At 40.7% G+C, this 1,153,433-nt stretch overlaps 12 protein-coding genes across 26 annotated transcripts; 7 read left to right on the forward strand and 5 right to left on the reverse strand.

Moving 5' to 3' along the window:
* The first annotated feature begins 16,224 nt into the window (after positions 1–16,224).
* On the forward strand, positions 16,225–100,405 carry LOC134490418 (cholesterol transporter ABCA5-like). Of its 2 annotated transcripts, none has more exons than XM_063293446.1 (40): positions 16,225–16,487; positions 23,741–23,853; positions 30,912–31,116; positions 32,019–32,180; positions 33,215–33,312; positions 36,502–36,731; positions 39,628–39,769; positions 48,270–48,458; positions 50,049–50,196; positions 51,755–51,923; positions 53,730–53,788; positions 54,096–54,206; positions 55,498–55,673; positions 56,323–56,442; positions 58,167–58,305; positions 58,431–58,521; positions 59,410–59,549; positions 59,880–59,999; positions 60,374–60,575; positions 61,743–61,912; positions 62,542–62,714; positions 64,721–64,858; positions 65,566–65,679; positions 72,291–72,461; positions 73,401–73,514; positions 74,995–75,132; positions 76,090–76,155; positions 77,767–77,858; positions 79,176–79,299; positions 80,291–80,408; positions 80,509–80,600; positions 81,447–81,622; positions 82,423–82,498; positions 82,933–83,027; positions 86,141–86,260; positions 86,380–86,529; positions 90,913–90,992; positions 92,672–92,727; positions 96,570–96,714; positions 99,235–100,405. In XM_063293446.1, the coding sequence occupies exons 2-39, from the start codon at positions 23,749–23,751 to the stop codon at positions 96,672–96,674; spliced, it is 4,974 nt and encodes a 1,657-aa protein (XP_063149516.1). In that variant the 5' UTR covers positions 16,225–16,487; positions 23,741–23,748; the 3' UTR covers positions 96,675–96,714; positions 99,235–100,405. The 2 variants fall into 2 exon arrangements, with proteins under 2 accessions (XP_063149516.1, XP_063149515.1); XM_063293445.1 differs by lacking the exon at positions 16,225–16,487 and adding an exon at positions 17,729–17,808.
* A 7,874-nt stretch (positions 100,406–108,279) lies between these two features.
* On the forward strand, positions 108,280–164,108 carry LOC134490419 (cholesterol transporter ABCA5-like). The gene is made up of 38 exons (XM_063293447.1): positions 108,280–108,394; positions 117,306–117,510; positions 120,324–120,485; positions 125,470–125,567; positions 126,416–126,645; positions 128,461–128,602; positions 130,349–130,537; positions 131,820–131,967; positions 133,837–134,005; positions 134,717–134,775; positions 135,055–135,165; positions 135,891–136,066; positions 136,715–136,834; positions 138,262–138,400; positions 138,490–138,580; positions 140,180–140,319; positions 143,099–143,218; positions 143,614–143,815; positions 145,657–145,829; positions 146,381–146,511; positions 146,722–146,859; positions 147,169–147,282; positions 148,333–148,503; positions 149,360–149,473; positions 150,727–150,861; positions 153,382–153,447; positions 154,609–154,700; positions 155,594–155,717; positions 156,524–156,641; positions 156,743–156,834; positions 158,156–158,331; positions 160,467–160,542; positions 160,639–160,733; positions 161,440–161,559; positions 161,672–161,821; positions 162,237–162,316; positions 162,992–163,047; positions 163,642–164,108. Exons 1-38 carry the CDS (start codon positions 108,290–108,292, stop codon positions 163,747–163,749), a joined length of 4,935 nt encoding a protein of 1,644 aa, XP_063149517.1. The 5' UTR covers positions 108,280–108,289; the 3' UTR covers positions 163,750–164,108.
* Positions 164,109–173,581: 9,473 nt separating this feature from the next.
* Positions 173,582–256,688, reverse strand: LOC134490423 (ABC-type organic anion transporter ABCA8-like). Of its 3 annotated transcripts, XM_063293452.1 has the most exons (38): positions 256,495–256,688; positions 255,190–255,391; positions 254,330–254,512; positions 251,740–251,840; positions 249,619–249,845; positions 248,401–248,539; positions 246,104–246,289; positions 245,629–245,761; positions 241,374–241,545; positions 240,922–240,980; positions 239,204–239,314; positions 237,638–237,813; positions 235,930–236,049; positions 235,405–235,543; positions 232,846–232,936; positions 230,832–230,971; positions 223,772–223,891; positions 223,304–223,487; positions 222,090–222,253; positions 220,729–220,856; positions 219,003–219,140; positions 216,172–216,285; positions 215,750–215,926; positions 214,501–214,614; positions 212,914–213,039; positions 199,407–199,481; positions 198,050–198,141; positions 186,788–186,911; positions 185,234–185,366; positions 182,048–182,139; positions 181,131–181,303; positions 180,786–180,861; positions 179,545–179,639; positions 178,715–178,834; positions 177,475–177,615; positions 176,814–176,893; positions 176,380–176,435; positions 173,582–175,766 (listed from the first exon to the last, which is right to left on the reverse strand). In XM_063293452.1, exons 1-38 carry the CDS (start codon positions 256,597–256,599, stop codon positions 175,683–175,685), a joined length of 4,890 nt encoding a protein of 1,629 aa, XP_063149522.1. In that variant the 5' UTR covers positions 256,600–256,688; the 3' UTR covers positions 173,582–175,682. The 3 variants fall into 3 exon arrangements, 2 of the variants coding, with proteins under 2 accessions (XP_063149522.1, XP_063149523.1); XM_063293453.1 differs by lacking the exons at positions 254,330–254,512; positions 255,190–255,391; positions 256,495–256,688 and adding an exon at positions 250,046–250,103 and having other exon boundaries at positions 251,740–251,827; XR_010067209.1 differs by lacking the exons at positions 173,582–175,766; positions 176,380–176,435; positions 176,814–176,893; positions 177,475–177,615 and having other exon boundaries at positions 178,745–178,834; positions 180,786–180,856.
* ARSG (arylsulfatase G) lies at positions 198,304–787,260 on the reverse strand. 7 transcript variants are annotated; one of them, XM_063293456.1, is made up of 13 exons: positions 787,062–787,185; positions 739,012–739,383; positions 729,203–729,390; positions 727,924–727,971; positions 726,894–727,005; positions 725,432–725,569; positions 710,008–710,204; positions 700,939–701,040; positions 689,823–689,931; positions 675,246–675,366; positions 668,066–668,156; positions 656,029–656,334; positions 198,304–198,319 (listed from the first exon to the last, which is right to left on the reverse strand). In XM_063293456.1, exons 2-12 carry the CDS (start codon positions 739,236–739,238, stop codon positions 656,066–656,068), a joined length of 1,602 nt encoding a protein of 533 aa, XP_063149526.1. In that variant the 5' UTR covers positions 739,239–739,383; positions 787,062–787,185; the 3' UTR covers positions 198,304–198,319; positions 656,029–656,065. The 7 variants fall into 7 exon arrangements, 5 of the variants coding, with proteins under 5 accessions (XP_063149526.1, XP_063149525.1, XP_063149524.1 ...); XM_063293455.1 differs by lacking the exons at positions 198,304–198,319; positions 787,062–787,185 and adding an exon at positions 787,245–787,260 and having other exon boundaries at positions 655,323–656,334; XM_063293454.1 differs by lacking the exon at positions 198,304–198,319 and having other exon boundaries at positions 655,323–656,334.
* LOC134490421 (ABC-type organic anion transporter ABCA8-like) lies at positions 299,543–390,380 on the forward strand. 2 transcript variants are annotated; one of them, XM_063293448.1, is made up of 38 exons: positions 299,543–299,682; positions 301,163–301,364; positions 302,042–302,224; positions 304,747–304,847; positions 306,742–306,968; positions 308,048–308,186; positions 310,292–310,477; positions 310,820–310,952; positions 315,039–315,210; positions 315,604–315,662; positions 317,270–317,380; positions 318,904–319,079; positions 320,653–320,772; positions 321,158–321,296; positions 323,786–323,876; positions 325,764–325,903; positions 336,111–336,230; positions 336,515–336,698; positions 337,749–337,912; positions 339,146–339,273; positions 342,460–342,597; positions 345,316–345,429; positions 345,675–345,851; positions 346,986–347,099; positions 348,561–348,686; positions 354,090–354,164; positions 355,431–355,522; positions 377,387–377,510; positions 378,924–379,056; positions 382,193–382,284; positions 383,029–383,201; positions 383,471–383,546; positions 384,693–384,787; positions 385,602–385,721; positions 386,831–386,971; positions 387,554–387,633; positions 388,012–388,067; positions 388,681–390,380. In XM_063293448.1, exons 1-38 carry the CDS (start codon positions 299,578–299,580, stop codon positions 388,762–388,764), a joined length of 4,890 nt encoding a protein of 1,629 aa, XP_063149518.1. In that variant the 5' UTR covers positions 299,543–299,577; the 3' UTR covers positions 388,765–390,380. The 2 variants fall into 2 exon arrangements, with proteins under 2 accessions (XP_063149518.1, XP_063149519.1); XM_063293449.1 differs by lacking the exons at positions 299,543–299,682; positions 301,163–301,364; positions 302,042–302,224 and adding an exon at positions 306,484–306,541 and having other exon boundaries at positions 304,786–304,847; positions 388,681–390,377.
* Positions 492,736–554,576, forward strand: FAM20A (FAM20A golgi associated secretory pathway pseudokinase). Its single transcript, XM_063293459.1, has 11 exons — positions 492,736–493,386; positions 521,376–521,557; positions 526,310–526,360; positions 530,073–530,151; positions 531,828–531,920; positions 535,373–535,488; positions 537,245–537,425; positions 538,387–538,496; positions 543,823–543,904; positions 546,957–547,016; positions 551,953–554,576. Exons 1-11 carry the CDS (start codon positions 493,034–493,036, stop codon positions 552,212–552,214), a joined length of 1,569 nt encoding a protein of 522 aa, XP_063149529.1. The 5' UTR covers positions 492,736–493,033; the 3' UTR covers positions 552,215–554,576.
* Positions 556,286–576,378, reverse strand: PRKAR1A (protein kinase cAMP-dependent type I regulatory subunit alpha). Of its 2 annotated transcripts, none has more exons than XM_063293462.1 (12): positions 576,247–576,378; positions 573,685–573,753; positions 573,071–573,256; positions 569,214–569,387; positions 568,491–568,582; positions 566,847–566,908; positions 566,655–566,701; positions 564,402–564,560; positions 562,869–562,929; positions 561,350–561,471; positions 560,781–560,862; positions 556,286–558,654 (listed from the first exon to the last, which is right to left on the reverse strand). In XM_063293462.1, exons 3-12 carry the CDS (start codon positions 573,245–573,247, stop codon positions 558,482–558,484), a joined length of 1,149 nt encoding a protein of 382 aa, XP_063149532.1. In that variant the 5' UTR covers positions 573,248–573,256; positions 573,685–573,753; positions 576,247–576,378; the 3' UTR covers positions 556,286–558,481. The 2 variants fall into 2 exon arrangements, with proteins under 2 accessions (XP_063149532.1, XP_063149533.1); XM_063293463.1 differs by lacking the exon at positions 576,247–576,378 and adding an exon at positions 575,890–575,951.
* On the forward strand, positions 586,020–653,935 carry WIPI1 (WD repeat domain, phosphoinositide interacting 1). Of its 2 annotated transcripts, none has more exons than XM_063293460.1 (13): positions 586,020–586,338; positions 604,996–605,078; positions 608,979–609,148; positions 613,260–613,356; positions 628,767–628,864; positions 630,025–630,117; positions 631,738–631,808; positions 634,095–634,202; positions 636,651–636,815; positions 640,376–640,483; positions 642,364–642,485; positions 648,973–649,073; positions 653,564–653,935. In XM_063293460.1, the coding sequence occupies exons 1-13, from the start codon at positions 586,265–586,267 to the stop codon at positions 653,609–653,611; spliced, it is 1,338 nt and encodes a 445-aa protein (XP_063149530.1). In that variant the 5' UTR covers positions 586,020–586,264; the 3' UTR covers positions 653,612–653,935. The 2 variants fall into 2 exon arrangements, with proteins under 2 accessions (XP_063149530.1, XP_063149531.1); XM_063293461.1 differs by having other exon boundaries at positions 648,973–649,040.
* Positions 768,171–780,917, forward strand: SLC16A6 (solute carrier family 16 member 6). The gene is made up of 6 exons (XM_063293450.1): positions 768,171–768,739; positions 772,011–772,251; positions 773,991–774,134; positions 774,609–774,737; positions 776,747–777,571; positions 779,242–780,917. The coding sequence occupies exons 2-6, from the start codon at positions 772,017–772,019 to the stop codon at positions 779,481–779,483; spliced, it is 1,575 nt and encodes a 524-aa protein (XP_063149520.1). The 5' UTR covers positions 768,171–768,739; positions 772,011–772,016; the 3' UTR covers positions 779,484–780,917.
* Positions 787,261–800,599: 13,339 nt separating the features above from the next.
* On the reverse strand, positions 800,600–818,899 carry AMZ2 (archaelysin family metallopeptidase 2). 2 transcript variants are annotated; one of them, XM_063293467.1, is made up of 8 exons: positions 818,843–818,894; positions 811,491–811,628; positions 810,791–811,073; positions 809,930–810,103; positions 808,825–808,953; positions 806,225–806,388; positions 804,309–804,485; positions 800,600–801,408 (listed from the first exon to the last, which is right to left on the reverse strand). In XM_063293467.1, the coding sequence occupies exons 3-8, from the start codon at positions 811,071–811,073 to the stop codon at positions 801,262–801,264; spliced, it is 1,074 nt and encodes a 357-aa protein (XP_063149537.1). In that variant the 5' UTR covers positions 811,491–811,628; positions 818,843–818,894; the 3' UTR covers positions 800,600–801,261. The 2 variants fall into 2 exon arrangements, with proteins under 2 accessions (XP_063149537.1, XP_063149536.1); XM_063293466.1 differs by lacking the exon at positions 811,491–811,628 and having other exon boundaries at positions 818,843–818,899.
* Positions 818,900–828,605: 9,706 nt separating this feature from the next.
* On the reverse strand, positions 828,606–869,037 carry GNA13 (G protein subunit alpha 13). 2 transcript variants are annotated; one of them, XM_063293468.1, is made up of 4 exons: positions 868,689–869,037; positions 864,803–865,026; positions 832,146–832,196; positions 828,606–830,836 (listed from the first exon to the last, which is right to left on the reverse strand). In XM_063293468.1, the coding sequence occupies exons 1-4, from the start codon at positions 868,969–868,971 to the stop codon at positions 830,249–830,251; spliced, it is 1,146 nt and encodes a 381-aa protein (XP_063149538.1). In that variant the 5' UTR covers positions 868,972–869,037; the 3' UTR covers positions 828,606–830,248. The 2 variants fall into 2 exon arrangements, with proteins under 2 accessions (XP_063149538.1, XP_063149539.1); XM_063293469.1 differs by having other exon boundaries at positions 828,606–830,821; positions 868,689–869,036.
* Positions 869,038–876,159: 7,122 nt separating this feature from the next.
* Positions 876,160–944,644, forward strand: RGS9 (regulator of G protein signaling 9). The gene is made up of 19 exons (XM_063296539.1): positions 876,160–876,232; positions 885,627–885,723; positions 891,130–891,180; positions 891,303–891,409; positions 893,484–893,535; positions 895,933–895,991; positions 899,217–899,293; positions 900,745–900,826; positions 905,193–905,255; positions 910,113–910,142; positions 911,757–911,818; positions 922,177–922,290; positions 923,589–923,704; positions 924,267–924,354; positions 924,911–925,049; positions 928,530–928,615; positions 931,358–931,475; positions 942,440–942,948; positions 944,500–944,644. The coding sequence occupies exons 1-19, from the start codon at positions 876,170–876,172 to the stop codon at positions 944,642–944,644; spliced, it is 2,058 nt and encodes a 685-aa protein (XP_063152609.1). The 5' UTR covers positions 876,160–876,169.
* The last annotated feature ends 208,789 nt before the right edge of the window (positions 944,645–1,153,433 follow it).

Consider the following 1,153,433-nt stretch of genomic DNA (forward strand, 5'->3'; position numbering starts at 1 on the left):
TATGCGGATGATACTCAACTATAAATATCCATCCTGGGTGACGTAAGTGATGCTGTGACCACCCTTTCTTGGTGCCTGAAGGCTGTAGGGGTCTGGATGGGGAACAACAGGCTTCAGCTGAACCCTGGTAAGATGGAGTGGCTGTGGGTTGACAGCTCTTCTGTATCCGGGAAGTTGTCATCTTTAGTTCTGGATGGGGTTGCACTGCCCCATTCAGACCCGGTGTGGAAACTGGGGGTCCTTCTGGACTCACGACTCCTGCTTGAAGAGCAGGTGGCAGTTGTGGCCAGGAGGGCCTTTGCGCAACTTCGTGTTGTGCACCAGTTACACCCTTTCCTGGATCGAGAGGCCCTCCAAACAGTCACTCATGCCCTGGTCATCTCCTGTATAGACTATTGCAATGTGCTCTACGTGGGACTACCCTTGAAGAGTATCTGGAAGCTCCAGCTGGTCCAGAATGTGGCCACGCAGGCAGTTATTGGTGCCCTACATTGGCACATGTGACACCACTGCTGCATGAGCTACACTGGGTACCAGTTTGCTTCTGGGTCCAATTCAAGGTGTTGGTTATGACCTTTAAAGCCCTACATGGCATGGGACCAGATTACCTGAGGAACCACCTCTTCCCCATAACATCGACCTGTCCCACCTGGTCATAAAGAGAGGTCATGCTACGGACCCCATCGCTAAGAGAATTCCACTTGGTGGGGTCCAGGAGACAGGCCTTCTCTGCAGTGGCACCTGCCCTCTGGAACATTCTGCCCCCGGAGGTGAGGCAGGCCCCTTTGCTCCCAGCCTTCTGGAAGAATCTGAAGACCTGGTTCTGCCACTTCGCTGGGGTGAGAAGGACAATAGTTCTTCCTGGGGGTGGCTGGTACCATACAGCCCTTCCCAATGAATGAGATCTTTTGCCACTTTGATTTTATATCTATTTTATTCTCTATTTATATTGGTTGCTTACACTGTAATTTATATATTTTATGGTTTTAACTGTCGGTTTTATTGTAAACCACCCAGAGTCCCCCTTTTGGGGGGAGATGGGCGGTGATAGAAATTTGAAAAACAAACAAATAAATAAATAAGAGTCATACTGCTAGACAAATGTGGCCAAGTCTGGCAAGATGTAACCCAAACAAGAGCAGATCCATCAACTCACTTTACAGCTGATGATGTTCACAGCAACAGACAAGATTTCTTTAAAGATTGTTGGCAAGGTATTTGATGCCAATGCATGACAATATAGAAAGCTAGGAGTCTTATCTACCACATTCATTCTGGTTCCTGTGAATCAGTTGTTAATTTTTTATTCTTCCACCAAGGAAGAGACAGAGAGCTAGCAAGTTCAGGTAGAATAGAGTGCTTGCAATCTCCAGCAGCAGCCCAGGAAGCTCAATCCTGTTGTATCACTGCCTGCATGCCTACCATGTGACCCCTCTGTAGCTATGGCTTCTGTTGGTATGCATGATGTTATAAATTGGGAATGAGGCTAATCCAGTTCTCCAATAATCCAGATCCATGATGAGAATCCAGTGGGCCAGTTAAGGCAGAGAAGGACCTGGAACCAGGGCAGGCTGAGGCTGGCCACCTGGAGTTGAAATAGGAGGTACAGAAGTAGGATAGGGCAAAGAGTGGGGTGTGGGCACAGAAGAAAAGCTATAAATAATAAACACTACATTGAAAGAACACTGTAAATAATGCAAAGACTGTATGGCAAATTAAAATATAACTGAGTCATTAGTTAGATTCTGTTAGAGTTTTGACTTTTTTTTTTTTATGAGATCAAACCCTGAGATCAAATTCAGAGGCTACCACAGACCTTCCTGAAGCAAAGATGAGAAAGTGGGATGAGGAGGCATCCTGTCTCTGTGCAGTAACCAATCAAACTGCAGGAGATTGCCTAGAAGACAAAGTAAAGCCCAGCAGGCCAACTGGACAGCAATGCCTGAGCTGCCACAAGCTAGAAAACACTCCTTTTCAACGTAGAGCGCACCAGTACAGGCTAAGGTCGCATTCACAGGGGGCTGGAGACAAGAAGAAGACAACATCATCCAGTCTTGCCCTTCAGAAACAGTTGATGTCTCATAGTTGCTATCAGACAACCTGGCAGTGCAGACATGCCCTTGGAATCCAATCCTTTTTCTCTTAGCCCAACACTTAACTCCTATTTTTCTTTGCTGTTTTGTGGTTTCTAATAAAGTAACTACTATTTTACACAGACATGTTTGGAGCCAATTTGTGTTTTGGAGGTTGTAATCTGGTTACATATCTCTCATTACAGCTGTGATAATAATAAGAAAATATTAACTTTTATTTATAACCAGAGACCAAGAAATAACAGATCCAATGCAATCCAGTAAAACAGGGTAAGGAATTAAAATAATAGAAGTTTACTGACAAGTATAAAATGCTGAAAAAGCCTTGAAGCAAAAGCAATTAGCCAGCACATCCAGTCTTAGATCTAGCAATTAGAACTGAATAAAAACTGGCAATATTCCTAGAAATGTCTATAAACTGATCCATGAATAAAAAATGCACAATCTCCTCAACAGATCAATCATATATTTAAACTAGAATACCAGGCATGGTACAAAGGGCAGCGTAACAAAGATGTGTGAGTCTTGATAACTCAGTTCTCCCCTTAGCAGCTGCTAAGAAGCATACTCTCACCAGACTGCTTACCCCCAATCTTCCCAGTGCCTTTCCCTTTCTCCCATCCTCCTCTCAGGTGTTGCCACCAATATTCCAACATTACCTGTCCTTAAAACTGCTAAAACAATTCTGTTAAACTGAAGGGGGTTTGTGCCTGAAAGAGGACAGTATTTTCCACCTTTAAGCCTGCTCCTACCTCCCCGGTTAGCAGAGACAAGTCAAGGTGGTTTCAGTGAGTATCAATCCCTACTGCATTCCTATTGGATTGTCCTGGTTGGTTGGGCAGACTCAGTGCTGGGGTGCAGTCCTCTTACAGGATCATCATATATTATGCCTTAGTGGGCAAAACAACTTTGGCCAACCCTGTTTTAAAACTTTCACCACTTAAATTTATTTAACTTCTGATGTTAAATATTACATGTTACAACCAGGAAACAAGTTTAATACTATGGCAGTTATCCTAGCGCACATCAGTGCATTCTCAGAGATTAGATTCTCATGTTCGTTTTGCCAGGGAGGAAACTTTCTTACTAAGCAACAGGGTAGTTATTTCTAATATGCACAAGTATAAGTTTATCCAGATTTTTTTCTTTTTTTTAGTAATCTTGGGGAATGTGACATGCGCATATTCAATGCAGTTTTCTGCATGGAAGTTTTTGTGTTTCAGCTTACCAGTTTAAAGTTACTCAGCCAAAAAGGTTGGCCTGGTAGATATAGAATATCCATGCTTGTGTCAATCCCCAGTGAGGCGCTGCAGTCAGTATGATCATATTGTTAGACCAATATAAATGGTAAGAGTTTTACAGCATTAAGTTTATTACAGGAATACCTTCAATACTATTGCTGCTGCTGGAAAATATTCTGAATGAATGAATGAATGAATACTTTATTGAGGTCTTCGACCAAAATACGAACTGATAGATAATTAGATAGTTGTCTGTTTGCTTGTTTGCTTAATCAAACATTAATACACTTGTTAAAAGAACTTTCCATTATAGTGGGGCATGTGAGTTTGTGTGTTATATTTTTCCTATTTTTAATTTGACATGCTGGTTTATATTACTATAAAATATTGTGGAAGGGATATTTTTTTAAAAGATACATATACTGTATCTGAGGGTAGTCGTTGTTCCTGTGCTTCATAGACAACATCTCAATGCAGGCTAGAGAATTTATCCAAGCCTGATATGCTTTCTGTCTCCATTCTTGAATTAAGCACACAGGATGACTTTTTTGTTCAGAGTTTAGGCCACCCAAAACCCCATGCCCCTTTAGCTTCTCTAACCCCAGACCAAGAAATCTGGTTTACTGATGGGGCTTCATGGTGGGAGGAGACGACCCAATATACCTCTTGGGCTGCTGTTTCTACCACAAGTTTAAAATAAGGGGCTCTTTTTATTTTTTTTTATTTATCAAATTTTTATCACCACCCATCTCCCCCCCGAGGAGGGAGTCTGGGTGGTTTACAATAAAAATAAAATTTAAAATTCAATCCAACCTATAAATAATAAATTACATATAGATATAAATAAGAGATAAAATATGAAGTACAATAAAATCCAGATGGCAGTAAGGTTCTACTTCAGTCTGTAAATATATGAGGGGCCATTCTAGGATACCAGCCATCCCCAAGAATGACTATTCCCCTCCCTGCCCAGGCGCAAGGGCAAAACCAAGTCTTCAGTTTTTTACGGAAGTCCAGGAGCGAGGGGGCCTGTCTCACCTCTGAGGGAAGAATGTTCCAGAAGGCAGGAGCTGCTGCGGAGAAGGCCCGCTTCCTGGACCCCACCAGATGGAATTCTCTTACAGATGGGGTCCGTAACATGCCCTCTTTTACGACCGGGTGGGACGGGTCAATGTAATGGAGATGAGAGGGGCCCTCAGGTAACTTGGACCCATGCCATGTAGGGCTTTAAAGTGTAATAACCAACACCTTGAATTGAACCTGGAGCAGACTGGATCCCAATGCAGCTTGCACAGCATAGGTGTTAAGTGTGCTGATCTTGGAGCAACTAGAATTGCCTGAGTGGCCGCATTCTGGACCAGTTGTAGCTTCCAGATACTCTTCAAGGGTAGCCCCATATAAAGCGCATTATAATAGTCTATAGGGGAGATGACCAAGGCATGAGTGACTGTTTGGAGGGCCTCTTGATCCAGGAAAGGACATAACTGGCACACAACATGAAGTTGAGCAAAAGCCCTCCTGGCCACAACTGCCACCTGCTCTTCGAGCAGAGGTCATGAATCCAGGAGGAACTTTTCCCAAATTCTTACAGCGCACAAGAGGCAGAACTAGAGGTTGCCCCACAAGTGCACACCTTAGCAGTGCTAAGTATGTTGGGGGAAAAGGAACAGATTATTTTGGATTTTTCCTGGAGTACATTGAGGGATTTTCTGAATGGGTGGAAGTCTTCCCCATGTGCAATAATACTGCAGACACCACTGCAAGGTGGTTGTACCAAGAGATCTTTTGTTGCTGGGGCCTGCCACTCCAGATTTCAGCCAATAGGGACACTACTTTTGTTATTCAGCTCCTTGAAGCCTTTACCTCACAGTTAGGAATCAAACGCAAGCTGTACATGGTGTACTGGCCCCAGAGCAGCGGAAAATGTGAACATCTGAATGATGCTATTAAGACCGTGTACGGAAACTCTATCTCCAACACCCACATGCATGGACAGACTTTCTGCCAACCGTTCTAGTAACCATCAGAAGCTCCATCTCCAGCTTAGATGGATACAGACCCTGTGAAATCCTGTTTGGTTTCCCCATGTTCCTTGGTGTGCACCAGGAAACCAGGGGAGGGTGAGTAAATTGGGAGTCCAGAATGGCTTAGCAGAAATAAGAACAGACATTGCCGATGTCTGGTTCCACAGACTCCAAAGCTACCCCAAGTGACATTAAACCAGGGGGATCAAGTTAGGGTGAAAAAAGGAAAACCAGGAGGAACCTTGGGACCACAATGGAAGGGACCACACTCAGTCCTTGATGTAATTTTGCCCCACCTAGTGTACCTGAACACAAACCAAGGGTGGCACCAGTCCCTCTTTTGTCCTCCGACCTTTCTCTTTCTCTCTTTCAATTTTATCCACAGGACCCAAGTCATGAAGCTACATTCTCTTCCAAATACTCCTCCTGGGACAGTGCCTGGAAATCCTGCAGCACAGTTCTAACAACATTTTTTTCCCCATAGAATTGGCACAAGCAGCTACTGTATGAACAGCTCAGCTTTTTGTGTAGGGTAACTTTTGATGGTGGGAGGGGTCACATCCACCTGTTTCTTTGGAATACTCTCAAGCTGAGAGACATTAAGAGATGTTACCGCTTTAAAGGATTACTTCAAGGGATACTAATGACTCATGGAAGGGAATGTTCTTTTACTTTGGATCTTCTCCAGAACCAAAACCATGGACAGCCCAGAGGAGAGTGATCCTGAATCTTTTAGCTGTGACCAGTGCAACTCAATGTATATGTTTCATTAACCTTGGGAATCATAAACACCCATGCCCGCCAACTCTTCTGTTTTTACCTGTGAAAAAGTCTACAATATCTCCTATGCCTCCACTTGTTTATTTTTTACCTTAAGGTTTCTTTTTGTTATATGGGCCTAAGGCTAATACTCATTTCCCAGCGTACAGTTTGGGGAGGAGGGCTTGTGCCATTGGGTGCTTGACCTCTCTATATGCACTGCCTCCCATGCAAGTAAGCCCATCAACCCAACTTAAAAGGGAACCATCATAATCCCGCTGTTTGTATTATTGGCCCTTATATTGTCAAATCTGTTTTCCTGAAATATTATATCTCCATTCCAGGGACAGCAAACTTATTGGCAAGAATACATGCGGAAAAAAAACCCTGTAATGCTCTGAGTGGGTGATGAGTGAGCTCCATTTTGTGGCATCTCCTGTTTAACTCAATGCCAAGGGGAAGAATATGTGAGACTAGGCTGAAGCTGCTGTAACTAAAGATAAAGCAGGCACCTATGCAGAGAGGTCAAAAAGCCAGGAATCTTGTCTAAAAGATCCCTTGGGGAGGTAGGTAAGAAGGAAACAAGTCGTTAAGGAAACAAAGGACAAAGTGTCACCTGAACAAAGGAAGTTGGGCCTGAGCACATAGGAAAAAACCCACCCCCATCCATCAACAAAGCAAAGACTTTTGGGGATAAAAGGGGTCCTGAAGCCTGCCCACTCCTTGAGTCATCCTTGGATCCAGACTTGGTGGCTTCTGTCCCTCTAGCTAGTACCTGGCAACCTAGCTGAGAAGAACGTGGGTAAGTGTGGATAAGTGTGTGTGTGCGTGTAAGAAAGAACATACTTACTGTACATTATAACCAGTAAAGTTTTTTTGCTGTTACTTTAAATTCACTGGGCCTCCATGTATTCTAAAGAACCTGATGTGCCTCAGTGTTAGGTTGAAAATGATTTCTGTGTGTCCCTAATTATTTCCTGGCTGTTGACCAGGGCTGCGTATCTTGTCTGCTCTATTTGAAAAACCCAGGTAGAAAGCAAAGGGGACTTACAAGATCCATGTGCCCCAACAGACTGTGAGTGTGGGAGCAAGTGACCATAAGCCAAACCTGGGAGTGACTGTAACACTTTCAAAAGGACCAACTGGTAGTTACCTTGGGTTGGTAGAACATTTAGCTATACTCCCTAATGTCAAGGTCAGGATTGTTGGTATATTGTTTTCTGTTACAGAAATTAAGGTTACTATGGTAACAAATCATTCTGGCCAGTGAAGAGGTCAAATTTAATTGTCCTCAGTTTAGGTTTTAATAGTTGCATTGCCTGAGGGGAAGGCAACTTGTAGGACTTTTGTTTAGTTTTTAGCCTTGCAGTAAGAGTAAGCAGCTTGTTCTTCTCTGAGAGCATGTGTGAATGCACAAGCCTGTGAATACGTTTTTGTGCTTTCTGTAAACAAATTTATTTTTATAGAAATGCCTGGTGTGTGGTTTTTCTGATCTCTCTGGGCCAAATGCTTTCCAGCACTCTGCAAGAGGTTATGGGCCCAGTAAAGCAGTCCAGTAAACCCAGTAAGAAGTAAATCCCAGAGAGAGCAGAGAGATCAGCTCCACACCCCATGCACATTTTTAAAGGCAGGTAGCAAAGACCTGTGAAGATTTTCTTTGCAGCCACCTGGAGATTTTCCAGCCACTGCTGGTCTACAGGACAAAGAAGCCAGCTGAGGTGACTTGCAAAAGAAGGAAGAAGCCATGGCTACCTCCCAGCCCTCAGCGATGCCTCTGGAGCGCCTATCAGAGACCAACTATTTGAATTGGGCCCTGAAGATGGAAATGTATCTTTGCAGAGAGAATCTTTGGCTGCCAATTGGTGAGCAAACCCCCCAAAATCTCAGTGCTGAATGGCTTAGACAGGATGAGCGGGCTAGAGCCACCATTATCCTGGGAGTTGAGGACAATCAGCTAGTCCACGTGTGAGGTATGCAGTCTGCAAAGCAACTTTGGGAGGCTTTGAGAGACTTGTATGTAAAGGCAACAGCAGGGAGTAAAGTTACCCTGACAAAAAAGCTGTACAAAGCCTACCTTGCAGAAGGAGATAGCCTTCCTGAGCACCTGCATCATACTTAGCAGCTGCTTGTTGAGTTGCAGGAGAGAGGAATGGAATTTACACCTCTCACAAAATCCTATATCCTGCTGTCCTCACTGAATAAAACATGGGACACGCTGATTTGCAGCCTGGAGGCTATGCCTGAAGCAGACCTCACCCCATCATATGTTACACAGCGCTTACTCACTGAATGGGAGAAGAGAGAGGAAAGATCCCCCCCATCTCTTCTGGAAAGCTACAGCACAGGAAAGAGAAAGGAAAAGAAGCTGAGGCTATAGCGCTAGCCAGCCAGCGATGCTTCACTTGTGGTTCAGCTGGACATTTGCAGAAAGACTGTGCCTTGAGACCCAAGGGTAGAAAGACAGAGAAGAAGAAGAAAAGGGCTACATAGAAGAAGGCTCTTCAGACAACCCAAATTGCCCAGGTTGCTGAGAAGGGTAATTCTGATGTATGGGTGTTAGATTCTGGGGCCAATTGTCATTTATGTAATTGTAAAAGCTCTTTTGTGTCACTGTCTAAAACTGAAAGACAAAGTGTATCTTTGGCCGATGGGTCTGGGGACAAGATGACTTGTATTTATCATGCTTGGGAGAAACTATGAAAGGTGTGTTGTATGTTCCAAATCTACAGTCAAACCTTTTATCTGTAGCACAATTAGCTGCAACAGGGCATATCATAACATTTAAGAAAAATGGTTGTAAGATAAGTAAAAATGGGAAATTGTGTGCTACTGGTATGTTAAAAGACTCCTTGTATATTGTGCAAAATGCAAGGAAGCCAAGCTGCAAGGCTGCAGTTGGCAACACTCCATATCATGACCAATGTGTACACCTGATGCACAGGAGATTTGGTCATGCTAATTTCAAGTATATAGCACAAATGCCACAGCTGTGTGCTGACCTAAAGATAAAACCCTGTGACAAATACTTAGACTGTGTAGTTTGCAAAGAATGCAAAACACTAAAAGCTCCTGTGAGTAAGCACAGTGACAGAGTTACAACTAGACCTTTGGAAATTGTACACTGACGTTATTGGTCCTCTTGCTCCAAGTCTTGGACAAGCAAGGTATGCAATGACCATCATTGATGATTTCTCAAGATACACATTTATCTACATCTTAAAACACAAAGATGAGGCATTTGAGAAATTTAAAAGTTTTGTGACATGGGCAAATAGAAAATTCCCTAGGCCTGTATCTGCACTCCAATGTGATAGAGGAGGAGAGTACCTTTCTCACAAATTCAAAAGGTTCCTAGTGGAAAAGGGGATAGAACAAATTCTTTCTAACCCTTACACCCCTCAGCAAAATGGTGTTGCTGAAAGAAAGGACAGAACCTTGCAAAATGCAATGGAATTCATGCTTAAAGATTCACATTTATCTTTTAAGTATTGGGGAGAGGCAATATCTACTGCCTGTTATGTACAAGACAGATTGTATAACTCTGTGATTCAGGACACTCCATTCCATTTGTTTTATGGTGTGAAACCAAAGGTAAACCATCTGAGAGTGTTTGGTAGCACTGCTTGGGTTCATATTCCAAAACAACAGAGAAGGAAAGGAGGCCCCACAACAAAGAAAGCCACCTTTGTTGGCTATGAACAAAGCCAAAGGAGCTACAGGTTCATAGTGGGAGAGAAATTAATAATTAGCAAAAGCACTTCTTTTGCTGAACAAAACTGGGGGAGATTAAACTCTAGCTCTCCAGTTGATCTGACCACCATAAGAGAACAGCAAGGACTTGCTGATGGTGATTTTTTGCCTGATGAGGACATTAAACCAGAAAAGCAAACTGAAGATCTGTCTGATGAGACAGATGCTTCTTAGGAAAGTGATCAGAGTCAAAATTTAAGCCCTGTATTACCTCGCAGATCTCAGAGGAGTAATAAAGGCGTTCCTCCATCACGTTTTCAGGCTGAAACAGTAAAGGCTTTTCACATATTCACAGAACCTGAGTCTTTAGAACAAGTGAATGTTTTACCACCTGAGATTGCACAAAATTGGCATTCTGCCATGCAACAGGAGTTAGCATCCTTGAAAGAAAATAAAACATGGAAACTGGTAAATCTACCTCCCAATGAACGCTGTCTAGGTTGTAGGTGGGTTTTCAAACTGAAAAGGGATGCTGATGGGAAAATCCAAAAATATAACGCAAGGTTAGTTGCAAAAGGGTTCACTCAAAGGAAAGATTTAGACTTTGACAAGACTTTTGCACCAGTTACTAAAGGTGAATCAATTAGATTACTGTTAAAAATTGCTGCACTCAAAGGAATGTCAGTTCACCGCTATGACATTCAAACTGCATTTCTCTATGGTGATTTAGACCACAAGTTATACATGCAGCAACCCCCTGGCTATGAAAAAGGGGAGAATCTAATCTGTGAACTGCAGAAGTCAATCTATGGGTTAAAACAAGTTGCTAGATCCTGGAACCAAAAATTAGATGAAAAACTGCAGAATTTTGGTTTTGTAAAAGGAAATGCAGATCCATGTGTATATATGAAGAAAGACAAGCAAGGCTGTATGTACCTGTGCATTTATGTTAATGATTTGCTGCTGTTCACATCAACAGAAAAACAAAGGCTTGATTTTGAAGCCTGCATGAAAAGCCATTTCACATTAAAAAGCCTTGGAACAGTAACAGATTACCTAGGCTTGGAAATACACAGGGAGAAGGATGGTAGCTTTCTGTTAAGCCAACATAGTAAAATTCAAAAGCTCCTAGAGGATTTTAATATGCAAAACTGTAAACCAGTCTCTACTCTGATGATAACAGATTTTCAGAAATATATAGGAGAAACTCAATTAATTGAGGCAGAGAGATCTGCAATTGGAAGTTTACTGTACATTGCAAATCACTCCCGCCCAGATATCTCAAATTCTGTGGCCATTTTAAGTGGAAAGGTAGAGAAGCCTACATCTACTGGAAAAGCAGCATTGAAGAGGTTAATGAGGTATTTGCAAGGAACAAAGAATTATTGCCTGAAGCTAAATGCCTCTGGAACAGAGAAATTGCAGGCTTTTGCTGATTCTGACTGGGGAGCAGATGTCAGTGACAGGAAATCCACTTCTGGGATTTTAATTCAATTTGCTGGGTCAAGCTTAGGCTGGCATTCTAGAAAAAAAAAACGCTTGTTGCTCTTTCCACTGTAAAAGCAGAGTTTTATTCTCTAGTACAAACCTGTAATGAGGTTATATGGTTTAAACATTTGTTAAAAGACATAGGCATGGAAGTGAACCAGCCTATAACTGTTTATGAAGATAATCAAGCTTGCATTGCTATGGCAAAATCTGAAGCCTAGGACAAATAGGACAAAACATATCGATATTAGATATAAATATATCAAAGACATGATAGCCAAGGGGGAAATAATGTTAAAATATTGTGAATCAAAAGATATGATGGCTGACATTTTAACCAAACCTCTTGCTCTACCAAGACACAAAGAGTTAACAAAGCAAATTGGTCTGCATCTCATTCCATAGCATAAAAAGGAGAGTGTTGGTATATTGTTTTCTGCTACAGAAATTAAGGTTACTATGGTAATAAATCATTCTGGCCAGGTGAAGAGGTCAAATTTAATTGTCCTCAGTTTAGGTGTTAATAGTTGCATTGCCTGAGGGGAAGGCAACTTGCAGGACTTTTGTTTAGTTTTTAGCCTTGCAGTAAGAGTAAGCAGCTTGCTCCTCTCTGAGAGCGTGTGTGAATGCACAAGCCTGTAAATATGTTTTTGTGCTTTCTGTAAATAAATTTATTTTTATAGAAATGCCTGGTGTGTGATTTTTCTGATCTCTCTGGGCCAAATGCTTTCCAGCACTCTGCAAGAAGGATAAGATAGAAGAAACTTGGCAACTGTCCAAGTTAGACACAGCATTTTGGAGTGTATAAGCTATTGAAGTATTATTTAGGAGAGGTCTCACCTTTTCACCAGAGAATTATCCAAATGGGAATAATTCTAAATATGTTGCAAGATCTCCTTATTTTAATCAACAAATTATCAAAAAAACCCAATTCCCATTCCTAATGGGAAACCAGTTAATATGAACAAAATCAATGGCATGAGTCTGGCAGCGAAATAGCTGGTGTAAGGAAAAATGAACAGAGCCTCTGGAAGCCTATCTTCCTCCATTAATGCTGTTATTAAAACAGACAGAACTAACTGATTATGTTGATATATGAGGAGAGAGTCCTTTTTATTGTCTGGGCTTGAAGGACCAGAAGATTCGCTATTTTCAGACTGCTAATCAGTTTGTATTTCTAGGTGCGAAGATTACTGCAGATGCTGACTGCAGTCAGGAAATCAGAAGACGCTTAATCCTTGGGAGAAGAGCAATGACAAATCTCGATAAAATAGTTAAGAGAAGAGACATCACACTGACAACAAAGGTCTGCATAGTTAAAGCAATGGTGTTCCCCGTAGTAACACATGGCTGCGAGAGCTGGACCATAAGGAAGGCTGAGAGAAGGAAGATAGATGCTTTTGAACTGTGGTGTTGGAGGAAAATTCTGAGAGTGCCTTGGACTGCAAGAAGATCAAACCGGTCCATCCTCCAGGAAATAAAGCCAGACTGCTCACTTGAGGGAATGATATTAAAGGCAAAACTGAAATACTTTGGCCACATAATGAGAAGGCAGGACACCCTGGAGAAGATGCTGATGCTAGGGAGAGTGGAGGCAAAAGGAAGAGGGGCCGATCAAGGGCAAGATGGATGGATGATATTCTAGAGGTGACGGACTCGTCCCTGGGGGAGCTGGGAGTGTTGACGACCGAAAGGAAGCTCTGGCGTGGGCTGGTCCATGAAGTCACAAAGAGTCAGAAGCGACTAAACAAATAACAACAATCAGTTGGTGGGATAATCAGCATTAAAGCTCACTAAGGGTAATCTGCTTTCTGCCTCTGGGAGGGAACCTGTGTAGGCATGAAACACTTTTTTTCAAATCATTAATTTTTACAGAGATAATTGTTAATAACACAGACAAGGCTATTACAGTTTGAGCAGTTAGAGACAATATTTAGCCAAAAAATCTGAAGGGGATTGTGTTCAGGGGGTTATTTAACTCATCAGCTAGAATCTCATTAGAGGTACAGAAGCAAATACTAACTTCAAAATGGGCAGTGCTCCTACTACAGGCAATATTTTCCCAGAACTCATCACTCCATAGGAATATGCCATCCTCACTGGGAAGAAGGCAGCTTGGTGTTTCGTATGAGTACAGGGTTGCACTTTGAATCTGTTCACAGACTAAAACTGCAGTAAAAACCTTTGAGGTAAGAAGCTCATTAATTTTTAGTTGTTTTGCTGCCTTTGCTGGTTTTAAAGTTCCAAGGCTGGTTCTCTGTCTTTTTCCTACCTATACTGCAGGAGCTTTTAAATACAGCCAGTAAAATAAACAAAATATTAAGACAGATTAGAATAAAATAAAGTAAAATAAGGGATAAAGAGAAGGAAACAGTAACAAAAGCCAGATAGAAGAATAACTTATATGTAAGTGCTGCTAGTTCGGTAAAGACTTAATTAGTTTCAAGAACTTACTCTTTATCCCACTTATATTATTTCTGATTTTCTGATGAAAGACTGACTTACTGAAGGATAAAAGGGTGATGAAAGAGATAGATAAAATGGATGTGGAAAAAAATGAAAAAAGCTAAAGAAACTAGAGTGAAAGCAGAACAACTCCAGGATACTGTAGGGAAAAGTGTTTGAACAGGGTTTTTAGCATTTTCCAGCCATGACCCATACATTTGGGAGCCAGCTTCATGACTACAGTGACCATATTTTCCTGGAAAAAATAAAGAACAAACCTGAAAAAGGAGCACATCTGAAGGAGGTTCATAAAAAATTGAACTATGAAAAAAATTAACATTTATAACTTTGTTTTACAAAGGAAGATTCAAGAGGAAAACCAAGAAAAGCTTTACAAAAACACATATTCTAATAAAAATATCTAAAATCAAACAGTATATGTAAATTTATTTCAAAAAGACAATACAATTCCCATATTTTTCACATGAATGTGAAAGACTGTGCATTAAGTGGTACCATTTGTATGGTAAATGTTAAATGAACAAAAGTGAGTCTTTGAAAAATAAAACTGAAGGACAGCTTTCTAAAATAAAGGACAGCCCTTTATAATAAAGGGCATATGGTCCATATATTGTTTCTAATCAATATTTTTCGATTAATGTCTTTATTGTTTACAAAAAAACAGATATATTATTGTTACTAAAATATAGCCAACAATTAGGAAGTTATGTGCTTGTACAATATAGTATAATACTGAAGATGAATAATTATTTTACTATTTGAAAATAATAGCTTTACAAAAAACAAGTATTTGAAAAATAGCAGGAAATTATAACAGCTATCATGTTAATGCAATGCTTGATTTTATTATTATTCAGATGTGATCTTTGGTTTATACAAGCTTGAAATCTCTTCATATTATGGTTGTGTACTTGAAAGATGTTTGTAAATTGTGATATTGTGTCCTATAGCCTTTCCCAGTCTGGGTGCCCTTCATGTATGTTTAGACTTCACAGAATTATCCAACCATAGGGCCATATTTTAATTTTAAGGGCCCTTTTTCTCCCTACATGACAAAACAAAAGAAAAACATATTTTTAAAAAAGAACTTAAGGAAAAGATTAATAAGTATATGTTGTTAATTCATTCCCCATTCCAGGGACAGAGACAAGGAAGCCATCACATTAGGAACTTTTGCTTCAAGGTATTTTTGCCACTTATAGCGAGTAAACTTTAGAAGGGAGCTGATGTACTTTATTAGATAGTTATGAAGCACAGGTGGAAAACCTGTGGCTTGTCAGATGTTGTGGAACTGTTGAACATGCTCACCAGTAAACACAGAGCTGCCCGGAATTCAGCAACATGTGGTAATCCATATACTGTTAATCTGTTTACAAAGCCTCAGCCTCAATCCCATGTATATTTACTTAGGGATAACCAGGCCATTTACTTCTACATGCACACAGTCAGAAGCGTTTGAGATATGCCTTTTTAAGGCTGCAATTTTATTTTCTCGTTTACTTGGGAGGGTCAGTTCCACTGAAGTTGATGGGACTATATTCTGAATAGACCTATATAGGGCATCCACATCAAGTATTAAATGCCATGCTGAAGCCTTCTCCCTTTCTTTGTACGCACGTTCAGCTTCTGATTACTCGCTTGTGAAGAGAGACGTTTGCTATGCCACCCTATTATTAATTTAGAATTTTTTTTGGTGCAGAACATTCCGACACATTGGGCAAGAGTTGGGAAGAGGGAGTTGTTATTAACACGACTGTGCGTGTGAAGAGAGAATGCTATGGAGAAAGGTGTGAGATAATATGAAAGAGTACTGTTTAAAGAAAAACCCTTGTACGTGCCTCAAACTCATGAGAGAAAAAAGGGAGTTAGCCACAGGTGGGTGACCGAACCCTGAACCCGTGGGGCTGAGGATATGTGTGTCAGAGTCGTTTAGGTTAGGAATTTATAGCTGATTGTGTAGAGTAGCTGGCGTCTACAAAGAGGTGTTTGAGTAGGATTAGCCTTTGAAAGAAGGAAGAGATAAGGATGGCAGAATCATCCCGGACACATAAACACATAAACCTAGTAACTAACTCAAGAATGCTTGGGAAACAGGAAGATTGTGAGCTGAGCCCCCGGAAGGAGGGGGAGGACAGTTAGGGTATAAAAGTTTTGAGCTAGCTTTGTTCTTGGTTCCTTCTTGCACGGAGGGACCCGCCTTTGCAAACGCGTTACAAATAAACTCTTTTCTCTGCATCATCTAACCTTGTGGGTTGGATTTCTTCTGGGAGGTTTTCCCGCTGACAAAGGTCTGTCTTAAGACACAGGCTGGAATAATGGCATAGCTAGTAATAGGTGCAAGTTCCATTCCCTAAACATGTTTATTGCCTTTTAACGTTCTTCCTTTTGCGATTGTTTTAGCTATTCCAGGATTGTGGGGGGAGACTGGCTCTGCTTGCGGAAACTTGCTCCCGCCATTGGCGACGCTCCCTCGCCTCCGAAGACCAAACAAAGCGAGAGTGACGGGAGCGGCGGCTCCCTGGAGCGAAAGAAGTCCTAGCTGCTGCAATCCTGCTGCCAGCAGCTGCGCGGCGAGTAACTAAGGTGCCCCGCCCGAGGGACGGTTAGGCGGCTCGGCTTGGCCTTTCCGGCGTCGCGGGCTCAGAAGGGCCCGGGCTGGCGAGGACCAACCGCGGCGACGCGCCCGCGGGCCCCCAGCAGCCCAGCCGCGGTCAGGCGGGCTCGAGGTGAAGTGACTGCCTGGGGGGGAGTCTGGGGACTGCGGCTTCCCTGAGAGGCGCGCGCCGCAGCAGAGCTGCGGGAGGCGGCCCCCGCGGAGCAGAGGGGGAGAGGTCGGAGAAGACGAGGGGAGCGTGCGGGGAAAGCAAATCAGGCGGCATGGGAGGGAGGCGTTGGGCGGGAGGGGGAAGAAGTAGGAGGCGACGGTGCGGTATAAGGCGGGAGAGATGCGGCACGGCGGGGGGGAGGAGGCGGCGGCGGTGGCGGCGGGTAGGCGAGGAACGAGCAGCTTTCCCGACGCGTCCTTGGGCTCAGCTCTCCGGGTTCAGCGCTGGATGCCCGGCTCCTCGATTGAGGAAACGGCGCGGGGGTGGGTGACGGGCTGGCTGGCTCCTGAGGGCGGCTAAGCCGCACTTCATGTGTGGGAGAACCAGGAGGGCAGCCCGCCTCGCTTCGCGTCGCTTGGCCGCAGGTGTCTTGGCCGGCGTGGTCAATTATTGAGGAGCTAATTAGCGAGAGCTGCCGGTGTCCAGTGTCCCTGCCTGTTGCCCCAAAACGCAGCGCGTGCTGTTAGGATTATGTGGCAAGCTGTGTTTTTGTCGCGGTGAAGATCTCTGGTTGCCCCGAAGTGTGTCTTTCTAAGTGGGGCTTTATGGGTGTTTTTCTATTTCCATTATCCTTTCTAGAGTTTCTATTTACTCATCTCAGAACATCATCATGCTGTGTATTAGAAGTAAAGGTGATACCATTGCATTGCTAGAGAATGTGTAATGCATATAGGTAGGGAAGTCAAAGAGAAAAGAGATTATTTATATCCAAATAATGAGAAGCTTAAATAACAAATATATATTAGAGTAGCATTGCTGATTATGAGATGACAAATGGGACTTGTGGCTGACATGTAGACAGTGATTTTATGATTTGTTTCAAATAGATCTTAAGGCTATTCTGAACAAATCACAGAATCACTAGCAATTAAGAGAATTGCAGCAGTTATCAAATATATCAGAATACTTTGCATAGATTATGGGCAACAAAAAGGGTCTATACTTAATTGTAGACAAGGAAAGGCGATGTTAATTTGAGGATCAATTACTATTTATGGTTAATTTTTAGGGTAATTAATTAGCTGAAGATGCTTATGCAAGTATTTGGAAACTCAGTGGAGTTCATGAGTTTCTTATGTAATCGTTAACTGGGAGAAAGAAAAAAAAAATGTCTACCTCCACCCCACTTTCCCCAATAGAACATCAGATTCTGAATTATGCTGCACTTTCTTGTGCCCAAGACATTGTGCATAGAATTGTAGTAGAAGAGCAGAAAAACATTGTAAGTTAATATAGTAAAATGTTCCTGAATATTCACTGTAAGATATTTAAAGTTTTTTAAAACAAATCTGTACTTTAAGCAATTAAGTTCCTTTTATCTTAACTGCTTGCATGAAGAAAGGAGAGGAAGAAATGATGATGATGATGATGATGATGATGATGCATCCCTCCTCCACATCACTATAGTTATGTCTAATTACAATATGTCTTCATATATTTAATGAAGTGTACTCTAGTCCATGAAGGCTTATGCCATAAGTCTTTAAGAATCCACTTTGTTGTAAAAGGCATCAGTATGATTATCATTGTTACTAGACACTTCTAATTTCTAAAGTTTTCTGAGTGCTGTACAGGTTTTAAAAGAAACCAGTGCTAGTGTTCATGCTGCAAAATGGAAAAAGGAATGAAGCAGGAGGAGCAAATTTCCTATAAATATGTTGTATTACTAGATTGACAATTACTGCCTTATTCATGTAGAATGTGCTAGCAGTTGGTAAGCACAGTATCTGGTTAGATGTGATATAAAGAAGGATGTTAAGCTACGGTGTCTCTCATTGGAATTCATAATACTACCAGCTAGATTCTAATAACCAGGGCCAGTAATCTTGACAAACTTTAGAAACCTATTACTGAAACACCTTTTAGTTTATGGTGGCTGCAATCCTATATACATCCTCACGTCCCCCTTCCCCCTGCGATACATATGGTGCCCACTCTGCTGGGGTTCTGCAAGGCCCTGAAGACATGGCTCTGTTCCCAGGTCTGGTGTTAGTATATTTATGGAACTCCTGTTGAGTTTCTTGATTGTTATGGTTCCTTTTTTAGTCTGGGCTGTTACATATAGTTGTCATGTTTTTAACTGTTTTAATTCTATACCCTGATGTTGTAAGCCACCCAGAGGCTTTTGGAGTGGGTAACCATAACAAATCTAAATAATAATAATAATTTGTATGTACCTGGACTAAGCTCTTCTCAATACGGTAGAACAGATGTGCAGTGGACCACTTGTTCTGATAACGCACTTCTACAGATGAACAGCATTTGAATTGAAGGCTACCCAATTATTCCTGTAAGTTCTGTCACCTTTAAGCAGAACTGGTACGAAGTGTGGTTCCTAGCCCTAATTCTTCTCTCTGCTGTCACTGCCTGTTCACTTTTCCTCTCTGATTGTGAAAGCAGGGAGTGAGTGTGAGAGAGAGATTATCAAGAATAGCAGTCACCATTGCTGTATCCCTAGGCAGCTGAGATTCTGCAATGTAACTATTCTGCCATAGTACAGTACTGTACCAATACATACTTGCAGATTTGACACCTAGGTGAATAAATGCTTTCTGTATGGTGATGAAGTTACAAATAATTACTGAAAAAAAAAGACTGCTGTCAGAGCAAAAGCATTCCTTTTCTCTTGAAATGGGAAGTGATATGAGGGAAAAGTGCTTGTTATAATATACCATGTAGTATACCATCTCAGTGGCGCAATCAGGACAGAACCTTGAGTAAATTTAGCACTCTATAGACTCTACTCATCAGAAGGAATTAGAGGACTTATAGAGGGTTTGCTTATTGAAGTAAATATACTTTACAATCTAAAGAGCTGCCCTATAGTGTAATTACCAAAATTCACTACTGTGGTCTTAAAAACAAATACTAAATTCAGCATTCCTAAAAAACAAATACTAAATTGAACATCAGAACTTTTGTTTTAATTGTATGAGTATTTATTCATAAGTGAATGAATTAATAAATTACATTTCATGAAGTTACTCAAGTATTTCTTAATACAGAGATGGTTCTACATGTAACATTTCTTACGTATTTTAATTGAGTGGATTACTATAAAAGTATGATCCTCTTGTCCACTTGCACCAGATTTCAAGGCTGCATTTTTATACATACTTAAAAGGAATTGAATGCAACTGAAATCTAAGTAAACATTGTTAGAAGCAGATCACTTTCAATAGTTTATTGTTTGGACTAAGATATATGAGAAGCACATAGATGCAATGCTGTTCTGTAAGCATTACTTAATTTACTAATTCAATCCTGTTGATAGTCTACTTTTAGGTTATTGCACAGTTTTTCATAAGATCTTACTGGCATTTTTTCAGCAGACTTCAAAATAATTGTTCTATTTGCTTAAAGTCTGTGGTAGAACTTACGGTTGGAGTTTGATTTTGTACAAATACTGGATTAAGAATGGACTAGTGGAAAAATACAGGAATGCTTAACTTGGGACAATTACTTTGGGTAATTGTTTTTCTTTTTTTTAGGAAGCTATTTTATATGGCTGAGATGCTATTTATTACATGTTGTCTCTTCAGTACTCTTTTATACAAGCATTGTTTTGGGATGATACTGAAAGACCAAAAACCATGCCATTCTGCAGGAGCTCAGTGCAGGATCTTTCCATGAGTCATCATTCCTACCTTCTTAGATATGCTTCAGTAGCTACTTTCTTAGCACTGTGTCACTAAATACTGAGGAGAGACAATCTTTTCCAGTAGTGTTAATAGGTCTGTGAAGCAGCAGACAGGAAATTCTTGGTGAGAAAAGGATTTTCAAGCAATTTGGTCAAATTTCCCTGAGTTTTAAAAAATTTCTCTTGAGTTTTAAAAATTAATTATATATTTCCATGTAATTGTTTTCTGGTTTTCTTTCTCCCTTTACCCTCAAATTAAATCCTATATCTGTTACTTTCTCACAATTACAGATTTTGTGATTTACTGGTATTTGAAATGTCCTGAAATAGATGCCTTTTAATTTGTTTTGTTCATTTTTAAAAACATAGTAAAAAAATCACTATTTTTGAACACATTGAGCTCAGTAGAAGGTTTAGTCAAACACAACAGTATAACACTATCAGGTCCAATTTCAGGGTTAATTTACAAATATTCAGTTTATTTCTAACAGGCTTCATACATTCTAACAGGCTCTCATACTTAGTGCCATTGTTGTCAGTCTTTGAATATATAATAAAGATAAATGATTGAGTGTCTTTATTTCAGTATAGTATAGTTTTAAAAAGCTGTGATCTTATTTCTGTATCTCAAAAAGAACCTCCCAAAATGTTATTTATTATTTTCTGCATTATTAAGAAAAAAGCCTTAGTCAGTCAATATTTTCAGTAGAAAACCCTTTAACCGTGTCAAAATGAATTATGTGGCAATAGATTGTAACAGAGGAAGAAGGACTTCTAGATTGCGTTTGGAGTGTAAGCCTCTTCAATAACCTTAACATTTGAGTATAGATGTCCATCTATTTGAATGTCTATGAATCTACCCGAAGGGTGTGAGTATTTGGACTTAGAGCCACATAATAATTATGGTTATACGTAATGAAGCTGAGTATCATCAACATAGGGCTGGCAAATAGCTTCAGACCTGCAAAGGATTGTTCGTAGCAGATTCATGTACTGTAGATACTACATAACATAGATGATCAGAATTCGGCAGATGATGGCCAGTATCCCCTTCTGATAGCAGTTAAAGAGATAAGAGCAGAACTATTTTGGACCAGAAACCCTAACTCCATGCTCATTCAAACACTCCAAAATGACGCCATGGTAAGTCATCTCAGAAGACAGACAGAATCAGGAGTATCAGTGGGGACACATTTCCCCTGTTTCTCTCCTGGAGATTAGTCAACAAGGTGACCAAAGTTCTCTCTTTGCCGAATCTGAGTCTAAAATCTGGTCTGAAAACATTCTAGATATGTTTGTTTGAATCTATAAAAATTCAAAAAAAGATTTTTTAAGGGTGTTTTTCTGTTGTGACCAAAAATATGAAAATTGGAGTTTCCTTCAAACTGTGAGTGTTCATTTAGGCTGTAAATTCTCTCATTCAGTGTTTCAAAATCACCCATGTCAAGGACTTGGAAAGATGAAAGTAATTTCAGCATCATCAGTTGCGAAAAAATAATCAAAATAAGAATACATAAGAGTATTCTGATTACAACATTTTGCATTTGAACATTCCTTTTATACTAAATGTTGGAACTGTATCAATTGATACCAGCTGGTTCACACACCCACTTTCAATTGTCTAATAGCAAGAAAGGAAAAAATGTACCAGATTTTATTTTACTTTATTTTATCTAGCGATACAAATATAAAATACAAAATTATGGTCGATAAAATGCAGATGTACACAATAGTTTAAAAACAAAACGGAAAAATTTTGCCAGGAGGACCTTTTTTCAGTACCACAGTGAGTCATGTAATTTGGGTTGTTTGAAGAGTTAATTGCTCATATTAATCATAGTTTAGGATTTGGACCACATATTCAATTTTGGTAATAGAAACTGGAAACTGTGTGTATACTGAAGGCTTCATCTGTACATCTTAAATGAAGCCATTACGTGCAATTAAGAGAAAGATATTTAGAGCAACTGACAACAAAGGTCCGCATAGTTAAAGCAATGGTATTCCCAGTAGTAACATATGGCTGTGAGAGCTGGACCATAAGGAAGGCTGAGAGAAGGAAGATAGATGCTGTGGAACTGTGGTGTTGGAGGAAAATTCTGAGAGTGCCTTGGACTGTAAGAAGATCAAACCGGTCCATCCTCCAGGAAATAAAGCCAGACTGCTCACTTGAGGGAATGATATTAAAGGCAAAACTGAAATACTTTGGCCATATAATGAGAAGGCAGGACACCCTGGAGAAGGTGCTGATGCTAGGGAGAGTGGAGGGCAAAAGGAAGAGGGGCCAACCAAGGGCAAGATGGATAGATGATATTCTAGAAGTGACGGACTCATCCCTGGGGGAGCTGGGGGTGTTGACAACTGACAGGAAGCTCTGGCGTGGGTTGGTCCATGAAGTCACGAAGAGTCTGAAGTGACTGAATGAATAAACAACAATTTAGAGCAACAAATATAGGGGAGGGATTTGGGACTTTTTTATACAAGAAAAAAGATTTCAAAATTCTAGAAAATACTTTTCTAAAGTTAGTTTTCTTCTATAAAACATCGGTGTTCAGGGTTCTGGAGAACATCTAATTTTGTTACCTAAATTACACTGCAATATGAAAATAATATATATGACCACATTATAATGTTTCTTCCTTTAAATATAAACATGTGCAATTGGTATTCTATAACCAGTTTTGCTTAATTCAGCCATCACAGTTCATTGTTACTGGGCAATGAGAAACTGGTATTCATTCATTTTAATATTGCTTTAAATAATATTGCTAGTTTATTAAACCATTGCTTTCTTTGAAAGATGGGGTTTAACCTTTCTTTGCAAATTAGAGATATAGATTACAATTTGATCTATTTGCAATTCAGTTTCCCACTTCAGTCTGGAAGTCACAGAATATTGAAATATGTAATATGTTTGCAGAAAAATCTATAATTATATGAGAATTGCCCATATGTAATTTTTTTTGCATATTTGAATTGCATTACTGGGGTCTATGTTAAAAATATGAAAGGAAATTTTGCCATATGTCTATAACAATTCAAATTCATTTTAGAGGCAATAAGTTAGTTTGAAGCCTAGCTAGTTTTATCAGATGAAGTTTGGAATAAATCTGTGTTTTAAATTTTGGATAATTATTTACACCTAATTTCTCTCTCCACCCTCCTAAAATTATAGGATTATGCATTTTTCTAATCTGCAAGAGAATTTTAAATTTACCTGAAAATGAACAATACATCTGCAGTTTAGATTTCTTAAAATTTACCTGAGAAACAGTTGGATTATTATCCAGTATATACCTGATAACACTTAAAGAGAATGAACAGCTATTTATATAGAATTTGCTTTTAGATGGAGAAACATACATTTATCTTATTTCACATAAATTTATTCATTTAACATACTGATTAGTCATGTAATGAAGCATTGTGAATGGTTCCATGGTTAAAACTAATTAATTGGTTCAAAAGGGGCACACATATTTTAAAAGATGCATGTGATTTTTTTGCTTTTCAGATGCAAAAATGTCTACAGATGCTTCAAGACAAAAGGGAGTGTGGCGACAAACAAGAGCTCTTTTTTATAAGAATTGTTTAGTTAAATGGAGAACCAAGAAGAGTAGTGTTCAGGTCAGTTGATCAACAGTTTTCTAAGGTCTGACGAAGTTAAAAGATTGATCTTTTGAAAGTATTTGTTTATGAATTTCAGCTGTTTTAAATTGTTACTGCAGGATTAATCTTATGCTTCTATGCCATTAATTGTTTATACTAAGGATAATGCTTTAGTTTGGCAATTTTAATCTTTTGTATACTATTTGTTCTAACAGTCAGGAAACCACGCTGAAACAAGGAATATGTTTTATTACTGCTACATTAGACAGAAAATCCTAACAAACTGAAGAAGCGTGGGAAACACCCAGACAGATAAACCCCCAAAGTCAAGGCGGGTCTGATCTGTGTCTCTTTGAATGGCTGCTTAACTCCTCAGTACTACGCATGCGTTTTCCCCCCTGGATAGGAGCCCCCTCCTGCTCACCATCAGTGCTCATGACATCACCCTCCCCTCCAGATTCACATTCCATTTCAGCCCCCTCCCTTCCAGAGTTCCTTCCTCCCTCCAGAGTCTCATGAAAGTCCATCTTCCCCTCCAAGCTCCCATGGGAACTGGGCAACGATGGAAATTCTTCAAAGGAAAACTCCTCCAAGGACGAATCAGTGCTGCTCTCCAGGTCTGATAACACTTCTGGCCCAGGTGGCTGCTGCTGGAAAATAGCTAGATAATTAGAAGATTCTTCCCCCCTCCCCCTTGGGAAATGCAAGCCAGAGGTGGAGGGCTGCGGCTCCCCCTCCTCCTCTCACTCTGGCCTCAGAGCTTCTGGCGGGGGTGGAGGTTGCCAACTTACGAACTCCTCTGCTTGGGATTTCTCTGCTTGCTCAGTCAAGTGAGGAATCTCTGGTAGAGTGCGAGGCTTGGGTTTGTGAGGGAAAAGCTGATGGAATCATTGAACCAGCGCTGGTGCATGCACATCTCTGGCATTTTCCCACATGCGCTCTTCCTCAGGGTACCCTTTCCAGTGTATTAAATATTGGATGCCCCTTCCCCTCCTCCTAGAGCCCACAATTTCCTCGACTTCGTATTCCTCCTCCCCCTCCACAATGACTGGAGGTGGGGGGGGGCATTTGTGATCGTAAGGTACTTGGGGGAGGGTCTTTGGCTAGCAAGGCTCTGTGAAAGACTGGATGGATTTTCATGGATGCTGGCAGCTTTAAGCGATAAGCCACTGGATTTATCTGCTGTACCACAGTGAAAGGGCCCACAAACTTAGAGTCCAACTTCTTGGAGGGCCTGGTAGAGGTCAAACACTTGGTAGAGAGCCATACTTTGTCTCCTACCGCAATCGCTGGCCCCTCTTGTCTGTGAGCATCTGCAGCTCTCTTGTAAGCACTCTTTGCCCTGTTCAGCTGCTCCTTTAACAACAACTCTGCGGCTTGTTGCTCTTTAAGAAAATCAGCCGCAGCTGGAACAGTTCCCTGCTGGGAGGAGGTGGGCAACACCCGAGGGTTAACCCCGTAGAGTGCTTGGAAAGGAGACATCTCGGTAGAGGATTGCACAGAGTTATTATAAGTGAATTCTGCCATGAGGAGCAGGGCTGGCCAATTGTCTTGCTGATAAGCGGTGTAGCACCTGAGATACTGCTGTAACCATTGGTTAATTTTCTCAGCTTGCCCGTTACTAGCCAGATGATGCGATGATGATAGGTGGATCTGGACCCCTAATGACTGGAAAAGGGCCCTCCAGAACCTGGAAGTGAACTGAGGGCCTCTGTCACTCACCAAGTGGTTTATCATGCTTCTATACCTAAAGACATGGTCCATAAACAACTGCGCTGTGGCTTGCGCAGACGGGAGGCCCTTGCAAGGAATAAAATGCGCCATTTTAGTGAAAAGGTCCACCACCACTAGTATGGAAGTCAGCCCCTGGACTGGGGGTAAATCAGTGATGAAATCCATGGAAATTGTATCCCAAGGCCTACTGGGGGTGGGTAGGGGTTGCAAGAGTCCTATGGGATTCCCTGGGAGAGGCTTGTCTTGTCTACAGGTATGACAAGAAGCAACGTAACCCTTTATGTCTGCAGTCATCTTAGGCCACCAGTAGTCTCTCAGCTCTATGGAGAGTTTTGAAAACACCTCCGTGGCCTGCCGTTTGATGGTCATGGCAAAGTCTCAGTACTTCTTCCCTCAATGAAGGGGGAATGTATAATCGCCCGCTATGCCAGAGGATTCCTGCCTCCACATTAAAGGGGGAGGCAGTGTCTTGTGGGCCCCTTTGGAGGTCATCCATCCTGGCCCTGGCATATGGGTCCTGTTGCTGCTGAGCTCTGACTCTTGTAAATAGGCCCTCTGCTTGTCTGCCTGCTGCTGAAATCTCTGTCTGGTTCCCCCGCATAGACTGCTGAAAGTTGTGAGGTTGTAATATAGTAGCTTGTACCTCCTGGTGAGTAGCGGGGGTTGCCTGAATGGATCGAGACAAGGCATCTGCCAAATAGTTCTGCGCCCCGGGAACATAAGAAATAACAAAACTGAAACGGGAGAAAAACTGGCTCCATCTGATTTGGAGTGGGGTGAGGGATCTGGTGTTTTGTAGAAGCTGTAAATTCTTGTGATCGGTGCAAACTTTCACAGGAAAGGTTGCACCTTCTAGCCAGTGCCTCCACTCTTGAAATGCTGCTTTAATTGCCAGCAACTCCTTGTTAAAAACATCATAGTTTCTCTCTGCTGGTGAGAGCGTGCGGGAGAAAATGCACAAGGGAGCAGTGTCTTCCTTTCTTTGTCATTATATTGCAATAAAACAGCAGCAATAGCAAAAACTGAAGCATCTGAATGCATTATGAATTGCTTCGTGGGATCAGGGTGCTTTAAAAGCGGCTGGGATGCAAAGAGCTGCTTAAATTCTTGGAAGGCTGCTTGCTCTCTCTCCCCCCAAATGAATTTTGATCCTTTCTTCAAAAGCTGTGTGAGGGGTTTAGCCCTGTCACTAAATTTATTTATAAATCTCCTGTAAAAATTGGAGAATCCTAAAAATTTTTGTACATCTTTCACAGTTCAGGGGGGTTGCCAAGAGAGAATTGCCTGGACCTTAGAAGGATCCATGGATATGCCTTCTGTTGATATTCTATAGCCCAGGAAATGTAATTCAGTTAAATCGAAGGCACACTTCTCTAGCTTGGCGAACAGCTTGTTCTCTCTCAGTCGTTGTAAGACATTACGTACATGGGTTACATGAGTTGTAGCATCCTCAGAGAATATTAATATGTCATCTAGATAAATGACCAGATACTTATCTAGTAAATCAGAGAAAATTTGATTCATAAATCGGGAGAATATGGCTCCTGCATTAGTCAAGCCAAAGGGCAAAACAAGGTACTCAAATTTACCAAACCTGGTATCGAAGGCAGTCAGATATTCATGCCCCTCTTTCATCTGGATCAGATTGTGCGCATTCCTGAGGTCCAACCTAGTAAAAATGCATGCTTTCTGTAAACGATCCAGCAGATCAGATATTAAGGGGAGTGGGTAATTTTCCTTGACCAAGACTTTATTGAGGGAGCTGAAATCATGCACCACTCTCATGGATGCCTCATGGGTTGCCGGTGCCAATGGGTCAGGCTTCTTTGGTACGAAGAAGGTAGGAGCAGACGCTGGGGAAGTAGATGGTTAGATGAAACCCTTTTGGAGATTAGAATCCAAGTAATCTTTTAAGGTGGCTAGTTCCTCGGGGGACATGGGATATTGTTTCCTTGCTGGAATCTTGGCTCCTGGTATCAACTCAATGGTGCAATCACAGTCCCTATGGAGGGGGGTAGTGCCGTGGCCTCTTGTTCGCTGAAAATGTCTGTGAAATCTGCATATGTGGCTGGCAACTGGACCCCCCCTGCTTCTGTGACTGCATTGGTTGCTGGAGAGAGAAGAGCTGCTTGAATCTTGTGGTGCTGGCATTCCTTAGCTGGGAAGGAGACTGCTCCTGTAGTCCAGTCCAACAATGGGTTGTGGATCTTCAGCCAAGGTGTGCCCAGGACTATAGGCACGTTAAGTGATGCAGTAACATAAAGTTGGATCCACTCAGTGTGGTCTCCCATTGTTAGTTGCAAAGGTTCTGTGAAACTTCTAATCAGCCCTGCCTTGAGGGGCTGGCCGTCAATGGTCTCAACTTCTATGGGACGTGGCAATTCTATGGTCGGGATGTTGAAGTCTTGTACAGTCTGTACATCAATAAAATTGGTGGAAGCTCCGGAATCCACGAGGGCCTCTAGCTTGACCTGGTGCTCTGGGTTTACGTGCATTATGCGTAAGTAGTAAAAGGATTGCCTGGAATCCTCGGAATGAACCCTTCTTAATTGATTGATGTTCTCCCTGCTGAGCTCTGTGGAGGGAGACCGACAGAGTTTCCCTGGTTGGAAGTCAAGGTGGAGGTGGCTCTTGGTTCTGCTGCTTGCCCTGGGGCTCTTACGGAATTTGCTTGGCTTCTTGCTGGGCAAGTTCTCACCATATGCCCCGGGACTCCGCAGTAGAAACAGAGGGCTCTCTTTCTCCTTCTCTGTCTCTCAGTGTCAGAAGTAAGCCTCCTGCTCGCCCTGATCTGCATCTGCTCCTCTGGTCCTGAGTAGAGAGATGCTGCAGAGAGAGCTGGAAATCCTGGAAGCGCTCTGAGGCCCCTGCCTCTCCCCGGCTGCATCTGTCTGAGCTCTTCTAGCCTGGCGTCTACGACCACAGACAGTTGGTATAAACCTTCTGGGGTAGCTGGTGTTCCCTGGCGCACTAATTCATTTTTAATTTCCTCATCCAGCCCCTGTTTGAATTGGTCTTTCAAGGCACTGTCATTCCAGTCCAGATCTCCTGCTAACAGCTTGAAATCAGCAATGTAAATTCCCACCCTCTTGTTGCCTTGCTTGAGCTTCCAAATTTCCCGGCTGGCAGTGACCTCTCTGATTGGGTCGTCAAAGTGTGCTCGGAACCCTGCCAGAAAATTCTGGTAGTCGTTGAGAATCGGGTCGTTGTTGTCCACCATGGGAATAGCCCATTTGGCTGCTGGGCCCTTTAGCAGACTTAAAATGAAGGTAACTCTGGTTCTGTCTGTGGGAAACTCTGCTGGTCTGCTGTCGAAAAACATTGTGCACTGTGTGAGAAAGGTTCTCAGCCGTCCTGCTTCTCCTCCAAACTTCTCTGGTAAACTGCCCTGGGATCTCAAGACTACTGGTGGAGCTGCTGCTGCTGCTGCTGGCACCGGTTGTGGGTTAATTGGAGCTGGTTGTTGTAACTGCTGTAGCATGGCAGCTTGTAATGTGTTGACCTGTAGATCTTGTTGTTGTTGATGTTGTTGCAATGCTGCTGCCGGTTGTTGGATGGCTTGCCGAATTTCCTGGTTTTCCGAAGACATTTTCCCAAATGTCTCTCCTTTGTTTTTTGTTCCTCCCTCTTTCAATGGGAGTAAGAGTTTGTTAGGATTGATGTCCTAACAGTCAGGAAACCACACTGAAACAAGGAATAAGTCTCTCGTGTTTTATTACTGCTACATTAGACAGAAAATCCTAACAAACTGAAGAAGCGTGGGAAAAACCCAGACAGATAAACCCCAAAAGTCAAGGCAGGTCTGATCTGTGACTCTTTGAATGGCTGCTTAACTCCTCAGTACTACGCATGTGTTTTCCCCCCTGGATAAGGGCCCCTTCCTGCTCACCATCAGTACTCATGACACAGACTGGTCACTTGAGGGAATGATATTAAAGGCAAAACTGAAACACTTTGGCCACATAATGAGAAGACAGGACACCCTGGAGAAGATGCTGATGCTAGGGAGAGTGGAAGGCAAAAGGAAGAGGGGCCGACCAAGGGCAAGATGGATGGATGATATTCTAGAGGTGACGGACTCGTCCCTGGGGGAGCTGGGGGCGTTGACGACCGACAGGAAGCTCTGGCGTGGGCTGGTCCATGGAGTCACAAAGAGTCTGAAGCGACTGAACAAATAATCAACAAGTTCAGTTGGATAATCCTGTGGACCAGGGGCTTTCTCTGTTTTCATTTCTGTTTAAAAAATAAAAATAAAAGCAGATACTGATACCGGAATGTAAAGAATATCTATCATGTTGCTTTATCAGATCAAGCATATCCATTTTTGCTGAACACATAGTATGGATTATAACTTCAGTCTTGAGTTGGGGATGTTTAAAAATGGACATGGAGCTCCCCTTTCAGCAATATTGCTCTTCCATACTGGAACAGTTGTTCAGTTTGTTGTGTCAAGTATGTAAGTGTGACTGAATAATGCATGCTGAACCGCTATGTTCATGTTAGTTTTATATAACACTGAAATATCTACACGTATGTGAAGTTTTCCAATATGATTATTCTTGTGTAATTATCTGTGTAATATATAGTGATCTGTTCTATCAAATATAGTTCATAGTTGCCAGGAAAAATATGAAAGTTAAGACCGTAAGCAGAGCATCGAACTGCAGTTTGTATATCTTTTCAACATTAGATGACCTCATGTTCTCTCTTAATTTTATGAGTGTACTATTTTAACCCACTTTGCCTGGTCTACCGGCCAACCAAAATTTGTTGTTTCCAAAGTGTAGATGTTATCCCTGAATACCTGCTGTAATGCAAATGAGACCAGAGGAAAATTGCCTGTTGGGAAAGAGTTCACTTCATTTTCCCCCTCCAACTTCAGTCTTGTTCTGTCTCTGCACCTAACAGGTACTCCAAGGACAGAGGCAAAGAAACAAGTCTCTGTATCTGCTATTCCTTTCCAGCTTAGCTCTACATCTGTTGACCACTCAGGTTTTTTTCCATCTTCCATAGGTCTGTACTTGTGCCCATTAAGTGCCAGTTAAATCAAATCTCACCTTACAACAGAGTGGGGGAAGGACTTAACCCTGTCCCATCTTCAGCTCTAGGTTCTGAAAAAGTTTAGATTCATGTTACTCAGAGAGAGCTTCTCTCTCACCATGTTGAGGATAGCAAGCAGGTGTAGTGAATGCAATACAAGTATATAGATGTGTAATATTTAAATACCGAAATAATGTTAAACAGATTTGTAGAAAGGCATTCTATTTCAGTGAGGATTGTACATGGCTGTAAGTGGTTGCTTCTAAGTGTACCTATTTAACTTGTTGATTTTATCTATGCAGGAAATACTGCTTCCACTTTTCTTTTTATTCTGGCTAATATTAATGAGCATGATATATCCAAATAAGAAATACGATGAGGTACGTGATTCTGATCTTTATTCTGTGGATCACTCCAGTATCTCTGAGTTTGTTGTTGGCTACACACCAGTGAACAATGTGACAAGAAAAATCATGCACAAAATGTCTGCAGAATACTTTACAGAAGGTATTATAAACAAAATATTCTGTCATCCCATATAAATGTTTATTTTTTTTTTCTTGCATTTACTAGGAAGATACAAAAAATAGATTAAATATGTTATTTCCATGAAATATACATATTGTTATTTAATAATATTTATAAATATTCTTTTATATTAACATTTGTTTATTTTTGTTTTCCTTCTAGAAATTACCCTAGCAATATCCCTCTTACTGGTGTCCCAAATCAATCAATCAATCAGTCAATCAATCAACTTCTCATATGTTCTTACTTTGTGAGCCATAGGATTCCTGTGATTACAGTGGGATACAAATAAATCTAATAATAAATTAATACATAATTTAATAAATCTAATAATAAATTAATAAATCTCACATATCTGATAATAGAAAGGAGGGGCAGAGGCTGCAGATCAAAATGTCATTTATAGTCTAGCAAGTTCCATGTGAACAAGCCAAACTGATTAATGCCCCCTAACAGCAAAGATCAGAACTAAGCATCTTCCTATCTGGCACTGGCAAGCAGAATTGTTCCTATACCTTTGTTCCTCATTAGTGAAAGAATCCTGCCATGATGTGTGTTGGGCAAAAAACCCCATGCATTTTAAACACCCTAAGGCACACAGAATTCTATTCTATAGGTTTAAATTGATCCTCCCCAAACGTCTTCCGCATTTTGCAAATACATGTTACTATATTCATTTAAAAGATCCCACACATTTCACAGAGACTTGAACATTTAAGTTGATTATGCATTAATAACTTCAGCTGTACCCTAGTCTGAATGTTATATGTAAACAGAAAAGTTTTCTATGGTTAAATGAAACTATTACAGACAGGACTGCACTTCTATTAGACAAATAATCAGAGATGAAAGTAATTAGAAGAAATACTTTTCTTTTATAGGAATCACTACTGAAGAATTTCTGACTGAGCAAGAAATGCAAGAGGCTACATTTCGTAGTCCCCGAAACTTTGTGGGTGTAATTTTCAAGGATTCTATGTCCTATCAACTCAGATTTCCTCCTACAAAGGTTCCTGTGTCTGCAGTTCATGTGGAATCAAGAGGTATTTTATGTGTATATAAATTAAGGCTTGCAACAAAATAGTTCAATTTTCCTGTGACATAGGAATGATCTGTTGCAAGATTCTGATCATAATTTATTATTCAATTGACAAAGTTACTTCTGGGTACTTACAAAGTTCCAGAAGTTCCATATGTGTGTAAAAAACATTCCAGCTATTTTGTTTCCATAATGGCATGCAGTCATTCAAACGTACTGTAAATGGAGATATTGTATATTATACCTGTTGAATGTTTAATTTGAAGACAGTTTGATCCACTAAATGGCTTGATTAGATGTCTGAATCAGTTTAGAAAATCAAATAAAATCAACTTGATTTTCTGAAGCAGTTTGAGTTGCTGAATTGAAATGATGATCCAAAACTGATTGAACATTGGAATTAGATTATAGCCAATCCACAAACCCCTAATATGTATGTTTTAGTTTTAGTTATATAAACAATTTTAAGATTTAAATTTAAACTTACATCATTGGGTTGGAAATGAAGATTTGAAGAATAGGTTGCTTCATTCTATAAGATGACAAAATTGTCTAATAGTAATATATTTTTAATCCTTCCATATGATTTTAGATGATGTGAATGTTTCAGGCTGCACCCGTGCTTTCATTATACTTGTATCTTTTATTTTTCACTAATAAAGGTAGAATTCTTCATTATATTACAGCTTCAACTATGTAAATGATTTGCAAACTTTAAAGAGCAATAGTACTGTATATGCTGCCAATATTTTTGTCAATTAATGTCATTATGGTTTTATTTATGAATGCCTATTTGGAAGAAGGCTATGTTAAATATCAGTTTCTTTCCCCCAATATTTTATGTAAAATATTAAATCCTAGCATGAAACTATAAACCAGTTTATTCATGCCAGCATGACAACTACTTTGTTGAAGGTAAAATAAGTAACTCTTTGCATCAGAATTTATACAGCAGAAACCTTATATGAAACCCATTTTTGATGTTTTGGAATAGTTAGTGAAAATACTTTGTTTTCTTTTTCTTTTAATTTTCTACAGCCAGTTGTCCAAACCCTTCCAAGATATGTGAAGCTGAAACATACTGGCGATATGGATTTACGGCTCTCCAGATCTGCATTGATGCAGCAATTATACAGGTAAATGTGCATATGACTCAACATTTCTTTGTATTAGTCAAAGGACAGTACAGATTTTTTTTTCTTATATGGCACAATGCTTTGCCCAAATGAGCAGTAGGGTTATGCAGTGATCTGAATTTGAACAAAGTACAGTAGATAATTTGGAACACATGGCAAGTAGCACTTCTTGGCTGGTCCTTAACACTATGTTTGATTCAAGGAATGCCAGCTGGTGCAATGTTTGTGTCTATCCACACTCCAAATTATGTTTTTCTCTTCAAATCTGGATCACTGCACAACCTACTGAGCACCTGTTCTTGTGATGCCACATGTATCTAAAAAAGTGTATTTTGGATAGTGTATTTTCACAAGAAATATGTGTAATTGTGTGTCCTTGTATTGGCTGATTAATTCAATATGTAGCATCAAGTCCTTGTCAACTCTTGGGGGCTACAGATAGACCTTCTCCAGGATTACCTGTCCCTAACCTAACCCTTCAGATCTCCCAACTGTGCACTGACCAGGACTTTAATTGAATCCATCCATCTTGCTGCTGGTCATCCTCGGATTCTCTTTCCTTCTGCCTTTCCCAACATTATGTGTTCAGAATATAATAATTTGAGCCTGGTCATTTGTGCCTTGAGTAAACTCTCGGTTGATTTGTTCTATGATCCATTTAGGTTTTGTTTTGTTTTGTTTTGTTTTGTTTTGTTTTGTTTTGTTTTGTTTTGTTTTGTTTTGTTTTGTTTTGTTTTGTTTGCTGTTGATGGTATTTCCAGTTTTCTCCAGCACCAGAATTTATGCCATTTCACTGGGAAACCATCCAGACCAGGAACTGATCCATTTTGCAATGTTTGAATCAATTCTAATACTTCTTAAATAAGTTTTCAAACTATCAATATTACTTTGTGATATTGTTGAATATTTATCTGACTCATAAAGTGATTAATATCACATTGATCCTCACTTAGCAAATCTATAAAATGACTTATTAAAAGAAAAAAACTGATTATTAAAAGCTTCTGAATCTAACAGCCTCTGCCTGTCAACTATAACTATTTCAGAAATTAAACTCTGTTGGTTCTGTTGCTTCAAACAATATGTCAAACATCTTTTTCATCTGGTTACCAGTAATTCAAATTCAGTCTCCTCAAAGAGAATTCAATCTGATCAGCCTAAAAATCACCCAGCTGCAACTTGGCTAATATAAATATTAACTATGCTATCATGTTAACTTCTTATGTATATATTGTAGATATACATACATATCGTATCATGTATCATATTATATATACTATATATATATATATATATATATATATATATATATATATATATATATATATGTCACACATGTAGTGCTTAGGTTTTTGTGTGATATATAAATACAGAATTGTATTGTCTGCTATGTGAAATTTGAATTGGCCAAAGAATGGAAATCACCCCAAGGATCCCCTATATGTCCTTTGTGTTCTAATATCTACACTCATTTCTGGGATTTAATAATGACAGAAATAAAACTCTTTCCAATTCATTATATATTCCAGGATATTGAAATATTGAGGCTTACACTTTGTGATTACCCCAGTGATGGTCAGCTTTTTTGACCCTTCTTTACAATAGAATGGGCAGGTAGTGCCAATGAGCACCAATGTATCATGAGTACCTCCCTTGAAATGAACCAGAGATAAACCCCACGTGACTATATTTTAAAAGTTACTTCAATGAAAATAAAATTAATGGGAGGTTTGTGTATTGCAAAAGAGAGAACCAGCATCAAGTTAATCTTTGCTTCCAAGAGTATCTCTGGATTGGTCATCAACACAAGAGGAAGTTTTAGAAAATAAAAATAGTAGGTGACTGCAGCCTAGGACTTTTTTTCCTAAATGTGCATATCCACCCAAACATTGTTTTGTGAATGTGCAAAACTTCCCCAAGGCAATCATTTTTGAGAATGCCCACAACACGCTGTTAACTTTCCTTTTTTTAATGTTTTATTGCTTTTTAAAATAATGACAGAAAAAGGAGAAACCCTTCCCAAAATACGTATATTTTAAAAGATGCATATCAGGTGCTTAAAAATAAGAAAAATATAACAGAAATAAATAAAATAAAAATATGAAATATAATATGTCATTACAACAATAAACAATTACAAATATATATATATATATATATATATATATATATATAATGCAAATATTATGCAAATATATTTATATTTAAAAAACCCAGAGTCCCTCCAGTGGGAGGACATGGGTGGTGACAAATTTGATAAATAAATAAATAAATTTATATTTATATTTCTAGTACAATAATATAACCAACATGCTTTTCCTGAACTACTATATTTTGTATAAATGAGTCCCATATTTCATTATACTTACCCATACAAAGTCTACGTATATAGGCAGCTGGCTGGGTGACTGGGCCAGTCACACCCTCTCAGCCCAACTCACTTCACAGGGTTGTTGTTGTGGGGAAAATAGGGGGAGGAAGGAGTATTAGGTATGTTCATCGCCTTGAGTTATTTATAAAAATAATAAAGGCAGGATTAAAAATCCAAAATCCAAATCCAATCTTCTCATAGGTGACAAGTGCAATCAGGTCTTCAATCCATTGAGTAAATGGGGATGCTGTTAACTTTCCTAATGTACTCACTGACACAAAAGACCTGTTTTTCCCTACTTGACTTAGTAAAATAATTTGCTCTGAATAATATAGTTTTGAACTTTTCTAAACAGTGGTTAAACCAGGACCAGGGGGATCCATGAGGGTTGTCAACACTGTCAAAGTGGCAAGTGGAATGTGGCAATTGAAACCCTGCCCGTTTTAATGTGTTTGAGCAACAAACATTAAAAAAAAAAAGTGAGGTTTCAGTCTCCTCCTCACATGTGCCATTTTGATGCCATTGACAGCCCAACCGGGACATTAAGTTGGAATTTAGATGTCTTTTGTAGTATCTATTTTATTTATCCCACTTTTTCTTCATTCTAAAACTTCAGCAGCCAACAGAAAATCATTAAAGCAGAAATAAATGCATAAAATAAACCAGAACTCCTTTTGAAACTCAAAGTACTTTGTGTAGATATATAAAATAGATAAATCAGACATACTGCAAATTGTGTTACGGCTTTGGAAATAAAATTTCTTTATTAGCAGAAACAATACGAAAACTGCTTTTTAACAGTCCTTTTCCCTTTTCAGCTGAAGACGAATCAATCAGTTTTGGAAGAACTGGAACAAACAAAAGCTGTCATGATGGGAGAATCTGCTATTTTGGAAATAGATAATTTTCCCCGTGCAGTCATTCTGATTTACTTGGTGATTGCCTTTTCACCCTTTGGTTATTACTTGGCAATCCATATTGTGGCAGAAAAAGAGAAGAAATTAAAAGAATTTTTAATGATAATGGGGCTTCATGACACTGCCTTTTGGTGAGTAAGTTCCTTAGCTCTTTGGTGTTAAGTAACTACAACAGATAATTATTCAGTTATACAATTGGATTACGTTCATCTTGGAAGAAAAAGTACATCATCTTGATTGTGACCTATTCCTAAATCAAAACAAAGTCTCTTTGTAGAAAACATTTCAGGCTGCTCTCAAGTTTCCTAGGTTATTTCTTAAAATTGGATAGACATGGCTGTACCATGATACATTTTGAACACTGAACTATTTGAAGAATCAGATGTAGTTTTGAAAATAGTATTGACATTTGAAATGCTGTGCAGTCTTTAGTAAGAATTATGTCTGTTCTGTCATAATTGTGTATTTATAAATGCTCATGGAGTTACTTTGTAAATCTGTAGAAAGTTTTACATGGCTATTAGAGATGGTTCTTTAAATGTCAAACGCCAATTTGCTTTTCTGGATTGATGTCACGCTGCTGAATGCTTGCAAAAGACTCTGCAACACTAATGCTGTGCTCAAATTCTCCATTGAAATTTCAGTTTAAATTTAGGGTGCATGTGATAAAGCTTTAAAATGGAGGGTAATTGTAAAGTGGATGGCATGAAGTACTTGATTGGTGGAACTGCATAGGCTTTCTCCTCCCTTTTTTAAAAATGTAACTAATGCTGATAGAGTTGTCTTGTCCATTTTCTTCCTCTGGAATATTTTGGGGCGTCTAGTTTAAAAAAGAAAGTATGTCTATTGATAGACATCTTTTCCTCTAAAGAACATTCCTAGAAATCAGTCTGTCTGTCTGTCTCTCTTTTACTATATAATTATCATGCTTCCCTCCAGAATGTTTTAATCATTCTGGATGGAAAAACAGCAGCTGGAGAGGGTGTTTTGTTTTGTTTTATTTTAAGCAGAGAGAAAAGTATTACCCAATGGACAATGATAAGTCCTTCTTCAACAGATGCTTCTGTGTTGGGTTCTTGGTGTTCTCTGAGCTTGGTTGTTTTCTTGCAGATGTTTCATTACCAGGCTAGGTAACATCATCAGTGCGAGGGAGAGTGGGGCTTGCTGGCTGTATCTACAGTATATAATAACTTGCCCTGCCATTCTTAGTGGGGGTGTGGCTTCCTCCTTGATGGGTCCTTGATTAGGGTATTGCTTCCTCCCTGATTGTTTATCTGGTGCTGTTTCCTGATTATAACACTGTTGGCTGCTGGAGAGAATGCCTTCTAGGCTGTAGGAAACCAAGGTGTCAAGAAGGCTAGGAAGCCTTGCCTTAAGTAGAAGCAGCAGTGTCTATAAGATGGATCAGAGGATGGAGGCTGAGGAAAGCAGCATCACACTGTTGCACAAAAGGCCTTGCCTCTTGTGTACATGCATCATGGCACTGAACACACACTCAGACTTTGCTGTCTTATAGGCAAAAGGTACAAATAATGTGGCATATGCAAAAATTGCTATACATTGTTACATCTTTGTTACTTTACCTCTGTGGTTCTGACCAGATTACTTTTTACAACATTTATTGTTTGTCTGAGTACGCTTTTATCTTGAATCAAGTAATATGTTCAAAGAAGGAATAATTATGATAGCTATTTTTAAAGGATGTTGACTAGTTGTATGTATAGATTATAGTCTTAAAGAATTCATTTCAGCATTTGTAGTAAAATCATTAGCTTTTTTTATTCCAAAATTCATGTGCGAAAAAAAAATTATATTAGCAGACATGATTTAGCATTTTTAAGGCAAAACTGTGTGCAAAAATATGTAGATTAGAAGTATACATAAAAAATATATTTGTATTCTTGTGAATTTAGAAGAGTCTCAAACTGATGCAGGATGAAAAAAATCTTAACTTTGGAAAATTCACTGAACTTTATTATAAGATATTATATAAGGGAGTTCACAGAGCAATGACAATTTGGGGTAAAGGACAGGTCTTAAGGTAATCCTTCTCTATTTTCTTGAAAAATCCAAATAGTCATAGAACAACTGCGATTCAATTTATGGAGTATATTCTAATGTTAGTTACTGTTGCTTCCTCTATGGGGATCATTTAGACAACTAGATACTAGAGTTCTGGAGTGCTTTGGATTAGCTTTCCAAAAGCTGTTTTGGGATGTGCAGGGGTATGAATGTAGTGCCTGTCTGCAACTCTTTAAAACAGCAGCATTTCCCAGGAAGAGAATTTGCAAACTTATTGATGTTTCTGTGCTTTTCAGGGCACCTTTTCTGAATCACTTCCAAAGGACTTTAGAGTCCTACTAGATACTTATCTGTTAGATGCCTAGATATATGCAAAGTTTATGTCTTTTGTATTAATGGTATCACAGAATTATGTAAAACTTTAGAGTTTTTCATATGTTAGGTTGCATGAATATGCACCTCTGTGTTCTTATCAGTGGGATTATACAGACACTATAAATACATTCATATATTGCACCAAACTATAATTGTTATAAACAGAGTTTGTTGAACAAACTGTAATGGTCTGGTTTACACATAAGACTGTCCATGGATTTTCCTTTAAAGGGGACTTCCCTATATTGTTCATAAGACTCAGTTTTTTAATTGCACAGATGCCTTTTGAAAGAGCTGGAACGTGGATTGGCAATAATGGGCACTTCATTCAATGGTATCATGGGTAACAGTGTTCATTGAGTCCTCAATTTTTTAAAAAAACTGCCTGAAGTCTTGCCAGATAACCAAATATTGCAAGATTTCTATGTTATTACATAAAATACCACAAGATTTCTACCTCTTAAATCTTTAAAATTTATTTTTTGGTGTCTGCAACATTGTGCAAAATAGCATGATGGTGCCTGCTGCCTGAAAAGATTGCTGATCCTTGAAGCAGAGGTAAGTAATCTTTGTGTAGTAATACAGATGGCTTTGAATTCATGAATCTTCATTGTGTGTTTCCTTTTTTAGGCTTTCGTGGGTCCTACTGTACACCAGTCTGATATTTGTCATGTCTCTTCTCATGTCGATCATTGCAACATTCTCTTCGCTTTTTCCCAAAAGTAGCAGCTTTGTGATATTTCTTCTTTTTTTCCTATATGGAATATCCTCCGTAAGTGTGTGTATGTGCTCACTGTTACTATATTGTGGATACTGGCAATACTGTGTTTTAGTCTTCTTTGACCTACTTAAACAAGTTGCTACTACTATGTTTTTTCTTCACTGAATGATAGCTGGAAGAGATCTGATGCAGTTTTATTTGCTTACATATTTTAACAGATGTTGTTTCTCATTTTGTTTTGAGTGTACTTTCTGATTTACCTGTGTTTTTCTGCCTTCAAACATGTAATGTTTTCTGATGTTTTCAGACATCACTATTAATAACAAATATTTATGTAGCCCATAAGGCACTAATGTTAAAGTTATGTTAATATGACATTATTATATTTATTTCATTTATTTATTTATTAAATTTCTCCACTGGCCATCTTGTGCAACGATGACTCTGGGTGGTTTACAATAAATAAAAGAATAAGAATTCATTATAAAATATAAATATGAATAAATATAAAAATATAAAATATGAAGTCCAAGATGGTCTTAATGAGATTTACTGGGGCCGCATCACGGTACCAGCCACCTCCACAATCAACTTTTGCCCCAAGCGAGGTGGCATAGCCAGGTCTTAACTCCCTTTCTGAAGGCCGGGAGAGTGGGGGCCTGCCTTACCTTTGGGGGTAAATTATTTCAAAGGGTGGGGGCCATGGCAGAGAAGGCCCTCCTCCTGGACCCTGCCAATTGACAATCCCTCATGGACAGGGTCTGTAACATGCCCTCTCTGCCTGACCGGGTGGGACAGGTCAATGTAGCGGGGGTGAGATGATTCCTCAGGTAACCTGGACCCATGCCACGTAGGGCTTTAAAGGTGATAACCAACACCTTGAATTGGACCCAGAAGCAAACTGGCACCTAATGTAGCTCTCGCAGCAATGGTGTTATATGTGCCCTCTTTGGGGCTCCTAAGACTGCTCACGTGGCCACATTCTGCGCCAGCTGTAGCTTCCAGATACTCTTCAAAGGTAGCCCCATGTAGAGCGCATTACAGTAGTCTATGGAGGAGATGACTAGGGCACGAGTGACTGGAGGAACTCCCGATTCAGGAGGAGGTGTAGCTGGCGCACAACACAAAGGCTCCCCTGGCCACGACTGCCACCTGTTCTTTGAGCAGGAGTCGTGAGTCCAGGAGAACCCCCAGGTTCCGCACTGGATCTGTCTGGGGCAATGCAACCCCATCCAAAGGTGGTAAATTCCTGGATACCCAGGAGCCCCCAACCCACAGCCACTCCATCTTACCAGGGTTCAGCTGAAGCCTGTTGTTCCCCATCCAGACCCCTACAGCCTTCAGGCACCAAGAAAGGGTGGTCACAGCATCACTTACATCACCCAGGATGGATATTTATAGTTGAGTATCATCCGCATATTGATGATACTTCACCATGTGGCGATGGATGATCTCGCCCAGCAGTTTCATGTAGATGTTAAAAAGGAGTGGAGAGAGTACTGAACCCTGCGGCACCCTGCAAAGGAGGGGCCATGGGCCAGATCTCTTCCTCTCTAACAACACCACTGACAGGTCAAGAAGAGCCAGGATGGATGCACTGCCTCCATCCCACTCTTGCCAGATATCATCCATAAGCGCGACCAGAACTGTTTCCGTACCATATCCAGGCCTGAAACCCGACTGAAAAGGGTTGAAATAATCTCTTTCATCCAGGATCCTCTGGAGCTGCAACACCACCACTTTCTCAACCACCTTCCCTAAAAAGGGGAGGTGGGAGACTGAACAAAAATTGTCCAGAGAAGTGGGGTCCTCCTCTTGAGGAGGAGGCACACCAGTGCCTCTTTAAAGGCTGCTGGAAACACTCCCTCCCCAAGGTTGCATTCACCATCACCTGGACCTACCCACATGTTGTTGGTATTTGTTTTGTTTCTTCCTGGACTAAGACTCAAAAGATGCCCTGGTTACCATGGTAACAAATCACTTTGGCAGAGTCAGAAGGTCAGGCTTAATTGTCCTCAGGTTGGGATGTGCAAAAGGATGACCAAATAAGAAAAAGCTGCTGCAAGCTTGGGGGAACTTGTTTGGACTTGCCACCAGAAGTTTCAGTTTCTGTTTCTGTTCAGCCCAGCTCAGCAGCAGCTCTTTTCCTGCTCAGCATGTGTGCATGTGTATGAGCTTGTAAATACGTTTCTTTGTATTTAAGAAGCTTTTGAGCCCATCCAGCTCTGGATGAGGAAACTGTTTATGTTTTATGCTTTCTTTAAATAACACTTATTGTTATAGAAATGCCTGGTGTGTTCTTTCTGATCTCTCGGGCCAAACGCCTTGCAGCACTGTTACAGAAACGCCAACACATGTCACCTCCCAAGCTGCCTTCACTAACCAGGAGGGACAGGGATCTAATTGGCAGTTGGTGGCGTTTACAGACCCAAGAACCCTGTCCACTTCCTTGGGCCCAACAGGATCAAACTGTTCCCAGATAACTGGGTAAGTACGTTCCCTGGGCATCTCCCCAGACCCTGCTATATGCTTGGCACCCAACTTGGAACAAATCCGAGTGATTTTATCTTCCAGATGTCCAGAAATCTCCTCAGCACGGCCCTGTAGGTGAGTTTCTAAATCACCTTCCCCAAAAGAGATTGGGTGATCTTAAACAGGGCCGTCGGGCAGCATTCTGTTAGTTGGGTTCGGTCCTTGTTTTCCTCCAGTGGCACTCTAGACATCTCTTAATCCTCTTCAGAACCCTCAGCTCCTCCTTAAACCACAAGGAGTCTCAGGTCTGATGGGACAAGAGGGGTTGCACAGGGGCAATCCTGTTTGAGCCCCCAGCCGCTTCCCTATTCCAGGCTCTGGCCAGGACCTCCGCTGGACTGTGCAGTTGATCCTTGGGTATAATGTTCTGTTCAAAGTAAGGATCAACAAGAGTAAGAAGAAATATACTTTGTTTACACATTATGAACTATTTAGAAGAAGGCAACTGAGTTCAAGTTTCACTCAGGTTTCAGTCTCTCAGCTCCAACTTGGCAACCAGGCTGATCAGGGTGCGATGCAAGGACCCTGGAGTCCCGCTGTAGCATGTGGTAAGATGGCAGAGCAAGGTTCAAGAGTAGAGCATCATGAGGTGACATGGCAAGGCTTCACTGTGGATCGCAAGGAAGTAAAAAGGCAAGATTCTGTTGCTGGGCACGACAAGGCCGTACTGCAGGGTTCCTCTACTGAACACAAAAAGGTGAGGCAAAACTGTGTAGCTGGATGTGGCAAGGCAAGGCTCTGTGGCTGGATGTGGCAAGGCAAGACTGTGGCTGGACACGGCAAGGCAAGGGTCAGCTGGATTTGGCAAGGCAAGGCAAGGGTCGGTGGCTGGATGTGACAAGGCAAGGCTCCGCAGCTGGATGCAGCAAGGCAAGGCAGTGTTCTGCTTCTGACTGCAGCAAGGCAACGCTCCTCTGCTAAGCATGGCAAGGCAAGGCCTCACTTCTGAATGCGGCAAGTCAAGGCTCCGCTGCTGTGCGCAGCAAGGCAAGACTCCTTGGCTAGACATGGCAAGGCAAGGCAAGGCTCGGAGTTTGGTTTCTTGGTGGTGGAAGACGCTGCTTCAGACATCGGTGATTCGTCGACCAGTTCAGGCTCCAGTGAAGGTCCGAATGAACAGTTGTCTCCGGCAGCCTGTTCTTTGGGCTGGCGCCTTTTTATTTTGTCTCCTCGCTGTTTTTTGTCAGGGGCCAATCAGGCTTCCTTCTGCTTGGCGCGTTTTTCAGCTCTCCTTTCTCTTGCACCCATAGGCAATGGCAACTCCACCCCTTGATTCCCACCAATCAGTGGCTCTAGATCTTTCCGCCTTGCTGAGTCATTCTCTGCTTCAGTGTTCCCGCTCTGGATATTCCCAATGGTCAACTCCCCCTCTTCCGCGTCGGAGTCAGACTGCATTCTGACATATAACCCCCAACTCCCTCTGAAACCCTCCTGGGTCCATCAGTCACACGGATGGGCCAATCAAATAGGTTCTGCCTCTCTCCAGAGGGGGTCAGCATAGGAAAATCTCGAGGTGAGCAGGACATGATCTGACCATGACAGAGGGGACAGCTGTAACTCTTCCTTCAGATCAGACTGCCAGTGCTCCGACAAGAAAACCAAGTCTGGTGTGCAGCCACTGTCTTAAGTTGGATCCCAAATCTAGGACAGGCCCATGGCCACCATGGTGGCTATGAACTCCCAAGCCACTTCCGAGGCATGCCCCAGGGACAGCAAGTTGGAAGTCCCAGAACCATAAGTCTGGGGAACTCTACTGTCAACCCTGAGAAGACATCCAGCAGCTCAGGCAGGGAGGTTGCTATGCAGCATGTAGCTGGAACAGTAGCAACACTCCCAACTGTTCTTGGGAACCCAGCTTGAAAAACAGGGTCTCACAACCGGCCACCTGCAGAGCAGTGCCCCTGGAGGCCACCAGAGACTCCCGGATGACAACAGCCTCCCCTCCTCCCCTGCCCTGGGGTCTCAGCTGGTGTCATATCATGAACCTGGCTGGACACATTTCCAAAAGGGGCACCCCCCCACTTCAGGGCCCAGCCAGGTCTCGGTAATACACGCCAGGTCTGCCCCCTCCTCGATGATCAAATCACTTTTGAGGGGGTCCTTGTTGACTGATCTGGTGTTAAGAAGCAGCAGCCGAAAGCCAGGGCCTTGGTGGGTCTGCTGTCCAGGGCCTGGGTCTGAGTGCAGAGGGCCAGAACATGCCCCCGGTACTAAACACCAGGGGCGTCTTCCCCGAAGATGGCCTGCCCTCTGACTCCTGCCATAGCCCCCCCGTCCTGTCACCACCTGAATGGAACGCCCCGCCCTAAATCCCCCAGAGCTCCTCTTCCTATTTCCCCCAGATCCCAGCCCTCCAGTTTCCCTAGTTAGGGGTCCCTCCATCCAACCATACAACAAACTCCCCAGTCACACGGTGGTGGCAAGCTCCCCTGAACTTCAGCTCGCACTCTTGATGCCAAAGACACCTGACTGCCATCCCCATATCCCCCCATCTAACACATCTGCTGTGCCCCCTTATTGGCCTCTCTCTCTAGCCAGCAGGGGTGCCTCACTCGCTCCTCCCCCTCCCTGACTCTCAAGAAGAGATGGTCCACATGCATACCTCAATCATTCCTGGGCTTCCTCCCCATCTCTCACTCTGGGAAGGGAGCACCCCATTTATCACACTGAAGGGACCCCAGCTCCATTCTTCGCTGCAGGTGGCTCACTTGCCTGCCTGGATCTTTCCTTTGGGGTCTCATCTGCCAAATGCTTAGTTCCCTGTTTCAATGGACTGGGGGCTTACACTGTGCCTTTGCTGTTCTGAGGAGCTCCAAATAGGGTCTGTCGGGTCACCCTAAGGGATTTCCACATCTGGCTGCTGTGCCACAGCTTCTAGCATTGTCACAGCAGCGTGCGCTGCCTGGCCACCACACCACACCTCCACAGCTCTGTTGCTCCCCCACTTTCAGGAGCAACATGGGGATCCATCAGGGCTGGCCAGGGAGATCTTCATGGCGCTTGGTCGCTGTGCACCTTCCGCCCTCACCACAGGCACCTGTACTGCTTGGCCACCATGTTGCACCTCCACCACTCTGTCACTCCACCACTGGGGCGTTCTGCGGGGCCCTGACTGAGCTCACTGGGCTGTCCACTGGTCTCCAAACTGGGTCCTCCAGGCCACTCCAGAGGATCTCCAGGGCACTCAGCCACTGCACACCTTCCAGCCTCAACACAGCCACCACTGCCGCTCAGCTGCTGCACTGCGCCTCTCCTACTCCACTGATCTGCCACTCTGGGGGGTCCCCATGGGGGGTCCAGTTGGACTCACTGGGCCTCCCTCCACTGTCCGAATCAAGTCCTCCAGGCCACCCCAGGGGGTGTCCTGTTTAAGTGACTGACACAGAATATAAATATAATAGTTCTTTGTTAAACAGAATTTACAATAACTGGAAGGTCTATAATGATTAATCTGAAAGTTATTATTTAATTTTAGTAAGCTGAAGATCGTTATGAATTAAGAATAGAACAAGAATGGATTAATACGAATCAGGTAATTCTGAGGTAAATTAATTTAAAATAATTAAATAAAAACATATTTGTAGGCAAACAGGTAAAATACAATTTAAGAAACAAATCAATTGGATTGTGCAATACTGAATTACCAATTAATTGCAGTTGGTAGAAGTCGTTAATTCTGAGGCAACCAGGCAGATCTGAATGAGTTGAAACACTGTACGAATCTGAGGTGGAGGAATCTGTTTAAACCATCAAGCAACGTTAGGGAGCGATGGTGACAGAAGAGTTGAGGCAGATAATTGAAAGACGGTAGCAATGGATATTCTGAGGAAACGAAATAAGGTATCAGAAACTGAGGTGAATGGATTGTTCTGATCGTAATGGTATAGGATTTCAGGTGTTGACAGTTGATCTGTTATGGCAGAGACTGACAGCACTGAAGTTCCACCTCAGATAAGGATTCTGAGGGTAGAGAAGTGGCAGTGAGACTGAGGGAGTTACTTTATGTAATTGTGGAGATTGTCATGAGTACTGATGGCGAGCAGGAGGGGGCCTCTGTCCAGGGGGGAAAACGCATGCGTAGTACTGAGGAGTTAAGCAGCCATTCAAAGAGATATAGACCCTCGGACCCGCCTTAACCTTTGGGGTTTATCTGTCTGGTTTTTCCCACGCTTCTTCAGTTTGTTAGGATTTTCTGTCTAATGTAGCAGTAATAAAACACTAGAGACCTATTCCTTGTCTCAGCATGGTTCCTGGCTGTTAGGACAGAGATAGTAGTCGATTTGCTGTAAGAAGCGGGCATGAGAGTGATTGTTGTTGCAGGAAGATCAGGCCTGTCAATATTAAGGGCTTTATCCGAATCCAACGACAGCTCAGGAAGTGCTGAGGTGAATTCTTGAAACTGAAAATAGGAGCGGTTGTCTCCGGTGCCCTTCAGTCTCTCCCTGCGCCTTTTATAGGCTGCAAGATCGCTCTGTTGCCGATTGGGAACCAGTCAGGCTTCACGTTGCTCGGCCCTCCTTGCTGCGTGTCTCTCTCGTGCTGATTGGTGGTGGTGAACCCGGTTCACTGTCTGGCCTCATCAGCTGTTCAGCTTCTTCCCACTCAAGGCTTTTCTTCTCTTGTAAGTCTGCCTCTGTTTTTTCTTTGGCTTGGCTTAGCGGTTTTTCCAGGGCTTTGCTTAACTGTTTTTCTAGGATGTCCTCTTCATTCTCCGACTCAGTCTCCACCCTAACAGAGGATCTCCACAGCGCTTGGGCTCTGTGCACTTCTTGCCATAGCTGTCTACCCCGTTCAGCTGTCACGTCACTCTGGGGTCCTGCGCCGTTCCGGGGGGCCCATGGGGGTTCAGTCAGACTCAGCGTGGGTCGCCCTCCGTTCTCTGGACTGGGTCCTCCAAATCCTCCGGGTCCACTGGGCCACCCCAGGGGGTCTCCATGGTGCCTGGCTGCCGAGCACCTCTTGCCAAGGCTGCAGCCGCCTGCACCGTTTGGCCATCTCGCCACTCCAGGGTGCTTCGCTGCTCCACCGTTCCAGGAGGTTCGACTGGACTCCCCAGGCCACCACAGACTGGGTCTTCCGGGGCCCCCAGGGAGTCTCCACACTTCTTACTGTAGCCGTAGCCGCCCACGCCATTTGGGCATTGTACGGCTCCTGGGTGCTCCGCGGGGCTCCATTTGCCTCTCCCAGCCCTCAATTTGTCTGCTGTTGGGGTCGGGGAAGCCCCAGACATCCACCCCAGGACTACCATCCAGAAAAGTAAGCAAGGCGGGCAAGGAGGAGGCTTCCAGGCAACCAAAACCTGGTACAGAACTGATCTGGTTCTGTATGTTGAATTTGTTGCCCCTTCTTGTAATGGAACACTTTGCAAATTACACAATCAGCACCTGCTAGCCTTATTTTTTATTATTTACACATCAATTAACAAAACTAAAAAATGATATTGGATATCATGACTTCAGTTGTATTATTTCAGTCACTGACATTTCTGAATTTAGAAGTATAGTTGGGGTTCTATTTCAAAAGGCAATTAGTTTTTGGATATTATTTTTTCATCTCTTAATGAATGCCTTTAGAGTACTTTTATTTATTACATGTTATATTCATACTTATGATCAAAGTAAAATTGATCATAAAACATTCTATGAAAGCCAGGTTATTCTAGAGATTTAGAAATGCTTTGGTCATCTCTGACTTTTAAATCCACTAGCCAATGTAGCAATTAAAAAAAGACAACACATGAAAAAAAGACCCCAAAAACATAATTCGAACATTAAAAAAAATAAAATCAATCCTCTGATTGGCCCCAATGAAAGCATTTTTAGTAATAGCCCTTAGTGTGTTAAAGTCAGATGGTTCTAATTGTTGCAAAATAAAAAACAATCAATATAGAGACCATCATTTCAGCATTTAACTGCCCAGAATCTCTTCATGCAAGATTGGCAGTGAGGAAATTTGAAATATAAATAAATAAATTTTACTGCAAAGTTTGCATTGAAATAATTGTTTTATTTCTGTTTAGGTTTTCTTTGCGTTCATGTTGACTCCTCTTTTCAAAAAATCGAAACATGTTGGTACAGTTGAATTTTTGGCAACTCTGGCTTTTGGTTTTGCTGGTCTGACGATTGTCATGTTAGAGGATTTTACAAAATCTTTTGCGTGGCTGCTAAGCCCTCTGTGTCAGTGCACATTTTTAATTGGTGTTGCACAGGTTAGTAAAATATCTTATTTGCATATTGTTACGTGATAATACAAATTTGTATAAAGAGCTGTGCTTCTATGGTTCAAATCCCAGCTATAGACACTAGTGAGAGAAAGTCAGACATAGAGGCAGAATTTGCTTTATTCTAAACTTGCAGTGAACATATTACTTGTTTATTGCTGTTTCTTTAATCAGTTAATTTTTTTTTCTTTAAAGACTGATTTCTGTAACAAACTAATAATCTTAGAATAGGAACTGATGGACAGCAGATTCCTTAGTTAGCACTGTACAGTATGTAGGAAATGATTATTAGTTGCCATCTTGTTTAAGAGCTTTATCAACAACATCTTTGTGAAAGAGTTTATTTTTGAGATAAGTTGTTACAGCAACAACAACAAATACTGTTCTTCTCTGGAAGATGTTTCTACAGTAAATATTTGCATGCTATATTCTGATCAATAATATATAGCATACAAATTATATCTCTTAATATTTTTTCATGACAGTCACTAGTTTATATGAAGACATTTCAGATCAACAAGTAAGGTTGCAACATAGTCACGTTTTGAAATTTTGCAGTCAATGTGGATCAGCAGCACAAAAGGCTATGACCATTTGAAACTTGCTCATGCTTACATGTCCTGTAAAATGTGTGCTTATTTCTAATATAAGTATTAATTGCTGAATTTGAAGATAAAAATTTACTTCAGAAATACAAAACGTAATATGAGTAAAGATAATTTTTCAGATTTCCAGAGATTTTCACACACACAAGTATTGTAATAACTTTGGTTATTTTAATTAATTTTCTACTGATTAGCACCCAGTATATTTCACAAGATACTTTATGTATACTTTTTTGTTTTGCTGTTGCTTACTATGAGTTTCAGAATCCTTTATTTCGGTCTCCTAATCAGCAAGGTATTTTAATGTTCACAACATTTTTCTTTTACTGTTTGGGATCTCTTTAGCAGCCCTAAGAAAAATTAAGGGTTGGGATATCTGTCAAAAATTAACCATCTGGCCACCTGGCACGTTAATGTAGAAGAATTAAGAATAGAATACATTGTTGTATTGCAAGTTGCACTCACTATACAATGGAAAGAAGTCTGGATTGTAATAAAATAATTTAGATTCCATAAATCATGTAAATCATAAACTTTCAAATCTGTGACAACGATAAGAGTACATTTCAGAACATCACATACAATATTTGTATTTATTTTTAAATATTTTAGTTCGTCTCAAATTCTAACTGATATTGCCTTTATAAATAGTAGACATCCAGAATCTTGATATTTCTCAAAAAGGAATGAAATACCCTGAAATCCTATGGTTATAAGATTGGTGTTAAACTCACTTCTTATCATAGCTGTCATTATTAATAAACGATAGCTTTATCCAAAGTATCCAAGCCAAACCAGATCAATGATGAATCCTCAAGAATAAAGAGGTTTAAAATTCATTGCTAAGATAAAAGAATTCTTCTGTGCCAAATTTTGTTCATTTGCATTGGAATGCCATAAGTGTTAATGATGCTTCCCTAACATTTGTAATACTATGTTCCATATAATATTCAAATTCCATATTTGCTTACAGGTTATGCACTTAGAAGATTACGAACAAGGAACTGCTTTTTCAAATTTAACTTCTGGTCCGTATCCACTAATTATTGCTCTACTGCTCCTAGCTCTTGATAGTATGCTTTATCTACTACTAGCAGTTTATCTGGATCAAGTTATTCCAGGTATGATTGAATTTCTGACCAAGAAGAATGCTTTGAACTAAGTAATTATTTAATCAATCTGCACTGAATTCCAAATTCAAAATATATTTAGTAGCAATGTGTATTTTATATATATTTAGTAGCGGTACCTATATTCGGAAGGACCAGTGCTTTTCTGTGTAGGAATTCTGCAGTCTGATTAATTGATACAAAACCATAGTATGATTGCTTCATAGCGCTAGTATATTTGTTGAAAACTAAATTTATGTCTATTTGCATAAATTACAATTCATCATTCTTTAAAAAAATTAACAAGTAGTAAGCCTGATCTAGGATAATTGCTTTAGCCACTATAATTTACATAACCTTGTCACTTAGAGAAACACAGCAATGAATGGATGAAGTACTCCAAGGAACAACAATATATTTGTACATTATCAGACATACAATTGATTAAATATTTGAAATCATGACTGTTTGTTCTTTTCAGACTTTTTTCTCTTGAGTTGGAAGCTCTTGATTTCATCAGTGAATAACAATTTACATTCAGTTGTCTCTTTTTAGTTTTAGATTGTCAGCAAATCAGAATTTGCCATTCTTTTTAAACTGGGCTGGTGTGCATGTAATTATATTCCAGTCCAAAAAAACTCCTGATAGTATATTAAAAACTCCTCTCTATATGTTGGAGTAGTACTTAGTCATAAGTTAAAATAATGTAAGTGGAACTTTTACTTGGCAATTGCATTAGCATCAGTCCAATTTATCACAAGTGTCGGAAAGAACAAATAGTTGGAATGCATGAGAATATATTGTGCCAGTTGTTGAATATTATTGTGCATAGTTTCTTTCATGTATACTCTTGTTAGAGTCAGAAAAAATAGTTCACCACAGATGAGTTCAATAAGTGTATTAAGCCATTTTTAAATATTTTGTTGAATGCCTCATAAGGAAAACTCAAATAATCTGCATATTGGCATAGTGAGATACAGGTAGTCCTCAACTTACAACCACAGTTGGGACTGGAACTTTGTCACTAAGCGATGCAGTTGTTAAGTGAGGCATCACGTGACTGTGCCTGGTTTTACAACCTTTTTCACCATGGTTGTTAAGCAAATCCGGCTTCCATTGATTTTGCTTGTCAGAAGCTGTGTGGGAAGGTTGCAAATGATAGTCATGTGACCCTGGGACGCTGCAACCGTTGTAAATACATGTCAGTTGCTAAGGGCCCAAATTTTGATCATGTGGGCATGAGGACGCTGAGATGGTTGCAAGTGCAAGGATTGATTGGGAGTCACTTTTCCAGCACTGTCATAACTTCAAATGGTTGCTAAACGAATGGTCATAAGTTGAGACCTACCTGTATGTGAACACAGAGATATATTTCCTGGTCTATTTGAGCAATACAGTTTTGATTTAGTTTATACTGAAAATTTAAGACCATATTCTTTTCTCTGGAATCTGATAATTAGTGAAAATAAATCATAGACCAACATAAGTAAAAGTATATCTTCAAAAGGTTTATATACTATTACCAGCAGCATTTAATATTTGTAGACCTTATTTTTCTTTTATTGCTCAGGAGAATATGGATTGCGTAGACACTTTTTTTTCTTCCTTAAGCCCTCATTTTGGTTAAAGAGAACAAAAAATTATAAAGAATTGTATGAAAGCAATTTTAATGGGAGCTTAGATTTCAACGAGGTCATTGAACCCATATCTTCTGAATTTCAAGGAAAAGAAGCTATCAGGTATGATTGGCTATGCCGTGGTTTCATTTCAACTGCTAAAGCCAGCTGCTAATATTTTTTTACCTAAGTTTGGTAACTTAGAAGCTTACATATTCAACAACCATGAACTAAAGTTGAAAAGTTCAAGTGCATGCAATGTAAATATTATGTAATGAGTTTTATATGTGAATTCTGTGAAGCCATGAATTTTCTTAAGGCTGTGCAAGAATTCAGAGGAGCACTTGCAAAACAAGATAAGCCACCTCCCAACCATTCGCTTGAAGCACTTAAGCACCATATCTTGTCAAATATTTGGCTCAACTGTTTTGAGGGCCTGTTTATGTTGTGTGAGCCATTTCACTTTGGCAACAATCACAAAGGAGGTGTTTTCTGTGTACAGGTAATACTCACTTAACAACAGTAATTGGGATTGGCATTTCCATCGCTAAGCTATGCAGTCATAAAGTGCAATGTCACATGACCACACCACTTAGCAACAGCAGTTCTAGTACTTCCTATTGCCCTCATTAAGTGAATCCTGCACTGTTAAACACTTCATGTGGTCACCATTTGTGACCTGCTGGCTTCCCCACTGACTTTCCTTGTTGGTAGCTGGCAATGAAGGTAGCAAATGGCGATCACGTGACTGGGACGCTGCAAATGTAATTGTGAGCAGGTTGATGAGCACCCTGATTGCGATCATGTGACTACGAGGATGCTGTGACCATCATAAGTATGACAACCAATCATGAGTATTACTTGTTCAGCATCATCGTAAATTTGAACAGTCACTGAACGAGTGGTCATTAAGTGAGAAACACCTGTATATTCATATGCATAGAAGACCCTTGCATTGGCCACACTGAGCCTTCAAAGAAATTTGGTTCCTCAAAGTTAGGAGCAGTGGGTTTAGAGTACCCAACCAGATATTTTTTATTGTTGGCAAAGAAAAAGTTCACTTTAGAAAAAACTTAATTAACTAATCATTTATCTGCTAAATCACAGAATTGGATTTGATAGGATAATGGATTATAGCAAGGAAACACTGAAATAAACAGTATTTATAAAACAGGATTTGTCAGTGGTCATTAAGCATTGAAAAATCTGTTTAGTCCATTATATGTAAAAATCAACCAATGCAGTCTACATGTAGGAATCACATTGGATATGTTAGCTGTATATAATAAGCATCTAATTGATCATAAAAGCAAAATTGCTTGCATCAAACAGTTAGATGGTAACTTTTACCTAGAGGTTGAAGAAAATAAAATAGCTACATCAATTTGAATGTTCAACATGTAGAAACTTTTCAAAGGAAATTATTGTGGCTTGAATTCAATAAAATAAAAGTTGTTTTGCTAGGTGGTTATGAAATCTTTGAACATGGATTAGCTTAGTGCTAACACACTAAGCGTTAGCACACAGATTGATCCCTATCATTTCAAATGCATATATAGTGCTATTCTGTCAGCTTTTTTTTATTTTAGAATTTCAAACATGAAATAATGATACTGTCTCTTTAAAATTAAGAAATGTACCATTTAACCTTTTATTGTACTGAATTCAGCACCTCTTTCTTAAGTTGGCAAGAAGGTTAAAAATCCAAGAGAAAAATAGGAAATTGAGACATGTTCCCTACTTAAATGCTCTCAGAAACAGAGAAATTTGTAACTATACTTTGTGAATCATCAGTTAGCATCAGTTTGGATTTTGAGTATTACTCATGCTAATATAAATGATTCTTTCATGTTACTTGCTTTTATCTTCCTAAAATATGATCAGAGTTTAGTTTTCCTTTAAAAATAAAATTAACATGCTTTCTTTCAGAATCAGCTCTGTCCAGAAATCTTTTCTTAAAAAGGGTGAAACTGTGGAGGCTTTGAAAAGTAAGCATTCTTAGGTTTTCAACTATCTATTGTAAGTAAGAATTCTTGCAGTTTAAGTCTTCTTCTTGTTTCCTGATAACCAGAAACTCGCATGTGGGCAAGTTTCTGTTAATGCTCAACGATGTATTAACTAATCTGCGAGTTCATTATGTTAAATTATGTTAAACAGAAATAGTTTTTCAAAAGTGAATGCACTTTTATTTTATATATAGCATCTGAATGTTTTATAGTGATGTAGTGACTATCAGTGTGTTATTACATCATTGATTTCTCCCCAGTTCCAAAACTCACTTCATTCTTTTGTTAGATTTATCCTTTGACATATATGAGGGTCAGATCACCGCATTACTTGGACACAGTGGAACAGGCAAAACAACATTAATGAACATTCTTTGTGGATTGTGCCCACCTTCTGATGGTAAGTATGATTAAAATAATTCTGATTTGTCATATTTGAGGGCTGGTAAAGAGAAAAGAAAAAAAAACTGCACTATTTTAGGTTTTTTATTATGTTACTTTATTTTGATCTGTTCAGTTTTCCTTGGTCCTTCCAATGATTAATGCATTGAACTTCTTGCTGTACTTTCCAATTGATTGAGCCTTCAACCTCAGACTCTGGAAGTAAGGGATTGCCAAATTTTTCCATAGCAACATCCTACCCATGCAGTAGAGAATATTTGTACATAGCTTGACATTTCTACTATGAATAAGTTACTTCTGTTCCCTTTTAATTATGCACTGAGTTCCATTTCATCTAACTGGAATTTATAATTGCAGGATTTTGATATCAGATCTTGATAGTATAATGTTGCTGTTCACTTGCTTGCTTCTTTGTTCTGTTTGATTTCTTAAATATATATTCCTTTTTGTACTCATGCACCAATGACAAACAAAAACATTGAAGTATAACTAAATCTCAATTTGTAGAGAAAGGAAAAAAAGAAAAAGCAATTTGATTTTATTGCTGTGTGCATGATGCCAAGACCTAGCATAACAAGAACAAGAACAACAACAATTTATTAAGCTTGTATGCTACCTTATTCTCAACAACTCTGGGTGGCTCACAACAACCAAACAAATTACAATAAAATCAATAAAGCATAAAAGATAAAAGATGTCAAGCATGACAGATCAAATGGAATAAAGCAAAGGGTCTCACTCTCCCTCACCAACAGTCTGGGTGAAGAACCAGGTCTTCACGGCTCTTCTAAACAGCAGAGTGGGGACCATTTGGATCTCAGGAGGAACTTCATTGCAGAGTGCTTCTACAGTGAAGGTACACTTCTGGGGTCCTGATAGATGACACTGTTTATTCGAAGGAACCCAGAGCGCGCACCAACCCTGCAGGATCAAATCTGCCAGGCAGATGCTATGGGAGACAGACACTTCCTCAAGTAACCAGACCCTATGGGCTTAATATTTTGACTTGCTTCCTTTTTACAAACTATGGGAATACAAATACAGAAGACACTACATCTTTTTTGTTTTTGTTTTTCCAGTTTTAAGCCCCCAAAACTCAGGAATAATTCAGGAAGGGAGAATTTTCATGATGATTTCCTGTTGAAGATGTTGTCTCTAATTTTAATGACCATTTTACAATCACAGCCCTATAAAAGTCCATCATTATTTTGTGATGTGTACATGAATGCATATATATAATCATAATTATCTTAGTGGTAATCTTTTTTTCCCTTGTTTATTTTCATCAGGATTTGCATCGATCTATGGATACAGAGTTTCTGAAATAGATGAAATGCTAGATGCAAGAAAGATAACTGGAGTATGTCAACAAATAGATATATATTTTGATGTATTAACAGTGCAAGAAAATTTATCAATAGTTGCTTCAATTAAGGGAATACCTCCCAATTATGTGATACAAGAGGTGAGTAGAATACCATCAATATAGTGCATGTAATTATTTTTAAGTTTCAAAATAGTGTCATATACTGTATGTTCTTTAATAAAGCAAAGGTACGTCATTTTACATGAATGAATTGTAATGTACTGATTGTCTACATCTTTCACATTCTGGTTCCAGAGTATGCTACTTTATTCTGAGACCTGTTCTAAAACAGAGAAGCCTACAGAGTTTAAGATAAAAAATATTAGAAATAAAGGAATGATATGAGATAGGCACAGGCATCAGTAATTATGACTGATTTTCCTGCTACTAGTACCTCTGCTCTTTCAAATACCAGTTTAACATATTTTAAAAGAGAAATGATTAGCTGAAGCAAATTAAAAAAAACCCACCACAAATATATCTATATATCTATACTGCTACCATATTGTTTTTAGAAGCCTCTCACCTTAAATCTTCAGGGTTTTTTTCTTTTTTTGTTTTTGAAATTGCAGGGAATAAACAACATGGGGTTTGGGTTACATTTATAACCTATGCTATTATGATAAGTTACAGAACTTTAGTTAGATTCTTTCAGCTTTAGGGATATTAGCATGGTAAATATCCTGATAAATTATGGAATTCCTTGCTTTAATTACCTCTAAATATTTTTCATGCTTGATTTTGTAAGGTCCAAAAGGTTTTATTGGATTTGGATATGCAGCCCATTAAAGATAACCAAGCAAAAAAACTAAGTGGCGGACAGAAAAGAAAGCTGTCAATTGGAATTGCAATTCTTGGTGATCCAAAGGTAAGTAGCAAAATAACTGAGATGATTATGGGTACTGTAATACTCTGTCAGTTACAAACCACATATAAATTGAAGTATAACTCTGTTGTCCAAATAAGAGAGTCAGGATAAAAGAAATACGATTTGTCCAAGCAAGTCCTCAACAGCAGCAGTCCCACTCAACAAAGGCTTAAGTAATCAATCCCAGAACTGTTCTCACACATGAATAGGCTGCCTCCTTTCAACTGGCACTGCTTAGTTCAGTGTTACTCCTGTAGTCTTAAAGAGTATTTTAAGAGCATTTAAATTGCACAGCTTTACAAGAATTTGGTCAGATTTCACATAGTCTTATAGTTGCCTAAACAATTGGCTTTCACTGAAGAATACCAGAAGGAATTACAGAACATGATAAGATCAAGTCCATCTCTTTGTGCTGTATTATCAGGCTTAATCTTCAGTGCTTTTAAAGTATAGGAGGACAATGGGATTTTGGAACTGGCTGGCTATAATATATTGCTATATTGAATTAGTCACCAATGCTGCAGAGAGAAGAGCCTATCCTGGTAAAATACAGAATCACCACCAAACTGAGCAGTACAGCTCAGTTTAGGGTTAGAGTTGCAGCTCAGTTTATGACAGGGGTTCCCAACCTTTTTGGCACCAGGGACCGGTTTTGTGGGAGACAATTTTTCCACAGACTGGGGAGGGGGGATGGTTTCGGGATGATTCAGGTGCTTCCTCTTTTTCCCGACCTTTTATTCTTTTTTCTTCGCGCCGTTTGGAGATAGCAGCCAATGGGCTTGCTTTCTTTGACAGGAGGTGGAGCTCAGGCGGTAATATTAGCGAGCAATGGGGAGCAGCTGTAAATACTCAGGCGGTAAATTTGCTTGCTTGCCCACCACGCACAGCAGGCCCGGTTCCTAACAGGCCATGGACTGGTACTGGTCCGCAGCCTGAGGATTGGGGATCCTTGGTTTAGGAGATTTCTCTTCTTCCTTCATTACCTTTGCTGAACAAGAAAAAAATTGTGACAATGGCTTTTTTAGGACTTTAGATTATTTCTTTGGGCCTTCAAACAATTTCAGTTTTCATGAAAAGAGTTCGTTCTTTTAAAAAGCTAAGTTTACAAGGTAATGTTATTTACAGCATGACATTAGAATCTCCCAGGTATGCAGAAAGCCTTCTTCCCATGTGAGGCTGGCCTCTTTTTGTAGGCGTTTCTCAGGGATTGGTACAAAATCACCAAGCTGAGCATTACAGGACACACTCAATGAATTGCAGGATGCTGGAGAATAAACAGTTAGGAATTTTTCTTCCTATTGCTGCCCTTTTGGATTAGAAGAGTAACTTCCTTTGAAGTAACTTTCCTGAAACCTCACAGTCTAGTTCTGTGTTTCATTATATCTTATTGACTTAACTACATGCTGAAGTATGTAGTGAGTTTTTATCTGGTTCCAATTGCCCTAATTAAGCAAGGACTAACTGTAATTCGGCCTCCTTCCCTTTTCCCTTCAGTACACAACAAACAATATCCATCCATCATGATGCTTTATGAGAGTTTCCTTCACCTTCCCTTACCATTTTAGAGGAGGGGATCCTATAGTGATTGTTGTGTTGCAAATGTGCATTTCTTTCCGATAAATAATAAAAGCATTTAACTTAATACAGACTTGTTACCAACCAGCATTTGTATTTGTAAAATGAATACTTAGTTTTATCTATTGTTTTCCCTGACTGTTGTTTAGGTATTACTCTTGGATGAGCCAACTGCTGGTATGGATCCATGCTCACGACATACAGTCTGGAACCTTTTGAGAAACAGAAAAGCCAACTGCGTGACAGTGTTCAGTACCCATTTCATGGATGAAGCAGACATTCTTGCAGGCATGTTCAATTAGGTGCCTGCATGTTCGATAAATATTATGCATAACATAAATAAGATACTTTTGGTTGCTATGATACAAACTTTTATCCATTTATGATAAAAATCCCTCTGATCTTACTTCTAGATCGGAAAGCTGTAATTTCTCAAGGAATGCTGAAATGTCTTGGATCTTCCCTCTTTCTTAAGACAAAATGGGGAATTGGCTATCGTTTGAGGTACAACTTTCTGCTCCGTTCTAATGTCTGCTTTAATTATCACAATCCTACTTCAACATTTGCGCTTTTAAACTTATTGAAATAACTTTAAAATTACTCTTAAATTGTTAGGTGATTGTAACATGAATTGGATTGTATGATTAACGTTGTTACCATGCTTTGCTTGAAGCTATCATTGAAATTTACTTGAAAACTTCAGCTAGTATGGAATATAGCTGTTCAAGTTCTTGTTAGGCTAGACAGCTCATCTATAATATCTATTCTGCTGTCAGTTGCTAGTTCATTTTTTAAACTCAGTTTAGAGTGCTTGCATTGATCTTTAAACAACTGGAGTCCAGGTTGTTTGAAGGACTGCTTATGCTTGCATTAATGTCCCAGGGAAGCAGCAAGTAAGCCCTATTTACTTGCTCCTCCGTTATTGCTTAAACTTCTTAGTGAAGGACCCTTTAAACAGCTGACTTTGTCTCTGGTTTCTTTTAAAGGGATTTTAAACTATACTTGTCCTGGGTTCTGGTTTAAAATTGTTGAATTGTTTGCCACTGTTTGATATTCAGTTTTTTAAATTGTTCAGATTTTGCTGAAATTTATTAAATGTTACTACTTTATACTGTAAGTCCCCTTAGGAGGATCTGAATGATAACTAATAAATAACTAATAATTTATTTATTTTATTTTTTAATTTATTAAATTTATACACTGCACATCTCACTACAAAAGTGACTCTGGTTGGCTTACAAATAAAAATTAATACCCTTCATGAGCAATAAAGGGTACAATAATTCAACTTCATTTTTAATTAGAATACAGTATATAAATAATTCTTCTTATTCCTATAATGAATATTGTGTGTCACTTTGCAAAACAATCATGTATGTATGTGTTTCTTAGTATGCATATAGATAGGTATTGTAATACAGAAGCTACAGCATCTGTGATCAGACAGCACATCCCCGAATCAAGTTTGCTACAACAGAATGAAGAACAACTGGTATATGCATTACCTTTTAAAGATATGGACAAATTTTCAGGTATAACTTATTCTTCTATTGAATTCCTGGCAAAAGTGGAAGATTATATTGAAAAGTACTTTAAATTGCTAATTATACTAGACTTGAGCTCAAAGACTATAAAGTTAATATGCAGAAAGTTGGTGGTTACTTTGTAAGAGAACAGCTGACCGCAGATACACTTATTACCTAAGTATTATTATTTTCCTGCTTTGGAATAAAGTTTTGGAAAATTAGAAGAACCTTCTGCTCTTCTGTTGCATTGAGCAACTGTAAAAAGGGCATTGCAGAGAAATATAATTGCGTTTACAAATTTATTACTAAAATTTCCACCACTACTTTTTCTTCTAGCACTGTTTGCTGATCTAGATACTCATGTTCATTTGGGTGTTATTTCTTATGGTGTTTCCATGACAACGTTGGAGGATGTTTTCCTCAAGCTGGAAGCTGAAGCAGAAATTGACCAAGCAGGTATGAAAAAAAGCTGCCCAACTTCCTGTACTGTTTTAAATATAATATCACAAATGCTATCTCATTGGTAATAATTGTCTCGTTACCCAATTATATTTCAGCTTATAGAATAGTAGAATTTTCCATTTTTAAATTGGATTGGACAAAAACATTTTTGGGATGGAAGCTTCATTGGTTCTTTCGGAACACTTTGGAGGCCACACAGATAAAACTGGCACAGAGTACAGTCAGGACACAGACATTGATTCTCTCTCTCTCTCTCTCTCTCTCTCTCTCACACACACACACACACACACAGGCGAACATTCATATAACTGATCTAATTAGAAGAAGTAAATTTTAAGCCGCCCAAGCTATTCTCTTCTCTTTCTTAGATTTTAGTGTATTCAATTCAGAAAAAGTAGAAGAAGAAATGGATACAAAATCTACTGATGAATTAGAGCAAAGCCTACTAATGCTCTCTGAAGTAAAATCTTGCATGGTGAGCAGGAAGTCCCTCTGGAAAAAACAAGTCACTACTATGGCAAAGGTTCATTTCCTTAACTTAAAACGTGAAATTAAGTCAGTGGCAGTGGTGTAAGTATCTCAGCCTTGAATTAATCTGATTAAAAAGCAGAATACTGGTGTTAGAACAGAAGCAATCAAAAGCATTAATTGTATAGTTACTTTCCAAGCCTGGGCTGGCTTGCAAATGGGTGGGCTGATGGGTGGGCCCTTTTAGAAGCGCAGCAGCATCATTCCAAAGACAGGGAAAGTGTGACAGCACTTCAAGGCCTGTGATGGCAGGAGGTGGCTGAGCAGGCAACAACAGTTGTTCCAAATGCCCTGCTGGCAGCTATTTTGGCTTCCTGTGGAGTCTCAGAGGAAGTTATTCCTGTAGCGAAGGTATATCTGGAACGGTTGGAAATTAAAATAGCTTTTGAAAGATTGTCTAGAACTTCTTTCTGGAGAAAAGCCAAGGGAAAGCTAATGGTCAGCAGGATATATAATGATGGCTACTGCCCTGGCAGCTGCACGCAAATGAACTATGGGTTAGTGATGGATCTGGTACATTTTTCATTCACTTAATATCTCCCATGATGAAATTGCTGTAGAATATTCCTCTGTGTTCATTTAATGCAGAATTTCTGGGCAAATTTGCAAGACATAGGACCATTCCATAGAATGGGGAAATAAATGTGCCATTGCACCAACAGAAGTCTGTTCACACACTGTTAAACTGACACAGTGTGAGTTTTTGCATTTTACTGCCAGCACTCTTTTTTCAGCTAAGAATGATGATTCCAAAAATTGACAACTTGAGGCAATAGCTGACTGATAACACTGGATGCAACACCTTACATGCTAGTCCTACAGTCTTATTCCCCTTCTCTCTCTGAGGGGAGGGCGGAGATGCTGGCATAGCTCAGTCTGGTTAATTGATGTCTCACTCCAGCAATAGTTATTAAAAAAAAAATTGTATACTTGCAGAATTTAATTGTACGCTGAGGGTTTTAAAGCATTTATAAGCAAATTGGTGTGCATTGCTGTATAGGGAAGTTCATGTTCCAAACCATTTAATTACAACTCTCAGTATCTTAAGAGATCCTGAGTTTGTACTTTTAGTCACAGACTGATAGACTGTAATGATTTCACAAATTCCTCAAGAAAGCCTGCCTAGCTCTGATCTAGAGAATTGCTGTTCTTAAATGGACTTGTATGAAAGCAGGATTGGTATTACTTCCGCTTTTTCTTTTCTTTCAGATTTTTGTTATTTACAGTGTTTCTTGTTATTCAAATTTTTATGTTTGTTATACATCACTACTTCAAAAATGCTGTAGTTCCTATACAACTATCTCCAGATTTATATTTTCTTAAGACCAATGAAACATATCACAAGTACAAAACTAGTCTCCTCATTCAAAACTCCACTGGTAAGAAATTCAAGAACTACATTTTAAATGCAATGTACTGATAGGTTTTATGTCAATTTCTGGCATTTTCAGTTCTTTATATGTATAAAGGAAGTAAACTGGAAATACACTATAAATGGACCTTATTATTCACAAGGATTACATTCTAGCAGATTAAAAAAAAACATAGATACAGATAGTCCTCATTTACCAACTGTAATTGGGACCGGCAACTCTGTCTCTGAGCGGTGCAGTCGTTAAGTGAAACTTCACATGACCATGCCAGACTTGCAGTGTCAGTTCTGCTGCTGTTGCTAAGTGAATCGCCATGGGTCATTAAGTGCAACATCATGTGACTGCGACTTGCGACTTCCTGCTACCTTCCTCACTTACTTTGCTTGTTGGAAGCCTGCTGTGAAGGTCGTAAGTGGTGATCACATGACTGTGGGAGACTGTGACTGTCATAAATGAGCGCTAGATCACTTTTTTTCATGAAAATGTCATCTTCCCTCTCTCCCAGATTATTCATAAATTGAACCTGAAAACATATTTTTGAGAGTTAACTGTGATTAAACTTTATACACTTACATTGCTCTGAGTGTATGAATTATTTGTGATATTTATGTGTCATTCTTTTTTTTTTAATCTAGGGTCAAACATAGATGACTTAATTAGTGCTCTTAGAAACCAGAATATACTGACAGAGATATGCAATGGCAGTGATTATGAATTAGCAGATTTCCACAGTACATCGTTAAATAACAGTGGATATGTGTCATTTGCCCCGCATAGTGCAGCATTAAATGTATTTAAGGGAGACAAGGTAAGAAGAGATCATAACTCTCTTAGAATATAGAAGAGTTTAGTAAAATATGTGTGCGATTATATGTGGTTGTACAGCATGATCTGAAAACAAATGGAGCAAATTTGCTGGTAACAAAACTATTTCAGTTTAGTAAATACGTAGATGGCAAATTGCATAAGACACTATGGACACTTCAGTTCTGCGAGGGAATAAAATGTATACATATGCATAAAATGAATATTATTAATACTTGTTTTAAATAATACTTGGTGCTCACTTGGGACAACCAGGACCCAGTATGACTGCAACTGCCCAAATCAGTCCCAAAAGGTGTGGGGAGCAGGTCATAAAATTCTAGCCCTGTGCACATGAATGGTGTGCCTCTGCCAATTTTGCCTCTCCCATTCTTATTGGTCCTCTGCCTCTCCCCAAAACATGAAATGCAACTTCCCAGCCATTAAAATGTTGCTTGTCTCTCTTAAATGCTAAGCATTTGTTCAAGTGATATAAACAGGAAAGAGTAAGAATAACAAAAATATTTATTTATTTATACATACATGCAAACAATTTACATAGCTGCCCATCTCAGGACAGAGACTCTGGGTGGGGCACAGACGTTTAGTACCAACAAAACCAATACAGCAATAAGAACAACAGCAATAACACACAGCATACACCCAGGCCTAAACATCCGATCTTAATCCATACAGATCAGACAAAAAATCCACCAACAGGGTTTCTTAAATAAGAAACATGAAAACAGTGCAGACGTGAATCATGAAAACAGTTGGCACAAACAGAATCCATTTGGGGGTGGGGGGAGCCCAAAAATCACCAGTCTAAAATAAATATTTGTTCATCTGGAGATCTTAAGGATCAAGAAAACTTGTCAAAATATGCATCAAAGAAATCTATTTTAAAGGACGTTCATTCCACAGCATAGTAGCCCCTACCAAATACAAGAAAAATGCTGCTATTTTATGTCTAACACTAGACATAAAAACATAGGAGCGCCACTGGATCAAACTAAAGGCCTATCCAGTACAGCATTCTGTTCTGACAATGGCTAATTATTTCCCTCTGTCAAACCTTCAAATAGGGGCTGGTACTGAGAAATGATAATTTCAGGAGGGAGGGAGGGAGGGAGGGAGGGAGAAAGCAAGCAAGCAAGCAAGCAAGCAAGCAAGCAAGCCAGTCTGGTGTAGTGGTTAAGGCATGAGGCTAGAAACCAGGAGACCAGAAGTTCTAGTCCCACCTGAGGCACAAAGCCAGCTGGGTGACCTTGGGCCAGTCGCTCTCTCTCAGCCCTAGGAAGGAGGCAGTGGCAAACCACTTCTGAAAAACCTTGCCAAGAAAACTGCAGGGACTTGTCCAGGCAGTCTCCAAGAATCGGACATGACTGAACAGATTAAAACAAAAACAAAACTGAGAAATGTGCTGCCTCTGTTTCTGGAGGTAATATATAACCACTGCAGCCCTATTGAGATAGCAAAGGCTGCCCCATGAGCTGCAACAGAAAAAGAAACTTCCTTCCCTCCATTTCATTCTTAGCAAATTAAGGTTTATTCATGAATGTTCTATTCTGTTCTGAAAAATTGGTAAGGAGGCTCATGGAAGCGTATTAAGTCGTCTGTAAAATAATGTGTACCAGGAAATAACTTCTCCATCTAAATGCACATGGGCTATTGTAAACAGATTTCAGTGATTAGATCAGAGGGTAATAGGAAGGATTTCAGGATAACCACCCGAACGTAGTAAAACATTTGATGACACCCCCTAGGATTAAGGGCAGACGCAGAAATACCTTGTGATCAAATCATAAAGCACTTTATCCATCTTAATATTATTGATTTATATTTTAAATAGTCTGAATAATACCATATTGCATCATTTTATGCTTACAAAGGTCCATTTTAGCTCCTTTTTTGTAATGAGATATTTATTGCTTGTTGTTGCATTATACTCAGATTTATCTTATATTCTCATAAATTTAACAAGTTTAATTATTATCTCTGTTGTTGCAGAGTTATATCTTTACAGCTGCTTTTAATCGTACCATGGTACATTCTTTACCTGTTATGATGAATATTATTAGTAACCTCAATCTGTACAACTCAAATGTAACTGAAAAGATCCATGTTTGGAGTAACCCTTTCTTTCAAGTAAGTCCAAATGCTGATATTGTAAATTCTATTTATAATGATGTAGATTACTTATATTAGGGATGAAAGGATTTCTGCCATTCTTTCCAGTTTTCTACTATAGCTCCAGTCTGCTTCAGTTGATAGTTGTCAACCATTAAGCATTTTTTCTACATTAATTTTGGCATTTGTACATGTATTTTCAAGCTTTGTTTGTTCTAGTTTCACCATCTACATAGTAAAATCTTTCAGAATAATGTCCCAGTATGTACACTGTAGACAAATTCTAAGCTGAGAACTGCCATTTGGGGCCAGAGATTCCCTGGAAAATGAAAATGGGAAAGTCTCAGCAGGTGTTTTCAAGGAAGTATACTTTGCTGCTTGCTCACAACAGGTTATGGTGACTGACATCTGGCTTAGAATGCTCATGACATAAAATTGTATCCATAAGTTTGGTGCTTAAGTATGTTATTTAAAATTCTGGAAAACCACCTGTTTTTTTTTATGTACAAATACAAATTCAGAACAAATTGGAATTAATTGGTATTGCAGGATTATGTAATATGAGACATGAAACCAAATGCAGTTAATGAGACATGATCTATAGCATACCAAAATAAGTGGGATATATGTTTAGCCTTTGATGGATTTCTATTCATACAAATACTAGGAATTTTCAAGGTGTTATCTTATAATAATTTTTTAATATAAAAATCTCTTATTTGTAGGAAATTACTGACACAGTTTTCACAATTGTGCTGTATTTTGAAGCTGTCTTACTAGGAGTTATTGTCACTGGAATGCCATCATATTTTGCCATGGAGAATGCCGAAAACCATAAGGTAACAATTTATTTATTTATCTATCAAATTTATAGACCATCCATAATGACTCCGGATGATATACAAGTTAAAACATACTCAGTAAAATAAAAATAAAAAGAAGGTAATAACCTGGGAACTAATATGCCCAATTTTGTGTGTGTGTGTGGGTGAGTGTACACCTTTGAGTTAGTTTTGACTCCTAGTGACTGCCTGGACAAGTTCCTGCAGTTTTCTTGGCAAGATTTCAGAAGTGGTTTGCCATTGCCTGCTTCCTTGGGCTGAGAGAGAGGGACTAGCTCAAGGTCACTCAGCTGGCTTTGTGCCTAAAGTGGCATTAAAACTCATGGTCTCCCCATTTCTAGCTTGGTGCTTTAATAAAATTCCCACCAAGGTACGTACTTCCTAACCCAGCTTCTGGGAACAGGGGCAGGTCCTCAGAGTTCATTTGAAGGACAGCGGGGTTGGGCAACTAGAACTTCTAGGGGTATGCTAATTCCAGTGGGCAGGGGCCATACCAGAGAAGGGACGTCACATGGGTCCCATCAGATGACACTGTTTGTATGTTTAAAAATAACAAAACTGTAAAGTTTAGTTGTATGAATAGATAGAAAACTCCTATTTTTATTTATGATTAAAATTAGATAAACTCATGAAGTAACCTTCACACCCCCAGCACTAGCCAGTGTTTGGCCACAGAGTTTTTCTTGTTTTTATTTTTTGTTTTAATTCAGAATTAGGAATGGGAGAGGGAGGACTCTGGATGGCACTTATTATCTCTATTAGAACTCTCCCCCAGATCTAGTTTGTGGCTTTATTTTGGCCTATTTTTAGTCTTTTTCTGAAGTTTTAACAGTGTGAGGTGCCTTTAAAAGTCATTTTTTCAGGAAAATTTCAGACTTTGAGGAGAGTTTTAGAAAGGTTCTGTCATGAGTAAGGATGGCGAGCAGGGGGCTCTCACCCAGACTGTCAAGCGCATGCGTAGCACTGAGGAACTGTTCAGCCATTCAAAGAGACACAGATCGGGACCGCCTTAACCTTTGGGGTTTATATGGCTGGGTTTTTCCACGCTTTCTCAGTTTGTTAGGATTCTTGTTAAGTACTACTAATAAATATTAGAGACCAAGTCCTCGCCTCAGTGTGTTTCCTGGTAATCAGGACAGGTTCTTTCCTATGGTATACTGACTGTTACAATGACTGTATTTATACAGATTAATACCAAAGAAAGGAGACTTAAAAGAGTGTATGAACTATTGTATGGTATCCTTAATTTCATACATTAGAATCATCCAGTGCTGTAGTGAATATAGGGGATGGCCTTTAAGGGGAGGTGGGTCTGTTGCCAAGGCAATGATCAGATAAACAGGGCTTGGGCACAGGCCAAGAAAATGGTTTATAAAAACACCTCAGGCAGCCCCCCCCCTTCACATGACAATAAAAGAGGGAGGAAGGAAAGCACATTCAGACATGCAATATTCTGTTAGTATAGCTGTTCCAATAAAATTAATCGTAGTTCTATATGGTGTCTGTTTCTTAGTCTGGTCTACCTTATAGGGCTGATAAATGCAGATTAGAGCCTTACATGGAAAGGAGATGCTAGATGTTCAAGCTGGCTTTAGAAAAGGCTGAGGAACATGAAACATTATTGCTGATGTATGCTGATGAAAGCCAAAGAATACCAAAAAGAAGTCAGCATATGCTTCATTGATTATAGAAAGGCTTTTGAATGTGTCCATCATGGTACAATGTGGAATGTGCTTAGAAAAATAGAAATCCCAGAATTAATTGTCCTTATGCAAAACCTAGCACCTGGTAGATTAGTCATTAAGGTTTTGGAAAAGGTATTCAGATGCCAGGATGTGTCTATACCTACAAAGATCAGAATAGTGCAGGCAATATTGTTTTCCATGACACTCTATGGAAGTGAAAGTTGGACTTTGAAGAAGCAGCATAGAGTATTGATGCTTTTGGATTTTCCTGTTGGAGAAGACTGAGAATACTGTGGACAGTCAAGAAAACAAATGGATCATCAAACAAATCAATCCAGAGTTCTCACTTGAGGCACAAATTATCAGGCTTAGATTATCATACTTCAGACACATGTTTATTGTGTATGCCGCCCAGAGTCACTACGTGAGATGGGGAGCTATATAAATGCAATAAATAAATAAAATTATGTGAAGAGCTAACTCTCTTGAGAAGTCTATAATGCCAGGAAATATGGAAGGAAAGAGAAAGGACAGCAGCAAGGTGGATGGATCTATTACAGTAGCAGTTGGATGCACCATTGGAAGACCAGAAGGACCAGACTGGGGAGAGATCCTTCTGAAGAAAATCTGTATAGTTGCTGAGAGTCAACACAGACTTGATGACACATAATCAAGTCAATCATTTTTTAATAAATATACAGCATTTATTACTATGGTCCTACTACTATTTCAGATGTAACACAGATGTTTTGAATGTTTGTTTCTTTACTCTGTGGATCAGATAATTATGGCCAGGAATTTTTAATAAAGGGTTAGAATATTACTCTACCTAAATCTAATCTCGTGCATCAGAAGTATTGCAAGCTTATCTGTTGGAATTTAATTTGTTGGATATAGGTGTTACATCCTTTGCAACTAGAATATGCCATTTTCTCAGTTCCACGTCAGAGTTGTCCTCAGTTAGATTATTTTTGGTATCTCAATCCTTTAGCTGAATGTTTTGATAAATCAAATATTAGCATTATAGCTATAGCAGATCATGCCCCAGCAGGATGATAAATTACTAGAAGAGTCGTCTAATTTTTTTCTAGGTGCTGTTTTAATATATCTTCGTTAAAGGATCCAATTTTTATAAAAAAGATGCATCAGAAGTTTTTTTTTCCCTTATAAATAGACACTGTACAAACCTGTTGGTAGCTTGAGATGTCTTTAAGGCATATACACTTGTTGAATTATTGTGTAAGCTTTATGGTAAAAAGATTAAACAAGAAATGCAGAGAGGGAAAGCAAACAAAATACATATAACAGAATTTAAGCAAAAATTGGTCCTGCATCTGTAAAAGATGTCAGCTTCACTATATGAGTGCTACTTGCTGCAAGCAACTTTTTTTGTCCTCATGGCCTTGGGTTAGGTCGGTTTTTTCAGACTGGGTTTCATGGAACTTGAGGGTTCTGCAAGGACTTGAATGGGTTACACGGGTCTAAGGAAAAATAACTTGTAAGAGAAACTAAGGGGGGGGGGGGGAAGAAGAGCACCAGTTTGGTGTCATGGTGAAGGTCCTGGCCTAGAAACCAGGAGACTCTGAGTTCCAGTCCTCTCTTAGGCATGAAAGCCAGCTGGGTGACTTTGGGCCAGTCACTCTCAGCCCAACCCACCTCACAGGGTTGTTGTGGGGAAAATAGGAGACAGGAGCGTTAGGTGTGGACGCCACCTTGATTTGACCAAATGTAAAAAAAGGTGGGATAAAAATCTGGTAACAACAACTCTACAGGAGATGAAGTGGGGATTTCCCCCCCCCCCTAGTCCTTAAGGAAAACCTCTCTGCAACAGATTAAGGGAACAAAACTCTCCTCAAAGGACAGGGTTTTTTCCCCCCTTTACTCTTCATGCCAACAGGGAAAATATCTCTCTGTGCGTTGTGGAGAGATTTTTTCTTTTCGTCCGTTTCATTCAGTGAAAAAGGCTCTTTCCGCAAGGGACTAAGTGAAAAAAAGCCTCCATCCCTTGTGGTGAGTTTTTTCCCTTAGTCACTAAGCGAGGGGGGAGGACAAAGTGGGGGGGAAACTTTGAATGCAGGCAGCCATCCACTCCCACCTAGATGCTGCTCTTCCTCCTCCCTTGCTAAATCTCCAGCATTTGAAGGGCTCCACACAGGAGGCGACTGCCTCCCTTTTCCTTGCTGCCTTCAAGCCTGACTCCATAAGGGTGGGATCAGGAAGGCTAAGGCTCAGAATGAGCTGAGGCTCGGGATGAATGCCAAAAATAACTTTAAAAAAGGAGTTCTTTTGGCATGTGCAGAACAAGAGGAATATCAAGGAAATGGTCACCCCACTTGCTGGAGAAGATGGCAAGATAGCGGTGGAGAACAGGAAAAAAGCTGAACTGCTTTATCGCTATTTTAAGTCTGTCTTTTCACAAAAGGAAAAAGTGTCTGGCCTGTCAGGAGCTGCATCATGGGGGACAGAAGAGATGTGCAGATCAAAATAGATAAGGAAGTGGTGAGAGAACACCTACCTGCTTCCAATGCATTCAGGTTGCTGGGGCCAGATGGATTACATCCCAGGGTACTAAAGGAACTGGCAGATGTGATCTCAGAAACACGATAATCTTTAAGAACTCCTGGAATACAGGGGAAGTGCCAGACATTTGGAGAATCCAGTTTTTAAAACGGGGGAAAAAGTGGACCCAGGAAACCAGAGATCAGTCAGCTTGACATCAATACCTGAGAAAATCCTAGAAAATATAATTAAGTAGTGAGTTTGTAAGGAACAAGGTGATTAATAGAAGCCAGCATGGCTTTGTTAAAAATAGGTTTTATGTTGATAAAATAGAACAGTGTGGGATAGATGGTCTGACTACCAGGTGAATTTGCAGTTTGTTGACAACCATAGCCACTGTGTGGTCCTTACTGGATGTATGTTCCCATGGAAAGGAATATGGATCAGGGTACCTCAGGGTTCCATCCTGGCCCAGCACTCATCAACATTTTTATAAAAGATTTAGACCAGAGGATAGAAGGCATGCTCAGCAATTTTGCAAATGACATGAAGCTTGTGGGGTGTGGGGGATTGCTAACACCTCAGAAAATAGGCTCAAGTTTAGAAGGATCTTGATAGACTTGAACATGGGGCTTTTTCCAACAAAATGCAGGTCAACTGCAAGAAATACGGAGTTCTTCGTTGAGGTAGGAAAAATCAGATGGTGCCTGCATCAGCAGTAGTACTCGTGAGAAGGATCTGGGTGTCCTGGTAGACCATAGAGTAAACATGAGCCAACAGCATGTTGCTGCGGCTGCCAAAAGAGCCAGTGTAATCTTGGTCTGCATCAATAGAAATATAATGTCAAGATCATGGGAAGTGAAGTTCTGCTTCTCTGCTCCACTGGACGGACCTCATTTGGAATACTGTGTCCACATTTGAGTGCCATAATACAATAAGAATGTTGAACTGGAAAGAGTGCAGAGAACAGCAATAAAGATAGCGAGGGACTTGGAAACAGTATCCTATAAAGAATGGTTAAAAGAAGTTTAGCCTTAAGAACAGAAGGCTAAGGGGAGACATGATAGGAGTCTTCCAATACCTGAAGGATTGTCAGGTATGGGAAGAAAGTGTGGATTTATTCTCTGTAGTGCCAAAGAGCAGGACAAGTACCAGTGCTTGGAAACTTTACAGAGAGTGATCCAGACTCAAGGAAGTATTTCCTGACTCTGAGAACTATTAAGTAACAGAACAGCTTGCCTCCTGAGGTCATTTCATTCCATCTCTGGAGGATTTGAAACAAACGTTGGACAGCCATTTGTCTGAGTTGGTCTGAAGATTCCTGCCCTAGGCAGGGAGTTGGATTAGAAGACTTTCAAGATCCCGTACAATCCTATTAAATGTCAAAATCTTAGTGATACAACACCTGTCTGATTTGTATGCCACAGTTGGGGAATATTTTCCTGCTGCAACAGAAATATTTGTTTGGGTCCAGAATTGTTTTCTTCCACATACTACATCTGAATTACCATTAAAGGAGATGGAACAACTTAAAGACATTTCAACTAATTTCACATTATGGGAAGTCCTCAGGTTGTGACCACATTTGGGACTGGAATTTCTGTCGCTAAGCAATGTGGTTGTATACAAATATGTCTGGATAGAGCCTTAAAAAAAAAACAAACCAATTTTTAGTCTGGTGTTGAAATGTCTTACGTTGTTTACAAAAACATATCTTTGCAACAGAAACTTCTCTTTATAAAACCAGGCAACAGAATGTAACTTTCTAAATTTTCAGACACATTTTTATAGAACTTTATTTCATATACTTATCAGTGCCATTGCAAAGTCCAGTGGAAAAGCAATGCACAAATTGGCTCCCAGTAAACCTTGTATCAAAATTATTTATATCTCTATTATGGACATGATAAAACTTGAGTTATGAGACGTTTTGCTATATTTTGGCTCAGACTCATAGCTATATTTAGATTTAGTCATTACTCCTAAACAAAATAATTGCTGATCACTCTGAGGATTTTATTGTACTATGTAATAGTATATACTGTTTTATCTGTCTTCTCTCTCGTAGTGCTTTTCCAGTCTTTTAAGATGTACTTAATTCATTTGCTTTCTTAAACTGATGGATTCTTCTTGGATCCAGTTTTATTCACATCTCAATGTTTTGTCCATTTTCTCAGCAATAACTTAATAATGTTTTAATTAATTAAATTTAATAAACTTAAATATTTTTCCAGCAGTATATTTCAGGGATTATATAATTGTTCAATACTGTATTTCAGAAATGCACCATATGTACCATATCTAGCAGGTAGATATATTTAATATTAACATACCAGCTGAAGAACAGAAAGAGCAAACTCAGGATTAATCATGAGATATACTGCCATGATATGATATCTTATCTATCTATTATTTATTTTGCAGATCAGAGCTTATACCCAACTTAAAATCTCAGGACTTTATCCTTCTGCTTATTGGTGTGGACAGGCACTAGTTGATATCCCTTTATTTTATATAATACTTCTTCTTATGGTAGGAAGTTTATTTGTATTTCATCATGGAGTTTATTTTTTTCCTGAGAAGTTTCTTGCTGTGGTAAGTTCTGTTGTACAGCAAATATTATTTTTTCATTTATTGTTAATGCATTTGGATTTTAAACAGTCTCTCCACAAAAGTGGATAAGAATAATTATCTTTTTTTCAAAATTGAAAACCTTGTTATCAGTTGGCCTACATTGGTTTATCTTAAGAAGCAAAATTCCATGGAGATGTATAGAATACTTTTCCAAAATTCATTTTAAAAATGACTGATGATTGCTTGCTATGATGATAAGAATGTTTGTTCAGTTTAAAATTAGAATGGCTCATTTGTATGCCAGATCGAAGCCAGGACCTCAAGTTGTGTCTAGGAAAATAATAAAAGCATAGTTAAAATTTTGCTTTTATTGGAGATGGGTCACAATATTGTTCATGCAGACTATGGAGGTTCTTTATGCAAGATAAATTTTTTAACCAGCAAAAAGTCAGCATCACTGCTAGCATAGTTTGCTTTCACCTCCTCATTCTTTGCTAGGGAGCCATCGTGTCTGATGCATTATTACACATCCGGCCATTTTCATTAACAAGAGAATCCGCTGTCCCAATAGAAGAGAATATCTTTGGCTCAGGGTTGGACTGTGGAGTCCTTGGTGCTCTCTGAGCTGGGTTGTTTGGTTGCAGACATTGCAGACCTTGCAAGTAAACAACCAAGCTCAGAGAGCACCAAGGACTCTACAGACTCCTCTGTACCTCTCCTATCTCAGTTCCTACAAAGAGTTACACAAACACACGTTTTCATCAGTGACTGCAAGGACAATTTTGAAGAGGAATGGGACAGCTGAGTATATGTGAGGCAGACAAGAACAGAAGAAAAGGAGCAGGAATTAAGGGGCCTAATAGCCTGCCTGTCAGGAAACGCCTCCTTTAGGGGAAAGGATGGCTACTTTCTTAATCATTGTTCTAAAAAAAACCCTAATAATTCTTTTTTCACCCGCAGGTTTTTTGCTTGATTGGCTATGTACCATCAGTTGTTATGTTTAATTATATTGTCTCATTCAGCTTTAACACCATACAAAATACCAAAGAATTTTGGTCATTCATTTTTTCAGTGGTAAGTTAAAATTATTTATTTATTGATTTGATTTGATTTGATTTATATGGCCCACCCCTCTTACACAATATAATCCTGGTGGCTAACAACACTCAAACCACTATGAATGTAGGAAAAATAAAAATGAAAATCAGAACCCCACAATTTTTTTAAAAACAGCACTCTCCAGCCAAGGCATGATGATAATCCTGTACCAATTACGCATGTGCTGGGTTAAACTATCCTGGCCCAGCACCTGGGGGAAGGACCGGGTCCTCACAGTCTTCTGGAAAGCTAAGAGGATAGGGCTCTCTACATCTTGGGGGGAAGGCTGTTCCAAAGGAGAGGTGCTGCTACAGAGAAAGCACACCTCCTAGGTCCAGCCAGATGACAGTGTTCAATAGAGGGATCTGGAACACACCCATCCTATCTGATTTGGCAGGACAGGCAGATACCCTCAAGTACAGCCAGTCCTGTAGATAACCTGGCCCATGCATGCAGGGCTTTAAAGGTGATAACCACCATCTTGAATTGCACCCAGAAGGAGACTGGGAGCTAGTGCAGCTTGCACAGCAGTGGTGTAACAAACTCAAACTTTGGAGCACTCAGAACCATGTGCACTGCTGTATTCTGGACCAGTTGAAGCTTAGGTGGTCTTCAGGTGCAGCCCCATGTAGAACACTTTGCAGTACTGTAGTTGAGAAGTGACTAAAGCCTGAGTAAACATAGGCAGTGGCTCCCAAATAGTACACAGACTCTCCAGGGGAGTGGTACTCTGTTGAAAGTTAAAGATGGCAACTCTCCAGACCCAAGGGGGTCCAAAAACCCAGAGCCATTTTGTCTTGCTAGAGTTGAACTGCAGCCAGTTCTTCCCCATCAAAACCTTATCCAGGCACTGGGTAAGCACCTGAATGGCATCACTTTTCCTGCCTGGAGTGGAGAAGTACAGATGAGGATCATCACCATACTGCACCCCATGCAGCTGAATAATCTCACTCTGTGGCTTCTCTCCCCCCACCCCATGAATAGCAGCTGGAACAGAGGAAAGAGCAGCTCTGCAGAACAATGCCCCATCACTCTCAAGCCCCTAAGCCAGTCCAGAATTATACCATGGTCAATTGTATTGAGAGCCACCAAGAAATCCAGGAAGACCAGGATGGACACACCACCCCATCCCAAGCCTGTCAAAGGTCAACTATAACTGCATCTCAGTACTACAGCTCAGCCTGAACCCCCACTGAAAAGGTCCAGATAATCTGCTTCCTCTAAGTTCTCCTTCCCTCCAGGGTATTTAATTTGTTTTTCTCCACTTCATTTACTAAACTATTAAGTCATGAGCCTGTGAAGGGGTTAGGGCTAGCTCTGCACTATGAGTTGCCATTATACATTGACTACAATGTCTTTCTACTATGTTTTTGTTGCCATTCACTGGGGACATGGGATGCCACTGGATAAAAATGAATTACGTAATTAATGTTTTAAATTTCGTTTTCTGTTTCAGGCTGCCTTAGTTTGTTCTGTTGTCATCGAAGTAGCTTTCTTTATGTGGTATTATACAGCAGCCGCTGTTCTTCATGTTTGTTTTTCTATTTTTATTCCCATCTATCCTCTTATTGGGTGTCTAATTTCTTTTATAAAGGTAAGTTTTATTGTAAACCACCCAGAGTCCCACTCTAGTCTGCCTAGAGATACCAGGGATTTAACTTTTTCATACATTGCAAGTACGTTAACACTGAGCTATGGTAGTAAGAAGCAGGACTTTGTACAGAGATATTTTTTTTCAGGCTACCTGAAAAGAGTCAGCTTCTTTCAGACCTCCTGGATGAGTTAACTCCTTCCATCAGCCATGCCTTTTTTGAAGGTCACACAGGAGCCTGAAAAAAGATGTGACTGCTTGAAAGAGGTCTTGGTCTTGCCAGTGTTCTGAACTCTTCCAAATCATTTTCAAATATTTTCCTGCACTGCCATTAAACAGACTATTATATTTTGTACTGAAGAGCTTCTTACAACTGTTAAAAAGTGTAAATCGTCTTAATCCTTCAGCTGTGGATTCTGCAGCTTAAAAGATGGATGAAAGAAAGATTCAGTGATTATTTGATAGACATAGAAAGGAAGGAAATAAACTTCACACTACTGATTGACAGAGAACAGTTTATAAAAACGATTATAAATTATCACTAGTTGATAAAAAGCCAGTCTAGTGAATTCAGCTGTGATTGTAAATTCTACTGATTTTGATAAGAGTAGACATGCTGTATTTTCTTTATATATGAATGTGTTTTAGCACTGCTGTATAGAATCAGATCAATCTAGGCAAATATGCCTTGGAACAATCTATATTTTGAAAACAAAATTTTTTCAGTCTTTGGAGAAGCATCTGAATAAATTTCTGAATTATAATAATATAATCCAATTAAGAGCATCCTGTGGAAAACATGAAAAGAATTTAAAAATAAGCGTTTATTACCTTGTTCACCTGGAATCCAGTCAAGATGGGAAGATGTTCAGATAGGTTATTGGATTCAGTAGTCATACTAAGTACCATTTTTAAAGTTTGTAGAGCTTGACTTTAACTAAGTATTTATTGTTTTGTTAGATAGCCCGGAAACTTGATAACAAGATGGAAAAACATTCGGAAAGGTTGTTGATTTCAGTTGTAGCGGTAAGCACCTTTTAAATAAAAGATTCAGCAGATTAGCTATTTTATTACACTTAGAAATAATAACATACTGTGTTGTGTGAAACTAGGACATGTTTAAAAGATTGGTTGGGCCACTGTGATGATCCCCCCCAAAAGTAATACCATTATTTGACTTTACAGTGTTTTCAGAAACATGCATTATAAATGGAATAAAAAAGCACATATATTCCACTTTATTGCTTTAAATGTGGTATTAGTATAATTATGTAGAAAACATGAGTTATATTATGAAGGCAACTTAGGAAGTTGCTTTTGGAGGAACAGAGCTTTTCTTCACGACTTTATTAATAAGAATTACGGGATTTTCAGCCACACTTGTTGGGCAGTGTGTTCCAAAATGTTTGTATTTATTGCTTGGTCCTGAAGAGTTGTTTCTAAAAAGCTGCTAATTTCACTGATGCTTAATTATAGCAACTGTATCTGTGCTGGTTCAAGTAGTTTTACTTCAAGTACCAGCACAGGAGCAGCAGACTGACCTTGCCAGTGCTGTATTTAAATATTACTGAAGGATATTTATTTGTTTTTGGTACGCTGCCCAGAGTTGCATTACTCAAGATGGGCCGTTATATAAAAGCTTTAAATAAATACATAAATGACACAGGGCTCTTATTTCATTTGTATGTTTCTTAAATATGAAACAATTCTTGTGATGTTATGTGGGAATGACCTTGGGAGGCAGGAGGAAGACCTGCAGCCTAGGCAATGGTCTGGTAAGAGGCAGCTCAGTCTGCAGGTGGGGGAAAAGCATGGGAAGCATTTTAGAAGTTTTCCCTAGTTGGCTGGAGACTAAAAAGAGAGGAGGGGAGAAATACTTCCAGCCTTGCAAGAGTGATTTTAGCCCTTCAAGGTAGTCCAGACAAGAAGTACAACCATGAGCATCAGCACTATCTTTATTGTAAGGTTTCATTAAACAAAATCTTGCAAGACTGAAAGTATTTCTCTCCTCTATTTTTAGTATTTCTAGTATATTTACTTTTTACTATTTTTAGTATTTCTCCGGAAACCCAGGACAAAATATAATAAACAGCATCTTAGAAAACAATACATACAAGATAGATAGATAATTTTATTACTGCCATAGACACATACAAGAATATAACCATAAATAAAATTAAATTTCAAAAGCTAAAATGTTAGGGAACAAAATGAAACAATAACAAATAGCATTAAAAAAACCAGAAGGAAAAAATGTGCATCTAAAACCAAAACTTACCTTCTCCCTTTCCAACTTGAGATAGATAACTGAACTTCAGGTAATGATTGCAAAGTCCTGAGAGTTCTGGGTCAAAGAAGACAGTCCTTCAAATATCCTGAACCCAAACAATTTAAGCTTTCTAAGTCAAAAACAATTACTAAGTTTGTTGGGAGGAAAAGGCTAAGATGCAGTGCAATACATCATAGCTATTCAGCTGATAGCATGAACTGTTTTGTAAAATATTCTACCATAAGCGGCTGGCATTCTAAGCAGCTGTTTTCAGTTGTCTGTTTCAATTGTACCTGCTTATAAATCGTACTTGGTTCTGACAAAACAGAAGTCGTTTTAGTGTGGTTTTTTTTCCCCTTTCATATTAGCCATATTTGCAATGTGTAATTTGGCTCTTTCTTCTGCGCTATCTTGAAATGAAGTGTGGGGGCAGGTCAGTGAGAGAGGATCCATTTTTCAGGTTGGTATATCACTGATTTCCTTTTAAAATTTAACATTCTGATACCAAATTTCAGTAGGAAATGATAAATTTCAACTAGCCTTTGAAGAATATTTTTATCTTTTTGTCCAAATAAATAAATACTTTAGGATCCTCAGATTTACTGCTTAAAAGTCTATATATGCTTACTCTTGTATCTAATCAAAGGATTTTTATATTAAAGGGGAATACAAAAAATATTACTGAACTGTAATTTTGCACTATTATTAAAGAAAAAAAGACTGAAAAGGATAGTTTCTTGCACTGAAACCTGGATTCTTTGTTAAAATGCAAAATAAAATTCCAAGGAAAACACACATTCTTGTATGTTAGATATAGAATAAAGAATGTGTAGGTTACTCTTGCTTCCAGACTATGAAAGGATGGCTGTTTCAAAAATACAGGTTATCCTTGCTTAACAACCACTTGTTCAGCGACCATTCAAACTTGCGACGGCACTGAACAAGTGGTACTTATGACAGGTCCTCAGAGTTCCACCCATTGCAGCATCCCCACAGTTACATGGTCACCATTTGTGACTTTCTTTCAATGGGGAAGCCAGCAGGAGGTTGCAAATGGCAACCATGTGACGTCCTCGCTTAACGACTCATGGTGATTTGCTTAATGATGGCAACCGGGAATGCTGGAATTGCTGTTGCTAAGCAGCATGGTCACATCATGTGGCACTTTACAACCGTGTCGCTTAGCGATGGCAATTCTGGTCCCAATTGCCTTTGTTAACGGATGACTACCTGTATTCATTTAAATAACATTTCCAAACGTTTTTAAACACAGTTCCCTTCCCCAATCCTTTGCTAATATATTTGCGAGTGCCTTCTGCAGTTGCTACATTTTATGAATTCTTTGGTTGGTGAGTCTGCAGATATCCTTGTGTTGACTAGCATTCTTTCTACTGCTCCATATAAATTAATGGGTATTATCATTTATTTTCATATAAGATCCACCTTCTCCTGACCCTCTCCATCTTTCACTGAACAAAACAGCTTCCTAGACTTTAATGTAAAGGATATGGCCTGGGAAGCTCTTTCTTCTAGTTGCTGCTTAGAGTATTCCTGATAGATGTTTTAGCAAAGGGGCAGACTTGCAACTGTTGCTTTTGTTCCTGTGTTGAATTGTTCCTCACATCATGACACCTTGGAACCATCTCCAATTAAGAACGTGCTAATTTCAGTGCACTTACAGCTGACTTACCTAATGTTAAATATTAGACACAACATTTTGTTTATTTTGTCTGTTCAAAGGACCATGGTAGAAAATGAATCTGTTACCTATTTTCAGAACACCTGTGAAGCTCAAGCCCTGGAAATTCCCAGATGTGCCACATGATGAGAATGAGGATGATGATGTTACAGCAGAGAGGCTGAGGGTTAAAGAATTGATAACTTGTCAGAGCTGTGAAGAGGTAAATCTTTCTATTCTCTCAGCGCTCTCTCCTTACTGCCATGGCTCTCATTGCAAACTAGCATGGAAAAGGGTAATTTGCATAGGCATCTGGAAACAGCTGATGAGTGATACGTTTTTCTGAATCTAAGAAATCAACCTATATTAAAATGACAGAATGTTTATTGAAGTGATAGGCCTGATTTCCACAGACTGATTTATCCTGTGAAACAATCCAAATTATTTTTTCTCCATACAGTCTACTCTATCTTCTGACAAAACTTCATAATATTGTAGTATATGAATTGACTTTGCATTGAAACTTAACTCATTTCTGCAGTAACAGTCCTCCTGTCCCATCCTTACATAGTGGCTGCAGACAATGTCTTCCAGACAATGAAGCTTTTTTTCCCTAAATCATTCTGATTGTAATTTAAAACCCAGATGATATTTCTCTAGGCTGTTCCAATCATTATGATATTTGCAGAAACTGGGACTCTATAAGGACTGGCATGATCATATTTTATGGAAACCTAAGCCAGCCTGTCCTGTCCCCCCTCACCACGTTGCATCCCTCTTCCTTTCTTCAAGAAAAATAAAAATTTGTTGTTGTTCCTTGTGCAGAATGTTAGGTGCACAAATTGGAAACAGGCAGTGCTCTCTACCCACAATTGCTCAGACCAGACCTCCTAGTGACAGAAAGCATGACCAATTTGGGAAATGTTGTAATTATGCCTGTTTCCCACACATCAAAAGAATTATTTTTAAATATTAGATGTATGTGTGTGTGTGTGTGGGGGGGAAGAGTGTTAATAGTAATCGAATGTTGGGTAGATACTCCTCCCCCCAAAATCTGGAAGTGTTTTATATAAGTATATTCATTTTTGTGTTCTAAATGGGAGGGATCCTGGTTACTAGATGAATGAGTTTTTGTCCATTTAAAGGAATACTTTTGCATTGTACTGTATATTCATTCTAGCTTGGATATAAGCTCTGTGTTCTTTTTTAATTAGAAACCAGCAGTTTTAGTCAGCTGTTTGCACAAAGAATATGATGAAAAGAGTGATTTTCTTCTTGGAAGAAAAATAAAGAAAGTGGCAACTAATCGTGTTTCCCTTTGTGTAAAAAAAGGTTGGTGTTTAAATTATTTATTGTGGATTCAGTATTAAAAAAATAAAATAGATAATCTTGCCAAGCAAAAACTGCAGGTTCTGGTTTTTTTCTTTCTTAGGGGAAATACTGGGAGTGCTAGGCCCAAATGGAGCTGGGAAAAGCACACTAATAAATATTCTGGTGGGAGAAGTTGAACCAACTTCAGGCCAGGTAACTGATTCTAACCATATCTTTTACCAGTTTTTGCAGCTAAACATTATAGGAATTCTCATCTAAAAGAGATCTTATAGTTCAGATGGTAATTCTTCTTTCTGGATTGGTGACATGAATATCTCATACTGAGGTTGCATATGCTTTATTATATATTGTGAGTGATGAAAAAATAGTATTGGAGGTATATTTCTTACTTGCGATGCATCTCCTGTTGGCTGTATCTCTTCGTGCAAGCTCCTTCATATAGTCTTCTTTTTGTGATAATTATAGACTATGAACTGAATAAAAATAAATAAAATGACCTGACTACAAAAATGTGTGCCTGAACTAAGCAAAATTGGGGAAGGGAGGGAAATGGCTATATCTTGGAGCATAGTCCTGTATATTATTTTCTTTTCAGAAATGTCCCAAATTCTTAAATCCCATTAGGAAATAGAAGAGCTATCCAGAAAAATCAATCAATCAGTCAGTCAATCAATCAGTCAATCACATAAATAAATATTCAGCCTTTTTCTTCTTATATATCACATTCATAACCTACCTTTCTTCTAAGGAGCTCCAGGTGGCATGCTTGCAGTCACCCCTCATTTTATATTAAGAATAGCTACCCTATAAAATAGATTGGCCTAGAATCTATCCAGGGAGCTCACTGGATAAGTAGAAACTGGAAATTTGACCTTCTCTATTCAGTAGACAAACTATTACACCACACTAGTTAAAGAGAACTGAAATCCTTGAGCTAATATATCTTATTATTTCAATTAAGCTTTTCATATTAATAACTTTTAAATGTTTCTGGTGTGTTAATCAGAATCATCATCTGAAAATAGTTTGTATCTACAGGTGCTGATGGGAGACTTTTCTTCAGGTGACAATAATGAAGATGATTCCATGACATTTGTGGGGTACTGTCCACAGACAAACCCACTTTGGCCTGATATCACAATACAGGAACATTTTGAAATATATGGTGCCATCAAAGGAATGAGTGAAAGTGACTTGAAAGAAGTAATCAAGTGGTAAGATTTTGATTTTGATGAGAGAAGATTAAGAGAATGAAGAATAAAAGGATTAGGAGTTCTAATTAGTAACACTGTTTTTTAATAATATCAAGAATGGATCTTGGGGGAAAATGGACATGGAAGTATAAGAAAGAAATGAAGGAAACTAGGATGAATGTAGGAAGAGAAAATATGAGTCCGGTATGAAAAAATATTAGAAGATAGACTAATCTTCCAACAGAATGAATGGAAAGTAGACATGAAGAAAGTGAGTGTAGGTGTTGCTTGGAACAGAGCAAATTATTTTACTAACTGCTGCAGGAGTGTGGGGATATAGATTCATGAGAACTATAAAAAAGGATGCTTGGTGAAATGATGAAGTAAAAGAGGCTAAGAATGAGAAAAATGCATATGAGAGAATGATTGCTGCAATGAGGGGGAAAAAGAAATGTGCAAAGAATGTAATTAAAGAGAGTAAAGAACTGTTAAGCTTGAGAGACAAGGAAAATGCAGGACAATTAGGATGGACATAAAACACTGTTTTGGAAGTGGATGAAAAATGCTAAACAAGGAGCCTCCAGCAGAGTTAATGGAATTAAGAATAATACAGTGAAGTGGAAGGGAAGGGAAGGCTGTCACCATGATCTGTTGTTAAAACTGCTTATTGGGAAATCTCACAAACCTAATTAGCATGATGAAAAGCACCATTGCATACGCGGAGAGTTTAAAGATCTCTCATATTGCTTTTTTACATTGCTTACAAGTGTAATATCATCCTTTCAAGACTAGAAAAATGTCCTTGTTTGGGTTTTTTGCAGCATCGCCAGTGCACTTGACTTTAAGGAGCAGCTACAGAAGAAAATAAAGAAACTTGGAGCAGGAATCAAACGAAAGGTTTTTTGGTTCGACTTTTTGTTCTGAAATAGTTAACTTTCTAATACATGCTATAGTGAATAACTAATATTAGCATAAATATTTGACTCTGCAAGCAGAGAAAAATGCTCCTTCCTTAATCTTTTGCCATGGCCAGTATGAATTATAGGATTGTATCCCAAAAATCTTTTTCTCTGGAAGTGGAATGGAATTAAAACTCCCATCATGTCATTTAGTAGCTGCTGCCTCCTCTTTTATCTGGGTCCCTTTACATAAAATGAAACTTGACTTTTCTTTGAAAGTGGGGGATGTATTCTCTTTGAGAATTTCTGAAGATTTGTCTTTAATTTGTGTGGATGCTATGCATCTTGAAGTGAGCATTTATTTGCTTGGCCTTTCCTAGAGTAAATAGCCATAATTGGTGTGTGTCCCCCCCACCCTGGTCTCTTTTTTAGCTATGTTTTGCCTTAAGTATGCTTGGTAATCCTCACATTACTCTACTAGATGAACCATCTACTGGTATGGACCCCAAAGCAAAACAGCACATGTGGTAAGTGTCTCCAGTGACATGGAGAAAATGTTTAGCATGAAATCACAACCACAACCATAAGTCAGAATGTGCAGTGGTTAACAAAGGACCCATTCTGTAGCCTTTAAATGGCATTTTACTCTTGGTAAAAGGTAACCAGGCATAACAAATTTGGTGAAAAGACAATGCTCAAAACAAGAACAAACATACTAGAAAGTTGTGGTCCCAGGAAGCAGAAAAAAGAGGCTTCCACTCCCTCCCCATCTGTCTCTATATAAACATCTGGTATTACCGGTCTGCTAATGGCCTTCCTATTTCGGAGCACTTTCAAAGCAACTAGCAGTAAACAGTAAGGGATAGGAACCCCTCCAACCCAACATTTGTGGTCAACCCTCTTTGCTTTCTTCATGGTTTCTTTTTCCCCTTTGAGGGTGTCAGATTAATTGCAGGTGAAGCTGATCCTGCTGGTGGTTCTGCTGGGGTTGGCTTTACTTCACTCATACATTATCTTCCTTTTTTTAGAAGGAATGGAGAGAGAATGCTGTAGTGCCAGATTGACTGGGTGGCCCTCAAAGCTGTGATAAGGGAAGGTACAAAGTAGCTCTGAGAGGGAAGGCATCAGAATACAAACCTCTGTACAGATGATAAAGGGAGCTGTGGTTCTTCTTTTCGTTCTCAGTGGAAGACCTGCTGGATTCATCACTCAAAGAGAATCTGTTCTCTAGCCCTGAAATATAGGAAAATATAGAATGGCAACATCAGCAAAATTTAAAATAGAAACGTCTTTTTCTTAATTTCGAGATGGACAGTTTGGGAAAGCAACACATTTATTATGACATATACTGCAGGTCCCATTGCTGCAGAGGCTCTATCTCTGACCACATGAATGACCACAAATTTCCCCATTGCTGGCATAGCTTCCATCTATCCATCTGTTGCAGCTGCCATCCTGGCTCACATTTCCCAGCCACCACATCCTGGCTCACATTTCCCAGCCTTCTTAACCATCTTTGTCTTACTGTCCAGTTTAATATATTTGGGGAGCATCTTAGATGGCAGATGTCTTGATTCAATTTCATGGATTCATATAGAATCATGGTTTTTAAGCATTCGTTTAAAGGGAGCTGCTATATTTGTCCCCTGAGAAACATTGCAGCCCAAGAATATTTTATCCATTGGCTGCCTTAGGCTGGAAACAAGTTTCAAAAAACAAAACATGGCTAGGGGATACTAATGTTAGATTGACTCACAGTTTTATCTCACTCAAAGAGTTCTTGTTAATGGCTATAGCTCAGGTTGAAGGAGGGTATTCAGTAGATTGCTTTTTAAAAGCAATACATTGGATGTGGGAGTTAAGACTATATATCTCACAGTTGAGAGTATGTGGAGTGAAATATTGGTGGGAGTTTTCTGTAAAAACATGTTTGATTTGAGATGGGGAATATTTCACAACCTCTACATCAAAGGAAGCAGCATCTCTTCTAGTGCAAAATAATCTTAATCTGCTGGATGGGACTACAGAAATGACTTCGGAGGACCACTTACAGAATGGAAGAAATAATATAAATTATGGTTTTTTTTAAATCCATTCAATCGTGTCTGATTCTGGGAGACTGCCTGGACAAGTCCCTGCAGTTTTCTTGGCAAGGTTTTTCAGGAGTGGTTTTTCAGGAGTGGCCTCTTCCTAGGGCTGAGAGAAAGTGACTGGCCCAAAGTTACGCAGCTGGCTTTTTGGCTAAAGCAGGATTAAAAGTCACAGTCTCCCGGTTTCTAGCCAGATGCTTTAACCACTACATCAAACTAACTGGCTGACTGTCTCTCTCTCCACTATGACATTATATTTAATATTGTCATTGCTTTGTAAGATGTTAAAACATATTGATTTGAATTTGTTAAAAGTTACTCTTTCTACAGCTGCTGCTGCTGCTGCTATTATTATTATTATTATTATTATTATTATTATTATTATTATGCAGCAGCAGCAGCTTGGGATGTACTTCCCAAGACGGAATTGGCTTGCACCCTGGGGTCTTGGCTCCTGGCCTCAGTTCTTACATAAACAGTAGATAGTAGCTGTGACCAGGAGGGCCTTTGTAGAATTGCACTGTGTGAGTCAGTTGCAGCCACTTCTGCATCAGGAGGCATTGCTCATGGTCACTCAGGCCCTTACTACCTTGTGACTGGACTGTTGCAACTCACGGTATATGGGTCTACCCTTGAAAACCATTTGAAAGCTTCAGCTGGTTCAACATGTAGCAACCCAGGAATTACCGGTGCATCCAGGTTTGCCCATGTAATACATCTACTATGGGTGCTGCATTGTTCACTGATTAGCTTCCAAGTGCAGTTCAAGGGGCTGGTTATCACCTTTAAAGACCCACATGGCTCAGAGCCTAAATATCTCTGAGGCTGCCATCTCCAGATTTAATCTGCCTGCCTGATACAATCAGAGAGGGCTTTTTGAATCTCCTTGTGCTGAGAGAATATTATCAGCGGGGACCCCATTATCAAGTCTTTTCAATGATGTTCCCTTCTTGTGGAACAGCCTTCTCCCTGTTTTGGGGACACCCCCCCTTAAACTTCCAAGGAGTCATGAAAATATGGCTCTTCAGGAGAACATTTAAAGACATGTAAGAGTTATTTTATCCATGAATGGTGGTGCTCAGCTGTGTGTGTGCGTATGTATATATATTAAAAAATTGTAAGTATTTTCTTTTTTAATTGGCTTTAACTATGTTTATTGGTTTGCTGTAAGATGCTCAGAGATTTTTGGAATTGAGAAACATAGAAACCAAATAAATAATACTCCTTGCTATAGCCATCACTTATTTATCCAGGGAGAGTTGACGATCAAAGAGCATTCCCAGACTTTAACCTACTCTTCCAAGGGGAGGGCAATGCTATCCCAAATAGGCAGAACCTTATTTCTTTATTTCCTTACCAGTAGCAGGATGGCAATGGAGCAGCAGCAAAATATCCTTATGATATTTTCTATGTTCTATTACCAGTAGCACCTTCATTTTGTTTGGATTTAATTTCAGTTTGTTCTCCTTCCTTGCTGCAGCTTTAGTTTTGGGGAAGATTTTAAAAAAAACAGTGCCACTTTATCCTTGAGTATCTGTTATGTTTGATAGGAAAGCAATCCGAGCAGCCTTTAAAAGTAAAGAGAGAGCAGCTATTCTGACTACTCATTATATGGAAGAAGCAGAAGCTGTGTGTGATCGCGTGGCAATCTTGGTGTCTGGCAAATTGAGGTACCTTTTCTAGAAATTGGAGCATTTGGGGAAAAAAAATCAAATTTACAATTAAAACGAATGTAAAGAAATTTATTTTTGCCTGCTTCTCTCTTCTTTCTGCCCCAAACAACTGATAGATGCATTGGGACAGTTCAACACCTCAAGAGTAAATTTGGCAAAGGATATTTCTTAGAAATGAAATTAAAACAAGTTCCAGATATACAGATGAAGGAACAGCTTCAGAGGGCAATTTTGCGTATCTTTCCAAATGGAAGACCTCAGGAAAGGTAAAAGGCTGTTGTTGCAAGTCGAGTGGTTACTAAGCAATACCTTCCCATAATAGTGCTGCGTCATTATACTCAGCATAAGGATTAGGGAGAATAATGGATGACTGGCTGGCAACATGCCTGGTTACAGTGGTGCTTGATTCACTCTAGGCCCTTCCCACCAGCTAATCTGATCTGTCCCAGCTAGCTAAAGTCTTTTAGCTTCAGAGTTTTAACGAATTCAACAAATTTTCATATAGATGTAATTTGAGAAGCCCAAGCTTCTAGTACAGGTTCAATAGTTAATGTATCAAACAAAATTTATTCTATGGGCAGTTTTACCAATTAAAAACAGCTATTTTATGGATTAACATTGTCATGGAATGTTTAACTAGTAATTTTAAAGTAGATCTTTTTCCTCTTAGATGATAATAAAGTTAACACCAAGTTACTTACGTGCAGCAGTATTCATCACAGCACAATTATGATACAGGCTTTAAATCAAGCATGTATACTATCTAGGCATGTGCAAAATATTCCATCTCCAGAGATGGAATGTTTAGGAATTCTGGATCATTTTTTTCAACCTATGGACCATGCCGGTCCAGCTGTAACATGGTCTGTTTCAAACATGATATGGTCCTGAAAGAAGCAGGTTTGGTGTCCAGAGGAAGAATGGAATGTTCTGAAGTTATCAGAACATTCTGTCTCCAGAGACAAAGTGTCTTGTGTATGTAGTTCGTATTTACTATTTCCTGTAATTGTGCCTTTTCTTTTTTATGTATAATAGAAACAAATATACTTACTAGAGTCTTAATAACCAATCCTACATCATTCGTTTGTAATATACATGTCTTTATTTGTTTATTTTAGAATTTTTATATGTCACTCCAATATTACAGGACTGAGTGGTGCAGAGCAAGAAAAAACATAATAATTCCCATAAAAAGCACAAATCATATTGGTAATTAAAATAAGACTTCCTTGTAGTTTTTAGTTTCTCATCCCTTGTACATGGATTTAACATTTTATTTTCTGTATAGAGATGGAGAGTTTTTTCACTAGGGCTAAAAGAGAGTTAGAGGCTGGCATCTATATATACCCTTGCAGTCATTTACCACAGGATTAGTGGGGATCATTTCATTTCACAGTTCCATTCCTCATTGCTTGTTCCTCTTCAGTTTCCTATTTAAATACTCTTTGCTTAAATATCTAAGTATCTACTAACTTACAAGCTCCTTTTTTGTGTTTTATTTTTTGATATATCAGACCTCTTGTTAACCTTTTGATGAAGGCTGTTTTACTTTTAGAGAGTTTTTAGAAAGTTTTATCTCAATGGCTGCTCATAATTTGTCTGTGTTTATAGTGTAGCCTTAATCTTGTATCCTTGAAGCTTGTTTTCATGACTTCACTAAATGAAGCAAGTTAGATGTTACAATGTGGGCTTCCTCTATCAAATGAGAGAAACTTCTAAAGACTTAAAAGGAAGTGGTAAAGTTGTTTAAAAAATAAAGTGTTCACCAAGTCTAATTTAAAGCTGACCTTGGGGAAAGTATGAGAAAGCTGTTAAGGAGGAACTTGGACAAGAGATTATACAGTCCAGAGGTAGAAGGAAGCATGAGAAAGAAACTAGCTTTAATTTGGGTTACTATATGATGCAACAGAGAGAAAGCCTTGGAGAGGCTTTCAAGATTCCTGGAATCTCAGTAGTGTCAGTTTCTTGACCTGGTCTCCTTCAAGGGCTGCCAGCAGGCCAGAAAAGTACCTTGAGGGGGCCTCCTCCACCCAGAATGCAAAAACTTTGGATAATTATTTTCATCTGCAAGAGACAAAGCAAGCTTTATTTCAAGCTGTCATTCATTTTCAGACCAGGACTCCTCATCAGCTTTTCCCCATGTTTTGTTATTAGCACCATCTACCACTGAACTGCAGAGTGTACTGTCTCCTAGCTCTTTCTTTTCACCTAAGGGCTTGGGATAATTTTCCTTTAACAAAGCGGTGGATATTGCCCATTCACTTCCATCCACTAGCTGTTGTTGGCTATTTTTTTTAAAAAAATATCCTCCTCCTGCATGTAAAAAACTCTGGTGAACTCTTTTAACAGGAGTTCCCCTCCTGAACTCTTTCTCTTGTGTCTTTCTCTTACTCTTCTGCCTCTTTTTCTGATCTGTATTTTGTCCTGCTGAACTTTTCTTTAACCACTGATAGTTTTCAAACTCTTTTAAGCATACTCTTCTTTGCCCTTTGTTGGATAACTCTTCCTTGGATCTTTCTTTGTGCTCAGGTTACTGGGCTGGGTCTGTTTCCTTTTTTCATCTGAGGTTTGTGAGAGAGTATCCTCCCTCAATTGATTGATTATTTTCTTCTAATGGCATTTTCAGTTCATAAGGATGAGGATTTCAGCCAAGTGTTCAGCTACAAAAACACTTACTCAAACTCTGAATGGTATTTCGGTGCTCAAATCCTAACATCTTATGCTATTGCTGGTCCTTTTGGACCTGATGGCAGCATTTGACAGACTTGACCATTGGATATTGCTGTTTAGATTATGGTTTCTGAGCATCACTAGCAACGCACTTGATTGATTTAAATCTTGTCTTCTCCTTCTTCTGCAATATTACATGGTGGATTACAGTCCCAGCAATTTCCTTTTATACAAGGTGTCCTTCAGGGATCAGTCCTATTTTCCTTATCCTTTATACCATTTCCTTGAGTTCTCTGATTTACAGTCAGGGTTTTTCAATATCATTGATAGCTGACAGTGCTTAGCCTATAGGTATTTTGTGACCCTTGATGACAATGCATGGCCAATGCATTTCCTCTTGGATATTTTCCCATCACCTCAAGTTGAATATGCATAACACAGAGATGATCATATTTGGCCTGATTGTCCTTCCCATCCTGTATTGTGTCTTCCCTTATTTATCTCCAGGGGTCTTGGATGGTCCCAGTTTGTTCCACTCACAGCCTCAAGGTCTTGATTGATAATCAGCTGACTTTATTTGTATGCTCATTTATCAAATCTTTATAGCCTCCCATTTCATGACACCCATTTACTTACTGATTTTACAGCAAGAGTCACTAATTTCCATTTGATGAATAGTTATAGGAATGGGGTGGGGAAATGATGGGGAGATTATAGCTTTATTAGTGCATGCTATGTTGTTCCACACTTAGATTACTGCGATAGTCTCCTGGTAGGTGTTCCTCTCTGTGTCTTAGATCTTAGTCTAGCACAGTGCCATTTGTGATGATTTGGATCACTCCCACTATTGTACCACAGGGCTCTTCACTGGCTGCCTATTTGAGCCAGAGCCCAGTTTAAACCATTGGTGCTTGTGTTAAGAGCTCTTTGGTCACAAATTCCCCAGTATCTGTCTTATTTTCCCCTGCAATCCTTTCTGCTCCTTACTTTCCTTTGGACAGGACCTTCCATCTGTTCTTCCCTCCAGGGATGAAGTCTCTGGGTTTTTTCAGGAACCTGGCCCCACAGTTCTGTAATCAGCTCCCTCTTTGTCTTCATCTCTGTGAAAGTTTGTTAGCCTTTAAAGGGGGTTTAAAGGCGTTTGTATTTAACTAGTGAGTTAGTTTAGGGCCTGTTGTCCCATCCTACTCATTAATCTTGGCAGTTATACATTAATACCAGTTTTATTTTAATTATAGATATATGGTATACATGCTCAGTCGTATCACAGTACATTGTTTCTAAACAGGTTTGGTTTGTCTCAGTTGTTAATATTTGTTTATTGGTTTGGCTGTTAAGTTGTGAATTATATTTATTAAATGAAATTTTGTAATCACTATGTCTTTCTGATTTGTATTATGCCTCAGTAAAGGTGTCTAATAAATACTTATTATTACAGACAGTCCTCTACTTACGAACAGGTTACGTTCCAAAAGGCTGTTCATAAGTCCATTTTGTTTGTAAGTCCAACCAAGTATAAATGATAGTGCTGCCCAGCATATGTATGTAGCACACTGTAAACTCACCCTCTCCTGCCTTCCGGGATATTCTAGGTTGGAGTTGTGGACAAGTTTTTTTTCATATCGGCGAATGTCCGTAACTCGAAAGTTTGTAAGTAGAGGACTATCTGTATTGATAAGTGGATAAAACAGATAAAACACTCAGGGATGTCCATAGGCAGGGTCAACATTGTTAAAATGGTGGGCGTGGCTGGGTGATTGAACACACCTGTTTTTATGTGTGTGCAATGCATATTAAAAGAGGGCAGGGCTTTAGTTGTTGGTTGCACCTGTAATTTTGATGTCATTTTCCCTTCTGCACAGCCCTGGTGTCTGATCATCTCTATAAAAACATTGCACAAAAATACCTTAATCCTCTAATATTACTCAAACTACTTGTTCTGGAATGTGCTGATACCTTTTTTTTGTATTTTGTTGCAGTTTCAACTCAATTCTATCATATAAAATCCCAAAGGAAGATGTCTACTCGCTTGCCCTGTCTTTTTCCAAACTTGAAGAAGGTGAGGTAATAGAAAACTAAGTGAATTGATGTTAGAACTTCTATCTCTTTGTTAACTTTTAACTTCCTTAATAATCTAAAATCAACTTCTATTCTCATCATTTTGCTATTTCATACCATAATCTCAGCCAAATTTCTATTCAGCCAGATGCATTTAATATATATTAAGCCACTGTAATAAATGAAGTTTTAACTCATAGGGCTGTGTAGCACTGGATTCAATCTCATAAAATGCTTGGAAGCATGAACATACTGAAGCAACTGTATGTATTTGCAGGATTGTGTAGCAGCTGCACAGGGCAACCACGTGATCCCAGGAAAAAGCATGATCTTTAAGATATTGCAGACAGATATTGCAGACAGATCTTTAAGATATTGCAGACAGATCCTCACAGTTCATGTTCCCAGTCACATTATGGAGATCAAATTCAAAGGACTGCATACCCCTAATTTCTAGCATTTCTGACTTGCTTTCAGGATTGGTAGAGAAGTTAGTTGAACATTAGAACTGTTAAAGAGGTATGTGATTTGACAAAGGAACTTTATTCTTTTAACTCTAAATGGTGCTTAACTAGTACATCCTTGAATGGAAACCAGTTCCACCCTAGCAGACTACTGCTAGCACAAGTGATTTTTTTCTTGCTTCCCAAAATTTGTTCCACATTATTAGGGGAAGCTTTCAAAACAGATTTTGAGGAGGAAAAGGAATCCAACAGAATTTCTCCTGTTAACAGAAACGGCTTCCACGGAGAAAAGCATCCCAAAAGCTAAGAGTGCACACAGACCCCAAAACTTGATTTGATCCCAATTCAGCAATCTGATAGTACAGGCCATGCAATTTTTTCTGTTTAACACAATTTGATGGGATTTAAGAGAGTAATCTCTTAAGAGAAGATTTAACTGCTTCAAATTTCTGACAAATCAGTTCAAGAGCTTTTGTGCTACTTTTTTTCCCCTTTTATTTTTAAAGAAATTACCGGCAATGTTTTTACTTCTTGATAGTATTTCATGAAATTTACAGGCATTTTAGACTATTCCTGAGAGGTTCATGCCTGACAAGCTTCCTATAATTATATTCAGGGATTTTTGTAGAATAGTCTGATTTGTAGAATTGCAAAGAACAGATTCATCCTCCTGTATTTTTGAGGATACTTTTTATGAAATGATATAAAATAGGGGACTTTACAAATTTTGAAGAGGTGGGGAGACTTATAGATATATTGTCTGCATCTCAGTGTCCTCCTAAATTTAAATCACTGTAAAGTTTTCAGTGATTCAATTTAAGTTTAAATTTGGGCTTCTTTGTATGAGCCCTGCTTTACCTCCAGAACCTAGCTAAATCTGGCTGAGCTGTCCAAATCTGTTGCAAATGCCTGTAGATTCCACTCTAAGCCTTTCAGCGGTTTTTGATGTATACTGGAGGTGCATGTTGTTCTTTAACACATACAATAATTTTTCCAAACCCACCTAGATTCATCACCCCTGATAAAGCTTTGCAGGCGGAACTACAAATATGTCCAGAGCTCTGTATATGCATCATCATCTCTATGGACTTTGGAATTATCTAGCTGTTTAATGGTTTTGATATCAGATGGAATTTTTTGTTTTGAAAAATACCTTAATATCAAATATTTTAATACCTGTCAATGACAATTAACACTTTCTAATACTTTTAAACAGCAAAACATGCCTTTAATATTGAAGAGTACAGCTTTTCTCAAGCAACCCTTGAACAGGTAATTCAAACAGACTTTTCAAATAATAATACAGTATTATACGTACTGTGTTTTTAATGTTGTTCAGCTTTATATTCACATTTAATTGTGAATACATACAATTATTACTGCCTGCTGTCATATTTTATATGATTATTTCTAGTTCCTGATCATTGATTTTTAAATCATTTTCTGTGTTCACAAAGGATAATAGTGTTGCCAGTCTTTATTCTGCTAGGGGGAACTAGAAATATATAGTAACTTGGGCTGCTATATAATAGCTCAAATAATGTCCATAGATTCCAATAATAATTCAGTCCATACATACCTATCACACATTAATTGCTCGGGTTAAGGGACAGATTTAAGAAGAATAAAAAGTAGTAAGCAAAAGAAGTCTGAGGAGATAAAAGGAATTTCAAATACATCAAGTTTATACCAACACCATTCACTATACCTCTCAATATCTTTTTATCCTTGAAACTATCCATGTTTCCACTATGTTTACACACTGATTCATTGTCTTTTGTTCTTTAACCTTCACACCCCTCCCTTTCTGACGATGGCACTGAGTCCGTCCAACCGTGACTTTCTTTGTCTTCTCCTTCCTCTCAACACATTCCTTCTTCCGTCATATATTTGTTTTGCGATTCAATCACTTTTTCTCTCCATATGACTAAGCATCCCAACATACTTGTTTTATATTAGTCACCAACTTTTGCATTCAGTCCACATTCATTCTTCACTAATTCATTATTGACCTTATGTCTTCTTCTTTTATCACACACTCTTAAATAGCCCATTTCCAATAGCATTTAACTTACTGTTATGTTTCTTCTGCCTATCTAACTCTCACTTCCATTTAGCAGAGTGAACAGAAACACAATCTTACAGTCATTTTTGCTTCTTTCAACAAATATTTATTCCTCACAGCGACAGAAAGGCAATGCCATTGTTTCTATTGGCATTTGCATCTCTAAAAATTTCTGTTTTCCCATCTTTAGTAAACATTCTACAAAGATAGGCAGATTAATCTGTTTGCTCTAATCATTCACCACTGATGTATAAATTCCAATTGTTCACTTCTTTTTCCCTGTTAAATACAACGTGCTACCCTAATTTTCAGTTCCATACTTCTCAGCGCATCATACAACTTATCCAGTATTCCCTGAAATCATTCCGATTCTCAGCCAGTAATCCAGCATCATGTACATGAAAGTATGCACATATTTGTATCTCCAACCAATATATATCTGAGGTCACTGCAAGCATTCCTTTATCCACAAATACATTAAACAACCAAGGAAAAACTACACTTCATTTTCACTGCTTGGTATTCAATCATTTGACAAACATTTCATTCATACAAACAGGTATTTTTCTTCCACTCATAATAAAAATCTGTAACCAATCTTCAATTCCATGTTCTGGGCAAAAGTTCCATATTTCAGCTCTGTTCACATTATCACACACATTTTCTAAATCAACAAACATGCAATAAACTCATACCTTCTTTACTAGTAAAAAATCTGGTCTGCCCCACATAAAGCCACAGTGTATTTCCCAACTTTTGTTGATTCTTTTTTCAGATAGAACTTTTCAGAACATCTTACCAGGCACACATAAGAAACTTAATTCCACTGTAGTTTTTTCATTCCTGTTCCTTTGTACAGGAGAAAAATAAGAAAATTCTTCCAATTGTGAGGGATAGATACAGTTTTCACAAAGCCACTCCATAAGGAAACTGTTTATATTGTAGTATTTCTCCAGTTCCACCATTTGTATTTCAACCTTATCCTTTTTCAACACTGTCATAACATTTATAAATTTCCTCTTAATTTTTTTCTTGGGCACTAAGTTTTTTGGCATTAATTTCAATTCTACTCTTCAGCATATTGCTGTTAGGAGAGTGCCCAGAACTATTTTTTTTCCCCCACGTCTTGCATAAAACAAACATAGTGGCTTGGAAGTTTGGTCAAAGTGTTCTAAATAGCTTATCGTTTGGCTGAATTAGAATTCAAAACATTTTGGTTGTTCTAAACTTTAGCCAAGACAAAATCTGGAAGGGTCTTATGGTGTGAGTAGGGCAAAACTGGTGTACCTTGCCCCCCTCTCCTCCTCCTCTTGCATGGAGTGTCCACCAGCCCATCCATCAGTCTTCCCAGTGCCCTCTTTTCTCTTGTCTCCTGCAAGGCACCACTGCTACACTTGAATTCAAGCAACTGGCCCACTCACTTCTCCCTCCAATTGTCCCAGCATCTTTTCTCACCTCACCTACCTTTAGCTGGTGTCACTATACAGATAGTCCTCGCTTAACCACAATACGGATCGGATTTGGTCACTAAGCAATGCGGTTGTTAAGCGAGGCACCACATGACCAGACCCAATTTTACAACCATTTTTGCGGTGACCATAAAGTGAGTCAAGTGGTCGTAAAGCAAATTGTGATGGTCATAAAGCAAAGCAATTGTTTCTAATTGATTTTTTGGGTTGGAAGGTGGCTGGGAAGGTTGCAAATCACGATCACGTGACCGCAGGACACTGCAAATGGTCATAAATGCAAGCTGGTTGCCAAGTGCCCAAATTGCAATCACATGACCGCAGCGTGGTGTGATGGTTGTAACTTCAAGGGCGGGTCATAACTAACTTTTTTAGCCCCATTATAACCCTGAACCATCATTAAATAAATGGTTGTTAAGCAAAGACTACCTGTACTTAAGTTTTTCACAATTTTCACAGCATTTTCCTTTTCCTTACTCCCCCTTAGTATTGCTGCTACAAAAAATGATGCTGTTAGTCTTGCTTTTTCACCATTGTCACGCACCCTGGAATAGTTCTGCTCAGAACATTTTTCTCATCCTTAATCAAGTCAGTGTCAACTCTTAGTGATGATGTAGATTTTCTCCCAGATCCGTCTCCAACCTAGACTTTTGGATATTTCCAATAGTGCACCTGTTGTTGCTATAAAGCAGTAACATCCACCTTGCTGCTTGTCATCCTCTTTTCTTCCTTTCCCATAGTCTGCCAGCATACCATCCCTTGGTTCCGTCCCAAATAATATCTCTCTTTTCCTTAATTCCATTCACTCTCCTATGTTCAGTGCTTTTCACCCACTTCCAATCTTTTATCAGTTTGCATTTTTTCTGCCTCTTTAATGTTAGCTGTTCCTTGCTCTCTTTGATTTTGTTCTTGGCAATTGTCTTTTTCTCTCTATAAACACACTTTTTCTTTCTCTCATCTTCATATTTTTCAGCCATCTTATATGCATTTTTCCTCATCCATAGCTTTTCACGTCATCATTTTACCAAACATCCTTTTTTGTATTTCCCTATAATGTACGACCACATACTTTTGTGGTACTGTGTAACATATTTTTTCCTCTTACTTGTATCCACCCTTTCATTTATCTCACTAACAGAGTAATGTTGTGTCTTGGATCACATTCAGATCACATTCATTCAGTTCTTACCCAAACTGACTGGTTCTTACATTCATTGCAGTGTAACATGCAACTATCACCAACCTATGATTTCTAATTACATATGCACCCACAATAATTGAAATGACACCCATTCATAGTTTCTGACATACATTTTATCCTTTTCATTCATAATTAAATCTGCACCTTCACCTCCATTGCCGGGAAAAGATGTAGTAGATCTGAATGAAAGTAGTCACCAGTTCACTGATTAATTTAAACTTGTCACCATATACTTCTCATATATTCCAAGTCATAGTCTTCTATGTGCCATAGTCATCAATAAATGGCCCCGTGAATATTGATCTCTACCACCTACCATGGCTTTGGTCAGCCATGGCTTTCATATAATTTATTGTATTAATAAAATTCTTATTGATCACAGGTTTTTGTGGAACTTGCCAAAGAGCAAGAGGAGGAAGACAGTTTTGGAACACTAAATAGCACGCTGTGGTGGGAACGAACCCAAGGAGAAAGAGTTGTTTTCTGATACGTTCCATGTTATAGACTTCAGCTTCTACATTCTTCAGGTTTTTCAAAAGGATTGTTTTTATTACTTTAAATTATTTTCTTCTCTTGGAGTGTTCATTCTTCATTATATAGTATGTTAGAAAACCACTACTAGTAATTAAAAGGTAAAGGTAAAGGTTTCCCTTGACGTAAAGTCCAGTCGTGTCCGACTCTAGGGGGCGGTGCTCATCTCCGTTTCAAAGCCTTGGAGCCGGCATTGTCCATAGGACACTTCCGGGTCATGTGGCCAGCATGACTAGTAATTAGGAATATAAATAATGTTGATTCTCAGAACTAAAAATGCAGAATTGACCCTATTCTCTTTATTTGCCTTACATACCTCCAGTGTTTGTCTTAGATAAAAGATTTTTTTTAGATGAGTCAGTATATGCTTTTTACTGACTAGAATACTGAGAATTTAATCTGCATAGTTCTTTTGGAAACTTGAGTAGAATTTGAATCAGAATTTCCTTTGTATATGAAATACTCCAGTTGATCTTCAGTATTTACTCTGTAAATAGTGAATAGCTTATATATATGAGAGAGAGAAACCTTCTTTTAACCAACTAATTAGGGAGAAAGCGTGCCTGTTCATAAATGTCCTGTGAATGAGCAATTACGCCATTGGAGTGATATCATGACACAAATGATGTAAATTGATGTAAATGATATCATAACAACATGACTCAAATGACATAAATGCTCAACTGCATGCAAACTCCATGCATCAAGGTCACTGTGTGTGTTTGTATGTGTTTGTATATATAATGGAGCTATGCACTACTTTTTAGTTACAGAATACTGTATACAGACTATAAAATACTGATCATCTTATTAATGTAATGCTTGTTAAAGCAACTGTCTCAAAATAAGGGTGTATTTATTCTCTTATCATCCCCAAACCTGTGTTTTCCATTTTGGGCTCCATGATCTGAATTCCATTTCCAGGTTAGATGTTAAGAGAATTAATCTTGCCTGGATTAAGTCACAAAAATATATTCTATTTGCACTTTAATTCACACTCTGAATTATACCTTTTAAAAATCCATATACATACCAATGTATGTATAACATAGTGCGAGACTACAAATTCTACTGTTTCTTTTGAATTATAAGATTCCCCCTTTCTTGGAGGAGATGGGCGGTAATAGAAGTCTGAAATATAAATAAATAAAATACGTTCTGCAAGTTGCACAAAACTAAGTGCATGCGGATATGTAAATCATTTGCACAGATTTTTCATTTTTAGAAATGCAAATGGTGAAAACCAAATGACTAAATCTCTTTGTACATTCCTTATTAGAATATAGTATGATAAAATGTTATGTAATCTTGAGTTAGTTTTTTTTTTTAATTTCAGCATTCAAGTTCTACCAAACATTTGGAAGCTAACTTTTTGGTGTTCAGTTTTCAGTGTCTTTCCTTGTTTGTGAAACTATAAACACCAGAGCTTTACATTTACCATCACTGTTGCAAAAATAACTATAAGAAAAATAATCTGTTCCATCTCTCTTAAATAAAACAGTAATTAATAAAAATGTATGTTATACTCTATGGAATCCATTTAGGACTAGGATGCAAGTGTAAGATCCATATCTTTATACTTACAAAATTAAAAAGCTATCCCAGCTATTTCCTATGTTCTCAGTATGATGGTTAAAGAATAAATTCTAGGAATTTTTTTTTACAGAAAGTTGATTGATTGTGAAGTTGCTAAATGCACAATAAAATCATTAGACAAAGATAGGAAAGGATTATACGGAAGACAAAATATCAGTATACTCACCTTTTGCAGTGGTATTTTACTACATAAACGTACGCCTATAAATGATAAACTAAATCTATGAATGATAATTGGAAAGCATTCACCTGTTGTGCATTTGTATGTTGAATTAGATTATTATGTTAATTATTTCTTAATTCAGTTTCCATTTTCTGTTTGTTAAAAAATATTTGAATTCTTTGATGAATTAAAAAGATTTTTCTATTCTACATTTTTTGGAAATGCAGCAGGTCAAAACTGTTATTGCAGCAGTGTTGCAGTATGACCTGTTTGTTGCCTTCAATCTCTCTTTAATGAAACAGCTCTTCCTTTCCCCGTCTCAGGATTTTGCTGCTTAAAATGACCTGGAGGCCATCTTTGCTTTGCCTTTCACTTTGTCTGATTCAATTATAGCACCATGAAGCAGGATTTAAAATGTCCTAGGGATAACCGTTACATTGTATGAAATATGTACCAGCTGCAGACCTGTTTTCAAAAGAAAGAAAACCCTGGTCCCCATTGGCTTGTTCTTCTGATCTGCTAGGAAACTGCCATGGGCTGGCTTTGTTGGGAGCGTGTGGGTACAAATTTGAAAAATAAACAGCAGGAGACCAGCAATGGGTCCATCCATTTAGTTTTCTTGGCAGCACTATCTGCCAAAAATGACTTTTTAAAATTCTCGGTCTAACCGGTTTCATAGTGGTTGCTGAAGTGATTTCTGACTCATTGTACCGTTCTTACCCTGTCCCTTCATTCTCGTATCCCTTTGTCCTTTCAGGCATTGAAGGGTTCAGTTGGGATTGCCTACTTTCTTTCTTCCTGGGACTGCTTGTTGGTACATTTGCTTAATCAGAAAGTGTTGGAGATTTCTGCCTTCCCCATCAGAAGACTGAGGCTTTCAAGAGACTTCCCAACATTGAGCTCAATACTCTTCTGAGATGTGCTGGGGTCAGTACAGCACCTCTACTTTTTTATTAGTTGGGCAGTAGCCAGTTTGTACGTAGTCTTGTATTCCAGTAGACTGCAGAAATTAATTTGTATATCACGTAATTTCATTCCTGTTTGAGCTAGCTCATAATTTCAGGCATGTTTTCACTCTTAGCCTATTTGCAAGGGACACATACTCTTCCTCAGAATGGGTACAAAATTTGCACTCCTTGCTCCATTAGTCTATAAGGACTCATTCCAATTACCACCCAACCAGCTTTTTCTTATAGCTGGAAAAGATTATTCAGTCCAAAACTTGGAGCTTTGCTAGAACGGTGGCTGCAGATAGAACATTTTAGCCCAGGAGTTTGTACTTCTAAAGCCAGTCAGAGGATTATATTATTTTTCAAAACATTAAGACTATGTTTGTAATAGCCTTTCTTTCTTCTGAGCCAGTCTCTCTGTATTTTCCACAGGGAAGGGATTATCTTTTATCTTGACTTTCCCTCATTCTAAAAGTTCTCACTTTCACTGCAAATGGGAAATTACATTCATTCTTTCCTCTTATTCCCAATTTTCCAAAGAGACAATGTTGCATTTCCCAAATGTTACACAAGCACTGAAGATTCTCCTTTACCTCCCTCAGTGGTCAATGGTCTCCTTTCCTGTCCATTAACAATAGGGCAAGAGATGGTTAGACCTGCTTCAAAAATCTCACTTGCATAGTAGCACAAAACATACTTTTCAGAGAATTAGTAGGCCTTGCCCCCACCATCTTTCAAAGTCAGTTTTACTTCTATCCCAGTGTTAACCAATTTCATGAATTATTTTTATGTGAATGTAAAAATTGTCCTGATTTTAAAGCATATTCAAAACCAGTTTGCTGTACAAAATTCTAATGGTTAGAATAATATATGAGACTTATAAATCTATCAGTGGTAAAGTATTGTATTGTTGCTGCTATTATGTTAAAGTGCCTTGCTGGAACTTTGTTGCTTGTAATAAAGCATTTTAAAATGTCAGTTTATTGTTCCAATATAGGAATTTGAATAATTTATTTGTATAATGTTATAAAACACTGAAACACTTTACTGAATCTTGCTTCTGCTGTAGGTAGCAGAGATTCAGCAAAGGATTGTTTTGAGTTTCACCACTACATGTTCTCTGGCTTATTTTTATAGCTAGTCTTTACTTGAAAATTGAAAATTTTCCTTGAAAATTGCCTGAAGGTTGCAGCTGGTACAAAATATGCAAATTTGTTTTTCTGTTTTCTGAGCAGTGTAAAGTAGGGATGCTATATTTTACAGCCAAAGCAGATTAGGACCTATTTATGGGACAGTCATTACAAACTTATACAAGAAGAGGCTTTCATGATTTTCCTCCTGCCACCAGTAGTTCTTCAGAGATGCAGGAGTGGTCCTTTGCCTACATTACGTTCATGCTGTGAAATGTACTCCCTTGGGAGGTATGTTTGGCATGGATTAATATTTGTTGAACCTAACTTTCTATAAATAGTGTTTCTCCATGTGAGCATATGTACAGGTGTAAATACACAGATAATCTGTATATGTACAGATAATTAAATGTAAGCAATAGTTATTAATTTAACTCAATGTTTTTCCTGGTCCTGTCCATACCTTTTTGTATACAGTATATCTGTATGCCCACACAAAGTAACCTGCACATACACATTTGTTGGGGAGGAAAATTAGGACTGTTTTCAGCTGAAGTTTCACAGTTGGGTAGTATACAGGATTTTGGTCTAGGTTTAATAATAATTTATTAAACTTGTGTGCTGCCCAGTTCTCAACAACTCTGGGCCACTCACAACAATCAAATAAATTACAATAGTATCAATAAAACACAAAAAATAAACTATGGCAAGCGAGGGGTCTCACTCTCCCTCACCAAAGGCCTGGGTGAAGAGGCAGGAGATAAGGGACGAAAGAGTGTGAACGATTCAGACTGCTGCCATTTCCTACCTTGAGGATCACCAGACATACTCATTTTCCAGTGTGGAGTAGCTGATTAGTCTTTTCCTGGGTGTTTTCTTAAGGGCATATTGGATTCCTCCCAACAATTTTCAGTGTCTAAATTCTGAGTACCAAGGGCAGATTTGATAGGGGGGGAAATGTAACATGGAACAAGCATAGGGCAAGAGGAAGAGGAGGAAAAAACCCACAGTCTCAGAGACTTAGGTAATTTTTTTCCCACACGCTGTCAATGAGTACAAAACCCAAAAGTTAATACAAATGCTTTATGGAAAGGAAAGTAAATGAGGCAAACAAAAGAGAAGCATTCTTGCTAAACTAGATTGGGTCCTTATTTATATTTACAGTGTGGTCCGAGCCCTGTTCTTAGCTTATGGCAAGTGCTGCTACCATTTCAGCATTTTAAAAGACCACTCTGTGCTGTTATGATTGAAATATCTAAGGAAATAATTAAAACTCTAAAGCAATCAGCATTAAAGCACTCATTAGTCTCAAAGCACTTTGAAAAACTCATTGCCATTAAGTGCTTACATTATATGATCAATAATTATACATTATATAATCAATAATACAGCCAGAAGATTATAATAGTACACCATTATGAGAAATGTGTATTCCTATTAAGATATAATTGAACTCCTCAAAAAGTATTGCAGAGAATCCCTTAAGAAGAATCCTTATAGAACTGTTTGAAGTCTGTAGGAGAAGGGAAAAACTATCCTACCGTCCCAAACCCTTCCTTACTGTACTTCAAAACACTAAACGCCTCAAGTTCAAGTCCCTCCTTACCTCAAATTGAAATAAAGTTTGTTTTATTCACCAGAAGGAGGGGATGGGCTTATTTAACTTTTCCTTCAATTTGTTAAACGCTAAAGCAGGCTAATTCTACCCATCTTGTTTTCATTCCAATGGATCCCCACAAGTTTCTATAGACAGGGATGCATCGCCTGCAAGAATACATAGCCTCTTTTGTGGCTTGCAACTGCTATTAGTGGCTTCCTGATACTGGGATTTTGCTGAGGAAGAGGGACGTTCTCTTCCCAATGTTACAGAAATTAAGTTTTATGAGTATAAAATCAGGCACACATGTACTACTACTGACATCTCCTGGAGGTCTAGAATCTATACCTTTGTATTCTCTATTCCAAAAACTGATTCACACCAAATACTGAAGTTTTCCTTCTCTTTAATTTTTCTTTCTTTCACACCCATTGCTCTCCCAGTAAAGAACTGACTCTTAGAGGCTTAAGAGGGAATGTCCAGGGAATGAGGGTGCTTGGGACCTGTGAATTCCTAGCATCCTCTAACAAATTGTTATGCTTACCTTGGGGCTACCACCTACTCAGGACCAAAGTTGGAATTGTAGCAGTAGTGGAGTTTTATGGCTGCTGCCTCTATACAAAGTTGTCTATCCATGGACTGTCCTTTTGATCCACATGGAAAGAATTCTACAACCAGCACTGCACTTCAACTGTACTCACAAGGGTCCAGAACTGCTTCCTTGGAACCCTAATAAAATAATTTCATAATGGGCAATAGTGCAGCTAAGCACTTGTAATGATTGGCCATATCTTAGTACTGGCCATGTGGTGAATAAAAGCACATGAAACATAAAAAGAGCAAGGAACAGCATGGGAGTGATCATTATATAATGGAAGATCTTAAATAATAGCAGCTGAATTGAATTTTTAATGCAGAAATAATGCTTTAGATAAACTCTAATTTGATAAATTCAGTAAAATACAAAATTTTAAATAAATGGAATTCTTCTGAACAACATGAAATAAGAACCATGTTTGTACCATAGATCCTGGATTCCAACATCTTGTGCCCTTTAGTGTCTCTAATTCCGTCAGAAGCAAAAGGTAAGTGACATTAAGATACCAACAAAATGAAATTTACATGGTATGACAGTGCTAATATGTTCATTTATTCAGCTATTCACCGAAGAAAGGAAATAAAGTTATCCAGGAATTTGGACATAAAAAAAAAAGGATGAAATTCATTGTTATATGCATGTATGGGGCTCCTGGCCCCTGGCCTGCCTTAAACAAAGATAATTTATACTCTGGATTCACTCATTGAAATAGAAAACAAATAGAAGACTAATAGACAATATAAAATATAAACATGATATACTAGAAGAAAATATATAAAAATATGTGATTGAAAAATATGCCATATAAGAATTTGCAAATTAACTGGATAGAAATACTTTGGATAAAAGGTTTTGTTCTTTTTTATACATTTCAAGCAAAATGCTGGCCAGCACTAGCAATTTTGAATGGAATCCAGACATTAAGATGTGTTCCATATGTTTGAAAGATTGGTTGGTTGGTTGGTTTATTTATTTAATAAATTTATATGTCTGTCCATTTCATATATATGACTCTGGGCAGCTAACAGTGAAAAACTGAAAAAAAAATACAGTAAAAGCAACCAAAATAAAAACAACATGTTTCTGGAGCAATTGCACTCCTTTCCATAAATGCCACTTTTGAAACTGAAATATACTTGAGAAGCAGCATGTATTTCAGAACATGGGACTTGATGTGCAATGAATAAAAAGTCTTGCCATCTCCCTGTTCAGGCAGAAATGCTCTGGGGCACTCAGTGCTTGGCTTACTGATTCAAAACCTGCAACCAACATGAGCTAGTTCTCAAGCTCCTTGCCTTAGCTGACACACAACCGTATCTTTTCTTTCTTTCCTCTGAGAACCATGTGGCGACCCTTGACATTTGCAAAAATTAGTTTTTTCTGCCTTGAATGAAAAAAAAATCCACTTGAACATCTACAGAAATCTGGATTTGCTTATCTAGATGCCCATTTTAACATGTTCTGGCACAAAGGGTATACTAAAAGCTGGTGTTTAATTTCTCTGTAACATATGAGTTGATTCCAAATCTTATACCACTGTACATTTTAGAGTCATGGGCTCTGCACATAGGTACAGTCAATATTTGGAAAAGAAATGGGATTAACTGGGAACTTAGATCTCTCCACCCTAGAAATCTGAAGTATTTTGGGGCTCAACAGCTATATTTAGAATGTTGGATATATACAATCACAAATGGCATCTTCACAGAAAAGCAGAAAACACCTACAGTATTTCATAGAGAAACAGGTGAGATTAAGCTGTCCTGGGCTTATAAAGAGCTGTTTATATCTGGGTTATTGCCATAATAAATTGTCAAGCTAATCCCATTGTTGTAAACTTAGTCCAAATTAAGCACACATACAACTCACCAAAATGGCAGCATCAGAAAGAGCAGACAAGACATGTCAGAAGATGTGTCAAATCGAACTCAGGAATGTTTTTGCAGCGGGGAAATCTATCCATGAATTCTTTCATGGAATAACATTATTCCAGCAACTTTGCCAAGCCCATTTTTAGTATTTAGATCCATAAATACTAAACAGTGGAGTGCAGCTGGGCCTAATCGGGTCCAACTTCTCTCTTCTGATACAGTCTATCATCTGAAGGAGGTGGTGTTGAGAACTGCCTGGAGTCCAGGACAGGACAGAAATGACAGGGTTGCCCAGCATCTTCACTGGGGCCTGTAACACAAAAATGCCTCCTCCTGGGTCCTCTTCCTTGTCTGAGGAGTGCTCTTGAGGCAGGACCAGGACATCAAGTAAGTGATCTTTGCAGTCCCCAAGCCGCTTATTTCTGCCGGGTGTGCTTCAGATGCTCAGAACTCTACCCATTCACTGCAAGTTTGTGGGCACCGGATGGGGCCAAGCCGCATCACCCCAGTGGCTAATGACCTCCCTTGCATTTTCGTGGACCGCGTGGAGTTGTCCTCTAACGTCGGATCCTGATGCAATAAAGGTCCATTGAAGGCAAAATCACCTGTCAGAAACGCCTCCCACTTTTAAACAAGTTTTCTTTTTTTCGTCTTCTGGAGGGTGATTCCTGAGAAGCGGGACAGTGAAAGTTGCTCCTAACAAAGTTCCTACTACTATTTCCACCCACGGCCCTGGGCAAGCAGCTAAGAGAGCGGCGGCGCGCTCTGCAGCAACCCCGCTGCCAAGGGGATAGTCGACGCGCTCCGCCCCAAGGCGGCTCGGGGAAGCTGGGGGAGCCTGGCTGTGGCGTCCACCGCCCATCCTCCAATCCGGATCGACGGGGAGGCGCTGCTGCGCAAGGAGCGCTGCTTGGAGCGCTGAGGCTTCTTTCCGGCTGCGCATCTAGCGGGACTGCGAAGCTGTGGACGGAGGTAGCAGCAGGCGCGGGAAGAAAGACGCCGCGTAACGTAAAAGTGGGGAGGGGAGGAGAAGAGAGAACTAGAGAGAAAGGGGGGATAGGGAAAAGGTGGTGTCAGGAAGGACGAGGAGACGTGGACAGTTGGGGGGGAGGAGAGCTGCCTCCATCTTCAGGGCGAGGGTACTGTGTAAAGTTGAGTCTTAAGGGCATCCCATGACCGCTTGCCTGCCGGTGAGACATAATGCAGCGCCGGCACTTGCCTCCAATGGCGGCACTTCAAACCGGGCCGCCGCTGTGACTAAGCAAAACCTGAAGTGTGTTGAGGTGGTGCAAGGAGAAAATCAGCACCACTTTATTCCGCTTCCCTTGCGCTCTTTAAAACCCATTTTAGGCTTGCTTCCGGCTGACTGAAATTTCTGCCCTTGTGAGGTGCAGTGCATGGAGCCTCAATAGGAATGGACAGCTTTTAGTACCAATAATATCCAAGGTTAGAGGTGAGGTCCAGTGGGAACCTAAAATACCCATTTGGCCCACTTAATTATTCCTGTGGCTGTGTCCTGGCCTCTTTAATAATATTCATCTGGCATTTTAGTTTATTTTGCATAAAGTTATTGCAACGATTTTCTGCTTGCCTGGCCTCCTTATAATCCGTGACATTTCTATGGTAGCTTGATAGACCTGCCTGCCCTGTTGACATTTTCACCTCCTTGATCTGCAATGAATGGGGTGTGGTGGGTTCTGGACACTGGCACTTAGCAGTACTGAGAGTAGAGTCACACAAAGTGATCTCTGCCTTTTAACTGCTTTCGAGTATGCATTAGCATTTGGCTCCCGTGGAAGGGAGTTGTCCGAAGACGCCATTTAATTGGGTGCCGATAAAAGAGGTATGAGGCGGAGGTAAAGTTTAGCCAAAAGCAGATTTATGTTCTGTGGGCTGTTTTGGTTTGGGGCTAAAGGAAAGGTTAAGAATGTCCTTTTGTCTGGCAGCTGCGATTAAGCTAGTAAGAGGGACTCTGAAGAAAAGAGTTATACTGTATAAGTGATAGGCAATATTTATCATTCAAAGGTCTTACTAGAAGCAGTTCCTTGGGATTTCAGGACCACCAAAGTGATCATAATATACTGTTTATCAGAGGAAATGCACTATATTTGGATTGGTTCAGTTACTTTTTCAGGATAACAATACAATACTTTCATTAGAATTATATGTGACCCTGTCATACTAGCACTTTCCAATTATATGTAACCCTGTCATTTACAAATCCTTCTCAATTATCACACGGATAATTGAGAAGGATTTGTAATGATGGGTGCATTTACTTACCTGCCTGTTACAATTGTAAGTGAAGTGTACCCAATAGGTGCTATAATAATAGTGCTGGGCAGCAGCCATTCAATGTGAGACATGCTGTCATCAATGAAATTAGGAGATACAGGGGACAAGATTGAAAACAAAATACAGATTGCTGCTAAATAAGATGCTGACATTCAGGACCTCCATGATAGCATGTAGTTTACCTTACAATTTAACTCTCCTTGGCTCTAAATAATTTGAATTGGAAATATGAGTGTACACACAACTGTGAAACTTGAAGGGGCAGTTTGCTTCAGCAGAATGTCAAGCAAAGCACTCTTGAAATGTAATTGCAGATTGAATTGCCCCCATCCCTGCTTCTTTCTGGCTTAAAGATGATGTGAAAAAGAAGTGTGTCATTATAGATAAATGCTGATTTCTGCAGATTCTGAATATACCCTTGGTTGTTCCTTACTGTTCTTCCTCATCTTAATATACCCATTATTAGGAGTTTGTGTCATCCTCCTATCTGGATTTAGACTGGGGAAATTGCTAACTGCTGCAAATCTCACTTTCTCTACCTGGACAGTGAAAATCTGAACAATAGCTCATGCTCTAATCGCCACATGCTTAGACTACTATAATGCATTCTGCATGGGCCTGCCTCTGAAGATAATCCAGAAACTACAAAATGTGGCATGCAATATTGCACCAATTTTCTAGCCATTGAATTGGCTATTAGTAAGTTTCTGATTCCAGTCCAAAGTTCTCGTTTTGATCTATCAAGCCTTTCATGATGCCTCAGGTACCCTTTATTTCAAGTTGACGCTCCCCAGCCCATGCATGCAAGCTGGGAGAGAATGCTTAGGGCCCCTACTCCTACATGCATACAAAGGCAATCCTCTGTAGTGCCCCTTTGTTAGGGAACACATCCCCTTGGAAATGCACCTGCCACCCACCTCATTTCTTCAAACAGTTTTCTTTCAGTAGGCATACGGTGACTTCTTTATAGTATTGTCATGAATGATGATATTGGGTTCCCATTTTTTATTGGGTTGATTGTCAGGTTCTACATATTCTTTTAATTTTATTATAAACTGCCTAGAGTCTTGGGAGCTGGGTAATATATAAATACTGTATATGTAAATAAATTGTTAAGTTTAAGAATGTAAACTCTAAACATTCTACTGAACATTTCCATGATCACAAAATGCCCTATAAAAATGACCAAGTTTCTTTCCCAAACCTAACAACACTGTTTAGGTAAAGTACCATTCACAGAATTGGAAAAATCCTACAGCTGGGCATTTAAAAGAAGGTATAAATTAATATGATGTTTCACACCATATGCATTGTTTCACACCACATCCACACCAAATATATCATGTTTGTTTTTCAGGCTAGACACACAAGATGTCCACAGATGCTCCAAGACAAGAAGGAGTGTGGCGACAAACTAGAGTTCTTTTATACAAGAACTGCCTAATTAAATGGCGGACAAAAAGGACTAGTATTCAGGTGAGTTGATTAGAAGTATTGTATTTTAACCGCATTTCAACATTAAAAGCAGATGACTTATATCGAAGTAATAATTACAGGAGTCTGTATGCAGGTACGTTCTATTAATAACTACAGATCTAAGTAAATTCATGGATTTCTTACCTTATCATAGCTGTGGGACTTGTACAACCCAAATACACTATGAACTATAGCATTAGAAATGTATGCACCAGAAGGCTAACCCATGATTTTTAAAAAGTGAAATGTTAAAATCAAAATATAATCAATAATATAAATAGTAATAACTGCACAATAAAACTTTAATATATAATAGTAATTAAAACATACTAACATTAAATGAAGTTCTATATTATTGATACAGAATTAAGTCAGCCCTTTAAGATACTATTAAATCCAGAACATATTAAAAGTGGTGCTCTATCTTTTCATTTTAATACTAAAATGACATTTCAAAAATGGTTAGGGAGCACATCTGTTGAACATCAGGTGGGTACATTTTTTTCCACCTACGTAGGATAATTGTCTTTGCTAAACCATGCTCAATAGAACCAGTGTTCTTCCTTAAATGTCAAATTCCATATTTTGAGAGAATAATACAAAATCACATCTGTACTATATTTTTCTTCAATGTTAATGTATGTAATGACTTGAAGTAAAAAAAAAAAAAGCCATAAATGGACCTGACCAAATCATATGGGTCCGACAGCCCTTAAATTTCTTATAATGCCAACATTAAAAAAAAAAATCAGATATCCATCCTTTTTAAAACATTATTTGAGGAGTCCATTAAACACAAAAAGAGATTTTTGGATGAATTAACTTCTTCCCTAAATCATATTTAAAAATCAGGTTTTTTGGAAAAATGCATAAAATTAAATTGTTGATTTTAGTTCAAATACAGTGTCACTTAAAAATTCTGATACTTCAGGTACCTCTGAAGCTGCTAAAGCTTCTTGGCCATTTTGTTTTGTCAACGCTTTAATTGTATATACCTCCAAGTCAATGATCCAGTAACTTATATTCAAGACATAGTCTTTTAAAATTCTTCAAATAGGCACTACTAATCAGTTGGTTCAAGCTGTTAATTCCTGCTCAGCACAAGACTTACTTTTTCCTTGCTATCTTCAAATTGAAAAAGCTTTCCCATGATGGGAAGAGCATAGAAGAGGGAACAGACTAACTATGATCCATTGGCAACCCATTTGAATATTTTGCCAAAAAAAGCTAAAGAAAATTCACAACCAGGTCAGTGTCAACATGGAAGCTGAGCCCTCAAAGCTGAAAATCATCCAACTAATGGGGAACAGTAGAGAATATGTGTAAGTAATCCTGCTGCTTTTGATGTTGTTGAATTGAAGCTGAAAGGATGTACCCTCTCCTAGGGCAAAAGGAAAGCTTGATGCTGCGAAGATAGCATTTGTACTGTTGGTACATGAAGTATCAGAACAAAGAACCAATCAACAATAAGTTAACTTAAGGACTAGCCAAGATTTCAGAGGAGTTACACATGGGCTCTAAATGAGCCCAAAGGCAGTGATAATCAATGGAATTTTCATTCTGCGTAAATACAGATGTTAAAATAAAAACCCAAATATAATATTGCAAACTAATTAGACTAAAGCCACTGTCCTCATAAAACAACCTCATTTTGGCCAAAGACAGCCAAAGAATCTTGTCTTGCCACAAAAACCTTCTCAATAATTTATTTGTGTAAAATATCCAGTAGGAATTAATACCAGAATCCCTCTTAAAAATACATTAATCTAATTATATTAATCTTGGCCCAAGGGCTCAAAAGTTATTTTAGATAACCACCAATTTCTATCCACTGTTTGTGATCACTCTAGTTATAGTATGAAGATGCCAAATTGTAATCCAGGATTCAAAATTAATTAAATTTTAATCTAATTAATTAATTAGCTAAATTTTTGTTAAATTAAGATTTTAAAAAGATTCTTCCAAAGATGGTAGAAAAGTAAATCTTTTAAAAACATGCTCCAGAACTTAATATGAACCATATTGAAGACCTTTTCAGCATACAGCAAGATTAAGCTGAATCAACCTTATGTACTGCTGGTTCCAAAGTTTCAATCACCAAATGAATATTTTTATTTATTTATTTCTAATTTCTATCACTGCCCATCTCTCCCGAAAAGGGGACTCTTTGAATGAATATTACTGGATGCCTGTCAGCTTTTCATAAATCCTGATTGAGTTGGATAAATTTTAGATCTCTTGGCTAATGCTGTTATTATCGTGACTTCACTCTTAAGCAGTTATTGGCCTATACTTTTCACATCTAATAAGGGCTTTCTCTTATTTTAATTTCAATATTATTGTAAATTGAACCTCATAAAATAAAAAAAGTAAATTTAGTAAGGTTGCATGACTCATGGTAAACCTCTAACAATATAGGAGCCATAAAAGTTCTGTATCTTTCACTTGGAAAACCATCTGGGCTTTCCTTTATTTATATAATGCTAACAATGATAAAACAGCAACAATAGCACAAATAAAATAACTATAATGACAACTAATACAGTGCCATACCTCTGAGTCTGACTCCAGCCCCCCCCACCTGACATACAAGCCATCATACAAATGAGGCTTCTTACGCAAGTTTTTCTTTAAGAAATCTAAACAGCCCTTTAATTTTCTTTGTCTCACTTACAGGCAATCGCTCCGCTCTTTAAGCACATGTTTTTTTCTGCTTGTTCTGAACAACACTTCACACATGACTGTGATCAGGCATCTTGAAAAAGCATATTATGGTACAGCTTTGTTAAAGGGGCAGGGAATTTATTTAAGAAGAACACAACACTCAGTGGGACTCCTTTCCCTAGTTGCCAATTAGAGAAGCAATTAAAATCTTTTAACAAGAAGCAAGCACAGAGTTCCAAACTTAGTTAAGTGTTATTGCTTTAGAACATTCTTCACCCATGTTTTCTCATTCACTCATCCATTCACTCAAAAACTGGGAGCTGGCCAAGCAGCTTGTTCAAGAGTGTGGGGATTCTCTGTCCAGATAGAGGAAAACTTTTATGCTTTTGCTGATTGCTAGGGTAATTGCCTTGTTCAACTCTGATGGACAAGGTGCTGTTTTAGGTGTTTACTTCTCCAGTCAGGACCCTCATTCTTTCAGAGTTCCCCTTTCACTATGGTATGCCAAATATCTGATAAAATGTAGACATGCCCCTCTTACTTTCAGACAATGACATCCTGGGGTCTCTGTTACGGGTGCTGGCTCTATCTTTTGCAGAGAGTAAAAATCCTTTTATCACAGGTCACCGAACATCCTGGCCTAAAGCTTGAGGCCATAGTCAGATCTTTAAGGCTTTGTGGAAGGCCAACAGAATAGGGACCATTTAGATCTTGGGGGGAATCACATTCCATAGTGCACTGCAACAAAAAACAACAACAAACAGTTACACAGGTATGCTGTGGTGTACCCAAAACTGCCTAAACTGCTGCATTCTAGACCAGTTGAAGATGCAGCCCATGAAGAGTGCACTGTAGTACTGTAGTCCAAGCACAGGTGAATAAGGCATCAGTAACCATGAGCAGGGCCTCTCAGTCTAGGAACAGGTGCAGTTGTTGCACAAGATGGATTGGAGCAAAGGCCCTCTCAACCACAGCTACCACCTGCTTTTCAAGCAGGAGCTGTGACTAAGAAGACCCCAAATTGTGTGCCAGCTCTAGGAGAGTACAACTTCATGCATGGTTAAAGATGGAAAATCTCCAGATTCAGAAGGCCTCAAAACCCACAGCCACTCAGTCTTTCAGGGTTGAGCCAAAGCCTGTTCTTCCCCATCCAGGCTCAAACAGCCTGCACTGGGAAAGAATCTTGACATTATTACCTGATCAGGTTGGGACAGAGATGTAAATTGGGTATCATCAGCATACTGGAGTAATGGGCTGTGAGAATAACCTTAAGGAACAGGAGGAAGAGCTGCAACCAAGACAGTGGTCAGGTAAAAGAAATCTGAGTCCAAAGCAGATATGTAATTTGAGAAAAAGCCTCAGATTCAACTCTCCCTTGTTCTCTTGTAGATAGAGAAAGGGCAGGAGGAGGTGCTTTCAGATTTGCAAGATTCTGTTACTGTAACCCTATAATAAAAGTAGTATTTTTAACTTTGGTTTCCTAGTCTGGTCTACCTCCAAGAGCTGACAACTGGTGATACCTCACCCAGTGCCAAAGATGACTTCACCCATATAGATGTTGAATAGGAGAAGGGAGAGGATGGAGCACAGAGTTATCCATCAAAGCAGGGATCTAGGGCTGGACCTCTCTTCCCCTCCCCCAACACCAACTAGAATCTGCCCTGGAGGAAGGTGAAAAACCCCTGCAACACCATGCCTCCTATTCCCAAACCTCTAAAACAGTCCAGAAGGATACTATGATTTTTTTATATATAAAGCTTTATTGATTTTTTCAATATATGAAAATTTTATGTATTTTAAAATACATAAAAACTAAAAAGAATAAGCAAAGAATACTACAAGAAAAAAGAAAACTAAAAAAGTGCGAAAATACAAAAAAGACTATTACATGGTGACTTTGTGCTTTCTACAACAAAGACATACATAACTCAATATCAATCTCTTACTCTAATTTAAACTAAGAAGAACATTGTTTCTATAAAGCATTTCCATCTCTATATAACATTCTCCTCTAAAACAAACTCTCTCTCCCTCTTAAAAAAATAAAAAAAACTTTTTCTAACATAATTATTCACCTAAAAGGAAATAATGAAATATTATCCTCTCTGCCTACTAAGATAACAGAAAATAGATTGTCTACATTTGGTTAATATTTTTCAACAAGGAAAAAAAACAAAAACAAAAGGATCCATCAAAGCCTTTAAAACCTATCCTAACAAACATACTTAGGCAATTAGCCAAAGCATCTATATACATAAACATTACACCTTACTACTATTGTATATTTAAACAATAACTTTTTGATGTCCTTTTACCCAAGGTAAAATCATTATCCCCAAAGCAAAAACAACCTTTAAGAGACCATTCTGATAAACACATTTAAACAATTATACCACTTCAAAATAGACTAAGGCGTTCACATATCTCCATATTACACACAGAACTTTCCCCTTACAAGTCTCAAATTCAGCAGCCAGTCTTGATTCTTGGTCTCAGTTTTCCAGGAATACAGCCAATCGTATCTTTCCCTTTGTTCCTGGAACTCTTCCTTCTTCAGAATCAAAGTTAGCTCTCCACAATCCAATTCTTCTCCCTTCACTTTTTAACTCGGAAACGTTAACCCTCATTTTCTTCTTTAAAGAAGAAGCACTACTCTCAAAGTAGTTTTCACTCTTGTCTTCTTTTTCAAGTTGTTGGTAGGGTTTAGACTCCACAGCTTCTAAGAGATGATCCAGGGCTTGGGTGACGTCAAGATAGAGTTCTTTAAAGATCACTTTCATTTCTTCCATGTCTCTCCACAGTATGTTATCAGGAGAAAAAAGATGTAAATAAAAGCCATTCTCACAGGAAAGCAGAGGCAGATAGCTCAAAATTCAACTCCGCAGATTCAGCAAAGCAGATAAATCTTTTATAATCCTCAAGACATTAAGAAAATAGCAACAAAAAAGCAAAAAATTTCAATCCCAATATTACAACTTAAATATTAAAAAAGCCAACTTTCCAAATTAATAAATTCCAAAAATAATGAAAATCACCAAGAGGTTTGTATTTCTTTGTTGCAAAAGGCCTCTCTTTGGTAACAAATTAAAAAAAACCCCTTGGTGTTTTAGAAGTGGGGTGGCAAGATTTAGTGTCTGTTTTACGGCTTCGTTGCAGCCCCAATTTGATGAGATCTGCACCTCCCAGCATTCTCAGGGATTGATCACAGGACTCTGTTCCACGCCCCTGCCCCCCCAACAAGAAAATGCTATCCAGAGAACAAAAGGCATGATTTCCTGGATTCTTCTTACCTCCGGAGAATTCTTCAGGCTGCAGGGACCCAGCCTGTGCCCAGAAAATGCTGCACCGCCGGCACTGCTTAAAAAAGCGGTACCTCTCAATTTGCCATTCCCACAGGAAGTCCCAGAAGGATACTATGATTGATGATATCAAGAATCACTGACTGGAGAGGTAGGATTGATGCACTATCTCCATCCTGCTGTTGCCAGAGGTTATCAACATGCATGACCAATGCTGTCTCAATGTTATACCAGGCCTTGAACCTGAATGAAAAGAGTCTAGATAATCCATTTCCTCCAGGGTCTTCTGGAGCTGGATGCCAAGTACCTTTTCAACACCCTCCCCTAAAATAGGAGGATTGGAGACTGGACAAAAATTGTCCACTTCCATTGGATCCAACAGTAGCTTCTTGAGGAGAGGGTCTCTTTCAAAGCTAAATGAACCACCCACTCCCTCAGAACATTCACCACCACATGGACCCAACCTCATATCACTTTATGCAACCAGGAGGGCCGTGGATCTAAAACAGGTGGCTGAACTCATGGCTCCAGAGCCCTGTCCACTTCATCAGGACAACAGGTTTGGACTCATCCCAGATAATCAGACAGGACCATATCCATCTAGTAAGTTCTCTGAGCAGATTGCAACTGGTAAAATACTCTAAAAATTATAAAGATATTAAAAAGAAAATAATAAAACAATAAAATATAATTTATAAAGTTACAGGAGTATGGCAGGACAGGTTACGCCCATATTGCAAGCACCTGGGATTGCTTTCCTCCCTTTGTTACTCCTACGTCTCTTAACATAAGGACGTCAGGGCTGCTATTAAAAAGCCCTGTGTTTGGAACAGCTGTGTGGGTGTGTGGGGGAGAGAAGAAAGATGTAAGAGGCAGCGAGGGAAAAAGCAGGAAAGGTTTACAGAAACGCGAGAGGGAAAGAACAGGAGATTCTGTCCTCTGAAAGGAATAATGTATTCAGGAGCAGAATTGTAGTAGAAGTATTAGGGTGTAGTAGCTATTGCAGTAGAGTTTAGTAGTTATAGTAATAGGGTATTAAACAGTCATAATTTAGTGATACAATGTATTAGTTAGGAATAAGCACTGCTTAGAGTAGTTGTAGTAATAGAAATATAGGTCAGGAGATAGGAAAACATATAATTAGTTCGTCGCTTAGATAGGCAGAGCACTTTTATCCTACAAACAGTTGGTTACAAGTAAAGTACCTCCCCAATATAAAAAGGGAGAACCAAAGTTCTTGTGTGCAGTGTCTTATTGGGGAATGTCTTGGGGTGAGTCTGAATAAACAGTCCCTTGGTTATCAAACGAACCTGTGACAAGGAGAAACACTGTTATCAATTTGCCTGATTATGAGCAACTCCAGGGGATTCATTAGAGATGGTTTGATTTCCCTTGTAGGGGAGAGCAGTAAAGAATGTTAGCATTTTATAAAGCATTTGATTTCTTTATAAATACACATTTATAAGTAAATGCATAATTAAAAACAAGCAGATTTGCTGTATCAGGTTAGTTTACAAAAGAAGTGTCCCAGTCTCCTCAAATACAACCCGTTCTCTTTTATTTAAAGCCCATCCCATTTACGGAGTGGTTTAGAATGTCTCAAATCAATTGCACATTCAGCATTCCAGAGAAATTTCTATATCAAATTATTTTCTGTCAGCTTTCATATAAAATATTAAATTAATGCCTGGTATATATACATACACATATATACATACATATAAGAACGTGTAATATCCCAAACTTACCAGAAGTTTCTCATCGGTTATATATACCTCTCAGAGTAAAGATGTAATGCACCATTCTGACCATTTTTCCTCTGGATCATGTGGATCTGCCCATTCCAGAAATAGTGTGGCAGTTTTTCTGGAAGTTAATCTTCCTAACAGGCAGCAGTTTGTGATACCTGGATGTGCTCTGGCCCAGGAACAAGTCTATGAAACATCTTTAAAGAAGACTTTAAAGCATTTCATACAATAATCTCATTTCTTTTCCAAGCAGATGCAATGAAAATAACTATTATTTAGAATGCAACTTGATGCCTACAGTTAATCAACAGCACTTTAGATGGCATTTGACTTTAATGGGCAAAATTAACACATACAGAGTTTGCATGGTTTAATTTGTTCATAGTATGCAAACTGAATGCCACAGTTCTAATAAACTGCTCAACTAGTTTCTTTGCTAAAATGTGCTTTAAATTAATTTTACTTACCGTATAAAATGTTATTTTAAAGGTCTTGAAATCCATTTTGAATATCGTGCATATCAGTTACATCCACATAGGGATCACAAAAGGCAAGATGTTAGTTGTGGCAGGGCTATCCAAGCCCCTCGCCTTTTGTATGTGTATCACTGTGGCATGCATGTACAACGGGGTGACCTTCAGTCATACTGCCACACTAGCCATCCTACTCATTTTGACCTCCCTGGGGACACTGCTGACATATATATTAATAATTCATTCTTGTTTGTTTCTCTGTAAAACTTGATTTTAAAAAATCAGATTATTATTATTAGTAGTAGTAGTAGTAGATTTTAATCTCATCTTTTATATATTTTGGGTGACTCAAGGTGGCAAGCATACCTAATACGCCTGCCTCCTATTTTAGCTTAAGGTCATTTTCAAAAATGCCTCTGGGCTCTGTACAGGAAAAAGCGTGGGCAAGCCAGGTTGATAGAAGACATCCAAGGGAATTTGGGAAGATTGTGGGGAGCAGTCTTATCAGTTTGCCTTCTGATAAGTGGGTGCTTTGTGATGAATCCCTCTTACCATGCAAGCTGTTTTCTGAATAGGCAAATTTTAAGCTGCATTTATCTATGTTTCATCTTAAAAACATTTCTGATTAATTTTAAAGCTGCAATTATGTGTGTTTCACCTTATTGCAGATATAATTGAAGATGGTTGTTTTTTACTTATTTCTATTTCACTTCTTTCATTTATGCAGGAAATCCTCATCCCTCTTTCCTTACTAGGTTTGCTAATCATTATAAGCATGATACAGCCAAACAAAAGACATGGTAGGATGCCTGATGCCGTTCTTTATTCTACAAATCGCTCAAGCATTTCTGAGTTTATTGTTGGCTACACACCAGTAACTAATGTGACTAGAAAGATCATGCACAAAGTGTTTGCAGAATACTGCCCAGAAGGTACTGAGAATGTGTATGGTATTTTGTCATAAATAAAATTGCTTTTCTTTGGAAGTTACAGCCCTTCAATGGCAGAACAGTTGTGATCCCTTCATGAAACTCTATTTTCTCCTATGTAGACAGAATTTTAAAACTCGCTTTCAAATTTGGTAATTTAAGTATGCAAAAAACCAGAGAAAGGATAAGATGCTCTTTACTGCTCCAAAGTAAGTATTTAAGCTCATTGTTGTTGGATCCTCCATTGCAGAAATTTGTACATAAAAACAGTGATGCCGTTTTTAACATTAAGAGGTCACAATGCATTAGGTAGATTTTTAAATAAAAAAGTTCCTTTGTTTAGTTCATATTAAGAATGCATATGATTGCATTTTTAATATTGGTATGTTGCATTTTATAAGAATTTCTTATTTAATAATGGCTCCGTTTAATATTCTTACAGTATATCAAATGTTCTTAAGTGCAGTGCCGTTGAAGAAAAGTGTTAATTCAAAACATACATTGCTCCAATAGACTTGTTATATTTCTGCATTTTCCTTGGGATTACTTTTGTCATTTCTTTCACACTAGTGATTAAGGTGTTGGACCAGGAGCAGGGAGACCCATGTTCAAATCCACTCCAGGCATGAAAATGCACTGGGTGACATTGAGCCAGTCATTCTCTTAGCACAACCTATCTCACCAGGCTGTTGTTATGGGATAAAATTGGAGGAGGGGGGCAGCATGTGCCATCTTGAATTCCTGGAGAAATGATGGAATATTAAGTCTACCAAAAAGAGAAATACAGTTGTACTAACAGTTCACCTAATCAGGCAAGAACTCTGAATCCTTGCACTTAGCTCAGATATACAGAAGGATTCAAGGATATTTCTACAGGGAGTTTTAGCTTTGCTCTTTTGGGTTCCCACATCTTTGTCTTTGACTGGCAGGAAGCTGGTTGTATTCTGACTCATCTGCCCCAAACCTCAAATAGCAAAACCTCCATTTTGTTATTTGAGGCACTCGAGCTCATCATAGCTAGAGCTGCCTTCTCATTGGTGGGAATTTCTCCCAACATGTAGCTCTGTGGCATTGCCCTCTGCTCTTGACTGTGATTGTGTTATAAGGCCATGGTGCTCACAACAACAGATTTGAGATAAATGCATTAGAATATATTAAATGGGGGTGCGGGAGAGAAGCAGCTATAATCTTTCTTGATGCAGAGAAAGCTTTTGATGACTTGGAGTGACCATTTTTATATGCAATATTAAATAAAATAAACCTTGGAGAAGAATTCAGTACATGGGTAGAAACCATATACCAATGGCAGAGATTACAGAGCACTCTCTGCAGACTTCTCAGTAGGTGAAAGTGCTACACAAGGATATTCATTCTCTTACTATTTGTGATTGCTTTAGAAGTATTAGCAAATAAGATTTGAAAAGATAAATAAAAATCAGGCATCAAGAATCATGGAGAGGAATATAAATTAAATGTTATGCAGATTATGTACTTTTAACTATCATGCAACTGCAAAGTGCAGTCAGATGGCTGATGAAAACAATTAGGAGATGGTGACTTGAGAGGTTGCATGTCTGTGAGCACCATGTGAATTTTAAATTTTATGCCATAAACATTGGGTTTGGAGTTTTTAATTGAAGCACAGAGCATTAGCATTAATTGTGGTTTGTCTGTGAAAACAATTAAAGGTTTTGGTGAATTTTCCAGATACAAATTCAGTGCAACACCCACCCCACCCCACCACAAGGTAATAAGATATTTAACTCAAGAAAAAAGTTTTTGTGTAGAATGACTCTTGTTGACAGACAGCAAAAAATCCAGTGTAGTTCTTGGATCCATTTGGGACTGCACCTGACAAGTAGCAATAAAGATATATTTAAAAATAATTATAATCAATTATGGAGAGAAATTAAAAATATATCTTGAAAAGTGGACAGATTTAACACTCTCCTGGCTAGGATTAATATTGACTGTTAAAATGGATATATTACCTTAGAGAAACTTTTTATTTCAAATGGTACTAATTTCCATCCCAGATAAAACTGGCAAAGAAAGTCAGCAAATTTATATTGAATGGGAAAAAAAGAGTAAAATCTTACAAGACTCAAAAGAAAGAGGTGGACTTTCTTTTCCAAATCTTAAACCATATTACTGTGCAAGTTGCTTGTCATGATAACAGAATGGATAAAATCCCCAAATAGCAGAATGTCTATATTAGAAGGAGCTGATCTAGCCAATAGACTTCACTGGTGTTTATGGTATAAGGAAACAAAAGAAGATAAAAATCTGAAACCATTTCTGCTTTGGACTTAGATTTCTTTTACCTGACCACTGAAAGGGTGTGAAAAATATTTTTGGTTCTTTTTTTGCTTTTTGAGAGGTTCGGGAAGATTACAAGTTGAAAACTGGTGTATTAAGCTGGATAGAAGCTATTTCAGCTTTTTTTTTAATTGAAAATGACAGCCAAAAAAAAAAAATAGCACCACCAAGTTTGGACTGCCCAACTTTGGAGGGATTGGGGTCACTAAAATAGGGCAGTTGCATGCATTACACTGGCTGCCCACCCCTATATATATAAGCTGGATGCAAGGCCCCAGAGTTAATACTAGCAGTGCATAATCTTGTGAGTATGATAACAATTTATTGGTTATTAAGAACTGCAGTAGTTCCCATATAGTTTGCACATTTAGTCATTCCCTGATGAGTAGGGGCAACTAGAGGTTTTATTGTTTGGCTGGGCTCACAAATGAGTAGAGCAGTTGAACATATAGTACTGCATTCCTATCACTATAAAATAAGCTTTTAATATTTTGCAGGAAAAGATGCACAAGAATTTCTGAATGAACAAGAAATGAAAGAAGCTAGCCTTCTTAGCCCAGAAAAGTTTATAGGTATAATTTTCAAGGATTCTATGTCCTACCATCTCAGAGTTCCTCGACAATTGATTCCAGTATCTTCAAGCCATTTAGAATTAAAAAGTAAGTATGAATATATAAGATATATGTGCTTTAAAAAAAATAGAGCACTTACCTTGCCTAATTTTGTACAGTCTTTTTTTTTAATAAAGCTTTATTAATTTTCAAGATATATTTAAAACACAAAATAGAGAATATAGAACAGATAGCATAATAGTCTAAAAAAGAAACAAGGGAAACTAAAACAGTGCAAGAATAGACAGAAAAACGCAAAAGACAGGTGACTTCCGACCTTCTCTAACACAGATATAAAAGCACATAAAAGTTAATCTCTTGCTATTAATTAAACATTTAGTAACATTATTTCTCTAAAATCAAACCATTAATCATCAAAACCCAAAATCAGAATCTCATTTTTTTGCGTTACAAGCACATAGTCCAAAAGCAGCTTCAAAATAGAAACAAATCCAGTTACAGTATTTTCTCTTATCAGTGCTGTCAGTGTAGCCATTTGTGCCAGTTCCATCAATTTAATCATCCAGTCCTCCACTGAGGGAATTCGTGCATCCTCCCATCTTTGAGCGTATAAGAGTCTTGCTGCTGTTATCATATATAAGAACAGAGTTCCATATAGCTTCTCAAGCTGTTGGTCCATCAATCCCAAGAGAAATAGCTCCGGTTTCAGTTGTAAGTCCACTTTGATAATCTTTTGAATAATAATACATATTTGATTCCAGAATTTCTTAGCTTTTTCACAAGTCCACTGTAAATGATAGTCCCCTGTAAACATTTCCAACAAACATTTGATACCCCATTATACATTTTAGACAGCTTATCAGGAGTTTAATACCAACGGTACATCATTTTATAAAAATTCTCTTTCAAATTATAATTCAGAGTAAATTTCATACCTTTGTTCCACATATTCTCCCACTGTTCAAGCATTATATTATACCCAAAATTCTTAGCCCGTTTAATCATACAATCTTTAACATATTCATCTTCTAAATTCAATTGCAACAACATTTTATACATTTTCTTAATAAGATGCTCATCGTTTGTACAAAATTCCATTTCAAATGGTGTTTTTTCATGAACAAAATTATATACTTTCTTATCCAAATTAAACTGTTCTGACAGTTGTGCATAATTAAATCAGTGACAAATATGACCTTCCAATTCTAGTTGTTCCCTTGTTTTAAGTTTAGGTATCCCTTCTTCAAAATTCAGCAAATCTTCATATCTCAACCAGTTTGGTTTGCCTGCCATCTCTCTTCTAAAAAAAGCTTCTTGAGGGGACAACCACATAGGTACATTAGGAGACAATATTGGTTTATATTTATTCCAAACCCTCAGTATGGCGCACCTAACAAAATTATTTTTAAAATCTTTATTAACTTTAACATTATCATACCACAAGTAAGCATGCCACCCAAATCAGAGATCATGTCCTTCTACTTCCAATAATTTCATATCCTTCAAGGTCACCCAATCCTTCATCCATAGCAAACAGCAGGCAACACAATACAATTTCAGATCAGGCAAACCTAGACCTCCTTGTTCTTTGGCATCTTGTAACAATTTATACTTGATTCTTGGTTTCTTCCCTTGCCAAATGAACTTAGAGATACCTTTCTGCCATTGTTTAAATGGTAGGTCTGTTGTCAAAATCTATTACTGGTATTACTGGAACAAAAACAAAATTCTAGGCAAAACATTCATCTTAATCACAGATATCTGACCCATCATTGACAGTCGTAATTTTTCCCACCTTAACAAGTCTTTCTTAACATCACTCCACAATTTAACATAGTTATTCTGAAACAACATATAATTCGTGTTTGATAATGTCACCCCCAAGTATCTGACCTTTTTTTCAACTATAAAACCAGTCTTACTCATCAACATTTCTTGATAGTGTGTAGTCATATTTAACTCATTTTTTTTTTACTTTTACTTTAATTTGATCCAAGATAGTCTGCATTTTTTGTTGACATTTCTTTTTTATATTACAGTTATGGTAGATAAGGTGACCTCTCATAACTGCCTTACTGGTATCCCAAACAGTATTTAGGTCAGTCCCTTTGTCTAAATTGATGTCAAAAAACCCTTTTAAACTCCTGTTGCAATCAACCAAAACATTTTCTCTTTGTAAAATAGCTTCATTCAATCTCCATCGAAAAGCCATAGAAGATCTCTCTATTTTCAAACTTACTAGATTGTGATCAGAGAATGTCTTTGGTAAAATATCAACCTTACAAATTTTCTTAACTAAGTTATGTGAAATCCATATCATGTCAATTCTTGAAAAGGATTTATGTCTTTCTGAGTAAAAAGTACATTTCCTTGCCAATCCATTTTTGTGTCACCAGGAATCTACTAATGCCAAATTGTCTATCATGTCAAAAAAAGACTGTGGGAGTCTTCCTTTGTTTAAGCTTAATTTCCTTTTCAGATGTCCTGTCCAATTGTGGGGAGGTTACACCATTCCAATTTCCTAGTAGACACCAGTATTGATATGAAAAAGATGACAATTCATTCAGAAGATGTCTAAAAAATTTCCTTTTATCCTCATTTGGTACATATATCCTCCCAATAATAGATTTAAGTCCATTAAGTTCAACTACCACTGCTACGTATCTGCCATGTTTGTCAGAAAGCAATAAACACAGTTTCAGTTGTGATTTAACATATATGACAAGTCCATTTATCTTCTTCAAACCAGCTGAAATAAATTCCTCTCCCAAATTTTTGTTCATCAAATATTTAATATGTTTTTTCTTATATAAGTCTTTTGTAAGCATATCAAATCATGGTTTAATTTCTTTAGATAATTTAAAAAAAATCTTTTCTGGGGGGCATTCACCCCATTAATATTCCAAGTAAGGTAAGTACAAGCCATGATCAGGCAGACATTCCATCAAAGTCCATAGATGTAGCACCCATCTCTACGCCTTGTGAAGTGGATTCTTGAAGTTTAGCTCCAGGTGTAACTTTCTCATCTACTCCCCGATCCAGATTAGATCCATATCTAGCAAGAAAGTCCTTGGCCTTAGGGATGGAGGTCAATCTTTGCTGTTGAAGCATAAAACTTACACCTTCCAATCTTTCCCATCAAAAAACAAGTTTATTTTTTTTCAAATTCTCTGTTAAAAATGCATAGTCTTTTCTCTTCCTCAAAATCCTTACAGGAATCTCTTTCAAAACAATTATATCCACACTGTCAATATTTAATCTTGATTCAAAGTGAGTTTGCAAAACCTGGTCTCTTGTTTTCCTTCTAGCAAAATGAACCAAAACATCTCTTGGTTTATTATTTAAAACTGCATATCTTGAGTTGATGCGGAAAACTTTATCTAATTCATCCTCCATTCTATCTTCCTCCCAATCCAGTAATTTTGCCAAAGTCTGTAGGATTTTTTCATCAATATTCTCCCCTTTCACCTCAGGAACTCCTCTCAGTCTCAGACAAAGATCCATGTCCCTAAGTTCTAACAGAGCCATTTTATCAAGCTCTTTTTCTCTGTATTATCCATCTTAGTTTCTAACATCTCTACTCAATCTGTTACTTGTTTCACCTCTCCAGCGGTTTTTTCCATTTGATGTTCAATCTTTTTCTCAAAGTCAGAATATTTACTTTCCATCATTTTCTCAAAGTCTCCATATTTAATTTCCATCCTTTTCTCAAAGTCAGAATATCTATTTTTCATTTTCTTCTCAAAGGCATCAAAAGATTGTTTAAAGGTATTAGAAATTTCATCAGTCATATTTCACATCATCTCCCCATCATCAGAACCATGACGAGGTGGTCTCTTAGAAGCCATGATTAGTTTCCTCTGGTGGTTAAAATTAGCCAATACAACCAAATCTTAAAGTCAATGGAAAAATACTAGAGACTGAGATAATTCAAAAGCAAAGCCTTGCCACTAGAGGTGCTTATGTGGAGTATCCAATTGACTCATTAAGAAAAGAACAACACTCACTTTCTCGCTGTAGCCATGAAAGTTCCAATTCCAACAGAATAGATTTGTTAAATCCCGAAAGGAAACAATAAAAATATCACCAATTAAATCCAAATATATAGATAGATAGATAGATAGATAGATAGATAGATAGATAGATAGATAGATAGATAGATAGATATAGTCCTTTGCTTCTATAAAATAAATCCACAATTCAGCTTTCGGTTCTTTTTGCCCAAAACGTAAAATACGAAACCAAGTTCAAATGCTCAACGGTTAAGTTTCAAAAATAATGTAAAAGTTACCAAGAGAAAGCTCATCTCTGTGTTGGAAAAAGCCTCTTTTAAACAAAGAAAAGGCAAATAAATTGGTGCATTAAGAAATGGTGTGGTCAGTTTTAGAGTCCGTTTAAACGGCTGCATCGTGGCTTGGGAAAGGATGACAATCCCACCTCCCAGCTGATCACTCACTGCTTGATTTATAAACTCCATTTACGATATCCTTGCTATGATCAGCCATCCGGAGAACATGGGGTAATTCCTAGGGTTGTCCTTTATCCAGGGAACATTTTTGGGCTCCAGGGAATCCTGCCCAAGCCCTAAAACACCATGCTGCCAGGTCTACTTGCGAAGCTAATTCGCAGAGAGCCGCTGTTCAAAACACCATTCCCATCGGAAGCCCTGATTTTGTGCAGTCTTGAAATAAGGAGGTAAAGAATTTATGTTATAAAATAGTATAGTAAAACTGTTCAGTAGTGATAGGTAGTAGGAACCATTGCATGTGATTTTAGGTCATGCAGATTATGTAAACTCCAATAATTTGGTGAAAGGGATGATATATCCAAACAAACATAACAATATCACTAAATAGGTGCTTTTGTATTTCTGCACGTTAGAATTAGTATTGGCCACTATAGATTCATCAGGCCATTTGTCCATCCCATTATGACATAGAATAATGGAGATGCAGTGAATTCATAGGTTGTTGGGATTTGAATGTATACAACAGAAATAGCACAGTTTTAGCATATTTAAACAATTAAAGTAAGTTAATATTTTCTTTCATATAGTTTGTTTTTTCCATAGCTAGTTGTTCGAGACCTTCTGAAATGTGTGAAGCTGAGGTATACTGGTACTATGGATTTACAGCACTACAGATCTGCATTGATGCAGCAATTATACAGGTAAATGTAAATAATTTAGAAACTTATACACTTGAATTTTTTAAAAGTACTGATTTTTTTCCTTGAATTTTGACAGTGGCTGGGTTAGATATCACACCAAGCCATGATTTGTTAAACTGTGATTTATTAAATAAACTGTAGCTGATTAGGTTCACAATCAGTAGTAAGACAGAAAATATGATTTACAATGGCTTGAGTTAAACACCATACTAAACCAAAGCTATATAAATCACATTAGTATGTAGTGTGTCATATAAGCATTGGCAGCATTAATTCAAATATGAGAGGACGTAGCTTAGAACCTCCCCATGAAAAGAAAGGCATTCTCAGACTCTTACAAAATAGTTAATAAAGCTCCCAGTGTTTCAATTTTTAATGTAAGTAATTAGTAATTTATTTGTTTTTATTTTCAAGCAAGGGACTGGTCCTATTAAGTTGCTGTTCCATATATCTTTAATATAGATGTATATATTACAATATAAATATATAGGAAATGTCCCATGTTGATGAAACAGTTTTAGTGCTCTGCTTGACTGTGATTTTTAGACAGCTTGGTGATATGAAACAACCCTTTCAAGTCTCATGTGTTAGGCAAAGCAAATAATTTAATTTAAATCTAAGACAGTTTTTTCCAGTGATAGTATTCCTTCCATTGACAGAAAAAGGAGGGGTTGCTTAGTCGGTTGTAGCCAGCCGAGGGAATGTTTTCAGGAGCAGATTTTCCCTTGGGCAGGGCTGGATTTCCCCCTTTGATATATTCAAGCTTATCATTGACTTTGAAAACAGAAACAATCTGTCAGAGCTCTAGTAATATTCAACTTATTTTAACCTTCCCTTCTTTTTCTAAGGTTAAGACCAATCATTCCATTTTGGAAGGCCTAGAGGAAACAGAAGCTGTCCTAATGGGAAAATCTGCTGCAGTAGAAATTGATTATTTTCTTTGCGGAGTCATTCTGATTTACTTAGTGATTGCTTTTTCGCCGTTTGGGTATTACTTGACAATCCATATCATGACAGAAAAAGAGAAGAAATTGAAAGAATTTTTAACAGTCATGGGACTTCATGACACGGCATTTTGGTACGTGAACCTATTGGTTCTGTTACATTAAGTAAATAGCATGGGTATAATGTTCTCTCTTAATATTGCATTATTCTAGTCATAAGAAAAGCAGCATATCATACTTCAGATCCTAGGATAAGGCAACTTAAGGAACTGAACAAACTAAAAATCCATCTCAGTTTTATGTGTTCTTTTGTTCTTCCCTTCCCTTCTGTTCTTCCCTCCCTTCTGTTCTTCTGCAGGCACTGGAATCCCCTTCCAAAAGTTTAGCTAAAACCTTTAAACTTAGATTGTTTACATTTGATCTTTCAGTTATGAAACAGAATGCTTCTGAGATGTATTTAATCTTGGTTGTGTGGTTGTAGTTAGTGTTTCTAGTTCAAAAACCTCAAATGTAAACAAGTAAAAAATAATACTTTCTCCAATACTTTTCACATGTTGACTGAAAATTAGAATATAACCATTTTTCTAATTAAATATACTGCTCTTGACAATGTTAACATAACAAAAATATAATCTGCTTTGAATGAGTATGGTTGTGTGTATGTGTTGTAGATTACGTTTTCATATTATCGTTTGTAAGTTCTTTCTGCATTTTTATCTTTCTTTAATACTTCTTATCTACTAAATATTTATATTTTTTAGTCCAAATGTGTTAAGTGATTTTCAACAACAGCTGGATTTTTTCCTTTGTGTTTTAGCTATCAAAAGGGAAGTCAGTTCTTTTGACTACTGTTATGACATAATGTTAGTTAACAGTACATCGTATGAGGTTAATTATTACAGAAATTAAATCTGTAAACTATTAATGCTACTAGAATGATGTAGAATTCAAGCTATATGCCAAAACAGGAAAAATGTTTGGAAATAGTAGTTTAAGAAAATTAGAGTTTTTCTTAAAATGTGATGTAAGATTTACTGAATCTTTTTGCTTATGCAAGGCTGCTAGAGATCAATAGGGAGGCATCCTAATCTATGCTTCAGCTACTCTTACACAAAAGTGTGCCATCTTTGAGCATGGCTCCATTTATTTTACAATGACTAAACTATTAACTTCTTTTAAAAACTATATAGTTTTACAATCGTATCAATGTCTTTTGATGATCACCTCCATATGAAAGCATCTGTACCACAATGCTTATAGGCAGGAACAACACAGGCAATTGTATAATACAGTGAGGGATTTTAAAGCGCAGATACTTTTCAGCATCTGTAATACCATAATACAATCCTCTATAATTTGAATCAGGCTCATCTACAACACTGGAGTAACAAACTCAAAAGCTAACCAATTATTCTAGTTTTTCCTAGAATAAGCATGTTTCCAACTTAGTTCTTCGCCTAATATTTTTCTGTATGTCTTTTGAGTAGCTGTCCATAGTACAGGTAATCCTCACTTACCAACTGTCTTGTTTAGCAACTGTTCGAACTTACGACGGTTGGAAAAAAACATGATCTCCATTCAGGCGGCTTCGTGAAATCTCAAGTCGCAGTCACATGATGTCTTGCTTAACTTCTTCCTTCAACTAAAAAAACCCATAAGCTACTCTAATATTAGTTGTTTTCCACCCATTAATACCCATTTCTTGATAGAAAACTACCCAGCAAAACCCTTGTTTTGGAATTTAATTAACTTAATATGTTACAAAAGAGACATACAGCAATTATTTTGTATTCTTCTGCAAATCTCTGTTTCTGTGCTTTATTTATTTCATGTGAAGACTTATGTCAGGGCTGTCCCTCTTTATTGCCCTGAATATTTTCTTTCAGATCAATAATTTGCACAGGTTACTTTAAATTCATGAATCTTCGTTTTGTGCTTCTTTCTTCTAGGCTGTCTTGGGTCTTACTATACTCCAGTCTGATATTTGTTATGTCCCTTCTCATGTCGATCATTGCAACATTCTCTTCACTCTTTCCTCAAAGTAGCAGCTTTGTGATATTTCTTCTTTTTTTCCTATATGGAATATCTTCCGTAAGTGTGTGTGTGCGCTTATGTGTGCATGCACTCCTTGTCGCTATGTTGTGGATACTGTGTTAACAAATGTGAGTTCACCTGGCTGCTGATGTTCTTAGAGAATAATTCTGGGAACTTTTTACAAAGGTAGCCAACAATACAAAACAATACACTTGGAATATACAGTATATCAGGAGCCTGTACAGTTCTGGCAAATGCATTGCTTTTAACAAAGAATAGCATAAGAAAATGGGTAAATCTCCAAAGCATCCATAGGTGTTCTGCCACATAAGGACCAGTATTGTATGTGGATATTGGGTGCTGTGCAACACCCCCCAAATAAGCGGAAAAGGTGCTTTGAAGCATGTGGGAGTGAGAATATAGCAGATATTCACAACTCAGGATCCCAAGTCTGTCCTCTGCAGCTGCCACATGATTCTGGGAAAAGCCACGGCTGCTTTAAAGAAATGCAGACAGATGCATACTCATGTCCCTGCACACTTTGAAACAACTTTTTGAAATAAATTCCAAAGAATTGCACAGTTCTAAGGGGTAAGACCCCATTACTACATATTTTATTTATTGATTGATTGATTAATCAAATTTATCACTGCCCATCTCCCACAAGGGACTCTGGGCAGTTTACAATAAAACATAAATAAGAATATGAAACTGTAAAACACTATAATACATAATACAATAAATATAAATATATTCATGAAAAAAGTAAACAGTAATGAAATAATGATTGCAAAAGACTCAGTGATACTGCTTAATCCAAAATATGAAACACAGAGATATCATAGGAATTTACCCACATGTCAAAGTGAGTAGACATCCAGCTATTATGCAAGTGTTCCTTGTATAGATGCAGCTTCTTCCCTTGTAGTGCTAGACAGTCAAGCTGCAAAAAGCAACATAAAATCCCTCACTTTTCTTTTTAACCAGACAAGGCCGTAAATGAAACATAACATTCCCTGTAACATCATAATGTGTAACGTCGCCACATTCAAAGTATGTGTGGACCAGCAAAGAGCTTAAGCCTCACTAAAGAATGATGTTCTCCCACAAACAATTGCATAGTTACAAAAAAGGCAAGTTATTTGCACAGGAAAGCCCATTATTCATTAAGGAGGTGGGAATTTCAACATGCTATTCACCTGCCCAGCACTAAGATCTATCCATTATCTTAACAGGAGTGATCTAAGACAGCAGTCCAAGCCTTGCAGTAGGGAAACATTGATTTGATTCTTTCAAAAAAGCCATCTTCAAATTTTGGCTGTTGGTGGCTAATAAATGTCAGTAATATCTGATGTGTAAGAAGTGGAGAAAGCTGAACTAGAACTTGTATTTCTTACTGCTCAGTTTAGTGCTTATAATTTAATGTTTATGGTTAAATTTAAAATCACATAATCCAGAATGAGTAAGTTTTTAATAGGGGCTTTGCCTGTGGAACACAATTTTAGTATACACAAGGTTTGAAGTTTCAACTGCATGGACAATCTCTCTTTCAAGAAGGATAAAATATGCATATATAGGAATATGCCTGAAATAATATCTTGTTATAAACAATGTAGTCCCAACACATCTGCAGGGCATTTGGTTGGAGAAGTTGTTATACTGTATTCTCTGTAGGAAGTTCTATGTGAGATAAACATAGAACTTTTTGTCTTTTGTGATAGGAGGCCACATATAAAAATCTGATTTTGACATTTTAAATTAAGATTTCTTGTGCACTGAAATATGTTTTCTACTTTTGTTTAGATTTCCTTTGCCTTTATGCTAACATCACTTTTTAAAAAATCAACAAATGCTGGCTCAGCTCAGTATTTCACCACTGTGGCTTTTGGTGCTATAGGTCTAACCATTGTCCTTTTGGAAGACTTTCCAAAATCCTTTGTGTGGTCATTAAGTCCACTGTGCGAGTGCACATTTTTAGTTGGCGTTGCACAGGTTAGTAAAGTATCCTATTTGCCTGTTACTATTATTTGTGACTGTACGAACGTTATGGTACTTTGGTACACAACAAATATATGCTTGTTTCAAGCATTCAGTAAATGTAATACTTGTTTATTAATGGCTTTCTCATTAATTCAGATACGTATTTTCTGTTTAAAATCAGAACTGGGTCTTGTTAACACTGAAATTTGTGCACTTATTGCATCTTAATTAAAATTTGCACAGAAATTTGTGGGTTGGCATTTGACTTCAACAAAAAGAATTGCATTGTGTATCATAAGCTTTCATACTATATACTGTATGTACGGCATTACCACAGTGACCCCACTGCTTAGTACTTTGTACAGATTGGTATTTCCTTAGATTTAGGCACAATCCTTGATGAGCTATAATGTTCACTTTTGATGTAAATGTACTTCCAGTTAGTTGGCTATACCATTAATTCAAGCTGCAAAACCTTTTTTCCTCCTATTCCCACTTGGCAGGGAACTTTTCCACTCTGCTTTTCTCACTGTTTAGACTACATTTTAAGTGCTAGAACCATGATATTAAACTGTTTATTGGGATCTCTGGAGAAAGTGTTTTTCCCAGCACACTTCTATAGCAGAAAGCAGTGGAATGAAAATCTGAAGGAGAGGGAGCTGCTGACTTTTAATGTTGCTGAATTTTTGTGGAATCACAATCTGAGTAGAACTGAATAATAAAATAACATATTTATAAGAACAGTCTGAAGTTATAATCATAGGCATCTCTGGGAGGGGAAGGGGGCAAGTGATACAACACATGTCATGATATCCTGATGGAAACCTTATGACTTGCCTGCTTGTATCCAGTGTCAGGACACAAATACAAAAGGGTGGGATTTATATTATGGCATCACAATACATGCTTCAGCCATTTTTTTGTTATCAAAATAGTAGTGGGTATCTTTGGGTGGAGCCTTTAGTTTAAAATAAAGGAAGATGTAAAATATAGCCTCTTCATTACATGCTGCTACACTCCCCAATATTCCTTTTTGTTGCCATGATCACAACTTCTATTGTAGTGCCAGCTGCAAAATAGAGTTGAAGACTTGGAGAGGAGAGAACATAATGAATGTAGAGGTCTGATTTTCTGAGCATTCATTAGCTTCTAACTGCTGGTTCCAATCTGAATTAAGTTTGGGGAAAAATTCCCTCTCAGTTACTATTCTGTGATAATCAAATTAGATTTATGTAACAATACATTATTTTTCCTTAATATTTTAATATTGTTCCATTTTCACATTTGCTTGCAGGTTATACATCTGGAAGATTATGAAAATGGAGCTGTTTTCTCAAATTTAACTCATGGCCCTTACCCACTAATTATTGCTCTTACACTATTGGCTCTTGATAGCATGCTTTATCTACTCCTAGGGATTTATTTTGATCAGGTGATTCCAGGTATGTTTATTAGAACTGAAAAGAATGCAGATGGTGAGATACAGTCGTAATCAAAATTATTCATCCCCCATTGTAAATCAGGTTGATTGTCAAAATGTACAGACTTTCAGCTGTTTGCAGTGAACAAATCAAACAAAAGCAATTGAAATAGCTCAACACAATCAGAGAGGGCTTTTTGAATCTCCTTGTGCTGAGAGAAGATTATCAGCGGGGACCCCATTATCAAGTCTTCTCAGTGATGGCCCCCTCTTCCCTTCTAGTGGAACAGCCTTCTCCCTGTTTTGGGGACACCCCCCCTTAAAATTCCAAGGAGTCATGAAAATATGGCTCTTCAGGAGAACATTTAGAGACATGAATGGTGGTGCTCAGTTATGTGTTTATATACGGTATGTTCAGTAACCAGTCAGATACAGTACTTAAGTAGGAAGCAGTTATTGTGAATAATAGAAAGCCTTGGTTTTAGTTAGAGAGCATCCATGAGACTTAATATTCCTGTTCTAGGATGTATATTGCAGAAGCTCAGGGAAGAGAGTGTCATGAGCACTGATGGTGAGCAGGAGGGGGCCCCCATCCAGGGGGGAAAATGCATGTGTAGTAGTGAGAATTTGAGCAGTCATTCAAAGAGACACAGAACAGACCTGCCTTGACTTTTGGGGTTTATCTGTATGGGTTTTCTCACGCTTCTTCAGTTTGTTAGGATTTTCTGTCTAATGTAGCAGTGATAAAACACTAGAGACCTATTCCTCGTCTCGGCATGGTTCCTGCTTGTTAGGACAGAGAGAAAGCGTTATATTACAAACTGTGCTAAGCCATGGTTTATTAAACCTTAGCTGCTGGATAAACTAAAATTGGCTGAGTTTGCACAACTGAATATGCCATAACCCATGGTTTTCAAACCACAATTTATTTATTAATTAAATTTCTCTGCTGCCCATCTCGTGTACAATACATAGCTTCATACCATACAGCCAAAAATAAATCACATTATGAGTTGTTTCAATGTGTGAACCCAGCCACTTAGTGAACAAGTCTTTATGAAGCAGAGTAAACATCAGATGTGTATTTCTAGGTAACAGTTTATAGGCTGCATTAGGCAACATAGAGTCACACTACACAAATTATACAGACGCGTGTAGTAGTATATGGTCTCTGCCCACATTATTCAGTCTTCCCACATATTGAGTGCTATACTTTCAGTGGACAGATAGAAAAAATGCCTTTAGGCACATGTGAATGTGGAATTCCACTCAATCTATCATCTGTCTCATTTGGGATGAAATGAAGATATACTTCATTCAGGATGAACCATTTGAAATCATATTTCTGATATATATTCTAAGTAGTCAGATAAATCTGACCATTAAATCACAACAGTTGACACCTAAATGGACTATTCCTATAGTATTTTTACTGACAAACCTTTCAGTATATACTTTGCATGCCTTTTCTTAGCTTGTCTTACATAGGAGCAACATCTTCAAATTACTTTTATGCTCAACCTTGCTTATAACTATTAGTCATGCAAACTTAATATGGGAATAAATTTGTGCACAGTACAGTAATCTTCACAACTTTTCTAGAATTGATTCTAATTCCCTGTGCCCTTGAACAATCCTGCCAAGAAAATACAGAGTAGTACTCAAAAATGAAATGCGGTAGGCTGGTGGGGAGAAATAAGGTCTTGGTCAGTTGGAGGAGTTTGTATAGATAGAGTAGTATGTATATATGCTGTATATAGAGAGCAGAAATATTAAAAGTCTTTCAACTTTTCATTATGTTACTTTTTTTGTTATGTTACCTTTTTGAAATGCCCCAGTGCTCCAAAATATTTAATATTTACATTTTTATATATGGGTATTTTATTTTCAGGAGCATATGGATTCCGACGAAGTTTTTTCTTCTTTTTAAAGCCTTCATTTTGGATAAAAAGAACAAGAAATTATGAGGAATTGTATGACAGCTGCAATTATGAAAACCTAGATTTCAGTGAGGTCACTGAGCCTGTACCTTCTGAATTTAGGGGAAAAGAAGCTATCAGGTATGACAGATTAATTTTGGTTAAATTTAAATTGATAATACCATCATGCCAGTTAATATATATTTTGTATGAGAAAGTAACAAGGTAACTTGTTTATACAGCCACAAATAATGAGTACCTTTAGCTGAATAAGGTTTTCCTTTTTAAAATGCAGGAACATGGAAAATAAATACTATCTTTTATATAAATATTATATATAATTTTCATATGTAAATATTCTTTACTCTCCCACATGAGGTTATTTTGTGTGTGTTTCTTGGCTGTGTTCATTTATAGCCAAAGGGAAAACAATCCATATTGGACAATGGCATTGTGTTACTCATTGGTTTCCATACACTTAAACCACAACACCATAAAAAGCATCTGTATGTCAGCTCTTCAAGGTAGACCAGGTCAAGAAGCAGACCCCACAACAATACCTGAATTCTTCTTTATTGATATATGGTATAATAACCGAATCTTGAAAGCCTGACGGTTTCCCTTTCTTTCCCTTTGATACCGAGAGAATCAAGGCCAGTCTAGAGTCTTTTTCTCACCCTTGCCTATCTTTATGGGCTAAGATGATGTTTTTCTAGTGGCTGCAGGTTATCCCTGTACTCTGTGAGAGTGGCTTAAAATTCCATGCATGCAGAAGCTACAGTGTAGACTGTAACTCAGATTTCTTTAAAATTGTCTGTGCTCTCAAAATGTCTGCCTGTTCTTTTTTTTCAGAATCAGCCACATTGAGAAATCTTTTGTTAAAAAGGATGAAATTGTGGAGGCTTTGAAAAGTAAGGATGTTTAATTTTCAATTATCTGCGACAAGTTGAAATTCTTGCACTTTTTTGTCACGGTGGCCTAGCATATAGGGAAGTTTCTCTTAACAGTCATTGATTCATTAATTCATTGAGGACTTTAATTATGTTCATTGTTAAAGTTAATATTAAAGCATAGCCACTTAAGAGTGAATAAAATGTTCCTTAAATGACAATCTAAATGCTTATAACGGGGCTAGTAGCAATGCTTTCTGATATACCAAATTCCCCCCTAAGCATTTTATTTTTTAATAGATTTATCCTTTGACATATATGAGGGTCAGATCACAGCATTACTTGGACACAGTGGAACAGGCAAAACAACTTTGATGAATATTCTTTGTGGATTGTGTCCACCATCTGACGGTATATATCGTTAAAATGTTCTCATTTTTCTTTTTAATGCACTCTTTTTTAATCTTGCCCATTTTTCCCTTTCTATATTAGTCTTGAATTAGTGTTAATCAAATTTCAAAGATGAATTAAGTACATCTTTCTACTTCTCTGCTGTCCGTAGAATGAAGAATTCTACAACAGGCATCCAATCTGCTGTTTCACTTTCATTTTTACATACAAATTCTCCTGGCAACCCTGGAAGAAAGTATTCCCCTTTCTTCCCCTTAGCAGCATCCTGCCTATTTGCTGGAGAACATCCCTTTGTATTTCTGGAGGTGGCTGTTTCTCACCAAATGTGGTTCTACAATAAACCAGAAATTTAATAGATCCTGGTTTAGTGGAGTACATATGCACCAGATAAAATCTGCTCCTACACTGTATGCATCTGAGGATACTAAAATCCTCTTTGCCATTCTATACATATGTAAAATACCTAAGATATACTGACTGTACATGCATAAAATCCCATTCCCATTTTATGCATGTATAAATTCTGTACAATATGTCAAATATGCATGCATAAAGTTTCATTTGAATTTAACATTCAGCATTCTGCTGTAATAGATAACCCTTTCTCTCTATTAGTCTTTTAAAGGCTTTAATGTATTATGATAGCTATATCTATCTCATTATGTTCTATCTGTTGTTAGCTGTATGATGATTTATTTCCTCTCTTCATTATTTTTATAAATTAGGGTTTGCATCAATATATGGATATCAAGTTTCTGAAATAGATGAAATGCTAGATGTAAGAAAGATAATGGGAGTTTGCCAACAGATAGATATATTTTTTGATGTATTAACTGTGGAAGAGAATTTATCAATAATTGCCTCTGTTAAAGGTATACCTCCCAATGATGTAATACAAGAGGTGAGTCAGATAAATACCACATATATAAAGTACATATTTTTATAATTTTGATCAAATAAAATTACTAAGAATGTTTTCTGTACTATGGCCATAATAGGATTCATCAAGCTGAAGTCCATTAAAATATGTACCTTGTGAAAATGTTAACATATGTATAACTGGATCAGTGAAATAATTTTTCTGTACTATGGAAAATAGGAAATTAGAATTTATAACAAATGTGTAATTTAGATTTGAAATAATTAATTTCATAATATTTTTCTTTATTTCAGGAAACTTTGTAAAATAGGGAAGCTATAGGAAAACATCTACCAAACCAAGTGCTCCTAAAAATTCTTGTATTTAAGAAGTCATATATCTATGCCTGGTGTGTGTGTGTGTGTGTGTGTTGTATGTATGTATGTTGTTTGTACATATGTATGTATAAGCTTTGCATCTCAAAAACTGTTCCAAGGAATCTCTGTTGCAGGGGTTAACGCTTGACTGAGCTGTTGAGCTGATTGCTTGGAGTAAGATGATGTTAGGCTATTGTAAGTGTTCCTAAGGTTGTTGATTATAAACTGCCTAGAATCTAGACTGAATTTGGTGGTATACAAGCTTGTGTAACTAATAAACATGATTAAAACATGTTCTGCTGGATTTTGTAAGGTTCAGAAAGTTTTATTAGACTTGGATATGCAGCTCATTAAAGATAATCAAGCAAAAACCCTGAGCGGAGGGCAGAAAAGAAAGCTGTCGGTTGGATTTGCAGTTCTTGGAGATCCAAAGGTAAACACCAAAAGGACAAAATGGTTATTTATTTTTCCTCTCATCTCTGCATTGCAACTATGCAATAGCCAAGTATTTGTAAAATTAGTTACATTGCAAAATTATAATTTCTATTGACCTTATTTATTTTTTTAAATCAATTTATATAGCTGCCCATCTCACATATGTGATTGTGGGAGGCTTACAGTAAAAATGAGTAAAATACATATAATACAAAGAATAGAAATATATAGTGGCCATAGCAATTATAATCTATAAGGTGAAAACAGGCCATTGTTTCAGTGATTGCCTAGCTGGTGGTCCTTGGTTCAGTTCTGACAACTGAATGATGATAGGTACCTATCTTTTAGTAGCAACATGTCAGAAGATTGGCAGGGCTACCAGGGCAGATTAATGTGAGATCTGTGGGTGAGATAGCCCACATTTTAGAGCAATATTTTAGTTTTCCTGAGGAGGATTAGTTTTTTAACCCTAATGTTATGCTATTACATTTATGAGATATCTCTCTCTCTCTCTCATTAAACTACCATTAGCTTTGTTCATTTTTCTCTTGAAATTTACTAAAGTGATTAGATTGCATTACTTTAGCAGCTCATATCAGAGGCATACTAATAAATTCATTGTTTGATTGACTAAATTGTGTCAGAGTGCCTCGAGATCAGTCTCATTCTTGCCTTGAGTATTTTGACTCCCTGGAGAAATTCCAAAATCCATTTTGCAATGTGGCTCATAACTACATTAGTATTGCTTATGGTTCTGAAAGGAGTAATAGTGGCCTGAGGAACTCATGGTACTATGAGCTCCTCCAGTATTGGCTGGGGCTTGTCCTGATACTGAAATATTAGGTGTGGAATTACTAATGTCATAATTTGTGGGAAAGAAGGTGGGATTTGCAAGTTGCTTTGCTAGATCAGAAAGGTGGGAAGACACAGGATCAGGGGAATTGTCCAGTGGAAGGATGTGGTAGCCTGCAGTTTGGACTGAATTCCTTGCGAGCCAAAGTTCCTTAGTCCGGACAAGGTTTCCTTAAGCCAGTGAGACTTAAAATGCTGTAACCACAGGACTGCAAAAGCAGCGTAATTCTTAAGTGTGGATATGCCCATAGTAGAAATATTTTGTTACAACTAGTATAAAGCTATTTTAGATTAAACTGTAGAAATGATTCGTAGTGTGATTTATATTGTGAGTCCCAAATTAGGAGTTTCAACTTTGGTGACATTAATTTATAAAACTTCATTTTTACTCCCATGTTTGCTCATTGTTTTCTTAGACTGGATTATATTCTTATGATGGTCTTTTCACATATAATTTTGATAGAAAGTGGTGGAAAAGTTAATGAGGATTATTTATGCTGTGTTCAGAATGTTTACTTAATGAATTATATTTGTGTGTGTGTTTACGCACAGTATCTTTGTTTATTTATTTAGGTATTGCTGTTAGATGAGCCAACAGCTGGCATGGATCCATGCTCACGGCAAACTGTTTGGAACCTCTTGAAAAACAGAAAAGCCAGTCGTGTGACAGTGTTCAGTACCCATTTCATGGATGAAGCCGACATTATTGCAGGCATGTTCAGAGATATGCATCCCAGTTATTCCCTTGATGGTTACTGCCTAAAAAGGATAACTAAAGGTTCCATGTGCTCTTGTTTCCAGATCGGAAAGCTGTGATATCTCGAGGAATGTTGAAATGTCTTGGCTCCTCTCTCTTCCTTAAGACAAAATGGGGAATTGGCTATCGTTTGAGGTATTATTAGCTTCACTGCCTACTTCAAAATAGGTTTTACTACTACATTACTTGTACCTAAGCTTTGTTAAGTGTTTCATAATTTTATTTCACAAAATAATGGGTTGAAATGTATGAAGACTGTAGGTTACTTAACAACTGATTAGTTGAAAGGACAATAATGATTAGCAAACGTGATAAAAGTTGCAGATTGTAACCCAACCTGAGGTCCTATGAATAGTGGGCAGTCTATAAACAGTTTAAATAATTAAAATTAAAAAGGTTTATTTTACTGCTATTTTCTCACTTGGTAACAAGTACAAAGTAGCTGCCACTGTATGAGCTGCACATATAATAGTTAAATTACCTGAATAAAACTATTAAATATTCAAATAATTGAATACAAATAAATCAGAACATACCTGCCTTCTTGAAGTTTAATATGTCTGTGCTATTTCTGTAATGCTATGTTTGTAATTAAAAAATAATGCACCCTTTTCACTACAATGATTTTAAAATAAAAACAGTAGAGAAAAACGATCAATTGTTTATTTGCTAGGATCCTTCAAACAGATTTGCTGTGATGAAGGGATGAACAGTTTTCACAGGCCCTGGCCACATGCCCCCAGTACACCATTTGTAGTACCTCAACACACCTACTGTAGATCACACCATCAAAATTCAGTGGAAAAATATCATTTTCAAGGAAGTTTTGGGAGCGGGTGGTTAAAGATGAGGAAGGGAATGCTTTGTTCCCAGAAGCCTCCTGCACCTATCTCATTCTAACCCCCTAACCTAAAAATTTTGCCAAATTAAATCACTCTGCTGTTCTGGTGATGTCAAAACATTGCCTTGTGTAGGAATTTGAGTTGCATCCCATCATCCTCAGATGGCATGCCAATCTTGCTGAATAAAATTTGTAACCAAGTGTTATATATTACATATTATCCACCTGTAGAACTGCTTAAAATTAGGGTTGGTCAACGGCAGCGTCAGAGCACTGAGGCATTCACTATTCCCTGGGAATGTTTTAAAACATGTTTTTGTGTTGTATTTATTCTTTTTTTCTTTTTGTATGCCATCACAAATTCTGAGAGGCAGTTTTATAAATCTTATAAATCAATAAATGTAAATAAAACAAAATTATTGTGCAAGCGCTAAAAAAGCTTGCTGCTATTGTTAAAATAAAATAAAAATTCTAAAGACTTGAGGAAGATCCCAATTCCCTCCTACCCCATTATTCCAGCAACTTGGTTCTCAGGAGGCTCAGAAACATTTAATATGGTGCCTGGCCATCCAAAGAAATTAAACCTCCCTTTAAAGGTGAGCTTCAAGTTTGTATCTTCTTCTGCTTCTCTCTTAAACTTTTAAAGGTTTGTAACCCTTTTGGTTTCATTGTAGAAAACTGAAATCATACAAGTTCTGTAATTGTGTATTTGTCTATGTTAATGGCTCCTCTCTGTAAGAATGGCAAAATATCCTGAAGGCCTGTTTATTCTGCAGTTGGTTTAAGAAAGCAAACATTCTCTGTTATAGTCTTGCTTGTTACATTTAAAAGTAGTGAGATCCATGATGTAGCAATAATGCTTTTATTACTGCTGTGTGTTTGATCTTCTTTAGTATGCAAATAGACAGGTATTGTAACACAGAAGGTACAGCATTCTTGATCAGGCAGCATATCCCTGGAGCCAGTCTGTTAAAGGAGAATGAAGAGCAACTTGTGTATGCCTTACCATATAAAGACACAGACAGATTTTCAGGTACAACTTACCTCTTTGAAGTGCCACTGAAAATTGGAAGTTGGGTGGGGGCACAGTAAAATCCAAGGAAACCAATGGTGGGACGAGCCACATCAGCAAGCACCAGACTGGCTGCTGAGTGCTTTGAAACAGGAGCAGTCTGGGATGGTGCTGGTTCGGCTGGGAAGGGCAGGTGTAGTTGATTGGTTGTGCGAGTGGGGTGCAGAAGTCCCTTAGCTATGAGGGGGTGCTAAGGAAGGGAGGGAATTGAGGGGAGAAAAGAGAGCAAGTAATAACGTCAGTGTTATGATGGGCAGAGGAATCTAAGGGGGCCCATATTCAGGAACATTAGGGCCATTGCTTGAGAGCTATCCCACTGTTCAGAGTTCAGCATTCATCCCCGAGGCCAGGTTACTGCATTGTCTTAGGCTCTGGCTATTGCTTTTCAAGTATAGCTGGCTGAGTTTGAGTCTGTGACTCTTGAGGAAGCAGGCAGAGTCCTCAGACCACAAACCCAGTGACCTGCCTATTAGAACCATGTCCCTCCTGGTTGTTAAGGCCACTTGGGAGGTGGCATATAGTTGTGGTGGTATCAGCTTCATTGAAGGAGGATTTGGTTATGTTGACCTTAAAGAAGGCTGTGGTGCACCCCCTCCTCAGGAAGACATTGCTAGACCAAGAAGTCTGGACAATTTTCTTCAGTCTCCAATCTTCCCTTTTAAGGGAATGTTTTTTGAAAAGGTTGTCAGGGTTTCAGATTGAGGCATAGTACAGAGACAGTATGAATATGCATGTTGATGACATTTGGTGGAACTAGAAGAGGAGTGGTTTATCTGTGATTCTCCTTCATCTCTCAATGGCTTTCAATATCATCAGTCATGGTATTCTTCTGGACCAAACTACTGTATAAGGGTTAGAATTGGGGAGTACCATTTCACAGTGGTTCTCTTCCTTTCTCTGTGGTTGGTTGTAGTTGGTGTTGACAGGAGAGGAGAAGTTGAGCATATGGCCCCTCACGTGTGGTGCCTCAAGGCTCAACGCTCGTGTCCCTTCTGTTTAACATCTACATGAAGTCACTGGGTGAGGTCATCCATCAGTTCAAGGGACCAACATCACTAATATGCTAATGATATCTGCGAAGGAGAAAAAGGGAAAAAATTAATAATATGACAAAAAACAAAATGAAGGAACATTTCCCCTGACCTCATGAATATGACAGGGACCAAGTTCAATTCCCCACTTTACATAATCCTATCAGACCCCCAAAGAATTATTCCTGCCCTCAAACAAAACCTCCTGTAATCCTTTCAGACCATAAGAAAGGAATGATACTTACCTTAACAAGGCAGCAAGGACTCAGCCCATCTAATAGCCCAGCTGCAGACCTAATAAGGAAATTGTAGCTGAGTAACTAGGCAAAACAACACAGACATTCCATTCTTAATTGAGGACACATACCTAATCCCATCAACATTCCAAATGTATTAATATAGAAATAATGTCCATTTCCAGTGTGGGCTTTCAAAAGAGCAATACAGCTCCATTTACATAAACAGGCATCACCCATCTTCCCCAAAGACTGTTAGCAAATCAGAGCCCTAGAATTTCCTGCTGCTCAACTCATAATTTCTATAAAAGCCCTTACCTATCTATTGTTTTTTGTTCTTCTTTCTTTGCACACCTGGAACCCAACAGTTGTTAAAATAAACAGTTGGCTATTTCTCCTCAGTGTTGTGCTCCGTCCTTCTGAATTTCAACAAAAATACCCAATTATGTATCTCGACCCCAGGCTGCCCAAGTAATAATGCTGTCGATGTCTTGTTCCAGTGCCTGGAAGTTGTGTGGGTCTGCATGGGGAGGAACAGACTCAGACTCAACTCCAGCAAGACGAAATGGCTGTAGGTATTTGGCTTCTCTGACTCCAGGAATTTTCCATCATTAGTCTTGGATGGGGTAGCACTTCCCCATTCAGGACTGATGAGCAGTCTGAGGTTTTCTTCGACTTGCAGCTCCTGCTCAAAGAGCAGGTGGCAGCTGTGGCCAGGAAGGTCTTTGCAGAGATTCACCAGCTGTGCCCATTCCTGGATCAGAAGACTTTAGATAGTCACTCGTGCCTTGATCACTTCTAGAGTGGAGTATTGCAATGAACTCTGCATGGAGCTTCCCTTAAAGACCACTCAGAAGCTACAGCTGATCCAGAATGCAGCCATATGCCCCTGGTATACCAAGTGACACCACTGCTCCGTAATCTGCACTTCACAATTCATGGTGGCAGTTGTCACCTATAAAGTCTCCATGGCATAGAGTATCACAAATAGTTTCTGCCCATCCTGTACAATCTAGGTCCCTTTGATTAAACAATGTTACTTACCAGGATCCAGGAAGCAGACTTTTGGAGCTGCAGCACCTGCTTTCTGGAACAGTGTCCTCCCTGCCCTGAGATTCGTATGATGAATACCTTGGTGATATTCAAAAGGTCTTTGAAAACTTAGCTGTTCCCCTAGCCTTTTGGTTAGGATGGGTGTTGAACCCCTACAGGATTTTATTTGCTTGAAGAATTGCATTTTTTGAATGCATGTCGTTTCTGTTTCCTATTGTTTTATTACTTTTTTTTTAATGAAGTCATTCAGAATCTTATACAGTTAGCCAAACTCTAAATCTAATAAATAAATAATCTGGAAAAGCATTCAAAAGCACTTTTGCTACTTTTATATGGAAGAAAATTACTATGGCTCCTCTTAAAGAACAGTGCCCCAAATTCTTTGGGAAATAATTCTTTTTCCTCTTCATTCCCTTCTAGCACTCTTTGCTGATCTAGATACTCATTCCCATTTGGGTGTTATTTCTTATGGCCTTTCTACTTCAACCTTGGAAGATGTGTTTTTCAAACTGGAAGTTGAAGCAGAAATGGGCCAACAGGGTGAGAATTAGTTATATAACCTCATGTAGTATTTTATCATATGATCATGATGACATTATTAACACACTTTTCACCTTAGAAAATATATTTGTAATTTTGGGACTATTATACAAAAGCAAAATCTTTAAAAAAATTACGTGCATGATGATTAAAAGCCCAAGAAAATAATAATATATTTATTTCTGAGAATTGGATATATGTATGTGGGTGGGTGTATTTTTCTTCTCCCATGAATAGTGCAGATGTTCTCCAAAAAAATGTCATTGAACATGCCCTGATACATTTGATTTAATGAATTATGAACTGTTGCAAACAATGCGATGCCAAGCTGTATAGACCTAGTTAGAAAAGACAAATTTTAAAATATTTATATTTCTTTTTCCTTTACTTTCCAGATTTGGGGGGTTTTAATTTAGAGCAAGCTGAAGAGAAAATGAATGCAAACTCTGTGGATGAACTAGAGCAAAGTCTGTTAATGCTATCTGTGACAAAATCTTGTGCAATAAGCAATAAGTCTCTTTGGAGAAAGCAGGCCCTTGTTATTGCAAAGGTTCATTTCCGTAGTTTTAATCGTGACATTAAATCAATGTCAGAAGTGTAAGTATCTCCTCCAAATTTTGTAAAGTATTTAATTGGTATGAAAAAGATAAATATGAAACATTGTTCTTAATCAGCTGATCATATATTTCCCAGAATTATAAAAATGTCCTGTGTGGAATAAAATATAACTTGTTGAAAATAATAATACAGTTTGTGATTTTAAATATAGGGAAGTTCTCTCTGTGGGTTTATACCCACTGGAAAACTGAGTTGATTGGGAGATGGGCAACCCTGAAGCAGTAATTTTTATTACTAATAGGCTGAGCAGCACAGGGCTGCTTAACTTTGGAATTTTAAGTACCCAGAAGCTGGAAATGAAAGAAGGCTAATTAGAGATAAAAGAGATGGACACCAGTTCTTACAACATCCAGAAGCTTTGGCTGCCTGCATGCCAGAAAGTAATTTGTGTTCTGTTGAGTACAACAGTTCCTACATTATACAGATGCTGTGTTTTGGGGAAACTGAACCACTTGTAAATATGCTTCAGCAAATAAAACATATAAATTTGTGGCAGAGCTTTTCAAATTTCATGAAAAATGTGACCAAATTTCAATATAGTGTGTAATTCAGTCAGCTTAATCATATTACAAGGGATGATTTTCCCACCCACCCATTTTAGTCTGAATATTCTTATATGTGCCTAGATTTCAAGCTGAAAATTTTATATATGAGATGTCAGTAATGTTGCAGTCAATTATGATCTTCATACAAGAGCAGAATCCTACTGATCTGGATATTTCATTAGACAATTTCTTTTATCTGCAAATTTCTCTATCTCAGGTTTGCACATAATTATTTTTAACAGGCCTTAGATCAGAGGGTTGGACTGATAAGATTTTCCTTATTGCACCAAAAATGCAACATTTGCTTAATTGAAATAGTACTTGGAGCCTTTCATTTGACAGGCTTCTTCTGTGAATTTAATGATGCATGGGTTGGAGGCACATTGCAACTTATTTCCAGCAGATCATCTAATATGCAGATTGGAGGGATTCTTTCAATGGATGTTGGACCAATAAGATCCCATCAAGGCCCATCTTTTGTCAGGATTATTTTAGGGGTGTACGTGTAGACCCCCATTCATTTCTACTGTACAAACTGTACTGCTGTAATTCATGCTAAACATGTAGTTCTCAAGCCATTTTCTAAAATCAGAAAGGTTGCCAAATTGCAGGAGTAGAAAGCTCTTATAAGATCTTGTGCATATGTTGCCTGTCACAAAGTTTTCCTTGCTAGTAATATTTTGGACCTCCCTAATTTATTTTTGCAACTAAAAGTGCAACTTTTCTGAGCTGATATAATTGCACTTTTAAGTCTTTTCCTTTAATTTACGCTCCCAGTCTTGTAAACTGTTTTTTTCCCTCTGTCTTTATCCCATGAATGCTTACTCCACTGAAAAATTCTCCCCTGCTCCCCTCATTTCCTGTTCTGTTGAGTCTTTTGTCTCCTATTCACATTCAGTTTTCCTTCTCTGTATCTCCTAATGTTCTTCAATACATTTATGCTAGCTGCCATGTAGACCAAAAGGCATAATTATGTCAACTGCTGCAAGCCATTTTTGAATTATTTTCAAAACTGTCTCATATGAAAGTAAGATTATTTAAATTTTATTTTTCTGCAAGAGTGCAAAATCAGACTTATGTATTATTCAGTAGTGATGCATTCAGATGTGTTTAGTATATGTTTGTGCTTGGCAAATTTAATATAGATAGTTGGATCGTGGGAGTTTTAATAATAGGAAAAAAAAACTTATACCATATTGACATTGGTCCACTTTTACTCTAAAGAACAGTCATTCTTTACTGCAATTTGATTCAGCTTTATGTTTTTTCTTAAAGGTTAGCACTGTTCCTAGTATTTCTTTGTGTTGAGATTTTTATGTTTCACATGTATCAAGAATACTTCAGAAATGCTGTGGTTCCTATCAAACTCTCTCCAGATTTATACTTTCTTAAACCAAATGAAACTAATCATAAATACAAAACCAGCCTTCTTATTCAAAACTGCACTGGTAAGTAGTAGGAACCATCACTATTTTTTTCAGTTTTTTTCTTCCATTCCTTTTGATTTATATTATTATTATTATTATTATTATTATTATTATTATTATTATATTTTAAAATATGATATACGCTGGAAATTAATTGAAAGAATACTCTCTATGCATGGCTGAGATGCTTAGTCTTCAAAGAATTAATTTTTCAATCTATTAAAACTAGAGCAGGCAATCTTTTTGCAGCCAAATTTTCCCTCCCTCCCTCCCTCCCTCCCTCCCTCCCTCCCTCCCTCCTTCCTTCCTTCCTTCCTTCCTTCCTTCCTTCCTTCCTCTTTCTTTTTCCTGACATCCACGGCCTCTAGAAGTGTTGTGTTGATGAAATGATAGGCTTTGGAACTGCAGCTCCATACATTCAACAAGAATATATGAAGAACTATTTTTCCAATAGCATGAATGGGGAAGCTCAATGCACATCATTACGTTCATTTGAATGCCGAGGGACGTTATGGGTATGGCACTGGCTTGTTAATTATCATTATCTTCCTTTATTCATTATCTTCCTCTAGGAGTAAACATTGATGACATGATAATAAACCCACTTCAAAGCCAGAATATACTGACAGAAATGTTCAATGGCAGTGACTATGTATCAGTTTCTCCTCACAATGCTGCATTAAATGTAGTTCATGCAAGCAAGGTGAGAAGATACACAACTTATATTTAACAGCTGGTAATGGGTGGCCTTGGGTAGTTTATTTAGAACATAAGAAAGGTTTTGCTAAAAATGGTAACTCCATCCATTGCACTATTCTGATTGGCTTTAGTTCTGTTCCCACTGGGGCAAAGCTGATATGTGTTGTTGCTTTGGATTTGTAGCTAATAAGCTAAATCTCTATTGTCGTTGCAGACCTATATCTTTAAAGCTGCTTTTAACCGAACCATGCTACATTCTTTACCTCTTATGATGAATATCATAAGTAACTTGTACCTACGCAATTTAAATGTAACTGATAACATCCATATCTGGATTAGCTCTTTCGTTCAAGTAAGTAAATGAAAACTCAAATGCTGATATTATAAAATGAAATAATTGAAAGAAGCACTAGACCGATCTTCTGTGTAAACACAGATGTTTAAGACAAGTTGCATTTCTTTTGCATTGTCTATTTATGCAATTTGTGATTCAGAAAATGAAACACAGCCTATTTGCCATTTACCCTGGTCTTCTAGTGCTTCTTGTTTCCTACTTCCAGACAAGCTGGAATAAAAAACACTGAGCCAGTGGTAAACATCTGGAAGTAAATTATGTGACATTTATTTTCTATTTTCTATTATTAACTTCTTTATTTTTCAGGAAATTACTGATAGAGGTTTCATAATGGTGATGATTGTTCAGTGTTTGACAGTTGGTGTCACCATGACTGGATTGCCATCATATTTTGCTATGGAGAATGCAGAAAATCATAGGGTAATTTATATATTTTTTTAAAAAAAAATGAAACCTCAACAAAAAATCCATATATTAGTCTAAAGCATGATTTGTCTGCCCACATTTATGTTCTATAAACAGATGACATATTGGGGTAAATATTTGAATTTATTTCAAAATTTTGAACATATCTTAAACTAAGACTCATGAATTACTTTAGAAATAATTCCCTGCCTCTTCTGTTGCTGCTCCTGCTCTTTGGAACAGCTTTCCCCCTGAGATTTGGTTAGGCCAACCCTGCCTGCCTTTTGGAAGGCATTAAAGACCTGCTTTTTTACCCCAAACATTGGGTATGGGAATAGTATGACTGACTGGATGAGTTTTTCCCTGGTACTTATGTATTTGTATGTTGTTCCTTTGGACTGTGTTTTTCATATTTCATTTTTTAATGTGACTTTTATTGATTGCCCTGTTACTGATGATGTATGCTGTCCTGAGTCATGTGCTAAGTAGGGTGGCTATATAAATTGATTAAATCAATCAATTAATATTTAACCACATTAATAATACAAAGAAGAGCAGGTAGCATGCATCTATACCTGAGAAGACCAACTTGAATAAAAAGGCCAATGTAGATTAGCAGATAAAGCAGGGATACGCAACTCACATTGGACCAAAAGTGAGGCTTATTAGGTGCCGCATTGCAAAGGGGCAGAGTCACATTGAAAAGATGTTAAAAACTGACACCAGCAAATATTAACTTAAACTGATTAAATACTAATATTTGTATTTTAAAATAATTTAAGGAGCCCCCTAGGGCATCCCCTGGGCAACGGTGACATCACCGGCAAATCCTTTCAATACACACAAAAAAATTATACCATTTTAGCACACGCACGTATTTACGGTTGTTCTTGTCCTTGCTAATCTAGCAAACGAAAAGAGCCCCACCAGAAACCCATTTTCTCATACATCAGTACAGTCTTCCTGATGCATTCTGGATCCAATCCTGGGTTGTAATTACAATTGTTAGGTTTGTTCCAATATGCCATATCAGATACACATTTTAACCAATTTATTTTTTTGCAGATCAAAGCTTATACTCAGCTTAAGATGTCAGGCCTTTATCCTTCTGCTTATTGGTGTGGACAAGCATTAGTTGACATTCCTCTCTATTACACTATTCTTGTTGTCATGACCGGGATCTTATTTGGAGTTCATCATGAAATTATTTTTTTCCCTATGAAGATCTTTGCTGTAGTAAGTCTTGCTGTGTTCAAATAAATGTTCTATGCCTTTCTTCAATACATTTCCACTTATAGTAAACCTAGATCTTGTATTATTTTGTACTCCTAGACCCCCCCTCCTTTTTTTAAAATGTTCATTCCTGGTAAAGCATCACTTCCAGTGGTATGCTAAATCTCTTGAATTTTAATAATTTTGAATTCGAAACACCTTGCTTTAAGCTTGAAACAGTTGTATTAAATGCAAATCTATTGTTTCATATTCAAAACAGGCCGTTTCAATTATTCTGGATGTGTGTCGAGCACAAAGCGCTTCCAAAATGATCAAAACAGTGCATTTCAAATGCAAAATGGCATTATTTCACCTAGAAAATATTATTCTGAACTCAAAAAGGTTACAAATTTGAAACAGTTCTGAATTCAAGACACTCGGCACAACTCTTAATGGCTTCAGCTTCTTCCTATATTTATCTTTGGGGATAAATTGTGAAAAATGACAATTTCCCCAAAGTAAAAATGTGTATTAAGCTTGTTCTTCCATTCCTATGTGTCCTAACAGTGGAAAGTTTGGGGGGTAATATACAATAAAGGAGGAGTTGAAGCACCCTAAAATGAAATCAGTGCATGTGATTGAAGGCAGGATTTCCTCCATGACACAGGAAGAAGCCTTGTCTGCCTTCTAGCTGAAAAGGTGGAGTTAACCCTTTCCTGTTCGGTCCATCTTCCAGTGACCAGAAAGAGAGCACTCTGTATGAGCAGACCTAAATGAACAACGTGATGGGTTCTTTGCCATGTTTTTAATTATTCTGGTCTGTTTTCATGGAAAGTGCTGTATGTCATGAAAAATAATAATGTATTTCTTTTTCTTGCAGGCTTTTTGCATTATAGGCTATGTACCCTCAGTAATTCTGTTCCATTATGTTGTCTCTTTCACTTTTAAAACTATACAAAACACCAAAGAATTTTGGTCATTCATTTTTCCAACTGTGAGTAAATGGGCAGAGCCTGATTTGTTTTTTCCATTTATTGAAATTTCTAATTTTGTTTGTATGTTTATATACACGTGCATGTTGGGGTGTATGTATGTATGTATGTATGTATGTATATATATATATATATATGACTTCAACCTTTTTAAAAAAAATTTGAATCATGTCTGCCCTCATGCAGTAAACATGTGTATCTGTGTATTTTCTCTAAGTTACACCTATTACAATGGATCAAATCACTGTTCAACCTAAGTCATAATGTGTTTTGTCTAATTTGGGTTTTGCATAATGTATGATTCCAGTTTTTGTAGTTCATTATCTACTGTGGGAATGCAATCACTGTGTCTTAACAAACCATGTTTAAAATAAATCATGCGTTAGTGCAATGTGTACATGCTGCAGTGTGTACAGTACTAGACCAAATTTTGTAGGATTATTCCCTAGACTCTGACATGCAAGTCTGTCATATAACTGTACTCTGTGTAGTATTCATTTTATTCACCACACTATAGTTATTTTTCTTTTCTTTTTTAAAAGGCTGCCTATATTTTGCCTGTTTTTAATGAATTCCATAAAAAGAGTCCTTTACTTCCAATTGGTTCAGTTGGATTCATGAATTATTTTTATTGTAAACATTAAGCAGTAACAAAATTGGAAAACAGAACTAGGTAAGATTAAGTTAAAATATTAATCCCATCAGCAAAAGAAATGGTCTCCTGCATAGCCCAAAATGAGCAAATACACGTATTTATTCAGAACAAAAATTTATACAGTGCAGTCCTTCACATCAGGCCACGTATTAGTAGTAGTCAGATTCAGCCAATGCTACCAGTGTTGACATTCTTTGTTATAACTTGCTTGAAGTTATTTGCAGTGAAAAAATCTGTTATAAGGTAGAGCAGGTTGGAAACTGGACTTCTGGATACATCCATTTAAAGTGGTTAAGAAATTCATCTTAAAGTTCTAGGAAATGTCCATAATTCTGAGCTACATAATCTAAAACTAAGTACAAATCTGTAATTTAGAAGCATTCCATCTAAACTTGTGGATTGTATCTAGGCACCTAATATATAAGAAGTGATGCTTCACAGCACATGAGAACATAAGCAAAGCATCTCTGTTTGAATTGTTAAAGCAGCTGTGGTTCCCAACTGTCTCCGCAGTGATGTGCAACATCATAGGGCAAGTAGAACTCTAGTCTAATGTTTCCACTTGAATTTTATTATGATTATATTTGTTTTGTCTTTCAGGCAGCTTTGATCTGTATTATTATTACTGATGTAGCATTTACACAATGGTCTACCATAGCCATTATAATTCAAATGTCCTTTTGTGTCTTCATTCCAATCTACCCTCTTATTGGGTGCTTGATTACTTTGTTAGAGGTAAGTTTACTATAGACTGAATTTAGTTTGTAATTTCAGGATTCTAGTATGCCATACATGTTATTTAAATTTCAATATATATTACATATTTTAAAAGTTGTGACAGGCTACCATAGTATGGTTCCAAAACAGCCATTTTCCTCTACAATTGAAGCAGGGGAGATGATTTATTCTAAGCTCAGTTTTAAACTAAATCAGGAGCATAATGAGTTCTGACCTCTTCTCAACTTTTAATATTGAAAAAGTTTTTTGTATGTGAACTTCTTGTATCCATTTCAGAGTTAATTCTGCCTAATAAACTTATATAAAAAGTTAGGCACTAAAGATAGCAAAGTGTTGGGAAAGGGGGTACAGCTTGCATCTCCTGTCTGCATCAAATGTTATTTTCATTTTGATGATGGGCAAATTGCTGATAACTTTATAGCTATAGGTGAAAGAACAGCCTTAGTGGTGTTCGAATTAATTATCAACAATCCTTCTCATGGGAAAATGCTTTTGTTTTGAATTCTTTAAAAAAACATGACAACATAAGACTTTAAAAATTGAGCACTAGAGGGAACTAAAAGGAACTAAAGATTACAATTAAAGGAGAAGAACACTCAAATTCGACTTACTAATAAGGATGAAGCAAAATATTTTGACATATTGAAGGATATTTTTGAACAAGGGACCCAGAAGTTAGTTTTAAGAGTGCCTGCCTCTATAGATTGTCTTTAAAAGATGCTATGGAAGAGGAACAAGTATTACCTGACATTATTGAGACTGATTTGAAAGTGGATTTAAAAATGGCAGGCTACAAAAAGGGCACGGAACAAGATGTTACACTGGACATTCAAAAGAAACCGGCCGATGTCTTAATAATTAAAAGTGATATACAAATAACAAACAAAGAGAGTGATCTGGATAACTTCCCTCTACTGGATTTACAAAAGAGGCTTGTTAAAGCTTTGAAGAATTTTGTGAGAAGGGACAAAGAAAAAATGAAAAGAAATCAAGTTCTAGACATTATTTGAAGGGACTAAAGATCAAGATTGTTAGAAGTAAAAGGAAGGAATATAAAGTTGGTTGATTTGATCAAGGTTATAATAGATATGTTGTTACTTCTGATAATCCTTAATGGACTTTTGCTGACATCAGGACTGAAATGATGAGGTTATATGGATTTGTTTATAGATAAGAGATGGAATATGGGAAGAAGAGATAATTTGTTGTATTTTAAGAGAAGGTGATAAATTGCTAGAGTCGTTTATACTTGTTGTGATGAAGGGTGAAGTCACTTTATATATTTCTTTTCTTTTTCTTTACTATATTATTTTTTCTTTTCTTTTTTTCTTTTTTTCTTTTCAGCACCTTCTATTTTTTTTCTTTTTCTTAGTTTGTATTAGTTTTTATTGTTGTAAATCTTTAATAAAATTATTTTTTTTAAAAAAATTGGAACAGTCTAGCAGTAAGTGGGTGATAAGCCCAGAGACCCACCAAGTTGCACAGGCAACCCGTGAAGGTCCAGCGATAGCCTTGACTAGGACCAAGGAGGTCAATGAAAGCTGGGCAGCACAGCTGTGATAGTACCCATTTGGAGGAAGCTGGTCAGTTGGTGGGTGGCCCAGGAAGGCTTGAAGAAAGAGGCCTAAGATGTGGGGCACCCAGCAGGGTGAGCCTGGCTGCATTAGGTATATTGGAAGGTTTGCTATTCAGAGGGACTTACAGATCTTCAGGCCATTAACTTGCCACTAAATAGATTTGGAAATACTGTCTGAGAGATTTTTTGGGGGTTTTTTAAAGGTGCCCTCCTCCATTTTTAACATGGCTGATAACTGCCAGAAAAAAAAACTTAGGAAATGATAATTCCTCCAGCATAAAGCTCCCTTTCTATTTTAATACCATTCCACAAATTACCATTTATTTATTTATTTACTTACTTACTTACTTACTATCCTGCCTTTATTCTTTTTATAAATAACTAAAGGCAGCAAACATACCAAATACTCCTTCCTCCTCCTATTTTCCCCACAACAACCCTGTGAGTTTTTTCCCGATTTATTATACAAAAATACATCACATTTCAGAAAGGTATGTCACTTTTTTTTTTCAAAAGTGACCAGGTGCCTAAACATTTCCATTCAAATGTATATGATAGTTTTGAAAGTATGTTTCCAATGTATATGATGCAAAGCAGTGTAAAGGTTTAGGACATAAAGTAGGTATATACTTAGCTGCTTTCCATTTTTACACAATCCAGGGAAGAGAGATAATAGTGAAAATTTCATAACTTCTGACACTCCCACTACTGTCAGTGGAACTATAGTAAGTTTGAATTTGGATTTAATCAGTCTATATTCTGCTTGTTTTAGAAAATAGTTGGGTTTGCTAAATATAATTATGAATCAAATCAAGTAAGAATTCATTGTATTCTGAAATATGAATTATTGTAGAAACATGAGAAGAGGTTTTTTTTTTAATTAATCATCATGATCTGCAAAAAAAAAAGAAAAATAATTGGAATAATCATTATCTTGCTAGGAGACAGAGAAGATTGGTCAAAAAGTGGAAAGAAGTGCAGAAAGATTGTTGGTTTCAGTAGTAGCGGTAAGAATCTTCTTTCCTCTTAAGAATTCAGGAAACCTTATACATTTTAAGAACTTTTGATGAATATTATGCTTTTGTTGTTTATAATCTGAATAGGACCATCATATTCTTCATTCTGTATTCTAAACCCATGCAAGATATGCAATACGTTAACAAAAGATAATGTACTTCTCATCAAAAAGTGAATAGAGACAGGACAGTTATGGCATGTAAAGTTAAATCATAGTTTTGTGAGATCTGGATAGAGTTATTGCCAAATATATCTTCCTTTGGAGAACATATTCTAGAAATCAATCTGTTACATCCTGGTTATGAGGAGTTGTGTTAAAAAAACAGCTTATTGCCCCTTAAAAGCCTCTTCTCAGTCAATATTGCTGGAAAATTGGATCTCTGTTGTTCAGGGCCAGCACAAGAACAACTTGTCACATTATCACTCTATCCTAATCACCACTGTGGTATGTAAACATTGCCCAAGACATTTTAGCAAGAAAAAAATGGAAATGCCCTATAAGTTTCCAAAATAAATAATCAATAGTTCTAGGTGCACCTTTCAGATAACAATGAAAGAGATATGATGGAATGTAGGGATTTCCATCAGTTTAACAGTTTGTTTTTAAATTTTTTAAAATATATTTTTGGAAGAATATAAGAAAGAGATAACACAAATGTGGAGGCTTGAAAAATAAGGTAAAGGTAATGAAGTAAATAAACAACAAAGTTGAAATTTCAAAAAACTAATAACATTCCAATGCATCATTAGAAACATTGGAAAAAGATCCGTGCCTTTTTGGTCTCAGTGCCTGCGCGTTACTAGATTTGCCCCAACTCTACTGGCCTTCCAGAAAATGCTCGAGGCCTGGCTTTTGCCCAGACAAGGGAGTCAGGAGTTGGTGAGAAGAACAGCCATATAATTAGAAATAAATAAATAAAAAACCTATGATTTTATAAGATTTTCCTTATCCATTTTCTGAGCCAAACTCAACTGTCTCTATTGAACTTTAAGCTGAAAGTACTTGGTTAGTACAGTTGAATAGTGTTTAATGTACCATAAACTAGGAGTAGAGTTTTCTTTGTGGCAGGAATCGGCAAGTTAGCTTTTCCCATACCATTACTTACAAATGTAATTTGGAGCAAAGTTGTGTTAATGTTGTTTCTGTTTAGCCCTATTTACAGTGTATAATTTGGCTCTTTCTTCTGCGATACCTTGAGGTGAAGCATGGAGGCAAATCAATGAGAGTGGACCCTTTTTTCAGGTAAGCATTCTGCATTTTCTTTTTCAAACTCAGTATTGAAATTACTTTACCAAAGCAAAACTTGACAACAATAAGCTGCTTCTTTAAGAAAAATAATGTTCTTGTTCTTATTGAGGCTTTTTGTCCACAAAGATGTGAAATCCATTTATTAGGGTTTTCTTCTGGGTGGGGCTAGGCTGGGCTTGAGTGTTTTCTTAAGGGAGCAGTACTTTTGGCTTTTTCTGAACTGTCTTTGCTAAGATAATTGATCCAGGAAAATCCCTGCTTCTCAAAATGTTTTAATATTACTACTACTCCCCACCTCCTTGCATTTCCAAAATTACTCTGTCTTTTGTAAGCTGCTCCCTGCATCCTATGCCTCTCTAACATTTCTGTTTGGTGAATTTATCTTTGCAAGTAGCAATATTTTTCCTATTGTAAGAAATGGATGTCCTGATAATAGGATTTTATTTGTTGTTTCTATATAAGGACTGTCTCCTCACCCATTCAGTTTTCCTCTCAGTAGAATAGCCCTTGGTAACTCTAGGATCATGGATTGGGCTGCTCTTTGTTCTAGTTCCTGCTTGGAGAGTTCCTTCCAAGAGTCTCAGCACGTTGAGGGAGAAGACTCACAACTGTAGTTCCTTTTCCAGCAGTGGTAAATGGCTCCTCACTGCCCAGCACTTGCAGCATACTCTGCAATGAAGTGAGAAAGAGCTGACTAATGACAAAGTCATTCACTTGAATGCACTCTCATTTGGCAGCAAGGTTACACCGGATCTTAGGATTTTTGTGAATGGAGCTGTCCATAGGATCAGACCTACTGTCTGGCCTACTAGACAGTATTTCTTTGCTGTCAGCTGGGTCTATTCAGAAGTCCCACGAGCAGAGATTGAATATGTTTTCCTATCCAGATCTCCGACGCAGCTCAAAGCCTGTAAATTCCTAGATGTATCACACGAAGAAGATGGAGATGAAGATGTTATGGCCGAAAAGCTGAAAGTTAAAGAGATGATAACTTGCCAGGACTGTGAAGAGGTAAATGAGCCTGTCTTAAACCTCCTGTCCTATTGGCACTGTGTATACAGTATCACATAAAAGAAGTAATTTGCTAGGCCACATCTGCAGTTATTAATACTGTCAGAGTAGGCTAGGAAGCAGTTGGCCCAGGAGATCAGAAAAATCACACACCAGGCATTTCTATAAAAAAATATTTACAGAAAGCACAAAAACATATTTACAGGCTTGTGCATGCACACACGCTCTCAGAGAGGAGCGAGCTGCTTACTTGGCTGCAAGGCTAAAAACTAAAAAGTCCTGCAAGCTGTCTTCTGCTCAGGCAATGCAACTATTAACATCTAAACTGAGGACAATTAAATTGGACCTCTTCACCCGGCCAATGCTTAAGGAAGTACTTAATTACCATGGTAGCAAGAGCAGGAGAAAAATGCCAACAAATACAACACAAAGAATACTGGAAATTAATCTCTCCAGGGATCAGGGAAAACAACCTGTAGTAAAATCACAAAGGGATCATTATCATTTGCCTGATCTTCATGGATTTGTTTTGTCCCTGAACCAACCATGTCATTCTTCTCTCTGTCAGTCCTGGGCACAGGAGCATGTAGAGAAATCTCAAATGGAACTGGTCTGAGATACCCTGCACCCATTTCCATTATTACAATGTCCATCTCTCTCATAACAACAGAAAAGGCTTCAGACTATTCCCACATACTGGCTAATCATGCTGACTAAAAGAAATATTGACCATTGAAAGGAATTATTGTGCATCATATCTTCATGCTAATTCAGTATAAGCTTAATAATGTTTTTTTGTTCTTTAGAAACCAGCCGTATTGGTCAGCAGCTTACATAAAGAATATGATGGAAAGACTGATTTCCTTCTTGGAAGAAAAATGAAAAAAGTGGCAACTCACTATCTTTCACTTTGTGTTAAGAAAGGTTATCGTTAAATTATTTACTACAGAATTACTTTCTCAAAAGTGAAACCAATTAGCTTGTTGGAAAAACTAGGCGTTTGGTTTTTTTTGCTTCTTTTTTAGGAGAAGTTCTGGGAGTATTGGGTCCTAATGGAGCTGGGAAGAGCACATTGATTAGTATTCTAGCAGGAGAAGTTGAACCAACTTCAGGCCAAGTATATAATTTTGATCAAATCTTTGTATTCATTCTTCCTCACAATTTTGCCTATTAATCAATATTGAGTTCTCGTGTACAACAAGATTCACAGTAATTTCTAGGCAAAGGAAATGGGTATTTCTTTCTGAAGCTACAGAATATGTATTTCAGCATTGTTCATGAGAGAATATCACTTGAAGTACCTATTTTTTCTGACTGGCACAGAAGTACCTAGACCTCATATAAATAACCAGAAATCTGTATCTCCCATTGTGTGTACCTGTCTCATAAGATCTGATGCAGTGGGCATGCTCCAGGTCCCATCTTCAAAATTGTGCCATCCGATGGGACCCAAGCAATGTGCGTTCTCTGCCACAGTGCCTGCTCTATGGAATTCTTAGTTCTTCCAGTGGTCTGAGTTGCCCTGACTCTGCTGCCTGTTGATTTAACGACCTGGCTATTTCCCTAGGCCCTGGTTTAGGAATATATGCCTTGCTGGGAATTTTATTAATATGTTTGGTATATCAGCCTCTGGGTTATTGCCTTCTTTCTGGTTTTGTTGAACTGATTGTGCTTTTAACTTTTATACTGCCTAGAGTCATTACGAGTTAGATGGCCTATAAATTTGATTTTTAAATCAGTCAGTAACATAGAAAAGATACCTGCTGTTGGCAATATTTGAGCCTATGTTTTGTGGTTTTTATGATTGTAAGCCTCCCAGAGTCACTTGTTGAGATGGGCGGCTATAGAACACACACACACACACACACACACACACATACATAAGGATCTGTTCTCTATGTGGCTCCATGTACAGGTCTTGGACTGTCCACTGAAAAATATCCAGTACTTGACATTTTTCAGGTTAATCGATATTCAGTAGGGCAGTGCAGAATTTCAGATCCTTGATTAGAAGTTATTTTGATCAAATCATTACTTCAAGTTGAATAATTTAATTACTGAATCAGTTTGATGCTTGGAAAGAGATGCCTTGTAATCAATGTAACACTTCAACAAACTGGTAAATACATAGGCACATATTTATATTTGAATCAATTTGATTATTTGGTGCATTCTATTAATCCCAGCGATCAATTGATAGAATATGAGAATGAGCGTATGTGATTAAATAAACTAATTAGGAAGACTACTGGAAAATAAGCTCATAGATAAATGCTTATATTACATTGGAATACATTTTTTGATAAAATAAAATGGTATATTTTATCTATTATATTTATGTCTTAAAAATTAAGATTTCAGTTAATTCAGCTTTTCACAATCACCTTTAACTGGAAACATTATGAAAGAATACTGAGAAGAGATTCTTGTATCCACAGGTGCTGATGGGGGATTATTGTTTAGGTGAAAATAACATGGATAATTCCATGAAATACATGGGATACTGTCCACAGGGAAACCCACTTTGGCCTAATATTACACTACAAGAACATTTTGAAATTTATGGTGCTGTCAAAGGAATGAATGCTAGCGACATGACAGAAATCATAAAATGGTATCTCAAGTATTTAATTTTTCTATACATTAATTGTATTTTCTCTTACTGTGCAATGACATGGTCTTGTTGAAGATATTGATCATATTAAAATTTTATATGTGCTATAAAGATTCTTATATGGTTGGCTGTTTATGTGTATCAGATATTTTTGTTTGTGTATTTATTTACTTATAGGGACGCGGTGGCGCTGCGGGTTAAACCGCTGAGCTGCTGAGCTTGCCGATCGGAAGGTCGGCGGTTTGAATCCGCGTGACGGGGTGAGCTCCCGTTGCTAGTCCCAGCTCCTGCCAACCTAGCAGTTCGAAAACATGCAAATGTGAGTAGATTAATAGGTACCGCTTTGGCGGGCAGGTAACGGCATTCCGTGTAGTCATGCCGGCCACATGACCACGGAAGTATCTACGGACAAACGCCGGCTCTTCGGCTTTGAAATGGAGATGAGCACCGCCCCCTAAAGTCGGACACGACTGGACTTAATGTCAAGGGAAACCTTTACCTTTACTATTTATTTACTTACACCTTGCCTTTTCCCCAAAGAATGGCTTCATTCTTGAAAAAATTTCAACATTTCAATTATTCATATTTATTGTACCAAATGGGGATAGTACTCTCTTCAACTGCCCGTAGTTCAATATCAGAATGTGTACAACAGATTAATGCAAGTTAAGATGTTTACACATACCATCAGTTTACTTTACTATATCATTACCAAGGATGTCTCAGTTTCTTCATTCTTGTACATATACTTCCTAATTTTCCTTGAATAAAAGCTTTTTATAAGTTAACCAAAAATAGCATGTGCATCTAACCTTGATAGATGTAATTTCCAGTGATTACTATGAAGCTACTTTATATTTTATATTGAGTCCAATAAAATACCAGGCCCTTCGTTGCATGTGATGGAGATACATGTATACATCCTTTTACAAACCTAAGGCTGCCTGAAGACTTAATACACTCCTCCTTTGGTTTACCAACAGAAATGGGCAGAAAATTTTGCTACCAATGTTTTGCAGTTTCCAGCTGAATTTTTCAAAAATGAAGTCACAAAAAAATGGGACTTGTGGGTTATAGTTACTCATTGCTGCTATAAAATATTTGGAAACATGGATGTCATACTTGATGAGAGATTAAAAAGACAACATGCTAGCAAAAAAGAAGACTCTCATCTGTTTCAGCTATAATGTATTTCAAAGGAGTACTACCTAGTAAATTAAATATCATAAGATACATATCAAGTGCACTACCAGCTGGAAACCTTTCAGATAATAAAAATCATTGTAGGGATGGGAGAAAAAGATTAAATGTTTCCTTTGTCTGAAAGGAGTCATGGTGATGGCTACGAAAGAAATTCCTTTCCTCAGTAGCCCTGTACCTCCAGACAGTGCAAAACAATGATGTCTGTCAAAAGCCATCAATATCAGCCTTAAGAAAAACCCTCAGTATTCATTTATTTTCCTTGGCCTTCTCCCAAGCTGTCATTCTAGATATACTGATGGTTTTGAAGAATTTTTTTTTCGTTTTAGTCTTTCTTGCTGATCTATGTTTTGTTATTATCACTGGTTTTTATTAATGTTTATATGTATTATATTATTTTAATTTGAGTTACTTGGGAAAGTTTTGTTTCCTAAAGTGGGGTTTGAAAATATTTTAATTAAATATATTGTGCTGAATCTACCTTACTTGCCCCTCATTTTATATTCTGTGTTTTTATGAGATGAGCTGTAGTTTCTTAAATGTGCAAATGTTTAACACCTTATTAATACTCTCCTTTCAAAACTACATGGGACGCGGTGGTGCTGCGGGTTAAACCGCTGAGCTGTCGATCGGAAGGTCGGCGGTTCGAAACCGCGCGGCGGGGTGAGCTCCCGTTGCTCGTCCCAGCTTCTGCACACCAAGCAGTTCGAAAACATGCAAATGTGAGTAGATTAATTGGTACCGCTTCGGCGGGAAGGTAACGGCGTTCCGTGAGTCATGCTGGCCACATGACCCGGAAGTGTCCTATGGACAACGCTGGCTCCAAGGCTTTGAAACGGAGATGAGCACCGCCCCCTAGAGTTGGACACGACTGGACTTTATGTCAAGGGAAACCTAACCCTTCAAAACTACAAAACTGTACTTGTTTTCCACAGCTTTTCCAATGCACTTGACCTTAAGGAACATCTACAAAAAAGAGTGAAGAAACTAGGTGCAGGAATCAAACGAAAGGTATTTACTTTTTTTAAAAAAAAAATGATTGTACAAGTTGTATTATAGAAAGCAAATGAACATCAAGGTAATCTCTTCTGTTTCTTTATTTTTCAGTTATGCTTTGCCTTAAGTATGCTTGGTAATCCTCATATTACTCTATTAGATGAGCCATCTACTGGTATGGACCCTATAGCAATACAGCACATGTGGTGAGTAGCCTCCCATGGTACTGGAAAGCAAAATCATGTTGATTTCTGTGTAATTTAAGTTGTAATTTAGCATAAGTGTTTTGTAAAGCATATTTTCATTCTTTCACTGTCAAAGTTATAGCTTCCTAAGCTCTTGTTTAAGTAATCAAGAGAGAAATTTCAACTGTCATTCAAGGAGTTATCAAATCGTGAATCTTGTAGATGCTTAAGAAATCTTTCAGGGAAAGATAATCTTAGAAGAAAGCAGGCAATATTATCAAGACTCAGTGGACTAGGAAGTTCACTCACTAAAAACAAGAGGTAGAAGATGGAATGGTAAAGGAGAACACATGGGAAATAATAGTCTGGAGAGGAGGGAGGAGGAAGAGACATAAGAATAGGTTTGTCCCTAAATGAACTAATAGATCCTTCCGTGGTTCATCCACACAGAGTAGTTTTAAACATTCCCAGAGACAGAAGTGAGAGCTGTCCATAAAAATCAGCAGGGATTGTTATACATGAGTCCATCTATTTTATAGGTAGCTCTGTCATTCTATGCACATGGTGCAGAAAAACAAAATTTAGCCTTTCTTGGATCCCCAACTTTGTGGAGGGACCAGCAGATGATTTTGCATGATATGTGACTGCCATCGTATAAAATCAAACTATTCATAGGCTTAGTTAGGGAACCTATTCTTTTTCACTGAGTGTGCATTATATTTTATAGGAAAGCAATCCGAGCGGCCTTTAAAAGTAAAGAGAGAGCGGCTATTCTGGCAACACACTATATGGCAGAAGCAGAGGCAGTATGTGATCGTGTGGCCATCTTGGTTTCTGGAAAGTTAAGGTATTTCCTTAGCTTCTTAATTTTTTTTAAAAAATGAGACTCTTGTTTTAAAACATCGTAATTGTGGACATTGAACTCATTATCTGTCTCCCCCCCCCCCCGCAACAAATAGGTGCATTGGAACAGTTCAACATCTCAAGACTAAATTTGGCAGGGGATACTTTTTAGAAATGAAATTAAAAGAAATGCCAGAATCACAGCAGAAGGAACACCTTCAAAGGAAGATTTTGAGCATTTTTCCAAATGCAAATTGTCTGAAAAGGTAAAAGTCAATGGATTGGTTCTAGATTTGGTCATGTGTAGGTTTAGAATTGGACCTAATATGATTTTTAAAAATCCTAATTCCTGTAACAGAGCCAGTTTGGTGTAGTGGTCAAGGCGTCAGGCCAGAAACTGGGAGACTGTGAGTTCTAGTCCCGCCTGAGGCACGAAGCCAGCTGGGTGACCTTGGGCCAGTCCCTTTCTCCCAGCCTGAGGAAGCAGGCCATGTCCAAGCCACTTCTGAAATCTTGCCAAGAAGACTCCAGGGACTAGTCCAGGGAGTTTCCAGGAGTCAACACTGACTCAGGCACCAAAAATAATAAAATAAATAAAATAAAATAAATAATAATCACTGTAACATGGCTGAAGCCATGTGCTTCTTGTGGAGGCTTATGCTGTTATCTACTTTGTTACAGTGTTGCTTCAATTTTGGCATATAAAATTCCAAGAGAAGATGTCCAGTCACTTGCATTGGTTTTTTCTAAACTGGAGGAAGGTAAGGTATTAATTTTCCAAGTATGCTGATTATAATAGAACCTTCATCCTCACTTATCCACCTTCATTTTATGTTAACTGAAGTTTACTCTGTTGTCTCTCACCACTAGCATCATCCTATTACATTATATTTTGATATGCATTTGTCCTTTTATCCAACCTTTCGTTTTCTGACAAGCTTTTCTTGTTGCTTTCTGATTAGCAAAGCTTGTAGTTTTTTGGACTTGCTTTGGCGGGACATATTTTATAGCATTAAAGCAGCATGGCATTAAGTTCTCAGACATTATCACAAACTTACATTGGAGGTGTACACATGCTGCCAGTTGCTGCAACGTTAACAACTGAGGCTGCGCAACCTTTAGAAGTGTCCACAGGGAGAAGAAAATGAAAAAAGCAGTGTTGTACTACTGCACCAGAAGCGCCATCCCTCTTATACATGTGTTGTAACGTTGCATGCATATGATGGCATGACACTGCATCTTCAGGATGGATCCTATGGACACTTGTGACAACCTTAATAGAATGTGGAAGTCAGAATTAGTCATTCAATTACCTGTAAAGTCCCAGAAAAGTTACCTTTTGTACCATCTTTACTAATGTCAAGGTATAACATGTTATATTATAATATATACTCACTCATTGAGGAATAAACAGTTATTTCTGACATTTTCAACAGCAAAACATGCCCTTAATGTTGAAGAATACAGCTTCTCTCAAGCCACACTTGATCAGGTAATTAGACAAACATCTACAGTACAAAATCATAATACGCCCTCCAAATGCATATTTTCCACAAGTTTCAAACCAGTCTCTTTGTTCTATAAAGTTGTCATTTCCATCCATAATTTCATAAATGTCCATTTGTTTTCCTGTTCTGTCACAAGGGGATAGGCATGTGATTTGGAGCCAATATTTTATTCATAATATTGTAAGAGAACACAAGATTTAGGGGGGGAAAAGAACACTACCCTTCTTAGTACAGTCTTGTCCTCAGCTCAAAAATTCTATGAAAAGAGGACGGGCAAGCCTTCTATTCTAATAGCACTTCTCTTTCTGTTCATTTGTATTGCTTCCTAAATCTCCAAGAGTTTCAGCTTGAAGCAGGAAGATTCTCTGTACACAGAGTATCAACGCATGGCATGGAGAGCCTTGACCTCCTTCCTTCAGAGGTTTATCTCCAAGTCATGAAGGGATGCAAAGAGGAGAACTACAGCTGTAATTTTGAATCTTTAAGTAACTTGAGTCACAGATCTGCCCACCTGCTGGGTGGAATTCTAGTGAGAAAAAGTTGTCATTAAAACACTCATCACTGTTCATTTATTTTAGGTATTTGTGGAACTTGTGAAAGAACAAGAGGAAGAAGACAGCAATTTTGGTACATTAAATGGAACAATTAGTTGGGAAAGATCCCAGGAAGATCGAGTAATTTTCTGATTTGTTATGGACTGAAGAATTTGGCTATTTCATTTTTCAGGGGCTTTTCTGCCCTGAAAGTAAATGCTTTTTTTTTTTCCAAATATGCACTGAATACTATGAATTTAGAACATATTGCTACACAGCTGAAAGGATTCACCTTCTTTGCCTTACTAATGCTATACATAGGGTGAAATGCCTATATTTTTGTAGTATTCTTATTAGGATGCAAACCTGTGATCAAGGGGCTATAGGATTGGCTGGATCTTCTTTCTAAGTCTGCAGCAAGCATGGCATTTTGCATATTGAATAATATAAAAAATGAATGAAATTCTGCATTAACCTAGTATTTATTTTTATGAAAAAGATTCTAATCATTTGTTCCTTTCTGTTTTGTTTTATAATGCGGGTAGAAGGAGGGCAATGCACAATGAAATTATTTAAGGGCAATTTAAGCATTCCTGTTTTAGAAATGCTCAGACTAAAAAAATCAGCCATGTGGTACATAACATACCCCGTTTGTACGACCTGATTAATTCAGTCAGCTGCTAATCCAGTCAGATCTCCTTAGTGGAGGTTTTGGCAGTACAAAAACACATCAGTTGGCTCAGATGTCACCATGCTGGGACTAAAAAATGTGTTCTACCCCTGCTTTCTTCCAAAAACCTGATTTTCCATGAGCAAGTAATGCCATTTATTTTAGATGACTAGTTATGCAAAACAGGTCAGGTAGTCCTACCTGACTGACTGGGTGAGGTTAAATCATCCAGTGTGTAACTGCTCTCTCTGGAGCTATTTAGTTCTCCAGAGGTTAGTTGATATAACAGGCCACCACCATCACCCTTGACCAGCTGCATCCACAGAGAATGTGAAATAAGACAAAATGGCAGTCACAATTGCATGGTCACAACCACCATTTTTACTTTTTTGCCTCCCTCCCCCTCCCCTGGACCCCCTCCCCTTGACCCAGTTAAGCATATGGTTAGGAACAGAACTGATAAGTGGACACCTAAAAATCCTGGCTTGAATCTACAACTTAACAGTGTCTGTGAAATTGGACCAGAGCTTGACAATTTGTTGTCATCCATCACGCTGCTGGATTGCAGCTCCCAGAAAACCTTATTACCAGTCATATAGGCTAGGGCTGAGGACAGCAGGACTTCAACAGCACGTAATAGTCCACAAGTTGCCCATCTATGGCTTCATATCTCTCAACAGAAGAAGAAGAGGTAATTTTCATTGATTCTCCCTCCTCTGTGGACCTCCTCTCTGAATAAAAATAATGGTCATCTCTGGACGGTTGGGAGATCTTTTCAAAAAGCATAGCTGCAGATACTCAAGGCTGCAGAGAGAAGGTGAAATCAGCAAAAATCACCAACCTCCACCTTCTTCCAGTAGTTTTCACTTAAGAGACAACAAGCCTCCACTGGATTTTGCTCAATCCCATGAGCTGAGTTTGTAGGGCAATGGATTCACCCCACTATTCATGAAAATTTCTTTACTACTTTTTAATATGCAGGGCATTTTATGAAATTTTATTTTAAGAAATGCCTTATACCCTAAATAACCTTTTTCTTTTTGCCTAATTTGCCAATCTACATATAATAATCATTATATAGTCAATAGTATCAATTTCCAGAAGATACTGTTAAAGGCATTGTCTGTAATGTTGCCAGTTCCTGAAACCTTTTGTCACATTTGAACATACAGTATGTGATCCTAAAAAAAGCAGTTGCCTAAATACTTTATCTTTTAAACAGTTGTTATTTGGGAGATTTAAAGCTCAGGTATATCTTATAATAAACTGTTACTAATTTACCTAAACTTAAATTTTTATGGTTTTGGTTTAAGTCTCTTAAAATGCTTAGGTAACAATAAGGGAATGTTATTGATATAATAAATCCTCAAATTGATCTTATTTTTGTTCTTGAATGAAACGATACCATGCTAACTTGAGATTAATATTGAAAATATGCCAATATATTTATTATCTTTTAAAACAAAAGAGTGCTCCAAATGAATGACATCTGCTTTTAGTTATCATGCTTCCCACTTTCCTTTTAAGGATTAAAATTCTGAACTTCAGTCATATGTTCGCTAACATTACAGGTAAGATAGGTGTAATGAATTTCATTGACTTGGAAGAAAAGATGAGGGCAAAGCCACAAAAACGTATTGTTTTTTTAGGCAACGCTGATTATCAGTCAGCAATGGCCCAATATAGGAACATATAGAGTATTGCTACCTGCTGTATACTTTGTTTTGAATTATCTAAAACGTCACTTGCAAACTATGTATTAGATGCTCAGATAAGTTTATTTTATTTTTCCAAATATGAATAATGAAAATAAAATCATTACATTTAGTTTTTTCCTTGTTCACATAAAATGAACACATTACATACACATCTGAACACACTGCAGTTTCTTCAATCTTTGTTCAGTATATACCTCCACAAATCTAATCTTTAGCAGACTCATTCTTCAGTCACATTTCTACCACGGACACATCCAGGATCTTGTACTTTACCATAATCATAATCAGAACAGGGACTAAAGCTTTAAGAGCATTTCCTTACTCTATAGGTTGCAAGAAATACCACCCCCCAGGGGGAGGTGCTTCCTGCTGCTTTACCCCACACACCACCCAATGCACAGCCAGTCAGATTAACAGGCCTGAAAGTGGGGCATGAGGTGAAGCAGGAAGAAACCATCAGGAACAAGTGAGGGTCTTCTCAACACTCTAATGCACCTTTAAAAGATGAGGAACATTTAGACCAGCAAACAATGGGAGACAGTTTTTCAAAGAAGACTGAAAAAAGCTACAAATGCTACTTTTCTCTGTATACCAGTAAAGCTGGTTGGTCCCACTCAGACAGAACAATAGGGTTGCTTTATTAATTGCTTTGTGTTGAAGCCAGGAAGGAGGGAGGGATGCATGTTGGGTTTTATGTTTTACATACCGACATAATTCAATCCACTTTGGATACTCTGCATCTTGAGATAAGGAAGGTCCCCATTTGCTGTTCTGTCTGAAGTAGCAAAATGCCTGGATGTCTTTATTGATCTCAGTGTCACCTTTGATGATACTGTGTCATGTTCTTCAGTTCAGTCTTTTTTCATTCCTCACCTCCTGAAACCCAAGACAGGCAGGGAGAGAGACTGATTAAAAAACACTTAAATACGTAAGAGAGCTTGGAGAAGTCTACAGGAAATACAGGCAAGAAAAACGAGGTGAGACCTGTTGGGCCAGCAACTCTGTTATCTGGAAAAGATCAAAAGCTGATCTCCCCAACTCTCAGAATTGGTACTTTGTCATCTGATAAAACAAAGCTTTCCAGACTGAATGATTTATGTGGCATACTTCCTGGTATCTCTGGATTTCATCTTCTTTTTGGCCAGTAAAAAATGCTGCCTCCCATTAACTATTATTTATCCTTTTATAAAGATGTCATATCAAATAAAGACCATCTTTGAACTGGATATTGGAAAGAACAAGCAACTAGCACTGCTTTGCATGTTGTGAGAAACCGAAAGGCATATTATTCCCGGTCGTGATACAACCACTTGCATATATAAACCACTTCGGCTTGGTTGGGGAATCAAACCTTAACTGAGACTAACAGTGGGAAGTATCTTTTGCCCAACATATGTTGAAATGCAATGCCATCTTTTGTCAGTCTTTGAACTCACTGTATGTGGGTGTATGAGACAGAGAGGGAGTGCATCTCTTAGTGTAAGATTGCACTCAGTGGTGACTTTCCCTTAGGGTGGGGATCGTTAACACTTTTCAGCTCAAAGGGCCACACTAGTTAGCAGGTTGAAGGTCAGGGGATGCATCCTTTTGCACCCATCAGACATACAGTGTATAACATAAGACGTTAACCTATCTCCTGATGAATTTTGTCGAAATTGCTACTTTCCCACTGCAAAAATGGTGATCTCTTTCCTATCAGCCATCTGATAGTGGGGAGGTTTGGGGTTTGTCTGCAGCTGCCAAAAGTACAGCGGAGGCCTGCAGGATATCTACTCATGCCTAAATGGGAACAACTTTCAGCCATCCCTCTTCTAACTTACGTGAACTGCTTTTCCTCCTCCTACCAATTCAAAACAATCATAATTGGGACTGAAGATGTTCCATAAAAAGACAGCCAACTCCTTTTATTCAGCCGTTTCAAATGAGCAAAAATACTTAGCTTCATATTTTGTCAACTTACCTGAAAGTTGAACCTCAATCTCTTCCCTAAGTGCACTACCTTAGTGATATGCACACCTCTTTTGCTGCTGTGCCTGCATTTTGAGGCCTGTTGAAGAAAGATGAACTGTTTTATATTAGGCAGGCTGCAGCAGTAGGCGAAAGGTAAATATTACTACATACCAAAACTCCCTCTCTTACTTTAACGGACAATGCTGTTTCTCTAATTGGATCAGTATCTAGGCGTGGGTTGATGCATGCAATTAGCAGCTGGTAGTTTGCTAAGACCACTTGCTGACTTCTTCCTACCATGCTAGAGAGGCTTTCAAGCAATGCTGGAAACCTAGATTACTAGTTGAGCCTTGTAACCTATAAAGCAAATCAGATTTTCTATCAAGCTAATTCATCATGCTGAAGTACCCCAAGACCTATTTACTGCTGAGGTGGGAAGCAACTTCATTTGGAGCAGAAGCTCCAGCTGGCAACTTAAACATGTTATTTGTGCTTCTGTAACCTGGAGCAGAGTGTGGTGTGAGTAGAATCACTGTTCCCACAGTTGCATTGGCATTCTTTGTCTTGTTAGCCCAAGCCCTCATACTGACCTTGATTTCTGTGATGATTGAAAACATATAATACATTCATATAAACTGAAAATAGAAGGTGGTAGAGATACCGGACTTAAGATTAAAGGGATCTTAATTTGGGCCGGGTGGGTAAGACATTTAGTGGTTTTACTGACTTGAATCCTACTCTGACAAATCTTGGGTTGCAAAATGGTAGCAACCACAGATAGCCTCTAGTTATTTCTCACCCACCACTGAACATGAATCAGATAGTTACACCCTTGATGGGACACAACTGTAAGTTGTCTTAATACCACCATCGTGGATTTTATATTTTATATTGTATATTTATATCTATATCTGTATTTAAGAAATATGATTTTAGTGTATTTTAATTTGTATTTATTTTTAGTTTTATTGTAAACCACCCAGAGTTGCTTCGTGCAAGATGGGTGGTGATGAAATTTGAAATACAAAATAAATAAATGAGGAAAAAAGAAAATTGAAATGGCAACTATGCAATAGCACACCCAGACCTCTAGGTGGAGCTGCTGCTCGTCCCTTTAAATATTTCATGCACATCCTGTTTCTTCCCTTGGCCACTGCAGTTTTTCTTCAGCCCAGCTGTGAGTTTCTTTAGCCAAGAAAAAGACACAGCCTGCAAAGAGGCAGAATGCTTGAATAAATTCCAGTTGACTTAATAAATATAAGACTATTTATAAATGTAACACTTAAATAAGCTGTTTTTGATCTGGTGGCACCATCCTTAGGAGGAGGAACCATACCCTCAACATCCCTGCCAGCCAGGTGAACAATTACAGATGCACACAGACACACACACACACAAGCTTTTATAATGTTACTGCAAGTTCCTTTTGGACAAGCAAGACAGGCAAAAAAAGGAATAATTTATGAAGTCCCTTTCCCTTTCAAACTCAAACTAGAAATCAGTTTCACTTGGTTGTTGAAGTAAATGAATAAAAGCTGGTGAGTTCATATGATTAAAAAAAAATAGCCATGAGGAGTGTTATGAAAAGAAGATGGCAAAAATTTACCCCCCGCCCCTAAAATGCCATGACATATTGACAAAGAGAGAGCCCAAGTTAAGATATCATGAGCACTCAGAGAAAAGGCTGGCTATAAAGGCAATAAATAAATAAATAAATAACTGCTACATTAGGCAATGAGGTAAAGTTTGAGGGAACTTCAGGAACAGAATCGGCCAGGGCATTGCTGGCATTGGTGTCTTCATGAGGTCTGGGAATATGACAGATAAGGAGAATCAAAAATGATTGAAGAAAGAGATTACAGTGACTTCTGACTTTCAACAACAAGAATATACAATTTCCTTAATTAGTCCCTTACTCTAAATCCACCCAAAAGCACATTATTTCTATAAACCATTCCATCACCAAAACCAAAAAACCCTCTTTTTTCATTTTCTCTTTTTCCACTTTCTCTTTTTCCACTTTTTCTTTTTCTCTTTTTCTCTTTGCTTTTTTGTAGTTTTTTAAATCTTTGCTTTAAACTTAATAAAATTTGTATCAAAAAAAAAAAAAGAATGATTGAAGAAAGAAAGAAGATGGAACAGAGATATACAGCAGATAAAATCAGAATGCCCTGTTCAGGGACTGAGGCTGCAGCCAGCATGGACTCAGGATCTGTGAAGATAGATGACAGTCACTAATAATTGCAACTGAATGTGAGCAAGGTTGTTGGCATTAGTGTAATCCTGAATGCAGTAAGTAGGCAAGGCAAACAAAAAAGTCTTGGGTGCAAATTATAATGAAACTTTATTATTTGCCGTGTGTACTGGTTACATGTACAAATAACTTCTGAAGTCATTTCAATAGGTTTTAAACCACAATAATTATCACAGCACCAACTCCAATGGAATCAAGGATTCTATCTCTCATTCATCTATCTATCTAGTTCATTAAACTTATTATAGACACCCACTCCAGTAGTCTCTGGGTGACAATAATAAAGTCTAACTGAATCGCAAATCTCAATAGAATCTTGACTCACACTTGCAACCCTCCAGTAGTAGAAAGTGTAGCTATGCAGGACTGCACAGTGGTTTTAGTTCAGAAACATAAAGATGCTGCTCATTAAGAATTGAGGCAAACAAATGGCTGCTCCAGTCCCTCCACACAATAGCACTAGTAGAACTTAACAGTTTGAGAAAGGAGGAGGAAGTACACACCATTCCTCTGCTCTGCAGCATTAGTGCTCTGGGCCTCCGGGCGGCGATCTGGCTTTCCTTTCAGGGTTCCGGTCCGTGAGGGCAGCACCCGCCCATTCCCTCTCTTTCTCGTACTCCTGGGATTGCCACAGCTTCTCTTCCACAGCAGCTGTGTGGAGGAGTTGTAGCCAAGAGAAGGGTGTGGGAGACAAGCCTGGCAGGGAGGGGAGTGATTGCATAACCTCCCACTTTTCTGGAACTTAGGCAAAAGGGACCTCTGCTTGTGATCTGGCGGCTACACCACTCGAAGATGCTATCGGTTGGGAAGCCCTAGGAAAACCTAGATGGGCCACCTACATATATACACAAATAGCTTTCTACTTCAAGTCCACTTCAACGTCTCCTGCAGACCCCACTGGGGTAGAAAAAGCAAAACAAGCAAGCAGGCGGAGTGCTTCAAATCCCTGTCATAATCACATTCCTGAACTATACGTCAGAGATCAGGTTCGGCCAATCACAACCCAACCAAATAAACAACTGAAAAGCTACTGTCGGAAAGCTACGTTGGAGCTCAGCCCTGGCCGTGGATTTCTGGGCTGCTCTTTGCATTTCAAATTCCAAAATGATACGATGCCAGGTTTTCTATTGTTCCATTTAATTCCTGTTGTTCAAGCATTTAAGCAACATTATGATGCATCACGAGATTATCAGATTTAGTATGAATGATGAGAAAAGGCATATTTTAGGTTTTTGACTGGGCTAATTGCATGGCAAGGAAAACACTCCAACCAGCCTTTGCAGACAATGCCAGTTTTGTGCAGCTCTACTCAGAGGAAGACCCACTGTTTTCCAGGAGGCCTCCTGTCAAGGAAGGATGCATAGTATGATTGTAAACCTAATCCATGCAAGAAGAGAGGCTGATGTGATCTAGTTATATGGTGTCCAACGTCCAGGCTGCAAATTTATAATCGTTATCTAGGATTAAGCCCTGTTGAAGTTAATTATGTTTACTTCTGAGTTGAGAGACTTATGGGATTGTACTGGAAATCCCATATCACTTGAAATGTGAGTGATCTCAGTCAATGGCTTCAGTTCAAGCACAGAGAGGGGGGGAGAGAGGGGGAGAGAGGGAAGCACCCACATGGGGACTTCCATTGATCTGGATCATCTCTAGTCTGGGTATCCAGCAAATGAGGCAGGATGGAGGTGCATTAATGACACCATCTAGCTGCAAAATGAGGAGAAAAGATAATTTAAAAACTTACTTGAGGCAGGCAATTTAGGCTGGAATGTCAGCAAAAGATTTAAAAGCGACTATATTTCTACTTCTCTGTGTCTTTATTCAGCAGCAGAGCCTCCCAAAAGCCACCGGCTCTCCCAGCCCTCCAGTTTTTCAGCATCTCCTTCTGAATCTTCAGGCTGACCCTGGGACAGCTCACGGATTCCTTTGTTCTGAGTGTTTCATGCCGCTGGACCGTTGAAAGAGAACACCGTGCCACAATGAGGCACCCAAACAGCGTTTGTTTCCTGCAGTACAGGGGCAACACCTCTGGAATGAATTCTTCTGTCACAACAGGAGGGGAATAGACTATGTTTTTCGTCCTTCGAAGCGGAAAAATACATCATGTAAACTGATTTTTTTAACCATGGAAGTAATTTTGCATGGTTCCCCTCCTGCTATAAATAATACTTCGTATCCAGTGAAGCCTCCAAGACTCTAAGAAGTGTACGAATAAATAACTATATTGGAAACTTTAGAATCCAGTTGTTTTACAACATTTTATTTGTTACTCTGTTACTAAGTTGCTTAACGAACCATCCATACTGGTCATCCCAGTATCAACCGGCAAGTACCCAAGTACTTGTGTCTTTTTTCATATCTCCTAAGAAAACTCACAATTCTGGGCATCCTTCTAATGGCTGAACATTCCGCAATACTTCGTGCTTGGTGCAGGTTTTCCTTGCCACACCAAGTTTCTCTCCATTCCACCAAGTCCTCACCAGATCGTTTCCCCTTCCTCCAGGGCTCACTTGTTCAGACACGCCAACAGGCTTCCTCTCACCCCTGCACGCTTCTTCTGTGTAGCAAGTAACGTGAAAATACATGGCTGGACCTAAAATTCACGTACTCCGACACCCATCCTTTTGCATGGCTTTCTCCCATCCTATCCATCCAGGGCTTTTGCTTACAGTCCATGAAGTCAGGCCTCTGTTCAATCGTTCTGCTAATTTTCTAACCTGGGATGGGTAACCTGTAGTTCTGAGAAGTATTTTGCAATCATCTATGTCCTCCTTTTACTATGATCATTGAAACAGAATGCAAATATTCTCACCACTTTGAATTGGAAAACAGAAAGAGTAAAAAGCACTAAAATTGCCATCTCACAATTAAAACAATCTCCCTCCAAAATCTGCCCTTATCCACATCTTTCAAAAGTAATCTGAGTAATTATCTATCTCTCCTTGCATTTGCTATCACATGTTTCTAATGGATAACAAACCTTAGAAACTCTTGAACTGCTGCTGAGAATTTGGCAGTCGGTACTTGCCTGACCCCCAAATCACCTTCCCCAACAAGTCTGAATATGGACTTTAAGCTCTGGTATTGCAGAGCCTAAAAATCAACACCACTATTTTGGATTAGGAGCCAAACCTAATGAAATACAGTAGTCAGATGGATGGGATGGGATGGGATGGGATGGGATGGGATGGGATGGGATGGGATGGGATGGGATGGGATGGGGACTGTCTTTAAGAGGTCAAATCTGGTTAACAATTTCATAACTGCATTCTTGACCAAACCTAAATTTTCTAAGATAATTCTTCTAATTCTTTGGCAACAAAATGAAAGTACAGTTTGAAGCAAATGAGTATATAAATTCTGTTTAAAGAAAGAAACAACCCTGTAGTATTTCAATAACATATATGGTATTTATTTCTTAAATGACAGTTATTTTCCATATTTTCTTCAGTAATGATACATTAGAAAGAGTTCAGTGTTCTTATGAACTACAACTCCTTTTTTGCTATTGAGCAAAACCTTGCTTGATTATCAGTATTTAAGTCTTTCTGATCTAATGGGAAAAATGTATCTCTTTGCACTTCCATCATTGCAGATTTTTCCCTCAAGAAAGCTGTAATCTGCCTTGTACTGAGGGCATATTAGGCATATGTATGCAATGGATCTGATTTCCTCCATGCAACATGACCAGAAGTATGATTCTGCCATATTTCCCCAGCAATAGGAAACCAAGGTGAATGCATTTCTAATGTGCTGAGTTCAGAATATGTAGAAAGCAGAGTCATAGGTCTCTTTGTGCCCAGCAGTGGTGAAAATAATGGCAAATAAGTCAAATCTTTTCACAGCGTTATATTGCTTGCTCTTTGTTTTAGGGTTTTTAGCTATGTAAATCCCCATAAAAATTACAAATTGCAACCACAATCACTAAGATTTGTATTATAATTTTTCTCCAGGGAGAGTGAATGGAATTGGTCAGGATTAGTACTAAGGAGTCTGAGGAAAATACTACGTTTATCCAATAATTAAGACATAAGACCCATGCTGTTGCCTTAATTAAAAGTATACCAGATACTATATCCCTTAAAAATTTAGTCTGTGTTATTATCAATGGACCAAAATCAGTAGCTATGTATGGATAAATTTGAGTCCATAAACTGAGCTATAACTTTAAATCTCAAAAGCATGTAAAACAACTGGACTAAGATTCCCTCTCCAAAGAGTACTAAAATATCTGAGTATAGCTGCTTAGCTTCCTGAGGTACTGTGCTTTTACAAATTTACTCATGTTTTCCAGGAACTTTGTCCCCATTTGGTTACCAATTCTGTATGTGCTTAGTAGTTTGAAAACACTCCCTTTGTCTTCTGGTAATTTATCGACAGACTGTCCTCCTTACAATGAAGAGCTAAAGCCCATAATATGGTCTTCATCCCAGTAGGTGCTAATGAAAGAATGTCAGCATCATCTATATATGACAAAACTGCTCTTCACTGACCCACCGAACTAGGTGGGTGGTGTTCTTTTTGTGATAACTTCTGATATAAAAGATAAAACTTAGACAAAGTCAATATTAAGATGCAGCCTTACTTAACTCCTTCCTGCCATGGGATAGGGGATGAAAGATGTACCTGGTGATTACATCTAATCTGAACAGGCACATCCACTTACAGCTGCTTAATCAACAGGAATCACCAATAATCTATTGAGATCATTTTCAAATTTCTTCCAGGTCGTATCACAGAGAAAGGCTGGTTTTAAATCTATAAAGCCTACATATAATAGTCCCTTAGATAGACTAGTGTATTTCTCTGTAAGATATTTAATAGTTTAACAATGGCACATGGGACACTTTCTCCTACTAAAAAAGCTTGCTCATCAGCAAGAATTTTCCCTTATTCCAGCCATTTCACAGAAGCAGTCTGACATGCAGCTTGTGGTGACATTTCATAGCTCCTGGTACAATGGTTAATTGGGTCAGCTCTATTACTTTTCATCAAAATGGAAGATGAGGGAGACAGAGACCCATAGGCGTTTAGAGTGGAGTTGCTTATTTGTCTACCCAGTAAACCCTGGGTATACACCGAACTGTGATCTGAATTAAGAAATTAACCTATTTTAAGAAAAAAACATACCATCTGTACATGTGTATGTACTAAGCTATAAACAATATATTTTAAAAATGTTATGCAGATTTCCATTTCCAGTTACTGTACTTTCATGAAAAACGAAAGAGTGCAGAAACATTCATTTTCCTGTTAGTTGTGAAATGTTATTCCTCTAGGCATGATAAATATGGAGGTTAGTCTCACAGACCACTAGGCATGCTTGTTAAGCAGAGAGAAGACTACAGAAGGGGCACGTCCTTTCCCCACGGGGCTTCCAGACACAACGTTCTTCAGAGAGTGCTCGACCTCATCTGCCCTCTGTCTTCTCTGGAGGAAGGAATCCTGCTTGCCTCTGTCCTGGATTAGTCGTTCAACTATGTTGTTGAGGCTAAACTTCTTTCCATGCAGACGTTTCATTTGGAGCCAAACCCAAATAATCTCGCTCTTGCTCTTTGCACAGTTCTAGGAATACCTAAACAATGCAATAAATCAATAGCTTCAAAGGCATTGCACGTACAGTATATTAGCTTTGTAAACTGCTGGCATTCATTCTGACTCCTATCTAGGCACATCTGAGAATATAAAATAATTGCACAATGGATTCTGATAGCGGCTTATGTCTGTGTTTTGTTTCAGGTGGAAACACAAAGGTAACTTAAATTTATCTATGCAAGGTTAAAGCACAAAAATGTAGATACATACAGGGAGAATAATCTGCTTTTTAAAAAAAGTTCTCCTTTTCCCCAGCAGGCGGTCTAATATTTCTCTAACTCCCTTTACCAGCACTACAAGAACAGCACAGTGGTTAAGATCCTCCCTTAGCCTAGAGAAGGTTGCTAGTTTGAAACCTGACAGAAAAAGTGTGTTTTTTCCCCCTAATGATCGTTCTTTTTTGAAGAGCTAGTTCTCCCCCTGGCCGTTTTTTCCCCCCTTCCAATTGTTCCAGTCACCTGAGATTGAAGAGTTTCACCTCCGGCTCCCAAATAGCCCAAATAACTTTTAGGCCATCTTTTCATTCTGGGCTGTGAGAGAGTACTCTCTCCCTATCAATACCACTATGTTTTTTGAATTTTTAAGCCCATTACCTGTTCCAGAGTGTTCAGAGAAAAGCTGTATTCTTCAAGACTGAAGCGCTGTTTAGCTGTGTAAATAAAAAATTAAGTCAGGTGTATCTGGTTGCTTTCCATCTTGCTTGGATAGCAATTTGCTTGCCTTCCTGTTTGCACTATTACTTTCTCTGTCCAACATCCTGTATCTATCCATTCCCCGGGGTAGCGTCTACACATACTTCTGAGAGTTAACTTAGTTCCTTATCCAAAGTATGCTTTTGACATGGAAGATTACTCTTTCTGAGAAGCTCAGAGGAGCTGGGGGCAAAGCTTGCAAGGAATAGCGGCACTGCACAAGCCTGTTTGCTGTGGGTGGCTGAAGCTGAGGTGGCCAGCGAGTCTGCCCCCGATTTAGGTTCCAAGCAGTCTGCAGGCACTCGCGAATCCCTGCAAAGTTTATTCAGACATACCGTCCTCTAGCATGGCAAAGGCTTTGGAGAGAGGCAGTGCATCTTCCATTGGGATCTTGTAGGCCAACAAAGTGGATATCCTAAGAGGAGGGGAAACCAATCATTATTTATAAAACCGATCCAAAATACTAACACAGATCTACCTGTACAGAAGAAGAAAGGTCTAGCTGCCAAGGAAGGGGGCACAAAGGATAAATCCACAGCAGTACTCTGGGGGCACAGCAGCAGCTGCCTGTTTGGGAAAGGGTCTGCGTGCAAGATCCTTGCCTGGCCAGGAAACCCATATTACAGCCCTCTGCACCCAGGTATACGGCTTTTCCCCAGCAGTGAAACTTTGGGCTTAATGCGAGGGTGAAGGAGAGGAAGGAGCAAATAGCATTCACACTTCCACCTAGTTGAAAGGCTCCAGCTATATACCAGCTGACGGTAATTTCAGAAAAGACCTTCACGCAAGAGCCCCATCCAGCTTGGAAAATGCACACTTCCTTGGTTGGAGGTGGACTAACCAGAGGCAGCAGGGGAAATGCTGCATCTGGATAACCTGACCTATCCCATGGGCAAAAAATATCTAAGAAATTCAGTATCAAACAGGAATACGGAAGGTACTAATGAAAACATTTTTAAAAAAATCTGTCAAGGTGCAGAGAAATGTTGCAGTTACCTTTCTTGACGAGCTGCTTGTGGGAACATCTTTAGAATCTGAGTATTCACGAGATCGCCTTGTTCTACTCCCTTTACTTTTATTTGCAGCAAATAATTTTTCCCAAATTTGCTTTTCAAATACTGAATTGAACCAAGGCACCTGCAGGAAGAAAAGATGGTCATATATCTTACGGTCTCAAGATGTCATTAATTCAGACACAGGTATCCTCGCTTAACGATCGGAATTGGGAGCGGAATTCCATGGCTAAGCGATCTGGTCACAAAGCACAATGCCACGCGACCGCATTGCTTAGCGAAGGCGATCTCGGCACTCCCCGTCGGCGCCATTCAGTGAGAACCTCTTTGCAACCTCCTGCCGGCTTCCAACAAAAGCAAAGTCAATGGGGAAGCTGGCAGGAAGTCGCAAGTCCCCGGCAGCTCACAAGCAGGCTGGCGGGCAGGTTGGTGGCTGCCGCCGGCTGGGGGAGGGTGATGGAGATGGCGATTGTCGTGGCCGTGAATTTAATTTGGAACTAGTTTATTTCCACTGATATTTTTATTTATTTATTTTATCAAATTTCTTTGCCACCCAACTCGTACACAACGACTCTGGGTGGCTTACAGATAATAAGTAACAGTCAATAAAAACGATACAATCAATCCAATATAAGTATCCTTAAACACCAGTAAAAATATAAAAATACCGGATATGTCATGCAGCCACCCTTCCCCTTGCATTCAGAGAATGCCTGTGTGAAGTCATATGGTTTTGTGTGCTACCCCAACTCCCATCAGTCACGACTTTTGCTCATATGGGGAGTGGCGTTACTTAGATGAATATCCTCCACGTGACCGTATACCTTGGCCCAGCCTGGGCATTTTTTCATGTGGAAGATCTCTGCGCATGAAAAACCATGCACCCGTAGAGCACCTGCAATCTGTATCAGGCACACGGAGGACACCTGTTACAATTGCCCATATATGGTTTTTCTCTCTGTGACGGTATCATCTGAACTCCCATGTAATTCATTCAGTTTCAGCTTGTCTTTGAGGCCTCACAATCAGCTTAGAACTAGGAAATGGCTACATAAGCAATTACTAGTAAGACATATTGAAATCATCAGCTGAAGAAAACAAGCTTCTTTGAATTAGAAAATGGAAGTGGAACAAGAAGAATCCTCTGCTTCATCCACTTTGCTTCATTCTCTATTTGTGGTATCCTATTATATACAGTAGATGAAGTATTTCAGGAAGCCCACCTGAGCTGTCCAGACACCATGATAGCTACTCGGTCGCACACCGCCTCAGCTTCCTCCATGTGGTGCGTTGTCAGAATGGCTCCTTTGTCCCTGTCCTGCAGCGCAGTGCGCATTGCTCTCCTGTGGACAACACATGACGGAGGAAGATGAAGCAGCCCTGAAGCAGCCCCAGAGGCCTCTTCCTGCCTTCTGTTCTGATCCTGCTTGACTGACGGCCACATCTTCCATGCCAGAAGAAAAAATACCTCCATCTAGTCCCAGATTACTTTGCATGAAGGAATTGTAAAGAGGGAGAATAGAGGAAGGGAGAAATAATGTGCAAACAAAAAACCTGCATCTTGTTCTCCTTACCTCTCTCTCTCTCTCTCTCCCCCCCCCCCTATGGAAAATGGCTACGGTCTCCTCACAGGGAGAATCAAGAGTGTTGGGAAAGCTTTCTCTTTCAGCCTTTGGGATCATGAGCAGAAGGTGGAAGAGAATCTGGCAGTTGGGAGGAAAGCAGTTTTCCTCAGCATGGGCCAGACTCACTGTCGGCACAGATAGGAGCTTAACCGATCTCATTTTCCAACAGTGCACTGAGATACTTCTAGAGGTATGAACGGGAAGATTTCCTCCTGCAATGCTGTCAGATGCTTCCTCTGTCTTCAGACGTGAGAAGTAATGTCCAGTCATTGGCTTTAGAGATTATTTGTAGAAGGGTCGCCCCCCCCACCCCCACGCAATAGAAATAAAGGACTGAGGAAAGAAATGGGGAGACGGGGGTTGGTCCTTTTGCACCAACCGTAAATGTGCAACTCTCATTCTAAAGAGTGAATGTCTGAGTCACTCACCACACCTGGTGCTTTCCTTTGGGGTCCAGGCCTGTGGTTGGTTCATCCAAAAGCATCACAGTGGGGTTACCCAGCATGCTCAGAGCAAAGCACAGCTAAAACGTAGAAAATGAATCTTATCTTGGAAATCACAGTTAATACTTCATGCAAACGCAGCATAGAAATGTGAAGAAATAACAATTTTGAAAAGGTATTTGTAAAGTGCTCTTCAACCACACGTTTCTGAATCTGTGAAGCTCCACAGGAATACGTCAGAAAAAACAGACTGCTGCAGCATTAGTATTCTGAAATCAACCGACCAGAAAATGTCAAAAGATCTTGTTAGTTTTACATGAAATTCTCAAGGACCAGGATGGACAAGGGGCTTCTTATTAATAATGAACGCAGCTACTTTAAGCTGGAAATGCAGAATCAGCACCAGGAAATTAAACATGTTCATTATACCCCAACACTCCACTAGACCTGAAACAAACATCCCTCATCTTACGTAGTTTGTTCTACACACCTGAAGTCACCACGAGAGAAAAAAACTATGACATACGTCATCACGTTTCTGGGTGCGTATTATTTAGGGCCACGCTAATACTTCTGCGATGCTCCTGAAGAGCTACACCAGAGTCTGGGATATTTTCCACTCTTCGTGAATCAAGTTAAACTTGATTATATGAGAATGAATTTTTGAACATACTGGAGGGTAATTTCCCAATCCACAGTTTTTAATTGTGTGATAGGTAGAACAGAACATCTGTCAAGCAAAGTCCGTTTTAAATATGTCAGTGTTGTTTGACTGGATGCTCTGTGCTGCTCTCTGATTATCCAGCAGATCCTCCCTTTATTCCTACTGTCCAATGGATTCAAAAGACTGGAGTTTTTCCAAGCCAGAGAGCCAAAGAGGAGCCAGTCGAGTGCCATATAAGGTTTGTTGCTTAACGGACGCTGAATCCAGGTTTCCAGGGCTCCAGGCATGGCTGCTCATGCCAGTAGGGCTCCCGTACAGCAGTGGGCATTCTCTTCTTGCCACCCCTTATGGAAATCTGCTTTCAAGCAGCACCAATGTGGCCTGGACTTTCACAGAAAAAAATGCAGAGAGGAAGAGAGAGAGAAAGCGGTAGAATGGCGGAGATGGATAAGGGGGGAAACCGAACAGCAGCAACCCAATTGTTCTTGATGCTGCTACCAGATGTGTACCAAGCCTTTAATCTTGATCCATCAGTACCAGAGTAACAAAACACTGCACTTACTTTTCTGGTTAATCCAGCTGCTAAAGTCTTTATGGTCTTTTTTAAATGCCCTCGGAGTTCTAGTGCTCGAGCTATTCTAAAAACAAAGTGGAAATTACAACATTTGATCTATTCTGTAGTTGATCCTCCTAATACCACAATTGCAAACAAACACATTAAGGACATAAAGGACATTCCACTGTACTTTTGGATTATAAGTAGGAATTCCAAGTGTTGCTCGAGAACTCCAAAAAGGAAAGTCAAAACTTTCTAATATGTTTCAGTTTGGGATATACAAACTGACTCCTAATAATAACAAATCTTGTGGCAGGGGTTTAATTATTAAAAAGGTATCTTTGTCCATACCGATTAATGGCCATAATAGCAGCATCCTTCCGTATCCCTTTTACAGCTGCATAAATCTCCAGGTGTTCTTTCATGGTCAGGTTGGACCAGAGAGCATTCTCCTGAGGACAGTAGCCAAGAAAACCACCAGCATTTTCTTCTGTGGCGGCCCCATCAGCTCCTTTAATCTGTACCTGTTCCAGACATGTAGTATAAGGGTCTCATTTGATTTTGTCCAAGGTAAGAACGTATTTTGAAATATCAGACAGTTGACAAGGAACATATGTGAAATGCAGGTTCTAGTGGATAAGGCACCCGGTAGAATCCAGGAGACGGTGAGTTCTAGTCCCGCCTTAGGCATGAAAGCTGGCTGGGCGACCTTGGGCCAGTCACCCTCTCTCTGCCCAACTCGCCTCACAGGGTTGTTGTTGTGAGGAAAATAGGAGGAGGAAGGAGTATTTGGTATGTTCGCCGCCTCGAGTTATTTACAAAAATAATAAAGGAGGGATAGAAAATAAATAAATAAATAAATAAAATTGAGAACTCAGTCCAAGAAAGATGAAGAGACCTAGCATAAGGCGATATCCAATATCAGAGGGCAACTATTATCTAGAGCAAAGATTGGATGGAGGATGACTTATGGAGCTTCACAGAGAGTTTTTGTGTCTCCTGTCACTACTTCCATTGATAAATTAACACCCAAATGGTTTTTTAAATACCCACACCTCTAGCTTTCCAATATACTAGTTCAAGGTGATTTCATTTTCTTTACTTTCCTAAATTAAATCAACAGTTACAATGGAATGATAAATAGCAGGAAGAGCAAGACACTCTCAAACTTTACTTTTTATTTTTTCTAACCCAGAGGTACAGGGATCGCAAAATGGGCTCTGGACTCTGTCCACCCATTGATCTGTGTTTCAGCAGGCTACATTTACCTCTCCTGCGCTTGGCTCCGTGTCTCCCATTAACATGTTAATTGTTGTACTTTTACCAGCTCCATTGGGTCCCAGAAGCCCGAAAACTTCCCCTACAAAGTAAAATATTCCTATTAAAATAGAGCCAAGTAAATGCATAAGGAATACTACAAACCGGTTTATTACATCATCTACTTTAATGAGTATTCAAGTTCTTTTTTATCTTCCTAAGATGTATTCAAAATATCAATCAATCAAATCCTTTTGTGTTAAGACAAAGATGGACTCATCTGTCAGTGGAAAAGAACTCTGTTCCAGGACAGATTTCTTCTCCCCTTACAGCTAGTTGAATGTATCCTTTGCCCCCTGTAATTTACTCAACTTCCTGTTGTGAAGATTGAGCAGAACATCCAGGAGGAGGAATGAAAAGAAAAAGCCGCTGCCTATTTGGGGATTCATCTACATACCATATGGATGCACACTTTTAACAAAATAAATCTAGCTTCCAACTCCATCCACGCTACAATATTATAAGAGAGAAAATCAAAGAAAGACCATATTCGATGTCTGTTTTTGCTCCAGTTAAATTTATTTTAAGCGTATTCTCTTTAAGAGTGGACAGGATCCTACAGACAGTAAATGCCACCACAGGCCATCTAGACCTGTGTCCCTCCTGGCTAGTAAAAGCAGGCCGGGAAGTCACATGTGGTTGGGTCCATGCGATGGTTAATACATCCTTGGGAGAGGGGGTGTTTCCGGCGGCCTTTAAAGAGGCGTTGGTACACCCCCTCCTCAAGAAGCCATCGCTGGACCCTACTGTTCTGGACAATTTTCTGGGGAAGGTGGTTGAGAAAGTGGTGGCTGGGTGAGATCATCCGTCACTATGGGATGAGATATCATCAGTATGCTGATGATACTCAATTGTATATCTCCATCCTGGGTGAAGTAAGTGATGCCGTGACCACCCTCTCTGAGTGTCTGGGGGCTGTGGGGGCCTGGATGGGGAACAACAGGCTTCAACTGAACCCTGGTAAGACCGAGTGGCTGTGGGTTATTGGTTCTTCTGTATCCGGGACATTAACATATCTGGTTCTGGATGGGGTTGCACTGCCCCAGACAGACCCAGTGCGTAACTTGGGGGTCCTCCTGGACTCACGGCTCCTGCTCGAAGAGCAGGTGGCAGCTGTGGCCAGGAGAGCCTTTGTGCAGCTACATGCTATGCACCAGTTACGCCCCTTCCTGGACCAGGAGGCCCTTCGAACAGTCACTCATGCCCTTGTTATCTCTCAGGTAGACTATTGCAATGTGCTCTACATGGGGCTACCCTTGAAAAGTATCCGGAAGCTTCAGCTGGTCCAGAATGCAGCTGCGCGAGCTGTTTTTGGTGCCCCCAGAAGGGCACATGTAACACCACTGCTGCGCGAGCTGCATTGGGTATCAGTTTGCTTCCGGGTCCAATTCAAGGTGTTGGTCATCACCTTTAAAGCCCCACATGGCATGGGGCCAGGTTACCTGAGGGACCGCCTCTTCCCCATTACATCAACCCGTCCCACCCGATCGTGCAGAGAGGGCATGCTACGGACCCTGTCTGTAAAAGAATTTCATCTGGCGGGGTCCAGGAAGCGGGTCTTCTCTGCAGTAGCTCCCGCCCTGTGGAACATGCTGCCCCCGGAGGTGAGATTGGCCCCATCACTCCTGGCCTTTCAGCGGAGTCTGAAGACCTGGTTCTGCCGCCTCGCTTGGGGTGGAGAGGGGAGTACAGCTACATGGGGATGGTTGTCATAGACCACTCCTCCCACAGTTGGACTGTTTTAGATGCTTCACCACTTGGATTTTTTATTTTTATTTTTATTTTTTTTACTGTATTTTACTTTTTGTATTATTGTGATGGTTTTAATCGATTGTTGTAAACCGCCCAGAGCCCTCCGACGGGAGGAGATGGGCGGGGATAAATTAGAGAAATAAATAAATAAATAAGGATGTCCCTCAGATATTATGATACCATTCTACTAAAATAAGTAATAAAAATAAATAAACAAAACAGATATCAAGGCAGAAAGAGAAGAACAGGGATATTTTAGCCATAATCTTAGCCCTTGTTATAATTTTGCTGCATTAAAGGTTATTCCATCTAGGCTTCTGAGAAAGTTGCTCCCTAGCATGGTCCTCCCTGTGGAAATGGGTTTACTAACAGTGGAGACTAGAGCATGGACCATTATTGGAATTTTTTGGTGAATGTTCTTTTTTCCTTCTGGAGGAATTTGTCTATCTCATCCTGGCTGACAAGTTTCAATCTCGTTGAACTGGATTCTAAATGAAAAATGCCACGCAAACTTTATCACTGGGTGTTTGGCTATTGTAAAGGGCCATGAAAAGGGCTTCTCAAATCTCCACAAAGACATGGCAGGTTATTCAGAAGAGGTTTGATCCTGGGAGGCCAACTACAAATGGCAGAAAATCAGAACTCTCTCTCACACACACACACACACACACCCGTGCTCTAAAGTGGGTAAAAACATGCATACGTTGCTGAGGGATTAGACTGAACCCTACGGCTTAGAAATGAGAAATTGGTGTGTGCTATCAAAGCTTGCTACTGTAGTTGCTATAAAGTGCATTATTTCCCGTTTTCCTTTTGGGAGTACTTCTGATTCTTTTTAAGTTTGCACTAAAAAAAGAAGTAAAATTCTTTCTTCTCTCTAGTGAATTCTGTCTCACAACTTTTTCTTGGTAGGGGTGGGCAGTAACTGTCCCATACTTTGAAGCAAGTGAAAACCAAAGTCCATCAGGTCCCACAGTAGACTTCTACCCCGAAGCGGGTGATTTATTCGCAGACTACCCTGATCCTCAGCCATCACTCCAAAGTGAAGACTGAGAAGAGGTGTATTGTGAGACCTTAGCCTGACAACCGGGTAACTGAATTCTGTGGGTGAGCGAGATAGTCTGATGGGAAATACGTCATGCTTGACCTACACTTGCACATCTCTTGCTCAGTGAAATTCCACGCATTACTGTCCCTAACGCGGCCTTAGTGCTTCAGAGACTCCACCGTGCTTCTGTTACTTAATTTTTGCTCTTCAACAACTATTGTAAACCGCCCAGAGTCCCCTATTGGGGGAGATGGGTGGTGATATAAATTAAATAAATAAATAAATAATAGGTTTATAAGAGAGATTGACTTAAGAACATGGTTTACTCTGATCAAACCTTTTTTAACACAAAAGGAGATGTTTCTGGCAGCCACTTTCTTCTCTTCCTTCTTCTTCGTGAAACAGGAAGAGGAACAGGTCTTCCCATGTTTGTATTCCTTGCGCAAGTCATGGACAATGATAACTGGTTTCTGAGTAGAGAGAAGATACTGCTTATGCAATACGCACATGGCCATTTTTCAGTCTTAGTTGATCTAGGCATGGGTCATATAAGGCGATCGCTTTTGGTAAATCACAGGAGGAGGTGTAAGTGGGTGCTTCTTATCAAGAGTCTGCCACTGTAGTTCAACATGGTCTCTGCCTGGAAGCAGATTACCAGTGTGTAACACAGATCTTTCCCATGGTCTCCTTGCCACATTATCATCTAACTGTGTGAACTGTCATCTAAAGAATATCTCCCCAAACTGGTTTGGACAATAAAGCAACAATAACTGTGCCAGTGCCACAGTCCTGAAGGTTTACAATAGAAAAGGCTAGACCCCTCTTGTTTTAACTCTTCCCCTGGGAGATTTCTCAGCTCCCATTACATGGTCTTGGACATTCTGGCATAAGCATAATATCTACAGTTCAATCTCTTTCAAATGTTCTTCCTGCATGCTGTTCCTCTGATGGCGCTTTGTTTCATTAAATTGCTCTTTGCTGCTTCTTGATGCTGGTTTCCATGGTTTATCCTGGGGGAATTGGGCTATACATTTATTGTGCAAAAAGAGTTTTGGCCTCCAGCAACCACCTCTCCATTTCAAGACTTGGAAGACTTAATCATTAAACACCAGCGCAAGTCAAGGGCAACTCATGCTGCGGACCCCGTCTGTAAGAGAATTTCATCTGGTGGGGTCCAGGAAGCGGGTCTTCTCCGCAGTAGCTCCCACCCTGTGGAACATGCTGCCCCTGGAGGTGAAATTGGCCCCATCACTCCTGGCCTTTCGGCGGAGTCTGAAGACCTGGTTCTGCCGCCTCGCTTGGGGTGGAGAGGGGAATAGATCTACATGGGGATCGTTGTTATAGACCACTCCTCCCACACTTGGACTGTTTTAGATTCTTCACCACTTGGATTTTTTATTTTTACCTCTATTTATATTATTTATTACTGTATTTTATTCTGTGTATTTATGGGTACGGTTTTTAATTGATTGTTGTAAACTGCCCAGAGTCCCCCGACGGGAGGAGATGGACGGGGATAAATTCGATAAATAAATAAATAAATAAACTCAGCTCTTTTGTGGAGGTTCACTCATGCCCATGCCTTTCTCCATGCCTAGTCCTGCCTCCTCCTAACACTCTGTCCTCTCTGTACAGAGAACTTTGCCTATCCAGATGACCCAGAACACAGGACACAAAATACTATCTGGACCCTGGTGTTTTCTTACTTCAGTAGGGACTCAGTACCCTTGAGGCATTCAAGGTAAGTATATATTTGCAGGGTAAAGGCGCTAGACAGAACAATATGCAGGATTGTGCATTTGGCTATACTTCATAAGCAAATCACATATATCTATGGAACAAGTTGTACATTTTTTTTCAAAATAAGAAAAGCCCAATCGTTATATTTTACCTCTTCTTGATTGACAGAGGCCAGTGCACTCTGAACTCTCGCCCTTTCTTTTAGGACATCTCTGTCGTCCTCTTGGCTGAGCTTGTCAGGATTCTGATGGGTTCTTTTCCTTTGTGGAGAAATTCTAGATATCAAAGATACAACAACAGGTCTGAAGTGACCACATATCAAAGAATAAATGGTAATTTCAACTTGGAAGGCAGCAGAAGGTTCAGAGCTTCTGAACCATGATGAGATCAGATGAGAAATGTTTGGAAAAAACCCTCAGCAAAATGACTAGGGGAAGGCCTTAGAAAGGAAAGAAGCTTGACACATTGAGAGATTTCTGGCATAGAACGTCTGTGTCTGCAAGAAGCAGAGGACTTTTTGTCACCTGGTTCTTCCCAGATTGTTACTGGCCTTCCATCCACCTCTCCCCACAGGCAGAATCACATTTTGTCTACCTTGTTTGGCCTTCTCCCTCCTAGGGCTATCATAAATGGGTGGCCAACATCTGAATGACTACTTGATGGCGGCAACAAGTTGGCATTTATTGCCAGAGAAGGTGATGCTGCCATGACCTACTACTGAGTTTTACCCCTTCATTTTGTTCATATTTTTTTTTTCTCTTTGATGCAGATCACACATTTATCAAATCCAAATTCCATCTTGATATCCTCACTATATATCTTCACAATATTGAGGAAGATTGAATTTCATTTTCTGGTTTTCAGTATAGCTTCAGATCATCCACATATCACAGATGGTACATTTTTCTATTTTGCTTCAACAGTTCATATTCAAATGTTATTTTATTCATAATATGAATGAGAAGTATCTATGAGATCCCCCCAAGTCCTGCTGTGCTACCTTATATGGCTGGGGGGTGTTCCTGGGAGGGTTGAGTGAAGAACTTTGGAGTGTATATTCCCAGCAGGGTCACCCAAGGCATGAAGGTCATCCCAGCTGCCCAGCTAAAGCAAGCAGGCAGCTGTATTGGGCAGCAGTGATATAGGAAGATGCTGGAGGTAGATGATCACTTTAGCGACACTGGCATAGGCATCAGTTCATACTGCATGGCAGAAGGCAATGGTAAACCATTCCTATATTTTTACCAAGAAAACCACATGGATAGAAAATATCCAGTAATGACTGACAATACTGTATTCTGTAGTACCAGATGATGGGCTCCTCAAGTCAGATGGCACTCAACATGCTACTGAGGAAGAGCTGAGGATCTTTCAGAGTATTAATGGTGTTTATGACGGGGCTAGATTAAAGCCTTTGGGATGTCTAGTTGCTGATGTTGCCATACAGGAAAAGAAAATCTGAAGCTGCAAAGACAGAATTACAGTAGGAGCATGGAATGCAAGAAGCATGAACATGGGAAAGCTCAACAGAGTGAAAGATGAAGTGAAATGACTACAAATTGACATCTTAGGCACCAGGAAATTGAGATGGACTTGGATTGGACACTTTCAGTTAGAAGATCACACTGCTTATTTCTCAGGACAGGAAAACCAAAGAAGAAATGTCTCGGATGGGTATAGCAAGAAGAGTATTTGGCTACAGTGCAATCTATGATCGAATAATATTGATTAGATTCATGGACAGACTTTTAATATGATGGTCATTCAAGTTTATGCTCCAACTACTGATGCAGAAGAAGAAGGGGTTGATGAGTTTTATGATCAAGTTCAATTTGAAATCGACAGAACATGCAAGCAAGATGTGCTGCTTGTGATTCAAGACTGGAATACCAACGTTGGAAACATGAAGGGGAGAATGTAGTGGACTGTATGGTTTAGGAGACTGAAATGGAGCAGGAGACCAACTGAATAAATTTCTGCTACTCCAATGATTTCTTCGTAGCTAATGGTGTCTTCAAACCACCAAAACAATGCCTCTACACATGGACATCACCAGATGGAACATAAGAGAAGAGAAGAGGAGAGAAAAGAATAGAATAGAATAGAATCTTTATTGTCATTCCACTATACACCAACTGCATAACAAAATGAAATTTCGTTGCAGTTGGCTCACAACCACACTCAGACACTAAAATAAAAATACCATACTTACTATAAAATATACATTCTTTGTATATTCCACATTCCACATAAAAAAACTTATTGAGTATTCAAAAGTCTAATAGCCTGGGGGACAAAGCATCTACATTGGATGCTGCAGAACTTTTTCCCAGAGGGTAACAAAGAAAACAGGCCATGATGAGGATGGGAGGCGTCACTGACGATATTTCGAGTTCTGGACAGACAGCGTGCCTATGCTGTATCCTGGATGAGAGGCCATGAGATCCCAGTTGTCTTCCCCGCTGCCCTCACCACCCTCTGCACAGACTTCCTATCTGAGGCACTGCAGCCTCCAGGCCAGATGGAAACACAGCTGGCCAATACACTCTCTCCAGTGCCTCTACAGAAAGTGAGGAGGATGGGAGATGGAAGATGGGCCTTCCTCATCCGGCACAGAAAATGCAGACATCGCTGCGCTCGTTTTACCAAAAATGCCTTGGTGTTAAGAGACCAAGTCAGACTCTTCGTTATCTGCACCCCCAGATACCTGATGCTACCGACTGACTCCACAGCTATGTCGTTAATAAAGAGTGGAGTGCGATTAACCCAGTTCTTCCTAAAATCAATGATAATCTCCTTGGGTTTTGCCACGTTTAGAGCCAAGCTGTTCATATTATACTGCTCCACCAAACCCTTCACCTCCTCCCTCTAAGCCCACCCATTGTCATCTCTGACTAGACCCACCACCACTGTATCATCCACATATTTCACAATGGAATGGGTGGTAAACCTGGCACAACAGTCATGGGTCATCAGGGTGAACAGCAATGGGCTCAGGACACAGCCCTGTGGGGAGCTGATGCTCAAAGTAATAGAGCTAGAGATATAGAAATCAAATTGACCATATGAATGAGGTGGAGAAGCTCAATTATATCATCAAAGACAGAGCCAGGTGCTGACTGTGGAGCAGACTGTGGAGCTCACGTGCAAGCTCCAAGTTAGACTGAAGAAGAAGAAAGCCAGTCACTTTCCACAATATGACCTTGAACATATACCCACCCTTTTCAAGGAGAACATCAGGAATCCCTTTGAAATCCTGAACCTCGTAGAGAGAGAACCCGAAGAACTATGGCATGAACTAAAAGAAGTAGTTGTAGTTAAGGATGAATGTGAAAAGAGACTGCCAAAAATGAAGGAAGAGAAGCAAGCAAACTGGATGTCAGAACAATCTATGGAAATTGACAAGAAGAGAAGAGAAGAGAAGCCAAAGCCAAGACAGACAAAAATCTCAGAAAGGAACTTAAAAAGAAAGAGTTTTAGAGAGCTGTTAGAAGAGATAAGAAGCATTATTACAACAACATCTGTAAAGACACAGAAGATGGAAACAGACATGGAAAAACAAGGAAAGTCTTTCAAAAGATCTCTGAACTCAGAAGGAGCTTCCAACCTTGAATTGGTATGTTATGTTAATATGTTTTCTACTACAGATTAAGGTTACTATGGTAACTCATCATTTTGGCCAGGTGAAGAGGTTGAATTTAATTGTCCTCTTTTCAGTTGTTAATTTTTGCACCTGGGGGGAAGAACTTGCCTGGACTTGTTTTAGTTTCAGTTTCCCTTCTGTGTAGGCATGTAGAGAGTTAAGCAGCTCTCACTGAGAGCCTGTAAATATGTTTGTTTTCTGTAAATAAAATTATTTTTATAGAAATGCCTGGTGTGTCACTTTTCTGATCTCTCCTGGGCCAAATGCTTTCCTAGCAATCTGCTAACACGTTATACGGACACCTAGTAACTGGTTCAACGGAGATCAAAGGAAGATGGAAGGAATACACTGAAACACTGTACAGTAGAGATGTCAACATCCAAGATACCTTAGAAGATATTCCCTACTTACAAGAACCTCTAGTACTAGAAGGTGAAGTTAGTTCAGCACTCCAGTCATTACCAAGTTGGAAGGCTACAGGAACTGATAGAATGGCCACTGAAATATGGCAAGCAACAGAAGAGGATTCAGTAAAGGTTCTAACCAAGCTATGCCAGCAAATCTGGGAAATGACACAGTGGCTAAAAGATTGGAAGAGGGTAATCTACTTTCCAATACCAAAACAAGGAGACTTTACAGAGTGTGCAAACTATTGCACAATATCTTTAATTTCATATGCTAGCAAAGTAATGCTTAGGATCATCCAGTGTAGATTGGAGCCCTACATGGAAAAAGAGATGCCAAATGTTTAAGCTGGCTTTAGAAAAGGCCAAGGACCATGAGACATTATTGCTGATATACAGCTCTAATGCTGGGAAAGGGAGAAGGAAAGAGAAGAGGACAACCAGCAGCAATCAATCAGTGAGATGGTATTGAAAAAATTCTCTATTCTATTCTATTCTTTTAAAAAACTCCCTGTCCATACATAAAATATCCATTTTCACAAACCAAATTAGGATGTGTCCTAATATAGCAAAGATCTTAGATATACTATTTTAGATACTTCAGACAATGATATATCTATTCATAGATTTTATGTAATTTTATTGCATTTATGACTTTTTAAAAGGTTTTATTACTAATAATTACAGGTTTATGTGTTTTATTGTGCTCTCTGGCCTAAAGGCTGTAATAAAGGTTTGATGTTTACATTTCCAATTTCTTCACTGTTTACCATCAAAGGTTTTTTTTTTCTCCATTTTTGCATAGTCTCTTTTACAAAATTTTGGATGTTTACACTAATGCCAAATATTTTCAAACATTTCTGAATGTTGGAGAGAATCAAATGCCTTTTTATAATCAATCCAAGTAATTTGTAAGTTGTTTTTTTTTCACATGGAGAGTTGCGTGTGTATGCATATGTTATTTTATCAATCAGTAATTAATGTTTTCTTATTTGTGAATTTCAGCTTTGTTCAAGTCAATACAATGATTTTTTGAATACGTAACTTGAAATTGCATCTGCTAATATACTACTTAAAAATCTGAATATTGCTGGCAAGCAAGTCATTAGTCTGTAATTGCTTGCAATTGCACTCTTGTCCCTGTCTTTATTATTAAAAATGTTCCACCAGTCGTTATCTATTCTTCAACTTTTCCAATGTGTAACATTTCATTACACTGAGTAGCCAATCTTTTATGGAGAATCATGAGAGGTTAAGCCAAGATCCAATACTTCATCTTTTTCTGGTGCCCTCTTTGCTTGTGTTTTTAAAATCATTTTTGATGTTACGACTGTATCATCCATTTTGACTGAGCCAAAGTTCGTCTTAATTTCATTTATCTATGTTGCATCCTTATTGCATTCTTTTAGATAATCTCAGATGTCATTTCAAAATTTTAATGTTTTAATGTTTCTTTATCAGGGCAAGCATCTATTTTTGCAGTATTTTCCAGCAATACTTTATAAAACTATGTTGTTGTTCTTTATTCGTTTAGTCGCTTCCGACTCTTCGTGACTTCATGGACCAGCCCACGCCAGAGCTTCCTGTCGGTCGTCAACATCCCCAGCTCCCCCAGGGACGAGTCCGTCACCTCTAGAATATCATCCATCCATCTTGCCCTTGGTCGGCCCCTCTTCCTTTTGCCTTCCACTCTCCCTAGCATCAGCATCTTCTCCAGGGTGTCCTGTCTTCTCATTATGTGGCCAAAGTATTTCAGTTTTGCCTTTAATATCATTCCCTCAAGTGAGCAGTCTGGCTTTATTTCCTGGAGGATGGACTGGTTGGATCTTCTTGCAGTCCAAGGCACTCTCAGAATTTTCCTCCAACACCACAGTTCAAAAGCATCGATCTTCCTTCGCTCAGCCTTCCTTATGGTCCAGCTCTCGCAGCCATATGTTACTACAGGGAACACCATTGCTTTAACTATGCGGGCCTTTGTTGTCAGTGTGATGTCTCTGCTCTTAACTATTTTATCGAGATTTGTCATTGCTCTTCTCCCAAGGATTAAGCGTCTTCTGATTTCCTGACTGCAGTCAGCATCTGCAGTAATCTTTGCACCTAGGAATACAAAGTCTTTCACTGCTTCTACATTTTCTCCCTCTATTTGCCAGTTATCAATCAAGCTGGTTGCCATAATCTTGGTTTTTTTGAGGTTTAGCTGCAAGCCAGCTTTTGCACTTTCTTCTTTCACCTTCATCATAAGGCTCCTCAGTTCCTCTTCACTTTCAGCCATCAAAGTGGTATCATCTGCATATCTGAGATTGTTAATGTTTCTTCCAGAGATTTTAACTCCAGCCTTGGATTCCTCAAGACCAGCTTGTCGCATGATGTGTTCTGCATACAAGTTGAATAGGTAGGGTGAGAGTATACAGCCCTGCCGTACTCCTTTCCCAATCTTAAACCAGTCCGTTGTTCCGTGGTCTGTTCTTACTGTTGCTACTTGGTCGTTATACAGATTCTTCAGGAGGCATACAAGATGACTTGGTATCCCCATACCACTAAGAACTTGCCACAATTTGTTATGGTCCACACAGTCAAATGCTTTAGAATAGTGAATAAAACAGAAATAGATGTTTTTCTGAAACTCCCTGGCTTTTTCCATTATCCAGCGGATATTGGCAATTTGGTCTCTAGTTCCTCTGCCTTTTCTAAACCCAGCTTGTACGTCTGGCAATTCTCGCTCCATGAACTGCTGAAGTCTACCTTGCAGGATCTTGAGCATTACCTTACTGGCATGTGAAATGAGTGCCACTGTTCGATAGTTTGAACATTCTTTAGTGTTTCCCTTTTTTGGTATGGGGATATAAGTTGATTTTTTCCAGTCTGATGGCCATTCTTGTGTTTTCCAAATTTGCTGGCATATAGCATGCATTACCTTGACAGCATCATCTTGCAAGATTTTGAACAGTTCAGCTGGGATGCCGTCGTCTCCTGTTGCCTTGTTATTAGCAATGCTTCTTAAGGCCCACTCAACCTCACTCTTCAGGATGTCTGGCTCTAGCTCACCGACCACACTGTCAAAGCTATCCCCGATATTGTTATCCTTCCTATACAGGTTTTCTGTATATTCTTGCCACCTTTTCTTGATCTCTTCTTCTTCTGTTAGGTCCTTGCCATCTTTGTTTTTGATCATACCCATTTTGGCCTGGAATTTACCTCCAATGTTTCTAATTTTCTGGAAGAGGTCTCTTGTCCTTCCTATTCTATTGTCTTCTTCCACTTCCGCGCATTGCTTGTTTAAAAATAATTCCTTATCTCTTCTGGCTAACCTCTGCAATTTTGCATTTAATTGGGCATATCTCCCCCTATCACTGTTGCCTTTTGCTTTCCTTCTTTCTTGGGCTACTTCTAGTGTCTCAGCAGACAGCCATTTTGCCTTCTTGGTTTTCTCTTTCTTTGGGATGTATTTTGTTGCCGCCTCCTGGACAATGTTGTGAACTTCTGTCCATAGTTCTTCTGGGACCTATCTACTAAGTCCAGTCCCTTAAATCTATTCTTCACCTCCACTGCATATTCCTTAGGAATATTAGTGAGCTCATATCTAGCTGATCTGTGGGTCTTCCCTAATCTCTTGAGTCTGATCCTAAATTGTGCAAGAAGAAGTTCGTGATCTGAACTACAGTCAGCTCCAGGCCTTGTTTTTACCGACTGTACAGATGTCCGCCACCTTTGGCTGCAAAGGATGTAGTCAATCTGATTTCGGTGTTGTCCATCTGGTGAAGTCCATGTATAAAGCCGTCTCTTAGGTTGTTGGAAGAGAGTGTTTGTTATGCAGAGTGAATTGTCTTGGCAAAATTCTATCAGCCTGTGTCCTGCTTCGTTTTGTTCTCCCAGGCCATACTTACCTGTAATTCGAGGTGTTATTTGACTGCCCACCTTAGCATTCCAGTCTCCTGTGATGAAAATAACATCTCTTTTAGGCGTGTTGTCCAGCAGGTGCTGCAGATCCTCATAGAAATGCTCTACTTCAGCTTCTTCAGCATTTGTGGTTGGGGCGTATATTTGGATCACTGTGATGTTAGATGGCTTGCCCTGAATTCGAATTGAGATCATTCTATCATTTTTTGGGTTGTATCCAAGCACTGCTTTAGCCACTTTACTATTAATTATAAAGGCTACTCCATTTCTTCTGTGGTCCTCTTGTCCGCAGTAGTAGATCTGGTGGTCATTTGATGTGAAGTGGCCCATTCCAGTCCATTTCAGTTCACTGACGCCCAGAATGTCTATCTTTAATCTTGACATCTCACCAATAACCACATCCAATTTGCCCTGGCTCATAGATCTTACATTCCAGGTTCCGATGGTGTGTTGATCCTTAGAACATCGGATTCGCCGTTCACCACCAGCACCGTCAGCCGCTAGCCGTCCTTTCAGCTTTGAGCTAGCTGCGTCATCACGTCTGGGGCTAGTTGAGCTCATCCTCTGTTCCTCCCCAGTAGCATTTTGACCATCTTCCGACCTGGGGGTCTCATCTTCCGATGGTATACCGACATATCTCTGGTTGTACTGATCCATTTAGTTTTCACGGCAAGAATACTGAGGTTGGTTGCCATTACCTTCCCCAGGGATCGCATTTAGTCTGACCTCTCTGTCATGACCTTCCCATCTTGGGTGGCCCTTCACGGTTTAGCTCATGGCATCATTGAGGTGCCGAAGCTCCAGCACCACGACAAGGTAACGATCCTTTGCTGAAGAAACTATGTTGCATTCTTCAAAATGTCTGATTTTTGTTGAAATAAGATCATTCTATCTTCATATAAATTGCATGCATGCATAAACAAACAAACAAACTATTAGTAACTTTTGTTTGAAATAGCCAAGACTTATTATTTTTAATTCTTCTGAGACTTCTTTCATCATCTTATGCCAAGATTATATTTTTGCTGTACATCTTTTGCCATGTTAAGGGGCCTTGTGTACTTCATTGACAGCAGGAGCTATGCCGGTGGTAGCTTACTTACTGCAGGTTCAGCCATACCAAACAGGTCGTGGTGGAGGGGACAGACAAAGTATGGTCCAGACATAACCCAAAGAATGGTCAAATACAAATTCTTGTATTTGGATGGACTCAATTACAGTAGTGATGAGTGCACCATTGGAAACCTTGAAGGACCAGGCTGGGGACACTGTCATGGAGAAAATCTATGTGGTTGCTAAGAGTTGACACCAACTTGATGGCATGTAATCAATCAATCAATGTACGTTGTTGTTTATTTGTTTAGTCGCTTCCGACTCTTCGTGACTCCACGGACCAGCCCACGCCAGAGCTTCCTGTCGGTCGTCAACACCCCCAGCTCCCCCAGGGACAAGTCCGTCACCTCTAGAATATCATCCATCCATCTTGCCCTTGGTCAGCCCCTCTTCCTTTTGCCTTCCACTCTCCCTAGCATCAGCATTACCTTGACAGCATCATCTTGCAAGATTTTGAACAGTTCCGCTGGGATGCCGTCGTCTCCTGCTGCCTTGTTATTAGCAATGCTTCTTAAGGCCCACTCAACCTCACTCTTCAGGATGTCTGGCTCTAGCTCACTGACCACATTGTCAAAGCTATCCCCGATATTGTTATCCTTCCTATACAGGTCTTCCATATATTCTTGACACCTTTTCTTGATCTCTTCTGCTTCTGTTAGGTCCTTGCCATCTTTGTTTTTGATCATACCCATTTTGGCCTGGAATTTACCTCCAATGTTTCTAATTTTCTGGAAGAGGTCTCTTGTCCTTCCTATTCTATTGTCTTCTTCCACTTCCGCGCATTGCTTGTTTAAAAATAATTCCTTATCTCTTCTGGCTAACCTCTGGAATTTTGCATTTAATTGGGTATATCTCCCCCTTTCACTGTTGCCTTTTGCTTTCCTTCTTTCTTGGGCTGCTTCTAGTGTCTCAGCAGACAGCCATTTTGCCTTCTTGGTTTTCTCTTTCTTTGGGATGTATTTTGTTGCTGCCTCCTGGACAATGTTGTGAACTTCTGTCCATAGTCCTTCTGAGACCCTATCTACTAAGTCCAGTCCCTTAAATCTATTCTTCACCTCCACTGCATATTCCTTCAGAATATTAGTGAGCTCATATCTAGCTGATCTGTAGGTCTTCCCTAATCTCTTTAGTCTGATCCTAAATTGTGCAAGAAGTTTGTGATCTGAACTACAGTCAGCTCCAGGTCTTGTTTTTACCGACTGTATAGATGTCTGCCACCTTTGGCTGCAAAGGATGTAGTCAATCTGATTTTAGTGTTTTCTATCTGGTGAAGTCCACGTATAAAGCCATCTCTTAGGTTGTTGGAAGAGAGTGTTTGTTATGCAGAATGAGTTGTCTTGGCAAACTTCTATCAACCTATGTCCTGCTTCGTTTTGTTCTCCCAGGCCATGCTTACCTGTAATTCCAGGTGTCATTTGACTGTCCACCTTAGCATTCCAGTCTCCCGTGATGAAAATAACATCTCTTTTAGGCGTGTTGTCCAGTAGGTGCTGCAGATCCTCATAGAACTGCTCTACTTCAGCTCCTTCAGCATCTGTGGTCGGGGTGTATATTTGGATCACTGTGATGTTAGATGGCTTGCCCTGAATTCGAATTGAGATCATTCTATCGTCTTTTGGATTGTATCCAAGCACTGCTTTAGCCACTTTACTATTAATTATGAAGGCTACTCCATTTCTTCTGTGGTCCTCTTGTCCACAGTAGTAGATCTGGTGGTCATCTGATGTGAAGTGGCCCATTCCAGCCCATTTCAGTTCACTGACTTCCAAAATGTCTATCTTTAATCTTGGCATCTCACCAGTAACCACATCCAATTTGCCCTGGCTCATAGATCTTACATTCCAGGTTCCAATGGTGTGTTGATCCTTAGAACATCGGATTCGCCGTTCACCACCAGCACCGTCGGCCGCTAGCCGTCCTTTTGGCTTTGAGCTAGCTGCGTCATCACATCTGGGGCTAGTTGAGCTCATCCTCTGTTCCTCCCCATTAGCATTTTGACCATCTTCTGACCTGGGGGTCTCATATTCCGATGGTATACCAACATATCTCTGGTTGTACTGATCCATTTAGTTTTCACGGCAAGAATACTGGGGTGGGTTGCCATTACCTTCCCCAGGGATCGCCTTTAGTCTGACTGCTCTGTCATGACCTTCCCGTCTTGGGTGGCCCTTCACGGTTTAGCTCATGGCATCATTGAGGTGCTCAAGCTCCAGCACCACGACAAGGTAATGATCCTTTGCTGAAGAATCAATGTATACTATTATTAAAAATATAATTGCTCTCATCCACTAACACACAAACACATACATACTAACACACACACACACACTGTGATCATATTAAAATATATACAAACCTGAAAATGGGATCTCTTCTCATAACTGTCTGGTCACATTTCATCACCAGATAACGCAGTAAGAAAATGAAAATTATACTGTGCAAATAAGGCTAAATAGAAGCAAAAATAGAAAATTACATTCATATATCCAGCTACAGTATATAGTCATACAGATTATATAGAACAATGTTCTGATTGGTACATCAGGAATCAGCAGCAATCAGAATTATCTTCAATTCACATTATGCCTCTGTTCAATCCAAGCACCAGAGTCATAACTTACAACTGGTTTCACTGAAATGGCTTGCACACAATCACACAAAGTTTTTGAAATCAAGACATTAACATGCAAAGCTTTTAAGCTACCTCTTAGCACAATCATGGAATCAAGCTTATGAAGCAAATACTTCAGTAATTTTGTTGAAAAATGGAATAAAAAGGGCACAATCAAAGTAGCCTCACAAGTCCAGAGGCGAGCTTGGTCTTATATCACTGATTCCCCGTCCCCAATGCAGAATGGCCCTTAAAATCTTTTGGGGCATTCCAAGCATGTGCTCTCCACATGCCAGGAAAACAGGTTTCTTTCACTTCTCCATTGCTGTTGATCCTCTATTTGTAGAAGGTGAACATCTACAACAGGCAACTTCTTTCCATGGAATCCTCTTCTCCACAGATAGAGGAGACTACTTAGAAGTGATTTACATTGATCAACATGAAATTTATTGCGTGATTGTGGGTTGATTGCTCAGTAGAAAGGCTGAGTTTTGGAACATCCATCTGGAAGAGGTTCTCCTTCTCTGTTGGCCCACAGGCATGGAGATACATATTCCGTCGTTCTGTTTTCAGTCCTTCTCTTGGCTCTCTTCTCCAGGCTCCTCACAACCAGTTCATTCATTCTTGTAATTATAAGATGCCCATATCACATTCTCAGGATCCCTATTCTTGTGACAATAATAGTTCCCTGCACCCAGTAGAAAGCAGATCTGCTTGCCATCGCACCGTGCCGGTGCCATCACTCACATGCCCACTTAAAAGGTGGGCATGTGAGTGTACGGTGGCCATGTCTGCCTTTGTTTATACAGTGGCCATATAGGTCTAGCCCAAGGGGCTCCACGCAGCGGATATCAATCCTATACAGGTGGGTGGGTGTCTGTTGAGGGATCACAGCTGGAATTTCGTGGTTTGCGGGCTGAGCCAGTCACCCCTGCTCTCATAGCGAATGTTATCATTTTCATACTGCCTCAGGAGGGCTAAAGAAATATGCAGAATCTATTCCCAATAAAAGCTAAACAAAAATCATTCCACTGAAGCTCTGGGTATCTATGTGGGCATGTACCCTCATACCATAAATAAGGAAGATTCGTTCAGTTCTCACCATGAAGGAAGATATGAAGAGCTCTTTATGAATTGAAACACCACTTTCACCATCAAAATGAAAGCCTGTCAGCAGCTGTTTAAAAAACAGAATGAATAAAAAAGAATTTTTATTTATTTTCCATATTTCTGTCCCAAGCAAGTAAGGACGGATTGCCTGAGCAGATTCTAAGCCCCTGTGCTGCTTTCTTCCCCCTCCCTTCTCAGCCCTCCTCCATCGTCAGGATGACTGAGCTGTCAATCAAACAGCAGCTGCCAATCAAACAAATCAAAACGGGGAGGAGAGACAAGATGTCGGAGCTCTGCAGCCACATACGGTAGGGTAGAATAAACGGATCCCAGAGGAGGAGAAGCAAAGAGTCGAACTAACGGATAGGCAGCCCTGCTGAGAAAGAGGAACAGGAAAGGAGGCAGCAGCTGGGAAAACTGGGGCAAGAGAGGCATTTAATTCCTTCCCTCTGACCTGCGTGAGGGAAAAGTTCTTCTCTGACCCGTTCCCCTCAGATGGAGCCAAGATTCGGAAGAGGAGAAGAGCCAAGAAGCCCATCCAGGAACAAGCAAGCAGAAAAGGCAAAGAAGAGTCAAGACTTTGACCAAACAGAAATAAAGAACAGAAACTAGAAAAAGATAAAAAGACAGGTTGAGTATAGCGCTATAGAGACAGGGATATATAAGGGTTAAAACCAAAGCAATAGAGAGGTCAGCCATAAACAAGTGCATTAGAGCTACAGAATAGACTGATAGGAAGATATAGTGAAACTGGACTTTAAAGACTACAGTGTAACTAAAGTGCTCATAAAAATAGTTAAAATAGAACATAGTTTTGGTACTAAGAAATCAGTTTCTAAAACAGTTGAAGCCAACAGAAGAGAGTATCTGTAGCTCAGGGTTGGACTGTGGAGGCCTTGGTGCTCTCTGAGCTGGGTTGCTCGCGTGCAGACAGTTCGTTCCCTGATCAGGTAACGTAATTGGGGCGAGGGAGAGTGGGGTTTCCTCCCTGGTTCTATACAATAGCTTGCCCTGCCAGTTTATCTCTAACCATTTGTTAGGGTTTTTCTTAATATGGTACAGAACATGGACTCAAAGACTCTCAAGGAGAAAACCACACCCCACCAACACTGGCAGGGGAAGCTATCATATGGAAACAGGGAGCAAACCCCACACTCACTCACGCTGAGGACGTTACCTAGTTGGGTAATGAAATGTCTGCAAGCAAACCACCAAGCTCGGAGAGCACCAAGGACTCCATAGTTGAAGCCATTTATAATTTACGATTCCGTTTTTGGGGGGGTGGGGCGGTAAGCTTTCTTTGTTTTGTAAAATCAATTTCCTCCAGTCGTTGAAGGGAGATACAAAAAATCCAACCAAGTTTCCAGTGCTTTGTGTCTACTGAGTCTGGGTCAATCTGATTATTAGTAGTTCAGAAAAGAACCGGTGACACAGCTTAGGAAGAATTAGTTCCCTGTAATTCTTTCTTTAGGTACTGCCTGTGCAATTCATTCTGAAAGCAAAACAAGACCTCAAGACAGGCAGCAAGGTTTTTTTTTAAGGGTTACGCTAAACTCATTCAAGCTGTAATGCAAGTAGAACTGGGCTGCATCTCTTTGGGGGTCAATGCAAGACTATGCTGCTTAAGGTCTTGGGTGAGGCAAATCCTTTGGAGGACCTCCTTGGTTCATCTTGCCCTGAATGACAGATTTGCACGCTGTTGAGGTTTTCCTACTAACGATTAAGACTGCTATTATACCTAATCATTTTGGCCCGGTGAAGAGGTTGTATTTGATTGTCTCCTTTGACGTGCTTCATGCAAATCGCCTGGGGGGAGGAGGACCTGCCTGGACTTGTTTCTTACTTCCTCTTTTTTTCTCTGCCGGCAATGTAGCCAAGCAAGGCTTGCTCCAAAGGGGAGCTAAGTCCTTTAAATATGTTTTGCTTTTGTTTTGCTTTCTGTAAATAAATTATTTTTATAGAAATGCTTGGTGTGTGACTTTTTTGACCTCTCCTGGGCTAAAGGCTTTCCCAGCAATTCTGCCAACAGGTTATGTGCCCAGTGAGCAGCCCAGTAAAACCCAGAGAGAAAAGAGAGATCAGCTCCACACCTCATGCACAATTTAAAGGCAGGTAGCAAAGACCTGTGAAGATTTTCTTTGGAGCCACCTGGAGATTTTCCAGCAACTGCCGGTCTGCAGGACTTAGAAGCTAGCTGAGGTGACTTGCAAAAGAAGGAAGAAGCCATGGCTACCTCCTAGCCCTCAGCGATGCCTCTGGAGCGCCTATCAGAGACCAACTATTTGAATTGGGCCCTGAAGATGGAGATGTATCTTCGCAGAGAGAATCTTTGGCTGCCAATTGGTGAGCAAACCCCCCAAAATCCCAGTGCTGAATGGCTGAGACAGGATGAGCGGGCTAGAGCCACCATTATCTTGGGAGTTGAGAGCAATCAGCTAGTCCACGTGTGAGGCATGCAGTCTGCAAAGCAATTTTGGGACGCTTTGAGAGACTTATATGTAAAGGCAACAGCAGGGAGTAAAGTTACTCTGACGAAAAAGCTGTACAGAGCCTACCTTGCAGAAGGAGATAGCCTTCCTGAGCACCTGCATTATATTCAGCAGCTGTTTGTTGAGTTGCAGGAGAGAGGAATGGAATTTACACCTCTCACAAAATCATATATCCTCCTGTCCTCACTAAATGCAATGTGGGACACGCTGATTTGTACCCTGGAGGCTATGCCTGAAACAGACCTCACCCCATCGTATGTTACACAGCGCTTACTCGCTGAATGGGAGAAGAGAGAGGAAAGATCCCCCCCCATCTCTTCTGGAAAGCTGCAACACCAGAAAACGAGGGAAAAGAAGGGAAAGGAACCTGAGGCCACAGCGCTAGCAAGCCAGCGATGCTTCACTTGTGGTTCAGCTGGACATTTGCAAAGAGACTGTGCCATGAGACCCAAGACTAGAAAGACAGAGAAGAAGAACACAAGGGCAACACAGAAGAAGGCTCTTCAGACAACCCAGATTGCACAGGTTGCTGAGAAGGGTAATTTTGATGTATGGGTGTTAGATTCTGGGGCCAGTTGTCATTTATGTAATTGTAAAACCTCTTTTGTGTCACTGTCTAAAACTGAAAGACAAAGTGTATCTTTGGCTGATGGGTCTGTGACCAAAATTATGGGACAAGGTGACTTGTATTTATCCTGCTTAGGAGAAACTGTAAAAGGTGTGTTGTATGTGCCAAATTTACAATCAAACCTTTTATCTGTGGCACAATTGGCCACAACAGGGTATATCATAACATTTAAGAAAAATGGTTGTGAGATACGTAAAAATAGGAAATTGTGTGCTACTGGTATGTTAAAAGACTCCTTGTACATTGTGCAAAATGCAAGGAAGCCAAGCTGCAAGGCTGCAGTTGGCAACACTCCATATCATGACCAATGTGTACACCTGATGCACAGGAGATTTGGTCATGCTAATTTCAAGTATATAGCACAAATGCCACAGCTGTGTGCTGACCTAAAGATGAAACCCTGTGACAAATACTTAGACTGTGTAGTCTGCAAAGAATGCAAAACACTAAAAGCTCCTGTGAGTAAGCACAGTGACAGAGTTACAACTAGACCTTTGGAAATTGTACACTCTGACATTATTGGTCCTTTTGCTCCAAGTCTTGGACAAGCAAGGTATGCAATGACCATCATTGATGATTTCTCAAGATACACATTTATCTACATCTTAAAACATAAAGATGAGGCATTTGAGAAATTTAAAAGTTTTGTGACATGGGCAAATGGAAAATTCCCTAGGCCTGTATCTGCACTCCAATGTGATAGAGGAGGAGAATACCTTTCTCACAAATTCAGAAGGTTCCTAGTGGAAAAGGGGATAGAACAAATTCTTTCTAACCCTTACACCCCTCAGCAAAATGGTGTTGCTGAAAGAAAGGGCAGAACCTTGCAAAATGCGATGGAATGCATGTTAAAAGATTCACGATTATGTTTTAAGTACTGGGGAGAAGCTTTATCGACTGCCACTTATGTACAGAACAGGTTGTATAACTCTGTGATTCAGGACACTCCATTCCATTTGTTTTATGGTGTGAAACCAAAGGTAAACCATCTTAGAGTGTTTGGTAGCACTGCATGGGTTCACATTCCAAAACAGCAGAGAAGGAAAGGAGGCCCCACAACAAAGAAAGCCATCTTTGTTGGCTATGAACAAAGCCAGAGGAGCTACAGGTTCATAATGGGAGAGAAATTAATAATTAGCAAAAGCGCTTCTTTTGCTGAACAAAACTGGGGGAGATTAAATTCTAGCTCTCCAGTTGAACTGACCACCACAAGAGAACAGCAAGGACTTGCTGATGGTGATCTTTTGCCTGATGAGGACATTAAACCAGAAAAGCAAACTGAAGATCTGTCTGATGAGATAGATGCTTCTCAGGAAAGTGATAGGAGTCGAAATTTAAGCCCTGTATTACCTCGCAGATCTCAGAGGAGTAATAAAGGCGTTCCTCCATCACGTTTTCAGGCTGAAACAGTAAAGGCTTTTCACATATTCACAGAACCTGAGTCTTTAGAACAAGTGAATGTTTTACCACCTGAGATTGCACAAAATTGGCATTCTGCCATGCAACAGGAGTTAGCATCCTTGAAAGAAAATAAAACATGGAAACTGGTAAATCTACCTCCCAATGAACGCTGTCTGGGTTGTAGGTGGGTTTTCAAACTGAAAAGGGATGCTGATGGCAAAATCCAAAAATATAAAGCAAGGTTGGTTGCAAAAGGGTTCACTCAAAGGAAAGAGTTAGACTTTGACAAGACTTTTGCACCAGTTACTAAAGGTGAATCAATTAGATTACTGTTAAAAGTTGCTGCACTAAAAGGAATGTCAGTTAACCACTATGACATTCAAACTGCATTTCTCTATGGAGATTTAGATCACAAATTATACATGCAGCAACCCCCTGGCTATGAAAAAGGGGAGAATCTAGTCTGTGAACTGCAGAAGTCAATCTATGGGTTAAAACAAGCTGCTAGATCCTGGAACAAAAAAGTAGATGAAAAACTGCAGAATTTTGGTTTTGAAAAAGGAAAAGCAGATCCCTGTGTATATATGAAGAAGGACAAACAAGGCTGTATGTATCTGTGCATTTATGTTGATGATTTGCTGCTGTTCACATCAACAGAAAAACAAAGGCTTGATTTTGAAGCCTGCATGAAAAGCCATTTCACATTAAAAAGCCTTGGAATTATAACAACCTAGGTTTGGAAAAACACAGGAAGAAGAATGGTAGCTTTCTGTTAAACCAAAGGGGAGATAATGGTAAAGTAATGTGAATGGAAAGACATATAAAGTTGTCAGAGAAGATTGGTTTGCATCTTAATCTACAGTGTAAAAAGGGGAGTGTTGAGGTTTTCCTACTAACAATTAAGACTGCTATTATACCTAATCATTTTGGCCCGGTGAAGAGGTTGTATTTGTCTCCTTTCACGTGCTTCATGCAAATCGCCTGGGGGGAGGAGGACCTGCCCGGACTTGTTTCTTACTTCCTCTTTTTTTCTCTGCCGGCAATGTAGCCAAGCAAGGCTTGCTCCAAAGGGGAGCTAAGTCCTTTAAATATGTTTTGCTTTTGTTTTGCTTTCTGTAAATAAATTATTTTTATAGAAATGCTTGGTGTGTGACTTTTTTGACCTCTCCTGGGCTAAAGGCTTTCCCAGCAATTCTGCCAACACACGCGCCCTGCGAAGGCAAATTGATCAAGACCTGATATACCAGCCTTACTTGCTTTGGGCTTCAATAAATCCTTAGCAGAGCTCAGAACTAAGTCTGGGACCTGAGATATTCAGTCAGATAGGGCCCAAATCTCCTGTCTGCATTATGCTAGACTTGCCCCATCCTCATGGACTCTCCCACCCATGCTCCACATAGACTTAAGCTAAATGGGATTGTGACTGAGGTTTACAAGCATTTAAGCTGAGGGAGGCTTACCACATTGCTTTGTCTATCCCTCCACTGGCCTGCAGCCAAGGAGGCAAAAGAAAGCAATTGACACATGGCTCCCAGAAGAAAAAAGTTCCAGCTAGAGCTGACTAAGTACCTCCTGCCCCTTCCAAATTCCTAGGGGACAATTGCAGGGAAACTCACAAAATTTTAGGTAGGAAAATGGAGCAGCTTTACTGGTCAGTTGGACTACTCTGTGGGAATCTTCCCAGATGAAATCTCTCAGGCGGAAAGGTGATCAGACACCCCACCCCACCCCCACTGCAGGATAACCTAATCTGCTGGGGTTTGCATGCCAACTGGTGGTGAAGTACGCGATTGGCAAAGTCCATGTCTGAAGCTAACAGAACCATTCCTTCTTCCTTTCTGAAACAGTTGCTTCCCATTAGGCATTGCCTTTCTCTCTCATGTCTGATATCCATTCTTTCTCCCCCCTGCCCCCATCTCCCTTTGCACCGGCAAGTTACCAGGTCAAGGGTGGAGCCCCAGATGGTTTCAAATAGGGATGTGAAGTTAGACCGAGGCTTTTGTATGGCCCAATCATCCTAGGTTGGCCGGCCGTTCTCTATGGACTTTTGTGCTAGTTCTCCTTCAGCTCGCCTTGATTTCTGTCATGATCACCGTTGCGATGCTTGTGACATCGCAACGGCTCACATGACAATACAAGGAAATGGGTCCTGGGCGGATTAAGGGAAAAGGCAACTAGGTGACAAAGAGAGCAACAGGTGCTGGCAACAAAGTATCAACTCTAGCCGGAGGCACGGAAGAGAAAGATACAATGTTGCAAAGAAAGTAATTGACAAGACCAGACCACAAGGTGTGCCCGAGCTGTCAAAGAGATTATGAACCTGATCGCCCGGCAATGAACCATCACCAGCCAGGGAAGCAATCAAGGAAACAACTGACTACGCCCTTGAGTTCAAGGTCCTCGCAGGCAAAATCACAGAATGGTCTGAGGCCACCCTGATCAACATGTTCAAGCGTGGCCTCAACCGTGAGGTGCTACAATGGGCACTGTACAGGGACGACTCAGCCTCCCTTCACGGGTGGATTTGCCTAGCCAGAAAAGCAGAGCACGCTCAGCGCATGTTCCTGCTCGCAACCGCAGTTGACAAAATCCCTCCCAGCACAAGAGGACCAGTCCCACAGTCGGGCCCAACCTGGCACGCAGACCAACAATGGAGGCTTGCCCGTGGGCAGTGTACCAGGTGTGGGAAGACGGGCCACCAAGCGGCGGACTGTTCCAAAAACAGGACAATGGATCGCCCGCCCAGACCAACACCGAAGACGCCGCACAAGCCATCCAACGCCCCCCCCCCCAGACGTCTGACAGGAGCGCTAGCAACCCCGGACAAGGATGCGGACGCCTACCTTGCAGGGGATGCAATCGATGCCCAAGAACAGCTGGCGGAAAACGCCCCCCACCTGCTCTAAGCAGCGCCGCTGGGCAGGTGGTGAAGAAGGGGTGCAACAACCCCAGGGTGTCGATTGCTCCATCCTGGCAGGGACAATTGAACTCTCGTATGGCCCTAGAGCCATCGCGGTCGAGGCTCTGGTGGACTCTGGATGCTCCAGAAATCTGATCCACCCAGACATTGTCGCTGCACTAAAACTGCCCTGCTCCCCCCTTCCTAAACCGCTGGTGTTCCAAGAACTTGACGGCTCTACAGTGGGGGGAGGGGGACACCGGCCACTCAGAGGACCGGAAAGATCACCCTGAGAATGGGCACCCACAAGGAATCCATAAACTTTGTGGTAACCCAGATAGGGAAACCCATAGTAGTGCTGGGGATCCCCTGGCTAGCATGCCACAACCCACACATAGATTGGAGGACATGCTCCATCACGTTCAAAGACGGGGCCTACCAGGCACCGACACCAGACAAACCATCTGCTCCGACAGTGGGGAGGGCAGAAGTCATCAACCATACCCATGACACCCCCCCCCCCCAGAAGGACTGCAGGAGCAATACGCAGACTTTGCAGATGCCTTTGGAGAAGAGGAGGCAGACCAATTACCCCCCCACCGCATGATGGACTGCACAATTGAACTGCTCCCAGACGTCCCATTACCCAAGCCCAAGATCTACCCCATGACCCAGAGAGAATTAGCAGCACTGCGGGAATTCTTGGACAAAAACCTCTCCAAGGGCTTCATAGAACCAGCGAACTCGCCAGTTGGAGCTCCCGTCCTATTTCGGGAAAAGAAGGATGGCACCCTGAGACTATGCACCGATTACTGTGGATTGAATTCCGCTTCCCTATCCAACAAATACCCCCTACCCCTTGTAAAGGACATGCTAGCACACCTGTCAAAGGGAAGGGTGTTTTCCAATCTTGACCTCCACGAGGCGTATTACAGAATCTGCATCAGGGAGGGGGACGAGTGGAAAACGGCATTCAACTGCCCCTTGGGCTCCTTCCAATACAAGGTACTGCCATTTGGTCTTGCAGGAGCCCCGGGGGTCTTCATGCAACTCATCAATGAGGTACTGCATGAACACCTATTCAAGGGCATACTGGTTTACCTGGATGATGTCCTCATCTACATGAGGATGCAGAGGGAACATGAGAGGTTAGTGAGGCAAGTTCTCACTAAGCTCTGGAAAGCCAAACTCTACGCTAAGCTGTCCAAGTGCAAATTCCACAAGTCGTGCTTGGACTACCTAGGGTACAGAATCTCTGACAAAGGCATAGAGATGGACCCCGCGAAGGTTCAGGCAGTTTTGAGCTGGGAACGCCCATGCACCAGGCGCCAGCTTCAAAGTTTCCTTGGGTTCGCAAATTTCTATAGGTCCTTCGCGAGGGGGTTCACGGAAATTGCCCTACCCTTAACCGATTTGCTCAAGACCAAAGGCGTCGGGGAGACGCGCAAGGTAAAAAACCCAGGGGCCGTACTTAATTGGACTCCTGCTTGTCAAACCGCATTTGACAGGCTAAAAGCGCTGTTCACGGCGGAGCCAATTCTAGCTCACCCGGACCCCGAACGGCCTTTTGTGGTGCAGGTGGACGCCTCTGACTTCTCAATAGGTGCCATCCTGCTGCAAAAGGATTCCGCTGGAATCCTGAAGCCATGCGCCTATCTCTCGAGGAAATTCTCAGAGACTGAGAGGCACTGGCACGTGTGGGAAAAGGAAGCATTCGTGGTTAAAGCAGCACTGGAGGCTTGGTGTCACCTTTTGGAAGGGGCAACTTGCCCGTTTGAGGTCTGGACAGACCACCGCAACCTCGAGGCGCTCCATACGCCCTGGCACCTCAGTCCCAAGCAAATACGCTGGGCTCAGTTCTTCAGACGGTTCAACTTCCAGCTGAAGTTCATACCAGGCAAAAAGAACTTCCTGGCAGACGCACTCTCCCGACTACCCCAGGATGCGGAGCCTATCTCCAACATCATAGCAACAATGCTATCCGATTCCCAGCTGGGTATGGCAGCGGTCACCCAGGGTCGCGCTTGGGGACAGCCTGCCCCCCCCCTCGCAAACAACTATGACGCAACCCGCCCCCAGACGCAGACAACCTCAAATGCCAGGTGGGCTATGGGCAGATTTTACAACGGCGTTAAAATCTGACCCCTGGCTCCTCACCAACCCCAACAAGGCCACTATGGAACAGGACCTCACATGGGCGGAGGGAAGGTTATATGTACCCAACTCACAACGGCAGGCGATCCTCAACAGATCGCATGACAGCAAACAGGCTGGCCACTTCGGGTTTTTGAAAACCCTACACCTGACTCGGAGACAGTTTTGGTGGCCCTCGCTGAGGAAGGACGTCAAGACGTATGTGGCGTCCTGCCCAGTGTGTGCTATGGCCAAGCGACCGGCTGGCAAACCCCAGGGGCTGCTGCAACCCGTGGCTGAACCCTCCCACCCTTGGGATGAAATCTCAATGGACTTCATAGTAGACTTACCGCCTAGCCAAAAGAAAACGGTCATCTGGGTGGTAAAAGACTACTTTTCAAAACAAGCCCATTTCATCCCCTGTGCCTTGATCCCGTCAGCCCAACAGCTGGCAAAACTGTTCCTAGTCTACGTGTACCGCCTACACGGCTGCCCCTCCCACTTGGTGACCGATAGGGGCACACAATTTACCTCGAGGTTCTGGCGGGCTTTTTTGAAACTGATAGGTACCCAGCAAGCCCTGTCAACCTCCTGGCATCCCCAGACGGATGGATCCACAGAGATCCTTAATGCCACACTGGCACAATTCCTCCGCTCCTACAAAAATTACCACCAGGACGACTGGGTGGACCTCCTCCCGTTTGCAGAGGTCGCATACAACAACGCAATACACCAAAGCACGGGAAAAAACCCCTTTGGGGTGGTGTCAGGTCGGGAGTTTGTCCCCATCCCTGAACTACCTCAGCCTCCATCCCCAGCAGTGGCCGCCTGTGATTGGGGTGAGAAACTCGCAGATTCCTGGCCGGTCATCAAGGACGCACTTAAAGAGGCACAAGCTGCGTACAAAGTGCAAGCGGACAAACACCGGCGCCAGCAACCAACATTTCAGGTGGGGGACATGGTCTATCTATCCACCAGATTCATAAAATCGCCGCAACCGTCGAAGAAGCTGGCCCCCAAGTTTATTGGACCATTCTAGGTGACACAAATCGTGAACCCAGTCACGGTGCGCTTGGACCTGCCCTGTAATTTAAAGAGACTGCACCTGGTATTTCACTGCAGCTTACTCAAGCCGGCAAGTGATCCCTCCCGGTGGCACCCACGCACGCCCCCCCCACCAGTGATGATAGACGGGCAGCGACATTTCGAAGTGAAGGAGGTACTTGACTCCCGCAAGCGGCAGGGCTCCCTCCAATACCTCGTCAAGTGGAAACACTTTCCACACCCTGAGTGGGTCGCTGCCCGCGACATCCAGGCTCCCGACCTGATCTGCACCTTCCATACCGCCTATCCCTCCAAACCCGCGGCTTAACCTTCGCAAAGGGGGGCAGTATGTCATGATCACCGTTGCGATGCTTGTGACATCACAACGGCTCACATGACAATACAGGGAAATGGGTCCCGGGTGGATTAAGGGAAAAGGCAACTAGGTAACAAAGAGAGCAACAGGTGCTGGCAACAAAGTATCAACTCTAGCCGGAGGCACGGAAGAGAAAGATACAATGTTGCAAAGAAAGTAATTGACAAGACCAGACCACGAGGGGCGCCCGAGCTGTCAAAGAGATTACGAACCTGATCACCCAGCAATGAACCATCACCGGCCAGGGAAGCAATCAAGGAAATGCCCGGAGCACAGGAGGGGCTCCATGACCCCTCACCTACCGATGACGGAACTGATGGGGCTCGGGGCACACCCAGAGTAAGAAGGGGTGGAGCGCTGACCGGCACGGGCTATTTAAATCCCGTTCCGGCGCACTCCACTCACTCTCAGCTTTTCTAAAAGGCATGCACTCTGTTCTATCAATAAAGCCAGAACCTAAGCCCATGCTAGCGTCTGTGTCTTTACTGGTTGGCAGGCAGAGCCTGACAATTTCTTTCGTGGAACGAATAACTTTTTCTCTCTCGGCATAAATAGTACATTGCTAAATAAATTCACATACCGAATCCTGCATTTTGATAAAGCTTCCAGGAAAAAAGAAACCTATGACAAATAGTGCGATTCCATATAAATATTTCAGGTATGGGAGATTTAACAGCATCCCTTATAATGAACGCATTTGTATATGCGGAGTGCCTGAAACTGAGGATATAGCACATGTATTATTTGATTGTAATTTGTATAAGAAGGTGAGAGATCTGCAACTTGGCTCATATATTAAGCGAATGACCCACTGGGAATCACATATTAGAACAACATATTTCATGTGTGGCCAAGACCCCAAAATAACATATAATACAGCTCTGTATTTAACTAAATCAATATGCTTGAGATCTCCATATGTGGGGTTGATCGGGGTAAACTGTAGGGCTGACACAGAAATATGATGTGTATTTTCACTTATATGTATACTTATCTACTGTATTTTTATTCACTCCTTACTTAACTTGTCTTTTTACATTAATTTTATATAGAGTTTTATTAAGATGCAGTGTTCAATCCTGTATTCTGACATGGCCTAAGGGCTCATCAATACACTTTGATTTGATTTGATTTGATTTGATTTGATATAAATATTATTTTCAGAACTCAGTCACCCAATTCCACAGGGGCAGCACTGACCCTGATTAGTTTCTTTGGAAGGAGGCCAAAAAGGGTTTGACGGTATTCTGAAATATTGGTATATATTTACAGTTATAAAGGCTGAACATTCATGGATGCACACTCAATCCAAGATCACCCTCATGTTCATTACTTCCACCTCAGATTTCTGAAAAGATGGCTAGGTAGGTACATAAGGGAAGACGCAGGCTTCCAGGTAACCGAGCCCTAAGCTGTTTAGGGCTTCCAAGGTCAAAACCAGCACTTTGAACTGGGTCTGAAAACAAAGCAACAGCCAGCGTGGATGGCAAACTATGGTCATATAGGCCAGTCATCCTACTCTCTTTTGAACTAATTGACATTTTGGGACCATTTGCAAAGTCAGCCCATGTACAAGGCATTGCAACGATTCAACCAGGAAGTTATCAGAGCATAAATAACCATTGTGGGGCTCACAGTACTCGGTGCCACCGAGGCCACCTGGGCTTCGAGTGGCAGTGATGGATCTAGGAGCAACCCCAAACTGCAAATGCGCTCCCTTTGGGCAAATTCCTCTGTCTTGTCCAGACTGAATCTCAGTTTATTGGCCCTCATCCAATCCATTACCTGCCCAAGCCCTGGTTCAGGTCTCCAATCACCTCGCCCACATTAGATAAAGAGGAGAGGCAAGCTTGGTATCATCTGTCTGTTGACGGCACCTCAGCCCACATCCCCAGATGGCCTCTCTGAGCGGTTTCATGCAAACGCTAAAAAGCAGAGGGGATAAAACGGAGCCTCGAGGGGCTGCATATCCCAGCTGCCCTGAGGCAGAGGAGTAATCCCCCAGCACCACCTTCTGGAAATGGCCATCCAAGTAGAAGCAGAACCACTGTGGGCCAATATGTCAAAGCTATCCTAGCTCTAGGACTAGCGAGGCCAAACCGGGTGAAATTTCCTCTGGCGTATAAGGAGATCTGTGTATCTCTAGGTTAAAAGTCAAGGGAATACACCATAAACACGATGGCAGCTGAACCTATTTCTTGCTCCACCACAAAAGTGCATCTTTGTCAGTACTGAGCAGAGAAATTCTCCTGATTTATTTTTCCACCAGTTCTCTCTCGGTCTGATGAAACAGAATTCACTTTGAAGGAAAAGTGAATTTCAGTGAAATCCCCACAACTGGAGTGTCACCGTGAAGAGGGAGCCCTGCCCTTGAGGAATTGTTGGAGAAGTCCTCATACCCTGGAAAAATCCAGAGAACTTTTTAACCCAGTTACTCCTTCTACAAATTGGGTGGATGAAGAACCATTTATGCTCAGCTGCAATTGTCATAAGAACAGGCTAAGAGCTGATAGGTAATATTGCACTTACCTCTGTAAAAGAGAGTATAAAACTTGTAACCGGAAACGTAGGAACAAAAACATTTAACAGGCTTCTCGTATAGTTATGTCCATATAAACTTGCAAAGAAACTTATTGTGAACAAAAGAAACATGGCCTAAAATGAAACAAGGAAGTATTTTAATACTTTTAAACAAATGAAATCATTTACCCAATTTTCTTTCTCCATAGTCTCTGGGGTGCCTTAACACACCCCATGGTAACTTCAACTTAAACCACACTAACATTTGCATTTGCTCATTGCTATCCATGACAACCATGACTGCTTCTCGTTGTGCTTCCCTGTGCTCCTTTCGCTCCTGTAATTAAACCTGCTGTGGAGAACGAGATTTACGAATCTTACTTGCTTCACCACTGGATAACGCAACTTATATTTCTGACTGAAGCATCCTTTTGTTTGGGGTGTTCATAACTTGCATAGATTTGACATGGCACTGGACACGTATTCAATCATCAGGCCGTCTCCTACTTAGTTCCCACCCCGCTGCAGTCTGCTTGCTGGTGTCTGCTCAGGGATGCCAGGGACCAGAGGCGATGCCCCGGGACACAGATATACTCCCTAAAGCTCAAGAGCACCACTCCCTTGCTTATTCCTGAAACCTATCTTCCTAAACGCCTCAGGTCTGTGCTGTCACAGTTACAATGACACTAAGAGGCATGTATATTCAACACGTGTAGCGCTAGGATGAAAGCAAAATCCTCACCCAGTGTCAGCTGCACAACAGAGACTGGATCAGGAAACCGACTCTACAGAAAGACTAGAACTACGCTTCACTGAGGTAGGCTATAGTTACAGAATCTTCCAAGTCTGATTATGCGGAGGATAATCAGGGGAGTCAGCCTGAGTCTCTTCTTAATACCCTCTCCCTTCCCAGAACTTCAGGTGTGCTTCTGTCCTGCTGTCCTTCCTGTTTGTGTAACAGTTTCCAAATGTTTGCTTCAAGGCCATCTCCCTGAATGCATGGCCTACCCAGCATGCACCAAATGGCTAAAATTCCTGTCCCGCACAATTAACCTGTGTCCATAGGAGACAGCTATGCACCAACATACCTGGTGTGGGGAGGGAACTGGCAAGAGACTGGCACTATGCTTAATGCTTCTTTTAAAGCCCAGAGGTAGACCATACAGGTCCACCTATGGAAGCACAGCTTCCAGGTTCTAGTAGGTACTCCCAATGGGTCCAGGAGCCTTTCTGGCCAGCAGTGGGCCCCCACAGCCCTCCAGGCCACATATTAGTCATTCAAGGCTGCCTCCAACCATCCCTAGTTAAGAATAGGCCCCAGACGGATGGATAGAGCCAGTTTGGTCTAGTGGTGAAGGCAACGGGCTAGAATCCAGGAGACTGAGTTCTCGTCCCACTTTAGGCATAAAAGCTGGCTGGGTGATCTTGGGCCAGTCACTCTCTCTCAGCCCAACTCACCTCACAGGGTTGTTGTTGTGGGGAAAATAGGAGGAGGAAGGAGTATCGGGTATGTTCACTGCCTTGAGTTATTTATTAAAAAAATAATAAAGGCGGGATATAAAATAAATAAAATAAATACATTGGGCATATACTTACTAAAATAGAGATGATTGAACAAAAGCTGGTTGTATGCTTTTTTTGGCGAAATACGAAGGCAATTATGTATAGGAATAAGACAATCGATATGCTGTAGCCAGGGAAAAATGCCACCTGCTCAAAAGAAAGCTCTGTATTAACAATTGGCTAATGTCTTACAAAAAGAACATAAGTGTCTACAAAAAGAACATAAGTGTCTCCTTCATTTTAATAGGTTATAAAAATTAGATACAGATATAATGTTTAAGTACTAGGAACCTGTTTACCAAACTGTCACAGCAAGTATTTTGGTTGCGTGAGTTTGAGTGAAATTAGCTGATTGTAAAGCCGTTTGTGACTATTTATGCAGCTGCATCAATTGCAAAGCTCAGTCATCAACCTTGAGCCTTTCCAGCCAGAGGAAACCCACACCCTTAAAAGGACGAGCATCAAAATCAGACCATCTTTGCACTGTGAAGGACAAGAGCAGTAGCAAAGTAAAAGTCATCTTAGGAAATGCTACTGTCAATTGAAGGTAGATTGATCTGTACTATTCTGGGTTCGTGTATTTTCTTTTTCTTTTGGTAAAGTTATGCCTAATGTCTGGCAATATTTCTGCCATATTTCATATTCCCTACTTTGTTTCCCTATTCCATGAGATGGATGGGTAGGGATGATGTGCTATATCTTTGACCAATTCACTTTACCTTCATTTGCCTTATTTGTTCTCATCCTTCTTGCTGGTGGTAGGGAGACTGAGGAAGGCTATGACAATGGGTCCAAACTGCTTTTGTGGCGCTGGAGGTCCAGAGAGCCCCCCCTTCTAAATCCTCTATTTGTTCTGTCAGTCTTTTAATTAACTTGTATCTTAGTGGAAACAACTAAGTACTTTCTTAACTGACTTCATTTATTTGCAAGATATGAGCGGGTATTTGGCTCCACTTATGCTTGAAGCCACCTCACACCGCACAAACCCCACTGGCCATTAGCCACCACTCTCCTGTAAAGGTGACAAACTGATATGGGGACAAAGTTCCTATCTCTGTTTTCTGCCAGTTTATTGCTAGTCCCTCGTGCGTAGCTTGTCATTGCTGGGATGTGCCTTTTTCAGGCTGTTGATGATTGAAGACATATGCCTGCCATTCAGGGTCTGTAGCAGGGAACAGTGTTGATTACAATCAAAGGTAGGCATGGATGTTTGTCATTGGAAACTGTAAATGTCAACAGCTGATCGGAAACCACATTTTAAAAATGGATTAAACTCAATTACCCAGCAGAAAATCAAGGTGGTTTTAATCTGAGGATCTGCACCTCCTAATTTTAAAAACCATGGCCAAAGCACTAAAACAAGTAGAATGCAATGCAGGGACATATCCACCAGAGCTTGTCCACACCAGTAGGCAGAAGGGAAAAGTCCTGAGATCCGCAGCTGAGAGCGAGTTCTTATCTGGCAAAGAATGAATGAAAATAGCAAGCAATGATTAAGCTGTCTAATGAGATGATTGCATAAATTCAAGTCAGAATTTCAAGTCAGAGATAAACACAACACTAATTTCCCCCTCCCTCCCACAACTTGGGATATATCAGTGTCAATATACCACAACAAGCCTGTCAGCCCTTCAAAGTAAACCAGACTAGGAAACGAAAATCATGTAAAACTATGAAGAAATGAAAGCGATATCATTGTTTTACCATGTAATCTTGAATGCTTGTCATTGCAAATTGTGGTGGAAAAGCAGGTAATACAATTGAGGCCGCAATCAAGTAAACGTCCGTAAAAGCCCAAAAGTCATCAGTCAAACTAAACTGAGGAGTAAAGTAAAAACATGTTTTAATTGCATTGTGATAAATGTCATAAAAGAATAGCTATTATTAATCTAGTTAGTAAGCTTAGAAACAAGGAAGAACATTTAAAGAAAATAAATACAACCAATCATCTCTTAATGTTATCCTTTGAGCTTATTTCAATGGTTACTGGCAAATGGCCAGACAGGGGGAGGGGCACCACAGCTGGAAGGTCTTGACCTCCCGGCTGTGACCTTTGACCCCCGCCTCCCTCTTGCCCACGTGCGTGTTGCACCTTTTGGTTATTGATTATGTAGTACTTTCCTGCTGCCACCACCCATCTTCTGGAGGAGGGAATGGGCTCCTCTTACTTAACCCTTCTGAGAGAAATGGAGATTTCACACTCTGAGCAACTTAAACATCCATAAATGGGGAATGATAATAATGATAATAACAGCCACAAGGAAAATTAAAACTCTGTAGCATCTCCTCTAGGCCTTAGTAGCTTTGAGCTATATGGCCAGAGAAACAGCAGCCCTATTGCTTTTTGAGGAAATGCAAACAAAAGCATCATTTTTGCATTTTAACAATGGCTGTTATTAAAAATAAGAAAACTTGTGTAGCCAAATGCCCAAACCATTCAGTTGGATGGAATAAGGCATTTAGCATTGATAAGGATACACTCGCAACTTCAGACATCAATTTTCCAGAAAATGCTTTGGGGAAACTGGACACCGATCCAAATGGATCTGAGATTCAAACAGCTCAGATGGAACAACATATAAAAATGGAGTTCACACGAAGACAGTAAACTTCTGATACAAAAATCAGAGGAAAATCCCTTGAAAAAAATAGCAGGGACATTCCAGATATCAGAATCCATACAGTAGGCTAGCAGACTTTAAAGGATCTGATCACAAATCTGTGCCTAGCACTTTTATTTGACCTCAAAGAGGAGGGATTTCCTCCAGCTGTCTTCTCCAGCTCTCTGGTCCTGAATAATCCCTGACTTCCATAGATGGCAGCCTTCAGTTGATCGCTTTCTCTTAGCTCCTGTTGACTATCTAGAGATTTCTGGGTCACACTTAACTCTCCTCTTACTACAAGTTTGCCATTGTTTTCTCTTCTGATAAGATGTCCAGAAAGTTTATTATCTTACTCCTCTTTTGTGAATGTGATCCTCTCAGATAAATTCCTGGTTATCTTTATGTTGGTTTCTGTTTAGTATGACAAACCTATCATCTACATGATGGGTCCATATCTTGGTTTGTATTAGTGGACGGACTGTTGTTTTATTTATTTATTTATTTATTTATATTTATTTATAAATTTATTCACTGCCCATCTCCCCCTCATGGGGGACTCTGGGCGGTTTACAATAAAAAAACAGTTTTAACTGTTGAATTGCTGTTTCTGCTATGAACCCTGAGATGAGGGATCCTGGGGGTTCCTCTGATGCAATTCTGCATGGAAAATTTCAAAATTTTGATAGATACCTCACCCCTATCCATCAAGTTCCCACTCAGTCCATAACTAAATGTTTCTGTGACTATTGAAAGAAAGCAATGATAGAAACAGAGTTGCAATAACATCTGCAACAGGACAGGAAGGTGGGATGGATGACAGCTCAGAGGAACAGTAAAAAAAAAAAGTTATTCTGGGGGTCTCTAGGCAGTCCCAAATATGAGTAAAGTCAGCTATATTTCACTTCTGCATCAAATTGTTTGCATAACAGCTATCAACAGCCAAGAGCTGGGATAGAGGTGCAGTAACCATTGGTGATGGTTGTGAAGGTGGGAAGGCAAATTTCTCTAAACTTGGAATGATTGGGGTTTGTTTACCAAGTACAATTACTAGTGATTTAGGATGACCTATTGATTTTGTACATTAACTGCTGGTGCAGAACCAGTTGAAAAGGCCCCAGTGTAATCACCGATTTCAACTCTAAAATTTGCAGGGCACTGTTAACTCTCCAGGAGGTCAAAGACAATGTTATAGAGATCCAGCCTCCAAAGAGACATCATCTCTCTCTCTCATAGTAAGGGCAGAATCACGACAGAATTAAAAGAGACCTCCAGCAGATCTAAGAGGAATGTACTAGATGGCACACAGTTCAGGGAGAAACCCTTCTCGCCAGAGTTCACTGTCTCTAGCATCTTTTCCTAAAGGAAGTTTGTCAGAGAAATTTTAGCCTGGCAGGTAAAGAAAGACCTGGAAATGTTTGTGTAATGGTTGCCTATTCTAAAACACCATCAGACTCATGAGCAGGAATTCAAAGATATCTGATTTATTAAAGAATAGTATGCAGGATCACAGAGAAAGCTGAGGATGATGAAAGCGCGCCAAATTCAAAGTAAAAACCCTTGGTGCAAATGAAATCCCTCCCCGCGCAGAGTCTTCTCAAGTTCACAATCCCAGGTGCTCCTAACGGTTTCTGATGGTCTGCAGGAAAAGGCCTTGAACAGAGAACATAACCCAAACACATTCCATTGTAATTGTACTGATTTCACATACAGAGCTAGGTACAAGGTCTCACAGCAGCTCACAGATAATCACAGAGATATTCACTGATAAAATGTTAACTCTCCCATCACTTATGCTCCCTAGCAATTGCCTTTTACTTTTACATAATATCCTGAAAAATATGAACGGGTTGTATTGGAAAGAAACCTGGAATATTTCCCCTGTTACCCCCTGCACACAAAAAAGCTCATTTGATATCCCTCTGGAACACTCACCAGGCTAAGTACATGATTCCAGGTTCGAAGATGGGCAGTAGAATTAAACATGTGCAAAAATGCATTGCTGATGGTGTTGACAAGCACAGGAAAGCAGTTAGTTACCTCCATGTGGCACATAAGTGTGAACCTGTATTTCTGAACCAAGGCAAGAAGTCAGAACACAAGGGATCCAAATGAAGAAAGGCTGGGAGAACAACAGTTCCAAGCAAGAATGTAATTTACATAACTGCAATTTTATCATCTAATAAACGGTGTTTGATTTTCTTCTAAGTTGGAAGAAAAAAGGGAAAAAATATGGGGGCACCTTTTTCAGGCCAAGGTCTACATTTGGCCTCGGAGCTGAGGTCCTCATTTCCTCCCAAAGTATGTGGGATCACGACAAAGAAGTAGGCAGGACCAGGACAAAGTTAATAACAGTTGGCATCATTATTCCAGACATATTTGATACGTTTCTCCTTATGGCATGTTAAAGATTTCAGATTAGCAGCTAATCTGGCCAGGCACTGGGGACCATATGTTGTGGACCTCTGACATATACATGCCTATGTCTTAGGTATGCCCATCCGTTAAAGCAGAACACAACCATCTCACAGAAGTTGCATTAGAAATTGACCTTTTCATAGCGTTTTAAATTCTTTATTTAGAATGGAACCTGCTCCTCCCAAAAGTTTGGATCATAAAAAAAGCACATTCTTAACAAAGTAAAATAAAAGTTCATCATATTGAAAGAATTGTTGTAACCTTCCCCATAACATCCTTCTTTGCATCAACACAAAGCTATTTGCGTCCCCCGGTTCCCCACTTGGAACAAAATTCCAAGGGAAATGCTGCATCATTCTATTTCTTCTGATGAGAAGCTACTGACTGTTTAGCATGTCTTCCTAATAGCTGTTTTGCTTACAAACATGCAAGCAAAGCAGAAAAGAGGCAGATGCATTCCTTCAGATAAACAATATCTTTACATAGCTCAGAACTAATTTCCAGAGAGCATTCAGGAACATCACTGATCCTGTTGCAGTTGCAGTCTATTTAGAAGTAGTCCTTGTCAAATTCAGATAGCAAATCTATCTTCAAATTGCTTGCATTCTCCCTTGAAGATGTGACATTAAATTCCAAAGAGATTTCCATCCCTCAAGATATAACAGTTTACTATTCTGCAAAGAAGTAAACTATAACATAGTAGCAGAGTTCGGAGTGAATGCTAGATTCATGCCAAGGGGTATTTTGAAGGGCTATAGCTATTTAACTTGTTAGATTTTTCCCCTTTTGCAGCCTTTCTCATTCAGATTTAATAACAGGGACAGTCTTTTGCTTTTTAAATTATGATCTCTATAGGGCACCCTAACTATTGTCACCAACATTGTGTTTTGCTTTGGAGGTTTATCATCAAGGAGTAAAAAAACCAAAAATTGAATGCTGTCAAAGAAGGATTTCAAATCCCTCTTCAAAGAAGAAAGATGTGATGAGGAAAAACTGAGGGTAAGCAACCTTTGGCTACTTTGGCTATTTTGTCTAGAAGGTGATCTGGCCCTGTATATTCCACCCCCCTGAGATCTGGGGTCCATTGGAGATTATAGACCAAGAGGGTCTTTCTTCTTTTCTTTTATTATGACTCCACTAAAATACGATGCTGTCTTCTTGAAGAGAAGTTATCATCTCTTCAGACAGTCTTATGAGATTCCTTGGTTTATTCTCAAAAAGGAGGAAAAGAACTTATTGTTACCTTGTCTTCAAGGTCTAATTTTATGGCCCCATTGTGAACTAGCTGGTCACTGACATTGTTACCAGAGATTATGTCCATCAGGATGTTCTGACTCTTCAGTCCCTGGATGAAATTTTCAATGTTTCCACCTGGAAAAGAGAAGGAGAAGGAGAAGGAGACAAAATGAATGTCCAGGGTATTTACTTTCCAAACAAAGAAGAAAGTACCCAAACAATGAACAATACAGAATTTAAATCCAATTATGTCTGTGGCTGTATAGATTAGGAAGGAAAACCATGGCCTCCAAACACTGCTGAATGAAATTTCTCAGCAGAAATTTCAAGGATTGTGTTAGAGCTGAGAAGAAAAGCTGTAATTCTTATACACTGGCTTTGAGGTAACATATTTCATCAGGTGTTATCTCCAGGAACTTTGAAGTGCTGAGAGTGCCAACCATCACAAGAAGACCCACCACTTTAGAAGGAGCAATTTGAAGAGAGGTTTTCTAGCTGCTATTCAAGTAACTATACTACTTAATACAATATTTTATGAATAATATATGCTGGTTTCCAAACGTCTTTTAAGAATAAGAGATATTGCCCAATTTGCTGATTGAACTAACTCTCCATTGCAGTATACCCATTTCACTTTTTTTTTTTAGTTCCCTGTGTTTTGTAAACCACCCACCACTAAGTGGAGAAATCTCCCAATTTGAAACCCAGATTCTTGGTATTCATTCATTGTAGATATTTTAACCCAACAAGTAGCTGAATCCTAAATTGCTAAAAGAAGGTTGTGCATTGAATCAAAATGTGTCCCAGCTCAGAAAAGGAAGTGGTGAGAATCCTTTTGCAGGGAGGGAACCTCCCATTGGATTTATCATATTGTAGCTGGGCTAACTTTGTGCTAGTATTTCGGGTGTCTCCTATTTTAGATGTAGTTTCAATGCGCAACTCAACTTCTCCTTCAGCCAACCCCTTCTCTGCCTTTTTAAAATTTTGCCTCTTCTGTTGGTAGAAGGGGGTGGGGTTTCCCAGCAGAAACCACTTGTGTTTCATCCCAATTTCTTCCAATCAGATCATTTTACAATAAGACGGTGCCCAAAGTTCTTAAAGCTTACATTCAGCAATACGTTCAAAGAGAGTTGGTTTAGCCTAGAATTCTGCTACATCTTTCTCTTGCATTCTGAAGCTAGATATAAACAATCAGTGAGGCACATACTGTGACCTTATTCTTCAGCAGATTTATGGTACAGCTCATGTCCAGGGGAGAACTCCCAAGCCAATTTCGGAGCTAACAGGATTAATCTGCACTAGGAATATCATACAACGATCTGAATGTTAAGAAATACAATGTCTCAAAATTCTGTTTTGCATTCTTACCTGTATTATTAAGGATCAGAAGTCCTGATGTCCCCATGAAAAACTGCTTTCCTGGCTCAAAATAATGCCCAGGATGCATCTCTTCATAATGAAGATTCGACCAAGCAGCATAGCTGGTAAACTGAATGATATAAGGTGCTAATATAGCCGCAGAAAGAAGTAGCCTAGGATGAAGAGATACTGATTAAGCACAGGAGAAAGGTGATGTCTGACCAGTTCTATTCTACTGCATTTATAAAATTAGCCACAACAGAGCAGAAGCATTTGATCATTAATGAATTTTATTGATTATCAAAATTCTTGCAGAACTGGGAGAGCAGCTTCGGTCTTCCATACAGTCTCCTCTCTATTTCAAAGCTGTTTATAGCTGCTTATAAGGGGCAAAGTAGCTTTGTGGAAGTGGAAAGGACAGCAGATGTTTCCCAGTGGTTGAGATCTCCCTCGGCGCCCCGTATTCCGTATTGTTTAGGAAACAGTAAACGAATCCTAAAAGGTACTTTGGTCAGGCCCATTCACACTGGGGAATTCCTGGGGAAACAAGTCGAATGAATATTCTATTTCTAACTAGGTTTCTGTTTAATAAATTCTATATTTTCAAAATCTCAAAATGGTATTATCTACCCAGTGCTATTATGGCTTTTATGTGGTTTTGTACTAATTTTATATTGACAACACAGGGAAAGTGATAGTTTTCCAAATTTTAAAAAATGAGAAACGACCACCACATGGCACAGACAGGAATCGAACCGTTGTCCTAGAAAGATTGAATGATGGAACTATTGAAATTTCTGATTTTGGCAGAACTGAATGACCTCCCCCCCCTCCTAGCTGCTGGTTTGCTTAGGATGATTTCCTTTCATGGCAAGCAAGGAGAAGCCATTCAAGTATGCCAGCTCCAGGGCTGGGGCAGAATAAGCGCTAGTTTGGAAGCGTGGCAAGGGCTGAGGTGGCTGGAATCTCTGAATTAACACCTCCTGTCTGGGATTGTTGCTTTCTTTCCAACTTTGGAGGGAGAAATTCAAAACATCATTATGTTCCTAGAGCTGTAGGTTTGCAACTTGAATGTGTTACTAAAATCAATTTTTTCTTTAGTTTACTCAGGGTTAAGGGAGCACGTTTACCCTATGATCACAGCATATGATCTAGCCTTCCATACAACTGTACGCTCAACATGCATGGCATATAAAATTAATATACTTTTTTAAGGCACTCACAGGGCTCTCCAGATTTTGCTCTCCCTCCTGAGATTTAGAAAGTGCATTCTTGCAACAGCACAAACTTGTTGTCTCCAGAGCTCTGTGCCTTTCATCGTCGCCTTTCCCATCTCTGAGAGCAACAGCAGATCCTGTTCCATTTCGTCCTTTCCTGCCACTTCCCCACTATGAAGAATTCCATAATCTAAAACCATTTTGAAAGTCAAATCAGTATTTTTATTTCAGCTGAAGGAAAATCTTCTTGTTGATCCATGTTTGCCCCTTCCTCTTCTCAGCCCCTATTCTTCTTGTTGGCTACAAGCCCTGCTACTGAAGGATCACTCCAGCACCTTCCCTCAGGTCTTCCAAAATGGAAGAAGAAAACAGTGAAAGTCCCACAGCACATCCCCCCCCCCCCGTTATAGTTATCAATACATTTTTCCCAGCAGGAAGACTAAAAATAGTACAATATTCAAAACAGTACCTTACCTTCTTCCTTCATGTTTTCATTTCCCTCTAGCTTCAAGAAGACATCTTCCAGAGTCGTCATGGTAACTCCATAATTAACAACCCCTAGGTCTGTCTGATGATCCATATCACTGAACAAACCTACGTGTTGGGGATGGGGGGTGGAGGGGGAAACACATACCAAGCTGATACCACCTTTTAACTTAAAAGAAGGACTGAAATAACCATCAGAAATTTGTGTAATTTCATCTGATTGAAAGAAAGTGAAATTTTAGGTGAAGTTTTCCTAATGTTTGCTTTTAACTTTTTACACCTTGCCAGCCTATAACAGACCAACTATAGTCCAATTTACCTACAGATTGAGAAGGTTAATCAATATATCCAAAGTAACACCATAAAAATAATCAACCCAATGAAGGCAAAGTTCATTTTAGAACTTTGCTTTACTTCACTCTCCCTTCAGAATCATTACTGCCCACTTCCCTGTGCAAAGATGGCAGATTTTTCAAAAAATACTATTCATTTTTTATGTGTCATGAGCACTGATGGTGAGCAGGAGGGGGGCCCTATCCAGGAGGGAAAATGCATGCGTAGTACTGAGGAGTTAAGCAGCCCTTCAAAGAGACACAGACCAGACCCGCTTTGACTTTTGGGGTTTATCTCTCTGGGTTTTTCCCACGCTTCTTCAGTTTGTTAGGATTTTCTGTCTAATGTAGCAGTAATAAAACACTAGAGACCTATTCCTTGTCTCAGTGTGGTTCCTGACTGTTAGGACATCAATCCTAGCAAACTCCTACTCCCATTGAAAGAGGGAGGAACAAAAAAAAAAAAGGAAGAGACATTTGGGAAAATGTCTTTGGAAAACCAGGAAATTCGGCAAGCCATCCAACAACTGGCAGCAGCATTGCAACAACATCAACAACAAGAAGATCTCCAGATCAACACATTACAAGCAGCCATGCTACAGCAGTTACAACAACCAGCTCCAATTAACCCACAACTGGTGCCAGCAGCAGCAGCAGCAGCTCCACCAGTAGTCTTGAGATCCCAGGACAGTCTACCAGAGAAGTTTGGAGGAGAAGCAGGACAGTTGAGAACCTTTCTCACACAGTGCACAATGTTTTTCGATAGCAGACCGGCAGAGTTTCCCTCAGACAGAACCAGAGTCACCTTCATTTTAAGTCTGCTAAAGGGCCCAGCAGCCAAATGGGCTATTCCCATGGTGGAGAACAATGACCCAATTCTCAACGACTACCAGAATTTTCTGGCAGGGTTCCGAGCACACTTTGACGACCCGATAAGAGAGGTCACTGCCAGCCAGGAAATTCGGAAGCTCAAGCAAGGCAACGAGAGGGTGGGAATTTACATTGCTGATTTCAAGCTGTTAGCAGGAGATCTGGACTGGAATGAGAGTGCCTTGAAAGACCAATTCAAACAGGGGCTGGATGAAGAAATTAAAAATGAATTAGTGCACCAGGGAACACCAGCTACCCTAGAAGGTTTATATCAACTGTCTGTGGTTGTAGACGCCAGGCCAGAAGAGCTCAGACAGATGCAGCCAGGGAGAAACAGGGGCTCAGAGCGCTTCCAGGATTTCCAGCTCTCTCCGCAGTATCTCTTTACTCAGGACCAGAGGAGCAGATGCAGATCAGGGCGAGCAGGAGGCTTATTTCCGAGGCTGAGAGACAGAGAACGAGAGAGAAAGCCCTCTGTTTCTACTGCGGAGTCCAGGGGCACATGGTGAGAGCTTGCCCAGTGAGAAGCCAAGCAAATTCCATAAGAGCCCCAGGGCAAGCAGCAGAACCAAGAGCCACCTCCACCTCGACTTCCAACTGGGGAAACTCCATCGGTCTCCCTCCACAGAGCTCAGCAGGGAGACCATCAATCAATTAAGAAGGGCTCATTCCGAGGATTCCAGGCAATCCTTTTACTACTTACCAGTCATAATGCATGTAAACCCAGAGCACCAGGTCAGGCTAGAGGCCCTCGTGGATTCCGGAGCTTCCACCAATTTTATTGATGTACAGACTGTACAAGACTTCAACATCCCAACCATAGAATTGCCACGTCCCATAGAAGCTGAGACCATTGACGGCCAGCCCCTCAAGGCAGGGCCGATTAGAAGTTTCACAGAACCTTTGCAACTAACAACAGGAGACCACACTGAGTGGATCCAACTTTATGTAACTGCATCACTTAATGTGCCTATAGTCCTGGGCACACCTTGGCTGAAGATCCACAACCCATTTTTGAACTGGACTATGGGAGCAATCTCCTTCCCAGCTAAGGAATGCCAGGACCACAAGATTCAAGCTGCTCTTCTCTCTCCAGCAACCAACGCACTCACGGAAGCAGGGGGGATCCAGTTGCCAGCCACATATGTAGATTTTGCAGACGTTTTCAGCGAACAAGAGGCCACAGCACTACCCCCCCCCCCATAGGGACTGTGATTGCACCATTGAGTTGATACCAGGAGCCAAGATTCCAGCAAGGAAACAATATCCCATGTCCCCCAAGGAACTAGCCACCTTAAAAGATTACTTGGATTCTAATCTCCAAAAGGGTTTCATCCAACCATCTACTTCCCCAGCGCCTGCTCCTACCTTCTTCGTACCAAAGAAGCCTGACCCGTTGGCACCGGCAACCCAGGAGGCACCCATGAGAGTGGTGCATGATTTCAGTTCCCTCATTAACGTCACGGTCAAGGAAAATTACCCACTCCCCCTTATATCTGATCTGCTGGATCACTTACAGAAAGCACGCATTTTTACTAGGTTGGACCTCAGGAATGCGTACAATCTGATCTGGATGAAAGAGGGGCATGAATATCTGACTGCCTTCGATACCAGGTTTGGTAAATTTGAGTACCTTGTTTTGCCCTTTGGCTTCTCTAATGCAGGAGCCATATTTTCCCGATTTATGAATCAAATTTTCTCTGATTTACTAGATAAGTATCTGGTCATTTATCTAGATGACATATTAATATTCTCTGAGGATGCTACAACTCATGTAACCCATGTACGTAATGTCTTACAAAGATTGAGAGAGAACAAGCTGTTCTCCAAGCTAGAGAAGTGTGCCTTCGATTTATTAACAGAAGGCATATCCACGGATCCTGCAAAGGTCCAGGCAATTCTCTCTTGGCAACCCTCCCGAAATGTGAAAGATGTACAAAGATTCCTAGGATTCTCCAATTTCTACAGGAGATTCATAAATAAATTTAGTGACAGGGCTAAACCCCTCACAGCTTTTGAAGAAAGGTTCAAAATTCATTTGGGGGTAGAGGGAGCAAGCAGCCTTCCAAGAATTTAAGCAACTCTTTGCATGCTTTTAAAGCACCCTGATCCCACGAAGCAATTCATAATGCATTCAGATGCTTCAGATTTTGCTATCATGGCTGTTTTATTGCAATATAATGACAAAGAAGGAAAGACACTACTCCCTTGTGCCTTTTCTTCCACACGCTCTCACCAGCAGAGAGGAACTATGATGTTTTTAACAAGGAGTTGCTGGCAATTAAAGCAGCACTTCAGGAGTGGAGGCACTGGCTAGAAGGTGCAACCTTTCCTGTGAAAGTTTGCACCGATCACAAGAATTTACAGCTTCTACAAAACACAAGATCCCTTACCCCACGCCAAGTCAGATGGAGCCAATTTTTCTCCGGTTTCAATTTTGTTATTTCTTATGTTCCTGGGGTACAGAACCGTTTGGCAGATGCCCTGTCTCGATCCATTCAGGCAACCCTCGCTACTCACCAGGAGGTACAGGCTACTATATTACAACCTCACAACTTTGATCAGTCTATGAGGGGGAACCAGACAGAGATTTTAGCAGCAGGCAGACAAGCAGAGGACCTATTTACAAGAGTCAGAGCTCAGCAGCAACAGAACCCATATGCCAGGGCCAGGATGGATGACCTCCAGAGGGGCCCGCAAGACACTGCCTCCCCATTTAATGTGGAAGCAGGAATCCTCTGGCATAGTGGGAGATTATACATTCCCCCTTCATTGAGGGAAGAAGTACTGAGACTTTGCCATGGCCATCAAACGGCAGGCCATGGAGGTCTTTTCAAAACTCTCCATAGAGCTCTGAGAGACTACTGGTGGCCTAAGATGACTGCAGACATAAAGAGTTACGTTGCTTCTTGTCATATCGGTAGACGAGCCAAGCCTCTCCCAGGGAAGCCCACAGGACTCTTGCAACCCCTACCCACCCCCAGTAGGCCTTGGGATACAATCTCCATGGATTTCATCACTGGTTTACCCCCGGTCCAGGGGCTGACTTCCATACAAATGGTGGTGGACCTTTTCACTAAAATGGCACATTTTATTCCTTGCAAGGGCCTCCCATCTGCGCAAGCCACAGCGCAGTTGTTTATGGACCATGTTTTTAGGTATAGAAGCATGATAAATCACTTGGTGAGTGAGAGAGGCCCTCAGTTCACTTCCAGGTTCTGGAGGGCCCTTTTCCAGTCATTAGGGGTCCAGATCCACCTATCATCATTGCATCACCCGGCTAGTAATGGGCAAGCTGAGAAAATTAACCAGTGGTTACAGCAGTATCTCAGGTGTTACACCACTTATCAGCAAGACAATTGGCCAGCCCTGCTCCCCATGGCAGAATTCACTTATAACAACTCTGTGCAATCCTCTACCAAGATGTCTCCTTTCCAAGCACTCTAGGGGGTTATCCCTTGGGTGTTGCCCACCTCCTCCCAGCAGGGAACTGTTCCAGCCACGGCTGATTTTCTTAAAGAGCAACAAGCCACACAGGAGTTGTTAAAGGAGCAGCTGAACAGGGCAAAGAGTGCTTACAAGAGAGCTGCAGATGCTCACAGATAAGAGGGGCCAACGATTGCAGTAGGAGACAAAGTGTGGCTCTCTACCAAGTGTTTGACCTCTACCAGGCCCTCCAAGAAGTTGGACTCTAAGTTTGTGGGCCCTTTCACTGTGGTACAGCAGATAAATCCAGTGGCTTATTGCTTAAAGCTGCCAGCATCCATGAAAATCCATCCAGTCTTTCACAGAGCCTTGCTAGATAAAGACCCTCCTCCAAGTACCTTACGATCACAAATGCCCCCCCACCTCTAGTAATTGTGGAGGGGGAGGAGGAATACGAAGTCGAGGAAATTGTGGACTCTAGGAGGAGGGGAAGGGGCATCCAATATTTAATGCACTGGAAAGGGTACCCTGAGGAAGAGCGCACGTGGGAAAATGCCAGAGATGTGCATGCACCAGGGCTGGTTCAATGATTCCATCAGCTTTTCCCTCACAAACCCAAGCCTCGCACTCTACCAGAGATTCCTCACTTGACTGAGCAAGCAGAGGAATCCCAAGCAGAGGAGTTCGTAAGTTGGCAACCTCCACCCCCGCCAGAGGCTCTGAGGCCAGAGCGAGAGGAGGAGGGGGAGTCGCAGCCCTCCACCTCCGGCTTGCATTTCCCAAGGGGGAGGGGGGAAGAATCTTCTAATTATCTAGCTATTTTCCAGCAGCAGCCACCTGGGCCAGAAGCGTTATCAGACCTGGAGAGCAGCACTGATTCGTCCTTGGAGGAGTTTTCCTTTGAAGAATTTCCATCGTTGCCCAGTTCCCATGGGAGCTTGGAGGAGGAGATGGACTTTCATGAGACTCTGGAGGGAGGAAGGAACTCTGGAAGGGAGGGGGCTGAAATGGAATGTGAATCTGAAGGGGAGGGTGATGTCATGAGCACTGATGGTGAGCAGGAGGGGGCTCCTATCCAGGGGGGAAAACGCATGCGTAGTACTGAGGAGTTAAGCAGCCCTTCAAAGAGACACAGATCAGACCCGCCTTGACTTTTGGGGTTTATCTCTCTGGGTTTTTCCCATGCTTCTTCAGTTTGTTAGGATTTTCTGTCTAATGTAGCAGTAATAAAACACTAGAGACCTATTCCTTGTCTCAGTGTGGTTCCTGACTGTTAGGACAACATGTTTCTTTATGATAGCTGCTGTCTGTAAAGCAATAGAAAGTTCTGAATCTTGAAAAGCTGGAAATACAGTAACTACAAGGGGGACGGTTTTGCACAGGACAGAAAGAGGGATGAAAAATATACAGAAAGTTTGTAATTTACCAATTAATGGACAACAGTTTTATGTAATTATCTAAAAAGCAGCATACCTTAATAAGAGATATGCCAGTTAATTTAGCCCAGAAACTGATTCCATCAAGGGATTGTGAAAATGGACATTAGTAATATTCTGGCATTTTTAAAAGAAAAGCCATTGAAATTATTGCATTAAAGATATTCATTGGCCCCAAAGCAAATTTATACTATTGGATGACTAAAAAGCAGTATTTGGAAGATACTGGCATTAATTTAAGCACAGCCTGGGGTGGAATACATTTGATTCTCAGTGAGAATCCAATTCAGCTCAACTCACTTTATTTTTCTATTGCTTTCTTAGACTGTTAGGGAATCTCTCATTATCATTATTTTAGGGTATATGTGATATAAATATATATTATATTATCTTAATTCTCTAATAGTGAAATAAATTATTACACTTTGTAACCAAAGTATATGTTGGTAAAAGAGCAAAAATATACTCTGGCCTCAAAAATTACTTTGAAATAAATTCTAAATGTTGAATTCACAAGATAGTAGCAATTAAACTTACGGTTCACTTAAAACAAATTCGCACTGGAATTTGGGTGAGGACCTTTTTATAGGTCTTGTTAATTAATGTTAGAATTGTGATCTCTTCTTTTTGCTGTTACTTAATGATAATGGCTTTTGTCTGTGAAAGATGTTTCTTGCGCACTCCTTATTATTTAACAGTTGATTAAATTACTAGCTTCTCTGTTTCCATATGATTAATCATAAGAAATGTTAATTATGTACTTGATTTTTTAAATGCTTTTTACTGTTTTCATCTGCATGTTGCTCAAAGGACCAAATGTAGGATAATGCAAAGAGTTCACCTGTTTGGTAGGAGAGTGACATTCAACGAATAATTGACTCCCTCTGTTGTCCAGGAAAGCATGGGACACGTGACCTCGACACTTCAGGCTCTTTTGGGAAACAGCAGCTAAATTCATTGTTATTTATACAACATGATAATTACCTGAAAACTTATCCACGGCTGGTAAGGGCAGGGTATAGCTCAGCTCATTTTCGTGTTGTCCTGATTTTTCTGCAGCAGGGATGTAGTGTTTGACCAGCGAGGTTATTCTTTCAGAGTCACAAAACTCATCCGTATGCATCCTATTCACATGAAGCAACCATTTAGGGCAAGAGCAATGTCCAACTCATTTATTCAGGAGATTCAATGGATCCTTCCAATTGAAAACCTGATTTCAGGCTATCTCATACTTGCTAAACTTCCATGATGAAGCAACCCAGTGCCGGTACTGGAGCTGACTTGCTGTAATTAACACAATTTTTAAATAAAATAGCTAGGATATATCCTAGCTCATTATGTCCCCTCACTAATGCAACATAGTATCCTTCATTCATTTTTAATTCAAAAGAAACATAATGGGAAACTCTTTCTTTCCTTTCAAATGCACCGTTGAAACAGATTTGATTGGTGTGTATGTATTAAGAACTTCCTCAAAACATTTGGGAAATACGAAAGCAGACCGTTAAACCAGTTTTAATCATTTCATCTTGAAGGCCCGGCAAGTTAAATTATATTTCTATTGGAATTCACAAATCCTGGAATCTTAAAAGAACTTTAAATAAGGAGTCACGTTCTTACATTTGTTTGCAAGAAGAATAACCCTGCTGGATCAAGGCATCTTAGTCCAGGGTTTTGTTTTCCCTTAGTAGCGGATCAGGGGCTTCTGGGAGGCTTGCAAGCAGTAGGAGGAGGGCCAACCATTGTGCCCCTCCCTGTGGTATTTGGAGGTAACCGTGAATCTTTGAAGTTAATAGCTCTTAGTAGACCTCTCCTCCAAGAATTCACCCATTCCCTTTTGTAAAGCCATCCAGATTAAGGGCCATCCACAGGTTAGTGGCACACTATGTGAATAAGTGATGTTTAAAAATCTGTTCTAAAACTCCTTCCACTCACTTTCAGTCCTAGTGTTTTTGAAGGGAGCAAACTTTTCCCTCTCCATTTCCTCCGTGCCATCCATGATGTTATATCCCTGAGTTACATCCCTGCCTTTTTTTCCAACTCAGAGTACTTTACATCGCCAAATCTTGTAAAGAAGGTACACACACACACACACGGTGATTCTGGTTGCCCTCTTATCTACTTTTTCCAGCTCTATTATATGGGTTTGTAAATGTGACGACCTGACTCTACGTGATATTTCAGGTGCAGACATAACTATTCATTCTGGCACCTCTGGTCTGACTGATGGCACAATAGCAACCTCAGTTGGCATCCCTGAGCAAGTAGATGTTTGGTCTGTTATCACAGAATAGTCTTCGTTTACAGAACCTAAGAATTCAGATTTTCTTACAAAATTCCAAGGAAAGCCAGTAGTTAAGCTGTTGAACAGGCTCAGATAGATTTAGGTCGAGTCCTCCTTGAGTCTTGGAAGCTTACCAGATAACTTCAGGCAGCCGCTATCTAATCTACCTCCCTGTTTTGGTGAAATCATGAAAGAAGGAGTACTCTGCATGCCACCTTGAGCTCCTGAAGGAAAGATAGGCTAAAGGCAATCAGATAAATAAGCAAAACCGTTTTGTGTCCCAGTCAAACTGAGCAGCTCTGTTTTGAATGCTTGCCTTTGTGAGGCCCTTCTGCATGTTTGCAAACTCCCTCTTCTAGTAAGCTTCTCTGTCTCTCTTTCCTACCATCTGAGCATGCAGTGAGGATTGGCAACAAGCTTTAAACATATTGATTATTTCACTAGGTGTCTTCTTTATGTAATTCTACACTGGGTAGTTTTTAAAACTTTTTATTTGTTGTCTATTTAAATGTTACTTTTCTCCATTATTGAGATTTGTTTTGTAATTATTAACTAAGATTAATTTAGCTAAATTGCTTTGGGTGTCTCTGTTTCAAAATGGAAAAGCAAGGTGTAAACCTGCAGAGAATGATTAAATATCCCAGCACAGAATTAAATATTAAGCTTTTCAGCTACAAAGAAAATATATGCATAACGTTGACATATTTCAGGTACCTTAAATGGTAGCCAATGCCCCATTTTTTCTTCAAGAACAGAGACGAACCAACACACTGCAGCCTGCCACGTGAGATAATAGCTTTCCGGTCTAGAGAAAGCACAAACATGTTTTTTAGTTTATCTCATTCAGTAGTAAGAATTTCTCTTTGCCAAATTCTAACTATTAAACATATAGTTGTTGGAGATTTAGTAGGGTAAATGCAGAAAAGAAATCAATTTCACTGGTTTGGTATAAAATTTTCATAGTTACAGGCCTATGAATTAGACCTAATTCTTACTGACAGAAAAGAGGAGCAAACTAAAAGTAAAATAGACAAGCTAACGTACAAATCTGATCCTGTAAGGTGGGATGAGCCAACAGTGGCTAGAACGGCAACTTTACATATCCCACATTCAATTTTTTTTTAGGGATTTCAGTGAGGTGGTAGAGGGAATCCTTTTTAGATTTGCAGATGAAATAAGATTGGGTGTGGTAGCCCATATCCCAGAATCTTAGAATTACAAAATTGGAAGGGACCCACAAGGATCATCTAGTCAAACCCACTGCAAGGTGCAGGAAAACTAACTAAACCATCCTTGAGAAGTGGCTGTTCAGCCTCCTCTCAAAAACCTCCAGAGACGGAGAATCCACAACCTCTCACTCTGGCACAGTTCTCCCATCAGGAGATGAAATAAAATTCAAAATGAGATTGATTGGTTGGAGACATAGGCTCAAAGTAACCGAATGACATTTAATTGAGACTAGTTCTTCACTGGAGAAAAAAATCAAACGCATGGATACAGGATGGGGATATTTAGTCTGGTAATAGCAGTTGTAGAAAAGATCTTGGTAGTTGTATGAGGCAATGTTGTGATGCTGCTGCAAGAGAGGCAAACAGATCGGCACATGTGACACCACTGCTGTGCGAGCTGCACTGGGCACCAGTTTGCTTCTGGGTCCAATTCAAGGGGTTGGTTAAGACCTCTAAAGCCCTACATGGCATGGGGCCAGGTTACCCGAGGGACCGCCTCATCCCCTTAACATCGACCCATCCCACCCGGTCATGCAGAGAGGGCATGCTACGAACCCTGCCAACAAGGGAATGCCACCTGACGGGGTCCAGGAGGTGGGCCTTCTCTGCAATGGCACCCACCCTCTGGAACGTTCTGCCTCCGGAGGTGAGGCAGGCCCCTTTGCTCCCGGCCTTCTGGGAGAACGTGAAAACCTGGTTCTGCCGCCTCACCTGGGGTGGGAGGGGCACCAGTTCTACTTGGGGATGGCTAGTACCATAAATCTCTCCCCAACGAATAAGATCTTCACTTCTTAGGTTTTATATCTATTTTATCTTTATTTATTGTATTGTAATTCATAGGCTTTTAATTTTAATTTTATTGTAAACCGCCCAGAGTCCCCCTTTTGGGAGAGATGGGAGGTGATAGAAATTTGAAAAACAAACAAACAAACAAACAAATAAATAAATAGAATTTTAGGCTGCATTAACAGAAGTCTAATTTCCATATCATAGGAAATAATAGACCCACTGTATTCTACTTTGGTCTGATTCCACTTTAAGTACTGTGCTGAAGTCTGGGCACCATATGTAAGGAGTCGGAGAAATGGGAACAGGTTAAGAGGTAGTGAGGAGAGCAAACAGAGTCTTATAAACTACATTAAAAGAGATCAGGTATATGTAGGCTTGAAAAGAACCGAAGTTGGGAAATAGATCTCTTGTTCCAGAGCGCAGGATATGGAATGATGGATGTATCTTACAGGACGGCAGAATGTTACCGAAACTTCCTATTAGAGCATCTTCACAGTGGAACCACATACTGAAAAAGCCGGTTTCCCCTTCATTGGATGTGCTCAAGATGAAGTCAGACCGTCATCTCTTTGAGAATTTTTGATGTGGATTTCTGCACTGAGGGGTTGTACTCAGTGGCCTGTCTCATGATTCTACTCTGATATGATATAAAAAGCTTACTCAGTGGCTTTAGCCTAATTGCAATGTATGCAAACCTTGATAATCCTACAGGGTTCTACTTGTTACTAATTTAAAATGTACTTTTGGAAGAAAGTCAGAAACAATTGTGTAAAAATATTTGTTGATTATATCCTGAAAGTACACTCTGTGGGATACAAATGTTGGTTTGGCAAGGAATCTTGGGAAGAAACATCTCAGGCATAGTCCTTTATCTTTCTCTAAAGGAATCCAATTGTGGGACAGAACAATTGATACAGGAGGAAGAAAGAAAGGAAGTAACAAACGACCTAAAAAGCTGCCGGAAGTGAAAGGGGCTTAGCAGGGGAGAAATGAACAGATGAAATGTATGAAAATTCCAAACTGACAGGAGAAGCAGAGAGATTTCAAACTGCCAAGTCTGGTTGACTCGTAGTGATGTACAGTGTGTGGCCGGATTTAAGAAGTTACACGGATCAGCTCAATTCTCCTTTCTGACAGGTAGGAACAGAAGGAGAAAAGATGGTATTTGAAGGAATACATTTGCAATGTGTATCTACCTATACTTTCTCTTTGTTCCTATATTCTAATCTGCTTCACTCTGAGGAGGTCTACTCACCAGAAAGGATGTCAGCTTCGTCCATGAACTGGGTAGCAAACAAAATGACTCGATTGGCTTTGCGTTCGCTCAGGAGAGCCCACACTTGGTGTCTGGAATACGGATCCAGTCCAGCAGTTGGCTCATCTAATAATAATACCTGCAGGTAGGCATTTGGTTGCATGTCTTAATTCAACACATTAAAAAATTGGCAGATAGCATTCATTGTTGACACCCAGTTTCCCTTTATGAAGACACGAGGATATTGCAAAATTGTGTCGCTTTTGAAATAACATTTAGAAGGCTTTATTTTATTTTTACAATAGAAAATAATGTCATTAAAATGTGAAAATTTCACTGAACATGCAAAAGTCCAGAAAGTATTGGGAAAAGCCTTGAGAAGCTGAAGCTGAAGGAAAGGGAAACCATAGCAAAATTAGGGATTTCCATGATTACTATCTGTGCAGGTCACCAGCAGGGAGGAAAACACTGTCTTCATCTAAAGAAGCCTACTTAATGGGCCTTTTCGCCCAGTAGAGGATTTACCTGTGGTTCTCCTAAAAATGTAATCCCAAGAGATAATTTTCGTTTTTGTCCACCACTTAAATGATTAGCCTGGGTGTTCTGAATGGCCTTGATGTCCAAGAGGGTCAACAATTTTTCAACCTATAAATATATATAAATTGCAATTACAGAAACTTCTATAACATTCTTCTATGTTCTCTCTAAACCACAATATTCACCTTTTTCACATGCTTTCTCACTGGAGCATGTTCCCCTGGATGAATATTATTTATTTATTTATTTATTTATTTACGGCCTCCGGGTTCCACAAAGCAATTTCGGTTCAGTTCGGTTAGGCCCCAAGCATTTCTACAAGTAAAAGTCACGCGAGTCTTATTTTTTCAAAACACTACAAGGAGATTCCCCTAAAAGAAAGTGTGGCTCCGTTGTCTCAAATTATGTTCTGGAGCTCTGGATCCATCCCAAAATTGTTTAGCCAGTTTCTGCATAACTTAATATTTAAAATTGATATCTTTAAATATATTTTATTCATTCATTCATTCGTTCATTCAAAGTTTTTGCCACCGCCCATCTCCCCCAGTAAAAACAATCAATTAAAACAGCAATCATAACAATTGTATAAAATAAACATACAGTCATCACATATACATATAAAATAAATAAAAATGAAATCCAAGTGGCAGATGATCTAGCACAGTCCACGTGTGTGAGGAGCACTCTAAGGCACCAGCCATCCCCAGGAGTATCTGCTCCCCTCCCTGCCCCAAGCAAGGCAGCATAGCCAAGTCTTCAGGCTCCTCCGGAAGGTCGTGAGCGATGGGGCTTGCCTCACTTCTGGGGGCAGAATGTTCCAGAGGGCGGGAGCTACTGCAGAGAAGGCCTGCTTCCTGGACCCCGCCAAATGAAACTCTCTTACCACGGGGTCCACAACATGCCCTCTCTGCATAAATAAATATATGCATAATATGTTTAAACTCATATATACTGGCCGTATAATGACTCACACTGGGTAGATATTGTTGGAAGTATCAGGGGTCAACTCAGCATTGTCTCATAAGCATAAGGGGGTCTCTCTAGCAAACGCATCTCTATTGTGCTTGTGGGATGTCACATGGGGCAGCGGATTTCCACTTCCTCCTCCTTCTTGGGCTTGGGGATTAACAATCTCCATTATCCTTCTGGCAGACATGCAAGCAGGAGGTGCTGCAGGAATGCAGCCCTCCCCCTACCATCTCGCTTGCATGCAGACTTTCTATTCCACATAGAAAGTGTCTACAAAGCACCAGTGATGCTACTATGAATCTACCTGTATCCAGATCTACTGAATAAAAGTAAGCTGTCTCTATTTCTCTTCATCTAACTGCTGTGTGAAGACTGAATTTATTTCTGAACGTAATTAAGCTTAATGTGCAAGTTCCTTTTTTTGGTTCACACTTCTACTCTGCAAGATTGCTGTTAGCTGCTTGGAGTTCTTGTATTAACCTTTAAAAACTCCATCAGATATGACAGCCAGCAAAATGGTTTTAAAAAGCAGGTAAGCAGTTAAGCTGGTAGCAACACATCTGTCCCACTCATTCCAAAGGCTAACTAGTGTTTCCTAAAATTATAAATACAACCAGAGGAGAATAATATTATCAGATAAGCTTACAAGGGGAAAAGTGCAGAACACAAGCACCTGTGCAATACAAATCTGTGCAATACAACTGAATACATTTGAATACATTATTACCTCATTTTCTACTGCATTGGATGGTATCCCCTTTATCTTAGCAAACGTCTTTAAGTTTTCTTTCACTGTTAAAAATTCAAACTGAATATTGAATTGTGGACATATAGCACTTATTTCCCAAATCTTTTCCATGTGTTCCTTTTCAGATACATTGTACTTGAATATGGATGCAGAACCTGTAGGCATTAGCAAAGAGATTGCATAGTGAATTTTCCATTTAGATAGGCTGGTATTATTTTAGGATATAATGAATTAAAAGGCACCTGCTGACAAATGAGCTTTTCTGTTCTTGAGCCAATCCATTGTAATGTATACTAGTAATGACTGTCCTCCTAAGGCTAGTTTTCACTTTGGCCCTACAGGGGGCTGTACTCCCCCTAATAGGGCTGGTCTGCGCTGCAGTCTGGATGCTCTCCAGGAGACCATGGCCAGGAAAAGCGTTCTCCAGCTTCCCTGCCGCAGCAGACAAAGCCATGCCTGAAGAAGGATGCTTAAGTGTCAGCTACTCGTGCCTTTATCACCTGATACTTGGATGCTGTGCTTGGAGCTGCATTTAAAGACCTCTTTGGGAGGGGTGTGTGCTTCAAGTCAGTGTTGACTCCTGGTGACCACCTGGACTAGTCCCTGCAGTTTTCTTGGCAAGCTTTCAGGAGAGGTTTGCCATTGCCTTCTTCCTAGGGCTGAGCAGGAGTGACGGGCCCAAGGTCACCCAGCTGGCGTTGTGGCCAAGGCGGGACTAGAACTCACGATCTCTAGCCTGGTGCCTTAACCACCCCACCAAACTGGCTCTCCTTTAAAGACCACCTGGAAAAAAATACCTAAACCTTTTTTCAAAGAGACATCAGTATAAATCTGCATGTTGGAATATTGTGTATCAACTTAAAATTTTATGTCAGTACTAAAATAACATTTAACTAGGGTTATTATGCAATAATACAACTCCATTATTTTTAACAACATTTCGCCTACTATTTCTTTCTTTTAGCTTTGTTTTTTACATAATTGGGTGTGTATTTGGTATTTGCTGAATCGGGTGGATCTTGTTTTGTTACGGCATTTATGCTGTGTTGTGATTTAAGGTTCTATGGTGTTCTATAAGGGTTTTGTTGTTGTGAGCCGACCAGAATCAGTGAGGGATACAAGTGGTCCAACATAAATATATCAGTAAGGGTAATAGAAAAAGCAATGAGACTCCGGGTGCAATGCTAAGCATGTTTACTCAGAAATAAGTCTTCACAAAGTACACAGTTAAGCTGAAGAATTCAGTACCACATGATGCAAAGGATGCTGACAACTTAGATGATGTTTAAATCAGATTGTACAACTTCACTGAAAATAAAACTATCAATTACTTTTAGTCGTAACAGTTTATAGATGATACCTTGCTAGAGAACAATGGCAGAAAGGGGCTGTTGTGGGTTTTCCTGAGGCATCTAATTGATTATTGTGGAAAAGAGGAAATGGGACTAGGCTGGACCATGGTCGGATCCAACAGGGCTGCACACTTCTAACCCTACTTTGCAACTGGGCTGGCAGTTGAATTCATTTTAAAGTTTTGATTCTTACCATCAGATGGTTTGGAAAGTCCACTGAGGATGTTTAGCAGTGTAGTTTTTCCAGCTCCGCTATGACCAAGTATTGCAGTGATCTGACCTTCATAAATATCCAAGGACAAGCCTAATATATAAAGAATATATAACAGAAGAAATCACGCTGGCCCTTTTCACATATAGCTACAGCATTATCCAGGCCCCTTAGTTTCAGAATCCATGCTGTTCTTGGCAAAGCAGCCAAGCCTGAGGGAAAGAAAGAAGCCACAGAGGAGTAAAAAAGAAGCTTCTTAGATCACTGTGTCCTCCACTGATTTACTGTAGTTTAGGATATGTGGTTCTCTACTGATTAGATCAAAGAGAATTGGTCCCAAGTAAATTATGGCCATGGAAACTTGTCTCCACACAATTGGGGAATCCAGGACAGAAGGTACAAATTGGCAAGAAAAATAGCTGGATCCTAAAATATTTTGCAGTTGTTACAATGATTCTATTCTGTTAAACGGTTCTAAAACCAAAAGTTTTCCTGAAACCTCTTTTATATCACAGGATGTTATTTCCTTTCTTCATCCCTCCTAAGCACTTTGAGTCCATTGTTTTATATTCTATGAGTAGCTCTGAGTTCTTCATATTTCTATCCTGAATTTTAGAATTGCTACTGATTCCAGTACCAGCTACTCTTTCTTTTTGCTGGTACTCATAAAACAGGTTTTCCCCATGTTTTCCTATCAAGGACATGGGAGGAAAGTAGGAACCAAGTTGCCTTCCCCTTTTCAACCAGTGCTCAGAAAGTTGATGCAGAGTGTGGAGACGAGTGTGTAAAATCCCTGGGGGACAGATCACAAAGATGACCTTTGAAAGGTGCTTAAAGTTAATGTTCAATTTTAAAGGGTCCCAGCAAGCTTTCTTCACAAGCAGGAGAGCAGGAATGCCTATGTTAGGTGTCAACATTTTCACGCGACTCACACAATAGCTGTCATGTTCCCGTTCCGATGTTTATGGTTCCTCGTAACGTTTCACATGTCATGTCTGCAGTTGCGTGCCTGCCTGGCCACGCTGGTAAATTTCCTTTGTGCTGACTTGTGATCTTCTGGAATGTGTGTTTGGGTTATCTCTGCTGTTCAAGGTTACTTTCCCAGGCCGATTCTAACGGTTGCTAGCATCTGGGGTGGGTGGTTGCTATGCTAGCCTGAGGGGAGGGTTCGCAACGGGAGCAAGGCTTTTAAGTTTGTATTTGGCGCGCTTTTGCTCATTCTCAGCTTTCTTCGTACTTTGCATACTATTCATTCAATAAATTAGTTTTCTCTAGTAACTACTGATGAGACTCCTTTTATTGGAATAGGCAATCATTGCAATAGCTTGGATTACCCTCCCCCCAACCCCCAAATCAATAAAGTCATGTCAGGTTGCTGTATCTCATGAATTCCTGGCATTTTAATCCCTGAGATATCATGTGAGGTCAGACAAGAATGATAGCATTTCATATATCTCCTGTGTTTTCTTGCCAAACAACTCGTGAGATTCCATGCAAAGAACCCCAACGTTTAATATAAATTGGCAATCGCAGTAGATAATGCCCATTTTATTGTAAAAAATGCACTAACTTTGGAGGTTCAAGAATGGCATCTATGCGTATTGTGCATGCCCTACCTCCCCAATAGTTTGGTTGACAATCCCTGAACTACTTCAGAGGGCCAAAGCAATAGTCTATATTCTAAGCTGTGGGTCTCTTACCTTTCAAAGCTTCTGTTTCTGTGCTTTTCGTTTTATACTTTTTTTTCATGTTATTTAGTCTAGAAAATAGTGAAACAGTTATTTGTCAGTACATTGGGAGACTCTTCTCACAAATGTCACAATCACCCAATATATCACTTTGACAGCGGCGAATATTAATTTAGCATTCAGTATGTCATTGTCAATGTTAGACACGGGATATGTTTTCCTCTGGCATATGCCCAACAGACATAATAAAATAATAGTAAATATGAAAACATAATAAAATAAAATGATAAAAGCCAATACAGTAACAGCAGAAATGCATTTCTCACATAAAGAAAGGCGCTTCCCTGATGGATGCCTTCTGGAAGCAGAAACTTAGGTGATCCTTGAAAAGGAGCAGAACCTGTACGTAAAAGAAATCTACAAAATGCTCACAGTATTGAATGTCCACATTCAATGTCTCTTACCTTACGGCTTCCTTCCCATCAAATTCAGGAGGCACAGGTTCAGCGTTGTCACTGAAGATACTCCCAGGGCTCCCTTCAGTTGAAGGGGCATCACCAGTCCAGGGGCTTTTTGATTTAAACCAATAGGTCTTCTTCAAGAAAAACAACGGAGGATGAGGCACCCCATATTTGTCTAAAATAGATAGTTTACAAATAGCAAGTTGTCATAACTCCCAGATAACTGTAAACTCTTCATGTTCACATTGAACATGTAATAAATTACAGAGTTGGTCTTCATTGTTCTTTTCTAGCATTTTTTCACTGTGGACCTGCCAGTCAAGTGAATGTGTGATGATGCAGTCAGTTCAGCTCCCTGCCTAACAAGGCACAACTGAGATCAAAACCAAAACAAAGAGGAAAATAGCACCAAAGCCACAAAGAGGAATATATAATTAGCTTGAGAATCCCTGCTGATATTGCTGCCATGTCACTAGCAGGGAAACCTGCATGTAGCACAGGTATAACTCGGGCTGCTAACCTACGCTTTTTGGGTTTTTTCCTGGTGCCTTCGAGTCAGTTTTTGACTCCGGGCAACTGCCTGGGCAAGTCCCTGCAGTTTTCTTGGCAAGATTTTCAGAAGTGATTTGCCCTTGCCTCCTGCCCAGGGCTGAGAGAGAGCGACTGGCCCAAGGTCACCCAGCTGGCTTTGCGCCTAAAGTGGGACTAGAACTCACGGTCTCCTGGTTCCTAGCCCAGTGCCTTAATCACTACACCCAGCTGGCTCTCAGTCAACCTACCCTGTGCTTTCTTTATATTACTAAAAAGGATTATGTGAAAGTCTTGGATTGAAAGCCATGACAGAAGGCAGAGATCAAATCCTACAGTCCATCTGCGATGATTATGATGTATGGAAGATTGCAGCCTAGAACGTAAAGGGAGTATATGGTGAAGAGCATGAAGTAACCAATGAAATGAATGAAAGAAAAATAGATATATTTTTGGTCTCTGAAACTAAGAGAAAGGGGAGCAAGATAAAAGATCTGCATAATGGCTGCCTGATCTTGTGTCATTTAAAGCCACAAAGAGTGTTGCACAGTATGTGGCCAAATAGCAAGGAACAGTTTAATCAGTTGAGATTGAAAGAAGCAGGACAATGGCGAACAATTTTAATGCAAATAAAAACAGGTTCTGGAAGTGGGCGAAGAGAGCTAAAGAAGCAGCCTTCAGTAGAATAACTGTAACAAACAGTAAAAATGATGACATGTTTTGGGATGAATCTGAAGTGAGAAGAGATATTCCTGCAAGAAGTACTTTAAACATAAATATGGGGATCATAGCGGTATATTAAAGAGTGGAAATAAAATGAAGACTATGAATGTATGTTTCCTAGAAAAAAATTATGAAAAGCACATTTTAAGTGCTGTTAGAATATTGAAAAATGGCAAAGCGGTTGGTAGAGATGGTATAACTTAAGAAATATCAAAACACGGATGTGGCTCTGCAACCTGTGAAATGTATGTGTGAAGACAGCATCTCTGTGTGAAGCCTGATAGCAAAAAATGATAGCAGGGCTGAGTGCAAGACTCCGTAGTTTGTTAAGGGTGCCTGGGGAAGTGTCAGGCAGAATTCTGACTGAAAGGCTACAAGGACAATTTGGCTCTAGACCAGGCTGTTATTTTCAGCAGGACACTTAGAAATGCATGAGATTGAGAAAGAAGTTTGCTATTCATTGACTGACTGACTGACTGACTGACTATGTGCCATCAAGTCATTGTTGACCCCTAGTGACCACAAAGATAGATTTTCTCCATGATGATCTGTCCCTAACCTAGTCTTTCCAGTCTCCCAACGGTGCACTCATCACCTTGCTGCTGCTTGTCCTCTTTTCTCTTTCCTTCCACCTTTCCCAGCATTTCAGGAGTCTTCTCTAACACCACATTTCAAAAGTGTCAATACTCTTCCTATCCTGCTTCTTCAAAGTCCAAGTTTCACTGCCATAGAGTGTCACAGGGAATAGCATGGCTTGCACAATTCGAATAGTATACTATACTATATGCTTGTGATTTAGGGGAAGTATATGAGGTTAATATATGTGAAATATAGAACCACTTGCATGAAGTGCATATGATGGAACTAAAGCATGGGATGGGATGCTTAGCGAAAGGTTCAATACTTAGCAGGGGGCAAAAGAAAGAGGTGTGATGTCCCCTTGGCTGTTTTGCATATTTTTTTTATCATTGTGTAAGGAATTATTGTAATGATGATGCCATACTGTGGTGATCAGTGATGTTAATTGTGTTGGTTGGGATGTGATGTATGTGGACTTTTGTGCTGATGATGCCATATTGTTGGCTGAGAACCCCAATATTTGCAGCAAATGTTATGAAGAAACACCGTGTGAAAATTATGGTATCTAAGAGCAAGGCAGTTGTGTTTCACAGGGAAAATGGAATGAACTATTGCAAGTTACACATAAATAGCAGGAAACCGGTATAAGTGGGTAAATTTGTGTACCTTGGTAGAATGTTTGCTAAAAATAGGAACATGGATGGAAAATGTTTAAGACATGCAAATGCTGGTAGAAAAGTATAAGGTGGAATGAGTTGTGTTGTGAAGATGTTTGTCAAAGGAAGCAGAAACAGCTAGGTATAAAAGACGGTTTCTGCCAATTTTGTTAGATGGAAGGGAGAGTTGGATATATCAGGAGAAACATAAAAGCCACTTTTATGCAGTGCAAATGTGTTCCTTAAGAAGTGTGAATGGTAAAAAAAGAAACTAAAAGGCCAAGAATGAACAGGCGCTGAACATCTGTGGACTGAATGCAAAGTTAATGATCTGCATGAAAGCAGTACATTGGGATTGTTTGTCCATACAGGGAAAATGTCCTGTCTCAGTGCCTGGAGGCTGTAGGGGCGTAATGGGCTTCGGCTCAGCCCAAGCAAGATTGAGTGGCTTTGGGCACTTGGGCCTTCCAGGACCAAGATTTTTCCAACTGCGGTCCTGGATTGGGTGGCACTGCCCCAGAGAGACCTGGTGCACAATCTGAGGGTCCTCCTGGGCTCACGGCTCCTGCTGGAAGAGCAGGTGGCAGTCGTGGCTAAGAGGGCGTTTGCCCATCTTCAGGTTGTGTGCCAGTTGCACACATTCCTAGACTGGGAGGCTCTACTCACTGTCACTCATGCCCTCATGTCCTCCTGTTTGGACTACTGCGATGCGCTCTACATGGAGCTGCCCTTAAAGAGCATTTGGAAACTTCAGCTGGTACAGAATGCAGCTGCATGGGTTGTAAATAGTGTCAGCTATTTGGCATATGTAACACCGCTGCTTCAGGTGCTGTGTTGGTTGCCAGTGTGTTTTCGGGTGCAATTCAAGGTGTTGGTTGTCACCTTTATAGCCCTTCATGGCTTGGGACCGGGTTACTGGCGGGATGGTCTTTTCCCAGTTGTTTCTACCTGTCCAGTCTGGTCTGGCAGGATGGGCATGCTCTGGGTCCCATCATCCATGGAATGTCGGCTGGAGGGGGCCAGGAGATGCGCCTTTTCTGCCATAGCACCTGCCCTCTGGAATATCCTCCCTCCTGAGATTAGGATGGCCCTGACCCTACTGGCCTTGAAGACCTGGCTATGTGCCTGGGCCTGGGTCCCAAGTGTGTGAAGGCCCCCGTTTCCTGGTTGTGCTGACACCGACAGATTTTAATATCTCTTGGCTGCTATTTGTATTTAATTTTTTTGTACTGTTTTAATTGTTTAACTGTTTTTATTTTGTTAGCTGCCCAGAGTCACTGGTCTGAGATGAGTGGCTATATAAATTGAATACATAAATAAATAAATAAATAAAATGGGAACTAAACACAAAAATAGGAAGCCAATGGAACTGATGAGCTCCACAAAATGTCAGACTTTTAGAGAACAAAAGGACAGTTTCTCTTCTCTCTTGTCATCCACCTGTAATTTCATTTGCTTACTCTATCTTATGCCATTTCTGTGCTTTGCATAACACTAGTTACTTTAAAATGGACTCCAATGACCTGAAGGCATGTATGCATGATTTTTGGACAATACAGTCGTATTCAGGAGCTTCAGATGAATTTCAGGCAACTTAATCTAAAGAAAGATATGATCTTGCTGTCTCAACTTTGTTCTTTTTCCCCAAAGTGTCATTTTTCACACCAGTTACAGCTCATACTCAGTACCAAAATGATGCATCTGAGGTAACGAAATGCAGCTTGCAGAAATGCAGTTTTCAAACTATAATATATTCACAGTAATGTTCTTACCAGGCACAACCTTGTCAAAATAGAAAGCCAGCAGCATATATAAAACGCTGTCAAGAAGCAGGAAATAACCATATGGTTCGAACATTAAGACAGACAAATCGAAGGTTCTTCCATATTTCTGAAAATAGAGAACCTGCATGAAAAGAACAAAGTCCACGTTGTTGCAGATCAAACCCTGACAGGAAAGAATAAAGAACAGAAATGCAGCTAACTGTTTAGTAAGTTAAACTATTGATCAGACGCGAACCCCCTTGAAATGAAAGCATGGATCTCAGCAGTGTGAAGGAAGGAATGGAAAGCAATGCCATGTTGTGTCCATGTCCAGTTTTCTGTATGCCCCTCATCAGAATAACTTTGGAAGAGAAATGCCTATGCCTCCTGGATTCATCAAAGGAAGTGTCAAATGTGTTTCCTGGGAGGCCCATCATGGTTAGGAAGGTAGAATTTTGAAGTAAAATACAGCGTGGCACTCTACCTTTGACAGCCCAGCATCAAAAGCAAATGGGCAGAAGATGCACAAGATCAATTCCAAACTTGGAGGCATCATCCCGGTTGCTGTAGTAAGGCTGAGGGCTCCAAAACAAAAAATGGAAATGAAGATAACCAAGCTAGTGACTCTGGGTTTCTTTAAGAGAGAGCTCAACATGAAACAGAGACATATCTGCGAAAGAAGGAATTGCCAGTTAATAGGAAATACTTTCTCTACGAATATGCACGATACAATAGAACGAGTGAAGTATTCAGTGGATCTGCCCTATACACGTTTTCACGTTGCGTATGTAACTGTTGAGCCCCACATTAAAACAATCAACTGTTGCAGCGGATACCTCCAGGCCAGGGTTCAAACTGAATTGAATTAATAGGAAGACAGGGCATAATGCCTTCCCATGGCCATGTTTCCTGAAAGGTTACTATGTCTCTAAACAAGAGGAGATGGAGTCCAGTCGCTGTAGTAACATACGGTCCAAACTGTAAATGTTCAAGATGAAGAGGCTTGAGGGAGGCAGAAAATCAGCAAGAGAGAGAATTGAGTCCAGCATTTAGCTCTAAATGCTCTGGCGTCCAGACCACATGAAAAGGCTGTGGGGCCACAAATGGAACCTGGCATCAAATTGCCTCTTCCACAACCTCTGTAAGGACCTATCCAAGACCTCCTATGATACTTTTCTGTGCCCATCACTACAGAGACCCCACTTTTGCCCTCTCACTTCGAAGTAGGTGGCAGACTCCTAATGTCACCATGCTCGAGAATTTTGAGTAAGTATCCATTCAGCCTCCCTGCTCTGCCACTCAGTACTGGTGGATCAACTTTCTAGCCTATAACCACTGCTACTGGACTTTATTCTCTTTGGGGCCTTCTCCTACTCCAGACAACTGCATAAGAATGTTCCCCCTCAAACCTTTAGTTCAGAGAGAGAGAGAGCCCTTTTCCCCACCCCTACCCCTGGCTGCCACAAGTTGGAGAAGACCTCTGTCCCCCTATGAGGGGATCCTCCCCAAGGATCTACCCCAAGACTATTTGCAGGAGAGTCTTCAGAGAGCACCACAGACCTGCTCTGTATTCCATTCGTGGCCATTACAGCAAACAAGGTGTCCACAAGCAGAAGCTCTCAGTGGCCCTGTCCTGGTTCTGCTGTCTCCCAGTGCCAAATGGCCTTCTTCTTCCTTCACTGCTCTTGTTCTAAGGTGACTGTGCTTAAGATGGTGTCCCCCTTCATTGCTGTAGAGGAGTGGGAGGGGAGGGGAGGGGAGAGTGTTGCTTCACTCCCCCAGCACTCCTCCACCACCAAAAATGCCATCTCCATCTTCAACAGGGACCTCCAGTTCTCCCAACTCATATGTACCCTCTCTATTCCATTGCCCCTTCACTATTCTCCCCGCACTGCCATCTCTGTATTCCTCCTTCCTCTCTCAGCTATTGACTTCCACCTTTCTTCATCTTCCACGTTCACCCACATTTTCCCCACATTTTTTTTCTCCTTTTTGCAATTCAACCAGTTCTTCCGTCTTCTCCACCTGCTGTGCTTTCTCTGACCCATTCAACGTTTTGAAATCTGCCAATATTCTTCCACCAGTCTATCTCCCTTTCCCCCCTTTTTCACCTTCATATTCTATCTTTCAGCATTAACCATAAGTACATTTTTACAGGTACATCCACACAATATCTTGAATACTCAGTCAAGTGATACTCAGGGTACCTCTTTCAAAAGCAAGGAAGTTACAGGCTGTCAATAACCAGCCCAAGCCAGTTAGCAGACTGCAACATTTGGGATGAGCTGAAATTGTTGAATAGTTGCCTATAAAGCATGTAATAGTAGTTCAATCTGGAATTTATCACGAAACAAATGACAAGTAGCCAAACTTTCAATATTGACTGGAAAGGCACAGTTGGCTGATCAAACAAATGTCAGTGAATACAAAATATAGGGATATACTTTTTCCTATCTCTCATCTTCAAACAAAAGAACTTTTCCCTAAAATGTTTCCCTAAAATTTCCCTAAAGGAAATAATCTGTCTATTTTGAGCCAGTCTAGGGGTGCTTTCTTTGTACTGGTGTCTCCAGGATCCTTCAAACTATTCCTATGTTTGGATGTTTTATTGAAAAGAGAGAACTGAAGAAAAAACTTGAGAAATAAATGTTTTAATATAATGTTAAAAAGTTGCTTCTCATCCTGGTCCAGAAACTGTCCTCCAGCAGAGCAGAAACATATATTCTGAATGTTGCATCAAATATATCACTTTAACTGAGAAAAGGAAGGCCCAAGACTTACCGATGATATGCCATAAAGGAAAAACAGGAGAAATAAGGTAGAATTGCTGCTGAGGTGAAAATACATAGCTTTCAGAGAAAATGTCAGCACACTGGACAGAACTGAGATGTACATAGTATACAGCAAACCCCAGGAGAGCCTGCAAAGAGAAAGATATTGTTAACCTTCTTGATACATTTGTTATCTGATTTTTCTCCAGCTCCCCTAAACTGTTTCTCCAGTTTAGCTCAATATTGTGGTCCACGCCTACAGGATAAAAACACGGATTACAGGAAAGGGTTCCCTTGTTCGGTAAAACTGATGCTCTTATCATAGAAGGAGTCTGCCAGGCATGTCTTGTTAGGAACAGGAGCCCAGTATGTAGAAGAGTGGCAGGCTTTATATAGCCTTTCCATGACCCCTTATCTACAGTACAGCAGTTCTAGGAGCAATCGAATAATAAAATAACATAGTTATTATTTCATTTAAATTTATTGGCTGCCCAACTCCAAGAACCCAAGGATGACTCTTCCAAACTAAGGTCATGCAGATGTCTCCCTCAGCTCTTCCCAGATTGCTGGGTCTTGGTAAAACAATGTCAGATGTAGTCAAAGAATTTAGGGGTGTGTTCCTTTTGCTACTCAGAGCAAGGACTTACTGGCTCTTCTTTAAAACCTCTTTTGTTAACAAAAAGGAATCTGGAAAAAAGTTTCAGGGCCATCGATTTCAGGGCCAGCTGTGGGAGGCCCCAATTCATAATAAATTGATAAGCTCAAGTTATCCTCAAGCTCAAGTTGCTGGCCTTTAAGAAGGCTCTGCTCTTTTTTTCTTAAATCTATGGGTGCTAATGGTGGTAGCTTTGCTTCATCCATGGGTCTTATTATTTGGTATTTATGATGGCTTTACATTTAAAGACTTGTAGTTGGGTAATTTACAAAGTATTTTTTAAAATTGCAAATGAGAGAACATTTCGTTATATTTAACTAAGTTGCAGGACAGCTGGCCCGAGCAGCCACTTATACGGAGAGGAAACAAGGACCTGAGCGATGCCCCCACTCACATAAGTGTCTAGAGGTCCAAAGGGGAGAGAATCCAGTGTGGAGCTACTGTTTTCAGCAGCAGTTCCCTGACCAGAGCTTGGTTAAATTCTGTGCTGAGTGTCCTGGCTGGTATGGATTCATCCCCTTTCATTCTCATAAGCAGCTCTGGGTCCAGCTGAGAAAAGGAGAGCAAACTCACCAGAATGCCGCATCCTGTAGTCCCATAGTCTTCATCACCTCCTTCAAATTCCGTTTCTCTCTTGAGACCGCTAGTGCCAAGAAGTACATAAATGGAGCAAAACACAGTGATAAAACCCAAAGGAACACTCCATTTCCTAATTCACTTCCTATTGTAACAGAAGGTGATCTCATTCGGATGCCCTTAATAGAAGTCATTTCTTCCCAAACAGAGTGGTTGGTGATCCACTAAAAGTAAAGACAAGAACATTTTTGAAATGACTGATAACTTCTTCCATAGGTGATTCGAGATGCTGGGAAAAGCATTATGGTCCTCATCACTTATCTATATTACAGAACGTTATCTTAGTGCCTTATGTTATATGTCACTGGTATATATCTCTAAACTGATCTGCCTCTGCTCTAGATTTTAAAATATGGCTACTCACCTTGTTTTCTGGCTACAGATTTTCAGCAATGTATTGTCTTTTTAGAGTTTTCCAATATCTGAATTAAAACCAAAAATGTTTCCCATGTGAAATGGATGAGATGATGGCAGTCGAGCAGAAAATAGCCAAATACCTATTTTATTTCTTTATTTCTTTTCACATTTCTATCCTGCCGCACTGCTGCATTCCAGATGATAAGAACCCATCAAAACATCCACAGTACAACAACCATAAGCAGTAAAAGCATACTACCCAAACACAAAGCTATAAGCAATAAAAATAGAAAATCAAGACGGCATGATAACTCAGGAGAAGGCTTTCTGGAAGAACTCGGTCTTTAAAAGCTTCTGAAACATCAGCAAGGAGAGGCCTAGCCCGGTCTCAGCCAGGAGGCTGTTCCACTGCACTGGCGCTGCCACAGAGGGTGTACGTGTGGAAGGATAAGTCTGCTCTGCAATATATTTTCTACAAGAGTTTGCCAATATTTGAATTCAGCTTTTTCCCCCTGTGTGTGACAAAGGAGCAAGAAAGAAGACTTTGAAGTACTTCAGTCAATTTGTTGGGTTTTTTGTTTGTTCGTTTGTTTATAATGTAATTGCTCAGGCTTCCCTCTCTTTTTCCTTCCCTTTTAATATTATAAGATATGATTAACTAGCTTATATGTATCTAAATGGCAGCCTTTTTTAACCTTTTGGCCCTGGAGGAATCCTTGAAATATTTTTTCAGGCCTCGGGGAACCCCTGCACATTCAGGCTCAAATATAGGCCACAAGTTACAAAGTTATTATATTTCTTTCATGTGGAGTCCTGTGTATATGCATTAGCAGTGTTCTTAAACTAAAAATAAAGAATGAAACTTACCTCTTTAATGCAAAATTGCTTAAATTTGGAATATTATTTAAATAAATTGTGATCTCCCAGGGCACCCCTAGTGACCTCTTGTAGAACCCTAGGCTTCCACGGACCCCTGGTTGAGAAACCCTGTGGTAGAGCAACTGAACAATACCCTAACCAAAAGGAAGGGCCTGGAGGTGTAAACGGAGGGCAGGGTTGGTCATACAGGGCTAGGAAAGATGCCTCAGATGTAAACCTCTCCCAGCATGCCTGACCTTTGAGCCCCATCTCTTCTGTCTCTCTTCATATGGTCTTTTCATATATTCTGCTATCAGAAAAGTCTGTTCCCACAATAGCTAGAAGGAAAAATGCTGAAGCTGGATCTCACCACGAGGGTTGGAGTTCTGCCTCTGCCCGTGCAGAAGGAAAAAAAGATGTATTCGTTCATCCATTTATTTAGGCACTTTTGAGTCCGGCCCAAGGTCACCCAGCTGGCTTTGTGCCTAAAGCTTGGCTTGAACTCACAGTCTCCTGGTTTCCAGCCGGATGCCTTAACCACCCTGCCAAGCAGGCTCTCTGGTTCATTTAATGTGTACCTACATCCTTTCTCTGCCCAGCACTTGGCTAGGCTCTGGGTGGGTTAAAGCAAGATCCATTCTACAGCCCCGGGAGATCCAGAGGCAGTGACCGTAGCCTCAGGGCATAATCTGCTCTGAGAACCAGTAGGACAAACAACAGCACAAGGCAACAAAATATGTAAGTCTGGAAACAAAATTAAAGGAACAGAGGAGTCTCTAAAAGAAAAACTGAGAAAATGTGGGGTGCCGCTTTTGCAGATAAAGGTAAGACCTATCCACTTACTTCAATCAGCGCACTATCGATGCTAGATTGCAGGGATACAAAGCCTTGAGTCCAGTAGGTCGGATGATCACAATAATGTGAGGAATAGTCGAAGCACGTATCTACACAGAAGGGAAAAAGAGGAGCAGTCTTTCACAGTATGACATGTACAATCTTGTCAATTAACAGTTCCTTACTAACGGGGAAAAAGCTGGAATTTCATTGGGCTGTGGCAATCTCCCCGAAGATGGTTCACTTCCCTGAAGCCTTGAACCAAGCAACCCGCCAGAGAGGCTTGAGAAGCTGTGAGTCTCCCTCTCTTCTGAGAGCAAAGTGTGTGTGTGTCTGTGTGTGCATGTGTGCTTATTTGTGTGGAGTTTCCTTTGCTTTACCTGCTTTGCTGACTTCCTCTGGCCCTTGAAATAGTTCCAAGAGATTTTTGGGAACTTGCACAGAAACCTCTTGCAAATGTGGCTGAAGCCACGAGGTGGCTGCAAAGCGGTGAAGTACTGAGGCACATCAAAATTGCCTCACGCAATTTTGGAGGACAGTATAACTTGCCAACATCCTACACAACACTCAGCTCGAGACATCCTCTTATATAAAGTCAAGAAGAAGATGGGAGCAATTTCAGACTTCCGGTGGGAATGGCAGCTTGAACAGTGTCTTTTTGCGATCTCCACCAGCAGATCTGGCAGCGTGGAAATTTTAGGGCTCCGGCAGGACTCCCTGGAGCCCAGAAGTGTTCCACGGACGCAGGAAAAGCTTTGGCCTCCAGATGCCTGGTCATAGCCAGAAGATCACAAACAGAGTTTAACAATCGAGTGGTGAATGATCAGCTGGGAGGTGGGGCTGTCATCTTTTCCCAAGCCGAGCTGGAGCTGTTTAAACGGATTCAAAAACTGACCACCCCATTTCTTAATGCACCCATTTGTTTGCCTTTTTTTTTGCTTAAGAGAGGCTTTCTTCAGCACAGAGATGAGCCTTCTCTTGGTCGTTTTCTCATTCTCTGAATCTAATTTCTTAAAGTTTTGAACTTGCTTTCATATTTTATACTTTGGGCAAAGAAACCAAAAGCAGTACTGTTGATAAATTATTTAGAAACAAAGCGTTTTTGATTTAAGTGGTGGTATTTTTTTTACTGTTTTTACTTGGAGACCTAATGAATCTGCTTCTTTGGGAATGGAATTTTTATGGTTACTGTGGGAAAGCGACTCTTGTTTTTTTCTAATGAGCTAATTGGATACTTCCTGTCAACATACTTAGCAGAGAAAACTTTTACTTTCTTAATCTGACATTTTTCAACTGCTTTTTTTGCTTTTACTGCTTTGGTTGTATTGGCTATTTTTGATTGCTGTGAGGAGGCTCCATGTTGTGGGTCTGATGACATTGAAATAATGAGAAATATGATCAAGGAGATCAGTAATACTTTTGAACAGTCTTTTGAAAAAAGTATGGAAACTAAATATTCTGACTTTGAGAAAAAGATGGAAACTAAATATTCTGACTTTGAGAAAAAGATTGAACACCAATTAGAAAAGACTGTTGGAGAAGTGAAACAGGTAACTGATCAAATGGATGTTTTAGAAACTAAAATGTGGATAACACTGAGCAAGAGAGGGAAAAGGAGCTTGATAAAATTGCTCTATTAGAGCTTAACGATATGGATTTTTGTTTGAGACTGAAGGGAATCCCAGAAATAAAACATGAGGATATTGCAGAAAAAGTTTTACAAGCACTGGCAAAACTATTGGATAGGGAAGAAGATAGAATGAAGGAGGAATTAGACAAAGGTTTTGCATCAACTCAAGATATGCAGCTGTAAATAACAAACCAAGAGATGTCTTGGTACATTTTGCTAGAAGGAAAATAAGAGGTCAGGTTTTGCAAATTCATTTTGAATCAAGATTAATAATTGACAATGGGATTATAATTGTTTTGAAAGAGATTCCTGTCAGGATTTTAGGAAGAGAAAGGACTATGCATTTTTAACAGAGAATATGAAAAAAAAAGGTTTTTTGACGGGAAAGATTGGAAGGTGTAAGTTTTATTCTTCAACAGCAAAGATTGACCTCCATCCCTAAGGCCAAGGACTTTCTTGCTAGATATGGATCTAATTTGCATCGGGGAGTAGATGAGCAAGTTACACCTGGAGCTAAACTTCAAGAATCCACTTCACAAGGTGTAGAGACGGGCACTACATCTGCTTGGAACACAGTGCGGAGAATTATGTTACCAAGTGCTACAGATGTGTGTGGAGTTATGCTAACTGGAAATTTGAAGGAGTGTTTGGTGGAATGTAGCTTTCTTGGCCACAATACAGAAATGTACCTTCTTTATCCTCACTATTATGCATCATTATTGTATCATTACATTTCATTGTTCAAATATTTTTTTCAGAAATTGCCTTCTATAACTGAAAGTTGAAGCGTCTTTCTAAGAATAAAATGCTGTAAAGCATGTGGAAAACACACACACACAGAGACACACGTTATCTATATATGCAAATACATAGTGGCATAAGAATATATGATGAGTGTCCACATCTGCATCTGACTTCCCTGTAGATATATGAATATCTAGAACTAAACACACAGCCATCTTGAATTACCTATCTTGGCGAGATCTTTGTTTGGGATAATTGTTTTATATAAAGGAAATCGGAGTTGATATGAAATGTCGTCTTGAAATATAACTCCAACAGCATCCCAGTCCTTTTCCAATGCTGCTTCCACGGCCTTTTCATATGCTGCTTCCATGGCCTTTTCATCTTCCATCACTTCTGTCTCAATACCTTTAGCATAGAAATCACGTTAGTAAGTGGGATCATATTCAGGACAGTGGACGAGAAATGTCTTTGCACACTGAGGTTTCATTAGCTGTACCAGCCTACCTTTCCAAAGTCATATCAGAAGGCTAGCCAAGGCAATAATGGATCAGAAGCTAGAGGGATATTTCACCTTCTAGCCTGAACTCTGTTATCACCTAAGCTAAGTAAGAGGGGACGGGGTGTAGATAGGCAAGCGGAAGCGTGCGAGTGGAGGGCCCCCCGAGGCCCTTCATTCGTCTCTCAATGGATGTCTTGATCTCAGAGGCATCTTCATGCATTGCATATATTGGCTGGGCTCACCCATCACACTAAGCCACAAAAGATCAAATGTTTAACTTTGGCTCCTCGCATAAGGAAAATGGTGCTACGGACATTTGGAAAGAGGGTCTGTTGAGCAGGTTATATATGATCAGCTAATCACGCTATATGAAGAATACCACAGTTAGACAAACTACAGAAAAGCATGGTGTATGAAGCCAGCCATGAGTCATTGCTCACTTTCCCTAAGCAGACCTACCTAAGGGTTGAACAGCCCTGGAGGATACCTCCAACAGTTTTTCTATAGTTACTGGAACGCAGTCAAAATGAGGCCAGTTGAAGTTAGCCTCTACTGAAGCCTTTGAAAACATTTTAGCAGATACCTTTTAGTGGAGAGAGTGTTCCTATCTTCTTCATTATTTCTCTTGCCATCTTAGTATCTGGAGCATACAGAATTTTAACTCCAGTAATATTGAACAAAGGTTTCCCAAGGAGAGCATGAGGTATTTCATGAACACCCTCATTGAATATCTGGAATGTTGATAACAGTATCACAGTGAAGAGAACCAGGGAAGAAAACCATTCCTGGAAATATGAAATAAGTCCAAGTTATTAACACCCATTAGGGTATTTTGGAATCATCGTGGCAAGGCAATTCTATTGTTGAATCACAGGTGTATCATTGGGGATCAACACTAATGAAAATATAGCAAAAGAGAACCCAGGAGGATGGACCTTGTAGTGATGCATACATGCACGCTCTCCCATAATGCGCTCAAGTACATATATGTGTAGATTGGCATGCAACCCCCTACAGAAGCACATGCAAATACACATGGTGAGAAGCTCTCCTTTCTGCTCCCTTTCCTCATCCACACATTCAATCCTGACCCCATAGGCAACTTGAATGCAGCACTCTGGTGGGTGGCAAAAAAATAAAAAAAAAGGGGGGGGGAGGCAAATGGAAGGAAACTTTAAAAGTTTGCATTTAGAATCAGCCTCATTCCTAAAGTGAGTGCAAATGTTAGCTTTGAGACTGAAAAGACTAGTGAAACAAACAGACCTCACTGAGGATTTTACACTGGGATATGCTATTCTTTAATAAATTCCATTCTCCCTATATTGCAAGGAAGGAAAGCTTTTAAATTGATTCCATGCATCATAGAAAGAAATTTTAGCAACTCAAGAAAGCTCTTGTCCTTCCTTAAACCTATTTCTTAAGCTCTCTTGGCTTCACATGTACAAACTGATCTTCTTCTTCTTCCTCTTCTTCTTCCCTGGAAGCCCTCCAGGTATGAGGCAATCCCTGCTATGTCAGCGTGTGGTCAGATATTGTTGTCCGGCTGAACTGGAGCTGAACCCGTTCCGTCTCAGTCTGTTCCCTCATCTTGCAGACGAATGGGAACCTTCTTCTGATTACATGAAAAGTTCTCAGGATGCAGTGGACCATTAGCACGGTCTGTTGCTCATAGAGAACCGAGAAACAGAGGCTGGTCCCCACAGTAAAGAGCTTGAGTACCTTCCCCTCCTTCCAGAAACAATTATATTCACTGAGTCGTACCATAAACACAACACAAACTGTTCTTATTCCAATTTTGGCACTAGATTTACAACTTTCGTGGTTTAGAAACAGAGAAAGGAAACACACAGGGAGGTTTTTTTCACCTCGCTTACTGCTTGGCACTTGCCTGAAAACTCTCCATTCTCATCCTCCATTTCAGAATTATATTCTTCCACAAGAGCGCGGCAGTCTGTTGACACACACTTCTTGTCCGCACGTGCTGTCTCTGCATTTTAAGGCTGGCTTGAAATGGAACAGAAGCCCACAAAGAACTCTTAACACCAAGCAAGCTGTAGTGGGAGGCACAGGTTGAACATTACGACTCCCTTCCTTGCTTATGGGGTAATGTTCTGGGCATCTATTTACTTTCTGAACTGATCGATATAGGTCAAAGCCATGCAGGGTTTTGACTTGGTTCTCTGACTCAGAGTATCTGAGCATGTCTCTTTTTTCTTAGCTAGATACAGTAGCATAGATGGGCAAAAAACACAAAATGATCAGATCTCTGCATGGTATTCCCAACTACTCCACAGCTACAGCACCTGGTAGCACTTCCAGGTGTCCTGGTAGAGAGCCATGCTCGCATTGAAGCAATGCAAAAGCAAAGTATTCATGATCCTTAGACCACTCCAATGAAATAAAATCACAGTCTTCTAAGAAACTTCAGTAAACGCCTCCCTTTTACCATAGTTTAATCTGACACAGCCTTACTCAGAAGCAGGATCCACTTCAACAAGATGTAGTCCAGGCAAGAAACATGTAAACTGGATTGAGTTGAATTTAGTTTTCAGTGAGTTAAACTGCATAATGCTTGAAATCTAAATAGTATTCTGCACAACTGGGTTATTGGTTTAATGCTCAGACAAACAAAAAGCAAAATACCCTGGTGCTGATGCTGATACAGCATCAGTCATTTTATTTATGAATATATATTAAAAATAAGCTAGGAGAAAGTAACACAGAAATCCTTACCTTAAGCAAGCACTTTGAGCGATAGACTGAGAAAAGGAATTAAAGACAGTTACATAATCAAAACAATGTCCATTTGGACTGATTTTTTTGTTAAAAAAAAGTTTACAACAGCTTGCTATTTTTTCATGTCTTCATTCCTTCAATTCCTCAGCCCAGCCAAAAAAGCCACAGTCTTTCACAACCACTTTGGTGTTCTTGTTTTCCAGAGTTTTCCCTCCTCCCATTTCCCCCCCTCAGGACAGCTGAACAGATTTCTTTGTTTTGAAGGTTTCATCAGTGTTCACCCAGCTGTATCTCTGAAAAGGAACCTAATTTATATTCCAGAGTTCAAGAGTTTGAGAGAGTCAAACAACTTCTTAATTTTTTTTTAACATTTTCAGTACCTGGCTGAAAAAGATGCATCTTTCTTTCTTCTTCTTTTTTAAATAAAGAGATCTGAAATATAGAACAGATATGTAGGCTACTAAATGGGGTGTGACCCTTTATTACCTTTGGAGGTTCAGCCCTACCCTTAGGCAGAGCAGTGTTTCTCACACGTGGCAACTGGGGAATTCAGGGAGTTGAAGTCCACACACCTTAAAGTTGCCAAGTGTGAGAAACACTGAGGTAGAGTGAACCATCTGCATAACCCAGCAGATGCTGAAGGGAAATTGGGGTCAGTGTCTTCTGGGCTTCCTCTTGAGCCATTCCAGTTTTCCAGTGTCCTTGTGGCAAGGATTCTTGCGTGGCGTTAGCCTGGTCCAACAGGCTGACTCCGCTGTTTATGTTCTCTTAATGTGTCACAATGGATAGAAATGATCAGTCAGGAAGAGACGTGACATTTGTGATACGCACTCCCGCTGGATTTGTGTATTTGCCAGCTTTTGATGAAACAAACAGTAAGGTGGATTTGGGCACAGCACTGAGAGAATGGAGGAAGCTCTGCATGTGCCATGCAATTTACTATAGACCACCAAAGTTGGCTGTTGCCTCAGGTCTGTATTATTGGCCAGCGTTGAAGAAAAAGTCAACTGCTCAGATTCTGTACATGATGTAGGCAAATATTGCAGTGTCTTTTGCTGTAATATTTTGAGCCAGCCTCACCGGTACACTGTGTTTATTTCAACAACTTGGAAATACTTTTGAAAAATACGACTTAAAATCAACAAGGCCCTCAAGAACATGGATTAGCTAATTGGTAATGTAGTTTGAAATTCTCTCACACATTGATGGGGAATAAAACTTTGTTCCAGTGATAATGAAAAACTCTTTTCTGTTCATTTGGGGGTTATTCTGCAGACAGAAATCTAACTGATCCCCAGACCATCCACAAACTCCAATGGATTCTCATTATTCTAAGGAGTTCCTCTTATTATCCTCTTTTTGCAGTGAGAGCCACATCCCCTCTCAATAACTTCCAGGATTAGATTTCTGACAAACCAATAGTTTTGTGTTTGCCTGTAGATTATTAAAATTACAATGGTAGAAGCACGTCATACTGGGCAGAGGCCTCCACAGTGTTCCTTCAAAAACCCACACAACCCTAGTAACTCCCTATTTATTTTTGTTTCATTGCAAAATATTTTACAAAAAAACCTGAAGAATTTGGGATGCAATCCTATGGTGTACCAACTATACTAGGAATAACTGCAAGTGCCACTACAATCAGCTTATGAGGAATAAGTTCATCCAGGACTGGGTAGTTGTCACAACAGAATAATGGGGTAGTTACACCAGTTCCTTGGACACATCCTAGAGACATTCATCCCTGGACTAAGGGAGGGACTTGAAATAATGCAAACTGAGGCTGGAAGAGTCTCATCCTCTCTGCCCCGTCTCCCTCTGCCCCATCTCCCAGGGCAGACAATGGCTTCTGGAGCACAGAGATAAACAGTATGCAGAATGGATAAAGGCAGGTAACCTGTTAGGGAGGGAGTTGTGGGAGGAGAAAAGAAGGATACCCCAGGAGATGGAGCAATAACAGTCCCTGGAGTTTCAGTCAGCGAGCTAGGATCACTCCATCTGTTTGGCCAGCCAACCCTAAGGAGTTCTATTTCTGGAGGAGGTTCTTACAATTTGATTTGACTAGGAAACTTATATGGCCACCATCTTACTTACCTAACTCTGTGCAGCTCACCGCAACAATAAAAACATACAACAAGCCATTCAAAAATACCAACATTCCCAAAACAGTGCCCAGCACTCTAAGGCAACACTCCTGGGCTCCAGCCTCCCACAGTCACAATGATCTCAAGATGGCAAATTGCTACTTTCCCCCCCACTCTGACATGCATTCCTGACACTTGATTCTGAAGGAATTGTCCCTGGAACCTCTGCCTCCTGCTGGGTCTGGGATTTATCCAGCTGAAGGAATAGGCAGGACTGCCCTTTTCCTCCAGAGCTGAAATAAAGGAGCAGTGGTCTGGATGACCCCCTCCAGATGGTGTGTCCAAGTGGGATTGCAGCAACAGGCCACAGTTGATCATTCCTTCCCACCTGGTAAGGATGGCAAGGCTTGAGGCTGAGGGCAGTCCCACAGGACTCAGTTACGCCAAAGCATTTTGAAGTTGGCTGTGTGCTCATCTTTGTTCCTGATTAAGGGCAAATCTGGAGCAAAAAATATTTCTTCACCCTGCTCTAGAGTGACAGGGGTAAAATGCTGCTTCCCTCGCCATTTTCAGTAGTATATGCAGTAGGTGAAAATTACAAGAAATCTTAGTTGTTTATACATGTATAGTGTGGAAGAAACACTGTGGTGAGGCAGGGGGTAAAATAACACTTGCTTGAACCCAGAGGCTAAGAATTCAGCACACATGGTTTATATGGCTGGGAAAATCAACCCAGGTAGTTTTTAACTGCACTGATGAAAAGAATTAAGATCAGTGTTGCTGATAAAATTAAACATGAAATCTACCAGTGAGCTCAGAGTTCAGGTGGTGACAGGTGGGGTGAGGAAAAATTCTTGTGCATGGGATGATGGCTCATTCTTGAGCTCCTGACAGGTCCAGTATTGCGTCTTCAAAATTGATATTTTTTTGTTTGGCTTGCCTTGATAATTGTTTAAATGTGTCTATCAGGATGGCTTTTTAAGGGTCTAGATGGATCTTTTTGTTCTTTGGATAATATCTGAATAAATAAATAATAGTAAAAAGATGAAACCAGGTTATTTTTTGTTAGTTTAGCTTGCAGATAGGAGTAAACTATAGTGAAAAAGGATAATGTTTGTTCGTTCATTGGGAGAAAAATTATGTTTGAAGGGGCTTTCCTATGTTTTTTAAGTGGGAGGAAAAATTTGTTTTAGAGGGGAATGTTGTATTGAGAATTGAGATGTTGTATAGAAATAATGTCTATGATAGTTTAATTTGGAGTAAGTGTTGATATTGATTTATGTATATTTTTGCTGTAGAAAGTCAGAAGTCACTTTGTAGTAGGTTTTTTTTTGTATTTTCACACCTTTTTAGTTTCCTTTCTCTTTTTTGTAGGTTTTTTGTTTCATGCCTTTTAGTTTTTATGTATATGTTGAAAAAATTTAGTAATGTTTTTTTAAAATTAAATATTTTATGTCTAAAAAATTGATATTTTTTTTTAGAAATTTATGCTGAGTTGGAATGTCTCTGACATTTCTTTTCAACTATGCAGTCACTAACAACCAGAAGTTCTTCCAGGATTTTCAAAACAAATTATGGAATAGGATTGGCCAGTGAACTGCAAAACCCCCGAAAACAACTACATTCTCACTTTTATAATGGCACCTGAATGAGTATTGCCTTGAATTTTTAAGAGAAGTTTAAATGCTCCGAAGTGTAATAAATGCCTGTTTTTACTGTCCATTGCTAACCATAATTCCTGCCCAGTCACTTAAAAAAAAAAAATCTGCCAGGATTTGGCCAAATGTTTTGCTCTAACAAGGCAATAGATTGGGTTCAGATTCAAAGCACAGCAATGGGGGAAAAGTAGAGTGATTTTATTAAATGGAACAGAATCACAAACATATACAGAGCAAAGGTCACCTTGTGTCCTTTCTGCCTGTTAGAAACCTGCAAAAACAACTAAGATTATGTTAACAGGCAGTGCCAGCCCATTGCAAATAGTCAGAGAAGCTGAAGTAGTAGCAGAATTTATCTTTCAAGAGTGGCTCAAACATTCACAGCAACAATGATTGGGAAAAAGTAATTGGGAAAAAGGCTATAAAAGTGTGGAAACATCATACTGTCAACAAATCTACTTATTACCAAGACCATGGTTTTCTCAGTTAGAACATATGACCATTAAAACTGGTCCATCAGAAAGGCTGATTGAAGGAAAATTGAATTGTGGTGATGGATAAAATCACAAGAGCAAACTATTCAATACCAGATGAAGTAAGACCAGGCTGCTCACTGGATGTACTAATATGAAACTACAGCTTACTTATTTTGGAGGCATTGTTGGAAGGCAAGAGTCACTGGAGGAGACCTTGATGCTTGGAGAAATCAAAGGCAATTGCAGGTAGTAAGAAAAAAGAGGCCAAGAGAAAACAAGGTCACTAGATACTATCACAGATGACACTAGCATGGGCATTCTAGGACTCAAGTTCTTGACCAAACATCCTGGCAAAATGATCACATCACAAAAAGCAGAAGCAATTGAGTAGCCGAATAGTAGCAAAAAAGTTGTTAGCCACCCAGAGTCACTGTGATAGGATGAGTGGCCATATAAATTGAATAAATAAAATAAAAATAAGTATGACCCTTGACCATGGAGAAAAAAAGGACAAATGTAGTTATGAGCTTTGGTTTGTTGTGCTTAGTCAGAAGTCACTCTCTGTAAAATTGTATTAATTTGGGGAAAATAGATTGAAGAAATAGGAAGTATGGGTAACTCCAGTAATACTTTATCCTTCAGACCAGGCAACATTGAAATAGGCTACTTTCTCATAAAGTTAAGTGTGCTTACTCTAATTTGAATGCCATCATTCAATGTAGCAAGCACAGAAGCAAACAGTATGAGGATGTCTTCAGAGTAGGCTAAGTCCAAGGTCCAGATGGTCAGACATCAGAGATTGTTCTAGCACAGGACCTTTCTTAATTTAAGACTTTAATGTTTCAGAGGCTGGTACCTGTACACATCAGGGAACAATAATACACGCAGGCTGTTCAGAAGTAAGGACTCAGTTCAAGTGCATGGCTTAGATTATTATTTATTTCTTTATTTCTCAAATTTTGTCACTACCTATCTCCTCCCAGAAGACGGACTCTGGGCAGTTTACAATATAACTAACAAATTAAAAACAGTAGCCATAAATAGTAAATAAAATAAAAAATACAATTACGAAATATAAATATAAAAAATAAAAATAAAATCCAGGTGGTAGTAAAAGATCTAATTCAGTTCATATGTGTGTGAGGAGCACTCTAAGGTGCCAGCCATCCCCAAGAATGACCACTCCCCTTCCCGCCCCAAGCAAGTTGGCAGAGCCAGGTCTTCAGGTTCTTCCAGAAGATCAGGAGTGATGGGGCTTGCCTCACCTCCAGGACCAGAATGTTCCAAAGGGCAGGTGCCACTGCAAAGAAGGCCTGCTTCCTGGACCCTGCCAAATGGAGTTCTCTTACTGTCAGGATGAAGGCTGAGTCCGAGGTGGAGGAGAGCGAGCCAACAGTAGAAAAAGCGGGAAAGGGTTTGGAAGGTGTGAAATTCAAACCCGAGATCGAGATGCCTATTGGAGACAGTCAGGGGGCAGGTTCACCCCCAGCTATCAGTGCACGTGAAAGGATGGAAAGGTGGGCAGAGCAAAGAGAGGCACGATTGGCTCCTGCCTGTAAAAGGCAGGAAAATTGAACAAATAAAAGGCGCCAAATGCCAGAGCAGGTTGCTGGAGACAACCATTCATGCAACCAGACTCTGATGCCTTCCACTGTTGTGAATTGCAACTCTGCACCAGATCTCACACCCAAGCCTGGTCTTGCTGCTGCGCCAGACCTTGCACCCAAGCCTTGCCTTTCTGCCACGCTGGATCTTGCACCTGAGCCTTGTCTTGCTGCCATGCCAAATCTTGCACCTGAGCCTTGCCTTGCTGCCATGCCAAATCTTGCACCTGAGCCTTGCCTTGCTGCCATGCCAGATCCTGATTCCAAGCTTCAACTTGCTGCCAAGTTGGACCTCTCCCACATGCACAGCCTTGCTGCAATGCCAGACCATGCACCCAAGACTTGCCTTACTGCTGTGCCAAACCTCACATCCGAGCCTTGTCTTGTTGCCACACCAGATCTTGTTTCCAAGCTTTGCCTTGCTGCCATGTCAGACCTTGATTTTAAGCCTTGCCTTGCCACTATGCTGGACCCTGATTTCAAGCCTTGCCCTGCCACCATGCTGGATTCTGATTTCAAGCCTTGCCTTGCTGGCTCGTCAGATCCTGATTTCAAGCCTTGTCTTGCTGCCGCACCAGACTCCACTCTGGGTCCTGCCTTGCCACCACATGGATCTGCCTCTCTGCTCCATGCCAGGCATAGCACAAAAAATACTTACCCGTGACTGAATCACATGCTTATGAATCACTTGCCTTCTGACTTACTGTGTACCTTATTATAATTAAAAGGTAGTTTAACCACCACTTCCTGTGTTGAGTCTTAGTTGGAACAGGACACTTACAGCCAGGGTCTGTAACATGCCGTCTCTGCATGATCAGGTGGGACGGGTCAATGTAATGGGGGTGAGGTGGTCCCTCAGGTAACTTGGACCCATGCCATTAAAAGGTGATAACGAACACCTTGAATTGGACCCGGAAGCAAACTGGTACCCAATGCAGCTCACGCAGCAGCGATGTTACATGTGCTCTTCTAGGGGCATTAAAAACAGCCTGCGTGGCTGTATTTTGGACCAGCTGAAGCTTCTGAATACTCTTCAAAGGTAGCCCCATGTAGAGCGCATCGCGGTAGTCAATATGGGAGATAACAAGGGCATGAGTGACTGTTCAAAGGGCCTCCCGATCCAGGAAAGGACATAATTGGTGCACCGCACGAAGCAGCACAAAGGCTTTCCTGGCCAGGGCTGCCACCTGTTCTTTGAGCAGGAGCCATGAGTCCAGGAGGACCCCCAGATTAGGCACTGGGTCTCTCCGGGGTAGTGCAACTGCATCCAGAACCAAAGATGACAAAGTCCCAAATATGGATGAGCCATCAACCCACAGCCACTGCGTCTTAGCAGGGTTCAGCTGAAGCCTGGTATTCTCCCATCCAGACCCCCACAGCCCCCAGGCACTGAGAGAGGGCAGTCACAGCATCACTTACTTCACCCGGGATGGAGATGTATAATTGGGTATCACCAGCATATTGATGATACCTCACCCCGTGGTGATGGATGATCTCATCCAGAGGTTTCATGTAGATGTTGAAAAGGAGTGGAGAGAGAACCGAACCCTGCAGCACCCCACAAATTTGAGGCCGAGGGTCAGATCTCTTGCTCCCTATCAACACTGATTGGGACCAGCCCTGGAGGAAGGAGGTGAACCAGCGCAGAACCATGCCACCCACCCCCAACTCCCTGAGCTACCCCAAAGGGATACCATGGTTGATGGTATTTATTTATTTATTTAATAAATGTGTATGGCCGCCCAGCTCACACCCAGTGACTATCACTGAGTTCTGTGAGGCTTACTGCTGAAGAGAGGTATATAGGTGAGAATGTGTGCAACCGGTAGTTAGAAAGAGAAACAATAATACTGTCCTAGGTCACAGGCTCACACTCCTGTTATTGGTGCCAGAATTCCCTGTGTATAGGATTTCAGAGATGGCTTCAAATCCAGAGAGGAAGCAAAATGAGGTCCCCGTCACCTTGCAGGATGAAACACATCCAGGAGGGCCAGTAACTGAATGGCAAGGGGCTTATTTCACTTCTCACAGATCTGAAGCTCTCTCTCACAATATCCTAGGCAGGAAGGACATTGCAGAACAAGAGCAGAGAGAGAGAGAGCTGGAAAGAAGTTCAACAGCCTTTAGAAGGACTCACATTCACATGCTCACTGTGGGACTAAACTAACTTGCCAGTTTCCAAGATTCTGTAATCTTATCTCTTTTTTCTCACATTAAGCATGGCTGATGAGACTTTATGAAAGCCTAACTTTCTCAGTTACAATTAGGGGCTAGACAATATGTTTATCTTTGTCATTATGCATAAAATAAAGGAGGGAAGGTAGTTCTCAGCCAAAAACAAAACTTTCAAGGTGTACCAATAGCTCTACTATCCAATAATGAAATACTGATCGTTGCTACTTCTACTGATTAAATTAGCAGGAATTGACTTAATTCAGGTACACTACATATAGGAATGCAAGATAAACTAAAGTGCTCTTCTGACACTTTGGTCATTCTTATAATAAAAATATCCGTAACAGATGACCTCAGGATGGTCATTAAAAACTCTAATAAGAAAAAATGTCCAATCTAGATGCATCACTAGTCTGGAAATGTCACTAGCATTTAGTGACAATCAGGCTAAAGATTAGGCTGTGCATACTTTGAAATTAATTTGGAATGTATGCTTTAGACCTTGCACAACCATGAACACTCAACTCTGTGCTATTCATTAAAGCACCCTGCCTTTTTGAGCCTGAAAAAATGCTGTATCTGACTAAGCATCACATTAATAAGTCAACTCTTTAAAGCAGCAGCATCCTTTTTCAGACTTGTGCAGCAGCCTGAAAATGATGGGCTGTTTTAAAACATTGCAGGGAGGTGCTGTTCCATGTAAGGCCCAGTTTCCAAAACATTTCCAAAAGACACACAGTGCTTTTAAAAACAGTTCAGCTGCTGTAGCATTACTTTGTAATGTTTCATTTCTGTGTCTATTCATTTGCCTTAAGTATAATCAAGAAATCTAGTCATCCTTAAGGCAAGTTATGAAATAAAGTTGACCAATTAAATACAGTGAATTGGTTACTGTAAAAGCATATCATTCACCTCAGAGTAAGGGGTATTCCTCAGAATGGACCACATAATAGTAGGGACTACATAATAGGGATAATAACATAAGGTACAAGCAGGGAATGATGAAACATCAGGTCAATAAGGAGTGAAGCCAGAAGTGTACAGCTGGGTTTACCTCAGCTATAAGGATAGAAGGCCCATATAGAGAGATTCAGTTTCCTAAAAGTTTCAGTTTCAGACCTCTAAAAGGGGGCCCTCCTAGTAATGGTAGTCTGCACACTGTTTATTCACCTCCTTGACCTGGTCCAATTGACTTCTGAAAACTGGGTGAAGGGCTGAACTTCTGAAATAAGCTCTGCAATGCAGATCTAGTCCTGTAATTCCTCTTGGCTAAAATCAGAAGTCTGCAGATTTATTCCTTCTGACTAAAATCACCACTAGGGAGACAGCTTTTGACTTACAATGGCATCTTGCACCTGGTTTTGCAAATCCTATAGGCTCTAAGCCACAAAACTTGAAAGGAGCTACAGAGAACAAAATATTTTGGCTGACATCTCCTGAGTACTGTCAATACACATTGTACTCAGTTTGCTGCTGTCCTCAAAAGAACCACACATAGTTCAACATTTTTACTTTTTTTGGCACAAGGACTCTGAATCATTGATTTATTTTTGAGTTAGCTAGACAGTCAAAAGAGAGAGAGGTTTCCACTAAGTAAACCTTCGGAGAAGATGGGAAGTTTGGGGCAGAGGAAACTATGTGGTTTTGTTTATATTATCAGCTCTTCTTAATTCTCCAGTCTTCATAAGTTTGAACAAGTGCTACATTCCCAGTGGTAGCTGAAATCAGAATTAATAGGAGAGGAGAAAAATAACCAGTTCCTAACCCTGACTGTGAGTGGTGAATCTAGGTCTGCAGTTCTGGGCTGCTTCTTAAGTACTTATTTAAATTAGTAGAGTATGCCTGTATAGTATATATTAATATATATTTAGTATATATTAAACAGGTATATACTATATATATTATACTATATATACAGTATATATTAAACAGATATATACTACATCGTATATATACAATATAGTATATATTAATAAATATAGTATATATTAAACAGGTGAAGAAATATTTCATATTTGTAGCTTTAACTCCATTATAAAATCAGGACTTCAGTTTCTAGTGTGCAATTTTTACTGCAAAGCATACCTCTGCAATTTTTAGAAAATAGGTGTAAGAGCCTGAATGTTAATTTGAAAGAAGCAACTTGGGCAGAGATATTTGATAAAGTAAGGTAAAAGCAACTGGGTATGCTCTTGAAATGCTGAGTGTTGATTGTTCTGAACCCACCCCTAGACGGGATATACATTGGCTAAGCTTCTTCAAATTTCACATCTATACTGTAGATTTGTGTCCAGAGATGCTGAAGATAAAACAAAAACAAAAAACCCTATCTGGTAGGTGAGAAAACATGTTATTTTTCCTTCAGTGTGCATGCAAGGAAGGTACCAGGTAATACCATCCAATTTGGGGTTTATGTCTTCACATGTCATAGTACTTTCAGACTTTATCTAGCATGGAAAAAGTTTTAGAGAGAGGCAGTGGGTCTTCCACTGGAATCTTGTAGACCAATGAAGTGGATATCCTAAAAGGAGGTGAAACAATATATATCCTAAGAGGAGAAGAAATAATAATACCACCTCCAAGACTGTTCCAACCTGAGTCAGTCGATTCAAAATGATCTTCCTTGGAGAAGCTGTTGGTGGTTCCCCTCTTTCTGGAAATGAGTAGAGTTGAGGCTAGAAAAATGCTTCTCTGTGATGGCTCCAATATTATGGAATAGCCCGTCCCCAGAAACCAGGTTAACTTTTTCAATGATAATTCCCCAGAAAGCAATTAAAACCAAGATTTTTTTGGAGGACCTTCAGGCCTTGATAGTTCAATGTCTCTAAGTGTTTGATACTGGTATTGATAATTTTGTGACATCTTTTATTTATTGACTGTTTCCATTGTTTAGTTATTTTATATAATTACTTTTTATTGCTTATATTATTTTCTTCTTTTTATGTTATGCTTTGATTCATACAATGGAGATTTTATATTTTATTTTTCTGTTGTTAGCTGCCAAGAACCTGGAAGAATTCAGCAGTATACAAATACAATAAATAAATAAATAAATGAATGAATGAATGAATGAATGAACAATAATCAATCTCCATCACCAATATAAATCTGACCCAGAAGTCTATGGGCACAGCAACCAAATCAGTATATACAGAAACTTATTTTAAAAGAAGGTGCAGTTTGTTAAGGGAGGAGCAGGTAAAGGTAAAGGTTTCCCTTGACATTAAGTCCAGTCGTGTCTGACTCTAGGGGGCGGTGCTCATCTCCATTTCAGAGCTGAAGAGCCGGCGTTTGTTCATAGACACTTCCATGGTCATGTGGCCGGCATGACTACACAGAACGCCATTACCTGCCCGCTGAAGCGGTACCTATTAATCTACTCACATTTGCATGTTTTTGAACTGCTAGGTTGGCAAGAGCTGGGACTAGCAACAGGAGCTCACCCTGTCACGCGGATTCGAACCGCCGACCTTCTGATCAGCAAGCTCGGCAGCTCAGCGGTTTAACCCTCAGCGCCACCGCGAGTGCACAGAAGATAAATCCACATTACGTGCATCTTCATCTTCTTAAAAGGCTCCAGGTTCACAGCAATGGCAATTGATTTGGGGAAGGAACTGCATCTAACAGGCAAAACATACAGGACAACCAGTTGGATCACAGGGTATGAGTTTGTCCTCAGAAGTAAAATCTTCCTAATAGGAGGTCAAGTAAAAAGAAGGAGCAGATGCATTTTCTCTTCAACTGACCCATCCCAAAAGCACAAAGATTCCCTTTCAAACTGTCATGTTCTCGTTCCAATGTTTATGGTTCTTCGTAACGTTTCACATGTCATTTCTGCATTTGCGTGCCTGCCTGGCCACACTGGTAAATTTCCTTTGTGCTGACTTGTGATCTTCTGGAATGTGTGTTTGGGTTATCTCTGCTGTTCAAGGTTACTTTCCCAGGCCGATTCTAACGGTTGCTAGCGTCTGGGGTGGGTGGTTGCTATGCTAGCCTGAGGGGAGGGTTCGCAACGGGAGCAAGGCTTTTTAAGTTTGTATTTGGCGCGCTTTTGCTCATTCTCAGCTTTCTTTGTACTTTGCATACTATTCAATCAATAAATTAGTTTTCTCTAGTAATTACTGATGAGACTCCTTTTATTGGAATAGGCAATCAGTACACAAACAAGAATACAAAATAGATTGAAATACTTTTTAAGTATTCTGTCAAGTTGCAGATAAATGTTGCAGTTACCTTTCGTGACACGCTGCTTGCGGGAACATTTTTAGAATCTGAGTATTCACAAGATCCCCTTGTTCTACTGCCTTTACTTTTATTTGCAGCAAATAATTTTTTCCAAGTCTGCTTTTCAGATAACTGAATTGAACCAAGGCACCTGCAAAAAGAAAGAAAGAATCAGCATACAATGTATGGCATCAAATTGTTATTAATACATTTTTCTAATATTCCAGATTGATCTTTTCTGTATGGTTCAGCCTTGAACAAGGAAGGAATACAGGAAGGGAGTTATAGATAGGCTGATACAGCAAGCCTCAGCCATATTAAGAGGACTTAGCAAGACAAGCCCCTTGGACCATGGAGGGATAGAAATGTGAAAAGCAAGCAAACAGACAAATAAAGTATCACTTTTCTGGTCCATGCCCCCACAGATGCTGATTTTGAAAGATACCAGACCACCGAGCCTGCAGGGCATTACCAGGTTCATGTAGAGAGGAGAAAGGACCAACTGTTCATATTTATAGGAAGAAGCACAAAAGGGACTTCTAATAAGTAGCATGGGATCTTGAAATGTGAAGCTCTGTAACTTGAACTGCCAGGCAACAACTGCAGCTGGAGAGAGGCTGGGAAAGGTGTCTTTAAGGTCATATCCCAAACTTTCCATTGCATTATCAAGTGCCTCAAACCATGAGTAATGGCATGTGGGAAAGACCCTGGAAGACTGGGCAAGTGCCTAGGGAATAGTCAGAAAAGAGACAGCATAGCCTGCAGCTGGAGAGTGGGCAGGGCAAGAGGCTCAGAAGAGACCCTCCCTAGTTTCTTGGGCTGTAAAGGAGATGGGGGGAGAATTGTACTTTCAGATTTGCAAGATCCTGTTAATGTAGCTTTACAATAGTAGAATTAGTTCATCTGGTTGTGTTTCCTGTCTCATTTACCTTGTAAGGCAGACACCATGTTTCATCTGACACTTGGAATCCTGCTTTATCTTGGTTATGTTTTTCCTTGCCCTTTCACTCCAATTCACATTTAAGAACTGTGTCTTGAAGTGCTCTGAATAAGACTGACAGCTTGCCTTGCAAATTCACAGGAAGCTCCTAGTTAATTGATGATTTGCTGAAAGCTGGCACGCTGGGACACACTCACGGTACTGAAACTAATAAGACCATTCTAAAAACCCCATTATTATACAGGAGTGAGAACTGAGTATGTCAAGAGGGACATAAAATAAGTTGAATGTAGTTTAAGAAGAAGTTGTAAAACAAGAAGAAATTGGAGGATCAATAAACAGATTGAATATATACTTTACTGCAGTTGGTGACTAATCACATATGACAAAGGAAAATAAACCAACATAAAAAACATATTTTTTTCCATAGTTATAAATCTGTAGAATTACAACAGTATTTTCCTGTGTTAAGCAATGGCAGCTGTAAGAAATTTTGCAACTCTTTTGGAGATGTTAAGGTTCTAGTACAATGACATTTTTTTTAAAAAGCTCATTGGAACAGGAGCAACTTCTAATAGCAAGTGGGGTCATAAGGGTGGGACTCACACTATATAGAAAAGACATGGAAGGAACATGTGGACTAAGGTCTCTAGTTCCTCCAGGTCACAGGAAGAAGTTTGCTCTGCAAAAACAGTATTATTACACATTCTCTTCAAAATCACTGAGGAAAAGTCATGAAAGCAGGCCAAAGAGAGAGACTCTATTGTGTGTTGGACAGATACCACGAAATTGGTAATTTGATGGAGAGAAGAGTTTCATGTTTATATCCCTCCAGTGTTGGTTGCCTAGATCCCTCTGATCTGTCTGGAGAGCTATACTGAACACCCAGTGCTGAAGTGTGACTCTAACTCTTAATAGTCTCATAGCCAACAGAGCTTGACCCTAGAAGTTGCACTGGCATAGATACTTTTTGGATTCTAGTTTTCCAAGAAAAGGAAAAAGTGCTGAAAAGAGTTATGAAGGTTACGGAATCATTGGAAAAGTGAAGCTTAAGCCAGATGCAGAGCTGGCATATATGCAGCCTTGACTCCAGCAGGATCAGCCCAGTTTCAAAGTAGATTGTTCCACTTGAAATGCAGTACAGGACACAAAACAGCACTCTTAGGAACCTGGATTGGCTTTAGCACTATTGTTGGCCTTATCAGAAATAGATTAAATTTATCCATACCAGACCCCAAAGAATTGAAATTCTCTGCCAAGGTATTTGAAGGATGACACTTGGTCTATATTGTTATTGTTTTTCTGACACTAAAGTTTGTAGTATTTAAGTTCCTTTCCACAACAACAAATCCCATTATTTTGGTTTTGGTGTAGTTGATTGTCTTTCCCTCCTACAATAGTCCACTAAGACCTCTACTGTCCCAAAGCATAGTGTGAACTGCTCTCCTGTAGACAACACGTGACTGATGAAGATGAAGGAACCCTGAATTCTGCTGTGATCCAGCTTTAATTGATGGGTGAAGCATCCAAACCAGAAGATTAGAATGCCTGAATCTAGTCCCAAATAAACTCCAATGAGCATAATATAAAGAGGGAAAGCAGATGGATGAGAAATCAGGACAAGTTTCTAAGCTTGCATAGCACTCTCATGGAATATAGCAAAGGCATGTTTCCTCTCCTCTGGAATCTATAATTGGTTAAGTGGTATATTTATGAAAGAGGCAGGATTAGGATTAATGCATTATAGACAACAAGCAACCTTTCCTCAGTTCTTCCCTAAATTAATAGCAAGCTTTAAGCATATTATTCTCATGATTAAGACTTTAAAAACTCAGGGGCTATAATGGATTTCCCTTCTGAGAATGGGGATGCCATACACAAAGTAAATTACGCATTCCAGTTGCCATAGAAAACTAGGCAGAGGGAAAGAAGTTGGGATTTCATGAACATATCAGGAACATGTCAAAAGCAGCACTAGATTCATAGAATCTTTGAATATTCCTAGCTTTTAAAATAATTGCAAACTAGTGTCAGATCTATGCTATTCCTGGAGACTCCCTAGGTTCAAGAGACAATGTCTGCAAAAGGAATGGTGGAGATACACAAATTGCAAATTCTCTTACCTCCCTTCCACTCCACTGGCATGATGCCAGTGGGGCTTTTCATAAGACTGGCTTATTAGTGACTTGGCAACTTAAATGAGAAACTGGCTTATTAGTGACTTGGCAACTTAAATGAGAAACTGGCTTATTAGTGACTTGGCAACTTAAATGAGAAACTGGTTTATTAGTGACTTGGCAACTTAAATGAGAAACAGCCTCGTGCATTTCCATTGGAAGAAGGGACAATTGAGAGCCTTGAGAAAATTTCCTCTTTTAACCCCTGGAATCATGAATAAGACCAAGAAAGGAATCTATCATTCAGGGGAAAGCTGGGTTTCCCTAGCCTGCCTCAGATATGTTGTACACAGATAGGAAAATAATATTTTCTAACAACCCACTGGGATGCTACAAGAGGTATGAATGGAAACCAAATCTCCATGGAACATTGTCAGATATTTTATACAAATTCAGACAATAAACACTTGATGATTGAGATGTAAAAGAGAAAAGGGACTGGAGCTGAATTTTTATTACAACTGTAAAAGTGCAAATATACTCCTAATAGCTCAACGTATAGATCAGTTACCACACTTGATGCATTCCTTTGGGATCCAGTCCAGTGGTTGGTTCATCCAGTAGCTTCACAGTAGGATTACTCAACATGGTCAGGGCAAAGCAAAGCTGAAATGCAGGAAATTATCAACACTCCCTTAAATATTTCACATACACAAAAGATGGAAATGTGAAGAATACATTTTTTAAAAGATATTTTCAATATGCTGTTCAAACCTACATGTTTTGCTAATGATAGCTGCGCAAGTGGAAAAGCAACAAGAAAAATCTTTTGAAATAAATTTTATAATAAAAACAGTGACTTGGGCTGTCAATACTGATTTATGGCCATATCGGCAGCATCTTTCCTTATCCCTTTTACAGCTGCATAAATCTCCAGGTGTTCTTTCATGGTCAGGTTGGACCAGAGAGCATTCTCCTGAGGACAGTAGCCAAGAAAACCACCAGCATTTTCTTCTGTGGCGGCCCCATCAGCTCCTTTAATCTGTAGCTGTTCCAAATATGTTGTATAAGGGTCTCATTTGATTATGTCCAATGAAAGAACATATTTTGAAATATCAAAGGTGTGACAAGATGCTTTTCTGACCAATATCAGAAATCAATAATTCTGTCATTTAGATTACATCAGCAAGTTGAGAGTTTCTGTTAGAGCTCCTGGCACAGTCCAAGAAGGAAGAGGAGATCTGGCATAATACATGAATAATGCAGAAGCAGACAGTATGGCAGATTTTAATGGATATGGATAAGAAAGTTTTGATGAAGGTGACAGAGGAAGCTTGACAGAAAGTTTTCAGTCTCCCTCCAATCATTATGCCTTTGATAAATTAATAAACAGATTTTCTCCATAGGCCCCCTCTATCTCCTTCATATGTTATCTGATACATTGATCTTGTTTAAAGCAATTATATTGCCATTACTTTACATACATACAGTTTTAGTATACAATAATAAATAGCAGAAAGAGAAAGACCATGATAAACTTTCCTTTTCAAAAGCACTAGTTACCTTACCTGCCCAGCGGTTGGATCCACATCTCCCATTATCATGCTAATTCTTGCACTTGTACTAGCACCATAGCCCCAACACTTCTCCTGCAAAGAAACTATTGTTAGTAAAATATAGCTGGCTAGACTGATTAAAAACAAACAAACCTTAATTTATTACATCAGCTGCTTTAAGGATTATCAGAGTTCTTTTTTATTTTCCTAGGAAGCACTCAAAATGTCAACCAGTAAAATGAGTAATGGATTATAGCTCATATCCAGTGGTAGCCACTTGCTTTGTGTGTGTGTGAGAGAGAGAGAGAGAGTGAGTGTGTGTGTCTTTGAATCAGTCTTGATTCATGGAGGCTACATGCAATTTTCTCAGCAACATTTTCCAGAAGTGGTTTGCCGTTGCCTCCTTCCTAGGGCTGAAAGAGGGTGACTGGCCCAAGGTCACCCACCTGGTTTTGTGCCTCAGGTGGGACTAGAACTTACAGCCACCTGGTTTCCAGCTTGGTGCCTTTAACCACTACACCAAACTGACTCCCAGCCAGCTACTAGTTGAATGGACAGTAGCTTCTTGAATCCTCCCCTCAAATTTACTCCAGAGCAACAGAAACCTCAAAACTGTAGATTTAGCAGAGCATGGAGAGAGTGCAAGAGGAGGAGAACAAGGGGAATGTCCTTGATTAAATGGAAGTTCACTGGTGTAACACTGTATGGAGGTGCCTGATGGAGACACCTTTGTGTTACACTATAAACATGCATGCTTCTGGACCAGGTGGTAAGCATTTCTGGGATCATAACAATTACAAGAGAGAAGGCTTGATGCCTGATGTCCTTGCAGCTCAGCTGGCTTTATTTAAAGGGCACAATCTTTGAATAATATGTAGAAGATCATACTACATACTCCAGCATTGCTAAAACAAACAAACTAGATATTACAATAGAAAGAGAAGCATGGAAGTGTAAAGCTGTAAACAAAAGCACCCTGAAAAGCATACAGCACCTGTAATAATAGGATGGTGTAAATTGATACACTTTTCTACATTTTTGATTTGTTCAGCCTCCAAGGGTCAGAAAGGATGTGGTAGTGATATGGTGACCTCACTGAAGTGGGGACAAAAGTATATGATTATGTGCTGATAAGTGTGAAAAGTTTGGGGAAGATTCAGTGCTATTTTCTACTTTAAAGGGGCAGAAATGTGGGGAAAAAAGGGGCCAAAAATGTTGATTTCTGTAATGCATTTTTGGAAAGCCCTAAGACAGCATTGTTCAAACTTGGCAACCTGAAGATGTGTGGACATCACTCTCAATCAGCCCAACCCACCTCACAGGGTTGTTGTGGGGAAAATAGGAGGAGGAAGGATTATTAGGTATGTTCGCTGTCTTAAGTTATTTATAAAAATAATAAAGGCGGGATATAAAATAAATAAATAAATAAAAATAAATAATATGCTACTATTGTATAAAGTTATTATTGTACCTTTTACCATAGAAATCTGTTTGTAGATCTCTAGGTTTATTGTTCCATGCAAGTACTAAATCTTAACATTTGGTTCTGAATTGAAGTAACAAAGAAAAGCTCTTTGTTCATGGCCAGAAGTATTTTTGGTCATGTCATGTCATGTCAAATCAAATCAAATCAAATCAATCTTTATTATGGTCACAGACCACCATATTTTATCTTAATGGATAATGTGGAGGGCAGGGGAGAATTGCTCCTTAGAGCCCCCGAAGGTTAGGAAATTGGCAGAAAGACAGAATTAGAAAAGATAGGGACCCTATGACTGGGACTTTCACTTGAGGTCAGTTTCTCGAATTGAGGATTGGCCACTGTGGAAAAACAACAGGGTTACCCAAAGAGCAATATCTACATACAGGTGTGGGGTGGGGGGGAGAGAGAGAAAAAAAAGTTAAGATATGGAAGAATATTTCAATGGTGTGCTTGGAAGGCAATATACAGTAGTAGTTTTGATAGACAGCTTGTGCCAAGGTTCTAACTGCAATTCAAACAAGTTCCAGTGCTTTACCACAAAGAGAGATAAGGGAACACAGATTGCCACCTCTCAAGGCATGTCAGTTAAACACTAACAGACCCAATTGGAGTAGTAAAGACAATTCCAGTCTTCAAGATGCGAGATGAGAGGTACACCAAAGAAACACACACAAACACACACATATAAAAACACTCTCACACACATCCAAGAACAGCAGGTAAAGCACAAATATGTCAATTAAAGTAAGTAGCAAGTGGATAAAAACAAACCAGAATATTCTCTTCACAACTATAAAGACCAAAGAGAGAGGGAGACTGAGATCCACAGGCATTCACACACACACACACATTCACAAACATATGCACTAAGCGGGAGCATTTTTGCACAGGTACCACTTGCCTTGAGAATAGAGAAATAAATCACCTTCCTTTCGCAGCTACTAAAAACTGGAGGGTCGAGGGCAGGGGGAGCAAGAACAGACTTTCTCCAAGTTAATAAAAGGTTTCTCGGGAGAACTGATGACTGATGACAAACGTCTGCCTGTTGCTCTGAATGGCTCAGAATGAGTGTGTAGTTCTGGCTACATTATCTTAGGGACAACTATCTTTTTGCGACATCTGTCACTGTTTTACCAAGACCCAGCAATTACCAATACAAGTAGTCCTCACTTAACAATAGTATTTGGGACTGGAATTTCTTTTGGTAAGTAATGTGGTCGTAAAGTGCGACATCTCATGACTGCACCACTTAGTGAGAGCAGTTCCAGTTGCTGCTGTTAAGTGAATCCCACAATGTTGTTAAGAGTGACATCATGTGATCATTGACTTTGCTTGTAGGAACCTGGCAAAGAAGGTCACAAATGGTGACCACTTGACCGCAGGATGCTGTGACATTGTAACTGCGAGACGGTCACTGAGCACCTGGATTGTGAACACATGACCACAGGGACGCTGTGATGGCCAGAACTTTGAGGACTGGCCATAAGTACCACTTGTTCAATGCCTTCATAAATTCGAACAGTTGGTGAATGAGTGGTTGTTAAATGAAGACCACCTGTATAAATAGGAAGACTTGAGGGGGATATCTGTACAATTTTCATTTATAACAGTCAGCCTTGGGTCCTTTTCAGTATCATTTCTATCCCATTGTGCTGGGATTGCTGTATACAAGGACCCATCAAAGGGACCATTGGAGGCACCTGCATTTCCTGCAAATTAGGTTCTGTTCTTAACTTGGCATGCCTGCTTCTGACATGCTTTCTAACTCAACATGCCTTAACTAGAATGTGATGCATTCCTTCTAGTGCATAATGCCTTCAGTTTTATTACACAAGACAACTGTTCCTAGTATTCAGTGCTTCTGGCCTCCTAGCTTGGCCATCGTATGAAGTTCACACAAAGGTTGAGCCAAACTGAGAGTACAGTTTAGAGGGTGGGGAAGCAAATCACATAATAATCCCCCCATCAAACAACCTGGTTACTTCCTGGCTCACAATATCAAATCTCTCTGAAACTGTTTTGGGGATCCATGTGTAAAAATAGGATTGTCACACCCAAAACAGCTTCAAGAATCAAATCTTTACAATGGGATGTAACATGGAGAAAATATTGTTGGTGCTGTTGCTCCCATTCAATGAAACACGCTCACCATGCATAAGGTTTGCTAATTTCTTTAATTTCAACTACTATCTGCCAGTTCTTTAACCTCTAAGGCAATGGTTTGTCTAAAGTTTGAAGAGCCCTAAACTTTTTCTATAGATCCGGGTACAAAAAGTCTAATTCTAAGGTTAATGAAAGAATAGGAAGTATTCAAAAAAGGGAGGAGTAAAGAGTCTTCTATTTGACAGTGCTTCCAAGAGAAAGAGAAGTCAAAAGCACATAAAAGCAACCATTAGCAAAGCAGCGATTAAGCAAAATATTATGGATTCTTAACGTACAATTAATCATAGGAGGCAAAAAAATTAGCAATATGTGGAAGTGATGTGTTCCTATGAACTCCAGACATTTTTAATGAATTGGGCATTCTCTCCTCCACCTCACTGTCTGGGGTGGGCGTGGGGCTGGGAGTTGTCCTACGTGCTTTCCCAGGCCAGCTGCCCTTCCCAGTCGAATAAGCACAGGAACAACCTCTTCATTCTGGGCTAAATTATGTCATTGTCCTTCTGCACATGTAATAGTGTTTCTAATGTTCTCTGGATAAACTATTCTCTCTCTATATATATGTGGGGGGGGGGTGAGAGAGGAAGAGGGGAAGTGTACTATTCATGCTTATTTCTGATGAATATTGCAATTAACGTTTCTCGCAGAAGGACCCTTCATTTGCACAATAAAACTGATGAGCTATGGAAAAGGCAAAAGTTGTCAACCAGTATGGAACAAATAGTTCAAATTCCTGCCCAGCCCGATGAAGCAACAGGCAACCTGTCTCTATAGCAAACAGTTATTGCACGCCTGATATGGGGAGGGAATTACCCTCATACATAGCCTTCTTATAAAGCCCGGAGGTAGAGCACAGAGGGAACGCTCCCGCAGGTCCACCTTTGAACGCACAACTCCCAGGTTCTAGCAGGCCCTCCCAACTGGTCCAGGAGACTTCTTGGCCAGGAGTAGGAAGACACAGGCCTCCAGATCACCTAATCCTCATCCAGGCAGAATCAGGCTTTTCCTAACCACATTATCCCACACAACAGAGCAAATAGAATTCTGCATGACATCCGTTCAGGCATATGGGGAAAAAAACAGAAAAGCAATGAATGAGTGATTTGGCCATATACTTACTAAGATTAAGATGAATGACCAAAAACTGGTAGTATGCGTATTTTTACAAAATACAAAAGCAATTACATATAGCAATAGGACCATAGAGGTACTGTAACCAAGTAGAAATATCACCTATTTAAAGATATGGCCTTATATTAATGGTATGCTAATTTTTTGGAATAAAGAAATACGTTATTCACATTAATATATGCAATGTTTAAAATATATGTAATGTTTAAATACTAACACTTATAAAACCATATTATATTAAATATTTGGTTTCAAGGACCTCAGTTTAGTAGACTTCAGATGTAATAGACAAATATAAACTTTATATTTCACATGTGTAAAATTCCACTCCTACTTCCTGCATGCAAAAAATATATATAAAATATTTAGATAATGATGTATAAAATCCCATTTGTATTTAATGGATAGTCTGCTGTATTGGACAGCCTTTCCCCCATTACTCCACCAAAGTGTGGATTTACTGAGTTTTAAAATTTAGGGATTTTTTTTTTCTGTCCGAATACTTAGTATTTGTGCCAAGGGTTACTAAGAACTATTTCACGTGCGATTACCACCATAACCTCTTGGATTTTATACTTATTTATATTATATTTTATATTTGTAAATTGTTTTTATAAGATCTTGGTTGTTTATTATTGTAGTCTTAATTTTGTTGTAAATCGCCCAGAGTCCCTCTTTTGGGGGAGATGGGCGGTAGCAAAATTTGAATAATAATAATAAAAAGAGATGAAGGGAGGTGGGCGATGCCATCATTTCCACACCACATTTGCAGCCTTAAAGGGACAGTAACCACCATTTCTAAATCACCCAGTTTAGATGTATATATTTTTAATTTTACATACCCCAAGAGAGGCTATCTACATCGAGAAGAAGCGGAATCTGCCCGAGCTGCCCTCCAAATACAACACTGCCCAGGGCTTCAAGATTGGCTTTGGGGCAGCTCTTGTCCTGACTGTGGTGGCAGCAGCCAAGGCCAGCTGAAACTTAGCTGACCTTGGAAATTCATAGTTCCCCATGCCTGGACTCAGCTCTTTTTTAAAAAGAAAAAAGAATACTAAGGGAGAAGCGGAGTGTGCGCAAGCACATCCCAGTCCAGCTCAGCCACTGCCCTGTGCGGATCTTGCTCTGGCTCTCAACAGTTACCAAGCTGGAGGACCAGTGGAAGGGAGACCCCAGGAGTGTCATGTTCATCATTCCAATGTTACCGCTGCATCGTAACATTTTGCATGTCATTTGGCTGATGCGTGTTTCAGTTGGGAGGGGAGGAGGATTCTGTCTCATGGGATTGTTATCTGTTTGCAGCTGGTTTGGAATGTGTTTAGGTTATCTCGTGTGTTCAAGGTTTCTTTCCCAGGACATCAGCAGAAACTGTTACCAGCACCTGGGGGGGGGGGGGAGTTTGAAATGGCAGGGCGAGGGGAGGGATTACGTTTGTGCCGAGGGTTTTTAGTTTGTATTTGGCGCGCTTTTGCTCATTCTCAGCTTTCTCTGTATTTGCATACTATTCTTTAATAAATCAGATATCATTAAGTTCCTGCTTGTGAGTCTGAGTCTATTAGGGTAGGCAATCCTTACATAAAGCTGAGAATCCCAAAACATTTACCATTAGCCCCTTTCCAGATTTATTTTGTGAGGGAGAAGTGCTAGCGATGAGCAAACCAAATCCCCAAACCGCGGAAAGCGAGGAATCAAGCGAGGGGGAACCCAACTCCACGGTGATAAGAACAGAGAGGGTCCCTACTCGGGAGCTCTCAGAAATCCGGGAGATGTCGAGCTCCAGCCTGGGAGAAGAGGAGGTTGGAGGTAAAAGAGCCCCTGAACCGACCGGCGAGTCACCAGGTGAGCTGATCACCTGGGATGAAACACAGGGACCCCTACCAGGGACGTCCAAAACGTCTTGGAAGCAGCAATACCCGATGTCCCCAACCGTGGTGAGGCAGGAGGGAAAGGAGGATTCCCAAACCTCTGACTGTATAAGACTGGTGGAGGCCAAATTGGAGTCAATAGAATTCATGCTTCAGAAAATATCAATGGACTGGGGTCCTCGGGAGAGGAGGAGAGGGGAGTCTAGTAATAGGCATTCGTCCCCTTTTTCGCCCCCCCCCCTTCTTCAGAGGAAAGGAGTAGGACCCGGCACAGAGAGGAGGCAAGGGCGCCGAGGGTGCAAATTTCAAAGTCCCCTCATCGAGAGCGGAGATCCCTGGGAGCTAAAAGAAAGTCCGACCGCCCAGATGTGGTGAAGGGACCACCCGGAGTGGGTGTTAAGGACTTTACAGTTAAATTTGATGGAGATCCAACTAAGTTGTCGTTCTTCCTTACTAATGCAAGGAGTTATATGGATGAATGGGGACCTTATTTTCGTTCAGAAAGAGCCAAGATTAATGCCATTGCCACTAAGCTGAAGGGGCGGGCTGCTGATTGGTTTGTGCAGTTATGTCAATTGGATGCTCCTGAGCTGGAGGAGTTCGAAGAATTCCTGTGGGCATTAAAGTTACACTTTGAAGACCCGTTAGCTAAAGAAAGGGCAAAACGGGCGCTGAGGGAGCTTAGCCAGGGGCCATGATCTGTAGCGGACTGTGCTCTGGAATTTAAGGCTCTGGCTGGGAAGGTTGAGGATTGGTCCCAATCTACCTTAATAGGGCTATTTAAGGACGGTCTGAACACAGAGGTCCTGAGGTGGTCGCTGGGTAGGGATGACCCAGATACCCTGTATGAATGGATACAGTTGGCAGGGAAGGCTGAACATGCCCATGAGACCTTCGCTCACAGGAAAGTGATGAGACATTCCGGGATCAGCAAGGGTTCCTGCCTTGTTGCGCCTACTGGAAAGTCTGGTCAACGTGCCTGGGAGGAGGAGAGGGAGCATCGCTATGTGAAAGGGCAGTGCCTCTGATGTGGAAAGGAGGGTCACCGAGCGGCGGCGTGCCCAAAGGGCAAGACCGATGATTGTTCAGGGAAGGTGGTGGGGAAATCACCCTCCCTACCCAGGAAAATGAAGGCAGCCAAGGCAGAAACTGAAGTGGAGGAGGTTCCTTACTTTGGGTGCGAGGGGGAGCCCGATCTACACCAGCCACCTGTTCTAAAGAGCGCCTGTGGGCAGGTGGTGGAGGACGGGTGTGAACATGTTTCGGTGAGTGCCAACTATCCCACACTGAACGTGAAAGTGAAGTTAGGCTCCCGCACAAGGGCCGTTAAAGTTTGGGCACTGATTGATTCGGGGTGTTCGCATTGCTTGATACACCCTGATGTGGTGGCTGCTCTGGAGTTACCCAGCTTTCCACTGCAGTGTCCCATGATTTTCACCCAGCTGGATGGTTCTACTGCGGGAGGGAAACCGGTCACCTATTTCACGGGAATGGTGGCGTTACAATTGGGCAGCCACCGTGAGGGGCTGCAGTTTGTGGTGGTGCCTGTGGGGCATCCCCTAGTCATTCTGGGGATTCCTTGGTTGGTCCAACAAAACACCTATATAAATTGGGTGCACAGGACTTTGACTTTTGGGGATGGTTTCTATCAAGCCCCTGGGGAGGAAGATGCTCCAGAGGCTGCAGTGGGGAGGGCAGCGGCAGCAACCCTGCATTTTGCTGTCACACCACTGGAGGGCTTGCCAGAGCAATACCAAGGCTTTGCGGATGTGTTTGGTGAGAAAGAAGCGGACCAACTCCCACCCCATTGAAAAACTGACTGTGCGATAGAGTTGGTCCCCGACGCTCAACTGCCCAAGCCAAAAATGTATGCCATGACTCAGAAGGAACTGGCGGTGTTGAGGGAGTTTGTGGACAAGAACTTGGCCAGGGGTTTTACTGAACCAGCAAATTCGCCAGTAGGCACCCCCGTCTTGTTTCGGGGAAAGAAGGATAGGACATTGAGACTTTGTACAGATTACCGTGGATTGAATGCGGTCTCGATATTAAATAAATATCCTCTTCCATTAATAAAAGACATGTTAGCACATCTGGCTAAGGGGAGAATCTTCTCTAAGCTGGATTTGCGGGAAGCCTATTTCCGCATCCGCATACGGGAGGGGGATGAATGGAAGACTGCTTTCAATTGTCCACTGGGTTCTTTTCAGTATAAAGTTTTGCCTTTTGGGTTGGCGGGGGCACCAGGGGTGTTCATGCAATTGATCAATGAAGTGTTACATGAACATTTGTTCAAGGGTGTACTGGTCTATTTGGATGATGTTTTGATTTATACTGAAATGGAAGAGGAACATGAGTGCTTGGTGAAACAGGTGCTTAGCAAACTGAGAAAGGCTGAGCTCTATGCTAAGCTTTCTAAGTGTGAATTTCATAAGACTCAGCTTGACTACCTGGGGTACAGGATCTCTGACAAGGGCATTGAGATGGATCCTGCAAAGATTCAAGCCATTTTGGGGTGGGAGCGCCCACGTACCCGTAGGCAGCTCCAAAGTTTCCTTGGATTTTCCAACTATTACCGCCAATTCATCCAGGGGTTCGCAGAAATTGCATTGCCTCTTACTATCTTGTTACGTACAAAGGGGTTGGGGGACACACGCAAGGTAAAGAACCCGGGGGCATTGCTAAATTGGACAACTGACTGCCAGGTGGCTTTTGACAAACTCAGAAGCCTGTTCACTGCTGAACCCATTCTTCAACACCCTGATCCCACTAAACCCTTTGTGGTTCAAGTGGATGCTTCCGATTTTTCAATTGGAGCGCTCTTGCTGCAAGCGGATGCTGACAACCACCTGAAGCCGTGTGCGTATCTGTCCTGGAAATTTTCCAAGATGGAAAGGCGGTGGCATGTTTGGGAAAAGGAAGCTTTTGCTGTCAAGGCAGCTTTGGAGGCATGGCGCCACCTCTTAGAGAGGGTTAAATGTCCTTTTGAGGTTTGGACTGACCATAAAAATTTGGAAGCACTCAGCGCACCCCAGAAGCTTAGACCTAAACAGATCCGCTGGGCTCAATTTTTTAGTTGCTTTGACTTTAAATTGAAATTCATTCCGGGCAAGAAAAACTTCCTGGCTGATGCGCTGTCCCACCTACCCCAGGATGCGGTCCAGATACCTGACATTGTGGGTACGGTGTGGACAGAACCCCAATTAGGTTTGCAGGCTGTCACATGCAGTCAAACTCATGTGCAGCTGCCTCCTGCTTCAGTTTCACTAGCTGTGGGGAGGACTCCAGTGCCCTCTCAATTGCAACAACAGTTTCTGCAAGAGGTGAAATCTGATACTTGGTTGCAGGCAAATAGAGACAACATTACATTTGACAAAGGGTTAGCTTGGAAGCAGAACCACCTCTATGTGCCTGACAATTTGCGAAGGGAAATTTTAAATAGATGTCATGATGATAAGGTGGCTGGTCATTTTGGGTTTGTCAAAACGTTGCACCTGGTATGGCGCCAGTTTTGGTGGCCCACCTTAAGATGTGTTCTAAAAAGTTATGTTGCTTCTTGTCCTGTCTGTGCCATGTCAAAACGGAAAGGGGGGAAACCGCATGGGCTGCTGCAGCCAGTTGCCAGCCCCTCCCATCCTTGGGAGGAGGTTTCTATGGATTTCATTGTGGATTTGCCTCTTAGTCAGAGAAAGACTGTGATTTGGGTGGTAAAGGACTATTTTTCCAAACAAGCCCATTTCATTCCATGTGCTTCCATTCTGTCTGCTCCGCAATTGGCCCGCCTTTTTCTAATCCACATCTACCAGATCCATGGTAGCCCCTCCCGCTTGGTCACGGACAGCGGGACACAGTTCACTTCCCAATTTTGGAAGTCATTTTTGAAGCTGGTGGGCACCAAGCAGGCGTTGTCCACTGTGCCGCATCCGGAGACTGACGGATCTACAGAGGTTCTCAATTTGACCCTGGAGCAGTTTTGGAGGGCATTTGTCAATTATCAACAGGATAATTGGGTTGATCTGCTGCCTTTTGCTGAGGTGGCTTATAACAATGCCGTTCATCAGAGCACAGGGCATGCCCCTTTTCATGTTATTTTTGGACAGGATTTTGTCCCCATCCCTGAGTTGCCTCAACCTCCCTCGCAGCCCTGCTCTCCTTCTGATTGGGCTGCTCAGCTGGTTGATTCCTGGCCGGTAATTCAACAGGCCTTGGCTGATGCCCAGTCTACTTATAAGCTGCACACCGATAAGTGGCGAGCCCTTCAACCTGATTTTAAACTGGGGGATCAGGTCTACCTTTCCACCAAGTTCATAAAGTCCCCACAGCCCTCCAAAAAGTTGGCTCCTAAGTTTGTGGGTCCTTTCCCCATTGTGAGGATTGTGAATCCTGTCACGTTTAAACTCAATTTGCCTCACAATGTGAAATGTTTGCATCCTGTTTTTCATTGCAGCTTGCTCAAGCCTGTCAGCCACTCCAATCATTGGCACCCGCAGCCTCCACCTCCTGCTCCAATCATGATTGATGGACAGCAACATTTTGAGGTGAAGGAAGTCCTTGATTCTCACAGGAATCGTGGTTCCCTGCAATACCTGATTTGTTGGAAGCACTTCCCCCACCCTGAGTGGGTGTCTGCCCATGATGTTCATTCTCCTGTTTTAGTTAGACGCTTTCATCTGGCTTATCCTCTGAAACCTGCTCCTTAATGTTTTGCTTTTTTGGGAGGGGGCGGTATGTCATGTTCATCGTTCCAATGTTACCGCTGCATCGTAACATTCTGCATGTCATTTGGCTGATGCGTGTTTCAGTTGGGAGGGGAGGAGGATTCTGTCTCATGGGATTGTTATCTGTTTGCAGCTGGTTTGGAATGTGTTTAGGTTATCTCGTGTGTTCAAGGTTTCTTTCCCAGGACATCAGCAGAAACGGTTACCAGCACCTGGGGAGGGGGGAGTTTGAAATGGCAGGGCGAGGGGAGGGATTACATTTGTGCCGAGGGTTTTTAGTTTGTATTTGGCGCGCTTTTGCTCATTCTCAGCTTTCTCTGTATTTGCATACTATTCTTTAATAAATCAGATATCATTAAGTTCCTGCTTGTGAGTCTGAGTCTATTAGGGTAGGCAATCCTTACAAGGAGTGATTGTCAGCAATGTTTTGAAACTTAAGTGTTGAATACTCGAACTTGGTTCTGTACTTTATGTTTTGGGCAAAAAGAACCGAAAGCCGAACCGTGGATTTATTTCGTAGAATCGAATGACTACATATTTTTCTGGATTTAATTGACAGTATTTTTATTGTTTTATTGCTTTAATGCTTCCTTTTGGGAGTTAACAAACCTGCTTTGTTGGAACCGGAATTTTTATGGTTGTCGTGAGAAAAGTGTTGTTGCCTTTTTCTTAACAAGTTAATTGGATACTCCACGTAAACACCTCTAGTGGCAAGACTTCAGTCTCTGGTATTTTTCCATTGACTTTAAGCTTTGGTTGTATTAGCCAACTTTAACCACCTGAGGGAACTAATTTTCAAATTTTAATATTTTCAAATCTCTAGGAGGAGATCCTTGTTTAGAACTCCTCCAAATATGAATAAACAACACATTCATACATTTTTAAATGGTGCAATTAAATAAAATCCCAATATTCCCAAAATAGTTTGTAAACAATTTCATTTGAACAGACTGAAGCAATGCTCTGAGCCTGTACTGTATATATTTCCCTAAGCAGATCAATGACTTAACATCATGCAGGCATTTACTACTTTGTTTCTTAGCTAGATACAACCAGCAATGAGAAGTAGTTAAAATAAGAGAGAGAAAGAAAATAATCTAAGGCTGGCATTCCTCTCAAATCAATGGTATCTAGTAGTACTTCCAGATGTCTAAGTGAAGATCTTTGCTCAAAGCAATTGCTCCAGTTGTGCAAAAACAAAATAATATTTGGCTTGTCTAATTAAATAAAATCCTTCCCGTAAGTAGCATCAAAAGCTTACCCAGTTTAATGATATGCAGATGTACTTGGAACTAAATGAGATTTACTGTGCAAGCTGGATTGAGATGAGTCAAGCAGAATAATATTTTATAAGTTAAATCATGTCCAAATATTATCCTGAGTAGCTGTGTTTTTTTAATTAGTTCAAGCAATAACTAGGATATTTGTTTGTTTTAATCTACAAAAGTAAACAAAACAAAGACAAACAGTAGTAGTATAACTTTATTGATTAGTCAATTGACCATATCAAAAAATTGGTCATCAGCCACAATAAAATACAGTAACATAAGGCAAGTACAATACAGTAAGATAAGATAAAGTAGCCTAGAGTGAGATAAAATAAGATAAAATACAGTAAGGTGAAATAGAGATAAAAGAGTAAGATAAAAGAGTATAAGATAATGCAGAGGCTTCTAATAAGATGAAAAATAAAATACAAAAACCACATGCGTTTAGGTGAATTCATCATGCCACCCCAATGTGTTCTATAAAATGTGTTCTCATTTGGACAGCCCTGACTATAAACTTATTAGTTCTAGTGACTACATATGTGTTTGTGCCCTAAATGAAATAACATAATCATTTGTTACAGTCCCAATATGTGGTTCTGTCAAGTAGTGTCCGTAGGTACTGAGACCTTGCTGGGGCGTATAATTGGCAGTTAAATAGGACATGTGCAATGTCTTCTATTTCAGATGCTCCACAAACACATGTTCTCTCAAAATATGGCACTTGGTGGAATCGTCCATATTTAACCATAGAATCTAGCTGCTTGAATCTTGCTCTGGTCAGAGCTCCCCTATGGTATTGAGTCAAACCCATTGTCAGGTATTTTTCTGTTTGAAAAGACATTTTATTCTTAGCCAGCCATTTCAATGACCTAATGTTTGCAGGTGACTCAATATCGATTTGGGCGTTAACATCCAAGACTCTTTGTTTAAATATTGCCTTGGCCTGATGTCTGGCTGAAAGTAAATACTGTGTTGAGAAGCTGAGGTGTGAGATAGTTTGGAAAAGTTGATTGATCCATGTGGTGGGTTGAAGTGTGCCCATCTGTTCTTCAATGCACATTTGGTAGTCTATCAAGTTCCATTGAAAGAATCCTCCACCAGAAGTTGAAAACTTTGATTATTGCTAGACTGTAAATGGAATGGGTGCCTGTTTCAGCTCTTACTGCTGTTGCAGGTGTATTCCTGTTGGTCCCCAAAATAGTTCTTAAAAAGTGTGCTTGATTTTGTTTGAGTAAGGAGGCCTTTGATAAGCCCCACAGTTTGGCACCATGTGTTAACACTGGTATGATTTTTGCCTTGTGGACCTTTAAAATGGAGAGCAGAGTACTTGGGTGGTTGTAACTAAGTAGTTTGGTTAGCATTTTAGAGCTTGCTGTGGCCTTTATAGAACTTTGTTTGAAGTGATTAACCCAAGGTCATGTATCTATAAAAACCACCCCTAAATATGAGAAAAAAATTATTTGTTTTATAGGCTCCCCATTCAAGTGCCAGTTGTATTTGGCCCATCTTTTTTCCAAAAACCACCACTTTGGATTTAGGCTTATTAAATATTCAAAAAGTTGGAGGCTCAATAAGCACCAAATTTCCCCATCAATTTTCTCAGACCTACTTGGGAGTGTACCATCAGAACCATGTTATCTGCATACAGAAGGATGTTGATATGTCTGTTGAGGATCTTTGGCATGGGAACATCTGTAGAATGGAAGAATCCTGGGATGTTGTTAACATAAAGATTAAACAACATTGGGCCCAAGATACATCCTTGTCTGACACCTTTGTAGGTGGGCATGCTCTGTGTAAGAGAACCATTGACTCCAGGACAGACTTTTAGGCATGTATTTGTATAGAGGGCCTTTATGAAGTATAAAAGTCTAGGTTCCGTGTTTAACTTGGCCAGCTTCTTCCATAAGATATCTCTGTTTATGGAGTAAATGTCACACTAAGATCTATAAAATATGTAAGCAAGTGTTTACCATCAGTTGTATATTTAGTGATAAGATGGTGTAAAACAAAGCAGTTATCTATTGTGGAGTGCCCATGTCTGAACCTGGCCTGTTCTTCCACTAATATATTTTTCTCAATTGCCCAATCCTCTATTTTCCTCAGGAGATGCTTTACATACATCCTAGCTGTTACATCAATAAGGCTTATGGATCTGTAATTTTTAGGGTCTTCCTTGTCTCTTTTTTTGTGTATGGGAACTATGATGGAGAGTTCCCATCCTGCTGGAATATGGCCGGTGTTGTCTATGTATGTAAACAGTCCTGCCAGCAGTGGATCCCACCAGTCAATGTGTGTCCTGAAAAGTTCTGGAGGTAGGAAGTCTTCACCAGGTGCCTTTTTGGGTTTCAGTGACTGAATAATATATTTAATTTCTGTTACTGACACTGGTGGCCAAGGAGGAAGATTATCAAGGGTCAGAAGCTCAGTAGTCATCTTTCCTGGGTGGTCCTGCTTAGAGTTGGCAAATAAAAATCCTCCCAAACTGAAGCTGAAATGGGGATATCAAGTAGGAGCTTATGCTCCTTCAGCATGCCAGATATGATATTCCAAAATATGACTGAATTGGACCCTTTTGCTGACTTTTCTAGCTCAGACCAAACTGTAGGTGTGTATTGAGCCTTCTTAGTGGCTGTTAGTTTCTTGTAATTGCATCTGAGTTTTAGCATCTTATCATGATTGTTTGGTGTGGGGTTTCTTTGAGCTGAACGCATGGCTGCTCTTAGGGTCTTTCTTGAGCAAGAGCAATCAAGGTCAAACCAGTTAGATCTTATGGGCTGTCAATTCCTAGCTGGCAATTTATCTATTAAAAAATTTCTTAATGTACTACACAGATTGGCATACCATGTAACAGTTCCATTTGGGTCTTGAGTAGATGTAGCAACCATTTTCACCCAGGACTGGGCCATCTCCGAGTTCATAAAACTAGAAATTGCCTTGGTATCCACCTTAGACCTTTTGAGCCTCCTGGCTTGCCTCACTTCAAGGTTAGCAGGTTGCCTCTTGTTGTGTGCTGTGGGTGGTCTTAAATCAGAATTGCCATAAAAATTAACTATGATCAGTTGATGGTCACTATCCTCCCTCACATAAACTTGAATATCTGAGAGTAAGTTGGTTTTGTCTGTTGAGATACATATGTAATCCAAGACACTGCTAGTCTTCCCAGCATGGAAGGTAAAGGGATACATAAAGCAACTGCCTTTGCCTCCTAAGATGTGAAGATTGCATGTGTATGTCAAGGAGATCAGTTTGGAGCCCGCTATGATTCTTTTAGAGTCTCTGGAGTGCCACAGTATTTGTTAAATAGCTCTCAGGTATGATGCCCAAGTGTGCATAATCATGCAAGGAAGCCCCCACCCTAGCATTAAAGTCTCCCAGTAGGATCACAATGGCTTTGGGATGTTTTATGTTTATCTCTATGACTGTCTTTTCTAATTTAACCCAGATGTCAGGGGAGAAGCAAGGGGAGGAATATGGGGATAGGTCTGCATTTAGCAACACAACTTCAGATAATTTGTATTTGAATTGGATAGCTAGGAGATAGAAGGGATCTTTGAGGACCAGTTGCTGCCTTTGCCAGCTCAACTCTGCCTTAGCAAGTATGTATAATTTCCCTTAGGCCCACCCTTTTAACTTAAATTTACGCACTGGTGTAGACCAGGATCAAAAGCCTGTTAAGTAAGCTTCTTCATCACTGGTGGTTAACCATGTCTCTTGGAGTGCTATAATGTTGAACTTGGAGAGGAACTCCAGCAGATCTCCATCTGACATTCTATTCTTCCATCTGGCTATATTTCATGTCAATAGCCAAATAGAACCTCCTTGTTTATTGTCAGAAGGGGTGACTGGCGATGTGCTGAGGTCTGTGGTTGAATGGTGTGGCTCATGCAGTCATTCTACAGGTAAGGTAAGGTTCAGCATTCCTTCAGTATCTAGAAAGGCACACTGGTTGAAATTTGGTCTTCCTTTACCACTCTCTTGCTGCTGTATGGGGTCAGATAAGTTGTGTGGTGGCTTGCACATAGGATGATGAACATTAGCAGGTTGTTGTTTCATATCTATATCAGTGGCCAGAGGGGTTGTCTCAGCCCTGGGCAGTGGTCTTCTTCCTGCCTCAGAGGCTGTCTTTGTCACAGTTTCCTCTGATTCCTGAAGCAGAGGTTTGCCTGGAGAGCTGGGAAGGATGCCAGTTTTTGAGTGAGTTAGACTGCAAATATCCATCTCATATTCCTGGTATGACCCACCACCTAACTCTGGTTGTGATTCCCAGGGTTTTAGGCAATCAAAACTTTCCTCTTGTCTGTCAGCAGCATCCAACCTTTTGTTCTTTGAAGTTACTAAGTATTGTACTGTTTTAACTGGGGGCAAAGTGGAGGGGTTCGAATCTGCTGCAGGGGACTCTGTGTTGATGATCTGCATGTCTGAGTCCCACATGGCATAGGAAGGGGCATAAGCGCCAACAAGGTCTTTCTCAAAGTAATCGCAGTTGCCTTGGGTAGTTGGTAAAACTAGATCAATTAGTGGTTTAGCTGCTTTATGTGTTGCCACTAGAGTCTCTCTCAGATCATCCAGTCTTTTAATAATGTCAGCTTGTTCCAAGTCTGACAGGGCACTGAAAGAGTTAATCAGATTTCCTTCCAGGGGATCAATCGTCTGTCCACTGGCCTGCTGTAGGCAGCACAGAGTGTTTGCCTGGGCCATCTTCTCTTGGGGGCAGAGCTGGTAAGTCCTTGAGGTTATCTGAAGTCGTCTCTTTTGTTCTTTTAAAGTGACAGTACTCTCTAGCCAGGTTGGCTTAGGAGTGAGCTGAGTTCCTCTGAACGGAACATGTGTATTGGAAATATTGAAAAAAGATGCAGAAAGGGCCTCAATTTAAACAACATGCTAGAGACTGTGGGCTGCCTGAATGTAAGTAGAATTCAATCGCAGCATCTGCTGAATGGGAGTCATTCAGCCTTCTCCAAATGGGTCAGCAGCATAGCAGCTGGCTTAAAGATAGGATAATTACTCTTTTTGATCCTCAATGTCCTCTATTTACACTGTTGTTTGATATTTGTAGGGTGATTTGATTAGGCTGTAAGTAATATTTATGATTTAAATGCCTGTCTCCCTTATTTGCATGACCGCTAGGCACTTGCTTCTCACCCTTCTCCGCATGTGTAATCAGCTGTCTCTGATCCGTAGCTGTCTTTCTCTTTCTTGGTATAGGGGTAAAGTTACCCGTGACTTCCCTGCTGACTGCTTTTATGGCACACTTCGTACAGGAAATCTGTGCTTTAGCAATGCTGTCATTTGATCAATTTCCATTCAGCTTCACAAAGGCCTTTTTTTAAAGAGTCTACTTTGTTTTTGACTGTGGTCAGCAGCTCAAAGATGGAAAGAACAGTTTGTCCTGTCAGCAGGCTTTGTCTGATTAGAAAATCAGTTACATTTTTGTTCTTTAGGTTTATCAAGCCTGTGCTCTCACTCCCATCCTGCGGGAGCTGTGCAGCTGCTGAGCAGATAGCAGCAGTCTGTTCAAGTGGGGAGGGAGCATCCTCTTCCATAGAAGAGGAGAGATCTATGAGTTGTTGGCTTTCGATCTCTGCTTGTAAATCCCACTCTAGTGCATCGTATCCATCAGGGAGGTTGGAGGGGGTTAGATTACTTACAGGAGATGGCTGCCTGCTTGTTAGGTAACTGTCGACTTTCAGCTGTTTCGTGGGCTTGGGAGTAGCTTGTGCTGCTGAATGTGTGCAGTGTCTCATCTTTTTTTCCCCCATGACAATTAGTGATGTCCCAGAGTTTTCTTCTACTCTTTCTGTGTGTTGAAGGTTCCAATAGGACAGCACAAACCTGTCACATTGGAAGGGTAAATGTAAAATAAAATGAGCTAGTATTTAAAACAATAGATTAAGAAAAAATACATAATAAGAAGCAAACTTTGGAGAAGATCTTTACAGCAGTTGCTGCCTCATCGCCATCTTGGCTCCTCAACAAAGACAAGCACATCAAGGATCAGGATTTTATTGTAAGAAACAAAGATGCAGTAAAAAAGTAATATGAACATGCTTACTTTAAGTAATTGGCTGAAGCCAGAAGCTCAGCAGAAGGATTCATAAACAGATGATGGAGATCCCTTGTCTGAAATATGATTGTCTTTCTGCCTGCAACAGCGCTTTCTGTTGCTTCAAGCCTTCATTCCTTCAGTTCATTCATAAAGCCAAAAGAGCCAAGGACTTTCCAAACAACTATGATATTCTTGTTTTCCCAGGATTTCCCCTCTTCCCAATTTTTCCTTCATGATAGCTGTAAGGATCTACTTGGTGCAAACGTTTCATCAGTATAATGGAAGATGGAATTATATTTCTAGGGTGTGGGAGAGCTAAACAACATTCTTTTCTGTGCCAAACTGAAAAAGAAACTAAATTAAGAGGGCTCAAAACACATAGGAAATTTACAAGCCTTAACAAGATACGAAAGCAGTGGAAAAATATCAATGGAGAGAAAAAAATACAGGGCCGAAAATAGGTCAAGTTCTGAACGTCATTTATTCCGTTCAAGTGGAATCTTTTGTTTATTATATTTGTTTGGCAGAAATAGGGATTCTGGTGAGCTGTCTCCCTTCAGGACAGGCTTTGGAGAAAGGGACATAGAAAGACAGAAGAGAACAGACACCTGAATATATATTTTCCTTGTGCAAGCCAGGAAAATTATCTCAACAAACTGGAAAATAAAATGCAGTTCCTGTCTAAATGTTTTCCCCCTTATCTATCTCAGCCATTCTACTGCTTTCTCTCTTGCATTATGTGATCTCTTCCTCTCTGCATTTTTTTTTCTGTGAAAGCCCAGGCCATGTTGGTGTTGCTTGAAAGCAAATATCCATAAGAGGGTGGTGAGAAGAGAATGCCCACCACAGTATAGGAAGCCTTGGGTGGAGAATTACAGAGGACTGAGATATTTAAGACTTCTTCCATTGATGTAGGCTGGCTAGAACAACCTGAGCCTCTTAACTGTATTTTGCATCTCCTTGATCTCTGATCTAGATTTGACCAGTTCCTGCATTTCACCTTTGAACTCTGCCATGTACTACTAACCTCAACATGGTGACTGCCTAATCCCTTGAAATATTGGTGGAAGACTAGGGACTGATTTATGGTTTTATGATTCAGCTCAGTAGTAAGTTATGGGTTCTCTATGTAGCTTCCTGCTGGAATCTCTTTAGTCCATGAAAGGAGCAGCCTCTACTCACAAAATAAAAACATGATTTAATGAAACATTTGGGGGTATCTGTTGAATCTGAATGTCTGTTGATCTGGTTTCACCTTATTTGTGTAGTTATATAATTGATATAAATGCTGCACTAAAACCTTGACTTACTGTATGTCTATGAAATAGTCTATGAGATAGGAGCAGAGTCACAATTCAAAGGTCTCTGAAACACCTACCTTAAATTGAGCTCCCAACGTGGTTTATCAGTAGAAGTTGCCTAAGTGTAGTAATGAAGCTTCACAGGGAATGTAGCTATAAAGGTAAGGTAGCAAGGTAAGGTTAGCTTGTTTAAAAATACATAATATCTGGAAATAGGTTTTTTTCCCCCAAATTAAAAATATTGTTAGGAATGGATCAGAAGGTATGGGCAATAATACTGGGCTTCCATAGAGGTTCACTCACATTAGTCTAGCAATAATTAATTCACATGGTCAATCTTGCTGAACAGTCTGGCTTCCAGTGACTTAATTTCTTCATTAGATTGGGGTAGGCAAATAAGCTCATAAATGAAGATTTTTGAAGTATTGCTACAAGAGATGAAGCACCTGGTAGCCCCTCTAACATTGATGTTCAGCAAGTTTAGTGAACTTTCCAGAGGATTGTTGACATTTTTCCCATCAGATTTTTAGACTAGTCACCTGAGCCTGTTTATTTATTCCATTTGGAAACTGCTTAACTCCCACAAGACTCTGGGAGGTTTACAAGACACACAAAGAAAGAGAAACCAAACAATTAAAACACACGTGTGCATCTGGAAGACAGAAACACCCAGATATACCCAAATCTGTAAAAACTAACGAAGGCTTGACGTCCATCCTAACTCTAGAGCTGGGATCAGAGCCACATTTTTAATGACTTCCGGAACAGCTGTAGGGTTGGAGCCATATGAATCTCTGTCCCCACCCCCATCCCATATTTGTTGTCCCAGATTATCTGCTGTAAATCTTTTAGTTTCATATATCTTGCACTCCCATACATGATTTAAACAGTATTGGGTGAAGAAGTAAAAAATAGATAATTCAGTGGTAGCCCTACTGTTAAACCATGAATGTTTTGGTTCTAGCTTCCTGTGAGTTTCTTGAGAAGAAAAATCTTCCATGTTAAAATGTGCACTTTGGAGAAGGTGCTAAGCTAGCTTCAAAACTATGTATAGGCATCATCTCAATGGATAGAGAAAGCAGTAGGTAGTGCACAGGGGAACAAAAGCACATTGGTTTTCAAGCAAGGCCTACCAAACATAAGTAGCTTAAGTTTTTATACAGTTAAACAGTGTTGAGCAGTACAGCCTTTCTTTGAACACTTTGCAACAGGCAATTAGTTTAAATAAACTAATAACATGGTGCTATTTTTAGTGTGAAAGTCCTCTTCCACAAATGAAACTGGAAAGTTTTAACTGTCACAGGAAGAAGGCTTTCTGCAAATATCCTAGTGCGGCAGTTTTTTAAAACTTAAAAAATATGGAAAGTGATCCTTTCTTTATACATTTTTAAAAATTAAGCCCAATCCCTCAGCTCCTCTGCAGATTTTGGGGCTGAAGGCAAAACAAGGTTTTGGCTTTAGAAAATTTTAAACATATTAAGGGCTCAGAAACGAAATATTGAATTTTGAATATTAAGACTTTGAAATTAATTTTGAACAATAAATGCATTTTTGTGGAACGAAGAACTGTTTTTGATATTGGAGCCATAACAAGACAAGCAACTTATGGCATTCAGAGATATTTTTGAGGAATTGTATTGGCACAACACAGCTATGTTGTGTTTTCTTGGGAACATTCAGTTCTCAGAAGATGTTACAGAAAAAGATATGCCCCAAACTATACCCGAGAAAAATATGAACATGAGTTTGAACAAGAATTTGTCATCAGACAAAAAACGAAAACTGGATGAGGCTTTAAAAATTAAGAAGGAACTAAAAATGACAATCCCAGAGAGCAATTCGAATAATTTCTTTTTGCTGGATTTACAACAGGGGCTGTTCAGAGTTTTGAAGAAATTCAAAACAAGGATTAAGAATCATCTGAAGGGATTAAAGAGCAAGACTGTTTTATGTAAAAAGAAGGAACACAAAGTCAGTTTATTTGACCAGGGTTAAAATGGCACGTTGCTATTTTGGGTAGTTCTTTTTGGATTTGCTGATATCTGGACTGGAAAAAGTATTATGTATTGGATTTGCTTACAGTTAATATGGTGTTTAAACCTTTTTCCCTATAGTTACTTTATGTATTCCAATCTGATAGCATTTAAATTGGCTTTGTATTTAATTGTCTTCTACTTAAAGTAAGGATTTTTTGTGAGCTTGTTTTCTTTAAAGGAGAAATTATCCTTCTTCATTGTGTTAAATTTTAGTCTTTTCTTTCTATTAAGATACTGGGACTTCTTTTGCCTTTTAAACTGAGGATTTGCTTATAGTTAAGAGTGAAGAGATAGAATGTTTACTTGAATGGGACATGTTATTTGGGTGGTTCTCTTTGGATTTGCTGACATCTGGAATGGAGAAATGTTGTTGTTGATTAGAGTTAACATGATGTTTAAGCTTTTTTTACAGTTCTTTTATGAATTCTAATCTGATAGTATGTAATTTGGCTTTGTATTTAACTGTCTTTCTACTTAAAGTTGGGGGTATTTGTGAGCTTGTTGTCTTTAAAGGAGAAATTATCCTTCTTCGTTGTGTTAAATTTTAATCTCTTGTTCACACTAGGATATTGACACCACTTTATGTCTTTTAAATGTGGATTTGTCTGCGGTTAAGAGCTGAGATGTGAAATGTTGAGTTTTATATGTATTAATTAACATGCTTATTTTAGGGCTCTGCTTGGACTTTCTGGTGATACCTGGATTGTAGAAAACGTAACTTATTGGATTTGCCTATAATTAAGAGAGGAATTATGGGATGAAGAATTTTATATCTTTTTTAATTAGGAGGAGGTGAAGAGATAGGGAAATTGTTTATACTTGTTTTGATGAGAGGGGAAGTTGCTTTTTTAGGAGGGTGTTTTTATTATTTTTTCTTCTTTGCTTTTTTTGCACCTTTTCTTTCTTCTTTTTTAGTTTGTATTATCTTTTATTATTGTAATCAAAACTTTTAATAATACTATTATTTTAAAAAGGATCTCACCAGGGCAAAGCTAAGCCATCTTGCTCAGCCCTAGGGATACTTAATTACATATGTTTATCAGGTTGCCCTTGCAAATCTACTAGCAGCAGATGTGTGTGCAGGATCTGATGCGCTCATCAAAATGACAACAGCAGTCTTGCATTGCAAGTTCCAACCCTTTCATACATAACTAGGATGTCATGATGTGACAACAACAGGGGTGGAGCAGTGTAATGCTACAATACTACTTTCAACATTTGAAGCCCCCTGTGGAGGCATCTGCCCAGTATGACGTGCTTGTACCATTGTAATTTTAATAATCTACAGGCAAACACAAAACTATTGGTTTGTCAGAAATCTAATCCTGGAAGTTATTGAGAGGGGATGTGGCTCTCACTGCAAAAACAGGATAATAAGAGGAACTCCTTAGAATAATGAGAATCCATTGGAGTTTGTGGATGGTCTGGGGATCAGTTAGATTTCTGTCTGCAGAATAACCCCCTAATGAACAGAAAAGAGTTTTTCATTATCACTGGAACAAAGTTTTATTCCCCATCAATGTGTGAGAGAATTTCAAACTACATTACCAATCAGCTAATCCATGTTCTTGAGGGCCTTGTTGATTTTAAGTTGTATTTTTCAAAAGTATTTCCAAGTTGTTGAAATAAACACAGTGTACCGGTGAGGCTGGCTCAAAACATTACAGCAAAAGACACTGCGATAGTTTCAGCAAAAGCTGGCAAATACACAAATCCAGCGGGAGTGTGTATCACAAATGTCACGTCTCTTCCTAACTGATCATTTCTATCCATTGTGACACATTAAGAGAACATAAACAGCGGAGTCAGCCTGTTGGACCAGGCTAACGCCACGCAAGAATCCTTGCCACAAGGACACTGGAAAACTGGAATGGCTCAAGAGGAAGCCCAGAAGACACTGACCCCAATTTCCCTTCAGCATCTGCTGGGTTATGCAGATGGTTCACTCTACCTCAGTGTTTCTCACACTTGGCAACTTTAAGGTGTGTGGACTTCAACTCCCTGAATTCCCCAGTTGCCACGTGTGAGAAACACTGCTCTGCCTAAGGGTAGGGCTGAACCTCCAAAGGTAATAAAGGGTCACACCCCATTTAGTAGCCTACATATCTGTTCTATATTTCAGATCTCTTTATTTAAAAAAGAAGAAGAAAGAAAGATGCATCTTTTTCAGCCAGGTACTGAAAATGTTAAAAAATTTTAAGAAGTTGTTTGACTCTCTCAAACTCTTGAACTCTGGAATATAAATTAGGTTCCTTTTCAGAGACGCAGCTGGGTGAACACTGATGAAACCTTCAAAACAAAGAAATCTGTTCAGCTGTCCTGAGGGGGGGAAATGGGAGGAGGGAAAACTCTGGAAAACAAGAACACCAAAGTGGTTGTGAAAGACTGTAGCTTTTTTGGCTGGGCTGATGAATTGAAGGAATGAAGACATGAAAAAATAGCAAGCTGTTGTAAACTTTTTTTTTTTAGCAAAAAATCACAGTCCAAATGGACATTGTTTTGATTATGTAACTGTCTTTAATTCCTTTTCTCAGTCTATCGCTCAAAGTGCTTGCTTAAGGTAAGGATTTCTGTGTTACTTTCTCCTAGCTTATTTTTAATACACGTCGTGAAAGGGGTGTGCCCCCAAAGGGTCAGACATGAGTCGGTGCTTGCACAGTGGACCTTTCACCTTTCACAGATAAAATAACTGATGCTGTATCAGCATCAGCACCGGGGTATTTTGCTTTTTGTTTGTCTGAGTATTAAAAAAATAATCCAGTTGTGCAGAATACTATTTAGATTTCAAGCATTATGCAATTTAACTCATTGAAAACTAAATTCAACTCAATCCAGTTTGCATGCTCCTTGCCTGGACTACATCTTGTTGAAGTGGATCCTGCTTCTGAGTAAGGCTGTGTCAGATTAAACTATGGTAAAAGGGAGGCGTTTACTGAAGTTTCTTAGAAGACTGTGATTTTATTTCATTGGAGTGGTCTAAGGATCATGGATACTTTGCTTTTGCATTGCTGCAATGCGAGCATGGCTCTCTACCAGGACACCTGGAAGTGCTACCAGGTGCTGTAGCTGTGGAGTAGTTGGGAATACCATGCAGAGATCTGATCATTTTGTGTTTTTTGCCCATCTATGCTACTGTATCTAGCTAAGAAAAAAGAGACATGCTCAGATACTCTGAGTCAGATAACCAAGTCAAAACCCTGCATGGCTTTGACCTATATTGATCAGTTCAGAAAATAAATAGATGCTTACAGAACATTGAAAAGGGGAACATGACAATTACCCCGTAAGCAAGGAAGGGAGTCATAATGTTCAACCTGTGCCTCCCACTACAGCTTGCTTGGTGTTAAGAGTTCTTTGTGGGCTTCTGTTCCATTTCAAGCCAGCCTTAAAATGCAGAGACAGCACATGCGGACAAGAAGTGTGTGTCAACAGACTGCCGCGCTCTTGTGGAAGAATATAATTCTGAAATGGAGGATGAGAATGGAGAGTTTTCAGGCAAGTGCCAAGCAGTAAGCGAGATGAAAAAAACCTCCCTGTGTGTTTCCTTTCTCTGTTTCTAAACCATGGAAGTTGTAATCTAGTGCCAAAATTGGAATAAGAACAGTTTGTGTTGTGTTTATGGTATGACTCAGTGAATATAATTGTTTCTGGAAGGAGGGGAAGGTACTCAAACTCTGTACTGTGGGGACCAGCCTCTGTTTCTCGGTTCTCTATGAGCAACATGTTGGCAGATGCTGGGAAAGCCTTTAGCCCAGGAGAGGTCAAAAAAGTCACACACCAAGCATTTCTATAAAAATAATTTATTTACAGAAAGCAAAACAAAAGCAAAACATATTTAAAGGACTTAGCTCCCCTTTGGAGCAAGCCTTGCTTGGCTACATTGCCAGCAGAGAAAAAAAGAGGAAGTAAGAAACAAGTCTGGGCAGGTTTCCTCCCCCCAGGCAATTTGCACAAAGCACGTGCGAGGAGACAATCAAATACAACCTCTTCACCGGCCAAAATGATTAGGTACAATAGCAGCTTAATCTGTTAGTAGGAAAACCTCAACACAACAGACCGTGCTAATGGTCCACTGCATCCTGAGAACTTTTCATGTAATCAGAAGAAGGTTCCCATTCGTCTGCAAGATGAGGGAACAGACTGAGACGGAACGGGTTCAGTTCCAGTTCAGCCGGACAACAATATTTGACCACACGCTGACATAGCAGGGATTGCCTCATACCTGGAGGGCTTCCAGGGAAGAAGAAGAGGAAGAGGAAGAGGAAGAGGAAGAGGAAGAGGAAGAGGAAGAGGAAGAAGAAGAAGAAGAAGAAGAAGAAGATCAGTTTGTACATGTGAAGCCAAGAGAGCTTAAGAAATAGGTTTAAGGAAGGACAAGAGCTTTCTTGAGTTGCTAAAATTTCTTTCTATGACGCATGCAATCAATTTAAAAGCTTTCCTTCCTTACAATATAGGGAGAATGGAATTTATTAAAGAATAGCATATCACAGTGTAAAATCCTCAGTGAAGTCTGTTTGTTTCACTAGTCTTTTCAGTCTCAAAGCTAACATTTGCACTCACTTTAGGAATGAGGCTGATTCTAAATGCAAACTTTTAAAGTTTCCTTCCATTTGCCTCCCCCCCTTTTTTTTATTTTTTTGCCACCCACCAGAGTGCTGCATTCAAGTTGCCTATGGGGTCAGGATTGAATGTGTGGATGAGGAAAGGGAGCAGAAAGGAGAGCTTCTCACCATGCGTATTTGCATGTGCTTCTGTAGGGGGTTGCATGCCAATCTACACATATATGTACTTGAGCGCATTATGGGAGAGCGTGCATCACTACAAGGTCCATCCTCCTGGGTTCTCTTTTGCTATATTTTCATTAGTGTTGATCCCCAATGATACACCTGTGATTCAACAATAGAATTGCCTTGCCACGATGATTCCAAAATACCCTAATGGGTGTTAATAACTTGGACTTATTTCATATTTCCAGGAATGGTTTTCTTCCCTGGTTCTCTTCACTGTGATACTGTTATCAACATTCCAGATATTCAATGAGGGTGTTCATGAAATACCTCATGCTCTCCTTGGGAAACCTTTGTTCAATATTACTGGAGTTAAAATTCTGTATGCTCCAGATACTAAGATGGCAAGAGAAATAATGAAGAAGATAGGAACACTCTCTCCACTAAAAGGTATCTGCTAAAATGTTTTCAAAGGCTTCAGTAGAGGCTAACTTCAACTGGCCTCATTTTGACTGCGTTCCAGTAACTATAGAAAAACTGTTGGAGGTATCCTCCAGGGCTGTTCAACCCTTAGGTAGGTCTGCTTAGGGAAAGTGAGCAATGACTCATGGCTGGCTTCATACACCATGCTTTTCTGTAGTTTGTCTAACTGTGGTATTCTTCATATAGCGAGATTAGCTGATCATATATAACCTGCTCAACAGACCCTCTTTCCAAATGTCCGTAGCACCATTTTCCTTATGCGAGGAGCCAAAGTTAAACATTTGATCTTTTGTGGCTTAGTGTGATGGGTGAGCCCAGCCAATATATGCAATGCATGAAGATGCCTCTGAGATCAAGACATCCATTGAGAGACGAATGAAGGGCCTCGGGGGGCCCTCCACTCGCACGCTTCCGCTTGCCTATCTACACCCCGTCCCCTCTTACTTAGCTTAGGTGATAACAGAGTTCAGGCTAGAAGGTGAAATATCCCTCTAGCTTCTGATCCATTATTGCCTTGGCTAGCCTTCTGATATGACTTTGGAAAGGTAGGCTGGTACAGCTAATGAAACCTCAGTGTGCAAAGACATTTCTCGTCCACTGTCCTGAATATGATCCCACTTACTAACGTGATTTCTATGCTAAAGGTATTGAGACAGAAGTGATGGAAGATGAAAAGGCCATGGAAGCAGCATATGAAAAGGCCGTGGAAGCAGCATTGGAAAAGGACTGGGATGCTGTTGGAGTTATATTTCAAGACGACATTTCATATCAACTCCGATTTCCTTTATATAAAACAATTATCCCAAACAAAGATCTCGCCAAGATAGGTAATTCAAGATGGCTGTGTGTTTAGTTCTAGATATTCATATATCTACAGGGAAGTCAGATGCAGATGTGGACACTCATCATATATTCTTATGCCACTATGTATTTGCATATATAGATAACGTGTGTCTCTGTGCGTGTGTGTTTTCCACATGCTTTACAGCATTTTATTCTTAGAAAGACGCTTCAACTTTCAGTTATAGAAGGCAATTTCTGAAAAAAATATTTGAACAATGAAATGTAATGATACAATAATGATGCATAATAGTGAGGATAAAGAAGGTACATTTCTGTATTGTGGCCAAGAAAGCTACATTCCACCAAACACTCCTTCAAATTTCCAGTTAGCATAACTCCACACACATCTGTAGCACTTGGTAACATAATTCTCCGCACTGTGTTCCAAGCAGATGTAGTGCCCGTCTCTACACCTTGTGAAGTGGATTCTTGAAGTTTAGCTCCAGGTGTAACTTGCTCATCTACTCCCCGATGCAAATTAGATCCATATCTAGCAAGAAAGTCCTTGGCCTTAGGGATGGAGGTCAATCTTTGCTGTTGAAGAATAAAACTTACACCTTCCAATCTTTCCCGTCAAAAAACCTTTTTTTTTCATATTCTCTGTTAAAAATGCATAGTCCTTTCTCTTCCTAAAATCCTGACAGGAATCTCTTTCAAAACAATTATAATCCCATTGTCAATTATTAATCTTGATTCAAAATGAATTTGCAAAACCTGACCTCTTATTTTCCTTCTAGCAAAATGTACCAAGACATCTCTTGGTTTGTTATTTACAGCTGCATATCTTGAGTTGATGCAAAACCTTTGTCTAATTCCTCCTTCATTCTATCTTCTTCCCTATCCAATAGTTTTGCCAGTGCTTGTAAAACTTTTTCTGCAATATCCTCATGTTTTATTTCTGGGATTCCCTTCAGTCTCAAACAAAAATCCATATCGTTAAGCTCTAATAGAGCAATTTTATCAAGCTCCTTTTCCCTCTCTTGCTCAGTGTTATCCACATTTTAGTTTCTAAAACATCCATTTGATCAGTTACCTGTTTCACTTCTCCAACAGTCTTTTCTAATTGGTGTTCAATCTTTTTCTCAAAGTCAGAATATTTAGTTTCCATCTTTTTCTCAAAGTCAGAATATTTAGTTTCCATCTTTTTCTCAAAGTCAGAATATTTAGTTTCCATACTTTTTTCAAAAGACTGTTCAAAAGTATTACTGATCTCCTTGATCATATTTCTCATTATTTCAATGTCATCAGACCCACAACATGGAGCCTCCTCACAGCAATCAAAAATAGCCAATACAACCAAAGCAGTAAAAGCAAAAAAAGCAGTTGAAAAATGTCAGATTAAGAAAGTAAAAGTTTTCTCTGCTAAGTATGTTGACAGGAAGTATCCAATTAGCTCATTAGAAAAAAACAAGAGTCGCTTTCCCACAGTAACCATAAAAATTCCATTCCCAAAGAAGCAGATTCATTAGGTCTCCAAGTAAAAACAGTAAAAAAAATACCACCACTTAAATCAAAAACGCTTTGTTTCTAAATAATTTATCAACAGTACTGCTTTTGGTTTCTTTGCCCAAAGTATAAAATATCAAAGCAAGTTCAAAACTTTAAGAAATTAGATTCAGAGAATGAGAAAACGACCAAGAGAAGGCTCATCTCTGTGCTGAAGAAAGCCTCTCTTAAGCCAAAAAAAAGGCAAACAAATGGGTGCATTAAGAAATGGGGTGGTCAGTTTTTGAATCCGTTTAAACAGCTCCAGCTCGGCTTGGGAAAAGATGACAGCCCCACCTCCCAGCTGATCATTCACCACTCGATTGTTAAACTCTGTTTGTGATCTTCTGGCTATGACCAGGCATCTGGAGGCCAAAGCTTTTCCTGCGTCCGTGGAACACTTCTGGGCTCCAGGGAGTCCTGCCGGAGCCCTAAAATTTCCACGCTGCCAGATCTGCTGGTGGAGATCGCAAAAAGACACTGTTCAAGCTGCCATTCCCACCGGAAGTCTGAAATTGCTCCCATCTTCTTCTTGACTTTATATAAGAGGATGTCTCGAGCTGAGTGTTGTGTAGGATGTTGGCAAGTTATACTGTCCTCCAAAATTGCGTGAGGCAATTTTGATGTGCCTCAGTACTTCACCGCTTTGCAGCCACCTCGTGGCTTCAGCCACATTTGCAAGAGGTTTCTGTGCAAGTTCCCAAAAATCTCTTGGAACTATTTCAAGGGCCAGAGGAAGTCAGCAAAGCAGGTAAAGCAAAGGAAACTCCACACAAATAAGCACACATGCACACACAGACACACACACACTTTGCTCTCAGAAGAGAGGGAGACTCACAGCTTCTCAAGCCTCTCTGGCGGGTTGCTTGGTTCAAGGCTTCAGGGAAGTGAACCATCTTCGGGGAGATTGCCACAGCCCAATGAAATTCCAGCTTTTTCCCCGTTAGTAAGGAACTGTTAATTGACAAGATTGTACATGTCATACTGTGAAAGACTGCTCCTCTTTTTCCCTTCTGTGTAGATACGTGCTTCGACTATTCCTCACATTATTGTGATAATCCGACCTACTGGACTCAAGGCTTTGTATCCCTGCAATCTAGCATCGATAGTGCGCTGATTGAAGTAAGTGGATAGGTCTTACCTTTATCTGCAAAAGCGGCACCCCACATTTTCTCAGTTTTTCTTTTAGAGACTCCTCTGTTCCTTTAATTTTGTTTCCAGACTTACATATTTTGTTGCCTTGTGCTGTTGTTTGTCCTACTGGTTCTCAGAGCAGATTATGCCCTGAGGCTACGGTCACTGCCTCTGGATCTCCCAGGGCTGTAGAATGGATCTTGCTTTAACCCACCCAGAGCCTAGCCAAGTGCTGGGCAGAGAAAGGATGTAGGTACACATTAAATGAACCAGAGAGCCTGCTTGGCAGGGTGGTTAAGGCATCCGGCTGGAAACCAGGAGACTGTGAGTTCAAGCCCAGCTTTAGGCACAAAGCCAGCTGGGTGACCTTGGGCCGGACTCAAAAGTGCCTAAATAAATGGATGAACGAATACATCTTTTTTTCCTTCTGCACGGGCAGAGGCAGAACTCCAACCCTCGTGGTGAGATCCAGCTTCAGCATTTTTCCTTCTAGCTATTGTGAGAACAGACTTTTCTGATAGCAGAATATATGAAAAGACCATATGAAGAGAGACAGAAGAGATGGGGCTCAAAGGTCGGGCATGCTGGGAGAGGTTTACATCTGAGGCATCTTTCCTAGCCCTGTATGACCAACCCTGCCCTCCGTTTACACCTCCAGGCCCTTCCTTTTGGTTAGGGTATTGTTCAGTTGCTCTACCACAGGGTTTCTCAACCAGGGGTCCATGGAAGCCTAGGGTTCTACAAGAGGTCACTAGGGGTGCCCTGGGAGATCACAATTTATTTAAATAATATTCCAAATTTAAGCAATTTTGCATTAAAGAGGTAAGTTTCATTCTTTATTTTTAGTTTAAGAACACTGCTAATGCATATACACAGGACTCCACATGAAAGAAATGTAATAACTTTGTAACTTGTGGCCTATATTTGAGCCTGAATGTGCAGGGGTTCCCCGAGGCCTGAAAAAATATTTCAAGGATTCCTCCAGGGCCAAAAGGTTAAAAAAGGCTGCCATTTAGATACATATAAGCTAGTTAATCATATCTTATAATATTAAAAGGGAAGGAAAAAGAGAGGGAAGCCTGAGCAATTACATTATAAACAAACGAACAAACAAAAAACCCAACAAATTGACTGAAGTACTTCAAAGTCTTCTTTCTTGCTCCTTTGTCACACACAGGGGGAAAAAGCTGAATTCAAATATTGGCAAACTCTTGTAGAAAATATATTGCAGAGCAGACTTATCCTTCCACACGTACACCCTCTGTGGCAGCGCCAGTGCAGTGGAACAGCCTCCTGGCTGAGACCGGGCTAGGCCTCTCCTTGCTGATGTTTCAGAAGCTTTTAAAGACCGAGTTCTTCCAGAAAGCCTTCTCCTGAGTTATCATGCCGTCTTGATTTTCTATTTTTATTGCTTATAGCTTTGTGTTTGGGTAGTATGCTTTTACTGCTTATGGTTGTTGTACTGTGGATGTTTTGATGGGTTCTTATCATCTGGAATGCAGCAGTGCGGCAGGATAGAAATGTGAAAAGAAATAAAGAAATAAAATAGGTATTCGGCTATTTTCTGCTCGACTGCCATCATCTCATCCATTTCACATGGGAAACATTTTTGGTTTTAATTCAGATATTGGAAAACTCTAAAAAGACAATACATTGCTGAAAATCTGTAGCCAGAAAACAAGGTGAGTAGCCATATTTTAAAATCTAGAGCAGAGGCAGATCAGTTTAGAGATATATACCAGTGACATATAACATAAGGCACTAAGATAACGTTCTGTAATATAGATAAGTGATGAGGACCATAATGCTTTTCCCAGCATCTCGAATCACCTATGGAAGAAGTTATCAGTCATTTCAAAAATGTTTTTGTCTTTACTTTTAGTGGATCACCAACCACTCTGTTTGGGAAGAAATGACTTCTATTAAGGGCATCCGAATGAGATCACCTTCTGTTACAATAGGAAGTGAATTAGGAAATGGAGTGTTCCTTTGGGTTTTATCACTGTGTTTTGCTCCATTTATGTACTTCTTGGCACTAGCGGTCTCAAGAGAGAAACGGAATTTGAAGGAGGTGATGAAGACTATGGGACTACAGGATGCGGCATTCTGGTGAGTTTGCTCTCCTTTTCTCAGCTGGACCCAGAGCTGCTTATGAGAATGAAAGGGGATGAATCCATACCAGCCAGGACACTCAGCACAGAATTTAACCAAGCTCTGGTCAGGGAACTGCTGCTGAAAACAGTAGCTCCACACTGGATTCTCTCCCCTTTGGACCTCTAGACACTTATGTGAGTGGGGGCATCGCTCAGGTCCTTGTTTCCTCTCCGTATAAGTGGCTGCTCGGGCCAGCTGTCCTGAAACTTAGTTAAATATAACGAAATGTTCTCTCATTTGCAATTTTAAAAAATACTTTGTAAATTACCCAACTACAAGTCTTTAAATGTAAAGCCATCATAAATACCAAATAATAAGACCCATGGATGAAGCAAAGCTACCACCATTAGCACCCATAGATTTAAGAAAAAAAGAGCAGAGCCTTCTTAAAGGCCAGCAACTTGAGCTTGAGGATAACTTGAGCTTATCCATTTATTATGAATTGGGGCCTCCCACAGCTGGCCCTGAAATCGATGGCCCTGAAACTTTTTTCCAAATTCCTTTTTGTTAACAAAAGAGGTTTTAAAGAAGAGCCAGTAAGTCCTTGCTCTGAGTAGCAAAAGGAACACACCCCTAAATTCTTTGACTACATCTGACATTGTTTTACCAAGACCCAGCAATCTGGGAAGAGCTGAGGGAGACATCTGCATGACCTTAGTTTGGAAGAGTCATCCTTGGGTTCTTGGAGTTGGGCAGCCAATAAATTTAAATGAAATAATAACTATGTTATTTTATTATTCGATTGCTCCTAGAACTGCTGTACTGTAGATAAGGGGTCATGGAAAGGCTATATAAAGCCTGCCACTCTTCTACATACTGGGCTCCTGTTCCTAACAAGACATGCCTGGCAGACTCCTTCTATGATAAGAGCATCAGTTTTACCGAACAAGGGAACCCTTTCCTGTAATCCGTGTTTTTATCCTGTAGGCGTGGACCACAATATTGAGCTAAACTGGAGAAACAGTTTAGGGGAGCTGGAGAAAAATCAGATAACAAATGTATCAAGAAGGTTAACAATATCTTTCTCTTTGTAGGCTCTCCTGGGGTTTGCTGTATACTATGTACATCTCAGTTCTGTCCAGTGTGCTGACATTTTCTCTGAAAGCTATGTATTTTCACCTCAGCAGCAATTCTACCTTATTTCTCCTGTTTTTCCTTTATGGCATATCATCGGTAAGTCTTGGGCCTTCCTTTTCTCAGTTAAAGTGATATATTTGATGCAACATTCAGAATATATGTTTCTGCTCTGCTGGAGGACAGTTTCTGGACCAGGATGAGAAGCAACTTTTTAACATTATATTAAAACATTTATTTCTCAAGTTTTTTCTTCAGTTCTCTCTTTTCAATAAAACATCCAAACATAGGAATAGTTTGAAGGATCCTGGAGACACCAGTACAAAGAAAGCACCCCTAGACTGGCTCAAAATAGACAGATTATTTCCTTTAGGGAAATTTTAGGGAAACATTTTAGGGAAAAGTTCTTTTGTTTGAAGATGAGAGATAGGAAAAAGTATATCCCTATATTCACTGACATTTGTTTGATCAGCCAACTGTGCCTTTCCAGTCAATATTGAAAGTTTGGCTACTTGTCATTTGTTTCGTGATAAATTCCAGATTGAACTACTATTACATGCTTTATAGGCAACTATTCAACAATTTCAGCTCATCCCAAATGTTGCAGTCTGCTAACTGGCTTGGGCTGGTTATTGACAGCCTGTAACTTCCTTGCTTTTGAAAGAGGTACCCTGAGTATCACTTGACTGAATATTCAAGATATTGTGTGGATGTACCTGTAAAAATGTACTTATGGTTAATGCTGAAAGATAGAATATGAAGGTGAAAAAGGGGGGAAAGGGAGATAGACTGGTGGAAGAATATTGGCAGATTTCAAAACGTTGAATGGGTCAGAGAAAGCACAGCAGGTGGAGAAGACGGAAGAACTGGTTGAATTGCAAAAAGGAGAAAAACAAATGTGGGGAAAATGTGGGTGAATGTGGAAGATGAAGAAAGGTGGAAGTCAATAGCTGAGAGAGGAAGGAGGAATACAGAGATGGCAGTGCCGGGAGAATAGTGAAGGGGCAATGGAATAGAGAGGGTACATATGAGTTGGGAGAACTGGAGGTCCCTGTTCAAGATGGAGATGGCATTTTTGGTGGTGGAGGAGTGCTGGGGGAGTGAAGCAACACTCTCCCCTCCCCTCCCCTCCCACTCCTCTACAGCAATGAAGGGGGACACCATCTTAAGCACAGTCACCTTAGAACAAGAGCAGTGAAGGAAGAAGAAGGCCATTTGGCACTGGGAGACAGCAGAACCAGGACAGGGCCACTGAGAGCTTCTGCTTGTGGACACCTTGTTTGCTGTAATGGCCACGAATGGAATACAGAGCAGGTCTGTGGTGCTCTCTGAAGACTCTCCTGCAAATAGTCTTGGGGTAGATCCTTGGGGAGGATCCCCTCATAGGGGGACAGAGGTCTTCTCCAACTTGTGGTAGCCAGGGGTAGGGGTGGGGAAAAGGGCTCTCTCTCTCTCTGAACTAAAGGTTTGAGGGGGAACATTCTTATGCAGTTGTCTGGAGTAGGAGAAGGCCCCAAAGAGAATAAAGTCCAGTAGCAGTGGTTATAGGCTAGAAAGTTGATCCACCAGTACTGAGTGGCAGAGCAGGGAGGCTGAATGGATACTTACTCAAAATTCTCGAGCATGGTGACATTAGGAGTCTGCCACCTACTTCGAAGTGAGAGGGCAAAAGTGGGGTCTCTGTAGTGATGGGCACAGAAAAGTATCATAGGAGGTCTTAGATAGGTCCTTACAGAGGTTGTGGAAGAGGCAATTTGGTGCCAGGTTCCATTTGTGGCCCCACAGCCTTTTCATGTGGTCTGGACGCCAGAGCATTTAGAGCTAAATGCTGGACTCAATTCTCTCTCTTGCTGATTTTCTGCCTCCCTCAAGCCTCTTCATCTTGAACATTTACAGTTTGGACCATATGTTACTACAGCGACTGGACTCCATCTCCTCTTGTTTAGAGACATAGTAACCTTTCGGGAAACATGGCCATGGGAAGGCATTATGCCCTGTCTTCCTATTAATTCAGTTCAGTTTGAACCCTGGCCTGGAGGTATCCGCTGCAACAGTTGATGGTTTTAACGTGGGGCTCAACAGTTACATACGCAACGTGAAAACGTGTACAGGGCAGATCCACTGAATACTTCACTCGTTCTATTGTATCGTGCATATTTGTAGAGAAAGTATTTCCTATTAACTGGCAATTCCTTCTTTCGCAGATATGTCTCTGTTTCATGTTGAGCTCTCTCTTAAAGAAACCCAGAGTCACTAGCTTGGTTATCTTCATTTCCATTTTTTGTTTTGGAGCCCTCAGCCTTACTACAGCAACTGGGATGATGCCTCCAAGTTTGGAATTGATCTTGTGCATCTTCTGCCCATTTGCTTTTGATGCTGGGCTGTCAAAGGTAGAGTGCCACGCTGTATTTTACTTCAAAATTCTACCTTCCTAACCATGATGGGCCTCACAGGAAACACATTTGACACTTCCTCTGATGAATCCAGGAGGCATAGGCATTTCTCTTCCAAAGTTATTCTGATGAGGGGCATACAGAAAACTGGACATGGACACAACATGGCATTGCTTTCCATTCCTTCCTTCACACTGCTGAGATCCATGCTTTCATTTCAAGGGGGTTCGCGTCTGATCAATAGTTTAACTTACTAAACAGCTAGCTGTATTTCTGTTCTTTATTCTTTCCTGTCAGGGTTTGACCTGCAACAACGTGGACTTTGTTCTTTTCATGCAGGTTCTCTATTTTCAGAAATATGGAAGAACCTTCGATTTGTCTGTCTTAATGTTCGAACCATATGGTTATTTCCTGCTTCTTGACAGCGTTTTATATATGCTGCTGGCTTTCTATTTTGACAAGGTTGTGCCTGGTAAGAACATTACTGTGAATATATTATAGTTTGAAAACTGCATTTCTGCAAGCTGCATTTCGTTACCTCAGATGCATCATTTTGGTACTGAGTATGAGCTGTAACTGGTGTGAAAAATGACACTTTGGGGAAAAAGAACAAAGTTGAGACAGCAAGATCATATCTTTCTTTAGATTAAGTTGCCTGAAATTCATCTGAAGCTCCTGAATACGACTGTATTGTCCAAAAATCATGCATACATGCCTTCAGGTCATTGGAGTCCATTTTAAAGTAACTAGTGTTATGCAAAGCACAGAAATGGCGTAAGATAGAGTAAGCAAATGAAATTACAGGTGGATGACAAGAGAGAAGAGAAACTGTCCTTTTGTTCTCTAAAAGTCTGACATTTTGTGGAGCTCATCAGTTCCATTGGCTTCCTATTTTTGTGTTTAGTTCCCATTTTATGTATTTATTTATGTATTTATTCAATTTATATAGCCACTCATCTCAGACCAGTGACTCTGGGCAGCTAACAAAATAAAAACAGTTAAACAATTAAAACAGTACAAAAAAATTAAATACAAATAGCAGCCAAGAGATATTAAAATCTGTTGGTGTCAGCACAACCAGGAAATGGGGGCCTTCACACACTTGGGACCCAGGCCCAGGCACATAGCCAGGTCTTCAAGGCCAGTAGGGTCAGGGCCATCCTAATCTCAGGAGGGAGGATATTCCAGAGGGCAGGTGCTATGGCAGAAAAGGCGCACCTCCTGGCCCCCTCCAGCCGACATTCCATGGATGATGGGACCCAGAGCATGCCCATCCTGCCAGACCAGACTGGACAGGTAGAAACAACTGGGAAAAGACCATCCCGCCAGTAACCCGGTCCCAAGCCATGAAGGGCTATAAAGGTGACAACCAACACCTTGAATTGCACCCGAAAACACACTGGCAACCAACACAGCACCTGAAGCAGCGGTGTTACATATGCCAAATAGCTGACACTATTTACAACCCATGCAGCTGCATTCTGTACCAGCTGAAGTTTCCAAATGCTCTTTAAGGGCAGCTCCATGTAGAGCGCATCGCAGTAGTCCAGACAGGAGGACATGAGGGCATGAGTGACAGTGAGTAGAGCCTCCCAGTCTAGGAATGTGTGCAACTGGCACACAACCTGAAGATGGGCAAACGCCCTCTTAGCCACGACTGCCACCTGCTCTTCCAGCAGGAGCCGTGAGCCCAGGAGGACCCTCAGATTGTGCACCAGGTCTCTCTGGGGCAGTGCCACCCAATCCAGGACCGCAGTTGGAAAAATCTTGGTCCTGGAAGGCCCAAGTGCCCAAAGCCACTCAATCTTGCTTGGGCTGAGCCGAAGCCCATTACGCCCCTACAGCCTCCAGGCACTGAGACAGGACATTTTCCCTGTATGGACAAACAATCCCAATGTACTGCTTTCATGCAGATCATTAACTTTGCATTCAGTCCACAGATGTTCAGCGCCTGTTCATTCTTGGCCTTTTAGTTTCTTTTTTACCATTCACACTTCTTAAGGAACACATTTGCACTGCATAAAAGTGGCTTTTATGTTTCTCCTGATATATCCAACTCTCCCTTCCATCTAACAAAATTGGCAGAAACCGTCTTTTATACCTAGCTGTTTCTGCTTCCTTTGACAAACATCTTCACAACACAACTCATTCCACCTTATACTTTTCTACCAGCATTTGCATGTCTTAAACATTTTCCATCCATGTTCCTATTTTTAGCAAACATTCTACCAAGGTACACAAATTTACCCACTTATACCGGTTTCCTGCTATTTATGTGTAACTTGCAATAGTTCATTCCATTTTCCCTGTGAAACACAACTGCCTTGCTCTTAGATACCATAATTTTCACACGGTGTTTCTTCATAACATTTGCTGCAAATATTGGGGTTCTCAGCCAACAATATGGCATCATCAGCACAAAAGTCCACATACATCACATCCCAACCAACACAATTAACATCACTGATCACCACAGTATGGCATCATCATTACAATAATTCCTTACACAATGATAAAAAAAATATGCAAAACAGCCAAGGGGACATCACACCTCTTTCTTTTGCCCCCTGCTAAGTACTGAACCTTTCGCTAAGCATCCCATCCCATGCTTTAGTTCCATCATATGCACTTCATGCAAGTGGTTCTATATTTCACATATATTAACCTCATATACTTCCCCTAAATCACAAGCATATAGTATAGTATACTATTCGAATTGTGCAAGCCATGCTATTCCCTGTGACACTCTATGGCAGTGAAACTTGGACTTTGAAGAAGCAGGATAGGAAGAGTATTGACACTTTTGAAATGTGGTGTTAGAGAAGACTCCTGAAATGCTGGGAAAGGTGGAAGGAAAGAGAAAAGAGGACAAGCAGCAGCAAGGTGATGAGTGCACCGTTGGGAGACTGGAAAGACTAGGTTAGGGACAGATCATCATGGAGAAAATCTATCTTTGTGGTCACTAGGGGTCAACAATGACTTGATGGCACATAGTCAGTCAGTCAGTCAGTCAGTCAGTCAATGAATAGCAAACTTCTTTCTCAATCTCATGCATTTCTAAGTGTCCTGCTGAAAATAACAGCCTGGTCTAGAGCCAAATTGTCCTTGTAGCCTTTCAGTCAGAATTCTGCCTGACACTTCCCCAGGCACCCTTAACAAACTACGGAGTCTTGCACTCAGCCCTGCTATCATTTTTTGCTATCAGGCTTCACACAGAGATGCTGTCTTCACACATACATTTCACAGGTTGCAGAGCCACATCCGTGTTTTGATATTTCTTAAGTTATACCATCTCTACCAACCGCTTTGCCATTTTTCAATATTCTAACAGCACTTAAAATGTGCTTTTCATAATTTTTTTCTAGGAAACATACATTCATAGTCTTCATTTTATTTCCACTCTTTAATATACCGCTATGATCCCCATATTTATGTTTAAAGTACTTCTTGCAGGAATATCTCTTCTCACTTCAGATTCATCCCAAAACATGTCATCATTTTTACTGTTTGTTACAGTTATTCTACTGAAGGCTGCTTCTTTAGCTCTCTTTGCCCACTTCCAGAACCTGTTTTTATTTGCATTAAAATTGTTCGCCATTGTCCTGCTTCTTTCAATCTCAACTGATTAAACTGTTCCTTGCTATTTGGCCACATACTGTGCAACACTCTTTGTGGCTTTAAATGACACAAGATCAGGCAGCCATTATGCAGATCTTTTATCTTGCTCCCCTTTCTCTTAGTTTCAGAGACCAAAAATATATCTATTTTTCTTTCATTCATTTCATTGGTTACTTCATGCTCTTCACCATATACTCCCTTTACGTTCTAGGCTGCAATCTTCCATACATCATAATCATCGCAGATGGACTGTAGGATTTGATCTCTGCCTTCTGTCATGGCTTTCAATCCAAGACTTTCACATAATCCTTTTTAGTAATATAAAGAAAGCACAGGGTAGGTTGACTGAGAGCCAGCTGGGTGTAGTGATTAAGGCACTGGGCTAGGAACCAGGAGACCGTGAGTTCTAGTCCCACTTTAGGCGCAAAGCCAGCTGGGTGACCTTGGGCCAGTCGCTCTCTCTCAGCCCTGGGCAGGAGGCAAGGGCAAATCACTTCTGAAAACCTTGCCAAGAAAACTGCAGGGACTTGCCCAGGCAGTTGCCCGGAGTCAAAAACTGACTCGAAGGCACCAGGAAAAAACCCAAAAAGCGTAGGTTAGCAGCCCGAGTTATACCTGTGCTACATGCAGGTTTCCCTGCTAGTGACATGGCAGCAATATCAGCAGGGATTCTCAAGCTAATTATATATTCCTCTTTGTGGCTTTGGTGCTATTTTCCTCTTTGTTTTGGTTTTGATCTCAGTTGTGCCTTGTTAGGCAGGGAGCTGAACTGACTGCATCATCACACATTCACTTGATTGGCAGGTTCACAGTGAAAAAATACTAGAAAAGAACAATGAAGACCAACTCTGTAATTTATTACATGTTCAATGTGAACATGAAGAGTTTACAGTTATCTGGGAGTTATGACAACTTGCTATTTGTAAACTATCTATTTTAGACAAATATGGGGTGCCTCATCCTCCGTTGTTTTTCTTGAAGAAGACCTATTGGTTTAAATCAAAAAGCCCCTGGACTGGTGATGCCCCTTCAACTGAAGGGAGCCCTGGGAGTATCTTCAGTGACAACGCTGAACCTGTGCCTCCTGAATTTGATGGGAAGGAAGCCGTAAGGTAAGAGACATTGAATGTGGACATTCAATACTGTGAGCATTTTGTAGATTTCTTTTACGTACAGGTTCTGCTCCTTTTCAAGGATCACCTAAGTTTCTGCTTCCAGAAGGCATCCATCAGGGAAGCGCCTTTCTTTATGTGAGAAATGCATTTCTGCTGTTACTGTATTGGCTTTTATCATTTTATTTTATTATGTTTTCATATTTACTATTATTTTATTATGTCTGTTGGGCATATGCCAGAGGAAAACATATCCCGTGTCTAACATTGACAATGACATACTGAATGCTAAATTAATATTCGCCGCTGTCAAAGTGATATATTGGGTGATTGTGAGATTTGTGAGAAGAGTCTCCCAATGTACTGACAAATAACTGTTTCACTATTTTCTAGACTAAATAACATGAAAAAAAAGTATAAAACGAAAAGCACAGAAACAGAAGCTTTGAAAGGTAAGAGACCCACAGCTTAGAATATAGACTATTGCTTTGGCCCTCTGAAGTAGTTCAGGGATTGTCAACCAAACTATTGGGGAGGTAGGGCATGCACAATACGCATAGATGCCATTCTTGAACCTCCAAAGTTAGTGCATTTTTTACAATAAAATGGGCATTATCTACTGCGATTGCCAATTTATATTAAACGTTGGGGTTCTTTGCATGGAATCTCACGAGTTGTTTGGCAAGAAAACACAGGAGATATATGAAATACTATCATTCTTGTCTGACCTCACATGATATCTCAGGGATTAAAATGCCAGGAATTCATGAGATACAGCAACCTGACATGACTTTATTGATTTGGGGGTTGGGGGGAGGGTAATCCAAGCTATTGTAATGATTGCCTATTCCAATAAAAGGAGTCTCATCAGTAGTTACTAGAGAAAACTAATTTATTGAATGAATAGTATGCAAAGTACGAAGAAAGCTGAGAATGAGCAAAAGCGCGCCAATTACAAACTTAAAAGCCTTGCTCCCGTTGCGAACCCGCCCCTCAGGCTAGCATAGCAACCACCCACCCCAGACGCTAGCAACCGTTAGAATCGGCCTGGGAAAGTAACCTTGAACAGCAGAGATAACCCAAACACACATTCCAGAAGATCACAAGTCAGCACAAAGGAAATTTACCAGCGTGGCCAGGCAGGCACGCAACTGCAGATATGACATGTGAAACGTTACGAGGAACCATAAACATCGGAACGGGAACATGACAGCTATTGTGTGAGTCGCGTGAAAATGTTGACACCTAACATAGGCATTCCTGCTCTCCTGCTTGTGAAGAAAGCTTGCTGGGACCCTTTAAAATTGAACATTAACTTTAAGCACCTTTCAAAGGTCATCTTTGTGATCTGTCCCCCAGGGATTTTACACACTCGTCTCTACACTCTGCATCAACTTTCTGAGCACTGGTTGAAAAGGGGAAGGCAACTTGGTTCCTACTTTCCTCCCATGTCCTTGATAGGAAAACATGGGGAAAACCTGTTTTATCAGTACCAGCAAAAAGAAAGAGTAGCTGGTACTGGAATCAGTAGCAATTCTAAAATTCAGGATAGAAATATGAAGAACTCAGAGCTACTCATAGAATATAAAACAATGGACTCAAAGTGCTTAGGAGGGATGAAGAAAGGAAATAACATCCTGTGATATAAAAGAGGTTTCAGGAAAACTTTTGGTTTTAGAACCGTTTAACAGAATAGAATCATTGTAACAACTGCAAAATATTTTAGGATCCAGCTATTTTTCTTGCCAATTTGTACCTTCTGTCCTGGATTCCCCAATTGTGTGGAGACAAGTTTCCATGGCCATAATTTACTTGGGACCAATTCTCTTTGATCTAATCAGTAGAGAACCACATATCCTAAACTACAGTAAATCAGTGGAGGACACAGTGATCTAAGAAGCTTCTTTTTTACTCCTCTGTGGCTTCTTTCTTTCCCTCAGGCTTGGCTGCTTTGCCAAGAACAGCATGGATTCTGAAACTAAGGGGCCTGGATAATGCTGTAGCTATATGTGAAAAGGGCCAGCGTGATTTCTTCTGTTATATATTCTTTATATATTAGGCTTGTCCTTGGATATTTATGAAGGTCAGATCACTGCAATACTTGGTCATAGCGGAGCTGGAAAAACTACACTGCTAAACATCCTCAGTGGACTTTCCAAACCATCTGATGGTAAGAATCAAAACTTTAAAATGAATTCAACTGCCAGCCCAGTTGCAAAGTAGGGTTAGAAGTGTGCAGCCCTGTTGGATCCGACCATGGTCCAGCCTAGTCCCATTTCCTCTTTTCCACAATAATCAATTAGATGCCTCAGGAAAACCCACAACAGCCCCTTTCTGCCATTGTTCTCTAGCAAGGTATCATCTATAAACTGTTACGACTAAAAGTAATTGATAGTTTTATTTTCAGTGAAGTTGTACAATCTGATTTAAACATCATCTAAGTTGTCAGCATCCTTTGCATCATGTGGTACTGAATTCTTCAGCTTAACTGTGTACTTTGTGAAGACTTATTTCTGAGTAAACATGCTTAGCATTGCACCTGGAGTCTCATTGCTTTTTCTATTACCCTTACTGATATATTTATGTTGGACCACTTGTATCCCTCACTGATTCTGGTCAGCTCACAACAACAAAACCCTTATAGAACACCATAGAACCTTAAATCACAACACAGCATAAATGCCGTAACAAAACAAGATCCACCCGATTCAGCAAATACCAAATACACACCCAATTATGTAAAAAACAAAGCTAAAAGAAAGAAATAGTAGGCGAAATGTTGTTAAAAATAATGGAGTTGTATTATTGCATAATAACCCTAGTTAAATATTATTTTAGTACTGACATAAAATTTTAAGTTGATACACGATATTCCAACATGCAGATTTATACTGATGTCTCTGAAAAAAGGTTTAGGTATTTTTTTCCAGGTGGTCTTTAAAGGAGAGCCAGTTTGGTGGGGTGGTTAAGGCACCAGGCTAGAGACCGTGAGTTCTAGTCCCGCCTTGGCCACAACGCCAGCTGGGTGACCTTGGGCCCGTCACTCCTGCTCAGCCCTAGGAAGAAGGCAATGGCAAACCTCTTCTGAAATTTTGCCAAGAAAACTGCAGGGACTAGTCCAGGTGGTCACCAGGAGTCAACACTGACTTGAAGCACACACCCCTCCCAAAGAGGTCTTTAAATGCAGCTCCAAGCACAGCATCCAAGTATCAGGTGATAAAGGCACGAGTAGCTGACACTTATTCTAGAGGTGACGGACCCGTCCCTGGGGGAGCTGGGGGTGTTGACGACCGACAGGAAGCTCTGGCGTGGGCTGGTCCATGAAGTCACGAAGAGTTGGAAGCAACTAAACGAATAAACAACAAAGCTGACACTTAAGCATCCTTCTTCAGGCATGGCTTTGTCTGCTGCGGCAGGGAAGCTGGAGAACGCTTTTCCTGGCCATGGTCTCCTGGAGAGCATCCAGACTGCAGCGCAGACCAGCCCTATTAGGGGGAGTACAGCCCCCTGTAGGGCCAAAGTGAAAACTAGCCTTAGGAGGACAGTCACTACTAGTATACGTTACAATGGATTGGCTCAAGAACAGAAAAGCTCATTTGTCAGCAGGTGCCTTTTAATTCATCATATCCTAAAATAATACCAGTCTATCTAAATGGAAAATTCACTATGCAATCTCTTTGCTAATGCCTACAGGTTCTGCATCCATATTCAAGTACAATGTATCTGAAAAGGAACACATGGAAAAGATTTGGGAAATAAGTGCTATATGTCCACAATTCAATATTCAGTTTGAATTTTTAACAGTGAAAGAAAACTTAAAGACGTTTGCTAAGATAAAGGGGATACCATCCAATGCAGTAGAAAATGAGGTAATAATGTATTCAAATGTATTCAGTTGTATTGCACAGATTTGTATTGCACAGGTGCTTGTGTTCTGCACTTTTCCCCTTGTAAGCTTATCTGATAACATTATTCTCCTCTGGTTGTATTTATAATTTTAGGAAACACTAGTTAGCCTTTGGAATGAGTGGGACAGATGTGTTGCTACCAGCTTAACTGCTTACCTGCTTTTTAAAACCATTTTGCTGGCTGTCATATCTGATGGAGTTTTTAAAGGTTAATACAAGAACTCCAAGCAGCTAACAGCAATCTTGCAGAGTAGAAGCATGAACCAAAAAAAGGAACTTGCACATTAAGCTTAATTATGTTCAGAAATAAATTCAGTCTTCAGTTAGATGAAGAGAAATAGAGACAGCTTACTTTTATTCAGTAGATCTGGATACAGGTAGATTCATAGTAGCATCACTGGTGCTTTGTAGACACTTTCTATGTGGAATAGAAAGTCTGCATGCAAGTGAGATGGTAGGGGGAGGGCTGCATTCCTGCAGCACCTCCTGCTTGCATGTCTGCCAGAAGGATAATGGAGATTGTTAATCCCCAAGCCCAAGAAGGAGGAGGAAGTGGAAATCCGCTGCCCCATGTGACATCCCACAAGCACAATAGAGATGCGTTTGCTAGAGAGACCCCCTTATGCTTATGAGACAATGCTGAGTTGACCCCTGATACTTCCAACAATATCTACCCAGTGTGAGTCATTATACGGCCAATATATATGAGTTTAAACATATTATGCATATATTTATTTATGCAGAGAGGGCATGTTGTGGACCCCGCGGTAAGGGAGTTTCATTTGGCGGGGTCCAGGAAGCAGGCCCTCTCTGCAGTAGCTCCCGCCCTCTGGAACATTCTGCCCCCAGAGCTGAGGCAAGCCCCATCGCTCACGACCTTCCGGAGGAGCCTGAAGACTTGGCTATGCTGCCTTGCTTGGGGCAGGGAGGGGAGCAGATACTCCTGGGGATGGCTGGTGCCTTAGAGTGCTCCTCACACACGTGGACTGTGCTAGATCATCTGCCACTTGGATTTCATTTTTATTTATTTTATATGTATATGTGATGACTGTATGTATATTTTATACAATTGTTATGATTGCTGTTTTAATTGATTGTTTTTACTGGGGGAGATGGGCGGTGGCAAAAACTTTGAATGAACGAATGAATGAATGAATAAAATATGTTTAAAGATATCAATTTTAAATATTAAGTTATGCAGAAACTGGCTAAACAATTTCGGGATGGATCCAGAGCTCCAGAACATAATTTGAGACAACGGAGCCACACTTTCTTTTAGGGGAATCTCGTAGTGTTTTGAAAAAATAAGACTCGCATGACTTTTACTTGTAGAAATGCTTGGGGCCTAACCGAACTGAACCGAAATTGCTTTGTGGAACCCGGAAGCCGTAAATAAATAAATAAATAAATAATATTCATCCAGGGGAACATGCTCCAGTGAGAAAGCATGTGAAAAAGGTGAATATTGTGGTTTAGAGAGAACATAGAATAATGTTATAGAAGTTTCTGTAATTGCAATTTATATATTTTATAGGTTGAAAAATTGTTGACCCTCTTGGACATCAAGGCCATTCAGAACACCCAGGCTAATCATTTAAGTGGTGGACAAAAACGAAAATTATCTCTTGGGATTACATTTTTAGGAGAACCACAGGTAAATCCTCTACTGGGCGAAAAGGCCCATTAAGTAGGCTTCTTAAATGAAGACAGTGTTTTCCTCCCTGCTGGTGACCTGCACAGATAGTAATCATGGAAATCCCTAATTTTGCTATGGTTTCCCTTTCCTTCAGCTTCAGCTTCTCAAGGCTTTTCCCAATACTTTCTGGACTTTTGCATGTTCAGTGAAATTTTCACATTTTAATGAAACTATTTTCTGTTGTAAAAATAAAATAAAGCCTTCTAAATGTTATTTCAAAAGCGACACAATTTTGCAATATCCTCGTGTCTTCATAAAGGGAAACTGGGTGTCAACAATGAATGCTATCTGCCAATTTTTTAATGTGTTGAATTAAGACATGCAACCAAATGCCTACCTGCAGGTATTATTATTAGATGAGCCAACTGCTGGACTGGATCCGTATTCCAGACACCAAGTGTGGGCTCTCCTGAGCGAACGCAAAGCCAATCGAGTCATTTTGTTTGCTACCCAGTTCATGGACGAAGCTGACATCCTTTCTGGTGAGTAGACCTCCTCAGAGTGAAGCAGATTAGAATATAGGAACAAAGAGAAAGTATAGGTAGATACACATTGCAAATGTATTCCTTCAAATACCATCTTTTCTCCTTCTGTTCCTACCTGTCAGAAAGGAGAATTGAGCTGATCCGTGTAACTTCTTAAATCCGGCCACACACTGTACATCACTACGAGTCAGTCATTCCGATTCCAGGAGTCCAGAACCAGACTTGGCAGTTTGAAATCTCTCTGCTTCTCCTGTCAGTTTGGAATTTTCATACATTTCATCTGTTCATTTCTCCCCTGCTAAGCCCCTTTCACTTCCGGCAGCTTTTTAGGTCGTTTGTTACTTCCTTTCTTTCTTCCTCCTGTATCAATTGTTCTGTCCCACAATTGGATTCCTTTAGAGAAAGATAAAGGACTATGCCTGAGATGTTTCTTCCCAAGATTCCTTGCCAAACCAAGATTTGTATCCCACAGAGTGTACTTTCAGGATATAATCAACAAATATTTTTACACAATTGTTTCTGACTTTCTTCCAAAAGTACATTTTAAATTAGTAACAAGTAGAACCCTGTAGGATTATCAAGGTTTGCATACATTGCAATTAGGCTAAAGCCACTGAGTAAGCTTTTTATATCATATCAGAGTAGAATCATGAGACAGGCCACTGAGTACAACCCCTCAGTGCAGAAATCCACATCAAAAATTCTCAAAGAGATGACGGTCTGACTTCATCTTGAGCACATCCAATGAAGGGGAAACCGGCTTTTTCAGTATGTGGTTCCACTGTGAAGATGCTCTAATAGGAAGTTTCGGTAACATTCTGCCGTCCTGTAATATACATCCATCATTCCATATCCTGCGCTCTGGAACAAGAGATCTATTTCCCAACTTCGGTTCTTTTCAAGCCTACATATACCTGATCTCTTTTAATGTAGTTTATAAGACTCTGTTTGCTCTCCTCACTACCTCTTAACCTGTTCCCATTTCTCCGACTCCTTACATATGGTGCCCAGACTTCAGCACAGTACTTAAAGTGGAATCAGACCAAAGTAGAATACAGTGGGTCTATTATTTCCTATGATATGGAAATTAGACTTCTGTTAATGCAGCCTAAAATTCTATTTATTTATTTGTTTGTTTGTTTGTTTTTCAAATTTCTATCACCTCCCATCTCTCCCAAAAGGGGGACTCTGGGCTGTTTACAATAAAATTAAAATTAAAAGCCTATAAATTACAATACAATAAATAAAGATAAAATAGATATAAAACCTAAGAAGTGAAGATCTTATTCGTTGGGGAGAGATTTATGGTACTAGCTATCCCCAAGTAGAACTGGTGCCCCTCCCACCCCAGGCGAGGCGGCAGAACCAGGTTTTCACGTTGTCCCAGAAGGCCGGGAGCGAAGGGGCCTGCCTCACCTCCGGAGGCAGAACGTTCCAGAGGGCAGGTGCCATTGCAGAGAAGGCCCACCTCCTGGACCCCGTCAGGTGGCATTCCCTTATTGGCAGGGTTCGTAGCATGCCCTCTCTGCATGACCGGGTGGGATGGGTCGATGTTAAGGGGATGAGGCGGTCCCTCGGGTAACCTGGCCCCATGCCATGTAGGGCTTTAGAGGTCTTAACCAACCCCTTGAATTGGACCCAGAAGCAAACTGGTACCCAGTGCAGCTCGCACAGCAGTGGTGTCACATGTGCCGATCTGTTTGCCTCTCTTGCAGCAGCATCACAACATTGCCTCATACAACTACCAAGATCTTTTCTACAACTGCTATTACCAGACTAAATATCCCCATCCTGTATCCATGCATTTGATTTTTTTCTCCAGTGAAGAACTAGTCTCGATTAAATGTCATTCGGTTACTTTGAGCCTATGTCTCCAACCAATCAATCTCATTTTGAATTTTATTTCATCTCCTGATGGGAGAACTGTGCCAGAGTGAGAGGTTGTGGATTCTCCGTCTCTGGAGGTTTTTGAGAGGAGGCTGAACAGCCACTTCTCAAGGATGGTTTAGTTAGTTTTCCTGCACCTTGCAGTGCGTTTGACTAGATGATCCTTGTGGGTCCCTTCCAATTTTGTAATTCTAAGATTCTGGGATATGGGCTACCACACCCAATCTTATTTCATCTGCAAATCTAAAAAGGATTCCCTCTACCACCTCACTGAAATCCCTAAAAAAAAATTGAATGTGGGATATGTAAAGTTGCCGTTCTAGCCACTGTTGGCTCATCCCACCTTACAGGATCAGATTTGTACGTTAGCTTGTCTATTTTACTTTTAGTTTGCTCCTCTTTTCTGTCAGTAAGAATTAGGTCTAATTCATAGGCCTGTAACTATGAAAATTTTATACCAAACCAGTGAAATTGATTTCTTTTCTGCATTTATCCTACTAAATCTCCAACAACTATATGTTTAATAGTTAGAATTTGGCAAAGAGAAATTCTTACTACTGAATGAGATAAACTAAAAAACATGTTTGTGCTTTCTCTAGACCGGAAAGCTATTATCTCACGTGGCAGGCTGCAGTGTGTTGGTTCGTCTCTGTTCTTGAAGAAAAAATGGGGCATTGGCTACCATTTAAGGTACCTGAAATATGTCAACGTTATGCATATATTTTCTTTGTAGCTGAAAAGCTTAATATTTAATTCTGTGCTGGGATATTTAATCATTCTCTGCAGGTTTACACCTTGCTTTTCCATTTTGAAACAGAGACACCCAAAGCAATTTAGCTAAATTAATCTTAGTTAATAATTACAAAACAAATCTCAATAATGGAGAAAAGTAACATTTAAATAGACAACAAATAAAAAGTTTTAAAAACTACCCAGTGTAGAATTACATAAAGAAGACACCTAGTGAAATAATCAATACGTTTAAAGCTTGTTGGCAATCCTCACTGCATGCTCAGATGGTAGGAAAGAGAGACAGAGAAGCTTACTAGAAGAGGGAGTTTGCAAACGTGCAGCAGGGCCTCACAAAGGCAAGCATTCAAAACAGAGCTGCTCAGTTTGACTGGGACACAAAACGGTTTTGCTTATTTATCTGATTGCCTTATAGCCTATCTTTCCTTCAGGAGCTCAAGGTGGCATGCAGAGTACTCCTTCTTTCATGATTTCACCAAAACAGGGAGGTAGATTAGATAGCGGCTGCCTGAAGTTATCTGGTAAGCTTCCAAGACTCAAGGAGGACTCGACCTAGATCTATCTGAGCCTGTTCAACACCTTAACTACTGGCTTTCCTTGGAATTTTGTAAGAAAATCTGAATTCTTAGGTTCTGTAAACGAAGACTATTCTGTGATAACAGACCAAACATCTACTTGCTCAGGGATGCCAACTGAGGTTGCTATTGTGCCATCAGTCAGACCAGAGGTGCCAGAATGAATAGTTATGTCTGCACCTGAAATATCACGTAGAGTCAGGTCGTCACATTTACAAACCCATATAATAGAGCTGGAAAAAGTAGATAAGAGGGCAACCAGAATCACCGTGTGTGTGTGTGTGTGTGTGTGTGTGTACCTTCTTTACAAGATTTGGCTATGTAAAGTACTCTGAGTTGGAAAAAAAGGCAGGGATGTAACTCAGGGATATAACATCATGGATGGCACGGAGGAAATGGAGAGGGAAAAGTTTGCTCCCTTCAAAAACACTAGGACTGAAAGTGAGTGGAAGGAGTTTTAGAACAGATTTTTAAACATCACTTATTCACATAGTGTGCCACTAACCTGTGGATGGCCCTTAATCTGGATGGCTTTACAAAAGGGAATGGGTGAATTCTTGGAGGAGAGGTCTACTAAGAGCTATTAACTTCAAAGATTCAAGGTTACCTCCAAATACCACAGGGAGGGGCACAATGTTTGGCCCTCCTCCTACTGCTTGCAAGCCTCCCAGAAGCCCCTGATCCGCTACTAAGGGAAAACAAAACCCTGGACTAAGATGCCTTGATCCAGCAGGGTTATTCTTCTTGCAAACGAATGTAAGAACGTGACTCCTTATTTAAAGTTCTTTTAAGATTCCAGGATTTGTGAATTCCAATAGAAATATAATTTAACTTACCGGGCCTTCAAGATGGAATGATTAAAACTGGTTTAACGGTCTGCTTTCATATTTCCCAAATGTTTTGAGGAAGTTCTTAATACATACACACCAATCAAATCTGTTTCAACGGTGCATTTGAAAGGAAAGAAAGAGTTTCCCATTATGTTTCTTTTGAATTAAAAATGAATGAAGGATACTATGTTGCATTAGTGAGGGGACATAATGAGCTAGGATATATCCTAGCTATTTTATTTAAAAATTGTGTTAATTACAGCAAGTCAGCTCCAGTGCCGGCACTGGGTTGCTTCATCATGGAAGTTTAGCAAGCATGAGATAGCCTGAAATCAGGTTTTCAATTGGAAGGATCCATTGAATCTCCTGAATAAATGAGTTGGACATTGCTCTTGCCCTAAATGGTTGCTTCATGTGAATAGGATGCATACGGATGAGTTTTGTGACTCTGAAAGAATAACCTCGCTGGTCAAACACTACATCCCTGCTGCAGAAAAATCAGGACAACACGAAAATGAGCTGAGCTATACCCTGCCCTTACCAGCCGTGGATAAGTTTTCAGGTAATTATCAAGTTGTATAAATAACAATGAATTTAGCTGCTGTTTCCCAAAAGAGCCTGAAGTGTCGAGGTCACGCGTCCCATGCTTTCCTGGACAACAGAGGGAGTCAATTATTCGTCGAATGTCACTTTCCTACCAAACAGGTGAACTCTTTGCATTATCCTACATTTGGTCCTTTGAGCAACATGCAGAGGAAAACAGTAAAAACCGTTTAAAAAATCAAGTACATAATTAACATTTCTTATGATTAATCATATGGAAACAGAGAAGCTAGTAATTTAATCAACTGTTAAATAATAAGGAGTGCGCAAGAAACATCTTTCACAGACAAAAGCCATTATCATTTTTGTTGTTTATTCGTTTAGTCGCTTCCGACTCTTCGTGACTTCATGGACCAGCCCACGCCAGAGCTTCCTGTCGGTCGTCAACACCCCCAGCTCCCCCAGGGACGAGTCCGTCACCTCTAGAATATCATCCATCCATCTTGCCCTTGGTCGGCCCCTCTTCCTTTTGCCTTCCACTCTCCCTAGCATCAGCATCTTCTCCAGGGTGTCCTGTCTTCTCATTATGTGGCCAAAGTATTTCAGTTTGGCCTTTAATATCATTCCCTCAAGTGAGCAGTCTGGCTTTATTTCCTGGAGGATGGACTGGTTTGATCTTCTTGCAGTCCAAGGCACTCTCAGAATTTTCCTCCAACACCACAGTTCAAAAGCATCGATCTTCCTTCTCTCAGCCTTCCTTATGGTCCAGCTCTCGCAGCCATATGTTACTACGGGGAACACCATTGCTTTAACTATGCGGACCTTTGTTGTCAGTGTGATGTCTCTGCTCTTAACTATTTTATCGAGATTTGTCATTGCTCTTCTCCCAAGGATTAAGCGTCTTCTGATTTCCTGACTGCAGTCAGCATCTGCAGTAATCTTTGCACCTAGAAATACAAAGTCTTTCACTGCTTCTACATTTTCTCCCTCTATTTGCCAGTTATCAATCAAGCTGGTTGCCATAATCTTGGTTTTTTTGAGGTTTAGCTGCAAACCAGCTTTTGCACTTTCTTCTTTCACCTTCATCATAAGGCTCCTCAGTTCCTCTTCGCTTTCAGCCATCAAAGTGGTATCATCTGCATATCTGAGATTGTTAATGTTTCTTCCAGAGATTTTAACTCCAACCTTGGATTCCTCAAGCCCAGCTTGTCGCATGATGTGTTCTGAATACAAGTTGAATAGGTAGGGTGAGAGTATACAGCCCTGCCGTACTCCTTTCCCAATCCTAAACCAGTCAGTTGTTCCGTGGTCTGTTCTTACTGTTGCTACTTGGTCGTTATACAGATTCTTCAGGAGGCACACAAGATGACTTGGTATCCCCATACCGCTAAGAACTTGCCACAATTTGTTATGGTCCACACAGTCAAAGGCTTTAGAATAGTCAATAAAACAGAAATAGATGTTTTTCTGAAACTCCCTGGCTTTTTCCATTATCCAGCGGATATTGGCAATTTGGTCTCTAGTTCCTCTGCCTTTTCTAAACCCAGCTTGTACATCTGGCAATTCTCGCTCCATGAACTGCTGAAGTCTACCTTGCAGGATCTTGAGCATTACCTTACTGGCATGCGAAATGAGTGCCACTGTTCGATAGTTTGAACATTCTTTAGTGTTTCCCTTTTTTGGTATGGGGATATAAGTTGATTTTTTCCAATCTGATGGCCATTCTTGTGTTTTCCAAATTTGCTGGCATATAGCATGCATTACCTTGACAGCATCATCTTGCAAGATTTTGAACAGTTCCGCTGGGATGCCGTCGTCTCCTGCTGCCTTGTTATTAGCAATGCTTCTTAAGGCCCACTCAACCTCACTCTTCAGGATGTCTGGCTCTAGCTCACTGACCACACCGTCAAAGCTATCCCCGATATTGTTATCCTTCCTATACAGATCTTCCGTATATTCTTGCCACCTTTTCTTGATCTCTTCTTCTTCTGTTAGGTCCTTGCCATCTTTGTTTTTGATCATACCCATTTTGGCCTGGAATTTACCTCCAATGTTTCTAATTTTCTGGAAGAGGTCTCTTGTCCTTCCTATTCTGTTGTCTTCTTCCACTTCCGCGCATTGCTTGTTTAAAAATAATTCCTTATCTCTTCTGGCTAACCTCTGGAATTTTGCATTTAATTGGGCATATCTCCCCCTATCACTGTTGCCTTTTGCTTTCCTTCTTTCTTGGGCTACTTCTAGTGTCTCAGCAGACAGCCATTTTGCCTTCTTGGTTTTCTCTTTCTTTGGGATGTATTTTGTTGCTGCCTCCTGAACAATGCTGCCAACTTCTGTCCAGAGTTCTTCCGGGACCCTATCTACTAAGTCCAGTCCCTTAAATCTATTCTTCACCTCCACTGCATATTCCTTAGGAATATTAGTGAGCTCATATCTAGCTGATCTGTGGGTCTTCCCTAATCTCTTTAGTCTGATCCTAAATTGTGCAAGAAGAAGTTCGTGATCTGAACTACAGTCAGCTCCAGGCCTTGTTTTTACCGACTGTACAGATGTCCGCCACCTTTGGCTGCAAAGGATGTAGTCAATCTGATTTCGGTGTTGTCCATCTGGTGAAGTCCATGTATAAAGCCGTCTCTTAGGTTGTTGGAAGAGAGTGTTTGTTATGCAGAGTGAATTGTCTTGGCAAAATTCTATCAGCCTATGTCCTGCTTCATTTTGTTCTCCCAGGCCATACTTACCTGTAATTCGAGGTGTCATTTGACTGCCCACCTTAGCATTCCAGTCTCCTGTGATGAAAATAACATCTCTTTTAGGCGTGTTGTCCAGTAGGTGCTGCAGATCCTCATAGAACTGCTCTACTTCAGCTTCTTCAGCATTTGTGGTTGGGGCGTATATTTGGATCACTGTGATGTTAGATGGCTTGCCCTGAATTCGAATTGAGATCATTCTGTCGTTTTTTGGGTTGTATCCAAGCACTGCTTTAGCCACTTTACTATTAATTATGAAGGCTACTCCATTTCTTCTGTGGTCCTCTTGTCCACAGTAGTAGATCTGGTGGTCATTTGAGGTGAAGTGGCCCATTCCAGTCCATTTCAGTTCACTGACGCCCAGAATGTCTATCTTTAATCTTGACATCTCACCAATAACCACATCCAATTTGCCCTGGCTCATAGATCTTACATTCCAGGTTCCAATGGTGTGTTGATCCTTAGAACATCGGATTCGCCGTTCACCACCAGCACCGTCGGCCGCTAGCCGTCCTTTCGGCTTTGAGCTAGCTGCGTCATCACGTCTGGGGCTAGTTGAGCTCATCCTCTGTTCCTCCCCAGTAGCATTTTGACCATCTTCCGACCTGGGGGTCTCACCTTCCGATGGTATACCGACATATCTCTGGTTGTACTGATCCATTTAGTTTTCACGGCAAGAATACTGGGGTGGGTTGCCATTACCTTCCCCAGGGATCGCATTTAGTCTGACCTCTCTGTCATGACCTTCCCGTCTTGGGTGGCCCTTCACGGTTTAGCTCATGGCATCATTGAGGTGCTCAAGCTCCAGCACCACGACAAGGTAACGATCCTTTGCTGAAGGCCATTATCATTAAGTAACAGCAAAAAGAAGAGATCACAATTCTAACATTAATTAACAAGACCTATGAAAAGGTCCTCACCCAAATTCCAGTGCGAATTTGTTGTAAGTGAACCGTAAGTTTAATTGCTACTATCTTGTGAATTCAACATTTAGATTTATTTCAAAGTAATTTTTGAGGCCAGAGTATATTTTTGCTCTTTTACCAACATATACTTTGGTTACAAAGTGTAATAATTTATTTCACTATTAGAGAATTAAGATAATATAGTATATATTTATATCACATATACCCTAAAATAATGATAATGAGAGATTCCCTAACAGTCTAAGAAAGCAATAGAAAAATAAAGTGAGTTGAGCTGAATTGGATTCTCACTGAGAATCAAATGTATTCCACCCCAGGCTGTGCTTAAATTAATGCCAGTATCTTCCAAATACTGCTTTTTAGTCATCCAATAGTATAAATTTGCTTTGGGGCCAATGAATATCTTTAATGCAATAATTTCAATGGCTTTTCTTTTAAAAATGCCAGAATATTACTAATGTCCATTTTCACAATCCCTTGATGGAATCAGTTTCTGGGCTAAATTAACTGGCATATCTCTTATTAAGGTATGCTGCTTTTTAGATAATTACATAAAACTGTTGTCCATTAATTGGTAAATTACAAACTTTCTGTATATTTTTCATCCCTCTTTCTGTCCTGTGCAAAACCGTCCCCCTTGTAGTTACTGTATTTCCAGCTTTTCAAGATTCAGAACTTTCTATTGCTTTACAGACAGCAGCTATCATAAAGAAACATGTTGTCCTAACAGTCAGGAACCACACTGAGACAAGGAATAGGTCTCTAGTGTTTTATTACTGCTACATTAGACAGAAAATCCTAACAAACTGAAGAAGCATGGGAAAAACCCAGAGAGATAAACCCCAAAAGTCAAGGCGGGTCTGATCTGTGTCTCTTTGAAGGGCTGCTTAACTCCTCAGTACTACGCATGCGTTTTCCCCCCTGGATAGGAGCCCCCTCCTGCTCACCATCAGTGCTCATGACATCACCCTCCCCTTCAGATTCACATTCCATTTCAGCCCCCTCCCTTCCAGAGTTCCTTCCTCCCTCCAGAGTCTCATGAAAGTCCATCTCCTCCTCCAAGCTCCCATGGGAACTGGGCAACGATGGAAATTCTTCAAAGGAAAACTCCTCCAAGGACGAATCAGTGCTGCTCTCCAGGTCTGATAACGCTTCTGGCCCAGGTGGCTGCTGCTGGAAAATAGCTAGATAATTAGAAGATTCTTCCCCCCTCCCCCTTGGGAAATGCAAGCCGGAGGTGGAGGGCTGCGACTCCCCCTCCTCCTCTCACTCTGGCCTCAGAGCCTCTGGTGGGGGTGGAGGTTGCCAACTTACGAACTCCTCTGCTTGGGATTCCTCTGCTTGCTCAGTCAAGTGAGGAATCTCTGGTAGAGTGCGAGGCTTGGGTTTGTGAGGGAAAAGCTGATGGAATCATTGAACCAGCGCTGGTGCATGCACATCTCTGGCATTTTCCCACGTGTGCTCTTCCTCAGGGTACCCTTTCCAGTGTATTAAATATTGGATGCCCCTTCCCCTCCTCCTAGAGTCCACAATTTCCTCGACTTCGTATTCCTCCTCCCCCTCCACAATGACTGGAGGTGGGGGGGCATTTGTGATCGTAAGGTACTTGGGGGATGGTCTTTGGCTAGCAAGGCTCTGTGAAAGACTGGATGGATTTTCATGGATGCTAGCAGCTTTAAGCAATAAGCCACTGGATTTATCTGCTGTACCACAGTGAAAGGGCCCACAAACTTAGGGTCCAACTTCTTGGAGGGCCTGGTAGAGGTCAAACACTTGGTAGAGAGCCACACTTTGTCTCCTACTGCAATCGTTGGCCCCTCTTATCTGTGAGCATCTGCAGCTCTCTTGTAAGCACTCTTTGCCCTGTTCAGCTGCTCCTTTAACAACTCCTGTGTGTCTTGTTGCTCTTTAAGAAAATCAGCCATGGCTGGAACAGTTCCCTGCTGGGAGGAGGTGGGCAACACCCAAGGGATAACCCCCTAGAGTGCTTGGAAAGGAGACATCTTGGTAGAGGATTGCACAGAGTTGTTATAAGTGAATTCTGCCATGGGAAGCAGGGCTGGCCAATTGTCTTGCTGTTAAGTGGTGTAACCCCTGAGATACTGCTGTAACCACTGGTTAATTTTCTCAGCTTGCCCGTTACTAGCCGGGTGATGCAATGATGATAGGTGGATCTGGACCCCTAATGACTGGAAAAGGGCCCTCCAGGACCTGGAGGTGAACTGAGGGCCTCTCTCACTCACCAAGTGATTTATCATGCTTCTATACCTAAAAACATGGTCCATAAACAACTGCGCTGTGGCTTGCGCAGATGGGAGGCCCTTGCAAGGAATAAAATGTGCCATTTTAGTGAAAAGGTCCACCACCATTAGTATGGAAGTCAGCCCCTGGACCGGGGGTAAACCAGTGATGAAATCCATGGAGATTGTATCCCAAGGCCTACTGGGGGTGGGTAGGGGTTGCAAGAGTCCTGTGGGCTTCCCTGGGAGAGGCTTGGCTCGTCTACCAGTATGACAAGAAGCAACGTAACTCTTTATGTCTGCAGTCATCTTAGGCCACCAGTAGTCTCTCAGAGCTCTATGGAGAGTTTCGAAAACACCTCCATGGCCTGCCATTTGATGGCCATGGCAAAGTCTCAGTACTTCTTCCCTCAATGAAGGGGAAATGTATAATCTCCCACTATGCCAGAGGATTCCTGCTTCCACATTAAATGGGGAGGCAGTGTCTTGCGGGCCCCTCTGGAGGTCATCCATCCCGGCCCTGGCATATGGGTTCTGTTGCTGCTCAGCTCTGACTCTTGTAAATAGGTCCTCTGCTTGTCTGCCTGCTGCTAAAATCTCTGTCTGGTTCCCCCTCATAGACTGCTGAAAGTTGTGAGGTTGTAATATAGTATCCTGTACCTCCTGGTGAGTAGCGAGGGTTGCCTGAATGGATCGAGACAGGGCATCTGCCAAACGGTTCTGTACCCCAGGAACATAAGAAATAACAAAATTGAAACCGGAGAAAAACTGGCTCCATCTGACTTGGCGTGGGGTAAGGGATCTTGTGTTTTGTAGAAGCTGTAAATTCTTGTGATTGGTGCAAACTTTCACAGGAAAGGTTGCACCTTCTAGCCAGTGCCTCCACTCCTGAAATGCTGCTTTAATTGCCAGCAACTCCTTGTTAAAAACATCATAGTTCCTCTCTGCTGGTGAGAGCGTGCGAGAGAAAAGGCACAAGGGAGTAGTGTCTTTCCTTCTTTGTCATTATATTGCAATAAAACAGCCATGATAGCAAAATCTGAAGCATCTGAATGCATTATGAATTGCTTCGTGGGATCAGGGTGCTTTAAAAGCATGCAAAGAGTTGCTTAAATTCTTGGAAGGCTGCTTGCTCCCTCTCCCCCCAAATGAATTTTGAACCTTTCTTCAAAAGCTGTGAGGGGTTTAGCCCTGTCACTAAATTTATTTATGAATCTCCTGTAGAAATTGGAGAATCCTAGGAATCTTTGTACATCTTTCACATTTCGGGGGGGTTGCCAAGAGAGAATTGCCTGGACCTTTGCAGGATCCGTGGATATGCCTTCTGTTAATATTCTATAGCCCAGGAAATGTAATTCAGTTAAATCGAAGGCACACTTCTCTAGCTTGGACAACAGCTTATTCTCTCTCAATCTTTGTAAGACATTACGTACATGGGTTACATGAGTTGTAGCATCCTCAGAGAATATTAATATGTCATCTAGATAAATGACCAGATACTTATCTAGTAAATCAGAGAAAATTTGATTCATAAATCGGGAAAATATGGCTCCTGCATTAGACAAGCCAAAGGGCAAAACAAGGTACTCAAATTTACCAAACCTGGTATCGAAGGCAGTCAGATATTCATGCCCCTCTTTCATCCGGATCAGATTGTACGCATTCCTGAGGTCCAACCTAGTAAAAATGCATGCTTTCTGTAAGCGATCCAGCAGATCAGATATTAGGGGGAGTGGGTAATTTTCCTTGACTGTGACGTTAATGAGGGAACTGAAATCATGCACCACTCTCATGGGTGCCTCCTGGGTTGCCAGTGCCAATGGGTCAGGCTTCTTTGGTACGAAGAAGGTAGGAGCAGGCGCTGGGGAAGTAGATGGTTGGATGAAACCCTTTTGGAGATTAGAATCCAAGTAATCTTTTAAGGTGGCTAGTTCCTTGGGGGACATGGGATATTGTTTCCTTGCTGGAATCTTGGCTCCTGGTATCAACTCAATGGTGCAATCACAGTCCCTATGGGGGGGTGGGGGTAGTGCTGTGGCCTCTTGTTCGCTGAAAACGTCTGCGAAATCTACATATGTGGCTGGCAACTGGATCCTCCCTGCTTCCGTGAGTGCGTTGGTTGCTGGAGAGAGAAGAGCAGCTTGAATCTTGTGGTCCTGGCATTCCTTAGCTGGGAAGGAGATTGCTCCCATAGTCCAGTTCAAAAATGGGTTGTGGATCTTCAGCCAAGGTGTGCCCAGGACTATAGGCACATTAAGTGATGCAGTTACATAAAGTTGGATCCACTCAGTGTGGTCTCCTGTTGTTAGTTGCAAAGGTTCTGTGAAACTTCTAATCGGCCCTGCCTTGAGGGGCTGGCCGTCAATGGTCTCAGCTTCTATGGGACGTGGCAATTCTATGGTCGGGATGTTGAAGTCTTGTACAGTCTGTACATCAATAAAATTGGTGGAAGCTCCGGAATCCACGAGGGCCTCTAGCCTGACCTGGTGCTCTGGGTTTACATGCATTATGACTGGTAAGTAGTAAAAGGATTGCCTGGAATCCTCGGAATGAGCCCTTCTTAATTGATTGATGGTCTCCCTGCTGAGCTCTGTGGAGGGAGACCGATGGAGTTTCCCCAGTTGGAAGTCGAGGTGGAGGTGGCTCTTGGTTCTGCTGCTTGCCCTGGGGCTCTTATGGAATTTGCTTGGCTTCTCACTGGGCAAGCTCTCACCATGTGCCCCTGGACTCCGCAGTAGAAACAGAGGGCTCTCTCTCTCCTTCTCTGTCTCTCAGTCTCAGAAATAAGCCTCCTGCTCGCCCTGATCTGCATCTGCTCCTCTGGTCCTGAGTAAAGAGATACTGCGGAGAGAGCTGGAAATCCTGGAAGCACTCTGAGGCCCTTGCCTCTCCCCAGCTGCATCTGTCTGAGCTCTTCTAGCCTGGCGTCTACAACCACAGACAGTTGATATAAACCTTCTAGGGTAGCTGGTGTTCCCTGGCGCACTAATTCATTCTTAATTTCTTTATCCAGCCCCCGTTTGAATTGGTCTTTTAATGCACTCTCATTCCAGTCCAGATCTCCTGCTAACAGCTTGAAATCAGCAATGTAAATTCCCACCCTCTTGTTGCCTTGCTTGAGCTTCCGAATTTCCCGGCTGGCAGTGACCTCTCTTATCGGGTCGTCAAAGTGTGCTCGGAACCCTGCCAGAAAATTCTGGTAGTCGTTGAGAATCGGGTCGTTGTTCTCCACCATGGGAATAGCCCATTTGGCTGCTGGGCCCTTTAGCAGACTTAAAATGAAGGTGACTCTGGTTCTGTCTGAGGGAAACTCTGCCGGTCTGCTATCGAAAAACATTGTGCACTGTGTGAGAAAGGTTCTCAACTGTCCTGCTTCTCCTCCAAACTTCTCTGGTAGACTGTCCTGGGATCTCAAGACTACTGGCGGAGCTGCTCCTTCTGCTGCTGGCACCGGTTGTGGGTTAACCGAAGTTGGTTGTTGTAACTGCTGTAGCATGGCTGCTTGTAATGTGTTGATCTGGAGATCTTCTTGTTGTTGATGTTGTTGCAATGCTGCTGCCAGTTGTTGGATGGCGAGCCGAATTTCTTGGTTTTCCAAAGACATTTTCCCAAATGTCTCTTCCTTTTTTTTTTTTTTTTGTTCCTCCCTCTTTCAATGGGAGTAGGAGTTTGTTAGGATTGATGTCCTAACAGTCAGGAACCACGCTGAGACAAGGAATAGGTCTCTAGTGTTTTATTACTGCTACATTAGACAGAAAATCCTAACAAACTGAAGAAGCGTGGGAAAAACCCAGAGAGATAAACCCCAAAAGTCAAGGCGGGTCTGATCTGTGTCTCTTTGAAGGGCTGCTTAACTCCTCAGTACTACGCATGCATTTTCCCTCCTGGATAGGGCCCCCCTCCTGCTCACCATCAGTGCTCATGACACATAAAAAATGAATAGTATTTTTTGAAAAATCTCCATCTTTGCACAGGGAAGTGGGCAGTAATGATTCTGAAGGGAGAGTGAAGTAAAGCAAAGTTCTAAAATGAACTTTGCCTTCATTGGGTTGATTATTTTTATGGTGTTACTTTGGATATATTGATTAACCTTCTCAATCTGTAGGTAAATTGGACTATAGTTGGTCTGTTATAGGCTGGCAAGGTGTAAAAAGTTAAAAGCAAACATTAGGAAAACTTCACCTAAAATTTCACTTTCTTTCAATCAGATGAAATTACACAAATTTCTGATGGGTATTTGAGTCCTTCTTTTAAGTTAAAAGGCGGTATCAGCTTGGTATGTGTTTCCCCCTCCACCCCCCATCCCCAACACGTAGGTTTGTTCAGTGATATGGATCATCAGACAGACCTAGGGGTTGTTAATTATGGAGTTACCATGACGACTCTGGAAGATGTCTTCTTGAAGCTAGAGGGAAATGAAAACATGAAGGAAGAAGGTAAGGTACTGTTTTGAATATTGTACTATTTTTAGTCTTCCTGCTGGGAAAAATGTATTGATAACTATAACGGGGGGGGGGGGATGTGCTGTGGGACTTTCACTGTTTTCTTCTTCCATTTTGGAAGACCTGAGGGAAGGTGCTGGAGTGATCCTTCAGTAGCAGGGCTTGTAGCCAACAAGAAGAATAGGGGCTGAGAAGAGGAAGGGGCAAACATGGATCAACAAGAAGATTTTCCTTCAGCTGAAATAAAGATACTGATTTGACTTTCAAAATGGTTTTAGATTATGGAATTCTTCATAGTGGGGAAGTGGCAGGAAAGGACGAAATGGAACAGGATCTGCTGTTGCTCTCAGAGATGGGAAAGGCGACGATGAAAGGCACAGAGCTCTGGAGACAACAAGTTTGTGCTGTTGCAAGAATGCACTTTCTAAATCTCAGGAGGGAGAGCAAAATCTGGAGAGCCCTGTGAGTGCCTTAAAAAAGTATATTAATTTTATATGCCATGCATGTTGAGCGTACAGTTGTATGGAAGGCTAGATCATATGCTGTGATCATAGGGTAAACGTGCTCCCTTAACCCTGAGTAAACTAAAGAAAAAATTGATTTTAGTAACACATTCAAGTTGCAAACCTACAGCTCTAGGAACATAATGATGTTTTGAATTTCTCCCTCCAAAGTTGGAAAGAAAGCAACAATCCCAGACAGGAGGTGTTAATTCAGAGATTCCAGCCACCTCAGCCCTTGCCACGCTTCCAAACTAGCGCTTATTCTGCCCCAGCCCTGGAGCTGGCATACTTAAATGGCTTCTCCTTGCTTGCCATGAAAGGAAAACATCCTAAGCAAACCAGCAGCTAGGAGGGGGGGGAGGTCATTCAGTTCTGCCAAAATCAGAAATTTCAATAGTTCCATCATTCAATCTTTCTAGGACAACGGTTCGATTCCTGTCTGTGCCATGTGGTGGTCGTTTCTCATTTTTTAAAATTTGGAAAACTATCACTTTCCCTGTGTTGTCAATATAAAATTAGTACAAAACCACATAAATGCCATAATAGCACTGGGTAGATAATACCATTTTGAGATTTTGAAAATATAGAATTTATTAAGCAGAAACCTAGTTAGAAATAGAATATTCATTCAACTTGTTTCCCCAGGAATTCCCCAGTGTGAATGGGCCTGACCAAAGTACCTTTTAGGATTCGTTTACTGTTTCCTAAACAATACGGAATACGGGGCACCGAGGGAGATCTCAACCACTGGGAAACATCTGCTGTCCTTTCCACTTCCACAAAGCTACTTTGCCCCTTATAAACAGCTATAAACAGCTTTGATATAGAGAGGAGACTGTATGGAAGACTGAAGCTGCTCTCCCAGTTCTGCAAGAATTTTGATAATCAATAAAATTCATTAATGATCAAATGCTTCTGCTCTGTTGTGGCTAATTTTATAAATGCAGTAGAATAGAACTGGTCAGACATCACCTTTCTCCTCTGCTTAATCAGTATCTCTTCATCCTAGGCTACTTCTTTCTGTGGCTATATTAGCACCTTATATCATTCAGTTTACCAGCTATGCTGTTTGGTCGAATCTTCATTATGAAGAGATGCATCCTGGGCATTATTTTGAGCCAGGAAAGCAGTTTTTCATGGGGACATCAGGACTTCTGATCCTTAATAATACAGGTAAGAATGCAAAACAGAATTTTGAGACATTGTATTTCTTAACATTCAGATCGTTGTATGATATTCCTAGTGCAGATTAATCCTGTTAGCTCCGAAATTGGCTTGGGAGTTCTCCCCTGGATATGAGCTGTACCATAAATCTGCTGAAGAATAAGGTCACAGTATGTGCCTCACTGATTGTTTATATCTAGCTTCAGAATGCAAGAGAAAGATGTAGCAGAATTCTAGGCTAAACCAACTCTCTTTGAACGTATTGCTGAATGTAAGCTTTAAGAACTTTGGGCACCGTCTTATTTTAAAATGATCTGATTGGAAGAAATTGGGATGAAACACAAGTGGTTTCTGCTGGGAAACCCCACCCCCTTCTACCAACAGAAGAGGCAAAATTTTAAAAAGGCAGAGAAGGGGTTGGGTGAAGGAGAAGCTGAGTTGCGCATTGAAACTACATCTAAAATAGGAGACACCTGAAATACTAGCACAAAGTTAGCCCAGCTACAATATAATAAATCCAATGGGAGGTTCCCTCCCTGCAAAAGGATTCTCACCACTTCCTTTTCTGAGCTGGGACACATTTTGATTCAATGCACAACCTTCTTTTAGCAATTTAGGATTCAGCTACTTGTTGGGTTAAAATATCTACAATGAATGAATACCAAGAATCTGGGTTTCAAATTGGGAGATTTCTCCACTTAGTGGTGGGTGGTTTACAAAACACAGGGAACTAAAAAAAAAAAGTGAAATGGGTATACTGCAATGGAGAGTTAGTTCAATCAGCAAATTGGGCAATATCTCTTATTCTTAAAAGACGTTTGGAAACCAGCATATATTATTCATAAAATATTGTATTAAGTAGTATAGTTACTTGAATAGCAGCTAGAAAACCTCTCTTCAAATTGCTCCTTCTAAAGTGGTGGGTCTTCTTGTGATGGTTGGCACTCTCAGCACTTCAAAGTTCCTGGAGATAACACCTGATGAAATATGTTACCTCAAAGCCAGTGTATAAGAATTACAGCTTTTCTTCTCAGCTCTAACACAATCCTTGAAATTTCTGCTGAGAAATTTCATTCAGCAGTGTTTGGAGGCCATGGTTTTCCTTCCTAATCTATACAGCCACAGACATAATTGGATTTAAATTCTGTATTGTTCATTGTTTGGGTACTTTCTTCTTTGTCTGGAAAGTAAATACCCTGGACATTCATTTTGTCTCCTTCTCCTTCTCCTTCTCTTTTCCAGGTGGAAACATTGAAAATTTCATCCAGGCACTGAAGAGTCAGAACATCCTGATGGACATAATCTCTGGTAACAATGTCAGTGACCAGCTAGTTCACAATGGGGCCATAAAATTAGACCTTGAAGACAAGGTAACAATAAGTTCTTTTCCTCCTTTTTGAGAATAAACCAAGGAATCTCATAAGACTGTCTGAAGAGATGATAACTTCTCTTCAAGAAGACAGCATAGTATTTTAGTGGAGTCATAATAAAAGAAAAGAAGAAAGACCCTCTTGGTCTATAATCTCCAATGGACCCCAGATCTCAGGGGGGTGGAATATACAGGGCCAGATCACCTTCTAGACAAAATAGCCAAAGTAGCCAAAGGTTGCTTACCCTCAGTTTTTCCTCATCACATCTTTCTTCTTTGAAGAGGGATTTGAAATCCTTCTTTGACAGCATTCAATTTTTGGTTTTTTTACTCCTTGATGATAAACCTCCAAAGCAAAACGCAATGTTGGTGACAATAGTTAGGGTGCCCTATAGAGATCATAATTTAAAAAGCAAAAGACTGTCCCTGTTATTAAATCTGAATGAGAAAGGCTGCAAAAGGGGAAAAATCTAACAAGTTAAATACCCCTTGGCATGAATCTAGCATTCACTCCGAACTCTGCTACTATGTTATAGTTTACTTCTTTGCAGAATAGTAAACTGTTATATCTTGAGGGATGGAAATCTCTTTGGAATTTGATGTCACATCTTCAAGGGAGAATACAAGCAATTTGAAGATAGATTTGCCATCTGAATTTGACAAGGACTACTTCTAAATAGACTGCAACTGCAACAGGATCAGTGATGTTCCTGAATGCTCTCTGGAAATTAGTTCTGAGCTATGTAGAGATATTGTTTATCTGAAGGAATGCATCTGCCTCTTTTCTGCTTTGCTTGCATGTTTGTAAGCAAAACAGCTATTAGGTTGTTGTTTATTCGTTTAGTCGCTTCCGACTCTTCGTGACTTCATGGACCAGCCCACGCCAGAGCTTCCTGTCGGTCGTCAACATCCCCAGCTCCCCCAGGGACGAGTCCGTCACCTCTAGAATATCATCCATCCATCTTGCCCTTGGTCGGCCCCTCTTCCTTTTGCCTTCCACTCTCCCTAGCATCAGCATCTTCTCCAGGGTGTCCTGTCTTCTCATTATGTGGCCAAAGTATTTCAGTTTGGCCTTTAATATCATTCCCTCAAGTGAGCAGTCTGGCTTGATTTCCTGGAGGATGGACTGGTTTGATCTTCTTGCAGTCCAAGGCACTCTCAGAATTTTCCTCCAACACCACAGTTCAAAAGCATCGATCTTCCTTCGCTCAGCCTTCCTTATGGTCCAGCTCTCGCAGCCATATGTTACTACAGGGAACACCATTGCTTTAACTATGCAGGCCTTTGTTGTCAGTGTGATGTCTCTGCTCTTAACTATTTTATCGAGATTTGTCATTGCTCTTCTCCCAAGGATTAAGCGTCTTCTGATTTCCTGACTGCAGTCAGCATCTGCAGTAATCTTTGCACCTAGGAATACAAAGTCTTTCACTGCTTCTACATTTTCTCCCTCTATTTGCCAGTTATCAATCAAGCTGGTTGCCATAATCTTGGTTTTTTTGAGGTTTAGCTGCAAGCCAGCTTTTGCACTTTCTTCTTTCACCTTCATCATAAGGCTCCTCAGTTCCTCTTCACTTTCAGCCATCAAAGTGGTATCATCTGCATATCTGAGATTGTTAATGTTTCTTCCAGAGATTTTAACTCCAGCTTTGGATTCCTCAAGACCAGCTTGTCGCATGATGTGTTCTGCATACAAGTTGAATAGGTAGGGTGAGAGTATACAGCCCTGCCGTACTCCTTTCCCAACCTTAAACCAGTCCGTTGTTCCGTGGTCTGTTCTTACTGTTGCTACTTGGTCGTTATACAGATTCTTCAGGAGGCAGACAAGATGACTTGGTATCCCCATACCACTAAGAACTTGCCACAATTTGTTATGGTCCACACAGTCAAAGGCTTTAGAATAGTCAATAAAACAGAAATAGATGTTTTTCTGAAACTCCCTGGCTTTTTCCATTATCCAGCGGATATTGGCAATTTGGTCTCTAGTTCCTCTGCCTTTTCTAAACCCAGCCTGTACATCTGGCAATTCTCGCTCCATGAACTGCTGAAGTCTACCTTGCAGGATCTTGAGCATTACCTTACTGGCATGTGAAATGAGTGCCACTGTTCGATAGTTTGAACATTCTTTAGTGTTTCCCTTTTTTGGTATGGGGATATAAGTTGATTTTTTCCAATCTGATGGCCATTCTTGTGTTTTCCAAATTTGCTGGCATATAGCATGCATTACCTTGACAGCATCATCTTGCAAGATTTTGAACAGTTCAGCTGGGATGCCGTCTTCTCCTGCTGCCTTGTTATTAGCAATGCTTCTTAAGGCCCACTCAACCTCACTCTTCAGGATGTCTGGCTCTAGCTCACTGACCACACCGTCAAAGCTATCCCCGATATTGTTATCCTTCCTATACAGGTCTTCTGTATATTCTTGCCACCTTTTCTTGATCTCTTCTTCTTCTGTAAAAAGTCAGTAGCTTCTCATCAGAAGAAATAGAATGATGCAGCATTTCCCTTGGAATTTTGTTCCAAGTGGGGAACCGGGGGACGCAAATAGCTTTGTGTTGATGCAAAGAAGGATGTTATGGGGAAGGTTACAACAATTCTTTCAATATGATGAACTTTTATTTTACTTTGTTAAGAATGTGCTTTTTTTATGATCCAAACTTTTGGGAGGAGCAGGTTCCATTCTAAATAAAGAATTTAAAACGCTATGAAAAGGTCAATTTCTAATGCAACTTCTGTGAGATGGTTGTGTTCTGCTTTAACGGATGGGCATACCTAAGACATAGGCATGTATATGTCAGAGGTCCACAACATATGGTCCCCAGTGCCTGGCCAGATTAGCTGCTAATCTGAAATCTTTAACATGCCATAAGGAGAAAAGTATCAAATATGTCTGGAATAATCATACCAACTGTTATTAACTTTGTCCTGGTCCTGCCTACTTCTTTGTCGTGATCCCACATACTTTGGGAGGAAATGAGGACCTCAGCTCTGAGGCCAAATGTAGACCTTGGCCTGAAAAAGGTGCCCCCATATTTTTTTCCTTTTTTCTTCCAACTTAGAAGAAAATCAAACACCGTTTATTAGATGATAAAATTGCAGTTATGTAAATTACATTCTTGCTTGGAACTGTTGTTCTCCCAGCCTTTCTTCATTTGGATCCCTTGTGTTCTGACTTCTTGCCTTGGTTCAGAAATACAGGTTCACACTTATGTGCCACATGGAGGTAACTAACTGCTTTCCTGTGCTTGTCAACATAATCAGCAATGCATTTTTGCACATGTTTAATTCTACTGCCCATCTTCGAACCTGGAATCATGTACTTAGCCCGGTGAGTGTTCCAGAGGGATATCAAATGAGCTTTTTTGTGTGCAGGGGGTAACAGGGGAAATATTCCTGGTTTCTTTCCAATACAACCTGTTCATATTTTTCAGGATATTATGTAAAAGTAAAAGGCAATCGCTAGGGAGCATAAGTGATGGGAGAGTTAACATTTTATCAGTGAATATCTCTGTGATTATCTGTGAGCTGCTGTGAGACCTTGTACCTAGCTCTGTATGTGAAATCAGTACAATTACAATGGAATGTGTTTGGGTTATGTTCTCTGTTCAAGGCCTTTTCCTGCAGACCATCAGAAACCGTTAGGAGCACCTGGGATTGTGAACTTGAGAAGACTCTGCGTGGGGAGGGATTTCATTTGCACCAAGGGTTTTTACTTTGAATTTGGCGCGCTTTCATCATCCTCAGCTTTCTCTGTGATCCTGCATACTATTCTTTAATAAATCAGATATCTTTGAATTCCTGCTCATGAGTCTGATGGTGTTTTAGAATAGGCAACCATTACACAAACATTTCCAGGTCTTTCTTTACCTGCCAGGCTAAAATTTCTCTGACAAACTTCCTTTAGGAAAAGATGCTAGAGACAGTGAACTCTGGCAAGAAGGGCTTCTCCCTGAACTGTGTGCCATCTAGTACATTCCTCTTAGATCTGCTGGAGGTCTCTTTTAATTCTGTCGTGATTCTGCCCTTCTATAGAGATCCAGCCTCCAAAGAGAGAGATGATGTCTCTTTGGAGGCTGGATCTCTATAACATTGTCTTTGACCTCCTGGAGAGTTAACAGTGCCCTGCAAATTTTAGAGTTGAAATCGGTGATTACACTGGGGCCTTTTCAACTGGTTCTGCACCAGCAGTTAATGCACAAAATCAATAGGTCATCCTAAATCACTAGTAATTGTACTTGGTAAACAAACTCCAATCATTCCAAGTTTAGAGAAATTTGCCTTCCCACCTTCACAACCATCACCAATGGTTACTGCACCTCTATCCCAGCTCTTGGCTGTTGATAGCTGTTATGCAAACAATTTGATGCAGAAGTGAAATATAGCTGACTTTACTCATATTTGGGACTGCCTAGAGACCCCCAGAATAACTTTTTTTTTTACTGTTCCTCTGAGCTGTCATCCATCCCACCTTCCTGTCCTGTTGCAGATGTTATTGCAACTCTGTTTCTATCATCGCTTTCTTTCAACAGTCACAGAAACATTTAGTTATGAACTGAGTGGGAACTTGATGGATAGGGGTGAGGTATCTATCAAAATTTTGAAATTTTCCATGCAGAATTGCATCAGAGGAACCCCCAGGATCCCTCATCTCAGGGTTCATAGCAGAAACAGCAATTCAACAGTTAAAACTGTTTTTTTATTGTAAACCGCCCAGAGTCCCCCATGAGGGGGAGATGGGCAGTGAATAAATTTATAAATAAATATAAATAAATAAATAAATAAAACAACAGTCCGTCCACTAATACAAACCAAGATATGGACCCATCATGTAGATGATAGGTTTGTCATACTAAACAGAAACCAACATAAAGATAACCAGGAATTTATCTGAGAGGATCACATTCACAAAAGAGGAGTAAGATAATAAACTTTCTGGACATCTTATCAGAAGAGAAAACAATGGCAAACTTGTAGTAAGAGGAGAGTTAAGTGTGACCCAGAAATCTCTAGATAGTCAACAGGAGCTAAGAGAAAGCGATCAACTGAAGGCTGCCATCTATGGAAGTCAGGGATTATTCAGGACCAGAGAGCTGGAGAAGACAGCTGGAGGAAATCCCTCCTCTTTGAGGTCAAATAAAAGTGCTAGGCACAGATTTGTGATCAGATCCTTTAAAGTCTGCTAGCCTACTGTATGGATTCTGATATCTGGAATGTCCCTGCTATTTTTTTCAAGGGATTTTCCTCTGATTTTTGTATCAGAAGTTTACTGTCTTCGTGTGAACTCCATTTTTATATGTTGTTCCATCTGAGCTGTTTGAATCTCAGATCCATTTGGATCGGTGTCCAGTTTCCCCAAAGCATTTTCTGGAAAATTGATGTCTGAAGTTGCGAGTGTATCCTTATCAATGCTAAATGCCTTATTCCATCCAACTGAATGGTTTGGGCATTTGGCTACACAAGTTTTCTTATTTTTAATAACAGCCATTGTTAAAATGCAAAAATGATGCTTTTGTTTGCATTTCCTCAAAAAGCGATAGGGCTGCTGTTTCTCTGGCCATATAGCTCAAAGCTACTGAGGCCTAGAGGAGATGCTACAGAGTTTTAATTTTCCTTGTGGCTGTTATTATCATTATTATCATTCCCCATTTATGGATGTTTAAGTTGCTCAGAGTGTGAAATCTCCATTTCTCTCAGAAGGGTTAAGTAAGAGGAGCCCATTCCCTCCTCCAGAAGATGGGTGGTGGCAGCAGGAAAGTACTACATAATCAATAACCAAAAGGTGCAAGTGGGCAAGAGGGAGGTGGGGGTCAAAGGTCACAGCCAGGAGGTCAAGACCTTCCAGCTGTGGTGCCCCTCCCCCTGTCTGGCCATTTGCCAGTAACCATTGAAATAAGCTCAAAGGATAACATTAAGAGATGATTGGTTGTATTTATTTTCTTTAAATGTTCTTCCTTGTTTCTAAGCTTACTAACTAGATTAATAATAGCTATTCTTTTATGACATTTATCACAATGCAATTAAAACATGTTTTTACTTTACTCCTCAGTTTAGTTTGACTGATGACTTTTGGGTTTTTACGGACGTTTACTTGATTGCGGCCTCAATTGTATTACCTGCTTTTCCACCACAATTTGCAATGACAAGCATTCAAGATTACATGGTAAAACAATGATATCGCTTTCATTTCTTCATAGTTTTACATGATTTTCGTTTCCTAGTCTGGTTTACTTTGAAGGGCTGACAGGCTTGTTGTGGTATATTGACACTGATATATCCCAAGTTGTGGGAGGGAGGAGGAAATTAGTGTTGTGTTTATCTCTGACTTGAAATTCTGACTTGAATTTATGCAATCATCTCATTAGACAGCTTAATCATTGCTTGCTATTTTCATTCATTCTTTGCCAGATAAGAACTCGCTCTCAGCTGCGGATCTCAGGACTTTTCCCTTCTGCCTACTGGTGTGGACAAGCTCTGGTGGATATGTCCCTGCATTGCATTCTACTTGTTTTAGTGCTTTGGCCATGGTTTTTAAAATTAGGAGGTGCAGATCCTCAGATTAAAACCACCTTGATTTTCTGCTGGGTAATTGAGTTTAATCCATTTTTAAAATGTGGTTTCCGATCAGCTGTTGACATTTACAGTTTCCAATGACAAACATCCATGCCTACCTTTGATTGTAATCAACACTGTTCCCTGCTACAGACCCTGAATGGCAGGCATATGTCTTCAATCATCAACAGCCTGAAAAAGGCACATCCCAGCAATGACAAGCTACGCACGAGGGACTAGCAATAAACTGGCAGAAAACAGAGATAGGAACTTTGTCCCCATATCAGTTTGTCACCTTTACAGGAGAGTGGTGGCTAATGGCCAGTGGGGTTTGTGCGGTGTGAGGTGGCTTCAAGCATAAGTGGAGCCAAATACCCGCTCATATCTTGCAAATAAATGAAGTCAGTTAAGAAAGTACTAGTTGTTTCCACTAAGATACAAGTTAACTAAAAGACTGACAGAACAAATAGAGGATTTAGAAGGGGGGGCTCTCTGGACCTCCAGCGCCACAAAAGCAGTTTGGACCCATTGTCATAGCCTTCCTCAGTCTCCCTACCACCAGCAAGAAGGATGAGAACAAATAAGGCAAATGAAGGTAAAGTGAATTGGTCAAAGATATAGCACATCATCCCTACCCATCCATCTCATGGAATAGGGAAACAAAGTAGGGAATATGAAATATGGCAGAAATATTGCCAGACATTAGGCATAACTTTACCAAAAGAAAAAGAAAATACACGAACCCAGAATAGTACAGATCAATCTACCTTCAACTGACAGTAGCATTTCCTAAGATGACTTTTACTTTGCTACTGCTCTTGTCCTTCACAGTGCAAAGATGGTCTGATTTTGATGCTCGTCCTTTTAAGGGTGTGGGTTTCCTCTGGCTGGAAAGGCTCAAGGTTGATGACTGAGCTTTGCAATTGATGCAGCTGCATAAATAGTCACAAACGGCTTTACAATCAGCTAATTTCACTCAAACTCACGCAACCAAAATACTTGCTGTGACGGTTTGGTAAACAGGTTCCTAGTACTTAAACATTATATCTGTATCTAATTTTTATAACCTATTAAAATGAAGGAGACACTTATGTTCTTTTTGTAGACACTTATGTTCTTTTTGTAAGACGTTAGCCAATTGTTAATACAGAGCTTTCTTTTGAGCAGGTGGCATTTTTCCTTGGCTACAGCATATCGATTGTCTTATTCCTATACATAATTGCCTTCGTATTTCGCCAAAAAAAGCATACAACCAGCTTTTGTTCAATCATCTCTATTTTAGTAAGTATATGCCCAATGTATTTATTTTATTTATTTTATATCCCGCCTTTATTGTTTTTTTAATAAATAACTCAAGGCAGTGAACATACCCGATACTCCTTCCTCCTCCTATTTTCCCCACAACAACAACCCTGTGAGGTGAGTTGGGCTGAGAGAGAGTGACTGGCCCAAGGTCACCCAGCCAGCTTTTATGCCTAAAGTGGGACGAGAACTCAGTCTCCTGGATTCTAGCCCGTTGCCTTCACCACTAGACCAAACTGGCTCTATCCATCCGTCTGGGGCCTATTCTTAACTAGGGATGGTTGGAGGCAGCCTTGAATGACTAATATGTGGCCTGGAGGGCTGTGGGGGCCCACTGCTGGCCAGAAAGGCTCCTGGACCCATTGGGAGTACCTACTAGAACCTGGAAGCTGTGCTTCCATAGGTGGACCTGTATGGTCTACCTCTGGGCTTTAAAAGAAGCATTAAGCATAGTGCCAGTCTCTTGCCAGTTCCCTCCCCACACCAGGTATGTTGGTGCATAGCTGTCTCCTATGGACACAGGTTAATTGTGCGGGACAGGAATTTTAGCCATTTGGTGCATGCTGGGTAGGCCATGCATTCAGGGAGATGGCCTTGAAGCAAACATTTGGAAACTGTTACACAAACAGGAAGGACAGCAGGACAGAAGCACACCTGAAGTTCTGGGAAGGGAGAGGGTATTAAGAAGAGACTCAGGCTGACTCCCCTGATTATCCTCCGCATAATCAGACTTGGAAGATTCTGTAACTATAGCCTACCTCAGTGAAGCGTAGTTCTAGTCTTTCTGTAGAGTCGGTTTCCTGATCCAGTCTCCGTTGTGCAGCTGACACTGGGTGAGGATTCTGCTTTCATCCTAGCGCTACACGTGTTGAATATACATGCCTCTTAGTGTCATTGTAACTGTGACAGCACAGACCTGAGGCGTTTAGGAAGATAGGTTTCAGGAATAAGCAAGGGAGTGGTGCTCTTGAGCTTTAGGGAGTATATCTGTGTCCCGGGGCATCGCCTCTGGTCCCTGGCATCCCTGAGCAGACACCAGCAAGCAGACTGCAGCGGGGTGGGAACTAAGTAGGAGACGGCCTGATGATTGAATACGTGTCCAGTGCCATGTCAAATCTATGCAAGTTATGAACACCCCAAACAAAAGGATGCTTCAGTCAGAAATATAAGTTGCGTTATCCAGTGGTGAAGCAAGTAAGATTCGTAAATCTCGTTCTCCACAGCAGGTTTAATTACAGGAGCGAAAGGAGCACAGGGAAGCACAACGAGAAGCAGTCATGGTTGTCATGGATAGCAATGAGCAAATGCAAATGTTAGTGTGGTTTAAGTTGAAGTTACCATGGGGTGTGTTAAGGCACCCCAGAGACTATGGAGAAAGAAAATTGGGTAAATGATTTCATTTGTTTAAAAGTATTAAAATACTTCCTTGTTTCATTTTAGGCCATGTTTCTTTTGTTCACAATAAGTTTCTTTGCAAGTTTATATGGACATAACTATATGAGAAGCCTGTTAAATGTTTTTGTTCCTACGTTTCCGGTTACAAGTTTTATACTCTCTTTTACAGAGGTAAGTGCAATATTACCTATCAGCTCTTAGCCTGTTCTTATGACAATTGCAGCTGAGCATAAATGGTTCTTCATCCACCCAATTTGTAGAAGGAGTAACTGGGTTAAAAAGTTCTCTGGATTTTTCCAGGGTATGAGGACTTCTCCAACAATTCCTCAAGGGCAGGGCTCCCTCTTCACGGTGACACTCCAGTTGTGGGGATTTCACTGAAACTCACTTTTCCTTCAAAGTGAATTCTGTTTCATCAGACCGAGAGAGAACTGGTGGAAAAATAAATCAGGAGAATTTCTCTGCTCAGTACTGACAAAGATGCACTTTTGTGGTGGAGCAAGAAATAGGTTCAGCTGCCATCGTGTTTATGGTGTATTCCCTTGACTTTTAACCTAGAGATACACAGATCTCCTTATACGCCAGAGGAAATTTCACCCGGTTTGGCCTCGCTAGTCCTAGAGCTAGGATAGCTTTGACATATTGGCCCACAGTGGTTCTGCTTCTACTTGGATGGCCATTTCCAGAAGGTGGTGCTGGGGGATTACTCCTCTGCCTCAGGGCAGCTGGGATATGCAGCCCCTCGAGGCTCCGTTTTATCCCCTCTGCTTTTTAGCGTTTGCATGAAACCGCTCAGAGAGGCCATCTGGGGATGTGGGCTGAGGTGCCGTCAACAGACAGATGATACCAAGCTTGCCTCTCCTCTTTATCTAACGTGGGCGAGGTGATTGGAGACCTGAACCAGGGCTTGGGCAGGTAATGGATTGGATGAGGGCCAATAAACTGAGATTCAGTCTGGACAAGACAGAGGAATTTGCCCAAAGGGAGCGCATTTGCAGTTTGGGGTTGCTCCTAGATCCATCACTGCCACTCGAAGCCCAGGTGGCCTCGGTGGCACCGAGTACTGTGAGCCCCACAATGGTTATTTATGCTCTGATAACTTCCTGGTTGAATCGTTGCAATGCCTTGTACATGGGCTGACTTTGCAAATGGTCCCAAAATGTCAATTAGTTCAAAAGAGAGTAGGATGACTGGCCTATATGACCATAGTTTGCCATCCACGCTGGCTGTTGCTTTGTTTTCAGACCCAGTTCAAAGTGCTGGTTTTGACCTTGGAAGCCCTAAACAGCTTAGGGCTCGGTTACCTGGAAGCCTGCGTCTTCCCTTATGTACCTACCTAGCCATCTTTTCAGAAATCTGAGGTGGAAGTAATGAACATGAGGGCGATCTTGGATTGAGTGTGCATCCACGAATGTTCAGCCTTTATAACTGTAAATATATACCAATATTTCAGAATACCGTCAAACCCTTTTTGGCCTCCTTCCAAAGAAACTAATCAGGGTCAGTGCTGCCCCTGTGGAATTGGGTGACTGAGTTCTGAAAATAATATTTATATCAAATCAAATCAAATCAAAGTTTATTGATGAGCCCTTAGGCCATGTCAGAATACAGGATTGAACACTGCATCTTAATAAAACTCTATATAAAATTAATGTAAAAAGACAAGTTAAGTAAGGAGTGAATAAAAATACAGTAGATAAGTATACATATAAGTGAAAATACACATCATATTTCTGTGTCAGCCCTACAGTTTACCCCGATCAACCCCACATATGGAGATCTCAAGCATATTGATTTAGTTAAATACAGAGCTGTATTATATGTTATTTTGGGGTCTTGGCCACACATGAAATATGTTGTTCTAATATGTGATTCCCAGTGGGTCATTCGCTTAATATATGGGCCAAGTTGCAGATCTCTCACCTTCTTATACAAATTACAATCAAATAATACATGTGCTATATCCTCAGTTTCAGGCACTCCGCATATACAAATGCGTTCATTGTAAGGGATGCTGTTAAATCTCCCATACCTGAAATATTTATATGGAATTGCACTATTTGTCGTAGGTTTCTTTTTTCCTGGAAGCTTTATCAAAATGCAGGATTCGGTATGTGAATTTATTTAGCAATGTACTATTTATGCCGAGAGAGAAAAAGTTATTCGTTCCACGAAAGAAATTGTCAGGCTCTGCCTGCCAACCAGTAAAGACACAGATGCTAGCATGGGCTTAGGTTCTGGCTTTATTGATAGAACAGAGTGCATGCCTTTTAGAAAAGCTGAGAGTGAGTGGAGCGCGCCGGAACGGGATTTAAATAGCCCATGCCGGTCAGCGCTCCACCCCTTCTTACTCTGGGTGTGCCCCGAGCCCCGTCAGTTCCGTCATCGGTAGGTGAGGGGTCGTGGAGCCCCTCCTGTGCTCCGGGCGTTTCCTTGATTTCTTCCCTGGCCGGTGATGGTTCATTGCTGGGCGATCAGGTTCGTAATCTCTTTGACGGCTCGGGCGCCCCTCGTGGTCTGGTCTTGTCAATTACTTTCTTTGCAACATTGTATCTTTCTCTTCCATGCCTCCAGCTAGAGTTGATACTTTGTTGCCAGCACCTGTTGCTCTCTTTGTTACCTAGTTGCCTTTTCCCTTAATCCGCCCGGGACCCATTTCCCTGTATTGTCATGCGAGCCGTTGTGATGTCACAAGCATCGCAACGGTGATCATGACAGAAATCAAGGCGAGCTGAAGGAGAACTAGCACAAAAGTCCATAGAGAACGGCCGGCCAACCTAGGACGATTGGGCCATACAAAAGCCTCGGTCTAACTTCACATCCCTATTTGAAACCATCTGGGGCTCCACCCTTGACCTGGTAACTTGCCGGTGCAAAGGGAGATGGGGGCAGGGGGGAGAAAGAATGGATATCAGACATGAGAGAGAAAGGCAATGCCTAATGGGAAGCAACTGTTTCAGAAAGGAAGAAGGAATGGTTCTGTCAGCTTCAGACATGGACTTTGCCAATTGCGTACTTCACCACCAGTTGGCATGCAACCCCCAGCAGATTAGGTTATCCTGCAGTGGGGGTGGGGTGGGGTGTCTGATCACCTTTCCGCCTGAGAGATTTCATCTGGGAAGATTCCCACAGAGTAGTCCAACTGACCAGTAAAGCTGCTCCATTTTCCTACCTAAAATGTTGTGTGTTTCCCTGCGATTGTCCCCTAGGAATTTGGAAGGGGCAGGAGGTACTTAGTCAGCTCTAGCTGGAACTTTTTTCTTCTGGGAGCCATGTGTCAATTGCTTTCTTTTGCCTCCTTGGCTGCAGGCCAGCGGAGGGATAGACAAAGCAATGTGATAAGCCTCCCTCAGCTTAAATGCTTGTAAACCTCAGTCACGATCCCATTTAGCTTACGTCTATGTGGAGCATGGGTAGGAGAGTCCATGGGGATGGGGCAAGTCTAGCATAATGCAGACGGGAGATTTGGGCCCTATCTGACTGAATATCTCAGGTCCCAGACTTAGTTCTGAGCTCTGCTAAGGTTTTATTGAGGCCCAAAGCAAGTAAGGCTGGTATATCAGGTCTTGATCAATTTGCCTTCGCAGGGCGCATGCAAATCTGTCATTCAGGGCAAGATGAACCAAGGAGGTCCTCCAAAGGATTTGCCTCGCCCAAAACCTTAAGCAGCATACTCTTGCATGGACCCCCAAAGAGATGCAGCCCAGTTCTACTTGCATTACAGCTTGAATGAGTTTAGCTTAACCCTTAAAAAAAAACCTTGCTGCCTGTCTTGAGGTCTTGTTTTGCTTTCAGAATGAATTGCACAGGCAGTACCTAAAGACAGAATTACAGGGAACTAATTCTTCCTAAGCTGTGTCACGGGTTCTTTTCTGAACTACTAATAACCGGGCTGACCCAGACTCAGTAGACACAAAGCACTGGAAACTTGGTTGGATTTTTTGTATCTCCCTTCAACGACTGGAGGAAATTGATTTTACAAAACAAGGAAAGCTTACTGCCCCACCCCCCCAAAAAAGGAATCGTAAATTATAAACGGCTTCAACTATGGAGTCCTTGGTGCTCTCTGAGCTTGGTTGTTTGCTTGCAGACATTTCGTTACTCGACTAGGTAACATCCTCAGTGCGAGTAAGTGTGAGGTTTGCTCCCTGTTTCCATATGATAGCTTGCCCTACCAGTGTTGGTGGGGTGTGGTTTTCTCCCTGGGAGTTCCTTGATTAGTTCCTTGCTTCCTGCTTGACTGCTTATCTGGGCATTGGCTGCTGGAGAGGATGTCTTCTGATCTCTTTGTTTCCTTCTCAGCTTTTTAAATATCCCTTTTGAATGGTGTATAAATGTGGTTTATCTCTGTGGTGCAGGATCAAGACATAGAAAATAAAGGGCTTTTCCTGAGGCTGGAGGAATAGAAACACAGAGATAGAACACAGAGATAGAAACTTATGCATTAAATAAGAATGGAAATAGGTGTAAACGTAGAGTAATGGGAAGAAGTAGGATAAGATAGTTTAATTTTGTACAGTACAACAGTTCTGTGTGGAAAAACAAATGCAGTCTTTGTGTCCATGTTCTGTACCGTATTAAGAAAAACCCTAACAAATGGTTAGAGATAAACTGGCAGGGCAAGCTATTGTATAGAACCAGGGAGGAAACCCCACTCTCCCTCACCCCAATTACGTTACCTGGTCAGGGAACGAACCGTCTGCACGCAAGCAACTCAGCTCAGAGAGCACCAAGGCCTCCACAGTCCAACCCTGAGCTACAGATACTCTCTTCTGTTGGCTTCAACTGTTTTAGAAACTGATTTCTTAGTACCAAAACTATGTTCTGTTTTAACTATTTTTATGAGTTAAAAATTTTACACTTTAGTTACACTGTAGTCTTTAAAGTCCAGTTTCACTATATCTTCCTATCAGTCTATTCTGTAGCTCTAATGCACTTGTTTATGGCTGACCTCTCTATTGCTTTGGTTTTAACCCTTATATATCCCTGTCTCTATAGCACTATACTCAACCTGTCTTTTTATCTTTTTCTAGTTTCTGTTCTTTATTTCTGTTTGGTCAAAGTCTTGACTCTTCTTTGCCTTTTCTGCTTGCTTGTTCCTGGATGGGCTTCTTGGCTCTTCTCCTCTTCCGAATCTTGGCTCCATCTGAGGGGAACGGGTCAGAGAAGAACTTTTCCCTCACGCAGGTCAGAGGGAAGGAATTAAATGCCTCTCTTGCGCCAGTTTTCCCAGCTGCTGCCTCCTTTCCTGTTCCTCTTCCTCAGCAGGGCTGCCTATCCACTAGTTCGACTCTTTGCTTCTCCTCCTCTGGGATCCGTTTATTCTACCCTACCGTATGTGGCTGCAGAGCTCCGACATCTTGTCTCTCCTCCCCGTTTTGATTTGTTTGATTGGCAGCTGCTGTTTGATTGACAGCTCAGTCATCCTGACGATGGAGGAGGGCTGAGAAGGGAGGGGGAAGAAAGCAGCACAGGGGCTTAGAATCTGCTCAGGCAATCCGTCCTTACTTGCTTGGGACAGAAATATGGAAAATAAATAAAAATTCTTTTTTATTCATTCTGTTTTTTAAACAGCTGCTGACAGGCTTTCATTTTGATGGTGAAAGTGGTGTTTCAATTCATAAAGAGCTCTTCATATCTTCCTTCATGGTGAGAACTGAACGAATCTTCCTTATTTATGGTATGAGGATACATGCCCACATAGATACCCAGAGCTTCAGTGGAATGATTTTTGTTTAGCTTTTATTGGGAATAGATTCTGCATATTTCTTTAGCCCTCCTGAGGCAGTATGAAAATGATAACATTCACTATGAGAGCAGGGGTGACTGGCTCAGCCCGCAAACCACGAAATTCCAGCTGTGATCCCTCAACAGACACCCACCCACCTGTATAGGATTGATGTCCGCTGCGTGGAGCCCCTTGGGCTAGACCTATATGGCCACTGTATAAACAAAGGCAGACAGGGCCACTGTACACTCACATGCCCACCTTTTAAGTGGGCATGTGAGCGATGGCACCGGCACGGTGCGATGGCAAGCAGATCTGCTTTCTACTGGGTGCAGGGAACTATTATTGTCACAAGAATAGGGATCCTGAGAATGTGATATGGGCATCTTATAATTACAAGAATGAATGAACTGGTTGTGAGGAGCCTGGAGAAGAGAGCCAAGAGAAGGACTGAAAACAGAACGACAGAACATGTATCTCCATGCCCGTGGGCCAACAGAGAAGGAGAACCTCTTCCAGACGGATGTTCCAAAACTCAGCCTTTCTACTGAGCAATCAACCCACAATCACGCAATAAATTTCATGCTGATCAATGTAAATCACTTCTAAGTAGTCTCCTCTATCTGTGGAGAAGAGGATTCCATGGAAAGAAGTTGCCTGTTGTAGATGTTCACCTTCTACAAATAGAGGATCAACAGCAATGGAGAAGTGAAACAAACCTGTTTTCCTGGCATGTGGAGAGCACATGCTTGGAATGCCCCAAAAGATTTTAAGGGCCATTCTGCACTGGGGACGGGGAATCAGTGATATAAGACCAAGCTCGCCTCTGGACTTGTGAGGCTACTTTGATTGTGCCCTTTTGTTTATTCAATTTTTCAAGAAACTTACTGAAGTATTTGCTTCATAAGCTTGATTCCGTGATTGTGCTAAGAGGTAGCTTAAAAACTTTGCATGTTAATGTCTTGATTTCAAAAACTTTGTGTGATTGTGTGCAAGCCATTTCAGTGAAACCAGTTGTAAGTTATGACTCTGGTGCTTGGATTGAACAGAGGCATAATGTGAATTGAAGATAATTCTGATTGCTGCTGATTCCTGATGTACCAATCAGAACATTGTTCTATATAATCTATGACTATATACTGTAGCTGGATATATGAATGTAATTTTCTATTTTTGCTTCTATTTAGCCTTATTTGCACGGTATAATTTTCATTTTCTTACTGCGTTATCTGGTGATGAAATGTGACCAGACAGTTATGAGAAGAGATCCCATTTTCAGGTTTGTATATATTTTAATATGATCACAGTGTGTGTGTGTGTGTTAGTATGTATGTGTTTGTGTGTTAGTGGATGAGAGCAATTATATTTTTAATAATAGTATACATTGATTCTTCAGCAAAGGATCATTACCTTGTCGTGGTGCTGGAGCTTGAGCACCTCAATGATGCCATGAGCTAAACCGTGAAGGGCCACCCAAGACGGGAAGGTCATGACAGAGAGGTCAGACTAAATGCGATCCCTCGGGAAGGTAATGGCAACCCACCCCAGTATTCTTGCCGTGAAAACTAAATGGATCAGTACAACCAGAGATATGTCGGTATACCATCGGAAGATGAGACCCCAGGTCGGAAGATGGTCAAAATGCTACTGGGGAGGAACAGAGGATGAGTTCAACTAGCCCCAGACGCAATGACGCAGCTAGCTCAAAGCGGAAAGGACAGCTAGTGGCTGAAGGTGCTGGTGGTGAACGGCGAATCCGATGTTCTAAGGATCAACACACCATTGGAACCTGGAATGTAAGATCTATGAGCCAGGGCAAATTGGATGTGGTTACTGGTGAGATGTCAAGATTAAAGATAGACATTTTGGGCATCAGTGAACTGAAATGGACTGGAATGGGCCACTTCACATCAGATGACCACCAGATCTACTACTGTGGACAAGAGGACCACAGAAGAAATGGAGTAGCCTTCCTAATTAATAGTAAAGTGGTGAAAGCAGTGCTTGGATACAATCCAAAAAACAATAGAATGATCTCAATTCGAATTCAGGGCAAGCCATCTAACATCACGGTGATCCAAATATACACCCCGACCACAGATGCTGAAGAAGCTGAAGTAGAGCAGTTCTATGAGGATCTGCAGCACCTACTGGACAACACGCCTAAAAGAGATGTTATTTTCATCACAGGAGACTGGAATGCTAAGATGGGCAGTCAAATGACACCTGGAATTACAGGTAAGCATGGCCTGGAAGAACAAAACGAAGCAGGACATAGGCTGATAGAAGTTTGCCAAGACAACTCATTCTGCATAACAAACACTCTCTTCCAACAACCTAAGAGATGGCTTTATACGTGGACTTCACCAGATAGAAAAAAATCAGATTGACTACATCCTTTGCAGCCAAAGGTGGCAGACATCTATACAGTCGGTAAAAACAAGACCTGGAGCTGACTGTAGTTCAGATCACAAACTTCTTCTTGCACAATTTACGATCAGACTAAAGAGATTAGGGAAGACCTACAGATCAGCTAGATATGAGCTCACTAATATTCTGAAGGAATATGCAGTGGAGGTGAAGAATAGATTTCAGGGACTGGACTTAGTAGATAGGGTCCCGGAAGAACTCTGGACAGAAGTTCGCAACATTGTTCAGGAGGCGGTAACAAAACACATCCCAAAGAAAGAGAAAACCAAGAAGGCGAAATGGCTGTCTGCTGAGACACTAGAAGTAGCCCAAGAAAGAAGGAAAGCAAAAGGCAACAGTGATAGGGGGAGATATGCCCAATTAAATGCAAAATTCCAGAGGTTAGCCAGAAGAGATAAGGAATTATTTTTAAACAAGCAATGTGTGGAAGTGGAAGAAGACAATAGAATAGGAAGGACAAGAGACCTCTTCCAGAAAATTAGAAACATTGGAGGTAAATTTCAGGCCAAAATGGATATGATCAAAAAAAAGATGGCAAGGACCTAACAGAAGAAGAAGAGATCAAGAAAAGGTGGCAAGAATATATGGAAGACCTGTATAAGAAGGATAACAATATGGGGGATAGCTTTGACGGTGTGGTCAGTGAGCTAGAGCCAGACATCCTGAAGAGTGAGGTTGAATGGGCCTTAAGAAGCATTGCTAATAACAAGGCACCAGGAGACGACAGCATCCCAGCTGAACTGTTCAAAATTTTGCGAGATGATGCTGTCAAGGTAATGCATGCTATATGCCAGCAAATTTGGAAAACACAAGAATGGCCATCAGATTGGAAAAAATCAACTTATTTCCCCATACCAAAAAAGGGGAACACTAAAGAATGTTCAAACTATTGAACAGTGGCACTCATTTCACATGCCAGTAAGGCAATGCTCAAGATCCTGCAAGGTAGACTTCAGCAATTCATGGAGCGAGAATTGCCAGATGTACAAGCTGGGTTTAGAAAAGGCAGAGGAACTAGGGACCAAATTGCCAATATCCGATGGATAATGGAAAAAGCCAGGGAGTTTCAGAAAAACATCTGTTTCTGTTTTATTGACTATTCTAAAGCCTTTGACTGTGTGGACCATAACAAATTGTGGCAAGTTCGTAGCGGTATGGGGATGCCAAGTCATCTTGTATGCCTCTTGAAGAATCTGTATAACGACCAAGTAGCAACAGTAAGAACAGGCCACGGAACAACGGACTGTAATGATTGCCTATTCTAACATACTCAGCCTCACAAGCGGGTTCTTAATGAAAACTGATTTATTGAAAGAATAGTGTGCAAATACAAAGAAAGCTGAGAATGACCAAAAGCGCGCCAAATACAAACTAAAAACCCTCGCTTCAAACCCGATCCCGCCCCTCACCCCACCATAGCAACCACCCCGTCCCAGGTGTTGGTAACCGTTACACATTGGCCTGGGAAAGTAACCTTGAACACATGCCATAACCCAAACACACATTCCTCAGTAACATGAAGGAGAGTACAGCCCAGCATGGCTGAAATTCCTCTCCCAGCAAATGACAGACACGAATCTGGAACTTGACATGTGAAACGTTACGATGTACCCAGACCATTGGAACGATGAACATGACACAGACTGGTTTACGATTGGGAAAGGAGTACGGCAGGGCTGTATACTCTCACCCTACCTATTCAACTTGTATGCAGAACACATCATGCAACATGCTGGGCTTGAGGAATCCAAGGCTGGAGTTAAAATTGCTGGAAGAAGCATTAACAATCTCAGATATGCAGATGATACCACTTTGATGGCTGAAAGCGAAGAGGAACTGAGGAGCCTTATGATGAAGATGAAAGAAGAAAGTGCAAACGCTGGCATGCAGCTAAACCTCAAAAAAATCAAGATTATGGCAGCCAGCTTGATTGATAACTGGCAAATAGAGGGAGAAAATGTAGAAGCAGTGAAAGACTTTGTATTTCTAGGTGCGAAGATTACTGCAGATGCTGACTGCAGTCAGGAAATCAGAAGACGTTTAATCCTTGGGAGAAGAGTAATGACAAATCTCGATCAAATAGTTAAGAGCAGAGACATCACACTGACAACAAAGGTCCACATAGTTAAAGCAATGGTGTTCCCTGTAGTAACATATGGCTGTGAGAGCTGGACCATAAGGAAGGCTGAGAGAAGGAAGATCGATGCTTTGGAACTGTGGTGTTGGAGGAAAATTCTGAGAGTGCCTTGGACTGCCAGAAGATCAAACCAGTCCATCCTCCAGGAAATAAAGCCAGACTGCTCACTTGAGGGAACGATATTAAAGGCAAAACTGAAATACTTTGGCCACATAATGAGAAGACAGGACACCCTGGAGAAGATGCTGATGCTAGGGAGAGTGGAAGGCAAAAGGAAGAGGGGCCGACCAAGGGCAAGATGGATGGATGATATTCTAGAGGTGACGGACTTGTCCCTGGGGGAGCTGGGGGTGTTGACGACCGACAGGAAGCTCTGGCGTGGGCTGGTCCATGGAGTCACGAAGAGTCGGAAGCGACTAAACAAATAAACAACAACGTACATTGATTGATTGATTACATGCCATCAAGTTGGTGTCAACTCTTAGCAACCACATAGATTTTCTCCATGACAGTCTGTCCCCAGCCTGGTCCTTCAAGGTTTCCAATGGTGCACCCATCACTACTGTAATTGAGTCCATCCAAATACAATAATTTGTATTTGGACCATTCTTTGGGTTATGTCTGGACCATACTTTGTCTGTCCCCTCCACCATGACCTGTTTGGTATGGCTGAACCTGCAGTAAGCAAGCTACCACCAGCATAGCTCCTGCTGTCAATGAAGTACACAAGGCCCCTTAACATGGCAAAAGATGTACAGCAAAAATATAATCTTGGCATAAGATGATGAAAGAAGTCTCAGAAGAATTAAAAATAATAAGTCTTGGCTATTTCAAACAAAAGTTACTAATAGTTTGTTTGTTTGTTTGTTTGTTTATGCATGCATGCAATTTATATGAAGATAGAATGATCTTATTTCAACAAAAATCAGACATTTTGAAGAATGCAACATAGTTTTATAAAGTATTGCTGGAAAATACTGCAAAAATAGATGCTTGCCCTGATAAAGAAACATTAAAACATTAAAATTTTGAAATGACATCTGAGATTATCTAAAAGAATGCAATAAGGATGCAACATAGATAAATGAAATTAAGACGAACTTTGGCTCAGTCAAAATGGATGATACAGTCGTAACATCAAAAATGATTTTAAAAACACAAGCAAAGAGGGCACCAGAAAAAGATGAAGTATTGGATCTTGGCTTAACCTCTCATGATTCTCCATAAAAGATTGGCTACTCAATGTAATGAAATGTTACACATTGGAAAAGTTGAAGAATAGATAACGACTGGTGGAACATTTTTAATAATAAAGACAGGGACAAGAGTGCAATTGCAAGCAATTATAGACTAATGGCTTGCTTGCCAGCAATATTCAAATTTTTAAGTAGTATATTAGCAGATGCAATTTCAAGTTACGTATTCAAAAAATCATTGTATTGACTTGAACAAAGCTGAAATTCACAAATAAGAAAACATCAATTACTGATTGATAAAATAACACATGCATATACACACAACTCTCCATGTGAAAAAAAAACAACTTACAAATTACTTGGATTGATTATAAAAAGGCATTTGATTCTCTCCAACATTCAGAAATGTTTGAAAATATTTGGCATTAGTGTAAACATCCAAAATTTTGTAAAAGAGACTATGCAAAAATGGAGAAAAAAAAAACCTTTGATGGTAAACAGTGAAGAAATTGGAAATGTAAACATCAAAAGATCATCAATCAAGCCTTTATTACAGCCTTTAGGCCAGAGAGCACAATAAAACACATAAACCTGTAATTATTAGTAATGAAACCTTTTAAAAAGTCATAAATGCAATAAAATTACATAAAATCTATGAGTAGATATATTATTGTCTGAAGTATCTAAAATAGTATATCTAAGATCTTTGCTATATTAGGACACATCCTAATTTGGTTTGTGAAAATGGATATTTTATGTATGGACAGGGAGTTTTTTAAAAGAATAGAATAGAATAGAGAATTTTTTCAATACCATCTCACTGATTGATTGCTGCTGGTTGTCCTCTTCTCTTTCCTTCTCCCTTTCCCAGCATTAGAGCTGTATATCAGCAATAATGTCTCATGGTCCTTGGCCTTTTCTAAAGCCAGCTTAAACATTTGGCATCTCTTTTTCCATGTAGGGCTCCAATCTACACTGGATGATCCTAAGCATTACTTTGCTAGCATATGAAATTAAAGATATTGTGCAATAGTTTGCACACTCTGTAAAGTCTCCTTGTTTTGGTATTGGAAAGTAGATTTCCCTCTTCCAATCTTTTAGCCACTGTGTCATTTCCCAGATTTGCTGGCATAGCTTGGTTAGAACCTTTACTGAATCTTCTTCTGTTGCTTGCCATATTTCAGTGGGCATTCTATCAGTTCCTGTAGCCTTACAACTTGGTAATGACTGGAGTGCTGAACTAACTTCACCTTCTAGTACTAGAGGTTCTTGTAAGTAGGGAATATCTTCTAAGGTATCTTGGATGTTGACATCTCTACTGTACAGTGTTTCAGTGTATTCCTTCCATCTTCCTTTGATCTCCGTTGAACCAGTTACTAGGTGTCCGTATAACGTGTTAGCAGATTGCTAGGAAAGCATTTGGCCCAGGAGAGATCAGAAAAGTGACACACCAGGCATTTCTATAAAAATAATTTTATTTACAGAAAACAAACATATTTTCAGGCTCTCAGTGAGAGCTGCTTAACTCTCTACATGCCTACACAGAAGGGAAACTGAAACTAAAACAAGTCCAGGCAAGTTCTTCCCCCCAGGTGCAAAAATTAACAACTGAAAAGAGGACAATTAAATTCAACCTCTTCACCTGGCCAAAATGATGAGTTACCATAGTAACCTTAATCTGTAGTAGAAAACATATTAACATAACATACCAATTCAAGGTTGGAAGCTCCTTCTGAGTTCAGAGATCTTTTGAAAGACTTTCCTTGTTTTTCCATGTCTGTTTCCATCTTCTGTGTCTTTACAGATGTTGTTGTAATAATGCTTCTTATCTCTTCTAACAGCTCTCTAAAACTCTTTCTTTTTAAGTTCCTTTCTGAGATTTTTGTCTGTCTTGGCTTTGGCTTCTCTTCTCTTCTCTTCTTGTCAATTTCCATAGATTGTTCTGACATCCAGTTTGCTTGCTTCTCTTCCTTCATTTTTGGCAGTCTCTCTTCACATTCATCCTTAACTACAACTACTTCTTTTAGTTCATGCCATAGTTCTTCGGGTTCTCTCTCTACGAGGTTCAGGATTTCAAAGGGATCCCTGATGTTCTCCTTGAAAAGGGTGGGCATATGTTCAAGGTCATGTTGTGGAAAGTGACTGGCTTTCTTCTTCTTTAGTCTAACTTGGAGCTTGCACGTGAGCTCCACAGTCTGCTCCACAGTCAGCACCTGGCTCTGTCTTTGATGATATAATTGAGCTTCTCCACCTCATTCATATGGTCAATTTGATTTCTATATCTCTAGCTCTATTACTTTGAGCATCAGCTCCCCACAGGGCTGTGTCCTGAGCCCATTGCTGTTCACCCTGATGACCCATGACTGTTGTGCCAGGTTTACCACCCATTCCATTGTGAAGTATGCGGATGATACAATGCTGGTGGTGGGTCTAGTCAGGGATGACAATGGGTGGGCTTAGAGGGAGGAGGTGAAGGGTTTGGTGGAGCTGTATAATATGAACAGCTTGGCTCTAAACATGGCAAAACCCAAGGAGATTATCATTGATTTTAGAAAGAGCTGGCTTAGCCACACTCCACTCTTTATTAACGACATAGCTGTGGAGTCAGTCGGTAGCATCAGGTATCTGGGGGTGCAGATAACGAAGAGTCTGACTTGGTCTCTTAACACCAAGGCATTTTTGGTAAAACGAGCGCAGCGATGTCTGCATTTTCTGCGCCGGATGAGGAAGGCCCATCTTCCATCTCCCATCCTCCTCACTTTCTGTAGAGGCACTAGAGAGAGTGTATTGGCCAGCTGTGTTTCCATCTGGCCTGGAGGCTGCAGTGCCTCGGATAGGAAGTCTGTGCAGAGGGTGGTGAGGGCAGCGGGGAAGACAACTGGGATCTCATGGTCTCTCATCCAGGATACAGCATAGGCACGCTGTCTGTCCAGAACTCAAAATATCGTCAGTGACGCCTCCCATCCTCATCATGGCCTGTTTTCTTTGTTACCCTCTGGGAAGAAGTTCTGCAGCATCCAATGTAGATGCTTTGTCCCCCAGGCTATTAGACTTTTGAATACTCAATAAGTTTTTTTATGTGGAATGTGGAATATACAAAGAATGTATATTTTATAGTAAGTATGGTATTTTTATTTTAGTGTCTGAGTGTGGTTGTGAGCCAACTGCAACGAAATTTCATTTTGTTATGCAGTTGGTGTATAGTGGAATGACAATAAAGATTCTATTCTATTCTATTCTTTTCTCTCCTCTTCTCTTCTCTTATGTTCCATCTGGTGATGTCCATGTGTAGAGGCATTGTTTTGGTGGTTTGAAGACACCATTAGCTACGAAGAAATCATTGGAGTAGCAGAAATTTATTCAGTCGGTCTCCTGCTCCATTTCAGTCTCCTAAGCCATACAGTCCACTACATTCTCCCCTTCATGTTTCCAACGTTGGTATTCCAGTCTTGAATCACAAGCAGCACATCTTGCTTGCATGTTCTGTCGATTTCAAATTGAACTTGATCATAAAACTCATCAACCCCTTCTTCTTCTGCATCAGTAGTTGGAGCATAAACTTGAATGACCATCATATTAAAAGTCTGTCCATGAATCTAATCAATATTATTCGATCATAGATTGCACTGTAGCCAAATACTCTTCTTGCTATACCCATCCGAGACATTTCTTCTTTGGTTTTCCTGTCCTGAGAAATAAGCAGTGTGATCTTCTAACTGAAAGTGTCCAATCCAAGTCCATCTCAATTTCCTGGTGCCTAAGATGTCAATTTGTAGTCATTTCACTTCATCTTTCACTGTGTTGAGCTTTCCCATGTTCATGCTTCTTGCATTCCATGCTCCTACTGTAATTCTGTCTTTGCAGCTTCAGATTTTCTTTTCCTGTATGGCAACATCAGCAACTAGACATCCCAAAGGCTTTAATCTAGCCCCATCATAAACACCATTAATACTCTGAAAGATCCTCAGCTCTTCCTCAGTAGCATGTTGAGTGCCATCTGACTTGAGGAGCCCATCATCTGGTACTACAGAATACAGTATTGTCAGTCATTACTGGATATTTTCTATCCATGTGGTTTTCTTGGTAAAAATATAGGAATGGTTTACCATTGCCTTCTGCCATGCAGTATGAACTGATGCCTATGCCAGTGTCGCTAAAGTGATCATCTACCTCCAGCATCTTCCTATATCACTGCTGCCCAATACAGCTGCCTGCTTGCTTTAGCTGGGCAGCTGGGATGACCTTCACGCCTTGGGTGACCCTGCTGGGAATATACACTCCCAAAGTTCTTCACTCAACCCTCCCAGGAACACCCCCCAGCCATATAAGGTAGCACAGCAGGACTTGGGGGGATCTCATAGATACTCCTCATTCATATTATGAATAAAGTAACATTTGAATATGAACTGTTGAAGCAAAATAGCAAAATGTACCATCTGTGATGTGTGGATGATCTGAAGCTATACTGAAAACCAGAAAATGAAATTCAATCTTCCTCAATATTGTGAAGATATATAGTGAGGATATCAAGATGGAATATGGATTTGATAAATGTGTGATCTGCATCAAAGAGAAAAAAAAATGTGAACAAAATGAAGGGGTAAAATTCACTAGTAGGTCATGGCAGCATCACCTTCTCTGGCAATAAATGCCAACTTGTTGCCGCCATCAAGTAGTCATTCAGATGTTGGCCACCCATTTATGATAGCCCTAGGAGGGAGAAGGCCAAACAAGGTAGACAAAATCTGCCTGTGGGGAGAGTGGATGGAAGGCTGTCATGCGCTGCCTACCTCCGAGTAACACACAGACACTGATTCCGTTGAAGCAGGCTCTGGTTTATTCGTAGTGTAGATACAGTGGTAGAAAAAAGCTGAGAGTGACAGGAGCGTGCCGGTGCGGGGTTTAAATACCCCGCGCCGGTCAGCGCCCCCTCACTCGCGGTTACGTCACCCCCCTTTGTCCAACATGCTGTCTTGCCGGTAGGTGAGGGGTTGCGAGGCCCCGCTGGCGCTCCGGGATCGCCCATCATCGGTTTCCCTATTCCTCCGGTGATTGCTGTCAGCTGGGCGATCTCCGTTGCGCTAGCGCTAACAGCTTGGGTGTGCCTCACGATCCGCTTAGCCTTTGTATCTTGTTCTTTAGTCTTTGTAAGTTGATGGCTGCTTATCTTGAGCCCCTTCCCCTGTTTCCTTGTTATTGTCATGTGTGCCATTGCGCTGATGTCTTCAGCTCACCGGCACTCATGACATACTGCCCCCTGTCCGAATAGTGCCCCCCCCCCCAGCTTTCTGGTTTTTTACCAGGAGAGCTGTCAAAATGGTTTTTTTTGTTGTTTTTTTTAATTTCCCGCCGGAGTGTTCTCGCCCCTCCCTTTGTTCCGCCCTCTACCACGTGTCCCTGTAGGGTGTGTTCTTAGTGCGCATGCCCCGTTCACACCCTGGGCGTGCGCATGCTCCGGCCACACCCTGTTTGTTTGGTTCAGTTCGACGAGGAGAGAGGCGTGGCTGGTCGGGTGCTTATCAGCTCCAGGTAGGGCCCTTATTTTTTATTCTAAGTGAGTCGCCTTTGTTATGTGTGCTCCTGGGCGTTGCCCCCAGGATGCACTGTTGACTTGATTGCCACTCCCCCGTGGGCCCGGGGCGGGGGGAGGGTGCTGGCGACCGCTTGTCACTGCCTTGTGGGCCCGGGGCGGGGGGGATGAGTCCCGGGGGGGGGAGGTCCACCCAAGTCGCGGGCTTGGGGGGGCCCTTTCCCTTGGGGCACGGTAGGCGGGGGGGCGCGGGGGAGGGGTTTTGCAGGTGCCAGTTTGCTGGTTTTGCCTTAGGCTTGTCGGGGTATGCCCGGTGAAACGCCCGGGTCAGGTCAGGCGCGTTAACGTTGTGCGCTGCCACCCATTCTGGGTGGGGGAAGTGTTTCCACCTGACCAAATAGTGTAAAGTTCCCCGTTGCCTGCGAGAGTTGAGTATGTCCCTTACGTCAAAGTGATGTTGGCCGTCGATCATCACCGGTGAGGGCAGTGGCGTGCTTGGGTGCCATCGGGAGGTGGTTGCCGGTTTCAGGAGGCTGGTGTGGAATACCGGGTGGAGTCTCCGTAGGTTGTGTGGCAGGTCCAAGCGTATTGCCACCGGGTTCACTATCTGCGTGACTCGGAACGGCCCGATGTACTTAGGCCCCAGTTTTTTCGAGGGTTGGGGCGACTTTAGGAATTTGGTGGATAGGTAGACCATATCCCCCGCCTGGAACGTCGGTTGTTGGCGCCGGTGCTTGTCGGCCTGCTCTTTGTAGGCCGCCTGTGCTTCCTTCAGTGCTGCCATGATTATTGGCCACGATTCCGCAATCTTCCGTCCCCAGTCACTAGCGTCCACCTGGGGTTCCGGGGGTTGTGGTAGCTCCGGTATGGGGACGAAGTCGCGCCCTGAGACTACCTCGAACGGAGTTTTCCCCGTGCTCGTGTGAACGGCATTGTTGTATGCGACTTCGGCGAATGGGAGCAGTTTGGCCCAGTCGTCTTGATGGTAGTTGGTGTATGAGCGTATGAATTGTTCTAGGGTGGCATTGAGGACCTCTGTGGCTCCGTCCGTCTGGGGGTGCCAGGCAGTGGATAGGGCCTGTTGGGTCCCCGTCAGCTTTAGGAAGGCCTGCCAGAATTTAGAAGTGAATTGTGTGCCCCTGTCGGTCACCACACGTGTGGGACATCCGTGTAACCTGTACACGTGGATGAGGAAGAGTTTGGCTAGTTGTTGTGCGGACGGGACCGATGTGCAGGGGATGAAGTGGGCCTGTTTCGAAAAATAGTCTTTCACCACCCAAATGGCCGTTTTCTTCTGGCTGGGTGGGAGGTCCACTATAAAATCCATGGAGATTTCCTCCCATGGGCGGGAGGGTTGTGCCACCTGTTGTAGAAGCCCCGCGGGTTTGCCTGGTGCCCGTTTGGCTCTGGCGCACGTTGGGCAGGATGCTACGTAAGCTTTCACGTCCCGTCTTAGCGCGGGCCACCAGAATTGACGCCTTGTTAGGTGCAGGGTCTTAAGGAACCCAAAGTGTCCCGCTTGCTTGGCGTCGTGGGATCTATGTAAGATTGCTTGGTGTTGCGAGTCCGGGACATAGATTCTGCCTTCCCCCCATGCCAGGTCCTGTGCCATCGTTACCTTGTCGGGGTTTGCCAGGAACCAGGGGTCGGTTTTGAGGGAGGCGGCGAGGTCCGTGCGTATCCCCCCTGGTAGTTGCGGTTGGCGTCGTCTGGTCACCGGTTGTCCCGCCGTCGGTTGCGCCATAGAGTCAAGCTGCCTCCGAGCGCAGCTCCGGGTGGTCACGGCCATCCCCAGTTGAGAAGCGGATAGGACCGTCCCAATGGTGTCTGGGGCGGGCTCTTCGTCTTGGGGCAGTCGGGAAAGGGCGTCAGCCAGGAAGTTCTTTTTACCCGGCATGAACTTCAGCTGGAAGTTGAAGCGGCTGAAGAATTGGGCCCATCGGACCTGTTTTGGGCTGAGGCGTCTGGGCGTTCGGAGGGCCTCGAGGTTCCGGTGGTCGGTCCAGACCTCGAATGGTTGGGCGGCTCCTTCGAGTAGGTGTCGCCATGTTTCCAGCACCGATTTTACCACGAAGGCTTCCTTCTCCCAGACGTGCCATCGCCTTTCTGTCTCGGAGAATTTCTTCAACAGGTAGGCGCATGGTTTCAGGAGTCCTGTGGGGTCCTTTTGGAGTAGGATGGCCCCCAGGGAGAAGTCTGAGGCGTCGGCTTGGACCACGAACGGCCGTTCTGGGTCCGGGTGCGCTAGGGTTGGTTCTGTGGTGAACAGCGCTTTCAACTTATTGAATGCGGTCTGGCACGCGGGAGTCCAATTCAATACTGTGCCTGGGTTCTTGGCGCGTCGGGTGTCCCCCACCCCTTTGGTTTTGAGGAGGTCCGTTAGGGGGAGGGCTATCTCTGCGAACCCCCGGGCGAATGATCTGTAAAAATTCGCGAAGCCGAGGAAGCTCTGGAGTTGGCGTCTGTTGCGGGGGCGTTCCCAGTTCAGCACCGCCTCGACTTTTGCGGGGTCCATTTCTATGCCGTCTCTGGAGATTCGGTACCCCAGGTAGTCTAGGCACGCTTTATGGAATTCGCACTTCGCGGGTTTGGCATAGAGCTGCGCCCTTCTGAGCTTATCGAGGACTTGTCTGACTAGGGTCACATGTTCCTCGTCCGTTTTAGTGTAGATAAGGACGTCGTCTATGTAGACGAGGACTCCTTTGAACAGGTGTTCATGCAGGACCTCATTGATGAGCTGCATAAACACCCCCGGGGCCCCCGCGAGTCCGAACGGCAGCACTTTGTACTGGAAGGCGCCTAGGGGGCAGTTGAATGCAGTCTTCCATTCGTCCCCCTCCCTGATTCGGATGCGGTAGTACGCCTCGCGAAGGTCCAGCTTGGAGAAGACCTTGCCCGTGGACAGGTGGGCGAGCATGTCTTTCACCAGGGGTAAGGGGTATTTGTTGGACAGGGAAGCCGCGTTTAGGCCCCGGTAGTCGGTGCAGAGCCGTAGGGTGCCGTCTTTCTTCTCCCGGAATAAGACAGGGGCTCCGACCGGTGAGCATGCTGGCTCTATGAATCCCCTCTCTAGGTTTTTATCGATGAACTCCCGGAGGGTTGCCATCTCCTTCGGGGTCATCGAGTAGATCTTTGGTCTAGGTAAGGGGACGTCGGGCAGCAGGTCAATCCGGCAGTCCGTCTTGCGGTGGGGGGGTAGTTGGTCAGCTTCCGCCTCTCCGAAGACCTCGGAGAAGTCGGCGTATTGTTCCGGTAGGTCTGCTGTGGTAGCTGCATTGTCCTGTGTAGTCGCCTCTGCTCGTCCCACCATGGGGTTGGTTCTGCCCGCCGGAACTGGCGCCCGGTACTCGCCGTCTCCAAATGTGAAGGTGCGTGTAACGGTTGCCTACTCCCAAATACTCAGTCTCACAAGCTCGGGCTTAAAGATAACTGATTTATTAAAGGAATAGTATGCAAATACAGAGAAAGCTGAGAATGAGCAAAAGCGCGCCAAATACAAACTTAAAAGCCTTGCCTGTGAGCAAGTTCCGCCCCATCCCTCGTCAGGGCGCTCCCCCTCCCAGGTGCTAGAAGCCGTTAGACGCGCCTGGGAAAGTAACCTTGAGCAGGAGCGCAAACCCAAACATACATTCCAAGCCCTCAAAACAACGGAGGGTGAAGGAATGGAAAAATCCCGGGTGAAGGAACACGGAACAGAAGAGGACATGTGAAACGTTACAATGTTAACAATACATTGAAATGAGAACATGACATATTGCCCCCTTAAAAAAACCCTATGGAGCAGGTTTGTCAGGGTAGGCAGAGTGGAATTGAGCCACGAGTCGAGGGGAAAGGACATCTGAAGCAGCAACCCATTCAGGATGAGGGAAATGTTTCCAGCGAACGAGGTATTGTAATGTGGAGCGCTGGCGTCGGGAGTCGAGGATGGATGTTACCTCGAAGTGTTGCTGGTTGTCAATCATGAGCGGAGGCGGTGGAATGGGTTGTGGATGCCAGCGGTCCGACGACAGACAGGGTTTGAGTAAACTACAATGGAAAACAGGATGTAAACGTTTAAGGTTGTGAGGTAAATCAAGTTTAAACGTAACAGGGTTGAGTTGAGCAATAATTGGAAAAGGTCCGACAAATTTAGGGCCAAGTTTCTTAGAGGGCTGTGGGGACTTGATAAACTTAGTGGATAAGTAGACTTTATCCCCGACAGCAAAGGATGGTTCCGGAGAACGCTTTGCATCGGCATGGCGTTTATAGGTAGCCTGGGCATGGAGGAGAGCCAGTTGGATATGAGACCATGAGTCTTGTAGAGAGTCCGCCCAGTCAGTAAGGGAGGCTGGCAGCGGTTGAGGGTGAGGAAGTTCAGGAATAGGAACAAACTCACGACCAAAAACTGTTTTAAAAGGAACTTGACCAGTGGTTTGATGAACGGCATTGTTGTAAGCGACCTCAGCAAATGGGAGCAAGTCGACCCAATTGTCTTGTTGGTAGTTAACAAAAGCTCTGAGGTATTGTTCCAGTGTGGAATTAACCGCCTCTGTAGATCCGTCCGTTTCCGGATGCCAAGCGGTGGAAAGTGACTGCTTTGTACCCAAAAGTTTTAAAAATGCCCGCCAGAATTGTGACGTAAATTGTGTGCCTCTGTCACTCACCAAATGGGCGGGGATACCGTGGAGGCGGTACACGTGGGTGAGGAAGAGGCGTGCCAGCTGTTGTGCGGTGGGGATAGACGCGCATGGGATAAAGTGGGCTTGTTTGGAAAAAAAGTCTTTGACCACCCAAATGACGGTTTTGCGTTGACTCGGGGGTAGATCAACGATAAAGTCCATGGAAATGTCCTGCCAGGGGACAGAGGGGGTGGCAACGGGTTGAAGGAGACCTTGGGGTTTGCCCGGTTTGCGCTTTATCGCCGCACATACAGGGCACGCAGTCACATATGCCTTCAGGTCTTTGAGTAAAGTTGGCCACCAGAATTGGCGGCGCACAAGGTGCAAAGTTTTGACGTAGCCAAAATGTCCAGCGAGCTTGTCATCGTGGCAGCGCTGGAGTATGGTTTTTCTCATAGCATCGGGTACATAAAGGCGATCGTTGCGCCAGGCAAGATCGTTGGTGAAAGTTAAAACGTGTTTATTGGTTTGCAACCAAGTATCTGTTTTAAGGTGGGAAAGCAACTGTTGTTGCAAATCAGAGGGAATTGACAAATGCGGCGAGTGGCCGGAAGGCAGCACGGCTGGAGGTTGCAGTGATTGCGCTCGGGTCTGGCTGCGAGTCACTGCTGCCAAACTTAATTGTTTGTCGGTCCAGACGGTGCCTTGGACTGTTGGCCCTGGGCCAGCATCTTGGGGTCTGCGGGAGAGTGCATCAGCTAAAAAGTTTTTCTTGCCTGGTATAAATTTAAGGGTGAAGTCGAAGCGGCTGAAAAACTCAGCCCAGCGCAGCTGTTTGGGACTGAGTTTTCTACTGGTGCTTAGAGCTTCTAGATTTTTATGGTCGGTCCAGACTTCAAAAGGGCTTGAAGTGCCTTCCAATAGGTGTCGCCATGTTTCTAAAGCCGTTTTTACAGCAAAAGCCTCTTTTTCCCAAACGTGCCATCTTCTCTCCGTTTCAGTGAATTTGCGAGAGAGGTAGGCACAGGGTTTTAAGGCGCCAGATTGGTCAGATTGTAACAAAATTGCTCCTATGGAGAAATCAGAAGCATCAACTTGTACAACAAAGGGTTTAGAGGGGTTAGGATGCTGTAAAATTGGTTCTGTGGTAAATATTTGTTTGAGCGCTTCGAATGCTTGCTGACAGGCAGGAGTCCATTTAAGGAGCGCGCCTGGGTTCTTTGAACGTCGCGTATCCCCTTGTCCTTTAGTTTTTAATAGTTCAGTAAGGGGGAGGGCGATTTCAGCGAAATTTTGGGCGAATGCCCGATAGAAATTGGCGAATCCAAGGAAACTTTGTAATTGTCTCCTGGTACGGGGAGGCTCCCATGCCACAATAGCCTCTACTTTTGCAGGGTCCATTTCAATGCCCTGAGATGAAATTCGATAGCCTAGGTAATCAATTTGTGACTGATGAAATGCACATTTTGACAGTTTAGCGTACAACTCTGCTTTTTTCAATTTAGCCAGTACTTGACGCACCAAGTGGATATGTTCTGATATGGTTTCAGTATAAATCAATACATCATCCAAATATACCAGTACCCCCTTAAATAGGTGGTCATGCAAGACCTCATTGATTAGTTGCATAAAAACCCCAGGTGCTCCGGATAAACCAAATGGTAAAACTTTGTATTGGAAAGCCCCAAGAGGACAGTTAAATGCTGTTTTCCACTCATCCCCTTCCCTTATGCGAAAACGAAAATAAGCTTCTCTCAAATCCAGTTTTGAGAAAATTTTGCCTCTGGACAGATGTGATAACATATCTTTGATCAGGGGCAAAGGATATTTATTTAATATTGAGACCGCATTGAGCCCGCGGAAATCGGTACAAAGTCTTAATGACCCATCCTTTTTTGGCCTGAATAGGACAGGAGCTCCCACCGGGGAATTAGCCGGCTCAATGAAACCCCGAGCCAGGTTTTTGTCAATGAACTCCCTTAGCGTAGTTAGCTCTTTGGGAGACATGGGGTATATTTTTGGGTGAGGTAATTTTACATTTGGTAAAAACTCAATGGCACAGTCTGTTTTTCGGTGGGGTGGCAAGCGATCCGCTTCCTTTTCCCCAAATACCTCAGCAAAATCCTGATACTGATTGGGTAGTCCCTCAAGAGATTGAAGCGTTTGCACATTAGTATATGCTACCCCTCCACCCTCCATGTCTTCCAGTAGGTCCTTTTCGGGTACTTTGTAAAATCCATCTGCAAAAGTCACAGTTCTATGCAGCCAGTTGATAAAAGGGTTCTGCTGTACAAACCAAGGCATCCCCAAGATTACCAGAGGACCCCCCACTGGAGCTACCACAAATGGCAGCTTTTCCTGGTGGGAGCCCATCTGCAGGGCGACTAGTCCCGTGGAATGATTGACTGCTTTCCCTCCCGCCATAGTTCCATCCAATTGGGTGAAAATCATAGGTCTTGGCAAAGGGAACGTGGGCAGTTCCAGAGCCGCTACGACATCAGGGTGCATAAGGGAACGGGAGCAACCCGAGTCTAGCATGGCCCACACTTCCACAGTTTTGGTTTTTGAGCTCAGTTTAACTTTAACAGTCAGTGTGGGGAAATTTCCACTCACCGAATCGTGGTTACGCCCAGTTTCTTCCACCTGCCCTAGGGCGCTCTTCAGGGCAGGTGGTAGGCTTTTCCCACCGGCTGCTCGAATTGCAACTCTTCTTCCTCTTCTCTGAAGGGTAGTTCTGGGGGGTCCAGTTCCGCGACGGCTGCTTTCAGTTTCCGCGGTGGAGCAGGAGCAGGCGACTTTACCGTAGGTTTCGTCTGTCGTTCCTCTGGACGGCGTCTCGGGCACGACGTGGCTCGATGCCCTTCTTTCCCACATCTGATGCACTGACCCTTGGAGAACCGTCGCTCCCTTTCCTCTTCCCAGGTTTTCGGTTTGGGGCGGCTGGCAAATCCAGATGTGCGCGCTCCTCTAGCAAGACGCGTTTGTCTAAGCTCTTTGGTATGGGCATAGGTTTGTAGGGCATTTTCTGCGCTGCCCGCCAACTGAATCCACCCATATAGCGTTTTGGGATCATCTCTTCCTAGTGCCCATCGAAGGATTTCGGGTTCTAGCCCCTGTTTGAACAATTCAATTATTGTTGGCTCCGACCAGTCTTCCACTTTTCCTGCCAAAGCTTTAAATTCCAACGCATATTTGGCAACTGAGAGGGACCCTTGGTAGAGTTTCCGCAGGTCATTTTTTGCTGTTTCTTGAGCTAGGGGGTCTTCGAAATGCTGTTTAAGTGCCCACAAAAAGTCATCGAAGTCCTCTAACTCAGTTGCCTCAGCCTGGCATAGTTGCACATACCAATCTGCTGCCCTTCCTCTCAGCTTGTTGGCAATGAAATTGATCTTGCCATGTTCTGACCGAAAGTTCCGACCCCAATCTTCTATATAATGCTTGGCATTAGTGATAAAGAAGGAGAGCGTTGTGGGATCCCCATCGAATTTCACCCCAAATGGTGGGAAGGTTCTCGCCGGCTCAGCTGGCTGTGGCGGTGCCGCGAATGTCAGCGTACGCCGAGTCCCCATGGGTGGTCGATCCCTGGGAGGTCTTGCCTCTCGCTCCCCCCCTTGACGGGCTGATCGAGTCTTGCTTCTCCCCCGGGTTAATAGGGTACTGTGCCTGGGGTACTGTGACGGCTCTTCCTCCCAATCCTCCGGGGTGGGCTCTGCCTCTCTGGGTAGATCCTTAAGGATGGTCACTATTAAATCCATTTTATCCTCTAATGCCCTCATTCGGGCTGGAGTGACCGGCTCTTCCGGAGGTTGGTTGGTTACCACCACCCTCGGTGACAAGGGGACTTCGGGCTCCCAGGACAATTGTGGAGACCCCCTCCCCGGTGCTCTTTCCATAACAGTTCTATGTTCACTCCTGAGACTCTCCTGCATGGATATCAGCAGTTCGTCTAATTGGATATCTCGCAACTCCCGACGTGCTGCTCTTTGCGCTCTCGAGGTTAGCGCTGGCCGGATTCTGGCCGCCTCCCGTTCCTCCTCGCTTCCCTCACTTGCGCGAAGCTGAGGTTCTGTCATCGCTAGCGTTCCCTCTTATCCAACGATTGGATGGGGCTAGCGGAAAATGGATGAAATGATTCTCAGCTTTATGTAACGGTTGCCTACTCCCAAATACTCAGTCTCACAAGCTCGGGCTTAAAGATAACTGATTTATTAAAGGAATAGTATGCAAATACAGAGAAAGCTGAGAATGAGCAAAAGCGCGCCAAATACAAACTTAAAAGCCTTGCCTGTGAGCAAGTTCCGCCCCATCCCTCGTCAGGGCGCTCCCCCTCCCAGGTGCTAGAAGCCGTTAGACGCGCCTGGGAAAGTAACCTTGAGCAGGAGCGCAAACCCAAACATACATTCCAAGCCCTCAAAACAACGGAGGGTGAAGGAATGGAAAAATCCCGGGTGAAGGAACACGGAACAGAAGAGGACATGTGAAACGTTACAATGTTAACAATACATTGAAATGAGAACATGACAGTGCGGGTCTCCCAGTCGATGCGCGGGTTGTTTGTCGCGAGCCATGGCATTCCCAAGACTGCAATGGGTCGTCCGATGTGGGTGACAACGAACGATGTGCGTTCGGTGTGAGTGCCCATTTGCAGGGTGACCGGCTCGGTCTGCATCGTGGCTGGTTTCCCTCCCGCTGTTGAGCTGTCCAGCTGGTGGAATGCCAGCGGCGTGGGGAGGGGGGAGCAGCGGAGGTCGAGTTTGGCGACTAAGTCGGGGTGGATGAGGTTTTTCGAGCACCCCGAGTCCACTAGTGTCGCGGCCGTCGTGGCTCCGTTGCCGGCAGAGAGTTTGATTGCCGCCATTATAACGGAGCTTTCGCCGTTCCGTCGGGGTGGTCCGCGCTGCTGTCCCACCGCCTGCCTCGCAACGCGTTTCAGGGCAGGCGGGGAGCGTTTCCCGCCGGCTGGTCTGGGTCTACGGCGTCCTCTTCCCCCCAGTAGGCGTCCCAGCCTTCCTCTGGTGTCGCTGTGGCTCCGGTCATTCGGCGGTGAGGGGGCGGCGGCGGTTTAGGTGGTTTAATGCTAGTTTTCGGGGCGGGTTTAGGCACACTGGCCGGTGGTCGGTTGGCGAAGCAGTCTGCCGTCTTGTGCCCCAGTTTTCCATACCTCCCGCAGGGCCCGCGATTAAATTTCTTCCTAGGGTATGTGGGACCGGCCGTCCCCATGTGCGGTGCGGGTACCTTTTGCCAGGTGTTGGTCATGTCTTCCGTAGTTGTCATGAGGAAGGTGCACGTGTTCTGCTTTCCCCGCGAGGTGGATCCACCCGTGTAGAGTCTCTGGGTCGTCGTGGTAGAGGGCCCATTGAAGTACGTCGCGGTTGAGCCCCCTTTTGAACATTTCCAGCAGGGTGGTCTCGGACCAGTCGTTGACCTTCCCCGCGAGGGCTTTGAACTCGAGGGCGTAGTCCGGGACAGTGCGTGCGCCCTGTTTAAGTCTTTGGAGTGCGCTTTTCGCCCTCACTTTGGCTAGTGGGTCCTCAAAGTAGCTCTTCATCTCGTTGATGAAGGCGGGGAAGTTGGCGAGGGCGGGGGAGCTGGACTCGTACAGTTGGACGTACCAGTCCGCCGCCCGGTCTTGTAGTTTGATCGCCACGGCTGCGATCTTGTCCGCTTCGGAGTCATAGGAGTGTCCGTGCCTCCCCATGAACTCCCTGGTGTTCGTGATGAAGAATGACAGTTTCGCGGGGTTCCCATCAAAGAAGATGGGGAAGTCCTTTGGGGCCCAGGCGTTTTGTGAGCCCCTTCCTCTCGCTTCCCGGCCTGCGGCGGCGTCCGCCTGGGCCGTTTGTTGACCATCATCTGGCCCGTGTGAGTTCGGCGCCTTGCTCGGGGTGTGGACCTGTGCGGGGACGTCGTTGGGCGGCGCGGGGGACATCAACGACTGAAGCATGGTCCGGAGTTCCTTCAGTTGGGTCTCCATGGCCGCGAGTCTAGCTTGTGCGTCCTCGTCCGTGATCCGCGCCGCCGCTGGGGCCGGTTCCATCGGTGTGTCGGCGGGGGTGGGTCGCCGGTGGGGTTCAGGCCCTCCCGATCGTTGGTCCGCTTCCTCCGCCGTCGGCTGGGTTGCTTCTTCGTCCTCCCCCGTGCTTACCGCCGTTGGGCTGCCGCTCCACTCCCGTGGCTGGGGTGCGATGTGGGGCGCGGGGTTCTCCACTGGTTTCGGGAGGTATGTTGCTCCCTCCTGTGGCTGGGTTGCCTCCGTCGCCATCTCCCCTTGGGGTTGGAGCTGAGGCTCGGGTTGGGCCGGGTGGGCGTCCATGGCTCCGGGAGTCTCCGGTGCCTCTGGCCTCGATCGGTCCTCCTCTGCTTCTTGCCGTGTGGCTCGCCCCCCTTGTCCGCGTCGCGCCGGCCTCATCGTTCCTGGTCTTCTCGCCGTCTACTCCTCCCGCGGATCGTTGTCGTCCGGTGGGGCTCGGCGAGGCTGAGTTTATGACTCTCAGCTTTATGTCATGCGCTGCCTACCTCCGAGTAACACACAGACACTGATTCCATTGAAGCAGGCTCTGGTTTATTCGTAGTGTAGATACAGTGGTAGAAAAAAGCTGAGAGTGACAGGAGCGCGCCGGTGCGGGGTTTAAATACCCCGCGCCGGTCAGCGCCCCCTCACTCGCGGGTACGTCACCCCCCTTTGTCCAACATGCTGTCTTGCCGGTAGGTGAGGGGTTGCGAGGCCCCGCTGGCGCTCCGGGATCACCCATCATCGGTTTCCCTATTCCTCCGGTGATTGCTGTCAGCTGGGCGATCTCCGTTGCGCTAGCGCTAACAGCTTGGGTGTGCCTCGCGATCCGCTTAGCCTTTGTATCTTGTTCTTTAGTCTTTGTAAGTTGATGGCTGCTTATCTTGAGCCCCTTCCCCTGTTTCCTTGTTATTGTCATGTGTGCCATTGCGCTGATGTCTTCAGCTCACCGGCACTCATGACAAAGGCCAGTAACAATCTGGGAAGAACCAGGTGACAAAAAGTCCTCTGCTTCTTGCAGACACAGACGTTCTATGCCAGAAATCTCTCAATGTGTCAAGCTTCTTTCCTTTCTAAGGCCTTCCCCTAGTCATTTTGCTGAGGGTTTTTTCCAAACATTTCTCATCTGATCTCATCATGGTTCAGAAGCTCTGAACCTTCTGCTGCCTTCCAAGTTGAAATTACCATTTATTCTTTGATATGTGGTCACTTCAGACCTGTTGTTGTATCTTTGATATCTAGAATTTCTCCACAAAGGAAAAGAACCCATCAGAATCCTGACAAGCTCAGCCAAGAGGACGACAGAGATGTCCTAAAAGAAAGGGCAAGAGTTCAGAGTGCACTGGCCTCTGTCAATCAAGAAGAGGTAAAATATAACGATTGGGCTTTTCTTATTTTGAAAAAAAATGTACAACTTGTTCCATAGATATATGTGATTTGCTTATGAAGTATAGCCAAATGCACAATCCTGCATATTGTTCTGTCTAGCGCCTTTACCCTGCAAATATATACTTACCTTGAATGCCTCAAGGGTACTGAGTCCCTACTGAAGTAAGAAAACACCAGGGTCCAGATAGTATTTTGTGTCCTGTGTTCTGGGTCATCTGGATAGGCAAAGTTCTCTGTACAGAGAGGACAGAGTGTTAGGAGGAGGCAGGACTAGGCATGGAGAAAGGCATGGGCATGAGTGAACCTCCACAAAAGAGCTGAGTTTATTTATTTATTTATCGAATTTATCCCCATCCATCTCCTCCCGTCGGGGGACTCTGGGTGGTTTACAACAATCGATTAAAAACCGTACCCATAAATACACAGAATAAAATACAGTAATAAATAATATAAATAGAGGTAAAAATAAAAAATCCAAGTGGTGAAGAATCTAAAACAGTCCAAGTGTGGGAGGAGTGGTCTATAACAACGATCCCCATGTAGATCTATTCCCCTCTCCACCCCAAGCGAGGCGGCAGAACCAGGTCTTCAGACTCCGCCGAAAGGCCAGGAGTGATGGGGCCAATTTCACTTCCAGGGGCAGCATGTTCCACAGGGTGGGAGCTACTGCGGAGAAGACCCGCTTCCTGGACCCCACCAGATGAAATTCTCTTACAGACGGGGTCCGCAGCATGAGTTGCCCTTGACTTGCGCTGGTGTTTAATGATTAAGTCTTCCAAGTCTTGAAATGGAGAGGTGGTTGCTGGAGGCCAAAACTCTTTTTGCACAATAAATGTATAGCCCAATTCCCCCAGGATAAACCATGGAAACCAGCATCAAGAAGCAGCAAAGAGCAATTTAATGAAACAAAGCGCCATCAGAGGAAGAGCATGCAGGAAGAACATTTGAAAGAGATTGAACTGTAGATATTATGCTTATGCCAGAATGTCCAAGACCATGTAATGGGAGCTGAGAAATCTGGGGAAGAGTTAAAACAAGAGGGGTCTAGCCTTTTCTATTGTAAACCTTCAGGACTGTGGCACTGGCACAGTTATTGTTGCTTTATTGTCCAAACCAGTTTGGGGAGATATTCTTTAGATGACAGTTCACACAGTTAGATGATAATGTGGCAAGGAGACCATGGGAAAGATCTGTGTTACACACTGGTAATCTGCTTCCAGGCAGAGACCATGTTGAACTACAGTGGCAGACTCTTGATAAGAAGCACCCACTTACACCTCCTCCTGTGATTTACCAAAAGCGATCGCCTTATATGACCCATGCCTAGATCAACTAAGACTGAAAAATGGCCATGTGCGTATTGCATAAGCAGTATCTTCTCTCTACTCAGAAACCAGTTATCATTGTCCATGACTTGCGCAAGGAATACAAACATGGGAAGACCTGTTCCTCTTCCTGTTTCACGAAGAAGAAGGAAGAGAAGAAAGTGGCTGCCAGAAACATCTCCTTTTGTGTTAAAAAAGGTTTGATCAGAGTAAACCATGTTCTTAAGTCAATCTCTCTTATAAACCTATTATTTATTTAATTAATTAATTTATATCACCACCCATCTCCCCCAATAGGGGACTCTGGGCGGTTTACAATAGTTGTTGAACAGCAAAAATTAAGTAACAGAAGCACGGTGGAGTCTCTGAAGCACTAAGGCCGCGTTAGGGACAGTAATGCGTGGAATTTCACTGAGCAAGAGATGTGCAAGTGTAGGTCAAGCATGACGTATTTCCCATCAGACTATCTCGCTCACCCACAGAATTCAGTTACCCGGTTGTCAGGCTAAGGTCTCACAATACACCTCTTCTCAGTCTCCACTTTGGAGTGATGGCCGAGGATCAGGGTAGTCTGCGAATAAATCACCCGCTTCGGGGTAGAAGTCTACTGTGGGACCTGATGGACTTTGGTTTTCACTTGCTTCAAAGTATGGGACAGTTACTGCCCACCCCTTCCAAGAAAACGTTGTGAGACAGAATTCACTAGAGAGAAGAAAGAATTTTACTTCTTTTTTTAGTGCAAACTTAAAAAGAATCAGAAGTACTCCCAAAAGGAAAACGGGAAATAATGCACTTTATAGCAACTACAGTAGCAAGCTTTGATAGCACACACCAATTTCTCATTTCTAAGCCGTAGGGTTCAGTCTAATCCCTCAGCAACGTATGCATATTTTTACCCACTTTAGAGCACGGGTGTGTGTGTGTGTGAGAGAGAGTTCTGATTTTCTGCCATTTGTAGTTGGCCTCCCAGGATCAAACCTCTTCTGAATAACCTGCCATGTCTTTGTGGAGATTTGAGAAGCCCTTTTCATGGCCCTTTACAATAGCCAAACACCCAGTGATAAAGTTTGCGTGGCATTTTTCATTTAGAATCCAGTTCAACGAGAGTGAAACTTGTCAGCCAGGATGAGATACACAAATTCCTCCAGAAGGAAAAAAAGAATATTCACCAAAAATTTCCAATAATGGTCCATGCTCTAGTCTCCACTGTTAGTAAACCCATTTCCACAGGGAGGACCATGCTAGGGAGCAACTTTCTCAGAAGCCTAGATGGAATAACCTTTAATGCAGCAAAATTATAACAAGGGCTAAGATTATGGCTAAAATATCCCTGTTCTTCTCTTTCTGCCTTGATATCTGTTTTGTTTATTTATTTTTATTACTTATTTTAGTAGAATGGTATCATAATATCTGAGGGACATCCTTATTTATTTATTTATTTATTTCTCTAATTTATCCCCGCCCATCTCCTCCCGTCGGAGGGCTCTGGGCGGTTTACAACAATTGATTAAAACCATCACAATAATACAAAAAGTAAAATACAGTAAAAAAAATAAAAATAAAAATAAAAAATCCAAGTGGTGAAGCATCTAAAACAGTCCAACTGTGGGAGGAGTGGTCTATGACAACCATCCCCATGTAGCTGTACTCCCCTCTCCACCCCAAGCGAGGCGGCAGAACCAGGTCTTCAGACTCCGCTGAAAGGCCAGGAGTGATGGGGCCAATCTCACCTCCGGGGGCAGCATGTTCCACAGGGCGGGAGCTACTGCAGAGAAGGCCCACTTCCTGGACCCCGCCAGATGAAATTCTTTTACAGACGGGGTCCGTAGCATGCCCTCTCTGCACGATCGGGTGGGACGGGTTGATGTAATGGGGAAGAGGCGGTCTCTCAGGTAACCTGGCCCCATGCCATGTGGGGCTTTAAAGGTGATGACCAACACCTTGAATTGGACCCAGAAGCAAACTGATACCCAATGCAGCTCGCGCAGCAGTGGTGTTACATGTGCCCTTCTGGGGGCACCAAAAACAGCTCGCGCAGCTGCATTCTAGACCAGCTGAAGCTTCCGGATACTTTTCAAGGGTAGCCCCATGTAGAGCACATTGCAATAGTCTACCTGAGAGATAACAAGGGCATGAGTGACTGTTCGAAGGGCCTCCTGGTCCAGGAAGGGGCGTAACTGGTGCACAGCACGTAGCTGCACAAAGGCTCTCCTGGCCACGGCTGCCACCTGCTCTTCGAGCAGGAGCCGTGAGTCCAGGAGGACCCCCAAGTTACGCACCGGGTCTGTCTGGGGCAGTGCAACCCCATCCAGAACCAGAGATGTTAATGTCCCGGATACAGAAGAACCAATAACCCACAGCCACTCGGTCTTACCAAGGTTCAGTTGAAGCCTGTTGTTCCCCATCCAGGCCCCCACAGCCCCCAGACACTCAGAGAGGGTGGTCACGGCATCACTTACTTCACCCAGGATGTATACTTCACCCAGTATACTCAATATACAATTGAGTATCATCAGCATACTGATGATATCTCATCCCATAGTGACGGATGATCTCACCCAGCCACCACTTTCTCAACCACCTTCCCCAGAAAGGGGAGGTGGGAGACTGGACGAAAATTGTCCAGAACAGTAGGGTCCAGCGATGGCTTCTTGAGGAGGGGGTGTACCAACGCCTCTTTAAAGGCCGCCGGAAACACCCCCTCTCCCAAGGATGTATTAACCATTGCATGGACCCAACCACATGTGACCTCCTGGCCTGCTTTTACTAGCCAGGAGGGACACAGGTCTAGATGGCCTGTGGTGGCATTTACTGTCCGTAGGATCCTGTCCACTCTTAAAGAGAATACGCTTAAAATAAATTTAACTGGAGCAAAAACAGACATCGAATATGGTCTTTCTTTGATTTTCTCTCTTATAATATTGTAGCGTGGATGGAGTTGGGAGCTAGATTTATTTTGTTAAAAGTGTGCATCCATATGGTATGTAGATGAATCCCCAAATAGGCAGCGGCTTTTTCTTTTCATTCCTCCTCCTGGATGTTCTGCTCAATCTTCACAACAGGAAGTTGAGTAAATTACAGGGGGCAAAGGGTACATTCAACTAGCTGTAAGGGGAGAAGAAATCTGTCCTGGAACAGAGTTCTTTTCCACTGACAGATGAGTCCATCTTTGTCTTAACACAAAAGGATTTGATTGATTGATATTTTGAATACATCTTAGGAAGATAAAAAAGAACTTGAATACTCATTAAAGTAGATGATGTAATAAACCGGTTTGTAGTATTCCTTATGCATTTACTTGGCTCTATTTTAATAGGAATATTTTACTTTGTAGGGGAAGTTTTCGGGCTTCTGGGACCCAATGGAGCTGGTAAAAGTACAACTATTAACATGTTAATGGGAGACACGGAGCCAAGCGCAGGAGAGGTAAATGTAGCCTGCTGAAACACAGATCAATGGGTGGACAGAGTCCAGAGCCCATTTTGCGATCCCTGTACCTCTGGGTTAGAAAAAATAAAAAGTAAAGTTTGAGAGTGTCTTGCTCTTCCTGCTATTTATCATTCCATTGTAACTGTTGATTTAATTTAGGAAAGTAAAGAAAATGAAATCACCTTGAACTAGTATATTGGAAAGCTAGAGGTGTGGGTATTTAAAAAACCATTTGGGTGTTAATTTATCAATGGAAGTAGTGACAGGAGACACAAAAACTCTCTGTGAAGCTCCATAAGTCATCCTCCATCCAATCTTTGCTCTAGATAATAGTTGCCCTCTGATATTGGATATCGCCTTATGCTAGGTCTCCTCATCTTTCTTGGACTGAGTTCTCAATTTTATTTATTTATTTATTTATTTTCTATCCCTCCTTTATTATTTTTGTAAATAACTCGAGGCGGCGAACATACCAAATACTCCTTCCTCCTCCTATTTTCCTCACAACAACAACCCTGTGAGGCGAGTTGGGCAGAGAGAGGGTGACTGGCCCAAGGTCGCCCAGCCAACTTTCATGCCTAAGGCGGGACTAGAACTCACTGTCTCCTGGATTCTACCGGGTGCCTTATCCACTAGAACCTGCATTTCACATATGTTCCTTGTCAACTGTCTGATATTTCAAAATACGTTCTTACCTTGGACAAAATCAAATGAGACCCTTATACTACATGTCTGTAACAGGTACAGATTAAAGGAGCTGATGGGGCCGCCACAGAAGAAAATGCTGGTGGTTTTCTTGGCTACTGTCCTCAGGAGAATGCTCTCTGGTCCAACCTGACCATGAAAGAACACCTGGAGATTTATGCAGCTGTAAAAGGGATACGGAAGGATGCTGCTATTATGGCCATTAATCGGTATGGACAAAGTTACCTTTTTAATAATTAAACCCCTGCCACAAGATTTGTTATTATTAGGAGTCAGTTTGTATATCCCAAACTGAAACATATTAGAAAGTTTTGACTTTCCTTTTTGGAGTTCTCGAGCAACACTTGGAACTCCTACTTACGATCCAAAAGTACAGTGGAATGTCCTTTATGTCCTTAATGTGTTTGTTTGCAGTTGTGGTATTAGGAGGATCAACTGCAGAATAGATCAAATGTTGTAATTTCCACTTTGTTTTTAGAATAGCTCGAGCACTAGAACTCCGAGGGCATTTAAAAAAGACCATAAAGACTTTAGCGGCTGGATTAACCAGAAAAGTAAGTGCAGTGTTTTGTTACTCTGGTACTGATGGATCAAGATTAAAGGCTTGGTACACATCTGGTAGCAGCATCAAGAACAATTGGGTTGCTGCTGTTCGGTTTCCCCCCTTATCCATCTCCGCCATTCTACCGCTTTCTCTCTCTCTTCCTCTCTGCATTTTTTTCTGTGAAAGTCCAGGCCACGTTGGTGCTGCTTGAAAGCAGATTTCCATAAGGGGTGGCAAGAAGAGAATGCCCACTGCTGTACGGGAGCCCTACTGGCATGAGCAGCCATGCCTGGAGCCCTGGAAACCGGGATTCAGCGTCCGTTAAGCAACAAACCTTATATGGCACTCGACTGGCTCCTCTTTGGCTCTCTGGCTCGGAAAAACTCCAGACTTTTGAATCCATTGGACAGTAGGAATAAAGGGAGGATCTGCTGGATAATCAGAGAGCAGCACAGAGCATCCAGTCAAACAACACTGACATATTTAAAACGGACTTTGCTTGACAGATGTTCTGTTCTACCTATCACACAATTAAAAACTGTGGATTGGGAAATTACCCTCCAGTATGTCCAAAAATTCATTCTCATATAATCAAGTTTAACTTGATTCACGAAGAGTGGAAAATATCCCAGACTCTGGTGTAGCTCTTCAGGAGCATCGCAGAAGTATTAGCGTGGCCCTAAATAATACGCACCCAGAAACGTGATGACGTATGTCATAGTTTTTTTCTCTCGTGGTGACTTCAGGTGTGTAGAACAAACTACGTAAGATGAGGGATGTTTGTTTCAGGTCTAGTGGAGTGTTGGGGTATAATGAACATGTTTAATTTCCTGGTGCTGATTCCGCATTTCCAGCTTAAAGTAGCTGCGTTCATTATTAATAAGAAGCCCCTTGTCCATCCTGGTCCTTGAGAATTTCATGTAAAACTAACAAGATCTTTTGACATTTTCTGGTCGGTTGATTTCAGAATACTAATGCTGCAGCAGTCTGTTTTTTCTGACGTATTCCTGTGGAGCTTCACAGATTCAGAAACGTGTGGTTGAAGAGCACTTTACAAATACCTTTTCAAAATTGTTATTTCTTCACATTTCTATGCTGCGTTTGCATGAAGTATTAACTGTGACTTCCAAGATAAGATTCATTTTCTACGTTTTAGCTGTGCTTTGCTCTGAGCATGCTGGGTAACCCCACTGTGATGCTTTTGGATGAACCAACCACAGGCCTGGATCCCAAAGGAAAGCGCCAGGTGTGGTGAGTGACTCAGACATTCACTCTTTAGAATGAGAGTTGCACATTTACCGTTGGTGCAAAAGGACCAACCCCCGTCTCCCCATTTCTTTCCTCAGTCCTTTATTTCTATTGCGTGGGGGTGGGGGGGGACGACCCTTCTACAAATAATCTCTAAAGCCAATGACTGGACATTACTTCTCACGTCTGAAGACAGAGGAAGCATCTGACAGCATTGCAGGAGGAAATCTTCCCGTTCATACCTCTAGAAGTATCTCAGTGCACTGTTGGAAAATGAGATCGGTTAAGCTCCTATCTGTGCCGACAGTGAGTCTGGCCCATGCTGAGGAAAACTGCTTTCCTCCCAACTGCCAGATTCTCTTCCACCTTCTGCTCATGATCCCAAAGGCTGAAAGAGAAAGCTTTCCCAACACTCTTGATTCTCCCTGTGAGGAGACCGTAGCCATTTTCCATAGGGGGGGGGGAGAGAGAGAGAGAGAGAGAGAGAGAGAGGGAGAGAGAGGGAGAGAGAGGGAGAGAGAGAGAGAGAGAGAGAGAGAGAGAGAGAGAGGGAGGGAGGGAGGGAGGGAGGGAGGGAGGGAGGGAGGTAAGGAGAACAAGATGCAGGTTTTTTGTTTGCACATTATTTCTCCCTTCCTCTATTCTCCCTCTTTACAATTCCTTCATGCAAAGTAATCTGGGACTAGATGGAGGTATTTTTTCTTCTGGCATGGAAGATGTGGCCGTCAGTCAAGCAGGATCAGAACAGAAGGCAGGAAGAGGCCTCTGGGGCTGCTTCAGGGCTGCTTCATCTTCCTCCGTCATGTGTTGTCCACAGGAGAGCAATGCGCACTGCGCTGCAGGACAGGGACAAAGGAGCCATTCTGACAACGCACCACATGGAGGAAGCTGAGGCGGTGTGCGACCGAGTAGCTATCATGGTGTCTGGACAGCTCAGGTGGGCTTCCTGAAATACTTCATCTACTGTATATAATAGGATACCACAAATAGAGAATGAAGCAAAGTGGATGAAGCAGAGGATTCTTCTTGTTCCACTTCCATTTTCTAATTCAAAGAAGCTTGTTTTCTTCAGCTCATGATTTCAATATGTCTTACTAGTAATTGCTTATGTAGCCATTTCCTAGTTCTAAGCTGATTGTGAGGCCTCAAAGACAAGCTGAAACTGAATGAATTACATGGGAGTTCAGATGATACCGTCACAGAGAGAAAAACCATATATGGGCAATTGTAACAGGTGTCCTCCGTGTGCCTGATACAGATTGCAGGTGCTCTACGGGTGCATGGTTTTTCATGCGCAGAGATCTTCCACATGAAAAAATGCCCAGGCTGGGCCAAGGTTAGGATTAAGGTTAGGTCACGTGGAGGATATTCATCTAAGTAACGCCACTCCCCATATGAGCAAAAGTCGTGACTGATGGGAGTTGGGGTAGCACACAAAACCATATGACTTCACACAGGCATTCTCTGAATGCAAGGGGAAGGGTGGCTGCATGACATATCCGGTATTTTTATATTTTTACTGGTGTTTAAGGATACTTATATTGGATTGATTGTATCGTTTTTATTGACTGTTATTTATTATCTGTAAGCCACCCAGAGTCGTTGTGTACGAGTTGGGTGGCAAAGAAATTTGATAAAATAAATAAATAAAAATATCAGTGGAAATAAACTAGTTCCAAATTAAATTCACGGCCACGACGATCGCCATCTCCATCACCCTCCCCCAGCCGGCGGCAGCCACCAACCTGCCCGCCAGCCTGCTTGTGAGCTGCCGGGGACTTGCGACTTCCTGCCAGCTTCCCCATTGACTTTGCTTTTGTTGGAAGCCGGCAGGAGGTTGCAAAGAGGTTCTCACTGAATGGCGCCGACGGGGAGTGCCGAGATCGCCTTCGCTAAGCAATGCGGTCGCGTGGCGTTGTGCTTTGTGACCAGATCGCTTAGCCATGGAATTCCGCTCCCAATTCCGATCGTTAAGCGAGGATACCTGTGTCTGAATTAATGACATCTTGAGACCGTAAGATATATGGTCATCTTTTCTTCCTGCAGGTGTCTTGGTTCAATTCAGTATTTGAAAAGCAAATTTGGGAAAAATTATTTGCTGCAAATAAAAGTAAAGGGAGTAGAACAAGGCGATCTCGTGAATACTCAGATTCTAAAGATGTTCCCACAAGCAGCTCGTCAAGAAAGGTAACTGCAACATTTCTCTGCACCTTGACAGATTTTTTAAAAAATGTTTTCATTAGTACCTTCCGTATTCCTGTTTGATACTGAATTTCTTAGATATTTTTTTGCCCATGGGATAGGTCAGGTTATCCAGATGCAGCATTTCCCCTGCTGCCTCTGGTTAGTCCACCTCCAACCAAGGAAGTGTGCATTTTCCAAGCTGGATGGGGCTCTTGCGTGAAGGTCTTTTCTGAAATTACCGTCAGCTGGTATATAGCTGGAGCCTTTCAACTAGGTGGAAGTGTGAATGCTATTTGCTCCTTCCTCTCCTTCACCCTCGCATTAAGCCCAAAGTTTCACTGCTGGGGAAAAGCCGTATACCTGGGTGCAGAGGGCTGTAATATGGGTTTCCTGGCCAGGCAAGGATCTTGCACGCAGACCCTTTCCCAAACAGGCAGCTGCTGCTGTGCCCCCAGAGTACTGCTGTGGATTTATCCTTTGTGCCCCCTTCCTTGGCAGCTAGACCTTTCTTCTTCTGTACAGGTAGATCTGTGTTAGTATTTTGGATCGGTTTTATAAATAATGATTGGTTTCCCCTCCTCTTAGGATATCCACTTTGTTGGCCTACAAGATCCCAATGGAAGATGCACTGCCTCTCTCCAAAGCCTTTGCCATGCTAGAGGACGGTATGTCTGAATAAACTTTGCAGGGATTCGCGAGTGCCTGCAGACTGCTTGGAACCTAAATCGGGGGCAGACTCGCTGGCCACCTCAGCTTCAGCCACCCACAGCAAACAGGCTTGTGCAGTGCCGCTATTCCTTGCAAGCTTTGCCCCCAGCTCCTCTGAGCTTCTCAGAAAGAGTAATCTTCCATGTCAAAAGCATACTTTGGATAAGGAACTAAGTTAACTCTCAGAAGTATGTGTAGACGCTACCCCGGGGAATGGATAGATACAGGATGTTGGACAGAGAAAGTAATAGTGCAAACAGGAAGGCAAGCAAATTGCTATCCAAGCAAGATGGAAAGCAACCAGATACACCTGACTTAATTTTTTATTTACACAGCTAAACAGCGCTTCAGTCTTGAAGAATACAGCTTTTCTCTGAACACTCTGGAACAGGTAATGGGCTTAAAAATTCAAAAAACATAGTGGTATTGATAGGGAGAGAGTACTCTCTCACAGCCCAGAATGAAAAGATGGCCTAAAAGTTATTTGGGCTATTTGGGAGCCGGAGGTGAAACTCTTCAATCTCAGGTGACTGGAACAATTGGAAGGGGGGAAAAAAAGGCCAGGGGGAGAACTAGCTCTTCAAAAAAGAACAATCATTAGGGGGAAAAAACACACTTTTTCTGTCAGGTTTCAAACTAGCAACCTTCTCTAGGCTAAGGGAGGATCTTAACCACTGTGCTGTTCTTGTAGTGCTGGTAAAGGGAGTTAGAGAAATATTAGACCGCCTGCTGGGGAAAAGGAGAACTGTTTTTAAAAAGCAGATTATTCTCCCTGTATGTATCTACATTTTTGTGCTTTAACCTTGCATAGATAAATTTAAGTTACCTTTGTGTTTCCACCTGAAACAAAACACAGACATAAGCTGCTATCAGAATCCATTGTGCAATTATTTTATATTCTCAGATGTGCCTAGATAGGAGTCAGAATGAATGCCAGCAGTTTACAAAGCTAATATACTGTACGTGCAATGCCTTTGAAGCTATTGATTTATTGCATTGTTTAGGTATTCCTAGAACTGTGCAAAGAGCAAGAGCGAGATTATTTGGGTTTGGCTCCAAATGAAACGTCTGCATGGAAAGAAGTTTAGCCTCAACAACATAGTTGAACGACTAATCCAGGACAGAGGCAAGCAGGATTCCTTCCTCCAGAGAAGACAGAGGGCAGATGAGGTCGAGCACTCTCTGAAGAACGTTGTGTCTGGAAGCCCCGTGGGGAAAGGACGTGCCCCTTCTGTAGTCTTCTCTCTGCTTAACAAGCATGCCTAGTGGTCTGTGAGACTAACCTCCATATTTATCATGCCTAGAGGAATAACATTTCACAACTAACAGGAAAATGAATGTTTCTGCACTCTTTCGTTTTTCATGAAAGTACAGTAACTGGAAATGGAAATCTGCATAACATTTTTAAAATATATTGTTTATAGCTTAGTACATACACATGTACAGATGGTATGTTTTTTTCTTAAAATAGGTTAATTTCTTAATTCAGATCACAGTTCGGTGTATACCCAGGGTTTACTGGGTAGACAAATAAGCAACTCCACTCTAAACGCCTATGGGTCTCTGTCTCCCTCATCTTCCATTTTGATGAAAAGTAATAGAGCTGACCCAATTAACCATTGTACCAGGAGCTATGAAATGTCACCACAAGCTGCATGTCAGACTGCTTCTGTGAAATGGCTGGAATAAGGGAAAATTCTTGCTGATGAGCAAGCTTTTTTAGTAGGAGAAAGTGTCCCATGTGCCATTGTTAAACTATTAAATATCTTACAGAGAAATACACTAGTCTATCTAAGGGACTATTATATGTAGGCTTTATAGATTTAAAACCAGCCTTTCCCTGTGATACGACCTGGAAGAAATTTGAAAATGATCTCAATAGATTATTGGTGATTCCTGTTGATTAAGCAGCTGTAAGTGGATGTGCCTGTTCAGATTAGATGTAATCACCAGGTACATCTTTCATCCCCTATCCCATGGCAGGAAGGAGTTAAGTAAGGCTGCATCTTAATATTGACTTTGTCTAAGTTTTATCTTTTATATCAGAAGTTATCACAAAAAGAACACCACCCACCTAGTTCGGTGGGTCAGTGAAGAGCAGTTTTGTCATATATACATGATGCTGACATTCTTTCATTAGCACCTATGGGGATGAAGACCATATTATGGGCTTTAGCTCTTCATTGTAAGGAGGACAGTCTGTCGATAAATTACCAGAAGACAAAGGGAGTGTTTTCAAACTACTAAGCACATACAGAATTGGTAACCAAATGGGGACAAAGTTCCTGGAAAACATGAGTAAATTTGTAAAAGCACAGTACCTCAGGAAGCTATACTCAGATATTTTAGTACTTCTTGCCAAATTCTCAGCAGCAGTTCAAGAGTTCCTAAGGTTTGCTATCCATTGAATGCAAGAAGAGATAGATAATTACTCAGATTACTTTTGAAAGATGTGGATAAGGGCAGATTTGGAGGGAGATTGTTTTAATTGTGAGATGGCAATTTTAGTGCTTTTTACTCTTTCTGTTTTCCAATTCAAAGTGGTGAGAATATTTGCATTCCGTTTCAATGATCATAGTAAAAGGAGGACATAGATGATTGCAAAATACTTCTCAGAACTACAGGTTACCCATCCCAGGTTAGAAAATTAGCAGAACGATTGAACAGAGGCCTGACTTCATGGACTGTAAGCAAAAGCCCTGGATGGATAGGATGGGAGAAAGCCATGCAAAAGGATGGGTGTTGGAGTACGTGAATTTTAGGTCCAGCCATGTATTTTCACGTTACTCGCTACACAGAAGAAGCGTGCAGGGGTGAGAGGAAGCCTGTTGGCGTGTCTGAACAAGTGAGCCCTGGAGGAAGGGGAAACGATCTGGTGAGGACTTGGTGGAATGGAGAGAAACTTGGTGTGGCAAGGAAAACCTGCACCAAGCACGAAGTATTGCGGAATGTTCAGCCATTAGAAGGATGCCCAGAATTGTGAGTTTTCTTAGGAGATATGAAAAAAGACACAAGTACTTGGGTACTTGCCGGTTGATACTGGGATGACCAGTATGGATGGTTCGTTAAGCAACTTAGTAACAGAGTAACAAATAAAATGTTGTAAAACAACTGGATTCTAAAGTTTCCAATATAGTTATTTATTCGTACACTTCTTAGAGTCTTGGAGGCTTCATTGGATACGAAGTATTATTTATAGCAGGAGGGGAACCATGCAAAATTACTTCCATGGTTAAAAAAATCAGTTTACATGATGTATTTTTCCGCTTCGAAGGACGAAAAACATAGTCTATTCCCCTCCTGTTGTGACAGAAGAATTCATTCCAGAGGTGTTGCCCCTGTGCTGCAGGAAACAAGAGCTGTTTGGGTGCCTCATTGTGGCACGGTGTTCTCTTTCAACGGTCCAGCGGCATGAAACACTCAGAACAAAGGAATCCGTGAGCTGTCCCAGGGTCAGCCTGAAGATTCAGAAGGAGATGCTGAAAAACTGGAGGGCTGGGAGAGCCGGTGGCTTTTGGGAGGCTCTGCTGCTGAATAAAGACACAGAGAAGTAGAAATATAGTCGCTTTTAAATCTTTTGCTGACATTCCAGCCTAAATTGCCTGCCTCAAGTAAGTTTTTAAATTATCTTTTCTCCTCATTTTGCAGCTAGATGGTGTCATTAATGCACCTCCATCCTGCCTCATTTGCTGGATACCCAGACTAGAGATGATCCAGATCAATGGAAGTCCCCATGTGGGTGCTTCCCTCTCTCCCCCTCTCTCCCCCCCTCTCTGTGCTTGAACTGAAGCCATTGACTGAGATCACTCACATTTCAAGTGATATGGGATTTCCAGTACAATCCCATAAGTCTCTCAACTCAGAAGTAAACATAATTAACTTCAACAGGGCTTAATCCTAGATAACGATTATAAATTTGCAGCCTGGACGTTGGACACCATATAACTAGATCACATCAGCCTCTCTTCTTGCATGGATTAGGTTTACAATCATACTATGCATCCTTCCTTGACAGGAGGCCTCCTGGAAAACAGTGGGTCTTCCTCTGAGTAGAGCTGCACAAAACTGGCATTGTCTGCAAAGGCTGGTTGGAGTGTTTTCCTTGCCATGCAATTAGCCCAGTCAAAAACCTAAAATATGCCTTTTCTCATCATTCATACTAAATCTGATAATCTCGTGATGCATCATAATGTTGCTTAAATGCTTGAACAACAGGAATTAAATGGAACAATAGAAAACCTGGCATCGTATCATTTTGGAATTTGAAATGCAAAGAGCAGCCCAGAAATCCACAGCCAGGGCTGAGCTCCAACGTAGCTTTCCGACAGTAGCTTTTCAGTTGTTTATTGGGTTGGGTTGTGATTGGCCGAACCTGATCTCTGACGTATAGTTCAGGAATGTGATTATGACAGGGATTTGAAGCACTCCGCCTGCTTGCTTGTTTTGCTTTTTCTACCCCAGTGGGGTCTGCAGGAGACGTTGAAGTGGACTTGAAGTAGAAAGCTATTTGTGTATATATGTAGGTGGCCCATCTAGGTTATCCTAGGGCTTCCCAACCGATAGCATCTTCAAGTGGTGTAGCCGCCAGATCACAAGCAGAGGTCCCTTTTGCCTAAGTTCCAGAAAAGTGGGAGGTTATGCAATCACTCCCCTCCCTGCCAGGCTTGTCTCCCACACCCTTCTCTTGGCTACAACTCCTCCACACAGCTGCTGTGGAAGAGAAGCCGTGGCAATCCCAGGAGTACGAGAAAGAGAGGGAATGGGCGGGTGCTGCCCTCACGGACCGGAACCCTGAAAGGAAAGCCAGATCGCCGCCCGGAGGCCCAGAGCACTAATGCTGCACTCTAATGATCACTGCATGGACCCAAACCTGGGCAAATACCAGTGATCTATCATATTCACTTCTACTCTTACATTATAATTGCTTTAGGTGTCTTTACTTGCTTCCTCTTCCAAAGCTCCTCTGAAAACCAGGAAGTCAGTTTGAATCAGCTGTTAGGAGATTTAATTTAACTGTTTAGTCATTTCCTTGTCCAGTGATCAGCTAGATGAAAAATGGAACAGCCCACCACATCATCAGAAAAATCCCCAAGCACCTCAGAAAACCCTCAGGATCTGTCATGAGCACTGATGGTGAGCAGGAGGGGGGCCCTATCCAGGGGGGAAAACGCATGCGTAGTACTGAGGAGTTAAGCAGCCATTCAAAGAGACACAGAACAGACCCGCCTTGACTTTTGGGGTTTATCTGTCTGGGTGTTTCCCACGCTTCTTCAGTTTGTTAGGATTTCTGTCTAATGTAGCAGTAATAAACACTAGAGACCTATTCCTTGTCTCAGCGTGGTTCCTGGCTGTTAGGACAGGATCCATCAGATGCCCTCACAGTGGTTCAGGAGGAATACGCTCTGCAAGCTATTATTTGATCCTGCCTAAGGAGAGATGTCCATGTCCTCCCTATCTAGATCCCATCTCATCTGCTGTAAAGTAATAACCATATCCACTGTGTACCCACCTTTGTGAGTCACAGTTAGGATTATGTAGGACAAGCCCATGGTAACCATGGAAGCCATGAAATCCCAAGACAACCCAGAGTATATTCCCAATGCACAGAGATGGAAGTCCCCAAGAACTAACAGCTTTGACATAAACCCCCAATATAGCCTTGACATAAAGTACAGAAGCCTCCTGGATGACTGCTACCAGTTAGCAGGGCAGTCAGTATATAAGACATAGACCCAGTTTGTCCCCTGGCCCAACTACACATCATGCAGTCATCACCAGTTACCTCTAGAATAGTGTTCCTGGTCATGGCTAGTCTCCTTGAAAATTACAGCCACCTCATCCTTGATATTATGGACATGCAGAGCTCCAAAAGGGCCACATCACAACAGCTGCTCCACCAGATCTCAGGAATACATACCAGAGGTATATACTCATTCACCACCAATCCACCCAGAGTCACTTGCTGAGATGGGCAGCTATAGAAATCAGATAAACAAATAATAAACAAACAAACAAAATCATGGATGCAATCTTATTCCATGTAAACATGACATTTAAAAACATCAGTCTGATAATACAACAACTCAAGCCCAGGGTTGCAATGACCTACATTTCATCCTCCCCTTCTTCTACCCAACACTGTGCTGTCTTCCCCGGCTTCCCCCATTTTATTCATCCCTGACTCCATAGCCAAGCCTCTCCTTTCTGGCAGCCCACTAGGCACCTGCCACCCACTAATCTTGTAAATCTTTCCTCTACCAAAAACTTTAGTCCCCTCAAGTATCCAGTTTTTGAAATCATGAAATTGCTTACCTTGGTTCTGTCTTTGAAAAACTTTGGTCTAGGGGTTAAGGCAACAGGCTAGAAACCAGGAGTCTGTGAGTTCTAGTCCCGCCTTTGGCATGAAAGCTGGCTGGGTGACCCTGGGCCAGTCACTCTGTTTCAGCCCAACTCACCTCACAGGGTCGTTGTTGTGGGGAAAATAGGAGGAGGAAGGAGTGTTAGGTATGTTCACCCCCTTGAGTTGTTTATAAAAATAATAAAGGTAGGTAAAAATGAAATAAATGAAATAAATAAATAAATAAATAAATAAATAAATAAAACAGAATCTATTTCCCATGAGAATCTGTTTGTTCTTTATAATTAATTCCAAAATCTTACTGTAAAAGTTTCAATATTCCAATTTTATCTGGACCCTTAGTCCACCTACAGTATAACCTTCTAAGATCATAATCTTATTTAGCTTTTTGCTGTTTATTTCAGATTCTTTAAATGCTTAAGCTTTGGATTAAAATTTTCTTTCATTCAGGATTGAAAGCAGACTCAACCAGCATTTTCAAACTTGTCAGTCCAAAGGTCTCTAATAGCTTAGAAGTAGTTAATGAGCAATTTCCAAAAGTGATTAGAAAGTGAGGTTTGCAAACTTAGTGTCCTTTAAAAGTCTTCGTTGCGGTTGCAAGCAAGATGGTTAATCCCGTTGTCTCCTGGTCCTCAAACCTGTGGAAACCACTGTCCTGCCACCTTCTCATGAGCAGCAGCTTTCTGGAGCACATGTGGGTGATCTCCTGTCCCCTCCTTATCTGGAGAGGTTCCAAGGAACTCACCGATTCCTTGGCCTTTGTTCCAGTCATCGGTTCTGTTTTCGCAGAGTTGTCTTCAGCTCATCATACCTCCCCCAGAAGTCTAACCTGTCCTGTAGCCCTACTGGATATGGTGCAAAAGCTTGGGAGTTGTTTGTCTCTGCTATTCCTAGGCTCTAGGTGTGGCTAGCCAGATGCAACAATTTAGAAGATGTCTTTTTTTGAAATGAGCAGTAAAACAATTAGAGCAGCTCAGTTGACTCACAATCTCCAGCATATATCCTGAGGCAATTAATCAGTCAGGGGGGTCTCCAGCAAGCAACAGATAAGTGAAACGTGCCCTAGAGCAAAGCATAGTCTCCTTCTTCTTCACAGCTGTCTTTCAACATTATACACTATGTTTCCTTCTCATCCAAATGATGGTGCACTCCCCATCTCCATCACTAGACGGAATATGTTCTTTCTTCATCTTTACATAATAAGTATGAGAATTGTTTAAATGATGTGGGATTTCTTCTTAATTTCTTCCTAATTCTGGCATTTCTTCTTCTCTTTTTCATTTTTAGTCAAAACTGTCTGATCAAAGTATTGTAGGCATAGGTTTTCTCAAATGGTGAATTCCATTATAAAACAAATATTCTTACAATTTACCATATTATATTAAGAGCTTTCCATGTGGACTCAAGCTCCCAAATGCCACAAATCTGTGTAGATAAGGGCAAGTCAACTTGCAATATTTAGGCCATATGGGTAGAGTCATATGGTGCAATTAGTTCCATCTTCATTAACCACAGAGTGTAGACCAAGATCATAGAACTGTTCTCTCCATACAATAGTCATACGGAGTCCATGCCACTAAAGCTTTGATTCCACATTACCAGGACCCAATGACAGTGGCAGCCAATATTATTCCTAATGCATATAAGATCGAAGAGCTTGTATGCTGATCCCATCTGCAATTGCCCCACCCAAACTCCCACTGGAGAAGAAGCTTTTAAGGATGGTTCATTTGAATACAGGCAGAAGCCTCCATCCAGTGAGACTACCTAATAAAGCAGATTTTTGATTGTCTCAGAATTTTTATTTATTTTTAAGCAAAACCATGTAGCAATTCTTTTTAGATCTGCCTGTTCAATTCAGGAAGGCTAGCAGTTGGATAGATGGAAATATGGGAGACAGTGTGTATGACCTTGTGTCCTTTACTCCGATTTGGTTGTAGTGTACTTTTATTATATATATTTTAACATGGCTACCATGCCCATTCTAGAAAATAATCAGAATTTCATGAGTGTTCTTGGCTTACATTCCTTGCTTCTGCATTTTCTTTTACAAGTTCTCTATTCTTGTATTAAGGTGAACTTCTGACTATACTGAAAGTCCCTTGTGTCAAGAATAATGGAAGCATTTTATTCTCCTCCTTTTGTTTCTTCTCTTTCAAGCTGCTGGAAATGGGCAAAGATGTAAGGATACACTCTAAAAAATCATTAATGATGGCCAAAAAGAGCAATGGGAAGATGGAAAGGAATACCACACAGTCAAGACCCTATTGTACATTGATTAATATGATACATATTTATTGCTTTTATTTTTTATATATAAGCAGCACCAAGGGAACAAAAATTTATTGGAAGACTTGAATGTGCTTAAGATGAAGAAGTCTAAAGAGGAACTTCACAGCAGGTGGAAGCATCTGGTCAATCTTGTTTGGGCTCAGGAGCTAAACAGGGTTGAGACTGACTAGTTCTTGAATGGGAAACTACCAGGTAATCCCAGGGCTGAAGGGAAGACTGGCAAGAAGGGAAGTCCCCCTCCAAAAAAAAAAAATCCGGAAGAAAGCAATGGTAAATCACCTCCAAGCTATTTACAAGAAATTGACATGGATACGTAGGTATCCAAATTGACATGGGGCAACAAAGAAGGGGTGTGTGGAGAAATGCACTTCATGATGCAAAAACTGAAACTTGCATATTTGCATCAGGAATGGGGGCCTAAGCACCAACAGCAGAGTTCACGTCATGACATCATCACAAACATGTAATTATTTTACTGTAACTTTGATTTACTATGGACACTGATGTATGGATGTGTCCATAAAATCCAGGAATCAAGCTTGACTCAAGGATGTTTCTACCTTTAAAAAGGAGAAATAAAACTTTGATATGATAGTTTGTTTGAGTATGAAGTGTCAACAGAATATGTCTGGCTTACTTGTTTTTGAAAGATATGCAAACCTGTAAATAGAACTAACTAAAGAAGTGAACATTTGCAAATGCACATGTTGCATTTTTTTTCTCCAACATTTTCTTCCCTTCCTCTGAATCCTTCAGAGATACTTGATACCTGATGATATCTGGACAGAGTATGGATATACACTGTGTGTTTATTTGTTCAATTAAATGATTTATAGCCTTCCCTTCTTTTGTGATTTCCAATAGTATGAAAACAAAATAATATAAAAATGCTCAGCTGAGGGTTTTCGTGTTGCCCTCAGATTGTGTTGCAATTTTCAATATATAATTATCTTTACTTAGATGTATTTGTGATCTTGAAAGCCACACTGGGAACTTGTTTGAAGAGTTGGGCAAATATTGCCAAAGTAAATAAATTTCAAATGTACAATAAGCCCCATGTAAAAAATAGTAGGCACACAAGGAATCTTGAAGTGCATCTTTGTATGCAGGTTGAATAGATTCACTTGCTCTGTAATAATGTGTGGAAAAATGCATGTCAGGGCTTGTCTGGATGGATGAAAAGGTGAAATGTGAAAGGTCCCCTGTGCAAGCACTGAGTCATGTCTTACCCTTTGGGGGGATGCCACTTTCGCGATGTTTTCTTGGCAGACTATGGCGGGGTGGTTTGCCACTGCCTTCCCCAGTCGTCACCTTCCCAGGCAAGCTGGGTACTCATTTTAACGATCTTGGAAGACTGAGTCGACCTGAGCCGGCTACCTGAGAATCCAGCTTCCACTGGGATTGAACTCGGGTCGTGGGGAGAGTTTTCAGTTGCAAAACTGCTGCCTACCACTCTGCGCCACACGAGTCTCTGTCTGGATGGATAGATATAGATAATACAAAGTTCATCAAAAGAACAATTGTCACCGACAATTACGCTATGTATCCAGTTATAATACTGATACCTGGCCCCTTGGAACACAGTCCCTTTGGAATTGCAGCTGGTCCCCACCTTCTATCTTTTAAGAAAGAATGTCAAGATACATTCTTTAAGTTTAGCCTTCAAAATGGTTTTAATAGTGATTTATAATATATATGATTTTTGCTTTAAGATATATGTTTCAAGTTTGTAATTATATTATTTCCATTCTGCTTTTTAACTACACTTTTAACTATGGTGCAGGCACGATTGAGCACAATTAAGCCACTGACCCTGTGAGATCTTGCGTGTGTGGTGCAAGACTCTGAGGTGAAACACCATTGTTTTCAAGTAGATGGACTGTGCATCCATTTGGAAGCCAGAAGTAGTGTTCTACAGTCAGTCTGGTTAGAGCCCAAAACCTACAGCCATAGTTATCAGCACTGTCAGTATAAGTAAACAAATGTTTGACCCAAAGGAGAAAGATCTCTGTGCAGATCCCTGGAATTTACCACATGACCTTCAATCTGGCTCAGGAAAGAGCTTACCTCACACACATTGCAACAAAATCAACTATCTTGCTACATAATCAATGTGCCACTTCTGACCAAATCAGTCTCACCAGAGTTTAATTCCAAATGACTTTGAGGAGGGTGCCTCATCCATTAGCTTTTATTCACCCCTTTTATTTTTCCTTTCTTGACTGCTTCTGTGTAAAACTATTGAACTATCTGTTTATTTCAGAAATAACAAAAAGAGTTTCTGATGGAATGCATTGAATGGTTTCTCTTCAAAAAGTCAAGTCAAGAAGGGAAGGAACAGGAAAAACATTTTTAGGGGTTATGAAGTTCCCAGTCCTGCTGTACTGACTGAAAGGTCATGTGTAAAGAATGTTCTGTTCTGGGGCTTAGACTGGTTCTCTAGTAAACATACATGGACAAACCAATGTTTCTTCTATTGTCCTTGGACAACAAATTCATTCTTGAACAGCTGCGTTTATTTTTAATGAAAGGCAGAAATTCTCAGAAAAATCATAAGGGATTCATTTATTTCTTAAGTTTCTCAGAAGAGGAACAATTTCTAACATATAAAATTGGCTCCTGGTACTGGGTTTTGCACGGCTTCATAAAGATGGAGCAATATTGCGGCATTGTCAAAGGCTTTTCATAGCCTGACCCCTACTGATGATATCTGGACAGGGTATGGATATACACTGTGTGTTTATCTGTTCAATTAAATGATTTATAGCCTTCCCTTCTTTTGTGATTTCCAATAGTATGGAAACAAAATAATATAAAAATGCTCAGCTAAGGGTTTTCATGTAGCAATTTTCATTATATAATTATCTTTACTTAGATGTATTTGTGATCTTGAAAGCCACACTGGGAACTTGTCTGAAGAGTTGGGCAAATATTGCCAAAGTAAATAAATATTAAAAAAATAACATCACTAAATAAAACACATGCACTTTTATATATTGTTTCATCCAATCACTTTTTAATGCAAAAATTGTACTCATGGGTGTTCCAAGTTTTCTGTAATGTGCAGAGCTTTTTGTATGCAGACTTTTCTAAATGAAGCAGCCTTAACACAGTTTACACTTTTAAAAAATGCAACTGATACAAGACAGAATTCCTCCCATACGCTTAACTTCTTTCCAGATAAGCAAGGTGGTGCAGAATGAAGACCACTGAATAGTAGGACACTAGCGTTCATCTAGGGGACGCGGTGGCGCTGCGGGTTAAACCGCTGAGCTGTTGATCGGAAGGTCGGCGGTTCGAAACCGCGCAGCGGGGTGAGCTCCCGTTGTTAATCCCAGCTCCTGCTCACCTAGCAGTTCGAAAACATGCAAATGTGAGTAGATCAATAGGTACCGCTTCGGCGGGAAGGTAACGGCGTTCCGAGTCGTCATGCTGGCCACATGACCCGGAAGTGTCTATGACAACGCCGGCTCCAAGGCTTAGAAACGGAGATGAGCACCGCCCCCTAGAGTCAGATTCGACTGGACTTTACGTCAAGGGAAACCTTTACCTTTACCTAGCGTTCATCTGTTTTCTTCTGATTCTCACAGGAGCAAATTCCAGGACTAGAGATCTGACAGGTAGGCAGCTTTATTCTCCCTTTCTCTCGGGCATAGTTATGAATGCAAGTAGACTCTGAGTAATTAGGTCCCTGGGAAAAGCAAAACCTCTCCTAGACCTCTCAGAACATACACTTAATCTGTAACCTAAATTATAATATTGATCTAAAGAATAAAAGAGCTAAAGGAGCAGGAGGAAGCACCAAAAAGAAAACAACCAGTAAATTTTTGCTAGCTTAGGTTACCACTGAGAATATTCTTGCGCATAGGAGTCACCCACAGAGTTACAGTAGTAATACTGGGTTACATTAGATGTGTATGGCAGATCAGTTAGGCATGCCAAAGGACAAAAAGTGAGGAAAATATTTTGTTGGCTAAGAGAACGCAAAGTGACTTGTCATTTCCAGCTCACCAACCCAATTGACACATATTTATGGGAAGAATCTATTTTTCACTCTTCTGGGACTGGCTTTAGAATAGGTATGCTAAGGGCAGAGATGGGCAAATCTGTCCATTTTAGATTTTCTCCATTATTTATTTTTGTAAAGATGTCAAAATATCAAATCTGAGAATTTTTTTTCATGAAAATGTGTACGTATATTTTATGTATATTGATAACATTTCTTCTAGCAGATTTTTTTTTATGCCCAATGCACATGCTTTTGTAAGTACTTTTCTCTAATTAATATAATACTGCTGAGTGAGGTCATCTGTTAACCCAGGGTCAGATATCATCAGTATGCTAATGATGCCCAGCTGCCTGTCTCAGTCCTGGGCTGAAGAAATGATGCTGTCAAGACTGAGTAGGTGTGGCTACGTGGACCACATGATTCTGGGGACCTCCATCTTTAGTTCTGAATGGAGTTGCACTTCACCAGATGGAACTGGTACAAAATTCAAGGGTCCTCTTGGACTCTCAGCTCCTGAATGAAGAACAAGTGGCAGTTGTGGCCAGAAAGGCTTTGCACAGATTCATCTTGTGCATCAATTGTTCTTATTCATCTGAACAGTCATTCACACCTTGGCAACTTTGTTGGTAGGCTATTGTAATGTGTTCTTTGTGGGGCTGCCCTTGAAGACCACTTGGAATCTACACTCAGGCTATTGGCATCCTTTGCGTCCTATCTCTTAAACGGGGTCATCTGATGGGACCTCAGAAGCAGTCCTTCTCTGTTGCAGCACTTGCCCTCTGCAACAGCATCCCCCCAGATCCATATGTGCCCAATACCCTGACCTCATTTAATTGGGCCCTAAAACCAGAAGTTGGGCTAAGGTATGAGGCATGTTTCTTATGGAAATGTGTGTTCAGGTTATGTGTTTTATTGCTCTCACCAGATTTTTATCTTTCTATCTGCTATATGTTTTGAACTGTTTTTAACAATGTATGCCACTCATTATAGAGCCAGGCAGCCTTAGACATTTTATAAATAAATCTTTTTTGTAGGTGAATTGTCTTCCTGGTGGGTGGTGTTGGGTCATTCTCTTCCTTATAAATCAAAGATATAAAAGGCTTTTGCCATGATGGAGGTAACGTGTGGCATTGTTGCATTACATTCATCACCTGAGTTTATGGTTTTATTGGGATTTCTTTGGAAGTCTTATGCTGTAGAAAATTCATCTAGTTCATTTATTCATTTATTCAATTTTAACTTCTGTACAATCTCTTTTTTTCTCTTTCTATAATTGGCTTATTAAGTATATTCTTTTGCTGATCTGCAAATTTTATTATTTTTCTTTTGTCAAGGTATTATATTATCTTTTCCAGATGTAGTGCCTACCTTCCATGTAACTTAATGAAGTAACAGCTACGTTTTCATCTCATCTGCAGCTGAAAGATACCTTTTTGCCATCCCAGATTGAGGTAGTTGTTCTCCTGTTCTTTTCTCAACTGATAAGCCAATAAATACTCTGGTTTATACCTTTCTCAGAATATTTCTGTCTGACAAAATATATCTTCCTTTAAATCTCCTTTGCTTCCAGAAGATCTAGTTATTTATGATTTGGGGGGCGGGGGGTAAAACATCCAGCACTGGGCCCAGCTTGCATCTTGATTCAAGTTGTTTGAAATAATTTGTTAATATATCTGGCTGTTTTTGTATGTGTTTCTTTCTATCAGATGCTATAGAAATAGTTTATCAGATTCCCATAGTGTCAATAAAGAAACAACAGGTGTCAAGTTGGCTTGGAAAAAGTTGTTTAATTTATACTGGCACTACAACTTAATTCATATAATCATAATCATAACCATAATCATAATCAGTCCCCACCTTTTCAGACCAATAGTTCTTCTGTGTAGGTTCACAATTATAACTAAGTCTTTGAGATTTGTTAATGTAATAGAAATGCCAACTTCTCTTCATGTTTGCCAGCTTCCCCCCATTTTTGCCAAATCTTCTTTATTCAGTCTCCTCCTACCCATTTTTTAAAAAGTAAAACACAGACCTATATCAATATAATGCTGAGAGTAGGATAATACAGTAAATACTGTATCCTTAAAGCAATCATTGCTATACAAAATTAGTATGAAGAAAGTATTTAATACATGACACTAATTAAAAATAACAGCATATATCAAGTCTCACATACAGTACACATTATTTACAGAGGGCTATTTTTCAGTTTTCAAACTATTTCCATCTTAGCATATGTGAGTTCCCACTTCATTGTCAGGTTTAATATATTCCAATATATTGGGTTTTGTGTTGTTCATTTATTTGTTTTGTTCTTTAAAAGTTTTGTTTAAGTGATTCCTTATGTTGGAGCTCCCTCTTCTGGTTATAAGTATAAATAGTTGTTATTATATAATTCTTTCCAAACACTTAATGGTTCTTAAAGTTATGAAATATGTTCCAGCCACAGTACATGTAGCCTACAAGTAAATGCCAAGTATTTAATGCATAGTCCAGATATGTACAAGTGAATCAAAAAGCAAAAGCCAAAATAGAGTGTTTTAAACCATAGTAAAACAGAATAGACTAATTTCAGCTTATTCCTACTTTTGATGCCCTGTCAAACTAAATGCAATCAGATTTTTATAAAGTTATTTAAAATGAAATATAAAAAGTCATATTCTTCATATGAACCTTTCTTGTCAGCCTAAAATTCAGCAATATGCTGTTTCTTTGATACATGTAACATATCCAATACGTTCTTTGTGAAGTTACAAAGCAGTCCTAAACTCCAAGAGGGCCAATTTACGTGGGGATGTCTCTTCCTTTATCCCCACAAAAGTACCTCAGTGAGGTAGGCTGGGCTGAGAGAATAATGGTGTGGACCTTCACAGCTGAACATAGATTTGGACCTGCATCTTGCTAGTCTTAATCCAACACCTTCATCCAATTATACCACACTGGACATAATCCAGGCTCTCCTGTAACAACACAGGAAGCAATCCATTCCAATTTGTTCCCAGCTCATGAGATCTGATTTGACCCTCTCAGAAGGCTTTCTCTCTTCCATTATTGTTGTTGTTATTTCGGAATAGTAATAGTGGTTGGGGCCCAGCCAGAAGCAATCAGCCTCTTTTTACCCCTGATGCCCCCTTCCACAAAGGCCCATAATTCTTCCAAAGGCATACTGTGTAGTTGGGCAAGGCCAAGACTTTTTTTACGTACAGGTCTTTCTTTTACTTAGATTCCATGAAACGTTCACTATATCTCTCCATAACTTCCTACCCTTGCAAACCATCCTTGCTTCCACAATGTCCATATATTGCTTTTTGTTCTTAGCTTTCTCGCCTCTTTCTTTCTGAGGACCTCCTTATTTCCATCCAACGTTTTCCATTTTCCATTTCCTCTCAGCCTATTTGCCGTTCATTTGTTTTCCTTTCTGAACTTCGTTCATTCCCTCTATATGACCGAACCAGCTCAACACAGTTTTTCAGGTGTTCATTCACTTTGTACTTAATCCATATTCATTCATCTTTCATTCATTCTTGATTCTACCTCTTCTTGTTTTATCATATGCATTTCTTAAGTAACCCATTCTGACTGCATTCGTCTCTTTTGTTCCCCCTGATAATCCAACTCTCACTTTCTTTTCTTTCAACAAATACTCATTCCTCCCCACAGACCACATATGGTACTACCCATTACTTTTCTACCAGTGTTTATGTCTTAAAAATTCTTTATCCATTTCCCATATTTAGTACTTTCTACCAAGGTACATCCATCCATCTATTTGCTCTGTTTTTTCACTATTTATGTATAACTTGGAATCATCCACTGCATTTTCCCTGTCAAACATAACTACTTTGATCTTTGATATATTAATGTTCAGATCCATACATTTGGTTGCATCAAATAATATTTGCCACAAATCATTCCATTTGTTAACTAACACAGCATTGCCTACTTATAGAAGTAACACACATTCATATCTTTAACTAACCTACCTCTGATGTGACTGCTTACCTATGAATAAAAAATGTATTTATACATTTATCCATTAATGCATTAAACAAACAGGAGGGCTCACACATGCCCTTGTGTTACTGTTGAATGCTGAACCATTCACTAAGTATACTATTATTTCTTATATATGCCTTACTTCCAACATATACCACTCCTATATTTAGCAATTGCTGTTCATAGTCATGCAAACATTCTATAATTCATGCCTATTCACATTACCATAGACTTTCTAAAAATCAAGAAGCATACAATAAACATTTTTTGTAACGACCTGCATATATTCCTTGTCTAGTATGAAGCCACATTGTACTTTCCAAATTTTGCTCATTGTCACATCTCATATCCTTTCAGTCAAAATTCTGCCAAACAGCTTCCCACTTAACAGACTAGGTCCCCTGTATTTTTTGCATTCAGTCTTGCTACATTTCCTTTTTACAGATAGTCCTAATTTAGCAACCACAGCTGGGACCAGTAACTCAGTTGTTAAGCAAAGTGGTCGCTAAATGAAACCGCAACTGTGCTTACAATCATACTTCAGCTTTCCTTTGCTTTACAGACCTGCAAAGGTTGTAAATGTGAGGACTGGTCACAAAGTTACTTCTTCATCACCATCATAAATGCAACAGGTGCTGTCTGAGGCAGTCACTAAATGAAAACTAACTTCAACAGTATTCTTCCAATAGTCAGGCTGAGATGCAGTCTCCATGTGCGTGATGAACTAATCTCACAACCACTGCAGAGCAAACTACATCTGTATCTTAACATGTCTTCAGTTGCACCATCTACATCTATACCTCTAACTTTACAATTTTTCACACTGTTGCATAATTTATAATTTTCTTTTCATCTGTTCTTGGACACTTATTCATTTCTGTTCCACTCTTTGACACATCACTATCATTCTCATACAAATACCTAAAATATTCCTTCCAGCGTTCTGTCTGTCACTTCAGTTCTATCCCAATATAATTCAATCATTTTATTTTTAATTCCATTTACTCTGCTACTTCTTAAACCTATTTCACCCATTCTAAAACAATGCATTTCCATTAAGTAACTCTGCATTTTTTTCCTGTTTTAATCTTAACATCATCAGGTCTAGTTGGCCCAAACACCCACAGCCACTTGGTCTGGTAAGATTGAGTTGGAGACGGTCCCTCCCCAACCATACCCACACAGCCTCCAAGCACTGGGACAGAACCTCACCTCATTTGGCTGGCCTGGTATCAAAAGGTATCACTGGATGTCATAAACATACTGATCATACGAAACCCCAAACCAGTGGATGGCCTCACCCAATGGTTTCATGTAGATGTTGAAGATAAGGGGAGAGATGGTAGAACTCTACAGCACTCCAGAAAGGAGAGGCCTAGGGAGCCTCTCCTCCAACCAACAGTGACTGAAACCAGTCCTGAAGAAAGGAAAAGAACCATCTAATAAGGTGACCTCTATCTCCAACCCACGGAGCCATCTCAGAAGGATACCATGATCAACAGGTTCCAAAGCCATGGACAGATCAAGAGCACAAGGATAGATACACCACTTCCATCCTTGCTCTTCTACAGGTCATCTACAAACCAATCCAAAGCTGTCTCAGTACCAAATCCCAACGTGAAACCTGACTGAAATGGAAGAGTAGAAATTTATCTTCTAATAGTTTTTTTCATACAGGACTTGTATTTTCCTTGCAGCTGTTCAACTTTCATTCAAGTGTTTTCCTTTTTTCCTTTTCTCCATGTTCATTTTTTCCAAAAATCCACTCGTGGTCTGTCCCACATTCAGAACCATTCAACATCTTTGTATTTTTCATTCATTATCTCAGTCTTTCATTATAAACAATCAGTCATGCTTTTTGATTCATTCCTTTTCCATGTGTACTTATGAATAGGCTTCTGCTTAATTCACATATTCAAAACATAATTTTTTCTAAAGAGTTACTCTCACCAAACAATGACCATACGCATTCTTGCTTGGGTCAATGAATGGCCAAATAACCTTTTTCAGCACTTTCTCATTTCATTTCCACCCACCCATTCATGTCATTTAGCAGAATATTTTTCCCCTGAACCATATTAATTCAGAATGTTGGGATTTTTTCCCCAAACTCAGCCCTATTCCTTCCATTATTTGCATTCACTAAAGTCTAAAATGCACCACCATGCAACTGTCATGAACATATGGATTCCTACTTTAAAACAAACCCACAACAAACTAGATTACTCCAATTCATTCTTTCTGACATACATGTTAGCTCTTTCATTCACTCACACCTTCACTTCCCTGCATGTAATAATCAACTGTACTCCACAAGGTCACCTTAATTTTGATTTATTACATCCTTCTTTCCCTTAGTTTCATGAATATGCAGCATACCTTTTCTTTCTGCTTCCATTTCATTCATTAATTCAGTTCTTAACCATTTACTCTGCTTACTTTCCAAGCTGCTGTCTCCCATATGCCAGAGGTGTCTCCAGATGGGCCTATAGATACTGACCTTTGTCATCCATAAGAGGTTTGATCAATCAAAGCAATGATAAATTGACAAGACACATTATTGACTTGATTGCCAATCATTCACAGTATGTTTTTTTTAAAAGTAGCATCGTAAATGGGTGCAATGAACCAACACTTATTTGTTTACACAAAAGCATTCCTTCTTCCAGTTTTTTTTCCTCCCACCACAATGTAGATTGGGCAGAGAGAAGGTAATTAGCCCAGAGTCACTCACTGAGTCTCCATGGGTGAGGGTGAACTTGAACGCAGAAGGGAACCATGTAATGTAATCTTAAAGAGGGAGGAGAGATAAAGAAGTAAAGAAGATTGCTGTAAAGAAGATTGGAAGTTGCTTCTTTATATAACTTTTCCTTTTTTCTTTTTCAGCCTGTACTGTTTCCTGCACTTTTTCTTCTTTTTAATATCTTTTTCTTAATTTTTCTTTATATATTTTCATGTTTTTTTTTAGTTATGTAAAAATCTTTAATAAAAATTATATATAAAAAAAGAATGTGGCCCAAGATCAGACAGTAATTTTCATGCACAAATAAAGAGTTCCCCTCAGATATTTCTGGTCTGAACTCATTGGGTCAGAAATATGGACATCTTGGCTCTTTACTCAATCTTTCATCTTCTACAGAAGGAATTTGTATTGCTATATGCTTATCCATTATCTTGAGGTTTGAACGTCAGATATAAAAGAATTTCTTAAGAACGTTTGGGACAGCTGGGAATGATTTACAGTCAGCCTCCTGCTTCTTAATAAGAAACTTCTTGAAAGATGCATTACAATTAAAAAAAAAACTTGACCAGTTTTGTCTTTCCTTCCTTAATGGATTTGATGTAATAGAAAAAAATGATCAAAGAAGTGGTACAAAGAAGATAAGAAAATTTATAAACTGGATCTAGCAAATGACAAACATCACCATAAAATTCCATTAGTGCATCAGGGTGATTATATTGTAAGGGCATCATGAAACTGTATCTAAAACTTTCAATATTAATATCCTACAGTTGGATGGGACATTTTTTTTATTCCTCTTCTATTTGTTTCATGTTAATGGCTGATACATTTGCATTTCATTGGTATATATTTACCTAAATTTGCAGAGGGTCATGGAACTTCAACATAAGATCTGGCATGTCACAAAGTTGTCATTATTTTATGTCTGAAATTTTGGAGAGCAAAGACCACATGATTAATCAGTAGGATCCTACTTTAAAATACCGATACTCTGTTTACTCTGACCTGGAATATGGAATGATACTGTCCACTACAAAATCATGTTTGTTATTCATCAGTAAAACAATGAGCTGAATATTGTGCTTTGTCCAGTTTGTCAAAATTATAGTATTGTTCTATAATCCCAAATATCTGGCTTTACAATGACTGGGGACTGGACCTTCTGCCATTAATTGCTGCAGTTTGGTGCTGTGGTCCTTGCACAATCTTAATTAGCATCTGTTCTTTTTTTTATGCATCCCCACTTGACTGGATGGAGCCCATCATCCCTTTGAAATCTACCTCAGGAGGCAAAACATTTCAAATTTATTGTCAGATATTTGACCTTTATGGCAAGAAGCAGGACATTTGATTTAGAGCTATCCTTTCCTTTAAATGCAAATATAACATTTGTTTGATAACATTTGTTTGCTGCCAATTCATCCAGATGTCAAATCAGGGCACTATATTAAAATCTTCCTTTTTTCACGTTGCCGAGTTCAAGCTGTGGTTTGGTTTTATACCATTTCATGTTTGGCTCCACTGGGCACTCCCATTTCTTATTTTGTGGATGTGGGATTGGAGGGTTGGCAAGAGAACAAGAAATACTGAGGAGATTCTGAGAAGTCCAGTGGGGGGGGTTCTCATTGGGTAGGGAAAGGATGACTTAGGACTGAGGTCATGATAAGCACTTCAGCTAAACCAGTGTTTCTCAACCTTAGCTACTTGAAGGTGTGTGGACCTCAACTCCCAGGACTCATCCATGGCTCATTATTCCATGGCTTATTATTCACTAATATATGGCATATTCTGAAGTATCCCAAAGAGCATAATAGTGGCAAACTGCTCTGTGGTATGGAGAATTCTTCCATCCATTACTTAGAGGATGTGCCATTCAGCTCTGGTGAACCAGCTGGTGGTTAGAGATAGAGACAGACAGAGATAGAGACAGATATGGACAAATGCATAAAGATACACACATGTACCATTTGTTTTTGGTGTGCTGATACATATATATATATATACACACTTTGCTGTTGCAGTTAATGAAAGTCATTATGAAATAAGATTTTGTTTGTTGGTTTGTCAAACTTCTAGGCTGCCTAACTCCAAAACTGCTCTGGGCAACTTCACAAATTAAAGTTAAAAGAGCAACATTACATAAAACAACATATGTTTGAAGGAAAAGAACCATTCTTTCATATCTTCACCGGGGATTTCTATTCTTAGAAATCTGGTTCCTGTTTATTCTGTACAGTAATGCAGGTTCTAAAGTGCATTGTGCATAGTCTTAATTTTCTATTAGTATATTTACTAGTAAAGTTCAACTTCACTTGTGAATATTGAGAAATTTCAGTGGCACCACTCCTCTTTCAGAATTCAGTTTCCTTTGTAGGAGGACTGTGTACATTATAACATTTCTATGAAATATAGTTCTATGGATTTGAATTCTCCATCAGATTTTTTGAGAAAAAAGCCTTATCAAAGGATTTTCTAAAAAAGCAGATACACCTTTCTACCTGGCTACACTACCCCCTATTATTGGCCTAAAAGGTAAACAAAAGTATGAGATATTCCTTATATTTCATGCCTTGCCTATACCATCTTGAAAACCAATTATAGCTTCAATGTGCTTTTTGAGCCCACCTGACAGATATTTTAAAGTCAAATTTATACAACTAAAAGGGATCACATAGGATCGTGTTGATCAAACCAATAGTTCAGAGCACATATTTTCGATGCTGAAGGCCTTAAGTTCAATACTTTTCCTGTAAGGCATTTAGATAGCAGGGCATTACATATAATTTATCATTCTCTCTTAAAGACTTTAAACTACAGGTATAAGGACACTCTCCATATATTTATTTTCCCCTGTTCTTTTTCCTCTCTTGACAACTCCTTATAATCTTTCCCTTCTGTATTTCTTTTGTTACTCTTCTTCCTCTATCTAGCAAAAATAGCCTTCCCATACAAAAATAAAATTTGAGGTACATGGGGTCTAAAAGTCTGCATTCAGGCCACTTTAATGTCCACATAAACCTCAAAAGGAATGTTAATCTGCTGTTGTCTTTGGCTGCTCTAACTTGACCCATCCCATTATGGAAGTCTTCTTCCCCAGGGTTTGTGTTCTTAGCATTTCAGAGAATGGATTACAGCATTTATGTCTATGCTGTATATCAACGAATCAAATCCAGGAAAGAGGAAGTCAGTGGGGATATAAAAACCTTTGAAACTCATGAAATTAAAGTGTATTTCCACTGCTCCCTGCATTTTAAATACCAGTATGCTTCTATTCACTATCCACGTGCTTTCCATTAGTAATGGAAAGCATGTGTCTGACAGTGGTAATGAACTTTTGTTTGGCACTAGACCATGCTTTGGATGGGTGTGAAAATGGAACAGTGAGTCAATGGATGAGCAGGCAGAGAAGGAAAATGCATTGTCTGTTGGTGCAGAGCATTATATCAAAACAAGCTTGATCTACTCTGCTGGAGCCATAGTATATGGATCAGCAAAGTAAAAGAGTGATATGAAGGATTGCATTAAAATCTAACCCTTAAAAAAAGGAGTTGTGAAAAAGAATAGCACTATTGGACTTCACTGGTATTGGTAGATTGTGGCCCACAACATCCAATGACTCACAACTGCAAAATTTGGCCCTTATTCCCCAGAGGCCAGATAAACAATTCCTAGAGCACTGGGAACATCAGTTTGAAGCCAGGTGGTGCTAAGAATCACTGGGTTTGATCAAGCTGTATTCAGACTTTAAACATAGGAACGTTAAACATTAGATCCCTTTGAGATTAATCAAAATAGGGTGAACTAGTGCATGAGATGGTCCAAATCAAGGGGGATGTAATTGAACTACATGAAATTAGATACAGCAGTGAAGAAATTGAAGAATTGAACTAATTACACATCAACCGAGCCAGAAGAATCACCAAAATCATTGATATGAATGCAAGGACAGGATATGGATGCAAGAAAAAGATAATATGAATGCAAGGACAGGTAAACAAAACAACCATATAACTCAATCATTGGAAACTTTGGATTTAACAACAGAGATAAGTTGTAACAAGACTAATAAAAGTTGGAGAAAAATAACCTATTTTCATCATAAATTTGTATTTCAAGAAAAATACAGCCAGAAAGTGGATTTGGAAAAACCCAAATGACAATACCAGTGAAATAGATTCTATTTTGTCCAATAATTGTTCCATTTTTATGGACTGCTCAATTCTCAACTGATTCAATGTTAGCATGATCATTGACATGTACCCCTAACATTAAAAATCAGCATCAAACAGGAGATTAGAAGTTACTAAAATTATCAACTCATTTCAATGCACTCAACAAATTGAACAAGAACTTAGCTGAAGCCACCTGCTATATAAGTGAAACTCTGTTATCAACAGCCAATGAAATTGTTGGTGCCAAAAACACAGTTGAAAAAGCAGAATATCAGAAAAGACCAAACAAATGATGCAGAACATGAATAATATTCAGCCAACCAAAAATATTGTAGGATATGCTGAACTAAACAAGACTATTCAAAAGTGATTAAAAGAAGGTATTAGAAAGTAGAACAGTCAACTTGTATTGACAAACATTGAACCAAAGCCTGCAGAAGATTAAACTAAAACTAATAGCTTGGTAGAAACAACTCTTCAGGATCAAGAAATCAGACAGATCAATCACAACCAATGAGCAAGATATCTTAGAATGTACCTACTGTGCTCTTCATTTTATGCCAACAAAGTAGAATAACTAGACATTACCAACTATCCAAATGCTGGCACAAATCCAACAGAAGTAGAAGATGCTATTTGCACTCTTAAATATGGCAAAGCAGTGTCAGGTTGGAGGCTAAGTCTGAAGAGGAGGCGGATCAGCCGATTGCAGAAAAAGCGAGAGAGAGCCTTGAGCAGCAAGATCCAGAGCCACCGATTGAAGACAGACAGGAAGCAGATTCGCCACCACCTATCAGTGTGAGAGAAAGGAGGCTGGAAAGGTGGGCTGAGCAGCAAGAAGCGATTGGCTCCTGCAAGAAAAGGGTGGGAAAGCCGAAGATATAAAGAGTGCCAGAAGCCAGAGCCAGTTGTCAGAGACAACCGTTCTCTTCTCCCTGCCTTGTTCTCAGAACGGCTGCCTCAGCCCACTTTCTTATCTTGTCTGCCGACTCCAAGCCTCCTGCCTCTGCTGCCTGCCCTGCTGCCACACCGCTGTTTGCCTCACAGCCTTGTCTTGCTACCGAGTTGTGTCCTGCCTCAGAGTCTTGCCTTGCTTCCAAGTCCAGTCTTGCCTCAGAGCCCTGCCTTGTTACCAAGCTCAGCCTTGCCTCAGATCCTTGCCTTGCTACTGGGTAAATATTGCCTCAGAGCCCTGCCTTGTTACTGAGCATAGCCTTGCCTCAGAGCCTTGCCTTGCCACCAGGTCCAGCCTTGCCTTGCTATCAAGCTCAACCTTGCCTCAAAGTCTTGCCTTGCTACTCCATGATTCTAGCCTTCCAGTCCTGCCTGTTTTCGCCTTGCCTTGCTGTTCTCTGATTCCAGCCTTCCAGTTCAGCCTTGCTTGTCTTGTCCTGCTACTGTGCGATTTCCAGCTTCCCAGTCCAGCCCTGCTTCACCTTGCCTGCCACCCTACTGACTTGGGAAATAACATATTCCTTATTGCCTTTGAGTTAATGTGTTTAACAAACTGTAAATAAAGAACTTTATTGCACCTCTTCAGTGTCTAGTCTAGTTGGCCAGGACAAGCAGTTGACCAGGACAGAATCACCAGAGAAGTTCTCAGTCAAAAAACAAATATTGACTTGCTTGATTGCTTATTTATTTATTTATTTATTTACAATAAAGAAACAGCCTACCATCATGGAAAGAGGTCAAAGTCATTATCATGCATAAGATAGGTGATCAAGAAGCTATAAAATCTACAGATTGATAAACCTCCTTTTGGTCCAGTACTCTCACACAAATTATATCAAAACAGATCAAAACAATACTGAACTTTGGCCTTCCAAGAGAATAAGCTGGTTTCAGGAGTGGATTTAGCAGTATAGATCATACAGAAGTCATTCAGCAAATTATCAAACATCACCAAGTACACAAGATACCACTTTACCTAGCTTTCATCAGCTTTGAAAAAGCATTTAACTCTGTTAAAATGAGCACTATATTTGAAGCCCTACAGAGACAAGATATGGAGGAATCTTACAGCAGTCTCCTGAAATCAATATACAGAAATACCACAGTTATCACCCACATACAGTAAATGACAAGACTGCCACCATCAATATATAAAAAGAAGTTTGACAAGGTGATCCAATTTCACCAGAATTACTCTTAGCAAGGCTGAAGGAGAGATTCAAATGACTGAATTAATCCAAAGCAGGACTAAAGGTGAAAGGCAATACTGTAACCACCTACATTATGCCAGTAACATGATCAGAAAAGAAATATATACCAACAGACAGGAATATGTGATGTATTTAAATGGATAGCCTTGTGCATGTGGCAATGGGATCAGTGCTGGACAACAATCCCCAATTGGATATCAATTGATCTTAAAACACCCAGAAAACACCCAAATAAATTCTGAGCAGATGATATAACTTAATTCAAGGATGTTAACTGGAAATAAGAGTAGAGTGTTGAAGCAGCTGGAAAGCAACTGAACAGCCTTTATCCTGCAGTAGATTGATGATGATGATGATGATCTAACAAGAGAAAGAGAGATAGTTTACTGGGTAAGTGTGGGTGTCCTAATAAAGAGTGTCCCAAAAATGAATCAGTACATCTAAAAAGTCAGTCTGGTGTAGTGGTTCAGGTGCTGGACCAGAAACTGGGAAGCCATGAGCAGTGCCAGATTTAGACTTGGTGGGGCCCTAAGCTATACAAAGCTTGGAGGCCCCTTGTTGAAAAGTTGCGCCAGACAGTCTCACTAAAGTGCATACCAGAACAGGGCCGTGAGTTGCCACAAAATGATTGAAAATGTATATATGCCTTTTAATTATTTAATAGTAAGGTATTTAGAGTGAAGAATGCAAATTATTTTCAAATGAATGTATTTACTTATTACATATTTGGCTGGCTTGATCTCTCTCATAGTTTCTAGTATAGCATACCCTGGAAACAATACTTAAATGTAGTTCTTAAAATAATTTTAAGAAACATAAATATAAATACAAAATGCTGACAAAGTAAGCAATCAGGATCACTTTTATTAATATAAGTAATAATGAACTTGTTTGCAGAATCAGAAAACTGATGCTCTGAGATTTTGTGAGGCCCTGCAGATTGTGAGGCCCTAAGCTGTAGCTTGTTTTGCTTATGCCTAAATCCAGCACTGTCCATGAATCCTAGTCCTCCCTTAGCATGGAAGCTGGCTGGGTATCCTTGGGGCAGTCACTCTGTCAGTCTAACTCACCTCACAGGCTTGGCGTTGTGGGGAAAACAGGAGGGAGCATTATGTACACTGCCTGCATTGTATAAAATAAAGATGGGATATAAATCTAATAAATAAATGAGTGAAATAGGAAATCACAGAGAAGAGGGGAGAATTGTGTGCAAAAGGATTTCTGTGAAAGTTCCAACTCCTTGGTAGAGGCTGTGCTTAGGGAGCCTTGTTTTTCAATCTGCTATCAACACTTGTCAAAGGCATTTTGCAGTTCAAGACAAATGACAAGATGGGAGTCTTCCAGTGGGAATGGCATTCTGAGCGGCTGTGCCCGCTGTTTCAGTGGGCAGAGCAGAAAGGGCAGTGGCTTTTTGGGGGGCTCAGGCAGGCTTTCCTGAAGCCCAGAAACATTCTCCGGATTAAGGAGAATACCTGGAATCATCCCATCTGTCCTCCCTATGGCTGCTTGCAGCCAGGAGATCACAAACTGTGTTTTGCGCTCAATCAGTACGAGCGCCCAGGAGGCAGGGACATCACCATTTCCAAGCTGCACTGTAGCCTTAAAGGGACACTAAGACTGGCCACCCCATTTCTAAATGATCATTTTGATTTTTTTAAAAGTATATGTAGCCCAAGAGAGGCTTTCCACAGTGGTTCCTTTGGTGCTAAACGTTATTTTGGGGATTATTTTAAACTTTTTTTTAAGTTTTGGATTTTGTTTTCCTTCCAAAGGAAATTTTTAAGATTGAGTAAACAATAGTCTTCCTGTTATTATTTTTGTATTAAATGTGAAGATATTAGCATTTTCCTAAACGTTGAATTGGCTGATTTGAACCTTCAGCTTTCTGTCTTCACTTTCCCTTGAGACAAGTCTGCTATTTACTTTCACTTTTTGTAAACACCTTTCAAACTCTCTCATATCTTCGACTTTCACGGATTACGTTCCTAAAGGGCACCGTAATCTATTGTGTGAGACATGGAGGATTTCAAAGAGATCCTTTCTGACCTTCACCAGGACTTCAAACAGATATCTTCTGACTTTTATCAAACCTTTATGCAATATATCAGGACATTGTGGAAAATATGAATGCTAAAATGTGCCATCAGGTTGGGGATGGGGTGGATGAAATTGAGGAATCTAAGAGTGATATAAAGGTTTCTTCTAAGACTGAGATTGGGATTTTTGTCAAGATGCTGGATGAAGATTGGATAATGGATTTGGAGAAATCTAGGAGAGAGAGTGATCTGCAAGCCATAAGTAGGGTTGATCTCCTGGCGGAATGCCATGAAAAGAACCTGGAATTTTGGAGGGGGGCAGCTGGGCTGTCTGATTTTCTTAAGAAGGAAGCTCTGTGCATATCTTGGAAACATGTAACTGCTCTGGTTTATTTTGAAGTGGGATAAGGGTTGAAGAATGTTTATTTGGTTTGCTTTAAGGATTTGACTGATGTTATTTGCCTTTAAAGATTTGGATTTACTGTTTTGGATTGGCTTTGTTTTTTGTGTTTATTAAGATTTTGGGTTAATTAAGATTGGGATTATTAAAATTGTTTTATCATTAACTATAATAGCTGACAACCTATGTGCCTTTCAGTTTGATTTTTATTATAGTAGACAGAAATGTATAGAATAGTGGTAGGAAGGGAATAATTAAATATGTTTTATCTTTTGGAGGGGACAAAGATGTTTAAGAAGTTTATATGAAATTTTTTTCCTTCATTTTAATATAAGATGGAGGAGTAACTGTATTTAGTTATTTTTATTATGTGTTAAAGGGGAATGATTTATAGAAATAATGTGGTGTTTTGGATTTATATAGAGTAAGAGATTGATTATGAAAATTTTGTATATCCTTGCTGTTAAAAGTCAGAATCCACATTTTTTGTAATTTTTTTTAATTCTTCTCTTGTGTTTCTGCACTTTTTAAGTTTTTTGTAGTTTTTTGTTTTTATTTATCTTTGAAACTTAATAAAATTTACTATAATGAAGACAAATGACAAGATGGCTTAGTCCCAGTTTCAAGTAGAAGAGTTCTGAGTTCTCTTCCAAGTTCTCAAATGAATCTTATTTCAACATTAACAATGGAATCTTGTTCTCCATCTTGTGGGACAAAAGGCAGAAAGCTGTGTTGGGCTGGGAAGGGCTATGATGCAGGGCAAGTCACATGATGCACACCGTTCTGTCCTCCATATATTTTCCATTATCCTCATCCTCATCATCTGCCACCTGATGGGGCCACAATTTCTGCATAGTGGTAGAGCCACTATTTTGCAATCAGCAAACCCGGGGTGTGCTGTTCCTATCTTTGCAGAGGCTTTTCTCTTATATTTTTTCAATGTTCTCGTTTGTGTGGTTGAACTTGTAAAATATTCAAAATACAAGGATAAGCTAAATGCAGAACTGGCCATTGACATACCAACATGTGATTCCAGTCTCCCACTCTTCACATTTTTACTACAGCCACTTGGTTGCTTGAAAAGAGTTTTCTGGAATTAATCTTTAAATATGGTACTAAGTTCAGAATTTAAGAAATTCTTCTTTCCCTAGTTTTATGGATCAAAGTGCATTACAAACTGCAGCAAACTGCTTTCATGAAATAACTACAGCCTTGAACATGCCAACATCTTCTTTTCAGCTTCAAAGCATTTTACAAACCTTCATTATGTTGGCAGTTTAGAAAACACATTGGCAGAATAATTAGTATTTACCCCACATGCTGAGATGCTGTCAGAGAGTGGAAAAGAAAAGATTGTTTGGCATAAGACATGCATCCTTTACAATGTAGCAATAAAAATGGAAAGACGTCCTGACAGTATGATAGTCCTTGAGCATATTAAATATAATATGTACAGACTATTGAGCTTTGCACGAAACATATGCTAATGTTTTTAAATGCCGAGTCTTCAAAATGCATTGTTTCTCTATTGCAGATTTCCCTCCCTCTCCCTCTTAGAATCCAGGATTTTGTTGTTGGCAGAATGCTGGGAAAGCCTTTAGCCCAGGAGAGATCAGAAAAGTCACACACACCAGGCATTTCTATAAAAATAATTCATTTACAGAAAGCAAAACAAAAACAAAACATATTTAAAGGACTTAGCTCTCATTGAGAGCAAGCCTGGCTTGCTACATATCGGCAGAGAGAAAAAAGAGGAAGTAAGAAACAAGTCCGGGCAGGTTTCCTCCCCCCAGGCAATTTGCATGAAGCACGTGAGAGGAGACAATCAAATACAACCTCTTCACCCGGCCAAAATGATTAGGTACAATAGCAGTCTTAATCGTTAGTAGGAAAACCTCAACATTTGTCCCACCAAAATTGAGGAAGAGTTCCATAGTTGATCTATATTTTTCACTGCATGCTTGTACTCCTGCAGAGCTGCACAGTATATGTGTAATAACCAGATTTTAATTGCAGATATGTACATCTAAAACAGCTACAAGAGTTCCCACTTTTCCCATATTTATAGCATTATATTGTGGCTTATGGCCTATCAAATCTTTACATTAAAACCAATAGTCCTGCTCTACTGTGTTATCAGACTTTAAAAGAACAAAGCAACCTGAAACAGCATCGTACTTTTTCAATTGCATCACTATACCATGGCTTATGAAGCACTTGTTTTATAAACGCAATTGACGAAACATAGGTGGCCCTTCAAATTTCCTCTATTTGTCATCCAATTAAAAACCATATTTTGGAATGTCATACTTTGTAGCATTATAACCCCAGTATATTTTGAGCTTTATCTATTAGCATATACCCACCAAATAGCCATTAGGCTTAAAGTAAAATAAAATAAATTTAAAATAAACTAAAATGCTTCCATGGGTGAAAAGTATTCCAGAATACCTCTCACTCTAGATATCATATTCTCTGCTCTGCTTCTCTGTTTGGTGAGAAGGTTGTTACTTTCAAGGAAAGAGCTGTGTTTTGCTGCCTTGCTGAAGCCAAATTGGTTAGATTTTAAAGAGATCTTTCTATATGGTGTCCTTTGTTCTAGAGAGAAGATACATAAGTGGAATCATGACCTCCTGAGATTGTAAACAACTTTATATTTATTTAGAAACTTGAAAGGTGGAAAGGTAGAATATTTTTATTTATTTATTTATTTGTTTTTCAAATTTCTATCACCGCCCATCTCTCCCGAAAAGGGGGCTCTGGGCAGTTATATGAATCAATACTCTACTCATGGTTGTCAGTGAGAACAAGTAATGTCATATACATTATATCATCATTGCACCAATGATGCAAATTATACATTTCACATCATTTGAGCAATGATGACATATTTTCCATCATCATGGCTTCTAAACGGACACTTATGAATTGTCTCTCATAATTTATTTAAGATTTTAGTTTTTGCTTCTCAGAGTCAAATATTTGGCCAGTAGGGCTTTCCAACCTATTGCTCCTGTGGCTGTGAAATTGGGGACAAGCAGAAATCTAGCCCATTTGTAAATAGCATCACTGCTAATTTCAACAAACATAGCTTTCAAATTTCCCTCATTATGAGGAAAGTTCCAGACAGATACTTTGAGTTTATTATACAGAATTTTACCATGGAAAACCTACCAGTCTTTTCTTTCACAGCACCTAGTAGTACAATTACTAATACTGATTGTATTAATCAGTACATCAGTTTTGCATGGCCATGTGCCAATATAAGTTAGTATGGGTCCTTTTAAAGTATTCTGAATATAGCTGAGTAAAGCAGATGTATAATTGGCTTGTCATACATGCTGAGAGAGGTGTGTAGCTTATACTTAGATACCTCTAACTGGAATATAAGCTGAAAATTGGCACTGAGAGATAGATCGTATACAGAAGTGGCTTTTCAACAGTAAGAGGTTTTTTAAAATATATACTTTAGCGCCTACATCTGTGCTGTATGTTCATATCTATATTGCAGTAAAAAAATATTGAGGCACTGTAGGAGAATATATCATGCTTATATGCTACATCACAGAAGCTTGTACAGAAGGTTCCGGAAGGTTCCAGTCAGTTGTCTCATATACTAGGAAATGTCCGTTGGTCCAGAGGCCCAAGCTTGTACAAACTGGAAAGAAGTTGCTATATCTTTCCAGTAGTTTGGCATTAATCATCATCATAGCACCTTGCTTACTCCTATGGAGATTTTCAGCTGAATCCAGTTATTGTTGAGAAAATCTGGTGAGATCAATGCACAATAATAGTCTAGTAAATATCAGGATTTTTTAAATCTTTGGATCCTGCAGCAATGCTGTGCGGGAGGAAATGGGAGATAAGTGAAAAGAACATAATTCTCTTTCATTATTCCAATTACTATTGTTTTAAAATTAAATTTGAAGGGCAAAAGTTTACTGAAGTCAATCACTGTCAGTGGAGACGAAGAGACCTTGGTATTATATACTGTGATTTTCATGACTGGTGGAGAAAGTATTATCACTGAAATTTGCACTTCTGAATCCCTTAGGACTAGATATTTTCTGAGTGCAGCACCTGAAAAAGAATAATAGTTCTGCTAGGACAATTTCACAGTGAGCCACCCAAACTGTACAAGCAATCATTTTTCAAAAGCACTTTCCTGTTCCTCTCTGCTGGCAGATGCTAACATATGCAGCTTTGCCCCATGGATCTAGAATTCTTCCATTAAAAACAATCCTGTTTAATGATTTAGTGTGATGTCTTAATCAAATATCTTATTCAACAAACCATGGTGTAGTGCAATGTGTGAACCCAGTTTGTATTTTCTTCCACCAGACTTGCTTATTGCTATCTTGAAGTCTATTTGGCAATTTCATTGGATAAGTAAATCAACAAATGTACAGCACACAGTGCTCTCTATTTCAACCCATTTTGAAAAGTTGAGCTGCATCACAGTAATTTTTCAAATCCTGGTATCCTCAGGATGTCTTGAGACTCACAATACAAGTGTGAATTCTGGAGCTGGAGCTGCAACACATCTGGAGAACACTAGACTGGGAAAAATTGAAGCAGAGATGTGTTAAACTATTTTTTTAGACCATGTGGGAATATTCATTTGAAAAAAAACAACTCATGTTGACTTTAGAAATTTTAAAAAATCAGCCCATGGAAACAAATTGGCTATCAGTTGGATTATATTCTATTTAATTTCAGCTTTGTTTTACTTTAGTTGTAATGACTTTCCATTGATCAACATTGGGAACAAACAGGACCCAAGCCAAGTCCTAATTTCCACCATACATTTCACTTCTTAAACAAATCCCATATCGGAGATATATGATATGTATTCTCATTGTTCTTTAGGCATAGGATTCCTTTTTCTTAGAGATTTACCAAAAATCCTATCTTAATATTTTCTGGAGAAGCATAATCAGCCATTTTTAAGGCAATTATGCAATTCACACAATATCATGGGGCCAAAAATAAGAGTGATGACATTACCTAGTTGGATAATGAAACATCTGCAACCAAACAACCAAGCTCAGAGAGCACCAAGAACTCCACAGTTCAACACTGAGCTACAGATATTCTCTTCTAAAAGATGAATAAATTAAAATGGCTGCACTCTCATGAAATCTTGTGTAAAAACATAGTGATTTTGAAAGTTTTGCTGTGATATTTTGCCATTTTAAATTTTAATTTAGATTTTCTAAAAATTTAATTAATTTTGGAGGTTCTTGACTAACATCTAGTGGCACCAAGGTTTCTTCCTTCTTTTATGAGACTGTTGTCATTAGCGATATTAGTTTTGGCTGATAGTTATGGTTTAAAATAAAACTACCTTATATCTTACTAAGAGAGCTAGTTTGGTGTAGTTTTTTAGGCATCAGGCTAGAAACCAGGAGATCGTGAGTTCTAGTCCCACCTGAGGCACAAAGCCAGCTGGGTGACCTTGAGCCAGTTGCTTTCTCTCAGCCCTAGGAAGGAGGCAATAGCAAAAAAACCTTGCCAAGAAAACTGCTGGGACTTGTCCAGGCAGTCTCTGAAAATCAGACATGATCAAATTAATTTTTTAAAAATCTTACTAAGTTTATATTTGGCTTTTATTTTAGAGTTCTATTACAGGCAGTCAGCATTTAGGATAGGATGGAGAAAAATCTAGCTCTATAAATTATTAGTATTAATAGTATTAATTAATTATTAGTATTAATATTATTATTATACTATTATGCGTAAAAGCATACAGAACAATTTTAAAAGGTAGTAGGCAAATTTGTCTTTATGTTTAAGACGCATGGGACCACCAAAAATATCTGAATCTGAATCCTATGCTCCTCTTCCCAGGAAATACAGGTGAAGCTTCCTTTACTTAGTTCTTTTGGTGTCAACACTTCATGTTTGGGCCAGATTCCTTCATCTTCATTGATCCGTCTGACAGAAATGCCAAACTCTGCACCACAGAAGCAAAAGTGGTGAGGACCTTTGGACAGGAAAAGAGATGGAACCTAAAAAATCCAGCAGTATTTCCACATTTCAAGTAAGTTTACTTTCCCTGAAGGTTCCTTCAAATGTCTCTTCCACTATAACATGCCATGGACTGGGTCCAGAGTTACTTGGCATGAGCAGAAAAACATTTCTTAATATGTAGGAGTACCAGCCAAATTCATCCAGCATCTCCATCTTGCTGCAGTTCCCAGTGCTTAATCCCTGGAAGATCCATTAGCCTTCAGGAGCAGCTTTTGGGAGAGTGCAGGAGAATGTCCCAGAAAGAAGAGCCAATAAATCCCATCACGCTAGAAAAATTCCCAACAAAATTCAACCATCTTTTATGTTAAATTCCTTTTACTGATTGGCCACTATATTCCTATCACAGGCCAGACCCAGTGGATGATTATGTAACTGGAGGATGACAATTCTGTCTTCAACAGTGATAGAATGCCCACAAGCACCATGAAATTTTATGACCATAATATTCATAATGCATGAGAAAATTGCAAAATTAAATTGGCCTTCCAGCTTAGTTGTGATTGGCCATTTATACTGAATTAATTCTGTTCACCTCTGTCTTAGATGCATGCTCAAAATCTGGAAATGATAAAAAATAAATTCAGTCAAGCTATCTAAGAAAAGAACACACTGAATCAAGTTAAATAAAATTACGCAACTTGTAGAATATTTTAACAGGGAATATGTGCCAAGAATATCTTTTTAAATTCTTAACTAAGACAGTAGAGGTCTATTTTAAGAAAAACAAAATGTATACAATTAGATTAAGAAAGGTAAAATCAATAAACTTAATCTGACTCAGAGGAAAAGCTCTAAATGGATTATCAAGTTGCTTCAGATTTGGAACAACTTGCACATCTGTACTGTGCTGATGTTTTAGCCCAAGTTCCATATGCTGCTTGTTTATTTATATAAGAGAGTATTCTGTTTATGAAAACACAAAAAGTTTTTGCATCTATAGTGTCTGTAAACTAAGACCTATCATTCTAACTTCCTTGAGTTCTTCTCCACAAAATTAATATATTGAGGAGAAATAGCACCATATGTTCACACAGTTAAAGGTCAGTATAAGGAAAGGAGCTATAGCAGTAATAATGAAGTTTATCATGGTCAGGGGAAGGAAGGCAGGCAGGCAGGCAGGCATATGTTTCCTTCAGAAAGGCAGAGAGAAATCAGTGAAACATTCCTTTCTTCATAGAAGCTTCTTTGGTAACTTAAACTTCTGTTCAGTTCCCATTCCTTCCTTATATGAGGATGAGAGGAAGAGACACTCAATAGACATGTCCAAATCCAGTCTGTGTTCTTTAAATCTGCTCATAAAAGGGCAGCAAGTTCTCTCTGAATATAGTGATTTCAAAATAACGTGCTGTCACATAAACTTGACAAATCTTGCAGCATTGTGTTTGCAGATCATTAATCATATTTTCATTTTTTTTTCCTCAAGGAAAGTAATTGAGACATATGTCTTTAAGAAATTTAGAGATACAGAGATGATTTCACTGATTTGCATCATTCTGTGATATTGTGATTTGTGTTTCATTTTCACTTGTCCAAATGTCTTTCCATACTTTAGGACTATGTTAGACCATACTAATAATCATGTTTTTATTTATTTTTCACACATAAGCAAAAATTAAATAGGAAGTAAATTCAGATTCCAAATGTCATTTATTTCATTACTCGATACTAGTGTTACTGTAGACCGAAGAGTTTAATTTTTTACATATTTTACTCCATGACAGTTATTATCCATTGTAGAGCCCAACACTCTGTCTCTGTATCATTCATCTTCACAAAATGCCTCTCAGGTAGACCATAATTATTCCCATTTGATGGATTGGTAATTGAGACTGAAAAATGATGACTTGAGCAGAGTTATCAAGTGACTCTGTAATTGAACTGGGATTTAACCTCAAGTCTTTGCAGTCCAATGCATTTATCAAGTGGCTCACAGCAAGTTTCTCCCTGAATAATATTTTAAGTTGAGTACAGAAACAATTATTTATCAAATGAAACCTATTCCACATGTTATATTCATCATGATCAAAGCTCAATTAGAAAACTCCTTTGTGCCACAAGGAATAATTCAATTTATTAAACATACAGTAAATACATACATATTTCAGTACTTTTCAATATTACGCGGTACAGAACTGGACGATTCACTTTAAGGAGTGACCATGTGTCTTCCTATATGGAAAGCAATCCTCTACTTAAGAAATAGGGATCATTGTGGTTCTTCAGATGTTGCTGAACTAAAATGTCTAGCATTCCTTGCCACTGACAGTGTTGATTGGGCATATGAGAGCTCTACTTCAGGAACACCTGGAGGCTCACAAGTTTCTGACCTTGGCTTTGTTGGAAATTATTCTCATTTGTAACTTTAAATATGAGTAAAAGAACCATAAGAAGGCAGGGCAATGTTGTTTCTTGTTAGCAGCAGGCATACAGATCACCTTTTCTCCTTACAGTGACATATATCATGTTTCTATTTAAATTACAGTTGTTATCTCAAAATGTATGTTTTTATTTGTTTGTTTATTATACTGCCAAACTTCACAAGGACTCAGGATAGTGTGTAATAAAACAGAAGACATAATAACCCCAAACTCCTAGGGTCACCAATCAGAAGTAATTGTGCACAGTTATTCCATCTTTTCCTGCTTAACAGACTTTTTTGTAAAAAGAAAATAGGTGAAAGAAAAGTTGAAAAAGCAGGGGAGGACTTTAAGTAGAATATGAAGTCTGGACCTTCCATAAATTTCCTTGAATGAGGCAGGGCAATTGTCCAATAAAAATTGTCTATAGTTTGTCTATTTATCTTCTTTTTAATAATCAGGCACTCAGATATCTGATTGTTATACAAGAGAACCATCTGGTCCTAGCTTATATAAATTAGGAGAAACCATATGATAGAAAAGGAAATAACTCCTATTTAATCTCCTGCCAGAAGGTCAAATCATAAAGTACCAAAGAGAAGCCACAGATTTCCTCCAACTGTGTCATGGAACCAATCTAACCAGCAAGAGAGGGTGGTTTGCTAAAACCCAACTGAGTTCAGTGGCACTGTGCCAGCTTAGCTCCATCTTAAGCAATTTCATTACAAAAACAAAGAAGAAAGAAAAAATACTGAGAGGAACTGAATTTGCTTGAGGCTAAGGAAAGGATGTAAATAAAGCTGACATCTCAAACACATGTGAAGATTGTCCAAAGGCTTACAAAGGAAAGGGATTAACACCCAATAGATATGGATACTATGAATGTTGTTCTTCTTTCTTTAAGTCATGCTCAGAATGACATTATATAATCAATGCTTTAATTTTTTTGATGCCATGTCAAATCAAATCAAATCAAATCTTTTATTGTTGTGGTCCAAGACCAATATACATACAAAAATAAGACTAAACTAAAACTGCAGCTGGGGGAGACATGCTAGAAACACAAGCACTAAAAGTGAACAATGTAAAACTATACAAAACAGAAAAGTACATAAAACAACTGAACATATAAAATCCTGAACCATAAAATAGCTGAAATCAGCCCTAAGTCCATGTGAGGATTCAAAATTCCATCCTGTTGACTGTGGGTACAAGAGAATGGACCACTTTATATCACCATTCTTATGGCATTTCTGTTAAGATATTTTTCTTTTTTGCAAGGATAGTTTTTGCTGCTCCTAAAATGCAGTGTTACAAAATTTTAAAAACCTACATTGTGTTGCTTTTACCAGATCCTTCACTTTTACAATTCTTTTACTTCTGTCTCTTAGATACAGACCCATTCCTTTCATAGTATTCGCATTTAGCTAAGTTCCTTGTACCCATGTTCATTCATACAAGCCAATAGTTTTCAAACTTTCTGCCTTCAAATCAGTCCTGGAATGTTTGAATAGATTTCTGGTGTCTTTTCCTAATTTGAGGCCCTCCAGATGTGTTGTATTATACTTCCTAATTTTCAGCTAGTATGGTAAGTGGATCATGGGAGTTGTAATCCATTACTTTTAGTGGTCACCACATTCAAGAATGGATGCTGAGGAATACAGGGTTCAAAAAATTCATTTTGCAAAATTTTTATTGTCATTTGTGATATATTTCCCAATGGATCAGAAACCGGAATCATATCCGAGGAGGAAGAAAAGAGAATATAAAGAAGAGGGCATCAGCCAACCAACCATGGTTTGAGAAAGGTCAATCCTTCAGTCCAGGTGAACCTCTCAGAAGTACAGAGCAAAAGCCTGTTGAGAAAACAAAGCATGAAAACAGTGGTGACAATATACAAGACAGCATTGTACAACCAAAGGACCAGCCACAACCAGGTAAGCCAACATTCATTGTATCTGGAATCTTCCCCAGGAGATTGAGAGCCTTCACCAACTTGGTTTCTTCCATATCTGCAGTCAGCATGCCAATTCAAGTCCTCTGGGAAGCACCAGGTTCAGGAAGATTGAGTTATGGCTCTTTACCATGGACGAGGTTCAGTGTCCTCCGCCCATCACTGAGCCAGAATAAAACTATACCAGTATAAACTTTGCTGTCCCCATTTCCAAACCCTATCCTGCCATAGTAACTATGCCCCCAAAAGTGGTTTCCTTATTTACTGTGCGCAGGTGAAGTCAAAGAAAAGGGTGGTTGAATTTCCCCACCTTTGTTTCCCTTCCCTCCTACCAAATATCAGCTGGTAGGAAAATATTCACCAATCATTTATCTTAACATAGAATGAAGTTCAGGGAGGAGGCAAGCTTTGACAGATGGCTGGACCTACAAGGCAGCTGATCTGCTTGGTGTGTGGAGTCCAGCAGGTAATGCAGGAAAGGCTCTCCTGTTTTACTGGTCGGCCTTCCTCACCCCACAGATCAGTCGCTGCACTGATCCGTGGAGTGGTGAAAGCTGCCTGGAAAAGTAGAAAACCCCTTCCTTCTTCACTGGACAGCTGTGTCCCCACTCCACCTGTGGATCAAGTGCTGAGCTTGAAGCTGATCTGCAGGCTGATAGAGGTTGCCCAGTAAAGCCTCAGGCTAGCAGAGGCAACCCCACTTCTCCTGCCATCCAAATCCCCTGATGATTCCCACTTCTGAGAGGTATGACAAGAGAACAAGGGAACTAGCTTGTCTCTGACTGTCAACCCCACCCCCACAAAAAAGCAGATAAGAGGAGGGGTGCACTGGGAAGCTCTCATGTCACCACACAACCATCCCTTCCCCCATGCCTGTCAGCTGTTTTTCAGGCTACTTCTAAAGGCAGATCTAAAGATCCTTTAAAGACATTGTTTGAAAATACTGTATCTGTTCTATTACAGTTTTGCAGTCTTGATGAGAACCTGTTGTTTTCCACAGTAACCACGCATGCCTTTTATAACATGTAGGCTTGGTGAGCAACACAGTAAAATCTCTTGTGTGCAAGTTAATCAAATTCCACAAGTAATTTGTTCAATTTCCTCAGTTTAGGCACTGCCCGACTCCAAACTGACTCTGGGTGGTGTACAGTAAAACCAAACAAGATTAGAAAAAAATACAATATAATAAACTTACAAAACAAAAGGAATAAAAGAAGGAATAAGTATTTCATTTGAATAATTCAAATAAATTTCCCAGACTCAAGAATAAATGTTATCCAAATCCTAACATGTTGCTTCATTTTTTCCACATTAGAACAATAACTGTTTTGACAAAAGCATTAAAAAAAATACAGGAAGTACAGTTCCCAATGCCTTTAAGAGTAAGGAATGCAAAAGCTACGTCCAGATTTTGAGTCTTTGCTCAGTCAAAACTCTCAAGGCAGCCAACAGGCAAATGTTTGAAATATTAGACATATTAAACGGTAGGATTTCACACCAGGACAGGAGTTAGCAACAGATGGTTCCAACAGGCAGTCAGCTTCATGCATATGCCAAGCTGTTCAGTAGATTGCAAAGCTCTGACATATTGATAATAGCAAAAAACAGACTGGAACTGGACTGCCAGTTTCACTTAAGGAATGCACAGCTGCAAAAAAGGAGGTTTAGGTTCATTTGGTACAATGAAATCTCCAGAAATACAAATTTCATATGAAGCACCATAGTCATAATGTACTAGAAGCCCCACTACAGTAATAATATTCATACATAATCGAAAATTCCATGTGTGTTGCCAAAGCCTTCTGGGCACCTACAGGCAATCCAATTAAACACACATCAAAGAATAAAGGAAAACTGCCTGGTAAAATTCCTAACCAGGGGATGTAGAGAGCAAATACACATCCTACTATTAAAGCTAGGAGAAAAAGGGAAGCTGGTGTTCTTAAATCCCCTAGGCAAAATCCTGAGAGGGTGTTTAAATTAGTAATTAAGCAGCCATCTGTGAATATGTGCACAGTTCACAGGTTCTAGAACTTACAAGTAAACTCACTTCTACCCTGTATCCTATTTTTAATTATTTGTATTGGATTAATTAAGGGGTCTCTACTGAGCAGAAGCAGAGAGGTTCCTTAGAGGTTTGATGGAGCAAAGGTAGGCTTCAGAAATGCTCACAGGTGGCATCTGGCTACCATATTGTCAAATAAGGTTGAAAGTAGGTAGGAAATTAAACATGGAATTAAACATCGCATATTTAAAAAATCAAGTCATTTCCTTTATCTTGTTCTCCTGCAATATCTGAGAAGTACTTCAGAGAATCTGCCAAATACTATGAACATCATCCTATGTGATTGCATTGGGAGGGGTTAACTACTAAATCTAGCAAACTTGAGCAAATAATACAAGATTCTTCCTCCCAATTAGTAAGATTTTGCCCCCCAGGCAGCTCTCCAAGCCTTAGACCATAATGTTATCTGAGTTGTGAGGGGGAACAGGGGACGGAAGACCAGAGAGATATCCATTGCACAAACTGCAGTTTATTTGATGTGACATCTCAATATGTCACATAAAAGCTGCTGATTTACCAGAAAGTCCTTCTCACACACACAGTGGAATTTACCAGAGAATGCTATGCGCTGCAGTACTGCTTAGTGAAATACCACAGAAATGTCAGTGTTAACTCCAGTAGGGCCAAGATTGCAGCCATATTCACCACCGGACTATAGCCAAATTGGGCTATAGTAGCTGGGAATGGCATCTCTCCTACCTCAGGCCCAGCCTCTTATCTAGTTTATCTTCTTATTATGAGATTTGACTTCCTGGGTCTTTTTTTTTTCCTTCTCTAACTGTGAAGGTCACAAATAGTGCATTGGAGAAGACATGTGCCCTACATTGTGTCATAGAGCTATTAAGTAAGCAAGGACGGCACCTAATCACTTCAGTCTCAAAAAAGCTAATCAGAGTAAGAATTGTTTAATACTTGGAAGTGAGACACCAGGATCCACAGACTAGACAGGGAAGTTGAAAAAACATACAGAAAAAAGCAAAGTTGCTGCCGAGAATACTACATGGACATGCCATGTAGCCACCATTTTTAAGACAGTGATGGAACTAAATAGGTGCAGATCTAAACTGAGCTTTAAAAGATCTAGATGAGGAAGGATAAGAGCAGAGTTAAGCATCTCATTTGGAAGACTGGCATAAAGTGAACAGCACAGATGGTGATATGCATTTGATATTCATGAAAACAAGAGTATGTTCTCCCTTTTCCCAGTGTGATTTTTTTTTAATGGAAGTAATGCATCCATTTGGAACTTGCATGTGTCATAATTGTAGAACATAATGGGGGACACAGCTGTTCTAAATGCAAATAAAAGTCTCTGTCTCTCCAAGTAGTCTTAATGCGGCAAAGATACTCACCTTTGTGCTTGTAGTGAAGGAGCGTATACTTGAGTAATACATTAAAGTTGTTATCGAGAATTAAATGCTCAGGCCCTTCTGCTACTCACTCTGAGTCAAAATGATTATAGAGCAAAGGTGGGGAACGGGTTCTCCAGATGTTATCAGATAGCAGCACCTACTGTTCCTGACCATTGGCTGTGCTGGCTGAAGATGATGGGAATTGTATTCCAAGAACATCTAGTTGCATTCTTGTGTTGTAAAGGAAACAGAAACCACAAAATGTTCCTTTGCTAACATCTTTGCTGAGTGTGATTCTGTCATGAAACAGAGGGAAATAAAATCCAAAGAGAATTATTAATGAATTCCTAAACTATCTTTCATATACAGTAAAAAGTTGGGTTGAGTAAACTTGAGTGTTAAGTAAAAAGAAAAAGAGAACAGTGTTTTCACCCAGTTCTTTCAGAATAAAAACTCACTGAATAACAGAAGAATTGTATTTCTATACTGACTATTCAAAGGCAGCAGGAACCTCAGACCAAAGTGATACATGGGGTATAAAAATGTCCTACCAACTTTTATCAGTTCTGTGCCAATTTATTTATTTCATGGCATGGCTTCACACTGAAAAATCCTGGAACTTTTCTGCAGAAACTCTTCTGCAGAAAATGCCTGCTAAGAGGGATTCAACTAGTTGTAAAGTTTTTCACTGTTTAAAATTGTTTAAGTTTTGAAGTTTTATTAAAATTTTAAGTGTTTTGTTTCAGTTTTATTCCCAGAATAGCTGATATGCTAGAAATAAAAGCTTCTTGGGTTTTCTGCTATCACCTAGGTCAAGGTTCTCCAAAGTGGTCATTATTGACCCCAAAGGCTTGATGGGACTACCCAAGGGGTTGTTCTTCTTGTTGTTGTTTATAGCAATATTAGTTAAAGTAATATTTATTAAATTATTTTCATATAATAAATGTTTGGGGGTTGATGAACAATCTGAAACTTCATGGACAGGTCAATGAGCTGAAGAGTTTGGGGACCCCTGGCCAAGAGTAATGGTGAAACAGCAGTGAGGCACTCACTGATTATGGCTTGGAAGGGATTGTTATAATTTTCATTCTATTGTGTAGTTGATCTATGTATTTAGTGCCAGTGAAAGTACTAGACACTGTAGAAATGAAATGAAATGAAATGAAATGAAATGAAATGAAATGAAATGAAAAAGACTCCATCACCTTCTATTCACTGGAGGACATAGGTGAAATGCCTAAATCTGGAGAGTATCCATATTGGGCAAACTTGAGCTCCTCCCTGTTTCCCCTCACCCTATCCAAATTATAATCATAATTATCAGCAGAATAGGTCTTTGTTTAAATGAGTTGTCTGACAGACCAATAATTTAAAAATTTTAAACCTAAGTTCTAGGAAATAGGCAAGAAATATTTTTAGCAAATGTGCATACATTTATACAAAAGCAGAAGCCAAATTCTTCTCTCCTCCTTTCCAACCCACTCCCTAGCTAAAACTTATATAGAACTTTCCAAGTCTGTGAGTCACCTGGCCATATTCCATATTTAGACTGTTGGCCAGAAACACGGCCCTCACACACACGTACATTAAAATACAAATTAGCGTAATATCCACAGTGCTGTTTGGAAGGATATCAACCAGGTCGTGCTTCAACTCTGAAAAGCAAAACATGCCAGTTGTACAACTGAAAGAATTCTTCATGCCCTGCTTTGCATGGTGGGCTCCAGCAAATTGTATTGTAAAATGCTTCTGTTCTGATCAGCTGTTCCTCTCTTATCATCTTGAACATTAATGGCTGATCCAAGTCTGAATTTGTTTTTCTGACAGAAACTATTCCAAAACATTCAATGAGAGAGAGGTTTTTTTTAACATTTCATGTCCCTGAAAGAATGTCCAATCAGTCTGAGATTGGTAGTCATTGTACCCCTGGTGTCATGACTTCAGAATGAAACAAAAGAAATAAACAAAACATTATTAGCTTTTAGGGATGGTTTTGATTTTGAAGGGAACTCTTACTGGAAGAAAATATTGGTTGGAGGAGAAACAGATACTGGTAAGAAGAATGTATTCTATTTTATTAATTTGGCCATACAATTAAAAAAATAGGACTTGTTGGCAATTCCATCATGGGCACTGGAAGAAGTGATGCGCTGAACTTTTCTTCTTTGCAAAAAAAAAAAAAAGTGCTTCATGAGAGAACTGTTATGTTTTAGATCTGAGAAGGGGCAAAGGTAGAAGATTTGAACATTCTTTCCCAGATTACTACTTCTCTGATCTTCAAAGCAGCCAGATGAAGTTTCTAATTAGTTACTAGGGAGGTGAATCCAAGAAGATTATATTGTATCACCCATGCCAGATCCACTTTGGCCTTAAATCTCAGATGTAAATGAGCAAATTAAACAGTCAGGCATAACCTAGTTGATCAAGTCTTAGGCTGCTCAGAACATACTTCAGCAAGAGAGAGATTTCAATCATTTTCCAAACTGATTATAGTGTTCTGGGCTTGACCTCAAAGGGTAGGAAAACGTAAGCATTATGCTTTATGGCCATCTTTGTAAAACCCACAGTGGTGAGAAGGTAGCAATTAAGAGAACAAACTCATCCCAAAACAACTCATTTTGGTGGACACGGAAATGCAAACTTACTTAAGTATATACAGGTTTGAAAGTCAAAGATTGCTTAACATATATTTAAGGAACGGGAAAAGACATATAAGTAGCAGGCAGTGGGTAATTTATAAAGTGTAATCTTGATGTCTTTATCATAACCATCATGGGTGGGGGAGAAGATATTTAGGTTTTTTTTTTTAATGCAATAGGTCATCCATCCAGATTGTAAAGAGTGCAGGGGCAACATTAACTTTTAGCAGTCCAAGGCAACGGCTTAGCATCTCTAATATGACCAGTTTATTTGAGGGACCACCTCTTCCCAGTTACATCTACCCATCCCATCAGGTCAAGCAGGAGGAGTATTCTTGGATCCTGTCTACTAAGGAGTTACATCTGGTGGGACCCAGGTGGTTGTCTCTTCTGCTGTGGTCCTCACCCTATGGAACATCATTTTCCCTGAAGTGAGATCGGCCCCATCCCTATTTGCCTTCCAGAAAGCCTTCAAGACATAGTTTTTCCATCAACCTCGGGGGTCCCATGATGAGCCCACAAGATGGTTGTGTGATGTTAAGTGATGGTTGTCTCTTCCCTGTCTTGAATTATTTATTTATTTATTTATTTCTGTTTCTACTTAATGATTTATGATGTTTATTGTTTTTTATGTATAGTCCACCGCACAAAGTCACGTTTTGTGAGATGGGCAGCTATATAAATTTGTTAAATAAATAAATATTATGGACTGAAAGTTAAGGAAGGAAAAATGAATTGCCTTGCGCTCGTTGTGGGACATGGGAAAATAACTGTGTTAGTTAATCCCAAATTTGGTTTCTACCCAAGATCTATACCAAAGTTTTGTACCAATTTTGTACCATTTTCTTCCACCAAGACTGGATTTTACATGTTCCCTGTAAGGAGCTATGGAGCATCCCAATACTAATATAGACCCATTGACCCCAAACCATTGCCCATATTTTATATCAGTTTTATACTATTACATTCCATCAAGCCCAGCTCCTACATCTACAGTATATAATTCAAAGTCTACACATACTTCAAGTCAGAGATAACACAACTGAGGAAGATATTTGTCAGGTGTTAGTAACTTCCTATTGTAGGCTAATTGGTAGTTAGAGGGCCAATGATCTGCAAGCAGAATCATGAGCATGGGAACCCTTGTTGTTTTTTCTTCTCCAGTGAGCCTTGCTGGGGATTGCTGAAAAGGAAGGCAATAAATATTGGAGGACAAGGAATGTGTTTTTGCATTGTGTGTGAATAGGTAGGGATGTTAGGTGTGCATATCTGAGCAAGTATGTATGCATGTGATCTTCAACTTCCAGTTTAACACTCAGTGCAGTACTTGGGACTAATGAAATCATGTATGAAAATGGCACATATTGTGTAAGTGAATAACAAACATAGAAAGAGTTTGTTGGTTATTTGTTTAGTCGCTTCCGACTCTTCGTGACTTCATGGACCAGCCCACGCCAGAGCTTCCTGTCGGTCGTCAACACCCCCAGCTCCCCCAGGGACGAGTCTGTCACCTCTAGAATATCATCCATCCACCTTGCCCTTGGTCAGCCCCTCTTCCTTTTGCCTTCCACTCTCCCTAGCATCAGCATCTTCTCCAGGGTGTCCTGTCTTCTCATTATGTGGCCAAAGTATTTCAGTTTTGCCTTTAATATCATTCCCTCAAGTGAGCAGTCTGGCTTTATTTCCTGGAGGATGGACTGGTTTGATCTTCTTGCAGTCCAAGGCACTCTCAGAATTTTCCTCCAACACCACAGTTCAAAAGCATCGATCTTCCTTCTCTCAGCCTTCCTTATGGTCCAGCTCTCGCAGCCATATGTTACTACGGGGAACACCATTGCTTTAACTATGTGGACCTTTGTTGTCAGTGTGATGTCTCTGCTCTTAACTATTTTATCGAGATTTGTCATTGCTCTTCTCCCAAGGATTACGCCTCTTCTGATTTCCTGACTTCAGTAAGCATCTGCAGTAATCTTCACACCTAGAAATACAAAGTCTTTCACTGCTTCTACGTTTTCTCCCTCTATTTGCCAGTTATCAATCAAGCTGGTTGCCATAATCTTGGTTTTTTTGAGGTTTAGCTGCAAGCCAGCTTTTGCACTTTCTTCTTTCACCTTCATCATAAGGCTCCTCAGTTCCTCTTCGCTTTCAGCCATCAAAGTGGTATCATCTGCATATCTGAGATTGTTAATGTTTCTTCCAGAGATTTTAACTTCAGCCTTGGATTCCTCAAGCCCAGCACGTCGCATGATGTGTTCTGTGTACAAGTTGAATAGGTCGGGTGAGAGTATACAGCCCTGCTGTACTCCTTTCCCAATCTTAAACCAGTCCGTTGTTCCGTGGTCTGTTCTTACTGTTGCTACTTGGTCGTTATACAGATTCCTCAGGAGGCATACAAGATGACTTGGTATCCCCATACCACTAAGAACTTGCCACAATTTGTTATGGTCCACACAGTCAAAGGCTTTAGAATAGTCAATAAAACAGAAATAGATGTTTTTCTGAAACTCCCTGGCTTTTTCCATTATCCATCAGATATTGGCAATTTGGTCCCTAGTTCCTCTGCCTTTTCTAAACACAGCTTGGACATCTGGCAATTCTTGCTCCATGAATTGCTGAAGTCTACCTTGCAGGATCTTGAGCATTACCTTACTGGCATGTGAAATGAGTGCCACTGTTCAATAGTTTGAACATTCTTTATTTGTTTCCCTTTTTTGGTATGGGGATATAAATTGATTTTTTCCAGTCTGATGGCCATTCTTGTGTTTTCCAAATTTGCTGGCATATAGCATGCATTACCTTGACAGCATCATCTTGCAAGATTTTGAACAGTTCAGCTGGGATGCCATCATCTCCTGCTGCCTTGTTATTAGCAATGCTTCTTAAGGTCCATTCAACCTCACTCTTCAGGATGTCTGGCTCTAGCTCACTGACCACACCGTCAAAGCTATCCCCGATATTCCTATACAGGTCTTCTGTATATTCTTGCCACCTTTTCTTGATCTCTTCTTCTTCTGTTAGGTCCTTGCCATCTTTGTTTTTGATCATACCCATTTTGGCCTGGAATTTACCTCCAATGTTTCTAATTTTCTGGAAGAGGTCTCTTGTCCTTCCTATTCTATTGTCTTCTTCCACTTCCACACATTGCTTGTTTAAAAATAATTCCTTATCTCTTCTGGCTAACCTCTGGAATTTTGCATTTAATTGGGCATATCTCCCCCTATCACTGTTGCCTTTTGCTTTCCTTCTTTCTTGGGCTACTTCTAGTGTCTCAGCAGACAGCCATTTCGCCTTCTTGGTTTTCTCTTTCTTTGGGATGTGTTTTGTTACCGCCTCCTGAACAATGTTGCGAACTTCTGTCCAGAGTTCTTCCGGGACCCTATCTACTAAGTCCAGTCCCTGAAATCTATTCTTCACCTCCACTGCATATTCCTTAGGAATATTAGTGAGCTCATATCTAGCTGATCTGTGGGTCTTCCCTAATCTCTTTAGTCTGATCCTAAATTGTGCAAGAAGAAGTTTGTGATCTGAACTACAGTCAGCTCCAGGTCTTGTTTTTACCGACTGTATAGATGTCCGCCACCTTTGGCTGCAAAGGATGTAGTCAATCTGATTTTGGTCGTTGTCCATCTGGTGAAGTCCATGTATAAAGCCATCTCTTAGGTTGTTGGAAGAGAGTGTTTGTTATGCAGAGTGAGTTGTCTTGGCAAAATTCTATCAGCCTATGCCCTGCTTCGTTTTGTTCTCCCAGGCCATGCTTACCTGTGATTCCAGGTGTCATTTGACTGCCCACCTTAGCATTCCAGTCTCCTGTGATGAAAATAACATCTCTTTTAGGTGTGTTGTCCAGTAGGTGCTGCAGATCCTCATAGAACTGCTCTACTTCAGCTTCTTCAGCATTTGTGGTTGGGGCGTATATTTGGATCACTGTGATGTTAGATGGCTTGCCCTGAATTCAAATTGAGATCATTCTACTGCTTTAGCCACTTTACTATTAATTACAAAGGCTACTCCATTGCTTCTGTCGTCCTCTTGTCCCCAGTAGTAGATCTGGTGGTCATTTGATGTGAAGTGGCCCATTCCAGTCCATTTCAGTTCACTGACGCCCAAAATGTCTATCTTTAATCTTGACATCTCACCAATAACCACATCCAATTTGCCCTGGCTCATAGATCTTACATTCCAGGTTCCAATGGTGTGTTGATCCTTAGAACATTGGATTCGCTGTTCACCACCAGCACCGTCGGCCACTAGCCGTCCTTTCGGCTTTGAGCTAGCTGCGTCATCACGTCTGGGGCTAGTTGAACTCATCCTCTGTTCCTCCCCAGTAGCATTTTGACCATCTTCCGACCTGGGGGTCTCATCTTCCGATGGGATACCGACATATCTCTGGTTGTACTGATCCATTTAGTTTTCACAGCAAGAATACTCGGGTGGGTTGCCATTACCTTCCCCAGGGATCGCATTTAGTCTGACCTCTCTGTCATGACCTTCCCGTCTTGGGTGGCCCTTCACGGTTTAGCTCATGGCATCATTGGGGTGCTCAAGCTCCAGCACCACAACAAGGTAACGATCCTTTGCTGAAGATAGAGTAATTAATATCAAATTTGAAGGAGCGGATTTTGGTCATGACCAGAATGGGTAAACTAGTTTGACCTTCCTGTTGTTAACTCAGGAGAGAAGTGTCCATTGGTGCCAGAGGACATTTTCTTCCTAGGGTAATAGTGAGTCTTATTACAATTTCTAGAGTAATTCCTATTATTCCTCGTCCATTGAAATGAAATAATTAGATATGGATATCTTCCAACTTGAACACCTGCAATTTGCTTTAAAAATTCTACAATCTAACTATAGTTTAAACAAATCTCAGCATCCTCAATATGGGCTTCAAAGGGAATTATAGTCTACAGTCTATAGACTTTGATTCCGAAGAGGTGCTATACCTCTTCAGTTTCAATTCAGAAGTTCCATAGCAGCACAGTGGAAAATGATGGGGCTACTTTCATGAATTATTGGCAGGCACTGAGTCCACGCTCCTCCTGCATGCTACTATAGACTAACTCCTCCTCCAATGCATTCTGAGGCACTCCTTCAGAACTGAACCAAAACATTGGATAGCCCTATAGCTTTATCCAAAACTGGAAGTGAAAGCTTTCAAACTCCTGCAAGATAATGGAGAAGGGACAGGGAGCATGCATCTGAGGCTTGTGTGTATTTACAATTTAAAACCATATCTGAACAGGACTCTGTCTTGGCTTTTGGTGACTTGCAGAACTTCCATAATGCATCTTGATTTTGTGCCCCATATCTCAAATGTATGCAAGTGAGCACTGTAAGTTCAGTGGCTTAGCTAAACAGACTGCTAAATGCAACAGAAGCAAGGGTTGTTGGCATAATTACAACTTTAGCAAAATCTAAGCTGCTCAAGGAAATACTATGGCAAACATTTAATGAACAATATTAGATGTTGCTGGTGAATGGCATGTGCAGACAGACATGTTGCTTTCCCCCCTACTTAGCCCACTGTTTTATATTCTTTTCATATAGGAGACATCTGAATGAAAAATGAGAACAAATAATATTTAATGATTTTGTTCAGATACACTGCATAATTTTCTCTTTCAAAATCTCATCTTCAAACATCACTTAGGGAATGAGCTGCTGTTTGTCTTTCAAAAAAATCATACCATGAATCATCTGTCCACACTATGCCTATCTTTTACAGCCAGACATCTCCCTGATTCTTTTTTCTGACTGTAAAATAATCAGATAATCTGAATGCTATCAAATGCCCAGACTATATATTTAGTCCTGCAGGCCTCCCAGAAGAGACTATGCTGAGCATCCTTAAATAGGTTGGTCCATCTACCTGGAATAGGCTGGCCCAAGTATCAATCAAATAGCTCAGAGCTGCTCAGCAAAAGCTCACTGCCTACATCCAACAGTTCTACCTGTGTGAGGCTTCCTTCACAAGTCTTGTGTGTTACAATGCACAAGGCCTGAAAGTCTGTTTGGTACCAATGATCCTTTTTTAATTTACTTAAAATGAATAAAGTGGAAAATAACTTCTTTGAAACCCTTAGTATTTTTTTTCTGATTTGTCAATTTTTTATCCTATTAGCTCAAAATGTAGGCAATCACCTTTTCTTAAACCTTCAGCTTTGTAGTAATTTAAACAAAGATGTTTCAGATATAGATGCAATTCACACCATAAATAGTTTTTCCCATGGTTCAAGGGAATCACAACTTCCTATAATCTTTACTCTTTTCTATAAAATGACATGTGAAAGTAGTAATAGCTATAACAAAAGAATAATTAAGCCAGGAACCTTTATGACCAATCAAACAGAACAGAATAAATTATATATGGATAATATATAATTCCTTCCAGCCAGCAAGGAAACCATTCTTAGTCAAGGAAAACATGGATGGCCCCCACCCTCACCACTTCAGTTCACCTAAACCAAGGCCTTTGTTATCTTCTCAGTAATGCAGCTAGATGTACATCAACACCTCCTTGCAAATTAGCATGCCTGAAATTAGTTGGGATGACTCTGAAATTTCTGTTAGACTATTTACTTCCATTGTCTCAGACACTCTGTGTGCACCTCTTAAAAACACAGTGGTATCTTCAGCTCCATCATTGCATTTGAACCTCTCTTGAGACTCTTGATCAGTGTGTCTACTCAGTCTACTGTCCAAATGCTCACTGCTGCTGGGAAGTTTTAAAACCCTACTGTTTTTGCTTACTGTATGTTTCAGTATCTTTAAATCAGATGTTGGTTATACAGAGGACTGTTTTCTATAAATTGGGCATTTGGGTACCCTATAATAAGAACCCACATCTGAGATTTCCTTTATGCCAACAGTCATCAAGGAGCATGAAAATTACATCTGCCATACGCCTGATATCTATCCAAGGTTATTACAGCTCCACTACAGCAAGGCCTTGGATTTTATGACAGAAGCAAATCCATGTCAAGGTGGCTCCAAATCTTAAATAATTTGGGATTGATGCAACATAGGTTGCATAGGTTGCATAGAAATAGTGACATTCACTTTAAACCACGCTGGAAAAGTAACCACAGGTAATAAAACAACATCTATGGATCTGGATTCCAGAAAAGAATTTCAGATTCTTATCTTCTTATTGCAGAGGTAAGGTCAAGAAAGAGGAATTATGTCCATTATGTCTGAAACCAATCAATGCCAGTTAACATTAGTGATGGCAGAGAGGCGTGAGCAACAGACACAAAAGGATACCTGTCATATTGATATTTGCAGTGAATACCAAACAAATTATGAATTGGCCAAGCTGAACATCTCTGCGTGCAGGATACAGAAGATCTTTTGCTTCCCTAATTAGGCTGATAACAGCTGGAATCAATATTAACACACACACAGAGGCTGGTACATAATTTCTCACCTACAACAAATATAATGAAGTCCCCAAAGTCAGCCAGGTAACTGGCATAAGAAATATTTCTTGGCTGGCAGAAAGATTAATCAATGAACCATCAATCAATCAGTCAATCAAAAGAAGTGATCCTCCACCCCCAGAAGGCACAAAATGTGCTGCCACAATTTCCCAAAGTTTGGAGTCAAGCCATTACATGAGAAAGATATATATAGATATATATTTCTTTTTCCTTTAAGGATTTTTTAAATGATAGAGCCCTGCACTATTTTTTCTGTGCTAGTGCTCCATCTACCCATTTGCACCAAAGTGTCAAAACAAGATCATAAAGACAGCCTTTTGTGAGGCAATGCTTCTGAAGATATGAGGCTTTTGAAAAAATATTTGTTCTTAAATATCAATGGATCAGCTGAGCACTGAGGAGGAGGCAATCCTTGCCCAAAGCAGCATCAGAGGCCCTGAGCCAAAAGAAGCATCCTTGTAACCTCCCATGTAAACTCATGACTGGCTGGTCCCAACATAACTCTTTTTTTTATCAGTTTAAAAATGAGTTTTCTTCTTGACCTTTATATGCTCTCCAAAATAGAGTCTGCACCTGCACAGAGTTCCATTCAGGAAATTTCCATACTGAGGTTAGAATTCTGAAATACACTTTACCAGAGAGGTGCAATTCAGTACATATCCATCTTTTTTAGTGTGTATGTAAGTAGGGGCATATTTCAGACCTGGGAGTATTTTTCTAGATCAAAAAAACACAAAACAGCACTTGAACTATATTTTTAGCACTGGCTTCCTGTTGTTTTCATCCATCCCACATTTCTATCAAGGTAAAAAAAACAAGGGACAGGTAAAATCTATTCTGGACACTATCCAGCGCTTAATTTTTAAAGATTTTATGGAAGAAATAATATGTCAAATGGGTATCAAGAAAAAAAATCTTTAAGAAAAAAATTAACTGGAAATTATGTTAAAAACTAAGCAATGCTTGCTGAAATGATGGTAGCAAAAAAGAGGCACAAGAACCAAAATAATCAGGGAAATGAGTTCTTAGTAGAAGAAGAATCAATAACAGGATGAGCTCAGTCTTGTGGGCTTGAAAAGTGATGAGGACAGACTGTGCTTCCATGCCATGCTGCATGGCCATTTCCCCCCAAGAGTCGTTTGAGGTCTGTTGATATACCTGTTCTTCAAATCTGGTGGACATATTCTTAGAATATCCTACCTTATCTGAGTTTACTTTTCTTTCTCAGAGCTTCAGTTACCCAGAATTGCTCAGCCTCAGCAAGTTGCTAGTCAGGCTCCTTCTGAGGATGTGGTGCAAAGTTGGCTGATAACACCACAGTTGAACAGTATCCTAGCCCAAAGGAAGCATGAGGTAATAACACTACCACCACATTGGGTTGATATAGCATGAGATAGGGATGGAGAAAACTTTCTACTCTTGCAGTAACTAATTTGACTGTTCTGAACTTACAACAAAACACTCTGCGCGCTGTAAGTTTGTTCAGAGCACAGAACAAAATGGGGCATTTTGAATGTTCCAGCACAATTACTCTGATTTTCTTTTTAAATTCCTCCAGCCAGCTCTGGAGACTTGGAAAATGCACCGGCCATTTAAACCACGACAGAAGTTCCACCTTTATTGCCATTGATATAGAGAGTAAAGAAGATGACCTTAACCAAAATATGCAGGAACCATTACCTAGGCAAAAGGGGCTGAAGTATTTTTTAAGTCCAGAACAATGAGATGACATTGGAAGGGGATCAGACAGATGGCTCCCTAATTCACTGGAGTATAAGAAGTGGGAGGAGCTACAGCACAATCAGACTTGCAGGATTCTGTTATTATAGACAATCTCAACAAAAGTAGTTTTAGCCTTCCTGTGGAGTTCATTTTCTGATCTGGTCTACCTAGTGGGGCTGACAAGGGAAAGAAGGGTAAGGAAGCATCAGAGTCTGAGATGAGTTGGTTTAGAAAGATACTCATACTTGGTATCAAAGCCCACCAAGAGGTAGAGAAGGGCCGAGATGGATGTACTACCCCCATCCCAAGCCCACCACAGGTCATGAACAAATGTGACCAAAGCTACAAAGCCTATAAAGCTCTTCATGGTATGGGACCAAGTTATTTGCAGGATTGCCTCTCTCCAGTTATTTCTACTCATTCCACTAGATCTGATAGGGTGGGCGTGGTCTAGGTTCTGTCTATTCAACAGTGCCACCTAGCAGGACCCAGGAAGCATGCTTTCTGTGTCACAGCACCTGCCATCTGAAACACCATACCCCTGAGATGCACATGGCCCTGACCCTGCTAGCATTTCATAAGTCCTTGGAGACTTGGATGTACCCTCAGGCATTGGGGTATGGAGGTTTGGTGAGCTTTCTAATGTTAGGTTGGGGTTTTCCTTAGGCACCATTATTTTATTATTAATTGGTGCTGGTGGTTGTTTTTTAACCATATGTTCACCATCCAGAGTTACAATTGCAAGTTGGGTGACCATATAAATTGATTAAATACATAAATATCATGCTGAGCAAACACTTTTATTGCATAGTCTGTCAAATGGAGCCAAACACCAATTCTTATTATTTTCCCCCAACTTATGCCAAATCCAACTGTAGGTTAAAATTTACTTCAAAATCAAAGGATTCTGATGCCAACATTGATTAATTAAAAAGACTCAAGTGAGAAAGGAATTTTATTAGCTGCTTGATCCAAAGATTGCACATACACGGCCGAAGGATATTGTGCACTCGAGTTTGTTTTTTAACACTGTCCCGGTCCTCAAAGCTATTTTTCAAAAAAGACAGGTGGAGCTGCTCACCATGACCCTGGTCCAACTCATGTAGTGAGGTTGGCTGGTTTTAATAATACTTGATTGGGGATACAGACTTAATGCCATTAAGCCAGTTACACTGCATGAGTGGAAGAAAGAGATGCAAGAATGTAAACCTTGATTATACCACAAGTGGGGCTTGCATTTGAGACAGAGCAATTGCTGGAATTCGTTCATAATTGTTTCACTAGCTTTTCTACAAAAACTACTCATCAGAAGTGCTTATGTCCCTGAATGCCTGTTGCACCTTCTCCCAGTCCAGCTTGTCAAGAGAAGCCAGACAATATCCTTGCTCTGCAGAGGCCCTACTCTAAGTGTCCAGTGTGGGAGTCCAAAGAGAAGGTCTTCACATGTAGCATAGTGAAATGAATGTAGGTGATGCAGTTCTGAGGAGGTACAATGGGTTATTCCCACCTTTATGTACAAAAGCATCTGAAAGTGGCATTCTGCCATTGTAATTGTAATACGAGACTATCCACCAGAACACACCTAAGATATTTTGCGTCTGAAGTGAAAGACAAACTACTCCTTCCACTTAGTGGATGGGCAGTTGAATTTTCCTTCTTCACTCTTACCTGAACACTGAAGGCTACTTTAGGTCTCATCACATCCAGCTCTCTCTGTCCCCATCCCTCAGCATCTGCTGCCTGAGGTGACCAGGTACATTTTACCAGGACTACTGTGCTGTCTGTTGGACTACCTTATAATTCTGCCATCTCCTACTGCTACCTTTATAATGCAGGACTCCTTCAGCTACTGGCACATCTCTAACTCAGAGATTAGAAACAACATGCTGAACAGAACAGCCCAAACATTTGGAAACTTTTATCAACTTTGTGTATGTTTGTTTAATTTCAACACAGAGTCTTTTCAAACACAATCTGGAAGAAGGACTCCTGAAAAGAATAGCAAGGCAAAAAGTCCGTCGGAGTGTCTTTGGAGAAATTAATACCAAAAAAGTTAGTCAGTTTGGAACAGCCTGTTCACCTTATCATGCACTGGTTACAACAGTGAGTAAGACATGGGCAGGCAACCCAATGCTTGTAGCGTCTATTCAGTTTTTTGTTACCAATTTTCCTTTGTACCTTACATATTGATGTTATTACATGCATATGAGCTTAGATATTAATGTTATTACATGCATGGTCATAGCAGCTGTTATTTAATAACCAGGACATGACACATTTCTATCCTTACATTATGCTATGACAAAATATGAATCAATGTTATTTAGGATGTTACACCAAATCAAATACCACACCAAACAAAGTGTTTCTGTTTAGAAATAGCTATCACTTAAACTGGCTAGAAGGTCGCTATTTTCCAGGATACCACAATTATGTTGTAGCGCAGGGCCTTCATCAAATCTAGCTGTGAAGACAGGGTAATATTGTATCTGCAAACTCAGACTAAATTATACTTCCAATTCCATAAAACTGGACAATTGCTATTTCCTTCCTAACAGTACACAGTACACAGAAGATGAATAATATTTTCCATGGCAGATATTATTATTCTGCTTTCACAAACAGGCTGTTCTTTGCCCACACTTGCATGAGTGAATCAATTGCTAGATGTTTGAACTCACTCCCAATAGATGTGGAAATACACTTGCTTGTAATGACCCCTCTCTTCTCTGCCTTTCTTATGTGTGCAATCTGTGTCCCCCATTACTTGTTCTAGATCTAGGGCCAGACAAGACCTCTTAGTAGCACAAATGCAGAGCAGGCGCTTGCTTTATTTTATTGTAAAGAACAGCCTTTAGGAAAACTAAGCAGCTGTGGGGCAATGAAAAGGGGAAGGAAGAGAATATTTAACTCTTTCTTTATGTTGAAAATCCTATTGTATTCATGCAATTAACTTAATCTCTAATTGGGAGGTGACAGTTTATAAGCATTTTTCCCAGAGAAATTGCAATACTACTAGATCCTTAATACTGCGCCTTTCATGGATGACCTAGGTGACCATGTCATTTTCCTTTCTGTATTTACTATAGGAGATGGAAACTCTAACCTTTCCCAGCAATCTGCCCATGACACCACGGATGATGAGCAAGGGAATAGTTTGTACCACTGAGTCAGAGTTAAAAACTATGCAGCTGACATTCCCAGAACTGGATGAAGAATCTGCAAAAAAACCTTACCCTAGTGACAGAAAGAAACCATTTGATCAAACCAAAAATGGGGGCACCATCCTGCCCCCATTAATTAAAATGTCAAGATCCCGGCTCTCTGAAAATAAGAAGACCTCAGGTTGCCACCTTCCCACAGTTCCCACCATCCCTGCATCAGCATCACTGAAGTGGGGAAAATTCTAAAACCTCTTTAAAAAGCTCATATAGTTTACCCCAAAGAATTCTGGTCTTGGGATGGTCCATGAACTTTCAGTCACACAGGAGCCAAAAACTGTACAGATGTGTCAATGATCCAGAGAAGAATGGTGCTATATATTTATCACCAGTGCAAAACCTTCTCAATAATTAAAACAAATGCTATGGCCTCTTTGATGAGCAAAAAAGAAGCCATTTTAATCAGTTGTATGTACCATCAGAATAAAGCCAGATGTTTTATTAGGAATGTTAAATTCACCTGCTGAATTGAAGATAACACAATATTATGAAGGAAGCATACAGAACCCAAGAATGCTGATTTTTAAATCAAATGCTCATTCTAACTAATATATTTATTTTTTATTTATATACTTGGGAATATTAAAGGCAATTTGAGAATCACTGAGTGTGATTCCTGAGTGTGTGTCAATACACTGCATAGACCTCCTAGTTGGTGGGATATGGGCTTCCAAAGTAGTCTGTGGATTAGTAAGCTAATTTGCCCAGAATAGTGTGAGCAACACTTGGGGCAAAACTTGTAGCATACAAATTTAGCAGAAATAATGCATGTTGTACAGGTATAAAACTGGTAAGCTAGTATAAACTTTTGTATCTTAATCAAAGCTGTGATGGTCAACAGAAGAACATCCATGGAGTCATCTGGTGATGACTATGTCATATGGAATATTGGAACTTGGAATGTACAAGAAATTCTGTGTCTGTCCAATAAGAGAAAGGGGAAGGATGTAATAGATGTGCCTGATCTTGATGAATACATGCAAATAAGTGAAGGTCTAGGGTTAATTATGAATGAAAGCTGTTGAGTGGTTCTTATTGTGAGACAGACACTCAGTAGTGTATAGAGTAGAACCTGGGAAAATGTAGCTGGAAAAAAAAGGGGAGGGAAACGTTGAAGAAACAAGAGTTGAAGTAGAATGACTGTAGAAAGAGAAAGTATGTGACCTGTATGAAAATTATTAGAAGATAGATTAATCTCCAAAAAGAATGAACAAAAAGAGAATGTTGAGAATGAAAATGTGAAATCTGCTTGGAACAGAGTGAAAAGATGGTGCAGTATGCAACAGAATTGTATATGCTAATTGAAAGTATAAAATAGGGCACTTGCTAAAATGTTGAAGTAAAAGAGGTTGTGAATAAGAAAAGCATGCAGATAATAGAATGGTTACTGCAAAAAAAGGAGAGTAAAATGTGGGATGTTAGTATGTGGGGGGCATGCCAAACCGGTAGTGTATTAGATACATATATTATATAATGCAATTAACAGTATGGATTGGAAAATTAATGCATTAAAGACTGAAGTAATTGTGCTTTCACAGGGAAAATCGAGTGAACAATTGCAGGGCATACATACAAGCAAAAAAATTAGAACAAGTTGATTAATTTATATATTTTGGTAAAACTTTTACTAAAGAAGGGAAAAGGGATGGAGCAATTTTGAGATGTGGAAAAGCTTAGTGGGTAGTATGAGGTCTATTTGCAAGGAATGAATGTTTGTCAAAAATACTGAGAATGGTTGTATATAAAAGCATGTTTCTATTATTCTGTTATGTGGAAGTGACAGTTGGGTATATCAGGAGAAACTTAAAAGTAAACTGAATACACTGGGGAGGGAGGGGGGGGATCATGAATGAATGGGTGCTTAAAGAATCTGGATTGAATAGGAAAGGAGTGGCCAGTGTGGTGGTTTGATCATGCAGAGACAATGAATAGGGCCAAATGGCAGAACGGTTTGAGGGAAAAAGAATAAAGGAGAGAATGGTTTGAGGGAAAAAGAAGGACTAAGAAAATCATGGTTGAATACAACTGATGAGATCCTCAAAAAGAGAGAGCTGAAAAGTTTGCAGAAGAAAAGGCAGTGTATGATGTGTACATCCTTGTTGGAAGCAAGGATGGTGTCAGGGGAATCCGTGAAGAGAACCATACTGAGTCTGATGCAGACCCTAGTTCCTTTATTATTCTCTACCGTACCCAGAATCTTGCCCTACTAAAGGCCCCTCAACTGAGCTGAAGGGGAAAATCCTCTTGTGAATCTAGGGTGGGGCGAGTCTAACTTTCTTCCTCAGACCCTCCCCCTTCTCCAAGGAAAGCAAACTGTGAGAACGCTGTCAGCCTGGAATATGCTCTCTTCTCCCCCCTTTCCAATCTCAGATGGGTTGCATGGATAGAAAAATACTGAATAAATCAGTTTTGACTAATTTCCTTTTCTCTTATATCATGCCTTTAATTCCTTTGTTTTACAAATTCTTAATCTTTTACTCTGCATAATGTTGTTTACCCAGAAAGGAACTGTGTGTTGAATAAGTATGTATGTAATAATTACTTGTGAAAAAGGCTTGAGGTTTAATTAATAGCAACATAGAATAGTTAGATGGTCCATAATCAGATTTAAAGAAGTCTGAGAATTCTAGATAGCCAAGACGATTGCCAATACAGTTTCCACAATTGTACAATCCACAGCAGCTAAAACTGACTAAGGGTCAGTCTGAAGCAGTGCTTCCCAATCTTGGGAAGTCTATATGCGTGGACTTCAATTTCCAAAATTCTTAGCAATGGCTGTGCTAGCTGGAGAATTGTAGAAGTTGAAGCCCACCGATCTGGAAGTTGCCAGGGTTGGAAATACTGGCTCAAAGCATAAGGTGGCAACTTTTTCATTCTCCACAGCCAGACTGACTGCAAAGCCCTTTCATCATCATGCTACCTAACAGCTGGGGAGCATTACTTTTGTCTGTGAATGGTTTCTTCCTCAGCACAATGCTACTTCCTAGAAACACCCCAATTGGCTGACTGGCAGGCTTTACATAGGACACTGCACAGGCAGTCGCTGAAAACATTATGTAGTCTTAGGGCCCCAGATAGACCACCCATGATTTGCAGATTCATTCACTGGACACTTTAAGGGTTTTTGGCATGAATAAGCTCAACTTCCATCTTCCAGTTACTTTCAAGAACCTAGTTACTTATTGGGCAGCTTCTAGTACTTTCGAGACTAATTAATTCATTGGCTGGTTTGGAAGCACCTGACCATTTCAGCTGCAGGACAGATTTGGATCTACCCTTTCAAAGAGTTTATTAATTCTCTAGCAGTTTGCTTAATTACATCATCAAATAAACTAAAAGGTTGCTATCTTTTTTTAAAAAAAACTGCAATTTAAGAGACATTAATTATATGTCATAAAGCAAAATCACTGTAATCTTTCTGTCATTACTATCCTATAGCAGTGTTCTCCTCAGGTTTTGTATTCCTACTTCATAGTAAATGCAGATGGAAATAATACAGGAAACAGCCTGTTCTAAATGTTGCCTTTTAGTTTGATCACATTTTCAAAGGTCTGGAGAATTTAACTGTTAGAAAATAATACAGTACCTGATGTTGCTTAAATTAATTGTTGATTTGAAAGAGTATTTAAATTATGGGAGCTTTCCAGCATGTATTGTTTTACATAGGACAATGTCTGCTGCATAATGTGATTTACTAAACTATACTAGGTGCTTGATAACCATCTTGTTGTTTTTGTTTTTTGTTTCCCAGTCCCAAATTGTATAAAAACAAATAGGGTTGCTTTTCATGCCCATGGATTACAAGCCAATAAAAGCCCTGGTTTCTTCATCTTCTTTGGAGATATCTACAGTTTTAAGCTAGATCTGGTTTGTATCAAATCAAACATCATTGTTTTCAAAGAATCTGAGGATTATAATATGATGACAGTGCTAAGAATTCTCTTGGATATTTCTACATTGTTCTCTAATACAGATTTACAGTGATTAATTTATGTCTGTAAGGTGTATATATCCTAAAAGTCACACCAGAACTAGACTCACTCAGGTCTTCTTGTCTTCCCTGATTGCATTATTCAGAGTGCCTGCCTTTCAATCATCACAGCCCCTCCTATCTGCTGTTGAATGGATGCAGATCAGAAATATGAAAAAGAGGAAAATCAATAGCCATGAAGAATAAATTAGAGGGAGCTACAATGAAACAAACCATCTTTCATATTTTCTAGAACAAACAAGATGTAAATTCTTGCATCTATGTTACGCCATTACAAAATTAGCTTTGCAAGGTAAAATCAAGGTTCCATTCCCTCCTAAGCTGCTTTGTTTTGCAATTTAATTATTTCTCTTAAAACCAATTTTTAAACAAACAGGCTAGTGGCTATATGCCACTATGATGCGAACACTAGGGAGAAGCAATTCAGACACTTTAAAAATGGAAAGCTGACAAATATTGAACCTTTTCCAGACAAGGACAACTTATAAGTTTGGACACTGAGACAGTCCTTGGCACTAATGATCAAAGTGGTGCTAGGATTCAAATCTTTGTAAGGGCAGAAGTTAAATAGAAATGTCTTCTAAATCAAACTGAATCAACAGCTCAATATTCCCCCAGAGATGCTCCATCTGATAAGACTGCTGCATGCAAAACTGTGGAAGAAGCCTTAAGCCCCTAAGCAAAAGAACGGATATAAAAAAACATCAAGGAAAATTTGCTTCAAAAGCAGCAGTCTGGTTCACACAGTAAAAGCAGTGGGTATGTTTGGCCTGCAAATGTATCCTCATCAAGCACATAATCCAGGATGAATGTCTTTTTCTTTATCATTTTTCAAAATCCAGATACATAACTTTTCATTCGAACATTGTGGACCACTTCAGAACTTTCACTCCCATCATTCCCAGCCACCATGGGAAATATACTGGACTTGAGTTAGGTAACAACCCTTTTATGTAGCAGCCCCCAAGCTCTGGAATGTGCTTTTCCCAAAGATACATACAGCAGCCTCCCTCCTTTCATTCATCAAAGCAATTAAAATGCTCATTCTATCGTTCTTTTAGACCTAATTGACTGTGCATGTATCATGGCATATGTATTGCCTCCTCCTCCTCCTTGTGCCACACAACCCAGAGTCTCACAGCTGGGGTGGTCTACAAATATTGTAAATGAAAATAAGATATATTCCTATGAACAGGTCATCAAACATCATTTCTTCTATCTGTCAGAGACAATCCAACTAGCTCTATCTGAATTCCTGAACAGGCCTTGTTGCATGAGATAAAACTGTTGATCAACCATACCATACATCAAAGAAAGCAAGGCATTCACATGTTATATTCTCTCAGTGGCTTTTGATACCATCAACCATGGTATCCTTTTGGGGTGGCTCAGGGAGTTGGGGGTGGGTGGTGTGGTTTTGCACTGGTTCACCTCCTTCCTCCAGGGCCAGTCCCAGTTGGTGGTGATAGGGAGGGAGAGATCCAACCCTCGACCCCTCCATTGTGGGGTGCCGCAGGGTTCAGTTCTCTCTCCTCTCCTATTCAACATCTACATGAAACCGCTGGGTGAGATCATCCGTCACCATGGGATGAGGTATCATCAGTATGCTGATGATGCTCAATTGTATATCTCCATCCCGGGTGAAGTAAGTGGTGCTGTGACTGCCCTTTCCAGGTGCTTTGGAGAGGGCCTGCCCTTTGGAACATCTTACCACCGGAGGTGAGGCTAGCCCCATCGTTCCTGGCCTTTTGGAGAAACTTGAAGACCTGGCTCTGCCACCTGGCCTGGGGCGGGAAGGAAAAGAGTCATGCCTGGGGTTGGCTAGTGCCTTGAAGTACCCCTTCCACACAAAGACTGAATGAGATACAGCCACCTGGACTTTACTTTTATTTATATTATTAACGATATGTAATTTTATAATGCATTTTATATATTTATTTTTTTATTGAGTATTCTGTTGTAAACCACCCAGAGTCCCTCCAGTGGGAGGAGATGGGCGGTGACAAATTTGATAAATAAAATAAAAAATAAATAAGCATCCTTAAGAATCTTGACTGGAGCTATAGCTAGTCATGATAGTAAAAATAAGTCATTTACCTAAGAATATGCCACTGGAGAGGCTGGGAAGCTTCATCCAAGTGGCTGCTAAAGAAAGAAATGATTTTATCAAAGGTTTTGGTAATTAACTTTTAATTTATTTATAAATCATGGTATTTACTATGTTTAAGTTTTAATAGATTTATATGTGCTTTAGTTATGGTTTGAACTGTGGTGTTGGAGGAAAATTCTGAGAGTGCCTTGGACTGCAAGAAGATCAAACCAATCCATCCTCCAGGAAATAAAGCCAGACTGCTCACTTGAGGGAATGATATTAAAGGCAAAACTGAAATACTTTGGCCACATAATGAGAAGACAGGACACCCTGGAGAAGGTGCTGATGCTAGGGAGAGTGGAAGGCAAAAGGAAGAGGGGCCGACCAAAGGCAAGATGGATGGATGATATTCTAGAGGTGACGGACTCGTCCCTGGGGGAGCTGGGGGTGTTGACGACCAACAGGAAGCTCTGGCGTGGGCTGGTCCATGAAGTCACAAAGAGTCGGAAGTGACTAAATGAATAAACAACAACAAAGTTATGGTTTGCTACTACCATATCTAGGCTTCATATTATTTGCTGTGATCTGTGGTTAAAACAACAAAATGGTTGATTGATTAATATATGTCATTTAACCAGAGCAGACTCAGTAGATCAGATATATTGGTTACATACATGCATATATACAGTACATTACACAATTCTCTTTGGAAGTAAGCACTGTTACACACAGCAAACTCCAGCTCCATAGAAATAATGCATCGTATTCCAGGTGCCTTTTCAATCTTGTTTAAAATACAAAAATCTCTTTTTAATAAAATTAGAAGGCAGTACAGGGCTGGCAGTCAGCAAGAGTGGAATACCAGGTTGAAACACAAGAGAGAAGAATGATAGTAAACGGTATATCTGTACAATAACCGTGTATCAGTTTTGCAATGGTTTAATTGCCATGGATCTAGCACACACAAATCCTTGGAATGGTAGTTCTGTGAGATTGCTGAGAGGCTTGTTAAAGAGATGCATGGCTGTCCTCTCAAAACCACAAATCACAGGGTTTTTGCGCAGATGGAACAGCTACTAAACTAATTTAGGTCTACAATACCAATATGCCTCAAAATGATACATTTCATCAGATAAATAGAGATAGACATCATCTTGAAAGAGTCGTTTCTGTTGTTATAGGGACTGAACTAGGACTTTTACCTACCTGTTTTCAAGAGGACAAATAATGAAAGCCAATACTCTTGATTCTTCTCCTCTGATGGACATGGCCTTGGAACCCTCAACATCTGTCATAGTTATGACAAACATTGCATCATCTGCTTACAGAATGGTAACACAAGTTCAAAGACAAACAAGGCAAACACAATAAACAAAGGTAAACATTACAGCCTATTTCCCAGGGAAACAATCTGTTCCTTCTGGACTCAGCTTTTGGGCCACTTCCCTCCACCCTCTGGTGGTTTGTGAGGAAGGGAGCGTGCTTGAAATGGGACCCACCAAAATCTCCTCAGTGGGTCTTAGACCACTTCTTTTGAGTCCTTTGGGGGAGTGGGCAATGCCTCCAAGGAGGAAACACTGGTGATGAAGTAGAACAAGATCAGCACCTCACACTGTAGTCCTATATTGCAAATGAGTAGATGTCTCCTGATGGTAAAAGGTCCTCTTATCCCAATACTGTAAATCTGGAAGCATCATGCTGGGACTTGATCCTCTTTTCCACCCATCATGTTAGGGTGTTATTGTGGTGAGCCCAAATGTATGGCAACCCCTCAGGAGTCAGTGCTTGCTGGCCATCATTGCTAATGACCAGGTTTCTGACACTTCTACAGGTAAAGCAAGCTGAGCTAATCTAGGAGGTGAGCACAATTTCCCCCCTTCAGTTGTTGCTGTGGTTGTTAACTGTTGTTGTCATTATGTTTTGTGATAGTGCAGAATAATGGGGCAGACAAAAGCAGTGCACTCAAGAAAATGATCTCTCTCGATTTTTCATTAACTAATTCTCTTCAGAGTTGAAGGGCACCTTGGCTGTCACTCAGGGCTTTTGTTTGTCAAAACGAAAAGTTGAATCAGCAGGGGATGCTGAAGAGAGAAATTAGTGTGTTCGTAATGTTAATAAATAAATAAATAGGGTAATTTACACAGTTGGTAGTAACAGCGGGGGCTTGCCTGGATGACAGCTAAGCTGGCACATTCAACTGTCATTAAAAAGGCAGATAATGTTCTTTATTTCACTGGGAAGGCTCAAATATCGACAAGGCTAAGCTTTTTATGCTCCAAGCAATGTACTTAAAACCACAGTGGATCTCTGCATTCAGGTTGCTGTTCTGGAGAGCATCATGCTATTTCCCACAGACCCTTTCCAACAAAGTGCTTTGAAATGTGTTCTTTTCCACTTTTTTGTCCAAGGAGCTTTGTGGCGTACACAATGCCAAACACATCCCATTTTTCTTCTTTCAAAGAGCCCCATGAGGTACCTTGGGATGAGAGTTAGGAACAGCGAGGAACAGCCAGTACAAGCCACACGTTGTGTGGCAGATCAATAACTGCTGCGGGGACAAGAGGGTATGTGGTGAAATCGGATATATATGGTCAAAGGTGACATGATTTTTTTTCTACATTTATTTTTAGGATCAACAAATGCACTTTAAAATCTTGCTGCCACAACCCCAGAATGATAAAATTAAGAGGGTTTTTTTTTTCTCATTGTCAGTTCTTTTCTGGGTGTGTGTGTGTGTATATTTTCTCTCTCATCCAAACTGTACATTAATCATACTAGATGAACAGAGAACATAGGATGTAAGTCGTTTCTCATTAAAAAGGTACATCTATAAAAAGTCCTCTGGGAATTTTTAATTACATAATTATAAAACAGTTGTCAGAAGGGCCATTTGACTGTGTGTCTCTTTCGTTTTGTTTTGTTTTGTTTTGTTACATGTAGGCTACACTAACTTCTTTTGCTCTTCCTCTTTTCCTCTGTCCAAATGTCAGCGGCCAGCCTCTCAGTAACCCTTTCCTCTTCCCAATTTCTCTTCTTCTGCCCATCTTCCTTATCAGGGAATGAGTCACTCAACACTTTACTTCCATTCTGCTAATGCAGCCCTCGATTCTTCCATTACAGGGGGAAGAAGCTTTTAACCTCTTCCTGCACCATTTGCTCAGTCATAATTGCCCATGTGGAAAAGGGAGGGAGGGAAGGAAGGCCTTCATTTGTGCTAAATGAAGGAATAGGTTGAACCTCTATCCACCCACCCATACATTTGGCAAATAGCAGCTTTGAGTCTGGGCTGGAATAAGAGAAATGACGTGGTGGAAGGATTTAGTCTTTCTCACACAGACACAACGCTAGCTTGGATTTGGAGGCCTCCACAAGTGTTTATAAGATTTTAAACACAATCCTGGGAGGGGCGGGTTGTTTTGTTTTGTTTGTTTTGTTTTGTTTTGTTTTGTTTTGTTTTTGGAGAGAGCGAATGAAACAAAGATCTCACCATTCCTACCTCTTCAGATTACAGAAATATAATATTTTATTTCATAGAATGATGAAAAATTAATTTTTGTCACATTAGACCAGGGTTCCCCAAAGTGGTCAATATCAACCCCCAAGGGTCTATGGGACTCTCCACTGCTGTTATCGGTGTTGTTATTATGATTATTATGATCATTATTCATAGTACTATTAGTTAAAGTAGTATTTATTAAATTATTTTCATATAATAAATGTTTGGGGGTTGATGAACAATCTGAAGCTTCATGAAGGGGTTGATGAGCTGAAGAGTTTGGGGACCCCTGCATTGGACTGTTTTGTGTGATAACTGAGCTTCATAAACTGTCCCAAATACAATATACCTACTCTGGAACACTGCCTCATCTCAAAAAAATGCATCTATTGTGGCATGAGTAAGGAGGTTGACATTATTATGCTCTTTTCTTGCTATGGAAATGTGCTTTTCAGTTATTACATTGAGAAAACATTAACACAATGATCATTTGATAATGAAATGGAGCACTGCATCCTTAATTCTCACATGCTGATATAAACAGGAGTTGGCTGACTCCAATTTAAGATGACCACTTACACATCTCAAAATAAAAAAGATACACAAGAAAACACAAGACTTTCTTCCTTAAAATGTTAAACGTACATGCAAATTTAGAAACAATTACTATAGTTTATAAAAACATTGAGATCCAGTTTGGTGTAGCAGTTAAGGCTAGAAACTGGGAGACTGCAAGTTCTACAGTAGTCCTGCCTCAGATATGAACCAGCTGGGTGACTTTGGGCCAGTTACTCTCTCTCAGCCCTAGGAAGAAGAAGGCAATGGCAAATAATTCCAAAAATATTGCCAAGAAAACTGCAAGGACTAGTTCAGACAGTCGCCAGGAGTCAAGAATGACTCGAAAGCACATACACACACGCACACACAAAACCCAGACAGTGCATTTCATCCAAATGGGAAAGGCTAGTTGCTTAGTGTGCTTGTTCAGTGTGCGTTCTAGGTCCTAGCTATTCATTGTCCCTGTTCTGTCATATATACATCTCTCTCCTTCTCTCTCTCTCTCCACCAAGAACTACAGGGCATGAGGTGGTTTCATATGTACAGTGTGGAGGGGCATTGTAGAAGGGGCTGAGTTGACACATTTGTACTTTTTTTCAATTGCTTTGTTATATTTTAGTAATATACAGTAGGTGCTTTATGCTTATCAGAAATTTAATGTACTTATTTTGCTTCTTAATTGTTGCTTTTAAGCTGAACCTGGGGAACTCTGGTAGTAGCCAAATGGGGCTGAAGAGACTATATACATCCTGCAGATTTCCCATTCCACTCATATATAATCATGACAAACAGTTATGGATAACTTTATTCTCCATGATTTGAAATGCATTTTATAGTAGCAAATTCCATAATTAAATTATGTGCTCTGCTATGTTAAGTTGACTTTTGTGAGATGTAGTAACATGAAATACCTCTCTAAAAAGTGTGTGTGTGTGTGTGCTTAAAAGATCTCCTAGAAGATATAATCACATGACATACTGGTGATGTCATCAGTAAAACTGGGTCCCTCTGACATTTAGCAAACTTGATTTTAAAAAATGTATGTCATAATACAGATACAGTAATTCCTTGCTCCATAGTTTAAACGTCAGATGTGCTGATCTAGACACATGGGGTGATACACAATCCTCTTTTAAAATGCAGTTCAAATTACTATAATTTTCTACCTGCCTCCTGCTATGTTCCTAAATATACTGGAATTTCTCCACAGTACTTTAATGAGTAGCTTAATCAGAGGTATAATTTACTAAGATTTCAGTTAAGCTTTCCACATACATATGAGAACTTTTTAGTGCTGAATTTATATTCCTCCATGTTTACCAGCTACCCCCAGGTCTAAAAACTACCTTGTTCTTGCATCTCCTCCACCCATCATACTGCAGCTTATTCAGCTTCATTTGTATTCCATAGAATTGTTCTCTGAGTTATTTCTAGGTTTGCAGAACCTTAAAAAATGGCTGAGAAAGTGTTTAAGGATGCATTTTTGTTGTGCAGCTGTGTTTCCTTATTCATTATTTTACTAGGGGTTCAGATAGCATTTTCTTCCATTTAGATTATCCTGTCTTTTCCTCCTCCTCCTCCTCCCCCTTCTTTTTCATTGAGATGTAGAAGCCGAGGGAAATAGCACAGAACCTACAGTGTTGTTTGAGTGGTAGTGGTGGGAGCAATCCATCAATAAAGTTCCATGAAATCCCATATTTCAAGCTTATACATGCAGGTTACAAAGCTAGAGAGAAACAGATCTGTATACTGCATCTATAATTGTATATTCCAGGAGGACAGGTATTTGGGAAATACAGATGGAAGGACAGGTCTAAGGGAGGCTCTGTGCTCAGGCATGGGACTCAATCCCTGTTAGGGAGATAAATAATTTTAGGGCCAAGGGTCGATTAGTATTGACAAGATATAGATAACTAGTAGAAGTGAACCCTTTTTCAAATCCATTACTTTAGTTATTTAATAACACATCACCTTGTTCCTTGGTTTCTATGTTAGTTGTCTCTGTTATCCTCTATCTTCCCCATGTTCCATCCAGTTCCCTATCTTATCTGAAAGAATTCAGACTCAAAGCGTTTAGTGGTGGCAACATGATAAAAAGGTAATAAAGAAAAGGAGCCTTACAACAAGAAGAGTATGCAACATCAACTCAGAGTCGAATTTAGAGAAATATATTCAGAAAGAACAGCTGTTTTCTAATATTTTTTTCCAAATATTAGAGGAAAAGAATTTTTCAGAAGATAGGAACAAAATTCTGTAATTGTTAGGGAATAGATTGCATGACAAGACCTTTGTTCATTTCAGTATTTCTTTAATTTCCCTTTATTTCATAATTTCTATGCTCAATATGTATCTATCTAGGTCCTACAAACATTAAAAACATAAACTTCGCAGCCTAATAAAAAGTGAAATAACCTGGCAGGAAGAATTGGAAGGAATATGACACCATAGTGTCACTTTTTTACAATAGATAATCCTTAGGCATAGGTATTCATGAGAAGTGGTGGGCGAGTGATGTCATGCCTGTCATGACATCATTGCATAAATGACACAAATTATGTATTTATATCATTTGCCCGATTACATCACTGTGCACATCATGAAATTGCAGGTTCTACCGAGTGCCTATGCCTTTAGGAATTATTGATTCATTTATTTCACGGATTCTAGAGAATGGTCATTCATATGGAAATTTTGTAGTGAAGTAAATCCTATTTAATGTTTTGCATTTAACTATTGAACCCCCTTAACTGTACTTACCTAGGTATTTTGTATATAACTAATTTATACTTGGCCTTTGCGTAACTATATTGATTCTGCCATTAAAAAGAAGAGCAATGGACAAGAAAAGAAGCAGAGTGAATGATTGTTTGCAGCAGGAATATGATCTTAAATAAGTACTTTTTTAAACAAATAGAAGTGTGACTTGTTACCATTTCCCCATTCAATCTCAGATGAATTTATTAAATTGAATAATAATAAGCTCAAGATGTTTTGTTGTACTGATTTATCAATAGATTGTATTATATTTTTTATTCTAATCCATTCAATTGTGTTTGATTCTCAGAGACTACCTGGACAAGTCCCCGCAGTTTTCCTGGCAAGGTTTGCCATTGCCTCCTTCCTAGGGTGGAGAGAGAGGGACTGGCCCAACATCACCCAGCTGGCTTGGTGCCTCAGGTGGGACTAGAACTCACGTTCTCCCAGTTTCTAGCCTGATGCCTTGACCACCACACCAAACTGGCTCTCAACAGAGTTTATAGGCCACTCCAATCTGCCACCTCTGACCAGTGTACAGTTCCTCATTTTGTTACTGGAATTAAAATCATAAACCCAATCAGTGAAAAACAGCATGTAAAAAACATTTCTTTGGAACCAGGGGTCACCTATAAAACAGGAAGCTCTGGTGTGGGCTGGTCCATGAAGTCACGAAGAGTTGGAAGCGACTAAACAAATAAACAACAACAACAAACAAGGAAGAGAACAAGAGACCTGATATTACAGTCACATTTTGACAAAAGAATAAATATTGAGGGTGAGGATATTATTGTGTTAAAGGAAATTCCAATAAGAATTGTTAAAAAAAGGAAAGAATATACCTGTGTAACTGGTATTTTGAAAAGAAACAAAGTGCCTTTTAGATGGGAAAGATTAGAGGGGCTAAGTCTTACTTTCCAGCAGAAAAGACATAAACTGACCTCAATTCTGAAAGCAAAAGAGTTTCTGAGGAAATATGGAAAAGATTTAGCTAGAATGGAAAGAAAAGAAAGGATAATACAAAGTGAGGAAAAAACATCAAATTCTAAAGAGTTTGTGGCATTACAAATGAATGATCTAAAGTGTTTAACGTGGAATATAAATGGAGCTAATGCCTCATCAAAAAGAAAAAGGATTTTTCACTATTTAAGTAAATTAAAGCAGGATGTGACATGTATACAAGAAACACACATTAGGAAAAAAGATATAAAATATTTGGTGAATAAAAATTTGGGGAAAGAATTTATATCTGCTAATGAGAATAAATGGAATTGCAATTTATGTGAAACCCTATTTAAAACCTAATTCGTTACTTGCAGATGCCAATGGTAGATATATAGTGATTGAAATAGAAACACAAGGATCTAAAATGATAATAGTCGGTACATCTGCTCCAAATGATAATAAAAATAACTTCTATAAGAAACTATTAGATGATTTATCAGCTTTCTCTTATAACAGTTGGTGTATGATGGGGGATTGGAACGGGGTTATTGAACCAACAATGGATAGAAGTTCAGAGCAACAAATCAAATGTAAACAGGGGAAACAACCCAAATCTTTCTTTGATTTAATGGAAAATTTGACACTTGTGGGCTCCTGGAGACAAAAGAATGGATTAGCCAGTTCCACTTGGTGTTGACAGGGGTGGAGAGATCAAGCCCAAGGTATCTGATGTTTGGGGTGCCACAAAGCTTAATGGTCTTGCTCTTCTTGTTTAATATCTATGTGAGTCCATTGGATGAAGCCATCTCTTGCTTCAGGGTCAGGTATCATCAATTATGTCTCAACCCTGGCTAACCAAGTAATGCTGTCAAGGGTTTGCCCCAGTGTGTGACCTTGTTTAAATGAGCCCTTACAACTTGGCTGTTAATCTTAATGTGAAGGTTTGGTGGTGGCACCAGAGAACTCCACAACCTTCAGGGAATTATCTGGTCATGATAGATATTAATGTCTCCGAGCAACAGCTCCTAGACAAAAACTAGATCTAAAGTGTGGCCTCCAGTAGGTGCTGATCCCTTTATTCATGGCTGCCATGGTTGTCATGAACTCCGGAGCTATCTCCAACCCTCCTCCCAGGAGAGTCTCTGAGAATAATCCTGAGATAAGTCCAACAGCTCAGGCAGGGAAGAATTCCCACTTTGTCCTAGAGCCCTACCTTACTAGCAAGGACTCACATCTGGTTATTTGCAGGCCCTACACCTGGATGCCAGCAGGGTCTCTGGGAAATCTGCAGCTATTCAGAGCTACAGTATATACAATACAATATTGTATGTTTTTATCCAGAAATACATGTCATCATATTTTGTGAAGCTTATAGCCTAAAAAGTTATTTTTATACTGCAGCCATATTGAGAAAAAATAGTGGCAGCACGGAGGCAAACCACATGGGCATTATGTGCTAGCCAGCGTTAAGTCTGCAACCTCCTACTCACATACAGTATTTCCCCATTTGGCAGTATATCGTAATGATGGGATGGAAGTCGTTGGGGGAGAGGCTTCAGTTGACTGACATTCTCAGAGGTATCACTCAAGGAAAGATTATAATTCTAAAATAAGATATATTTCAGTTGGATGGCTACCAAAGGACCTTCACTACCGTGCAATGAACAGGAGAAAAGCAAGAGAAGGTTTGCTGTTTTTGCTTTCAGGTTAGCCAGAAAGGCAAGGCAGTGGCAGGCAGGTAAGATAAGAACAGCAACCAGGACAAATGGGCCATGAAGGGCTGAACGTTGTCAACCAACTTTGCAATGATTATAGGAGGAACAGTTATACCTTCTGCAAGGGGCATAGATTTAATCTTCTGAAGGAACACTTATGTCCTGAAATGTTCTGTGTTGATTTGACCTTCCCCCTCTTCCTCCACTCACACCACATTCACAGGCTCAGTTAATCTGCACCAGGTCCCACAAATCCTAAAAACCTGGTGGTGACAAACTCTGCATGTGCCTAAAGGGTTTTTATATTTGGTGACATGACAGAACACTGTAGACTAGACTATTCTGAGGCCTATTTAGTGCTTAAGTAGCCACATCCTGTTTATATGGAAGACAAAACAAAAATTAAACTTCCAGTAACCTTTGGTGATGGTGAGAGAAAGTATGGAGTTTCAAATAAAAATTGAGTCATATCTTAAACTTACCCACAGCAACTGACCAAATTTGTATGTACCTTTGGGGGAAGGTACCTGTTTTAAACATGTACAAATAAGTTGCATCACATACTTTTCATTTGACTCCCTAAAAAATTGTCTTCCCACAATCTTATCTCTCTCATATTTCTTGTTTCTGAGGCAGAATGAGTACATCAGGACAGTGTTTAGAAATCCAAGGGTGGTCTGTTTTTTGTCATTAGCCCTTCCTTTTTGCCCATAAACATGACTAAATAACAGAAAACTTTAGAATAAGCTGACATGCTAATGATTCTTCTCCCCCCCATTTTTTTTTTTTTTTTGCCTATTTAGCCAGAGGTCTGCAGGTACTCACTGCAGTGGTAGAACAGCATTCTACCTTTTCTTTCAAATCTGCAATGTATTCTTATCAACCCTCTCTTCAGTTACCTTCAACATGCTTCCATCTATGCCATCCAAGGAGCACGTTCACTGAAGACAATGGGCCTTGCTTTGATGCTAGACTTACATATTTATTTAGGCACCTGGGATCTGGCTGTAGGAAAAAGAGAAGCTGCTGCCTAGAAGTGTTTGTGAATTATTTATAGATCATGTATTATAAAAAGAAGCAGCAGTAAACATGATGTAGGCTACTTTGCTAGGACTTCTGGGTATGAAGATACTCACAGCATAGTTTGAACTAGACCACACTTCCTCAACTGGTTGCCTTCCAGATGCTTATCAATGTCATCTTGGCTTGAGATTATAAGAGTTGCTCCAACATGTCTGAGGTCATTAGACTGGAGAAGGCTGATTAGGTAGGCATACGGTATCTCTCAAATTTTTACTAAAAGTGTATTGCTTTTTTTTCTTTTCTTTAGTCAGCTGTCCTTCATAACAGAATTCACAGGGTAATTATATACACATTAGAAATAAATCTAATGAATATATTTAAAGTCAAATTATAACACTGCAGAGAAACCAAACTATAACATTGCAGAGTAATCCACTGAAATCCAGCAAAACAGAACTAAATCCTACAGGAATTCCTGAACAAATAGAAAACAGTATTCATTCAGCAACCAACTTTGCAAGACCCACTTCTCCAATGGCAGCATTCCATCAAGGAGCACAATAAAAAAATGGGATTAATATTAAAAATAAAGAAAACCAAACTAGTGACAACAGGTATAGAATAGATAATGAAGACAGTTTTTTTTTAATCGTATGGCATAGCATTTTTGTGTTCGTGCTAGTTTTTTCTTGCTGGGAAATCCTTGTGAGGTCCAGCAGCCAGATGTGTAGTCTATTTAGCCGTAACAAGTCACATTGCCCAGGGTGCATCACAAGGAGGCTAGTCTAAGCTGGGCTTAGAGAAAGTGACTGGCCCAAGATCACCCAGTCAGCTTTCATGCCTAAACTGGGACTAGAACTCACAGTCTCCTGGTTTCTAGCCCAGCACCTTAACCACTAGACCAAACTACAGTGAAGTAGTAGAAACCTTCTGCCTTTTAGAATTGACAATCAACAATAAATGAAGCAGCAATTAAGACATATGCCTCAGAACTTGGTAGGGTGGTAAAGAGGATCTTGGAAAACATTCAGATAGTGTGACATGTCTATACCTGCAAATATTAGATCCTGTAGGCAATGGTTTTCTTGTGATCCACTAAGGAAGTGAAAGTTGGACTTTGAAGAAGCAGGATAGGAAGTGTATTGATAATTTTGAACTTAGGTGTTGGAGAAGACACTTGAGAATATCATAGAATATTGACTTCCAATGGGGGATTGGTAACTTGAGATGCGTCTCTTCGAGCTCTGCAGTTGACCATGCAACACGGACTTTTTTGGGCTCAGGCAGGATTTCCTAGAGCCCAAAGGTGTTCTCCAGATTAAGAAGAACCCCATGTGGCAGAATTCTGGAAAGCGTTTGGCCCAGGAGATCAGAAAAACCAGGCATTTCTATAAAAATAAATTTACTTACAGAAAGCACAAAAACATTTTCAAGCTTGTGCATGCACACACGCTCAGAGCTGAGGAGGGGAAGAGACTGCTGCTGCAAGGAAAGGAAACTGAAACTAAAACAAGTCCAGGCAAGGTTCCTCCCCTAGGCAATGCAGCTATTAACACCCAAACTGAGGACAATTAAATTCAACCTCTTCACCCTGCTGATACTTAAGGAAGTAGCAGAAAACAATACACCAACACCTCAGGAATTACCCCACTGCATTTCACGATTGACTGGTAAACTAGCAGCTGGGAGGCAGGGATTACCATCATTTCCAAAGCCATGTTGAAGCCTTAAATGGACTCAAAAGCGGCCTACCCCATTTCTAAAACACCATTTTTTTCTTTTTCAATTATTATGAAGGACAGGCTCTTTGCAACAAAGAAATGCAGAATCTCTTGGTGGTTTTCATTACTTTTAGAAGTTATTACTTTGTTAATTTGGCTTTTTTTTTAAATATATTTTTTTCTCTCTTTTCTTTTTAAATTGTATTGTTGGATTTAAAGACTTTTGCCTGTTTACTGTTGCTTTTTTCAAAGTTTGAAGGATTACAAAAGAATTACCCACTTCATTGAATTTGCGGAGCTGAGCTTTGATCTATCTGCTTTCCCATGAGAAAAGGCTTTGTTTACCTTTATTTTTCTACCCCTGCTGATTAACACTTTCTAAAAGACAGCCTTTTGTCTAATATCCTGAGGCACTAGAGGGGGCCATAATGTTCTGTGGAGGGATATGGAAGATTTTAAAGATATTTTTAAGGAGCTGTACCTCAAGGTTACTTATGCTTTGGACCATCTCTTAGAAAGTTATTTGGAAAATAAGGTCCCGGTCTCAAAGAAAAAAATGAGGAGTTATGTTCCAAAACCAAAAAGTGAAGGGAAGAAGATTCACCTCTGGAATGTTAATTTTGAAGAAGGAAAAGCTTTGGGTATAAAAGGAACAGAAATGCTGCATTCTTGGAATATCAAGATCAAAGACAAGATTTAAGCCTCAAGGGATGGAAGGTCCTTGAAGATGAGTTGGACTTTACAAGGCAGGTCAACAATTTGCAAGGAGAAAGCCTTGTGTGTAACAGGGAAATATATAAATGCCTTAGTTTACTTTGAAGTGGGTTAACTGTTTAATTGGGTTTATTAGGATGGTCTTTTAAAGGTTTAGACAGATGTTTTTGCTTTTGGGATAATGAATTTATCTTGGGTAAAAGGATATTAATAAGGTTATTGTTTAAATATGTAATGGTGGAGATATAATATTTAACTATATAAATGCTTTGGTTAGGAGTAAAATTGTAATGAGGAAGGATAATATTTGATTATCTGTCTATTAAGGGGGGATTTTTTTTTAATGTTATAAAAATGTTTATATATCCATATCCATATCCATATCCAGATATATATCCATCCATATATCCATCCATCCATATCCATTTCAAGGGAAAAATAGTGTTTTAGAGGAAATGCTATATAGAGAATGGAAATGTTTTATAGAAGTAATGCTCATTCCAGTTTGAACTAGAGTAAGAGACTGATATTAACTTATTTATACCTTTGTTGTAGAAAGTCGGAAGTTAGTATGTATGTATTACGCAGTATGTAGTAGTCTTTTTTTGTATTTTCATGTTTTTAGTTCCTTTTTTCTCTTGTAGTATACTTTATTTCACTTCTTGTAGTTTTGTCATGAGTAAGGATGGTGAGCAGGGGGCTCCCATCCAGACTGTCAAGCGCATGCGTAGCACTGATGAATTGTTCAGCCATTCAAAGAGACACAGATCGGGACCGCCTTAACCTTTGGGGTTTATATGGCTGGGTTTTTCCCACGCTTCTTCAGTTTGTTAGGATTCCTGTTATGTACTAGCAATAAACATTACAGACCAGTTCCTTGTCTCAGCGTGTTTCCTGGCTGTTAGGACAGTTTTATGTATTTGTTGAAAAACTAATTTTTTATTTTATTAATAAAAAAAGTTTTATTAATAAAAAAAGAGAATATCATAGAATATCATAGATAGCCAAAAACAAACAAAAAATGGATCATAGAACAAATCAGTCCAGGGTTCTCACTTGAGGCACAAAGATCAGGCTCAAACTTTCATATTTTGGAACTATTAAGCAAAAACCCAGCTCCTCTGAGAAGTCCATAAGGCTGGGAAAAGTAGAAGGAAAAAGAAAAAAAGGATGACCACCAGCAAGGTGAATGGACAGCAATGCATGCACCATTGAGAAACCTGAATGGTCAGGTTGAGGACAAATCATCCTGGGGAAAGTATCTATGTGGTGACTAAGAATCAGTATCAACTTGGTGTCACTTAATCAGTGTGTGTTTGTATTTGATCACTTGATGGCTACTGAAGGAGCACTCTGGATATCTCAAAAACTCAAGAGCTTCTTCTTTGTCACTGATTGACCTGCTACTTGGCTTTTGTCCTGCAACATATTATGTTTGATTCAGCTATTGTTGTGAGAGAACAAACCAAATCAGTTCTCTTTTTTGTAGTCACTGATTGTCACCAACACTAAAATTGTTTCCAGAGATGAGACGACTATATTTGATATCCTTGAAGGAAAAGCTAATGAATGACCCATGGTATTTAATCTAGCTTGTTTATTTAGTTGGTAGTACTTTACATTGTCTATGACCTTTTCTAAACTTCAGCTGATCATTAACTGCATCATGTTAACCCACTTCATTCTGTGTATTTCTGAATATTTAACCTCATTTCTTTGGAAATTTTCAGGTGGCTGTTTGAGAACACAGTGAGAAATCCCAACATATTAAGCTATTTGTTTCCTCTCAAAACAATGCATGCCTTTTATTTATTTTTACAACTGTTTATGGTGTTCAGTATCCTTTGTACATCATCACATAGGTCAGAACCCAACTACCACACAAATCTCCATGATAACATCTAAAAGGATGCATTCCTGCCTGAAGAAGTATCCAAATAGTATCTCCCACTTCTGCAATGGACACCAAATGACACACACAAGGAAACATTTGCCTATCTAGGCTAAGAAGCACATTAAAAGCAGTATCATCAGGTAAGGCTGCATAGACAGATCTTCTTGGTGGTACCCCTGTCCTCTGCAACAACGTTTTCTCAAATGTTCTTACAGCCCCAACATTGCTGTGCTTATAATTTGTCTGCCCACATTCAAATTGTTTACTGGAATTATAGCAAATTTAATAGAATTGAAGGAAAATGTTACTTCCCCAGTGGGACAAAAGGGGATCTCCAAAAGTTCACATGACATGAAAGACCAGCTACTAACTGACAAAATGATCCTCTAAAAACACAAAAAAGAAAAATTAACCTTTTTATGGCCTTCATAGACTATAAAAAGGCATTTGACTCACTCCCCCATAGCTGCCTTTGAAAATGCTTGGAACTTTTTGGAACAAGCAGAAATATTAAATCTCTGGAAATGTCAACGGCTTCCAGGAAAAACCAACCTTATGGTAAGCAGGAAAGATTTGGGGAAAGTGAAAATAAAGCAAGGCCAAAAAAAAAAAGACTCACTGTCATCACTACTCTTTGTACTCACAGTGATTCCTGTACAAAATCGTTTGTGGGCAACAAGTCACAAAACAAAGCCCCAAAATTTGCTTTATATGGATGACCTAAAATGATAAATCAAAAGACAAAATTGGGCACTGTTGGGCACTTTCTATGTTGGGCACTGTCCATATATTCAGTACAGATATAGGAATGAGCTTTGGCCTGAACAGATGTGCTAGTTTGGCAATTATAGAAGGCAAGGTTATAGGAGAGGTTGGGCTACAGATACTGAACATAAATGTCATTAGACATCTCGCACCTAGAGAAGGATACAAATACTTAGGACTTAGGATTAATGGAAGCTTCTGATTTATTTCATGACAAGTTAAAAAACCTATTAGTTCAAACTATATCAAACAAGTCCAAATAATTTTAAAATCTAAACTAAATAATGGAAATACTGTTAAAGCAATAAACACAGTCCATGTAATTAGATATACTGCAGGATAATTGATTAACCCAAGTCAAATTGGACAAAGTTGATAACAAAACAAGACTAATTATCATATGTCATGTATTTCACCCAAGGAGTAATATTCACAGATTATACATACCCAGAAACAGAGGTAGTAGAGGACAACTGCAAATGAACTGTGAAGAATGTAGTCTGAATGATTACATCAGGAACAATAAAGAGGCTTTACTTAGGGAATTTTGAAAGGAAAGGTTCCTGAAAGCAACAAAATCTAAATTGCAATACAAGAAGGAAGTAATTCAAAGTCTAATTAATATCTGGAAAAGCAAACTACTCCATGGTTAGTATGGTACTAGAGGAAAAGCAGATCAAAATCTAACATGGTTGTGGTTGAAATCTAGAACACTTAAAAAAGTGACTGAAAATTCACTCTATTTCATATGGATCCAAATATGTTGGAGAAGAGTAACTGAGAGCAGAGTTGGGGAACATGTGACCTTCTTGATTTTGCTGACCCACATCCTCACCAGCCCCTATCGTGGTCTATTGTAAATTAGTCTGGGAGTTGTGGCTCAGCAATTTCTGGAAGGCCAGACTCCCTACCCTGTTTTGGAGATATATGCTGATACAAATAGTTAACAATTGATGTTCCAGAATTAAATAGCAATATGTCCCAAGCCACAAGAATGCAGAATCTTACAAACAACAAACAAAAGGCATGTAAGAACTGATACCATAAATTCCAACGTAGACCCAACTCATGCACCATTGGAATACGCAGAATTCAGGTTTATTGAGAACAAGTGTACAGAGCAAATGAAAGCTGCGATTAAAAGATTCCCACCTAAACTCACTCATTAGAACTTGCCAGCACCTCACTCCCCCCTCCTATCTCTTTCTCACCCAGCCTCTAATGGTCAGCCATACCAGCCGCAGATGTCTCTGGTGGTACAACCTTGACTTCCCTCCTTTCCAGCCCAAACAACAGAATTCACACTCCTTGCCAGTCCCCCCTCCCATTCTGTTCTTGACAGGTGTTGACTCATCACGACAGACGAACATGATCAGACAATTCAGCAACCATTTGATTGTGGAGTCTGACAAGGCATTTTTTAATTAACAGAAAGAGAATATGAATCAACATATGATTTTCTAATACATGCAAAGATGTTTTGCATTATTTTCTCTGTTATGCATTTTGCCATCTTCCCCTATAACCCATCAATACTAATGAATACTAATGAATGCATCATCTGCTGGCATAACTAGAAACTGTTAGAAGTAAATGCTGCAAACATTATGCAGCACACATTTCTTCAAATATTATAACTTCTTAAGCGCATATACCAATACTGAAAACACAGTTCATATTAGAAGTGATTTCATTAGGATTCACACATCATATGCAAATCGCAAAAAAATTAAGCATAATTCTTTGACAATTTAAGATAGTGAATAGTAACCATTGGATTGGATTGGATTGGATTGGATTGGATTGGACTGGACTGGACTGGACTGGACTGGACTGGACTGGACTGGACTGGACTGACAACTCAGTTGCTGACATGTATGTTTTATATAATAGGGATTTGGAATGAGTCTTTCTGAAGAGATGAGCCACAAGGGATCCTTTCTTATTCTTTCTGGAATATGCATCTACTTTCTCCCCCCAGAAATTATTGTTCAGGCCCACAAAGAGCAACAAAGAATACTTATGAAGAAGGATCTCTGGCCTTCGATTTCCAAAATTGTCAGATGTGCTGTTGCTCTTGCCAGCTTCTGCAATTGTCACCATGATGTGAGTGATGAACAGTGTTTAAATATGGAGATGTTTTCATTCCATTCCCATAAATTCTTTAATGTGCTGTCAAGTTTGTATATCCAAGAGTCAAGTTATACACTTTCTCAGACCTGGCAGCATGGATCAACAAAATTTACAGTATTCCCAGAACTGTTTTATAACTGGAGGTTTCATAAATATGCATGCCATCAGATAATCCGTCTTTTTTATGATGTGGTTGCTTCATTTAGAGGTTTGTAAATCCCCTAGATCATGTGACTCATTCTGAAATGACAGCATATTCCCCCACCACCCAAAATTGGAGGGGACTAGCTCTCTGTGAGGGCGACTAACCCTTCTTCTTTTATCAGCGATGTTTTCTGGGTGATTAAACTTTCCCCAAACATTCATAATGTTACATCAATGATCACTGATAAAATTTCCTTGGCATTGACAATAGACCTCAGCTGCCAGAGTCAGTCAGAATCATGAGGGACACACAATTGTCTATAGAAAATGTAGGAAGTTCACTAACAGAAAACAGCATTCTCTACAGCCACTACTCCATACAAATTCCATGAATGAGGCTGGTCAGTTGCACATTAAAAACCCCAAATGGAAGTAGGGCTGGTTCTACCTCCTGGCTCAGACCACCGACAACTTCTGATTCCCATCTGATGCTTAGCTTCAAAGTGGTTTTGTGCAGCTATGAAGCTTCCTGGCTAGCATCTGCTTACTTTAGCTACATTTCTATTTTTTTTAATTATTATTATTATTATTATTATCATTATTATTATTATCATTATTATTATTATCATTATTATTATTATTATTTAGTTGAAGTTAGTAGGATGAATGGGGTACAGCCTCAGATAATGTCCCATTACTACAAAACTGCTGACTTTTTAATTTACAAATTCAGCACACATAGGCAAATGAGATGCCTGGATTCCCCAGTGAGTTGTTTCTAACGTGGAACAATGCTGAGCATATAAACCTAGAAAATGGCCTAATTGATTGGAAAGACAGAAATTTCTATTAGATGTAAATGAGAAGAGTGTTCATCATAAACAATGGGAATAGTTCCAAGGGTTAGGGTGGGGTATAAATCAAAACCTAAATAAAAGGTTTTTCTAAAGGAAGAGAAATAAGGTGGGGGGGGGGGAACCCTAGGCTTCTTCATAGTTGATGTAGGTCTCACAGAGCAGGCTTTTTGCTGAACTAGCTCCCACTTAAAAAGTGAAAATCACCAACTTGTTAGGAACAATGGGAGCTGTCCAAAGCTGCATGAGTGCCTCTGTGTGGGGGAGAGGGAAATAAATCATAAACTAAACAGAACAAAAAAACAATAGGGGAGAGAAAAGAAAAGGGGGGTTACAGGAAAAGCACTTACTTAGACCGTACTTTGCATTTCAGGATAATGTTAACTAGTTTTTAACAAGGTTCTTAGTTGTTAAAGTAGCTGTCACACTAAAGTTTTATTGCTCCTCTGTGAAAAATAGTTAGGATGACCACATCTAATGTTTTGAATATCTGCTATTGTCATCATCCATCCATCCATTAGAAATAAGTAGCTACACTTCCATTCTACTAGGTAGAAGCTCTCCTTTAAAAAACATGTTTCTTCATTAGGAACACCTCACACAAGAGTTTTCTCATGGATCTTATGGAGTTGCTCCCACTTTGCTCCATTTATTATAATGACAGTCTGTTTTCTTCCTCCTGATTTCCTATCAACGGCAGTCCGAATGGGGGAGATGAGGAGCATCTCCCTGTTGCAAGTCCTAGAAGAGGTATATTGCTAAGCAGTTCCCGTGCAAGAGGATGGAACTGACATGTTCGGTGCTGCAGGTAAAGTGCAGCCCCATAATCCCCTCCCCTAGTTTCAGCAGAGTGCTCTGCTGCTGCTGCTGCCGCCACCACCTGTGATTTGGTGACCATGTTTATTTAGTTCCAGACAATGTCAGTCCTTGGGAATGTTCCAGAGTGCAGCACTGCCCTCAAACAACCTGCTTTGCTCCCCTGACTGGCCCTGGCCTCCTTCCTTACAAGCTAAATTATTTCACACTGAATCATTTTATCTGCCTGAGGGCACTTCCAGATGGCTGCTGATTTCGCTGCAGTCCTCTTCCCATGCTGGCCTTATACTGGCTCATGATGTTCTCACTGATGGCAATTTTACATCCCTAGCATGCTTCCCTTCTGATTTATCAGTGTTTTTCCCTGCATCTGCTGGTTATTATTAAGCCAGATGGGAAGGGCGAGAGGGGTGCAGGTGTATTTCATAAGAGAGGCAGAGGTTCCTGCCAATCAATGATCCGTTGCCTTCCTACCACTATTTATTCTTTCTATTATTCAACCCCTCAAAAAACTGCAATATTTTACATTAAGGCTCTTGACCCAGCAAGGGGTCTTTCCCAAGACATATTAGACATTGCTTCCCACAGTGCTATAATGCTAGTTATCCTACAATCACATCCACCCTGGTACACTGCGAGTTACCATTAATGTGTAGAGTGCAATCAGGAGGTTGCTCACCGGCTGCTGATCAAATGTTATTAATATGTAGTTCACAACAAGCACATCCTGGTAAAGGGTGGGTTTGCTGGGGTAGTTACTAAAAGTGACTGCTTATGGAGCATTAAATGAAGGATGCATAAGCAAGGATGGCTTATGATTGTTATAACCCATCCGTAGAGTTGTATCACCCATGTCCCGACATGAGCCTATGGTGGGGGAAAAGGTTGCATTTTCTTGGCACTGTGTTTCCTACCATCTTGTTCTCAACATCTGAATAGAGAACCTGGGATAGTGCTACTAGTTTGGGTGAAAAGAGAATAAGCAGGACCCATCTGCTGCTTCACACTGGTTTTCTATCACCCTTTCTTTTCCCCAGAAGACCTAAACCACATCTTTGGTATGGGCCACTAATGGAGAGTGCCCTGGATTCATATACAGTCTGATTACCTGTCTGATACTACCTTGAATAAAAATATTGATACCTTTGATTGTTTAATTCTCCCATTGTCTTCATTATCTCTCCCAAATGAGATTTCAGGGGCTGCTTTTCAGGCCTGCCTGATATCACCCTGTCTTGTTCCTATGTTTTGAATTGGGAGCTGCCACAGCGGCTATTTCACCTCCACTTTTCCTGTATCCGGCACCACTTAAGCTGCAGTGGAGTAGAGGTGCCTCACTAATCTTGCATCAAAATTTTCCTCCACTCAAAATGTTTGTGTCTGCAGAAAATTTATTGCCCTTCCCTGGATTGCTCAACTTCATCCCCTTTCTCAGTGCAGATGATAAATGGCTTAAGATGGATGTCATGGAACTGGGTGGTTGCCACGTTTTTGCTCCTACATGCAGAGATAAACTGGAAGGGATTTTCAAGGTTTTTAAAGGATTCAGTTGGTCTGGTTTACAAATGTTGAGGTTGGATGTTGCTGAAAAAAGTGTTATAGCTTTGCATTCAGCTTGTCCTCCCTGCAAGAGGCAATGGCTCTCAGGGTTTTTGTTTCAATGAATTCCACCATCCTGCTCAATGGTGTTAATACTTTCTCAGCTCACACTGTCTAATCTGTTGCATGTGTAGCTTACAAAGCCCTTCAGTGGGCACCTGGGCTCCGAAGGTCAATTTAGATCTGCATCTTTAACCACTGCAGAAATGTGATGGAGTGTACATTTGGGAAGTGAATGTTTCTGTTTTGGTCTTGCTTGGTGGCAGAGGGCACAGAGCCAAGGGGGATTTGCTGCTAGTGTTTTTCCCATTGTGTACTCATTTTTCTTCTGCTTAGAGGGAGCTGGTTAGTAGTATTGCATGCTTTCAAGCAGCTGGTTCAGCACAGCTGCATCCCACCAACCATTGTAATTGTTGTAGAAGGTGGAATTCAGGCCATGGGAGGCAAAGTGAGAGCAAGCACGCTTTGGCCTTTGATGAAACCAGTGAGCTGCTCAAATATTGCTTAGCACGGCAGGCCCTGTGGGTCTATTGATTGCATTGACTGCAGGTTGAAATTTAAGGAGGTGAAGGCTGATTTGTTTCATTTTTCCCAAAATCCCATTTTCAACAAAATGACGGTCTTATGAAAAGCTGCATAGTCCACTCTAGAAAAAGAAGAGGCCCAAGTGTAAAGGTAGACATTCTCCTTGTGCCCCTACTTTTGATGTCTTGCGTAGGTCTCCAGTGCTGATGGTTTTAGCAACATGATCATGCAAAGGCTGTGTCTTGCAGTGCTGTCTGCAGAAGGACCACTACTGATGTCAAGCCCCACACAGCTGGACAAGATCAAGGAAACAAGAACTACACCCCTGATAAATGCAAGTCAACATGGCAGAGAAAGCCAAAGCAGGATTTGAAGCAACCACATCCATGCAGTGGAAAACCCAAAGCAGTGGCGCATACCACGATGCTGGGATATGTGCACTGAGAACTGCATTGTGCAATGATATCAATGGCAACCCAGGACAAATGTGAAACCCATTGTAATCGAAGTAGCCCACTATGAAGACTGGTTGTAAGACATGCTCATGGAATTGAATATAGAGCTCTGGCCAGCAAACCTCTCACATCTGGGAATAGTACGTTAAGTCCTGTTATTAGCGCAATACTTGCACTTCATAGGCTGCACCTCTGTCAGAACTGAAGTAGCATGTTCCACTGCTGCATGACTTCTCAAGCTACTATTTGCTATGACAGGGTGGAAAGTAGCCCCATGTTAACATGATAGCATACCGTAACTTGTGAATTCCAACCCCCCTTAAGAAAAGGCAATGACCACTGCCTCCCCAGTAAAATAAATGGAAAGTTTTATGAATCTATGGATTTACTGCCAGGTTTCCTGATCACCTTTCCTATCTTCTTATGTAGGGACAGACTGCTATAGTTGTGTTCTCCAAAAGAAGTGGGAAGAGGAAGCCAAACCATCATCCAGATTCACTGTGGGTGGACAGGTACACATCAAGGCAAAGTAGCTGGGAGTGCAGTTTTCTGGTTTGCACTGGGAAGCCGAACATTGGAGCTGCATTCAAGACTTGGGGAAGGGGAAGTTGCCAGTGCAGAGCAAAAGGCAGATGGCACATTGCCTAATAAAGCAAATCACAATACTGGTGTAGGCAAAAGAGATGGTCCAGCACAGGGTCCCCAGGAAGGAGTCTTGATGCTCAAAATTGCAGCAGGCAGCAGAGGCAGAAAACATTTGCTATAGAAGACACGTGGGGGTGGGGAAAATAACGCAAAAAATTACCATTGGCAGGCCAAATTGTAAAAGGGGAGTGAGAAAGAGGCAGTATTAGAAAAAAATGTGGGCAGCTCAGCAGGCACTTGCCAAAAGCATTGCTGGACAACAGGAGGGCTTTCAGAGCAGGAGGGTGTCTGCAGACCAGATGGCAGGAGAGCTGCAGGGAATGTTGGCAAAAATGCACTATGAGCCAGACTTCCATTACAGCCCTGTTGGAGCCCATAGAAACCAATAACGCATCACTGAGAACAATGTGCTAGCACTGCTGGCACACAGAGACACCAGCTGAGCACAGTCACTGTATTCTGCCACTTTTGCAGAAGTAAAACGATTGGAATGAGATTGAAAAGGAAACTCACCACTTTCTGGAAGGAAGGTAGCCAGCCAGATCCACAATGGAAAGGCCATCTATCCAATCCTGGTGTTGCAGTCTCCACAGACTTCCTCTTTGGCACAGCATGAATGAAGCAAAAGCTACTCACAAACTGAGGACAACGCTTGCATCGGCATACAAAGTCTGATGTAGCTGCTTGTTGAAAAGACCACCTCTCTAATCACTGCTAGCAGAAGAATCCTGTCTTATAGGCAGGTCATCTGCCTAAGAGCCATGTAGGGACTTGGTTTTCCTATGGCAGAACGTTGATATCCACAGCTCATATCTCCCTTGCAATATTTGACTTCATTTTGTTAATTTGTTTATTCATCATATGCATATAGCCTCTTAACTCACAAATGTGACTCTGGGCAGTGTACAATAAAAACAAGCCATTACAAAAAAGAACATTAAAAAATCCATAATTTTAAAAAATAGTATTAAAAGATTAGAAGTGAGCATCTTCGATGTTACAGTGTAGCCATCACACCAAGTCACCATTTCCTTGAGACCCCCGGGCCTGTTGACATAGCCATGTTTCGAGGGACTTCTGGAAAGTTACCAAGGACAGGGCCAGTCTCACCTGAGGGCAGGTGCCCAGCAGAAAAGGCCTGCTTTCTGGGTCTCGCCAGAGGTAACTTCTGCAACATACTTCTGCCAGACCTGACAGGACAGGCAATGTAATCAGGAAGAGCCAGTTCCTTATTAAATGTATATACATGATGTGCAAGAAATTAAAACTTCCATGGCTGATTCCCTTTAGACATATGATTTTGGGCAACCTGCTTGTCTTTTCACCTTACCTGTTTGTTTTCTTAAGAATCACTGTTTTAAGGCTGTCCTAACCTTGACGTTTGTTCAAAATCCCAAATGTGCTCTCCAGCCGAAAAGGATTGGAGGTTCTTCCTCAATACCATCTGGTTTCTAGTACAAATATTTGACATAAAATACTCCACGGTTCATGTAACATATAACAATGAGGTTTCTGTTTGTCTGGATGGGATTTGGTCCACCATTTAGCATCCACAGAGAAAGTCTCAGAATAATGCTTACTCTAAGCATCTGGATTGATTATAAAAATCCCAAATGGCATTGTTGTGAAGTCATAAAAAAGTGGCACAAGCCCTGTATTTGTCCTGATTTATTCCTCTCCCCTTGATTGCCTGGACAGATCATCTGTTGCATTTCTGAAATGAGGATGAAGGGGAAGTTTGTACATTCTTCCTTATTTAAACTTTCTGCTTCTGTAAATCTAATGATTTTAGGTGTTGAAATGGCAGAAAACACAAGAAAAGTATTTGCAACAAACGTTCATTAAAATATCCTATTTATTTATAGTAAAAGTTCCTTAGACATAAAGAACTAAATTACTGAAGAGTTTAAACATGATAAAATGTGCAGTTTCCCTAGATAGTATCAGGGACACTCGCACTGGTAATAATTAGAGCAGTCCCTACCCAGGTAAAATTAAAGTCCAACAATATTTGCTGAGATATCCTACTAAACGCTAATGTGACAGCACAGAAAACGTATGAACGAACTCCATATGTCTTCTTTTTAAAATACACAGAAGCTCACCTGCTCCTTCCCTGGTGCTTTTCCATACCCATTAAACCTGTTCTTAGATCTAGGTAGGAAATATCCATTGGTTTCAATGTTATTTTGTTTCAGAGGCTTTGTTTTTAACATCTGTTTTAAAATCATAAACAACAGTGAGGTCTTTGATGAGTAACAGATACATACATTAAAAAGAAAAAGAAATGATACCATTGCTCTTGGCACATACCACTGTTGTGGTTCAAAGGAATAATTTGTATTAATTCCCAGTAGATTAAATCTGCAGGCCACTATGGTTTATTTGCCTTTTGTTTCTCTCTGCCCATTCAAGGAATCCAAGCAAAGCCAGGCCCTCTGCATCATCCCTTGAGCCCTACCCAAATGTGAATGTCTACAGAAGTTACCACATTAGTCAGCCGCAGCTTTGCCAAAAACAAGCTGCAAAGTCCTTCTAATGAAGCAAACTTTCAAAGAGGAAACAAAATGTACCACGCATCAGAGTGTATTTATAGAGAAAATAATGCCCCCGTTCCCTTTCCAAGACACCTCGCTGGCTGCCTCTGCCCCCTGCAAACCTGGTTAGGCTGCCTGCCTCTTAATCGAAAGGGGATTCTTGGCAGCACTGATCTCCAAGACTTGAGGGCCTCCTGCCAACAGATATCGATCCTAGGAGCGCCTGTCCATCATCCTCCACTCCTGGAATCATCTCAGACAAGAACCAGGCTAATTCACATTTACCCCAGATTTTGTGTATACATAATTGCAGTTAAATTGCTCTCCAGCTGTCAGCAGTGATTTCTCAGAGGCATCAGACTTGGAGCAGCAAAGCTACAGCCTAAGACGTTGGGATTCTGGTTTTCACAAAACACGCTGGTGCCAAATGAATGCAATGCAGTTGGTGAAAATGGCGCAGGAGTGCTTCTTCTGCTCAGATCAGAAGAGACCCAGATCTGACCAGACCAGACCAGACCAGACCAGACCTAGGCCAGATCAGATCCAGAACATGCCAGAGAGGAGGAGTTACAGCGGTATAGCTATGGAATTGGGGGTCTTGGATTTAATGGGTTCACAGGACTCCTCCTCCTTGGAACTGGCTTTTGCTGCAGAAAAGAGTATCATAACCTTAAAGGAAAGGAATTATAACATGAGCACCTATACCTATGCAAAAGCTCAGCTGCCCAGAAAACCAAATGTAGTTTAAAATCAAAAGAACCAAACAATGCCATGGGGAGGAATATCAGCCCCTGTACTGAAGCTAGGCCTTGTTGCCCCATCATCTTTTGCTCCCTGGGTGATCATCTGGCATGGTGGACTTCGCCTCAAGATCCAACTCTTGGTCAGAGTTTGGACAGAAAGCTCCTACACCTGTGAGAGCTGACAGCAAAGGTAGCTTTTTCTTAACTCAGGATGTTAAGCTGCACTTGCCAGGTGCATAATCTCTTGTGGCTGAGAGATCTCAGAATTCTATTAAAGATATGAGTCCTTTTCTTACAATGTTTACTTCCCAGGCTGGCTTCTGCAGAGACAGATCACAAAACAAAACTGGTTTAGCCTCAGAAATGGAAAGGAGTCCACTCCTATTTACACACACAGAAGACATCTGTTGCCAAAAAGCACTTTTCACACTTGGGTTAGCATGAAAGGGGCAAATTAAGAGTTTAAGAAGCTGCTGTACAGACACGTTCCAAAGCATTTTGGCTCCTGCTTTGAGGATTTCAATTACTCTCAGAGCCCATGGAGAAGCAGAAAGACATGCTTTTTCCAAGACTGGGAGGAATCCCAGTTCTAAACATTGCAGCTAAAAGCAGACCAAAATCATCTGCAACATAATCCAGAAAAATGGGTGGCACATCTGTACTAAATCTGTCTTCTTCGTCAATGGCCAAGTGCCTGATGAATGCAGTTGTTGTTGTTGTTCCTAGCATCACGTCTGGTGTCTGAGCCAAAGATTTTGTTTCCTGAATTCTAATTACATAGTTCTAAAAGGTCATCCATAAGGATGGATGAAGGCAGAGGACTCTGAACATAATGCCAGGGATGAATTAGCTTGCCCTGAAACCTGAAAGCTAATCTCTTCAAGTCCAAGGAAAGAGTCATTGAAACATACAAGGTTGTTAGCCAGACTGAGAGAAGCTGTCTGGCTTACATGAAGGGAGCGGTGAAAAATATTAGAGCAGGGTATAAAAAATTGGCTGCACATGCATTTGAATGAAAAAGGCAGGGAAAGGAGAGGCCAAAAGCTCTGCATCCCAGACTCGGAAAAACAATTCAGTGATTTAAAACATTCAGCTGTATCTCAAAACTGCCTGGGAAAAAAAAACGTCTTTTGCAGTCAGTCTTCAAACAGGAGTTACCACAAAGTTGCTTGTAGGGCCTCAAAACCTCTTCTACTTTTCCCCAGAACTAAAAGCACTTTATTATCATAATATAACTCTGAGTAGATACATGTAGTATCTACAAGTGGATAATCAAAATCATAAACTGCCATGTTGTCCTAGAATATCCAGCATCCTTGGGTAGCTACTAATATGCAAAGAGTTTCAGGACCAGGAATAAAATCTTAATTTCTCTCAGAGCCCTGGAAAGATTGCACATTAATTATATAAAATGACGGCTATACATCTTGCTACCGAGTGCCACACTGCTACTGGTAAACATCCAGAATCCATATATAAGAACATAAGCAGTGCCCTGGCCCATCTAGCCCAGCTGTCTGTTCTCACAGTGGCCAACCAACTGCACAAGGAAGCCCACTCGCCTTCCAGCAGAGGGCCTACAGAGACAGCCTCCATGCCATCAGAGCTAACAGCCATGAATCCCCAGGACTTCCATGAATTGATCCAACCCTTTTTTAAAGCCAGCCAAGATGGTATCCATTTTTTTTCATATATGATATTTGTTGAAACTTTTAAAAAAAAGAAGTTAAAAACAAATCCAAGCCTTTGTTTGTTTGTGTTTGTTTGTTTGTTTATATAAAGTAAGGAAGAAAAAAGAAAAAGGAAGAAAGCAAAGAGAAAGCAAGAAAGTGCAAGAAAAGAAAAAAACATTTAAAAAAAAATAGAAGAGAAAAAAGATACAAAGAACTGGCTTCCGATATTCTTCACAGCAGTTATAAGTACAAATATAACTTAACCTTTCTCTCTAAAGTTACATCATATTACTCTTCTTTCTATAATCTGTCCTGTCTAATCATCAAAACCATAAATCACAAGTTCATTTTTTTCAATTTTACGCAAAAATTCCATAAGAGGCTTCCAGTCAGCAATGAATCTAGATAGTGTCTTTTCTGTAATCAAAGAAGTCAATTTATCAATTTCCGCAAACTCTGTCAACTTCACATTCCATTCTTCCGCAGTGGGTACTGTTGAGTCTTTCCATCTCTGTGCATATAATAATCTCGCTGCAGTGATCATATATACAGATAATCTTCCATGGCTTTTTTCTAATGTTTATCCATTAGTCCTAAAAGGAGAAGTTCTGGCTTCAGTTGAATATTGTTCTTTAACATCCTCTGTATCAAAGTACATATTTGAATCCATTTTTTTTTAGCTGTTTTACACGTCCACAAAGCCTGATAAAATGTCCCTTTATCTTGTTCCCATTTCCAACATGCATTTGAAGTGCCTTTATACATTCTAGATAATTTCCCCGGCATCATGTACCAACGGAACATCATTTTACAAAAATTCTTATTGAGATCGTAACACAACATAAATTTCAACCCTTTTAAGCACATATTTTCCCATTGGTCCATCTGTATATTATAACCAAAATTCTTAGCCCACTTTATCATACATTCTTTAACCTGTTCTTCCTGTTTCAAATTTCAACAAAACTTTATACATTTTAACAATTACATGTTCTTCATCAGTACACAACTGTATTTCAAATTCTTTCTTTCTTTGCTCCGTACCATAAATCTTTTTGTCCATTTTGAATCTTTCTGATAACTGTAAATGGGAAAACCACTGACAACTATATCCTTCTGCTATTAATTGCTCTCTTGATTTAATTTTATATTCCCCTTGATGGTTTTCCAATAATTCCCGATACATCAACCATTTGTCCTTGTCTGCTGTTTCTCTTCTATGGTAAGTTTCTTGAGCTGAGATCCATAGAGGTGTTTTTGGGCACAACCTGGATTTATATCTATTCTGTATTCTTGGTATATCACGCCTAATAAAATGATTGTTGAAATCCACAATAACTTTATCATACCTTAAATATCCATGCCATCCAAACCTCAGGTCATGACCTTCTAACTGTAAATGTCTACTGTTTCTCAGCAACATCTATTCTTTCATCCAGACCAAACAGCAAGCAGTGAAATACAATTTCAAATCTGATAAACCCAATCTTCATCTTTTCTTTGCATCTTGTAACACTTTATATTTAACTTATGGTTTTTCTCTTTGCGATATTTAGGTATATCTTTTTGCAATTGTTGAAATGGTACATCCATTGTCAAAACAGGTATTGTCTGAAAGAAAAACATCATTCTTGGCAAAACATTCATTTTTATCACAGAGATTCTCCCCACAGTGCCAATTTTAATTTCTCCCACCTTAACATGTCCTTCTTAATTTCATTCCATTGTCTTAACATAATTATTTTGAAACAACATTCAATTAGTATTTGTCATAGTAATACCCAAGTATTTTACTTTTTTCTCAATCTTAAAACCTGTTTTCTCCATCAGTTCTATTTGATCTTCTAATTTCATATTTTTGTTAACATCTTTGTCTTCTGATTATTAATCTTAAAACCTGCTAACATAACAGTCCTTTAATTTTCCCATTAATGTTTCTACTCCCTCTAGTGAATCTTCTAAAACTAACACCAAATCATCTGCGAATGCCCTTATAAGTTTCTTTTTTAATCTTAATTCCCATAATTCTCTCATCTTGTCTTAGATCTCAATTCAGTACCTCAGGAACTAAAATGAACAAAAGTGGAGACAGTGGACATCCTTGCCTTGTCCCTTTTTGAATCTCACAAGGTTTCGTTAGTTCTCCATTAACAATTATTTGTGCTTTCTGAGAAATATAAATTGATCTTACCCATTTAATAAAATTATCTCCAAGGTTCATGTTTCAGAATTCAAAACAAAAAAATCCAATTCAAATTGTCAAAGGCCTTCTCTGCATCTATCAATGCAGCTTGTTTTTCATTATTGTGCTCCAAGTATTCCAAAATATTCAAAATATTTCTAATATTATTCTGTAATTGTCTTTTAGGTAAAAACCTGCATTGATCTTCATGAATAAAATCCTGTAAAATTATCTTCAACCTTTCAGCCAAAATCATTGTACAAAATTTGTAGCAATTATTCAATAAAGATATTAGTCAATAGTTTCTTGTTAAAGTCAAATCTTGTCCCTCTTTAGGTATCAATGCTATATTAACCCCTTTCCAGCTATCAGGAATCCTTCCATTCTGTAATAATATTCATCATTTGTTGTAAAGGTTGTAAAAGCTCATCCTCAAAACATGTATAATAAGAGGCTGGCAACCCATCTGGACCAGGTGCCTTTCCTATTTTAGTCTTTTTGATAGCTTCACTGTATGGGAACATGGGTATGTGGGAAAGACCTTGGGAGATGGGGGAAGAGATGCTGCCTAGGGAATGATCACATAAGAGAGGGCATAGCCCGCAGCTGCAAAATGGGAAGAGAAAGAGACTCAGAAGGGACCCTCCCTAATTTCTCAGACTGTAAAAGAGTCAGCAAGATATTTGTGCTTTCAGACTTGCAAGATTCTGTTAATGTAGCCTTACAATAAATTAGTATTAGCTCATCTGGTTGTGTTTCCTGTCTGGTCTACCTGGGAAGGCTGACATTCACACAGCCCCCTTACTGTTATAGGTCCAGTCAAAATTTGTCTCTGATTCTCTGTAATCTTTGGTAAATTCTGTTTATGCAAATATTCATCCATTTTTTCCGAGGAAATTTCTTGACCTTTGTATAAAGTAGCATAATACTGATGAAACACTTTTTGCATATTTGAGTTATCTGTTATTGCAGTATTTCCTTCTTGTAACTTTAATGTCACTTTCTTTTCTTTTTCTTTTTGCAACTTACATGCCAACCATCTCCCCAGTTTAATTGCAAGGCATCTCCCTTTTCAATACTGTTTCTTATTATCCCTAACATGCTGTTGGCCATTTTTATAGCAGATACACACTGTGCTGACACTTTCATTGAACTGTTTACCATCACTTCAAGATCTCTTTCCTCATCAGTTACTGCTAGCTCTGATAAAGCAAGCCCTTGACCTTCATGAGCAGGATCTGATTTCCACCAACAATTTTTACCATTTCTTTTCACAACTATAAGACACATCAACAGTTGAATATAGAAGGCATTCTCTCTACTAAGGGTGCAGAGATATAGCATTACTAATCTCAGATTTGTGAAGAAACAGAAAAATATAGAGCTGGACAATAATATGTATTTCATTACTCTGCAGTTTCTTGTGTTCACTGTAGCTATTTTCCTAACCAAATGGTAATAGCTTAGCAAGAAAACATCTGATTGAATCCCATGAGGACCCAAATTGGTGTTTTGTTTTGTTTTGTTGCATTTCAAATACAGAAGTTGACCTCTTTAAAAACACGTGCTCTGTTTCAGAAATAGAAAATGTACAGATAATTGATAATTGACAGGGTCAAAATCATTATATTTTGGTTGGAAATCTGAAATTAAGAGTTTGGTCAAGCCTAGTATTCATTTGATTCACAAGCCTATTCTAGTTAGGGCTGCATTATATACTTCTTTGATATTTCTATTCAAAACTAGGGCATAGGAAAATGTTTCTCTCTTCCTAAAGAGAAAACACATCACACACACACATCTCGTTTGCTGTTTCCCAACTTGTTGTGGTTAGGTGCCATTAAAAAAATGTGAGTCTTCTTCCTGAGGACGCTCATCCAAACTGATCAATCATTTTCTATTAAGTAGGGTGAAGACATGAAGCTACATCAGCTCTGGAATTTAACTATGTGACAAGCACATTAAAAAGCTTTGTGGCACATTGAAAACTCACACATTTACTATGGCATAAGCTTCCTCCCATCCTAGATTTAATACCAACTTTTTATTATACAGTAATTTAAAAGCAGGGTGCAATACAACGAAAGCATATAAAATTATATTAGCTTAAAACCAAAAAACATAAATCACTTCAACAGATGCCTAATATTATCCTGAGATAGGTAGAGAAATATATTTCTCCTGATCAGTAATACAATAAGGAACTATAAATAGTCAATTAAAGGAAAAGAAACACAAAAGGTACAACGATTAACTTTTTAATATCAGTCAACAGTCTGATGATAACCTCATCCCAAACCAATGTATGACCTCACCCAAAGATTTCCTGTAAAATCCTCTGTAGTTTTTATTCCTATACAGACTGTAGGAATAAACTGAAAGGAAACAAATGAACACTGACTTTTGGACACTTTTTCAGGCAAGACAAAGGTTATCAGATGGTGATGAGGTGTGAAGAGTCTTATATGACAACATTTTGTGCATGCCTCTATGTATGTAGTGATAATATTCTAGACTGCTTTTTAGAACAAAAACCCTTCTAAGAGAGCTGGAAAAATGGAACTGGGACATACAGGTCACCTAGTATGTGTTTCATTTTTTTCAAAACACATGGGATTCAGGCAAATAAAGCTCATTTAAGCTACTACACTTTGATCCTTCATTGCTCATTTTTTTAATTAAAAAAGAAAAAAAATATCTGACCACTGGATTCTAATGTCGTAACTATGACTGATTAATACAGTGTACTAGATTTATTTCTACAATCAGCACTAATATTCAGTCATCTATAAAGTAATTTACTTCTGTGATAAAATCTCTGACTGCCTTGCTTTGTAGCATTTCAATTGTTTACTCCTTATTCCAACACCTAAAAGCAAAGGAGAAATTGTTAAATGAACAATTGGATTAGCATCACCAACAAGCCTGGGATTAAAGATTAATCAGCAAGGGCCAACAACTGGAAAGAGATCCAAAGACAGGTAATGAAAGGGATTTGGGAACCATAGACAGTGGCTGAATGTAGGGGTGGGTAAAACAGCTTTATTTCAAAACTTTTTTTAATGTGAATTTTGCCCCATCAAGTGCTCTGCTGCTGTTCTGAGAGGGAAATGGGCTATTGTTCAATGCATTCTTGAAGCATTTCAAGCCTAAAACTGCTCATTTCATGCTCAGAACAGTAGTCCTGTATTTGAGGGGAGATGTTTCATGATATTTCACACTCAACATGTTTTGCAGAACCCTACTAGAAAATAAGGAATAGATTGAGCAAAGATGACTCAGTTATTAAGAAGAAACAATAGTAATTGCAATGACAAAGGCAGTAAAGCCAGAGGATTAAAGAAAAGATTAATCAAACAGAAGAGAAAAAGCAGGGCCTAAAAAGAACATACATTATGGTGCCTTCCACACATATGGGCTACATAGGTTGGGATTAGCATTTTGCCATTCTCCACAATACTGTCAGATACTGCTGATCAGATAAACGTCTGTTCAGTGCCTGCTACAGAGAAAATGTAACCTTGATTCTGTTCTCCCTTTCCCTCTGATGGACCTCAAGCATGGCTTTTTTTCTTGGCAACTAAACAAACATGGCAAAGCAAGGATGAGGACAGAAAGTCAGATCTCCTCCCAAGCCAGGAACAGGCACAATTGGCACGCAAGTCGGGTTGGCATGAAGGCCTTCCTAGCCATGGCTTCCGCCTGCTTTTCAAGCAGGAGCCATGAGTCCAGAGGACCACCCAAATTGTGCACCACCTCTGAGAAGGATACCATGGTCGATGGTATTGAGTTCAATGGTATCAAAAGCCACTGAGAGGTCAAGGAGGGCAACGGTGGATGCAATACCCCCATCCCATGCCTGCCAAAGTTCATGGGCAAATGTAATTAGTGTTGTAACCCATTCTGAAATCTAACTGAAAAGAGTCAAGACTCCTCCAGAGTCCTCCCAGATCAGAATGTTGGAAACCGAGCGCCAGAGATATAACAGGCCCAGGCTTTTTAGGTCTAGAGCTTAGCAATAGACTTCTATCAGTTGTGGTTTCTCCTCATCCTGCAGTATTCAAAAGGTTAAGAAGTACCAAGAAATCTGCTGTCTGTAGAATAATGTGTACTAATTCAAATTAACCAACCAAAATTTTGGCTTTGGACTTCTAGTCCCCAATAATAAGTTGTTTGTTGTGCGTTTCCTAGCTGTATCCGAAAATTACATAGACTATCAATACTGATGTTTGCAAAACTAAGAATGATTATTAAAAGCATGCATGTATCCTGAATTGGAGATAGGAGTGGATGTGAAGAATAACAGAAGTCTGACATCCTAAGCAGAATGAAACTCACCACTACGTATTAATTGAATGACCTGCCAGCAACAGGGCAACCTTCGTGTTTGTTCAGCCGTGGGCAAGCTGCAAAAAGAGTGAGTTAATAGAATCTCTGAGGGCCGGCACACTTGGTTACTACGTTGTGCTTGACCAGCCATCTTGCAAGTTGAGCAGGTTTGATAAAGGTTGATTGATCCCACCGTGGCACTTTCACACTGAGATTATAAACACTAAAGAAAATAACCTGCATTTCCATGTGTTCCTTGTGATTATTAAGCGTTGACTGTCACAGAGTGCTTGTTTTTCAGCACTTTACTGACCATGAAATCTAGGCACTTCTCTCATCTGTGCTAGAAGTTAAGAAGCACAGCATGTGTTTCATTTCTTGCGTTCATTTCGTTTTTTTCTGCTTGCTTTTATAATACTGATACCGATGTCTGGGCATCTCATCCCGAGTGTTAATTATGAAGGCAAGTGGAGAAAGACAAGGCTTTATAGCATGCTTAGCAGGCTCTGACCTCTGCAGTTAATCCGGCCATAAACTTTTTAGCAGAGAGGAACGAGAGATGACAAGTATTAGTGCAGACAGAAATACCAATTTTCTAAATTAGCCTTCCCAGACTGGTGTCTGAAGGCATGCTGGAACACTTGAGGTTTCTAACAAACATAGCCAAGTTGGAGGTGGATGTTCTAATCCTTTTACACCAATTCCTAACCAACCTTGGCTGAACTTAAACTGAACTAACAAAAGTAGGGTTGGACCTATTTAGAGCTTGGAGGGGAGACTGTAGACATGACTGGGGAGGTGGGAAAATCTTGAAAGGCAGCAGTGGCAAACCACTTCCATGTTATTGTCAAGAAAACAACACAAACCCACCCAGGTAACCATCAGGACTTGCACTCAGCTCAGTCAAATTTCCCTTCCCACAGTCCTCTTTGTTCATCTTCCAACTACTAGCTAACAGCACTCTCACCGTTAGCTCAGATACTGTCTTCTTTGTCTTGCCATAGACCAGACAGCCGCCTTTCCCAAACACAATCTCCCCAAACTCGTTCTCTACACTAACATAAATGTTTCCAAATATTTCCTTCTGTCTCAGCAAAGCTCCAAGGGTTTTGCGGGTTTGTTCTTTGGCTTTGTTTTAAGGGAAGGTTCATTTCTTGGAAAATCTATTCTGACTGATGTTTAAGTATTGTCTTTCTCACTGTTGTCTCCAGTCTTGTTTTGACTGTGGGTTTTTCTCACCAATTTCCCATTTTCTTCCATTACAGCAGTATGTTGTCTGCTTTATTTCTCTAGCTCCTTCATACGCACCAATTGGCTCTCTTCTTCCATTGCTAAGTAACTTGCTTCTTCCCTTCTGATTTACCTGCCAAGACATTCCATGGCCAGTTATAATATTTCAGTGCAAGTCTCTCAGTCCACACCCAGGCACTTTAAACACACTAAAGATTTATTTATATTTATATATTAGGAAGACAAATTCCTTATTGTGTTGATCATGTAGCTTGTCCCAAAGTGCAAGATTTTTTTTTTCAGAAGTAACTACTGCAGGGGCCCAATTTGGATTATGGCCTTGCCATGGGAGTAGGAAAGTAGGGAAATTTTCTTCCCTTTGTGGAAACCCAGATCTGCTCAGGGGAGCCAAGCTTGCTGTCTAAAAACACCAGGTAGTGTTTTTTAATTTTAATTTTTTAATTTTAATCACACACACGCACACACACACCTGATTATGTGCAGGGCTGTTTAACAAAAATTCTTGACATTGAGATTTGAGTTAGATTTTTGTAGCGTGAAAGGTGAAAGGTCCCCTGTGCCAGCACCGAGTCATGTCTACCCTTTGGGGGAACGCCGCTTTCACGACATTTTCTTGGCAGACTATAGCAGGGTGGTTTGCCATTGCCTTCCCCAGGCCTCACCTTTTTTTGTACAATTAACTTAAATTAACTTAAACAGATTTTAAGATTTTTGTACAATTAACTTAAACAGTAATCCCTCATACCAAGGGTTTATGAATAGTATTTGGGTGGAAAACATTTCAAAGAAGTTCCTCATTTGCTTACAGTGAGATAATACATACTTTAAATCCCAAGGTTTTGCTGTGCTGATTTTGACTCATTTTATTAGGCTTCCATTATATCCTCCCAGCTATTATATGATGTCCCACTAAAGCCTACAAGCTAATCCTTTTTTTAAAAAATAACCTTTGAAAACATCTCATGATGGATAAATGACTCTTAGGCAACTTATAACCAGTTGTCCATTAGGAAATTCATTTCAAGGATGACAATTGGAAGGAGGCCAGATCCGCTGGCAGTTCTAGAGGACATGCTTATGACAAGTTCCAATGTAGTCACTACAATGCAAATTCAGACAAATGGGAAACACCATTAAGGCAAGGAGAAAAGCTCTAGACTGGGTTCCTTGCTCAATGACAATCAGAACTCCCCCAGGAAATAAAACATACCTGGTTTTTTAAAAACTCTTTAAATTGGAGCTCACAGATTTACAGCTTCCAAAAGAAGACAACAGCTCTGTAAAGAAACTCACAAAATCACTAACTAGCAGCCTGATTATCCAGCATCAAGACCAAGAAGCACAAATGGAGGAGGGACCTAGCAAGCCATGCCTCTCCCACTTGCTTTGTGCTTATCTGCATGAAATCCCTGGTCATCTAATAGTAACCAGACAGAGAGTTAAAAGACAATTCTGGAATATTAGTAATCAGCCCAGTAAACATTACAGCTAAAAATCCATGATTACCAGCATTAAATGACACATTAGTCATTGGATGGTACCACTAGGGGGGCAGACTATTTTAATGTTCTGCATTATAAAACAAAAACTTGCTCATTCCAAATAAGTCAATTAGGGAAGAGTCTACACTAGAATCTATTCTGTTATTTGCTACTTATTTCCATGCAGGGCTATTTTATAAGAGGAAACAAACATGTAAGTCCTAGATAACACCCTGTTACAGTCCATTATGTTGCTTGTCAACCGAGTCAAGTGAAGGGTCATATCAACTTTCAGAATTATCAACATGCTTCTAGTTTTTTAGAAATTAAAGTACTGGACCGCTTTCTCAATAGACTAGATTATGGAAGGCAAAACTATTACTAGTATGCTACATTACACTTGCAAACACATGGATCCTGTTGCCATGTTGTTGTTTTTTAACTCACTTCACTCTTTTCCAAATCACAAAGAAATCCCCAAAACCAGACCAGTCTTTTCACTATGATACTTAGTATTTCTGCTGGTTTTTCAGCGATTCTTTGAAACTCCAATCATTTGGTCCCATCATGTATACTGTATGTTCTTGGCTAACCACATTTTTTCCATCAGTTATTTAAGCCTTTATACCTGACTTTCTTAAGATTCAATAGTACATCAGGCTACCTAAAGATATACAGAACTGTTTCATTCATGTAACCACAATGGGAAAAGGAAGCCATAATTTTAGGACGTCTTCCTTTCTTGCTGTTGAATTAAATGACACCCATTTTAGTTCCTTTGCTTAATGATACAAGGTTGAATTGTCTTACTTAATACTAACATCTTGGATAGAGTAATTTACCCACAGCTAGTAACAAAAAAGTATTTTAATTACCGATTAACTATATTCTACTAAAATAATTGGAGTAACTTTTATAACTACTTTGAGAATAACCATTGTTTTTGCCACCCAGTAGAAATGTTAATATGTGACTTGATGTTGTGCTAAGTAGGTCAAATAAAATAGTTTACTGGAGGTAGGGAATTTAAACATTGACTTATTAAATAGTTTGTGCAACTTCTGTTTAAAATGAATCTTTTGTGATAGAAATATTTTTGGAAAGGTCCCTGATTAGTATTACAGTAAATCTTAAACAGACTTATTCCAAATGTGCAACCCAAGCCAACTGATGTTTCTTTACAAGTAAACATCAATATTGTCCATAGGTCTTACACCTAAGTCAGGATGCTTAGTTTTGGAAAAGCAAAGAAACCATGTTAGCCAGAAGAACTTGTCAAAATATGACTTAAGGTGGTGCTTCTTCAACTTGAAAGTTCTCAAAAAAATACGCAAACTTTTGAAATCTTTAGGTTTGGGGGTGGAAAAGGGAAAAAACAAGGTATTGAAGGTATGAATTCTGCAAGATTAGAGTCCTAAAATGGCACATAAGAGGAAATGCAGACAGGCAATTAAGCTCCAGCTTGTGCTGTGATATTTAGGTTGCATTCAGGATTTACCTAAGGCCACTGGGATTAAGACCCAAGCAATCATGATCATTATCCCATTTTTTAAAATAACATCCAGTTGTACTTGAACCTGCCTCCATCCTGAAACTGAATACACAGGTTCTTCAGAAGATGGAAAACAAAAGTAGAGAGTTGTTATAGTAACAAAGCTGGAGATAATTTTAGATAGCATGCTAGGAAAACACACACACACACACAAAATAAAAGATAAAGAAGGTACTGGGGGGGGGAGTCATAAGCCCTTGGAGAACACAGTCCCAGCTTCAGATGTGTTTTGTTGCTTGATCATTGCAGATGAATGCAAAATGATTAATTCTGGGTTAATACACAGTAAAGATCTGTAGATCAGGATCATATAACACGGTGCCCTGCAGATGTTGCTGAAACCCCGCACTGATCACCTCCAGCGAGCCTAGCCAATAATGGGAGTTGCAGTCCGACAATAACTAGAGGACAACAGACAGCTCACTCTGCTGTAAGTACAGTAGCCGAAACAAGCCTGCTGTTCACAACCTGCCTCCATGCAGTTGCTCTGATGCAGCTGTTCTTTTCATGGTCAAAAGCTGAACTCTGAAAATATTCAGAGGACATTCAGCCTCCTTAGAAATGCTGCACCCCTGCACCCCTATATTCTTATTTAAACAGTGCTCCATAAAATAAAAATGTGATTTTTTTATTAATGGATCAAAGCAATTAATATTGTTATGGAAATTAACTGCTAGCAAAAGCAGTTAAGCTACAAAGTCTGATTTACTGTTCATAAAATAGCTGTAATAAAACTGCATGCATTAAAGTAGTTGAAATTTAACCCCTGCACACCACTGTGTAATTCCATTATAACATTGTAAAGATACGATATGCTGTTTTTAAGTCTCGGTTTTCCCAAGGCATGATTTTTGAGTGATATGGCATTTCTCAGCTGATCTGATTTGAAGTGGGCTTCTCCAGTCTGTTGACTTCCAGATACACTGAGACTTCTCTTAATAGAATTCGGTAGCTGGCAGGTTGGAGAAGGCCAATTAAAGTGTCCTTAATACAGAAGGCCCTATTGGAAGAAATTGATAAGCTGTTTCCACCATCACATTACAATTTATAATAGCTCACAATTTTAAAGAAATCCTTGCTATTCGTTTATGAAAACTGAAAAAAGCACCTCATAATCCTGTTTATATCAAGCTCATTTGGGGATAGGAAAACAACCGTGCAGAAGGAAAAAATGAAGTGTTTGCTGTGAATATAAAAACAGTCTGACCTCCTTTTCTTAAAAAAAAAAAAGACTAGGAACAGATTTAAGAATATTTAATTCACATATTGCAAGGTCTATCATAAGTCTTGAGTTTTTAAAGAACTTGACTGAAATTGTGCCCATGGGCCAACCCTTTAAGACAAATATAGTTGCTAAGAAGGATAATACTTTGTGATAGAAATCATTCTTAACCTCAGCCCTGATATAATGCTATGCCCTATAATGTCCCATAATTCTCTGATGGTTGCTTGCCCAGAGGAAAGATGGTTATCAAGGCATTCAGTCTAAAATTTTTACTTGTAACCTTTCAAATCAGCAAAGAAGTACATACAGCTTGGCAGGATAGTCACAAAGATCAAAGTTATTTTATCTAGCCAAGAAATATTTTGAAACGGCACTCTTTCCAAGTCATCTTTGACCTCTTTCTCCAGGGCTGGGATGGAGGTAGCAATAAAAGAACTGGTTGACTTCAGCTCTCTCATAAAAGATTCACATTTTAACGCCGCCAAACATATTTCTGATTGTAGTGTAAATACAAACCCTCAGTTGTTTACCTACTTTTAGATCCTGAAATCTCTCCAATAATTTTATCATATATACACACTTTGCTTTTCTTCCTTTATCTTACATCCTTTTTTAAAATGGTTGTTATGTTAGGATTGTACATGGTTGTTGTTCTTGGGATTGCTTTAGATTGGTTTAATTCTTGTTTTATATATACTATAAGACACTAAGAATCACTTTGATTGTAGCAGGGTAGAAGTTTGTTGAATGAATGAATGAATGAATGAATGAATGAAATGCACATATACATACACAGCAGTTTTAGCACTAATACCTCAACTCTGGGTTACTACTATTTAATCCTGGATTAGGGAAGAAGAGGAAGAGCACAGAATTTGCCCACAGTAATTATGTCCTATGTTTGGTGAGGGCAGCCCCTCCCACAGAAATCCAGTTGGCTTACCTTATTTAAGAAGATGGCAATAGAAAAGAGGAGGCTGTGTAATGGTCTTTCAAAGGAAGATGGAGAAGAACAGAAGAGGAAGAAATGAGAAGAACCCAGAACTGGAAGGGGGAATGTGAAAACTGGTCTTATGGCAAGCCAGACTATTTGTCCAGCAACTGCACATTCCATCACCCCCATCCTCCAGAGGCATTAAACTGACCAGATGTAATGGAAGGTACAACTCGGAAGTATGCTGCTAGGAACCACTATTCTACTCAGCTGGCCAGGCTTCCCCAAACGCAATCTTTCAAGAAAAATGCAGCCTAACATTTTAAAAGAATAAATAATTGGAGATGCCAAGGACTGGTCCAGGACTTTCCTCATGCCAAGGAAGGGCTTTATCACCAACTTCCAGTCTCTCCCCAATCTTCCCCTTCCAAGCAAACGGCATTTGGAAGTGGGTGGCAATTCCTGAATGGCAAAGAATTGTTTCAGCTTAAGAGGGGGCATATGTAAGGGAAAGAGGAGAGGGTTCCTCTTCTAACCAGCTTTGCTTTCCCTCCCCACCCCTGCACTGTTCTACCCACTGGAGAAGCTGCCAGCTTCCCAGCAATCCCAAACTTGCACTTCAAGCCACCAGTCATAGCACACAGTGGCCCAAACTGCACGGCTGCATTCATCCATGCTGCTTAACATGGTATCTGACTCTGCCCAATACACCGAACCATAAGCCAAGATCAAATTCACGGAACACGCTAAACCACCATCCATCCAGGTTGGGCAGATACAGCTTTTAGGTCTTTATTTAACCTGGTTAGCCATGTGATGCAAACAAAGCCAATGAGGTCCAAATTCACACGCTAAGGGTGACCTGCGTTTGGAACAGGTCTCATGACACCCAGGACAGGAGCTTGTCTTCTTCACGCCTAAAATCTAGCATTCCTGAGCGCAAAGGGAGTGCCAAAGCTCTAATTTCCAGCTGGCTCACTCCGGCGCGCTAGCGGCTTTCTTAGCACAATCCCGAAGGTGGGTTGCTTTGCCCAGTGAAATTACTGTAGTTCCTAACTTGGCGCTCTCTTTCGGGCTGCCTGGTCCCTGCTTCGACGGATGCCGGGCGCTTTCTGCTCTCGCTGCCCACAAGCTGCCTCAGCCTTGCCCGGGACGTTTCGGCAAGACCGGCGGGGTAGGGAAAGACGGCCGCTTGGGATGGCGGGGAGCGAGCGGCCCCGATCTGAAGGCGCTGGGCTCCGGAGCAGCAGCAGCAGCAGCTGCCGCCGCCGCCGTTTTGCTGAGCTGAGCTGGGAGGAGGAGGACGAGAGGAGGAGGAGGAGGAGGAGGGTAGTAGGTGAGGCTGGTCGTGCCGGCTCCCCTCCCTCTCTCCCCACCCCGAGCAGATCCATCCTTCCAGAGACTGCACGGTCTGCCTGGGGAGGGCAGCTCGGGAGAGGCGATTTGGCAGAGGTGTAGCCAGTCGCCTCTTCCAGAGGAGAGGGGCGCCGCCTCGGCCTCTCACCTGCTCCTGCGGCGGCAGCGGGGCAGAGGCCCTGCCGAGGCTTGCCCGGGCTCCCGCAGTTCACGGCTCGCCTCCTTCCCTCCCAGCGCCCGCGCTCTGCCCGGGGTGTTCGTGCGCTGCCTTCGCCCGGCCTGCCTCCCTGAGCGCCGGGCTGACCATGCTGGGGACCCGCCGCGACCGGCTGCTCATCCTGCTGCTTCTCGGGGCGCTGCTCAGCGCCGATCTCTACTTCCACCTCTGGCCCCAAATGCGGCGCCGCCTCGGTCCGGCCGAAACGGGGGAGCGACGCTGTTCCTGCCCCGCCGAAGCCGCCGCCGCCGCCAGTCTGAAGCCCCGGACTCGGCCGCCCGAGAGCGTCCCCGCGAACCGGAGCAGCCAGGCCAACGACTCCAAGCTGAGGAGGCTCTTCGCGCACCCGCTCTACAGCGCCCCCGAGGGGCCCGCAGAGAAGCTGCTCAACGGGCAGGAGACGCTGCGCTACTACCGGCGGAAAATAGCCCGCTGGAACAGGTGCGTGGTCCCGGCCGGGGAAACGCTGCTCAGCCCTTTCGGGAAGAGCGACAGCCGCGCCGGAAACCCGCTTTCCGCTGGTGGCAGCCCCGCGACCCCCGAGAGGGGGCAGCGCGCGCGCACGTGGGTGCGTAGCTGCGGGAGTGGTTTCTTGGGCTCGCGACGACGGAGAGAAAGTTGTTCCCCTCTCGTGCCCCTGTGAAAGAGGGAGGGAGCGAGGTTTGCTTGCAAAGTTTAAAAGTCTTGGCTCTGAATCTTATCTTGGTAGTCAGCAGACTGGAAACTCTATTTTGGTTAAGCAGCGGCTGAGTTCTCCTGTCTCAGAGGAACCTCCTTTGCTATCTCTGGAAGGAAGAGGCCTGCCTTCCAGAAAGGTGGCACAGTTTCTCAGGATGGGCCTGCTTCAACCTCCCTGCTGGGCAAATAAGCGCTGGGTCAGATTGCCGGTTTCCTCCCTTCAGTTTTCACCCAGCTTGTTACCTCTTTCCTTTGAACACTCCTCACTATTCCTCCTGTCCTTGGACATATACCTGATCTCAGGCCACAGTCCCCAGAGCAGCTTCAGCTGATCAGGCACATCCTCCTCCTGTAACAATCAAATTTATCCTGAGCAATCTGCTATCATATCCCCAAGCAGTGTCCTGGGGATTGGCTTCTTCTCTGTTGGCCAGCCTACCATCATCACCCAAAGTTAGAAAGCATCCTTTTGCCTCCATCCACCCCACAAGTCCTTGTTGTCTGGGCTCACTGGATAGTCCTTGCATGACTCTGGGCCTCTCCCCACTGCTGAACTGAAGGGCTCCCCACCCATTCTTGAGTCATTAGAAAACAACACCATTGCAAATGTGTTGCCCCATTACCAGTTCTGCCCTCTCCCTTTTGCCTTGGTTTCAACGTACTGTGGTCACCTGACTTCCCTCTGAGGTGACAAAGCCTAATAAATTTTCCACACCTTAAGGCTGCCCTTAGATGGTGTTGGAATGAGGAGACAAATCCTACTTTAATTCCAGTTCAGCTACAAACAGCTTAAGGCTGTCTCATTTGGGATGGGATGAAAGCAATGTCATGGGGATGTCGTGGAAAGCAGAGCTTGCTGGGGCGTGTGTGTGCTGTGGGAAAAGGCCTGCTGAGAGGTCATTCCTGAACTTCATTCTTCTGTAGGATGGGAGTGCCTGGGCTGCAAGGCAGCCAAATTTTGTGTTAACTCAGAGACTGTCTTGAGAGGGAAATCACAGCAGCTGCTTGAAGCTGAGTTCCAGAGGCCATAGGACTGAGCTATTGGTGAGCCTAGCTTAATGGCTCTGGCAGGGGAAATGCACCCCTGGAATCTTTACTTGAGAGGATTGACATCAAGGTACATAAGAAGTTCAGCATCTCTGGCTGGAGATACGTTCTCTTTGGTGGTGTTGGCTGGGGATGAGTTTTTTTCTAATGTAAGTTGCCTCACAATTATGATATCTGAAATAGAGAAAGGGTAGCCAAGGTTCAGGCATTTATCTTTTTTTAAAAAAGGAATGTCCTGAGGACATTAAAATAAGGGGGGGTCAGGCAATTTCAGATCTCCCACTCTGTTTTAGGATCACAGGAAGCTGCCTTGTAGAGTCAAACCTAACAGGCTGTCTAACAGTGTTATCAACATGGACCAAGTCTTCAAGGAACCAAGCTGGAGTCTTCTCAATCCATTGTGGAGATTCTAGAACTAGAGTTGGTATCTTCTGCAGGCAAAGCAGATAGTCTACTGCTGAGCTATAGCCCTTCTCTATTTTAATCCTGAGTTGGTATATATCAGCCTTCCCCTACCAGATACCCTTTAAATACATTGGACTAAACTCCCCCAGATCCTCAGCCTACACTCTTATTCATTCATTCATTCATTCATTCATTCATTCATTCATTCATTCATTCATTCATTCATTCATTCAACTTGTATAGCTGCCCATCTCAAACCACTGACTCTGGGCAGTGAACAATCATTAAAACAATTAAACAATGAAACACAGTACGAAAATAAATTAAATAAAAATAAAGCAGCCAAGAGGTATTATAATTCATTGGTGTCAGCATAATCGGGGCCCTTCACACACTCAGGACCCCAGGCCTGGGTGCATAGCCAGGGCACTCTTACAATCTCCCAGATCATCATCCTCATGCACTCCCCAAGCTCTCACCATGCTAATGGCAAATTCTGGAAACTGCAATCGCAGTATGTCTGGACAGTACTGAGTTGGGAGAGGATGATTATAATGTAACAAAATTCACTGTCACTAAAATGCAATACATCGAGATATTACAAATGTTCCCTTTTCTGATGTTATGTTATTAACACCAGAAGCACCTGAGAATTTATCTGGTTTCTATACCATCCGGTATTGGCTACACTCCCCATGAGAAGCACAGATGCAAATATATATCTACTGATACAAAGTGTGATTCTATTCTCACTTGCCTATAAATAACAGCAGTAGCTGTGTTAGCCATAAGCAAAAATTTTAAAAAATATATTTACTAGGTTAGCAAGTCATACTAAATTGTTAGAAACATCTGCATGCCCTGAATGGCATGAGGTCAGGCTGTATGTGGGGCCGCCTTTCCCTGAGGGTATCTGCCTGTCCCACCAGGTCAGATAGGATGGGCGCACCCCAAGTCCCTTCCCTTAAATGCTGCCATCTGGTGGGACCCAGGAAGCGTGCCTCCTCTGTAGCTGCCCCTGCCCTGCAGAATACCCTTCCCCCCCGAGATCCGGAAGGCCCCCACCCTCCTGGCCTTCCAGAAGGCCTTGAAATCCTGGCTCTTCCCCCAAGCGTTGGGGTAGAACGAGGCTGGAGGCCAGCAAGGTGGAACACTGGTGCCAGGAGTTTTTATTGTAGTTGGTGGGGGGGGGGGCATGTTTTTATCATTGTTTTATGAGCCACCCAGGACGATGATATCTCAAATAGGTGGCCATATAAGTCTTTTAAATAAATAAATTAAATAACTCTTCTCCAGGCAAGCTGGAAAAAAAACCTAGGTGAAAAGCTAGATTGTTGAGTGGAGTAATAGAAGGCCTTCAGACATGAAAATTCGCTCTTAACAAGTACCAGAAAAATATTAGTTGTGATAGGGATATTCCTAAAGCTAACTAGGATAAAGCAAATCGATGTCTGCAAATACTCCCATTTTGGGAAATACAAATTCCATCGGATTCCCATGTACTTCTTCCATTATAACAGCATCTTATGAACTCCATTCATTACCAATTTTTTTTTAAATCAAAATCAGTCATTAGTATCACCCTGTTTTTGAAAAAGCCATACTTCCCCATTAGTGGTGCAAGTTTAAATCCAGTGTTCTCCTTATTGGAGCATTGGATCATGATGAATATTTAGGGAAACAAAGCCATTTTAAAAAAGAATAGTACAGACAGTAACAAGATTCAGGAGATAAAAAGCTGTCCTTCTTTAGCAACCTGACCTTTCAGAAATTGACAAGCTCTGTATTTCTTTACTCCTTGTAAGAGACCAGGACAGAGCCAAAACGTGACCATTAGCACAAGGTATACTTAAAAAGAGTAAAGCAGGGAAAAGAGAGTGAAATGTGTGAGGTTGATACCACAGTGAAATTAAGTCAGATGCACAGCTAAGGAGATTTTTCTAAAGATCTGAATTCGTCTTACGGTTGAGTCCGCAAAAGTCTTGCATTGGCCTCCACAAAAATCGAACAATTGTCTGTATCCATATAGCATGTCAATCATTTGTGACCTTAAAAGATGGGGGTGAGGCACCTTTTGTAAGACTTCCCTGCCTTGTCACAGCAAATTCTTCTTCTTCTCCAGGGAGTCCTTGAAAATCTAGGGTGAATGTAATAAAAAGAGAAGAATGCTTACTGATGCATGTGTAATGGCTGGAGTTTCATGCTACACTAAATCATATTACGCTTTGCTAGCTTTTGATGTGGCAGTGTGTATGAACCCAACCAACTGTGGCATATACACCAAACCATGGTTTAGTATGATGTGAGAACACAGTCACTGTGGATTCCACATTATGATCTGCAATACATGCAGAAGGTTGGTTCACTTGTGTGAACCAGCTCAGTATGTCTTCTTTATATACCCAGAGATATTCATTCATGATGCTTAAAGTTCAATGTCAATACTTAGTGTCATGTCACCAAGTTAAATTCAATAACCCCGTGAGTTTCAGTTGTGTAATTCATTGGTTACATTGTCAAACAGTTTCATATGGGTTAAAGCCATCTGTGGGAAGCAAGACACACACTTTGTTGTTCTTGGAGATTTTTTATGTATTTAAAATATCCTTATGCTTCCTAAATCTTCTGCTAATAGAGTGGTTGACAACATGTAATTTCAGAGAACATAATTACAGATGAATATATAATAAAAAGGCAGAAATTAAATTAAATAAATAGATATGCTTTAAAAATTAAAGTGTGTGAACAAACAGTTGTTTGACCTGGCTCTGGGACTACCATTCCTGGGCTGCAAAATTCAGAGTACTCACTCAGTGGCAACAAAGAGATATAGGAAACTGCCATTGGCTGTCATCAGGGTTTGTATAACACCCAAAAGAATGCAAGAATATTTTCATCAGTGCTAGAGTGGAGTTCTACAATCAAGGGGCACAATAGAGAATTTTCTGATGTCATAAAGGGTCCCTTAATTACCTGAAAACACAGTTGTACTGGTATTTGGCTGAGCCCTTTAGGGCTGTAACACAAAGCACCAGTAGCCTTTATTGGGCTCTGAATCAAAAAGAAAGTCAGCATAAATCAGTACACTACATCCTCTACCTGTCTCCTGAGCTACAGCTGGTTGCTTCTAATACGGTAAGGATAATGAGTGAAAATGGAAGGGATGCCACTTCTAGTTAGGGGTGACCAGAATCTGAAAATATGGTTGCTTGTTAGCACTCAAATTCTGATCAGTGCTAATCAAAAAGGGGGACCATTTGTTTTGCAAGTCCTGTTTAAGCATAGATGAGCTGCTGACAGGGGATTATGAGCCACATGGAATAAGAGTAAGTCGGTTATGTGAGCATCCATATTCATCAGCCAGAGTGGCTTAATGCAGTACCATGTCAATGTACTTTCTAAATGAACCAGGATTAGAGTGTGGCTCAATTTGTGGTTTGCTCTCTGTGAGGTCCTTATCCCAGACACTAGGTATTATCACACCAGCAGATTACAGGGAGTAAAGTAATGGAAAGAAAGAGCTTTTCACATTTCTGCCTATCAACTTTTTCTTGGCCCTAATCCTGTTGATTCCTCAAGCAGGTACATCCAGGTCAGTGCATTCCAGACTGCAGCCTTGGGCAGTTAAAATCCACATTGCACAGAAGTGTAAATAAGAGCAAAGAGATGCTGTCTGAGTAATCACATCTTTTCCAAATGCACTAGTTGAGCTTGTTTAGCAACTTACCAGTAGCCTTTAAAGTTAACAGGGTCATTTTTGTCCTGCAGGAAAAGTCATGCTGAAAATCTTGTGCAGGAGCCAAAAATCCTTATCGCAGACTGTCATGTGTCTATCTGATGCTCAGTCTCTAATCAGCACAGCTTATATAATGTGCAAGAAAATAACAACCTTCCCCCGCACCCCAAAAAGGCATAATGTAAGAACAAGAGCTGGTGTGAGATCCAGAGAGCTGATCAGTGAGTCTGGGTGACCTTGCTCCAGTTCAATGGAATGAGTGTTCTCCTGCTTAAGCAACTGAAATGTGACAGTGGAGATAAAGAAACCTGTCACTTAGCACCAACAACTCATGACAACAGAGATGAAAGACAAGCTCTTTGGTCTCTTTCAGCTGGAGTGGGGTGGGATCACCCTTTTTTTTTCCTGAGGGCCACATTTCTGGGGAATAATCTGTTAGATGGGACTGAAGCAAGCGATGAGTAGGATAGAGTCAAAAGTAACCCTTGTCCTCTTTTTTTCTCTTTCTGACATCTCCTTCTCTCCTTCCCCCCCCCCTCTCTAAAGTAGCCAGCCATAGAGAAAGATTCTCCGTTAATTATTTATCCAGTTTGTATACTTCCTGCCCTTGCCAAAGCCAACTTGCAGCAGTTAACAAAAATGGCAATAACAATAAAATTCAACCCAACGTCAACGTCCTAAGAGTGGTGCTTTCCTTAATATTCCACCTCAAAATGCTGCATGTGGGTATTGTGGAATGCGCTGATGCACACTGGGGATAATATGTGCCAGGCTGGCAATCACGAGGCTCCAGTTGGTTGTGCCAGTTCCCTTCAATCCAGTTCTTGACAATTTCTCCTGCCTATCCATCCTTTTTCTAGCTTCAGTGGGGCTTTGTCCCCGCTGCTCACAGTTTTTCGCGTTTAGTTTTGTAAATGGCTATGGCATTTACAAAACTAAACAACATCCCTCTGACATTGATTACACTGTCCCTGGTTTCACAAATACTATGGAAAGTATGACTGAAATACTTAGTTATTTGGCTTGCTGTGTATGCTTTTTGTCTGTCCTTATGTGCAGATGACCCATTGACCTTGTAAGTGGTAGAGCAAGCAGCCAAGAGATACAAAACCTCTTTGCTGTCACCTAGTGGTAGATCAGAAGGTGCAAAGTGCTGAAATTGACTAGCCCACCTCTGGCTTCAGGCATATAATTGAAAGAACTGGGCCACTGTACATCTGTAGCCTGTGTGAGGGAATTCCCTTCCCAAAAGCCATTGCTCCTAGGGAAGCCCTACCTCCTGCTGTTTCTCCTCAGATTAGGTACTTGAAAATATTTGCAAAGGAAACCCCTTTCTCAAACTCGTAAGTGTTCGACAGCCTTTATCCAGTGGCTGTATTTCAGCTGCACCCATCCAGACAACCACTGGATGGCAGCCAAGTGGTTTAAAAAAACCTGAATCTTTGCTGCCAGTTATTGGTGAAAAGGTCAAACTGTCAACCCATATATATTATATATAAGGATTAAAAAAAAAGTCAACAGTACAATGGGAAAGAAAAAAAGGGGGGAATGGGAAGTGCCATGCACGAATAACCAGACCCTCGTGCATGCCAAATGAAGGATTTTCAGATCATGGATGACACTGGATGGGACGGGAATTTCAACCAAGGGAGCTACCAATTGTGGCCTTTGGAATATTTATTTATTTACTTACTTACTTACTTACTTTCCCGCCTTTATTATTTTTATAAATAACTCAAGGCAGCCAACATACCTAATACTCCTTCCTCCTCCTCTTTTCCCCACAACAACCACCCTGTGAGGTGGGTTGGGCTGAGAGAGAGTGACTGGCCCAAGGTCACCCAGCCTGCTTTCATGCCTAAGGCGGGACTAGAACTCTCAGTCTCCCGGTTTCTACCCTGTTGCCTTAACCACTAGACCAACTGGCTCTCATGCACGGAAGCTGTCTGAGCAGCAAGCCAGCACATAGCCGTTCCAGGTGCACAGCAGGGGTTGCCTATGGGGGCAGCAAGATTTAGGATGGCATAATTTCCTAGCACCTCTGGGACAGGAAGGGAGTGCAGCAAAACAACTGTGTGGATGTCCTGAGACACTAGCACGCAATTTCTCCCTATCTGCTGTCCCCTAGATTGACTGATTATGTGCCATCAAGTTGTTTTCAACTCCTAACGACCACATAAATACATTTTCTCAGTGAGTCCCCTAGATGGGTTAGCAAAATTCTCAGCTAGCAAAAGTTGCTATAGCTGATCTATATTGGTACTCGGAGATGAGAGGAAATTCATTGCTCATTTGCTCGGAACAATTGATCTAGTTTCCCTTAACTGGAGGGAAACCATAAATCCCACATATTTCTTATTAAAACAAGACCCCCGATTCACAATGACAACTCAAGCCAGCTTTTTAGTTGACTCCTTTGTAAAAGGAAATAAGAGATCAACAGCAACAGTTTGTAGGAGCAACCCTGAAAGGTTTTGTGATAGAAGAAAAGGGAGGGTACATGCAGGAAGAAGCAAGGCAAAAACAAAAGGAGAGCTTCAGGAGGAAAGGAAAGGAAAGATAAACTGCCCAAGTTAAGTTTCGGTTGCTTTCTGTGGGTTGCTGTTGCAGAAAGGTGATGATAAGTGGAGACTGTTTGCAATTGATTGATGGATTGTCCCTGTGTCAGAAAGTGACGGGCTTCTTGTTTTTTCCAAGCTACTGGGGTGAAGTGAAGCCTACCAGAGCTAACCTTAATTTCACTTCAGACCAAAGAAATCTTACAAGAAAAAAAAAGTCTCAACTGTCTTTAACCAATGGATAAGCATCTGTAATATAAAAACCAACCATGGACCCTTGGAAATGTGCCTGGGACAACCATCCAAAACAAAGTTATATTTTTAAACTAATGGAAATGTCTTGCAGCCTTATTCTCAGGTGTCAGGAATTTGACCCACGAATATTTCCAGAATGCTGATTGCTTCCCCAGTCATCAAAATGTATCTGCTGTTAAGAGTCTGTTTTACACTGAAATCTAATGTGTCAAAAGCCAAATATCCTCACTGTGCAGCTATTGGATTTAATTCAAGAACATTTTATCATGCTAAAAACTGAGAGCCATTTTGGTGTGGTGGTCAAGGCATCAGACTAGAAGCCAGGAGACCGTGAGTTCTAGTCCCACCTTAGGCACAAAGCCAGCTGGGTGACCTTGGGCCAGTCCCTCTCCCTCTGCCCAGGAAGGAGTCCATGGCAAAACATTTCTGAAAAACTCAATAAAATTGCAGGGACTAGTCCAGGCATTTGTCAGGAGTCAAAAACTGACTCAAAGGCACCAACCCACCCCCCCAACTTGGTAAACAGACGCTTAAGAGCTGTGTGGCTGCAGGGTGCACATAAACCACAGTGGTGGGGAAACAGGCCAATAGGATTTCTGCTTGTCGCATGACAGTTCCATCACTTCTATTAGAGACGTTGGACTTACGATTAAGACCGTCCATGCTTCAAAAAAGATTTGGAAGAAGTCTTTCAGACAGCACACAAATACAGCTCCTCTCTGCTCTTAATTAAAGCAGGCTGATTATTTTCAGGCATCTATGCAGGCTTTAAAATTGATGCTGCTGCATCAATCAAGTTAATTCATTAAAGTTACTCTTAAAGCAGTGGCAACTCTCTGGCTTACAGCAGAAGCCAGGAAAAAGAGGTTCAATATTTCCATTTGGTATGTGTTTATATCTAAGTACAGCACAAAACCTGTTTTCCCCACAGGAAAAGGAGTTGGGGCTGAGAGAGACTGATGAGCCCACACTCACCCAGGGAGCTTCCATGGCTGGCAATTGACTAGAACCTGGGTCTCCTCATTCCTAGTCCAACTATAGGACTAGGCACTACACTGGCTCTCTCTAATGAATAGTAAGGCTATGTGCGGGTGCACAGCTGGAAGGGCTGGAAGGACCAAGGTCAGGCACAAAAAGTCTGAGACCAGACAGGCCAGTTACAATACCAATGCCCAGATGTCAGCCATCCCTCCCTCTGAGAAAGGACCTCCTTACAGCCGATTAAGGGGCAAAGGCAGGAAAAAAGCACAACGTTTGGACTTCAGGACTGCTATATTGCTGGTTTTCTGCTTTATTGTGGCTTTTCGATCAAACAGCTGTGTCCTTGAATCTCTGCCCAGGAGTCTTTGAGTGAAGTCTATCACAGGCTTATTAAATACAGTACTTTAAGACCCAAGATGTAAGGTGGGAATTCTATAGATAAAGCTTTTTCCCAACAGAAAAGCATTGAGGTGGATGTTTGAGTGTTGAAGTGGAGACTTTATTTGCAGACTGGGTAAGGCTGGATACTGAGTTAGATGAGCCAAGGGTCTGCATACAATCATGGAGGGATATAAATGTGATGGATGGATGGATAAATAAGCTATGCCAGAAAAGGAAAGGTGACAATCATTCTGTGACCAAATCTAGAGAAAGAATAATGAGGCAAAGGAGAGGAAAAAAAATGTTCCACCAGCTTCTGATGACTACATTTCTATGTAAGTTTTCTTGGCAAAAGTAGAGAGAAAAAAAGAGGAAAACAAGTCACATTTAGAAAAAGATGTCAGAATCCTAAGAACATGGAAAATAAACTGGCCTCAGATCTGAAATGCTTTCTATGCTGTTTGCCCTAAGGTTTGGGTTGTAAGACTTGGAAGTCTTCTCAGATGATGCTGAAGTCCTGTGAGCTTCCACCATAGTGCTAAGCCCAGAAATTCTCCTGCATTTGTTTTCCTACCAGATCTCATTCAATTTAGTGAAAATGAATTTGCTTTAGAAAGTCTTTCAAAGGAGAAGAACATTTTGCAGAAAGGCTCAGGGATGGAGTGTGGTGTTCTTGCCTCTCTCTAGTTATGGTCAAAAGTGCAAGTGAAGTTCTTGTACTTTCTCTGTACTACCATCTCTCCCGCCGCTCACACTTCCATTAAATCCCAAGAGGGATTTAATGAAACCAAAATGAAACCAATAGCTTTCACTTAGGGCAGTCTTTCATTTTCATATCATTCTGAAGCTTGCATACATCTCATGGGGGAATTCCTTCTCCCATCGGGCTTTTTTTAGCAATGGTGTCATTGTCAAGGAGAAGTCTTACCCTAGAGAAAGTATGGGAGAAATTCTCCTTCCCTGGAGAAATTTAAGAGACTTCTCCACCTAATTTTGGTCCCTGCAAGTTTGGTGGAAAATTTCAAAAGGCCATTTGTGCTCAACTTCCTTCTCAGCTAAAGTGTCATTATAGTTGTGAACTGTGCTAAATGCAGGGCCCCTTCATCTTAACAGTTATTGCTGGGGGGGGGGGGCTTGGGGGTGGAGCTTGTCAAACAAGAAGCTGCACCAGCTGAAATTCTCCTTTCCCCCCAGTACATTACTCCTCCTGCTGCTTTGCAGTCTGATAACTGAAATATTAAGCATTCAATCTTTAGCACTACGATGCAGAGAGGAGGCCAAAGCAATGTTCAGTGATCAGCTTGCTCTAAAATAAATGAAACCAATAGCTTTCACTTAGGGCAGTCTTTCATTTTCATATCATTCTGGGCCACAGCCGAAGCCACCCTTAATCACAGTAAGAGCTACTGAAATATTCAAGGAGAGGAGAGTTGCAGGTGTTTAAGTAGTGGGCGATGATGCTGGAATTCCTGCAAGTTGATAATGATTTAGAATTTATAGAAGGACTAATATAAGCCAAGATGTTAGGCTGTTAAATGACTATGTCAAAGATAGCCGCAAACCTTGAGGCTGGCAGGAGGCCTAAATAGCAATTGTGACTGATCTCTGAATGCCTGAAGGGTCAGAATTAAAGGATAGGCCCAGAACAACTATATGAACCATAGTTCAGGAGTGGTTACAAATGCTTTCTTTGAAAGATATCTGATATTTAATACAGGCAGTATATAAGAAGCTAATTTGTCCATCTAACCCAACATTACCTCCTCTGGCTGGCAGTCTTTCTTATTATCTGCTACTTAGCAAATGCCAGGGCCAGGGCCTGAACCTGGGATCTTTTGTAGACTAAATGTGCTGCACACTATGGCACTTCTGAGCGGTGACTAAAGGAAAGCTGCAGAAGAGAAGTGACCTGGTTCACACACAGTCAAAAGCTAGGGTTTGTTTTGTCTGCAGTTGACACAATATGACTTGCAATCAGTTGGATTGGCACAGCATGCGAAGCCAAAACCAAATCTGTCCACCTTATGGCTTGGTCTATTGTGTGAACCAGACTAGAGTCTAAAAGGGGGAAAGAAAATGTGAATTTTGTCCCACCCACTACTGGTATGCAGTACTTCTCTGCAAGATTACACACAGGCTGGAAAAAAGTTCCCTCTCTATCCCTGCATTAAGCAGTCAACTAATGGAGGTTGTTGCCACTGATCATATTCAACTAGTGTAACCACTAATATTAACATAAAAACAAGTGTCAGTCAGTGAAACAAGTAAATCTGTGAGCTAATTCCTAAAACCAGAGATGTACAAAGTTTGTCCAAGATGAGGTACCAGGAAAAACCTGTGACTGCCAAGGAAACATGTTAGATGATCCATCTGGTGGGAGGAGATGGGCAGTGACAAATTGGATAGATACACAAATCAATAAATCCAATCCCCAAACAAACAAATATACCCGTTGTTCAGTGCTGATAGGATCGTGCACTCCCAGTTTGAAAGAAGCAAGGACTGCGCGCATTGGTGCACCCACGTACAAGATATACTGTACATATTTCAACACGTTCCCTGTGCAGTGTGACTGGAGTATAAAGGAGTTCAGGGCTTGTGCACCCCAACCCAGAGAGCAGCTGCGTATTAGCTCACTTATAAGGTTGGTCTCCGTGTTGTCATGGTGCAGGAACGCCTAAGAGGAGGTCACAAGCGAGGTGCTCTCACAGACATCCAACATTCCAGGCATTCAGTTCTGTTCTGTTCTAGTTGTTCCATTCTAGTTCTGCAAAGCAAACCACTTGGCAATTGGAGTTGACGTTTTATAAATTAAATAACACGGGTAGAACACATTCAGACTTCAGAAGTAGGAATCAAAACATCACACACACACACACACACATTCAAAGAAACATAACGATTCTAACCAAGGGATGGTTACAAAAGCTGTATTTGTGTGTGTATATGTGTGTATTATTTATTTAATTTTTATCTCACCTTTATTATTTTTATATATGTATACTGTATGCTGTATATTCATTCCATCCCTCCTGGGGAAAAAAGCCAGGTGTTTGTGTTTTCCCCCATTTCTCCCTTTCTTTCTCTTGTCCACTGCAGTTGATTCATCCTTTGTGACTTGTTTTTTTGGTCACTTTTTTTACTTGCTGCCAAATAAATAATCTCCCAAGATTATTTCTGTGCTGTCTGGGCAAGCCATTTGCCCAGGTGTGACTTAGCACTGCATCGTATTCTTTGAGTCTGAGACAGTATTGATTCTTCTCCAGCTGCTTTGTAATGCAATATATGGCACTCATAAATTGAGGGGCCATTCGAAGAAGTTTAACAAGCCGTGTTAACATTAAGTTTGCCTGTGTTTTAATGCCTAGCTGCAAATAAAGCAAGAACATGCTTTGGAAGAGCGAATTCTTATACACTAACTCCAGTGTGCCTACTGATTCAGAGATTGTGTTACTGACACTTTACGATCTCATAAACTGGAAGTGAAAGGCAGAAAAATGGTCTTGAATCTCCAGTGACTAAACATTTACATCAGGAATACACAACTTGATTCAGGCTGGGGGCTACACTTACATCAGCATCTTCTTACCTGCATATCCCAAGTAGTTGGCACAAATGAAGGCACAAAGAGAACGCCTGATCAGAAAGCTGGAAAGAAAGAAAAAGCAATTAAATATTGTATCACATTTTATATTCATGTCAAGAGCCCGTTGCAAACAAAGCTGGCTGAAGCCTCCCATCTGAAGATCATTTCTACAGTTGGCCTTGAATGACCTCAGCAATTTTATTTCAGGCCATAATTGGTCTTGTAAATTTTGATAGCAGAAGTAAAATGGGCAATGCTCAATCACAATAGCACTAGAAGCCTTTATGGGAAAGAACCAGAAACTGTGCATTTCTTGGAAAAAGCAAAGAATCACTGCACACTCATTTGGCTGGGATTCTGATTCACTTCCCTTCAGGAACACTGACTGGAGTCACATTTTGTGGACTAAGCCATGATATGTTTTAACCATGATTTGTTGAGCAAGCCATAGTGGCCTGTTTCATTCACAGGGCCACACCTTAAATGATAATTTAGAAACTGAAGTGGCTGGGTTTAGACAACATGCTATGCTAAAACCCAACTAACTCCATTGTTCATAATGTGTGAACTCAGAAATACAGTAGGTGGACATAAATTGCTCACCTCCTCTAAATCTCTCCTGGGACTGGAAGTAGTACCATTATTTTTGAAGAGGTTGCAGAAAGATTTCATAGAGCAAGAACCAGGATTTGGGGATACCCTTTACAGAATCATGGAGATACACCTATGCAAAGAGTTCTAAGTTACATGGGACCATCCAGCTTGATTCTAATGTGGTTGGTAAGCAGAGCTGCTGCCGTGATTGATGTGTATTTACTTCCACACAAACATGTATAACTTTGATTTGGAAGCAAAGCTTGCTTACGGTAAAAGTATGGCTGCATATTTACCAAGAAGCAAGTCTTCCATTGTCTTCAGTAGAAGCTACGCCCAGGAAAATAAGCATAGCTTCGCAGCCTGCATTAATTAGCAGAACTCACATGGCATGGGTGAGGTCTGATTATTTGAGCATTAGCTTCATACCAGCTCCGATACTGTTTTTCCATTTCTAAGTACTATGGCTTCCTCAGCACAACTCACTTGAGCCCATGAGAAGCAAACCAAGCCAGATATGGTGAAGTATCACTCTCCTATACAAATTATCAGTTTTGTGGATAATAGAAGATGGAGATGATGCCTTCTGGTTACACATCCCTCTTTGTTAGAGGGCAAAATGTGCAAATAGGGCTAAATCCATCAGAGTTGGTATGATACAATAGCCATTCAAAGGCCAGTGTCTTCTGCGAAATTTTCTGCAAATGATTTTTGCAGCATTATAAATTGTCATGCATAATGTCCCCTTATGCATTTGGAGGGTGAATCAGGTTTCAATCTATGAACAAGAATTGTCTCACATGCAAATGGAGCATAGTTCTGGTAGGAGAATTTAACTCCTGGTCCAATCCATAAGAATCAAATTGCATTAGATTAAATTGGATGACTCATATGTGGCATTTCTGCTGTCAGTAAGCATTTGCTATTCTTCTACATTCATCTTGCAAAACAGTTTCCTTCCTACGTACAAGTACTCTATCATCTTCACTCTACTTTATGACTCTGAAAATAATAGTTGCCTGCAAAAGTTTGTGCCATGATGAATGTCTTGCAGCCACAAGAGTCTTCTCAGCCTTAGTGGGTCACGCTTAGATTCTTTTGAAGAAATTGGACTTAATTTAGTTATGACAAAGTTAAGCCTCACTGATTTCACTGGGTCTGCTAGGAAAGCAGGCTCATTGAAGATCCTTTGGCTATGAAAACACCCAGATCATCTAGTGGTATTATTTAGTGTCACTGTAAGGATCTTATTATAAGGGGTAAAAATGCCTGCATGGCTGCTGATTTGCTGCTATTTGCAGGATCAAAAAATCTACGGTGTCTGTGTTTTGCATAGGTACAGGAAAATTATAGGTATGCTGAGTTTGGATACATCTGATGTAAGCCCACTTTCTCAAATAATAGCTGCTGTTGCTTTAGAAAGGAAACTTTCTCACGCAGTTAATGAATTATGGTCAGAGACATCAGACCATTCTTAGATGATGTGTTTCAGATGTCAGAACTCTTCTTTTTCATTAAGAGTGTCCTGTTCCTCCCTGCTAGGACCCTCTGTTTTGTTGCTGTTGCTTCCAGGGCCCACTGCTTTCCATGACTCCGTCATTCTCAAATATCACAGAAAATGAAAGGCAATGGAAGATGGAATAAAACATGCATAAACATGGATAGGTTTTATCAAAGACCTATGAACTGGCAAATTGGAAGTAGAGGTATAGAACTCTAAGCTTTTAAATGGATGCTTGGGACCCTAACTGTTCTTGGATTAGTCCAAGAATCTAAGAAGTATCTGGGTTCCTGCCTTCTGTTAACCATAATGGGGTTTCCTTCATTCTGGTTTTAGAGCATTGTATGAACCTTGTCATTACTGTTTGCAAGCCATGGTTTATAGCATGGTAATGTTCTGCAAATCCAACCTATTCAACTAACCATGGCTTAGCACTAAAAACTCAGCTAGTGTGTGTGCATATGGTCCAAATCCTTGCTCTTTTTTGTCTGCTTCAGATCCTTCAGTAGCCTTGTTTTCTTTGTTCACCTCCCTTCTGACACTGTGGAAGGTCAACAAAGTCTCTTGTTTGTTTGTTTCTTTGAATTTATTAGCTGCCCAACTCCAATAGACACTTCTTACAAATTTTGTTGTTTATTCATTTAGTCGCTTCTGACTCTTCGTGACTTCATGGACCAGCCCACGCCAGAGCTTCCTGTCGGTCGTCAACACCCCCAGCTCCCCCAGGGACGAGTCCGTCACCTCTAGAATATCATCCATCCATCTTGCCCTTGGTCGGCCCCTCTTCCTTTTGCCTTCCACTCTCCCCAGCATCAGCATCTTCTCCAGGGTGTCCTGTCTTCTCATTATGTGGCCAAAGTATTTCAGTTTGGCCTTTAATATCATTCCCTCAAGTGAGCAGACTGGCTTTATTTCCTGGAGGATGGACTGGTTTGATCTTCTGGCAGTCCAAGGCACTCTCAGAATTTTCCTCCAACACCACAGTTCCAAAGCATCGATCTTCCTTCTCTCAGCCTTCCTTATGGTCCAGCTCTCGCAGCCATATGTTACTACGGGGAACACCATTGCTTTAACTATGTGGACCTTTGTTGTCAGTGTGATGTCTCTGCTCTTAACTATTTTATCGAGATTTGTCATTGCTCTTCTCCCAAGGATTAAGCGTCTTCTGATTTCCTGACTGCAGTCAGCATCTGCAGTAATCTTCGCACCTAGAAATACAAAGTCTTTCACTGCTTCTACATTTTCTCCCTCTATTTCCCAGTTATCAATCAAGCTGGTTGCCATAATCTTGGTTTTTTTGAGGTTTAGCTGCAAGCCAGCTCTTGCACTTTCTTCTTTCACCTTCATCATAAGGCTCCTCAGTTCCTCTTCGCTTTCAGCTATCAAAGTGGTATCATCTGCATATCTGAGATTGTTAATGTTTGTTCCAGCGATTTTAACTCCAGCCTTGGATTCCTCAAGCCCAGCATGTTGCATTATGTGTTCTGCGTACAAGTTGAATAGGTCGGGTGAGAGTATACAGCCCTGCTGTACTCCTTTCCCAATCTTAAACCATTCCGTTGTTCCGTGGTCTGTTCTTACTGTTGCTACTTGGTCGTTATACAGATTCTTCAGGAGGCATGCAAGATGACTTGGTATCCCCATACCGCTAAGAACTTGCCACAATTTGTTATGGTCCACACAGTCAAAGGCTTTAGAATAGTCAATAAAACAGAAATAGATGTTTTTCTGAAACTCCCTGGCTTTTTCCATTATCCAGTGGATATTGGCAATTTGGTCCTTAGTTCCTCTGCCTTTTCTAAACACAGCTTGGACATCTGGCAATTCTTGCTCCATGAATTGCTGAAGTCTACCTTGCAGGATCTTGAGCATTACCTTACTGGCATGTGAAATGAGTGCCACTGTTCAATAGTTTGAATATTCTTTAGTGTTTCCCTTTTTTGGTATGGGGATATAAGTTGATTTTTTCCAGTCTGATGGCCATTCTTGTGTTTTCCAAATTTGCTGGCATATAGCATGCATTACCTTGACAGCATCATCTTGCAAGATTTTGAACAGTTCAGCTGGGATGCCGTTGTCTCCTGCTGCCTTGTTATTAGCAATGCTTCTTAAGGCCCATTCAACCTCACTCTTCAGGATGTCTGGCTCTAGCTCACTGACCACACCATCAAAGCTATCCCCGATATTGTTATCCTTCCTATACAGGTCTTCTGTATATTCTTGCCACCTTTTCTTGATCTCTTCTTCTTCTGTTAGGTCCTTGCCATCTTTGTTTTTGATCATACCCATTTTGGCCTGGAATTGACCTCCAATGTTTCTAATTTTCTGGAAGAGCTCTCTTGTCCTTCCTATTCTATTGTCTTCTTCCACTTCCACACATTGCTTGTTTAAAAATAATTCCTTATCTCTTCTGGCTAACCTCTGGAATTTTGCATTTAATTGGGCATATCTCCCCCTATCACTGTTGCCTTTTGCTTTCCTTCTTTCTTGGGCTACTTCTAGTGTCTCAGCAGACAGCCATTTCGCCTTCTTGGTTTTCTCTTTCTTTGGGATGTGTTTTGTTACCGCCTCCTGAACAAAGTTGCGCACTTCTGTCCATAGTTCTTCCGGGACCCTATCTACTAAGTCCAGTCCCTGAAATCGATTCTTCACCTCCACTGCATATTCCTTAGGAATATTAGTGAGCTCATATCTAGCTGATCCGTGGGTCTTCCCTAATCTCTTTAGTCTGATCCTAAATTGTGCAATAAGAAGTTTGTGATCTGAACTACAGTCAGCTCCAGGTCTTGTTTTTACCGACTGTATAGATGTCCTCCACCTTTGGCTGCAAAGGATGTAGTCAATCTGATTTTGGTGTTGTCCGTCTGGTGAAGTCCATGTATAAAGCCGTCTCTTAGGTTGTTGGAAGAGAGTGTTTGTTACGCAGAGTGAGTTGTCTTGGCAAAATTCTATCAGCCTATGTCCTGCTTCGTTTTGTTCTCCCAGGCCATGCTTACCTGTAATTCCAGTGTCATTTGACTGCCCACCTTAGCATTCCAGTCTCCCGTGATGAAAATAACATCTCTTTTAGGTGTGTTGTCCAGTAGGTGCTGCAGATCCTCATAGAACCGCTCTACTTCAGCTTCTTCAGCCTCTGTGGTTGGGGCGTATATTTGGATCACTGTGATGTTAGATGGCTCGCCCTGAATTCGAATTGAGATCATTCTATCGTTTTTTGGATTGTATCCAAGCACTGCTTTAGTCACTTTACTATTAATTATGAAGGCTACTCCATTTCTTCTGTGGTCCTCTTGTCCACAGTAGTAGATCTGGTGGTCATCTGATGTGAAGTGGCCCATTCCAGTCCATTTCAGTTCACTGATGCCCAAAATGTCTATCTTTAATCTTGACACCTCACCAACAACCACATCCAATTTGCCCTGGCTCATAGATCTTACATTCCAGGTTCCAATGGTGTGTTGATCCTTAGAACATCGGATTTGCCGTTCACCACCAGCACCGTCGGCCGCTAGCCGTCCTTTCGGCTTTGAGCTAGCTGCGTCATCACGTCTGGGGCTAGTTGAACTCATCCTCTGTTCCTCCCCAGTAGCATTTTGACCATCTTCCGACCTGGGAGTCTCATCTTCCGATGGTATACCGACATATCTCTGGTTGTACTGATCCATTTAGTTTTCACGGCAAGAATACTGGGGTGGGTTGCCATTACCCTCCCCAGGGATCGCATTTAGTCTGACCTCTCTGTCATGACCTTCCCGTCTTGGGTGGCCCTTCACAGTTTAGCTCATGGCATCATTGAGGTGCTCAAGCTCCAGCACCATGACAAGGTAACGATCCTTTGCTGAAGCTTCTTACAAATAGGTCTTAGAAAAGGTTGAACAGTGTTGTTGTACCATTTCCTCATGCTATCTGCATGAAAGATGACAGACTCAGAACTATCTCCCAGAGCCAAGCTTTTGTTAGTATATATAAGGCACTTTTACAAATGTCTAGCCTGCAGTCCATAATCACCCTATACATTAATATAAAGTTACAGTAATTCTCAGATATTGCCTGGGGTTGTGGTTCCTATGATGAAGTTTGTTATTTGTATTGAGCTAAATTCATTTATTCCTTCCTTTCTAGCTGTAGATTGTTCAGAATTTTCAAGCTAATCATTTTGTCCCTACAATTATTCTATTATCACACAGCAGGCTTTTTCACACAACACTGTAAGCTCTAATGATGGTTGAGTGAGGAGGTGTGGGGGAAGGTGAAAGATGAGGTACTGGCTCCCATGTGAGGTAGGATGGTGGTTAGGTATGGGTCGGAGGAGGGAAACACAGCTGCATATACTGAGGGAGATGTGGTGAGGGGTACCATGTAAGCCATTCCAGAGGAAGAAAGACCTCCAATTTGGTGCCCCTACATGGGGACCTGGTGGCCAGATTGTTGGGACACCTGGCCTAAGGTTAGTGCTGGTCCATCTGTAACAAGACCACATCAAACCATGATTGGTGGGCAAATGGGCAGATCTGGTGTGTATCTCTGAGTCTTGGCTGATGGAGAATGATGACGTTGCCCTCTTAGAAATCAGCTCAGTCTGGTTGTGAATGCCTCATTGTGGGAGGGACAATGCCAGTAGCCCTCAAAAAGGTGTTGATTCACCCCCTCCTTAACTGGACCTCCATAGATCTGGATGTATTAGATAACTACTGCCCGTCTCCAACCTTTCCCTTCTTGGTAAAGGTTATTGAGATGGTGATTCAGGACCAACTACAGAGAGCCCTAGAATAAGCAGATTATTTGGACCCTTATCAGTCAGGGTTCAGACTGGGGTATGGAGCAGTGTTTATGAACTATAATTTTCTCATATGATTCTAGGAAGGGGTGGTTGCTACCAGATAGCTTAACAGCAAGAGGAAATCAGTTGAAGTCACTTGGTGTGCTTCATGTCTGAGGGAAGATTTAAAGCTGAGTTTCATCAGTCCAACCCCAGGGCTCTAAACACTACACCATGCTAGAACAAAAGGGAATATGTCCCTTTTTCCAAGGCTTCTAAAATTAAATTTTAGTTTTAAATTATTTGAAGTGGTACAAAATATTTGTATTGCTGAATATTTTCAGCATGCACAGATTAGTTACCTGTCTGAGCCCCTTGCATAGCTAAATCAGGGGTCAGAGAGTTTCAACATCCCTTTCTGCATCGGTTGAGTAACAATGATCCTATTTAACTAAAGTCATTCTGTAGCCAATCTTGAGCATAATGAGTTTGGACACAGACAAATCAGGTCTGATATACCAACATACATACATACCTGTACTTTGTTCTTTTAGAGATAAGCAACATTATGCAAAGGTACAGAGGAAAAGCTCAGTCCAGCTTGATGAGCAAGAGATGGATATTGTGAGTTAAATAAAACCATTGTTAATTTGCCAAGAATTTACTAGTACAGAGCAGGGTTTCTCAACCAGGGTTCCATGTAACCCTAGGGTTCCACGAGAGGTCACTTGGGGTTCCCTGGAAGATCATGATTTATTTAAAACATTATTTCAAACTCAGGCAACTTCCCATTAAAGAGGTAAGTCTCATTCTTTATTTTTAGTTTAAGAACACTGTTAATGCATATATACAGGCCTACCCATGAAACAAATATAATGATTTTGTAACTTCTGGCTTGTATTTGAGCCTGAATGTGCAGGGGTTCCCTGAGGCCTGAAAAATATTTCAAGGGTTCCTCCAAAGTCAAAATATTGAGAAAGGCTGATATAGAGTATCTTACAACCTGCAGCTTCTCTCTAGATAATTGTGGTTTTATTGCATTAGCAGAACATCTCTGAATGAACTAAAACAAATCCATTTAAAATTTGACAAACTTTATTTGATTCAGAAATAAAATGGACTCCATTAATCCAGTAGAATAGAAATAGCTTTGAGTCCTTTGGTAGAACAGAGATCAGGCTTGAGAACAACACAGCCAGCATACACCTAAGCTACAAATGCACATTATAACTCCATCCTTCCATGACTCCACCTGATTACTCTTCCATGGAGAGGCAGAGCTCCTACTTCGGTCAGCCTCCCAAGCACTGTAGCAGCCCAGCCACAAAACATTGAAAGCTCATATGAAAGGAGAAATTAATCCTTGATTTGCCCCTTCTGGATGTGGTCCCCTGCCTCAATGTGGAGAGAGATTTGTATGCCATGTTGTCAGGACACTGCCATTGTCTCATCTCCAGCCCACAGCGGAGATGGCTTCAAGTTGGCTTTAGCTGTTCCAGTTTTCACGTTGCTCCAGTACCTCCTCTTCTCCCCAAACAACTGGTGCCATGGACATGATCTAGCATGCTTCACTGACAGTGCGGTGGATGATGCAGTCCGGGGCTGGGTTTTGCGCTGCTCCTATTGGCTACCATAAGCTGCTGATCTGGGCACACTCCACCCAAGAATACCTGAGTGCTGTTTTCCAAAGCTCTTGTTAGATCTTATGTTCCTGATAATACCTGGGTTTCTCAACGCTAGACCTGTTTGTCAAGCACAGGTTTAGCCTGCTTTTCAGTGCTCATCTGCTGCACAGGAGGTCAATTCAAATTCAAATCCAAACCAGGGGAAAGAGCCACATTCTGCTCCCCCCCCCCGTGTGTGTCTGGTTCTGCCACCAAGGAACAGATTACAGGTTTTCCACTGTTTCTGCTGATGAGGGTTTGGGGTGGTCATATTTGTTACCGGTTTTTTTTACCTGGGGACAAGGTGCAGTGTTTTGCCTACTCCTACCCCATTTGGCATACTTCATGCACTTCCTTTGAGTGCTGCCCGCCACGAACGGGCCTGCCCAAACTGCCATTCTTTGCAGTACTGGTTCAGGAGGGATCCCACCCCATGCCCTCCTCTGGACCTGTTAGCCTGGCTACAGAGTAGAGGAGACATACTGGTTGAAGCAGCAGACAGTGCCCCACAACGCCCCACTCATTCCCTCTTCCATGCCTGCAATCTGTCATCTGGGTGGTTTCTTTTTATGTATGTATGTATGTATGTATTAAATTTTATTAAGTTTCAAAGAAAGGATAAAAACTACAATAAAAACAAAACAACTTCAAAAAATGCAGAAACACAAGAGAAGAAAAATGTTTTTAAATTTACAAGAAGATGTGGCTTCCAACTTTTAATAGCAAGGATATACAAAGTTTCCATAATCAAACTCTTACTCTATATTAAACCAAAACACCACATTATTTCTATAAATCATTCCCCTTTAACACATAATAAAAATCACTAAGTACAGTTACTCCACCCCCTTATATTAAAATAAAGAAAAAATTCTTTATAAACTTTCTGAACATCTTTCTCCACTCCAGAAGATAAATCATATATAATTATTGCCTTCCTACCACTATTCTATACATTTCTGTCTACTATAATAGAAATCAAATTGAAAGGCACATAAGTTGTCAGTTTAATATACTTAAAGGTATAGCAATTTCAATAATCCCAATCTTAATAAACCCAAAAAAACCCAAAAAACAAAGCCAATCCAAAACAGTAAATCCAAATCTTTAAAGGCAAATAACATCAGTCAAATCCTTAAAGCAAACCAAATAAATGTTCTTCAACCCTTATCCCACTTCAAAATAAACCAGAGCAGTTACATGTTCCCAAGATATGCACAGAGCTTCCTTCTTAAGAAAATCAGACAGCCCAGCTGCCCCCCTCCAAAATTCCAGATTCTTTTCATGGCATTCCACCAGGAGAGCAACCCTACTTATGGCTTGCAGATCACTCTCTCCCCTAGATTTCTCCAAATCCATTATCCAATCTTCATCCAGCATCTTGACAGAAATCCCAATCTCAGTCTTAAAAGAAACCTTTCTATCGCTCTTAGATTCCTCAATTTCATCCACCCCATCCCCAACCTGATGGCACATTTTAGCTCTCATATTTTCCACAGTGTCCTGGATATCTTGCATAAAGATTTGATAAAAGTCAAAAGATATTTGTTTGAAGTCCTGGTGAAGGTTGGAAAGGATCTGTTTGAAATCCTCCATGTCTTACGCAGTAGATTATGGCACCCCCAGGAACTTAATCAGCGAAAGTTGAAGATATGGGAAAGTTCGAAAGTTGTTTACACAAAGTGAGAGTGAATAGCAGACTGTTCTCAAGGGAAAGTAAAAACAGAAAGCTGAAGATTCAAATCAACTGGTCAAAAGCAAAATGTGATCTGGCTGCAAGCTGCCATTTTGGAGGACAAATGGGATAATTCCAAGTATTCTCCTTGACCTGGAGAAAGTTTGGGTTTCAGGAAAGCCTTCCTGAGCCCGAAAAAGGGTTTTGCACTGTCCGCTTTGCCTGCCAAGCCGGGCACAGCCGTTCAGTCCGCCATTCCCACCAGAGGCCCCCATCTAGTTTATTTCTGAACATGGGTCTAACTCTCCTTTTAAAAGAGCACTAAACCCATTTCTAAGAATTGCCCTGCTGGCAGGCATCAAGGATGGGAGTAGGATGATGCACAAGGGAATTCTGTACCTGCAGCCTCTTTGTCAGGGAACTTACGAGTTGCTTGCTGCTCCAAGCATCTGTCTACTCTTCCCCATCCACATCCCAGTACTCATTCAAGAGAATAACTGTCAAGTGATGCTTGGTGGGAAGGGAAACAAAGTCAGAAGAATCCACCAACTTTCCTTCATTTGTCCCACATTAAAACTATAAGAGTAACACCACTTGGTGACCCTATCAGTGAGGGCTTAGATACCAGGACAGCAAATGTTATGCTGGCAAACTTTTCTGTCAGCTCAGGGGTAGAAAAAGTATAAAAATCAGAAAAAGGGAGTTTCTACAGAAGTCCCAGTTATATGGGCTACTTGTCGTTATTCCAGGAGCCCTCTGTTAATTTCCTTTATGTGTTTGCATGACGGAGCTCACCAGGGAAGGTTACACCCAAGGCTGTTCAGAGCTAAAATTAATCCTCTCTAACCCCAGTACTAGGGCTGGGCTGCTGTATTTGGGCTGCAAGAATTCTGGGTGACCACTAGATGGCACCACAGAGTTAAGAGTTTTCTAGAGCAGCCCAGTTAAGGGTTTGGTGCAAACACGGCCTTTGTTTTTGTCGCTGACTCTGGTGACACATGCAATTACTGGATTTATATCTCTGTAAGAGGTTGACTGATTATTATGGTTTGGAAAAAGCTCAATGCCCCGTTATTTTTTAGTAGTCTTTGAAACCACAAGTGTCCTGAAGCATAACATAAAAAGGAGCTAAAGGCCATTCTCATCTTAGAGTACTTAGCATAGGAAACAATTTCAGACTTTTTCAAATGTAATTGTACCCAGCATTTGTTTGCCTTGTAACTACTGGCTTTCCTTAGCCTGTTCATTTTAAGACCAAGTAAAGATACAGAATGCACATTTGTCTACAAGAATCAGAACTGGAGTAACGGGTGGGTCGGCCTTCCAGAGAGGGCCATTTCTCTTCAACTTGCTTATCTGAGTCATAAAGCAGATTTGCCCTGCAGATTCCCAGCTGCTGAGAACACCCTGGGCTGCCAGCTCTTAGCAGCCACTTCTCAAACGCCCAGCAAACTGACAGAAAACAAGAAAAGGGCAGAGGGGTCTTGGGTCAATGGATGGCAATATAAAAGGGCCCTAGACTTAGCCAAGATGCGGCTGTTACACAAGCAGTATATTATATCATTGTTTATTTTATATTGTGAGTTTTTAACCCTATGTTAATCACCCAGAGTCACTTTGCGAGATGGGCAGCCATCTAAATCGAATGAATGAATGAATGAATGAATGAATTTAACCCTGGGAAAACAATCGTGTTTTCTAATGCAGGCCTCCAATTTGTTGGAGGCTGGATGCGAATCAGGAGGCAGGAGTGAAGCCAAAGCCAAATATGGGTAGAGGCTCCAATTTTCTGTCTTATGGATGGCCATGTTTTTATACCCACAGCCCCCCTTTTTCTTTCTGACACCCCCTTTTTTCTCTGTTGCTTTTCCTCTTCCTCAGTCCCAGCTTGCATCAGCCTGTCAGGAAAGGGACAGATCACTTTTACCAAAGGTTGGAAAGAATGAATTGCTTGGAAAAGGGCTGTGAATTGTATGAAATTAGGACTGTGAGCTGCATGTGATTCGAGGGTCACAAATTGCCAACCCGTGCTTTAAATCTTTCGGCTCCTGAGGGTGTAGCAGTGATGTCATCGCAGGATTATCAACTACGATTGCCCCAGGTGGTTTCTGAGGCAACCAGCTTCCACCTATTTGGAAACCATTTAAAACAATAATCTTTTAAACTAAACAATAATACTCTTAGTGGTTCTAAGCTCAAACATTCACAAAACCAAAGTGACTCACAGGTACACAATGTAACACTCTGCCATCCAGACCAGACTATGCCTTCTTTCCAATCTAGCTGTGGGCATGGTGGGAAGCTGAAACAGCAATGGTGTCTGTGAACCGAGTTTAAGGAAATCTGACTGGCATTGCCTGCTGTTGCTCACTCATTCCTGACATGAACAGAAGTGTTGCCAGTGATTGGGAGAAGGAAGTGAGGAAGGCAGACGGCAGCCAGACAAATTGTTCACTTGGGCCAACATGGTTTATTGCAATATGGATGGCAATGCTCAGCCTGTTGATTGTCCAGGTTGCAGCCTTGGATCTCTCCAGACAAATTATCTATTGTGCCTGCAGTTCTCAGATATATAATTTTATTAAGAATTTTTATTATAGTAAAGTCTAATATAAACTAAACTTAAAGAAATAGAATAAAATAGAAAGAAAGAATAAAAGGTGCAAGGAAAAAGAAAAAAAGAAAGAGAAGAAAGAAAAAAGTAAGAATATAATAAAGAGAAAAGAAATATATAAAGAAGTTACTTCCAACCTTCATCACAACAACTATAAACAAATTGACTCTTCACCCCTCTAAGGTTACAAACATTTATCTCTTCATCTCATATTCTATCTCTTATCTATAAACAAATCCATAAAACATCGTCTTTTCGGTCCTGGTGTCAGCAGGAAGTCCATAAAGGGTTACCAGAAGTAACAACATATCTTGTTTTAACCTTGATCAATAAACCAATTTTATTTGATCAAGGTTAGATTCCTTCCTTTTACTTCTAACAGTCTTAATCTTTAGTTCATTCAAATATTGTCACAGGATTTGATTTCTCTTCATTTCTTCTTTGTCCCATCACACAGAGTTCTTCAAGACTTTAACAAGTGTCTTTTGTAAATCCAGTAGGAAAAAATTGTCCAAGTCACTCTCTTGATTTTTCATTTGTATTTCCCTTTTGAATTTTAAAACATCAGCCAATTTTTTTGTAGATCCAGTGAAACATCCTTTCCAAGTCATACTCTTGGCCTGTCAGTTGTAAATTTACTTTCGATACCATCTCTATCTTGTCAGATAAAATTTGTTCTACATCTGTCATTTCTTCAATAACATCTTTTGGACATAGTCTGTCCATAGAAGCAGATATTGTTGATATTATGGCTACTATTTTCTGATCCCATTCTTCAGAAGTCTCCTTCAGTATTTTCATTGTTATAACATTTTACATTTTATAGGCTTGTATTTTTTTTCCTCTACCAAAAATCTTTAGTCTCCCCCTCCAGTGTCCATGAAAATAATGAAATTACTTGTCTCTGTTATGTCTTCCAAAAAAACAAAACAGATCTATTTCCCATGAGAAGCTTTTTGTACTTTATAATTCCAAAATCGTATTGTAAAAGTTTCAATATTCCAAATATGTCTGAACCCTTAGTCAGTTAATAACTTTCTAAGATCAAAATCTTATTTAGCTTTTTGCTGTTTATTTCAGATTATTTAAATTCTTAAGTTTATGATTAAAATTTTCTCTCACTCAGGATTGAAGGCAGACTCACCTGGCATTTTCAGACTTGTTGGTCTGAAGGTCTCTAATAGCTTAGAAGTAGTTAATGAGCTATTTCCAAAAGTGATTAGAAAGTGAGGTTCGCACACTTAGTGTCCTTTAAAAGGCTCCACCATGGTTGTGAGCAAGATGGCTAATCCCTTTGATTCCTGGTGCTCAAACCTGGGTAAAACCACTGTCCTGTGGTCTCCTTGTGAGGAGCAGCCATCTGGAGCACATGTGGGCAATCTCCCATCTTCTCTTTACCCAGAGAGATTCCAAGGGACCGGTCTACTTACCGGTTCCTTGGTCTTTGCCGTGGTCATCGGTTCCACTTTCACAGACCCATCTTCAGTTCACCATACCTCTCCCAGAAGTGTGCCTGCAGTTCATAGAACCCGATCTGTATGGAATTCCTACCATGATCCTTTTCACATGTAGGCTCCTGGGGGCACCAGAAATCCTAGGAACAGAGAGATCTTTGTTCTTTAAAGGAAGACCAGTCTGAAAGCAACAACTCTTTTAAACAAGGTAAAGGTATTTGACTCTATAGAAATATTCACGTAGTTTTCTTGCAACAGTATGGGAGTGGCTTGCTGGTGCATTCTTCTGGACTGGATGGATGGATGGATATGAGTGCACCTTACAGCCCTGGAATTTTCTGATGGTCTCCCTTCTATATACTAATCAGCCCCACCCCAACTTAGTGGCTGAGCCCAGACCTTTGGGATCAGTGATTTCTGAGAATTTCTGCCAATTGTATGGAACATGTGAACATGTTTTGAATTTATCTATTAGTGAGAATTCCTTTGAAGTGCTTTTTAATATTCGGGTAAAGACAAGTTCTCTGCTCCATGTATTTCAGAAGACACCAGGTTTACAGACAAGAACGCAACCTAACCCTGGCTTCAGTGATTCAGCTCAGACAGGAGGCAAGCTGGCTCCAGTTCCACTTGGGAATCAATCGCCATGCCTTGTATCCACGGGCCAGCCCTATGGTTGACCAGCTCCTTCAGGACACGCAGGAGTTCAGTACCATCAGTGCTGGTAAGTAATGCTTTGAGTTGTTCTTAAAGTATGGCTACCAGAACTGGGGTGCAAAGCTAATCCAGATGACCACTAGGATGCAACAAGTGTAATGATTGCCTATTCCAATAAAAGGAGTCTCATCAGTAGTTACTAGAGAAAACTAATTTATTGAATGAATAGTATGCAAAGTACGAAGAAAGCTGAGAATGAGCAAAAGCGCGCCAAATGCAAACTTAAAAAGCCTTGCTCCCGTTGCGAACCCTCCCCTCAGGCTAGCATAGCAACCACCCACCCCAGATGCTAGCAACCGTTAGAATCGGCCTGAGAAAGTAACCTTGAACAGCAGAGATAACCCAAACACACATTCCAGAAGATCACAAGTCAGCACAAAGGAAATTTACCAGCGTGGCCAGGCAGGCACGCAACTGCAGATATGACATGTGAAACGTTACGAGGAACCATAAACATCGGAACGGGAACATGACATACTGCCCCCCCACAAAGAAAAAAAAACTTAATTGTTAAGGCGCGGGTTTATCAGGGTAAGCAGCGTGAAACTGAGCAACCAAGTGGGGAGAGCGCACATGCCGTGCAGCAACCCACTCCGGATGAGGGAAATGCTTCCATCGAATCAGATATTGCAGAGTGGAATGGAAACGTCTAGAGACTAATATTTCCTTGACTTCGAAATGTTGTTGACCATCAATCATTATGGGGGGAGGTGCAGCCGGCTCAGGATGCCAATAGGTAGACTCCACGAAGGGTTTAAGCAAACTGCAATGAAAAACAGGGTGTAAGCGCTTGAGATTGTGAGGTAAGTCCAACTTAAAGGTAACAGGATTAATCTGAGCAACAATAGGAAATGGACCTATGAACTTGGGCGCCAGTTTTTTGGATGGTTGAGGGGATTTGATGTATTTGGTGGAAAGGTATACTCTATCCCCTATTTGAAAAACAGGTTGTGGTGCCCTTTTTTCGTTGGCATGTCGTTGATAAGTGGCTTGAGCATCGGCTAAAGCTTGCTGTATTTTTGGCCAGGAATCTGCCAATTGTGAGGCCCAATCGGTCGGGGAGGTGGGTGAGGTAGACGGTGGAGGCAATTCAGGAATAGGGACAAAGTCATGCCTGAACACAGTACGGAAGGGCACCGCCCCAGTACTTTGATGCACAGCATTATTGTAAGCAACTTCAGCAAACGGCAGGAGGTCTACCCAGTTGTCTTGTTGATAATTAACAAAAGCACGTAAATATTGCTCCAACGTGGCATTAACAGCCTCAGTATTTCCATCTGTCTGAGGATGGGAAGCCGTGGATAACGCCTGTTTAGTGCCCAATAGCTTCATAAATTCCCGCCAAAAGCGTGAAGTAAATTGTGTTCCTCTGTCGGTCACCAAGCGGGCGGGGCTACCATGTAATCTGTACACGTGAACTAGAAAGAGGCGTGCCAGCTGTTGTGCAGATGGTAGAGACGCACAAGGGACGAAATGAGCTTGCTTCGAGAAAAAATCCTTAACAACCCAAATGACAGTCTTTCTCTGGCTAGGAGGTAGATCCACAATAAAGTCCATAGAGATTTCCTCCCAGGGGTGGGAGGGATTGGCCACTGGCTGCACAAAGCCCTGAGGTCGCCCCCCTTTTCGTTTTGCAGTAGCACAGACAGGGCAAGACTTGACATAGGCTTTCACATATCGCCGCAGGGTTGGCCACCAGAACTGTTGGCGCACTAGATGAATAGTTTTTGTAAAGCCAAAATGCCCAGCTGTTTTATCGTCATGAGACCTGAACAGCACGGTTTTGCGCAAGGTTACAGGCACATAGAGGCGATCATCTTTCCATGCCAAACCTTGCTTCAAAGTAACCTCGCCCTGGTTGTTTTGCAACCAAGTATCCGATTTCAACTCTGCCAGAAGCTTTTGTTGCAAATCTGCAGGAACGGATACATGTATCGCGCTAGGACCGGCAGAAGTGTCAGGTTGCTGCGCTCGCGTCTGACTGCGAGTCACTGCTGCTAGTGCCATTTGGGAATCTGTCCAGAGGGTGCCCACCACATCTGGGGCTGTTCCCGAATCTTGGGGTTGCCGCGACAGTGCGTCAGCTAAAAAGTTTTTCTTTCCCGGAATGAATCTGAGTTTAAAATCAAAGCGACTAAAGTACTGAGCCCATCGCACTTGCTTAGGGCTGAGCTTGCGAGAGGCAGTAAGGGACTCCAAGTTTTTATGATCAGTCCACACTTCAAAAGGGTGTGCCGCCCCCTCCAATAGTTGCCTCCAATTCTCCAAAGCGGCTTTCACCGCAAAAGCCTCCTTCTCCCAAACATGCCAGCGTCTCTCTGTCTCAGAGAATTTACGTGACAGATAAGCACAAGGCTTTAATTGTCCTTGCTCATCGCCTTGCAATAAGAGGGCACCAATAGAAAAGTCTGAGGCATCGACCTGCACCACAAATGGTCTGTCAGGATCAGGGTGTTGCAAGATTGGTTCAGAGGTAAACAGTCGCTTGAGTTGGTCAAATGCCTGTTGACAAGCAGGCGTCCATTTTAGGCGTGTTCCTGGATTCTTTGATTTGCGGGTGTCTCCTACACCCTTTGTTTTGAGTAATTCAGTCAGGGGTAAGGCAATCTCAGCAAAAAATTTTAAAAATGGACGATAGAAATTCGCAAATCCGAGAAACGATTGTAGTTGTTTGCGTGTGTGTGGGGGTTCCCATACCAAAATAGCCTCAATTTTGGCAGGATCCATTTCAATGCCTTTATCTGAAATCCTATACCCCAAATAATCAATTTGTGTTTGATGAAATGCACATTTGGATAGCTTGGCATATAATTCAGCATTTCTCAATTTGGTTAGCACCTGCCTAACCAATTGCACATGTTCTTTCATGGTTTTTGAATATATTAACACATCATCTAAATAGACCAAAACCCCATTGAATAAGTGGTCATGCAAGACCTCATTTATCAATTGCATAAAAACCCCAGGTGCCCCAGCCAATCCAAACGGTAACACTTTATACTGAAAAGCCCCAAATGCATGACAACAAGAGTTAGAACCTCTGGTAGTCAGCCACATACAATTCATGTTCTTGAGCTTCATCCTCAGATCTCAAACAGAGCTGTGAATTAGTTTGAATAGTCAGTTTCTTAGGATCCCAATTTGCATCCCAGGGTTGCATAGAGTCAGAAGATCTTGGGTGTTTTAATTACATGTAAATGTAAATAATCCTAACTGTTGTCCTGATCCCATCTGCAGGGAGGGACAAGGGAGGCAAGTGATGGCATACCCATCATGACACAATCATGCAAGTGACATATTGTACCCCCTTGGCATAATGATGTCACTGACATGAGTTTATGAATTACAAATTATTTGTATGATGATATCATTGGGTACATGCCATCATTGTGGCTTCTCCCAGACATCTGTGCCCTCTTTGCTCTTTGGAGTGTGGCTTCCAAGATAACATTCAAGTAAAATGCCCTCAGTCTGAAAAAAAGCAGCATGTTCCAATCCGTTTGAAGAAGTCTGTCTTATTACAGTGGCAATATCTGTTCTTATAGAGGAATGGGCACTTTAGTTAGTGGGGGTTCCTCTGATTTTTATTGTATTTCTTTTGTGACTAGTATAACAAAAAGCTTCAAGTAGCATTAAACGAAAAGAGACACGTAATCGGGAGGAACTGTCCTGTTTCAGGTTTCAGACTCACACACACTCAGTTGCTAGGTGAGAATAGCAATTTATTCAAGGCTGAGCAGATGACAGCAGACAAGGGAAGGAATGTAAACCAACGAAGTCTCTTGGAAAGAAAGCTTGGTGGTTTCACTTTCAACAGGAGCATGCAGAAGTCAAAATCCAGCCCAAAGTTCAGAGAGCCATGTCAGATTTGTCAGCCTGTCCAAGGTCAGAGTTTCACAAGCAGGACTCACAGGAATGACACACCAGAACAGGAAATCAGACAGTTGTTTCCAACCGAGAAACATGGGCCAGGGCTGCCTCTTAAATAAGGCTGCAGCCAGCTGTCTTTAATTAAGAGAGTTACTCCCTTGTTTGGCAAGGAGCCTCATTAAGTGTCTTTGCTCTGCTCTCCTTTCTACTTGCCTAGTCCAAGGGCTTGGAGGCCGTACGTCGTCATCTGATTGCTCCAGCTGTTCCAGTGGTGCCTGTGTCTGATCACCTCACCTGAGGCTGACATTCCACTAGTTCAGCTGGAGCAGCTTCTTCAGAGTCAGAGTCCTGGGCCATGACAGGAATTGTACAAGGGAATCTGTTCCAAAGGAAGTTGAAAGTGCAGTCTGAAAGCCCCTGGAAGAGAGCATTTCTTGGAGGAGAAAATTCTGGTTGGGAAACCCTTTCTACCTCCACCGGTCTCCATCTTCTTGCCAATATGGTGTGTGTGGACAAGGGGTGGAAATGGTAGGATATGGCAGAATGCTCTTCACTGGTTTCTGCTTGCAGTGAAACCCTGAATGTACCCCAAAGGAAACTTCTCCCAATTGTGCCTCCTCTCGTAACCTTCTCTAAGGTTTGGGAGAAGCCACAAGGAAGTCATGCACCTGATGACATCATCGTACAAATAATTTGTAATTCATAAACTCATGTCAGTGAGATCATGATTTCATTTTGCCAGCTAGTCCGGTTGGTCCCCTTACCTGGTCACCCTTCCAGCTTGTATGGAACATAGCAATCCTGCTGTTGCCAGGGCATTCACACCTCTTCTATCTTCTATCTCCCTTCCTTCTAAGAAAACATTCTGGGGTTTTCTTTTTCATTCCAGATTACAGCCAGGATGAGAAAGCCTTGCTAGGGGCCTGTGACTGCTCCCAAAGTAGGTGAAATGATACTCTGTCTGCTACCATTTTTGACCAATGTGTCACAGGAGTACTTTGGGGGCGGGGGGGCTGATGGAATTGTATTAACAAGTTATATTAGCCAAGTCCTCAGTATTACCCCTGGTCTTTATTTAGGGGTCTATCTCACCCAGACCTAAATGTTTAAAGGCAACTCTAGTGCTGTAGTGTAATTTCCTCTTAGAGTTGCATAGCTATTAAAAGGCTTGCTGTGCATTTGTTTAGCCAGTATCAAATCTCTTCCTGACCTTGAACTGGATCCAAAGGGGCACTGGGATTTGAGAGAAACCTACTGGAGGAAAGGAGGAAGGAAAGACATTCCTTGATCCCCTCTTCAAGGGGATACAAGCCTGCTCATCCTTCTCTGAGGCTCCCCTCCCCTCTGTAGCAGTTTGTCAGGAGGCATGAAGGCTACAGGCAGAAAGAGAAATCAAGAAAATGGCCTTGCCTCCCTCATCTTCCAGCAGAAATGGAGCTCCTACTAACTTGACCCAGCTCATTTTGAACACTGCATTTTCAAGCTGGATCAATAATGGTGAATCCCAGATTCCTTTAAATACCTTGCACATACGTAGAAATCAATCGTTCCTGTTTGACTAAAAGCACCCCATGGATTTTAGGAGTTTAAAACACCTGATTTTACATTATTAGTAGTGCATTCAGGCAAGAAACCTCTTCCAAAATGAGTTAAAATTAAACAGTAAAAATAAAAGTAAAGACTCCCTCAAGCCAAGGTCAACTCCTGGGGACTGCATGGATCCCTCTGTGTAGTGCTCTTGGCAACAGTGTGGAAGTGGTGCTCATGGCCCTCTTCCAGAATGTTCTTGACTAGCCAGCAACTTTGGGACTTCCTCAGGTCTCTTACTGAGTTCCAGTCAAGGTCTGACCCTGCTTAGCTTTTTTGAGATCAGCCAGTATTAACAAGAGGGATTTGCAAACTAAAACTTACCACACACACACACAATCCACAACCCACCCCACTAGTTTCAGTTTCCCTCATACTCTTTCCCCCAAGTCCACTGATTGGAGGAGCTTTGATAGATGGCCTCGCCTGACTAGGATCACCAGTTAAAATGGGAAATATGGTGGCCTGGCCAAGTAGCGTTATTGTGGTCTTGCTCTTCCTCTGAGAGGCTTAGGATGATATACATGTGAGATAGATTTGACAAGTCGCAATAAGCCCAAGGTCATCCAGAGAGTTTGCTTTGTTAATACAGATTTGGGCTTTGCTCCCCTTGTCCTTAATCCAGTCTTCTATACTATCAATTCTCACACCTCCACAAATAGATATCAAACAGGATGGAAGAAGGATTATTTCCCTCCCTCCCTGCCTTTTTCAGAGCTATATATGTGGGACCATGTATTTATTTGTATACTGCTTTGAGTTTGTCTCCCACATTTTTATTGTTAATGAAGCCTATTGGATTAGGCCCTGGGAGACTGAGATTCAAAGCCAGATCTAACTACAGACACTCACTGGGTAATTTTCAGCCAGCCATTATCTCGCTGAGCAACTTACTCTATAGGATTGAGGTCCTGGGAAAATTGAAGTAAGGAGTGCTATGTATGGTACCTGAGCTCTTAGAGGAAAGTGGGGTAAAAATTTAACAAACCAAGAAATAAAAATCCCCAAAGGTATCTCTTCCTGTCTTTTTCTTTAAAAAAAAGACAGAAGAAAACAAAGTCAGGATGACACTTATTAATTGCTAGCCTCTATACCCACCTCTTTCACCCAAATTTGTTTTAGCTTCACAGGGGGCCCAAAAGTTTTGGACTTGGCAAACTTCCCCCAAACTGAATGATTCGGTTCACCTAACCTCTAAAATGAGGTTGGGTAACCTGTGATTCAGCATGATGTTCAGCCACTGTCTTAGCATCTTGGGCAAATCAGGCCATCATGGTAAACTACGATATTATTTGTTTGGCAAGGCTGGTTACATGAACACAGCAAATGTGCTTTGTTAACCTGGGATTCAAGCTGCATGTGTTGTGCAAACCCAGCCATTGTGTGTGTATTTATTTATTTAATCATATTTTTATCACCGCCCATCTCCCTCTTATGGGGGACTCTGGGCGGTTCACAATAAAACAGTTTAAAATTCAATAAAATCATAAATATCATTAATCCATAAATATCAATATCAATAAATAAATATAAAATGTTAAGAGATCCAAGTAATGGCAGATCTAATACCACCCAAAGGGGAACAAGACCGGCCTCGGCAGGACTAGGGAGCCCAACCAACCCCAAGAGTGGTTCTTCCTCTTAACAGAGGGCTCCTGGAATAACGACAAGTAGCCCATATAACTGGTGACAATGCCAGGTCTTCAATTGTTTCCTGAAGTCCAAAAGAGAGGAGGCTAGCCTCACTTCTGGGGGAAGGCTGTTCCAAAGGGCGGGAGCTGCTGCAGAGAAGGCCCGCCTCCTGGACCCCGCCAGATGGAGTTCTTGTGCAGACAGCGTCCGCAGCATGCCCTCTCTGCATGAGCGGGTGGGACGGGTTGATATAACGGGGATGAGATGGTCCCTCAGGTAACCTGGACCCATGCCATGTAGGGCTTTAGAGGTGATAACCAACACCTTGAATTGTACCCGGAAGCAAACTAGCACCCAATGCAGCTCACGCAGCAATGGGGTAATATGTGCTGATCTTGAAGCACCCAAAATCACCCACGCAGCTGCATTTGGACCAGCTGTAGCTTCCGGATACTCTTCAAGGGTAGCCCCATGTAGAGCACATTACAGTAGTCTATAAGTAGACTAGTAATACTGTACACTATAAGTACAGTAGTGTACAACTTGGAATCAACAAGGTTTTCCAATATCTCCATGAAAATATGCCATGGCAATATAACATGTAAGAACTTGTTAATATAATGGCAATGTTTAGTCCAACTCGAGGGACGCGGTGGCGCTGCGGGTTAAACCGCTGAGCTGACGATCGGAAGGTCGGCGGTTCGAAACCGCGTGGCGGGGTGAGCTCCCGTTGTTAATCCCAGCTCCTGCACACCAAGCAGTTCGAAAACATACCAATGTGAGTAGATTAATTGGTACCGCTTCGGCGGGAAGGTAACGGCGTTCCGTGAGTCATGCTGGCCACATGACCCGGAAGTGTCCTATGGACAACGCCGGCTCCAAGGCTTAGAAACGGAGATGAGCACCGCCCCCTAGAGTCGGACTCGACTGGACTTTACGTCAAGGGAAACCTTTACCTTTACCTTAGTCCAACTCAGTTAAGCAAATGAAGGGGTCCAAGAAAATGTGTAGAGAAAACATGACAGAAGTGAAGAAATGGTGGTGGAATATTTACTATTTTTATTGTATATGTGCCTATGCCTAAGCACAATATAAGCAAAGCAATAAAAATATAACACTATACAGACCAGTAAAAGAAAAACAAATATTATATTGGAAACTTCTCAGAGTTGTAGGTTGAACATATTTTCAGACATAATGCTCATTAATAGGTTAGACCTTCTCTATGTAAGATGAATGTAGCATGTTACTCAACATAGTAAATGGCTTCCAACATATAGAGGTGATCTAGATACTGATCTTCATATACCACACCTCATAAGGTGTTAGAAGCTCATTCCAGTTCTTTTCTGAGACAAATATGTTTCCTGTCAAGTTACTAAGTAAAACCTTTGACATTTGAAAACGGAGCTGAATCTCTCTTCATTTCTCAGTTGTAAAACCCAGCGGGGTGCACCTGAAACTTGTTTTGCGGTTCCAAGACTTTGGGAAAGCCATGTTCAAACCAATGAGGTAAGCTTGCTTCTCTTGAAAATGGCCAGAGTCCTCTTCGCTAAAGCATTTTTGGCAGAGCTGCAGAAGTTGGTGTAAAGATAAAAGGAGAAGGAGCAGGGATTAGAATTTTGTTTTTATTTGGGGTGGTAGGTAGGGTGATGTATTTTTTAAAAATACGTAAGGTCTATTATAGAGCTATACTTCTCATGTTTTCCCACCTCAGCATACCCATAAACTGTGCTGCTGATTTTCAGCAATTGTGTGGAAAAGATGAAGCACACAAGAAGATCTGGAAGCTGCATACAATCTCAACTTGGCTCCTCCCAACTATAGTGAAGGGCTAATGTGCAAAGATTTTGAGGGGAATTCAGAAAGATTATGCAAGAAGACACCTAGAAGTTGCTGGCCAACTAAGTGCCAACTAGATGTGACAGCATTACATCATTTAAACATTATAGAGAGAATGAAGAGCATATATGGGATGAACCAGTCCAGACCAGGGAAGTGTAGCAGAGTAGGGAGTTATTCTGATCATTCGCTCTGTTGTCCTGATCCCAATTGGGGCCTTTTGGTGTGAATAGCAACTTTCCTCCTCAACTAGGCGAAGAGTAGGCTGACCATACGTACCATTTTGAACGGGACAGTCCCATTTTTTTGTCACTTCCCAACCGTACCATCGTTTTAATATAAATGTCAATTTTGTCCCTTTTTTAAAAAAAAACATTGGAACCATTATTGGGAAAAGCAGGAAAAAATTGAAAAGGAGGTTGACTTGGCAGTAGTTCTGAATCCGGCTGGAATCCTAGAGCTGAACCACAGGAACAGCTGATTGGGGGTGAGCAAGAGGAAGAGTCGCTGCTGCCAATCAGTGCAGTGGAAGACAGTCGGAAAAGCGCGCCCAGCAGAAAAGAAGCCGATTGGCTCTCAAGCCAAAATGGCGGGAAGAAAATAAAAGGGCGTGCCAGAAAGGAACAGGTTGTTGGGGACAGCCATTCACTAGACTCCTCCATTCCTGTTCTTCTGCCCCAGCTTGCCACCACCTTCAGCCCTCCTGCGCCTCTCCAGCCTGCTGCCACCTCTGTTCCTGTCCTTCTGTTCCAGCTCGCCTCAGCCCTCCTGCAACCTCTCCACCCAACGCCACCCCTGCACCAGCCTCTCTGGACCCAACCACTGCTGCACCTCCACCTCCTGCACCTTCCCAGCAAGGACCAGCCAATGGATCTTAAAAACTCTTTAAAACTTTTTTTATCGTCTTACTTTTTCATGAGTACAGAATATTACATAATAGTACATAAGTTTAACCCTGTCCCGTTTTGCTATCCCAATGTCCCGTTTTTGTCTCAAGGAAGTATGGTCAGCCTAGCAAAGAGCCAACCTGGATCAAGGTCACACTGGGGGGGAAACAGGGGAAAGTGTTGCTATTCTTCCCACAGTGGGACCCCAATTCCATAGCATAGCTATTTAGTCTTCTCAATATTTATTAAACATATTGGTGGTGTTGGTTAGCTTGAGCCTGAGGCAGGTCTAGAAGAGACTGTCTAAAGGAACAAAAAAGGTCTGAGCCATTGAAAAGCAGAAAGGGAAGGAAGGAAACCCTCTTTCTAGCTACTGTCAAATACATTTCTTAGACTAAAAAAGATGCTTTGTTTTACGCAGAATCTCCTTTCTGTTAATTACCCGGACCTTTCTTTCAGACAGAAACGAGATGAGGAGACTCCAGAAGACTTTTTTTACTTCGTTGACTTTCAGAGACACAATGCAGAGATAGCTGCCTTCCACCTGGACAGGTAATCCCCAACGGACAATCACCTCCCGAGCTATTTGTTTAGAAAGGAGCCTGACTAGAGCTTCCAAGAGGCAAGGTGCAGTTGACAAAACCCTGTGAGTAGTGAGGGCGGGGGCCCTTGGGCATCTGCATCCAGCCTTTTGTCATAGGCCATGAATTTTGGAGCTGTTTGCATCATGGAATGAATGTTCTGTTCTCTTCCCTTTTGGCAATTGGAAACTTCAAGGGTCATCAGCATAAATACTGATAGGGAAAAAATGCAACATTACTGGGGAGAACTTGGGACAGAAATTGTGTTCAGTATATAGGGTTGCCAGGTTTAATTTCCTCTCTTTCCCGATAGGGCTTGTCTAAAGTCTTCACGAACCAAGGCCAATTTGTCTAGATCAGGGTGAGAAATCTTGGAGGAAGTTACTGTACTGTAGTTCCCAACATCCCTCTTCTTTAGCCATGCTGATTGGGCTGCTGGGAGTCATAGTTCAGCCTCACTGGGGGTTTGCTGACTCCTGCTGCTGATATAAGGAAAACGACATTCTCCTATTGAATTATGATGTCTTCCCTAGACAGCTGAGGAAAAAATAAGCAGGGAATATAGTAGTTACCTTGTCATCTCATGCTCTGCATGATTTGAAGATTGATTCGTGTTTTCTCAGCTTCCTTAGGTGCAGGTGTATCATCTATCTGTGTAGTGCAGAAAAGTGCATATGAAAAATTGCAGTGGCATATGATCTAAGCATGGGGTTGTCACAGAAAGGGAAATACAGTTTTCCTGGTAATTTTGTACTACAGCTCTTTCTTCTAAAACATTTACAAGCTTTTCAGACAGTTCCCATAGACATTACTTTTATTTATTGATTTTATTTATTGATTTTATTGTAATTTCTTTGATTGTCATGAGCCGCCCAGGGTCACTGAGAGTCAGGCAGCATGCAAATTTAATAAATTATTATTTAATAAATTAATAATAAATTAATAATTTATTAATAATTTAGCCAGTTTGGTCTGGTGGTTAAGGCAACGGCTAGAAACCGGGAGACTGAGAGTTCTAGTCCCGCCTTAGGCTTGAAAGCTGGCTGGGTGACCTTGGGCCAGTCACTCTCTCTCAGCCCAACTCACCTCACAGGGTGGTTGTTGTGGGGAAAAGAGGAGGAGGAAGGAGCGTTATATATGTTCGCCGCCTTGAGTTATTTATAAAAACAATAAAAAGGCGGGATAGAAAATAAATATAAATAAATAAATAGGTTATATCATACTTTCTGCAAGTGGCTTTCCCCCTACTCTCCTCCATCTCTGTCCCACATTTAGAAGGAATCCATTCCATTGGCAGATTCCATTCCACTAGTGGATGAACAGCCACTAGGTACAACCCCCTGCATGTTCATATTTCACACATTACAAATGAAATTTAACAAACAAAGAGGAAGAGAAATTTGATATAGTCTCAAGCTACATAAGACTTGCACGTTTCCCACCAAGCTGATTGGTTGTACTAGCCAGTTATTCTGAGCTCCATTAAACTCCCTTTTTTCTGCTTGCAATGCATCTGGCAGGTCATGATGCAAGGCTGGTGGTAGACCATGCTTGGTTTGATGCATCAGGAGTCCTGATCCAGGTCCAAGCCTCTGCTTTGTGTTTACATTTTGCAAACAGTAGGCCAAAAAACCAATTCTTGGGGGCATTTTAAGAAGCTTCTGTGCCATTATTAGTCAGTCTGCTTGGCAGTTACTGACTCACTAACCAATAGCATTTTGTTTTACTGACAAAAAAACCACCAGACCCCAGAGCATCATTTGCAAGCTTTATGATATGAATCAGCCCAGACAGTAGAAATTTCTCCCAGTTCTCAGCATTTACTGTACATGTTAGGCATTAATTGTGCTGGCATCTAGCGTTTCCCTTGAGCATCCATCAGATATCTTAATGAATTGCTTGAGTGCTGAGGAGGACAAAAACAGAAGCATACAAGCTTGTAGAGGATTGTAATCAACTCCCCCTGTGTAGTTAAAGCCATTACAGGATGAATAAATGAGGGGTTGCTTAGCTCCAGATAACACTTGTTAAATATTAGTAGCAGTTGCCAATATTAACTCTCTTATGGCATAAGACATGAAACCCTTTTTGTTTGAGCTAGGAATATTGTATCATATTATTCCTTTCTTTGTGTAATTTGTATAATACTAGACGTTTTAAATAACATGCTTAAATTGTGATCTATCCTAAAGGAGGAGAAAGTTGTCCATCATGAATAGAAGTGTTATTTCAGGGGATATAATAGGCTGGAACAGCTGCTCCATATATGTCATTATTAAAGATCAAAATACCCTAATTCTCCCAGTATCTCCTCAGTCCAGTCAAGTTATATCCCTGGAAATGCTCACAACAGAAGAAACTGCCTTATGATGAATCAGAGCACTGATGCATCCAGCTTAGCTTTTCCCAATGTATTCTCCAAATGTATGGGGACTATAACTTTTAGAATCCTCAGTCAGTATGTCAGAAAATTATGAGATGCTGTTTTACAGTAACATACCAGTAGGGTATCAGATTGGAAGAAAGTTAACCAAGCTCAATATTTGGCTCACTGGCCTTTTCCAACCTGGTCCCGCAGTGCCCACCATTCTTATGAGAACAACTCTAGGATTTCACCCTTCCCTGGGATTAAAAATGGATCATTTGCCTACAGTACATGAGCTTCTTCACCAACCTACCATGGAAACTTCTTGTTGGGAGATGTTTAACTAAATTACTGCTCCAGCACCATCATCCTTGCTTGCAGAAATGTGTCAGTCCAACTTCATAATATGAAGGATCCACACAAGTCCTACATTCTGATCAAGATACAAAGGATACTATATTTTAGCCTTCTGTACAGTTATGCATTAGGGCTACTTATTTACTCTGAACTTTCCTGAAACTGAGAATTACTCACACGTATATCAATAGAAAACAGTTGCCATTTTCTAGCTGGTTGGGAATTTGACAGAAGCCTGGTCAAGGAAGTCAAATGGGCACAGTTTTCTCCAGCCTGATAGATGACTCTCATGTCCAATTTGCAAGGGTCCTACTCTGTGAATACCTTGCAAAAGAGTTAATCCTACCCAATCTGAACTGGCAGTGCGGTATAAGCCTACAGCCCTGGCCATCTTGTTCCTTATTCTCAGCTGGCTGTCAGTATTCAGAACATGGCCAAGTTCTATAGACCTTTCTATGGAGCACAGACAACCTTCAAAGGATGTTCTGAACAACAGGAGAAAGGCATTTTCTCCATATAGGAAACTGCTATGGATTATACCATTACAGCTGGCAGATTAATCTAGCAAGAATCATATGCGAATGTATACAAGATAAAATGGACAGATTGACCAAATTGAGTTTAACAATTCTCTTCCTGTAGATAAAAGAAAGAGATCTCTTCCTTTGCATTAGTCCAAGCAATACATTTTGCCTTTGCAGAATTCTGGATTTCCGTCGCGTCCCTCCAGCAGCTGGGAGAATGATAAACATCACAAAAGAAATTTTAGAAATCACAAAGAATGAAATCTTACAGAGTGTCTTTTTTATTTCCCCAGGTAAGTTTGTTAGTTGATTTATTTTCAGTCTTTCCACTTTGGTGAATATTCAAGGAACACCCTGGAACATTAAACAAACCAAAACAGAATATAAATAGTTGAAAACATAAAATAAATTAAGAACTATAATCAGTTTACAGTAAAATTCCTGGTGAAAGAGCAGTGTCTTTGCAGATTTTCTGCACTGTAAAGGTTTACATGGAGCCATACGGAACGGATACATTCCATATTCTGGAAATTGTACAGGAGAAGGCCTGCTCCAGTATTCTAGGAATCTGTGATATTGGGGCATCTTCCAAAGGTTCCTCAAATAGTCATGCTGTAAGCTACTTAGGACTTGAAAGGACAGTGGCGACACCTTAAATTGGGATGTTCAAAATGTGTGATACCACCCTTGCACCTCAAATAACAAATTTCTGTATCCACTTCCACATGAATAAAACTAATTATTCTGTTGGGGTTAGAAATGGACAAGCATAAACGTTTCACTTACTAAAGATGTTTCATTTTCAACACTGTCCTGACTGAGCCTTGCTTTTTTCAGCACTACTGGTAAACTGGTCATCTTTCACTTTTCTCTTACCACACAAGAGACTAAGAATTTAAAATAATAGATAAAAATACTGAACTTCGCTACAGTGACGCGTAGATTTTGACAGCCATTCCAAAAGTTATGGACAGGCTACTACAGGCGTTGCCAGAGGTCACCAACTGTTGTGACTGGTGAGGAGTTTTGACAGATGGCTGTACCCACAAGTTCCTTTCAAAACTTGCTCCAGGCTTTGTTCTCCACTTTGCATGCGCAAGGTTGCTCCAGGTTTAACCAGGCAAAATGGGAGCAAGTTTTGGGAGTGTTCCCACTTTACTTGAACAAGCTTAAATTTATCTGGAAAACCTGAATTCACCAAGTGGGTGCATGCAACAAAACTGAGATAGACCTATTCTCCAGGCATAAGTATCCACAGATACTCTGCATATTTGTATAAACCTGTGTGCCCAGGTTCACACTGGAAAGGCCCCTCATATTTAACTATCAGAGAGCAAGTTTTGGCCTATCATACTTCCCTGGCAACTAAATCTCTCAGCACTGTTCGGACACCAGAGTTGTACTAAGCAGATATTCAAAAAAGCTGCTTTGTAACACAGGTTTTGTCATTCTGCAGTCCTAACGGCTGCAATAATGCTGTATGATGACTGAATCAAGAATATATAGAAGAATTTATTTCCATGCATTACAAAACTTGTGTAGCTTTGCATGTGGGTATCTGGGGGGAGGGGAAAATAATAGCACATGCATCATGACATCATCATACAAATTTATTTATTTATTTATTAAATTTATATAGTCCACCCAACTCATGCTGTGACTCTGGGTGGTGTACATAGTCAAGAAACAAAAAAAAATATGCAAAATAATTAAAAACAAAACCATTAAAAATACAATTAAAATGGTTAAAAACTATAATAAAAACACAGGAGAGTACATTCTAAACTTAAACACAATGCAACCATTTAATGGGCTCTACATTTTCATGGGATCCCCAGGCTCAGTGACAAAACCACGTTTAAAGGACATTATTATTACTATATTATGCCACTTATGAGCATCAGGTATCACAGTGTCATTATGTATTCACACCATTTGCATAATGACATCATGATAAGCGTGTCTTCATTTTGATATCATTGTGGCTTATTATGGACACCTCTGTCCCTACATCAGTCTTGTGTCTCATACAGCTTACTCTCTCCATAGCCAGCAATGTCTGTTTCTTTGCGAAGTGCCCTTATATGTGCAAAACAGAATATGCCGTCTGTGGGAACCCTCACCTGTTGGAAGGGTCCCTGTCTGTTTTCCTGCCTTCTCTCAACTTGGCACCACGAATCTCCATCCCCAACCCATGGATCCGATCCTACACCTTTGCAGGAAAAGAGGAGTAAGTGGGTAAATGGACCTCTCTTTTTGCTTACTGGTCATACACATGCAATGCTTTCAAAGACATGCTGTGCTACCTTTATTGGTCATGGCAGCTTCTGAAAGGCCCCTGATACATCTGTTTATGCAGAAGAGAAACAGGGTTGTAATCCTAGGCCCAGTTACCGGAGGGTGAGTCTCATTTAATTCCCCAGGCTTAGCTCATACCTCTACTTTGTATTCCTAGTCTGGCCCAGCCATAAGCAACTAGATGTATTTGGACCAAGGGGCCAGGCTAGGAATAAATGCTGTTTCCATTTTGTACTGTAAACTAACAGCTTCTAGGAAGCCTAAACAGGAACTGGTATATGAGGGTGTGTGTGCACATGCATGTGCATGTGTGAAGAGTGGAAAATTTAATTCTCTCCCTAACCCAGTCTAGTCAAAAATTGCTTCTGAAGCTATTATTTCCATACCTAACCAATGGAAGCTCTTTGGGTGATTTGGGGCCACCCCTTTGAGTTGCTGCAGTGGAATAAAACTGGACCAAAAACACTTATCATATGCGTTGCCTTAAGTTCCTGGAAGAAAGCCAAGATATAAATACGAAAAATTAGTAACATTAAATGTAGGCTTCCCTTGGAGTATAAATGCCAACTTTGGAAAGCCCATTATTATCATGACTGTGATGGGGAGAGGAAGAGAATTGAAGTCTTTTTCCCAGGGAGCTCAAGCTTCTCCCCTGATGCTCTTTAGATATTTTAAAAACCTTTACAGTTTTGAAAATCCTTGCCTATTGCATTCACTTTTGGCCTTGGGCTCATGGGTTTGTTCACATGGCAGGCTAAACTGTAAACCATCAACTTCATTTTAGATTCCAATGTTGCACCACCACCTTTTCCCTCTGTTTCAAAAAAAAAGACAACAGATGGAGAAGATGCTGATGGCAGCAGCAACTCTCCTCTCTTTGATCTTTCTCCCAGGTGGGAAGTAAATCCTCTCTACTGCAACACTGTGAAGGAGATTTATCCTTACAGCAGTGGCAGCCGGCTACTCAATATCATTGACATGGCCATATTTGACTTCTTAATAGGTAAGTAGGAAGAGGGAGGGATTGTGAATCTCATGGATCTGGTGTGCTCTGTCCAGGAGTGGAAGTTTCTCATGTGGCATGAAATCCAGCTGGCTTAGGACATACTGATAAATTCAGAATTTTTCAGGTTTTCTGAGCCTGATTCTATGGTTTCGATGTGGGAGTAGAAGGGGTTGGCTAAACCCCTTACCCTGTATCAACAATCCAGAGGAAAGCAATGCCTTTGTGGGTTTCTTGTCTTTTCTCCAAGAGCAAAAGATGGTTCATTGGGCAATTAGTTCTATTTTATCCTCACAACATTCTTGTTGAAAAACAGAGACTGGCCCCTAGTCATCCAGTGAGGTTCTTGACTGAACAGGGATGTGAACATGTTAGTCCATCATAGTCCAGCACTTCAGCATTTAAACTCTCCATTTGGGGTTGGTTTTTTTGTTTTTGTTTTTGTTTTTTGTTTGCAATGGCCAAATTATACCAGATAGAAATATAGCAGAAGCAAAAATTAAAGCTGTAGTCCCCTGCTAAGATCCCAGCCCAGATGCACTGACTCCTATGCTTTGAATATTATATAGTCTATCAATAGGGGCAGAGCTACACATTCACTCATTCATTCATTCCAGTTTTGATATTACAGCAGAAACAGATCGTGGCATTTTAAAAAATATCAGATGCATTGTAGCATGAGATTCTGCCTACTACAGCCCATTCCAGATTAACTTCACAATGATGTTGATATTCTGAATTCTTTGTGCTAGATTTCATCTCTTCAGCAAAGGATCGTTACCTTGTCATGGTACTGGAGTTTGAGCACCTCAATGATGCCATGAGCTAAACTGTGAAGGGCCACCCAAGACGGGAAGGTCATGACAGAGAGGTCAGACTAAATGCGATCCCTGGGGAAGGTAATGGCAACCCACCCCAGTATTCTTGCCGTGAAAACTAAATGGATCAGTACAACCAGAGATATGTCGGTATACCATCGGAAGATGAGACCCCCAGGTCGGAAGATGGTCAAAATGCTACTGGGGAGGAACAGAGGATGAGTTCAACTAGCCCCAGACATGATGACGCAGCTAGCTCAAAGCCGAAAGGACGGCTAGCGGCCAACGGTGCTGGTGGTGAATGGCGAATCCGATGTTCTAAGGATCAACACACCATTGGAACCTGGAATGTAAGATCTATGAGCCAGGGCAAATTGGATGTGGTTACTGGTGAGATGTCAAGATTAAAGATAGACATTTTGGAAGTCAGTGAACTGAAATGGACCGGAATGGGCCACTTCACATCAGATGACCACCAGATCTACTACTGTGGACAAGAGGACCACAGAAGAAATGGAGTAGCCTTCATAATTAATAGTAAAGTGGCTAAAGCAGTGCTTGGATACAATCCAAAAAACGATAGAATGATCTCAATTTGAATTCAGGGCAAGCCATCTAACATCACAGTGATCCAAATATACACCGCAACCACAGATGCTGAAGAAGCTGAAGTAGAGCAGTTCTATGAGGATCTGCAGCACCTACTGGACAACACACCTAAAAGAGATGTTATTTTCATCACGGGAGACTGGAATGCTAAGGTGGGCAGTCAAATGACACCTGGAATTACAGATAAGCATGGCCTGGGAGAACAAAACGAAGCAGGACATAGGCTGATAGAATTTGCCAAGACAAGTCACTGTGCATAACAAACACTCTCTTCCAACAACCTAAGAGACGGCTTTATACATGGACTTCACCAGACGGACAACACCAAAATCAGATTGACTACATCCTTTGCAGCCAAAGGTGGAGGACATCTATACAGTCGGTAAAAACAAGACCTGGAGCTGACTGTAGTTCAGATCACGAACTTCTTCTTGCACAATTTAGGATCAGACTAAAGAGATTAGGGAAGACCCACAGATCAGCTAGATATGAGCTCACTAATATTCCTAAGGAATATGCAGTGGAGGTGAAGAATAGATTTCAGGGACTGGACTTAGTAGATAGGGTCCTGGAAGGACTATGGACAGAAGTGCGCAACATTGTTCAGGAGGCAGCAACAAAACACATCCCAAAGAAAGAAAAAAACAAGAAGGCAAAATGGCTGTCTGCTGAGTAGAAGTAGCCCAAGAAAGAAGGAAAGCAAAAGGCAACAGTGATAGGGGGAGATATGCCCAATTAAATGCAAAATTCCAGAGGTTAGCCAGAAGAGATAAGGAATTATTTTTAAACAAGCAATGTGTGGAAGTGGAAGAAGACAATAGAATAGGAAGGACAAGAGACCTCTTCCAGAAAATTAGAAACATTGGAGGTAAATTCCAGGCCAAAATGGGTATGATCAAAAACAAAGATGGCAAGGACCTAACAGAAGAAGAAGAGATCAAGAAAAGGTGGCAAGAATATACAGAAGACCTGTATAGGAAGGATAACAATATTGGGGATAGCTCTGACGGTGTGGTCAGTGAGCTAGAGCCAGACATCCTGAAGAGTGAGGTTAAATGGGCCTTAAGAAGCATTGCTAATAACAAGGCAGCAGGAGACGACGGCATCCCAGCTAAACTGTTCAAAAACTTGCAAGATGATGCTGTCAAGGTAATGCATGCTATATGCCAGCAAATTTGGAAAACACAAGAATGGCCATCAGATTGGAAAAAATCAACTTATATCCCCATACCAGAAAAGGGAAACACTAAAGAATGTTCAAACTATCGAACAATGGCACTCATTTCACATGCCAGTAAGGTAATGCTCAAGATCCTGCAAGGTAGACTTCAGCAATTCATGGAGCGAGAACTGCCAGATGTACAAGCTGGGTTTAGAAAAGGCAGAGGAACTAGGGAGCAAATTGCCAATATCCGCTGGATAATGGAAAAAGCCAGGGAGTTTCAGAAAAACATCTATTTCTGTTTTATTGACTATTCTAAAGCCTTTGGCTGTGTGGACCATAACAAATTGTGGCAAGTTCTTAGCGGTATGGGGATACCAAGTCATCTTGTATGCCTCTTGAAGAATCTGTATAACGACCAAGTAGCAACAGTAAGAACAGACCACGGAACAACGGACTGGTTTAGATTGGGAAAGGAGTACAGCAGGGCTGTATCCTCCCACCCTACCTATTCAACTTGTATGCAGAACACATCATGCGATTTGCTGGGCTTGAGGAATCCAAGGCTGGAGTTAAAATTGCTGGAAGAAACATTAACAATCTCAGATATGCAGATGATACCACTTTGATGGCTGAAAGCGAAGAGGAAGTGAGGAGCCTTATGATGAAGGTGAAAGAAGAAAGTGCAAACGCTGGCTTGCAGCTAAACCTCAAAAAAACCAAGATTATGGCAACCAGCCTGATTGATAACTGGCAAATAGAGGGAGAAAATGTAGAAGCAGTGAAACGCTTTGTATTTCTAGGTGTGAAGATTACTGCAGATGCTGACTGCAGTCAGGAAATCAGAAGACGCTTAATCCTTGGGAGAAGAGCAATGACAAATCTCGATAAAATAGTTAAGAGCAGAGACATCACGCTGACAACAAAGGTCCGCATAGTTAAAGCAATGGTGTTCCCTGTAGTAACATATGGCTGTGAGAGCTGGACCATAAGGAAGGCTGAGAGAAGGAAGATCGATGCTTTTGAACTGTGGTGTTGGAGGAAAATTCTGAGAGTGCCTTGGACTGCCAGAAGATCAAACCAGTCCATCCTCCAGGAAATAAAGCCAGTCTGCTCACTTGAGGGAATGATATTAAAGGCCAAACTGAAATACTTTGGCCACATAATGAGAAGACAGGACACCCTGGAGAAGATGCTGATGCTAGGGAGAGTGGAGGGCAAAAGTAAGAGGGGCCGACCAAGGGCAAGATGGATAGATGATACTCTGGAGGTGATGGATTCATCCCTAGGGGTGCTGGGGGTGTTGACGACCAACAAGAAGCTCTGGCGTGGGCTGGTTCATGAAGTCACGAAGAGTCGGAAGTGACTAAACGAATAAACAACAAAAGATTTTGTCTCCATGTTAACAACTAACACACATAGGTACATGTCAGCACAACCCTCTTTAAGAGCTTATTTTCTACCACACTCCAGCAGCAGGGAGCAAACACATTTTATAATATATAGCAAATGTCTCCAGTCAATTGTTTGGAATTTTGAGATTATATTGTAAACACACTCAGAAAATGGTTGCCATGCTTGAAGGCCTTCAAAATCTCCCTTTATCAGAAGGCAAACTGGTAAAGTTGCTTCTCATCACCACTTTTACCTCCCAAGATGCTCTCTACTCCTCTATTTTTTATTGCTTTCCCCCAAAAAACAGACGGATACACTTACTAACAAAGCATTGGGTTGCAGCTGTCTATTCTTATTTAATCAGAGGACCTTTTCCATTTATGTAGGGCTCATCATATGTTTCAGGAGGTACTTTTCTTTGCAGTGTTCCCATTTTTAAATTAAAAGAATGTAAAAACAATGTTCAGGAGAGGGTGGGAGGGCCATGTTATATATCCTGGCTTTGCACTGTTTAGTAAAAGCATTCCAGTTCCTCTCTCCTCTACTGGGCAAAAGGATATTACATGCTTTTACCTGACTTCCAAATGTCAAAGTCTTGGCCTCGTTGTGAGACCACATATCTTACCTCCTCTGAGTTTCAGCCAGAGGAAGGAATTAAATAGTTGAGAAGCTTGGAGTCCTAATAAAGAATCCGGTGTACATGCCATGAAGATTAATAACCTTTCCTGTAATGGTGATATCTGGCTGGATTGCAGAATAGCAGTAATGTCTAACTGACCACAGCATGCAACATTAACAGAACTACAGAACAAATGAGGCTGCAGTTTTGTGTATACACACTGGCCTGGCTGTAAATCTAAAATAACTCAATGAGGCTTTCCTCTGAGCAGGCCAACATGGAATTATATTGACAGCCATTCTACTCCCTGGGAGAAATAGTGACATTTCATGCATTAATATGTGTGTATAACCAGGAATTCAGTGTGAGCACAGTCTCTGCACCCCACCCAGAGAAATCCAGATGCCCCCTTGAGCACAACTGCAAACTGAGCTAAGAAGGCCCCACAGGACATAAGAAAAGCATCGAAGAGTAAATCAATCAGTGCTAAGGAAACCAGTTGTGGATCTGAATCCTGAATTGTCAGCCTATGTGACCCAAAATCTTTCAGTAAGCTCTTTAAGTTGCTGTTGGTCCCCTCACATTAAAAGGTTTGGTATCTCTTGTCAGCATTTCTTAATCCGTGTATCCAAGCTTATTTCTATATTTAAATATTGGATGTGGGTCTGCATGCATACAGAAATGAATTTGTTCTCCATACTCTTTCTTTTTGTCTTCTGAAAGGCAATATGGACCGCCATCATTATGAGATGTTTACCAAGTTTGGAGATGACGGCTTTTTGCTTCATTTGGATAATGCAAGAGGGTAAGGCAACTTCATCATTATCAGCGTCCTCCACCTAAGCACTAACCTTGACAATTTCCAGGTAGAACTGACTTCAGTTACACAGATTGCAAAAAATAAACAGATATAAATTGGTTTATGCAGTATGGTAATCCCAAATTAAACTAAAACAGGGCTTCTGTCTGCTTAGGAGTTCCCTATACGGACAGCCCTGATCCCTTTCCACATTTTTTCTCCAGAACTTCTTTAAAGGTAGGAAACCAGAAACTGCCTTGAACTGACTGATTTCATGCCAAGTCATAATTGGCCAGGTTCATCTACAGCAGAAAACCCCAAACAAATTAGCCATATTATGGCTGCTGTAATGGTTGCCTAATCCCAAATACTCAGTCTCACAACCTCGAGCTTCAAGATAACTGATTTATTAAAGGAATAGTATGCAAATACAGAGAAAGCTGAGAATGAGCCAAAGCGCACGAAATACAAACTTAAAAGCCTTGCCTTCAATTCAGTCCCACCCCAAGCACCCGTCAGCACGCACCCCCTCCCAGGTGCTAGGATCCGTCACACGCGCCTGGGAAAGTAACCTTGAACAGGAGTGCAAACCCAAACATACATTCCAAAGTTCCAAAACAAAGCAGAGCGCAGGAATGGAAAAACCCAGCCATGAGCAAGGCGGGTATACACGGAAAAACGGTTTGACATGTGAAACGTTACGATGTTAACAGAACATTGAAATGGGGAACATGACAGCTGCTCATAGTGCCCCTTTGCACTGTGCCAGAATGTTTGCTCCTCTTGTCCTGGATTGTTGAATAATGACTATCCAGGATCTCTGGGGAATCTGGCAGAAGCTTTTCCAGATGTCCCTGGGGAAGCCAGGAATTGATTTGCAGCCAGCTTCATACACAACCTACAGGTTGTGTTTTGGCCTTCCTGAAACTGATGTCTTCTACATGTGTGGGAGTACAACTCCACCAAATTTGTTTATTGGCTAGTATTTACTTCAGATATTGGGTTTGAAAAGGTGAAGTTTCAAATCTGAATTTGACAAAAAATGTGGTTGGGTCCATGTGATAGGTGAATTCATCCTTGGGGGAGAGGATAGTTCTGCTTGCCTTGGAGGAGGTAGTGGTGCCCCTGTTCTTCAAGAATCCGTTGCTGGCTTTGGACAGTTCCAGTTGGTGTTGATAGGGGAAGAGGTCAAGCCCAAGCATCCTGAGTCATAAGGTGTCACAGGGCTTAAAGCTCTTGACTCTCCTGTTTAATGTCTACTGAAGCCACTGGATGAGGTCATCCATTGACACAGGGTCAGATATCATCAGTATGCTGATGATATTTAGCAGATACTCACCCTGTGATGTTGTCAAGATCATATCCACTGCCTGGTGACTATTAGAGTCTGAATGGGAAACCTCAGGCTTCAATCAGCAAGACAGAGTAGCTGTGGATGTAGAAACCTTCTGACACTGGGGATGGGAAAGGACCTAGGTTATATCTCCTGTTCAGCCCAGGGTTGGGATGTACAACTATCACTTCAATACTAATGATACCTGAATCCATGCAAGCAGATGGCCTCTCTCTAAGAGAGCATATAGATGCTAAACAGGAGTTGTGGCCCCTGCAGGAGAACCTATGGACCTTCAGATGTTGCTGAGCCACAATTACTAGCAGCCCCAGCTAGTGTGACAAATAATATGAACTAATCTAAGTTATGTCCAGCCTTTTCATGGATCTCATGCATGTGCCCCCTAGTCTTTCCAGGCAGGTTAGGGCTAAATGAGATACATGCTGACTTGGTATTACATGTGGTTTTCAGCTATTAATGGAAATCAATGCACCTGATGTGAGCATTCCAATATTCTGCAATCCGTATTGGCTTTAAACTGCTTAGTTCTTTTTGGGGAACCTGGGAAATTATTAATGTTAACCCATATCACTACATATATCTGTTAGGAAATTGTGAGCATATATATTGAACTACAGTTCACAAGAACTCAGAAAGAAGCCAAGGACATAGAACAGAGAGAGAGAGATCCCGTCCAAGGTCAGAGAGAGAGACGGAGAGAGATCAACTTTAAGTCAGAAGAAGAATTCAGTAATAATAGTCAATCAGTACTGAAATATGGACCTGATCCAATTCAAAGGATATAGTTTGCAACTGATTTTAAACCAGTTCATACAGATGCAATCACGTACTTCCAATCATGTAATCTGGTCTGAGTTGCAGGACTTTCAGGGCAGAAATATCACATGTGAAAATCAGTACAGTATAGGGAATCCTCTCTTTGAGAGCAGGAAAGGCAATGGCTGGCTCTTTAGCTGTTGTAAGACTGCTACTCTCAACATCCCCATTATTAGCCATGTGGCTGGGACTGAATGGAAGTCTGAGTTCAGCAGCAAGTTGCCCACCCTGTTTTAGGACATCAGGACTTCTGAAACTGGAGGCAGCATGAGTAGTGGCATGAGGCTGTGCAGCAAATCAGCAAACCCATTTTTTTCCCCAGGACAGATTGTCAGGTGACTTTCAGAGTGGGTCAGCAGTATTGTCCTCTGGAGTTATGATTTTGAAAATGTAGCACATCTGTTCTTGGCCTCTGGTGCAATATGGTCAGAATTATACAGGTTGACTGGGAATTCAACAGGCAAGAGATAAGGCTTGCTCCGTACAGTAAACACACCCTTCATTTATGCTTTATACTGTCATCTGTGTAGTTTTCTTGGCAACGTTAAAAAAGTGGTTTGTCACACCCTTCTTCAGAATATTTTCTTTGGTTCCAACTTGCACCAACAACCATGCAATTCCCAGAGGTCCCAAACCCAAATATGAATCAGACTGTCCCTGATTAGCTTTCAAGTTCAGCCAGCATTGGCTAGATGCTGCCATCTATTGAATCTGTAAGCTTCCTCCAACTCCCTATGTCTGCATTTTGTATACAAATTCAGTCATTATCAAGCCACACCTTTGTATCCTATTGACCAGTTTTTCTGATGACCACTCTGATATACATTCTTTTCCAGCATCTTGGGTTGTTTGCTGTGCCCTTACACTGCCATTTACTTGTTCTCACAGATTTGGGAAACATTCCCGTGATGAGATTTCCATCTTGGCTCCACTTGAACAGTGTTGCATGTAAGTACTTCCCTTTTCGCGTCAATTTAGTTAAACAGCAAGGCTACATATTGTGGCCCGGGTATCTAGTAAGCAAGCAATCACCTGTTTTGCCTAACGGTCCTAAGAGAGACTAGCTAAGTTCAATTGGTCCACATTGTTAGAACATGAAGCAATGTCCAAAGGATTTTCCCAACTCTTTATCTCCCAGATTCACCATCTGGAAAGTGAGACAAAGTCCTGAAGACCCAGGAAAAATGGGTCTCATACCTTGGACGATGTTGCACTTGGTCACAGCCCTGTGTGTGTGTGTGTTCTGTTGATTTTTGAACATCTAGCACATTTGACAAAGTTATTCTACAGTATTTTTCTAAATTATCTCTTTTGAGCTGCATGCAGTCACCAAGATTTCACTGTCGTACTGGTTGCACACCCCTTCCCTTTCAGACCTGCTATTCATCAAAGCACAAGGAAATTGAGGCATTCATTTTGATCCCTGTCAAGAACATTAAGACTTTATTGGCTTCTAAAGGGACCAAAACTTCATCCATTTCTTTTGTGTCCCCCTGCAGTCATTTTGGGGTATAGGATTTGCTCATAAATTGTAGTGCCTGTATCCTCTCCAGGTTATTATTTTATTAATTCATATAAATCAATAGCCAGTCCTTCAAGAAGTTGGGCAAAGAGTTATTCATCCTCTGAGATTCTTCCTCCAGCTAACCAATTTCCACTATGTTCCCTCTACATTTCTATAGAAGCCAATGTCAAAAGCATCATCTCAAGCCATATAGATATATAGAGCCTCCAGGTCTGGTTTCAAAAGCCATTATTCACACCTTGCAAACCATCTGGTTTATAATTATAGGGTTGCCAATAAATTTTGTATACTGTATGTCCTTCAAGTGTGTGTACTCTAAATTGGCTTTTGCCCCCGCCTACCCTGAAATAATCACCTTTCTCTGCCAAAAACTTTTCCTAACTCAGCATTTTAAAAGGATGAAAGGGTAATTACATCAAACCTTTTATAAACATTAAAATTGCTTATGGTTACAGTATTGAGTATTGTCCTTATATACCCCTTAAAAACCCTGCTACAAATATCATGAGCTTGCCTTGCTGTGTGACAGGTAATATATAGGGAAGCCAATTTTGCTTCAATTTAGTCAAACATCTATTCTGGATATGTACTGTTAATTTTACTACTGCTATGTATTCCCCAAGTTTGATTTCCCAAACTGATATTGTCAACAAAGTACCTCTTTTCCAATATTAGGCCAAATTTGTCCTTGCAGCCAACAGCATATATCTTAGTAGACAGTGATTTTTATTTATTTGTTTGTTTGTTTGTTCTGGAAAGATTCCTAGGTTTTGGGTTTTTTTTAAAAAAAACCTGAAGTTTCAGTTCAAGCTTTCTTTTAAAGATTTTTTTAAAATAATTGTATTTCTTTCCAGTACTTTTGACTTTTTTACATGACCACCACATATGATAACACGCTCCTTCTGTACCATGTTTCCTACATGTATTATTATTTATCTATTTTTGCAATTATGGACGGGTTGGGTACAATGGAAGGGAACGCAATATTGTTTTTACCAATCATTTTTTAGTATTTATTTTTATTTTTTTATTTTTTATAAGAGCATGTGCATTTATTTCACATAATGACAAACAGTGATGATATTAATATCAAGATAGATGTTTAGAGTTTTGTGGTGATTTTAAATTTTATGACAAGTGTAAATTCTATTTATGTGCTGATATTTTACCTTTCATCCTCTAGGTCCTTTATCATTTTCTTCTTTTTTTCTGTTGTTCTGTTTATTTTATTCTTCAAATATGTTAAAATAGAAAAATATCAAAAAGGCTGATAGGGAATGGCCTGAGCAGCATCAACCACAGGACAAACCTTTTAGTATACCAGAACGAACACCAAGAAAAGTAACCAATGACTCCTTGCATCCATAATCCAGGCAGAAGGCTTCTTTAGGTTTGGCTCTTCCAGAGAAAAGCCTCAAGTCTGTTGTAGGTAGCATAGCCTTCTCTGATCTTGTGTCTTCCAATTATGTTGGATTCAAACTCTGATCATCCAGAGCCAGAAGTGCCAGTGGTGATACTGGTTGGCACTGATAAGAGATATAGTTCAGTACCAATGGCTTCACTGTTGGAGAAGAAGATTGACCTTGAGGCTTTAGTTCAGTTGCAGGATAAAGACTTTTTCCTTCTTTCCATCTTTTATTTCAGAATAGATTTCCTAACTTGAGGGATTTGATTCAGCTAAAGATCCATGCAGCTGGCTTATTAATAACTGGAAAGCTCAACCCATTGCCAGTTACCTGAAATATTACTGTAGGGTGTGTTGTTTTTGGAGGGCAGGGTCAGAGTGGTTGCCCCAGGTGGCAATTCTCACTCTGCACAATCAGGTTCTGCAAGAAATGGAAAGAACTGATTGATTGTCTGAATAAGAGTCCTTTGTGAAGGTGGTAGAGTCATGTGAATCACTGGGATAACCACTCAAAATATATAAACCAATGTTTCTCAACCTATGCTGGCTGGGGAATTCTGGAAATTGAAGTCCACACATCTTAAAGTTGCCAAGGATGAAAAACACTGATATAAACTATTTTTACACACAAGTGTATTTCCAGATGCCTTTCCCTTAAGAACAACTAGGAAATAGGTGACATCTACTAAAGCCAAGATGAAGAATATGTTGTCCTTCCAGTGTTGTCTTTTTTTGGGTGTGGGGAGGGCTTTGAGTCAGTCTTGAATCCTGGTGACTGCCTGGACTAGTCCCTGCAGTTTTTTTGGCAAGATTATTGCTGATCACTTCCTAAGATGGCTGGGGCTCTGATGGGAGAAGTATTAGAAGCTCTGGAGGGCCACCGTTCTTCCCCATCCTGTGCTAAAGGCTCAGCAATCAAAATTGATTTGATTGGGACAGGATTATTTATGCTGTGCTTTCTCTGTCTCTTGATCCTGACCAATAACTATTAATCCTGTACAGAAGATAGAGTTTTGGGGGGACTTTATTACAGAATAGGCTTTGTGTGCAGTGTACATTTTGAGTTTCTTATAGTGCATGGACAAAAAGGGAGCCCAGTTTAGATTTGTGTGCCAGCTTTAAGGCTAACTTTATAAACCTGTATGTTTAGGTTCAGCTGCTCTGTGACAAGTTTGCAGTTCAGATATGAGCAGTTGTCTGTCAGAAATTTCAGTGCGGTCATCTGACTTTGGCTTAAATTGAACTAGGACTTTGCTCCTAGCTGTTCCATAAAAACAAGCAAACACACATCTCCATGGAGTTTCAAGAGATACGTTGCTTTTGAGAGCTCTGTAAATTCTTTGTCATTGCAGAGGAGAAGTATGTTATTAGATGTTCCAAAATAAGATCCAGTTTGAATAAGAGTAGGAAATTAATGGTGAGGTCTATCTACACCAGCCTTTCTCAACTTTTTGACCCTGGAGAAACCTTTGAAATATTTTTCAGGCCTCGGGGAACCCATGCACATTCAGGCTCAAATATAGGCCAGAAGTTACAAAATTATTTGTTTCATGTGTAGGCCTGTATATATGCATTAACAGTGTTCTTAAACTAAAAATAAAGAATGAAACTTACCTCTTTAATGAGAAGTTGCCCGAATTTGAAATACTTTTTAAATAAATTGTGATCTCCCAGGGAACCCCTAGTTACCTCTCACGGACCCTAGGGTGCCATGGAACCCTGGTTGAGAAACCATGATCTACGCTGTTTGGAATTCAGTCATCACAGGAAACCCACTCATTTAAAGCACCTACTTTCACACGCTTGTCCATACCCCCAAAATTGACTATTGAAGTGTGAATGCTCCCTAAGCGAAGAAGCAATTGCAGCAGAGTCACTGGGAGTCAGCTGGCATATAAATTTAATAAATAATAGTTGTTGTTATTGCCCCGGTTCTTCTAACCATCCTTTGTAGAGATGCTCCAAGAGCAGTTGTGTGCATGCAGTTATCCAGAAAACAATATTGTATTAATTATTTCCCATAACAACAGACTGAAATGAGTATATAGAGAGATGAAGCCAAAACTGAAATGCTAAGAAACAAGAGGGAGTATCAGTGTGTTGATAAGAACCCCAGGTTTTGCAGAAGTTACCCCCTAAATTGTTTAAAGCATATGTCTAAATACAAAATACAAAAATAAACAAACAAAAAAACCTAGCAAGGAGATTAAGCATGCTCAATAGCCATAACAGTAAATCTGCTGAAAAGATTAATGTCACGGGGGTGGGGGGATAAATATTCTGCTTAAGTGCTTTACTATTTATTATATCTTGAAAAAGGACATAGCTGGCAGCTTAGATGCTAACCAGGTATACTGTTATTAGGAAACAGATGTTTTCTTTCTTCTTACAGCGAAGTAATTTTTAAACACATAAATACTGAGTGAGGCCACCTGATTACCAGAGACTAAGACTTGTCTGCTGAAGCCTTGCACAAAAGGAATCTTAGAATTAAGCCTGTTCTTAATTGTACAGGAATTTGTTTCAGAATTCAAGTGGAGCTCATAGTCCTTCCACACAAGAATCTACTTTGGAGCATGTCAAGGTTTCTTCATTTTACTGTTCATGATGGGTGCCCAGGCTGTGGCTCCTTTTCTTAAGCAATTGAGAGCTTCAATTCTTTACCAAACACTGCAGAACACCAAGAACCAGGAGATCCAGATCTCTTTTGCTTCCCGGATCTTCACGGCACTAGGCAAGGATCCTTCCCAAACCAACTTACTTTTGGTGGCTGGTGCAGACCTTCCACATGCATTGCATGTGCCTTAGGTTAGGAGTTTGCAACAACTTTTCATTTTATGTTAAGTGTTCTCTTCAGCTGTAAGCTGGATACATCAATATTTCAAAGATGAATAAGAATGCTTGGATCTTTTTCCTAAACTGCTTGACCCAAATCTACCTTTCCCTTCTTTTAGAATAAAGAAGACCACCTTGTTACGGCTGCAGCTTTTAGCAAAGTCAGACTACAAACTCAGTGATATCATGAGGGAGTCCCTCCTTCAAGACCGTCTTGCCCCTGTGTTGACAGAAGCCCATCTTCTGGCATTGGACAGGAGGTTACAAATCATCCTGAAAACTGTGGAGAAATGCATAGAGGCCTTTGGAGAAGACACTGTTGTGGCTGTTGCTAAGCCTTTGGAACCCATGGCTTTTGACAGAATGACACGGCCAAGCTAGAGTCCAGGGGAAAAATAGAACCTGAACTTGAAATGATTGATTGTGCTTCCTTAACCTCGACGTTAAGACTTGGGAGGAAGGCAGTCACAGCAGACTCAGGAAACAACTGGGTGGTTGAAACCTACAGCTTTGGCCTCAGATTTATAGATGGGAATCCCATATACACCACCTACAATCTTTCTGCCTCTTCTCCAAGTGATTGAAGAAATACAATCTTCTGTAACTACAAACCATGCCCTTCTCAGGATCGGCCTGTGCTCTTGTTGCCACACAGCATCATGGCTAGACTTGACTGGTGGCTTGAATAAAGTTGGGGAGGGGCAATGAAAAAAAACATTCCTGGCATGTATCCCCATCAAGATTTAGGGCAATATTAACAAGGTGGACATGTGTCTCCTCAGGGATGTTTTGTTTGTGGAGAACCATAGCAGAAAGCCTAGCAGCCCTTGGCAAAAGCAAGCGATGAAAATACACTGATGTGGCCGACATTCTAGCTCTAACCTAGCTTAGACAACTACACAGTACAGTAGAAAGAAAAAAACAGGCATAGAAATGCTATTTTAAGGCATAAAATTCCACATGCGTCAAGGTTGCCAGGGAAGGGGAAATTGCTTTCCCTTGTGTAAGGATCCATCAATTTGGGGTTGCATTGTGGGTGCCTTCAGATGGTTCCAGATGTCCTTGATATCAAGGTAATGCACATAAGCTGCAATTTCACATTATAACGATTGCCACTGAAATCCTTCCGGCCATTCACTTTGGAATAATTGAACAATAAGAGTAGTATCTTGGTTGATGTCTCATCACCAGCTAGCTGTAGCGGTGCTTCTTTTTCACACAGCAGCAGCATCACAGTGGAAGCAGGACTTATACACACACACAAACACACATACATACCTGGAAGCCTTCAGTGCCATCTGATGTAAAGAGCAGCAAACAGAATGTGGGCTGCAGCATAGCAAGTAGAAGAAGGAAGTGAACCAAAGGAATCTACACCAAGCCTAAAAGTGTTCTGAAACACATATGGAACTTGCCAAAAAGTTTGGACCACAGTGCTCCTGTTCAGGGTGCCAGCCAACCACACACTATTCTAGGAACCTCCCATCCACTTTGTCACATTTTTGCCAGTAACCACCCTTAAACACTCTATAAGCATGGTGTTCACTGACTCTGGGTACTGTTTTTTTTAAACCCTTTTTTTTTCTTTTGAAGAATTTTTGAACATTTATATTTAGTGGCACTGACATGTTCACACCCATCCACTTTCTTTATCCCCCAGTTTTAAAACTGGATCTGGCACTGGCAAGGGAAACATTAAGGCTGGCAGCACAACAGGCTCTCTGAGCTACATCATCGTCAGACCTGGGTGCGGTGCCGATAACGAACCCAAGGTGTTTGAGGAAATGAGATATCAACTGTTAGATTCTTTCCCTAGTAAATTTATGCAAGATCATTAAAAATCTGGTCATTAGAACCATCCTCCATCCCAAGGAAACCTGAGGAGCTTACCAACGCCCCTTCAAAACAAGTAGCAGATTTGTTTAATACACCAAGGAATGTAGACAACTCCATGTGGAGCCCCTACTGCTTCCAGCGATTCAAAACATTAGTTGGTTTCATGGTGAAAACCACCTCCATTTAAGCTTTCCTTACAAGCTTGATCATGGAAGTTAACAGCACAGATACTGTGCATGCACATCCTCTCCCACCCTTTTGGGGTGGGGTCTAGACATAATAGCCCGCCCCCACCACCAAGGATTATCATTAGGATTTTGGCAAAGTCATTCAGCATAGGAGGTATGATGATGGAAGTACAGAGAGACAAAGTCAAAAGTCTAGTGTAAACTCCTATCCCACGCTGGAGTCTCACCTGATCTTCCAATCTGTTCAGACAACTTTCTGAATTTCCAACGGCTTCACCATTACTGCTGAATTACCCATGGGGGCTGAGAATTCTGGTAGTATACTTGGACAGTACCAGGCTAGGAATAAGCTTCCATACTGAGGTATACTAAGTGTGTTCCCGTTTTAACAATGAAAGCACCATATTATGACCCTCTATTCTAGAACCTATTTACAACTTTTTACCATTTGTAAGCAATTAACATACCCAAGGCTAGATCGTCTACAAACAGGAAATGTGGAAGTTCACTTTCCAACTGCTGTCTATAGACACAAAAAGGCATATTCATGCTTTATTGTACAAGACCAGGGATACCATGGCAACAACTGTGAACCTCCAGTTGCTATTTGAAAGGATACTAATTCATTATTTCAACTACTTTGAGCAAATTACATGGAGACTCTCCATAAACTTCCCTGGAGGAAAATAGCAATATTTGAATTTTGTGTATCTTGATAACCAAAGTTTTCAAATTTTCATTTTCACTTCACTTATCATCTTTGAACATGTTCATGAAAGAGTATCAAATCGGTTATGCTGTTACGTCAATGATTGTACAGTAGTTCAGCTCCCTCTACTGATAGTTTCCAGGTATGAAGATTCAAAACACTTTTTTGAAGAAACTGCCTGGTTCCAAGGAATTCCATGGAATTAAAGGAATGCATCAGCATAGTCACTTTGGATCTGAGGCAGTAAAGAAAACTGATCAGTTTCCATGAAGTACAATCACTGCCTCCGCAGCTCTACTTTTTTGGCACTCTTCTTCCTCTTTAATGCCAACATCAACCATGTATGATGGTCAACAGTAGGCCTTTCTCAATACAGGAAATTTTGGTGTACTTTATCACTCATTATGTCCTAACAGCCAGGAAACCCACAAGGAACTGGTCTCTAATATTTATTGCTAGTATTTAACAGGAATCCTAACAAACTGAAGCGTGGGAAAACCCAGACATATAAACCCCAAGGGTTAAGGCGGTCCCGCTCTGTGTCTCTTTGAATGGCTGACCAATTCCTCAGTGCTACGCATGCGCTTGACAGTCTGGATGGGAGCCCCCTGCTCTCCACCCTTACTCATGACACATTAGTGTATAAAAAGAAAAACCTAAGATGAATTTGTTGGCCATAATGAAACATGTGAAGTCTGTCTAGATATTTGATTATCAAAAGGAATAACCCCCTACAATATTGAACACCCCAATAAATTCTCTCGTAACGTAATCTTACAAGCTGTTTACATTATTTATGAAAATTGTGTTTTCATACACAAGTTGATGCCAAAGCGACAGAATATTTCATTCATTTGACCAGTTAGCCTATAGTTCAATTTCAACATTTTAAAGCAGAGCCCATGCTTATTAGTTGCTCATCATTATTAGTTGCTCATCATTAATTAATCAATCAGCAAGGGATACTAATGATTGATTCAGACATTTGCTGGAATTTTTAAACCATGGTTTATTGAATAAAATGTAATGGACTGGTTTGCACATCACACACTAAACCATAATGGGTAGGTCCACATTCCAAATTAAGCCAAAAACAGATAATCTTGTCTTAGTGCAATGTGTAAACCATGGTTCCATTTTCCATATAATTCAACTGCCACAAGTTTTTTTTGTTCTTATGAATCCCACTGAATTTATATATGTTTATACGAGTCAAAATTCTGAATCAGAAGAAAGCTAGCACTAACCATAATTTACCCCAAGTTAACTATTTTCCAGGGTGAAGCTCCTCTATAGCAATTCTAGTGATGTACAGGGCAGAGGGAATAGCTATGAGAAACAGGAAGAAGAGCCACTACCAAGGCAATGGTCAGATAAGAGTGGCCTGAGGCCAGGGCAAGAATATAACCTGAGTAAATGTCTCGGATAAGTCCCTCCCTAGTTCACATAAAAGGGAGGGGGCAAGCACATTCAGACTTGTAAGATTCTGTTACTGTAGCTTTGCAATAAAAGTAGTACAGACCTACCTGGCATTGGTTGCCTGGTCTGATCTACTTTGAAGGGCTGACAAGTTCGTATCTATCAATATCTGAGGAAGTATGTTCCATTAATTAAGGTAAAACATGGGCCAGCATCAGAAAAAAAGTAAGGCCATCCACAGCTAGTCTGTTCCAGCCCAAGGGTTGGAGGGGCGGGCAGCACATGAAAATGAAACACTGATTTCATTTAAGAATTTAAATCATTTTATTGCTTTACCTGCCATTAGGACAATCTATAACAAAAGGAATATATTAGCACATACAGTAAGTCAGACTTATAGTCAGGTAACAATACAAAAATGGTCCTCTGGTTTACTATAGCACTCTAGGGCAGTAGATTTTTTTAAATTTGCTAAGGTGACCTAGCAAAACAGATTATCTTCTAAAGCCCTGAATGTTAGCTAAGGCAAACTATACCAACTGTGGATTCAAACATATTTAAATTGCACACAAAGGTAAAGCTTTAACTGTGATTAATATTTAACTCAGACATAGCTGGTTCATCTTAAAATCCTGTTGGTAAAACTACAAAAGGGAGTAAACAGCAAGCTAAAAAGACGCAGTAGTGAAACTTGATTAGAAAGCCTTATATAAAAAAATGTGCATTTTTGTAGCGCTTACATAACATTTAAAATCTTTTTGGTGCTTCAACAAGGATCAAATCAAGCTTCAAAAATTAACAAAGGTATAAGGAAAAGTAATTCCTGTACAGATTCAAACTGAATAGAATTTAGAGAAAAAAGTAACATCTACGGATCTCTGAAGAACGCAGGTGGATATCCTTACCTTACCAAGGTGTTTAGGATAAACGGAAGGAATTCACAATGTGTATTTCACATTTAATCCAAATCTAGCTATGTGGACCTATCAACAGTTGCCTATAGGTTTTTTAAAATATGCTAAGGTTCCTATTTCTCAAACTATAAAATATGATTAGCAAATGTTCTTCCAACAACCAACAAGTCAGAAAGGTGTATACCAGGTCCAACTGTCCGAGGGGAGGGGCTGCTAACCGGGCAAGTGGGATTTATAAGGAATAGTTGCATAACTAATGCAAAACACTTGCTGCCACTCCCATATAAAACTCTATAGTAGGTTTAGATCATTTACGTTACAAATAAACTGACTTGCCTACATTATCCAACTGTGAAATTCAACGAAGCTAGTGGGTAGCACTGGGTGCCACACAAAATATTGTTAACACAAACCTGGTAAATACTGAAACACGTTTCAGACTTGACAACCGGATTAACTTTCCAAAACTAGTTATTCCACTAGATCAATGAGAATGTGAGGCAAAACAAATCAGAGCATGTGTCTCATTCAAGCTAAATATTTTAGGAGTTCAACAGGAAACAGGCACTGATTCTTCTGCTTCCTGTCTTTCATTTTAGCCAGAGTCCTATCATCTTCCTAAATTAGATTGTATATTCCATCCTGCATTGACCACCAGTTACATAAATAGCATCCCTGAACTATCTGGTTCCAAAGTTAACAGGGAAGGCAAAGCTTGGAAAGGGCAGGCATAAGACTGCATACATAGGATGCACCTTTCAGCTTCCTGTTCTAGAGAGTGTGCATGGGGTGTTACAACTCACACTAGCTGAGGAGCAGTGCACTAGTGTAAACACCTACACCGATATCCAGGGGTTTAGCACACTGGTTGCCTTCTGAGAAAAATTAGGAGAGGCATATATTATAAATATTCACATCTGAGAACAGGCAAAAAAATTTGCTGTGCCAAAGATAGCAACACTTGGCAATAGTTGCCAAAACAAAAGCTTGTATACAAAAACCTGACAAACAATAACCAAGCCATCTTGAAATGGATACAGATGCACAGAACTATCCAACTTCTAACTGTGGTTTTTCTAGAAGCTGATCTCAGTAAACTTAACCAAACATCACCCATATCCAGAACATTTTGCCAAGAGGTTGAGCTGAGAAGGTAAGTTTCTCTGTCTGAGAAAAGTACAGTAGAAAGCGACCACGACCTAAAACTGAGGACTCACTGCTGAGAATGCGTCATTTAGAATTTTCCACTGTTACGTCCTTAACTCTATTGCAATAACCTTGGTGCTTAGGAAGTGCTCCCAGCAAAAGGAATGGCAGTCACTGGCCAGACTGGACAGTGTACATTGCACAGAGAGAAGCAGTAACAGCAAAAGTCTTCATACAATTCCCTATTTTCAATGGGACTAGGAGCACCAAAATAATGCTCTAAAATTTAAAACGCTGTGAAAAGCAACTGCTTTCTTTCCCCCCTCCCCCCCCCCCACAGACAGGAAGCTGCAATAGCCAGTGGCCATGTGGCTCTGCACAAGAGTAATGAAACAGTCTGCATTTGTGAAGCATGTATTTGAGAAGGAGGGAGACTTCAGACAGACAGAGAGACAAAGCTGTTGTACTGCTGGATGTTTCGTTTCAGAATATCCGAGCACGGACCCAAGACACGCTCGAATCTGGGTCGATCAAGCTTTACACATTTTAAGGGGCCACGAGCAACAACGGTGGCAGCACGAGGACGATTCATTAATAGAGCTATTTCACCTACAAGAAGAAAAAAGACAGTTATTCCAAATGGACAAAATAATGTAAACATGATTTGTTTCAAAAAGAAGTGAAAAATAAGGTGCAAGTCTTGGCCTTGCGGAGTTGTCAATTTCAGAGAAGTCTTGGTTGCACCAGAAAGTTCTGCTTGCGTTGCTTTTTCAACAGAGATAAAAACTCAAAAGAGGAGCTTAGGGGCTTTGCACCAGTTGGAAAAACCAAAAACCTGCTCCCTTTCATTATGAGAGAAAAACTGTAACAACTCCTGAACTGCTGAACTGCTGTAGTTACTTTTACTCCCGTTACTCGCTAGTGGGGCTTAAGTCAATTGTGGATACTCTACCCATTATTTGTACCTCATTATCTCCTTAACAGGAAATACCTGGAAATGACAGTTGTAAAATTACATCAACATAATGTAGTGCACATTGTAAGCTTGTATTCTCACCTAGAGCTGGGCAACCTGAGGCTCTAAGAAAATATGAAACCTTCAAACGTGATTTTTGAAGCCTCCTCCAGCAATTGCAAAAACTGGAGAAAACCGCCAACATTTGAAGGCAAGAAACATAACTGAAGTGCAAGCCTTAAAATAAGTTTTACATATATTAAAGGAATTAAACTCCCCCACAACCCCAGGCGAAAAAAACAGAAAAAATCCAAATGTGTTGCAGAATCCCACCCGTTTTCCATGACTGCCCCACCCACTGCACCTCTCATGCTGCGAAAAAGCGTAGCTTTTAGCAACCAAAGGCTTTCTATTCCTGCCTCGATGAATAGAGATGTAAAGCTCCGAGGATTCCCATCTTCTTTCAGATGGAAACTAGACATTTGAAAGAAAAGTGAAAACCAAGTCCTTAAAGGTTACGAGTAAAATGGGTAAGAATGAAGAGAGTCGTTTTCACTTCAGTTATTTACCTTAGAACAATTACTGTTTATTATCCAGTGCAATTTTGCTTCATGGCCTCAAAATTTGGGGAATAAGGCTTCACTTGTTTCTAAGTAATAGTGAATGTAGAGACGTTTTTCCAAGCTCAGATGGTTAAAAATGTTTTTTACAGTGTTGGTGGATTGTGTTTTAAAATAAAAATTTCCTCTATTCTCAGAACTGCCAGTAGACATTCAATCTGAGTTAACGTATCATGTATTGCCATGTCCCCTTCACCCTTTTTTTTAAAATTTGTTATGAACCACAACTGGCTGAGCATTACTTGTGGTTGCAGGTTTTGCATCTGCGGCTCACTGTTAGCACTGGGTGTATTAGAATTTGTATCTTAGCAAACCATACAATTCTATATAGGGTTGATGGGAGGGTCGAAGTATCCGGTCCTCACTTCTCTCTTCCCTCATTGATTTCAGCTAGAAGAAATGAGACGTAGGGCAGGGGGCTGCCTCTGCATACAAAATGGCTTTGTGGAGCTAGCACAAAACAGTGTGAAGAAGCTCATTGCCTCATTTTAATCCCCTCTCAGACAGCTATCTGAGAGGGGCTGGAATTGTAAGTGATTATACTATTGATTATTTAATATGTATAGCAAACATTAAAAAATAGGTAGACCCAACATTGCTACTGTAAACATTTCCATTTTTTCTCAAATCTCTGGGTAAAACGAGAAGAACAATTTTCTCACAACATTTCTGGAAATGTTCCATATCGTTGTGAAAACATTTAAAAGACAACTACAGGCAATGTTCTTTCTTCAGATAATTTGACACTGTTTTTAACTCAATCATATACACTATTCCAAAGACCATCTTCTGGCAGATAATAAATTAATTAAACAGGGGACTTTTATTTCAATCCATTTCTGATGTTCCAATCTAAAGCTTTTCATGACATGTCCAATCCAGAGTTTGAGAAACCTGTTAAGGACATAAAGCTATTCTATCATCACACAGCCAAGAAGAACATACATTATCTTCCCTGATAATGCTATCTATTTTGCTCTGAGAAATAGTGCATCTTTTTCCAGTAACTTTTACTACATGGATTACCATCAGTCGGGTGTCAAAATTTCCTCATGGTGAAATGCATTTCCTTGACTTAAGCACTATTACAAAAAGAGTGGTAGAGTAATGCCAATGTGCTTATGAGAGTTGGAGGAGATGGAAGACAGAAGAAAACTCACCAAAATAATCAGAGGGTGCAAGTCTGCCCACTTCAACAAATTCTTCATGCTCTGACCTGCGCTGCAACACAGCAGCTGTACCCTGTAAAGGAATCAGAGGGTTAGTGACAGTTTATTTTATTTTATTTCTATGTGCCAAGATAAGAGTTTCATCATAGATTTAGAAAGCAGAGGCATCCCCATTTAATAATTCAGATTATTCTGTTCCCGTAACCCTTAAAAGCTACTGAGAGAGAGAGCATGCATGCACACTTGGTGCCATATATTACCCACAAGTTTATTTTATAACCAAACTGAATGTGCTTTCTGCTGTTTGTTTTTTTTAAATCATAGTCTCCAATTATGATCAAATAGTCAAATTTACTGAGAGCCATTTTAAGCTCAGCGTAGTATTACTAGTGTTCATTTCTAATCTAAGGACGTGTTTCAATGTACATTTTCAAAAGTATAAGTCACATTTCATGACAGGGATTGGATTCTAATATTGCAAAAAGTTCAAAGTTAAATCAAGAGAAATGCCAGCTACAGTTGTAACTATCTGACAAACAATATAGACTATTACTACTCACCTCTAGTATAATGAAGAATTCATCTCCAGGTTCTCCCTGCACCACAATTTTTTGTCCATCCTCAAATTGCACTGGCTCTAATGCATCAGCCACTGTGAGACGTTCCCATTTGTCCAGGGATTCTAAATTAAAAGGTAGCTATTTAGCAGGAAACTTTGCTGTATTACAAAGATTTAGAATTAGGGTATTTGTTCACTTCAATTGAGGATCCTCTGCTCCTATCTACCCCAGCATTCATTCTGCAGCCTGTTCAACTACAATCCCTCACTTTATCATGAACAATTTAACATCCATTCATACCACAAATTTGGCAACTCAAATTACAACATCTCAATAATGCCCAGAGGGTTGTTGAGATCTTTTATAGCAGGTGGGGTGGCTATGTTTCAATTAGTAGGTCAGGGCCAAGGTAACTGTGGTCTTTCTCAAGTTGCTGAACTACAAATCCCATTATCACTCAATACTGGTCCTGCTGCTGGGGCTGCTGGAGTTAGAGCCTGCAACTTATGAGGAGCTTTTAGTGTAGATAGTAGCAATTCTAATGGACATCCCTCCTTGCTGGCAGCACCCTCCAGGTTCAATAAGGAGATTCTCTCTTTAACTCACAGAGCTGGTAATACGCCACAGAAAATGCACCAAAACAAACCCATTCTGTATCTGTGCACATCCTAAGAAACAAAAATGTTCCCTGAGTCAAAGTTAATTCGGGGGGGGGGGGGTTAGGGGTTATTCAAAATGTTATCCCTTCATACAATTCATCAATACAAACAGAGTATTTTAAAAATAATAAACTGATTCCTGTGGCAATCAAAAATTAGTATGCTTTAGAAATAGCTGAGTGCTTACAACTGACAATACTGTAGATAGATCAACTCCCAACTGAGAATGTAACAGATCCTTACAAGCAGCAAGATTCTCATGCACAGTTGCTTTCCTCTATAGCAAGGCTGAAATAATTTTGACAAAATATTTAATGTATGGCACAGAAAGATGTTCTGAAGCAGTGCCTTGACTCAAAATAAATCCTGTTTTGGAGACAGGCTACATGAGTAGATAAACAAGTAAATGATAAGTGCACAGGCACACATGCACACACACATAGGAAGCATGAATAAGGAAAAAAGTTGAATAAAAAATAAAGGATTGAAGGATATCAAACAAAACTGTGGGGGAAAACATTTAAGAGAAAGCAGCAGACAAGCAATATGCTGAAGCATATACAGAAATGAAATCTATCTTCTGTATTTTTTCAGCAATACAAGATAGTCACAAGGCCAAGCATTTGTCAAAAGGAAGAATGAGACCTATGGATTTGTGTCATTCCAACTATTGACAAAGTATAAGCAGAATGATAAAGAGAACAGCAATATAATAAAATATAATAAATAAATAAAAAGGAGAACAGCAGCAACAAAATCTAGAAGAACATTAGTAACTTTGCAAAATGCATGCAATATTCTCTACCTGAAAGACAAGTCTGCCCATCTAACAGTAACACCAAGAAATTTGTCACACTTACCAAGTATTGACACTTTGCTAAGAAATTCTTCATACATCTTTCTCTTCCTCAGTGTACTACCCTGGAAGTTGGGGAAAGAAACACACCTGAAAATTAATATTATCTGCATTTTGCTTTGTTTTAGGAAGCCAAAAATACTCTCCTGTCATGAACATATTAAGGTCACAATTAGTTCTAAGTTCTTGGTTTGTTAGCTCCTAACTGAGTTCTCGTATAGGTAAACAATAATTTAAAAGTGCATCATTTAGAGACCCAGGTGAGCAAAAAGATGACTTACAATTTTTTAAAAGAAATACACTGAACAAGCCATATAGACACTTACGCATCAGTTTCATGTGCATCTATTCAGATGTCAGTCTTGCTAAACTTGGTGGGACAAGATTTTAGCCTTTAAGAGGTTTTTAATATCTAATACAAAAAAACAACAACACAAACCTCCCTGTGGACGTAGACACCCGGTCCAATATTCACATGAATTATATTCTGTTCACAACACACTCTCAGTGGAGGGAGAAGTTATTTTCACTAATTCCTTTTTTTTCCTTGCACTCTCTAGCCACCATCAGACAGAACAAATTACTTATAAGCAGACTTAGGACTGCTTTATGTACTTCTGGCTGTCAAAATAATTGGTTTCCTTCAACCAGAGTCTATTTAGGAACATCAACTAATTTAGTTTATAGTTGAATAAATTAACGTTATTAGGATGCTGATGACTGGAGTTTCACTGCCTTCCCACCCCATAAAAGTATTCATTTAAATGAAGACTTTCAAGTGCAACAAGCTTAAATGGCAGATTAAAAAAAAACTCAACTCGCTTGGCTTAAGTGAGGTTTATCAGGTCAAGTTAGAGCAGATGCAGTCCTAGCCATCATTTGTGTCCCAGCTGAACAATTCCACTACTGAGTATAAAATCAGTATCAATATCATAGCTGACATGGCTCAAAATTTCTGAGAAACCTATAATTTACATTAAGCCACTTTTAACAGTTACAACACAGTACGTGTGAATTTCTGAAACTGAGGTGTCAAGTCATTCGTCTTCAGATGAAAACCATAAAAATACTTAACTGGGAACTAGCAAGCTAAAACTGTACAGGTCTCACTGCAAGTGTGGAAATTGAAAAACTATGCCTCATTTTCATATTAGTTAGTATAAACAACTAATATGTGGTACCTTAAAGATAAACTATTTTGGCATAAACTTTTCATAAATGGTTATTGTGAGAAGAGCATTCTTGAGCAAAAAATTACAAAGCAGTTTTATTCATGAATCACGATGAACAAGAACTCTTCAAGAGGTTCCATTCTTACTCATGAGTCATGGATACTAATCTGCTCACTAACATAAACACTCCTCTGTCACATCCAACAATTCATTTTGTGAAAGGCTACAATCAGATAAAATTATCACTACCCACTTGTCCCGCCTATCAGTTCATTTACAACCTTACTGTTTACTGGCATGCTTCCACAAACACACAAAACCATGGTATAAATGCATTGTTTCTTTCAAGACATTAAAATGCTTACCATAAGGATTCTTCTGTAACTATCTCGATCAATACCCCACAGTTTCACATTAGTTTTTGCTTTTACAGTTGCTGCTCGGGGCGTTCCGTAGATCAGCGCAAGTTCTCCAAAGCTGCCCCCTTCCCCAACACTGGTGGCCCATTCATTGTTTACATAAACCTGGAGGAGGAATATATATACATTTATTTCAGAATATTTTTGATATTTCACTTTCAGTATTTACTTTCTTGTTAATTCTAACCTATTTTTTTTTAAAAAAAACTTTTTACATTCTGTTTTGTTTTAAATTTTGTGAGCAGCATCAAGGACTTTTCAGAGCAGGAAGATGGAATGAAATTAAAGAGATAAATAACATCTTAATAATTTCTCATAGGTTTACAATATACGAACACCAAGAGGTTGTTCTTGTTCAGAAAAATTAAGCATTATTTGCATGATAAAAGGATTCAGTCTATTAGTTTACCCTGATGTACTATATAGGGTGCAAGTTACTTTTGATTAATTATGTGCCATCAAGTCAGTGTTGACTCTTAATGACCACAGACCATGAGGATGATCTGTCCTCAACCCAACCCTTCAGGTCTTTCAATGAATTCAATGAATTCAAATTCAGTCCATCCACTTTGCTGTTAGTCATCCTTCTCCTTTTTCTTTCTACCTTTCACAGCATTAAAAACTTCTCCAGAGAGCTAGGTCTTCACATAATATATCCAAAGTATGATAATATAATATGAGCCTGGTCATCATGCTTTGAGTGAGAACTCTGGAACAATTTATTCTATGATTAATTTATTTGTCTTCTTGGCTATCCACAGTATTCTCAAGAGTCTTCTCCAGCATCAGAGAGCAAAAGCATCAATACTCTTTCTATCCTGCTTTTTCAAAGGTATTACTAGGATTTTATTCTTTTACAGTGCTTACAGACTGCCCCAATCTGAATGGCCTTTAGCAATATAAGTGAGCAATCCAAACAGTGAATATTTCCATATATTAAAACAACCCATTCAATATTGGTATACGAGAATATCACAAAACAATCAAAACAGATGTGTGCCAATCTAGGGCCCAAGTTCTGCTGAAATAAAATCATTTTGAGAAAGTTCTTGAGCATAATGATGGGAATTAATCATACCTCCAGGAGGGAACATGTTCCATACAGTGGGAGCTACTGCTGAAGAGGCCAGTCTCCTGGACCAAGTCCCCTTAACCTCCTGTAGGGTGGGGAAACCCAGGCCGGGCTCTCTCTTTTTGGTAGAACTAAAAGGTACAATCAAACTTAGCAAGATGTTCCCTGATGTATTTTGAGATTTGAAGATTACCTTTGTATGTGGAAAAAAGGTGAAAGGTCCCCTGTGCAAGCACCGAGTCATGTCTGACCCTTTGAGCGGACGCCGCTTTTGCAACGTTGTCTTGGGGTGGTTTGCCATTGCCTTCCCCAATCATCACCTTCCCCAGCAAGCTGTGTGCTCATTTTACCAACCTCGGAAGGATGGAAGGCTGAGTCAACCTGAGCCGGCTACCCGAGAGAGAATCTGGCTTCCGCTGGGATCGAACTCGGGTTGTGGGGAGAGTTTCAGTTGCAGTACTGCCACCTACCACTGCACCACACGAGGCTACCTTTATATACCTAGGAATAAGCTCCATTTAACTCACCGGAACCTACATTATGAGGAGACCTACACAGAAAACTGTTATTTTATTTATCAAATTTAAATTTATTAAATGTGTATGCCAGCCAACTCCTAATGACTCTAGGTAGTTATTGTTCATACTTTTCAATACTTCTATATTACTTTAAGCGCTAGGAAAGTATGCTAGAATTATTATTTGGAATCAATAATGAAAAGCTCTTCTTTCTGGATTTACCACGACATAACCTTTATATTTCAACAGTAGGACTGCACACTCTGCTAAGATAAAATGTGGTTTGCTGTCAAGCTAGCAAGATGTGCAAACTCAGCCACGATGTTTTATATACCGTGGCTTTTATAAGCCATGATTAAAACACACTGCTTAACACAGTGAGAGCACCAAGCCACTCTTAATTTAGCCTCAAGAGTAGCCTGTGCTATATCAAAAAATATCAGAAAATACATAGCTAAAGCAAGTTTAGAGAAAGGTAGACTACAGTGGAGAAACTCATACCACAACTGATCATTTGCATTACATTTAATAATCATGTGCAGCTATATTACATGTATTAAAACTATCCAAGGGCACTAGATTAATATATTTAAGGAAAAAAATACTTACATCCATTTCTCCTTGATCAACAACATAGAAGTTATCCCCTTCATCACCTTAAGAAAAATAAGGACAGATTAATAATACATTTGGGACACCTTTCTATATCACATCCTATACAGTAAAATAATAAACAATTATGTACAGCTAATATCTTGGAAGTTAAATTAATTCCAACCAAGAAAATAAAACATCATTTACCTTGCTGTATCACAGTCTCACCAGCAATATAAGTGACTGGAAACATGGCATCAAATATATCACTGAAAGAGATTACAGATTTACTCAGCATAAAAGCAAAAAAGTGGACCACATTTATGCTAATATTGCTAGCTAAGACCAAGTTATCAGAAAGAATGATTTTCTAAGAATCCTAAATCTGATTATGTTCTAGAATCGGCATCCACTTGCTCAACTGTTCATTATATCCTATCCCATTCCATTTTCATAATGGAATATGGAACAATGTGTTAACAGCCCACGTTGTTTTCTATTTTTAGATTCTAAGACAACTATAATGAGCACCATTTTTTTTTTCAATACAACTAAACTGGCTTGGCCAGGAAACTGCTGGCTATGTTAGAGGAAGACATATAGTATTAATATTAAAAATATCTATGGAGCACTGTATGGGTAACAGCTAGTTTATTTTTATTAAAGAACACTTCTGCATATTTCATAATATAGGTATTATAGTGCTCATTATAGTTGTCTTAGAATGGTATAAACTACCATAAAATAATCCCAAACCTAAAATCACAAAACAGGTTTATCTCAGATAAAAACTAGTTTGAGAGAACTAATGAAGCTGCATTGTGCCAATCAAGGGATAATGATTGATTTTTCTTCTCTAATCCTACAGTTCACCTTTAGATATATTTCTAGGCCTAGGATGCAAAAAAGTAGATTGAAAACACAGAGGTTGATGAGACTCTATGGAATACATACCCTATGGAATACATAGTCTAGGAGGAATGTTCAATAGAGTATACCTCCTGAGGATGTAAAAGCAAACTCTTGAGATTTTCCCATATTTTCCAGAGAGCCATTGTGGTTAAGGCAGTATACCTAGCCAGATTGAAGGCTCTTCTATAATTGGAAACCAAGTAGATAATCTGCTAGTTTCAGAGAATTAATTCTACTGAAATTAAATTAAAATAAATTAGAACCAGTGACTGCAGCTTGAAAACTCCAATGTTTGCTAGATCCACAATTTCTGGATGTGTTCTGCATTTTGGACTGACAAAACTTGTAGCAGGCAAGCTGTCATTCTGTTTTGGATGCAGCAGCTACAGAGCCTGCTGCATTCAAAACAGAATGACAGCGTCTATGCAGCACAGTGTGTTTGTTCTGCATACAGAGCAATCCGTACTTTCCATTCCATGCACATCTATCAATTCAGAATGAGTCAAATTCAAGTTCAAGTTCAGGCATAAGTTAAAAAAATTCAATTGAGAACCTTGCCTTCACCTTTAAAAATCTAGCCTTAAGACAAAAAAACAATGTGGGGTATACAGTTAGAAACTTTAACTACTGTCATTAAATAATTTGATTTAAAGAATTAATTCTAAAAGCTATACACTAGGTTTGACCTAACTTGAGTTTCATATAAGATTCATACAAGAATTTTTGCCTCAAAAATTTAACGAAATAAACTGGGAAACCTTGGCTCAAAACTAAAAAAATTAGTTATTATTGTAAGCATTATTGTAAGATTGTGTTGGGCACTTTGGCATAAACTTGGCATATTCTATGTGGGAACCACTACTTTGGAATGTAATCCTCAGATGTTTGAAGCTTTGAATCTGTTCAGTCTCAAGTCTGATTTAAATGAACAGACCTTACCTTCTTTCATTGTCATCAAGATGAGCAAAGAGCACATTCTTCTCTATGGCTTTCGCCAAAGCAGCCATAGTTTTATAATCTTTTGGAATAACCTGTGGTATGGAAGACACCCCAAGAAGTTTTAGCTGAAGACATTTTAAGTGAATTTATCATTCATCCCTGGACTCCACTATTTTTTATTTGACACAATCATATACCATTTTTCGGGGGGGGGGGGGAATCTAACATGATATAATTATTAATTTGAAAGAAAAAAAATTACCAATGATGAAATGTATTCAGTTTTGCCAATATTCTGAATACAAACTCAGAAAAGAGAAACAACTTGAATGAGTTATTCTCCTCAAAGGAATAGCAAATCTATTGATATTTCCAGAAAAAATAGCAGAAGTTCTAAGATACAGAAAAAGTGTTTGCCGTTGGCCTATATTAACTAGAGTGTCTTAGAAACCATCTCTTGAACATCCAGATAATTCAAAACATATTGATTCTGCTGGAGAGTGGAAGTGAACAAAGCAACAAAACTTATGTTTTACCTTTCCCTCTTGCTGGCATAATGGCACCAAGAAGCCAGTAAACATGTTATGAATTTATCATAGTTCACATTCCTAAAGTCAGGCTTCGAATAAACTATGCAAGGTTCCAGCCTCACAACCATGGAAAAAAGATGAATATACAAGCCATGAAGAAAGGCTTATATGAAGTAACAGCTCGAAGCAGCACCTTTCTAACGTAAGAGGCAGCATCCTCTTCAGTGTAAACCTCTGCACTAATGGCACCACGCCTTCTGCGACCTTTTACCACTGGGTTCATCGGTGGCGGGGGAGAAATCTCATCTTCACGGGAATCTGTGCGGGAGCTGGCTTTCTGCTGACTGATAAACTGCTTTGTTTCTTCCTACAAGGAAACATAAGTTTAACCCATATAGACATCACAGTCTATTTCTTCTTTCTTCTTTGGCTTTATTAAACTCATACATAGTGACACACACACAAACAGTATGGTTTAAATTGGATCACATACATGATAGAAACCAAATTCATGTTCTTGTCAACTATCTGGGTCTTAGAATTTTCTAAGGCTGCTACTGATTCTCAGCAGAAGTCATTTTAAGCTGCCAACTGCATATGAGTAGCTGAACTGAAGATCAGCTAGAGTTATATTACTGAATCAATAAACTGACATAGACCTTGACATACTGTAGTCAGATTGCATATTAAAGCTTAAAAGGGGAAGAGACATATTCTTATAGGTTTCTATATTGGAACAATCTGTATTACCCTTCTACATTTTAGAAAAAAGAGAGACAACTTATTCGTCCTGGGGCCCTAATGATCTGAAAAATCTTGTCATTACCTCCTAGAGTTATTTTTAAAACATAATGCTGAAATTCTTATCTAGCAGTCTGCATAAACTGACAAGCAGATTCTTTGTAATGTTTTTTGTAAATTTTTAAAATAAAAATAATTTAACATTTTAATTATTTAATTTAAATTTAAATTATGATCATTTTAAAATTGTTAAAATATAACCATTTTGTGAATTAAAATGTTATACATTATACATGACAAGAGAAAAAAACCAGACAATCAGGAACATACTGACATCAAATTCAATATATAAATTTATGCAATTTGCTGGTTCAAAGGTGACTATCTATTTTTGGAATACAATTACTATACTATAAGAAATATATCAGACAAGCAACACAACCAGCAATTCAGATCTTGAAAGAACATGTTGCCATGCGCAGCAGTCTTTTATTACAAGAGTAGACAACATTTTGAGAATTAAGCGCACTTAACAGGGGAGAATGACAGAGAATCGGGTAACAATGCAAACTGCGAAAGAATGTATCACAAATATGCACATGACCAGGATTTTCTTTTGAATAATGGGTAGGTTTGAGAGTGAAATCTCAATTTAACATACTAATCAGAGGGGGAGATATCCATTGTTCATGACTGTCCATTAAACCATATAGTACATTACTGTAACAATTTACATCATTTTCATGATGACACTATTGCAAATTATATAAATTATGTCATGTATGATTATGTCATTATGCAAGCTATATTAAATCATGCAAATGATGTAAATCACCACGGAAATTTGGTCCGCTGCACATAAAGCCCATTGCACTGTACTGTTTATACTTGTTAGAATCAATTTGATGAAAACAAAAAGCACTTATTCCAAAGAAATATTATTTTTAATATTTTGTTAAACATAAAATCAATCGTTTTAAAATAAACACACTTGCCTTAAGTATCAGTCCCTATTCAAAAAGGCTCCTGCTAAAAAATTAACTTAAAAATCAGTAGATTAATCTATTGGTTTGATACAGTGCACTTCAAAACATTAAATTACAATGAAGAATTTCATCTGTAAGAAGACTTTACTGGATCTAGAAATAAGAATTTTACTGGCTGCCTCTTCTTCCCATGACAACCTCCTGTACAAATCAATCCCACTCTTATGGACTGAAGAATCCTCTGACATGGCACAAACAGGCCCCAGGGGATAAGTAAACAGAAGAATTCAGAGATTCATGCTGCTGTGCCGTGAGTAGAAGGTCCTTTCAGCTGGCACAAGACATCTCTGAATCCAAGCCAGGAACTTAAAAGCTCACACAATCACTTGACTGCTTTTAGAGAACTGCATAACTCAACATTTGGATCAAGCCAAATGCAAAGCTGCACAGATCACAAGAGTCTTACCCATCAAAGCAGCTGTGTGTTTATCTGTCCATCTTTAAAGGGCGAATTGAAAGTACTTGCATATAATTATCAATATCTGAAGAAAGTGACTCTTCTACAGAAAACAAGGCATATACTTTTCCAATATTATGTCCCAAGAGAATTAAATGAATTAATCTAACAATTAACAGTGACTGCAGAAATCGCCAAATATTGGTCTTGTGATATGCCTTTAGATAATCAGCTGCCATGCTATGAATGTTGCTGACCTTCTCTCCTTCCACAGAATGTTGACACAGAGATGGGAGAAGCTGTTACTGACACAGCAGTCGAAGAACAAGAAGAAAATATTACTGTAGTCATGTTGTGCAGTAAACCAAATTTACGTACTTGGATCTTTTTGAATGTGCAGAAAACGGCTGCAGTTGTGCAAAACGTTTAACCAGATATGCTACGGATTTAGTAACTGCACTTGCATATGTTAAGGTAGATTAGTTTTAACAATGGGATTTTGTATGCCTTAGCATTTTGTGTAAACTCAGCCCACTTGGGTGATTTGTTCTATTTATGGTGTGAGTCCCCAGAATAGGTTAATTCAGACTGGTGGGATAAGTATCTTATTCAGTATGTTAATTTCAAACCAGTTCTTTCTTAAGTGAAGATCATATTTTTATAAAGCACATCAAAACCAAAGATTCTGGGATTATGAGCATAACATTATATGTAAAGACCGTATCTCTATGACAGATCTTCACTGAGTTGAAGTATGTTTTCTTAGCAACATATTAACACTTTATAAACTTTTCTTCACTTGTTGGCCATCTACAACTGAGAGATGCTGGCTGCATTCATACTAAGCCATAATGTAGTTTGTTTGGGGATTGTTTTGTGTGAAAACAGCCTCGTCTGTAAACAATGTTTATGCTTAACAGCTTTTACCAATTCACACAATATGCTAAGCCAACTCATGATTTTGGCTTGACGTGGTGTATGTATCCACTTGCTCAGTTTGTAATCCATGTTTTATGACTTACTATGATGTCTGAAGCCCGATATTTTGGTTTCTTCAATCATGTAAATAACACCCAATTTCTTTGAAGACAGCGTAAGATTCAACAACATGAATTATGGAATTATCATCTATACTCCCATTAAATAAAACATTAAAAATGGTGCCAAAGTCATGCATATTTATTTATTTGCAGGGCTTATAGGTTACTCCAATCAGAACTAACTCTGAGTAGCATACAATGCATCCCCTTCAATGGGATAGCATAGAGAAGAATCAGATGTAACTTCTCATTTACCAAAAAAAGTGTAGGTGCACAGAACAATTACAATCCTAATCTCTACAAAAATACTCAGTATCTGAGTATTCTCTGTACCACAGAATACTCAGATACTGTACAATCACAAAAGTTTTTATGCCTGCCAATGGTAATGAAATAGTAAGAGTTTTCTATCTTCCAATGATTCCTTTCCATTTTGGACCAGGATGTACCTCAAATAGACGAAGCTTTTCCTGTCCAGTTTGAAAACTGATGTTAAAGTTGATTTTAAGAATATATTCAGGTTTTTTGTTTGTATGTGTGAAAAGCAAAGAGCTAAAATATTCTACATAAAAATCCCTTGAAGGCAAACCAAAATTGTCCTATGAATATGATAAAAAAATCCAGAATCTTACACAAAGTGATCTGCCTTTGTAATTTCCTCAAAACTATTCCTATTCACATTTCAGAGAACTAAACAATGCTGTCCTTTTTTGAAAGGATGGAATATTGATCTGCTCCAAGTCAAGCATAGGATTCACTGTTATTTTGAGAGAGGCCAAAAGTGGTTTGCCCATTTTCCACTTATTTTATGAAGTTTAGTTTTTACCTTCTCCAGTCTTTCAAAGTATTCCCGGAGGAAACCCATGGGTCTCTCAGGTCGCACTGTACAAAGCTGGACAATGCAATCTTTCAGGAGTTGCTGGATGTTATGTTTTTGGACATAGTGCTCACATTCACGGAGGCTACGTTCTTCTTCGCTGCTGCTACTGCCAGAGGTTGCCATTGCTGGTATCTGAAAGAAAACATATTTGAAACACCCTAGCATCCTTCACAACTTTAGTGTACTAGTAGGGTACATTAAGTGTACTAGCCATACATCCCTCAAAAAACATAGCAGTCAAACCCTAACTTATTTGCAGACATAGTACTGTAGTTGGTTATAAATAATTGGAAAAAAAGTCAGTAAAAATTAAAGGAAAAGTCAACCAAAGCTCATATTCAATTATCTTAGGAAGATCAGATGCTAAGCTGCTTCCAATAATGAACATGAGGGTAACAAAATAAGCTAAAGTGAAAATAAATGACTTGATTAATGTCAGCTCCCAAGAAAAATTTGATTGGAAAGAAAACTGCCATAATTAAATAAAATATTAATTAATGGGTTTTCTAAAGATAAAATTTTATGGAAATAAGAGTATTTTCCAGCTGATCATCACTTACTTGAGATGCAATCAACAGCAACTATAGGTATGCACAGAAATTGCAGGAGACTGTTGATCCCAGTATCACCTTTCAAAACGGAAATAAGAAAGTGAATAGTTGGAACATCCCTACGTCCTATTAATACATGCTTTCCTATGTGACATATTTAGATACACCACACATATGGTAATATGCTTATAGTTATAAGCACATGCCTCTGATTTCCACTGCTGAGGATTATTTGCAGGTTAAATAAAACATGAAAATTGCCTCCCCTCCAAAGGCACTGCATTCTTGTCAATTCTTGCAGAGTCTAAAGGTTGCAGTAAACTCTTTTCTGTTTAAAGAGCACACATATATTTAGGTGACATTTACAATCATTGCCTTAGGTTCTACAGTATCAGTTAGCTCTTCTGTTTTGACAACTTGCATAATGAAGGTCAGTAATACACAGCTTAATTAAATGTCCAAGAATTACTCTGTGGCTCTATGACAGCTTGCAAATTAGTCTGTGGAAAAAACATTCACACTGTTGACACACAGCAGCAGACAACAGCGCTTAAGTACAGCAACTTCAAAAACTAGATAAGAACTTTTTTCTCAAGTATTTTGTGAGGCATGCTACTTAATTAAAGAGAAGTCATTCCATTTTTAAGTGGACTTTACTTTAAGAACAACAGCAACATATTTTTGCATGTAGATACCCTTATCAACTGAAAATTCAGTTCCATAAACACCTTTTTGTTTCCATCAGTACTTGCAATGTGAATTAAACAGATTCCAAGTAACATCCTTCTAAATTCACTGCAATTAAAGTCTGTTTTCAGACATAGAAAAGGTATTTGATTCCTACATGAATAGTGAGGGATAAAAAATGAACAAAAAAGAATCTAATGGCAATATGCAAAGTTTCTAAGTGAATGATAAAGGGAGCCCTCCATTTCACTGAAATGTTGCACACCAGAAGAATAGACTACTACAGAAGGACCCTAATAACTTCCAACCGTTAACAATGAACCGCTTAACTTGCTTTAATTTTATTCAGGTTAACTCCCTGTAATTCTCCTTAGGGGGGAAAAAAAGCAATTGGGAGGTTACAAAATGCTCTCTTTCTGTTAAAAAGTAAGAGTTCATTCACCAGGACAGGAAAACCAAGAGATCTTAAATTATGGGCTATTTTAAACTTAGCAGTTTTTACTATGAAAACAGTTTCTCTCATTTTAACTAACTTTCAGAATAAGCAACCTGATACCCTTCTGGGCTTTAAACTTCAATTTTCATCAGCCTTAGTCAGAATGGCCAATGGTAAAATACAGAAGTGCTGACAAAATCATCTGGAGGATTTCTTGCTTTTTACTACTGCATGAGAAAATGTTATTAGGACCTTTTCCCCATACCTTTATACAAACTCAGGCAACTTGCAAAAGCTCTCTGGGTTTCAGATTACAATCCTACTGATTTTTCTATACAAGATGAAACTTAGGTGTACAAACATAGCCCAATATGAAGCACTCTGGAAAGACCCAACGAACAGTGACATTAAAACATATAAAGTCAATCTCAGCTCTTGGTGACTACATGGACATGTCCACCATGTTTTGACAACACTACTAAAGTGGTTTGCCACTGACTTCTAGTTGTTCTTTTTTCCAGTCTAGGCTCCAGCGCTGGGATTCTGAGCTTATAAACCAGGTCCAATCCTGCTTGCTTAGCTTTTCTGAGATCAGACCAGCCAAGGTTAACTAGGTCTGCAACTATAGGTACAACAAATAGTAAACTGTGTAGTAAATAGCTTAGGATTTGTTTTTAATATAATATGGCTTAAAGATATCCTAAAACAAATAAATACACTGAAGACAAACAATCCAAGCTCTAGTTCACTCCACCTTTTAACAAGACCATCAACATTACTTTTTTTTTTCACATATACAAGGCCTGTATTAATAAATTCTATTTTCACCATAATTCTGCCTTCTTAAGCTGAAGTTTGCCCCCAAATCAGAGGCCTGAGTGGCTCATTTTCAAAAAGGATGTTCCCTCCAACCAATCGATCAATTAGTGGCAGAAGCACAGCAAACCCTTCCTCATTTTTGCCTCAGGGGCTACCAATAAAAACCAGCCAGCCACTACTTCAAAGCAGGGTTTCGTCCCAATTGCTTCTCGCTCTCTGCCTACGCGGTGGCATCTCCCAGGAGCCGCGCTGATGCTCCCTCTGCTACTCACTGCGATCCTCGCGTGCAGAGGCGCCGCTTGCTTTCCCGATCCTCCTCCAAACCCAGGCACAACGCGGTACCCGCCAGAGCCATGCCCCACCCCCCCGGCACCATACTTTGGAGCGTCCCCCGCCCGAGCCCCTAACCTCGCCCCCAAGAGCGTCCCCCTCACGGTCCTCCGCCGCCGCTCGACGGTTTCCACTGCGGCGAGATTTCCCTGGAGGAATCGACGAAGGCCTCAGGCTTCTCGCGTCTCCCGGCGCACAAGCTGCCTCAGCTGAGGGCACCATTCACCGGGCCTCAGCCACCCACGCGCGGCTCCGCTAGAAGCCCCTTCGGGAGCGACTCAGGCCCAGCCCCGACTTACCCCGGGTATGAGCCGCAACTCCCTGCCTGGGCCTCTCCGCGATGGGCAACCCCCTTCTCCTGTCCCGATTTGCGGCCTCCTTCTCTATCTCAGCAATCGCTCCCACCGGAAACCCTACTCTCTCCGCCAATCACCGCTCAGCCTGACGTCAATGAGCCTCGTTCTCACTTGCCGAACCGTCCCCGTGGCAACCTTAAAGGGGACGTGCTAGTTCTGTCCACGTCTCCTTCCCCCGTTATACAGTAGTAGAGGCCAGAGAAAAAAACGCGGGGGGAGGAAAGAACCACTGAGCGCAATTGCTAGCTTTTCCTTTAACTCCTGCTGACGTCAGACTGCGGGTTGAAATGGAACCGTCACCCTCCTCGTTCCCCGGGCATAAAGCATGAGGGAGGGGGAAATGTGCCTTAGGAAGGGAGAGTGAAGTCGTGCATATGCTGGCGGAGCGTTGGTTCTAATCTGCAGCGGTTGCAGTTACTGTGCATCAATTACCTTGGAATGCAAACTATCACGTAAAAGGGACTGCTGATTACTTTATAGCAATTTATTGCAGCGAAAACGAGAGGATTTGTCTTGAATTTTAACTACATTTCTAAACTTTGGGGTAATCTTATTTAATTTAGTGGCAATCGCCTTTGAACGTGACAGAAAAAATAGATTCGTACATTGTGATTTCTCAGGTTCCCGGTAGCTAGGCAAACTTCCATATTGTGGCTCAGGAAAGCGGAACTGTTAAGTGTTGTGGAACTTCAATTCCCAGAAACCCTCTCTAGCAATCATCATCGTTGGGGCTGCTGGGGGTTTATACGAAATTGCATAGGGGAGAATGTATCCGCGGTCGCGGATGAAGCGTTGTCTTAGATGTGATAAATGCAAAGCTGTGGATTTGTTTTTCAATCTCTTTTTCATGTGACTCTTGTGCTTGATGCAAGCCAATGTATTTTAAAGTATCCGATCTTGCAAGATAGAAATACAATTTTAAAAGCTAAGTAGCACACCATTTAAAATGAATTTTTTAAAATAAAAGGCAAGATCCGAATTCCGATTTATTTAGAGGTAAGTTGTGTTCAGCAAAAGTGCAGCTTGTCTTTGCTCCTGCTATTTTAATTCACAGTTTGAGCCTTGTCTGTTATATTGGATTCATATATCAGAGTAAAACATTGTTTAAGTATAATTTACTGGATAAGCTACAATTGGCTGCATTTACATAATACACCTTTAAAAATTATGAGTTATAAACCAGTGTCTGGATTCTCCTAAAACAACAACAGTTCTACAGTGCATTGGGCAGGTAATGTTGAACGGATAATTTGCTGGCATGAAGAGTTTTCCGTTTATATTCTACTAGTATTGGTTACCTAGATTGTCCTGATTCTACCAGCAGTGGTTACCTAGATTGCCCTTCTGCCAGAAAGTCTACTGCTTATTGGGAGAGTCACTTATTTCATTTGCCAAGAATGATTACCTGGCATTAACTTTTCAAGTCATTCAAAGAAAGACATGCTCCTAAATGGAAATTAATGGCAGTTCAGATCATTTTAAAGTCTGACAATAGAAGGATGAACAGCCACTTTGCACTCTGACACCTTTTCTTCATATGATTTTGGGTCTATTAGCCATAATTTGTTAAATAAACCACAATAGCCTGGAGTCCATAATAAGCTGTAAAATATGCTTCACAAATGACTGTGGCTGGGTTCACACAATGCACTAAGCTACAACCAAATTATATTATGCACAATGCAATGTGTGAAAGTCACTTGAAGGCTCCTGTTTAATCCTCTCAATAGGACTTCAAATCAGTTATTGCACTTTATTACTGGAATCTTAACCATGCCAGCTTGGAAGCAAGACAATTATATACCATGAAGCTTACAATCCAATGAATGACGTTCTCTGTTTCCTGGTTGCTAAGATTGAGCTTTCACTAGATGGCAGCATTCATTACTTGGGATTTTTTTATACTGAGCTACAAGCTGCAGTAGTTGTTAATAACAGAGTTACAGAAATTGATGCACTTGTACAGCAAAATTTGTAAAGTCTACGACAATCAATGTAAAACATGATTGTAACTGTAACAGAATTCTTGCAATCTGGGGAAACAAGATTTTGGTTTTGGTGTTCAAAACATGGCATATGAGCAGGTGAACATTTCAGTTTTATGTCTTAAGCAAAGTATTGATCTGTCAGGGAATCTGTGTAAGGGCGGAGAATCCAAGACCAATAGGTGATTGCATTTGGATGCTCCAGTTGGAAGTTTCTGAGTTTAGACTTTAGAGATTGTGAGCCTCACACTGTGAGAAATTCAAACAACTCATAGAGACCCCACCTTAATGTACTCACTTATAAATGATGACAGTAGTTTTTTTATTTGATTTCCAAGATTCTGTAATGGAAGCTCTTTGGTCGTCTGCTGCTGTTAGGAACTGGACATTGATCTTTGAAACTCACTGCTCTCTTTTACAAGTAAGGCTACCTAGTTTCGTTTCTGAGACCTGACAGTGATAACTGGCCCACTGGAACAACACTGGCAGCTATAAAGGCTATTTCAGCAACAGATAGATGGGCAGATCACCAGTGTGAATAATGCTGTTCCTCAAATTATAAAGCACATTATTTAAGTGCTGCAACAATGAGGGCTGCATTTCATGTTGTTTTTTGCTATTCCACCTCACTTCCTTTGCTCTCCATGATCTTTATAAGACAAATTTAATGGTGCTTGTGACAGGTTCAGACCTTTCGTATGTTTGGGAGACCAGCTGAATTTTTCACAGACCATCCTCAAGCAGTCCTCATCCTTGTATTCTTCATAGATGGAGTTGCCAAGTGGGCAGTTCCTGTTATAGACAACAATGATCCCATAATTGATAGCTTTCTCAATTCTTTGTAGAGATTTACAGATGCTTCTTATAACTCTGCCAGAAGGGCTACTGTTTATTGGGAGATTCACAGTTTGTACCAGGGTAAATGCAGAATGTAAGCATATAGCAAAATTTCAGCTGTATGCTATAGGTGTTCATTGGAATAGATCAATTTTTGGAAGGTCTATCAAATTAACTGTAAGATAAATTAGTTCTCCTTGGCATGCCAAATGGAATGTCCATTGCATGTGGAAACCATAGATGGAAGACCTTTATACAGGTAGTCCTCACTTACCAACGGTAATTGAGACTGGGAATTCAGTTGCTAAGCAATGCAATGTCACTTGATCGCACCAACTTACTATGGCTGTTCTGGAAGTCCCAGTTGCTGTCATTAGGTGAATCCTGCATGGTCACAGCATCCTGTGGTCACGGGATTGCCATTTGCAATCTCCTGCCAGCTTCCCCATTGACTTTGCTTGTCGGCAGCCGGCAGTGAAGGTTGCAAATGATGATCACATTGTTACCTGGAATTTTTAGGCTTCATAGGCTTCTTTTTAATAAAGGTGACATTAGCATTTTAGCACAACATCCATGCCTTCTTTTGAAGTTCAGGAAACCATGTTTTCCTTTTACCCAAAACCATTTCTTTCTTTTACATGCAAAAACTAGCCTTTTCAGCAACTAAATAATAGAGACCATATTCTGAAAGTCCTTGAATACACTTGCAAGTTTTAAGATGATACAAGTCCGGCTGGGAAAGGGAATGACATAACCCATAAATTTGCAACTTGTGGAATGTTTTCGGTAATGAATGTTTTCTATTGTTCAGTTCTCATAAGCAATCAGTGTCTTTTATTGTTTGATTAGTTGCTTTCTGATGTATCACATATACCAAATGTATGTATCATTTGTCTCTGTACCCTATAAAAGGACTTGACCCCCCTCCCCTTAATAAATGCTTTTGCTTTTGCCTGAATTACTGTTGATTCATGTTTTTGGGTAAAGAAAAAGCCGCTCTGCAAAGTTAAGTCTCTCTCAAATTCAGGGACCAAGTTTTTATCAGCTCCCTGCCAAACTTGGGGTACCTGAGTTTCTAGGCAACAACATGACCATGGGATGCTGCAACATCGTAATTGCGAGCCAGTTACCAAGTGTCCAAATTGTGATCATGTGACTGTGGGACACTGCAACAGCATAATTGCGAGATAGTTGCTGAGCACCTGAATCACAATCACATGACAAGGACACTGCAACAGCTGCAACTATGAAGACCCATTGTAAGTCCCCCTCATTCAGCACTGTCATAACTTCGAACAGTCACTGAATGAGTGGATGTTAAACAAGGACTACCTGTATTTTGGTCCCATTGTTGAACTGCCCCTTCAGCTCATTTCTGTATAAATGACCATCCAGAAACCTTGTATTTAACTTCTTCCTTGTATGATCCTACTGTCTTGAGGATTGATCTGATACAGTTATGCAATGCTGACATTCACTGGGATGGAGGGATTGTGTCTTACCAAAAACAAAAACAAAAAAACAAGATAACCAGTTATAGGAACTAAGACCCTATTTCCCCCACAGTTTGGACCTTCTTTTTACCAGAAAATTACTCAGACTTTGCTAATGTTTTGTCAGGGTCAGGCTCGCTTCGCAATAAGACACGGACTCACTTAATGGGTATTAAGGATTTCCGGTTTATTGGAATGGTAGCTGACAGAACGAAAAACGGGAACGGGGGTGCGGTGGTGAGGTGCCCTGTTTATACCCTCTTTCGGGGTCCCGTGCTTCTCCACCCTTCATTGTCCCTAATCCCCCTTGATGGGTGCCTTGATGGTTGCATGGGCGTTTTCCCGGTGTCTTCCCTTGTCCTCTTGATTCCGGTGTGTCCTCCAGGGCACCAGGTGCGGCTTATGTCTGCTTATCGGAAGCCCTTCTTTTCGGCTGTATATGAGTCCATGGGTGTGGGTGCTTTGGGTGCTTGTTTTAATCTCTGATTTAATTATCTCCTTCCTCTATTCCTTTATGATCATGATCTACGTTGTGAGGCTCTTTGTGCCTTTCAACGAGGTCATGACATGTTTTTAGAAACAACACATTGCGCATGTGCACACTTACACACACTTCATGTGACCTTGGTTTGTAGATCCCTTCTACATGCAATATCCTATATCTACTAAAAATTGTTTGTTTCAGATAATGTATTGATGACAACCTGAAGAAAAAAGGATTTATTAGACTTTCTTCATCTCCCGCCTCTGCTCCTACCTTGTCAAAAAAGAAAACAGATATTCTTTGAGTATAGTTCACAACTTGAGAATTTTGAACTCAGTAACTGTTAGACATTGCATTCTACTGCCACATATCTCTCAGTTTACTAAATTGAACTTCCCCTTTTATCTGTATGAAAGAGGCTACAAATATTTGTCTTTGACACATGCTCTGAGAAATTCAAGTATATTGTGATGCCTCTTAGATTATCTAATTAACAGTATTTATGAGATTCATGAATGACACATTTTCAAACATCCTGGGCTCTTATGTAATGGTGTATTAGATGACTCCCCCCCAAAAAAAATATCCAGCTGCTCATCCATGTTAGGAATGTTCTGGAGAGGCTGAGTACACACAAGCTACATGCTAACATAGAAAACTCTGCTTTTGACCATCCTACCCTGGATTCTTGGGGTGACAGAATTTCTGTAAATGGCATTCAGAAGGATCATGTTCAGGTGGACTCCATTCTGTCCTGGAATACCCCAAGGATAGTCGATGTGTGGTGTTTGGGGGGCTTTTGTTAATTTTTATGGACGTTTTAAACCTGAGTGTGTGTTTAACACACCCATTTTAACTCATCTTACTGGCTAACACCTTATTCTATTTAAATGGACTTCTCAGGCTAAGGCAGAATTCCAAAATTTGAAGCAGGCTTTCACCTCTGAGCCCCTGTTACATCACCTGGAGCACCCTTTCATTGTTCAAACAGATGCGTCAGACTCTGCCTTAGGGGCTGTTCTCCTTCAGGCTATGACTGAATGTGGAAAAGATCTGTAGATCCTTGATGAAAATCCACCCAGTATTTCATCACTGTCTGCTCTTTCTTGAACATCTTTCTTACCTGTTGTGCAGCACAGACCCCCTCCACCTATTTCTATCAGCAGGGAGATAAGAAGAATTTGTGATGGAATGTATTTTGGATTCTAGGGGCAGGAGAGGCAGATTGGAATACTTCATTCACTGGAAAGACTACTCTGACATTCAGGGCCGCAACTAGGGTCTGTGTCACCCAGGGCAAACATGGATTCCACACCCATTTTGGCAACCCCCCTAGCACGGTGCCCGGGGCACATGCCCGCTTGCCCCCCCCCTCCAGTTGCAGCCCCGCTGACACTGACAAATTCAGAGAAGCTGCTGTTGAAGTTCATGTGCTCTGACTTGTCCATCAGTTACAGTTACATAAACTGAAATCCCCAGATATGCTCCGAGGTGGCCACTGATTCCTATGACTCTGGAAGGGAGAACAAAGGCTTCTGTCTCCTCCCATCCTACTCTGCATATTTCGATTTAAAGATTAAAAAGGAGGTAACTACCAAGGCCTGACTCTAGAGGGCCCAATTTAAACCAAGTTGCCTTCCCCTTGTTCCAGGACAGGAAGTTGTTTTTTCTCTCTTTCTGGATTTTATGGAGGAGCAGGGCAGAGAGGTTGAGGGTGATACAAAGGAATTCTTGGAGGCGAAGAAAAGGGAGTTTTTCAAAACATGGCAAAAGTAGAGCAAAGGCACATTTCAGCCTTGTCTCTTCTGCAAGGTATCAGTCTATCAGTTAGGGAATCCATGAGAAATTCGAACAGCTCACAGAGATATTAATGTACTTGCTAATCAATGAGAACTGCTGCTTTCAATTTAGCCTCCAAGATTATTTAACCTCTTTTTACTGGCATTGAAACTGGTTAATGAGATGGTGAATGAGCTTTGTTTCCTTGATCATGCACTGCAGTTAGGAGCTTAGCAGTAACAAATATGTGTTTAGGATCACATTTCACAGAAGATTGGGCCATCTCACAGGTATTTTGGTGGGTTCCTGAAGGTGCAAGACCTGACTGTGGAGAAGTGTGGAAATAACCTTGAAGAACATACACAGGAACAATTAAGGTAAAATAAGAGACAGCTCAGTCCTTGGAAAGAAGAAGGTGTGAGAAAGAAACTCAGAAGAATCCTACCTTGAGTCTGATTGGTATAAGAAGCAGCACAGGGAAACTCTTGTAGGCGTTCAAGGTTATCATACCCTTAAAGTACAGTTCCTGTAATCCTTGTGCTGTCTTCTAACGTGGCCTTTCTCGAAATGCTGACATGGACAGAAGTCAGTTACTTAGCCTGGAGTGGGTTTCAGAGGTCTAAGAATTTATAGCCAATATCATTATGGGAATATGCTTGCAACAAGAGCCTGGAGAGGCAGCAATGGGTGGAGATCCCTCTAGGAACTGAGAACAGGGAAAAGACCAGCCTTCTTATGCCATTCCTTTGATTTGCATAAACTTTACAACTTACAGGAGCTGCATGAGATTGTTTTTCATTTCTAATAAGTGCTTTCAAATATATGTAGTTGTTTTTCCATATGTTAATAGTCTATTTAAGTAGAACAGAGAACCTGTGGCAACTGATCTGGTTTGCACATCTGACTAAACTATGAAATGGTTTGTTTAGTTTTAGCTTAGCATTATCTTGTAGATCCAATCATTTTGGTTTATAGTTTTATGAATGGACTGAGTTAATTATAACTTACTCAACGGAGTGTGGTTAAACCATGGCTTATACAATATATAAAAGCCGATGACTTCACAGTGTTAGCGGCATGAGTTTCCATGTACTCAAAGATGTGTGAAGTGTCTTTTTCATGCAGTGACAAAATGGATTCAGGGGCTAAGGCAACTTTATTATTTGTTATTTAAAACCAGTTTAAAGGATTTTATACATCAAAGACTTACTAATAAATAACAGCAATAAAATAGTTATCATTATCCAGTTTATGTCAGTATCAGATCAGGCATGCTTTCACATCTGGCAATTACATATCACAGTCAGGACTTGTGAAATATGTTTTTATCAGGTGAGGAAACCTCAATTGCTTTGTTGATTGTTATTGTTGGCTTAAATCCTTGCAGTAATAGAAGTTATGACTAGTTTAGGATATGAGTATTTTTATTGTTCTAAATTTGCTTATTGTGCAGTGTTTCTAGCTTATTTATTATTAGATTTATATCCTGCTTTTTCTCCAATTTCCCCACACAACAATACAGTATGTGAAAATTGGGTTGAGGCACAGTGATTGGCCCATCACAGTGAGCTTTCATGTTTGAGGGTAAATCTGAACCTAATTTATCTCACTCCTAGTCCAGCACACACCTTAATCCCTGCAATGGAGAGAGTGTGACTTTTGGTAGCCTGGCATTTGAAGATTTTCAACGATTTACTCTTGAATAAATATGATGCCTTTTCTTATAACAGATGACTCTTTGCAGGCCAGATGAAAACATATTCAGAAATAATCAGTGATAAATACCACTTGCTGTACACAGCCAGGAGAATGTTGTATAGCATCTTTCATTAAATTTGTTTAAACATCCGCAAGTCTGTTAATTTGTTTTTGCAGTTTATCTATACCCATCTGGTTTTTGTAGCTCTTTGTGTGTGGTCTAGACCTAGACTGCTTAGATAAATGAATTAGCTAACCAATTAGCCACTTTAAGTCTTTGATTGTATATATGCCATCAAGTCAGTGTCAACTTTTAGGGACCAAAGTAAGTACATAAATGTGTGTGTAGCATGATTCTCTGTATGTTTCTTTGAGTAGGAGTGCTTGAGCTAGATGTAAGACTGCATAAGACAGTAATGTTCGTTTGTTGTTGTTGTTTATTCGTTTAGTCGCTTCCGACTCTTCGTGACTTCATGGACCAGCCCACGCCAGAGCTTCCTGTCGGTCGTCAACACCCCCAGCTCCCCCAGGGACGAGTCCGTCACCTCTCAGTAATGTTCAGTTGCAAGTAATGTTTAATTGATTATTTTAGAGCAGCCTTTCTCAACCTTCTGACCCTGTAGGAACTCTTGAAATATTTTTCAGGTCTCAGGGAACTGAGGGAACACATTCAGGCTCAAATATAGGCCAGAAGTTACAAAATTATTATATTGATTTCATGTGTAAGCTCTTTTATATGCACTGAAAGGTGAAAGGTCCCCTGTGCAAGCATTGAGTCATGTCTGACCCTTTGGGGGCATGCCACTTTTGCGACGTTTTCTTGGCAGACTATAGCGAGGTGGTTTGCCATGGCCTTCCCCAGGCCTCACCTTCCCAAGCAAGTTGGGTACTTATTTTACCGACCTCGGAAGGATGGAAGGCTGAGTCAGTGTTCTTAAACTAAAAATAAAGAATGAAATGTACCTCTTTAATGCGAAGTTGTCTGAATTTGAAATAATTTTTTTTAATAAATTGTGGTCTCCCAGGGAACCCCTAGTGACCTGTCACGAACCCTAGGGTCCCACGGAACCCCGGTTGAGAAACCCTGTTTTAGAGTAATCATTCTGCTGAAATCTAGGATAGGCTTATCACAAAAATTAGTGGGGTAAAGAGCTGCACATCCGCAGTATCGTCCCAAGCGTCACGCGCAGCTGGAACAGGAAGGTACTCTGCTTTGTAAGTGTGCACCAGGATACAGCGCGGAGCTCGAGTCCGCAAGAGCAGCTGCCACCTCATCCCTTCCGGCCCACCTGCCGCCCACTCTTGTCCTCCCTCCAGTCTGATGCAACCATAACACAACCACGTGGCCACTGTCAGCTGTTTCCACCTCGTTATCCAATCGCTGCCAGCCCTGTTGGCGTCGTGGGCGAGGCCTGGGAGCTTTGCCTCCTTAGTGCGATTGAAAGCTTGAACCCGGTTGGCGGTGGCCGGGCCGAGGTGGCTAGTTCGAAACAGCGTTGCCCAATAGCAAAGCGCGGGGGGTAGAAGGCCCCGCCCTTCGGCCGGCCATGGTTATGTGACTTGTTTCTTCTGTTGCGATCCGGCGCCGGGAGCTGTGGCAGCGAGGGGTAGGAGGGCTGGTGGGAGTTCCTGAGCCCCGCTGACCGGGTGAAATCGAGGCCGAGGATTCAGTGCTGTCGGTGTCTATGGAGGCCGCCGCCGCCGCCGGGGAAGGGGAGCGCGAGACTCTGACCTGCTTTTCCTATAACCAGGATTGCACGTACGTAAGTGGGGGGGGGGGAGTGAGAGGGACCAAGCCCTTCGCTATCCGGAGGGAGGAGGCGGCGGTGGCGAGCCTTACCAGTCTTGTGGAGGAGGCAAAAGACTCGATGCGGGGGGGGGGGGGGGAGTGGACAAGGATGTGTAATAGGGAAGGGAAGAAGTGAAAGGAAGTAACTTAGGCTGGAGATGGGCGGGAAGTGGCGGTTTAAGAAAAGTCGCCCATTAAGTCACTTGCCGGGTTTTTAGAACTACATATAGAAGATTCCGAGGGTGTTTGGTCGGTTATTTGTTTAGCTTTTAGTCTGCCCTTTCTGTCAGCAAATGGGGCTCGAGCAAATACAGTTATTCAAGAGGGAGCTTTTGGAGTAGTCGCTGGTGGCTTGGGGTATTTAAATTCGGAAGATGTGGGTTGGCCTGTGTGGCTAACCCTGTTTCCCTTTCTCACCCTTTTTTAAAATGTGGTATTGAGGTGAACTTAATGAACCTCAGGATTGTTCCGGTCTTCCTGATTCTGTTTAAGTTCGCCTCCAACCAGTTTATGTATATATTGGTACTTTCAAAAATCTGAAGCCAGAGGCTGGATGTTTCTCCCTCCATCTTTTTGCACTGATGATGTCCTGGGTGCTGACTTTTTTCTTTTCTATCATCCCATGATCCAAGTATCAAGGAAAGTCTTGTTTATCACAGGAAAGTAAAAAAGAAATACTGCTTCTGTGTGTTCACAGGTTAAATGCTTCTTTAAAAGCTAGCTGGAAAGATGCCTGGAGAAAAGAAACTGACTTAAAAGAAACTAGACATCTTCTTAATATAAAATCTGCAGTGTTTCTGTTTCTATTAAGCACATAGCCTTGTAGGGCTATATCACAGAATATCCTGCCTTTTTTCCTGCAGTTGCATAACATTGCCTACAGAATAGTGCAATAGGTATGTAAGTAGGCATATCCTTTTTCACTTGTTGCATACTTAGGAAACAAGCTGCGGGAAGCTGTAATTGACCCAGCTTTCTGCAGCATAAGGTATTAGTAAAAAATGGTGTCAACTATTTTGTATACTATAACTAACAGAATATATATTAAAGCTTTGAGATATACGAAACTGCTTTTAGTGTGCTAATATTAGAACTGGCATAATTTAGAATTCTGTATTGCTATGACTTCATACATTCTTCCAAACTAAGATTTGGCATAATATTTCTTTTTTGTTCAATATATATGGCTGCTCACTTGCCAGGTGACTCTGAAAAGCTTTTTTTCCAATTCTTCCCACAATTGGCTAAATAAAAACAAACCTTAAATCCTCCTGGTGGCAGAAAAGAAATTGATTCTAATATAACAAGCACTGCTGAAGAATGAAAACTAATGTAAACAACTGAATGTATGCTTTTATTCATCATCCTTTCCCACATCTCATGGTTCTTATTTTTGTATTTCAAACATTGAAATTAGCAACTCCCTGTTAACGTTGTAACTAAATTGCCACTTCTAACTGCAGTTTGGCACTAATCAAGTTATACAGTTATATGCAATCGGTTATCATTTAAACAAAGGCATCTGTGTCCAATATACTTGCAGGATACTGAGCAATTGGTAGTAAGTTCTGTGAATGTAGACATTATTTTTAAAAATGTGGAGGAAGATGTACTGTAGTCTGGCTTTAAGAGGATACTATTAAGTAATAGTGGTAAAAATGAAGCATCTAAACCACAGAAAGAAAAGTCAACAGGAAATATCTTGGTATTCTGGTACAATGCAAGAAAAGAAGGATATATATTGAAATTGCTAAGGAGTAGATTCAAAATGAATGAAACGTAGGCATTCATAATACTTGATATTACTGGCCTGTGCAACACATCAGTTTGTGCTATTTGTGTCTTATTGCCAATTAGTTTAAAATATATAGCACCTTCTGGGTTAACTTGCTAGAATGATGGGGATATAAATATTTTTTTCCTGCTTTTGGAATTGGATATAAGAAGAAATCCTAGCTCCTTAACAACTTCATTTCCTCAGATATCTTGTCAGTGCTAGAGATAGTTTATTTTTGTAGCAGTTCTTGTTTCTGGTCAATAAAATGATACTCAGAACAATATGAACTATAAATTGGAATACATATTTATTTGTTTATGTACAAGTGAGCAAAGGAACAAGAAAGAAAAAGAAATTGCCTTGCTGGTTCAGATTAAAGATCCACTGGCACTGTATTCCTGTTCTAGTTGGTAGTTACCCAAAGGTGTCTAGAGAGTCACAAGTAGTAAAATATAGACCAACAAGCTATTCTGTGTTTCTTCCCAGCAGCCTGTGAATCTGGAGGTTCTACACAAGAAATCATGGGTGATTTTGAAAACTGCATAATGCTGACATAACCAATAGTCAGTACTGTTAACCTGTGTGGTTTTGGCTCTGGGATTTTAGAAAAACATTTCCTTAGCTTTATCTAGAGATGCTGGGTTTGGATCTGGAATCTTGGCATGCAAGCTATGCGTTCTACTCTTGATCTGCAGTCCAGTTCCTTTTTTAAAACTGAACGAAGCATAGCTAATAAAATAACATTCAGGTAATACCGTAGTGAGAGCGTTGGCTTGTGAAGAAAGAAACTTTCAACTTGGTAGGAGGCATTGTAGCTGTTTCTTCATATACAGGGTGTCTCATGCTTCTGTCCATCTGACCACCAGATATGCCTGTTTCAAGGTTTTGTTGAATTAAATATACGAGGCTTCTCCTTTTTGTATTTTCAGAATAAGCTGCTCCGGATGGAGCCGCTTAGTGAGTTAGTATTCATCTCTATGTAATGTTATTTGATGTTATCAGAAAAATGTATCCGATGGTGGGGATCCAAACTCTAGCTGGTGTCATTGTTAATTTATGTAATATTCGTGATTTTTAGAAGCTTCACATTTTTTATCATGTTCAAATAAGTTTTTATTCCTGGACTGTACTTATTGAATTGATTAGTCCATAGCTGTCCACTAAATTCATAGCAGGAAAGGGATTCTAACTGCCCCTCAAAATCTGCTTGCTCCAGACATGCTATTTTGTATTAGGTATGTGCATTACTGGGGTTGACACAGTATCTCTATTTACATCTCTACAGGGAACTTGTGCTTCCCCCACCCCACCCCCGCCCCGCCAGTTGCTAAACATGGCCAGTGGTAAGATATTATTCAATCAAATGTTGAGGCCTCCATGAGAATTCTGGGCAGTTTACGGATTAAAAAAATACATGGAAACAATACATACAACTGTCTGGGAGAGCAGAGTACCAACTATAAACCACACACAACAGAAGGGGGCACTACAACCACTCCGTCCCTAAGGCCTGGGAGAACAGCAAGATGTTCAGCTATTTTGGAAACAACATAAGGGAGGGAGCTACATGAATCTCTGAGGGAACATCATTCCAGAGGGCAGGTGCTGCAATGCTTCCTCAGTCCTACTCTTCCAGGTGTTGGGAGTTTTCCTTTAGCAATCTCTAAAGGCCTACAGATTATCTTCTCGTTATTTTCAGCCTATGTCAATTGGGCAGATATAGATATAAGGCAGCCTTCTCTAATATGGTGCCCTTTAAATGTAACTACAACTCCTTCAGCCATAATGCATGGACTGAAGTTGAGGAGTTGTACTCCCCGTTCATCTGGAGAGCACAACAGTAAGAAGGCTCATACAATATGGAGAAGTCAGGAAATAACTAGATTTTAAATGTAGTAGAAACAGGGGAAAAGCAGTAGATGAACATGAAATAAAGCAAAGCTACACTGACTAAAGGAAGACTGAGATGAGAAACTGGATATTGGAGAAGGAAACGAAAACAAAATTGTTCAACATGAAATTACTCAGAAAGCATGGAACTAAGAAAGGAGACATGCAACTTGATCCCAAATGAGCCAGCATCATCTTGCTTCAGATCTCTGTACCCATGTTGATGCTTTTGCTCCCATAGTTAGGCTTCAGTATATATAATCTTTTGAGCTAAATGTAAGTAAATTGCAGATGAAAAAAATTATACTTTATTCAGTTCTATAAAGCACAGAATATTATTTATTTAAATAGTTATTAGAGTTATATCCTGTTTCTCGTTCAGCAAGTTAAGGTGGCATATATGCTACTTAGATAATTCCTGTGGCCTTTTATGTGAGCTAGCTGTTTGGAGTAAAACTGTATATTCAGAAATATTTTGCAGTGCGCTCTACCATTTTAGAGTGATAGTGGAAGATAGTTTGAAGGAAGACAAATTATTTTGAAGGGGAAGGGGCTAGGCTAGTACACTTCCCCTGACAGGTTGGCTTTTTATGGATACAAGTTGTTCTGGAATTGGTAATGATTCAGATCCAGACCAAGAACTAATTTTTATCTGAAACTAAAATGATATATTTTAGAAAGGGCTATTTTCCATGAATTTTCCAGAATTTTGATCTAAGTGCTTTTCTTTTTTTTAAAAAAAAGCTAATATGATTGTGAACTAATGAAAGTTGGCTAATGAAAAACATGAACTCTGGTTGGGGTCGTCTATTTTACACATGGGGTGTGGCCTGCTCAGTTAAGTTTTGAAGCTCCTGCCGCTTATATATTTCTTAGTATATACTCCACTATTGTCATTTGGAATCTTTCTTTTTATGTCCTCCTGGAGCTGTATCCAGTGGAATGTACTTGTCACTCTTAGACCATCACAGCTTCTAATTTTCTCTTGCATCATGTTTCCTGCTTTACAGGTTTGTGTCTGTTGTTTTATATCCGGTTCATGTCTGGAAGCCTGGCAATTTGCAAATTGCTCTAAACAGTAACATTCAGATCCCAGTAGAAATATTTGACAGAGGTTTTAGGTTGCTGGTGTGTTAGATTCAGTACCACTTTTCTGCCAGTTCATTCTGAGATATAAAATGCACCTACTTTTCCTTTAGCACATGGGTAAGTGACATATTGCTCACTGGAAGCAATGTGTCCTTAGGTATCTTTCTTGGTATCTGTAAGGCTTTTTGTCTATCTACTTAAAAAGAAAAGAAAGAAATCTGGCACGAACCTCTAGCCTCATTTTACAGAAATGTCTTTGGGCTCTGCAAAAGTTTACTACTACTAACTTCTGGGATGGTAGTAAGCATACTATAGGGCTAGTTTGCCTTCTCATAAATAGATCGTTCTCATTATTGAAACAATTTTGTAAAGAAGTATGTCTTCTGCAGCAGCTATTTTGTGAGTGTCCCAACTATGCCCTCAAATTCCAGTTGTGCCCCCAACTAAACAAAGTCGCTTTTCTCTGCTCTGCTGTGAATAGGATAAGTGCCAGAGTGGACTTGGATATGTAGTGAAATAGGAAACTGTTTCTTTATAATAAAGATTTTAAAAACTATATGCGTATAGGTTTTATATTTTAGGGAAATTTAACTTCAGACAAAAAGGTATATGCTAAAATATCTTCTGTATTCACTATTGGGGAAGAAAAAGGAATAACTTGACTGAAGGGAAAAAGGGCGGGAGAGTACTTTAATTTTTTATTTATGCCTTGTTTTAAGAGAATGTAACATTAGGCATTCCAAATTAAAGCAACCTTCCAGATGTGTCACTGTTTGTCATATTCCCAACCAAGATAGGCATTAGCATGTATTCTGTCATCTTTACCTATTCTGCACCAAGTAACAAGATACTTTGCTATTCATTGCCATTACCTTAATCCAGGAAGCAGCTCCATTGGTTAAAACTGAATCTCACAGCTGTGGTCCTTAGTATATGACTGCTTCACCCAGTGAAATCCAAAGACCATTGCTGGTATTGTCAGCTTTTTGCTATCTGTTGAAGAACTTCTGTTACACCTTGGTTGTTGCTGTGGAATACTGTTGTGGTGAATAAAGATAGGAAAACTGAATTTGTACAAGCCACACTGTAGAAGTACAGTGTATTTAATTCTTCTTTTAAATAATGGTAACAGCTTCATATCTGCATAGCAAAAACCAAAATACAGTAGCATTTTGCAGAAAAACAGAATCCTGTGACAGCATAAATTCTCTTGGCCTAGTGTTCAGTAGAGATAATTAATATCCCAATTTGGGAGATACTTTATGTATTGCGTGCAAGGGATCAGTGTATGAAAACTTATGGTATTAAATTTTGCTGATGTTTAGGATATCACAGCTTCCTTTGTTTCATTTATGGTTGCAGTTGGATTCAAAATGCTGTTTCAAAGGAAGATAGCAACAAGAAAACCCTTACTATTCCAATCACTATTATCCTTGTTAGGTTTTCAGTATATATTCAATATATATATTTACTCTGAGGGATTCTGGTTTAATATATAATGCTGTTTTTACTGGAGGATTTGGTAATTAGTGGTCAGTTCAATTATATATATTTATATATATATATGTAGGTAATTCTCGTTTAGCAACCACAATTGGGACCAGCAACTCTGTCGCTAAATGAAGCGGTCACTAAGTGGGAAATCACATGTCTGCAACTGTGCATTTTTTCCCTCCACTTCCCACCCTTTGGAATGCTCCCCCACCATGGAATAGCCAGCTCAGAACTGACAAGACTAATCAGTTTCACACCTTCTGTTTTGTTTGGTCCCCAAACACTCCCCTATCCTTTGGAATGCTCACCCTGGCACTGGGATAATTAAGAAGGGAATTAAAGTTTGTATTTACATTCATTGGAGAGGAAGGGATTACAGGAGAGTAAGAAGGAACACAATGGGGAATACACCGGGCTGTTTGCCTAGCGTGCTCGTGGCTGCTGGTGCCAGTGCATTGCTTTTGATGTGTATTCCCCATTGTGTGCTTGCATACTCTGTTGTAATCCTTCCCTCTCCCATCTCTCTGCTCTGCAAAGGGTGGGGGGAGAAAACAGTCCAGGCACTGGACAACATGTACTCACTGTAATAACTGACATACATACATCCATCTTTGAAATAAACCCTACTCTTTTCAATTGGATGTAGCCCAGTTAAGTTGCAGTCCTATGTATCAGGACTTCTTCAGCTTTGTGGTGCCATGACCCCTTAAAATATTAAATGTATATTTAATATTCATTTATTGAATGCAATTGTAGTCTGGCAGTAATCCAGTTAAGCATGTGCAGGTTATCTGAATTGTATATGCAAAGTCAGAGCCCTGTCAGATTGTACTTCCGTTCTGCTTTTGTGTGTGCACATGCTCAGCTGGATTGCTGCCATTATGGGAGCCTTGTCTGACAGCAGAAGCCTGTCAGAGTGTGGTCTGACAGTTTTATTCATGGGCAGGGGGAAACTCATTTATTAGTTTGCCTGGAGCAGCTAGGGTAAGCTGCCTCCTTTTCCTGTTTCTCCTTTTCTGCTGCGTCCCTGTCCCCTGCAGCAGATTTGTGGAGTCCAGGCCAGAAGGAGAACCTCCTGAACTGGTGGGGTAGGCACTCCCATGCAGGCTGTGGATGATCGACAGAGAGACAGAAGTGCCTTTTGATCAAGCAGGATGGTAAATCTTAGAGCTGCCACTGACAGCATGAGTTCTGAAAACAATCCAGCTTTGAGTGTGTAAATCTGATTTGCAAACATACCTAGATTGCTACCTGACTGTGCTCCCACTCTGCTGGGAAAAACTGACAGCGGCAGCTGGGCGGAATGGAAGAGAGCGAGACCCCACTCAAGTTTGCTTGCTGCTCCTCAGAGGCTCATGGTATAGTTTGTGAACTCCTGCAAACATATTTCACCAAGATACATTTTGCTATTGCTCTTTGTTTCGGTCTTCCAAATACTTTCTCATTCATGAGCTACCAGTATAAAAAATGGTCTGTGAATGCCAATATTTCTGACAGGCAAGGAAGAAACAGTAGAAATGCCTTTTTTTTTTTGTTTTGAGGATGGGATACTTTTTGTGTATCGAAGCATATAAATGGTTGATTGAAAATTGGTGGGATGCATGCATGTTATATGCAAATGTATTTTCTTCAACTTTGTTTTAGAATTTCAGTATAGCTGTTGTATTGAACTGTGGTGGCTTTCTTTATTACTTACAGAGGTGTGTAGTATGTAAGATTAAGGCTGTAGTCTAAAGCTAAAGTATAAGCTCACATATTACACTAAAGCAAAAATTAACAGACCACTTTATCATTTAACAGAGTGTGTGAACCAAGCCTGCCTTTTCTGTAAGGAAAGTGAGATATGAATTATAGAAATACTTTGTTCTATCAGTAGTTTGCTCAGTCATAGCCTTTTTGGGACAGCTGTCAGAGAGGAATTAGAATCACTTGTTCTGCTGTGCTAATGAAGAGGTTCTCTACTCCAGATGCTAGCAGTTGGCCCGCAACATTAGATGTTTCTGCGGGGTTGAAGAAAAGTGGAATGAAACTGCTTTTGGATCCAAAATCCCTTCATTTCCCAGGAATATCCCAGGATTGGAGTTACATAATTTCCTCCTCCATTTGAAGAGTTAGTTGGGAGAGACAATATATCAGAAGAAAAAGTGTCTACCACTTGTATACCTCCTGTCCTAAATAGTGTGAGCTGTCGTTTTTGGTTGGCAGAGATCTGCCACTTTGCACCCTAATTTAGGTGCATATTTAGGCCATATTATTTTTCATCTTCAAGTTTAATCAAAGCTTAAGGATTATTGACCATAGGTCAGGCAACTTTCTTTGCAGCCAAGAGCTGTGCTTTTTATAAAAAAAGTATTTCTTTGTGATTGAAGGATCCATATGAACATCATTCTTGATCTAGAATTTCAGGAATTATCTATCAGATAACATTACAATCAAATATTTAGCAAATGGAGAGTCTGTATATTGCAATTTTGCTAGGTATTGCCTGTTGCAGGCTATCTGTAAATAACATGTTTGCATCTTAAATAGTGTTATAGTGAGGATTATTCATATGAATTTTTACATTGGGCAAGAACAAAATTAAGCATGACTGACTATATAGCATTCTCCCAGGATCTGTTAACTCAAGGTGAATATTCACCTTGATAACTGTCCAGATAACTATCCTAGTTTTGAAATTTAGATCTGAGCCCAGCATCTATTAATTAGTCCTTCATGTAGGCCTACTGTATCTTTGAGGTCATATAAGGTCCTCTTGCATAAGATGGACAACCAAGGTAAATGTATCTATAACAATTCCTAAAGATTAGTTCTTTATATTAAGCATTTTTAAGAAAAGGAGCGGGAAAAAAGAAAACACAAATCACAAAACAAAAAGGGAAAAAAGAGGCAAAAAGGACAAAATAAAGCAAGAAGATAAACAAGGAATTTACAAGCATCATAGAATTATCAATTTCAGTATTATTGAAAATAAAAATTTCAGTATTTCATTAACTGAATATACTATATTGTTTTAAAAGCTACCAATCATTAACATCTAATTAATATCAACAGCAATAGTCAACCCTTGAGGCTCTAAGAATCTAACCCAAAGGTGTCAGCTTTTAGTCGTTCCATACATGCTAGGAAAGTCATCCGAGGGAGGGGGGGAGAGAGAAGATGAATAGATGAACTCTCTAAAGCATTTTGTATTTGGATGTAACTCTTTAGAGAAAATACTATAGATCCCTGTTAACAGCAAACAAGAGAAATGCTGTTAAAGAAGCTTGATGGCAGTTGGTAACAGCAACAATAGCAAATAGTAGACTGGCTCTTTTGGAGATTAGTTGCATCAACTCTGAATGTTGAACAGTCCTGTACTAGATCTCAGAGATCTCTTGAGAGGTCCTTTTTTATGCAGCTCAAAGTCTTTACCCCATTCATTTAGGTGAGTGTATGGGCAATTTGCCTATATCTGTCTCAGCTTCAGAGGTAGCCTAATTAATCCTTCAGTGAATTGAAATGGCTCAATTAATCAGTTGGATGAGGGAACGGCCCCATGAGGAGCTGATTAAAAACTATTCAGACTGGTGATCTCAGGTGCTGGCCTCACTTCCACTGACAACTCAGTTCAGATCCTCAAAGATTGGCCTTCGGCCATTATTCCTATCTTCAGGTAAAGTAAGGATGATCTGTAGACATTCTATACTGCTATAAGCCTCCTAAGTACAAGTGGCAAAAAGTATGCAAAATGCTTGTATGGAGAATTGCAAAATTGGCTGGTAACTGGGAACATTCAAAGAGGCTGGCTTCAAAAAAAAGTGGACAGTGGACCAGAGTTTGGTTTTACTTTATTTATTTAGAAAATGTACTGTATATGGCTACCCATCTAACATTCAAATCTGGGTGGCTAACAACCATCAACAAAAACAAAATAATAAAACATAAGCCAAACAAAAATCAGACTTGAAGACTTACAACTGTTGATCCTTTTTCCCACAGCATTTGTAGATCTTAAGCAAGCATTTCATATCCAGGGAAATTCTGTGGCAAAAGTTAAAGGCTCACTCCTTCTCATTGTCATGTGAGCTCATTCCCATATACAAATACCAGTCTGAGAAGGGAATGCCATCCAGCGGGATGGTTATCAGAAGTGATTTCAAGCAAGTGGTATCCTTGCTCCTCTCTTATTTTATTTCTGTCTTAATTACATAGTAAATGATCTAAAGAAACATAATATTTCCCCAGACTAGCAGACAAGCATACCATAGTATTGCTGTATGCCAATGATACAACGGTATGAGTATAGTAGGATTAAGAACAGCAGTCAGGAAAGCGGCAATCTTTGGTAAAGCCTGCCTGTTAAAAATTAAATTTAAAAAAAACCCTAAAATCATGGATTTTGATTAAAAAAATTTTTTCCTGGAATATTGAGGAATATAGGACCAAGCAAGGCGTGTGTCATGATTGCCGTTGCAATGTTTGCGACATCGTAACGGCTCGCGTGACAAAGCGCGGATGCGTGTCAATGACTGGAGAGGTGTAGGCGATAAACCGGACAAAGAAGGTAATGGGTTTGGGAGATCTATTGAACAACAAGGTCTCATCGCCCGGTAATCGACCATTGACACCATTGTCAAATGATCAGGGCGAGGTTTGGAAGGGCGCATCTGGGCTTTCGAGGAATATCGAGGTTTAATCGCCTGGTAATGGACCATTACCTCGCAAGAAGATAAACAGGGCGATGCCCGGGGCGAATGGGGCTGAACGACCTCTCACCTATCAAGTCTTGATGACCTGTCACTCCGTGGAACTCGTGGGGCACACCCGGGGAGTGTGGGGGTGGAGTGCTGTTTGGCACGAGACTATTTAATTCAACTTTTGGCGCGCTTCCCTCACTCTCAGCTTTTTACTGGTGTGCATTCTATTCTAAATAAAAGCCAGAGTTTAAACTTGATTTAGAGTCTGAGTCTTTTATTTGGCCTTAGGCATTCCTCACATAAAACTGAGAGTCTTTTAAGAACAAACCTCGCTAGCCTCTACCAGGAAATTTTTTTTTTGCGAGAGAAGCAGCTAGCAATGACTGAACCAGGGACGATCCTAGAGTTGGCGCTTCAGAGCGGAGACACGAAGGACTCAACGCGAGTGGGGGAGGCGACCAGACAGCTTCTGGAATTGGCGCTCCCGAGATGGGACACAAGCCCCCTCCCTTCCCACACCGCACCCCAGTTTGGAGCCTGGAGCCCCAGCCCGGAGTGGAGGGCCCCGATGGAAGAGGGAGTCGTGAGTCAACACTTCAGGTGGGACGGCGTAGCGGACCCCCGGCCGGGGACATACCACACCACTTGGAGACTCCAATACCCCCAGATGCCCGAGAGGGAATTCGTAGGACTGCCGATCGGGCAACAACCAGCAGCACCGAGGATGGACGATCCCGTCACACCGGACAGGATCAGGGCTCTGGAGTCCAAGGTGCAAACATTAGAACACATGCTGCGATCCATGTCAACTGTGGTGAGTGAGCTCACGAAGAGTGCTGCTGCGCAGGGCGCAGGGAGGGGTCTCGGCATCCCACCCACCCTATCGCCGGCCCCAAGAGGAAGGGGCCAGGCGCGGGACTTTTGCCCAGGGCCCCGTGGTTTTATTCCGGTGGGGGTCACCCCTACGCACTCACAGGTTGGGGTTTCTCCAGTTGGTGGGATCGCTAAAGACTTTCCAGTAAAATTTGATGGCGACCCCATGAACCTGTCATTCTTTTTAACTAACGCAACAAACTACATCCAGCTATACGGACATTGTTTTGCATTGGAAGGGGCTAAAATCTCGGCTATTGCCACAAAACTTAAGGGCAGAGCCGCGGACTGGTACGTACAAATGTCAGAGTCCGGAGCCCCAGCCCTGGCTACCTTTCACACCTTCCTGACCGCCTTGAAGCGGTACTTTGAAGACCCCCTGGCGAAGGAGAGGGCTAAAGGCGCTCTGAAAGAACTTAATCAGGGGCAGAAATCGGTCGCAAATTATGCCCTAGAATTTAAGGTCTTGGCAGGGAAGGTCCCTGAATGGTCGGAGGCCACCCTGATCGGTATTTTTAAGGATGGCCTCAATCAAGAGGTGTTGCAATGGGCGCTGTACAGAGACGATCTGGACTCACTGCATAACTGGATCTGTCTTGCCGGGAAGGCTGAACACGCCCAGCGCACCTTCATGCTGGTGGCTAAGAGAGACAGGCTTCCTCCCAGCGGGAAAGGGCCAGTGCCACAGTCGGGCCCGACATGGGACGCCGAAAGACAACGTCGCTTTGCCCGTGGGCAATGCATCAAGTGCGGTAAGGCAGGTCACCGTGCGGCAGAATGCCACAAGGCTAGTACGGCGGATCGCCCACCTAGACCGACGCAGAAGGCTCCGCAGAAACCACCCAACCCTCCCCGACGGCTGACAGGGGCACTAGCGACCCCAGACGAAGAAGAGGACGTCGACCTCACGGGGGACGGGTTGACCGCCCCGGAGCAGCTGGCGGAAAACGCCTTCCACCTGTCCTAAACAGCGCCGCTGGGCAGGTGGTAGAGAATGGGCATGATACCACCAGGGTGAGTGCGGACTGTCCCATCCTGGCCATAAAAATTGAACTGAGCTACTGCTCCAAGACCATCTAAGTTGGGGCTTTGGTGGTCTCCAGGTGTTCCAGATGCCTGATCCACCCCAACCTAGTCGCTGCGCTAAATTTACTGTTTCAGCCTATAGTGGTTCTGGGAATCCCCTGGCTTACTCGCCACAATCCCTACATTAACTGGAGGACCCGTACGATAACGTTTGAGGATGGGTTCTACCAGGCACCTGCTAAGGGGAAATCCCTCACTTTGACTGTAGGGAGGGCTGAGATTGTCGACCCTCAGGTTCACGCTTCCCCCATGGAGGGGTTGCCAGAACAATATGCAGACTTCACTGACATCTTCGGGGAGGAGGAGGCGGACCAGTTATCCCCCCCATCGCAAGACGGACTGTGCCATTGAACTGCTCCCTCATGTCCCATTGCCTAAGCCAAAAATTTACCCAATGACACAAAAGGAATTGGCGTTGCGGGACTTCCTCGATAAAAACCTCGCTCGGGGCTTCATCGAACCAGCAAACTCGCCGGTTGGAGCGCCCGTTCTGTTCCGCGAGGACGGTACCCTAAGACTGTGTACAGACTATCGCAGGTTAAATTCAGCCTCCTTGTCAAACAAGTACCCCCTCCCCCTCGTCAAAGATATGTTGGCACATTTGTCGACTGGAAAGGTTTTTTCCAAACTTGACCTCCGCGAGGCGTATTACCGTATTCGCATCAGGGAATAGAAAACAGCTTTTAACTGTCCCTTGGGCTCCTTCCAGTATAAGGTACTGCCTTTTGGTCTTGCAGGGGCCCTGGGGGTTTTCATGCAACTAATTAATGAGGTTCTGCATGACCATTTGTTTAAAGGAGTACTGGTTTATCTGGACGATGTCCTGATATACTCCAAAACAGAGAGAACACAAAAGATTGGTAAGACAGGTTCTCACCAAGCTCCAGCACGCTAAACTTTATGCTAAGCTTTCCAAGTGCGAATTCCATAAGTCGCGCCTGGATTACTTAGGCTACAGGATTTCAGATAAGGGCATTGAAATGGATCCTGCAAAGGTTCAGGCTGTTTTGAGCTGGGAGCGCCCGCGCACCTGGCGCCAGCTCCAAAATTTCCTGGGATTCGCAAATTTCTACAGATCCTTTGCAAAAGGGTTCGCGGAGATCGCCTTGACTGATTTGTTGCAGACCAAAGGCATCAGGGAGACGCGCAAGGTAAAAAACCCAGGGGCTGTGCTCAATTGGATTCCCGCCTGTCAGGCTGCTTTTGACCGGTTGAAAGCTCTCTTTACAGCGGAGCCAATTTTATCCCATACCGACCCCGACCATCCTTTTGTCGTTCAGGCTGATGCCTCTGATTTTTCAATTGGGGCTATCCTATTACAAAAGGATTCTGCCGGACTCTTGAAGCCCTGTGCCTATCTCTCCCGGAAATTTTCCGAGACGGAAAGGCGCTGGCATGTCTGGGAAAAAGAGGCATTTGCAGTGAAAGCGGCACTGGAGGCTTGGCATCACCTTTTAGAAGGGGCGACTTGCCCTTTTGAAGTCTGGACAGACCACCGCAACCTCGAGGTGCTCTGCACGCTCAGGCGCCTCAGCCCTAAGCAGATTCGCTGGGCTCAATTTTTCAGCCGTTTTAACTTTCAGCTGAAGTTTATTCCAGGGAAGAAGAATTTTTTGGCAGATGCACTTTCCCGACTGCCCCAGGCCGCAGAGCCTGTCTCCGACGTCGTGGGGACTGTGCTCTCTGAGTCTCAATTGGGTTTGGCCGCTGTCACCCGGAGCCGTGCTCGGGAACAGCCTCCCCCCCCCCCCTGCGAACGACTCCGGCGCAGCCCGCTCTGGGCCGCAGGGAACCACAGATGCCAGGTGGGTTGCGTGCAGATTTTGCCCTCGCATTAAAGTCTGATCCCTGGCTCCTTGCTAACCCTGACAAGGTTTCCATGGAACAAGACCTCGCCTGGGTAGAGGGTCGTTTATACGTCCCTGACATGCAACAATCAACTATCTTCAGCCGGTCTCATGACAGCAAACAGGCTGGTCATTTCGGGTTCCTCAAATCCCTCCACTTGACCCGACGCCAATTTTGGTGGCCCTCGCTGAGGAAGGATGTCAAAACGTATGTGGCATCCTGCCCTGTTTGCGCAATGTCTAAGCGACCGTCCGGTAAACCCCAGGGGCTGCTGCAGCCCGTGGCTAACCCTTCACGCCCTTGGGATGAAATCTCTATGGATTTCATCGTGGATTTACCGCCCAGTCAAAAGAAAATAGTCATTTGGGTAGTCAAAGACTACTTTTCCAAACAAGCTCATTTTGTCCCCTGTGCCTCTATTCCGTCGGCGCAACAGCTGGAGAAGCTCTTTTTGGTGCACGTGTACCGCCTTCACGGCTGCCCCCCTCGCTTGGTGACCGATAGGGGCACACAATTTACCTCACGGTTTTGGCGGGCTTTTTTGAAATTAATTGGCACTGAGCAAGCATTGTCAACCTCCTGGCTTCCCCAGACTGACGGATCTACTGAGATCCTCAATGCTACCCTTGAACAATTCCTCCGCTCCTACATCAACTACCACCAGGACGACTGGGTGGATTTGCTTTCTTTCGTGGAGGTTGCATACAATAACGCTGTGCATCAAAGCACGGGACAAACCCCCTTCAGGGTGGTATCAGGTTGGGACTTTATCCCCATTCCCGAGCTCCCACAGCCCCCGTCTCCAGTAGTGGCGGCCTGTGATTGGGGTTCTAAACTCGCAGACTCCTGGCCCGTCATTAAGGACGCTCTCAATGAGGCTCAGACCTCATACAAACTTCAGGCTGACAAGCACAGGCGCCAACAGCCGCCTTTTCGAGTAGGGGACCTGGTTTATCTCTCCACTAAATTTATCAAGTCACCTCAGCCTTCCAAGAAACTGGCCCCCAAATTTATTGGCCCCTTTCAGGTTACACAAATTGTGAACCCGGTCACGGTGCGTTTGGATCTACCTCATAATTTGAAGTGGCTGCACCCTGTGTTCTACTGCAGCTTACTCAAGCCGGCCAGTGACCCCTCCCGGTGGCATCCACGCACTCCCCCGCCTCCACCCATCATGATCGACGGACAGCAGCACTTCGAAGTCAAGGAGGTTCTCGACTCCCGCAAGCTTCGTGGCTCTCTCCAATACTTAGTGCGCTGGAAACACTTTCCCCACCCTGAGTGGGTCGCTGCCCGTGACATTCAGGCCCCTGAGCTAGTCCACAACTTCCATGTTGCATATCCCTCCAAGCCCTCGGCTTGATTTTCTTCAGGGGGGCGGTATGTCATGATCGCCATTGCAATGTTTGCAACATCGTAACGGCTCGCATGACAAAGCGCGGATGCGTGTCAATGACTGGAGAGGTGCAGGCGATAAACCGGACAAAGAAGGTAATGGGTTTGGGAGATCTATTGAACAACAAGGTCTCATCGCCCGGTAATCGACCATTGACACCATTGTCAAAGAAATGATCAGGGCAAGGTTCAGAAGGGCGTGTCCGGGCTTTCGAGGAATATCGAGGTCTAATCGCCCGGTAATGGACCGTTACCTCGCAAGAAGATAAACAGGGCGATGCCCGGGGCGAATGGGGCTGGACGACCTCTCACCTATCAAGTCTTGATGACCTGTCACTCCGTGGAACTCGTGGGGCACACCCGGGGAGTGTGGGGGTGGAGCGCTGTTTGGCATGAGACTATTTAGTTCAACTTTTGGCGCGCTTCCCTCACTCTCAGCTTTTTACTGGTGTGCATTCTATTCTAAATAAAAGCCAGAGTTTAAACTTGATTTAGAGTCTGAGTCTTTTATTTGGCCTTAGGCATTCCTCACAGCGTGTTTTACAGTAAATACTGAGGGGTAATTTTTCACACTGCCAGAGGACAAAAATCCCCTATTACATATACCTCCCATAATGCCTGAATTGAGCTACCACCATATCCTTTTCCAGTAATAGAGGCACTACATCCCAGCTGCACTAGATATATCCCAGCTGCAAGAACATTATTTGAAGCCAAGGTGTTGGAACAACTTTTGCACAGGATCCAGTTAAATCCAGACATTAACTTTGCTACTCTCAAAACCATCAAATCAAAATTGCTAGAGAAGTTGTTCCAGGTGATCTGTTGTGCCCCAAATGGGCTACTCTGCATCAAGCCAGCCCTGAGCAAAATGAAGGCTAGGGGCTGGATTGTCACCTTTAAGTGTTTGCTAAAATTTGGGGCCGTGTAGCCTTTGGATTAAAAGTAGCTGGGTCTTTTCCTAGGACTGTGTGGCTAGCCTCCACAGTTGCTGCATTATCCTGTGAATGGGTATATTACAGAGCAGCTACTTTTGCACTTCTATGCACTTTGTGGTGCTGCATAGCCTTATTAAAAATATATCTCCAGTGATAAAGTTGGGCCCCTCAGACTTCCTTTGATCAGGCCTCCTGGGTAAAGAGGAAGGAACTGATCTGTTGCAGCCTAGGATCTCCCCTCAATCATTGCTACCCTTGGGCTATGATCAGGTCAAGGCAGAGCTTACATGAAAGTCTTAGACATGAACTGTCGAATCACACACAGCAGAATCTCAATTCTTGTTCCATCAGGAAATTCAAATACTTATCAACCTGACAGGCATCTAGATCAGCTTATGATTTCTGAACATCACTGAGTTTTTACACTGTGTGTTTTGATGTTTTCCCCCCAGCAGTGACAGAAATCAGATACAGTATAAGAAGATCCTTTAGAATCTAGGAACCTGAAGTGGTGGAGTAGTGGAATCTTTGGACTATATTGCCTTTTCTCTAGAAATGCCAGGGGTGTGAATGATGTTCCACATTCACACATTCCCTCAGGGGCCTATATTCAATACCTAGATTCCAGAATAACTGTACATACCACATTTGCTGTAGTAGACTGCAGAATATGCCAGCAATTAATGTGTCTCTAACTTCCTAATATTCCAGGATAGTTTAAGAGGTGTTTGCAAATAATTTCATTCAGCATATCTGCTTTTCATCCTTGCCCAATTTAACTTAGGTGTTGTATCTCTCTTATTTCAGCAATAGGAAAAGATACATATTTTAATTCTTTGTTTTTAATGCTGTTGTACTGTTCTGGTCTGTGACCATAAATAATAAACACCATGACTGAAATATTAATGACAAAATGGCATTGCTTGGAAAGGGTGAAAGTTTCATTTTTTGGATTTCAGTGTTTTTTAAAATGTAAAGTAGGTGCATTGAGACTTACCAGACCCATGTTACTAATTTGCCAAAGGAAAAAATTCACGAGGGAAATTTGATACTGTGTTTGATGATTTGCTGATCAACTTTAGTGGCAGACACCTAGCCTCTGGCTGAAAAAGTTGCTCAAAGCTGCATCATCTTGCATTCATCCTTTACTACCTTTGTCCTTCCTTACCTTTTATTTTGTCTCCCATTTTACTGCTTTGAGTGTAGTTTCATGGAACATTACCCCTCAATATTATTCCTTACATATTTTAGTATTTCCATGTACACTGATGATAATGCTCATTTTAAAAAAAGTATGTTTGATCCACTCCTGTGTAAGATGACTTCGCAAGAACTCTTTCATATCTCTGTCCTCAAACAACTGAGACTAGTTGAATTAGTATACCAACTATTTCATTATATTGTCTTATTTTTTTTCATATGCGTTAAGGTGACATGCCTGTGGTTCCTAGCGAATCTTCCACTATAGCTATTTCTGGAAAAATATCCAAATATTTCAAGTGTTTTATATGGGATGTACCTTACTGCATTTAATTAGTGTCCTTTTTCTCTTCTGTAGTTCCTTGGCCATTGGAACCAAAACTGGATACAGACTTTTTTCTCTGAGTTCTGTGGAACAGCTGGATCAGGTCCATGAAAGCAGTAAGTCTGTTGTATTTTGGCATGACAAAATAGTGGCTGGTGATAGTTTTTATTCTGCATTATAGCTCATTAGTGTGCCTCAAATGAGCAATTCCATTTTATCTTTCCTGCTAGAAAGCAGATGGCATTTCTTGGCCGCAGTCTTGCTTGTATTCAAGCAGCATTCTAGATGTAGCTGTGTTAAAGGGACAGTTGCACGCTAAATAAATCAAAACTGTGGGAAATGCTTCTGTGTTTGATACCAGTATCAGTGGTGCCTAAAAAACTGTGAATCCTTTTGAATTGTCAATATTTCTGTATAAATATGACCATAAAACATGATCAGTTCTCCACATGTCCTAAAGCTGGATAGAGAGGACCCAATTAAACAAATGAGTGAAAAACACTATACTTCTTCATTTACTTATTGAGGAAAATAAACCTAAAATTATTTTATTATAATTTTTAAAATTATTTATTGAGGAAAATTATTTATTGAGGATGACATTTATTTATGACATTGTTAAGAATCACAGAATGAAAGCTACAAAATAAATGGGCAAGATCGTTGCTGAGAAAGTACAGTTCAAGGGGTGGAGAGAAGAGATGATTATAAGCAGATGTCTGAAATATAAAAACCCTTTATTCCTAAACACAGTGCAGTTAGATCAAAATAATTCAGGTTTGTTCAGCACAGAATAGCTGCATCCAGATCTATACTGCACTGTGATTTAGTTTATGAGAGTGACACCGTTGATGCCTCTGCCATAGCAGTATAGAAATTAGAAGTTTCTGTTTTGGATTTAACATAGTTTAGTGTTTTGTCCAAACTAAATGCACAAGTAAATATTTATTATTATTATTAAAAACAAGTCAGCTTAATAAATTATGTTTTGAATTTAACTGCTTTTGCCAACTATAATTAAGATTAATCTGAGTTTATCTAGGTTTGGTGGAAATGGCAAGTTTGGCTTATACAATGCAGAAATCAAAGCTTTCAAATTCTTGTGGCTATCTTGAGTGCATGAGTTGGAAGGGGCCAAGGTCTATTCTCATACCTCATGAGATTGTTTCCACATCAGCTAAACATTATTTTAATGAGGAAATTCATTGAATCTTATTCTAGCCATTTCAGAGCTGTTGTTTCTGTTAGTGGCTTCCATGCAACTGCACTTCTTTTTCATGTTTGATCATTAGCTGACTGAAGTTATACTTAAATAGCCTAACATAGTAGAGATTTGACCACAGGACTATTTCCCATGGAATTCCACCCACAAAATTTGATAGATAACCCTGCTTCCCAAGATTTAGCTCTCCCAGAAATGCAGGAATGAGCAGAAGTCATAAAGAAAATACATGAATGAATGAATGAATGAATGAATGAATGAATGAATGAATGAATGAATGAATAAAGCATGCCTGCTGTGAACCAACATTGTGCACAGAAGAAATCAAGATATCCTCTTATAAACAGTCTGAAAAGCAAGATATACATGTAATAAATGAAATTTAACTTCAAGTTTCCTTCCCTGACTTTTATGCTTAGCATTATATTATTGACTGATAAACTGAGCTTTAGGTTTGTTGGAGCAGGTCCCATAGAAGCTGTTGGGTGTTGCTAATCCTCAAAGTTAGGGCAACTGTATCTGAGCTGTGATGACTGAAGGGCAGCAAAGAGGCCTAAATCATAGCTTATAGTTTGCATAGCACACTACACTGTGATTAGTCTCAACCAGAAATAGAAACTTGCATCTAACCCTGGCAACTAAGCCAGAAAAAAAAGAGGAGAGAACATAAGTCTGAGACTTGAACTTCTAATACTAAAGTAAGCTACCATATGTGGAGTGCAAAACTCTGAACAACAATTAAATGGCAACAAAGATACACAAAAGGTTAACTCTTTGCTGCTATTTAGTGGTGGTTTTGATTTTTGCAGATATGGTAGACTTGGTTAGGGTTATATCCAAATGAAGCCATTATAACAGTATTGTGTAAAGTCAAACAGTAGGACTTACATGTGGCTCAACAAAACCTGGTAGGTCAGGATATGTTGAACTACATTCTTACTATCAGGACACAACATGTTATTCAAGGACACATTTCCAGGTATTTTTACATTTGACTCAGGCAGACAAATGGATATCTCTGTGTTGCTACATTTCATGGTAGAAGATAGTTGGTTTTAAAGGTTGAGAGCTCTTTAACATGAAATGCTACAAATACAGTGTAGGACATGCTAAAGGAAACTTAGGCTTTTAATCTTTTTTAATTAAAGACTTAAATCTTTTTAAATTGTATCTTTATTTTTTATGTTTAATTGATTTTATTGTAATTTCTTTGATTGTTGTGAGCCACCCAGAGTCATTGAGTGTTGGGCGCCATACAAGTTTAAAATAATATTAATTAAATTAATGACTTTATTTACATAACTTTTCCTCATTACCCCAGCTACATGGCTATCAGTGCTTCTAAAGAAGGTGATTCTGCCATATATAAAGGTTAAAGGCTATTTTAAATTAACAAAAGCACAATTTCTAATGTGCCTGAAAACAATACTATTATCCTATCTCACCTAATAAGACATCATGGAAATACAGTACTGAGTTTTGAGAACATTAAGCAAGGATATGAGGGCAGTTTGAAAAAGAAAAATATATTGACTTAGCTAAAAATAATTGTTTTAAAACTGATTTTGGAAGCTGTTTATCATGTGCATTTAAAGGAATGGCCCCTACAAATTGCTTGGTTTTGGCTTAATCACTGTTATCAATAATAGAGGGACCACTGTTTTAGCTTTCCCATTAAAGATTGGATGAGAAACAATAGGGCTGTATTACAGAATGACAAAATTGAGATAAATGTAAGGATATTCTATTCCAAATTGCTCCACTTCAGAAGAACACTGCCAAGGAGGCAAGAGGATCTTCTTTGAACACCTTTTCACTGTGTGATACAATGTTACAGTATCATCACAAACAAAAATCCCACAAGAAAATACTAGCTATACTACAGAGTATATTAAAGTCTTCCTTCTTTTCACAGAACATATCTTCATCAGACTTTGAGATGGGCTATCAAACCTGGCTTGCAAAGATCCAGAAATTTATCTCTTTGTTACCATCTAGTGCTCATCCAGATACTTACACCCCAGATATGGTAGCCCTACTTTAGCATTAGAATTTCTAGCCACAGAGTGATTTGCTTACCTCTTCTCTGCTGGCATAACTACAAGGATTACATGAAAGTTTTTGTTTCTTCTTGAGGTTAATTGCAGTTTGCTATGTTAACTTGCAACTGGTGGCTAGACTACTTACCATTAGAAAGTATAGGGATCATATTATACCTGTACTGAAATATCTGTGCTGGCTATCAGTTGCCTGCTGGGCACAATTTAAGGTGCTGTTGTTGAGCTTTGAAGTCAAACAGGTTAGGGCCAGATTATCTGCAGGGCCACCTCTTCCACTATGAACCTGCCCCATTACTTAGATAGCAGGAAAGGCCTGTTATCTCTGAAGATGCTGCCACTGACTATTTGGTACTTCTCTAGTGTGGCTCCTAGGCTACAGAGCAACTCCTTAAAGATTGTGTTTAGTTTCCACTCTCCCAGCATTTAAGTAAATGGTAAAATATACATCCTTTGCAAGGTTTTAATTGAAAATAATTTTAATGGCTAATTTTGGTTTTGATATTTATTGCATTTTTGTTCTGTTATTTTTCAATGATTGTTGTAAGCTGCCTTGAGTTTGGAATACAAAGTAAGATGGAATGGAAATTCAATAATGAATAAATAAATAGATTCCGCATATTGGCCTTTTCATCAATATTGGAATAGAAATGTGAGATAGAAATCAAACCAATAACGTTTTCCTTCCTTTTTGAAAACATGCTGTCTCTATGATAATTTTTAACACTTCCATCCAGATGAAATCCCAGATGTTTTCATTGTGGAACGCCTATTCTCCAGCAGTTTGGTGGTAGTGGTGAGTCGGGTGAAGCCGCAGCAAATGAATGTCTATCATTTCAAGAAAGGGACAGAAATCTGTAACTACAGCTATTCTAGCAATATCCTTTCCATCCGGCTCAACCGTCAGGTAAAACCTAAAGGCTTTTTTCTGACAGTAAATGATCTGAATCTTCTTGGTGGCAAGGCATCTGTCTTTCTCTAGATCACCTTCAGAAACATTAAGCATCTGGAAGGTATTTACTCTAGAAATAAGAGACTGGATTCACATGCCATGTGGTTTATTTCCCTGTCTCACCTGTGATATGTAAGCTACTGTGTGAATATAGCCAATTTCTATTCACTCAACTAGCCATGGAAAGAAAGCATGGCTTAACTGAAATGTCACCCTACCTTATGTTTCAGAGTGACATCATCTTTCATTATTAATGACATCTATTCCATATCAAAGGTAAGCCTCAATCTTACCTGAACTGCAGTCTTTCATACTCCTCTAATTTTATGAAGTGTGTCCATTTGCCTTAACAGTCAATCTCCCTTCTAATATATTATAGCACCCTCTGTCAAGCATGGGTCCAGTTCTTAACACAAGAAACGTTTGAACATTATGAACATTATGATGAAAACTATGAACTGTTATTGTTACAAATAATGTAAGAGCTTTTGTGCAGTTATTTTTCTTGATTGGACACATGAATGGAAAATCTTAGTTTTTTAGAATAGAGGAATCCTTTTAAATTAAACTGCTGAAGCCCTTCAGTGCCAGATCATTATTAATCACATATGTTGGCAAAATCAAATCTGGTTTCTAGTTGGTGAAAGGGTATGATTTTTATAAGCAAAATTTAAAAAATGGGAATGTGAATATGAGCTGTCCCTTTGGAACCAAAAGCCTGCTTAGTTGGTTTGCATCAGGCTCTGATTCTTAGCAAGAAGGTTCTGGGCTTTTGGAAGAACTACTTCATGGTTTCTCCAGAAGCTTCTAATTTGTGGGACTGGGTATACTCTTGATCACCCTCATCAAACGTGCAGGGTGCTTCAGCTTGGCTTGCTTGTACCTAATAACGCTGAATTTTGAAAATTGCCTTTTGTATCGGACCAATTATATAAACCATAATTTAATGATGATCCACCAGGATCCTCTGGGATACAAGCAGGTAATGAAGGTATTGCCCTTCCATTGTTTCTTTTGAACGTTTGAGAATAAGAAGTATGCTGCTCGGACGTGAAGGCTTATCTAATGTGTTTAATCCTTTGAAAACTCAAAACTTACTACTATCCATCACCAGTTGTTTCTCAAATTCACCACCATTGCAGCACCAAAGTCTTGTGGCATTGGAAAGGCTAAACAGATTATTCCATACACTTTTAGATCATAATCATAGTCTACTTCACTAAATACATGGATTGTTATCCATGAAGACTTCTTTAGTAAGCAATTCCTTAATCTTTAAAGTGACAGAACACTTTGTTTCTGTTGTAAAATACACAGCCACTCCTGTAGAAACTGAATTTCAAAAACTAACAATATGCTAGGTATGGTAGGAATATTTTAAAACCTGTCCTGACCTTTTTGTCTGTGTGATTGATTGTGTGACCTTGAGAGGAACACGTTATCTCTGCTATTCTATATAGAGAGACTTGCTATGTTGCACTGCCTCACTCCCCCCACTTAACTGAATAGCAATAATTTCTTAAGTTGTTCCTTATAACTGAACTGCTGTACTCTGGTTTAGTTATCCCCCCCCCCTTTTTTGTGTCCTCCTAATATCGTTTGTTCATGCCAGGTGAGAGATGCAAATGTTCCCTTTTCCATAGAATGTTTTCCCTCCTCCCAGTAGGAATGAGGAAAACTATGTCTAGACCAGTGTTTTTCAAACTTGGCAACTTTAAGATGTGTGGACTTCAACTCCCAGAATTCTGAACAATGTCTTTCTGAACTAATTACTGCTTTCTTGTTGGTACTTGGAATTGCGTCTCACTGAAACCTAGAACTTAGGTTCAGGCACATGGCCCATTGCAAAACAGCACGTATGGTGTTAAGTCCTCACCCGAGAATCTAATCTCAGGATTGGCATAGTGCTGGAATGTTGTTTTGAACCCCTCATACTGATCAGAGCTCACTATGAGAAAAGGAGAGCAGGCGCTAAAAACCAAAGACTATAAAGAGGGAGGGGGAAAAGTCCCAAATGCAAGTGAAAGTCCTGATGTATTTTGGATTTACACCTTTTTCAGGGGCAGTTTGTAGACTGACTGAAACCTGTTGTGAAGATTTCAGTGCAATAAGGCCTAATTTTAAAAAGTATTTTTCCACTGGCACGTGGAACTGTTTCCCTCCCTCTTTTTATACAGAGGTCAGGGACCATTGCATAAATGGATTCTTGTGAATGTTATGTGCATTTTTAGTCAGCCCATCTTGTTTAAGGATTTAGAAACAAAATGGGGTATGAGGAAATAATAGAAGGGAATTTTTAAAAAGTAGCCAGCTTTAGACTACATATGGGGATTTCTTACATATGAAGAACATTGATCTCATAGAGAATTCTGGAAGTTATAGAATCATAGTATTTTGTTACAAAATCTAAAGCTAACCACTGATAATGAAACAAGCTCAGAATACACTCTCTTCTGCTTGAATCATTTTAATGGAAACTCTCTGGTTACCTTAGCATTATGTATGAGGTACTGGAAAATATAGTGCTGTATTATTTGGAAATAACATGTTTATTTATTGAAATAACACGGTTCGATCACTTGACAATCCTTGTTTGGAATGCTGTACCTAGGAAAAAAGTTTGTTTTCTAAAAAAAAATGTAGGATTCCACTACTGAATCCTATTTCTGCAGTAATTTCAAATCCGGGTTTTACAAACCTAAAGCTCATCTTGAAAACATTACATTTTCAGCAGCCTCCGGATTCCAGGAACAATATTAGGGTGATTTCAGATGTGTTGTGTTCTTTCCCCCGCTAGATCCTGTAAATGGCTTCTGTGTCTTCATTGACAAAACCAAGATGTCTAGATTGTTGTGACTAGACGGTCACAACGTGGTTATGGCACTAGCAATTTGTCAGAGATGATAACTTGCTCCTGTTTCTAATATGCATAGCCGCTGGACAAAGAAGAAAAATGTTCATATTTGCAGTATTAGAATATCAGGTTTTTCCTGTAATCATCTTCGTTTCTTTAGCTTATTCAGTGGCTGCTGAATAAGCTAATAAACTTCTTCACAGTATAGTAGTATAGGCTCAGAAGTAAGTCCCAATGCGTTTAATGGAGTTGACTTCCAGGTAAATGAATATAGGATTGCAGCTTCAGTGTATGCAAATTTCCAAACAGATATTCTGCACAGTTTTGTATTATCTTGGCAGCTAGAAGAACATGATATAATCAAGTAATTTTGGTGTCTATGTGTCCAGTGATTCATTTTTCCAATGTGTGCTTTCAATTTCACAGCACACAGACTACAACAGCTCCTATATATGCCATAAGTGCTGTTATACTCCTAAATGTTGAGTATGCAATCCCAACATCAAGTAAAAAATAAAATTGAAAAATAAGACTGAAATCTCATGAAATTTTAGAGTTTTTGAATAAGATTAGGTACAAGGAGGTCATGGCAAACCAAATCTGTTAACTGTGCCCAGAATGCAAACAAGGTCTGTTAACTGTACTCCATGACAGCCATTTGTCTGGGTTGGTCTGAGGATTCCTGCTTTGGGAGGTGGTTGCACTAGAAAACCTCTAAGGTCCCTTCCAACCCTATGGTTCTCTGAAAACATTATGGAACAATTACCAGGAGCTGAGCTTGACTTGAGGATGCCTTTACTTGCTTTTCTTAATGAGACAAAACATTTTTGTAAATGATAACACTCACATATCACAGAGAACTATAGTGGCTGATGTGTAAGATGCTGTTTCTGAGTTATATCTATCTCCTGTTTTGAAATATCAAATGTGGTATATTATGGAGAACTGTACCTGGTCTTGTTTCTGTCTTTCCCTATCACTTCAGTAATAGTTTTTCTTTCCATAAAAATTCCGTTGAGGAAAAGATAGTGTACAATATATATCAAAAGTGATAAAGCTAGGAGTCCTCCCATTCACCCACTCAGCAGGTAGTTTGAGTTGGCCTATGACCGAATCCTTCTGGAATGCCCTGATGGGCTCTGGCAATGCTTGGGGTCTTTCTAGTGTCTAAATAACAAGACTTTTGTTTTGTTTTAATTTTTATCCTTGCAGAGACTGATCGTTTGCTTGGAAGAATCTATTTATATTCATAACATTAAAGATATGAAGCTTCTGAAAACAATCCTGAATACCCCTCCAAACACAACAGGTAAGGGAACAAGCATGAATTGCCAAAGAAGAGTAAACTGAATATAGATAACCTGTAAGGGACTTTGTGAATAGAAGAATCTTGCTTGTCTTCTCTTCACAGTGCTGTGTTAGAGTTGCTGGTGTCTAATATTGGCTCTGTTACAAACTTCTCTAAGGCCAAGGCACATCAGTGGGAAAAGCTGCTGATGCTATCTCTCTCCCATCAAGTTTTTCCACAGTTTTTGTTGGATCTTTCAGCTATCCTCCTCCTTTTCACATGGAAGCAAAATGATAGTGTCTCCCAGTATGTGGTTTGCAAGATTCTCTTTTTGCTTCCACATTCCCCATTTCTGTGTTGCACCATCTGGAGAAGTGGGCCATAATGTATTACTTGCCTGGCTATCTGTACTACTACAATATTTTTATAAATAAAAGTAACATTGAAATGTGATCAGCTTACTTAATAGCAACGTATGTTTGGGGACTGATGTTCCAAGCAGTCCAAAATACCTTTATTTTTTTCAAATTGCAGAAATTGTTCATTTGCACACTCTAGCTGTTAGGCAGTAGCCTCTATTCTGCTCCCCCCCTCCCCCATTTATATAAAGATGGTAGGGCACTGTTGGGCATTTGGGGCTTGTAGGTTATTGTTTACAGATCAGCAATGTATTTCTATAAGACTCTGAAATGATACGATGTTTGCCTCAGTGCAAGACATAAGGGTATATGGATTGCATATTGCATTCAGAGAATTAAGCTGTTTCCAGCAGTTCAAAAAGCACAATGCTTGTTTTAATCCTGAGCAACACAGAATAAATAAATGCAAGGATGGGGTTTAAGGGTGTAGCTGGATTTAAATATTGTGTTAGGCAAAACTGAACTAACCATAATACAGCTTAATGTGATGTGTGAGCTCAACCATGCTAATTCATAAACAATGGTTTAGAGAGGATCTGTTTGTGATAAATTGTTCGGTAAACTGACTTAGCGCACCGTGTCAACCCAGCCTATATTGCACTCTGCTTTAAATGTACTTCTACTGCAGTCCTAAGATTCCTTATTTAAACACAAGCCTGGGGAGCATTCTTTTGAATGAATACATTTAGGATTGAATTACATCTAATCTGCATATATAGGCTACTAGATATTTCAAGAAGAAAGTATTTCTATGGGAGGGCAAGACTGGTTCTCATTCCCAGGGTTCTTGTCCCACAGAGCAGTTCATCTTGGCAGTTCAGAGTGCTTTTTAGAACTTGCTGACTGCTCAAGACAGGGGCTGCTAAGGAGGCTTTTCTGCAGCTTTTGGTTCGTAGATTTCTTCTCTTGGGTTGAACCAAAAGTAATGAGCTTTTGTTCTGCAGAGTTGCTTATGCTGTGCTCAGATATCATGTTGCAAAGACATTTTTGTGTTAATGTTGTCAGAATTGCATGTATTCTCTGCCAAAGGAAAAGAAAGTCCCATTTTTTTCAAGATGACCTTGAAATTTATGTGAAGATATTGCTACCTATAATCAGAAGGAATTATGTAAGTTATTTCCATAGCATGTATTTGCTTGCCTTTAATATATGGTAGCATTGCTGAGAGGAAGGTTCTCAAAAAACTTGAATTTGATTTAGCTGTTGATGATATTGTGGAGGATAGTTAGGAAGAATAGTCAGAATTAAGTAGAAAGTTGCTTTGTAACAAAAAAAAGCCTATTTGTCCTTCAGTTCAGGATTGTCTAGTCTGGGGTTTCTCAACCAGGTTCCATGGAACCCCAGGGTTCTGCGAGGGGTCACTAGGGGTTCCCTGGGAGATCACAATTTATTTAAAAAATTATTTCAAACTCAGGCAACTTCCCATTAAAAAGGTAAGTTTCATTCTTTATTTTCAGTTTAAGAACACTGTTAATGCATATATACAGGCCTACACCTGAATATAATAATTTTGTAACTTCTGGCCTATACATTTAAACCCCTGAATGTGCAGAGGTTCCCTGAGGCCTGAAAAATATTTTAAGGGTTCCTCCAGGGTCAGAAGGTTGAGAAAGTCTGGTCTAGTCTAACAGGCAGTGGCTCTCAAGTTTTCCAGTCCTGGAACAAAGTGTTCCTCAGTATACCCAAAGCTCACATTTACATGTGGACACCCTGCTACAGATTCTCCCCAGTATCCCCAGCCTCTGGCTGTTGATACTTGGTTTGTTACCTGATGTTTACTTACTTCAAATAAGCACCACTGAACTTAGTGAGAGGACTTAGTTCTGAGTAAGATTATACAGGACTGTTCTGTTTATGAGATACATCTTAACAGGTCTTCACACATTTTTCTAGAGTCTTAGAGGAAATAAATCTCATAATAAATTGATGATCCAAAGATGAGATCTTCTACTCTCATCCCTCCAGAACCCTACTGATGTGGTAGAATAGTAAGCAGACAAGCATTCTTCCCTGTGGCTATGGTAATATATAATACAACGTACAAAAGTAGCCTGTCATGATCACCGTTGCGATGCTTGTGACATCGCAACGGCTCGCATGACAATACAGGGAAATGGGTCCCTGGCAGATTAAGGCAAAGGCAACTATGAAACACAAAGGAAAGCAACAGGTGCAGGAAACTAAGTAACAACCAAGACCGGCGGCGCGGAAGACAGCGATACAAAGTTGCCAACAAGCAATTGACTAAACAAGAGAGGCGCACCCGAGCTGTCAAAGGATTAAGAGCCTGATCGCCCGGCAATGAACCATTACCGTTCAGGAAGGCGATCGAGGCGACGCCCGGGGCGCAGGGGGGCTTAACGACCTCTCACCTGACAGGGACGAAACTGGTGAGACTCGTGGGACGCACCTGGAATAAGGTGGGGTAGAGCGCTGACCGGCGCGGGCTATTTAAATCCCGTTCCGGCGCGCTCCCCTCACTCTCAGCTTTTTAAAGGCATGCACTCTGTTCCTCAATAAAGCCAGAACCTAAGCCTACGCTAGCGTCTGTGTCTTTACTGGATCGCAGGCAGAGCCTGACATAAAGCTGAGAGTCTCAAAAACGAACCTCGCCAGTCTCCACTGGGAAAAAAAATTTTCTGCGGGAGAAAACACCGGCGATGACGGAACCGGAGACGGCCATGGAGTCGGCGCTTCACACCGGAGGCGCGAAGGACGCAATGCAAGAGGAGGAGACGACCCGACAGCTGCTAGAGTCGGCGCACCCGAGATGGGACACGGGCTCCCTCCCTGCCCACACCATACCCCAGTTCCAGACCTGGAGCTCCAGCCCGGACTGGAGAGCCCCAACGGAAGATGAAGTCGGGGGCAAACAACTCTTCACGTGGGACGGCGGAGCAGGACCCCGGACGGGGACATCCTACACCACCTGGAGACTCCACTACCCCCAAACGCCCGAGCAAGGAGTCGCAGGACTGCCGATCGGGCAGCAACCAGCAGCACCAAGGACGGACGACCCTGTCATACCGGACAGGGTCAGCACCCTGGAAGCCAAGGTACAAGCCCTGGAACACATGCTCCAGTCCATGGCATCGGTGGTGAGCGAGCTCACAAAGACTGCTGCTGCACAGGGGGCAAGAGGGGATCGGGGCACCCTACCCACCCCATCGACAACCACGAGAGGATTGGGCCAAGCACGGGACTCTTTCGCAGGGCTTCGTGGTCCCAGCCCGGTGGGGGTCATCCCTAACCACCCACAGGTGGGGGTCTTGCAAGTTGGGGGATTCGCCAAGGACTTCCCCGTGAAGTTTGACGGAGACCCCACGAACCTGTCATTCTTCCTGACGAACGCCAGGAACTAATGGCCCAGTATGGACATTGCTTCGAGACGGAAGCGTCCAAAATCTCGGCAGTGGCCACGAAACTCAAAGGCAGGGCTGCGGATTGGTATGTCCAGATGTCGGAGTCAGGAGCCCCAGCCCTGGCCACTTTTCACAACTTCCTAGCCGCGCTCAAACATTACTTCGAAGACCCCCTGGCAAAGGAAAGGGCCAAGAGTACCCTTAAAGGTCTTCGCCAAGGGAAAAAAGCGGTGGCAGACTACGCTCTCGAGTTCAAGGTCCTAGCGGGTAAAATCCCGGAATGGTCTGAGGCCACCTTGATCGACATGTTCAAGGATGGCCTCAACCGTGAGGTGCTACAATGGGCACTCTATAGGGACGACTCAGACTCCCTACACAGGTGGATTTGTCTGGCCAGAAAGGCTGAGCACGCCCAGCGCACCTTCATGCTAGCAACCACGAATGACAGAACCCCTCCCAGTGGGAGAGGACCAGTCCCACAGTTGGGCCCGACCTGGGACGCAGAGCGACAACAGCGGTTTGCCCGCGGGGAATGTGCCAGGTGTGAGAAGACGGGCCTCCGGGCAGCTGAATGCTTCAAGGACAGGACGACGGATCGCCCACCCAGACCAACACTGAAGGCGCCGCACAAGCCACCCAACCCTCCCAACCGGCTGACAGGAGCGCTAGCAACCCCGGACGAGGAAGCGGACGCCTACCTCGCAGGGGACGTGGCTGACGCCCAGGAGCAGCCAGCGGGAAACACCTCCCACCTGCCCTAAGCAGCGCCGCTGGGCAGGTGGTAAAGGAGGGGCGCGACAACCCCAGGGTGAGTGAAGATTGCTCCATCCTGGCAGGGAAAATCGAACTGACTTATGGCTCTAGAGCCATCGCGGTCGAAGCTCTGGTGGACTCTGGGTGCTCCAGAAACCTAATCCACCCAGACATTGTCACCGCAATAAAACTGCCCTGCTCCCCCCTCCCTAAACCGCTGGTGTTCCAACAACTCGACGGCTCTACAGCAGGGGGGGACCGGCCACCCAGGGTACAAGAAAGGTCACCCTGAAAATGGGCACCCACAGGGAGTCCATAGACTTTGTGGTAACCCCGGTGGGGAAGCCCATAGTGGTGCTGGGGATCCCCTGGCTAGCACGCCACAACCCCTGCATAAATTGGAGGACCCGCTCTATAACGTTCGAGGACGGGGTCTACCAAGCACCAACAAAGGAGAAATCCTCCGCTCTGACTGTGGGGAGGGCAGAGATCAAGTTCTCACTAAGCTCTGGAAAGCCAAACTCTACGCTAAGCTGTCCAAGTGCGAATTCCACAAGTTGCGCTTGGACTACTTAGGGTACAGAATCTCTGACAAGGGCATAGAGATGGACCCCGCAAAGGTTCAGGCAGTTTTGAGCTGGGAACGCCCACGCACCAGGCGCCAGCTTCAAAGCTTCCTTGGGTTCGCGAACTTCTATAGGTCCTTCGCGAAGGGGTTCGCGGAAATTGCCCTGCCCTTAACCGATTTACTAAAGACCAAAGGCGTTGGGGAGATGCACAAGGTCAAAAACCCAGGGGGCGTGCTTAATTGGATTCCCAACTGTCAAACCGCTTTTGACAAGCTAAAAGTGCTGTTCACAGCGGAGCCAATCCTGTCCCACCCGGACCCCGAACGGCCTTTTGTGGTGCAGGCAGACGCCTCTGACTTCTCAATTGGGGCCATCCTACTGCAAAAGGATTCCGCTGGAATCCTGAAGCCATGCACCTATCTCTCTAGGAAATTTTCAGAGACAGAGAGGCGCTGGCACGTGTGGGAAAAGGAAGCCTTTGCAGTTAAAGCAGCACTGGAGGCTTGGTGTCACCTTTTGGAAGGGGCGACTTGCCCGTTTGAGGTCTGGACAGACCACCGCAATCTCAAGGCGCTCCATACGCCCCGGTGCCTCAGTCCCAAACAGATACGCTGGGCTCAGTTCTTCAGCCGGTTCAAATTCCAGCTGAAGTTTATCCCAGGAAAAAAGAATTTCCTGGCAGACGCACTCTCCCAGCTACCCCAGGATGCGGAGCCTATCTCCGACATCGTCGGGACTGTGCTCTCTGACTCCCAGCTGGGTCTGGCAGCTGTCACCCGGGGACGCGCTCGGGGACAGCCTGCCCCCCCTTGCAAACGACTCTGGCGCAACTCACCCCAAGGCGCAGGCAACCACAGATGCCAGGTGGGCTACGGGCAGATTTTATAACAGCAATAAAATCTGACCCCTGGCTCCTCGCCAACCCTAATAAAGTAACTATGGAACAGGACCTCGCATGGGCGGAGGGAAGGTTATATGTTCCTGACTCACAAAGACCGACGATCCTTAGCAGATCGCATGACAGCAAACAGGCTGGTCACTTTGGGTTCCTGAAAACCCTACACCTAACTTGGCAGTTTTGGTGGCCCTCGATGAGGAAGGACGTCAAAATGTATGTGGCGTCCTGCCCGGTGTGTGCGATGGCCAAGCGACCGGCTGGTAAACCCCAGGGGCTGCTGCAACCCATGGCTGAACCCTCCCGCCCTTGGGATGAAATCTCAGTGGATTTCATTGTGGACTTACCGCCTAGCCAAAAGAAAACGGTCATTTGGGTAGTCAAAGACTACTTCTCAAAACAAGCCCATTTCATCCCCTGCGCCTCGATCCCGTCAGCACAACAGCTGGTGAAACTTCCTGGTACACGTGTACCGCCTCCACGGTTGCCCTTCCCACTTGGTGACCGATAGGGGCACACAATTTACCTCGAGGTTTTGGCGGGCTTTTTTGAAACTGATAGGCACCCAGCAAGCCCTGTCAACCTCCTGGCATCCCCAGATGGACGGATCTACAGAGATCCTTAATGCCACACTGGAGCAATTTCTCCACTCCTATATAAACTACCACCAGGATGACTGGGTGGACCTACTCCTGTTTGCAGAGGTCGCATACAACAATGTGATACATCAAAGCATGGGACAAACCCCCTTCGGGGTGGTGTCGGGTCGGGAGTTTGTCCCCATCCCTGAGCTACCCCAGCCCCTGTCCCCAGCAGTGGCCGCCTGTGATTGGGGTGCGAAACTCGCAGATTCCTGGCCGGTCATCAAGGACGTGCTTAAAGAGGCACAAACCACATACAAACTGCAAGCGGACAAACACCGGCGCCAACAACCAACGTTTCGGGTAGGGGACCTGGTCTACCTATCTACCAGATTCATCAAATCACCGCAACCGTCTAAGAAACTGGGCCCCAAATTTATTGGGCCATTCCAGGTGACACAAATCATGAATCCAGTCATGGTGCGCTTGGACCTGCCCCATAATTTAAAGTGGCTGCACCCGGTGTTCCACTGCAGCTTACTTAAGCTGGCAAGTGACCCCTCCCGGTGGCACCCACGCACTCCCCCCCCACCAGTGATGATAGACGGACAGTAACACTTCAAGGTCAAGGAGGTACTAGACTTCCGCAAGCTGCGGGGCTCCCTCCAGTACCTAGTCAAATGGAAACACTTCCCACACCCTGAGTGGGTCGCTGCCCGCGACATCCAGGCTCCCGACCTGATCCGCAACTTCCATACCGCCTATCCCTCCAAACCCTCGGCGATTTCCTAAAGGGGGGCAGTATGTCATGATCACCATTGCGATGCTTGTGACATCACAACGGCTCGCATGACAATACAGGGAAATGGGTCCCTGGCGGATTAAGGCAAAGGCAACTATGAAACACAAAGGAAAGCAACAGGTGCAGGAAACTAAGTAACAACCGAGACCGGTGGCGCGGAAGACAGCGATACAAAGTTGCCAACAAGCAATTGACTAAACAACAAGAGAGGCGTGCCCAAGCTGTCAAAGGATTAAGAGCCTGATCGCCCGGCAATGAACCATTACCGTTCAGGAAGGCGATCGAGGCGACACCCGGGGCGCAGGGGGGCTTAACAACCTCTCACCTGACAGGGGCGAAACCGGTGGGACTCGTGGGACGCACCTGGAATAAGGGGTGGAGCGCTGACCGGTGCAGGCTATTTAAATCCCATTCCGGCGCGCTCCCCTCACTCTCAGCCTTTTAAAGGCATGCACTCTGTTCTTCAATAAAGCCAGAACCTAAGCCTATGCTAGCGTCTGTGTCTTTACTGGATCACAGGCAGAGCCTGACATAGCCATACTGATCAAATCTCAGATGTATTCTCTTATCCCAAGACCTTTGTAAATTACATCTATGTGTGGGAAGTGTCGTATTACATATTAATTTATATTCCATGTATAACAGTGTCATATGTGTCTGCTATTCTATGCCATATACTAGAGTTTTATCCACCTACATAATATCTGAACCAATCTCTAGACAATTGAATTCTGCACCAGATCAGGACTGCATAATTGAAGGCTACATTTCAAGTTCCTTGAACATTCTTGTGGAAAGAAACTCAAGGTTACAGTGACCCACTGAAGATGAACCCAGAGCTTCTTTATAGTGTGTAATTAGTATTTCCTCAAATGCTGTTAGGGCTCAGAAGTAAAGAAATATAATATTTTACATCATCAATCTTAGACTCAGCTGTGACATTAGAGAAGGGTTTTTTTGTGTGTGTGTTTTTTTGTTTACCAGCTTTGCCCTACTGGTAACAGCTGAAGATTGTGAGTACTCAAGTTTGGGCAGAATGCTGCAAATACCCCATCTCAGCTGCAGAGGTAGACATCGGGGAGGGGGAAGCTGCACTTGCAAGTACAGCTATCATTGCAGATAATAGGAGGGTTTTAGATGCAGCTTCTGGGTGGTTGGCAGGCCTAACAGAGAAGGGGTTCCCTACTTCTACTCTAAAATTTCTCTTCCCTTCCCTTCCCTTCTCTTCATTTTTAATGTCTGAAAAGCCAGACAAGAATCTATGCTATGGAGAAGGTCCCAGAAATTTTGCTTTCATGCTATTACAAATATATGCGTCCTCAAAAATAATGAGATTGTTTCTTCTATAATATACAAGCTCTTTCACTTCATGGGAATATTGCAGTTTGAATGGTTGAGGGCCTTTGAGCGGTAGAGGCAGCACATTCATAGTTATCCTGGGCTGTCAGATCTGGATTGCAAAAATCCAGATGGCTACTAGGTGGCAGGGGCGCAATACAGGTAAAGTGTCTCTGCTGTTACCTAGCAATTGTCCAGATCTGGTTGTCCTACCTTACCTTAACCACTCTAGTGCAAGCACAATAACAGGCCTTGGCAGCCTTAAATTTTTTTAAAAATGTTATTTCTGGTCACTCAAGTATTTTGAATTTGCTTTTCCTTAAAACAGCATAAAATTGGTCCTGAGATGGCATTTTCCATGCTTCTTATCTCCCATACTTCCATGTCAGTGTTGTGAACACAACCTGCTAAATATTATGTTTGGCCCAGCACCAAGTGGCATTAGGAATACAAAGAGATCTTTCAGTATTAGCACAAGGACTTGCCCATCTGTGGCTGGACTATTATGACATTTGCAAACATCAACAGTTTAATATTTGTGATGGTAAGTTTGCCTGTAGGCCAGGAAGGTGCTCTGTAGGCTGGGGAAAAAGTTAAGTGTGGGATCTGAAGACTTAAGGAGGTTTAATGGAGAAGCCTAACGAATCCCTTCCCTTCTTTTAGTTCCGTCTGCCCAGCCCATGACAGTAATTGAACTCCTGGAGTTGTAGCTCCAACACATGCAGAGGGCAGAAAGTTGGAGGGGGCTGATCTGTACAAAGGATAGGCTTTTCTCCTCTGCTTTCTGACACAGCACATTCCTAGTTTTAGACTGGGATTATCTGTGTGTGCTGCAGGATCATCCCTCGTTACTAAAGCAAGTAGTTAGCGTGAAAATGTGCTTACTGCTAAAATGTGCAGAAAGATTGGGTGAAGTGGGTTCCAGAAGATGGGAATATGCAGTAAAGTTTTGTGTATGGAAAACAAGGAATGTGCACAGAATGGAAAATGGATTTTGATTTGAGCTTAGAACAGCAGTCTAACTCGGAACATTCTGTTGGAACAAAACATGAAACAGCTTCAGCATTGTGTGTTTGCTTACAACAAATTTCAAATCTCCAGGCCCAACCAGACAAAGCCCTGCCAGCATTTACACCTCAAAACTCAGAACAGAACGAAAAGGGCCTTTGGGAAGTGAATGGTCATCAGTGCACCAATTGTTTTCTGGTAGTTTTGTGAGGGGTTTTGGCATTTATGCTTTTTACATTTTATGGTGTAAACCGTTGGAAGTTGACGTCTGACTACTGCAGTTTATTAATTAACTAACTAAATAAAAGCCATCAGGCGTACAACCATTGTTCAGCAAAAATAATAACGAAGAAGGTATTTTATACTTCACTTGCCAACACATTGGGGGGAGGGGGGGGCTCAGTATACAACCCAAATTGGCAAATGCATCTTTGCAGCAAAGCATTTTGAATTGCATCAGTGGTGCACAAGAGTATGAACATAGTGCACAAACTCTTAAGAGTCCACAATCAGGAGGGTACAAGAGCATGCGTGGAGTGCCTATTGCTCTTTCGCAATTCACTGGGTTGCTCCCCAATTAGCTGCCCCTCAACCAGTCAAGACAGAATCCAAAATGTGGGAGGAGAGTGGGGAAGGGCTGAAAGGCATCTTGACATCATGCCATTTTGTTGTCATTGTGGGTAGGAATAGACAACTGTGGAATCCTTGGCGCTCTCTGAGCCTGGTTGTTTTCTCGCAGACATTTAATTGCCTGACTAGGCAACATCTTCAGTGTGAACAGGGAGTGGGCCTTGCTCTCAGTTTATATACCGTGGTTTGTCCAGCTTGTGTTGGTGGGGGTGTTGTTCTCTCCTTGGGAGTTCTTTGATTGGGCTGTTGTCTGCTGCTTGATTGACTGAGTTAATAGTTCCTTGATTAGGGTATTGTGTACTGCTTGATTGTTGTCTGGTGTTAATCCTGATGTTAATCTTTCCATATCTGGGTGTTGATTGCTGACAAGGAGGTGTTCTGGTCTTTTTGTTTCCTTTTTAGCTTTTTTGTTCTCTCTTTTGAATGGTGTGTAAATGTTGTTTACCTCTTTGTGCCCATTGATGGCTGACTCAAACTAGAAGAGGGTGAAGGGTCCTGTGGGGGATGATGAATGAATCTGATTGCAACTTGGGTACTGCCAGGACTACATTCATTCATATGGAGTCTGTATCCAATGTGTGCCGCTTTCAGATGCTGCTCAAGAGGTAGGAAAAACACCCAGGTGAGCCACATAGAATCTCCAACCAATGTGCACATTTGGATATTATGAGCAAGTGAGTTAGTGACTAGCTCAGAGTATAGATTAAGAGAAATGATGTCTTAGGGATGGCACTCACCCCCTCACACCATAGATCATATCTGGGAGGTAGGCAGACTGCTGCCAACAGTCTGGGGGACAAGGGAACTAGCTGATTACCCTTGCAGTGGCAGATCTAGAAGCTCCAGTAAGAAGTGCTTCATTTTGAGGAAGACAAGTTGCTCCACCAAGTCAGAATTCGTACAGGAGTGATAGGATGTTGCCATGTAAGCGACATCCACATGGGGGTGTAAAAAAAGTCGAGATGGTGGCCATGACTGCATAATAGAAGCCCCACCACTGCTTCAATCACATGGAGCTTTCTTCACCAGGAGAGATTGCCACTGTAATTATGGACCCCTTCATCCTTGGATTGCAACATACAGGCTGGCACATGGAAATGCTTGCTCAGCATCCAAAGGTTTCAGCTAGTTAATAACTCCTGTGTGAAACTCGATAATGCCATCCTCAGATTCCAGCTTTGCCTAAAGTTCTCCCAAGGTGGTTTAAATGGCAGAAACTGACTTAGTGTGGCTCTTTCTGCACTTAAGAGATTTGTCAGAAAGAACTGTTTAAATATAAAGACTGCTTTGGCTGTGAGTCTCCCCACTGAGCAGCCCAAATGTGGTCAAGTGCCTTCCATGTCAGATATGACCATTTGTTTGATATTAAATATTTTTTCTTCTTGAAAACATTTTATGAGTAAAATACAACAGCTACAGTGACAACAAATTACAGTTGTGATTATACAGTAAAAAAACACTCTAATGTAAAGTAATTAAAGTAAACTAATAAAAGAAGAAAAAGGAACTAATAAAATAAAGTAAGATCATGTATTATCAATATGAAATGAATTCATTCCTTAAATATCATTAAATTGAGACCATATTTCCATCTTCAAAGTGAAATAAAAAGCATGATCGTTATTCAAAGAGGTAGATGAAATAGACATTGTGTTAGATGGAGCTCTACCTAACCCTGATATATGGTATCCACCTACCCTTTGCATTCTGATGAAGATATTCAATGATTTCATGGCTCTTATTTGTAAGAGTGCTGGAATAATCTTGGTGTTTGCCCCTGCTAGCATTAGCCTATCCTGCACAATTAAATGCATGTTGTGGTGGTGTGTCTGCATTAGTTGTTGGCTGAAATTTCTTTGCTTACCAAACCATAATTGATGGAGTCGGCAGGTCTTAATCATGGAGTTCATGGCTTTGCTTGCCTCATATGCTGCATGGGCCGAGTCCAGTGCCTCAGCAGAAGCAGAAGCAGCATATGTCTGAGTCTGGATCCTGCATTATGAGATGTACTTTGGTCTTTAGCAGCAAGTGGCCCCTCTAGCTTCATCCCCATCAATGTGCAGATGTACATATACCTTTCATCTCAAGTGATCCAAAGATCAGAAGATGCTACTGACCTTCTACCAGCTGATCTGTGCCTTGTAGTGGTTGCAGGCAGCATAGCTCAAGCTTAATGGCCTTCACCACTTGCTGGTGGTGGGTGGTCTGCTGGTATCTCTGGGTCATTCTTACCACCAGCTGTGGACTTGGATGGGAGGAGTTTAGAGAGAAAAAATAGGTGCCTTAAACTTGTGGATGCTTAAGGTACCCCTTAAAACTCTTGGAACCTCTCCCAAAACATTGGAATGCAGCCTTTTACATATCCCTCAAAGCATGGAGTGGTACTTCAGCTGATAGAAGTTGGGCATCCCAGTGTTCCTGTTCTGAATGTATGTCTGTTATATCTGTAACGTCTTAAGTGTATTTAGCTTCATAAATGGAAGTTTATTATCTGTATTTTTATTATATTGTCTTTGCCCTGACCTGTGTTGGAAGGAGAGATGATACATAAATAAAATTAATATTAATAACCTATAATACTTAGCTGTTGCTTCTTTCAAGTAAAGCTAGACTTGGGCTAACTGTACAGTTCATGTATTTCAAATTTGGACTAAGGTGAGCTATTGAATAGCTTCAGTAGCTCATCCACATGAAGAGGGTATGCAAGCAGGTTATTTAGTAGGTGAGCGAGTTAGTGGTTCCTTTGGGCTTCACTAACAGTTGCTGCTACTTGACTGTGTTTAATCCTGCACTTGGACTCTGTTCGCTGGATCTGTTCCTCAAACTATGTCAAGAATATTTGTTTGTTCTTGAGAATTCTACCTTTTATGCCTTCACAAAATCAGCACCATATAGCTGTATTATTTCCCAGGCTTTTCTTGGCTTGTTTTTCTATCTGATTCTCTTAGCTAAAACCAGTCTAGGCAATGTGGTTTTTTCAAGATCCTGGCTTCTTGACAATTGCAAGGAGATAGGTTCCTTGTTTAAGTTGTTCTCTGTAGTCTTGCAGAAGGATTCCTCCTGATACAAATATGACATGCAGACCTCTGCTGGGAATATGCCATAAAAGCAGGTGCTCAGTTGTGGTAAGAAAGTTCGACAGATGCTTTATCTTAGGAGCAGTTGGAAGCTGCAGAAGGAACTTTGTAGTAGTCAAAGCAAGACAGCAAAGTTGAGGCCCTAAGTGAGCCATTTTGGGACTACATTGTACCTTTCCCCCCACAACTAGGATGCAAGGTGCGGATGATGGGAATTACAGCGTGAGACAGCTGCTTAGAGAAGGTTGCTCTAGATAACAATTTGCCATAAAAGTGCATAGTCACAAAGTGCAGTGACTTATCAGATTTGGGGGTTAATTTGCTACTAATTTGAGAGTGTCTGTAATTATTTATAGATAAAATTTAAACTCTGCATTTCTTTTTGGAATGTCACGATATCAAAACTGTCCAAAGGAGGAAGGAAGTGGGCTATAAGGCAACGGGGCTAGAAACCAGGAGTCTGTGAGTTCTAGTCCTGCCTTAGGCATGAAAGCTGGCTGGCTGACCTTGGGCCAGTCACTCTCTCTCAGCCCAACCCACCTCACAGGGTGGATGTTGGGGGGAAAATAGGGGGAGGAAAGAACATTAGGTATGTTCATCGCCTTATTTATAAAAATAATAGGCAGGATACAAAATAAACAAAGCAGGGACCAATATCTAATGCTCCAGTTTGGATGTATGACTAGAACACAGCTGAGAATTTTAAGAGACATACTAGTCTGCCTAATTTAGTCTCTTTCTCTCTCTCTCTCTTCGAAAAAACACATTTATCCCTTTATGCGGAAAAGTTTTATTCTTATGTTAATGGAAGTGTCCAAAACTGTTTCAGTCATTCTGAGTTTAAAACAGGTGTTATTAGCTTGAAATAGGCCTGTTTTAAGCTGAGGACATTTCCAGAATAGGTGTTTCAAACTCAGAACAGAGCATTTTGAATTAATGGAGTCTTTCATATGTAAGACATTTTGAACAGAAAGGATTTTGCATGTCACTAGGAAATTATTTATTGAAGCAGGCAGTTTTGGAGTATTGGGAAGGCAGGATCTGCAAGTGGTTAATATTTTTTCAGGATAGGGAATCCAAAGGGAGCTTTTGAAAAGAGAGGTACGATTAGCGGCCCCTAATTTGAACCCCTGTTTCATTGAAACAGTTTTGAGTGTTTGCTTTAACCAAAATACAAAGGGATTTGGAAAGTTAGAACAACTTTAGAAATATAAGAAGATACTGAAGAATTCTAAACAGTTTTGACAAGAATTCCAATTTCAGTGTCTTGAAAGTATACAGGATGGATTTTGAATCTGTGAAGATCATTTGTATCTCTGATGTGATACCCCTAACATTTTAATTCTTCATAGCTTTCATAAAGAAGTGAAAATAAGGAAACAAATGGGAATAATGCTGGACAGAGTGTGTGGTTGGAGGGTATCTCTCTACATGGTAACAACCACTGTGCAATAAATCTTTAAACTGCTGTCCTATGGTTTTGAACAATTTCTACTTCTATTTATTTCTTGCTTCTACTTTCTACTCTTTCTGCTTATAGAGCCTGCTGTTCTCTTTCGGGTATAGTAACAAAAGCGCTCACATTCAAGTGAATTCATTACTTTCCTATAGTCATTATTTTGCTTTGCCCGTTGTGCATTAGACCATGAAACTAGCCTTGCCAGCAATTTCCCAGGAGAATTCCATTGGTATCTCCCTGATGATCTCTGAAACTGAATGGTCGCAAAAAAGAAAAGCCATCCAGTTAAGAGTAGATTTGTGAAGGGGAAAATCAATCAGAATGTCATATTTTATGGGCAAACTCTGAGTGGAGCTATACTGTCTGTCACCTGTAGATGTCACAAGAGTCAAGAGAGAGTTTCCCAGAGCGCTTGTGGCTACAAGCACTACTCAAGCATAGGTTAAACTCCAGGTGAAGCAATGCTGATATTGTTGTCTTTAAACTCTCCCTTCTACCCTGAGCTTAATTACTTCCTGACAATGCTATTTCTTGGCAGGTTTATGTGCACTTTCTATCAACCATTCCAACTCCTACGTGGCATATCCTGGTAGTCCTGTTGTCGGCGAGATTGTGTTGTATGATGGAAACCATTTGGTAGGTGCAGAAGTAAACCATAAAGGTATTCTGGGGCACCGATTTGGTGACTTTGTGGCTTGAGATTGGAATTTGGATGAGGTAGGAGCAGATAGTCCTTGTAGCATGCAGTGTTTCTGCTCCTAAACTCTTTTGAATGCTAGTAGAATATGGTTTTTAATGTATGTTCAGCCTGTCTCTGTCTACCACTAGCTGATGCTTTTTGCTTAGAAAGTAAAGCAGAAGACATCTAGCCGCTTAGGGCTGTGCTGAAAGTTTTCAGATGTTTTGACACTCGAGTCGATTTGGAGCGTTCCCCTTTATGTTGTTTGCTGCCATTATTTTCCCAACTGTTTTCCCTACCATCCCTCCCACCCCCCGTTGAATAATCACATTTGTTGTTCCAGCTTAATGGGAATCATATCATGAACATGATTAATTCACTATAGAGGGATGCAAGAAAGAGAAAAAGTGTTTCGTTCTGTGCATGGAACAAACACTGTGGCTGGGGGATTCAGCTAGATTGGTTCCAGATGGGTTGAGACTTGTCCCCACTCTGTCTTCTCCCCTGCATACGCCTGTGTCATAATGTTAAATAGCCAATGTATTTAGCTATGTGATGGTGCCGTTGGTGGCAAACAAGAACAGTTGTACATAAATAAATAAGAGCTGTGGGTTCTTGTATTACTGAATATCCTTCAGCCCCTTTGTAAAACTCACTGCAAAATGGTGGGGGGGGGGGCGGATGAGGAGGGAGCCTTCTTGTCAACATTGCAAAGAAAGTATATTGTGACCTCTAGAAAATAACAGGACAGCCTCCTGTTAATTTAGGGCTCCTTGTTTCTTTTGGTGTCTGCAATCTGCCATAGGCAGAAAAAGATTCTCTGTTGGGCTGCTAATTAGATACAGGAAAACAATTACTGGAGATGCAAATATTCCATACAGAAACAAAGAGTGGCATTTACTGTATCTCTGCTGTGTTTTTCATGTGGGGTACTAAATTTCAGCATAACAAAGGAAGAGGAGTTGAACAGAAATAGTAGAAAGATAAGGAAAATACTAGTTCCTTGCTTGTAAGGACAAGTAGAAGTGACTGAAAGGCCTAACATCACACACACTCTTCAATGGGCTGAAATGTGTTTTAGTTACTGCAGCCATATTTATTTTTCCCCTGCTAACAGAGAGATGTTTGTTCTATTTCTGCCCATGAAGGGCCTCTTGCGGCCCTGGCCTTCAACTCTACAGGGTCAAAACTAGCAAGTGCTTCTGAAAAGGTAAGTAAACGAAGTGGCTGTCATGGGAGAATGACAAGTAGATCTTGTATTTTCTCAGAGGAAGTGGACTAAAGAAGATGAGTATTTGGATTACCAGTTTATTCTGTTGACTATCTTTTTCCCCCTGTAGGAAAAGCTTCCAAATATTTCATTTAGTTTTTTCTCTCGTAAGTTAATGCTGTCTTGCCTTCCCTTCAGCAAAGGACAGAAATGTAGTCTACTGCTCCTCCACCCTTTCAACATTTGTGTTATCTTTTAAAAATATGATAGCCTTTATGAAAATGACTTGAACAGATGTCTGTCCAACAAACCCATTCACTTGGAGTGCTTGGTCATTCAAAAGGCTCTTCAGAATCTGGAGGAGTGAAACGTTCATTTTGATGAAGTAACAGGAAAGGAGTCTAGAATTGTTAGCTGGAAGGGGGCATATGGGCCACAGTTTCCAACACTCTGCTCAGTATGGGAATTCAAATTTAAGTCATCCCAGACAAATATATCACTTGACCTCTTCCAATGAAGGAAGAGTCCATCACCTTTCTGGGTAATTAGTTCCACTGTCAGACTATTCTTATTGTCTTTTCTAACATTTGATTAAAATCTGCCTTCCTGTAACTTCATTCTTCTGTGTCCAGCACTCAAGAACGAGAGCAGTCTAGACATTCTGTGTGATAGCATGTCAAGTATTCAAAGACTGCTATCAGAGTAACTACTGTACTTTTAGTTATACGTAGCACAAAAATGGCTACAAGTCATACACCTAGAAATAGGCCAAACTTCTGTCATTCAGAACATGTATGCTCAGGAACAAATCCCATAGAGATCAGGAGTCTTTGTTCTAAGACAGCACGTTATGACCCAGCTGTAGCCACCCAACTTAGGCAAACATATTGCTTAATCCTAAACACATTTCCTCAGATGTAAATTCTAGAGGCAACAGCTTTCTAATAATGGTGTTTAGGATTGTGGTATTAGTTAAAAGTAAGTCATCTGTTCATTTGTGTATTTATTTAGACTGGACTTTGCTCTGATATCTACCTATAATTGTTCCTAGGATAACTTTAAAAAATCACTAATGTTAGGTCCTACCAAGAAGCTTTCAAATTAGAAAAAGGGACAGATAAGGGGAAAAAGAGATGGCTAGGAAGAAGGGGTAAAAAAGCAGATGAAGAGAACATAGGTGTTTGGAATAAGTCCCTGCTCTTTTCTGGCACTGAAGACCTTTTAATTTATTCTACCATTCTGTATAATAAGTGGGCAACCTTGTGGCCTGCATGTAGTTTTGTGGCTCCCCCAGTTTCACACTGTTGAAATTTGGTGCATTTTCTATTAAAAAGCAGCGAAAGAGCTGCACTGAGCATCTGTTTAACCCAACTATTTCATAATAATAAAAAACCTCCTCCATGACCTTAAAGGGGATCAGTTTAGTAGAATCTCTTCTAGCTTGGCCTTACTTCTCTCCGATGACAACCCATCTATTCTGTGCCCCTAGCTATAAAAAGTTTGTTCACCCCAAGTCAAAACGATGGTAGCACCTCCTCTCCAAAAGCATCAAAGCAAAATAATGCTGTTGCTTCTCACCCGATTGCCTATGACTTCTTTGCCTCACATCTTTCCTTTCAGGGAACCGTCTTTCGTGTCTTTTCCATCCCTGAAGGACAAAAGCTTTATGAATTCAGAAGAGGAATGAAGAGGTTGGTCTGCTGCTCTTATACCAATATTTCAATTGAAATAACACTATATTTATTTTATTGGATTCTGAGGCTGCCTGACTCCAAAAAGACCCTGGGCAGCTTGATTGATTGATTATGTTTTGGACTCCTAGCAACCACATAGATTTTCTCCATGATGATCTATCCCTAACCTGTTCTTTCAACTGGGCTTACAATATTTAAATATACATAATTTAACAAACATGACCACCTGGACAAAACCAGTAACATTAAAAAAAATTGACAGGGGCTCCACAAACACCCTAACCCTAGGCTGGAACAGAGCCAGGTCTTAAGAGACTTCCAGAATACTTGAAGAGAGGGAGCCATACATACCTTTGGGGAGATGTTGTTGTAGAGAACAGGGGCCACCACAAAATAGGCTCGCTTCATCAGTTCCACAAGATGACAACATTTAATAGAGGGGACCTGGAGCATACCCACTCTGCCCAAGTGAAATGGATTGGAAGAAACAATTCAAGACAGGAGGTCCCTCAAAAAATCAGGCCCTGTCCCATTGAAGGGCTTTAAAGGTGATGATCAGCACCTTGAATTGCAACTGGAGGCTAACTGGGAACTAATGCAGCTTATACAGCAGCAATGACACTTTGGCACAGCAAGGAGCATCCATTACTGCTCATGCTGCTGCATTTTGGACCAGCCATAGCCTCCAGATGGTCTTCAAGGGCAGTCCCATGTAGGGCACATTGCAGTAGTCCAATTGTGAGATGACTAGGTCATGAGCAACCATCTGAAGGGCCTTCTGGTCAAGGAAAGGGCGCAGGTAGCATACAAGGTGAACCTGTGCAAAACCTCTCCTAGCTATAGTCTGCACCTGCTCTTCAAGCTGTAGCTGTGAAGTTGCACATTAGTCTCAAATGGGGAAGTGCAATGGTGAAACATCCCAGACCCAGTGGTCCAAACCGCCACAGCCATTCAGTCTTGTCAGGATTGAGCTAAAATCTGTCCCCATCCAGATTTAAACAGCCTCCAAACCCTGGGTCAATACATTGACAGCTTTACCTGCACAGTCCGGGGCTCACCCGGTGGTTTCATGTAGATGATAAAGAAGAAGGGCAAGAGCATCAAACTCTGAGGCACCCTACAAGTGAGGGGCTGCAGGTATGATGTCTTCCCTCCTGTCTGATCTCATCTCTGAGAAAGGAGGAGAACTAATGCAGTATGGTGCCTCCCACTCCCAACCTCTGCAGCCGGTCCAGAAGGATACCATGACTGATGGTACTGAGAGCTGCTGAGAGATCAAGGAGCACAAGGATCACACCCATCCCAGTTCTGCCAAAGGTGGTCATCAAGCATGATCAGTGTTGCACACCAGATATGAAATGCCTCAGTGCCTCCACAGGGAATGAGGACCTTAGAGTTGCAGGGACAGCTGGACTGCCTTTAGTCAATTTGTCCCTGCAAGGCAGTGCAAGCCAGCCCATGCACTCCGTCTGCTTGTCTTTCCAGATGTGGAATCTTCTTTGGGTGGAATTTACTGACACTGTTCCTGGGAAGGAGAGTGTTAGTGGAAACTTTTCAGTGATGCAATATATATTATTTTTCTTACTCTAAAGTCGTAAGACTTTGGGATACTCTTATGCAGAAACACACACAGAGACAGAAATACAGGGAAACTGGATAATTGACTTGCTAGACTTCTATCTCACATTTCATTCAAGAGCTCAAGGTAACTTAGATAGAGCTCCCTCCTCTATTTTCTCCACAACAATAACCCGGTGAGATAGGCTTAATTGAAAGTGAGTGATTGCCCAATGTCACCCAGGAAACTTCCATGGCTAAGAATGGATTAGAATCTGGTTGTCTGCACTCCCAGTCCAATGCCCTCAACACTACACCATGCTAATAAATTGTTCAGGGGTGTTGCTCATGTGATTTTTAAAAAATGTTCACTCTCATAAGTCTGATTGATGAACCTTTTGTGTAAAGACCAAAATATCTAGGGTAATTTTCATGCCACTGAATAGAAAATGGCAGGGGATTGAACTGGAAAAGTGATTTGCTGAAGTTAATACATACAGATTTTGAATTCAGGACTTCACAGCTCTTTTTCTTAGCCATGGTATTATATTGCCTCTGTAAGTTGCTTGTTTACATGTCCTAAGCAACAATCTAGGATGCCTGATGAAATGATAGCTTCGTAACAGGCTTCATCTGATTATCCTATGCTCTCAGGCTTGCTTATTTGGACCAATCTATTACCTTTTCCAACTAGGCTGTCTGGGTTCTTTCTTCCCTTCACTTTAGGTACGTGAACATCAGCTCCCTTGTGTTCAGTATGGACTCCCAGTTCTTGTGTGCATCAAGCAATACTGAGACAGTGCATATTTTTAAGTTGGAGCATCTCACAGACAGGTGGGTATCCAAATGATGCTGCGCGTGCCACAGAGAACTGAGCTGTATGGAGCAAAGCTGCTCTTGGCAGGTTCTTGTAGATGGCAGACAGAAGCTGAGAAAAATACTCCTTGCCAGGTAGACCTGCTCACAGACAACCAAGGTTTGCTTATTGGGAGAATTACTGCAGTAAGCTGTCCCAATTTGCTACAGCTGTTTTCCTACATGAATCACTCAAGCTTTGATTTGGCAGCAAGTTTGACCATTCGTTCATCCATCCATCCATCCATCCATCCATCCATCCCACCTTTATTATTTATTTTTATAAATAAGGCGGCGAACATACCTCATACTCGTTCCTCCTCCTATTCTCCCCACAACAACAACCCTGTGAGGTGGGTTGGGCTGAGAGAGAGTGACTGGCCCAAGGTCACCCAGCCAGCTTTCATGCCTAAGGCGGGACTAGAACTCTCAGTCTCCCGGTTTCTAGCCTGGAGCCTTAACCACTAGACCAAACTGGCTCAAGCCTGTGGGCAGAATGGAAAAGCATGGCTCTTTCATATCCAAGTTATCATTGCCAAGTGGCTCCAGGATTTGGGCTTTGGGCAGATGTGTATTCAAGCTGGCTCATTTCCAATGGCTGACTGCATATGGCAGTATTGGCATCTGTACTTTTGACACTGTTGTGAAGTCACACAATGAGATACAGTTGTGGCTGAGAAATGAATTTGAGTTCATAAAAGCAGCTGTACACCTAGTTGTAGGATCAGCCAGGAAGCTAGGAATAGCAAAGTGATGGACTTGAGACCAGAGCTCAGGCTAAACTCAGAAATAGAAGTGTTGACCACCGAATCTGTTTGGTTGTCTGGCCAAGGCTTGGTTTCCTGGCCATAGTGTTTATCCTAATCCTGTTTAATCTCCTTTATTGGGAAAGTGGCAGCGTTGCAATCATGTTACCAATACAAGCCTAGAAAGGGTGCTTTGCTGCTCCTGTTTCCAGCCTTTGATGCAACTAGTTTGAGGCTTGGAGCTCTTAGCAGAAGTGTCTGCTTTTGAACCTATGCATGTAGCATGGGTTACCAGATGAGAATGTTTGTGTATGTTGCATCATACTTTGAATTCCTGTCTGAACACGTAGCTGCTGTATTCCCCTTCTGAACACCAGCCAGAGTGAAGTCACAGGAGAGGCAAGCCAGAATCGAGGAAAGACCTATCTTCATTATGACATTGGAATGTATGGTAACCATCCATCATCAATGTAGAAATCTTCATGATTAGAAGTGCCTATGTCCACTTAGGCTGGTGTGTCAACTGTATCCTTTCCTTATCAGGAAAAGTTTGAGTATTAAGATTCATGCCTAGCTTACCTCAAGAATGGATTACCATGGCAAGCTCTGTGTGACATTGCTGTGGGCTTGCAGTATCTACAGGTGAATGCCACAACAAGGTCCTGTTTGGGCTGCCTTACCAGAAGTGGGCAAAAAGATCATTGCTAGCTGCTTCCAGCCTGCTCCTAAGCCAGGTTCAAGGTTTTGGTATTAGCATGCAAACCCCAAACCATTCAGGATCAGTTTACTTTATACTAGCTCCCACAAATGCCTGCAAGTTTCAGAGGAGGTCCTCTGGCATGACTTGCAGATCGCCAGTTGGCAACTTGAAGGTGGGTCTTCACAGCAGTGGCAATTCTCTTCCCTTGACTTCCCTTCAGTAGTACTTCACTGCTGGAGTACAGTAGATCCTTTTTAAAATGCCATCTTTTGTGTTGGCTTTCCTTATGCTCGGACTGATCTTTCAGTAGATTGTTTTGATTTTATAACATATTTTAAAGTTGTTGCTGTCAATTGCCTTTGGAAATCTCCATCCTCATTGATAACTGGCATTCATCCTGTGATAGCTTTAAAAGGGGAGTTCAAGCTTTGTGCCTGCCACAAGACTGTTTTTAGCTACCTGTGAGCGCTTGGTGAGAAGGGGCTTTTGCAGTGACTTCCTCTGAAATAGGATTTCGTGAAATGGGACATAGCTAATTGATCGTGGCTTTCCCCTTCTCTGTGCAAGAGAACCTTGCCTGATTGTTGCAGATAGACAGTGATCTCTGGTATTGTTACCTAAATAAGCCTAGGAGTATAGTGTTGTTATGTAAATCAGTAACACATAATTAAACAGCTGATGCCAATGTCAATAATATTTTTATCTCAGATTTCTTGCTGCTATTTATATAACACCATCCACACCTATTGCATTTCACTAGGTTTTCGGGTTGTATTCTTGCATTAGGAACATCTGAAGGGTCAGCAGTCCCCATGTCTGAAATGTTGAAGAGAAGGGGACACAGGAAAGTCTAATAAAAGATTGCTAATGAAATTACATGCTTTAGGTTTTAGGAAATGAAGACCTTGTTGCTATGTATTGATGCTCCTTGTTATAGATGCTGGAGTAGAATTTTAGACTCTGGTATTTTGTTTCTCTTAGTCGGCCAGAAGAACCTCCCTCCTGGAGTGGCTACATGGGCAAGATGTTCATGGCTGCCACCAACTACCTCCCTTCTCAAGTATCCGGCATGATGAGTCAGGACCGGGCCTTTGCTACTGTGCGCCTGAACTTCTCTGGACAAAGGAACATCTGTGTGCTCTCCACGTACGTAAGCTGGGCTGTAGCAACTAAACAGGGTTGTCTTCCTTTGCGTTGGAGAAACTATTTTATTTAGGGGAGGCACACTGGTTCCAGTGGAAATGTTTCATAAATGGCACAGTGTGGGGTGAGTCAAATAGTGGTGAGTAAAGCTCTTTCATGCACACACAGAAACTCATTCTTATGCACATACAAAGGAATTTGTACATTCCACACACTCTTGCTGTATTTCCTCACTTACTTTCTCAAAGCAGCAGGAAAACAGGGACCTTGATTGGAATTAGAAGGGAGAAAGCAGATCTTGGTCAAGATAGGTGGAATGGGAAAATCTACTTCTCATTCAGGCTGTTTTGATGAAGTACAGTATGCCTGCCTTTTAGCAGCAAGGCTGGCAATATTGATCAAGAATGTTTAACTTCAAACTGCAAATGTAAGCACATGCACTCACGCATGCACATATTTGTGTTCATGGTGCAGACTGAAGTTTGTCATTCAGTCACTTCTGATTGTTCACAACCAGTGGTCATAATTTTATCAAGACCATTTTTTAGAAACTCTTTCTTTGAATGCTTGTAAACTCATGCATGTGTCATCAGTGATAATATCTAGCCACCTTGTCTTCTATTGGCTTCTTTTTTGATTGCCTTCCATCTTTTTCCAAGCCTTTTCCAGTATGCCTTGGCTTCACATGATGTATCCAAAATATGTTAGCTTTAGTTTTCTTATTAGTGTTTCCAGTAAATAGTCTGATTTTATTTAGTTCAAGTATTGTTTGATTTGTCATGCCAGCCACATGACCACGGAAGTATCTACAGACAAACGCCGGCTCTTCGGCTTTGAAATGGAGATGAGCACCACCCCCTAGAGTCGGACACGACTGGACTTAATGTCAAGGGAAACCTTTACCCTTTACCTTATTGTTTGATTTATTTTTCTTGTGGTCCAAACACATTACAAGTGGTCCTCATTTAGCGACCACAGTTGGGACTGGCAACTCCATCGCTAAGCAAAGTGGTTGCTAAGTGGGAAATCACATGACCGTGACTGTGCTTTCCTTGTTCCCACTCCCCCACCCTTTGGAATGCTCACCCCTGCACTGGGATAATTAGCAAGAAGGAAATTAATGTTTGTGTTTACATTTACATTCTTTGGAAAGGAAGGGATTACTAGTGAATAAGCAAGCACACAATGGGTAATACACATCAAAAGCAATGCACTGGCGCTGGCAATGCACTACACAAACAGCCCAGCGTATTCCCCACTGTGTGCCTGTTTACTTACTTGTAATCCCTTCCTCTCCAATTTCTCCATTCTGCAAGGAGAGGGGGAACCGGTCAGGCACAGGAGAGATTGCCTATAGAAATTGCTTGTCCCCACCCATTGTGTGTATTCCCATTGTGTGCTTGCTTACTTTCTTGCAAGCCCTTCCTCTCCAATCTCTCCGCTCTGCAAGGGGGGGAAAAAGGAAAAACAACAGGTCAAGCACAGAACAATGCGTATTGATTGTAATGGTGATCATGTGGCTGGGGGATACTGCAAAGGTCATAAATGCAGCCATTGGTCATAAAGTTATTTTTTCAGCACTGTCATAACTTTGAACTGTCACTGAATGAGGCAGTCAGTAAACGACTAGCTGTAATTTTTCTTCATCCAACCTTTCTGATCCAGGTTTACACCCATATTTATACCTAGGAAAACCATAACCGTGACTGTATATACCTTTGTTGTCAGTATGATGTCTTTGCACTTCAATATTTGTCTAGATTTATCATGGCCTTTCTCCCAAGTAGCATATGTTTCTTTATTTCATGGCTACAGTCACTATGACTATGAAATGTTGAGCCTAGGAAGATAAAGTCTGTTACTACGTCACCATATTCTCTGTATGTTCATACTGGGTTGACATTTGCTTCGTACACCAAAGCCAGATTTGCCTGTTACTCCAAATGCTATTCTATTTTCAGCTTGAGTATTCCAGTTTTCCATAGTTAATATAACATCTTTTTTTTTTTTTGAAGTATTGATGTCAACAAGTTATTGCAAGTTGATTTAGAACAGTTCATTTTTGCTTCCTTGGCTTTTGTGGTTGGAGCATAGAGTTCGATCACCATAATAGTAATTGAGCCTTGGACTCAAATTGAAATTATTCATTTTTGGGGTTCTGTATAAGCACTGACTTAGTCCCTTTTGTAATAATTGTGGCTGGTCCATTTCATCTATGATTTTCTTGTCCACAGCAGATCTGATGCTGCTTTGATGTAAAGTGACCCAGTCCACTTGAGTTCGTTGATTTGTAGGACATCGATCTGAACTTTATGGTTGCTAAAGCTGACACTGACTTGATGTGATATAATCAACATTAACATTAACATCAATTTGCATTGGTTCATGGTTCTGACATTCTGTGAACCAATGATATATATCTTGACTCTAGGCACTTCAGCAGCTAAATGTCTGTACAGCTGTAATCCAGCCACCTCATTAATATGACTGCTATTTGTATTTACTCTCTGATTGCTGGATACCTTCTGCCCTGGGAGATCTTATTCCAGCATCATGTTTAATCTTGTTCTGATTATGATTTGATTGTCCATTGTGTTGATTGAGGTTACTCTACTGCAGATGATCAAGGGAAGGAGAGACATTTCCCTATTGATTTTATTCTCCTCCACCCAGCTGATGGTTGATCTGTTGGGTGGGACTCCCTGGGGTGTATAGAGAGCCCACAGGCAGTCTGCAAACCATAGTTTATCTAATCCTGGTTTATGCAGAGGCTTTAAACAGCATAAAACCCAAACCTTTCTTCTCTGCATTGATATACATCCTGCATTCATAAAATTTGCAGTTGTGTTGGTTGTATCTTATATATACAGCAAAACTGATTTTGCTGTGCTAAACATTCTGCATTGCCCTTCATATATCTCCTGAACTATCTCTGTGAATATCTTTCCCACATTTAGGGGATGACCAAGAGCATAATAATATAGGCTGTACCATTCACAGCTATTGTTTCCTAACCCAGGGCTGAAAGGGAAATGATTTTTTTTTAAAGTTTAACATTGGGCCAAATCTCAAAGGCAGAAGAAAGTTCCTCTCAGTACTTTTTTTTAGAAATAGGCTTCAGATTCCATGGCAAATAAAAAGAGAAATGCATGAAAAAATTGGTAACTGAAGGAAATGAATTTTGCTTTGTTCCAACAACTGTGCTGAACAACGCATTCCTGTTGATAATACTCATGGTGGCTATATTTAGGGGAAAACTTCCTAGCTGATGTGGCTAATAGAATCGTATCGTAGGTTCAAAAGCAGTCTGTTTGTGTATGCCTGCATATATGTCTCTACATTTTTTCCCTATGTATACTTCCTACTATTAATGAAAAAATAATATAGTAATTGTTTTACTATAAAATCTACTTATTGAGGAATAGGTAAAACTTGGCTGCCAAACCTCTCCCATAAGCATCTTCGCCTTACAAATCCATACTCCAGGAAATCTGGATGGGCAAATAGATGGTACAGCCCATTTAGAGGTTGTTTCAGCTATGTTCCTGTGCATTTTTTGTTAGGATCCAAAAGTTGCCTCGGCTCTTAGTTACAACATCTGGTGGACATCTTTACATCTACAATCTGGATCCCCAAGACGGCGGAGAATGTGTTTTAATCAAGAAGCACAGGTAACATCTTCAAGAATTCAAAGAAAATGTAGAGAAAGTTGAAAAAAGAAAATGTAGGATAATTTAAAAGGGAGTGTTCACACTATAGTGGTATAACAGATCAGCAATAGTCCCCTTTGTTTATAAAACAGGATGTTAGGGAGAAGGATCGTGTTAGTTTTGTATATGTAACAATCTTTTCATAAGGATCATTCACAAATAAGTGATACTGTACAATAATGTTGGGGCATGGAAAACTGAATAACCAATCAAAGCAAATATTTGTAGCTCAGGGTTGAACTGTGGAGTCCTTGGTGCTCGCTGAGCCTTGTTTTCTTGCAGACGTTTCATTGCCAGACTACGCAACATCTTCAGTGCGAAGAGGGAGTGGGCTTTGCTCTCAGTTTATATACCGTGGCTTGCCCTGCTTGTGTTGGTAGGGGTGTTGTTCTCTCCTTGGGAGTTCTTTGATTGGGCTGTTGTTTGCTGCTTGGTTGATTGCCTGAGTTAATAGTTCCTTGATTAGGGTGTATTGTGCTATTTGGTTGTCAATCTGGTGTTAATCCTAGTGTTGATTTTTGCATATCTGGGTGTTGATTGCTGGCAAGGGAGTGTACTGGTCTTTTGGCTTTTCTATTGTCTCTTTTGAATGGTATGTAAATGTTGTTTACCTCTATGTGTCTGTTGATGGCTGCTTTGTCTGAGTGCCAGGCTTCCAGGAATTCTCTGGCATTTTTGGACTATTAACTCAGGAGAGAACAACACCCCTACCAACACAAGCAGGGCAAGCCACGGTATATAAACTGAGAGCAAGGCCCACTCCCTCTTCGCACTGAAGATGTTGCCTAGTCTGGCAATGAAATGTCTGCGAGAAAACAACCAGGCTCAGAGAGCACCAAGGACTCCACAAAACTGAATGAAGAATACCGAAGTGGAAATTATCAGATGATAGAACTAAATGCTGCTGTAGGATGCAAAAAGTCCATCCTCCCAGAAACAGAATTCTGTATAGCAGGAAAAGTCATGTTCTGATAAGCAGTGAGAACAAGACAGGTCCAAAGTGCAGCCCAAGGGAAGCGCATGCTGAAGGGAAAATGAATGCAGCAAGGGAACCATAAGAACCATAAGCTAAATTGGCTGTCTGAGCACATGGAAGAAACAGGTAGGCCTAATTTGTGCTATACTTATTTGGTAATTTAGAAACAGCTGAAGTTGACAGTATGTTCCTTTCATATCATCAGTAATGCAAAGCCCCTGGACTGGAATTTAATTATTCTAGGAATTTATTTAGCTGTTAATTACGTTCTTACACTTAGGTTGCATAGATGGCAGCTGAGCTCTACTCTGGCACAGCCACCTGATTTAGATGTTAACCAATGCCTGGTCATGAGTGTGTCCACATTGTGTGCACCTGTAGAACTTTATTTCTTCCTTGAATGACCACTTAAGTATTGCCTGTAGTTTAAAATTATTCTCTGGGGATATTGCATTGTGTGGTACCTTTAGGGTTTGGTTGAAGGAACAAGGGTAGGATAAGAAGATTTAGGTTAAAAGTCCATAGAAGAGATGTTTTGTATCTACACAAATAAATACATTTTGCCAGGAGGTCTTTATTGGCTTGATGCTCTTCAGATGTCTCTGCAATAACTTTACATCAGCATATGCACCTTCCTTCCTGTCTGCCAAGCATCTTCTGCACAGAAGCATTATCTCTCTGCATTTGGCTTGGCCAAACAGTGCATCTTATGGCAGGAGACTGCACAAAGCCTCCATCTCTGTTAAGTCCAGCTTATTAATCATGCAACAGATAAAGGTATATTAGTTGTTAGAGGTACTGGGTGACTGGATATAATGACTAGCCTTTATTTCAACCCCCCTCTCCCCGTCCCATATACTTTTAGCTTGCTTGACTCGGTAAAATCAGAAGAAAACAAAGAAAACGATCTTCTGCTTCCAGCAACTCAAACCTATGCTGCAACAGTAGCTAGGCAGAGTTCAGTGCCTTCACCTTCTATGGTCCCAGGTCAGTACCAGATTTACAGCAAGCGGCAGATTACTCATTTTAGCCATATCAGAAATGCTCATCACTATGTATTTGCAAGTAATGGAATTTATATGCACCATCTTTTATATTCTTATGAAAATATGTCTCCTGTATTACTTGATGTCTTTGGCAATGTCCTGTACCAGGTATTGGTAGCATTGAAATTTATGCTGAATTCAGTTCAAACCAAAGAAATTGAAACATCTCTGCACGCTTTGCTAATTCTTCCTTACTTTGTGAGAACCAAATTTGTTATCTGTTGTGATAAGACACAAAATAATGAGGCGAAACTGTGTGTAATACATAATATAAAATCATCAAGGCTGTGTATGCGTTGCAGAAACATGGGGGAAATCAATCATGACATAGATTTCAGTGTCTTAAAAATCTCAGCTTCCATAAAGCAAGAATGTATATTAACTTAAGTAAAAGTAGATAGGTACGGGGTTGTGTGTGTTTTTATGCTTGAGTGTGTATAAATATGCACGATTATACAACTCTGAAAAGAGCCAAAATTATAGCAAGATCTTTTTCAATTATGTTTGGTTCTCTTGCATTAAGATACAAAGTAAACGCAACAATGGCAAGCCCCACCCCAAATCCATGGCTTTCTTGGTTTTGCATTACACCTTGTAGAATTTAATTATTTTACGTATACATGGAAGTCTTGTTTTTAACTCTTCTGATCCCATAGCATATAGTAGTCCTAACATCCATCCTTCCAAGTAAATTTTGGTGAATTTTGAATAGCCAAGCAGCATTTCACCCACTGTTCTTTCCTCTATTCCAAGTAGTCCTCTCCCAGAAGACTTTCCATTCAAACCTCAACATATGAGGGGTGGGGTGGGGGGTAAACATGCATTTTGAACTCACTAGCACAAAGGCACAGAAAGCTGGGGAATTCTGGACAGAAGTCCATCCCCAAATTGCCTTTTCTTGTACTTTATTTTTTAACATAGCCAGTTACAGCGTTTGGCTGACCTTCGCTGATCTTTGAAAACAAGGGAAGCTGTGTTGGACCTGGTTAGTAATGGGACTGAAAACCACCAAGGAATATCTGGGATGTAGACTAGATTGGGAACTTGAAAAATATCCCAGAAGACAATTTTGTATTACAATATTGCCACGAAAACCACATGGACATGTTCATGAAGTAATTAGGAACTACTTTTTTAGAGCTTTTCCAGCCTTGAGAGGTCCAGGGGCAGAATGGTGATTTGAATCCCACAAACAGTGCTGTTTTCTCTCTGCATCCATTTTTTTTTTCTCTTGCTTGCTTGCTTTCTGCCCACTGAATCAAAACGGAGTGAATTCTGGCTTAGCTCTTCTTTATACTATCTTCAGCCAATTGGGAAGGTTGAATGAAAGATAAGAATGCAGCAGATAGCAGATTCTTAGTCATGTTCAGTGGGACTGGATTGTCTCAAAGGGCTACCCAACACCAGGTCCTAACACTTTCTATATTTCAACATTGTTTCATGGAGATATGCTAAGGTATTTTAAAGCTGTTGTAAGCTGCCTTAAAATACTTGTGTTCTTTGAGACAGAAGTAAATAAAGGAATTGTATTTAAAAATAGTGTGAAAATGGTATGGAAATAATATTCTGTAAAAAAAAAACAACCTCTCACCCAGAAATCCAGAATTACGAATATTTAGGGTATTTTTAACTGATTAGCTTTACTGCCTTTAATGAATACTATCACTGAAAGGATCAGAAAATTGAACCATTGTATAGATGGTGTGCCCAAGGCATTTGCCCCCATTGCTTCTCCCCTTCAAAAAGGCTACACAGCCAACACATGCTGTGACCAAAACTAAGCCCCTCTGGTTAGTTTCAGAGGTTTGCATGACGTTCTACCTTTTCCACAACTTAAATATTTCACGCAAACAGAGTTTATCAATCTCAGGTTCAAAGAGTTCCTCTTTTGGGGGCTCCAGAGCAGTGTTTCTCAACCTTGGCAGCTTGAAGATGTGTGGACTTCAACTCCCAGAATTCCCCAGCCGGGTTGAGAATCACTGCTCCAGAGGGTCACCCATTAATTGGGACTTGGTGGGGGCAAAAATATAAGCTTTTTTTGGGGGGGGGGAGATGAGATAATAAGCCTCACATAGATTTTGTAAATGCATCCCTTTCATCCCCTAAAACCCCAGCCCTCCCCACAATTCTGATTCCTCCCACTTTTGGAACCCAGCCCTTGACATGCCATGTAAAGCCTGATGTGACCCTTTTTTTAATGTAATTTTTATTAACACTTTTAAAAACTAATACAAACTAATATAAAGTAAAGAAGAAAAAAGAAAAAGAAATCAAAGAGAAAGCAAGAAAGTGCAAGAAAAGAAAAAAAAAATTAGAAAAAAATAGAAAAGAGAGAAAAAAGATACAAAGAACTGGCTTCCGATATTCTTCACAGCAGTTATAAGTACAAATATAACTTAACCTTTCTCTCTAAAGTTACATCATATTACTCTTCTTTCTATAATCTGTCCTGTCTAATCATCAAAACCATAAATCACAAGTTCATTTTTTTCAATTTTACGCAAAAATTCCATAAGAGGCTTCTAGTCAGCAATGAATCTAGATAGTGTCTTTTCTCTAATCAAAGAAGTCAATTTATCAATTTCCGCAAACTCTGTCAACTTCACATTCCATTCTTCCGCAGTGGGTACTGTTGAGTCTTTCCATCTCTGTGCATATAATAATCTCGCTGCAGTGATCATATATTCAGATAATCTTCCATGGCTTTTTTCTAATGTTTATCCATTAGTCCTAAAAGGAGAAGTTCTGGCTTCAGTTGAATATTGTTCTTTAACATCCTCTGTATCAAAGTACATATTTGAATCCATTTTTTTTTAGGTTTTTTACATGTCCACAAAGCCTGATAAAATGTCCCTTTATCTTGTTCCCATTTCCAACATGCATTTGAAGTGCCTTTATACATTCTAGATAATTTCTCTGGCATCATGTACCAACGGAACATCATTTTACAAAAATTCTTGTTGAGATCATAACACAACATAAATTTCAACCCTTTTAAGCACATATTTTCCCATTGGTCCATCTGTATATTATAACCAAAATTCTTAGCTCACTTTACTATACATTCTTCAACCTGTTCTTCCTCTGTTTCAAATTTCAACAAAACTTCATACATTTAGCAATTACATATTCTTCATCAGTACACAATTGTATTTCAAATTCTGTCTTTCTTTGCTCCATACCATAAATCTTTTTGTCCATTTTGAATCTTTCTGATAACTGTAAATGGGAAAACCACTGACAACTATATCCTTCTGCTATCCATTGTTCTCTTGACTTGATTTTAAATTCCTCTTGATAGTTTTCCAATAAGTCCCAGTATGTCAACCATTTATCTTTATCTGCATTTCTCTTCTATGATATGCTTCTTGAGCTGAGATCCATGAAGGTGTTTTCGGGTACAACCTGGGTTTATATCTATTCCAAATTCTCAATATGGCAATCTAATAAAATGATTTTTAAAGTCAACATTAATTTTAACTTTATCATACCTTAAATATCCATGCCATCCAAACCTCAGGTCATGATCTTCTAACTCTAAAAATCTCTTGTTTCTCAGCAATACCCATTCTTTCATCCAGACCAAACAACAAGAGCGAAATACAATTTCAAATCTGGTAGACCCAGTCCTCCTCTTTCCTTTGCATCTTGTAACACTTAATATTTAACTCGGTGGTTTTTTCCCTTGCCATATAAATTTAGATGCATCTTTTTGCCATTGTTTAAATCGTACATCCATTGTCAAAACAGGTATTGTTCTGAAACAAAAACATCATTCTTGGCAAAACATTCATTTTAACCACAGAGATTCTCCTGAACAGTGACAATTTTAATTTTTCCCGTCTGATGTGACCCTTGAATTCACAGATTCTGCACACTCCTGCTTTAAAGCTATAGAGAAAAAGCTGAGACATCACCTGCCAGGTATCAGGTTGAAGACATTGTCTTGAGTTACCCATGAGGGAGTCCCAGGGGCCATAGATCTTCCTTCCTTATCTGCAGGGGAAACTAAACAAGCATAGAAGGGCCAGCTCACTGCAGTGCAGAAACCCAGTGGTCTTCGCTGCCTCACCATTGATGCTTCCCCTGTATTGTCATGATGGCAAGCCAGGGCAGACCGGGGTACTTGTGTATGACGGATCGACTGCATCTAAGACCCTCCCATCCTCCCAGTGTGGCTGTCCTGGTGCCACTAGTTGTTTTTCTCTCCAGTCTGTGTTTTTGATAGTTGTCCTCTGGCCTTGCCAATTTCTCGTCCTTTTGGGTTCTTTCTTACTAAACAGCTTTTTATTGTTATAACACAATATACGCAGCATTTGGTTTTTATATTTTTTATAACCACTTTATTAATGTAAGTTTTATGTATATCTGGTGTAAAAGAAGTTGGGAGTTATTTCTATTCCTATTTCTATTCCTATTTCTGTTCTTTCCTTTTTTTCCTGCACTTCTGTTCGCTTTCTCTTTCTTTATTAGTTTCTGTTAGATTTTATCTCTTTATTTTAGAACTTAATATGCAGCATTTGGTTTGTATATATTGTTATAATAACTTTATTAATGTAAGTTTTTCCTATATCTGGTGTAGAAGTCAGGAGTTATTCCTTTTTCTATGTCTATTTCTGTTCTTTCCCCCCCCCCTGCACTTCTGTCCTCTTTTTCTTTATTAGTTTCTGTTAGATTTTATCTCTTTGTTTTAAAACTTAATATGCAGCATTTGGGATGAAGGTAATCTTTGATTGTTTTGGGATGGCATGGGAGTGCTATGTATGGGTAGAGCAGGGAGAAGTACGTACTGTACTGTCACACACACTTGCTCACAGCAAACACCAATTTTTCTCTTACACATAGGCTTGCACATCTACAGCCATTCTTAACAAAAATCACTAGAAGGGGGAAGAACAAAATTTTTCCTAATCTTTTCTCCCTGTGACGTATTTGCAGCCCTATAACCTATTTGCAGATGTAAGCTTCCTGCACTGGAATATCTGTATTTTGCCCACAAAATTGCTGAGGTGGAGTGGGAAATATAGGTTGCCCCTCCTGTGATCGATCCATCACCCATTCACTCAGTGAGCTTGAACATATATACTCCATCTCTCTGCAGTCATGTGGAATATTAGCAGTGTGTATCAATATTTGCTGGAAACATCAGGAGCTACGCTCAAGTCTTAGAGGCAGCAGTTGTGGCCAGCAGGATGTGCATCTCTGCTCACCTTAATGCCCTGTCTTGTCACCTTTCTTGGACACATTCATGGTCCTTGCTCCTACAACTGCATGATTATTGTACCTTCCTCACCTTCCAGTATGCTTCAGTGCTGTCTGTTTTGCATAATGGGAGTCAGAAGTCTTTTGTGATCCTTCAGCATCTCTGAGCAATCCTTAAGAGACTAAAAACATTTAAAGCTTGGATGCATTATAAACATCTCTCTAGGACTCGTTCCATGCTAGCATGGCTCCAAGCAACATTTTGCTAAGCAGGCCTGAAATACCAGAGGTCTGGATTGCCAGAATAAAAGCAGGATGCATCAACCCACAGTACATGTAGGAGAACACACCATCCCAGAACCTGAGTGTCCTACTCTGTTGTGCTGATATCATGTAAGAGTTGTTTCTTTCAGACCATGAGTTTAAACAGAAACGGGTGTGAGAGAGTTTAATATTAAAAATTCAAAGATCTATGAAGACATACAGTGCACCGAAGATTATAATCATTGTCAAATGCCAACTGTTTTTATTATGTTCCTCTACCTTGCCTTGTATCTCAAGAATTTTGCTAATGAATGTATGCTTGCTTCTCTCTGCAAATACAATGGCTCTCTGTAGGTTGCCCAAACCAGAATATTATAGAGGAAATCAGAGTGTGCAAAGGGTGGGGAGAGGAGGATATTAAACTTTGGCCATAAGATGATGTGTGAACCGTACTGTAGTTTAAAATGAAGGGAAGTCACTAATTGACATGAAGATAAATCTGTGGCAGTTTGCATTCAGTTGTTGGGTTTTGATCATTCATTTTTAATATTTCCACGTGAAAGTTCTAAATCATGTTCTGTATATGATATTTGAATAACTAAACCCTAATTAATGATCAGTTTTGAAAATTTCTGTTCACAAAATGTCAGAAGACTGGTTCACAAACTTAGCAAATCCCTTAGTACCTCAGACAGCATCTATGTATTACTTGCACATGAATATGTGAATGGTTTGGTAGGTATCAGACAGGATTTTTAAGATAAAATCCTAATTTTGGTGTTTCCTAATTCATTCAGTTGAATGGCATGTACAGACCACTACATGATGCTGTAGCCATCTAATAGTATACATGGAATTAGCTGTGTGTGTGTGTGTGTGTGTGTGTGTGTGTGAAAATCACTCTATAAGATTCAGTTTGAAGGCTTCTAAGCCTCTCTGTAAGTTGTCTTCTTACTTTGCAGGTTACTCAGAAGATGGAGGAGCCCTTCGAGGAGAGATAATACCTGAGCATGAATTTGCTACTGGGCCAGTATGTCTGGATGATGAAAATGAATTTCCACCTGTGAGCATTAGGAGTACTTAAAACAGCATTGTGAGATTCATGCTGAGAAGAAAAGCTTCATCTTTTCTTCCAGGAGTTCTATCCCTTCCTCTCCTGCTTGTAGCTCATGGTAGCCAGCTCTGTTCCACTGTTAAAATAAGGGGGGAGGGTGACTCCCACCATGGGCTTTTGGACTAAACAAACCTGTTTTCCAACCGTATTTGTAATAGTAAATCCTATCTTTGCACAAGGCTCTGGGCTGCCAGTTAAGGGAGTGCTGGGTTCCATGCCTGTTCAAGTTCAATCATGTAGCAGCCTCATGCAATCCCAGGCCATGACCGGCATCCTTACAAACAAACTATCTTTCCAAGATAATGGTGTCTTCAGGGCGTAATCCAGATTTGTGAACATGTTTCAGATGTCAGAGCAGCTTTTGACCCATTTGCTGCTTTCGAGTGGATCAAAACAAGCCCCAAAAGAGGAGAAACTGACAAAGGGCTGCTGTCTCAAAAATTTGAAAGGAGGGCTGTTTATGGCTTGTAGTTTCTGTTGGATTGCTCTTGCCTTCTCTTCTACACCCCATGGTCCTTTTGTTGGGGGCTGCAGCGTCAAGATTGTCCAAAGCTTTGGACCTCCCCTGCCCTGCCTTTCTACATTAGACTGTAGTGGAAGGAGGAGGCTTGTAGCAAGACCGGGGGAAAGCATTGTTTGTGTAGCTGCAGTGGCCAGGGGGTTTACTGGCATGACTGGGCTACTGGAGACTGCCTATTTCAGGTAGCAGAAAGCAAAAAAAGACAGAGCAGCAATCCCAGCAGATTCCTGAATTCACTGAGCTTTGATGCTGTGTCTTCCAAGCATCTCAGTCTCTGTTGACGCAGGTTCATTGCCAAAATATAGTGGGCATAGGAAGAAGAAGAGTTGTGCTCGCTTTATTTTAAAAAGGGGGGACTTAAATTTTCTTCATGGAGGCATTTTTCAAATAAGCTATTTAACTTAGCTGGCATTTTCCTTCTTGTGGATGTTTGTTATCTTGCCAGGTCTTTCAGTTGAGGCTTTTTTGTTCCTAAAAATGAACAAACCCTTTTCCAAGATGCATGGCTTTCTGTAATAGCAAGGGTGCTTCAGCTTGTTCTTTATATGAGTTGGTGGTGGCTGAAAAAAGAATCCCAAATGTAGAATGGAATCGTGGGGGAGTGGCTTTGCTAGCCCCGGCAATAGAGAGAAGGCGCTGACATGAAGTCCTCCAAGTGATCCCTTCCTTCTCAGGTGATTTTAATTACAGAGTGGTTCTGGAAGTAGCCAGGAAGAAGTGGGTACCTCCCGTACCATGGCTTGCTTAGGCATCTGTCTTGCTTCTGCTGTTCCTTATTATTCCCCTTCTTCCCTTTCTGCCACTGCCTTAACCATCTAAATGGTTTGTCAAGGCCCTTAAAAGCTGGGAGGGATAATCAGAGGTGGTGTGCTGCTCTCTGCAACTTCTGAGAAAAGTGGCTCAGTCTAGGGCATCAACTGGCCTCAAAGATTTCCTCCTCCCACACCCTGGGGTTGGTATGATGACATGGTCAGGCCCATGCTTCTTCACCACTAGGTATGTGCATGGACTTACATGTATTTTCCATAAAAGCAACAGCAAGTTGTAAATTGTACTTACAACTGGACACAGAAGGCATTCAATTTGGGCATTTATTGCTAGCTGTACAGGGAAGCCAGAGCTAAATACATTGCTCTACTTCCTGGTGGCTAAGCCAGTTTGGAATTCTCGTTTTGCTTTTGCTTTTTTTAAAGATAATCATGGCCATGACCAGTATTCAGGAAAAAAAGTATTATATTTAAAAATGATTTGTTTTCTTACAGTGTTTACATTAATATGCAGGCATATATATTTACTGAGTTTCTAGAGCTATCATACCTGGGCTGTAGAATTCCATGATGGCCACTAGATGGCAGCAAACTGAGACAGAAGACCATAGCTCTTTGCTGCCACCTAGTGGTCATTCACTCATATTTAGCCAATTTTAATTACTATAATGTACAGTACAGTATTTAGGCTTTTGTTCTTCACTGTATAACTATCTTTGTTGTGCTTGGTGGTGGTGCTGTAGCTTTTTATATTTCATTATTCAAGAATAAATTTGCAGGTGACCCCCCCTCCCCCCAAATCTAGTAGTAATCTGGATTTCTGCAGCCCAGATACGGTAGCCCCGATTCGCAATTGCTTTAGTGTGCTCGGCAATAATGTTCAGGTCATGAAGAAGCTATTCCATTTCTTTTTAAAGCATTTTTATTTTTATTTTACCTTTGGCTGCCATAATAGAAGAGGGTGGACTACAGTTCCTTTGTATTTGTCATTCCTCTCGAATAATAGTAATTTGATTGGTTGACATACTCTTATCCTGTTTTTACCATGCTACTTATGCACCCTCAATACACTGCAAAATTGTGATAATAAAGTATCTTATTCATAGAATAAGTGAGGTGTGAAAAGAAAATGAAAATGAAAAAAAAGCAAGCAAGCAAGCAAATAAGGCAAGCGTGATTGAAGTCCCCTTTCTTCTTTTTCTTGGTTCCCATCTGAGTTATAGTTATCATTGTCATCTTTGCTCTTTGTTGTTTTATGTTGTTTTTGTTTTAAGTTTTTTTTTTTTTTTTACATTTTGTAAACCTCCCAGAGTTGCTGGGAATCAGATGGCATCTAAATTTAATAAACAGAAACATGGGTCTTTAAGAGACATCCTGTAAGACCTCTCTGTGGTTTCTTACCAGAGTAATCCTACCTTCTTCTTGGGACACTCCAACATCGAAACAGGAGGTTTCTAAAGTCCTGCTAGGTTTCTATCAGCAGAGCAGGAGCGATGGAGAAATATTTCCATCTGTCTCTCTTCCATCAATAGCTTGTCTCCTGAAATCAGAGAGGGAAACCCCTCAAATCCAATATTTCTTAAGATGAGCCTTTAGGAATTCTAGGACGCAGGATTGCAACCTATATCCATTCACAGTGCAACATGTTCTCTGGCCCATATACATTCCAGTTATTTTACAGATGCCATTCCAGCAGAGAAGGAAGTATATATGTTCTTTATTCTTAAGAACACATATTAGAGATGCATTAACTGGTCCAATCCAGTTTGGAAAACAACTATAAAATTAACTGAAGTGATGTCCTTGTATATCTGCTATTAAGTTCATCTGCCAAAAAATCCTGGCCTAAGGCACAGCTAAATAACAAGATGTAGGTGATCTCAAAAAGCTAAGGGTCAGATGTGTACTGAATTTGGAGGAGAGACCACCAAGAAATTTCAGGGGTGTTGGCTAAGCTGGGAAGTAAAAAAAAAAAAATCCTGGAAGATGGCACAGCAAATAATTTATTATTGCCAAGAAAACTATATGGATGTGCTCATGAAGCCAAAGGGAGTTGAATTAACTTTACCTTTACCAGATCTAAGATACTAAGGTGGGAATAATAATAATAATAATAATAGCAACCACCACCATTACCAGAGAACCATAATCCACTAATACACCACATTTCCTTATGTGCCTCATTTGTCTTTTATTGTGTACCAATACAATGAACATGTCATTGCCAGAGATGATGACATATATTGTTCTCTACTTGGGATTGTTATGGATATGATAAGGTTGTCGTCTCTCTATGGAAAATGGGTACAACTGGAATTTGACTGAGGCCTTTATCTGCCTCGAAACATGAATGCTTTAGGAGAGCCATCTATTTTCTGCTTGTGCGATAATAATTTCCACTCTGGAGCACAAGGCACGTTCGGTGCTATACCACATTGCCCAAAATGGGGAGCAGCAGTCTCACATTCTCTTGCTAATGTGCAGTTCAATTGTGTCTTCATAATGTCAGAATGTAAGCAGTGGGTAGCTGCTCACAGGACCAAAGGAAGCTGCATGCTGGTGAGGTACAGCACTAACAGCGTGACTAAGATTTTGAAAAACAGAGGCATCAGACACCTCCCAAAGAGCTGGGAAGGCTTGCTGGGCCTTCCGGGAGCCGTTTCTCTGCAGGTCATCAGAGACTGGCTCTCCCCTAACAAATGGTTACAAGGGCACTCTGCTTGTTTTGTACTGTAATTGACAGTTTCTCTTGATGGCCTTTGGCATGACAAACCCACACTAAAATGTTACTTTTGGCCCAATATGTTGAGCTGTTGCCTTCTTTCTATATGCTTAAATAACTGACTCTTCAAGTTGATCCAGCATGTACTAAGTTTGCAGTCAAAACACAGGTAGGAACCATTGTTTAAGCCAGAAATATATTTTCAGTCTAGATCCCAACACGCACTTATTGTCAGACCATTTCTGTCATTCGAGGACAAAGCACTAAGCACGGCCCAGACACCCACCAGCTTTGCCAAAAGTGAAACAGTGGCATGACTTTCACTTCCCTGCTGCTTCCCCCTGCATGCACCTCAAGCCTGTTTACAGCTCCCCACACTCAACAGCACATGACCGGGAAAAGTAAGGCCATTCTGTTTTGATTTTGGTAGATAATCTTGTGCCGCGGAAGCCAGACGAACAAAGTGAAGAGATCTTGAGGAGAGGCAAACAACAGAGCCCAGAGCACGGATGGGAGGTAGTTTGGAAAAACAAAAGGGGGATATAGAAGAACCCACAAGTGAGGGATAAACCAGAGATGCTCCAGTGCTTTCCACACAGTATGTTTCTTTTTCCCAGCTGACCTTTTCTGCTCCTTTTTGTGTATTTTCTTAAAATGCTCTATGGTTGGTATCAGTGTACTGTATATGCACATTGTTCTATTCTCAAGAACCACAGTGTAAATGTATCTGATTGAACCTGAATTTTATACTCATGCTAGCCCTTTTCTTATTTATGCCATGTATAAATGTACTTATAGAAGAGTCTATGGATTTATGTCTTTGTACAGTATATGCATAAAAATTTACCCATGCAGAATATTTTTGCAATTATCTACTTGAAAAAAAAGGAAAACCCAACTTTCAAAGTTGGAGATCTGCTGAAATATTTGTCAATAAAATCATCACAAGGTTAGCAGGAGCTGTGTCTCCACTCATGTTCATTCTTCTTATGTAGCCTGAGAAATAAAGGGATGCATCTTCCCCATCATACTGTGCCCTTTCAGGGAAGCAAAGTGCAGAAAAGGGATAAGAAAAGCCTAGATACCACTCCAGTTTAAGTGTATAGATAAACCGTTGCATGTATACATATTCACAGAAAACTTTTTCACTTTCACTACAGTCAGGACCAGAAATACTGGAACAAGGATAACTGTTTTGGCATTTGGCCCCTATACACCACCACATTGAAGTTGAAAGGGAACACAACCAGATGGGAGTGAAGTCAGGACTTTCAGCTGTATTTCAAGGGGTTTGACAAAAGTGGGGCACTAACCATTCAGGAAGTACAGCCAGTGGCATACACACACACTCATTGTTGGTGGCTCATAAGTAATGGAACGAATGGCTGACAAGCAGCTGCATGGCCAGGTGTGGCCTGTTTCCTGGGTACCCCATGACCGACCAATCAGATAAAACGCCTGGAGGTGGTTCTGAGTGTTACATTTGCATTGGGTAGCTGTTCACTGGAATTCTCAACATGAGGTCCAAAGAAGTGTCCATGCAAGTGAAGGAGGCCATCATTAGGCTGAGAAAACAAACCCATCAGAGAGATAGCAAAAACATTGGGAGTGGCCAGTACAACAGTTTGGAACATTCTGAAATAGGAGGAATTAACTGGCAAGCTCAGCAACAGCAAAAGGCCTGGAAGACCACAGAAGACAACTAAAGTGGATGACCGCAGAATTCTGGTCATGGTGAAGAAGAACCCTTTCACAACATCTAGCCAGATCAAGAATGCTCTTGAGGAGGTAGGCACGTCATCGTCAACATCTACAGTCAAGAGACGGCTTTATGAATGTAAATACGGAGGCTTCACAACAAGATGCGAACCACTGGTAATGCTCAAGAACAGAAAGGCCAGATTAGGCTTTGCCAGCAAACACCTAAAAAGCCCGCCCAGTTCTGGAATAAGATTCTTTGGACTGATGAAACCAAGACTAACTTGCACCAACAATGGGTGTGTGTGTATGCCACTGGCTGTATTTCCTGAATGGTTAGTGCCCCAGTTTTGTCAAACCCCTTGAATTACAGCTGAAAGCCCTGACGCCGCTCTCATCTGGGTGTGTTTCCTTTCAACTTCAATGTGGTGGTGTACAGAGGCCAAATGCCAAAACAGTTATCCTTGTTCCAATATTTCTGGTCCTGACTGTATACAGTGGCAGCCTATTCCCCTGCCGCAGTTACTCTTTTCAGGGAATCAGATGCAAATCAAGTTCAGAGATCAATAGTGAGAACTTTTCCCCCCAAAAAAATACATTATGAAACTGAATGACTGCAGAGAGCAAGTGTTAAGTATAATATTGGCAAACTGTTGATAAAAAATTAATTTGTTAAATCATAACTGTCTTAATTCTTAAAATTTTATGGGGTAACATTCTCTAACTTGATGAAGTGACATCTGCTGCCTGGGATAGACTTCAAATCAATCACAAACTTTCTCTGAGCTACTTGGATTATAATTTGACTTTATGAGATGCATGCAGCTTCTGCTAAAAATGACTAATCTTAACCATATAGTTCTTTCCTGCCTTTCTGTTGCAATTCATACAATTGTCTTATGACCTGACATCACCACTATGGCTTTTCTGTGATGCACAGAGGGTACAAGGAAACGTAACGTCACGATGCCGGGATCCAACTATGTCAGTTGGATTTAATCAAGGGTATCAAATAGCCATACAAACATTTTAGTACCATATTTCAGTTATGAGTCAAGATGAATTCAGTAGAGAGTTACGCTTTATAAATTATTATATAAAAACAAATCCTAGAATGTTATAATTTTTGCAGCAGTTTCATCCACACGACTCCTAGTTCTCATGGGGAGATACTACTGATGGCTGATAACTTAGAAGTTTTTTAGCATTTTTCCACGGATAAGTTAGAATAAGCTCATTCACACCTGCAGACCAAGTGTTGGGGGTTGCAGCAGGGTATTACATCTGTGTCATGAGAATAATCCGCTATAGATACATTGTCTGATGCAATATCCTGAAGAATATCCATCAGAGTCTTGTTTACTAATGGCAAGAGAGAACAATACTCGGCACTTTGGATGTCCATTGGCTCTTGCTCCTGAATATCATGCTGCAAGTTAAAAATGAGAGGTGGCTGGTGATGTGCTTCCTGTCCGATGCTTCCATCGCATGCTTTGGCACCACCTGCAAAGACAAATCACCCAAGTTCTTTTAATGGCTGTCTTTTGAAAGTTTCATCTTTGTGGCAGCAGCTCTATGTTACAAGAAAGAATAATCTGGGCGCACTACTGGAGGCTGAGCAGAAGCACAGTCCAACCAAAAGGTAAGCAATTAATCCATTGATTTAAGCAGAAGGAAAAGGAACATAACTATCATGATAGAGTTTCTCAGTTCTAGATTCATTGCCTAAACATTCTGATAACATATTTGCAGGCAAATTGCAACAGGGTATCATCCATGCATCATATGTTGGGATTTTTTTCTTGCTAACTGGCTGCAAAACATGGAAGTATGGGAGATGCTTCTAAGAAAATGAAGAGAATATGACACTGATAATACAGTGTTTTAGCAAACAGATTAATGTTTCAGATTAATAGTAGAGGACACACATTTCTTAGGGCAATAAGAGAGAGAAGGGGGCAGAATTTTTCCAATTGCCCATTAAAACATTTTCAAGGAGAGCAGCTGTTTTCCTACATTTTAAAGTATTTTATGAAACATTGCCTATAAGAGTTCCTAAACTGGGGGAATGCCCCTAGAGGGGTATGAACAAATTCTAAGAGGGGCTAGGAGGATATGAAATTTTTAGAAAGAGGAAAAAAGCATAAAAATAACTTCCAAATTTCATACAATGAACTGAAATTTTTTTTTGTAATTTTTGCTATTTGGCATAGAAGTATACATGTTTAATGGAGAGACCAGTGTTCATTTTAAAAAGCTGGTTCTCAATTTTCCTAACATGTTTATGAATATTTGGGAGTGATTGGGACTGTTTGATTTTATCTGATGACTGGTAATGGGATATAAGATATAAAGGACAGTAATAGTAAATAGCAATACTGATCTTGTAAATCAACTTAATTTGAGAAATGTACTACCAAAGTATGAACTATATGTAACTCCAATTAGGAAAAAGAAGTACAACGAAGACTATATTAATATGGTTTCATTGTCACGGACAAAAATAGGATTGGTTATCCTCAAAGCATAGTACACAATATAGCCATGAGATGTAGTCATCTTGAGTGATACCTTACAACAAATCACAGTCCTTTGAAATACAAGCCAAAGGAATGGTTTGGTGCTATACCTCAAAATATGAAAGACATGAACTTGAATTCCACTGGAGCTTTTCATCAAGCATTTGCCAAAGTGGTAGCCTCTCAAGAGCTGTCATTGCTAAAGCCAAAAAGTGCCCAATTTAGAAGAAAGTCTTAACTTGATGAAGCATCTGATATTGTTTGGGCTAGATGCTGAAAACAAGAAAAACATACCAAAAATTTCTCTGACATCTGTGAAATGTTACTTCAATGAGTTGGTGGAAGTTCTTAAATTTGAATCAATGGATGAAGTGGAAACTTCTTCCTTCAAAATTCAGAATGATGCTAGCACTTAGGTAGCACAATGTTGACACTGTTCATATACCTTTGATTCACTGATGATGCAACCGGCTGTCAATCCCTTTTTCAAAAGAACTAACCACGTCAAAGGCTTCAAATTATGAGAACAATTTCTGACTTTAAAAAAATTTTTTTTAAGAAAGTGAGAAAAACTCCAAAGGACCACTGCCCAGGCAGTGGTCCAGTAGTGCTTAGCTCCTGCTCTGGATTTGTCATATTGGTAAAAGAAAAATCAGTTTTAATCACAATTTATTTTGTCATATAAAGACAATCATTGGCTGCTCCAACTGTTCCAGATCATCTGAGTGATTCACTGAATTTGATTATCAAAATTTTAAGTTTTGTGAAGAGCAATGCTTTAATTGAGAGACCTTTTGCAGCTTTTTACATGTATTTGGGATCAAATCATAAAACACTTTTGTTTCACACAAACCCTTGGCTTTCAGATTATTTGAACTGAAAGGTAAAACAGAATTTTTCTGCAAGCAAGCAAGAAGGGTTGTCTGATGTGTCTACAGACCAAACCTTTCCACTTTCACTGGCATGTATGGTGGACATTCTTGAATCTAAACAACTTCAATTTAAAGCTGCATAGAAAACCCTACAAATATAACCCATTGCAATGTTATAAGTGTTTATGGGAAAAAAATCCAACTTTGGAAATACGGAATGCAAACTGAGATGCCCAAATTTTCATGTTTTCATCATTCGCTGAAAATGAAGGTTAATGTACATAAATATTATAAAAATGTGAAGGACAAAGTTGTGTTTCACCTGGACTGCCTTGCAGAAGAATTCATCTACTATTTCCCAGACAGCTTTTCTATAACTCTAGTCATAAATTAGAATGTAATCCATTCAGTAAACTGATTCACTGCCAGATGTTTTGCAAGAACAAGCACTCACTATAAAACATGATTCAAATACAAAAATATTTCAAAAATTCAAGCCTGGAGGAATTTTGGATAATTAACTTGGGGAGTCAGGAAGTGGCATTTATCTTTTGTTTTTTTTCCTATGTACATCTGTGAAAAAAGCTTTTAAACTTTATTTACAATAAAAACAAAACAAAGGAATCAACTGGATTTCGAAATCGACCTGCACTGTATATTTTGGTTTCTCAAACTTTTTCAATTCATAAAGAAAAAGCATTACCCTTCACATTACATTTGGTTTACTTCTGCTCCTTTTATGTTAATTTATATTTTCATTAATTATTGCACACATGCACGCACACACCACTGTCACATATATTTAAATGAAAACTGTCTAGCAAGTTTTTGTGTGTATTTTTAATTATGAATGGAATGATTTATTAAAAGGGGGGTTAGTTTAAATTAGAGGTGGGGAAGTATAAGGGTCAAAAAGGGGATATGATCCTGAAAAGTTTTGGAACTGCTGTTCTACTGCATAAAGACCATGAATAAATTATTGACAAATACAGATACCAATGATTTTGGGTTATAACAAGCAAGAACATATACTTAACTGCAGAGGAAATGGTAATGTGTCTGGGTTGTATTACTTGAGATTTCAGATGAGAGCTCGCTAAAATACAAAAATATGTCTTGTGCATAGTTAGACATTAGATTTTCCAAAAATATTCTATGTCCCAAAAATATTTTTTGTGCAACTTCCAATCATATGAGGCCTGTCTCCGCTCACATATAATTTTACGTAGTCAACCCCAGACAAGAATACCACTTCTTTTGCAAATGAGAATTTTCTCAGTGTCACATTTCCCCTGTGGACTCTCATATCAGAATTTAGCTTGATGCGAAAGTTGACAGGGAGTTACGAATTTGGCCTGAGAGAAACTGGTAATCTTGTTTTATGCTTTAAGTTATTAGCCTCATGGAAATATTTTTTTCAAGTATTGTACTTTGAAATAGACCTGTTTCCTTAGAATACTGTTTTTACAATATTGTACTATTTCCTTAAACATACTGCCAAGGTACTTGTTTCCAGCAGATTCTCAATCATACCAGTTTTGTATCCTCCTGTTCGGCTTTGCCACAGTCCAAATTGTGTATGAAGTGTATGGTAGCTATAGCTGCCCATTTATGCCTAGAGTATTGTAAGCTGTCCTTACTTAGAAGATTGATTACTTATGAAACTGTCTACACAAGAGTGGAAAAAAGATGTTTTCCATATGTTAAACTCGCTGTCTAGGCTGCTCCTCAGATGCAATCTTGCAAAACTTACGTCATTCAGGAACATATCTTGATGGAGTCAGAAAAGCAGTTTTCCTTCCAGGCAAACAAAGACGATTGGATGCCTAACGTCCATTGTTTCAGCAACTTGTCCAGTTCAGACTTGACTTGTTCTGCACCATGCTTAACCCCCTTGGCTAGCCTATGAATGAGGAACCAGAAGTTCCTCCATTTTGTCCCACATGTTCAGACTCCATCTCCATCTTACTGGATTGATGATCCAAAGAGCATACTGTATGGCTTGCCATTTCTCATTCTGATCCTACCAGTAAGTAATGCTTCCCATGAGAGCTTCTTATACTGGCTGGGGCACTCACCGCTGAAGTTGTGAAGAAAGGCTGAGAGCCAGTTAGAGCTGGTTACAGTTTTCAAAGCATACTGAACTTTTGCCATGCTGCTTATTGGATTTAGAGCACAGATGTTGTTGAAGCTGTAAGATAAGAAGTGGCTGGGATCTAGTTCCAGATTCTTCCAGTTTCCAAGATGTTTTTATGGGGTGCGTAGTACAGATGGAGATAATTTAACTATGGTTTTGTATCTGAACAAACAGAAGGTTAGCAAATCACTTCTGCTGCTTCAACTCAACATCAAAAAGTAGAACTTGTGGGTCCTGCATTTCATTCCACTAGTCACAGAACACTTGGCAGTTCAGGACAGCCTATTCATGGATACTCTGCCTAATCCATCTTGATACAACATCAGTAGAAAATGCTTCCCTCCATGCTCATGCTCCTCTTTCAGGATGTGGCAATACCAGTGACAGATTTATTTGCCAGTTATTGTAACAGCCAGCACTGAGACTTCTATAGCAGAGTAGGCCTAGCATCCAATGGAGATCCTTTTCAATTCCACCAGACTTCAGGCTTCCTATGCGTGTTTTTCCCACTCCTGTTAGAGACATGTGTCATTTCCATGATGAAAGCTTCCATGTTTGTTTGTACAAGGCAAGGTTTGCCTATTTTCCCACAATATTTTGCGAAATGGATGACTGTATATGTGATGATGATTTAGCCAAAAAGCCATACCCATCAGCATTCAGGGTCACCGTATGCAAGCAGATCTCTGTCTGGCATTCCACTGTTGGAAATCTGCTTGTCACAGCTTTGGGGACTGATTCTCAGGATCCAGCCAGACAAACCCCAGCACACAAAGACTGTCTTGTGAACTCTTTTCCTTTTAATTGTAGCATTGCAAGATAGGAAGCACTGGTTTATCTTCCAGCTATGCAAGGCTAATCACATGAATATATTTTACCTCAAACAAATACACAAACAGATCTCTCCCCCCACCCCAACTCCTTTGCCCTACAAAAGAATTTGGTCTGCAGTAAAAAAAAAATGTATACAGTAGCTGGCAATATCTCATGGCTAGAAGCATGCTGATCCTCTTTCTTCTGATCCTTGTCATCCTCCATGTTTTGATGATCCTCCTGTTCATCCTGAAGCTCTTCAATGGCCTTTGAACCACTCTGAAACCACTAAGTCTTCAGAAGCCAAAGTTGTCTACCAGCCATCTTTTCTTCTCCAAAACCCTACTCCAACAATAGCTCTCTCTTCTTGCCAATTCATCCCCCCATTTTCACCCTTTCTCTCTCTCTGCAAAAATATTTATACACTGCCTATGGCTTTCCTAGATCAAGCTATCATCTTCTAAGAACAGCTTGTCTGACTGGGAGGTCATGTGACAGGATGGCAGACTGCTTAGTTGTTCTACTCTGTTCCACAGTCTCAGTCATCCATCTTTATCAAACAATAGCAATTTGACCATTAATTTGACAGAATGCATTTTTAGGCAGAGCAGTGTTGTCGTTGGTGCTATTTCTTCCCCTCCATCATGGTGGTTTGCTGCCCTCACATACGGTCAGTCACAGAGACCACAAGGAAGTTTATTAACCTGGGTTCTTTGAATGGTCATCTGAGAATTCATATATCTCACATATCCTTTCCATTAAGGAGTGCAAGAGCTATTAAGATGGGTGAGGGTGCCACCTATTCCAATCAGGCTTTAAACTAGTCCAGTCAGGCTATTGCACAGGTATGGCACCCATATCTGTGAATTCACAGATGATCCCTTGAAGAACAAAAATTGCACATATGTAACCAGTTCTTTTATACCAATTGTTCTGTGTCTGCAGTGGGGTATAGTTTGAGCCTTAGATAAGGCTTTACTTGATATGATCATTCTTAAAAATTGAACAAGTTTTTTTTCCTGTCAGGATTTGGTAACTGTTCCTTTTCTGGCATTGGATAAGAAACTCTACTAAATAACGTAACTCAGAAAAGTCCATACAGGTAGTCTTCACTTAACAACCTTAACTGGGACCAGCAACTCTGTCGCTAAGTGCAGCAGTTGAATGTGATGTCATGTGACTGCACCACTTAGTAACAGCCATTGCGCCAGTCCCAGTTGCCATTGTTAAGCGAATCCTGTGTGGTTCTTAGGTGAGGACCCACCCCAATCCAAGCCATTGCCAGCTTGGTCTCTCCCAGCCCTGCACAAACTGCCTCTGCTTCGATTTCCCCCACCTGCCTATCTCCCCCCCCCCCATTTCTGCCCTTTTGGCTGTCCTGCACAGCAGGGCTGAGATGAAGAGGCTGCTGTATTCCACCACTGTGCCTATCCACTGCCGCCCCCGGCAGATCTTCTTCCTCCTCGACTCTCGCCTTGGCCTCCCCTCTGCTGAGGCCATGCGCATGCAAACAATGGGGTCCTCTTCTCTTGGACTGTTGGTAGTGAATGCTGGATTGGTAAGGAGAACTTCATCCTGACTCATGCAAGCTACCGAGCGTGCTTTCACAAGAGCCTGAGTCTTACGGCACCAATTTTTCAAGCACTGAGGCCACCTGGACCTGGAGCACAGTGGTGATCTGGGGCCTTCACTAGTCTCGGCCTGCTCCAAGCCTCTACTTCAGCCCCTGCGCCACCATGCAGGAGTTACCTTGGTGCCTGAAAAGCTCCAAGAGATAAGAACCCCATCACTCACATTCTGCCCATCCTCTCATTTGCGGCCTTCCTGACGAGGAGGAGGAGGAGGAAGTAGAGGCCTGGACTGATACTGTGGCTTCGTGGGGCAGTGCTGGGGTGGCTGGGGCTTTGTGCTGTGACTCTAGGATGGCAAGCTGCCCTGTTGCCATGAGATGAAACCCCATTGCTATGCAAAGCCTTAGCCACCCCAGCACCACTAAGCTGCAGTCACCCTGGTGCCGCAGTGCGAAGCCTCAGCCACCTCTGTTGCTGCACCATGAAGCCCCATTGCTGTGGTGTGGCGAAAAACCCCAGCGCCCTGGTGCAGCAGGAACACCACGATCATGCTGAGGAGGACAGGGAGAAAGGTCAGCTGGGGACGGTAGGGGGGCGGTTGTAAATGCAGGTGTGGGCAGGTCCAAATTTTTATCACATGACCACGGGTGTGGTGACAGTCCTAAGGTTGAGGACTGGTTGTAAGTCTGTTTGTTCAGTTCTGTCATAACCTTGAATGGTCACTGAATGAATGGATGTTAAGCAAGGACTACCTGTATGTAGATGTTTATATGTAAGTCGCTACTGTTCCATGACTTAACAGCCACAACTGGCAACCTCCTCTGTAAAGGATTAATTCTCTGGTGTTTCTGCATTGGGGGTGGTTGGATTATACAATCTTATCTCATGAAAATGTATGGCAGAATTATCCATCCCCAGAATACCAAATCGTACAGAGATGAAATTGGTAAACCCTGTGGCCATGTACTGTTCTTGCATGGGAGTATAAAGAATTAATTATGAAACAATTCTGTCACAGATCACTCGTTGAGAAAGTGGTGGAGTTGCAGCTCTAGATCCTGGATGAAATGGATTACCTGGACCCTTTTCAGTTGGGTTTCAGGCCCGATATGGGATGGAAACAGCTTTGGCCATACTTTTGGATTATCTCTGGCGGGAGCAGGATGGCGGCAGTGCATCCATCCATGCTCTCCTTGACCTCTCAGCAGCTTTTGATACCATTGACCATGGTATCCTTTTGGGTTGGCTCAGGGAGTTGGAGGTGGGTGGCATGGTTTTGCACTGGTTCCCCTCCTTCCTCCAGGGCCAGTCCCAGTTGGTGGTGATAGGGAGGGAGAGATCCAGCCTGCAGCCCCTCCTTTGTGGGGTGCCGCAGGGTTCAGTACTCTCTCCGCTCCTTTTTAACATCTACATGAAAACGCTGGGCAAGTTCATTCACCCCCACAGGGTGAGGTATCATCAATATGCAGAGGATACTCAATTATACATCTCCATTCCAAGTGATATAAGTGCGGCTGTGACTTTGTTGGTGCCTGGGGGCTGTAGGGGTCTCGATGGGAAACAACAGGCTTTAGCTGAACCCTGGTAAGACGGAGTGGCTGTGGGTTGGGGGTCCCAAGTATCTGGGAATTTAACATGTTTGGATCTGGATGGGGTTGCACTGCCCCAGACAGATCCAGTGTGGAACATGGGGGTCCTCCTGGGCTCACGGCTCCTGCTCAAAGAGCAGGTGGCAGCTGTGGCCAGGGGAGCCTTTGCCCAACTTCATGTTGTGAGCCAGCTACGCCCCTTCCTGGATTGGGAGTCCCTCCGAACAGTCACTCATGCCCTGGTCACCTCTGGCACTATTGCAACATGCTCTACATGGGGCTACCCTTGAAGAGTATCCGGAAGCAACAGCTGGTTCAGAATACGGCCACGTAAGTAGGAGCCTCTAGGAGCCTCAAGGATGGTGCATATAACACTACTGCTGTGCGAGCTGCACTGGGTGCCAGTTTGCTTCTGGGTCCAATTCAAGGTGTTGGTTATCACCTTTAAAGCCCTACATGGCATGGGTCCAGGTTACCTGAGGGACCGCTTCACCCCCACTACATCGACCCATCCCAGCCGGTCAGGCAGAGAGGGCATGTTATGGACCCTGTCCATGCGGGATTGCCGATTGGCAGGGTCCAGGAAGAGGGCCTTCTCTGCCATAGCCCCCACCTTTTGGAATAAGTTACCCCCAGAGGTAAGACAGGCCCTCACTCTCCTGGCCTTCCCAAAGGGACTCAAGACTTGGCTGTGCCACCTTGCTTGGGGTGGGAGGGTGGATAGTCTGTCATGGGAGTGGTTGGCACCTTGATGCGGCCCTGGGAAATTTTATCAAGACTTTGGTCTGACCATCTTGGATTTTGTATCTCATATTGTATACCTTAGAGTTTTTTATATATTTGTATATTTATATTTTTATAATGTATTTCTTTTAATGATATTTAATTATTTTAATGTTTAATGTGCTTGTAAACTGCCCAGAGTCGTTTGTATGAGATGGGTGGTGAAGAAATGTGATAACAAATAAATAAATAAATTTGAAAATTATGATGAGATCAATGATCTTGCACTATTGAGCAAGGGGGGTAGACACAGTAGCCAGCTCTTGAGCATCTACACAGCATGTGATTCAGTACATGGGAAAATGGGTTAATGCAAGGGTTCCTGGAACAGAAGCCCTATATAACTTGAGGACTGCCTGCATTCATTCCCCAAAGTGTAGGTTGCAGCTCCTTCCAGGGCACAACGAAAAGAGAACATTCACAATAATTAAACCTGATTGAGAAGCTGATTTTGATCACTGGCATAATCCAGTAGCAAATGATTTAAACTCTATTACAGAGCTTACTATTTTGCTTTATCTGTAGGCATAGACGCATCCAGATTGTAACTGGATGATGGTATGGAGAAAGAAGAGAAAAAAATAAATACCAGCTTGCTGAAAAGGGTTCTTCCCATCACAACTGAAAGTGCCAAGCATTAAGAGTAGAGTAGAGAAACACATTATGACTCTTTTCAGTTAGTCAGGCCTGGAGGAGTCACCGGGAAAACACCATGGGATGAAGTGCAGTGCCATCAGTTATATGCAGTGATATCTACTGTATATTGTCTGGCAAGAACTTGGTAATTATAGCTCAGAAGCTCAACCGCTTCAACTGCCTATAGGCTTCTATAGGATTTTCATCCCCATTTCAAAAGAATAGGCATCATCAAAGTGTTATGCTGTTCTGCTTTTTAAATGTTGTTTTAAAAAGGAGCAGAAATCCCAAGGGAAATACTGACTTACTATAACACAGTAACTAACTGTCTGGAGAGACATGTAACCTGAGAAATGAAAATATCTGGGCTATACATATTTTCAAAGGGGTGCTTTGCATTGATGAAGTCTCAAGTGAAGTTCGTTCTTAAAACTGCTTCTCCAAGCAACAGGCTTCCCCTTCTTCTACGACCATGTTGCCTTGCTTTGTTCTGTTGCACAGTGTCCCCTCTGGGGATTACTTCAGGGATTACTTCAGCCTTCACAAAGCCAAAAGATAGTTTTGCACGAGCACAGCACCTACATGGAAGTCTCTACCAGCTTTGGCTGGTGCTTCTGGAGCACCCCAGCAATGCTTTCCTTTTGGTTTTCTTTTCTGGCACTTGCCAAAGCCAGAAGCTTCTGGCCTTTGTTAAGTGACAGAGGAAAGAAAGAGACATGGAAATGTCAGTAGGCTGAACCATGCTGCCTCTGGAGCATTAAGCTCTTCATCAAGGCAAATCTAAATTACCTTGCAGAGATCTAGAAAATATATCCTGAATATACCCATGTGAGCACAAGCTTGAGGCCCCATGCTCCTCTAATTCACCAGGGGTGTGGAAGGCATTTTCTCCTAATCAAGGAATGGAGAGAAATGTGCCTTAATACAAACTCCAACACATGGCAGGGTGTGGGTTGAAGGAAGCAAACGAGTGTTTCTAAAAGTAGCAAGATCAAGTCTGTAACAGAGAAGGAAAGAGGAGGAAGAGGATTGCACATCAAGATGCAAAGTGGCTAACTATTAAGCAGGATTCAAACAAGCAGAATGTGGATATATGAAAACCTGTGTCACAACACAACCTTCTGTAAATTTTAAGGAAGAGGATGGAACGTCCTGTAGTTCAACAAGCTCTTGGCTTTGAGACAGACCAGGTCACAAGGAAGTTTCCTGTGTCTTTATCTGTGCTGCCTACTGCAGGCACACCTGGCCTGGTGGAGCAGGATGTGTGCCACTGTCTTGCATGCTTCCTCTTTGCAAAATAAAATACGCATATCTTTTTCACATGTTTCTCTTTCCTCCAAAGAAAGGGACATGTGACTGCCTAAGCTGTAAATCGGGTGGAGAACTGGATCCTTCTACAGCTGGAAGGTATAAGGCAGCCAAGCGTGAGCTTCACAGGCTGGCACTCCAAATGCATCAGAGTAGGATTTGATGAGGAGGGAGGGGCCTTGCTCGAGGTCCAACAGACCCAAAGACCTTGCTGAGCTGCAAGGTAGAATATAAATGGGAATCCCCAATGTCAGTAAAAGTCTGAAAAAAAACAAAACATTAAGCCCAGAGGGAGCTATATTTAGCTGTCTCCCTTAAATTTAAGGGGGGTGGGAAACCTGTATCTCAGGACTGAATCTCCAGACTAAATATATACTTCCAGAACCACCAGCCTATAACAACCACCAGGATGTGAATCAAAGCTCCTTGTCCCACAGGCTGAATTCCTCTACTCTTGTTAGGCAGGACTTCTCTTACCAAGGATTCACTACAATGTTCTCAAATATTGTCTCCATGCCAGCTTTACCTATGGAATCCTGCTGTGATTCCTGATGCTCCTCTGTTGAAGTCTGGAAATCAAACACTCAACAGAACCAAACTTTTTACCTGAACTCCAGAATATTGGTATAAACCATGGCAAAGCAGAGGTTCTACCTACCCAGCCAGAATAAACTCACATGATATGATAATACTTCATAAAACCATCATTTTCTGTTGATGCTTCTATTCTATTTTTTTAAAAATCCCCTTCTGTGGAATTACTTTCTTGTTCTGTATGTAGAACACTATTTTTTTTTTTAAATCCACCCTTTGGAGAGGAGCTGGCAGCTGGAAACAAGTAACTGCTGGGACACTAGGAAAGTCTGATACTAGGGATTAGTAGCAACTAACTAGTAAAAGATTTGTTTTATTGACATTTCATTATTTTCAACCACATATTACTAGCAGAAAGAATACACTATAGGAACATTCAGAAACACCTAATATACTCTAATAAATAACATACCTGTGAGATAAAAGGCTTTATACTGGTCTAGCCGAAGAGACTGTATTTCTCCATATTTTCCAGCTGCTCCACTGTTAGGATGGAACAAAATCTAGAGGAAAGAGAAACTGGGAAGATTATAAAGTTGCCTCTTGCTTAATGTCACTTATAGAAAGATACATAGATTCCATCAGAAGAGAATATCTGTAGCTCAGGGTTGAACTGTGAAGTCCTTGGTGTTCTCTGAGCTTGGTGGTTTGCTTGCAGACGTTTCATGACCTGACTAGGTAATGTCATCAGTGCGAGTGAGTGATGATGTTACACTGATGTTACCTAGCTGAGCAATGAAATGTCTGCAAGCAAACAACGAAGCTTAGACAGGATCGAGAACTCCACATACACAGATTCAGAAGGTAACTGTGCCTCTAGCTACTCTGCTCCCAGTAAGACTTAGAACCCAAACGGTTAAATGCTTATTTCCATTCCCGTGGACTTTTTAAAACTAGTTGGGCTGAACTCTGCACACGCCTCAGAATCAGAAGAGTTTTGAAAGTGAAATGGCTCTACGTAGCGTGTGTATTTAGTCTAGTGGGCTTGTGGGTTGCTTTTAAAAATATGTAAAACTAATTAAGCAAGACAGGACAAGACCGGGGCAAAAGAAATATGTATATGCTACAGGGAGCCTTTATACTTAACCCCATTTCCTAAGAATAAGATCCATTTTTTTCAACAGGGCTTATGTTTCTAAAATCTGTGTATGTTTTGAACATGATAAAAGGCCTGACATGGCACATATGGAACACAGATCTGTTTTTTGCCTCTGAAATAAACTCTCTCTCTCCCCCACCCCCACCATTAAAACAGGACCTTTCACTTGTTTCTTTCCTGCATGCCTGTTTCATATATTCACATTCTTGTGCCAGTAGGAAACAACCATAAATCTGTTTTTAAAGGGCTTTATAGAGCTAATGAGTCCCAAAAATGCTTTCTTCCCCTTCTAATAGTGATGCATCTCAGCTCATTCATGCATTTCTTCTCCAGGAAGGCCAGTTTAGTTACCTCACCCAACACTTAATCCCTTGGCTCTCAATTCCATATATTTACAAAGGCCACAACAGCATTTCTATGCTCCGAGGACTACAGAAACACATATTAATTCATTTGTACAAGATTTGCTACTATAATAAACAGTCCTACATACATAGAGAAGCATGAAAAATAAATTCCAGTATTAAATAACAGTTACAGGAACAACTGACTACAGTCTAAATCTTAGTCCTTCCTTATACAACAGAGGATATCAGTATTGCCAGGAAAATGGCTGACATAACAGATATAGCTAGTTTTAACCACATTTGAGTACCACAGCCTATATAATCATATCAAATTGACTGGTGACCAAGGGAGTGATAGTATTTTTTCTCATTGATCAAATATTAGATCTCTACCAAGGGACTGATAGTATTTTTTTCTCATTGATCAAATATTAAATCTCTGATTAAAAATGTTAAAATATAATAAGAATACCAACAATTGTGGGATGCAGGCATGAGTACTTCTGCAACAGTAAAAATGTACTCCTGTCCCTTAAAAAAAAAAGTGTACCTATTATTTTCACTGTGCCAAGACAATATAGTATTGTGGGCAAAACTTCCAAATATGTTCTTAAAATATGCATTTATGTAAAACTTCAGATACTGCTTCTACAGTATAACAGATAGAACTTCTTCCCTTCAGTTTTCAGGAAACCTGTCTGCATTTTTATTTTAATTTGCAACATTTTGTCACAAAGAAAATCAGTTTTAGAAGAGCTACAAAACCACTCTGAGAACTAGATTTGTGATGCAAGAGGTGCCAGCAACAGACTGAAGTTGGTTCTTACAATTGTTAGATATTGGTTGTGAGCTTCTAGAGTGCTTTGGAGAATAAGTAGAATGAAGTATAATAGTTACAAATAATTAATAAATGAGAAGAAATTATTAGAACAGGTCATCAAATTTTCAGGGCAAAGATAACAACTCTGTTGTTTCTCACTAACACTCTTTCCTCACTTTCTTCTCAGCTTCTTTCCACCACTGGGGCAAGCTTCAACTATACACAGCTTCAGAAAATTGTTGGTTCTCAGGACCGTATTTCCAAATCCCAAACTGGAAATTGGAATTAACATGAATGCCAAAACAAAAGCCTTCTATTGTTAGTCAGTGAAACACTCTCCTTTTTGAGCAGGTCATTGCCTTCTTTCTTTTCAATCACAACCAAGTTGGGGGACTAGACAATGAATATTTCCCACTGGATATGGCAACTATGCAACTTTGCTTCTAATAAGCAGCAGGGGATGAGACCACTTATTATCAATAACCACAGAAATAACTCTTAAATATCCCCAATCAGTGCACAGAACTACAAATAAAAAAAATCCCTTCTCACCGCAATGGGTGGTATGTGTCTTCCCCAACCTCGGGTCCTCTACCAGAGGCCTGGGAGGTTGAAGGTTCTGCGCAGGATCTTGGCTGTTCCTAGCACTGCACTCTTCTGGACAGAGAGCTCTGATGTTGCTCCTGGGATCTGCTGGAGCCAGTCTCCCAGCTAGGGAGTCATAGCCCCAAGTACTCCTACCACCACTGGTAGGGACCACTTTGGCCTTCACTTTCCACCTGCTCTCTAGTTCCTCCTTCAGGCCCTGGTACTTCTCCAGCTTCTCATACTCCTTCCTGATGTTGCTGTCACTTGGCACCACTACATCTATCACCACCGCTGTCTTCTGGTCTTCTCTCTCTAATATGAGACATAGTTACTTCTTTTTATACTACATAGGAAAAGTGTTATATATTTGATTATTTATTTTCCTTCTGTGCAATTATATGAATTTTTTCCAGACAAGCATTTTATTTTTTATTATACATACAGTGTGTGTGTGTGTATGTATGTGTGTGTGTGTATGTATGTGTACACAAACACACACACACACACACTGTATGTATAATAAAAAATAAAATGCTTGTCTGGAAAAAATTCATATAATTGCACAGAAGGAAAATAAATAATCAAATATATAACACTTTTCCTATGTAGTATAAAAAGAAGTCACTACGTCTCATATTAGAGAGAGCCAGTTTGGTGCAGTGGCTAAGGCACCAGGCCAGAAACCGGGAGTTCTAGTCCCACCTTAGGCACAAAGCCAGCTGGGGGACCTTGGTCCAGTCATTCTCTCTCAGCCCTAGGAAGAAGGCAATGGCAAACCACTTCCAAAAACCCTTGCCAAGAAAACTGCATGGACTAGTCCAAGAGTAAAAAAACTGACTCAAATTCAGTAAATTGGCTTTTCCCTGAGCCTTCAACCCTTAGAATTCCCCACCCAGCAAGTTTATTGCTGAGAATTCTAGGACGGAAAATGACCACGCATGGAGAGCACCCAGGCTGGGTGGTGAGCATTGAGTCAGCAGAAGTAGTTGGTGGGATTGTGATGGCATTTTTCATCTTGGATGGTAAAAAACTGAGCCTCAGAGATAATTCCCTGCTTTTCTATAGCGCAAGTTCAATACAGTGGCCTCCATTTCAGGGTGCACCACCAAAGCACATGTGCATTTGACGGGGGGGTGTGAGAAAGGGAAAGAAGAGCAAGTAAGCAGGCACACATTTTGGACTGAGTTTTGGCCCTACCTTGCACTGCTATGCTCTTCACAGGAACAGAGCCTTCAGGGTTTTTAAAGAATATATCTTACCCCGTGTTATACAAGTAAGCCAAAAATAAAAATTGATACTCCTTCCCTTTTTAATTCCTTCATGTTGCAGGGAGGTGATGGAAAGCTGTTCTTCTGTATTTACAGCAAACCATAATTCTTAATTTAGAAAACGATAATATGTCTCATCATCACAGCCAGGAAGAGATATTTCTGAATATATTATAATTTTACTTGCAGATAAAAATCCTAAAATTACAGTGGCAACAGCCAAATGTTTAACTATGGTTATAAAAATAAGGTCTTATAAAAACATTCATATGTTTGAGATTTAAATGTTTTATGTAATATTTATAATTTATTTTATTATTTAAACTGTTTTATCTAATGCCAAAATTTTAGTTTACATCTGTACTTTGCTCTTTGGGTCTTTTGAAATGAATGAATGAATGAATGTCTTCTAGCTCTTGAAAGCAAAGAGGGATTAAAGTAAATTTTCAAAGCATGGCCTGTTTTTATTAGGCATAATTTCTCGGACTGTGCAGGCTTGGAACATGATCTGGAATATGTGCTTCAAAATTCAGGTGAGCAGGACGCCTCTCTGCTCTTCATTAAAGAAGCCCATCTTTCTTCAGGCTTTTCACTGCTTTAAAGAGTCAACTCATAAAAATTAATGCAATTCTTCCAATTGTTGCATCTTTTTTTTCACATGCAGGTAACTTTTAAAAAGACCAGCTGCTTTAATTAGTAGCAGAGAGGTGTTGCACTCATACAAGGTCTAAAGCACTTCTTCCGAATCATGTCCCAAGCCTGCACAGTTCTCATAATTTCAGTATCACTCCCTGAATATGGCTGAAACAGAGAATGCTAATTCATTTAAAACTAGTTTGGGATCTTGTCTCCATGAACACCAAACAGGAAAAGGGGTAACTTTCTATGAGCCTAGGTTCTACTGTGAATCTATGGCTTTCTGTTGCGTCTGAATGAGCATGTCCTGTCTTCAAAGGTTTCAAAACACGCAGTTATCTGAATAAACTAAATGGTTGCTACATTCCTGTCTATCCATTTATGAATAGGTATGCTACCTGCCTTGAGTTATTTGTAAAAATAATAAAGGTGGGATAATAAACAAACAAATAAATAAATAAATCCATTATGAATGGATCAGTTAAAAAGAAAAAAAGTTTTAAAGGTTCCCAAGTAACGTCACAGGTAGAAGCCAACTGTTGTTGTGCCATGTTGCAAGAACATCTCCCCACCACCATCACCCACCCTTTTAAATTAAAGACATTTAAGTCATGTCTAAATATAGCCCATCCTTTTATAAACGTTATATGCCTTTATCCTTAGTCACTTACAACAGCACACCAAGGTAAACCACTATTATTGTACCTATGTTTCGGAGGTGCTAGGATGCTGGGAAGAGCAGTTAAGATTCAGAGCTGTGCTGAGATTTGAGCTAGAAATTGCCAGCTCAAAGCGTATGGCTTTGAATATTATTTTACATATCCCAAATTCTATGATGTTTTCAGTATTCCATTATATGGATGATCTGTGATCATTTATGTAATGGCAGTGGTTCCCTTTGAGACTATGTCATTATATTCTAACTCACTAAAATTGCTAAAGGCACAATACAAAACAATTGTAATCAATATGACTTCATACTTAATCCTGGTACAGTTTATAGGGATGATGATGATGATTTATTAAGGGCATATGAGGATATATGCTTAATAAAAAACACTGATATTATAACAATTCTAAAAGAAAATCTGAATAATTCCATTGATCAGACATGTGCGATCACTGGAACATGATGGAGCTATTCTACCATTCTGGCATGAGAAACATATGTCTCTGAAAAAAATGCAAATTGTTCCTCCTAGCTAGAAGTAGCATTTCTGGGCCCTGTTTCCTTCTTCCTTCTGTTGCAGATGATGGCATCACAGTCTTTTCCCCTGATTAGAAGCCCTCAACAAAACTTTTCAGTGGAAGTATTTAGAATTATGGAGTCCAGAACTGGGCTTTTTCCATTTGCATTAATCACCTTCTAGAAAGCAGTTATGCATAGAATTTGAGGATTCAAGATTTTGGAATGATAATTAGTCCTCTTTTGCAGGCCACAACTTATTTGAAGAACAGAGCTGCAAGGGAAAATGTAAATAAAATGTATGCAATCGCCAAGAAAAGCTACAAGTTAGATGTCATTGATCGAGACAAGAATCTTGACTGAAATTTCTTTTAAAAAACTTTAAAAGTTTTTCTTCAAAATCTGTAAAAGATGAGGGAAGAAAGTATTTTATTCAGAGATGGAAATGTCATCAACTTAAGGCACAGACCAAGGTGAGAGGGAAGCTACTAGCTCTTTTTTTCAGGCACAAAGAACAGAGGACAATTTAATTACTATGAGAAGAAATCATAAACAAAATTCTGCATTTCTACCCTTAAAAAAACTTCAGCCAGTAAACAACAAAAAGCAGAAAGATGACATAGATATTCATATTGTGCAAAGAAAATAATTGTTGTTATAACCAAGTGCAGTATAAGCTGTACCTATTAAAAGAACCTCAATCAAAGGATGGAACTGATACAAACCTATACACATTTACTTGGGAGTAACTTCCCACTGCTCCAGCTTTTGCAATTTTATGTACATTTAGAAAGAAAATCTAAATGGCACACTGAGAATCCCAGCCACAGAGGGCATGCACACTCACTGTGCATCATGTCAAACCACTGGTCCTCAAAAAGTGTTATATAAAAGGATTGGCAATTGGTTTCAGACAGAAGTCGTTCCCTGCCTGTATGTGACCCAGAGTTTTTCTATATTCAAGGCAAATGCTCTACCACTGAGCCACCACCGTGTTTCTAAGAGGTAATGGATGGATTTTGCTTAAGTATTACGTTGATTACAAATCAACTGCCATACTCAACAGGTATGAGAGTGCCAGGAGGAGTAATCTTTCTGAACCTGGCCAATTTTGCAAAAAAGTCTCTGTTTTCTTAATGGCTTTATGTAACTATTTCATTAAATTTCATAAAATGCATACATGATTGATAGTAAACTTTAAGCTTATGGAATATAATTGTAGATTTAATTGACTGTTATAGTGCCAACAGTTCAGGCTTGAAACTGCACTCCATTCTCTTTTATGAGACGGAATAACAGGAATTTCCCCAAGAAGAACTGAGGATCTGAGGTTAAGAAGCTGTTACATGGACATTTCTATTCCATATGCATCACACAGGGAAGCTTACAGCATTTAAGACCGATACAAAATTTAAAAGGTTTAGAAGAGAAAAACAAGATAAAGCAAACAAGTTTAGAAATGTATCTAGTAAAAATGATAAGGCAAAGGCAAGAGGCAGAATCTTCTAAAATTTACATTGCATGTGGAGATGATTATCATTTGAAACTATGTCCCCTGTGTGGAAAACAAGCAGTTTTACTGAAGTGCAGAGTTTTCTCCTACAAGCAGTGATGTTGATGCTCAGTGTTCAGAAGGTTAATGCCATACCTGGTGTCCTTTGCTTGAATACCCAAACAGGACTTCAGAGATATCTATGCCATCGAATCGTCTGTTGGGAGGAAGGGTTGCATTTGCCAGAGACACCAAAGTAGGAAAGATGTCTAAAGTGCTGCAGAAGAAAACAGCCCGTGATTAGAATATAGGCATGATGTTATGCAAACAATGGCAACAACATTATGAAAAAAGACTTAGGAACCTAGGGCTAGGGCTACCTCATCTGATGCCAAAATACAACATTAAGGTTTGGACGCCGCTTATTAAAGACCTGTGTGCATCTTTTTTTATTTGGGTTGTGTGTGTGTTTGAGTGTATGTGCATATAAACCCATTCTATAACATAAAACATTAAAATCCTCTTCATAATGCAAACCAGGAAATTGTTGTGCTGTAAGGGCTGAACTGGAAAAGTTTGTGGAGGGTAGAGACAAGAGAAAGTTCTACTGAATTATGATGGTGAGAGCAGAGATTTCACAAACACACAGAAATATTGAAAAGCCTTGCACAGGATACTGAAGTTCCAGTTTCAATTTACTGGTGTTTCTCTCTGGATCCCCTCTTGGATTTCAGCAATTTTGCCAAATATTGCACACACATTCAAGAAGACCTTTCTCTGAAGTCCGGTGAGCTACTGTAAGAGGTTGGATTTTAAAGTTACATGTTAAAGTTATATGTAGGCTGACCATATGTCCCATTTTGAATGGGACAGTCCTGTTTTTTTAACATTTCCAGACCGTCCCGTCATTTTAATATAAATGTCCATTTTGTCCCGTTTTCTTAAAAACCTTACTTAAAAATTTGAAAGTTCCTGCGAATCTGTCAGAATGCAGTCTGACTTTGAGTGGAAGGAGGGGGAGCTCAACAGAAACGGCGGGAAGAAAGCCGCAGAGCTCAACCCAGCAGGAAACCTAAAAAGAAAAAAACAGGATCAGCTGATAGGCGGTGATCAAAGGGCAAGCCGATAGGCTCCTGCCTTGAAACGGTGGAAAGAAGAGAACATAAAAGCGCAGCCAGAGGAGACATGGCTTGTCGGGGACATCCGTTCACTAGACTCTCTAGCCCAGCCTTACCTCTCACAAACGAAGGAATCCGAAGATTCCCAGCCTGAGAAAACCAGAGAAGTTCCTGCCTGCCGATCCAGCCCGTCACCCAGCCCTGCCCCATTTTGCCAACCTAATGTCCCGTTTTTAACCCCATCCCGTTTTGCCATCCCAATGTCTGATTTTTGTCTCAAGGAAATATGGTCAGCCTAGTTATATGCTAAAGATGCCAGATCCTGTTTGTTCATGAGTACTGTCCTAATTCAAATTAAGTATTGTAATTACATCTATGTCCAGCTCACCCTGGGTAGATGTAAAATCAATAATCTTTTTCTCTAGGGAAAGCTTTACGTTAACTGTGAGAAATGAGCCATATACAGTCCACAAGGCCCTTGCTGATCATATGGAGTTAGTATGATATGAAATTTATATAATGATAAAATATCCTAAATTGAAACCCTGTGATGTGCTCAAAATTAACCAAGTACTTCAGAATGACTCAGTCAACCTACATGAAAACTTCCCCCCAAAGGGGAAAATACCAGTTATCTGATTTATTTTTTAAAATGTACCACTCCATGGTCTAGGAAAATATGGTTTCACTTATATGTGATACAGCAATTTTCTGAGAAATTAGAAAAGAAAACTAGACCATTTGTTGCTTTCAAACCATATAAGAAAACATGGTATTATATGGCTACTAATTTGATTACAAACTGCCATAACTCAGGAACTGGAACCGACACAAAGAGCAGGAAGGTGACTGGCATCTGGCCCACCAGCACTGAGATGAAATAAATGAGGGTGGGAGAGAAGCCCTGTGTGTCTCAGTTCCCAACTATTTGAACTGATTCAGTTGATTTCCTACCACTAATGCACAAGAATTCTAAATACTAGGTAACTCTTGAGCACAGCCTCACTATTACAGCAGGGGAATTTTTCTGGATCCCGAAGAAAAGAGAACTACCACTCAGGAGACGTGGCAACTTTCTAAACACACAATTCTCCCTTTGCCTTAGCAGCACCTTTGTCAAGCGTCATTGATTATTTACTATTATCTTATTTATAAACCAAAGCATGAAGTCTTATATTAATACCCATAAACCAGCTATGTTGAGTATAGTCAACAAAAGAATCATAGGATCAGAGTGGGAACTGCTATCAGAGAACATCTAGTCCAAACAACAGAATCATAGGACAACAGTGTTGGAACTGACTTCAGGAGACTTTTAGTCCAACCTCATGCTCAGTGCAAGAACCACTAAAGTGTTTCTGAGACATGGCTATCCAGCTCCTGCTTCAAGTCCTCCAGTAAAGGGGAACATACACTTCATGAAGCAACTTATTCCACTGGTTGACAGCCCTTACCGTCAGGAAATTCCGCCTAATACCTAACTTGAAAGCTCTTCATCTGGTACACAGATTAATATTACCAGGACCGGAGGCTTTCATATATCTGGATCACAATTATATGGACCAAACTGAGTCTGCACAAGCTGCCTTTCCCCCAATTGTCCTCTCACAACAGACTCTTTAACCACTACAGATCTTTTTGAAAGTCTCCAGTAGAGACCGCAGAAGGGAGGAAGTGGCAGAAAATTCCCCTTGCATGTGTGTCTTTATGCTAACAGTGCATTGGATACAATCCATTGTTTTATTACTACATTTTATTTAAGTGATTTTTCATTAAAAAAACATGTTTGGATGACTATCTTTTAAAAAGTGCAACAATACTGGAAATACAGAAATAAAAATTAGACCTGATAAACACATTAACACCAATGAAGATTTTTCTGACTTGAAACTTGAAACATATCAGCCTGCTAAGACTTACAAAATGTTAGCTGAGGGAGCTGAAAGGAGCGTGTGTCTTATTTCTTTCCTATCCAATTAATTTTAGCTTGGCTGCTAAGAAACGAACAGGCAAAAACAATAAACAACACTGAGAAAAGCCGAAAAACCAGTACAAGAAGATGAGTTCTTCTGTGAAGGAAGTGTTCTTGCAAGATCATTAAGCTGATTGCTGAACAAACACAGCTCTAAACAAAGAACACACGAGGGACATCCAGAGTGTTGCGAAGTTAATATTTTTTATTTTGTGCTTTGCATGGCTAAATTTAAGCTCTGTCAGATTTATGCCAGGAATTTTACTAAGATACCTGGACATAAATTGCATGGATCCATTTAGGAGCATGGAGGAAAATTACTTCTGAAAATGCATGGAATCCTCAGAAACACCGCAATACAGTGGAGCAAAGCAAAGGGTGGGCACATGGGGAAGAGGCAGTACCACTGAGAGGTGTTTGCTCCCGAGACCTATTTGTTTGCCTCTTCCTTATGAACCATCCAGCATTTAGTGAGAGCTGTAATGTTTCAAATGGAATCTGAGAACTGGGAGTAGGCTTGGGAGTAGGCAGTTTTATTCCTACTTGGCTGCTTGATGATTAAATGACAATTTGCATGTGCTTTATAGTTTATGCTCTGTCTGCAGATGTTTGAATTGGAAATGTTAGCTGTTTTGATTCTACAGATGAGTTGCACACATTTTCACAAAACTGATGAAATAATGTAAAATATATGAAATGTAACAGTTGCTTTATACACCTTTTGGGATACCTATTTTCAGTTGTCAGGGAATATCTCTTTAATTTGGGATAGACCAAAATGAATTGCATCATAGGGCACTGAAGGAACTTCCTTATAATCAGGCCAAGCTTTATTATTGAGAAATTCAGGAGAACAAGTGAAGTGCCAGATGACTGAAGAGGGCAAAATGTCCCTACTTCAAAAAAGGAAAAAAGAACTACAGAGCAGACGAAGTGATATTAATAACTGGGAAGTTTTTGAGCAGGTCATAAAGTTCATAAAGAGGATCTGCAAACATCTTGAAAACAATGTGGCAATTATCAGAACAAGTCTTATCAGACTAACTGTCATTCATTTTTTGATAAGGTAACATGCATGATGACATAACTGCGCAAAACCCACATTTTCCATTGTTGGGTCAGATGGCAGAACACAAGTATTTAACGGAGGCATTTGTGTGATGATGTTATTATGGACATCATTGGGGAGTTACTGCAGTTTGCAGTAGACACCACTGTCTGTCTACAAAGCAAGCTGCAAAGAACAAACTGGGGAGTGATTGCTCCTCAAGTCCACCTGCCTTGAATCGCCTCCTCCACATGGGATACGGCAGAGCCTGATCCACTCCCTATATGGGGTAGGAAGTTCTCCACTCCTGCATTGAGAACAATCCCCATCTTCTCTTGCATGGAGAAAGGGGTTCCATGCAGAAGGGAGTCCAAATGATTGTTTCCTGACTCCGTTATAAAGAGCAAGGAGTTAGAACAGTGAAGCATCACAAAGGAGTCTTTTCTCCCCAAAGCCCCATTTCTCTTATATCATTCAGTTCTGAGCCAAATTCTATTCTGCATCCACAACTGTTACAAATCTTGATAATTTTACAAAACACATTTTACCTGTCTAGAAAGAGTATCTATCTATCTATCTATCTATCTGTCTATCTGTCTATCTGTCTATCTGTCTATCTGTCTATCTGTCTATCTGTCTATCTATCTAATCTATCTATCATGCAGCACCCAGTAGCTCCTTTCCTGATGTGCTGAACATCTTCATAAAAGGCAAGCAAACAAAACAAAAAGCTTGATGTCATCTCTACCTTTGAGATTCCACTCTGTGTTAGCACAAATAGCAAAGACCTATTGTCTTGTATCGTGTGACCATAAGTGTTCTGGCATACAAACAATATTATATTGACATATGGTTGGTTTAGTGCAGAATGCTAACCCTTAAATCTTGGATCAAGAGCAAGACGAGTAATTTTTTAGAATGCATTTACTAATATGCCTTCACTGGCAGTTGTCTCTTTCACTTGCAAAATGTTTAAAAATTCTGAAATCCCACCTCTCTTGAATGCTCTTTTTAAATGATGTGTTTTAGTTGTATGTTATTACCACAGCTCTGGAAATGTTGGTTCTAATGGCTGCATTATATGTTAACATATTGTTGATTTTCAACATTAAAATTTTTACTTTGATGTATTATTAGATCGTTATGCTTTTATATTTTGTCCTTCATCTTGAGTTGCTTTAGTCCAGAAATGTGGCATACAAAAATAAAAATGAAAAATGAAACAACAGAACTTGGTATTTTAAGCTTGCAGACTTGGAATCCTAGCAAGATGAGATGAATGGCTACAGTGGGTTGATATTTACAGCGTGAAACCTCATTACGCTTGTGATCTGTACTGCATATTTGGGCAAAGTGACCATTCAAAACAACACTGTAATTCTATGATCAAAAGCAAATCACAGCGTTAGTCCCTTTTTCAGATAGAGATGAAAACAGCCAGGCTCACTATGTCAAATAGTCTCATTAATGGGGAAAAAAACTGCACTGCCATTCTGCAGTCTACCTGTATTCCCCTCTGGAGTCATAGTTAAATATTATGCAAACTGATGTGGAATTAGATCCTGTCTCCAATTCGAAATGAAGATTGTTGGATGGGAAAATGGAGGGGTTATATAACAAGGGTATCTGCTTAATGTAAGTTGAAGGAAGAATTTTCTAAGATAATTAACTTTTCACTGCTCCTTTAGCAACGTATAGAAAATTAAGCAAGAGCACAAAAATGGAATGGATAGGATAGAATATTGTCCAGCTTCCCTGAGAATTATGAAGATGTTAGAGTGCAATTGGCAGCTCATAGGACCAAACTGCAAAGGAACTTGGTTTAAAAGCCCATTTACCATCACTGTACTATTTACTTCTCTCTTTCTTGACATCTTCCAAAGTATGAGAAGGGAACTATAAGAAGTCACAAATATGGACTTCCCTATATAGGTATTCAGTATCTTTGTTCCTACGTCTTCACCCCCCATGTACCTCAAGCAGTGTACATAATGGGTGATTTCCCCATTAAGACAGTGATCAAATCAGGCTTGTTTAGCTTGAGCAAAGTGGCTGCACCATGTGGTCACCCATCATGCCCTAGTCACTCAGGGTTATCAAGAGAGGGTAGCAAAAGCACTTAGGTCTCATCAGGTATCAACTGACCTGACATGTTTTATTCATTTACTCTTCCTGATTGCTGCTGTGATTCAGAAAGTAACAGGGCAACAAAACCACATGCAACAGATAAAACTGTAGGGAAAGTAATCAACATGAAATAAAGGATGGACTCAAGAAGAAACATAGGAAGGGAACATAGAACTGAAAAAACTTGTAATGACCTTGGGTCACTGGTCCAGTCTAAGTATTAGAGTGCACACGTAGCATTCAGGAGTTAATTATTAAATACCAGCAGAAACAGGGTGTTCTTGTTTATGACCAAGACGGTCCATCAGCAGAATTTTATCATGACCTCTGGCCTGAAAATGAACATTTCCTGAATCCTTTGGTGTTACTTAATTCTCAAGTGCATGGTACATAACTATCTGTACATAGACTCCTTTTATCTTAATTTTTCATTCAGTATTTGGGCTCATTTGAAAATTCTTCATGAGACTGGGACACTCCCCATGAGGAAATAGTTCACACACTATGGGCTGTCAGAGAAGCAGCAGCTAACTTGCTGAAATACTGCCAGTTTTGTTCATGCAACTATTAGCATCGTATGCAGTAACAGCAATCTGATTTTCTAAACACTGAGAAATAGCATAATCAACACTTAGTAAATTCAAGCTTTGCAGAAATGCTTTTATAGAAAATAATTCTAAGAGACACTCTCTTCTCCCACAAAGACAATATCCTTCTAGCACACACTCTTAGTGAGTTAAATCCAATCAAATACTGTATATGCAAATATATTTTTCCTTTGTAGCTAGTTCTATAGGGATGCGGTGGCACTGCGGGTTAAACCGCTGAGCTGCTGAGCTTGCCGATCGGAAGGTCGGTGGTTCGAATCCACGTGACGGGGTGAGCTCCTGGAAGGTCGGTGGTTCAAATCCACGTGACGGGGTGAGCTCTGGTTGCTACTCCCAGCTCCTGCCAACCTAGCAGTTCGAAAACATGCCAATGTGAGTAGATTAATAGGTACCGCTTCGGTGGGCAGGTAACGGCGTTCTGTGACTGTCATGCTGGCCACATGACCACGGAAGTGTCTACGGACAAACGCCGGCTCTTCGGCTTTGAAACAGAGATGAGCACCGCCCCCTAGAGTCGGACACGACTGGACTTAAGGTCAAGGGAAACCTTTACCTTTACTAGCTAGTTCTATAACTGTAGCACCAAAGACAAGAAATGTATCATTTACCCACCTATTTTGGGCAACCTTACCATGCAGAACTGAAGGCCCCAGAGCCCTACAGGTCTATCCTATTCTTCCTAGAGAAACTTGGAGAGGCTATCTCTGTTTCTTCTGCTGCCAAACACTGCTGAAGAGAAAGAAACAAGCCTTGACAGAGTATGAAGATCTCCCTTCCTTCCTAAACACCCTTTAGGGCCTCTTTCATCACAGTTCCCTAGTTTTCAAACCTTCTGCTCCCCTATTTGGCTGAAGATAAGTGTTCCTCAAGTAATGCCTGTTCCCTGTCTTAAGGACAGGGTTCTAGACAGACAAATGAAATCATAAGTCAGTGAAGCTAAACTGGCTCATCTCACATTTCTTTGGGGGCAGAGCTTTTCTGTGTACACTCCCCACATTTCTTTCAAATGACATCTGCTCTTTGTGCCAGGGCCAGCTTGGATAACATCCTTATGTGGGAGAGGAAGCCGAGCCTTTTTTTCTGACATCATATATGTAGAAATTTTGAAGGAAGTCTCGAAGACTCACCCTCTGTGAGTTCTGGCTGATACGGAAAACTCTTTTCAGTAGTATGTGAAGGTGATTTAGTTGACTGCCATTGAGTGAGCCAATTCCTGCTCTAGCTTGATTGTATTAGCCCAAAGTAAATTATATACTTTAATTTATTCTGTATTATTAAACAGAAGATTTTTAACATGTGTATCACATACACTGAAAGCTACCCTACCAAGATGCGAGTCCTTTTGGGAAGCCTTTGCACAAAAAGTTTCTTGCTCTACTGTGACAATAAAGACATTATGTGTCTTTGTCACTATTTGTGATAAAATAACAACAACAACAAAAACAGAAGCAAATAGTGTTGAAAATGCAGCCCCAGAAGCCTCAACTCTTTTGACCTTTGAACCTACTGACAATTTGGAGTATTCAAAATAGAGGCAGCAAGCCTCCTTTTGTTTCAGCTCTGCTTCTCCAAATGGCAGATTGAAACTCTTAACCTTCCTCCTTCAATCTGTTTCCCAGGGAAAGAACAGAGGACTTAATTCCTTCTTTCCTTTCCCCCATTATATAGTCTATGGGTTCTTCCTTACAGCTGTGTTAATGTGTATTCTTCCAATCTTTGAGTTGACAGAAAATTATGCCAAGAAAAATTGTGCTGATGGTCAAGAACTAATCTGCCTCAGTGACAAGGCTGGTAATTGGTAGTTTTAATGTGGAACAATTCAAGGGGAGATTCCCCAGGCTACATTTCTTCTCCCATCCAGAGTTACCTGCCAGTAGGAAAAATAAACCATTGTCCTTAACATATGGTGAGGCAGGCTTGAGAAACTGTGAGCAGATACCTGAGTGACAAATTGCAGCACAGAGCTTTTCTGGGCCACTGATCTGTCACTCTGGCTATTGTTGAAGAGATGTCTAGCTCTCTTCTGAAAGAGTGCTGGACCTGTTACTTTAAAGCACTGTTTCTTAACCTTGACAACTTTAAGATATGTGGACTTCAACTAATAGCAGTTTGAGAGAAGTAAATTTGAGCTGGGAACTATCCATGGCAGGAAGAAAAGTAGTATTAAGCTTTTCTATCACACCCTGTAGGTTCTGAAGACACTTACTCATATAAACACAGCTGCTGTTTGTATAAAAATGGGCATGTTAACTGCGTTTTCTAGTTTGGCTCTTAATAAAAGAAGAATGAGCATAGGCTTCAAACAGTGTCATAATTTAAAAAATGGTTGCAACTTCTTCTAATGTATTTTATAAGAAGTCTTCAAAACTGTCCATGAGGTTTTAGTTCCCAACTGTCCACCATTTGGGCTGCAGGAAGGTTGAGATTGTATTGGGAATTGCAAATCACAGGCACAAAGGAAAAGAACAACCTAAATTGAGTTTTACAATTTCATCACTGCTGTATTTAATCCTCCATATATATTCCAAAATGCCCTGTATCTGAACAAAAGTTAGCTTCTGAGCAAAATATGTATGTCAGTTATTATCTGTTGTTTGTTCAACATTTGTAGTAAGCCCTGATTCTTTAAAACTAGGCAGGGAAATCATTGGACATCCAAGTTATTTATTAGTGGCTGTTCACAAATTCATTGTCAGTAAGTTTTCTCCCTTACTTTCCTGACCATCCAATATACTTTACGGTCAATAAAGCAGATTCTCAGCTATGGAATGTTGTGTAACAAGAATTCTTTCAGTGGATAAGGAGTTGCAGGGACCTGTTTCTTCTTTCTATCTTGCAAGGAACAATTTAAAAAAATATTAATGATTCCAAAGGAACAATCAGCCTAGTTAAACATGCACAATTAATAAGTCTTTTCTAACAGATGCCTAGTAAATCTTCCATAAAATGCTGGAGTTCTGCCAGCAAGGACACCTTAGCATGTCTCTTCCCCAATGCAGCTGAGCTTATTCCCTTGTCTTGCTGCTGTCTCTTCTTTTCCCAACCTAAAACTTTTAACTGTTTCCTATTACTACAGATTTTTTTAAGAAGATTATTTTAAAATGTTAAGATTACTGTTACTTATATTTTACTTTGGAAGCTGCTTTGAGAGGGGATTTAAACTTTAAAATGTCAATAGCAAAACTTAGCTGAATACCTGTTTATCTGTATAATGTTACACTCATGCTCTTTCCTGATCGGTTCCTTTTCTATCTGTTAAGCATAGGATTCTGTGCCCTTTTCCTTAGCAGAGATGCCTTCTCTAGCAGGCAAACAGATCTGAAGTACATTTTCGGACTGTCAAACTGTCAGGACTTCAGTTTTCCCGAAGTACAAGAACAATATTTTCTCAATCACGAAAAGACACAGAATTCTAAATGCTCTCTTCCAGGATAAAAATACATGCTGACTCACAAAATATTTTTAAATATTTTGCTGGAGTTTAAGTACTGTTTTCCTTCTAATTCTGTCACCATTCACAGACAGACTGAAGATATATAAAATCTGTCAGGCTTTATTTCCCTTTAGGTTGAAGGGAAGTCAGAGAGGTGGCAGGGATTGGGAACAGAGGCAGGACGAGGACTGAAAGAGAAGACAACAAATGTCACACCAGAATAGTTTTCTGCTAAGTCAAGGACAAGGGAAGAGCTCTATAACTTGGGAGTGCGGAAAGGGTCTTTGGCTCTCTAGATATGATACCCTTTAAGCAATAGTTATCAATAGTTCTCCAAGAACTATCAATCTAAAATATAAATAGTACTCCCAAAATAAAGGAGTTGATGGACTTAATAAAAAGCCCACAGTGCAGCAGTGCTTATTTGGCATGACGATTGATTGATTGATTGAGAACCTAACATGGCACTGAAACGTGAGAACATCTCACACAGTGCCAAAGCATGCAGACAAGAGACTGACATGGATATGTGCTTCCAGGTCTCATGCATCTGATCAGATGACAGTACTTGAAGTATAACTGGAAGTAATATCACCACAAGCTTCTGTGAGCAGTCTATGTAGCAGCCGTGAGCTGTTAAGGTAGTACGTAATGTACAAGTACTTTAAATAAATAACTAAATGGACAAAATGTCACAGCAATTATTAGCATTAATTAGAACTGCTGTGGCACTTCCATGGTGAAAATTATATAATGCCAGTAACAAAGGAATAACACCTGTGGAACTCATTTGCAGTTGCTAATAAAGCCAAATTATTACTGGCCTTATTCTAATGGATTAACTCTTTCCAGAAACATTTATTACTACATCTGAAAGCAGTGACAAAATCATCAGAACTATTGACTTGACATGTTTAAATATCCCTAGTACGTAAGTACCTTAGATTTATTTTAAAAACAAACAGAAAGATCCAGCCATCTTTAATTGCTATGTGGTGGTTGGATTTGTGGGTCCAGGCTAGCATTTCCTCTCCTAAAATGTTAGGGAATTCTGTTTATGAGATCAAGACATCCAGCTTGTAAAGCGGTCAAAAGCACCAAAAGACAAATTTACAGACGTGAAAGGCAAATACCTTGAGATTTCCTCCCAAGGGCGGGAGGGGCTTGCCACCGGCTGCAATAGTCCCTGGGGCTTACCCACTTTTCGCTTGGCCATAGCACATGTAGGGCAAGCAGCGACATAAACTTTTACATCCCTCCTAAGTGTAGGCCACCAGAATTGTCACCATACCAGATGTAACGTTTTTACAAAGCCAAAGTGCCCTGCCGTTTTGTCGTCGTGAGAACGTCTCAGAACCTCTGCTCGCAATTGCTCCGGCACGTACAGGCTATTTTGTTTCCAGGCCAAATCGTTTTCAAAAGAAACATTGTTTTTTATTGGTTTGCAACCATGTATCCGTTTTTAAGGCTTGTACGAACTGCTGTTGCAATTGCGATGAAATTGACATGCTGGTGCCCCTGCCAAACCGAACGGTAACACTTTGTATTGGAATGATCCCAGTGGGCAATTGAAAGCCGTCTTCCACTCATCCCCCTCTCGTATGCGTATGCGGAAATAGGCTTCTTGCAAGTCCAGTTTAGAGAATATTTTCCCCTTTGCCAGATGTGCTAATATGTCTTTGATGAGGGGCAAGGGATATTTGTTTGATATGGAAACCGAATTCAATCTGTGGTAGTCCGTACAGAGTCTTAATGTCCCATCCCTTTTTTCTCTGAACAACACTGGGGCTCCAACTGGCGAGTTTGTGGGCTCAATGAAGCCTTGTGCTAAGTTCTTGTCCACAAACTCCCGCAATGCTGCCAGTTCTTTCTAGGTCATTGCGTAAATTTTTGGCTTTGGCAAGGGTGTGCTGGGGACCAGTTCTATCGCACAGTCAGTCTTTCTGTGGGGTGGGAGTTTGTCTGCTTCTTTCTCCCCGAACACATCTGCAAACTCAGTGTACTTGTCCGGCAAGCCTTCCAGGGCCGCTGCAGCCAGATGTGTGGTTGTAGACGCCGCCCTCCCCACCGCAGCACGGGGAATTCGGTCCCCTGTAGGTGCTTGGTAGAAGCTGTCTGCAAACGTGATCGTCCTGGTTTCCCAATTTATGTATGGGTTCCTTTGTACCAGCCACGGAATGCCTAAGATGATTAAAGGGTGGCCCACCGGTGCCACGACAAATTTCAGTCTCTCCTGTTGGCTGCCTAACTGCAGCGCCACTTCTCTGGTGAATTGGGTGACCGGGCCCCCTCCCGCTGCCGAACCGTCCAATTGCGTGAACACTATGTGGTGCTGAAGTGGAAAGCAGGGGAGATTTAAATCGGCAACCACGTCCGGGTGCATTAGGCACCTAGAACAGCCCGAGTCTATTAGGGCCCAGACTTCCACTGACTTCTCAGTGGAACTTAACTTAACTTTTACATACAGGGTGGGACAGTTGGCACTCACCCCGTCATCGCTGCGCCCATTCTCCTCCTCCACCTGCCCTCTGGCGCTTCTCAGGGCAGGTGGCTGGCGTTTCCCGCCGGTTCGTCCTGGTCATTCTCCTCCTCTTCACTGGAGTAAGGTAGTTCTTTTGCTCCGATCTCTCCCCTGGCCGCTGGCATCTTTTTGGGTGCTACGAGTGGTTTGCCCGGCGTTTTTCCTGGCCTGTCAACTACCTTTGTTTTCGGGCACGCCGCCGCTTTGTGGTCCTCTTTCCGGCATCAAAGGCATTGCTCCCTGGTGAACCATCGCTCCCTCTCCTCTCTCCAGGGTTGGGATGTTGGCCTCGAAGTCATCGAGCTCTGGGGCTTCTGCCTGGTATAGCTGCACATACCAGTCAGCCTCCCTTCCTTTAAGTTTGTTAGCAATGGCATTAATTTTGCCCTTTTCTGAGCGGAAATATGGCCCAAATTCTTCCATGTAGTTCTTGGCATTTGTTAGGAAGAAGGATAATGTTGCTGGATCCCCGTCGAATTTGACCCCGAAATCTTTCACCCCCGCTCCTGGTGGGCTCCAAACCACATCTGGTCGTCTGGACGTACCTCGGGCTGCTGGGGTTCTCCGGTCTCAGTGTGGGGATTCCTCAAGCCGGACTCCGGGCGGCGTTGCCTCAGTTTCATGCCGGCTCCAGCCTCTTCCCAGCGGTCGTGTCTCCAGGGTGGGAGGGGGGGAAGATGACCTCCTGGCAGATTCCGCGGGGTGAACTCTGCCCGGCGCTGCCTCAGCCTCCCACCATCTCCTTCCTCTCCCCGGCTGTCGTGTCTCAGGGGTGGGAGGGGGGGTGATGAACTTCTGGTACATGGTTCCACCTCACTCCTTCCTCGGGATTCCCACGCCACTGACCATCGCAGGAACAGCTGTTCAATTGACTCCAGCCTCGCCTCCATTATCCTCAGCCTCTCAGCTGTCTGGGAGCCTTCCTCGGTTCGTCCGATCTGGCGCCTTCCTTCGGCTCCCGCGATCGTCGAGGACAGCCGGTCCGTGGCTTCCTAGATGCCCCGAGCGTCCCTGGCAGGGATCCCAGCGTCTCATCCAGGGTGACCCACTCACCCTGCAACTCTCTGGTGGCTTCAGGTGTCCTGCTCCTTCCGGCCTCCTCCTCCTCCGAGCTTCATCTCGAACCCTCCTGGAGTCCGTACCGTCTGGGAATGATGTTCTCACCGATCGCTCGTGCCGTGGAGTCGGGTGCCCTGTCGCCGGTCCTCTGGTAGCCACCTCTTCATGGGTTGAGTCTTTCCATCGCCAGCTTTAATCCCTCACAGACGAAATCTGGAATGGTGCTAGCGGAAATTTTTTTTTTGATTCCCGTCTTTATGTGATGGTTGCCTTATTCAAAAAAAAAAAAACAGACTCACCAGCCGGGGCTAAGGATATCTGGTTTATTAAGAATAGAATGCAGACACAGAGAAAGACGGGAATGAGCACATGGCGTGCGAGGTAGCTGGTAAATACCCGCGGTGCGGACCTGATCCTTCCCCACCCCCCATTGTCCCAAAGTCTTGACCGATGGTGAACCCGGAGTCTCGATGGGCGATCAGGGGGCGATTCCGGAGTCTCGATGGGCGATCAGGGGGATTAGCGCTGATTACCTCTGTCCTCTTCCTGTGTCCGGAGCAGGTGTGTCCCCCGTAGTAATGCAGAGATGTCAGGGAGATAGGGTGATGGCGTCCCGGGTCAGGGCAAAGGTATGGCTCCTTTGTCCTTTATCTGTTTTGCCTTTCAGTGCTTATGGGATTAGCACTGATTCTTTCCTCCCCCCTCCCCTTCACCGGAAAGGCATGTTCCCCGTTGTGATGTATGTATACATCGCAATGGGGAACATGACATCTACCCACTATCCTAGATCTACCATAAAAGAATCTTACATGAACAACCCCTAACAGAAAGCATTTTCCTCTCCTACCTCAACATCACAGGACTTGTCACATTTGCTGGGATCTTCCCTGGCCAATATGCTACTGTGGGAACACGGTGTCCCCCTTCCCAGGTTGTCTGCTTTGCTGAGCTACCACCTGTAAAATTTAAAAACAAAAAAACACGTTTTCAGATGCTTGTCAGCCAAAGCTTTTTTCTTTAATCAATTAAAAAAAAAACTTATGAAGCAAGGTTGCAAAAGAAAGTAATCCCTTTGAGCCAAGAAGACAGATGACAAATTGTCATCAGGAAGGAAAAGACAAGGAATCTATTAAGAAATGTGATGATGTACCAAATCAAAAGAAAGGCAGTTGAATATACAGAATAAATATCACTGTAATCTCTCAGTACTGCCTCATTTTCTTCAGGACAGGCAAGAGCCAAGGTGTATTCAGTGTCTGAGATATTTTTGGCTTTCCCAACATGTGGCAGCTTCTCAAGACTAGAAGTAGCTTCAAGGAGACAGCATGACATAGTATATATCAAGCCTAAGTTTTATACTTGGCTTAATCAATCTCTGTCCCATTCATCTACTTTAAACACTCTTCCCTTAGGAGTCCTTGAGAGAACATAATAGACACAAGATGTTGCAGATAACAACTTTGTAAATGACATCCATAAAAGCTCAGTTTTACCAATCAGTGGGTTTGTTTACATTTAAACAAAAAGATGTAGCTCCAGAATAATGTTAGACCTGGGAATTCACTGTGGAGACAGCTAGAACTGAAGCTGAGAGAAAGAAGTAAAGTGCATATTTTGAAAGATGCTGCTAAATTAGGGAGGATTAGAAAAATGCATCACCACAATGAAGATGAGTATACCTCAGTGATCAAGCTAGGGAAGAGAGGCTCCCTTTTCAAAGAACCAGGCCAATCCATGAGGGTCCCCTCCCAAACAACAAGAACAACTTCACAGCACATCAAAACATACAAATGTTTTCAGTGTTTAAGATTTGGAAGAACTGTGTCTGCAATTGTACGTGAATAAAAATAAACACTTCCCACAAAATTCAAGACAATTCAGCTTTGCTTCCATGTCAAGACGGGATGAAGCTGGGTGTGCCTATACTCCATTTATATAACAAGGTTTGGTAATGTTCATTGCATGGAACCGTTACATCAGACTGACAAAACATTTATATAATGATGCACCTGGCACAGTTGCTTTGTTTAAAAATAATCCCTCCTGCCGGCAATGTAGGCAATTTCCCCTTTGCCTCTTCACGAGGAAAAGTAGAAAGCTGTTTCAAACCAGGTCAGACTGGTTTGCCTATCTAATCCAGTGCTGTTTCACTCTGAAGAGTCTTTGGCTTCACCTGCTCAACTGGCAAACTTCATTTCCCCCAAAGCACTCAGTTCCCTTCATCGATGCTTGTCCAACCGAGCAGAAAACAATTTGGCCAGATCTTGCATCTTTCAAAGCACCCTGATGTACAAAAATTTATAAACATTTTTCACAGCATGAAGCAGATTAAAAGTCTAGCTCCAGCAGACAATTGAAAAGTTGGCAACCACAGCCTTACTTCTGACATTCAGATAAACGACAGGCAAACTAAGTCAGGCTGTTCTTTTAGCACTTGAGAGGTCTAATCTAGATTTTAAAAATCAGTTATTCTCAAACAGATCTTGCTCCAATGATTATGATTTATAAAGTAATAGCAGGGGCAGTCAAATGACACCTGGAATTACAGATAAGCAGGGCCTGGGAGAACAAAACGAAGCAGGACATAGGCTGATAGAATTTTGCCAAGACAACTCACTCTGCATAACAAACACTCTCTTCCAACAACCTAAGAGACGGCTTTATACATGGACTTCACCAGATGGACAACACCGAAATCAGATTGACTACATCCTTTGCAGCCAAAGGTGGCGGACATCTATACAGTCGGTAGAAACAAGACCTGGAGCTGACTGTAGTTCAGATCATGAACTTCTTATTGCACAATTTAGGATCAGACTAAAGAGATTAGGGAAGACCCACGGATCAGCTAGATATGAGCTCACTAATATTCCTAAGGAATATGCAGTGGAGGTGAAGAATAGATTCAAGGGACTGGACTTAGTAGATAGGGTCCCAGAAGAACTATGGACAGAAGTTCACAACATTGTTCAGGAGGCGGCAACAAAATACATCCCAAAGAAAGAGAACACCAAGAAGGCAAAATGGCTGTCTGCTGAGACACTAGAAGTAACCCAAGAAAGAAGGAAAGCAAAAGGCAACAGTGATAGGGGGAGATATGCCCAATTAAATGCAAAATTCCAGAGGTTAGCCAGAAGAGATAAGGAATTATTTGTAAACAAGCAATGCGTGGAAGTGGAAGAAGGCAATGGAATAGGAAGGACAAGAGACCTCTTCCAGAAAATTAGAAACATCGGAGGTAAATTCCAGGCCAAAATGTGTATGATCAAAAACAAAGATGGCAAGGACCTAACAGAAGAAGAAGAGATCAAGAAAAGGTGGCAAGAATATACAGAAGACCTGTATAGGAAGGATAACAATATCGGCGATAGCTTTGACGGTGTGGTCAGTGAGCTAGAGCCAGACATCCTAAAGAGCGAGGTTGAATGGGCCTTAAGAAGCACTGCTAATAACAAGGCAGCAGGAGACGACGGCATCCCAACTGAACTGTTCAAAATCTTGCAATATGATGCTATCAAGGTAATGCATGCTATATGCCAGCAAGTTTGGAAAACACAAGAATGGCCATCAGATTGGAAAAAATCAACTTATATCCCCATACCAAAAAAGGGAAACACTAAAGAATGTTCAAACTATCGAACAGTGGCACTCATTTCACATGCCAGTAAGGTAATGCTCAAGATCCTGCAAGGTAGACTTCAGCAATTTATGGAGCGAGAATTGCCAGATGCACAAGCTGGGTTTAGAAAGGGCAGAGGAACTAGGGACCAAATTGCCAATATCTGCTGGATAATGGAAAAACCCAGGGAGTTTTAGAAAAAGATCTATTTCTGTTTTATTGACTATTCTAAAGCCTTTGACTGTGTGGACCATAACAAATTGTGGCAAGTTCTTAGTGGTATGGGGATACCAAGTCATCTTGTATGCCTCCTAAAGAATCTGTGTAACGATCAAGTAGCAACAGTAAGAACAGACCACGGAACAACGGACTGGTTTAAGATTGGGAAAGGAGTACGGCAGGGCTGTATACTCTCACCCTACCTATTCAACTTGTACGCAGAACACATCATGCAACAAGCTGGGCTTGAGGAATCCAAGGCTGGAGTTAAAATTGCTGGAACAAACATTAACAATCTCAGATATGCAGATGATACCACTTTGATGGCTGAAAGCGAAGAGGAACTGAGGAGCCTTATGATGAAGGTGAAGGAAGAAAGTGCAAAAGCTGGCTTGCAGCTAAACCTCAGAAAAACCAAGATTATGGCAACCAGCTTGATTGATAACTGGCAAATAGAGGGAGAAAATGTAGAAGAAGTGAAAGACTTTGTATTTCTAGGTGCGAAGATTACTGCAGATGCTGACTGCAGTCAGGAAATCAGAAGACGTTTAATTCTTGGGAGAAGAGCAATGACAAATCTCGATAAAATAGTTAAGAGCAGAGACATCACACTGACAACAAAGGCCCGCATAGTTAAAGCAATGGTGTTCCCCGTAGTAACATATGGCTGCGAGAGCTGGATCATAAGGAAGGCTGAGCGAAGGAAGATCGATGCTTTTGAACTGTGGTGTTGAAGGAAAATTCTGAGAGTGCCTTGGACTGCAAGAAGATCAAACCAGTCCATCCTCCAGGAAATAAAGCCAGACTGCTCACTTGAGGGAATGATATTAAAGGCAAAACTGAAATACTTTGGCCACATAATGAGAAGACAGGACACCCTGGAGAAGATGCTGATGCTAGGGAGAGTGGAGGGCAAAAGGAAGAGGGGCCGACCAAGGGCAAGGTGGATGGATGATATTCTAGAGGTGACGGACTCGTCCCTGGGGGAGCTGGGGGTGTTGCCAACCGACAGGAAGCTCTGGCGTGGGCTGGTCCATGAAGTCACGAAGAGTCAGAAGCGACTGAATGAATAAACAACAAAAGCAGGCAGCAATAAAGCCAGTTCAGCAGCAGATGTTAACAGTGAGGGAACAAGGAATGAGATACTTGAAAGCAGAGCTGTGTGTGAACCACCCTCTTTGCCCACAGTTACCTGAACTAGCTGGCCTGCTGTGGTTTGATGCAGTGCAGACAGCTACAAGTCTCAGAGGGTGGAGGAAGGAGTGTAAAACGTGCAAGTGATTGGCATGTGTCATGACTGAAGTCCTGCCCCTTATGTGCACGCACATGCAAAAACCATCTTACAGGTTTTGTCCTGCCCCACGGAGGCCCATCTGTATAGGGTCTTTGAGGGGGGGTGGGAGTGGGGAGGTGGGGAATAATAACTAAAATCCTAAAATTTAAATGGAAATTAGTGGTATACCAGGAAACATCCTGAGAGGATTAATCTGGCTTCTGGAATCACAGCAACATTATTATTATTAGTGTTATTAGTGTTATTGTTGCTGTTATTCCTACCAAGACTGTTATTCCCCAGCTAAGGTGGAGGCATCTAGCTGATCTGAGCTGAGCTAAAAAGCAGGGTTGAATTTGTTTAATACTTGGATGGAAGACCACCAAAAAATCCAAGGGCTGAAGGTTAGACTTGGAAAAGGGCAATGCCAATTTCAGACTGTTGCCAAGAAAGCTGCTTAGAAATACCCAAGTATTATTCAAACTAGCCACTAGAAGTCAAACTTAATTTGAATGAATCTTTACCTTACTTTTGCAATTTCTATTTATCACATTTCATAGCTGATGTTGGTTGGTTTTCTTCTTCATGATTTGAGCCCTACTGAAGGGCTTGGTAACTGTAAATGTAACATCTAATTATGGATGAGGTAACCAACCATGCTGCTTTTTGTAGTTGGGCGGTCCTAAGTTATTTCAAATTTAGGCAATCCAATTTCTTTCTAAGTCCTCATGGTATTGCACCTACTGCCCCAGTACCACTTTTTCCAAATATTTGCGATCTTTGTTTGCAGATCTTGTTATTTTGTAATATTTTCCAATTCTTTGTCTTCAACATTACTGTCTCTTGGAATGGTTACATCAATAAATGAAACTTGGTTCTTTTCAATGACAGTAATATCTGGTTTCCATGACAGTAATGTATATATTTTCATCATCATCATCACTAACCTATGGGGTTTATTCTTGGCACAAAGCCATAAAAATGTATCTTTGCTAATAGGCTACATCAATTCATCCTGTACTTTTCTACTGTAAAATGGCCTCAGTGTGTTGCAGCATCGGAAGTTAAGCTGGGTAGGTTCATCCTGGAAACCACCAGGACATCCCAAGTAGGGGAGAGTAAAAAAACAGAAGGAGCCAATGACAGTGTTGTTCTGTGTTGTTGCCAAGATACCTACAGTACATGAACATGTCCAAAAACGTACTGGTAACTGAGCTCAACTTGAAGTAAACTTTATTGTAAAATGATTATTTGTTGTATCCTTAGTGTACACAGTGAGCAGATTGTTCACTTGCTGCTATCTGACCAATGTCAAATGTTTGAGTCCCGTCAGAATAGCCCTTCATGGCAAGTGTTGTCTTCCCTAGAGTAAAAAGACCCAGCTCATCCAGCCTGGCCTCCGTCATATGCCCATCATGAAACTGTTTGGTTTCCCTCTTAACAAAGCTGAGTCTTGTGGGGCCCAGAACTGGAAGCACCAGCTCAGAATAACAACAGGCACACTTGCTGCAAACCTTAATATGCCACAGGTCCCTCAAAACCTGGCTTTGCTTTCAGGCCTGGGGGCCCCAGGGGACTGGAGAGATCTTGCGATGGCTCCCTTACTGCGGCTAACATCTTCTCCTCTTTTTGTGTTTTTTATCATTTTTAATAATGAATGTTTTTATATATTTATTGTTTTTTTAAATTAAGTGTTGTTCACCACCCAGAGTCACTTTTCTGTGAGATGTGCTATACAAATTTGATAAATAAATAAATACCTCTAGTTTTGCTTGTTAAATCTAAAGTTTCTGCACTGAAAGGGCGAAAGGAAACAAACTCAATTAAATTAGTTCCCCACGCCCCTGAAAATGCCATGAGTCCAAATAATGGTGGCCAGTTGACAAATTTACCTATCTTCCCATCATGCACTGTCCTGAGGCACAAAGAATATCAAATATATACCAGTTCTAATGGAAAGACATTTTCTGGATCAATTCTTTGCAGAAGCACACATCTCCAACCTAATTCATACCCATGGCATTTATTTCAACAGAGGTTATTTGAGTACTGTACTTGCAAAAGCTTCCAGGGAAAATCTGAGAGATGACAGAAACGGAATGTTCCCTTAAAAGAAACAAGGGGGAAACTGGAACCAATTGGTTCAGTGACATCTGAACCAATTTCAGATGTTACTCTTTTCCAAACACTTATCAAGATTCTCCGAGAAGGCTATAGAGCATTATTTCATACATATGTAAGAATCTCTGGCCCAACAAGACACAGATGCTGCATTTTTTTTCTCAAGGAGATATTTTTAGTACTTCTTAATGAAGATCTCGCTTCCTATGAAAAATCAAATTCATTTCTTTCTAGGAATGGTCATAAACTCATCTTTGGTACTGAGGCTGAGCTGGCTTTATGCACTGACTTAAGGCCCTTGTGAACAAAAGAAAGCATGAAAATAGCTAGCATCTTCAGGTAATCTAACAGTTTAAGAAATGAAATAGATTGCAAATATTACTTTACAATGGAAAATGAACTAATACAGTTATATGGGACAGACTATTGGCATTTTATCTCATTTATCTTAAAGAGAATTCCACTGACCCCTGATTCAGTTCCAAGCTGAAAAGTAAAAGTTCTTCTCCTTCTCCTTCTTCTCTGCCTTGCATTTGGAATTTTCTTCTCCAGGAAACTCACCTGGCCCTTACACTGACATTATTCTGGAGCTATATAAAACCCTTTTTATTTTCTCTGCATTTAAAACCCTTTGCACCATTCTGGTACTGTGTTCTACCTACTATATTTTGCATATTGCACTTTATTCAACATTTTAATCTGCTGTAAGTTTGATTCAGGTAATTTTTTTCCCAATAATTAATTTAAAAAATTGCTTCCAATCAAAAAGCTCAGGGAAAGACATCTAAGACTCCAGAGAGCTATTAATATGCAAATAAAAAAGGCTAGCATATCAATGGCATATTATCAAAATGGCCTGACCACCATTTCATTTTTATTCACTGCTGGTATTAATCATTCTCTCAAACACTGGTCTGTTAAACATCAATAACAACAACAACAACAATAATAATAGTAATAAATTAAATTAAATTTCCATTTCAATCATTCTTCTAGCTGTATCAGTCATTGGAGAAAGGAGGGAACTGTCATCCAAACATCTCAAGGGACAGACCTTACTGAGGATGAGTGAACTACAGGCAATTCAGCCAATTACTGTTATACAATATCTTAATATATTATGTAAAACATTCCACCTACCCCCAAGTATCAATTCTGATATGTCATCCTCTCCAAGTACAATATCCATTATGAACTTGCTGAAAAGAAAAAAATCCAAAACCAGATATAACATCATAATAATAACTAGCTAGATCAATCTTCTAGGTCCATTCACATAGCTTTCTTGCTGCAATAAGAAGACGCTCCACTTGTCTTCACTAATGTAGCCTACTACTAAGGCAGTTCAAGATGTTCTAACATGAAACATGGGCTAGCCTGGAGAAGTCAGTTGCTAGTTAGTTACAAGTAGGTGGAAAGGATGTCAAAATAGAAAGTGCTACCCCCACAATCTGCTTGTACTGTGCCTTGGTAATGGGGCCAGTCAGTTACCAAGGCATAGTAAAAGCAGATTGTGGGAGTAGCACTTTCTATTTTGACATCCTTTCCTCCCCTCTCAATGGTGGGGGAAAAGCACCTTGGCAATGCTGTATGGATTGGCTTGTATCTTCATGGTGGTTTGAAACAGTGATTGATTATTTGTTCTGGGATACCCAACCGTCCCCTCAGCTGATATTCAGAAGCACAGTTTCCTCTTACCTAGAAATTCTGAGAACTACAATAATGCATATTCATTACTGTTTCTTTGTGAATTTTTCTAATCCATTTTTAAAGTCTTCTTATGGAATAGCCATCTAGCCACAACAAATTCAATGAATTAATTATTTCTATTACATGGGTTTTATTTTGGATAAGCAAGGGACAATTGCTAACGGGATGCCAATCTGAGACATTCATTTATGCGAATGAAAAATTATATCATTTATCTATCTATCTATCTATCTATCTATCTATCTATCTATCTATCTATCTATCTATCTATCAAATTTATCACTGCCCATCTCCCTAGAAAAGGGACACTGGGTGGTTTTCAATAAAACATAGATAAAACCATATAAAACAATAAAATAAATATCATGTGCTCAAATACGATCTTTTGAAACTACAGCAAAGTTTTTAAACAAAGAAAAGAAACTCTGGGACTGTGAGTTCCGCCACATCTTTTTTTTTTTTTTGCATATGCCAGATCATTCCCTTCTATATTTGGAAACAGACAGGAAACAGATGTGGAAAAAGCAGCTGCTGCAATTCCCAAAGAATAACTGGGGAAGTATGACTTTAAGAGTACCAGGACATGCATACTGAGACACAGACATATACACCAAGGGTTACAGACACAAAACCAGGAAAGATCTGCATTTATGTTATAGCTTCCTGTCTGCGTAAGCATAAATAACTGTCCCTATTCCTTTCTATCTGAGCTGAAAGAGAGGACCCTAGTCCCAGTTCTGATGGGAGTGTGCGCAGTTCCATAATGACAGCATTTTAAAACTATGAAAAATAAAAGGGATCCTCTTTTCAAACTTGGCGCCTCTGACAAAATAATCTAAGGATTAAATAAAATCATATATGGTTATGCATAGGCCAAAGTATTCTTCCCCAGCAGCCAAAGAGTTACCTCCAGATTTGGGAGTCTCATCTGTGGGTAACATGACATTCTTTCTTATTGGGCTTCTTTCCATAAGGATTCTTGCCACGTGTAGAGAAGGAGCTTGCCATTGCTTTCTTTCTCACAGCACCAAAACCAACAGAGTTGCCACAACCCTGCCTGTGACTGCCTGGTCATAAGCCCAGCTGACGTATTTCTCTTGGCCCAGTGCTAGGAGTGACTGCACCATTGTCTGCAGTCAGGGAGATGGGGTTGAACTTTTAAGACGGCCCAAACTCGCCCTGTCACAGCGCTGTCCTTGGATTTCTGTGGTATTTTTTAGAATTGCGTTCTCCCCCACAGTTCACCATTCATCAAGTCCCACTGACACTGTTTCTCGTGGTCTGTGACTGCTTAGTCATTGGAAAAACATATAATATCATATCATTATGTACTATTGATAATACAATAATAACAATATATCCAACTTACATCGGAGCTAACCTGCCAAACTACAGGCTGTCTCACTTATCAACCCTCCGTGGACACACCCTGATTCCTCGAGCTAAAGTCCCTGCCCAGGGCCACCAGAGTTACATGCCACCAATTCTGCTCTGTCTCTCAAGTGACCAGTTTGTTCTGGAGAACTGCTTAGACACATGGTGCAGGTCTTAACAAATCCAAAGCATCAAACAGTGCCTCTGGGTACCACCTTCTTCTTATCTTGGGATTCTCATCCGACTGTATCTGCAACATTCCTCAGCTTGCCATTCTTGTCCATTACCAGTCACATTTGATTATCCTACATATGCATCACATTTAATGTTTGTTCATTTAGCATTAAAAAAATCAAAGGAAGGAGGCAGAGTAACAAAGGATCCACAATCCCCCAATAGCATCAGAAAATAATAAAGTTTTGAGAGTAAAAGACAGATGAACAGGGAGGTTTTTGCTGATACATACTCCCATATATCTCCCCCCCACCCAAAGATGCTCCAGTGAGTTGGGGGGTCTCTCAGGAACAGAACTGGACTTGGCATAGAACAAGTGGAAGAGATTAATGAAATGAGATGCCTTGACTTACACCACCCTGAATATCTGTCAGTATATATCTTTATGGTGTCACACTAATGAATTGTTAATAATAGTTTCTCTCTGTAAACATGTGAAAGGCGTACATAAATAAGATAACATACAAATGAAGAATTGGTGTTTTCAGAATCTGAACTCTGAAGATTACGTGCAATGTAACACTGGGACCATAGCTATAAATACTATTCATACCAAGGGCATGCATAAAAATACCATTGAGTATAAATTTCTATGAGAACTACCTCTTGTCTCTGATAATAGCACAGATACAAGGCATTTTCCTCTTCTGTACAATATAGTCAAGCATGCTTATTCAGTACCCTATGAACAAATGTACAGCTCCGTAGCAAAAACAAATCCCAAGCCAAATAATGAAGTGTCTCTTCTCCAAATTTTAGGAAAATAATTTCAAAATTTTGAATAAATTATTCCAGACCCTCAGATCAAGTGTGATACAACAGTTGTTATATCATGCTGGCATTTTAAAATCCATCACAGAGCTGATATGTAAACAACAAATCCATCCATCTATCGATCTATTCATCTATCCATCCCATTTATAACCAAGGAGTCCTGGTGGTTTATAATCAGAAAACATCGTAACATGTTGTCAAATAGCTTAAAAATTAACACACCCACAGTAAAAATTGGAGTAAACTTGAAAGAACAGCTAATCCAATTCCCAGCAGAACAATCATTATCCAACAAAATGTACACAAAAAACAGCTTGAAGAAATAATATAAATAGCTGTAAACCATAAGGAGTTTGTTTCTGATGTCATATAAGGTATGAATGCAACTACTATCTCTTTATGATATTTGAAAGAGTGAACAACACACAGTCCACTTTCCCACACACAGCGCATTTCATAAATGATGGCTGGAGGCAAAACTGACTGTGCGATAGCCCTCTACTTTCATGCAGTGATGTGTCCAACAAAGGGTGTCAAGAGAGAGAGGGGTTGGGTGGGAACTACCAGATTGAAAAAGAACATGCAACCCAAATTTTCTATTCAGAAAAGCTGAAGAGAACTTTTAAAAAGTGCTATTACCTTTTTTCCTTTGCCACATCCCTGTATATGGACCAACACTTCCTGCATAGTCACACTTCTCAGACCAAGGACCATTGTCTCCTAGAAAGATAAGAGGATACCCTGTTGATAAATAGGACAGGAAAGTGTATTTCATTCGAAACAATGAGAGCAGCAACAACAAGGGTAAGGCTGAAGGAACAAAGAGAGTAGTTCCCATTTCTTTCAACTGAACATTATTTATATTAACAATTACACATGGGTAATCAAGCTTCCTCTTATTATACTATCAAATGGATTATATGAAGCTGGAAAGCAAGGTACAGGGTCATAAATGATACAGAAGACCTCAGAATTCCATGGAACCTCCCCCTGCAGGGATTTGCCTGTTTCTTAATGCAGGAGTTTAGTAAACGAACGCTTCATTTTCAGAGTAAACAAAGGAAATCACTCACTTTGTTACAATCCCTGACCAACCAAAATAAAAAAGTGTCACCCTAAGTATAGTTCTAAAATAAAAGTTTAAACTACAGACACAAAACAGGTAGCTTTCATTGAATAGCCATTGACAAACTAGCATGGTGATTGTGCAGAACTTGGTGACAAAATCAAGTTGGCCTAACAAATCTAACTAATTAGGTTCCTTAACCATTCACAGAGAGTCTGTTAGGGAAGCAATGAAAATCTCTGTCTTAAGCTATGAGAGAAATTGGGTTCTAATGCGAAAGCAGTCCAGTTGCTGAGAGTACTGAAACCCTGTGCCACTCTTTTCCAGTAAGAATTAATGGAACCTCTGGAAAAAATATTGATTTCTTTTGTAGTTGGCTGCCAAGAGTTTGACAGATCACTTTCTTGTCACAGGGCAGCTTATTAGCACAAAGGTGGGATATTAGGATGATCCACACCAGATATCCTGTAGTTCCAGGAGATTTCTTGAAGATGCTTGAGGATTTTCCAGCAATTTAGCAAACAGTTTCAGCATACAAGTTGTCATTCCCTAGAACTCATGACAATGAGGTAGTTAGAAGCAATTGCCTCTCCCTGGGTTTACTGAGGAACTCCAGGAGATGTAATGGCAGAGGCAACACTTAAAGCACCACTAGCAGAAGTCAAAGAGCTGTGTGCTTTGGTTTAGGCCTTTACTATGGTGATCAGGGTGGCAAAGCATCAGCATTGCTCCACCCTTAGTGTGCTGGTGAAACACTGTCCAGCAGCTCTATTTAAAGTAGTCTTAGGGAATAAAAGGCAGGAAAATCTGTCACAAGGCAACTGTGACATATTTACTAGAAGTTTTGCCAATAAAATTGCTCTTGTTTACTGTGAACTAGATGCCACTGGGGCAGTATCTGATGAACTGACTGGGATGGTGTCTTGTGAGATGATCGAGAAATCATTTGAGGTAGTAGACACTGAGAACATGGACAGGATTTTCCAGACATGAGCTCCACCTCCTGCAGGCTAAATCCATGCCTCTTTTGGCTCTTTCAGGCAGTCAGGGCAGATGTGAGCAGCTCTTTGAGAGTGACTCATGCTTCTTTGAGAGGTCAGAAATCACTGCTGCTTTAAAGGAGGCAGCAGTGCACCCCATCTTGAAGAAGCCATCTAGCTGTGCCTGACAAATTACACTGTTTCCAATCTTTTCTTTTAGAAAGATTCTGGAGATGATTAGGGCATTAATTACAGAGAATTCTGGATTATCTGGATTATCTGGACCCCTTTCAGTCACACTTCAAACCTAGTTGTGGGACAGAAACTGCATTGGTTGCTTTTGTGGATGACCTTCCTCAGAATCCAAATGGAGGGAGTAAGGTTCTTCTGATCCCTTTAGACCATCTGCAAGGAATGGGGTGGAGGGCACTTCTCTAGAGTAGGGGTTTGCTGTGCTTTCCAGGAGCTGCAGGATAAAGATAATTCCTAGATATTGGAAAGATGAGATCTATTCTATGATATTGCATTCATTTCACATCTTTACCTACAATCTTATTTTCTGATAATTTAGAATTAATCCTTTTTCTGAGGAAAGGAAACTGTACAAAGTTCTCTACTGTGGCCAAATGAGTTCATATGTAGTACTGGAGCACCATCTGTATAAAGGAACACTGCTGTAGCTCAATCTGCTAATTGGGGTTGGGAGGAATCATGCTCATTTTTCTGTAACTGAATGGACCATTGAATTGGTACAGAAATGAAATGGGAGGAAGGCTCCGAAATACAGTCCTCTTTATCCCTTTCCATTTAAGAACTTGAACAGAAAAATGACATAGGTAATTGCAATAAACCCCGCATGCCAGTGTTACAGTGCAGCATTTTATGAATAGCAATAGTCACCAATCGATGGAAAACAGCTCTAGCTTCCTCCTTAATCTGTCTCTGGGGATGAAGTCATATTAAGATTCAGAAAGGCTACATATAATACTCACCTGAGGATACAAGAGTATTTCTTTGCCCTATGTTATAAAATATGGCATCAGTCAATTACTGCTTACCACATCCTGAACCCGGCCTGCTCATCTGCTAAGACTTTCTCTTGCTCCAGTAAGTTTCCAGGGCAAGTGTCTTTCCTACAGTTTGTTTACCACACTCAGGAGGCTAATTGATCTGAGTATGGCTGGGGTGAGTCTACCCCCTTAATCTAGGTGAGGACTGTGACAGAATAACCCTAGTCTTTGGGGCTTAGGGTAATCAGTTTGAACAAGGCTGCCAGGACTGGAAGCCACCAACCAGAATTTACTTTTAACAATTTTAGGGGAAACTTATCATACCCCAAGCCTTCCCTCATTTCACAATCAGCTTAAAAGCTTGATCGAATATGAATGAAGACCAATCAAATAAACAGTGTGGCTTTATGTCATGAGTAAGGATGGCGAGCAGGGGGCTCCCATCCAGACTGTCAAGCGCATGCGTAGCACTGAGGAATTGGTCAGCCATTCAAAGAGACACAGATCGGGACCGCCTTAACCTTTGGGGTTTATATGTCTGGGTTTTCCCACGCTTCTTCAGTTTGTTAGGATTCCTGTTATGTACTAGCAATAAACATTAGAGACCAGTTCCTTGTCTCAGCGTGTTTCCTGGCTGTTAGGACACTTTACTTCCAGGATCCATGTTGACTAACTAAGGGGGAAGGAGGGAAGAGAAGGAGAAATCATAAAGAGACATTTGAAAATGAGGCACATTAAGCTTCCTTGTACAACAAAACCAAAAACAAACTTCCTGCCAAACACCAGACCTACACCAAATGGAAACAATAAAAGCAAAAAAACTTATGGTCCCCATTCCCCCAGCCTTTAGAAAGGGAGTTAAGACCTGGCTTTGCCACCTGGCTTGGGGTGAGAGGGAGGACAGTAGAACGTGGAGGTGGCTGGTGCCGTGATGTGGCCCCCATAAATTCCATCATTGGATTTTATATTTTATAAGTTATATTTTACATTTTACATTTTCTATTTATTATATTATATTGTACAATAATTTTTTGTCCTTTATTTATTGTAAGCCGCCCAGAGACATCATTGAACAAGACTGGGCAGTGGATAAATTTGATTGATTGATAAATAAATAAAATAAAGACCCTCCCATTTCTTTGACATCATCCTATCATTGGCCCACCACCTGCAGTTCCTGACTGTTAGAAATACTAGCAGAAAAAAATGTTTGCTTGAAAGCATTCTCCATCCTACTCTATCTGGAAATGTCCAAATCATCCACACACATGGGCTATGCCAATTCAGGATCAGAACTGCACTCCTGTAACCCCAAAATGGCACCTATAGCTGAGAAACATTGTGATTTGTCAAGACCTCAACATATTTCAGTTCTAGAGCACCTCCCCAAACAGGTGATTTGAGAGAATACCAGGAAAAAAGAGCCCCATTCAATAACTTCTTGGTCACTGAGATGTAAGGAAAAGATTCTTAGAAAGATTCCTCACAACTGGAAGTTTAAGTTATCTACATATTTTCCCCTCACTTAGGGTAGGAGGAGCATGCACTCTCCAATAATGCTGCTTGGTAGCCCTACAGAAACTCAATCTGATTGCGCCCTTATGGACTTTTTGCTGAAAAAAAGAGAAAAACGAACTTGTGATTTATGGGTTAGAAAATTAGAAAGGGTAGCTTATGGAAAGAAGGAAATTAATGATGTAACTTTGGAGAGAAAGGGCAAAATAGAAATGCATTTATAACCGCTGTCAAAAAGATCAGAAGCTGTTTCCTCATAATCTTTTTCTTCTCTTTTTCCTTTCTTACTTATTCACTATTCTTCCTTGTTTTGTTTCTTTTCTAATATTTGTATTGTTTTTATCTTGTTAAAAATTTCTTTAATAAAAATTATATTAAAAAAAAAAGAAACTTAGTCCGACTGCCAAACCACACAGAAGCGCCAATGGGTCTCTTGTGTCCTGCCTTCGAGAAGAATCTAAACAGGGCTGCGAATCAGTACAGGCAGACTCTAAAAGATCAACATTATTCTTTTCTCTAAACAGTGAAAACAACTTGCAGAGACTTTTTCTGAATGAGGAGAAAGGCTATTTGCCATCTGAATAATTCTTAAGCATTGGGAGGCAAAACAATAATAAGAGTTTGCCTTGGACTTTAATGAGCCACATATTAGTTCCTGTCCCTTGGGAGAAAACAACTCATTAACAGCAGACTTCGGAACTGGCTATTTTGTTCTTATGTAATGAAGTGTTTAATTATTAGTCATAGGTGACAAGGTTTGTGTTTTTGGCTAGAATTGTACAATTCATTCAAGAAACCAATGCCTGTGGTGAACAAAGTTCAGGATGGGCTATTGATACATGCAAAAACTTTAAAAATTATAAATAAATTGGGCAGCCTGTCACCCCCTGCATTAAATTTGATTACAAGAAAGAATCCCTGCCAAGGTTAACCTACACTGCAACACCTTTTCCAGAGAACAGTCTAGGTCCAGCCAGCTGTATCATCTCATCTGCTTCATGGCTAGCAACTCAGCTACAGCTATGCAAGTGCTGTGGGTTCAGGGGAAGCAAGTATATCGTGGGTCCTTTAGAAAAGATTCAAAGGAGAACAGAACTGTGTGCTATGCTCTCAGTCAGCTGTACAGATTTACACAGAGTTGAACTGTGTAAACTCTTTTATAAAACAGCACTTTCATAAAACCAGAACTTGTGCTGACTTCTCTTTTCAGACTGGAGCCCAGCTGTGTGGGGAAAATAAGCTCACTCAATGGAATTCAAGATGTGGTGGGTTATCTGGGACCATGTGACACTGCAGGATTATTGAAGTTAAAAGGATGAGGTCCTGCCCAGTCCCTTAACTGGAAGACCCAGGACGACTTATGCAAAAATCAGACACAGATTTTATAGATGTATGAACAATTACAATACAGCATGAAGCAGCAAAACATCAGACAAGCAAATTAATCTGAACATCAATTTTACAGTTCCAGTAAATTAATCTGAACATTAACAATAGGCGTTGCTATCCAACTGGATATCCAACTAGTTTAAAAACCATTTCTGAAAAAAACCCTGCTCATTTATGACTAAATCTAGCAACGGATAAGTGTGTTCAAGCTCCTTCAAATACAGCAAGTATGAACACACAAAAATATGCTCCACTCTACCCCAGCAACTTTTTACTTTGCTCCATTAATTTCTAAGGGTATAACATTTTTATTTGCAGAGATTCATTTGGAGGACAGGAGCTACCAGCTGATCCTTCAAAGGGAGTCCTTCGTGACCCATCCTTCATTTTTGTCTTAGAACCTATTAAGTGTATTACAAAATAAGTCTCTATGAGACCAATTTTAAGAATCTGTGGAGGTTGTTGCAAGAAGGAGGTATTTGTCACAAATCATCACCCTGCCAGGTGCCTTCCTGGGAGCTCTATCTTCTCAGATCCCTTATCTGAGTTCCAGGGTGTTTGGATGGGGCTATTCCCCAGGTGAAAGAGTTTTACCTGGGCAGGTAGTTATGCAGCCAACACCTATTTCTGAATGGGGAGGTGCCTCACTTCCCCTAGAATCTGTATGCAACAGAATAAAAGATCCCCTTCTAACTTTTAAATAAATGGCTGAGTTTTTGTTTTTAACCAGGGTTACCAGGTGCAAGTGTTTTAGTGTGTGTGTTGCTAGTAGAAGCCCAACAATGGAGTAACAAAGAATAAAGGACGTTTAATCTTAATAATGAAATCAGAGCCTGAAAAAATAGATTACCTGCATTGTTACATGAGGTTCTACATACCAAAGCTAACCATCATTAACTTGTAAACACACTGAGCAAACAAAGAAACAAGGGGACAGAGAATGGGAGAAAAATAAAGCTAACAGCAGGGCAAAAGCAGCACTGAAAATACATTAAAAGGGTCCTGATACATCTATCTATACTTTCTCTGCTTCTAGTTCTCCTAGGTCTTTAGAGGCACGGGGCCTGAGTCCTAGGGCCAGTCAGGGAAATCTATTCTGTAACATTTTTGCTTCTCTGAGGACCTTCAGCCAAGATTGTGTGAAGGCAAAAAAACTTCTCTCTCTCTCTCTCTCTCCATGAATCTGCTGCATCTTACTGGAGGACCATGCTTTTAGAGTTTTAGCATACACACAGTAACCACTAGTCAGCAAGCCCTTTATTTAAGAGCCATCAGCTAGATTGCAGGCACTATAGAGAGCTTGGCTTGCAACATTAGCTTTGCATGTCCGAACTGCCATAAACCCAGGCTGCATAAAGTTTTTGATAGTCAAAGAAACTGGTCATTCCTCCTCTCCCACCACATTCTGTTTTTTTCTATTAACACCCAGAATCGTCATGTACAAGATGGATGGCAGAGAAATTTAATAATTAATTAATTAAAATGTTATTACTTATTAAGTTGAAATAAATAAAATAAAGCTCTTTTAGGGCCTTTGTTAATTTGGGACCATCTTTTCCAGGTAGAATCCATCTCACTACAGAATGTACTGGATACCCATCCTGAAGCCCTCCTGATAGGATTATAAATTCAGATCATTAACCCTAACTACACATAGGATTTAAAATATACATCTATTAACTAAACTTCAATTTTCTATTTTTCTAATGTGTTAAACTAAAATAGCCATTCCAGTGTACCAAAAGCCTGATAGGCACCTAAATCAAAAGCAAATACAAATAGTCAGGTCTTTTTTTTCCCCCTGTTCCAATGTATGATGTTGGAAAGACACTTAACTGGATCTTCAATCTGCTTACCCTTAATAAATCCATATAGATCTTCATTAATATAATTCTATTATGAATTAATATAATTAATTCCATTAATATAATTCTATTACGAAGTCGCTATATGATCTCTTCCTGGTTGGGAATAGCTACTATTTTAGATTTAAACCAAGAATCAGGGATAGATCCTCCTTGTAAAATAGAATTACAGAGGTTGTGTAAGTGTGGCATTAAGTTTTCTCTCAGGTATGGTGCTGGCATGTAGGCCCAGTCAAATATCCCAACCCTTCCCCTACTACAGAGGAAAAAGGTTTGTTCTCTTAAAACTGGCAGGCAAGACACGTCTGGAGTAAGAAGGAGAAAGCTGAGGTCATTCTCCTTCAGCTCCAAAACTTCCAGAAAAACAGAAAGGAAGCTTAGGTAGATTTAATCAAGAGGAAAATCTGATTCAAGGGTTTGGATAAAAATAGATAGAAGTTTGGCTAGAAACTGCTCTGTTTAATCTTTGTTTTTCTGTATGTTGCAATGATTTTTATTCTGCTGCACTGCCTGAATAGTTTAAGGTCATTGTCTTTTCATCAGTTTGAACCCAACTTTCAAGGATGCTGTGGCATTAATTCCTTAAAACCAACTTTGTTCTTACGGGTAGCAGATCAACACTAACTTTTAGTCCACTGGAATTCTTATATTTACTTTTATATAGTCTGTTCAATTTTTGTCTTGTTCCATTCATTTATAATTACTAGATCCCAAGATTAGAACAGCTCTTTTCTAGCAGCATTCTAATGTTTAAAGCTCAAAGGAGTTTTTCTATTTTCTCTTTCTTTTTAGTAACATCTATCTATACTCTGGGAGATTGGTTTATCTCCCAAGGGGCTGATACCTCTAGTTGCATACCCTAATACTATAGGATTTGGAGGTGGTGCTACAACAATTCTTATTATTTTTTTCATTTTTATCTAGCAATTGCCAGAAGATTATACAAGACGTGGGAGCTAGTTCTCTCATAGAATAGGGGTGGGGGGAGGATGCCTGGTAAGACAGTCATCTGTGATGGCAGCAAGAGCTACCAAACTGCTTCCCCAAAAGGTAGAGCGTGGGGCCAGGGTGCAAAGGCCCAAAGAGCTTCAGGGAAAACCTACTCTTTCAATAGAAGAGAATATCTGTAGCTCAGGGTTGAACTATGGTGTCCTTGGTGCTCTCTGAGCTTGGTTGTTTGGTTGCAGACAGTTCATTACCCAACCAGGTAACATCACCAGTGCATCATCATCAAAGCCTACTCTGTGGACTCTCCTGTGCCACTACAAAACTGTATCTTAATTTTTATACAAACAGAGCAGAGAACCCATCAGGACCCAAGGCTTTATTAATTATATACCTTTTGATAATACCCTCAAAATCTGCCAATGATACCACCTTATTCAAATGGTTCCCATGTTATTCAGAGATAGGTTAAACTGACATTTCTTTTAAGTAATTATCATTATCTAGTTCTTTTGGTTGGCTGAAGCTTAACTAATTCTGTTATACTGTAGTCAGAAATCTGATTGCCATTTTAACCTTTTGATACCAGAACTTTTTCTCCTTTTTCAAAACACTGCTAGTAATTTAGAGCTTTTACCTCCATAGCCACAAAATTTTTATTTAGCAAATAACATTGTGGTAGGTACCATTTTCCTGGTGGGTTCAAGCAGTGGCTTGATGGCCATCTGTCAGGGATGCTTTAGTTTCCTGCATTGGATCTGTGTCTGTAGCCACCACACCCAACACATTTAACATACTTCATTATTTCATTTACCAGGCTGATTCATGCTATTACCCCACTGTAACCAGCAAGTTCTCCGTATAGACTTTTAAGTGTCCCCACCAAAATGATATCTCTATGCCGCTTGTATTGCAGTGAGGGGGGTTTATTGCTTCACCTGTAAACCAGAGGAATGTATCTTCCTTTGCTGTGCTATCAACTGTGTCCTTTATCTGTCCCACCAAAGCATCCATCTCCTTCAAGTATGTTCCATAGGGATCTTGACAAAATTGATTCCGTGGTGGCTCAGACAAAACCAAAGGCACATGCATATGAGCCAGGGCAAGATACAGGAAGAAAGGGACGCCTTTCTGGCTGTAAAATAAAGTGAAGGGGAAAAAAGGGTTACAGCAGTTAATTAAACAGAGGAGCAAAAGCCTTGCTCAGAATTATTACACGTACCATCACTAGTGGTAAACTCTGTCTCGGGCAGCAATGGACTGAAATTCCATCAGTTGTGCTTTTGTATTTTCTCTTCTCTGGCTTCTTAAGCAAATCTCCTTTCCTACCAAACTTTCATTTGTCTCATTTATTAAGATAGCTTTCCTATCATGCACTTCTTCAGAAGAATTTGACAAATGTTTTAGGCCCCACACTCCATTTATATAAATAAAGTAACATCAATTGAGAACCACACAGCATTATTTTTTAGATGTCGAAAGTGATACGGTGGTGTCACTAAAGTGAATATGAAGGCACACTATATATTACAGATTTGTAACAGCAGAACTGCAAACTGGAGATTAGGAACTTCTCACATATTCCAAACAAGAAGTTATTGTTAATTCAGACTTAATGAAAAGATACCTTAAAGCAGAAGTGCACAACATTTTGGGAATCAAGGGCTATATTTTCCTTTTATGTGGTGAGGAAACGTGACTTGGAATTGAGCAGAGACAGGCAAAAAAAAAAAAGGATTAATGTTCATTTTAATTAAAATTAAATTAATTTCTTTATTCCCTCCATACTTGATAATTTTCCTTTTCTCTCCATACTCGATAACTTCCCTATTGGCTGTTACTCTTACAAAATCTATCTTAAGATATAAAAGTGACTCATAAGCTGGATCAAAAGATGGTTATGACTATACTTGATCTAGCATATAGAGGGGAACTGAGAGCCTGGTACGGCTGCTATTTTTTCCTGGGATAAGCAGAAAAATAGATTCTCTTTCAGCATTTCCTTGGATCTTTGTGTTTACTTTTTCTGTCCAATTGTGTCATATCACTGATTTGAGAACTATTCTGCAACATAAGCCTCCACCCCAGTTGAGCAACTGATTCAAAAAAGTTGACAGGAATGATTTCCCCTCTTACGCTGACATTCGTAATCACTTGAACTTTCATTTCCCTGAAACAACAACACACAGGCACAGTTTCTCTGAGCCCCATTCCTCTTTGGCTGTTTTGCAGTGGATGAAGCAACAGTTGTACAATACCACTTTTCTTTCCAATCTTCTTGCCAAGAAGATTGACCCATACTTTGACCCAGAGAGCTTTGACCCATATCTTCATTTCTTTTTATATTTTTATTAGAATTTTTAAATACAAAAAAGTATAAAGAATCAAGGGAAAGATTAAAAGAAGAAAAAAGAAGATACAGAATTATGACTTCCTCTTCCAGATTACTGCAGATGCTGACTGCAGCTAGGAAATCAGAAGACGTTTAATTCTTGGAAGGAGAGCAATGACAAATCTCGATAAAATAGTGAAGAGCAGAGACATCACACTGACAACAAAGGTCCGCATACTTAAAGCAATGGTATTCCCAGTAGTAACATATGGCTGCGAGAGCTGGACCATAGGGAAGACTGAGAGAAGGAAGATCGATGCTTTTGAACTGTGGTGTTGGAGGAAAATTCTGAGTGTGCCTTGGACTGCAAGAAGACCAAACCAGTCCATACTCCAGGAAATAAAGCCAAACTGCTCACTTGAGGGAATGATATTAAAGGCAAAACTGAAGTACTTTGTGTTGGCAGATGCTGGGAAAGCCTTTAGCCCAGGAGAGGTCAAAAAAGTCACACACCAAGCATTTCTATAAAAATAATTTATTTACAGAAAGCAAAAACAAAAGCAAAACACATTTAAAGGACTTAGCTCCCTTTGGAGCAAGCCTTGCTCGGCTACATTGCCGGCAGAGAAAAAAAAGAGGAAGTAAGAAACAAGTCCGGCAGGTTTCCTCCCCCCAGGCTATTTTGCATGAAGCACGTGAGAGGAGACAATCAAATACAACCTCTTCACCGGCCAAAATGATTAGGTACAATAGCAGCTTAATCTATTAGTAGGAAAACCTCAACACTTTGGCCACATAATGAGAAGACAGGACACCCTGGAGAAGAAGATGACGCTAGGGAAAGTGGAAGGCAAAAGGAAGAGGGGCCGACCAAGGGCAAGGTGGATGGATGATATTCTAGAGGTGACGGACTCGTCCCTGGGGGAGCTGAAGGCGTTGATGACTGACAGGAAGCTCTGGCGTGGGCTGGTCCATTAAGTCATGAAGAGTCGGAAGCGACTGAACAAATAAATAACAAAAAACCTCTCTCTCTATCGAGTAGTTACCATCTTACTCTTTCTTCTCCCTCTTTTTTTTTTTTGACCCATACCTGCATTTTCTATAATCCCACATCACATATATCTTCTGGAATTCACCTCACTGATTCCTCTTCTCTATCACCAGAGTTGAACTCTAGCAAGAAAATTTGGAAGATTTCCTAAATGAAAGCCTTTCTATGTAATTAAAGCAAGCAGATTTTTGAAAACCAGCAAAACCTAATCATTGGGCTCTTTCTGTCTGTCTTACTGCCTTTCATCTAGAGCTAGATAGTACAACGTCCTTTCTGTACCAAACATATAGATCAGCAAGCTTTTGTGGCAATGGGCATCAGGGCACAATTTTGCACAATGTTGCAGGTGTAAAAAAAAATTCATATAAATTTTAAAATAAAAACGGCTGAAATTACATGAGAACTCAGAGAACAGACATCTTGTAGGATTTAGTCATCTAAAAACTTTTCATTTGTATAAATAAATAAATAAATAAATAAATATATATATATATATATATATATATATATATATATATATTTTTTTTGAGATGCGAGTCAGTGGGCATTATCTAGCAGTTGTATCAGCATAATGAGGCCTGATGTTGACAGCCCCAGGCATAACAGATGGAAGAAGCAGAGATCTGTAAGAGATTTTATTCTTCCAGGCAAGATGATCAACTAACATAGTACTATTACTCCAACATATAGAAATTCCCCAAAGTCTTAGTTTTCTACCTTTGTTGTCAAAGACTGAATAAGGAGGCTGCATTATTGACTTCTGAATGTTCCTCTGTATTTATCTTTTCTGTGTTTTGCTTCTGGGAAAAATAGTTGGACAATTTGGTCCATTCTTAATGCTGGTTATCATTTCACTTCCAAAATTTTGGGTCACTGAAATATATTAGAAAAAGTGTTTACCTGTAAAGGTTTATATTTAATTGCCAGGCACAGGAAGTATTAATTAACTTGCACTGAAATCTTAACATTATCAATTTCTCACTAGTCAGCATCATTCTGTAAGACAGACAGGGAATGTTATATTTTGGACTAAGCTGTTGGGTGGGAAAGAGGTTGGAGGGAAAGAAAGATAAAAGAATCTGAAAAGATTGCCTCGACCTTCCTGGAAGTAAACCACTTCCTTAACCCCCAAGCCACTTAAGAGCTGCAAAGGTATAAATCCTTCTTTCCTTCCTTTTCTCCCTGGAGACAGAACTAAGGGAAGTCTTAGTCTGGTTAAACTTGGGAAAGGATATGAAGGATGGGGAATACAAGAGGGCTAGGAACAAAACCGAGAAGTGTTTTGAGAGAATAATTATGGAATAAAATTCTATTTAAAGCAGGGTTCATAATGTTCTTTAAATATCTGTACCAATTCAGAAGATCAACTAAATTAAGAAAGCTGTAGTTCTTGGGATAGAGATGAGTTTAGAGCATCCATATCTATTTACATTTCATCAGATCCCACACAGGTGTAAGAGGGTTTAACTAATGCAATCTGCTTACTCTGAGGAGAAATAATAGTCACCGCCTGTTGCAATGTAAGAGTGATGGCTGTTATCTCAATGAACCCCAAGGCATCACTTCTATAGCTGTTTTCCACTGACAATGTAGCAGTTAGAGTCACTCGTCAGAATACACGGACTGACAAAGGGTTAAGAAAAATAAACATTTCATTACAAGGCTTGCTCTAAAAAGTATTAATTTGTTGTTGTTGCTGTTGGAAGTATTGTCTACTTATAGGGTGAGAAGGAAGGTCACAGTGTAGTCTTAAATGTTACAGTTGTTCTTTCATTTTTTTTCCTCTTCAGTGTGCAGCGGTGTCTGTGAAGGGGGGGGTCAAAAAAGTGCAAGAATGTCACTGCTATGCTCACAAGTGCTACATCAAAGACTACCATTGATAACTAATCCTTGCATTCTGATCTCTCCTCTTGCATTGCTACCTATCTCATCATTCTCCCTGAAAACAATGGCTGTGAATATATGGGCATGAAGCAGAAAGACCTGGCTGATAATCTTATTTAATTCTGGCCCTGTGGTGATAAGGACTGGGTTGGTTACTTTCCACTTCTAATGAAAACAATGCAAGATCAAAGGAGAGCAGCTTTTTGGAGGAATTTTAGATTTTCATGGAGGGCATGAAGAAAAGCACTTCTGACTCTTTCAAAAGAGCTCCTTCACAACATGCAGGAATGCATACAAAGCATCTCTCTCAGAACCATTAATGCCACCGCACCTTATTTTCCAGCCTTCCACAGCTGCCACATTAGCTGAGCATGGTTGTCTCCACATGCTGCCTCACTAAGAAAAATGTGATGCAAAGTGGCTGTGCACTGACATGCATGCAGAGACAGGAGCAGCTTATGAAGTGGTTGTGCAAGCCTGGACGAAGATGAACCTAGAGGTAGTCCTTGCTTAACGACCCTAATTGGGACCAGCAACTCCGCCACTAAGCGAAGCAGTTGCTAAGTGGGAAATCATGTGACCGTGATTGTGCCTTCCAGCTGGAAAGAGACAAGACTACTCGGTTTCACATCTTTGGCTTTTGTTTGCCTCCTAACTGCTCCCCTGCCCTTTGGAATGCTTGAGTGCATGCTTACTGCTGGAAAGCAATGCAACTGCATAGGCAGCCCGGGGCTGGGAGCCATGGGTATGCTATGCAAGCAGCTTTCAGTACTCTCTTGAAATGTCTTTCTCTTTCTCCAATCTCTCCACTCTGCAAGGGGAGTGGAGAAAAAAAAGCAAGCAATTTCTGTAGGCAATCTCTCCTTTGCCTGACCCTTTCCTGCTGGTGGCATGATCACATTGTTTTCAATGTGTAGAAGAGCAAACAGCTTACTCTCTTGCAATCCATCCCTCTCCAATCTCTCTGCTCTGGTCAGGTCAGGCACAGGACAACGCATACTGAATGCAATGGCAATCACATACTGAGAGACACTGAGAAGGGTGTAGATGGTCGCAGTGGGCCATAACGTTATTTGTTCAGCGCTGTCGTAACTTCAAACAGTTGCTGAATGAATGGTTGGTAAATGAGGACTACCTGTACTGATTTGAAGATAAGTGCTTCATACGGACTCCAAGTGTTGTAAAAACCCTCTTGCTTACCCCTATTTCAAATTTTGCTCAGAGAAAGCCACAGTAATCCAGAACAATTATTTATTTATTGAATTTGCATGCCGCCCAACTCCCAATGACTCTGAGCAACTCACAAGTAAAAACATTTTTTTAAAAAATCCAGTAAGAAAGGAAAATAAAAAATAAAAGATAGCAAGATGACAAAAACCAGACTGGAAACATGCCCATACAACCCAAGGAGGCTTCATCCTGCTCGCTAAAGGCCTGGGAGAAGAGCTTCCAGGGCCCTGATAGATGGCATTGTTTAATCAAAGGAACCTGGGGCACGCCAACCCTACCAGATCGAATTGACTGGTCAAATGCTAGGGGAGATAGGCAGTCCCTCAAGGAACCAGTCCCTGTGCCCTTTTGTCCTCATTAAAACAATGTTATCATTTAATAAAGGGGAGAGCACATCATAAAAAAAATATTATTTAAAATTTCTCAGTGATTTCAGCATTCCCATACAGTAACTGCTCAATAAGGAGAAAGCTGTGTTGCCAGGAAGGATCAAGTAAAACAAAGGAAGATATTATTATCGAGACTGGTTTATTTTTACATGGCCAGATAACATGTCTTATTTTCTTGTTTACAGCTAGATTTATTTCCTCAGAGAAGTCCTGTTCTTCCTCAGGGGCTTCCAAAAGGAAAAGGAGGGGACGACAGCTGAAAAAGGGGACCAGAAATACTGCCTATGTGCGTGTGTGTTTGCGTATTTTGGTGTATGATATTCTCATGGACCTTAAAAATAAACAAATGCAAGTTTGCTTCAACATTTCCAGGATGACACAGAACAATCTTCATTAAACATACCTTTACAACTATCTGCTAATGCTTTAATTATTTTTATTGGTATAAGATATAAAAAAGAGAAACAAGAGAAACAACAAAATACAAAACATACGCTCTCTCCTCCAGTGTATCTATGTATGTTTCTCTCTCTCTCTCTCTGTGTATACATACACAAATATATACACACAGATATACCAAAACAGAAAGTAACCAAGGGAAAAAAGAAAACCCCAATGAAACTAAATACACACATATATTACAACAGTTATATAAAAGTGACTCTGTTTTTAAGCAATGAATTAAAGCTGCTCAGGCTTATCACAGGGTTTTAAGTCAAGAATGGCCATTTCTTTTCAACATCACAACTATTTGCTAATCACACTAAATCTTCCGACAATCAGTACATACCTTACAAATAAAAAAAACCCTTAACATTGAACGTTTTCAAGCAGAGCCATTTTATACTCCATAGTCTGAATTTCCTTCCTTTTTGGAATATATTTAGTTTAGTAACTTCTAGCAATTCCTCCACACCCTCCCAATTTTATGAACTTGGCAGGCAGGCATGCTTGCAGCAAAGAGTTGGATAATTTGCTTTGCTGAAATACCTGTGAAATATAGCCTGTTTTTTTAAAACAAAAATTAAAGTGAAAAACCAACTTATAACCGTCAATTTTTCTTAGTTATTTACTTTTGTTACTGCTTCCTGTCCTGACAGATTTACACTGACCCAAAACTAGAGGAATAATGAGAATAATGTTATTATTACCAATATTGTTACTGTTATTTTGCTGTAGCACTTGGAAGACATAAGGAAATGATACATTTGTCTGTTGCCTCCCCAAACAGTTTCTTCCTTCAGTGGAAACTACTGAAGGAAACCAACTGACTTGAGTGCAAAAAGAAAGTTCATTATAAACATCAAATTCAGACCAAACAAATATATTGAAATTCAGTTTCAAGAATGCTGAGGAAACAATGACAAAAACGCTTAAACATATAATTTCAGCATTAGTCTTTAGAACTTGGAATACTGGAGAGAGAACAATTAATTTGTGTAGTTATTAACCACATAGAAAAAAAAACCCCGTGATTTTCCTAGACAGGAAGAAGGTGTTATAATAGGATTCGTTTTAGGATTTGTTTTACTCCTATTTAGGAAGGAATTTGGTTGCCACTTGTAACTGCAGCTAAGAAAGGTATTGGTTATGGGGATACCCAATGAAATCTGAAGTTGGAGGCATTATCAGTCACTCCAAGCAGGGAATCTTCACCCTTTTATGTTATTTGTGGCAACTGTCCCTTCTCCTCTATGGCCTAACATTTACTATCAGGAGCATTCCAAGTTAATTAAAAAAAAACCCTCCCACATAGGCCTCAGGAACTCACTGTTTGCTCAAAGCTAGGAACAAAAAGGATCAAGAAAAATGAAAATAAATTTATACTTTGAAATTGTTTTTAAGATACCAACATGCCCACCCAAATGAATTTTCTCCTGGATTAGCTTCAGCAGCTTGCATAAGAGATTAACTGGTTCAATCTAGTCCTAATACCCAATTAAAGATAACCCCTGAGATTCATTAAAAAGGAAAGCTTTTTCATTAACCCTAGGTCCAGTACAGCATACAGTGCCTTGATCTTTCATGGGTACAAATTGTGCTGAAATACAAAACTGAAATAATAATAGTAAAATCAGCCGGAAACTTTTAAAGGTTCATTGGCAGTTTTCCAGGGTTTTGAAGTTGTTATGTGAAAATGTTTTGGATACATAATCCAATTCTAGCAGAGTCCTGTTAAATGATTTTTTTTTTAATGTGCTGTGCAGATCTTTGCATGTAACTGAGCAGGACTTTGGAGTAGGCAGGAATGCAAATACAGCACCTGTCTGCAGCTCCTGATAGAAACTGCATGGCAGCTGTGCAATCCTGGGGAAAGATGTAACTGCTTTAAAGTTGCAGACAGATGCTAAGTTTTCATTTCCATGCACTCTGAAGCACATTTTTGGAATCTGATCAAAGCTCTGAGCTAACTAAACAAGTACAACTTCAGTTAAACTAAAACAGTCCTCTACATCAACTTTCTATTACCACCAGAGATGTCACTGAAACTTGAATTCTGCAAAATTACAAAGCAAGCTTAGTCCCTAAGGGTGTCAGTCAGGATTGTTTTTTAGTACATATGAAGGATCAGTGCCACTGACAGAATCCCACTGATGTGGAATACAGGCCACATTCATCTCTCTATCTCTCTTTCAATCTCTCTGTCCTGTGAACCAGAAAAGACCTTATTCTATTCACATTATTCTTGACAGAAAAAATAACCAAAGATTACAGTACATCAGAACTAAATGGTTCCCTCTAAGATTGTTCCTGTTCTCAATCTGAGTAGGAAAAAAACAGAAAAGGATTGAGGAAGGATGGAGTTTCATCCTTGGAGTAGGCTCAAAGGAAGGGGGCCCTCTTTTTCTAAGCCTCACCTGCTGATATTATCCAGCCTTCTAAATGAGATAGGGGAAAATCCAGCCCCTGGACTGACTGACTAAATAAATAAATAAATAGGAATAAATCAAACCTTTCATTCATTTGAATGGATACAGTAAATCAAATTCTCCTACCCTCCTCAGCCTGTCATTTTTTTTCTTAAAAGAAATCTTTTGCCAGCATTAAGAAAGAAATGCACAGTAGATTAAAAAAAAAACAACTAGATTTATTTCTCCCATACATCTAGTTTGGCCATAAGCCTCTGAAAAATTTCTCTTAGAGCAAGCCTTCTCCCACAACTAAGAGTTTTGCTGTGATCCTGCAGGGTTCTTATGCACTCACAGTATTTCATGACCTTCTATATCCCCTAGATTAACAAAGATATTCTAGTTTATTTTGACATCCTCTGTGGCATCTTTGGCAACACAAAATACAATTGCCTGGTCAACTGTGAGATCTTTCAGGTGAAGGTGTAATCCTAGTATTCAAATAACACACCCAGCCATGTGATGACATAACCAGGGACTTACAACTGCAAACAATTAGGGTATACCCTGTGCCAATGGCAATGAATCAGGGGCAGGGAAACACTCTTTGAAGGCAGTGAATTACACTTCAGGCTGGCAGTGAATCTCCGCCTTGTGCCTGAAGGACTGTTCTATATTCTCAATGAAGGAAATTCATGGCTTGCTTTACCTCCCACCTTCCTTTCCAGAACCATGCTGGTGAGATTAAGTAAAGGAGTCCAAGTATAGCTGTGGCTGATGGCTCTCTGTCTCATCAGTTGGCCCCAAAGGGCAAGTGATGATTCCCTGTGGGCAAATAGGGGTTCACTATGAATGCTATCAGATTTGCAAATGCATAAAGATGCTTGGGCTCTTTTACCCCACAGGCTTAACCCCTCAGGTTCTCTGAAGAATTCATTTCCTTTTGAGCCAGGGCAGTGCACAAAAAACTGGAACTTTGGGGCTTTTCCTTAACCCAAGTGTGCATGCTGGGGCAAGAACGTACAGTAGAAGCAATCAAGTAGCATCTCAAGGACACTGACATTCAAACAGATGTCCCTCCCCAAAGATGTATTTTTAATTAGCTCTCGCACCCCCTACAGACCCGCTAGATACTTAAACCAAATCACTGTTCCTAAACTAAGGCAGGCTCTAAGCCTGGCACAGTGTAACACACTTCCATCAGGGGTTTTAGAGGGGAGACACAAAGGGATTCTATTCGAATCCAGACTCTGCCCATGTGGTGAATGAACCACAGAAACCATCAAGTATGCCTTACTGTACTGTCCATTTTATACCGACTCGCTGTGAACTGCTAATTCCACACCTAAGTATATAGCCTGGACGCTCCGATTAGTTCTATTTAAACCTCTTACTATCAGATTCAAATGACTCTCTCTAAGTGTGGCCAAAGTCTGTCACGTGATATGTAGGATGTGCAACAGCCTGACAAATCTATTCACCTTAGCAACTAATCAAGATCAATTCTATGTGTTTTATGGACTGGTCATTGACCACAACAAAGATTCTGTTCTGTTTTTGTGTTCATTTGTGAAAATTGTAGCAGGAAAGCTAGAACTGAGAATGAGCCAAAGATAATGAAGGATGCTCAGAACAGCAAGCAAAAGGCTTCTTCAGATGCAGTATGTTTAAAGGAAAAGGAAAAAAAAATCAGTGCACTAATTGTTCATGAATATGGCAAATGTGTTCTAGAGAAAAAACAAAAACAGAAGCACTCAGTCTTCTTTGAGAAGAGAATATGCCTGACTTCCGGTGGGGACATGGAGGACTGAACAGCTGTGCCTGCAGGCATAGCGGGTGGAGCTGACAACACCACAATTTTTTTCAGGTTCAGGCAGGTTTTCCTAAAGCCCAGGAGTGTTCTCTGTGTTGGCAGATGCTGGGAAAGCCTTTAGCCCAGGAGAGGTCAAAAAAGTCACACACCAAGCATTTCTATAAAAATAATTTATTTACAGAAAGCAAAAACAAAAGCAAAACATTTAAAGGACTTAGCTCCGTTTGGAGCAAGCCATGCTTGCCTACATATCGGCAGAGAGAAAAGAGGAAGTAAGAACAAGTCCGGGCAGGTTTCCTCCCCCCATGCTATTTTGCATGAAGCACGTGAGAGGAGACAATCTAATACAACCTTTTAACCCGGCCAAAATGATTAGGCACATATAGCAGTCTTAATCTGTTAGTAGGAAAACCTCAACACTCTGGATAAAGGAAAACACCTGGAATCATCACATCTGTCCTCCAGACGGCTGCTTGCAGCCAGAAGATGGCAAATAGCATTTCGCGTTTGACTGGTAAGAGCTACCAGGAAGCTGGGACATCATCATTTTCCAAGCCTTAAATGGACACTAAGGCTGACCACCCCATTTCTAAATCACCCAATTTATATTTCTTTAAGTATGTGTACCCTAAGAGAGGCTTTCTACAGCAAGGAGAAGCGGATTCTCTTGGTGCTTATTGTTATTTCTGGGATTACTTTTTTAAGAAATTCTTTTTAAAGTTTTGGACTTCGTTTTCCCTCGAAATGTTAAAGAGGATTGAGAGTAAACAATTGTCTTCCTGTTATTATTTCTGTACTAAATTTGAAGATATTAGCATTTTCCCACATTGAATCAGCTGATTTGAACCTTCAGCTCTCTGTTTCTACTTTCCCTTGGGAATTGTCTGCTTATCTCACTTTTGCTTGTGTAAAAACATTCCAGAACTTTTCTATATCTTTGACTTTTGCTAGTTAAGCTCTTAAGGGGTGCCGTAATCTACTGCATGAGACATGGAAGATTTTAAAGAGATATTTTCTGACTTCCATCAAGATTTTAAACAGATTCATTCTGACTCCTATCAAGCTTTTATGTAAGATGTTCAGGACATCATGGAAAATATGAGGTCTAAAATGTGTCATCTGGTTGAGGATGTAGTGGATGAAATTGAGGAATTCAACAATGATAGAAATGTTTCTTCTAAGAGTGATATCGAGATTTCTATTGAGATGCTGGATGAAGATCCGATAGTGGACTTGGAGAAATTTAAGGGAGAGAGAGGTCTGCAAGCAATGAGTGAAACTGACTTGCTGGTGGAATGCCATGAAAAACAAGGGGTCATTATGTATTGGAGGTTTTCTGAAGAGAAGTTGGAATTTTTGAGGGGGGCAGTTGGGCTGTTTGATTTTTTCAAGAGAAAAACTCTGTGCACATTGTGGAGTTATGTAAATGCTCTGGTTTATTTTGAAATGGGATAAGGGTTAAAGAATGATTACCTGGATTGCTTTTAGGATTTGGCTGATATTTGTTTTTAAGGATTTGGATTCAGATTATTAGGGTATTAAATAAAAATGTTTATTTGGATGGTTTTGGGTTTATTAAGATTAAGATTATTAAAATTGTTGTACTATTAAGTATAATGGCAGACTATTTATGTGCTTTTTAGTTTGCTTTTTATTATAGTAGACAGAAATGTATAGAATAGTAGTAGGAAGGGAATAATTAAATAAATGTTATCTTTGGGGGGGGGAAGCTGTTTAGTAGGTTTATATGAACTTTTTTTTTCTTTATTTTAATATAAGAGGAGGGAGTAACTGTACTTAGTGATTTTTATAATGTGCCAAAGTGGAATGATTTATAGAAATAATGTGATTTTGGTTTAATATACTGTAGAGTAAGAGATTATGGAAAAATTTTGTATATCCTTGCTGTTAAAAGTCAGAAGTCACATCTTTCTGTAATTTTGGGGAAAAAAATTATCTTGGGTTTTCACACCTTCTTAGTTTTTCTTCTCTTCTTTGTCGTTTTTTGTTTTTTCATAGTTTTTATCTTTGTCTTGAATCTTAATAAAATTCTTATTTAAAAAAAGAGAGAAGAGGATATGTCTTTCACTAAGCAATTGGGAATGGAAGGAAGGAGGAAGATGATGTCAGCTTCAGCTTATTAGAAACTTAGTCAGGGAATACTTACTGACCTTGAATGGAACAGATGGGCTGCATCTTAAGATGCTGAAGAAAATTGCTGATGTCTGGCTCAAGGGAATAAGGGAAGATTCAATATTTTTATTAATGATCTGAATGAACAGGTGCATGGCATGTTATCAAAGATGAAAGAGAAAACAGAAAAATATGCAAAAGGATCTTGATAGGTCAGAGAAGTGAACTGGAAGCAGCAGGTGGAAATTTACTTGAAACAATAACAAAGTTCTTAATTAAGAAAAAGAAATCAAATATTACACATGAAAAGGATCTGGAATATTATGACCTAAATACGAATCAGTAATGTAACATGGCTGCCAAGGCAAATGCAGCTTTCCACATAAATTACATGAAGTAATAGTTGCACTATAATTTGCGAGGTTCAGATCTATCTCAAATATTATATCACACCTTAAAGTATTCAGAGAAACTAGAATAGTTACAAAGGGAATAATCAGAAGAATAGAAATTAAGTCTTGTGAGAAGGGAAGGAAAGATCTGTTTTCCTTGAGGAAAAAAACTACAGAGGAAGGATATGATAGCTTTCTTCAAGATTGTCACCCAGAAGATCTAGGCCTTTATTGTTTTAGAGTGCAAAATAATGGATTTATGTTAAGGAAGACAAATTTCAACCGAACATTAGGAACAGCCTAACGTTTCCCTCAGTTAAGTATTTTCAATCAAAGATGGATTCCTGCATTGAGCAGGAGATTAGACTTGAAGACTACTCCTGATGTTATGAATTCATGATTACTTCAGATAAAGCCAATATTAATATATCAAAGTAGTATATAATTCAATGAATGTGAACAATCAAAACAGCCAAATACAATTCAATCAAAACTCTTTGTCAGTTTGCTAAATAACACAATCACTTAAAATTACCTATCTTTATGTAACCAAGACTCTCAAGTTAATCAGCTATACAATGGATCCAAAGTAATATAACAAGAACCACATTATTTAGTAAGGTTGAACAAACATGTTGCAGTACCAAAGACACACATTTATAAAGAACTGTAAAGCTCCAGGCATTTCTTAGTAGAAGCTTTGGGCTTTTCAGTCCTTTATAAATACAGACTGTTTGTACTGATTGAGTTACAACTGTGTCACACATTTTTGGCATATTATTAATACATTCTGTTTATAATTATTTTGCTTTTTCCTAGGACATGATTTGGAATCAATTATTTTTAGTACTGTAGAAGTTGCTTTTGCCATCCTTAGTTACCAATAGTTTCTAAATAAATATATACATTATTTCTATCCCAGTGAGTTCATTTTCCTTTAGTTGAGCTGTAGCAGTCTTTATTATTGCCTGTTTACAATAATAATTTAAAAGATCTAAATTGTTTTTGCTTCCTAGAAAATGCAGCTAGCAAGACTATGGAATCAGAAACCACAATAAAATTGGCTTAGTTCCCCCACTTCCCCATTCTCAATGTACTTGGAAGGTACTTGGCTCATTTTTGTTATCATCACTTTCCCCAGTGCTGAAAGCTTATTAGAAGTGCCTCATTCATTCATTCATTCATTCATTCATTCATTCATTCATTCATTCATTCATTCACTGAATTTATTCACCGCCCAACTCACTCAATGAGTGACTCAAGGAGTTTTCCTTCCCTTCAGAAGCTGTGGCTGTATCTTTTACCTGAGATATTTAATACAGTAATTGATCCCTGAGCTGCTAAAAATTGCTTCTGCTTTGCCAAATACTGCATGCTTTTAAGAGAGGAAAAGTTGATTGTATAAGAAGGTAAGCCTGATTAGTTGGCTCTTACAATACTAGCTCTCAAGGTCCTGCACAGAGCGCTTTCAGCATTACGCAGAAAAACCTGCTGCTAAGACAAGGCAGAGTGAAACTTCTCTCAGGATGACACGCGTACCTGGTGGATTGCATCTGGCTTGTTAGGTCATAAAAACTGGGCGGGCACCTCACTCTCAACTAAACGTTTTGTAATCAGCTCTGCAGAAGTTAACATTTCCAACCAAACAGATGTAACAGACTTATTTGTCACTGGTAACTTCACCAGATTATCATACAGCTGTCACAAAAATGGCATTCTTTGTCAAGTTCCGCCTCCCTCAGAATGAACACAATAGTTCAATAGCTCCCAGTTTGAGACCTCCATGCCTTCTGCTTGTCCTGAGAGATTCCCACCCCTGAAATCCCAATACTGTGCCATTTTTTGGCCAGCTAGGGGCAGCAGGGGTAGGCGGCAGAGTGCAGGGCGGCCAAAATGGCAGAGTTGGGGGGAAGAGAGGCAGGTGGGGAGAACTGAAGTACAGGTGAGTGCGGCAGGGCAGGACAAGTGTGAGGTCCTGGCCTAATAACAGTGTGGTCCTGGCCTAATGACTGCAACTGGGAATACTGGAACTGCCATTGCTAAGCATGCAGTTACTTGATGTTTTGTCTAGCGACCGCTTCACTTACCAATGGAAATTCCAGTCCCAATTAGGGTCATTAAGCGAGGACTACCTGTACTTTGCAATGGAAGGGAAATTTTCCAATCTTTTCCTTGGACCTTCATGAGAGAGGAGTATATGTATAAAGTTAGACGCCAGGGTAATTTGTACAATGCCACCCTATTACTATTTTACCTAAGCAAGGTCAATGTTCATGGAGACTTTCTTACCTGGCATAGCGGATGAAATGAATAACTTTTTCTTTATACTTTGCAGCCAAGGTAGTTAAGTTTACAGGCTGTTGGACAATTGCAAGGTTTTCAAAAAGAGGAAGGGCAACTTCAGGATAGCAGTTAGTCTGATGGTTACTGAAAAAAAAATTGTAAGATCTTAAGTATGCAATAGGAGATTAATAAAGAAGTGGGCTCTAAAAGTATTATTTATTTTGGCAGTTCTATAGCATCTACTAACATCCTTTGAGCAACAGCAGTAAAATAAGCTAAAAACAGACGCAGGTTATGTTTGCTCTCTGTGGTGGATTAAATTACTTGTCACAGCAATAAGACAGCCTCTGCCCAAACTGGCCTTTTCAAGAAAGACAGGGTGGGACACCAGTGGCAGTTTCAAACTACCTCAAACTGCTCTGCAAGGACAATAGGGCTTAACATGGCTTAGGACCTGGTAGTTGCAGGACCACCTACTCCAACCTAAATGGACCCAACCTACTACAGGTAGACCTCACTTATCAACTGCCCCATTCAGCAACCACTTGAAGTTATGATGGTGCTGAAAAAATAACTTTACTACCAATGCCCACATTTACAACCTTTGCAGCATCCCTCAGTCACGTGATCGCCATTACAGCCCGTATGCATTGTCCGGGGCCTGTTTTTCTTTTCTTTTTTCCCCTTTGCAGAGCTGAGAGATTGGAGAGGAAGGGATTACAAGAGAGTAAGCAGGCACACAATGGGAATACACATCGAAAAGAATGTAGTGGTGCCTTAAGCCCCAAGCACACTTGGGGCTGGGAATTGCGAGTGCGCTGTGCAAACAGCCCAGTGTATTCCCCATTGTGTGCCTGCTTCCTCTCTTGTAATCCCTTCCTCTCCAATGAATGTAAATACAAACATTAATTCCCTTCTTGCTAATTATCCTAGCACCAGGATGAGCATTCTAAAGGGCGGGGGAGTGGGGAAAAGGAAAGCACAGTCATGGTCACATGATTTCCCACTTAGCGGCTGCTTTGCTTAACAACAGAGCTTCTGGTTCTTACTGTGGTCACTAAACGAGGACTACATTTAGATGGATTAGGGGAAAACTCCTTGTAGTCCCACACTTCCAGAAAGTGAGGGAACCAAAGCTAGAAGGCACTTATTCTCAATGGCAGCACCAGTGCTTTTGTGGAGATCAGGCCAGTCCCCTCCTTGATAGCTTTCAGGAAGATGTTAAAAACTGAGCTATTTTGGGAAGCGTTCCAGTTATGTTACACACTCTGCCATCTTTTATATTTTTATTTTCAATCTGGGTTGATTTTGTTATTGGGTATGGGTTTTCTGATTTTCTGACTTAGTGATTGAACTGTAATTTCAAACATACTATGAATGTTTTAATGTTTCATAATACTGTGTGAGCCGCCAAGAGTCACTAGATTGGGGAGGGATATAAATGCAATAAACAAACGAACAAACATACCTGGCTGTTGCTGAGCCTCTGGGACAAGCTGGGCAGGGAGGAAGGTTATAACCTGGAGTATCAGTACAGCCCATATCAGGGCTATACGGTATCCCAAAGTAATAATCAAAACCTGGAAGTAAAAAGTCACAGGATGAAGAAACACCTGGCTATCTCAGTAAGAGGGTCAGTCTCGTCTGAGATGGAATGTATTTCTACTTCTGATTTTATCATCTGTGGCAACCCACAGAGACCAAGGCACATTTTTGCCCCCCCGAACCCTGATTTCATTTGCCACTAGTGGCAATTTTCTGCTAATGTAAGGGAGGAAACACACAAAAACTGTACTCTAAGTCAGCTAATAGATTCAAATACAATTATAAAAATCAAACCCAACTATTCCTAAAAAAAATCACATGCATAAGATGACTCCACCTATTTTTGCATTGTCACTCAAACCACTATAGACTCAAACCTAACAAAAGGTTGTCCAGCGCAGACTGGATTTATAGCTAAGCCTGTGGATGAACCTAGCCAACTGAGTTTTACTCAATAAAAGATGGTTAGGCAAATCCCAGCCAGCATAATGTGAACCTAGTCAATACATCTGTGGTCAAAGAGGGATTTGGGATAAAATAATAATGCTGATCAAAACAAAAAGCTTGCTTTGAGTTTACAGGAATATAAATCTACATATCTATCTACATATCTATCTACATATCTATCTATCTACATGTCTATCTATCTATCTATCTATCTATCTATCTATCTATCTATCTATCTATCTATCTATCTATCTATCTATCTGCTTAGTTGTTACCATGGGTCTTATAAGATTAAAATCTCTGTATAAAAGCATGTTTATTCTCCTCCATAGAAAACAATATATGTTAAAGCTACATTCTTGCATATCTTTCTTGCTATACATAATATCCTAGTTATCTGAGTGGAAGGTATGTACACAGAAGCATTCACTCTTCTGCACCCAATTCAGTTCCAGCTAGAACAACCTTGGCAATTCAGCAGAGGGAAATAAGTATAGAAGTCTTACCACGAAAGCTGGGATGAAAAGGGCCATGATGTCCCAAGTGCCATTTCCCTACAAATAAGTGATATGGAATAGAAAAGTGTCACTAACTAAAATGTGTCAATGCAAATTAGTGACTGTGGAAAATATTTAATATTAGCTACTTTAGCCGTGGGCAATTAGATAAGAAAATGAGGAAAGGACCAGAATTGAGAAGGACCAGAATAATTGAGCCTTTAAATAGTAGCTAATATAAAAAAGCCAGGCCTATTTTTTTTTCAGTCTTGTGATAGAATTGCTTAAGAACCATGAGCTGAGGAACCCAGTCAGCAAATATTCAGCCATCCTCCCTTCCTACCAAAAAAACAGAAGAAAAATAACTCCATTCTCAGCATGAAGACCAGGTCTGCAAATATGCTTCATTTTCATTAGATTTTAAATTACCTTACAAGTATGCATCCTAAGGAAAGTGCATCCTTCTCTCCCAGCACCAGGATATTCTGGATGCAGTGACTTTCCAGGATATCACATGCTTGCACAATAAGGATGTGTCTTAAGACTTGTTTGCATATAGCATGAGAAAGGTACCCCATCTTATGTTGTGAATAGCCTCAAAGTGGCTTACAACAATATGCAAACTAACACATAATTAAAAGGGCAATATAAACCAGCAATAGAACCAAAAGATAAAGCAGAAAATTGAGCAAATCTTTAAAAAGCTAAAATTTATTGGGAGAGGAACCTTACTAAGATCCTGGAGGAAAACTCAGTGGCAAACTGCCAAATACAAAGATTTCTGAGATGGTGATAGCAATATAGGACCAGAAGGGAATCTAAGTTAGGGATCGCCTATCCACAGAGAAGATGCACTACACAAGTAATTCAGGAACACTACTGGGCTTCCCTGGATCTCTCAGTATAAGTATCTTTGGGATGCACATGCCAAACCAGAATATCTTGGGATACACTTTTGTCATCAAGGGGCTCAGGCTTCTTTGAGGAGTAGATCCATAGGATTAAAAAAAAAAAAACCCTACTACATGCACTTCCCTGGATTCATCATTCAAGATGACTTCCGCTGCAAAGCTACTTTATAGTGTGGCAAATATTCCCAAATTACCTGATGAAACTCAGGCCCTGCATGCACATCTCCAAAATTAATTGAAATAATCCACTGGTAACATCCCTCATCCAGCAACTACAGTAATCAAATCAAATCTTTATTACGATCATAGGCCAGCATATACCCAGCAACTACAAATAGAACCAATTTAAGTTTCCTTTCTGTGGTATATTAAATTACCTATCATAGCAGTGAGGTAGCCAGCTTCTTTCAGAACTTCTGCTAATATTGTCTCGTTCAATGGGAGGCCTGCCACTGAAGTCACAGCAAAATTGTGGGTTACACCATTACGAAGGCCAAGACGTCCTGTAAGCAGAGAAGCACGTGATGGGGAACAGGTAGATGCAGCTGAATGGAAATCAACAAATCTAGAAAGAGAGAAAAACAATTCCTATTATTTTTCACATATTATGTTCCTTTTATCTTGAAGCAATATACTTGAGCTGGTTTATGGCAAGGTATCTAACCACAGAACTTAATTTTTTATTTCTTAGATCAGACTATCATACAGTAGGCAAGGCTATCCAAGGCTACTTGCTTAATGTGGTTAGACACTGACGTATATGCCCCCTTTTTATCATCCTTATTCTCATACACTCAGTGTACTTTCGTACCTATGGATCTAGAGGTTTATGTTGTTACTTTTGTTAAATTCCTATTGACATACACTGGTATTAAGCTTGCAATATGTATATCCTGTATTGTCTTAGAAGTACATGGGGAAAGTGCCCAGAAAGTTCAAATGTGTACACACAAAAATCATTACTTCAGAATTAGTGCAAATGTGGGATGTTTACTAACACCTTCTCAAGGCTGGGTACTGTTCATGGGACACCCAAGTGAAAAGCAATGCTGCTCTCCTCCTAGAAGACACATCTCCCAAGATGTGACATTTTTAGTCAGACTGGCAGTATCCAAATTCCTGAAAACCCACTTCCTAAAAGCAATGCTTTGTGTGACTAATGTGATTGATTTATTTTTGGAATGTCTCACTCCCATTACAGATTTTGAGATGCAGAATGTCCAAAATAAGTTTCTGGGTTATGGGGACTTAGGAATGGAGATGTGGTTATTAATATAGTTAAAGGGTAATTTATTCCATTTGATGACATCAAAGGCCAGAAGGTCCAAAGCACAGGACAAACATTCTTGAGAATGCATCATATAATAGGAGAGTCATCAGACATTTTTTTTGCAGCTGAAGGTTATCTATACATTAACATTTCATTTTAAAGAGGAAAATGTCAGCCAGTCCAGAATTTTAAAAACTCAGAGACCACAATATAAGCTAATTATTATTTTTTCCACACAGGATGAAGGAAAGCCATAGAGAAAAAAACCTTTTATCATGTGACTGGACTTTTTTTTAACTAGCTTTGACTGTAAAAAATGGAGCAAAAAATTCATAGCATGAATTAGCTATGCCACAATTCTGTCTGCAACAGACTTTTCCAGCCCAGTACCCGACTGTTTTGAACTGCAACATACATCTGTTCTGACTCCTTTTCAGAAGTGTTTGCCACTGCCTTCTTCCTAGGGCTGAGAGAGAGTGACTGGCCCCAAATCACCCAGCTGGCTTTGTGTCTAAAGTAGAACTAGAACTCAGAATCTGTTGGTTTCTAGCCCACTTTCTTTAACTACTGTCTCCAAAACGCCTGGTGACTACCTGGACAAGTCCATATAGTTTTCTTGACATTTTTGGAAGTCGTTTGCTACTGCCTTCTTCTTCCTAGGGGTGAGAGAGAAACTAGCCCAGTTTCACCCAGCTGGCTTTGGTGCCTCAGGCAGGGCTAGAGCTCACAATCTCCTGGAGGCTTCCAGTCCAGTGCCTTTAACTACACAGCCAACTGACTCTCACAACGTACATACTCTAAATAAAACAAACTACAGTACAACACAGCCATAGTACTTGACTGAAATAATCCATAACAAACTGGCAGTTTGAAATCTTTGTAAGAGAAGACTCCTGTTTTGATAATCTCTTTGTAGTTTGAACAGAATCCTACTGAGCAGCGCTCATAGCCCATTTATTATGAGTGCATCGTTAAATCCCGTTTTCCATAAAGTAAAGCTTAAACATTTTACGAGAAAAATTAGCAATAATTTGTTGCAAGTGAAAGAAAAGAAAAATAAATGCAATAGCAAAAAAAATCAATACAGTCACTTGGATGGATTATTTCATGATGTCTGCGTGTGGTGGTGGGGGAATCTGTAATCAACACATTTTTGGAGTTTGATTCATTTGATTAAGGGTGAAAGCATTTGACTGAACAATAACAAGCATCTCATTCCTTAAGTAAGAGTTAGTACAATGTAGGAGCATAGTGTGTGAGCTCAGAAATCCAAATATTACTTCATAATTGTGGCCTTTGGTAAGTCGCATGCTTTCTGCAGTGTCTAAAAGGTAATCATTACCAGCCTTATAGTACTGTTGTATGGATTAATGGAAAATTATATAAATTACTTTATATATTCTTATGTATATATATGGTTGGTTGGTTATATATATCATATATATATATATATATATATATATATATATATTTATATTTATATTTATATTTATATTTATATTTATATTTGTGTGTGTGTGTGTGTGGATGGTTGGTTACCCCTCTTCATGCCCCATGTGAGATGGCAGAGCCAGGTCCTCACTCCTTTCTGGAAGGCCGAGAGTGGCGGCTCACCTCACCTCTGGGGGAAGAATACTCCATAGGGCGGGGGCAACGGCAGTGGAGGCTCTCTTCACGGGACCCACCAGATGACATTCTATGTCGCAGTTCTGTGACCAACCAAAATAGAAAAATAAACAAAATAATGCCAAAGAAAGGGGGGGGGCTCATGTCTCAACCTATATACTGATCTCAAATTGTTCTGCAAAAACAAGAGAAAAGACAAAACACTACACATGCTTGGCCTGTTAAAGGGAAATGAGCTGTAACCAGCAGAAAGGAGACTGACCAGCTGTGCTCCAAGATTTGTGTACGTGCCAAAATGGTATGAAGCAAACATGGTCAAGACAGATAACACGAGATAAAAATGTGTGCACTAAGCAAACAGAAGTCCCAATCACTAGTGCTATCTCAACTCCTTGTTTTACCATTTGCCTGAGGAGGTTTTAATAGCCAGCGCTGACGTCTTTAGAGGAGCAATAAATTCTCAGGACATCCTAAAAACACAACTATTCATGAAAGGGGGGAGCATCTTTGTATTAAATCATGTCATACAATTAGCATTTGTAGCTGTAGAAGAAGAAGTGGTTCAAACTAATTACTTCCCATGTTTAGTGAGATGCATGTTATTAAGCAAGTTACAGTTCTAAAGACTGAGGTTTTAGGGGGCGAAAGTGCCAGTAAAATATTCTAAATAATTTGTAATTGACAGATTTAAAAAATACAGTAGATAAGGAAGATAACTTCAGAAATGGATGGAAAAGTGACAGTAACCGACAAATTCTTATGCCTTTTTGTTATTTATTTCATCAGCTGAACTTTTGAACTACCATGCTCTTGAGTATTTCCGTACAACTAGCTACAAAAGTGATGCATATGCAGTATGTACGTGAGTGGGGATATATTATGCTCCTGAAATTCTGAGAACAGCCATGAAGGAAGACTTCAGGAGCTCCATTATACTCATCAAAGATTGAATCCCCATATGCTGCAGTTTCCTATCTACTACTATCTAGTATGTTGGGATATAGTGAGCAGCATACCTGGACCAGATATGCCCTGCCCTTTAACCCTTCCAAATTCTACTGCATAAGCCACCCAGAGTTATTGAGAGTTGGGCAGCATGATGATGATAGTAATAACATTTATCTCAAAGAATATGACCTTGAATTTTAGACCATCACTCCATAAAAAAAAAAAAAGAAAGAAAGAAAGAGTAGACAGTGGGGAAAAAGAGTAGACAGACAGTGGGGAAAAAGAGTAGATAGACAGTGGGGAAAAAGAGTAGATAGACAGTGGGGAAAAAGAGTAGACATCAAGGGAAAAAATGTTTAAGCCCAGATGAAAATCCTATGCAATGCCTTACTTACACACTGTCAACCTAGGGCTGCCATCTCCTGATGAAACCAATCATGAAGATTCCCCTTCCCACTGCCAATAAATATATACATACAGGCAGTCCTCAACTTCTTCAGCAAAGGATCGTTACCTTGTCGTGGTGCTGGAGCTTGAGCACCTCAATGATGCCATGAGCTAAACCGTGAAGGGCCACCCAAGATGGGAAGGTCATGACAGAGAGCCCAGACTAAAGGCGATCCCTGGGGAAGGTAATGGCAACCCACCCCAGTATTCTTGCCGTGAAAACTAAATGGATCAGTACAACCAGAGATATGTCGGTATACCATCGGAAGATGAGACCCCCAGGTCGGAAGATGGTCAAAATGCTACTGGGGAGGAACAGAGGATGAGCTCAACTAGCCCCAGACGTGATGACGCAGCTAGCTCAAAGCCGAAAGGACGGCTAGCGGCCGACGGTGCTGGTGGTGAACGGCGAATCCGATGTTCTAAGGATCAACACACCACTGGAACCTGGAATGTAAGATCTATGAGCCAGGGCAAATTGGATGTGGTTATTGGTGAGATGTCAAGATTAAAGATAGACATTTTGGGCGTCAGTGAACTGAAATGGACTGGAATGGGCCACTTCACATCAAATGACCACCACATCTACTACTGTGGACAAGAGGACCACAGAAGAAATGGAGTAGCTTTCATAATTAGTAGTAAAGTGGCTAAAGCAGTGCTTGGATACAATCCAAAAAATGATAGAATTATCTCAATTCGAATTCAGGGCAAGCCATCTAACATCACAGTGATCCAAATATACGCCCCAACCACAGATGCTGAAGAAGCTGAAGTAGAGCAGTTCTATGAGGATCTGCAGCACCTACTGGACAACACGCCTAAAAGAGATGTTATTTTCATCACAGGAGACTGGAATGCTAAGGTGGGCAGTCAAATGACACCTGGAATTACAGGTAAGCATGGCCTGGGAGAACAAAATGAAGCAGGACATAGGCTGATAGAATTTTGCGAAGACAACTCACTCTGCATAACAAACACTCTCTTCCAACAACCTAAGAGACGGCTTTATACATGGACTTCACCAGATGGACAACACTGAAATCAGATTGACTACATCCTTTGCAGCCAAAGATGGTGGACATCTATACAGTTGGTAAAAACAAGACCTGGAGCTGACTGTAGTTCAGATCATGAACTTCTTATTGCACAATTTAGGATCAGACTAAAGAGATTAGGGAAGACCCACAGACCAGCTCAATATGAGCTCACTAATATTCCTAAGGAATATGCAGTGGAGGTGAAGAATAGATTCAAGGGACTGGACTTAGTAGATAGGGTCCCGGAAGAACTATGGACAGAAGTGCGCAACATTGTTCAGGAGGCGGCAACAAAATACATCCCAAAGAAAGAGAACACCAAGAAGGCAAAGTGGCTGTCTGCTGAGACACTAGAAGTAGCCCAAGAAAGAAGGAAAGCAAAAGGCAACAGTGATAGGGGGAGATATGCCCAATTAAATGCAAAATTCCAGAGGTTAGCCAGAAGAGATAGGGAATTATTTTTAAACAAGCAATGCGCGGAAGTGGAAGAAGACAATAGAATAGGAAGGACAAGAGACCTCTTCCAGAAAATTAGAAACATTGGAGGTAAATTCCAGGCAAAAATGGATATGATCAAAAACAAAGATGGCAAGGACCTAACAGAAGAAGAAGAGATCAAGAAAAGGTGGCAAGAATATACAGAAGACCTATATAGGAAGGATAACAATATCGGCAATAGCTTTGATGGTGTGGTCAGTGAGCTAGAGCCAGACATCCTGAAGAGTGAGGTTGAATGGGCCTTAAGAAGCATTGCTAATAACAAGGCAGCAGGAGATGACGGCATCCCAGCTAAACTGTTCAAAAACCTGCAAGATGATGCTGTCAAGGTAATGCATGCTATATGCCAGCAAATTTGGAAAACACAAGAATGGCCATCAGATTGGAAAAAATCAACTTATATCCCCTACCAAAAAAGGGAAACACTAAAGAATGTTCAAACTATCGAACAGTGGCACTCATTTCACATGCCAGTAAGGTAATGCTCAAGATCCTGCAAGGTAGGCTTCAGCAATTTGTGGAGCGAGAATTGTTAGATGCACAAGCTGGGTTTAGAAAAGGCAGAGGAACTAGGGACCAAATTGCCAATATCTGCTGGATAATGGAAAAACCCAGGGAGTTTCAGAAAAAGATCTATTTCTGTTTTATTGACTATTCTAAAGCCTTTGACTGTGTGGACCATAACAAATTGTGGCAAGTTCTTAGTGGTATGGGGATACCAAGTCATCTTGTATGCCTCCTAAAGAATCTGTGTAACGATCAAGTAGCAACAGTAAGAACAGACCACAGAACAACGGACTGGTTTAAGATTGGGAAAGGAGTACGGCAGGGCTGTATACTCTCACCCTACCTATTCAACTTGTACGCAGAACACATCATGCGACAAGCTGGGCTTGAGGAATCCAAGGCTGGAGTTAAAATTGCTGGAAGAAACATTAACAATCTCAGATATGCAGATGATACCACTTTGATGGCTGAAAGCGAAGAGGAACTGAGGAGCCTTATGATGAAGATGAAGGAAGAAAGTGCAAAAGCTGGCTTGCAGCTGAACCTCAAAAAAACCAAGATTATGGCAACCAGCCTGATTGATAAGTGGCAAATAGAGGGAGAAAATGTAGAAGCAGTGAAAGACTTTGTATTTCTAGGTGCGAAGATTACTGCAGATGCTGACTGCAGTCAGGAAATCAGAAGACGTTTAATCTTTGGGAGAAGAGCAATGACAAATCTCAATAAAATAGTGAAGAGCAGAGACATCACACTGACAACAAAGGCCCGCATAGTTAAAGCAATGGTGTTCCCCGTAGTAACATATGGCTGCGAGAGCTGGACCATAAGGAAGGCTGAGAGAAGGAAGATCGATGCTTTTGAACTGTGATGTTGGAGGAAAATTCTGAGTGCCTTGGACTGCAAGAAGATCAAACCAGTCCATCCTCCAGGAAATAAAGCCAGACTGCTCACTTGAGGGAATGATATTAAAGGCAAAACTGAAATACTTCGACCACATAATGAGAAGACAGGACACCCTGGAGAAGATGCTGATGCTAGGGAGAGTGGAGGGCAAAAGGAAGAGGGGCCGACCAAGGGCAAGGTGGATGGATGATATTCTAGAGGTGACGGACTCGTCCCTGGGGGAGCTGGGGGTGTTGACGACCGACAGGAAGCTCTGGCGTGGGCTGGTCCATGAAGTCACGAAGAGTCGGAAGCGACTAAATGAATAAACAACAAAAGTCCTCAACTTACAACCATTTGTTCAGTGGCCATTCAAAGTTACGATGGTGCTGAAAAGATGGACTTACAAGTGGTCCCCAAAGTTATGGTCACTGCAGCGCCCCCCCAGTCACATGATCCAAATTTGGGCACTCGGCAGCCCACCCGCACTTACAACCACAGGGGCACTTCAACTCCCCCCACCTGCCTATCTCCCCCATCGCTGCCCTTTTGGTCACCCTGCGCTGTGGGGCAGCAAGCAGCCCCTGAACTGCATGGCTCTGTGGCTGCTTGCCATGCTGTGGCTCAGGGGCTTCTTGGTGCTGCAAGAAGCCCCTGAGCTGCAGCCCAGTGGGAATCTGCCCCTGGAAGCCTTAGCCACCACAGCCTGTGCCAGCAGCGTGGCGACCAGCTGCAGTGCCTGGGAAGCCCCAGAAAGTGCCAGCAAGCCACAGTGCCTGGGAAGCCCCAGTTCCCCGCACTGACCTTTTGCCTTTTGCACCCAACCACTGCGGCTGAAGCAGAAGCACCTCGCTGCCTTTGCTGTTTCCTTCAGGTGCTCCTGCTTCTCTGGCGAACACTTCCTACACAAGGCTCTCTGGGCCTTTGGAAAGTTGTGCTGCCTTCAGAAAGTTTCAGAAAGCTGTGCTGCCTTTGGAAAGCCTCAGAGGCTTTCCAAAGCACCACAGGAACGGAGCGCTGTTTGGAGAATGACAGGTCCGCCCTGTTCTCGTGATGCTTTGGAATACCTCAGGGGCTTTCCAAAAGCAGTGTAACTTTCCGAAGGCTTTCGGGAGGATTGCCTTTGCTCTTTCTCGTTGGAGAAGCTGGAGCACCTGGGGTAGAATGGCAGCCGTGGGTCTGAAAAGGAGACAGCAAAGGCAGCCAGGTGCTTCTGCTTTGGCTGTGGAGGCTAGGCGCAAAAGGCGAAAGGTCGGTGCAGGGAACTGGGAGACAAGGCAGCTGGGCGAACAAATGCTTGTTAGCACCTGCTGGGGCTTCCTGGGCACTATGGCCTGGCACTGCACTGCTGGGGCAGGCTGGGTGGCTGAGGTTTCCAGGGGTGGCTACAGCGTCACTCTGAGCTGTGGCTCAGGGGCCTCTTACAGCCCCAGAGCCACAGTGAGCCAAGAAGCCCCTGAGCTGCAGTATGGCATGCAGACCCAGAGCTGCACGGTTCTGGGGCTGTTTGCCACCCCACAAGGCAGGGTGCAGGGTAGCCAAAAGGGCAGAGATGGGGGGGAGATAGGCAGGTGGGGGGAGTTGGAGGCAGTCCCTTACCTTACTGAGCCTCAGAGCTGGGACAGACCAAACCTGGAATGGCTTGGATTGGGGTGGGTCCTCAGCTAACAACTGGTGAAATTCGCTTAACAACAGCAATGGGGATTGCTGTCACTAAGTGACGCAGTAACATGACATCTCGCTTTAAGACCGCATCGCTTAGGAATGGAAATTCTGGCGCCAACTGTGGTCATAAGTTGAGGACTACTACATGCTGTCTTGCCCACTCCCATGTACTTCTCACAGAGAGGGAAGGACTCTAAATATTCCTCTCTAGATGTTTGAATCAGGTTAGCCCATTCAATTTTGTTGAGGTGGTGCCAGATGTATCTTGATGCTATGCTGTATAAAACTTTCCAGTAACCACCATAAGCAAAACAATGTCCTTAAAGTTGCTGTTATTTGGCAGCAGTTGGACTGATTTGCCAACTGTGTGGCCACTACATTCTGCAACTGCTACAGCTTCTCAGTCCTCTCCAAAGGAAGTCTCATGTAGAGTGCCTTGCAGTAGTCCAACTGAGTGATAATCAAGCTGTAATCAACCTTCACCAGAGTCACTCAAGGTCCTATATTTATGAAATAAATGTATCCCCCATCTGCATATGAAAGCAATATCTGGCTGTTTTACAAAGTTTTGGGGGATTGATAGTGTGATGGGTGTCCTTCCTGAAAAGGAGGATTAATGCTGTATTGTTTTTCTGGATACTCAGTGGAAAGAAATGGATTTTTGTTGTCCTTTAGCATTTATTTTGTTTAATTCTTTCTATTTTACTTTTGTATTATTGTGATACATTATTCTTTTGGAATTGAGCAGCTTATAAATTTCAGAAATAAATCAAGTATTCTTTGAAAATAACTCTCTTATATCTTCAAAACCACATCCTTCTACTGGAATTGGCCCAACCACTTCAATCATGCCACAAGAAGAAGCTGGTTGTCCTCCATTTTTGGGAGGTCAGGGAGGTGGGTGAAGCCCAGAGCCATTGCTTTTACACCATTGGGTTGGCTCTCTGGAATGGCCTCCTGCCTGAAGTGTGTTTGGCCCCAACCCTAACTGCCTTCTGGAACTTGCTGAAGACAGCTTTTCCAGAGAAGGCTGATCCAACATGCTGTCTGGGATGTTTCTGTATTTTTGACTGTAAGTTTTTTCTATCTTTCATTTTTATTGTTACTTATTTTGTCATTTATTGTAAGCTGCTGAAATCATACTTTTGATTGCGGCACAATATAAATGTGATAAATAAATAAGCAAACAAAAATACCCAACTATAGACAGAATCCTATAATCCTGTAGAATTTAAACAATTGTCTACACTCTCTAAATATGTTGTACATAAATGTGAACACTGGAGAGTGGTTTGAAACTTACCTCATTCCTTCCTGTGCTATCTTATCCAAATTAAGTGTGCCTTTTTTTAGGTCCCAGTTGGCTCCAAAATCTCCCCATCCAATATCGTCTGCCAAAATTACTATGAAATTTGGTTTCTTGTAAACTGTTCTTTCCCAATGAAAAAGAAGGCCTGGATGATAGTAGACAAGCCCAGTAAAGCAACTGACCAACACCAACAATAGTGCTTTAAGAAGCAGAATATCCATGGTATCAGGAAAACAGTTCTAGGAGACATCTCATGAACATTTACAGTTACTTAAAAAAAATTCAAACACTGTAAATGTTCCCTGTGTTTTCTTTTCTTCAGAGGCAATGTGGATGTTTCAGATCAATTGCAGCATTCCCAGAATTCTGCAGAAAAGAAAATTAGAAGCAGAGATTAAGAAAATCCACATACACAGGCTGTAGATACCGGTATAACATGCTATCTTTAGTCAAAAGGTGACTCTGAATTTAAGACAATTCCTTAAGAAAAAAAGTAGGCAGAAACAAAAATGAACACAAAGGCTTTGCCTGCTTGGGGTCTTGTTAGTTTGTTAACTCCAGCTAAAACCAGACCTGAAAATTTGTCCCCCACCCAGGAGATTTATTTATTTATTTATTTGTCACATTTCTCTACTACCCATCTCGCATACGATGACTCTGGGTGGCTTACAGAAGATAAAAATGGCAAATCACTAAAAATACTACAATATACTTATAAATATAAATACAATGTGTGCACTATAACCATACACTAAAACCATACACACACACGTGGGGCCAAAATAAAAAAAATATATTATCTGAATTTCTAGTAATTAAAGTTAATTGCCTGTAAAAGAAGATACCCATTTAAAAAAATAATTATTTCACACACTAACTATTCTCACAGAGAAACATGCAAATACTCTCACACATTCACCTCCCCCCTTCCAACAGAAACTCCCCAAAACAATAAATAAGTTCAAGATAGGGAGAAGGTAGCTAGAGAGGGAAAAGAAGAAAGAGAGAAAGAAGCCATGTTCAGGGGTTACAAAAAGAGTTAAATTCACCAGACAAACAACACCTGCCAACGAGCAGTTAATCTTCAAAGTCATTGAAGGTCTATATGCATTTGCATCTATCCTAATTATCTTGCTTTCAACAGCTACTTCTTATCAGTACATTTTCATACGCAATTATTTGGGGGGGGGAAAATCACACAGAGAAGGCAGAAAATTACGTAAGTACTGGCCAGAGCAAATTATACCATCAAATTGTATTCATAGTGGTGATCTCCTAAAAGGTTATGCCATTATGGAGAGGAAACCAATGGAATTTACACACTCTTTATAGATAGAAAAGTTGCACATGCTTTATAGATAGAAAAGAATTCTAGCCCCTTATTTACAGGAACCCCAAATCCAACCATTTGGGTCAAATTCTACAACAAAATTTGTAGACGCTTTGGATGGTCCAATTTCAGAGAAAGTCATATTTAAACCCCATTTGAATCAATGAGTAACTTAGTGATATTTATCAGCGTTATCCTAAATATATTTATCCAAAGTGTCTTTAAGACAGCAGCCCAAATTCCCTTATTAGGAAGGGTACAAGACAAACTTTCCATGGCTTACTTAATTACTTCCTCTAGTGGGAGTCCATTGCATATTTACTGTAAACCAGAATTCCAAAGAATTCTGCTCTATTTGCTGTGTGCAAATATAATCATAGTGTCTTTTCTTCCTAATCATGACCCCATATCAGTTATAGGAATTCCAACTGTATGAACTGTCATGCCTGAACTCTCCTCTACACTTATGAGAATTAGAAGTTTATTAGAAAGCAATTTTGCCTGGATCCTCAAAATGATAAAAGGACATGCAAAGAATAGCTGATATAGGAGTCACTGCAAGCAGTATAAGGACAAGCCTAAAATGTAAATGTAAGGATTGTAAGTACAAGGGTTAATACACAGTTTGAAAATTCAGATTTATCTAAAAACACGAAATAAAATTTTAGCAGGACATAGGCTACATGCAAACATTTGGACATCTTTCTGGCTGCTACTGGAAACCACCCTTCTCACACCAATGTAAATCTGACTCAAGTAGATCCAAGGTTAATAGAAGTGCAAACAACACTCCATCTCATTAAGAACTTGTCTTGGTCTGTTCTGGCAGCTTCTGTGTGGTAAACCAATCATAACATAAAGCACTCTTCCCCATCTGTGTGTCCTTCAGGTATGTTAGCTTGCATTACCCACAACCAGCCAGCGTGGCCAACACAAGCTAGTGATTATAGATAGCTGAAGCCAACCCATCCGGAGGGCAGCCACTTGAATAAGGCAGGCAATAACGATTATCAGATCCCAACTGTCTAGAGCAGCGTTTCTCAGCTTTGTCAACTTCAGGATGTGTGGACTCCCAGGATTCTGGCTGGGGAATTCTGGGAGTTGAGGTCCACACATCTTTAAGTTGCCAAAGTCCCAAGCACTGTATTTATAAAATGATATAATTGAAGGAGCACAGTAATGTTCTTTTCAAGCTAAATTGGCGTGTGATTCCCAGATAGGGATCACAGGTTACTCTGTGTAATTATGGAAGGCTTGTGAATATGTTACCAAGCATGTAGCACTGTACTTTGCAGCCAAGGTCCAGGGACTGACAACCCATGCTCAATTACTATGCACAAAGCACCCAGAAACTGATGCAGTGGCCAACAGACTTACCAGCCCCATTTCTGCTGGCCCTCAGGAAGGCCTACTCTTCTCCTGCATTTCCAAGGAAGGACAGAAAGAAGGTTCAGGTGACTCCTGAAAGAGTGCAGTCTATAACTTGGAACCACGGACAAACAAAGCAACCTCCTTTATGCCCAAATGCCCCAAGAAATAGGAGCATTTTTAAGAACACCTTTAATATACTAGGGACATACACTAGGCCCCTTAAAGTCCCAACAGCACTACCAGATTATTAAGAGGGATCTAGGGCTGTAACACTGGCCATTTGTGACTGACGCCAGTTTTTTCTTTAGAAAACATCTTATATTCATTTCAAGGAACTAAAAGGATTGTACAGTTTTTGAACTTCCCACATCAGTATTTATCAGCTCTATTGGGTCTGCAGGAAGAGTACATCCAAAAGAAATAGCTTGCAGATCTAAAACAGTAGTATGTGTACCTAGTCAGAGCACTTATATGCATTTCTACCTAGCTCACCTTTGCCAGAGAAAGACTTTACACATTTTAAAAGCACACCATCCTACTGCAATACTGAAACAAATAAATGGAAAACACTGTCTGCAGATCGATCACTTTTACAGCTTGCTCACACATGTACCCAGCCTTTATTAACTAAGTTAATAAATCAAAGTTCACTTTCATGAGATGCCAGCAGCCTGATCTGCTGAGAACTGGACAAAACTGACTTAATTTCCACAGCAGAAAGCTACTTGTACATCACCATCAGTCCAGCCTAATCTGCAAGGACAATAAGAATGTTATCAAAGGATGACACTTGAAAGGAGAAAGAACCGGGTGGAATATCAAAGACAGGGAGACACTGTGAGCATAAGCAGTCGGAGGTGGGTGGAACAGGCTAGCTAAGTCCAGCTAAGACCAATATTATGACAGATGTTTCCAGTTGTGTATCAAAGACCTTGGGGAAAGAATGTGCAGCTGAAGATACAAATTTGGTCAGTCAGTCAACACAACAAAAGAAAGAAGGCGTAAGGATGACCTAGTTAAATGAGGGGCATTAGTAAATGTTGGGATAAACAAAACAAAACCCAGCAAAGAGAAAAGGAGAGAAAAATCAAAACGCCCTCTGTGCAAGTCAGGAGTTCAGCAGTTGGGTCTGCTCAAACCTCAGATATATTCCCTAGCAAAGGTCAGGTTTGATGAATAGATAAATATAAGCTTTGCTGGAATAACTAAGGTTAATTAAAGGAGCTAAGAGTACCAGTACATGGGATTTTACCCTCCTTTCACCCCAAGAGCAGGTTCTCAGGAAGCACCGGCATAAAATATGGAGAGTGATGCCATCCTGCCTGCAAAAAACAGGGTAAAGAAGAAGAAGGTACATATGCGAGGAAGATGGGGAAACCAAAGAAACATGACAAGTATCACCTGGAATATTCCAGATGTGTTAGTCATGTTAGCATGGAGATGCTGCTACAGCTAACCTCACTTATATTCAGGTGCTATGCCTTCCCAGATCAGATCAGAACTGAAATGGTAGCTTAGTGGTAAATAAACTGCTGAGCGTGCAAAAGTCAGCAAGATCATCTACAGCTAAGGCTGGATAAGATGCCTGGAGAACACCTTTTTTGAGAGCTGCTGCCAGAGAATCCATCAGGAGGGTACAACCTTCAGTCTATTCAAAGACATGCTGGGAATCTTAAAAGTGGGTAACAGGACAGGACAAAAAAAATTATCAAGGTTTGATTTTTAAAAAACAATACTTAGACTGGGGGATGTTCAGTTCTTCCTATTACGAACAGTGCCTGTCTGCTACTGAAGGCAGCACTCCTGAATCAAAATTTGCCCCATCTCTGTAACTTAAGATTGGCTAATCAAGCCACAGACAGCTTCTCAGTTATATTTGCTTGCCTGTGGAGCAAACAGGTACAAGCAGGTACCACTGTCAGTAAGCCAGTCATACGCTTTGTTTATTAGATTTCTATCGTGCCTTTCATTCAGGAGCTTGATGCTGCCTACACTGTGCTCCTTCTTCCTATCTTTTCCCACAAGCCTGTGAGATAGGTTGGGCTGAAACAGCGGGTTAACACAGAAAGTTAATACATTCTTCATGCTACAATATTACTGCATTGCTAATTTCCTCATTACTGCCAGCAGCAGCCAATGTCAGCACACACAACAGAGAAACACACATCAAGATATGTCTGATAGAGGGGGGAAATTACTGCATGGTATGGAAGACAGGGAGAACACAGCAACCTGGTCTGCATGTCTGACTCAATCTTAGGTTCCAAGTTACAGATGACTCACGAAGCCCTGAGTCTCGGTGACCACAGAGACCTTCAGAGTTATTGTCATGGTTAAAATGACAGACAGGGAAAATTGTAATAGATTTATCATTTGAACTAGGTTTAATTTTAGTTAAGTTTAAAATGGAATGAAATAAGATGGATTTTTTGTCCTGGCCTCCTCCTAAAACATTACTCAAAGGCCAAATGCAACACTGCCTGATAAAGCTGCACTTAACCTGCAGGAAGCCCTGATTTTTTAATGGTTTGCAGTTTAAATGCTACATGACTAAGTTTGTATGACATACTAAGCCATAAACCATGGTTTACAATGGCTGGGTTCATACAGTATGCTAAATGTACACAGTATGGCTTAGCACAATGTGTAAATCCAATAAATATGGCAGTACTGAATTAAGTGACTTTTAGTGGCAACCCCATGTCATTCATAGGGCATAGTTTTGCTCAGACAGGACAACTTTAAATTAGAAGTGAAAATGCATGTTTTTTTCCATCAGACTTAATCAAATTACAGTTAAACAGAGGCAAAACGTGCATGAGAACTGCCTAGCAAATGTAAGATGCAGAATTATCCAAACCCAATCAATTTCTAGTACCATCTTAGGTAGTACCAACAATGTGTCAAAAATAAAATGAGAAAACAAGTGTGTTTGGTATGAATCACTAATATGTCCCTCTCTGAGTTTATTTGACAGACTTTTCACTTTTTAAGTGACTAATCTGAGCCTGCCTCAATTTTTGCCAATGGGTTTTATTTATTCCTAGCAGGCAAGCCTGTCTCATGTGGCTTACCAAACAGCCCCAGCAGCGAATGGACACTGCGCTCCACCTGTTTTAAGGGCAAAAAGGACTCTTTGCCAAGGCCTTAGTCGGATATTTAAGAGAACTGCACTACAGTGGAATAAAACCAAACCCAGAGAATGCCACAACAACGAACCCTTCCATCCAAGTCCTTCCTGTTCCTATGTTCTGCTGATCTCCACACCCATATTTTTTTTAAAAAAAAGAACATTTCTTTTAATAACAGGACACATTATAGGTACTGTGTGACACGTTCTTGGCATAGTGTTGTCATGGGCAACAAAGGCTTCCATGGAAGGTATGTGAGGGGAAAAAGATTACATTAAAACAAAGATTCATAAGCAAGAATGGGCAAGAATCTAGTCCTCAGCTTTCAGAGGTTTCCTATATGTTTTGATTTACCGCTGATCAAAATTATTCCCTTGCAGGCATTTCTGAAGAGAACATATGGAAAAAAAATAACATTTTTGCAAGGGTATCAGCAAACAAATATACAGTACGTTCAAAACAGAGTGTTACAGGTGCATCACAGAATATAAATTTCCTTGTTTTAGGAAAATCTGGACTATGCAGCAAGCAGATAAGGGGATTTGTGTACCTGGCACTATTAAAGAGTTTTAGGAAAGAAAGAGATTAGCATTTAAGTCCAGGACATAAATATCTGTACTTTAGAAATATACTAGCAGCTAGCTGTCCTTGGATGATCTTGAAAAATCACTGGCAAATCTGAGTAGAAGTTGGATGGGAAACCACTGAGAAAGACTAGGGCCATAGGCTTGAGTGGGAACTCAAAAAACATCCTGGAAAAAGTCAACAATAAACTCCTTCCATTGGTGGGAATGGCGTTCTGAGCAGCTGTGCCCGCTGTTTCGGCGGGCAGAACAGGCAGCACGGCGGCTTTTTTTCGGGCTCAGGAAGGCTTTCCTGAAGCCCAGAACCGTTCTCCAGATCAAGGAGAACTCACAGAATCATCCCATCTGTCCTCCGGAACGGTGGCTTGCAGCCAGGAGATCACAAACAGCGTCTCGCGGTCGACGGTAAGAGCTGCTGGGAAGCAGGGACGTCATCATTTCCAAGCCGCACTGTAGCCTTAAAGGGACACCAAGAATGGCCACCCCATTTCTAAATCACCAATTTGCATTTTTTTTTAAGTATATGTACCCCAAGAGTCATGCTGGCCACATGACCACGGAAGTGTCTACGGACAAACGCCGGCTCTTTGGCTTTGAAACGGAGATGAGCACCGCCCCCTGGAGTCGGACACGACTGGACTTAATGTCAAGGGAAACCTTTACCTTTACCTACTACCCCAAGAGAGGCTTTTTACAGCAAGGAGAAGCCAGCCCTCTTGGTGCTTAACATTATTTTTGGGATTAACGTTCTTTCTTAAGTCTTGGATTTTCGTTTTCCTTCCAAGGGAAATTCTAAAGATTGAGAGTAAGCAACTGTCTTCCTGTTATTGTCTTTGTGTTAAATATGAAGATATTGGTGTTTTCCTGCACGTTGAATCGACTGATTTGAACCTTCAGCTTTCTGTCTTCACTTTCCCTGAGAATTCACTCTCACTTCAAGTAAACGACTTTTGAGTATCTTCAACTTTCGCTGATTAAGCTCTTCGGGGGGGGGGGGCACCATAATCTACTGTGTGAGACATGGAGGAATTCAAACAGATCCTTTCCGACCTTCACCAGGACTTCAAACAAATATCTTTTGACTTTTATCAAACCTTTATGCAAGATATCCAGGACACTGTGGAAAATATGAGAGCTAAAATGTGCCATTGGGTTGGGGATGTAGAGGATGAAACTGAGGAATTTAAGAGTGATAGAAAGGGTTTTTTTTTTTAAAGACTGAGATTGAGATCTTTATCGAGATGCTGGACGACGATTGGATAATGGAGTTGGAGAAATCTAGGGGAGAGAGTGATCTGCAAGTCAGAAATAGAGTCGATCTCCTGGTGGAATGCCATGAAAGGATCATGGAATTTTTGAGTGGGGCAGCTGGGCTGTTTGATTTTCTTAAGAAGGAAGCTCTGTGCATATCTTGGGAACATGTAACTGCTCTGGTTTATTTTGAAGTGGGATAAGGGTTGAAGAACGTTTGTTTGGTTTGCTTTAAGGATTTGACTGTTATTTGCCTTTAGAGATTTGGATTCACTGTTTTGAATATTGAGATTATTAATTGTTGTAGTATTAAGTATAATAGCAGACAACTTGTGTTTTTTAATTTCTTATTATAGTAGACAAAAATGTATAGAATAGTAGTAGGAGAGAATAATTAAATATGTTTTATCTTTTGGAGGGGACAAAGATGTTTAAGAGGTTTATATGAATTGTTTTTCTTCATTTTAATATAAGGGGGTGGAGCAACTGTACTTAGTGATTTTTATTATGTGTTGAAGTGGAATGACCTATAGAAATAATGGGGTGTTTTAGTTTAAAAGAGAGTAAGAGATAGATTATGAAAATTTTCTATATCCTTGCTGTTAAAAGTCAGAAGCCACAACTCTCTAATTTTTTTTTCTTTTGTGTTTCTGCATTTTTTAGTTTTTTTTCTTTCTTTGTAGTTTTTTGTAGTTTTTATTCTTTTCTTGAAATTTAATAACATTTATTATTAAAAAAGTAAATATAAAAAACAAACTCCTTCCATTGTGTTATCAGAAAACCTACCCAGACCTGTCTCTGCCCATGATGTCAGCAAAAGTCAAACTTGACTCAAAGGAGACTTCATCTTTTTATACTATGGAAAGAAGTGTATAGGTAAAGGACAAATAGAAGTATTTTGCCATACACATCTAACAATCTGGTTCCATAATAAAATGAGCACTACCTAAACACAAGGGCCTTCAGTTTCTAAAGCATCAATTTTCAAGCACAGCACTACAAATTTTCAACACAGTAAAAAAAGAGGTAAACATAAGAAGGTCCTATCACTGCTAGGGGAGAAGATCACAGAAAAACATAGTGAAGATGACCCAGATCATTATTTATTTATTTATTTAATTCAATTTATATGGCCACCCATCTCAAATACATTATTTTGGGTTGCAGTGATAATTAAAAACAAAATAAAAACATTATAACAAACCAATAATAAGATATACAGCCGCTGAGATAAAAAACCAATGAATACAATGATATGGCCTCAGCCACACACCCAGGGCTCCAGGCTCATTAACAAAACCAGGTTTCAAGGACTTACAAAAGGCCAGCAGAGTCAGGGCAAGTTTAATCCCCAGGGGAAGGAGGCTGGGAACACACCGGAATAGGTTCTCTTCCGGGTCCCACCAGGTAACACTCTGTAATGGACAGGACCCAGAGCATGCCTCTCCTGTTGGATCTGACACAACTGGGGTGTAATGGTATGTGGAATCGTCTGGGGAGACGGGAAAGAGATGCTGCCTAGGGAACAATCAGATAAGAGAGGGCATAGCCCACAGCCGCATATCAGAAAGAGAAGGAAACTCAGAAAGGAACCTCCCTAACCTATCAGGCCGTATAAGAGACGGCAGGAGATCTGAACTTTGAGACTTGTTAATGTAGCCTTACAATAAAGTGGAGTTAGCTCATCTGGTCGTGCTTCCTTTCTGGTCTACTTGGGAAGGCTGGCATGGGGAGAGGCAGTTCTGCAAACATCAATAAATATCAGTAAAACGGAACTAGTATGCTCCTTCCAAGTAAGCCCTTTAAAAAAAACAGTTACTAACTAGGCTACAGTTGATTTGCCATTTATTATCCTTATATTTCAGGGAGGTGCTGCCAACAATACTGTAATAAACTATGGAGTTGCTTCTTAGTAACTGATCTGTCAATGCATCAAGAAGTGACCTGGACTCCAGAAACTGGTTCTCCTTTAGGGAGGACACTTGCTATGGCCAAAATGAGCCACCTTCTGATGCTGGAGACCCCACGGAAGCCATGGGCCGCAGTGAACTGGACAGAGGTGCAAAGTGTAAAGCCATATTCCTGATACAAACACTTTCTGGATTTTGCTGGGGCTGGAGAGTTTGGAAAGTTTCCTAAATTTCTCTTGCCTGTTTAAATCTACTTTGGGGGTACACATTACAGTTTTTCTTTCCCAATACAAATTGGCAAGAAATCACAACAATAACTTTTGGCAACTGTGATTGGAAAAGGCTCAAGGGACAGGAAAATAAAAAGGGAAAAAATGCCTAGTGGGAGGGCATACAACCCTGGGATTTCTGAAAAATCTCTGACTTGCCATTGTGTTTTAGCCATATTTCTAGCCATATTGAGATCCTGGACTTACTGGCTCCCAGGATCTGTTTGCATCCTTCCATGCCACAGCCAATCCTGGATCCCTCCTCAATTATTCCTATATAGCAGGGTTTATCAACCAGGGTTCCGCAAGGGGTCACTAGGGGTTCCCTGGAGATCACAATTTATTTAAAAAATTATTTCAAATTCGGGCAACTTCACATTAAGTTTCATTCTTTATTTTCAGTTTAAGAACACTGTTTGTGCATATATACAGGCCTACATGTGAAATGATTATAATGATTTTGTAACTTGTGCCCTATATTTGATCCTGAATGTGCAGGGGTTCCCCAAGGCCTGAAAAATATTTCAAGGGTTCCTCCAAGGTCAAAAGGTTGAGAAAGGCTGAGTGTATGCTTTTAAATTATTATTTTTAAAAATATTTATTAAAACAGAGGAATTTATACTTCTTGTTAGATCAGATAATGCTATTTCTGCTATGTAGGCCTAGAGAAGAAAGAGACTGTATCAAGAAAAGACTGTCCAAGCCTACATATGTGATCAAACCATGCCTAGCTCAATGCAGTTTCCCGCTCAACTGGTTAGACCTAAGCTAGAATTGTCATATCTAGGTGGGGTGACCACTAGATGGCAGCAAAGAGAACTCTTTGCTACTATCTAGTGGTTGCCTGGATTTTTGCACCTCAGACATGGCAACTCTATAAACATATTCACAGATAAGTTGTTAATGTGCAGGAAAATGAATTTCTCTGTGCAAGCAGCACAACATATATTCAACAAGGATGGTTAACATTTTTTCTAAAATTTAAGAATACCAATAGATAGGTTTTAAGGTATAAGTACAGTAGTTCTCACTTAATGCCAGTAATTGGAATTGGATGTCGTATTCATGTGATCACATCGCCTACAACTGCAATGCCAGCAGTCCCTGTTGCTGTCACTATGCAAGGATCACGGTTCGTTAAGTTAGGACCTCCTTGCGATTTCCTACCAGCTTCCAACAAGCAAAGTCAGTGTGGAAGCTGGCAGGAAGTTGCAAGACCTGGGAGGCTCACAAGCAGGCTGGCAGGCAGGTAAGTGGCTGTAGTGATGCAAGCTGGTAGGAAATGGGTGCTCTGAAGGGCAGGAGGGTGAGCAAGTGGCTGCTGCAGCCCGGCACTAGCGCAGCTGGGTAGAGTGTGGGTGCTCCGGAGGGCGGAAGGTTGCACAGGAAAGTGGTGGGAGTGGGAGCAAATTAGAGGAGCGACTTGCAACCTTCCCTGCAGGCTTCCCCATTGACTTAGCTTGTGGGAAGCTGGCAGGGAAGGTCGCAAATGGTGATCACGTGAAGCTGCAACCGTTGTAAGTGCGAGCAGGTTGCCAAGCGCCAGGATTGTGATCATGTGACCGGAGGGGTGCTGGGACAGCCAGAACTTTGAGGACTGGTCATAAGTACCACTCATTCAGCATTGTCATAACTTCAAACGATTGCTGAACAAGTGGTTGTTAACTGAGAACTACCGATAACTTAATGTTAAAGTAATCAGAATGAGAAAAGTATCACTGCCTGAACTATCCACAATTTTCATCTTAATGGGACTAGAAAAAATATTTACAGAAATCCACAGTGCCAGAAACAATCCCTATTTACAAATAAGTAGTCCTTGTTTAGCGACTACCTCATTTAGCAACCATTCACAGTTACAATGGTAATGAAAAAGTAATTTTACAACCAATCCTTACATTTACGACCTTCACAGGTGTGTAAAGCAAAGGAAATCTGACATAAGATCATAAGCGCACTCATTGTTTCATTCAGCTACTGTTTCATTTAACAACTGAGTTGCCAATCCCAATTGTGGTTGCTAAACAAAGACTACCTGTATACCCACAATCTCCTGCAAGCACTTATTTCCACTCCTCTATCTTTGAAGCGGTAGCTTCCTATGAGCTCTATTGTCATTTCCCAACAGTTTTAAAGCCACTGTTTCCATGCACCCTCAGAAAAGTTCTCAAGATTCTGAAGAAAGGCTTGAAAACATGTAGAAAATATCTGGCGAAATATCAAAACACTCAGAAGTTGAGGGGAAAAAAGCACATTAATGGGAAAGAACTTCAATAGAATGAATAGTAGATACAGAATAAAAGTGCAGAATTTGTTTGAAGTCCCAGAATCCCACTTCTCAAAGTAGGCATTGTTTTCTAGATACAGGATTTTGTTTTCCACAAAACCTCATCTATACTGAGTCATGTGTTGGAAAATCTGCCTGAGAAAATGTATAAAGAACCAAAATGACTCACTGGGAAGTTGCTTACCAGTTTCCCAAGAGGTAGGTTACTTCTGCAAAAAGAGAGAGGCAATCCTTCATTATATTTCCTTCAACAAGCTTGTGGGTAATAATTATTTGCTTCATGTACAGAAAAGAGGTTGAGTTTTCCAGTCAATCAAGTTGCAAATCTCAGCTTGCCTGGGAAGTGCTACATCTTTCACTAAGTTGATAGTTTTACTTCACATCTGTGTAAGAATTATCATATAACCAAATCTGAGATTTCTTACAATTACAGTCCTGATGTCCTAACAACCAGGAAACACACTGAGACAAGGAACTGGTCTCTAATATTTATTGCTAGTACTTAACAGGAATCCTAACAAACTGAAGAAGCGTGGGGAAAACTCAGCCATATAACCCCCAAGGGTTAAGGCGGTCCCGATCTGTGTCTCTTTGAATGGCTGAACAATTCATCAGTGCTACGCATGCGCTTGACAGTCTGGATGGGAGCCCCCTGCTCGCCATCCTTACTCATGACACCTGAAGCACCTATGAGAGTCATTCATACAAAGCGCTGCTTGCCTTTTGCAGATGTCATTGAAAGCATTTAATTCATTTATTCAAAAGACTTATGCAGCCGCCCATATTATGAAACACAACCCTGGGCGGCTCACAATGCTATAAAAACATTTAAAAAAAAAAACCCACCACCCAAAGAACTACAAGAAAAACTCCTGATGCCCCGGGGCCACACTCTCCCACACATCAGCATTCCACCTTGCTGGCCTCCAGCCTCGTTCTACCCCAACGCGGGGGAAGAGCCAGGATTTCAAGGCCTTCTGGAAGGCCAGGAGGGTGGGGGCCTTCCGGATCTCGGGGGGAAGGGTATTCTGCAGGGCAGGGGCAGCTACAGAGGAGGCACGCTTCCTGGATCCCACCAGATGGCAGCATTTAAGGGAAGGGACTTGGGGTGCGCCCATCCTATCTGACCTGATGGGACAGGCAGATACCCTCAGGGAAAGGCGGCCCCACAAATATTCTGGTCCCGTGCCACTTAGGGCTTGAAAGGTGATACCCAGCACTTTGAACTGCACCCAGGAAAAATGTTGGAAGCCAGTGCAGCTCACGCGGCAGCAGTGTAATTATAGGCAAATTGTGGAGTGGTTCAATGTGTGCCTCTTCCACACCCAACCATACACATAGTTCAACAATCTGAGCGAGGGAAACCTGGCTTTTTATCAACAAATGGAAAGACTGACAATTCTACAGAGTCAAGGATGAAAGCTGTGTTTTTACACGTATTATATGTATTATGCTTTTGCTCTGTTTTCTGTTTTTGTATCCTTTTTTCCCTTTCTTTTTGATCAATAAAACAATTCTCATTATCTCTTCTTCCTTTCTGCTTCCCACTAATGCAGAATCAGGAGCTTCCCTCCACTCATCAATGCTGGGACCTGTGAAACACTTCCTGGCGATTGCATCAACCCAAAATACCACATAGAGGCAGCTCTAGGGAGCAGAGCATACTGGCTCTACTCAGATCCAAAAAATGGCGTCACCGCTACCTCCTCCCTGAGTGGCAATAAAATAAAAGGGCACTTTTTAAAGGAGAGGACAGAGGGAAAAGAGTAGGTTGGTGACCAGAAATAGGATGCTATTATCTCATCCTGCCACAGCCTACTCATGCAGCAAGACATGTCGGAGCTCACCCCAGTGAGACTAGCTGCCGACCCCTGAAAGGACCAGGCAGAATGGAAAAGGGCTCTAAAAGAATAATCTCAGATTTCTTGCACACCAAGAAAGCAGCTAGTACTACTGCACAGACAACAGCCATTAACAGAACTGGCTCCCGTCCATCATTCTTTACTAGAAAAGTTAATAAAATATATATTTTGGAAAAATATGTAAAAATCAATGGTTTTAGAAAGGTGTATTTTAAGAACTGCACTAGGGCAGGTAAATCTCACAGTTCCTTGCAAATAGTCATGCCGTTTGCCGCTAATCGGAGGTGAGGTTTTGCCAAAGATCCAGCAACTGAGCCATGAGCTAAAGAAAGCATTACGAGGGAAACTTGTTGGAGGACAGGGGGATGTCTAGGGTAAAAACAGTAAAGTCTTCTTCAAGTCAAACTAAATTAATGTAGTTTTTTTCCAGAAGAATACAAAATTGGTTTATCATTACTTTCTTCTGAGACGTTTTTTCAACTTTCCAATCTAGTTTATTGCTGTAGGATTTCCTGGTGGTCTCCTATCCAAGTGCTACCCATGTCTGACTCTGCTTAGCTTTTTGAGATCAGCCCATGTTAACTATGGCTATGTAAATGCAAAAAGAAAAAAAAAGAAAAAAATCCACAGGGCACTGTGATATACTGTAAAAGTTGCATGTAAATATCTAACTGAAGGATACTTTCACTATCCATACAAGAATTGAAGATTAAAAAAAGTGTGGCACTCAGATTGGATTTAGACTGACCTGAATCTTTTCAAGGGCAAATTTTGACTGCATTTCTACATCTAACTGAGCTATGAGTCAATTGGGAGATAAAATTATTCAAAAGAGATTCTTCAGAATAAAGTACCATTTTTTGACTCATGAAAGCAGCTGTGTTGCTTTCCAGAATCACTGAGCTGCTTCGAACACTGATCCAAGCTGTCTCCACATATAGACAGAGACTATATGTCTCTGTAGTTCCTGAAACACCTGTGTGGGCCTGGAAAAAGGCACAGCTGCTTTAACAGTGTAAGAAAAGGTGCTCTGTATAGACTTCTGTATGATCCAAACACCTCTTTTGAAGAATTTACACAACCTTGTGTCAGTACTGAATGCAGGGGAGTATTACTTATATTCTACCCTTCCAAGTAGTCAGAAACATAATAAAGAGGATTTTGTAACTGATCTTTTTGGGATTGTGATGTGTCATCATTGGAAAGAGAAATGGAGACTGACCAGAGACCTCCTTTGAGTTTTTTACAATATGTGATCTTCTCAGCAGGACTGAACACAAGGGCACTTGCCCTTGGTCAGCATATGCAAGCAGGCCTGATAAAGATGCTTGAATGCTTCCTAAGGATACAGGCCTAAGTGCTGAGTTTGACTGGTAACATGAGGTAAAAAAGCTTGGCTTTGTGGCCATAGCCACGTGACTTTCTCTGCAACAGACGTAGTTTGTCTCTTTCTCCAAATCATGCCCTGTAGAATGTAAGGGTTATTGCTCTGGGAAGCAAATAGCCAAATTGTCTCTGTGCACCTTTTGTGAAAGCAACAGTTTTCTGCATGGTTTGCAAAGCTTGAGGCAGAGCCTCCTGCAATTTTAGAAACCTGGGCAGCCACTTGGTATGTCTCAGTGATCATAGCAATGCTAGCCAGTATAAGCAGAAGTTGCAAACCATAGCTTCACCAAGATTAGTTATTAGCTAATCGGGGGGAAGGGCACGTGGGGGCTCTATTGAGTTTCTTACGTGAGAAATAAACAACTTCTTCAAAGTTATTTCTTTGAGGGAGGGATTTAAGACCTTATAAATTTTCTGATTTTTTTAGAAACATTCAGCGTGGATCTCCTTGGTTCCACGTTGTCACCTACCTTGAAACTGTAGAGAGCAGAAACTGCACATTGCTATGTTTCCTACTCTGCCCTAGATCGCCAAGAGGCCTTTGAGTCCTGGAGACACCTATAGGGATTTCCACAGTGTCAACAGGGTAAGTCTATACTGTTTCTACTTTTTATTTTAAAAGTGAGTCCTAGGACAGAGATGGCTGGGTCAGGATACAAATCCTATGTAATTCTCCCTTGATTTATATCAATTTTCCTATTGTAATACAAGCTAAACTGAATTGTTTAAAAATGTATCTGTTAACATTACAAATCAAGGAACCTAGTTCGTTTATTTAGCTGCCTGGAAAGGCCAGCTTTCATTAGAAGAACACCAACAGGTATCTAGCCCTCGTGTGCTCCGAAAAATGTAAGGAGATAACACTGACAATTTTAGGATTCATTTATGTGTGAACAGGACTTACAGGACAGAGGAAACATGAATATATTATGCTTCATGTTTCAAGAACTTCCAGACTGGTGCACTTTTATTACTGTACACATATTAATGTAAAATATATACATGAAATACATAAAGTATATTTCTCCATATATATACAGTAAAATGTGTTTCTCCCTCTTTTCAAAATCTTTAACGCTTTGTGCTGTCACCAGGTAAGGAGCAGACAGCAAAGGAGTGCTTTAATTTTATTTTCCCACTTCCCTCACAATATAGTAGTGGGAGACGCAATGAGAAACTGGAACAGGGAACAGAATTGAGTGAATTAGATTGGAGGAATGCTCCCAAGCTCCCCCTAACCCCAGTAGGGCTTCATGGTGATGGGCATGTTGAAACAACCTCCAGGTATGGAGTGTGGATTTGTCTTCTCCACTGGTTTGTTATACCAGTACTCCAAAGCAAGAGGCTTTCCTTAAGAAGAAAGATTCCTAATTTTCAGAGTCTAATGGTCAAAAGAGAGGGGACTTCACTAAGTCACTGAACGCTTTCCCTCCTGTTCTGAGCAAACCTCAAAAGCTAGCGCACTGCAGAAGAAATCAATGCCTTAAAGAACAGAATGTGCAGACAATGTAGGATTTGGATGTTATATGTCAAGGTTTAAAAATTTGTACCTTTTACCTTTATTAAGCATAATGTCCAGCCAAGTGGCAGCACCTAGTCACTCCTGGCTGATCTAAAAAAATAAGCAGTAAACATTTGTGAAGCTCATCATCTCTATACTGAGCAGAGTCAGGGCTGGAGAGGAGACACCAACAAACCTGAGGGCTGCAGGCTGGACTGGGAAGTTGGAGAAACATCCCAGAAAGCAGCTGTGGCAAATGATTTCCATTTTATTGCCAGGAAAACTATGTGGACATATCTACAAGGTCACCAGGAATTAGGCTCAACTTGAAAACTTTACTTAGCATTATTATATAATTTGCTCTTTTTTCAAATCACAGAACTAATTAACTTTTAAAAGTATTATTCTGAAATCAAAGATTCTGCCACAAAAGTCATTAATTTAAAAATGAAGAATTAAACCTAAAATATAATGGCACTGATCATCTAGGGAATTCAGAACTGAGAAGAAATTAAATTCTAGGCTTTCTAGAAAAGATTCTGGATCTTCTCCATGCCAGATATCCAATAATTCCACTGCTCGGATACACTGGTAAGTATATACATATTTGATAAATCGCAATATTTCTAGCTACTATCCACAAAATGAAATTAATTTGTAAACAAAATCTTTCCTGAATGAAATATAGGAGGGAGGGTAAGCTGAATTCTGAACCTAGGCACTATGAATACTCCAACCTGGCATTTAGTCTTAGGGTAAAATGATTCTGCTCAAGGGTACTTTACAGTACAATAATATCCCAAGAGAAGGAAGTAGACTTTTTACTTTTGCAGATAGAGCTTTGACAACAGAGGCAAAAACAAACAAGGGACATCAAATTGCAAGGCTGGGCTTTCCGCCAATGACTGTGCCCAAGAGCAGGGTGTTGGTTTCATCTTCTCTGCTTTTCCTTTGTTTTAAGAACACGTGGAAGCTTACTTCTCACAAACCTTTGCTTTTTACTTAATATAATTCTTCTGATAACTAGCACAAAGAGTGCAGGACACTTTCCTAAAGACAAAGATATCACAACCAGAATTAAAGACAGCCCTACGCCAAAAGAAAGAATGAGGAAAAACTCATCTGGCTCCTTCACCATATTTTCAGCAAATCTCAGAACTTCACTTTTACAGATAAATTATATGGGAAAGAAAACTTCTTTTCAGAGTACTTGAACAGGTAAACACATAATTATAAGTCATCTTTGGAGAGAACTGTTTTGGTACAAACCATTAGGCTCTGATCACCAATCAAAGTCAACAGGAATGCACCACTACATGAAATTAATAGCCATCTGTTTGATAAGAAGCTCAGTTATGACTGCAAACCTGACCCCCCCTTGCAATTCACAACTCTAAAAGCACATATTTTATAGGTCTCTGATCACTTTGAAGATAAATGTTTCGAGAAAAAAAATTAATCAGGTTGCCAAGAACAATTTAAGCTCTGAGAGGGCAAATGCTGGACTATTATTGGCAATTTTTACACAAGTTCTAATACACCTTTCTTCCCCTTCATTTACCCCCTTGAATAACCGCCTCAATGACTAGTACATTTTCTTTATACTGCACATTATGTCCAATAACTAGTTTCTAACATTCAGTTCTGATAGATAGATAGATAGATAGATAGATAGATAGATAGATAGATAGATAGAGATGGATGGATGGATGGATGGATGGATGGATGGATGGATGGATGGATGGATGGATGGATGTTGTTAGTTGCCATCTAGTTGTTTACAACTCATGGCGACCCTAGGTATAACAGAATGAAATGCTGTTCGGTCTTGCGCCACATGCCTGACTGTTTGTCATGTTCACCATTTCAATGTTCTGTTAACATCGTAACGTTTCACATGTCAAACCTTTAATCCGTGTATTACATGCTTGAACGTTTGCTGGTATTTTCCATTATTGCTGTGTTTTTTATTTTGCTACTTTGGAATGTATGTTTGGGTTTGCAACTCTGTTCAAGGTTACTTTCCCAGGCAGATGTAACGGTTGCTAGCACCTGGGAGGGGGTGGTTGCTAACGAGCGCTCGGGGCGGGACTGGGTTGGAAGCAAGGCTTTTAAGTTTGTATTTGGCGCACTTTTGCTCATTCTCAGCTTTCTCTGTATTTGCATACTATTCCTTTAATAAATCAGTTATCTTTGAGCCCGGGCTTGTGAGACTGAGTATTTGGGATTAGGCAACCATTACATAAAGCTGAGAATCATTTATATCATCTTCCGCTAGCCCCATCCAAGTTTGGGTAAAGGGGAGCACTAGCGATGACAGAACCTCAACTACGCGAGAGTGATGGGAGCGAAGAAGAGCCGGACTCGACAAAGACCCTGGTAGCTCCAAGTTCGCGAGCCCAAAGGGCAGCACGTCGAGATAGGCGGGATGCCCAATTGGATGATCTATTGTTGGCGGTGCAGGGTGCCACAAGGGGTGAACTCCAACCCGAGGTGGAAGCAAGAACGGGGAGGGAATCACCACAGCCATCCTGGGAACATGAAACCCCTTATCACCGAGGGTGGTAGTGACCACTGGACCCTTAGAAGAGCCTGTCACCCCTGCCCGCATGAAAGCAATAGAGGATAAAATGGACATGATAGTGGCCCTCCTGAAGGATATCCCCAGAGGGTCGGGGTCCCTGCAGGAAGATTGGGAGGAAGACCCCACCCAACTGGCTAACCCGAGAGAGAGGTCCCCATCACTCAGGGGAAGAAGTAGGACTCGGACTTCCCAACAATTGAGGGGAAGGGAGTCGAGAGCAACCAGGGATCGGCCACCACTGGGGGCTCGACGTGCGTTGACGTTTGCGGAGCCATCACAGCCGGCGGAGCCGATAAGAACCCTTCCACCGTTTGGGGTAAAGTTTGATGGCGACCCTACCAAGCTCTCTTTTTTCATTACCAATGCTAGACATTATATGGAAGATTGGGGGCGATGTTTTCGTTCGGAACAGGGTAAAATTAATATTATTGCCAACAAGCTGAAGGGGAGGGCAGCGGATTGGTATGTGCAGTTATGCCAAACAGAAGCTATGGAGTTAGAGGACTTTGATGAGTTTCTGTGGGCACTAAAACAGCATTTTGAAGACCCCTTGGCCCAAGAGAGAGCGAAAAGGGCACTGAAAAAACTTTATCAGGGAACCCTCTCCGTCGCAGACTACGCTTTGGAATTTAAAGCCCTGGCGGGAAAGGTGGAGGATTGGTCCCAGTCAACTTTAGTGGAAATGTTTAAACAAGGACTGGAGACGGAAGTCCTCCGGTGGGCTTTGTTTCGGGACGATCCCAAAACGTTGTATGGGTGGATACAGTTGGCGGGCAGTGCGGAAAACGCTCTAGAAACGTTCGCCCATAGCAAGGAACTGAAGCAAGGCAGAGCAAGTAAAGGGGCTCGTGCCATGGGATTTTCAAGCCGCCCTAAAACGAAAAGTTGGAAGAAAGAGAACGACGATTTGCGAAAGGTCAATGCCTGAGATGCGGGAAGGAAGGGCATCGTGCCACTTCGTGCCCAAAACACAGACCGGAGGAATGGCCAGGGAAATCGTCGGGAAAATCGCCATCATTACCGCGTAAGATGAGGGCTGCCTGCGCAGAAGTCGACCCTTCAGACCTCCCATTTGGGGAAGAGGAGGAGGAATTACAGTTCGACCAGCCGGCGGGAAAAGCCTTCCACCTGCTCTGAAGGGCGCCGTTGGGCAGGTGGAAGAAACCGGGTGCGACCACGATTCGGTGAGTGGGAATTTTCCTACACTGACTGTCAAATTGAAATTGGGATCTAAAACCAAAACTGTGGAAGTCTGGGCTATGCTAAATTCGGGTTGTTCACGTTCGCTAATGCATCCCGATGTTGTAGCTGCCTTAGAACTGCCCACGTTCCCTTTGCAACGGCCAATGATCTTCACGCAATTGGACGGAACTATGGCTGGGGGAAAAGCGGTCACCCACTCCACAGGACTGGTGGCTTTGCAAATGGGTACCCATTGGGAGAAATTACCTTTTGTCATAGCTCCAGTGGGGGGTCCTTTAGTCATTTTGGGAATGCCTTGGTTCGTACAACAAAACCCTTTTATCAACTGGCTGCATAGAGCTGTAACGTTTGCTGATGGATTTTATAAAGCACCAGAAAAAGACTTATTGGAGGACATTGAGGGTGGACGGGTGGCTACCACCACTGTACAAACACTTGAACCCCTAGAAGGACTGCCCAAGCAATACCAAGATTTTGCAGATGTGTTTGGAGAGAAGGAAGCAGATCGCTTACCGCCTCACCGAAAGACAGACTGTGCCATTGAATTTCTGCCCAATGCGAAATTACCTCACCCAAAAATCTATGCCACGTCTCCTAAAGAGCTGGCTACACTGAGGGAATTCATTGACAAAAACCTAGCTAGGGGTTTCATTGAGCCAGCAAACTCCCCGGTGGGGGCACCTGTTCTCTTTAGACCAAAAAAGGATGGTTCTTTGAGACTATGTACCGATTTCTGCGGGCTCAATGCAGTATCAATATTAAATAAATATCCTTTACCCCTCATCAAAGATATGTTATCACATCTGGCCAGAGGCAAAATCTTCTCAAAATTAGATTTAAGGGAAGCCTATTTTCGCATTCACATAAGGGAAGGGGATGAGTGGAAAACAGCGTTTAACTGTCCTCTCGGGGCTTTCCAATACAAAGTGTTGCCTTTTGGTTTGTCTGGGGCACCTGGGGTTTTTATGCAACTCATCAATTAGGTCTTGCATGACCACCTATTTAAAGGGGTATTAGTGTATTTGGATGATGTATTGATTTATACTGAAACCATGGCAGAACATATTCACTTGGTGCGTCAAGTTATTCAACAGTGCGTTATTCAACAGTGCGTTACACTGTTCCAATGTTTGCATCCGTTGTTGCGTTAATTGTATCAACCCATCACATTGAAGTTCTTCCTCTTTTCCGCTGGCCCTCGACTTTACCAAACATGATGTCCTTTTCAAGTGATCGGTCTTTCCTGACAATGTGTCCAAAGTCTAAGCCTAGTTATCTTCGCCTCTAGGAAACGTTCTGGTTGTATTTCTTCTACAACTGATTTGTTTGCTCTTCTGGCAGTCCATGGTATTTTCCATAATCTTCACCAACACCACAGTTTGAATGCATCAATTCTTCCTCTATCTTCCTTTTTTAATGTCCAACTTTCACAGGCATATGTGGCAATTGAGAAGACCATGGCGTGAGTCAGACGCAGCTTTGTTTTTAAACTGATGTCTTTACTTCTGAAAACTTAGATAGGTCTTTGATGGCAGGTTTTCCCAGCACAATACATCGTTTGATTTCTTGATTACTACTTCCCTTGGCATTGATTGTTGATCTGAGTAGACTGAAATTGTTGATGACTTCAATTTCTTCTCCATTTATTGTGACATTGTTTATTGGTCCATTTGTGAGAATCTTCATCTTCTTCACATTCAGGGATAGTCCATATTGCTGACTACAGTCTTGGATCTTCATCAGCAAGTACTTCAAGTCTTCTTCACTTCCAGCAAGCAAAGTTATATCATCTGCATATCGCAGGTTGTTAATGAGTCTTCCACCAATTCTGATACCCTGTTCTTCTTCGTACATTCCTGCTTCTTGAACTATTTGTTCAGCGTACACACTGAATAAGTAGGGTGAAAGCATACAACCTTGCTGCACGCCTTTTCCAATTTTGAACCACTCATATCACCGTTTTCTAACGACTGCCTCTTGATCCGTGTACAAGTTCTGCATGAGTACAAGTTAAGTGCTCTGGAATTCCCATTCTTTGTAATATTAACCATAACTTGTTATGGTCCACATAGTCAAATGCCTTTGTGTAATCAATGAAACAGAGGTAAACAACTTTCTGGTATTCTTTACATTCAGCCAAGATCCATCTGACATCAGCAATGGTATCTCTCGTACTGCGTCCTCTTCTAAATCCAGCTTGGACTTCTAATAGTTTTCTGTCGATGTAAGGCTGCAAACGTTGAATTATTTTCAGCAAAATTTTGCTAGCATGTGAAATTAGTGAAATTGTTCGATAATTTCCACATTCTGTTTGATCTCCTTTCTTTGGAATTGGTATGAATACGGATCTCTTCCAGTCAGTTGGCCAGGTTGTTGTCTTCCAAACTTCTTGACATAGAAGAGTAAGTGCTTCCACTGCTGCATCTGATTGTCGAAATATCTCAATTAGTAATCCATCAATTCCTGGAGCCTTGTTTTTCACCAATGCCTTCAGTGCAGCTTGAACTTCTTCCTTCAGTACTGATGGTTCTTGATCATATTCTACCTCCTTAAATAGCTGAACATCGACTATCTCTTTTTTAATACAGTGATTCTGTATATTCCTTCCATCTTCTCTTAATACTACTCGCGTCATTTAATGTATTGCCCATAGAAACTTTAAGGATAGCAACTCGGGGCTTGAATTTTCTTTTCAGCTCTTTCAGCTTGAGAAATGCTGATTGTGTTCTTCCTCTTTGACTTGCTAACTCTAGGTCTTTGCATGTTTCATCATAATATTTTTCCTTATCTTTTTGAGCTGCCCTGTGAATTTTTCTATTTAGCTCTCTTACTTCATTCTTTTTTCCATTAGCTTTAGCTACTCAGCGTTTAAAAGCAAGTTCCAGAGTCTCATCTGACATCCATTTGGATCTTTTCTTCCTTTCCTGCCTTTTTAAATGATCTTTCACTTTCTTTGCATATTATGTTCTTAATGTCTTCCCACAACTCTTCTGGTCTTCGGTCATCAGTGTTTAGTGCATCAAATCTATTTTTGAGGTGATCTCTAAATTAATTAATTAATTGTATTATATTAGAAATAAATATTAGAAATAAATAAATAAATAAATATCTAAAAGATAGATAGTCTTAATTTTCAAAGCATATCATCAGCAGTTATGGCCAAGCTGCAGGTGATTTGCAGGTACCTAAAAGACACCTAGACAGGATGCTAGAAAGGATGTAGAAGCAAAGGCAGTCAAGAGAAGACAGAGCACACAGCTGCTAGAGCAAAATTGTCAGCAAATCTTAAAGGTATCACACAAGGAGGACGGAAATGATGTAGTGATACTTCCCTTAATGCCAAATCTTCCCAAAACCTACAGAGAGGAATAAATATAATAAATATATAAATAAATATATCCTACTCACTATGGTACTATTCAACCATAGGACTTTAAGAACAACTTCTTCTTCCCCATATTGTACATTCCCACTGATTCCTCTTCGGTCCTCCACTTGACTCTTTGTATTACAAGATACTTTCCAATAGTATGCCCTTGCTTTCTCCCCGAAACTACCTATTTGTAACATAGTATTTCTGAAAGACTTTAATTAAAACAAAAAAACAACAACAAACTTGATCAAACAGTAATGGCGGAGTGTTCCCATTGTGTATGTTATTTGTGTAATTTGTACTACTCTTACAATCATTACCAGAATGATTTGATTTTCTAGACCACTGAAGTAGGCCTTTTGATTTGAAATTAAATTAAATTAAGGTTTTCTTTAATGTCTTATCCGCTTAGCGAAGCAGAAATTTCCTTTATCTTACAAGCTTGTTATATCAGCATGGCAAAGTGTCAAGTTTCCATTCTCTACCAATTAGGTAGACTAAATGAAATAGGGCTTTACTTTATTAATCTGAGATGAATGAAATGAGGACAAAAAAGTCAAAGTTCAAGTAGTGGACACAGCAATAATTATTAACGCTCAGGACTCTGGAAACCAGAAATCTGAACTGCTATGGAGAGTGCTAGCAATCATATGCAGGGATACACGCAGGTGTTTGTACTGGAAGTTGACCTCTGAGATTGATTTAAAAAAAAAAAAGCCAAACCAGAAAGTTGTCTTTAAACCCTACCGTTGCTCATGCTTCAGAGAATAAAACCCATTCAGAACATGGAGAAACAGACTTTTGGGAGAGGTATGGCAAACTGAAGACGTCTGCATGTGCAATGGGATAAAGAAGAACTGAAGAGAAATCAAATTCTACAGCAATATTTGAATTAAAGATTAAGACTGTTAGAAGTAAAAGGAAGGAATATAAAGTCGGTTTATTTGATCAAGGTTAAAATAAGATTTTTTTTAAACAAAGTTCTGGCAACCTTTTATGGACTTTTTGCTGACCCCAGGATTGAAAAGTTGATGTTTTATGGATTTGCTTATAGACTAGGGATGAAATATGGGAAGAAGAGATATCTGTTTGTAACCTTAAAGGGGGTGAAGAGTTACTAAATTTGTTTATACTTGTGATGAAGATTGGAAGTCACTTCTTTATACATTTCTTTTCCTTTTTGCCTGCACTTTTTATTCTTTTTTGGTATTCTCTTTCTCTAAGTTTAATTTCTATTAGCTTTTACTACTGTAATCAACATTCTTAATAAAAATATATTTTAAGAAAGAAAGAACATGCAGAAACAAAAAAAGTGCATATAGCGTCATGCATTTTTGTTTGAAGTACAAACAGCTTATCTATCCAAAAGGTGTTCTTTTCCAGGAACTGAACAAATGTGCGCAATCAGCCTTTGAAATTTGTTGATGTAACCATGAGAGTCAAGGGCTGGAGAACTTAAATCAAGTTCTTGCCATGCCCCAATCCTTGGGGATTCTGGACAGGCCACTGCCTCCCTGCAGCTGCATATTCAAAATATTATCTACATTATTCCCATACAGTAGTTAGATTGCTGACGGAAGATTAGAAAGGCCAAGCTTCAGATTCTCATTTAGCTCACCCAGGAAGAGTTAATATTATCCCAACCTTACCTACTTCACAGGAATATTGTGAAGATAAATTGTGGGAATCAAGGGTTTTGCTGCCTTAAGCTGGAGCGGGGGAGGGAGAAGGAAGCAGAATATTGCTCTAATAAAAAACTATGTCCATAGCTGTCTTTTTATTTCCACAAAGGATGCTCCAGAATTAGTTAATATTTTAAATATATTTTAATAAAGTGGAAATTCAGATTCAACAGAAACAGTTTATCCTTATTCGTTAGGAAATTCACTTAAGAGAAGCTTCTCCAACCTGTTGCAGTCTAGATGTGAAACAATAACAATAATATGATCCCAGCAAGCATGGACACTGGTTAAGTCTTCTAAGCACTTCAGTCCCAACCAGCTGAAAGATACCTGACTGGGGAAACTTCACTTCAGTGTTTAGCTCAGAGGCTGAAATGGCATCCTCAAGGGCCCTCAAATCAAATGAACCATTAAATGCATTTTGCTTTAAAATGACTCTAAACACACTGTTCTGAGCTGCTATGACTTATCCATTTGGGCTCCGTCAGCTTTCTCCCAGTCTTCCAACTTTATCTGAAGAAACCAGTTGCAACCAGAGCTGCGGTAAAAATGCTAGTTCCATGTGTTTTATTTATTTATTTACTTACTGGCTTTATGTGGCCATCCAACTTGAACATTTAGACTCTGAACTGCTCACAACCAAAGGATATGTTGTAATATCCTAGCCTTAAACTTGTTAAATTCCACCTAAAGAGCTTTGGTTTCAGTGGAAGTTTCTGCATATAGGAGTCTGAACCTGATTTTAATGCAAATTACTTCAAAACATCATTGAATATATTAGGACTAATTTCTAAGTGAACATTCGTAACTGGGGTTAAAACCTTTCCCCACCTAGCCTCCAATACTGCAAGGAGAGAATGGTTATACTTGAGTTTCCTTGAGATTCCGTTTGCTAGAGTTGCCATCCAAATCACGCTAGAGGCAGAAAAGGCTCCATTCACAATCCGGTGTTTTTTCTATACACACATCGAAGTTTTTATTATTTTTAACTGAGCTTTATGGGACCTTTAAAAACACTCACAAAAAATAACCTTTTGAGTATTTTCTTTTTGTTCAGTTGTAACAGTAAAATGGTATTTATTCCCCCAAAAGCTAGTTAGCAGGTTGATGTAAACACTTTAAATGTACACACATAAAATAGGTCTCTGGTTTTCAGACTGTTTCAACCTCTACTAGTGAAACTGAAAGAAAAAATCCTCTGCTGCTGGAGAAAGAGGAAATATGGTGATTATGAATTTCTGGACCAAACTAGCTTTGCCGTACCTTTTAAAATTTACCTTTCAAGTGAATTTTAGATTGTGCGTGAGAACTTCACACACGGGTCAGGGAAGAAACTCACAGGAGCCATCAGTGAACTAGTATAGCAAGCAGTTCTAATAATCCAGCAAAAATTATCTTTCTTCGGGAGCCATAAGAGACCTGACAGAATGAAACAGCATTCTCCTCTTCTACACTGAAACGGGGAAAACAGTAGAAATCCAAGCTTAGAACGTTCAGGCTAAGGACTGCAGACTGCTAGCTCGGCGGCGGCGGCGACTTCGGTTTTCGCGAAGAGGGACTCTGCTAGCTCTGTCCTAAGGACTTGGAAGCACCGCCAGTCTATTGAGTCATCAGCATCACCCATTGCAACAAGGACAGCTCGGCTTCCGGGAGATTACGAGTCTCTAGTGCATATACAACAGCAGCCAGCCAGCCAGCCACACACCCAAACTGGCAGAAACCTGTTCTGCCCGGATCGGCTCTAGCGGCGGCAGCACGAGCTTGAACCTGGGAAAGAAACTCGCGCCGCCGCGGAGAAAGGAGCACGCGCCGAGGCTCGCGCCCGGGACCGTTCCGCTAAGGCAGTCCAACCACTAGGAGGCGGTACCCGAGTTCCCCATTTTAGGACACGCCACATCAAATAAAATTACCCTTCTTTAAAAGCTGTGATGGAAATGGGAACATCAAGTACGGTACTTGGCATCCCAAAGAAAGCAGCGGGTTGCATCAACTCTGAGCTGAACTCTGATGCTGTGCGGCAATTTGGCGCAATTTTTTTTTTGGTAATTTGGTTCTCCGTGTGTGCGATTGTTTCACACAAGGTTCTGCCCTGGAAATGTAATAGTTAAGCTAGGAACTTCAGCTGCGAAGCTGCAAAGAACTACTTCGGTGCCGTTTCAGCAGCCAGGGCCCCTCTTTAGGGAACGGCGGCGGGAGCGGCCTTCCGACCTGAGCAGAGCCGCGTTCGCTGGAGCGGGTTCGCTGCTCTATCAGATTCCTGGGCCAAGTTTGCCGCCAGGAACTCTAGTAAAGCTTGGGAACCAGTGAGAGTCCACGCCTCCTCTGTTTTGTACTCCTCTAGAAAAGCTTCTCTGGGGATATTTAGCAAATCCTGCCATTTCTCTTTTAAAGACATGCAGACGCAGGGCGGGCATCAGGAGAAAGAAGTTCGCGCGGATGGAAAAAGTAGAAGGCGGATGTCTTCCGCAAGGAGAAGGCTTCGCCCTCTCTGCCGCAGTTTACCTCCAATGACCTCACCCAGAACTGAAAATAAGGCGCTGATCTAGACTAAGCAAGTGGCTCCTCCTCTGTCGCCCTCGCTTACAATCCCTGTGTAATACTCGAACTGAATTTTCCCTTGCCTCCCACCCAGCCGCCGAAGGCTCCCACCGCAAATTCACGAACTAATGAAGACACCGGAGCGGAAGCCATGCAATGGGGGGGGGGGAGCGAGGGTGTTACCTTTACAGTACAGAGACTGTTGAGAAAGATCAGGACAAACTTGCTAGGAGAGCCTCCCCTGCTGGGCGCAGGAAAAAAAGGGACGGACGGGGAAGACTGCAGAGATACGCCTAAGGAAACGAGGAGTCTCGGGCGAGGGGCTTCCTTTGGCTGAGACGAGATTTTCAGGGATGAGCTAAACAATTGATTCCGAAATATATTTTCCCAAGCTGCGCAGTGAAGCATACTGTTGAATAAAGATGCCTAGCCTTTATGAAAAGGGGAGAGTTTACATGACGCCCCCTTTAGAACATACTTTACTAACGGGGGAAAGGTTTCCCCCTTCGTAAAGTAGGGGAAACTTTTCCTTGCCGCCGTTTCCCAAAGAGGAACTACATGAAAAAGGGACGGCGAAAGTCTCTTTAAAAAGCGCGTGTCTGGGTTGTAGTTCATCGACTTACATCAGTTTTAAGACATTATAAGGAGAGGGAAGGTGTCACGAAGGAAAGCAAACGTGGCAGAGCCCGTCCACACTCCAAACGAAACTCGTCCTCCCCCACCCTTTCCTGGGGTTTGCAGCCTCCTCTCCAACGTTACTGCTCAGGTCGCGGCGCCTACTGCCGCCCGGCGCGCACGGAGCGCGCCTCCCTTCCGAGCGCGCGGAAGCCGCCAGCTCTTCTGCTGCAATTGCGAAACCGGGCCCGGCGCGCACATGGCGCTGCTGAGCTACAGCGCGCGCCGGATTTGCCGGTAGAGACCGGCTCGAGCCGGTATAAAAAGCAAAGCTACTGTAGTGAACTAGAAGAGACGGCAGCATTTGTGAAAAAGAGCAGGAGGGAGCGGCGAGTGAGTGCTGAGTGTGCGTGTGAAAGCGAGAGAGATTGCTCGTCAGGCAAAGGGCAGAATCCCCTGAAAACTCAGGAGCAAAGGAGGCACCGGTTGGCCATGGGACAGCCTTGGCACCGGCAGCGGGAGCCTAGCATCGGATAACGAACGAGACTCCTGGTCACTATTTTCCGTTGAAGGGGTCTATTGTAGGCTCAGGGCAGGCTCCACCTTTCCCAAAGGGGGTCAGGAGTATAAGTCTGAGGCGATTGCAGCCCCCTTCCCGTGCCTTCCTGAGCCGGGTCTTTGGTTCGCGCTCTTGAGGGCGAACGGTTGGGTGTTCCAGCAGTCACCTCAACATGTTGCTGACCAGGTCATAGGCCAAAGCTGCTCTTCTCTGCAGCTTGGGGGGATCCTTTTCTTCCACATCTTTCTCTCCCCAAGTTGTAGCAGCAACACCTTCTACTGACCTGGTAAGTGACTTTTCTTCTGGGCACAAGTTTGGTTGTCTTGCTGTCGCTTTTTTTTTAAGTTAATTATTGTTTTAATCGGAAGAGCATCCGTCTCTCTAAAAGAAAGGGAGAGGATGGGATCCGATTGGAAGAAAGTGGTTGAACTGTGCCTTGAAGCTTGCACAAGGGATGAAGATACAGTATTGGGCTTTCTTGCGAGTGCTCTGTCCCCACGCTCTACATCGCAAAGACTGGGAACGTGAAACTGAGGGGTTATTCTTCCATTCGGAAGAAAACCTGTTTTTTTCCCCCTAGGGAAACCTCGTTCCTTATAAAATAGCGCTCTCCCTGCTTTGTCCCTAAAGAAAAGGGGGGAAAAAACCCTCTGCACGGGGTTATTTATCCCAAGGCGATAGAGCAGCACGTTTTTGCATTCTATCAATGCGCTTTAAACCGGATCGAGGATAACCGCATGGCGCAACGTGGCCGCTAAAATCCTGTTCCGCGCTATTGAATTCAGCAGGCATCGCATCTCCACTAAACAAAGCACTTGGATCCCACTTCTCTCTTTTAAGCTGCACTTTTCTGAGCAGCGACGAGAAGGCTTACTTCGCTGGAGCAGAAATAGGATGGACAGAACCTACAATATGCGTTCTGCAGAAGCTAATCAAACTGGTTTTGGAGCCTGTCCTGTGCTTCCGCGCTTCAGAGAGGATTTGATCAAGACCCCACATATGAAGTGCTACGCGTGGACTGTATTGTGACTTACATCGCAGAAACCCTGAATGCTTTCTTTCTGCCCCAAATCTGGAAAAAATTGCAAATCCTTTTTTAAATTTGATTTTTGCTGTAGGATTTGTTACACCCATAACATATCTGGATATACATGACCCATTTTTAACACAATAGTCGAACCTGATTTGCATTAAGTGTTACAGTATCAAGAGTTATCTTGATCTTATTTTACACAGATTTTTGAAGTACTAGGTATCTCCTGTTCTTATTCCTCCAAATCTGAGATCATAAGGCACAGACTGTCCAGTCTTAAGGTTTCATAAGCACCTGCGCATTGCAGGCTGACTAAAGGCTGACTAAAATTATTACTGATTCTAAATTCTGCTTTCTATATGTATATGCCTAAATAATTTTTACCTACCATTTAGTTAACGTGTCTAGACCCATATATCTAAGTAGCTTTAAAATGGCACTGCAGTGCCTTTGGGCTAAAGCATAAGTGGACTTGATGAATGCTTAAGACAAAGTTTCTTTAATTTGGCTCTTGCAAACCAAGTTTAAAATGCTTCCTCTATTAATACAACACTGAATCCTATGTTTTAGGCATCATTTGACAAAAGAAGTTAATTTCAAAAAGCATTCATCACCATGTTGAAGAAAAACTCCTGATAAAGTTGCTGATCACTGTCAAATGTTTTCCTGCAAACATTTAAAACTCTCTCCACTAGGAACCTTAAGCCATTTTTGCTAATTATTTTGATAACACTCTTCTAAATGTATCTCACATGCAATTTGGCACACTTAAGCACTTAGATATATTTAACTGAATACAATTAAGCTGTCCATGACATATCAGGGAATTTGTTCCTTTTGAATAGTGCAATTAAATCTTGCATATCAAGGATACAGAATTGCATACTTACGCTTAGTCAAACCTGAAACAGTTTTAACTGGGACTAAAGCAGAACTTTGCATGTATAAATGTTTCCAACCAACTCAAAATAACAGCACTGGCAGCTAAAAAGAATTATTGATAATTGCAGCAGGATAAGTTCCAGGATTTGCTGGAACTTTTTGCAGATCCTTGCACTGGAGGAATCCTGGAATAAAGATGGACAGTCCAAGAATTTTAAGTCAGTGAACTAGTTCTTATTACTTTTGTAGTAAAGTTTGGAAAAGCTTTGCTGTCTCGATATTTTTCCCTGTGAAAAGTTGCTCTGTACTCCACTGGGAAAATATACTTTGGTGGTACAAATCCCGACAACATTATATTGAGATTCTTGCTGAATTGGAACAATTTGATTCTTTCAGAAAGTACTGCTCATATACCCAATTTTTAGAGCAGCACAACTTTCTAATACCACTTTCCCCAATGTTTTGTTGTCCAGACGCATTAAATTACAACTCCCATACATACCTGCACTTTCTTGGTATAAAATACCTACTATTGCTTGGGGACTGTTTTGGCTCCTAGTAGTGATATAATCTACCATCCCTGAGGCATCAGGCAGAAAGGAAAAAGTAAGTACAGCCTCCAAGCCGAATAACTCACCTGAGCACTGAATATATTATTTCCAAAGATTAACTATGTGGAGAATGCTCTGGACATACTCATATTTCTAGGAATCACTAAAAGGAGCAAGCAGTGTGCCAATAACCTGGGACTATACAAAGTACCAGCACAAAGAACTTTTTCAGGCATGCTTGACTCTGTTTTAGAGTGCACTAGATAAGGAGCTTTGATTGAGTTATCAAGAAGCTTAAGCATCAGCAGTCACTGTCTGTGTATATGCTGTTCTAATGATAAAAAAGACAGCCAGTTTGGTATAGCGGTTAAGGCATCAGGCTAGAGACCATGAGTTCTAGTCCTGCCTGAGGCACAAAGCCGGCTGGGTGACCTTGGGCCAGTCACACTCTCTCAGCCCGAGGAAGAAAAGGGTAATGGCAAACCACTTCTGAAATCTTGCCAATGAAACTGCAGGGACATGTCCAGGCAGTTACCAGGCGTCAGAAAACTGACTCAAAGGCGCACAGACGCAAAAAGTGCTCAGAAAGCAAAATGAGGAACTTTCAAAATCATTACATGGTTTAGATGCATTTCCAACTATGAAGACATCTCTTAATGGCAGGACAGGTTTGGAATTAAATAGAACCCAGCCCCAAGTGCAACTGCAAGTTTGGGATTCTTCTCACTCCCCACAGCCTTGGGATCATGGATTCTTTTTTCAGAGCTGCCCTCTACTGTATTTACATCAGATATACTGTAGTTCCTTAATTGCTTTCTCTTGAAAGACGAGAAAGAACATCAGCTTGTTCTTATGATGAAATATATTTTGGGCTTAGAAATTCAACTAACCCTATCAGATCACAACATAATTTGTGATAATGAGATAGAGAATCAATAGACAAAATTACTTTAAACTCTTAATAGTCTAGAGGAAACTACGTTTTGTACACTTATTTCATGCTTATTTCCATATAGATATGTTTAAGACCTAAACTGCTCTGCCTTGTGTCTTTAGATAATACTTTGGTCTTACTACCTTTTCTATTCCAGATCAAAATGACTGTCAAAGCAACTAAAATGTCATGCATTGCCCCAAATGTTTATACTAAAGTGCCTGATGGAGGATGGGGATGGATTGTGGCATTCGCTTTCTTCTTTGTGGAGGCCTTGACATATGGCATTATCAAGTCCTTTGGGGTCTTCTTTACTGACTTAGTGGAAAGTTTTGATGAAACTAACAGCAGGATATCATGGATAATCTCAATATGTGTATTTGTACTTACGTTTACAGGTAAGCATATATTTAGATAATGGTTATCTGAAATCTTAAAATCCTGGTCTTATCCAAAGATAACTACACCTTAAGACCTGTGCTTTCAATGGGCTTAAAAAGGGCCCTACCCTGCATAAAACTTGGCTATACTATAGGTGGTTCTCGTTTAATGACCACTTGTTCAGTGACCATTCGAACTTACGACAGCACTGAACGAATGGTAGTTACGACCAGTCCTTGAACTTGAGGCTGTCCCAGCATTCCCCATAGTCACATGATAGTGATTTGGGCGCTTGGCAACTGGCATGCATTTACTGTCCTAACAGTCAGAAATCACGCTGAGACAAGGAGTAAGTCTCTAGTGTTTATTACCGCTACATTAAACAGAATCCTAACAAACTGAAGAAGCGTGGGAAAAACCCAGACAGATAAACCCCGAAAGTTAAGGCGGGTCTGATCTGTGTCTCTTTGAATGGCTGCTTAATTCCTCAGTACTACGCATGCGTTTTCCCCCCTGGATAGAGGCCCTCTCCTGCTCGCCATCAGTACTCATGACATTTACGATGGTCAGAGCATCCCACAGTCACGAGTGCCACTTGCGACATTCACAGCTGGCTTTCAGCAAGCAAAGTCAATGTGGAAGCCAGCATAAGTTGCAAGTCACAGTCACATGACATTGCATTTAATGACCTGTGGTGATTCACTTAATGACCACAGAGGAACTGATGTAAATCCGGCACAGTCACATGACATTTCATGTAATGACTGTGTTGCTTAGCAACAGAGTTGCCGGTCCCAATTCTGGTTGGTAAGTAAGGACTACCAGTATTTATCCTAAGTGAGATTATTCAGTCAAACCAGCTTTTCTCTTTCAGGAAGATAACTCTGAAATAAATACTAGAACAATGAAGAGTTGCATTCTAGATGCATTGGTTTTCAGTTAGATTCTTGGAGAGCGTCTACTTGTTATGCATATTTTGTCTAGTAACTATTCTACATGGTGGCTTAATTCAAGTTTACAGACATATCTGAGGGACCATCTGTCTTCTATAGTGTCTGCCCATCCTGTTTGATCCCACAGAGTTGGCATACTTCGGTTACCTTTTAATTAAACCGTGTCACCCGATGGGACCTGTAGGGTTTCTCTGTTGGAACACCTGCCCATTTGCCACTATGGAGTTGGGTGTTCTTACAAATTTAAATTCAATTAAATACTTTCTTTTATTTAATGAAATATAGATTGTGGGTGGGAGGTTTATACTGGTGCCTTTGAGTTGCTGGTGGCTGCCTGGACAAGTCCTTGTGGTTTTCTTGGCAAGGTTTTTTAGAAGTGGTTTGCCATTGCCTTCTCCCTAGGGCTAGGAGAGAGTGACTGGCCCAAGGTCACCCAGCTGGATTGGTGCCTAAAGTGGGACTGGAACTCCCAGTCTCCCAGTTTCTAGTCTGTTGCCTTAACCACTACACCAGACTGGCTCTCATACATTAAGAATTCATGTGTGTATACGACGTATCACTTGGGACTGGTCTAACAGAGAAATATTAAAATAATTAGAAGCAAGTACTGGTGCCTACTTAGTTTGATCCCTGGGCCAGTGACTTGTATGTTGCCAGAGTTCTTAGCTGCTTGATACGGGGCACTGTCAGGGGAGGAGAGATCTACTAATAAAAGCATCTGCTAACCAAAGCACCTAGGCTGGGTTCCAGTATTCTGGTCTTCGAAGAGATAGAGAGAAACAAAATCTTCCTTCTTTTTGCAGCTCCTCTTTCTACAGTAGTGGCTAATCGTTTTGGTCATCGCCTGGTGGTGATGATTGGAGGGTTACTGGTCAGTATTGGAATGGTTGCAGCTTCCTTTGCACGCACAGTTGTGGAAATGTACATCTCAATCGGCATAGTCTCGGGTGAGTTTTGTTTTTTGTTTTAGAAAAATTATGAGCTATCGTAATTTTGCAAGAAATGTTTATATTCAGGAGTAGAGGTAGCCCTTGTATGAAGAGGACAGGATACCTCAGAAATTGAAAACTTTGCATAGTTCTCAGTTCTGCTGAATGACCCTGATTGTTAACACCACTGCAGCTAGAACTGAATTTTCAGCCTCCTTGCTCATGGACAGGGCAAGAGTCTATTTTGAAAGCTTAGTGTGGGAAATGGATCACGATGCGTTCTAATTATTTGAAAAACTACATCTGTTAGCAAGAATTAGCAAAACGTGTCAGAATTTCAAGAGAAATGATGGATGGCAGACAGTCTGTCTTGAGGGAATGATTTACAAAAAACAAAACAAAAAACACCACAGAAATGGAAAACGAACGCTTCTGACCCTGAAGTAGTGTATCCATAACTGCTTTACGCTAACGTTCGGCATTTATTCACAGGTTTAGGATACTCTTTTGCCTTTCTTCCAACTGTCACCATCCTATCTCAGTACTTCGACAAAAAGCGCTCACTGGTCACTGCCGTGGCTTCTACAGGAGAATGCTTTGCTGTTTTCTCTTTTGCACCAGGTACCAAATGCACTTCCTGCTTTTCCTGACTTAGGCATATCTGAATGTTGTATCTTCCTTTGCCCTTTTGATGTGGACCTATCAAAATACAGTCCTACCCAGCCTTTAAAGAAACATTTCAATAAACCCAGCTTATTTGGGGGCAGGGGGAAGCGTTAACTTCTATTTTAAATTTACAAGTATATTAATTGTAGAAGCTGTGTGACTCCAAATTAAAGTTCTTTGGGTTATTTTGTAATACGGCAGAAAAAAGGGCAAATGATGGAGAGAGGATTTCAGTTGCAATCATTTTCCAAATGCAACCCTTCTGTCTAAGTCCTTAAAGATCACATGGTTCTGCCAGACATTAATAAAAGCCATAGATTTTTCTTTTGAGCAAAAATGTCCTTAATCCATTAAGTTCATGCTTCAAAAGCATCAGTATATTGTAAAGAAGTAAACGGACAGTTGAGAGCCATTTTGATTTGGTGGTCAAAAGCATTAGGCTGAAACCTAGGAGACCATGAGTTCTAGTTCTGCCTTAGGCATGAAGCCAGTCAGGGTGGCTTTGGGCCAGTCAGTTTCTTTCAAAGAAGTCATTGGCAAACCACTTCTGAGAATGTTGCCAGGAAAATTGCATGGAGTTGTCCATGTAGTCACCAGCAATCAAGACTGACCTGAAGGCACTAAAAACAAAAAATGAACAGTTCTGTAGTAGTGAAAGTATTGGACTAGTCTTATGGATGCAAAATTTAGGTCGCTGCTCACTGGCTGACTTTGGGCCAGTCATTCATTCTCAGCCCAACATACTTCACAGGATTATTGTGGGAAAAAGTTGGAGAGAAGAGTGCTACATATATTTATTGGAAAGACAGGATATAAATTTAATCTTATTCTCAGCCTCATAAATCTTTTCTAGAAAAGTACATCAAGATCTCAGAATGCATGCTGTTTTCATTAGAGTCAGAAATCAGTCCATTCATTCTACTCCAAGTAATCAGAACTTTCCAGTCTTAAGAAAAGTCGCACACTTGCTAACTGGGAGGTGGGGGGAGATTTAGAAAAAATAGAGGAAGAGGGTGAGTGAAGGGATATCCAGATCTTCCCACATCTTGGAAATGTAAAGAGGAGACAGTATAAAAAGGGATTTGTAATTACATTTGTAATTAGGGGCATGATTTAACTCCATGGTTATTCTAGGCTTGAGCTCAGACCCCTACAAAGCACGTTCTCACTTTGGCACTATTTTTACAATAAGCATAGTAGAATGACCTTATGTACAACCTGTTGGGCAACCTGTACAAAATGTCCACCCCAGCTGCAATGGTAATAATAGAGCGGTTATTTATGAGATTATCTGGCAGATTAACTGGGGCACATCATATCTGAAATCCAAACCCTGGGGTCTTAGCATGTTCAAGGAGGTGTGATGCAATTCTAATTGCATTCAAGCCTACTAGAATTGCAACAAGCCTATCTGAATGTGCTAAGGTGAAATGTCCTTTCTCCCAGTACTCCTCCAAATTGGAACCTTCATTTTGCCTTTAAACCGAAAATTTCCCACTTCTGTTCTAGCTCCCACATCTATTGCATTTAATTCATTCCATCCTGGTGGAGGAAGACACTGTTTTTAGTTCCACAGATTGTTGTGCTTACAGGTTTGGAAAAGTAGGAGATCAGCACCGGATCCTATGTTTACCGAAGCTGACAGAAGCATATATTCTGAACCTGTGCTAATGGACTTTTCAGTATTTCTGCCCAGTATATGCTAAAGTTAGAGGCACCAAAGTTAATCTGGGCAAAGAAATGCTTGGTGTAAGAAATCCCATACTTTCTTGGTTTGTTTTTCCACTTCTCCTGCTTAAGCTATCAGTGTCACCCAAAAGAATTAGCCAAGAATTCTATACGTATCCTAATGTTAGCACCATGAACTATACGAGTGCGATCTGATGGCAAAATCTGAACCTCTTATTATAAACATGAGTATTTTCCAGGTTCACACCTATATTTTACTTTTTCCCATGCTACAGCTATCACTGCTTCAAAGGAATACTTTGGTTGGAGACCCAGCCTCTTGTTTGTTGGTCTACTGCAGCTTGGAATTGTTGCCTGCGGATTGCTGCTGCGACCCATCACAATCATAGCACAAGAAGTAGTGAAAGTATCACCAGTGGAAGAGCAAAGAGAGACAAAGTACATGCTTGAAAATGAGCAGACACGCACCTCAATAGACTCCATTGACTCAGGAGTAGAAATAACTACCTCACCTCACAACATACCTGGAGATGCCAACTTGGAACTCAAAAGTAAAGAACCAAAGGAAAACACAGAGATGCTCATAGCAAGTGGTAGCATTCCCACCCAGGAACCCAAACCCAAACTCCTAGACTTCTCTGTGTTGAAAGACTACAGCTTTATTTGTTATGCGCTTTTTGGTCTATTTGCTACCTTGGGATTCTTTGCTCCTTCACTATACATAATTCCCCTCAGCATGAGCCTTGGCATCAACAAGGATTGCTCTGCTTACATTCTGTCAGCAATGGCAGTAGCTGAGGTCTTTGGTAGAATCAGTGCTGGCTGGGTCCTCAACAAAAAGCCCATCAGAAAAATTTATATTGAACTCATCTGTGTTGTTCTGCTGGATGTTGCCCTTTTTGCCTTCCCTCTTGCCTATGATTTTTGGGGGCTAATGATGTGTAGCATTTTCTTTGGATTCATGCTCGGGACGGTAGCGGGCACACACATTCCGATGCTGGCTGAAGACGATATTGTTGGCATTGAGAGGATGGCATCTGCTGCAGGGGTCTATGTATTTATTCAAAGCTTATCAGGGTTGGCTGGACCACCCCTTGCAGGTAAAGTTAAGCAGCACTTCAGGGATCTTCTTAAATGCTCTCTACTTACGATCCATGCCGGGGCTCTATAATAGCGCACCTGTTTCACATGCCTCCAGGTTCAATGGGTCATTATCAGGTAGGGCTGGAAAAAAGGTGTCCCTGAAAATACGAAGAAATGCTGCCAGCCAGCATTGACAAGATTGGGCCAGATGGACCAATTACCTGACTTAGTACTAGGCAGCTTTTTAATTGTGGTGGTAATGTATACTAAACCGTAGCTGAGGAACAAATAAAAATTGGAAAAGGTGTTTTTGTGTGAGCAGGGAACATTCAGTTCAGCATCAATAGATTCATATATAGGGAAGCAGGAGGAAGTTGAAACGTTCCTAGATTATATTGACTCAAGGTGAATAATAAAAGACAAGGTTTCACATAAACAGCTCACATATTTTTATAAGCATTGCAGTCTCATCAGCTTCCCTAAAGAAGCCAAGCTGAAATTCATCAACTTTAATTGCAATGAAATTAGATAAATTTATTGTGTAAACTATCTTGCTACTTTTCTCTCTCTAACAAGCACTTCAGCATTGCCCAGCAAGCTCTTCCTCCCCTTCCAGACATAATGCATCTGCTTGGGAGATAGCTGAACAGTAGCATCCTTACAAATGGCATTATTAGCAATGGAGTGGTCTTAATTTACAGAGTGCTTCAAGCTTTGTATTGTGTTTTATGCCTCACGCTCTATGGAGCAAGGAGTTGTTCCTATTTTACAGATGGCAAACAGTGACAGATTTTGCCCATGGCTAGGTTAATACTCGAACCCAGCTCTTCACACCCCATAGAAATCTCTACCTGTCTGACCGTGGCCCCGTAAATTCTTGTTCTGAGTTCAATAATATGCAGACTAAGAAGGAACTGGACTAAAGTTTACACACAGAAGGGAGGAGGAGAAGGGGACACCTGTAGCCTTCTAGATGTTATTGGACTAATAATCCCAGGAACCACCACAGTCATTATTTAGGGGTGGTGGGAGGTGCAGTCCATAAACACCTGGAAGACCATAAATTCCCCAGCCATAACTTAAAGGATGTGAAAATTAAGTAAGGCAGAAGTAGACAGTGGATTTGAGTGGAGGACAAAGAAGTTATTAAACTTCAACAGAGAAAACAATCACTTAACCTCCATGCCCGGTAATGTTGTGAGTCCAGTTGTGAAGACTGGGCAGTGAGGTTGCAAATCAAGTGGTATACAGAAATTTGTTTGCTGTTTCCTTTCCAGAAGTTACACCCACAAAATCCTCACTCTATTGTAACATGTATACACGGGGCATCCTATACATTGAATGACTTGACGTGAATTGCATTTACAAAGAAATGGGGTGTGGGGGAGGAAGCACTTTCTTTACGCCAGTGCATTCTTCCTCAGTGTGCTACAACTCTGCCTTTAATCTGTCTGGGGAAGATCACTTTAGTGCTGTTTTTACCTTAGTTATTAATGAATGTGATTCCCTTTAAATAATTATTAACAACTCCCCCCCCCCCGATTGTTTTTAAACTTGGAAAAGATTAGATTCAGTGTTCTATAGTCATACTCAGGAAAGAAAAATCTGAAAAAACGTTTCAAAAGGATGTTGCAAACTGGTATAAATGAAGTTTTTCATAATTGCTCTTTTCTTCCTGCCTTTACAGGTGTACTAGTGGATACCACCACAAATTACAGCTCTGCATTCTATTCCTGTGCTGCTGGAATGCTGTTGGCTGCTGTATTCCTTTCTCTGGTGAGGCCTTGCAAGAATTTAACATGTCAAAGTAAGAAACAATCAATACAAGAGAATGTCTCAGAGCCTCTGCAGGATATACCGGACGATTTTATAGAACCTGATTTTGGAAAAACTGAGGATTCTGTAAAGGGCTGTGATAGCATAGCTTGAATTTTAAAACATTTATTTAGGGATCGGGGAAAAACATGTCAGCTCAAGTCCACCTTCTAAACTACATGTTAAAGGGAATGCAAAATTATAAAGGCGAACAGAAGTTAGCAATTCTTTTATAAAGACTGATTAACATTACCTAGTGATTGAAAACACCTAGAATGTGAAGTTCCATTGATTAATCCCATGCACACACTCCTATTGAGCATGAAGTTGTGATTCAATTTTTCATATTAATGGGAAGCAGGCGACTCATAATCTCTCTCTCAATTCCAAATCATAGGGAAGAAGCCAACTGTTGTTACGTTAAAGAAAAATCAGATGTGGCTCACGTAGCTAATGCTAAAGTTTGCCATTTTCTTTGTTACCTAGGGGAATCTCACACCAGAAATAAATGTTCTTCTCTTAATTAACAATACAGGAATGGTGCCACAAAATAACTAATCTGACGAAAGAGAGCCTGAGGTTTTTTTTGTTTCTTTTCATCAAATAAGTATAGCTGGACTGTGTTTTAATTTTAGAGATTAGGGATTAAATTTATACTTGGAACAGGGCTGAGGAACAGGTAGTCAATTCACCTTGTCCTGTTCAGCGTGACTTGAATTGGAACCAACATGGAAAGAGATAACTTTTGTCACTCACGACTAGAGAATTAATGAATAGCTTTTGTTTGTTTTAAAAAAGTTTGGTTAAACTCCACAAAATTTCGGAGGTTACCACTTCTATTTTAGGGCCAGTTAGTATAGCTGTTTTATGAGAGTATTATCTTAAACTGCAGATAAAAATACTGCCTAATCCTAAGTATGTTTATTTATAACTGATAAGTCCTACTGTTTTCATCAAGTTTCACTACTGAATGTGCATAAATTTGCACCCTTGGTGAGACTTGCTTTTTGAGTAGATACACTCAAAATCGCACTATCAGACATAGAAGGACTAATTCTGATTACGCATGGATAGGATTATACTTTTAAAGACTTACTTCTCTTTTGATATTCAGGCAAATCACTATGATTCTAGCTGTTTTAATATTTAGAAAGTATTTATTTTATTTTGTGATTAGCTGTTATTTAAAACAAACAAACCATGAATTTGCCCCAAACTCTTCAGGTCTCTTTGATGCATTTCTAGTGTGTAGGTTTTTTAGAGGCATAGATGAGGCATAGTGCACCTACTTGTTTTTACTGTTACAGAAGTCTTGCAACAGACTGTGCCTTTTAAAGATATGAAACACACACATGCCATCTTGGAGTTCAATGATTAAAACAACTGGACTATAGTCTTAGTTGGTAGCACTCCAAGGGTCTGCTCTGGTATACAGAGGCTGTGGTTTAAATCCAGTGAAACATTTCCAGCATGTAGGGTATTGTATTAGGACCATTTTAGTAAAAGTTTAGCCTACTGTTAAACGCTTTGCTGAATCAGGAGAAAAACATCATTCCACGCTCTTACTTATACTGTGAATCATCTTTCTGTTGGGTCTGTGTCTGTAGGCTTGGGTCCTTTATGCACCAGCTGAGAACGTGCATGCTGTATATTTGGGACTTGTTCTCACATTTGTTAACTTCCATACCCTCACCCATGTGTACGGCTTTTCTGAGTTGGAGGCCCTGATTGTTCCATCGGTGCCTTCACAGGAAGGCTGTGCATTTTGCCATTACATTTGCATGACCACAGTGGTCCTTTATTAGACAGTACAGTGCATGTGAAAGGTGAAACTGTGTAACCTAATGCCTCAGTCATCTACTTGCAATTCCCACTGGGCAGTGTGCCTACAAGCTGCCACACTTGGGATCCCGAAGGGGCCAAAGGCATAAACCAAGCCTTGGAGTTCTATGTGGGCTATCTGATCTATGCTTTAAAAATCCAAATGACCACAAGATGGCAGCAAAGAGATACGTAAACCTAACTCTTGGTCATCTAGTGGTTGTCCAGATTTGTATTAGTAACCCTAGTTTTAAATGCTCCATTCATTGCAGCTATATAGTGCATGAATCAATGTAACAATCACTGCAGAGAGAAAAATGCAACAAAGAGAAAGTTAATATTTTTTTAAAATGCAATTTGTGCACCCCCTCCTCCCATTTCCACTAAGTTTTATATAAAGAAAGGGAATTCTAAGAGGTGGCAACATGTTGACTATTATTCATTGATTTTTAATAAATAACCATCAAAGGTGACATGAGCTTGTTTGCCCCACTTTTATGCATCTTTTTGTCACTAGACAACTCAGGGGGAAAAATGAGAAAATGAAAAAGTCTGGTTCTGAATACACACAGTACAGATTCAAATGTTTCTTGATAATCCATTGATAATGACACTGTATGTCAACTATTCTGCTAAGACTATACAAATTAAGGTCATTGTGGTTCCTGGTGGTGGTTTTCCTAAAGCCTCTACCAAAAAAAAACCCAACTCCCAAAAGAAAAAATGTTCAAAATCCAAACCATCGTAATGTGGTTAGGACATAAATATATTTATGTGAATGTTGGTGAATTTTCAGTGGAATATATTTAAAATATTCTGGTTTTAAATATCCTTGTAACAACAGAAACATCTTAAGAACGATTGTTTGCACTATGTTCTACTAAAACCCTTTCCATTTTGTGGTGATAAGATGCCCTAGGCGCAGGAAATGGTGCCCCGGTATCTTTAAGCAACCCACCTTCTCTCCCTGCTGGAAAATTATGGAGACCATGTTGCAATTTAGAATCTTTATTTTCAGCACTTTATCATGTACAGTAGAGCCTCGCTAAACTGCAGGGAAAACTGGGAGGAGGAGAGGAGGAAATAACTAGGTTTTCTGTTTTTTTAGTAGCAACTAAAGGAATAAAATATGAGGCATGTGCCCATAAAATTGGGTTATTTATTTAACAAGCATACCATATACTTGTTACACTTCTAGTAAAGCAGAGAAGGTAAGATATAGCAATCTAAATCTTAAACTATTTTTGGAATAAAAAGGCCCACAGTCACTGGTAAATGTTCATACTGATTTGTGATCTAGCCTATTGTAATTTGAATTCTAACATAAACCACCATAATACAGGTAGTCCTTGTTTAGCAACTGACTCAGACAGCAACCATTTGCAAATACAATGGTAATAAACGGCAATAAAAAATTAGTTTTCTGACCAATGCGAATATTTACCACAACAAAAACCTTCAGAGAACTTCATCTGAATGAGAGGGCAGCAACCAGCAATCTTCGCAGCCTCTCTGTCACGTGGTTCACTTAGTGACTGTGCCACTTAGCGACCATTTCACCAGAACCAATTGCAGTAATTAAACAAGGACTACCTGTATGAGAAAAAGCATATTGTGCTTCTTGACATACATAGCTGGAAAAATTAGTCGTCTCTGCAAGTTAATGGAGTTCTACTGTAATGTTGTTACAAGGATTTCCAATGCTAAATAATGCAATGTATGTAACTGACTACATCTAAAGTTACTACATATGTACATACCATATGAGCGTGATCGGAGCATGTGCATCTGAACAAGCTATTCGAAATCAGGATTAAACATGGTTGAAGCAGGATGCTGATTTGTTCAGTACTGTAATTAGTGGATTCTGGAAGTGCTACCAAATAATGAGTTTTGCAATAAATTTTTTTAATGAAAAAAGTTATTTCGGTTTAAAAACTTGTTTTGTTCCAAACTTCACCACTCATCTTTTCGTTAGTGCTATCCGTCCATTCCTGAGTTGGCAGAAGACTATCAGCATGGCATTTGCAATTCCCATTGTCAACTCCTATTTGGCCTCTATTTCAATTCACCTGACTTCCCTCCAGGGTAAGACTAGCAAAACCTAATGGTTTTATATATCTGAAGCTTCACCTGGAGGATGTCAGACAAAGGGGAAATGCCATGAGCCTGGCACAGCTCAGGATCATTAAGACTCAATCATGAACTGAGGAAGAGGTGAAGACATCATGGGGACAGGGCAGAAAAGCATTTTTATTATGGCATGCTGTATCTATGCTACAGATGGGGCTACTGGGGACACGGCCTATTACACAAAGACTGTAAAGCCACAAAGTATCCATCCTGAGTAAAGACACATGAATTACTTTTAGAAACTCCTTGTCATGAGACCCAACCCAGATAAGGGAACTCCTGGCCACTTCTTTGGATCTGTTCATGGGGCTTCCCATTTGTCCCATGTCTTCTCCCAAGACATGCCTTCTGCGACCGGTCACATGCCCGTCCTCAGCCCAGCAGCATTTTCTTCTTCAGCTGCTCTGGCCATGTAGCTTTCCAGAGCTGGGCTGTTCCCAAGTTCCCTATTTGCTGCTCGGACCACATCTGGCGTTCTGGCCCTAGACGACTGCCCCTCTTCAGTGCATTTTCCCTGTTTCCACCCACTTGCTCTTTTGCTTTGCTGAGGCTTCCTCTGTTACTTTATTTCATGAAAATCAAAGGTCCTTTTGCAAAACTTTCAAAACTATGAAAGTTCTCTTACTTTCTTATGAAAGTGGATCAATGTATATGTGGTGATCCTGGACTTTTCTCTACAACAGTGTTTGTCAACCTTAGCAACTTTAAGATGTGTGGACATCAACTGGCTGGGGAAATCTGGGAGTTGAAGTCCACACATCTTAAAGTTGCTAAGGTTGACAAACACTGCTCTACAATCATTCCACCCAGTGCAATTCTGTCTAAAAGGAATTCAGCAGCTGGCAAGAAAAGGATTTTTCATCTACTGCACAGAAAGCAGTTTTCAATATTCTGCACAGCTTTTGCAAACATTCAAACACACTCACCATCATCCCCATTTCTATTACATGTGAAATGGAGGATGTCTGACAAGCACAAGGAGTAGACACATGTTGTGCTTACTTCATAATAAGCTCCAGTTCACCAAACTAACCCAACGTGAATGTATACACAATACGCTGAACCACACGTGGCTGGGTTCACACAACGTTGTGTTCAGCCAACTTTCTCCAACCTGGTATCCTCCACATGATTAGGTCTAAAGCTCCCATCCACAATAACATGCTGCATGAAAGGCGATGAGAGCTGACCTGGCATATCTGGAGGGCTTATGGTGGGGAAGGCTGGTTAGAAACAGCGGTGGCTAGTTTGTTGCTTTAAAAAGGTTACATAGCGCCCACTGGTGTCCTGTTCTTGTAAAAGACCTAGAAAACCCTTCCATTAAGTCAACCAGCTGTGACTGCCAGAACAGATTCCATGTTCAGCAGGAAGAGGCCACACACATGTACAAAATACTTAAGATCAGAGTTGGAGGTCCCTCTGTCACCTTCCCCTCAGGTGATTTGTTGCAGAACTGACTCCCAGTTCACTCCAAAGCATTCTGGATCATATGAGAGTTATGAGGACTCCAGGGCATTCTTCCTCATATAAGATATACTATTTATTTATTTTCTATCCCACCTTTATTATTTTTATAAATAACTCAAGGTGGTGAACATACCTAATACTCCTTCTTCCTCCTATTTTCCCACAACAACAACCCTGTGAGGTGGGTTGGGCTGAGAGAGAGGGACTGTCCCAAGGTCACCCAGCCGGCTTTCATGCCTAAGGTGGGACTAGAACTCTCATATCATGCCTGATTGGCTCTTGGGCTGAGAGAGGGGGACTGGCCCAAGGTCACCCAGCCGGCTTTCAGGTCTGAGGCAGGCCTAGAACTCTCAGTCTCCTGGTTCCTAGCCCAGCACCTTAACCACTAGACCAAACTGGCTGTCTCTGTATTTATAAAAATATAAATAGTTTCCTCAGAAATGTAATATGCCACCCTCTATGTGTATAGGGATACATCTAAATCTCTAGTATATATCTAAAGATATTCAAACAACTATTTATAAATTGCAAGTTTGGGTTCTCCTTCCGCAATGTATGGGTAATGTGCAAGATGAGCAGGATGTCCTGATGCACAAAGGTGAGTATGATAAAATAGGGATTACAGAAGCATGGTAAGATGAAACCCATCAGAAAAACAATGAGCTTGATGGGTACACCTTATTTCAGAGGAACAGGCAATGCAGAGGAGGTAATACAGCCCTCTATATAAGGAATGAACTTCTCTGTACAGAAGACCACCAGATTGAGGGTAAGATAAAATGGAAAAGTAACAGAAGTGGTATCTTGCTAGGCAGCTGCTACAGATCTCCAAACCAGTCAGAAGAGGCAGATAAAGACTTACTAAAGCATATAACTGAAGCCTCAAAAGACCATGAGGTGGTTGTGATGGGAGATTTCACATCTCATCTGTCGGAAGACAAATTCTGCCAAACACATGATGTCGGGTAAATTCTTGACTTGTGCTGGTAATAATGCGTGCTTTTAAAAGATGGTCCAAAGAGGTCTGCTACCTTAGATTTAGTTCTGACTAATGAGGAGGAGGAGCTGCTTTTTAAATGCATAGCTCAACACATTTCTTGTGCAAAGATCAAGTACCACTTCCATTTCCTAGTTGAAATATATTTGTCAGAATGGGAAAAAAATAGAAGTTCCTAGGCATATCAAGGGAAAATACAAATACAATACAAAAACATGTTGCTTTTGATGGGACTGCTGTAACTATTAAGAAAGCTTCACTTGAAAAAGAGGAGAAAAGATAATAAATGGGAGCGGAGGGAAAGATACTGTATAGTGGGCCAAGTTAAATCACTTCCAGAGATTTCACAGCTGGCTGCATAGTACAGCATAATCCCCTCTCCAGGGAGTTTGGGACAGAGTGCTCCCTAAGTTGCAATCATACTGCATACTGCTGTAAGTAGAAGGTCTGGAGTTGCTAAAGAAAAAAAAAGTTTAATCCACTGGAGTTGGGCGGGGAGGGAATAGCTGTGGGCTGCCTAGGGTGTAAGTCCAAAACGGGGTTTTACCCCATGTCTGAATTTGTTTTTAAAGGTGGGGAGGGAGCTGATGCTTCGGGAGCCAATTCTGCTCCCGCTCCTGGCCTTTCCGGGAAGAGGCGCTTTTCAAACGGCCACCGATTAAGCAGTACCGGTTACACGATAAACGTTAAGCGTTTGAGACTGGAAGATTCAAGATCTTGCACCGGTACTGCTTAATCGGTGGCCGTTTGAAAAGCGCCTCTTCCCAGAAAGGCCAGAGCTCAGTCTGCAGGGCCAGCCGAGCTGCGCCGCGCCACGCCCCCAAGCGCTGGGCGTCGGGCAAGGCTGCCAACTGGGGCGGGGCAGGGGGCTAACCGAGGAATGCCTTCCCTGCCAGCTTCCACAGGGAGCGCAGGATGGAAAATTCCACCGTCCCGCACCGGAAGCGCCACATTCGGCCTGGCCTCCGCCACTTCCCAACTCCAGCTAACCCCTAAACGTGGGCACGGCTGCACTCCCCTCCATCTGCGCCTGGGAACACGCAGGCTTCCGAGTAAACATGCCCGAGACTGGGCCGCACATCTCCCCCGCCGTAGCGCAACTTCAGGTAGAACGGCCAACGCAACTCCACTGTACCCCTCCGAAGGGGAACACGCATCCCCCGGGGCCACCAATGAAACTCCCGCCGCCTCTTTCTGGGGAGCAGTTCGTCCGCTCTTCCTGCCTGCCTCCCTCCCCAACCTAGAGGCCGTTATGCACCCAATTTGCAAGGGACCTGCAGCTCCGGGCCCTCGCACCGAGAGAGGCTGCGGCAGAATATTTACTTCCCAAGCTTGGTGTGGTTCCTCTCCCTTCTTTCAGTTATCTCCCAATCCAATCATCTCAGCTACGTCAGTCCGAAAGTTGTGCCCGTGTTAAAATAAGGTAACCATACGGGAAAGATCGTTTATTCACTCACAGGTCCCCGCCGCTCACATACCCAGCAGCTGTCGCTGTCGCTGTCGCCGCCGCCGCCGCCGCCGCCCGCAACCAGGTTCCCCGATTCACGGCCAGTGTACGCGCGCCTTCGCACCTCCCCTTTCCTCGGGCCTGACCCAATCAGGACGCGCCGGGACTTTTCCGCCCGAACGTGTCCAAGGGCGAAGCTTCAGACTCCAATCCCAGCGCAAAACCCAATGTACCTTTCAAGGCGATCGCTAAGTGGTCACCACTCTCAGGGAGAGGACGAGTTGGTAACAGACTTTCTCACAGGAAGGTAGAGGTTTCTCCCTTGTGTCTTTTGTCTCAATACGAAAGAGTTCTTTGAAGCGCCTGCTGTTACTGCACATCAATTCTTAAACCCAAACCAGGTTCACCTCAACTTCCCCTCAAATCTTTTGCCTGCCATGGCTCAACAATAAGGGCGAACAAAGTGCCTCTGAGCACAGGCAGGATGCTTTCTTAACCAAGAAGCAGGTTTAACCTGCCTACCTGTGAGAAGGAAAGTCTGACGCACCTGATTGATCACTGAAAAGCCAGAAGCAGCCTGGGTCAGATCAGTAATCCATTGAGTGTTTTTCCATTCCAGTTTTATTCCAAACTTTCACTCCACAACATCCGGGAGAAATCTAGCCTGCGAAGGAGGAAGTCATCAAGTTGAACTAATTCTTCACAGCAGGTATCTCCCCAAAGCTGCAGGGGTGGGGGTGGGGGTGGGGAATAGTGGCAAAACCCTCTAAAATGTTATTGTTGAAAAGTCCAGATTTTCTTGGGTGGGAGGGAGAATGTGAATGCTTGATAAGATACAACTGCCCTATCAGCATCTAATAAAACATACTTGGACTTGGTAAAGCATCAATATAACAAACCACTACCTTAATTAACCTGTGACTAAGGCAAAGGTATCCTTTCTTTAATAACTCACAATGGCCCAACAGGTTAAAACAAAAACAAATGAATTGTATTGTGGTGTAATGCAAAAGACAGTTCAAGGGTGACTGCAGCAAATTAAAAATAAACAGAAGTAAGGTGAAGGTTTCCCATTCTGTCTTTTGTCTGAATACTAACCAAAAATGTCAACAAAAAATGACAGATAAACTCAGGTACGCTGAAATGTCTTTATTTGAAAAAAAAAACAAACCCTTGCCAAAATAAGACTCCTATATATATAATCAATATATAATAATTAATAGTATATAATATACCCATAATCTGAGTACTGTGATCGATAAGCCCTTTGTCTTATCTCTGTCAGGTGGAACTCTCAGCAGAAGGTATGTCCTCACAAAAATTTGTATGGGAGGAAATTATTCCTGTGACTCTTTCAAAATTAAAGACGTATCAAATATAACTTCTGGGAAGTCAGAAAGCACCCTGGAAGAAGGCAGCACCCATCCATTAAAGGTTAATTAAGATTAACCTTGAAAATTATACACAGTGGGAAATCCATTCTACCTTGGTACGAAGAGGAGAAAAAATACGCTTAAGCATTAAGCAGGCAAGGAAATATGCTAATTGGATTATAAACTAAGATGGAAGCATTACTGCGCCAGGGTAACAGTAATTCAAACAAGGAAATTAAAAGATTTTTGTCTCTTAAATCTTAATAGATTTTCCATTAAAAATGTTCCTTTCATTTTAATCAGTTCTGAGACTATTTCCAATTACATTTGTATTTGAGCCAAAGCTTGGCTATGTTTAGAGATGTAGCTCCTTGTCCAAAATATTTGTTTAATGGACCCAGACCTTATTAGGAGGGATACAAACTTTAATCAAATTGATCATCAGTGGGTGACATCCAACATCAAAAAATGGCCTTCTGTTTGTGCAGTTCTCCTGCTTCCCCTCTGCACTTTCCCAGGTCACTGCTCAATGTCATCCAGAGGATCCATCAGATCTCCAGAACAGATTTGGGGGGTTCATGTTATGATACCATTTTGGCCCTAGCATGGAGAGCCAGTTTGGTCTGGTGGTTAACACTCCAGGCTAGAAACCAGGAGACTGAGAGTTCTAGTCCTGCATTAGGTATGAAAGCCGGCTGGGTGACCATGGGCCAGTCACTCTCTGTCATCCAAACAGCAGACCCTGCACCTGGTGGAAAACACTAGGAAGAAAAAAAATATTTTTTAGCCCTGGCATGTTAATGTCATAAAAGCCAATTTTCATTATTTCCTTTTTCAATTCTGAAGAAAGAGTAGCATTTTTATTTATGAATTGTAAGATATGCAGCTTGTTAGCTTTTAGGAACATGTTAAAAATTGATCTATTGCAGAGCATTCTGATGATGTTTAGGTACTACACCGTGTTTTATATTTTTATTTTTTTGTTTATTTTTTGTTATTTAATGTAGGGGTTTTCTGATTTAATAATTTAATTGTAAATTTAAATGTATTGTGGATGTTTTAATATTCTTTTTATACCATGTGAGAGACCAGAAGTTGCAATGGGATATAAATACATACGTGCATATTGTTGTTGTTGTTTATTCGTTTAGTCGCTTCCGACTCTTTGTGACTTCATGAACCAGCCCATGCCAGAGCTTCCTGTCGGTCGTCAACACCCCCAGCTCCCCCAGGGACGGGTCTGTCACCTCTAGAATATCATCCATCCACCTTGCCCTTGGTCGGCCCCTCTTCCTTTTGCCTTCCACTCTCCCTAGCATCAGCATCTTCTCCAGGGTGTCCTGTCTTCTCATTATGTGGCCAAAGTATTTCAGTTTTGCCTTTAATATCATTCCCTCAAGTGAGCAGTCTGGCTTTATTTCCTGGAGGATGGACTGGTTTGATTTTCTTGCAGTCCAAGGCACGCTCAGAATTTTCCTCCAACACCACAGTTCAAAAGCATCGATCTTCCTTCTCTCAGCCTTCCTTATGGTCCAGCTCTCGCAGCCATATGTTACTACGGGGAACACCATTGCTTTAACTATGCGGACCTTTGTTGTCAGTGTGATGTCTCTGCTCTTAACTATTTTATCGAGATTTGTCATTGCTCTTCTCCCAAGGATTAAGCGTCTTCTGATTTCCTGACTGCAGTCAGCATCTGCAGTAATCTTCGCACCTAGAAATACAAAGTCTTTCACTGCTTCTACATTTTCTCCCTCTAACATGCATATATACATAATTGAAATCTTTCCAAAAGGCACCTCTGAGGTTTGGGTAATATACAACTGTATTTTACAAGAGAATTATGCTCAGCATAAAGTCGCTCAGATCTGCTTGGTGTTGGACTCTAGCTGTACTGGTGCTATGGAGATGACTGGGGCAGAGTCTCATCTGGGTATCTGGGCTGAGTTTGATCTGTTACCCCTGAGGAAGTGGACAGGGTCCTTGCAATGCTGAGCCCTGCCTCCTGTGTGTTAGATCCATGCCCCTCCTGTCTGGTTAGGGCCCTCCCAGAAGGTGGTACATGGCTTGGTTCAAGCGGTACTAAAGGCCTATTTATGGGAGGGGGTGGATCCCTCCCATAGAGGAGGGAGGCAGTGATATGCCCCCTCCTCAAGGGGCTATCACTGGATCCAGTGGTACTGGACAATTTCATCCAGTCTCCAACTTTTCCTTTTTAGGGAAACTTGTCAAGAAGGTGGTAAGCCTATAGCTCCAAAGAGCCCTGATGGAAACAGATTATCTGGACTAGTTAGTCTGGGTTCAGGACAGGATACAGCAGTGAGATAGCATTGATCATGCTGGTGGATGACCTCTGGTGAGCTCAGGATGGGGGTAGCGTATCCATCCTGGCCCTCCTTGATCTCTCAGTCGATTGTGGTATCCTTCCTGGCCAGCTGAGGAGGTTGGGAGTGGAAAGCACTGTCCCTCAGTGCTTTTCCTCCTTTCTCTATGGCCAGTTCCACTTGGTATTGGGTGTGGGGGAGAGGTCCAGCTGTAGGCTTGACTCCTTCCCCACTCCTATTTAACATCTACATGAAACCACTGGGTGAGGTTATCCATTGTTACGGGGTGAATTTTCATCAGTATGCTGATGACACTCAGTTGTATGTCCCTGCCCTGGGCTATCCAAGTGTTGCTGTTGACATGCTTTTCCAATGCCTGGAGGCTGTGCGGTTCTGGATGGGGAGGAACCAGCTTCAACTCAACCTTGGCAAAACTGAGTGGCTGTTGATTTCAGGGGCCTCTGTATCTGGTGATTTTCCATTGTTTAAAGGAGTTACACTTCCCCAGGCTAAGTTGGTATGTAATCTGGCGGTCCTCCTGGACTCATAGCTACTGCTGAAGGAGCAGGTGGCAGCAGGAGCCAGGAGGGCCTTTGCACAAATGCATCTTGTGCGCCAGTTGCATCCATTCCTAGATGGGGAGGCACTGCTCATGATTACTCATACCTTAGTCAACTCCTGATGGGACTATTGCAATGCACTCTACATGGGCTGCCCTTAAAAAGCATTCAGAAACTTCAGCAGTATTGGGTACTCACATAATACCACTGCTGTGTGAGCTGCACTGATTCCCAGTAGGCTTCCAGGTGCAATTCAAGATGCTGGTTGTCACCCTTAAAGCCCTACATGGCATGGGACCAGGCTACTTGTAGGACTGCTTCTCCCCAATGATTTCATCCCACCAGAACTGGCAGGGTGGGCATGCTCTGGGTCTCCTCAATGAGGCAATGTCACCTGCTGGGAACGAGGAAGCACGCCTTCTATCATGGCACTGGCCCCATGGAACAGCCTCCTCCTACAGATATGGACAACCCTAACCTTACTGGCCTTTAGGGAGGCCATGAAGACCTGGCTCTTCCCCCAGGCATTGCAACCAGCTGTTAGTTCGGGAGCTCCAGCATGAAAGTATGTCATAGGGGTTTTGTGTTTTTAATGAGAGGGCCTTGATCTGGGGCTTATTCTTGTTGTTTTATTGCTAAGGTTTTATATTGTATGTTTTCCTCCCAGAGTTTGGTCAGTTAGATGGGCAGCCTTACAAATTTGATTAATAAATTTTACCTTTCATAATCATATGTTTGCTCAATTAAGCTTGAAGGGTGAACCCTAAGGTAAGTGCAGCTAGAACTGCAACTTTTTTTTCTTACTGACCAGCACTATTTATTAAATCAGTTATTTAAATTTGATTTCGGTTTTTAAAAAACAATTGCCCCTACATAATCTCAACACAATCAAGATGGGAAATGTTAGCGGTTTAAATGTTGACTCATATTCCTATTTTCAAATTAGTGACATCCAGTCCTAGAACATTTATTAAACTTCATTTATTCTGAACAAATGTTTCTACCCTTCTCTCTAGTAATTTTGTCACAAATTCTAAATAGGCAATAAAGAACTTCTAGTTGCTTGCCTCAATATAAGCTTCACTCACACATATAAACCATCCATCTTGACTTTTTCGTTTAGTGCTAGACAACTAAACAACTCAAAACAATACTTCTGTTAATTCCTAACTTTTCCCCTGCTGCCACCTGGATAGTTCTGAGGAAGAGGACACACGGGCGTGATGCTTCTCACATGCCCTCGTTTCCAGAGAAGTGCCTTTCAACAGACCCTAAATTGGCCGAGAGAGGGGCATGAAAGATTACTCTCCTTTCCTGGGTTTCTCTCAAGAAGAATCAGACTCCCAACATCTCAAACAGTTCATTGGAGAGCTATCAGGAGCCAACATCTGCTAGGAAAAATGGTGCATCAAGAGTTTTTTCTTCATATGCTTTGTTTTCTAGCACAACCAAATTTATTTAGGGGAGAGAGGAAGAAATTTATAAACTTAAGATTTTCCTTCCCTTTGTAATTTCAGCTGCATCAAATTTGCTAAGGGAGATAGCCTTTAACTTCATGCCAGTGACTTTTTCAAATTATTTCTTGAGCTAACATCTCAATTAAGATTACCTGAGCTGGGGCTTCCGGTGGGAATGGCGGACTAAACAGCTGTGCCCGCTGGCTCAGCAGGCAGAGTGGACAACGCAACTTTTTTCGGGCTCAGGAAGGCTTTTCTGAAACCTAAACATTCTCCAGATCAAGGAGAATACTTGGAATTATCCCATTTGTTCTCCAAAATAGCAGCTTGTAGCCAGAAGATTGTGTTTTGCTTTTGACTGGTAAGAATTCCCGGGAGGCAGGGACGTCACAATTTCCAGGCTATGCTGTAGCTGAAAGAGACAGTAAGTCCGGCCACCCCATTTCTAAATTGCCAATTTTTTAAAAAAAAGTATATGTACCCCAAGAGAGGCTTTTTATAGCAAGGAGAAGCCAGTCCTCTTGGTGCTTAACATTATTTTTGGGATTACATTAAAAAATTTTTTTTAAGTTTTGGATTTCATGTTCCTTCCAAAGGAAATTTCAAAGATTGAGTAAATAGTTGTCTTCCTGTTGTTATTTTTGTATTAAATTTGAAGATATCAGCATTTTCCTACACATTGAATCAGCTGATTTGAACCTTTAGCTTTCTGTCTTCACTTTCCCTTGAAACAAGTCTGCTATTCACTCTCACTTTGTGTAAACAACTTTCGAACTTTTCCATATCTTTGACTTTCGCTGATTAAGTTCCTGGGGGTGCCATAATCTACTGCGTGAGACATGGAGGATTTCAAACAGATCCTTTCTGACCTTCACCAAGACTTCAAACAAATATCTTTTGACTTTTATCAAACCTTTATGCAAGATATCCAGGACACTGTGGAAAATATGAGAGCTAAAATGTGCCATCAGGTTGGGGATGGGGTGGATGAAATTGAGGAATCTAAGAGCGATAGAAAGGTTTCTTTTAAGACTGAGATAGGGATTTCTGTCAAGATGCTGGACAAAGATTGGATAATGGATTTGGAGAAATCTAGGGGAGAGAGTGATCTTGTCATGTGCGCCGTTTCAATGTATTCGATGCATCGTAACGTTTCGCATGTCATTAATTGGATGCGTGTTGCATTTGTCTAGGGAGGATGGGAACGATTATATTTTGGCTTTGCTTTGGAATGTGTTTGTGTTATCTACTGCGCTCAAGGTTACTTTCCCAGGCTAGCAACTCTGACGATTGCTAGCACCTGTGCCGGGCGGGGCTGTTATGAGGGAGGCGGGATACGTTTGAAGCAAGGGTTTAAGTTTGTATTTGGCGCGCTTTTGCTCATTCTCAGCTTTCTCTGTAATTGCTTTTAGTACTCTAATAAATCAGATCTCATTTAGCATCCTCTTGTGAGTCTGAGTATTTGGGGCTGGGGCAATCATTACATAAAGCTGAGAATCTCAGTTCCTAACTCCGCTGGCCCCTGTCCAAGGAAGACAAGCGTCTAACTTGTGAGGGAGAGAGCCCGCGATGACCGAGCCCGAAATCGTGATGATGGAGGAAGGGGAACCGGACTCGACCGTGAGGCCGTCCGGCCGACCGTCCCAAGGAGGGGAGCTGTCCGCCATCAGAGAGGAGGCGAGCTCCGGGTCGGAGAGCGAAGCCGGGGGGCTGAAAACGGCCCCGGAGACCACCGTGAATTCTCCGGGTGAGCTGCTCACCTGGGATGAGACCCGAGGAGATGCCACAGCAGCGGGGGGCCCATCCTGGAGGCAGAGATACCCTTTATCCCCCAACGTGGTGCAGGTGCAGCCAACGGAGGGCTCACCCACTCCGGATCGAATCAGAGTGCTGGAGTCGAAAATGGATTCGTTGGAGGCTATTCTGAAACAGCTGAGCTTGGATGTAACCTCGATGCGAGAGCTCCGGGAAGAATCCAGCCAGAGGCATTCAACCCCTTCCTCCCAGGGGCTGACCCCGGAACGGCGACGGGTGGTGCGGAGGCGCGAAGGGGACCAGTCGGTCCAGATGGAAATCGCAGCAGCGCCCGGGCGATCGCCCCGGGGCCCCGTGCCGCTCCGAGTCAGGGAAGCACCAGCCGCTGCAGCCCCGGTGGTGGGGCGCAGCCCGGCGGGAGGCGGTATGCGAGACTTCCCTGTCAAGTTTGATGGGGACCCGACCAAACTCTCGTTCTTCCTGACTAATGCGAAAGCTTATATGGAAGAATGGGGGGGGTTTTTCCAATCGGAGAAGGCAAGAATCATCACCATTGCCACCAAACTGAAGGGGAGGGCGGCAGACTGGTATGTCCAGATGTGCCAGTCGGAAGCGCCTGAACTGGAAAATCTCGAGGAGTTCCTCTGGGCGTTGAAGCAACACTTCGAGGACCCCTTAGCAAAGGAGAGAGCAAAGCGAGCCCTGAAAGAACTCAAGCAGGGGTTCCGATCAGTGGCCGATTATGCTTTGGAGTTTAAAGCGCTAGCTGGGAAGGTGGATGACTGGTCCCAAGCAACCATTATCGAGCTCTTCAAAGATGGCTTGAATACCGAGGTGCTGCGCTGGTCCCTGGGGAGGGACGACCCATACACGCTGTATGAGTGGATCCTGCTAGCAGGAAGGGCTGAACATGCCCAAGAGGTCTTTGCCCAGCGGAAGACCGTCAAGTCGGGGCGGGAGATGAAGCCCAGCCGCACATCGACCACCGGGGGAAAACCGGGACAGCGACCCTGGGACGAGGAGCGTGAGAAGCGGTATGCCAAAGGATTGTGCCTGAGATGCGGTAAGGAGGGGCATAGAGTGGCAGCATGCCCGAAGGCAAAGGTGGAGGAACGGCCCGGAAAACCGCCGGCGAAGTCCCCTGCGTTGCCGAGGAAACAGAAAGCTGCGGTGGCTGAGACCGAGGGAGACGATGTGATGTTCTACGAAATTGAAGGGGAGACCGAAATCCCGCAACCGGCGGGAAACGCCAGCCACCTGCTCTAAAGGGCGCCGCTGGGCAGGTGGTAGAAGACGGGCGCGAGCCTCCAGCGGTGAGTGGCACTTACCGCATACTCATGGTGAAATTGAAATTGGGTTCACAAGTCAAGACGGTGGAAGTATGGGCCATGATTGATTCGGGGTGTTCCCGGTGTCTGATGCACCCCGACGTGGTGGCGGCTTTGGAGCTCCCCACTTTTCCCCTACAAAGACCCATCGCATTTACTCAATTGGATGGGTCCATGGCAGGGGGCAAACCGGTCACCCACTTTACAGGGCGGGTAGCCTTGCAACTGGGCAGTCACCAAGAAGGGTTGTCTTTTGTCGTGGCTCCCGTAGGGGGCCCATTGGTGGTGTTGGGGGTACCATGGTTGGTGCAGCAAAACCCCCAAATAAACTGGGTCTACCGGACCATCACATTTAGGGATGGGTTTTATCAAGCGGCAGAGGGGAAGGGTGCCCCAGAGGAGATGGTGGGGGTTGCGGCAGCTGCGACTCCGCCTTACCCGGCCTCTCCTCTGGAGGGCTTGCCGGCCGAGTACAGGATGTTTGCTGATGTATTCGGTGAAAAGGAAGCTGACCAGTTGCCCCCCCATCGAAAGACGGACTGTGCCATAGAACTGCTGCCCAACACTCAATTGCCTAAACCAAAAATTTATTCCATGACGCAAAAGGAACTGACTTTGTTGAGGGAATTTGTGGACAAAAATTTGGCGCGCGGATTCATTGAGCCGGCGAATTCACCCGTGGGGGCGCCGGTTCTTTTCCGCCCAAAAAAGGATGGGACATTGAGACTTTGTACGGATTTCCGCGGATTAAATGCCGTCTCAATTTCCAACAAATATCCCTTGCCATTGCTAAAGGACATGTTGTCACATCTGGCCAAAGGCAAGATTTTCTCTAAACTGGATTTAAGAGAAGCCTACTATCGTGTACGAATCAAGGAGGGTGATGAGTGGAAAACTGCATTCAATTGCCCGTTGGGAGCCTTCCAGTATAAGGTGTTGCCGTTTGGGTTGGCTGGGGCCCCTGGGGTATTTATGCAATTAATCAATGAAGTTTTGCATGAACATCTGTTTAAAGGTGTACTGGTGTATTTGGATGATGTATTGATTTATACGGAAACCATGAAAGAGCATGTAGCTCTGGTAAAGAAAGTCTTGTGTAAACTCAGATCTGCTGAATTGTATGCAAAGCTATCCAAATGTGCCTTCCATCAGACCCAAATTGACTACTTGGGGTATAGGATTTCTGATAAAGGTATAGAAATGGACCCTGCCAAGGTACAGGCTATCATGGACTGGGAGAGTCCCCGTACCCACAGGCAACTTCAAAGTTTCTTGGGGTTCAGCAACTATTACAGATTATTCATAAGGGGGTTCGCTGAGATTGCCTTGCCCCTAACGGACCTGCTTCGAACGAAAGGAGTGGGAGATACTAGGCGAGTCAAGAATCCCGGAGCGTTGTTGAGGTGGACGCCTGCTTGTCAGACGGCGTTTGAGCGGCTGAAAGCAGCTTTCGTCAAAGAGCCCATTTTACAACACCCTGATCCTTCAAAGCCCTTTGTTGTACAGGCTGATGCTTCCGATTATTCTATTGGCGCATTGTTGATGCAAAAAGACGAGGCAGGATGCCTCAAGCCCTGTGCGTATTTATCCCGCAAGTTCTCCGAAACTGAGAGGCGTTGGCATGTTTGGGAAAAGGAGGCATTTGCAGTGAAAGCTGCATTAGAGGCTTGGCGGCATCTGCTGGAAGGGGCTAATCACCCCTTTGAGGTATGGACTGATCATAAAAACTTGGAGGCACTTAGTACCCCTCGAAAACTGAGCCCTAAACAGGTTCGTTGGGCTCAATTTTTCAATCGATTCAATTTTCAGTTCAAATTTATTCCAGGGAAAAAGAACTTCTTGGCTGATGCCTTGTCAAGGCAACCTCAAGACTCTGGGGCGGCGCCAGATGTGGTGAGCACCCTATGGTCGGCGCCCCAATTGGGCATGCAAGCTGTGACGCGTAGCCAAACGCGCGCGCAACAACCGCCCACCACAAGCGCTGCTCAGCCAAGCTCTTTGTCAATTCCCTCCCAATTGCAACAAAAGTTTTTAAAAGAATTAAAAACGGATACTTGGTTGCTGGCGAATAAAGACAATGTTACTTTTGACAGAGGCTTCGCTTGGAAGTCCGACCGCCTCTACGTTCCTGAAAGCCTCCGAAAAGACGTGTTAACACGTTCACACGATGACAAACTCGCGGGTCACTTCGGTTTTGTAAAAACCTTGCACCTCGTTCGGAGGCAATTCTGGTGGCCCACATTACGTAAAGATGTCAAAGACTACATTGCTTCCTGCACTGTTTGTGCAATGTCCAAACGCAAGGTGGGCAAGCCCCAGGGGCTGTTGCAGCCGGTAGCAGCCCCCTCTTCCCCTTGGGAAGAAATCTCCATGGATTTTATTGTAGAGCTACCACCCAGCCAACGCAAAACGGTCATTTGGGTGGTCAAAGATTATTTCTCCAAACAAGCCCACTTTATTCCCTGCGTGTCCATTCCGTCAGCGCGTCAATTGGCCCGCCTATTCCTTGTACACGTGTACAGGCTACACGGATGTCCTTCCCGCTTGATTTCAGACAGAGGTACACAATTTACCTCTCAGTTTTGGCGGGCGTTTCTCAAGCTGTTAGGCACGAAGCAAGCCCTCTCCACGGCTTGGCATCCTCAAACGGACGGGGCCACTGAGGCGGTTAACTCCACTCTGGAGCAGTACCTGCGCGCTTTTGTGAATTATCAGCAGGACAATTGGGTAGACCTTCTACCGTTTGCTGAAGTGGCTTACAACAATGCCGTGCATCAAAGCACTGGACAGACCCCGTTTCGGGTGGCTCTGGGTAAAGACTTTGTTCCTATCACTGATCTCCCACAACCTCCTGCAGGTGCGGTCACTACAGATGATTGGTCAACACAACTAGCTGACTCTTGGCCAATGATTCAAAATGCATTGGCTGATGCTCAAGCGGATTATAAATTGTATGCTGATCGGAAGCGAGCCCCCCAACCTGCATTCCAAGTTGGGGACTCAGTGTACCTTTCTACCAAGTTTATCAAGTCATCACAACCTTCCAAGAAACTTGCACCTAAGTTTGTGGGCCCTTTCCCAATTGTAGCTCAGATCAACCCTGTGACTTTTAAACTTGATTTGCCTCATAACCTGAAACGCTTACACCCTGTTTTTCATTGCAGCTTACTCAAACCGACTATTCCTTCTGATCGTTGGCATCGGCAACCTCCACCTCCCACCCCCATCATGATTGATGGTCAGCAACACTTTGAAGTTAAAGAAATTTTAGACTCTAGACGCCTTCGCAATACTTTGCAATATTTAGTTCGTTGGAAGCATTTCCCTCATCCTGAGTGGGTCGCTGCATCAGATGTGGCTTCCCCGGTTTTAGTGGCCCGTTTCCACTCCGCTTATCCCTCGAAACCAGGTCCCTAGGGGTATTTTTGGAGGGCAGTATGTCATGTGCGCCGTTTCAATGTATTCGATGCATCGTAACGTTTCGCATGTCATTAATTGGATGCGTGTTGCATTTGTCTAGGGAGGATGGGAACGATTATATTTTGGCTTTGCTTTGGAATGTGTTTGTGTTATCTACTGCGCTCAAGGTTACTTTCCCAGGCTAGCAACTCTGACGATTGCTAGCACCTGTGCCGGGCGGGGCTGTTATGAGGGAGGCGGGATACGTTTGAAGCAAGGGTTTAAGTTTGTATTTGGCGCGCTTTTGCTCATTCTCAGCTTTCTCTGTAATTGCTTTTAGTACTCTAATAAATCAGATCTCATTTAGCATCCTCTTGTGAGTCTGAGTATTTGGGGCTGGGGCAATCATTACAGATCTGCAAGCCATAAGTAGGGTTGCTCTCCGGGTGGAATGCCATAAAAAGAACCTGGAATTGTGGAGGGGGGCAGCTGGGCTGATTTTCTTAAGAAGGAAGCTCTGTGCATATCTTGGGAACATGTAACTGCTCTGGTTTATTTTGAAGTGGGATAAGGGTTGAAGAATGTTTATTTGGTTTGCTTTAAGGATTTGACTGATGTTATTTGCCTTTAAAGATTTGGATTTACTTCTTTTGGATTGGCTTTGTTTTTTGTGTTTATTAAGATTTTGGGTTAATTAAGATTGGGATTATTAAAATTGTTTTATCATTAACTATAATAGCTGACAACCTATGTGCCTTTCAGTTTGATTTTTATTATAGTAGACAGAATGTATAGAATAGTGGTAGGAAGGGAATAATTAAATATGTTTTATCTTTTGGAGGGGACAAAGATGTTTAGGAGGTTTATACAATTTTTTTAATTTAATATAAGGGGGCAGAGTAACTGTACTTAGTGATTTTTATTATGCGTTAAAGGGGAATGATTTATAGAAATAATGTGGTGTTTTGGTTTAATATAGAGTAAGAGTTTGATTATGGAAACTTTGTATATCCTTGCTGTTAAAAGTTGGAAGCCGCATCTTCTTGTAAATTTAAAAACATTTTTCTTCGCTTGTGTTTCTGCATTTTTTGTTTTCGTTTTTGTAGTTTTTTGTTTTTATTGTAGTTTTTATTCTTTCTTTGAAACTTAATAAAATGTACTATAAAAAAAGACTACCTGAGCTGGGAAGTGTGTGTGTGTGTGAGAGAGAGAGAGAGAGAGAGAGAGAGATCAACTGACTGCAGGACCATACATGAGTACAAGTACTGGAGACTCTGATCTACCATCCAGTTTCATGCCTCCCAAAATTTGCCTGCACCTATTTTGGACTATTATGTGCATGAAGGGCTTATTGATACACACAACCCATTTGCTTCCACTCCACTTCTTGTTCCATGCAAATAAGCAAGATTTGTAGTTTGCTATGGAATACAAACATGACCATTGGCTGAACAGGCAGAGAAAATGCTCCTTAAAATTGTTGAAGCTTGTTCCAAAGTCATGTAAGTAAATATATTGCAGACAGAAAAAGTGCTCAAGTTGTCAATCAATATCTCAGCAAAACAACAAATTCAGATGTTTGACAGCGGTTCCATGAGCTATGACGTAGCTTAAATGTTTCAACATAAGAAATAAAGAATGTGTTATTAGACTGTGTTAGACATTCCAGAAGAAAGAGTGACTTAATAGAGACAAAAGAAAACATACAAAACCAACAAGTTAAATATTTACAATTAGCTTTTAACTTAAAATATATTTAATTCATCACCATACTTTAGCAGTGATTATACTATTATAGTAAGAGCATTCCCTTTGAACCTGCATATCAAACCTATTTCTGGAGGACATCTAAGCATTTGACAAGCAACTCATAACTTTCTGCAAATGCTTCCACTGGCTTTAGCAGTCCTCCTCTGGCCTCACTGCTGCGTCCTTCTTCTGTTCCATGAGCTTCATCCTCTATCCACCTCTGCAGTGCCTAGAAGAAATTAAAATACTAATTCGAAACTTTACTCAAAATGGGCACACACAGTAAGAAAACAGAACACATGGGCTAGTTGATTTGGCATAAAGTCAAATTTCTTTATCAATGACTTCTTCTTCACATATTGCAGACCAATTTTCTTTAGAGACACATTTTGTTTCCTTAATTTCATGAAGGTAAGAGAACAATGAACAAACCATAGCTGTATCATACACAGTAAACCAATACATACTGTACAAATGGATGGGTGTGGCAGATCTGTGGATTAATTGTTCTTAAAGGATGAAATCCTACCTCATAGGATGTTCTGAATGTGGAAATCAGAGGGTCTGCTGGCAGAAGCTCTGGCACCTGCACACAGAGGACAGGGGAAAAGAAAACAACAAGGCCTACAAGCTGAAGATGGTTCCTTCCCTCTCTCCATGAATCCCCACTGAATAAGAAAAAGGGCAAGAGCCCCTTGGAGGTATTTATGTGCAGACAAATGAACCCTGGCATCCAAAGCCCAAAGTGTCATGCTGATGGTACACAAGCATGGGTACACAAGGACAGCATGCTTTGGTACTATTAACTAATATATCAATGGAGGCAGTACTGGGAATGACAGCCACATGGACAGGGATCCACATGCTGAAGGACAAGGGGAAGGCAACAAGGAGAGGACCAGGGAAGAGCAGGATTGGCCAACAACATTTGGGCACCTGAGACAGAGAGCTCAAATGAACCCCTCATGCCCCGGCCAAAACTCTGGAAGTTTTGAAATGTGGAATCTGGCCACATTTCTGCTCTATTCCTCTGATGGTACTGCTCTTCTAACAACCTACCTAAAGGAGTACTAATAACTTAACCTTGTTTAAAAAATTTAAGTAACTTTCTAATATCTGAATGGGAAGCGGGGGAGGAAGGGCAGGAAGAGGTAAAGGCATTTCTATCGATTTGAATATTCGAAGTGGTGTTTTCTGCCCCTTCTTAGTTGCAAAGATGTGAATTGCTTCCTGGGCCAGCTCAGGCTCTGGTAAAACAGCTGCAAGGCTGACTAGCCTATACCATGTTGTTGTGGAGCATAAATGGGCTTTATTACTTTCAGTTTGGAGAAGCTACATTCTCCAAGAAGTATGACCAGTATACACAGAGCAACCAAAACATCTCCTCCTCTATCATTCTCCTCAACTGCAGTCAAGGAAACAGCAGGAAACCAGAAGCTCCCTGAGCATCTGGTGTTAATCACATGGGGCTCCTGGGGATGCCAAAGAGAGCTCCTCAGAGGTCCCCCCCCTCCCTCCTGAAAGGGCTGCTTATGCCCTTTCCACTCCTCTCCCATCTGCCTCTTCTTCTGCTTCCCACTACCCAGCACTCCACCGTACCTCTGCACCTAGAGCAGAGGGGATGTCCATCCACCTGCAGCAGACCCAAAGTGTTTATAAGGAGCCTGAGACGTTACACAGAAAAAAATTATGCCTATCTCTTTTAAAATGGTAAGGTTGATGCTGAACTTGCCTTTCCTCTGGATATCCCACCCCCAACACTCCAGAGCATCCAATATTTCCACAACTGGACTAGAGTTGAAAACCAAATTGCTTATAGGTTGAAGAACTTGTCAGAGGAATTGCATGTCCATACTCAACTGGACCTGTATATTTGGATCTAAGTAATGGTGGCTAAAACATTATGGTTGCTTGCCTCTAAACAATCCCTCTGCTTCATGGCAGAAGTTTAGAGGAACATTAAATACCATTTTGCCCTAGTATTATGCCATTAGTCACTTTGTTAATGTGGAACCACAGTAACATTGCCTGATTCACATCAACAGTAAGTACTTCAGGTTGATACAGAAAGAACCCTCCTGTGGCTCCTGCCCACACCCAGTAGTGCAGTATGGCATGCTTATAATTTGCACTTAATGGCCCTATGGCAAATAAAGCTCTTTATATGGTAAAGTTATCAGGAAATGTGGCAAAGCACCCTTGTTACCCAGATTTTTAAATATTCTTTTTACTGACAAATTTTTTAACAAGATAAAAACAATACAAATATTAGAAAAGAAACAAAGAAAATAAGAAAGAATAGTGAGAAAGAAAGAAAGAAAGAAAGAAAGAAAGAAAGAAAGAAAGAGAAAGAAAGAAAGAAAGAAAGAAAGAAAGAAAGAAAGAAAGAAAGAAAGAAAGAAAGAAAGAAAGGGCTTCTGATCTTTTGGACAGCGGTTATAAATGCATTTTTATTTTACCCTCTCTAAGGTTACATCATAATTTGCTTCTTTTCATAAGCTACCCTTTATAATCCTCAAACCCATAAATCACAAATTCATTATTCCTTTTCAGCAAAAAGTCAAAAAAGGGTTTCCAGTCACTGATCAATATAGTTACTGATCTTTCTCTAATCAAACCAGTTAATTTTGCCATCTCTGCTAGTTCTGTCATCTTCACCAACCATTCCTCCATTGTGGGTATTTCAGCGTCTTTCCATTTTTGTGCATATTACAGTCTTGCAGCAGTAATCATATATAGAAATAATCTCCCATGGCTCTTTTCTAATTGACAGTCCATTAATCCCAGCAAGAAAAGTTCTGGTTTCAGTTGAATGTTGATCTTTAAAATTATTTGTATCATTATATGCATTTGAACCCAGAAATTTCTGGCTTTTGTACAAGTCCACGCTGCCCAGCAGACTTTCCTGTTGGTTCTGCCAAGCTGAGCTTTTGACTCAGCCCCTAACTTTGCCTTGACCTCATCATTACCATCATCAGCATAGAATGGATACTGGCATGCAGTGGAGCAACATAATAAATCCCTCCTGCATAATCTGGATTTCTCATTTCTGCCAAAGCTGGAAAGAGCAGCATTAAAGGAGTTCCCAAGCTGCTGAAGGCTACAAGACTCCATCCTGAAGTGACATACCTTGTACCTTTCTACAATGCTGAACCCAAGTACAGATTGCAGCTTGCGCAAGCAAACAGGACAAAGGTCTAATGGGCGTCGGTCTGATTCCTCCAGATGATTAGATCCCTGCATAACACATTGTAACCACTGACAGTGATGGATCCCAAAGATGTGCCCAATCTCATGAGTCAAAGTCTGAAACACAGATATAGCCAAATCACCTAAGCCAACTTAAAACCACAATAGTTGTTCTGGATAAGGGCCTAACAGTCCCTGTAGCACCTCTAGCTCTTTTTCAAATCAAGGCGCACACTTTTGTTTCAGGATGTGGAATAATTTAGATGGCAAAATCATTTGAGAGAGGAAGATAATGATGACTGAATTCTTGCTCTGCCACAGAATATGAATAGAAGAGTTCAACTTAAACCAGCCTTCTTATTTTGTTTGACCATAATATCTATTGCTCATGGACTTGAATAATCGTAGCTGCAGGCCAGCATGTTTGGATCACAAGAGATCAGGAAAAGATAGAATTGGCCAGTGTGATACACTGGTGTTGGACTACAACTGGGAACAAGTTGTACAAGCCCAACTTCAGCCATAAAAATGCACTGGATGACTTTGGGTCAGTCACGCTCAGCCCAACCCCCTCACAGTGTTGCTATGGGGAAAAATGAAGGGAGATTCCCATGCAAAGCACCTTTAATCACCTAGAGAAAAGGTGAGTGATAAATTTAACAAATGAATAAATAAAATAAAAAATAATTTAGATTCTTTACCTTTAGACTCTTCAGTCAATATAAATATTAACCAATCCATTTTAATCTTTAAGAACAATACCTACTTCAGCACAATTGTATTTACATTATTCTAAGATACGAAAAGCAAAATAAAAACAGTAAGTCAGAACAGATCTCAAGCTTCAACTTCTACAAGCTCCCTCTAATCCATGAAGCCAATGACCTCCCTCTGCAAAAAAAAGGCTCCCCAAATTTCTCCATGATTTCAAACTGACATCCAAGTTGTCACATGAATTAATCTGTTTTTTGCCTAGAGTAATAATAATGAAGTAATTATTGGAGGTAATATTTTATTTCCTGAAAGAAGGGAGTGGTGGTGTTCACATCACATGCTTATCCTATGGTAACTTAATAATGTTGGACTCAACCTGATTTTCTGGGTTTGCATGGCATATTGACACACAGATTAACAACACAAGCTGGATCCTTACAACCGGCTAGGTTAAAATGTGGTTGACTAGGTTTGTGGTGCCGACACAGGCAATTGCTCTTTCCACACTATTTATTTGTATCATCTTGCAGCATCTAATAATCATTCTGCCAGAACAGTAGTAAAGAAGATAGGCTTTATATTGCTGCAGAGATGACAAGTGAGTGACCCTAGAAGACACTATAAATCACGAGTGAGGGAATGGCCAGTGTCTGTTTCAAGTCATTTCACTTTTAAATAAGGTGATGAAATAACTTGATTTTAATCATATTAACTTTATTCCTAGAGCAGGAGTAAAGGAGTCAGATTCCCTGCAGTGTGAATCTGGGAGATCTTCTCAAGAGATTCCCATTTAGCTTAAGAAAAGTAAACTGCAGGACTGCTACACTTCCAGTCTGGTCAAGCCCCCCAAGCTCCAGACCAGTGCTTACCAACCTCGGCAACTTTAAAATGTGTGGACTTCCACTCTCAGCGTGCTGACTGGGGAATTCTGGGAGTGGAAGTCCACACACTTGAAAGTTGCTGAGGTTGGGAAATACTGCTCTAAACCCAAGACCAAAATATTGAAACATTTTAATAGACTACTGTTCCTTTAATAAAAGTAGCTAAAACTGATTTACACAAACTAAAAAGAAGTGTGGATACTGAAACAGACATTTGGTTTCAATATAAATAATATAATGCTAGGAATTTAAAACACTCACTTTGCAGGATCTCAGAAGCAGTTTACTTGTGATCTCAGGAGTATAGTAACCATCACACACAGAACAGTCAGCTGCAGAAAGCTTTTTTGTTGTCTTTATTCTGCCTCTGTAGTTGGCACTGTAAAAATCACTGTCATATCTGGCAAAGCTGAAGATCCCCACCCCTTACCAAAGCAAAGGAGAATTCAAATTAAAATTGCACCAACAGCAAATTGCTATATTAAACATACATACATACATATTAAAAAGAGTACTTCTAGTATAGAAACCTTGCAGCCCACTGCAAAGCTTCTAGAAGAGTTATCACAAAACTGTAATTTTTAAAATGACAAGAGGAAGGAATTATTAAATATATTGGAGTAATCATATTCTATATTTAATTAATGACTATTTTAATTGCATTTAAATTCAATTTAATCTTTGTCGTACCCACTTTTTACTGTTCTTGGCATGATACCAAAGCTAAGCATGATCCTTGGCTTGGAAAAAAGATCAAATCTCTGTTCGAAAAGTTAGAAAAAATATTCCTTCTCTATTTCAAAGCAACAATCTCTTTGTCGCTAGAAGTGAAGTTGTTTCCTCTCACACCCCACCTGGACCAATTCAGCTGCAAAACTGTCCGCTTAGCAAGTGAGTTTAGAAAGGGCAGCAAAGCTCTAAATCCTCCCAAACACTTCTGCACTAGAGCTTAGCAGGAGCCCTTTTGAAAAGGCAGAACAGATAAAATGGGAGAGGAGAAATGGACCCCAAGTAAAGATTGAAAGGATCTTGATTACATCTCAGGTAATCAGATAATCGCCTCCTCTACATAACTGAAAAAGTTACTGGCATATTACAAGATAACTCTATCCCAACTCCCCAACATGCAGATAACCATTTCAGAGAGGAATGTGTTCTTTGTCAAGAAAATGAGGCTTGAGAAAACATACCACCTCTCCAATAGGTTCATGTTCCCTTCCAACATGTTTTATTTGCAAAAATTCAAAGCAAGATATCCAATGCCATACAGCATGCCCATCAACTGAATACAAATGCTTTACTCCAAGACTGCAAAATATAGACTCCTAGACTTCATTATAAAAAAGCTGCATGTGTACTTCCATTGCCCTCTTTTGGTCAGTGAAAGTATAACATAACTCACAGCAAGCATCTTGAAACCAGCAACTTCTTCCTCTGCACCACAGACTGTATATATTATCCTGATAGCCTCTATATATCCCTTCCTGCAAACCACTGAGCACCACGACCTGGATAGTTCATAAAGTTAATGCGCTGTACATAGTAATAGAACTGCAAAGGTCCTTGAGTTCAATTTCCTGAATCCCACAGAGTAACATATGGGCTACCCATGTCTGATGATTCCCAGCAAGGATGAAACTGGTAATTTGATGCCTCCTGGTGGTCAGTGTAACTGAAAATACAACACAGGATATGCATTGTGTAAAAATAGAGAGTTCCCCCCCACCCCATCCAAGGATGTGTTTATAAGGCTCGTAAAACCCTGTACATAAGGTCATGACAAAATATAACATCTGTATCTCTCTGCCTTGGGAGCTTAAGGGAATATGGATTGTCTATACCATTCTGATAAACTCTAGATAAATAATTCTTTGAATAGGTACAGACTAGATTTAGGGGGAGGGATTTCTGCAGAAAATCTAACTTGCTTGAAAGCCATTGAGTTTCTGGAACAGGAGGGAAAGTCCAATTTACCTAATCTACACACAATTATAGACTATGTGGACATCTCCAGCAATTGTCACATAAATTCAAGCCAATCCCACTCCTTAAATACTCCTGTGCCTCACAGATAGAGTGCCACTACTCATGAGGGTACCTGTCAGTTTTTATGTGAACCAAATGCTTCCACTCTGCAAAGACTGTGGAAGATGTTTCATACACTCATAGCTATATTGGAGCTGAATGAACTCTTCTAGCATTCTGAGGCTGGGCTTATGCATCACACTAACACCTAATGTGATTTACGTGTTTGTACTTTAGCATACTGGTAAATGTGTGAACCCCATCAAGGTTGATACATTACATGATCCATGTGCTTGCCACTGAAGGTCCTGTTTCTATGTGGAAGATCTCTTCCCAAGATGCTGAGCACTGGTATCAGGCCAATCACACAGGAATGAAGTGTGATGCCTGCATTTCCAAACTTCTTTCCTTCCTGCTAAATTCATCTCTGGCAAACTAAAAAAGTCTATGCATAAACCAATGTGCAATCAAGAAAACAGCATGGATGCATCCATGAAGCCACGAGAAAACAAGACTGCCTATAGACTTTACTTTTACTTTTTAGTAACGACATACTGTATAATATATGCAACACAACTCACTCTGATGCAGCCTGAATTTAAATATCCAGTATCCTGTTTCTACCTGCTCCTCTGCATTGATAAACAAAGAATGCAAGAATATTGTCATGTTCACTCAAGGTTCATTGAATGGCAAGTTCCAAAGATGCAACATTAATATAATGCAAAATGCATCTGAGTTAAAGGGAATCAGTTTGTGATGCCTAAAACAACAGGCCATCAGTCCTGCAGATAGTTGGCTTCTACTGAAAACTTGAAAGAAAGCTAGCCACATACCTTCCGTCAAGGAGGCTTGCCCAAAGACAAAATTCCAAGAGTCCTTCGGGTAAAGATCTATCATTGTTATTCCCACAATGCAAAAAGCATCTTTTGGCTTTTTCTTCTTTAAGTAATTCAAGAGGTGCCCTATATGAAAAACAGGTATCAGTCTCTCTCAACAGAAGGCAGTAATTGCATAATCAAGAACTGTAGCCATAGCAGGAATTCTGAAAATAAGAGAGATATTAAGATGACCTCTCCAATTTATATACCACAGAGGCAAGCACAGAGAAAATAAGGGCTATGAATTTAAACCTAACAATTTTTAACTTAGTTCCTTTAAAATTAATGTAAAATTAAACAACAAATCTATGCATGCTCCATTTTTATGATGCAGTATCTATCTACCATCTATGTAATAAAGCACCAGTAAAAGGAACCATCATACAGTATTTCAACAGCACACATTTTGCATTTGCAGATTTTGGTTTCAACTCTCAGCTCTTCAATTAAAAGGATCAGGTAAGAGATGAAATGAAAGATCTCTGCCTCAGTCCAGGAGGAAGTGGTATCTCTACTCAAAGAAGGAAAAATACACTAACTGCTAGGGCAGCTTAATAAGGCTCTTCACAGAATAGGGTGTAGCTCAGTGTATGTACACAAAGCAAATGTTTTTTATACAGATAATCCAAGGTTCAATTCCAGGCATCTCCAAGTAGGCCTGGAGACAACCTTGCTTAAAACCCTGGAGAGCTACTGCTATTCTGCATTGATAGCCCTAGACTAGATAGATCAGTAATCTAACTTAGTACAATAAAGATTCCTATGTTCTATGTATATTCAGGCATTGCTGTTTGCCAACAGTTCTCTTATTTCTGCACAATTAAGATTCATACCCTAAAGTTTTGATTCTGAAGGCTTAAAAACATGAAATCATAGGATTCTGAAAGATAATACCTTTGGGATTTTTAAAATTTGACTTTTGATTACAATCAGTTACTAAAGACCCACAAATGTCAATATCTCAACATTACTTAAATACACCTGAGATTCACAGTCCAGTTGATCAAAACTAAATCACAAGAATGAACCAGTCTATCACTGTTTTGTCTATTCCTCATACCTGCATGAATTTGCAGATTGTGTGTGTATTCATTGATTCGAAAATCACAACCTGTATGTGAAACTGGCATCGGGTCTAGGATTCTTACAGTCAGGCCATAGTAAAATGCTTCACAGTAATCTCTCAGCCATTTCAAGTAGACATCCGTGCTAACTTTGGAATCTCCAAAAGAACCTTAAAAAGTAGGTCCAGAAAACATTAGTTCATAGCAGACTTTTCCTTCCACTATGTATAGGCAAATTCATCATACAATACTACAATAAAATATGAGCTTTACTTTGCAATTGTCTGGCTATACAAATCTGAGTAGGAACAATTAGCTTATTTTAAAAGACTAGAGAAAAAGCCCCGCCAAAGATCATTTAATGAACAAGGGTAGCATTGCAATTTAAAGAACAGTTACCATGATCCAGGGAAATGGAGGATCTAAGCTTTAATTACATGCCCACTTGGGAATTAATTTTACTACTCAAAAACAGATTCTTTTGAATTTAAGCATGCACTGAGTTATGTTTTATCATCTTTGTTACTTGATTTCCATTAGATAGAATATAATTCTGACCTCCTGCATGTTGTGGTATGAAGAGTCAGACTGCCTTGCCAACTTTCTCAAATAGAAGACAGAAACTCGTCCACCACTATCAACTATTGCCCACCCTCAGGAACTGTAGAAGTGTGTAGGATACTTTAGCTCATGCTGTCAGTTCAGAGAAAATGATCCCAAAAAACTGACCCTATAATATCCAGGCTTTGATGACAGTTATGCAAGTAATGAAAGCAGAAAGCTTGAAAGCTGCATGCTTAATTAATTGCTAGTTAATAGCTCAATAAACACTTGCATGGTTGCTTCTTTAATATTACCAATAGGCTGGATGTAAATCTGACTCTTCTGTGGGGTTGGCAAATTTCTGCAAGGGTCATGATAAAACTGTGAAAAATCCTGGATGGGTTCTGGATGTGAAGAGATCCAGTCTGATTCAGAATGCAGAGTTATAGGCTTAAAAAGAACACTGTCTGGTTGAAATGCTTCATTTAGCAGAAGCTTCTCCTTAGGATCAAACTTCTCATAAAGCTTCAAAAGCTGTCTGTCCTTGGAGATCAGGGCTGCTTTCAATGCCTCCTCAGAATGTTTAATTACCTTCATCTAATAATAAGAAACAAAGATGAATACTGGTTATGAAATCTGGCTCTTACAGGCACGCTCTTTTATTTTAAACAGTTCCTCTTCAACTTCCACACCACAAGTTAAGCCTTGCAAATTCCTATTATTCTTATTGCAAGGAGATAAGTAACAAGCCAAGCCCTGGACACGCAGCATAGCTTGTTGCTTATTCAGCAGGGATCACGTCCTACACATGCAACAGTCACTTCTCCATTCTCTTCCTATTTCTGTACCCAACTATTATTTCACAACCAACTTCTGCTTTCCAACAAGATCACCATGGGAAAGGTTTGCTGCAAGCTGTCATCAGTCCAGTTCCTGGATTAGATCATTGATCACTTGATCACAACTTTTTAAAAATCCAGTAATTGTTATGCTGGTTTGAGGCTTATTGTCTACCAGGATCTAGATGATTCTCATACAAGGCATAATTCATAACAACTTTAATCTCTGTGGTTCATATGATTTATTGTATGATTTGATTCCATGATTCATTGAATCCAACATTCTCCCTTCAGTTATGCTCATCTGGAACATCTGAAAACATTAAGCAGCACAAAGAATTAATGGAGCAGTTTTCCATTTTCTGTCATTAGTGGACAGATCACGTATTCTTTATTTGTATTTAAAATGGTGTGGTTACATTGGGAAGTGGCTGCTATGGAGACTTGTATTCTTTTTAAGATCGCATCTTGCCATCTTTTGCTCAACTCATATCTCAAAGTACAACATTATTTGTTAGATTTTATCCCATCTTTCGTACAAGAGCTCAAGGTGGCATACACAGAAGCCTTTCCTCCTACTTTTCCCCACAACTCTGTAGGGTAGGCTGGGCTAAGAGAGCGAGAAAGTGGCCTAAAGTCACCCAGTGAGTTTCCATTGCTAAAGGTGGGCTTGAACCTGGTGCCAGTCCAACTCCTTCACACTGGCTTTTAAGCCATTCTCAATGGGCATTTTATTTTTTGTTTTTAAAAATTATGTTTGCCACATTCCATTTGCTATTCATAATGAAGAGGAAATAGCCCCAACACTAAACTTGGTGTGGGCCCTCTTTTAGTTTCCTAGGCTATCAAGCTTGATAGAGCCAGTTTGGTCTAGTGGTTAAGACACCAGGCTAGAAATCGGGAGACTGAGAATTCTAGTCCCGCCTTGGGCACGAAAGCCATCTGGGTGACTTTGGGCCAGTCACTCTCTCTCAGCCCAACTCACCTCACAGGGTTGTTGTTGTGGAGAAAATAGGAGGAGGAAGGAGTAATAGGTACGTTCGCCGCATTGAGTTATTTATAAAAATAATAAAGGCGGGATAGAAAATTAAATAAATAAACAAACTCAACACCTGGTCACTTCATAGACATGTCCATTTGGTTTTCTTGGCAGCAATACAGAAGTGGTTTGCCGTTGCCCTCTTCTGAGACATTTCTTCAGCTCCCCAATCTAGCCTATACCCCTAGTACTCTCAGGAGGTTTCCCGTTCAAGGGCTGACCTGGCTCAACCCTGCTTAGTTTACAAGCTTAAACCAGCCTGGTATGGCCACCTGCTGAGATCCTTATCTCAAAATCCCATTTACTTTCAATGATTTCTCCAGATAACTTCTATATAAAAATAGGTCTGGGAATAAAGCCTCATATCCATGCTTCATCAGCAAAGAAAATAGGGTTATTCGTAGCCCAGAAATTCAATCCTGTCTTACTTAACCCTCAGCAACTCTCTGATATAAGAATCCCTATTTTTTTCTGACACTCACTTCTATGTGAGTGAAGCAATAGCGACTGCCTAAAATGTTCCCCAACGAAAAGACACAGTTGCTGTTTGTGTCCCTCACTGCTCTGCCCACAGTTTTTGTCAGTATGCAGAAAGTGACTGCTAGATTGCCTAGTGCCTTATCAGGGCATCGTACCGATGTATCATTGTGGGTTTTGTATTATTGGTTTTGTTTTTTATTCTGTTTTCATCCTGTTTTAACTGTCAGCTGCCCAGAGTCATTTATATGAGATGGGTGGCCATATAAGAAACGTCATCTGTGCTTACCCTTAATGTGCTTATACAGAATAGCATAAGCATGCTTGGGATAAAGATGGCTTGGTTATGCTAGTGGTATGTTGGCCAAAATGCACCACAGCTGACTGCTTAACACAACAACGCCCAGTATAAGAAGATAGATTAATCTTACAACAAAATGAGTGGGAAGCGGATGCTGAAGCTGCTTTGTGCAGAAGGAAAGAAATTAAGTTAAAGAGTGACACAGAAGTGTGTGGGATTATGTTCACAGGAAGTTTGAAAAACAGTGATGAGGATGAGAAAAAATATAAGGTGTCTAAAAAGAAAAAGATAATTGCAAAGGATGTAGACAAAGAGAGCAAGGAACAGTTAAGATTAAAAGAAAAAAACATTTTAATAGAAATGAAGTATAATTCTGGAGGTCGGTAAAAAGGGCTAATTAAAAGCCTCCAGAACTAAAAATAAAAGTGATGAAGTGATTTGGGGTGAAATCAAAGAAAGAGAATGCTGGAAGAAGTAAAGTGCTTTAGAGATTGTGGGAATAATAGAGACATGTCACAGAGTGGAACTGACACAAATGCTATAAATATTAGTGCTCAAGAAAAAAAACGATGAAAAGAAAGTAATAAATGCTGTAAGAATGGTGAAAAATGGCAAGGCCGGTGTAACTGAATAAATGTTGTAAGAAGTAACAGTGATAAAAACTGGGAAGTGCAGTGTTACTTTATACAGGGCAAGAGTAAGCAGACCAGATTTTTGCTACTCAGCAGGTCACTGAGAAACCTGAATGTGAGAAAGGTTATTGTAGCTTTGTTGATTTAGAGAAAGGGTCTGTGTTAATAGTTTTAAATTATGGATTGTTTAGCATGAAGTTGGAGGTGAAGATTGGTCGCTGAATTCAATGAGGAATGTGTATAATGGAAGAAAAGCATACATGACAATAAATGGAATGCTTATCAAATAATTCTGTTGGCTAGAGACACGACTTTTACATCCAGACGGTACTTCGTTGCTGGATGAGAATCTGCGTGATTTGAGGCAATGTTAGATACACTGTACGATACAACCAGGAGTATGAATCTGATAATTCAAATATCAAAACCAAAACAGTTGTTTTTGACTTGGTAAACAAATTAGAAATTATACATAAATGGGGAAAAAAATAGAGCAAGAAGCTGAATTTGTGTCGTATGCTTACTTAAGATGGGGAAATGGATGGATATATTTGAAGATGTGCAGTTGTTGGTAGAAAAGTAGCAGATGGTATGTGGTCTGTTATGAGGAATAAAGAAGTGAAATAGCCTGTACACAAGAGCATGTTTCTGCTCACTTTGTTATATGGAAGTGAAAGTTGGACATTCCAGGAAAAACACAGAAGTTGAATGCAATAGGAATGGGCTACTTAAGAAGGGTGCGTGGTAAAATAGAGAGATATGGTCAAAAGCAATGTATGCTGAATGAATGACTGAATGCAAAAGTGAGTGGTTAGATGAAAGAAGTACATTGCAGTGGTTTGGTCATATTGCTAGAATAAATGAGGATCAAATCATGAAACAAGTACATGAAAGAATGAACAAGAGAATGAGAGAATTACGGGGAAGACTGAGAAAGCTGCAGTTAGATGGAATTGATGAGATCCTCAAGGAGAGGGAGAGGGAGAGGGAATGAGCATTTAAAAAACAGAAACACAAAGCAGTCAATAGGCATAGTGGATAGCTTGCAAAGACAGTAAGATCCAGAGAGGTCTCAGCACACTGTATTAGTTAAATTAGATTTAGCTCTCTTTCCTCTTCTTTGTCTTACCTCATGCCTTAATTTCTTGGTTTATAGAGTATTTCTTACTCTTTTTCTGAACTTTACATAACGTTTTTTATCCCAAGAGAGAATACCATGATGGATATGAATGCATGTATTTATATATTAATGAGACTCGAAAATAACGTTTTCCACTTTTCACTGCACATTAATGGAATCCACAAGCAACTTTCAACATGCTTGGAAAGCTGGAAGAATTATTGTAGTTTGTCCAATACTTGACAATCTCCAATGTAAGTAAATCTTCTTTTAAAAAATAACACACAGACATCATGCCCTATTCCAAACCTGCTTCTGAAAGTCCTATCAGTCTCAAAAGTTATCTGCCATGTGGCAACAGATCTGTGAGGAGACTGCTGTTCATATATACAAATCTAACATAGAGATTGTGCACAGAGATTGTCTTTGGGACCCAGATGAGATGCTTCTAATTTACCTGTTTCAAAATGTACTCTTCCTACAACACATTTCCCTAAATGTTTTAAAAGATTTGAAGGAGTAGCAAAGGTGTTTAGTAACTTCCTTTGTCAATAATTCTACAGAATGTATTTTTGCAATCCATACATACTGGATGGCAGGCAGAATTATAACATTTAATTAGCTATTTTTGGTACCTACTCATAAACACATAGCATGCACGAGTTTCTAAGAGATTATAATTTATTGGGAGCTGGTCTCAGTTTGCACATTTATATGTTTGCACATTCATAGTGGTGAGTTTGTTTTTACATTCATTTTCAGAAATTTCACTGGATTCTGGGAAAATTGAAAATTTAATTGGATAACCTAATAACCAAAAATATTGAATTTTTTTTTGGAGTTCCAGAAAGCAAAATAATAACAGACATTTGCTACAAGTATCTGTTTAGCATATTCCTGTGAATTAGGTTAGTATATTAAATCCTCTTAATTCCATAAGGAACTCATCATTAAGAGGGGGAACTTGAAGGGGCAGTGTAATATCGGCCCTGTTTTCCACCAATGGCCCAGCTGCACTCTCTCCTAGTACATGGTCAATCTGAAGCTTTGGTCACTGCTTGGAATAAGAGGGGGGCTGAGGCTTTAGATCAGATTGCACCTATGTGACCTCTCCCCTGTTGTGGATCCCGTCACTCCCCGTGGTTCACAGAGGAGCTAGTGGAGATGAAACAGGAGAAGAGACATCTAGAGCATCGCTGGCGTTCTGCAGGGGACAAACTTGACCAGACGTGGGATAGAGCTGCTATTAAGGCCTACCTTCTCTGCCCTTGTTACATCTGCAGATAGCCATCCTGTGACCCTGTTTTGGATGACATGTGCCCTCTTGGGTAGAGGGGGCTCGGGGAACCCTTTGCAGGGGTGTGCAGAAGAATTTGTTCAGCATCTGTCAAAGTCACTCAACTTTGCTCACAGTTGGACGCTGGCCTTGTTGCAGGTCCAGGGGAGATGCCTGGGAGGAGTCTTGCCCAATTATCTATGAATGACTCAAACCTGTTGGGCCTGATGAAGTGGACAGGGTCCTTAGGACTGTGAGCTCAACTACCTGCTCTTTAAATCCATGCTCCTCCTGGCTTGTTAAACCGAGCTGGGGGTGTAATGTGAGTGGGTTCTAGAAGTGGTGAATTCTTCCTTGAGTGAGGTGGTTTTTCCTTCACCTCTTAAGGAGGGCTTGGTTCATCACCTCAAGAAGCTATTGCTGGACCCCACTATACTGGACAATTTTTGTCCAGTATCTAACCTCCTCTTTTGGGGGAAGATGATTGAGAAGGTGGTTGTGCAGCAGCTTCAGAGGACCTTGAAGTGGATAATCTGGATCCTTTTCAGTCAGGATTCAGACCAGTTTATGGGACAGAATAATTTGCTTTTGGATGATCTCTGGTGTGGGCAGGATGGGGGTTGTGCATCCATTTATTATTATTTTTTTTTATTTAATTAAATTTTTATCACCGCCCATCTCCCCCCAACAGAGGGATGCCCTAGTCATCCATCCTTGACCTACTTGACCTCTTGGTGGCTTTTGATACCACTGACCATGGTATCCTTGTGGATTGACTCAGAGGATTGGGAGTGGGCTGCATGGTGTTGTGCTGGTTGACCACCTTTCTCCAGGGTCAATACCAGTCGGTGGTGATTGGGGAAGTGAGATCCTGCCCTCGGTCCCTACTGTGTGGGGTGCTGCAGGGGTCGGTGCTCTCTCCCCTTATTCAACATCTACATGAAGCTGCTGGGTACGCTCATCCATCATGGGGTGAGGTATCATCAGTACACTGATGATACCCAATTATACATCTCTGCCCCTGGTGAATTAAGTGATGCTGTGGACATCTTATCCCAGTGTCTGGAGGCTGTGACGGTCTGGATGGGAAACAACAGGCTTCAACTAAACCCTGGCAAGACTGAGTAGCTTTGGGTTTGGAGGCCTGTCAGTTCTAGGACTATGCCATCTTTGGTGCTGGATGGGGTTGCACTGCCCCAAACAGACCCCATGCGCAATCTGGGGGGTCCTCCTAGACTCATAACTCCTGCTTGAAGAGCAGGTGGCAGTCGGGTGGCTAGGAGGGCCTTTGCACAACTTCATATTGTGCACCAGTTGCGCCCATTCCTAGATCAACGGCTCTACTCACAATCACTCATGCCCTAGTCACCTCCTTGATTTTTGTAATGCACTCTACATGGGACTGCCCTTGAAGAGTATTCGGAACCTTCAACTGGTGCAAAATGCAGAGGCAGTTGTGTTTCTAGCAGTACACATTACACCTTTGTTCCGTGAGTTGCATTGGTTACCAGTTTGCTTCCGGGTCCACTTCAAGGTGCTAGTTTTGACCTTTAACCTGTGGCATGGCATGGGACCAGGTTATCTGAGGGACCGCCTCTTCCCGATTACATCTGTTAGTCCCACCAGATCCAGAAGAGAGGGCATGCTGTGGGTCCTGTTGGCTAGGGAGCTACATTTGTCAGGTCCTAGGCGGTGGGCTTTTTCTGCTGTGGCGCCTGCTTTATGGAATATCCTCCCCCCTGAAATAAGGTTGGTTTCATCACTTTTGACTTTCTGCAAACCTAGTTGTGCCATGAGGCCTGTGGACCCTAGGGAACCGGTGAATTATTGAGGTGGCTCCACTATTATAAACATCTCTTCACCCAATTTTTTCTTTTAGTTTGGTTTTTTTATAGTTTTTAATATTTAATAATAATAATAATAGTTTGATATTTATTAAATTTTTTTATCCTTGTTGTATGCCGCCCAGAGTCACTTGTTTGTGAGATGGGCGGCTATATAAATTTGACAAATAAATACATGCAGACATACAACATGGTGCTCCCAAAGCATCTCCCCAATCCTCAGATGCAATTTATGGATAATGGGGGATCACAAAGGAATTCAGCAGGTAAAGGCACCTCTAGTTGAGTGTGATTTCAGGTGAACACATGGACACATCCATGTAATTATCCTGGCAACACTATGAAAGTGATTTGCCACTGCCATATTGACAGCCCTGCAGTTCCTGGGGATCTTCCATGACAGGGCTAACTAGGTCTAACTCGGCATATTATTATGATTTTCCTGAAATCTCCCATTTTTACTAAGGTGCTACCATCTAAGAGGTAACCCCTCCAGTGTCACCACTCTGCTCTCACAGCTGTCTTAAACCCCAGTGTTACATATATTGGTCAATTTGCTGTAGTGATTTAATATAGAAGCACCATAATATACTGCAAGGCGTACAACTTGATCTTCAGCGTACGATCACATCCCGGAAGACGGCGAGAGCAAACCTTAATCTGAAATGGCGCCCATCCCCCGCCTGCCCGCAGCTGCCTCTGGTCTCCATCTCCCTGGAAGCAGACTCTCCTTCCCCCGCCTTGGCGCCGCCATCCCAAACTGCACGCGCCCCTCTCAAAGCACGGGGCTGCTGCCTCCTGCCGCCCCACGTATGCACGCACGCACCGGCCGGCCTACCGCTTCCATGTCTCCGTCGCTAGGCCACCGGTCCCGCCCCTCCACTGCAGCCTCAACGGAAGCGGGTCGTTTGTCGGCTTGAGAGGAGAGGAGAGGAGAGGCGAGGCGGGGCGGGGGAGGCCCGGGCTGGGTGGGTGTGCGCCTTACCTTCGCGGGTGTTTGTGCTTCCTCGTTGCCAGACCACCTACGAGGGCGGAAGCGGGCTCGCCTCCGGAGGGGCGCTGCCCACGCAGACTGTGGGGATGACTCATCGTCTGCGTTGTGTGCCGTAGCTGTGAAGGGAGCAAGCCGGCTAGGTGTTTAACGTTCCCATTTCTATTACCATTGCTGCCACTGTGACATTGGATGTGTCACTAGAGAATACGGCATGCCTGCTGAAGAATTTGTGATCCACAACAGAGCACGGTGGCTCTGTTGGCATGAAGGCTAACTGAAGGTTTAGTAAGTTAACGTAATTTTCTACGTTTTCATGACCTGAACCATAAACTAATCATGGAAGCTGGGTGTGCCCAATGGGCTATAATGTACTTCGCTGCTTCATAGTATAGGGCTTCCTGTGAATCCAAAAAGTAACATTAAGCCAGTAAACCGGACTTAAGAATGTTGTGCAGACATAGCCAGTATGTCTAAGCAAATGAAGGTGTTTCAACATTAGGTAGCAGTACAGTTCACCCCTTGGGAGAAGAGCAATGACAAATCTTGATAAAATAGTTAAGAGCAGAGACATCACACTGACAACAAAAGTCCGCATAGTTAAAGCAATGGTGTTCCCCGTAGTAACATATGGCTGCGAGAGCTGGATCATAAGGAAGGCTGAGAGAAGGAAGATCGATGCTTTGGAACTGTGGTGTTGGAGGAAAATTCTGAGAGTGCCTTGGACTGCAAGAAGATCAAACCAGTCCATCCTCCAGGAAATCAAGCCAGACTGCTCACTTGAGGGAATGATATTAAAGGCCAAACTGAAATACTTTGGCCACAGAATGAGAAGAGAGGACACCCTGGAGAAGGTGCTGATGCTAGGGAGAGTGGAGGGCAAAAGGAAGAGGGGCTGACCAAGGGCAAGGTGGATGGATGATATTCTAGAGGTGACGGACTCATCCCTGGGGGAGCTGGGGGTGTTGACGACCGACAGGAAGCTCTGGCGTGGGCTGGTCCATGAAGTCATGAAGAGTCGGAAGCGACTAAATGAATAAACAACAAACAGTTCACCACCCAAGCAACAGTAGGCAGCTGGGTCTTGCCAAAATTTTGGAGTCTGCTGCAGAGACTTTTGTGTGAATAGCATTACAGACCCATAGTTTGGGATTCATGGCAGCCTTTGTACAGACTACACACAAAGGCCTCTGCAGCCATACGCGTGGATTTCTCTCCCTTGATGCCAGAGTGCGACTTCTGGAGGGGTGGGGCTGCTCACGCGGTGAGCTGTAAGGTAGAATGGAGCTGTGCTCTTACTACCAAATGACTTTACATTTGGTCAAATTGCACACAGTACTAAACAATGGTTTGTACAGAATGCTGAGCTCAACTGTGGCTGGCTACTTTGTGGCTCAATCTGTTGTGTGAACCAAGTCACTGTTTTGTTTCAGTGAATTAACCCAAGGATTTGGATTAGTATTATTTAGTGCATATTATTTAGTGAAGAATGGTTGTTCCTTAACAGAGCTGAAAGCACAGCAGACAGTAGTATAATACATTACAATGGACAGCTAAGATTTCGGCATGATCGACATAAATGGGGTATCGCTTGGAAGCAACATAGCAAATTGATGAGAGTTTTAAGAGAGAATACGCTGTCCTCACTGCAGTAATAGATAACAATGACATTTATTTGATTGCTAAATCTGGGAATAACTGCCCCAGTTTAATTAGTGAACAGTGCAAGGATGGAGGCATATGGGATTTATATATTAACTAGAGTATTCTGAATTTTATATAAAAGAGGCCATTCTTATTCATTAGAATATTAGCTTTTGGAAACAAATGAATGTACTACTGTAATATGCATTAGCTCAACGCAACCACATAAGTGATGGAACAAAGTGCTTTGAAGTTATTTGTTCCAGCATTCAGCACTTCCTCATATGCATTTTTGTAGCAGCTAATATCTTCAGCAAAGGATCGTTATCTTGCCGTAGTGCTGGAGCTTGAGCACCTCAATGATGCCGTGAGCTAAACCGTGAAGGGCCACCCAAGATGGGAAGGTCATGACAGAGAGCCCAGACTAAAGGCGATCCCTGGGGAAGGTAATGGCAACTCACCCCAGTATTCTTGCTGTGGAAACGAAATGGATCAGTACAACCAGAGATATGTAGGTATACCATCGGAAGATGAGACCCCCAGGTCGGAAGATGGTCACAATGCTACTGGGGAGGAACAGAGGATGAGTTCAACTAGCCCCAGACGCGATGACGCAGCTAGCTCAAAGCCGAAAGGACGGCTAGCGGCCGACGGTGCTGGTGGTGAACGGCAAATCCGATGTTCTAAGGATCAACACACCATTGGAACCTGGAATGTAAGATCTATGAGCCAGGGCAAATTGGATGTGGTTATTAGTGAGATGTCAAGATTAAAGATAGACATTTTGGGCGTCAGTGAACTGAAATGGACTGGAATGGGCCACTTCACATCAAATGACCACCAGATCTACTACTGTGGACAAGAGGACCACAGAAGAAATGGAGTAGCCTTCATAATTAATAGTAAAGTGGCTAAAGCAGTGCTCGGATACAATCCAAAAAATGATAGAAAGATCTCAATTCGAATTCAGGGCAAGCCATCTAACATCACAGTGATCCAAATATACGCCCCAACCACAGATGCTGAAGAAGCTGAAGTAGAGCAGTTCTATGAGGATCTGCAGCACCTACTGGACAACACGCCTAAAAGAGATGTTATTTTCATCACGGGAGACTGGAATGCTAAGGTGGGCAGTCAAATGACACCTGGAATTACAGGTAAGCATGGCCTGGGAGAACAAAACGAAGCAGGACATAGGCTGATAGAATTTTGCCAAGACAACTCAATGTGCATAACAAACACTCTCTTCCAGCAACCTAAGAGACGGCTTTATACATGGACTTCCCCAGATGGACAACACCGAAACCAGATTGACTACATCCTTTGCAGCCAAAGGTGGCGGATATCTATACAGTCGGTAAAAACAAGACCTGGAGCTGACTGTAGTTCAGATCACGAACTTCATGCACAATTTAGGATCAGACTAAAGAGATTAGGGAAGACCCACAGATCAGCTAGATATGAGCTCACTAATATTCCTAAGTAATATGCAGTGGAGGTAAAGAATAGATTCAAGGGACTGGACTTAGTAGATAGGGTCCCAGAAGAACTATGGACAGAAGTCCGCAACATTGTTCAAGAGGCAGCAACAAAATACATCCCAAAGAAAGAGAAAACCAAGAAGGCAAAATGGCTGTCTGCTGAGACACTAGAAGTAGGCCAAGAAAGAAGGAAAGCAAAAGGCAACAGTGATAGGGGGAGATATGCCCAATTAAATGCAAAATTCCAGAGGTTGGCCAGAAGAGATAAGGAATTACTTTTAAACAAGCAATGTGCGGAAGTGGAAGAAGACAATAGAATAGGAAGGACAAGAGACCTCTTCCAGAAAATTAGAAACATCGGAGGTAAATTCCAGGCAAAAATGGGTATGATCAAAAACAAAGATGGCAAGGACCTAACAGAAGAAGAAGAGATCAAGAAAAGGTGGCAAGAATATACAGAAGACCTGTATTGGAAGGATAACAATATCGGGGATACCTTTGATGGTGTGGTCAGTGAGCTAGAGCCAGACATCTTCAGAGTGAGGTTGAATGGGCCTTAAGAAGCATTGCTAATAACAAGGCAGTAGGAGACGACGGCATCCCAGCTGAACTGTTCAAAATCTTGCAAGATGATGCTGTCAAGGTAATGCATGCTATATGCCAGCAAATTTGGAAAACACAAGAATGGCGATCAGATTGGAAAAAATCAACTTATATCCCCATACCAAAAAAGGGAAACACTAAAGAATGTTCAAACTATCGAACAGTGGCACTCATCTCACATGCCAGTAAGGTAATGCTCAAGATCCTGAAAGTAGACTTCAGCAATTCATGGAGCGAGAATTGCCAGATGTACAAGCTGGGTTTAGAAAAGGCAGAGGAACTAGGGACCAAATTGCCAATATCCGATGGATAATGGAAAAAGCCAGGGAGTTTCAGAAAAGCATCTATTTCTGTTTTATTGACTATTCTAAAGCCTTTGACTGTGTGGACCATAACAAATTGTGGCAAGTTCTTAGCGGTATGGGGATACCAAGTCATCTTGTCTGCCTCCTGAGGAATCTGTATAACGACCAAGTAGCAACAGTAAGAACAGACCACGGAACAACGGACTGGTTTAAGATTGGGAAAGGAGTACGGCAGGGCTGTATACTCTCACCCTACCTATTCAACTTGTACGCAGAACACATCATGCGACATGCTGGGCTTGAGGAATCCAAGGCTGGAGTTAAAATCGCTGGAAGAAACATTAACAATCTCAGATATGCAGATGATACCACTTTGATGGCTGAAAGCAAAGAGGAACTGAGGAGCCTTATGATGAAGGAGAAAGAAGGAAGTGCAAAAGCTGGCTTGCAGCTAAACCTCAAAAAAACCAAGATTATGGCAACCAGCTTGATTGATAACTGGGAAATAGAGGGAGAAAATGTAGAAGCAGTGAAAGACTTTGTATTTCTAGGTGCGAAGATTACTGCAGGTGCTGACTGCAGTCAGGAAATCAGAAGACGCTTAATCCTTGGGAGAAGAGCAATGACAAATCTCGATAAAATAGTTAAGAGCAGAGACATCACACTGACAACAAAGGTCCGCATAGTTAAAGCAATGGTGTTCCCCGTAGTAACATATGGCTGCGAGAGCTGGATCATAAGGAAGGCTGAGAGAAGGAAGATCGATGCTTTTGAACTGTGGTGTTGAAGGAAAATTCTGAGAGTGCCTTGGACTGCCAGAAGATCAAACCAGTCCATCCTGCAGGAAATAAAGCCAGACTGCTCACTTGAGGGAATGATATTAAAGGCAAAACTGAAATACTTTGGCCACAGAATGAGAAGAGAGGACACCCTGGAGAAGATGCTGATGCTGGGGAGAGTGGAGGGCAAAAGGAAGAGGGGCCGACCAAGGGCAAGGTGGATGGATGATATTCTAGAGGTGACGGACCCGTCCCTGGGGGAGCTGGGGGTGTTGACGACTGACAGGAAGCTCTGGCGTGGGCTGGTCCATGAAGTCACGAAGAGTCGGAAGCGACTAAACGAATAAACAAAAAAAAGCAGCTAATATGCTGGCAAACCTTAGTGTTGTGTCCTAATTTACACCCTGATATTTTATGTGTATTTTATAGACATTTCTAGATGCAACAGTGTGACAATTTTTAAAGTTAAGCAAACAGGTTGTAATACTCATACTACCAGACTTTTACACCAATCATGTGTTGGACTATTACCCACAAAATATGTACTCCATGTTTGTTTTTGGTCAGACAGACCTATCTGAAAGTTTGTAAGTTAGTATGTAACATCAACATTGTTCATAAAATAGCTGTAGTTTTAGAAATGGTTTAAATGTCAGTTCTACTTTAATAATTATATATTTTATTTCTAGATTTATAAATTTCATAATTAAAATTATTATAATTTTATAATCATTTTTTACTTTTTTATATTTTTACTCGCTGTTACTATTGCCGATTTAATTGAGGGTTTCATGACTTACTTGTCTCTATTTTAATATACAATATAGATGTTTTAAATGTTTTGCTATGCTATACACCTTGTAAGCCACCAAGAGTCAATAGATTGTGGTGGGGTATAAAGGGGGCATGCATGTTATTTCTAACAGAACAAAAATCAAATTAAATTAGCTTGTAATATTGCAAGCAATATATTCAGTATTTTCAGAATGCATAGTTAAACAAGTCTCTTCATTAAGAAAGTTGTTTCCTGTAATACACACCCAGAGAAGGGAAGCAGAGATTTTATCTGTTGTTCACATTAAAACAATAACATGGTTTTAAATTGAATTTGCTGAGTTCCTACAATGAGATACGTAGAAAAAAGACAAAATACCCACTCTTGGAGCTACTAACAAGTGGTATAGAATAAAATACCTTTCCAGAATGGCTCAGTTTAAGCCATCATGGATCAAGAGATTGCTTTTAAGAACTGATTGATAATGAGCAAGACTGACATTAAGAGTTAATGAAAGTATCTTAATTGCTTAAGCCTAGGGAAAGTGGCAAGAAAAACAGCTTGTTATTCACCATTGCTGTACAGATTGATGCCCAATTATTTGTTAAAATGAAAGAAATTTTTAAGGGAAAAAGAGGAATATGTCTTTCTGCTTTTGGCACCAAGATTTGGCTACTGAATTGTTATTTGTGTAAGTATCTTGTATATAATGAATACTACTTGCATTATTTGGCTTGATTTGAATTTGTAACTATCTATAGATATAAGGGACATGGTGGTGCTGCGGGTTAAACCGCTGAGCTGCTGAGCTTGCTGATCGGAAGGTCAGTGGTTCGAATCCGCATGACAGGGTGAGCTCCCGTTGCTAGTCCCAGCTCCTGCCAACCTAGCAGTTCGAAAACATGCCAATGTGAGAAGATTAATAGGTACCGCTTCGGCGGGCAGGTAACGGCGTTCTGTTTAGTCATGCTGGCCACATGACCACGGAAGTGTCTGCGGACAAATGACGGTTCTTCGACTTTGAAACGGAGATGAGCACCGCCCCTAGAGTCGGACACGACTGGACTTAATGTCAAGGGAAACCTTTACCTTTACTATAGATATAAGTAGTTGGATAAAAATAATGCAAGCAAACTTAATGCCAGTAAGTTTTAAAAGTCAGAAAAGATTGGATTTTTCTGTTGGTTATAAGTTGGACTTCAGATAAGCCTGCTCCAGTCATTTTGGCTGGAATTATAGCTTTTTCCATCTGTCCTGTCATTGTGCAATCTCAGTTACTTTTAAAGGGAAGGAAAACTTAATAAATTTTACTCAACACAGGCAGGACTTATAGGTGAGTAGAAATAACTTCAGATCAGTCACATGGATAGCAGTGCAAGAAAGATCAAAGGCTCTTTCCTAATACAGTGATTCATATTCTGGTCAAAGTCCTTTTTTTGGCCAAAATAATACCCTTGAAAAATTTAACTTGGTTCATATAGCAATTTAAATAAAAAGGTGGTTTGCTTCTTGTGGGTTACCATGTTGTATGAACCCAAACAGCAATTGTTTATTCAGCAAAGCATGACTTTGTGTAGTCAGGACATTTAAAACACAAGGATCAAGAAAGAGACTGCAAACAGTGGTTTATCTTAAGCAAGAATCACTAATATTGTGGAAGATTTTAAGTTTGTGGGGCTCTTATTTAGTTGACATTGAAATCCTACTTAAAAGCAAGGACCAATAGAAACAGCATCAACTTAGCACAGAAAGTGTAACTTTTGTTCTCTTTCTGTGCATTTAACTTCTCTCCATTAACATTTGTATCGGTTTAGTGCATAAAGTCTCAAAAGGTTTTTTTTTGACTGACTGATGCAAAGTTGATTCCTTAATCCTTGCAAAAATTATTTAAAATAATTAAAAGTAATTAAAAATTAAAAATTAAAAAAATAATACAAAATTAAAAATACACTAAAAACTAAAATGAAATTTAGTTGATAGCTTAATTAAATTTAAAGTTTAACTTAAAGCTAGGTTGTCAAAAATGATTGTTTGACAACAAACTAAAAACACTCCTAAAGTACAAAGATACAGACTCACGAGGATGTATATTGTTTATTTACTGTCAGTAATTTACTTTATACAAGGCAATATTAATGGCTTGAACACTTGCAAATTATGTACAGAGAGCAATGTACAACTAAATGAAGCTTTTATCTTTTAGTAATCAAACCATTTTAAATGATACATTTGAAGACCTTCTTTAGAAATAATTTATTGCCAACCATGGACAAAAAGGAGTGGGGTGAATTTACAAAGTAGTAGATTCTCTTCTTCCCTAGAAAGTTACAAAAGATACATGTATTTCAAAACTGTATAGCCAGAAAACATATACCTCATTTATACAAAAGTAATACAAATCATGGTTTCATTAAAGATTCTGTGGGGCCATTACAAAATATGTTTTACAGACAACTTTATAGAACATAACCTATTGCTGCTGTTGAAGAATGTGAAAGCAGTTTGAAATAATTGGCAATCATCTGCTTTCAAGTATAAGATAAAGAAAACTGAAAAGGATGCTATTACAATGCTGTATAATCCTTTTAAACCTGATTTTAAAATATGTCTGTGTTGTACCATTAATCAGAAGTTCTTAAACAACTGCTTTTTGAACAGATGACCATAGCACACACAAAGCCTAACCAACAGCTTAAGGAGGAATTTGTTACTGTTACCTTGATTTAAATTTAGCCTTTAAAGTAGGGCCAAGCAATGTATGGTTGCCTGATGTTGAATGTTAGTTTTTAGCAATGCAAGCTAACATAGCCAGTTAGGAAGAATAACTGCAGTTGCAGTTCAGCAACATCTGGAGAAACACAATGTCCAGTTCTGTTCAATCCAGAACTGAAATCAAATTTAACTTTAGAGAAAAGCACCTGCCAGACTGTGGTCACAAAGCATCAGGACCATCTTTCCAACTCCTTTCTTTTCTCACAGGCTATATTCAAACTACTCTTTGGTGTTATTTTTACAAGAAGTTGGGAATGAGGCAAGAGTACTGTTCCATTTTGTATTTTCACATACTTCACAGTGAGAAAATACAGGATTTCTCAAGCCTTGAGGAATGGTTATCTCTATTGAGTTTCCTCAAAATAAGGCACGAGACTAAATACGTGTTTATTTAAAAAATGGCCTGGTTAAAGTTTAAGGAAATAAAGCATGCAAGCACTTAAATACCTCTGCTTTTGACTGTAGATTTTAAAATACTGAATTTTGTGAAAACCTAAAATACAAAAAATATCAGTTGTTTATACCACTGACATCAAAAGAAAATTAGATACTTTTTAAAAAGTCCTCATGAATTTGAAAAACTATCACACCAAATAAAAGGAATTTTTAAAAACCTTTGTAAAAAATGTTCCTATGAAGGCCTCTGGCAACCTAGAATTGTACTTGAGAAAACTAAGCCACTCCTGTTAGCAAGAATTATTTTTAATGCCTGTTTTATTTCAGACTACAGAACACATTAAGAATGATACAAAAAGTACCAGACACCCCAAAGGGGACATTAAAGTCTGTACCCAACAATATTCAGAGCCCATGAATTCATTACAGTAATAGGACAAGAGGATATATATTGAGATTTATAATGATCACTTAAGTTAATGTGTTGCACAATTTCTTTAATTTTATTTCCAGAATAAAACATTACCCTAACAAATTTCTTCATTGTCCTCTAAAAGTCATCTTTCTGGAGTTCAAAGGAAAATGCATACTCTTTAAACAGTACTCTGTTAGCAGTATTGTAAAATTGATCTTTAATTTCTGCATATATATTGTTAGTTTTATGTATTAACTTCTGTTGGTTTTAACTGCTATATAGAAGTGATTAAAACAAGTACTATGTTTAAAAGCTCTTGCAAAAACATTCAGTTCCCTCATTATAGCAGTGTTGGTGGAATTCTAAAACAACACTAGTATGGAAAAAAATGGCACCCCCCATCCCATATGTATTTTGTTTCACCTTAAGACTCTTGAAGGTTCTAATTATGTTGGTTTTGTATTTCATAGCAAAAATGCAATAATCATTTATTTGTACTACGTTGTTATTTTAAGCCCTTTTCCCCCAGCCAGGTAAACTGGTAATCACTGTAAGGCCACTATAAAAAACAACAACAACAACCAAGAGGCACTTTAGATTGTAAGATTCTGCACCACTTAACCATTTACTGGTACTGGACTAGGCCAATTTCTGTTAAAGCATTTAATTGGCACACAGACACATTACCTTAATCTAATGAATGGCAAAACCAAATTGTTTTTCAAAAATATAGAAGCTTTGTTAATTGACTTCCTTCTACAAAGATTACAGAATAGTTGTTTTTTTTAAAGAGCAATAGCAATGACTAATAGCAATTTGCCTGTTAACAAATGAAACAAAAAAGGGAAATTTGCTGCTAATTGTTCTTCTTACCCATCAAAGTAAATACATTTTATTGCATTAGAACATTGGAGCACAAGTGTCAATCCCTTTTGTAAATGTTCTCTTTAAAACTTAACATGATAAAACCTAGGATAAAATGTAAAGTTCAAGGTGTTCAGAATTACAGGTGATAACTGGCTTTGCCTCAACAATAGCCTAAGCTCACAAAACTATTATTTCTACTGAGTATTTCATTGCAAAGCCAAGTCTTCAAAATGTGCAACTGAGCCAGAAGGTGGAATCATTTTTTAATTGTATCTTTTTTTGTAATGTGTCGTTCATCTGATCTCATTCAGTTGCTTTACACTTTAATTCATTTTTAGTTCTTTTGGCCAATATAACAGCCACTAGTGTGTCAACTACAGCTGTATATACTCAGTGTGCTAGCCTTCTTTACTAAGTTACATTTGTCATCTATAAACAGAGTTGCTGTTTGGGAAAAACAAATCTTGTGCTTGGCTTCCTCCATTATCTAAATCACTATCTGTACTAACTGAAAAAAAGGAGTGTTCTCAGACAATGGCTTATTCATGGCAACTGAGGGGGACTTTCAAAGCTGCAGGAAGCAGCTATTTGATTTAAGTTAGCTGAGGCTCAAAATGTAAAATCACGGGTTTTTGTCAGACTGTATGATCTAGCAAAAGCCAATCAAGACCAATAATTCCTATGCATGATTCATTTTGACTGAATACTCAGTGGCAACTAATTCCTTTTCTGGTACCATCTGAAAGCACTCTCTATTGACATGGAAGCAGAAGTGCATTTGTAAACTTGAAATATAGGTTAATTATTTGACAGAGCAAAGCCATTTACCATATACAACAATTGGTGGTGGTTTTCTAAGCTAGGAAAACTCTTCAATAGCTCCCTCAAATTCCAGCCACTTCAAAGAACTTTGCATGTTTCCAAATAATTTCTTTCGAGCACGTATCTACAAGTTAATAGTTCAGGCTTCATAGCTGAAAAAGACAGAATAATTTAAAATCTGGAGTTAGCTTTTTTAAAAAAGTTGATGTCTATTAAAAGTTAAAAGATTCAAGATAATGAAGAGGAAGAAGTTAAAGCCTGGATTTTGATTTTAAGAGAAAATGGCAATAAGAACAGCAGCAGCAGCTTTTACCCACACATGAGGTCTGACAAGACCAGGTTTACTTTTCAAACTTCTGCTGTAAACTATTAATACAAACCAGTCTTTTCAACATCACTGTAGCATGAGCTGCTTGAGGTTATCATGAAGGATGGTATCTTTGACATCACGGAATACCAGACGAATATTTTCTGTATTAATAGCAGTGGTGAAATGGTGGTATAAGGGTTTCTGTTGCTGGTCCCGGCGTTTGGTACGAAAACAATCCACCAGGAATTTTTGGACATCTGTCAAGTTGTGGGGATCCCCTTCAAACTCTGGGAAATAGTCTTTGATGCTCACTTTTTGCACTTTTTCTTCAAGCAAGTCTGTCTTGTTCAGGAAGAGAATGATGGACACATTGCTGAAAACCCGATTGTTGACTATAGTTTCAAAAATGTTCAAAGATTCTGTAAGGCGATTTGTTAGCCGATCTTCCATAAGTACCTGATCAAACTCACTTGATGAAACCAGGAATAGTATTGAAGTGACACTATCAAAGCACTCAAACCAACGTTTTCTTTCTGACCTCTGGCCACCTACATCAACCATCTTGAAGGGAACATTTTTAATCTCAAAATTGTACTCATGTATCCCTTTTGTAGGTCTTCGTGCTAGCAGAATATCTTGCTGGGAGGGAAGGTAATCCTGGGGGGAAATAATCTGAGTTGTTAATGCAATAACTGAAAGATAAAATAAATGATCTTAGAACATTTGAAAGAGAAAAAAAATAATTACATTTTAAGAAACTTCACTGTATCAAATGTAATATCAAAAGCTAAAATAGTGATAACTCTAAGTTTTTAAGCAAACTAATGGCAAAACTTATTTTAGATTCCTGTTTTATTGAGGCAAGTTGGCACTAAGAGTTGTAAGAATCTAAAACAGTATGTAACATTACATAAAATCCATGAAAACAAAAATTTAATTTTTCCCTGAAAAATGAATAAATTCAATTCAACCCTGCCACCTTAAAAGAATAGTTTCAATAGGAGCACTTTGAATGAGAAAAATAATAAAGATTAGCATGCTCACACCAAACAGAATTATAGAGGGATTTTTTAAAATAGAAAAACATATAAAGGAAAGAGTCAGCTCATTACTTTTCAGTCTTTTTTGTAAACTAATACTTATGAACAATTTTATAACCCTGATGCTATTTATTAATTTGTTTGTTTGTTGAATTTTATTACCACCCATCTCCCCCCCAAAGGAGGGACTCTGGGCAGTTATTACAATTATGCATAGCATTAAATGATAAAGTCACCATGTTTCTGTGTTAACTGCAATAAAGATATAAGCAGCAGATTTGAGGCTGCATTGTATACATAAACAAATAGCATTTTTACATGAACAATGACACACAGAACATATTGGATCCCTCCTCACTTCCATGCTTTAGGCCTTTCCACCACTGTTAACTGGTAAAGATACACATTTCTAAGAGCACTTGTAATGTACCCTATGTGGGCAGGTATTAGATCTAACTGGATTCTAGCGAAATGAAACCATTAACCAGAGTTAATAGACTTTTTAAATTCTTAAGTTTGTAGCTCTTAGGAACTAGATGGATGGGTTCCCACTTAACTATGAGAAGTAGGTCAAAGAATTACAGTTCAAGTGGCTTTAGAACAATCAGCAAACAGCAGACAAGGGAATACACAATATCACTGGATCTTAGAACAGCATAGAGTCTGCAGCATTTAGCTTACACTAGAATCAAATATCAGTTAAATTCAGTTATAGATCAGGAATGATGCTGTGTCTTATTGATATTATAGTTGTTTGTTTTAATATACATGACACAAAACAAAGAAAGCCCCTACCTTTATCAAAAGTACAGACAGATAAAATGCATTCTCTCACCTTTTATATGTATAATTAGCTTTAACCATTTGAAGCTAAAAATAAGACAGAATTCCTTCTAGCATTTCATAGTAATTCAAAGACCAAATTTAGGATTAAAACTTACTGGGTCTCCAAGTTTATCCAGGTTGTCCAGAAAGTATTTTATAGACTCCCCCTAAAGTGAAGGATAAATACAATGATCAATTATGCTCTGAAATATACTTTTAAAGAACTATTTAATGTGAACTAAGTTTTTGGTGCATGAAAGTTGCAGCCAAATTTTTAGTACTCACTTGTACAATATACTCTTACCTTTTAATGTATGTGAGTTCAACCATTTCTCACTTGATGGTGCTGTTAAAATCCCACTTTTCTATAACAGTCACTTTCAGATCTGCTGTGTTCTAGTTCTGCTAGTTCAAGTATTCTGACATCCTACTACTGGGTTCCTAAAAATAATCCTCCAAGCTAAGGATACTAGTTGTATAATAATCAATAAAACAGTCACAACTTCTAATTGTCTTACCATTGGCTGGAGCTAGCTGAATGGAGGCAGAACTGAAGTGAGAGAAATTAGCAAAAAATACATGCTTAGAGTTGAGAAACATACAGCCACTCCTCACTGAGCGGCTACCTCGTTTAGCAACCTTTTTCAAATACAACGGTATTTTTTAAAAAATCATTTTCCGACCAATGCATGCAACCAAATTTCATGCACCTGACAAGAATACATGCTGGAGTGAGAGAAACAGCGGTGTAGCTGTACGAGATAACTTTATGTAAATGAGACAGCAGCAACCAGTGACATTCACAGCATCTCTCTTAGTCATGTGTTAGAGACCATTTCTAATTTAAGGAACAGATTGTAGGTGCTAAACAAGGATAGGGTGTAGAGGGACTATTGCTAAAAGTGAGACATAAGTTAGAGATAAAGACACTGATTTTGGAGACTGAGATTCATTGGTCGACTTGTCTACAAAGGGATCCTTCTCCCATACAACCAAGTTCCTATAATACTACTACGTACTTTTAATTAATAAATTAACAGTATAGGGTTCAGGTTAACCCTAACCCCTTATATTAATTAAATATATACACCTTCATGCAAACAAAATATATGTTAGTACTATGCAAGATACATAAATATCAATTTGAAAGGAAGTCTTACCACTGTACTTTACAGTTAGCATCCGCTTTCTCTTTATTAAAAAAAAATCCCAGTGCTACAAACCATGGCTGGAAGAGGTAGAGGAGAATGCTATGGGGGGAGGGGCAATAGTGATATACTGGTCAAGGTGGGACAGTATCATGCAGGCTCCACATTACTGAGTTCTGGAAGCAGCACTAGTTGATACCATGAGAAAGAAAAGCTGCTGCTGGTAGACAAAATCTTCCCTTAGCTCAGAAGAAAGAGAGATTGACTAGCCTATTTGGTTCATGGTTTCCTGGAACCAATCTGAATCTAAGAACTAACAGTCAATGGGAGGCTAATTGCCTTCACACGATTTACAACTTAAAGATCACGGTGATGGTGTTCGGAAAGCACCAGAAGACACTTCCCACCATTGAAGCAGCCCTCAAAACAGCCCTAAGGACAGTTCTGCATGGGACCTTTTTGAGCTGAATATGTAAGACCCATATAGCGTTAACTGCACCCACTTCAAGGTTCAGCAGAGGCAATGACAAAAAGCATTTTTCTCTGTCAGGGTTGTTGAAGCATCTGCATAGGCATCACACAAAAGTCCTTGCAACTATTTGCAGCACTAGGTGCAACATAGTTACCAGTTAGCAGCAAGGCATCTTTTCTAAAACAAATAAATTGCCACAGCAATGGGCAAAGCAGCAATCAGTGGGCAAAAGTCAAGATGGGTCAAATATACTAGAAGTAGCGTGTGGTCTCCTAAATGACAGCTTTGAACAGTCATTCAGCATGGCAGATGATACTAGGTACCAGAGTCTCCTCAATGCACTTATCCTTACCATAGAATCCCCTCACCTACTATCTTCCAAAGGGAGGTCATGCTGTCTGTGAATCAGGTGGGCAGGACAAAAGTATTGGGACAGTTGCAAGCAGCATGACTTGGCACTAGCATGTATTTCACCTCAGACGTCTGGTCAAACCAAGGGCATGCACACTGCTCACCTCCCTGCAATACTGGTGGAAGTGGACCCCTCCTGTGCTAGAAGATCCTGACATAAATGGATACTGCTTCACACTGAGGTGACTGATACTTGCCTACAAAGCAGACAAAGTGAGGGAACCATGTCTCAAATGGCTATTAGGACAGCTAAACCTCTGACAGTAGGACTAAAACAATGACCAGCAAGAGGGCATGGCTTACAAACATTTGCTGAACAGTTCACCTTCTGCAAATCATCATACAGTACAGTATGCTCTTAAGTCTGGAATTTGGAACGGGCCATCACCAGGGTCGGGTAGTTTTGCACCATGAATTTTAAATTACTGCTTGCTACTGAAAAGGCTGAAATTTAACGCTCTTCAAACCCGCCACTCACCGCCTGGTACCATTCCAACCACACATACTTCTGTTTCTGTGTCTGCATGCTCAATTCATGATGGCTGTTTTTTTAATTGATCCCCCTTAGCTTGTCTTTTTAAAGTTTTATTTGTATTCCTGCAAACCGCTACTGTCTCAAGATATGCCAGTGTTTCTTTTGTTTCTCACTGGTTCTATTATTGCTATAATCCAGTACATAGTTCACTACTATTAACCCAGAAGCAGCCCAATTTACAGAACTCACAATGTTTGGAAGAACCTGAGCTGCATGTAAATATGTTCTGTTAACTCTTTCAGTTCATATACTTAAGAACACTTATTTTCCAACCTTATTAACTTACTAACTTCAGGTTAATTATTATATACTCTTTTGTGCTATTACCAGTTGATGCAAAACTGCCAAATTAACCCTCAATAAAAAGTTACATTACTTTTTTTGCAGCAAAACACAAACAACAACAAAATAGTTTTGTGGCACCCTAAAGACCTACAAATTGATTATCACAGCAGCTTTTATGCATCACAGCCAACTTTGCTGGATACATCAAGTATAGTTTTGTGAGAGAAATATTATACAAGGGTTGAATGAAAAGTAATGCCTCCAAACTTGTCACAAAAAGATGGTAGTAATGATGCGCTAAAAGCTCTGACATGTTCTTGAGCATCTTTTCTTTAACTACAGTTGGCAGGAAGTTGCTGTGAGAAAAGGTGGTGTTACTACTGTTCCTGAAATGGAAACCTGCCATAAATATTTGTCTGTGTGCTTTAAGCAATGTGCTGTGATTGAATTTTTGACTGCCAAAGCAGTCCTTCCAACTGAAATTCACTAATGAAATCAGTAGTGATGGAGGTGAAGGCATTACTTTTCATTCAATGCTTGTATATACCCGCATTTGTTTTTCAGGTAGGAGAATGGGAGAGGGGAAAGATGAGAGAGGGAAGTGCTTTGGAACTGACCAGACAGGAGCACTTCAACTTCCCAGGACTCTGTCTCTGACCTCAAGATGCCCATCCTTGAAAAGACAGATGAGAGAGACTGATTTCATTGTGAAACCACCAAAAAGGAATACATTAGAAGGTTTAACACAATTTATTGCTGATTAAATAAAGATAATTAAACTACTTATGTTGACCAGGTATTCAATACAAAAGTATCTCTCACATCTAACTTGTTATCTGTCTGATCATTTCTAAAGCAATTCTGCTTTTCACTTTTCTTTCTACTATTTGTATGTTTTCTATTCTCTCTCCACCCTGAAATGCTTTGTGGAAATGTAATACTTCTCTCTTACAAAACTATGCTCCATGCATCTGCTTACACAGATTGTGATCCATAAAGTTTATGCAGCAAGTTTATTGTTGATCTTTAAGAAGCCAAAAGAATATTTGTTAGTTGTGCCTCAGAGAAAAAGCTAACAGCAAAGTCACCAAAAGTATCTTAAGCCTCCACAGAAGCAGCACATTATTTTCAGCAGGAAGATAAACTAAATGTAAGAACTGACACCTCGGGTCCCAATAATGACCTGACTCATGCACTTTTGAAATATGCAGAATTCAGATTTACTGAGAGTAGTGTACAGATCAAGAGAAAAAGCTGCGATTAAAGATTCCCACCTAAACTACCTAACTAAACCTTACCCAATACCATACTCCCCCTTTACATCTCTTCCCACCTAATTCCAACGGTCAGCCATACCAAGCACAGATGTCTCTGGCAGTACGATCTTGACTTCCCCCCCACCCTTAACCCAAACAAAATAGTTTCACTCTCCTTGGTGTTTCCCCTCCCATCTGGTTCTTGACATGCATTGACTCATTATGGCAAATGAAGACGATCAGACAATTCATCCACCAATTCATCAATCATTTGATTGTGGAGTCTGACACGAAACAAGCATGGGTGGGTAGGAATGAACATGTCAATCCTGGAGTTGTCAGAGAAAGCATATATCTACTTCCAATTTATTAAACTCGATCAGTAATCTTGTGTTAAGTCTAAATTAGTATCAGATTTAAATTAAAATTAGGGTAAGTTTTCAGTTAAGCAAAGTTAAGAGTTTTAGGAGGAAACAATTCTGCATTTGATGCAACTGCAGGGACTTAGGACAAACGCTGATACTATGCTTGGTGACTATTACGTACAGCAAAATTTTGCAAGAGTAACTGTTTTAGTCTGTTGCAACAACAAGAAAGCCTACAACAGGTTGATTACCTGTAACTCATTCTTTAAATAGTAATCTGTACAATCAGACACATGATTTTACAACCACCTAGGACTCCATTTAGAACATTCTATAGCTCAAAAGATTCAGCAGAAACTTACTTTTTCCTATATTCTACAAATTCTTTGGGGGGTATGCTTTTTCCACATGCATTTACTGTACGCAGCAGAACTGACATTCATACAGTAGACAACCTGTCAAGAAAACTGTACAAATGTAATCATACTGTTGAATTCACCCTCCAGAAATCTGTAACCTTACATTTACAAAGAAAAGCCAATATTGATAGTTTTCAACCATTAAATAGATACTTTAATGCAGTCTGTAATATGCAGGAGGAAAGTTTTATTTCAGGTCCTCCATTCCTATATTTTTGATTCCCTGTCTCCATGATTCACTGACAATTCAGGAAAATAAGGGCCAAGTGCTTCTAACAGCTTAGCAAAAAAAAAAAAAGTTCAGAAAGATCTAAACTATATCCAATTGGAAGAAAAATGAAATTTTGAAGCATAGAAATATTGTGCCCTGCCTGAAAATGCCTCTTAAAAAGAAATATTCATTCACAATGAATAATTTACAACAGGACTATCCATCCATCCATCCATCCATCCATCCATCCATCCATCGCATATATTTGGATTTTTAGAGTATGTCAGAAGCACTTTCACAAATTGTCTGCTACGAGGGTCATGGTCAGTCACAGAATACACATCTGTCAGAAGCAAAATTCCTTGCAACCAGGATGCTATTCTATTGTTTAAAAAAATCTGTTCAATTGTGTCAGTTCTTGGAGACTGCTTGGACAAGTCCCTGCAGCTTACTTGACAATGTTTTTCAAAAGTGATTTGCTGTTTCCTTCTTCCTAGGGATGAGAGACAGTGACTGGCCCAAGATCCCCAGATGGCTTTCTGCCTACGGCAGGACTAGAACTCATAGTCTCCTGGTTTCTAGCCCAGTGCCTTAACCACTACACGAAATTGGCTCTCAGCTATTCTATTAGGCATCTGTAAATCTTACTGTTACCGCCTGCCCCCGGCACCCACCCAGCCCCCCAATCTGTAGCGCCAGCCCATGGCACCTGCCTGTTCCCTGCACTCCATAGAGCCCACCTGCCCACAGCTCTCGCCCACTGGCTGGGACTTCCACTTCTTCCCATGTTGCAGTCATGTGAGGTCCTCACTGAATGACCCGTGAAGTCCTTGGGTTACTATGGCAACTGGGACTGCCATTGCTAAGCAATGCAGTCACATGACATCAAGCTTTACAACCACATCGCTTAGCAATGGAAATTCTGGTCCCAATTGCTGTCATAACCCGAGGATTACCTGTAATTACAATTTAGGATGTCAATATTACAAGCTTACATTACTTGACTTTTTCATTTGACATTGAGTATAGAATTAGATACAAGAAACTGCTGCAGACTGCATCAAGGTATTTGTTATACACTAAAGGTTTGGGTCTCTACTTGATTACTTAGTGTTCAAGTTTCCATTGTGTAGTTACTTATGTGTGTATATATATATACATATATATATATATATATGCAACATGTTGAGGGACGCAGTGGCGCTGCGGGTTAAACCGCTGAGCTGTCGATCGGAAGGTCGGCGGTTCGAAACCGCGCGGCGGGGTGAGCTCCCGTTGCTCGTCCCAGCTCCTGCTTACCTAGCAGTTCGAAAACATGCAAATGTGAGTAGATCAATAGGTACCGCTTCGGCGGGAAGGTAACGGCGTTCCGAGTCGTCATGCTGGCCACATGACCCGGAAGTGTCCTATGGACAACGCCGGCTCCAAGGCTTAGAAACGGAGATGAGCACCGCCCCCTAGAGTCGGACTCGACTGGACTTTACGTCAAGGGAAACCTTTACCTTTACTATGCAACATGTTAATGAAAGAAAAAAAAGATAAACGTAAGCATTAAAATATCAAAAAATAATTTAAAAAGGAAAAAGAAAAAGAACTATTGGGTTTCTAACTTCCCCCTTTTTGTACATCTGCTGATTTCCAATATTGTAGACATTTAAGCCTCTTTAGAAGCCAGACTGTAGCTGGTTATATCTGCCATGCTGCATGATATATTATATGTATGGGAACCATTCTTGCTTAAATTTGGTCAACTTTCTATTGTGTATGTATGTATGTGCGTGCAAGCACATATATATACACATACAGCATATCTGCATATCTGCACACCGCATATCTTCCAAGTTTAAGTTCAATCAGATATTATCAGAACTGTATCTTTCTTCCAGTGTTGAGCAAAATTTATTCTTATTGCTATAAGCATGCATCTCATTAACTTATGTTTCTTGTTGATTTTTTCTGAGATTATACCTAATGTAAAAAGTTGTGATTTCATTTCAAATTTAAATTCCTATTTTCTGCATTATACGATGTATATCTTTCCAGCTAGAGATGAAATTGGTGGGCTTATTCCCTTTGTCAAATTCCATTCCTTTATCAAACGTTGTCTAATGATATGTCTTTTTAAATTTTTCTCCTCCTTCATATCTCTGCACGATAAACATTTATGAAGCTATTGGCTAAGCTGGCTCCTAACAAAATTGCCATTTTAACTATTCAGCAATTTCATCCACTCTGTAATCCATGACAGGCAGCTTGCTTTATGATACAGTTTAAAATTTGGAAGGGTAAGACCACCTCTCTCTTTGGAATCCTGTAGGATGGTTTAATGTTGTTGAATTAAACAGATGTAGGCACTGCCATTTGAACTCCTGTGTTCTATAGGGCCAATCAGCATATTCTTTAATCTAATTCTAGTTCTGAAGGTTGCTTGGATTTTTGTACATTAAGTCTACAAAGTAGACTTCCTTGCACCTTTGGAACGTTAAAATAGGCCTTTACTAAATTCTCTTGGTCTTTAGCCAATGCTTCTGAATAATCATGGGACATCTGTTCTTTCGTTGAATTCTTCAGTGCTATCCAGAGCCAAGTTCAGCTACAGGCCCCAAATTTTCCCCCCTTTTTCCAGTTGAGAGATTTGAGTAAACTACAGATGCTCACTGTTATGCAAACTAATTCATATTCAGCAACTATGCCATTTTCAAAGAAGCTGTATAATGTGCTTCTCTCTATAACTGCAAACTCAATAGAAGAAAGCTGAAGCAAATATTTTGCTACAGTTATATAAATGCTGGTTCCTTGTGTATAGTAGTAAAGGAGGCATTAGATCTTTTAACAACAGATCAGAAGAAAAACCAGCATTTTCTTCTTAAATAGTATAATATTTAAGAAGAAACAGGCAGCAGAATTAAGTTATCTAATGAAATAATAGGCAGCAGTATTGCAAGCGAAACTCTCCCCACGACCCGAGTTCAATCCCAGCAGAAGCTGGATTCTCAGGTAGCCGGCTCAGGTCGACTCAGCCTTCCATTCTTCCGAGGTTGGTAAAATGAATACTCAGCTTGCTGGGGAAGGTGACAACTGGGGAAGGCAATGGCAAACCACCCCAATACAGTCTGCCAAGAAAATGTCGCAAAAGCGGTATCCCCCCAAAGGGTCAAGACATGACACAGTGCTTGCACAGGGGACCTTTCACCTTTCACAATACTGCTTCACGAAGATTTTATCCTGACAAAAAAGACCTTAATCTAGTACAGTTTCTGCTATTAAATTACCATCAAATTAAAAACAACAACACTGAACTAGATTGGATTCAATTTGTTGATAATCTTTACACATTTAGGAAATCTTAAAAAGTAAATAGCTTTTAATGCAATATGAGCATTAAACCATCCTTGTGTCCACCATGTCCATGCCTTTTTCCCTTTAAATTTCTTTCCTCTCTCCTTTTAAAGATTTTATCAAACACATCCAATCATGATTTTCTCAGCCCTTCCCCTTCCTTTCAAACTACTCACTATTCATATATTTGTTTTGGTTTTGATCCTCGTTATCTTTTTGTGTGATCAAACCAGGTGGAAACAAGGATGGTGTAATGAATGCCTATTCTAAAACACTCTCAGACTCATGAGCAGGAATTCAAAGATATCATATTTATTAAAGAATAGTGTGCAGGATCACAAAGAAAGCTGAGAATGATAAAAACACGCCAAATACAAACTAAAAACCCTCGGTGCAAGTGAAATCCCTCCCCCCATAGAATCTTCTCAAGTTCACAATCCCAGGTGCTCCTAACAGCTTCTGATGGTCTGCGGGAAAAGTCCTTGAACAGAGCACATAACCCAAACACATTCCATTGAAATGAACACAGATACAGAGCTTGGTACAAGGTTTCACAGCAGCTCCTTCCCAAACAGAAACGTGCGTCAGTGCCAAGGCATGTGAAACGTTACGATGTACAGTGCACACTGAAACAGTGAACATGACATACTGCCCCCCCAAAAGAAAGAAAACACTAAGCAGCAGGCTTCAAAGGGTAAGCCAAGTGGAAACGGCGAATTAAATCAGGAGCGTTAACGTGGCGAGCAGACACCCATTCAGGATGAGGAAAGTGTTTCCATCAGACCAGATACTGGAGGGTGCCGCGAAGCTTGCGAGAATCAACGACCTCCTTGACCTCAAAGTGCTGTTGACCGTCAATCATGATCGGAGCAGGAGGAGGAGGTTGGGGATGCCAGCGGGAGGTGTGGTGGACAGGCTTGAGCAAGCTGCAATGGAAAACAGGGTGCAAGCGTTTCAAATTGTGAGGCAGGTCCAACTTAACAGTAACTGGATTGATAAGACCAACAATAGGAAAAGGACCAATGAACTTGGGAGCAAGTTTTTTAGAGGGTTGTGGTGACTTGATGAATTTGGTAGATAGATACACCTGATCCCCAATCTTGAAGTCGTGTTGCAAGGAACGATGCTTATCGGCTTGGAACTTGTAAGCAGCCTGGGCATCAGCCAAAGCCTGTTGAATCACCGGCCAGGAATCAGCAAGCTTAACAGCCCAGTCAGAGGCAGAACATGTTTGGGAAGGGGGTTGTGGCAGTTCAGGGATGGGGACAAAGTCGTGACCAGAAACCATGTGAAAAGGGGTTTGTCCGGTACTTTGATGGACAGCATTGTTGTAAGCCACTTCAGCAAAAGGCAGTAACTCCACCCAATCGTCCTGATGGTAGTTAATGTATGCTCTAAGAAATTGTTCAAGGGTGGAGTTTAAAATCTCAGTAGATCCGTCAGTCTCAGGATGGGACGAGGTGGACAGCACCTGTTTGGTGCCAATCAATTTTAAAAATGATTTCCAAAACTGGGAAGTAAACTGTGTCCCGTGGTCGCTGACCAAACGGGAGGGGCTACCGTGGAGACGGTAGATGTGGATGAGAAATAGGCGCCCCAATTGCAGGGCCGACGGGATGGACGCACATGGAATGAAGTGGGCCTGTTTGGGAAAAAAATATTTTACAACCCAAATGACAGTTTTCTTCTGACTGGGAGGAAGATCCACAATAAAATGCATAGAAATCTCATCCCAGGGATGGGACAGGCTGGCCACAGGCTGCAGAAGCCCCTGCGGTTTCCCCCCTTTACGTTTTGACATTGCACAAACAGGACAGGAAGCCACAGAGTCTTTTACATCGCGTCTCAAGGTAGGCCACCAGAATTGACGACGAACCAAATGCAATGTTTTAACAAAACCAAAATGCCCAGCAAGTTTATCATCATAGGAATGCTGTAAAATGTCAGGTCTTAAAGTTTCGGGTACATAAAGGCAGTGTTGCACCCATGCCAGACCGTTATCAACAGAAACAGTGTCTTTATTAGCTAGCAACCAAGTGTCAGATTTCAGCGCCTGGAGAAAGTCTTTCTGTAACTGGCAAGGAACTTGCACTTTCCGCTTCCCAGACTGGGCTGGGGGTGGGGATGCCTGCGCACTGGTCTGGCTCCAGGTGACAGCAACTAAGCCCAGTTGTGGTTCAGTGAGAACAGTCCCAACCACATCTGCCACGTGGTCAAGGTCCTGAGGAAAACATGACAAAGCATCGGCCAGAAAGTTTTTCTTTCCCAGAATAAATTTTAACTGGAAGTTAAAGCGACTGAAAAATTGAGCCCAGCGAATTTGTTTAGGACTGAGACGCCGGGGTGTGTGGAGGGCTTCCAAATTCCTGTGATCGGTCCAAACCTCGAAAGGGCATTTAGCGCCTTCCAGGAGATGACGCCAGGCTTCCAAAGCGGCTTTTACAGCAAAAGCCTCCTTTTCCCAAACATGCCACTGGCGTTCGGTTTCAGAATTTTTTTCTGGACAGATAAGCACAGGGTTTTAAGTGATTTTCAGAATCTCTCTGGAACAATATAGCCCCAACTGAGGAGTCAGAAGCATCGACTTGGACCACAAAGGGGCGTTCAGGATCGGGGTGCTGTAGAATAGGCTCAGCAGTGAAGAGGGTTTTTAACTTCTCAAATGCTGCCTGGCATTCAGGCGTCCAATTCAGCACTGCCCCAGGGTTTTTTACTTTGCGTGTCTCCCCCAAGCCCTTGGTACGGAGTAAATCAGTGAGGGGCAAAGCAATCTCAGTGAACCCCTGGATAAATTGGCGATAGTAATTACTGAACCCTAGGAAACTTTGCAATTGCCTCCGGGTGCGGGGACGTTCCCAACTTAAAATCGCCTGAATTTTTGCAGGGTCCATTTCAATGCCCTTGTCAGACACCCTATAGCCCAGATAGTCAAGTCGGGTCTTGTGAACCTCACATTTGGAAAGCTTGGCATAAAGTTTGGCATCTCTAAGCTTGCTTAACACCTGTTTGAGGAGGCGTTCGTGTTCCTCCTCGGTTTCAGTGTAAATGAGAACATCGTCTAAATAAACCAGGACCCCTTTAAACAAATGATCGTGTAATACTTCATTAATCAATTGCATGAAGACTCCGGGCACCCCTGCCAACCCAAAAGGGAGGACTTTGTACTGAAATGAACCCAGTGGGCAATTAAAAGAGGTTTTCCACTCATCTCCAGCTCGTATGCGGATGCGGAAATAGGCTTCATGAAAATCGAGCTTGGAGAAAATCTTGCCCTTAGTCAAGTGAGCTAACATGTCCTTCATGAGCGGAAGAGGGTACTTGTTGCAAATTGAGATGGAATTTAACCCCCGATAGTCCGTACAGAGTCGAAGCGTGCCATCTTTCTTTTCCTGGAATAGCACAGGGGCCCCAACTGGGGAATTTGCAGGTTCAATAAACCCCCTTGACAGATTTTTGTCAATAAACTCCTGTAATGCCTCAAGCTCCTTCTGAGTCATTGGATAAATTTTTGGCTTGGGCAATTGAGCGTTGGGAACCAACTCTATCGCACAGTCAGTTTTCCAATGGGGGGGTAGCTGATCTGCTTCCATTTCCCCAAAGACGTCTGCAAAGTCTTGGTATCGATCGGGCAAGCCTTCTAAATGTGCCAAGCTAGGGCACGACGTGGCAATTGCAGCCCTTCCAACCCCCGCACGTGAAGCTCTCTCCGCTGTAGGAGCTTGGTAAAACCCATCTTTAAAAGTCACAGTTCTGTGTTCCCAGTTTATATATGGGCTTCTATAGGTCAACCAGGGGGTCCCCAGAATTACCAAGGGATTGCCAACAGGTGCTACTACGAATTTTAAAGTCTCACGGTGGCTGCCCATTTGCATTGCGACAGTTCCAGTGAAATGGGTTGCCGCCCCCCCCCCCGCCGTTGAACCATCCAACTGTGTGAAGATCAAAGGCTGCTGGAGGGGGAAGCTAGGCAGGTCCAAAGCAGCAACCAGATCAGGGTGAATTAGACACCTGGAACACCCAGAGTCAACTAAAGCCCAGACCTCTGCAGTTTTTGTGTAGGAGCCCAATTTCACTTTTACTGCTGAAGTGGGACAGTCAGCACTCATCATAGCATCCTCGCGCCCATCCTCCTCCACTTGCCCGCAGGTGCTCTTCATGGCAGGTGGCTGGCATTTCCCGCTGGCTCCTTAGAGTCGTCTTCAGCCTCTCCCGAGAAGTAGAATACTTCCTCAGTGTTGGCTGCACCCTTGGCTGCTGTCATCTGCCGTGAGGGGGGGGGGATTTGGCTGGCAGCTTGCCCGCTTGATCTCCAGCCTTGGCTTTTGGGCAATCAGCTGCTCGATGCCCTTCCTTTCCGCATCGGAGACACTGACCCCTCGCATAGTGCCGATCTCTCTCCTCTTCCCAGGCTCTATAGCCTGGCCGGGCAGCAGTTTCGGCACTTCGGGGTCCCCTCATGGTGGCTGGTGGTTTTTCAGGTCGTCTGGTTTGCATGAAGGTATGCTGGGCGTGCTCAGCCTTGCCGGCCAGACAGATCCATTTGTACAATGACTCTGGGTCATCTCTACAAAACGCCCACCGTAGGATGTCCCGGTTGAGTCCCTCTTTAAACCGTTCTATTAAGGTTGACTGAGACCAGTCGGGGATTTTCCCAGCTAAAGCCTTAAACTCCAGGGCGTAATCAGCTATAGACAGCTGGCCCTGGGTAAGATCCTTCAGCACCTTCTTAGCTCTTGCCTTGGCCAGAGGATCCTCAAAATGCAGCTTTAACGCCCCCATGAAGTCCTTGAAATACTCAAGTTCAGGGGAGTCAGCCTCACTGAATTGAACATACCAGTCAGCCGCTCGACCCTTCAACTTGGTGGCAATGGCAGTTATCTTAGCCTCTTCGGAAGGGAAGTATGTTCCAAACTGCCTCATGTAACTTTTAGCATTGGTTAGAAAGAAAGATAACTTGGTTGGATCCCCATCAAACTTGACAGAAAAGTCTCTCACCCCCACTCCTGTTGGAGCGGAATTGGGGCCTGCTTGAGTGGTTGGGCCCCAGGTTACAGTAGTTCTCCCTCTTCGGAGTGGGGACACTGCTGGTCAAGCTCTGCGGGGTGGAGATTCATCCCGGAGCCGTCTCCGGCCCCGCTCTGCCAGCGGTCCGGGTGGGAGGATGGGGGATGGTTGCGTGAAGTTGGGACCTCCGTCGTGCCTCCCCTGCCCCCCCAACGATAGAGACAGGTTTCTTAACATGTACTCCATCGATTCTATTTTGGCCTCCACCACTCTTAGCCTTTCAGGGGTTTGAGATTCCTCCCTCCCTCGCGTGTTAGGCAGTCTCTCCGTTGATACCGTGGTAGATTCTACGTCTGGGGTCAGCGGGAACCAATACTTCCAGGACGCCTGGGATGTCCCTGGCTGGGTTCTCCCATTTCATCCCAGGTGATCAACTCTGCAGGCGATTTGCTGGGTGCCGGTTGCTCTGGTTCTCCCCCATCATCAGATTCCTCCACCTCAGGGCTGGAACTCGAATCCTGCCGGAAATCTGAAGGTTCTGGGGTGAGGCTCAGTTCTCCGCTCTTGACCGTCGACTCAGGCATCAAGCTAGCCGGCTCCTCAAGTCCCCCGGTCATGAGCTTGGACTCGGCCATTGTTAACTATTTTCCCTCACAAGAAACTGATCTTGGTAGGAGCTAACGGTACAACTTTGGTGATTCTCAGCTTTATGTAATGAATGCCTATTCTAAAACACTCTCAGACTCATGAGCAGGAATTCAAAGATATCTGATTTATTAAAGAATAGCATGCAGGATCACAAAGAAAGCTGAGAATGATAAAAGCGCACCAAATGCAAACTAAAAACCCTCGGTGCAAACGAGATCCCTCCCCCCGTAGAATCTTCCCAAGTTCACAATCCCAGGTGCTCCTAACGGCTTCTGATGGTCTGCGGGAAAAGTCCTTGAACAGAGCACATAACCCAAACACATTCCATTGAAATGAACACAGATACAGAGCTTGGTACAAGGTTTCACAGCAGCTTCTTCCCAAACAGAAACGCGCGTCAGCGCCATGGCATGTGAAACGTTACGATGTACAGTGCACATTGAAACAGTGAACATGACAGATGGCTTCTAAGGATAGCAAGGAATGTAGAAATTTAGATTTCTTTTTCTTTTCTCTTACATTTATTTTGTTACTACTATTTTTCTGTGCTTTGCATAATACAGTTTATTCTGAAAGATAAAAGCATGATTGGTATGTATGTATGTATTAGAAGGGCCTTCACTTTTCTTAGTTAATAGTCCTCAAAAAAAAGTATGCAGCATTTGCATCCAAAGCAGGCAATGGTGTTTCAGATACAATGCTGACAATCCCTCTGTATCTGTCAGCTGATCCTTAAAGAATCCATGCCTTTTCCAAGGTCTGCACAGAAACCGTGCAGGCTCAGGAAAACACAAATATCCTAAAACTACACTGCTCCCATGTGATTTGAAAACTCACTCCAAGCAAGCTTTGGCTAACCTAAAAACAAATTTTAAAAAATCATAGATTAATATTATGGGTCAATTAGAGGCACACAACAAACAAATAAATTTGTCAAACTGGAAATGGATGTTTCTACCTCACAGCAAGTATTCCAATGTTATTCTGATATTACTAAAATAACATTGGAATGCTTACTGTGAGTGTTCCAAACTCAAAATTATTGTTTTGAGCTCAGAATATCTGTTTTGTCTTCTGTCCATCCTAAAGCCCTCCTTGATCTCTCCATGGAGTTCAATACCATCGGCCATGGTATCCTTCTGGATCAGCTTGGGGGTTGGAAGCAGGGAATGCTGTCTTACAGTGGGTCTCTTTCCTCCAGGATAAGTTCTAGTTGGTACTGGGGGTGTATTCTGAGACCCCTGCTTTGGGGAGTGCCTCAGGGCTCTCCCCTCTTCTTTTTAACATTTACATGAGGCTAATGAGGGAGGTTATCCATTGATCCAAGGTGCAGTATGATCAATATACTGATGTTACTGAATTGTACATCTCTGCTCCCAGCCATTCAAGTGAAGCTATCAAGGTTCTATCCCAGTATCTGCAGGCTGTGGGGTTCTGGATAAGGAAGAACAAGTTTCGGTCTACCCTTCCAAGTCTGAATGAAGTGGCTATTGGAAGTGGAGAAATTTCATCTTTGAATCTGGGCAGAATTGCACTGCTTCACTCAAATATCATGTGCAGTCTGGGGGTCCTCCTGGACTCACAGCTCCTGTTTGAAGAGAAGGAAGCAGCTATGGCTAGGAATGCCTTAGCACAGCTTTTTCTTGTATACCAGTTGCATCTGTTCTTGGATCAAGGGTGCTCTTCATGCCTTAGTCAGCTCCTAGTTGAATTACTGCAAAACGTTCTATATGGGGCTGCCCTTGGAGACCATTTGGAAGCTTCAGCTGGTCCAGAATGCAGTGGCATGGGCAATTATGGGTGTCTCATACCCACATAACACCTGTACTCTGTGAGCTGTAGTGCTTCCCAATAGCCTTCCCAATCACCCACACAACAGCCTTTTCATCACCTATACAGCCCCACATGTATAAGGCTAGGTTAACTGCAGATCCGCCTGCTCCTGAAGGTGTTTGCCTGTCCCACACATTCTGACAGAAAGGGCACACTCCAGGTCCCTTCATTCAAAAAATGTCATCTTATGGAACTCAGAAGGTGTGCCTTCTCTGTGGGGACCCCTGCCCTTTGGAATCATCCTCCCCCAGACATAAGGTTGACCCCAAACCTGCAGGCCTTTAGGAGGGTAGTTATGTACTGGCTCTTCCCCCAGGTTTTGGGATCAGACTGAACTGAGTCCCAATAGGTAAGTTGTAGAAGTTTTAAGTTCTGTCTCCCATTTTATTACTATGTTTTAATGACATATGTTATTTTATATTAATTCATTATGGTTTTGTCTTTTTGTACACCACACATAGTTTGAGTTGGCCATATAAATGCATGACTAAATAAATAAATGTACACACTTCTTGTAAGATCGGAACACTGAAGTCACATCAGCAATGCATTATAGAAACAGATTCTTCATGAAGATGAACGCTATGGGAAATTTATTTATTTAGTAATATTTCTGATTATTTTTTTCCCACAGCCCTGCAACTTTGGACTAGGGAAAAAGCGTTCCTGTTAACTTCAGAGTAAAGTGATTAAGATTTTAAAAAGTGTTTGAAGAAAGAGAACTATTAGGGAAAGTTGTAAGTAACTATAGCAGAACACTAGGAAAATAAAAGAAAAGCATGGGTTTAGGGTATTACAGCTATATAGCTATTTGTGAGAGAGGTTTTTTGGGAGGAGTGCCTTCGAGTCAGTGTTGCCTCCTGGCAACTTCTTGGACAAGTCCCTGCAGTTTTCTTGGCAAGATTTCAGAAGTGGCTTGCCCTGGCCTCCTTCCTAGGGCTGAGAGAGTGTGATTGGTCCAAGGTCACCCAGCTGGTTTTGTGCCTAAGGTAGGACTAGAATTCATGGTCTCCTGGTTTCTACCCTGGTGCCTTAACCACTACACCATCTGGCTCTCTGAGACACTGATATACTAACAATATTTGATCTAGAACACAATGTACAAACAATGTCCATTACTGTATCTATATATATTCTGCTTCTTTCAGAATATGAAAAAAAGCACTCAGTGTAAATAATGGACCTGCAGTGTGCTAGATATGAATTTAAACATGCAGGTAGCCCTTGGTTAATGACTGTTTGTTCAGTGACCATTCAAAGTTATGATGGCACCGAATGAGGAGACTTAAGACCCAGTCCTCTAAATTGCAGAAGTCATAGCATCCCCACAGTCATGTGATTGCAATTTGGGTGCTTGGCAATGGGCTTGCAATTATGACAGTTGCAGTGTCGCATGGTCACCATTTGCGACCTTCCCTACTGGCTTCCAACAAGCAGAGTCAATTGGGGAAGCTGTCAGGAAGTCGCAAATGGCAATCACATAACGTGACACTTAATGACCATACAGGATTCATTTAACGACCACAACTGGAACTGCCAGAATTGCCATCATAAGCCGGTGCGGTCATGTAATGTTGTACTTTACAGCTGCATTGCTTAGCGATGGAATTCCCAGTCCCAATTACAGTCATTAACTGAGGACTACCTGTACTGCTATGACTCTCAATTTATCACTTCTGGGCTAGTTTTCAGTGAAAATTCCTTCAAATCTCCTTGACACTGCTTTTAGTAGAAACAATAACAGCAAACAGAGAGTGAACTGTCAGTCATGCTTTTATCAACTAGACTAGATTCCTTATCTTTCTTTGTAGAGGCCATTAAAATCAACTATTTTGTCAGATGAACAGCAATACTGTTCTGCCCATGGATGAATGTGTACCACTACTGTCCTCTAAGCTTTGCATGCAGAGGTAGGACAGAGAATACATACAAATTTCCATATATACAGTTTTTACAATGTAGTCTGTTACCATGGCTTAAGTTTTTGTGTTGTGCATGTGTGTATTAATACATAAAAAAACAAGGACTGAAAATACCAAATATTCCCAAAGTTCTTTCATATCAATGGACTTAAAGCTTCATTTACCCTTCAGCATTTTTCCCACAGTTCTCTTATCTTTACCTAACACAGTTACTTCTAGCAAAATTGTTTTTAATTTGATTTTATTTGGCATATACTTAATTTACTATTCACCAACTTAACAATTCCTTGGTCTGGCTTGTTGTAGGTAAAGGTTTCCCTTGACATTAAGTCCAGTCGTGTCCGACTCTAGGGGGCGGTGCTCATCTCCGTTTCAAAGCCGAAGAGCCGGCGTTTGTCCGTAGACACTTCCGTGGTCATGTGGCCGGCATGACTACACGGAACGCCATTACCTGCCCGCCGAAGCGGTACCTATTAATCTACTCACATTGGCATGTTTTTGAACTGCTAGGTTGGCAGGAGCTGGGACTAGCAACGGGAGCTCACCCCGTCACGCGGATTTGAACCACCAACCTTCCGATCGGCCGGCTCAGCAGCTCAGCGGTTTAACCTGCAGCGCCACCGCGTACTGGATGATATAACTCATAAAATTATAGCATTTTATTTACTCTTCAAACTGGATTTCAAACACAATTCAAGGCTGAGTGCAAGATATATTATTCTCCTTCAGTACAAACATAACTAAATCATTAGCAAATGGCCATGCTATTTTTGCTTACACTATATATTTCCTCTTTTAACATTTCCTGTGCTTGCATGACATTTTAAAAACAAACTAAGCCATGATAAAGAACCAAATCTTGCAAAAAATATTTTGGAACTACACTACACTACACTACACTACACTACACTACACTACACTACACTACACACTACACTACACTACACACTACATTACACTACACTACACTAATATTATTATTTTATCTATCTATCCATCCATCCATCCATCCATCCATCCATCCAACTTCCCACAAGAGAAGCTGTGTAAGAACATTATTCAGATAAGCACTTACACACTGCAGCAATCTAGAACACCAGAAAAAAAGAAAAAGATCATCTGCACAGCACCTTCCAACAAAATGGATACCTGCTCGACTTTATCAAAAAATGCCTCACCACCCAACCCACTACAACCCAACCAATGGAAACTATGAAAAGGATAACACTGCCATACATCAGAAACATCTCAGAAACCACCAACAGACTATTACAACCACATGGCATCACCATAGCACATAAACCAACTAAAACTCTTCAAAACATATTAAGCAACCCAAAAGACCCAATAGCCCAAGAAGAAAAAACAGGAGTTATTTACAACATACAATGCAAAGACTGTAACAGCCACTATGTAGGACAGACAGGCAGAAGACTAGCAGAGCGCATCCACCAACACCAACTAGCAGTCAGAAGACCCGATGAGAACTCCTTAATCTCACAACACATGGACAGACTCAACCATAGTTTCAACTGGGAAACTGAGCATCCTAAACCAAGCCAAATCCAAAAATGCCAGAGAATTCCTGGAAGCCTGGGACTCAGACAAAGCAGCCATCAAGAGACACATAGAGGTAAACAACATTTACATACCATTCAAAAGAGACAATAGAAAAGCCAAAAGACCAGTACATTCCCTTGCCAGCAATTAACACCCAGATATGCAAAAATCAGCACTAGGATTAACACCAGATGAACCATCAAACAGCGCAATGCACCCTAATCAAGGAACTATTAACTCAGGCAATCAACCAAGCAGCAAACAACAGCCCAATCAAAAAACTCCCAAGGAGAGAACAATACCCCCACCAACACAAGCAGGGCAAGCCACGGTATATAAACTGAGAGCAAAGCCCACTCCCCCTTTGCACTGAAGATGTTGTCTAGTCTGGCAATGAAACGTCTGCAAGAAAACAACAAGGCTCAGAGAGCACCAAAGACTCCACATATATGTATATGTATATGTTTAGTTTCAAAGAGACCATAAAAACTAACACAAACTAATACAGAATAAAAAGAACAAAGAGAGAAAGAAAAAACAAAAGTGCAGAAAAAAAGGATAAAAAGAAATAAAAAGAAGCTTCCGATTTCCTTTGCAGCAAATACAAGTATGATTACAAAGTAATTTCTTACTCTGTGATTTTATTATCTGAAATGTTAATGTTGGAAAAAGGTTATCTGAGCTACACAGTATTAGAAACTGTCAAATGAAAATTTATACTATTAATTGAGAACTTTGAAAAATGCTGAAATAGAGCTACTGTATTTACTTTTTAAATTGCATCTTTTTCTTCTTTTCTCATGCCCCACATGACAAAATATAAGTTTATCCAAATTTTCAAAAAACCAGTATGTCAAAACTACATAATATACCATCCTGTCTACTGAAACTTTCATGCCCTTCTTCCAAATCTCTTAGAAGTACCTGAATGGCCACTACTTGAAGAGTAATATTTTTATGCACCTTTGTATACCATTAATTAAAGATTAAGTTATATCCTGTGCTTTTTTTACTCTCTGGTCCTAAACTTTCTGCTTTTGGACAAATCTACTTGCAGTATAGTCCTTAATGCCTATGGCTTCTAAGCAAAGAGAGGTATTTACTACTGTCTTTACCTTGACAGTCACTAATGGTTTCCTTTGAAGATGCATTCTGTCGAGGCAGTATTTTGCTATGTTGCTAAGTCTACAATTAAGTACAGCAGGACTGAAGGACTAACAGCCTTTGCTTCTAAAAGTTACCCATAATGAAATAAAGTAAAATGCCATATATCTATATTTATATCTTTGCCTCATAAAATATTTGGTGACAAGTAACAGGCAGACAACTGGCAATATTTGATTATCACATGACCACTGTGCTCTAAGTATTTTGACATAAATACATACAATATTAAAAAATAAAAGCACCTAACATCCTATCACACTTTAAAATAACCAGCAAGAATAAAGTGATCTGGATCATAATTTCTGAGATCACAAGGATAAGAAATTATGTGCCTTCACATCATTACTGCCAAAGAAGATGAAGGATAACTTGAAATAAAAACCAAAATGCAACTTTCACCCCTGAGAATGGAGTGGCCAGATTTTGCTGACATTAACAGAAGGTGCAGTGCACTACAGTATACCTGTAAGATCTTTGCAATATTCCAAGTCATCTTTCAATTAATCAAGCACAGCTCTGTATTAAACAGGCCTAAGAAATTAACTATTAAGTCCAAAAGAGGTACAGTATCTCCCGAACATACTGAAGCAGAATAAACATGAGGCAAACAATCCTGCTCCGCCTTTTCTTTCCATGCTCTATTTCATTTATGCACGTACCTGAGATGACTGTATTACTCAGCTCATCATTAAATTAGATTCATATGTAGAAAGTAGAAATCACTTTAATGGAGTGTAGCAAACAGTATAGTGAAAAAGTTGCGAATAAAGGTTCCCGCACTTTCTCCCAGTTAAGCAGCCCAATGAAACTTAACCCCCTCCCCCTTCTTTGGTATGCAGCCCCTTCTTCGTGCCAGTCAGTTCAGTTCTGTGCAGATGTCTCCAATGGCTTGGCAGCTCGACCTTGGATGCCAGAGATAGTCCAAACAAGGTGGTTTCACACTCCTGACATGTCCCCCTCCCACCTTCCTGACCCGCAAATCCCTACATGTGTTGACTTCAATCATGCATGTGAATCCGATCAGATGTTCTGGGAACGTTTGATCTGGGAGCATGACAGTACACCATTGAAAATATTTAGATTTCTGAGTCTCAAGTTCACTGTGGTTTTCATTAATTGGGGATCTTGTATATCAGGTGAGGTATATAAAAATTCAAATCCAAATGATTGCAATGTTTTGCTGTTATTAGGAAGCAGCAAAACATCTAACAACAGGAGCCTTTTTGCACATGACAAAGAGATTGGAAGCAAGAATTTAAACATTTACTGCTCTTAGAATTGCTGATCTTATTATTGCATAACTTCATATGCCTGCAGCTGAAGAGTTTATAAGCCTAAAAGGCTTTTGCTTATTTATTTTTATAAGCAACTAATTCAGACATAATTTGAAAGAATTACAAGCACATCAATAGCAAGTACACAGAAACAAGAGTGAGTATTATCCAGTACCAGAAGTCTGCTTAAAGATAAAATTAACCAGGCTGCTTATCCAGAACTCAACTACAAACTTGGAGTGACAATCTGTCATAACACTCTGATATCTTCGCAGCCTTAAGGTAAGGGAAGGAACAGCAATTATGAAATATGAAACTCTTAATACATATTTACATAATATGATAGATGGTACAGAGAATTCAGCTATACTGCTGCTCTGAAATGTTACATCCCAAATTAGAGGTTTATTTTACCCATAGAAAGAGAAAAGAATTCATACCAAAGCTGCTAATTTGAGAGGTTTCATCTGTAAATAACATATGAATATGTGTTTATACTTGTATAAATTACAGTCAAACTTTTGTTAGCATGTTTACAAATCTGATATGGAATTTATTCTAAAGTGAAGTGGCAGTTATTTTTAATAAATAATGACAGATTATTTTTTTTACAGTATATAAAGGTTCACATAAGGCACTTATAACTCTGCTAGCACATCTCACAACTCTGCTACAATATGCTTGGAATTATTTTATTAATTGACTGTGCTTCTTAATTTACAGTGAATTTACATGGGCAGAAAATCAAATGCTGCAAAGTTTTAAAAGTACGAAGTATAAAGTAAATAAAATTTAAGTAGACACAGAGTATCATACTAAATGCAGTTCAGGTAAACCGGTTAATATAATGGATTGGCATTAAGTATGCATCAATAGTTCATTAGTATTTACATCAGAAAACCAAAAATTGTTAGAAAATTTCTGGTTAATTTCCCATCATTTCCGTTCAGAGATGCATTCAGAGATGCACAACCTGGTGTCTCACGAATTGCATGGAAGCACTGAAAATGGGTGTAATTCAGGGGGAATGGAATGGAGTGGTCTCCCCTCAACTGGACAGGACTTCTGAGAAAAATATTCATGTTACTCAGGGTAAATTACCAAAAGTCTTCGCTATGACAAATATGAATTGTATGTTATTTCAATTATGTTAAGACATGGAATGAAGTTAAAAAAGACATGTCAAGATGGGACAAATTACAATTGTCACTGTTGGGTAGAATTTCTGTGATTAAGATGAATGTTTTACCTAGAATATTGTTGTTGTTTCAGACAATACCTGTTTTGACAACTGATGTACCATTTAAACAGTGGCAGAAGGATATATCTAAATTTGTATGGCAGGGGGAAAAAAAGCCATGAGTTAAATATAAGGTACTAGCAGATGCAAAGGAAAGAGGAGGATTGGGTCTACCAGACTTGAAATTATATTTTGCTGCCTGCTGTTTAGTTTGGATGAAGAAGGGGTGTTGTTAAGAAATAGAATGTTACTGGAGTTAGAAGGACATGATCTGAGATTTGGGTGTCATGGATATTTATGGTATGACACAGCTAACATGAATGTAGATTTCAAAAATCATTATATCAGGCAGGCCATTCTTAAGAGTATGGAATAAATACAAACTTAGGTTTTGCCTGAAAATACCTTCGTGGCTTTCAGCACAAGAACCATTTTAAAGACAAGAAATGATAAGCAAACATAAATGGTTAACCTACCGTGATGTACTAGAATTTTCTCAAGGAGATTGTAAAATAAAATCAAGAGAAATTTTGACAAAGGATATCCTTGTCAATATTTTTCTTATGTACAATTATCAGAAAGATTTGAAGTGGATAAAAGATTATATGGTTTTGAACAATGTAAGATTGAGTTTGAAACAGAATTATATACTAATGATGAACATGTCATTGCTAAAATGTATCAACTTTTGTTGAAATATGAAACAGAAGTGAAAGAATGTATGATAAAATGGGCTAAAAACTTTGGTTACAATATACAAATGGAACAATGGGAAAATATGTGGCTGAAAGGATTGAAATTTACATTGTGTTCTAACCCTAAAGATAATTTTTATAAAATGATTTATTGTTGGTATTTGTCACCAGAGAAATTGTCTAGAATATATAAAGATGCTTCGAATCTTTGCTGGAAATGTGAACAGTATGAAGGGACATTTTATCATGTATGATGGATGTATAAGACAGCCAAAAAATGTTGGATACAAATACATAATTAATTCAGAAGATTTTAAAGATTAAAGTACAACTGAAACCAGAGACTTTTCTTTTGGGACTAATGGACAGGCAACTAGAAAAAAGTCATGGAACTTTGTTTTTATATATGACAACTGCAACAAGATTATACGCTCAAAAGTGGAAAGGTTCATACTACCCACAATGGAAGAATGGTTGGTGAAGATGATGGAGTCGCAGATATGGCCAAATTAACTTCTTGATCAGAGAAAAGACAATATCTACATTTATGGTTGACTGGAAACTCCTTATAGACTTTTTGCATGAAACAGGAAAAAAATGCACTAATGACTTGTGGTTTTGATGATTAGGAAAAAAGTTAGCTTTTTTTGTAATCACAGAGTAAGAGATAACTTTGTAAATATACTTATATTTGCTGCAGAGAAAATCAGAAGCTTCTTTCTATTTCTTTCTATTCTTTTTCATTGCACCGTTTTTCCTTCTCTCTTTCTTTGTTCTATTTTGTATTAGTTTTTAAAACTTTTAATAAAATTTATTTTAAAAAATAAATAAAAAATGAAAATGGGTGTAATTCACAGAAGCCTCCAAAGATCATTGCCAAATTGTAATTTTTAGTAAGACAGTAGGGTAAAATTATGAAATATATTATTGGAAAGTAAATATAATTAACTTAGATTAATTTAAATTATGTTTAAATGTAAATACAATCAAATTTAGCTTTTATCATAGCTCCATCCACTACTGTTTGGCGTGAAGGTCGAATATAGCCTTGAGTGAGTAAAAGCTACATACCCTTGACCCAGTTTGTGTGCAAATATTCCACAGCCAAGAATGCCATCTTTTTAATACCACAAGGTATTGCTAGTACAAAGACACTTACTGCTCTTTAGTTTTGCAGATCAAGGTTTACTTCAAATAAAAATAAACACATATCCTGTCTTATGTTAGTAATACAATTATGCTTTGAAAGTTAATTACACATTGAAAATTCACTAAAAAAAAAAGAAATTATACTTCCCCTACAGTCCCTTGTAGAAACTATTTGCAGTAAAAATTATTGAAGCACAGTAATATATACCGAATTAAAATATAAAACATATGCACTTATATAGGGAAGGCCTGTGTGAACAGACAGGTTTTGCATCAATTTTTATATGCTGCTTTGAGAAGAACTGGACCTCACAGTCACTTTTAAAGGAGTGCTGCATTTTATGTCTTACTACAAACTGCTTCCTGAAAGCATGACATTTTATCTGTATGGCATGCATTTCCTGCTTGTACTGGAAAATACAACTTCTTTCAACTATTTCAAACCAACTTCCATGAGATCAGAAAAGGAGAGCTGCAAAAATTTAAATGTATTAATAGTCCAATATAACCTGTAGTCCCTTAGTAAAGGCAAAAGAAAACTCAGAATGGAGCTACTATCCCAAGCTGGGTTCATTTCAAGATGTATACAAGCACTTTTTCAACTTGTTTCAAACTTCTAATGCCTTAATTTTGTCCCAAATGTGTATTGAGGGATACCAAGGGAACTATTTTTCTTCATGCTGGAATGTTCTCTCATATTTCAGAATAAATTAAATTAAGAGTTTTACCACAATTTTTGAAATAGCCCAAGAAATGCATGCTTCATGATTAGGATTCAAATCCACAATCTTACCAGTTCAGCACTCTATCCATGAGGTAATAGTGCACCTCAGATACCGATACTTCTGCTTCTGACATTGTCAGTACGCATAATTTTCTGAGCTTTAAAATTCAATACATCAAGTTAAAGGGGAGGGGAGGGGGTGCACATACATGGCATCTGCTCTAGGAAAAGTATCCTAATGGTGAAAGGGGAACAAACCGATGTATTTATTTATATGTATCTATATGGCCGCCATCTCACATAGGTGACTCTAGGCGATCTGCAAGGATTAAAAGCATGAAAACCATAACATACAACCCCTGGGGTCAAAGGATAAAAGAAGTACCCCGCTCACACAAGCAAACCACCAAAAGCAATAGAGCTCACCTAAATTCCTGACCCAAATGCCTGGGCAAGATTTCAGTGCCTTATGAACGGCTAACAGGATATCTGAAGCTCTGGGGGGATACAGGCACCACTACTGAGAAGGCATGACTCCAGGGTGCCACAAGATGACATTGTTTAATTGAAGGGACCAGGAGTATACCCTCTCTGCTAGATCTGGTGGGAAGAGCAGAGACAGTGGGAGAGAGGTGGTCCCACAAATAGCCTGGCCCTATGCCATGTATGACATTATAGTACATGGCCTAGAGCCTGGCTATTTGTGGGACCACCTCTCTCCCACTGTCTTCCACTCCCACTCTTCCATGGCCTTGAATTGTATCCAGAAGCCTACTAGGAGCCAGTGCAGCTCATGGAGCAGCAGTGTTACACGGGTAACGAGAAACACAAAAAATTGCCCACGCCACTGCATTCTGGGCCAGCTGCAACTTCCGAGTGCTCTTCAAGGGCAGCTCGATGTACAACGTGTTACAACAATCCAAATGGGAGGTGACAAGGCATAAGTTACCATGGGTAAGACCTGGGGGTCAGAGCTTCCCTCTTCCTGTGGAGTACTTCCCTCTCCCCATGGAGCATCCCTACTGCTCCAAAGAGATGAGGGATCCAGATTTTCAGAAAGCACAACTGATAAGTGACAAGGGAATAGAGAATCGGCAAATGTCTCTACCCTTTCTTCTGGCAAAGGTGTTCACTGAGCACAGTACTATTTAAGGAACACTTGTATGGGGCAGGAAGGGAGATGACTGGGTTGAAAATAGAAGTGAACTAGTTTAAAATCTGATCTATATCACAGCACTTACACTAGCAGTAATATAGTCTCGAATAGATTTTTTTTTTAAAAAAAAAGCTCAATTTCAGGTATATCCATGCTGAAGGAATCCATGTCATTATGTGTCTTGTTATGTGTTGTTTTAACTTTTCTTACTGGTATGGAATATGCAGTACTCAGTCATTTGTGATTGCAACCACATATAAGCCTAATTTATTTATTTTGTGTGTGTGTGTGTGTGTGTGTGTGTGTGTGAGAGAGAGAGAGAGAGAGAGAGAGAGAGAGAGAGATCAAAAGAAAAAATAGCTTAGAATGTAACTGATAAGCTTATAACTGAATTCAACCTGGAGATTTAAAATATGCTGCAGGTTAAAGGCAGTTTTCTGAAACACTGAAAACATGAACAGTTGATCATGTAGAAGAATAACATGAAACAATGCTTTATGGTACCTTGTCATTCAGTTTTTATTACTTATATTTGTCAGGGACAGGGGAAGTGAAAGGGAAGGGAAAGACTATGATGCAAGAAGTTAGTGCAAAGAAGCAATTCATACTTCTGAACTTGGCTGGATTTTTAAGATAGAACAAGTCACATGTGCCTGTCTGTGCTCAGACTACTAAATTTCTGAGCAGGAAGAAGTGGTGGAGGATGTGCAACGATGAATCTCTTTCCTCCGCTTCCTCTAACATGCTGAGAAAATTCAAAATATATTGTGAGTAGCAATATGTTTACCTTTCAGAGCAAGCAATATCACAGCTGAAATGTAGAAAACAACTCTCTAAAACCAGATATAGGAATATCCTGTGAAAATGCCCATACTGCAAAACAGTCAAGTAAGTTTTAATGCACTGTTATAACAAGTAGTCTGAAAGGCAAACATAATCCTGAAGTTGTGGAAAGTCACAGCAATTTAGGTATGGCTTTGAAATGTGCCACGATATACCTTCGCTTTCTGAGATTTCTTCTCATTGTTTCTGCCCCAGTCCTTTATTGTCCTTTCATTCCCAACTATTATAACAACTGAAAATATCTATTCAGAGGCACATTCATTCCAGTACCAGCCATGCCAAAACATATCCAACTTGTTATCATTTCCCTAGAGTTAAGAATGGGCAGTCTATCCTCATGCTCATCTCCTTAGTGACATGAGGCAAGACAGAACAGCTTATTCCCTTCCTATCCAGGTGCAATAACATTAATATTAAAAGCATTAATATTTTACTGCTATTACAGAGTATGCATTCCATACTGTGGTTGTAATCCTTTTCTGTTGTGTTAATTCTAAAACTGAACATCTCTTGTAATGACTTAACCTTTATAGTTTTGTGTTCAATTATGGGCTACAGAAACAGCGTGTATTGTTTTATCACATATAACAAGTGCTTTTCCAAAGACAGGTAAAGTGACAAATGAAAGGTCAGCAACTGAATACATGGTTAATGGAAAATTTTCCCACTGTTGTTCACAGTTAAGTAGGCTGATACTGTTTCATAATAAAAACATTCAACTTGCCTAAGATAATATAGATTGGGACGAACAATTCCATTGTTTTGGCAAGAATCGTTTTTTAAAACTTGCATTTATTTAGGAAATTATTTGGCTTTCAAACAATTCTTAAGATTGCATTAGTAAGGGATAGCACCAAAACATCAGAACTTCTTTATTTTCATATACACTGCTGCAGTTCATACACTGCATCTGATGGGACCAGAGCATATTGCTGAGGAAATCTGACTTACTACTCATATTTTAAAATAATTCACATTATTGGGGGAGGGGGCACTAAGGACTGATAAGTAGCCATTTCACACATGCAAGTAGGTTGGAATTAGGGGAAGCTTTAGATATTTCTTTGTTGTTTGTTTCGTTGTTGCTTTAACTGTGATATACTTACCTGTTTCCCATTTTAAAAAGGCATAAACATGTAATGCCAATTTCCAGAAATCATGGTCAATGGCAGTAATGCAGTTGGAAAATTTTCTAGCATTTTACTTCCTTGGAAAATTTCCACATGCCACCATATGAGGAAAATTATTCTACATAAATTAAATTTGTTTGCTTATAATTTTTTTCCAGAAAATTTTCCAATTCAACATTTTTTGGGGAGAAAAAAACCATCATTTATCAAAGATGACCCTGAAAACCACAGAAAAGGGAAATAATAGGCTCATGTAGTGCTAAATGTAGAGGTTGCTCCTGCTCCAAATGAAAAAAAGTCCACTTCAAAATTTGGTGTTTAATACATTTACTCATGCACAAAGCTGTTCCATTAGGAAAAAATACAAATAAAGCGTAAAGTACAGCAGCAGAGTAGAAGCAAAGTAAGGTCAGTAATCAGATTAAACAGAAATATGAAGCAAGATTCATAGTCTTAAGCTTAAAAACTAGTAAGGGCATTTAGCTACTTTTGTGGGACTCTGTCATTATTACATCCAATAGTTGTTTAAATACTTAAATCAAGCCACAGCAAGAGTTCTGACACATTAATGTTCTCATTTAAATGGCAAAGAGAGCAGGAAAGAAGTTTGGGCTGTCAAAACATTCAAGAGCCATGAAACTGTAGACTAGCCTTTTCTAATTGACATTTTCCAATTATGGCTTTAGCTCCCAAAAGTATCAGCAATGACCAAACTGCCTGAGTAATTTTTGGATTTGAAAACCAGAGATCTGGAGGAACTAAGGTTGGAGAAGCTGCTTTCCATCATTCAAACAATAACAGAAATGGCTTTGCATTTCTTTTTCTCCACCTACTCCAAATCCAGTGTAAAGTTAGTTAAAAGAACAATAAATACAGAGGCTACCTCTTCCCAAGTTATCTCAAAAGCACCTCATATAACCATGTAATGTTTAATTTTCTATTTTCACATTTATACATTAAAGGCACTTCATTTTTGATCTATTTTGTATACTGTTGGTTTAGGTTTTGATCCAATGATACCCTGTGCAAGCAGAAAGTCACTTTCCCTCATACATTCCATTTCAATCAATTCTGCTTTCCTTATAACACATCCCATGGCACTGCGGAGCCTTTTCAACTTCAGAAAATTTTCAAAGATTCTAGTGGGACAACTGTATTAGCAGGGAAAAAAAAGTCCAACACCACTTTTGACATATACTATAATACAAGATAAACAACATGGCATTTATAGAACCAATATATTTGCAGAGGCATTATCTTTGCATGCTGGTCCTATCTGATATTTTAAAGAGACTTTTAATTTAAAAACAATTACATGGAAAGCCAGCAACTGCAAGGCAAGTTATCCATAGGCCTCACATCAACTTAGTAAATAAGGTGGGCAATTAGAAATATCCCAGAAAAGAGGCAAAGGTAAGCTGGGTGGTAGAAAACATTCTGGAGAACCAAAGCAGTAGTATGGAGATACCTCAAAGGTTTACCTCCTGATGGATGAATGTTTTGTGACTGCCCATCTCACTCCAAGAAAGCTATTTTATGAAAGCATCCAATGTATGTTCTCAAAATTCCAAAATCCCACTCTCCCCCAAAATTACTTATTTTTGCTGTAAAATCAATGCTGTTCATTTCAATTATAGATGTGGATATATAAAAAATACAATAGTAATAGTTCTTGTGTAAAGCCAGGTTTGGCATTATAGTAGTGAAACATCGATATTTGTTTCCCATTTAACACCTCAGAGCCAGAATTGATTCTGATTTAATTCTTATATAGCAGACATGGTTGGCCCTGAGGAAAAATCTGAAATTAGCCTTTGGCCTATGCATTCCCACCTCTTCAGCTCTCTGATTTGCTAGAAATCCATTAAGAAGACAAATCTAAATTATGAGCCATAGCTTGAGCAAAGTTTGCAGAAGAAATACATAGCTTATCATTTCAAGATATGATATGTACTAAAGAAAATATAATTGAATCTGACTGCATGGTCCAATAAAGGAAGAATGAACGCTTGTGGCAGATTCTCAAACCTTTGAAAGAGATTCAGAGCATTGGCTATGTACATGGGACCTGACATAAAATGTTCTTGTGTAGCTAGCTCCTGCTCAGCATTCAGGTCAACAGGCCATCTTTTCTTTCCAAAGTATTCCATAATCTTCTACATACTCCCTTTCCTCTTATAGATCTTTTCTATTTTAATTTTCCCAAGGACACTCAGCATTCTATGGCCAATAAACATGGGCATTCTCATTATATAGTTTGGATTTCTTTTTTTCCTCCTCCTAGTTATTTCCCTTATTTTCAATTCTTCCTACTTCTGCAAAATGTGGGTCTTTTTAAGTACTCTAGTTCTTGCTCCTCAATTCTCACTAATTCTATTCTGGCTACTCAGCTGTCACTATGCAGCATATGGGTTTGCTAGTACCATAAAATAAAATATTTTTTGAGGGGAATGCTCCTATTGAGGATTTCAGTCTACCAGCCATACCTCTTTTCAGAATATGTATTAAAGATAAGAACTCTTGCTATATAAAGATCCACACTCAGAAAAACTTACTATCACGAGAGAACAAAATCACATTAAATATGTATCAGGCTACTTGCTGTACAAGTTTGGGGAGACCCTCCAAAGTTAATTTCAGACCAAGGGGGCAGAGAACCAGGAAATTCTATTGCACAATGGAAGTACATTCAATAAACACTGGATATAGCCTTTAAAGATATGGAAACAAGTTTTCAACTTGCTTCCTGTTCTCTAGTGCAAATTTGATTTATAACAATGTATTCAACACTCACAGACTACAAGCTTTCAGTATAACCTACATGCTTTTGTACAATAAATCTCCCAACTATAGAATATTATGAAGAATACTCTATGCCATTAAAGTAAATCTTCATGTATAATGCACAGATGCTACAATCAACCACCTACATGCTCTTGCTTACTATTATAGCAGCAACTGTAACATTATTCATAGTTAAGTGCTTGGGAACAAATTACATAACAAGCTCAAACCATTCTGCCTATTTTTCCTATTGGAGAAAAAATGTTCCCACTCATCTCCAGATAACCTCTGCCTGTTAATGCTATTCATACATCTATTTTAATCAAACATACAGTGCACATGTAATTTAAAATGATTAGCTATTATTTTTCTTGAAGAATTGCTATAAAGATTAGGAACTTGACCAGCAAGTGTATTTCTGACAGTAAATCGGATTCTTAATACTTACCCCTATATCATACCCAATTCTACACATATGTTCTATTGATGACTGATTTTTCTGAGTACCAAGTATCCAGGAATTCCCTAACATTTTTGGATTTGGCATGATTTAAAATGTTAAAGAATTTCTCAGTTGAAACTGTAGGTGAGTCTGTCCATGTGTTGCAAAATGTTAACATACCATTTAAAAGATACAATCAAAAACCTGGGAAGGAAACAAACAGCCTAGAAGACATCCCCTCCAGCAGTCAACACCCAGTTAATCAGGAAACAGCACCAGATGAACAACCAGGGAAGAAACAATCCCCTAATGAAGGAACCATCAAGGAGGTAACCATACCCTCACCAAGACTGGTAGGGCAAACTATTATATATAAACAACCAGAAGAGACCACTCTTCCTCGCACTGATAATGTTACCTAGATGGGTCATGAAATATCTGCAAGAAAACAGCCAAGCTCAGAAAGCACCAAGAACTGAATGGAGAGGAAATAGGAAGTCTCACTGCTTGAACAAAAATATGCTTGCGGAACATTGGTTATAGCTCAACATTTAAATTCTACGCCCTGCTATAGTTCTGCATCTTGGCTTTATGGAAATTAATTTTGCTGTTCTCATCCTTATCTACATCATTAGCTATACTATTAAAATTTCATGTTAATCTAATAAAAAGTTCACAAAAATACCTCAATATCATTTATAAAAGATTGTAAATTGTGCTATCACAATAAATACAACAACATGAAGAGTTATGTCTCTTACCAGCTGAAATTCTCTGCGTCTGTCATAAGCATGCTGGATACCACTGTCTGCCCACAAAGCTCTTACTGTTGGAAGGTACTGTAAAAAAATCTGGGTTTGCACCATCCCTTGCACCACTTCTGAACGGGTATCAAAGGCCATCATCTTGTCACCATTTGTTTGATTAGCAGGATTTCCCCATGGAATATGAAGTTTCTCACGAGCATCCACAAGGACTCTAACACCTTCAATAAAATTGAAACTATGTGTTAGTTTCCAATACTAGTGACATCTTAACAGTTGGTTACCCTCAAAATGCAAAAAGTGACATATACATACAGACAGCTTCATATACTCACCCAAAATATAAGAAATTATAAATGCAAAAACACATACATGCAGACTACAAACTCTTAACAACTAATCTCAAATCCACTGTAGAAACCTGAACCAGATTGTATACACAGGGGTCTCTGATTTTCTTTTACTTCACTAGCCCTTGTGCAGAAACTAAATATCGCTAAAACTTTTTAAAAAAATAATAAAGCAGTCAATTTTTCAAAGTTTGACTACCAACACTTTCTTCAAATTGTAAGTGATGGCTGCTCTAAGTTTGAACTGAGATCTGTACACTTAGCATTCTGATTCAAACAAGTTTGGAATCACATTTTACAAATTCTAATTTTCCAGTAAAAGGTTTAGCATTGATCATATTTACTTCCAGATATGCAAAAAAAATTCCAGACATTTAAAGTAGCTAAAATTAATCACATTCTTCTGAGGGTTCTATTATATTCAATTCAGCACCTTTACGTCTCATAAACAAGCAGAGGAACAGCTGCAGAAAACAGGAGCAAATGATAAAATATAGATTAATCACTCTCAAAATTTCTAAATTTTACATGATTCTAAGATGCAACAGGAGTTCAATTAAATGCATTGGATTTAATTTAAAGTACAAAGAAATACAGCTATATTTGAAACAATTTTTTTAATGTTTAAACACCTAAGGAATATTTAAAAGTAAAAACTTAAAAAGCAAAATGTGTATTAATTGGTACAAGACTTATTGATTAAAATGAAATATTGGTGTAGTGCACAAGCTAACACACCGAGCTACATATCAAAAAGTTCTGGGTCCACCATGGTCATAGACTTGGTAGATGGTAGCCTTATATTAGCACTTCTCTTTTGCTAAAGGTCACCACTTGCATTATGGTAATGCATACATTTTACATATGTAAATATATATATATATATATTAATATGATAAATATAACAGGATTATAAACAATATACTTCACATACTTCAAAGTACTACATAAAGGCTGATATTATCATTATCCATCAATTGACACTGTCATAAAGTGGAAAAAATGTCCAAGACCACAGCAGACAAGAATAATTTATCTTTTTGGAAGTATTATCAACATTTTTCATCCACAAGACACAGTGTTGGACACAGCTGGGGAGACCCAGGTTCAAGTCCATTTTCAACCATGAAAGTTCACTGGGTAATCTGGGGGTGAGTCACTCTCTTAGGCCAACCTACCTCGCCGTGTTGCTATGGGGGAAAATTGGAGAAGGGAGTGCTATGTATGCCACCTTGAGCTCCTGGAGGAAAGGCGGGATATAAATCTACAAAATAAATAAAATTAAGGGAAAGGGGATGTCTTGATGATTTTTGTAGCAAAACATATTCCATTTCTTTTGTTAAAACTTTTTACTGTGTTTATACTTTGTTAGCTACACAGATTCTCCCATTATCAAAGAAAGAAGTTTGACAATGTTCATTTTTAGTGTATCCAATAATTTAAAATATCAGTTAGTAGAGGCTTTATGTATAATTTTTAAGATGTACACGTAAAGATATTAACCAAGAAATATCATCCAAACTCTATACTTAAACTAGCTGAGATCTTAAAACAACCACAAAATATAAAAAAACAAATACAAATTAATGTATTTGATCTTGGTTTTTATCTTCATTTCCTAATAATTGAATATGAAAATGAACGATGTATTAGAATTATTTAGTGTCAAGTAATTATGTGTATTTAAGCTAGAATCTTAAATTGTGGTACAATATGTTACTGGGACGTGGTAGCACTGCAGGTTAAACCGCTGAGCTGCTGAGCTTGCTAACCGGAAGGTCGGCGGTTCGAATCCGCATGACAGGGTGAGCTTCCGTTGCTAGTCCCAGCTCCTGCCAACCTAGCAGTTCGAAAACATGCCAATGTGAGTAGATTAATAGGTACCGCTTCGGCGGGCAGGTAACGGTGTTCCGTTTAGTCATGCCGGCCACATGACCACGGAAGTGTCTACAGACAAACGCCGGCTCTTCGGCTTTGAAACGGAGATGAGCACCGCCCCCTAGAGTCGGACATGACTGGACTTAATGTCAAGGGAAACCTTTACCTTTACATGTTACTACATATTTTCCAGATTTTTAAGACAGGGTGGATAGAAGAAAACATAAGTTAGCTGACATGCAATGTTGCTTATATTTCTTGCTTGGCATTAAAAAACAGTAAGTAAGAAATATGTTATCGGAAAACTTCTGAATATATTTCTATAAATTGCTACTGCATGATTAGAACTAAAACATCCACTAGTGCCATGCCCACCATTCTCTCATTTGCTTAACCCCCCCCATATGGTCTCCCTACTTATTTTTCAAACGCACTTTTCAGAGTTCTATAGCATCATGTAAAAATAGAAGCTATTATCTACATGATTCTAACTTGCAAAAAGAATTCAATTAAAAGCACTGGATTTGAAAATGCAAAGTTATATTGCTACATTAAACAACTCTTCTCATATGTAAATGCATAAGAAATATTTTAAAAAGCAAAATGGTGCTACAAGATTTGTTTAAAATGAAATAAGGGTTTAGACAAAGATACATATCCATTATAATGATACTATAAATTTTCATCCCCTTCTCTGAAAACTGACCTTCCTGTATTAACACATTTTCACCATGTCCAAATTAAAGCTGCCTTAGAGTTAGACCCAGTCATTTCAGCATTCCAACCACCTCTCAGGCGCAATAACGTGCAGTCCACACTAGTTTTGTAATCCCAATAACAATGCCTCTAAACCTATGCCTAATCTCTTCTACATATATCCCTCAGGCTCCTGGCTCCATCAGTCAGCCTCATTATAAAATGCACGATTATTACAACTTTTACAGAAACAAGGATGTCTGGCACAAAGGCTACCCCAAACGCAATCCCGTTAGCCACCGAGGACTCCTTTCAGTGCACAAAGAACAATTCTGACATTAATCCCAAACCGTGTTTGAACAGCTCCCGAATCTCCACCTCAAGCAAAGGCCACCGTTCAGGCCCCATCCGCCAGACATGATGCCAACTTCGCGAAGCTCCCCCTTCCTCGCTCCTATCGTTTCGAAAACTGAGGCGGGGACGGGGGCACCTGCCTAGCTCTTGCCCCCATCGGATGCTACCCCACCCCGAAGCCCATCTCCTCACAGCCTACGTCTTTCCATCTACCCCCTTCCAGCATCCGCTGCAGTTTTCAGTCCCGAGGGTCCTCAAAAGTGATACCGCCAAACGGAATCGAAACGAGACAAAAAGAGCGTCGGGCGGAAGGTGGCCTCATCAACCGTGCTTTCAAGAAGAAAAAAGGCGTGACTTTTTTTTTTACGGCAGTGCCCGCGCGTATCTCCTTCACGCTGAGCTTCGGGCGCTAAAGCGGCTTATCCCCCAATTCCAGGGCTTCTTCGGCAGTCCCTCACCGTTGGCCTTTCTCCCCCGAAGCCGCCTGTCTTCTCCGGGCTTCGTCGCCCGACCGCAGGCGCCCTGCTGCCAGCTGCCCCTCCAACGGGAATCGCCTCAGCCCGCCCTGCCCCATCCCCGTCCCGTCTGCAGCCCCCCAACCGTACCCTTGATGACGTTGCTGTAGATGGTGGCGCGGAATTCCTCCCGGGCTGGCCGGTCCCAGTCCTGCCCGTGAATGATGCGCATCTGCTTGAGGAACGTACTCTTGCCGCTTTCGCCCGCGCCCAGCAGAAGGATCTTGACGAGCCGCTTGACGTAGGTTTTCTCGCGGTACAGGCACTTATCGATCTCTTTAGACTTGCGCTGCTGTTCGGCCTCGCTGCTGTTGAGCATGCAGCCGGGGAAGCAGCCCGACAGCGGCGACCGCGATGGCAGGAAATCCGCCATCTTAGCGAGCACTGCCAGCCAGGGAGCGGCCGCAGCGGCCCCGCACCGCTCTGCGCCTGCGTAGAACCTGGGTCGCTCGCTCAATCCCCGCCCCTCCAATTGCCCCTATGACAGGAGACGCTGTTCGAAGAGCGTCACGTCAAGAACGCCAAATCAAGACTCACTCTGCTTTCACGTGGTACCTGCTTCTTGTCTTCTATGTTGGCTGGCCCGCCCCTGGTTCTAGGACGTGGTTATGTCATCTGGTCCGTGTATTCGGAATTTCCCCTCCTTGGTACTTTGTCACGTGACGGGGTTCAGGGGCTGATTTATGCAAAATGGCACGAACTCATTGCTGGGGTGCAAGAGGTATTTTGGTCTATCGAGCTGTTGCCTCGTTATGAGCCTCGGTTCTCGCGTTTAGGATGCAGGAACCCTGAGTTTACTACACATTAGCTAATTGTGCAAGATGTCCGTTTCTCCCCACTTTAGTATAATATATTCCAAACCATTTGAACAACCATCATCCATAAGAGGCACAGCAATATCAGTGCACAAGCATCAAATGATGGCTTGGTAGATGGGGAGTTCTGCAGTCTTTGTGCCATAGTCAAGAAAACATTCACTCATACACTTAAGTCTCTTCCTGTTCCTGCTATCTACTTTCTTCTGGGTTGTTTGTATCAGCAATAGTTCTAAAATCTGACTTTCATTTTGCAGAGTGAAGTACAGTTTCTTCAGGCAGTGGGTGGGGGCAAGGCCTGAACTGTGACTGCTGGCTTCCTTGGAACTGTGCTTAGCTCAGTTGCCTACCCAGCCACCCACAAAGTCTTTGTCTGAGAAACTCCTTGAACCGGTGTTTGCAAATAGCAATCAAAAAAGTCAAGATGACAACCAAGATCGAAGCTCCACAATTGTGTGTCAAAAACAGGCAGAGCTTCAATTGCACTGTTGTGGCTGCCATCTGAATTTTTTTTATCGTACCCTGTGGACACCCTTGTTAAAGCCTTTGTAGCTTGTGTGTGGGAGGAGTAGCATTCAGCAGTACAGTACCAGATGGGAAAACAAGCAAGACAAGCTTAGGGCAGATTGCAGGCCAGGTTATATAGGGTATGGCAGTGTGGACAACAGGTTGGAAGGGCAGCAATGTATCCTTTTGGGCTGCCCTTAAAATTTTCAAAAAAACTGAATGTTGCCCATACTGTATACAGCAGTGTTTCTTAACCTCAGCAACTTTAAGCTGTGTGGACTTCAACTCTCAGAATTCTCCAGCCAGTTGACGAGGTTAAGAAACACTGCTGAATACAAATCATTCTGGCTGTGTTCATGCATGCTTGATTAGAAACTTAGATTAGTAAAGGCACACATGGCCCCATTTTACCCTTTAATCTGAATGCTTATATAGATCATCAATAAGACCAGCCTAAACCCCTCTGGATATGTTGGGCTTCAGCTCCCAGGATTCTAATCCTAGTTGAAGGTATTTTCTGACACATAGTGTGTACTACAGAGTATCCCCTTCAGGATGTTTTCAAGTAGCATCCAGGAGTTTCAAACACTTACATGAGTTTTTGGAGGGGAAAAACATTTATATAAATCATGTACTTCATGTTTTTTTTAATATTTTGGATAGCATCTGAATCCCTGTACAAAATAATTATTTGTCTATGCAATTTTGTACAAAGTACAAACCAGTTCCAAAACAATAGTGTAAAAGTAGGAAATTGGTTCTTAAGACACAGGAGTTATAATTGTACAAGTGTGGGAATGGAACTCCTGAACCTGATTAGTTTTGGCTGCAAATGCTTACAGAGGCAATGAAGAGAAAAAAAAAAAAGATGACAGGTTCCCTTTCTTCCACTGCATCTGCTCTCTCAATCAGCTTATTCCAAAGTAACTTCCTTTTTTTAAAAAAAAATCCAAATGATCTAATGATAAGGCCCTGAAGGCCCTGAAGACTTGGTTCTGCCGTCTCGCCTGGGGCAGGAAAGTGGGTAACCATTCTTGGGGGTGGCTCGCGCCCTAGAGTCCCTCCCACCAGCTTGGAATTTTATACCCTCTTGGATTTTATATCTATTTATTGCATTTTATAATAATTGTAATGTGGCTGGTTTTATGAGATTTTAATGTTTATGATCGTAGTTTGATTTTATTGTAAACCGCCCAGAGTCCCTCTTTTGGGGGAGATGGGGGTAATTAAATTTGAATAATAATAATAACAACAACAACAACATTATGCATACTCTATGTTTATATGCTGTGCTATGCCCAAATAAATAATCTAGACTATAGATGAATATTTTATTTATTTATTTATTTATTTCTCAAATTTGTACTACCGCCCACCTCACCCCAAAGAGGGACTCTGAGGGACTCTGAGCATCCCTCTAATATGATGGCCAGATTCATATAACATTCTAAGATAATGTCTGAATTCCCCAAAATATACCAAACTACAAAATATCCAACATGATTTTCCTGTTGTCTAACCTGTTTTGTGAATTCAGTTATTTATTATGATATATGCATTTATACCTTAATTCTCTTTATCAATTAAATAGAACATATCCTAAGAGAGGAGTATCTATTCTCCCAATTAGGACTGCCAGATCTGTATCTCTTTGCTGTCATCTAGTGGTTGTCCAGATTGATAGCTTTATTCCCAAGTTTGGGAGAGGAGACACAGAATAGGAAAAGTCAGAAGAAAATTATACGTAGGAAGTGTAAAGAGTGACAATTATCTATAAACAGTAGCACCAAACCTGACATAAGAATCAGTGGTCTCCAGGAACACATGAGGAAAAATGGCAGCTATATTCTGTCACTGACCTCAGTGCCACTTCATGAACAAAGGCATTACAAACAACAATTTCATCATGAAGCAGCTGAGCTAGAATTTAGAAGATTTGACACATATGGATTAAACACAACTAAGTAATAAAGCCTCATGTGACTCAGAGTGGTAGGCGGCAGTACTGTAAGTGAAACTCTCCCCACGACCCGAGTTTGATCCCAGTGGAACCTGGATTCTCAGGTAGCTGGCTCAGGTCAACTCAGCCTTCCATCCTTCCGAGGTCAGTAAAATGAGTACCCAGCTTGCTGGGGAAGGTGACGCCTGGGGAAGGCAATGGCAAACCACCCCACTATAGTCTGCCAAGAAAACGTCGTGAAAGCGGCATCTCCCCAAAGGGTCAGACGTGACTCGGTGCTTGCACAGGGGACCTTTCACCTTTCACAAGTGTGTTAATAAGCTTGTTTGAGCTAAAATATATAATACTCAACAACTACTTGTTAAATAATTGAGTTCCAAGTTGTTTCTCCAGTCTGAGTGTGGTGTTCTGTACAGCTTCCTTGGATAAATACAGAGGTAATTACCTGGATAGCTGGACTGCTGCTCCCTATGGAATAAACAATAATGATTACACCAATCCTCCTCCTCCTCCTCCTCCTCCTCCTCCTCCTCATCTCTGTGAGCCCTTGGGAATACAATGGCATAGAAATGTTAATAAATACAATTATCTATCTATCTATCTATCTATCTAAAAATTCTGCTGAAATATTTTTCTTTGATGGATTTACATATGCTAGACACAGTGGCTGTTCAGTGGTTTTAGCTCTGTGTTTTGTGTAACTAGTCACAGTGGTTTATTTAGTAAACCACAAGTTAAAGAAACCATGGATGTTTAGTGGATGGGTGGTTTATAACAATACCTGCAAGAATAATCTAACCCATATCAGCATTTCCAGTTATACTGTGTATGTTTGTTTTGATATCTAGTAAGCTAGTGAGGTCTTCAGCAAAGGATCGTTACCTTGTCGTGGAGAAACAAATTGGAACTCAATTATTTAACAAGTAGCTGTTGAGTATTACATATTTTAGCACAAACAAGCTTATTAACACAATTGTGATAGTGAAAGATCCCCTGTGCAAGGTAATTTTTTGGATACAATCCAAAAAATGATAGAATGATCTCAATTCAAATTCAGGGCAAGCCATCTAACATCACAGTGATCCAAATATACGCCCCAACCACAGATGCTGAAGAAGCTGAAGTAGAGCAGTTCTATGAGGATCTGCAGCACCTACTGGACAACATGCCTAAAAGAGATGTTATTTTCATCACGGGAGACTGGAATGCTAAGGTGGGCAGTCAAATGACACCTGGAATTACAGGTAAGCATGGCCTGGGAGAACAAAATGAAGCAGGACATAGGCTGATAGAATTTTGCCAAGACAGCTCACTCTGCATAACAAACACTCTCTTCCAACAACCTAAGAGATGGCTTTATACATGGACTTCCCCAGATGGACAACACCGAAATCAGATTGACTACATCCTTTGCAGCCAAAGGTGGCGGACATCTATACAGTCGGTAAAAACAAGACCTGGAGCTGACTGTAGTTCAGATCATGAACTTCTTAGTGCACTGTTTAGGATCAGACTAAAGAGATTAGGGAAGATCCACAAATCAGCTAGATATGAGCTCACTAATATTCCTAAGGAATATGCAGTGGAGGTGAAGAATAGATTTCAGGGACTGGACTTAGTAGATAGGGTCCCGGAAGAACTATGGACAGAAGTTCACAACATTGTTCAGGAGGTGGCAACAAAATACATCCCAAAGAAAGAGAAAACCAAGAAGGCAAAATGGCTGTCTGCTGAGACACTAGAAGTAGCCCAAGAAAGAAGGAAAGCAAAAGGCAACAGCGATAGGGGGAGATATCCCCAATTAAATGCAAAATTCCAGAGGTTAGCAAGAAGAGATAAGGAATTATTTTTAAACAAGCAATGCGTGGAAGTGGAAGAAGACAATAGAATAGGAAGGACAAGAGACCTCTTCCAGAAAATTAGAAACATCGGAGGTAAATTCCAGGCAAAAATGTGTATGATCACAAACAAAGATGGCAAGGACCTAACAGAAGAAGAAGAGATCAAGAAAAGGTGGCAAGAATATACAGAAGACCTGTATAGGAAGGATAACAATATTGGGGATAGCTTTGACGGTGTGGTCAGTGAGCTAGAGCCAGATATCCTGAAGAGTGAGGTTGAATGGGCCTTAAGAAGCATTGCTAATAACAAGGCAGCAGGAGACAACAGCATCCCAGCTGAACTGTTCAAAATCTTGCAAGATGATGCTGTCAAGGTAATGCATGCTATATGCCAGCAAATTTGGAAAACACAAGAATGGCCATCAGATTGGAAAAAATCAACTTATATCCCCATACCAAAAAAGGGAAACACGAAAGAATGTTCAAACTATTGAACAGTGGCACTCATTTCACATGCCAGTAAGGTAATGCTCAAGATCCTGCAAGGTAGACTTCAGCAATTCATGGAGCAAGAATTGCCAGACGTACAAGCTGGGTTTAGAAAAGGCAGAGGAACTAGGGACCAAATTGCCAATATCCGCTGGATAATGGAAAAAGCCAGGGAGTTTCAGAAAAACATCTATTTGTTTTATTGACTATTCTAAAGCCTTTGACTGTGTGGACCATAACAAATTGTGGCAAGTTCTTCGTGGTATGGGGATACCAAGTCATCTTGTATGCCTCCTGAAGAATCTGTATAACGACCAAGTAGCAACAGTAAGAACAGACCACGGAACAACGGACTGGTTTAAGATTGGGAAAGGAGTACGGCAGGGCTGTATACTCTCACCCTACCTATTCAACTTGTACGCAGAACACATCATGCGATGTGCTGGGCTTGAGGAATCCACGGCTGGAGTTAAAATCTCTGGAGGAAACATTAACAATCTCAGATATGCAGATGATACCACTTTGATGGCTGAAAGCAAAGAGGAACTGAGGAGCCTTATGATGAAGGTGAAAGAAGAAAGTGCAAAAGCTGACTTGCAGCTAAACCTCAAAAAAACCAAGATTATGGCGACCAGCTTGATTGATAACTGGCAAATAGAGGGAGAAAATGTAGAAGCAGTGAAAGACTTTGTATTTCTAGGTGCGAAGATTACTGCAGATGCTGACTGCAGTCAGGAAATCAGAAGAGGCTTAATCCTTGGGAGAAGAGCAATGACAAATCTCGATAAAATAGTTAAGAGCAGAGACATCACACTGACAACAAAAGTCCACATAGTTAAAGCAATGGTGTTCCCCGTAGTAACATATGGCTGCGAGAGCTGGACCATAAGGAAGGCTGAGCGAAGGAAGATCGATGCTTTTGAACTGTGGTGTTGGAGGAAAATTCTGAGAGTGCCTTGGACTGCAAGGAGATCAAACCAATCCATCCTCCAGGAAATAAAGCCAGACTGCTCCCTTGAGGGAACGATATTAAAGGCAAAACTGAAATACTTTGGCCACATAATGAGAAGACAGGACACCCTGGAGAAGATGCTGGTGCTAGGAAGAGTGGAGGGCAAAAGGAAGAGGGGCCGACCAAGGGCAAGGTGGATGGATGATATTCTAGAGGTGACGGACTCGTCCCTGGGGGAGCTGGGGATGTTGACGACTGACAGGAAGCTGTGGCATGGGCTGGTCCATGGAGTCACGAAGAGTTGGAAGCGACTAAACAAATAAACAACAACAAGCTAGTGAGGTATGTTGATTAAAGTATTGAACTGGCTCATTTGGGCCTGTTGCTCTTTTAGAGCCCAACCTAATAAAGCTGTTGTGGGGGTAAGATTAGAGAAGACCCATATGTCAATTGTTTGTGCTTTCTAAAGAAAGATATGAAATAAATGCAGTAAATAACAAATGGTTAGTTTGTTTGGTCTTGTGTATCAGTTCCACAACTGTGAGTGAATCGAACCACGGTTTAAATTGTAACTTGTCACATCATGTTTAAATTTGGGGGAAAAATGTTTTGTTCTTGAACCTATTCAATCAGACTGTAAGAATATTTTTTTTCTAATTTTATCAGTAATGTGCAATTTGCTAACACTTCGTTAATCGTAGCGTTATGCAGAATGATGCATATTCTCTTTGCTAGCAACTCAGCCCTGTAAATAGATGAAAGAGCTCCCCCTAATGCTGGCAGGTAGGCAGCTCATGCAAATAAACCCAGAGTGCTCCGTGCTGATTGGTTGCAGCAGGACTGTGCCTGATTCCACCGCAGCCTTTCTTCTGTAGCCTGGCGCGTTTGAGTAATGCTGTTTGCCTGAAATCAATAAGAGTAGCACCTCCTTTTTCTCTGCAATTGGTGAAAGCCCCTTTATTATTATTTTTTTAAAATTATTTTGTAGCTTAATTAAGTAGATCACGATGACCATCACGCACATAGATCAAGGACAGCGTTACAGGCCAAGAATGCAATTCTTGAAAAAGGTAACAAAGCCAGTCTTATTTTCAATTTTTATTCATTTTTAGTGCCTACCTTATAAATGGAAGATCAGGAAACCTTGGGCACATCTCTAAAACATCTGATTGGAATGCTGTGTGACCAAGGTTTGGCGTGTGAGAGAGAAGGGGATTTTGTATCGGACTAGATGTGCGATTTGTTAGAGTCTTCAAAAACCTTGTCATTAGTTTAGTCTTTAATAGTGATTGTTTGTTTTCTTTTCATTGCCTGGTCCTTTGCTGTAGTGTGCTTAGAGACAATTGTCTTTGTATTTTTTGGAATTTCAAAAGGAGAGCGACCTGTTACAGAGCCACCTTTGTAGATATGCCAGAAGCTGCTTAAAAATAACACTGACAGGTATGGGTGTCTATAAGCTTTTTAAAGGCTGTATTATTCTTGTTGATTTTAACCACTCCTATTTTGCTTCATCCACTCTGCCTTTATTTCTGTTCAGAACTTCTGTATTTGAAAACAGGTTTATTCCTCACCCACCTTGGGCTGTAATTTTAAAAATAAAAGTCATAATCCTTGAACTTTACAACATTAATTCTGCCTGAAACCATCACCTGGTAATTACCCCCACCAATCTCAGTCTACAGTAATTCACTACTGTGGGTTAACCTGGACCCCCTAGCAAGACATTTCTATGCTGTAGTAATGAAGCCAAAATATCTGTCTTACTTTCCCTTCCGCTATGAAAGTCCTGAAGGACATCCTCCCCCCCTACCAGTCTACTCAAGCTCCCTGTCCCATATTTAGATCAAATACAAGAGGCAGTGACATGAGGTAGGGACTTCTCTATAGCAGCACTCCTAATGTGGAATGTCAAGAAGTACACCCTGTTGAACCCGGCCAAGATTTACCTGGCTTTCATTCCTGGTCAGTGGCCAGTGGGGTAAAGCAGGGTTGTTTTTCCCTGCACATTTGATTTTTTTTTTTATGGAATGTTATTTGTGTTTCTGTCCATATTTTATTTTTGTCACTTTGTTCTTGATAGCTGGCTTGGAGATTTTCCTTTTTGAATGAAAAGTTAATTAGGATATGGGATGAGAAATTGGTGATGCCTTTTTAAAAAAGAAATGTGGAGTAAACATGATGAGGTTGCTCAGTAGGGCACCTTGTTGATATCTCTGCACTGGCTATGAAACCATGTTTATAGGGGTATTGTTTGTCTGTTAGGCTAAGGAGACTAAGAACATTTTTTTAAGGAACTCCTTTCTTCATATAACTCTTCATATTTTGCAGAGAATTCATTGCTTATCATACCACAATTTGCATTTATTTGCCCATAATGCAAAAAAGAGCATTTTTACCATGACATCCACTATGCACAATTTTCTCCCTTTTGAGACTTGGCTGGCTCCTGATATGGAATGTTTCTGACGATGGTATAAGACTTGTTGATTGCCAAGCATTCTTTTGACTAGCAGTTTTGCCTGTTTGCCTAATATGTATAATAGATGTAGTAGTAGTATGATGTTGTTAAAAACTACTCTGGGATTTTTTATAGAAATGAAAAGTGGCATATAAATTTAAAAAGAAATAATTGACTAGGCAGGGAATAGATTTCTATCATAGTTGCTTTGATGAAGAGGCTGAATACTCCTTTTTATTGGCTGCAGCTATGCTCAGCCTTTAAGGGTGATGGACTACAGTCTTCATCACCTTCCAACCAACATGTTGATGAATAACTAGTTATGGGTTTACTGTGATCGCCTTTTCCCAAAGCATCTATAGAAAATAATAGTGCTAGTATGTAGAAAAATTTTAAGCAGGCAAGGCATGAAGCTCCATTTTCTCCTATGAATATTTCCCCTTTCTTGTCTGAGGTTTATTGTAATGAATAGTATCATTTGAATTTACGGAGACACACACAGCTGCCCATTTCTAGGGCTGCCAGATCTGGGCTGCAGAAGTCCAGTCAACCACTAGTGGGCAACAAACATTTTGTTTTCTTGTAGCTCCTCACTGCCCTCTAATGAGTCTCTGGATTGTTGCGGATACTCCTACTACTTCAAGTGTATGCGCTACATAGTCTAGCACGTTCACATTGCACAGTTTTTGTTGAGCAGCAGTTAAGAGAAGCTGGCAAAAATACAGGTTAAAAAAAGGCAGTGAGAGGGAATATAATTTTTTATGTGTCACAATATTTGTTGCATATTGCAAATATCTGTATTTTACTTGCTCAAAGAGAGATACCACAATGTGTTTCCCTCTTCCTAGATGTTGTCATAATTGTGATGGTATGTGGGAATACCATCTTCCTCTTGGGAGACAAGAGGAAGACGCACAGCCTAGGCAACAGTCTGATAAGAGGCAGCAGTCTGCAGGTGGGAGAAAAGCATGGGAAGCATTTCGGAAGGGGCCCTCCCTAGTTTTCCAGAGACTAAAAAGAACAGAGCGGAGAAATAGTTTCAGTCTTGCAAGATTCTGTTAATAGAACCTTACAATAAAGTAGGATTAGTTCATCTGGGTGTGCTTCTTGTCTGGACTACCTCACAAGGCTGACATAATGACTTTAAGATCCAATTTCACCATGTGTCATGCTCCCAGATCAAATGTTCTCAGAACAATTGATTGGACTCACATGCATGTTTCAGTCAACATGTGTATCATCCTTGTGAGTTGAAGGCATGGGAGGGAGAACATTGTTGGAGTGTGAAATCATTTTGTTTGGACTATCTGGTAATGCCAAGGTCGTTTGTGAGGAGCCATTGGAGACAGCTGCAGATTCTTACACTAACTGGCATGAGAGGGAGGGGTGCATACCTGAGATGGGGAATGGGGGGGATTTGAATTCACTGAAGATGTTTAATGGGGGAAAAGCACCGGCTTTTTCACTCGCAGCTTTTTCCTTTGTACTGAATGCTACACACCATTAATGAGAATTCTAAGTAAATGCTTATGAGTTGGATTTAATGGGAAGTTGAGTGTTCCAGTCATCACACCATGTTCATACTTGGTTTCTGCTGGGGTAGTTTGGAGGGAAGAAAATGTCCAGAGATAGTGAAGGAAGGGTGCTGATGATGGAGATCATATATTCCTGCTCTTGTAATTTGAGACTTGTTTGGGTCTATGGTTATGTGCTCTTGTGATACTGCTACAACAGAATAAGATTCACTGTGTTTTTTGAAAATGCGAGTAGCCTCCTGCAAGAAAATGTTCTGCATTTCCTTTTTAGTTTTCCTAGGGCTGAACTGAAGGCAGGAATTCTAGGTAGGTAGGCTTAAGAACTCTCCAAATGACAGATTAAGGGATGCCTGGAGGCCACCTGACTGAGGGCAGCCTATCATAATTATCTTTAACTGGGGAGACTGTAAGAGAAGGGCTCTGCTAGCAAGGTATTAGATTATCACACCTTACAGTTTGTAACATTTTAACATTTTAACATTGCCTTGGCAATGCTGGACTAAGTTCTCTGGAATTCCTTAACAAGCCAGGCCTATCTCCAGTCATTTAGAGCAGTGTTTTAATAAGAATACTTTTTTCTGAGTCTCTGGGCGACCTTCTTAATCTCTTTCACCTGCAGTTATCCATTATTTAGTCAGCAAAATGACACTGTATTTTGCATTTTAAATTTATTGCTTTGCTTCTGCTGCATTTAAATTTTTTATGTGCTGCCAATGGCAATGTTTCCAACTGTGAAATAAATACAATTCCTGGGAGGCAATCAAAAATTTACCAGAAACAAAAGATAGCCCATTTCCACTGCAATATAGAGTCAGATGATAAATATTCTTGGGGATATCTAATTTACTTCTCAGGAAATGTTGCAAAAACCATTTTATGAGCTTTGAGCACTATACTTACCACTTGGATAACACCAAACAGGCAAACTGCACGAAATCTAACATCAATAAAAATGGAAGAAAAGATGTCCATAATAGAAACTACTTGTGGGGTTCAAATTCACTTGAATGGTGTTATACTAGGATTTTTGGACTGAAAAATGAACCATTGTGATTCTTTTGTGTCTTTTTCTGTTACAAGGAAGGAAAACGTGTGATCCCAAACGTCGCTGAATTACAGCTCCTAATATCCATACCCCTGACCCTTATGGCTGGAGGTTATAGTTCAGCAGTTCCTAAAAGATGACAGGTTCCCTGTCCCTAGTCTACAGTATCCCTTTTAAAATAAATGTAATTATACACTTTAATAATTGGAAGTAGATTTAATAAAATTTAATACTTTGAAGTAGTAGATCTGCTTCAAAATTAGAAGTGGATTCTTTATCAGCCAGCCAAAGTTTTTAAGTGGCTTCCAGAGGCTTTCAGTTAACTTGTGCAGATATGGAAGCTTTACATCTCTGTGTATTTAAGGTAAGCAACCACTACTGGCATTACTAGATAAACACCTGATTCCTTGTTTATTTTTTTAACTATTAATTAAATTGGTCAGGTAGCATAGTGTTGTGGTTAAAGATCTGGTCTAGGAGGAGGGAAAGGCAGGTTTTAATCCTCCCTTAGGCATGGAAGCCAACAGGACGACCCTCAGCCAGTCCCACCCTCTCAACCCGAATCAACGTCAGGCTCTGGAATAAGCTGGCTGACAGACAAAACCCCTCCTCTCATCATGCATTAACAGTGTCTCTGTAAGAACTAGTCAATTGCAATGCAAAAACAAGCAGATTCTGCAAACATGTGGGACATAGGCTAAGATCAGTAGTTATTCGTTATAGTTATTGGTGTTATGCCAATTTAAGAAACTTTAAAATTTTCTGAGTACTGTATAGAAATGCCTACATACAGTATATGGACATCTCTTTTGTCTCCAGGTTTCTGGTACAATGAGTATAATAAACACAGTAAAGGGGTTTTTTAAGGTCATTGGATTTATTGTCCTGTCTTTAAACAGGGGAACAGGAAAAGTAAACAGGAGATGGGTGAGTTTGATTCAGAGAAAGTAACATTTGAGAGAGTAAACGATCTTGATATTGTAGTTTAGTACATACTCTATTAAGCAGATTAAACACTACTGCCCAACTATTTATGAATCGAATATTAGACTAATAAGTAGATCTGCTTCAAAATTAGAAGTGGATTCTTTATCAGCTGGCCAAAGCTTTTAAGTGGCTTTCAGAGGCCACCAGTTATCTGGTGTAGATATGGAAGCATTAGATGTCCATGTATTCATGGTAAGTAATCACTACTGTCATATCTTTACTGTTTAAAACCTTATTGAGCTTCTTATCAGAAATGTAAATTAACTGGTGCCCTCAGATGGTTTGAGCTATAACCTTCATAACCCCTTGCTTCATTTGGCTTTAATTTGGATTCCTCCACTGAGCAGGCTGTTGGACTTGATAACTTAAATGGTCCCTTCCAAATCTTTGGCTATCTTGGTTTGAGCTGATAGGAATTGTAGCCTAACATGTATTTTATTCCTGTCATGAGCACTGATGGTGAGCAGGAGCGGGCCCCTATCCAGGGGGGAAAACGCATGCGTAGTAGTGAGGAGTTGAGCAGCCATTCAGAGAGACACAGATCAGACCCGCCTTGACTTTTGGGGTTTATCTGTCTGGGTTTTCCCATGCTTCTTCAGTTTGTTAGGATTTTCTGTCTAATGTAGCAGTAATAAAACACTAGAGACCTATTCCTCATCTCAGTGTGGTTCCTGACTGTTAGGACAATTCCACTGTTTCTGCCCATCTCATAAGATTCAGCAGAGTGGGCTCACTTCACATCCCACTTCTCAAGCAATGCCTTTGATGGGGCCTCCTTGGTCATGGCCCACGGGAATAGCTTTCTCCTGGAGGTTTGAACAGCCCTGGCACTTGCTATCCTTTAAACAGGCCTTGAAGACCTGGCTTTGCCCCAGGGTAGGCTGGAGTTTATGCCCACCTGGAGTGAACTATGTTGGGCTTGTTAATGGTACATGTCTATTTCCCCATTATGACAATTTTTTTTAACTTTTATGACTACGATTCTATTTTTTATAACACAAAAAGCATTCTTTGTTTTACAAAGTATTGTTTTTAGCAGTTAGGAGGCCTTAAATATTTAAAATTTGCATGCCACCTGTCAAAATCAGGTTGCTGAAGGCTGACTTAGAACAAATTAAAATAATCAGATAAGAAATGAAAAGACAATACAAATCCATAATGAAGCATAGCAATGCAAATGAGAATCCTAAAATTACGTAAGAGCAAAATCAACCACCTGCCAAATATATTTAAAAACAACCCACTGAGTAATGCCTGGGAAAATAAGCCTTCCCCAGCACCAGAAAGACAATAAAATTAGTACTGTACTAGGTGTACCTCCCTGGGTAGTTCCAGGATTGAGAAGTACTGCTCCAAGGTTCACTGCTCCTAAGTATGAGAGGATACCCGGAGCAGAGCCTCCAAAAATTATCTTCTGGTATATGTAGGAACATATGAGAAGAGGTCACATGTTTGAGTGTCTGGTCCCAAACATAAATGGATTGATAAATTGAATTGGGTCTAGAAATTAACGAGCCAATGAAGACTGCAACAATGTCATAATGTCCAGTTCCCATCAGTCCTCTTGCTTTGGTAAGAATTACACATTTCCAAGGTATCTTGGAAATTACGCATCTACAAGGTGGACCAGCCCAAGAAACAGATGCCACGTAGGCCTAAAACTACTTTTATTAAGATTGGTTATAGTAATAGAATCTTGCAAGTCTGAATGTGTTTCCCCTCTTCCGTCCTTTATTTATCATGTGAACTGGGGGGATGGGGTGCCTGTCTGAGGCATTTTTGTAACCCTCCCCCCCTCATCTAGGCTTAAGCAATATTTATCTACTCATTGCTGTGGTAACAGATCTTCCCTCTCTCTGTCAAGGTCATCCTCTTTACTTTCTACATCTACATAGAACTCACTGTATTGATCTAAAGGAAAAGTTACTAGAGTATAGATTAGAGTAGTGAGGTTATCTTTACCCAGGTAGGGCTATAATTTCACAACACAATACTGGATATTTGTGGAACTGTCTCCAGGAATGGTGTCCCCAACTTCCAACTGCTGCAGGTGATAATCGATGGTATCAAGCATTCCTGAGAGGTCTAAAAGGATCAAGATGGATACACTCCCCCATCCAAGTTCCAATGAAGATCATCTAGCAGAATGACCAGTGCAGTTCTTGCCAGCCAACCTGACGGGAAAGGATCCAGATAATCTGTTTCTTCCAGGATCCTTGAAAGTTGAACCACCACCACTTTCCCCACAACCTTTCCCAGAAAGGGAATGTTGGAAATTGGGCAAAAGTTATCAAGAACATCTGGATCCAGGGAAGGCTTCTTCAGGAGATGATGCACTACTGCCTTCTTCAAAACAGGCGTCGTCATTCCTTCCCTCAAAGAGGTGTTAATTATCTTCCAAATCCAGCCCCACAAACCCTGCCTGGAAGGGTATGAGTCAATCCTACAGGTGATAGCATTACACAGAGGACATGTCCACTTTCTCAGATTGTACAAGCACAAAAGAATCCCAGATAATTCCAGAAGACATTGGTCTGTGCACCACTATAGCCTCTGTTCTACTGGTATCCAAAGCAGACTGAATACAAGCAAATTTATCTTCTAAAAACCTGCAACTACATTCATTGTGACTGTTGAAGCAGTGGTTTGCTCATCCCTTCCACAAGGGTCTGGGTTACATGAAAAGGCTACTGGTTGAGAGTCTCTGGATGAAACAAGCACAGAGAAGAACTGATATTATTATGCTCTATGTAGTACTGAACTTGGGCTCTTATCATTGCGTGGTCATGCCCATTTATGGTTTTACGCCAAGATCATTCCAGGTATATTGAGTCACTTCATTTCCTTCAGCTCCTCAGTAGACCAAGGAGCAGGCTGGGTTTGGCAAATGGAGAGAGGCCACTCTGGGGCAATTGTATCAAGTACTCTGGCCACCTCCACATTCCACAGGTTGAACAGGCATGAGATAGAACTGTCCACCAGATTGTTGAGGAAAACCCCAAGTGCCTTCGGGAAACCATCCAGACCTATTAAGCAGCTGGGACAAGCCAAAATAATGCCCCCCCCCTGCAAAGGTTCAGGGCACCTGTGATCCACATATGATGAAGAAATGATCTGACCACAGCAAAGGGTAAATATTTATGTCTATCGTCAGATCATGTCTATTTGCTCTGAAGTAAAGAGCAGGTCTAGCATGTCCCCAGCCAGTGTATTAGGGCTGCAATTACCCATGGCAAGCCCATGGTCACCATGGAGGGTATGAATTCACAAGCTACATCAGAACTTTCCTCTAGGGCATGGAGGTTGAAATCCCCCAGGACTAACAGCCTTAGGAACTCCACCACCAGCCCAAGACAAGGTCTTGGAGCTCATGGAAAGCAGCAGCAGGCCAAGCTTGTCAGTGCAGGCTACTTCCACACAAAGGCACTCATGCCCAGTCATTTCCGGAGTAGTGCTCCTTGCCATGACAACCACAACTACCCCATCCATGGCTGCTGCAGGACCTGGGGAGATTTTTCATAGGACTACAGGTAGTCCTCAACTTATGATGGCAATTGGGACCAGAATTTCCATTGCTAAGCAATGCGGTCATAAAGCACAATCGCATTGCTTAGCAGTGGCAATCCTTGGAGTCCCGGTTGCCATCATTAACCAAATCCTGCAGTCATTAGGCGAGGCAACTTCCTGCCAGCTTCCTACAACCAAAGTCAGTAGGAAAGCCGACAAGAAGTTGCAAGTCCCAGGCTGGCAGGCAGGTAAGGGGCTGCTGCCAGATGGGGGAGGGAGCATAGGGGTGCAGGGCAGGGTGCAAGGGGGTGCGCAGATGGCTGGTACAGTGCAACTGCAATGGGACTGGGAGAGGGTGCATGGGTGGGGAGACTTACCCCAGCATCTTGCAATCTTCCCTGTTGGCTTCCCCATTGACTTTCTGGGGAGGCCGGCAGGGAAGGTTGCAAATGGCAATCATGCTGCAACTGTTGTAAGTGCAAACCGGTTGCCAAGTGCCCAGGTCACGATCATGTGACTGTGGGGGTGCTGGGACAGCTGGAACTCGGAAGACCAATCATAACCACCATTTGTTCAGCGCCGTCGTAACATTGAACGGTCGCTGAATGAATGGTCATAGGTCGAGAACTACCTGTACAGCCCCATCACTGCCCAATCAGATGTCAGCAAAGCACACCAGGTTAACAGGTTCATCCATCACCATGCTGTGGATGGAGATGGTCTTATTCTGTACCCACCTGCCATTAATCAGCCAAAGTTAGAACCAATGTCTCCAGTAATATAATACTTGAAAACATAGTGGTTTAAATATTTACTTACAGGTGCATTTAATTAAGACAAGGAATGAAAATAAAATATAATGGTTTCTGTTTATTTTGAGTACTCATGTGATTCTCGTTTAATTCTTAATATGTCTCTACTATAATTTGCAGTTGGAGATTTTGTTGGTGGAGATGCAAGATCCACATTCTGGCATCAAAATGCAAACCCAGAAGATCATAAACACCAGCATTCCACATGCTATGACTGGTAAGTCAGACATACTGGAAAATAGAAGGCAGTCTCAACCATTAGGTTTTCGTTATATAATGTTACTTAATATTCATCTGTCACTTTATTCCTGGCTTTGATGCCGGAAAACAGTCACAACAGCAGTCTAAGAAGAAGATAACAGAGACTACCATCCTGATGCTGTAGAGAAAAAGAATAATAAAGATTGCTTTTCCATAAGTATGTAAAGTTGCTGTATTAAATTATGCATACACGTATGTGTAAATGTAAATACTCAGTCTGTATTCTAGAAATTAAGGGGAGAGACAGAGGAATAGTGATGATTTGAGCCTGTATTTATTTATTTATTTATTAATTTTGCTTGTGTACTGCCAAATCTGCCAAGGACCCCAGCAGTTTGCAATTAAAGATAATGATCATCATTATCATCCATTGATACAAACACAATTAAAACATCCAAGATATGTAAAAGACTTAAATTAAATCTAAACATAATCCCAGGATTTTGACAAAGCTACATCATCCAGTCCAGCAAAAATAGCACCATAACAATACTAGGAATAATCAGTGATAAATATTGGTTATCAAATATCCTCTGAAAGCGATCCTTCTTCTGGAAAGTTAGCAAAAGGACCAATATGATTTCTAAGGAAAGACCACTCCAAGGACTGGCACCATAAGCAATGAACAATTCCTAGCCTTGTGTGTCCCCACTCTACCTCTTGATATCACAGAAGTAAGAAACAATCAGCAGACTCTCCCAGGATGACTGTACAAGACAGGTTGATTCAGGTAGGAAGAGGTGGTTCAGCAAGTAAGTAGGCACCAAGCCAAATAGGGCTTTATAGATCAACACCAGCACTTTGAGTTGCACCTGGAAACTTACTGATAGCCAGTGTAGGGTTTGCAGCACCAGTGTAATGTGCTTCTGGTAGCTAGAACCTGCCACAAGCAGGCTACCAGATTTTGCACCAATTGTCCTTTCTCTGTTGCTTTCAAATGAGCCCAGTGTGGAGGACATTGCAATAATCTAAACAACAGCAACACATAGTGCTGAGTTACTGCTGTGAGATCCTCACACTCCAGATAAGGCTTCAGCTTGTTTCACCAGTTGAAGCTGAACAAAGCCCTCCTGGTGATGACCTCCAGGAGACCTGCTCCCTTAGGGGTAGAGCTTCCCTCTTAAGAGACAGCTCCAGAGCACTTTGAGTTGCAATGAACAACTTCAGCCTATTCTGACCCATCCAGGTCCTTACAGCCTCCAGATATTGGGACCAGACCTCCACAGCATCACTGGTCCATCCCAGGGTGACAGTATACAATTGAATATCATTACCATATGGATACTAATGATACCACAACCCAAACCAACAAATTACTTCTCCCAGCAGGTTCATATAGGTATTAGGGGGATCTGAATCTCTAAATGCTCCTTCCTTCTAATCACTGACTGGAAGTGCCCACTAGGGAAGTAGCAGAACCACTGCAAACCAGTACTTCCAATTCATGCAGGCAGTTCAGAAGAATACCTCGGTTGCTGGTATTGAAAGTCACTGAAAGCTCTAAACAACCAATGCACCGAAAGCTATTTCAGTCCACGCCCAGACCTGAATCTCAGCTGAAAGAGATCCAGATAATCTTTTTCTAGGATATTCTGCAGCTGACTCTCCACCACCCTTTCAACAACCTTTCCTATAAAAATCTTGACATTATTGTCTGCCATTTGTAGACCTTTGATTTCCCACCATTTCTTCCATTATTTTAATTGCCACAGAAAATCCATAACATACAGAAAGACAGACTAGCTGTATAATACTTTTGATTGGTAGTAGAAGCTATTCATCTAGAAACAATTTCAGTATCTGTGTAAGATCTGGCAGTGCTAAGGAAAACTGTTTTTATCTTGCTTACCGTAGCTTATTCTTTTTCTGAGCTTTGCATAACATTGCTTACTTCAAAAGGGGATAGCGTGATGGGTATATACAGGTAGTCCTTGGTTAATGCTGGCAATTGGGACCAGAATTTCCATTGCTAAATGACACAGTCATAAAGTGCGACATTTACATGACCACGTCGCTTAGCAACAGCAGTTCCGGCACTTCCTGGTTGCCATCGTTAAGTGAATCCCGCACGATCATGAAGTGAGGACATCACGTGGTTGCCATTTGCAACCTCCTGCCAGCTTCCCCATTGACTTTGCTTGTAGAAAGCTGTCAAAGACGGACACAAATGGCAACCAACATGACCACAGGATGCTGCAACGTCATAATTGCAAGTCAGGTGCCGAGCATCTGGATTGTGATCACGTGACTGCAGGGATGTTGCAATGGCTGGAACTTTGAGGACGGGTTATAAGTACCACTTGTTTGGCACTGTTGCAGGTTTAAACAGTTGCTGAACAAGTGGTTGTTAAGTGAGGACCCCTGTATGTGTGTTTAAAAACTTACTGTTACCACTCCAGAACAATAACCTCAGCATAAGAACTGTAAATTTATCATGGAAGATAGTATCTTAGGCATGGGGTGGAGATTATATTCTGTCTCTGATTTACTCAGAATTGATTGCAAAATTAAAACTGTAATAATAATTTTGTATCAACAAGTAATATAGTATATAAAAATCTTTCTCTTTAGAGGTACAGCAGGATATATACAGATTGTCCCCTTTTTATTTCCTTTTCTTGCATATTTGTTTTACATTGGCAATTGCTTCTCTCCTCTTCCCTTCTCTTAGCTTTCTGTCCCTTTCTTATAAGGAAGTGTCTAATTAATCCTTTATTTGGAGTCGACCAAAGCAACAGTCTACCATCATCCCATCAGTCTACCATCATCCCATCACCCTTGTTCTGATTCTTACTGTGTAGACAACAGAGGTCATGAACTTTAAGAGCTAGTGTTTTCTCATTTTTCTTTGAGTAGTTTAAGAAGTACCCTTCAGCAACAGTCCCACTTCCTAAAGTATGCAAGACTTAATCTGAAATACTTGAGGATTTTCATTTCCAACCCCCAACCCCCAGATTCCATTTAAAGCCCTCCTGATTCAACTTGCCATGCTTTGCCTGCACGCATTTTTACAGTCCTTGTGAAGGGCAGCCCATTTTGTGTCAGCAGTCTGTCAGTCTAACTAATTCAGATGCTAGTCCTAGAAATATTTCTGTCCTATCAACACTATTTCCTCTTCCATGGACGTCAAGGTTTGCTGAACTTTCAGTACCTGTAATATGCATAGAATATGGTTTTCTTAACTCAAAGGCAATTTGATTGGCCTTGTTTTCATTCAGTAATTGTTTCATGGCAATCTCCAGATTAAACCATTTTAATTGTTCTGCCTACTTTATATTTTACTCATTTCTCAATGAAAAAAATAGTTGGAATTGTAGTGGCTATATATTTTAAGAGGAAGAAAGCATAGAAACCTGAGGCCGCCACGTTCCTCTGAATAACAGGTATAGCTTCATGGTGAGTTCATGGTTCTGACAATATGCATAATCTTTTAAGGGGAAGAGCAGATGCAGATAAGGTTACCTAAGCAGGCTCTGAGTGACAGGTTAATCTTTTAATTTCATCTATTTTGGGAAGCACTCTCGATAATGGGGATAAGAGCTCCTGACTGCTGGTGTGCATCTCAAGTAGTCAGTCACATGTCAGGAAAGGGTAGCATTTTGAATTGCATTTTGGCAACATTTAGAGCTGAACATGAATACATGCCCAGAGAAATGAATATGTTCCCAAATCAGATTTCTGGTTTTGACGTGCCTGAAAATGTGCATTACATTTCTGATTCATAAGTAAGATTTAAAAAAAAGAATCTCTTTAGAAACCACAAATGTGTCTTCATCATTTTCCTCTCTACTAGCAATTTTCCATTACAATTAAATACTTGAAGATGATGATAATGCCCATTCATATAAGTTCCATGAATACTCTTTTGCTGGCCAGGGTATAAGTTCTAGCCTTTGAAGTCTGATGCATGCATTTGTGCTTCATTTTAAATTTCCAAGTAACCCCTTAGTTGAAATACATGACTTCTGGCTAGCCTGCTGTTTTCTTTTGTAGAGGAAATAATACCTTCCCAGTGAGTCACCTTGTTGAGAGAATACAGTTCAGTTCCCATTTCCCCATATGTTGTAATACGATTTAGTTTTTCAGCTGCAAATCCAAGCTGCATTCATCTTTTAAAAACTAAGTGTAGCAAAACATGTACTTTGGAAATAGGTTAGTACTTTTGTCAAAAAGCAAGTACACCTAGCTTTAAATCATTAGAGACACAATAAATACTGAAGTCATAAAAAGTGCTGCAGAACTCAAGGTTACGATTAGGCCAAGGGATAATTTGGGGACTTGCACAATTATTTTGGTTAGGTTTAGAAAGTAGGACCAAGTAACAGGTGTTTTTTCTTAGTTCATGCTCTGATCCTTTCTCTTATTTCATACCAGTTTGTCTTTCCTCAGATGATTACAGTAGCTGAGATGAAGGCAGCCATTTTGAGCCACTGAACTTATTTGGAATTATGAAAGTGGCACTTTCACAAAATGGCCTTACATCTTGACTACTCAGAAAGTATCCAAAGATGACCTCCTCTCTCCCAATATATACATTTCTTAGAATGCAAATGAACCACTCACTAGTATCCTGGAACAGCCTCTAACACTCCCAGATTACCTTTGTTTGTTCCTTTCTGGGCAAGTAGATTCCTTTGCGAACAAACCATTAGGCTGCAGCCACCTTCCATTTTTAATTTCCAAGAATTCCTAGGTGGTTTATGTGAAGCTGAAAGGCATTTTTGTAAACAAAAACTATGCTAGAAGTCATCCTTTTCCTTTGCAGCAGCATGCTAGCTTCCCATTTATGTAAATTTAAGATAATCTAAACGAATTTAAGAGTCAGGTTAAGCACGGGAGCTTGACAAGTGCCCAAGAAGATAGTCATGGGCATATTTCTACACAAGTCACCATGGTGCAGATCCCTGCAGTAATTGGCTTGTGTTGTTTTTTAAGAGAAGTAGAGGCTTTTAATTCTTTTAAAAGCCTTTAAAAGAACTGTAAAGGCTTCCTGCAGCACATGTAATTTTTTTGATTTTATTTGCCAACTTTCTGTCCAAGCAGGACATGCATATCTACATTTCCTGTAATCCCACTTTCCATTTTGACCAGATATTATATGCAAGTTTTTAGAATGACACAAAAACCTGTTTAAATGAAAAATGGGATGAGTATAGAGTGATAAGCAATGATCCTTTTCAAAATCTCTTCAGCTCACCAGAAAAGCGTTATCTGCTCATGGTGATGCTAGTTACACCTCTGGATTTCCATTTCTCTCACAGCCTCTATAGATAAGCAGTAGTTCCTGCTAGCCGGGAAGAGGTGCCAGAATGAAACTTGGGTTGATTTAATGCTGCTGTCTGCTGTTGTTTCCGCCCTTCAGGTTCTGATATGCTGCAGTGGATTATGCAGCGTCTGCAGATTACCAGTGAAGGTAAGGACGTACAATTATTTTTTAAGTGACATATTTCCCCCCCTGAAGTGGGTAGTTTCTGACTGTTTGTCTTTACTGTGTATATCCCAGTGAAAGCAACTGACCTGTATTTTCTTTTTAAGAGGCACTAAATTTAGGAAGTATGATCCTCAAGCATGGGTACATCTATCCTCTTCAAGAACGAAAGAATCTTATTCTCCGAGCAGACAACAGTCTCTATCGATTCCAGGTGGGTGGATTAGCAGCCCAGATAGAATAAAGATAACCTGCTTTGCGTCAAGGCTTAAACTAATGATGCATTTTTATTTATTTCCTTAAAGCTTGTACTTGCCTTGAATCATAATGGCCCGTAAAGCTGCTTCCATAAACTGTCATAAAAAATGATCTTGGAAAGAAACAGCAACAAATTATAATGGTTGAAAAATGGTCTGGAAAATAATGGCAAAAGAAAAAGTGGTTTGGGGCATGATGCAAAGGTACATGTCTCCCTGACTTCTTCAGGCCATACCCCCCAGATTATATAATTCAGAATTGCCAGCCAGGACTTCTCATGGCTATATTGGCTGGGAATTCTGGTGGTTGTAATCCCAATACAGGTTGGAGAAGGCTGTGCCAGAGTAAAAGCGGGATAACTTTTTGCCTTGAGTTCTATCATAGAAGGTGGGACAGGAGTAAGGACAAGCTGCACAGAGAGAAATCTGTCCTTTTTCCTCCACAAAAGCTCTTCGAAAAAGTAGAGTTTTAGCATACCAGTCAATGCAGAAGGAGGTTGATTTCCTTAAGGAGTGATACCTTGAGTCTGAATGCCACTAATAAAGAAACCTTGTGATCATGTGCCACACCTCCAGCAGTGATGTCTGGGTGCCCCAAAAGCTGAGTGTAAAGATTATCAGAGCAGTTGGTCATACTAGGTCATACTAGGCAGATTCTTGTGACTGTTCATATGGGAATGTTATTCTATAGGCTCTAATCAAGCAACATTCTAAAAAGTCCTTTTCAAAATAATCTGGATGCATGCCACCTAAAGAGTGAATTGCTACCATATTTGTTAAATAGTACTAAACACAGTGCATGGGAAGGCTTGTAGCCACATGACTTGGTAAACAAGCAGTGCCAGCTGCAGCCAGCCAAGGACATCTAGCTATGTAAGGCCAAGGTGGCAACCACTTGAATGGGCATACCCCACTTTAAGATGCTGCAAGACAGATGGGAAAAATAATGGTGGCTTTCCCATGCGTAACAAGAGGAGAAGCTCATCATCCTATCTATCTATCTATCTATCTATCTATCTATCTATCTATCTATCTATCTATCTATCTATCTATCAAATTTATACACATAACTTCCTTGGGCAGAGCAGAAGGGAAGACTCACTAGTGTCAGGCCAGCAAAAGCAATGGCATGAATGAGAGACAGAGAAGTATAGCAGACAGGGCACCTGCCCTGACCAATCTGCCACTTCTTCCAACTTGAGAGTTATACTCTGGTTCAGGGAAAGATATTTGGCAGCAGAATATTACTATGCGGGACATCCCATTCTTTTTTCTCTTACTCCAGTGGGTTGAAAATTCAGTTGCCCCTACGTTTCCTGCCTCCAGTCTCCATAGTTTGCTTCTAACCTTCCCTGGCGTATTCTTCCATGTTGCATATTTTCCTTGTTATATAATTGAATAACCACAGACTGAAACACAATTTTGATGGAGTGAGTCAGCTATAGCTATTTCAACATAAAAGTGAGAAAGGACTGCAAACTGAGTACAGGTAGTCCTTGTTTAGCGACTGCCTCATTTAGCGACAACAGATGAAAAAGCAACTTTGCATTCAATCCTCACATTTATGATCTTCACAGATCTGTAAAGCAAAGGAAAGCCGAAGTAAGATCATAAGCAAAGTCGCGGTTTCACTTAGTGACTGCTTTGCTTAACAATCAAGTTGCCAATCCCAATTGTAATCACTAAACAAGGACTACCTGTACTGTATATAACATTTTCACCATGAAATGCAAGTATTAAGAGAGAATCTACAGTTTTAAAGCTTAAGAAATTTTACTAATGTTATTATTCTTAGCATCTTTGGCTTTGCCTCCACACTTTTTGGCTTTTCCCCATCATTGTTAAGGCATTATTCAAAGGTGTTCTAAAATAATTGGAAATAATAAGGAAGAAACATGTTGAAATGAGTTTAAAAACATTTTAAGCTTTATTGGCTAGCAGTGGTATACTAAATACAAGAATGATTTAGAAGAACTCAGTTAAGAAATTGATCAATAACTTGGTTCTTAGTTTTTGTGTTCCTTCCTACAGACACCCTACTTTTGGCCAACCCAGCAGTGGGGAGCAGAAGACACAGATTATGGTAAGTTTAACATATTACCTCCATTTTCTTGGTGAAATTTCAATGTTGGCAAAAACCATATAAACTCAAAATGTCTCCTACTGTAATAACTTTCATATAAGTAATCATTTATGGAGAAAAATATACTCCTCTCTTTAAAAGGGAGTCTACCCTATTACTTGCTTTTAAAAAAAATGTTATTTCAAATAGCAGTTCATACCCTGCTTTCATTCATTCATTCATTCATTCATTCATTCATTCATTCATTCATTCAACTTAGGTGCTGCCCAACTCGAAATCGACTCTGAATGGCTCACAACATAAACATACACACACACTAGATTTCAGGAGATCCAATTTCAACAAGTTTAAAGAAGTTCTGGGTGGGACCCAATATAGGAACCATCAAGTCAAAGGAAGCACAGGAAGCTTGGGAACTTCTCAAAAATAAAATACTATTCCAGTGAGAAAAATAATTCTGGACAGCTTTAGGAACCCATTGTAGATGACCAGGAAGTCTTTGAATGAGTTAAAAGAGACTGTACTGTTAAGGAAATGGAAGATGGGTGTATTCACCAAGGAAGTAAACTAGCAAATGGCTGATATCCCAGCCTTAAACCTTTTATATGCATAACAGTAGCAGAACAGAGCTGGAAAGTAGAAAGCCAGGTGATCCCTTCTCTGTTTTGCACCATAAAAGAAATAATTTGGTGGACAGAGATGATGTATCCAGCAACTTGAAGATGTAAATTGAAAGAGCAGGTTAAAGAAATACAATGAGGCTAAATTTACAATCCTGGTATTTATTTTATTTTTTATTTATTTGGGAGTTAGTCCACTGAACATAATACAGCTTTCTTCAGGGTCATTATGCAGGTAATTAGGGTACATATGGAAAGAACTGTCTATGTCTTTTATCTGTGTTATATTCTCCTGTGCCTTCTTGTCAAGTGGGCATGTTGCTTCTGAGGCACCGCATGGTAGAAAATAATTTCCGCAAGAGCATAACTTTAATTATTTCTTCAAATGAAAGAAATTTGTGACTTATTAGGAACGGAGCCCTGATTTTTAGGGTTAGATAGCTTAATTGTTAGATTGCTTCAGCAAGGCTTCTATGCAAAACAAAAATAAGGAAGGCTGTCTATATTTAAAGCAAATACTAATTATAATACAAGAAATATAGGCTTGCCCTCTTTCAGATTGATTCCTTCAAGTGTGGCACATCAATTAATTGAATCCTATGTACTGTTAAAGACAGTGCAGAAAGGATATAGTAGTATTGGGAAAAGCATTGAGAAGAACACAAAAGCTGTTCAAAATGTGGAAGAACATGCACACAGAAAGCAACTGAAAGATTAGGACTGCATTACTCTCTGACTATCTTTTTTTCCATGTTTCTATCTCTCCAAGTGAAGTCATTGGGACAGAAAAGACAGGATCAGTTTTTCACTTGGGGATCTCTTTGTTTATTAAGATACAGCCTCTTGGAAAGGAAGATGATATCCATACATGGAGACAATGCTCTGAAACCAAATAAGTTTCAGTCTACAACTGTACGCAACTTTTTCAATACTTCTTCTTGTATGCCAGCTGCCAACTCCAGTCATCCTTTTTATCCTTCAGACTATTTCATTCAGTCTCACCAAATTGGGTAACATGTATGATTCTCATAGTTCAGTGGTAAGGTGCCAGTTTTACTTACAAAAGGGCCTTCATTCAATTTCTGGCATCTACAGTTGAAAGGACTTCTGGGGGGGCAGGAAAAGGTCTCAAAAACCATAATGAGTCATGCTAGTTAGGTGTGGGTTAGATAGTCTCACGATCTGTCTAAGTATGAAGCAGCTAAATAGGTCAGCTAATTGTCATCAACCAATAAAGACAATTGAGAAAATATCAAAGCTATATACTGTATATGTTTGAAGAGATCTTACAGTATCTTCATTGGACATAATACACCCCTGTTTTTAAATAACCCTTGGACTTCAAAGGGTATTAAAAGTCATTCCCATTTTAAAGTCATTGGTAAAAGTAGTTGCTGACCAGGAACATAAAGAAAACAGCCGTTCTGATCTTTGCTGTTTCTATGTCTTGAACATGTATTTGTTCAAGATATTAAGCTATTGTTACTTAAAGGATGCTTCCCATTTAAACTTCCCTAAACTTCTATTTGCCTCTCACTTGCTGTTGCTTCCTCCACATCTACTGTATAGTGTGGTCCAGCTGATGGGTCTGGAGAAGACACCCGTGTTCTCTTGCAGCCTGGTTCCCTAGAATTCCATCTGTCTTTGCTGGCTGCACCTGGGACAGAGCCTCCCTTTGGAAAATACTGTATGACAGGCTAAATGTTAGTCATTAATCACATGCATTTGGTTTTTGCAGCTGTGCAAACAATGTATGTTCTCTTTTTTAAATCCCTAGCCATCTATCTAGCAAAGAAAAATATTAAGAGGAAAGGAATTCTAGAAGAATATGAAAAGGTAGGAAGATACTTCGTTTTCTTATGCAAGGTTCTGCCTAAGCCTCTTATCTAGTACCATTATTTCAATGATTTGGTAAGTTTTCCAGATCATTTTATTGAGATATGTCAAGCACGGGAGGCTTAAGGGCATGTTTGCTTATTTCTTTTATTTATATGCTACTTTCTTCTCAAAGGAGCCCAAAGTGGTTTATAAGAGAAGGAAAAAATAATCTTAAAACCATCATAATAAATCTAACAAAATTTAAAAACAATTAATGTAAAAATTAAAAACAGTTCATTTTAAAAAGAGAACAGCAAAATAACAGGTGAACTTAAAGGTAGTTTTGTTCAAAGTAGTTGTCATCCCATATATAATTGGGTTAACAGGTATATCTTGTTTTTGGAAAGAATATAGTATGAACTGTATACTACACTACACTACACTACACTATATAGGACTAGGTAATCGGCTGCTTCTAAGGACCATAGTCAAGAAACAAATATAGCTGAGTAGTAGTAGTAGTAGTAGTATTCTAGAGGTGACGGACTCATCCCTGGGGGAGCTGGGCGTGTTGACGACCGACAGGAAGCTCTGGCGTGGGCTGGTCCATGAAGTCACGAAGAGTCGGAAGCGACTAAACGAATAAACAACAACAAACAAAGTAGTTGTCCAGAACCTTTGGCAGCTTTCAAGATTGATGTCAACCCACTGAGGTAGGCCAGGTCAGGAAATAGAAACCACAAGGATTACAGGAATGCTGTGTTATTGCAGGTATAATAGAATCTTGAAAGCCTGCCAGACTTTCTGTGTCCCCTCATATACCAAACAATATAAAAGCAAAGTTATTTTTTGTTTGTTCGTTTTTTTACTTTCTACTTTCCCAGAAAAGTAGTTGATGATGAGTGGTCATCAGTCCTCCCTTAACAGCTCATCCATGTCATCATCAAGGTTATCTCCACATTCCTTTACATATGGGGTGGTCAACCACAATCAGCTCAAATCTCACTCCTGACAATGGGGGAACTTATATCCTACCGACCACTGGTTCACTGCCAGCCTGGCCTACCTCCAAAAATAGATCAAGACTAAGCCTCCAATATACAGTATGTTGGGCCTACAGTGTTCTGTGACAGCCTCATGGTGGCGATGAAGACTTCAGTGAGCAGCCTTGACATATAGTGTATACTGAAGTCTCCCAGGACAACAGTCCTGGGATTCTCCATGTTTACCCCAGAGATGGCCTCTACCAGCTCAGGCAGAGAAAACCTTAGGAAGCAGGACAGATAGGATCTAATGCCAGGTACAAACTGTCACAGCCAGCTCCCAGACAAATTAGTTTCCTGATGAGACAGAATTTTAATCAAGGGCTGTGATCAATCCTCCCACCACTCCTACCTGTCTGACATATGCTGATGCTGGGCAGAATGGGTGAAGTCAGTACCACTGGCCTGTTCATGCCAGATCTCAGTGATGCAAACCATGGATGAGTGCTTCTTATTCTAGTTTGAACTGGCATGGACTAACAGCATCCCAACAGTATGCACAACATGGTTACCAGGCCAGTCATGGTTAATCATAAAACATTCATTTACCAGAAGGCAAATTGATAAGATTGATCTCCACTATCTTGTAGCAGGAAGGAATTGAATTCTGCTGCAATCACAAATGCAAGCCTGCCTGATTCCTTCTGGGATACCCATCCTCCTACCCCCTTTACTTGAATGGGATATCTGGCCAATCTCACAGGGGAAAGAGGTTTGCTTGGGCAGATAGTTACATTACTACCACCTATTCTTCCATTGGAAAATGCTCACCTGGAATTTGGATTGGGCAGAACAGGAAATCCTCCTATCCTAGAAGTGAGGAGGGCATGAGTTATTCTCAGTCCAGGAATATATGTAGAGCCCAGAAATGTTGTAGAAAATCAAGGTTATGCTTCAAGTTGGCACTTACCTTGAGGTATGGTAGCTTCACATGCATTTATTTTTTCCTTAAAAGAATTTCAAAAACTAAAATGAGATAGAGCCTGCATCCTGGCATGTGCCAAGGGAGATATCTGCAGGCACTTTTAGAGGTACAGATATCACACTGAGGAACATGCCCTAAAGAACCTCTATCTGATAATGTAGACAAGGGTAGGTAATGTATCTGGAGGAACAATGATAATATTGGGGGTTAGGGTTTTATAGGGGTTTTTGATGGGGGCAGGGAGAATAGGTGCATTAAACCTGGTGGAGACTAAACATACTTCTTTCTATATTTTCATGGAGGCCAAAAAACATACCACCAAAATTTAATGTTTTGCTCCCAATATTTAGCAGTGCAATCAGGAAGGTCTCCAAATGCAGCAGTAGCAAACTGAAGGTAGCAAGACAGTTTCCTGTGTTCTTTTAATGCAACAAAAAAGATTAGCAGGAGCAGATCTGAGTTTATGAAAATATATACTTTCATCCACATAAAGTCATACCATTTAGCTGAATTTGCTGTAATCAGGGTGGATGCTGAAAATGTTTTTATTCATTTTAAGCTCATGATGTTGCAGCTGAAGTACTTACAACCAGGGATGTATCACTGTGAAGCCAAAGCCAAATGGGTGCTTTGGACTGGGAACAGGCACCCAAATTACATCTGTTACCACCACTTTAAAGAAAGCTGCATTTTTTCCTGGGCTCACACAGTGGCTGCCGATTGCAGGAAAGTAAGCACTTGAGTTAGGGAAGCTGATAGGATGCAATAAGGTGCTTCAACTCAAACATATTTTCCTGGGCTCTCTGCTTCTTAAGGAGATGGAGGGTACATGTCCATGCCAGCTCCAAAGCACTTTTTTGGCTTCAACCTGAAGTGCACACATCTCTCCTTACAATCATGTATTTTTTGACTATGTTTTTAATGTTATTGCATTTTCCATGCTTCAGTGTATTTTTAATTCTGTCTTCTATCTTAAACAACAAGTGATATATACATATGTAAAGTAAAATAAACAAAGGTTGCCTGGTCTTTTTCATTATTTTTAAAAAAAATATCTGTTAAAACATTTATCACTTTTAAGTACTGACTACTTCACTATTGTGATTGTGATTAACATTAAGAAATTCTGTTGAAAAATGTTATCAGCCATGCTTGTTTTATGCTTGGTACACAAGGCCAATGTTGCAGCTCTTTATCACATCCTTTGTTGTGAGTGCATAATGGATGCCTGTTCCCTTTGCTTCTCTCCCCCTGCCCACCCGGTTGGTTTTCCAGGAACATTATAGCACATTGAACAAAAACATCAATCATAAATGGGACTTCATTATTATGCAGGCCAAGGAGCAGTACAGGTAGGAGCCATTTCTTAACTGGGGGGGTTGTATTTTGTTTGAGCAAAAGAATAAGCAATAGAATAGCATAGCATAGCATAGCATAGCATAGCATAGCATAGCATAGCATAGCATAGCATAATACTTTATTGGCCAAGTATGATTAGACATACAAGGAATTTGACTTCGGTGGAAGAGCTTTCAATATATTTACATAACATCAAAAATAAACAATAGTAAAATAATAATGTTATTTACTAAAACTATACAATCAAGAAAGAAAAAAAATTGAAGGAAATAATACTACAGCTATTAACTAACACACACTCATATTTAAAGGGAGAATTAAGGGACAGTATACTGCATCTGTTGTCTAACATTTGTTCACATTTAACAGAGCATTACCAGTCACATCTTAGCAGTCATGTCTTACCATACATTGTCAATCATTAGGCTACATTAATTAGGAGTTCAACAGAGCAATGGCACGAGGAAAAAAAAAGTTTCGATGTCTAGATGTTTTGACATACGGTACTCTGTAGTGCCATCCTGATGGTAGAAGTTGAAACAGTTTATGTCCAGCATGCAAAGGGTCTGCAGATACCTTCTCTGCCCTCCTTTTGACCCTTGCAGTATACAGGTCTTCTATAGAAGGCAGGCGGATTGCAATAATTCTGCAGACTTAACTATCCGTTGAAGTCTATATTTGTCCTGGTTGGTTGCGGAACCAAACCAGACAGTTACAGAAGAACAGATAACAGATTCAATAATTCCTCTGTAGAACTGTACCAAAAGCTCCACAGTAATTTTATTTTACCTTCTCCCTCTTTCTAAGAAGAGTCATCAAAAATTGACGTGGCTCTGCCTTTGCCCTTGTACCTCATCATCAATAACTGACTTGCAGTTTTGCACATAAATAAAATTCTTGGACAGTAGCATACATGGCCTGTTTGAGAGATATAAATGTTGTTTTCTTCTTCTCTGGTAATGGGATGCTAACACTGATATTTGTCGTTGGACAACATTTTTAGTGACTGTCCATAGCCAATTTCATAATACCGTAATAAGGTTTGTGGTTGCTTTGTATTTCACCTTAACTGAGAACTCCATAAATGGCTACAGGCAAGCCTTCCCAACCTTAGGCCCCTAGCTGTAAAATGGGGATAATGCTATTGCTTTATTGTCATGTTGTTTTAGAAAACTTCTTATTCAACATTTTCTTAAGTCACTAAAAGATGGACTATTTCTACAGTTAAGAGAAAAAGATACACAGAATGATCCCTGAATCCAAGGAAGGGAATGTTTATAGAATGAAGTGGCACATTCTTCTTCATCGTGCGTATTAAAGATCTGCAAGAAAATCCATGCCACATTTATGTTATTTCTTGTAGGAATGTACAAATAATCCTGAGAAATAATTGCAATCTTATGTTCTGATTTATTAAAAAATAAGTATTGTCCTGGATTTGCAGGACAGGAAAGGAACGAAAGAAAGAAGACCGGTATACTTTGGAGTGTCAAGAGAAAGCCTACTGGCTGGTGCACCGGACACCTGTAAGCAAGAACAGACTTAACTTTTAAATAAATATGTTCTTTTGTGTGAAAATGATTCATTATACTGAGTTTGAAAATAAGAATTAGTTCCCCTCATGAGTCATTGATTCTCAAGACAGGTTGAATCCAAACATAAAATGGTGACCTAGACAGAAGCACAACAGACAGACTCCTTTGCAGGCAGATGTTCTTGCTTCAGAAGGATGGGTTGCTTTCTTTATTCCAGAGACAGATATGCATGGAAATTACTCCCTTTCCTCCCTACCCTGAGAAGTATAATTGGAAGATTACAAGGCCTGAATAGTGAATCAAACCTAGTAGATAACCTCCACTTGGAATGGTCATTTGTGGTTTCCAAGTGACTGGCCTATATTTCTACACTGGCTTACCATCTGTCCTAACAGTCAGGAACCACGCTGAGACGAGGAATAGGTCTTTAGTGTTTTATTACTGCTACGTTAGACAGAAAATCCAAACAAACTGAAGAAGCATGGGAAAACCCATACAGATAAACCCCAAAAGTCAAGGCGGGTCTGTTCTGTGTCTCTTTGAATGGCTGCTCAACTCCTCACTACTACGCATGCGTTTTCCCCCCTGGATAGGGGCCCCCTCCTGCTCACCATCAGTGCTCATGACACCATCTTAAATTCTGTTGGATTAATACTTATTTTGATACTGTATTTCACAACTTTAGCTATAGGCAGCCCAGAATCCTATGTAATTGGTGGTTTTATACATACATTAGCATGTAAATGGTGAATAATAAATGCTGAACATGTATGTGTAGGATTGCAGCATTACATTTGTGAGTTGTTAAATTTCTCACCACTCACATGAGCATGAAGCTTGGGGACTGTTGCAGGAGTAAAAAATGGACAGCTCTTTCAGTAAAGTGACAAGGGAGCCCAGATGCCTTTTTCCTTGAGACAGGGGACACATTTGCCCAGGAACCAATAATGGGTTACTCCTGCATCTTCTGAGAGTTGTGCATTGGGCAAAAATCTGTATTATTTATATTTGATTCCATGAACAAAGCTGCTTAGTTTGACTTGAATGATTCGTATTTCTACAGGGCTGTGATTGTGATCTCACTCAAAACCAATTGAAGTTACTGCCAAAAGCCAAAAAATTAACTGCAGGTTCATGGAATCTCTGCCTCCTGATTATCTGATTTCCTCTCATGCATCTTCCATGCCTTGAGCTGCTCTGAAGGGTGCTTTTGGAAACGTTTCCATCTGGAAAAAGACATCAAGCTGGGCATCCAACAACACCTTGTTTCTGTTATTTGGGAGGCACTTCTGGCAGATGCTGGGGGTAGTTTCCTGAGCAGTACCACACTGATCACAGCAGGCTGTATGACTCTGACACATGCCAAGAAGCTACATTCCCTAATCCCAAATCATAATCAAAGACCCACTTTTAATTGTGCACACAGTGTAAATGGCCACTGAGAGCCCAGCAGTTAACAGACAGAAAAGTATAAGCCTCCGGCAAATGTCAGACTGTAATTGGAGCTTGGCTTGGGAGAAAAAAGTACCATCTGTAGAAAAGGTCTATGCACCACAACAGCCCCTTTGGTCCTCGTTCATCTTTCCTGCTGAAACATCTTTGATCATGTCAGAGTTGCTTTTGGATCTTTCTCTTTCTTGAGCTGTTTCCCCCCTCCCGCCTTTTTTTTTTTGCCCTTTTAAGATAGCACTGGCTGAGATTTAATTATTGATGGCCAAACTTCAGCAGACATCAGATAGCAGATCCAAACTCAGCTGTGCTCAAAGCAGATGTGATAGCAGTACCAATCTGTTTATTATGTCGAAGTGTTCCTTTCTTCACTGACTGGGTAGTATTTTTTTTTCTTTATGAGTCAACTTCCCATGCCCAGATTTTGTGAGGCCATGTAGAAAAATGCCTGTGTTGTTAGAGTTACCAAATGCAGCAATGGACACGTTTAATATCATTGGTACACAAAAAAGGGAATTTTGCTGCTGTGTCTCTTCTGGATTATTCTGGCTATAGTTGGAGAGGCCCTTAAGAATGTGTTCTGCCAAAGTCTCTCTCCTAGGTTAGTGGGGTCTCAGCTGCAGGATTCCCTAGTGGCGGTTGTGAGCCATGATTATACAGCTCCTTAAGGTAGCATTGCACTGCAGCATTCTGGGAGGAAGTGCCAGTTAAAATTTACAGAATATACAGGATGGTTTGGAGTAACATTTCATTGGGATAAATATACATTTGAAGCTTGAAGACCTTACTGGGCTCTGATACCCAATGCTGCTATAGGTGGGTATTTGTCCTGGCCATAGTTACATGGATTATAAACTGCAAACAAGGGGACCAATAATAATAATAATAATAATAATAATAATAATAATAATAATAATAAAAAAAAGTCAGGAAATCTCTGACCTCTAAAAATGTTTGCAGAAGTAAATATGCATTTATGTGTTCCTTGGTCTTACATAGTGACTTAGCAGTTGGAAAATACAAAATTTAGTTTACCTCTCTTAATCCTAAAGATAGATTTCCAGAGGATGGTGACTTCTAACCTAATCCTGACCATTGGGATGTGAGGCTTTCTCTGTTTTAAATTTGAGCATACATGCACACAAGGATTCAGAAACAAGAAAATATTCAGCAAAATCATAAGAAAAAGACATAAAACCTCAAGAATCTAATAAAATATTATAAGTCCAATATATTTCAGCCCCATAATAACATTTTTGGATGTATAAAATACATTATACATATTTTTATATGTAATAAATTTGTGCAGAATGTTAGAATATTGCAGTATGAGCTCTGATACCTGCAGGCTAGATTCATTCTTTCTGGCTGGATTTGAGAGGCAGTTTAGGACTGAGTTAATTTTACATAGTTAGTTACAGATATTATATGGATCTTTTTTACTGTTAATTAGTCTTTTTTGTCACTTTTACTTTATTTTAATCACTATAATATATTTATGTTTTTTTTTCTTCACTGTATAGTCACTATTTCTTTTCCTTTGTTGGTGATATCCCCCCCCCCACTTTTTAATTTCATTTTTTTTTAAAGTTAGTGCTTCTTTGAGGATGGGGGCTGATTCTGCTGCCCTAAATGTGTACCCCATGCTGAACGTGCACCCCTTTCCTTGTTCTGGCCATGTTGGACAACTTCCATCTAGTCTCGAATCTTCTTTTGGCGGGGGGTGGGGGAGAGATATATTTGCAGAGAAATCTCAGACAAAGCAAGAGTATCTGGATCCCTTTCAGTCAGGTTTCAGATCTGGCTGTGGGACATAAATTGCTTTGGTCACTCTTGTGAGTCGCCTTTCTTGGGACATGGATGGAGAGAGTCTATCCCTGCTGGTCCTTTTAGACCTCTCAGCAGTTTTTGGTACCATTTGTTTTGACATTCTTCTGCAAGAGCTGGGGATTAGTAGCAAAGTGTAGAGTATAAAGAGGATGACCTTGACAGATCTGCTACCAAAGCATCAACAAGGGAAATATTGCTTAAGCCCCAACAATGAAGGAGGAGGAGGTAAAGCATAATTGCATTTGCAAGAATCTCTCGCTATAGCCAGTCTTAATAAAAATAGTTTTAGTCTTAATGTGGTGTTAATTTCTTGGTCTGATCTACATATTGGGGCTGACTTCAGTCTTACAAGTCTCATTATGCTTTAGCTATCTATCAGTTAGGATGAGGTATCATCAGGGTGCAAATTAGTTTCCATGGCCAAATCAGAGATACAGTCAATATTTTCATTTGGTGTTTGATGGCTGTGAGAGACTGAGTGGGACTAAACAAATTCAGGCTGATTCACCACAAGACAGAGTTGCTATTTGTCCAGAATAGAGCTCAGCACGGCTCTTACGATAGCTGTGGATGAGGTTGTACTCCTCCTGTGAAGTAGCAGGTTCGTGACTTGGTAATTCTTCTGGACTCAGAGGTTCTGTTTAATCAGCAGGTGGAGACCACAGTCAGGCTCCTTTGCCCAACTTAGACTGATGTGCCAGTTGCAGCCTTTTAGAGAGCAGAAAGCTTTGGCAAAAATTACTCTTGCCTTCATTATCTTGAGATTGGATTACATTCTATATTATAATTCTAACTGTATTGATTAGTTATTGTTTTAATGGATAGTATCATTATGTTTTAAGAGATGTAAGGCAGCCAATGTCTTTAGAGGTGGCAGAGTGTAAATTTTATAATAAATATTCATAAAACATGAATGAAATTCTTTCCTGTTTTAGATTTAGTTTGGTAGCTAAAAGAGCAGCTAGAGCATCCTGTACTTGCTAGTTGAATCATAGCTCTAACTATACCTATTATTATAAAAAAAATAATATGGCATAAATATATCTTTGTTACATTTTGTTTTGTTTCTGTATTATAGCCTGGAATGCAAGACACACTTGAGTATGGGTTGAATCGAGTGACTGATCCCTGTGAAAATAAGGTAAACCAGGTAAGTTTTAATAATATTCTGATTATAGTCTTGTAAACTTACATTGTAATTAATTTTATAACATAAATGGTTGGCAATGTATTGTTACTGAACTTTTATATGTACATGGGGTAGGTGAGTGCTTTTTTTGTTTTTAAAAAGACTCTTAGGAATGCCAGGAATCAGTCTTCATCAGAAAGACTAGCTAATCCTCCCTTCTACGGTGCTGTAGTTCAAACATTTGAAATAAAACATTTTTATTTTATTTATATCTTTATTTAAAATATCTGTAGGCCATCCACTGGATCTCAGGGTAGACTGCAACCCCTCCTATGATTGTCAAAAATCAAAATGTAAAGAGGTGGGATATCTCATTATAGATCACCATCATTTCATTTGGAACTGAAAGCAAATCCTGCATGCAAATTGATCATGATGTAGGGAAAGGTTCTAGCATAATTTTTTCCCTGAAATATTAAGTTTTTTTTCTCAGTAAGAGGGTTTTTAGTTTTCTTTCTTTCCCTCCTTCCCTCCCTTCCTTCCGTGGCATTCCATTATGGGATGAATTCACACAGAGCAACAAATTTTAAAGAAACTGAAATCCTATTAGACCTAACTGCATGGAGAGCTCTGTGAGAATTAAGCCCTTCTAAGCTTGTACCTAATTTCAGCTATATCTGATGTGTATAACACTGCTAGGCAATCTATGCCAGTCATATCATGGGACTTTCTACAGAGAATAAAGGAATAAGGGAGATAGAAAATCTGGCAGCTGAAGTTATTTTAATGGGTCAGTGGGACTCCTATGGAAGGTGTGGCTTGGATGATGTTTGGTTTGTATCCAGCTGAAGACCCCCTCAGGGCAGCTTGCATTGTTTTCATGTGACACTTTGCAATGCTAACCGACTTCTCATCTGAATCAAGCTCTCCACTATTGCAGCTCTCAGAGGCAGGGAATCACGGTGGCAAGTGGGCTTGGTTGCCATGGAGACTGAAGAGGAGAGATAAACGCAAGAATTTAGGACTTATCTTTTCCCTGTAAGAGGAGGTGGTTGATAGATCTTCCTTGAAAAGAGAACCAAGATTTGTCATCCCAAAGGACTTGAAGGGAAAAGGGTCACCAAGGCAAGCTACATTGCTCACCTACAGTACTTCCAGTCCAATGCAGAGATAGGTTATAAAACTGGATCCTAATCCTGGATTCATTGAGACACACAAGTGGCATCGCTTTCACTACATGCTGCCTTCAATCTCTCTCCCCCTCCCCACTGACTCTGGTCCTTTCAAAATCTCTGGCCCCCTTAGTAGGGGAGGACCTTATTTTCTTCTAGTCTCAGGGGGAAAAATTCTAGTCAGGAGGGGGTGTTGACTGCAGTTAGGGACCAGATGAGAGACAATGGTTAGCTGTGGGAGCCACATATCTTAGAGAGATGGAAGCCTCATTCATGGTTGAGAGGCAGGAAAGTGGGGAAGGAGGGAAAGATATCTCATGACGTTTTGAACATTTTTAATGAAAAATATTTCAAAAATGTGGAAAAGGGTCCTTGGGCACCATCTAGAAGTATGATGAATGGTGTGGTGCTCTTCTCCTAGAGGAGACACTGCTATTTATCTATAGTGAAATGGAGAAATTACATTGAATACAGAGGAATATTTTCATAAACTATTGTATGATGATTTAAAAAACTGCATAGTTCATAAAATTCTAGATTCAGTTCTCATCATTTGGCATTTCATCAGTCAATTTTAAGTATGTAGGGAATAACAGAAACTGAGTGTAACAACCTGAAATCATTGTTTGGATTTAGACTAATTCTAAATGAAGAATGAATAACTAATAATGCAATGATGAAAAAAATGGTAAAAGAATGAAGAGGGAAAAATCTCAATTTAAAATTGCAAATATAATTTTGATTTCATTAAGTACTTTGTGTACAAAATGGTTAATTAACTATTTCCCTCCTATCTTTTGTTTTCTCTCTCTAGTCTGTTTTTCTCCGATGTGTATGATCTTCGTTCTCTGTGAAGTACTTGGTTGCTTGTTCTGTAGAAGACGAATGTACTGTTACATCAAAATGAATCTCATCCTATTCGGTTCTCCTTATACATTACTATATAATTAAACCTGCAAAATAGAAATAAACTGGAATGAGAGTTGGATCTACTTTAATTCAGCTGATTTAAAAAAAATGTTTATGACTGTAAGCTCCTTTTATTTCCTATGGATTAGCCCCCATATTGTCATTGCTGAGTGGTGGGAACTCAGCTGAATTTTATTGTAATTGCAGACTGTCTAGTGGGAGAGGAAACCATATTAACAAATCAAATGGTTTACATAAGCAAGCCAGGTGTAGTGTCCATCCTGGTGCCCCCTTTTATTGACTTGATATGAGTGAACAGTTTCTATTCTTTTGGAGACAGGTCTTCCCAGCAACCATTATTCAATGCTGCAGCCTCAAGATCTTTAACGGAAACCATCAGGCAACCTCAGCTGAAATACAAATCACCTACCAGTTTTGATTTGTGCATCTTTAGACATTTATTTATATCCTTATTAATATGAGGCTGTTGGGCAGTTGACTTACACCAAAAGTAATCCTTTTTCCGAGCATGAATCAGTCATCTTAATAAGATTTATTGAAGTGAAAGAGGTAGATAGATTACAGGAATTTCAACAACTTAACTACTTCCCGCTAAAACCAATTCATCTTCCTAAGACATAAGGGTGGAGACTTTTGTAATTCCTTTCTAGCGGCTTTTCTGGAAACAAGCAGAGGTGGATCTTTTTACTGATAAAGGATGAACTTGCTGGTGTCTTTTTACAAAACTGTTTCCTGCATTCTTAAGTGTCTTAGAAGTGGCCATTAAAATTGGCAAGAAAAAATAACTTCCAAGGAAGTCTTTGTATTTAACTGCAATACTGTATTTTTATAGTATTTTTTTAACTGGCCTGCCTCAGATTTATCATACCATCCTATAATGCATTATCTACAATAATAAAATAGTATCAGGAGACATTAAATAAGCAAACATACCAAAAGTTCATCTATCTTTTCTTAAAGCCTGTATCTTGTATAACAGGATTCTTCTGAAGTGCTATCGAGTAGCTTCACATTTGATAGAGGCGATAGTAACCTGTAGGGTCCAGTTTCAAAGATTATTTCCTTTGTTTGCTGTTTTCTCATTATTAGGTACCTAACATTTGTAAACAAAAGTGGGATGTAAATGCCTTAAATATTTGCAGTATAGATACAAGCACAAAAAATAATGGCATAGTAGCATGAAGCCTCGTGTGGCGCAGAGTGGTAAGCGGCAGTATTGCAACTGAAACTCTCCCCACGACCCGAGTTCCATCCCAGAGGAAGCTGGATTCTCGGGTAGCCAGCTCAGGTTGACTCAGCCTTCCATCCTTCCGAACTATAGTCTGCCAAGAAAACGTGAAAGCGGCATCCCCCCAAAGGGTCAGACATGAGTCGGTGCTTGCACAGGGGACCTTTCACACCAGCATGAAGCCACATCTGTTCATACTTTCTTTGGGAGAAGGATTTGATTGTAGCAATGCATGAGTATAACAAGATTTTGGAGGGCTTGTGCTTAGATGCTATTAAAAGTTTAATAGCAGCCACTGGTGGCCCAGGTTTCAGTTGGGAATGCAATACTGGTAACTGGGATTAAATTTTTCCCTCTGTTGCACTTTTCTGATTAAAACTGCTCACACCTCTGAAGGTGATATTAGCAATGCCAAAGTCATACTGAATTAACTAAACCTCACCTATGACTAAGTTGCGTGCTGTTGTATTTGGTAATCAGTGGTCCTTTATAGGTTGGACAGAGACCATGTTTTTATCTATCCATCCATCCATCCATCCATCCATCCCACTTTTCTCTGAGAACTCAAGGTGACATACATCTTCATTTTATGCCCACAAGTAATGCTCTCTGCAAGGTAGGCAAGGTAGGCAAGGCAGAGAGAGAATGACTGGCCCAAAGTCATCTTGTGGTAACAGCATGTGAAAAATTACCACTCATTAAAAGTAGATATGCATTTGAATTCCATACAAAAAGAAAAGAACAGTTTTAGTGCAAAATTGGCAAAAAAAAAAGGGGGGGTTACTTTGGACCTTTCCCCTAATTGCCTTTCTATTTGAAATGCATCCTCTCATAAAATTGTTTTAAAATAATAAAGGAAAGGAAATCGGCATCCAAACCCTTTTGCATACATTTGCATGCATGTAATAACCTCTCAGGTATGCGGGTTTGCAGAATGTGATCTAGTGAGTGCTTGAATGAGAGTCATAGAAGCAAAAGGGCCTTCACAAAATTTAGGGGTTTTCCTGAAAGCCTGTACTTGACATGTCTTCCCTCTGTTTCCATCAGCTTATTCCAAACAAAGTCATGCATGATACTTCAAAGGGAACTGCAGGAACAAACAGCCTGCAGTTAATTTCTAGCCTTCAGTTGCTGGCTGGCTGGCTGGCTGGTGGATGTCATATAACATCATCAGAACTATTTAAATCACAGCATAACCACAACAGATATTACTTTGGAGGCTTTTAATTGCAATGTTTATGTGTTGCAATATATTGTTTCCTGTTGCTTTTTACCAATGCTGAACAGTCTGATTTCTGTCTCTTAAATGAGTCTACTTTAGCTCCATTACAATAAATCTGTAATTAAATGCATACAGATATATAGGCTGAGAAGAAGCAGGCACTACTAGCTACTGAATAAGATATCGTGAAATCATACATTCCATGGAAGTTCTTCAACTTTGTTAGATGAAGTGGATTGATGCTAATCTAAATTTTGTTTTAATTGTTAAGGAGGCTGTGATACTCTTTTCAAACGCACTATTTCTTTGTTTTACAGAAAAAAACAATTGATGTATATAGGAGAGAGGTAATTCCTTTGTTGTAATATATACTATTAGTGTAATGGTAGTCTGCGTTAATACTTATATCACATATAAAGATCTTACTTCAGCAGGCCGGAGATGGTTGAGAAACACCCTTTGAACACATTAAAATCTTGGGTGTCTTTTTGCTTTTGTTTTAATATATGAATAAAAGTGTATCATCCAAATTCCATTTTTAGCCAGATTGAATAGTGCTGTCAAGAGGCAAGGAAGATCCTGGGTGCTTCCTCCTGTTAGAGCTTCCTCCCCTGCACCCATAGTTTGGTACCAAGCATCTTAGAATGCCTTAAGAGATGACATGGCCATAATAAAAGATATACTTAATTGTATATCATTTAATAATTTATTACTAGCTTCCACGGGCATCCACAGCAAACCATGATGACATCAAAATGATGACACTCATCTATTGTGAGTACTGAGTATTATTCAGCTCTTCAAGGTAGTCCACGTCAGGAAACAGACTCCACAAGTCTGGCTGGAGCTCTGCTTCAGTGATATAGGCTGTGGTAACAGAATCTTGAAAGCCTGACTAGATTCTTTCTTATGCTTTCTGTTTCCTGGGCTTAAAGCATGTTGTTGCAAACATCACCTCTGCCTTGTTTCTCCCAGGTCATCTCCTTAGCTCTCTACACACACATGGTGACACCATGTCACAAATCTTGCTGTTAACTACTTGTGTAGCAATGCCTGACACAAGTATGTAAGCTGCACTATAGTATTTGCATCACGATGGTATGATGCACAATTCATCACCTGCCCCCCTGCAGATGCCTGTGTTTGGTTCTCATTAATCACCTTATTCTGCTTAACAGTAAAAACAAATCTTTGACTTCTTTTCCCTCGGCTGCCAATTCTCAGCCCAAATTATCACATTGGGTGCATTTATGCCATATTTACACAGAATCACTGGATCTATTTAATACACTGAAATGCCTGGGGGCTGAATGTTCATGTTAGCCTCCATCCTTCCTTCTCACTACATCAGTGAACTTTTATTTGTCATTATTTTTGCTCATTGAAGTCAGTCGTCTGACAAATGGAAGTGTGTGAAGAAATCCAAAATATTGAAATAAATCTTGGTATATTTTAACTGATTTGTTTTACTTTCTTGGATGTAAAGTATTGATCCATGCAAGCATTTCAGAACTGAAGTGTCTTTTGAATTGGTCCCTCCACATGTGAGGCTTAGGTTGGTGGTTCCTGTTGTGCTTCCAAAAAGGGCTGTACCTTTGTCTAACCCTCACATTTCACGCACACACATCTGTGACTCCATTCTGGGCCGATTTCTTGGCCATTCCTGTTTCTCTGTCTTTTAAGCAGAAGTCTTTGTAAGGATAGCACAGCCCAGGGATGGCAGGTGATGGAAATGAACTTTTCATAAAATGTCTCTTTAATTTATTTCTCATCTTTCCAATACAAGAAACTTCATAAAGACTTAAATTACAATTCAGGAAGCTGCCTTCTGGGCATTCACTTCTCGCAAGAGAGGGTCATAGAATATTATGGAACAATATCACTAATTGCTTAGTGGATAAAGCTTGAACTCAATTATCTGCTGTTCTGCTAACATTTACCAGAACTCTCTGCCTTTACAGATCATGTGCTACCAACAGGCCATCATGAAGACTACAGTAAAGTCATCTGTCTCTCTGGGAGGGTAAGCTCTGCCATCTTGTATGTCCTCTCATGATGCTTTTGATAAGCGATTTAGCTAGATATGGTCTTTTTAAACATAGTCATGGCTTGCTATGATACTTAAGTTTGATCCAGAGGCCTTTTTTTAAAGAATCCCTAAACTGACAGATGTAAGTATTCAGTAATGTGATGTGATTGTTTAAGAAAGCCGCGCTAGTATTAATGGAAGCCATAGCTGGCAGTAAGCAGAATGTCATGATATACAGAGAGCTGTATAATTCTCCCGTCTCTCATTCTCAAATACCCTTTTCTTCCCTCTCTCTGTGTCCCTCTGCTACAAAAACATTTATATCAGCCTTTCTCAACCTTTTTGACCCTGGAGGAGCCCTTGAAATATTTTTCAGGCCTGGGGGAACCCCTGCACATTCAGGCTCAAATATAGGCCAGAAGTTACAAAACTATTATATTCGTTTCAAGTGTAGGCCTGTATATATGCATTAACAGTGCTCTTAAACTAAAAATAAAGAATGAAACTTACCTCTTTAATGTGGAGTTGCCTGAATTTGAAATAATTTTTTAAATAAATCGTGATCTCCCAGGTAACCCCAGTGACCTCTCTCAGAACACTGGTTGAGAAAGCCTGCTTTATATTCTTACCTCACGTACAGACATACCCTGTCTCATCATCCATCCATCTCAATATTTCTATATGGCTGTAACTTCTCACAATTTAGCATGGATTGTATACTAAAGTCAATATTAAAAACCAATAAAAACAATAAAAGCATCTCAGGTCTACTGTCCTTCCCAGGAGCCCATCTGAATATAAAGGTTTTTGCTGCTTTGTGAAACTTAACCTGAGGCTGGGTGGGGGCTCTCTTTACTTCAGGAAGCAAGATGTTCCATAGCATGGGGGCCTCAACCAAGAAGATATATCTTTGGGTCCCACCCGCTTAGTCTCCCCTCAGTTGGGGACCTGAAGTAGCCACTCTCTTGTGTGCCAAGTCATGTAAGACTTTAAAATTGGAATTGAATTGGACCTGGAAGTTTATGGTTAACCAATGTGGCAACTTCAACATAGGTGTCACACTGCTAAACCCCTCTCCTCCTGTCAGCAGTCAGGACCAATTACAGTTTCTGAATCACTTTTGAGGGTAGCCCCATGTAAAATGTCTTGCAGTAGTTGAACTGTGAGAGGATGAGGGCACAAGTCACATTGCAAGGTCATCTCGATCCAAAAAGGCTCACAAGTGGTGCATCTTTGACATAAATGTTTACATCCCTCCTTCCCTCCACAGGCTTCCTTCCCATATTTTCCAACTTCCATAAATTTACAATTGTAACCTTGTGAGATCCTCCCTGGGATCTTTAAAAAGCTGGACAGTTATGCTTTCTGCATCTAGACTTCTGAGCAGGAACTTCATTTCCGTAGTTTCAGTTGCCAATTTGTAGAGGGTGCATCAGAAAGCTACTTAAAAAGATTGAGATGGGGTTGAAGTTTCCTACATTTTCCAGGGCAGCATTCCTTAATGGACTTACAAGATCCTTTTTCTGAGAGGGAGGGGTTCAGTCCCAAATCTTAGCTAAACCTATCACTGAAAAATAAACCATGCACACTACTAAGATTTCCATTATTTGCTTGTCCTTCTGACTCCTAACTAGCATTATTTCCAGTCCAGCAACCTGTTGAAAGAAATAGTTATTGAATAGTACTATGGAATAATAATAATCCATCTTTAGAGCAACTAGGATATTTTTCAAATGTGTGAGTGAATTTCCTGTTTTAAAAGGAACAGGTTTATATTCTGGTCTTCTTAAAAGGCAGTATTTGCTTGTTATCTGTATATGAATTCTCTTTAATGATCAATTTCTCATTTCTGCTGTGATCTAAGATGCTGAGTCATACATTTGTTTTGAAAGATAGTTGTTATTCTTTTAACACACTGGACATTGGGCAGGGAAGCACCACCTGTATTTAATTCCATCCTTTTTTAAAACTGCAAATTTATTTTCCTGATTGTTCTGGGAGCAATACTTGAAAATACTGGAATTTTTGTACTATTTATTATTCTTTTTGTAACTTCAGCATATTTCACCATGTTTCTGAATTGTGGTGAGTTGAGAGGGACATAACTTGAGGAGCTATTTTGAATGTATTTTGTACTGGGTTCTAAACGAATTGTTATTTCTTCTTCTTTATGATATAAGCTTGCAGTCCCAGGGGTTGTATGCATAGCAGTTTATATGCTCTACTGTGGGTATAATCATCTTCACCTGAAACATCTATAAGCAAGAACTTACCACCGGGTTTCAGAAAAACCAAAGCTGTGGTTTGTTGCTTGTATAAGCAAGTATTGCTGGAAGGTACTTCGGGGGATGATTAGAGAAAATCCCAGCTGCATTCCTGCACTATACCATGGAAACGCCAGGATTCTAGCCAAGTTTTTGACTGTTTTAAAAATGTAAGGTGGACTTGGATATCTGCCAGCCCAAGCATCTGCCAATAGAAGCCCAATTCTCAACAGCTCAATTCTCAATGAACTTGTCTAGAAATATTATTTGGTATATCTCTTCCTAGACTTAAAACAGCAAGTGAGGGATCCTATGTTTTAATTACCTCCCATGCCAAAACAAAAATCTTTACATAGGGAACTGCTGTATCTGGGATAAAGTTAAGGTAGATCCTTTTTTTGTATCATACAAGCTTTCTGTGGCTGATTGTTTTTGGCGTGGGAATGCATTCAAACATCTGCTCCATTGTATCATTCCAAAGTGGAACATTCTAAGAATGTGCCATGTAGTATTTTGAAATGTATATTGCAGACCTGATTTTTCTATAGTTGAACAAAGCCTACATAGATATTAATATAATATAAACAATTAATATAATAAAACAATTAACATATATAGCATTAATATAAATTAATATAATAAACAATTAATATAAAATAAACAATAATGTCTCCTTAAAATTGTGTGTGACTCCTGGGGTCTTCATGGAAGTGGTTTGCCTTTGCCTTCTTCCACAGTGTTTTTTTAACTTCCTAATCTAGCCTTGCTATCCCCTGGAGGTCTCCCATCCAAATAGTAATCAGGCCCAAATATGTCTAACTTCTGAGTCCAGATAAGGTTGGCCAAGTGCTGCTACCTGCAGAGACTCAAGTGTGGTATAATTAGTCTCTTGAAGCCAGTTTATCAGAGAGCTCCATGTCTCTTAACCCTGTATACAATATAGGAACAATATCACTGGCACTGTCAGATTCCTCTGATCAAAAGGTTCACAGAACCCCTTATCAGAGCATCTTACATTGCTTCCTTATCAATAGGTCAGACTCTCTGTCGCCAGATGGGAGGGGGTGTTGCAATGGAGTGTGAATTGCATTATTATGGCTAGAGATTTATGGTGGTTCACATCAAGGCCAGTCAGTAGAGATACACTAGCAACCCCACCTGGATGGGAAGGGGGGTGACATACTTCCGTGGGAAAGGAAGGCAATCAAGGAAATGTAGTTTTAAATGTATGTTCTAGCAGGAATTCTCCATTCGCAGCTTTACCTCTGTCCTAGTCACTTTGCTTCATTAAACAGTTAAAGGATCCTGGTCTCCTGACTGTCGTTGTGTGAATGCTCGAATGGTCTAGTGCTCACATTAAGCTGTGAATCTATTGTATTCAAGAACTCTTCCTGGGGAAAGTTACTCAGCTGAGAGTTAACGAAATAATGCCGAAACATGGAAGATTCAAAGCAAAGGAGCCATTGCCCTCAACCTCCACCGAGAGTATGGTGCTGTATGCCAAAGGGGAAAAAGATAAGGTTGAGTTGGAAGAGAGCTCTGGGAGCAGGGAAAGCGAGTGTAAAACGGAACCCCGGCTAAACACCACAGAGCTGGAGAGCACACTCCTTACCCTCAACTTTGTGAGAGAACCCGAGACTCCGGATGTGATAGTGGAAGATGGGTCCCTCACAGTCGGGTACGAAGGCGGCAGAGGGGAGAGCACCCCCACCTTTGGAGGCACAAGTAAGAGTGTTGAGCCCGGGGTCTCGTGGGACTGCAGCAGACACTGAGGGGACCCCGCAAGCGATTTGTGGGCTGGGGGCAAGGATGTCAGCCATGGAGGTGATGATGCAGCATGTATTGAAAGCTCTTGACACCCTAGCCTATCCCCTGGGTGAAGTTTCGACCCAGCTCTCCAGGGGGGCATCGCCAGATCTACGAGGGAGACGTCGCACAATAACCCCCACCAGGGGGTTTGACTCCCCAATTCAGCGACGAAGGAGTGGGGGCCATGCTGAAAGCCAAGAGGGATCAGTAGTAGCTCCTGCAGGGGAAGCGGTGCACCTGGGAACCCTGAAAGAGATACAAGTCAAATTCAATGGAGATCCCTGGCAGCTGGCATTTTTCTTGACCAACGTGTCCATTTATATGTGGGAGTTTGGGTCCTGTTTCCCCACAGAATACAAGAATGTGAGCCAGGTCGGTGCGAGGCTTTGCAGAGCCGCAGCAGATTGGTATGCACAGCTGCATGATGCCATGGCACCTGAGCTAAACAACTTGAGGGAGTTCATGAAAGCCCTGAGGGAGAGGTTCGAGAACCCGCTAGATAAGATGAGAGCAAAATCGGCAATCCAGCAGCTCAGGCAAGGGGGGAAAAGTGTGGCAGAGTATGCTATGGAGTTCAAAGCCCTGGCAGGGAAAGTCATGGACTGGTCAGAGACCACCAAGATTGATTACTTCAAGGGTGGCTTGCAACCAGAGGTCCTGAGATGGGCATTATGCAGAGGGGACCCCCCCACTCTAAAGAATGGATCTGCCTGGCTGGGGAGGTCGAGAACACCCAGTACCAATTCCGTAGGCAACTGAGAGCGCAGGTGGCAGGGAGGAATACTGCGGCTCCAGGCCAATTCCCCTTTGCCCAACGAAAGCTGTTCCGAGAGAGAGAGGACACCAAAGACCGCACCTGGAAGAAAGGCAGCTGCTTCAAATGCAGTACATACATCAAGCAGCGGAGTGTCCTTGCAGAGGATCGGAGGCAGCCAAGTCGGGAGCGAAACTGACCAAGACCCCACCACCCAAACGCAAAGGAGCTGCCATGACCACACTGGCCCTCAGAGACCTAGATGCCGGGCCACTGCTGGAGTCAAGTGAGGCCTCGGAGCCAGAAGAACAGAAGTCGGCGGGAAACGAATTTCACCTGTTTTGAATTGCGCTCACAAGCAGGTGGAAAATCCCAGGCGCAACACGCCAGCTTCTAAGGAGGAAAGGGAAGACCCTCTGATGAGTGATGACTGCCCCACGTTACTAATCAGGGTGGAATTGAAAAACTTGAGAACACGACACAAAGCCAACCTGACGGCGATGTTAGACTTGTGGTGTACCAAATGCTTAATACACCCTGAACTAATCAACACACTAAGCCTCAAAACTAAGAGACTAAAACAGCCCATCATTTTTACCCAGATGGATGGTTCCATAGCCCATGGGGGCCCCATGGAGTTTCAAACTGAAACTGTAGCCATGAGGTTGGGGGGGGGCACAAAGAGACATTGCAATTTATTGTGGCCCCCATAGCAAACTATTCAATCATATTGGGGCTGCTGTGGTTAAAAAGTAGACGACCACAAATAGACTGGGGGCTGGCTCTTTAACATTTAAAGACAGTGTTAGTAACCCACAGCCCCTACCGCCTAAGTGGAGAAACACCCAATTAGTGGGAATACTGCTGAATCAGATACCCTTGGTGAAGCCAGAGGCAGCGATAGCCATAGCAGACCAATACGCGGACGTTGTTGATATGTTTGATGAGAAAGAATCTGACCAATTGCCACCTCACAGGAAAACTGACTGTGCCATAGGAATTGACCCAGGGGCTAAGCTGCCTAAGCCAAAAATGTACTCCATGTCAGAAACTGAAAAAAAAGTCCTCAGGGAGTTTATAGATAAAAACCTAGCTAGAGGGTTTATTGAACCAGCTAATTCTCCATTAGCCACCCCAGTACTTTTCTGGGGAAAGAAAGATGGCTCCTTGAGGTTATGTACCAATTACCGTGGAATAAATGCCATTTCAGTAACCAACCAATACCCTCTGCCTCTCATGAAGGGTATGCTGTTACACGTATCGAAAGGCAAGGTATTCACCAAGCTTGATCTCAGGGAAGCCTACTTTAGAATCCGTATCAGGGAGGGGGATGAGTGGAAAACAGCTTTCAATTGCCCACTGGGATCGTATCAATACAAGGTTCTCCCTTTTGGGCCCCTGGAGTATTCATGCAATATATTAATGAAGTTCTCCATGAACATTTGTACAAAGGGGTCTTGGTGTAATTGGACGATATTCTGATCCACTCTGAAAGCTTAGAAGACCACATCCCACTGGTTAGGCAAGTGCTGCAAAAGCTAAGGGATGCCCAGCTATATGCTAAACTTTCCAAGTGTGAGTTTCACAGGAGTCAGCTAGACTACTTGGGGTATCGTATCTTTGCAAATGGCATTGAGATGGACCCAGATAAAGTACAAGACATCAGGGGCTGGGAGCCACCCCGCACCAGAAGGCACCTTCAAAGTTTTCTCGGATTCGCCAATTTATACAGACAATTTATTCCCCAATTTGCTCAAATTGCATTGCCTTTGACAGATTTAATTAAAACAAGAGGGAGGGGGGAAACATGAAAAGTGACCTCCCCAGGGGTGAAGCTCAGTTGGTCGGATGAGTGCCAAGCCTCATTTGAGCATTTAAAAACTGTTCACGGAAGAACCCATTTTGGCTCACCCAGACCCAAACTGCCCCTTTATTGTGCAGGCGGATGCCTCTGACTCTGCAATAGGGGGCCATTTTGATTCAAAAGGATGAGAACAGTTTCCCTTGCCCATGTGCTTACCTCTTCCGCAAGTTCACTGACTCTGAGCGCAATTGGCACATATGGGAGAAAGAGGCTTTTGCTGTCAAAACTGCCTTAACACATTGGAGACACTTTCTAGAGGGCTCCAAACATCCCTTTGAGGTCTGGACTGATCATAAAAACCTCCAAGCTTTACAAACCCCCAGGAAGTTAAATGGCAAACAAATTTGCTGGGCTCAATTTTTCAGCCGCTTTAATTTCACCCTTAATTTCCTCCCTGGTAAGAGGAACTTTCTGGCTGATTAACTTATTTCCCTTCCACAATATAATACGACTCACTCTGAGATTGTAGATACTATTTTTCCCCAAAACAGCTTGGAATGGCTTGCGTAACGCGCAAACAAGCGGTAGCCAGGAAAGTGAAAGTGCAGGCAGACCTGAAAGAGGAACTGCTTCAGGTGCTCCCTAACGATTCTTGGCTACAATGTTGTTGTTGTTTATTCGTTTAGTCGCTTCCGACTCTTCGTGACTTCATGGACCAGCCCACGCCAGAGCTTCCTGTCAGTCGTCAACACCCCCAGCTCCCCCAGGGACGGGTCCGTCACCTCTAGAATATCATCCATCCATCTTGCCCTTGGCCGGCCCCTCTTCCTTTTTCCCTCCACTCTCCCTAGCATCAGCATCTTCTCCAGGGTGTCCTGTCTTCTCATTATGTGGCCAAAGTATTTCAGTTTTGCCTTTAATATCATTCCCTCAAGTGAGCAGTCTGGCTTGATTTCCTGGAGGATGGATTGGTTTGATCTTCTTGCAGTCCAAGGCACTCTCAGAATTTTCCTCCAACACCACAGTTCAAAAGCATCGATCTTCCTTTGCTCAGCTTTCCTTATGGTCCAGCTCTCACAGCCATATGTTACTACAGGGAACACCATTGCTTTAACGATGCGGGCCTTTGTTGTCAGTGTGATGTCTCTGCTCTTAACTATTTTATCGAGATTTGTCATTGCTCTTCTTCCAAGGATTAAGCGTCTTCTGATTTCCTGACTGCAGTCAGCATCTGCAGTAATCTTCGCACCTAGGAATACAAAGTCTTTCACTGCTTCTACATTTTCTCCCTCTATTTGCCACTTATCAATCATGCTGGTTGCCATAATCTTGATTTTTTTGAGGTTTAGCTGCAAACCAGCTTTTGCACTTTCTTCTTTCACCTTCATCATAAGGCTCCTCACTTCCTCTTCACTTTCAGCCATCAAAGTGGTATCATCTGCATATCTGAGATTGTTAATGTTTCTTCCAGCGATTTTAACTCCAGCCTTGGATTCCTCAAGGCCAGCTTGTCGCATGATGTGTTCTGCGTACAAGTTGAATAGGTAGGGTGAGAGTATACAGCCCTGCCGTACTCCTTTCCCAATCTTAAACCAGTCCGTTGTTCCGTGGTCTGTTCTTACTGTTGCTACTTGGTTGTTATACAGATTCTTCAGGAGGCATACAAGATGACTTGGTATCCCCATACCACGAAGAACTTGCCACAATTTGTTATGGTCCACACAGTCAAAGGCTTTAGAATAGTCAATAAAACAGAAATAGATGCTTTTCTGAAACTCCCTGGCTTTTTCCATTATCCAGCAGAAATTGGCAATTTGGTCTCTAGTTCCTCTGCCTTTTCTAAACCCAGCTTGTACATCTGGCAATTCTTGCTCCATGAATTGCTGAAGTCTACCTTGCAGGATCTTGAGCATTACCTTACTGGCATGTGAAATGAGTGCCACTGTTCGATAGTTTGAACATTCTTTAGTGTTTCCCTTTTTTGGTATGGGGATATAAGTTGATTTTTTCCAATCTGATGGCCATTCTTGTGTTTTCCAAATTTGCTGGCATATAGCATGCATTACCTTGACAGCATCATCTTGCAAGATTTTGAACAGTTCAGCTGGGATGCCGTTGTCTCCTGCTGCCTTGTTATTAGCAATGCTTCTTAAGGCCCATTCAACCTCACTCTTCAGGATGTCTGGCTCTAGCTCACTGACCACACCGTCAAAGCTATCCCCAATATTGTTATCCTTCCTATACAGGTCTTCTGTATATTCTTGCCACCTTTTCTTGATCTCTTCTTCTTCTGTTATGTCCTTGCCATCTTTGTTTTTGATCATACCCATTTTTGCCTGGAGCTCAGTCTACTCTCAAGCAATTCCTACATTGCTACATTAGCTTCCAGCAGGATGATTGGGTTGATCTCCTCCTCTTTGCTGAGGTTGCTTACAACAATGCAGTTCATCAGAGTACTGGATTTTTGCCTTTCTGCATTGTCTATGGCCAGGACTTTGTTCCAATCCAAACTTCAGCTCTCCCTGACTCTTCAGTTGCTGATTGGGCTACTCAGATTGCCACGGACTGGCCGATCATTTGTCAAGCCCTGGATCATGCCCACAACACACATAAGAAATTTGCTGATCTCCATGGGCGCCCGGAGTGGAAAATGAAAGTAGGGGATTTGGTTTACCTTTCTACAAAATTCCTCCGATCTCAACAACCTTCTAAAAAGTTAGCCCCTAAATTTGTTGGACCTTTTCCCATTGTTAAAATCATTAACCTAGTGACTGTACAGTTACAACTACCTTCCACTCTTAAATGACTTCATCCTGTCTTTCATTGCAGCTTACTTAAACCAGCTCCGGACTGTTCTGAGTGGCACCAACCTGCACCAATCCCTCCACCCATCATGATTGATGGCCATCAACATTTTGAAGTCAAAGAAATCCTGGACTCTCATTTTCATCGAAAAACATTGCAGTACTTGATAAAATGGAAACACTTTCTAGATCCTGAACGGATTGATGCATGTCATGTAAACACATCTCTTTTAACAAGGAAGTTTCATTTCAGATACCCTTCCAAACCCTCCCCTTACTAACACTTTCCCCACCCTATCCTTCCCCTTTTCATTTTTGCATTGTTTTTTTTGTTGGGAGGCAATATGTCAGATTCCTCCAATCAAAAGTTTCACAGAGCCCCTTATCGGAGTATCTTCCATTGCTTCCTTATCAGTAGGTCAGACTCTCTGTCGCCAGATGGGAGGGGGTGTTGCGATGGAGTGTGAATTGCATTATTATGGCTAGAGATTTATGGTGGTTCACATCAAGGCCAGTCAGTAGAGATACACTAGCAACCCCACCTGGATGGGAAGGGGGGTGACATACTTTCGTGGGAAAGGAAGGCAATCAAGGAAATGTAGTTTTAAATGTATGTTCTAGCAGGAATTCTCCATTCACAGCTTTACTTCTGTCCTAGCCATTTTGCTTCATTAAACAGTTAAAGGATCCTGGTCTCCTGACTGTCATTGTGTGAATGCTCGAATGGTCTAGTGCTGACAGGCACATCAATAATAAGCTAGATATGAAACTGCAAGTGTTATCATATCAGGAGTGAAATGTTCTTCATGCTGGCAAGTCATTGGAAACCAATGTGAATAATGTTAATTCATTTATTTATTCTGGGTTAAAACACTGCACGTAGATGATCCTCCATTTTTTGTCTCCGATATTTTCAGAATAGTGAAATACTGTGAACAGTTCTGCTCCAACGATCCCATAATCTCAGGATGCCTCCCCAGCAACCCGTGGCTTACCGATGATGTGGATTTTTGGGAACTCAATGCAAAACTGTATGTGTTACATTTAATTCAGCTTTTGAGTTACATTGACTGTAACCCATTTTTTTCCTTTTTCCTTTTCTTTTAGTATCAGAGCAACTTTCAGTTGTTTATGAATTTCTGTTTCCTTCTTCCTGCTTAATAGGGCAGGGGCAGGGGGGAATTACATTACTTTACCTGGAGACAGTACTGCTCTTTTTTAAAGTTTTAAGGCAAAGCAAGAAGGCACTGTTGTGCTTCTTGCTTTCATCATCCATTCTGGTTTTACTATTTTTCTGCCTGCATTAGCAAACAGAAGGTAAGAAAGAATGGGAAAAACAGAATAGTGGGTGCTGTAGAAGTAGTGAGTTATCACCCTTTGAAACTTTTTTAAGGAGCAAGGATTGCATCTGGTTGAAGACCTTATGATCCTGATGATATCTTCCTTTCTATTTTGTCAACTGTGCCTACAGCTTTGGAAAGGAGAGGAGACATTTGTTATTTGAGTAAACATTCTGACAAATGTAAACTCTAAATTTACATTATAATTTAGAATGAACCATTTTGATGTTTATATGGGGAAGATCTTATCAGTGCATGCTTTGCACTTGACTGTAGATGCCACTATAAAATTTACTCTCTCTGCCTGCAGTGTGCATTCTCCAAAATTTAATTAGGATTAATGCTTTTATCTATGGTGGAAAAATCAAGAATCAAAAACAAAGTGAAATAATTGTGTGAATTAAAGGGAAATATGTTCCTATAATGCTCCTAAAAATATTACAATACTTAATCACTGGCTATTTCAGACAGCATTACCTAGCCAACTTTGGCTATCTTGAAAAAGCTAAGCAAGGATGGGTCTAAATAGTACTTGGGTACTATCACAGGATATAGGCTAGACTAGGAAGTTGGGAAATCGTTGTCAGAAAATGGCAAACCATTTCTGGTTTTTCTTAAGAAAATAGTATTTCTGTTCAGAAAATAATATTTCCACGTCCATGTAGTTACTAGGAGTAACACTTGACCTGACGGACACTTTTTCTTACCTGCAACATCCTGACTTGAGTTGCTGTATCATAGCATATTAGAAGATAGAGGAAAAAAATCAGTCAAAAGCAGTCAAGATACTCAAGTGTGAATGCATGTTTGTACAGGAAGGACAGGCAGAATTCTCCTTTCTGTCAAAACACAAAACAAAATGGACAGCCTCAAAAAAATTGATTTCAGGGAGAAACAGCACTGTTTATTTATAAACAAACATATGGGCACATCCATGAAGTCTTCAGAAATCTATCTTAATTTAAAGAAGACATTTTCCTTTTTTGCAGGGTAGAAATCCCCACCAAAGCACGGGTGGAGAAATGGGCCTTAAACTTTAGCGAGCTGATGAAGGATCCCAAAGGCCGCCAGAGTTTCCAGCTGTTCCTGAAGAAGGAATTTAGTGGTAGGTGTGAAGTTGTGCCTGCTTTTCCACCTGTCAAGGTCTTCTATACAGAAGATGATACTGATGTCACCCACAGCAAGCTGAGAGGAATTTTATGTACAGAAAGTGATTTAATCCCTTAATTATTTGTAAGGTGATATGGGATAATATTGCAGCTATCTGTGATGAGAATAAAGCTGTGACTTATTATAGATTTTGTCTATGAGATGAGAATTCAGTTTATGCTCAAGGCACAAAACAATCTTCATGGTTTAATAAAAGGGCTCGAAAACATTAATCTTTTGTCCTTTACAAATTTCCCTGGTTTGGGACATTCATAAATAAGAAGGGGGTGTAATTTGATGGCCATATACTACAGAAAACAATTCCCATGTTTTTAGCATTTTGGTAATGGGAAATTGTTTGTTTTGATTTGGAGAGGGAAGTCAGAAAAATTGTACCTGCTAATGTTCTGGTCTTAGTATGCATTTGGTCACTCTAGACTTACACTAATTCTGTTTATAATATTGTGTTACAAGATTTCATATCATACAATGCTATTTTTCCTTCCTGTTTAATTCAGGGGAGAATCTGGGGTTTTGGGAAGCTTGTGAGGATTTGAAGTATGGAGATCAATCCAAAGTAAAGGAAAAAGCAGAAGAAATTTACAAGTGAGATAATAATAGTCTGAAATCTTTCTAGCGTCTTTTCTTGTTCTGTTTAGTTCCATTTCTGTATTCTGTGATTAAGCAGTGAAAGGAATGGTCATTCAAATACATTCCAGAATATAATCATATCATACCATACTGGAAATAAAATACTGTATCCAACAGTAGAATCCAACAGTACCAGGTTTTTATTCAGAATTCTACTTCTTCCGAACCCTGTGGCTTATTTATTTATTTGATTTTTATCCCACCTTTGTTTCTGGTCAACTCGCTGTAGAGCGTGACACTTTCTCACTGAAGAAGTCTACACTATACCCTAGCTGAAATGTCAGCTGGAGCTGATGAAAATACTCTCAAAGATTTCAGTGGGTAGTTGTTGGCTTTAGTACTGTAATATTAATTCTGCACATTATTAGTTATTGACATAATATTTGAGATATGTGAAACTGATGCACTATCAGTTCATGTTTAAAAAGCAAACAAAAAATGCTTGTTGATGGGGAAAAAAATCTCCCTGATTTTATTAAATATTTCTCCTCTTTATAATCTTCAATTCCAGAACTTTCTTGGCACCAGGAGCAAGACGTTGGATTAATATTGATAGCACCACTATGGGTATTACAGTCAGAGGTCTCAAAAACCCTCACCGTTATGTCTTAGATGCTGCACAGACTCATATTTATATGCTCATGAAAAAGGTTGGTCATTTTGCTTTTCAATTTGGATTTCTGTTCCAGTCATCTAGGTATTTTGGGTGGAAAAATATGTACACACACACACACACACACACACAGATACAGATACACAGATACAGACAGAGAGAGATATCTCTTCCTTGTCACTCCAAAGAGAACACGTTGGAACAGCTCATTTTGAGGACAGATAATTCGGGGTTGACTCCACATGATTTTGATCATACGAAATGAATGATTTTCATACAAGAATACGTTTTTTAAGAGTCAGGAGCTGAGATGTCCTGGGCATTGAAATGGACAAGGTCCTTGTGTCTGTTAGTCCAACCATCTGTTTGGTAGATCCTGGCCCCTCCTGGGTTATTAAAGCAGCCTGGCCAGCGAAACCAGGGTGGGTTCATGTGGTGGTTTCAGCCTCTTTGAAAGAGGGGGTGGTCCCACAAGCCTTGAAGGAGGCAGTGGTTTGTCACCTCCTCAAGAGGTCATCTCTGGACCCTTTCTTGTTGGAGAATTATTGGCCAGTTTCCAATTGCCTCTTTCTGGGGAAGGTTGTGGAAAAGGTGGTTGGATTACAGCTACAGAGGATCCTGGAGGAAACGGATTATCTGGACCCGTTTCAGTCTGGCTTCAGGCCAGGGTACAGTACAGAGACAGCATTGGTTGCACTTGCTGATGACCTTTGGCGGAGTTGGGATGGGGTGGTAAATCCATCCTAATGCTCCTTGATCTCTTAGTGGCTTTTAATACTGTTGACCACAGTATCCTTCTGGACCAGTTGTGGGGGTTAGGAGTGGGAGGCACTGTGCTCCAGCAGTTCACCTCTTTCCTCAGTGGCCAGTTGCAGTCAGAGATGGTGGGGGAGAGGTTGTGTCCACGGCCCCTTGTGTGGGTTGCCTCAGGGCTCAAAGTTCTCCCCTCTCCTGTTCAACATCTACATGAAACCACTGGGTGAGGTCATCTGCCAGTTCGGGGTGTGGTATTATCAGTATGCTGATGATACCCAGCTCTACATATCAACCCCGAGCAGCACAGGTGAAGCTCTCAATGTCCTGACCTAATATCTGGAGGCTGTTTGGGTCTGGATGGGGTGGAACAGACTTCGGCTCAATCCTAACAAGACTGAGTGGCTGTGGCTGTTTGGACCCCCTAGGTTAGGGATGTAACCATTCTTGGTCTTGGATTGGGCTGCACTTTCCCAGTCAAGACTGGTGTGCAACTTGGAGGTCCTTCTGGACTCGCAGTTACTGCTCGAAGTCCTTGTGTGCCAGTTGCATCCTTTACTCAATCAGGAGGCCCTTCAGACAGTCACTCATGTCCTGGTCACCTCATGCTTGGATTATCGCAATGGGCCCTACATGCAACTGCCCTTGAAGACCACCCGGAAGCTACAGCTGGTTTAAAATTCAGTGGTGCAAGCAGTAACAGGCACCTCTCAATAGGCCCATGTGTCACCACTACTATGCGAGTTGCACTGGCTGCCAGTTGGCTTCCAAGTTATCACCTGTAAAGCCCTGTATGGCACAGGGCCTGGATACCTGAGAGACTGCTTATATCCAATTGTGTCTGCCCACCTGGAGCATTGCAGCAAAGTGAGTGTGCTTCAGGTCCCCTCCATTAAATATTGCCTTCTTGTGGGACCTAGGAAGCCTTCTCTGTTGAAGCCTCCATAGTCTGGAACCGCATCCCCTCAGAGGTAAGGCTGGCACCCTCTCTCCTAGGGTTCCAGAAAACCTTGAAAATCTGGCTTTGGTCCCAGGCCTGGGGTTGATGTTTGTCATTGTTTAGTGGCCCCAGTTTTGTACTGTGGATTTTGTTAGCAGAGTATTTTAGTCTGGGCTGCCTGTTGATTTAATGTTTGTGGAGTCCTTGGTGCTCTTTGAGTTTGGTTGTTTGCTTGCAGAGGTTTCATTATCCAACTAGGTAACGTCTTCCGTGTTGATGTTGTTACCTAGTCAGGGAATGAAACATCTGCAAACAAACAACCAAGCTTGGTGCTCAGAGAGCACTAAGGACTCCACAGTTCAACCCTGAGCTACAGATATTCTCTTCTATTGGATTTAATGTTTCTCCCCATTTTTATGTTTTTTAGTTTTGTATGCTGCCCAGAGTCCACTGGAGTTGGGTGGCCAAAATAAATAAATAAATAAAAATACAATAAGAGCAATTCTGAAAATATCAGAAAAGCAGAATATCTTTAACTGTTGTTATTTTCCTCCAAAGTAACACAGAACTAGAGGTTTTTTTTTAAAAAAACAAACTACTAGAGTCCTGTTTCCTATACTCCACTTTTGCCTACATAGTTGATTTTAAAATAATAGTAATATACAGTAAGCAATTATCTGAGTAAAGAAGTCATTTTGTGTTATTATAGTGGTTATTTAACCATAGATTTGCACAACTGAAGACACCAAATGGCCATGTAGCCTAAAGACAAATACAGAGTCAGTATAATCATCCTTCTTCCAACCTTGATCAATCTATACAAATCCATTTTCAACAGGCCACACATGTAAAAGTACCCTACAAGTTGGTTATATAATAACAACTCTGGATTAGTCATACTAATGTATCAAGCTCGACTCTACCCATAATGGAGGAACGGTTGGTGAAGATAATGGAGCTTGGGGAGATGGCTAAATTAACTTCTTTGATCAGAGAAAAAACAGTATCTACATTTATGGCTGACTGGAAACCCCTTATAGACTTTTCCATGAAACAGAAAAAAATGCACTTATGGCTTGTGGTTTTGATGATTAGGAAAAAAAATAGATAATAGAAAAAAGTGAGCTTTTTTTTGTAATCATCAGAACCACTTTTTATTCTTTTTCCACTTTTCCTTTTTCCTTCTTTCTTTCTTTGCTCCTTTTCTTCTTTATTAGTTTGTGTTAGTTTTTATGTTCTTTGTAAAATGTTTAATAACATTCATTAAAGAAAACTAATGTATCAAGCTTTACCCTTGGACAACTCGAACACTGAATAGATAATTTTTGTTTCTTATGCAGCTAAAACATGTTGTCATAAAACGGGGGAGAGGAATTGATAGTGGTATACTAAAACCTTTGGGTGACAACTTATTTTATTATTAATTGTTGTTATTACTATTTACTTATTTTATTTCAGTCCGTGTATGTTGCCACCCATTTTGCAACAGCAAGTCTGGGTTCAATGCTCAATACAACCTAACAACAGCAACAATATACAACTTCTTTCCCAGCCCCTATTGCATATTTCAGCATCTGAGAAAACAACTTCCTTGCCTTGCTTTTTTGTGAATTCTAACCACATGAGCTTTAATTTAACCAGTGGTTTCTCGAGATGCGTATTTAACATCGAGAAGAGATGTTTTCTTGTGCTACTTGGTGAGAATATTCTCCTCTTGCCTCTAGTCCCAGCCTCTTTGACTCCTAAACAGCTGTAAAGAAAGATGATTTTAATTAGGATGCTTGTAATCTACAACTACCAGTTTCCCTTTCTTTTCCCTAGTAGGATTCTTATGGTCGCTATTTAAAGTCTCCAATATACAAAGAAATGTTGTCCAAGGCAATTATACCACAAGAAGCAGTTAAAAAAAGGCAAGTCATCTGGGGTTTAATTATGGTTTCTTCACTATTGGTTTAAATTAGGGACTAAGGGAACATGCTGTGATTTAGACATTTGCACAATTTAAGGTAGTCTTTCCCTGGGGAAAAGTATCTGACTTCCAGTTTGATAATCAGAGACAGCATGTTCTTAAATATTTATATTACAGTACTCGTTAATGAAGAGTTCGTAAGAGAAGAGGAAGATGAAGATACCTAAGAGAGAGAAAATCACATTTTTTTTTTCCTGTATACTTTCTTTTTACAATTTCAAGATGTCTTGGAATTAGAACTTAGATGCTTCCATAATAGCCTTTGGAAGTGACTTCATATTAATAAAGTATAACACGTGTATATTTAACTTATACCATTTGCATAATATAGCAGTCTCATCATGTGCATGCACAGCTACTTCACATGCAGGGAAGACAGAAGCAGCTTCTGAAGGAGCCATGCAAGCCTGGAAAAAGACATGTCTGTGTATGATTCAAAAAGGGGTGCTTTGTATGTGTTCCTGGGTGTTCCAAAGCACTTCTTTCAAAGAATTTGCACAAGGAGCCAAAAGTCATGACAGCTTCCTTCTGAGAATCACTGGAATATTTCCAATATTCCTTAACATGTAATGGGGCAGAAGGATCTCACTGAAGATCACTTAAGTGAATTGGAAGACCTTTCTAGCATCTGATCCAAAAATATTTATCATGATTTTATTAGTACATCTACTGAGCATATTTCCACCCAAAGTTTCTTACAAAGTGCCTTACATAATAAAATAGAATAAAAAAGATACTTATCCATAGTTTTGCAAAATATTGAGCTTGCAGAATACTGTTTGGTTAGCATCTTTTTGAGATACTTATCTGTAATCCATCTTTTTGAGATAAGGGACGTGGTGGCGCTGCGGGTTAAACCGCTGAGCTGCTGAGCTTGCCGATCGAAAGGTTGGCGGTTCGAATCTGCGCGGCGGGGTGAGCTCCCGTTGCTAGTCCCAGCTCCTGCACACCAAGCAGTTCGAAAACATGCAAATGTGAGTAGATTAATTGGTACCGCTTCGGCGGGAAGGTAACGGTGTTCCATGCAGTCATGCCGGCCACATGACCACGGACGGGTCCTTACGGACAACGCCGGCTCCAAGGCTTAGAAACGGAGATGAGCACTGCCCGCTAGAGTCGGACACGACTGGACTTTACGTCAAGGGAAACCTTTACCTTTACCTAGCATCTTTTTGAGATACTTATCTGTAATCCATTTTTACAACAAATATTTACAGTGAGCAATAAAAGGAATCAACTATAGATCTTGGGCAGGATTGGTTGGTTACCCCTCCTCACGCCCCACACGAGATGGCAGAGCCAGGTCTTCACCCCTTTCTGGAAGGCTGGGGGAGTGGGGGCCTGCCTCACCTCTGGGGGAAGAATGTTCCATAGGGCAGGGGCAATATTTCCCAATGCATGTCCCTGAATGTTGAAAATTATGTACCTGCCCTTCATATGTTACATATTTATACCAAGAAATAACAGAGCTACTGAGAGCCAGTTTGGTCTAGTGGTTAATGTTCTGGGCTAGAAACCAGGAGTCTGTGTGTTCTAGTCCTGCCTTAGGCATGAAAGCCGGCTGGGTGACCTTGGGCCAGTCCCTGTCTCACAGCCCAACTCAGTGCAATGTAGACTAGCCTCCACGTGGTGCACCCCAGGCAACGTGACTTGTCATGGCTAAATAGTCCACACATCTGGCTGCTGGACCTCACAAGGATTTCCCAGCAAGAAAAAGCAGCATGAACATCGAACTGCTATGCCATATGATTAAAAAAAAAACAGAGCTACTGTATGATTGTTGAATTATGGCAGACACAATTGCAAGAGAAAATGTGAAGCAAACTGTGTACCTTAATTCCATGTTATTTTGAGGTATGCTAATTTATATCATCCATCTCTTTAAGATGCCATGTTCTTTAGCTTTTTAAAATATTATAGGCTGCAGTCCACTGCAGCAGGGGTTTCAGATGTCTTTGAGCTGGTGGGTACATTTGGAATTTTGGAAGCATGTTGTGAGCACTTTTATGTATTGGCTGCCAAGTGGAAACATGCCTATTTACACAATGTCTGCAGTGGTAGCTCTGGCTAGTCATAAAACCCCAATTGGCCTAAGCGAAAAAACATGCCCAAGAAGTGAAGTAAAAGACCAACATGGATGCCAGATCATGCTTTCTACTTTCAAAGTACAACAAAATATACCTGTTCACAGAAAACTAGTGATGTTCAGAGAAAGGACATAAAGAAAAATGTACAGATCAACTAGGTGCCCACAGTGTGTATACCTACATACCCATATTTATTGTATATATACACACACACACTTCACACACACATGCACACTTCATACATACATACACACTTCATACATACACATCATACATACACTTCATACACACGCACACACATTTCATACACACACCCACTTCATACCCACATACACTTCATACATATTTACACACATACATACTTCATACCCTTACACACTTCATACACACACACACACACACACACACACATAGGATCCAGAGCCAAATGTGGAAATCAAGATGATCCAGGAGACTGGCCTTTGCAGTATACTGGTTTCCCTGGTAATTCTTAATTAAAATGTTAAAATTTAAGCGAGGAGGAAGTATTTGTTGACACTGTATTGCCTTTCGTTGTCATCCATAGTAACCCTCTGGTGTTTTGTTTTTGTTTTTAGCTCTAATAACCCCTTTGTTCGCAAGCACCTCCGCTCCAGTCCGAGCCCCATCCTCTTGAGGCAGCTGGAGGAAGAAGCCAGAGCCAAGGAAGCCGCGACCAATGTGGACATCACCCAGGTTATGAGCAAGCTGGACCGTAGAAGCCAGCTTAAGCAGGAGGCCCTGCCTGCTAAGTAGGGCCCGGGTGCTGTAAAGCACCTGGCAGGAGAAAGGCCACAGAGCCGTGAGGATGCTGGCTGCACATAGGGCTGCGTTTCCTCCCCCCAGCCTGCAGGTGCCACTGGGGTTTCATCATTAGCAATCCATTTCTCTCCCTCCCTCCTTGCCTTCCTCCCATCTACAGCTGGCTGTTGCCATGGCATCCAGAACAGTGTCACGTCATCAGTCCTTGCTGATAGAATCCTAGAACACAGGTGGCAAAAAAGTCACCTTGTGAGTATTGCAGTGACATTTCCTATATCAGATGAGCTCGTTTTACACTGTGTTTTCTATAAACTTCCCACCCACATATACAAACACTGAAGTCTGGATACCATGGCAACCAGCTGCCTGGCTTCTCTATGCCTGTAAATAACAAAGAAAAAGGGCTGAACAATCCTATTGCAAGACATCAGCCAGAACTGAATCTTCTTTCAAGATATGAACAATCTGGTCATTGCCTAGAGAACAAGTCAGGAATTTGATAAGGAGCAGACCCTGAGGAAGGAGGCTAGTGGACACATTTAAATAATGGTGCATATTCCAGATTTACTTTATGTTGGTTGGTATACCCATTAATATCATTTACCCATTTAATATCATTGATCAATATATAACCATTCATATTCAGAATAGTTATATAATGACCAATGTTGGGTTATTTTCATTTTCATTTTAGAAAATTTTTGCAGATAATGTACAGATTATTTTTTAGCTTTAATGAGAGTGGTCCAGGTTAACATGCAGTAGTAGGATAGCATCTTCCTGTGTGGCATATATTTCAGATTTCCTAAGCAGTTTAAAGATCCTAGCTGCTCAGGTGCTTAATCATTTTCCTGATCACTATTTAAAGGCAAGCTCTTAATGGATACTTACAAGTCTACCGGATGAATTTATTTTATATTAAAGGATATGCTAAGATCAATATCCTTCACCAAATTCCAAGGTTAAAATACCATTGGTTTTTCAGTGCAGAACATTTACCCCCAAATGGAAAACCTAATCTCTTAAGGGGTAGGGGAAGCTTGAGGGTGCTGAAGTGAAAATAATGCAATAATGGAGTATAAGAGGAATTTTTCTAAAATACTTTCAGAACCATACAGTATCTGTTGGTCTTTTCTAGAGAGCAATTTTTTGTAATTTCAAAAGGCATTATATTTACATTGGTGTTCTACGTAACTAGTTTCCCACAGTGTCAGCATGAATAGAACTTTAAGCTAGAAGAGTGCTAGACTGGATAGTTTGTAATGGAGCATTTCTTTCCATGCTGTCTGCATGGGAGCCCTCTTTCTTTTAAATTTTTTCTAGCCTGAGGATCTGAAGATGACTTCTTTTTCTTTGCATTTAAACTTGTAGTGATCATAGCAAACCAATTGAGCGGTATGCTAAGTATATGCCTGTCATTTAGGCTTGACTGCCATGTGGCTCAAAGCAGGCAGAGGTCAAAGGCCCCTGAACTATATTGATTGGAAATGCCAGAACAAATCTATTATTTCTTGCTTCCACCATGAGCAATGTCAGCAAAACCTAAAAGCTTGCACAGTAGAAAGGTGATGGTGAATTGCAGGATCAACCCTTTGTTTAAATAATCTACAGCTATTAATCATGGGTCTGTGTGTTTGAAATATTTCAGTGGTTTATGAACAACTAAGTGGAATTGGGGCTCACATAACTTCTCAGTATGTTTCATTCATTTTCAGGCAAGTTAGTTCATTACACAGATACTATTTCTATCATTTGAACTAGATGGGCTTAGGTCGACTTTCAGTTCTGACCTTTTTGTCGCTCCTTTTCATCATCTCTTGCAAAATACAAGGAATGGTTTGAGAATCTCTGTGATACTGGCAGGACTAGAGTACCATAGTCAAAAAGGCCATGAGACAATACGAAGGATCTGATCTTAAAACAATTCTAGGAGTGATAATTTCTGTTAGATCAAAGAAATCTAAAGGTAGCCCAGCAGTATTGCTATAATTTAGGCAGAGCTTCACGAGACTCTCAACTCTGAAAATGCAACTATGAAGATTAATTAAATGTTCTATCTGTTTAGAAAAGTCAACGTTGTAGCTATATAATACACCAAAATAATGTTTTGAAACTCATTTGGGTAATGTCAGGGTTCCTTAGAATCTTTTCAAGGGTTCCTTAGTAATACATTAATTATTTAGAAAATGTATATCTTATGTTTGAATACATCTTAAAGAAAACTAATAATAGATTAGTCTTAACCATAATTCCTATGGTTGTAGTAGACTACCATACTACAACCATAGGAATTGCAAGCCACCCAATAGAGAATAAACCAGTCTGCATTGTTCACAAGCCTTAGGCTGGATATCAGGCAGCAAGGTGAGGGTCAGCTTCCTTAGCTAAAAATATTGAAGAAACCAAGGTCTAGAGACACATGCACAAATGTACATTCCTCCAGAAGTGGACGTATTGAGGAAGGGACAACCCAGTTTGCAGAAGCTTCTTAGTAGCCCAGTATTTTTGGCAGCTTCTAATGACTTAATGCTAGATTGCAGCTGGCATTATGGTAGCCCAATTCCTTTGTATGTGGTAAGACTACATATAATTCATATACACAATGTCAAACCGCATAACCCAGCAGCCCTTGATTTCCTGATTCTTAACGTGAAGTCAGAATATGCTTTCTTTTCGCTCTCCAATTCATGCAACTACAGTAGGAATTCACTGTTCCTGCTGGCAGGGATAAGATACTACCTTTATTTATATACCTGCTTGTCTGACCATGGCATGGGGGCCAGGCTGATCTACCTCTTGCCATGATTCTTTTCATTTTTTCTAAGGAAGGACAGCAAGAATCTGTTTCCCTTCAGCTTTTTAGTCTCAGTTTAGTAGTAGCAGCTTGAGAAACCGTTCATCAACCATTATTCCATTTTTTTTCTACAATAGCATGCACATGATGGGTATGTTCTAGTTCAAGTGGAATGACTGAAATACAGTATATCCTAGTAATTAAATAACATAGCTGAAACCATGTTGTTGGCCTCTAGTCTTCCATGCTGTCTTCCATCTGTGGCTCAGTTAGCATATACAATCTATAAGATGTATATTGTTAATTGCTTTTTATTTTCTGTCCAAAATAGAATGAGCTTCACCTTGTTCTAATTACAAGCAACGGGTTGTCTTTTCATTATTTACCCAGACTTGTCATACTTTCTTTCCTCCATTTCCCTTGGTTAAATAAAACTAGAAATTGAAACAATCACTGTGCTTGTATTTTATTGTCTTTGTCTCCTTCCATACATTTTTATCTTGTCCATGTGTTTACCTTTATCACTTTAATTTGAATCCTTTTTCTTCTTTAGAAAATGGCACATGTAGAAAGTGAAATGCTGCAAGGAGGCTTGAAAAGGCTTAGTTTTAATAACATTTATTAAAAAAATTAATGTATTTTTCATGAATGTAAAATGAACTGGGTATCTACTTAATATGTTAGCATTAAGTCTTGCTACATATCTTGAACATATAGTATCATATTCTAAAAACATACTTGGATACAGTAGTTTTAATGCATTCTACAACTAGGTGTATTTATAGCAATAATATCTAATTGTTTCCTGAAGTCCCTTATTTAAATCTTAGTATGAAATATATGCAGCCAGATCTTGAGCTCCTTTACTTAGAAATAAGTTAGCTTGCATTCCGTGAGACCTACTTCTACATATATGGGCATTTGAATATAAAGGGTGAACAAAAATCCTAAAAGAACATTTGTAATTCTGTCATTCTGTGCTCCTATCCTCCCTGGGAAAATCAGGTTTGCTGAGTGCATGATTGTGTTAATATAGTATATGTAGTGGACCTGTTCTCCAAGATATCTAAACATTACCCACTTCAATATTTTGAAAAACATTTTCAGTTATCATCAACTCAGTATATGTGCCAGATTGCACCATCCAGTTATAGCTTGATGAAATAATGCTACAGTCCTTTATCTCCTCTTAATTTTTCATTGTACATATGTATGTATTTCAGGTGTGCAATACAGTGTACAAAATTAACTGATTAAGATATAATAGACTCTCCAAAAAATAAACAATTTGAACAGCAGTTTAATGAAATTAAATAGAGTACTTTCCATATCTGTTTGGGGGAAGTTCTGAAGATAAGGTTCCACCACTGAAATGTTTTCTCAAGATCTGAAGATTTTTTTATAACCCTGAATACGGAGCAAACATAATTTCCTAGCTTCACTTGCATCAATGTATGTTATTGTATTCTACTATTTTCCCTATTCTAACTTGTTTCAAGAATGTGCATGAATCCATCCTCCACCTTTCATGTTTTATGACTAGAGTCCATCAGCTGATTTTTTTTTTCATCGCTTGATGCTGAATTTATTTGGCTGCATCATTAAGAAAAAAAGATTCAAGATGGAATGCTTTTCCCTAGGTCCAGGGGCTAGAATAACCTAATAATTTAACTATGGATTGATTGATTGTGTGCCATCAAGTCATTTTTGACTCCTAGCTACCACATAGATTTTCTCCATGACAATCTATTCCTAACCCATTCTTTCAGGTCTCCCAACACTGAACTAGGTATTAAAACATATCAAAGGTTGTATGAATATAAACAAATGAGATTAATTCCTATTATTCCTAATAGCTGTTACACAGACACTCACACACACATGCACCTACCCACCCACCCATTCACACTCTGCTTCTGCAACCAGGAAAATACATTTCTCTGTTCATGAGAGCTTACAGCTTTATTTATTGACAGTGCTTTTTATGTTTGGTTATAAGTGTTTATTGCCTTTGAGTTCTCTTTTCTATTTTGTACATCCTTTTGCATATCATGTGGAGAAAAGCAACTAAGAAATATATAAAAGCAATACTGAATGGGATAAACTGCTAGGTAATAATAGCAGACGACTTATGTATGCTGTTTTTGGGGTGAAATAAGGTGGATGGTGGGATTTGTTAGTGCATCGTAACTAGCTGACACGATTCTGTCTGCAGTAATTGTGCACTGGAGATGAAACAAGGGTATGGGAGCTTTTGTACGAGATTTTGCCACCCTTTGCACTTCACAATAGAAGCCTGTGTGGAATCTAGTGAGACTTAAAGCTACCAGCTGCTGTAATGAGTATAGTTGGACCTTTCTGTTATCTTTCTCTATCCATCTAATAACAGCTTTTTAAAATCATGCAGTCTGCTACTGAAGCATCTCCTTCTGCCATAATATGGTCTTTCAAGTAAAGATTTCTCCACACAAGTGCTTTGCAGCAGTTCAGAAATGTCCTATTTTGGGACATTGGCTTTGCGATCTAAGTCAAGCGTTACCATTTCACCTTCACAATAATTGTAAGAGTTAAGTGTGACAGGTGAATGGCACCTTTACAACCAGATTGCCCTCACAGCAACTCTCACATTTCTCTTGCAAAAGACCAAGCAAAAACACCAGGTGAATTGAAAACATGGGTGGGGAGCAAGGGAAACCGCAATTTCACTTTTCCGGAAGTGAAGTGAAGTCCTTTTGGAACTCACAATTCAGGATATTGATAGGATAAAACTTTTTATTCCCTTAATTCTCCTATTTGTCAACTGGAAGGTGAGCATTAAGTGGCTCAAAGTGTCCCCTCTGTTCTCAGTGCTGCAGGAGAACCTGAGACTGCTCTTTGAGGAGTAGTGGAGTGGAAACTGTATGGTAAATTGCAACACCTTATCAAGATTGTGGAGCCCTTAACCAAAGGCACCACTAGCAGCAGTAAGATGAGCAACATGCTAAAGATTTTTTTTTAAATGAAAGGCAATAATTTAGCAAGGTTTTATTAACATTTAGGCAAGCAATCACTGTTAGACAATTAAGAGTCTCCCTAAGGGAGGGGGAGAAAAGAGAGTCCGTGAAGGGTAGAGCAGAAATGAAAGAAATTCATCCACAAAGCAGTTCTTTTTGAATGCATTCTCTCTTCATATTAGGATCAGTCTAGGTCTCTATTCTGAATATATTTCAATCAGTCTATTACTGGTTAACTCCTATGTTTACCTCCTCAGCCTGTCATGCCTCATTTGCAGATTTATTGATGCCTTTTAAAAACATGACTTAACATGCCTTGACAATACATCTTTAAATATTATGACCTAGCGATGAACAAAACTGCATGGTCATTTCCTGGACTATTCCATTCCCCCTGCCATAAAATGGGCTAATCTGAGAATTCTCAGGGTGGTTCATCATTTCTGGAATGAACTACACCCAGAACATTCTGAGGAAACACTGGACCCAGTTTTATTTTCAGGAAAAAAAATGTATTGCTGACTAGGGTCGGGTTTTTTGTTTTTTGTTTTGGTGAAAATCGACATTTTTCAAAACATTTTATTCTCAAATGTACATTATATATACACTTTGGTACATTTTTGAAGCAAGAATTGCACTGCAAAATTTGTAGAAATATAAAATTTGAAGAATAACTATCATGATCTGCATATTGTAGTGTGGCTTTATGGCTAAGTATTTATTTATTTACTATAGGTACTGCCACACACCCGAACAATTTGTGGCACTTTACATTTTTTTTAAAATTTATGCCTAGAATATAATAATCTTTTTATTGCAGAAATGTGGAGTTCCTTGGAAAAATATATAATCTTGCCATTTTGGAGGTACAGTATACTGACCTTGTAAATTACTTAATACTTACAGGAGGGCTAGTAAGCACTTCTGATTAAATTCTGGAATATTCTAAGTAATACATCCTAATGCCAAGAAATGGTCCTCAGTGAGATTTATATATTCTATCTCAATACTTTTTGCTTAACTGTGATTTGGTAAGCCAAAACTAAGCAAACCACATTATTGCTTCAGTGTCATTGTTGTGCATGGTGCTGCTATGCCAGGAATAGCCATAATAGGTAGAACAGTTCAGCCCAAATCATACAGAGGCCATATTTCAATGGAGTTAAGAATAATCCATCATTGTGACTGTTGATTACCACAAAGTAGCTATTTGAAGCAACTGCTGTGGTTCAGTGCAACCTGGAACAAGTAGCAAGGTTACCAAAATGTGTTTCACAGTCCCACAAGTTGAATTAAGTTGGGACGAGTACTTGGATGTTGCCCTGGGTTTCAGGACCTTGTTACAAAAAAACCAATACAACAGCTAATGATTGTATTAAAAACAACAAAAATGTGACAGAAGGTGGGTTGAATCCAGAAGCATCTGAAACCTCAGTTGTATACCCTGTAGCTTTGGCTGAAGAAATTCAGGCAAATGCCCAGCATCACAGAAGAGGATTCTAGGAGGTCATGTACTACGTGTATGTAATATTAGTATATTACAGTAATATACTAATACTACTATATATTACTGCTGTAGTAACCTCTGTCATACGTCATTCATCAGAGCTACAGTTAGGTTTACTGCCACAGCACAATACTGTATGCTGTTGTCAGTTCAAGGATGGGCGACATGTTTCTGTTGAACTCCACTTTCCATCTACCCTAGCCTGGATAGCCAGTAGTGTGAATTGCAGCTCAACACCATCTGGAGACACAGGTTGCCCACTCTTACTGCAGTGGATCGGTCAACTTGAATCTGCTATTGTATGAAGCAGTATGAAGTCATGTGTCTCAAGGTTTATGGTACTATACATTGGGACTTTGCATCTGAGAGTTTCATAGACTGGTTATGTCCTTTAAAATCCCTAGATAAATGTGATAGTGAGCAGTACTTAAATGTAGGCACTTTCTCTCCAAAACTGCAGTAGTCAGTGAAAAACTGGAGGGAAAACATTTGTACCGTTCTGTGGAACCACATTTGCTACCTGCAGTGGCGTTCTATGATCTGCTCCTTGGTGATATTTGAAACAAAGACTTATCATGCCAATGGCAAAAGAAATGCACCAGGGAATTCACACGGTACAGGATGAATGATCAAGGGAGATAAATAAAAGCATGACAGACACAACAGAAAAGATACCTGCTTGACAAGAGGCAGAAGTTTGATAGAAAGCACCAAGAAACAGCAACATTTCTTTTGAATTACATGAGACAATTTGTGGCCATCTTACCTGACAATGTGAGAGTTTCACGGTAAGGAAATCGGAAGCTGCATCTTTCAGGCCGGGAAAGATGTAACAGGTACATCTTTGCTTACAAGCAGTAAAATAAGCCTGTCTGAATCCAACGTACAGAGATGCAGGAACTTCAGCGTATAATGGCGGCCAAGGCTGTAATCTTGATTCGGGACATGGTTGATGTAAACCCAAGTGACTTTCCATGATCCTGATCATGAATCTGAACTAAGAAAGAGCTATGAAGAATTTAGAAAGAATAACTGGCATTATCCATACGCAATCAGATCCTGATAATATTTTCTTTTCCCTCATAGTGCTATGGGAATTGGACGTTCATTTGTTTGAACCCAGTGTCCTTTTGTTGTTGGAGCAATGCTGCTCACCACTTTGGTTCAGCACCCTAACCTTATACCATTTCAGTTTTATATAGAAAGTCCTAGGTAATAGGTCTTACTTTTTATTATTATGTATTTAGATTGTGACTAAATAGGAGTATTCCCCTGTAGCCAAACATGGATCTGCAATGCATTTCATTTCTAGGAAGTTTGTATAGAGCATCATAATGTGTTTCTATTAAAAATACATTTAATATCTGGACTATGCACCTCTCCACCTAGAAACTAGAACTGTGCAAAGGTCTGGATTCACAGGGCAAAATGTGATTTGGAGATGCATGTCTGTGCACAGGGTACTTGTGAACCCCCTCAAAGCAGTTGTGTTTCTTGCAGGTGCCCTAAGAAAAGGCACCTTTTGTTTTTCTTGACAGGTTCCCCTGCATGCTCCAGGTCACATTTCACCCTAACCAAAATATGCACAACATGCTCCAACATACATCATCAAGGTTTTTGTTATGCAGTGTCAGAAAACAATCATTTTCACAAGTCCTAGTTGGCTCTTTTCATTGAATTTGCACAGTGCTTGGAGAGCTAATGTTCATCTTTTCTATGAAATCTTATACCAAATCACAGCATTAGGTAATTTTTAAAAAAAAATCCAAATTAACCAGCTTCTGCTTCCTCTACTTCCCCTTCTGGCTAACCATATGAAAACAGATACTTTTTGTGCTCTATGTGTAGAACAAACAAAATTTAGTTTCACTCTGCCAGTATACTCCTGGAGTGTCATGTCCACAGTATATAGATAAGTATTATTAAGGAGTTTGACAGACTGGAACCAAATTTGAATAGCTGAACTCTTACAGTTAAAGAAATAATTGATTTACTTCTGTGGGAAGCTACAATAGATGCCAATTCCATTTATCATCTTCTGGGTAGAGTAGGAAATTAAAATCTTAATTTTAATCCCCACAATTACTAACAACTTCCATTATCATCCTAGGGCTGCCATCCCCTATAGACTATCTTTTGGAAGTGTGGCTCCTTGAATTCTCATTAAGCATAATCAAGCTAGGAATTCTGGGAGTTATAGTCTCAAAACATCTAAAAAGTAGCAGGTGAAGAAGGCCAGCATTGATACTATGATCTGGTTAGTATGCACTGGAATTTTCAAGAGACTAATTCACTGAGGATGGTGAATACTGGCATCTATAAAGTACCCAAGCACTTATGTCCCTATAAACAGACAAAATAAGTTTTATATCATTTTAGGGCTCTAGAAAACTGCTCTAACTAGAGTCATATCAATCTACCTCAATATTTTGTTGGCAGCATGATTTCAGATGGGAGATTTTTCCCAGCTCTACCTGAAAAATTTGGAGACTAAACTTGGAGCATTATACATAAGAAGTATGTGCTTTACAACTGAGCAGTAGCCCTTCTGATTTTTTTGGGGGGGTGGGATTCCTGAAGGGGAGAGAGACCATTACAGTAATTTACTTTGGGCTGGGGGAATAGGTTTATTGATTTAAGGAATACCCTGAAACACTTTGGCCACCTGAGTTCTTAATGCTGCTGTTTTGATGCGTAATGGTACCACATTTGTTTAAATGATGGATCAGATATTTGTATTTAGGAATTGTGTCAGGATTGTAATAGTAACGCACATCTCTATATAGAAAACATTTTAGGATTTGTCAACTTGTCTTTTTTCTCTGTATGTACACATGCATACACATGCAACATACTTAGTGCTAAATTGGTTAAGGACTGTCCCTTCCTGTTTGATATATATGTATGTTTATAACTTCTAGCACTAGCCAGGCAACTGAGGCTGCAGTATTGTGGTCCTTGATAGGGCAGCTGAGGGACCATGAGAGATGTAGAATTCCCCCCACTCCCAAAAATTAATTGGAGTTCAAATGTGCAGATTAGACTTCAGATGCCACTCCTGGCTCCCACAGAACATTTGATAACACTTTTTCTGACAATGGAAAGAAGGTAAACAGAATTTGTTCACGTTGCATGCTAGAAGCTGTAGATCCACAATCTCTGAACCCCCAGTTATGTCCCAGAGTGGTCTACGATAGATCTGGAGTTGGTGCAGATTAATTTCCTTCCACTGACTTCAGTAAGAAAGAACTTTTTTTTAAAGGAAACATGGGGTAAGAGGGAAAAGCAAGCTGGTCTGGCTGGTTTCTACTACTGGCAGAAGCCAGACAAGACTGAAAGTTTTGGAAGGCCTGATGTCATGTGCTCTGTAATCAGCAGTAGCACTGTCTTGCTCTTGCTGAAATGTAGAAAGACAGAAAGATAGACAGACAGACAGACAGAAACGATGGAGGCTCCCTATGGAATTGTACAAATGCTGGGAAGACCATAATGTGGAGCCTAGCAAAGATGGGTACAGATGACCAAGTGTAATGAATTCTATAAGAATTCCATGTAATTGTCTATGCTATAATCATTCTCTTTATGTCTCTCTTTTTCCTTGCAGTTATGTCAGTTTACTGTTCCTGTTCCCCATTTGGCTGTTTACACTGGTACCTCTGATCCTCTGCCTCCTTCCAGGGTTCTTCCTTCTTCCAGCCCTGCTCTAAACAAATTTCCTTTTCAGTGCCCTGAGCAACTCTCTCTGCCAAACAGCACCAGCTACTCCTCACCTATTACGGTCACCTTAGGCAATGCATCTGCCATGGAGAAGAGCTTGGAGGCTAACAGGTTTAGTTCTGAACCCTTTCCTTCCCTCCTGGAAAGGGGTGAGATCTCCATGGATTCTGAACTGGACAACTGCCACAGTTCTCCAAACACTATAAACTCTGAGTCCAAGGTGCAACACAAGTCAAAGATGGCCTTGTCATTGGGTAGGTTCTTGAAATGGGGATGCTTGAATTCACCAGCATTTGCCACACTTCCACCTAAGCACCCTGCAGTGGCACATGGAAAAGTGCAACCCTTAGATGATCTGAGCCAACATCTGCAACCAAAATCCAAAAAAGCATCCACGTGAGTATCCCTTTGGGTTGTTTTACTTTACTTCCCCAGAACGACAACTATGCATGCTTCATGATTGATTGATTATGTGCCTAGCAACCATATAGATAGATTTTCTCCATGACAATCTGTCCCTAACCTGGTCTTCAGGCCTTCCAATTGTGTACCCATTCCCACTGTAACTGAGTCTATCCACCTTGCTGTCGGTTGTCTTCTTCTTTTGTTTCCTTCCACCTTTCCCAGCATTAGAGCCTTACCATAGAGCTAAGTCTTCACATAATGTGTACAAAGTATGATAATTTGAGCCTGTTCAATTGTGTCTCAAGTGAGAATTCTAGATTGATTTGTTCAATGTTCCATTTGTTTGTTTTCTTGGCTGTCCATGGTATTCTCAGGAATCTTCTCCAACACCATATTTCAAAAGTGTCAATACTCTTTCTATCCTGCTTCTTTAAAGTCCAAGTTTCACTTCCATAGAGTGTCACAGGGAATACCATTGCCTGAATGATTTTGACCTTTGTAGGTATAGACACACTGTGGTATCTGAATATCTTTTCCAAGGCCTTCATGGCTGCTGTACCAAGTGCTAGTCTGTGGCATATTTCTTGACCACTTGTTCCTTTACTGGTGGTAGTTGATCCTAAAAGGCAAAAACTACCTACTACTTTGATATCTTCATTGTCAACTCTAAGGCTGCTTGATGTACCTGTTGCCATTAGTTTGGTCTTCTTTATATTCAATTTTAGTCCCATTTTTTCACTGTGCTCCTTGACTTCATCATTGGAGCTTGCAGATCCTTTGTATTTTTGGCTATCAGGGTAGCGTCATCAGCATAGTGCAGGTTATTGATCTTTCTTCCCCCAGTTTTAAAAGTACACCTATCTTCTTCCAACCCAGTTTCCTTTAATACATATTCAGCTTATAAGTAGGTTGAATAAATAAGCGGAAAGTATACAGCCTTGTCTCATTAGGCTTCATTACCTCACAGCAAAGCAGACTCCACCCAATATGAATATGATACCATTTTCATTGCCCATTAGCAATCCACAACCGGTTTCTCCCACTTATTTCTAGAAACAAGATTTTATGCTTCAGAAAGAGAGGCACAAGAAAATACTTGTCCTCTTGATTCTAAATGGCACGGTATTATTGGTTACTGCTTTATTCATATGGTGTGCCACCTTGGAATTTCTACTGCAGAGCTGAAAAAGAAGTTATACAATGTTTGTATAAACCAAATAAATAATCAGTTTATCAACACCTTCATTCCAACTTGTTGGCATGGAAGTATGTAACACTTAAATCCCAGCTAATATTTTCAGAATCTGAATGCATATTTTTGCTTTCAATTTTGTACCCTTTTCTAGTCTGCACCAAAACAATCTAGGACAGCTGTAGGAACTGGTAGGCAAATGTATAAGAGGGGCCCCTATTTAAATAGTTGCACAATAGCAAAATTCAGTGCCAACCAGTTGGCTTATCTACTTCTGTAATACCTGAAAATCTGCTGAGATATCTAAATTGTGAGGTTTTGTTTTGTCTTGCTTGTTTTTTTCTGGGCAGCTTCTTTCAGATTTCTCTGGAGAGCAAAATCCACCCAGTGGATTCTGGGGTGGAAGAAGAACACCACCACTGGCCTTACAAGGATTCTGCCAAAGAAGTGATCTGCCCATGGGAAACCCTGACTGAAGAAGGACAAGCTGGATAAGAAGAAGTCTTTGAAGCTATGGGGATGTGAGCCACTTAGAAATGACTAATTTTTCCTGGGCCTGAGTTGGCAGGAATTAATCACTTACCATTTGATCTGTCCATAATGCTATTAATAAGAATTCTTTGGAATGATGAAAGGTTTTGTATTTATTGGTTTTTTTAAATAAAGTATTTTTTAATCTCATTCTCCATCCTGGAATATCAGGTAGCTGACAAGAGACTAAATATCAAAATATGCCACAAAATAATAAATAAAATAAAATAAAATAAAATAGCAACACCCAGGGTCAAAACCACTTGGGTGATGTATAATGATTGAACATACATGTTTATTTCAGTGTTCAAAAAGAAAAATACAAGATGTCCCTTGTCCAGTATTCACTGGTTTGGCAAATTGCCCCTATCACATACTGGCTTCTTCATACTGTTTTACTTCTTTAAATACTGTATATACCAGGAAATTCTTATATTTGATCAGTCTTCTGGAACTTTTGTATTTTGTATCTGCAGTTATTATATACTGTTTTTTTCTTTAGAAGGGCCAAGAATTTTATATGTATTTCCTAATGCTCTGCTGTCAAGTTAACAACTTTCTAACTTCAATAGTGCGACATCATTGGGCACCTGGGTTGGGTGAGACCATGCAGAAGCCAAACACACAGGGTGCTTCCCAATTGCATCCCACTATGGCACAAATGCGTGTCAGCAACACCATGTTGCTTTCATCATTTCCCCAGCCAGGAGAGACAGGCTTAAGACATCCTTAGCTATATTAGTATTAAAATAGTATTTTCTCCTTTATGCTGCCCTAAAGGCAGCATGAAGGTGTAGAAAATCTGTTAGGTTTTGACACCCCTTAATAAGAATTTTTAACAAGAATTTTATTAAGTTTCAAACAAAGATAAAAGCTGCAGAAAAACAAAACAAAACAAAAATACAAACAACAAAGAAGAACTAAACAGGTGTAGAAATACAAGAGAAATTTTTTTTTAAAGTTACAAAAAGAGGTGACTTCTGGCTTTTAACAACAAGGATATACAACAAATCCATAGTCAATCCCTTACTCAATATTAAACCAAGATCACATTATTTCTATAAATCATACCATTGGCACATTATAAAAATCACTAAGTATAGTTGCTCCCTGTTATTTTTATTTATATATATATGCCTCCTAATCAACTCCCACCCACAAGATAACGTTCATTTATTTCCTTCCTACTACTATTCTGTACATTCCTGTCTACTATAATAAAAGTCAAACTAAAAAACATATAAATTGTCTACCATTATACTTGATAGTACAGCAATTTTAATAATCTTAATCATGTCAGACCAGAAATCAGACATTATTTTTTTATACCTTAATAATCTTAATCCAGATCATTAAAGATAAATGAAATCAGCCAAACCCTAAAAGCAATCCAGATAAATATTCTTAAACCGTTATCCCACTTCAAAATAAACCAGAGCGTTTACATATCCCTACAATGTGCACAGAGCTGTTTTTTTCCTAAAGAAATCAAACAGCCCAACTGCCCTCCTCAAAAACTCCGGAAACTCAGGAAATTCAGGAAACCTCCCATAACTAATAACCGCTTCTTTTCCATGGCGGTCCATCAGAAGATCAATTTCACTTATGGCTTGCAACTCGCTCTGTCCCTTTAATTTCTTCAACTCAACTATCTAATCTTCGTCCAACATCTCAGCAGAAATTGAAGAGACATTCCTGATGCTTTTAAATTCCTCAGTTTCATCCATGACATCCCCAACCAGATGAGACATTTTAAAGCTCATATTTTCCACAATATCCTGAAGGCTTTGCATAAAAACTTGATAAGAATCAGAAAAAATCTGCTTGAAGTCTTGATGGAAGTCTAAGTCTGTTTAAGGTTCTCCAGGTCTCACACAGTAGATTATGGCACCCCCTAAGAGTTTAACCAGCGAAAGTCAAAGATATGAAGGAATGTGTTTACTTAAGCGAGAGTGAGATTGCAGACAATTCCCCAGGGAAAGTAGAAGCAGAGAAGTGAAACTTCAAAATAGCCAGTTCAATGTGTAAGATAGGAAAATGCTAACTTCTTCAAATTTAGTACAAAAATAATAACAGGGAGACAATTATTTACTTCCAATCTTCCTTAATATTTGGATGGAAAACAAGCCAAAACTGAAAAAGATTTTTTTTAAAAAAAATCAAATCACCTAAAATAACAATAAGCACCAAGAGAGCCTGCTTCTCCTTGCTGTAGAAAGCCTCTCTTAGGGTAAGTGTACTTAAAAGAAATATAAATTGGATGATTTAGAAATGGGGTGGCCGGTCTTAATGTCCCTTTAAGGCTACAGCGCAGCTTGGAAAATGGTGACGTCCCAGCCTCCTGGAAGCTCTTACCAGTTGAGCGTGAACACTGTTTAAGATCTCCTGGCTGCAAGCTGCCATCCTGGAGGACAAATGGGGTGATTCCAAGCATTTTCTTTTCCTGGTAAGATGCTCCTGGGCTTCAGGAAAAACCTGCCTGAGCCCCCAAAAACTGCCGCGTTGTCCGTTCTGCCCGTGGAGCCTGCAAGCACAGCTGTTCAGTCCGCCATGTCCCCACCGGTAGTCGACACCCCTTGCTTTAGAAGAAAGTTGGGTGGTTGCCATGAGTTGGAACAGAACGAATAGGGGTCAAAAAGGGGGAACAACAAATAAACAAATTTGGCTGATTAAAGGATGTGGGGAGACTACTTTGACTCAGCAATGAGGAAAGACCCTCAATGGCTGAACTGTTAAATACATGTGCATACAGGTACAAATGTTTTTCAGTAGTGAAAATTAGTAAATTAGCCATAGTATAAAAAAGGGTTTGAACTAGAGAAGACAAACAACAGGCTACTCAGGCATTGGTGGAAATGTTGGGGTTTGAGTAGAAGAGAGGTGGATAGTCTTCAGAGCCAGGGTGGCATATGCCCCCTGCCAAAACCCTGAGTGCAGCCCCCATTCAAAAATTACCAATTTGCCATAGCATTTAATGTGACAGAAGAGCAAATAATTCAATTCATTAAACGTAATCAATTAAAGTTGACAAATTCAATTAAATCTTCTGTTGTAGTTATTGTTCCAGTGTATAGACTTCTTTGCCCTTGCATGAACCATTTTCCAGCATGTAGCCCCTGGCATGCATCCATGCATCCATGCGGGGATTTATTTGTTGCCTTGGGAAGCTGTCCGACTCTTGGTGGCTCACAACTTCAAACAGCAAAGCAATAAAAAGGAGCTAGAGCATTCAGACAAAAATATCCCACATAAGAAAACGCCAGCAGGGCTCCACAACCACCCTACCTGAAGGCCTGGAAGAACAACTTACATCATTAGGGTGAGAGCCACAAAAATTTCTGGGGGGAGAAGACAGGTGCTATGGCAGAGAAGAGGTGCTTCCTAGGTCCCCATAGGTGGCATTGTTTGATTGAAGGGGCCTGAAGCCAACAGCAATGCCTGATCTTGCTGGCAGGCAGAAACCATGGGACATAGACAGTCCCTCAAGTAGCCTGGCCTGCAGACACTAGTCAGTGTTCTGTTCAACTGAAACTGAAGACTCCTTTGTTGCCCTTGTCAACTGGTTCAACCAAACTTTGCATTATATGCTACATTAGTAAGCTTTGGTGTGCATGAATGTACCTGTTTCAGAAAAGGATGCTTTCAGTGGACTGTTTTGCCGATAAACAGATTTTCTAATACAGTGATTCTAAAAATAAAACTTCTGTCCTTTATTTGTTTCAAGTATGTTAGCTTTTAATGTTAAGAATAAAAATGAATTTGCCTGGCTCTGGTAGTGATAGAGTTTTTGTATTGTCTTTTTCCTCACTTTTTTTTGGTTCTCTGTCGGGAAAATGCCAAAAGGTATTTGAGCAGGGGTTCTTCACTGGAGGCCTATGGATAGATTTCTGGGAGTCTGTGAACTTGGATGTGGGGTGGGGGGCGGGGAGTTATTTTCATGATTTTATTCTATACACTTATTGTTCTATACTTTCACCAGACTCTCTACGGCACAAAAAGATCAAGAACCCCTGACATAAAGGGTTCTAATAGGGAAGCTACTACTACTAGGTTTCTCACTCCCCTGTATCTGTCCACAAATAATGAGAATTGCTGCAATTGCATTTCCCCAAACTGCTGCCCTTCAGATGTATAGCATTAACATTTCTGTCAACAGTAACCAGTAGGCTTGTTGGTAACTGTTCACTGGCATTATTATCCAATTCATCTGGAAGAAAACAGAAAGAGGTGGGTTAATGACACCCTGTCAGATGCATAGGCAATCTGCATCTCCCCAACAACCCTTTTTTTTTTTTTTTTTACAGGCCCAAATCACACTGTCAAAATTTGGCAGGAAACCCAACAGTAAATAAATTGTTATTTATATTTATTGTCTATTTGTAATTGCATTTTTATATATTGTATTTTTATATATTATAATTATATTGCATCTTTATTGTTTTATTGATTACTTTGTTGTAAACCACCCAGAGTCTGTCTGGTGGGAGGAGATGGGTGGTGACAAATTTAATAAATAAAATAAATAAAGGGGCATATGGGAAGAAAACAACTTTGGAAAACAGATTTTCTTTGACAAAAATCAACAACAACTGGCCCTTAAAACTTTTACTAATATACCACAAAGCAATTTACCAATCTCTGAATAATCCTCAAAAACCCAGGCTTTGCCTACTTGTATGACTTCAGTACATCACATCATCAATCTTTCTTCTGCAGCTCTCAATCCCCAAAGCATTTTTAAAAAATGTGCTCTGACAAAATTTATCCACCCATGCTGAAATACAACAGTGGACTACAGGTAGTCTTCACTTAACAACCACAATTGGGACTGGAATTTCAGTTGGTAAGCAAATCTGACCTGATTTTATGTCCTTTTTGTGATGGTCATTAAGCAAACCACTGTGGGCATTAAACAAACCACATGGTTGTTAAGTGAATGACACAGTTCCCCATTGATTTTGCTTGCCAGAAGCCAGCCGGGAAAGTTGAAAATGGTGATCACGTGACCACAGGATGCAGCGATGGTCATAAAAACCGGTTGCCAAGCATCCAATCATGATCACGTGGCTGCAGGGACTCTGTGACAGTTGTAAGTGTGAGAACCAGTTGCCAGCTGGTTTCTTCAGCACTGTCGTAAGTTCAAACCATCACTAAACGGATGTTTGTTGAGCAAGGACAGGGATCTGAAACTCTAAAGTCTGATTTATCATGCTGTGACACCAGTTACAAGCTAAAGCACTCTGCCCATATCACCACCAGACTATTAAATTCTGGGTCCAAAATTACTTGTTGGTGATAATAAAATTACTTGTTGGTGATAATGCTGATTAGTTGTTCGCAGAGGAAGGGCTGATGGTAGTGCTGAAGGTTAAATCAAGACCTCCCCCTTGTATCAGATACAAGGCCCCATCTTTTGGAGGAGTGAAATAGGCAAGATGTAAGTGGTTCAGTTTGGTTAACTGACTTGTAGGCAGTAGCATCTCTCAAAGATATGATATCCTCCATCATGGTAATAATTATTTTTTTTCACTTCAGTTCTAGTAATCTTCCATCCAAGTATTAACCAGGTCTGACTTTGCTTAGCTTTTCAAGATCAGCCAAGTCTTCTAGGTGTTACCATCTTAATAATAAATTGCAGGAGTGGGCAAAGCCCCTGCAGTTTGACAAACTTATCAAATAAAGTCTCCTTGTAGGGTTATGTGCTTATGCCAAACCAGTGTTGTCCAGATGGTTATCAGGTACAAACCCTTCAATAGATCTAATGTACATTTAGGGAAAAATCACTCCTTTTGCTCCACAGAAATAATAATCTCACATAGTTATAGCCTTAGTCCATTTCATTATTATTGTATATATCTACACCTGTGCCACAGCAATTAAGAAACTTTTTAAAGATCTTAAAGATGTATTTAGAGGTGAGAAATTCCAGATGATATGCAGGAGATCTGTGACTGAAACTTTCCATGGCTCTGTAAGAACGTTTTATCACACATATCACACATATCTGTATACTTATGTATTTAAACCATACATATCTGTGTATGTGAGGGAATATTGGATGGAGGCAGGGGTTCTGGTGGGGTCAAATTAATTTCAGCTCATTTAGAGATCGCCTTTTCAACTGAAAATAATTATAGTGACTTCCGGTACATTAATAGACAATGCAATAAAGCCAAAACAATATTGTCACATGTTCCCTAAAATGAAAAGTTAGGAATAAGGACAACAAATATGAACAGCAAATACAAGGCATTATCAGAGTCCATCTTCATAACAAAGGGGAGATGTAACTCAGCTCATGGTGACCTTGTTCTTTCTCTCATGCATTGAAACTGAGGAAAAACAGGTGAGCTGAAGTGGCTTTCTGCAGAGAACCTAGTGGAATTAGGTGCTCCCCAAGAAATCCAATGAAGACCTGGACTGGAGAGCAGTATTAATGTTGTACACCCCTCATTTTATTCCCAGACTGTATCTCTGGGCAAATAAAGCTATCACAGAAACATCACAAATTTTCAATGATTTCCTGCCAAGACACCTGAGCCTGGGCAAACACCAGCACTCCTGAAACTCTTCCCTTCTCAGAAGTGAGGTGCATAGGCATAATAATATTATGAGAAGCAACTTCCCTATTGCCTTTTAGCTTAGGAGGAAGGGGGTCTCGGTCTCATCTTAAAATGTTTATGAGTTTGGAAAGATGTTGCTACTGCTAAGCCCTAGAAAATGTACCCTAAAATGAATGTTTCCTTTACCATCTTTTTCACTACGTGGAGATTTGTGCAGGAAAGCAGACTGGATAATTTTTCAAACGTGTTCTCTTGCTCTTCATAAGCCTAAAGTTGTCTTGGGACACTAATCTTGGCAGAATGAGTTCAGTGCAACAGCTGAATCATTCAGGCTATTTTGCTAAGGCAATATTGTTATTATATTAATATGATAAGGCAGGGATATGTACTGTAGGTTACAGAGGTAAATTATTAACTCCTTGCAAGCAGTTTCATGAAAAGTAGCCCACCGTTAAAGTAGCAGATGCAAAAGCAAGCAGCAACCAACCTACTCTTGTCTAATTCCTAGATCCAAAGTGGAGGGCCTGCAGGCAGAAAAGCTTTTGGCTACACCGAAGCTTGTACAATCCTCCCACTCAGTTCAGTGACCATGCATGAATAAGTAATATCTGCAGCCGTATCACTTACAAAAGCAAGCTTATTATTTGGGAGATGGGAGAAAAGAAATATGTATTTGTGGCATGCACAGTGACCAGGGAGAGCCATTTCATGGCCTATACCTTAATGCACAGAATCAGGCCAGAGATACAGTTGATGTATGTGCTCAGGAGCACAATTTCCAAGGCAATTTCCAAACTTTTAATAGATTTATACAAGAAGGAATTCACTGTAAAGAGCCTTTTCTTTGGTGAGATTTAACTCCCTGCCTTCCAGGCTGTCGGAAAGAAGATTTAGTTCTACCTTAATGCAAGATCAACTGGGCCTTGCGGCTTGGAGGAACTTGCATCTGTTACCATGTTTTATTGTGCTGCCCTTTTTAATGTAGCTTGGCTCACAGACACAATAACCTCCCTGTTCTCAAATGCTCCAGCCAGGCTGATGGGGAAAAAACTTACCACCTTTTGGCTAACCTGCTTCTGAAACATGCAGGAAACTGGCCAACCACTCTTGTCCCACTTGCCAGCTACCCCTGGATCCCTTCCAGTGGAGATACCAAGCTATCCTTTTGCTTGGCTTTTATACTGAGCCAAGGAGTGGTTTGGTACTTCCCTTTTTCAGGAATTGCTCCAGTTGTAGGCAGAACATGGAGAAATGACACAGAGGGGGTTGTGGTACCATCTGAGTAGCAGTTTCTGTGCTCTGTCATTGGTCAGCTGGAGGGAATGCTGCTTAACTCATGCCATGCTTTTAGTGTGTCCAGCTTGGCAGCAGTGAAGATGACTGCGAGGTGTATTAAAAGAGTTTCTGGGAAGAAAAACAGTAGCAATGTGGAGTCTGTTTTTCATTGGCAGGTTTAGTTGTCATTGTATGGAGAGGTTGCTAATATTCACCCATTGCCAAAGCACACCTAATGGCAGAGCATGTGGTCCTCCGCCAAGAACTGGAGGAGGTCAGCCTGGATACGATTAGCCCGTGCCACAAGATGTCTTCCACTTTGTACTCTTCCCACCAGTCTACCAAATGCAGGTAGGGAAGGAAACTAAAGCAGGAATTAGGGGACAAGTAGAAGACTTTAATTTGTAAGAAAAAGAGTTAAATAATTGATGCAGCATTTGTGCCAAAAGTAATTTCAGCTTCATGCACACTCTCTCTCCTTCTCTCACACAAAGACATTTAGCATCGATTGAGATCAAAGTATTTAAAACCCCTGCTGCTGAACTGAAAGGCAAAACTTTTAGCTGCTTTCTCTACTCTAATAATATCGTCTTTATGTAGTTAATAAACTGCACACTTCAGTCAAACTATATCATTATAGGAGACTTAGGGAGCTAATAATTTAAAAGCAAAGAAGTGCCTCTGTTCTTGGCTTTGAACTAAACAACATTCTGTTGAATGAGGGGAACATCAAAGCTCTGTCACTATTACTAGTGTGGCTAGAGCAGAGGGTTTCAGAGTCTGTACTTCAGTTATCTGAGGCAAAATGCAGGGAGAGGATCTGGAGATTAAACATATTGGCTTATCAAACCATGAACAGAACCAAGTGTTTTCTCTTTCGGCTGGGCAAGCAACAGGTGGTTGGCTTATTAACGAATTTGCTTGTTAAGTGGATATATATATATATATATATATATATATATGAATTATTCACAATCTCCTCTGAGTTCATTAGATACCTCTCAATAACTTTTCACCTGTTCAGATAGATAAATAGATGACCCAGGTACATCCATGTATTTCTTTTCATAGTCTTTATACTTTATTAAGACATTTATAAAATTTCTTAATCCAACTGTCAATAGGAGATAACAAATGTATATAGAAAAATGCCCTTTTCCTGAAGAAGTAAGTCCAGGTCTTAGCCGTTCATGTTCTGGCCAATTCCTACTGGATTACTGTAATGCAGTCTCTGTGGAGCTACCCTGGAAACTTCTATTCATCCGGCTTGTGATGTCCATCTGACTGTGGTCTGCCAGGGGCAGAATGCACCATATTGGTCTAGTGCCAACTTCAGCTCCTGGCTTTAGCTTTTAACATCCTGGAATCAGAGATCATCTCTGAATTCATCTCTTCCCATGTGAACCTGCTCAGGGGCTTCCCACAGCCTCTGAGGCCTTCTTGTGATCTTCCAGCCACTGACAGACATCTCCAGGAAGACCCAAACATCTGTAGGAATATTTATGTGGGGAACATATCAATAGGCAAACCCATCAGTTTCACTCCCTAAATCATTATCAGCACTTTCACTCTGCTATGTGGCACTCCACCAGTATCCACATCTTCTTCCTCTTGAATCAGCCATTTCTTCCAGATAGCCCATGGATCAAAAATGAGAGGTAGTCAGTGTTATCTCCTTTTCTTGTTTTTGCTGCATTTGCCTTTTTTTTTTTTTGGACAAGGAAAAAAGTTCCTGAAAAATCAGCCTCTGTGCAGGCTACTCCATAAGCAATCCAGACATACTGGGGTAGGGATAGTATGAAGGAATGATGGCAAGGCACTGACTTTGCTTAAGGGAAATCCCAGAGCACAGCATGAAGGGGGAGTTCCTTCCATCTATTGCACAGCTACTGAGGAAATACAGCAAATCTCACTTTGCTGCATTTCCTTGGAGCATCAGCTGAGCTTATCAAGTTCTAAAGTGAAGCAGCTTGGTGTGAAAACACTGCCAGAAGCTCTGTGGCACCATGGAGAAACACAAAGATGGTGTGAATCTCACAGGAGCACTGCCCTTGTGTGTAGAAGGATCCTATGGCAGCCTCTAGCTGTGATTCTAGAATTGCAGAGGAGTTTAGCTCTGGCCTTGAGAGGAGGTGGGAGAGGTAAAATGGTTGTGCAGCCCTGGGATGGTAGAAAGCATGAGAAAGAGGCTCAGAACAGCCTTCCCTTGACAATGTTGTCCTTAAAAAGGAAGCAGTGAAGATTTTGAATAGGCTTTCAATCTGTGTGGTGGCTAAGGGTCAACACCAACTTGATGACACATAATCAATCAGTCAATTCAAGATTCTGTTAATATACTCTACAACAATAAAGTAGTATTGCTGGAATCCTGCAGTATCTGTTTCTTGATTTGCCCTACCTTGAAGGGTTGACAGGAACAGAGACACTTGACATTTATTTGTGTATCTCTCTCTTCACATACATGACTTCAGGCAGGAAGCAAACATGCTGCTACTATCATTCACAGGCTCTCTTGGGGTACTTTAAATGTAGGTAGGACCTTCATACAGTATATAGGGAGGAAGCAGAAACAGGCATATTACCACCATCTCCCTATCATTGTTTTCACTGTCCTCTTTATGTAGGGGCAACTGAATGCCACTTAAAGCCTTCTCTATCTCTAGTGAAAAACTCACTAGTAACAAGTTGCCTTCAAGTTCCAGAGAGTCTATGGTCTTCCCAAGCAGCAGAACCCCAGCTCAAATCAATTGAAATTATTATTTTAAAAAATAGACATCTCAGGAGGTAACAAAATCACACCATTTGGGCATTCTTGTGCAAGATCTCATGGGTTCCTAGAATGACTTCATCAAAATCCCATGAGAGTTGGCACTTTGCATAAGATTTCAGGCAGTGTTTTCAGACTGGGGAGCACCAATATTCAGAGGGGAAAAAGGTTGGCCAGCCTTGATTCCCTGTCCATGTGGAGTCTCAGCTGGGCATTTTCTATCAAGACAGACAGTTACTGTCTTCAAATACTAAAGATTGAAGAAAATAGTATCCATAAATTTATCAAAGGTGAAAAAATCTGATGAAATTATGGCTAGCTATGGCCTATGTGCATTCACCATAATTATTTACATAGGTTTATATGTCATTTCAGTTGTGACCAACTCTAAGTGATATTCACAGACCAGAAGAAGGGACATCAACTTTTCAGCTGTAACTGTGATTTTAAATGCACTTTGCCCTGTAGAAATTAGCACAGTGTAACCTGTGATGTGTGTATGTGTGAAAACAGGCAAAAAGGTGCACATGGAGTCACAATATGAGCCCTGTCCCTTTTGCACATGTATGTCTGCCATCTTGTCTGTTTTTATCCTTATCCTGTGGATTCCATTGGGATAGCATTTCGTCGGTCCTATGATAAACTTCACCTGTTTATCAGGTGCAGATTAAGTGGACAGAAGGTGATTGAAAAGGCTGGCAACCCTATAGGGAGCTCTCCTTCAACCTCTGTAGTATTTCCTAGGAGACACGTGCCGAAGTGGCATGTATTCATTTGGTGGTGAATGAGCTCTCAGTCTTAATAAAGATCACAAATGTTCTCTGCAGAAACGTGTGCCTAATGTACATACACTCCTCCTCCCCCTGCTCTGTGCCCCCAATTCCATTTGCATCAGAAACTTCTCTCTCTTCTCTGGTTTAGATCTTATGGCCCATTTAAGAAAATGATTTTTGAAAAATAAAGAAGTGGGAAAAATGTCTTATTTCAAAGCAACAATTCCATAGCTATTTGAAAGGGCAAATTTATTCAAAAATGCTTTAAATGCACATTTCTTTTTCAGAGGCTTCATTATCTGGAGAGGCTGTTCAGATTGGGACATAAAGTGCCTGATTTCCTCCTTTCCTACGTGTTCTCCCTGATGTCTGCACTGGAAAGGCGAATTGCAATGTGAACATCTTGGACGTAAAACAAAGGTAGTGAGCAATTTCTTGGGAATTATTGTTTCCCTTATTTCTCAAAATGCTGCAGTGTGTAATATCTATTACCTTGAGGGTGAAAAGGCATAAGAAATTGAGTTTCAAAAGAAGACTTGTTCTTTGCTAGGATTCCAGTAGAGCCAGGTTTGAAGGACTATTTGAATATTGTCCTGATACCCTGGCAACTAAGATGTCTATCACAGAATGCACTTGGAGGGTGGCTGGGCTATGCAGAACTTTTTCCCTGAGGCACAGAAGTGGAAAAATAAGAACCAAAGGTAAGTGCTGTTCCCAAGGCCAATCCAAGTTTTTTTGCTACCAAGACAGCAATGCAGTACTCACCTTCCCCAAACACACTAGCCTCATTTAAGGTACATAGTATTAAGGCCAGCTAAGTTATTTTTGTACTAAAAAGAAAAATCCTGCAAACACTTTCCACCTGCTTGGCACGAAAGCAAGAAGAAATGGAATAACTAAGGCCTGGCCCACTTTCTAAGACAAAACATGTTATCTCAGGATAGGGCCAGTCCTGGGTCCTGCTTTCTACCCACCCACCCCCCATCAATTCCTGTCTAATGTTATTCTGAAACAACTGAGTACCTTGAAGGCACTTTGTGAACTAACAGGTATGAGTGAAATAGGAAAATAAAACCACAAGATCCCACCTGTGTAGGGTTGGCCCAAAATGTTTTGCTGCCTAAGGCAGAACAGCAAATAGCATCCTCCCATTCATCTGAAGTAGCAGATGGCACAATCTAGTAATGCTGGCTGATCTAAAAAGGCTAAGTACACTTAGACTTGGTTGGTATTTGGATGCAAGTCCATCAGGAACTAACTAGGGCCTAAGCTAGACTGAGATGTCAAAAAAAGGAGGCAATGGCAAATTAATTCTGTATGGTTTTTTAAAAAATTCCTTACATGGACTTATCCATGTAGTCTGTAGGAGTGGCATTTGATTTGAGGGAATTGCTGCCTTTTTACATCCATCCAAATGAAGATGCAGAGCACCCAGACCAAAGCATGTTACTTGGCACTTGAGTAGCAAATTCTGCCCCACTCATCCTAGTAGTAACATCTAGTAAATCTATGCTCATCCTAGTAGTAACAACCACCACCTGAGTACTGATGTGCTATTCTTCCATGATTCCTCAAGTTTGCTATCTCTCCCCAGCTAAAGGAAGGGCTGGCCTTACACTTACCCTGAGTAGTTCCATCATGAAAGTGAGTTTTGTGTAGACTGTAGCCAGATAGGATGCAGTCCCAGTTACAAAGGGAGGCAAGGAACCATGGACAGCTAGTTCATTGAAGGACTGTCTCTACATTCAGACTCAGCATGAAACCAGTTTTTCTGACAAGGGAAAGGCACAGAATTTGTTCATGGGCAAACTATGGTGAGAAATCAGAAAGAAGCAGCATATGAGAACAGGTCTGTGTATGCAAGTGTGTGGTTACGTGTGGGAATGAATTATAATGCAGGTGTGACACTTCTTGTTCACCCTAGGACAGATAAGGAACATGTTGAGTCAGAATTGAATATTGCTGTAACTAAGGAGCAAAATACAACACTAGCCAGTGGGATTACTTCAGAAGGCCTCAGTATGAGAGAGAAACATTACACCAGAGCCGGCTTTTGCTAGGACAAGATGCTGTGTCTGTTCCTAAAGTCGCCTGCTGTCTTTTCCCACCAGAATTAGCTGAAATGAGAAGGTCCCGGTGGAACTCATCAGTAAGTTTCAACGATTGAGGAGATCAAATGCAGCAAATCTCCTCCTTCTTTGGGGCTGCATATGCTGTTTTCACCCTGTCACTCATGCCCTGGTTTCTCTTCCCCCACATCTCTATCTCCCCCCGCCCCCAAGCAAACGTTCTGGCCTCTCATTTAGTCCTTGTATCTGTATTACAATATTCCAGCTCTTTCCTCTGAGCCCTATTCAAAAGCACAACTTAAAGGGAAAATGTTTAATTTGAGGCCAGATTCTATCTCCTCCCCCTTCTATACTTCCCTTTTTCTCTCTCTCTGCCTCCCCCCTGCCCCCACCCCTTCTATCTGGAAGGAAAACAAAGTGATTCAAATCAGGAAGCCAAGGAACTCTGTGCCTATTTTCCAGTGGGACCCCATTCCCTATTGGATTGGGCCTGAGCTGATTGAAGTGAAATTTAATCCCCTCTTCATTTGCCATGATGCCATTTCAACAGAAAAACACGCTTGTATCTGAATTTCAAACACTGCTCAGTTATTTCAGCAGGAGAAATTATTTGGTAAGCTTTGGTTAAAGGGATAGCTGGCAGAAAATCAACTGGGGTTTCAAGGACTTGTAGTAATGTTTAAAATGTAAGAGATACTTTTTTTTAGACTTTGTGCATTAAGAATACACAATATGGCCCCCAGTGCATAGTGCTTGATGCTGTAGGTAACAGAAAGAGAAAGGAGAAGGCAAGTGTGATGCAACTGACAAATTATTAATGCAATACCTAACTTAGTCCTAAGTATTTTCAGGATCTTGTTCCTATTTTCTTGGAAATAATTCCATCTGAAGTCAGTGGGACTTACCTCCTTTTTCTGTTTAGGCTGAACGTAATACCTTCTGCGTAGGAGAATCACGGAGGATGTAACCTACATCAGTACTGTTTCTCCCAGTGGCACTGATGTAGTTAATGCTTTCCTAGGTGACTTTGGTCCAGTCACTCTCTCATCTTAAACCTACCTTTCAGGATTGTTGCTGTGGGAGAAAAATGGGAGGAGGAAGTGCTATTACAGTATGCTGCTTTGAGTTCCTCAAGGATATACACGTAGAAAACAAACCACTTCAGTGCAGTTCACCATCAGCTTTAGGTACAGAATAAACAATGCAACTTGTTCAAGACCATCATTCAATAGATGGCAGGCAACAACCCACCCACCCTATGTCTACCTCCTCTGCTTTTAGGGGTTAATTCTTTCTGCCTCAGGGGGTGCTACAGGCAAATGGGAATGTGGATGGCACAGCTTCCTGTGGCAATGTGAGTTAACCACAAGTCATTTTCAGGATAGGATTGATATTAGAAGTTCGGCTCTTCCCCTTTTAGTCATTTCAATAGGACTAAAGTGAGTTAATTCCAAATATTCGGAAAAAATTGTCTACAGATCAGCTTATGAAAGTAGTTTTAGCTATCACCTCTTACTTCCTCATATTGGCTCTAAACACAATTTGCACCTCTGCAAACAACGGTGCTGAGCATGTGCCTGCTGTTGCTGTCATACCTGTGGCATTTGGCCAAATTAACAGATTTACCAGGAACTGTCTCAAAATGGACATCCAGCAAAACTACTTGTTGACTGGGCTTATAAGCAACCATTAAACTTAATTTTTTTTTTGTGGCTTACCACTGGTGCCTATTTATCTGTCAAAACATAGCTTGGCTATTTAAAGGTGAAAATTTCTCTCAGTATTTACATTAATAAGGCTGGAATAAAATTCCTGTGGCATTGACATTAGTGGTTCCTGGTAAATCCAACAGTTCATTTGGCCAAATGCCACAGGTATGACAGCAACAGCAGGCACATGCTCAGCACCGTTGTTTGCAGAGGTGCAAATTGTATTCAGAGCCAATGTGAGGAAGTAAGAGGTGATAGCTAAAGCTACTTTCATAAGCTGATCTGTAGACAATTTTTTCTGAATATTTGGAATTAACTGGCTTTAGTCCTATTGAAATGACTGAAAGCCTCTCACATCAATTCACCTTAAGAAATGCAGTTTTTATGGCAGTTTAATCTGATTAACCTGATACATGTCATAATCAGTAGTTAGATTAGACCTGTGGGATAGAGCTGTTCTGTGGCAGGAATACAGCTAAAAAAAATTGTTTTGTCTGCCAAAGACAGGTTATGCTTACTTGTCATGTGTGCAGTTGTGATGAACCATAACTAATGCCTGTGGAGTAGTGGCAGTTGACATATATTGATATTAGGGCTTTAAAACCAACTCTTAGAAGCTTTTTGTTAACAATAATAGTAATAATAACAAGAACAACAAGAACAAGCTTTGCCAACGAACTGCATGAAAGCGAAAATTCAGCATGTAGTAAACAACAGCAAATGTCACCTTTGTAGTAAAAGGATGAAACAATTGACCATTTGATCAGTGACTGCACCAAAATTACATAAACTGACTATAAGCAGCCTCATGAGTGTGTTGCCAAAATTATTCATTGGAAACTTTGCCAGAGGTTTGGATTTGAATGTACCAAGAACCACTGAGACCACCAAGTTGAGAAGGTTTGGAAAATGAGTGGGTTAAAATCTTATGGGACTTTAAGATCCAAATAGACAGGTGTCTTGTTCATAACATGCCTGATATAACAGTCATTGAAAAGAAGAAAGTCTGGTTCATTGATGTTGCTATACCAGGTGATGTTTTTGAGGGAAAAAAGTGGAAAAAATTACAAAATACTGGGACTTGCAGATAGAAGCTGAACACTTATGGAAAAAGAAATCAGCTGTTATACCAATTGTTATTGGAGCCCTTGGAGCAATACCTAAAGGACTCCCTCAATATTTGGAACTTTTGAATTTATTGGATCTGAACACCCTAATATTACAAAAAAACACCCTGCTAGGAACTGCCTCTTCAGCAAAGGATCGTTACCTTGTCGTGGTGCTGGAGCTTGAGCACCTCAATGATGCCATGAGCTAAACCGTGAAGGGCCACCCAAGACGGGAAGGTCATGACAGAGAGGTCAGACTAAATGCGATCCCTGGGGAAGGTAATGGCAACCCACCCCAGTATTCTTGCCGTGAAAACTAAATGGATCAGTACAAACAGAGATATGTCGGTATACCATCGGAAGATGAGACCCCCAGGTCGGAAGATGGTCAAAATGCTACTGGGGAGGAACAGAGGATGAGTTCAACTAGCCCCAGACGTGATGACGCAGCTAGCTCAAAGCCGAAAGGACGGCTAGCGGCCGACGGTGCTGGTGGTGAACGGCGAATCCGATGTTCTAAGGATCAACACACCATTGGAACCTGGAATGTAAGATCTATGAGCCAGGGCAAATTGGATGTGGTTATTGGTGAGATGTCAAGATTAAAGATAGACATTCTGGGCGTCAGTGAACTGAAATGGACTGGAATGGGCCACTTCACATCAAATGACCACCAGATTTACTACTGTGGACAAGAGGACCACAGAAGAAATGGAGTAGCCTTCATAATTAATAGTAAAGTGGCTAAAGCAGTGCTTGGATACAACCCAAAAAACGACAGAATGATCTCAATTCGAATTCAGGGCAAGCCATCTAACATCACAGTGATCCAAATATACGCCCCAACCACAAATGCTGAAGAAGCTGAAGTAGAGCAGTTCTATGAGGATCTGCAGCACCTACTGGACAACACGCCTAAAAGAGATGTTATTTTCATCACAGGAGACTGGAATGCTAAGGTGGGCAGTCAAATGACACCTCGAATTACAGGTAAGTATGGCCTGGGAGAACAAAATGAAGCAGGACATAGGCTGATAGAATTTTGCCAAGACAATTCACTCTGCATAACAAACACTCTCTTCCAACAACCTAAGAGAAGGCTTTATACATGGACTTCACCAGATGGACAACACCGAAATCAGATTGATTACATCCTTTGCAGCCAAAGGTGGCGGACATCTGTACACTCGGTAAAAACAAGGCCTGCAGCTGACTGTAGTTCCGATCACGAACTTCTTCTTGCACAATTTAGGATCAGACTAAAGAGATTAGGGAAGACCCACAGATCAGCTAGGTATGAGCTCACTAATATTCCTAAGGAATATGCAGTGGAGGTGAAGAATAGATTTAAGGGACTGGACTTAGTAGATAGGGTCCCAGAAGAACTCTGGACAGAAGTTGGCAGCATTGTTCAGGAGGCGGCAACAAAATACATCCCAAAGAAAGAGAAAACCAAGAAGGCAAAATGGCTGTCTGCTGAGACACTAGAAGTAGCCCAAGAAAGAAGGAAAGCAAAAGGCAACAGTGATAAGGGGAGATATGCCCAATTAAATGCAAAATTCCAGCGGTTAGCCAGAAGAGATAAGGAATTATTTTTAAACAAGCAATGTGCGGAAGTGGAAGAAGACAACAGAATAGGAAGGACAAGAGACCTCTTCCAGAAAATTAGAAACATTGGAGGTAAATTCCAGGCAAAACTGGGTATGATCAAAAACAAAGATGGCAAGGACCTAACAGAAGAAGAAGAGATCAAGAAAAGGTGGCAAGAATATACAGAAGACCTGTATAGGAAGGATAACAATATCGGGGATAGCTTTGACGGTGTGGTCGGTGAGCTAGAGCCAGACATCCTGAAGAGTGAGGTTGAGTGGGCCTTAAGAAGCATTGCTAATAACAAGGCAACAGGAGACGACGGCATCCCAGCGGAACTGTTCAAAATCTTGCAAGATGATGCTGTCAAGGTAATGCATGCTATATGCCAGCAAATTTGGAAAACACAAGAATGGCCATCAGATTGGAAAAAATCAACTTATATTCCCATACCAAAAAAGGGAAACACTAAAGAATGTTCAAACTATCGAACAGTGGCACTCATTTCGCATGCCAGTAAGGTAATGCTCAAGATCCTGCAAGGTAGACTTCAGCAGTTCATGGAGCGAGAATTACCAGATGTACAAGCTGGGTTTAGAAAAGGCAGAGGAACTAGAGACCAAATTGCCAATATCCGCTGGATAATGGAAAAAGCCAGGGAGTTTCAGAAAAACATCTATTTCTGTTTTATTGACTATTCTAAAGCCTTTGACTGTGTGGACCATAACAAATTGTGGCAAGTTCTTAGCGGTATGGGGATACCAAGTCATCTTGTCTGCCTCCTGAAGAATCTGTATAACGACCAAGTAGCAACAGTAAGAACAGACCACGGAACAACTGACTGGTTTAGGATTGGGAAAGGAGTACGGCAGGGCTGTATACTCTCACCCTACCTATTCAACTTGTATGCAGAACACATCATGCGACAAGCTGGGCTTGAGGAATCCAAGGTTGGAGTTAAAATCTCTGGAAGAAACATTAACAATCTCAGATATGCAGATGATACCACTTTGATGGCTGAAAGTGAAGAGGAACTGAGGAGCCTTATGATGAAGGTGAAAGAAGAAAGTGCAAAAGCTGGTTTGCAGCTAAACCTCAAAAAAACCAAGATTATGGCAACCAGCTTGATTGATAACTGGCAAATAGAGGGAGAAAATGTAGAAGCAGTGAAAGACTTTGTATTTCTAGGTGCAAAGATTACTGCAGATGCTGACTGCAGTCAGGAAATCAGAAGACGCTTAATCCTTGGGAGAAGAGCAATGACAAATCTCGATAAAATAGTTAAGAGCAGAGACATCACACTGACAACAAAGGTCCGCATAGTTAAAGCAATGGTGTTCCCCGTAGTAACATATGGCTGCGAGAGCTGGACCATAAGGAAGGCTGAGCGAAGGAAGATCGATGCTTTTGAACTGTGGTGTTGGAGGAAAATTCTGAGAGTGCCTTGGACTGCAAGAAGATCAAACCAGTCCATCCTCCAGGAAATAAAGCCAGACTGCTCACTTGAGGGAATGATATTAAAGGCAAAACTGAAATACTTTGGCCACATAATGAGAAGACAGGACACCCTGGAGAAGATGCTGATGCTAGGGAGAGTGGAAGGCAAAAGGAAGAGGGGCCGACCAAGGGCAAGATGGATGGATGATATTCTAGAGGTGACGGACTCGTCCCTGGGGGAGCTGGGGGTGTTGACGACCGACAGGAAGCTCTGGCGTGGGCTGGTCCATGAAGTCACGAAGAGTCGGAAGCGACTAAACGAATAAACAACAACAAAAAGGAACTGCCTATATTCTCAGATACTACCTTAGTTAGGACTTGAATTAATAGGCTCCCACCAGTGTTAGACTGTGTGTTTAATTGTAGAATAACAACAACAACAACAACAACAACACATATATCCCTGCCTGTCACCCATGGCACCATACAGTATGTGGGGCTCACACATTCTATCTTAGAGCAAATCAGACCAAAATGGCCAACTATACACTGATGAAGGTTCTACATGGCCTGTTGTATGTTGCCTGCATTCCCATTAACCATGATTTAATATACTTCCATTACCTGGGTCCATGCTATTTACAAAGCACAATTGCTGGGCTCACACAATACCCTAAGCCAGGGAATGGCAACATATGGCTGGAATTTTCTGCCCCAGAGTACCCTTAGATCAAGTCCCTGAAATTTTGTGGTAAATCCAGTAATTTTCAGCAACATGATTGTTTACCATTTTTCCCCCTCAGCTAGAGTCACTGCATCAATTTAACATGGGGACTGCAAACATTTCAGACTGGAAGCTGGGAAGCTCTAGATCAGTGTTTCTCAAATTTGGCAACTTTAAGATATGTGGACTTCAACTCCGAGAATTCCCTAGCTAGGCGTGCTGACTGGGGAATTCTGAGAGTTGAAGTCCACATATCTTAAAGTTGCTAAATTTGAGAAACACTGCTCTAAATCTACGCTTTTGTTACTGGGTACTCAAGCCACTTCTTGAATTCTTTCCATGACTGACATTTTTTTAAAGTTCTGCAAAGTAACAAAACTTTCCTTTTTCACCTCCTGTGAAAACTAAACACACACACACTTTTCCCACTCTTAGCAATTTAGCATTTCCATAGTAAACCTAGGAAACAGCCACCAAGGCTGGCTTCCCAGAAGAGAGAGGAGGAAGGGCCCACCCGAGAGAATTCTGTAATTGTGATACTTTGGGAAGATGGAATATGCTGAAGCCCCCAGCTGTTGCCTGCACCTGTGTGCCATAGTCAGTCAAAGGAAGCAGACGGGTTTTTAATTTAATACACACAGCCAGGGGACATCAGCTGGTTCAGGAGTGTGTGTGGGGGTCTTTTTCATCTTCTTTCATCTGTTTTTGGCTAAGTGTTTCTGAAAGGTTCTGAAGCTTCCCATGTGGGCATGCTTTGGGCCTTACCTAAGCAGAGGCAATGGAGTTATAGAACTGAGATGTAAGCAAGACACATAACCGTGGCTGAGGGTGTTAGTTGGGACAGCTGGGGAAGGAGGAAAACTAGAGACTGAGACACACAAACAAAACTCTGGAGAAACTGAGCGGACCTAACTAAGAAAGCCAATGAATGTAAGCCATTTTCTCTCTTTGGATAAAAGGGAGAAATGAGTGAAGGGATGAGGTGAGTTTAAAACAAATCTCAGCTGTTTATTTTTCTTGTTTAACTATGAGCCAAATATTTCTGAGATCATATATGTATAAAGAGGAGGTACTGAACTGTTTTCGGTACTTGTATGTTCTGTGTTGAGGCAACCAACATTTTATAATTATGCCATTTAATGTGAATTCTATCTGCTGTATTTAATCACATCCAGATAAAACTAGTTACTTAGTAGTTTTTTAATTTGTAAAGTTATAAAAAGATATCCAGGCAAGGAGAAATTTATTGAAGGAGAAAGAGAATTGAGATGCTTGGGATATATGTGATGGAGGAAAATGATCTATCTGTTAGAAAGGGAATGGAATTTGTGAAAGAACAATGTCCTCAGCAAACCACACTCATCAGTATGATTTTGAAAGGACCTGGTCATCTAAGCCCTACTTGGTTTGTATGAAATTATATCTATAAAGACATGGAATACATTTTAATAGCAATATATAAATATGAAGATGAGGAAGATCTTCTGGAAGATCAGGGTTGGAAGTAATGAATGCTTATAAAATGGTAACCCATAGCAACAAGGAAAAGGAAATAGTACTATCTCTCTGAAGACTTCCTGAAGTAATCCATCTGTTTCTAGCATTTTTCTTTGAAAAGCTTATAATGAGTTAGGTCATGGACTGTGAAAATGGGAAAGGCCATCCAAAGTAGGGCACTTTAAAAATTACTATGGACCATCCAACATTTTACTAGGGGAGGATGGTGTCATATCTGTTGTTGTTCCTATTATTTTCTCTTAAAGACACAGGGAGATAATTTTAAGTACTGTAAAATTTAGGGCTTCCCCGATCTGGGCTGCAAAAACTAGATGGCAGCAAAGCATGTTTCTATATATCTTTGGTGCCATCTAGCAATCACCAGGATTTTTGCTACCCAGATTTGCTAGCTTAATAAAATTAGCAGTTTTTATTCTCATCACAATCAGGATGGTACAATCTAAGCAAGTACGTTGGCTGAGGTAATGTGTTTTGTATATGTGGGGCTTATAAGAAAGAATGAACAGTTGGGGGAGAGAATGTTTAAGTTTTCTTATGATCTTTAATTCTCTTTTGCCAATGCTCAGTCTGCAGAAGTTCACCCACCACTATGTGGACTTTTTCTACAAGTATCCATAAACATTAGCCTTTACATTAAAGTATAAGGGAACCCAGAAGAAGAAAATTGTATAAATAATGTGTAAGATGCATCACTGAGACTTTTATGAACCCTTTCTCCTCCTCCTCCTTCCACAAAGCCCAGAGCAATGTTAAAAAACAGAAAAGGTAATAATATAATCAGTGTCTCTGTGAGTGTGAGTGTGTGTGTGAGAGAGAGAGAATAACAGACATAAGCCAAGTTTAATTTTTAATAATTATCAGACTTTATAAACAGGATTATGTTTGCTGGAATCTTATCTCCCAGGTTGAGTGCCACCCAGACTATAATACTTTTGCATCTTCATTCTAAAGAAAAAACTCATAGCCTTTGTACATTTAACTACTGTGGGAAACTGTACTTCTTAGACTGCTGTTCTTTTTGTAGAAACCATACATAGATGCCCTATTTTTCCATCTGTAAAATTGCTATTGCCAAATCTGGTGTTTAAAAGGAATTCAGTCAGCTTTGCAGATATCATTTCCTTCTCTCTCTCTTTATGTCTCTTTCAGTGCCATTATCAACAAGAAGGTCATAAATCACTGGCTATGTAAGAGATGAAGAGACCACCGTCATGATTTTTTTTAAGGCTCAAAGTAAGAAAGAATCTGTTCAGTGTGAGGGTGGTCTATGAAAGGTTAAGCGGCACCTGCTAGCAGATCCCAGAGACATTAGCATCTGTGTAAACTTGCCCCCTCCTTATGACTGCAACCCTTATAAAGGTGTTGAATGAATGGGACTTAAAAAAAAGGCTCTGTTTGAAACAGTCCCAGAGCTTTCTAATATAAGCAAAACTGAAGTTGTTCTGTTTTGCTATGGATTATTAGAGACCACAGGGAAATCTATTAATTTTGGTGACAAGCCGATTTGTTTGTTGACTTGTAGACTGAGTTCCATCATATACGAGCAAAGACAGAAAGTGACTTGCAGCATCTTCTCTTCTCGTCACCCGCTCCCCTGGTTAAATTATTTAGCACTGAATTTTTAGCACAGAATATAACTTGCATGAATAAACTAATTTTGCAGTTTTATTAATGGCTTGAGAATACAGTGCTAGAACTACTTCTAATCAGCATAGGCAAGAGGTTCTGCCAGTATATGGAATAAAAGGGTCATGTCTTTATTTTAGCCATTTCCCACTCAGGATAGTTTAAAGCAATTTATCCCTATTTTATGATCTCCAGATGTGTTAGACCACAGCTCCCATAATTCCCAGCATGCTGGGCCATTGCCTGCAAAGGCTGAGGTAAAAATTGAAGATGTTTTGATATTGGCAGCCAATGCTATGCCCAATATTTGCAGATATTTCTGCCTACCAAACCAGAGATTTATTTTTCACCCATTTGTATTCTGGCAAATTATGAAAACACACTCCTGATTGTTTTAGCTGTTCTGGGCAAAGAAGAATTTTATCAGGGATAGGCAATCTGCAGCCCCTAGTCCTTCTAAATACCAGTTTATGGTACCAGAACTTTTCTGACTTAATTGCTATATTTCATTTCCTTTAGGTAAAGGTAAAGGTTTCCCTTGACATTAAGTCCAGTCGTGTCTGACTCTAGGGGGTGGTGCTCATCTCCATTTCAAGGCCGAAGAGCCGGCGTTTGTCCGTAGACACTTCTGTGGTCATGTGGCCGGCATGACTACATGGAACGCCGTTACCTGCCTGCCGAAGCAGTACCTATTAATCTACTCACATTTGCATGTTTTCGAACTGCTAGGTTGGCAGGAGCTGGGACTAGCAATGGGAGCTCACCCCGTCACGTGGATTTGAACTGCCGACCTTCCGATCGGCAAGCTCAGCAGCTCAGTGGTTTAACTTGCAGTGCCACCACGTCCCTTTTCATTTCCTTTAGAGGTGGAAAATATAAGAACGTTGAAATCTAGTATAAAAGAGAGAGCATGCAAAAACCCCATCAAAGTCAGAAAAAAATAAAGTCCACAAATCCAGCACATTTCATCACCCATTGTGGTCCTTGACTCTGCAAAACAACACATTATAGATATTTCTGTGTCTCCAATCCCCGTTGAAAGTATGTAGCTCAAGAGTCCAGTGACAGTTTTGATGCCTGTTACGAGGTGCGCTGTTTATCCTCATCTCCTCCAACAGGCCTCCCAAGCCCATGAGTCATCCTTTGCTGTACCAATGTTAAAGTAGTGTTTCCCTCCATTCTCACACAGCTGAATAACATTTTCATGGTGAATAAACTCTGTTAGCTCGGTCACCCATTATTTTAGAGGAAAGTCGGGAGACTGCACTGACTGGCAACTGCAGCAAAGAGCAGAATAGGGATTGGGAATTGGGAGCACAAATTTCAGGTCAGGATAGTTTTCTAGCAAATCAAGACTGGGTGGAAAACAGTTCAGTTCAGCAGGAGGGAATGGCCCATACAGCTGTTAAAAAGCATGAAGGAAAAGATAGAACCTTGTGGAATCCGATAACATTAATACCATGGAATAAAAGAGGCTCCCTGCCCCACCATTTTAATTGTTTGAAGCTGCCTCTAAACACTGGAATAGAATCATTGCATTTCTGTGGCTCCACTCACATTTGCACAGAACAAAATGTCATGGTTGAGGAATAAAGGGGAATTCCCTTATTTTCTCTTCCCTTCCCTTCAACACAGGGAGGCAAAGGAGAGACGCACTCCCTAATGATCAACCGAATGGACCACAGACCCCTCTGGCTATTCTCACAATGGTTCTAGTGAGTACAATTGTGAACCACTGTGAAAACAAGCTCTGAGTATTTGGGGAGAGTTTGCGCAAGTAGTATTGGTGGCCGAGTGGAAGTTGCCCCTAGTCACTCTTTCATGGGAGTAATCCCTATTATCCTCTGTAGCGTTTGCTTCTGAACAAGAGTGCCCAGGATTTGGCCATAGGGGTGATAAAAGAAGAGCCTGGTTGGATCAGAACAAGTCCCTGGAGTCTTACAAGGAAGGCATAAAGTAGATGGTCTTTCACAGCAGTTTGTCTTCACTATCCAGAGATACTGCTTCTCAGTTTAATAATTGGCTAATGCTGTAGTAAATAACAGTGATAGTAGGACCTACTATTATGAACATATTATTATTGTCTAATGCAGTAAGATAACATACAGAAATACATATAACATGATATATGCAGTATAAATAAGGATTGCTGTACATGTTTTGGAGTTCACACAAGTGCAGCACTACTCTGCTATTCATTAAATCACCCTGACTTTTTCAGGGTTCTACATGAGCCTGGGGAAAAAACAAACAAACAGATGCTACTGCTTCAAGGAATCCACTTGTTAAAATTAATGTGACTGTTAAAGCAATAGGACCTTTTTTCAGACTCATGCAGAAGCCTGAAAAAAGTCAGGACACACACACACACCCATATATCTAAAATGGTGGCCATTGCCCTATGATTCCAATTGCTTTTCTCTTGAATGAACATATTGAATTTAATTTACAGAACTGTCAGTATAATTTGGTCTCTGAATGCGTAACTTTAAAAGTTCAATAGGGCTTACTGCCATGTAAATGTTTTTTTTTAATCCATTCAATTGTGCCTGATTTTCGGAGACTGCCTGGACAAGTCCCTGCAGTTTTCTTGGCAAGGTTTTATGAAAGTGGTTTGCCATAACCTTGTTCCCAGGGCTGAGAGAGGGGCTGGCCCAAGGTCACCCAGCTGGCTTTGTGCCTCAGGCGGGACTAGAACTCCCAGTCTCCCAGTTCCTAGCCTGGTGCCTTACCCACTACACCACACTGGTTCTATGTAAATGGTACATTACATTACATTAATTACATTTAATGTAAATGATACAGTAATGCAAATCAAGAGACATATGGATTGCCCAAGTTGCTTGAACAGATCAGAAAATGCCTACTGGCAGCCACAAGCCAGCCAACTGATATGAACTTTAGCTAAACCACTTCTTTCGGTAACTGTTTTTCCTCTTGAGAGATATAGAATGTTTATTCTGACCTTATTGAAAGGCCTTCTTTGGACTCTTAAAGAAACCACACTATCTTAAAGTCTTTATATTGCATGTGTGTATGTATATATATTTGTATTTATTATTGGTTATGCAAAATAAGGTTTCATTTTGCTTTTACCCCTATCCCCTGATACAAAGGAGGCTAAAAACAAAGTTCTCTCCACCTGTCCTGGGCCTCCAAACTGCATTCCCTGGGAAGACGTAGGTTGCAAAGAACTTTCTCAATCTACAGCCCTATGATAAGTCTACAATAGCAACTTTAAGACAAGGCTGTAATGAATAGAGTCAATATCCTAGGGGATAATTTTGTAAAGGGTAAAAGAGGTAGAATTGCTTGATTACTTTGGAAATGAAGACAGCACTTTACTTGAAGAGCAGCAGAGCAATAGGCTGAAAAAGGTGTGCATAGAGCTGCCCTCAGGAGGATGACTATGGTTTTTTATTTTGTTTTTGGTCTTTCTTTAATAATTGCATTTCTTGAAGTCATAAATACACCGCCAATCCTATTTCTTTCACTGACTGGTTTGGAGCCTCCTGGAGCTGAGCTTGCATTTTTGATGTGTAAATAATCCATGACTGCCTGTAATCAGTGTTATTTTGATAGCCATGATTCAGTTTCCTCTTACTTCATATCCATACAGTATGATTGTGGCCCATTTAGAGGAGTTGGTGTTAAGTGGACTTTTGCTAGGGATTGGCCTTCTGTTTTCAACTGAACTAACAGATCAAAACCTTCAATGCTATAGAGTTAGAGATCTGCTCTCTTTGTGACTGCTGTTGCTCCCCATGAGGAGGAAAGGAAGTCAGTAACAAACTGCTGCTATTGCTCTCCAATCACTGATATTCAGAGGCATCTGCCACTGGTTCTGGGGGAAATTCATTTATAGCCCTCAGGTCTTATAGACACCAGTAGCTTTAACCTCTATGAATTTGTCTGAACTCCTTTCATGGCCATCTAAGGTAGGACTATCAGTTATATTTTTGGCAGCCTGTCCCACAGTTTAACTACTGTATTGTGAACAAGGCTCTGTGACCATTCATGTATGGTGATGTTTGAGGTCTGATAGGACCTAGATTACCCTTGTAATGAAATTCTCTGAATCTGGGAGCGTGTAGAGAGTACGGAAAATGACTTTGATGGGGATATGCAAGAACCGTTACCTAGGCAAATGGAGCTGAAATGTTTTAAAATCCTGAGTGAGTAGATAATATTGGGAAGCAGAGACCTTCCTGATTCACTGGGGTATCAGAAGATGGAGGAGATACAACACAAACTTGCTAGATTCTGTTATTATAGCCAATCTCAGCAAAGGTAGTTTTAGCCTTTCTGGAGAGCTGATTTCCTGATTTTGTCTACCTTGTGAGGCTGACAGAGTGGGAAGGGCAGTTTGCAAGATATACTCAAACCATTTTGTAAATCCTCTTTGAGCAGACATTCAGGAAGAGCTTGTTCTGACAGTGGTTCATACTGGGGCTCAGTTGATTATTCTTGGTGATTTTTCTCCTTTCCTTTCTCCTTGTATAATTCCTTAGTCTAAACGTAGAGTTAGGACTGTGCCATTTCCAAAAGTACAACAACTACAACATTTAAATGCTTTATAAGTAACAATGGGGCTGGTTCCAAACTGCAATCCTACATGCCTTTGTTGGAACTTATTTATAGGCAGGCTCATACCACTTGGGCTCTTAGATAGCTCCCAGTGAAACCAAAGGGACCAGAATCAGAATAAACTTGCCCCATTGTTTTTATGGGTTCCAGGTTTAACTAAATCGGTAGATCCAATTCAACTTTAATAACCGTGTCCCCTCTCAGTATTGTCTATTTTGAAGGACGGACCCAAGTTTTAACATTTAACTTAATTTGGCATACATCCTTGAACTTATTTTAACAGCAGAAATCTTGGAGACAGAGAATATTGAGAACAGAGCCATATCTGCATTTTTTAAATTTATAATTCTGCAAAATAGAATTTAGAACCACAGCAAGAAAAGTTGTGATTCATCGGAACACAGTCCATTCTGCAATAAGATTTCTTTTTTTATGTGAAACCATGAGAGTTCCATCCTCTAGCCAGCACGCTGATGTTTAGGGTTATGGAAAATAATGAGGTTTCAGAATGAGGTTACTATGAAATGCTATGAATGGATCATCTACTGATTGATTAGCTCATTGCTGAAGCTATGGCCAGGGATGTGGGCAGAAGAATATAATCATACCAGTGCCCTCTTTTCAGAAGATTTTGCCAGTTGATTACCTATGTTGTGGTCACTAACACTAAAAGTATGCCGAGTACAGATTAAGTACTTTCCTCTGTCTAGGGCTTCCCTTCACTGATATTCTCCTTCTTGCCATGAGTCATGTGGATCTGTCTGAGGAAGAGTTTGGACATCCATGGAATTTCCCTAGAATGGTGTATAATACTGGTGGTCAAAAAAGTACAGCACAAATATGAAGAGTTGAGATGAAGCTTCCACTGGTTTCAGACTTTCTTTTAATTAGGCAGAAGTTCACAGTTAGGTTGATTGTATGACTACAATATAAGTCTTTATATTCTGATCGGTTAATTATTTTTTCTAAAGCAGCGAACAGTGTTGAAACCTGTAACAGACAAGGTCTTTTCTACAACTAGGCATAGACATGCCATCCAAGCACTCTTAAAATGTTGTTCTCCACTGCAATCTGTCATTCAGGATGCAGAAAATGCAATACGAAAACTTGCTTTTTGTATACATGGGCTGCGCAGGGTTATTAAACAACAACTTGGAAATCTCCATGGGGTGACAGTAATTGACCCAGGATTTTTTTTTAGTATGAGGGCTGTACTTCTTCTTCTTTTTTATTGTAATAACCATGCAGAGATGTAGACGTGGATCTCCATTGGGGGATACACCCCCATTGTTATTCTCAGCCCTGATGTTTTGCCTTCACCCTTTGAGGTTTTGAGAAGCTTGCTATTATTTGGTTTCTTTGAAGTGCAAAGTACAAAAGAAAAAAAAACATTTTTTAAAAAAAGATGACTGGCTATTTTGATCCACTAGGTCTGCTCACAGTAAGACGGAACAAACATCAGGAATCATTAAGGATAAAGCAAAGGGGGAAACATAATCAAAAGGAGTGTTGCAGGAGGCTCTGCTCTGCTCTGCTCATAGGAATCAAGGGCCTGATCCTGAGATCCATCCATCCATCCTTCCATCCATACAACTCGATACAACTATAGCCACACCTCCTCCTTTTGTCATCCCACTCTAGAAGTCTGTTCCTTCTGTCCCAAAATATGGAAGATGAATTACATAATTTCAAATGGATAGGAACCAACATTGGTAAAACAGAGACTGGAAATCAGTGGGTTTTTTTTCTTATTCATGGTGTGCCTGGAATATAAGTAGCATGATTTTAAAAAAGGTTGTATTGGAGCTATTGCACTAACTTTTGCTTTCTAAGGGGCTATAATCTGAGTACTTTTCTTCAATGAAAATTCAGTTACTATCCTTCTGAGAAGCAGTCGTGTTATAGGTTTTTTGGAGCAGCAATTAGAAAAGCCCTTCTGGGTTTTTAAGGAGTTCTGTTCTGGTAGAAGCTTGTAATCCACTGAAGTTTTACCCGCAGACAAAAGAGAGAGTTTTTCATCTCTCCACACATTTGGATAAATACTTGCCAACTTTGCATAACTCTTCATGTACCTGATGAAGAAGTCTCTTGTCTGCGAAAACTTATGCCGCAAGTTAATTATTCTTCCATCTCTGAGCCATTCAATAGAACCATTTGGTACCTAAGGATTCTACCTCAAACTCTTGAACTCCATTTACATTCCAATTTGTCCAAATCAGCCAGGCAGCATTTTCCCACAATCCCCCCAATTGCAGAGAATTCTGGGAGGGTTATCATGCTTTGCATCCAAGCTGGATACAAAACTGGCTTGCTCAGTTGGCTGCTTTATAGAACAGCAAATCCTCAGCCCAGCCAACTACTGATGCCAGCTACTCAGCAGACATACTGATATTAAGTAGCACACATTGTCAGAATACCAAAAGAGGCATGCACATGAAAACATGGCTTCATAAACTAAATACAAAGGGAAGCTGAATTACACAACAGAGAAGGACAGTGAATTCTGAATAACTAGCCTGCACTGCTTCTGAGTTGAAGTCAGGTAGATTTTTCTTTCAGAATTTGCATCTTAGTAATAATAAAAAAGAAACGCAATCTTTTATTTATTTAATTACAATTTCTTTTCTGAGCTTCACATGTACAAGGAAGATGCTTTGATCATTTTAAAATAGAAGCCACCCATTTACAATAGGTCATGTAAAGAAAGGAATAAAGGTATTACAATCTCATTACGAGTTGCACATTGGAATAACACATGCCTCTTGGAGCTATAGTGGTCTTCGTGGTATGGGGATACCAAGTCATCTTGTATGCCTCCTGAGGAATCTGTATAACGACCAAGTGGCAACGGTAAGAACAGACCACGGAACAACGGACTGGTTTAAGATTGGGAAAGGAGTACGGCAGGGCTGTATACTCTCACCCTACCTATTCAACTTGTATGCAGAACACATCATGCGACAAGCTGGCCTTGAGGAATCCAAGGCTGGAGTTAAAATCTCTGGAAGAAACATTAACAATCTCAGATATGCAGATGATACCACTTTGATGGCTGAAAGTGAAGAGGAACTGAGGAGCCTTATGATGAAGGTGAAAGAAGAAAGTGCAAAAGCTGGTTTGCAGCTAAACCTCAAAAAAACCAAGATTATGGCAACCAGCTTGATTGATAACTGGCAAATAGAGGGAGAAAATGTAGAAGCAGTGAAAGACTTTGTATTCCTAGGTGCGAAGATTACTGCAGATGCTGACTGCAGTCAGGAAATCAGAAGACGCTTAATCCTTGGGAGAAGAGCAATGACAAATCTCGATAAAATAGTTAAGAGCAGAGACATCACACTGACAACAAAGGCCCGCATAGTTAAAGCAATGGTGTTCCCTGTAGTAACATATGGCTGCGAGAGCTGGACCATAAGGAAGGCTGAGAGAAGGAAGATCGATGCTTTGGAACTGTGGTGTTGGAGGAAAATTCTGAGAGTGCCTTGGACTGCCATAAGATCAAACCAGTCCATCCTCCAGGAAATAAAGCCAGACTGCTCACTTGAGGGAATGATATTAAAGGCAAAACTGAAATACTTTGGCCACATAATGAGAAGACAGGACACCCTGGAGAAGGTGCTGATGCTAGGGAGAGTGGAAGGCAAAAGGAAGAGGGGCCGACCAAGGGCAAGGTGGATGGATGATATTCTAGAGGTGATGGCTTTGACCTTGGGGCAGTTGAGAGTGGTGACAACCAACAGGAAGTTCTGGCATGGGCTGATCCATGAAGTCATGAGGAGTCAGAAGCGACTGAATGAATAAACAACAACAACTTGGAGCTATGTTGCTGAGTCTGCAGTAAATAAATAAAACTCATACCAGAATTAAAAAGCTTCAATGACTCAGGTAATTAATGTATGTGTAAATTAACAGTTATATTGTCATATATCATAAGTAAAAAGTAACGGGATTCCCTCCTCCCTCTGAGGTAATGTTTTTCCTTCTGTAATTTTGGAAACCAGCATTTCATGATGCTTCCACAAGATGGCTCTATTTCACATCCCCAGAGTGAGATTTAGCAATACTGGCAACAGATCAACAACAATGCCAAGTATTTCACATGGAGGCTGAAATGAATTTGGGAGGTGAAAAAGTCAAGCAACTTCTTCCAAGTCAGATGTGCATTTGTCAAAATCTCCTTCAAGTTGAGCCCAAGTCCTGCTGACTTTCTGACATGTCAGTATAGTCTCTTAACACTAATGTAAAAATGGCTTGCCGTTGCCTTCTTTATGTTTAACTTTCCTAGTCCAGCCTACAGCCATAGCATTTTGTGTTGGTCTCCCATCCAAGTACTTAGTAGGCTTGGTCCTGCTAGACTTCCCAGCCTAGACAATTTCACCTGCTGAGACTAAATTTGCTTAGAAAAATCACAATATTATGTTTATTAAACTGTTCTTCTGTGTTCAAATATTTGATATAAAACATTGGGGACCGAGAATTTAAAAGTAAACTACAATCTCTAAATTTTATTATATATATGTATACACACACAGACACACACAAATTTCAATTTATCCAGCATTTTAGCTTGTATATAATTTCAGCTCCGCACTATTTTATCTAGCACTGTTTGTCAGTTTCTGGTTACTTTTCCTGTAGTGTAATAAATGGTCATATACCAGAGATTACATTCCAAAGTCTTAATATATGAGAGTTAATCACATTAAGCAAATGCTTTGAGTGTTATTTCCAGGCTTGATGTAATGTAGACATGACACTTAGGCACATGGTCATTACTTTCTTCATAAAAATCACAAATTAGTGTAATTTAGCTGAGACTCAGAGAAAGGATTATGAGAAAGTAATGCATACCTATCAACTGTTAATATAATGGTAATGTCATTTAACATTTTAACTCATATTTATCTTTTTACTTTATCATGTTATTTTTACTGAATATTTTGTACAGTTCGGAATGAAGATGCATAAATATATATTAATATACATTATAGAAAATAGTCAACACTAAGGCTATTGGAACAAGAATTGCAATATCTAAATAAGATTGTACAGGCAATTTAAAATTCTGCTTGTGCTGCTTGGCAGAGATTAGAAGAAGGTTGACAAGCCGCTCCAGCAACAAAGAGAAGCTCTACTGACTGGAGGGCAGATTTTCTCAATGGTGCCAATGGTGTTCCTACAGATGAGGGGTCCTGAAAGAAGGGATTTCTGCACAAGGCAGAAATAGCATTGGATCCACTGAATGCTAAACCACAATAATTTCAACTGGAAAATTGTTTTAAAAAACAATTGGGCTAAACCCCCCAGGAAAGCTGCTTTGACCATCCATCTTAGCCAATATGATCTGGCACTGTAGAGCAAGGCTAAACTTCCTTTCCCATTCCACAGCTGGTATTCCTGATGGTCTCTTAGACACCATTTGGAATATAACTAATTATTGGAAGCAGTAGCCAAGCATAATTTTTCCAGGCCTGGTATAAATCTGAAGAATAGGTTTACAGTGCTGCAAGCTTATGTCTTTTGGATTCTTGCTTCTTTATTTGCCTTTATAGCCTTCTACAGAGGCCCTTAGTTATGAGTCCTGCAAGATCTGAGCTCTCATCTTCTGTCTGGCTTACTTTCACCTGGCTTGGCAGGATAGACCCTTAATGGATCCCAGCTGCAGACTGACCTTGGCCAGTCTAGAAAGCTAATAGAGATTGTTCCTGGTGAGTTCTTGAGTGGAGATCATCTTGGAAGTTCAGGGCTGTAGTCTGGATTATGTATTTGAACAAACATCTCAGAAGAAGGCAATGGCAAACCATTTCCATATTAAGCTACTTGCCTGCATGGATGTGTAGTAAAGGGTTGACTTTACCAATTAGGGCTTAACATGAATTGTTTAGAGAAGTTAAGACTGTATTTACCCACACATTTTGTGAATATGTGTACATCTTTACCTTTTTTACATACATTTGAATATGTACATTATAAAATATCTCAAAGCAGAATAAAATATAAATCAAGAGCTTCACATATGAAAGAAGTATTCCAACAGAATTTTCATTTACCATTAGAGCAACTTTCCTTTATATTAAAATATTCAACAAATAAAACATCACTTCACTTGTTGAGAATGTTGAACCAGGCTATGAACTAATTATACTACTCATTGGTCCTTTAATAGAAACCAAATTTCCAAACAATTTGCTTCCAAATAAGTCATGCTTAGAAATGTAATTGTAATGATGAAAGCATTACATATTAGTGAATAATGGAAAAGGGAAAGCTTGGTATCGAAGAGCATGCATGTGCATTTAAAGACTGATCCAGCAGTTTACTTAGGGGGAAGAACTGACAGAGTGAGAATAAAAGGTGTACAGAAAAAAGAAAAGAATGAGAAATATTTAAAGAAATAGCTTTTGATCTTTTTTCACAAGAAGTACAAATAAAGTGAATAATTCACTTCCTATAATGTATATGCAGATATCTCTTCTTCTCATAACACATCCCTTATCCATATGCAAATCAATAAATCATTAACATTTCAGTCCTAGTTTCAGCAAAAAGTCCATACAGGGATCCCAGATTTATACAAACATGTCTTATTTTAACATTGATCAAACAAACCAACTTTGTACTCCTTCCTTTTGCTTCTAACAATTTTAATCTTTAGTTCATTCAGATGCTGTCATAGGATTTGATCGCTCTTCCATTTTTCTTTTTCCCATCTCAAGGATTACTTCAAGGCTTTAACCAACTTCTTTTGTAAGTCCAGTAAAAAGTCCTTATTCAGATCAATTTCTTGGCTTGTCATTTGTATTTCCACTTCAGCTGTTTTCTCTGCCTTATAGTCCATAATTTTTTCCCCCAGTACTTCTGCAAATTCTTTACGTTCTGATATTTCTGCATCAGGCAAAATTTGTTTCATCTCCTTATCTTGTAAATCTTCCAAGATGTTCTCTTTTGCATCAGTAATTTCTTCTTTAATATCTTTGGGACATAATCGGTTCATTGAAGCATGCATCACTGCTGAGATTGAAGCTGATATTTTTTGACTCCATTCTTCAAAAATCTCCTGAAGTATTCCAAATGTCAAAGTGTTTTCTGTTATTTTGCAAGTTCCAATGCTGATTAAAGACAAGAGACAGGCTTTTCCCTTTCTGCCTGGAATCTTTAGTCCCCTCTAGTGTTCAAATCAAATCTTTATTACAGTCATAGACCAGCATAAGGAGGATGGGGTACAGTCAATTAAAAACATAGAAGATACATTAGAGTCTAAAAAAATATGAAAAGCTAAAAGATATAAAACAAAGTATATGTAAAAATCAAGAGTCTAAAAGAAACTAAAAGGAGGGGTAGGAGCATTAGATGGGTATAGGGGGGCAAAAAGGTTAGTATGGGGCAGACTGTATCTATCAAATTACAGAGCACTCTAGTATGATGAACTAGATGCTCATTAAGTCTAGTTTATGGCACAGGTCATCATCCGACAAATTTTAAGTGCTGCTGCGTGGAACCTGGCACCATTGTATGTTGTAGCAGGGTTGGTATCTGAAAGCAGCAGGGAGGTGCAGATTGTCCTGGGCTCCCTGGGCATTTATGCAGTAATGGTGAGATGAGGCTAGTACAAATGTCTCTGTAATACAGGCACTGGAGAAGCACATGCTCTGCCGCCTCTGAGTGTCCAGAGTCACAGGGTCATTGTCTCTCCGGGTAAGGAAACTTCTTGTATCAGCCTTCAAGGACAGCTGAGGGGAAGGCATGACACTGTGCCAGAGTAAAGGCCCTCCGGTGTTTAGGTACTTCGAGGTTAGTTAAGTATGCCATAGGGGAGGCAGAGTGCAATAAAGGTTGGGGGCCTGGCTAGATCCAACTAGTCTCTGTGTCTGCTACATGCTGTTTAATGAGTGTTTTGGCCTGATCATGTCCCATGCTGAGTGGAAGACCTGGAGAGATGCCCAAGGATGAGATTTTAGTTGCCACTGCCTGTTTCCATGTGGACTGAAAATCACCACTCACAGTTAATGGGGCAAGGTCAAGGGGGAAAAAATGGGCAGTCTGAGCCAATAGTTGAGTATGGACACCCACATTCTAGCCTCCACTTTCATGAGGCCTGTCTCTGGTCTCAGGGTGGCAACAGAGACACATTTTGGGACTTGAAGGGCTGATCTTAGAAATTTGGATTGTACAAGTTCTAATGGTGCAAAATTGGAGAAGGGGCCCAGCTGGGCACCATAAGGAAGTTGTGCTATTGGCTTGGCTTTGAATAATTTGAGTGCTGCAGGTATATAGTGGCCAGCTCTTGTCTTAAGGAATTTAAGGATGGCAGATGAGCTCCTCTGTGCATTTTCAGCAACGTGGTCCCCATGGGCTTTCCTACTGCTGCACAGAATTAAGGACTACCCCGAGGTATTTGAAACAGGAGACCTACTCAATCTTATGGCCATCGACACTCCAGGTTTGGAAGCATATGAGGGTATATCTCCAGATTGGGTTTCTGAGGTGCTTGGCTGAGGTTTGTTGTGTTTGCAAGGCAGTTTCTTTTGGGTATCAACTAGCTGGAATTGCATGGGTTCCTTGAATTCTGCTAGTGTGAAGCTCAGAGGAGTCACTGTCAGTGTCAATTTCACCGTTATTGGTGAGCAAGTCAGAGTAGTGTGTTGACATCTTTCTGTGTGTCCAAGTCATAGAAGAGGCAGTGGTGTGAGATTGCTTAGAAGGTGAGCAGCTCAATGGGTCAGATGTATTAAGTTGGTGCTGGACTTCCATATCACTACCAGCACTGGGAGGGTATGTCAGAATTGTTGTTTTCATACAGAAACCTATAAACAGTCCTGATAGAACAGGGCAAAACAGACTGGCTCCAGGTTGGAAAAAGAGTGAAACAAAGTTTTATACTTTCCCCTTATTTATTCAACCCATATGCTGAATATATATTGAGGGAGGCTGAATTGGAAATAAGATAGTACAGTTTTAAAATTGGAGGAAGCAACTTTAATAACCTGCACTAAGCTGGTGACACTACTCTGATAAATGAAAATTCAAACAAGGACTAGCTCCAGTAATGAAAGTCAAGGAACACAGTGAATATAAACTGAAGACTGAACTAATGACAACAGGTACTGAAACTAGCTTTAGAACTGACATTGATGATATCAAAATGGTGGATACCATCTACCTTTTAGGATTGACTATCAGCACTACAGGATCCAGCAGTCAAGAAATACAGTACAGATTAGCACTTGGTAACGTAGCAATTCTATCTGAGAGAGATATTCGGATATAGTGACATGTATATACCTACACAGAGCCTCATGTGGCAGCAGTATTGCAACTGAAACTCTCCCTGCAACCTGAGTTCAATCCCAGCAGAAGCTGAATTATCGGGAAGCTGGCTCAGGTCGACTCAGCCTTCCATCCTTCTGAGGTCAGTAAAATGAGTACCCAGCTTGCTGGGGAAGGTGATGACTGGGGAAGACAATGGCAAACCACCCTGCTATAGTCTGCCAAGAAAACATTGCAAAAGCGGTGTCCCCCCAAAGGGTCAGACATGACTCGGTGCTTGCACAGGGGACCTTTTACCTTTTTTCATATACCTACATAGATCAGATTTATGCAGGCAATGGTTTTCCCAGTAATACTCTCTGGAAGCAAAAGATGCATTTGAAGAAACAATATAGAAATAGTACTGATGCTTTTGAACTTTGTTATTGGAGAAGGCTCCTAAGAATACCATGAATAGTCAAGAAAACAAAAAGCAGATCATAGAACAAATCAGTCTAGAGTTCTCACTTGAGGCACAAATGAACAGGCACAAATTATCATATTTTTGACATATGATATGAAGACCTAGCTCTCTTGAAAAGTCTATAGTACTGGGAAAAGTGAAAGGAAAAGAAGAGGATGGCCAGCAGCAAGATTAGGGACAGATTATTCTGGAGAAGCTCTGGTTATGTAGACTCCAAGAGTCAACACCAAGTTTTTTTATTATTTATTATGTATTTTTAATTACAAAAAGAGGAGAAGGAAAACAACACTTTAACAAGTGCTTTAACAAAAAAGTGAAAGAAATACAACAAAGAAAAAAGAACCCTGTTAGTGGTTAAGGCTCCAGGCTAGAAACCAGAGATTGTGAGTTCTAGTCCCGCCTTAGGCATGAAAGCCGGCTGGGTGACCTTGGGCCAGTCACACACTCTCAGTCCAACCCACCTCACAGGGTTGTTGTTGTGGGAAAATAGGAGGGGGAAGGAGTATTGGGTATGTTCCCCACCTTGAGTTGTTTATAAAAATAATAAAAGTGGGATAAAAAAAATCTAAATAAATAAAAAATAAATAATTAACAGTAAACAAGAGTCAGCATTAACCTGATGGTACATAATCAAATCAATCACTGAGACACAGTTCCCTACCATTGTGATCTAATGTTACTTCAGAGGCTGGAAGCCCAATTAATTTTATTCATATGTTCTGAAACTTGTAAAAACTATAGTAACATTGCCTCTCTTCCATTACTCCTCCTATGTTAGGTATCAGTAGATAACCCTGATTATAAAGGTTCTTGCTGGAACATTTTGGTTGTTAGAAAACAACAGAAATTAAGGATGCTATACGTCCAGTCATATCTGGTAAAGCAAAAAAGGTAAATAATGGAAGATTCAGGTCCAGCACATCCATCCTTCTTTTTAACTCTGTGGGGAAGAGAGCGGTTTAGTACGTTTCATAGAAGCTCTAATCCAGATACTAGCTTTACCAGCTTCAGGAGCTGAAGCCCAACAAATCTGGAAGGCACCAGCTTAGGGGATGCTGTTTTGTGCAGTGTTCGACCATCAGTTCTTTTAGACCATCACTGACTAGTATGATCAAGAATCACACTCCAAGACCTCATTTTTACCCAGACTTATGAAAAGAAATAATAGGATTACTTCTGGAACTGGGACATCATAAATGCTAACCGTTACAGGTCTCCTGCCCTAAAAAGAATGCATCCACGTTATCCTATGCACAGTATTGGAGAGATGAGACCACAATAATGAAATTCATTCAAATAGTTGCCCCCCAAATGGTTATTGCTACACCTGTTCAATTATTAGCAAATCATGAAGCAATGGAAACATGTGTTAGAATGAGACTGAAGGACAAGACTAATTTCCAAAAACTTGATCAGATTTTTTAATATTACAAGATATGTACATAGTATGTTTTGGCCCAACTGGCTCATATGTTGAATGATTTCCTGTGAAGCAAGGGTTTCCAGGACCCTTTCAAAGACAGACAGGAACCATCACCATCAAGTTTATTACAGCCCTAAGGCCAGATACAACAGTCGAAGTATCTAATAACAGCAGTATTACACAAAACAGAAAAAAACCAGTTCTTTGAAACAACAACAAAAACAGTTCTTAAGCCTTCCCAAACAAATGAGGCTTTCTAACGAAAGTAATCTAGCATAGAAGAAAATGATTAGTTTCCTTTTCAAGCCAGCCACAGAGAAAATGACTTAAATTGCTTTCTATCTGCTTAGCCATCCTTGAGTTGAGAAAAAGCAGTTTGAAATCCATATTTGAATTCTGGGCCTGTTCTTGCAAGAGGAGAAATTTCAGTACATTGATGAGTTGGACTGCTTTTAGTTCTACCACATTTTGGCAGCAATGCAATTGGTTGCCATAAAAAGGTCCGGTTTATTTAGCCCAGAATGGTTTCACTCCCATCACTTTTCAAATAAAAATTCTCCGCTTATCTATGTCAATCTGTAATTTTTCTACCTTTTATCTGCTTTCTTTTTCAGTCAAACTCTAATTGGGAACTAGCATTCAGTCTTAACCTTTGAAAGAGGGCTAGGGTTAAGGTTATTTATGTTCAGTTTCAGGCTTTGAAAGAGGCAGTGATTGTTACTGTGTGTCCTGTTTATATTATTCCACCTTCAAAATGGCTTCTGTTAGCATCAAGGGAGTTCTTTCATCTATAAAAGGGAGTTGTGAAAGAGGAAGTGTAAGAGGTGCAGAGTTCCTGGTTTTGGGCTTCAGCACTTGTAATGTGGAGTAAGGGAATGTACACACAGATTCCATGGAGGCGTGTCTGTTTCAGATGGCAGCAACCGTCTATGTATGGCCCATGAGGGAGATATGCAAACATCTTCTTGCTTACTTCAGTAGAGAAAAAGAACGCCCAAGTTACTCTCAAACTATTTGCTGTGTTTCCTATAATTTAATTTCCTGCATTAAAATGACATGTTCTCTGATCTTCCATACTATTAGAATAAGATATCCTTCCTCTTCTGCTTGCAGGTCCAGCTAACACGATATTTCCTGTTTTCTCAAGCTTTGCTGTAATATCCAAAAGTCAGAACTGCAAATCTGGATCAGACAGTGGTTTATAATCCTGATTTGCAGGAATTGCTCAAACTACGCTTTGCCTATTCAAATCTCCAGCAACATGGGTTTTCACAAAGGCTTCTATGAAGCATGGTGTGGGTTTGTATATCTAGGAGAAAAGTAGATGCTTAGGCACATAGTTTGTTTCTAGTGGGATCAGATCTAGTGTGAAGTCTGAAGGCAGTTCATATCTGAGAAAGGTTGGAACTTCCCTCTACTTGTTAGATGTAGAGGATTAGGTTTAAGGACATCTCCAGCAGAACTTCATCAAAGCAGGCAATATGTTAGCAGAAAAAAAATACCAGTCATATGTTATAGAAAAAAAAGCATTTTTGCCATGGTCCCAAGAGTAGCATTGTTATGGCTATGTTCACACAACATGCTAATCCATGGTTTATTTAACCATAGCTCATTGAATTAATCCATTTGGCTGGGTTCACACAATAAACTAAATCATCCATTAACTTCATTGGCTGGGTTTGCACAACAAATTGAGCGGCTAATTAGTCCACCACCATTTAATATACTGTGTTGTCAGAACCCAGACTGTGTGTGCCTTTGCAGTGCATCCACGATGTCAGCCTTGCTTTTGAAGTAGGGCTGGGTAACTACAACTTTGGGGCCTTATACAGTTTCTCCTGAGGCTTTGGTGTGGTCCCAGAGCCCGCTTATTTGTCACCCAAGCTTGCAGCACTACCCAATTTTGGCAGGGATGTAGTTGGCTGCCAGGAACCCACCCATTGGGTAAGTGAAGCCACATTATTTTGAATGAAAAATGTCTGCTGCAGAGGTAGACAATTCAGTTTCTAAGCTGCATACCACCCCTCCAAACCCATCTTTGCAGCTTGAAGAAATCATGCCACCTAATTTTAGAAGAGTGATGAGAAATTGCTGGTTTTTCACAAGACACATCAATGAAAATGCATGTAACCCAAAAACAAAACAACATCCCCAACCCTGAAAAAACAGATTTCTTCCAGGAATTCCATGCCTACCCAAAGTTATGGCAACATTATGTCACCCTGCCTGCTTTGTTCTGTCATCACTAAAAATAGAAAATTTTAAACTCTGAATCCCAGATACCAAAAGGTTGCCCATCCAGGGGCTTTGTGGTGGCATGATTTAGGGTGCCATAAAAGCAATAAGTGTTACTAAGTTGATTATTATTGTACTCAGAGAGGGAGAGAGAAAGAGAGAGAAATCTTTCATATTTCATTAGACATGGTTCACACTGACTTGCCAATGTACTTAGTTCCTAAGTATTTGAGCTATCTGTCGTCTGTCTGGCTGTCTGTCTGTCATCAGCTTTGTCAATTAGAGGTAGCATTTTGGATGATGATGATGATGATTACAAACCTATGGTCTGGGTCAGTCCTTCATTCACATTTGGTGATATGTCTTTTAGCTGGAAACATTCACCATAATTAAAATTATATTTGCCACACTCTATAGCTTCAGAATATATAGGTTTGTACTTAAAGATGACTGATCAGGAACTAAGTTGAAATGGATTCCTCCTGTTCTAAATGCAGTATATCAACATATAAATAAGATGAAGGCTATTCCCCAAAGAACTACTCAGCTATATAAACAGAAAAAAAGGATTAGCTGAAGGACATGGCAACATCCCTGTTTAACAGCTGGGGAAGTGAGGCTCTGGGAGATTAAGTGACTCAATCAAGGTCACATACAAAGTCTGTAACAGAGACAGGAATTACATTCAAATCTGAAATGCAGTCCATTTGCTTTGAAGGCTGCAGCCAGTTTCCTTAGACCAAAGATTAGCCCAGAGTCAGGAGAGTGTGGCACAATACTATCAGGGTGGAGAAAAGAATTTTATGAGGATACTGTCTGGGAAGCTTCTATGAAAAAAAGACCAAAAGACCCCATTTATGCAATCCCTTCTTGATCAGCTCCGTAGATTGTGTATTTCGAAGCTGCAGGCTATCTGACTAAACCAGAATAGATCTCAATTTCTGTAAAGTCAAGTGCATAAGAGAACTTCAAAGCAAAGTGGAAAGTTGAACTTTGCTTCCAGCTACATCAACTTATATCAGCAAGATTTGTTTTAGATGTTGGCCTTTGTCTTACATAGATGTCCTCATGACTCATCTTGACTAATGCATGGAAGCCTGACTCCTTATTAAAAAGAGATACAGGCAATCTGTTTCAGGTGAAACATTTACCACATCAAAAGCAAAGGGGTGCTTTGGTGGCTAGAATAGATCTTGATTAGAAAGTTATTACCAGGCATACTGAAAGTGCTGTAGAATCAAAATCAACATATAACAACAAATCAAAAGGCAGTAACATAAAACACCCCAGTCTATACAGGGGCCATATGCAGAAACAGGGCTTCTATGCACATATCTATTGTTTCATGGAGAATTATGGGAGCATAGGCTACTCCAGCTGGATGTGCTAAATGGCACTTTAGCAGGGAGTTGGATTAGAAAACCTATAAGGTTCCTTCTAACTCATGCATTTGATGATGGTGAGATTGAAGCTTCAGCAGCAACACGTATACAACTTTCATCAAAGCAAAATTTGTAGCATTCCCCCCCCCACACCAAAAAAGGTGAAACAACACTGAGAGCTGTCAATTTTTACTTGGTGTCTAAGTGTCATTTAAAGAGGTTAAAGAAAGCATGCAGAGTATAATTTCTGGAATTCTTTCTATCCTCCTGACCAGCAGTGGCTGTAAGAGGCATATGGCTTTTCTTCTGTGTTATGAATAATGTGTTGTTTCTTTGTATGTGTGTAAGTGTGTGCTCCAGCAGAAATGGCAAGATCCATTCTTACTGCAAACACTTTTCAAGATGGCTATTCATTTCTTCTCCCCACTTCCCCAGCATTTATTAAGGGTCTGCTAAGCTTCATCCTCTCTGAATTGGCCAATTGGCCAATAAGGTGTGCAAGTTTCATCCAACTTTGCAATTTGTAAAGGTGCTATCTGTATATTAATTTTCCCATTATACTCTGAAGAAATATCTCTGAAGCTGTAGCAAATTGAAATAAGGTGCTGCCTCAAATTTTTAGCAAAGCGGAGCTCAGAGCAGCTTTTAGACTTTCAAAATGCCTTTGACAAAGTTCTTCATCAAAGGCTTTCGAGCAAACCTAGCAGTCATGGGTAAAAAAGGACCCGTGCTTTCATGTTTGCTGCTGCTTTTTTCTCATGTTGCCTCTGTCCTTTTATGAGTTACTAACTGGTTAAAAAACAGAAAGCAAGGAGGAGGAATAAATGGACAATTTTCTCAATGGAGAGAAGTAAGAAGTGGAGTCCTACAAGGAAATGTGTCACAGTCAGTGCTTTCCAGGTTGTTCATAAGTCACCTTGATTAAGGGATAAGCAGTGAACTGGCCAGGTTTGTCAACAATATCCTAATATTCAAGGTGATGAAAACCAAAATTCATAATTAAGAGCTCAAGAAGGATCTTACCAGGCAGGGCAGTGGGGGCGATCTGCCCTGGATGTTGGCAATAAGGGAATGCATTGTCTGGCAACTTGGAGATGATGAGGAGGCTACCTGGAGGGTTGGTGGTGGGTGTTGAATTGGGTCGCTCCTGCTGGCACACCAATGAATTGTTTGGTGGTTGATGTGGCACCGCCACAGAGGAGGAGGGGGATGTTAAAAAATGATCCGCTCTGAGTATCAAATACACTAGGTGTGCCACCGCGAAAATGGGCCTCCATGTAGCAAATGCAGATTAGTTTGTTTCTGCTGAAAGCAGACCCTGGGCTCTTTTGCTATCAGGAGACTTACCACTGCAACATCCTCCTCCGAGCAATCAATTCAGATAATGGTAAGGCCCAGCCACAGCTATTCTGTGGAAGCCCTTCTCTTAAACAAACACATTCACTTGTTATATACTATTTAAAATCAACATAAATAAAATAAACCGTAAATAAAAATATAACACCTATAACTCTTTAAAACGGCTAAAAAACTGAAGTTTTGTTACAGATTGAACAAAAAGTGCAATCCCATAGTTAATGTGTATTAAAGTCTGGCAATCATAGCTTTGGAAGACTGATCATTTTAAATGTCTGCCCCATACCACATCTAAGAAATAGCCTTCACTGAAGGACTGACTACCTTTCTGATTTAAAAAAAAGAATTTGAGCAAGTAGATGTTTTTCAAGAAAAAATGACATCAACCTCAAACTCCAAATCCAAGCTGAATATTATTTGCCAAAGATGGTACAATAACTAAATAAAATTGTTCCTGAAACTCACTATCTAGTAGCCATCTAAAATTCTGGGTTCTTTTCCAAAATTTCATTCTTTTGTTTTTGGAATAGTTGAGAATAGTTTTCTTTTCTGCATAAAATGTTTAACTAGTTAACATGTTCAGGACTCTCTCCTACCCTATTTTGGGTTATCAAACCTTGTCATTATGCCATGCCATACCATGTCTTTGGTAGAACCACAACTATACAGTTCACAAGAAAGAATGAGGATAGTTCCATCTTGTGAAATATTATATTAACATATTGTATATAGTGAATAGGAAGTGTGTTAGAATATAATCTTATTTAATTCCTCTGTGCATACAGTTTTTTCCCATGGAAGTACCATCCAAGCTGAATATTATTTGCCAAAGATGGTATAATAACTGAATAAACCTTAACAAATTTTCATTTATATTGGTTGTAATCAATCTGCTTCAAAGCTAATAGAAATGAAAAATCTATAAAGGTAATAAAGACCTCTTTTCTCTTTTATGTACTTAAAGACAAGATGTAAAAATCCTTTCAAATGTTATATTAGCTTCTATGATAAAGTCATTTGGATAACTCATAACTACAAATTTACATTCTGCAATCATTTAGATTGTATAATTTCTATGCCACATTGCTTAGCCAAGGTGGCCAGGAATTATGCAAGTTAAAATTCAATATATATCCCCAATTTCTAAAGGATCATTACCTTGTCATGGTGCTGGAGCTTGAGCACCTCAATGATGCCATGAGCTAAACCGTGAAGGGCCACCCAAGACTGGAAGGTCATGACAGAGAGGTCAGACTAAAGGCGATCCCTGGGGAAGGTAATGGCAACCCACCCCAGTATTCTTGCCGTGAAAACTAAATGGATCAGTACAACCAGAGATATGTCGGTATACCATCGGAAGATGAGACCCCCAGGTCGGAAGATGGTCAAAATGCTACTGGGGAGGAACAGAGGATGAGTTCAACTAGCCCCAGACGCGATGACGCAGCTAGTTCAAAGCCGAAAGGACGGCTAGCGGCCAACGGTGCTGGTGGTGAATAGTGAATCCGATGTTCTAAGGATCAACACACCATTGGAACCTGGAACGTAACATCTATGAGCCAGGGCAAATTGGATGTGGTTATTGGTGAGATGTCAAGATTAAAGATAGATATTTTAGGCATCAGTGAACTGAAATGGACTGGAATGGGCCACTTCACATCAAATGGCCACCAGATCTACTATTGTGGACAAGACGACCACAGAAGCAATGGAGTAGCCTTCGTAATTAATAGTAAAGTGGCTAAGCAGTGCTTGGATACAATCCAAAAAATGATAGAATGATCTCAATTTGAATTCAGGGCAAGCCATCTAACATCACAGTGACCCAAATATACGCCCCAACCACAGATGCTGAAGAAGCTGAAGTAGAGCAGTTCTATGAGGATCTGCAGCACCTACTGGACAACACGCCTAAAAGAGACGTTGTTTTCATCACAGGAGACTGGAATGCTAAGGTGGGCAGTCAAATGACACCTGGAATTACAGGTAAGCATGGCCTGGGAGAACAAAACGAAGCAGGACATAGGCTGATAGAATTTTGCCAAGACAACTCACTCTGCATAACAAACACTCTCTTCCAACAACCTAAGAGACGGCTTTATACGTGGACTTCACCAGATGGACAACACCGAAATCAGATTGACTACATCCTTTGCAGCCAAAGGTGGCGGACATCTATACAGTCAGTAAAAACAAGACCTGGAGCTGATTGTAGTTCAGATCACGAACTTCTTATTGCACAGTTTAGGATCAGACTAAAGAGATTAGGGAAGACCCACAGATCAGCTAGATATGAGCTCACTAATATTCCTAAGGAATATGCAGTGGAGGTGAAGAATAGATTTCAGGGACTGGACTTAGTAGATAGGGTCCGGGAAGAACTATGGACAGAAGTTTGCAACATTGTTCAGGAGGTGGCAACAAAATACATCCCAAAGAAAGAGAAAACCAAGAAGGCAAAATGGCTGTCTGCTGAGACACTAGAGGTAGCCCAAGAAAGAAGGAAAGCAAAAGGCAAAAGTGATAAGGGGAGATACGCCCAATTAAATGCAAAATTCCAAAGGTTAGCCAGAAGAGATAAGGAATTATTTTTAAACAAGCAATGTGCAGAAGTGGAAGAAGACAATAGAATAGGAAGGACAAGAGACCTCTTCCAGAAAATTAGAAACATTGGAGGTAAATTCCAGGCCAAAATGGGTATGATCAAAAACAAAGATGGCAAGGACCTAACAGAAGAAGAAGAGATCAAGAAAAGGTGGCAAGAATATACGGAAGACCTGTATAGGAAGGATAACAATATTGGGGATAGCTTTGACGGTGTGGTCAGTGAGCTAGAGCCAGACATCCTGAAGAGTGAGGTTGAATGGGCCTTAAGAAGCATTGCTAATAACAAGGCAGCAGGAGATGATGGCATCCCAGCTGAACTGTTCAAAATCTTGCGAGATGATGCTGTCAAGGTAATGCATGCTATATGCCAGCAAATTTGGAAAACATAAGAATGGCCATCAGATTGGAAAAGATCAACTTATATCCCCATACCAAAAAAGGGAAACACTAAAGAATGTTCAAGCTATGGCACAGTGGCATTCATTTCACATGCCAGTAAGGTAATGCCCAAGATCCTGCAAGGTAGGCTTCAGCAATTCATGGAGCAAGAATTGCCAGACGTACAAGCTGGGTTTAGAAAAGGCAGAGGAACTAGGGACCAAATTGCCAATATCCGCTGGATAATGGAAAAAGCCAGGGAGTTTCAGAAATACATCTATTTCTGTTTTATTGACTATTCTAAAGCCTTTGACTGTGCGGACCATAACAAATTGTGGCAAGTTCTTCGTGGTATGGGGATACCAAGTCATCTTGTATGCCTCCTGGAGAATCAACAGTAAGAACAGACCACGGAACAGCAGACTGCTTTAAGATTGGGAAAGGAGTATGGCAGGGCTGTATACTCTCACCCCACCTATTCAACTTGTACACAGAACACATCATGCGACATGCTGGGCTTGAGGAATCCAAGGCTGGAGTTAAAATCACTGGAAGAAACATTAATAATCTCAGATATGCAGATGATACCACTTTGATGGCTGAAAGCGAAGAGGAACTGAGGAGCTTTATGATGAAGGTGAAAGAAGAAAGTGCAAAAGCTGGCTTGCAGCTAAACCTCAAAAAAGCCAAGATTATGGCAAGCAGCTTGATTGATAACTGGCAAATAGAGGGAGAAAATGTAGAAGCAGTGAAAGACTTTGTATTCCTAGGTGCAAAGATTACTGCAGATGCTGACTGCAGTCAGGAAATCAGAAGACGTTTAATCCTTGGGAGAAGAGTAATGACAAATCTCGATAAAATAGTTAAGAGCAGAGACATCACACTGACAGCTAAGGTCCACATAGTTAAAGCAATGGTATTCCCCGTAGTAACATATGGCTGCGAGAGCTGGGCCATAAGGAAGGCTGAGCAAAGGAAGATAGATGCTTTTGAACTGTGGTGTTGGAGGAAAATTCTGAGAGTGCCTTGGACTGCCAGAAGATCAAACCAGTCCATCCTCCAGGAAATAAAGCCAGACTGCTCACTTGAGGGAATGATATTAAAGGCCAAACTGAAATACTTTGGCCACATAATGAGAAGACAGGACACCCTGGAGAAGATGCTGATGCTAGGGAGAGTGGAAGGCAAAAGGAAGAGGGGCCGACCAAGGGCAAGATGGATGGATGATATTCTAGAGGTGATGGACTCATCCCTGGGGGAGCTGGGGGTGGCAACGACCAACAGGAAGCTCTGGCGTGGGCTGGTCCATGAAGTCACGAAGAGTCGGAAGTGACTAAACTAATAAACAACAAATCCCCAATTTGGGGTAAACTGCTTCAAATGAGTACAAAAAATTCCTCTGTCTTACTAAGTCTATAGCTCCCAAATCAGGCACAGTAAACTATCGTCTTAGGATGTACACACCCAGAGGGGTCTCCCATGATGGACCTGACATAGACCAGGGATCAGACTAACTATGATGAACTGGCAAACCACTCCAACATTCTGTCAAGAACACCAAATGGAGATCCACAACCAAGACAATGTTAACACAATACTGGATGATGAGCCCCTTAGATTGGAAGGTATCCAATGAGCTGCTGGGGAAGAGGACAAACACGAATGGCCCTGGTGCTAATGATTGGCTGAATTAAAGACAAAAGATGCCCAACTGCTCATGTACCCAGGGAAAGGCGAGTGGAATGTCAGAAGCACGGATCAAGGCAAACCTGATATTGTCAGAGCCCTAAGTCATATAATTTATACTAATTGCTGTTGCCTTTGTACCACGATTCCAATACGGTCTTTAATAATGTTTGGGAAGATCAATCTAGTCACACCTGACAATGGATTTTCCTACTTCACCAAAACTATTTGACTTCCGTGAGAATATGTGGAGGGCAAATTGCTACAATAATATTTGAATACAACTTCAAATAAACAGCCATTATGTTTAAAACCCTGAACTGGCCTGACTGGAATATTAAACTGCACAGGTCCCAATATGATTAACAGCCTTTGGACTAAGATAGAATTTTAATCACATGAATTACCCACAACTCCATTGGCTTTTACAGGATTTTGTCTGGATAAATCACCTGAGTTGTTCCTTCCAGGAACCTGATTCTGTTAATAAAAAAAGGATTTTAACAATTAGGAAATTCCCATTATAAATCTAATTCTCCATACAGTATCATCATGTTAAATAAAGTATCTTACTGATACTTTTCTGAGTTATTAGATAATGGCTGATTAAATTTGGTCCTTTGCTCCTTTTCTTGGTTGAAAAATAAAACGTTGAAAACTGAAGATGCATGTAATAAGCTTTGGTAAGTTTAGTATCTCTCAAGTGAGCATCTGTATTTTATATTATGGTCTGAGTTAAGCCGACCTTCCCTTTTGGAAAAGCTCCTTAAAATTTAACTTTATGCTGTCTGCTTAGCTATACTTAGCAAATGGTGTATCTGCTATAAAATTTCCGCATTAGAAGCTCATTTTATATAAGACAATACTGTGCAATTCTCACTGGAAACCACTAAAAAGAGAATAATTTTCAAGCCATTCCATTTTTCTCAGCTCATTCACTTGGGTGGTCCCCTTTTTTCCATTACAATACTTGAATGATGTGTGTGTGTGAGAGAGAGAAAGAGAGAGAGAGAATGAATGAACGAATATGTAAGGAACTGCAGTAGAAAAAATAATGAACAAAACATAGCATGATAGCATTCTTGCCCTCAACAATGCTGGGTTCTAAAATTAGAATATGAAAAAGCGGTCATCCATGATGGCTATAGAATGTTTTATTTGTTTCATTTTACATAATTAGTATTTGAGAGATTCCTGTTTAATAATATGAAGGCAGCTGTCTTGGCCATTAAAAAAAATCTAACATCCATGTTGATTTTTCATAAGCCCCTCAAGTCAAAAAATAAGGTTCAGGTCTGATGGAATTTGAAAATAGGCTGCATGCATTTGATCTAGATTTTATGAGACTGTATAGTTTTGGGTTGTATCTAGAAGTCTCTCCAGGGCTGCTGGAATGAATAAAAAAATGATTGGTCATCGGGCAGCATGGAACTCTCTCCCCACCCCTCACAAAACCCTCAGACAAGAATTCCAATGGGTTGTACAGGCAGAATCCTTGTCTTACCCCTTTTACCAACATTAGAGCTAAAACTTGAGAAACGATGAGTGGAGGACTTGGAGTCTAGAGAAAAAGATAGCAACAAGAGGACCAATCAGAACTAGTCAGCTGGCACATATCTCAAATTGATTGCATAAACTCTTCAATCAAAATGAGCAAATATTAATTTTTTTCATCCATCCATTAAGACTTTGTAAAACTATTTGTTGCTGAAAATGTAGGGAAGACTTTTTTCACATTCACCTGTAAACAAGAGCAGGACTGAGCTATTAACATATAGTAGGAAACCTGGTTTCCTCCAGACATTTTGGATTGCGGTAGTAAAAGATAAGAGAGAAACATTAGATAAACCCAGGCCTGAAAGGACAATGGAAGATATTGAAGCAAAGACTTGAAAAATCATGGATGATGCCATCATGGAGACCTCGCTGGAAAACGAGATGTGGCAATTCCACACAAATGCTTAGTGTGTAAACAGTCTTCCTTCTTTGCTGCACAATTCAGCTTATTTTTCAAAAATTAAATAGTGCTTAGAGATTAATGCTTACTTGCTGCCAGCTGATTATGATGATGATGACAACAACTCCTTATATTACTAGGCTTTCTCAGCAGCTTTTGATGAGGTACAGTTGTGTTCAGTGATAATACATAATGATTATCTGAGTACATAATGACTACTATGCTGTTGATACTCTCAGACAATTTTGAAAAGTTGACAGGCAGAATTTCACTTTGCAGAAGAGAAAGGCTGTACCTGCAGATGGTCTAAGGATCCATCTCTGGTACCTCCAGTTACAAGGATCAGATAGCAAATTGTATGCATGTTTCTTGCCTGAGAAACTGCTAGGATTCAGAGCAGGTAATACTGGGATGAATGGCCGAATGGGCCTGGTGTAAGGTTCTCACTCCAGCTCTCTGCCCCCATATAGACTGTTTACTGAAATCCACACTTGAATATCTGTGATCAAATCTGCCTCTGAATTAACTGCCCCCCCACAATGATTCTGGCCCAGGTTTGTTCCAATTTCACCAAGACTTGGTTATCCTTGGTTGCTTACCTCCTAGTCTGTCATCACTGGAGTAATTTTACATTAAGGTGCAAGCTCCCAATCTTTGGGGGCCCATGGACTTAACTGGCATTTTTTAAAAAATGTTGCAGATGTCCCTTTTGTGGGGACATGGCTAAATACTAACTGACTGTCCTGGGTGACATGGCTAATCACAAAAAGTTCACAAAATCTACTCTAATCTACTACTAATCTAACCTACTCAAAATCTAATCACAAAAATCTACTCTTCATCTCTCTATATAGTTTGTCTCTACATTCAGAAAGAAAACAGACATAAGGTCAGAACACACACACAGAGAGGTCAATAGGAATGGACATACAGGCAGACGAGCAAATATGAACATCTATTAAGTAGGAGACAGATATGCACATTCAGAAATAGAAAAGAAAGATACAGAAAGAGGAAGGCAGGTACTGGGTAGACATAAAGAAAATGGGGCTATAAAGAGGAGGACAAACACAAACAGACTTAGAGAGATAGAAGGGTAGATTAAGGAAGAGAAAGTCAGAAAGTCACAAATAGTGTTTGAAGTCAATCGGTTTATCTTGAAGGATAGCATGACATAGAATACTTGGTTGGAGGTTGAATCTACTGTTTATGATTCTAACTCACTTCAGATTATCTTTCAGCCACACTCATATAATACACAGACTAGGTAAGTATTGCCCAGAGTGCTTGCTGAAGGCCTTGGTTCAGATGCAAGTATTCTGATAATAAATATCTGTGTGTCACTGGCCAAATGATTTAGAGATTTTGTTTTTAAAGGAAAAAACTTCAATTTCTTTCAGTTGTTCTTCTTCCTCTGGCTGGAAGAAGCATTTATCAGAATGTGTAACAGTATTGGTGAAAAAATTTAAAAACTGGAGAAAAACAATGCTTTTTGTGGATGATGTAAATGCTGATAACAAATGCAGGTATTGGCAATAAAAAATACTTTGTGTTTATATAGCCTGTTACAAACTTCAAAGCACTTTATGTACAATTTATCTCTATAATCATTATGGCAGCCTAGTAAAGTGAGTCAACATTATCATATACTGTATATCAATAGTGCAGGTGGTGAGTTGTGCAAAGACATCATTTGAGGTTTCAGCTGGACAATATGATTTCAAAAGTGTGGAGTAGAAATTCTTCATGGTCATTTAGGTATCCCTCCCTCTCTGATGGAATGCATTACACTGCCCCCAACCCAGACACTGCTATTTTCAATAAAAGTGACAAAAGTCGCATAGCAAGTAGAAACGTAACTGCTTTGGAGAAACAACCATATCTTATCTGAAGTACAGGAATGAGGTGAGCATAGTTTCATTGGTAACTTTAAAGTCAAGTTGTTTCTAACAGCCTGTATTTATATACATGTCACTCAAGTCTTGTTGTGCTGCCTCATTGTAGTGGTGGTGGGGTGTTCCTGGGAGGGATGAGTGACGAATGCTGGCAGTCATCCCAGCTAGCCAGCTAAAACAAGCAGGCACCTATGTACTGGGCAGCAGTGATATAGGAAGATGCTGGAAGATCACTTAAATGACAATGGCATAGGCATTATTACACATTGTGTGGGACAAGGCAATGGGAAACCACTCCTGTACTTTACAGAGAAAACCACATAGAAATATAACATGATTTATTGTAAACCGCCCAGAGTCCCTTTTGGGAGATGGGCGGTGATAAATTTGATTAATAAAAAAAAAAAAAAAAGATTGATGATGTTGTGCTGGATGATGGGCCCCTCAGATCTTAGCATGCTACTGAGGAAACAGTGAAGAACTTTTGGAGTGCTAATGATGTTTATAACATGGCTAGATTAAAACCTTTGGGATGTCTAGTTGCTGATGTTGCCATGCTGCAGGAAAAGAAAACCTGAAACTGTAAAGAGAGAATTACAGTGGGAACATGGAATGAATGCAAGAAGCATATTAGAAAGGTCAACACAGTGAAAGATGAAATGAATTGATTACACATTGACATTTTAGGCATCAGAGAACTGAGATGGATTGGAATTGGACACTTTCAGTCAGAAGATCACATTGTTTATTACTCAGGGCATGAAAAACAAGGAAGGAACCCCGTTTCATAGTTACGATGGGTATGATATCAAATAGACTTTGTGAACAGCTCTATAATATGGTGATTATCCAGGTTTATGCTGTAACTACTGATTTAGAAAAAGAGGAATTTGACAAGTTTTACAGTCAAGTTCAATTTGAAATTGACAGAACATGCAAGCAAGATCTCCTTCTTGTGTCTGCAGACTGGAATGCCAAAGTTGGAAATATTAATATTAACCTAGTAATGAAAGTCAAGGAACACAATGAAAAAATGGGACTAATGTTAAATATAAAGAAGACCAAACTAATGACAACAGGCACAACAGTCAGCCTTAAAACTGACAGTGAAGATACTGAAGTGGTGGATAGCTTCTGCTTTTTAGGATCAATTATCAACCATTAAAATGCCAGCAGAAAAGAAATACACTGACGACTAGCACTAGACTTCACTTGGTAGAGTAGCCATGAAAGCCTTGGAAAAGATATTCAGATGCTGAGATGTGTCTATACCTATAAAGGTAGAATTGTGCAGGAAATAGTTTCTTTTATGATATTCTATGGTAGTGACAGTTGGACTTTGAAGAAGCAAGATAAAAAGGGTATTGATGCTTTTGAATTTGATTGTTGGAGAAGACTCCGAAGAAACCATGGATAGCCAAGAACATAAAGAAATTAATCATCAAACAAATCAACCCAGCGTTCTCACTTAAGGCAATAACAACCTGGCTCAAATGATCAAATGTGTACTTTGGGACATATAATGTGAAGAGCTAGCTCTCTGGAGAAGTCTGTAATGTTGGGAAAAGTGGAAGGAAAGAGATGATCAGCAGCAAGGTGGATAGACTCAATTATGTTGGAAGACCTGAAGAACTTCGTTGGGGACAGATCCTTCTGAAGAAAAACCTTTATGGTTGCTAAGAGTTGACACCAACTTGATGGCATGTAATCAGTGAAACAACCAGGAGGGGGTGGTTCCATCTGATTTGAAAGAGGTGATTGTCTGCCCCCTCCTCAAGAGATCATTACTGGACCTGACAGATCTGGACAATTTCCATCCAGTCTTTAACCCTGCCTTTTTAGGGAAGGTTGCTGAGAAGGTGGTTGGCTTACAGTTACAGAGAGACCTGGGAGAAATGAATTATCTGGACCCTTTTCACTTGGGATTCAGTCCTGGTTATAGTACTGAGACAGCATTGATTGTGCTTGTGAATGGTCTCTGGCTGGCTTGGAATGTGGGTAGTGCATCCATCCTGGATCTCTCAATGATTTTCGATACCATTGATAATGATATCCTTCTGGACAAGCTCAGGGGGTTGGAAGTAGGAGGCACCATGTTATGGTAGTTCTCCTCCTTTCTCCAGGGCTGGTTCCAGTCAGTGTTGGTAGGAGGGGAGAGGTTGAACTTGAGGCCCCTGCTTTGTGTGGTAATACACTTTCCCCATTCCTATTTAACATCTACATGAAGCTGTTGGATTAGGTCATCCATCGGCATGGGGTGTGGCATCATCAGTATGCTGATGATACCCAGTTGTACATCTCCTCCTTGGGCCAACCAAGCAATCTTGTCAAGGTCCTTTCCCAGTGCCTCAGGCTGTGAGGGTCTGGATGGGGAAGAACAGGCTTCAGCTCAACCCTGGCAAGATGGTTATTGTGGTTTTAAGGCCTCCTACTTCCATGGATTTCCATCTTTAACTCTGCATAGGAATGCACTTCCTCAGTCAGGGATGGTACATAATGTGGGGGTCCTCCTGGATTCTTGGCTCCTGCTCAAAGATCCATAGCCAGGGGGTCTTTTGCACAGGTTTGTCTTGTGCACCAGTTGCATCCATTCCTGGACTGGGAGGCCTTGCTCATGCCTTAGTCACCTCCTGTTTTGATTACTATAACATGATCTACAGGTGCATGGGGCTGCCCTTGAAGAGCCCTTGGAAGCTGCAGCTGGTCCAGAATGCAGTGGTGGCGTTTCATTATGCCCATGTAACACCACCGCTCCGTGAGCTGCGCAGGCTCTCAGTAGGCTTCTGGCTGCAATTCAAGGTGAACTCATCCATATGCTAATGAGGCGTGCTGATTTGCTGAGACCTCCAGCAGAATGTACTTACAGTGGTATTGCCTATTTCTAACATTGCAGTTTTGTCACAGTAGCGACAAGTGAGAGCATCAGAGCACATAGCAGCATCGACATAACCTTGGCTGATGTTGAAAAAGAAGGGTAGTATTGGACTTGGTTAATACTTGGCAATCCCAAGGCTGAAGGATAGACTGTGGGATCATTAATAAAAGTATCCCAGAAGAAAGCAACAGCAAGTCCCTTTCATATTGCAACATGGACCTCTCCATGTAGTCAACAGGAACTGAGCTTGACTGAAGAGACTTTACATTTTTACTTCTTTATTCTGTTTCCATGGAAATGCATGATGACTTTATTCATGCATTGGATAGCTTTGCTTGAAAGATGATTAACTCAAAGATGAAGCCCTCACTACTATTATGAACTGGGAAAGGGAAAAACAGCAAAAAAATAAGCATGAAAATATAAGGGAATATTGACTAGCTCTATGTATTACACGATGCCTTGAGAATTCCTGAAGTAGTAAGCAACATGAAGAAAGAATGCAAGCTAGTCTAATAGAAGAGACTGGAGAAATCAAGATAAACTTTGCAGAAATGACCAATTTTGAGGCAAATTTGCTGCTGTCCAGGATACTCTCAAAGGAGTACATTTGAGGAGACAGAGACAAAACCAACATTGTCCCCCCCCAATTTTTTTTTAAGGGTCTGTCGGGGAGGGGCGGGGGACAACAATAAGCTAGATGTTTGCAATCACAACACTTTTTACTAGTATGGGAGTGGGGGGCATTATCAGACCAGATGTCTCTCTCGCCAGGGGAGTTGAACAGCTGTGGATGCAACCACCGGAAACAGGGGACAGGCAACGCATTTATTAATCGAAACAGCGTTAGACTAAATAGTGATTTATCAGGAAAATTGTACTTCTTAATGTATGAAAGGAAAAGCCACCTTTTGGTGGCTGAATTGCACTTACCATTTTCCTGGGGAACTGATGTCCGCAAATTGGGTAGATGTCTAAGTACAAAGGCATATAGCTGATTTCTTTGTTTTTTAAACTGCAATAAAATTCTTTTACAGTTTATATTACTTTTTTTTTTTTACATTTCCCACCTCAAGTAGTATACAGTACTGTGCTGTCAGTTTTCACCAATCATGGTCAGCGGGGAATCTGAAGGTCACAAAAAGAGGACATGGAAGTACTCATATCTCTGGGCCACATGATGTGTTAATTCCATTGCTCACTGACATATGCGCAGCTTATGAAGGAAACTAATAAAAGTGGGTGCATAGTTTAATATTTTTTTTTAAAAAATGACGTGAATATGAAGACTTTAAGGGATACTGGGCCATAGCTGTGCAAATTACCAAGTCAATGAATAAACAAGAATAGTAGTACAATTAGCAGCTTTAAACCATGAGCTAACTTATTTATTTCAGTACATTTCCTTAGGAATACTTCAGGAAGGTAAGCATTCATTCATTGGCTTGGTAATTTGCACAGCTGTGGCCCAGTATTCCTTAAAGTCCAGGTTCTCTCAGGTCAGAGGATCAATACTCAATCACTATTCATGGGTCAGTCATTATTCATAAGTGAATAATGTAGCTATTACTAGTATAATGTTATAGATATTATTACTGTAGTAATAATAATAATATGATAAAAAAATAGTACTGTAGTCATGGGGAAGTCAATAGGTACATTTCCTTCAGCCCTTGGTAGGCATTTGTCAGTAGCCTTTCCAATGGAAACTGTAGGCTGCTACACCAGTGGGGGGGGGGGAAATAATTTAAATTACTTTAATTGGATATTAATTCTAAGTGTAATGCTATGCCAACAAAAGATTGTGAAATTTTCATTACCCTATTTTATGCTAAAACAATAGAGAGAGCAGCAGCAGCTATACTGAGGATCGGAATATGCCTATCAGGCACAACCAACCAGATCTTGTATAAAAGCAACAATCCCAGGCCTCTTGATTGTTTGTTTATTTATTTAGAATTTTTTTTTATGGCTGCCCAATTTAAGTGAATAACTGGGCAGCTAACAATACAAAAACCAACAGAAATACAACAGAAAAATACAATTAAAAGCAATTGTAATAAAATACAACAGCTGAGGCATCTCACAAGTGACTCATGCCTTCAAAAATATGCATATTAGGCTCTACTAACTTGGCCCTAATGCCTGAGAGAAAAGCCCGATCTTTCAGAAGGACAGCAGGGTTAGGTCCATGGGGAGTGCATTGCAGTAATCCGAACAGGAAGTGACTAAGACATGCATGACCATGTGCAGAGCCTCCTTTTAACTTCCTTTATCAGGAGGTTAAAGAGTTTGTACAGGATTAGCTGACAATTTGGGACTTCAGTCAGTCTTGTAACTTTAAACAATGCTAAGCTGGATGTAGTTGTAATTATTTCATAACATGTAGAGAAAGTATTGGATAAAATGCATTGGCCAGAGTCTGGCCTCATTTTTTGGTGCTGCTGCTGTATCTTTCTGTAGTATTTATATCCTTGATTACCAAGTTCTCCTGCTTTGTTTGGCATCAGTGGGAATTTCTGGTTCTGTTTTTTTGTCTTTTGTCCTTTTGTCTTTTTTCCTTCTTACTGTTCTTTTGTGGCCATAGTTGTTTCTTCATGGTTCTTATCCTTTCGCCTCACCATGAATGGATGGGTTTTGTTCTTCTTCTCTTCTCTTTCTGCATTGTTCCAGGAGGTGGTCAGGTCACCAGGAGGTTTTTTTGTTCAGAAGAAGTTTAGACTTCCATGTTGTAATACCTTAAAGGTGTTTCCAGGTATGTCCAACCACCGTTTGAAGTTGAATATGAATATGCGAATTTGATTCTTCAACCAGATCATCTCTCATAACTACTTCCTGGTCCAACTCTTGTCACCGATGGTCTCTGGTCCTAGTAATTTGGGATCTGGGAGTTTGACCTCATTTGCAGGCTATTTATTAAACCTATGGCCAACACAAGTCATTTTCATTTGATGAGGATCTGCTGGATCCATTAATTCCTGACTCTCAAGACAGATAAGCTATTTGCTTATGTCCTGGTGGTGTCATGTATGGACTGTTTAGGACTGCCATATCTGGGCTACAAAAATCTGAGTTTTCTGTATCTTTTAGCTATCATCAAGATATAGTCTAGATTTTTACAGCCCAGATATGTTAGGCCTTTTAAAAAACTTCTTGGTAGGTACTTCCCTTGACTTCCCTCTGTCTTCAATCTTAGTCCAGAACATTGAAAAGATCAGTAGATGTCATTTCTTTTATTTGTCACCACTGCTTTGTGTAAGGAAGTAGAGCAGTAGTTTACAGCTTCATGTTGCTTATGGTGGATTTAACCAAAATGCTATATCAGATAATCAATCATTCCTTTGTGCTGAAGGTGTATTAAATGAACTTGTGGGAAATCCACCATTCTTCATTTTATATCATTATGAGGAGTATCAACACAGATTTGTGAATACTGTAATTAATTTTCTCATAGTTTATTATATTTTGGAAACTGCAAGAATGGGTTAGGATCCTATCTGAGTTCATAAATACTTCTGAAGCATTTCAAAGATTAATGGAAAAGTGTATGAACCTATTTCACAGAGTTGTTGCTATGGGGAAAAACAGGAGGAGGGAGTGGTAAGTATGTTGAGCTACTGAATGAAAGATGATGTATTCTAAATACATGCATGCATGCATTTTACAAAACATATTTAACATAAATTCTCCAATTCTTCCATATAAAAAATATTTTTTAAATATTTGAAATGAACTCTAAATGCTGTATTCAGATTGACAACTACTGGGCATCTGGTGATTCTAAATTAAAAAAAAATCTCTGTATCAATAGGACAGTTAAGGAAGATGGTCAGGTTCCCTGTCACAAAGATCTTGGTATTGTCAATGTTGTTAATATATTAAGGTTTTATTTTCTGTTATACAGTCCATGATCATTATACATTTTGGAGTAGGTTGTTGTTAGCAGTCATGCTAAAAGACAAAAGAAGCATTATGTGTTATGTTCTCCTCAGGCAATTTGCTGGAGTGAAAAGCATTAAAAAAATCATGGATTTTTTAAAAAAATGTTGATATAGCCTCCATTTATGTATTTATTTTGCATGCAAGTGCTTCTTCTGAAAGTTTAGTGACAGTGCTGTAGCAATAGCAATGCTATTTATTATTTCTTGTACACTCATAGGATATTTTATATATAAATAAAATAGTATAATATAATATTATACTGTATTATACTATAACCAAGGAGACTAGAAACATGGCTTTGCTATTGGGCTTTGGGGGTAAGAGTGCTGTGTCTGCACCAGTCACACTTACAGTGGAAAGGAGTCTTCAGTTTGACTGTTAAAAAGTTGAATGGAAAATAAGGTAGTTAGAGAAAGCTAGGGAAGGACCAGACCTGAAAGGAAACAGAGCAGAAAACACAAGGAAGTTCTGATGGACGAAGGCCTGAGGACTGAAATTGGTAGCTAGGGCAAGCAAGAAGCCATGTTGCCCAATTATGGTAACGTTTCCAACAGTCCAGCAGGAGAAGGTTTCTGAGAGAGCTCACACCTAAGGCTGATGTGATGCCCATGCCCATTTCATAGAAATTGAGCTACTGAATTATTTTGGTGTGGTTGTTAAGGAGCTATTTTGATGTGCGTACTTTGACTGTAAGATATGAGAACTCTCAAAAGCTGGTTTGGTGGAGCGGTTAAGCTGCTGAACTAAAAAGTGAGAGACTGTGAGTCCTAAGCCTTCCTTAGTGTCATGAGTAAGGATGGCGAGCAGGGGGCTCCCATCCAGACTGTTAAGCGCATGCGTAGCACTGAGGAATTGGTCAGCCATTCAAAGAGACACAGATCGGGACCGCCTTAACCTTTGGGGTTTATATGTCTGGGTTTTCCCCACGCTTCTTCAGTTTGTTAGGATTCCTGTTATGTACTAGCAATAAACATTTGAGACCAGTTCCTTGTCTCAGCGTGTTTCCTGGCTGTTAGGACATCAATCCTAACAAACTCCTACTCCCATCGAAAGAGGGAGGAACAAGAAATTAGGGAGAGACGTTTGGAAATGTCTTCAGAAAACCAAGAAATGTGGCTCGCCATCCAACAATTGGCAGCAACCCTGCAACAACACCAACAACAAGTAGATCTCCAAATCAACACATTACAAGCTGCCATGCTACAGCAGTTACAACAACCAGCTCTGATTAACCCACAACCGGCAGCAGCAGCAGCAGCAGCAGCAGCAGCAGCAGCAGCAGCAGTTCCGCCAGTAGTCTTGAGATCCCAGGGCAGTCTACCAGAGAAATTTGGAGGAGAAGCAGGACAGCTGAGAACCTTTCTCACACAGTGCACTATGTTCTTCGACAGCAGACTGGCAGAGTTCCCCACAGACAGAACCAGAGTCACCTTCATCCTAGGCCTGCTAAAGGGACCAGCCGCCAAATGGGCTATTCCCATGGTGGAGAACAACGACCCGATTCTCAACGACTACCAGAATTTTTTGGCAGGGTTCCGAGCACACTTTGACGACCTGATCAGAGAGGCCACGGCCAGCCAAGAGATTCGAAAGCTCAAGCAAGGTAACAAGAGGGTGGGAATCTACATTGCTGATTTCAAGTTGTTAGCAGGAGATCTGGACTGGAATGAGAGTGCATTAAAAGACCAATTCAAACAAGGGCTGGATGAGGAAATTAAGAATGAATTAGTGCGCCAGGGAACACCAGCTACCCTAGAAGCCTTATATCAGTTATCAGTGGTCATAGATGCCAGACTAGAAGAGCTCAGGCAGATGCAACCGGGGAGAAACAGGACCCTCAGAGCGTTTTCAGGATTTCCAGCTCTCTCCGTAGCATCCTCTCACTCAGCACAAGAGGAGCCAATGCAGACTGGGGCAAGCAGGAGACTGATTTCTGAGGCTGAGAGGCAGAGAAGGAGAGAGAGAGCCCTGTGTTTCTACTGCGGAGCCCAGGGGCACATGGTGAGAGCTTGCCCAGCGAGAGGCCAAGCAACTCCAGTAAGAGCCCCAAGGCAAGCAGCTGAAACAGGAACCATCTCCGCCTCTGCTTCCAACCAGGGAAACTCCATCAGTCTCCCTCCACAGAGCTCAGCAGGGAGACCATCAATCAATTAAGGAGGGCTCATTCCGAAGATTCCAGGCAAGACTTTTACTACTTACCCGTAATCATGCATGTCACCCCAGAGCACCAGGTCAAGCTAGAGGCCATCGTGGATTCCGGAGCTTCAACCAATTTCATTGATGTGCAGACCGTACAGGGCTTCAACATCCCGACCAGAGAATTGCCATGCCCCATAGAAGTGGAGACCATTGACGGCCAGCCCCTCAAGGCAGGGCCGATTAGAAGGCTCACAGAACCAGTGCAACTGACAATGGGAGACCACACTGAGTGGATCCAGCTTTATGTTACTGCATCGCTAAATGTGCCGGTAATCCTAGGCACGCCTTGGCTGAGGATCCGCAACCCGTTGCTGAACTGGACTACAGGAGCAATCTCCTTCCCAGCTAAGGAATGCCAGCACCACAAGATTCAAGCCGCTCCACGCTCTCCAGCAACCAACGCAGTCACGGTAGCAGGGGGAGTCCACTTGCCAGCCAAGTATGCAGATTTTGCAGACGTTTTCAGCGAACAAGAGGCCACAGCACTACCCCCCCCATAGGGACTGTGACTGCACCATTGAGTTGATACCAGGAGCCAAGATTCCAGCAAGGAAACAATATCCCATGTCCCCCAAGGAACTAGCCACCTTAAAGGATTACTTGGACTCCAATCTCCAAAAGGGTTTTATCTGACCATCTACTTCCCCAGCGTCTGCTCCTACCTTCTTCGTACCAAAGAAGCCTGACCCGTTGGCACCTGCAACCCAGGAGACACCCATGAGAGTGGTCCACGATTTCAGTTTTTTAAATAAACAAACAAAAAAAGAAACTTATCCATTGCCTTTAATCTCTGATCTGCTGGATCGCTTACAGAAAGCACGCATTTTTACCAGGTTGGATGTCAGGAATGCATACAATCTGATCCGGATGAAAGAGGGGCACGAATATCTAACTGCCTTCGACACCAGGTTTGGTAAATTTGAGTACCTTGTTTTGCCCTTTGGCTTGTCTAATGCAGGAGCCATATTTTCCAGATTTATGAATCAAATTTTCTCTGATTTACTAGATAAGTATCTGGTCATTTATCTAGATGACATATTAATTTTCTCTGAGGATGCTACAACTCATGTAACCCATGTACGTAATGTCTTACAAAGACTGAGAGAGAACAAGCTGTTCGCCAAGCTAGAGAAGTGTGCCTTCGATTTAACTGAATTACATTTCTTGGGCTATAAAGTCTCAACAGAAGGCATATCCATGGATCCTTCTAAGGTCCAGGCAATTCTCTCTTGGCCACCTCCCCGAAATGTTAAAGCTGTACAAAGGCTGTTAGGATTTTGTAATTTCTATAGGCGTTTTATAAAACGCTATAGTGATCTCGCTAGACCCCTCACACAGCTTTTGAAGAAAGGAGCAAAATTCATTTGGGGGGAGAGACAGCAAGCAGCCTTCCAAGAATTTAAGCAGCTCTTTGCATCCCAGCTGCTGTTAAGACACCCTGATCCCATGAAACAATTCATCATGCATTCAGATGCTTCCGATATTGCCATTGGGGCAGTGTTATTGCAATATACAAACAAAGCCGAGAATACATTGCTTCCTTGTGCCTTTTTTTCACGCCTGCTCTCACCAGCAGAGAAAAACTATGATGTTCTTAACAAGGAGTTGCTGGCAATTAAAGCAGCATTTCAAGAGTGGAGGCACTGGCTAGAAGGGGTGACCTTTCCTGTGAAAGTTTGCACCGATCACAAGAATTTACAGCTTCTACAAAACACCAGATCCCTCACCCCATGCCAGATCAGATGGAGCCAGTTTTTCTCCCGTTTCAATTTTGTTATTTCTTATGTGCCTGGGGTACAAAACTGCTTGGCAGACGCCCTGTCTCGATCCTTTCAGGCAAACCCCGCCACTCACCAGGAGGTACAGGCTACCATATTACAACCTCACAACTTTGATCAGTCTATGAGGGGGAGCCAGATAGAGATTTTAGCAGCAGGCAGACAAGCAGAGGACCTATTTACAAGAGTCAGAGCTCAGCAGCAACAGGACCCATATGCCAGGGCCAGGATGGATGACCTCCAGAGGGCCCCGCAAGACACTGCTTCCCCATTCAATGTGGAGGCAGGAATCCTCTGGCATAGTGGGCGATTGTATATTCCCCCTTCATTGAGGGAAGAAGTACTGAGACTGTGTCATGACCACCAAACGGCAGGCCATGGAGGCGTTTTCAAAACTCTCCATAGAGCTCTGAGAGACTACTGGTGGCCTAAGATGGTTGCAGACATAAAGGGTTACGTTGCTTCTTGTCACACCTGCAGACGAGCCAAGCCTCTCCCAGGGAAGCCCACAGGACTCTTGCAACCCCTACCCACCCCTAGTCAGCCTTGGGATACTATCTCCATGGATTTCATCACTGATTTACCCCCGGTCCAGGGGCTGACTTCCATACTGGTGGTGGTGGACCTTTTCACAAAGATGGCACATTTTATTCCTTGCAAGGGCCTCCCATCTGCACCAGCCACAGCGCAGTTGTTCATGGACCACGTTTTTAGGTATAGAGGCATGGTGAATCACTTGGTGAGTGACAGAGGCCCACAGTTCACTTCCAGGTTCTGGAGGGCCCTTTTCCAGTCATTAGGGGTCCAGATCCACCTGTCATCAGCGCATCATCCTGCCAGTAATGGGCAAGCCGAGAAAATTAACCAGTGGTTACAGCAGTATCTCAGGTGTTACACCACTTATCGGCAAGACAATTGGCCAGCCCTGCTACCCATGGCAGAATTTACATATAATAATTTTGTACAGTCCTCTACCAAGATGTCCCCTTTCCAGGCACTCTACGGGGTTAACCCTCGGGTGTTGCCCACCTCTTCCCAGCAGGGAACTGTTCCAGCCGCAGCTGATTTTCTTAAAGAGCAACAAGCCGCACAGGAGTTGTTAAAGGAGCAGCTGAACAAGGCAAAGAGTGCTTACAAGAGGGTGGCAGATGCTCACAGACAGGAAGGGCCAGCGATTGCAGTAGGAGACAAAGTGTGGCTCTCTACCAAGTTTTTGAACTCTACCAGACCCTCCAAGAAGTTGGACTCTAAGTTTGTGGGCCCTTTCACTGTGGCGCAGCAGATAAATCCAGTGGCTTATCGTTTACAGCTCCCAGCATCCATGAAAGTCCATCCAGTGTTTCACAGAGCCTTGCTAGCCAAAGACCCTCCCCCAAGTGCCTTGCGATCACAACTGCCCCCCCCACCTCCAGTAATTGTGGAGGGAGAGGAAGAGTACGAAGTGGAGGAAATTCTGGACTCTAGGAGGAGGGGAAGGGGCATCCAATATTTCATACACTGGAAAGGGTACCCTGAGGAAGAGCGCACGTGGGAGAATGCCAGAGATGTGCATGCACCAGCATTGGTTCATCGTATTCATCAGCTTTTTCCTCACAAACCCAAGCCTCGCACTCTACCCGAGATTCCTCCTTCGGCTGAGCAGGCTGAAGAAGCCCAAGCAGAAGAGTTCGTGAGTGTGCACCTTCCCCCCCACGCCTGAAGCCTTCACTCCAGTTACAGAGGAGGTGGGGGAGCCGCAGCCCTCCACCTTGGGCTTGCATTTCCCAGGGGGGAGGGGGGATGACTTTTCTAGTTATCTAGATGTTTTCCAGCAGCAGCCACCTGGCCCAGAAGCGTTATCAGACCTGGAGAGCAGCACTGATTCGTCCATGGAGGAGTTTTCCTTTGAAGACCTTCCATCGTTGCCCAGTTCCCATGGGACCTTAGAAGCAGACGGCAAATCTTATCAAGACTCTGGAGGGGAGGGGGCTGAAATGGAATGTGAATCTGGAGGGGAGGGTGATGTCATGAGTAAGGATGGTGAGCAGGGGGCTCCCATCCAGACTGTTAAGCACATGCGTAGCACTGAGGAATTGGTCAGCCATTCAAAGAGACACAGATCGGGACCGCCTTAACCTTTGGGGTTTATATGTCTGGGTTTTTCCCACGCTTCTTCAGTTTGTTAGGATTCCTGTTATGTACTAGCAATAAACATTAGAGACCAGTTCCTTGTCTCAGCGTGTTTCCTGGCTGTTAGGACACTTAGGCATGAAAGCCGGCTGTGGGTGACCTTGGGCCAGTCATTCTCCCTGAGCCCAACCCACCTCACAGGGCTATAGTTGAAGGAAAAATAGAAGGAGGGAGACCTCCCCCCCATATACATATACATATACATATACAATCCTGAAGCCAATTTAGTGGCCTGCTGGAACCACTAAAATGGAGCAGAGCTTATAATACAGCTGAGAAGCTGGCACAGAAAAAGAAAATTACCTTAGATAGCTTCAACGAGCATGTCAGAGAAACACAGGTTATGGATCTTACACATTCAGCCCTCCCAAGCATAAAGAATTACATGCTTAGACAGATTAGGTTAAGAAGTAAAAAAGAATTTTACTGACTTTATTGTTGCTTCTGTTACATCCATCTTGGTGGAAAAGATGAAGTTCCTTTGTTCTTCTTTTCTTTCTAAATACTTAGTTTGTCCTAAACTCTCAGACTTACAGCTGCCAAGAGCTGTGTGGAAGAAAGGGGCAGAATTCTTCATCAAGGCCCAAGCACATGGCCCTGATGAAGAGAGCAGCATCCATGCTGCCTGTTTGATTGGTGGAAGAAGGAGAGAAGAGAGAGAGGGGAAGTGGGAGTGGCAACAGTTTCCTCAGAGTTGCATTGTGGGACAACACAATTTACATGCTAATTCACATGCTAATGATGCATGCTGGATTTACCAGGACTTCCAACAAATCTCACCTTGAATTGTACAAAATATGGGTGGAATATAAATTAAATAAATACACTTTCTGAATCTGCACAGCAATGAATTCTATAAACTGAATGCCAGCTTTAAAAAGGGATAACACAGATGAAATCACCATACTGCCTAACAGCTTACTGTGTCCCCTTGGCCATGTCCATAGACTACAATGGATATTCTGCATCATTATTTAAAAAAAGAGAGAAGGCCAACAATCACATAGAGTCCTAAAAAGAATGGTAGAATAAAGGAGCTGAGAATAATGAAGAGAAAAGTGGTATATGGAGATAGGTCTACGACTACCTATAACGCTGAAAGAAACAATATTTTCAGGCTACACAATACGACTTTCAGTATGGGAAAAAAAGCAAAGAGAAGCTGTGTGTGAGATCTAACTTCTTGGGAGTGGGATGTGTGAGAAAAAAGGCTGTAATTTTTAACTGCATGAGCTGCATTTCAGAAACTTCCTTCTGTGAGAAAAAATTGTATCAGTGACCTCTCTCTCTCTTACCACAATAAGCCTGTACTTAAGTGTGATTATAGGAGACTCAGCTGCAAAGGAAACACTTTGTTGTTTAAAGCCCAATGAGGGAACATCCTTTCTCCCTCAGACTGATGTCATGGTGGTTTATGTGGTAGAGGGTATTTTCCTACGGAGACTGAGTCAAGACAATCAGGTCCTGTTTGAATGTATTCTCCCATGCATAAAGTCAGTTTTTAATCTAGAACTGGAGAAAGCGGTGAAGGCAGTGTGGGGTGGCATGGTGAAATTGGAGCAGAAGAAATAACCAGAGCTCACTCTAGGATGCAAAGTTTTAGCAAACCGTAATCACAGGTCAGATCCCTATCGGGCAAATCAAACCGTTTTCAAATTAGGGAGATTCAACAGTCATTTCACGGCGGAATTAAGTGTGGTACCATGACGTACTGTCTTCTGTGACCTCTCAGGGCAGGGAGGCTTGAAGCATGTGCTTGAATTCACAGGTTAATCTCCACCAAGATTCCTGTCCCATATCTAAGCCCCAATCTGAATTTCATCCATTTCGGATTTCCTTTTGAAGTCAGTCTTAGCAGCTCATGTGATGAAGGCGATTGGTTGTATGCAGCCAGGATTTTAAAATGAAAAATAAATAATAACCGTCCACAGTATCCTAAATCCAGGTAGCAGAGCAAATTTATTAGGTAAAGGTAAAGGTTTCCCTTGACATTAAGTCCAGTCGTGTCCGACTCTAGGGGGTGGTGCTCATCTCCGTTTCAAGGCCAAAGAGCTGGCATTTGTCCGTAGACACTTCCGTGGTCATGTGGCCGGCATGACTACACGGAACACCGTTACCTGCCCGCCGAAGCGGTACCTATTAATCTACTCACATTGACATGTTTTTGAACTGCTAGGTTGGCAGGAGCTGGGACTAGCAACGGGAGCTCACCCCGTCATGCGGATTTGAACCGCCGACCTTCCGATCAGCAAGCTCGGCAGCTCAGCGGTTTAACCTGCAGTGCCACAGGGTGATAAATTCTTCTAAAAAGCAGTCAGCAATACATTCTTTTTAGGAGTGGCTACACAGAGAGTGCTTCTCAGACTTCACATAACCTCTGAAACCTGCCCTGAACCTGTAATCAGTGTATCACGTATGGCAGGACCTGCTTAAGGAATGAGGGGGTCCAGTGCCACGCTAGGCTTGGAGACCTCCATTACATGGAGCCCTAGATTAATATTACAGATACTTGACTTCTTCAAAATGAGACAAAGGAGGAAGAGACAAAACATTTTAGAAGAAATACCCCCTTTGCTTTGAGTGAAGGAACTGAGTAAAGGATTTTATGGCACACAATAACATTCTGTTTAGGAGAACAATTCTGTTGGATCTTTCTCCATGGGGGCTGGAAGGCCATGCCCACCCCAAAACCCCATTGGCTCAAGATAAACACAAGGTGCTCCCTCAGGGATGGAGCAATGGAAGCAGGTAGACATACCTTCTTCACTTCCATGCCCTCAAACTGCTCACTCATCATCTGCTTCTACCTGCCCCTTTGCTTAGGGAGCCTCCACTTGTCTGGAGCCCAATGCATACATAAACTGCAGCTTCTTTGAACTGGTCCTGCATATGGAGACAACTGGTTAAAATAATAAGGAAAAGAAAGGTTTCATAAGGTTTCATTGTAGATATTAGAATATGGATTAAAGCGTATCCATGCACATGTGTGCGCACACATATATATCTTGCCACTGATTTTTTAAACCAACAGCTTACAGCTCAATTTAATTTCTTTCTTTGTAAAAGAGATCTTTGAGCCTCCCAAGTGTGATGCCTTCTGCAGATTAGGAGAGCTGTGTGCCTGCTTTGGAGAAATTTGTTCCATCTGCCAGCTGTCCTCCCTCCCTCCCTGACTGATAAGGCATCTGTAAACACTCTCTGAAACGCTTAACACAGCTTCCTCTGTATGTTGCTTTGAAGGAGATCTGCACGAAGATCTCTGTATCAGTTTGAAAATATCTTGCAAACTGATGAAGAAGTGAAGATACAGCAAGCAACCACTGAGTAATAAGGATTAACCAACCCAAGGATGCCTGCTTGGCTTTGAGACTGAATTCCAGACTTCCATCCATTTCAAGCCAATCAATTTGATTTCTTCTGAGGATGCATAGTTTGAGCCCTCCCATGACACACATTCTGGATAAAAACACAGCCCTTGAAATTAAAATGGAGTAGCTTAATTTTAGCAGTTTGGAGTATTTAAAATGCCTGTCCCTCATTAAAACATCAAATGGCTTAGTGTGAACATCTGTCTAGGCCAGGGTTTCTCAACCAGGGTTCTGAGGAACTAGGGGTTTCCTGGGAGATCACAATTTATTTAAAAAATTATTTCAAATTCAGACAACTTAAAGAAGCATGTTTCATTCTTTATTTTCAGTTTAAGAACACTTACTGCATATATACAGGCCTACACGTGAAATCACTATAACAATTTAGTAACTTCTGGCCTATATTTGAGCCTGAATGTACAGGGGTTCCCTGAGGCCTGAAAAATATTTCAAGGGTTCCCCCAGGGTCAAAAGATTGAGAAAGGCTGCCTTAGATAATGTAAATGGGACATCTGCTGGTGTGAGAAGGGGAAGTTCCAGATCTGGTGTCTAGAAGCCCCAAAATATAAATTTGAATTTCCAAAGGTTTACAGATCACCATAGGTATGTCCATGCAGGTAGTTAGTTGGCCTAGGAAAATCCGAAAAGGTTTGGTTTGATTTGACTGATGATAAAATGGGCCACACACCCATTGTACCTAATTGTACCCATGGATATCAAGTACATCCTAGCTAATGGGGGAGAAAAGGAGGCAACTACCTTTTAAAGCTTATTTGAAATAATGGCATGTTTTAAAAGCTGAAGTGACTTGAAACAGAATTGTATAAGTTCTTTGCTAAACCACTTTCAGGATATATTAGGCATAACAATACTTTTTAACATGAAAATAGCTTTGAAAAATCTCCAAAGAAAAGTATTTTAAAAGATTTTTTTTTTAGTAGCACATTAAATTGGATGTGAATTTGACAGATTTCAAAGACCATCAAAATAACGAATTTACATCATAAATGTGCAGGCTTTCTTTCTAAAGGCACTTCAACAACTCAGGAAGGCATTTAATGGTGAGCAAGTTCAAAGTATCATGGACTCCCACTGGTATAAAAAGGAAGCAATACCTACCATTGTCTCTCTGTTTCAGATAATGTATCTGTCTCTTTTCAAGTTAATAAACTGCACTCCTGTCAAATTGCAGATAAATGAAAGCGACCAAGACATTGTTTTTCTCACATATTGCTAAGAAAGATATCGCCCAGTATTTCTGAACAACTGGTATGCTAAAGAGAACTTGAAATGAATCCACCCTGCAGTTATTTTACAGCATCAAAGACAATGAAATTTCCACAGAGGCATTTTCTGAACTTTTAAATGCTTTCTTTCCAATAGCTGCTCATTAAGAAGTTTCCAGGTTTTTTTTAAGGGTTTCAAAGACAGCCATCTAAATTTTTAATCATTCATTAGTGCTCTATTACTCCCTATCTTGTATATCACAAGGATATTATTGCCTTTTTTTAAAAAAAGCTACACCCTAATATCACCTTGTTGTTCTTCCTCATTAATACTTAAGGTGCTTTGGCTTATCACCCCTCCCCCCAAAAAAACTTTGAAAAAATCTCAATTTTCCTTTCTTAAGGAAAAGGAGAAAATATCTATATACTAGGAGATCAATACTGATCACTGTTGGGGTGTGAGCCTTCCCACACAAGGGTGAAGTGCTTGCATAGGGAGCAATAAGAAGGTGCCTTATACTGACACAGAATTTTAGTCCATCTTCCTCATTATTGTTGATGCTGACTTTGAAGGCTTACTCCAGGTTGTAGGACAAGAGCCCCAGCAATCCTCTCTACAGATGCCAGGAAGCCAACCTTCAATAGGCAGAGTTTGTGCATTGTCACTGAGCTGCTATATGGCCTATTCACATAAGGTTAAACGTCTCTTTTGCTTTCCTGCCTCCTTCCATGTGCACACAATGGCACTACACTAGGACAGTCTTAAACTTTATTACTGCTAAAGACCAGGGTTGAACAGTACAGAATAAAGAAATATATAATAAAGGCAAATATACTGAAGAGAAAAGAGTTATTGCTAACATTTTTTAGAAACCAGTCTAGTGTTTAAGGTGCTGTCCTAGAAACCAGGAGACCGAGAGTTCTAGTCCCGCCTTAGACATGAAAGCCGGCTGGGTGACCTTGGGCCAGTCACCCTCTCTCAGCCCAACCCACCTCACAGGGTTGTTGTTGTGAGGAAAATAGGAGGCGGAAGGAGTATTAGGTATGTTTGCCACCTTGAGTTCTTTATAAAAATAATAAAGGAGGGATAAAAATTTTAAAAATCATAAATAAAATTAAATCTTCCTGATCTTACATGCTGCCACACAGAATTTTGCCACCTTACAAGCTGTGGTAGAGTTGTCATCAGAAAAATAGGAGAGATATATAGGAAGCTTGGGGTAACCTGGGAAATCTACTAGCCATGGTATGATATAACTACTACTTATATGAGTATAATGCTGTATTGCAATGGGCAACAGGAATAACCTTGAGGAACAGGAGAAAGAGCTGCAACCAAGCAACAGCCAGAAAATGAAATCTGAGCCTGGGGCAGAAATGTAATTTGAGTAAGTATCTCAGACATGACCCTCCCTAGTTCTCATGAAGATAAAGGGAGGGAGGGGGGAAGTGCATTCAGACATGCAATATTCTGTTACTGTAACCTTATAATGAAGTAGTATTGATATCATTGGTGTCCTAATCTGGTCTACTCTGAAGGGCTGACAAATATTAACAAGCAAGCAAACCATGCTCAGTTGTTTCTACCTCCCCATCCCCATGAGGGCACAATTGTTCTAAATGAAGAATATTTTTATATCTCCTTCTAGGACTGCCAAGGAAAGAGCACTGCACCTTGCCAGGATGAAAGCTCTTCTATGCCCCATATAAATTAATTGTGTGAGATACAAGTTTTAGGAGGTACTTCCTGAATGGCAAATTAGGGACTCTGCCTAACTCAGTTTCCCTCAGATAGGATGGTCCTAGAAAGCCTCTCTCTCTGTTGTGGAGATACTCAGGTTTCAACACTGGAGGAACCAATAACACAGGACAGCTCAGGCGATTTGTCCACTGAAACCTGCCAGCTTGAACTAATGTTCTGGGGCTTCATTAAACAGAATATTGTCCCATCATGTGCTATCTTGGATAGCTAGGGTCTTACATGCACATGCACACACATGCAAAAGTCAGTGGGGTGCTAGATTGGGTTCTGGGAAATATGCAGAGACAGACCAGTTCCTGAGGGTTTGGAAAACTGGTTTAGAAACACACAGAGCTGGGCTGAGGACAGCCCTCTGGAAGCTGGTATGGAGTCTGCTTAGAAAAGAATCATGTCTGAGGAATTGATATAGTACTTTTTCATACATTTTCAAGGAATATCTATAGTGCAATCAGTATTATTTTCTGCCATTATTCATGGCAGATGAGAGTTTTTTTCTAATCTAGCTAATTTGTGGAGATAGAACCTTGCAGATTCACCCTCCATTCTTTTAACCATTGCGCTACCCTGGCTCTGTAATCAATTAAAACCAAGAATAAAGAGGCAGCTATTAATTTCTTACTGATGATTGTTTTTGATGTACCCAGTCCAGGGCTCCAGAGGGAAACTACTCTGTATAGTAGTTGTAATTAAATCCCTATGGATTTTCTTTTTAGTTGGAAAGGAAGAAGCTTTGGAAGGAAGAACTTTCTAAGATACTTGAAGAAATGATAGCCTTTCTCTCACCAGTTGCTTCTTACATAATGTTCTCCTCCTCTCTCCTCCTATTTTATCTGCATGGGACCCCAAACAACATATGTTATGTTAAGCAAACATAAGGGTAGAGCACTTATAGTTATAAATAAGAAGATGACAGACAGACAGACAGATCCAAAGCTCTTTTTCAGGAGCTGTCTAGCAAACGCTTGCTCTTGCAGAGCTTATCTTGCCAACTATAAGATTGTCATGGGTAAATATCCACAAGAAAAACAATACTTTCAATGAAGTCGTTTAGACCATTAGCCGAGTACAAGGGCATATAAAGGAGAACAGTCGTCATCGCAGTAGCAGAATTCCAGTGAGACGGAATTCAGTTGCTCAGATGTCAGAAACTTTTCCACTCCATCTGCACTGTGAATCTAACTGTAAACAATTTATGTATCTGTAATTTGGGTTAATATATATACCAGCCTCTGGAAGCTCTGCTTATCAATTCCAGCTTATTTTGTGTGCCAGCGGCCTAGAATTAAGTTTTAATATAGCAGACCCACTAACTTTAATCAGAATATATTGGAACAAAGTCATTGTGGATGACATTAGGAGCACACCAGAGAAGCTAATGCTCCATGTACAGTCCCAGCCCATTGAATCCAGAGCCAGCCTACTCCAGAAGCTGCATGACTATAGTGATGGAATTACAGATGGTTTGGCTTCCCTCTCTCTTCTCTTTCCCACACAAGTGATGTCTCTTTGAAAGATAGGCTGGGTTTCTTTCTCAGCCACAATGGCTGTTGATTCTCACATTCAAGCACTGAGGGGAAAAAAACTGCTACAAACCTGCATCAAATTTCCTCCCCCAGAAACCACAAACCATTGCCTCATCTCATCAGGGACAATTTTCCATTCTTGGGAACATATACAGTATATGACTGAGGCCTTGTTACTAAGCTGAGCATCCTTCCCCTTTATCAAACATAAAAGCATAAGCACAGTCATTTTCAAGGCCATCCAGTTCAGATAATGATGAGGGGAAAATACCCAAGAAACATTTTTCTCCCCTCCGCCCCCTGTCCCCCATGGCTGCTATTGGCTGCAGACAGCAGATGGTCCCAGACAGCCTCATGGGTCAATCCACTTAAAAACAAAAACTAATTACGGGATCTTAAACATCAAGTAGATTTTGAATTTTGGAAGAAAATCTGAAACTTTCAGCAAGCCAGACTGACTGGAATTGAAGCTGTTCATCTGGTTTTTGTGTTTTTGGGGGGATGAATATTGAAAAACATCTGTCTTGGGGATGATTGCAAAACTTCCTTTTTGAGGGTGAAGTTGTTCATTTATTCATCTGCACTGTGCCTTTTCTTAATTGCTCTTATTTTTATTCAGTGAGCCTAGTCTGACTTCGAGGTATCATTTGATTTGCAATATGCATGACTAATCCAGGAAGCATCAACCGGGGGGGGGGGGGGCATGATGGGATGACTTTTCTTCCTGCACCTCAAGTCGCTGTTTCACTGCTAGATCTAGAAATCAGTTTAGGACCATTCTAGGTTGCTGGATTCAAAGCATTTGCAAGTATTACATTATCCTTCAAACATTATCCTGTTTGAAGAAAGAAATCCAGAGTGGATAGAATGTATTTTAAAATATTTAAAATGTACTATTTTCTTTAGCTCACATCTGCTCATTTAACAAACCTTTTTAAACGTAAGCCTTAGTTTTTCAGATGGGAATCTGAAGTGGAATTTATACAGTCTTCTCTCTGAGCTCAGCTATGTGTGGGAAGAGAAGGCATGTCTTCACAATTAGGAAGAAGCCATAGCAAGACCAGCCCTAGCTGTGACTGGAAAGTCCTTGTATATCCATTTCCCCTAAGTGTACAGAGGGCTCCTCTCCATTTCTTTAGAATAAATGTCTTCACTCAGACAAGGTTTTCCTTTTCGTTTTGAGCCATGTACAACATTTGTTCTCATAAGGTCTATAGCTGCACCATATATAGCTGAAGATCAATTATACAGAAGATCAATTAAAAATAAAGAAACAAGAAAGCCTCACGAAATGAATGAAGATTCACTGTGCATTCTTCTCTCTCGTTCTTTCCCTCTTCCTCTATCACTCCCCCCCACCGTAACCCCATCCTGCAGTGGCTTTTCTGTCAATCAATATGATTGACAGAGAGGGGGGGAAGGAGTTGTAGAGCCATTTGCCTGACTTCAGAAGTTCTGAAAGCAAACAGTGTCAAGCGCAGGTTGACTGCTATTAAAACAGAGGCAAGGGAGGCCAGCAGGTAATGCGGTCTCTGGACTGGCTGTCACTTTCTGTGGCAGACGGATGGCTTGACAAGGAAGCAAGAGTAAAACTGCTGGTTGCAATTAATACGCGATATCATGGGAAAGAAAATAAACAAAGGCTATGGCCCTGCTAAGTGCTTTAGCCTTGGGAAAAGAATGTATTGTTAACCAGTTATTTTGTGTGGGAAGTAAAACAGGAGCAGCTGCTTGGTGATAGTTGCCTAGAAGTATGAAGGCAAGATGTAGATTTCAAAAGCAAGTTCTTTGGGGCCTGGGCTTATGGGTTAGCCTTTGTGTGGTGTTGGTGTGTGTTCTGAGACACGTTTTAGCATCTTTGTATAATCCAGTATACTTTATCTTGATCCCCATATTTTGCTCCCAAGCTCACACAGACATTCTCTATGTTGGTATTTGGTTACCTTTTCTGCTCGCTCCCAAAGGACAATTATGAATAGACATGCAAAATAATCTCCAGTCTGAAGCTATGGGGATCATGGAGATCAATGACTATTAGCCTTGATGGCAGTGTGGCTGCTTCTGAAGGTCATCTGCTGGGAGACTTCTGCCCACTAGTTGGTTGGCCCCTGTGAGAACAGACTGCTGAATTTGATGGGCCAAGGGCAGGGCACTGCTTGTGTTTTTAAGTTCTTCCCCACTGACGACTTATAGCTTCATGCAGTGTCACCCAGCCATTGATAAAGAAATATAAAGTTATGGCACAGTGATGGTTGGATAACTCTAGAACATAGCATTTTCTAATGAGGATCCCTACCTGAGCCTCAGCCTACCAAAAGAATATCTCCTCTGAATCAGCAGTCTGCTGCTCTATGGAGAGCCTCATTACTCTGCGCTGTTTCCAGGCAAGGAGGTTGCTAGGACTGAACTACTGGGTACAAGTCTGGAGTCATACATCCCATGGTGTTAGTGCAGTTTAAATGGTTCTGGATTTTTTAATCAGATAGTGCACTCTTTCTCTCCTTGGCTCTCCTCAGAACCTCTCTTCTTCACTTTTCCAGAGCACATCTCAGTAGTCCTACCTGAGGACAGGGAAGAACCTGAACGAGTGCTTGTATTAGGAATACTTAAATAAGTATAACTGAAGTATCTTTGCTGTCCAAATTAGAAAGAAAATATTTCAGGTCAATCTCTCTCTCTCTCTCTCTCTGTGTGTGTGTGTGTATGTGTATGTGAGAGAGAGATGTATATGGAAATTTTCTAGGAATCTTCCTCTGAGTTATATAACTGCTCATGTAAATAAGCCGAAGAATTTTTTAAAAAAAATGTACATCAAGCTGCTTTTACTCTTTGATACTACAATTCCCACATGTGGTCTTTAAAAAAACAAATTTCTGCAGTGTAAGTTCCCTTTTTAAACATTATTATTAGTGTATACATAGAACTTTCAGAAGTGTACTTTCACACACATTTTTGGTTAAAATTTGATGGGAAAAAGATGAACGCTAGTAGACTTTGATGCTAGATTCATCCCACTACAATTCCCATGGGAATGGAATACCCGTTGGCTTTCAACAGAAGTTGGTTTTCAATAGAATTTGTGGAACTGTTCTTCCCATTTTGCCCAGGCTCTCTTAAGTTTGGCACTGCCACTGTTTGCAAAATGTGCAGGTGCAGTTGAGGGATCCTGTTCTACTCACTGACTTAAGCTTGTGGCTTCACAGCATTGATCTTCCACTGATCCTCAAAGACTCAAACACATATTAATCCCCAACCCCATGCTGCTTTTTTCTCCTTTGTTTAAGTTTTTTTTAAATTATAACAAGGAGAAAGAAGAGAGAAAGGGAGAGGAAAAGATTAGAAGTAAGAGAAAAAGGGAAAGAGAAGCAACACAAAAAAGCAAGAGAAGCAGAAGCAATACAAAAGATGTCAAAATAGAAGCAATTTTTTTAAAAGTAGAAGAAAGCGGAGGGTGGTGGTGGTCTTGTGTTGTCACTGGGGCTAAGAGTATGTGCCGGATCTTAAGGAGAATGAAGACTACTATGGCACAAAAATGTGATACAGTGATTCCCTTGCTTGCATAGGGTCCCGGGGTCAGTCCCTGGCACCTCCAGATAAGAAGATTAACCTCTTCCTGAAAACTTACAACTACCAGTCAGCATCAGTGGATTGGGAAGGATGAGATTTACAGGGACTGAATGTATCTACCTACTGTATGCTGCTACTTTCATTGTTTTACAGATTTTAATTGAGCTAAACTTGACCTCCCTAAAGAATGTTTGGAAGACATGAGCCAACACTGGGAACGTTCTAGTGTATGTCAGGCTGGCTGGAAAACAGAAGGGTCTTCCTGTGAACCTATTCCTTGTAAAAGGAAAAGTTCTAGAGGGATAACAATATTTGTAAATGCAAAAAAAAAAAAAAAAAAACCCACAAACCATTTAAAAATTGAGCATCATCTTCAAGACTAATGGATTTATTGCAGACTAAGTTTCCATGGATCTGAGCCAGGATTTTATGCATGGAAGTAGCTCTGGGCTACTAAAGCTTATTATTATGCCCTGAAGAATCTGTTTTCTTTTTAAGGAGTCACAAGACTCTGTTGTTCTTTCTGCTACACTAAAGATATGAATAGGGATGAGTTTTTACTCTATGTCATAAAGATGGCTGTATGTCCAGGCCCAATCTTGTGGGTTTTCTTTGATTTTTCAGTGGGTTTCTTCTTGTCCCATTGATTCTTGTGGTGGGACATGTATATCCTTGCAAAAACTATACCGTTTATTGGTGCTTGTTTTTAAAAGGATGGATTTTATTTTTGTGAGTCACCTTTGCAAGGGCTACTGTATCTGAGATGCAAGAATCTGGGCAACCACCAGATGTCAGCACAAAGATAAAGAAATCTCTTATCTTTTTGCATCCTTCTAGTGGTTGCCCTGATGTTTGGAGGGCAGATCTGGTAGCCTCTGCTCTTTGCTTTTCTCTTGCTAGACAGTTTGCATTTTTGGATGTGTTTTGATAAGCCGTGTCATAAACCCTCAGCCACTAGGGGGCGGTCGTGCTCGCAACTAAGGGGAAAGCCCAGGCCAGCTCCGGAGTAATCTCGAAAGAGACCAGCTCTGCCAAAATAGGATTTGGTGCGTTTTTATTTCTGCAAATAAATGTGGCTTCCCTCACTATTACAGTGTAGATGACAGAGGTCCATACTCCTGATTCCCAAGCTGGATTGATCTTCTCACTTGCATGTGTTTTTATTCTTGTGTTCTTAAAACCTTTGTATTCCTTTATATAACAATTTTAAGAACCTTAGTAAATTTATAGATTGTAAACTTTATTAGTTTATTTGGTGTCATTAAAAGAAGGAGAAATGGATTTTTTTAAAAAAAACTTGAAAGAACACTAGGATTCCTGGTCACTTCATTAGTGCTGGCTAATTAGCACGTGCACAATTAGTATCTGAGTTAAATCTGGCTAAGTGGCTTCCGACCACAAGGATAAGAGAAATTTGAAAGCCAGAAAGGACAGAATGGTGGTGGCATTATTATTATTATTATTATTATTATTATTACTATTATTAGCCCAAAGCAGTTACAATTGAAGAAATAAAATCCTTGCATATTATACTTCATTAACTCCTTGATATAAACATTAACATTGTACCAAGTTTGAGAGCCAGTGTGGTGAAGTGGTTAAGGCGCCAGCTAGAAACCGGGAGACCTAATCCTGCCTTAGGCACAAAATCGGCTCAGTGATCTGGGCCAGTTGCTCTCTCTCAGCCCAAGGAAGAAAAAGGCAAGGGCAAACCACTTCCGAAAATGTTGCCAAAAAACTGCGGGGACTTGTCCAGGCAGTTGCCAAGAGTCAACACCGACTCAAAGGCGCACACACAGAGAGAAAACCCTCCTTAACACAGAGCAGAGCACAGTGGCTCAGAACACTGGTTTTGGAGTGAGCCAATCAGCAGCATCCGTGGGGTAGCAGCAGTCAAGAAAGACAAAATGGAGAAGCGGTGTCAGGATGCAAGCCCCACGCCTTTTGTACGCGCACGTGTTCACAGAAGCTCACTTTTCTGCAGAGAGGGTCTTCGGCTGCTTTGCTCCCAAGCTCTGGAGCGCATTCCCTGAGGAGCTGCGTTTTCCTTCCTTGTAGGGAAAAGTGGGATATCCCTCGTCAGCTCAGCCTTTCAGTATTGGGATGATTACAATACTGTGCAAGCCACTGTGTTGGATGGGAGGATGGCTCTAGGATCTCTTCCTTGTGGTGGTCTGAGAAATGGCCTTGAGTTCGAGATGTGCAGGTTCAGATCCAAATGGTCAAAAGTTCTTCAGATTCAGCATGGCTGCCCTCGATGTACAGGTCAGCTTCTCCTTAAAGGAGACGTGCCTTTTCCTTAGCTCACGTGGTACCCTCATGGGCTCAGGGAGATATGTGTTTGAGTTAAGGAGGCATTAGGAAGGCAGTGACAGGGTGGTGATATGTATAGTGACAGATAGAGCGAGGGTGCTCATGTCAGACCGGAAGCACCCTTGCCTGAAAACTGAACCTGAATACAGCACACCTCTTCTTAGAGCAGTTTCTCGAACTTTCTGCAGTCAAGGACTACTAAACTACAGCTGTGCCTAAGATTTAATTTTCACAAGGAACGGATGAGCTCAACATGATTTTGGACTGTGGTTCTTCATATTGCAGCCAGGTTGGCACAACTAAATGTTCCTGTCTTCAAACAATTAAACAAATAACCAGGTCCTAGAAAACTAGCATGTCAGGTTCAAAGCTTAGCTTTGTCTCCAGCATACAAGTAGGCTTTCCAATGGGAGTCTTTGATTCAAGGAATCTCCATCTCCAGTCAGAAATGGTACAACCTAGGATCAGATAGATAAGGATCACTGAAGAGTGAGGTCTAGTATTTTCTGAGTGCAGCCTCTTTTGACAGACTTGGGAAATGCTCAGAAATTTGTGATGCAGATGTGTGACAAAGGAGTGGGTGAAAGCCACTAAATTAGAACTAAAATGTTCGAGAAGTTTGGAGAAAGGTCTGTTAGGACTACTGAATGTACCATTTTTGATGGAAGGGCAGGGAGTGCTCTGGAGCATGTGGGAGAGGTTGTGTGGAACCTACTGAAACTCCCTCCGGAGATGAGTGGCCACAGCCCTCCTTGCTTTTTGGATGCAAGCAAAGACAGTGCTACTGCATCATAAGCTGAATGGAGACACCTTCAGAGGATCTAATGGAAATATGACTGCATTTGCTGTGTTCTATCTTCTATAATTTATTTTGTTGTACACTGCCCAGAATCCATCAGAATTGGGGCAGGTTATAAACAAACCATCATAAGCAAACAAATAAATAAAATTGGGAATCATGCATTAAAATCAAAATATGTTTTTAAAAGCTACATAGAAAGGTACCGATACTTCAGAAAAGGAAATATTCAAAATCTGTATGACAGGAACTATGGATTTTCCAGGATTCTTTTAAAGAAGTTGAATGGAATTCTGGGTGATCATCCTGAACTGAAGACACTACATCTTACCAAAATGCACAACCAGATTTCTCATTGTGACTTCTTTTGTTGTTGTTTATTCGTTTAGTCGCTTCCGACTCTTCGTGACTTCATGGACCAGCCCACGCCAGAGCTTCCTGTCGGTTGTCAACATCCCCGGCTCCCCCAGGGGCGAATGCATCACCTCTAGAATATCATCTATCCATCTTGCCCTTGGTCGGCCCCTCTTCCTTTTGCCCTCCACTCTCCCTAGCATCAGCATCTTCTCCAGGGTGTCCTGTCTTCTCATTATGTGGCCAAAGTATTTCAGTTTTGCCTTTAATATCATTCCCTCAAGTGAGCAGTCTGGCTTTATTTCCTGGAGGATGGACTGGTTTGATCTTCTGGCAGTCCAAGGCACTCTCAGAATTTTCCTCCAACACCACAGTTCCAAAGCATCGATCTTCCTTCGCTCAGCCTTCCTTATGGTCCAGCTCTCGCAGCCATATGTTACTACAGGGAACACCATTGCTTTAACTATGCGGACCTTTGTTGTCAGTGTGATGTCTCTGCTCTTAACTATTTTATCGAGATTTGTCATTGCTCTTCTCCCAAGGATTAAGTGTCTTCTGATTTCCTGATTGCAGTCAGCATCTGCAGTAATCTTTGCACCTAGAAATACAAAGTCTTTCACTTCTTCTACATTTTCTCCCTCTATTTCCCAGTTATCAATCAAGCTGCTTGCCATAATCTTGGTTTTTTTGAGGTTTAGCTGCAAGCCAGCTTTTGCACTTCCTTCTTTCACCTTCATCATAAGGCTCCTCAGTTCCTCGTCGCTTTCAGCCATCAAAGTGGTATCATCTGCATGTCTGAGATTGTTAATGTTTCTTCCAGAGATTTTAACTCCAGCCTTGGATTCCTCAAGCCCAGCTTGTCGCATGATGTGTTCTGTGTACAAGTTGAATAGGTAGGGTGAGAGTATACAGCCCTGCCATACTCCTTTCCCAATCTTAAACCTGTCCGTTGTTCCGTGGTCTGTTCTTACTGTTGCTACTTGGTTGTTATACAGAGTCTTCAGGAGGCATACAAGATGACTTGGTATCCCCATACCGCTAAGAACTTGCCACAATTTGTTATGGTCCACACAGTCAAAGGCTTTAGAATAGTCAATAAAACAGAAATAGATGTTTTTCTGAAACTCCCTGGCTTTTTCCATTATCCAGCGGATATTGGCAATTTGGTCCCTAGTTCCTCTGCCTTTTCTAAACCCAGCTTGTACATCTGGCAATTCTCACTCCATGAATTGCTGAAGCCTACCTTGCAGGATCTTGAGCATTACCTTACTGGCATGTGAAATGAGTGCCACTGTTTGATAGTTTGAACATTCTTTAGTGTTTCCCTTTTTTGGTATGGGGATATAAGTTGATTTTTTTCCAATCTGATGGCCATTCTTGTGTTTGCTGGCATATAACATGCATTACCTTGACAGCATCATCTCGCAAGATTTTGAACAGTTCAGCTGGGATGCCGTTGTCTCCTGCTGCCTTGTTATTAGCAATGCTTCTTAAGGCCCATTCAACCTCACTCTTCAGGATGTCTGGCTCTAGCTCACTGACCACACCGTCAAAGCTATCCCCGATATTCCTATACAGGTCTTCTGTATATTCTTGCCACCTTTTCTTGATCTCTTCTTCTTCTGTTAGGTCCTTGCCATCTTTGTTTTTGATCATACCCATAGATTAACCTTTTAGGAAAGGTATTGAAAAATGTTTTTTCCCTCTGGACATTGGACCAGGATGAAAGATGAACTTGTGTTTGAGAGATGAAGTGGGTGTTGATGGACCCCAATTGTATGCAGTTAGTATGTTGATTTTTGCTTTGTTTTTGTGATATTGATAGTTTTGATTTTAATTTGGGGGAGGTTTTTTTTTTCTTTTTTCTTTTATTCATGTATATCAGAGCTGTGATTTGGGTAGCCATATAAATAATCCAAATTAAATAAATAAAAAAATAAAATAGATGAGTTACATTTACAATCATTATTTTCCCACTACTGTACCACACTACTATGTAAGCGGACCTGCTGGATCTTGCCCATTTTATGGGCCCCAATAATGCAAGTCCAATCCTTTTCTGTGCACAAAAGGTCATGCTTGACATTCCTGTTAACAGCTGAAATCAGGCTGACTTTCAGCCTGACCCCTATCTCAGCCTTCTCCAACTTGGAGCCCTCCAAATTAATTGGATTATAGCTCCCATTACTTGAGCTAACAAAAATCCTACATATTCTTTTAAAGTTTCTTGAGAAAGCTTTGATAACTTACTTTCATTGCCCAGATCTACTCCCTACCCTACATTTAAACCCTTTAGCTCAGTCATTCTTTCCATTTCTTTCTATACAAATCTGGGCTCTATTGCAGCAGGCTCCTGCTGGGATTAATTTCACTGTATATTATTTCATATGGAGACTACAAGGTGAAAGACATTGAGCGCTTGTGTCTTTTTGTTGGTTTGTGAGGAATCAGAAGAAAGTTACAAGGCTGAAATAAGTACTTTTGCAGGACTTTCTGTCCAATGGTAGAGCCTACTATATCATGGAAGCTGACTGTGGGAAGACAGCGTGTATGCAACATACAATTTTTTGTAGGTGCCTTCACATTCTGAAAAAATACGGATGTGCACATTGAAACAGAAGCATGTGACAGTATTTTCACTGCAAATGTAAATTGAGTTTATATCATTTTCACTGTCAGGGTTTCCTGGTGTCACTCCCCCACCCCCCAAGAAAAGATTACTGGTAATTTTAGACACATAGTAGCTAAGAACATAATATTGCTTGTTTAAAAGAGATCTTGACCTTCCTTCATGACAGTCTTTGAGAAGTTGGCATATTGCAAAGAAAAATGCCACTTTCCAGGATCATCTTTGTTCTCATAAATGTCTCTGCTCCCTAGGAGAGCCCAAGGGCATTCTTAGAAATCAAAAAAATTGAGATGATTTCACTGTTTTCTTTTGAAATGTGCTTAGCCAATGGGGGAATCTCCACGCTGGTAACACTGGAGTAGCATTCGAAAGATCCAGTTTCAAGTCAACCATCAATCACTCTCAGATGAACCTGCTTCACAGGGCTGTTTTTGTACTAATAAAGGACTACCTCCATGTTAACCACCATGAGTTTCTGGAGGAAAGGTGGGATACAATTCTAATGAATAATAATAAAGTATGCTGGTGTGGTAGACAATATTCTGAAGAGCTTAAGTGAAGGATTGTTTTTTGGCAATGTTGTATGTTGCTTGTATTTTGTATTTCAGTTCAAGTGTGGATGGGTCATGGAATGTCAGGAGATGTGAAGCTGCTACAAAAAGTTCTCTCAATCCTAGGAAAACTGAAAATGTGAGAAAGAAACTCAAAACAATGCCATTAAGGTTAGGCATAAGTTGAAGTAGACAGGGGCTTTGACAGGCTTTCCAGACTCTGTTACAATATCCTACGACATTGAAATACTTTCCAAGATGCCTAGTAACTCCTGTTTCCTGAACTTGTCTAGTACAAAGGGTTGACGGTTTGTGTATTGGCGGATCTGTTTGTTCTGGTGTGATGTGTGTTTTGCCCAGATGTTGTTCAAGTCGTGTGCATGTTTTGACCAGCTTTGTATGTATGTGTGTGGTATGGATGAATGTTTGTCTGCATGTATGCCTTTCTGAGTGTCACCAGTTTGTTTTTTATAAAATGGGTATATGATATGGCTGTGGTTGCTTAACCCCCCTCTACTTTGTATTTAGTTTCTTAGTTGAGTTATTTGCCTGTGAACCTCATCAGCTTGCCTTTTATGAAACAGGTGTTGGAATGTGAAACTTAGAGTTCAAGAGAGTGATTCAGGGGCATTCATGGAAGGCAAGAGAGGCAAATGGATGATACATATGTGATAACATCATCATGTAAATGCTACATCTTGCACACTTGAGCCAAGATCCAGATGCAAGTATGAAGTGGTGGCATTTGTATGATGATGTCATCACACACACACACACACACACAATGATCCCTTTGGTATCATTGAAATTTGCTGCAGATCCTGCTGGAGTGAACCAATGTCTGGAATTTAGTCCCCTGCCTTTACCTTGTGTGGTTAGATTCCTGGACAAGTTACTTTTCTTTCAGCTTCACAGGGTTGCATCAGGAGATCAGTGATTTCATCCACGATATGGTAGCGATTTTGGGGTGGGACCCCCACCACCTCCCTTGCAACTACTTGTGAGAATGTGCATGAGAGGTGTTCACAATTCCAAATGTCCTCATCAGCCCCAGATGTTTGTGGAAACCTGGATGGAAACCCCTAGCTGAAGTTGGCTTATTTCAAAATCTCAGCAGTTGAGACTGGTTAGAGGCCACCAGAAGATACCAGAGCTGTAGGCTAAACTGGAATGTGAAAAAGGCTTCCCAGGATAAGGAAGTGGCAAATAGCTTTGATGTTCTTGCAAAAGGCAAACAAAATTTAATTATATGGACAGGTGCATGAAATCAGCAGGAATCTTTTCCTTTACTTTAGAGAGTGTTATTGAATGATCATTACTATTATAGTTTTTGTTTTTTATTTTTTCAGTACAGTGACTAAGAATCTTGTAGCATAGTTAAATTTTGGTTCAGCTATAAGGAAGCATGTGCACCCTTTGGGGAGGAGCAAAATTTCCCTTTGTAAGGGCTATTTTTCACATTTCAGTAAACTCTCAGTATTTTAGACTTCGGTTCAGCAGACTTTGGATGCAACACATAAAATCTGGCTTTCAAGCAACTTACTTCACACAAAGCAATGAAGTCAATTTTTTGGTGACTCAATTAAAGTTCATACATTTTACATGCATCATACATATCTTACACATGCATAAAACTCCATCTGCCATTTAATGAACATTCAGCTCTAAAAGACATCTTTCTCCACATGAGTCTGCTCACAAGGGTTTATTATACCGAAATTTGCAGTCTCAGTTTAAAGCAGAGGTGGAGCAATCTTTATTGGACTGAGTTCAGTAATCATGAATTTAGTATTTAATAATATCTCAGTCTTAACATTAAAAATGACAATTTGGCAGCAACTGTTGGAATGGGGCTGAAAGCTACACCAAAGGATTTAGAGGGTTGCACACAACCTTTAAGTTGCAGATCGTGCATACCTGCCATAATGTATGAAAGACAACATGATCGTGCCACTTTTATGTATCACCAAACACGATCGTGCCATTTTCATGTAGCTCCAAATAGCTTCCCTCTTTTGTCACATGAAAAGGTACAATTCATCAGTGCATGTGACTCTAAGCCTCCTGTTATACTATCATCTCAGAAATGTCATGGATTGGACTGCACCAGAAGAAAGACTCATTCTTAAAGATTGTTACCAGATCCTTTTTGATTCAGAGCTTATTTATGTTACTTAGGTCAACGTAAAGTTTGTGTAGATTTCCACGCTGCACACCATTCCTTATGCCAGGAGGAGAATATCTGTTCCCCACTGCTAATATCTGTAGAGTTCCATGTGTGTCTCCTGAGTACTGGGCAGTTAACAGGAATGGTCACATGGAGACTATGGGCCTAACCACACTTGCCCCTAACCATGGCACAAATGTGCCTTTGTAGTTGTATTTCTCTGCCATGTCCTCATGACGTTGCCTGTATCTCTTCCCCAGCACATGGAAGCAACCTGAAGTTGTACTTAGCTGTCTTCTCCAGGTGAAGCATGTTCACTGTCCATTTGGATGGTGATGCTGTATCAGCTCCTATTGGCTACTTTAGGCTGCTGTGGGCCAGCCCCTTCCCCTCTGGTTGCTGGAGCCTCCCCTCCATGGCCACTTTGCCTTGGGCTGCAGGAGAGACTGGACCTGCCTGAGTAATGGTTGATGCTTTCTAAAATGCTTGTCTAGTCTTATGCAGTCTGCTTATAACTGTTGCTTTATCGCTCTTCGGAAAGAATACTACGCTTGTTTTTTAAATATGGGGTTGGTGCTTTTTTGAAAGAACACCAGAAGGTCAACCTAAACTTGGAAAGCAAGGCAGGTTCTATAAGCTGGGCATTACTAGCTCGATTGCCATTGCATGCACTATGGGTTTTCTGAAGTGTCTGCTGACAATGGGTTTAACAAGGTCATACTTTTTATTGGTTTGATTATTTTTATTATGTCTGGGGCATAGTGGAAAAGCATTACCAAATAATCTAAGTAACAGATGAAACCTTACTAAAAATACACATTAAGATGTTTTATACTGACTCTTTCCATTGGCCTCTGTAACCCAACGCTGTTATCTATTGGGGTGGCTACTCTCAAAAGATTCAAGTGGGTCTTTTCAGCTCCATATTCTCAGATCTCCTCAGTTTTTGTGTGTGTTTTTTTCCATTTCAGTTCTAAAGTAGGAAAATGGGGACCCTCCTCTATGCAGAGTTCTTGCATTCACCACCAATCCCTTTCCAGAACTGCAGTTTTATAGCTTTGATGCTAAGTTTCAGATTACCATTTTATTACAGAAGAAGGTTAAAAAGTGCAACTTACAGATATTTTCAAATCAATTTAAAAGGACAAACACTTCTGTTATAGATATATACTGTCAATTTTGCCAGTATGCATATTCTCCAATTTTGGTCTCCCAGTCTGATATTGTTAGCAGTTCCTCTTTTCCAGTTTGTGCCAAATTTGTTCTTGCAACTTTCAACAGATACCTTAGTAAATTCTGATATTTTTTATTTATGTTTTCTGGAATTAAACCTAATAAGAATATTTGTGGTTTCGGTGCAAATTTTATTTTTAGGATTTTCTGAGTATTTAGATGTATTTGTTCCCAGTACTTTCAAGCTTTTTGACATAACCACCACATATGATAAAGCGTTCCTTCTTTGTTATGACATTTCCAACATTTATTTTTGTACGATTTGTATATCTTGCTAATTATTGACAGAGTTGTACAACTTCTGTAAACATTTTATACCAATTTTCCCTTAAATTATAACTTGGAGTAAACTTCATTGATTTTTTCCATAGCTCTTCCCATTACTATACTATGATTATTTCTTTGAAGTTTTGCATCTACTTTATCATTCAATTTTTTATTTGTTCCATCTCTACATCGTATTTCAGTAACAATTTATTTATATGTCCTCGTAGGTGGTCTTGGCTTTATATAAGTATTTCAAATTCCCTCGGCTATCTGGCTATCTCTATCTATCCATCCATCCATCCATCCATCCATCCATCCATCCATCTATCTCTGTTATTAGATACACCAGAGGTATCTGCCAGTTCCATCAAGTCAGATAGTCATCACTCATGGTAAATTCCTACCTTCATTGAGCAGTTCTTGCTGTGTCTTTAGCCTGTTTCCTGAGTCTGGAAGCACAATATTGGAATATGTGATAAAATCTTCCTTATTATAGTTATCCCTGAAGTAAAAAAGCATTTGATGGTGAAGCTAATGATGAAGTCACTGGGTTTATTCTTGTTTTTAAAAGATTCCATATTTTTATTAAACTTTGTCTTATAATATGTCCTTTCAAATTATTTTCTTCTTTTGTACCTATAAAGTCTATTGGTTAACCTGGTTCTTTCTGTGATTGATGTTCCACTATTTGGAGATTTTATCCATTCTGTTATCCAGCAACAGCTGTTAGCCAGCAAGAGCTGTTAGAACAAGAGCATGGAGAATATAGGATGAAATCAAGAGAACAACTGACTGCAGAGGGATTTAGTTTTCTTTTTTTATTATGAATTTTATTAAGTTTAAAGAGAAAGATAAAAGCTATGAAAAAACAAAAAACTACAAAAAAAGGAGAAAAACTAAAAAAGATATGAAAACACAAAAGAATTTTTTTTTACATTACAGAAAGATGTGACTTCTGACTTTTAACAGCAAGGATATACAAAATTTTTCCATAATCAATCTCTTACTCTATATTAAACCAAAATCACATTACTTCTATAAATCATTCCCCTTTAGCACATTATAAAAATCACTAAGTACAGTTACTTTTTATAATTATGATTATAATGTAATCTTAAAAGAGTCCCCCTTTTTAGGGGGAGATGGGCAGTGATAGAAATTGGAACAATAGATAAATAAATAAATACATACTCCCTCCCCTTATATTAAAATAAAGAAAAAAAATTCATATAAACCTCCTAAACACCCCCCAAAAAATAACACTTATTTAATTATTCCCTTCCTACTACTATTCTATACATTTCTGTCTACTATAATAAAGTTCAAATTAAAAAGCACATAAATTGTCTGCCATTATACTAAATAATACAACAGTTTTAATAATCTTAATTTTAATCAACCCCAAAAAGAAAAGCAATTTGAAACAATGATCTTAAATCAAATTCTTAAAACCATCCAAATAAACATTTCTATACCCTAATACTCTTAATCCATATCCTTAAAAACAAATAACATCAGTCAAACCCTAAAAGCAATCCAGATAAACATTCTTTAACCCTTATCCCACTTCAAAATAAACCAAAGCATTTACATATCCCCACAATGTGCACAGAGCTTTTCTCTTGAAAAAATCAAACAGCCCAATTGCCCCCCTCAAAAATTCCAACTTCTCTCCAGAAAACCTCCCATACGTAATAATCCCTTCTTTTTCATAGCATTTCACCAGAAAGTCAATTTCACTTATTGCTCACAGATCCCTTTCTCCGTTGAATTTCTCCAACTCCACTATCCAGTCTTCATCCAGCATCTCAACAGAAATCCTGATCTCATTCTTAGAACATTTCTATCACTGCTGAATTCCTCAGTTTCATCCACTACATCCCCAACTAGATGACACATTTTAAAACTCATATTTTCCACAATGTCCTGAATGTCTTGTATAAAAACTTGATAGGCGTCAGAAAAGATCTGTTTAAAATCTTGATGGAAGTCAGAAAAAATCTGTTCAAGATCCTCCATATCTCACACAGTAGATTATGGCACCCTCTAGGAGCTTAACCAGTGAAAGTTGAAGATATGAAAAATTTCCAAAGTATGTTTATACAAAGTGAAAGTGAGATAAACAGACAGTTCCCAAGGGAAAGTAGAACAGAAAGCTGAAGGTTTAAATCAGCAGATTCAACATGTAGGAAAATTTTATTTATCTTACTTTTATTTATCAAATTTTATCAGCGCCTATCTCCCTCCCAAGGAGACTCTGGGCAGTTTACAATAAAATACCAGAAATGCTAGTATCTTCAAATTTAATACCAGAATAATAACAGGAAGACACTTATTTAGTCTCAATCCTCCTTTATATTTGGAAGGGAAATGAATTCCAAAACTTAAAAAAGAATGTTTTTTAAAAAAGTAATCCCAAAAATAACAATAAGCACCACAAGAGCCCGCTTCTCCTTGCTGTAGAAAGCCTCTCTTAGGGCATGCATATTTATTTATTTATTTATTTATTTGGTGATTTAGAAATGGGGTGGCTGGTCTTAGTGTCCCTTTAAGGCTACAGCACGGCTTGGAAAATGGTGATGTCCCAGCCTCCCAGCTAGCTCTTACCAGTTGAACATGAAACACTGTTTGCAATCTTCTGGCTGCAAGCAGCCATCCAGAGGACAGATTAGATGATTCCTGGTGTTTTCCTTCATCTGGAGAACATTCCTGGGCTTCAGGAAAACCTGCCTGAGCCCCCCAAAAATTGCTGCATTGTCAGTTCCACTCGCGGAGCCCACGGGCACAGCTGCTCAGTCTGCCATGTCCCCACCGGAAGCCAGAGGGATTTAATTTTCAATGGTTTTCATATGCACAGTTAAGAGAAAGGTTTACTGTAAATAACAGGATATTTGGAATTGAACAGTATAAGACAGAATTTGAAACTGAACTATGTACAAATTGTGAACACGTTATTGCCAAAATGTATAAACTTTTGCTGAAATTTGAAATGGAAGAACAAGTCAAAGAATGTATGATAATATCTGGGAACAATTTGATCCTGTTGGGCCTGAGGAAGTGGACAGGGTCCTCCAGACTGTAAACACCACCACTTGTCAATTAGATCCATGCCCTTCCTGGCTGGTGAAAGCAGCACAGGAGGTGACGTGTCAGTTGGTCCAGGCGATGCTGAATTCATCCTTGAGTGAGGGAGTGTTTCTGGCTGCCTTTAAAGAAGTGCCGGTGTGCCACATCCTCAAGAAACCGTCACTGGATCCCACCGCGCTGTACAACTTTCGTCCCTATTTATTTATTTATTATTCAAATTTAATTACCGCCCATCTCCCCCAAAAGAGGGACTCTGGGCAGTTTACAATAAAATCAGGCTCCAGACATAAACATTAAAATCTCATAAAAACAACAACATCACAATTATTATAAAATACAATAAATAAATATTGGGAATAAATAAACAAATAAATAAATATTGGGAAGGTGCTTGAGAAAGTGGTGGCACTGCAGCTCAGAGGAACCTGGATGAAACAGATTATCTTCAGTCGGGTTTCAGGCCCAGATGTGGGACAGAAACAGCTTTGGTCACACTTTTGGATGATCTCTGGTAGGAGCGGGTGCATCCATCCTTGCTCTTCTTGGCCTCTCAGCAGCTTTCGATACCATCGACCATGGTATCCTTTTGGGTCGGCTTAGCGGGTTGGGGATGGGTGGCACGGTTCTGCACTGGTTCAGGGCCTTCCGCCAGGGCTGGTCCCAGTCGGTGTTGATAGAGAGCAGGAGATCTGGCCTGCAGCCCCTCGGTTGTAGAGTGCCTCAGGGTTCAGTACTCTCCCTGCTCCTTTTTAACATCTACATGAAACCACTGGGTGAGATCATCCATCACCACAGGATGAGGTAGCATCAATATGCTGATGATACCCAATTATTCATCTCCATCCCGAGTGACTAAAGTGATGATGTGACCACCCTCTCTCGGTGCCTGGAGGCTGTGGGGGTCTGGATGGGGAACAACAGGCTTCAGCTGAAGTAAGACGGAGTGGCTATGGGTAAGGGGCTCCTGGGTATCTGGGAACTTACACTCTTTGGTTCTGTATGGGGTTGCACTGTCCCAGACAGACTCGGTACGGAATCTGGGGGTCCTCCTGGACTCACGGCTCCTGCTCAAAGAGCAGGTGGCAGTCGTGGCCAGGAGGGCCTTTGCTGTGCGCCAGTTACACGCCTTCCTGGATCAGGAAGCCCTCCGGTCAGTCATTAATGCCCTATCATAACCTGCATAGACTATTGCAATGTACATGGGGCTACCCTTGAGGAGTAACCGGAACCTACAACTGGTTCCGACTGCAGCTGCGTGAGCAGTCTTGGGTGCCCCAAGGATGGCACACATTAACACCTTCGCTGCGAAAGCTGCATTGGGTGCCAGTTTGCTTCCGGGTCCAATTCAAGGTGTTGGTTATCTCCTTTAAAGCCCTACATGACATGGGACCAGGTTATCTGAGGGACCATCTCATCCCCATTACATCAACCCATCCCACCCAGTCAGGCAGAGAGGGCATGTTACAGGTCCCACCCATGAGAGATTGTCGATTGGCAGGGCCCAGGAGAAGAGCCTTCTCTGCTGTGGCACCTGCCCTTTGGAACATCCTTCCCCCAGAGGTGAGGCAGGCCCCAACTCTCCTGGCCTTCTGGAAAGGGGTAAAAAGCTGGCTCTGCCATCTCGCTTGGGGTGGGAAGGGGGAGAGCCAATCCTGGGGGTGGCTAGCACCCTAAAGCGGTCCCATGATTTTATGAATTTACAAATTTAAATTAAGAACTGTTAATATCGCCATCTTGGGTTTTATATTTTATACTTGTATTTATATTTGTATTTGGGAAATGTGGTTTTTTAGTGTATTTTAATTTGTATTTATTTTTAGGTTTACTGTAAACCACCCAGAGTCGCTTTGTGCAAGATGGGTGGTGACAAAATTTGAAATATAAATAAAATAAATAAATAAATAAAATGGGCTAAGAATTTTTGACATAATATACTGATTGAACAGAGGGAAAATATGCGGTTGAAAGGATTGAAATTTACATTATGATATAATCTAAAAGAGAACTTTTATACAATGATGTACCATTGGTATATGACTGCAGCAAAATTATCCAGAGTGTATAAAGGTACCTCAAATCTATGCTGGAAATGTGGATAACATGAAAGGTAATTTTATCATGCCTGGTGGACTTGTAAAAAAGCCAGGAAATTTTGGGTTCAAATACACAAGGCAATACAAAGAATTTTAAAGATCAACATTCATCTGAAGCCAAAACTTTTCTTGCTGGGACTAATGGATAGACAATTAGAAAACAGCCATGGAACACTGCTTTTGCCTATGATAACTGCTGCGAGATTACTATACGCACAAAAATGGAAAGACTCTGAAATACCCACAGTGGAGGAATGGTTGGTGACGATGATGGAATTAGCAGAGATGGAAAAATTGACTTGTCTTATTAGGAAAAGGACAATAACCGCATTTATTAATGACTGGAAATCCCTTATGGACTTTTTGCTGAAGAAAGAAAAAAATGAACTTGTGATGTATGGGTTTGATGATTAGAAAGGGTAGACAATGGAAAGAAGGAAATTATGATGTAATCTGAGAGAGGGTAGAATATAAATGCATTTGTAACAGCTGTTAAGAAGATTGGAAGCCACTTCTTTATAATCTTTTCTTTTTTCTTTTCTTTCTCTTTCCTTTCTTTCTCTTATTTTCTTTTCTATTCACTACTGTACTTTCCTTTATTTTCTTGATTTCTTCTCTAAAACTTGTATTGTGCTTATCCTGTAAAAAAAATCTTTAATAAAAATTATATATATAAAAAAAGATAGACAGCCATCAGGATAATATAATTCAAGCTTAGGAAATGCAAGGCCACCTCTTGCTTTTGAATCTTGCAAAATTTTAAATCTTACTTTCATTTTTTCCCTACTCCATATAAATCTGTTTACTCTTCTTTGCCAATCCTGCAAGGTTTAGTCTGAGACTGGGTGCCATTTGAAATCAAAAATCCAACTTGGGTTGTATGTTCATTTTTATTGTCATGGTAAGTCTTAGCCAAGAAAGTTGTGTTTTCCCACCTTTCAAGAGCTTTTTTAAAAAAAGTATTCATAGTTTATTATAATTGTTCTGAAATATGTGTTTATTGCATCAGGTGAAATGGAGTCCCAAATGTTTCACTGGAATTTTTGGTAATCTCACATCCAGACTTTCTTCACAAAGTCTTCTTCTTCTGGGTTTAAGTATCTTGTAATTACCTTTGTTTTCTTTTCAGTGATTTTATATACAGAGAATTCACCAAAGTCTTTGATTATTTTCAACTGTCTTATTTGCATAAGACAATGTATTACATTGTCTGCATAGCATTTCAACTTGTATTCATCTCCTTTCATTTTAATCCTAAATATTTGTCTTTCCAAATTTTGTCTGCCAAAACTTTTACAGCAATTTCAAAAAAATAAGGGAGAAAGTGGACAATTTAAGCAAGAATGGCTCCCATATATACTACACATTACACAGCAGGACAAATTTAGATATTTGGAACATGTTTTTTAGGAATAAAGTTATGAGACCAATTAAAAATAATAGATGAAAGGATTTAATAATCCTTAATCTTTAATGATTAAAGTAATAATCTTTAATGTAGATATTTAAAAGGAAAATTCTGCTTTGGTATGAGGATCACAAAAGAAACGTGTGTGTGTGTATCCATGTCCATGTCCATGTCCATAGGTAGTTCTTACTTAACAACAGTAATTGGGACCAGAATTTCCATTTATGACAGTGATGCAGTCATAAAACATGACATCACGGGACCACACTGCTTAGTGATGGCAATTCTAGCACTCCCAGTTGCTGTCATTAAGCGAGTCACCATGAATCATTAAGCAAGGACTTCATGTGGTCACCATTTGCAACCTCCTGCCAGCTTCCCTATTGACTTTGCTTGTAGGAAGCCGGCAAAGAAGATCACAAATGGCAATCGTGATCATGAGACACTGTGACATTGTAATTGTGAGCCAGTGTCCGGAAAGTGATCAAGTGACCGCGGGGACACTGTGACCGACATAAGTATGAGGATTAATCAAAACTACCACTCATTCTCCAACAACCTAAGATACATGGACTTCACCAGATGGACAACACCGAAATCAGATTGATTACATCCTTTGCAGCCAAAGGTGGCGGACATCTGTACAGTCGATAAAAACAAGGCCTGGAGCTGACTGTAGTTCAGATCACGAACTTCTTCTTGCACAATTTAGGATCAGACTAAAGAGATTAGGGAAGACCCACAGATCAGCTAGATATGAGCTCACTAATATTCCTAAGGAATATGCAGTGGAGGTGAAGAATAGATTTAAGGGACTGGACTTAGTAGATAGGGTCCCGGAAGAACTCTGGACAGAAGTTGGCAGCATTGTTCAGGAGGCGGCAACAAAATACATCCCAAAGAAAGAGAAAACCAAGAAGGCAAAATGGCTGTCTGCTGAGACACTAGAAGTAGCCCAAGAAAGAAGGAAAGCAAAAGGCAACAGTGATAGGGGGAGATATGCCCAATTAAATGCAAAATTCCAGAGGTTAGCCAGAAGAGATAAGGAATTATTTTTAAACAAGCAATGCGCGGAAGTGGAAGAAGACAATAGAATAGGAAGGACAAGAGACCTCTTCCAGAAAATTAGAAACATTGGAGGTAAATTCCAGGCAAAAATGGGTATGATCAAAAACAAAGATGGCAAGGACCTAACAGAAGCAGAAGAGATCAAGAAAAGGTGGCAAGAATATACAGAAAACCTGTATAGGAAGGATAACAATATCGGGGATAGCTTTGACGGTGTGGTCGGTGAGCTAGAGCCAGACATCCTGAAGAGTGAGGTTGAGTGGGCCTTAAGAAGCATTGCTAATAACAAGGCAACAGGAGAAGACGGCATCCCAGCTGAACTGTTCAAAATCTTGCGAGATGATGCTGTCAAGGTAATGCATGCTATATGCCAGCAAATTTGGAAAACACAAGAATGGCCATCAGACTGGAAAAAATCAACTTATATCCCCATACCAAGAAAGGGAAACACTAAAGAATGCTCAAACTATCAAACAGTGGCACTCATTTCACATGCCAGTAAGGTAATGCTCAAGATCCTGCAAGGTAGACTTCAGCAGTTCATGGAGAGAGAATTGCCAGATGTACAAGCTGGGTTTAGAAAAGGCAGAGGAACTAAAGACCAAATTGCCAATATCCGCTGGATAATGGAAAAAGCCAGGGAGTTTCAGAAAAACATCTATTTCTGTTTTATTGACTATTCTAAAGCCTTTGACTGTGTGGACCATAACAAATTGTGGCAAGTTCTTAGTGGTATGGGGATACCAAGTCATCTTGTATGCCTCCTGAAGAATCTGTATAACGACCAAGTAGCAACAGTAAGAACAGACCACGGAACAACAGACTGGTTTAAGATTGGGAAAGGAGTACGGCAGGGCTGTATACTCTCACCCTACCTATTCAACTTGTATGCAGAACACATCATGCGACAAGCTGGCCTTGAGGAATCCAAGGCTGGAGTTAAAATCTCTGGAAGAAACATTAACAATCTCAGATATGCAGATGATACCACTTTGATGGCTGAAAGTGAAGAGGAACTGAGGAGCCTTATGATGAAGGTGAAAGAAGAAAGTGCAAAAGCTGGCTTGCAGCTAAACCTCAAAAAAAACAAGATTATGGCAACCAGCTTGATTGATAACTGGCAAATAGAGGGAGAAAATGTAGAAGCAGTGAAAGACTTTGTATTCCTAGGTGCAAAGATTACTGCAGATGCTGACTGCAGTCAGGAAATCAGAAGACGCTTAATCCTTGGGAGAAGAGCAATGACAAATCTCGATAAAATAGTTAAGAGCAGAGACATCACACTGACAACAAAGGCCCGCATCGTTAAAGCAATGGTGTTCCCTGTAGTAACATATGGCTGCGAGAGCTGGACCATAAGGAAGGCTGAGCGAAGGAAGATCGATGCTTTTGAACTGTGGTGTTGGAGGAAAATTCTGAGAGTGCCTTGGACTGCAAGAAGATCAAACCAGTCCATCCTCCAGGAAATAAAGCCAGACTGCTCACTTGAGGGAATGATATTAAAGGCAAAACTGAAATACTTTGGCCACATAATGAGAAGACAGGACACCCTGGAGAAGATGCTGATGCTAGGGAGAGTGGAAGGCAAAAGGAAGAGGGGCCGACCAAGGGCAAGATGGATGGATGATATTCTAGAGGTGACGGACCCGTCCCTGGGGGAGCTGGGGGTGTTGACGACCGACAGGAAGCTCTGGCGTGGGCTGGTCCATGAAGTCACGAAGAGTCGGAAGCGACTAAACGAATAAACAACAACAACCACTCATTCAGCACCACTGTAAGTTCGAATGGTCATTGGATGGTCGTTAAGTGAGGACCACCTGTATATATAAAATTTCTATTTCATTAGTCAGAACCTAAGAATGACTTAGTCGGTGGGGAAAACAATATGGCAAGCTTTCTAGATGGTGGCCATTTAGGGTCAGCATAGCAGCTAGCAATAATGAGCAAAATATTTGTGAGGATCCTGAAGCTATGGCTCACTGTACCAGCACATTTTTTCCAGCATTTCATGGTACACAGTGCCAGAATGACTCTCTATTTCCGGCAACAAACTTCACATTTCTCAATAGTCATATAATTCTAGGAGGGGGAAAGCAAGTTGTTTCCTTCTTTCATCATATCCCCCAAACCACTAAGCCTGGCTTCAAAAACGAAAAAAAGAAGAAAAAAAGAGGCTTCAAAGTATCACAAGCAAAATTGTGCACACTCTGGTCTAGCCAAGCAACCAGCCAACCCCTCTTAAGTTACCTTTTGTGGCTGTCTGATCATTCTGGAGCTGCGGCCCCAATTTCCTCCTTGTCTCTGAACCGGTGCCATCATTCCATATATTTGGAGAAAAGCTGCAGAGAATGCTGCATGCTTGGGATGCTATCCAAGACTGCCGGTCTTCATTTTTGAAGTTCATTGTAGGGGAGAGAGAAGGAATAATAAGCTATTACAGTTCTGCAATTGCACAAGGTCTTTCATAACTTCTGCTTAAGGTTACGGCGGAGAGCAACAACTGAGTTCAGTGGTCTGGTTGGTTTGGGGTTTTTTTGGAGCATCAAAGAAACAACATTGATTCCCATGCTTCTTACAGATAGGGTTAAGCCAGAAGATGAATAGATGCTCCTGGTACCTGTGTTATGTCTCCTGTTCATCTTTCTTTATAATATTAAATATTCATTTTATTCATGATACTCGTGGCCCACAGGTCTTGCAGGGAGTTCAAGCTACATACATGAAGTCCCTCCCTCACATTTTATTTCTATCAGACCCCTGAGAAGATTCAGCAATGGAAGATAACAGGTCTCGTATCTCCCCAAAAATTTAATTGCCAAAAAAATTCTTTTTTTTTTTTTTTGCTACAGTCTCATGATTTGCCCTTATCTTGCTCTTAGCCCATGAGAGGGACAGGCTTAAATCATCCTTAGCTCTATGGCTGCCAAAGTAAGGTTTTCCAAAGGCAGCCTCAAGAATCTGTTAGGCTTGGTCACCCATTACTTTGGAGACAGGTTAAGTAACTGCAGATGACTAGGAACAGAGGCAACAGAGGCAGTATAAGGATATGCAACGGGCACCGTGAATTTTATGCTTTATTAATTATCTCAGTGAAAAGTCTTCAGAGTATAACTGACTCTCCAGTGAGTATGGAACCCAGGCTATCGCAGGATCCATGGGATACCTTGAAGAAGTAAGTCACTGTCTCTCTGGGTTCTAGAACAGGTGGTGAATTTCATTTAAATTTGTCTACTTGCAACCTTCTTAGGCCCCTGAGATTGTTAAGAGAGGGAAAGCTGGCACGAGACCATGGCAGAAAACTACGATTGCACAGTCATGTTTATGCCATGCTTAGGAGCAAGTGGGCCTCAGCTGACAATCTCCAGGTAACCCTCTCTGCTGTAGAAATCAAGTCAAGGAACTTTGACTTGATTCTCTTGTAAAATATTGGCTTGATATGTAAATGGTTTACTCCAATGCTTGCTGCTGCTTCTTTTTTAATTGGATGATATATTCCTTCCATTGTTTACCAAGTACCTTGAGTGTGTTCCTACCTTGTAGTTGGTGGGATGCAGATAACCGTGTGTTGGTTTGAGAGGTAGTCTCTAAATTAGAGATCATAGCTTGCATAGAATAGCATGAGGATGGGTGGAGTAAACTTGGCCTTTAGTAGTGTTTTTGGCCCACTGGACAACATATGCACAAACTGACAATAATAAAAGACAATACAAATTAAACTCAGAGAGGAAAAGAAAACGAGAGAGAGAATAGAAAGTGCAAGAGAAAAGAAAAAAAGAGAAAGAGGAAAAATAAAGAAAGAAAAGAAATATTTAGAAAAGTGATTTCCAATCTTCATCACAAGTACAAACAAACTTAGTAATTCTTCACCCCCTATAAGGTTACATGGAAGTATCTCTTCTTCCCATAACCCATCCCTTATCCATACGCAAATCCATAAATCATTAACTTTTCAGTCCTGGTGTCACTAAAAAGTCCATAAGGGTTCCCAGAATTTTATAGAAAGATGTCTTAGTTTAACCTTGATGAAACAAACCAACTTTTTACTCCTCCCTTTTGCTTCTAGCAATCTTGATCTGTAATTCATTCAGATGCTGTCACTGGATTTGATCTTTCTTCGAGTTGTCTTTTTCCCATCCCAAGGGAGACTTTAGTAAACTTCTTTTGTAAATCCAGTAAGTAGTCATTATCCAGGTCATTCTCTTGGCTTGTCATTTGTATTTCCATTTTAATTGTCATTGCTGTCTTATAATATATATATATATATATATATTCCTTCCTTCCTTCCTTCCTTCCTTCCTTCCTTCCTTCCAGTATTTCAACAGTTCCTTGTATTTCTGCATCAGGTAAGGTTTGTTTTAGCTTTTTATCCTGTAGATCTTCCAAGGTATTCTCTTTCACATCTGTCATTTCTTCCTTAACATCTTTTGGACATAATCTAGCCATAGAAACAGATATCACTGCTGACTGTAGCTGCTAGTTTCTGTCCCCATTCTTCAAATATCTCCTGGAGTATTTCAAGTGTCATGCCACTTTCTGTCATTTTGTTTCAGTGCAGACCAAAGACAAAAGGCAAGCCTGTCTCTCTCTTTTTTGGAATCTTTAGTCACCTGTAGTGTCCAATTTCTGAAATCATAAAGTCTTGAATTTCTGTTATAACTTAACAGAGACTAAACAATTTAGTTCCCATGAGGGTGCTGTTCATTTATATAATTATTTCCAAACTTTATAGCAAAAGTCCTAATATTCCAAATTCATCTGGTCCCTTAATTCATTTATAACTTTCTTGGATTAGAACCGTATTTAGCTTTTTGCTGTTTATTTCAAAATCTTTAAATGCTTAACCTTATAGTTAATTTTTTTTAAAATTCTAGAATGAAGATAAACTGACCAGGTAGCTTTTCAAACTTGTCATTTTGAAGATCTCTAACAGCCTTAAGATAGTTAAATAGGTAATTTCTGAAAGTGATTAGAAAGTGAGGTTAGTGAACCCAGTGTCCTTTAAAAATTAAAAAAAATTAATTTATGTGTTTTAACTTTGATTGTAAACCACCCAGAGTCCCCTTTTTGGGGGAGATGGGCAGTGATGGAAATTTGAAATATAAATAAAAAATAAAAAAAAGCCTCCACCATGGTTTAGAGTGTGATGGTTCCTCTTCACTTCCTGGCACTCAAACCCATGGGAAATCACTATCCTGTGGTCTCCTTGCAAGGAGCAGCCATCTGGAGCACAAGTGGGCAATCTCCCATCCTCTCCTTATCCGGAGAGGTTCTGTCGGACCATTCTAGTTGTTGATCCTTCAGTCATACCCGCGTTGTCATCTCTGCTTGTTTAGAGATGTGCTAACTCACCATTCCTCACCTGGAAGTCTCCCAAGAAACAATTATAACTAGGAAGTCTAATAGTATGAGAATGTTGAAAAATAGTGATGCTGCAGCTGTAGATGGTGTAACTGGAGGAATAAGAGTGGATATGGTTTTCTTAGGGAGTGGCTATGCAACTTGTTACTATGTGTATGAAAGCTGCATGTGTACTAGAGAGTTGGAAGAATTGTTCCCTTACACAAAGAGAAAGATAACAAGAGAAAATGCAAAATGATAGGAGATTAGTTTAAATGTGACTGGGAAGGTAATTGGCAGAATTCTGATTTGAGAGGTAACAATGAGCAAAATTTGGAAAGTGCAGATTTGGCTTTATGCTGGCCAAGAGCTAATTTCATTGCTCTATGGTAAGTCATTGAGAAATGTGTGAATGTGAGAGAAATAGAGTTGAAAGATGCTTGCTGAATGTGATTGTTGATGTATGACAAGAAGTAAATACTTAGCAAATGGTTCAAAATTGAGCAGAGAATAAGACAAGGCTGTATGACGTCCCCTTGGTTGTTCAATGTATTCATGCATTAATGAATAAGAATGCTGGTGGTGACATAGAGGTTTGTTGGTTGGGGATATCAGCATACCCTTGTGCACAGTTAATGCTGCATTGTTGGCTGAGAATCCAGATGAATTGCAGTAAACATTAGAGAGAGAATATGATGCAATGATCAGTACGGATCTGCAAATTAATGTATCAAAGACAAAGATAGTTATGGAATTGGGAATGGATACTTAGGGAAAATGGAGTGGATCATTTCAAGGTTTTAAAAAATGGTAGAAAATTACAGCAGGTAGATGGATGAGCTTATATAAATGGCAAAAAATAAGATGGAGTAATTGAATGTGGTCAGAATGGTCATTTTTAAAGTGCGCAACATAAAACAAAGAGGGTGATGGATAGATATAGACTAGATACAAAAGTGAGTGACTCATATTTTATATATTTATTTATTTATATTTCAGATTTCATCACCGCTCATCTCACTCAAGAGTGACTCTGAATATGAAATAAATACTTTGAAGTGGTTTGTTCACAGAGAGAGAATATGGGAAAAAACATGTGAAAGAAGAGTAAATGGATCAAAAGCAAAAGGAGGACCAAGAAAGTTATGGTTAGATAGAGTTGATGTGATCCTCAAAAGGAAAGAGGTGAGAAGTTTAAAGCACAAAATGCAATGTATGAAGTTGTATGGACACTGAGGAACCAAGGATGATTTGCAAGTATAGAAAGGTATTGAGAGGCATTATGACTGGTGTTGTTGTAAACTAGATTTAATAAGTTTTCCTTTCTTTTTCTCTTATCTCCTTCCTTTACACTCTTCTTCTATTTACTACATCTTACTGCTTTTTGTGCTTTGCATAATGTTGTTTCCTCCAAAGGGAATAATAGTGTGACAGGTATGTATGCATGCATGGTTTACTAAACAAAAGCATTGCTCTCTCATTACCTTGACTAAAACTATTGCTTCAAGTGGATTATTTGCCATTTCAGATGTCATGAGGAGAACACATAAGATGATATGTGAAGCAATAATGGTGTTCTTATTGACCACTTCTAATAGCAAGCAAAGGTGACAATTTTCTAGAAGGTGATAATGGGCCACCTTTATAAGAATGACTTACATTCAATTACACATCTCGAAAACAACCTGTTGGAATATTAAGTATATTTGAAAAATCAACACCTTATCTTTCAGCAGACACAGTAGGTAGACCAATTAGGAGTGACACAGGGATGTCTGCTATTCATGAGTTTATTGCCAAGGACAGACAACCACAGGGATCTTAAAATTATAGCTCCTTTTATCCTATGATTGGCAGTGGAGGGATGAGAAAAGCACCCATTTTTAGCAGAAATCCACACTTCATTTATTTACAGTACTTTTTTGTCCTTATAAAGAAAAAGAGCTGAAATTTAAAGGAGAGGAAAGAAGTCTGTCAGTTCAAAATAAGTATGTTTCTTTGCAGTTCTCCTAACCTTCCCATGCCTTACTACTGTGATCCCCCAAACTCTACATTTCCTACCATCATCTACAATCCACCTGTCTTTTCCTCTGACTTTGTTCTTCCATTGATTTCTGAACTGATATTGCTTTATTCATAGCCTCAGGCACATCTGTCTGGCAAGCAGGCATGAGTAAGGGTCTTTGGATATAACAAGTAAGCATACTGTAACTATTGAGGAAGTATTGGAAAAGCTTGAGCATGTTACACACATAGGGATAGTGAAATTACCTTGTGCAGGTGCTGCCTGATATAGGATTGGACTGGGTTTAGAGACAGTATTGGGAAATGGATGCATATGACTGACTTTTAGCAAGTTGGGAACTAACACAGGCAGTGGTAGTTTCCTGCCCAGAAAATTATATTTAAAACTAAATTAGAACAAGAGCATTGATGGACCACTAAAAATCTCTGCACCATATCTGAGCTCTTGCTGAAATTGGGGAAATGGAATGGAGCAATTTTACTGGAAGGTTTCTATATATCTATAAATTTAGGTTTAGGTCAATGAATTCATTGTACACTTTTCACTTTTAATGGGTAATCGTCTCACTTTCGTGTCTTTAAAAGGGAACAAGAAGAAAGCCTGCGCATCCAGTTAGCAAATTGGAACATCTCACTGTGATATTCAGAGCAATGCTAAGCTCAATGCCTTTTGCCAATTGTATATTATTTTAAATTATTACATCTTTGTTTAAAATTTCTTAAATCCGAAGAAGAAGATAAAGCTTCAGGGAAAGCTCTGGTTGTATCTTCCATGCACAGAAAGCATCACATGTCAGAAAGAAAGAGACCCATTTTAGTGGTGGCACTTGGCTACAGAATCCTGCTCCCTCAAAATGGCAGCAACTAAGAAATCACAGTTTAAGGTAGCCCCAAACCACTTTTCTTACTCATTATTTCAGCGGGGTGGGTTGGTTTTGTCCATTTGCTGTTCTTCATTTTTACAGTAGAATCTAATTTTAAGGTTTTCATGTGTATATTGTTTTAATCACATATATGCACTGTCATATTACATGCAAGTATCATAGGCAAGGTAAAAACTTTTGAATAAAATAAAATAAATGTTGTCGCTATAGGCAGTATAATGTTCCATAGGTTTCCTAAACAATTATGGCATTGTGGCTTCTGGTGTGAGTCATGGCTGACTGAAGAGATCTCTACAAATGAGCAGAGACGATGACCACTGTGAAGAATGAAAGACCAGCGAGTAGACTGGTCCTTTGAATCTCTCTGGAGAAGGAGAGATCGGGAGATCTCCCACGAGCACTCTGAATGGCAGCTTCTCGTGAGGAGACCATAAAACAGCAGTCTTCTGCAGGTTTGAGCACCAGGAACTGAGGGAGATGACATCTTTGCTCCAAGCAGCAGTGGAGCCTTTCATAAGGACACTAAGCCAGCCAAACTCTTTTTTCTCTTGGTTTTCATACCTTTTTAATTTCTTTTTCTTTTTCTTTTGTAGTTTTTTGTTTTTTCGTAGCTTTTATCCTTGTCTTGAAACTTCATAAAAAAATTATTAAAAAAACCAAAAAAACAGCGAGCTTAATTTGACACCTGGTGAGTTCTGCCTTCTTTGGATTTAAGAAATTTTAAATAGAGACTTAAGAATTTAAAATAATATACAATTGGCAAAAAGCAAAAAAAAAAAGGATTTTGATTTAAGAAAGTTTTAAACAGATTGGGGGACTGGAGAGATTTGGAATATAGGTTATTTTTGCTGTAAGATTTGAAAAACAAGTATAAAATTAAATAGTATGCTCATGGGAAACAACTGAACTAAACCCATATTGAACAGAACTAAACCCATATTGGGAACTGAGACCTGATGACAGTTGCAAATGGACACTAGAGGGAACTAAAGGACCAGGCAGAAAAGAGTTAAAATGGCTAAGCCGGTTATAACTTTTTCTTATCTTAAAGAGTTTTTTGAAACATGGACTGAAATATTAATAACTAATATCTCAGAAAGGATACAGATTTCAAGTAAACTTTTAAAAGATGATGAGAAAAACTTTAAAAAACTTTTACCTGACATAGCCATTATAGAGTTTAAAGGCATGGAAGACAACAAAATTGAGATTACCAAAATGGGAATACAAAAGACAAATCAGGAAAAGGATCTGGACATGGAACAGCTGTGACAAGAAATCCTGGATGATGCCTCTTTATTGGATGTTCAAAATAGGCTGGTGAAAGCTTTGAAGATTCCTTTTAAATGCCAAACAGTGGTGAAAGATCATATCCTGCAATGCCATTGGAATGTTTTAAAGGTCAAAATTGTGCAGAGCAAAAAGAAGGAATATAAAGTTGGACTATTTGGCCAGGGATAAAATATTTGTTTGATATTCCTGGTAACTTCTAATGGACTTTTTGCTGAACTAGGATTGCAAAGATGATGATTTCTGGATTACGTATAGATAAAAGTTAAGCTATGGGGAGAAGAGTTTTCTTTTTTATTTGTAACTTTAAAAGAGGGTGAAAAGTTAGTATATTAGCTTATGCTTGGAGTGATGAACATTGGAAGCCAATTCTTTATTATTGTCTTTGTTGCCTTTTCCTTTTCTTTTCTCTTCTACTTTTCTCTTTTTCTTTTTTCTGCAACCTCTGAACTTTTATTTTTCCTTTTTCTTCTAGTTTAGTTTGTATTATTTTTACTATGTTTTCAAAAACTTCAAGAAAATTATTAGCAACCTCCCCCACCCCCAATTATGGCATTGTATTCTGTACAGCTTAATATGGCATGTTCCTTCAAGACTATATTTCTGCTATATTGTATCTCTGTTACCCTCCCAGGGAACTGTCACCAGCTTTGACCAAACGGATGTTGAATTTGAGGATCACTGGGCATAGTAAATTTTGACAGTAGCAATCAGTAGTTCCAAAGGCCAGGAGAACTACATTCAGCTCCCTTTTGGTGGATGGAAAAGTAAGGCAATTTTGTTTTTTGATTACCATCTCTTCTGACACATGGTGAGTGTGGTCATGGCCAACAGCACCAGCCATCTGTTGATTGACTAAGTGCTGGAAACTATGTGCAGGAGCTGTGCATAGGCTGTGCACAGGCAGCTCCTAGCAGTGCATGTTTTATTTTTGGACCTGGACCATTGATGGCAATTCAGGTAATGAGAACAAATAGTTGGAGACAGCAGGGAAAACAAATTCTTCAGATACTCCAGATAATGCAAAGAAGACAAAAGCTAAGCAGTTAGTTAAGTGCCATTGAGTCAGGCCCACCCCCTGACAACTGTATGGAGAAATGCCTGCCACCTCGACCTGTCCCAGGTGATGGTCTATAAATTTTCAGTGATCTCCCTGATCCCTTCCATAGACATTATTCTTCCCTTTTTTATTTCTTTGCCAAGCATAGTAATTCTTCTAGTCCATCAACTGCTTATATTGCATGTTCAACATATGTATGTTCCTGCTTGCTGATCACTTCAAGGGAACAGTCAATGTTTATTTTATTGAGGGCCAACTGACTGGCACTTCTTGCAGTTCATGGTATTCACAGCAACTATCTTCAAATCCATAGTCCAAAAGCATCTATATTTTTTTCTCTCACTCTTTCTCAGTGTCCAGCTTCCATAGCCATACGTTACCACTGGCAAAAACATTGCTTTAACCGTTCTGATCACTGATGTCATAGATTTAACCTTATCCTTCATGTTCTTGTCTAAGTGTGTTGTTGCCTTGCTCCTCCTCTTTACTTTCCCAGCACATTGTTCATCTTTATTATTGAGCCTAAGGAAGCTAAGTTTTCTTTACTTGAAGCTAACAAAATGGTGTTGTCTACATATAATATAAAATTGTTAATGTTCTGATTTCCAGTTTTGATCCTAGCTACCACCTCTTTCAGTCCTGTCATTCTTATAACATATTCTCTGTACAATATATGGTAACAATATGGCTCCTTACCTCACTCACTTCCCTATTCTGAGCCTTTCTGTTTCTCTTTCTCAAAACTCAGTTCCTAGGTAGCTACCGAGAGCTCTTCTTAGAGCTCAGTTCCTAGCTCTAATCCACCTAAAATGTTCCTCAGAAGAATGGTCAGGTGTTCTTGGGTACCAGTTTGCCCTAATATATTCCATGTAGCATCAAAGGCCTTGCAAAGGTAGACCTCCTCCTTAAATGCTCATGCCCTCTATTATCCATCTTATGTTAGCTATCTGACCTTATGTCTGACTTTTCTAGATCCTGCCTTTTCATCTGGCATTCTTCCTCTTTCTCTCTCTTTTCTATGGATCTTAAGCCAGATTTTGCTTGTGTGATGAATTAGTGCAATGTTTCAATAATCTGCACATTCTCTGTAATTCCAGGTTCCACTATTTGTCCATCCTTGGCATTTCACTCATTCATTAGTAGTATTACATCCTTTCTAAATGCTGCATTTTATCACCTCTTGCAGTCATGATAGAATCCCTCAGTGTTCTAACCCACTGTGCCTAAACTAGGGGCATATGCTTATATGGCATTGATGTTAACCAGATAGGATAACCACAGATTCTAATAGTTACCATTCTGAGGTTTATAGGTTATAGCTGAGCATATACGTAGTTAACACTGGCCTTTTGGGGTATTATTGCTACTCTATTTCTTTATACAGTTTCATTCACTGAATAGCTTACCAAATAATGTCAGATTTAAAATGGCCCATTAGGTTCCACTGAAGTTCAGTTATTCCTGAAACATCTAATTTAATCTTACAGGGTGGTTGTTGTGGGGAAAATAGGAGGAGGAAGGAGTATTAGGTATGTTTGCCACCTTGAGTTATTTATAAAAATAACAAAGGCGGGATAAAAATTAATTCAATAAACAAATAATTTAGGACACTTCATGTCAACTTTATGATTTCAGGTTTACCTTGTTGGTGCTTCTCTAGTTCCATGTTCTAGAGGTATGTGCCCTTGTAAAAGCCACAACTCCTCTTTCAGTTTTAGCACCATCAGTAGCAAGGTTTCTTTCCCGCTTTGGTACTGCCACATCATCGCCATCGGAATTACTTGTGAAAGTTTTATGTTCTTCTCAGATAGTTAGATAAGTAGCTTCTCATCACCATTATGTACCTAAACTTGTCTAAATATTTCAGCCATGTTCAAACAGGGTTTTTTCGTTTCATTTTGTTTTTTGTTTTGTAACAGTACGGAAGTGTTTGGCCAATGCCTTCTTCAGAGTTTGATTTTAGAACTGCTTCATCATGGGTTGTTTTTCTCATGCCTGCAGAGATTCACCTGCCCTTTCCAGCCTGGTGGATCACCTTTAGCTTCAACCCTTTCTTTCTTACCTTACCAGCAGTGACTTACTGAGCCTTACCACGGTGGTAGGTAATCTGATGGAAGGGAGCAATGGGCATTGAAAAAGGAAATATATAAAAGATACCCTTGCAGAAGCAAAAGCTTAACAATGACCAAGCCAAGTACATTTTGTATTATACTTAGCGGTCTGTCTAATCTCATTATGACTTTTACATTTTTTTCCTCTTTCATACTGGTGTGAACAAACAAACAAACAAACAAAGACTTTGAGGGTCTCAGCTGCACATGAAAAATTTACATTGTGGGTTTTTAAAGAATAGTTTTTATAAAATAGTAAATATCAAAATGCCATCAAATATTTATAAAGAAAGTTTACAAAATTAAGGGAGAAAAAGTGGCTGGAAGTCTTCTCAGCTCATTAAAATTTTATGCTGCTATTCTCAGGAATGGCTGAAAAACACAATGCTGTAAAATAAATGACATTCAATTGGGAATATTTAGTTGAATTTTTAGCTGTTCATGAAGTGAGAGTGCATGCTCATACCCAATACATAGTTAATGTATATGAACTGGGTGAGAGAAGGTGAGGGATCTGTTTTCCTTTGCTGAGGTGTGGAGCACTTTTCCGGCTGTGAGCCAATAAGAAAAATACTTTATTTTGCTCATTTAAAGGGAAAACCTAGCAATATCTTGCCAGTATCTTCATAACATGCTTCAGTTAGATTGACAGCCATCCCCTTAGTTCAATGAGGAGCTCTTCAACAAAGATCCCAGATTTAATCTCTGCAGAGTTAATGGATGGATTAAAAATAAAATGAATGCACCCACACACACATGTACTCATGACTGAACCTTGGAGTTCCATTGTCAGTTAGTATAGGTGTTGACTAGGCAAATTTGGGAGACTGGTAGCATCAAGAAGTTTGAGGGCACCTTGCAGGTACTGACACAAAACAACCACCATGGTAGGACTAGCTAGTTGTCCAACAGCCATTTACAGAAAATACACTGGTGAGTTTGCTCCCTGACATCCTTCCTACATGATTAGGGTATTCTCTACTACCTCAGTTTACCTTTGTCTTTTCTGGACAGGTGGGCACCAAGTCCTGTATAAGCTAATATACAGAAAGCAAGGTACACAGTCAGCAGCCCCCCAGAGCTGTAGCAGTGTCCCCCAAATACTTTCAGAATTTATTCAATTTGCATGGCCACCTATACAACTCTGGGTGGCTAACATTCAATTAAAGCAACGACAAAATCACCAGCAAAAATCAAAACACATAATGCCTGGGGCAGCTCATGTATCTACATACGGGAAATAACCCCCTGAAAACAGACTTAATTGGTCCAATGTGCATGGGAAAAACACAGGTCTTCAGTGTCTTATGAAAGGCCAGCAGGGTTGGGGCCATCAGGATCTTGGAGGGTATGCTGTTCCCCTGAGCAGTTACAGTGATAGGGAAGGCAGAGCTCCTAGGTCTAATCAGAAGTCTTTTTAAAAAATAGGACCCAAAGCAAGCCCACCCTACTGATTTTTGTGAGATGGATAGAAATAATTGGAGATGATGTTCCTTCACATAACCAATCCTTGCACTATGAAGGGCTTTGTAAGTGACAAAAGCACCTTGAATTGCACCCGGAAGCTTATTGGGAGCCCATGCAATGGGTGTTACATAGGCATACCAAGGTGCACCCATAACTATCTGCACCATCTTATTCTGGACCAACTGTAGCTTCTGAGTGATCTTCAAGAGCAGTCCAATGTAGAATACACTGCAATAATCCAATTGGGAGGTGACCAATGCACAAGTGACCTTGGAATAGGTGCAATAGGCGCACAAGATGGATTTGTGCAAAGGTGTAGATGACAAACTTGAAGAAGAATGCAAGAACAAGTAAACAACAATTCCTGAGTCCTGGGAAAGAAGAAGGGGTGAGAAGGAAATTCAGAATAGCGCCACCAGTTTGGTATAAGAGGGAACAGAGGCTTATTCTGGCAGGCTTTCAAGATTCTTTTATTATTCCCTAAACCCATAAAGTATTTCTAGTAAAACAAAAACAAAAAACAAAAACACCTGCTCCTTTTCCTCCTGATTCCCTGGAAAGGGAAGAAGAACATGAAATAGCATGTATTCTGCATTCTAAATGCAGGAAGAGACATTTGGAATATCTTATTAACTGGAAGGATTTTCCTGAGTCTGAGAAGTTGTGGGAGAGTGCAACAGACATTTATGTTCCACACCTTGTACACCAGTTCCATCTGAAATTCCCACATAAACCCATGCTGGCACTATCAATGAGCTCTGGGATGTAGAGGACCCCTTACTTTCCACTATGGTAGGCTCTCCTAAACCGGTTGCTGTGCAACAGGAAAGGAGGGAGTGCTGTCTGCTCTGCATAGCAAGTCTTGTCTTCTGACCTTGTGGAACTGCCAAGTGAGGATGGGTGGGAGTGAATATGTAGTTGTTTCCCATAGCAACTTGCCAGAGCCTTCTTATTCCTCATGGGAGGAAAGATTGAGTCTGATGGGGGAGGTTATGTGGAGGAGTAGGGAGATAACCTTGAAGAAGGAATGCAAAAATTATTAAGCAAATGACAGCTCACTCCTGGGAAAGAAGGAGTGAGAATGAAACTCAAGATAATCCTGTCTTGATAGTGTTTGGTATAAGGGGGTGGGGGAGAGGGGGATAGTCTGGCAGGCTTTCAAGATTCTGTTATTATACATTGTAACAATAAAGTAGAGTTCCAGTAGTCTTTGTATTATCTGTTCTCTGACCTGGTCCACCCCAAAAGTCTGACAAAAGGCTGTTTTAGCCATGGCTGCCACCTGCTCTTCAAGCAGGAGCCAAGAGTCTAGGAGGAGTCCCAAATTGCACACCATCCAGATCCAGTGATGGAAAGACCCTTGATCTGGAAGAGTGCAAAATCCACAGCCACTCATTCTAGCTAGGATTATGCTTAAACCTGTTCCTCTTTATCCAGGACCCCACAGTCTCCAGACACTGAGAAAGAATCTTAATGGCATCACATGGTAGAAACACTGTATGTAACTGGGCATCATCAACATATTGAGCCTATGCCAACAGATAACCTCACCCAGAGGCTTTGTGTAGATGTTAAATCAGAGTGGAGAGAAAGTAGAACTCTGTGGAAACCTGCAGAACAGGAGCCTAAAGCTAGACCTCTCCCTCACACTAATACTGATTGTAACTGAATCTGGAGGAAGAGGCAAACCTCCACAACACTGTGCCTCCCTCTCCTAACTTTCTGAGCTGGTCCAGGAGGATACCATGATCAGTAATATCTAAGGCTGCTGAGAAATCAAGGAGGTCCAGGGTGGATATTCCACCACCATCCTGATACCAGCAGAAGTCTTCCACATGTGTGATCAGTGCCACCGCAGTACTATATCACTACTCACCTCAGTAGTTGGTTCCACCATTAAACAGTTGTTAATGTTAGGCTTTTTCCCCCAACATTCAACTGGGTTCTACTTTCCTGCAATGTAAAGCCGTTATTCCATGTCTTGAAGTCTGGAATAATATGAGATTAGATGTTGGCTTTCTTTGTGTGATAGCTCTTCAGGTCCTCTTCAGGTCAGCAATAACATGGCTGTCCTCCTTTCAGTCTTCTTTTCTCAAAGCAGATTGGTGAGATTTGGGAGTCTTGTGCAATTTGAACCATTGTTTAAAAATATTTTTAGTTAATTTGTGGGTCCTAAAGATGTCATCTGAGAAAGGTGTGTGTGGTTTGGGGCCTGGAGGCACTGAACAGCAATGATTGGCTTATGAGATGGTCATCAACAGCTTTCAATACAATCATTCAATGATCCCCACTAACAAAAAGGGTAGGAACTGCTGCCCTAAAGGAACAAAACCTAAAAAGAATGACAGTACATTCCTATATATATGGGGATTATCAAATGAAGATGAGATTATTATGTACATGTAACTGAGCCTGTGTGTGCGTTTGTGTTTGTGTGCACATTCTAACAGACCAAAATCGGTCTGGTATGTACTGTATATAAAACTATCTCTGGACCATTTTGCTCATTATTTTGAGGACAGAAAAGTGATCCTGCAATCTGGAAGTTGATGGCATGCTATCAGCAACCTTTTCCAGATTACAATCAAGTCCTTTAGAGTCCTTATCCTTTAGAATGGTGCTGATAGCAGTCCGCTAACAGCTACAGATTGTCCTATCCTGATAATACTAAAGGGAGAGCTAACAGGGTGTAGGCTGTATCAAATGCCTGTCCCTTCTAACTCTTCTCCAGGGGTAGAGGAAGAGAGAGAGGGAGGGAGGTAAGGAAGTGCTGCAGATTACCACTGGCATGACCAAGTGTAGTTTCACAAATATTATTTCTGCTCTGGATAGTAGTAGAGGGAAAGCCTGGATAAGCACAGCAGGAACAGAAAGAAAGATTTAGAAGCAGACCCTGCGCCAAATGCAGTAAACCTGGGCATTGAAGGAAAGGCTTACTCAGGCAAAAACTGGATCAGCTGGTTTATCAGAATCCCATATTGCTCTATTATAGTTTCACTGTTAAAATAGTGGGCATATCTCAATTCCTGTAATAATATTCAAATAACTCCTTCTTTCTGCTCATCACCACACTACTGTGACTGGCAATTTGCTTCTTTTTAGGGTAGATTAATTGGGGAGGAAGGACCTTGCATAATTAAAGGATAATTACGATCCTTTATAAAAAGGATCGTAATTATCCTTTTTATATACGATCCCACTTACAAAATGTGACATGTACAAGTGTGAAGGAATTGTTGCATGTCACTTGGAAGTTGAAAACTTACTTTTGAAATTCTGTGTCTTTACTTGCTGCAGTCCACAGAGCTGTGGGGCACCTGTTCCCTGTGTTTTATTAGTTAGTAATTACATTATTCATATTTTATTCATTTCCTCAAAAGAAACAAGTAATCATTACACAATTCACCTCTCTCTTCTTCTTCCTTCCCAAAATTCTATTTTGGAGGAATAATCATTTCTAACCTAGGGGTTGTCCGCAAGATCGACTTCAGTGTATCTCATTACAGGGTTATTTAAAAAAAAAAAAAGGAAATGTGGTGGAAAAAACAAAGAACTGCTGTGCTGTTGTCTTTTGCTTCTCTTTAATGTCAGTTCAGAAGTAATGATGGTGGGAACAATCAGCCTTCAAGTCTCTGTTTTCCTGTGTTTACTCATTAAACATGAGAACCAGGTGCTCTCATGGGGAAAAAAGCTCATTGTAACATTGGCTTTAGATATCAAAAAAGCCTTTCACCTTTCACTAACAAGCATTGCTTCACAGGCAAGGAACTGAGATAAAGAGAGGGGAAAAAAAGGAAGGGCCCGCTTTAAAATGAAATGGCAGGGCCCAATCCCATAAACAAATATTTCTAAGGAAGCTTTCCTTCCCTGGCAGAAGAGTCTGACTGCAATGAAGCATCCCTCTGTGAAAAGACTCTGCCAACGGATACATTTTGCCGTATTTTATTCTACCGCTTTCTGCTTGATTATGTTTTATTTTACCAGTTCTTGCAGCAGAAAGGAGAACTTGGATCCGAGGTTTAGTCCCAAAATACTGTTTCATGCCAGGAGCATGCAATACAGCAAGAATAAAACGAATGCCTCAGAGCAAAAGCAGAGTGTTATACCTAAAGATGGATGGGTTTGTGCTGATCCAGCCTAATCTTCCTGTATTTTTAACTAATGATGTAGAATTGCCATCTCCAGCCTAGTGCCCTCTGGTTGATGCTGATATGCTAAGATTTCCCAGCCAGCAGAATTGTGGCTTGAATACAGCTAGATGAAGGGATTTTGGCAGATGCAGCTTATTCTAAAGGGCAAGAAAAGTTCAACATATGACAATTCATTGTTTTACACTATTATTAAAATTAAGGAAGCCTACAAATAAATCTATTTCTAGTCTGTGTCAGTTTCGCCTTTGCTCACCCATACATCCATTTTGTCCCATTCCCACAGCAATCTGGAATTTTATTGTGCATTTAAATCATAGTATTTCAAAATTATACGTTTCTAAATGTATTTTGATTTTGAACTGTGACTCAGTAGCTAGAGAGGTGCCAAACTGTAAATATGCATCTGTAGAAATTATAAGTCTTTGTGATAATCATGCATTTATTTATATATAGAACTTCCTAATCCCCTTCTCCTATCCAACCCCCCCCCTCCAAGACACACTGATATTTTTGCCAACTAAGAAAAATAGACAGGGCAAGGCACTTCTTAGTCAATAATTTGTTTCCCAGTGACTTGGCATATTTTGGTATTGCTTACTTTGTTACCTGTGAAACATCACAATCTCACGTGGTGATTTTCAAAATGTCGGTCAAGAGAATTCTTTCCACGTGGATGTGTTCACTGAAAAATGCATACTTCCGTGACTCTAGAAATTCTGGAATGTCTCTGGGATGGATACGTAGTTCACATAAGGCCTGCATTATCCTTTGTGGCCTCATGATAACTCTCTAGGAATAGAGTGGGAAATAGGCAGGAGATTACTCTAGAATAGATACTTTGCAGGAAAGGAATATATATTCCAGAGCAATTTCATGCCTTTACTCACCATATCTCATTACTAACTTCTTAGCACCTTCTCAAGGCCTCTCTTATGCCATACTGTTACTATTTCTGCTAGTACTGCATCATTCATTTATCTTCTGGTTTTCTCCAGAATCTTAAGATGGGGCAAGTAGTGGGCCTTCCTTCATTTTATTCCTTCAACAAGAACCGGAGGTACAGTAAGCAGAGCTGAAAACATTGACTGCCACCAAGTTATCCAGCTAGCTTCATGGTCAAGGGGTGACTTGAACCTAGGTTTCCCTGGCCCAAACCTTAATCATGACATCACTCTAGTTCTTTGAACAAGTCCTGGGAGGAAGAGATCAGGAGGTGCAAGATACAGATGGACTCCAGGAGTTGGTGGTCTCCTGGAATTCTAAGTAGGGCCAGTCACCCTCTGGCCTGGTCTTCTCCTTTCTCTTCACTGAATTTATTTAGAGAACAATTCTTCCTTTGATATTATTACATTATAATATCATATATATATATATATATATATATATATATATATATATATATATTCTGTTCCATACACTCATCCTGATATCTGGGGCGATTCCTAGTCCATTTTCTTTGTTCTTCATTCTTCTCTTTGCAATGTTTCTATCCTCCTCCAAAATAAAGCAAAAGAATGCAAAAAACAAACCTCTCTTAATGGGAGCAAATATTAGGAATGGGGACATATGCATCTATATTTGACATGTTTGGCACAGTTGGCTTGGGTGCTTTCTGGAGATTCCAGACATTCTGTTTCGATTCTACGTTTCATGGCTGACCTTGTTCCTGTTAGCAGAGAGGGCTTTCCCTCCCCCTCTTTTTTCTTTTTTCATTTTCCTCCTCCAGTGTGGCACTTCTGTAATGTTTTTGTTCTTTGTTCTAGTTCACTCTCCCTTTGAGGTTCCCTCTGATGTTGAATCGGCGGTGTGCTTTTGATACATTCTTTCTCTGGCATGTGCATCCTCACTCCAGGTGTCAAAACCCAGAGCAGCGGCTATTGGAAGGGCCTGCGTCAGAGCGACAGTGTCTGTGTTGCTCTGCCACCATGTGCAGTGACCACCTGAGTCAACAAATGACCGGGGTTGAACAAAGGAACAACGGACCTGGGCTTCCAGGCTTGAGGCTTGAGGCTTTGCTGCAGCCCATTGATGGACTCTGGTGGGCCATAGGCTTTGAGGAGCAGGTGCATGACCAGGAAAGATCTTCAAAGGCAAGCCGACTTGTGTCACTTGGATAGCACCTATCACTCAGGCCAGCAGTAAAAAGTACATAGCCACCCAGAGTCGTGTTTGAGATGGGTGGTGGAAAAATGTGCTAAATCAATCAATCAATCAATTAATTAAAAAGGGATTTGTGACATTGTCTTTAAGGTCAGGATCACAAGAACAGACTTAAGAAGAGCAGCCCTGCTGGATCAAACTGGTGGCCCCTCTATTCCAGCATCCTGTTTCCCACAGGGACTAGACAGACTTCTCTGGAAAGCCCACATGCAGCCTGATGCTTCTGATTTGCTTGGCCCAGATCCCTGCTGTATCATAGCATTCAGAACGCAAAGACTCCATTGTGGTTAGTAGGCCAAATCTTTGCAAAATCTGTCCAATTTTCTTCTCATGTCACATAAGCCAGTAACCACTCCCACATCTTGTGGCAGTATTCATGTAATTATACTCCATGAAGGAGCCCTTTCTGAATACACTGTGAATGAGTTTTATGGTCTGCCCTTGAATTTTAGTATTAGGGAAAGGGAGAGAGAAAAAGAATCAAACTGATCAATTTTCTTTCCACATTTATAACTATAAAGTCAATGGCCACCATTTCAAGGAACTGGCAATCCATATGAAACTCTCACAGGAGTCCAGACCTGTTTCTACAAACTATGTAATAGCACTGAGGCTCCATTGCTTTTTTCGGGTGCCTGGCAGGAAGCATATATTTCTTATGTTCATAGCACGAAAGTCAATGTTCTCAAGGAACCCAGGATTTGTAAGATAGCTATCTCAGGTTAATTTTGCTAATTGTCTGACCATGCTGTTAACAAAAGAGTTTGAGGCTCCAGGAGCCATAAAGAAAGACTAATCCTCTGTTCAGCTTCTTCTCAATTGGTGCCAAGTGTGTTTGGTGGATGTTGGAGAACAATGTTCTCAACAAAATGCCCCTGATTTAAGGCATTTTGCCCCATGTAATTCTAGGAGATACCTGTCCTGTCTCATGGAAGACACACCAGCATAGCCTGCTGGCTAGCAAGAAATAAAGGTGCAAAGCCACCAATGACTCATTGAAAACTATCTTTTGGATTAACTCTTGGCCTTTCATGAGAACATATGAGTTCATACAGACATGGAGCTGGAGGACTTTTGGTCACAGTTCACTCTTAGTCCTGCTCCCTGAGATCTTCTTAAGTAGAAAAGCAGCCAAGGACTGAACCTGAGATCTTCTGGGTCAAGGATGAACCATCTTTGGGCTGAAGGCTGCATTCAGTCCTTTGTGTCTAGCCAAAGGCTTAACTTTAACTCTGGATGTGGCCAAGAAAAATTGGTGGGGCCAAAAAGAGAATTGTCTGGGGCTAATTCAAGGGGAAAAAAAGGGAAAAATTAATAAATTTAATAAAGATTCTGGATTCAGCAGCTACCAGCTAGAAGCTTCCAGGAGTCTGGAAGAAAAGCAGGAATGCTTTAGCTGATATTAGACACATATAGACCTATTTTGTCATCAAGTGTAGCACTGAGAAGTTGAAAAAGATGCAACTAAAAAAAAATAAAAAGATCAATTTCAAAATATTTCTGAAATTTAGCTTAGTATCAAGTTAATTATGTATTTTAAAGTCATATCATCCTGGATATTTTTCATCCATTAACTTCTTTTTTCTTTTTGCTTCAGATAAATAGACAAAAATAGAGTTAAGGAAAGAAAGCAGAAGGTCTTTCAGAAATTTGGGAGCAAATAAAAGAAAGCTGCAAGGGCCACAGGTTGCAAACCTCAGTTCCGTGTGAATAACATGTGCCATACCACCAAACCCTCCTTCTCTGTGATATGCTAGCTTTCTTTAAGTAAAGAAGGTTTTTTGCAAGGGGCAAAGCACTCAGGTGTGCAATTTCTCCACAATTAGTGTGAAATGGCAGGGAAGAACTCTGCCATATGATTTTCCTGAATATATAGATCAGCCATTTTAGGCAATGCCACATGATGTTTGAAGTGGAGGGAAATAAAACAAAGAAGCTGATTCACTGCTGTCTCCTCTGTAATACTTCAATGACGTGTCCCCACCACTACCAACTAAAGTGGTACAGAAGCCTGGCAGCGAAATTATTAAAAAGAAAGGGGAATGCAAAGGAAAACCTAATATTATCCCACTAATAACAAGACTTGTTTATGACACTATCTGAAAAATCCAGACTCCTTGCAGAAAACATTCCACACCCTGTAGCAAGCCACAGCTTGACAGAACAAACATACCATCTGGAACATGCTTGACCTTGGTTCATCCTCTACACACCTCTTTAAATTGCTGGTAGCATACGAGTTAATTGAACACAGGCACCACTTGTGGCATGGGACTGCAGCAATGAACTCCTTGCTCTGTTGCTTTAAGAGCAGGTTGGCACATCTGAATGCCTTGCAAAAGAGCATATTCATCCAACCGTCTCCCTTCTCTGCCCTGCCCCTCCTCTGCCTGCCTTTGAAAAGCAATGCAAAATAGGAGGTTTGGCCCCACTCTAGTAAGAATCTTCAAAGCAGGACTTCCCCCTCTGTGATCTGAAGGATTTTCAAGAAGGAATCCCCTCCAGCACTAGCAACTCTCAGAAGGGATGCCAGCACCAAAGCTTTGAAGATGGGGCCTCCCCATTGATAGAAGTCTTTGCAGAAGCTTCATCCCTACCTTCCCTGTTGGAAAGACTTTCAAGTGTCAGGAAGTCAGAGGCTTTCAAAGGCTTCCAACAGAAAAAAGGATGGGAGGAGGACCCTTTCTTTGGATCCCAGGTTGGGGAGTCAGTTATTGGCTCTTTTGGAATGTACGAAAGCAAACCTATGCTAGCTTACCTGATCAGATTCATAGAGATCTTTCTTCTGCAAGGTTTTCAGCAGAAGATTAGGTTATCTGGTGAGGTTTCATGTCACACTGGTTATTGTAAGGCAAAGAGCAAAAGGAAGCATGCCTATCATTCTGTTATCATCTCCTAAATGTCCAGGGATAAAATTCACATGGCCAAGCACTGCCTCCTACAGCAGGGATGAGCCATCTGCAGCCCATCTGCATCCCCCCTTCCTCAAAGTTCTGGGGGGCTCTCAGATTCTGTTTTTCATTTGCCTCTGAAAATAATCGCAATGCCCTTGGCTCCCGTATTTTTACAGCCAACTGACTTGTTGAAGTCCAGTGACTATCTCCACTGGGAAACAGGGTCTGCAATTTTTTTAGAAAGTAAAATCTTCTTTGAGTTGGGCTCAGCTCTTTGAGGTTTACATAGATGTGTTCATGCAGTTTGCTTGGCATGATGCAGAAATGGTTTGCCATTTGTCTACTTCCTTATATTTAGCGCTGGGTTAAAACATCAATAAATACAGGACTATAAACAAAGTGAAATTACAGAAATATTTTTGCAGTTGATCTGTTTATCATTTAAACTGAATCTTTTCATTTTTCAAATACCACACTTGATGACCACATGGACTGAGTGCATTTGAATGCACACAAATAAATAAAGCTGATTATTAGCAAGTAAACATTTCTGTTTCTTTTTAAGGATAATCATCTGTTTTGCTTCTTGTGTTTTATAACTCTGTTCTAATGGTTCCTTGCTTTGATTGCCAAATTGCATTTCTCCACTGCCTGCTTGGGCCAAAAGGAGGTTAGCAGAAACAGGCAATTCTTATGATAGTTACCCACTTTCAGATTGAAAGTTAACCAGCAACTATGCAACCAGCTTTTATTCAGAGGCTATGGTGGATTGAAAGTGATGGCTAATGCATGTGAAAGTAGCACCAGATAGCTCTGATCCCACTGCAGCTGGGCAGTCCCCACAACATGTGCTTGATATAAAATGTTGTCTAGTACAGTCCCTTGGAGAGAAAATGTGGTCAAGGTAGTAATGCTGTAATTTAAACATTTTTACATAAATGTCAAAATTCAAGATGCAAAGTGCAGAGTTGGGCAAACTGGGGAGTGGAAAGCTGCTGTGATCAGAAATAACTTCCCCAGTGATACAAAATAGTAGAGCATATGCCATGCAACACACTGACAACTTCATCATTTGTGCTTTGCCATGGAGGGCACTGACCTTTGTACTGTACTACAGGGTAGGACACAAGTAGCAGGAAGTTTGGATGGGAAGAACCATCATTTTCTTCCTGCCTTATAATGGGAAATTTATAAATTAAATAAAGGTATTTAATTTAACTTGTTTAATGCCTTTCAGTCAGTCTTCAAGCTTCTGTGCTGAACTGTGTTATAAGAGGATGGGGTGGGTTATTTGGAAGATGAATGTTAAGGTCAAATGAGGTTCTCTTTGTACTGGAGAAAGGAATGTTGGGGATTTGTCAGTAGGAATCATGAAGTTGGAAGGGATCATTTAAGTCACTGAGTTCAGTCCCTACTCAGTATAAGAATCCAAATGAAAGCAGACCAGCCAGATAGTTGTTTAGCTTTCGCTTGATCCCAATGAAGGGGAATCCATCATTGCTCTGGGTAACTGGTTCTAATGTTGAGCTGCTCTTAACGTTAGGAGGTTTTTTCCCTAACATTGAGTCAGATTATGGTTTCCTGTAACATAAAACCAGTATTCTTTGCCCTACATTGTGGAAAGACAGAAAACAGCTCTTGATTTTCGACGAAGTAACATCTTTTCAGGTATTTGAAGAGTGTTAACATATATTTCCTTAGTCATCTTTTTCATACTTCACTCAGCAACCAAACTTTCTTTCCTTTTATTGGCTCAAGTAGGAATATTGACTTCATGGAAGATTGATATTCCTACTGGTAACATCCTCCATCTCCCACCATGTGATCCCTGTCCTTTTGTCCATGCTTGTTAGGAAGCACCATCACCATCCCCAACAAGATTTGTCCATGGGGAAATCCACAGGTCTTTGAGATCTATATAAGGCACACTGATCAAGGAAGTAGTACATTTGCTGGGATTTCCATTGTATTTGTCATGCAGGGAGGCAGGTGTTCAGTTGGACAGCTGTTGCTGCAGCTATTATGTCTATTGAATTTGGGGAGTGGACAGACATGGAAGTCAACTTTGGGGAGAAATTCTGCCACACTTGTTGGGTTTCTTGATTCATTTCTGAGTCAACTGATCCATCTAGGATGCCACACAGTTCTGATACTGGAGCAATACACTGGTGGCCTGATTTACAGTCAATAGATTTGCCCAAGAGTCAATAGCCAGATTTCATTCTGGTCATAGCAATAATCTCTCTAGGAATGCAAACACACACTCATAAACTTAAGTGGAAGACTGAGGAATGAGTCTGAGATAAATGATTTTTTTCTCCCATACATACAGGGCAATAGACTCCACCCATTGTTCTCGGATATTGGGGAACCCTGCACAGTATTTTGATAACCATCATGTTTGGTCTCAGACTCTTCAATCCCAGTCATGTGTGCTTCATCCCTCACAGCCTTTTTTAAAGGCTAAACATACCTAGCTCCTTCAGGCTCCCTTCATAGGAACTTTCTAGTCCCCTAATCATCTTCATTGTCCTTTTATAAACTTCTCTAAACTTATTCCATTTCTCTGAATTCTTCTTAAAGAAGATTTCTAGAACTAGATACTGTAATTAAAGTGGGATGTGACTAGCACAGGACAGAGTAGAGCAATTACTTCCCTTGATTTGGAAATTATATATCTACTGATGCATCCTAATTTCCATTTGCCTTTTTTATACTGTAGTTCATACATTGGGTCCTATTCAGTATACAACTGCTGTCCCAAGACCTCTTTTCACATGTACCATTACCAATTAAATGAGCCAATGGACAGCTGGGACTGCTAGTACCCTATCCCAAATTGCAGCCCTCATGGCCAAGATAGATGGTCCTCTGCAAATTGTGCCTTCAAGGAAGAGGGCAGCAGCTTCATTGGCTGTTCTGTCACCCTCTGCTGTCTTTTGGCCTTCACTGCTACATGAATGGCTGCTAACTGATCTGGGATGAGGGTAGTTGGGACATAGCATTCTTAGGCTTGACATAGTTTGCTCTTGCATTTGGGAAGTTCCCACGTAAAAATAATACATCATACAATTATACACACCACAGAGAGTATATATATATACACACACACAGTATGTGTGTGTGTGTATATACACACACACACACACACATACATACATATACATACACATACACACAGTAGATAGAGAGAGAGAAATGCTGCATTCAGCACAAACTTAATTGGATATAGATATATAGATATGGATGATATGGTTATATAGATACAGATATAGATATATGTCTTACATTCTGTCACAGATTACATTGGCTAATTGATTAATCCTTGTCTAATTCCATTCATATTTTGAGGGTCTGAACATCCATAAAGCTAATAGCTTTGTTGAACAGAGCAATTTCAGAAATTTTGGCATTATTGCATGAAAATTTCCTTCTTTTCCCTTTAGCTGAAAAAACACTAATTCAAACAGTGGCAAACAATACAAATCAGGCATCCCTTACTGTGATCAGGAGTACATTTCCCCTTTTAGTGTTGTGTAATAATTATTTTGAGAACCAGTTTGGTGTAGTGGTTAAGGCACCAGGCTAGAAACTGGGAGACCATGAGTTGCCAGCTGGGTGACCTTGGGCCAGTCACTTTCTCTCAGCCCTAGGAAGGAGGCAATGGCAAACCACTTCTGAAAAACCAAGAAAACTGCAGGGACTTGTCCAGGCAGTCTCCGAGAATCAGACATGATTGAATGGAAAAAAAATACAAGAATTAATACAGTCATGTCAACAATCCTGTTATTTTTCATCCCATTTATAACAATAGTAGGATAAGACCAAACCATATAGTTACATCTCTTGGGTTACCTCTCCAATAGCAGGATGATTGTAACCAACCCTGAAACATCCAGTATACACCAAACTATTTTTTTAATTATTAACCTCATTTTAAGGTATTAATTACACATTGTTTAATGCAATCTTCCATTGATTTACTAGGACAGGACATTCAAGCTCATTATTCCTAAGGTCTTGTAAATAACTAATATCAATTTTATCAACTTCCTATAAAGAAGGGTTACTGGTTGAGAAGCTGCAAATGATTCTTCCAAAACCTCTAATCACTGTAAAGTTTTGGAAGACAAACCAAATAACAAATCCTTAAATTGACTATACTATCAAGAATCCCGCTGAAATAAAAGAAATTCATTTTAAACCTGTGAAAGTTTTTTTTTTAAATGGCTTCCTTAAAACTGAGTTTATAATAATATTGTAAGAGGCCTAGTTTTAAATAGATAAATAAACAAACATTTGCTTCATGTATAAACAGATCAAAGTTTTATCTGTGATCCCATATTTTCCATGTATGCTTTGCAGCATTCAGTGCAGGCACTGAAAGTGATCCCCACACAAACAGAGGTCACAGGACTGAATTTCAGTGGGGTCAGGTAGCTGCGCATGTTTAGCCTGGAGAAGAGAAGACTGCAGGAAAACAGAGCTGCCTTCAAGTATCTGAAGGGTTGTCATGTACAAGATGAGGCAGAAGTGTTCAGACTTTTTTCAGAAGACAGCATAAGAAACATTGAGCTTAAATTTCAAGGAAGGGGATGTTGGGTGGACATCAGAGAAAAATTCTTAATAGTAAGAGCTGTTCAACAATAGAACAGACTGTCTTGGAAAGTGGTGGACTCTTTGATGGAAAAGTTTAAGCAAAGGCTAGATGACCATCTGTCAGGGATACTGTGGAAGTAGGTTGCTCCACTGGCAGGAAATTGAGCTAGATCATCTCCAAGTTTCCTTCCAGCTCTTTCATTTTATGATTCTACGGTAATTCTGAGCCCAAAGAGAAGATGAATTCTGAAATTCCTTATTCCAGATAATGACTGAAGGTAGAAGTGCCCAGTGACAGACCTAAAAAAGTGGAAAATTAAACCCACCTTTTAGAACAAATAATTGTAATTTACACAATGAAAATCTTGCAGGATGACCTTGTCAAAGAAAGTGGCTGGGCAGTTCCAGTAGTGGCCCCTGTCCTGTGGACAGATCTCTCCCCTGAGATCTGGCAGCCTTCTATCTTCTAGCCTTCTGGAAGGCTTTAAAAAGTTGGCTTTCTCCCCAGGGAGAGGGAGAGGGTGAAGTTGGAGCCCAGTGACTGTTATGTTTATCTATTAGGAAGTGTTTTTAGGGCACTGGGAATTGTTTTTTGGATGCCAGATGTTCTGGATTTTTTAAATTGTTTCTTTTATGTTTTTATTGCTGTTGGCGTGAGCTGCCCAGAAGTATGGCATATACAGAAAGATAGGCAGCCATATGAGTCTTATGGATGGATGGATGGATGGATACATAAATGCACACACACACAAACACACATATATACACATACATGTGCTCAATATCCTATAAATACGTTAAAAACAATATAATAGGCAGAAATATTTCTGTATGGAAAGAACATGAGATAGATTGGAAGAAATATTCAAAGTTTCTGGTATCTCATTGCTACAATCAACCATAGATACAAACGGTGATGAAGTTGTTCTCTGGAATAGCCTTCCCTAGCCTGTTGCCTTCCAGATGTGTTAGTATTGCAACATCCAGAACTCTCAGCCAGCTTGACTGTTGCCTGAAGTCTCAACGTATCTCAAGGATAATAGGTTGAGTAAGGTTGCTGTAAGATTTTCATCTTAAAATAGAAGCATGGCAAACAGCCAAAACATTAGCAGTTGGAATTTGGCAATGAATACTCTGGAGTAAAGTTTCACACTACTTTGTTTAATCCACTCTCTATTGAACACAATACTACTGTGACTCTTAGGTGTCTGGTAGAAGCTGCAGTGACATCACAAAGATCATGACATGTCACACAAATGGCACAAATTATGTAGTTTGTGTCAGTCGCATCATGCTATGTCACAAATTGCATAAGATTGTCATGTTTTTGTGTGATGCCATCGTTGATGTGCATGAAGTCACTGACCCCATGCTATGGCTCTCTGTGCATTTTTCAGGATGTTTCCTTGCCATTCCTCCCCTCCCCCAGGGAAACTCATTCATATTTCTTTTGTTTCCATCTTATATTTAGGATATTGTAAAGCTAGGGGAAAAACATCGTTCTGATAGATTTTAAGCCTATTTTATCCCTCCTCCTTTGATTTTGTTCTTTCAGGCATATCAACAGTTTTCTTCAACTACTTATTAGCATGATATGTTTTGTTGCTTTTGCTGCTTAGTCCTTGTTAACAAAACACATTAAACTTCCAGGTCTTTATCTGGATGGGACATGGGTTCTGCTACTGGTTTGCCAACACTCAATAATGCAGACTTTGCTGCATTCTCTGTGTTGTATCACCACCATTTCATCACTGCTTTCCCCTTCACAACCATTTCAGGTAAAATCTGACCAATCTCACCAATTATCCTTTGATCACAGAGTAGTATCAATGATCTGTTGGGCTTCCCCAGCTAGTAATTATATTGCAATGGTTTATATCCCAGTTAAAAGTTCCAAATCAGGGAGAAATTCTGTTTGCATGCTTATATGGAAATATAAATGACATGGCTTTGTGCTGAAAAATAATCTTCAGAGATGCTCATGAAAGAATAATTAAAAAATACAATAAAATCACCATATAGGCCAAACATAAGATTCATAAACACTCCTCCGGTGGTGCTGCGGGTTAAACCACTGAGCTGCTGAGCTTGCCGATCAGAAGGTCGGCAGTTCGAATCCGCGTGATGGGGTGAGCTCCCGTTGCTAGTCCCAGCTCCTCCCAACCTAGCAGTTCAAAAACATGCAAATGTGAGTAGATTAATAGGTACCGCTTCGGTGGGCAGGTAATGGCGTTCCGTGTAGTCATGCCAGCCACATGACCACGGAAGTGTCTACGGACAAATGCCGGCTCTTCGGCTTTGAAACGGAGATGAGCACCGCCCCCTAGAGTCGGACACGACTGGACTTAATGTCAAGGGAAACCTTTACCTTTACCGAGGAAGCATTGTCCAATTAATTGATTAATTGTACAATATTTAATCATATCAAAAAGCTTCCAGGGGTGGGGGGTGGGGAAGAAACAAGAAGGGGTAGACAGATGGGGAGAGAAGATTAAGGAACAGAATTTCTGTTTTATATGCTGTTGTTTTGTTTCTTTGATGCCCAAAATGCTTACATGAACCCCAAAATGAAGGGTTCTTTTTTAAAAAGTGTGTAATACACACAGAAGATGTATTCAGAGTGTTTCTCTAAAATGAGAGACTGCTACTTCATTAGTGCAGAAGAGTAGTTCAACCATCTGGTAAAGTTCAGAATTACAGGTTTATTTTTAACACATGCTTTACAGAAGAGGACAGTGACTGCATTAACCCACCCTCTTGCACATTGACCATAACAATAACAGTAACAATGGCAACCTGAGATAGAATTGGATAATGAACAAGCAAAACAATTACAAATAAGGAATGGAAGAGTATAAGACATAACTTCAGACTGATCATATGTATTTTTTTAGAAAAAAAATGTAGGCAGCTTTATGTAGAAAGCAAAATCCCAGAAGCTCCATAGCCACATTATGATTATTGCTGCAGCTGCCCCTATCTACATTTCCGACTTGAACATAATAGGAATGAGGAGAAGGAATCCCTATTAGATATTTCAGAAAGGGTTAAATTCAGTAGTCAAAGATTCTGGAGCAAGTCATAGCTGATCTTCAGGCTAATCATCAAACACACCTTGGCTTTCAGCAGCCAGGTTTACAGAGATTTGCACCCCTTGCCCATTCCTTTGCATTCAACAGCATTGCCTATTCCTATCAGGAGGAAGCAGACAAAGCAAAGAAAACGTGTACTTGGCATGGGAGTGCTATGGTGCCTTGCTTGTTATGTGATGGTTTTAATTTTGAAGGGTTCTTGATTTATTTTTCTATGTTGCTTTGTTAACCACCCAGGGTTATATTCTATAAGGTGGGTGGCTATATGAATCTTAGATAGATAGGTAGGTAGGTAGGTAGATAGATAGATAATCTTACAGTCATTACAGTCAAGCTATGACTATTTGAATAAAATCTGTTTTACTTTTAATGAATGGAATGCAAGGAGATTACTTCTATTATGAGTTCTCTATCTTACCTGTTTTAGAGATGGGATTACTTCAGCACTGTGCCATTCCAGATTGGCCAATTTACAGTGGCTGACTTGTGACTTTGCCATCCAACAGCATTTGCATGTATGTCAGTTCAGTAGGAGTGATTCCCTTTCACCAATGCAGGAATCACATTATCTTTTTAATTTAATTGCTGGGAGAAATATGATTATCAAGCTATGATCCCCCTACCCTCTGGCAGTAGTCCAGGGCCTGATTTCTGACTCTAGTAGCCTTCCAAGGCTTTGGCTCACATTTCTGGAAAAAAAGGGTTTCTTGGGTGTAGGTGACAGGCTCATATCAGTGGAACACAGTAAGATACAACAAAATATGAGCAGAGGTGGGATGCCTGTGCTGTTCTTTCACTGTAGGAAAACTATTCATCCAGAAGCTACAGTGTTGGCAAAAGTGCTGGCTCAAGAGCATGCTCATTTATGAAAATGGGGCCCTGCAAGCTATGACTGTTCCTTTAAAAAGTCTTGTTGCATGAGTTCCTGCCTTCATGCAGTCATTACACCTACAGTGCCACCTGAAGTAGGTTGTTTGATCTTGCAGCACAGCAAGGTCAGTCCAGAATTCCAGTTGTAGCCATTTACTTGGATAAGGCTTAATAAAGGTTCACAGTAAATGAGTATGTGGAGAGAGAGGGGGGGGATCTTGTTTTTCAGGAAGTGGCTATACCTGGTGTACCTTGTGTGGACTAGGAAGCTAAATAAAGTTGGGGCTAGATGAAAGACCATCAAGGAACATTGGGACTGTAGACTAGGGAAGTCAAAATACATCCTGGAAGAAGATAAGGATAACTTATTTCCATTCTTCTAGTAAGAAAACCACATGGATGCCTCCATGGAGGCACCAGGAATTGAGTTCAATTCAAGGGCATCTTCATATTTTAATTATCCCTCTTTACTCTGCATAGAATACTGTCAACACTAACTATTCCTGAGGATGCTGAACCCCCCCCCCCACATGCCATGTTAATATCATAACTAGGGTCAAAATGCCTAGGTTTAAAAACTGGTTCTCTTTTATCTTTTATATCAGTGATCCTGATTATTTGTAGTTAGAAAGGTGGTAAGTGGGAATAGGGCTGACTCTTCATTCTCCCATATGTGGGATGTCCTTTCCCCTCAAGATTTGCTCTGTATCAACTTTAAGATTATTTCATTGTTAGAGGATGTTCTGATTTGCCTGAGCATTGGGATAGTAAGTATAAGACAACTTGATAGTGGTTTTATCCATTCTGCTAAATGTCAGGCTTTGTTTCAATTGCTGCTTCTGCTGATTTATTTTTGTATGTTTTAAAAATAATTCACTTTTTTATTTTAACTGTTTTCTGCTCCTAGCATTTTTGATGAAGGGTAGTGCAGAAACTGAATGAGAAATAGGGACCGAGAGAAGCTACATGTTAACTTTGGATAAATGTGCAGTTATTTTAGCAGAAACTACCTTTACTGGTGATTCTTGGAAACTGGAGTTCAATAAAGAAACCTATATTATCTCTGTTAGTGATATAAAGGAATGGCAGTGCAAGGAGTGAGTGGTTATGGCTGTTAGCAATCAGAAGTAGCCCATGGAGTATGCAATACAGCACCTTCCCAAAGTAATAGAGACAATAAAAAAGTATGGCTGCATGAGACCTCTTGCCAGCAGAAGTGGCAGAAAATCTTTAATAGACTCATTGGTGACAGAACCAACAATACACAGCTGGCAGAGCCCAGCTCTTTTTCCTGGTTTAAAACAACTTTTCATACACATTTTCAACAGAGCCCTTGACCTAGGATCTGACCAGCACTTCAGAACATGTCAGGCAGGCATGTGCTCATCAATCTAAAATTCCCAGAGTTCTTTGAGGGAAACCATGACAGTCACAATCTGTATAAAGGCCATTCCCCACTGCTGCACTGAAGTGTTACCCATCCATCCTTCGGTTGGCAGAAAACGATACTGGCATGAAATCAGCTATCCCTATTACTAATCCCTAATCTGCCTCTACTGCCTCTGTTTCTAGTCACTGCTCTCACCTGACTTCCCGCCAAGATAAAGGGTGACAAAGCCTAATGCTTTTTATGCACTTTGTCCTTGGACTGAGTTGGAATATGGGATGGCAAGGTCGAAACTGGAAAAGAAAACCTGCCTGAATGAAAGCCACTCCTTTGCCCCTAAAAAGCTGTCTCAGAACTCTCTTCCATTCCAGTAGGGAAAGACCTCCATATTCCCAGTTCTCCAGAGCAGAGAGCTCCCCATCTCATAACATAAGATGGTCCTCATATATTTAGCAAGATTTTCAGTATCACTGAAGAGCTGACAGATTTTTGTGGCCCTATCAGAAATAACTTTGGCTGTAAGAGCATAACCCCCAAACCCTCAACTTCTAGCCACCTCGGCATGACTCCATCACCTTGTTTTACATCCTGCAAAGTAATGAATGTTCCAGAAGAGACTCCTTGCTTCTGGTGCAGTCTCAAAAGGGCTAGTCCAGAATAAGTGGATTGAATCTTGAGGTTTAATTTCTTTTCAAGATACATCTGAAATCTTTGTAGACCTACAGCGCTTTTAATGCTTTGTGGCAGAATCAAAGCTCTTTGATGTTGAGGCTACATATATATATCTTCTTTTTCTTCCCTCAGGATGACATGATCTCATTTGTCTAAAGAGTTTCTGGTGCCTCAGCCTAGTAGCCTGGAAGATCCCACACACACTTAGATGACATACATTCTTTTCTACCAGTGGCCTTGTGATGTTGGATTTCAATGGTTGATGGAGGGGGAGTTTCTTTGTCACACACCCAGTGCCAGAAAATGAATATTCAGATTAAGTGGCATGGTGGCCAGATGCATCATCCAGGGTAAATCAGACATCTTTTATTTACTTCAGTGGTTTTAACACAGACTAACACTATCACAAAAGGACACAGAGAATGAACATTCTCTAATTTTCCAAAGAGAACTTTTAAACCCCTATTGAACTATATTTTGTTTTAAATATCTAGGAAGAAGCAGGATCAAACACACACATGTTCATGAAAGCAAACACATACAGCAATAATTGATCACCCATTATAAAAGAACAGGCATTTGGAATGCTGTATTTTAGCTGAAAAGGGCTTTGTGTTACCTTTTTAAAAAATAATAATTTAAATATACATTTCATAGTGCTGAGCGCTCCATCCAGTAGGTCTCCGCTGCAAACTTCAGAAGTAAAATGACAAAAGATTGCTATATTTCTTTTTCCAAGACATTTTTTCTTATAAAAAGGGTGAACTTTTTTTTTATTAAGAGCCTCATCTTGGTGAAATATTCCCCATTCCTTTTTCTTGCTGAAGCTGCAGATGTACATTATGCTGGTGTGAAAAAAAAAAAAGCTAATTAAACTGCATAGGCTCTGCAGGAGGCAGCGAAGGCCTGCAGTGCACAGGGAATGATTGATTTGGACTGTCACACGGCTCTGCTGGGTGTCATAACTTAGTGACAAATAAAGGATTAGAGTGTCCCAGAGCAGCTCTCTCTCTTTTATTGTTCACCAGACATCAAAGCACAAAAGCATATTAGCATTTTTAATAAGTAGTTAGGTCAGTCTGTGGCTTACAGTTTGGAATTACTTTATGGAAACCAAAGAGAAACAAAAAAACCCTTAACTCAAACTTCTTGGTAGATTAAAATACCAAATGCCCACAAGCATCAAGGATCCTTCCATGGCTTTGAGCTGAGATTGTATTATTTGTCTAAAGCTCTCAGGGAGGGAACATTTTTAGCTCATTGTCTACTAGGCTAGATCACTCTCTGTTAAAAATAGAAACAATGCACACACACAGACACACACACGCATGCACAACCCAAAGAGGAGGGAGGGAGACAAAAAAGTTGAAAGAGTAGCATCAAAGGAGCAGTAAGCGACAAAGAGGTTAGTGAGGAATGTTGCACATTTTGTTGTTCACAGAGAGCAGATTGTTTCTCTTCATACAGTTAGTGCATTAGATATATATTCAAAAAAAGGGGAAAAAAGAGGACAGTTTAGCTCCAATAAACATATATCCCCACGAAACCCCCTCTTGGTTCATGCCATGAAAAAATGGTAGGTGAAAAGACTGTTTACCTCCCTAAAGTAAACAGAAATAGGCTATGGAAATATGAAGTTGGATGGAATAATGAAGTTTGCTTTCTTATCAGCAATAGTATTAGCTCAAAGAACTGTTAACATTTCTCTTTGAAGTGGGCACGGTCCCATTTTTTGATCATGCTACTCAGTAATGACAGAACCGTAGGAAATGACACGATTGCAACTTTATTTGCATATCAGATGTCAAATCTATATTGCTCTTTTGAAGCTCATAGATCTATATGCATTCGTATGCAGGGATGCCACTGTTCAGCATTATGGAGAGTGTAAAACTCATCTCCCCACATAATGTATCTGACAACAGTAAAGCCCTGGCTGAAACAGAATTAGCACTTCAATTCCAGTATACAGGTGATCACACTTCTCATCTCAGTTGCTGAAAAAATGTATTTTCCCTTTTTACTTTTTGCTGTGAACACCATTTCTAATTATTCATACTACATGATCAAAAAATCCTTCTGACCTCAATCCGATGTATAAAATCAACAAAATACTGTAGAGAAGGGCAAAGAGGGAGAAAGTGCCCACAGTGATTCTTGCAACCCGTCCTCCATGCCTTTCAGTTGGGCTATTTCTGAACAAAAGTCGAGCACTCTTTTAAAAAGGGCTAAACCTGCATCCCGAAACAGCCTAGCTGAAAGGTTGCACATATGGAAGAAGTCAGCCTTTCAAGGTAGACCGGACCAAGAAACCAATGCCATATAGGTCAGTACTACTTTTATTGTAACAGAATCTTGCAAGTCTGAATGCGCTTCCCCCCTCCCTCCATCTCTGGAGGGGCTTGTCTGGCCCCTTTTATCCAGCCATTCCATTGGTAGTGGCTCTCCTTCCTGTCCTTCAAGGCCATTCCCTCTGCCCTGTACAAGGATAAAGCCCATATTCTGAAAAAGCCCAAGTGAGAGGTCACAGGCACAAAGCACCTTCCTGTTTGCAACCTTGTAGTTGTTTGTTAAGAGGCTAAACTCACCTTTCAAAGCTCTGCCATGCCACATGGTAAGGATAGCAATTTTTCCCACTGGCAAGTGATGCTTATTGAGTGGGGAAACAAAGCCAAGGGAATCAACCAATCCCTTTGCTTGACTTGTCCCTCATTAAGACCATAAGGACAGCACTACTTACCAGCTTCATTAATGTGGCAAAACGGAGTTCTGCCACTGGAACAGCAGATTTGATACTGGCACACTTTCCTAATGGATTACATTTTAACATGGCCATCTGTTTGTGCCCTTAGAGCTCCCTCCTGCTTCTCCACGTCTGTGACTTGTCAGGCTATTTTTGACATGGGTTGAATGGTCTTTTAAAAGAGAGCTGGACCCATGTTCAAAATTGGACAGATCACAGGCACAGAGCAGGGGTTGCAAGGAGAATTGGGGGTGTTTCCTCACATTTTGCTCCATGCCTACCCTCCACCCCTGTGACCTCTCAATCAGTAAGGAGAAGTGGATGAAGCAGGAGGGAGTAATCATAAGAGCAAGCTTCATCCTCAATCAGTACTGCAAGGGAATAGCACTGCTAGCAGTGAGTGGTCATGGCTGTTGGCAACTAGAAGGACCCGTGGAGTATGTAAAATGGTTATAATAACAAGTATGGCCACATGAAATCTCTTGTCAGCAGAAATAAGAAGCTGGTGTAGAACCTGACCAGCACTTCAGAGCATGTTATTAGGCATCATGTAGGCAAATGTCTCTGCAAATACCAGGTCTTTCCTACAGCCCATAATGGGGGATGAGGGGAAGTCATATAAAGTGCCTGTCTCCACTAGGAGCTGGTTTGATCCTGACCACATCATCAACCACATTGTTGATAAAGTGTGATAGATCATGTCCAAGCCAAGGAGAGTAGATAAACCCTATTGTAAAACCGGAACAGCTAAAGACAACTTTAAACTGTCTTATGTGCTGGGGATGAGACAAAGGCAATGTCATAAGGACCTGACATATAGAAACAGTCACCCAGGCATGTCTGTGCTGATTGTAAATCAACTTGGAATGGAAATGTGGTTATTTCCACGTGTCTCTGATTTTTGAAAAGAAAATGAGCCCAATGTCAAATAATCAAGTCACTCTTTGTAAAACACTGCCAAATCTTTCATTCTCTGTCTGTGACTAATAAGACCAAAGGAAGTTGCTGCCGTGTAGCTCGGCAGCCTCAGATCCTAAAAGAAAATATAACTTTTAAGAATGTTGTTAAGCCTTTCATGGCAAGAAATAAATGAAAAGATTCCAAAAAAGTAGCAAGCTGCCATCTTCTTGAGAGGTACTAAACAATGTTTAAACCACAAAGGGGGAATCAACATGAGCTGAGATACAGATATTACGTACATTCTCATCAGCAGTGATGCACAGTAAAAAAGGGGCAGGGCTTCAATTACAGGGTTGCAGGCTCCATCTTGGTTTTTTTTTTTTACTTCTAATCTGGATGTCCCAATTCTCATGTATATTTGCTCGGAGCTACTCTTAACCCTAACCCTCACGCTGTAGTAATTGCCACAGAAAAGATTTGAAAATGCACTTAAGATAATAACAGTAGTGAACCAGAAATTTTGTCAGCTTTGCTAAAACAAGATGATATAGTTTCCAAATTAAAGAGAATATCCAAGAGAAATTCACGGGAGACTGGAATGCTAAGGTGGGCAGTCAAATGACACCTGGAATTACAGGTAAGTATGGCCTGGGAGAACAAAATGAAGCAGGACATAGGCTGATAGAATTTTGCCAAGACAACTCACTCTGCATAACAAACACTCTCTTCCAACAACCTAAGAGACGGCTTTATACATGGACTTCACCAGATGGACAACACCAAAATCGGATTGACTACATCCTTTGCAGCCAAAGGTGGCGGACATCTGTACAGTCGGTAAAAACAAGACCTGGAGCTGACTGTAGTTCAGATTACGAACATCTTAGTGCACTGTTTAGAATCAGACTAAAGAGATAGGGAAGACCCACAGACCAGCTAGGTATGAGCTCGCTAATATTCCTAAGGAATATGCAGTGGAGGTGAAGAATAGATTTAAGGGACTGGACTTAGTAGATAGGGTCCCGGAAGAACTCTGGACAGAAGTTCGCAACATTGTTCAGGAGGCGGCAACAAAGTACATCCCAAGAAAACCAAGAAGGCAAAATGGCTGTCTGCTGAGACACTAGAAGTAGCCCAAGAAAGAAGGAAAGCAAAAGGCAAACAGTGATAGGGGGAGATATGCCCAATTAAATGCAAAATTCCAGAGGTTAGCCAGAAGAGATAAGGAATTATTTTTAAACAAGCAATGTGCGGAAGTGGAAGAAGACAATAGAATAGGAAGGACAAGAGACCTCTTCCAGAAAATTAGAAACATCGGAGGTAAATTCCAGGCAAAAATGGGTATGATCAAAAACAAAGATGGCAAGGACCTAACAGAAAAAGAAGAGATCAAGAAAAGGTGGCAAGGATATACAGAAGACCTGTATAGGAAGGATAACAATATTGGGGATAGCTTTGACGGGGTGGTCAGTGAGCTAGAGCCAGACATCCTGAAGAGTGAGGTTGAATGGGCCTTAAGAAGCATTGCTAATAACAAGGCAGCAGGAGACGATGGCATCCCAGCTGAACTGTTCAAAATCTTGCAAGATGATGCTGTCAAGGTAATGCATGCTATATGCCAACAAATTTGGAAAACACAAGAATGGCCATCAGATTGGAAAAAATCAACTTATATCCCCATACCAAAAAAGGGAAACACTAAGGAATGTTCAAACTATGGCACAGTGGCACTCATTTCACATGCCAGTAAGGTAATGCTCAAGATCCTGCAAGGTAGACTTCAGCAATTCATGGAACGAGAATTGCCAGATGTACAAGCTGGGTTTAGAAAAGGCAGAGGAACTAGGGACCAAATTGCCAATATCTGCCGGATAATGGAAAAAGCCAGGGAGTTTCAGGAAAACATCTATTTCTGTTTTATTGACTATTCTAAAGCCTTTGACTGTGTGGACCATAACAAATTGTGGCAAGTTCTTAGTGGTATGGGGATACCAAGTCATCTTGTATGCCTCCTGAGGAATCTGTATAGCGACCAAGTAGCAACAGTAAGAACCGACCATGGAACAACGGACTGGTTTAAGATTGGGAAAGGAGTACGGCAGGGCTGTATACTCTCACCCTACCTATTCAACTTGTACGCAGAACACATCATGCAACATGCTGGGCTTGAGGAATCCAAGGCTGGAGTTAAAATCTCTGGAAGAAACATTAACAATCTCAGATATGCAGATGATACCACTTTGATGGCTGAAAGCGAAGAGGGACTGAGGAGCCTTATGATGAAGGTGAAAGAAGGAAGTGCAAAAGCTGGCTTGCAGCTAAACCTCAAAAAAACCAAGATTATGGCAACCAGCTTGATTGATAACTGGCAAATAGAGGGAGAAAATGTAGAAGCAGTGAAAGACTTTGTATTTCTAGGTGCGAAGATTACTGCAGATGCTGACTGCAGTCAGGAAATCAGAAGACGCTTAATCCTTGGGAGAAGAGCAATGACAAATCTCGATAAAATAGTTAAGAGCAGAGACATCACACTGACAACAAAGGTCCGCATAGTTAAAGCAATGGTGTTCCCCGTAGTAACATATGGCTGTGAGAGCTGGACCATAAGGAAGGCTGAGAGAAGGAAGATCGATGCTTTTGAACTGTGGTGTTGGAGGAAAATTCTGAGAGTGCCTTGGACTGCAAGAAGATCAAACCAGTCCATCCTCCAGGAAATAAAGCCAGACTGCTCACTTGAGGGAATGATATTAAAGGCAAAACTGAAATACTTTGGCCACATAATGAGAAGACAGGACACCCTGGAGAAGATGCTGATGCTAGGGAGAGTGGAAGGCAAAAGGAAGAGGGGCCGACCAAGGGCAAGATGGATGGATGATATTCTAGAGGTGATGGACTCGTCCCTGGGGGAGCTGGGGGTGTTGACGACCGACAGGAAGCTCTGGCGTGGGCTGGTCCATGGAGTCACGAAGAGTCGGAAGCGACTAAACGAATAAACAACAGCAATCCAAGAGAATATCTGTAGCTCAGTGTTGAACTGTGGAGTCGTTGGTGCTCTCTGAACTTGGTTGTTGGTTGAAAACCACCAAGAAAACCACCAAGCTCAGAGAGCACCAAGGACTCTAAACATAACATGCACTCTTAGTTCCTCTTGTAATGCCTATATAAAAAATTGTACCCTAAAAAGTTGATCACTTTATTCTGTCTTTATTCCAGTGATTGCCAACCCCAGGAATGGTATAATATTTGAAAATTAAGTAGAATGAAAGGATGCAGAAACCCTCAAGAGACTTGACTGTGGACATCTCAGTCCAGATATAGATGGCAGGCCTGTTTGTTGCTGCCTTAAACCTTGGCCACTTTCTGCACGATCATTTGAAGACCTCCTTGGCTGTGTATCTTGCCCAGACAACATTCTTTCCCTTAGAAGATGAAGCCCTGCTCTGTATTTTTTGCAAGCAAGGCCCATCTCAGGACAGTTTGGTTTGCATTTGGGAGGGGACAGAAAAGAACTGGAACATTTGGGCCAGGAAGCAATAAGATGGCTGAGTTCTATATAGGTCTTGATGTTAGCACTTTGCTGCAATCTTTTTTTTCCCCATGAACCTCTTGTTTTAGAGAATTGTGTCTGGGGTGTGACTTAGTTTATTGGAGAGAGAGAGGAAATGTCTAAGAAAAGGTGAACACAGAAGTTAACTGAAGCTGCAGATTTTAAAAAGCCTGGGAAACTGGTTTCTCACTACCAACATCAAAAGCTGGACACACTTGAAGAGACTGAGTAGTACATCTAGTGGAACCATGCTTTTCTGAAACAATAAGAAAGTAGACTACAATCCCAATTTTGCAACAGTTGTCAGTTCTAAATAGCTTTCTCCCCAAGGTTGGGCTCTTGAGCACATTCCAGATAAGCTGACCACTTCCGGCTTGGAACACAGTAGGTGGGGAATTTCTTTTTAAGTGCTGTTGAAATGTTTGAGACCAAGCTTCTCAAATTCTCATTTCATATTGTGGTTTGCCAAGTTACTATGCAGATCACTGTAGATGCTCACTTTCTGAGACATTGAGGTAAAAAGAATATTATAAAAATACTGGGGAGTTGAAGGAATACATGATTGTTAGACTTTTCCTCCCAGAAATTGTAGGGGCAAGCTGAAACCTTGAACTGTCTAATATAGCCTAATGTGATTGTCTGAAACCTCTTCATTCTTTGTGAGCATTCTAGCCATGAAAGATTCAGGATTTTTTAAAACATCTGCTCCATTCTCCCTCTTTTGCTCCTTTCTTTTTGTAATATTTTGTCTGATGAAGAAAGCAGAGACAGCTGATTTGGGGTGTTGAGAAAGGCAGCAAACCATTGTCGTTGTTGTTGCAGCTGTTGTATTTTACTATCAGAGAAAGGAAAATTCATATAGGTTCCTCTGCTTTGAGTTCCAAACCAATCTAACAGCCTTGGAACATTCTGCTTGTGGTGATTAATGCATTTTATTCATAATTTGGTACAACAGTTAATTGTAAGCAGACATACAATAACAGCACAGCATCCAAAGACAATGGCAGAAAAGCTTCTGCTGAAGTTGCAATCCATAAAACTTAAGTTTCATACATGAGCAAATTTATTTATTTATTTCTCAAATTTCTAATATCGCCCATCTCCCCCCAAAGGAAGGAGATTCTAAAACATAGTCCAGAAAGCTACATTACTGCCATCAAAATCACATATCAATAATTACTTGGATGATGATTCAACAATAAGAAATAATGCAGCCATGCATTATTGATGTAATTAAGGTGATTCACTGGAAATTTCATGCTTACCCTGAGCTGGTGAGGGAAATAAATTACATTAATAGCCCATTAATATTCTCACTTTTATTCAATTTTACTGTTAAACTTTCAGCATATACAGTGACCTCACCGCTCTGCTCTTTTCCAGATTTAAAACAAATTAAAATCTTTGTAAACAGTAATGGGAACAACTCTGAACAAAGCTTCAGTGAACAAAGCTTCATTCTCTGATACACCCTTGCAAGAGGGAGAGGCAGTGGGATGGGACTTTCTTCTGGACAACCGAATCTGGGAGATAAAAGTCTTGCATAGATGCTAAATCCTTGAGCATGTTGCTGTCTTACGGTATATGCAGACTCTTGTCCAAGCAAACTATAATAGAGAATAAGTAATCTGGTATCCAAGAGAGTTTGGGGATTTTGAATCCAGTCAGTCCTAGTTTAGAAGGGCAAAAATATGTGGGAGCTGTGATGTAAACATCAGGAGAGCAGTTGCCTTACTGTGCTCCAGTAACTGCACTTGTGTGGAATCTGACTCTCCTCCTTTTTGGCCAGACATGGATCTTCTGCTACCTCTTCTAAATTTCAGTAGTACTTTACATGTGGCAGGAGAGCCATTTTCATATAGTGGTTAAAGGCGCCAGGCTGGAAATCAGAAGACCGTGAGTTCTAGTCCCACCTTAGGCACAAAGCCAGCTGGGTGATCTTGGCCCAGTCTTTCTCTCTCAGCCCTAGGAAGCAGGCAAGGGCAAACCACTTCTGGGGAAAAAAAACATTGCCAAGAAAACTGCAGGGACTTGTCCAGGCAGTCACCAGTAGTCAAGACTGGCTTGAAGGCACAAAACAGCTACTACTTGACACATGGCAGAGACACAATTCACAATCTGTCACATCATGTTGCTGATGTGCTGGCACAATTTCCTTGCTATTCTTTCTCAAATCAGCCCAGAAAATCAGGGATCAGATAAGAGAGATATTGAAATCACAAATGTATGTTGCATTGTCCTTACTGTGAACTGGTGTTTAGGATAAGAATGAATCCCTGTGATCAATGCTATTAAATTAATTCAATTTCTTTCCACGATGTGCTGAGGCAGTTTTACTCATAGAAAAATGAGCATCGCTGTTGTCACTCTGGTGATGACCCCTTCCTTGAAGTTCAGACTTTCAAACAGTTGAGCTGTGGCAGAAAGAACAGTAGCAGAGTCTACTCCTAGCCCCTAATGTTGGAATACTAACTCACATAGTCTAGACTTGCCCTGTCATTGCCACATTTGGGGCTGAAATCCACAGGATTCATTCAACAAGAATGTAGCACAATCTTTGCAAATTGAAGATGCATATGTTCTTTTTGGCTATATTCCCAGTATCTGAAATTTATCAAGACATCAAGGGCTGTCGGGTTTTTGTGCATGAAGGCTGGCCAAAAGAATGATTATGCAACATGAGAAGAATAAATCTACACCTGATTTGTAGCAATTGCTTATAGTGTGTTATCTATTAAGGGTTAATTAGGCCTTTTTTTTCCTTCAACAAGAGGGATATTTGAGCTTTTCAATCAAATTTGTTGGAATTTTGTTTCTGAGATAACTTTCCAGGTCTTCTTTTTTCTTCCCCTTCTCTGTTAATGATATGATGTCACTTCAATTTAAAATGGACGTGCCTGTGTTGTTTTCTTGGCAGCTGTAGAGAAGTGGTTTGCCACTGCTTTTGGAGGAATGTTTTTCAACTTTCCAATCCAGCCTGCAGCTCTATGATTTCCTGGTGGTCTCCCATCTAAGGATTAACCAGTCCAGCCCTGCTTAACTTTCCTGAGATCAGCCATGGTTGGCTTAAGTACTGACACCTGCAGTACTCCCTCCAGATATGTTGGGATTCCATCTCCCCAAATTTCCAAGCAATATGGCTAATTAGCCATGTTGGCTGGGAATTCTGGGAATTTCACTCTTAACAGTATGGATGGCACCATGCTTGGAAAACTGTCAATATCCTCACATTCTCCTAAAATAGATTTTTCAGTGGCAACCTGTATTGTTGTTATTAAGATAGATAGGTTGTTGGGGTTTTGTGTTACACTTTTGGCGAAATTCTAATCAAGGTATGGATTGTGAATGTAAGAGATTTTCCTGTTCGACAGGAATTAGTAAGTTAATTGTGTGTTTGTAATATAAAAGTCTATTTGCATGATGATGATTGGCATGCATTCTAAACTTCCAGTTCCTTTCTGTCTATAGATTTCTTCATGGTAGCTGGGGCAAAGGTAGCATGTTAGGTTTTGTCTTTTAAGAATGTTGGCATTAATCCATGAATAGTCTATTTAGATTTTTACAAATTCTTTGGAATGATTCCAGTCATAAAGACAGAGGCTCCTATGCATTTGGAAATAATGGACTTAATTTTTCTCCAAGACTGTGTCAATGGTTAGTATACAACTAACACTCACATTTGTGGAATAATGAAAGCCCCTTTATTTTTACTTTATATGATTTGACGTCATGACATTCCTCTCATTCACACTTCTTCCAGTTACCTGATTGTTACAGTTGGATACAGCTATCTAATATGCCATTGTATTCATGGATACAGTGATACGATACCAAATAATGAGATGATGTCAGCGACAAGGCTGGCTTTGGAGCAAAATATTTAGGTTTTGCTAGTCAATGTGATGTGTGGGAAGTTACAGTAGTGACATTAGAAGGATCCAGTTGAAAAATAAGGTCCACTGAGGCTGCCTTTTTCATTCTAGTGTCCTCCAGATAGATGGCCTCCCTGATCACCCCCCAAAAAAGTGACTCTGGGCAGTATACAAGAACAACTATAAAAACAGTAATATACAAAACAATTTAAAAATCCAGGAAAATTTTTTAAAAAGTGATTAAAAGGCAAAGAAAGGGTGGCAGATTTTTTAAAAATATAATTTTTTTTAAGAATTTTAATTACAGTAGTAAAACCTATTACAATCTAAACTTAGAGAAAGAGAAGAGAATGGAAAGAAAGTGCAAGAAAGAAGAAAAACAAAGAAGAAAAAGAAAAAAGAGGATATAATAAAGAAAAAGAAATACATGAAGAAGTGACTTCCAACCTTCATCAACAACAAGTTTAAACAAATTTAATAACACTTAGAAAGGGAGGCAGATATTAGTTGCAATGAAGCCACCTCAGCAACTCACCAGTCCCTTGGGGTCCTCAGGCCTGATGGCATAAGTAAGTTTTAAGGGACTTCCAGAAAATTAACAGGGATGGAGCCAAGCCAACCTGGGGGGAAGATGTTCCATAAGGCAGGTGCCACAGCAGAAAAGGCCCACCTCCTGGGTCCCGCCAAGTATAGTTGCCTGGCAGATGGGAGCCACAACATACCTTTTCTGCTGGATCTGATGGGATGGGCAGATGTAATTGGGGAGAGGTGATCCCTCAGATAACCTGGCTTCATGCCATAAAGGGCTTTAAAGGTCAAAACCAGCACCTTGAACTGGACCCGGAAGCAAACTGGCAACCAATGCAGCTCACGGAACAGAGGCGTAACATGGGCCGTTCTAGAGGCACACACAATGGCCCACACTGCTGCATTTTGCAGCAGCTGAAGGTTCTGGATGCTCTTCACAGGCAGCCCCGTGCTTGTTGTTGAGCAGCTCTTTCTGTACAAAAGCAGCAGAACACATGTCCTGAGCATGGCCTGCCTTGACTTCACCCTATATAAATCAGAGATACTCAAACTGTGGATACCCCAAGTTAGTGCTTCCCCAGATTGGTGCCAAATGCCAAAACTAGACCCTAGAAGCAAACAATGTGATCTTTGGCTGCAAAAGAGCTGTCTGTCCCAGAATAGGTATCTTAAAAATTATATGTTGATTCCTGTTTTGTGTTTCTAAGGAGTTTGATAGGATATCAACTCAGAAGACAGCCAGAGGCAAGCTAGGAAGAAATGTAATAGAGATTAAAGCCAGGATTATAAAAAATGGAATTTAAGGTGCAGGTGACAATAATGGTAATACTATTTACTACATGGCTTTTCCAAGGTGCAGTACAAATCAGAAGAACACAGCAGTGATAAAACTTGATCCAATAAAATTAGTTTGGACTTTAACAGCCAAACTAGTAAACAAATATTAACAACTAAGACAAACCAAAGGCAACCACCATGCATATTTAAAGCAACACTCTGTGATACAACTGAGTGTGTATACATTAATAATTAAAATAAAAATAATCATTAACCTAGGAACTGCTAAGATTAATGGGAGGAGGGTGGGATAACCAAGCCCCACTGGTCATGTAAAAAGGTATTTAAATGACTTTTAAAAGACTTTAGAGAGACATGGGGAAGGAGGGAGCAGATTGCCAAGTTGTAGAGCCAGGTCCCTAAAAGCTGATACCCTGGAGACAGTAACCCTGGGTGAAGAACCGAAAGAAGAGCCTGGTCAGAGGAATGTATGGAGAAAACAAGACTGTAGGGAGAAATAAGGGTAGACAGATGCCAGGCTGTGTAAGTGACTGAGAAAGAGAGAGACCAGATGCCTCTAAACATAAACACTAATAGTTTAAACTGAGCTCTGGCTCCAAATGAATGTGATTTTTGCCTTTTTATTAATGTCTTCTGAAAAAAGCAGTGAGGATAAAACATACCCTACACACACAGATATACTTTTTTTTTTCTTCCTAGCATTTTTCTTACAGGTGCAGGGTCCGCTTTTTTGGATTAACCGAATGTTGATCCGTTAGTTGTGACAGGAATTAACCAGCCAGCTTGTCACCTGAGTCTGACATTGTGGGCTGAGAGAGAGAGACTGGCCCAAAGTCTCCCAGCCGGCTTTTATGCCTAATATGGGACTAGAACTTACAGTCTCCTGGATTCTAGCCTGGAGCCTGAACCACTTGACCAAACAAAAAACCCTGCTCTGTCAAGAGGGCTCTATTCTGGACAAAGATCAGGGGATGAAGAGAGGAATCGGAATTAGCCAAAAAACTACTGCAGTAATGCAGACAGGAAACAAGGCCTACATTCACAGTCTCTAAAGATCACTCTAAAGGGGGACTACAGAGAGAAGAAGTAAAATCCTCGGGGCAACTCTCTAGCACTGGTGGGAAGCAGAATCCTTCTGATAATGGTCTGATCAGGTAGGATTTTACTTGTGTTCTTAAGGTAGACAACTGGCAAATGTAGCAAGTCAATGTTGGGTATATTTATTTTCAATTCTATGACAGTGTTATAAGAAAAAACATTTTAATATTAGGGACATGACTAGGAAAAAGAAGGAGTCCTACATAGAATATTAGTGCCTACAGTTAATCCTCAAATGTTTAGTGAAATGTTTTCTGTTGGCTTCCGAGTTCTGAAGATGTTTAGTAAACCTAAATGTTTGCTAAATCTTTGGTTTGGTTCCATTTCACCCTTTTTCTTCATTGCATCTGGTACAGATGCAAAATCTGTACCAAATGCAATGAAGAATTACGGGATTCTTTATTATAGATCCCTTAATGCAGAAACTACAGATTTCGTAATGCTTTGTCTAACCCACAGTGCTTGCGAAGTTGTACTGCAGAAGATCTCCTTCCATTATTACCATGACATCATTCCTACCTTATGGTACTTCATTTTACCTTTCTGAAGTTGAAAATACCATGTTCTTGTGGTCTTTCTACAGTGGAAAACAAATTTTAAAGAAATTTGTTACATTTTTAATCCACTGGTTTCTGTCTGCATATTCATACACTTTGCTAATATCTTTAAAGATCATTATTTTAAAATTAGACTGAGTTCATTAGCTATTTGATATTTCTGCTAAATCAATGAAATACATTTAGTCTGGAGCAACCTGGAATGGATGGGATGGGGCCATCTCTATACATGGGGTAATCCTGGATCCTGTAGCATCCGCTATCAGGTTCTGCTGAACATTGCACCTGCTTTGGGCATTCCACAGTGTCTCCTCCCAGAGTCACTCTTCAAGCGAGATGGGAGGTGACAAAATTTGAAATATAAAATATAAATAAATAAATCTCCGAAAAAAGGAAACAGGAGTCTTTCATGCCTCCTATCCTCCCTATCCTGGGACCAGTTCCAAAATGCCCCACTGCCGTTTCCTACTCTGTCCAGCTCAGCTCCCCACAAAGACAGACACCATTAGATATGACTACGCACCAGTGGCCAAGAGTGTTCTGGCCTCCCACAATAAGGATATAAAAAGATTCACATTAAAATATTCCTCTGTGAGATCAGAGTGACTTCTGAAATGCCTTTTGTCTTTCTTCCCTCTGCCTCCCCCCTACCTCTTCTCCTTTTTTCTCATCCCTCCTTGGTTGCTTGGCCCAGATTTGCTAATTTTCTGTCTTTTCAAAGTGCTCTGTTTTATTTTAACTCCAAATACATTCTCCTTATCATCAGTGGATGTGGGGGGGGGGGAGAGAAAGAAGAGCCATCATAATGGTCACGTTCTCCTTAATATCTGAAATAAATGATTGAAGACCTATTTTTCTTCTCCTCTAGCTTATTACTCTTTCCTAATCCACTTTTTAGCTCTACTGTGCAAGAACACAGGAGGAGTTAAAACAAAGATTTGTTCTGTTTTGGGCACACACAAAGAGCCCCTCAAAACTGCAGGCCTTGGTTGTTTGGACTGCTGTGCAGAATTTCAGCAAAGCTAATTACTGGCCAGCAAGATGGTGCTTTGCAATAGAAAAAAGGGGCAGAGGCTTCTCCAAAGAGTTCACCTGCTGAAGGAGTAACTTCACATATGTTTTTGAAACTGTAATCTGTGTTTTCTTCATTCTGGACTGAAACCAACAGGATAGTTAATATGACTCCAGAATCCAGATTGATCACAGGGTGTTCAAGATGTGTATGTTCTTTTTGGCTTTATCCCTAGTATTTGGGCTCCGTTAAGATCTCCAGAAGTTTTGAGCATGGAAGCTGCTAAAAGAATTATCATACACCACTGAAAGGAGAAATAGGGAGCCAGTATGGTGTTGCAGAAAAAGTGTTAGACTGACCCAAGGGAGACCCACCTTCTGGTCCACCCTCATCCATGGAAACTCATTGGGTGGCTATAGAAAGAAGAGTAACATGATGTAACTTTAGAGAGAGAGGTTAAAATAAATTTGTACTCATAACTGCTGTGAAGAATATCGGAAGCTACTTCTTTATATCTTTTTTCTTTCTTTTCTATTTTTCTTCATTTCTTTTCTTTTCTTGCATTTTTTGCTTTTTCTTTGATTTCTTTCTTTTCCCTACTTTATATTAGTTTGTGTTAGTTTTTATCTTCTTGTTTAAAAGTTTCAATTATATATATATATATATATATATATATATATATATATATATATATAAAATTTTTTTAAAATATATGTTTTTAAAATATATATATATATATATATATATATATATATATATATATATATAAATAAAAAACTCAGCGGGTGACTTTGGGCCAATCCCTCTCTCTCAGCCAAGCCCACCTCATAGGGTTGTGGTGGTGGGGAAGATTTGAAAGGGAGCTATGTGTATAACATGATCCTGAATGAAAGGCAGGATATCAATCAATCATTATCTAATTTGCAGCAAGGGCTGTTGACATGTGTTTGTCAGCGTTTGAATTAGGTTTTTGTTTTGTTTTGACAAAGGGCAAACAAGAAGATTTTTCAAGCAACATGAAAAACCTATTTGGAATTATTTTGTTTTTTAACCATTTTTCTGGCCTTTCCTCCTTTTTCCTATTATTTTCTTCTTCATCCTCCTCCTCCTCATCACCACCACCACTATGATAATTAATCTGCAGGCTACATTCGAATTAATCCTATTGTATGCATGTTTGTTTTACCTTCTGGTACAATTATTGTTTAAAAACACCTTCTTAAGGAATATAAATGCCAGCTTAAGAATCCAGTGCTGATTTTGTGCTTCTCCTTTCTTCCCTTCCAGTCATCAGGACATGCCTATAATTAATGCAAGGCAGTGGAGGGCAGTTCTGCCCCACAATCTACACCTGTTCAGTTGAGCATCTGATTAGAGCACCCACCGGTGCACCTGTTCAGTGATGATCCATTGGGAAGATGGGCAGAATGCTGGCCCCCCTCCATGTTCACTGCATACAGAACCTGAATGACAGAAAGAGACTTAGGGATCCATGTCTTCTTTTTTATTTAATTTTATCTAACCTTAAGTTTATCCAATTAGTACATTGTTCAGTACAGGATTTAGTTCCTTTAAAAAACAGAAGCTCTATTCATAATAAAAAAATTGGAAAACTGTGGAGTCCTTGGTGCTCTCTGAGCCTTGTTGTTTTCTTGCAGACATTTCATTGCCAGACTAGGCTACATCTTCAGTGCGAAGAGGGAGAGGGCCTTGCTCTCAGTTTGTATACCGTGGCTTGCCCTGCTTGTGTTGGTGGGGGTGTTGTTCTCTCCTTGGGAGTTCTTTGATTGGGCTGTTGTTTGCTGCTTGATTGATTGACTGAGTTAATAGTTCCTTGATTAGGGTGTATCGTGCTGTTTGATTGTTCATCTGGTGTTAATCCTAGTGTTAATCTTTGCATATCTGGGTGTTGATTGCTGGCCAGATGAACAATCAAACAGCACAATACACCCTAATCAAGGAACCATTAACTCAGTCAATCAACAGCCCAATCAAGGAACACCTCCACCAACACAAGCTGGACAAACCACGGTATATAAACAGAGAACAAGGCCCTCTGCCTGTTCGCACTGAAGATGTTGCATAGTCTGGCAATGAAACGTCTGCAAGAAAACAACAAGGCTCAGAGAGCACCAAGGACTCCACAGTTCAACCCTGAGCTACAAATATTCGCTTCAGTTGGAAAACAGTTCTAGAGAAAGGGAAGGGAAATGTCACAAGAGGCAGCCACTGCGTGCTGCCCTACAGTTGAATTCTACCCAGAACTAGAAGAATCAATTAATCTTCAACTTGATACTGTGAAGAAAGTTGCCAAACAGGGACCAAAATGCATCTCCCCAGCAGACTGAACATCCTGAACTATATACTGTACCTATGTATGCATCCATATTTAACATTAGTACAGCTGAGCAGGTTTTAGCTGGCTAGTCTTGAATAGTCAATTGCTCAGCTGAGCACACAAATTATTACATTTCCAAACAAGAAAAAAATTGCTTCAGGTAGGGGGTAGCTGTGAATAGAGGAGTGGCAAGAAGGTGATTTCACTTATTCCTAACCGTTCAATATGTCAGCCTTCCCCAAATGGTGTCCCCAAATAGGGCTGCAGTGAGAATGCCCAGGCACCATGAAATTGGCATCACCATGGGGAAAGCCTGCTCAAACTATTGGCTCCTGTTGTGGAAAAATCAAATACAATCCAGCAATTTGATTCACCCAGAATGTTGATCCTTCCACTCAGGTAGCTGTCTGTTTCTCCTACCACCCAGGCTAGAATTTGGAAACAAATCCTATTCAAACTGCATTTAACCCTCAGTTCCAAATTAAAAAATGGAATACAATCTACTGCCCCTTGAACTGCAGCGCACTCCAGAAAAGGCAGAACTGGAGCCAAAAAACAACAAGAGTAATGGGTTGAGTTTATTTGTTTATTAAATAAGCTATCCCATTGATAAAATTAATTGATCCCCTTCCTTCTTCCAACAGAAAATAAAAAAAAGGAAGAAGAAAAAGCAGGATAGAGATGGAGTGAGGGAAAAATATAGGTGCAAAGGGAAGGGGAAAGGCAAGAATCTGGATAAGCCTGAGATGACAGGAAGTGATAATTGGATAGAAAAGATAGAAAAGTGTTACAAAGAGGGTTAAAATTCACTAGAGAAGCAGCTTTCAATGTAATGGCTAATCTCCACAGGGGAAAAACAGCAGTCTCTGCAACGATTCATGCTTCCTGCTCATCCCACCCACTCCCCTTTTTAAAAAAAGCTTATTTGATTCTCAACAGAAATTTATTTATTTATTTCTATTTCTATGGCCACCCCTCTTGGCACAGCAACTCTGAATGGCAAACAAAATGTAAACAGAAATCACAATATAAAACTTTAAAACATACAATGCTAAACATAATTCCAGACAAAAATGGCATCTGATAATAAAAAGCGGTATCATATCAGCCTACCTAGGCTTCACTAACTTCATGATCCTCATGCCTGGGCAAACAACTAGGGTTTCAATGCTTTCTGGAAGGACAGCAGGTTCTGAGCAAAGTATATAATCTCATCAGAATATAAGAGAATCATTTGATTAATAAATTTGGGGGAAAATCTTCCAAAAAATCTTTGCACAAGGATCTGCTTTTATATTATAAAAATGCCCACCTGGTTGCTTTGGTTATTAAATTTATATCCCTTATTTATTTATTTATTTATTTATTCATTCATTCATTCATTCACTCACACATACACACACACACACAATAACGATGCTGCTGCTCATGGTGACATAAAATGAAGCTCACTTTACCACCATAACATCCTGTTTGAACTCAGAAATATTGGTCCAAAATCACCCAGTGAGGCTGAATAGGAACTTAAATCTTAGTTACTTGGGACCAGCATTTAACCATTAGACTGCCTGATAGTAATACTTAGAGGTAGAATACCGATGGAATTCAGGGATGCTTGATTTGGGAAGCTGGGACAATAAAAACCATTGGGAATAGGTAAATCAATGCATGGGATAGATGATGAATATAGAAATATATAGGAGTCCATGAATACCAAGTATGTGGCTCTTGAATGCCTAGCAATGTTCTTGGAGACATGTGACTGTCAAGGCAGGTTCATTACCAACTATTGCCCCACTTCTGCTTGGGGTGAGAGAATCACATCTCAGTGGGATGGGCATACAAAGGCTATGCTCACGATGGTGTCTCTCTGTAGTATCCTACCCCTCATACGCTCTTGCAACCATGGCCTCTTTGAATGCCAAGCCCTTGAATATGACTTCATAACCAATGCTGCACATTCAATCAGCCAGAAAGACATTAATTTAATCTTTTACTTTATCATTCCACTGCTGACCAAAGCATCTTTTATGAAGGTTACTGAAGTCACCTCAGACCAGAGAAACAAAGGGGCTTTTTTTCACCAAGCTCCTACCTTCAAAGGCCAAATCTCTCATTCTCTCATCTTCTGCTGCTTTCTATATATGCACAATTAATTTAACACCCAGCTGGCTGTAAAATTAGGTGCTTTCTGTGTATTATGCTTTTTAAATTGCTTTTTAATGCTAACCGGCATATCCGAGTCATCCTGCTGAGGATGGGCCTAATATCCTCTCCCAAATTCAGCCAGGCTCTCCATAACTGTGTGAGGGAGAACAAAGTCCCAGTTGTAAATGTTTCGTTAGATCCACAATTCCAACAGGGTCTCCTGAATCCTAATAAATCTTCCATATCCCGAGGAGGTTTAAGATCTTCAGCTCTCTGATTCATTAAGCTGTGCATTTCTATTACTTTAATAAAAATGCTATGAAGTCCTGAAAAGAAATCTTGGAATGACTGCTCCATTCCATCCACAAATAATAACGCAGATTTTCTTAAATTTTAAAATTTTATTTATTGCAGCATCTGGCAATATTACATATATAGTGATTTAATACAGAATTTACCAACTTTCATAGCAGAAGTTGTTTTAGACTGTCCCAGGAAACCAGGGCCCATTAAAAAAAATTTTTTTTTAATAAAATACTTGTTTATAAATTAGCTTCTATAGATAATAAGTAAAACAAAGGAATTTCCAAGACTTAGAATAAATCAATATATGATTTTAGAGAAATGTTATATTTGTAAAGAGTTATAGGGAGCATTTCTAAATGGAGTGGGAAGAAGCAAGGAATTAAAAGGGTGGATTTTTTTTTTTAACTTGGTAAAGTGGGTTTTTTCATCCTGTACAAAAGCTTGCCTGCCCTCCCCCCCAACTTAATGCAACACTTTGGGGCTTCCCATCAATAACTGATGGGTAGGTTTGCACTGGAAACTGCTGGTATTGTAATACCCTTTATATCTCCTAAAAAGTCAGCCCCTGTCTTGCTTGATGTATTTTGGATTGCAGCCTGAATCACATTTGCAAGCTGTTTTATTGAGGATGAAACAGTTGAGTTGTGAGCTTCTCAGCAAGGAAAAAGAAAAGCAAATCTTGGCCAAATCAACAAAGCAGGAGTGGCCAGTCTTCAGTCTGTGGTCACATTCACCCTCCCATCCCATTCTGGCAGACAGAAGAATCCCTCCAGGTCACACTGCTGATATGTGATGCCAACTCAGCCATTTTCACATTAGTTTCATTAAAATAACGGCTAAAATAAGTGTTCGCTCTACCTCAAACAAACGTGCACCCTGACTGCAATTGCATAACATGCTTAACTGGGCTACTGAATTGACCCGTGTTCGGAGTTTATTTTGCACAATCTCTTGAACTATGAACCAATCAAATGAGTTGGATTTGTACCCCATGCTAAGCTGTCAAAAAACTAACCTAGGTTAAAACTTACCCAGCTTTGCATATTATACAAATTCAGTTGCTAGGTCTTAAATTGACTTGGTTAAGTGTGTTGTGTGAATGCAGCTCTTAAGTTTTCTCTGTTCTTTCCCTATGTATGGGTAAACATAGAAGAAAATAAGGAAAAAACACTTCTCTAGGAATGCAGAAGCTGAGCTGTGAAGGACATTAAAACGATGAGAGCCAGTACCTTGAATCTGGTCCAGCTGCTAATGGAAAGCCAGAGGAACTGACAACCATGCACTCCATCATATCTCCCTCACTTTAAAAACTGAAGTCTAGCAAAAACCAACTAAGTTTCTTTCATACACATTCTTAGCATTTGCAGCATACTTTTCTGCTTGGAAGAACATTTGATTCAACTGTTATCCTTTAAAGTAGAAAAACACGAAGCTAATTATAGGTATCAACATTTGTAGGGAAATATGAATCGATTTTTATTATGGGTTTTGGCTAATCAACAAACACAATAAACTCCACAACTGGAATATTGTTTTATTTTAAAAAAAATAGCTTAAACACAGTCATAGGAGTTACACCCACAATAAAGGGACTGTTGTCTTTATCTATATCTATCTATTGTTTTAGTTATCTCCTGGCTCACATCTGCTACAGATTATTTCTTCCTGGGAACCTCAAAACGATAGTTCCTTTCTTTATATAAGAATAAAGGAGGCAGTACTGTAGAACAAGAACTGAAGCTTCCAAGATACCAGGGAGACAGGAAGAGATACCACGACAGCACTGGTGGTTCAAAAACTTCTCAAGGGCGGAAGAGGGAAGTACCATAATGAAGGCCCTTGTAAAGGAAAACTTAAACCTGAAAAAAGGTACAATAGATGAAGACAAATAGTTTGACCCTTTGTTGTCCAAAGGAAAATAGATACCAATATTACAGGTATCAAAATATACAGTATAAGGAGATAACAAACCAACATCAGTTTTCCTGAGCTACCTGACAGTACCACTTTCCACAACTCTTAAATCTCAGGAATAAAAAAAACGGAACCCACCGCTCTTATGTCCTGGGGATTCTCTTGTTTGAGATCTAGTGACAACATCCTATTTGTTCAGAGAAGATATGTAAAATCTCTTTGGTGTTCGGGTTCATTTAAAGATTTACATTTGGTATTTCCTTGTTCTGTTCCTGATTACATACATAAAACAACTGTAAAATAACATGTTTAGGAAAATCAAAGCTATTTTTAAGTCCCCACAGTTCTTCTAATGTAGTATTCTCTAAGTCATACCGTTAAAAAAACAATCAGAAATTTAACATGCAGGCTTATGTTTTTTTCATTAGATGAAGTCCTGGCTACCCTTAGCCTTGCAGTGCTGTTTCCACTCAACTTGAAGACTGGCTGTAGATATGTGTATGAAGAGGTGCATATATCCCTTTCAGAAAGAGAGGTCCACTTCTGTTAAGCAGAATCTCCAGGAAAGCTTTTGCCATCAGTAGAGGTAATTCAGCCTGATTTACACACACCTCTAAGCCACTTTAATAGTTAACAGGAGTGTACAATTTTGGTGTCAAGTTCCATTTCCTGCAAACTGCAAATTGCAGATGGTCCCAGTTCAGATGATACACAAAGTCTCAGTTAAATCTGGGATTGTGGTGAAAGAGCCACAGGGAACCATCTGAAGATGGTGGTATGCACAGTTCCATCAGCCAGGCAGCTTTGCTTAATGTGTTATATTACCAGGTCTTTGAGTGGCTATCTTGCTATTTTGAATTTTTTGTCCTTTGGAAATAAGGGGGTTCATAACACATGTTAAGTCAAAAAGTGTTTCCTTGTTTGGGGCTTAGCATGCTGTGTGAACCCAGAAAGTGTAGCTGGTCAGCCATGGTTTAATTTAGCCTGTTGTATGTGTGTTTCCTAAATCATGGTTCAGCAAGCACCTGGGGTAAATATAGCCAATGTAGGTCTTTTGAGCAATGATCCATCATAGAAGTTCATGCAAAGATGCTTTTTCCAGATTCTTATCCTTGAGAGTTCTCTAATGGCAGATGTCAGTCAAAAAGTTAGGGACATTCATATACAAACCTGTACTTCAGCAATCTTACAAAAGCCCATGTTCCTGATCACAAATCAAACCCATGTTTCTAACAACAGACAAATAAACCTTCTATTATGCCAAGTATTGGCAGATAAAAACACTGCCAGGTGATCCCAGGAGTGTAGGCTGGATTGGGAAGTCAAAAAACATCTAGGCAGAAAGTAATGGCAACCCATTTCTGTATCATTGCCAAGAAAATTGCTTAGACGTGTTTATGAAATTACCTGAAGTCAAGCTCACCTTGAAGGAAGATAATACCTTTACCTGAATGAAGTTGACCCACCTCAATACAGTTCCCTTGGGCTATGAATCTGAGCGTAATTAAGATGCTTAAATCCTATTAAGATGAACTAACTTCAGCATGCAAATGTGCTCTCGTTCTTGATTTGATGCAATCTGAATGTTGCGTTTTGGTACCTGGGGAATAGCAACTCTCATATTCTAAGATGTCCAGATCTCCAGGGTGGGGAAAAATGCTTTTGCCAGTCATACATAGCAACAGAGACTGACAGCCTCTGAAAGAAGGTAGTCATAATATTCTGGCCATACCTGAGATGCTCACATCCTGAATGCACCCTGTAGCTGAGCCACTTAAGCCTAGCCAAGGGGAAGGTTTCAGCTACATCTTGCTACAGTTAGTAGATTTAGTATGGTGCTTTGCCTTCACAGGTCACCTTTAGAGGAATGTTTTGCACATATGAACTATCTCAGGCTTACCAAACAGCTTATTAGTTTCAGCCTGTGCCAGTCCCCCTAACTTTTATGCTCTTGATAACTTTATTAAAGACAGCCCTGTGTATTCATCTGATTGAGCAGCCTTTTTTTTTTTAACTATTTGTAGATAGTTTGAAGTAGCCATCCTTGGGCCGTGATGGCTTCCAGATCTCACCAAGAGGAGCACACATGTTTGAAATGCCTGCTCTCTGGCTCTGTTTTGCCATAAAGTAGCCAATTTAATTTGCACAATATTGCTTGATAACAACCATGTGTGTCTGGGTCTTCTGCATTTAGTCATTACAAAGAAGACCCTGCTTGGTCAGTGCAGGAGATAATTTTGTAAGGAAAACAGAACCAGATGTTTTGCCTTTATTCTCCCTTCTCAATCCAGCTAATTCCCAGTGTCAATCACAATACAGAGACATTTGCTTATTTGCTTCAACATTTCTATACTGCTGTAACTTCTTGCAACTCAAGAGACATGTCAGAATTATCTGCTGTCAAAAGAGTCTATCTGTTGCATCTCTCCCTGAGTCAATGCTCTGGACATATCCCTGCTCAGTCCTTTCTAATGTTGAAGAGAGGGAAGTTGCCAGTTTTTAATTCAGAAAATGGAGCATGCTTCCCTGTTAAGAAATCTAGAGAAACAGTGAGTTAGATCATGCTGAGCTCTGTGCTCCATCTTAAAGAGATCTGACAGCTGGTTAAATATAGGTTTAGATCATGTTCTTCTTACAAAAGTATTTAATTTAGCCAGATTGCCTGGATTAATTAATGAAGAGTTAAACTCACTCAGATATAAGCAGAGATCTTCATATAATGAGATTGCTTCATAGAATATCTTTAAAAAAAACACTGAGGTCACACATAATGCTAAACCACAATTGGCTGGGTTCACACAACATACTAAGCCATAAACAATAACTTGCAAGCATACGTCAAAATTAAGTAGATCATATGATGGATTACTCTGCTATGTAAACTCAGCCTTGAAGAGGAATCAGGAGCAAAACAGGAAGCAGCAGGAAGAAGAGTTGTAGGATGCAATACATAGGCCAGACTCTTACATCTCAATTCATTAAGTTGCAGCACTGGACTTGTAGATAGATGGGTAGGCAACAGTTTGCCAAAGGCCCAATAGGGCAATGATGGGGTTCTCCTTCTTTGAGCATGTTCTTCTTGTGCCACTGAGGACACTGATCAAGCTAATTTTGTGCATTTGCCCAGTGGAATTGGGAGGAAGGGAAATTTATGTGTATTCTTACATGTAAGAATAACTCAATAACATTCATTTAAGTTTGTTAAAAATAGTACCTACTTTCAATATAAGAGTCACAAACTGTAAGTTGCATGAAAGGATATCAGAAGGGCAGGCTGGGCAATGGTTAGGTTCATACAATATGCTAATACCCTAAACCCAGATGCAGTTGCTGGAGTCACACGATATCACATAACACACGCACATGCAAACAAATAAAGTATATTATAGTTTAATGGGACTTCCTGGCTCTTCACACAACATTTTCAGCAGCTGGAGCACTGGCAGAAATTGTTCAAAAGAGCTCTTTGCCACAGTAGCCATCTGGAAAGTTACTGTGAGTTGAAAAGCCAAGAATACGATTTATCAACACAACTCCATCTTACCTACATATAATTTCAGCTTGCTCTCCCACATCCAGCCCATTATCAAACTCAACAACATTCAAGGATATCCATTACTTCCAGGAAGTTGAATGGTGAGGACCAGTTGATCTGGGTAGCATTAGCTCCCTCCAATGCTCCTGATGACTCCCTAGTGGCTTCATGCCAACACTGAACTGCATAAGTAAACTGCATCACCTCTGGGCCTCGGGAAAGCAGTCTCTGGTGCCATCTCTGGGACACAAGGGCCTTGCTGAGGCAAAACACAGTTGTTTCCACACACTTAATAATCATATATTTTTTTCTGAAATACTGTGGTGTTGTTGTTTATTCGTTCAGTCGCTTCCGACTCTTCGTGACTTCATGGACCAGCCCACGCCAGAGCTTCCTGTCAGTTGTCAACACCCCCAGCTCCCCCAGGGACGAGTCCGTCACCTCTAGAATATCATCCATCCATCTTGCCCTTGGTCGGCCCCTCTTCCTTTGGCCTTCCACTTTCCCTAGCATCATCATCTTCTCCAGGGTGTCCTGTCTTCTCATTATGTGGCCAAAGTATTTCAGTTTTGCCTTTAATATCATTCCCTCAAGGGAGCAGTCTGGCTTTATTTCCTGCAGGATGGACTGGTCTGATCTTCTTGTAGTCCAAGGCACTCTCAGAATTTTCCTCCAACACCACAGTTCCAAAGCATCGATCTTCCTTCTCTCAGCCTTCCTTATGGTCCAGCTCTCACAGCCATATGTTACTACTGACACAATAATCACTTGTTGGTCAGGTTTACCCAGGATACAGACAGTACAACTTTTTGTGGCTGAGACAGTAGTTTCTGATTTGTTTTTAACCTGGGATTTGGTTGAGGGTTGCAAGAGGTGGGTTGTTGATTTTCATTCTGATGTTCCTTGCCTCTCCTCTCCTCTGCACAGATAAATTAAGTCTATCTAAGGCTTAACACATTTTATTTGATTTCCTCCCCCCTCCCCCCCACCATCACAAAACTGCACCTTCAGGAGTCAGTGGTTTGCTATTGATGTTTAGTGAAACAATCTTGGGGGACTTCAGGGCCATGGGCTGTCCAGAGGCCTCAGGTGGCTTGCCCACTCTGATTTAGGAACAAGGGAACTAAGGGAGAATACAGAAACTTGGACTTTGGGATGGGAGTACATATTGTAAGAAAATATGGACTACCCAACACTAAGTGTTTCTCTTAAAGGTAATACAGGGATGGAGATCTTTGCAAGTGAGAAAAAGCAGGTTCCAGGAGAGGGTTAACTTTCCCAGCCCACACTGGGTTTTTTTGCAATTGTTTTCCCAGTTTTTCTCCCTCAACTGGACTCCAAACACCAAGCATTTGGTGGGAGAATCCACAGGCTAAGGATGGATTATGCACCCTGATCCCTGCTCATTCATTCTCCCCTGAAAGTGTCTGTCTTTCTGCTTGGTGTTAGTTAGTTCACTGTCACCAATTAGCCATTAAGTAATGAGAAATTAAATCAGGGGTGAAGTAATCATGAGGTTGTGTACATGCAAGCCAATATTAGAGTCTATTGGGGAAAGATGTCAACATGTCTGCAATGGGGAAGTATTGTGAGTGAATGCCAGTGAACAGTATAGGACAGCAAAAGATCAGTGGCTCCTTGGCCCTGCTCTGAAGCGGCAGCCTATCACCACGTGTAGCAGAAAGGTCAATTTCAGCTTCTGCTCCTGGCAGATGAGTCTGATAAATGAGGCCCAGGGAGCTATGACTACTGGACGAATAAAGAAACAGTCCAGAGCAGTGTTTCTCAACCTTGGCCACTTTAAGCTGTGTGGCTGGCTGGGGAATTCTGGGAGTTGAAGTCCACACAGGTTAAAGTGGCCAAGGTTGAGAAACACTGGTCCAGAGCCACCACAAGCAAGTCAGAGACATGCACTGGCGCAGGGTAAAAGGCAGATCAAAAAGAGTTCAAGAGACCTCTGAGCATTTGATACACTTCCCAGCATTTTTTGCTGGGAACCTAGAAGGCACCAAAATGCCAGCTCAACATCATTATTTCTTTTAAGGTGATGTCCTGCATTTTTCAGCTGCTCATCCTGAGTTCCTGGCTCATGGAAGGGTGCTACTGTTATTTATTCATTTGTTGACTTAAGGTTCTGTTGCAGCTGTTATTGTCTTGCCCTTGCAGTCTACAAGGCAAAGGAGTCACATAAAACTTGGATCAGTGCTTCTTTTATCAAGCATCAATGGTTGACATCTGGCCAACCTGTTTCCAATCAGTGGATTATCAGGGTGTAATAAACACACACACACTAGGGTTATTGCAGCAAATTTATTGCTTTACTGTGTGCCAAGTGGCTAGGGTGCACTTGTACTTGTTAGGTGAATACCAAAGGTCAGAAAGGGAAAACAAGCCACTCAGGTTTCAGAGTGAGTGAAACCTCCCTGACGTTTGAAGCAGTATCTCTCCCTATCAAGGACAGTTTATGGCCATGGCTGCTCATCGGATTTGAAGGAATTGTGCTTCAGCAGAGATCCTTCCCCATGCAAGTAAACTAATCTGATGAGGTGTGTCTTTTGCACTCAAATTTTACAGTGCAAGAGGTAAAGAACAAAAAAGGAGCCCATTTCCTAATCCATGGTTAGTAATCCCCATAAAGACCACCTTTTCCTGGAGGACACATACAAACACATATTCTTTTCCTTAGATAATCCTTTTTGGCTCTTGGTTCTAGACTAATCCAGGTTTCTTTTTACAAGACATGGCCTAGGGATAAAGGAGTAGAGATCTGTGCTAAAATTTGGGGTTGGGCATTGTTATCCTCTCTTTCCTTTCTACTGGTGCAATGGATTTTTAAAAACTATTTTTAACCATTGCCACCTTTCGAGCTGATTGCAAATGAGATTAACAACTGGCTTGGTGATGACTATGAGGTCCAGGAGCTATAGTTCCAACACACGTTGGGAAGGCTGATCTAGAAAAACACACGCATGTAGGTGAGTTACTATACCCAGGAAAACCCATTGCAATTTACTATTGATGGCGAAGCATTTCAGGCAGGGAAGATGGAGAAGGGACATTTAATGCTTAGGCACATTTATAATGGAAGCAAAGTTTTCATGCAAAAGCTCCAGGATATCTATTGTTTCTTTTGCAGCTCTACAGCTAGGAAGGAAGGTACAGCATGGTGTCCACTGGTGAAATCAGAAGGACTCTCACTTGGCCCTAGAGCTTGTTATAGGGAATAGTGGACAACAAAACTGGAAGAGGAAGAGAAGGGTAAGCAATGATGCAACCTTCTACAGATTCTCTGAACACTAAAATAGCCTTGCTGGATCAGGCCAAAAGGTCATCCTGTCCAGAATCCTACTTCCAAAAACCAAACCAAACCATAAGCAGGAGTTCTTTCTAATGGTTGTTTCCCAGCAATTGGTTTTTAGGGCACAACAGCCCCTGAATCTCGAGATTCCATATTACCAACATACTGCGAATCACTGATGGATTTATTTTCTGGGTTGTGTCTAAACAGTCCAAACTTGAAAACTGAAAAGTATCTGCGGGTAAGGCTGGCACGTTATAATTTTAATCAGGCACATAAATAGATTAGGTACTTCTGGGAACTGAACCAGGATGTTGCTTGACAGAAGTTCATATCCAGGAAAGAACCAGCCTCATTTGTTGGTTTGACTTTATACTCTGTCTTCAGAATAACAGCCCTGTTGTAAAGCACTGAGAATATAAAGCATCTCTTATAGGAATAATTTACATACATGGTTAACAATGCTTATTTTATTCCAGTTTATGTTTTGATTGTCAGTTATTATCAAGCTACAACTGGCAGAATACAAAAGGCACAGCCATAAAAATGGCTTCTGCACATTTTCCCCTTTTAAGCTTAATCAGTGAGGTTGGAAGTATTGTTGTGACTTCTGTTCCTCTCAGCTCCAGCCAACTTCACCAATGAGCTGAAATAATAGGAGTTCACCTCCAGTAACCTTTGGAGGTCACAAGATCCCCATCTCTACAGAAGAGGCTCAATGCTCACTTCAGGCTCTACTGCCTAATTCAAGCCCTAATTCCAGGGATAGGTAACCTGTATTCTTGGTTAAAGGTCACCTGGACCTCCTCTTTTACAAAGTCCTCTGCAAGTGATCAGTTCTCTAGTGAGAATACTCTATCCCTTTCCTGACAGCTGTGGTGGTGGGAGGAGAGAAGATGGTGTATCAAAAAAGCAATAGAATTAGAAAACTTGCCCACTTTTGTTTTTTTAATTAAAGCTACCGATATGCAATCCATTAAAGCTTATCTCTAAGAAGGGTCTTGACCAAAAAAACAAAAAAGCTTCTAAGGTAAGGACAACTGGGAGTAGAAGAAAGTAACTTCAAGTATATGAAAGCTTGCTTGATTTTGAGGAAAGGTTGAGTCTCATGATTCTATTTCCTAGTCTGGGGCTGACCTAACAAATGTAGTATTAATACAAGCCTTCTAGGGAGCAATGCAATTCCAATCACTTAGCATAGTTGGTAAGGATTCAAATACTCAGAAAAGGTGCATTGGGGCTTTCTCCTTTCATGCTAAAAGTCCTCATCATTCAGCTCTTGCTGAGCCAAGAAAACAGTGATGGATGGATGACTTAGGCTTGCTGCAGAACAAATTTTTCATTGCAAATTTTTCATCACAGCATTTCTTCATGCTATACCTCAGGGCAGAAAAACTGATTACATCTTTGTTCTTTTATTGGTGAATTCTCCTCTTGATCAAGCTGCATGTGATCTCTTGCAGTGTATGGCTTTCTTTCTAACTTTGTGTGAATTTGATTGCAAAAAAGGGGAACTCAGTAAAAAAAAAAAAAGACTAGGATGGCTTTCAGCAGTTGGTGGATCTATTGGTATAGATTCATATCTGTGTGAAAAATTTTACCTGGTTAATTTATTGCAGTGTCCTCACCTGATGGGCAGTGTTTGCAAGCTGCCAAGCGTTTCTTGTTCTGCACAGGCACTCCTGATGTTAATGTATCATATGGCAGCTGTTTTTGCTGGCTTGAACTCTGCAAGAGAGGAAGTAGTTCTGTTCAGCGTACAAACTCATTGCAGAATAGGCTTCATGGCAATTGCTTAATCAATGCACCAACACAATTTTTACCTGGTAAAGTTCTGCCATTCCTCATTAACATGTCATAATCCCAGAAATGAGCATGAAGATTAACCACTCTGGAAAAGCCCAGCCCATGTCTGTGTTTAGAAATTGGTCCATTCCACATCCCCCACCCTGGAAAACTGAGAAATATTAAATCCTCATTAATATATGCCCACTGTGTTTCGGGTGTCAAAAATGTATTACACAGAAGCCAAAAGCTGAATTGCACAAGTTGCCTCATTATCAATAATCTAGCAAGGTCCCTTTTATGTGTCATTTCTTTACACAATATACTATCATTTATGACTTTTAGCAAATACATCATGGCAAAGGATTACTCTCATCAGAGGCAGTCTTTGAAAAGGATATGCTAATTTCTAGAGAGCAGAAAACATCAAAACAGTGCCAGCAAATAGCCAAGGGACTTTCATGTCTTAATATCCCTCAGAAGTGCTTTATCTCCTAGTGCAACGTGTATCATAGTATAAACAGGAAATGAAACAGCCAAAGCATCAAAGAAGCACCAACGCATGGCTGTAATTTTAGATCAGGTTTAATAAAGGTTATCTACAGCAGGCTAATCAAACAAAAGAGCGCATGTTTTAAAGCGCCATTTGATAATTTCCATTTAAGTGCCCTCCCCCCCCCCTTCAAAGAGATCCTAACAATGTCTTGGTGACTCCAGATAGATCACTTCCCCTCACTTTTCCAAGTAGCTTGGTTTATTGGTCGTAAAAAATGTTTTGATGTTTTAATGGTTATTGGGGGTTGGGGAATGGAGAAGAGCAGGGAATTGCTAGGGCTTCATCTGTGTCTTAACTGGAAAAGCTCAAAAGGCAATCAGCAGACAGAGCAAGATCCATTCAATTGCCTGTCCCACTTGACTAGATGAGATAAAATGGACACCAGTTGTTTCCAAGGATCCCTGCATTAGTAGTCTCCTAGACCATCCATTATGGATTTTTTTTGTTTTTGTTTTTAGAGATAAGGTAACTAAAGGCTAAGTTGCATTCCAATTTTACTAGCATCCCACTGTGGTGGGCAAAGTGGGAAAAGAGGAGGCAAGAATGAAAACAACAGCTCTGACCAGTGGTTGATATTGGAAGGGAGAAAAACCCAGGGGATCAAACTGCATATGCTTATGACTCCAAGGAGCTGGAGACTCATTCAAATCCTCTGAAGTCAATGAAAAGAATATAATTGACTTCAAGGAGATTCTTCTTTAGTCAGTTGATATACATGCAGATGAGGAGCAACCTACTCTGCAATCACTAACACAATGGTATGGGTGTATTGTAAGGCTGTCATCAAAACCAGAGATTTTTCTTACTGTCTGCTGCAGATAGAGAGAATTTTAACAAAGAAAACATTGGCATTCTCCAGATGGCTTAGAACTCCAGCTCTGAGAATTCTCAGCCACTATGACCATAAACAATACTATCTAGCCATTCTGGACACTGCAATTCCAACCCCATTCAGCTTCAGAATGCCAGATCTGGGTGAACTGACATAGACTCTTAATATTTCTTGTACACATGGAAAAAGAAAAATAGAATTAAATCAATCTACTCCGAGTTGATTCTCTGCAGTCCCATCATGCCTGGAGGGCACCAGGCTGAGGAAGGCTAAATTAGATCCCTGAACAAGAAGGACTGCCCAAATTGCAATGCATCAAGCTGGATAGTTCCATGAATTAATACTGGGGCTTCCAGCCTTTGATGGGGACTCTTTGGGAACTGTAACAATTCATGGATTATCAAATACCAGATAAGTTCTAATGCTTTGTAATATAGACTATATCCAACTAGATTGTCTCATAATATTATTTTTAACATTTGTGCTATATTGGCAAGTTAAGCGGTACACTACAAACTGTAATGTTCAGGAAAGCAGTGTAAGGTTTTCTCTTGGAGCTCTTAAACAACACTTTATAACAACCATATTCAATGCCAGTAAACAAAGAAAATATCTTGGAATAGAATTTGGATCATGTGAAGCTGCTGACTAAGGTTTCTCAGTGAAGTTTACAGGGACACTGCAGTCATCAGTCCCTTCATTCATCTTTCTCTCTTATCTAGCTACAGTATTATCTATCAGAATAATAAAATTATAGAATGTATAAGTTGGAAGGAACCTTGTAGGTCATCCAGCCCAACTCCAGTCCAGTGAAGGAATCCACTAAACTGTCCTCAGCAGATGGCCATCCAGCCCCCACTTGAAAGCCTTCAACAAGTGGGAATCGTTTACTATTTTAGAAGATTGTACCGCTGCTTCACAGCTTTTACCATCAGAAAATTCCTCCTAATATTCAGCCGGAATTTCCTTTCACTTAATATCAACCCAGTGGTCCTTGCCTCAGTTTCAGCAGAGAAAAGATCCACCCTTCTTGCATAAAATAGTCTTAGATGTTTGTAAAACAGCAGTCTTCTCTCCCCTCAGTCTCCTGTTTTGCAAGCTAAACAGCCACAGCTTCTTTAACTGTTCATCATAGGGTTTTCCAGCCACTTTATCATCCTGGTAGATCTTCTCAGAATCAGCTTCAGCTTTTCAATGTCCCCTTCAAAATGCTTTCTCCAGAACTGAATGCACTGCTCTAGTTGGGTCTAACCAGTGCAGAGGATAATGAAACAACTACACCAGGTGGCCCGAATGCAGGGCTTCTGTTAATGCAGCTCAAGATTGCATTGGCCTTTTTAGCTGCTAAGTCTCCCTGCTTGCTTGGGTTCAGCTGATGGTCCACTGGCATACCTAGGTCCTTTCCACATGTACTCTGCCAAGCCAGATGTCCCTCCCCTCCCCTGCAACTTTTTTTCCCCTGTCCAGATGCAGGACCTTGTACACAGTGTTCTGCTGGATTTGACTCATTGTTCATGCCTGTCTCTATCCAAAGATGTTACACAGTTTTAAAACTGATCTATGTTCATAGAAAAGATATTTTTAGTTTAAAAAAAAATAGGAAGTCACTTTTAGTCTTTTGGGCAGGTGAGCTGTTGAGTTCCCCAAAACTCTGAAGTTAGATTTTTGTAAAGAATCCAATAGGAATACTACAGGCTTTGCAGTATTCCAAGTCAGCTGATTAGCCTGTATAATTAAGGACTATGCAGTGTGGGAACCGAGAGATGGTGAAGTGCATATTTATTTGGCTTTTTATTTAAGTCTTGCTTCCAATGGTTGGGTACACATTTGTACAAAAGTATTCTGAAAGAGCCTGGGACCTCACATGACCTTCCTTGACTCACAGGCAAGTTCCCTTGAGGTCATCTTCCTCTACTCCTTTTACTACTCCTAAAATATCAAGAGTCATGTCTGGTTCTTGTTTCTCTGTGTTTTATCTGCAGCCAATGACTGCTTGTTAAGAATTCCAGAAGGACTGAGCCAAATGGCACTGCAAGAAGTACTTCAAAAGCTATTGACCTTAGCAAACACTGCTTATAGTTTCATCTGGTCAATGTTGCTTGTAGAGAGAGTCCCTCACAGCAATCAGCTGCCTCAGCTTCTCAGCCTGTCCCTGACATCAAGCAGCTCAGCTCAGCTCAGGGGCCCTGGGGGCTCTCAGCCCCTGCGGGACAGCCAAGCCGACTGTCTGATATCATGCAGAAAGATCAGGGATATCCCTCTCCAAATCCGCTCTAGGCCAGTGCCTCATTTGCTGGGTATTATCCCATTTAGGTTTTGCCACTTAAGAAAGAGTTGAAAAATCTATCTGATCCAACTTTACTTACGTTTTTCAAAAATGCAACTGCTTCATGTATGTGTGTGTATGATTCATATTCTGCCTTTCCCCTCAGACTGCTGTACCTGCTACTCTCTCCTCTAATTTGATCCTCCAGAAAACAACTCTTTGAGGTCAATGGGCTGAAGAGCTAGACTCACCCTGTAGGCTTTCATGGCTGAGTGCAGACTTAAACCTGGGCCCACTTGGTTCCAGTTTAACAAACACTCTAACCATCCCAGCCCTAAAACAACTGTCTCAAATATGCAATATTTCTTTGAGGCATCTTTCCCCAAGTACTATGTCTGCACATTTTTGAGCAGTGAACAGTAAACGCTAGGAGACACCATCCACGATGGATTGTGGTGGGGAAGAGTTAAATTCAAATCCCTAAGGGCTCCCCAGATTGGTTGTTCCTGGAATGTAGAAAAGACAAAGCAGAGGAGGAATCAAGTATCCCCATCTTGCTTCCTTGGGAGAAAGAGTGAAATGCAAATGAACTAAATTAAGTAAGCAAAATAGGAGGTTTAGGGGGAACATGCTGCAGCCTTTGTACTGAACATCATAGAACTCCTTGGCCATTCTCTTTTTTCCTCCTACATCCCCTTCTTTTTCTTTTTCTGTATCTAAATCAATAAAAATGAATCCAAATATTCTGCACATAAAGCTCAATTGTTATTTTGTTCAGTGTACAATATTTTGACTTTGTTGCTGTTCTTCTGTTATACAACAACACATTAAAAAAGGTTTGCTTTGTCCGGATAAGAACTAGAATATTCATTTACAATTTAAACTTTGGCCCCTAGAAAAGTTTCCCAGAGAACATGGAATTTATTTATTTATTTGTTTTAGATTTCCTTTTTCAAGACTGGAGAGGGAATGTCACCAAAGAAACCTGACCTTGGAAAGCCTGTCCTGCCCCTCCCCAAAAAGCCTCCGAGGCTGATTCTTTCCAACACCAGAATTTCAATTCAAAACAGGGCAAAAAAAAAAAAAGAAGGGCACATTGGAGGAAGAACTGTGAACTATGTTCCCACAGTCCTCCTTCCTCAACCAGCTTCTAATTTATGCCAGCCTTGGAGATGGTTTCAGTGAGAGGAAGTTCATTTCAATATTTGATAATGTAAAAACGAACAAACAAACAGTCAAGGAGAGACGGGAGAAATGAAATCCCCACCCCTCCCTTATTTCCACCCTGCCAACAGAACCCTAGCAGGGATCTGAACATGGTGGCATGGTAACCAATAAGGCAAGTTTTAGCAGGTTCTGATTAAAGTTGACCCAAATCAGTTGGACCATGTATAATTCCTTCCCAGGATTGTATTTTGGACAAAAGTGAGTCCTCCCCCTCATTTATCAGCATTTTTACAGTCTAAAATTAGGAGGAGAATATTTTAAACCCATGCACACTCACACACGTATGAATGGACCAACTCGGATGGTATCCCAATATCCAGAGACAGAGCCCTGGGCTCCAGGGGATCAGGTGGGGTATTAACCAAGTTCCCTTGCAAGTAAAATCTTGAAGAGCAGTTGAAGGTGACAATAGATTTTTAAAGAAGAAACCAAATGGGAAGTGTGAGCAAGGTCCAGCTATATAACTTCTGGCTTGAATTTCTACTGCATGAGAAACTACTGAACTATTGCTGTTTCCGTAACTGTTTATGACTACAACTCTTTTGGAAACAGGAACTACAGGAGATCTAATAGAAACCAGTGAAGAACTAAGTCTATTAAGCTGCAAAATTTGGAATAATGCTCAGACTGGATCTAATACACTAGTAGGGGAAAAAATTAATTAAAAATAACAACAGCTATCCTATGGAAAATCCCAGCTGAAAGCGATTACTGGCACTCCAGCAACTTTTTATAAGGGCACTTTTTACATCAGGCTTCATCAGATTGTTGAGAAATCCTGTCTACTAAGGTTCAGTTCCCACAATACCTCCCAGCAGTGGGATCATCCATGTCTGTCCTCTGAGAAGTGCCACCACATCCAATCTGTTTTATGATCAAGTAAACCCGCATGAAAGTGCAGCCTGAAAACCTATTCACCCTTTCCCCACGGTAAACATCACTGAGAGTTACTGCCAAGCAAACCTGTACAAAATGACTGACACTGTGAGTACAATTAGACTAAGTCGTGACCTTACACTTGGGAGAAAGAACTACAGAGAAACCAACTACAGTGCTTAAACTACTGCACCATGCTCTACGTGGGGCTGCCTTTAAAGACCACCCAGACATTTCAGTTGGTGCGGAACGCAGTGGCCCAGGGGGTCACAGGAACGGACCATTGGGCACATATTAGACCTGTTCGGCAGGCCCTGCGTTGGCTGCCTATGAGCTTCTGAGGGCAATTTAGAGTGCTGGTTTTAACCTATAAAGCCCTTTATGGTTTGGTACTTGGTTGCCTGCAGGACTGCATTGCCCCACTAGAGTTGGCCAGACCACTTCAATCCTGCCTGAAGCAGCAGCTGGTTGTCCCTCTTTCTGGGAGATCAGGAGGCCTCAGGCTGGAAGCCCTGTGTTTTGGTGATGGGGACAGCCCTCTGGAATGATCTCCCAGAGGAGATTTATTGGTCCCCATCCTTGTCTGTCTCAGCTGAGTTTCCCTTGAGGGCTTTGGGGGCCTGACAGTATATATTGTGCTGGATTTTATTTGCCTTTTTTTTTTTGGCCGTTCAGTTGTGTCCAATCCTAGGCAACCGCCTGGACTAGTCCCTGCGATTTTCTTGGCAAGATTGCTGAAGTGGTTTGCCATTGCCTCCTTCCTAGGGCTGAGAGAGAGTGACTGGCCCAAGGTCACCCAGCCAGCTTTCATGCCTAAGGCAGGACTAGAACTCATGGTCTCCCAGTTTCTAGCCTGATGGCTTAAGGACTAGACTGAACTGGCTCTCTTTATTTGCCTTATTTCTATACTATTTTATTTTACTGCATGTCTTGTGAGCCACTGAGAGTCTTGTGATTGTGGCAGCATACAAACTGGATAAATTTGATTGATAAATACAGTAAATAAAGAAAAAATTCAATGGATTCTTGTTGCAGCTACACAGTTCTGAAGATGCTACAGGCTAATAGGTTCCTGAAAAGCCTTCTCTTTTCTCTACTTTCCTAGCAAAAGGAAAACCACCAAGGCTCCCTTGTGATCCTCTCATGAGATCACTTGTACTGAATTGTCTAAAAAGGAAATCAAGCCTGAACCCTTTGCTTCTTTTTCACTGCTAGTCAGGTGCTGTTCCATACTGTAATGCAGGCTGGTCGTGGCATCCTTCTCTGTCCAGAGAGCTCACAGAGATCTCCTTCCAAATAATTCAGTTGCTTGCAATGTTGCCCTGAATTCCGTGTTCATGTTTTCCCACTAAAACATCAGAAACCTGTAAGCTTTATGTTTTCGTAAATGTTAACGCAGGCACTGCTAACCATGTAATTTTAGAAACTATGGCTTTCTGCCATTTATAAGAACACAAATCAGGGCACAATCTGAACCTAAACGAGTCAAAAGACAAGATATAGAAGAAGAAGAAGAAAAATGTGATAATAACTTCTCAGCAGTCCATGACAGGGGCTTAGAGAGAGATCCCTATATTTTGATTGTATTTTTAAAACAAAATATACCTTTCACCTAACAAAGGTTGAAAATCAATTCCATGCACATGCCAGAATCAAATAGCACTGCTAAATCCTAAATTATCCAAGGCGGTTTCCCTAATCTTTATGAAAGGAAATATTAAGCCTTCAAAGAAAGAAGGAATTTAAACAAACTCTGGTTCAAAGAAAATTGCCACATGCCGACAAACATTAAGAATGATAATATTTTTCTAAACCCCCTTCAAATCTTTATGTGGCTTTTCTGCATTTCCTTTCCCATTGGAGACATACCATGTAGATGGAGAGAGGCAGGAAAGAGGGAAGAATGTTGCTTTCTGGCACTTGGTATTGTGTTTGTTGTAGTTTCAACCCCCTTCCCCCTTTTCCCTGCCTATTGTTCACTCACTGGTGATCAGCCTGACCTGAAAGGGAAAAAACAGTAACCACCATTCTAAACCAGTGTCAGCACTTGGAGATGGGCCAGAACAAGAAACAGACATGGCAGGGATTCCAGGAATGCTCTTCGTTGTTGTACAGTAGGGTGGGATAACAACATCTTGAAACCCTGTTCAACTTTCTCTCTGACCCTTCATATACTAAACAAAATCAAAGTGGGGTGATTTTGAAAGGTTTTTTTTCCCCCTCACACTTCCCTCTTTCTCAGGATGGAGTAATCTTTCTGAAGCTGTCCTTTTGGTGGCTTGCTCATTCCTTTCCCCTTTCCGAGGTCAGGTCCACATTCCTTCAAGACCAGTTTCTCCTGCCTCTTTGCTATAATTTTCTAAGGTGACATGGCTGGTGCTTTGAAAAGAGTTGTTCTTCCACTTTAAGACTTGTCTGAATTACAAGGAGCATCCATAATCCAAGAGGGAAGCTGGGTCAGGGTCAGGCTTTGTTCCTCTTCCAGTGAGCGTTTACTATAAACTTGGAAGGAAGGCCTGATGTCCATGCAAAATTCTGTACATGTGATTCTGGATACTCTCCATTCAGAGAGGTCTGCCTTGAGCTTGCATACATGTAGTTTTCATAGGTTATCCCACACATCTATAAGAACTAGAATTGGAATTGTTAGTGGATTATGATAATTTTGTTGTTTTTAGCCTCCCTGGGCAGTGTACGAATGGGTGGTCACCAGTAAATCACTTCCGTCTGATCCATTTTCCAAACTCTGTAGTCTTTATCACCTCATCATTCTTAGCTGAAGGAGCAGGCATGAGGTCCCCCTGGTTTGGTTTAGACCAGAGTGATCCTGTGTTAAGAAGCAAGAGTTCACCCATTTGCTGGATACAAATTAGTTGAAGTTCATGGGTTATTCATGCTCCATTGTCAATCTCAAGGTTTCTCAGAGCCATGGTGCTACCCAGGAAGCATGTTAAATTAAATGCAAATCAAGGATGAGGGAAGTCAGAACTGATAGTGGGGTGTTCTTCTCATTTTCTCACAACCCACACAAACTCACCCACTGCCTGTGCCCACATGGTCACTCTCTGCCCTTTAGGAACCACTACTTCAAGGCGCTTTAGGTATCCTGCAAGGGCAAGTTTCAATTCCGCTTCACTTTCCTCATCAGGACTGGCGAGGGGCACCACCTCCCATTGTTCTGGTGAGAGTTATGTCGAAACATTCCAGGTCCCACCGAAGAGTGGCTCCCCAAGGAGCCAGCTCTGCTCACCCTTGCAGGAAAGGTGAGCCTTTGGGAACTTCAAGATGCACCATTTTGAGGTAGCAGTGCCCAGCCCAATCACCATGCCCCTCTTTCTCTCCAGGAGATAGGCCACAGAGGAGCCTAGGGAACTGATACCAAGGGAGTCCAAGGGAGCATTTGGTGATCTGAGAGGTGATGGTTCCCCACCCCACATTATAAGGCTGCACACAAAAATACTCCAAAATCTGATAGGATCGCCCTTCTCCTACAGCCTCTCCCTACACGCTAACAAAAACCACTTTTCACAAAAGAGGCCAAAGTGGGCACAAAGTGCATGAAGTTTCTATCCTATCTTTCCTTGAAACATTTTTTCACTGAACTCGTTTGAGAATAAGACAGAGGCCAGTGAGAAGGCAGCTGGTTTCATGTCCTTACTTATATTGCTCCACTTTTTCAAATCCACTAGCCCTTCTCTCCCTGTTCAGGGTTCAAGAACTACCCAAAGAGAGGCATCCACAACTGAACCATAACCTTCTTTGTTGCTGCGACATTTGCTCTTGTTAAGCTGATTTAACCCTAATCATAATGCCCAAAGAAGTCTTCCTATCTGTCAGAGGAATTCGCTCAGCTGCAGCTGCAGGGATGTTCAAAGGAAACCAACGTAGCGCTAGTCATCCATCTGTACCCAATTTTGCTGTCCAAAAGGAGGCTTGGCTACCTTAACGAGTGAATATGACATTAAAAGCGATGAAGAACAGAAGTGGTTCAGCCAAGATCAAAAAAGGTATGTAGCTCTATCCTGACCCTTTTAAACATGGAGCATATTAAAGTAACCACATCAAAACAATGCACAGATGATTAAGTCCAAGGTTAATGGCAGAACAGTTTTGTTCTGAACTTTGTCCTTGTATTTATTTTTTGTTTGGTTAAAGACAACAGTTTGATCTGGAATTTATAGAACCAAAAGGCAAACACCTGCCCTTAATAAACACACAAAAAATCAGGCAGTACATATGCAAACAAAGACCTGATTTTCATTCTCCGTTCCCAATTTTGGGTCAATGTCATTTTTATCTGAAGAGACTATTAATTTGATTTTTGTTGTTTATTCATTCAGTTGCTTCCGACTCTTCGTGACTTCATGGACCAGCCCATGCCACAGCTTCCTGTCGGTCGTCAACACCCCCAGCTCCCCCAGGGACGAGTCCGTCACCTCTAGAATATCATCCATCCACCTTGCCCTTGGTCGGCCCCTCTTCCTTTTGCCCTCCACTCTCCCTAGCATCAGCATCTTCTCCAGGGTGTCCTGCCTTCTTATTATGTGGCCAAAGTATTTCAGTTTTGCCTTAATATCATTCCCTCCAGTGAGCAGTCTGGCTTTATTTCCTGGAGGATGGACTGGTTTGATCTTCTGGCAGTCCAAGGCACTCTCAGAATTTTCCTCCAACACCACAGTTCAAAAGCATCGATCTTCCTTCTCTCAGCCTTCCTTATGGTCCAGCTCTCGCAGCCATATGTTACTACGGGGAACACCATTGCCTTAACTATGCGGACCTTTGTTGTCAGTGTGATGTCTCTGCTCTTAACTATTTTATCGAGATTTGTCATTGCTCTTCTCCCAAGGATTAAACGTCTTCTGATTTCCTGACTGCAGTCAGCATCTGCAGTAATCTTCGCACCTAGAAATATAAAGTCTTTCACTGCTTCTACATTTTCTCCCTCTATTTGGCAGTTCAATCAAGCTGCTTGCCATAATCTTGGTTTTTTTGAGGTTTAGCTGCAAGCCAGCTTTTGCACTTTCTTCTTTCACCTTTGTCATGAGGCTCCTCAGTTCCTCCTCGCTTTCAGCCATCAAAGTGGTATCATCTGCATATCAGATTGTTAATGTTTCTTTCAGCGATCTTAACCCCAGCCTTGGATTCCTCAAGCCCAGCACGTTGCATGATGTGTTCTGTGTACAAGTTGAATAGGTAGGGTGAGAGTATACAACCCTGCCATACTCCTTTCCCAAACTTAAACCAGTCCGTTGTTCCATGGTCTGTTCTTACCATTGCTACTTGGTCATTATACAGATTCCTCAGGAAGCATACAAGATGACTTGGTATCCCCATACCACCAAGAACTTGCCACAATTTGTTGTGGTCCACACAGTCAAAAACTTTAGAATAGTCAGTAAAACAGAAATAGATGTTTTTCTGAAACTCCCTGGCTTTTTCCATTATCCAGCAGATATTGGCAATTTGGTCCCTAGTTGCTCTGCCTTTTCTAAACCTAGCTTGTACATCTGACAATTCTCGCTCCATGAATTGCTGGAGTCTACCTTGCAGGATCTTGAGCATTACCTTACTGGCATGTGAAATAAGTGCCACTGTTCAATAGTTTGAGCATTCTTTAGTGTTTCCCTTTTTTGGTATGGGGATATAAGTTGATTTTTTCCAATCTGACAGCCATTCTTTTCTTTTCCAAATTTGCTGGCATATAGCATGCATCACCTTGACACCATCATCTTGCAAGATTTTGAACAGTTCAGCTGGGATACCGTCATCTCCTGCTGCCTTGTTATTAGCAATGCTTCTTAAGGCCCATTCAACCTCACTCTTCAGGATGTCTGGCTCTAGCTCACTGATCACACCGTCAAAGCTATCCTCGATATTGTTATCCTTCCTATACAGGTCTTCCGTATATTCTTGCCACCTTTTCTTGATCTCTTCTTCTTCTGTTAGGTCCTTGCCATCTTTGTTTTTGATCATACGCATTTTGGCCTGGAATTTACCTCCGATGTTTCTAATTTTCTGGAAGAAGTCTCTTGTCCTTCCTATTCTATTGTCTTCTTCCACTTCTGCGCATTGCTTGTTTAAAAACAATTCCTTGTCTCTTCTGGCTAACCTGTGGAATTTTGCACTTAATTGGGCATATCTCCCCCTATCACTGTTGCCTTTTGCTTTCCTTCTTTCTTGGGCTACTTCTAGTGTCTCAGCAGACAGCCATTTTGCCTTCTTGGTTTTCTTTTTCTTTGGGATGTATTTTGTTGCCACCTCCTGAACAATGTTGCAAACTTCTGTCCATAGTTCTTCCGGGACCCTATCTACTAAATCTATGGAGTGCTTGGTGCTCTCTGAGCCTTGTTGTTTTCTTGCAGATGTTTCATTGCCAGACTAGGCAACATCTTCAGTGCAAAGGGGAAGTGGGTCTTGCTCTCAGTTTATATACCGTGGCTTGCCCTGCTTGTGTTGGTGGGGGTGTTGTTCTCTCCTTGGGAGTTCTTTGATTGGGCTGTTGTTTGCTGCTTGGTTGATTGACTGAGTTAATAGTTCCTTGATTAGGGTGTATTGTGCTGTTTGATGGTTCATCTGGTGTTAATCCTAGTGCTGATTTTTGCATATCTGGGTGTTGATTGCTGGCAAGGGAATGTACTGGTCTTTTGGCTTTTCTATTGTCTCTTTTGAATGGTATGTAAATGTTGTTTACCTCTATGTGTCTGTTGATGGCTGCTTGGTCTCAGTGCCAGGCTTCCAGGAATTCTCTGGCGTTTTTGGATTTGCCTTGGTTTAGGATGCTCACCGTTTCCCAGTTGAAACTATGGTTGAGTCTGTCCATGTGTTGTGAGATTAAGGAGTTCTCATCGTGTCTTCTGACTGCTAGTTGGTGTTTGTGGATGCGCTCTGCTAGTCTTCTGCCTGTCTGTCCTACATAGTGGCTGTTACAGTCTTTGCATTGTATGTTGTAAATAACTCGTTTTTTCTTCTTGGGCTATTGGGTCTTTTGGCTTGCTTAATATGTTCTGAAGAGTTTTAGTTGGTTTATGTGCTACGGTGATGTCATGTGGTTGTAACAGTCTGTTGAATAAGGATTACAAGCTTTTTACAGCAATTTTTATGTATGTATATATGTATTTATTTATTTATACATCAAATCTATTCACCACCCATCTCACTCAGAGAGCAACTCTGGGCAGTGTACCTAAACAGGAATAAATTAAGTTTATTATAAGTTAGAATACAATAAAACAATACAATAAAAACAATCTTCATAATAAATAATATGTTCCAAGAGGTAGATGGTTAAACGTTCTTAATTTAATTTCCAGGGAACATCTTCAGGGTGCTAACCACCCCCAGAGTTGGTTACCCCTCTTCACAGCCCACATGAGATGGCAGAACCAGGTCTCTACTCCCTTCCAAAAGACCAGGAGAGTGGGGGCTCGCCACACCTCTGGGGGAAGATATTCGATAGGGCAGGGGCAATGGCAGAGATGGCTCTCTTCCTGGGACCTGCCAGTCGACATTCTTTCAGAGGTGGGACAGGTCAGTGTAATAGAGATGAGACAGTCCCTTGGGTAATATTACAAAGCAATATTACAAAGATAATAAATAGTTTTTTAACTGAATTGATACATAAACAATCAAACTAGATTCACTTGGAAGAGATACATGAGATATACAGTATCTTACATGGTATCTATAAGATTACATCAGAGAGACAAGAAAACAACTATGAACTTGATGTAGAAAAAGATTCTGACAACCTAGAATGGCCCTTCATTCTTGCAATTCTGAAAAAGATGAATTGTGGCTTTAATTTTTTCGTATGGATTCAGCATATTTGTAAAGGACAAGAGCCAGATAATAGTATTTTTTTTAAAATCACAACAATGTTCTATACTGACCAGACAAGACAAGGGTGCCCTCTCTCTACCTTCTTATTTTTATTGGTATTAGAGCTACTGGCAATAAAAATACATCAAGAAAATAAAATTTCAGGAGTTAAAATCAAGAACAAATTGAAATTATATGATTGTTTGTTTGTTTGTCATATTTTTATTACCGCCCATCTCCCCCACTCGGGGGACCCTGGGCGGTTCACAATTAAATAATTTAAATAATTTAAATAATGTTGTATTTAGACTTGCTCAGTAAAAGGATCCTTTGACATTGTTATTGGAACATATGCAGCAGTATGACTCAGTTTTTTAGATCAGTAAAGATAAAATACAAATGCTGACATGAAACTTAACAGAAGAAAAAAAGCAACATTTGGACCTAATAATGGGGTTTGATATTAATGCAAAAAAAAGGAGTTTTGTTGACAAAAAATAATAAAGACCTATTTAAAATAAGTATGCAGAGATTTGGAAAAATATATTGGTAGGCATTTTGGTCTAGTGGTGAAGGTGCTGGCCTAGAAACCAGGAGACTGAGAGTTCTAGTCCCGCCTGAGGCATGAAAGCCAGCTGGGTGACCTTGGGCCAGTCACTCTCTCTCAGCCCAACTCACCTCACAGGGTTGCTGTTGTTGTGGGGAAAATAGGAGGAGGAAGGAGTATTAGGTATGTTCGCCACCTTGAGTTATTTATAAAAATAATAAAGGCGGGATAAAAATAAATAAAATAATAAAATAAAATAAAATAAAATAAAATAAATTTCAAGATGGAGAAAACTGAAATTGTCTTGGTTAGGAAGAATGGCAGCTGTTGAAATGAATAGCCAAGACCTAACTTTTTCTTCCAAATGATACCAATATTGAACACAAGGTCTTACATTACTGGCATAAAGAAGTTGCAGATTTCATATGGTCTAATAATAGGCCAAGGATTAAATTCAGGATCCTCCAGAACGTAAAACATGATCTGAATGGGCAGCTCCAGACCTCAAACGGTATTACAAGCTAGCTGCCTAACTTGGATCACAGGCGGGATCACATCTCCTTTTCGTCTGGCTATCTCTGTGGAGGACGCAGGACTTCCAGAAAGTTTGCATAAATATCTCTGCATGGATACGTGCAGACACGGTTTAGAAGAGATCATGCAATAACAGGCAGCATAATGAAAGGCTTGGAGAAACATGAGAAAAGAATCAGTCCAGGTTTATTCCCTCGTTTCATTCTTAAATATTTATTTTTATGAAGAGGAAAGCACAAACAACGTGCCTAATGGAGAGATAATAATTTGTACAGATTGCATGATTGGATTATGAATGAAACAAAGGTAAAATCTTTTCTGACTTTCACTTCACAGTGGCCTCATCCATCTGCCCTGTTTCAATATTTTCAAATGAGTAATATACAGCAGTATTAAAAGAATTGCCCAAACAAATGAGAATAGAGATTTGATTGAATTTGAAAATCTTATAACATAAAACTTGGAGCATTTGCTGGGTTTTATTTACGAATTGTGGGTGAAATACGACTCAGAAACTGAACAAGTTGAAGACTGTATCATTAAACAGAAGCAGAATTTAGATGTAGTATTAGATATGTAACAATGGGAATCTCAGTGAAAGAAAGCAGCACATTTACACTGAATATCATACTGTATTCAGAAAACTGATAGAAGATATTTTATCATTGATAAGCTAATTGGTAAAATATATATATTTAAATGGTAAAACTGGTAAATCTCAATGTTTCTGGAAACTGATTTATTTTTAAAGTTGAATTTCCTTCTGTAATAGTCTTATTAAACTTTATTAAATCATATATTCTCATAAATATTCTGAAACTTTGCAGTTTCAGTTTTTCAGTTCAGACTAGTTTTGTAGACGCTAACCAGTTTGTGAGAACTGATTTCTCCCACTGCCCAAAGCACAGCGGCCCTGGGAGACAGTGAGAAGGGACTATAAGGGAAAGGTGTTGCTTGCACAAGCCAAAAATGGCCAATAGATGCCAGGTTCATTTCACCCCTAGGCGTGGTCAGACTGAACCCCTGACAAAATGGGCTATGAAGCAGGACATATTGTATCCACATGGGAAAAAAAAGCTGTGTCAAGATGAGGGAGAAAATGTTATTTTGAAGTGATACAACTAAGGTTGATTTAAGGGCATCAAGTAAGAGCTGGAGATAGATGAAGGCAAAACAATGAGGCAAAACATAGCAGAAAAAATACATTGTCAAGGCAGGTTTATCCCACATTTACTGTAGATACAGTCCAGGAAAGACTCTTAGATATATGGTGGGGGTGGGATGAGGCATTTCAGAACAGTTCACAACGTCTGAAACCAGCAGGAATGTGTCACATAGTTAATTATGATGTTGAACTGCAACACTATTCTCCCAGAAAATAAAGTAGCTTGTTCTTTGGCTTCACCATCTTTTTGTGCCAAGTTTAAAGGAGTTAATCATCCTATCTCCACCTTGATTCCTGTAGATCATACATGAAGCTTAAGTCATGCACTAGCATTTAACATCTTTTCTGCACTAAAAGAACAAGCACAGAAAGCCGCGTTGTGTGTTTTTCTCTACTGTTTTCCCTCTCTCTGTATATTTATATATTGTTGAAATAAAAGCCATGCACACAGATGTAATTTGTTGGAAGAAAAGCATCTTTAAAAACACAGTCAGGGAAAGGTTAGCCTTTCTCCAGACAACAGCCCATGTAAACAGGATGCAATCAGATAAAGAAATTACAGTAAAAATATTGCTTCATCTCCCAAGCTCAGAACTTTTCTTTCCCTTTTGCTCTTTTATTTTTAATTGAGAAAGATAATGAAAGAGGAAGCTCGAAACCACATTTCCATTGATGTTCGAATACACAACTGCTGGATTTAAGAACTGGAGAAGATCAAAAGGAATGGTTTTCATTCTGATAAAATTATACCAGTTCTAGTAGAGGGTGAAGGGCTCATTTCTGAACCCTGTGAACAAATAATTGTTAAGGCATCTTTCCTCACCCTCTATTTCATCCCCAACCTCCAACCTCCAGCACACACACACAGAGCCATCATCCTGCATTCCTTGCACTGCAAACTATCTGGGGTGGGGGAAGATTATAATAGTTTTGTAATGGGTACATGGCAATAGGATGACACAGTGACACCATCCATCAAAGCCATAATGAAAGAGCCACTGAAAGCAAGATAATGGATGGGCCAACCTGAGCCTATGTGTATTTACACAGAAGTAATTCCCATTGAGTTTAGTGATGCATAGTCCTGGAAAGCAAGCCTAGAACTGCCACCATAGTCATGACTAATTTAAATAAATCAAGAGACAAATGTCACAGTAACCTTGGTAAAGCTAAGCCAAGCTAAGACTAGTAAACATGTTTCTGAGTCCCATCATGGGTTATAAATGCTATAAATGAAAGTAAGCAGTGATTCATTTGCACTGGATTTGGTCTTCAGGATGCATCTTTGTTTAATTCATAAATGGGTATGTTTATTCTTCTAAGAATTGGGAGATCAAAATTTTAAACTGATTTCCTTACAGTTATGCTTCATTTATGCAGCTGCACTCACTCCATTGAATGTGATGCTATGTATGAAAAGTGGAAGAAGAAAAGCTCAATTTTGATTTAAAAAAAAAAGGGGGGGGAGTCATTTGATAGTGAATGTAAGCAGTTGCACATTTTAAAAAAATATGACAAAATGAGGCAATGGGGGAGAAAAGAAGAAAGACTTATAGCAGCAGAAGGATCATGACTTGACAGAAACAAGTAATAGAAAGATATGATGTTCTGGTGTTCTTGGCAAGGCTTCTGCAAACAATGACTTAATGACAAAGAGCTTGGAAGATGGGAAGTGTTAATTAAGGACCACATAGGGGCCACAGCAACCCTTTCAAAGCAAGTGGAACACCTTTTATCATCATCTTGCTATATAGTTGGCTGGCAGGGGTGAAAGGATCATTCATTCATTCATTCATTCATTCATTCATTCATTCATTTATCTATCTATCTATCTATCTATCTATCTATCTATCTATCTATCTATCTATCTAATTTGTCCCCGCCCATCTCCTCCCATCGGGGGGGAGGAGATCATATTGTAGTTTAGCAGGATTTCACCATCTTTAGGTAGAACTCCAGGACAGTCACACTTTGTGAAAATGGCATAACACAATGGAGGCTATTTTCAGCAGCTGTCAAACAGAAGACATAAAATGTGGCAGAACTGGGTCTAAAGATTTACTTCTATCATACACTAAGAAGAGGCCTTAATTAATTAATCAATCGCATACATCCCAGCATGCCAGACCTTATGTATTTTTATTACTGGGTTGAGGCAAAGCTGGGTGTAAGCAGCATGTATGTTTGGGTCTAAAAGCATCTTTTTAACATACATCTTTTTTATGTTGGCCTTCCACAGCTGCTAACTCCTCCTGGCATTTGTCCTTTTAATTCAGTCCTTTTATCTTGCAGTGTTTTTTCCCATATGATTACACACCGCTTCTATATTGTTATATTGAGAAGCAGTATTCAAATATTTCTTTAAAAAATAAAATTACATAGGCGTGGTATGGACAATGATACTTGGGATGATTAACCTTAGGTTTCTCTAAAAAATATTCCTTGGCATACTTTTTTCAAATGAATGTGTATCTGAGCCTCTGTCTGTTAAAATACTGGTAAGGTTTCACCATGTTATGTTTTACTTTGTTTTGTTCTAATACAAATATACCTGGACAAGGGTTTCGAACAGTTTATATTTCTGGCCCATAATGGACTACACCTCTCAGAAAGCAAGCAGATGCATCCATATTATTAAAAAAAGAGGGAAAAAACCCTACAGTGCTATAAGAGAATACAAAACTCCAAATGTGGGCAGATACATTTGCACGTTCTTCCTTGAGTACTTTTAGTACTCACATACAGAACTGGCTGCATTTGCCCTACAGACCTAAGTGGGCCCTGTGTGGGGTTAACATGTTATATGAATAACTAAAGCCAGTGAGTTAAGAGGCCCCATAAACATGGAAGAGAGGATTAACAGAAGAATAATCTTTTTTTTCCCTTGCTGCCAGTGCCAGTGGAGCTTCCAAAATCCATTAAAATGCTGCAATAATAAAATACATTAAGATACATATGAAATGCTTGCACTATTTAAAAATACATCAATCTGTCTAGGAAGAGAGACGAGATTGTGGATTGATTGGGGATTTGTCTGCTAGGACAAGTTGCAAGAACAGTTCAGAATGCTGGGAATTATGTCCAGATACATCAGGTGGAAATCCATCAGTGGTTTCTGTAGCAAGTAATTATAGTTGGAGTGAACCTGTTGAATTTCTACTTGTACAGTTACTATAATAAGTAGAATTTTGGAGAAGAACTTTGCCTTGCAGAGAAGCTTTAGGGATATTTTCAGCAGGTCATCTCCATCTTCTTTGGATAAGCTAGACAAATACTTGTCTGCAACCCAAGATTTCCCCAAACTCCAGTGAAAATTGTGGATGCCATGACTTATAAACACATTGAAGCACGGCTTTATAGCTTCTATGGCACAGCATAGAAATCTTGATCTTATTTTCCATTTTTCTGGGGGGGCGGTTTTGAACTGCAAGTGGATAATAATGAATTCACCAGATAGAAGGAATGCAGAAATAGCATTCCTGAGTGAGGGTTAAGAACTTCAATAAAAAAACTGGATGGCAGATTATAGAAGAATAACTCTATCGGACCATCTTCCAACTTTTTGTTCTGTGTGTGTAAATTTGATGAAGATCAGCATCCTGAACTGGCACTATTACTTTTTTTTTTAATTGCAATGATGTGAAACAATGTTAGATTCTCAGTCGATAGCCTATTTTGGAGCTACTTCATGTGACGACAACTTTCTATTCTCTGTCCATATAGTAAGCTGGCAAGCGTGTGCAGAATAAGAATAATTTGCATAGGCTGCCCATAAACATTATATTTTCAAGGTATAGATGCATTCTGGCAGAATGAGTTTAGGTACATATCTTTAAACTACAGTTATGTCAGCTCCCCTCAGTGGATGGGACTATTGCATTTCTAGGTGCACCCTTTCCCCCCAGGACATCCTTTTCCCCCCCTCTGTCTCATTGGCTGAGGAAAGTCTGTGGGCTGTGGGCAAGAAAAAGGAAGCTCATCCCAAGCTGGATAGGGTTGTCAAAAAAACCCAAAACTCTTATCTTTGATTAACTGCTGATCAAAAACGAGAAGGGAGGGAGGGGACCTGGAGAAAATGGGAAGTAGGGATAAGCATTCAAGTCAGATGAGAAGTCATGTGTTGTTGTTTATTCATTTAGTCGCTTCCGACTCTTCGTGACTTCATGGATCAGCCCACGCCAGAGCTTCCTGTCAGTCGTCAACACCCCCAGCTCCCCCAGGGACGAGTCCGTCACCTCTAGAATATCATCCATCCATCTTGCCCTTGGTCGGCCCCTCTTCCTTTTGCCTTCCACTCTCCCTAGCATCAGCATCTTCTCCAGGGCATCCTGTCTTCTCATTATGTGGCCAAAGTATTTCAGTTTTGCCTTTAATATCATTCCCTCAAGTGAGCAGTCTGGCTTTATTTCCTGGAGGATGGATTGGTCTGATCTTCTTGCAGTCCAAGGCACTCTCAGAATTTTCCTCCAACACCACAGTTCCAAAGCATCAATCTTCCTTCGCTCAGCCTTCCTTATGGTCCAGCTCTCGCAGCCATACGTTACTACGGGGAACACCATTGCTTTAACTATGCGGACCTTTGTTGTCAGTGTGATGTCTCTGCTCTTAACTATTTTATCGAGATTTGTCATTGCTCTTCTCCCAAGGATTAAGCGTCTTCTGATTTCCTGACTGCAGTCAGTATCTGCAGTAATCTTCGCACCTAGAAATACAAAGTCTTTCACTGCTTCTACATTTTCTCCCTCTATTTTCCAGTTATCAATCAAGCTGGTTGCCATAATCTTGGTTTTTTTGAGGTTTAGCTGCAAGCCAGCTTTTGCACTTTCTTCTTTCACCTTCATCATAAGGCTCCTCAGTTTCTCTTCGCTTTCAGCCATCAAAGTGGTATCATCTGCATATCTGAGATTGTTAATGTTTCTTCCAGTGATTTTAACTCCAGCCTTGGATTCCTCAAGCCCAGCATGTTGCATGATGTGTTCTGCGTACAAGTTGAATAGGTAGGGTGAGAGTATACAGCCCTGCCGTACTCCTTTCCCAATCTTAAACCAGTCCGTTGTTCCGTGGTCTGTTCTTACTGTTGCTACTTGGTCGTTATACAGATTCTTCAGGAGGCAGACAAGATGACTTGGTATCCCCATACCACTAAGAACTTGCCACATGTCATGTCCCCCGTTGCGATGTATACATACATCACAACGGGGAACATGCCTTCCCGGGGAAGGAGAGGAAGGAGGAAGGAATCAGTGATAATCTCACAAACACTTAAAGACAAAGACAAATAAAGGGCAAAGGAGCCATACCTTTGTCCTGACCTGAAAAGCCATCACCCTATCTCCCTGACATCTCTGCATTACCATGGGGGGCACACCTGCTCCAGACACAGGAAGAGGACAGAGGCAATCAGCACTAATCTCCCCGATCGCCCATCGAGACTCCGGAATCGCACCCTGATCGCCCATCAAGACTCCGGATCAGGACTTTGGGACAATAGGGGGTGGGGAAGGATCAGGTCCGCACCACGGGTATTTACCAGATACCTCGCACGCCATGTGCTCATTCCTGTCTTTTTTCGTGTATGCATTCTATTTCCAATAAACCAGAAATCCTTAGCCCTAACTAGTGAGTCTGTGTTTCTTTGGGAATAAGGCAACCATCACATAAAGATGGGAATCAAAAAAAAAAATTTCCACTAGCACCATTCCAGATTTTGTCTGTGAGGGATCAAAGCTGGTGATGGAAAGACTCAACCCACGAAGAGGTGGCTACCAGAGGACCGGCGACGGGACTCCCAACTCCACGGCACGGGCGATCGGCGAGAACCCTATGCCCAGACGGTACGAAGTCCAGGAGGGTTCGGGATCAAGCTCGGAGGAGGAGGAGGCCGGAAGAAGCAGGACACTTGAAGCCACCAGAGAGTCGCAGGGTGAGTGGGTCACCATGGACGAAACACCGAGATCCCTGCCAGGGACGCTCAGGGCGTCTAGGAAGCCGCGGGACTTGCTGTCATCGTCAATCGCAGGAGCCGAGGGAAGGCGCCAGATCGGACAATCCGAGGAAAGCCCCCAGACAGCTGAGAGGCTGAGGATAATGGAGGCGAGGCTGGAGTCGATTGAACAGCTGTTCCTGAGATGGTCGGTGGCATGGGAATCCCGAGGAAGGGGTGAGCTGGAACCAGGCACCAGAAGTTCATCACCCACCCCCCCATCCCTGAGACGCGGCAGCTGGGGTGAGGAAGGAGATGGCAGGAGGCTGAGGCAGCGCCGGGCAGAATTCACCTCGCAGAATCCGCCAGGTCATCTTCCCCCCCTCCCACCCTGGGACGCGACCGCTGGGAAGAGGCTGGAGTCGGCACGAAACGGAGGCAATGCCACCCAGAGTCCGGCTTGAGAAATCCCCACACCGAGACCGGAGAACCCCAGCAGCCCGAGGTACGCCCAGATGACCAGATGTGGTTTGGAGCCCACCAGGAGTGGGGGTGAAAGACTTCGGGGTCAAATTCGACGGGAACCCAGCAACATTATCCTTCTTCCTGACAAACGCAAGGAACTACATGGAAGAATTTGGGCCATATTTCCGCTCAGAAAAGGGCAAAATTAATTCCATTGCAAACAAACTTAAAAGAAGGGCGGCTGACTGGTATGTGCAGCTATGCCAGGCAGATGCCCCAGAGCTCGATAACTTCGATGAGTTCCTCTGGGCACTAGATCTGCACTTCAGAGACCCCTTGGAAAAGGAGAGAGCGAAGAGATCCCTAAGGGAAATCAGCCAAGGGCAACGATCCGTTGCAGATTATGCCATGGACTTTAAAGCACTGGCTGGAAAGGTGGTGGACTGGTCGCAGTCTACCCTAATTGAACGTTTCAAAGAGGGCCTGAACTTGAACGTTCTGAGATGGGCATTATCCAGAGATGACCCAAACACTCTACATGAGTGGATACTGCTGGCCGGTAAGGCGGAAAATGCCCAGGAAACCTTCCTACAAGCCAAGAGGGTGGCGCAACAAGAGGCGATGGTAAAGGGACCCCAAACTGCTGCAGGACTGGTGAGGACAACATCCCAACCCTGGAGAGAGGAGAGGGAGAGACAGTTCGCCAGGGAGCAATGCCTTTGTTGCGGGAAAGAGGACCACAAAGCAGCGGCATGCCCGAAAACAAAGGTAGCTGACAGACCAGGAAAAACGCCAGGCAAACCACCCACAGCACCCAAAAAGATGCCAGCGGCCAGGGGAGAGATTGGAGCAAAAGAACTACCTTACTCCAGTGACGAGGAGGAGAACGACCAAGTAGAACCGGCGGGAAATGCCAGCCACCTGCCCTAAGAAGCGCCAGAGGGCAGGTGGAGGAGGAGAATGGGTGCAGCGATGACGGGGTGAGTGCCAACTGTCCCACCCTGTACGTAAAAGTTAAGCTAAAGTCCATTGAGAAGTCGATTGAAGTCTGGGCCCTATTAGACTCGGGCTGTTCTAGGTGCCTAATGCACCCGGACGTGGTTGCCGCTTTAAATCTCCACTGCTGTCCACTTCAGCACCACATAGTGTTCACCCAATTGGATGGTTCGGCAGCGGGAGGGGGCCCGGTCACCCAATTCACCGAAGAAGTGGCACTGCAGTTAGGCAGTCACCGCGAGAGACTGAAATTTGTCGTAGTGCTGGTGGGCCAACCTTTAATCATCTTGGGCATTCCGTGGCTGGTATGAAGGAACCCCTACATAAATTGGGAAACCAGGACGATCACGTTTACAGACGGCTTCTACCAGGCACCCACAGGGGACCGAATTCCCCGTGCTGCGGTGGGGAGGGCGGTGTCTACAACCACACACCTGGCTGCAGCGGCCCTGGAAGGCTTGCCAGACAGGTATGCGGAGTTTGCAGGTGTGTTTGGGGAGAAAGAAGCAGACAAACTCCCACCCCACAGAAAGACTGACTGTGCGATAGAACTGGTCCCCAACACACCCTTGCCAAAGCCCAAAATTTACGCAATGACCCAGAAAGAACTGGCAGCATTGCGGGAGTTTGTGGACAAGAATTTAGCACGAGGCTTCATCGAGCCCGCAAACTCGCCAGTTGGAGCCCCAGTGTTGTTCAGAGAAAAAAAGGATGGGACATTAAGACTCTGTACGGACTACCGCGGATTGAATGTGGCTTCCATATCCAACAAATATCCTTTGCCCCTAATCAAAGACATATTAGCACATCTGGCAAAGGAGAAAATATTCTCTAAACTGGACTTGCGAGAAGCCTATTTTCGCATATGCATACGGGAGGGGGATGAGTGGAAGACGGCCTTCAATTGCCCACTGGGATCATTCCAATACAAAGTGTTACTGTTCGGTTTGGCAGGGGCATCGGGGGTATTTATGCAATTGATTAACGAGGTCTTGCACGAACACTTGTTCAAGGGGGTCCTTGTGTATTTAGACGATGTATTGATATATTCTGAGACTGAAGAGGAGCACGAACGCTTGGTGAAACAGGTGCTCAAGAAACTCCGCAAAGCTGAGCTATTTGCCAAGCTTTCTAAGTGCGAGTTTCATAAATCTCAGATAGATTATCTGGGCTATAGAATCTCTGAGAAGGGCATCGAAATGGACCCTGGGAACATCCAGGCCATCCTGGCATGGGAGCGCCCACACACCAGGAGGCAACTACAAAGTTTTTTGGGATTTACTAATTTTTACAGGGGGTTCATCAAGGGACTAGCGGAAATCGTTTTGCCCCTAACTAATTTACTCCGCACCAAGGGTTTGGGAGACACGCGCAAAGCATGAAACCCAGGAGCGCTACTTAACTGGACACCTGAATGCCAAAGGGCTTTTGATCACCTCAAAAGCCTGTTTACAGCCGAACCGGTGCTACAACACCCCGACCCCACCAAGCCCTTTGTAGTACAAGTGGATGCTTCCGATTTCTCAATTGGGGCGCTCTTGCTTCAGAGGGATTTAAATGATCAGCTGAAGCCTTGCGCGTACCTCTCCTGCAAGTTCTCTGAAACAGAACAGAGATGGCATGTATGGGAGAAAGAGGCTTTTGCTGTCAAAGCTGCCTTAGAGGCATGGCGACACCTCCTGGAAGGGGCCACTTGCCCCTTTGAGGTCTGGACGGACCACAAAAACCTGAAAGCGCTCAGTACCCCGAAATGCCTCAGCCCCAAGCAGGTTCGCTGGGCTGTTTTTCAGCCGCTTTAATTTTAAGCTGAAGTTCATACCAGGAAGAAAGAACTTCTTAGCTGACGCTCTCTCTAGGCGGCCCCAGGATGCCAGTCAGGCATCTGACATTATAGGTACTGTGTGGACTGACACACAGCTAGGTTGCCAAGCTGTCACGCGCAGCCAAAATGGAACGCAGCGGACTCCGGCACAACCGCCCGCAAGGGGAGGGAGATGCAGGTCAATTTCATCGCAATTGTAACAGCAGTTCGTACAAGCCTTAAAAACGGATACATGGTTGCAAAACAATAAAAACAACGTTTCTTTTGATAATGATTTGACCTGGAAACAAAATAGCCTGTACGTGCCGGAGCAATTGCAAGCAGAGGTTCTGAGATGTTCTCACGATGACAAAATGGCAGGGCACTTTGGCTTTGTGAAAACGTTACATCTAGTAAGGCGACAATTCTGGTGGCCTACACTTAGGAGGGATGTAAAAGATTATGTCGCTGCTTGCCCTACATGTGCCATGGCCAAGTGAAAAGTGGGGAAGCCCCAGGGACTATTGCAGCCGGTGGCAAGTCCCTCCCGTCCTTGGGAGGAAATCTCGATGGATTTCATAGTTGACTTGCCACCCAGCCAGCGGAAAACGGTCATCTGGGTGGTTAAAGACTCCTTTTCGAAACAGGCACATTTTATCCCATGCGCCTCCATTCCCTCCGCTCAACACGCCTCTTTTTAAATCACATCTACAAATTACACGGTACTTGTAATGCTTGGTCACAGATAGGTAAAGGTAAAGGTTTCCCTTGACGTAAAGTCCAGTCGTGTCCGACTCTAGGGGGCGGTGCTCATCTCCGTTTCAAAGCCTTGGAGCCGGCATTGTCCATAGGACACTTCCGGGTCATGTGGCCAGCATGACTCACGGAACGCCGTTACCTTCCCGCCGAAGCGGTACCAATTAATCTACTCACATTTGCATGTTTTCGAACTGCTTGGTGTGCAGGAGCTGGGACGAGCAACGGGAGCTCACCCCGCCGCGCGGTTTCGAACCGCCGACCTTCCGATCGACAGCTCAGCGGTTTAACCCGCAGCGCCACCACGTCCCCTGGTCACAGATAGGGGTACACAATTTACCTCACAATTCTGGAAAGCATTTTTGAAGTTGATTGGCACCAAGCAGGCATTGTCCACCTCTTGGCACCCCCACATGGCCGGCTCTACGGAGATCCTTAACTCCACCCTGGAGCAATTTTTGCGCTCCTTCATAAGCTACCAGCAAGATGATTGGGTAGACTTACTCCCCTTTGCTGAGGTGGCATATAACAATGCAGTGCACCAGAGCATGGGCTACACCCCCTTCCGGGTAGTCTATGGTCGAGACTTCGTTCCGATCCCGGAGTTGCCACAGCCAACTGCCCCGCCTTGTTCCCCAGATGACTGGGCAGCTCAGCTAGCCAACGTTTGGCCAATCATTCAGCTGGCTCTCTCCGAAGCCCAAGCAACCTACAAGCGTTATGCAGACAACCACAGGGCTGTGCAGCCAGACTTCAAAGTGGGAGATAAGGTCTACCTCTCCACTAAGTTCATTAAGTCGCCACAGCCCTCAAAGAAGTTAGCCCCCAAGTTCATTGGCCCTTTTCCAATAGTGGAAATAATCAACCCAGTAACTTTTAAGTTGGAATTGCCACACAACTTGAAACGCATACACCCGGTGTTCCATTGTGCCTTACTGAAACCGGTTACCTCCTCAAAGTGGCACAACGAAACCCCCGCGCCTCCTCCCATCATGATCGATGGGCAACAGCACTTTGAAATAAAGGAGGTTCTAGATTCCCAAAGGCTACGGGGCACCCTTCAGTACCTGGTCTGCTGGAGACATTTCCCCCACTCTGAGTGGGTGCATGCCGGGGATGTCTCAGCGCAACGGCTTGTCAAACGCTTCCATGCAGCGTATCCTTCCAAACTGGAGCCTTGAAGTTTTTTTGGGGAGGCAGTATGTCATGTCCCCCATTGCGATGTATACATACATCACAACGGGGAACATGCCTTCCCGGGGAAGGGGAGGAAGGAGGAAGGAATCAGTGATAATCTCACAAACACTTAAAGACAAAGACAAATAAAGGACAAAGGAGCCATACCTTTGTCCTGACCTGAAAAGCCATCACCCTATCTCCCTGACATCTCTGCATTACCATGGGGGGCACACCTGCTCCGGACACAGGAAGAGGACAGAGGCAATCAGCGCTAATCCCCCCGATCGCCCATCGAGACTCCGGAATCGCACCCTGATCACCCATCAAGACTCTGGATCAGGACTTTGGGACAATAGGGGGTGGGGAAGGATCAGGTCCGCACCGCGGGTATTTACCAGATACCTCGCACGCCATGTGCTCATTCCCGTCTTTTTTCGTGTATGCATTCTATTCCCAATAAACCAGAAATCCTTAGCCCTAACTAGTGAGTCTGTGTTTCTTTGGGAATAAGACAACCATCACACCACAATTTGTTATGGTTCACACAGTCAAAGGCTTTAGAATAGTCAATAAAACAGAAATAGATGTTTTTCTGAAACTCCCTGGCTTTTTCCATTATCCAGCGGATATTGCCAATTTGGTCCCTAGTTCCTCTGCCTTTTCTAAACCTAGCTTGTACATCTGATAATTCTCGCTCCATGAATTGCTGGAGTCTACCTTGCAGGATCTTGAGCATTACCTTACTGGCATGTGAAATGAGTGCCACTGTGCCATAGTTTGAACATTCTTTAGTGTTTCCCTTTTTTGGTATGGGGATATAAGTTGCTTTTTTCCAGTCTGATGGCCATTCTTGTGTTTTCCAAATTTGCTGGCATATAGCATGCATTATATAGCACCCTAAGGGACGCAGTGGTGCTGCGGGTTAAACCGCTGAGCTGCTGAGCTTGCCAATCGGAAGGTCGGCGGTTTGAATCCGTGTGACGGGGTGAGCTCCCATTGCTAGTCCCAGCTCCTGCCAACCTAGCAGTTCGAAAACATGCCAATGTGAGTAGATTAATAGGTACCGCTTCGGCAGGCAGGTAACGGTGTTCCGTGTAGTCATGCTGGCCACATGACCACGGAAGTGTCTACGGACAAACGCCGGCTCTTCGGCTTTGAAACAGAGATGAGCACCGCCCCCTAGAGTCGGACACGACTGGACTTAATGTCAAGGGAAACCTTTACCTTTACTAGCATGCATTACCTTGATAGCATCAAGGCAAATACATGACAGAAGTCATGTATTTGCCTATAAACAAAGACTGCTGAAATCTGGAGTTATACTATACTCTTGCAGGCAACACCATCATGATATTTTTAAAATTACAGCAGTTCCTGTCCTTAAGGCTGCTATTATCGTGTCACTCACAAAAGTGCCATTCAAGACCAAGACCAGAGCTATTTTAAATAGGGCTGTGACTTATTAGCATCATCCTGGTGTCATCCTGACTACAGAATATATGTCTCAAACTAGCATTATGGTTGTGTGAGATTTTTCTTAAGCATTCCTGAAAAAGATTCTGCTTTCCAAAAAACCAAACCAACTTGGCAAACAAACAACTGTCTTAAATTCTCTCCTGATGAATTGATAGTAAAGGTCCGGAACTTAAAACTATTTGTATCTTTCCATCCAATTTCCTACTGCTTGTGAATGCACAACTGCATTTTTATCATCACAATTCTATTTCTCATTAAAATCTTTTCATACATATGAAGCTACCTCTGAAGCATCAATAACTTCTTGTCTTGAAGTTTTCAGATGCCTAAAAATCCTTTAAAAAGAATTCCTAAGGTTCAAGAACCTCCAAATCCATCATACAGTAGTTACTGGTGAGAGGAAGTAGAATTGAATACTGGGAAATCAGCAAATAAAGAAAGAAGAAAAACACTGATAAAGCATTTCATTGTTTGGATAGATGATGTCCTCATTCACACAAAGAAGCTATTTTTAAGTATCTCCAGGTGAACAAGTGAGAGATGTGCAAAGATACAAATGGAGGAATCAAAAACAAGGCCTGCATGCATGCATCCTGATGGATCCATTGATCTAAAGATCTCAAATGGACCCCACCGCCACCACCAAATGAAGGCTTAGTATCTACAGAGGACACAGTGTCATGCTCCCCGATCAAACGTTCCCAGAACATCTGATCTGACTCGCATGCATGAATGGAGTTAACACGTGTTGGGACTTGCGGGTCAGTAGAATTGGGAGAGGGAACATGCCAGGAGTGTGAAAGCATCTTGTTTGGACTATCTCTGGCATCCAAGATCAAGTTGCCAAGCTGTTGGAAACATCTGCATGGAGCTGAATGGACTGGCATGAAGAGCGGGGCTGCATGCCTGAGAAACAGCGGGGGTTGGATTCATTGGGTGGTTTAACTTGGGGAAAATGCAGGAACTCTCATTCGCAACTTTTTCCCTGTTCTGTATACTACACTCCATTAAAGCGATTTCTACTATAGTCACGTATGAATCGAATTTAATGGCAGGTTGAGTAATACAGTCATTACACACAGAATGAATGACTTTGAGAGGAAAAAAAAGGAGAATATCATTGAATGGAGTGGCTGGAACCCTGAAAGGTAGTACTCTACCCTGAAACATTTATTTTTTTATAGGCCTTATATTTTTATAGTAATAAAAAAATAGAGCTAATTTTCCAAGGGTGATTCCAAGAGAAAAACTTTTCCCCAAAACAGCTAAACATGATCACTCAGCAAGAAATGTGTGCAATCTCTTCCTCCCTCCCTCCCTCTCTCTCTGATTGTAGATTGATGGATGGATAGAGATATGAAAGCAGGAGAAAGGTACACATATACAGCTGTGGTGGAGAAAAACCAGGCAAAAATCCATAGAAAGGTACCTCCAGGAAGCTACTATCCTACTCAACTACAGACTTGCTTCATTAATATCCAATTAAGAAAATCCATGTCATGGATCCATGATACATGTCTTTAAATATCACAGCAAATACCACACTCTTAATCATATAATAACATGGAGCAGTTCAACTTTCTAATTTAAAGTGGGGCTACTATTACATATGGTAAACCACAAAATTCAACTTGAAAAAGCTATTTACTGATGACTTCTCAAAACAAGTCATGCATAAAGGTGGATGAGATAGAAAATAAAAAAATAAATGTTGCAGGGTAGGGTACTACCTTTCATAAATGCAGTACATTCTTTATGATAATCTGTAGCATTTAACCATCAGCAGGGTATCAGCAGTTATTTTTCATTTATTTAGACATCAAGCCAGCAAAAACAAGAATCTAGCAACTCAAATATATACATGTTTCTTTGGCAGTAAATCCTACTGACTCTAAGGAGACTTATTCTCAAAACACAGGACAATCTGAAGTGGAATCAGGGAATGGGGAGAAAATTAAATTATAGATCCATGAACATTTCCAACATCCTGTGAGCCATCCTAGCTGTGTAGGCCATGGCTACAGTTTATTGCCATCAGTGGTCATTTAAATAAAGTACTTTCCCACTGATTCCAGCAGAGTTTTAAAGCCCATGGAATATTTAATATTTAAAATCTTGGAATATTCATTTTCTGTTGATATATGTACGAATTTTGTTCTGATGATGATATCTCAAAAGATTAGACTTGCTCCAATCCTTCCAATGACTCAATTATTGATCTGGGACTTGAACTGTGTATTCCAGGTCCAGATCACATGCAGTCCAGTGTTCCAGTCTGGCTCTACCCTGCTCACTCTGGAGGGCTTGACCAACGATGCACTGTACATACAGAAAGTCTGAGGTCAATCCATGGCACCTCCATTTCAGTTGTTCAAGAGATTCCTATCCTTTGTCACTGAACAAAACCAACTTATTAAATGTAACAAATAATCCTTCCTCCTAAGGGTTGTTTTTTCTAAACTAGCTTGAGTTTATGACATTCTTTCTGAAAGCCAAATCTTGTCTGGAATGCCAGTTTTTTTGAGATGCTATGGTGAATCAGCAAAACAGGCAATATTTTGGCATACTTAGGGTATGTGGTCCTTACAGCCATGCACAACTGAAAAGAAACACAAGGACGTTGACCTAATCCAGCTGTTACTCAGGAACAGTTCTTTCACATTAAGGTGACTATAGTTTGCAAACAAATGGCTGAGGACATTCAACAGTTGGGATGTGTGCCTGAATGAAATAAACTGATCATGCATTTCCTAAAATCTGTTCCAAATTGGTATGCCATTCCAGGTTTAAGAGCATAGGATGAAGAAGAAGAACAGCTATCTCAGTCTTCCTCTATTATACCAAATATCAAAAAGCAACAGTTAACATAGCTCTTGACTATTATGGTGTAGATGAACAAAAATCAACAAGAAATTTCCAAAGCATTCTGTGAAAAGCTCTAAACAATGACTTCACACACACACATCCCACCTTTCTTCACAAACCACCAACAGTTTTCCTAGGAACAGTGTATCAGATATGTTGATTATGTTGGAAAGGCTGTCCTGCAAGCACCTAGATGCCAAACCATATATAGCTGTAACCTATACATCTGCACCTTATAAGATAAGACTACCATTTTGAATTGCATCTGGAGAAAAAAAACTAGCACCTTGAATTGCATCTGGAAACCTATTGTAACCAATGCAGAACCCACAACACAGGTAGGATATGCTCATGGTGATAAGTGCCAGTGATGCATTTTGTACCAATTGCAGTTTCCAAGTGGTCTTCAAAGGTAACCCTACTTGGAGAGCATTGCAGTAGTCCAGATAAGTAGTAATGAAGGCATGATTTATCAGTGCAAGATTCAAATTGATTTTCCAAGAACAAGTCTTGCCGGACTAACCCAATCTCCTTATTTGATGTGATTATTTCCTTAGTTGATGTTGGGTATATTGCAGATGTAATATTGCTTGGTTTCAGCAAAGCATCTCACAGAGTATCTCATTACTTTCTGATTAGCAAACGAGTTACATTTGGGCAGAGGGCTGACAATTAAGAAGGTATGTTGATTGAGGGGAAACATAACTGGCTTAAAATTATATGTAAACATTCCAGACACGCTTGGCCATCCTAATAATGAATTGCAGGAAGGTTTTATGATAATTCATCAATGAGATGCTTGATGCCAAGGGCAGTGGTCATCTTAATACCCTCTCCTCTTGCCTTCACAAAAACCATCACCAAGGTATGTCTTGGCAGCATCAAACACAACTGTATTTTCCCAAACATGTTACAGTTACTTCTCAGGGGTGGCTGTGCATTCCAAGGTCTGCTACTCCAGCCTTTGTCCATTACGAGGAATGGTGCTTTTCCTAAGTACCAAGTGCTTCCCACATATAATTTCACAATCCTTAGTTCTGAGAGTTGCAAACTATCCAGTACCTTTCAATATCAAGAGAGACCAGTATTATGTCCCATCGATTACAGATATGAAGAGAGGATAAATATGCACTCTTAAGATGCATCTTCTTCTTCTTCCTAGCATTTTCCTACTATCACAGGGTCTGCTTTTCAGATCCTGAAACACCGCTTTGCCCCATCATCTGCATCCTCAGGGTGCAGATCCCCAATTTGCATGTCCTTATTGATGGTGTCTTGCCATCTCTGTTTTGGTCACCCATGTGAAGATACATGCTTGTTGGAAATCATACTGCTGATATTTGAATTGGGAAATTCCAGTCCATAGTACATATATTTCTCTACTAGTTTGCTGAAAAGAGCATTTAGCTGAAATCAGGGAGAGAAGTTATTTCCCCGAGTGACGCAGCAGAGGAAGGCAGTAGCTGAAAGCAGTTGCCTTACTGTTTGGCCAAAGAATCATACCAACATCCAGCCACATACTGCACTTCTGATCCTCCCCACTTAGCTCTATTGCTGGGTGAAGCAAAAGATGACAAGACCAGCATCATTCTGACAGTTTTCTAGATTAAAGATTAGAGATTGCCTAGATTCCAGTAGCACTGGGGGCTGAGTGAGGTACCCATGGCACCAAAATTACAGAGCCTCCCTTGTTCCCATCAGTCTCTCTGCCCCTACTTCACTTTGAAAAAATTAGAAGAACTCTGTTATGCTACAAAGCAAAATACCAGCCTCTAGCATGGTCTTTATTTCCAAGAATGTGTGTGGGCTCCATATGTGCTATTGGTACTGTTAGAAAATAAAATTGAGGGGTAGCTGTAGCTCTCTGTTTTAATCAAACATTAACTATATGCTACCCCCCCCCCAAAGGTGATAGCAACTTCCTGGGGAGCTAGGAGTAGCAGTGAGTAGCCTTACTAGTTTTCCCTTTTGACTTTTAGAGAATGACTATTTTATGACAGGTCACATTCACCTTGTGTGCATGCTCATGCCAAGCTTTCCAGATTCCAAATATACCCACCAGCCCCCAAACCCTGGAGACTGATTTGAGAGTTGATATTACTCTTTTGAGTCAGGCTCCGAACTTACCCATGAGGACTGGATGGATCTAAAGTTCAGATTTCTATCACCTCCTGGCCTGAGCCTTTGCATCAAGGAACTGCTCTTACCTTTGCTGTCCTTGAGAAAGGCAGCTGAAGAAGCAGCATAGGCTGTGTGGGCCCTGCAACATCTAGGAAAATATGTATATGTATCAAAAAGTATCCCATCCTAGATCTTTCTGCACCAGTTAGATGACTTTAGGACAGGATGCAGCTCAAAAATTTATAGACTTCAACAAGTACTGATGACATATTCTGCATTTGCTGGGTTAGCAAACAGTTTAGAATAAATTTGAGCTTTGAATTTCCAGGTGTTTCCTGGGTATTTGAAATATCTCTCTTGTATTATTAAAGGTTGGTATCATGGTAATATTATCATTCCCCTAAACTCTGGAGGACACAAGATGGCAAATCTAACCATAGTTAAGGTCTGTTTTCCAAAAAAACCCCCTTGCCTTCCCCTGTTCAGGTTGCCCATCTTCATCCGCGATAATTCAATCTTGGATAAATCCTTTGACTCAGATCTCTAATCTATCACCTCAAAGACCTATTATGGGGTGACAAAAGAGAAAAAGAAGAGGGATGCTTAAGTCACCCATTAAAAAGTACCATTTGCTGTTGTAAAGTGCCATGCCATTTGCTCCTAAAAAGAGAGAGAGAGAGAGGGAGGGAGAGGGAGAGAGAGAATTGTTGATGGAAAAAAAGAAAAGAAAAGAAATCTGGATTGAGAGACCAGAGCCAGGGAAGCCTCAGAATGAAAAAGAGGTAATAAAGTTTTAGAAAGCTACACATTGAATCAATTTTGAGAAAGACATTTAAAAGCTTAAAATTAAAATCTGATGTTATGGGTGTTGGGGGAGGGAAGCATTCCGGCTTCAAACACAGGAGTTTCAAACGAGGGTCAGCACTAGATTTAAGGAGGACCAGAAACCAGACCCCAAAGGGGAAAATAGCATGAATTAGGAGCAGAGCAGTAAGCAACAAGGAGGAATTGTGTCATGAGCAAGACAGCTGAAACGATATTCACTTTGCACAGATCAGAATAGCTTCTGGGAACACCTTGGCCTGAGAAAGTCATCTTTGTTTCTCTAAAATCCCAAATTACTCCAAAAAATGAAGGCTGGGAATTCTACCAAGCTCGCACCAAGTCACAAGCAAGTTGCTACCTTGCATGTTCAAAGCTCTTGCTTTCATCCGTTGGGAAGGGGAAAAAAATTGCTGACTCCTCTCCTGAGAACATCAGGCAGCATTAAGTGGCGCAAGAGCTGCCAAAGTAAATATGCCAATATTTATCCATAGACAAACACAACAGACAATTGTCCTCTTCTCTCGGCTCCAAAAGACAGAAAATTAGTTGTTTGTCTTTCTCGCTGTTTTTCCCCCTGTGGATCTTCCCAGTCTCATCAAAGATTGCCAGAAGCAGAAATGTCATTTGGCTCTGAGGCCCAAAAGGCTGGTCACTGGAAACGGTGGTTCTGGAGCAGGCCGGGGGTGGATGGGGGAAGGGGCTGGTTTCTCAAAATGCCAAAACAAGCTGGCTTTGTTCAAATGTAGTAGGATCTCAGGATAAATAAACTAAATGAGCATGATGCTCAAAATGAACTTTGAATCACTGCTCTGGGAACCTAAAATAATTCCACAGCAGAAATTATGTCCTTAGGTTCTATCTGTGCTTGAGATACAAGTGCATCCCACTGAGACTATAAAATAGCACATCAAATCCCTTAAATGAACCAGTCTGGACACAAAGTTGGCTGAAGCATGACAAATTTATCGTGTCTACTAAAGTGTGAAGGGAGGCTGTATGTCATCTGGCCATCTGGGACAGTAATGATGGCAGCACCAGTGGTGGTTTTCTGCAGCATAGGGCTTTACATGATAAAGCAATATAAATCAATCAGTAACATGTCAAAACAAATGGACAACAGCAATCATTGTTGAAATGAAAAGCGCCAATCAAAATCATAATGAGAAGCCACACTTTCTGAAATATTCTCTTTTTTCTCAGTTTTCAGCTCTGTCCTTTTCATAATAACCCACATTTTTCCAGTCGAGAGCTTCAGTGTGGATTATATCTGGCCTTAGCACTGCATGTCCCCAAAATTGTGTTGCAGCCTGAAGGTTCCAATTAAGCTCATAATGTTCTGATCATTCTGCTTCATCCAGATGGTCAAACATAACTTGCATTGTGCTGTAAGGCTGAGTAGCATGACTTGGAACAAACTTTTCTTTTAGAAAAAAAACATGCTAATACATGTCCACCAGGTATTATTTATTTATTTATTTGATTTCTATAGCCGCCCATCTCAGCAAGTGACTCCGGGCGGCTTACAACAATAAAACCATAAAACGATTAAAACGATTATAATTAAAACAGTTAAAATATAAAATAAATACAAAATAAATATACATAGCTGCCAAGTGAGCAGGTATGCAGACATTGCAGCATGTTTTGGTCACACACATGTTGTTGAAAATATTCTTCTCCTTTCCAAAGTACTTGAGGGGCTAATAATACACCTGTATCAGATGCTTGCCTGATAAAATGCTGTTATGCAGAAGACACTGGGAGAAAGATCGTTTCCCAACATTTTTATGAACCTTAAAGAGACTGTTGCCGAGTGAAGCAATCGTTTTGGATGGCAGAGTTTCAGAATTGTAGCAAATTGTTGGAAGATAAACTACATGTCCTCCGGGAGGATCTGCCTTCCACTTATCTGTTAGTATGGGGCCTGCACTGCAGCTGAGGATGTTCCTAGTGTTGAACTGACTGGTCGACTTCTGAACCTGGGAGGCACCTTCTTCTTCATTACCCACAGGGTCTGGGCCCTGTGTAAGGATTATATCCATGTTTTTTTTCTTCCTTCTTTCCTCCTTCCTGAGCAATCTGGCCATTTTTCCATGGTTTCAATCTGGAAATCTGCAAAAGTGGCAGAGTTAAGGTATATCTGCATCAGGTTTTTTTAACTGAAATTATGCCCAGAAAGTATACTAGATGCACAGAAAGAGCTAGAGACAGGTTGCTGTCCCTAGTTATCCCTGATTTCGATTCCAGAATGTTTGCCCTGGTGAAATCATTGCCAAGTTATCTCCTTCAAGGACGCATGCTCCCATCTCAATGGACAAATTGATCTAGTCCCCGTGAGCCACTCGGCTTAGATCTGTGTGCATCACCTTGCCAGTTCTACCAGCAGGCTGTATCTCCTACAGGTCAGCTTGCCACCACCAATCTCTTCTTGTTGTGGATCTGTCACTTTTGGCTGCTTCTCCATTATGGTTCGCACACTGACACCAAAAGGGTATGGAGAACAACAACAACAACAAAATCAGTAAACAGCAGGACAAACAACAGGGTGTGGTGGGATAACAAGATGCGAAGAACAAGTAAACTAATGCTAGTAAAAATATTAGTGTTCTTCCCCATGGACCACCCACTAATCTCAACTTTATCATCAGTTTCTGCCATGCATTTATATCCACAGCACCCATGACTTTCAACAGCAAAGAATATTCTTTCAGTTGAAAACAATGGAGAAACAAACGCTGATCCTTGAGGTTTGCCACAAATTATCTCAAGAGACATACCGTTCTGAAACACTACAGCTCCTTGGGGAGGAGGAGGTTACTTTTTTTTTTTTTTTTACTTTTTAAGAGTGGATGACGGTAATCAAAAGATGGGCTGATTCTACACACTTTAGACAAGTGTTGAAGAACTAACATATTTTTTTTCTCTCCCACAGCAGAAATCATTTGGCCATGAACCATAAAGACCTGCTAGCTGTTCTGCAATTGAAAAGATTCTTTTGTGTGTAATTTTTAAATAATTACAATAAAGTACTCAGCATTCTGATGATCATCTATTCCTTACGTGATGTTTTACTGTGCTTTCATTCAAGGATGAAGTCTTTATGAAACATCTATTTTAGGTTACACCCTCCTGAACATCATTATTTTTCAAAAGGAGGAAAATTCATTGTGGGTAAAATTCTTTAGCTGGTCCCATCAGACCAACTAAATTCATTAGCGTAATAGAGCTATTCATGAAAAAATAATGTCAATTTTCTGTTGCTAAGCCTGTCAGTAGACAAAGTTTCAACAGATTTGACATTCAGCCAGGAGTGTCTGCAATATAACAATTATTTTAAAAAATCTGTGCAGGTAAGTCCTTCTGTGTGTGTGATGTGTTCATAGCATACACAACTGATTCTATTACCCTCAGTGGTGCTGATTGAATGGAAATCTACCCATACATCAGCACATTCATTCAAACCATCATAACTGGAAGAATTCCCTTCATTTGAATTTAAAACATTTGGTTGTTATTGACAGATGAATGTTAAGAATATAATGGAATTAATCTGTTTATTTTTCCAATGGCACCATTTTCTTTTCAAATATACCCTTGATGAAAATATAGGCTAAATATGTATGGTTTTAAAATCCATATAAAAATTGGACCAAACAAATATTGAGCAATGTTGACAAAGTATAGTATACAGGCATGCTGTACATGCATTGCTCTTCTTTATGCTAAGGCTCCTATGCTCATGTTTCAAGCCTCTTTGAAATACTGGCCACTGATGCAGGCCAAATATCCCTTTATTATTACTTAAAATGCTATATATTAATGTATAACATACTCCTTCCTCTCATCTAGCCTTTTTTGGCCACCCCCTCTGAAACCCACTCAAGACTTCCAAAAGCCAATGCCTACAAGTATGTCATTTCTTACTGGCATGAAATAGTTGTTTTTCAGTCACTCAGTTGTTTCTAACTCTTCATGACCTGATAGATATCAGCTTGCCCTGGTTGTTGGCAGGAACTGCTTTTTTGAGGTTTTTATGTTCTTGTATCTGATGTCTCTGCACATTAATATTTTGTCTGGATCTCTCATAGTCTTCTTCCCATGTAGTAGACATTGCTTTATGTCATGGCCACAATCACCAACTCTATGAAGTTTTAGCTTTGATTTTGTTATTACTTAAATTTCTTCCCTACCTATTTGCATTGGATTTGCATTGCCTGTCATTTAACAATTACATTCTTTAAAAGAATCAAAATTCCTGCAGACCTCCTCCCTATAAAATGCAGGATAAATTGAGGGAGATTTGATTAACTTGATCTTATACATGGCTGAATAACAAGACTCATGATGGGAATATTAGAAAAACAGGTCACACCCTTTTTCGAAGAGAAAATAACTTAAAACATTCTTAAATTTCAACAGAGAAGACTAAAGGTTAACAGTCCCAGCTCCAGATATTCTGGTGCTTGAGCTAGGAGCGTACAGTAAATGTCTCATGACTATGGAACTCTACTCAGAGCCCACTGGAATTAATGCAAGCTGCACATAGAACTAACATGTTTATAAGCATGTGTTTATATCCTAGTCTTTCCAAGGTTGAGTGCCAATCAACGTTTCCACTCTGCCAACCTTAATTTCACACCAAAATCACCATCAGTGGGCAACCCACTTCACTTTGCTTTGGTGCGATGGAGCTAGATATAGCCAAGAAGAAGATGCCTGCGATGTGCTAGAAAACAATTAGACATAAAAGTATCACACGGGCCTCACAGATGTGAAAGATTTCTTTCAAGTAGATTGTTCAAATCTGTACAAAAAGAAGAAAAGAAGCACTTGTTGAATTCCCCAAGATCATTTTGAAACCTATTTGATCTCCCCAAGATATTTCTTATTATTGGCCTGGACAATAGATATGAAAAAATAGGAATGAAAAGGGCACAAAACTTTGTCATTATGGGTTAGCTGCTTCTAGCTAAGCAGACATTCTAGTCTCACCCACAGTGATACTTCACTGATCACTGCTATGCAGATTGTTTGATTATGCTTTCTTTTAATTAAGATTAAGGGCTTGTGGTGTCCTTATTGAAAGTCAGTCTGTTTAGAGGAAGCAAATCTTGTAAAAAAAAAAAAGCAACAACATGGTTGTGAGGCAGGCAGAGAAGGGGACAGTGAGGTCTCTTGTGAGCAGCTGTGAATAATACTTCAGAATGCAACCTCTGATTATAGGTACAGACAAGGAGAACCATAAACTTGGGGGAATATTACATCATACCAAACAATGTATCAGAAGAAGTTTGATGGCAAAGAAAGCATAATCAAACCATCTGCATAGCAGTGATCAGTGAAGTATCACTGTGAATCAGACTGGGATGTCTGCTTAGCTAGAAGCAGCTAAACTACAGTGGCAAAGTTTGGTGCCCTTTTCATTCCTATTTTTTCATATCTATTGTCCAGGCACTTACTGCTGCCTAGAAGCATGGAAGTGTTTATACTTGAGTGATGTCTTGGATAATAAAAAGTCGGGGTACAAACTCTTCTCTACACTGGCTCATCCTTTAACATGTTGTATGTTTCTCCCAAACACCTCTGTATATGCATGTCCTTTCTTATCTGCCTACTGAGCCAAATAGTTTAAGCTAGACTTGGTCTAAGTGCAGCATGCCACACTGGTCTGTGTTTGAAAGATGAAGACTTCCTTGAGTTGAGTGTGTCTCCTGGGGACTACATGTCCATGACCATGTTGTTTTCTGGCCAGCAGGACAAAATGGTTTGCCATTGTGTTCTTCCTGGATGGCTTTCAGACTTCCCAGTCTTCTTGGTAGTTTCTCATCCAGCTACTAGCAAAGTTTGAAACAGCTTAGCTTTTCTTGAGATCAGCTAAGTTAGGTGCTGCTTCCACTGGCTTTGTGTTCCCTAGGTATGCTGCCCCAACATAGATAATCAGATAAATGACATCTATATACAGTCTGGAATCTGCAACATTCAAGCAGGGTTGCCCAGTTATTAGCTGTCAGGCCCACTAGGTAGACCAGACCAGACAACCAAGTCCCCAGGAAGACTAGAACTACTTTTATTGATGGTGGCTGTAATAACAGAATCGTTCCAGTATGATTGTGCTATAAGTTCTCCTCCTCCTTATACTGCAGTAAATCAGGACGGTATCTGCCTGAGCTACTTCTGAATATTATCTCCTTTCTCAGGGCTTAAAAAATGTTTCAGCCTCCTTTGTCTAGGTAATGGTTCTTGCATATTTCCATCAAGGTCATATTCCCTACTCTCTACATTAGCCAACCATTTTTACCCATTGTTTCTAATGTATTAGTAGACACAAAACACAAATATTTAGAAAATGTTTGCTCCTCCCACCATAGCTTTGCAAAGATCGCAAATTGCTCTTCACACAATAGCATCAAGTTATAAATTTTAAACCATCTCAAAGACAATATATTTCAATGAAACCAATTCTCCAATTTTAACTAAAAATGACACAACTGTTGAAGAAACGCATCAGGAGATGAATGTAAACTTGGCTGGAAATGACAGTCACTGGAGCTGTTGAGGAAGAGCTTCATATTTTGATGTGTATTGAGGCAGCAGGCATGCCTCACTGAAATTTTTATGACAAATGTTTATATTTAGTTAATAATCTAGTTACTGGGGTTTTAGCTTAAACACTGTACTTTTCAAGTGTTGGTTCCATGCTCATATTTGACTATATCTTCTTTTTCTGCAAAGTAAGAATTTACACAAGCACTCCGCTAGACAATGGATAGGATGAATGGGTCAGAAATAATCATAATCATAAATATTGAAGTGTTTATCCCTCTATTTGTATTCCACTTCATCCCTGGTCAACTATGGTTGTTACTGTTTTTTAAGCACTATAGAAACTTCTAAATGGGATGTCTGTCTGTCTGTCTGTCTGTCTGTCTGTCGGTCTGTCGGTCTGTCTATCTATCATACCCTAATGTATACATTATATCCCAGTGATTACATGCAAAAATCTCAAAGAATCAGCCATGTGCCAATCTCACTAGCCTTCTAATGCACCCATCTCAAGTGATGATATCATAGTAAATTAAATCAAGGTTTCCAGTTATCTCTGAACTACTTTGGGTTTTCTATTCTTGTTACTATGCAGGGATTAAATCATGGTTTCCTGGTTTGGGTTTGATTTCAAGCCAGCTCATCACTAAGGAGGCTTAGGGAAGGCAGGCACATGTGGGTAAATGGCTCATTCTTTTGCTGATAAAACTAGGGATTATTAGCTCAAGATCCTTATACCTGAACTGAGTTTAAACATTCTGCAGTGTGTTAAACTCTGCCAAATCTTGGGAAATAAACAGTTAGATCCTTTAACCCCCAAATGAATAAAAAGTATCAGAATGTATTTAATTGTGTTTGTGCCAGGAAAAAAAAAAGATCATACTGGAACATTTCATGTTCAACACAACTGCAGCATATTCTGTCACCTTGACTCAATGAGCTTTTAAATTGGATTTTTCCTTCCGATACTGCTTTGCAATTTTATAATTAAAAAAAAAACTGCACAGTTTGTCCTCCCTGTTTCCCCTCTTTAAAAATATTGCTGACTTTTACCCGAATACTGCTTACTCTCAGTTGCTTCAAAGAAATCTGTGATACATAAACCAATTGCAGGTTGGCGCTTGCTGACTGTGTTGCCATCTCCTTGCTTGCAGTTTTTCAGCAATGAAGGGAGAATGGACAACAAGAATGACACAATTATTCTACAGTAGGTCCTTCAGGCGTGTATACACACACCTCAGACAGATCACAGAGAAATCTCATTTCTAAATTGAAGTGCCATTTACAACGGAAAATACCTTCTGTTTGAAAATGCCACTCCCCAGACCAGATGCCCCAGACACTTGGAATTTGGAGAGTGCCTGGCAATCCACCTCACAGAATGTTGGTCTGGGGAGTGTGGCAGGCATAAAACACCCATTTCCCAGAAGGAACCCATTTTCCAGAAGGAATCTTTCTCTCTGCCACTCCACCTTAACCTTCTTACCTCTTCTGTATCATCTTTTTTTTTCTGAACAAAGAGGCACACTTCCAGTCAAACCACTGGACCACAGCCCTCTATCAGTTTTATTTTCTAAGAATGCTTCTGAAATCTAAACATGGCCCCAAAGCATGGTTTGGAAATAAAAATGATGTTTGAGACTCACAAAAGAAATATTTTATTTTCCTTCTTTTACCTACATGCTAACTCCATTTATTTTTCTTTTATTCAGAATCATGATAACTGAACAAGTGAGGTGGGGTTGGGATTGTTAGGCCCTTAACTATCTATACTGGAAACTGCCAGTTTCTGAAAAGCTAGAAATCAGTTGCATAAAACACATACTCTCCAATAAATAACCATACGTGGGATCCAGACGTTGGAAGTTTTGGCAAATCCAGCATGCCTCATTAACATATAAATTAAGTTGCCCAAAAATGCAACTCCGAGGGAGCTGTTTGTTGCCACTCCCACTTCTTCTTTCTCTCCTTTCCCCCTTCTCTACCCAGGGAGAGGCAGCATGGATGCTGCTCTCTTCATCAGGGCCATGTACTTGGGCCTTGATGTGGGATTCTGCCCCTTTCTTTCACACACCTCTGGGCAGCTGTAGGGCTGAGAGTTTAGGGAAAGCTATGTAATTAGAAAGAAAAGAAGAACAAAGGAACTTCATCTTTTCCCACCAAGATGGATGTAGCAGAAGCAACACAGAATAAAGTCAGCAAGCTTCTTTTTACTTCTTAACCTAATGTGTCTAAGTGCATGATTCTTTATGCTTGGGAGGGCTGATTTTTGTATGATCAAAATACCAAGACTAAAAACCAATGCGCTTCTTCCTGAGGGGTGAAAACCCCAGCATTCACAACTGGCAATGTCTTTTAAGGCCCAATGAAAATGCCACAAAATGAAAGAGGGAGGGAGGGAGGTAAGTTGCACTCTCCAGAAGGCTACAGCAGGCCAAAGGCACAAATAGCTGTGGATGAGTGAAAAAGCCCATCTAGGAAAATGTCAAAAATGAAGGCTGCAAAGCCTTTAGTTTAGTCTCAGTGTAAAGACTGAAAACTAAATGAAAGTATAGGCCTACCCACATCAGGGCTGGAAAAATCTGGATAACTACTAGATGGTAGCAAAGGGATACTGGAAACTGACTCTTTAATGCCATCTAATGGTCCTCTGGGGTCTTATAGCCCATAGACTGTAGGCCAAGGAATATGTCATTCCAAGATTGGATTATACTAAGCATTATGGGACAAAGCAGCAATGGCTGGGCCCCATTTCTGCAAACATATGGCTGAACTATAACTCAAGATTTGCCTTTGTCCCAAGGCATGACATGCAGGTCCCTGGCTTCCAGAACTAGAAGAAAGAGAAACTTCTTAAACTTAAACAAATTAAACTTAGGTCTACCAGATATGAGCTGCAAGAATAGTAGCAAAGAATCAAGGTTTTCTATATCTCTCAGCTGCCATCTAATAGTCATTCAGTTTTTTGGAGCCCTACAAATAGCATGTTTCATGGCCACAGGCAGCATCTGACAATCCACAGACTTTTTGCTTATTTTTCTCCATCCATTGAAAGGTGGGATATGCTTGTGTACGTCTGCAGACACACACACACACACACATGCATACCCATACAACCCCACAAATGTTAGTTCCAAAAAATAAAGAGCTCCTCATTGAGGCAAACTTATCTTTTTTTTCAGTGTATATTTGCACCTTTTCCTTGGTTATTTGAAAGAAGCCTGTGCCAATGATAAATCAGCTGATCTCCCAGGATGATGACAACCAAGTAGAACAAGAGAGTTTGAATTCAAATACTTTGGAAAGTTGAAAAATTCTGCCAAGGGGAGGGGGAAGGGAAGCATGAAGGCCTTTTCATGAATGAGAGAAGAAAGGTGGGACCAGTTCCCAAGTCTCCCTCTGTGTCTGATGCATGCGAAGTTGCAACTCAGAATGAATAAGGGCTGTTCAAAGCAGCTTTTAATTGACGCTGATCCGGGAATCCCTTACTCACTCATTAGAACAAGTGAAATTAATGGCCCTGCTAGCATGAGTAAGTCCTACTCATATTAGCAAAGGGCTATGAGATCAAGCCCCAGGGCTGTGAAATAACTGGGGTTAATCAAAGCAAGAAGGTTGTTTTAATTAAGTTTTGCACTGATACTGCCCTCCTGGCAAACTTTACCTGGAATAACCATTCTCTGGCTACCAAAATAGCAAAACAATGTCAACCAATTGGACAGGATTCAGAGAAGGGAAACAGAAATGATGAAAGGTTTGCGCTGATTTATGAGGAAACATGAAAAGAGCGACGGGTGTTTAGCTTGGCTAAAAGACTGCCGAGGGTGGATATGATAACTGTCTGCTGATTCCGAAAGGGTGTAAATCGCGAAAGAGCAGAGGAATTATTCACCACAGTTCAAAGAGGATGAGAGAAATGGGAACACAACAAAATGACAAAGGCTCTTTGTGACTACATAAGCAGGAAAAAATGCCTGGATGTTTGTTTCCATTTGTCTGTGGAAAACACATGACTTCAAGTGTCTAAAGCATTTCAAGAAAGGCAAAGAGGGTGAGCATCAGGGCCTGCAAGGAAGAGAACAGATACCACAATATCTGGTTCCTATTTCCTACAGTTCCAGCATGCCCTAAAAGGTAATCTCCAATGTGCGCAGGAAATAATTAAATGGGATGCAGAAAATGGAAGGGCATGGAGCAGGAAGGAAGAGTCATAATCCCATTAAAATGATTTATATGCAAAACTGGCTCTGAGAACAAAAACATTAACATTAATGAACACTTTTAAACAGGTCTGCTGTGAAATTCCTGTTAGGGCTTTTTCTTTTTTATGCATATGGTAAGACTTGCGGGAAGGGGGGAGGGGGGCTTGCCTCTGTTTTCAGGGCTGACAGCAAACCAGGTTGGAGCAAGAATCAAAACACCATCATTAGGACGGTTGCTTGCCTCTCTCACATGTAGAACCAGGAGCAAGCAGTGTTGTCTTTGCCATCTTTCTGAAAGAAAGCAATTATTAATAAGGAAATGATATTGTCGTATAAAGTACGCTACTCTCTCAAAACAAGAACCATATGTTGATTTATCATGAAAAGTATGTAAATACAAGCCTGGGCTGATACAGAGCACATGTTGCTAGTCATGAAGCAACAATTTAAAATTCCACAGCTAGATTAGAAATTTCACAGAGCACTTCATAGAAGACAATAGTGGGAGAATGGCAGGGGTAGTGCTGGAAACAGGAAAAAATGGTTTTTGTATTGTGGTTCTGTAGGACGGAGGAGATCTTCTTCTTCGCATCAACGAACTGATCGAAGACAATATATTCCGTCCTCTTGTGAGGTCAGGTGTGTGGGGACTTCCAACTCCCAGAATCTGCAGGCAATGAATGGTTCCTTCAACTCAAGTATTAGAGGCTTTCAGGGTGTGGAAAGGAAGACGTGTTAGATTGGATGATTAAGAGAGGAATCCAATGTTGCTCTTTTAAATAAATGTACTATTGCTATATAATCAGCAATGGCCCAGCTAAGAAGTCCTTGGAGAAGTGAGGTACTCTACCTTTTTCCAGAGGAAAACAAGTTGTGCCACTACAAATGGTTTCCCAGTGGGGAATGGTAGCTTTCTGACAGTGATAAACTATAGGCTGTTTGGCCTCATTTACTCCTCCTTCCCTCAATGCACCCACTTTCAATTTTAAATACAATTCTCCATAATTTCCAAATTCATGAAATTGTGGTTTGTTTAACTTACTGAGAACAGGAATTATTAACTAATAAGAGTGTGTGAATCTGCAGAGAGCAGGAGGAGCAAGGGAGCCCCATGGGGCAAGAAACCCGGACTTCCTGTTACCTCTGAACCGGGACTTTTCTTTGTAACATAAGATCGTAAGCCAAGACTTACATCTCGGCCAGTGGTCAGTCCCCCCAGAGTGGTCGGTCCCCCTGCGACTGCTCTATATGCAAAACCCAGGAGCAATCTCAAATGATTGTCCATGCATATATTATATTTCTCATATTGGTGGTAAAATATAGCTGTCCTGGCCAGTAGCTATTTTCTTCTTTTTGTAATACTATGTTAATGTCCTGACTCCCAGGAAACACTCTGAGACAGGGAACTGTTCTCTAATGTTTATTCCTAATACATAACAGTAATCCTAACAAACTGAACAAGCGTGGGAAAAACCCAGCCATATAAACCCCGCAGGTTAAGGCGGTCCCGATCTGTGTCTCTTTGAATGGCTGACCAATTCCTCAGTGCTACGCATGCGCTTAACAGTCTGGAAGGGAGCCCCCTGCTCACCATCCTTACTCATGACAGTTAAGCCTAATGTAAAACTTACGCTACCATTTCTGAGTGTTAGTATCTTTAAATTACACCACTGATTTTCAGCAACTGTAGCTGGAAGTGGCCAGGAGCCACAAAATCATGGGTTCAAGGCTTCTTGCAGCTTAGGTCTCCCCTTCCCCATCCATGTTTTATAGAATATTAATTATTTTTTATAAATTTTACAAAGGAGTTTTATTGACTGATTGATTGAAATATTATATAAAGCTGCAGCTTTGGGGGGAAACTGCCCAGGATTGGTTTTTTTCCAAATAAAATAATCTTATGCATGTTTACTTAGAAACAAATACTGTCTGTTTACTGGTACTCTTACCTGGTGCACTTAACTAATGTTTCAAATGTCCTGCTAATGATAAACCAACAAAGACAATCCATTTTAGGCATAAAGCAGTCTTCCATTGAAAGCCATAGGAGGGAATTGAAGTTTGGAAGGGCAGAAGATATATTTACATTCCCATGGCTTTCACTGCCATACTTCTTTCTGGGGACCTTCCAAGATTGGGGTTTCTTGGCCTTGAAAGAGCTGGTGAGTGGTAGAACGGTTGATCCATTGTCAGATGGAATTTAGAGGCTGAATTTAAGTCATTGTAATCTTAATCATCCTTACAAACAGCTCCCATTCAATTTTATAGAATATATTTCCAAGGAGATAGGTGTATGAGTGTGATTAATTAGATTCAGATTAGTAGGTACTAAAGAGATTCCGAGATACACCTGGGAAGGACGGTTGGGCCAATAACCCAAACAGATCTGCAGTGGCTGAGGCCCACTGTGGAACGTAGGGAAAGCCAGCTGTTTCCCAGATGCCTTCTCATGGAACGACACGGTCTTTGCTTTTTGTTAAATATAAGCACTTCCAGTTAAGCCACATCCGTGCTCATATGAAAGACCAATGTTTTCTCATTTACTCATACATTTCATTTCTAATGAAATTTCCTTTCCTTTGCTTTGAGTCGTAGACCCTTTACTAGACTCAGGACTTAAATATAGGATTGGTAATTGAATGTATGATGCCTGTCTTTTTTTTTTTTAAACCAAACCGAGAAGATTAAGGCTGATTTCCATGTGGACTTTTAACACTCACTCCCTGCCACAGACTGCATAACTTGTTTTGTTTTTACATTTATGAATTGTTTGTGCGAGGAAAGAGTTGGAAGGGAGGAAAAGACAATTTCAGAACTGTTGCTAAAATACAATCAAAACTAAAGAGGATCACAGTCAAAGTTCATGACACGATATCTAAACCATCTGCTGGCTTTATTAAGGCAAGCAGCCCAATGAATTTATGCAGGCAGAATATTTCACCAGCACAAAAAAGGCCCCCTTTTTCATTTCTGTCTGCAACTTAGATGGCTAGAGGTACCAAGCAGCTCTCAATGGAAGATTGTGCAGGAGTGGTTCAGGAAGGTTGCCCTCTTTCATTTTTGCAGAGAGGCCTCTGAGAGCTGCTGGGGCTGTGATGGTGATATATGGGGGCAAGGGGGTCCCCAGGGTTGGGCTTTTAGGAGACTGAAATGGGAAAATGGCAATAATAGGTGTGCTTACCCCTACTTTTAAAAAATGAGCAAAAATAATAATGCCCCCAACAAATTGTGATTTGCTACTGAATTTTGGCAGCATAATGCTGAGAGCTTCTGGGAACCTTAGATTGCCCACACAATTTAGGCAGATTCATAGGAAGTCCTTAGTCTTGGGCCATTTAGGATAGACTGCTCATTAAAAAATACTATGCTTGAAGTGGCCATCGACACAGAGCTCTGTAATGATCGTTTTATATGTGAAACCCACAATTTGATATCGCAATCTTTGAGTGATTTACCATGCATCAGTAAACCCCACTCCAACTCACTAACTTAAGTTTCTCTGCTCATAGCCAGCTCTGCAATCTCTGTCTTATTCCTGTTGTTGTTGTTGTTGTTCAGTCGTTAAGTCATGTCCGACCCCATGGACCATAGCACGCCAGGCCTTCCTATCCTCCACTGTCTCCCAAGTTCACTCAGATTCATGTTCATTGCATGGTGATGCTATCTAACCATCTCATCCTCTGCCGTCCCCTTCTCCTTTTGCCTTCAGTCTTTCCTAGCATCAGGGTCTTCTCCAGTGAGTCCTCTCTTCGCATTAGGTGGCCAAAGTATTTGAGCTTCAGCTTCAGTATGTGTCCTTCCAATGAGCAGTCAGGGTTGATTTCCTGTAGGATTGACTGATTTGACCTCCTTGCAGTCCCAGGGACTCTTAGATTCTTCTCCAGCACCACAGTTTGAAAGCATCAGTTCTTCGGTGCTCAGCCTTCCTTATGGTCCAACTCTCACATTACTACTTGGAAAACCACAGTTTTGATCGTACGAACCTTTGTCAGCAAGGTGATGTCTCTGCTTTTTAATATGCTGTCTAGGTTTGCCATAGCTTTCCTCCCAAGGAGCGTCTTTTAATTTCATGGCTGCAGTCACTGTCTGTGGTGATCTTGGAGCCCAAGAAAATAAAATCTGTCACTGCTTCCATTTCTTCCCCTTCTATTTGCCAGGAAGTGATAGGACCAGATGCCATGATCTTAGTTTTTTTAATGTTGAGTTTCAAGCCAGCTTTTGCCCTCTCCTCTTTCACCCTCATCAAGAGGCTCTTTAGTTCCTCTTCACTTTCTGCCATTAGGGTGGTGTCGTCCGCATATCTGAGGTTGTTGGTATTTCTCCCGGCAATCTTAATTCTGGCTTGTGATTCATCCAGCCCAGCATTTCTCATGATGTACTCTGAATATAAGTTAAATAAGCGGGGTGACAAAATACAGCCTTGTTGTACTCCTTTCCCAATTTTGAACCAATCAGTTGTTCCATGTCTGGTTCTAACTGTTGCTTTCTGACCCGCATACAGGTTTCTCTGGAGACAGGTGAGGTGGTCTGGTACTTCCATCTCTTTAAGAATTTGCCACAGTTTGTTGTGATCCACACAACCAAAGGCTTTAGCATAGTCAATGAAGCAGAAGTAGATGGTTTTCTGGAAC

The sequence above is a fragment of the Candoia aspera genome, chromosome 2 (genome assembly GCF_035149785.1).
Source record: "Candoia aspera isolate rCanAsp1 chromosome 2, rCanAsp1.hap2, whole genome shotgun sequence".
Taxonomy (NCBI): domain Eukaryota; kingdom Metazoa; phylum Chordata; class Lepidosauria; order Squamata; family Boidae; genus Candoia; species Candoia aspera.

Coding starts and splice junctions, on each gene's coding strand:
- LOC134490418 (XM_063293446.1), top strand. CDS start 23,749: ATGTCTACAGATGCTTCAAGACAAAAGGGAGTGTGGCGACAAACAAGA. Junction 72,462..73,400: donor CTGAGAAGTTTCTTGCTGTG/GTAAGTTCTGTT, acceptor TTTCACCCGCAG/GTTTTTTGCTTGATTGGCTA. Junction 75,133..76,089: donor GTCTAATTTCTTTTATAAAG/GTAAGTTTTATT, acceptor TTGTTTTGTTAG/ATAGCCCGGAAACTTGATAA.
- LOC134490419 (XM_063293447.1), top strand. CDS start 108,290: ATGTCCACAGATGCTCCAAGACAAGAAGGAGTGTGGCGACAAACTAGA. Junction 155,718..156,523: donor CTTGCCAGGACTGTGAAGAG/GTAAATGAGCCT, acceptor TTTGTTCTTTAG/AAACCAGCCGTATTGGTCAG. Junction 156,835..158,155: donor TTGAACCAACTTCAGGCCAA/GTATATAATTTT, acceptor TTGTATCCACAG/GTGCTGATGGGGGATTATTG.
- LOC134490423 (XM_063293452.1), bottom strand. CDS start 256,599: ATGCAGAGACAGCACGTGCGGACAAGAAGTGTGTGTCAACAGACTGCC. Junction 248,540..249,618: donor CTACAGGATGCGGCATTCTG/GTGAGTTTGCTC, acceptor TTCTCTTTGCAG/GCTCTCCTGGGGTTTGCTGT. Junction 245,762..246,103: donor TTGATGCTGGGCTGTCAAAG/GTAGAGTGCCAC, acceptor CTTTTCATGCAG/GTTCTCTATTTTCAGAAATA.
- LOC134490421 (XM_063293448.1), top strand. CDS start 299,578: ATGCAGAGACAGCACATGCGGACAAGAAGTGTGTGTCAACAGACTGCC. Junction 302,225..304,746: donor CAAAGATCTCGCCAAGATAG/GTAATTCAAGAT, acceptor CCTTCTGTGTAG/ATACGTGCTTCGACTATTCC. Junction 345,852..346,985: donor CCACCTTGATTTTCTGCTGG/GTAATTGAGTTT, acceptor TCTTTTGAGCAG/GTGGCATTTTTCCTTGGCTA.
- FAM20A (XM_063293459.1), top strand. CDS start 493,034: ATGCTGGGGACCCGCCGCGACCGGCTGCTCATCCTGCTGCTTCTCGGG. Junction 493,387..521,375: donor AAAATAGCCCGCTGGAACAG/GTGCGTGGTCCC, acceptor CATGTATTTCAG/AAGACACCAGGTTTACAGAC. Junction 521,558..526,309: donor GTTCAGTACCATCAGTGCTG/GTAAGTAATGCT, acceptor TTTTCATTCCAG/ATTACAGCCAGGATGAGAAA.
- PRKAR1A (XM_063293462.1), bottom strand. CDS start 573,247: ATGGCAACCTCTGGCAGTAGCAGCAGCGAAGAAGAACGTAGCCTCCGT. Junction 562,930..564,401: donor GTTACAGAAGAATCCTTATG/GTAAGCATTTTA, acceptor CCCAACTTCCAG/GGTAGTACACTGAGGAAGAG. Junction 558,655..560,780: donor TGCACCCTCTGATTATTTTG/GTGAGTTTTCTT, acceptor TTCTTCTTGTAG/GTGAAATAGCTCTATTAATG.
- WIPI1 (XM_063293460.1), top strand. CDS start 586,265: ATGGAGGCCGCCGCCGCCGCCGGGGAAGGGGAGCGCGAGACTCTGACC. Junction 586,339..604,995: donor TCCTATAACCAGGATTGCAC/GTACGTAAGTGG, acceptor TCTCTTCTGTAG/TTCCTTGGCCATTGGAACCA. Junction 609,149..613,259: donor CCATCCGGCTCAACCGTCAG/GTAAAACCTAAA, acceptor TTATCCTTGCAG/AGACTGATCGTTTGCTTGGA.
- ARSG (XM_063293456.1), bottom strand. CDS start 739,238: ATGGATATTCTGCTTCTTAAAGCACTATTGTTGGTGTTGGTCAGTTGC. Junction 701,041..710,007: donor TACATTCCTCTGGTTTACAG/GTGAAGCAATAA, acceptor ATTTATCAACAG/GGTATCCTCTTATCTTTCTA. Junction 689,932..700,938: donor GATGTGGCAAAGGAAAAAAG/GTAATAGCACTT, acceptor TAAATTTTACAG/GTGGTAGCTCAGCAAAGCAG.
- SLC16A6 (XM_063293450.1), top strand. CDS start 772,017: ATGACTGTCAAAGCAACTAAAATGTCATGCATTGCCCCAAATGTTTAT. Junction 772,252..773,990: donor ATTTGTACTTACGTTTACAG/GTAAGCATATAT, acceptor TTCTTTTTGCAG/CTCCTCTTTCTACAGTAGTG. Junction 774,738..776,746: donor TGTTTTCTCTTTTGCACCAG/GTACCAAATGCA, acceptor CCCATGCTACAG/CTATCACTGCTTCAAAGGAA.
- AMZ2 (XM_063293466.1), bottom strand. Junction 806,389..808,824: donor GCAAGCCTCCTTGACGGAAG/GTATGTGGCTAG, acceptor TGCTTTGGTAAG/GGGTGGGGATCTTCAGCTTT. Junction 804,486..806,224: donor TGCTTCTGAGATCCTGCAAA/GTGAGTGTTTTA, acceptor TCTGTGTTTCAG/ACTTTGACTCATGAGATTGG.
- GNA13 (XM_063293468.1), bottom strand. CDS start 868,971: ATGGCGGATTTCCTGCCATCGCGGTCGCCGCTGTCGGGCTGCTTCCCC. Junction 832,197..864,802: donor GACGCAGAGAATTTCAGCTG/GTAAGAGACATA, acceptor CCTTCACTTTAG/GGGGAGTCTATAAAATACTT. Junction 830,837..832,145: donor TGGATAAACTTGGAGACCCA/GTAAGTTTTAAT, acceptor TTAACAACTCAG/ATTATTTCCCCCCAGGATTA.
- RGS9 (XM_063296539.1), top strand. CDS start 876,170: ATGACCATCACGCACATAGATCAAGGACAGCGTTACAGGCCAAGAATG. Junction 922,291..923,588: donor TGGGAACTCAATGCAAAACT/GTATGTGTTACA, acceptor CCTTTTTTGCAG/GGTAGAAATCCCCACCAAAG. Junction 942,949..944,499: donor AAATCCAAAAAAGCATCCAC/GTGAGTATCCCT, acceptor TTTTCTGGGCAG/CTTCTTTCAGATTTCTCTGG.